This window comes from Myotis nattereri (genome assembly GCF_964212035.1).
Source record: "Myotis nattereri genome assembly, chromosome: 1".
Classification (NCBI taxonomy): domain Eukaryota; kingdom Metazoa; phylum Chordata; class Mammalia; order Chiroptera; family Vespertilionidae; genus Myotis; species Myotis nattereri.
In genome coordinates this window covers 177636638-178664137 of record NC_138075.1, presented here as the reverse complement: position 1 = coordinate 178664137, position 1027500 = coordinate 177636638, and the positions used below count along the sequence as shown (strand labels likewise).

General features: G+C 40.9%; 4 protein-coding genes and 1 pseudogene across 13 annotated transcripts; 2 read left to right on the top strand and 3 right to left on the bottom strand.

The window, feature by feature from the left end:
- Nucleotides 1–18771: 18771 nt before the first annotated feature.
- On the bottom strand, nt 18772–102220 carry PRKG2 (protein kinase cGMP-dependent 2; the record flags this gene model as incomplete). Of its 2 annotated transcripts, XM_081095507.1 has the most annotated exons (18): nt 18772–20817; nt 22900–22966; nt 29650–29712; nt 35422–35544; nt 39020–39183; nt 48163–48304; nt 51112–51201; nt 53512–53648; nt 55512–55665; nt 57291–57389; nt 59015–59083; nt 62734–62828; nt 64370–64447; nt 73237–73300; nt 79238–79343; nt 80736–80849; nt 85025–85191; nt 101760–102220. In XM_081095507.1, 18 exons carry the CDS (start codon nt 102218–102220, stop codon nt 20722–20724), a joined length of 2289 nt encoding a protein of 762 aa, XP_080951633.1. In that variant the 3' UTR covers nt 18772–20721. The 2 variants fall into 2 exon arrangements, with proteins under 2 accessions (XP_080951633.1, XP_080951634.1); XM_081095508.1 differs by lacking the exons at nt 79238–79343; nt 80736–80849; nt 85025–85191; nt 101760–102220 and adding an exon at nt 75879–76537.
- A 185123-nt stretch (nt 102221–287343) lies between these two features.
- On the bottom strand, nt 287344–812883 carry RASGEF1B (RasGEF domain family member 1B). 6 transcript variants are annotated; one of them, XM_081095427.1, is made up of 17 exons: nt 812617–812862; nt 716506–716553; nt 632580–632633; nt 440636–440719; nt 313383–313565; nt 311123–311245; nt 310633–310770; nt 304950–305162; nt 304415–304489; nt 302973–303068; nt 302754–302856; nt 300703–300782; nt 299599–299694; nt 294521–294616; nt 293938–294061; nt 292499–292571; nt 287344–288714 (listed from the first exon to the last, which is right to left on the bottom strand). In XM_081095427.1, the coding sequence occupies exons 1-17, from the start codon at nt 812683–812685 to the stop codon at nt 288690–288692; spliced, it is 1680 nt and encodes a 559-aa protein (XP_080951553.1). In that variant the 5' UTR covers nt 812686–812862; the 3' UTR covers nt 287344–288689. The 6 variants fall into 6 exon arrangements, with proteins under 6 accessions (XP_080951553.1, XP_080951555.1, XP_080951554.1 ...); XM_081095429.1 differs by lacking the exons at nt 632580–632633; nt 716506–716553; nt 812617–812862 and adding exons at nt 535730–535852; nt 536594–536872; XM_081095426.1 differs by lacking the exon at nt 287344–288714 and having other exon boundaries at nt 292366–292571; nt 812617–812883.
- Nucleotides 403586–812836, bottom strand: LOC308522222 (succinate dehydrogenase [ubiquinone] iron-sulfur subunit, mitochondrial-like). 3 transcript variants are annotated; one of them, XM_081095482.1, is made up of 5 exons: nt 812617–812836; nt 716506–716553; nt 632580–632633; nt 440636–440719; nt 403586–405768 (listed from the first exon to the last, which is right to left on the bottom strand). In XM_081095482.1, the coding sequence occupies exon 5, from the start codon at nt 405735–405737 to the stop codon at nt 404895–404897; it is 843 nt and encodes a 280-aa protein (XP_080951608.1). In that variant the 5' UTR covers nt 405738–405768; nt 440636–440719; nt 632580–632633; nt 716506–716553; nt 812617–812836; the 3' UTR covers nt 403586–404894. The 3 variants fall into 3 exon arrangements, with proteins under 3 accessions (XP_080951608.1, XP_080951609.1, XP_080951610.1); XM_081095483.1 differs by lacking the exons at nt 716506–716553; nt 812617–812836 and adding exons at nt 410733–410834; nt 673265–674323; XM_081095484.1 differs by lacking the exons at nt 632580–632633; nt 716506–716553; nt 812617–812836 and adding an exon at nt 607464–607549.
- A 72848-nt stretch (nt 812884–885731) lies between the features above and the next one.
- On the top strand, nt 885732–886904 carry LOC308534314 (centrosomal protein 20-like; annotated as a pseudogene). Its single transcript has 2 exons — nt 885732–886010; nt 886542–886904. The product of its transcript is annotated as a centrosomal protein 20-like (transcript).
- Nucleotides 886905–971818: 84914 nt separating this feature from the next.
- LOC308527863 (uncharacterized protein) lies at nt 971819–1013611 on the top strand (the record flags this gene model as incomplete). Its single annotated transcript, XM_081103289.1, has 6 exons — nt 971819–971914; nt 978080–978150; nt 981964–982060; nt 984476–984577; nt 991032–991190; nt 1013474–1013611. Exons 1-6 carry the CDS (start codon nt 971837–971839, stop codon nt 1013609–1013611), a joined length of 645 nt encoding a protein of 214 aa, XP_080959415.1. The 5' UTR covers nt 971819–971836.
- Between the last annotated feature and the right edge of the window lie 13889 nt (nt 1013612–1027500).

The following is a 1027500-nucleotide window of genomic DNA, read 5'->3' as shown; positions in this document are numbered from 1 at the left end:
GAACCACTGGGAATTTGAGAAGTGTTATATGTGTGACCACCATTAGAGGTAAGAGGTCCCAAGTAGTAATTTATTAATCAACATAAATAGTAGTGGACAAAAGTGGAGGGACCCTGCGTAAGAGGTTCTTCAGTAGTTTGGGTGACAGAAGCATAGGTTTTAGGACTGGTTTAGACTTTAAAGGTCTGGCACCTGATGATCTTAAAACATTCAGAAAAATGTCCTCAGAGGAGAAAGCTAAGAGTTTGAATCCAAGGCTGCACAAATACTATAGCCACTAGCCATATGTGGCTATTCAACTTTAAATTAAAATTGAATCAGATGAAAAATTCTGTTCCTCCGTCCATGAGACCATATTTCAAGTGCTCAGTGGCCACATGTGGCTAGTGGCTACCTTGGTGAACAGCACAGATACGGGGCATCTCCATCATCGCAGATAGTTCTCTTGGACAGAGCTGACAGAGGGGATACACAGGAAGTAGTTTCATTTTGACTCTGCAGAAAAGCCTGTCTGTCTTATGTCCCTCACCTGAACTGTGCACTATCAACGGAAAGATCTCTGGCCAACATGCAGGCTCTGGAAAGTGGTAAAAGATGCAGCACCCTCGTGGCAGAGTAAAATTGAAAAACTATTACATATGTAATTTATAACCCATATTATTTAAGATTATGTTAATCACTCTCTAACCTAAAAGCTGCCTCAGGTCATTTCTCCTGGCACTGGGTCCAGGTTTAACTCACCTGCTACTTATAGTGCAGATGTTAATTACCAAACCCAGCTGTGTTACTCTTTCCAGCACTACATGGTGCAGAAAGCCCCCAACGCCTTTCCTTTCAGCCTAAACAACTGTGCGTGATAACATTAAATTGTCCACAGTTATTCCTAATTCATTCAGTCCATTTTTGCATAAAAGGGTATTTTGGCTTTTCTGAACATTTGGAGTATGAGTAGATGATAGATAGGTAGGTAGATGATAGATAGATAGATAGATAGATAGATAGATAGATAGATAGATAGATAAATACTGATAAATCATTTTATCCTGTTTCTCATCAACAGTCATTTCAATTCCTATTTGACAATAATTGTTCATTATTTTTTCTACAAGTGAATGGTTTGACAAATGCATTAGTTACAATCATGTAAATGTTATGCAAATATCACAATATTACTACAAAATATATTTATACCTTATAAAAAGATACAAAGTTTCTCCAAACTTCTCATCAGTCCTTCTTTTCAGATAGAGTGCTATCAAAATAAGTCATAAACGCTTAAGAGATAATTATGTCAGAAGGATAGCTATTTTCAAGGGTAAAATAGAAAGTTGTGGGTATAAACTAGACACAAACTGTAAACTGCAGACCTTCCAATTGCTTCACTGCGTGATGCTGAGCGTTTGCCCAGAGAAGCCACAGTTTCAGGGGGAAAATCTTTAGTCTCTATAATCCAGAGAATGTACTTACTTGCTTTCTGAAAGACTTCTGTCCCTCTAAAACCCTTAACATTTTTTTAACTTTCTAGGGTACAAAAGTCTGTGTCAGCTGACTGGAAGTGTTAGTGTCTCTGGACTAAGAATGGGATTATGAGTGTGAAATATAGCTTACTTATGTTTTCAAAATGTGTATGTAGCTCTAGAATTTTTTTCTCAGTATCCCATTTGCAGAGATGAATGGATACATGAAAATGAGCCCTGAATTATTTATTTGCGCTTAAAAACCAGTTTTGAGTAAACACTGAATAATTGGAGTGAGATTTTTGAAATAGAAAGTGTGAGCTAAGAAAAGTAATCAAGATCATAACACAGTAGCATGTGGACACATAAAGTGTTATGGTTGAGAAGGGCTCATAAATTCTGATTGAGGATAAGTGGACCTATTTACTTAGTAGGCTTAGCAAATAAGAGACTTCTAAAGACTGGAGAGAAAACAGTTCAAAGCACTTGCTTTGAAATTCATCCATGGCTCAGAATAAATGCTCATGCTTCACTTTGTCACAGTTTCTCTCTCACTGAATTCAGGAAGCGCTTTCCTCATGCCATTACCTTTCTTGTGTGTGGTATATAGACAGAGATGCCTGTGTACACACACACACACACACACACACACACACACACACACAAATTTATAGCAAGTGTTTCTCCAAATATTCTCCCCCACCCAACAAATCTACATTAAACTCCATCCAGTCTCTCTGATGCACCTGCGTTCTGGTTTTCTGGCTAGGAAAGAGAGTGGAAACTTTTGGAAGCTATCAAACTCCTCTTAAATCAGCCAGGTAAATGAGTTACACATGGCTTTTCGTGTTCATGGGAACTCCCAAGTAATATGTTGAGGAATAAATGCAATCCACAGCAATGCATGGAAACCTACCAACAGCCCATAGTTTATTCCAGCATTGTGAATCTTGTGGTTGTAGAAGTACTTTGTGCACCATAAAGCATTACACAACCTTTAGTTATTATTGGTTTCTATGCACAGTATCTATCAATTCATTCTCAATTCCCAATAATCAAAACCTAATAAATTTTCCTAGTTTCCTAATTGTGAAGATGAATGTTAGTAGTACTCTTATTTTGCAGGTTTATGTATATAATAGGCACAAAATCATAAAATTCTAATACCTCAAAGTAACAAGAAGTGAATAATAATACCTTTTATTCATTAAAGAATAGACAATACCAACTTATTTTCATAACAGCTAGCTTAATCTTCATAGCAGACGTATAGAAGCTAAGTAGATGTTCAATATCTAACAGTTAACAAAAGGTAGATAGACTCCATTTGAACTCTGATTCATCTGTATCCAAAGTCAATAGCATATCCACTATGACTGACAGACTTACTCTACTAATAGTGCTCACAAGTTTATTATCATGATTGGCATACATGATGCCGCACTGTGAGGCATTATTATTCCCATCCTATAAACAGTGAAAATGAAGCCCAAAGATGATTATGGCAAGTTACAATACTCTTCCCATTTATTTTGAATCTTTTAAAATATTTTATTACCATTTTTATGTATTCAGTCCACAAATACTGAATGAGCTGTGTGCTGGGCACAATTCTGTAAGAGCTGGGGATACAAGCATAGATAAGATAACATTGGTTGTTGCCTTCTCTCAAAGAGCTCAGGGTCTAGTGGACAACACGTGATCTGGCAGCAAAGAAGAGTGATACAACAGGATGCCCAGAAGGCCAAGTGGTATCCTACCCACCTCAGAAATTCCCAGTACACCCTATGGGGAACAGCAGTCGGCAACCTCTATTCTTTACCCAACAGGCAGTACAGATGATTATTGCTGCCTTGGGTTGACCATCAGAGTGCAATTATCCAACTACTCGAAAGCTGGGCTCACTGCCAGGAACCACCCTGAAAGTGCAGGAGCCATTTCCTGGCATCTGAGACTAATAGCTCCAGGGCATCTGCTCATAAATTCAATAAACATTTATAGAGCATGTACAATATGCCAGGCACCAGGGATGTAAAGTCACATAACATACATGGGAACACTGACATGCAAGCAGATAATAGTAATGCCACATCCGTACTCGACGGATGTGTATTCAGGGAATGGTCAGATTCTCCCAACCCATGTTCCATTAGAAAGTCATCCAGATTCAGTGCTGACAGAAAAGCATCAGCCATTGTGAACATTATCCAGTTCAAGAGGATCAAATTAAGAACCTGAAAACCAGAAAATCATCCATCTTAATTTGCCCAGGTCAGTTCCCAGATTACATCTTGCATCTGCATAAATGAAGGTCCTCCACACCCTCTCACCCCCGGACCCCTGCCTTCACTCTCAAAACCGATCTCATTTGTTTGGTAAAATTATATGGTCAACCAACTTATGTTCAATGGAGGATAATACCTGCTTTACTTTAATATACAGGGAATGGCTTAATTTTCATTTCTGGAACGCTATGTGCCAAGCATAGTGCTAGGTGCTCTGCTCATGCCACCTCACTCTTCATGAGAATAGTATACAATCCCTGCTCCGCAGATGAGGAAATCAAAATTTTAGAGAATTCAGTTCCTTGTCCAACAATTACATAGATATTAAGCGGTAATGCTAGGCTTCAAACACGTGTTGCTGGTTCCTTGTAGCAGCAGTTGAAGTAAGTTTGACAGCAATATTAAGGACTAAAGAAGACTATCCCCAGAGAAAGCTGCACACAGTGCACTAATTGCTCCGTAGGAGACAATCGGGACCTGGACCATAAGTATAGAGACAGAAGGCCTGTGGTCGTCACTTAGCCCAAGAAAGGCCTATATCTTCTCAGCCTACTCACCCTCTCCTTCCCTGTCTACACTCAGCCTCATTGACCACTTCTTTAGCTCTGACACCCTATTCTGACCACAGCAAATGCACCAGCATGTGGGGTTTAGGTTGAGGGGGGAGTAATACAAGGGAAAAAGGATGTATCGGCCTACCTCCTTCAGAGACTGTGCCTTTTCAAGGATCCGTTTTACCTGCTTCCATATGGAGCCTTAATATGGTGCCTAAGGGATACGAGAAGAGAGAATTTTTCACCAGTGAAATGGAACTTTTATGGTTTGTAAAAAGATACATCTCTTTTGTTAGTCCCTTTATTTACCTCTGCAGTACTATAAACTGAAGCAGGAAATTATACTTTCAGATTAGGAAGCACTGTGGGAGGAGTGGTTAGAGATTTTCATGGAAATTTACCCCAGTTGCTCAGGCTTTATTCCCATCTTCAATAAAAATGGCTCAGTTGATTTATTGGAAAATACAAACAACACAGAAAGGTATAAAAAGAAAATGCAAATTGTAATTTCATCACCAAGAGACAACCAATAGTAATGTTTTAGTTTATATCTTTCTGGATATTTTTATGGTAATTCATATACACACAATTTACTGTTTTAATAAAATTGTGGCATACTCTATATATGCTTCTGCAAGCTATTTTCACCTTAACATAAATATCTTTATGGGAGAAATGTGGATCTATACAATTTTTCATTAGAGTATGAGTCTCTTACATGGGTATACGCCAATTATTTCGCTATTACATACAATACTACAGTGAAGATTATTACAAATAGATAGCTGTGTAGTTGTCCATCGAGTTGTTTCTTTTAGATATACCCATAAAAAGTGAATCTTTTCCATTTTAGCTCATATTGCCAAGGTTTATTCAGGTAGGGTAGCAATATACACTCAGTGAAAACAAGCCCATTTTCTGCATGGCCCATTCATACTGGTAATTATCAACCTTTTTAAATTTTGCTGCTCTAACAAGAAAATTTTAATTGATTGTTCTTAACAATTCACTTTAGTTAATTGAATAATGAAGAAATAGTAATTAGAAATAATTACTTAATCAAGGACCTCAGGGCTCTGTGTTTTGTTGTTGTCAATTTGTTCAGTCATCTGGAGACTTTCTAACACCAGCAGTGGAATCTCAAGAAGAGTACCCGTCCACTTGCTTTGGGTTAAAGCTTCTGTGTGAGACCAGACCCCAGTGTGTTATTCTGACCACTAGGTGGAGTCCAGTTACTAGCCTGAAGAGACAGAACTGCAGCTTTAAGCGCATCCTAGCTTCCACAAGTACCCAGTGACCTCGGGTTAACCCTTGTTTCCAATAGAGATCCAAGGGTCTGTCTTTCTCTTGTAAACTCATTATCTATTATGAGGCTTTTCAGCAGAATTTTGAAATTGCATCTAGGTGTTCCTCAGCTCCCCCTCCCTCTGCTACACCCGTCCCTCTCTCTCCTTTATCATTACTGGTTTTAAAGACAAAGGGTATTCTGGGCACCCCCGTCCTCAGTCCGATAGTCTTGTCCAAAAAAGCATTCTGAGCTGTTAGATTCCGGTGAGGGAATGTTGCTACACTGAAAAAGCAGGGGGGGGGGGGAATCAAGAAATAGTTTCACCTCAATTTAAACTAAAGGATTGAATGCTGAAGACTCTAGAATGAAATTCTTCTTGATCTCATGTTCAATTACATTGTTTTCAGGAAATAATACTCAGGAGTGCCTGTTGTGACAGTGTCAAAGGGGACATGACAAACTTCGTAGTTGCCATCCTTTCCTACGCTTTGAATATTTCTTAAATTTGCAGTTTTCAGCAGTCACCTGCATTTCCCTGACCCATCAAATATAAACATAATCGAGGAAGACAAATGGAACAAGGAATACCTATTATAACCCTGAGCACTCCCACTTTTAAAATTTAAGATATTTGCTTCATTTATACAAAAATGAATCGTTTTCTCCCTAATTCCTTCATAAATGTGAAAATTCTTGGGCAAAAATGCATTAGGACAGATTGGGTCTTACAGTTAAAAGAAGGTCAGAATGTTGGATAATATTGATGGTCTCATTAAAATTTAAAGATTGCATTCCCTAAATTTGTCTATAGTAAGAATCTAAGGTTTATTTGTTTCTTATTAAGTAACACTTTAGTCAATAAGATAATTTCTTTGTATTTATTTTTTTTCCAGTTTCTTGAAGTGAACTGCAGTTCTCAGGAATCACCTGTGTTTTCCTTACCATCCTATATAATAAAAGGCTAATATGCAAATAGACAAAACAGTGGAACAACCGAACAACCGATCACTATGATGTGCACTGACCACCAGGGGGCATGTGCAGAACATGGCGGGTGTTGGCTGGAGAGGGATGGTGGAGGAGGTGAGTAGGGGTGCCAGAACAAGGTGGGGTGCCTGTCACTGTCACAGGGGCGAGCCTCTGGTGGTTACTAAAAATTCTTTCCTCCAGCATGCCACGGTCCCGCCTGACGCTCACTCCTGCTGTCAGCGCTGGCCCCACTCGCACCCACTGCCAGCACCAAGCTGCCGTTCCCACCTACTGCCAGCGCCTGGCATGGTCCCTGATCTCTTGGCACTGTCAGCGGGTGTGAGCAGTGGCTGCCGGCTCCATTCGTCCCTCAGGGCTTCTCCACCTCCCCCTGCTCCTGAGGGGAGATCCGCTGATGGTGCCGGCCCCAATTGCTCCATGCCTTCAGTGGGTGCAAGCGGGGATGGCACCTTCAGCATGTGGGAATGGGGCTGCTGGCAGACAGGGGATCAGGGGCTGTGGTGGGAGGGGCCAGGCGGTAGTGTGGAGGATGGGTCGAGACCTGGTCCTGTGCCCACTGCAGCCTCATGGCCCACAGTTCCTTTCAAGGTGCACGAATTCATGCACTGGGTCCCTAGTCAAATATAAACACAATTGAGGGCTTCAAACACATGTTTCTGGCTCCTTGTAGTATATTTGAAATGGATTTCTACCATGACCTTTTTATTTTAAAGTCATCTTTAAAACTCAGAGTCAATTTAAAAATAAAAAAATCTAATTTCATACTCAATAGTTGTTTGGGGGTTATCCTATTATTGGTTCTAGTTTTATTGCATTGTGTGTTAGGTGTTTTTTTTCCCCAATCTACTTTTGAACACACACACACACACAAAAAGTACCTCTATGATGAATCTAAAGACCCTTTCTCCAAAATTTAATTTATTATAAAACTTAATTTTAATTTGGTTGAATAGTTTTAAGCAAAATGAATTTAGACACACTGCTTTCCCACCCTTAAATGTGTATTTTGGAAAAAACACTCCAACAGAAATATAAATGGTAACTGACAGAAATCTGGGCTGGAGGCAAAGAGAACAATTCTAAAAGAGTTCAAATAATCCAAGCAAGAGATGGTGTTAGCCTGAACAGAGATGGGAGATGCAGAAGGAGGATTTAAGTTTTGAACTGAGCTCATGGTTAGTAGAAAATTGAGGTGCATGCTTTCAGAGGCGTATTGGCCTGGAGCTCAGCAGTAAGGTCTGGCCTGTAGGTAGGGATTTGGAGTTACAGTTAGTTACACGAGTGGTATTACAAATGAAGTAGGCAGTGGAGTCATTTGTAAGGAGTGATGGTCCAAGGTAACTGAAGAAAGTGGTGAAGGTTTGATTTTAAACAGAGGAGTTATAAAGAATGAAAAGAGATAGAAGGCTAGAGTCCTGAATTAAGTATTAAATTAAAAGTTTTGAGTTTATAGTTGTATCTTTACATAGGTAGTTGGCCATAGAAGCTGAGTTTGACAGCTCTTTGGCCTTCTCCATAGAGAAGTGGGAAGAGCAGCAGGACTTGGGGGATGCAAGATGAGGAATTGTGTTTTAGACATGTTTAGCAACAAGTATAAAAGCTTCTAATATAGTGGAAGTTGAAAATATAAATGTCTAGAATTCGATGAAAGATTATTTGTAGCAGTGAACTTTAATTCATGTATTTAAAAAAAGATGAATAAAACCTGGTAAGTGGTAGAAGAAGAAGGTGTGAGTAGGGTTACATACCCCCATATTTAGCAAGCATATTAGAACTTACTCTTCTAATATCCCCATGCCTACAGTAATCTCCTTGGGAAGATAAACTCTTACTCCACAATTTGACATCCCCCCAGTTTACCAAAAATATTACATTTTTCTCTTGATAGCAGCACATTATTTAGAACCAAAATAATTGCTTATTATTCCTACTAGTCTATATTTTCTGACTTGGCTTGTACAGATTTATGATTTGTTTCCATGTAACATTAGGTTGCCCTTTTCATCTAGAGAGAAGTTGGAGTAAAGAATGAATTGTTTCATTACATGATTCTGTAGGTGACTTCCCTGAGTAGCCAACAATCTTTTGAATATATACTTATTACCCTTATTACATTAAAAATAATCTTGTTCATTTATTTTCATTCTTGTACACCATGAATGCAAGCCATAGAAGCAAAAAAGTCAGTAAGTCCTATGTCAAAAATAGAAGATTATTTTGATGGCTCAAACCTCCTGGGGTTAATAAGAATTGAGGTTGAGTTTGAAAAAAAGTGCAGAAAGGCTAACCAAGGAGGGTTATGAAAACTACATTGGCGTCTGTGGATTGGGCCTATTCCATGGAAGAGGAGTACTGTAGACTCCTATGTGTAGATAATGTAGTTAGCAACTGAAGACTATTGTTAAAGTAGGTGCATAAGAAAGCTGGTATCCCCAATTCTACTTTGTTCCAATGAAAACTAAAAAGGTAGCAGAAGTTGAACTTAACATGAAGAGAGAGAAAGAGAGAGAGAGAGAGAGAGAGAGAGTAAACATTAAGTTTAAAACATTCCCACCCTTGTCACACTCCACCATCTAAAACCATTTCAATATTACATGTAGATAATATATGTATTTTGACTGATACCCTGGTATAGTGTCTGCTTGAGAAAATGTTTCATCATAGCCTTTGTGTCTGGTTTAAGTTAGTGCATGAAACTCAAGTTCTTTCATTTGAACTAGTTTTACATCCCGAAAATATACCATATCACAAGGAAGATTTGAAACTCTTTTTTTACCCCCAGTAAAGAGTCTTGGTATTGGTAATAATGTTACCTACTTGGACCATCAACTATGAATGTAATGCATTTAGTAGGTCCTTCAAAAAGGTTGGTTGAATAAATTTTTGAAGTGTGTTACTTATTTTTCCTTTCAGGGTCAAGTTTCCTCATCTATTAAATAGTAGGTACAAGAACCTCATAAAGCTAAGGCATAAATTTCAAGTGGGATAACATTTGTAAAGTATACTGCCTGTCACTTAGCATGAAAGTACTTAAAATGTTGATCCCTTTTCTATTTTTTTTCTTACCTTGTGCATTATAATCACCACTATCTGGCAATGCTCCCTGAAAAATAACTCAGATCACAGTCTGCAAACTGTTCTTAGAGAAAGAAAATACATTTTTAATTAAATATGTACACATATACATATACTTACATATTCATATACTAGAGGCCCGTTGCGCGAAGAGGTTCGTACAATAGGCCTTCCCTTCCCCCGGCTGCCGGCACCAGTTTTACTCTGGCACCCGGGCCTTCTGTCTTCCTCTGCCGCTTCCTGCCTACGTAGGTATGCAAATTAACCACCATCTTTGTTGGGTTAATTTGCATACACTCCTGATTGGCTGGTGAGCATAGCGGAGGGATGGTCAATTTACATGTTTGTCTATTATTAGGTAAGATACCCATACATACACCTGTATACATATATTTGCTCCCCTAAAAGGTTGAAAACCCCAAGAACCATCCTTGCTTGCTTCCTCTCTTTGTCTCACTCCTGTTACCTCTTCAAAACACAGTCCCAATTTACTCATCACTCCTAGACCCATTTGACATTCTAGTCTGAGTCAACTCCCATTAGTTTTCCCCTGAATTAAATAATGCAATTACATTCTTTTTAAAAAATTTATCATTATTATTGAAAGTATTACAGATGTCCCCTTTTCCCCCCACCATTGATTCTCTCCATCCTGCATTTTCACCCTCTCCCTTGCTAGCCTTCACCACACTGTTTTCTGTGTCCAGGGTTACACAAATATTCACATACATTCTTTGGTTAATCTCTTCCCACCTCCATGCCCCACCTTCCCTCTGAGATTCATCAGTCTACCTACTTTCTTTATTCCCCGATTTATGCTCCATTACAGATAGTACAGGCACCAAAGTGATCTTTTGAAAATATAAATCAGGTCAAATCACTTCCCAGCTCCAAAAACGAAACAAAACAAAAAATTCAAATGGCTTCATATTTCATTTGGGATAAAAACCAAACTCTTTACCATGGTCTATGAGATTCTTGTCATCTGGCCCCACTTTTTCTCTGAGCTCTCACATTTTTTTGGAAATCTACAAGACTTCTTTCTTTTTCCAAAACATGCCAAATTCATTAATATCTTACAGCTTTTGCATTTGATTTCTCTGCCTGGAATAGACTGCCTCATGGCTGTTTCCATCTTGCCATTCAGGTCTCAGCTCAAATGTCACAAGGGACAGGAAAGCACTTCCTGCCATTTATTCAAAGCTGGTCTCACTTCTCCTCTGCCCCATTCCAGCTCATTATCCTGTTTAATTGCATGAATAGAGTTTGTCACTGTGATGACAAATCCTTGTTTATTTATTTATGCAAATGGAAAATAATCCTTTTACATTATTAATATGATCTGATTTTTTTTGCCTTCCTGAGAAAAAATCTCAGTTCTTTTCTAGAATCATCCACCTGCTGATTAGGATCAGTTCCAGTAGGGTTGTACTGAGAAAGTCTTAGGTAACATTAAGCTTTTAAAATTCAAAGCCAAGCTTTGGTCTGGAGAAAGGATTATCTAAATTCCTCTATCTACTTTTACTTATAAAGGAACAGGCTTTGTGGAAGAGACCAGAGAACTTAAGGTGTGTAAGGGGAGTCCAGATAGAAGAGAAAAAGGAGAAAGCCAGACCTTTCTTCTACCTTCAGGAAACTGTAGAAGGAGAGGAAAGTGGTAAACGCCCTGCTTCCCATGTTTGGGATTCATCACAGGCTGCCCTAGAGCCATAGTCGGCAACCATGGCTCACGAGCCACATGCGGCTCTTTGGCCCCTTGAGTGTGGCTCTTCCACAAAATACCACATGCGGGCGCACACATACAGTGCGATTGAAACTTCGTGGCCCATGCGCAGAAGTCAGTATTTTGTGGAAGAGCCACACTCAAGGGGCCAAAGAGCTGCATGTGGCTCACGAGCCATGGTTTGCCAAGCTGCAGTTTGCCGACCACTGCTGAGAGCAAAGCAGCACTGTAACCATGGGGCACAGCACAGCCCCCAGTTGAGGCCCTGAGCTATCCTAATCCTGAGTCCCTGGCTTCTTCATTGTAAAAACAGGAAGGGAGTGGGAAGAGATTAAGAATGTATATGCATATATGCATAACCCATGGACACATGGGCACAGACAATAGTGCCAGACCATAGTGCATAGGCAGGGAGGATAGGTTGGAGAGGGGGTTGGAGGGGGTCAATGGGGTTAGGAAAAGACAACTGTAATACTTTCAACAATAAAGATAAATTGAACACCAAAATGATCTATAACTCTCTAAAGGGTCTGGCTAGGGAGCTCATGAGAGGGGATTCCCTTAGTAGGTAACAGGTGACTTTGTAGTAAGTTCTGCAAAGCAGGTCTCATCTAGAGCTGGAAGGAACCATAGTCAAACCCTGAAAGTCTATATATAGGAATAATCAAGGGGAAAGGGAGTCATCCAGGGTGGCCTTGGGCCTGTCTCAGCCCACAGAGGACTGATGACAAGCTTCTCTGGTCATACACTTCTGCCATAAACATTAGTCAAACAAACAGCAACTAAGTAAATACCTGGCTTTGGAGACTTGACTCATCCTCCATCTTGTTCCAGGGTGTAATTAGAAGAGAGGCGAAATGAAAATCAGAGCAGGTGTATCTAAGGGAGACTAAATGTTTTATACAGCAATGGTTCTCACACTTGCGGTTTATCAGAACCTCCTGGAAAGCGAATAAAGCCCACAGCAGCCCAAGCTCCTCAAAATAGGATGAGGAGATGGGTACCCAACTTTGAGAGCACCAACATTTGTTTAAATCATTTGATCAGATTAAGCTTAAATTGGATGAAACTTAATTCTCTGCCTCACTATCCAGTAAGTAAAAGCTCAAAGGAGATGAGATAAGCTACAGTTATTTTTTAACTTATATTTTTTCTATGAATATCCACATTTTATTTTTTAATGTATTTTTATTGATTTCAGAGAAGAAGGGAGAGGGAGAGAAAGATAGAAACATCAGTGATGAGAGAGAATAATTAATTGGCTGCCTTCTGCACAACCCCTACTGGGGATTATCCTGCAACCCTGGCATGTGCCCTTGACCAGAATCAAACCTGGGACTCTTCAATCTGCAGGCTGATGTTCTATCCACTGAGCCAAACCAGCTAGGGCCACATTTTATTTTAGGTTAAGTTTTATTATGCTCTTCATTTAACTACAATAGTCATCGTCTTGCAATTACAGTTGACCCTTGAACAATGCTAGGTTAAGGGTGCTGACTCCTGTACAGTTGAAAAATCCCCAAATAACTTTTGACTCCCTCACAACTTAACTACCTTTGCTATTGGCAGGGGCTTGGTTCCAGGATCCCCATTAACACCAAAGTTTGATCAATGCATTCAGTTGGCCTTCCACATACTTAGACTTCCAATGGCAAATAAAAAATTAAATTTATTTATTTATTTTACTTTGAGAATAAGTGGATTCACTTAGTTCAAATCCATGTTATTCAAGGATCAACTGTATACTATATGCTTCATGATTGGGATCCCGTCTTTGTTGTTCATTGCTGAACAACTATGCCTGGCACAAGGAGTTGCACAGATATTTATTGAGAGAATCATTCACACAGTTAATTAATCAATTATGCATATTCGTTTAGCAGAGATAATTTGGCATCCGGAGATACTCTGCATTCTGCCTAGGGTAAAGAGGAAGGTGGGGAAACAAGGGAGAAAGTGAAGGAAGTCTGGCAGAAGCAGAACTAAACATTTCTGAGAAACAGCTAAAAACACCCAAAGAAGTAAATTGCCTGTTGCTATCAAGTAGAAGCCTTCCTTTGATCGTGTGAAAATACATCAGAATTGAGAGGGAAGGAACAAAGAGAGTCTCTCAAATTTTGACTCAAGGAGTTAAGTCCATTGGCTTAATGTTGGAGAGGCCTGAGAGTTGTCAGTCAGCTGCCTTTATTATAAAGTGCTTTGATAGAATGAAATTTGCAGTTGACATTCAACAGTCCTTTTGTTAATTGAACTTTCTGGTATATAGCTTATCTCTCTGATTCAGATTTATTTCTTAAAGTAAATTTTGTTCTTTATTATGAAATATAAATTCAATGTCTAAAACTTAGTAAATGTAGACAAATGATAGTATCCATGATCACACACCCTGGAGATCATCACTGTTAGCCTGGTTGCCTAATAAACACGGGTATATTTAGGACTCTGATCTCTGTCCCTTTGCTGGATTCTCAGCACATACAATAGTGCCAGGAACAGTGCTCAATAAATAATTATTGAGTGAATCAGTTAAGACGTGTATTAAATATTTTTCTTCACATTCACTATTCTCTAGAATAAGAGTATTCTCCCCCCTTTGATCCTTATGGATCCTCAAAAGTAAAAATATTTATTTAAAAATTTTTATTATACTTTCTTGACTGATGGTCTGGATTGGTAAGTATTTCTTGGATATACTTTAATTTTTGACTATCCTTCCTAAATGCAAAACTGAACACAGACTTTAAAAGGGTCTGACCAAGCAGAATATAGAAGAGGGCAATGTTCCAGATCATACTTCCTATATCCACGTAGCAATCTGAGCATCTTCCTCAATTTTAAGTTAGCAAAACTGGGTAGCTGCTGTTTCTCTTTTCTCACGTCATTTTTTTTTTGTGTGTGTGCCTTTTTTGTTGTTGTTCTCAGTGCATGTCTATTTGTTTTTTCCTCACTGAGACGTTTATGCTTATCAAATTTCATGTTACTTTCCATTATACCATTTCTAATTTAGAAACCAACAATTAAGCAGAAGTACCTTGGTTTTATATCTTCCAAAATTGAAAATGCCTCTGCTTTAATTCAATTTAGAGCTTGCCTATAAATCACCTGAGACAAATGGTTACACTGCTTTCAACTGAGTCACGTAGCTTGCGCTCTGTGTATACATTGGTAAGTTAGGGGTAGAAAGAAAAGAAGAAAATCTCATTACATAAAAGTCAAAACTAAATAAATTACATAAGAATAATTATGTATTTTAGTTATTTTGAAATTGAGTGACTCTACTGTGCCAACTTAGCTAAGCCAGAAACGAGTCTTCCAGAATTCCTTTCTCTGTGTGGGTCTGAGTTCCGCTTTGCTGCAGAGAAATTTGCATTAAGACCTGAAATTCAGACGTGAGGAGCAGCCATAATTATCCTCAGGAGGTCAAGTGAAAGACCCAGCACTATTACAGCGCATGCATGTGGTTCCTGATCTACTGGCTCATCTTGTTGGTGAAGGGCATCAGCCGGGTCTGTGGTTCCTCCAGCTCCAGCCAGATTGCTATTTCAGCATCTACAAATCTCAAGCTAGGAAATGTGAAAGGTGCGAACTTATTCTGCAAGCTGCCCATCTGACCAAGGTTGGAAACCAAGATAGGCAGACCCAGGTTCCAGTTTGTCCTTGTGGGTTCTGGTTTGCCATAACAAATCTGATTTTCCTCAACAATTCCAGCTTGTCCTCTTGTGTCCACTTGACTCTTGCTTCCCCCACCTCATGTCTGCCTTTCCTTCCCAACTGGGTAACAACAGATTTATTATCTCACAGTTTCTGTGAGTCAGGAACTTGGGAGTTGTTTATCTGGCTCTTCTGGCCCGTGGCCTCTCACTCAAGATGTTGGCCAGGTCTCCAGTTTTATCTGGAGGCCCACCTGCTGGAGGATTGAAGCTCCCACCTGTGGTTGTTGGCAGGATTCAGCTCATCACGTGTTATGGGACAGAGGGCCTCAGTTCCTCACTGGCTGTCAGCCAGAGGGTCCCTCAGATATTTGCCACATGGGCCTCTCCATAGAAAAGTCACATGATGGCAAGTGGCTTCCATCAGAGCAAGCAAATGAGAGACTGAGAGAGGGTAAGTAGCACAGAAGCAGAGTAGCTTTGTAACCTAGTTTCAGCAGTGATATCCGATCACTTTTATTATGTTCCACTAGAGGCCTGGGGCATGAAATTCATGCATGGGGAGGGAGGGGTCCCTCAGCCTGGCCTGCACCCTCTAGCAACCCGGGATCCCTTGGGAAATGTTCGACTGCTGGTTTAGGCCCAATCCCACAGTTGGACATCCCTCTCGCAATCCGGGACCACTGACTCCTAACTGCTTGCCTGCCTGCCTAATTGCCACTAACCACTCTGCCTTCCTCCCTCATCACCCCTAACCATTCACCTGCCTGATCACCCCAACCACTCACCTGCCTACCTGATCACCCCTAACTGCTCACCAGCCTGCCTGTTTGCCCCTAAACACTTCTGCCTGCCTGCTTGATTGCCCCTAACCACCTCTGCCTGCCTGCCTGATGCCCCTAACTGCCTCTGCCTGCCTGATGCCCCTAACTGCTCACCTGCCTGCCTCATTGCCCCTAACCACTCTGCCTGGCTTCCTGATTGCCCCTAACTGCTCGCCTGCCTGCCTGATCACCCCTAACTACCTCTGCCTCGGCCCCCACCATCATGGCCTCATCCGGATAGACGTCTGGAATGACATCCGGAAGGTTGTTCAGCTGTCTGGTCTAATTAGCATATTGCACTTTTATTATTATAGATTTCTTAGAGGGTAGTCATTAGGGTCAGTCAGCACTCAAGGAGAGGAGATTATAAAAGGACATGAATACCATAAGCAGGGATCATGGAAGCCTACCACACCCTTTCAAACAGGCAAACCCCTTCTTGAGCATCTTAAGCATGTGCTATGCATACCCTTTAAAAAAAAATTAAGGCAACTGAGAATTGTTTTTCCCACAGCATCTTCACAGAAAAGTTTTGTGAGTGTAGTTTTTTTACTAATGAAGTGAATCATGAATTCATACACAGGAAACTAACAAAGTTTTTAAAGGAAATGTAACAGCTTGGAATTAAGGGACAGAATTAGAAGAGGCATCTCTACCACCAAATATCTACAGGCAGAAAACAGGCTAAGAAGTCTATTCAGTTATAAATACCAACCATATCTTATAAAAAAAAAAAAGTAACAATGACCCAGAGGGCAGAACCAAGATTTTACAAGGTGGAGTTCAGAGCTATGGAGAATAACTCACAGGGAGTAGGACTGAGCCCTAAGAGAGAAACGGTAACATGTATCACACCAAATTTTAGAATTCTATGGACCAATGACCACTTTGTGCCTCTCATCTTCCCCTTCACAAATGCAGGGATCTGTTGTGGTTATCCTTTGATCGTCTTCCCATTCAATGTTGTGTGAGGTTAGACGACTGTTTGCTTAGTTCACAGCCTTTCAGATCTAAAAAGACGTATCCAGGGAATTATACCTTCGAAGCCTTATCCACACCTGAATGGGTTTATATGACAAGTTCCTGGACGCTGATGTATAATGATATATTTTTAAGGAGGCTCTATGGAGGGAATGAATTTATTTTGCATATGGCAGTAATACAAATAATTGGTGGCCAGAAAGTGGGCTGTGTCAGTTTTAGGACTTGCTTGCTAATTCTTTGGGGAAACTCTCCTCATTAACAAATGGGGTCTCTGTTTCCTCCCCTCAAATCTGGGTGGGCTTGTGTTTCAACAACAGAATAGGACAGAAGTGATGTTAGGCGACTCTAAGGCTGGGTCATAAAGGATAATACATCTTCTCCCTTTTATGGTTTGAATACTTGCTCTTGGAGCTCTAAGCTACCACAAAAAGAGTGTGACTAATTTAAGGACAGCATGCTCTGAGGAATCTTAGCCATGGAGAGAACATGTATAGGCACCCTAGTCAGCTGTTCCAGTCTTTGAATAGTCCCAGCCTGGGTTCCAGATATATAGGTAAACAAGCCTTCAGGTGATTCTAGTCCCAGCCATTGAGTTACTCGTCTTTGAGTCTTTTCACCCAATGCCTCAATTTATCTGGCACAGAGATAAGCCATCCTTGCCATGTGCTGTGCAAATTTCTGACCCAGAGAATCTAGAAGAATAATTAATTTTTCTAGGTGACTAAGTTGTAGGGTAATTTGCTACACAGCCATAGTAACTGGAAAGGAGCCACAGCTAAAGTGTGAATGAAATGCATATTTGAGATCTATGTTTAGCTTTGAGAGTAGTGTGTGACAATAGTCAGTGTGTTTATATTTTAGAATCTTATGCACATGAGATAATAGATAATATTCTTAGTACAATGCCTAGCAATAAAATGCATGGATTTATTATTATGCCAAAAATTAAATATATTTACTTCTAAATGGTTATTTTTAATGACCTATAAGTACTTAGATGCTGGCCAATGTTTTAAAGTTTTCCATCTACATCTCAAAGTTGCAGATGAGTAAAGATGTGGTTTGCTTTTCAAAGTCACACAAATCTGAACAAAGCTAGAATTCAAACTCAGATCTTTCTGATACCAGATCTCTTACTTTTCACCACTACATTATCCTCCCTCTAGACATTTTAAATTAAGAGAAAATTATGAAAAACTGACCCCACAGAGGAGAGGCTTAAGAATAAAAAGTTAACTCTGCACCTAGAAAAGAGAGATTAAGAGTGATTTAACCATTGGGAATATATTGAGTTATATATAGAAGGATCATGTTCTGTATTAAGAAAAAAAGAAATATATATATATATATATATATATATATATATATATATATATATCCTTAATTCATAAACAAATAAAATTTAAATATTTAGTGAGCTCTTAATCAAGCATTTCATTTGAGTAAGGGTTAACTCTTCATGTTATGCACTACAGGTTGACCAATCATCTTTACTTCATGCTTTAAAAGAAAAAGAAAAGGTTGATATTGGATTTAATTGACATAATTGTGCACAAAGATAAATGTGATATCTAAGGTTCAGGACTAAATGATTAAGAACCTTTTAATTCTAATAGAGATAGTAAATAGTATCAGTAGCTCCGATCTATATAGCATTGATTATTTTACAAGTATCAGCAAAAAACTCTCTAGATATCTTATTTAATCCCCCAAACAAACCTCTAGTGTAGGTCTTACTTTACGGTGCCTTTTTTCTACAGGTTAGAAAGCTAGTACTCAAAGAAATGAAGTCATTTTCCCCCAAGGCTGTCCAGCTAGGAAATAGTGGAATTGGGATTATATTTTGGTTCAATCTCTCATTTCTTCATCTTTCTAAAACACAATAAAATCACATGTGAATATTACACATTGATATGGCCAGTCACAGGCAAAATACCTGTAGTAGTCTAAGTCAGTTTTTATTTGTATATATGTAGGTCTTTCTTGAATTACAACTCTATATCTCCTTTGAGAATATCATTGCTATTATAACTGTACAATTTTAATATCCACCCAATACATAAATTACCTACATTTAGGTGGGTAATTTAAAAATATATACATGGTAAAACATACAGTGCTTACAAACCAAATGCAAATAAAAATCTTTTAAAAATCTTAGAAATTCATTTAAGCAGGTTATGTCAATCCTATTAAAAATGTTTTTTCTATGTACAATACATAGTCTTTAAAAATACTATTCCAGGAAACAAAACTTCTTTGGTTCAGCAAAAGGATTCTAAATGTGAAAATTCAATTTGTTAAGAATGCACCTTCCTGGGTTGGACCTCTCTTATCTGGTTTATTTCTTCAGGAAGCATGTAGCTGACTTTCTTTGAATGAAGAAAATATGGGTGGGGTGTGGGTAGAGGCTGCTTTTCCCTTGGGACATTTGCATATAAAAATATAATCAGAAACTTGAATAATGCAATACCTTAGCCCATAATTTTACTCTGCCAGATCAAAAAGATACAGAGAAAGTCTGCTTCCTATCCATTTTGGAAGGAGGGCGAAGAAGTGATCATGGTTGATACACAGACACTTTTACTAGTAAAGAACTTGGGTACTGGCTTCCAATGCTATTGAAATTACTCTCTTCACTATTTGGAAGACTGCATGGAGGAGGCTAGAGGAGGGCAGAAGCTAGATTACGCTCCCACTTTTACAGTCCCATCACTTCCTCAGCAGCTTGTCTGCCTTAACAATCTACAATTATAAACACATCATGACTCAGATGTCTTTACAAAGAGTTAACGCAGCAATGATTACAGTGCATCAACATTGACTAATGGCATCTTCATTAAAAATTAACTCTGGTTAGTCTATACTCTTGGCTTATTAATAGCAACAATCACAGAACTGCCAAAAATATCTCAGAGTTTCAAAGACTCAGCAGCCTTACCAATCAGACTTTACCCTTCTCCATATTTCATGGGAAGGAAAAGCCTTCACAATTTTGTTCCTGCATGATTTCTACTTTGATTATAAAAACAACAACTTAGTCTATAAGATAAAACTTTTCCAAAAGCCCATCACTTAACTGCACACTAAAACCACCTTTAACAAAGTTTTGGAAAGTGTCTGAGGTATCACAGCAGGTCACAGGAGAATGGAAAATATTTTTTTGCTTTGTTTATTTTTTTTTTGAGTTTCCCCAATGAAATATAATTACCTTATTGGGTTAATTAACTCACTTATTTTAGGGAGCGGTACCACTGACTAAATACTCAAACTTGCCTTTCCCTAGGCCTAGACTAATATCAGAAGCACCTTAATACATTTCTAGGTTGAACACAATTAAAGTCAAGAGCCTCTTTTGACTACCAAGATTCCTGCAAACCGCCATTTTAAGATGCCATAATGCTTACATGGAGTTGTTGAGAGCAGGGGAAATCTTGCAAAATTCACCCTTGTTCTTGATGCTATTTGGATGACTTAGTTGCTCAAAGGCAAGACACTTTTTAAACCTTATTAGGACTCAAAGGAGATGAGTATGGATCAGGATGGAGCAATAGATTGCAGAGAACACTGTGCCCCTTCAACAAAAATGGTTCTGACTGTGGAGAGAATAGGATAGTCTTCAACATTTGAGAAAAGCAAAGAACAGGATACATGAATAATTCACAGCATCTAAGTAAGACATTATAATTCAGAACCACCTCCATACCCACTAGCACCCACCCACAATCCCTAGCGTGGGCAGGGATTTCTTTTCCCTAATGGTCTTCCAAAAGATATCACAATACACCAAAGAGAAAAATAATCAGTATTGGATTATTGGTGCTCATAGTTCTCTTCTTAGTAGATAGGCAGTAATCATCTGTTTTTCGTTTTTCTTTGTTTTTGTTTTTTTCAGAAGTCTTTATCCCAGCCTGACAGCTCATCTGGAGGTATTCCCTTTTCAGGTGGATACTTGTCAAAGTAGCTGTGATCTGTAGGTCCACTGAGCTAATAGAGAAAGAATTAAAGCAAAGATGAGGATGATTTGACTAAGTATGCTATTACATATGGTAATGTTTTCATATCCAAACACAGATTTCACACTGCAACTACTGGTAAGTTACATGTAAGATCTCAGCCTCATGGGATTTCTCCTTTGCACCAAATGGATCTTCTCACTGGGTTACACACTCAATGGAAGCCAACTGGCCTGATGAGTTATTTCCAAAAGAAAAAGTGACAGAAATGATGTCTATTTTTTTTTTTACAAAATAAAAAAATCTTAAAATCAGAAACTTTAAAAAATCAAAATTGGCCAGAATCTTTCTACTTTTTAAAGTTTCTCATCAACTTTGAATTTTTATATGGTTAACTGACCATAAAACATTTCCAGAATGCCAAACAAAGAAACAATTCAAAATATTATTGATCCCGTTGAAAGAGTGAAATGGCTCTTTTGCAAATTAAGTGGTTTCCAATTCTTTGCTTTCTAACAAATATAAGTACCTAACTGAACTATCAGCTGATAGATCATTAAAAATACTATTTATAATAGAGTATAATGTGTTTTGGGGAGGGTGTAATGTATTTATTTATGTGAACACAACTCTTAGCACTTGCATCTACATAATTTTTAAAAGGAATAAAACTGACTGATGTGGAGTCTAAGTCCATTTTTTAAATAAATAAGATTTATCCATAGGCACATTAAATATTTTCTTTATCAAAATAGTTTAATAATTATTTTAATTTTTGTAATATATTTATGTTGTTTGATACTGTGTGCTATAAAAATGTAATTATAACTGAATCCAGAAGAAATATCTGTGTTGTTACAGAAATTTTGGTGGTCACAGGAATTTTAAAATTTATAAAACTATAATGGAAAGGCATTGAAAGAACGATTGATTAAAGGTTGCCAATGCCCGACTGGCATGGCTCAGTGGTTGAGCATCAACCTATGAACCAGGAGGTCACAGTTCGATTCCTGGTCAGGGCACATGCCTGGGTTGCGAGCTCGATCCCCAGTGTGGAGCATGGAGGAGGCAGCTGATTGATGATTCTCTCTCATCATTGATGTTTCTATCTCTCTCTTCCTTTCCCCTCCTATCTGTAACCAATAAAAATGTATTTAAAAAAATAAAATAAAAATAAAGGTTGCCAAGCATAAAACTATTTTACATTAGAATGAAATTTTGAAGGGAAAATAAAATGGAAATGTGGACACATGAATTCAGAGAGAATAATATTTCTGTCTGTATTTTTTAATGGCTGGTATCAAATCTCAATGATATGGTAGATATATTTAAAGGGATACAGTACCAGCAGTGCTATATTTTAAAATGTCAATGTTTTCAACATACTAAAAATTATATTCTCCATAACAATTTAAATATACAATAAAAAATTCAGATGTCATTCTAAAAATATACAAGGGGAGATGTAGATCTTTAAAATTGCTCAGAGAGAACACAGCATAAAGTTTGTAGGGTGTTGATCCAGGTCATTTTTGAGTCACTGTTTCCCCTAAGTTAGCAAATGTCCTGCGTTTTCTAGAGCTAAGCTGTCCAATCAGGGACCTGTAGTGACTGGGCACTTGAAATGTAGCTAGTCCGAATTGACATGTGTTGAAAGTATAAAATCCACTTGGGATTACAAAAATTTAGTATGAAAAAAAATAACTGTAACATCTTATTGATATTTTATGTTGATTACATGTTGAAATTATAATAATTTGAATATTAATTAAAATTAATTTCACTTATTTCTTTTTACCTCTTTTAATATGGTTATTCGAAGACTTCAAATCACTTATATGGTTCATACTCTATTTCTAAAGCCATCTGTCAGTCTAACACTGACAACTTGGGCTTTGATTTATATGGAATTGATTCCTGAGCGCTAAGCTAATGCTCATCAAATAGGTAATCCTATTTAGTCCCTACAATCACAACTATTATGACATTTTAACTTAAATTTTAAAAAAACTATTTAAAAAATCTAAAATCTGTTACACACATGCACCTAAAACTTGTTTACAAACTCAAATACCTACAAAAAATTATGAGAGCAATATAGTGGAAACCATACCTCTCTTCGTAAAGGTGATGGAAGGTTCCGTGCTTTCAGTCCCTCCCAATTAAAACCACTTAACCACCTGAGAAATGAGAAAAGTACAGAGAAATATTACTTGCCTGAAAACTATTAGCATGTCAGTTATCTATCAAGCCATTTCGTTGTCTGCTCCCTGCCAGCAATGTCGTCGGAGGGAAATACTGGACCATGCTGGTTGTCTGGTCTCACATTAAATCGGGGTGGGGAACGTCCAACGGCTGGGCCATGTTGTCCTGAAAAATCATCTGGTCTGGCCTTGCCGCAGGCAGAACTCGAAATTCAATAAATCTGGGAGCTTTTTCATAGCAACATAAATTTATATGAAGTGAATTATATTAAGTGAATGATGTTATAAATATCCAAACGGCCCTTGGCAGAAAAAAGGTTCCCCACCTCTGCATTAAATCCATGCCCACTAACCCCAAGGAGCACTTGATGCTGCCCCATAATCAGTCTAAATTTCCCTGTTGTCCTACTCATTGTCGCACTGCCATAGATGCATAATTCATACTTTGCTTTCTCTCTTCAAACTTCCAGGATCTCCTCCCACTCTCACTCCCAAATGATGAGAAAACTGAAGCAAAAAGAGAACGTGCACAGTTTTCCACCAGCATACCTGCCTACCTACTCACTACTGTATGTTCCCTTCTCTCCAGTACCACGCATCAGCTGCCTTTGCTCCCAGCTAAGGCCAACTCCTCTTCTGTGTAACTCTTTATTGTAGACTCTTTATTCAAAGTCATGCTCCTGCAATTCTCCTCCCTCCTGAGTCTGCAACATCTTCTCTGCTGGGTCTTTCTCATCAGAATGGAAACATTTTATTTCTTCCAACTACAAAACACTCTCTTTTGACCTGAACTCCCTTCCAACTCTCACTCCATTTTTTCCCTTCCACTTGGTGGAAAGCTCCTTGAAAGAATTATCTAATCACTCTATTTACCCATTTTCTCCTGATCACACTACAATCAGATTTCACCACCTCCACTCCATTGAATAGTGACAGTTCTCAGTTTTAATCCTATTTAACTTGTTAGAAGCCTTTGCCACAGTGTATATTCACACTCACACTCCCTGAAACCCTCCTGCGCTTGGCTTCTGGACATGCTACTGTCCTGGCTTTCTTGGGTGCTTTCCATCATTTCCACTGCTATTTCCACAGGAAGTTGGTGTGATCCCAGGCTCAGTACTTGGATTTCTTCTTTTTTCAATACTCTCACTTCACTCTTGTGGTTTTTGATAGCATTTATATACTGTCTACTCCCCGATTTCTATTTCTAACCAAGACTTCTCCATTGCTTTATAGGCTATTAGCTACAACTGCTATTCATCATTTCCCAACTCATGTCTACCAGGCATCTAGCATGTATCAGACCCACACTGGAGCTCCAAATTTCCCCCAACCAACTTGCCTTAACTCTTCCAATTGCTTAAACCAAAGATCTTGGAGTTGTCCTTTCTCTAAAACCCTACCTCAGTCTATAGGCAAATCTTGTCAGTGTTACCTGTAAAATATGCCTGTATTCAGAATATGACAAATTCTCAACACATTCCCACTGCCTGCACAGGCCAACCCACTATTATTCCTTGCTTGTATTATTACAATAATCTGATGGGTCCTCCTGCTTTTGTCTGTGGGAAACAACCCAGTAACAAGAGTGATCATTTGAAACATAAGTCAGGTCTCATTATGCTTTTGTTCAAAACTCTCCAATACTTCTCAGTTCACTCGGTGTGAAAGGCAAAGTCTTTACAATGCCTTTGCTATAAGCAAAACCACCCTTTCCACCACCACCTGTCTTTCACCTTACCACTGTCCTGTGTTTCTCTTCTCTCTTCCTTGCTCATTTATCTCCTCACCATTGTTCCAATAAGCTAAGGATGCTCCTACTTTAACCTTTGCACTTAAGACCCCCTGGCTAGATTGCCTTTTCCCCAAAATTTCCACATTGTTTATTCCCTCAACACCTTCAGGTCTGTTCTCAAAGGTCATCTTCTTAGCAAGACCTTTTTTAGCCATAAGTCTAATATTGCAAGCCTTTTCCTAGCCCAACCTCCACACACTTTCTATTCCCCCTTCTCTGCTTTATTCCTCCTCCATAGCACTTACTGCTATCTAATGATCCAGTATGTATTATCCTATACAATAAAAGCCTAATATGCAAAGTGTCTGGTCGTCCAGTTGTCTGTTCAACCAATCAAAGCCTAATGTGCTAATGATATGCTAAGGCCACTCAACTGCTTGCTACAATGTGCACCGACCACCAGGGGGAAGATGCTCCAACCAGTAGGTGAGCTTGCTGCTGGGGTCTGGCTGATCAGGACTGAGCAAGATGGGCCAGACATGCCCTGGAGCCCTCCTTAGGTCCCTCCCCGGCTGGCCAACTTCCCTCGTCCCTCCCCGACCTCAATCATGCAGCAGTCAGACATGCCTCTTACAATCCAGGACTGCTGGCTCCCAACCGCTCATCTGCCTGCCTACCTGATTGCCATTAACTGCTTCTGCCTGCCAGCCTGATCACCCACTAACCACTCCCCTGCCAGCCTGATCGACGCCTAACTGTTCCCCTGCCAGCCCGATCACCCCCAACTGCCTTCCCCTGCCAGCCTGGTTGCCCCCAACTGCCCTCCTCTGCAGGCCATCTTGTGACAGCCACCTTGTGGCCACATGGGGGCGGCCATCTTATGTGTTGGAGTGATGGTCAATCTGCATACTGGTAATGGCTAATTAGCATATCAGGGCTAATTAGCATATCTGTTCATGACTGTGAGGGCACTGTGACCAATTCGCATATCACCCTTTTATTAGTATAGATAATACTAAGAAGATTGAAGAGAATAAAGTGATAATGATTGGGATGGGGATGGGTTAGAAGAGGCTGTTTTTAGTGAGGGTGGTATTTGAAGAAAGGATATTTGAAATAAGGCCAGAATGAAAAGAAGAGGGAAGCCATTGGAAGATCTGGGGCAAGAGCCTTCCAGGTGGATGGAATGAGTTTCAGTGTGGTGAATTCAGGGGAAACCTGCGAAAAAATGATGTGTGAAAAATGGCTAGAGGCCAAATCATGTAAGGCCTTGTAGGACACAGTAAGGAACTAGAGTTTTATGCATGACGGGAAGCCAACAGAAAGTTCTAAGTAAATTATACAATCTAGATGTATTTCAAAAAATAATTCTGGCTGCTATGTGGAGAGTGGCCACAGGGGAGAGCATGGGACTGGAGTTGTGGGAGTGGGAGACTTTAGGAGGCTGTCACACCCTCTGTCTGTTGGTCACACCAGAAATTATACTCCTTCACCTTTCTCAATCTCTCTCATTCCTGGAGTGGGTTTGGTTCAATCCTTGACTGGATTTCCCATTCCAAGTCTAAACTTAAGAAAAAGTACAAAAAAACACCAGAGAGGACAGGTTCTAGAACATTCCATTTCAGGTGCCATTCTTACCCCAAAGTGCCATTTTGGCATAAGCTACTGAGACACTAGTCAAAGAGTGGGAGTCAGACAAGCTGCATGGCTTCCCTTGTTCTTGCTACCAAACCACAGAAGTCCTTTCCTTGTTCCACCCATCAGCTCCTTTGCACAGACTGATGGTCCATTTTAGGGATTTCCAGGCTCCAAGTTCTGTGGATTCTTTCCCTTTGACACCAAACACTGCCACAATTCCTTTTAACATATTTTACAATGCTCTCTTCCCAGAAGCTACTCCATAAACATTAACAAAAATCATTACTGTTACTCTACTGAATCAAAGAGCCTATGCATTTCTTGCTAAGTACTTGTTACAGTTTGACTTATGGCAATATTTACTTGACATGAGTGGCTACTCACTTAACACTTGGCCTTTTGACACTAACCAAATTTTAAGTAGTACAAGTGCCAGCATGTACTCATGTATGAAAAATATTCACCAAGAAATATTAGCAGCAACAGCACCCCATAAATTGCTTCTTCATTTTTAGAAGACTTGTTGAAGCTATTCTTGAGAGTAATTTTAAAGACTAGAAATAATAAAGGTAATGAGAAGACACTCAAAACAAATTATTCCTCTACCAACAGGAAAGATTTAATTGTACCCTACAAGTATATTATCTCTTTTCTCAAAGAAGTGTTGGGAGACAAAATTGGTGCCTAGTTTAATAAGTTATCTCATAAACAGGGAAGGAAGGAACTCTATTTTTAAGAAAGATGATTAAAGACAATGGGCAAACATATAACAGTATGACATGTTTTACTGTATTGTTTTTAAATACAAAGTTAAAATGAATAGTTCTCTTAGAAAACAATAAAAGTTTTACTTTGGAGAAGAATGGGAAAATCTGATTGCAAATTTTAGAAAGGTTTTTTTTTTTTTTAAATACTAGAGGCCCAGTGCATGAAATTCGTGCATGGGGGGGGGGGGATCCCTCAACCCAGCCTGCACCCTCTCCAATCCAGGACCACTCGCGAGATGTCCGACTGCTGGTTTAGGCCTGATCCCATAGGCAGTCCTAAACCAGCAGTTGGACATCACTCTCGCAATCCGGGACTGCTGGCTCCTAACTGCTCACTTGCCTGCCTGCCTGGTGCCCCTAACTGCCTCTGCCTGCCTGCCTGATCACCCCTAACACCCCTGCCTGCTGGCCTGGTTGCCCCTAACTGCCCTCCCTTGCCGGCCTGGTCGCCCCTAAGTGCCTCTGCCTCGGCCCCCGCCACTGTGGCTTTATCCAGAAGGATATCCGGATAGATGTCCTGAAGATGTCCAGTCTAATTAGCATATTACCCTTTTATTAGTATAGAAGATTGAGAATAAACTGGGTAGAGAAGCTTTGGGGACTTGTGCAAGATTTTAGAATAGGACTCCTATTTGAAGGAAGAGAGAGATCTATTTTTCAGGCCTCCCTCCCCCAACGTTTTATCTTAAAAAAAAAAAAATAACACCACTCTGAAAGTAGCATAAAATAAGGTGGGTTTTTTGTTGTTGTTTTTGTTTGTTTGTTTGTTTTTGTCCCTTTGGGCTTACCATAAGGCACTGTGTAAACGTGACACATTTTACTAGTGAACTCTACCCTACACATTGTACTCTGACTCTACAGATATGTGGGGAAAAACATCCTGCCTGTTAAAAAGAGTGAGCAAATTAATCCCTACAAAGAAAAAAATTCAAAACTCTACATTACCATGCTAAGGTGAGAAAATGCTCTGGCATCAATTTGCATGTACGTCCAATCACAATTTGACAGTTACATTTAAACGAGCCTCAGGTAAATAAGAAAAAGTGAAACTGGATCCTATTAATTCTATCACTCTTATTCCCCAATTATCCCAAAGAGAAACACAAAGATGCTTTTCTAATCAAATTATGAGGGAAAATATACTGAAAGGATAATTTTAATTGGCAGAACACTTGTTTGTTTCATATGAATGGTGTGTTCATGTGTCATGTTATAATGAGATAGGAAGTTGTGATAATAGCTTGTAGGAAGAAAGATACATTGGAATCTAAGACAAGTAATAAACTTTACACTGAAGGTAATCCAAAGGATTACAAAGAACAATAAAGTACTCTAAACATTTTAATGTCTATAAAATCCACAGATGTCCCTCCCTCCCTCCCTCCCTTCCTCCCACCCTTCCTCCCTCCATCTCTCTCTAATTCACCCTAAAGGCAGTGCCCTCTATGAATTTACAATGTTGAATACATGGCATCATTTCAAGAAAGTTCATGAATAGATGGAGCAGGGTTGGCAGCTGCATCACCAATATTAAGAAAAATGAATAGCGTTTTTATCCAGTAGCGTTTCTCCCTTTATTTTCACACAGTGTTGATGTGCCCTTAATTCTTCAGTAAAAATATCCAGAGAGGAATGTGATATTGAGAGGTGTTTTCGTTTCTGAACGTGAACACATCAGTGTGCTCAAAGGTTTTCAATAATGAAATTCTCAAACTTACTTTTTGTACTAGCAATAGGTGATGTATTATATCTGTAAATCATAAGCAAAATTAAAACATCTTGAGGATTAAAGAATTTAGCGAGGCATGGATGTGAAAAAAAAAAATCTTAAAGGCTTGAACTTCCACATATGTAACCAATTAAGAAAGGCTGTCTCACGGAGTTCTCTATGGTTCTAAAGGACAGATTTAGAAATTCACAGAACTGAAAAGGTCCGTGTGAGATTACTACATAAGGACAAAACATTGTTTTGGGGAAATCAATGTACTTTACCCCAAAAGTGAAACACAACATGAGGCTTCAGAATGTGGAAAGATGGTCAAAGGAAAATGACATTTAAAATAAATGTATAATATTAATAAAAACTGAAATGCAGTACTACTTAATGGTTAATTTAGCTGACCCATTCTCTTGAATATTGACATAACTATATTCTATTTTAATTACAAATCAAATGTGAAAATTAGAACAATTCATTTACAGAATCCAAGCTGATATTTTAAAAATAAAAATAAAGATTGTAGTAGATAAAAAAACTAAGTTGCTTTAACTTGAAGATGTGATTTTATAACTTGTTTTAAGCTTCATCCATCCATGATATGAATGTCCAGCATTAGAGATCATTTTGAGACTGATTACTGTGACTGCATCTGGTAAAACAATAATTAAATATAAAGTGCCAAAAAGGAAAAACTGAGAGTCTGTAAAGGAACCCTTGTAGCTTACTGAGAGAAGCTTCAAGATTAGCACAGTTTTCTATAAATTTCTATATTTTTCCGGGCAAAGAAGTAACTATGTACCTGTGTTTCTTAATGTCATTGATTCCATTCTTCAGATTTCCCAGCCTTTCTGTTGGATTTTGCCTAAAATCATAATTGTTAAAAGACAGTTTATAATCATTATGATTGAGTAAATTTTAAAATTTGACATTTCTTTATTCTTTCATTAATTTATTCAACAATATTCATAGACTAAGTATCTGGGTAGAGGGGGATAAGAAACACATGTTCTAGGGAAGTGACTGTCAAATTACAGTTAGGAATATATCTACATCTATATCGATAATATATATGTATATAACTATACTTACATATCTATGTACATATCTATATTTCTATATCTATAGATCTCCTAGTGCTTTAAATGCACTGGAAATGATTATGTAAAAGAACAGGAGGTGGCTATTTTACAAACTCTGCTGAGAAAATCAGATAAAGCTTTAGAGAATCATTTACACCTCAGCTGGAAGCATGCAGAAATTTCTGTTGGCAACCCACAGCTAAGTTTCATGTTCTGTATTTATTAAATTTTAATGCTTTTAAAAAAGTTCAACTGTGCGGGGAAAAAAGCAGCAACAAAGTAAAATTCAAACAAAATTATATAACTCTTCTGTTCCCTAATAAATTATTTTTAATGGTAGATAGAAATTTGGGAGTAATCGAAAATAAGGCCAGGGCCACGGTCCACGTTGGTGGTGCAGGAAGAACCTGAACTCAACTCTTCCCATGAACACACCGAATCTACAACTACATATGGAACAATTCTCTCTGAAAAAGGCCTGAAAGCTAGCCGAACAGTTCCCTCACAATAAATTGTAAATGTGCCCCACAAAGGCAGGTAGGAGAGGAAGAGACAATCTCGCCAAAAACTCCACCAATCAGAAGGGATCTCACAAATCTGAACATTCTCCCTGAGGAGCAAGGGGTCCACATCAGTCACTCCAACCCTTCGGACCCTCAGTGGGGAGTTGAGCCCCTAAAATGTCTACCTTTGAAAACCAACAAGGCTCACATTTAGAAGACTTACAGGTCTGCAGGGAACTGACATGCTTTTTCTAGGGCTGAAACACAGACGTATTTGTCCCAGGGACCAGCACAGAAGTATTAGTTTGAAAAGTATGTAGAATATGTGTAAAGGAGAGTCATTGCTAACCTTGAAGGGTCTGTTGGAGAGGGAGGGGCCCGTTAAGACTCTCTCCGGGATGGAGGTGCTGTACCATTTTTGCCCTCTCCTTCTACTTGGGCAGTGTCAGCAAGCACACCCCACCCCAGAGCTCTCTGAAGCGTCTCAGAAGCCAGCAGGTACACCCTGCCTGGCCCCACACTCTCCCACTACCTCGCTAAAGCCAGCAGTTCAAACCAAGGACATATTAGACCAGACAGACCTAGTAGATATGTACAGAAAACTCCATCCAAAAGCAACAGAATACACATTCTTCTCAAGTTCACATGGAACATTCTACAGGAATTCTATCAATCATATGTTAGGGCATATAACAAGCCTCAATAAATTTAGAGAAGACTGAAATTATATCAAGTATCTTTTCCAACCACAATGGTATGAAACTAATAATCAAGTAGGAGAAGAAAACTGGAAAAATCATAAATATGTGGAGAGTAAATAACATATTACTGAATAACCAATGGGTCAATAAAGAAATTAAAGCAGAAATAAAAAAATAACTTGAAACAATGAAAATGGCAATACAACTTAACAAAATCTACAGGATGCAGGAAAATCAGTTCTAAGAGGGAGGATAATAGTGATACAGGCCAACCTCAGGAAACAAAAAAATCCCAAACAATTTAACTTTACACGTATAGGAACTATCAAAAGAACAAAGCCAAAAGTTTATAGAAGGAAGGAAAAAATAAAGGTCAGAGCAAAAAGTAAAAATAAAATAGAGACTAAAAGAAAGGATCAACAAAACTAAGCTTTGGTTCTATGAAAAGATAAAATTGACAATCTTTAGCTAGATTCACCAAGTAATAAAGGAAAAGAGCTCAAATAAATAAAATCAGAAATGAAAGAGAAGCTACAACTGATACCACAAAAATGCAAAGGATCTTAAGAGACTGCTGTGAACAATTATATGCCAACAAATTGGATATCTAGAAGAAACAGATAAATTCATCCTATATAATAAAAGGCTAATATGCAAATCGACTGGACGGCAGAATGACTGGTCACTATGACACACACTGACCATCAGGAGGCAGACGCTCAACGCAGGAGCTGCCCCCTAGTGGTCAGTGCACTCCCACAGGGAACGCTGCTCAGCCAGAAGCAGGGCTCACAGCTGGCGAGTGTTGTGGCAGTGGTGGGAGCCTCTCCCGCCTCCACAGCAGCACTAAGGATGTCCGACTAATATCCTCTGAGGGCTCCTGGGCTGTAAGAGGGCACAGGCCAGGATGAGGGACCCCCCCACAAGTGCACGAATTTCGTGCACTGGGCCTCTAGTAGAAACATAATATTTTAAGACTTAATCATGGAAAAATAGAAAATCTGAATAAACTGATTATTAAAAAGGAGATTGAATCAGGAAACAAAAATATCCCAACAAACAAAAGTCCAGGGCCAGATGGCTTCAAAGGTGAATTCTACCAACGTTTAAAAGGAAGATTTATACCTAGCTGGTTTGGCTCAGTGGATAGAGCTTTGGCCTGTGGACTGAAGGGTCCCGGGTTTGAGACCAGTCAAGGGCACATGCCCAGGCTGCAGGCTCAGTTCACAGTGCGAGGCATTCAGGAGGCAGCCGATCAATGATTCTCTCATCATTGATGTTTCTATCTTTCTCTCCCTCTCCCTTCCTCTCTGAAATCAATAAAAATATATTTTAAAAAATAAAATTAAAAGAAGACTTAATACCTATACTTCTCAAAGTCTTTCAAAAAATTGAAAAGAAATGAATGCTTCCAAGCTCATTTTATGAGGCCAAACCAGACAAGGACACAGATACACAGAAATTGCAGGCCAACATAGATGAACATAGATGCAAAAATCCTCAACAAAATATTAGCAAACAAAACATGCACCATGATCAAGTAGGATTTATTCCAGTGATGCAAAACATCTGCAAATCAATCAATGTGAAACATATTAACAAAATAAAGGGTAAAATTATATAATCATCTCAACAGATTAAAAAAAGCATGTGACAAAATTCAACATCCATTTATAATAAAATCTCTCAAAAGAAGTATAATGTATCTCAACATAATAAAGATCATATATAACAACCTACAGATAACATCATACTCAATGGCAAAAAGGTCAAAGTTTTTTCTCTAAGATCAGAAACAAGAAAAGGATATCCACTCTCACCACTTTTATTCAACATAGCATTAGAAGTACTAGTCAGAGCAATTAGGCAAGACAAAAAAAAAAGACCTCCACTTTGGAAAGGGAGAAGTCAAACAGTTATTCGCAGATGATATAATTTTATATATAGAAAACCCTAAAAACCTCACCAAACTATATTACAAAGCTATATTAATCAAAACAGTGTGACAGTGGCATAAAAACAGACACATAGATCAATGGAACAGAATAGAGAGCCAAGAAATAGGCACATGTATATATGAACAATTAATTTATGACAAAGGAGGCAAGAATATATTATGGGGAAAGGATATTCTCTTTAATAATGATGTTGGGAAAACTGGACAGCCACAAGCAAAAGAATACTATCTTTCACCATACACATACATACACACACACACACACAAATAACTCTAAATGGAATAAAGGTTTGAATGTAAGATCTGTAATCCTAAAACTCCTTAAAAAAACCACATAGGCAGTAAGCTCTCTGACATTAGTCTTGGTGATGGTTTTTTTGGATCTGACTCCAAAAGCAAAGGCAACAAAAGCAAAAATAAATGGAATTACATAAAAAACAAAAAGTATTTGCACAGCAAAGGAAACCATCAACAAAATGAAAAGACAACCTACAGAATGAAAGAAAATATTTACAAATCACATATCTGATAAGGAGTTAATATCCAAAATATATAAAGTAATCATACAACTTGATAGCAAAAAGAAAAAAATTAAAAATGTGCAGAAAATCTAAATAGATGTTTTTTCAAAAAAAGATCTACAGATGGCCAACAGATACGTGAAAAGGTGTTCAACATAATTACCAATCAGAGATATGCAAATCAAGACCACAATGTAATTTCATTTTATACCCGTTAGAATGGCTATTATCAAAAAGTCAACAAATAAAGTGTTGGCAAGGATACAGAGAAAAGAGAACCCTTGCACATTGTTGTTAGAAATATAAATTGGTGTAACCACTATGGAGAACAGTATGGTGGTTCCTCAAAAATTAAAAATAGAATGACAATATGATCCAGAAATTCTACTTCTAGGTATTTAAACAAAGAAAATAAAAACACTCATTCAAAAACACAGATGCACCCCTATGTTCACTGCAATATTATTTACTGGTGGCCTGGTGCACAGATTCGTGCACATTGAAAGGAAATTAATTAGAAGAAAGATTCGTGCAGTAATTACATTACTGCAAAAATTACATGTCAAAATAGTATATAAAATATACTATTATAAAATTAAAACACACATGCAATTGGCACCAGAGAGAGCTTTATATGCATCGCACATGCACGAGTCAAAATTTATTTTTAAATTGCTAGTGTGCATCATGTGTACCGGTTGGTCGGTTGGTTGGATGGATGGACGGATGGTCACTTAGCCTTTTATATATATATAGAAAATAACCAAGCTATAAAATCAACCTAAGTGTCCATCAATGGATGAGTGGATAAAGATGATGTGATGTTCATCAATGGATAAGTGGATAAAGAATATATATATATAATGGAATACTACTCAGGCACAAAAAAAATGAAATCTTGCCATTCACAACATGGATGGACCTTGAAGGTATTATGCTAAGTGAAATAAGTCTGACAGAGAAAGACAGATACTGTAGGATGTAACTAATATGTGGAATCTAAAAATAAAACAAATAAACCAACAAACCAAAACTCATAGATTTAGAGAACAAAATAGTGGTTGCCAGTGGGGAGGGAGATGGGGTGGACAAAATGGGTGAATGAGATCAAGAGGTCCAAACTTCCAGTTATAAATAAGTCATGGTGACGTAATTTACAGCATGGTGATTATAGTCAATAATATTGCAGCGAATATTTAAAAGTTGACAAGGGAGTAAATCTTAAAAGTTCTCATTACAAGAAAGAAAAAATTTTGTGTAACTGTATGGCGACAGATGGTAACTAAACTTATTGTGGTAATCATTCTGCAGTGTTTACAAATATCAAATCATTGCATTGTACATGCAAAACCAATATAATATTATATGCCCATTATACCTCAATAAAATAATAAAATAAGGCTAGAAGAGTGCTTTTTTTTAAAAAAAAAAATGAAAACTGAAAGAGAGCATATAGTAACACTTTATTATCACCATTGGTTTTTTCTCAAAATAACAGGATTGTAAATTAATTACTCCTTTATTATGCTAAGGTTTGTGGTTCCATTTTGCTCTAACAGATAAGGATGACTCCTAAAGCAACCTGAAAATTTTACATCTTTTATAAGTCAGTACTGTGATTCCTTAAATAAGGTAAACTCAAACTCCCAGTATAGACTGCAACACAGACACGAATTTGCTTTAATTATATTTTAGCTACAGAGAAAAGTACAGAAAGTAAATATATACCTAATTTAAAATGTGCAGAGACAGAAATAAGAAACTTTCACACTTTCCCCGGGAGCAAGAGGTTTCTAAGTGTCATTCTCACCTGCAAAGCCTCCTAATCAAATCCTCAGGTTTTCTTGTTATTTTTCTGGGAAAATCCATTTTTTCAATTCCTTTGAGAATCAAATTGTAGGTCATCATTTGGTCCGTCCCGGAAAAGGGCGGGCTAGAGAAAAGACAGCACAGGACACTAGGCCCAGGTTCTGAGGCACATGTACAACTAACACCTTCTTCCCTCCCCCGCCATTATCTCCTTCCTCTCTCCCTCCCTCCTTCTCTCTCTTGCATTAGTTGCTCTATGACAAGTCTGGAGAAATGGTAGAAAATAATTTCACATCATTGAACAAATTACACATATACCCATACAAGTAATTGCTCAGGTATTGATAATCGCTAAAAAGAAAAAATAAAGTGGGAGGTGACCGAAAATGACAGAGAGGTGAGATTTTTTTTAAAGACAGAATAGATACAAGAAACTTCTCTCATAAGTTGACAGTGGAGCAGAGGTATGAATGAAGAGAAGGAGTGAACGAACCACACCTTTAACGGTGGTCAGAGGGTTCCAAGACAGCAATACAAAGGCCATGGGTCAGGATAGGTATGGGTTGTTCTTGGAGCAGTGAGGAGGGCAGTGCTGCCAGTGGAGACAGTAAGCAGGAGAAAGGGATATAGGAGACGGTTGCAATGTTATATAGATCTATTGGGCTATGGTAAGGACCTGGGATAAGTTGTGAGTCAAATGATCTAATTTACAGCAGCCATGGTAAGCTTTTTTTTTTTTCCCCTCTCTTTAAAGTGTGGGCCATAAACTGTGATGGTGATAGTGGTGGAGAAAGGCAGGCATGGCAGCCTGGACTAGGATGGTAGTGGCGAAGGTGATAAGATGTGGTTGGATTCTGGATTTATTTAGACAGTAAAGCAAACAGGACTAGCTGGTAGGTGAATGTGGTGTGTAAGGTAGAAAGAAAGAATTCGAGAATGATGGCCAAGTGTTTTGACCTACTGAATGAAGCTACACTGACTCTAGAGCAAAAGAATAGCTGGGGTGGGGTGTGGGTGCAGGGGTGCAGAGCAGATTATGAGGAATGCAGAGTCATGTTTGAACATAAAATAGAGATGCTAAGCAGGCAGCTGAATTTCTGTGTCTGACATTCATGGAAGAGCTTAGAGCTGGAGATATGATTCTGGGAAGTCACCAGGCGGTATTTAGGATCCTGGAGCTTGATGATCACCCAGGGAGTGAGTAGACCAGTGATGGCGAACCTATGACACGCGTGTCAGAGGTGACATGCGAACTCATTTTTTTGGTTGATTTTTCTGTTAAATGGCATTTAAATATATAAAATAAATATCAAAAATATTTCTTTGTTTTACTATGGTTGCAAAGATCAAAAAATTTCTATATGTGACACGGCACCAGAGTTAAGTTAGGGTTTTTCAAAATGCTGCCACGCCGAGCTCAAAAGGTTCGCCATCACTGGAGTAGGTGGAAGAGAGATCAAGACAAGAAGTGGCCCAATACTTAGCGGTCAGGATGATAAAGGGGACCCAGGAATGGAGACTGAGATGGAGCCACCAGTGTGGGAAAAGAAAGGGGAGAGAGAGAGGTCCTGTGAAGAGAGTCCTTCAAGGAAAGAGTTACTAAGATGAGAAAGAAAGAACTGGGAATTGAATTTGAATACCGTTTTAATGCATACACTTTGCTTTTAAAAACACTTCCTAATCTATTCTACTGTGTCCTTTAATATTTGAAAAATAACGATGACTTCCATGAACTGCTTGCTGTTTCTCAGTCATGCCTGAGAACTCTTTGATGCTGTGAGTCCCCACTCTGGGTAATAAACTTGTAATTAGGTCAGTGTGCTAACGTTCAGCAATCTGTTTCCCCTATAAAGAAAATGAGGTAGGAAACAAAAACATGGCTATAATATTTTCAACTCGTTTATATATTTACAACTATATTGCATTTTGTTTTTTAGTTATTTTCTCATTTTCATTTATCTCCTGACTCTAGAGTTCAGGGCATGTAAAATTAATTTTTCTTGTGCTCTACCCTGAAAACCTTTACCAACTTTTTTATGACAGCTCAAGCCACCTTAGCAACTCCAAATTATTGGGGTTTCCTCCCCACTTCCTTATTCCCTCATTTGATTTTCCTTCACCTTTAACAATTTATCCCAGTTGGTGAAGACTGAAATGTTTATTCTTCAGTGACCTAAGGGAAATATCATGTGTCTCTTAGAAATGCAGCTAACAAATTTTCCAGGGATGAGAAAACAAATTCATGAAATAGAATTCCTTGTTTCAAGACCTTAAGCGACTTTCTCTCTGAGTGACTATCTGGATATTCTTCCCTTCTTTCCTTCAAAATTTTAAGCAATGAATATCTGAAATTTATTACAGATAATATAATCTTCCATATCTGTTTGCTCAATGCATACTGACAAGGACATAGGATGTAGTCACGGGTAATTGAACATTAAAATTTGTAGTGTAAAAAGTTCAAGAAGATTCCGTAAAACTCATTTTGTAAAGTATGTGCTGAGACTTGAATTCCCATCAATGGGCTCATTCTGGTATTTTCTTATGCCATTCCACATGCAAATCCTCCCTGAAATTAAGACTCAGAATATTTGGTTATAAAGGTTTATAAGGATAGGCAAATCAGTAAATGAAAAATTGAGGTACAGAATTGGAAAGATAACTGATCCGAATCCGGTGGGTATGTCCACGCACTATGCTACATGACATGTATGTAATGGAAAATGCATCACATTTAGTCAGAAGATCTGGGATGAAATCCTCAATCTTAGGCAGGTAGCTCACTGCCCTGGTCTTCTAATCTATAATATCTAAATCATAAAATAATCAAAATTTAAATTGTAAAAAAGTGATAAAGTTTCCTGCTTTAGCTTCCATGCAAGTTTTTACACAGGTAAGTGCTCTGTAAACTAAAATATTTTACAAATATGAGTTGATATTACATATAGCCTATATATGTATGTGGGTGCGCATGTGTGATCATAAATATGTGTGCGCATGTTGAATATTTGGAATCTTGGATTCATTAATATACTCCTTAATCTCTTTGGGAATGACAATTCAATTTGAACTGCTAAAACCTCTGCTGTGTCATGTCTCTGTTAATTAGCACCTCTAGAAAGCAGATGACAAGGGGAATGACATTTAATTTCAGCAATGTTGCTTTCTCTTAGCATTTCTGGTTAATGATTTATTGGGAAGATAGAAGAACATGGCTAAATTTAGTTTAATTGATCAATGAATTCAACTGAAACATGATTACTATTTTATCAATTACAAAACTATACAAAAGAAAACAATAACATAGCCTACAATTTCAATTCCTTTTCTTATTCTTATGCTGAATTATCAAAACCTTCACACACTTAATACGTTATCTACCTAAGAGGGCATGCCATTCTAGGTAAACCATAGCATTCTGTGCGCCTTTCTTTTGCCTTCCTGCATCTTTTCCCTACATTATAAACTAGCAAGCATACTATGTGTGAAATAATGTAAAGACGAAAAGGCATCACATTCCAAAATGTTAAGCTCATAAATCATTAGTTATTTTGGCACTTCTCCGAAGAAGAGGCAGAACACAACTTGAAAGGACTTACTTGCCAGTCAGGAGCTCATACACTAGAATTCCCAGGGACCAGAAATCCACACTGAAGTCGTGGCCTTTGTTGAGAATGACTTCAGGGGCTACATACTCTGGGGTCCCACAGAATGTCCATGTTTTCTGTCCAGATCCTATTTTCTTAGCAAATCCAAAGTCAACCTGGAAAAGAATGTCAAGGAAATTTTCAGAGACCATAAAAACTCATGTTCCTCTTTAAGTCTCCCCTTAACTTCCCCCATTTTCTTCTACACTCTCATCCTTCCCTACACACACACACACACACACACACACACACACTGACACTTCTGGTTATTCTTTTGTAGGGCCAAGTGTAAATCTAACTACACTGGAGTGCGTTCCATGCACACACTTCTGCACTCAGAGCCCCTAGAGAAAAGCTTCAGCAAGGGGAGACCAGAACACCACACATGCAGCTCAGAGCAAGCAGGGCTAAAGTTATTTTCAAATCAATGGCGGCGTTCATTGGGAAGAGGCCAGAAGGGGGAAGCAATGAACTTGAAAGTCCATCAGAGAGGAAAAAATAATAGCAGGATTGAGAGTTTGGGAAAAGACCACTGTTGAAAAGAAGGGGGTTTAAAATTCTCAACAGTCTTTAAAAACTATTATGCACAATGTCTGTACCCTCTCAATTTTGACAGTCCAAAGAAAAAGCCAGGATCATCCCAGCTGACCCTTGGCTGGATTCTATACACTCTTAGGGTTGTGGTGGTGAATAGTACCTGCATTAACTTATTTATTCTGAATATAATATTAATTCAGCCGGCACCCAGTATAGGCCAGGCTCTGTGCTAGGTGTACAGATACAGAGTTGACTAGGAGAAGCTCAATGTGTTGGGAATACTGATCCATATGTGATTAATATTATGTCGTGTAATACATGATATAGTAGAAGATGATGCCAGCTCAGAGGGCTAAAAGAACATATATCTGGAGCATGAGGAAGAAGGTTGGGGAAGATGCCAGGTGGTGGCACCGGAGCTTGGCCCTGACTAATGATTAGGCACTTTCCCAGGCTAATGAATGGCTGCTATCCTCCTCTGCCTTTTCAGAATAGGCCCCTCCACTTCTCTGAGACTCTATTCAATGGACTTTGTGCACAGAATAGAGACAGGAAAGGAGGCTGGAGCGACAGAAGCCCCACTCACTGAATCAGGGCAGTGTCCACGACTGACACTCTGCCCTGTAAAACAAACAGTCGGTTTCCTTCCCCAGGGGTTATTTAGCACATACTTTTCATCTTCAATACATACAGATATTATTTTAATAAAACTGCCCTCCACCTCCCTCAAGTAAACAGACACACAAATTATACCTGGGCTTCAACATGCACATTTTAATAGCTTCATTACCCACACTATCTCAATAATATGGCAATAACCTTGGCCAAGAACCTAAATAAATCAGGTCAGCATATCAAAATAGGTCCTCACTTAGAAAAGTCGGAGTCAGTGAACTCTGAAATGCAGTCCTCATTTATTCACCCAAACAGTAACATTTAAAATCTTCATGTTTACCTTACATAAATCTTAGAAATTTACCTTCTTACTAATACTTTTTAGTATTTATCACACAATAGCATGGGTTTCCTTATTAGAAAAAGGGAATTTAAACAGCCTAATTAGAAGTGGGCTTTTGCTGTTTTCTTCAGCTACATAGAGTGACTCACAGGATTGTAAGAGATGGCTGTGGATATTATGAAATTAAAATTTGTAACCAGCTGAGATTAGCATATCTACTTATTCCTCAGAGAAAGAGCCATTATGAAAATCCTAGGTAATTTTATGAAGACTCAAGTTTAAGAGCCAAGAAAGCAATGCTTATGCATTTTTTAATGTATGCATATGTGGAAATATTATATTTTCTTGTTTTGTAACAGCTTTTCAATTCATTTTATAATTGCTATTTTTCCCCTTTTATGGAGATTGGAAGTTTATTAGATGTTTAGGAGAATTTTTATAGCTCTAAAAGTTGTAAATTTTAATTTAAATAGCTGGTTTTGCTTTTATAATATCTGCATGTTGGCCCAAAGAGATGGCAATAGTTCCATTAAGATTTAAAGACTTGCCCTAGCTAGTTTGGCTCAATAGAGAGAGCATCGACTTGCGGACTGAAGGGTCCCAGGTTGATTCTGGTCAAGGGCACATGCCTGAGTTGCAGGCTTGATCCCCAACAGGGGGCATGCATGAGGCAGCCAATCAATGATTCTCTCTCATCATTGATCTCTCTCTCTCTCTCTCTCTCTCTCTCTCTCTCTCTCTCTCTCCTTTCCTCTCTGAAATAAATAAAAATGTTTAAAAAAAAAAAGATTTAAAGACTTGCCCGGCCGGCATGGCTCAGTGGTTGAGCGTCAACCTATGAACCAGGAGGTCATGGTTCAATTCCTGGGCAGGGCACATGCCTGGATTGTAGACTTGATCCCCAGTGTGTAATGTGCAGGAGGCAGCTGATCAATGATTCTCTCTCATCTTTGATGTTTCTCTCCCTCACTCTCCCTCCCGCTCCGAAATCAATAAAAATATATTTTAAAAAAGTTTTAAAGACTTATGAAAAGTTACCTCTTTTTTTTTTTATATCCTTTGAGCTTAACAACTTTATGTAGTCAGAGGAAATTGACATGCAGACCTATCCATATTAGATTTGCCTAATATGCCCAGATCTTCTGATGTCCAATTTTCTATATATTTTCTATAAAAATTCACACTACCTCTGTCTTGTACAACCATGGATACCGCCACAAATCCTGTCTTTTTTTTTTTTAACCCTCCCTCTTCTGGGCAACAGAAATGTAAGCTCTTTATTCATTCAACAAATGTTTGTTGACTACCACTATGTAGCAAGTGTCAGGATATAGACAAGGCCCCAGTCCTCCTTGAGCATACATTGAAGAGAAAGAGAACAAACATGAAAATGTGACACCATACGTAATAATGTCAGATAGTAGTGACATATGCTATGAAAAAACCTACAGCAGTATTAGCTACAGAAAGCAACCAGGAAACGCTTCTCTGAGGAGGTAGCATTTGAGTAGACTTCAACAGAAATTTAAGAGAACTAGGAAAGAGCTCAGTAAAAATCTGAGCAAGAGTGATTCTGCCAGAGGAAGAGCTAGCGCATAGCCCCCAGCCTTTGGGAACACCCATGGCAAGTTTGAGGACAGACAAGAAGACCAGTGTGGCTGGGCCATATGTAGTAAACTGGTAAGCCACACGAAGAGTTTTAGATTATTTTCCCTAGGAGGCCATTACAGTATTAAGAGAAGGGGTATGAAAGGCCTGGCTAATGTTTTAAAAGGATCATTCCAGAAGACAAGAAAAAACATACCACTTTGAAAAATTCTACTAGCAAAACTGAGCTCTCAGGAAGAATGTCTGGAGAAGCTGCACACAGGTCTTTTTCTTTTCTCTATTAAATCCCCATTATTAAAGATAGTTTATATTATGCTGGAAAAACATGACGTCTCCAAAGATTTTAAGAAACTAGGAGGTTTTAAGATGTTTCTAAATCTGCAGTGATGACTGCATCCTTCCGAAATAGAAAAATTAGCATGTGGCTTCCTGGAGCTGGTGTCCAGTATTAGCTTTTCCCCAGAAGTTTCTCTCTGGGTAAGTAAATTTGTCAGATATTGGTTCTCCTGGTCGCTTAAAAAATGGAATCAAAATGACCAGTCTAATGAAGCCCGAGGATTCATGGACACATAACATTCCAAAAAAAATATAGTTATGTGGCATTTTGAGGGCACTTACTTTGCCCAAGTCTAGACAAGGGTAAAATGGAATCTGTTCATCCCATCCGCCAACAGGCAACAGTGGATGGCTTCCCCTGGACAGAAGTGAGAGCGAGGGAGGCTAAGGGATAAAATGGGTGAGTCCTTCAGGAATGGGTGTGGGGGCATGGTGACTCATCTGAAATACTTGTAATGTTTAGTAGAATGTGGGCAAGATGAAGAGAAACTTGGCGTGCGCACGAACAAACTGGGGAAAAAAAATTGGAGGCTCATCTGATATACCACCACCTCTTTGAGCAAGATTTACAGAACCAATTTCTTTTCTCCCATGAGGTTCTTTAACACTATTTATATTCCACAATTACACCCCTTAAGGAAGCATCCTCTAGTTGTGTGACCAGCTCCTTCCTTGAGAAGAGGCATTATATCTTACCCGTTTTGTACCCCCTACAGAGTTTTAATACAGCAGATGCTCAACACATTTTTAGTGAAGAAAATATGAATAAAAAGACTGCTATTAACATCAGTTTCAATAACATATTTATACTCTTTAAAACAGTGTTACAATTTTGTGAGCTAGAAACTATCATCCTAAGTTAAAGGTGAGAAAATTAAAATGTAGGAAGGTCATGGGTATCTGAGGTGACACCTGAACAGGTTTCAAAGGGAATATTATCATAATAAGTGAATTGATGATGAAGTAGAAGGTATTTAAGGGAAAAGAATTGGCATATGTTAAGCACTTCAGTGGGAAAAGCTTGATTTAATAAGCTTTTATCATTGAACTAGAGGCCCGGTGCACGAAATTCATGCATGGGTAGGATCCCTAGGCCTGGCCAGTGAGCAGGCATGATCTTTGGGGTGACCAGCAGGGCGATCAGGGGCCCCTGCGTTGAGCATCTGCCCCCTGGTGGTCAGTGCATGTCATAGTGACCAGTCGTTCCATGGGTCGTTCCACCATTTGGTCGATTTGCATGTTAGGCTTTTATTATATAGGATAAGAACTGCTTACAATGGTCTGGAAAAATAATATAGATGGAGCATATGACTACTTTATTTTTAAGTAAGGAAATCCTTGCTACATATAAAATATTGGGACATGTATTCAAGTTAGAAAGCATGATAATAAAAACACCCTGTACCCTCTACCAGTTTAATAATTGGAACAGAACCATGTGGAAACCCTATGTGCTCCTCTCACAGTGTCTTCCTGACCATTGCCAAGAGGTCACCATTACCCTGAGTTTTGTATTCATCATTTGCTTGCATTCATTTCTGATTTTACCACATAGATAACATGCTTAAATAATTCATAGTTCTCATATTTAAAATTTTTAGATAAATCTTATATCGATTATTGGTCAAATTGCCTCTTTTCACTTAAAATCACACATATGATTTTATAAATTTATTTTATAAATTTAATAAAATAAATATTATAGCACATTTATTTTTACTCTGGATCATACTCAATTGACACAGCATGATTACGTTTGTCTATCATGCTATTGCTAGACATTTGGATTATTTCTGTGTTCTACTACAAAAATGCTTCTATTAACATCATTTTCCATGTTTCCTAGTGGACATGTGTAAGACAGTGAAATTGCTGGGTCAAAGATGTGGTATCTTCTATTTTACTAAATATTGTCAAGTACTACACAATGTCTAGAAATAAACCTAACAAAAATGTAAGAGGTTTGAGAAACTTATACAAATTTATAGAAAGGCATTAAAAATAATGTAAATAGGCTCATTCTTCTTTCTTCTGGGCACAGAGCTAAATAACATAACCCAGCTTTCTTTGTGCTGGTTGTGACCATGCGGCTCAGTCCTACCTACTGAAATGTGAGCCCATTTCTGTGCACCACCCTCAGACATTGGCCATCTCCATGCCTGTGGTCAACAAAGAGCAGATTTGAAGTTGGCAGAGACATAAGATGGAAGGAGCCTGGGTTCCCTGAACCACTGTTTGGAGAAGAGCTCCCTGCTGCTCAGGAAAATCCATTATGTGAGGAAGAAAGAAATTAATGTAGAGGTAGAGTTTAAGCAGAGCTTTCATTGAAGTCTGGCAAGCTGATACTAACATTTATGTAGATTAACCAGGAGCCAAGAATAGCCAAGACATTTCTGATAACAAGAAGAAGAGGTTAGGAGGACACTCTCTCAGATATCACAGCTAATTATAATGCCAATAGAGGCCAGTGAACAAAATTTGTGCATTTGGTGGGGGGGGGGGGGGTGGTCCCTAAGCCCAGCCTGTGCCCTCTCGCAGTCCAGGAGCCCTCTGGGGATGTCTGACTGCCGGCTTAGGCCCATGGGGAGTGGGCCTAAACCAGCAGCCAGACATCCTTAGCGCTGCCGCAGAGGCGGGAGAGGCTCCCACTGCCGCCGCTGCACTCAGCAGCCATGAACCTGGCTTCTGACTGAGTGGTGCTCCCCCTGTGAGGGCGCACTGGCCACCAGGGGGCAGCTCCTGAATTGAACGTCTGCCCCCTGTTGATCAGTTCATATCATAGCGACAGGTCATTCCGCCATTCAGTCGATCTGCATATTAGCCTTTTATTATACAGGATAGGCTTAAACTAATTACTAATGAATGGGGATGTAAATTAGAACCATATTGGTTTTATACTTACAGAAGGGAAAAAGTTAATATCACTAAATGAAGGTGAGGATTTAGAACAATGGAAACTCATACACACTGCTGCTGGTGAAGTGAGTGATAATATAACAGTCCCAAAGGAAAAATACATATATTCCTAGTTCACTAAGTAATTTTTATCATAAATAAATGTAAAAGTTTATGAAAAATTCCCCTGCAGATATTGAGGTGATTATATAATGTTTTTATTTTTTAATCTTATATTAAGACAGTGACTTGTTTTAATGAAATTTTTAATGTTAATTGCTTGCATTTCTGAGATATATCCAACTATGTTACACTGGATTATCACAATTTGTGTTCTTTGTAGTGTTCAGTTTGCTAATATTTGGCTTATAATTTCTGGATTACATTCATGAGTAATATTGGACATTTATTTGCCTTTTTGAACAAGTTTTCTTTGGAGAATCAAGTTTACATTAGCCTCACAGGATAAGATAGTGTAAAGATGCCCAAATACTCTCTACTCCACATAAATCTCTGCTTTAACTTTATGATGTTCACTTATGATAGCATATATCTGTACCTCTTCTCTTTTACTTTTCATTGAAATTTCCACAGATTTTTAAATTTTATTAATTTTTCTAAAACACCAAGCTTGCTTCCATATCCCTTTTAATTTATATTTTATTAATTTGGTTTTATTTTTAAATGTGAACTCATGTTCTCTGGAACTTTATCTCTGAAAGTTCTTTGTGTTCCGAGTTGATAATGTATATTCTCTTGCAGAGAGAATATACATTGATTCTTGGAAACTTGGGCATGCTACCAACATGGATCAATTTTCACTTATTCTTGCTTGGGTTTTTCCATCCTTGAAGACTGGGTACCCAACCTCCATTTGGCCAAGATTTCTTAGAAAAGATTCTAATATTCCTCTACCAAAGGCCCAATAATTAGAAAAGCATGTTTTCTTGCATTTACTCTGTCTTTGTACATCAGATTTTTTTTTCTTGTTTTATATTTCCCTGAGGGTGTAATCTGTGTGATTCCTGACTCTGTGCAATGTTCTGTTTCAACTTCCCACACTGTCCAGGTAGAAGACTTGGTCTCCTGATCCCAGAGGGTGAAGCTATAAAATCAAACCTCCAGGCCACCTAGGATTGCTGGGTGCCCACAAGATAGCAGGTTCAGTGTTTGAGCTCCATCCTATGCCACTGCTCAAGCTTGGCTCCCAGCCTCAAAAGAACCCCAGTGTTGTCTCATAAATTCAGCCATGCATGCAGTACTGCTTTTCATGTTTCATCCAGTAATTTTAGACATTCTGTGGTGAGAGGATTTCAGGATATCTGGTTTTGATATATAGCTAGAAATGGAGATATCCAACATGTACTTTTTAATCTCTAAAGGCCTTAGTTAATCTTCATTTAGTTGGCTGGCAAATGAGTTAGCAGGATGGATAACAATGGCCACCAGGAGAGATATTTATTGACCTTTATGACTGCAAATACTGACTATGCTATCTAATATTTTAAAAAGAGCTATGACAAAAAATGAATTGAACAGATATCTGCATCCCTCATGGTAGTTTTACTTCTAGAATATTCCGAAGTTTTACCCTAAAGAGCTGTGCCAATGAAGGGGTTGTGAAGAAGAGGAGTGATTGAGGCCTTGTGTTAGAACCTCACCAATTCTCAAAGCTGTCTTGCATGGATAAGATAAAGCTTGAGTGGATCAAAATGTTTCTTGGAAGGTAGCCAGATTTCACATGAAAGGACTTTTATTTTACTCCTTTACTAGGGAGAGAAATTGCTTAGTAATTACAGATAACAAATTCCTAAAACTAAATTATACACAGCAACATGTAGATGAGAAAACCTATGTCATCAATTGTTAAATATATTAATTACAAAATGTTTAGCACACAGTAGCTTTACACATAGTCAACTACTCATTAAATAACAGTGCCCATATGTAAAAGTTCTGATGTGAGAAACTTTCAATATCTCTGTAAATGCTAGGTTCAGAAATGGTTTCATGTTCTTGCGGTATTGACAAAATGGACTCAGGAAAACTCAGCCTGGGTCCCTCATCCTCACAGGGTCACCTCCTAAGGCACGAAGTGCCTTGACTTCTCTTAAAGTATGACTTTCCCGTTCTCATATAGTTTCTTACTGCAAACAGTTTATGTGACAGTAACATTTTTTTCTTTAGTGTGACACACAAGGGGATTTATGGTAGGCATTAGAGGATTACAAAGATGGATAGCAAGACAAATCTCTGTCCCCAAGGAGCTATCATCTAATGCCGTGATCCTCAACCCTGGGTGTACTTTAGAATCATATAGAAAGATTTAAAAAAAAAAAAACACAAAAAAACACAACTACTACCCACATTCATACATATATCTTTTCTCTCTATACAGACAGTGGATATCCCAGGGCAGGATCCATTCTATTTTCTTTCCTTATCTTTTATAGCCACTCCCTGTATATAGCAAGAATCTATTAAAACTTAGTTACAATTATTTTTAAAAAATACTAACAAAATCCAATTTTAAAGGCATTCTATAATGTGAATCCCTAGGAGGACTTAAAAATATGGTTGAAACATTAATTCCTAGGCCAAAAAGAGTGTGCTTGCTACACTGCTCCCAAGGTTTCAAAGACCCCATCCACCAAAGTAGAAACAACAGGTGTATCAACATTAAAGCGAAATTGCAACTATCGCACAACTCTGTGTTTGGAAATATCTCACATGATGCTATAAGTCAGAGAATTTGTCTTACCAATTTCAGATAGCCCTCAGCATCCAGAATTAAGTTTTCTGGCTTCAGGTCTCTGTAGATAATACCTAGTCGATGCAGGTAATCAAATGCTTCAGTCACACAAGCCACGCAGAACTTGGAGGTGGGTTCATCAAAGCTGCCTCTGTAATAAAATCATGTTCCCTCTTAATGCTCTTGAAATACATCTCCGTTGTCTATTCTAGGTGTCAATTACTGTTTTGGTAAATTGATGCAACATAAATGTTTTGTAGGACAGCAAGATTAAAAAGTACTTTACACTGCCCTAACTGGTTTGGATCAGAGGCTAGAGCATCGGCCTATGGACTGAAGGGTCCCGGGTTCCTTTCCAGTCAAGGGCACATACCGTGGTTGCAGGCTCCATCCCTGGCCCTGGTTGGGGTGCGTGCAGGAGGCAACCAATTGATGTTTCTTTCTAGCTCTCCCCCTCCTTTCCACCCTCTCTGAGAATCAGTGGTAAAATATCCTCGGGCGAGGATTAACAGAACAAAACAAAAAAAGGAACTTTCACTGCCAATGAATTAGACTGCTGATCATAAAGAAATGTAGGGTGATACTAGATGCAAATAGGAACTACTTCACTAAAATCAAAACATCCACGTCCAAACAATTGTTTCTGGTAATTTCATATAAACATATAAAATTGAAAAATTTTTTCAAGTTTTTTTTAGACATTTATGGAGAAATGCAACACTGGAGAAAATGCAACTGCCAAGCTTGAACCAGACGTCTGTAATTGATTGCTTAACTAAAAAATGACTCAGGTGATCATGCTCATTCCCTGTTTGTAAAGCATGTAACCACAACTTCTTCCCATTTGGGGCACTTTGATATTTGAGCTGCCCACTGTCAGCACTGTGTGCGTATGTGTACATACTGAATTGTTAAAATGTGGTGGCGATATGCTGCATGGTATAATGGAAGGATGTGTCTTCGGGGTGAAGGAGACTGGCTTTGACTTCTGCTGCTTCCACTCACTGCGTCCTTGTGCAAGTAGTTTAGCTGTTCTGAGCCTCGGAACCCTATCTATAAAATGGGTTTACTACTTACTTAACAGTGTTGTTTTGAGGATCAGGTGCAGTGCCTAACAGGAGGTAGAAATCCCCTTTTTTAAATTGATTTAGATTTTCTAAATCGATTTGCCTGTTGAAGCAAGGATGGAAGATGCAAATGCTTTTGCAGGTGTCTTGCAACCCTCCTCATACTTCCAGGATCTCCCCATTCAGATCCATCCAACAATACATTCCTAACATAACATGTTTATTTTCTACTCAGATGCTCAAATTGTCTATTATTGACTAGGTGTGATGCTCAGCCTTGAATGAACATTAGAATTGCCTGAGAAGCATTAAAAATCACTTACTGGACCCTATCCCATATTAACTGAATCCTAATCCTTGGTGTTAGGGCCCGGCATTTTACTCTGTAAACGATCCCCATGTGACTGTAATGTGTAGTCAGGGTTGAGAACCACTGGCCCAGGTAATTCTCAAAATGCCTGGCATTAGCCCCCGCCCCCCCCCTCCCCCCCAGCCAACCCAACATAGTGAAAACCTACCACCCATCTCCTCTGCTGCTGCCCTTGTTTTTTACTCAAAGTCTTCTGTTCATCATCCAGAAAGAGTCCCAATTCTATCCCAACGCCCCTGCTGTATTTTACACTAATTACCTTTCCTCTCCGCCTTTCCACATTTGGTCATCTTCAGAGTTTGGTTCAAGTCCTTCTTTTACCATCACGATTTTCTCTCTCTCCTCTTCTCTAAGCTAACTGTATACCATAGTGAACTTGCCTTCAATTAGAAACTGCCAATTTCTTTTTTTTTTATATTCCCTAATCATTTTTATTCTTTTTTTTTTAATTTATTGCTTAAAGTATTACAAAGGGTATTACATATGTGTCCATTTTATCTCCCCGCCCTAGACAGTCCCCTAGCCTCCCCTATCCCCCAATGTCTTATGTCCACTGGTTATGCTTATATGCATGCATACAAGTCCTTTAGTTGATCTCTTACCCGCCTACCTCCTGCCCCCCAACCCTCCCTGGCCTTCCCGCTGCAGTTTGACAATCTGTTAGAGGCAGCTCTGCCTCTGTATCTATTATTGTTCAAAAGTTTATAATGGTCTCTTTTATACATGAATGAGTGAGATCATGTGGTATTTTTCCTTCATTGACTGGCTTATTTCACTTAGCATAATGCTCTCCAGTTCCATCCATGCCGTTGCAAATGGTAAGAGTTCCTTCCTTTTTAGAGCAGCATAGTATTCCATCATGTAGATGTACCACAGTTTTCTAATCCATTCATCTACTGATGGGCACTTAGGCTGAGAAACTGCCAATTTTTTTGTCATATTTAGTTTCCACACACAACAAAATGTTTTTAAATTCTATATACTATTTTCCCCAATAAGCTCAGAACTCATTGGAGGAAAAGTTTATACTTTCCTTGGTTAGAAAAATCTCCATTGTGTTGAAAATCTGGGTGGAGAAAAAAATGGTGGTTTTGATTGTTTGAAAACTATTCCTTTTATAAAGTTGAATCTTTGCAGATATCTCTGTTTTTCAGAAAAGGCTGCACCACTGCCGTACGTCCTTCATCTCCATTCGCAATCAGAAGCATCTGGGCTTGTATCTACTCTGTCTTGTACTAAACATGTCATTGGGGATAGTTCACACTGTCCCCAAGCCTGGGATAATTTCATCCCTAACGTGGGAAATTCAGACAATAATGAATTTACAGGGCTCCTATGACACGATTATAATATTGCCTGAGAAAATATCACTATTGGTACCTTATTTTAACAAGTGATAATATCTTCTTAGAATCATATATTTGCTTTCTTCATGTCTCTTTAAATGGTCAAGAATATAACATCCTTTAGACCATTTGTGAGTAGACAAAAGTTATTATTTATAAAATCTCTGTTCATTACCTGTCCCTTAATATACTCCATAGCTCCCCACCTAAGCAGGCTTCCAGAAGCATGTATACATACTTATTGTCCTTGAAAGTACGATACAATCTGTGAAGACATAAAGACATGGTTATTAGAAATCTAGTTTTAAGACCTCCCTCAAGGTGCTTCAGAGCATCATCAGTAACATTTTGAGCAATGGTCCTCTTCTCCTTCCAAACCTCCTACAGCTACACTGGTTTTCTACTTGACTGCTCTGTAGTCTTTCCTGCTGCCTTGCTTTTGCTCATGTTGGCCCCTTTACTTAGACTGTCCTCCCTCTACATATAGACAACTTCTTAATCTCAATTTCACTGTAAAAGTATTATCCATTCCTTAAGACCACGCTCCGAGGCCATCTTCCTGATAAAGCAGCTCATTATCCCACCTACCAAATATGGCCTCTTCTTCCTCCCCAAACCCAGAGACCTCTGCATATATCTCCTTTAAGATCTGTCTTGCATAACAGTCATTCATACTCAGGTCTTACATCCTCTAGTTGGTCTCAGGAAATAGACTCTGAGATAGAGGTCTGCAAGAAATTTAGTGGGAGTATACTTGGGAAAAGTACTCTCAGGGAGAAAGAAACAGATTTGGAAAGAGGGAGAGTTGGGCTATAATCTAGTTTCAACAAAAGCCCTCGCTTCAAGGAGATCTGCCATCACAGACACAGGCTGTACCTGGAGAGAGACTATGATCGTGGGCAAGGGGGTTCTCTTTGCCTAGAGCCGTGGTCGGCAAACTGCGGCCCCTTGAGTGTGGCTCTTCCACAAAATACCACGTGCAGGCACGCACATACAGTGCGACTGAAACTTTGTGGCCACACTCAAGGGGCCAAAGAGCCGCATGTGGCTCATGAGCCGCAGTTTGCCAACCACTAGCCTAGAGCAATGGTCAGAGAAGGGCTGAGCCATAGTCCTCAGAATGTGGGGGAATGACACCCTCAATCCTGATGTGGAACCTGAGCAGGAAACTGCATGTCCACATTAGTGAAAGTCGCTTCTGTGTCTTAATCAAAAGACCCCTTTTCTCCCTACCATCATGTTCAAGCTACAGTGGATAGTAGAGCAGCCATATCATGCATAGACAGCAAAAACAATCTGGTACAGTGGGCTCTGGAACCAGCTGCCTAGGCTTGAGTCCCTAATCAGCCATTTATTATCTATGCAATCTCACTTTACTTATTGTTCTTCTTCAATGAGGACAATCATAACATGTACCTCATTGTTCTATTATGAAGATCAAATGATGTATTCATTTGATTATATATTGATTAGATATTATTGATCACATATTAATTCAATATATATGTATGTCTATATATTGTATATAAAAATGTAACTTTTTAAATAAATGTTTCATTTTATATGTATATTATATACATATATATTTCTTAGAGTGCCTGACATATGTTAATTTCTCAATAAACATCATTAATATTTATTCTTAATATCATTACTATCCTACTATACGCCAAGAACTTCGTAAAGAGCTGGAAATGAGTAAATAATAAAACCTAATCTATGCAATAAAGCTGTTCATCAAAGTTTGTTTATTAATTATTGCTTAAGAAAAATAGAGGGGGGATGCATTTTGGGAATATAGTTAATATAAAGATAATTGGATGACCCTATTACCAGCATTGCCTGGTTTCATGTTTCTTTTTTTAATACTGAAATAAAAGGGGGGGGGATATGGATTGGCAGGAACATTTTTGCAAGGCATTTGATCAAAAAGTAAAAATTCTATTCTTGAAGGGGCACTTTACATCACCCAGAAATCACCAAAGCTACATGACAGCCATATATGAAAAGACAAACTGACTTACACCAATAACCCATGACTTCACAAGTAAAGACAGCCATGGCCTAGAATAACACATTTCTCTTCTCTTTCAAGCTCTGGTGATAGCTACAGACAGACCAGTAACTATCAGGAGGTGGGACTTTCGGCATTTGGGCATCGTGAGAAACCACGGTCTGTCGCTCCTTGGCAGCCGAGATGTGCCCAAATGCCACTTCCAGCAGAAATTCAACAGCACCACACTCCCTGAGGGAAGCAATGGATTCTTGCTTCCCAAATTCTGAATTAGGTCTGGACTAAATAATCAATTCAAATCATTTCAGTTAATTTTACACACACACACACACACACACACACACACACACACACACCTTTCCTGACATTTACTCAAGAATAAAAGGACCCGGGTGTTTGACTCCAGATCTCAAACTTGAAACGTTTTATGTATTGCTGTTGAGACTGGGATGGAGAATTCAGAGTGGGACCTCCCCTTCCTCCTCTGTCCACCCCCCTGCATAGAAACACTCATGAAAAGAGCCTCACACCCGCAGTTCTGGGAGCCGAACGCTAACTTACTTCACAACGAAGGGAGAACACAGCTCCTCCAGGATCCTCTTCTCAGAGTAGACATGCTCCTGTTGCTTGGTATCCACTATGTGCTTCTTCCTAATGCACTTCATAGCAAAGGCAACATTCTCATTTTTTACTTTAACCTATGTAAGAAGAGAAAGATCCCTCAACACTCACTTATTAGGAAAGATTGACGACATCTATATAAAACATGTTCACTAAGGAGAGTTAAAGTTCTCAGTATATATGAAAACAGTATGGAAGTTGTAACCACTTAGCCCTCTGGGAACTGAGTTTTATTCAGGGGTACACACTTCTCCTTCATTGTAATTTCCACAAAAGTCCACATTGCTGGAACATGGTTCTAAAACATTTGTATTGAAACAAGAAAATAAAAACTGTAGTTAGATTTAATGTTTAGAAATCTATTCAATTTTGAAGAAAGTTAATGTTTAGAAATCTTTTCATGAAAATCTTTAATGAGAAGTGTTCTTTGATTTTCAAAACAAAACATATTAAATCAAGATCTACATCTCCACTATCCAATTTAACAACCCCTAGTAACGTGAGGTTCATTCATTAAAAATCAAAATTCAGTTCCTCAGTTTCACTAGTCCATTGCCAAAGCTCAGCAGCCTCTAGCGGCTGCCCTATGGGGCGGCACAGGTACAGAACATCTCCATCAGCACAGAAATCTCTAGTGGAAAGCACTGCTCTACATGGACAGATAGCATTCTCCCTCAAAAGGAAATAAAAAATTGAATAGGTATTTTTTTAGATGAGCTTAAAACTCCATAAACAGACTCTATTTGACATGTAATAAAATTGTAAAGAAATGGCTGCCTCCCATATTGTTCTCACATTTGCCATTAGTGCTGCCTATGATGTTAAATTAATAGTGAAATTATTGTTTCAATTAGAATTATCTAACTATAGAAAAGACAGATCTCAGCATCGTTAATGCAATCCCTTTGCCAAGGTCTTTGACGAACAGTATCACTGCAGATGGGTATGGCACTCCTCTCTCCATATGGCAGAGGAACGCTACAGATATTCTTTGGCCTATTAAGAGATTGTTTCTCCCTCCTCACCCATCAGAGATGAAGTGCTGACTGGGTGTGAAGTGTGCTATCCAGTCTCCTGGCAGCATGGCAGATCTGCTCGTGCCCAGGGCTATCCAGCAGAAGGCTGTGTCAGCATAGTTCCCGGAGGCTAATGTACAGAGAATTGTTAAAAATCTGCTGGGCAGAGAAGGGCTTGGTAATTGCCAAGAGTTCAGGGCCATATGCATCTAATAAGGCCTCAGATCTCCATTCTACAGTTTCCTCAGAGCACTTGACGTGAGAGTGCCACTCCGCTGCTGCTTGGAAGCTGGTTATAAAGCTTGGAGAGGTGGTGATGTGGAAGACGCAGCCAAAATCAGGTCATAGGTTCCCAGCCATCCTGATCAACACTACAGAAGGCTGCTCTTCAAACACCTCCTCGCATTCATCTTTTCTTTCTTTTTCTGATAGAAAAGTTTGAGCAAACCAAAAATAAAGTAATAAAAGCCAAAGACAGACATGGTAGTGAAGTTGTTTAAGGGACAGAACTATAACAATGAATTTGTTTCTATGGCACTTGCTCAGGAGACATTCTTCTTTTCTTTAGTATGTAGACAGTGCATGTGCCATGAGTGTATATACACACACATTTTCCTGGAAATACACTTTTTAAGGTTTTATAGTCTTTGGGAATGCTTACTTGGTGCATTCTCCAATAACCATCATCATCAAAAAAATTCATGAAAGGATGGGATGTCAGAAACTTGAAATAGCAGCTCTTAAGTTACTTCCTAGCATGGACCTGCTACTATACAACATACAGACTGAAAAGTGTACTTTCTCAATTCAAAGCAACATTTAAGGTAGCAGTAACAATTTATTCACTCCTCCAAGATACACTGGAATATAAAACAGAACAGTCAAAGGCTTTTCTCTCAGATGCTTGAAACGTAAACCCCTTACAAGCTCAACTCTTCCGAACCCACCAACGCCCAGTGTGGCGATAATCTCAAGGTTCTGGAATGGGGACGATGAGGAAAATCTGGCCACCTTCTCCTTCAGCTGAATCATCTCCAGAGAGAGAGCTTTGGACAGGTTCCGGTGAGACATGGATCTCCTGCTCGAGAGAAGTGACATGTTACACACACGGCCTTGGGCCCGCAGGGGTCCTGCCACACTGAGCTGTCACTCCCACAGCAACCTCAGGTCTGAGTCATTCCTGCCTACAGGTGCCACAAAGGCGATCCCAACTTCTATAGAATCAGGTTCAGTCTCACGGGGGGGGGGGGGGGGGGGGGGAGGAGGGGGGGGGGCGGACACACAATAGAATATGCAAACTGAAAACTGACACACACACAATAAAAAACAAACAACTGTCAAATTGGATCAATGAGAGGTAAAAATGAGTGAACTTCGTGGTATTTAAAATGTATGTCAATAAAGCTGTTAAAAAGAGAAGAGGCAGAGGAAATAAAACCCCAGAGCCGTTTTCTTTGTTGCATATAGACCAGAGAATGTCACACTGAGAATCACGGCATGTTTTGCTATTTTTGTCAGATCTCAAAGCTTTCTATGACTGAACAAGAATAATTACTTTGTGAAACATAAAAAAAAATGTATTTCCTACTTTATATCTAACTATTTTGACTTGGGAATACTCATTTTTTCTTTTATTTAAGGTTTACTGCTCTGGATCAAATATGCATAAATTACTGTTACTATAAAAGGCCTTTGGCATAAAAGTTGCAAATACATCTCTTGCAAAAAAACAAAAACAAACAAACAGCCCTAACCAGTTTGGCTCAGTGGATAGAGCGTTGGACTGCGGACTGAAAGGTCCCAGGTTCAATTCTGGTCAAGGGCATGTGCCTTGGTTGGGGGCACATCACCAGTAGAGGGTGTGCAGGAGACAGCTGATCGATGTTTCTCTCTCATCGATGTTTCTAACTCTCTATCCATCTCCCTTCCTCTCTGTAAAAAATCAATAAAGTATATTAAAACAAAAACAACAACAACAAAACACAAAACCTTATGAGGTCCTGACTGAACGCTCTGATTTAACTCAAATGTCAGTTTTCTGGAACTGTTGACCCTTCTGTTTCAATTGTACTATCTGGTGAAAATGTGCTTAAGTATTCATTCCACAAAATGTTTTAGCAAAGGATTTTCAAATAAATGTAGCTTTACAAAGTAGATTTTTCTATTAAACAGAAAATTCCTCATCACTATTACATTTAGATACCTACCCAATTCCTTCCTACACACACACACACACACACACACACACACACACACACACACCCCAAGGCAATAGCTCCCTTATCTTTTGAACTAATTCTGACTATATTGCTAGATTTTAACCTGAAATCAGAGAGAAAGGGCTGATTGCTCTGGCGTTCCTGCTTGATTTCCATGAGCAACAGAGGCATTGATTCTGAATTAATGTCTTTTGAGCTAAGTCACCAGACAATGTAAAGAATCCCTTCTCCAAGGCCCCCTATCAGGAAATGTCTCCCTATAATTACTACTCATCACCCCAAATAAGGAGCTGACTGCTTATCGACTAAAATACTCATACCAGTGGTAAGTGGTATCCTCTTTGTGGAAGACAACTTAAAAGAAGTCCCCCAAATTTTCTAGTGAAGGCACACTAAAAGTTACTACAATAGTAAACACACCCTTTTGTCCCCTTCGTCAACTGCTATAACCATATCCAGCTTAGGAAAATATTCCTCCACTTACTTCGCATGTCTTTTTTCATCATCACGGTTCAGGTTTGCCACATACCCTTCAAGGTATTTTTGGAGTTCTTCAAAAGTCCCAACTGTTTGGTTGAACGTTCTAAATGAAAATTAAATTAAATTAAATTAAATTAAATTAAATTAAATTAAATTAAAACCTCTGTGTTGCTAGTTACCATTGCAACTTGACATTCTTCTTAAGCTCGTAAAAGACTGTTTCTGTGGTTAGTCAAGGCTTTGTAAACTGTTTTTCAATAATTTATGTAGGTTAGTGTCACCATAATATGTAGAATAGTTATTAGAAGTTATAACTAAAGTATATAGTGGACCCTTTAAGTTTATGAACCAAAGAACTTATCAGTGAGAAGAGAAAACATTTCTGTAGTTTTCTGCCTTGTGTAGTTTTTGGCATGGTGTAAAGAAGGCTGAAAGAAATGGTGAGATGTGGGCCGGAGTCTCAACTGTTGGGGCAATTCTTCAACTGACCTGGGACTCACTTTTCTTATCTGCAAGGGTGAGATTGTTCAATATGTGGATGTTAATGTATGTCTATATTGCAATATATGTTATTTTGCAATATAGACATATGTTGAATCATTACGTTGTATATCTGAAACTAATATAATCTTAATATGTCAATGATATCTCAGTAAAGATAATAAAAAGAAGTATTTTTAACTTTCTAGGCATGCTAATATTATTGTGGTCATGCATTATAAATAATACTTAGTTCTTAGAGATGCTCCAAAATTTACAGGTGAAATAACTGTATGTGTGTAATTTGCTTGAAAATAGTGTGGAGAAAGCAGGGAGGGTGGTGAAGTGGTAAATATAAGGCATTAATAAATCACTGTTGAACTTGTAGTATGAGGTTCATAATAACATTTTGTCTGTTTTTTAAAATGTTCTAAAGTTCTTTCCAGCTCTAAATCTCTATCATTTTAAGTTTAATAAATGTTGTATTTGATTAGCAATCAATTACAACATATTCCCCTGTGATACCTATTTTACTATTTTTGTTAATATTTCATATGAGTATTCCCTATTTCTTTGACTACACTGTGACTTTTCTTAGAGAACCTAGCTTTGGTATGTTTGAATTTCCTTTATTATAACTAGATAATAAATATTCAACTGATTAATGAGAGACACAAGGGGCCATATTCAAATATGATTTGAAGGGGGTTAAGGACACAAAATGAGACTTCTTCTGAAAAATAACCTAAGACATTTAGAGATTAATATTGACACACATCACTTACAAATTACTACAATCATTAAATTGAAACTTATCTGGAAATATATATATAGCTAATGAATATTTTATATTTTGTCTGAGATACATTTTGCTTAAAATATTGTTAACTCTTTAGAGCATTTTAGAAATAAATTATGAAGTTGTTTACTATGCAATGTGGGGAAAAATCCATGAGCACTAATAAGCTTATTTCTCTGGAAGATGCAGAATTTAAATCTATTGCTGATATTTATGTGCAAACTTTGCACACAAAATATTTAGTCTGCCAGCATCTGCCACTGCCACAGACAGATTCAGATCAGAAGGCACATTCCTTCCCATGAATTTTAATAGGATGTACTTGCAGCTGAAGATTGGCCAGCACTTCCAAGTGACGATGAATGAGAAGACAGATGGGCCCTCGGAGTAACAGAAGGCCACATCTTCAAAGGTGACAGTAGCCTGCCTTCCCCAACCAGTGTACTCACTCTCGATCTATAACCAGGCAGGCGACATCATTTTCCTCAGCAACAATGTTCGCTGATCTGACATCTTCACTGCAGACAAAAACAGGAAAGGCAGTTTTCCACAGTTAGAAATTAAATGCCTATTTTTATTAGAGAATCTGTCACTTTGTATAAACACCATCACTTAAGCCTTCAAAAGACTATGCTTTTTTATAAACATCATCAGCTGTATGCTATACTTTTAAAAAAGATCAGAAATATATTCCAGTAAAGGTTATGTATACAAGAAATTCAGGGGAGAAGACGATAACAAGGGGGGTGGGGGGGGACACACACAGAAAAATCAGTGACAACAACTAGGTATAGAATATCATTCTGCCCTCATGTCTGCCAAGTAAACAGCTCTTCTCTGATCAGATGGGAACTGCTGCAAACATGCAGGCAAAACCAAAACTGGCTGATTGAAGAAATGTATTGGAAAAACATTTAAGTAATTAACATAAAATAAACCAATCAATAATAAAACCCAAAGGAAGTGTTGTAATGCAATTGCCCACTGAATTAAATAATACCAAAATACTTCTTTCATTTTATAGAATCTATTATGTACACCTTCCATTAATATCTCTAAAATCAGAGTATGTCTTTCAGTTAATGATGAGTCATACTGTAATTAACAGCAAGGTCTGTCTTTCTCAGAAGTGTATAATATATAATGGTGCATCTTATAATTGATAGCTTAAATACAATGAATTACCGGCATGTAATCTAATGAGGGTAAATTTAGTTACCTAATGAAGATCAATGGGTCAAGCATTGGGTAAGGTATTTAGAGACTTTTATTTGATTAGGTTCCTCCCTCTATTAGTTATAAGCTAAAGACATTGAAAAAAAGGCACATCCATATGGTACCCAGTGCTCTGAAAACCATTTAAAGTAGCATGGAGTAGCAAGTATACTGAGACTGCTCTAAGCAACTTCATTAAAAGTGGCATCAGACAAAGTATAGTTCTTTCATCTTCCTTTAATGGTGGGACAGAGAAAAGCTTGGCAGCCCATTTCTACATTCCAAAGAAGTCCACTACCTGGATAGCTGGCATCAAGAGATTTTCTGACATGACCCACAGTCCCTTCCAAGTTTACAGGGTCCTTGCTGGAAGGCATCAGTGAAAGCAGCTCAATTAGCTTTTGAATTGGGAGGTGGGTAGTTTGTACTCAACTTGCATGTACATATCTGTAGACATGTAGATCTTGGATGTGGGCCAACTACTTGATTTGTGAGTTCAAAAAAGAGAAGAGGTATGGCATCCTTTTCACTCGTCAGTGCCATCATTTTGACTAGAAACTCTCTGCAAACTCTTTATAAGTATCAGATGTCTGTAAATGCATGATTCTCTCACAGTAACTGTGTAAGGGCTGCAGATTAACTTTTGCACATAAAATTCTGAAAGACCTCTTGGGCTATTTAGTGTTGAGTCATGGAAATACGCAGAATGTAAGGAATGTTGTGTCATAGTCAGTGGCCCTAAGAAGCAACAGTATAAAAATGCACAAAAATGTAAAAAAATTTTGTATCCAACTCTCCTCATTGATTTTATCTTTATGGTTTCAAATGCTTTGGGGAGTTGGGTGTTTATATTAAATATAAATCCCCATGTTTCTCATGGAAAAACTCTGTAATTGGCTAGCGGCGACATACAGCAGAAATTATTTCAGGTCCAGCAAAACAAGACAGCGTATTTCCTTTCAAAAGCTATTTTGACTCTAGTACGTTTATGAAGTTCTCTGCACGTTCGAATTTGAGTTGTTCTGGTTTGAGGTATGAAAAGAATAATCTGGAAATCTTAAGAATAGATTTAAGTCTTGGATGATGATATTACATAATTATATTACATGAGTGCATCCTATTCCGTCACAAATAAACGAATGCAAAATGGACAATTTCCCTATTATTGAAACACTAGAGGCCCAATGCATGGGATTCATGCACTAGTCGGGGGCGTGGCCTGCAGGGATTGCCCACTGTGGGAGTGCTGCTCATCCTGGTCAGCTGAGTGGCTGTGGACCCGCCCTCTGAGTGGCTGCTTTGCAGGAGCAGCCACTCATCCCAGTCAGCCAAGCGGCGCTCCCATTGTGGGAGCACACTGACAACCAGGGGGCAGCTCCTGCGTTGAACCTCTGCCCCCTGGTGGTCAATGTGCATCACAGCGACTGGTTGAGCAGTAGTTCTGGTTGTTCCACCATTCAGTCGCTGGGCTTTTATTACATGGGATGTTCACTACCAGCCAGAAAATGGTAAAGAAAAATTCACCTTGTCTTTCTATTTCATTTTTAAATTGTTTACATAATAGCCATACCATTAAGTTTAAATGGTTGAATTTTCTTAAAAAATAATAGGCTTATGATTTTTATATAATAAAATTTGTCTTCAGATATTAATTTATCAACACTCCTTTTGGGTCTGTCTTTATGTGATCCTGACATACAAATAAGCAGACCTGGGGCTTTCTACACAAAAGGTGAAGGAAGATAAATGAAGAGAAGTACTGCTCCCTTTTCTAAGCATATGCTTTTATTTTATTTATTTTATGAAATGAAAGCATTTAGTAATAACAAATTTTAAGAAATGTCTTACCTAATTTCAAGTATTCATTTAAAAACTTGAATGACTTCAAAAAATGTGTTTCTCAAAATTTTAACTTGATCTTTTATAAAGTTACTAGAGGCCCGGTGCACTAAATTCATGCACCAGTGGGGTCCCTAGGCCTGGCCAGTGATCAGGGCCTATTGGGGCCGTCTCATCAAGGACTGATCAGGGCCAGGCCAGCTGGGACCTGCTGGCTGCTTTCCAGGGCCTACCGGCTGCTGGCCAGCGCCTGCTGGTCGGGGGAAGGATCCAGAAGAGGTTGGCTGGTCATGGGAGGTTGGCTGTGAGAGTGCACTGACCACCAGGGGGCAGCTCCTACATTGAGCATCTGCCCCCTTGTGGTTAGTGCGCATCATAGCAACTAGTTGACTGGTTTGGTGGTAACGGTCACTTAGGCTTTTATATATATAGATTTCCATTTACACAAATGAAATTCCTCAGATTTGAGGTTATTTTCTGGGTTCCAGGAAGTACAAAGTGTCCCCTGAGCCACTCGATTAACCTTTACATATATTTCTTCTATAAGTTATATCAACCCAATGAATTCATACTTCAAAGGCCTGAGGTTTAGGTAGAAATTCCAAATACATTATTTGATGTTGTTTCTAAAACTTGCAAAATGAGCCAATAAAAATTCTTACAAATGCAAAATGTTTGTCATGATGATTAAAAAGCACACAAAATGGAGGGAAGTCAGGAGGGGATAAGGACACATATGTAATACCTTAATCAATAAAGAAAATAAAAATACACAAAATATGTAAAGTCATTTTCTAATTTACAAAGGGGAAAACAGCAATATTTCAAACCCAGGAAATACAAAAACTTGTTCTTAAGAGAAAATTATAATTTTGACTTCTTTAATCTCTTTCTCTGACTCCTTTTCAAATTAAAAATTCTAATAGAAAACCTTGTTTCCACTAGCAAACAAAACTTTCTAACCTATTTCCTAGGCAAAAAAAAAAAGTATTTTATAATTTTTAATTCCTGGACACTGGCTGCCATTATTTTGGTAGCTCAATTTGACATGTAGTTGCACATACAAAACAATCAAATAATTCTTATAGTATGCTATACAAATTCATGGATTCACCTGATAAGAGCTTTTTCTCCAAAGTATTCTCCTTTCTGCAGTGTTTTTATCACTTGTGGTTGATCGTGGCCCTCTGTACTCTGGGTGACTTTTACCTAAATTATGTCAAACAATGAAAAAGAGAGAGAAGAAAGAAAGGAGAATCTGAACACATTATCTATTCAACCGGACCATCCAGCTCTATATAAATTTTACTGAACAAGGAATAATCTTGCAGTAGTTAGGACAATCCGATGGACTGAGAAATCCCGTGATTTAACACAATCATACTCCTCCACCTCCTGTTGGAGCAAGAGTCTCCATTCAAACCCCACCTCCCAAAGTGAAAAGAATTTTAAGTGAATCTAGTGACTCCTTCCTAGAGATATTAAAGCAAATAATAATAGTCCCATGGGAACTTTGTTTCAAAATGCCAAATATAGTTGACAATTTACTCAAGAATAAAGCTGAGAAGCAGGAGTTCTGAATCAGGTGTTTATAATTGACTCACTGAATCCTGTGAACCCTCTAAAAGTGAACAAAAAATGTGATGTGGAGAAGAGTCCGCAGACTTTCATGGGTTATTGTGATCTACAGTCCCGGCAAGTTAAGAACCCCCATGGCAGAGCCTAACAAAACAATATGCTTTAGTTGTGATTAGAATTATTCCAATTCAAGATGGTAACAGGGTTGCTTCATGTTCATTCGAAATTCTAATTAGCATTTATCTAAATCACCATGAATTAAAAAACATTTTTTTTAAATGCAATTTGTTTATTAGCCAGAATTCTTTCAAAGCATGGGGTCCAGGTTGGGAAGAAATGACAAAAGTGGTTCTGAGTGTTGAAGAGTTTCTGAGGTTTAAAACTATTTTGTTAATTTATTTCCACAGGGGGCCCAGTTCAAAGTTCAATCACAAACCAATTTACAAAGGGCAGTGCCTGAATCTAATGATGAACCTTTCCCATGAAAGAAAGATCATTTGTAAAAATCCAAGTTTATAGAAACAGGTCCTCAAGATTTTCCTCTTTCCTTCCGTATCTGACAAACGATTTTTATCTGTGAGGACCACTGTAAAAAGTCAACATAGGAACAACTGGCAATATGTTAGCCACTCAATATCTAGGTAAAGAAAAAGACCTCTTATATATATATTACTATCTAATTTGCATCAGCATCTAAATCGAACTGAAACTATTGTGTATGAATTGAAGTCCTGAGCCAAACTGTTCTAGAGCTTGAGGTCTGACCATCGCTGTCCTCAGTTGCCAAGTTCACTACCTGCTGCTTGTCAGGGAAACTGTTTTAGCCCTGATCTTGGCCCCTACGGCTGATGGAAAATCACACATCCATAGCTGGAAGGAACCTTAGAAATAATCCAGTCATTTTATACACAACGAAATGAGGTCCAAAAATATCAAGTGACCTGCCAAGGTCACCAGGAAGTTACTGTCTCAGCTGGAACACATCACAAGTTCCTGCGCCCCAAACCCAGTGCTCGGATGGAGCCCCACAGGACTCTGAGCAGAAAAACACCTTTACCCACTCAAAGGAGAGGGCTTCTTATATTGCAATGCAGGGCAGAGCTGCATTTGTGGCAAAATGATTTAAAGAGACTTTGTTTATTTACTTTAAGTAAGCTATAATTAATATTTACCGTTCCTTTGGCTAAAATGAAAAAGGTACTTCCTTCCTCGCCTTCTCGAATAATGTAATCTCCTTTGTCATAGTATTCCTGTTGGGATGAGAGGAACAGGACAGGTTAGATCCAGGGGAGATGTATCAATAAAGACATAAATGAAAAAGAACTCCTAGTGTCTTTGGAATGAGCATTCCACACCTGTTTCTTTCTCTTTTTTTTCTATTGTAACTAAAATATTTTTTAAAAGATTGCAGTCATAAACTGTGGAGAAGTAAGGAGATTTTTGCCTTATTATCTGCATGTATGTTTACCTTTCACAGAAAACAGTCACCAGGAGAACTGAATTTCAGGCATGGAGCCTGCAGATTAGGAGAGAAATGAGAGCAGAACAATAATCCCTGATACACAGGTGGCTTTCACCTAAGTCATCTATATACAAACTGTTTAGTAACCTGCAACAGTCTGAAACCAGGTCTAGCGTTTAGAAAAAGAACAAGTGATTATCTAATAAATTGAAAATATTATCCCCAATGAATATTAGGACTATCAGTCTCCATTTCTAATTCCTTGAAGAGCAAAGGCTGGGAAAATTCTATATGCACATTAAGTAGTTCTTTCATATAAATTCTTTCCACAGATTCATCATTATAAAAGACCAACATTAGACTCTTTTACATGTAAATTCTGTTCTCCAAAGTAGGTTTATCCTCATGAAATCTCAAACTGTCACTTATTTCTTTGTTTCCCTCCTATATGTGCATATAATCAAAGAGTTCTTGGGCAGGGAAAAGTAATTCATCCACCTGCCAGACAAAAAGAGTAATTTGGTCTCTTAGAGAAGATTAAAGATGGATTAAACTGTCCACTCATACTTTGCTTTAACATGATTTGTTTCAAAGTCACAGAACTAAAATGGATCGCTTAATCATTTATACATGCATAAATGGGCTTGTTTAATTTTTTTAAAAGGCATAATTAACCACATAAGAGCTGTCTCTTGTTTAAAATTCAAACAAAACTATTGTATCTACTGTATTTCAATATCTTTTTTGGTCATTTACTCTTAAAACCTATTTACAGTTACAGAATCAATATCACTCCTAATACCCATAACCATTCCTTTTTATTACTATGTACATTTTACAATATATTTCAACCTCTCATGAAGGAAGAATAACATCTTGGGGGGGGGGGGAGGTATTTGAAGTCAGATCTAGATTCAAATCCCAGTTTTGCTGTGAATTTCACTTCCATCAATCCATAAAGTTCAAATAAGAACATTTACCTTCAAAGATTTAGAAAAGAGAAACACCTGAGTTTTCTATTGCTGCTGAAACAAATAACCAAACAACACCCATTTATTGTGTCTGTGTGCCAGAGAATTCAGGCACAGTGTGATTCAATGGGGTTTCTCTTCATTGTATCTCTCAAGACTGAACTCAACTGACTTATTTCACTTAGCATGATACTCTCCAAGTCCCTCCATGCTGTCTCAAAGGGCAAGAGATTCTTCTTTTTACTGCTGCATATTATTCCATGGGGTAAAGGTACCACAGCTTTTTTATCTACTCACCTACTGATGGGCACTTGGGCTGTTTCCACATCTTAGCTATATATATATATATATATATATATATATATATATATATATATATATATATAGCCAGCGACCAGAACGCTGTTACGACCAGAATGACTGGTCACTATGATGCCCACTGTGGCCAGTGAACCGGCCAATCATGGGTGGGGCCGGCGACCAACCTCCTGTAGCCCCTTCCCCCACCCACCCCCACCCCAGATCTGCCCCTGACCACAATTAGGGGTGGGGCCAGCCAACCAAACACCTGTGGCGCCTCCTCCCAACAGGCCTGGCCCCCATCCACCCAGATTGGGGCCAGGCCAACCGGACCCCACCCATGCACGAATTTGTGCACTGGGCCTCTAGTTGTAAATAAAATGCTGCTATGAACATAGGGGTGCATATACTCTTTCTGATTGGTGTTTCAGGCTTCTTAGGATATATTCCTAGAAGTGGGTCAAATGGAGTTCCATTTTTAATTTTTTGAGGAAACTCCACACTGTTCTCCACAGTGGCTGCACCCATCTGCATTCCCACCAGCAGTGTACTAGGGTTCCTTTTTCTCTGCATCCTCACCACCAATTGTCGTTTGTTGATTTGTTGACGTTAGCCATTCTGGCAGGTGTGAGGTGGTACCTCATTGTTGTTTTAATTTACATTTCTTGTTGATTAGTGAAGTTGAGCATTTTTCTATATGTCTCTTGGCCATTTGTATGCCCTCTTTGAAGAAGTGTCTTTTTAGGTCTTCTGCCCATTTTTTGATTGGGTTGTTTATCTTCCTTTTTTTTTGAGTTGTATGAGTACTATATATATTTTGGATATTAACCCCTTATCAGATACATCATTGGCAAATGTGTTCTCCCATACAGTGGGTTCCCTTTTCATTTTGATGTTCATTTCTTTTGCTGTGCAGAAGCTTTTCACATGATCTCACTCATATGTGAAATCTAATGAACAAAATAAACTGACAAACAAAATAGATCCAGTGACAAGGAAGGATGTAACAGACTAAGGATCCTCAGAGGGAAAGGGGTGGCAGGAAGAGATCAATCAAAGAACTTAAATGCATATAAGCATAACCAATGGACACAGACAACAGTGGGGTGAAGGCCTGGGGAGGGAACGGGAGAGGGGAGGAGGGGGGTTAAAGTCTTCCACAGTAAGCTGTACTTCTCAGCCTCCTGGTTGTGGTCATGTGATTACTCCTTGGCTAAAAGCATCTGCACAGAAGTGATGCATGCCTTCTCCATCCAAGGCCCACGAACCACCGGTAATACTAGTACTTTCAACAATAAAGATACATTTTTTTAAAAAAGGAGTGAACCATGGTGTCAGCAGGGCTGTATTCCTTTCTAGAGGCTCCAGGGGAAAGTCTGCTTTCAAGCTTAATCAGGTTGTTGGCAGAATTCAGTTCATTGTGGTTGCAGGATAAGGTCCCCACATCCATGCTGGCTGCCATCCCAGAGGCCTCTCTCCAACCAGTCCTCAAACAGAGCCCCTACAATTCAGAGCCAGCACAGCATGGGGGATTCTTCCACCTGCAACCTGACTCCCACTTCTGCTGCACCTCTCTGACTCTGGCCAGAAAAAGTTCTCGGCTTTTAAGGGCTCATGTAATGATATCTGGCCCAACTAGATAATCCAGGGTAATCTTCCTATTTTAAGGTCCAGAACCTTAATTACATCAGCAAAGTCCTTTTCACCATGCAACATAACATGTTCCCAGGTTCCAAGGATCTAGGTCTGGACATTTTGGGGGTACATCCTGTCTACCACAATAAGCCAATTAAAGAGAATTATTTTATTTTTAAGTGTTAAAAGCATCTGAAACTTGAGTAGTGAAACTGAGTAGTGAAAACTCAATGTTTGCCATATTAAGGAGGAAGATAATGGTTTTCTGAGCTGTTACTTAATTCTTCCGGATCTGTTTCCACTTCTGTAAAATTAAGATTTCATTACTTACCACACCTCATGCTGACTGAGAACTAGGTGAGATGTTGTATCTAAAGCACCTGGTGGCACATTGGGTACATGCCAGGCACCTGATCACTGTTAATTCCTGTGAAAGCGGCTGTGAGCTGGTCCTCAGACTCTCTCACAGTAAACTGCACTCCTCAGCTGTGGCCATGTGACTAACCCCTGGCTGAAAGCATCCACACGGAAGTGATTTGTGCCTCCTCTATAAAGCCCACGGACCTTTCCAGGCACATGTCTTCATCCTTTTCCCTCAATCATGATGGCATGGCCCAGCTTGGGTTCCTGAATACCTCTCTGGATCCAACAGAGATCATCATCCTTGGACTGGTATGTACGCAAGTAACAAACTTCCAGTTTAGTTGGAAAATAATATTTTGAGTTTGGGGCATCACAGTTTGCTTACTCCAATTCTTTAACCTTTCTCATTCTAGTTTCAAAGCAAGCCTTTGCTACGTTCGAGCTAGGCTGTACAGTTGAGATGATTATGACCCTTGGAGGTTAAGGGAGGGACCCAACACTGCAGCCCAAGCACCTTCATTACACAGCTGATGCTCACTGCTCTCTACTAGAACGGCCGGGGTCATGGTCGATGTGCAGGCCTCGGGATGCTCTTCAGTCTCTCCTGTTCCCATCTCAGCCTCGGTCGCCGTTACCCCACGGAGCAGAGGACTGGAGAATCTCTGAAGTGCCATCGGGCTGTTCTTCAGTTATTATAAAGGCTTTTGGGTGTGTGAGGATCCATAACTTAATTCCTCCCAGTCTGATTAGTGAAAAGGGAGCGGCTTGAAAGGAATCACTGAGAAAGAGCCTTGTTGTTCCTTACGGGGCAACCTTCCTGTGGTATTTTCCCCAGGGCTGGTTCTTTGTCACCAAACGCCATGGGAGGAAGATAAATAATACCTCCCAGTGTGCTGACAGTAACTTCATAGATCAGAAAAGGTTGTGGATGTAGGTCAGACCAAAAATATATAGTGGTAAGTACTGGCTCTGATGCCAGACTGGCCAGTGTTTGTCAAGTGGGGAGAGCAGCCAGTCTAGCCAGGGTGGTCACCAAGGCCCAAAAGAGAAATGCAAACAGTGTGGTTACCGTCCTGTGGTTATGTAGGAAAGGGGTCCATAGACGACCAAGAAGCCATAGACCTTGTCCTATGGACCAATGGTTTTCAAACATTTTTCTCACTGACCTACAGTAAGAAATACATTATATGCACACACCCAAATACACACACACACAGACATTTGTATGAAATCGAAACATATTATTCAAAACAGCATTTGTACTCATTACTCTGATATGAAACATGTTCCTCTAATTGGTTTTATGGCCTACTGTGCCCCATAGACTGAAAAAGATGTTTTAAAATAAGATGCTAGAAATCTAGAGTACCTATAGAGTGTATGACAAAAGGAAAAAATAAGGAAATAATTTAAGGGCAGACTGAGAGGTCAAAGTCAGAAGAAAACTATACAAGCAGCAACAGCAAAAGACAAAAATATTTTTTTCACTAAAAAAAAAAATGCTCATTCTGTGATAGTCTAGCAAAATGCCTAAGCTCCTGTAAAAAAAATACATAAAACTAGAAGAAAAATCCAAAGTGATAAAGGAAAACGACAAAAAAGCAAGCCTATGACTTTCTTAGAATCTTTAGGGTGTGGCTAGAAACTAGGATGTAGTATTGATGATATACAATCAGATGTAGGACACACACACATACCCTCCATGCACCATGTGACTATGCACCTATGTTGGTTGCTTAATAAACTGAATACAGTTATTTGGGTTGTTACCAGCAATTTTTTGTTTGCACAAGGACACTAGTTAAAACACCTGAGATATTTTAAAGCAAATACACCAGATCAGTGGACCCTACCAATCCTAATTTAGGACCTGATTGCTTAATTCCAGGGACCAGAGCCTACAAAATGAAAACTAACAGAAATCCCTCTGACTTGGGTAAGTCAACTGAATAGAATTCTGTAATGAAAAGATTGACAGAGCCTGTAGATTTGTGGCCCCCCACCACCTTACTTTTATAGATGAGAAGACCCTAATGCCCACCACGATGAACTGACAGCTGCTAGTGACAAATCCTAATCTCAGGACCTTGGACTAGTAAACTTTCTACCTAGCTGCCCCACCCTTAACTAACTGGATCATAAACTGTGGCAAAATCCAGTTTCTCAACTTTTTTTTATGGCCTTGGGTGTAATCATTAAAGTGAGAAAAACTTCTGGCTCATGCACATGTTAACAGGAACTATAAGGAAGACGAGACCTTTAAAAAAATGATTAGAAGATAAAATGAAAAATTCCTGAATGAAGAGGCAGATTGTGGCAAACTCTAAATACATGTATTCTATTCATAATTCTAAGCTAGTGCTTCTCAAAACTTTAATAAACAAGCATGAGACTTGCATAGTTAAAATGTGGATTTCTGGGCCCTTACTCCACCAGAATTTCTGATTCATTGTGAGGTGGTACCTGGGAGTCTGTCTTTTAAACAGTACTGCGGGTGATCTGAGTAAGGACTAGGACATTCCTCATACCCCACCCCACCCCCCACCACACCTCCAGTTTCCTGAAAGATGGCATGTCAGAGTCACAGTGCAGAGGGTCACTGGGTCAAATACCAAAGGTCTGTAACAAAGAGATAGGTGACTTTTCCATCAACCACAGTCAAGTCCCATGCTCCCTGGATTGATCCCCATGTGTGGGAGCAGAAACTCCTTCCACTCTTGTCTTCCATGCTGCTGCACAGCCGCCAGGTACAGAAGTCGCATTATCATTTTTATTATCATCAACAGTTACACTGCTTTCCCAATCTGTATCGTGTTTTATGATGTTCGTTAATTAACAGCAGTGAGTATATTGGTAGTATTCCCACTGTCCTTTTCCCATCAGAACATGACAAGAAGCTTGAAGATAATGTCTGCCTCTGGGGCTGAATGTTCTGAGTGATTTAAGCTGAAGCAAGAGATGCTATTGGAACTACACAATCGGGGCCATTTGGTTTAGGAATTCAACCAAGCCTTGACAAACACATCAGATCAACTGCTCAGTAACAGGAAGTCCTGATCTTCCTTCCTGGTCCCTGCACAAAAATTTAAAAACTCCCAAATCAACCCCTACACAGCATGCCAGATCCAGCGTGTCTTTCTCAAAGGTTATGGACAGTTTGTGGGACAGCTGGTCCTAGAGCTCAGTGGGCGCTCTGTCTTAACGCCGATGCCTTAGTGATCGGCTGTCGTCCATGTTGGCTCTGCTGGTAAGTAATGTGCTTTTCTTAGAGCTACATAGATCCCACGGCTCCCTTGTTAATCACTTTCCGCATTTGAGAATTTTCACACGCTACAGGGTCCCATTTGTTTGCCAGGTATGAATAAAGAGCTCGTTATAAACCATGCTGCTGTCTGCAAATGATGACATATAATAAAGCTTTCCTAGGGTGTTTTAAAAGATAAGACATTCAAACACGAATTGTGTGTTAATTAAGAATGGATGGGAGCCCCTCATCTATATTTTCTGTACTATTGCCTGTGGCTGCTATAAATATGTCTAATTTACCATTTATTTTTAATGATACTAAATTTTAATATTTGCTGTCAGCATGGAATTCCCCTCTGGTGAATCGGCCCTATTAGTATTACATTAAAACCAGATTTTCCTGGGTTAACAAAAAATATAGGGCCTCCCTAGCTTAAAAAAAAAAATACACCACAATACTCTCAGAAATTAGGATGAATTATTAATCTGTAACATCTGTGATTGGGTTATGTTACACTGGGAAAATCCCAAAAGACACAGGGCAAGCAGTCCTCTTGAAAATGACTTCATAACTGAACGCCCTGAGGACATAAGGCCAGGCTCTGTGTCATCATGGCCTGTCCTTGATAAACTGCTGGATGGCGTCCATGAATTGTAAATGGAAACATTACTGGTGTCACTTACGTTTAAGGATGCAATGATCAGTGCTCCCTTCTCGGCAGATATTAGTTTACACTGTGTATTGAGATTGACAGAGGCATGAATCTGTCAACAACCAGGCTTGCAGGTTGTGTTTTGTTTGTGTCTCCAACTGAAAACAGCTTTATAATAGCTTAGAGTCTATGTGTGACTCCTTAATTATTCTTAACCTCCTTTTAAATTCCTGGTAAGCCATTTTGGTTTCAATGAAATTGACCCCCACCCTCGGTTAAAAAGAGGTTATTTGCTTTGAATGTTCGGCTCTGAAATCTGAAGAAGTTTTCATATAATGCATAATATTAGATTCCAAGGTACGTGTCACAAAAGCTTTAGTCACAAAAAGACTTGGCTAGTCTTGGACTAGAACCAACCATCTGGGTGAGGCTTAATATGAGTTTGTGAACACATTCCAACATGCCATGTTTTTTCCCCTAGATGTTAAAATAGATAAAGTGCTTCTTAAGTGCAGTTTTTTCCTAAAGTATTTTCATGGCCTAGAGCAGTGATGGCGAACCTTTTGAGCTCTGCGTGTCAGCATTTTGAAAAACCCTAACTTAACTCTGGTGCCGTGTCACATATAGAAATTTTTTGATATTTGCAACCATAGTAAAACAAAGACTTATATTTTTGATATTTATTTTATACATTTAAATGCCATTTAACAAAGAAAAATCAACCAAAAAAAATGAGTTCGCGTGTCACCTCTGACATGTGTGTCGTAGGTTCGCCATCACTGGCCTAGAGTGTGCAAGCATGGAGTGTTTCATGGCCTGATTCAGGAGCTATCACCAAACGCCCCAGTACCCTCTTTCTCTGCACAATTTCCTAATTTGCACCACCACTCCTTTATGCTATGGAAACTCTGTAGGAGTTGTGAAGTGCACCGCAGAAAATCAAATGCCTCTTGACCCTTTGTACGCCATAAGCGTCTATAGATGCAAGCAGTGGACCTTCCCACAAGCCGTGCAGTCTACAGCTGCAAACCTCCCATATCAACTCTGGTCGCCCAACTTTCAAATCAGACTTGTTAGTGACATCTCTGGGTTTGCCACCATTTTGAACGCGTGGCAGGTAGCTGGTTGAGTAATGCAGATTAGTTTTATAAAACATACTAAAAAGATTAAAATATACTTTACACATGCAAGTCCAATGTTTTATACATTTCAGAAGAGTCACCGAAAGCTATTCCAGCCCCAGAATTCAGTGAGAATGGGCCTCATGGTTTTTCACAATAGAAAATGGCCCCTGGTCACTGTAGACTGCCGATCCACCATCTTTTCCTTTTTATTCACTTATAGTGCTAATAAGGATTACATTACACAATCTCTTAATAAAATGTATTTTTTGCTTTAAAGTTTCTTACCACTTCCAAGCAGTCAATGATCTTGGTTAACTTGTCTTCAGGTAAGTTCTTCAGCAAGGATACACTTCAAAATTAAAAAGAGACATTGATTTCTTCACCTTCCTACATTAAGATATAAATTTACACCTATATGTAGATTCAAAAATCTTTATATGCATCTAAAAATGCACCTTAATTTTCCAAAGTAAACCTCCAAATATGTCACAGATAAACAACTAAATTTCAAATATTTTAAAATTACATAAATACATATAATCACAGGAATTTATCACAGGCAAATAAATATAAGATATCATAAAGGGAAAAATCAAATTTTGTCTGGTTAGGGGAGAAAAAAACCCACAACATTTTACATTTGTTGTTGGTTTTCTAAGTGAATCACTTCTGAAAATGTGTTTTTCCCCATATCTCAGTCTCTTTCATTAGCATGCGTGACAAGGTCTGCTTCCAGAGGAGGATCAGATTTTCATCCAAATCCTTGCAATTAGGTAAAGACTGAATCCAGGGAGGGAATGTAGGAATTAGCATGAAAATGATCTCTGATTAGTTATATTATATTGTCTTAAAATTCATGATAGCCAGAGGCATGTAATAGAAACATTTTTACAAATAATAATAATACATAGAAAATGAAATAGAATACAGAAACTTATTTTTTTAAAAAAATAAGAAATTCCACTAGAGTGATTAACCAATCAAGATGATTAAATTGCTCTATTAGAGAAATTTCTCCTCTACTTTACCCATTTTTACTCAAGACTGTTGATAAAATTTCTATAAGATAAATACGCCTTTTTTAAAAATATATTTTATTGATTTTTTACAGAGACGAAGGGAGAGGGATAGAGAGTTAGAACCATCGATGAGAGAGAAACATCGATCAGCTGCCTCCTGCACACCCCCCACTGGGTACATGCCCACAACCAAGGTACATGCCCTTGACCGGAATCGAACCTGGGACCCTTGAGTCCACAGGCCAACGCTCTATCCACTGAGCCAAACCAGTGAGGGCAAATATGTCTTTCTTACTATGTAAAATTTGACATGTCTAAGAAAAAAATGATGCTACTCAAAAGTACATGACTGGATCTGATTTTTTCTTTTTTTAAAATATATTTTATTGAGTTTTTACAGCAAGGAAGGGAGAGAGTAGAGAGTTAGAAACATCGATGAAAGAGGAACATCGATCAGCTGCCTCCTGCACACCCCCCACTGGGGATATGCCTGCAATCAAGGTACATGCCCTTGACAGGAATCGAACCTGGGACCTTCAGTCTGCAGGCCGACGCTCTATCCACTGAGCCAAACCGGTCAGGGCTGGATCTGATTTTTTCAAAAAGAGCTCTAGACTGACCCTGCACATGTGCAGGGAGAGGCACATGCCCAGGAGACATGTATAAGAATGTTTGCATCAGAATCGTTTGTAACTGCCAAACACTGGAATACCCTCCAATAGGAGAGGAGATCAGTGTACTGCAGTAGAGTCAGATATCAGAACTCTACTATAGGAGAAATTATTGAACTAATCAAATGGATCAATCTTAGAAAAAAAAATGAGTAGCCTGGCCTGTGTGTCTCAGTGGTTGGGCATACCTATGAACCAGAAATTCACAGTTAGATTCCGGGTCAGGGCACAGGCCCAGGTTGTGGACTCAATACCCAGTGGGAGGCGTGCAGGAGGCAGACAATCAGTGTTTCTCTCTCATCATTGATGTTTCTGTCTCTCCCTCTCCCTTCCTCACTGAAATCAATAAAATTATATCTTTAAAAAGTATTGAGCATTATGCTAAGTGAAATAAGCCAGTCAGAGAAAGATAAATACCACATGATCTCACTCATTTGTGGAATATAGAGAACAACATAGACTGATGAACAGGGACAGATCCAAAGACAGAGAAACAGCGATCAGACTATCAATCCCCAGAGGGAAAGTAGGGGAGGGTGGGGGTAAAGGGAAGAGATCAACCAAAGGACTTGTATGCATGCATATAAGCCAAACCAATGGACACGGACAACAGGGGGATGAGAGCATGAGTGGGGCGGGGGGGGGGGGGTAAGTTGGGAGTTAATGGGGGGATGAGGACACATTTGTAATACCTTAACCAATAAAGAAATTTTTTTAAAAAGTATTGAGTAAAAAATTAAGTTGCAAAAATAACATCATTTTTATGAAGTTCAAAAATAGGCTAAATCAAGCTATAGGAAACTAATAAAGACTTCCAAGGGAATGATTAGTACTAAACTTCAGAACATATGCTACACTAAGGAGAGGGAGGATATAGGAAGCTAGGAAATGACATGGTGGAGCACATGAGAATAACAACATGACTAACTTTCTACTTCTTAGGTCAGACAGAGGCTTGATGGTGCTCATTTTGTTATTTTTTTTATAAATTACATATATACTGTGTATTTTTTATATACATCCCATACTTCATAATTAAAATATATAAATGAAAAAAGAAAGAGCTTTCTGTGTATTATGAAATAAATGTATTTCTCTAATGTCTCCTTATTGATGAAAAGGTAAAAGGGTAATGAAAACATGTCATCGATTAACACATGCCCATTGTGAAAGTTCTATTTCTGCTCCACACTGGGATCTACAATGTTAGTGAAAATTTTCTCCTGCAAACCAATACCTTTGGGGAGGGGTGAGGATATCTGTTGTCTGTCTCCCCTCTATGAAGGCAAAGATCAGGTTCATCTTGATCACCACTGAATCCACCATGTTTAGGGCTCAGCAATAAGTATTTGTTGAATGGATGCATGAATAAGAAAACAAAAGGAAGGAAGGAAAGAAAAAAGGAAGGAATATGTACTAGTAAATTCTCTGAGCTCCTTTCACTAGGCCAGAACATGCTAGACTCCAAGGGAATGAATTGCTATGCCTAGTGGTTCAGGTTTTGTCTTAGATATTCAAGTGCAACCCACATGCACTGGTTTATTTATTTATTCCCCCCTTTTTTGCCCTTGCATAAGTGTGGTTCATTAACTCCAAGTGCTAACCTGTGTTGGTCAGTTACTGAATTTTGAGGTTACTTACACTAAGGCATTGGTTGGCATAAAGGTAAAGCACCTACTTGTCATTATTGCGACTCTCTTCCAGGAGTCATTATTGACTCTGGGAGAGTAACTCAGCAAGATTCTTAATGCCTGTAATGTTCTACTGATCAGCAATGCATTCATTCAATATGCACTGAGTCCTCACTATACTTGAGGCACTGTAGAGCCCTAAAATCATTGATTCTGCAGGCCAGTTATGTAAGACAAAAGCACCATACTTAAAAAGAACTTAGTATTTTTTTTTTTTTTTGGAAACTGTCAGACATCCTATCTAATAAAAGAAACATGGTAATTGGCATAAGACCCCTACCCCTCCCATTGGCTAATCAGGGCCATATGCAAATTAACTGTCAGCCAAGATGGCCGCCGGCAGCCAGGCAGCTTGAAACTAACATGAGGCTTGCTTGCTTCAGTGACGGAGGAAACCAACGTTCCCCGCCTGCTGCTGCAGGCCTCTGAGCCTGCAGTTTGAAACATTTTAACAAATATAGAAGCTAAAAAAAAACCCCAGAAACCAGCTTTCAGCGAGCTGGGATCTCAGAGCTGGAGTCAGAGCTGGAGTTATACATTGTTTCAAACTGAAACAAACCAGATACCTACTTTCAGCAGCAGAGGCCTAAGAGCTGGAGCCTCAGAGCTAAAGCTGGCCCAGAATTAAAAAAAAAAAAAAAAGAAAAGAAAAAATGGAGTGGTTGGGAGCTTCTGTCACCCGCCAGCCTGCAAACAGCCCTCAGCCCCTCACCCAGGCTGGCCAAGCACCCCAGCGGGGACCCCCACCCTGAAGGGTGTGTGACCAGCTGCAAACAGCCATCATCCCCTGCCGGGAGCCGATCCATGCTTGGATCGGCTCCCGGCAATCCCCTCACCCAGGCTGGCCAGGCACCCCAGTGGGGACCCCCACCCTGATCCAGGACACCCTTCAGGGCAAACCAGCTAGCCCCACCCATGCACCAGGCCTCTATCCTATATAGTAAAAGGGGTATATGCCTCCCTGCACCGGGATCAGCATGACAGGGGGCAGCGCCCAAACCCCCTGATCGCCCTGTGGCTCTGTGTGTGACAGGGGGAGGGGCCACAACTTCCCTATCCGCCCTGCTCTGTTTGTGACAGGGGAAGGCACCCCAACCTCCTGATCAGCCCTGCTCTGTGCCTGATACGGGGGAGCTCCCCAACCTCTGATCACCCTGCGGCTCTGTGTGTGACAGGGTGTGGCGCCCCAACCCGCTCCCCCCCCCCACGGGCCCTGCTCTGTGTGTGATGGGGTAGAGCCATAACCTCCCCATCGGCCCTGCCTTGAGTGTGACAGTGGCGGCGCCCCAACCCCCTGATCCGCCCTGCTCTGTGTGTGACAGGGGGCGGTGCCCCAACTCCCCTATCGGCCCTACTCTCTGAGTGACAGGGGGGAGCTTCCAACCCCCTGATCGACCCTGCTCTGTGCGTGACAAGGGGGAGCTCCCCAACCCCCCTGATCGACCCTGCTCCATGCGTGACAGGGTAAGGAGCCCCTACCCCCCTGATGGGCCCTGCTCTGTGTGTGACAGGGGGCAGTGCCCCAACCCCTGGATCGGCCCTGCTCTGTGCGTGACAGGGGGTGGCGCCGCAACCTCCCCATAGACCCTGCCTTGAGTGTGACAGGGGGCGGTGCCTCAACCCACCAATCAGCCCTACCCTGAGCGTGACTGGGGGTGGCATCGCAACCTCCCAATCAGCCCTGCTCTGTGCATGACAGCGGGCGGCGCCCCAACACCCCAATCGACCCTGCTCTGAGCCCGACCAGGGGCTGCACCTAAGGATTGGGCCTGCCCTCTGCCACCCGGGAGCAGGCCTAAGCCAGCAGGGCATTATCTCCCGAGGGGTCCCAGACTGCGAGAGGGCACAGGCCAGGCTGCGGGCCTCCCCCTTCCCCCCGAATGCACAAATTTTTGTGCACCGGGCCTCTAGTTTTATTATAATGACCAATTATCATAGGTAACAATTCATTACAGTATGCATTGCAGATGCAGAGGCTGTCAAAACTCCCACAAAAGATGCAAAAATAGTTTAAATGAGGAACCTACACTTTCAAAAACATTTTTTAATGTATAACTGACTTTTTCTGACTCAGAAGTATTTCCTTCTATATGAGTTTACCTATCCAAATAGTTTGGCATATAGAACAGCTCACAAAATGAGTATGTTTCAAGGATCCATGCCATCATGGCAAGCACTGTAACATTCTGGCATGTTAATTTGCTACAAATATAGTAATCTAGAAGATGGTGTGGCTATGCAAATGAGAAAAAATGTCTCTGGTAGCCCAGCCAGCATGGCTCAGTGGTTGAGTGTCGACCTATGAACCAGGTGGTCACAGTTCAATTCTTGGTGAGGGCACAGGCCGGGGTTGCTGGCTCAATCCCCAGCAGGGGACAAGTAGGAGGCAGCTGATCAATGGTTCTCTCTCATCATTGATGTTTCTATCTCTCTCTCCTTCTCCTTTCCTCTCTGAAATAAAAAATATATTTTTTTTAAATGCCTCTACTAAATCAAGTAAGAATAGGAAAATATATTAATTTCAAGATTATTCTAAGCAAAGCCATTATTAGAAAAATTATCTTTTGTTATCCTCTTCCAAATTACAGAATATCTTTCAAAGTCAACTGAGCAACCCAGGTGAGTATTTTAGGATTTTTTTGCACAGTTTTCTATACAACATACAATGGCTCCATATATACAAGGGCAAATTAGTACGAGAAATAAATCAAAAGTCAGGGCATGAGGCCAATGGGAATTAAATATTATACAGAGTGGCATTTACTGCACAGGAATAATTCTGGTTGCATCATGTGGAAAATGCTTAGTAGTAAGAGAAGCTACAGTGAAATAATTATTGTGGTAAAACCAACAGACCCACAAAATGGCTGCACCATCTTTGGCTCTTTCCACCTGTTAGCCTTACCTTCTGAGGAAGTTTCTGTACTGTTCATCTCTAGCTTGAGCCGTCCTTCTCATTATATTCTGGAATACCTCTCGATCTAGTGCCCAAGTTTTAACATTGGTAATAGCTTTAGAAAAAAAAAAAAAAAACACCAAGAAAGTAATAAAATATCATTTAGCCCCATATTAAGAAAACATTACAAAATGTTAATCAATAAATATTTTATATATTCGCATAAAATGGTATTTATTGGAAAATGCATTATTTCAACATGCAAATGGAAGGCAGCGGGGATATAAATAGTGGGCAATTTTATAAAATCATTTTTGGCTTTCCTGTGACCCAGGTTTGGAAGTGAGTAGCAAAAGATTTCCTTTCTAATTATGTTTTGCTTAGGATGATATTAAAATTAGTTTGCAATTCCCAATTAAGCACTGCATCATCAGGATGTATTTCAGATTTGTGCTGTGATAGAAGAGAAGCCAGCTAGTCTGTAGCTACTCCAATGAGTTAATTGAAAGTTTAAAATCTCTGGGTGTAGGAGTGTATTTTTATGTCTTTTTATGGTGTTCAGACATTGTTGGTAAAGAGAGCCAATATATTTTAAGGATCACTATGGTTACTATTACATAAAATGTATACAAATAATTTTCAAAGAGATTATGGAAGACTTTTTTTTTACAGGACAGACATTGAAAGCAAGAATAAAATCTAAAAAGGAAGAGGAACAGAAATACCAGCTCTAAAAATTCTATATGAAATAATGGTTTTGAGATTTCTTTTTTTAAAGGAGTAATGAGAGTCTACAAAATAGATCAAAACCCAAAGCTCTGATTTACTAAACTTTAGAGTGAATTAGAATCATCTTGACATTCTAAACCTGAACTGCCAGAGATTCTGATTCAGGTTTGGAACGAAGCCCTGAATCTGTATTTTTATCAAATACTGCAGCAATGCCGAGACATGTAACCCAGTCCCAAGAACTGAGAAACATCACATCCAAGTAATTCAGAAGAAAACTCAAGATTGAATACATTCAAAACAAGAACTTTAAAGAGAAGCAATTAAACTAATCTCAAGTCATTCATGAAAATTCTCATTAACTAATTCACATCATTTTTGATATTTTTTTCATTAGTTTAATTAATTTTTTTGGTTTATAATATGGTCAGAATCTCATAGAGAATGGAAAGTAAACATTCTAGATGAGCCAAAGGCAGATGTCTACATGGCAAAAAAAAAAAGGGGAAGTGGCAAATAAAGCAAATATTGAATCATTCAGCTGAAAGCCATGTTCATATTTTACATACAGGTATCTAACGGGAAAGTTCTTTTAAATTTGAATTATTTAGACCAGTGCTTCAAAATAAATGTTCTTAAGAGTATAGCATTCCTATTAATAAGAGCATATGGGTCACAATGGAAGGCAAAAGACTAAACCAGATGCAACAGTGACTCAACCAGATTACCTTTAACATTGCAAAACAATTCAAAACTACAGCATTTCAACTACCATTACCTTTCACAGAGGCGGTCCTTGTACAGTTGTATAAAATGGCTAGTTCCCCGAACGTGGTCCACATAGGGATGCATGATATCAATTTCTCCCCTTGAAACACCTCTACACGGCCCTCTATCAAGTAGAATTAAAACAAAACCACAAATAATAACAATCTGCCTGGATTCCATGAATTTAAAAAATAAACAAAGTACATAAAGCACACAGTTATTATACCTATGATTCTCATTTTAATAACGTGGTTAAGAATGCAGACTGAAACCAGCTCTGCCACATCTCATGAACTGTTCACCTTGAGAGAGCTACCCTCTTTCTTTGAGGTTCCTTGTCCATAATGGGGAAAATAATATTTACTTCATGCACTTACTGTAGGTAGGGAACTTAGAACAATGACTAGCATATAGTAAACGCCATATGAGTGTTAGCTATTGTGAATATTATCATTGTTACCATGTTCTTTCTCTGAAGCAGTGGATGGCAAGTGTTTTATTTAAAATTCATTCTAATCTATGAAGCAATTTCTCTTGTACAAGAAACACAAATCACTGTATGTCTTGGAAACACACCACAGCTGTTCACACTATCATAACTGAGAAGTACACTGGCCCCAGAGTCAGACTACCTGGCTCTGAGTAGTCATCGGCTGTGTCCCTGAGTAAGTTACTTTACTATGCTCAGTAGTTGTCTAGCCCCTCATTCAGTGAAATTAATTAATAAATGGAAGTCACTAAGAAGAGCGCTTGAAAAAGACCACAAGCTGGAAAAAAAATATTTTTGCAAAAGACACATCTTATAAAGGACTATTGTAAAAAATATAAAAGGACTCTTAAAATTCAGCATTCACAAAACAAATAAAATGGGCCAAAGACCTTGACACTCGCCAAAGAAGATACATAGATTGCACACAAGCATATGAACAGCTGATCCACATCAAATGCTATCAGGGAAATGTAAATTAAAACGACAATGAGGTATCACTACATACCTATTAGAATGGCCAAATTCCAGAAAAATGACACCACCAAATGCGGACAAGGATGTGGAGCAACAGGAACTCTCATTCATTGTTGGTGAGAATGCAAAAGGGTTAAGACCCTTTGGAAGACAGTTGGGTGGTTTCTTAACAAAACTAGGTATACTGTTACCATACAATCCAACAATCATGCTCCTTGGCATTTTTACCCAAAAGAACTGAAAACTTATGACCACACAAAAACCTGCACACAGATTTTTATGGCAGCTTTATTCTTAATTGCCAAAACTTGGAAGCAACCAAGATACCCTTCCATGGGTGAATGAATAACTGAACTGTGGTGCATCCAGATAATAGCATATTATTCAGTGATAAAACAAAATGAGCTATTAAGCCATGAAAAAAACATGGAGGAATCTTAAATGCATATTACCAAGTGAAAGCCACCAATTCCAACTGTACCACATTCTGGAAAAGGGAAAACTATGAAGAAAATGAAAAGATCAGTGGTTGTCAGGGCTGGGAGAGGGGAGGTGAATACGCAGAGAACAGAGGATCGTTAGGGCAATGAAAATGTTCTGTAAAATATTATAATGAACAATACATGTCATTATACATTTGTCTAAACCCACAGAATGAACAACAACAAGAGTGAATCTTAAAGTAAACTAAGAACTTGGGTGATTATGATATGTCAATATAGGTTCATTCTTGGGGGAAAAAGTAAAAATAATTTTTGTACCACTCTGGTGAGTAATATGGATAATAGGGGAGGCTATGGATGTGTGGGGACAGAGGACATATGGGAAATATTTCCCTCTCAATTTTGTTATAAAACAAAAATGCCTCTAAAAATGATGTCTTGTAAATAAAAAGTGCAGAAGAAAAGTGTTTGAAACTGATTTTTATTTAGACAAAGGTTGGAGGAAGGGAGAAGCAGCACTTCAGGTACCTCCTCACAATTTTTTTTTTTTTTACCCTGGAAATTCTACACTCCTTTCCCTTCGAAGAAATTCAAATAAAACCTAACATAACTAAAATAATATTCAAAAGAACCTATATTCTTAGTGGGGTTATTCTACTTGAAGAATCCCCTTCTCCTAAATCATCACTAAGTACATCTGGTGGTCTAAGTACATCTGTTCATCTACTCATTCAACAAATCTTACGTTGGCACTTACGTACTACCAGGAACTGATCCAGGTGCCAGAGACAGAGTGGACAAAACAGAAAAGATACTGATTCTGACAGAACTTATATCCTAGTAATAAATAAACTCTGCTCTGCTTAGGATCCAAAGCCTATAAATTAGATATGAAAAATTTAATAAGTTCTCATTACCACTAAATTCCTTTCCATTGAAAACACTTAATGGTACTGCCAAATTAGTATCATAGATTTTAATGCATTTCATTTTTATACTAAGGTTATGTCTCATTGGACTTGAGCGATACTGACAAAATATGGACTATCAAAAGTTTAAGCTAAACACCATTTATCATTTGCTAGTCATTATCTTATAAAGGGCAGATTTTTAATAAACAAATTAATTTGCTCAATCAATTGAATCAGGCAATTCAGTCCTTAGATAACAAGTAATTAATTAAAATAAGAAACTGTTCCATTTTCATTTCCATGTGTGCTATAGCCCTGATTTGAATGGCTGTATGGATGCTGCCTTCTGTTCAAACTCCTCTCTCCCCAAGCCTTTCATCAGAGTTACTGGCAAGGAACAAGATGGGCAGACATGAGTTTCATATACTTTTCTAGCAGGTTCCATAAGTACTTATTGACTTAATGACCTAATTTTTTTCTCTCCAGAATGTTTTTGTGTTGCTAAAGTAGAAGCAAAATGGCCAAGAAAAAAAGGGAAAAATTGTTCTGGATCACCTGTCCCCCAACACATGAAGGCTGCATAAATTAAGACTTTAATTCACTTCTTGGGTAAAATAATTACTTGGGAGTGACAGTAGAATTTTAAGGGTACCTATAAAATTGTAGATGGCAAAAAATAAATCAATAGTTATGAGACTGGGTTGTTTAAAGACTCAAAGTATATGAAAACAATCTTTTGCATACTATACATAGAATAATACATGTTTATTAATTTGTTTGTATAGGCAACATCTGCCTCACACTTAAGACCCCAAGTAAACAAGAATTATAAAAGCATAGCTGAAGAAGTGGCAAGATCACTGAACTGGCACTTGTTCACTAGAACATGCCAAACTTGGAGACTGTGCAAAGTGACTTAGTCAACTAAACATCATCCATCACATTAATATTAACTCAAATTTTATTGGTCTGTAATTTTAGCTAATATTCAGCCTATACATTTATCCTGGTATTTTTGTTTAGATGTGTCTAAATGGGCTTATATTGTATTTATATAACCTTATGTTCATATAAGTTTAAGTGAGTTTATAATAAAAGTAGCTTAAAAATAAGAACATTTTAAAAGCATTGCTTGGATTGCCATGAGCTGTAAAGAAAAACAGAAGACCACGGCACATCCTAGGTTACCATTCTGTCTGGGTAAACCAATTTTGCTTCCCCCGCCCCCTGCAAAACTGGAAAAGTTGGGGCAATTCAGAATTTGACAGAGTGTTCAATATCCATAAACCCTATTCAAATAATTTCTTGCTTCTATATCTAAAAAAAAGTTTTTGTATACCACTATAAGACACGCATTTAATATGCATTTGAGAAATAAATCCTTTGATGTTCAAGTATTCATATAGGAAGGAAACCATTTAAATGGCTCTAAAACTACCAGTTATAATTTCAAGGCATTCCATTTGATTCATTGACAAAATAGTTGCGTGTTTTTCCTGGTACACCCAAAAAATGTCAACATAAACAATAGTATTTGTAATGGAAACAGCTTTTTGTAGTTATTGAATGAGTGACACTGTGATTAAAATATGGACTTGAATCAGATCACCTAAGTTTGCATCCTACCTCCACACTTAGGAGCTGTGTAGCCTTGGATAAGTTACTTAACCTCTCTGTGACAGTCAACATTAGTAACATGGAGATACGGGCAACATCAGTAACCAGCAACAGAAGTGATGAGAAGATGAATGAGATTTCTCTGTTCAGTGTTCACAGGATGCTTGACATATAGAAAGCATTCAGTAAATATTAAGTCTTATCATCATCATGATAGATCAACAATGTTACTATTTCATGATCTCAATCTGTTACATTTCCTGCAAACACAGCAAACTGTTTTTGCATTTTCACAAATGTTTGCAAAAATCATAATAGGCAAAATATTTGTTATACAATAACTGGAAAAATCTGTGAAACCCACCTGCCAACACAAAGATATGGTTTCCTGGTTCTCCCTGCTTAATAATGTAACTCCCTTGCTGGTAGTTTCTTCCATACATGCATTCCACCATGTCTTTGATTTGCTGAGGATCCAGTCTCTTCAAAAACTGATTTTTATTGAGAGCATCTGTAATGAGCTTCTTCTCACTGTTGTAAAGAAAAAGAGATGTTAGTTACAATGAAGGAAAACCATGTTTTGCTGTTTAGATTCATTTCATTTTGAATGTGGATACAACTAAGTACTTACAACTTTTCCGCAGGACAAATTTGTTTTCTAGCCCCACCAACACTTGACCCTTATCACTACTATTCCTTACATGTAAAATCTTTTAAATTTTTTGAATATTTTCTGGTAATCATGATTACACCAAATTTATTATCACTTCTAATTATCTTCATCACAAAGGTAGCATCTCTCAAGATCGCTAGCTGCACTACTAATGGACGCATGACGCTTGGGATGGAAAGCAAATCTGGTTGGTAGATAGAAGGCATATTTAAAATACAACAACTCAGTTCATTCATTGATGAATTGTGCATAGCTATGCATACTGCCTCTGGTACTAGTTATTTTACATCTTTTGAATCCTTACCACTATCCTGCGAGATAATTACTATTCCTATTTTATGAATAAGTAGACTAAGAGGTAAGAAACAACTTATTTCCTCTAGGATTTAAATCTAAGTCTGTGGGTCTGAAGTCTGTGCTGATTTCATTCCATCCACTGCCTCTTCTGAGCTAGAGAAGTCAGCTCCCTTGGGACTTGTTAGGTTTGAGCAGACATAAAGGGTGGTGGTAGTAGTCTGGGTTTGCCTAAGTTTTGCCTCTTAGCATATCTAGACTAGACAACCTACGTTTTAAATCTCACAGCCTTTTCATATCCAAAATCCAAGGCCCACTCGTTGATAATCCTAGAATACTCTACTTTCTTTTAGAAAAGAGTAGCTACAAATAAATTATCCAACCATCATTACCGAAATTTAAAATGTTTTAATTAGAATACTGTATATGTATATGTAGATATCATAGAATTGATGAACTAGAAAAAAGACACGTTGGCTTGTGAGCTAAGTCAGAATCTTTGTACAAAACATTTGCGCTCACTCAACCTCAGTGAGATTTTTTTACATAGGCGTGTTTTTTTTCCCCAGTATTTTTCATCCAAACTCTATCCCATCCCTAGTTTTACTGTTTAAAAACTTGTAATCATTTTCTACACAGAAAGTTCTCAAACACAAGGTAAACTGTCATGGAATTAGACACTTCCTTCATGACTACATCCATCAGCTCAGCAGGCTACCTGAAGGAAACACAACAAAGTCTTGTATAGAAATGTCATCTTCCCCACAGTGACTCCATCATCCTCAACCATCCAAACTCTTTAAGTACCTTGAGAACTTCTTTCTTCCTTCATCTAACCTATCTCCAAATCTTGTCAATTCTCTTTAAAAAACATCCATTTTATCCATTTTTGTTTCTATTTGTTCAAGGATGTCACCACAGTATTAAAAAAAAAAAAATCTTAGGTCTGGACAACTTTAACAGCTTCTTTTTGGGTACTTTAGTTCTTAGACTCATTCCCCCCTACAGTCCACCTTATACTATGATATCAGATTAATCCTGCCAAAAAACTGACTTCACCCAGATCTAACTCTTCCCTCATCCACTAAAACCAACAATTCATTCAATTAATATGCAGTGAGAAAATACCCCCAAAGCCCCAGCTTTCATGGGCCTTTCATGCCAGGGTACCTACCATTCCAGCAAATGTTTCCTCAATGCTGATATATCCCACTTTCCCAAAATATGTTCCAAGAAGTACTGGTCCTTTATAAGCATGTATGCTGAGTTTAAATAATTTTGAAATTTCATAATGCATAACTTTAAAGGTTCAAATAAATCTTGCAGTAAACAAGTCTGTTTAATGTTTTCCAAGGCTCAGTGTCTTTTTTATTTATATTTCTTTCTTTTCTTTCCTTTTTTGGAGAGGGTGCTTAACTTCCATTAACATGCCATGGAAGTATAGTTGGCCTGTGAACAAATTGGTTTGAACTGTATGGGTCCACCTACATGCAGATTTCCCCCCATAAACATTATAAATGTATTTTCTCTACCTTGAGGTTTTCCTTAATAAGATTTTCTTTTCTCCAGCTTACTTTATAGCAATAATACAGTATGTACTGTATATACAAAATATGTTTATGTTATCAGGAAGGCTTCCAATCAACAGCAGTCTCCTAGTAGTTAAGTTTTGGGGGAGTCACACATTATATCCTGGTTTTTTACTATTCAGGGGAATTGGTGCCCCTAACCCCTGTGTCATTTAAGTGATTTTTAACCATCTTGCTAAATACAAGGTCAATAAGAAAATTCAATTGTGTTTCTATATCCCAGCATCAAACAATTAAAAATGAAATTTTAGAAATGGCATCATTTTATAAGATATTAAACACATCAATTATATCAGATTATATCTACCAAAAACGTGTAAGATTGCTATACTGGAAAGTAGAACATATTAATAAAATCTAACTAATGGAGACATCTGCCCCAGTTATGAATGAGAAGACTAAATTTTTTAATAATGTGAATCTATTCAAATTGATCAGGTTCAATGGTATCCCATTCAATATTTTTTTAATTTATAAAAATTGACAAGCTGATTCTAAAATTCTTACAGTTATAAGGATGCCCAAGAACAGTTATAAAAATTTGAAAAACAATAACAAAATTGGAAGATGTAAAGTAGTAGATATCAAAAAATTATTAATCAAAATAGGAGAATATACTCTTAGCACAAGGATGGACAAAAAATACCTTTGGAACTGAACAGAAAGTTCAGAAACCCAAACAAATATACATAGATATGGGAAAAAGCAGACATCAGTGGAAAATACATACTTTAAAAAGTACTCAGTTGGAAGTGCCTGGCTAGCTCAGTCGGTAGAGTATGAGACTCTTAAAAAGTGCTCACCCTTGTTAATTCTTAAGGAAAAGCAAAGCCAAGCCAAAATAAGATTCTACAATATACCCGCCAGAATGGCTAAAATGAGAAATATTGACAATGCCAAATGCCAGCAAGAATGTAGAGTAACTTAATACTCATACATTGCTGGTGACAGTATATATTTGTTAGACCATTTTGGAAAACAATTTACCAATTCGTATTAAATGTGAACTCAGATAAAGTGTTCTACCCACCATTTCCACTCTAGGTATATATCCATCATAAATCGTAATAATGTACCAAAAGACATATGCAAAAATAGTCATGGCAGCTTTATTCAAAATTGCTAATCATGACAAACAACCAAATGCCCATCAATAGCAAATTAATAAATTGTGGTATAGTCATGAAACACACACTACATAACACTGATAATTAATGAACCACTGCTATGTACAAAATGTAAGTGAATCTTGTAAACAAATGAAGCCAATCTCTGTAAAGTATATACTTTCTAGTTCCATTAAAATAGAATTCTAAAGTAGGCAAAAGGCATTCTCTGATCATACTGGCACAGATAGTGACTCCCCTTGTGGAGATAGTGGGTAGGGGTTGGGAGAGAGCAAAAGGGGCTTCTGACAGCTGGTAATGTCCTATTTCCTGACCTGTCAGTAGTTCCATGGGTGTGTTCACTCTATGATTTGTGTTCTTCAATAAAAATTTCACTTAAAAATTAAAATATGTGTATGGCTTTGGAGTCAGAAAATCCCAAGTTAAAACCCAGCTGGCTGCCCCACACTTCTTAGCTGTAATATTGATCAGGTCACTTAACCTTTCTTTTTGTTATTGTTGCTGTTAATTCTTACCAAAGGATATTTTTCCATTGATTTTTAGAGAGTGGATGGGAGGGGGAGAGACAGAGAGAGAAACATCAAGGCGAGAGAGACATATCGATTGGCGAACTGGCACCCCGACCGGGGCCGGGATCATGCCTGCAACAGAGGTATGTGCCCTTGATTGGAATAAAATCAAACCCGAGACCCTTCAGCTTTATTCAAAATTGCTAAACATTCTGGCTCTATCCACTGAGCCAAACTGGCTAGGGCTCACTTAACCTTTCTGAATCTCAGATTTCTCCTATGTGAATAGAGCACGGTGATTAGAATTATAGAAATATTATGCACTAAGGTAAGGTGCCAGCAAACAATAAATGGCAGTGGTACTAATAGTTGATGGTGGTAGTAGTAATAATTTTCTGTGGGATGGGAAAAGTTCTGAAACCATGGAGAAACAAAGAGGCACTGTCAAGCCCTTCTGCTCAGTTCAAAGTTCCTCCAATAGGACTGGATCTCAAATGCATGCCCATTACCGGCAGCATAGGTAATCCTTTTATAATCCTTTTATACCCCCCAATGTACGTAATCAACATTCTTTGAAGCAATAAATTCTTGTCCTCTAAATTGCTTCAGGAAGTTTAATTTTTCAAAGTCCACTGACAGTTCTTGTTATGCTGGGCCCTCCATCTTCCTTCTCAGGCCCTGTGTATCAGAGGCCTGTGCTCTCCTTGTTTGTTTTTGTTGGGTCATGGCATGCAGCTTGCAGACGTCTTTGCATGAGGCTTAGTGCAAAGCAGGGGCCAACACCTCTTATCTATCTGGGATTTCTTGTGAGCACAGAGGCCAAGGTAACTTAACTTGGGTGACATTTCATAGCTTTATTACATATGCCCGAGAAATCATATTGTAAATCATACTTGTCAAGGGCACATCTGGAACTGTACTACTAGGGTCTGATTCCTAATTCTGCCATTACTAATGGTGGAACCCTGTGCGTGTCACTTTATCTTGAGTTTTCTCAGCTGTAAAATGATAATAACAGTCCATGAGTCACTGGATTTCTATGAGAATTAGATTCGTTAACAATATAAAGCACTAAGAACGGCGCCTGGCATGTAAAATATGTTACATAAAGGACAGCTATTCCTGTTGTAGGTCAGCAACTTAAAAACCTTCCAGTTAAAACAACTCTAAAAACTCTATTCTTGCCCTAGCCGGTTTGGCTCAGTGGATAGAGCATCGGCCTGCAGACCGAAGGGTCCTGGTTTTGATTCTGGTCAGGGCACATACCTTGGTTGCAGGCTCCTCCCTGGGCCAGGCTCTGGTCTGGACTTTTGCAGGAGGCAACCGTGTGATTTTCTCGCATTGATGTTTCTCTCTGACTTTCCCTCTCTCTTCCACGCTTGCTAAAAATCAGTGGAAAAATATCCTTAGATGAGGATTAACAAAAAACAAACAAACAAACAAGCAAAAAAAAAAAGAAACCCTATTCTTGACACATGCCTTTACTTACGGAGACTCCTTCTCAGTGTTGGTGAAACTCCTGACAGTCCAGCCCACAGCCCGGCCAGCGCCCCTCCACGCCCAAGGTACCCCAGGCCCGCAACTGTGACAGGCTACTTTGACTCCCTTCAATTCCTCCTTCCATTCCTCCTTCAAAACCCAGCTCAAGGTCATCTCTTCGATGGAGGTTTCTCTGATCCCACTAAACCAAGGATGCTCCCTCCTTCCTTTGTACGCCTTAGAAGATTCATCATACAAGACTGCAATAAATTTTAATTTCCCCCCAAAAACCTGTAATCTTCAAAAGTGTGACTATGCTTTCTTCATCCTCTTATTACCAAAAATATTTAGAATTCTCTGGCATGTAGTAGGAACTCAACAAAATTAATGCTAAAGGACATGCAACTTCTTTCTCCTACTTTAAAAATCATGGGTACAGAGACAAGAGTGGAGGTGGGCCTGCTGGTCACCTAGGAAACAACGCACAGATAATAAGCAGGATAAGCACCTACTTCCTTCTCCCAAAAAATGTGTCGAGTGATAAACAAACAAGAAAAACACACACCTAATGAAAGCACAAGTTTATAATTTGAGAAACTAGCATGAGAAAGAGGAGGTCATTCCCTGGGTAATCAGAAAACAAGCATAACATTCTCCTGTCAACCCTCTCACCCTATTGCCCATTAATTAAGTGTGGGTATAATTTAATCATGTTTACTGTTCCTTCATGCTTACAACAAACATTTCTCTTCCCCTTTCATAAATGTATGCAGATGATCTATTCCCATGAGCATCGACGAGCAGAGTTTAATAATAAAATGCTGAAAACCACCAAAACATACAAGGAAGTTAAATCTGACACAATCCATGATATGCATAACCATCATTGTGCTGCATGGTAATTAAATAGAAATGGCAAATCGTTTCCTTAAATGTCTGTAAGGAGTATTGCTCTCCACCCCTCAAACTGGATATTTCTGGATTCAACTGCAGGAAACCTGTTCCTCTAACAAAATGCTTCTCAAAGGTCACTGCACATTAGACTCATCAAGAGGGCTTCTATAAATCCTGATGTCCAGGGCCCTGACCTCAACCCAAATTAATCAGACTCCCTAGTGACTGGACCCAAAAATCAGTATTTTTTTTAATACTGGTCAGGTGCCTTTAGTGTCCACTTGAGGTTAAGAATTACAGCTGTAAACAATAAAATACAAGGGAGTTTGAAGCTGTCCTTTCCCTCAATATCAGTGGTTCTCAACCTTCTGGCCCTTTAAATATAGTTCCTCATGTTGTGACCCAACCATAAAATTATTTTTGTTGCTACTTCATAACTGTAATGTTGCTACTATTATGAATCGTAATGTAACTATCTGATATGCAGGATGGTCTTAGGCGACCCCTGTGAAAGGGTTGTTCGACCACCAAAGGGGTCGCGACCCACAGGTTGAGAACCGCTGCTCTATATTTACACATCACTGGGAACATACCTCTATTGAAGACTCATCAAGAAATCAATTATTATTAAGTAATTAGCAATAACTGATTAACAATATTCAATGTTTTTCCCAAGACTTTGTCACATCTCATTCTTCTTTGAATATTACTAATAAATACAGGAAAGAGAAAAATATTACGGTCCTCCCTCTCTCTCCTCCCAGCATCCTGTATGGATAGCCTCGCACTTGGGGGTGTGCTGTCCAGTCAGCCCCAGGACTCTGGGCTTTATTTTAATTGTGGTAAAATATACATAACAGAAACTGTTATAATCATTTCTAAGTGCACAGTTCAGTGGCATTGAGTATATTCTCATTTTACAACTATTGCCCCTATCCATCTCCAGAACGTCTTCATCTTCCCAAACTAAAAGTCTGTACCCATTAAATGATAACTCCCTGCTCCCCTCTGCCTCCCAGTCCCTGGAAACCTCCATTCTACTCATATGTCTATAAATTTGACTGCTCTGGTACCTCATATAAGTGGAAAAATACAATAGTTGTCTTTTTGAGTCTGGCTTGTTTCACTTCGCATAATGTCTTCAAAGTTCATTAATGTGGTAGCAAGAAAAAGGAAGGAATTGCCTTCCTTTTTAAGGCTAAATAATATCTGACTCTCTATATGTACTGTATTTTGTTCATCCATTCTTTCACCTTTTGGTTATTGCAAATGATGCTGCTATAAACATGTGTGTCTAAGAGTCTGGACCTTTTATGTATGGCATGACCAAGAATCTTAGCCAGGAATCTCACATCAGAGAAGCCAAAGGGCATGGTGTGCAGAATTCTCAGAAAGCCCCTCTGTTGTCATGCTCTTCTATCATTCTCTCCCCTTGAATGGGGATGGAATCCATGACTTGCTTCTCATCAACAGAATATAGAAATGGTATTGGGAGGCTCACTCTGTGGATGCTATAGAAGACTTCATCTTAGCCAACTATAAAGAGATTCTCCAGCTGGCCTTGAAGAAGTAAGCACCATATGGTAAGAGGGCCTGAAAGAGGAGAACAGAGTAGGAAACTGAGCAGCCTCTAGGAGCCGAGGGGAGCCCCAGCGGACAGTCAGCAAGAAACTGGTGGCCTTAGTCCTACATCCACAAGGAACTGAATATTGCCAACAATCATGTGAACTTAGAGAGCAATCTTTTCTAGAAAGCTTTGTGTCAAGAGTTAATTGACACCTTGACTGCAGTCTTGTGAAATCCCAAGTAGATGACCTAAATAGCCATGCCTAGACTCTGGACCCACGGAAATGCTGAGATAACAAACATGTATCATTTTAAGCTGCTATGTTTGTAGTAACTTGTTATGAAGCAATAGAAAACTACTACACTTAGGTTTTTCTGAATTTCTATTTCTAAGAGAGAACTGTAAATACTATTGCCTTAACCTGGGTCTCATCTGGAGAGAAATAACTGGAAGTTATGCAGATCTTTCTTTTATATTTCCCTGAGCTTGATCTACAAACCCCCAAAAGACCATCAAAACTGATGGTAGAAATTTACCAATTAGAATTAGTTTGGCATGACAAGCAAATATTCCTAGAAGGATTAATAGGAATTTGGGAAGTTCCTTATCACTCACACTTTAGAATGAATTATATAAGATGTATAATTCCCAGCTGTAGATCCCAAAAAAACTGTGAAGCAAGACTATGCTGAAAGTTCTACAACAAATACTTCTAAGGGGGAGTCAGCATAGAGGAGAGGAGACAAATTATTTTAAAACTAGAGGCCTGGTGCACGAAATTCATGCACTGGGGGAGGAGGTTCCTCAGCCCGGCATGTGCCTTCTCGCAGCCCGGGACCCCTCGTGAGATGTACGCCTGCCAGCTTAGACTTGCTCCACACAGGGATCAGGCCTAAGCCGGTGGTCAGACGTACTTCGCTCCTTACTGCCCACTACTCCCTGCTCCTTACTGCTCGGCTTGCTGCTCCAGAGGCTCCTGCCACAGCCACTGTGCTCGCCAGCTGTGAGCCCAGCTTCTGGCTGAGCGGTGCTCCCCCTATGGGAGCGTACTGACCACCAGGGGGCAGTTCCTGCATTGAGCGTCTGATCCCTGATGGTCAGTGTGCATCATAGTCACCGGTCATTCTGGTCATTCCACCATAACAGTCACTTAGGCTTTTATTATATAGATGAGACTTTAAAGAAAGGAAATAGCTTTGGTCAAAGGATAAAAATTTCAGGAAATGTATCTTTCACATAGGAAGTACTTTCAGAGTCTAAAAACTGAAAAGCATTATTCCTGGCTTCAGATCTTTTCCCCCTTCTTGAGAATTTTATTGCAGGTTATTAAACCCTAGAAAAAGTCAGGTGACATGAGCTGAGCTGCCTAGACTTCCAGAGAAGAAAAGGGAGGCTCCTCTGGAAACACTGCACCACTTACTAGGAGGCAAAAGTCAGTGACAATGCTTCCTTCTGATTGGACAAGCAAAGAGGAAAAGGCCAGTCTTCTCAACTACACTGTTTCGACTGCACTCTTTCCTGGAATCTAGCAGGGAACTGGCATGAAATGCTTGTGAGGATGGAGACTGTTGACTACTCAAAACAATAGGTCTTCAAATCCCCAGTGTTTTCTGAGGCTTAATAATTAAACATTTTCCTAATACCTGACAACTAATGGGCTGGGAGATTTGAGGATGAAGTGAGGAGCAAAGGATGGCTGTAAACCAAGCAGAAGGTAATTTGAGAGGTTGAGAGGGGGCTAGGGTGAGGGTACAGAATGAGGGGAGCCCAGGGGCCTTTGGGTCCTAGTGAGAAAGAAGAAACTGCAGGGCAGGAAGTGAGAGGGACTGGGTGCCAGGACTCAGAAGGTCTAGACCAGGGGTGGGCAAACTTTTTTACTTGAGGGCCACAATAGGTTCTTAAACTGAACCGGAGGGCCAGAACAAAAGCATGGATGGAGTGTTTGTGTGAACTAATATAAATTCAAAGTAAACATCATTACATAAAAGGGTACGGTCTTTTTTTTTTTTTAGTTTTATTCATTTCAAACGGGCCGGATCCGGCCCGCGGGCCGTAGTTTGCCCACGGCTGGTCTAGACGAAGCCTATTTCACTTCAAGATGTCTAGGCAGCTGCCACTGAATTTCAGGCAGGTTCTTCAACTTCTCCTTGCTCCCTACCTCTCCCTCCAACTCCAAGGGGGCGTGAGTCACACTGTGGGCAGCACCACCCGTAAGAGTTGGGTACACTGTGGTAGAGAACACACGTTGACATCAGCCTACTCAGACTGGAAACGTGGTTGAAGAAACAACCACAGCTTGACCGTGAGCAAGCTGTTTGACTCCGAGCTTTCATTTCACCTTTGGTACAACAGAAAAGCAACACCCTCCTCATTAGACAATGAGCCAGTTCTCAGCCTCCATGAGATGATGTAATGAGAACAACAGACATCTAGCAGTTAACCCCGAACTTGGTTTTCTCACCCCATCCCGCAGTAGCTAGCTAGTTCTGCCTGGATGTCTGCATGCACATTATTGCTATGAAACATAACCTTCCGTTTTCAAACACACTGACCCCTTCCCTCAGACACCCAGCTACCTGCACCCACAGCTTCCGGTTATCGAATCACCACACAACTGAACTTTTCTCTTCTTCCTCCCTTATGTATCTTCATGTCTTTGCTTTGCTGAAGACTCAGCTTAAGGCAATAGTATTAATAAGCATACGTATGAATTTTTTAACTGTCCAACTGATAATTGTTTGTATATGCACTTTTAAAGTTTTCACTAACCTATCTAGGTAAAATCTACATCTAGAGCCTCTCAGATAGCCATATGTAAGGCACTATTTCATGGAAGAAAAAAAAGTTTCTCTCTTGCCCCTAGCAAAAGTTTTCCCTATTGCAAACTTACACCAGGGCAGCACTTTCTGGAAGCATAATTTTCAGGGAGAAATAACAACAGCAGGACGATATCTGTAACCATACCAAAAAAAAAAAAAAAAAAAAAAAAAAAAAAAAAAAAAAAAAACTACAAATGTATCTATTTCCAATTATATATTTTTTTCCCAAGGCTTTCCAGCTAAAATGTGAAGAGTTCTCTACTTTTCATCTTGGAAAAGTGGTATATAGGAGTTTTTACAAGAGACTTTAGATAGCAGGCTTTAATTTTGGTTCCAACATTAAAAATATCAAAATATAAAAGTATCACCTTAGGCAAGTTAATCAATTCTGCATGCCTCAGTTTCTCACACATAAAATGGGGTTGATAATAATATAGGTTTGTTGTAAGGATGATATGATCCAATATTTGTGAAGTGTTCAGAGTGGTGCCTGGCACAGAACTAGTGATAAGCAAATATTGTCACTATAACTACTACTATTTTCCATAACACTCCAGTTCAATAAAGCAGTTACATTTCTATAATGAACATTCAAATGCTCAGCACCTCTTCAGAAAGGAAGCACAAATAATAATAACAAACACACTCTTCCACACTCTGCTTCTTTAAAAAGATTACTCACTGGCATTTTCTGCTTCTACCTATTCTGATCCTGGGGTGGGAGCGACAAAGGAAAAGCATTGCCCTTCTAAAACTGAGTCAGCATCTGAAGTCAGATGGCAAGTCTTCGTTTTATCTTTCCTTTCCCAAAGAACAATAGTTTCAAATGATAATTCAAGCGTTCTCAGGGAAAAGGCAGACCAGCAACTTGCCAGATGTCTCTGATTAATTTGCCTGTGTTACAGCAGACAGTCAACATAAGTTCCTAATTTTGCTCTACCAGTGGTGAAGCTTGCTAAACGATGTCTACATAAACAGAAAATGTCATTTCAGTGAAACGGCTGACCTCTGGATACGTGGTTGTCTTGGTCTCAAGGCAGACTCAGACATGAGCAAAAATGCTATCTGAACTTTCTCCCCTTCCTCTGCCATTGATAGTCACAGTGTGTGCTATCAGATGGATCAAACCCATTCTCTGTGTTCTCTTCACACGGTCTGAGCTTTGAGGATCCAACACTCGGTGAACATCGATACACTGTTAGGGTTAGGGTTGGGGTAAGCTCTGTTCAGCTCTACTTGGAAGAAGTCAGGGAGCATGATCATTCTTCCTACCAATCCATAGAGCATGTCAAAATAAAGCAGACTGGCCTGACTTGAGGCCTTAGAGCTTTGTGGGAAGTCTGGGAACATTGGGATTGTAAAGGGGAAGAACTGGTTTCAAAGTCAAGAATCTTGGATTCTAATCTTAGCTCTGCAATTCCCCTGCACCTGCTTCCTCACTTCTCCCGTAAGTGGGGTAGCTTGAAACAATCTCTAAGGTTCTAGCTCTAAAGTCTCCTATGTTCACCACAATAAATTTCAGAGATGACAGTGATAAACTGTAGTGCTCTGACTCATCGTGGTTTATGATACTTCGGGAAGGCAGGGTACCTGTAATAGAAATGGGCCTCATGCCCACATAGTTGCACCCTTTTGAAGATCTGCCATGGTCCATGGGAACAAAGCCAAAGCACTACAAACTCCTATGATACTACACTGCAGCTTAAAAGTGACTCCACCTTGTGCCCACCTCGGTCTGACAGGCACGCACTCCTTTTCTGTGACTCTGTCCTAAAACCAAACACAGGTCTTATTTTGTCTATGAAGTTTTCCCAAACTTCACTAGATCATCATCTTCATCTCAGGGGACAGAGGTTATGGAAAACAAACAAGCAAACAAACAAAAAACCCACATAATATAAAACTGCAATATCCAATACAGTAGCCATTAGCCACATGTGGCTAATTTAATCTTTAAATTAATTAAAATTAAAAACTGAATTCCTTAGTGTCCCTGGCCACACACTTCCAGTGCTCAACAGCCACATTTTGCCATTGGCTTCCATACTGGGCAACACAGGTTACAGAACATTTCCAGCACTTCTGAAGTTCTACTGGACAACATTGAACAAGTCTTGAACCTGCTCTTAAAAAGTTGACCCTTGGATTTTGCAAGAGACAGATTTCAAGGGTTGCCCAATGGCAGTAGAGCATATAAATTCCTCCATATAAAGAAAGCAAGGAGAAGTAACTATGGATACAGTTTGAGCTACCCCTTCGGGATCTACAAGTACACTGAATGGGTCGAGGACAACATAGCTGGCTGCCTGGCAGTTGGTGAGATTCACTGGCCATTTATAATACATTTGAGCAGGGGCTCAGCAGAGTTTCAGACTGCTGTGGCATGGGTTGTAGGGTTTCTGGCGAATTATTGAATCTGAATCCTCAAAATGCAAGTCTACCATTTCCCCAGATGTTATTCTCTGGTTTCTGTCAGTGCTTCCTATCTCCCTACTCCTGTGGGTTGCAGAAGGGATGAGTATTCATCAGAGACATCCTTTTTGAGAAAAAGACTGAAAGCCTTTCCAGCTTTCAGATGCAGAGGGGAGGAAAGACTTTATCCAAAACGTAGTGGATCTGGGCTGGCTGTGGTTCAGAGATTGAGCATCGAATTATGAAGCAGGAAAATATGGTTCCCAGTCAGGGCGCATGCCCGGGTTGTGGGCTCGATCCCCAGTGTGGGGCGTGCAGGAGGCAGCCGATCAATGATTCTCTTTCATCATTGATGTTTCTATCTCTCTCTCCCTCTCTCTTCCTCTCTGAAATCAATAAAAATACATATAGTTTTAAAATGTAGTGGACACATATTAGTAGAAATGAATTTTGTCATAAATTCAGTCAGGAAAGTTTATAAAAGTTAAACAAATAAAGCATTTAAACCTAAACAATAAATGAAGGAACAATTTTGATGGATATCTTAAGTACTCTATTATCTAACAGCACTGCTGGGACACGTTAGCCAAACCAATGGATACTGACATCATCCCTTTATCAGTGAATGATGCTCCTATCTTTTTAAATGATCTAACTTCTAGAAAATTGTTTTTTACAAAATTGTTCACAGGCTGTATAAAAGATATATAAAAATATCCAGTTTAGTTATGGCTTTTCTCTAAAAACGGAAACTGTTTGAAAATGGAAAATGAATTGCAATATTGAGCACTTTAAAAAAAAAAAGGAAAATTTGATGATGTCACCTGTGTTTTGTCAGTTATTCTAGAGGTAAAGAGAGAGATATTTTGTAAGAAAAACTGAGGCACAAACTTCACACATGAGATACAAGTCAGTCAACAAGAAAAGAATGGCTCCCATATTCTAATTAATTTCCAATTTAGAACCACAAGGCTCTATAAAAGCACATGGGGAATATTAGGGCATCAGTGATCTAGTTTGATTTCCTGAGGACTTAATCATTAAGGAATCAATGAGCCTGTTTCTAAATCATGACCGCAACACAGATCTGCACCCATCTGGCTTGCTTTGATGATGAGGAGAATCATTGCTAAATCTTATTTAAGAGCTATAATGTCTTCGCTCTTCTGTGCCTCACTCACTATAGACAGGTGGTTTGGCCCAGAAAATAACTGCTGATTTTCTTTGCCTGGTTATAACAAAGAATTACAAAGAAATATATTTATCCTGGATTGTTCAGTTGCCTAACACCAAGAGAATGGTGTTTTGCTTCAAGAAGGACACAAGTCTTTGGAACAAAATAATTGAACATAATCTTCATTCCAGAGAAGAAATCTGGTGGAATATGTAGGGAGAGGATGAAAGAAGATGAATTGCTTTAAATTCTCCCACACTTCTCCAAGATATACAAGCTCATTGCTATTTGAAAGATTTCTTTGTGAGTGGATAAATAGTATATTGTGCTTATGTACTAGTATACATATCCTATCTAATAAGAGAGGAATATGCTAATTAGCCATTACGCCAGGCATAACGACCAAGCACATCATGACCAGATCATGGATCAGCGGGAGGGTGGGCCAGGGAGGTACAAGCGGACTGCGGAGAGCTACAGGAGGGGGCAGGGCAGCAAGCAAGCAGGAGGCCGAGAGCTACAGGAGGGCGGCAGCAATCTACGCATGGATTCATGCACAGGGCTACTAATATAGTAATAATACATAATATTTAATATTGCCAAATGTGCATATATCTCTGACATATCAGAAGAGAATGGATGATATCAATTTTTGACAAACAGGCATAAGTTTATAAAATTTATTATTTCTGAATTTGCACCATTAAAAATAAGTAATTATTAAAGGGAATAAATAAGACCTTTCTAAACCAACTATAATTAAAAATCTTGGGCCAAAACCGGTTTGGCTCAGTGGATAGAGCATCGGCTTGCGGACTGAAAGGTCCCAGGTTCGATTCCGGTCAAGGGCATGTACCTGGGTTGCAGGCACATCCCCAGTAGGAGATGTGCAGGAGGCGGCTGATCGATGTTTCTCTCTCATCGATGTTTCTAACTCTATCTCTCTCCCTTCCTCTCTGTAAAATATCAACAAAATATATTCAAAAAAAAAATCTTGGCTTAAAAACACTCTCCTGAACTATTAGATTTCTTTCAGCCACAGAATAATATAACTAATAATCCAGCATGATTTGTTTCATTAGCAAATATTTATCAATCATTCACTATGTGTCAAGTACAGTCAACAAATTGATGAATTTAACCTGCCTTTCTATCTGTTGTCAAAATTAATCATTTATTCATTTAAGTCAATTGTTTTATCTTGATTTATATTACTTGTGTCAGTGAATAAATTAAAATTTGTTTTAATATCACAAATCTTGCATTTTTCAAGAGAGATCCAGCTCAGCCAAAACATTATCAAGGCAAAAGATCTAATTTCAACTAATAAATACTCACTTAAAAATAATTCAGAAAGAAGACCCTCACTCATAATGTTTCTAGTCAATCTTTCCTGGTTAGGAAACTCAAACTTGAACCAGAAAAGAAATGTATACACTCCCCTCCCACCCACCCCCAACACACACACACATACACGCCTATCCACATACAAAATACACATACAAGAATGATGTGGTACATAGTTACATGTTCTTTTAAAAAATCCTTATCTTTAAAATTAATTCTACCTTGTAATTGTTCCCTCTGCCTGAAATGTCCTTTCCACCTTGTTTATGTTCCTTTTTCTCCTTTGGGTCTCAGTTAAAGGTCTCCTCCTCAGCCAGGCCTCCTGGGCAATCCAAATTCTGTTGCCCCTTTGTCCTTCTCTTCCCCTAACCCCAGATACCACCGACTATACCAGGGGTGGGCAAACTTTTTGACTCGAGGGCCACAATGGGTTCGTAAACTGGACCGGAGGGCCGGAACAAAAGCATGGATGGAGTGTTTGTGTGAACGAATATGAATTCAAAGTAAACATCATTACATAAAAGGGTACGGTCTTTTTTTTTTTTAGTTTTATTCATTTCAAACGGGCCGGATCCGGCCCGCGGGCTGTAGTTTGCCCACGGCTGGACTATAACCATCATATCATTTATCCCAATTAATCATTAGACAATGTTTACTTGCTTCCATGTATGCTATCTCTTGCTGAGAAAGGCTCTGTGCCTATTTATTCACTGATATCTATTTAGCATCTAACAGTGGCTGGAAGAAAGCATTATAGTGCTCAGTCTGAACTATGAATTCATTCATTCACCCAGTTCTGAAGCTCCAGCTTATTCCATTTTCATAACATTTGCATACTAAGTGCTAGTTAGTGGTTTTGCTACACATATTCATAATTCATTTTAATCTGTGTACACTTTTAAGTCCACTCCTATAGAAAGAGAGAAGGGTAGATGTCCTAAAACTACCTTTTTACTCCCATAGGGTTGTCAAGATAATGGAAATGACTTTCGTAAACTCAGTTTTTCAGTTGCACATATGAATCAATGTTCAAGCACAATTCATGCTTTAAAGAAAGTTCTTCTTAAAGAGAGACCCTACTGCAAAGCAAGACCATTTTAGAAGTCTCTTATCCCCAAATCTGAACGGGTAATATTGATGAGGCTTAATGAATATCACTCTAGTGTTTCATAATATGAAGGCTATCTGAGTCTTAATATTATGGGAACGTCTTACCTGGAATCCTTCCTGACTCTTGCTTTCTCAAAGGAAAATTCAGGGGGTTTATTGAGGTCATAGGTTCGGGTTGTTGGCTCAGCAGACACCCCAGCCTTTGCTCCCCTCCTGCTGTGGAGAGAGACCAGCCCGGAGGTCTTCCGGTGCACCTCCAGAGGGATCCTCTCTGGAGAGGCCTGAAGCAGGCTGCCGCCCTGGATGTGCACCACATCCTGCAGCTTGTTCAGCTGGATGCACTTGCTCTGCAGCTCCTCCGTGAGCTCCGCGATGGCCACAGTCTGCTTCGACAGCTGCTCCCGCAGTTCCTTCAGATGGTACTCCCGCTCCTGGATCTCGGCATCCTTCCTCCTCAGCTCTCTCTCCAGCTCTGCCACCTTGCTCTGCAGGGCATTGTAGGTGAGGTTCCCGGAGTGGCCATCTGGATGCTTGGGATGTTTGGGTTTCACTGAACCATTTCCCATTTTGCTCAAGGACCTGAGAGAGGGCACAGAATTGGGAATTACCCAGTGGAGTTTCACATCCTAAAGCCCCCTCACCGCTCCTCTCATTCCCATCTGTTTCATAAATGGAAGCATAGATGTCATCATTGTTTGATAAATACTAAATTCCCCCATGCTTCCAGAAGGAAAGTTATTGATCCATTTCTTTTATCCCTCCAGGAGGAGGAGTAGGCATTTGGTTTCATTGTACCCTGTCCCTTTGCTGGCACAAGTATCACACCTGAGTCTTTTGCACAAATGGCCTGTGTTACCTGCTGTTCTCTTTAGTCATTCTCTCCGGACAGCTGTCAAAAGCATCACAACAGCACTGCGATTTGGATGTAAGCATGGCAGAGATAAAACACACAAGGGCAGCGACAGCAGCGGAGGCTTGGAAATGTCACAAGTCTCACAGCTCCCTGCGAGGCTACACTAAGGAACCCTCCCTGAATTTAGAAGATAACACATCTGAATTCCACAGCAGGAGGAGGCAGAGCTGGTGTGGCTTTATTAGCAGTTTTCTCCTGCCTGGGTACCTGTTAAGTTTTGCATGAAGAAGAAGAAGGGGTGGAGGAGGAGGAACAAAATCTTCTGGATTGTGATTACTAGAAGGTAAAAGAGAGGTACGAAGATTCTTCTACATCCTTTACTTTTTATCCTAAGCCAATGCTGTCCATAAATGATGACCTCTGGTACAAGGCTCCTTTTTTATCCTGTTAAGAACATCCTCAGTGTAGGCCCCAAAGTGGCCCCACATCCAGTGAGTGAAAAGCAGATCAGAAGTACGAGGACTGATTTTAGTTGGTTCAGAAATATTTTGTAGTTCAATAGCTATGCACTTATTTTAACATTATTAGAAATATAGATGATAGGCACCACAAAGTTGGGATCTCATTGATATTATTGCTTAAGTGAAGGCTAGATTGGGTAACAGGCTTATTGAATCAATTCAGTGAAAACAGAAAATAAATCATCTGCAGATAATAAGCACAGTGAGCAAACACAAAAAGAACTCTAAAGGGTGAAACTGGGAAAATACTGCTTTGATCAATTAAGATACGTTTAAGTCATTCTAGGCTACCTATTTGAACTTCACACTTCTGCATGTGCAGTTTTTGACAGCCATAACCAAAGCAGCATTATAACACTTGTGAATTAAGTTTAATTTCCTCTCATTATCTAATCAGAAGAGATCAATGAAATTTTGAAGTTATATAACCCACACATTCTTGCCCCTCTCTCCCTCCAAATTTCAAACTCAGAGAGAAATGAAATTCTTACTCTGATTTCCCTGGCTTTCCCAGAATAATCATGACCTCCACAACAATAAAGACAGAGACATAAAGATGTAAAACAGCCTCTAAGTTTCAAACAGATGCAGCCAAATGGCCAATGTAGGTTGCCTACGATGGATGGTACAGACAGAAAATAAAGTACTTATAAAAGTAATCTTGCAGTACTTAGATATTCATAGAAGTCAGGTTCCAAGCAATCATTAATGAATATTAGTCTCCAGAGAATTGCCTATACATGTTGCAATATCTGTTGACTTGGTGGCACGTACTGTTCCTAGTTATTCAGAATACATAAAAAGGTTGAGGAGACTAGAATTCAAAGAAGTAGCCCTGGATACCCTTGTCTCCTGAAGAAGCAATTCAGAAGACATCAGACTGGGACCTAAGAATAACCTTGAATGAGATTCTGAATGACAGGCATGAGAGGGTGCTCCCAAAGGCATCCAAAATTAATGTGCGCACATTTGTAGCATGCAGCTATGAGCCATCTTCTACATGCACATTTTTGTTACATGGACAAGCATTACTGAACCAAGGCAGGATGGAAGGAAGGGAGTTGGAGGAAAAGGAATTGCCCTATTAAAAAAAAAAAAAAAAAAAAAAAAAACAGAACAAAAGTGAAAACAAAATCTTTTAAATCTAACTTTAAACTAACAACTAATTTTTCAATCATTGAACAACTGTTAACTAAGACCTGTCATGTACTATATCAGGGGCATAGTTCCATGAATTTGCCTTCAAATTTGACACAGAAAACAGTTCTAGAATTCTAAATATGAAAAGACTTAGAATCATTTTTGCTAATGGCATTCAAAACATTCTGTCCAATCCAACAATAATTTTACAAACCTGAAGCATGATTAAGTAGAAGATGTTAAATTCTCCCAAAACACCAACTATTATCTGGTCTTAATGGAATACGTTTGAAAGCTGTATAAATCTTTCAAGTTATTTACAATTCCAAAGAGGGATGAAATGAGAGCAACCCATCTTTCAAGTCACTAATTTAGGATATGTAAGTTACCAAATGGCTCAATACTATGTCTGATTTCTTAGTGAGTTCACCCATTCAATTTTTTTGTCCCTCAAGCCAAGCCTTCGAGTGTCTGGCTTCATAAAACCTAATTGGATTCACTCTGCTTCCTGTATCAGTCACTAAGACAGATAAGCTATTTCTCAAATATGTATTGCTAGCCACAAAGAGAAATGAACCACAGGATGTTGCTCCATCAATCTAGCAACTATATGTTATTAAAATCATTCTTCTAATCAGAAGGCAGCACATAAAGTAATAAGAAATGAGCTTGGCCCTAACCGGTTTGGCTCAGTGGATGGAGTGTCAAGCTGCGGACTGAAGGGTCCCAGGTTCGATTCCAGTCAAGGGCATGTACCTTGGTTGCGAGCACATCCCCAGTGGGAGGTGTGCAGGAGGCAGCTGATCAATGTTTCTCTCTCATCAATGTTTCTAACTCTCTATCCCTCTCCCTTCCTCTCTATAAAAAAATCAATAAAATATATATATTTTTTAAAAAAAGAAATGAGCATGGAGATAAAGACCAGGACTTAACATGAGCAATGAAGAGTGGCTATCCAAGGTAGAAAAACAATTTTCCATCCCCAGCTATGCAACCTTCTATGAATTACTTAGATAGAACTGTTGGTTTTCTAATCTAGAAAATAAATATAGTTATATCCATCTCGTATGGGTTACTATGAGGAGTGTGTTAGTAAGGCATCAGGAGTAATATCTGACATGTAATAAGCACCAGGCAGCTCTTCTGCTAAGTGAAGAGACAAGGCACCTAGTGTCTCCTTTGAGGAAATGCCCAGAGGAGATCCCCACTGGGTGGGACAATAGTCTAGTAAACTAGAGGTCTTCCAGACAAGAGGTCTTTAAAAATGCAAATTATTCTCTTGGGGGGTGGGGGGGATCTTACTCTGCCTGAATTATATCTTCCATTAAGAAAAGAAGTCACGCCCTGACCAGTTTAGCTCAGTGGATAGAGAGTCGGCCTGCGGACTGAAGGGTCCTGGGTTCCATTCCGGTCAAGGGCATGTACCTTGGCTGCAGGCACATCCCCAGTAGGGGGCATGCAGGAGTCAGCTGGTCGATGTTTCTGACTCTCTATCCCTGTCCCTTCCTCTCTGTAAAAAATCAATAAAATATATTTTTTAAAAAAAATAAAGAAAGAAAAGAAGTCACTGGGATGGGCTCTATATTTTCATTCCAAATAAAATTCTCTAAAAAAGGAAAAAGAGAGAAGTCATTCTGAAACAAACAGCCTGAGAAACCTTCTCTGTTAAGGGAAGCCCACCAAGCGATGGAGACCAGAAAGCCTCAGGAATGGCCTACCCCAGGTTCCAGGACGCAGGGACTTCTCCTTTGCAATGCCCTCACAGGACCTCTAACTATTGACACACACTGCCGTAAACTCCTTATTCCAAAGGAACCACCTCATTATCTTTGAAGGCAACACAGAAAGACATGGCTCACTGTGAAAGCAGTATTCTGCCCTCTGGGACAGGAGAGAGGAACAGAATGAGAAGTGGCATTTAGCAAGAGAGAGGAAAGCTGTACAAAATTATCCATTGTTATGACATTAATTTACTATTTAGGAAATGTCATGCATAAAAGGTAACTAGAAAAGACTCTGGAAAAGCAACGCTTTTGTGGACGAAAGGGGCCTCCCCTGAGCTTGCCAGGTCAGCATGTGGCCCCTTTCGTCCACACTTTCTTGTGAGGTTCCTGCAGGCAGATTAACACCTGGCAGCCAATGTGGGAGGAATCAGGGTTTGTTGTCTGTTTTTCCTCAGTCCTAAAGTAGCTAGAAACCAACATCTTGGCTTTGATCTAGAAAATATCTATTTCTCGCTCTATCCATCTGGAGTCGGATATAAAAATACACACATACACATTTTGGAAATCTGTAAATATGAGACATGGTAGGGTGCTGGCGAAGGTTATAGAGTCCCAATCCAAGCACTTGCACTTAATATGACCTTGGGCATGATTTGGGGGTAGAGTGTCAATAATAGAAGAGATAGATAAGCACATAGATTGATCAATAGGCAGATAGATAAAATATTGTTGCGTATTATTTAGAGCTGTAAGAGGGTTAAATTAGATAAGCCATGATAAGAGTTTATCACAGTGCTTGACATATAGTATGTGTTTAATAAATATTAAATAGTACTATTATTATTATTGTAACATTATTTATCCAACAAAATAACTCATCTTAGTAGAAAATCATATTGCTCAAAAATATGTACTAAGCTAAGACAATATTATAAAAGAACAAAGTCAGAGTGCTGGTACTACCAGATTTCATGACTTACTATAAAGCTGCAATAATCAAAACAGTGCTATTAGTGAAGTAATAGACAAATAGAACAATGGTACAAAATAGAGAGCCCTGAAAACAGACCCAAACAAACGCAGTCAACTGACCTTTGACACAGGAACAAAGGCAACTCAATGGAGAAAAGGTAGTTCTTTTAACAAGTTGTTTTGGAACAACTAGACATCCTACATGTAAAAAAAAAAAAAAAAAAAAAATGAGTCTAGACACAGACCTTAAATCTCTCACAAAAATTAGCTTAAAATGGATCAAAGACCTAAATATAAAACACAAAACTATAAAATGCAGAAGAAAATCTATGTGATCTTGGGTTTAATGATGTTTTTATTTTTATTTTTTTATTTTTTTTATAAATATATTTTTATTGAGTCAGAGAGGAAGGGAGAGGGAGAGAGAGGAACATCAATGATGCGAGAGAATCATTGATTGGCTCCCCCGCTACTGGGGATTGAGCCTGCAACCAAGCATATACCCTTGACTGGAATCAAATCCGAGACCCTTCAGTCCACAGGCCTACGTTTTATCCACTGAGCCAAACCAGCCAAGGCTAATAATGTTTTTAGATAAAACACCAAAGGCACAGACCATGAAAAATGAATAGGTTGGACTTAATTAAAATTAAAAATGTCTCCTCTGCAAAAGACTCTATATTCAGAGAATGGAACAATAGTCATAGACTGAAGAAAGTATTTGCAAAATACATATCAAATAAAGAACTGGTATCCACAATATACACAGAACTCTTAACAGTCAACATGGTGAATACATGTCTTTATACATTTGTCCAATCCTATAGGAAACAAATAACTGCTGAATAATGGGCAAAAAGAGAAACAGACACCTCACCATAGATGATACATATGTGGTAAATAGGGATATGAAAAGATGCTCAACATCATATGTAATTAGATAATCTTAAATTAAAACAACAGTGAGATACCACTGCACACCTATTAGAATGGCCAAAACACTGACAACACCTAACAATTGAGAGGATGTGGAGCAGCAGGAATTCTCATCCATTGCTAGTGGGAATGTGAAATGACACAGCCACTTGGGAAAACAGTTGGCAATTTCTCACAAAGTTAAATAATCATACAACCCAGCAATCATGTTCTTTGGTATTTATGCAACTGATATGAAAACACACCAAAATCTGTACATGGATGTTTATAGCAGCTTTTTCATCATTGCCACAACTTAGAAACAACCAAGATGTCCTTCAAATGGATAGATGGATAAACAAACTGGTAGATCCAGACAAGTAAATACTATTCAGTATGCAAAGCAATAACTATCAAGCCATAAAAAGACATGGAAGAACTTTAAATGGCTATTACTAAGTGAAAGAAGTCAACCTGAGAAACCTACATACTGTATGATTACAACTATATGACATTCTGGGAATGAAACAACTTGGGGACAGTAAAAAGATGAATGGTTGCCAAGGACTTGGGGCGAGGGAGGAAGGAATGAATAGGTGAGCACAGGGCAATTATAGGGCAGTGCCACCATTCTGTCTGATATGGCAATAGTGGATACATGTCTTCGTACATTTGTCCAAATTCTTAGAATATACAACATAAAGAATAAACCCTATTGAAAAGTATGTACTTTAGTTAATAATAGTATATCAATATTGGTTCACCGATTATAACAAATGTACCACACTAACACAAGAAGTTAAGAAGAGGGGAAAGGGCGGCTCACTGAGAGTATATGAGGACTCTCTGTACTTTTTACCTAATTTTTCTATAAACTTAAAACTGCTCTAAAAATTAAAGGCTATTATTTAAAAAAAAATGTACTAAGGAGTGAATGCAAGGAAGTTAATAGCATAGTCAGGAACAGGCTGAAATACATGAGGAGTAGAGAGAGAAGAGAAATGAAGCTGAAAAAGATACTGGAAAACTTCATCATACCCCATGTTATGGTATGAGGATTTTAGTGTAGGTCAAGTTTATTTCAAGTGATATGGTCAGATTTGGCCTTTAGAAAAATAACTTTCTTGGCAACAAATATGAAATGGAGTGAAAAGAGCTTAGAGGAAGGAAATGTAAAAGGCTACTGCACCAATCCCAGTAGGAGGTGATGGGACCGGTCATGGCCAGACAGAGTTCCAGCCTTACTCTAATGTCTTGAACTTTTTGAACTCCAGAAAAAACGAACCATCTCCATGGGAGCCAGAAGAGAAACACATTGTCATAAGGAATCTGTTAAAAAGCTACGGCTATAGATAACTTTGAAATTTCCTCCCTTTCAATAAATCATGAAAAATAGAATAGATTCTTTTTCATGATATGGGCAGTGTAGCCTGGAAGCAGAGGAGTGATTATACAGGCTTTTGTAGATAGTCTCCTAAGAACATATGAAACATATATTTGATGTTATCCTTAACTTGGTTTCACCAGAGTTCTTTTAGAAAATAATTAGCCATCATTGACTATATAAATCCCTGCTCCTCCTCCCTGAAGCAAACCACATAGAGTTTTCCTTATGTGAAATAACGCACTTCCATTATCACTGCCACCATTCAAACATTTGTCTATCTGATCTTGTGACCACTGACCTGGGACTCGGGTTTGAATCTACTGCATGTTTTCTCTACCCACAGCATCCAATTTGGAGAGTAATATTCTCCTGTTAGGCAGTCATACAAGCTTCTCATTGAACCAGTTCCAGCTACTCCAGAGGTTGACTATCTTTTTGAAGCGTCCCTTCCCCCAGCAGAATGTCCACAGTGAATTGTGTAACTGCCACATATCCTATAGTCTCACTGCCAAATTTGGTGACATTCTATTCAGCTACTTTTCGGTGATACAGGATCAGATAAACAGGCAAACACGGAGAAGTGCCATTTTACAGATGTAGGTCAGGAGATTGTAGCTTATAGAATCTGAGTGGTGATAAGAAGAAACAATAAAGGTCTGGAAGTTTCCATTGTGGCAAATGGGTAAGAGGTGATGTCATTAACTCAAATGAGGGGCAGATTTTAAAGGATGAGTTTCATTTTGGACACCCTCAGTTTGAGGGACCTGTGGAAATTTTAGGGTGGAGGAGTTCAGTAGGCAGTAAGAAATTAAGGACTAGAAAATGAGAAGAGGGGAACTGAAAATACGTAGCAATCACTGATACAGAAATAGAGGCTGAAGAAGTAGATAAAAGTGCCCAGTAGATTGGCAATGACGAGAGGAAGAGTGTCTAGGTCTATATGAAGTTTGAAAGAGAAACTACAGATGGGGGGGGGGGGGGGAGTCTATTGTTTTGGTAAAAGTGAGAGAGGATCTGGAGGGATTAATAGGAAAGAATGAAAATGGTGGGAGGAATACTGCAGGGGCAGAATATCTAAATGTGGTAATTCACTGGGGAGTCAAAAAAGATTTCAATGTTTTGATCTAACAAGGCTTGGAGGAAGGTAGTACTATGAACTCATTCATTCATGAAAAAATGAATAGAGTACAACCTATGAGCTAGGTCAGCGGTGGGCAAACTACGGCCTGTTTGAAATGAATAAAACTACAAAAAAAAAAAAAAACATACCCTTTTATGTAATGATGTTTACTTTGAATTTATATTAGTTCACACAAACACTCCATCCATGCTTTTGTTCCGGCCCTCCGGTCCAGTTTAAGAACCCATTGTGGCCCTCGAGTCAAAAAGTTTGCCCACCCCTGGGCTAGGTACTGTGACATGGACCAAAGTCCAGGGAATGAGCATGCTTTATGAGAAAGTAATGAATCTTCCTATGTTGAGTTTGAGTGTCTCTGAGTCATGAAGGTGAAAATGTCTAGCAGATAGTAACCAAGAAGAAAGGTCAAGGCTAGAGATCTCTTCACAGAGGTAAGAACTGAAGTCCCATTCAAAAATGAGATCACTACGGGAGAGAAGAAAGGAACACTTCTATTGTTATGTACATATACTTAGACAATTATCTATAGATAAACAGGACAAGGAGGAGAAACAACAAAGATAGAGAAAGTATAATTGTACAATTAAGAGCGCTAGGAAGAAGTATCATGGAGGCAATGAAGATAACATTTTCAAGAGGTGAGCAGGCTGCAGTTCATACCCCACAGGCATATAAAAAAAATTGAGATAAGAGGGGGAAAACACTGAATTTAGCCTTCATGAAAGAGTTAGGACAAAGGACCATGGGAAGAGCCGGTGCTCAGAGTAGGGATTTTTCAGTTAGTGGAAAAGAGAGCTATTTGTAAGGCCACAATAATGAACCAGTGAAGATAGAGAAAATAAAGACATAGGGGGAAAGGGGATAATTAATAGGAAAATGGTCTAGATTGGCAATTCTCAACCTTTTTTATCTCAAGGCATAAACTAATTACTAAAATTCTGCAGCACACCCAAAAACGTATTATATATTTTACTGATTAAAAAAATAAGTATAATTGTGATTCATTCACCCAGGATGGATATTGTGTTGGCTGTTGTTGTTTTTTTTATATTTTATAATCTAAGGAAAAAGAGGTAAGTGCCCGAGACTAAACACACTGTTTAAAAAAAAAAAAATTGCATGTTTTTAAATGTCCTCGCATACCCTTGCGGCACACGGGTTGGAAATAACTGGCCTAAGGAAGCCAGACAATATGGATCAAAAGAGTTGGGCAATAATCAGGCAGCAAATGCCTTCACTCTGAGGAGAATCAGCTTCACTTGTAAGGACTTCAGAACTCTGAAGTGGAGTATTTTCCATAAAAGAGAAAGATCTCTTTGCACTGCCTTTTTATGTCTTTGATTCTTAGGTGCACGGTGTTCCCATGGAGAGGATGGCCTCCAGTTCCCCAGCGAGAACTCTCCAGGATGGTAGCTCCTCCTGTGTAAAATTAAGCAGCAGCACTGGCAACAGATGCTGTATGTATGTGGGATGATCACCTTGCAAAGAAGAAACTTGCAACAAAGAGACAATAATTTCTAAGGAACTGTGGGGGAGGGGCAGGCGTATGTTGCTCTCTTATTTTTTAAAAAAAAAAATCTCTGGGAACTTCAGGGACAAGATGAAAATAAGGAAACCAAGGAATTTGTCAGACCTTTCTACCTGTTAATTCTGCCTGCGTTGTTTCTTTCTGTTCTCAAATGCACCCTAGTTTTTCTCAAACTCGAACCCTTTGCTGTTTCTTCTCTCATTCCCAAGTGGCTGATGTATTGTTTTTATGTGTTTGCTCTTGTTTCTTCATCACCTGGAAATACAGAGCAAGAGATGTGAAGGCGCCTCACGGTGCTGGGAGTGCCACAGGACACCCACACAAGTTTACAAGGACTCCCAAAGTCCTTGCCCAAGTCCTGTCTTCCAGCAGCGACCCACAGCCCCACGAAGCGGACCCGGAGCGCACGCCCTGGCAGCAGCGCAAGCCCCCGGCCCAGAGCAAGACTCCAGGGCTGCTCCGGGCTAACGGGCTAACGGGCTAACGGCGCTGAGCACCCTGAGAACCCCCCTCTGGGGATAAGCTCTCCCCTCCGCCCCTGGCCGAGCTGCTTAAAATGAAGTAGCCCTCCCCGCCTCCAGAAGCTCACCAGAGGCTGCCGCACCAAGCGAACGCAACGCCTGCCCGCGTCCACACGCAAACAGCACCGGCACGAGACCCGCCGGGCGGGGAACAGAGGCGCACGGCGGGCGAGGCGCGCACCGCAGGCACACGCGCGCGTCCCCGGCCCCGTCCCTCCCGGCGCCCGAACCCCCAGCCCGCGAACCTCACCAGGCAGCCCGGTAACTTTCCAGGTGCGCAGCTGGTCACCCGGGCGGCCGCCCCTGCGTCTCGGCGTCCTCTCCCACGCCGCCCTCCCCAGCAGCCTCCAGCGCCCGATCCGAGGGCAGGTCGGCTCAGCCCGCCCCGGCCGTGCGCAGGGCGCGCCGCGCGGGCCCGGGGCTGCGGGCACCGCCGCGAGGGCTACTCGGAGCCGGGCAGCGCGGGCGGCGGGCGGCGGGCGGACGGGCGAGCGCGCTGCGGGCAGGAGCTGCGGCGGCGTCGGCGTCGGTGCTGCCGCCAGGCGCCTCCGCGGGGGCCGGTGCAGAGGAGTCGCGCTCCAGGAGGGAGGGGAGGGAAAGAGGGAGGAGTGGAGAAAAAGGAGGGGGGCAGGGGTCAGCCCGGGCTTTGGCGTGGAAGAGCCGGGAGCCCGCCTCCCTGGAAGTGGGGTCACTCGCACGCGTATCCACACCAGCTTGAACCTTTACTCCCGAGACCAGCGGGCTGCGATCGCCGATAGCCGCAATCTGCACTTTATACCCTATACCTTCCAGAGTGGGGCAACTTAAGTACAGAGATAGCATCGTGGTTGTAAGCATTTTTTCCCCATGTTGTTATTATTTCTATTTCAAGTGTGTGGGACGAGGGGAGAGGAAAGTTCTGGGAGGCGTACCTGGTTCCGCCCCTCCCTTTCACCCCACCCCTCCCGTCTGTGTTCCCTGCAGGCTCTCTCCCACCTAACCTTCCCTCCCAGAGCGCAAACAGGCGCACACATCCCGGGTGTGCCCTCCTGTCACACCAGTGCCCTTCTGGAAGATAATGTGACCCCGGAGCAGCTTGGCGACGCGCTCTTCCCTGACTCTGAGGCCAGAACTTGATCCAGTTCGCCAGTTCACGTGATGAAAGTATACCTTCCTTCTGAATCTGAAGGTTTTTTGGCAGGGAGTTTTCTTGATCACTCAAGCTCTCCGGTCGCCTTTTGATTACATGTTTGTTTGGTGGTGGTGTTTTTTTCTTTTTTCCTGAGGCTTACACTACGGTTTTCTAAATATATGTATACCCCACCGCGTTATTTGCTGTGCTCTGAAGCTGTGAGACCTTCGTGTGGCTTTCTCCCTTTCCTCTTGCCCCCCGGAGGAATTTCACTGGCAAATCCAGGAGGACAAGGGCAGTTTAGTGTTGAGGAATGGGAAGTACAGTGAGGGTCTATTCTCCACTGTGCTGGAGAATGTTAGAACCCAACTCTCTTGGGTTTTAAGACACGTGGTGGCAGTGGGGCTAGGGTAACACCATTTGGCACTAGTATATACAAAAACATATAGAAATGAGGCCCACGTAAACATGTCGAATGGGGCCATTAAATTTCAGAGGATGAGGAATGTAGTCCTGTTTGTTTTTGTGCTAACTGGAAAAAAATAAGAAAAAAAAACACAAGGTACTTTTCATAAACATGAGCCATTTTACACAGGCCTTCAAAATAGCCCCACCAGAACAGATGGGGAATGGGGAAGAATTCCACAGGAAACGGGAAAATAGTTAAGTCATTGTTAAGTCACTATAACAATGGACTTTTTAAGTCAGTGAACTAGATGTTTACATTCAGTTTAACAGCAAAGAAGATAAAATCAGAGATTTGCCAAGTCCATCCACTTCATTTAGTCCAGTTTCTTTGGAGAGGGGCGTTAGAAGGAACTGTGGGTTGCTAATTAATGGGTCCCAAAATTTGATGTATTGAGTCAAAGCTGCTGTTTTTTGAATGAAATAAAAATGCCAGAGGACATTTCACATAGTAAGAGCATGCTCTGTAAACCTTTCATTGCGGTTAAATATGCATGCACTGGGTCAGCCATGTAATATGTATTTTCTTACTGTTCCTTAAGGTGAAAACTTGAAAGCCATTGATGTAGTGCAGGCTGCTGCCCAGGGCCACCCAACTCGTCAGCGTTTGAGGGGGAATACACCATAGGTCCTTTTCCACCAATCCTGTGCTGGGTCAGCACCACCACACTGAATTGTAGAGAACAAGGAGGAGGCCTAAGGGGAGGAGGGGGAGGGGGAGGAGGGGGAGGGGGAGGAGGAGGAGAAAAATGATGTGCCTGAGCAGCTCCTGGGCTTCAGGTCTGCTGCTAAACGTGGGAATGAAATGGTGACCAAAATCAACCTGTGGTCTCTGCAGTTTAGAATCTACAGTCCAGTGGGGGAAAGAGACATCAAACAAATAAATACAAAAGAAACTCTATATGTGATAAATGCTATGAAGGAAAATATGAGAGTTAAAAATACGTGGTCATAATTTAGATGTGGGAGGCTGCAATTAATAATTAACCCGATTTAAAGTTTCTTGAATGATAAGGACATTTATAGTTTCATATGGCTAGAAGTTCCAAGGTCGAGAGGCTTTAGCTGGCGAACTCAGCAACTCAGTGATGTTAGGGAGGGCCCAAGCTGTTTCCGTTTTTCACCCCCCTCCCATCTCCCAGATTCCCAGGTTGGCTGGAACAGCCCCCCTTATGATAGCCAATCCTGCCAATGCCCAATGGTAGCAGAGTGCCTCTTTTAAAGAATGAGGAAATCTATCCCATAAGCTCCCAGTAGATGCCTTCTCACTTGTCATTAGTCCAAACCAAGTCCCATGCCCATGCCTAAATGCTGGGAATGGAGGGAGGATTACTGTAATCGCCTAAGTTCTTCAGCATTTGCCCCTGAACCCTTCAAGAGTTCTTTGAGGAGCTGATACCCAAACAAAAGGAGACGGTGGGAATGGATGTTGGGTAGGCAATCCAGAGTCTGTAATGGAGGCTGAGGGATGTCTTCTCTGAAATATGACATTTAAATTTAAGATGAGTAAGATTCAGCAAGGAGTGAGGAGGAAGCACCTTCAGGCAGAATTGGAATGGTTGTGTGTGTGTGTGTGTGTGTGTGTGTGTGTGTGTGTGTGTGTGTGGTCTGACTCTGCCACATGTTAAAGACATACATTCAATTTCTCATCTACTCTGTGGACCTGAGGTGGTAAATGTACCCTCTGGAAGCAAGCTCAAAGAGTTAAACAACCTGATCAAGTTCACAGAGCTAATAAGTGACAAAGCCAATCTACATAATTCTAGAGGCGGAAATTTTGACCTGCCTCTACAGAGACAGTGAGAAGCCCCAAATCCACTGGTCTTTCCTTGCCTTGCCATTGACTGAGGAACCAGCCCTCCTCCAGGCCCACTTTACAAGCTTTCTCAGAGCCCACAGGTAGTATGGACCTGTGTACATGAACGAATGCCCCCTGGATGTGCTTCAGCTCCACCAGGTGCCATGGTCTCTGCCAAGCACTGCCACTCGCGCCCTAGGGTTCTTATGATGTCCAAGCTCAGACATAGCTTGTGGAAAAGGGGAGAGTAACATGCCCATCTCCATGCTGCACAGACAAGTCCCCAGCAGCCTCAGTGTTTTATAGATATCACTTGCATGGACCCGCATCCAAGGGATTGAGCTGGGACTAGGTTATAGGTATGCTTCCATGCTGAACTCAGACTCCCAAGCCCCTGGATGACCAAGTTCTAGTTCAAGTTCATCCAGCCTGAATTCTGTTTGCTTGGGATGAATTGTCTCACAGAGGGCTGCCCTCACACACAGACTTCTGTTCAGCCACCTACCTCCTCACACCTGGCTTTGTGCTCACTCTTGAACCCCAGATCAGAGTTTCCCAAGCGATAAGATGAGCAGTCCCCCATGTGTCACCGAAAGATTTCTGAGGCTATGAAAGGGACAAAACCATCCACCCGGTGGTTCTCACTCCAGTTTCTCACCATCTCTTTGTTTTTGCTTCCTTCCCTGATTTCTTCTTTCATTTGTCTTCTGACTTGCTTATCGTACCACACTGACCCCATGGGCAGCCATTTCCATCAATAGGGCTAGAAACTTAGGTCACTGTGCCCTTCTTTCATATACATTATTTTGCCATAACCCTAACTCAGGATAAATACCAGCATTTGCCAGCCTCACTCGGTATGGCTATGAAACTGGGCCAATTGATTCCACCACAGTTCTTCTGCTATCTAACCTCAATCCATTTATTCACCTCAAAACCATTTATTTCTTTCATGAAGTCTCGCTGATTCTGTGGGATAGTGGTTCTCTGTGATCCCACAACAGTGTGCCACTCCAGGTCACAAATGCTTATTAACTTCTCTATCCCCTTTTGGCACTTCAGAGCAGGGACTTTGTATTAATTCTTGTATCTTCAGAATATACATAGCTCAACTCTTCAAAAAACAATAAAAAATTCTGCTCTTCAATCTACTATCTCTATTTTCCTTAAAACAAAACAAAAATCCTATTTACCGAAATACTAGAAACTTGAGAGAGAACCCTATACTCGGTGTCTCTACTTCCTCTTAAGGGAGCTCATTACTAACATCACACAATTGTTCAGGCCCAGCTCTGGGAGCACCATTTTCCATTTTCCTGTCTCTCTAAGGGGACAATGGCCTCTCATTTGCCAAATCTCTCCCTAATCCCTGGTGGGAAGGAGGATGAGCCCATGAGTATTGACTCACAGCACATGTGGGGGATTTTCTGAGCCCCTCCAGGTAGTACCTAGAGCAGCGGTTCTCAACCTGTGGGTCTCGACCCTTTTGGCAGTTGAATGACCTTTTCACAGGGGTCACCTAAGGCCATCCTGCATATCAGATATTTACGATTCATAACAGTAACAACATTACAGTTATGAAGTAGCAACGAAAATAATTTTATGGTTGGGTCACAACATGAGGAACTGTATTTAAAGGGCCAGAAGGTTGAGAACCACTAACCTAGAGCCTACGTGTGTCCCCATTTTGAATTGACCAGTCCCTCTCCTTAAGTGTCCTCCTTCCTCTACCCCCATTCTTACTCATTCTAAATTGTCCCAGGTTTCCTCTCTCTCTTCCTTCCTTCCTTCCTTCTTTCCTTCCTTCCTTCCTTCCTTCCTTCCTTCCTTCCTTCCTCCTTTCTTCCTTCCTTCCCTCTCTCCCCTCTAGCTTCTATCATTACTTCTAGGTGTACACCTTTTCTTCAGAACTCCCATAAAACTAGACTTAATCTCAATCCTCTTATGGTATTTATCACTTTCCACTTTGTATTATTGTTATCTATCCAGATTTCTTATCATCCTTGCTTGACTGTAAACATCTGGAGGGCATGGTTCACTGATTTATCTTTGCTGTTATCTCTCACAGCATCTACTGCAATCCAGATACTAGGGATAGAGAAAGCCATGCCTTATTTCCTAGAAGGACTGTATTTATGTTTCTGAAATTCCATAGGAAAAAAATGAAACATGTTTTTTATTTTTCTTCTGAAATAAAGATAATTGTTTGGAATAATGACATAATTCAGAGTTTAAGAATCTGTCTAATTAATCAGGTAATAATAAATTTTACTATAAAGGACCAATATATAAATACATTTAATTTTCTATTTTTATCTGCATTAACTTTTCTAAACAGTGATTTTTTATTTCTGGTTATGTGTGCTCATTAAATAACATAGCCAGTGGTGTACACTAACTATGCATTAGACACAGTGTTTGGCATCCCTCCATTCTGTACTATTTCAAAGTCACTGTGGACCATCCATGTAATACTTTGACTTCTGAACTCCTTAAACCTCATATCCAATTTCCTTCATCTCCACTCAGCTTCAGCCATCAACTCCCACAGTCACAACTGCAATCTCTTCTAAAATCATTCATTTGGATAGTGTATAAGCAGATCAGCTGAGCCCTGCATGCTTCTCAGACACAATGGTCACAGCAGTGCCTCATGGTTGTAAAGCCCAGACAAATGCTGTCACCACCCTCAGCCTTCCCTGGAGTGAAGATCACACCAGCATATCACCCACAGAGGGAGCCTCAGTAGTTCAAGCTCCCAGATCTGACTTAACTGGACCCACAGAAGCTCTGGCTTCCCCAGCTGCTGTTTGGAGGCGCCCCAAATACCCCAGAAATACAGTGGAATTAATGCTCTGTGGAGCCGACTGACCATTGAGAAACAGTAGCCAGGAATCAGCAGATAATTGCTCAGCTTTCCTGCTCACCTAAGAGCTATTCAAAGATGCAGCGGTTCTGTGCTTCAGCTGCTTTAGCATGACTCAGCAACCATCTTTGTTTTCTAGAGAAGCTGTAGACACATGGGTAATACACCACCTTGAATCTGCTTTTTCTCCTTCTCTCCCTCATTTCCCTTTCCCCCCTCACTCCTGCTTCCTTAGGATAACATCCCCTAATTAAGAAAGAAGATTATTAATTGGAGGATCTGACAACAAACTTATTTATAGACATTATGCAACATTATATTTTGTCTTCTGTGTGGATTCTTCAATGTGAAGTTAGCATTTTAGATCTAATTCAAGTATATGTGTAAACATTAGACAAGTGTTTTGAAAATCTGTGAACTGGATTTAATTTTTCGTGTAGACAAGGTTCACAGTATTCTTGCAGAAATGGTGATGGGGGAATGGTATGAGAGACCAACATGAATGAAATTGTTACACAAATTGATGCACAAAATTAACTGGAGAAATCTAAGGCTGGCTTAGCAGTAGCTCTACCAGCGGTTCTCAACCTGTGCGTCGCGAACAATGAAAATACATCCTGCATATCAGATATTTACATTACGATTCATAACAGTAGCAAAATTACAGTTATGAAGTAGCAACGAAAATAATTTTATGGTTGGGGGTCACCACAACATGAGGAACTGTATTAAAGGGTCATGGCATTAGGAAGGTTGAGAACCACTGCACCTGTTCTCTATCAGCTGTAAGGAATATGAATCTTCCTGAGATCCCAAGAATACAAACATTGGTGACATCAGTATAAAAGTGCAAAACCTGCCATCTTTATTTTTTTTAATATATTTTTATTGATTTCAGATAGGAAGGAAGAAGGAGAGAGAGATAGAAGCATCAATGATGAGAGAGAATCATCGATTGGCTGCCTGCTGCACACCCCACACTAGGGACTGAGTCCACAACCTGGGCATGTGCCCTGACCAGGAATTGTACCATGACCTCCTGGTTCATAGGTCGATGCTCAACCATTGGGCCACACTGGCTGGATGAACCTGCCCTCTTTTAAATAAAACAATATAAAAGGCCTTGCCCAGAGAAAATCCAGGGGAAAGTCATCTAAGTTTACCATGCAGTTGTTTATCATAAATAGAGAAGGAAATCCTTAACTTTTGCTCTTGGATTTAAGTCAAGGTACTGTATAAAAGTTGAATGTCCTTGTTCTTGCTGAGTGATTTTGAAGAAACTGAGTAATCCCAGTGTGACTTTTTTTTTCCCTTTCTTTTCTAATGTGCCCATCTAAAACATGCCTCTATGTATTGGCTACAACAGTATTTCAAGAAATGTTTGAGACATTTCTTTAAATTATGTACAACCCAAAAATGTCGGTGTTTTGTATAGATCACAAGTGCACCATTCCTTAATTTTTTCTGTTGTCACAATTGTTATTTAAAAAACCAAGTATATATTGCATGAAAACATTATGATCGTTTCCTCTTAATTTAAATAAACTCTAAGGTAATTGGACTTCTAAAGCAACTTCCTGTTTGCCTGATATCTACTTTATCAATAATTTTTGAGTCTCTGACTCAACAAAGTAAATAAAAATATATTTATCACTGTCTTTAAAAAAAGATTTAGTAAGTGAGCTTTATCTCAAGCTGTTCTCTAGAGAACCCAATCATTAGACCACATTCTGTGACCCCCACCTCCCACCTTTTAAGCTTATTTGCTCAATTACTTTCTTTTCATGTTTTGTTTTGTGTGTTTTTTTTTTACTTTGAAGTAACTTTTAGCTCCTAGACCAGGGGTGGGCAAACTTTTTGACTCGAGGGCCACAATGAGTTCTTAAACTGGACCGGAGGGCCTGAACAAAAGCATGGATGGAGTGTTTGTGTGAACTAATATAAATTCAAAGTAAACATCATTACATAAAAGGGTACGGTCTTTTTTTTTCAATAGTTTTATTCATTTCAAACGGGCTGGATCTGGCCCGCAGGCCGTAGTTTGCCCACTGCTGTCCTAGACCCTTACTTCCTTCCTCTCTGTCTTTATCTTACTTCTAACCAGCTCAGTATGCAATGCTGCTCTATTGAATATGTACTGAATATACTAGTATACTGAATACGATAATATGCTAATCAAACTATATTACAAAGCCATAGTAATTAAAACAGTATGATATTAGCATAAAATCAGACACACAAATCAATGGAACAGTATACGGAGCTCAAAAATAAACCCACACATGTATGGTCAATTAATTTACAACAAAGGAGCCAAGAATATATATTGGGGAAAGGACAGTCTCTTCAACAAATAGAATTAGAAAAACTGGACAGCAACATGCAAAAGAATGTAACTGGACTACTATCCTACACTGTGGACAAAAATTAACTCAAAATGGATTAAAGACTCGAACATACGACCTGAAATCATAAAACTACTAGGAGAATTCATAGGCAATGAGCTCCTTGACATAGGTATTGGCGATAAATTTTTTTAATTACTGACACCAAAACCAAAAGAAACTAAAGGGAAAATAAATAAGCAGTGCCCAACTGGTGTGGCTCAGTGGTTGAGTATCAACCTATGAACCAGCAGATCACAGTTTGATTCCTGGTCAGGATATATGCCTGGGTTGCAGGCTCCATTCCCGGTGTGGGACATGCAGGAGGCAGCTGATCAATGATTTTCTCTTAGCATTGATGTTTCTATCTCTTCCTCTCCCTTCCTCTCTGAAATCAATAAAAACATATTTAAAAATAAATAAATAAGTGGGACTACAGCACATTAAAATGTTTCTGCACAGCCAAAAACGCCATCAACATAATGAAAGGCAACCTACTGAATGGGAGAACATATTTGCAAATTATATATCTGATAAAGGGCTATTATTCAAAATATATAAAGAACTTATACAACTCAATAGCAAAAAAACAAACTATCCAAATGGGTGGATCTGAGTAGACATTTTTCCATAGAAGACCGACAGATGGCCAATAGGTGTATGAGAGATGCTCAACATCATTATCATCAGGAAAATGAAAGTCAAAACCACAATGAGATATCACCTCACTGTTAGAAGGGCTGTTATAAAAAAGACAAAGCCCTGATGGGTAGCTCAGGTGGTTGGAACATTGTCCTGATATATCAAGGCTGCAGGTTTGCTCCCTGGTCAGGAACCACACAGGAGTCTACCAATGAATAAGTGGATATGTAGAACAACAGGCCAGTGTTTCTCTCTCTCTCTCTCTCTCTCAAATTAATAAAAATACAATTAAATAAAATAATTTTTTAAACTAAAATACAAAAAACAGAATTAACTGGTGTTGGTGAGAATGTGGAGAGAAGGGAACTCTGTGCACTGTTGGCGGTATTGTAAATTGGTGCAGCCAATATAGAAAACAATACGAAGGTTCTTAAAAAAATTAAAAACAGAATTACCGTATGGCCCAGTAGTCCCACTTCTAGGTATTTATTCAAAGAAAACAAAAACAATAACTTGAAAAATATATGCATCCTTATATTGATTGCAGCAGCATACAATAGCCAGATTTTGGAATCAACCTAAGTGTCCATCAATGGATAAATGGATAAAGAAAATGGAGATTATATATATATTACTCAGCCATAAAAAATGAAATCTTGCCATTTGCGACAAAATGAATGGAACTTGAGGGCATTATGTTAAGTAAAATAAGTCAGACAGAGAGAAAGACAAATCATATCATATTATGTCTTTATATATGGAATCTGAGGCTAGGAGGTGGGTAGTTTATGGATACAGAGAAATAGATTATTGGTGGTTGCCAGAGATGGAGGATGGGTGGAATAAAACAAAAAATTAAAAATTAAATCCAATTACATTTTTGATCCAGTATATATCTTAATCTATATCTATGTATAATAAAAAGAAAGTATGAAGTGCATTATTTTACACTCTTGGTACCCAACATAGTATCATGCAATAGTTATATACAGCTCCCATCATGGTAGAAGCCCATTAATGCACCCCAACCGATGATCAAATCCACAACATGGGTATGTGCCCTGATTGGAAATCAAACCAGCAATCTTTTGGTGCATAAGACGATGCTCAAATAACTAAGCCACACTGGCTAGGGCTCACCTTTTCTTTCTTATATTTGGACAGTGTGTTCTAATGGAGCAAAATAAATATAGGCCCTATTCTCATGGAACTTAAATTCTGGGTCAATGGTAGAGATTAGACTGTGAAGCCATTCTAGAGAGCCATCGTGTATGATTTACTCTAATTAAAGATATGTACAGCCCAATTTCTGAGTATACTATATGTCCCAGAGAATATGTACAGGTAAATATTCAAGGATATTTTTTGAAGCTTCTTTTGTGTTGTTATAGTTATGAGCTAGAAGGTATTTGGGTGTCCATCTTTGGAAGGATGGATATATACCATAGAAAATTATACAACACTTAGAAACAACAGATTTGATATTCACAAAGCAAAATTATATAATTTAAAAATATAGTATCTAGTAGAAAATGGAAGAAATATCATGAAATATGTATATATAACACAATGCCTTTGCATAAATGAAAATACGTACAAAATACAAGAATATACATTTTGTAAAAACACAAATAAAAAGACAGAAAATGAGCACACTGGAATGTTTGCCTCTGTGGGAGAAGGAGAATGGGGAGTGGATTTTTTGAATAAAGGAAAAACCCTGGGTAAGGAGAGACAGAAAATAAGTACATAATTAAGAGAGACATTTTCCAATATTGACAAACATTATTGATACTATAAAACTTAATGCTGTCGCTTGTGTGGAGGACTGCTTTTGAGAGGTGGTCAGATAAGACATTTCTGAAGAGGGAGCATTTGAGTGAAGCCTAAATGAGGAAGCAAAAACCTACCATTGGATGACTTAGAGGAGAGACATACCTGCAGAGCGAACCACAAATGGTCAGGCGACCAGAAGGTGTTTGGTGAGTTTCAGGGGCAGAAGAAGACCATTATGGCTGGAACATGAGAGCATGGGAGAATGTGACACACATTCTGATTAAATGGGCCTGGGAAGAAGCTGAGTTGCTGCTCTGCATTTTTCACAAGCTCCCAGGTGATACTGCTGCCGCTGGTCCACGAATCACACTTACAGCGGCAAGACCTCAGAGAGCAGCCCTGCCTCTCCTGCTGGCCACGCCAGTAACATTCAGAGCTCCACAGGGTCTAAATTGGCTTGGGGGTCCCAGGGCTAGGGGGTGCTTATAGCCTAATGGGAAATCTTAATGGAGAAGAATATAGTTTTAAGGATTAGAAGATGAGAGACCATAGTGATCTCCTGTATGCAGTGTTGGAGCTGAGTGCACAGGGCAGGAGAGCAGGAAGAGCAAACAAGTACACTTCCCTTTCTATGACCTTGCACTCTGGACAGCCACTCATATGGCCTTTGGCTTCCCCCATGCCTGTTTCCCTGATATAAGAATCTGGCTGAGAATTTGCCTGTATCACAGCTTTTATGAAGCTGTTTTATAATTATATGTTCATGTGCCTATTTAGAATTATTCTCTAAACACCTATGTGACCAAGATGAGCTTGTGGTAATAATTCAGTAGATATCCTATATAATAAAAGTCTAATATGCTAAGTGTCTGGTCATCTGGTAGTCCGTTCAACCAATCAAAGCGTAATATGCTAATGATATGTTAAGGCTGCTCAACTGCTCACTATGCCGTGCTTTAACCACCAGGGAGCAGACAGTCAACCGGTCAACCAGTTTCTATGACGTGCACTGACCACCAGCGGGCAGATGCTCCAACCAGTAGGTTAGCTTGCTGCTGGGGTCAGGCTGATCAGGACTGAGTGAGATGGGCTGGGCACACCCTGGAGCCCTCCTGCAGTCCCTCCCTAGCTGGCCAACCTCCTGCATCCCTCCCCAGCCCCAATCATGTACTGGTGGGGTCCTTCGGCCTGGCCTGTGCCCCCTCACAATCTGGGACCCCTCGAGGGATGCCAGAGAGCCGGTTTGGGGCCAATTCCGCAGGCCAGGCTGAGGGACCCCACTGGTGCATGAATTCGTGCACCGGACCTCTAGTCAATTAATAAAAGAATGATGTTAAATACCTACTTAAGTATAACTTACAGCCAAAAGGGAATATTGTTCTGGAATACTGGGAAATAATTCCATTTCACAGGACACACTTGTGTAGAGTAACTAGACATGGGTTAGCTGTTTTGGCACTCAGATGCCATGTACCCAACAATGGAAATAGCACATAGCAACAGCTCTATAAATGCAGCCTTAGCTATAAATTTTAAAAGAACAACCATGCCTACCTAGCAATAGCTAGGACAATGTAAGTTGATTGTTAATAATGGCTGGGTTTTGCTTGTTGGTTTGTTTTGCTTGTTGTTTATGTGACTGTTACAATACTAATTTGTAATTAGAAGTAGTGACAACTTTACCTGCAAAGTAATGCCATTTTTTTTTAAACTTGGCTCTTTTAGAGTATTACACCATGTACATATGGGCTATTATGTGTCCATCCTGGCATTTAATCCACAGAAACCTGCCTTGAACTATAGCACATTTAACATTTCATGTATCCGTTCAAGAGAAACTAAAACCATTAGGGCCTCACTGGAGACTAAAATTTCTTATTTCCTAAACCCAGACTGTCTATAACTGATTTCTTCCTCCCAGTAACTCCTCCAGACACCAGAAATTTTATTTAATCAGTCAGCTATAATATTTCCCTGAAATAAGGGTAATTGAGAATCCTGTTTAGTTTCAGTACTTCAATAGGTCAAATTGTTTTTCAGATTTTGCTCAATTTATGTAAACAGTGTACCACTAAGTGAGCTCATTTGAGGCCACAATGCCAGGCAGACCCATCTGCTCAAAGACAGCAAATAATAAATCATCTCCAGGCTTGTGTCTAGCCAGCATGTTGCATGAAGGAGCCAGTAAAATACAAGTACATAGTCTTCCATCTTAGCACTTTGTCAGATGTCACTGTTTATTTCCATTTCCTGATCTTGCCAATGGGCATAACCACAGGTTAACCTACACTACTGGACACTTTGCATTTCTCTGACCAGTTTATTTGTTACTGACTTTGCAATGTACACATTTAGCTTCCCTTTGGGGACCTTAATTGGAGTAAGCTACCAATTTAATTGTTAGTGTGATCCAGTTAAAACAGGTTATTTCATTAATGAAGCACAATAAAAATGTTTGCATAGTTTGTTCTGGTCTCTCATTATTTAATTTTATAAAGGCCAAGGTTCAGTGATTATTTATCAGGAACCGGCTACAGGATACACAACAGATTCTAGGCTGGGTATTTTACAAACATTCATAGAGTACACCTAACACTGAGTGGGAGGTCAATAAATATTTCTTGAATGGACATATAAATGTTGCTAGGCTACTTGGCTGTCAGACCAGAGGTGAACAGCACTTTGGTTTTTGGCAATTAAATAAATGTGAAAATATTTGAAGATCAATATTTTTAATTATAGAGTTTTATTAGAAATCTCTACAACTGTGATTAAGAGTTATTTTATCTTTCCTTATTACTGAATGGCTCCTTTATTGAGAGACATTTCAGAAACTACATAATGAGCACGCTCTCCAGTAGCTGATTGTAATGTCTTGCCCTTGAACAGATTTTATGTAGGAGTTGAGGCTTTATGGTGCTGGCAGAAGGCTGTAAGGGATTTGCAATAGAAGGAATGGAGGCCAGAGTTTGGCCTCAGGCCAGAAATTAATATCCAGTTCAAGCTGCAGATTTCCGGGGGAGCAGAAGTAATGTCACCCTTGTGGAGGGAATATGTTCAGGGGACTATCCTAGAAAAGGGGGTGGGTGTCCTAACTATGTAGTGATTCATCTGCTGCTTCCATTCCCAACTGACACACCAACTACAAGGAAGTACTCTCTAGGCCAGTGATGGCGAACCTATGACACGCGTGTCAGAGGTGACACGTGAACTCATTTTTTTGGTTGATTTTTCTTTGTTAAATGACATTTAAAAATATTAAAAAAATATCAAAACTATAAGTCTTTGTTTTATTATGGTTGCAAATATCAAAAAATTTCTATATGTGACATGGCACCAGAGTTAAGTTAGGGTTTTTCAAAATGTTAACACGCCAAGCTCAAAAGGTTCGCCGTGTCTAGGCAATACTTGCAGAGGGGGCAGAGGCTTTGGGAGCTTCTTGTGAGTTCAAGTTTGTTGACTCAGTGGTTCTTACATTTTTGGTCTCAGAAGACTTTTACAATCTTAAAATTAATGGGGACCCCCGCATACTTTTCTTTATGTGGGTTTTATCTATCAATATTTGTCATACTCAAAATTAAAACAGAAACATTTATAAGTATTTATTTATTGTAAAATAACTAATATAAAACTATTCCATATTAACATGACATAATTTTATTTAAAATAACTGTTTCCAAAAAAAATAGTGAAGAGAAAGATTTGTATTATGTTTTTACAAATTATGTTTGCCTTAGTAGCTGGATTTGCATGACTTCTGCCTTTAACCTGTTATAATATCACATACCACAGAATGCCTAGGAAACTCCACTGACTAAAAATTAAAAAGACAAATAAGGTCTCAGTATATAAGAATTGTTCTGATCTGTGACTCCCTGAAAAGATTTTTGGGGACTTCCATGGGTCCCTGAACCAGACTTTGAGAACCATTGTTCTAATGTATGAGTCCCATGCTATGGTCCCACAGTGGCTGTTTTGGGGATTCAGCTCAATGGTCCAATTGGCTTCCCCAAGCTCAGGCTTCCAACAATTGAAAAAAAAAAGGCTGTAAATTACTCAACTCTGGGGTGCTTTCTCAGTTCCCAAGTATAAGTGAGTAAATGAATGAATAAATAATGAAGAAAGAATAAACTGTTCCCCAATTTTCATGTTTTTCTTAATCTTGAAATAAAGTTGTAATCCCCATTATAAAGCTGTATGAGCTGAATTTAATCTGAGAGTAACAGAGATTAAACAAACTTTTGCCTTTTTTTATCATCTTTTATCACTTGCTCCAAAACCTTGTAAAATATGGAGAGAAAGCTGCCACATGTTGGGCTTCTAGTCAGCTATATCATTTATTCAAGTATTCATTCATTGACCAAATCATTCATTCTACCAACAAACTTTTGTTTAACTATGGGGGTTCAAAACTTTAAAAGGCAAGGTCTCTGTCTCCCAGAAGTTCACAGTCAAATAGAAAAAGGTTGGAATTCTATAATACATGCATGCATTTATTCAGTATGCAGTAACCCATTCAACAAATATGTATTGGACACCTACTGTGTGCCATTATTGAAGCAGGTGGAAAGAACCATTTCTTGTCTTGTGGAATTCACCTAACTGGGGCTACAAACTTAGATAATTAAAATATACAAAATCACCGTAAAAGTAAGTGCCAAGTTCTATAGGAAGTTGGAAGAGAAAGTGAATATTTGGCTAGGGAAGTTAAAGATTTTTAGTTTGATAAGAGTCCAAAAAAACAGGAGCATTGATTCTGTAATTGAAAGATCTGGGTTCTAATGCCACCTCCACCCCTTCCTAACCTCTTTAAACCTAAACCACAGTGCTCTGAGCACAAGCATGATCATGCCTGTGCAGTGCCCAGGGCAGTGTTGAGGATCAGAAGTAGAGAAGTGGTGGAGTTCTTTAATGGGAATCAATTGGGCATACATTCTAGGTTAGGCAAACCACATACTTAAAAGCAAGGAGATGTGAAAGAACATAGTGCATCCTGGAAGACAATGAAATAAAAGAAAATTGGTAAAGCTGGTAGAGTCAAACACCACAAGGTCCTTATTGAGGTAAGATCAAAATGTCATTGCATTTATTCTAATATCATTTCTGTAACATCTACAGAGGGGAAAAAATAAGATATAAAGCCTTTGATAAAGTAAATAAAGTGATTTTTAAAAGATGCTAAGCAAAATAAGCCAGTCAGAGAAAGACAAGTATCACATGATCTCACTCATATCTAGGAATCTACAGAACAAAATGAACTAATGAACAGAACAGATCCAGAGACCTAGAAACATGCAACAGACTGATGAATCGCAAAGGGAAGGCAGGGACGGGTGGGTGAGTCGGTGGGTGGGTGAGTAGGAAGAGATTAACCAAAGAATTTATATGTATATATGGATAACCCAAGGACACAGACAATAGTGTGGTGAAGCATTAGAGGGTGTATGGGGAAGGGCTAAGAAGAGATCAATGGGGGAATAAGGAGGACATCTGTAATACTTTCAATAATAAAGATATTTTTTTAAAAGAAAAGTACAGAGGAGTAACTTTCTGAGTATAAGCCTAGGTAATATTTTAGTTTTTAATAAAAAAGTGAGTCTGCATGGAAATCGGCTTTCCAGTGAGCTGGAGGCAAAAATGTGATTCAGAAATGCCTGACACTCACTGTTGTTTCTCCCTGTGGATGAAGTTATGGCTTTGTCAACATTGGGTTTTCATCAAGTACCATAAGAATGCAACATACATAAACATTCTCTTGAACGGAAGGCCATAGATTATACATTCTTCAGGGATGGTGCTGAAAGTTTACACAAAAAAGTGCAGTGGTGGCATGAGGCACCTCTGCCATGCAGGGACAATGCTATCAGAGCAGCTGACCCACCAGAAATGCTGGAGGCTGAGAGAAGCTACACTGTGTGACCAATTTCATCCCACAAAATATGGTATCTGCTCTAGCTTCTCAGGGCTCCCGTAACAAATGACCACAAACCTGGTGCTTAAAATAGCAGAAACATATCATCTCACAGTTCTGAAGGCTGGAAGTCTGAAACCAAGATATCAGCTGCTCCGTGCTCCTTCTGAAACCTAAGAGGGAGAATCCTTCCTTGTCTCTTCCTCCCTTCTAGTGGTGACCATCCATCCTTGGAATTCCTTGTCTTGTAGCTACAGCACTTCAGCCTCTGCCTCCATCATTCATAGTATTCTCCCTGTGTGACTGTTGTACAAATTTCCCCTTTTTATAAGGACATCACTCATATTGGCTGATAGCCCACCCTAATGACCTCATCTTAACTTGGTCCCATCGGCAAGGACTGATTTCCAAATAAGGTCATATTCACAGGTCCAGAGGTAAGAACTTCAACATATATTTTTAGTGGAACACAATTCGACCCATAAACATATCCTTGGCTAATTAATTTTAGAATCGAATCTAACAGTGTGTGTGTGTGTGTGTGTGTGTGTGTGCGCGCGTGCTGGTGGTGGTGAAAGTGACATAGAGCCCATCTTTCCACCTGTCCCAAAACTACCTGAAATAAAGCAAAGTCATAAAATCAATATAGCAGAGTGTCTTTGAATCACAGTGTTTAAAGTCAATTTAGGTATCATTTGTGAAGTGGGGAGTAATTTGCTATGCCTATAAAGTAAGTTTGGGTCAAATCATGAAACATCAAAGTATTTATGCATGACTATTTAGGCATTGAGAAGTTATTGATGTTTCTAAGTAACAAAGTGGTATGATTAAACTTATGTTATAAAAAGATTGCTCTGGCAAAAGAGTAACAAATGGTCCAGGGAAATATAAAGGCAGAGATAACAATTAGAAAATAATTGCAAGAGTCTGAAGAAAGACACTGGCTGGGAAGGGCAGAGGATATGTATATATATGGCAGTAAACAGGTTTGATGGACCAATCACCATAAAGAGGAGAAAAGGTGAGTGAGAACATTCTGAGTGGCCCATTGGATGGGACTAGTAAGAATGACCAGAATTTATATCAACTCTAATGTAATGAGCTTGGTTAAGTGGGTAGGACATGTCACCATTAATTGGGATAGAAAGGACAGGAGAAAATATAGATTTTTCTAAGGGGTGAAGAGAATAACAATACAATAGAGCACATGCTGTATGGGGATAACAAAGGCATGGGTGGCATTAAACATTTATGAAAAACTGCCTTTGGGGAGTTAAAAAAAGGACAGTAAGTTCCAGTGTCCTCTACCCGAGAGGCTTGCAGCTACTCCAAACTCAAAATATCCCAAAGGACTGGTTTTTCTCCTTCACTATCAACTTGCCCCACTCCCCCACAACCAGTTCTGTATTCTGTACCTTGGTGGGTAGCTCCATCATTTACCCATGTCTTTAGCCATAAATCTGGGTCTTTCCAATGCCACTTTCTCCCCAAACCCTCATATCTAGTCATCACGTCTTGCCCATTCCATCATGTAAATCTCTTGATCTACCCTGCCTCTCCATTTCCATGGCTTCAGCTTTAGTGAAGGGCCTAGCCTTCTCTCACCTGCTCTATTGCCATAGGACCTTAACAGTGCACTTGAACTTGCTCCAACTGTACAGCCAAAGTGCTCTTTGCAAAATGCAGTCTTATCATATTGCCATGAGACTTAGCTTATCCATGTTAAGACATTTCCCTGCCCCCACCTCACTACCTGCCAGATAAAGTCCAAACTCCATAACATGACCGACAAAGCCTTGCATGTTTTTGATCCTGCTTATCTCTTGACTTTGTCTCCTTCTATATTGCCATGTTCTGAGTACATTTTGGCACATTTAAGGATTTGGTAACTTTAAAATCTCTGAATATCCACCTGGGTATCTTTCTCCACCTGCTCCCCTGGAATCAACTTCCTTTCATGGCTTCCTGATAGCTCTGTGCACAAATAACTCTCTTCTCTTTCTCCCACTTCCTTGTCATGACATACAGTTATATTCACAGCAGTATGTATCATTTTTGAGGCAGCTGACTTCCCAAGTCACATGCAACCTCCTTGAAGGCAGGACGGTCTAAATTCCATTCCACAAGCAGACTGAGCACTGTCCTTTTGCTCATAATACAAAGGTAAATGGGTTACTCTTCTCAAGAATATGAAACCTCTGGACCAAAGAATTGGATAGTTCAAATACTGGAAAGGAGTTTATAGCCTGAAAAGTCAAGAACAATGAAAATGTAAAAAGAAAAAAAAATAAGTCAGTACAGTCAAAAGTGAATTATTACAGGTCAGAATTTTAAAGTGTTTTGTTAAAAGCCACTGCAAGACATACAGTCCAGAGTAGCTACCATATTATCTTAAAAGCAAACCAAACAGATCAAAACAGAACAAAGCAAGAGTGAATTTCCAAATATAAAAAATGATGACTTTTTTAGTTCTTTGGAAAAAGTCAGTGGACCGATACATTGCCTTTGACATTTTATTTGCACCAACTAAAGTAACTCTCAGTTCTGCTTTTCTCCAGTTAAAGTAGAGAAATGCTATAAAAATAAACGTTTTAAAAAAATAGTAGAGTAGGTAAGCTATTCATTTTCTGATCAGAATTGACCTCCAGAAACATCTGACCTGGCTTCTGACTGACGGAAATATTTCCTCCACTGCCATCAACACCTATAATCCAACCACACTCATTTCTCAGAGAGGTTAGTGCCGTGGTGTCCTGACTGAGCTTACCGACCCTCTTATGCTCTCTCACATCCTCCTTCTTTGTTCTTAAGATCCAGTTCTCATTTTGGCTTGCAGACCACCTCATGATCTGCCCCTGGCTACTGCCCCTAGATCTATAGAACAAAGTCTGCTCTCCCTCTCGGTCTAAAACATCCAAACACGTTCCCTTCCCAGGGTCTTTGTTAAAGGCTAGATTAAACAAACAGACTCAGCATACCCACATCAGCCAAACTATCTTGAAATTATTTGATATTTGAAATTTCAAAAGAAAAAGCACAAACATATTTATGGTGGGAATCGTTTTAATCTGGTGGAAGTTGCTTATACCTATTTTGTGGTTTAGTCCTATTATAATTTTTAATTACATGACTATTATGTGTGTTTTGAGGTAGGGGAGATCAATAACCTCTTTTACAATTTAGGCCTTTTTTACGTTTTAATCCAGTCCTGCCTTCACAATGTGAATAAAGGCTTCACTCTTTCACATATGGGTCACTCCTTATATTCACCCAGCCTAGAGAAGCGTTTCCTGACCTGCCTACTCTACATCCTGCTTTTCTGTTAAAATACTAGTTTGTTTCTCTGTCTTCCTCCCATGGCCCTGGTCTGGGCCACCTTTATTCTTCACCTGGACTACTGCAACGACTTTATAACTGGTCTCACTGCTCCTACTCCGAATTCTCTCAATGCATTCTCCACACAACAGCAGACTGTTCTTAGATGAGGTCATATCATTCTCTTCTTAAAATCCTTTGATGGCTTCCCACTTCTTTTGAATAAAATCCAAACTTCTTCTGTCCTATGAGGTCCCGCATGGTCTGGCTCCTGCCCCACTGGGCTCATTTGCTCCAACAGCACTGGCCACGAACTCATTAAGATTCCAGTTCCATCATGTCAAGATCTTTCACCCCTCAGGGCTTTGCACTGCCTGTTTCCTCTGCCTGGAAATTTTCTACCTCTTCCTAAAATGATGGCATCTTTCATTTTTAGGTCTCGGCTTAGATATCACTTTTTATTTAAGGCCTTTATCAGATTACAGCTTCCAAAGATGACCTCACTTTTGCCCTTTTCTTTGACCATGTGTTTTCTCATAGCATTTATCACAAGTTACCCTAAGTCTTTGTTTATTTTTAATTAATTAACAAGTTGATCTTTTGGACTGTCTCTCATCCTAGAAAGCAAGCTCCACAATGAAAGGGACATGTTTGACTCATTCATTTTACTATTACCAGTGCCCAACATACTAACTGGCTCATAATAAGCCGCCCAATACACATTGATTAAATGAGTGGCCCCTTATTTGACACTTTATGTTATATTCATAGAAATTTTTACAATTTTAATTATATTTTTATGTGTGCTTTTATTGACTTAATATCTTTTTCTTCACTAAAGTTCTGTGAGAACAAAGATCAAGTCCATTTTGTTTAGTGAGGTATTACTGGGGTATTGCAAGTAATGAGGCCTGTAACATACACTTATTCAATAAAAGAATGCATTAAATAATTATCAATCAGTGAAATACACTTAAAAGGGGTTCAGACAATCCATTGTGTTAAAGCAAATTTACTCTGCTTTTAATAATCTGAACTTGAGAAAGGCAAGTTTCAGCAAGTAATGATTCAGTATGACCCATTGAATTGCTTAATTCCATCCATAAAAATTAGATCTAATAACTGGTCTGTTGAATAGAGATTTTACTTAATTTTTTTTGAATCACTGATCCAGTCTTGTGTGTTAGCATCTGCTTCAAATAGACTATTTGTTCATGGGGACAGAATGTACTTAAAAGCATTAATCATGTTTAACAACCCACTCCTTATGGTTTGACTGTTAGCCTCAGTGTAATTTTGATAGAAAGTTCCATTTAAGAGGTTTCCAGAATTGAAACTGGAGTGCAACTTTGACCCAGACTTCTGATCTGTGGGAAAATTTTAGTGCCATCGTGTCAAATGACCGTTGTGGTAGGTGGCAAAAGTGGCCACAGAACCCTGTATCTCCTCCCATCAAAAGGCGAGTCTACTTTCCTCTTTGTTGAATCTGTGCTGGCCCTGGGACTTGTTTTGATCAATAGAATATGGCAAGAGTGATATTGTGCCAGTTTTAGGTCTCAGCCTCAAAAGATCTCACAGCTTCTGCTCTTGCTCTCTTAGGAATCTGCAAATGCCATGTGAACAAGCTTGGCTAGCCTGCTGGAGGGAAGAAAACACATGGAGAGGGACCCTGGTTCTTTCACATAGCCAAGCTGAAGCCAGCATAATCAGCCAGCCTGGCCAACCCACCCGCTATCTGAAGATGCAAGAGACAGCCCAGCTATATTAGTTTGCCAAGGTTACTATAACAAAGTACAAGACTGGGTGGCTTAAATAACAGAAATTTATTTTCTCAAAGTTCTAGAGGCTAGAAGTCTGAGATTAAAGTGTTGGCGGGGTTGGTTTCCTTTGAGGTCTATGAGGGTCAGTCCCAGGCCTCTCTCCTTGGCTTATAGTCAGCTATCTTTATGTTCACATGGTTTTTTCCCTGTGTCTTCATGTTGTCGTCCCTCTGTATGCATCTGTGTCCAAATTTCCTCCTCGTATAAGAACACCAGTCATATTAGTTTATAGTGCAACCTAAGGACCTCATTTTACCTTAATTACTCTGTAAAGACCCTCTCTCCAAAGATGGTAACATTCTGAGGTACTGTGGGTTAGGACTTCAATATGTGAATTTGAAGGGGCACAAGGTGGGGGGCAGGATGAAGCAATTCAGCTCATAATACCAGCCAAGATCAGCAAACATAAGAACTGCCCAGCTCAGCCTCACCCAAATTGCTGACCTACCAAATAGAAAGCTAAATAAATAGATGTTGCTTTGTATTCCTAAGTAACTAATACAACCACCCTTAATTGAATTTCAGTGTGTCTGCTAGTTGGTTTTAAGATTGTGGACTGCCATAGTCCATTCGGACAGCTGGCTTAAACAACATTTACTTCTCAGATTTCTGGAGGCCAGAAAGTCCAGCATCAAGGCACTGGCAGTTTTAGGGTCTGAAGGGAGCCTGCTTCCTGGTTTCCAAGATGACCTGTGTCTTCACATGGCAAAAGGATGAGGGAGCTCTCTAGGGTCTCTTTTATAAGGAAAGTAACCCTATTCATGAGGGCTCCATTGTCTGTGCTAATCGCCTCCCAAAAGTTGTATCTCCTACTACCATCACTGGGGCTTCTGGAGGGACACAGACATTGAGTCTACAGCAGGAGACTTCCCAGATATTACTAAGTGAGCTACAAGAGTTATGCGGTTACATGGAAAACTTGCTAAGATAAACATTCGCTGAAAACATGCTTAGTCTCTCTAACATTCTAAGGGTGAGCCAGATGTAATTCACCACACCTATTCAGTTGTGTGTTTTTTTCATGTTGTCCTTTGGGAAGTCCAATGGAAGTGAGCATGCTATCATCTGAAACTCAGATCTAGTACTTTGCAATCAACATCTCTGCCTAAAGCATGTTCTTCAAAGTATGTTCTTGTCCAAGTTTAACATGGCCTGTTTTTAAAAATATCAAATCAAGCATGCCTCATAGTACCCTCACGTAGGTAGAAACCATGGTTTATTTATTTTCATGTGTAACGTTGCATCTCTAAATACTAATATTTTCACCAGAATAAACTGAGTCTTGTGAAATTAAAGTTCATGCATGTCATAAATGTTTCCCCAACTGAGTAAATATTGAAATGAGCAATTCTACTTTTTGACAGAGAGTGTTAAATGTGCTGGATCATCAAATGTGACTTAGTAGTCCAAAGGGTATCCTAATGTTTTTGGCAATATTTTGAAGCTCTGATGTATCTTCCAGCCAACTGTTGCTTTGAAGGGCAGTTTCTTCACGTAGCAGGAAGTTTTTCTAGTTAATTCATCTTTACTCAGAGTTTCATATTTTCCTCTTTCAATGTTTCCTACATATTTAAGCACAGCTAAAATTGTGACCAAGGAATGTTTTTAAAATCCTATCTGGTTGCCGGAACCGGTTTGGCTCAGTGGATAGAGCGTCGGCCTGCGGACTGAAAGGTCCCGGGTTTGATTCCGGTCAAGGGCATGTACCTGGGTTGCGGGCACTTCCCCAGTGGGGGATGTGCAGGAGGCAGCTGGTCGATGTTTCTCTCTCATCGATGTTTCTAACTCTCTATCTCTCTCCCTTCCTCTCTGTAAAAAATCAATAAAATATATTAAAAAAAAAATCCTATCTGGTTAAGTAGCCTTATTACTCTCATGTTAGGAAACTGATAACTCAAGGTTCTAACTTTTTTAAAAAAATATATATATATACGTCTTTATTGATTTCAGAGAGAGGAGGGAACGGGTGAGAGATAAAAACATCAATGACGTGAGAAAATCATCCATCGGCTGCCTCTTGCACATCCCCTACTGGGGATCTAGCCCGAAACCCAGGCATGTGCCCTGACTAGGAATTTAATTGTCACCTCCTGGTTCATGCGTCGACCCTCAACCACTAAGACACCCAAGCCAGGTTCAAGGTTCCAATTTTAACTGAATTAATCTCATTCAAAATCCTGTAATGTTGCCCATCTTCATTAAGAATTTTATGTGAAAAATACTGAGAATTGAGATGTTTATGCTTTTGAAGGAGAAGTGCTCATGCTCCAAAATGTAACTTAAACCTAAGTCAATGTTATAAACAATTTAATTTTCCCTTTAAAAACATTTTTGCAGCCCTGGCCGGTGTGATTCAGTTGGTTGAGCCTTGCCCCATACATGGAAAGGTCGCCAGTTGAATTCCAGTCAGGGTACATGCCTGGGTTGTGGGCTCAATCCCCAGTAGGGGACATGTAGGAGGCAGTTGATTGATGTTTCTTTTGTGTTTCTCCCTTCTTCTATCTCTCTAGAATCAGTAAAAACTTATTTAAAATTTTTTTTGCAAAAACTTAGTTTCTTTGGGATTCTCCACCATAGATCATGGACAATCCTACTGTCAAAAGAACCACTGTGCTCTCATCACCACAATTTCTCACTGTATTGAGGTCTAGTTACTGTTTTGCTTCAAAGTGTCAACATTTTCCCCTTGTGGTTGTCTGGGAAGATGGCGAGGTTTTGCCATTTCTTAGTCTTTACACTGCTTTCATTTTTGCATTGGCTTTAACTGGGTGTCTGCCATTTCCTATGTTCCAGGAAGCCTGCTGTTTCTACTTGATTCTAATTCAGTTTGTTAATATTCAAAGTTTATCTGGTTTATGGCTGTAGATTAAGTCCTAGATAATTTCATCTATGTTTGTAAATTGACTTTACCAGATAAGAGCCTTAATGTCAACATTAGGCTGCCCAGAAATTCTCTGTGCTTTGACTTTTTATTTTAATGGTCTGTAGCTAGGGAAAGTTGACTTAGCATATAAGCATCCCTTCTTTGGCTGAAGGCCTCTTTCTGTCTTTCATCTCTGCTAGTATAACAACCTCTCTCCCGTTTTGTTTTGTTTTTATTTCCTTTTCATCTTTGCACATTGTAGGGCATGAGAGTTCTCCAATTTTACTTTGCTTTCCTCCTCACTCTGGAAATGATCTAGCTCCTTCAGGGTCTCTTTCATAATCAAATTTTCTTAATTTTGCCAGAACCAACAAGGATGTATTCCTTGTAATCCTTCCTGAGCAGAAAGTCTATGGGCCAGATCATATCAGACTATTTTTTTTTCTCCAGAATTTTCTAAATTTAAGTTGAAGAGATAGTGATGTCCGTATTCTTGCAAAAATCACAATTGGAATCTCTTTTTTCAAACTTCTGGTAGCCTCTCCTGTTCAGAAAATACTCCTTCCTCATTCAGTACATTTTCCAGAGATCTGGAGGGAAATTCTCTGCTGAGGAATATCGGTTTGTCTAAAAACAGACAAACAAATAAAAGGTGTATCCTGTACAGCAGCCAGAATTGTTCCTTTACAATCTGTAGATTTATTTGAAGGAAGAAAAAAAAAAGAGAGAGAGAGACTTCTGAGTCTTTGATCACTATGACTCTATTGGCCAGGATCTAGAACATTAATCTAAACAAATGATTTTGACAGCTTTAATGATAAAGGTAATTCATGTCAGCTAAACTAACTGGTTATTGAGATGATCAGAACAACCTTAAGTGTCATCATGGGACCACCCTCTGGAGCCTCACATGCCATCTGTGACTGCTTGTATCACTAGATTCTTAAAGATCACAAAATATTTGAATGTCCTAAAAACTCTTTTAGATAATCTGAGAAATTCAGATAAATTGGTGGGTTTAGAATTTTTTTAAAAACAGAAGGTAAAAATGCTTAGGTGACTGAAATGCATTCCAATAGAAATGAAAATAGAATCAGTATTTATTAGGCATTTACTCTAGGAAAGAGATTTTACAAAATTATCTCTTTATCCCTCATTTTATGAATGAGAAAACGAAGATTTAGAGATGTGAAGCTACCTGCCTAAGGTCACCCTCTGCCCTGGCTAATTTTTTTATCTGCTTGTAACCAGGCCTCCCCCCAAAGGCCACACTAATTCCGCTCTTCTCAGATGGCTTCCTACAAAGCTGAAAAGGCAAGGAAACAGGATTGATTTATTTTAGCCATATTTTCTACATGATTTATTTTCAGCATCTCGTGACCCTGGAGACACTGCATGTGGATGTTTTCTGCACATGTAAATGGTAACGGAAAACAATGACATTGACACTGAAGGCTACTGCTTAGGATCCAGTAATGTGAACCAAGGGCTCTGCAGATATGCTTTCATCTCACAGACCATGAGAGACACGGTGTAGAGGTTCAGAACATGGTCTCTGGAGCCGGACTGCCCATGTTCAAGTGCCTCTTCTTCCTCTCAAGCTCTGAGCAGGTTACTTAGCCTCTTTGCACTGCAGTTCGTTCATTCATAAAATGGGGACAGTTTTAAAGAACAGATGACCTTGTTGGGTTGAAGGATTAAATAAGCAATGCAGAAACATTATTTAGAGCTATGTCTGGCTTACAGCAAGCACTCAAAGCAAGCTGCCTCTTACTATCTGATGCTCTGAGTCTTGAAGTTTCTATAAGTCTCTCTCACAACATTAGCCACCAGGACCTGTGGTGGTAGCATTAGACTGGCCTCAGGAGTTCCCAAGATATTTCACAGAATTCCTGGGAGCACCATCTATATCATAAATAGCTGGAAGGGAATCAGCATTGAACTGTGGTTACAATGGCAGGCTATCAAGCCATGTATTTCTACAGACCAGGGTTTGAATCCTGATTCTACCACGTAGTAGAAATATAACCAGAGTAACCCAGCTGAGCATTTTTCCACATCTATATAAGGGGAGAACAGTAACTAGCACACAGAATTAAAGAGGTGATTAATAAAATCATGCTTGGAACAATATCTCTAGAGGTTCTTAAGAAGTGATTCATATATGCATTCATCATTTCAGTTCAATACTTCAAAGTCCAAAATAAAGTCTTTTGCTTTGTCTCTTTCGAGCTTACCTATCTACATCTTATATTGATAATGTCTTACACTTGTGTGGTGTGTCACAATTTACTTTCATCCATCACCTCATTTAACCCATAGAATACTTTGTGAGACAGATAACCCCACCCTTAGATTGCAGAGAAAGGCAGAGAGATTTACTGAAGGTCACAAAGTTGCTAAGTAGTTGAGCTAGAACTTGAATCCAGATCTTCTGAGAAAAGGCTTCTATAATAGTTTTTCATGTTCCTCTACTTTCTTCTGATGCTCTCAGGAGAATTTTTTAAGGATATATAAGCCAGAGGTCATAAGTTGGCCAAAGTGAAGCAAAGAAAGTCTTTCCTGAAAGCACCTAAATAGTTTCAGAGTAGAGAAAGGGAGAGAGAAATGTGAGGATATGCTTCAACTTTAGCAAATATCTTTCCTTTGCAGTTCTCAAGTCAGTAAGAATCATGCGAAAAATTCATTTACAGAATTCCCACTGAGATTTGTGAACCCCCAAAAGGAGGGCAGAAAAATAAACTGAACAGACAATCACACTTTTTCTATGTTTTCACTGATTTTTAAAAATATAGTATGTTTTCACACACAGAAACATGAGCAGTGAGAAACCATTTAAAAACTCAGTAGAAATATTATTAAATTACAAAAAGACATAGTTGATAGGGATGTGTAGATAATTACTATGATTTTTTTTGCCTAATCCACTGTCAATAACTCATTCCAGTGGTATGAGCTGACATTTGCTTTCTTACCTTTTTTAAACTCCTGGGTTTCGGCTGAAGTTCAGTTTCCAGGAAATCTCTCCCCATTTGGGGTCACTGTGTACCACAGCCTCAAATTCCTCCCGAGGCCCTTGCCCATGTACACAGTCACACAACCCATCGTCTGTTTGGGCTGGCTTAGTGGACAGTGCCCATGTGACAAAATTATACCCCTCTGGAAGGAGCTGGAATGAAAGAGAACAGATATTACCCATGCAGGGACCGCACTGAGGGTAGGAAGCCATGCACACTAGTTGGCCATCATCACAGCTTTGCCAGCAGGCTCTGATTTTCACATTTTGGTCTCTCCTAGTAGTCATGCTCCTTTTTAAAGAGTGCTGAGATATAAAAAATGTAAAACTAATAGTCTCTTTATCCAAGAAAGCAGCCCTGTTGCTTTTCGCGTTGAGAACTTTAAACAGAGAGGAAGATCAGCATATTATATTATCTTTGATGGAGCAGAAAATAAGGGTGAGTTACAGGTCAGATATAAATACCTTGACAATCCACAAAGGGCTGGGAAAATAAAACTGTGAATCAAGCTTTACAGAGAATCACTTTTGGTTAGTGAAATTAACAGGATTGACTATATTATTTTCCCCCAAATGATGAGGCATTTAAATGCCTGGATATTTCTATTTCACTTAATATCATGCATTCCTTCTCCCCCACTGAAGAGACCTCTGTAACTTGGAAAATCAAGACTTTCTGTTCTTTTTTGTGAGCTTGTTTATCAGCTCCACAGACACATTGCGAGGTTTTAGTTGGTTTGGGACTGAATGAGTGTGTGGTGCAAAAAAAGGCCTCACCATGCAATTTAACAAATTCCAAAAAAAGGAACAAAAATCTGAGAGAAGGCATTCATAACAGTGAAAATTATGGTTGGTGAAACTTGGCTAAATTGGCTGAGGAATTCTTCATCTTTCTAAAAAGATTTGCCTCGTGGATCGGGGTGAAGATCAGCCCTGAAAGGACCTATTTGAAATCATGTTGTTCTTGCATCTGGCTGAGGACATACTACCCAGATTACCACACACAGATGCCATTTTTAGTCTTTCAATAGTTGATTGAAATGGGTTCACATCCTTTAAAGCACAATTCTTTATAGTTGTGATAGAGTCAATAAGCACTGGAGTACTTGCTGTAATATGTTCAGATTGAGTGAATATTCTGGTTAGATAAAAAGGATACCCAAAATCAATTTCTAGCTCAATGTTTATTTCTTGAGAATCATGTTAAAGTCTATTAGACTAGTTTCCTCTGCTATAGAAATCACAGCAGATTGGATATATTTAATTATTTCTTAAATAATAGTACCTGAAAGCAGAGTAAAATATTAAGTATCTTAAAAAATAGCCTTCTGAATCTGTGACCACTATGACTGTAGGCCCCGGGAATAGAACATAAATGAGGAAATTTCTGACAAGAAATCCCACTTCCAAAAAAAAAAAAAAAATGCCTGTGATGATTTTAAATATCTTAGTATGCTCTCAGGTTGCCATTATGATTATTAAATATATATCCTAAATGATGTTGAAGATGATGATTTGTACAAGCTTTAGGCTATATTCTAAAAGATCTATTTTTAAAAAATTATATGATTGATGTACATAGCAGCATTATTCATTATAGCTAGAAGATAGAAGCAACCCAAGTATCTGTTGACAGGTGATTGAATAAACAAAATATGCTATATACATACAGTGAACTATTATTCAGCTTATCCAAACAATGGAATGTTATCTAGCCTTTTTGTTTTTGTTTTTTGTTTTTTTTTTTTAAAAAAGGAAATCTTGTTACATACTACAACATGGATAAAACATGAGGACACTAAGCTAAGTGAAATAAGCCCCAGTCACAAAAAGACAAGTACTATATGATTTTTTACTAATATGAGACATCTAGAGTAGTTAAATTCATAGAAAAAGAAAGGCAAATGATGATTGCCAATAGTGGGGGTGGGAGTTGATGGAAAATTGCTGTTTAATGGATACAGTGTTTTCATTTTGCAAGATGAAAAAGTTACAGAGATGTGTTGCTCAACAATGTGAATTCACTCAACTCTACTGAACTGTATGTACACTTAAAAACGGTTAAGATGGTAAACTGTATGTGTATTTTACCACACTTTTTTTTAATTTAAAATAAAACATTTCATGATTTAAGCTTGTAGTTCTGTCATTTTCTTCTCTTATAAATGTATATGTAGAAAATATGTAGGTTAAGAGGATAGAGTTTAGATTTTACTTTACAGGAAGTATGAAGAACAAGGTCTTAACATATTGTAAGTAGCCTTGGTCTCCCTTTTATAGCAGGCAGTATTGATGGGGAATACATTCTTTCCACACACAAAAAAACAAGAAAGTATTTTCCTAAAACTTGTTCCCTAGAATTTTCTTATTCCATTAATGATCTTTCCACTGTTTTGTTCCTTTCATTTTTCTATCCCCGCTGACTCTTCCCACAGTCTACTCAACGTGCTCAGGACTCCTGAATCCATTAACTTAATTTGCCTCAAGCTACCCCCTGTCTTTACAAATTCTTCCTATGTCCTATTGGAGCTAACTGGGAAGTAGTTGATAAGAGAGGGTAGGAAATTCAAAATGCTAAGTAGGAATTCAAACTCTGTTGAATTGGGGTTGAATATTTAAGCCTGGAGCTGAGAGAAGAGGCAATGAACTAGTGTTGGAGAAATGGCTGGAGAGGGGCCAAAGGAAAAGAGAGGCCAGAAGACCAAATTAGAGGCAAAGTCTTCAGACAAAGGCACAAAGACAATAGTGGATACAAATGGATACTGCCAGATTTTTATGTATGTTTTCAATGTGGGTCCTGAAAATAGTAAGTTCCCATTGAACAACAGGTATGTTTTAGATGCTACTGCTACTAAAGGATCGACAATTCCAAAACTTTTTACAATTTGGTCACATCCTGTATTCCAGCCATCTCCCTTCATCAGAGTCCCACAAAACTACTTGCTCTTTCACATGTCCATGATTTTATTAATACTATTTTCAGTCTAGATACAGCATGGTCCAGTAGAACTTTTTCTGTTGATGGAAATGTTCCCTATTTGCATGTTTCAGTTTAGTGGCCATTAGCCATATGTGACTAGAGGTTAACATAGTTCGACAGCACAAATCTAGAATGTCCTTTCCTATTTCCAAATCTGTTAAAATCCTACTTATTTCCTTTCAATATCCAACACTGTAGTAAATATTGTCAGTGCTCCACCTGGAGCCTCTCAGATTCCTTTAACTACCCGTGTGTCCCCCCTTGCCTCTCAGCTTTTGCTTCTAATAGCCTGTACATATGACTCTCTTCAGAGGACTGTCCTCAATCTGCTGGAGCCATTGTACATGAAAGGGTAGAAGTCAGAGAACCTGGAGCTTATGTCCTGCCTCCCCCCACCCCCTCCGCCTCCCACCACCACCACCAGGGCAGCCCTCAGCCCCTGACTGATGGGTGCAAGAGTACAAAAACCTAGCTCTTTTCAACGCAGGCCACTCTGAGGCAGAACTCACCCTCCTGAATCCCCCGCGGTTCTGCTGGACTGTGCCTGAAATCTCATCCTGTGCTTGGTTCCTTTCCCTTCCTTATCCGACTTCTTCCACTTCCTTACAAGTTTCTCCTGGGAGCACTTCCTGGAAAAATCACTTGCACATGAATCCTCATATCGAGGTATCAGGGTCTATGTCTAGGGAGCTCTAAGACAAACTAAAATACTGATTCCTCTGAGCTTTTCCCAGTCCACAGTCAGAATTCATCGCTGTTGAATAATTCCTCAAGGTTGCCATAGCACTTTATTAATATCTCTAGTACAGCACCAAGTAAACGTTAGGTAATTATATTCATGACTAGGTCCCCAACTAGAATGTGAGCCATTCATGAGTAGAAATCATGTCATATTCATCCTCTTGCTCAACGTCTTGGTTGTTATAGGGCAGTGATGGTGAACCTATGACACGCGTGTCAGAGGTGACACGCGAACTCATGTTTTTGGTTGATTTTTCTTTGTTAAATGGCATTTAAATATATAAAATAAATATCAAAAATATGTCTTTGTTTTACTATGGTTGCAAATATCAACAAATTTCTATATGTGACATGGCACCAGAGTTAAGTTAGGGTTTTTCAAAATGCTGACACGCTGAGCTCAAAAGGTTCGCCATCACTGTTAATAGGGTCTCTAAAATATTTGTTGAATTTATTGGAATATAAAGGAAAACAAGGACTTGATGACTTTGTATCATTTTCAATAAAATATTTAATGACTTAAGGTTATTAAAATTGTATAAAAGAGAGTTGGTTGTCATACAGTATTTATTTATTGTGCTATAGAGTTTTTCCATATTCAGTGATGATGGCTGGCAATTCTTTAAATTGAAAGAGATTAACATAAAGAATGTCTCAGATCCTCAATGGCAATACTTCCAGATTTTTATGCCTTACTCAAACTTTAGAGCCTTTAGAAATTCAACTGGGATGATTCAGATATGCCACTGAGCTGAGTCAGGGCAGTACACACAACAGAAAGGAAAAAGCCCCACCTTTACTCCTTTGTTGATCACAAGTCAATAAAACGTGGACCATGTTGAATATCTTGTGGCTATTTAAAAACATGTAATTGAAGACCCTCTAAATATTTATTAGATGAACAAATAAATAATGTTTAATATCAAGGAAAAAAACAGGTCACATAGTGGAACTTGTTTTAAATAGTGAAATATAGAAAATTAAAAAAAAAAAGAAAACAATTATACCAGCATGTTAGAAATGGCTAGCTCTGAATAGTGCCACTTTGGGTGTTTTTTTATTTGTGTGTTTGCTTGTTTTGCTAGTTTACTTTTCTATTGTTTAAAGTATTACATGTGTTTCCTTTTTCCTGATTGACCCCCCCCCCCATCACTCTCTCCCCCCAGGACAAGCCCCCACCACCTTAGTGTCCGGGTCCATTGGTTATGCTAATATATGTGCATATAAGTCCTTTGGTTGATCTCTTACCCTCCACCTCTCCTGCCTTCTCTCTGGGGTTGGACTGCCTGTTCAGTGTTTCTTAGTCTCTGGTTCTATTTTTATTCATCAGTTTATGTTGTTCATTATACCCACATTTGAGTGAGATCATGTGATATTTATCTTTCTCTGACTGGCTTATTTAGCTTAGCATAATTCTCTCCAGATCCATCCATGCTGCTGCAAATGATAAAAGTTCCTTCTTTTTTATAGCAGCATAATATTCCATCATGTAGATGTACCACAGGTTTTTAATCCACTCATCTGATGATGAGCACTTGGACAGTTTCCAAATCTTAGTTATTGTAAATTGTGCTGCTATGAACATAGGGGTGCATATGTCCTTTCTGATTGGTGTTTCTGTTTTCTTGGGATATATTCCCAGAAGTGGGATTACTGGGTCGAATGGGAGTTCCATTTTTAATTTTTTGAGGAATCTCCATACTGTTCTCCACAGTGGCTGTACCAGTCTGCATTCCCACCAGCAATGCAAGAGGGTTTCTTGTTTTTTTAATACCTTCTTCATGCTTTGTTGAATTGTTCACATTTTCTACCATGAGTATATACAATTCTTAAAATTAGAAAACAAATATATTTTGAGAAGTCTCTAGCCACATCCACATCTTTCCAGACCTGTCAATTCCAAAAATCAGCAACAATAATCACAGATTTAGTCAGGTTTGCATACAGGGGAATAAAAATGAAAATAGCAGCATTATTTTGCTCATTGAGAAATCATTTTCAATTCAGTGACTCGGCTTCTAAAGCCTGATGCTATGAGTCTGGCAAATCCAAATGACTTATGATAGAGACGTAACACAACACAAACCACAAGTTGCCAATTCAACTGTACAATTTGATTCTTTCCTTACATACTCTCATGTATGATGTATTTTAAATATGAAGCCCAGGTTCTTATGACAAAATGCACTAATTCAACCATTTGAACTTTTAATTAGCATTTCAAATGCATCATTGTTAATATAATTATGTTAGAAGCTAACAAATTAATTTGGTTAAGAGAATTAAACTGGCCATACTATGCCTTATTCCATCATATAAATATTTTCTAAATGGACTAGGATTATTATATTAGAAATACATTACTCAGAGAATTCCTGGTGACCAAACTGCTCAGATTCATTCAAGGAAATATCTTAACTTCTTTCCCTTTGAAATTAACCTTTCACAATTAAATTATAAAGAAGAAACCAGACCTCATCCTCTCTGTATGGAGAGGGAAATGCTCTACAAGGCACCAAGTTTTTAGGTAAGCTTAATATTAGATTCCCATCTAAAAGAACACTTTTGGTAAGTGCATAGCAGTATTTCTTTTTTAAATGTGTTCATCTTTGTTTCCACATCTTCTATATATAACAGCCCCCAAGAAATCCAAAGGGCAGGAGCTACTATCCTTAATTTTCTGATGCATAACCTGCAGTCACAATGGAGTCTCCTTGAAGCCACCTGTCATTGGAAGCACAGCTCTTCTGACCTCCCATTGCAAGTGCATTCCCACAGGTACGGGCCGAAACACCTGAGGGATGGTTTGGTCTGCACTTGAAAAGCTGAGCGGAAATAACATTCCTCTACCACCTCAGGAAACTGGTGAGTGTTCTGCGCTCCTGAGAACTTCTCCCGAGTGCTTGGCAGGAATGTTCTGCTCCTGAGTGCAGAGTGGGGACCACCACGTGGGGCGCCACTGAGGCCTGGGTCATGCTAGCTCTTGCACTATCCACCCAGCGGGGTGGTCTTTAGAAGGAGCTCTCAGCAGAGCACTGAGGAGGACCAGGATTACCACGTCACCCACACGGTTCCTAGGGTCAGAACCCAGCCAGCTACAGCATATTAGCGATCCTAAAATAATAAAAACAAATTAATGGAATCGCCTCAAGGGAAATCAAACTCCACTTATAGGCCTGGTAGCAGAAACAGCTGTTAAAATTCATTACATTGGAAGTTCCTGGAGTAGCTTCTTGAGGATGTTTTTCAAAGTCTTTGGGTCACTAGTATAAAAAAACCTCGTTAAACATGATTCATCAGAAAATATTTTTGCGGGGAGGACATAGAGTGTATTTTGAAATCTTCATAGGCTGTAAGGTTGTGGCTGGCCCTTTGGCAGTTTGTAGTTCAGTAGGCTTTGACAGATGGGCTTGTTGTAGTTTTAAACTTCACGAAGGGAAGATCAATGGCTGCATTAAAAACCCCAAAAGCCTTTCCACTGAGAATTAAAAACCCCCAAAGCTTTCCACTGAGCATGATTTTCCGTATCAAAAAAACCCCAAAAAACTTCTGTAAGATGTTTATAGATTTTTCACAAGTCTGGCTACAAATTCTTTAATAAAATTCTTAGCTAATGACAAGAGCAACCCAAAACCTATGTTACTTTAAAAAAAAAAGAGTTGTTTATATACTTTTCTCTTCCAAGAATATTTCTACACTGCTAAAGGACTTTGGTTGTTATGTAGATGAAATATTTCAGGAAGAATTCCTATCATGTTAATAATAAAAGAATGTGAAAAAATCTAATGTTTTTCTTCCCACTTATTTATTTATTTATTGTCTAAAGTTTTACATATGTCTCCTTTTTCCCCGTTTGACCATCCCCCCAACAGCCATTCCCACCCGGGGCAAGCCCCCACTGCCCCAGTGTCTGTGTCCATTGGTTATGCTAATATGCATTCATACAAGTCCTTTGGTTGCTCTCTTACCCACCCCCCACCCCTGCCATTTGTCTCTGGATCTATTCTTATTCATCAAATTATGTTGATCATTATATCCCACATATGAGTGAGATCATGTGATATTTATCTTTCTCCAACTGGCTTATTTAGCTTAGCATAATGTTCTCCAGTTCCATCCATGCTGTTGCATATGGTAAAAGTTCCTTCTTTTTTATAGTGGCGTAGTATTCCATTGTGTAGATGTACCACAGTTTTTTAATCCACTCATCTGCTGATGGGGACATAGGCTGTTTCCAAATCTTAGCTATGGTAAATTGTGCTGCTATGAACATAGGGGTGCCCTCTTTTTTTTTTTTTAAAGAACTTTGTTTTGGGTTCATTATAGATAATAATTATAATCAAAATATGAAAATCTTTCTCCCAGATTTTAAAGAAAAAGAACAAGATAAAAACTTGCAATTCTTTAGACTAGAATGATTTCAACAAAGAAGCTATGATTAAAGTTTAACAAATCAGAAAGAGAAAATAAGGTAGCTTTGAATTAATTCACTTATTAATAAAATCCTTATATTAAACCTAGGAAGTATCCCTTAAAACTTGAATAAAGATGATTTGGGGCCTCCTTATTAAATACTGTTATGTAGCTGACTTAAATGTTTACTTTTGGTTAGTTTAGAATATATATAGGCTGAATGTATGGTTTTGAGAAGATGTTAGATAAATTCCTTAATGATTATCATTTGTTATTAGCTATTAAAGATAATGAAATATTTTTTTAAGGTAAAGTAAAATATATATTATTTACATAAGAAATCATAAAGGAATGTGTTTGGTAAGAAAAGAAATGAGCTTTGATGTTCTCCTTCAAATTATTTATCTTAAAGAAAAAGAGGGCATTTGAATTAGCTGATCTCTGAAGACTTCTGCTTTTGAGTTCCAGGAAACTAGAATTCCAAGAACAGTACTCACACCAAGGAGGAGCTGCCAGCAACAGATGCAGGGCTAATGCATTCATTCAGTTACTCGGCAGGAATTTGAGGATGGTAGACCCTGCAAAAACAGTGCTCATAAGTATATAAGTTAAGGTGTTTGATTATAAATAACAGAGCTTTTAATTGCAGGTAAACAGGGAATCATTATAAAGCCATGGTTGGGGCTTATAGACCCAAGGGGAAACCTGCAGACGCCTGAAAGGACAGGAACCAGGGTCATTCAGAAGTCTAAGTGGCAGATCAGAACACTGCATAGGATAGATTCACTCCAACCATTTTTCTTTTGCCCTTTAGTCACTATGCTTATGAGTCAAAACATGGGAAAGAGAGTCCCTTTTCAAATAATAAATTGACCCACTATTCATTCTGCCCTATTCCAGGGTCCCTTCACTCATTGTAAAGGCTAGAAAGTTCAAAACCTATGTTGCTCAGTCTCCCTTGCAGCTAGCATCCCAGAGGTATTTATTCTTCAGCTAGCCATATTCATTTGTATCAGCCTGGGAAGGCAGGAGAGAGGTAGATACCACGCTGTGCTGCTTCTGCAATTTCTGCTCTAGAACATAGATGTCAAGGGCTTTGATTTTTCTGCAATAGCGCTAGCCAAGGTCTCAATATCTGGCCACTAGCTTAATAGGTGTTGAGAGGCATGGCATGGATCATCCATCTTGTTGGTTCATTCCCAGTGCACATATCATGACTTTGGTCACAGCTAAGGTGGCATATTCCTGGAGTCAACAGTTGCTGTGGGCACCAGAAGTTGGCACAGTGGCTTCCCAATTCCTCAGCTTTCCAATAGCAGCCATTTGCTTTGCACACCAGTCTTATACTGCCAGTCTTTCCTGGAGGCTTAGTTCTCTGTAATAAATCCCTTATGCTTAAACTAGAGTCCCGGTGCATGAATTTGTGCACAGGTGAGGTCTGGCCAGCCCACCCCAATGGGAGCCAATAGGGGCTGGGCTGGCGGTGGGGGGGGGGGGGGGACACGGGAGGTTGGCTGGCAGGCCCCGCCCCCAGTCAGGATGGGGGAGCCTATCAGGGGCTGGCCCAGCCTGAGGGAGGGGCCGCGGAAAGTTGTGGGGGGGCTGATTGGGGCCCCTATCAAGCCAGTTGGCCACCACAGTGTGTGTCATAGTGACTGGTCATTCCTGTCGTTCTGGTTGCTTGGCTTTTATATATATAGACTAGACCCCAGTGCATGAAAATTCATGTATTCGGGGGGGTCCCTCAGCCCAGCCTGTGCCCTCTCACAGTCTGGGACCCCTCAGGGGATGTCCACCTGCCAGTGTAGTCCCACTCCCCGGGGTATCAGGCCTAAGCTGGCAGTCAGACATCACTCTGGCAGCCTGGGAGCCCTTGGGGGATGTCCAATTGATTGCTGTGGGGAGTTGGCCTAAGCCACAGTTGGACATCCTTAGCATTGCCGAGGAGGCACGAGAGACTCCCCCCACCACCGCTGCACTCACAGCCATCAGCCCAGCTTGTGGCTATGCAGAGCTTTCCCTGTGGGAGCACAATGACCACCAGGGGGCAGCTCCTGCATTGAGCGTCTGCCCCCTGGTGGTCAGTGTGCATCATAGCGGCCGGTTGTTCCCAGTTATTCCACTGTTAGGGTCAATTTGCATATTACACTTTTATTATATAGGATAGCCAGAGAGAGTTCCATTAGATTCCAATTGGCCATCATGGTTCATAAGCCCAGTTTGTGACTAGGGGAAGCAGACCGGTTGATTAATTGGCATCCCCATCAATATTGCATACACAGTAGAAGAAGGGTAATTCTTCCAAAAGAAAATAATCTGCCCTTATCAAAAAAGGGGATGATGGATTGTGGGTGGCAGAAAACAACAGACAACCATCCTGCAAATCAATACAAAGATACTAAAGCAACATTGTTTCAAGAGTGTGTTGGAGGCCCATTAAACAAAACAAAGTTGTCTGAAATCCTAAAACACTACAGACATAATGAAAACTAAATTCTAACAAGGGAAGGGGTCAGAGGAGGCTTCATAAAGTGACATCTGAGTAGGTATTAAGGCCCAAGTAGTTGTGAAACCTTTCTAGAGAGTGGGAATTTAAGAAATTAATTTAAGGTGTGTGTATGTATGTAGTATCTGAATAAAGATTGAGGATTCAATTAATTAGTAAAGGGGAAAGTTTCATTCTGAGTTTTTCTCAAATAGGTATACATTGTATAATTGGAAGGAAACCCAGAAAGGCAATGCAAACAATTGAGACACTAAAGACCCAGGTTGGCTAGCAGCAAATTCCAAGATCCCAACCTGTGTACTTCTAGGCCCTTTCCAGAGGACACACAGAAGCAGGCAGCTGCCTACCTCTAACCTTTTCATTGCCCTATGCATCCTGACCTCCTTAAATAGAAATTGGATTTAATTCCTGAACTCATATCAAATGCTAAGGCTTATTATCCATGGACACCCACATCACCTGATTTTTTTTTTTTTAATGCCTTCGCAACATTCTTCCCTGGGCTAATTATGCTTCTCATGGTAGGGGACGCGGGAGGCATATTTGGTGTGCAATTTGCTTTGCACACCAGTCTCATACTGCCAGTCTTTCCTGGAGGCTTAGTTCTCTGTAATAAATCCCTTTCTGCTTAAACTAGAGGCCCAGTGCATGAATTCGTGCACAGGTGAGGTCCAGCAGGCCCACTCCAATGGGGGCCAATGGGAGCCGGGCCAGCAGGGGGGAAGGGGACGCGGGAGGTTGCCTGGCAGGCCCTGCCCCTGATCATGGTCACTGGCTCAGGGACTAGCCCCTAGGATTATTAGCTTTGGGCCTCCAGATACTCCTGCTTTCCCCAAGGTAAATGAGACCCCTTATTATTTCTTTCTCAACTCCAGCTAAAACTGTAGTTTTATTTCACTCCTGATCTGTGACTGCTATATTTCTCACTCAGCCATTTCACACATTGACTTCAACTTTTACCTGTGCTGGAAATGCTGCCGGACAGTATTATCACAGTGATGCTTTGGGCCCAAGCGAACACAGTGAGTTTTATGTGCCACCTGGTAGCATCATCAAAAGCAGGAAGGGGAGGAAAAATAACACTAATTGAATTTTCATTATGTGTCAGGGAGGCGTTGGAGACCTTTCCCATGTGTTACTCATTTGTATAATTGATACAGCGGTTTACGTCCCCAAGCCAGTCGTCCTTCGGTCTGTCAGCACTTTCCAGGGGCTGGTTTCAGTAGAATTCAGTTTAATTAAATACCTCCCTCCCAGCATCCCACTCATCCTGCCTTTTAATCTAGGAGACCCTCCAGTCCACCTCGCCTGCCCTTGCTTTCACCACTGCCACCCTCCCTGCTTCCCTCTCCTGTCCTGACTCCAATCTTTCTACAGTGAACCCCTGCTTCCACCCCCACATTCAAGCCAGTTCTGAGTGAAATGCATCCGTGCCCTCAGGTGCTGGTACTGACTTCACAGAGAGGACCAACCTGCAATAAGAATCAAATGTCTAACATTCCTACCATTTTCTAACAGTGTGTCCACCTGTTTTAAATCAGTAGCATATGTTAAGTGATTCTCCCAACAGGATAAAAATGAGGATATGTTACTTATCACACCATTTCTCAAAGCTTTTCTTCTCTTCTTGACCTTCCACATTTTTCTTTCCAAGCGTCAAGAGAACTACTAACAGGTAAGGTCCTAAAATATGACAGGGTTTTCCTCAAAAGATTAGGGAGTAAAATCATAGATCAAAAAGTGCATGAGTAGTAATGTAAGCAGCCCTAAGGAGACTTCCGTGACATGCTAAAAAGGAGGAAAGTCCTGATCCTCTATGTATAAGCTCGCACCTGCACATGCACAGAACTACTCACCATTTTACTCTTCTGTTGTAGCATTTAAGGAATTAAGCAAAGAAACAAACAAACAAACAAGTAAAGAAAAACCCCGAACCCAACAACTCATAGACACAGACAACAACATGGTGATTACCAGAGGGAAAGTAGGGTGGGGGAAGTAGAAGAGGATAAAGGGGGCATAAATGGTGATGGAAGGAGACTTGACTTGGGGTGGTGAACACACAATACAATATACACATGATGTATAATAGAATTGTACATCTGAAACCTATATAATTTTATTAACCAATGTCACCCCAGTAAATTTAATTAATTAAAATAAATCTAATGTGTTACATTGCCTACACTTTTTCACACACTGAATTCCCAAGCATAAAAGCTGTAAAAGAAAAATCTATTTTTGCAACAGGATTCCTGATATTCAGTGTTAGATGGGACTCTGCTTTAAAAAAAAAAAAAAAAATGATGGCTCTGGCTGAGAAAAAAGGTGTTAAGTTCCTAAGAGAACAGTGAGAAGTTGGGCCCAATCACCTCTCTAAGACTTGAGGTGTCAGGACACCTCCTGTCACTTCTACTCCCCATCCTGTCACTTCTTAACAATATAAGAGGAGAAATGGGAGCCAGAAGCACTTCATCTGTGTTATGAAAAGAAACTATTTCCTACCTCCAGCTCCCCCTACTGGGAAGAGAGGACTTTTCCTCCCTGAATCCAAGGGAAGGGGAGCTGGGCCAGAATTCTAAGAATCCTGTATGTCAGTACATGGTAAGCATTAAGATATTTTAGCTTCTTTGTCTTCCTTATTAAACTATAAAGTGATAAAACATGGACAAACTTCATAAACATTTCTATAAAACTGGTTTCAGGATGGAAGAGGGCACAGAGGGGATAAAAGATGATGAAAAATGAAATAAATACTGGTTTCAAGAAGAGGTTTGGAAACGGATGTGAGTAATGACAATTCGGTGGAACAATTGTATCATTTTTCACAGTGCTGGTTTTGAAAGAACACACATTTAGATACACCTTCTTTGTTGTACTTGTTAAAAATAATTGTGCTCAGTCATGTGCAGTCTCACTTTACATGGGCTGTTGTGTAACTGAGTAGCTGTAATATTCCCACCAATCATGAAGACTTGCAGTGGCGGGTTCTCAGGACTCACGTTTGCCCTCCTGCTTTCGTTCGTTGACCATAGGCAGTGAAGTGTTGAGAAATGTCTAGCAACGGGGTCTCCCTCCTCCCACCGGGGAGTCGGGGTAGAGACACAACTGATTTATAAAGGAATTTCAAGTGATTAGCCACCGTGGGAATCTCAAGCTAACACTGTGGACTTGGGAACCGAGGAGCACACTCGGCCCTCAGGAGCCAGTGGGGGCTGTCTCCAGCTCACCACTGCACTGATCAATGTGGCAGTCAGATCCCCTCATTCTGCATCATTGGTTCACTTAAAATGTGCTGTTCTATTACTGCTTCTTTCATGGTAAATGTCCTTCTTCCAGCAATTCCAAATAGTATAGAAAGAGCAAGCATAGTACCCAAGTAGGAGCAAGAATGGAAATTAAGCCAGGTGGGTACTCGAAGCAGCGAGGGAACTACTCTGTAAAGTACATGGTTGTCTAACCACCTTGCTGCACATCTGAAACTGATACAGAATAATACTGAATGTAAACTGTAATTGAAAAATAAAATAAATAACAATTAAAATAATAATAAAACTGGCACAAGACTAATTAACAGGGGGAAAAAAATGAAAAGGGAAAGGAAATGCAGATGGTCCTGGACTTATAATGGGGTCATGACCCAACAAATCCATCATAAATTGAAAATACTGTGAGTTGTAAATGCATTTGGTACACCTAACCTACAGAACATTGTAGCTTAGCGTAGCCTATGTTCAATGTGCTCAGAACACAATATCCAAAAACTGCTGGCAATGTAACACACTGCAGAGGATCACCTGTGAACCTTCATGATAACGTGCCTGGGTGGGAGCTCTGGCCCAGCAGCATGAGATACCTTGTATCAAAACTCACTAGTCAGGGAAAAATCAAAATTCAAAATGTGACATACAGTTTCTACTGAATGTGTATTTCGCACCATTGTAAAGTAGAAAATTGTAAGTTGAGCCATCACAAGTTGGAGACCATTGCATAGAAAATGAAAAATATCGCCCTGACCGGTTTGGCTCAGTGGATAGAATGTCAGCCTGCGGACTGAGGGGTCCCAGATTCGATTCCGGTCAAGGGCATGTACCTTGGTTGTGGGCATATCCCCAGTAGGGGGTGTGCAGGAGGCAGCTGATTGATGTTTCTCTCTCATCGATGTTTCTAACTCTCTATCCCTCTCCCTTCCTCTCTGTAAAAAATCAGTAAAATATACATTTTTTTAAAAAAGAAAATGAAAAATATCAGTGTCTTTCAAAGATGCCTTGATAGACAAAGGAGCTAATTGTGCACAGAGTTTTAGGGAGCAATCCTATTTTTAAAAACATGAAATAGTAGTCCCACTGGTTTTAAATTCTTGCCATAATAACCCCTACTGTACCTTATCTTTTTTTAAAAAAGTATATTTTTATTGATTTCAGAGAAGAAAGGAGAGGGAAAGAGAAATAGAAACATCAATGATGAGAGAAAATCATTGATTGGCTGCCTCCTGCACGCCCCCTACTGGGAATTGAGCCCACAGCCTGGGCATATGACTTTGACCAGAATTGAACCCAGGATCCTTCAGGCCACAGGCCAACGCTCTATCCATTGAGCCAAACCAGCTAAGGCCCTATTGTACCTTATCTTAAAGCATAGTCCTTTTAGGTGGATTTGCTGCTGTGGCTTATAAAGTACCTCAGTATTATGGGCTACCCATAAAACTTGCTCTTCTTTTGTGCTAGGCCCGGCAGGGCAGGGGTCCTCAAACTACGGCCCACGGACCACATGCGGCCCGCCGAAAAACATTTATCCGGCCCGCCGGGTGTTTTTGCCACCGCTGCCTGTCCTTCTTAGCAGCCGACTCGTCCCGGGCCCTCAGTGCGCATGTGTGGAGGGTCTGAGGGACAGTGAACTGGCCCCCTGTTTAAAAAGTTTGAGGACCTCTGTGCTAGGGGTTAGCTCATCAGCCACACTCAAAGGCACAGTTCTTTACCCTCTGCAAAGGAGAGAACATCAGAGTCAAAAAGTTGGCAGAATCATTTTCTAAAGAAGAAAGCGTTCTGTCCCTTAGGCTGATGGGAGGAGGTACCAGCAGAAAAGCCACAGAAGCCCAGGGATACTTTACAGCTAGTAGTTCCCAAAACAAGATTTCTACCAGGGCCTCTGCAGCTACACTCTGCATACATTCAGGTTCTCAGCTGTGGCCCAAGGGAGATGAAAATGACCATGGCCCAATTAAAGTGCTCCCTCAGAAATTGAAATAAAAACATTATGACTAGCACTGATCTTCCTTAGAGGAAACCACCAAAAAGTCATACTGTTTTCAATCCAAAACAAAAAAGCATTAACAGCATGACCTCAATTTCACATCTGCATTAACAATTCAAGAAGAACATTTTGCAATCATCTATGAGTAGAAGAGTCTATCACTGGCCCAATTCAATTACATGTTGAATCGAAGCCAAAGCAATAACAAAAAAAGCACAGTAAAGACTTTTTGAATTTCCACATAGAACTTTTATAGAAGACTCACTTTGATTTTGGTATGCTGCACATTCCAATTATATCCTTATAACATTCAGTGAGCAGCATGAGGTCAGCCCAATTAACTGGCAGCTTGAAGACCCTCTTTCACTCTCTGGTTTGTTCCTGCTCAACTCTGATCTTCCCACTTTCTAATAACCAGAAGCTAAGCATGGAGCTAAAGTTCAGAGGTCTTACTAATTCCCTGCTATATTAAATAGAGGAAGAGTACGCTATAATGCAATGGTTCTCAACCTTGGCTGCACATTAGAATCACCTGGGAATCCTTTTAAAATCCTGATTTCTGGGCCTCATCCTCTGGAAATTCTGATTCTTTGTTACTAATATTGTGGCCCCACCCCATAACAAAGAAACAGAATTTCCGGAGGATGAGGCCCAGAAATCAGGATTTCAAAAAGATTCCCAGGTGATTCTAATGTGCAGCCAAGGTTGAGAACCACTGCTATAATGGTTTCATTTAAAACTAATTCAAGGTATAGATAATATAATATAGTCCCTCATCACCAAAGTTGGAGTTACAGTATCATATTTACTTTTATTTTGTTACTTGTCATAATCCATTCACCTCTTTTTCATAGAAGAGAGAGAGAGAGAGAGAGAGAGAGAGAGAGAGAGAGAGAGAGAGAGAGAGAGAGAATAGCTATATACAGAGAGGATTAAGACATGGTCAACTGTCCGGGGGAATCTACTCAGATTTAAGTAGTCTCTTCAGTCATGCAGAGGTAGAAGCAATCCCCAGTATGTCAGTTGTCAATTCAATATTGCATAGATTGATGCTAAAGAAACCTAAACCAAGAAGGCTAACCCCTTGGAGATGCCAGCAGGCAGAATGTAACTTCAAAGCTTAAAACTTAACTATGAACATGTTGAGAATTGTACCTACCTTGGAAGTCACTCCTTGCTTGTGTATATCCAAAGGCATTGCCTATGAACAGGAAATGGCCAGCCAGGCACTCCAGCAGTACAGTGACATTCAGCTGGCATAACTTCATGGAGCTGACCCTGTTTGGGAAACAGATGACCAACAGACACATCAAGGAACTTCCATAATTGTGAGCTAAAGTAGGGCAGCCACAAGCAGGATGGGGCATGAGGACTATTTTAAGGACTCCCAGAAGCACAGCTTCAAATGATGAGGCCCAGCTTTGTCACATTTGTCCGAAGGGGAAGTGCTTTTAAAGACCTTAGGCTGACTCACAAAACTCAGACAGAGCAACAAAAGACTTAAATTCTGCAAACAGCAGCCGTGACCACACTTGTGAGAACAGAACGAATCCTTACAGCTATCAGTCTCTTTCACTGTCATATTGGAATTGAAATGTCTCTGCCTGCAAGTGAACTGGCCTGGGTAGAGAAATTAATTTGGAGCAATTTGCCTCAGCAATAAAAGTGGCAGGCAATGAGTCAATATATTAAAAACAAAACAAAACAAAACAAAAACCTGTTAGAGATCAATGGAAAAGGAACAATGCCCCAATGTTTTTTAACTGGAAAAAAATATGAAAGAGCAATTTCTTAAAGTAGAACTGTCTAGTCATCAGTATATATCAAAAAAAGTTCAACCTAATTAGTGATCAAAGGCATAAAAGTTAACATTAATGAGATCAATTTTCACCTATTTGAAGATTTTTTAAAAATAGAGTTTTAGGAAGATGGCAGGAAAATGAGACTCACGTGCATTTATTTATGCATTAAATATCTGTTGGGCACATAACTCAGGCGAAGCATTATTCCAGATGCCAGAAATACAGTAATGATTGGATTAATGAAAATTGTCCTCACAGAGCTTACATTCTAAAGGAGGGGAGAATTCCACAAGTTATTAAGATACTTTCAGACAATGCTAACCCTATACAAAGTAAAATGGGGTAATTGGACAAACAGTGACAGGGGAGAGGTCTATTTTAGACAAGTCTGGAAAGGCCATTCAGAGATGATGACATTTGCGTCATGATGGCAGCATGAGAACAATTCTACCTCTAAAAATATACATTGCGGAAACAACGTGAATGTCAAAAATACATTTCGTTGCAAAGATGTTAATTGCAGTCCATTTTATAATTGCAGAGAATTGCAAACAACATAAAAGGCATTTCAGCTTCCTGCTTGTTTTTGTCTCTCTTGGATCACTCCTTATGAAGGCAGCCAGCTGCCTTGTCTTGCGCAGTCCTATGGAAAAGCCCGCAGAGCAAGGAGCTGAGACTTTCACCAGGTAGTCAATGGAAGCTGTGAATTTTAAAGAATTGCCCCAAGTCATACGTTTTTCTAACTCAAGCCAAAAAAAAAAAGAAGAAGAAGTTTTGCTATTAAAAATATTTGGGAAATGCATACAGGAGCTAAACACTTGAAGGCTCATATTATACATTAACATTGACCTTCAGGAAAAAATATCTGTCCAACTTTCTTTAGTATGGTATTTCCCAATATTTGGTTAGTTATCTTTTCTTCCTTCTTTCCTTTCATCTTCTATAGCATAATAGAACTCATCACGCTGTGGAACACTTCAAGAAATGCCCGTCCACCTGGCTGGTATGGCTCAGTGGATTGAGTGCTGTCCCATGGACCAAGAGGTCCCAGGTTTGATTCCTGGTCAGGGCACATGCCTGGGTTGCGGGCTCAATTCCCAGTAGGAGATGTGTAGGAGGCAGCCAATCAATGTGTCTCTCTCATTGGTGTTTCTATCTCTCTCCCTTCCTCTCTATCTAAAAATCAATAAAAACATTTTTTTAAAAGAAATACCCTTCTAATTGTATATCTGAGTTGCCAAAAGTGTGAGGTTTGCAACATCATCTATATTGGACCAACAGAGATGAATTCGAGTTTTGGGATTTTTGTACATTTGTGTGAATTGCTAGAGCCCTGCCTGGCCTGGTGTCCTAAAAACCTGCCTTGCCTGCTTTCTTAGTATAATCCATTGTCAAACACGCGGGAGTTATTTTTGAAGCATTAAATTGTTACTATATTTTTAATGTTTATTTTAACCTAGGTTCATCAACTTCAGTTCTTGAGTTCTGGTTAAGAGAAGAATTCAGAACCAAGACTCAAATTATAAGAGAAAGTTTATTTAGAAAGTCACAGAGGTAGAAGAAGTGAGTTGTAGAAGAAATGGGCTCAGGAAACAAGTTAGAGTGAAAGAAGGGCCCTTGGAGCATAGGGGAGAGGAGAGGAGAGGAGAGGAGAGGAGAGGAGAGGAGAGGAGAGGAGAGGAGAGGAGAGAGAAAATAAGCAAACCATATTTTTAAATCCTTGCCCAGCTGCCCTCCACTATCTTGCTGACCCCTGAAACAGGGATGCATGATTATTTAGATATTAGCTTGAAGAAAACAAAAAATAAAAATCTAAATTAAAACAAGAAAAAAGAATGGATATAAACTAATGCTGTGACTATTGGCTACTTGGATGTTGGTAACATAAAACTTTCCCCATTAATAATTAAAACTTTATTATATGTAAGTTCCTAAAAGCGTTTATCTGATGGAGATTTCTGAGAATGACCAAAAGACCTAAAAAACTCTAATAACTATGACCCCCTTTTATTTTAAATATATCCCACCTACAAAGACAAGGGAACCTATTGGCAAGAATGCAAAGCCATGTCACATTGGAAAGTCATTTTTTAAAACTCCGCCTGGCATAAGGGTTGACAGCAACAGAACAGACAGACCTGGAGGAAGCAAGGCCTGAAGAGCCCACTGGTGTAGGGTCAACACTTGGTTGCAGCCCAATGAGCAGTGAAGATTCATTATCAGTCCTTTCCAGCAACAGACTTTCCATTGCTGGATACTGACCAGAAGAGACCACATTGCTTCTAGCAGAACGAATAGCACAGGCACACTTTGGAGATATTGAGTTCAGTGACAGTAACTAATAAAGCCTGTTCTAGTCTTTCTGCTGGTGGAGGGTCTTGTCTTCAGTTTGTAAAGAACACAACATCTGTGGAGCACAATGCAGTGAAGTGCAATGAAACGAGGTATGTCTGTAATTTCAGCAGCTTTCAATATTCTCTCTGCGGTAGATAGTGCAAATGGTGGGTGCAGGCAAGTTCAAAGTTTTTATTTTATTTGCTTAACTATGTCCAGTTTTATGCTCCACATAACACCCTTCTGAGCTCTTCGGTTTTTCTGATACGTTAGACCACATCTTGCTAACGGATCCGCAAAATCAGATAAAGCACAGTTGCTCACAGACACTGTTCAAAACTTATAGCGGTTTCATGCTGAGTGTAGTTCCCAGGCAAGAAACTTGTCTGGTTCCTGGGCAAGGAGCTTGTCAGGGGCACTTTCACACTCAGGATGAGAATGGCTTTTTTTAATATATATACTTTTATTGATTTCATAGAGGAAGGGAGAGGGAGAGAGAGATAGAAACATCAATGATGAGAGAGAATCATTGATTGGCTGCCTCCTGTACATCTTACGCTAGGGATCCAGCCCACATCCAGGGCATGTGCCCTGACTAGGAATCGAACTATGACCTTCTGGTTCATAGGTCAATGTTCAACCACTGAGCCATGCCGGTTGGGCAGGATGAGAACTGCTTTTAGGAAGGCTTACTACAAAATAAACTCTGGGCACTATTTATGCCTTTTGCCTTTTTTCATAAAAAATAAAAAACCTTTTCCCATTTCTTTCACTTAGCAAAAACAGGTAATAATGCAGGCCTTTTGAAAAAGCAAAGTGGGGTAAAGTGCTCTTTCAAAAAGCAGGAAGTGCCCTAACCAGTTTGGCTCAGTGGATAGAGCGTCAGCCTGCCTGCGGACTCAAGGGTCCCAGGTTCGATTCCAATTAAGGGCATGTACCTTGGTTGCGGCCACATCCCCAGTAGGGAGTGTGCAGGAGGCAGCTGATCGTTGTTTCTCTCTCATCAATGTTTCTGGCTCTCTATCCCTTCCTCTCTGTAAAAGATCAATAAAATATATTTAAAAATAAAAAAGCAGGGAATACCTGTATTTGCCACTCTGTCTTTCTACAGACTTTAAAGCTAGAAAAATACTATCTTGTGAATAGCAAGAGAAAGTAGTTCCTTTCTCCCTCTCCACCCTAAATTCTCTCCATCACCTATATTTAGGCCCAGCCTACCCTCTGAGTTATGTCACTTACATGTTTCTGAGTACTTATATACTTATCTGGTCTTCATGATAATCTATGAGGGAGGGAAGCACTATCATACTCTCTACTTTATAGATGAAGAAATAAAGACAGAGAAGTTCAATAATTTTTCCAGATCACACAGTTAGTAAGAGATGGAGGAGGGATTTAAACCCATACAACGTGGCTCTGGAATCCACAACTCCTAGAAGTTGTTCTCCATGTCTCTAACTTTTCCAGAACTCCCTTTCCTGAAGTCTAAAGTCTGCTAATCTCCTGTCATAGCCCTGATCATTTTCTAATAAATCTTATTTAAATATTTGTGTCTCACCCCCCCCCAGTGCACTGTTATTTATCTTTGTAGTGCTCATAGAATCTTGCACCCTGATTTGTATATATATATATTCCAAAAATGTATACACACACTTTGAATAGTTATAAAGGTAGTGTTTATTAAAATGCATTAAAATACATTTCATTTTCAAAATTGAGCTATTAGCTGTTAAAGCGTGTATACATTTTTTTAGGATAATCTGTGGGTTTATATTATATTAAAATCTGCCATACCTCTTTATTGGTTAACAAAATCATACAGGTTTTAAGTGCACAATTCTACAACATATCATCTATACACTGTATTTTGTGTTCACCACCCCAAGTCAAGTCTCTGTCCATCACCATTTATCACCCCTATTCTCTCCTCCACCTCTCCCTACACACACACACACACACACACACACACACACACACACACACCCCACTACTTCCCCCTCCCCCTGAATAATCACCACATTATTGTCCATGTCCATATACCCAGTGATTCTGCTTCTTGGAATTTACCCAAAAATACCCAAAACACTAATTCAAAAGAATATAAGCACCTCTATGTTCATTGCAGCACTGTTTACAATAGCTAAGATTTAGAAGCAGCCCAAGTGCCCATCAGTAGATGAGTGGATTAAAAAAAAAAACAAAAAATGGTACTTTTACACAATGGAATACTACTCAGCTGTACCAAAAAAGAAAAAAAAAAAAAAAAGGAAATCTAACCCTTTCCAACAGCACAGCTGGACCTGAAGAGCATTATGCTAAGTGAAATAAGCCGATCTGAGAAAGACAAGTACCATATGATTTCACTCATATCTGGAATCTAATGAACAAAATGAACTAACAAGCAAAATCTGCCATATCTTAATTCAACTCAATAGCACAGTGATCTGACTCTTCCCACTATGCATGAGAAAACCAAGCCATTTCTCATGCTTGAGTTTGACCATACAGTCACATAAATATGACAGCACTCTCAGCATATCACACAATGGAAATGTTCAGACTCTCCGAAGGTCTCATGCTATTTATCAAACCCAACGCAAACTGAAGTCGTTCACATACATGTGTTTTCTAATATATCTGCCTCATTTCTGAAACATCTCAGCTGTTTCACATCACATGCCACTTAGAGATAAAAAATGAATGCAACATGTTTTTAAATATGATATGCCAATATAATCTTCCATTTCTGTAGTCTTCCTAAAAAAAGTGGTGACAATTCACCAGTTCTTTGTTGAAGATATGTGCATAGGCACAAATGATTTTCTCAGCTACGCTAGTCACCAAATCTACTTAGGAAGAGTAGGTTCTTTAGGGATCGTGAGAAAAGGAAGGGAAGTTCAAGAAAGTCTCACAAATTCAAAAGAGTTGAGATAGAGGAATGGAACTAGTAAACAAACACTTAAGGCACTTTCAGGAAAATTATTTTAACCGAAAAAATTATAACTTTTTAAAAACTCAGCGTTCATGGATTTGTGCAGCCCAATGCCTCAGCAGTACAGGGCACATACTGTTTCATTTCCATCATTGTTAAGTCTTTGTTTTTCAATCTACTTCATGGCTTTAACCTTATAAATAAAGTTATGCTTTATGTGTGATCTATTAAAATAACTATACTTTCATAAGAAAAATAACCTTAATTCAGTAATTTATAGACATAATGCCCACACAATTCTTAGGTATCAAGGAAATACTAGTTTTCATACTTTTCTAAAAATGCGTAATGGGTTTCAAACCCTTTTCATCAAGAAATGTTTCAGGTATTGCTGGTTTAGGAATGTTTTATTGGGTAGAGAAAGAACATGGAGTTTTAGTTTGGAAATAATAAAACCTAGAATAGGGTGATATTGATGAGAAACTTGATAAAACTTGGCCCCTAATTCTAGCCCAGGTACCATCCTACTGCCCCCTTATAGTAATTGCTTCGGCCACCAAAGACAAGGTTGAGCTGAAAGATCTCTAAAGCTCTTTCTTTCAGAATTCTATCAAAAGGATCTATCAAAAGGGTGAATTCAGCAGCCCATATTCCAAATGTGCTTTAAAGTCACAAGTTATATACTTGATTCAAGCAGAAGAATAAACAATACCATCATTAATATATGTATTTTGTTTTAAAAAATCTAGTTTTCTCTTATTATAGTTTCTTATTTGTTTCTGTCTTACTAGTATTGTATTTATCAGCTATTTCTCTAAACTGACCAAAACCAACCTGTTGTTTAGAAAGTCTTATAGAAATAGATTAGGTGAGGTGAAGATGGCTTTAGTAAGTTAGTGTCTAGCTGCAGAACCAAGATTGTAGCATACGAAAATGCCTGTACTCGCTGCCTCCCACAAACACATCAAAATTACAACTAAAATACAGAACAACCATCATTCAGTACCACCCTAAATCTGGTTGAATGGTGGTCCTACAGCTACAGAAGTAAAGAATAAAGCACATTGAGACTGGTAGGAGAGGCGGAGGTACAGAATGAGCTGATCTGACACCTACATGTGGCGTGTATTTTTTTGTTCTTAATAGAGAGGAATATCTCCACTGCAGTGGCCTCCCTTGAGGAGCAAGGGGTCCTAGCCCCACACCAGACCTCCAGCACAGGTTTCCAGAGCTGGGGAGAGAAGTCCCCATAACTTTGGGCTGTAAAAACCAGCGTGGATTGTGACTAAGTGACACGGAGGCTGCTGGAGACACAAGCAGTTCCTCTTAAAGATCTGGTGCACGGACTTACTCAGACTCACTATCTCTGAGCTCCACTGCTGGGACAATGGCTCGGGGGGACCCAGGGACATAAAAGGATAAACTAGATTGTCTGGCATTGGAGCAAGAACTCGGGGGCAGCTTTCTCCCAGACAGGGGTGCTCATAGAGATCACTGCTTCTATGCTGAGACATCCCCCATCAAAGAGCTGATTAGCAGCCATATCTGAGTTTCCATCAGCCTGGCTCACACTGTTTTCTCCACCCTTATGATTTCCTGAGACCTGCCCCTTTCAATCAATTTTCAGCCCCACCCAAGCTGTTTGCAGTGGCTTTTCCATATGAATGGCCTGTCCTGGCTCAGGTTTCAGACTGTACTAAAATCTCTTAAATAAGCAGCAGCTACCACCAGCATGCCCCATACCTACCAATAAGAGGCCTAAGATAGCTTGGCCTTGCCTGGGTACTCCCAAGCCCAACACAAGTAGCAGCCATCTGCATCTCTGTAACTCCTGCTGGGTGGCCCTAGGCAGTGACTAACTTTGCACCTCCCAGGAGGCCCCAGAGCCAGAGCACCTGGTGGACAACTTCAGATCATACCAGATTACAACTGTACACATCCACTAGCGACACACTCAAAGGACATACTTAGTGAGCACTGAAGCCCCACTGAAGCAAGTCCTGCTCCAGATTGTTGTCTCCTGCACAGCAGCTCTCCATCTGTAGTTGCAGCTGGTCCCCACAGCCAATTGGCCTGGAGGTCAGTTCCTCCCAGTGACACTAACAGCAATCAAGGCTCAACTACAACATGACTATGCACACAGCCCACATAGGGGCACCCCTAGAGTGCCCAGCTCAGGTGACTGGGGAGACTGAACCACTGAGCCCTATAGGATACCACCTACACAAGGCCACACTACCAATTCCAGGGGACATAGCAGCTCTACCTAATACATAGAAGCAAACACAGGGTAGCAGCCAAATTGCATAGACAAAGAAATATGTTACAAATGAAAGAATAGAAAAAATCTCCAGAAAAATAACTGAATGAAATGGAAGCAAGCAAACTACTAGATACAGAGTTCAAAACAATGGTTATAAGGTTGCTCAAGAATCTTAATAAGAGCATCAAGGGACTTAGTGAGAAATTCAAGGATCTTAGTGAGAATTTCAACAACCTTAATGAGAACATCAAAGAAATGAAAAAGGACCAGTCAGAAATTAAGCATACACTAACTGAAATAAAGAATAATTTACATGGATTCAACAGTAGAGTAGGGGATTCTGAGAATCAAATTAATTATTTGGAATATGATAAAGTAAAAAACACCCAATCAGAAGAGCAAAAAAGAAAAAAGAATCCAAAAATATGAAGATAATGTAAGGAGCCTCTGGGACAACTTCAAGTATACCAACATCCACTTTATGGGGGTGCAAGAAGGAGAAGAGAGAAAGCAAGACATTGAAAATGTATTTGAAGAAACAATGACAGAAAAATTTTCCTACCTGGTGAAAGAAATAGACTTACAAACCAGGAAGCACAGAGGAACTCAAAGAGGCTCACACCAAGACACATCATAATTAAAATGCCAAAGGTTAAATACAAAGAGAGAATCTTAAAAGCAGCAAGAGAAAAGCAGTAAGAAGAAGAAAAATGAAAGATAAAAAGTATAAATAATAAAATGGCAATAAATCTATCTATCTATCAACAATTGAATATAAAATCAAAATAAATGAACAAGGAATCTAATGAACAAAATAAACTGATAAATAAAATAAAACCAGAGGCATGGAAACATAGGACAGACTGATGAATCTCAGAGGGAAGGGAAGAATGGGGTGGGGGGAGGGAGATGAACCAAGGTACTTATATACATACTAAAGGCCCCGTGCATGAATTTGTGCACAAGTGGGGTCCCTCTGGGTGGCCTACAGCGATCAGGCTGAAACCTTCAATCCAATGCCACCTGCAGCTCCTACCTGTCGCTCTTACTCATCCTGGCCCCACTGTGCCTACTGCAGGCTCACGCCCAATCAGTCCTGATCTGGAGAGGCTCACGCTGCCACAGCAGCGCTCCTCAGCCATGAGCCCTGCATCTGGTGCCCTTCCAAGGGGAGTGGCCTGTGGGATCAGGCTGAAACCGGCTCTCTGACATCCCCAAAGGGGTCCCTGATTGCGAAAGGGTGCAGGCCAGCCTGAGGGATCCCACCAGTACACGATCAGGCTGGGGAGGGACTTCGGAAGGACTCCAGGGTATGTCTGGCCCAAATCGCTTAGTCCCAATCTGCCGGACCCCAGCAAGCTAACCTACTGGTGAGAGTATCTGCCCCCTGGTGGTCAGTGCACATCATAGCAAGCAGTTAAGCAACCTTAGCCTATCATTAGCATATTACTTTTTGATTGGTTGTTCGGTTGTTCTGCTGTTTGGTCTATTTGCATATTACCCTTTTATTATATAGGATATGCATTACCTATGGACACAGACAATAGGGTGGCAAAGGCTTGGGGCATAGCGGGAACTCAGTGGAGGTGGGCAATAGGGGAAAATAAAGGGGACATCTATAATACTCTCAAAAATAAATATTTTTAAAAAATAAAAAAAAAACAGGGATCAAGAATACTCTTTTTTCTCCTAACACTACTGGTTTAAAAACCTAATTTTAGCTTGGCTAAAGTGGCTCTGTGGTTGAGCATCAACCTAAGAACCAGGAGGTCACAGTTTGATTCCTGGTCAGGGCACATGCCTAGGTTGCAGGCTCAATCTCCAGTAGTGGGTATGCAGGAGACGATCAATCAATGATTCTCTCTCATCATTGATGTTTCTATCTCTCTCTCCCTCTCCCTTCCTCTCTGAAATCAATAAAAATACATTGTAAAAATAAATAAATAAAAACATAATTTTGACTAAATTATAAAAATAGTATAAGGTTGTTCTAATAATATGGATATTAAAAGTTAGCTTAGAGTATTATTATTATTATTATTATTATTTGATCTTTACTCAATGAAGGGAATTACTATACCTGAAAAGGATTATCTGTATCCTAGAGATAATAGTAGAATAGATTTGTTTCATCATTTTAGGGATCTTCTAAACTGCTAGTGAGATTCTTTGATGACACACTAATAATAGCAGCAGTCAGTAGCTCAAAGCTGGTTTTAAACATCTGCTTTCACTGTTGATTTCATCATCTAAAATAGAATAATATAGCATTCAGCTATTCCCAAAATAGATCACTCCTAAATAATCACTAACGAGAGCACTATTCTATAGATAAAGAAAGCTTTATTCTACCAAATTTATATTATAGTATTCTACAAATAGATTCCAGTCTTAGGATAAACCACAAAGATAAACCTTACTATAAACTAAATTATGTCCCCCCAAAACTCATAAGTCGAAGCTCTAACACCCCAATGTCACAGTATTTGTAAACAGGAGCTTTACTGAAATAATTAATGTTAAATGAAGTGATAACAATAGGGCCCTGATCTCATAGGATTAGTGTTCTTATTAGAAAAAGGAGAGAGACCACATGAAGGAACAGGGAGAAGACAGTCCTCAGCAAGAACCAGCATCTTGATTTTGGACTTTCTAGATTGAGCTACCTAGTCTGTGGCATTTTGTTATATACACCCTATGATGGAAGAAGAAAATCAATGTTCTGAAGGTAGGATAAGGGAAGATTATTTCATTAAGCAATGAATGAATGTGATTTTTAGTGTCTTCTCATAGTTATTGTCCACTTATTTGTTTGTTTTTCAGAATAATGATTTCCATCATGGTATGAGACTAGATTACTCAAGGAGAGGCAAGAAACTATTGTGTACCTGACATATATTCTTTCACAAGATTTGTTATATTCTTTAGGATCCCAGCCTGAGCTTCTGACCTCTAAATTAGCAGTTAGGTTTATCTCTCTTTATTTATTTATTTTTTTTATTGCTTAAAGTATTACAAAGGGTATTACATATGTGTCCATTTTATCCCCCCGCCCTAGACAGGTTTATCTCTCTTTATATCAACCAGTAATATCTGTCCACGATTCCTTGACCTGGCTAAAATTACTATCTGTCTTTTCCTGATTCCCCCTACAGAACCTGTTGAAGGAGTTCAAAATACTATAAATTACAGATCTTATGAAATTGGTAAAAAAATATATAGCAAAAGTAAGTCCATGTGAGCACTGCTGTTGTTTGAGCCCTGATGTCAGACTCATTTTTACCTGCCCAAGTGGGAATACAATAAAAATGGTCTAGAAAAAAAACACACAGAGTTTGTTTCTTCTCACAAGAGTCATAGCAGACAAAATAGCTGGGTGAGAGCTGAAAGAGTCATTGCAAAATCACAAAGATAGAAATAGATTAAGTAACAAACATATGCTGTGAATAACATTTCTGGAGCACGCACTATGCAACGTGTACTCTGGGGAGCATAAAGAAGTAGAATCTGACCCTGCATGTGGTACAAGATGATGTTATGAAACAACACAGCACAAAATCAATCAACTTGCATTTACTCAACCCTAACTATGCTCAAGGCGTCATAGTTGGTGCTATGGCAAATACTCAAATTTTCAATATACAAGGAACTAATAAGCCAATTCTAGAGTCCGGGACATACATACGAACTAGCAATGAAAAATAATAGTAAATTGACTGGAAATTACATGGAGACCATTATTTTTACCTTACACTTTTAGGGGGTTGGGCCTGAGGATTAAATGGAAAGTAAAATACTTCTTAACTCCAGATTCTTGGGTTTGATTCCCTGCTCTACAGCTTAGGGGCAGGTAATTTATCTAGGGCAGGTAATTTACCTCTTATTAAGCCTCAATATCCTCATCTGTAAAAAGAGAGTAATAGTAGACTTACATGATTGTTGAGAGAATTAAAAAAGACGACTTGCATTAAAGTGTTTAACACAATGCCTGGCATTTAGTAAGCACTCAATAAGTGTTAGTTACGTCATTATATGAATTTAAAGTGCCCAGCACAGAGTCTGATTTGTGTAGTTGTTTACCAAATATTATTCTGTACTCTCTTCCCCCCAAGTGTCAAAGGAAGATCATTAACAAGAAATAACATGCACAACAAATATGTAATTAGAAATAATCTTACCTAATCTGTGCTACAGACAGACATACCCAAAGCCAAACTGCACTCGAGTAGTGGACCCCAAACAATGCCAGACCTGCGGGGTCTGACATAATCAAATCCACGAGAAAGTCCTGTTGGTCGTAACTTCAGAATAGTTACCTTACCACTATGATCAGCGAACCCAGGCCATATCAACTTCGACTGGGTTACTGAATGTGAGAAATGTCTCGCCTGTCGAATTTCAAATGATGGACTGGGAAACAGAAGTATGGCAAAAATGAGACTTTTAACAACACTCTTGAGAGCGGGCATCCATTGTATAGGAACACACATGAGGCAGGGACTATTTATTTAGTCCCTCTTCCTGTTCCACATTGGCTGAGTACTATTTGGACACCTGTTTTCTAATAAGTCACCTAGGTCTTGCTCTCTCCCATTTGGCCATTTAAAATATTGGACTGAGACCTTTCTAGCTGACTCTACTTCCCCTGTCTAGCTGAGGCAGATGCCCCTGGGGTTTCCACCATGTTGGCCCTGTGCACAGTTCTTTGTTCCTACATCCTCTTCCCTCCTCCTCACATTCTGCTTGCCCTGGGGAAATTGAGCAAATTCCATCAGAAGCCAACCATGCTGGAGATGGATCACAGAGGTCCATTTCTCACACTGAAGCCCCTTATCTGGTTTTCCAGCCCACTGTACCCTTGCCTTCTTGTGCTCTATTCCCATGCAGCCAGAGTCTTTCAGATCATGTAAATCAGATCATGTTACTTCCCTGATTAAAACCCTAATCACGGCTCCCAATTTCACTCACAATAAGAGCTCAAATTTTGTAATGTCCTATGCCAGTCCCCCAACCCTGCACTCCTTGTTCTCTGGCTTCTTACTCATCTCTTTCACTCTCCCCCAGCTACCTCTGTGCCAGCCACAGCAAGATCCTTGCTATTTGTTGAACATGCCAAGTAGTTCTTTGCCCTAAGGTCTTTGCACTGGCCGTTCCTTCTACCTGCATCTATAATCTCCCACATAACTCCCTCTTCTCCTTCAAGACTGTTCAAAAATCAATTTTTCAGGGATGCTTACCTTATTTAAAATTGTGACCTGCCTGGCCCCATCACCTCCCCAACACTACTGATTTCTTTTCCTACTTGCTCTAATGTTTATTTTGTCATAAGAGTTAAGAATTTAATGTACTTAATTATTACGGTTATTGTTTATTTTGTTTTCCCCCAATAAAATGTAACTTTCTACAGTCACAGGAATTTTCATCTGTTTTGCTAATGGTTTTGTTCATAGAACTAAAAGAGTGTTGGCAAATAATAGTTATTCAAAAATGATTTAGTGAATGAATAACTAATCTATTACTAACATATTAATATATAACTGATAACATAATATTAATATATTTCATGCACATTAATATATTACTAGTAATTCTAATATGCCTGCTTCCTTTAATCTTAATATACTATTATAAAGTTATAAATAATATTAGTAATTACTAGAATTACTAATAATTCTAATATACTAATATAGCTGAGTATGGGTTTGAAGTGTCAGAGGCTTCATATGGAAGAGCCATAGCCCCTTGAATTCGTTGGACTGTGTATCATTGCAAGACAGAATCAATCCTGGCTGGAACATTTAGTGGTATCAGCAGACATAGAAGTAATGAAAAGGAAATCATCTTATTGGCCTTCTCTATGGATACTACCAATGAAGCCATCTGGGGATGCGGTGGTTCAATCCTAATTGTCGAACTGAGGCTGTGAACAGGATTTTTAGGTAGATGATTGAAAGCAGCAGCATCTAGCAAGTCTTTAAAAAATAAATCCTGAGCTGACAGATTTTGTGATGAATCATTAATCTCTGGATGTAAACTTTCCAGAAATATAGGGGTAAATGCACAGAGAAATACTGCATTTATTGGGCTCATCGGGAAATATAGTTCCTAGAGTCAACATATCCATCATCATTATGTGTGTCCGTAAACATTTTTAGAGAGAGCCCCAAGGCATGCCTCTGGCTCTGTGCGCCTGTCTTGCCCCTGATACTAGAGGAATTTCTTTCCTTTTGTACCTTCCTCCACCCCCACGTACATGCGTTTCTTTCATATTGAAGCAGAAAAATCTTTCCCACTCGTTCGCCAGACACATTGTTTATCATGTTCAGCTTCTACCTAAAGTGTGGAATATATATTTTCCCTGTACAAAGGCAAGGTCCTGTTACCAACAATTTGTTTCAATGGGCCACAGGGGAATGGGTGTTTTTTCACATAACCAGATGTGAAATATGGATTTTTTTTTCAGCAATTTACCGAGTGGCATTTTTCTCTCTCCTTTGTTTTCTGTTCTTTCAAATCTTTTGTGAGCAAAATAAAATGTCTATGGCGATGGAATTTACTTGTTAGTAATATCTTTCTAAACTCTAATATATACTTTTTTATTTCCATAAAATAAGACACTGAATTTCATTCAGTTTTCTTCATTTATAAAAAAATCTAAACACAGGAAAGTAAATGTTTTATTTACTCTACGCTGTTAAGCACTACATGAATGTAAAGTAGAGAGGGTTTTCTTCATAGTAGAAGCCATGTTTCAAAGAAGGAAAACTTGAAAGTTCTGAGTGCAAAACAACAAAGCATTTCAGATTGTTAGAAGAATAGTGACTACTCTGTTTACAAGTTTTATGTTAATGTAGAAGTTAGCTTATTGGAAAGGACTTTCCATTAGTTTCAGTTGCTATCTAAAGACTATGAGCATTGTCACTTTGCTTTGTTATTCCAGAATGACACTGAAGCATTTTCCTTTACATTAAAAAAAAAAAAAAAAATCTGTGGCCTTTTTCCAGAGTCAAGGTCAAGGCAAGAAACATCAGGTTGGGAGAAAAAAAAGATCATAGCCTCTTCTTTTTAGTAGAAACCATCTTTATAAGTACCTAGAGCAGCCGTGGGCAAACTACGGCCCACGGGCCAGATCCGGCCCGTTTGAAATGAATAAAACTATTGAAAAAAAAGACCGTACCCTTTTATGTAATGATGTTTACTTTGAATTTATATTAGTTCACACAAACACTCCATCCATGCTTTTGTTCCGGCCCTCCGGTCCAGTTTAAGAACCCATTGTGGCCCTCGAGTCAAAAAGTTTGCCCACCCCTGACCTAGAGAGTCACAAACCCAACTCAAAAAAATTTTTTTTGAAGTAGATGTGATATAAATAATAAATAAATTCTATTACCAAAAACACCAGGCAAGATGGTCTTGTCTTCTAATGAAACACCAGGCTTTGGACTGAGCACTAGAGAGAAGATTCAGAGGTGGGTTCACGAAATGCTGCCTATGACATTGCGGCCATCAGCCTCTCTGTGGAATAGCTGAATCACCCAGGAGAGAGATGTAGTCTCCCCTGGTGTCAGGGGCCCCACACATAACCACAGGACTCCAGCGAATGAAATGTTTCAGGTCCTATGGTTATCTCGCTAAGCCCTAAGATATAGATCAGTATGCCATGAGGAATGAACTTTTTAAAAAAATGTTTTATTGCTTTTAGATAGGAAGGGAGAGAGAGAGCGAGATAGAAACATCAATGAGAGAGACACATGGATCGGCTGCTTCCTTCATGCCCCCCAACTGGGGATTGAGCCCACAACCCTGACATGTGTGCTGATCCAGAATTGACCCATGACCTCCTGGTCCATGGGATGAGCACACCAGCCAGGCAGTAATGAAGTTTTAACAGCTAAAATATAAACCTTAACTTGACAAAGTACACATTCGGCAGCAGTCTTCTAAAACCCACAGGTGTTTAAACTCCAGAATCTTGAATATGTTCAGATCCTATGTGCTTGATAGATTTTCTTTTAACTTCTGAACAACTTCTGCAATAGGTCTAATCACCTTCTTTTACCAACTTTAGTGTTGAAGAAAATTAAGAATTTCTTCTAGATTTTGGTCTGAGGAAACTTTTTAAAAAAATATATTTTATTGATTTTTTTAAAGAGAGGAAGGGAGAGGGATAGAGAGTTAGAAAAATCGATCAGCTGCCTCCTGCACACTCCCTACTGGGTGTGTGCCCACAACCAAGGTACATGCCCCTGACCAGAATCGAACCTGGGACCCTTCAGTCCACAGGCTGACGCTCTATCCACTGAGCCAAACCAGTTAGGGCCCGAGGAAACTTCTTTAAATAAGATATGAAGCATTGAGATTTCAGTTTTACCCTAGAGTAATTTAGGTTAATTTGCTTGGTATTGAAGGGCTCTGGCAAACACAGCTTTATCTAGTTGACACTATTGCCATGTATGGCTTTCATACTTGCTTTTAGGCCTGGCATGTGAGAAGAAGCTGAGTTTGCCCCCCACCCAAAGTAGGTCTTTGGGGATATTGATTATTTTAATCTGGTTATATTTAAGAAACAAGAGATTCAGGGAAAACTTCTGAACTTCCCTCTAACTGCCTAAAAAAATGGAAATAGGGGACCTGTTCCAGGAAGGTGGCTATCATCATTGATAACCATAGTTTAATATGAACTAGGTATCATAGACAAGAAGGAATCGTGTCAGGCCCATTTGATGAAAGTCTTATCTGTGTCCCATTGGTAAAGATGCCCCAGCATGGTTAGAGCATCAGCTCTGGGACTGAAAGGTCCCGGGTTTGATTTCAGTCAAGGGTACAATCTCAGGGTATGTGCTGATATATCTCTTTCCCATCGATGTTTCTCTTTCTGTCTCTCCCCCTCTCTTCTACTCTCTCTAAAAATCAATGGGGCGGGGGGGTATATCTTCAGGTTAGAATTAACCAAAAAAAGATGTCCCAGAAAACATTTATTTCCCAAACATTTGCTTTTTCATCTCCATGTGAATTGAAGTCCCAAACCACTGCCCCTACTCCTTTCTCCTTTGTCCAAAAGGGCATATAAACCTCAGCTGCTCAGTGTGTCCTCGAGGGCCCTGTATTCTTGTGGAGCTCTCATATGTACAGATGTAATAATTTTGGTTATTTTCTCCTGTTAATCTGTCTCATGTCAGTTTGATTATTAAATGAGCCAGAAAGTTTTATAAAAATAGAAAGAAAACTTTTTTCTCCCCCACAGATGGAAGGGGATGCTCTCTCACCCTCTCTTTCCCCAGAATGCTGGAAGATAGTGACAGTTGGTCCACATCAACAAATAATATGCTTCTGTTACCAAGAATAGTGCTGCCAGATGGCTGGCACCAGGAGGAACATGCCAAGAAATTATTTTTATTTTTTGTATTTAAACCTTGTTTTTTCAATAAAGGACTTAAAGGTGAAGGGCACTTTAGTGAATAGGGTTGAGATTGAATGATATTATTTGCCCTACTTGCTCTAAGAATACTCTTTAACTCGGGTCCGCCTTAAAATTATCACAATATCTACCCCTAAACCAGCCGTGGGCAAACTACGGCCCGCGGGCCGGATCCGGCCCATTTGAAATGAATAAAACTATTGGAAAAAAAGACCGTACCCTTTTATGTAATGATGTTTACTTTGAATTTATATTAGTTCACACAAACACTCCATCCATGCTTTTGTTCTGGCCCTCCGGTCCAATTTAAGAACCCATTGTGGCCCTTGAGTCAAAAAGTTTGCCCACCCCTGCCCTAAACCCTACAGCACTTCATTATAATGAGTGCCAGGGTCAGAAACAAGCTTACAGTGCATGCATTGGTTCCAGTAATGGGCATTATCTCTGGAAAGAGGAAATATGGATTGGATTGAAGACTGCTAGAATCGATGGCAGAGACTACATTACACCCATAATCCTCACTGGGACAGTAAATAAAGTCTGCCTGACCTGACATAGCTAGCTTTCATGACCTGGACTTGGAGTTATTAATGTCACTCTATTAGGAGACACAGAAATAGGATCACTTTGCTTTTCAGTTCATCACTGATACAACCTTGATTTTAGCTAAAGAAAAAAATAAAAGATTTCCATTTAGGTATACGAAAGGACTGTGTCAGGCACCTGAGAGATTCAGGAGTGCTAAGCAAAGCTTATGAAAAACTCCCACCATAGCATGTTGAATCTACAAGCCCTAGAGCTGTTGGTATGCCAAGTTCAAGTCTATAAAACACACACCACTTTCCACCTGCTTCAATCCATCCTTCGTTACTTTATAGTAACATCCAAAGGCCGCAGGCAGAGGCATTGACTCTCCTCATACCCTGAGCCTGATATGGCTGGCTGCACTTCCATTCCTAGAACTCTCTGCCTACTTGATTCATCTGGCACAGAATCCTGCAGGGCTGCCTTGCTTCAGTCTTTAATTGTATCCTATTTGTGCATTACCTTCCCCAGTGAGTCTGAGAGCCCGTCAGTGTGGAGCCAGCCCTTGGCCAGTGTTGGTACTTCCCCTCCTGCCCTTCACCCCTCCCACAGTGCTTTATCCCATGACCATTTTTAGTAAATTCCTTTGAAATAAATCTCTTTATTGAGTAGGACCATATTCCTAGAAAAATGCCTTCCATGACACTAGAAGTTTATATTCTAGCTTCATGTACATAGTTTTCAAAAAAAGAACCCAACTCTAAGAAATTTCTCCCAAGGAGCAATTAAAAACCAAGTCGGAATGGGCAATTCTATCTTACTAATGGGCTATAGAAAATAAAATAGTGACATATATTTAATTTTGTCTTTTATTTGGGGATAATCTTAGTGTTTTAGAATTATACTACTTCATTTTCTACTTTTACCCATTTGAAGTTCCTTATGGTGAAAAGGGTTCTTGAAATGTTTAATAAGTAAAGACTAATTTTAAAAAAGCTTTGCTGGCTTAATTCTATGTAGAAATAGCACTTAAAATAAGAGGAATTATATTTTATGAAAAACCCTCTGAAACTGTCTTTCACATAAGGAAACGTGTAAACTGACCTCACACTACAGACTGTGTCTTCTTCATCTAACCAGAGGTGCCACAGCAGCACGGAGAGGCAGGCCCCAGGCTGAGCAGTCTTAGTGACCAAGATTCCATCTGTCTGGAAGGCAAGTTCCATTTTCCTGCCCCACAAGCAAGTGTGCTACCCCAGGAACAAATATATTTTCTGAACTCTGAGGAGAAACAGGAGAGCATGTCTATCCTACATTCCCTGGAAGTCCTGGCTAAAGCTGTTAAGGCTTGCCTTTGTCTGCAAGGATGAAGATCAACTTCTGTGTGGCTCGAACACCTACTGTGGCAGCCAGAGACCAAAAGGATCTAATGACAGTAAAACCTACTGCTGCCTAGGGCAGGGCCCCAAACTGCTAAGAGTCTCCTAGACTTGAAGATGAAAGTAAGTTCACGTGGAACAATTATGCTCTCATGGGCAGCACTATGATCTTGCTCTACTTGTCCACATATTTACAAGCCTTTAAACACAGTCCTTATAAATGTTCCATCCTCCTAATATACACACACACACCAGCCTCTTCTACTACCTACCCACACAAGCTGACAAGCATTTTCTTTTACATTGGGAACCAATATAATCGAGCATACAAAGTCTCAGGTTGTCTTTGGAAGCAGACCTTCACTTCATGGTAAGCATTATTAAAATGCATGGATGGTATTTTGTGGCATGTTTCCCCAGAGGTCTTGGCATTTGGTTGGTATGGCTAGTCCAGGAGTGGCAGCATGCAAAAAGTTCCTAGTATGTGCAACATTTCTAAGATTGTTGTTAATAAATTGTCCTTTCCCTTTGAAAGCTCTCCTATAGGCAAAAGAAAGCTTCTCTCGCTGGATACTGTGCATTGGTCCTTGGACAAAGCACCAAACCATGTTATATCACATATGTGAACTAAAGTCAGCTGAGCTTATTCTATATTATACCAGCTGCTTTCCCATGCTATTTTATTTAAGCCTCACAACAATCCTGGATTTCACATATTAGCCCAATTTTTGCCAATGAAAAATGGAGGCTTAGAAAGTAATTAGTAGTATTATGAATTCAAACTCAGGTCTTCTGAACCTAACTCCAGAAAATTTTTTAGCTATATCAGGATACCGCTCACTTATTTATTAAGCTCCCAAAGCTCTATGACAAAGTACCAGCAATTTCAAAGTTAAGAACTGTTCAATAAAGGGCCAGGCTCTCTAGACAGAAAATAGAATATATTTACTTAATCAGTTTAAATCCCAGTATGCTCTCTTTCCTTAGAGCCAAAGTTAAATTGGAGTGTATTCAAGTTGTATGTTTAAAATATAGAAATAATGTTGGTGCTCGGCAATTTTTAAAAGAGATTTAAACTAGTAACTCGCTCTCACTAACATGAATAGGAAGTAGCCTACTCATTTCATGCCCTCATTTCTATCTTATTTCCCATGACTCTGATAGAGGTCAGGAGAAAAGCATTTCCTTATGTCCCGCACTATTTACCCATGTGAGGACTCTAGGATCCATTAAGACAGAAACCTGAGGTTGCTAAGGGAAACTGAAAGGAAAGAATTGTGCTTCCACTGTGTTTCCCTACAGTAAACCCCAATCCTGCTGCCTCTGAAGAGCAGGGGTTACTTATTAAATAATTTGCTTTATATATCAGTTTTTAATCTTTCACCAATAAGAGCACTGGACAAAGTTCATCAAGATTTATTGCCCCGTCCAAATGTTTAGTCAACAGGTCATATGATGTTAGAGCCATTCAGAGTAGTCTGTTTCCATAGATAAAGATAATAAAATTTATGACCACGTATGATTTTAGCAAAGGGAAATTGAATTGCATCTTTAAGTCCAAACTTAAGCAAAGCTATGTAGTTGAATAAAGTTCTGTGATAGTTAATAGTTCTGTTATGATAACTCATTGTTGTGTAAGTATCATCAACTCCGGATTATTTTATTGAAACCAATCAGTGTCTCTTACTTACATACTGAGATTTCTGATATTCTTGCCTCTGAAAGCCAACCCTCAGATATTGACATGAGAGCCATGGAAAAGAACACAAGGGTGCTAAAACGTTTTCAATATTTGTTCAAAGAAAACGTGAATGGAGAAAGACAAACTCAACAAACAAGGTCTATGAAACTTTCGGAGAAGAACGCTTACACTTGTTCTTTCTTATGAGATACAATGCAGCCCAAGGAAATGTATTTAGTTCACTGATTCTCAAGCTTTGGAACACATCATAAGCTCTTGAGGAGCTGAATATATATATATATTTTTTCTTCACAATTCAGACACCTGCTCCTCACACCCTTGGATATTCTGAATCAGCAGATTTGGATAGAGCCTGAAGTCTCACTCCCTGTTGTCAGCACTCCTGATTTACTCTTCTTCCCAGCACTTATTGCCTTCTCAGATACTAGATAAGTACATTACCTAATGGTGTATTGTCTCTGTCAGTCTCTTTCCATCTGCTTTGTTCACCAGAATGGTGTCTGGCACAGAGCTGTGGTCAAAGGGAAAGAAAGGAGGCAGACAGGATGATTTACTATGTGATCTTCTCAAAACCCTTTTAGTCTAGTGTTAGGGCCAGATGGCAATCCCAGGACTGAAATTTACACTTAAATTCCTGATAAACTGTATGCAAGGCCTGCCACTGGCTATTGATTATTGTTTTTAGGATTGGCACACATCAACCTATTTACCTCACTCTTACGTCCTGGCCAACTTCCCTGCTTCTCCTTATTACTGCATCAGACTAGACTATGTGAAATGTCAGGAAAACTAGGAAGGTTGTTGGAAATATTGTCAAAGACTGAGACAGGAATGAATCTGTGCCTTCTCATCTAAATATGAAGGAATGAAGAAAGAAATGGAGGAGGAGAAAGAAGGAAGGAAGGAAGGAAGGAAGGAAGGAAGGAAGGAAGGAAGGAAAGGGCAAAGGAGGAAAATGTGAAAGAAGGAAATAAGAAATAGACAACTGAGATAATTTTCTAGATTGATCTTGGAGGTAATTGAGTGGGAATTTACCCAAAATCTAGTTATAAGTGCTAAATCAACTAATCAACAATTAAGAAACTTTAATAAACTCTACAGACATTATCATTGTGGAGTCATAAAAAGCCAAATCTGGAGAGAAACTAAGATGGCGGCATAGATAAACACCGGGAAATAGTCGCCTCCCACAACAATTGAAAATTAGCCCAAAGGACGGAGCAAACATCGTCCAAAACAACAGGAAGGCTGGCTGAGTGTAATTTCTACAACTAGAAGACAAGAAAAGCACGCTGAGAGCCAGAGGAGCTGCGGAGGCTGAGTGCAGAGGTACGCAGCGGCTCGCGCGCGCGCGGAAAGGGGGTGGCACCTGAGGACGCGGCTGTCTTTTTTGAATCACAAGCTCCCGACTGCTCTGATCTCCGGTTCCGGGAAGTCTCTGGGGACCCAGGTCTCATACGGGGAGAGGCTGCTCTCTCAGGCGGCAGCGGGCGAACTTGGGGGCAGATTTCCCTCGGAGGTGCTTGCAGCCATTGCCGGGATACTGAGACGCGCGACTCCGGGCGCGGAGAATCAGCCATAGCTTCTTTCTCCGGCCTTTTGCCTCCCTGAGACCCCGCCCCACCCGGGCTGCGGCAGAGGCTTTTGCATGTGAATGCCCCAGAACTTTGCAACCTGATAATTACCTAACTGCAGCCAGGCCAGCCAGACCCGGAACTTCCAAGAGAAGGCCCAAGGCCCCGCAGCGGCTTGCATTGCTTCACAGCTGAGCCTCTTCGTAGTTCCTGCTGTGTGGCCTCAGGCAGGGGCTGAATTAGCACCTCCTTAGATCCAGGAGCCACTGTACCCAGTGGTCAGAGGGGGACCATTCTCCCACTTCAGACACAACTCCTTCCCACAGCCAATTGGCCTGGAGGTCAATTCCTCCCAGTGATCCTACAACAACCAAGGCACCAAGAGTGCACCAAGAGTGTCCACCCCGGGTAACTGGGGAGGCTGAGCCACTGGGCCCTACAGGACACCTGGCGCGCAGGCCACTCTATCAACACAGGGAAGCAGCCAAAATGCGGAGACAAAGAAACAGGTCACAATTGGCAGAAACGGAGGAGGCCAGACGACTGGATATAGAGTTCAAGGCCACGTTTATAAGGTTTGTCAAGAATTTTATGGAAACCGCCGATAAATTTAATGAATCCCTCAAGGAGTATGGTGAGACCATGGAGGTCATGAAAAAGGACCAATTAGAAATTATGCATACACTGACTGAAATAAAGAATACTTTACAGAGCTCCAACAGCAGACAAGAGGATCCCAAGAATCAAGTCAAAGATTTGAAATGCAAAGAAACAAAAAATACCCAACTGAAAAAGAAAAAAGAAAAGAGATTCAAAAAATATGAAGATAGTGTAAGGAACCTCTGGGACAACTTCAAGTGTACCAACATCAGAATTATAGGGGTACCAGAAGGAGAGAGAGGGCAAGATATTGAAAACCTTTTTGAAGAAATAATGACAGAAAACTTCCCCCACCTGGTGAAAGAAATGGACTTACAAGTCCAGGAAGCGCAGAGAACCCCAAACAAAAGGAATCCAAAGAGGACCACACCAAGACACATCATAATTAAAATGCCAAGAGCAAAAGATAAAGAGAGAATCTTAAAAGCAGCAAGAGAAAGACAGTCAGTTACCTACAAGGGAGTACCCATCCGACTGTCAGCTGATTTCTCAACAGAAACCATGCAGGCCAGAAGAGAGTGGCAAGAAATATTCAAAGAGATGAATAGCAAGAACCTGCAACCAAGATTACTTTATCCAGCAAAGCTATCATTCAGAATGGAAGGTCAGATAAAGAGCTTCACGGATAAGAATAAGCTAAAGGAGTTCATCACCACCAAACCAGCATTATATGAAAAGCTGAAAGGTATTCTTTAAGAAGAGGAAGAAGAAAAAGGAACTCTTACCATTTGCCACAGCATGGATGGAACTGGAGAGCGGATAAATACCACAAGATCTCACTTATTTGTGGAATATAATGAACAACATAAACTGATGAACAAGGACTGATCCAGAGACGGAGAGGCATTGATTGGACTGTCGGGCCTTGGAGGGAAGGTAGGGGAGGGTGGGGGCAAGGGGGAAAGATCAACCAAAGGACTTATATGCAAGCATATAGGCCTAACCAATGGACACGGACAACGGGGGGGTGAGGGGGTGAGCGGGGAGAGGGGGGGTAGAGGGTACACATATGTAATATCTTAATCAATAAAAAATATTAAAAAAAAAAGCCAAATCTGAATCATATTAGATATTTCTTTTATAAAGAGTTTGAAATAACTCAATAAATGACAGCTTCCATTATCATTTTAAAAAAAAGAGTTTGAGCATTAATTTTACAGAGAAAATTGTGAGAAATTTGGAAATTCGGAGACATTGATGAACTGAGAACTTGGTTCGGGCTCACATGAGACTTATGATCTCAAAAATCCTTCATGGGGCTAATAAGAGGGAGCCAGAAAAAAAGCAAAATGGGACTAAATTAGGAAAGTCCCAAGCTATACTTTAAGCTGTATCATTTAAGTATGTAAGCGTCTCTCTTACTTAAAAGAGATACCCTATATAATAAAAGGCTAATATGAAAATCAACCTAACGGCAGAACGACTGGTCGCTATGACATGCACTGATCACTAGGAGGCAGATGCTCAATGCAGGAGCTGCCCCCTGGTGGTCAGTGTGCACCCACAGGGGGAGCACTGCTCAGCCAGAAGCAGGGCTCACGGGGAGCGGGCCTAAGCCATCAGTCAGACATCCCCCAAGGGCTCCCAGACTGCAAGAGGGCACAGTCCAGACCCCCCCCCCCCACAAATGCACGAATTTCGTGCACCGGGCCTAGGCATTGTGTTGTTTATGAAACAGGTAGGCTCAAATCAACTCTGATCACAGAGTAAGTTTCCATAAAGGAAATTTCCCCTACTGACTTCTATTATAAATTGGAGAATTATTTCCAGAGAAAAATAATTGCATAAAAGTTAGCAAGAACAGTAGTTCCTTTTAAAACTGTATAACCAAGAAGTGCTCACAACTGTCTTTCTCCTAACCTGAATATCATGGTGTTACAGGCTAAGAGGTAGGGTTTTCTGGAGTATTTGCACCATGTAGTACACAAATAAAACTTAATTTTGAATAAGATGTTATTATTTAAAAAACTGTTCTCTGGGAGGATTATCTTACCACTTGTGATTAACTAACCTAAATCAAGACTGAGTATTAAGGGAAAATCAAGACTGAGACTGATTATTAAGGGGGTATTGAATTTTTTATCTTTTTCTGCCTTAGGCTTACCTTGGAGGTCTGATAGGCTAATAAAAGTCATATATTGGTCTTCACATTATCTCCTTGGATCTTCATATCATTCGTGGATGTTAGCTTTTATCAGTCCTCATAGGAAAACTTAAACGTGAAGTCAAAAAGTTCAAGCATAGAATACAGGATTTTTAACTCATCATTTCCCACCATGCAAAGCTCTTTCTACAGTAGAATACTGTCCTTCTTAGACTGCATAGCATCTTACCTCACTTTCTCATCAAGATTTCTGCCTTGAGACATGTGGTCCAGGGAAATCACTTATGCACATTCACTCCTGATCCTCAGTTGATAAAGTGAAATTCTATATTGAAGCAGTTTTTTTTAATGGCTATTAATTTCTCTATTGGAAAGTGGGGTTCCATTTTCTTGGTATCTAGGTTGAGTTCATGTCTGCTTTGACCAATAGAGTATGACAGAAGTGACACTATGTTACTTCTGAGCCTACGTCATGAAAGGCCCGACTCTTCCCCCTTGTTCACTGGAGCACTCGCTCACGGAAACCTGAATTGCCATGGGCTGCCATATCAAGAGGAAGTTCAAGTGGGACGCAGAGGCCAGAAGTCGACTTTCTGGTCAGTGGTTCCAGGTGAAGCCAAATTTGAGTCTCCCCAGCCCAGGAGTCAGACATGTGAGTGGAAGAAGCTTCCAGATGATTCTAGCTCATAGGCACTCAAGTCACCACTAGCTGTTCCACTCCTCCCAGCTGAGGGCTCGGATTTATGGAACAGAGAAAAGAATCTCTGCTATGCTCTGTCAAAATTCTTTGCCCCTAGAATCTATGAGCATCAGAAAAAGGTTGTTTGTTATGCAGCTATAGTAACTGGAACATTTAACATGAACCACAAGGGAAGCCATAGAGGTGGAAATTTACAGCAAAAAAAAAAAAAAAAAAAAAAAAGAAAGAAAGAAACACATTCTTTGAGGAATGTGCATGGAAGAACATTTTTGCCAGGAAACTAGACTCAAGTGCTTATTGTGCAGTTATATAGTATCTCCTCTCTTTAACTTTTTAGTACAAAGAAATGTCATCTTCCCCTAAATCCTGTCTTGTCTGATCTCTGAAGCTATGCTAGATACCCCCAAAATAGACTCCAAGACAATTTCCTTGATTAACAATGAGATGCAGTGATATGTAAGAAGAAATTTGAAATATAAAAGGAGAAATCTCTCCTGCTGTGGCAGAAAGAAAGAAAAAAGAAAGAAAGAAAGAAAGAAAGAAAGAAAGAAAGAAAGAAAGAAAGAAAGAAAGGAAGGAAGAAGTCTAAGAAAGTTCTTTTTCTAAGGGTTACTCTTTAACTCTATTCTCTTGAAATAAATGATAGAGGTGTGAAATAATAAGAAAAATGGAAACCTTTTATAATACACCTGGTAGAAAAAAAAGATGCTTTATAAATTCATCTGGCCAAATCATGCACAAAATCTTATGATACGTACAAGGTCCTGGATATTTAACACTGTCTGCTACTGTCTCTTTGACCTGACATGTCTTTATAATATAAGTGATGTGACAAAAATATTTAAGACTTTGCTACATGTTGCATTTTTTATGCATATTGTTCAAGCTCAAAATCAAAACACATCAATTATAAAACTAAAAGCCAGTGTAATATTCATGTCTGTAAAATGCCGGGGTCCCACCCCAGCAGGTCCAGGGGTCCCCAAAGGTGTGGATGGAGTCAGCGAAGAGGGAAAGACTCAGAGGCAGCGTTCAGTTGATCAGCAGCCTAGCCAGGATCTCCAGCAAAGTTCTGGTCTGGATCTCCAGCGAAGTTCTGTTTAGGATCTCCAGCCAGGTTCTGTGTCCATGTTCTCTTGTTAGGTTCTCTAGGTTCTCCAGCCAGGCTCTGTAGCCATGTTCCCTTGCTAGGTTCTCCAGCCAGGTTCTCCAGCCAGGTTCAGTCACCAGGTTCTAGTCAGGTTCTCTTGCCAATTTCTGTAGTCAGGTTCAGTTCAGGATCTTTTGCCATGTTCTCTCTCTAGGTTCTGTCTCTAGGTTCTGAGGCCAGTTTCTGTCCAGGATCTTTTGCCATTTCTCTCCAGCGAAGTTCTTCTGTCTCTAGAGAACGTTCTTGTGTAGGTTCTGTGCCTAGGTTCTGTCTCTCTCTCTGTCTCTTGCTGTCTTGTTACATCTGTATTTATACCAGTTGATTCAATCCTATCAATCTCTATTACAAAGGTTAGGGCGTTTCTTATCTCCATTCCAGGGAGTAAAGATTATGTAGCTTAAGCATGATTGTTCATAGTTAAAGTGATTAATTACCCACCTGGCACTTAGTTAAGAGGTTTTATTCCCTCCCTAACTTCAGGGGAAAATCCCTACCTGGGGAAACAACCTTTCTCAGAGACCTTGGTTAAAACACATAGTGCCAAGAAGGTGAGCAAACATATTAAGAACAGTATGCCATATATGCCAGGTCCCTTGAAACAGCAAGCATGGACCAGCTCCCGGCAGTAAAATAAGTGAATCTCATACAAATAAAGGTATAAAATAATAAAATTTAATTTAAAAGCAATAAGTTATTTTAAAAGGTCAGATGCTCAACGCAGGAGCTGTCCCCTGGTGGTTAGTTTGCTCCCACAGCCAACCTTCCGTAGCTGGCCAACCTCCCTTGGTCCTTCCCTATGACTGGCTGGCCCCGATCAGCCCCAATTGGCCCCGATTGCCAGCCAGGCTGAGGGACCCCCACCCATTCACGAATTTGTGCACCAGGGCCTCTAGTAGATTAATGTTTCACAGCTCTGGTTTGACTTGGGGAAATTGCTGAGTTTCCCTGAGCTGAAGATTCTTAATCTACTAACTGCTCTCAGTGGCTTTTGCATATGAATGGCCTGTCCTTTCTTAGGCTAAAACCTGTCAAACAACCTGCAGCTGGGTCAGGGAGCCCCAAAACTATCAATAAAAGGCCCAAGACCCAGCACCAGCACCAGCCTGCCTTGCTTCACAGCTGGACCTCTTCTGGGCACTTCCAAATCCCATACAAAGAGGAGGAATCTGCAAATCTCTCTGTAGCTTCTACTGGGTGGCCCCAGGTAGTGGCTGACTTTGCACCTCCCTGGAGACCCAAGAGCCAGTGTATGCAGTGGTCAGTGTGAGACCATACCAGATTATAACTTTTTACATCCATAAGTGACACACTCAAGGGGCAGACTCAGTGAGCACTAAGTCCTGCTCCAGAAGGGTATCTCCTGCACAGCAGCTCTCCCACTGTAGTCACAGCTGGTCCTCACAGCCAATTGGCCTGGAGGTCAATTGCTCCCAGTGACACCAACAGCAATCAAGACTCAACTACAATAAGAGTATGCACACAGCACACAAAGGGGTGCACCTAGAGTGTCCACCTCAGGTGACTGGGGAGGCTGAGCCACTGGGCCCTATAGGGTACCTACTACACAAGGCCATTATATCAATTCAAGGAGACTTAACAGCTCTATCCAATACATAGAAACAAACACAGGGAAGCAGCCAAAATGTGGAGTCAAAGAAACATGTCACAAATGAAAGAAAGGGAAGAAAGAAAACTACTGGATATAGAGTTGAAAACCACAGTTATAAGGTTACTCAAGAATATTCTAGAAACCTCCAAGGGACTTAGTGAGACTTTCAAGGATCTTAGTGAAAATGCCAAAAAATGGAAAAGTACCAGTCAGAAATTAAGCGTAGACTGACTGCAGTAAAGAATAATATGCAGGGATTCAACAGTAGACTAGAGGATCCTGAGAATCAGATCAATGATTTGAAATATGAGGAAGCAAAAAACACCCAACCAGAAGAGCAAAAAGAAAAGAGAATCCAAAAACATGACCATAGTGTAAGGAGCCTCTGGGACAACTTTAAGCGTACCAACATCCAAATTATAGGGGAGCCAGAAGAAGAAAGAGAGCAAGACATTGAAAACCTATTTGAAGAAAAATGACAGAAAACTTCCCCTACCTGGTGAAAGAAATAGAGTTATAAGTGCAAGAATCCCAGAGAACCCCAAACAAGAGGAACCCAAAAGGACCACACCAAGACCCATCATAATTAAAATGCCAAGGACAAAACACAAAGAGAAAATCTTAAAAGCAGCAAGATAAAAGCAGTTAGTTACCTACAAGGGAATGCCCATACGGCTGTCAGATGATTTCTCAACAGAAACTATGCAGGCCAGAAGGGAGTAGCGAGAAATATTCAAAGTGATGAAAGCAAGAACCTACAACCAAGATTCTCTACCCAGCAAAGCTATCATTCAGAATTGAAGGTCAGATAAAGAGCTTCACAGACAAGAAAAAGCTAAAGGAGTTCATCACCACCAAACCAGTATTATATGAAATGCTGAAGGATATCCTTTAAAAAGAGGAAAATGAAGAAAAAGATAAAGATAAAAAATATGAACAACAAAGTACCAATAAATACATATCCATCAACAACTGAATATAAAAATCAAATAAATAAAAAATCTGATGAACAGAATAAACTGGTGAATGGAATAGAATCAGGGGCATGGAAATGGAACAGACTAATGATTCTCAGAGGGAAGGGGTTTTGGGGGGGGGGCAGGAAGAGATTAGACAAAGATCTTATATGCATGTATGCATTACCTATGGACACTGATAATAGGGTGGCAAGGGCCTGGGGTGGGTGGGAACCAGGTGGAGGGGAGATATGGGGATAAAAAGTAGGAACATCTGTAATAACCTCAACAATAAAGATTTAAAAATATATAAAAAACGTTCAAAAATTAAAAAAAGTTGACAAATACCTCTGACATTGCAAAATAACAAAAATAGTTTTTAATATGTTACCATTGATTTTAGATAGAGAAGAAAGGAGACGGAGAGAAAGAGAAACACTGATCAGCTGCCTCCTACATGCCTCCCACTGGGGATTGCGCCTGCAATCCAGGCATGTGCCCTGACCAGGAATTTAACCGGGGACCTCTTGGTGCATGGGACAATGCACAACCAACTGAGCCACACCAGCCAGGGCCAAAAAGATTTTTATGGCTACATGATGGGGGTAAACGAGGGGAAATAAGAGACATCTGTAATACTGTCAACAGTAAAAAATAAATACAGCAAATAAACAAAAAATAATTTTTAAAAATGTGTTTTATGAAATAACTGCTAACATGGCTCTGTAATAGATTTTCCCTACATTCTTGTTTGCTTGCTCCTTTATCATCTCTTTATAATTAATAAAAATAATATTCTATAGAAAGGATAAAAAGATAATTCATACTTTTAACATGACTGAAATCTGTTTTATTATTATTGACAGTTGAGAGGATTAAAAACGATCTTACAGGCTTTCACCATCTGCAAAATTACTACAGGTTTATGTCCTACAAACACAGGAACTCTGATAAATTCTATTGCAGCAGTTCCTACCAACAGTAGGGAGGACTGATAATTTTATGTGCTGCATTTTTAATATATGCCTCACATGAGAGAACTTCCATTTTGATTATGAATCAACAAGAACCAAATTCTCTGTTTACAATTGTACACATGAAATGATTGAAATAATCTTTCACAAATTAGCTTGTGAGTCTATATATTTCAAGCCTTGTTTCTCCTCTCTGACCCACCTGCTTCCAGTGCTGGGTCCTAGTGGGAGTATCACAGTACACCTGGGTCCTGCACCTTGGAGTCACACACCAATACCCGAGAGCCACATCACAGAGGGAGCACCAGCAATAATTTAACTGATTGTAAACACCATACATACAAACCTAAATCTTCTCTCACTTTCAGATCCCCAAAATGTTTACTCCAAGGCCTTTTGACAGAAGAGTAAATATGACAGAGAGGAAGTCATGAATAAATGAGACAGAGATCGGAACAGATTGCAGTTAAATATCATATTTTTGCAAAATTTACAAAGCACATGTCTATAGGAAGACATTACATGGCCCCTCCAGGGCCTTGGAAGGAGAGGGATCTTGACGTTGAAGCTTTATTAGTGTCATGGTCAACCACCTCTGTGTTCATCAAGAAGATGCTAGAGAAGAGCCCCTCTGCAAGATCAAACAATTATTAAGATCTCGAAAGCTTTTATTGCTTCTTTTTAAAATTAATATATTTTATTGATTTTTTTTTACAGAGAGGAAGGGAGAGGGATAGAGAGTTAGAAACATCGATGAGAGAGAAACATCGATCAGCGGCCTCCTGCACACTCCCCACTGGGGATGTGCCTGCAAACAAGGTACATGCCCTTGACTGGAATCGAACCTGGGACCTTTCAGTCTGCAGGCTGTCGCTCTACCCACTGAGCTAAACTAGTCAGGCTACTTCTTTAACTTAAACTTTCTTTGGCCAAACAGGAGAGAATGACACTGCCTTTTCCTTGCTGATGAATTTTATTTACCCTGTTCTCTGAGGGGATAAACCAGGGCACTTAGAGTATCCAATAATTTAAGCTGTAAAATTGCTTCATCTAGATCAATTAAAAAGTGTTCATTGCTAACTTCATTTGCATATTCATATTAGTTCTCCACTTCACTTGGATTATATGGTCTAAGAGCTGCATTTAATTACAGCACAGCCTTTCATTTATCAACCACAACTGCCCCTAACAGTATGTAAGTGTTATCTATTTAGTCGGTATAAAGTCATCAGAATTCATAAGGAGCAGGAGTCTTCAAGCTGGAAAGGCTTTGAATGAACATGATGGCAAGGGAATGGAAACCCAGGAGAAGTGGAAAGCAATTGGAAATAAAGCTCTTAATGGCTTTAAATGAACATAAGTCTCCAGACAGAAATGAATTCCTTCACAAAGTACTGAGAGAATTTGCAATGTGAACACTGCTCATTTTTGTAACTTTTGCATAATTACAGAAAACAAAGGAGATGTTGAGAATATAGACATTAGAAAAGTTGCCCACTCCCAAAAAGAGAAGATAGACGTTATCTGGAAAATAACCAACAATCTTGGTGTTCATTTTTAGCAAAATGCTAAAATAGATTATTATTTTATCAAGTACGAATTCCACAATTACCAGCTTAATAATCAAATTTGATTTCTGGCTACTAGCCACAATTCTAGCAAATAAAGAAAACCATCAATCATTTCTAAGTTAAATCTAATACAAATTGACCATTTTCTTAATCCTTCATATTTGTAATTCAGAAAAGATTAAGACCCTCCTCTCATGGTGTTTTTTCCTCCCTCTTCCTTGAGGTTAATTCTAAGCCCTAGGTGTTACCTTATTTTTAGCATTATTATTTTTTAAATCCTCACACCAGTATATGTTTTTTATTGATTTTAGAGACATAAGAAGGGAGGGAGGGAGGGAGGGAGGGAGGGAGGGAGAGAGAGAGAGAGAGAGAGAGAGAGAGAGAGAGAGAGAGAATAAGAAAAGGGAGAGAAATGTCAATGTGAGAAACATTGACTGGTTGCCTTCTGTAGGCACCCCAATAGGGATCAAGCCTTCAATCTGGGTATGTGCCCCAACATGGAATCGAATTCACAATCCTTCGGTGCATTGTACAATGCTCCAACCAACTGAGCCACACCAGCTAGGCCCCTAGGGCAGGGGTGGGCAAACTTTTTGACTCGAGGGCCACAATGGGTTCTTAAACTGGACCGGAGGGCCAGAACAAAAGCATGGATGGAGTGTTTGTGTGAACTAATATAAATTCAAAGTAAACATCATTACATAAAAGGGTACGGTCTTATTTTTCAATAGTTTTATTCATTTCAAATGGGCCATCTGGCCAGCGGGCAGTAGTTTGCCCACGGCTGCCCTAGGGGATACTTTAAAAATTTCCTAGTCAGGAGGAAGCTGACTGTATTTGGAGTTGGCTCTATTTGCCTACTCCTGTGTGAGTCTTGTGTTTCACATATACATCATCCCAGTAGGTCCTCAGGGGCAGACAATGAAACACTGCTCACTCCACTAGCAACCTACTGGTTCACATGAAGGAAATGGGCTGCTGCTGGAGTCTATGAAGGCACAGACAACTTTAGCCTGAGATAAGCACAAGGTCTCTTCTCAGAGAGACCACAGGATTTGCTAACTTGATTATTTCAGGATAACCTGCTTCATTCTAATGCAGTGGTTCTCAACCTTGGCTGCACAATAGAATCACCTGGGAATCTTTTTAAAATCCTGATTTCTGGGCTTCATCCTCCGGAAATTCTGTTTCTTTGTTATGGGGTGAGGCCACAACATTACTAACAAAGAAACAGAATTTCCAGAGGATGAGGCCCAGAAATCAGGATTTTAAAAAGATTCCCAGGTGATTCTAATGTGCAGCCAAGGTTTAGAACCATTGTTCTAATGTGTTGTTTGTAAACATCTTTCAGAGCAAATTTATGCTGCTCCTATAAATTCGGAAAAATCCTCCATTTGCAGATGTGAAAACAATAGGTCACAAACTTGGATGTGCCAAGATGAGGGAAAATGCCCTGAATTGCCTGAGAAATTGCAAAATTCAGTGGGAATTTCTTTGATTTTATAAAATTACATTTTCTTCTAGGGAGTTCATTCTTGAACTGAAGCTTAATTTTGAAAACTAGTGTTCCGTTTTTACACAATTAAACTGTGGCTTATAAAATCATACCTGATTATATGCCACAGCCTTTTAAGCACTTAGAAAAGGAAGCATTCATCACTAAGAGCCTATATAATTTTACAAATAATCAGTCCCATTAGACGAATTGCCAAAGAGCCTGAGACATCAGGAGAAAACTATAAACATGCATCTCAAATGAAGAAAATCAACACATTTTTATAGCACCTCAGAACCAAAAATGGCATGGGAGAGGAACTACTTTAAATCCAATATTTCAAATGAAGAAAATGAGGCTCAGAGAGGTTATATGACATCAGGTCAAACACTCAAAAAGTAATAGAGCTGAAATTTGGACTCTTGTCTCTCAGACCAGTCACAAGCCTGCTGTGTCAGATGCTGTGCTGGAAGCCAAGGACATAGAGAAGAATACTCACAGTGCAGAAGCTGGCTCCTAACCAGTTCATAAGAGCCATGTGTGTGCATCTCTTCCCAATTCCATGTTCAGTGACATTGTTATATTGAAACTGGCAGTGGTGGGAAATTTGCATGGGGGAATGAGCAAATGCTACAAATCACTGCTTTTCCCCATCCCACAGCCAGTTTTGAAATACTTACCAGGATACCGCGATCTCAAGGACTCTTGCTTTTCACTCCTCTTGTTGCCTCCACTACCTTCTCTAGAGCACTCATTCTGCACAAAATAGGCTCCAGAGGAAAGGGGAGGTTTCCTAAGTTTTCTGTGCTCCCCCCATAAAAAAATCTCATCATTTTTAGAAAATTGATAATATTGCTAAAGTAAAAAGAAATCAGATAAGTACATGAGGAAGTTACAAAGATTCCTCTAGTTTTCATTGTTCTTACTAACCTGGCCTCAAGTCTCCTTCCTAGTTCCCCTGAGTTCATAGAAAAACATGATAGAGATTATTATGCTAAGTGAAATAAGCTGATCAGAGAAAGACAAATGCCATATGATCTCATTTATATGTGGAATCTAATGAACAAAATAAACTCACAAACAAAATAAACTGATGAACAAAATAGAACCAGAGGCATGGATGCATGGAACAGAATGACAGAGGTCAGAGGGGAGGTTGGTGGGATGGACTGGATGAAAGCAGGTGAAGAGAAGAGCCAAAGGACATATATGCTTAGCCCATGGACACAGGCAACAATGTGGTGAGGGCCAAGAGGGAGGGGAGGGTGGGGTCTGGAGCAGGAGATAAAAGGAAGTAAATGGGGGACATATGTAATAATGTCAACAATCTATATATATAAAAGCCTAAGCGACCATTAAGACCGAAAGACTGGAATGACCAGAATAGCCGGTCGACTTAGTCACTATGATGCACACTGACCACGAAGGGGAAGATGCTCAATGGAGGAGCTGCCCCCTGGTGGACAGTGTGCTCCCACAGCGGGAGCGTCACTCAGCTGACTAACCCATCCTGGCAGCCCACCAGCCTGGCAGCAGCTACTCAATCCCTCAGTAGCCCTGCAGGTCCAATCTCTGGAGAATGGGCCAGGCACCAACAGACCAGCACGGCCAGCATGATCCCGACAGCACTGCTGACCTCCTGGAAGTTGGCCTTGGGCACAGGGCCGCTTTCCCTCCCTAGATGTTCCACAAGGAAGAAAGGATATAAAAGCAGCCACCAGTTGGCTCCTGACAACCAGCGCAAACGTCAGTGGGATGGATCTGGATCCCAGGCTGGCAAGGGTGTCCCACCACCTGCCTGGAGGGCCAATCGCATCCCAGCCCCCCACCCTCATGGGGACCCCACCCGTGCATGAATTTGTGCACCAAGCCTCTAGTAAAATATAATTTAAAAAAAGAATATTATAGTGTATGTAAAGCTTGTAGTACCGTGCTCAGCGCATAGCCTTCATTGGGCTGAGTTAGAATACACCCCCCCTGAACAGCCCTCCTGAAGGTCCCCCTCGGGGAAAAAGAGACCTGAGATGCAATTAATGTAGGTCAATATGTATCCTGTTCCTCTGATGGCTAATTTGCTTACAACACTTACATCAGACTGGGGCCCACTCTTCTACTGGAATCCAATCTCCGTAAAGATGATTACCCCCCGTTTTAGAGATTCCTTATCTAGACATATAGTCAAAGTGGCAAGTGCTGTTGTGAGGAGAAAGGAGATGTATAATAACAGTTTAGCCTGGGGTGGGAACAAGGGAATGGGAGAAGGACTCATATGTTCTTTCCATGCAAGATGTGTTTGAGAAGCAGATAGAGAAAAGAGGATTTATAGTCAAGGGAAACAGTGCCCAGTCTAGAGAGAGGACCCTAGTGCTGGGCATACAGTTTTCTACTTGGCCCTGAGCTGCTCAGCCATCTAACATAAGGGAGATTTGCTTATCACATTTTTGTATGGTACAAAGTTGAGAGCAACAAATAATGCACCAAAAAGAAACAACAGGAGACCTCATTAGATCAGTAAGATGAAACCCTTGAAAACAAGATGAAGTTTATCTGTGGGATAAGCAAACTCTGATGCTCAGGGGTGCACTTAAAAGATGAATATAGGAAACGGTCTGTCCTTCACATATGATCTGTTTGAGCCAGCCTTTCCATACATTGTGTCTTCCAGATCCTGAGCATGTATCTGTGAGGCTGCTTGTTGGCTTTGGGAGTATAGCCTGTGGCTAGGCACTAAATGTTTCTTTCCATATAGTTATCTGGCCCTTGAAGTGACTGAGCCTGGTTTTGACATTAAATGAACTATTTTATAACCAGAGTTTAGTATTTGAATTGGGAGGGAAATTTGTAGTGAATTATCTGGGCAATTCCTCAATTCTTTATTTAACTAATGTTGCAATTTATCCCTTCAATCAATATTACAATTAATAATCCAATACAGGCTCCAGATATGAATGTGAGAGATGAATTAGAAAAATAAAATGTTTCTTAATTTTGTTTGTACATAGAGATAACTTCATGACCAGTTCTAGGAAATGCTTAAGCAAATGAACTTCATTACATATCAGGTGTCATCTTCTCATGGGTGCATGAATATATTTTAAAAATAGCCTGAAAATACATCCTTGAGACTAGAGACTACAAAAGTATTTTTATATTTAAATATCAATGGCCTTGCCTGCTTCCCTCAGCGATGTAAATAAATTGTATTATCTGTCAGTGAGATATTGTCCATTAAGATATATGATTATGTTATATAAGAGGCCCAATGCACGAAATTCATTCAAGGAGCTCGGCCCTCACAGCCCCAGCTTCATGCAGAAGGTCATCCGGAAGGACATCCGTAAGATCTAATTAGCATATTACGCTTTTATTATTATAGATAATAAAATTTGGCACAGGATATAAATCACACTATTTTTCTGAAATGTATCTGATCAATATAATACTAACAATTTCCCTTGTATAGAAAAAAAGATATCACACACAAATCCTCAATTTTTTTTAACATAAGCTCTATCCAAATATGTTCAAAGGTCTAAAGATACATGAAGGAAATGTAATCATCTATACTAATAAAAGCACACCCTCATGCCATCACACCATCACACTCCAACATCAGGGTGGGCGGGGCTTGATGCTGCATGTGTGTCGTGGGGGTGGGTCCCGGCGGCTGCTCTGTGTGGCTTCCACCGGGGGTCCTGAGCCCCCATATGCACCATAGAGGTGTGACCCCGGCTCTGGCCTACCTCTTTGGGGCAATCCATTGAGGAGCCCCAGATGGGTGGGTGGGGCCTACCTCTTTGGGGCAATGGAGCACAGGGCTCCTGCACCATGAGAGGGCATAGGCCAGGCTGGGGGGGGACCCCTCCCCCCAAGTGCATGAATTTTGTGCACCAGACCACTAGTTCAATAGAATAAAGAAAGCAGAGTAAATTTGTAGTATAGGTAAATTATTTTTAATAAGCCAGGGGAAATATTAGAATAAATGCATGCATACTATGAGATTCTATTCATTTAGTTCTGAATTTTCAAGCCAAGAAGCATACAATCAAAAGTAATATCCATAGTGTCCTTAAGATGAATAATAACCATTTGAGGGATAGTTCAGTCCTTACTACATACAAATGTCTAAGGGATATTCTTTTCATGGATGCTCTACTTACCAACAGCAGGCTTGTAATTTAATCAGTTTACTAGGTTTCTCTAGTAATTACAAGAGCATGGTTCAGTCTGTCCTCAGGCCCTGACACCTTTCCTTCTGTAGCCAATAATATTGGTGATAGAATGTGTGGCAGAGCAGTGGAACTACTTGATGTATCTAGGGGTCCCCCACCCTTCCAGAGAGTAAAGAAGAATTATATATACATATATACTGAGTGGCCAGGTTATTATGACCACCTGACATTTGTAGGCAAATTAGCTGTACACTGCATCATATGGGATATGGAAGCCGAAGGCCTGTTCGAATACCTTTGCTGTCTGCAGTTACCAAGATAAAACATCTCCAATTCGCACAGGAACACAAGGATTGGACAGTTGAGCATTGGAAAAAAGTCATGTGATCTGATGAATCATGTTTCCAGTTGCATCATGCTGTTGGCAGAGTGAGAATTTGGCGGAAACAGCATGAAAGCATGCACCCCACATGCATGAGTACAACCCTTCAAGCTGGTGGGGGCAGTGTTATGGTTTGGAGCATGTTTTCCTGGCATGATTTGGGCCCTTTAATTCATGTGGAACAACGTCTGAATAGCACAACATACCTAAGTATTGTTGCTGATCAAGTTCATCCTATCATGTTGATGGCGTATCCCCATGGAGATGGCTTCTTCCAACAAGACAATGTGCCATACCACGGTGCTTGTATTGTGCAGGAGTGGTTTCAAGAACATGAGGGAGACTTTACCTTCCTTAGGTGGCCCCCACAATCACCAGATCTCAATTTAATTGTGCATTTGTGGCATGAAGTTAAAAGAGCCATCAGGCAGCTGGTTCCACAACCATCAAATCTCACAGAACTGGACAGTGCTATTCACCAGGCATGGTGTCAGATTCCTCACATCACCTTTCAACATTTCATGGAGTCAATGCCAAGAAGAATTGCCGCAGTATTGAAGGCAAAAGGTGGCCCAAAGAAGTATTGATGGGGTGGTTATAATAATCTGGCCACTCAGTGTATATGACAGAGACAGAGAGAGGAAAACAATAATTTTTAAAATATATATTTCTTTATACCTCTGGAGTTGACCTTCTCATTGTGAAACACCTACTGCTCTGGGAGAATGCAGCAAGACAAGCGCCTCCTCAAAATATTCTGAAAAACAGAATTGATTTCTGAAGAAAAGATGGGATTTCTTTGCATATTGAGCCTAAGGATTTGGAGTAAGGAGGAGGAAGATTGGACCTATAGTTACCTGAGAATGCAAATTAGAGAAACTGATGGGCCATGTGGCTTTGACTAGGATTTATTAGCAACAAAGGAGGCCCCACATTGTTCAAGGGAACTCAATTCTGATGACCTTCATTCTACTAGTACACAAGGTCTTAGAAACCAGGAGGAAGGACTGGCTCCAACATAGGGGTAACCAAAGCCAGAAACCACTCTATAACTTAACCCAGTGGTTGTGTCTTGAGTAACATCCACTGGTCATGTGGTATGAACTGAAAAGAGCTTTCACCTAGGATTCATTCTTTAAAAAAAATAGAATTTTATTGATTTTTTATATAAATAGGAAGGGAGTGGGTAGAGAGATAGAAACATCGATGAGAGGGACATTATCAATTGGCTGCCTCCTGCACACTCCACACTGGGAATCGAGTCTAAAACCTGGGCATGTGCCTTGACCAGGAATCGAACTGGTGACCTCTTGGTTCCTGGGTCGACAGTCAACCACTGAGTTGTCAACCACAACAGTTGACACATCTAGAATTCTAAGCAGAAGGCACCAGTGTGTCCTGGACGGATAGCAAGCCACTCTCCAACCAACTGACACTGACTGTAGCAGATAAGCAATGGCAGCAGTATACTCGTCCCCTTTTCTGATTTCCTTTGTACTTGGGCATGTGGAAGCAGTTAATCCCAGCTGTCTTCCCTAAATTCATTGAACCCTCATGTTCTTGGACAATTTAGTGGGGTGGAGAAGGCATTAAGAGAGTGATTCTGGACTTCCTATTAATAAGAAAAATGATTTTCTCAAAGGACTATTTGGGAAAATGCAAGACATGAGACCATACTTATTCCCCAGGCTTGTGAAACAAGTGCTAACTCTTACTGGGGACTCTGGTATGACACTGTAATCAAACAGGTGATGCCGATAGGCCACACAGTGAGCCCTAAGCTCCTGCTAAGCCATGTACAAATGAAAGGCAAGGAGCCAGGATGCACATTTATCCCTGTCTATGGAAGGCAAAAAAAAAAAAAAAAAAAAAAAAGCCACATCTGAAGGATATTCTGTATTCTGAATGAATCTTGGCATTGTGCTTTAATGCCTAAAGCAGCTTTCCATAATTGAATGTTTGATGAAGTATTTTGGAGAAACCATATTCTTTAATACTATCTGGTGGTTTATGTCCATCCAAAGTGCTTAACTAGTGATTATTAAAACCAGGAACGCATTGTGCACTTGTCATTTCCATCCTGCACATCTTGTAAAATTGCCACCAAATATAATGCCCAGTATTATATTCAATACCCCTGATTGAAAAATCCTCTACCAGTTAGTTCTAAAAGGGGGGAGAAGTTAATAATGGAACATATTTTCCTCAATATTCTGGTTTCCATTCATTCTTTTTCTCTATTATTTAAAGTACCAAAATATGCAACAGTGTGACAGTCATTTGCTACGCACTGGGGATGTAAAGGTGTGTGGAACACAGTCCCTAACCCCTAGAGATGCCCAGTTGGAGTAGAGGAGGGAGACATGCACATAATATGTTCAGGATACCAAAGGTAGGATGGGCACCTAGCGGATGGAAGAAGTGTCCAACCTGGAAGACCTAAGACTTGTAGAGAAGATGACACATGAGCTGAATCTTGAAGAGTAAAGGAGGGCAGGCTGCAAGATGAATCCTGGGTTTCAGACTTGGCAAACTCATGAATCATGGTGCCATTAACCAGGATAGGGAATGAACAAAGGAGGACTCATTTCTGGGAGAAGATAAAGAGTTCAGTTTTGGAATTTCACCTTGAAACTGCTGCCCTGGTTTTGAGCATAGTGTGGTACAGTTGATAGTCACTGGCTTTCACTTCAGCTGAATCAGGTTCATATTCTGGCTCTACCACATACTAATGATATACCTGGGGCAAGTTTTCTAAACTCTCAGAGCTGAGACTTTCTCCTTTATAAAATAGAATTGATTATACATTCTTTGTAAATTGTAAGAATGAAAATGCACAATAGTAACTACATTTACAATACTTTAAAATAATCACTCCACAGATCTCCCTGAACTCAATCTGAACCCAACTGAATTCATTTCACATCTGCTTGGTCTTGGTCTTCACCAATTTGCGGTGCACTTCTTTCTGTTGTTGCCTACAATCCCATCCTTTGTGCCAAGATGGCTGGTTTCCTAGTGCCCACCTTCCATTTAGAACTGCATCCCTATTCCCAGCATGCTTCATAGCCAGTGTTGAGAAGTGTGTCCTATCTCACTGTTGTCTTTAATCCTTGGGTGGCGGGGGTGGGGGTGGGGGGGTGGCGGGGCAGTGTGTGAATAAAAATAAGGAAACATATTATGTCTCCTGTTTAAATATGTATCACCTACTGGGACTACATCTTGTTGATGCACTGGGTGCTTACAACTATGAGCTTTGTCCTGACTTCCCTCCTTCTTCAATCCCGCATCATCATAGGGGAGGAATGTCCTCCCACAGTCTTGGAGCAAAGCCAGGGTACACAGTAATGTCGTTCTGCTGGACTGCTCGTGTGCACTGGAGGGTGACAGCTGGATCCCAGACAGCTGTTGTATGGCGAGCTGAAGTGGAATAATCATGGGCTGGGAAGGAAAAGGAAGTGCTTTATGGAACCACTGAAGTGCAACTTCAAGGACCAGAAAAACTGGAGACAATTAGGAAGCTCTGCTGACAAGCAGCTATCACAAACACAGCTTTCCTTTTTAAACAGAGGCAGCAGGCTAATCAGTCAGAAACAGGAAAACACCTTTCAGATAGCCATGGCCAGTGTCAATTAAAGCTCACTTCCTGTGTGCTCGGTTTAGCAAGGACTGTGGGACCCTTGAAGGTATTTTTGGCTACATGCTTATCCAGATGTCAATGCTGCCTCTCCAAGGAGCAGTGACCACATGCCTCCCCTAAAACTCCTGCAGGGCACACGGAAGCAGGGCCTTCCAGCCACACTTCATTCAGATGAAAGAACTTCATCAGCCACAAGAGAAAGGAACCCAACACATCACATTGAGCTAAACTGCTGGGTCAAAAAATAAATGACCAGGCAGGTTGACACCTAGGGATGAATGTACTGTGGCAAAAGGGATGGGGTAGATTCAAATTCCAACTCTACACCAATGTGAGAATTTTCTTTCTAGTCTATGAAATGGAGAGAAAGTATCCATTCGGGGTTTTCTAAAAATTAAATGAAATAATAAATAGTGTGCTCAAAACGGATGCTTTGAAAGCAATTAGTCCCCCACTTTCTTTAATGTACTGAGGGAAAACAACCAGGTTCAGAAGTGAGATTTCTGTGCCTTTAGCTGTGGCATCTATAACTACTCCAATACTCAGATGTTGCTTTCTTGTTAAAGAGAATACCTAATTTTGTCATTCTATGTATGTGTTCACTGGTAAATAATGCAATTATTTGGCAATCTATCTCACTCCCCAGGTAAGGAAGTGCACATATGGAATACTCACAGTAATGGTGTAGATTACTTTGTTTACAGTAAATAAATACCAAGTTACATTTTCTCCTTGAGGTCAGAAAGGAGGAAGGATAGCGAGTAGGCAAGGCTCTAGCCCTCCACAATCAGAACAACCTTACTTTGAAATGTTTCACTCACTGGCTTCCCCATAAAGTCTTCGTATACACAATGGATTCCATGACTAAAAAATTAAGTTTGAAAGCCACTTTTCTATAATGTTTATGTTCATGGACAGTATAAAAAGTATTTTTTATTATTTTATTTTTGCATAAAAAGTATTTTTATATCCTAGGCCAGTGGTCGGCAAACTCATTAGTCAACAGAGCCAAATATCAACAGTACAACGATTGAAATTTCTTTTGAGAGCCAAATTTTTTAAACTTAAACTATATAGGTAGGTACATTGTTATTAATTTAATTAGGGTACTCCTAAGGCTTAGGAAGAGCCACACTCAAGGGGCCAAAGAGCCGCATGTGGCTCATGAGCCACAGTTTGCCAACCACGGTCCTAGGCCAATGAACGCGGTCACCCGACTCATTAGTCAATGCCAGCTGGAAATGGGTATATACTGTAGAAACTGCTTCTAAATGTCTCTGAAATGAACTAGTCCCTGAAATGATACAGGGAAAAGGAACCACTTCAAGGATTCTGAGTTGGGGGTTCCCAAGACCATTCTCAGGTTTGGCGATTCCCTAGGACGCACAGCTGGCACATAGGCATACAAAACAAAATCAGCAAAGGAAAAGGGAGCATGGGCAGAGTTGGCAAGAAATCAGGAGCAGGCTTTCAAGAGTTCTCTCCCAATGGAGTCACATAGCAACAAGCGGTGACAACACGTGTGGAATGTGGTCTATCAGGAAAGCTCATTAGAGACTTGGTGTCCAGGATTTTTATTTTTTTTTAGGGGATGGTCACATAGCATCCTCTGCTTAGCGTACCAAAATTCTACACTTCTAGAAGAAAGCAGGTGTTCAGCAAAAACCCAATTGTTGTATAAACAATGTAAACATAGCAAGCCACTCTTACCAGTTAGGATGACATGAACCCTCCCCAAATGCAAGTTCCCAGCCAAGCCATTTGCTCTTTTTTGCACAGATATCCATAAAACAGCTTGAAAGTCAATGATGTAAATATAAACATTAGGATGTAAGTGACTTTAAATTATGTTACCCTGTAAGTTCATCAGCAATACTGTGAAGCACTATGGACATTACTCCAAGAGGAAAAATGCTGGGTTCCAACCCCAGCGGGTCCAGGGGTCCCCAAAGGTGTGGACGGAGTTGGTGAAGAAGGAATAACACGGAGACAGCGTTCAGTTGATCAGCAGCCTAGTCAGGATCTCTAGCCAGGATCTCCAGCCAAGTTCTGGTCTGGATCTCCAGAGAGGTTCTGCTTAGGATCTCCAGCCAGGTTCTGTGTCCATGTTCTCTTGCTAGGTTCTCCAGGTTCTCCAGCCAGGTTCTGTAGCCATGTTCTCTTGCTAGGTTCTGTCTCTAGGTTCTGAGGCCAGTTTCTGTCCAGGATCTTTTGCCATGTTCTCTCCAGCGAAGTTCTTCTGTCTCTAGAGAACGTTCTGTGTAGGTTCTGTGCCTAGGTTCTGTCTCTCTCTGTTCTGTCTTCTTACATCTGTATTTATACCAGTTGATTCAATCCTATCAATCTCTATTACAAAGGTTAGGGGGTTTCTTATCTCCATTCCAGGGAGTAAAGATTATGTAGCTTAAGCATGATTGTTCATAGTTAAAGTGATTAATTACCCACCTGGCACTTAGTTAAGAGGTTTTATTCCCTCCCTAACTTCAGGGGAAAATCCCTACCTGGGGAAACAACCTTTCTCAGAGACCTTGGTTAAAACACATAGTGCCAAGAAGGTAGCAAACATATTAAGAACAGTATGCCATATATGCCAGGTCCCTTGAAACAGCAAACATGGACCGGCTCCCGGCAGAAAAAGATATGGAAAAAACTAGAATCAAGTAAAAAGTCTGTATTTAGTTATAACCAATGTCATAAAATGTGAAACTTGTGATTTCATATATCAAGTTATACATTTACATAGGAAAAAAGCACATCACCAATATAATGAGATAAATATAATTAAAGAATCTTAGATCATAATTTACTTCTCATATTTTACAAGTAAGGGCATAGAAACCACAGAGATTAATTATTTGACTGATATAAGATCACACAGTTGGCAATAGGTTAGCAGCATGTTATGAGGTCCTTGGGAGAAGCAATCTTTAAATTTAAAGACATGCTTAGAAGGTGTTACACTGGGGAACATACAATAATGCTTCATGCCCACAAAATTAATCTCTATAGCCAACAAATATTGTAAAAAACACTAATGATATTAAGAAATGAGCCCCAAAACATTTTCAACCATAAAATATGAATGCTATTATGACAAGGCTAATGAAGTGAGAGGAGGACAAATGGCAATTGCCAATTGGATATTAATCCTTTGCGTGCCAACCAATATCCTAGGAACTATGCTAAAATTGCCAAGGCATTTTCCTGATTTTACAGCAGTTTAGGAAAAAAATTATGAATCGCAAGTAAATGAAGTTACATATTCAAAAACTTAAGGAAACCTTTACTACATTTGTTTTAATCTTTGACATATAATTTTTGCTGATTGTATTATAAAATACTAGTAAAAAAAAAATTTGAACAAAACATATAATGTTAAAATAAAGCACTCCCGGCACTTTTGGTGAAAGACAGGAGGAGCGCGATCACGCTCCCCAGCACTCTAGGGGTTAATTGGGAGAATCTGTGTTTCCCAAGGTGTGCTCTCAGGGAATTTTCTCTATGATCAAATAAGTGTGACCTTGATGTGTTTGGTATTCATATAGGTTGTACTTTTACACATTCCACATTGATTTCTCAAACTTATTTTCCTTGGTGAATTTCAGTCTTTTACACATAATCGGACTAAATCATCATGGGATGTCTCCAACTGCCAGCTGGGTAGTTAGACTCAGGCTCTACCGAGACAGGGATAGTGTGTGAGGAAGGGGCTGGTGTTGGGACCTGAGCTGAGTGGGATCATCCTTCAACTCTTGGCTTGTTTCTCAAAAGATGAATATAAAGGGATGATGCCCAAACTCAGACTCACAGAAGCCCTCACTCCCCTGGGTCTGAGGAGTGGGGTGGAGTGGCTAACACCAAGGATATAGCCTTAGAAAACTTTATAGAGGATGTTAAGAGCTATGAAAACTTTGAACTTTGGAGAAGGAATGAAAGTAAGGGAATTCTGATAAATACAATATTTTCTAGCACCTGCTATAGAGAATAAGTTGCAGGTGGAAGGAAATAGGCTTATTTTCTAACATTTAAATTTTACTATTAAAATCCTACTTTGTGTTCTGAAGGTGTTGCCTTTCTCTGGTCCAGACAATCTAAAGTCTGTAGGAGAATCACGAAAGAGCTAGATCAGGGTTATTAATGTGGGGACCATTGTCGGGTCAGCCAGTCCCTCTGTTGTCCCTGTTATCTGCAGTCCTGGGAATGTTAGCCTGGAGTTTAGAAGGAACTGGCTTGGAGTGCTGGCTCCTTTACTTAACCAATGTGACTTAGTGTCTTTAATTTTTCTAATACACAATTTTCTCATTTATGTAATGTAGTTATTAAAACACCTCATGGTGACATACTAATTATATAATATATAAAACAGGCTTAGCACTTTTCTTAACACATTGTAAACAACTAAAAATTGGTGGTTATTATTTTAGTAGGAACAAGGTAAGTCCCTACATTATTTCGGGATCAGCTTCATGAATGAAAGGAGTAGGCCTTATGGTTTAATATAAGTCATGCCCTCATGACCTGCTTTCTCATTCTCCCAATAGGGCTCTTGTGTTTAGTTTAATAAAAGGCTGGATTCAATAGAGTAAAAGCAAAAAGAGCAACTTTTTTTCTTTTTGCCAGTATCCCTCTGAAAGTATTCTCTCACCTTATTCTTTCTCTGCCCCTGGATGAATATTTGGCAGGCCTCATAGAGCCCCTGGTTACTGTTAAATAACAAGTCACTATTAAATAAGTAGAAGATTAATCTTGTCAATAGCCACATAACTCCAAACTCACATTCAACTTCAATCTGCATTGTACCAGCTTAGGTCTCCTTTATGTTTGCAAGACCATGAAGGTGGAAGATAGGTACCAGCTGCTTCTCTAGGTCTCTCCTTGGTCCTCATTAAACATTGTCTGGGAGGAGGAAAGATGAAGTCAGCCCTAGCTTTCAATATCTCTATTCAAATGAGCTTATTAAATTAGTTCTCAAATCCTGACTTCCCCATGGCAACCTCAGCTGGTGGGATTGATTCCTTCCAGCCCTGGGTACAATTGTGCCCATTTTGGCAAGGAGAGAAGTAGTGGGAGCTTCCTCCCATTGGTCTGGCCTCCCTCTGCCCAGGGTCTTAGGCCACACTGGTATATTAGGGGAAACCACGGGAGTGGGCCAGCTTAGCTCGTGGCCATGTGTCATGAGCAGGACAAGCTACATAATTTGTGGGGTCCTTTGAAAAATGAAATTGCAGGATCCTTGTTCAAAAATTATTAAGAATTTGCCTGGCCAGTGTGACTCAGTGAGTTGAATGTCGTCCCATGCACCGAGAGGTTACTCGGTCAGGGCTTGATCCCCAATAGGGGGGGTACAGGGGACAGCCGGTGGATGTTTCTCTTTCTCTCTCCCTCTCCCTTCCTTTCTTTCTGAAATCAATACAAGCATATTTTAAAAATATAAGAATTTTAAGACAGTGGTCGCAGAGCATTAAACTAAGAGCAGAGCTCTTCTGAGCACATGGCCATGTGAGACTGCACAGTTGCATGCCCACAGGGCCAGCCCTGACATTGGAACATATCCAGAATGAGAGTTTGAAGGAAATCACGCGAAAAACTAGCACTTCTGTTTCCAAGCAGGGTGGAGACTAAGAACAAAGTCCAGAGTAGGAAAGATGAAAGGAAAACAGGAAGAAAAGGATGAATGATTCCCAGAAACAGAGTCAAAGGCCATTGAGCTGGTTAATAAAACCACTGACTGGGCATGGCATCATAAACCAGCACTCAGGTGTCTGAGGTGAGATCTGAGTGTCCAGGCGCAGAGTGAGGGGTCTTCCTGTGGACCTTGCCTAGGTTTCCCTGTGGGCACAGGGCTCCTGACCAAAGCCCGCGTGAATTCTATGTGTGGAGGAAAATAGTGCTAACAAGGGAATGGGATGCTAAAGGACTGATGAAGAAGGATCATAATGGGTAGGACTTCAGTTTTTTCAAAGCAATTCTACATTCATAATTTTATAGACATGCCATCTGTACCTGTAGAATCACAAGACTGAGTTCCAGTTAACACACTCCTGGTGGGTGGGCACCTCCTGGGTCCCCTTTCTGAGATACAAATTGGAGAAGACTGGCCACTGACCACCATAATGCCATTGATGGGCAGATCTGCTCTGGGCACTCCTCTGCCCTGTGGGCAGCCCCATTCTCCCTCCTCCTGCCATTCCTATGAAATATGGAGTAGGAAAAGTGAAGGGGGTGGACACTTAACTGCAAATTTTGCTGTATCTTTACCTCAATAGGAGATTTTATCTATTGTGTAGACGTGTAAAGGCCTTCCTAAATCCTAAAATGCTGTGAGTTGCTTCAGTCTACAATACCCTGCCATGTCATCATAGCTCAGATTATTTCAAAAGGGTCAACTGATGTGAAAAAAATCAGAGGCCTCTCTATAAACATAGTTTTTTCTTTATCTTTTCCTGGGCTAACACTTTTATTTAAATCTAATATTGTTTACTTAATTATTCTCATTATAGATATTTACTACATCAAAAGTATACTTAAATGTTGAATACTGTGGTGACACTAATATTTTATAAAGCCTTTTTTTAAAAAGATATACTTTATGTATGAGTAGATATATATAGCATATTATATAATACTAGAGGCCCAGCGCGTGATTGAAACAAGGAGGTGCCCCACATCCCGCCGTGTAAGGAGGCACCCCATGGGGGGCTGGGACCCATGCTGGACCCACATAGCACTGGCTGGCTGCAGCATTGTGTCCACTGGGTGGGGGCAGGCGCTCCTGTATGTTGTGTCTCCACTCCGGCTTGCCCCCAGCCCCAGCCTCTCAGTGTATTGTGTCTCTACTCTGCACCCCCCTCCTCTCCCCCCCCACCCCCGCAGCCCCAGCCTCCCTGTGGCTACTGGGGTGGAGGGCGGGGGGCATGCAGTTTCCTCCCACCCATCTGCACGCAGCTCCTGAGCAGTTGCGATGCTGGCTAATTAGCATATTCTGTTTATATATATAGATTGTTAAAAAATAACATACAATGAAAATGATATTGCACTGTGTGTGTGTGTGTGTGTGTGTGTGTGTGTGTGTAAAAACAGCAGAGAGAAAGAAGATTGGAAGAAAATTCACCAAAAATGTGCAGTAATTCTCTGAGTAGAGGAATTAGAGATGATTTTTATTTTCTATTTTTTTCTCTGTGTTTGCTAGAGAAAATTTTATATTACCAAGAGAGAAAATTTCATATTACCAAGAGAGGAAATTATTTTAAAACAATGCTTGGGTACAAATAAGATAGCACATGTTTATTTAAACACTAGAGGCCCAGAGGCCCGGTGCATGGGATTCGTGCACTGGTGGGGAGCATGGCCTGTGGGGATCAGCCCGCTGTGGGAGCACCGCTCATCCTGGTCTGCTGAGCAGCTGTGGACCCGCCCTCTGAGCGCTCGCTGCTCCCTGGTCCGGCATCTTCCGTGGAGCCAGAGCACTCCCCTCCCCAGGGGACCCAGTCGGAACCAGGCCCAGGGACAATAGCACTGAGAGGCGGCAGTGAGTGAGGAGGAGGAGCCTGGGGCAAGGAGGCAACAAGCGCAGCGCAGGTTCCTGCCCATCGGCCCAGGGTTCGCAACGGGAGCAGTCGCTCGTCCCAGTCAGCCAAGCATTGCTCCCACTGTGGTAGCAAACTGACCATTAGGGGGCAGCTCCTGCATTGAGCGTCTGCCCCCTGATGGTCAGTGCACGTCATAGTGACTGGTCGACCGGTTATTCTGGTTGTTCCACTGTTCAGTCACTGGGCTTTTATTATATAGGATTTCTAAGCTTACAAAATACTCCTTTGATGCAGTCATCATAGGTTATTGCATTTTCATAGCTCCTTTCCCTACTAGACTTCATTTACTTCAGGCCTGTGACTTTCTCGTTGTTCTATTCCTAGCTATTCAGCTATCTAGCACACTTAGTAAATACTTAATCAATGTTTGTGGGATAAATGGATGAATTTATGAATGCATTAATTTAAGCCATTTTTAGTTCAGACACTATATAACTCTACTTATGTTACTTTTTTCAGCAAAATTTTATGGTTCGTTTTGCATACTAATTAAACAGCAATTTTATTTAAGTGACTTTATTTTAGATTCTTTCCAGAGCACCTCATTTTATTTTCATTAAAACAAAAACTTTTCACACTCATTTCCTCTTTGGTTTACTTAGTATTCAATTGAATCAGCCAGTGACTAAATAAAGTACAACTGGCATGAGTAGGCTCAAGTAAAAATAACTGACCATTGGGAACACGCACGGTTCAACAGTGGAAGCAGAAGTAGGGAAGTGAATTAGAAAGCGGCCCAAGGGCAAGAAGCATTCGACATGCAGAGGACATTAGTCACTGTGCTTTTTAGGAAAAACAGAGCAAGTGAGCTTATGTGGAAGTCAAGTAAGAGAATGCTGACTCACTTGCATCAGGCCACCTCAGTTTGCTAACAGGATCCTTTTACTTATCTTTTTAAATATATTTTTATTGATTTCAGGGAGGATTGAAGAGGGAGAGAGAGATAGAAACATCAATGATGGCAGAGAACTGTTGATAGCCTGCCTCCCGCATGCCCCACACTGAGGATCCAGCATGTGCCCTGACTGGAATCAAACTGTGACCTACTGATTTACAGGCCGGTGCTCAACCACTGAGACACACAGGCCAGGTGTCATGCTTTTAGAAGCATGATCACCCTGTTCTCCATCATAAGCTTTTCTAAAAGAACCTGAATATTTCTGTGCAGCATTTGTGAGTGTGTTTGTGTGTGTGTGTGTGTATTTCTGGCAGTAGAAAGAGTTACATTTTAAAAAGAAAATTAGATGTGAGAAAAAAGTCCCTAGTCCGTTTGTTACAAAAATATCACAAAATCTGGGAAACTGGCCCAAATCCTAGAAAGATTTAGATTTTATATCAGACCAGTAGGTTCAACCATAGAAGAACTTTCTCATAAAAATTTGAGCATAGAAACGTAATTGGGATTAGCTGAAAGGGCAAAATTAAAAATATATTGGGAAAGTAATAAATTATAACTTGCACTTGGTTTATTTCAAAGTTACCCTTGAACTTCATTCTTAAATATAGTGTTTGCTTAATATTACTTAGGCTTAAATGATTTAATAATGATTTTTTTTCAAAATAGCTGTTTAGTTAGACCTTTATTTAAACTCTTAAGCCCATTGTTTGAATTATATGACCATAGTAGTATATTCTTGGAGTTTGCAGCTCATCCACAATTCATAATTTAATTTTGATGAGTAAATAAACCTAAACCTTGGTACAGAGCAACCATAGAAACCATAATAGTGTGTGTGTGTAAGCATAGATAAAGTTTCGCTACTCACTTTTCCTTTCAACATTAAACTAAATGTATTTATTTTTTGTTTACTGTATCTATAATTTTCCTTGATGATCTATTATTAAGTTATATTATTAGAGAGTATTTAGAGTATATGAAAAAGTGTTTTGAATGGGAAATTACTTTCTAATTAAATCAGTACTATTTCTTGCAGCAGATTACTAGATATTGCAGATGTTACTCATAAAATACCTGCCAACAGACCAGGAAGGAAATGTAATTGTGTAATAGGTCAAAGCTGCATGTATCTTGATTTGTACAAAAAGACTATCTTATGTTAAATGAGTGTTTCAGAGGAAGTTTAAGAGTTTTGTGCAAATCAAGGTGTTGTTTTAGTAATGATAAATACACCAAAGTAAACTACTTTAAAATAAATAGTTAAATATTACACAAATATATATGGACAACTCATTTGGCCTTCACTAGCTTTGAAAGAAAATGTACAATACAGTTATGGTTGTTTCCAATTCTAGAAAAACATTAAAAATTTTAAATAAAATACATTACTCGATGGATATACTTTGCTGATATAATATGTTTGTACTACAAAGACACTAGGCAATAAATGTTGATGATAACAAGCAATTGCTAAAATCTTAGTATGAATATTTATTCCTTACCAACACTTAATCTATTCTACTTTTATTATTTTCTACCTTCTTCTTTATTTGGGTTTTCTTTTTATCACCATGGAAATCATATGAAAGCAGGCACATCCTCTAAACTGTCCTTTTTTTTGTACTTTATCTCACAGAACAGTTTTTCGCATTATTCAAACAGATTCATTTGTACATCAAAGCACAAGCAACAAAAGAAAAAATAGATAAAGTGGACATCCCCAAGTTAAAAACCTTCGTGCTGCAAAGGACACCACCAAGAGACAGAAAAGACAACAAAATAGAAGAACATTTCAAATTATCTGATAAGGGGCTTGTATCTACAATATATAAAGAACTATTACAGTTCAATGATAAAAACACATGTAGCCCAATTTAAAAATGGACAAAAGATTTGAATAGACATTTCTCCAAAGAAGATGTACAAATCACCAATAGCATATAAAAAGATAGGTTTCAACATCAATAGTCATCAGAGAACTGTTAACCAAAATCACACTCCCTAGGATGGCTATGATCAAAAAGTTAGATAATAACAAATGTCAGAGGATGGGGAGGAATTGGGACCCTCATTCAGTGCTAGTAAGAATACAAACTGGTGCAGCTGCTTTGAAAAAACAGCCTGCTCATTTTCCAAATGGTTAGGCATACAGTTAGCATATAATCCAGCAATTCCACTCCTACTTACAGACCCAAGTGAAATGGAAAGCTATGCTCACACAACTGTTCATAGCAGCACTATTCACAATAGTCAGGAAGTAAAAGCTACTTTCAATGTTCATCAACTGATGCAAAATGTGAGAGTCATACAATGGAATATTACTTGCCAACAAAAGGAATGAAGTACTGACATGTTCTACAACACAGATAAACCTTGAAAACATTATGCTAAGAGAAAGAAGCTGATCACAAAGGACTGTGTATTGTATTTATGATTATATTTATGTGAAATGTCAAGAATAGGCAAATCTATAAAGACAGACAGTAGATTGGTGGTTTCCTGGGGCTGGAGGTGATGGGGAAATTGAGAGCGATGAGTCAGAAAAACAACAACAAAAAAACAGACCATCTATCCATTGAGCCCTGCTATAGCAAATATCAGTAAGGCTGCAAGCTGTTGGAAACCTTCTCATGCGTCTCCATATGTGTGTGCTCACCTGTCCCTGGAAATGGCAGAGTTCTGGGTTTATCATCAGAAGCCCTGAGTTGTGTGTCCTGTCTTCCTCAAGCTTCATGACCATGAGAAATTCACTTAACCTTTCCAAATCTTCATAACATAGAGATCATCATAATCACCCCACAGACATATTGTGAGAGCTGAATGAGACATCATGAGTCAAACTGCAAATCCCTGCCAGTAGTCGGCAAACTGCGGCTCTCGAGCCACATGCGGCTCTTTGACCCCTTGAGTGTGGCTCTTCCTAAGCCTTAGGAGTACCCTAATTAAGTTAATAACAATGTACCTACCTATATAGTTTAAGTTTAAAAAATTTGGCTCTCAAAAGAAATTTCAATCGTTGTACTGTTGATATCTGGCTCTGTTAACTAATGAGTTTGCCAACCACTGCCCTATACAAATGGGAGAGGTTGCTATTATCAGTTCTGCAGACCTGGGGCCTTGATTTTCAGTTCACAAGAAGTCAGGCCCAAAGAGGCCTGACTCACATCATCCAACACATCTTATGCAGGAGCCAGAGTCTTAATTTACAGTGAGATATCACACTACCAAGCAAATTGGACAGTCATGTCAGTCTGTCCATGCATTTCCTTCCCAGGAGAGAAATCTATTTGGAAAATTCAATTACCATCGGAAGGTTGCTTGGAGAATGCAGAGTCATGGCTGGGGGAGCTGGATTACCCTGGGAATATTACCATGAAGATTCAGCAAACTAGTGAGCCCCCTCCCTTCCCTACAGAAACAGGTCTGCCAAGCAGACTGAATACCCTTCCTTCTTTAGTGCAGGAAACTGCTCACATAAATGCCCTTTCACCCCTATTTTTCAGGAATCTTCCTCCTACTCAGGGTTTTTGTAACTATCTCAACTTCATCATCCTTCTTCATTTCATGCATTGCTATAACAAACCAATTCTCAATTTCAAACTTCTTTAGTGTTTATGGTATTGTGCAGGTAGGCTGCTTCCCTGGTGACTCTTTGCGACCTACAATCCCCCATCCTCCCCGCAGAAACATTGATCCAATCAAGGTCTCTCAGAGACAGCTAATCTAATCTATGTGGTATGGCTTCTTTTCTGATCCAGTTAGTTGCCTTGTTTTCTCCCAGACAATTTTTCTCTGACCTAAAAAGTCGAGTTCTCTATAACTGTGAATTATTATGCTCACTGTGAGCTCTGCAGATCAATACCTTGATGGTCGGCCATCATGGCGTGATTAGAACCTGCTGGTAAAACCCAGTCCTCAGCCCTTCTGGTCTTCCTTCTCTCCCAGGACCCACTTACCATCACTTGTATTTTTTAAAATCAACTTCACTTTGAAAAAAATTTCAACAAGAGAGAAATGAAATGATGTTCAAGTTACTGGACCATTAATGTCCATTCCTTTTTATTCTTATTAAAAGTTTTCTATTATTCTAGAATGGAAAATTAATTATGAATGGATTTAGCTGGTCTTTTCAGAAATGTGGGTGTCATTATGGATGTCACAAGGCATGAAAAAAATGGGAAGAATGGGAATTTCAGAGTCAGAGAGTTGGAGAGTTCTGACCCAGTCTCTCATTAGTAATGTCTCTGTCCAGGTCCTTAACGACTCTGTACCTCCTTTTTCCCCTCTATTACTTATTTCCATTGCTGGCGTCCTGAAATAGTGAAAAATAATGCAGGATAACTAGGATTGTAACTGGCATGTTGTAGGTACAATATAAAGGTTAGCTCTTATTTTTGAGACCTTTGCATTCCTTAAAGAGGCTTCTCTCATTGTGAGTTTAAAGTCAGGATCGGTCATGTCTGCTATGTGGGCTTCCAAAGCTCTGGGTCTTTCTGTTCCTTACTTGAAAAGTAAAGAGAAAGTGATACTTTCATGTTTAAAAGTAATAACAGTGTGGTTAAATAGCTCTTCCTCAGCACACTGAAATTTTTTATGCATTTCAAAGTGGCTCAGTGTATTACAGATCCTAACTAAGGTTTATAGGGCAGACTCTTAAGAAATGGTCTTCTCTGTAGAGAAACACAAACAGTATCTGTACAAATTTTCTCATCTGACCTCACCTGCTATTTCGAGAGAGAAAGAAGCCCACAGCATTACAAGCCTCTGACTTCAAAGTATCTTAGTTTTTAAACTGCTGTTTGACTTGGAAAAATCATGGTCAGATGCTTAAGCTTTTAAAAAAATCAAACACCATTTAAAAGTCCTGCTAACTGGATGTCCAAGGTTTTATAACCTGATTCTTTTCCAGAAAGGAAAGAATGATCTGCAAAAGGAATACACTGTAATGAAACATTTTTTGTGAGTTAAACTTTTTTACTTTCTAAAAGTGTTCTAACTGTTGATCACATGACTGCAGCTCTTTTACTGAATAAAACAGATGCTGAAAAAAAGGAACGATCTAAGACAAATGACCTGGTACAGAATACACAGCCTTAAAGAAAGCAAAGGTAGTTCTTCATATTTCTTCTCCTTAAGATGATGCTTTCTGGGTTTTTCATTTTTTTTTTTTCAGGATTCTTAAGCCTGTCTTACCCCACCATACCCTCTTTAAGTCACTCAAAGAAGGGTTGCCCCCCTATTTTCCATTCACCCTTTGTATTAATCTTCTTAGGTTGCCATAACCAAATCCCATAGACTATGTGGTTTAAAAAACTAATTTTTCTTTTCTTACAGTCCAGATCAGGGGTCCTCAAACTACGGCCCACGGGCCACATGCAAATACAAATATTGTATTTGTCCCCGTTTTGTTTTATTACTTCAAAATAAGATAGTGCAGTGTGCATAGGAATTTGTTCATAGTTTTTTTTTTTAAACTATAGTCCGGCCCTCCAACGGTCTGAGGGACAGTGAACCGGCCCCCTGTTTAAAACGTTTGAGGACCCCTGGTCCAGAGTGTAAGAAGTCCATGGTCAGGGTGCCAGCATGTCTGGTTCTGGTGAGAACACTTTCTGGCTTATAGATGACTGTCATCTTGCTCTGTGTCCCATGACCTCTTTGTGTAAGGTGTGGAGTAAATGGGAAAGAGAGAGAGAGAGAGATAGTGAGGTAGCTCTCTGGTCTCTCTTCCTATACAGATACTAATGCCACCATAAGACCTTCACCTTCATGACCTCATCTAAGCCTATTCACTTCCCAAAAATCCCATCTCCAAATACCATCACATTGGAGGTTAAGGCCTCAACATATGAATTGAAGGTGGGAGGGGCACATTTCATTCCATCACACCCCTATGATCCTCTTTACCATATCACTTCACTGAAATTTAATGGCTTTATGACATATTCTGCATTGTAGTGTGACAATTACCCGCCAGATAAAGTAAACTAATATGCTCATAGAAGGTAAGTAAAAAAAGTTGGTAGACAATGAGAAATAAAGGCTATCACACACACCAGAATATCAAATTGGCACAGACTCCAAGTTCTTTTTGGAGAGTCAAATTATAATCAGAAAGCTGATTGCTAACCAAGAATTCAGAAGACGAGATGATTTGCATAATTAAAATGTTTACTGTTGTGAGGCTAAGGAAGATGGATACATCCAGCTCCAATATAGAAACAGCCTTAAACCAAAGGGACCGTGAAAACTAAAATATATTGGCAGGACTTCCTCTCCCTGCAGAGTGCCTGAATTGGCCCTCCAAAATCACTCAGATTTTTCACACTTTTGTTGCTAAATAACATCAGGTAAGATGGAGCCCTCCAGTCTTGCTCAGGACTTCCCATTGCACCCCTTTAGCAGAGAGATTACAATGTGGGAGTGCAGAACAGGAGCTCGGGGGCCAGATGATCTCATTTTGAAACTAATTTTTGCCACTTCTTGGCCCCATAGCCTTGAGGACCTTATTGAAAATGCCCTAAACATCATTTCTCCATTGCAATATTCAGAAAATAATTCCATTTAATTTGCAAGGTGGTTGTATTATGCTCATAATGCTTTTAGCACATTAGCTTTAGTAAGTAATGAGCAGCTATTACCTATTATTTAGTTCGAATTTGCAAATCTCTGCTTTAATTCATTACATGATTTTATATTTTAACTCCCAGGGTTCAATCTGGTGTCTCTTATTCCCACCTTCCATGAGCTAGGGTTTACATCACATTTGCCCATAGAACATACCACCTATCATATTGATGGTAGAGACAGGTGATATAGCTCTTTCTAGAGAGCACACTGACTTCTTTTCTACCTGACTAGATAACATAAACTAAGAGGACTTTTGGAGATAATGTTATTTAGCACTTTTCCAGGACAAATGTTTAAACTATCACTGTGAAAAGTTTGTAATGGTATTTAAATGAGAAAATGACTATAGAGGTCAAAGGCAAAGGAAAGTGCTTATGTCCTCATGGGTTTGTCAACACCCTTGGTTACCCATTCCTTATTCTTATACTTTCTTTTTTTGCAAAATATAATGCAACCATCCAAAGCATATACACTGCCTTTGTTAGTAATTATTTCCTTGCTTTTATTTATAATTTCCTACCTACATATATATGCCTGTTATAGTTTAGTCTGTTTTGAATTTTATATAGAGATGTTCACACATTATTTTTTTATTGGATTTCTTTGTCTTAATTTTATGTTTTCAACATTCATTCATGATGTTGGATATAGTTGAAGTTCATTCATTTCATTACTATCTGGTATCACATTCTATGAATATAATGCTATTTATCCAATCATTTTTGAAAGAAATTATTTTGATTCCTGTTTTAGCTACTACAAATAATTCTTCTTTAAATATCCTTGTACCTGGATTTGGGTGAATCCATAAAAAAGAAAAAAGAATCCAATAGACATCTTAAAACTGAAAAATGTGATATATTAATGTAAGAACTCAGCAGCTTGGTTTAGCAGCAGGTGGGACACAAGAGGCGATAATATTCATTGACAAAAAATCCCTGCAAAGGACCCCAAATGAAACACAGAGAAAAAAATGATGGGGGATGAGGGGGGTAGGGGGGGCGACAAAAAACAACAATAATCAAATAAAAAAAAAAACACAGAAAAACTTTGATGTTGGCTTGTGAGACCTGCCCTGGTCCCCCCAGTCAGAGCTCTTATCTTCCCTTGGTCACATGGTTGACTCAAGAGCTGGCATGTGATTCAGGTTGGTGCAACCCGAGATAATCTTGGAACTTGGGCTTGAACCACAAGAATGAGATGCTTTCTTTCACTGGACTTGAACCTGGGTCTTAAATATTTACCTGAACCTTCTAGACTGGTGTTTAGCCAGGGCCAAGAGAAGAAAGTAACTGAGTCCTGATAACATCATTAGGGATCGTGGAGAGAGCTACACCCATCCTATCTCTGGACTAGTCAGTTCTACAAGCAAATGTTTCCTTTCTTGCTTTAAATCAATTATAGTTGTTTTTTTGTTTTTTCACTGTCAATAAGAGTCCTAACTATAAATACTCCTTCACTTTTATACATTCCCCAAATGCCCTCATCTGTGCCTTTCAAAAGGAAAGGTAGAACTCATATTCTGAAGAACTTTAGACCAATTCTCTGGTCTATCTTCTAATTTGTATATGATCTTTCTTTTGGGCCTTTCCCAATAAAGGGACAGCATTGGTCTAAGGGTCCGACTGTACACAGGACATCTACATTGAACTCTTCCTCCTCATTGAATCCCTGTTACCTATATTCACCCAGCAAACTTTTGCATTCCTCTTTGTCTTGTTCATTTTTTGTGCCCTTACAAGGTTTAATACCTTGTTTTAATTAACATTTTAAGAGCTAAGCTCTTAGATAGCTGTGATTATGTCTGAGTGAGAGGGCTCAGGATTACTCTTGGAATGGAGTCGTTTTCAAAGTAAAGAGCTGATTCCCAAGTTCATTTGTTTCTGCTTTTGAGTCTGAGGGTGAACCTAACTTTCAAAATGGCCATCAGAAAGCCTGCTTGCTTAAATCTGTAAAATGAGTTATCTGAGCTTCACTGCCCTCTCCTATTGCATTCTCTTTCCACTCGCCTCTCCTCTTCAGATGGGGTACTCTACGCCTGGGCTCTGGGCTCTCAACTCAGGACAGGGCCCTGCTCATTGCACAGCTGATTGCCTTACACATTGGGAAAAAACTTCCCTCGCTTGAAACTAGACTGAAATCTCTTTTTCTTCAAGCTTTATATTGTTCCTTATTCCTTTTTCTTTACTGGGATAATGTTTTTTGAAAAACTGGAAGCTTTTGGTTCTAATATTTCTTTCTTTAAAAAAAAAAGTTTTTGTTGTTGTTGTTGTTAATCCTCACCCAAGGATATTTTTCCATTTGTTTTTAGAAAGAGTGGAATGGAGGGGGAGAGACACATTGATGTGAGAGAGACACATCGATTGGTTGCCTCCCTCACACTCCCCACCTAGGCCAGGGATCGAGCTTGCAATGGAGGTATGTGCCCTTGACCAGAATCGAACCCAGGATCCTTCAGTCCACAGGCTGACACTCTATCCACTGGCTAGGGTCCAACATTTCTTTTTATTCTTTGCTCTGCTTTGCCCTTTGCGTTCCCTCACAGCCCTCACACATAAAATTAACTAAGTCAGAACATACAAACTGGCAGGCTGTAAGGCTGGCCCACAGGTATGCTTTGTTTGACTTTTACAATACACTATAAAATCTTGTCTTTGTTACACACAGTTAACATCAGGAGATTCTACATAACAATGATCACTTCAGGATTCTTTTGAAATATCAGGGTATCTGGCATCCCGGCCCATATGCCCTCCTGACTACAATGAGCTACAGCAAAGTTGTCTTAAAACTGGCCCACTTTACTTATTTACTCTCTCATTACAAACCTGAAATAGTGATGTGTTGTCAAACATGGGACCAAGAAGAAGTGTCAGTGGATGCCAAAGAGTAAATACAGGATTACCAAGCTCAAAAGCCCTCGGTGCCTCAGCATTGCAAAGTGATGGATTGAGGACAGGAATGAATTAAGTGGTTTTATCAAAAAATTTTGGAAGTTATTTCTCCTATATACCTGAAATGCAGGCTTTCCATATTATCAATGAATGCCTCATATAAAAATATTTTTCCTGTGTGTTAACTACAGACCACCTTATTTTCTTTCATAGTTTTTCCCCCATTTACTTTTGCATAATCTTCTGACACACCTGCTTATCAGAAGGAGTGTTTGTCGAAGTATGTGAGACATATACTTAAGCGTCACCTGGAGAATCTGTTGTTGAAGGTATTGCTGTTTAACCAAACCAATCCAAAATGTAGTGGCTTAAAAACAACAATCATTCATGAATTTGGGCAGGACATGCCAGGCATGGCTTGCTTCTGCTCTAAGAAATGATAGTAGGTGTTGTTCAAAGGTGACCTACATTCAGGGACTAGAATCTTTGGAAGACTGGCTCACTCAAATGTTAGGATTCTGTCTGGGTGTCAGCTGGGCCTTCAGCTGCGGTTGTTGTCTGGAAGACTTATAAAGGGCCTCACCATACAGCTGCTTGGTTTCCTTATGGAACAATGGCTTGATTCCAAAAATAAGCATCCCAAGAGACAGGATGCAAAAACTACTGGTTTCCTAAGTCCTGGGACTAGGAAACCTGCATAGCATCCCTTCCACTATATTCTGTTGGTCAAGCCGTGACTATGCACAATCAGGGAGAGGGGACACAGAACTCAACTCTCAATGCCAGGAGTGACAAAGAATGTGGGTCCATGTTTTAAAACTACAACACTTACTAAAAGTGCAAATACTTATATTTTACCCCAGACACACTGAATCAATATTTTGTTGGTGTTAATCCTCACCTGAGGGTATTTTTTCCCATTGATTTTTAGAGACAGGAAGGGAAGGAGAGAGAGAGAGAGAAATATTGATATGAAAGAAACACATCAATTGGTTGCCTCTCACATGTGCCCTAAATGGGGCTGGGGATTGACCCTGCAACCCAGGTATGTGCCCTTGACCTAGAATAGAACCCTGAGACTTTTCAGTGTGTGGGCTGATGCTCTAACCACTTAGCAACACCGGCCAGGGCTGAATCAATATTTTTGAGGCTTGAGATTGGGAATCTGGTTTTAATAAACACCCAAATTTTCCTTAAGCAGACCAAAATTTGATTTATATATCATTTTTTTACCTGAAATATTTTTTTATTTTTCAATTACAGTTGACATACAATATTCTATTAGTTTAAGGTATACAACCCAGTGATTAGACATTATGTAACTTATTAAGTGATCATCCTGACAAATCTAGTACCCATCTGACACCATATATAGTTATTTCAATATTATTGACTGTATTCCCTATGCTGTAATTTACATCCCTATGACTATTCTGTAATCCCTTTATCTTTTTACCCATCCCCTGAACCATCCTCCCATCTGGCAACTGTCAAAGTGTTCTCTGTATCTATGAGTTTATTTCTGTTCTGCTATTCCTTTATTTGTTTTCCAGATTCAATTATGGATAGATATTTACAGGGCTGGGCAAAAGTAGGCCTACAGTTGTAATATAAATAAATAAATAACACATTAATTAATAAATAATACAAGGATAAACTGTTTCATGTCACAACTATAAACCTACTTTTGCCCACTCCTGCATTTATTGCCATTTTATTATTCATATTTTTAATCTTTATTTTCCTTTTTCTTCTTAAAGAAGACCATTTAACATTTCTTGTAATATTGATTTGGTGGGAATGAACTCCTTTAGCTTTTTCTTATCTGAGAAGTTCTTTATATGTCCTGCAATTGTAAATGATAGCCTTGCTGGGTAGAGCAATCTTGGTTGTGTGTTCTTGCATTTCATCACTTTGAATAATTTTTGCCACTCCTTTCTGGCCTGCAAAATTTCTGCTGGTACATAAGCTGACAGTCTTACAGGAGCTCCCTTTAAGGTAACTAACTGCTATTCTCTTGCTGCTTTTAAGGTTCTCTTTGTTTTTAACCTTTTTTATTTTAATTATAAGGTGTCTTGGTGTGAGCCTCTTTGGGTTCATCTTGTTTGGGACTCTCTGCACTTCCTCACTTGGATGTCTATTTCTTCACCAGGTCAGGAAAGTTTTCCGTCATAATTTTTTTTCACATAGGTTTTCAATTCTTGTTCTCTCTCTTTTCCTTCTGATACCCCCATAATGCAAATGTTGGTACACTTAAGTAGACCAAGAGGCTCCTTATACTATTCTCATCTTTTTTTTCTTTTCTTTTTTCTTTTTGCTGTTCTGATTGGTGTCTGCTTCCTTATCTTCCAAATCTCTGACTGGCTTCATATACTCCACTGTTGTTTCTCTATAAGGTATTCTTCATTTCAAATAATGTATTAATTTCTGACTGGTTCTTTTTTATGTTTTCTAGTGCGATTTTTATGTTTTCTATCTCTTTGTTAAAGTTCATCTATTCTTCTCCTAAGTTCACTAAGCATCTTTATAACCAGTGTTTTTAACTCTGCATCTAGTAGATTGCTTATCTCTATTTTGCTTAGTTTTTTTTCTGGAGTTTTGTTCTGTTCTTTTATTTGAGACATGTTTTTTTGTTGCCTCATTTTGGCAGCCTTCCTGTGTTTGTTTCTATGTACCAAGTCAGTGGTCAGCAAACTGTAGCTCTTGAGCCACATGCGGCTCTTTGACCCCTTGAGTGTGGCTCTTCCTAAGCCTTAGGAGTACCCTAATTAAGTTAATAACAATGTACCTACCTATATAGTTTAAGTTTAAAAAATTTGGCTCTCAAAAGAAATTTCAATCGTTGTACTGTTGATATTTGGCTCTGTTGACTAATGCGTTTGCCGACCACCCTAAGTAGGTAGAACTGCTGTGTCTCCCAGGCTTGGTAGAGTGGCCTATAGGGTCCAGTGGTATAGCCTCCCTGTGCACCAAAGCTGGGCAGGCCAGGTGCAACCCCCTCACTTCCACTCCTGCATGAACTGTGTACACCTTCCTATTGTAGTTGAACCTTGAATGCTTTTGGCACATGAATGGGAGGGATTTTCCCCCAGGCCAATCAGCAACAAGGACTGGCTGCAACCACTGTGGAAGATCAGCTGTGCAGGGGCCCACTCCATGGAGCAGGACTTACTTCAGTGGGTCTCTGGTATTCGCTGAGGCCACCCCTGAGTGTATCACTTATGGAGGTGATTGGTGGTGCTTAAATGTGATAATAAAGCTGTCCACTGGGTGCACTGGCTTCACTGCCTCCAGAGAGGTTCAGGCCAAGGTCAGTCGCCACCTGTGTTCTGCCCAGAGCCACTCTGCATGAGCCACAAAGAAATTTGCAGATGGTTGCTCCTTGTGCTAGGCCTGGAGATGTTCAGGAGATACCAAGCTAAGAACCAAGACTGGTTGCCACGAGTTCTGGGCCTGAGGTCACTTAGTGAGAGTTTTGGGACATGCCAAGGCCAGATGCTATTTGTTTGAGAGATTTTAGAGAAATCTCGAACATGAGCCAAGACAGACTGTTCCTATGGGAAAGCCTCTGGAAATAGCTTTGGTTGTCCTTCAAATTGTGTGAGGGGTCTCAGGAAATCACAAGGGTGGGGAAAACCATGTTAGCCAGGTTGATGGAGACTCAGTTATGGCACCTGTCAGCTGGCTCTGGTCAAAGAGGGATCAGAAAAGAAACAGTGGCTTCTGCCACACATGGATGGAGACCAGCTCTTCTGTGTCTCAATCCCTCCTACCAGTCTTGATGTAGCTTCTACTTTAAAAAATATATTTTTATTAATTTTAGAGAGATAGAAGCTTTGGTGCCTCCTGCATGCCCCTACTGAGGATCAAGCCCACAACCTGGGCATGTACCCTGACTGGGAATTGAACCGGTGACCTCTTGGTTTATGGGTCGATGCTTAACTACTGAGCAACACTGGCCAGGCGATGTGGCTTTTTCTTTAAATCCCTAGTTGTAGGACTTCCATTCAGCCAGAATTCAGGCAGTTCTGAATGATGATTGTTCTGTACTTTAGTTGTAATTTTGAGTGGTTGTGGGAGGATCTGAGTAACACACTTACCTACACCTCCAATTTGACTGGATTATATATCATCTTGAAGCCTCCTGTTTTAATATCAAAGTTCTACCTCCCCTATATTTCTTTGGCCATGATAATTTTGTGATATCCACAACCACCACACTGCATTTGATGGGAAGGAACAGTATTAAGTGTTTTGTTCTAAATTTGAATTCCTCCCACACTGAAAATAGAGCAGAGCACAAGAGAAGGTGCAGGGATGAGTAAGGGGAGAGCTGATGCTCTTAAAGTCTCATGGATATGCACCCAGAATGCCCCTGCAGAGGCAGCAGGGGATTTCAGCTGATTTTTACCTGCAGTCACCCTCACTTGTGAGATGTGCTTTCTTTGCATAAATGTTAAGGAGAGGAAAATTATTTGAGTAGAAATATGTATCAGTTGGGTTCTTCTAAGAAACAGACCCTGAGATGCAGACTGTATGCCCACAATTTATTTGGAAGGTTCAGGGATAGATGAGACAGAAAAAGTTAAGTGGGCAATAGGTGCACATAATTAAGTCAGCTACCTCAGTGGGCAACCAGAGCTTAATACATCTGAGAGGCTCTGAGAAAAGGCATAAATACATACACATCGGAATTATCCTCTCAAGGGATAAGGGAAGAGGGATATATTTCCACCCTCTAAAGTAGTGGTTCTCCACCTTGGCTGCACATTAGAATCACCAGGGAATCTTTTTAAAATCCTGATTTCTGGGCCTCATCCTCCAGAAATTCTGTTTCTTTGTTACTAATGTTGTGGCCCCACCCCCAAAACAAAGAACAGGATTTCTGGAGGATGAGGCCCAAAAATCAGGATTTTAAAAAGATTCCCTGGTGATTCTAATGTGCAGCCAAGGTGGAGAACCACTGCTCTAAAGTAATTTGTAAGGATGCCCCTATTAATTACCAGGCATTTCAATAGGTAAAGTGGGTTCTAGCAACCCAAGAGCAGGTACTGGTCATTGTAAATTGGGCTGGTGTGTATGGAAATGGTAAGAGATCCATGAAGATAGGAGGACATATCCACAACATATCAGATCTCACATCTGTGCTCTGGCTCAATCAAAACAAATCAAAACAAGGAGTTTGACATACAAGAATTTTCAGCTGGTCTTTATGATTTTTCTGTCTGTTTTGTTGTCTTAGATTTTATTTGGAAACGCCTTGCCTTTCCTGGAAGTGAAGAAACTTCCTGAGAAACTTGTACTATTTCATCTTTTTCTAAAACAAAGCAACTTCTTATCAATGGAAGAATTAACTTCTGGAGCATTTGTGACATTTTATCCTGAGGCGTGCTTTCCAGATATAAACTAGCCAAATCCAGAGGAGCCATGCCACGGTACAATGGCAGATGCACGAAAGTTTTAGGGATGCTTCTGATTCCATTAAGACCCCGGCTTTGTACACTACTTTGAAGTCATCCCTCCCAGTTTATTGTGTGGGATTTTATTTTACAAGCGGGGTGAACATCTGGGCTGTTTCAGCTGGCTTTGCTCTTCTAGGTGGTGTTAGGGATTGTTGTTTGGAAAGGGCTATGCTGGAAATTACTAGTGATAACATATGTGCTGGCTTTGTACTTCCTCATGTTCTTTCACAAGCTCCACCTCATATTTAAGCTAGCCCCAGTGCTGCTCAGATGACGCTTCAGATGCTCAGCTCCATATTCATCCCTTTGGTAGGCAATGAAATGGCAAGGCAGCTAATGAGGTCTGATGATGATGCTCTGAACGAGAGTGAAAACAATCATCTAATCAGTATTCACTCAGGAGGTGGCCTGGGGGAGGTCCCAATTATTTGGGCTATATTTTTGTGATTTATTAATTCATCCAGTTTACTAAATGCATATCATTTTCCTCCCCCACAGGAGCTGGTCTTCTTTCTAGGCCATTTCTATTGAAGGGCGGTATTGAGATTTATATTTGTGATGCTCCCTTAGACATAATGACACTGAAGTAGATGGGATTTTGTTTCTCCTTATGGCATTTTCACACTGGAGATACTCTCCACGTGCTTTTTAATGAATGTGTCTGTTATCTGTTCTTCCCTTGCTTCATCACAATCTCCCCCTTCAAGTTCATAGAGGCACTTAGTAAGTCAAAGATTAATTTGAGTGTGTTTTCATGGAAGGAGACTATGCTATTAAATTTATTCCTCTAAATCAGAGGATGCAAACTAGAAGCTCAATTGTCAAATGTACTATATATGCATAGACATTGATATATAGATATATGGACAGGTGCAGATATATATATATATATATATATATATATATATATATATATATATATATATATATGGTTTGGTCCTGAAAAAAATCTGAATTATCTATGTGAACATAGACAGTAAATCTATATTATTTTCTCATTTTACTAATTACGAATTTTTATTGCTATTTAGAGAGGGAGAAAGGGAAAGAGAGAGAGAGATGTAAGAGAGATAAATTGCCTGGTTGCCTCCAGCACATACTCCAACTAGGGATTGAACCTGCAACCTAGATATGCCCTGACTGGGAATTGAACCTGCAAACTTTTGGTGCACAGGATGATGCTCCAACCCACTGAGCCACACCAGCCAGGGCTGATTACTATTTTTTAATACAAACAACTAATTAAAATTATTGTTGTATTTGTTCCTCACAAAAATTTAAATTTCTGCCTACATTTTAGAAAACAGGATATTTTGTGTAACAATATAGATTTCCTACTTCTTTCTCAGGTTAAGGATCTCAGCAACATTGGGTCCTCATTACATAACAATTACATGCTAGAGTGAGTAACATCTACTAATTTATATTGGTTAAGTACTCTGCAGTTTGCCACAGACCCCACTACTCCCTGTTGTCTACCTGACAATGGGGCCCAAGGTCAGTTACCACTTTGCTTACAACAGCACTCACCCACTCACATCCATTTGTCTGAGCTCCTAAACCCTGGTGAGATTTGAAATTCCAGTTCCATATAGACTGGAAGCTTCAAAAGGACAGACAATGTGTATGGGTACATTCCTATTATTTCCATTCAGCACCTATCATATAGTCAGAGCTTAAGGAATATGAGTTAAATGAATAAAAGTAAAGGACAAATCTAGTCTGTAGCAAGATAAGACACTTGGCTAGAAGAATTCTATTCCTTCTAAAATGGTAGAATGTTTTGGCCTAGTCACTAATAACTGGCATCCCCTGCCTTGATTCTGAACTACAGTTACTGGCACCATGTTGGGGGACACCGGGGGGGGGGGTGACCAAAGTGACTGTGGGCTGAGTTTATTGACGGAAGTCCTGGAAAGCCTCCCCCTTCCAGATCACATAATAGGTTATTAATGAGCGAAAAGTGACCTACTGCACCTTATAAAAGAAAAATGCACCCACTTGAGATTTGAGCGAGTCATTCGGTGTGGCTCCAGATGCCAGGAAACTGCGCTGTCTCTCCCCCACATTCCCCTCTCACAGCCCCTATGCTAGCTATCAGGGCTGTTCAACTAATAAAAAGTACTTAATTTAATTGTTTGTGAAATAAATATTACTGGCAACAAAAAAGGCATGTGGCTTTGCTTTATTTTTACAAAAGGTCTTTGCTTTCTTATGTTTCCTGGTGCTCAGAGCGGGATCCCAGGTGGTCACCACAATCAGAAAGAGTTGTGTCCTGGGGCTCTGGCCCTGGCCCAGCTGACATCAGAGAGCACCTGGCCCAAATGGGCAACTGCAGAGTGTGGGCTCACCCATTCAGAGTCCTGCCTTCCCCAAGGCTCTCCCACAGCAAGGAGAGAAAGGGGTAGCTTATCCATAGGGCCCTCAGCGTAGAAGCCCAAACCGCAAAACAGAAGAAAACATAAGCTATTACCTCTGACATTGAAAGAGGGGAACTCCTCTTACTGCATGAAAAGCACTCCTGCTTTGCTTTAGAAGCAAAGCCAAATTCTTTATCCTGGCCTCTAAAGCCAGACACAATGAGCAATCTCTGATGTCATCTCTCGCCACTCCCCCTTCCCCCTCATAGGCCTTGGTTCTGCCTTCCAAAGTGTGAAGGTTCTGCCTAGAATTCGGTGACCTGCACAAGGGAGACGTGTGTCATCATTCAGGCCTCAGCTGTAGTGCTGCCTCCTCAATAAAGCCTTCCCTAACCGCCCCATCTAATATACCTCAAGTTTCACCTTTACTTGCAACTTATCCACTATCAGATATTATCTCATTTGTTTGTTTGCTTGCTCATTGTCTCTTTTAGCCACTAGGATGTATGTTTCATTAGTACAGGACTCTAACATCCATTCAACACTGTATTCCCAATATATAGCACACAGCACGCCCTCAATAAAAATGCGTTGGATGGATAAATAAGATATGCTTGTTGGCAGAAAGAAGAATTTGATCAGCTTAAAGGAGAACTAAAAGAAGCAATAGAGAAAGGAACTAGGAAGAAGAGTCCCGAGGGTAATAAGAATAAAAACAGGAGGCGGGGTTTCCTCCATCTGGGCAGTCCTGCTCAACTAACTCTTTTGCCGAGATGATATATATATATATATATATATATATATATATATATATTTATTTATTTATTTATTTATATTTATTTATATTTATAATTTTATATATAAAATTATCTTGTGATACGTTTGCATGGTGACAGATGATTGCAGATTATTGCTAGACTTAGTGTGGTGGGCCTATTGTAAGTATATAAATGTTGAATCACTATATTGTACACCTGAAACCAGCATAAGATTGCATACCAAGTGTACTTACTTTTTTAAAAAATTGTGAAATAATTGACATATAACAGCGTGTAAATCTAAGGTGCACAACTTATTGATTTGATACATTTATGTTGCAACATGGCTACCATTGTGATGAGAGAAAACACCTCCTATGTCATTTCTTCTAGTGGTGGGAACAATTAAGATCTAGTCTCTTAGTAAGATTACTGTTTATAATATAGTTTGTTTTCTATAATCACTGTACTGTGTTCGGTCTCCAGCACCTATTTGTCCACTGGTTACAAGAAGGAACCCTTAACCAACATCTCACATTCCCAACCTTTGGAAACCATCATTCCACTCTCTGTCTTTTTAAGTTCAGGTTTTTTTTGTTTTTAGGTGTTTTTTTTTTTTAATCCCACATACAAGGAGTATCATACAGTATTTATCTTTGTCTGACTTAACTCACCACTACTTCAAACTTAACAATTTCCACACCACAGAAGAAACAATGAACAAAATAAAAAGGCAACCTATAGAATTGGAGAAAATATTTACAAACTATATATCAGATAAGAGGCTAATATCCAAAATTTATAAAGAATTCACACAATTTCAACAGCAACCCCCCCCCCAATCGATCTGATTTAAAAATGAATAGAGAAACTAAGCAGACCTTTTCCCCTGCAGATTTTAAGAACAAAGAGAAGAGGGGTAGAAATCGGCTGCTGTCACTCCTTCCACGCGCCCCCCGCACCCCCCCATATGTTGTATTCCCTGCCTGCTCATTCCTGCAAGGAGCCTGGAGAACACAGCCAACCAGCTGGTAGCTACAGCATCCTGCCTGAAGCAGGATGGAACCCCAATATCGGCCACAGGGTTTCCATTGTCACCTCTCCCTCCTTCTCTTGCTGGACTCATTAATTGTTGGGCCCTGAATCTCCCTTAGGAGTCTGAGCCTGGAATTTAAAAGGCTTTGGAAGAGCAACGTTCATTCCCAGCAATGAACGGTGGGATCACCTCACTCATTTTCAGACCTTACATCTGTGAGGGCTAACCAGCTGAGTTAATCTCTTCCTATGCATTGTTCCATTTCCGCTCACAACTCCTCTATCCCCGTTTCTCAGATGAGCAAATTAAAGCTGAGAATTAAACAACCTGTCCAGCATCACAAAGCTTAGTAAATGATAGGACTGGCAGGTAAACATAGGTCAGTCTGCTTCTGAATGCTTTTAAGTGCCATTACCCCAAATAAGTAAATTTACACTTTAAATTGTCTTCCTACCTCTGATACCTTGTTCTTAGCTTTATTGAGTAGCTGGCCCTTCTTCTTCTATTACTGGTATGGGGGATAAATATCTAAACATAGTCATCTACTTTTCGTTAGTAGCTACCATGAATGCCAAAAAAATTGGCAATCTTTGCCTGTTTAACTTTTTACATGGGGTAATAGTGAAAGTTATTTTTTGGTTGCTCGCTTTTTGAGGACTTTCTTAAACCAGACAAGTCTCTACCTGCGACACACTCTGTGCCGTGCTGCCCCCTAGTGGCCAAAGTAATTGTAGCTTTAGTTCAAGCTGCACTCACCATCTTAAGGGTCCAGCAACGCTTCTTCTTACAGCGCCTAGAAATATACAAATGCAGGACCAAACTTACACTCATTGGATTTCTTAAAAGTATTCGCCTGCATTTATTGAATGGCACATGGGTAATCATATGCTATCTCTGCCCAGTGGCCCAGGATTGGAATATGGGTTACTGAGAGACTCCTCCCAATGAAACAAGCTTCATCCCATCAGCTTCTCACGTGGACTCATTCCTTATCAGGCGCCTCCCCATTGATCAGAAATAAAATAGAAGCTGTGAAGGCCGCGGAAGAGACAGTGGTGGTAAAGCACGTGTGCTCTACAAGCAGGGCTGCCTTTTACATGTCCCAGAGGAAACGTAAATCAGAGGGCACTGTTGTTCTTAAATGAACTATAAATGTGAGTGCAGCCCACTTCTAAGGAATTCTGCATTTTCTTCTGAATCTGAGGGAAGGAGTGGGGGCTTTGCAGGAGGAATGGAAAGGATGGTAATAATTCTCGAAAAAGTCTCATGTTGGAAGAAAGTACTGGTGAAAGTTGGAGGTATATTCAAAATACTGTTTGCTTGCTGTGGCTCCTTTTAGAGTTTATGTATCAAAAAGACAAAAACTCTGAAGTAGTGCTGAGGTAAGGTGACAACACTGACCATGCTGCCTGGATTAACCCCTGGTTCCCTTGAACAGGTTTAACTGATTATTTTCTTCACTGAATCCACCAGTTGTTTTGATGATTCAGACACAGTAAAACCAGCCCCATGACTTAGGCCAGACCACAAAGTCTGGTCTATGTTTGCAAGAATTCGAACTTGGACTCTGTTCAAGGTTGCTTTCACTTCGGTTTTATTATCAAAGCAGCAAACAGAGTAAAACCAGCCCAGTGAGTTAGGCCAGACCACAAAGTCTGGTCTATGTTTGCAGGAATGCTGACTTGGACTCTGTTCAAGGTTACTTTCATTTCAGTTTTATTACCAATGCAACAAACAGTGCAAAAGTTATAGATGACATCAAGGACACAAATGGGGAGGTGCCACCTGATGATGCCTCACATATTCATCCCTGAGGCACATCCAGAGTTTGGTGGTCAGTGTAGCCCTTGTGGGGTGATGAACCACCCAGGACCACAGAGCCACATGCGGATCTAACAGGGAGATCTACATGTCACCTTGACACCCTGGAGAAATGCAGTAGAGGAGGGAACTTGGGAGGGTTTCTCTTGGAGAAGGGGCAAATGCATTTAATATTAAGTGTATTAATGTGAAGAAGGGCATAGGTGGATGCAGATTGTCCTTGGGTATAAAGAATCTATAATGATCTATAATGATAAAAGCATAATATGCTAATTAGGCCAGATGTCCTTCCGGATGAAGCTGGGGCTGTGAGGAAAGCCCAGGTCCTGGGTGCCAGAGGGAAGCCGGTGCCAGCAGCTGAGGGAAGAAAGGCCTACTCTTGCACGAATTTCGTACATCGGGCCTCTAGATATATCATCCCTACTTGAAAGATTGCAGAATCTATAGACAGACACAGCTTTCTTTGCAGATCCAAGTGGTCATGTGACACAGTTCTAGCCAATGAGAGATAGAAATCCCTGGTGAGGGTTTACTTTTCACAAATAAAATGGCAAGACCTCATTAGAAAGAATAGAACAGACTTCAACCATCTTTCACTCCTTTGTTCAAACCTGGAAGATAAAGAGAAGGCATGGAGGTGCTACAGCCATCTTGTGACTATGATGCAACAAGCATGAAAATGAAAGCTTAAATGTGAAAGATGGTGGAGTGGTTCACTGATGGCCCTGCCAGCCACCACACCTGCCTTGGACTGCCTGCCCCTCCCTGCATTTTTTGTAAGACAAATAAACTCTAATGTTAAGCCAGTTGTTATGTCGGACCCAGCCTATTAATGTGAACGCTCTCAGCTAGGAATGCCTGACTCACTTGCCCAAGCCAGTATTACTCTTAAGGGAGATCCAAAGACACTTCCCCCATTGGGGCCAATGTGGTGGCCAGGCACAGTTCTTATTAAAATCGCAGGATGAACTTCAGGAAAAAAAATCAGAAAACTTTGAGGAACAAGATATATTACTCACAAGTCCTGGAGGCTACATATCGTGCCCAAGGACCACACAGTGAGTTCCGGAGGTGAAGTTGCCGAGTGGAGGGAGCTTAGGAGTGAGGACATAAGGTTCTGCCTCCGGTAGGGTTGAGGGTGAGGTTTCTGGGATTTACCAAAGTCACTTGTTATTGGCTAATTTGAAGCATAAGAGGGGAAATAAGGACAAAGGAGACTGAAGACGGGTCACTCAAGCAGTTATCTAAATGGGCTAGGGTTTTATGAAAGGGAAACTTTATGGGTGTGGGTGGCCTAGCTCCTTATCTGGTGTTTTGCTAGTAGCTATGTCATACAGCTAGCAATATATTAATTCAAGATAGATGTCTTTGAAATGGTTGCCTTGGCAATAAAAACTTAGTGTCAAACGCTTACACTGCATTCGAAAGCTTAATGTCAGGCATTTACACTATACCACTCCCATAGAGTTTTCTGTTAGTTATAACTGGATAATACATTTCTAACAGATGGTCTGTCTTCTCAGGCTACCATAACAAAATGCCATAAATTGGGTGGCTTAAACAACAGACATTTATTTCTCACAGTTCTGGAGGCTGGGAGGCAAAAATCAGAGTCAATGTCTGATGAGGACTCTCTTCCTGGCTTGCAGAAGACCACCTTCTTACTGTGTCCCCACATGGCCTTTCCTCAATGCATTGAGAGAATGCAGTTTCCTCAGTGGAGAGAGAATGAGATTTTTTTCTCCCTCTCTTCTTAAAAGGTCACTAATCCCATCATGAGGGCCACACCCTTTTGGTATATTCTAAACCTAATCACCTCCCAAATTGGCCTCCTTCCAAATATGATCACATTGAGAGCTAGGATATCAACATATGAATTGTAAGGGAAACACATTCAGCCAATAACACAGATACATCTACAAATCAAAGTATAAATTATAGGAGTTTATCAATATTGCTTTAACTTCCCTGTATTTTTTTCCTGGGGTATACATAGCTGTCTTGTAAGTTATGCTATACAGAACAAATAAATAGGTAAGGCTACTATTGGGGTCAAGAATCAAAAGTGTACATTTTGACCCAGTTGAAATTTGGAAAAATTTATCTTATGAGACTACGTCCACTTAGAGATAGATGGGTTGATTTTTTTTAAAAGTATTCATTTAATTATTTAATTCATATAATTTAATGTCCCTTTGTTAAATTCAGGTTGTGAATAACCAAGAAATAACTTATATTTTGCTGTCAACTTTAGAGACATATATTGGTTAAAGAAAGACACACATAGACATACAGACTTTTTTATTTTAATTTACTAACTTTAGTTTAGTATCCAGCCTATTTTGTGTTCCTTTCTATTTCTTATCCACACAGACTCATCTGAAGGATCGTGAGGAAGAATAACTCAGGCTGAGAATCAAATCTACAGTGCATCAACCTATAGTGTATCAAACTGTCTTATAATTGTGAATTAATAAAAACTTGTAAAGGCATGGATTTGGGCAGTACACTAGAAAACAAGGCAAGTAAAATATAAGATGTCTTTGTGTTAATTCAGCAGAAGTATCTGGGTATCATTGAAAGAGAACTATTAGGATCATGAGGGATATGTAAATGTATGCCTAAAGGTGATTCACAATTGTAATTTTTGGTCATTATTATGCCTTGTATTATAATACGTGTTTATATGTTTTCTGTCCCATGAGTACCTCTATAAAGGATCAAAACAAACAAAAAAGCAATGAGAACATTTTCAAACATCTTATTTGACTCCTAAACTTTTTTCATTCCTAACAGTTACAGGGAGCCCTAAAGATAGAATACATTTTAAAATTTCCCTTCCACATCCATAAATCACTCAGCATTGCATAAGAATCCCCTTGGTATGTACACTATGTATGGCTTTATATCCCACAGGAGGTTGGTTTTTCCCTTGCTCGGTAAGCTAACACCTTCCTGCAGCTCCAGCTGGGATTCTGGCAGGGATCTGAACACAGTGTGAGGTAATGAAGTGCGGAACATGTCTAGTTTCAGTGCTAGAAACTATGCCCACACAGAGAGATGGCTTCTTTTGAGACTGACAACACTTAAACATGTTGCATTCTTTTTTAAAAAGTAGAAAACTACTTTTTTAGGAACAACATAAACTGATGAACAAAAACAGATCCAGAGTCAGAGAAGCATCAATCAGACCATCAAAGCTCAGAGGGAAGGTAGGGGAGGGTGGGGGTAAGGGGGAGAGATCAACCAAAGGACTTGTATGCATGCATATAAGCCTAACCAACGGACACAGGCACCAGGGGGGTGAGGGCATGAGTGGGGGGAGAGGGGGTAATGGGGGGATAAGGTCACATATGTAATACCTTAATCAATAAAATAAAAATAAAACTACTTTTTATCATAACATATCTGGGAAGCAGTTAGGTCAAAATATACCACACAGGTGTGTCAAATGCCACTGCCTACAACCAACAAGCAATGCCAAGCTTTAGACAATGCCAATGAGCCACTCTGGTTTTATGGTCAGAGGTCAGTGACCCTAGAAGTCATGTCCTTCCCTATGAGGATTCGGAGATCTCTCCTTTGCCCCAGCTCTTAGTCTGAGACATTGGAGAGATTACCCAGAACTGCTGTTGCTGTCTGAAGGCTATCCTTGGAGTCTAGATCAGACTAGGTTTTCTAATACCACTCTAGAACTATGTAGACTCTCTGTTGAAAGGAATTAAAACTTCAGGAACCCTTTCAACAAATGAACATGCCTATCCTGAATAGATGTCATTGATGATGGAAAATCCCTGGTCCCATCTCTTACCCCAAGTTCCTTCTCTCTCTCCTACTCCCACACATATCCCCAAGGGACAAGGGATATTAATATAAACTCTCCATAAAAATAAAAATAAAAAAACTCTCTTATAGGATTTAGGCACTTAATGATGAAGTTGTGGTTCATTTTGATTGTTCAGACTGGAGTCTCTTCTTTATAAGTGTTTTAAGGCTGTCCAAATAAAAATTAACAATCTGAAGCTGTAGGAAAAAAGGGAAGGTTGCTGGTTCTATTCCTAGTCAGTGCACTTACCCTGGTTTCAGGATTGATCCCCAGTAGGGGGCATGCAGAAGGCAGCCAATTAATGATTAATGTTTTGTTCTATATCAATGTTTCTCTCTCTCTCTCTCTCTCTCTCTCTCTCTCTCTCTCTCTCTCTCGCTCTCTCCTTCCCTCTTTCCCTCCCTCCTCCCTCTCCTTTCCTCTCTCTCTAAAAATTAATCTTGAAAATCTTTTTTAAGTGACTTTGAATGTAATATCATTTATAAAGATAATATTTTAACTAATCTATATTGGGCATTAACTACCCTCTGAAAATTTCCATGATTATATATTCAATCTTCTCAAGAACCCTATGAGGTAGATATTGTTTATATATGCCCAGTAGTTGAAAAATTGGAGGTCAAGTTTATATACCTAGAACTTAACCCTGTGTCTGTAGGATTCAAGCCCTGCTCTGGGCCACTAGGCTATATTGTTCCGCATTCATTTTTTTTCTCTGTGCTCTTATGGGAAATTATCCAGACTATGATTCTAGTATTACTTATGACTACATTGAATAATCAGTCAGTCATAGCTGTGAACCTCGTGGAAATTAAATGATCCTTACTTTTCCAACCAGCATTTTCAGGTTAAACAACAATGTTAAGGGTCTGCATAATAAGTGTGGTAATGATTTAGAATTGATATGAACTATAAGAGAAAGGCCAAAGGGAGCCTGAGCAGCTGGACACTTTGGAAATGTTAAGGTTCCTCTGGGTGGCAGGTTATATGAGTCTTGTATGTGCTGAGGAGGCGGGGTGGGTATGGGGATAATATTTATCTTCAATATACCCTGAGTATGAGAAAATTGGTTGCAGATGGCTCACAGCTGTGAGGAATACCTTTGTTTCATTTGAAACTTGTTATAAATCTGTTCCTTAAACTACCTGCTCCAATGACTTTTAATTTAGAGGATGTCGGGTAAGTCCCTGCATATGACCCTCGTATATCATCATAAAGGTGGGGGGGTAGTTTGGCCTGGAAACCCCTGAGAGAGTCCCCAGATTTATCGAAGGGCTGGGGAGCACTTTGGAGAGTTTGAGTAAAGGTTTTTATTGATTATCAACACTGTAAAGAAGAAATCAATTTTTACAGAGTGAGTTTGAAGGAGAAAGATTCCCTTCAGCTATAATTTTTTTAATAAAAGGTTTGTTAGAATTATTTTTTTCCTCTGAGAGCATTTTAGAAAGTGGAACTATTATTCCATAAGTTAAAGAAGTTTGAGCTAAAATTAAAAAACGATACAATTTTTGTAAGTAAGCAGTTTAACTTGCTTTTCTCTGGGAGGGTAATTAAGGTTGAGTCAATGTCCTGCAGTATATTTAGGGGGTGTGGAGGGGTCCTGGGAGGAGGTAAGTTGATAATAATCAAATGAGCTATTTTATTTCATAAAGTCCAAATAATGGATCTCATATTTGGAAAGCAAAACTCTTTTTCAATTATGTTTTAGCATCCTTCAGCAAATTTTTATTAAATCTTATAAAGTGACTACACTTGAAAAAGAAAACTTTTCTTAAATGTTGGGGGTTGCTATAATTCCTGTATTACTAGTTTATTATTATTATTAATTATTATTTTACAATAACTTTTTGAAAGCCAAAAACATTTAACTTCGCTTTCCTTCTTGTCTCCTTGAAAGTCTGTGAAAGACTTTAGTGGATGGATTTGTACACTCTACGGCTCCTTCCCTTTCTCTGCATCACAGCCAACTGGTCAGTCTTTCTCAGAAAACTGCTTTTGAAGTCAGTAGACATTGAACTTCCCCTAGAGGTGGGTCAAAATGCAAATCTGGACCAATAAAAACCTCATGAACTATTTATAACTTTTCCTATTTTACATCAGCTGCACAAAGGAAAACCAAAACTCATCCTAAAGACGAACCCATGAGTGGGATTCAGGAACCACAACAAAGTTCCCAAGGATACCACCTCTCCTCTCATATTTCTCATTCAAAGATTTTCCCAGAATTCATAAGCATCAAATTGGCTGCAACATTTTAAAGAGAGATTACCATAATTTCAAATAAAATGTAGAAGTCTGAAGCATGAAGAATAGCTCCATTTGCAATACAAAGGTTAGTCAGAGAAGGGAAAAATCTATCATGCTCCTAACTTTGCTGGGTGTATATTTTAAGAAACATCACCAGTTAAGTCTCTATAGAAATATCCTCAAATGACAGCAAAAAATGCCTGACTCTAAGAAATATTTTTCCTAATAGTCTAAAACTTTTTATTTCTGTTTAATGTCATATTCCTTTATTTGGTGATCAAATTTGCTACTTTTGTGGTAGAAATGAGTTTCCAGGGACCAAATCCTTAAGTATTTAATTGCACTATAAGAAATAAAGGTTTTGCCAAAACCGGTTTGGCTCAGTGGATAGAGCGTCGGCTTGTGGACTGAAAGGTACCAGGTTCTATTCCGGTCAAGGGCATGTACCTGGGTTGCGGGCACATCCCCAGTGGGAGATGTGCAGGAGGCAGCTGATCGATGTTTCTCTCTCATCGATGTTTCTGACTCTCTATCTCTCTCTCTTCCTCTCTGTAAAAAATCAATAAAATATATTTTTTTAAAAAAGAAATAAAGGTTTTATTATTATGGCCCTACTTATAATGACTGTTTAGGATCTATTTAGTCATATTTTGGAGGAAGGTATTATGATCTATCAATTCAATCCAAGGTATTAATACATGTTTTTATTCACTCTATTATGACAATTTTTAAAAATGGCTATCATATTGCAGAAAACATGACCCAATATTTTTCAAATTTTAATGTGCCTATAAACTACCTGGTGGTCTTGTTAAAATACAGATTCTGACTCATTAGACTGAGATTCTGCATTTCTGACAAGCTAACAAGATAATGCTGATTTTGCAAGATATTAGAATTCCTAGTATTTGGATGAGGACGGCATAAAGTTCCTAAATACAAGAAAAGGCACAGCATAAAACCTTGGCATTTTAGTGGCCATCTAGAAATGTCTTCAACAAAAATGGATAACAAATGTAGTTAGAACCATAATGTTCATAAGCATAGTTGGTTAGGAACTATGTAAAGAATTACAGCAAAAGAACACAAGTCAAGAGAGGCTGGTTCTAACTTTAGTTCTATCACTAATTATGTGAACTTGGGCAACTCAAATACATGATCTGGATTGTGGTTTCCCTGTCTCTATAATGATGTAGGTATGTCCTCAACTAATTATAGCACCAAAACCAACATTATTTGTGAGTTCATGATAGTATTTAAGTGCTGCAGTCAAGAAAGATAAATTGGCATCCATGTATGCTGCTACTGAGTGTATTTCTGGAAAGCAGATTAACAATCCTTATCTTTTGACAATAATTTCACCTCTGGAAATTAGTCCTGATATAAATCAGAGGTGCACACAAAAAGAGGTAATCTAAGCTTTATTTTTATAATAAAAATTCAGAAAAAAATCTAAATGTCCATAAATGTAATGAAAGTATTAAACTAATTATGGTTCATTCACATAATGGAATGCCATGCAGCAGTTAAAAAACATTTTGCCCAGCCAGCATGGCTCAGTGGTTGAGTGTTGACCTATGAACCAGGAGGTCACGGTTTGATTCACAGTCAGGGCATATGCCTGGGTTGTGGGCTCTGTCCCCAGTGTGGGCATGCAGAAGGCAGCCAATGGATGACTCTTATTGATGTTTCTATCTTTCTTTCCCTCTCCCTTCCTCTCTGAAATCAATGATATATATATTTAAAAAAACATTTTTAAGGATTTTGTGATAAAATGTTATGTAAGTAGTACATTAAAAAATTCTGGAAGGAAATAGACTGGATTTTTTAAAAATTTGTCTCTATTAAATTATCTTTAGTGAACTTCTAATAGTTTTATCATTATAAACAGGGTTTTTTTTAAAAAAAGAATAATTCTCCCTTTGGGAATTGAGAAAACGTAGCATTATTTGCTTGCATCTTTGAAAAGTGGAATGAAAATATTTCTTAGGTCCTTCTCAGCTCTAAAATGCAACTATTTTATACACTGAGTGTCCAGATTATTATGACCACCTGACGTTTGTAGGCAAATTAGCTATAATTTCGTGCTGAAGTTGCTAGAGGGCCAGACTATTCTAAATAGGAAAGCAGGTTGTTTACCATGACAGTAGAAGTAATTTTTTTTTCTGAAGTTATGGGTAAACAATGTGATTTAACAGCCTTTGAACGTGAACACACACAGTGGCCAGATTATTATGACTACCCCATCAGTACTTCACTGGACCACCTTTTGCTTTCAATACTGTGGCGATTCTTCTTGGCATTGACTCCACGAAATGTTGAAAGGTGATGCGAGGAATCTGACACCATGCCTGATGAATAGCACTGTCCAGTTCTGTGAGATTTGATGGTTGTGGAACCAGCTGCCTGATGGCTCTTTTAACTTCATCCTACAAATGCTCAATTGGATTGAGATCTGGTGATTGTTGGGGCCACCTAAGCAAGGCAAAGTCTCCCTCATGTTCTTGACACCACTCCTGCACAATACGAGCACCGTGGCATGGCGCATTGTCTTGTTGGAAGAAGTCATCTCCATTGGGATACACCATCAACATGATAGGATGAACTTGATCAGCAATGATACTTAGGTATGTTGTGCTATTCAGACACTGTTCCACATGAATTAAAGGGCCCAAATCATGCCAGGAAAACATGCTCCAAACCATAACACTGCCCCCACCAGCTTGAAGGATTGTACTCATGCATGCGGGGTGCATGCTTTCATGCTGTTTCCGCCAAGTTCTCACTCTGCCATCTGCATGATGCAACTGGAAACGTGATTCATCGGACCACATGACTTTTTTCCAATGCTCGACTGTCCAATCCTTGTGTTCCTGTGCAAATTGGAGACGTTTTATCTTGGTAACTGCAGATAGCAAAGGTGTTCGAACAGGCCTTCGGCTTCCATATCCCGTATGATGCAGTGTATGGCTAATTTGCCTACACACGTCAGGTGGTCATAATAATCTGGCCACTCAGTGTATATGGGACACTTTTTACTTACGAAGCAAACTGAAGAACTGAAACAACCATCCAGATAATCATTTAAAAGTCAGCGTAGAGTTTCTCTTTGTTTAAGTGTTCTGTGAGTGGGCACTCTCCTTATGAAGCGTATGTATTACCCACTGCTTTCACTCACCTTCTATATTCTGTATATTGATCCTTAGGGAATTAATTTACAGTTCTGCGTGTGCTCCAGAAGTGTCTCAAATTTTTTCCTTTCTCAATCTTGTAATCACATGAGTGTTGTTTGACTGATACAGATTTAAATATTGGTCAGAAAGCAGAACAAATCTCAAGTGTTAAAATGTACAGAGTTGCACAAAATACTGGCTGGCCCTGGGGTAGGGGACAAATTAGTCTTATAGGCCTACAGTGGTACGTGTATCATGCTTTTACTTATGAAGACATGTTTTAGTGAAATGTCTGACTGTCAATATAACTGAAACTGTGTAGTAATAGAATTTGTTACAAACAAATGTGTATATATATTTTTTAAAAAGCCATTGAACTGTTAATGTCTTGTAATTAGAGCAAAATCCTGAGATGCCTTCTGATTTAAAATAGATATGACTCTATGTTAACCTCTCTCTCCCTTTGACCTGAAATAGTCAACGCATGGTACAGAATGACGTTGGCAGTAAATTGTTAGGTTTGGCTGAATGATACGGTGCTTATTCGCACCCCTGAAGTTAGGTGTGCAACCAGTTTACGCATTGACCACATTACTGGGGCTCCTGGATAGTGTGGGTGAGGTGAGTAGGCAGAGAAGTCCCAAGTAAGGTGGTGCAGATAAAAATGCTTTAATTTGAACGTCATTTAATGTTTGCCTATTCATTGTTTCCCTTTGATTAAAAAGAGGCCAAGTAGAAAGTTGCTGGATGGGTGAATTCAAGACCTGTTTTTAATGCTTACAAAATTAGCAAGATGGTTGACACCTATTTGACTTCGTGATGTTAAAGAATTCGACTTCAGTTTTCACTTTTCAGCCAACACAGGCGTTTGACCTGGCCTCAGAGATAGAAATGTTTAAAAATTCTTACAAAGAATTCAGCCTAAACACTTTGCCACTGTCACCCAGAGTCACGGTGAGTAATCAGAGCGGCACTGCCTACCTGACCTACATGCTATATGGCATGCGTGACTTCGAACTGTCATTTTGTAACTTCCTTGCAAATGATTTTACATCATTAATTTTTTTAGAATAATGATTTAATTGTTTTTATTTGAAAAGTATACATTTAGAAAACTAAATAAAAGGAAAAAAGAAAACAAAAGGGGAAAAATAAAAATAATACACACTCATAATTTTTAAATTATAAGCAATAAACTACAAAAAAGAGAACAACAGATGATCCTAAATTTTACTGCTTGAAAATAAATATTTTTTAAAATATATTTTTATTTTAGAGGAGGAAAGGAGAGGAATAGAGAGATAAAAACATCAATGAGAGAGAAACATCGATCTCTGCCTCCTACACTTCTCCCACCAGGGATTGAGCCCACAGCCTGGGCATGTGCCCTGACCAGGAATTGAACCGTGACATCTGGTTCATGGTCTGACCCTCAACCACCGAACCACACCAGCTGAGCAAAAACATTTTTAATATTTGATGAATATTATCTCAGATCTCTATACTTATATGAGAGAGAGAGAGAGAGAGAGAGAGAGAGAGAGAGAGAGAGAGAGAATGAGAGCTCATACTGTGCAATGTTCATGAATTTAAATTTGGGGTTGCTTTTAGGATAAATTCTGACTTAATTTGTTTAAAAATCTAAGTCCTGTTCCCATGTTGTCCCATATAGTTTCACTAGTCTCCCCCAGTTCCTTCCACCTTTGACAAAGAGTTTAGGACATTCTATTGAATCAGGTCCCTGCTTTTCTGTCTTCTGATCTTCATTCCACCCACTCAGCCCACCCTGAACAGAAGCGCTCTCCTCTTCCTCTGGTCTCTAAAAACATCTAATGATCACCAATTCTCTTTTGGTGCTTGCAGTCTGCTGCCTTTTATTGTTAGTTGTTTTTTTGTATTTTATTACTGTCCCTGTTAGATTGCAATCTTCCTCAGAATAAGACCTGTGTTTCATTCTTTTTTGTTTGGGGCGGGGGGGGCGGGGTGGTGGGCACCAAAGGTTTTCCACACAGCTCTGAGGATGACATAGGTACATGCTTAATCAATACGTGTTGACTGATAATTCCCAGACCACACAGATGAAAAGTCTGCATTTTTACAATAGTTGGGTGATTGTGATTCACTGCCTACTGGCTTGCAAGGTAGATGAAGGGTCTGGAGGTATCACAGAAGTGGTAAGTTCTCATTGGAAGATTCACCAATGTGAACTTCAAAACATGTCAAAAACACTTCACAAGGGAGGCTGGGAGCCTATTTGGGAACAACAGAAATGTGCCTAACAATAGCATGGCCAAATCTCATCCCTCAATGGCTTTATACAGCCGCTAATTAAATTAGGATAAATAACTAAGTGTAGCATTTATAGGGAAGTTAATGCATTTTGAGCCCTTGGATTTAAAAAGTAATGAAAAATAAAACATTACCAAGATGAGAAATAAACAGAGAAAATTGACAGTTGAGAAAGGAAAAAATAATTAGAAGTTCCTGGAAGGAAAATAAGGAAAAGGAGAAAAAAACTGAGGGCAAAGCAAAGGTAGATGAGAAGGTGTTGTTTAGCTGAGCATCATAATCCTGCCAAAAAACCCTGTTTTCATGAAAGGGAACAAAGCCTTCGAGGGAGTAAGATCCATCCAGAATGGCTACCATCAACAAGTCAACAAATAAGTGCTGGTGAGAATTAGGAGAAAAGGGAATCCTCATACACTGTTGGTGGGAATGCAGACTGACATAGTCACTATGGAGTTTCCTCAAAAAGTTAAAAATGAGTCCAGCCAGTGTGGCTCAGTGGTTGGGTGTCGACCCATAAAGCAGGAGATCATGGTTTGATTCCTGGTCAGGGCACATGCAGGCTCGATCCCCAGTAGGGGCTGTGTAGGAGGCAGCCGATCAATGACTCTCATCATTGATGTTTCTATCTCTCCCTCTCCCTTCCTCTCTCTGAAATCAATAAAGACATATTTCTTTTAAAAAATTAAAAATGGAACTGCCATTTGACCCAGTGATCCCACTTCTAGGATTATATCCTAAGAATCCCAAAATACCAATCAAAAAGAATATAGGCACCCTTATGTTCATAGTAGTGCTATTTACAATAGTTAAGATCTGGAAATAGCCCAAGTGCCCATCAGTAGATGAGTGGATAAAACATCTGTGGTATATTTACACAATAGAATACTACACAGCTGTAAAAAAGAAGTATCTCTTACCCTCTGAGACAGCATGGAGGGCCCTGGAGACTATTATGCTAAGCGAAATAAGCCAGTCAGAGGAAGGTAAGTATCACATGATCTCACTTATATATGGAATCTAATGAACAAAATAAATAAACAAGAGAGATCCAGAGACACAAAAGCGTGGAACAGACTGATTAATCTCAGAGAGGGGTGGGGGAGAGGTGGGAAGAGTTCAACCGAAAAACTTGTCTGCATACATACATAACCCATGGGCACAGACAATACTGTGGTAAAGGTCTGGGAAGGGGATGGGGACAGGGTCAAGGGGGTCAATGAGGGGAGAAAAGGGGGATATCTTTTCAACAAAAAAATATAGCTAAGATCGAATAAAATAAAATAAATATCCTCAGGACAACACATAATGTGGTAATTAGCTCATTTGGTAACCAGTTTAGGTGCTTTGAGTGTGAAGTCCTTGGAAATCCTTAGGAAATTTCTTAGAAAGTCCAAAGAAAGAACTAAAATATCATTTCTTCTGATACTAGGTGGGCCTGCCAAAATAATTGATGGAGATATATCTTACAGATGATTAAATAAATAAATAAGATAATAAATTTGAATTTATAATAATAAATATTGGCTCATTCAATTTGGGATTTATCCCTTCCTTATTTTCCAAATTTATGCTTAGCCAAACAACATGAGCAAAATATGACAAATAAGTAATAAAATCATCCAAAAATATTTTTAGTCTCAAGACGCAGATGATTATAGTACTTCCCTTTCTAGGTCGTGTTTACTTTCTATTATAGAGCATTCCACATTGTGCCCTACACATGAAGGACATCACCTAGCTCTCTCAAAGAGTTCCAATTCCCCATCATACAGTGGCAGGGCTGACTGGCAGACCCTGAGGGACGGATGCATGATTACTCTGATACACGTTTCTGTGAAAGAGAGGGCTAAGGGACTGCTTGGCTTGAGAAACCAAACAGCCCCATTTGCCTGACTCTTTAGGCTTTTATTGTAACAACAGCTTGAACTAAAATTAACTATTAGCTACTATCAGCAGGGTAAGTATCCTTGAAAAAAACACATGCACCTGCAGTGTCCTTTAAGCAAGAACGTCTAAAGACTAAACATAAAGATTCCCGTAAAACACCCAGGGGCTCAGACTTGTTTGGAAAAGTCAAGGCAGGGTCTGCAGCTTCGGCAAGGTCCCCCTAGAGGCCTCCGACCTTTCAGAGAGTCCTCTTTACAGACTTTCTAACCAAGTCCCATGCTTCCCCATAATACAGTGGACCTGATGTTGCTAAGCTCGATGTGCCACCATATCTGTTTGGCAGTGCTAGGACACTTCATCGTGGCAGGTAAGACATCTTAGTGGACTAGAAAATAGATGCACTCCTGCTGGAATTTGGATAGTGATAGTAAAATTATTTAAAAAGCCCACAGGGTGTGGGCAATGACCAGTCAGAACACATACTGATAGTTCTGAAGCATGACCCTAGGGCAGGGGTGGGCAAACTTTTTGACTCGAGGGCCACAATGGGAACAAAAGCATGGATGGAGTGTTTGTGTGAACTAATATAAATTCAAAGTAAACATCATTACATAAAAGGGTACGATCTTTTTTTTTTTTTTAGTTTTATTCATTTCAAATGGGCCGGATCCAGCCCGCAGGCCGTAGTTTGCCCACGGCTGCCCTAGGGGCTCTGTCCACCTATGCCTCCCCCAAATAACCTTCATTTCTTAGAATGAGCAGAAGCCTGGAGGATCTCAGGGAAGAAGCCAGGATAGCCAGGGCTGCAGGGGGTATTTGAGGGCTCAGAGAAGCTGCTATTTGCCAGGTGGTACAAAAGTATTTCAAGACATTTAACAATTAGACAAGCTGTACTGTTGCATCCAGCGAACAGCAGCACTGCCAGCAATTGGAGCAATTAATATTGAAAAAAGAAAACACCCAGATTTCACATGTGCTGGGGTCCTGGAGAGGATTCTAGATCATATTCCATGAGAAAGCGCAGCCCATAAGATACTTCTAGATGTTCCAAGAGAAGGAGTTTCTCTGGTCAAATAAGATTGAGAAATAACTGTGCACATTCCATGCCTCTTGTATTCCACAACACATCAGTGAATTACAAGTCCTGGGATAAGGGAAACTCTTGAACTTGGTTCAGCTTGAGTATTGAATGAACTTGTTTCCCAGAGGGAATCCCTTTGTCATGAAATTATTTAGCTTTTGCAGGACACTAATGATGCAACAATGTTTGGGAAATGTCATCCCAAATATCCTCACCACATTTAGATCTGCCCAGGGTGGTGAGTCCTCACCGACAGCTCCCCAAGGATACTTTCAAAGGCCAGACATGCCCTGCTGCGTCACTTCCAGGAGGTATATCTGCTTCTTTATTGCAGAGGCTCAGGAGTCTTGGCCACTTGCTTGCTTGTTTCCAACACCCAAGAAAGTCCTCCAACACTAACCCCTAGTGTCAGAGGTTAGCAAACCTTTCCTAAACAGAGCCAGAAAATCAGTATCTTCAGTTTTGTGAACTGTCATGACTTCTCAACTCTGCTGTTATAGCTATGGGCACTGTATAAATGAAAGAGCATAGTTCTAGTCCAATAAAACTTTGTTTACTAAAATAAGCTGAGGGCCATATTTGCCCTGTGGTACACAGTTTGATCAAGACTGAACAAAGAGTAGCCTCCTCAGCCTCACCTCTTTTATTTATTGATTTTTTATTGATTTTTTAGAGAGAGAAAAGGAACGAGAGAGAAACATCTCTGTGAGCAACACATCTATGTGATCAAAACATCAATCAGCTGCCTCCACCAAGGATCAAGCCCACATCCCAGACATGTGCCCTGACCGGGAATCCAACCAGCAACCCTCTGGTGCATAGTATGACGCCCAACCAACTGAGCCACACCGGCCAGGGCAGCCTCCCCTCTTTTAGCCTCAGAATGATCTTTGCTTTCTCTATTTGTGTCCTATGAAAGAGACTAGATCTCAGAGGTCATTAAGATTTATAAATTAATAGAGATCAATTAACCAACAAGTCCTTGTTACTATTCAAACCTATAAGGAGAAATAAAGGTGGGGTAGAGAGGGCAAGAAAATTCCCAAAGGCAATATAAACCATGCACCAGGCAGTACAAGTAGGAAAGACCTTTCACTGAGCTCCCAGGGAGATTGAAAATTAGCCTCACTTCAGCTACTTCCATGAAACATTTTGGGCCTAAAAGCCTAATGACAATTCTTTGGCTCAGAATCAAGTAGCTGTCGCTTCAGTGATCCTGCTGCTGCTACTATTTTTATTTGATAAGCAGAACCTTATACTTGGGCCTAGATTTGAGGCAAGATCATCAATGATTCATGGTTTAGAGATGAGAGGGCCCCACCTCCAGGCTGGCCTGTGTTCGGGTTTCTTTGGCAGAAGTATTGTAGATGTTTTCAATTAGGTGAAAAACAAAACCCCCAGAGAGTATGGCTTTAACCCAAATAAAACCTCTCCTTGAATATAACTTCTCTCTCTCTCTTTCTGGATGTGTGTGGGGGTGTGTATGTGTGTATAAAATGGCTGAGACAGCTGCATTACACAGGTGGTATCCTAGGCAGTAAATAACATGGCTTTTATAGATGGCTTGAGACACACAGTCTCAGAACAATTAATTTTACCACTACCCATTTGACCTAAGAGCACTTTTTATCACAGCAGGAATTCCTTATCAAATTCTCAGGTGCAGGTGCCCCATAAACACTTTGGAGGCATATGGACCTCGTGGCCTAGGTGGCTAGTAACTCAAGAAGGGAGTAAAAGGTGGCCTGAAAAGAAAGAGAAATATAAAACACTGACCCCAACTCAGAAAGGCAAACCTGAATCGTCAACCTTGTCCTTCTGAGAAGACTGTATGCCCCACGCCCAGTCATAGTGCCAGAAAGCCTCAGGAATCTAGAGGAGGCCATGATGGGAAAAGTTTTGCCTTGCTATCATAAAGCATGCACACTCATTTAGTTCCAAGTAGCTATACTTAAATTTTGAAAGAACTGGCAAAGTTTTCAAGGGGAGGACAAGGAAAGCATCCTGCTTACAAGTCACAGCTATGGAGCACTCACTGACAGAGCTAGCCAGCAAGAATATTTCACAGAAATGCTTATATGATCATATATATATATATATTTACATATATTTAAATATTTATATATTTATAAATGGGTGAAGACAGTCAAATGTACAAAATTCCAGTTATAAAATAAGTAAGTCCTGGAAATGTAATGTACAGGATGGTGCTTATAGTTAACTAGAGGCCAAGTGCATTAATTCGTGCACAGGTGGGGTCCCTCGGCCTGGCCGGCAATCAGGGCCAACTGGGGCCATCTTGCCCAGTCCCAGTCAGGACCCATCAGGTCCGCTGGCAGGGGGTAAAAAGTGGGGGAGAGGAACCACAGGAGGTTGGCTGTGGGAGCGCACTGACCACAAGAGGGCAGTTCCTGTGTTGAGCGTCTGCCCCCTGGTGGTTAGTGCGTGTCATAGCAACCAGTTGACTGGTTGTTCGGTCGACTGGTCTTAATGGTCACTTAGGCTTTAAAAAAAAAATTTATATATATATATATATATATATATATATATATATACACATATGATAGATAGATAGATAGATAGATAGATGATAGATAGATAATACTCTATTGTCTATTTAATAGTGTTTAGAGAGGAGATCTTAAAAGTTCTCATCACAAGAAAAAAATATGTAACTATGTATGGTGACAGATACTAACTAGACTTACTGGGATGGTTATTTTGCAATGTATACAAATATCAGATCATTATGCTGTGCACCTGAAACTAATATAATGCTCTATGGCAATTCTATCTCAAACTTAAAATGAACAAAAATCACACATATGTATTTAGCAGTGTAAGCTACTGAAAGTGAAGCTCAACCAAATCTTCCAGGCTGGTGGGGCTAAGGATCCAAGAGACAGAGAAACTGGGGACTAGATGCGTCCAAGTTGGCCACTTCTGCAATTCTGTTCAGAGTATCCATATCCCTAGGCATGCCTGATACTTGTGATCACTGCCGTCGAGGAGGTGCAGGAAAAACAGCCCATCCTAAGTCCACATCCAAACAAGAAACTTTTATACAAGATGAATCCCAACATGATGATGTCTTTGGTGACTTCGCAGTCCTCACTAACTGCACCCATCCAGATATGGATTTAGCAGCCCATTCAGGGCAAGTCTCAGGGGTGTAAAAAACAAAACAAAGAGGAATAAATAAATAAATAATACCTATCTCTGATAGTAGTGACAATTAGTTTTATTTATTCACAAATTAATTTACTTTGTCTACAAAAAACTCTTAGTCCAGTTTTCTCTGCTTGATTGGCTAAGCAGAGATTTACTCAACTCACACCTACAATCTGCAAATTAGAGGTTCCATAAGAATTTTATTTTTTAGGTTTATTGTTGTTTGTTTCTTTGTTTTTTCCATTAAATGGCTGCTGGGGCATGACATTATTGTTTTTAAGAAAAGAGGGGGGATTACTATTATAATTATTTTTGAGACCCATCAAAATCCTGGCACTTTTCCAAGTTCAACAAACATTTGTGATGGAGTAACAGCCCCGAATGACAATTAAATGAACAAATCATGACCATTCAGGCAAAGGTAGAGAAGCGCATTCATTTACTGTCTATCCAGGAGCCTCTCCTGAGACAGGCATTCTCATCTTCTGGGAGAAAGGAGAGAGCTAGGAGGACAGGGGAAAGCATTAAATGAGAAAAACCTGACAAGAATTGCTCTTCTGAATCTGAGCCCATATGTAATTTTCATGTAGAATCATAAATTTATAAATTTAAAAATTCCATTTCTACTTAAAAATGGTAGATTGTATTACACCCCTCTAACTCTCTTACTTAAAATCTTTTTTATTACATCTTTTATATCTGCTATGTCACTATAAATAAAATTGTTTCAGTTTCTTCCTGACCAGAGAATGCTGACTTTTGATGACTGGGGGCCTGATCTCAGGGGAGGAATTAAGTGGTTCACATGGTACACTCATAGCATCAACACACAACTAATTAAAAATAATTAGAAAAAAAATTCCAAAAAAATTCCATGCAAGTCTCTTTCTAGGAAAAGTTTATTCTTTATTTCAAGTCTAAAATACCTATTTCAAGTACTATATTATTATTTTCTCAAAACTCTGAAATGTTTAGCACCTATAAGCCTCCCAATGATTCCTTCTTTCTGAAAGGACAACGCATAACAGATGTTCTCTTTTAAGGAATAACTGCTAATAGGATAAAAAATGACAGATTTTTTAAAAATCTAATTGGAACTTGGGCATGTCCTTTTCCCTACAAATAATAGGGCATATATATTCAAGAGGACCACAAATATGAGGATCAAATTTATTTGATCAAAAGCCAGAAATGCTTGCATGTCTGCCATGTGAGTGGAGTAACTGAACACTCCGGGTTCACAGATTTACAGCGCAAGCCTACAGATGTTCTTGGAGAAATAAACCACTCTCCATTGAACTATGAAGTCATGAGAACACCCCATAAAATGTTTTTAATTTAAAAAAATAATGGAGAGACTACAACTCTACTTAAAACCTGGAAAGAGAAATCCTTCCTGAGGCAGACAACCCATCCCTTAAGCATGGCTGCCCCCCACAGACTTGGGGCAGCCACAGAGCCTTTTCTCCTGTTTGTGTCTCATCTCTGTCTTTTGGAGAATTTTCCTGGGTTCCACAGTATTTCCTCTATCTCCCAGATAATCAGAGAAACAATCCGCCCTCTCCCGGTGTTGGGAATATACGGGAACTGGCTCCTACCTGCTCATGTGAGCTGATTCTCTATATCTCTTCCCAATTCCATGTTGTAGCTACAAATTGGTCATGATGAGAGTGTTTACACCATGTAAATTTGCAAATGCTATAGATCAGGATTTTTTTCCTCCCTGGAGATCTAGCCACTTGTCAAGCATATCCTATCTAATAAAGAGGGAATATGCAAATTGTCACTCCCTCACAAAGATGGCAGTGCCCAGTGCTTTCAGCCCCACCAGGGGTGGGTGGGTGGCAGGCGCACCATGAGGCTGGACCTGCCCTCAGCCCCCAGCTTCCCAGGGCCAGCCCAGGTGCAGGCAAGCCTCAGATGTCGGCTTCCCAGTTGCCCAGGGCTGCCGGAGGCTCAGGTAACCAGGACCAGCCAAGGCTTGCGCTGCCAGTAGTGGCAGCAGCAGAGATGTGATGTGGGTGTTGCCTTCCCCTGATCACTGGGTCACCTCCCTCCCCTGAGGGCTCCTGGACTGTGAGAGGGGGCAGGCCAGGCTGAGGGACGCCCCCTCCAGTACATGAATTCTCATGCACCGGGCCTCTAGTAGAAGCATAATGGTGCCTTGGACACAACTCCCTATTCTTTCTCCTCCCATTCTCTCATATAAAATCCTATCCACAGATAACTACACACCTGAAATACGCTAGTAAATTAATTTATGAAAGTAATTGTGGGAAAGACATATTCACTGTACTATACCTGTCAAGCATATATTGAATGCATCCAATAATAATACCTTAACTCACAGGAAAAAATGTCTACCTATTAAAGTCTGGATATTGATGAGGGATAGTGCTTTTGTCTAGGACAAACTTCTCAGCATTCTTCACGTTATACAATAAAGCAGCTCTTGAGTCTTTGTAAAACCAGTGAAGACACAGGGTATTGAAGGTGAGTCTGCAAAAACAACTACCTGGATATAGGGCCCAATGTTGATTGGAGTGCGGAGACAACCTTGTCCAGACAAAAGGGAGAAGCTAATTTTCAAGTAAATGAGTATCTCATTATCACAGGTGGAGGAGTATAAAAATAGGGTGTATCTTTGATGCTGTTTATCTCAGGATCTACAGAAAGAAAGCTGGACAAATCAGTTTAGCATTTAGAGCCTAAGTGATAAGGTGCATTTGGAGGCTCAGTCTGTCATTACAGGAACACAGTACACCAGGGACCAACACACTTTTCTGTAAAGGGCCAGAGAATAGATAGTTTTGGCTTATTGGGCCACACCACCTCTGTCACAACTACTCCACTCTGCCGTTGTCATGCAAAAGCAGTCATAGATAATACTGAAAGGAATGAGTGTGGATGTGCTCCAGCAATGTCTTATTTAAAAAAGTGAGCAGCATGCTGGATTTGTCCCATGGGCCTTAGTTTGTGACATCTGCATTAAATCACATAAAGCACCATGGAGATGGAGCAACCAGACATCACATACCTCCCCATGTCATGCAACAGACACTACCCAGCACCACCTATAATGTAATTTTGCACAAAACCCCCATTCCAAAGATTTTAACTTAATTTGATTAAAACTCACTTTAAGTTTACAGGAGCTAAAGAATCAAGTTAGCCCGGCCAGTGTTGCTCAGTGGTTGAGCATTGACTCATGCACCAAGAGGTCACTGGTTTGATTCCCGGTCAGGGCATATGCCCAGGTTGTGGTTCAGTCCCCAGTAGCGGGTATGCAGGGTTGATGTTTTATTCTCATTGATGTTTTTATCTTTCTCTCCCTCTCTCTTCCTCTCTCTCTCAAAGTCAATAAACATATTTTTAAGAAAGAATCAAGTTAAATGATATAATGAGAGTATACACAGACAAATCCAGAGTGTGGGACATTCTAGATGGGCTAGGGACTGCTCCAGATTAGAAGGAATTAATATCCAATGCCACAATTGGACTTTGTTTGAAACTTGAGTCAAACTAACTATAAAAAAAGAGAAAGCTTTTTTAAAAAAATTCTTGGTTTTACACTGATTCTAAGGAACTATTACCAGTGTTAGGATGATAATGACATTGGGATGATGTAAGAAAATACCTATAATTTTTCAGATGCATCCTTAAATACATATAAGTGAAATGACATGAGGTCTACATTTTCTTAGAAATAATTGCTTCAGGAAAAAAATTAAGATAATGAAGCATGTATAGCATAATATTATTTTCTGCATCATAGTAGACCTATCTCTAGAGTTCCTTTCCTTGAATCAGCAGAGCTAAAATTAGTTTGATACTTAAGTGAAATTGCAATATAATTAAGATGCAAATAAACACAGTTGATTGGAGAAATTGGAGAGAGCTTTTTGTGTGATGATTTCCTAAATGCTACCAATTTTTATTTTGAGGAGTTGCCTCTATTTTAGTTCCTTGTGCATATGCAGAACTGAAGTGAAGATCATGATGTATATATACATTTGCTGGCATATGCACACATAAAATGACTCTAAAGCATTAACAAAAAACATGGAAATATTGTTGTCTTTGAGGAAGGAAACCGGGTGGCTTAGGATCCAGAAAGTAAGGGAAATTTTTTTTTTACTGTACTCATTCATATCTCTTGAAATTTTAATCTTTCGGGTACATTTCTTATAAAACAAATAAATGCAATTTAAAAATAAAGGAGATCACCTTGTACATAAGTTTGCACTTAAGGTTTTGTAGCCACCTATGTCTCAGACATTCTGCTCTCAAGCAGGATGCCCATCAATGGCTTCATGATGGCCAAATGGGTTGCTGCAATGTTGTGACTTACAATAAGAAACAGGTGTGTGGTCTTCATCCCATTTCTGGCACATTGCTCCTAAAACCCTTGGAATTTCCTAAATGATGAGATCTACAAAGGAATCTTTTGTTATATTAATGAGAGGGTTTTTAAAAAGCACCTAAAGATGGACACTGGTTGCCAGGGTAACCAACCCTATGACTGAAGGGTTGAAACTTTCAACCCACACCTTGACCTTCAGAGAAAGGAGAGGGGCTAAAGGTTAATCAATCACCAATGGCCAATGATTTAATCAGCCATGCCTATGTAATGAAGCTTCCATAAAACCCCCAAAAGGACAGTTCAGAGAGCTTCCAGGTTGGTGAACACATGGAGGAGCTGGGAGAGGGGCATGCCTGGTCAGGGAATGGAAGCCCCACCCCCACTCAATTATCTCACCCTACGCATCTCTCTCATTGAACATCCATCTGCATACTTCAGTATCCTTTGTACTAAAATGGTAATGTAATGAGTAAATGGGTTTCCTGAGTTCTGTAATCTCCGCTGGAAAATTAATTGACACAAAGGAGGGAGCCTTGGGAATCTCCAATGTATTGCTGGTGGGCTTCTCATTGTTGTCTGAAGTGGAGGGCGGTCTTGTGGGTCTAAGGCCTTAACATGTGGAATTGGATTCTGTCTCCTGGTAGATTGTGCCAGCATTAAGTTGAATTCTAGGACACCCTGCTGGGGTCAGGCAGCATTGCTTGTAGGAGATGTGGAGATACTCCACACACACATGTTGGAATTGAGTGATCAAAACCCAATGAGGTAGCATAAAGTAATTTGGGGCCCTGGTTGGTGTGGCTAAGTTGGTTGGAGCATCATCCCATACACTGAAAGATGGTAGGTTCAATTCCCAGTCAAGGCACATTCTTCGGTGTGTGTTCGATCCCCAGTCGGGCTGCGTAAAAGTAACCAATTGATGTTTCTCACAACAAAGTCTCTCTATTTCTTTCTCTCTCTTTCTCCTTTCTGCTCTAAAATCAACAATAAACATAACCTCAGGTGATTATTGAACGTAATACTAATAATAATTTGGAGAGTAAGTTATTTCTTAGTTCATGGAATCATTCCATGTTTGACCTGGACGTTAGCCTTTTCCCAATCTATTCACCAAAACCAAAGTCAAAGTTTCATGGAAACATAAGGGCATCAGTCAGAGGATGAAGATGTTAGCAGGGGAGGAAAGGGATCACCAACAGGAATATACTAGAAAGACCATGCTCTCCTTCTCTTAACCCTCTTTCCCTTTTCTTCTCCACAGTGAACTCTCTCCATGTCTTCACTTCCACATGAATGACCTGGCAAGACCAGACCTAAGGGCATCTTCTGATCAGGGGTTCTCCAAACTGAGAATGCAAGAAGGGAACCAACATGAATCCCAGAGGAAAGCAGGGCATGAGGAAGGGAGTTGATACAGATTTCTCATATGCCCCACATCCGAAGCATCTTGAGGACAAAGATCATGAGATAGACTATTCCCATAACTGAATCCTGCCCACTGATAAAACTCAATTAGTTAGTGTTCCCAGAATGTATCTCTTATTTTCCCACTTCTTTATTTTATTTATATTATTTTCCCTTGCTAGAATAAAATTTTCCACCTTTCTATTTTCTCACAATCTCACTTTCCAGGGTCCATCCATCCTTCAAAACTTATGTTAAGTTCTCTCTGGTCCAATGAGCCTGCACCAACCTCCACACCCATCCCAAGGGACAGGGGAGACATATAGGAGTTTGGGCTCTCGACTAGGGGTTAGCAGTCCTCCTCACTCACTGGCTGCAGCCTGGAGGTGCTCCCTAACCATCCTGGCTCTCAGGGCCAAATTGTGCAGTCATGGGGTACAGAGGAGTAGAGAAGCAGGAAAACAGAACTGAAGTAAATCAGTTTTTAAGTTTACTTTTGCTCAACATCTCTTTCTCCTCTAAATTTATAGAATGCATTATCTGTTTAGTCATGTTTCACCTTATCTAGGTCTATGATTTGCATATTCATAGCTCCTAGCATGAAAAAAACAATAACTATCAGTGATTGGATGATTGAGTTGTCTCTTTCTCTTAGGAAAAGCCTTTTAAGTTATTTATTTTATTTTTTATTGGCATGTCTATTTGTATCCTTTTAAATGATGGAGTTTGTTTAAGGAGCAATTTTACTATTTTTAAATAGGTTATTTTATTATTTCAAAGATAAGAAATGACTATTCCTAAAAAAGCAAAGAACTATTGGAGAGCCACCCTGTGTGGCTCTCACCTGTTCTGTGGTCTTTATTCTTCTGTCATTAAGCCTGGAGCTTATAGTTTTCTTTCTAACAAAGGTGGGGGCCTCTACACCCTTGGCTGCCTGAATACTGGCCACCAATCCTGGCCATCGTGCCCTCGGTTACTCCTCCTTTCAATTCACAGTTTCATCTGTCTGTCTGAAAAGCAAACATATCAAACCCTGATGACTCATGGGCCATTAGCAAGCTTGTTTAATGGAGCAGTGGCAGCTCCTCATTACTCTGGACTTATCGTACATATCTCTAGAACTTTATATTAAATTTCCACTACGCCACCGAGCTTGTTGAACATGTCCACTAAAAAACAACAACACAGGATTCCATTAAATTTAACAAGTACTTATTGTAAATCCCCAATATTCCAGATTGTACTCTGTTATGTACAAGATAAATAATAATATTTCCACTTATAAGCTGTTATTACAGGCCATGGTCTGTGCTAAGCATTTTATTATTATCTTATCTAATTAGTTTATATAATGACCTTTTGTCATTGTTTTGCCATTAAAAAAACTAAGGTAGGAATATTAGGGGATTTTATTTAATCCTCACTTGAGGATATTTTTAGAGAGAGGTATGGGGAGGGAGAGAGAGAGAGAGAAAGAGACAGAGAAAGAGAAAGAGAAAGAGAAAGAGAAAGAGAGAGAAACTTTGATGTGAGAAACATCAATCAATTGCTTCCCATACGCACCCATGCTGCGGATTGAACCTGCAACCTAGGAATGTGCCCTGATTAGGAATCAAACTCACAACCTTCCCACCAACTGAGCTACCTGGCCAGGACTCCATAAGGGGATTTTTATAAGGTCATATAGCTATTAAAGGACAGTGTTCCCACCTAGATTTGTCTGACTCTAAGCTTGTGCTCTTATCTCCTTTGTCATGCTCTCTCCTCACCCCCAGGATGCTTGCGTCTAGTAAACTAGGAGAGAAATCTGAAATTAGAACTCAAACTTCTGAGGTCTGGATTTAGATCCAGGCAACTTCCTGTGACCTCCTGACCCAGGAAATGGTCAAAATTCAGATTGTTCAGTCTCCTTGTTCAGTCTCCTTGACCCCACCTGTCTTGGTTGATGCTACCAACACTTACCTCCACTAATGTTTAACAAAATGCTCCTGAAAGATATTAGATTCCCAACAAGTGACTCCCTTTGGCCCTAAACAAAAGACCCCATTTGTATGGAAGCACCCATGATGTGGGATAGAGATAGAGAGGGCAAGTTAACAGGATCAGCTCCCTTACTGTGGCTTCACCTCAGCTGGGCTCAGCACCTCAGTCCAACTGAGGTAAGATTAGCATGTTTCTAAAAGAATCTCACTTCAGTACAATAGTGGGAGAGCAAGCAAAGATAAAGGGAAACACAAAAGCAGAGAAATGGATGAGTTCACAGAACATGGGTTCCTTGTGCTAATGAAGCATGAAGTGGTTTTTAGCTCCTATCCTTTCAAGCACAGGTTCTGGTTCCTTCTTATCATCCCAGTCAGGACCAGGACCGGACCATGGCTCGTTTGCACTTGGCACCCATGCTAGGTAAAGTCTGGGAGGGTTCACAGACCATCTGGAATCTGCTTTCTCTGGCTTGGCTCCAGGCATCAGCATTGAGACTGGAAGTGGGGTGGAGTCAAAGAGGGGGGCATTTGTCCACAGTGGGGCCTTCCCAATAAATGTGTTGAGGACATGTGTTGACATAACTATTCTTAAGTCAATGATAAAAAAAGATAGTAGCGCCCTGGCCCATGTGTTTCGGTGGATACAGCATCAAGCCCATGCACTGAAGGGTTGCGAGTTTGATTCCTAGTCAAGGGCACATACCTGGGTGGTAGGTTCGATCCCTGGCCCTGGTCAGGGTGTATGTGCAAAGCAACCAGTCCATGTGTCTCTCTCACATTGATGTTTCTCTCTGTTTCTTTCTCTCTCTCTCTTATTTTCTCTCACTCTCTCCTCCTCTCCCTCCCTTCCGCTCTCTAAATATCAATGGAAAAAATATCCTTGGGTGGGGATTAACAACAACAACAAAGATATTAGAGAAGTTCGTGGGCAAAGGGAGCCAAAGGATTGTGCCATTTTTATTAGCACTGTTTTCAGTGCACACCCATCTCAAGCTTGTTCTTCCTATGTTAGGTCTTGGACATCTAGATCTCTGAGCTCTGCCAGGCTTAGTTCCTGCCAATGTCCTGTCATATGTCCCCTTTTTACTGCCTGAGTGAAAAAGGCACTTTCCATTCTAGCCGTCAACAGTTCTGAATTGCCTATGAAATCACCTTTTTCACTCTTCGTAATGTAACTCTGACTCTGGCTCCCCAATTTTGCTCATGAATCTTTTTTGCTTAGTTCTGCTCATTTTCTTAAAACTGCATGTCTGGTTCTACTTTCTGGGCATGCTCAGATTCTTCACCTCTTCTAAGCTGGCATCCACTTCTAATCCAGCTAAGACCTGTGTTGGCTTAAAAAAATCAACCAGGATACAACATGTACAGTTAGATGGTACCCCAACGCTCCAGGAGAGACATGGGGGGGTGGGGAGACTAGCACAAGGCCAGTGGGGCTGGGAGAAATGAGCACTATCATGAAGGACTAATTCACCTTGGCCACTTACCTCATGGGACCAAACAAGGACTGATATAATACATGTAGCAAACCTAGAGCAGTGCCTGTTCCATAAGAAGTATGTAATAAATGTTAGCTACTATTTTCATTAGTTATATATACTGGAGTTTGCCTGTGTGGTTGAATAATGCTCTCTATTATTGGTATTGATTATTCAGTCTGGGAATCATATCTTCATTTCCCAAAGAAGCAAAAAAGTAATTTCCTGTAAAATGTTACTGTCCCACTTACTGCATATAGTTAATATTGTACCAACTGCAGACCACAAAATTAATTTATATTTAAGTCAGAGTAGAGAGACAATTTGCTATATTGGAGCAGAATTTGTAAAACCAAATTTGTTAAGAGTGAGTAAAACAATGGTTATTTGGAAACCAACTTTCCACATCCCTGGCATAAAAATTTATCATAATCTATATCTCTAGTCACCTTTGCCAGTTATTCAGCTCCAATCCTTTTTATAACCACTACATCATACTCCCTGGCTTTTTTCTCTGCCTGTTTTGATGGGTTTGTGTCATATCCTCATGAATTGTGACAGGATTATCTACATTTCCTGCAAAGGTGACAGGGAGCAGCACATTGCTACTACCATGCAACCCTTGACTTGCAACAGAAAAATAAAAACTGTAGCCTTTGCCCCAGGAATAAGGAAAGGATTCTTTCTGCATGTTTGACTTCTGTCAGCTCTCGGGTCTGCTTTAGTCAATATTTACCTGTCAGCCCAAACCATGCTGATGTTGAGCTCAGAGGAATGAAACAAATCCATTTTTCACCTTACTTTTCTTTTACCTTTTGTTAGCTATAACTTTTTCTGAGCTGCATGTTTTTTGACAGACACAGTAGAAATCCTTTATACCACAGACAATGGGACTGGCTATACACTTAGCTTGGGAGCTCAACAATTGAGATCCATTAGGCTATTATCACCTATAGTTGCAGTGATTCCAAAAACATTACTAGGGTGGGAGGTGGTGTCAGAAGAACCACAGCGTGAGATTCCCTTAGACTTTCCCCTAGAAGTTACAACAATCTATATGTACAGCCATATAGCAACAAATGATTCCTTATTCAATGCACAAGTATACCTGAGAGATCCACGCAATGAAACGTCTAAAGGTGGGCGAGTGGATCAAAAGGGGAAGGCAAAAAGGGGGTGGGGCTGATAGCAGCCAGAAATGCAGCCCGGAAGCTGGGAGTTCAGTGGGGACTCAGCCCAAAGAGGAGAGGAATCTGGTTGTCTAGGACACCCTCTTCAGCCAGGAGAACAGAGAGACTGGGTGGGCTCTCCTGCAGGAGTAAGCAGCACTAGCTGTGGCTGAGTCCAGAGACCTGGGCAAGAACACAGCAAGGAAAGAGCTGCGGTTGTCAGGCGGTCCACAATTCAGACAGTGAAACAGTCATAAAGCCTGTTACCTCCCCTTAACTTTCCAGAGGTCGCCTCCCTTTGCCCTGATGTCAAGGATGGACCACATTAATTGTGCACCTTGTTCTAATATTGCAGAAGCACATTTCTCCCCAAACAAAGGATACACTCTGTGACCAGAGCACAGGAAGAACCCAGGTAGAGCACCAGAACCATCATTATTGTGTAAAACAACAAAGAACCTGGAGGGATCCCCTAGCCCACCCCCATCCAGACACATCCCAGCTACACTGACTGCAGAGGCACGGGAGATAGCTCTGGGATCTCATAGAGCTACTAGTAAACAAACTTGTGATTCATCGCCACCTACTGGAAAGTAATAGAAAGACTGCTTCATTCTAATCTGCTAGAGAAGTACAAATCTACACACTGACACCTAGACAGAGAAGAAATACACCAAATACCATGAGTAACCAAGGTAGTGAGGCAGCTTGAGAAGAAAATGAAAAAAAAATTCCAGAAAACAAACTTAAAGTCATTAAAATATGTTTCATAAATGAACGAGAATTCAAAATTGCAGTTCTGAAAGTACTCAAAATGCAAGAAAATACAGACAGGCAAGAAATACTCAAGAGCGTTATTCGACCTGAAACAAAGAACACAAGGTCACAACACTATAAGTAAGATCACCAAAAATCTTACAACATAAACAGCGATAATTTGTGACAATCAAAACATAAAAGGGTAGGGCAAAGGAGGATTTTGCAAAGGAGGCTGGAAGTCAAATGCATTCAAAAGAAAAAGGACTACTGTATATATGAAACTTTCTTTTTATACATCTAATGGTAACCACACACACACACACACACACACACACACAAACACACACACACAAATAAACAACACTGAGACACATAATATAGAAAAAGAAGAAACAGAGGAAAGAAGTATAGAATACCATCAAACAAAAACAACAGATAGAAACACAAAGGCTGAATTCACCAATCAAGATGCACACAGTAGCAGAATAGATTCAAAACCACATGTTGCCTTCAGGAGGTACACTTAAGCTGCAAGGACAAAGACAGATTCAAAGTGAAAGGGTGGAAAATAATTTTCCAAGCAAATAACACCCACAAAAAAAAGCAGGTATAGCCCTATTTCTATCTGACAAAGTAGATTTCAAGATAACAATGGTCACAAGAGACAAAGATGGGCATTTTATAATGATAAAGGAGATATTTCATCAAGAAGACATAACACTTCTCAATATATATGTACCCAATCAGGGAGCACTGAATTATGTAAAGCAACTACTCACAGAACTAAAGGGAGAAACAGACCAAAAGACAATCATAGTTAGGGACCTTAATACTCCATTGACAGTTCTAGATAGATCATTCAAAAAAAAATCAATGAAGAAATATCGGCCTTAAATGACACATTAGACCAAATTGACTTTGGGTAGTGGAAAACAGTGAAATATACAAATTTTGTATCATAGAAATATACACTTGAAACCTATATGATCCTATTAACCAATGTCATCCCAATAAATTTAATTTAATGTAGTCATGGAAATGTAAAGTACAACCTAGGGAACAAAGTTAATAATATTGTAACTACTATGAATGGTGCCAGTCGGGTCCTAGAATTATTGGCGTGAACACTTTGTGAGGTATATAAATGTCTAGTTGCTATGTTGTAAACCTAAAACTAATGTAATAGTATATGTCAATTGTAATTGAAAAATAAAGGAAAAATGAATAAGAAAATTTTAAAAACACTATTAGACTACAGGGTATTGAATCGATATATTAAATAGCTGTTATGACAAGATTCATCAGTCCCTGAAAAAAAAAGTGTCTAAAAACAAAACACATTTAGGAAACTGTAAGTACTATGTAACCAAAGTATTTTATTGATTTTGACTGGTGGGATCCCCCCTCCCTTCCCCTTTCTCTTCCTCCATGCTTTCCTCCCCCTCCTTTTCTCCTATTTCTTCTTCTTTATCATTGAGAAATCATGTGTTTTACTGTAGTATATTCCCGCAGTGATGCAGTATATCTGTTAGGCATGAATATGGTGGGTGGTTTTTGTTTTGTTTTGTTTTTTAATGTATACAATGATGTCAGTTGTCCTAGAGCCTTTTATTTACTTGTTTTCTATTACTTGGGGGTCTGAATCATTTCTTCCAACATAGAGTTGTTTTCCACCTGCTTGCTCCCTTCCTCTCACTACACTGATATAGGGGATGTTTGGAAAACAGAACAAGCCAAAACTCACAGTATTTCCAGAACATTCTCCTCTTAATCTCCTGGAGGGGCTTGAAGGAGATCCTGTCACACACAAAAAATATGAACAGAAGTTGCATACATGCAAAACAGATGTTCCTGTAAAACCTCAGCAGGGATATTCAGGGAAATTAGTAGGGCGGGATATGATCATTTACAACAATATAAGTGTAAGATGCAAAAGCAACACAGACTTTTTTAGGGGGAAGTGACTGTATCAATTATATCAGTCTTAGTAGTCTTTACTAATTACCTGCAAAAGTGGTCTGCTTTAAAAAATAAAAGTGCTGCCCTAGCCAGTTTGGCTCAGTAGATAGAGCGTCGGCCTGAGGACTGAAGGGTCCCAGGTTCAATTCCGGCCAAGGGCACATGCCTGGGTTGTGGGCTCAATCCCCAGTGGGGATTGTGCAGGAGGCAGCTGATCAATGATTCTCTCTCATCATTGATGTTTCTATCTCTCTATCACCCTTCTTTCCTCTCTGAAATCAATAAAAATATGTTTAAAAAAATTAAAAAGTAAAAAAATAAAAAATAAAAGTGGAATAGTCCCTGAGAGCCCTCAGGGACTGACCTAAAGAGAGGCCTTTCAGTCCCAGCAACAGGAAACTGAGAAGAGGCAGACAGTACAGAAGAGCGGGATCTTAAACCAGCCCCCATGGGGAATTAAAACTAGGCAGAAAGGAATGACACTTCACTTTTTCATTTTTATTTATTTTATTTCATATTATTATTATTTTGTTATCTTTTTTCTTTATTTTCCTTTTTTCATTTGTTTCTTTATTTTCTATTTCTTTTCACATTATTTTTCATCATTCTAATTTTTTTCTTTTATCCTATTTTTTAATTAGCTTTTAAAATTTTTTTATTATTTTTTTCTTCTTTCTCTTTCTTTCTTCTTATCCACTCATCCTCTTTATATGTCCTTTATACTGAACTGAGGCTCTCCCCATATTCATCCAATTCCTTAACCTTACTTTCTGTATATAAGCTCGGCCTCTACAGTTTCTACCCCCACCCTCTTGACTGGGTAGTTGATGCTTGTATGTTTTGGTTTATCTGTTTGTTCTCTGCTGTTTTCTCCCCGTATATATATTTTTCCTTTTTCTTTCTTTTTCTTCCTTTTTCTTCTTTTTCTTTTCTCTCATACCATTTTTTTCTCTCTTCAATATCATTTGTGCTCTCTTATCTCTCCCCCAATTCTCTTTTCTCTGGTGATCACTTACATTGGGGTTCCTGGTATCATGAGTACATTTGTGTTTTGTTCCCTTTGTGTCATGTCTTGTCAAGTTGCATTTTGTCCTATTTGGTCAATGTGGTAGAGAGTAAGCCACATAACCAGACACCCGAAGAGGAGATTCCATCCATAAATGGGTCAGTAACACTCCAGACCCAACTACAGAGGCAGGAAGAAGGTGGCAGTGAGGGAGAGAGCAGGAATGAGTGAGAGAGCAAAAGAGAAGTGTGTGGACATATGGTGTGTGTGTGTGTGCGTGTGTGTGTGTGTGTGTGTGTGTGTAACAGTTATATCCCACAGGACGTTAGTGGACAGGCTAACCAGGCTCACCTAACAAGGCAGCCTCTGCTACCATTGCAAACAGTCCTGGAGCAGCCAGTTCTTCCACAGAGGCCACACCATTTTGAAGGGGAGATCTGCTGTGACTGGGAGCCCAGCCTCACCTTCACCCAGGGTGCCCTCAGACACCACCTGGAACTCTACAGCCACCCCTGCCAGGGTCCCGCTGCCTCAGCTGTGGTCCCACAGTCACTATGACTCCAGCCACCCTGGGCGCGGGCTTCTGTGAGCTCCAAAGCATGCTCCACTCTGGCTGGCCCAACGCTTTAGCCCAAGGCACTGCAACCATGTGAGCAGCAGCCACGTGATTAGTCCAGCCCCTAGGAGGAGCAGCAGCCTCACGAGTAGCCCATCCCTCTGAGGAGCAGCAGCCACATGAGCATCCCACCCTCGTCCAAGGAATAGCAGCCCTGAAAGCAGCCTGCCCCCATCAGAGGGGCAGCAGCCTTGTGAGCAGCCAGCCTCTGTCCAAGGAGCAGCCTGCCCCACCAACCAGAGGAGCCACCACTGCCGCGAGCAGCACTCACCAGAGGAGCCACCACCAAGTGAGGAGAAGCTACTGCTGCGACCGCCTGAGGAGCAGCCACCACCCAAGGAGCCACTGCCACCCAAGGAGCAGCCCCTACACAACTGGACACCTAGATCCTTCGGTGAGAGCAAAAATGGGGAGACAAAGAAACCCCCAAAGGAAAGAAAAGAAAGAATCATCAGAAAAGGAGCTAAGTGAAATGAAGACATGCAATATGTCTGAGAAAGAATTCAGAATAAGGGTCACATAGTTCATAAACCAGATGGATGAAAAAATCAACAACTTAGTAAGAATCAAGAAGAAATAAAGAGTGATATAGCTGCAACAAAAAACACTGTAAAGTTTCAACAGTAGACTAGGAGAAATGGAGGACCGAATTAGCGAATTAGAAGCAAAACACACTCAAACTGAACTGCAATTGGAGAAAAAAATTAAAAGAAAGGAGGAGAGCTTAAGGGAGCTTTGGGACAACATGAAATGAAGCAACATATGAATAATAGGGGTGCCAGAACAACAGAAAGAGAAAGAGGGGTTAGAAAGCCTATTTGAAAAAATAATGTCAGGAAACTTCCCTGATGTGGGGAAGAAAAAAGTCACACAAGCACAGAGAGACCCAAACAAGATGAACCCAAAAAGACCTACACCAAGATATGTCATAAATATGATGGCAAATGTTCAGGACAAAGAGAGAATCTTAAAGGCTGCAAGAGAAAGACAGAAAGTTATGTACAAGAAATCTCCATTAGATTATCAAATGATTTCTCAACAGAAACACATTAGGCCAGAAAAGAATAGAAGGAAATTTACAAAGTGATGCAAAGCAAGGGATACTCTACCCAGCAAGGTTATCATTCAAAATTGAAGGGGACTAAAGGAGCTTCACAGACAAAAACAAAACAAAACTAAGGGAGTTTATCACCACCAAGCCAGCAATGCAAGAAATGCTAAAGGGACTGGTGTAAAAAGAAGAAATAAAAAGGGAAGGAGGAACACAGGCACAAAAAATAAAAATGGCTTCCAACAAGTACCTATCAATAATAACTTTAAATGTAAATAGTCTAAATGCTCCTATCAAAAGACATTGAGTGGCTGAATGGATGAAAAAGCAAGACCCATACATATGCTGTCTACAAGAGACCCACCTCAGAACAAGTGACTCACACAGAAGGAAAGTGAAGAAATGGAAAAATATCTTCCAGGCAAATGGAAATGAAAAAGAAAAAAAGCTGGGGTAGCAATACTTATATCTGACAAAATAGACGTCAAAGTGAAGGCCATAACAAGAGATAAGGAAGGCCACTTCATAATACTAAAGGGATTGATACAACAAGAGGATATAACCCTGGTAAACATATACTAGTATGTACCCAATGCAGGAGCACCCAAATACATTAAAAAAACACACAAAAAACCTCCTGGAAGATATCAAAGGACAGATCAACAAGAATACAAACATAGTAGGGGACTTTACTACCCACACTGACATACATCACTGTATAAATACTCTAGACAAAAATTCAGCAAAGAAACAGCAATCCTAAATGACTCACTAGATCAGATGGATTTAATTGACATCTTCAGAACATTTCACCCCAAAGCCACAGAATACCAGTATAGGTTCTCCTCAAGGGCACATGGGACATTTTCTAAGATAGACCACATATTGGGACACAGGCAATGATTGGGTTACCAGAGAAATCAAAGAAGAAATTAAAAACATCCTTGAAATGAATGACAATGAAAACACAACAATCCAAAATCTATGGGACATAGTGTAAGCAGTCCTGAGAGGGAAGTGTATAGCTCTACAGGCCTACCTCAAAAAAAAAAAAAAAGTAATAAATCATCTACCTCTACAACTTAAAGAATTAGAAAGAGAGCAACAAGAAAAGCTGAGAATGAGCAGAAGGAAGGAGATAATAAAGATCAGAGCAGAGATAAATGACATACAGACCAAGAAAAATAATACAAACCATCAATGAAACCAAGAACTCATTCTTTGAAAGAATAAACAAGATTGATGAACCTCTAGCCAGGCTCAAAAAGCAAAAAGACAGGATGCAAATAAACAAAATCAGAAATGAGACAGGCAAAATAACAATAGACCCCACAGAAATACAAAGGATTGTCATAAAATACTATGAATAACTCTATTGCAACAAACTAGACAACCTAGAGAAAATGGACATATTCCTTCAAAAATACAACCCCCCAAAACTCAATCAGAAAGAATCTAAAAATCTCAATTGGCCAATAACTATGGAATAAATTGAAGTAGTCATCAAAAAGCTTCCAGCAAACAAAAGCCCCCCCAGGTGGCTTCACAGGGAAGTTTTACCAAACATTCCAAGAAGAAATAAAACTTATCCTCCTCAGACTATTCCAAAAAATTCAAGAGGAAGGAACACTTCTAAGCTCATTATATGAAGCCAGCATTACCCTAATACCAAAACCAGATAAAGACAACACAATGAAAAAGAATTACAGGCCAATATGCCTCATGAACATAGATGCCAAAATCCTCAACAAATTTATAGCAAATCGGATCCAGCATTACATCAGAAAGATCATACATCATGACCAAGTAGGATTTATCCTGGGGATGCAAGAATGGCACAATATCTGCAAATCAATAAACATGATACATCACATAAACAAATTGAGAGACAAAAATCACATAGTCATATCAATTGATGCAGAAATAGCATTTGACAAAATCCAACATCCTTTCTTGATAAAAAACCCTCAGCAAAATGGGAATAGAGGGATCACACCGCAACATAATAAAAGCTTTATATGACAAACCTACAGCAAACATCATACTCAATGGGCAAAAACAAAAACCATTTCACTTAAGAAGACAAGGCACAAGACAAGGTTGCCCACTCTTACCACTTCTGTTTGTCATAGTACTGGAAGTGCTAGCCATAACAATTAGACAAGAAGAAGAAATAAAAGGTATCCAAATTGGCAATGTAGCAGGATACAAAATTAATGCCAAGAAATCTATGGCATTTCTATACACCAAGAGTGAACTTACAGAAAGAGAGACAAAAAAAAAACAAAAAACAGATGGAAGAACATACCGTGTTCATAGATTGGTAGAATCAACATCATTAAAATGTCCATACTACCCAAAGCAATCTATAAATTCAATGCACTCCCCTTTAAAATACCAACAGCATATTTCACAGACCTAGAACTAACTCTCCAAAAATTCATCTGGAATAAAAAAAGACCCGAATAGCTGCAGCAATTCTGAGAAAGAAGAACAAAGTAGGAGGGATCTCAATACCAGATATCAAGCTGTATTACAAAGCCACTGTTCTCAAAACTGCCTGGTACTGGCACAAGAACAGACATATAGATCAATGGAATAGAATAGAGAACCCAGAAATCAACCCAAACCACTATGCTCAGTTAATATTTGACAAAGGAGGCAAGAACATACAATGGAGTCAAGACAGTCTCTTCAATAAATGGTGTTGAGAAAATTGGACAGATATATGGAAAAAAAAATGAAACTAGACCACCAACTTACACCATACACAAAAATAAATTCAAAATAGATAAAGAACTTAAATGTAAGATGGGAAGCCATAAAAATATTAAAGGAATCCACAGGCAGCATAATCTCAGACATATGCCGAAGCAATATCTTCACTGATACAGCTCCTAGGGCAATGGAAACTAAAAAGAAAATAAACAAATGGGACTACATCAAAATAAAAAGCTTCTGTACAGCAAAAAACAAACAAACAAACAAAAACACATAAAAAATAACAAGAAAGCCCACTGCATGGGAGAACATATTTGCCAATGTTATCACCGATAAGGGTTTAATCTCCAACATTTACAGGGATCTCATACAACTTAACAAAAGGAAATAAACAACCTAATCAAAAGATGGGCAATTGATCTAAATAGATACTTTTTGAAAGAGGACATACGGAAGGCCAAGAGACATATGAAAACATGCTCAAAGTCACTTATAATCTGAGAGATGCAAATCAAAACGACAATGCAGTACCATCTCACACCTGTCAGAATGGTTATCATCAACAAAACAACAAATGAAAAGTGCTGACAAGGATGCAGAGAAAAAGGGACCCTCATTCACTGCTGGTGGGAATGAAAACTGGTGCAGCCATTGTAAAAGACAGTATGGAGCTTCCTCAAAATACTAAAAATAGAACTCCCATTTGACCCAGTGATCCCACTTCTAGGAATATATTCCAAGAAACTAGAAACACCAGTTATAAAGGATATACATACCCCTATGCTCATAGCAGCACAATTTACCATAGCTAAGATTTGGAAACAGCCTAAGTGCCTATCAGCAGATGAGTGGATTAAAAAAAAACAGTGGTACATCTACACAATGGAATACTACACTGCATTAAAAAAGAAGGAATTCTTACCATTTGCAACAGCATGGATGGAATTCTACAGCATTATGCTAAGCAAAATAACCCAGTCAGAGAAAGATAAATATCACAAGATCCCCCTCATATGTGGAATATAATGAACAACATAAACTGATGAACAAAAACAGATTCAGAGGCAGAGAAGCATCAATCAGACCATCAAACCTCAGAGGGAAGGTAGGGGAGGGGAGGGGTAAAGGGGAGAGATCAACCAAAGGACTTCTATGCATGCATGCAAGCCTAACCAATGGACACAGACACCAGAGAGGTGAGGACATGCATGGGGGGTGGGGGCAATGGAGGGATAAGGACACATATGCAATACCTTAATCAATAAAGAAAAAAAAAGAAAAGTGAACAAATAACATGTATTCCACTTTTATCTTTCTAAGATAACTCTACAAACATTTCACAGTGGGGTTCCCTAAATGTTTTTTCCTTGGTATGTTTTAAATGATTATTTTATAAAAATTTAAGTCGCACATAACTTGAGAAACACATACCATTTGCTTAAAGCAAGGCCCACCCTATTATTGTCCATGATGAGAGACCAACCCAATCTGGAACAAAGAAATCCCACAATTTCTAAAGTCCTAGCAGCAAGTCAGTCCATCAGTCAACAGATATTTGTTGGGTGCCTGCTCTGTGCCGGACATCACTCCTTTTCCATGTCTAGATATAGCAAGAAACAAGAGAGGCAATGTTACTAAGTTCAAGTTCACTGGTAACATTCCCAACAGAACATTTAATTTCTCAGTTTTGGGTTACTTCACTGCATTTAGTTTTTCTTCCAAAAACAATGATGAATAATTTTGTAAAACTAATCTGGTAAACCAATAAAATATTTGTTTTGTTTCAGGTTTGCCCAGAACAACAACAACAAAAAGATAGAATACTCCAAAGGTAAATTTAACCCACCATTTCTAATAAGGCAGAAATTTACTTTTAAAAAATTAAATGAAATATTTCTTGGTTTCTCCTTAATCAGTTTAGAAAAAAAAAAGTCAGGTCTAAGTCTTTTCCAGGATACCCTATTACATTACCTCTGAAGAAAAAAAGAGATGGAGATTTAGGAAATTAAAGTGAGACAAATTAGGTAGCAAAAGGGCCCTTATTAAAAACAATGTTTGAAAGTATGGTTTTAGCATTAAAAAACTACTAAACAAACTAGCTGCCACTTGCCACTCATCTTTGGAATCCCCCCCCCACCCCCCCACCCCCACAAGGGGCAGGCTGAGAGAGAGTCAGGGAGGCCTAAGCACAAAGACCACAATCAGGACTCCACCTGCCCTGGAAACATTCCAAGTGTGCCATTAGCCAAGATTTGTTGAGTCAGCTCCAAGCTGCCTCTCCCAGCTCCTGCTCCCAGGAGTAAAGTCACAGAGAGATCCACTGAAGGGTCCACGTGTCTGCCTATCCAACTGGGCCCCACTTGATGGGACAAGGTTGTTGTCTTAGATCAGTGATGGCGAACCTTTTGAGCTCGGCGTGTCAGCATTTTGAAAAACCCTAACTTAACTCTGGTGCCGTGCCACATATAGAAACTTTTTGATATTTGCAACCACAGTAAAACAAAGACTTATATTTTTGATATTTATTTTATATATTTAAATGCCATTTAACAAAGAAAAATCAACCAAAAAAAATGAGTTTGCGTGTCACCTCTGACACGCGTCATAGGTTCGCCATCACTATCTTAGACAGACGTTCCAGAACCACTCATTCTGTTCTGTATTATTGTAACACATGTATAACTTCTTACCTGTTCCGCTAAATAGAGGAAGCAACTTCAACTACACTGTCACTGCCATTCAAAGTTCCACCTTCTTCGCTTCTTCTTGGCTTCGTGATAAGAACTGCTGTTCCCAAACTCATGCCCTCAGGGAGGTCCTAGATAGCTCTCTGGAGCAACTTAGTGCAGAGGCAGTTACCATTAAGCTGCTATTTGGCGACAGTACACTGTATTGTACATTCGGTTGGCCATGAGTGGGGGTAAAGCTGTTTCCACTTTGGTTGCTGAGCAGATCAAGCCTAGAAGAATATGATGCAGGCTGGCCAGATCTCCTTTCTGTTGTGTGGAAATGTTTGGCAAGGTTTGCAGCTGAAAGAAGTGCTTCTCTATCCCCAAAGTAGTGGTGACAGGTGCTCCAACCTGAGCAGCCTTCTGGGTACGCAGAACTTGGTGGGTCCAATCCCATGAACCCCATATCTACAACTTGAATGAATCTGCTTTGGGTCTGGCAGTAACTGTGGTTACTGGGCTGCACATCTAGCATGGAATGTCTCTTAGTTGAGAGTTACAAGTGGACTGTGTCTGTAACAGTTAAAGATTGGTTTGTTTTTATTGGGCCAGATGCTCATTCTCTAAACACTGTAATAACTCTCTCATAGAACTTCAGAGGTTAAGAATCTGGAATCCGGCCTGGGATTTAACCTTTGCTGTGCATGAGTGTTTGGTTCCTTACAGACCGTTGCAGGGGAAATTCTGAAATCCTTCATTCCCACGTTTGGGGAATGGTGTTAACTTGCCATTTGGTAGCACGGGCCAGACAAGGTCAGATCAGCACTGATTCCTAGAGGCATTGGCTATGTCACTGGGCCACAGAGAGGGCTAAATTGTGAGCCATGGGTAGATAAAACGAGGTAAAATCAGGATATTGATCCTTACAACTATTGGAATGATTTTTAGTTCCCTGAATATCTTTGACACCAGCATTTGCTGTGATGTGTGGCACAGATTTACCCAGTAATGTCAGAATATCCTCAGAAACATCTGTGCAGCTTTAATTCAGAATTATAAAAGACGTTCAAGCTGTAACTATGGTCACAACACTACCACTAACAAAGACCCAAACATAGCCCCAAATAATGTTTGCATTTACTATCTCTTGTAGCCTGCTCATTTCTATGAGAAAAATAGGTCTTCATTCATGGAACCCACTGGAATGACCTATACTATTTAAGGTGAGTCTCCTGAACAAAGAGTGGGGGTACTGAAGATCCCACTGTGTGTAAAGTTAACTCGTGCAGGGATGACAGAACCTGCAGGGCCTTGTACATTTCTTCCCAAATAATATGTGCCAGTCTCTCCCCTACAGGATGTGACCTTCTGCTTTGAATGCACTGAACTGAGTGGGAACACAGATTCTGGGAATCTGATGCATGTATTTTTGCCATCAAGGAGGGGAATCCCTATTACTCCATCTCTCGAGGGCTATCTTTCCCCCTCATCTCCTGCCTCCACATTTGCAAAACAGAAAAGGTGGCATGTTGGAACTTTAACACCATTTATATGAAATAAAATATCCATACAATGAGCCTACACAGTAGAACATCCAATTACAGTAGCTTCGAAAGGCTTAACTCAGAAAGCAGAATGTTGAAAACCAAAGTCATATGTACAGTGTCACAGAAAAAGCCGGCTACAGCATAAGGCCCACAATGTCTGTGTGTCTTACAGTGTCAGAAAGAAGGGGTAGGCACAGAGGAAATCCATGCAGCCATAGTTGTTTCTCAGTACCTCACCTGCCACCTTACCTATTGTGCTAAACTTTGCACATTTTCAGAGACTTTTTGAAAATCCCACCTGGACACATTCCGCATGTCTCAGTAATGACTACACTGGACGCAGAAATAGCTTTAATTTGTAATTGCTCTTTTTTCTGCATTTACCTAAAACTCCAGGCTGAGGCCTTCTAAATATTTCTAAGACATGTATTTGTAAATACAGCTGGGCCTCTCAAGCTGAAAAAAATCTATGATGCCACAGTTTTTCCGTGTTGTAAACTGAAAATAAGCAAAGCTAAGAGTCATCCAGGGAGAAAGTTCTGTGCGAATGGAAAGGGGGTAGGTCTAAAGCAGTGGTCGGCAAACTCATTAGTCAACAGAGCCAAATATCAACAGTACAACGATTGAAATTCCTTTTGAGAGCCAAATTTTTAAAACTTAAACTATCTAGGTAGGTACATTGTTATTAACTTAACTAGGGTACTCCTAAGGCTTAGGAAGAGCCACACTCAAGGGGCCAAAGAACCTCATGTGGCTCGCGAGCCGCAGTTTGCCGACCACGGGTAAGGCAGTGGTTCTCAACCTTCCTAATGCCACAACCCTTTAATACATTTCCTCATGTTGTGGTGACCCCCAATTTCATTGTTACAAATTGAACATAATTAAAGCATAGTGATTAATCACAAAAACAATATGTAATTATATATGTGTTTCCCGATGGTCTTAGGGGACCCCTGTGAAAGGGTCGTTCGACCCTCAAAGGGGTCGCGACTCACAGGTTGAGAAACGCTGGAGATCCCAGGCTGGGGGGGAGCCTCTGCTCACCCAGCAAGCTGCAGGCCTCCCCTCCTGGCCACCGTGAGGGGGGAGCATTTCCCAGGAAGGCCAGAGCCCGCAGGATCCGCCAGACAGGGCACTAAGTAAAACTAGTGAAAGCAGGTGGGACCTGCAGAGAATGAGCAACAACCGTCAGGAAATTCAAGTCATAGGGGAACCTCCTAGGTTTGCAGTTCCAGCTTACCATCTTTCAGGTTGTTTATTTTAGAAAATGAAAATCAATGACCCTGTTTCTTACTCATTGTTAAAAATAAGACTTCATAAAAAGTACTTATCCAGTTGTATAACCTATAATCTGCTGCTCCCTTTACCGCTGTAAAGGAACAGGAAGAAAGGGAATACATAAGCGGAGCTTCCACATCCTTCAGCAGGTAAGATGTAGACAACGTCCTCGGACGCTGCTCTGGGACACCTGTGTTTTGGGGTCCTGTGTGAAGGACGAATACCAGAGTTAAGGGAGTGGCAGCAGAGGCTTGAATCCGGGACCCAGTTAAACTGGAATTTCAGTTTGACTGGAATTCTACCTAGTTGAAATGGAAAAATAAGGAATTGCCAAAGAAAGGGAGGCAGATCCAAAGCCTGGAAAATTACGTTCAGTTATAAAAATAAAGATTGATTTTTGTATCCCTATGTTTTATGGGCTGCCATAACTATAAAACAGCACAGAAGTCATACATACTTTGGTGTGAATTAATGTAAGTAGGGCATTTTTGTATTTTTTTTCTATCTGGGAGATAGAAAAATACAAGAAGCTCTTGTGAGTAAGGAGGCAATTAATAAAGGAAAATAATTAATACTTGTGTTCTATGTGTTATGAGGTCCATTTTACAGATTAATTTACTCAGACGTTACCAAACTACAACTCAAAAACAGTGTATGCCCTTTCCCTACAAAAATGACAGAAATGTCAAAGACAAATGCTGCTCACTAAAGAATTTTGCTTTGGGCTAACTTCCTGCTTTCTAAGGGCCCAGATTTCTCACAAAGGTAAAGCCATTTCTTGCTTGGCCTGGGTGCTTCTTTTTACATCTCCCACAAGGTGGCAACATTTCTCCAAAAATACAGTTGCCAGCAACTAAAGTTAGAGGAATCGGACAATAGCGCTAGAAATAGAAATCAGGGAACTGATACCAAACAGGTAAAAATGAAAAGTTCCAAAATGGCAATGGTGCCCAAACAAAATAAAGGGTTTCAAGCCCAATCATTACTTTCAAATGTAATAGCCTCCAGCCTCTCTGCTGCTTAGAAAAGTGCATTCCTATTGGGTGATTTTAGAGCTGTTCTTGGTGCCACCACATGGTGGCAGTACAACCCCTCAACTACCTAATACCCACTTTCCTTTCTGAAAGTTGGTCATTCTGTCCCAGAAGTCCAGGGGCCCATGCCTTTATCCAGGGTTCCAGTTCATTCTGCTTACGCTTCTGTGGGAAGGCTGTTCTGATCCTGCGTTGGGCCCATGGCCTCTCTCTCTGAACTGTCGCTGGGAGCTAGCGTGGGGAACTCACACTCACACTTGCTTTTTGGTTGGTCTAATACGTTTAGTAACTTTCCATCTCTAATCCCCTCCACAGTTAACCAAGCCTTCTCTGGTTCCACCTGCAAATAGCTTGTGAATGACCATCTCCTTCCTGTTTGGCCTATCACATCTATACCTGCAACACCCAATATCCTCAGTTGCCCAGCATTCCACACCAGGCCTTGGACACTGACACTGTGCAATGCGGTCCCTCACTCCCTGTATCTAGTGGGTGGTGCAAGCAGCCACCAGACAGCTCCTGGAAGCTGAGGCCGTGTCTTGGGCATTCTTTCTGAGGCCAGATTTAAGTTTTCAGCAAAGAACCTAGCACAGTGCACTCCATGTGGGAATATTGAAAGAATAGGTGATTGTGAAATTGTGAGTTCCTTTGCTTCAGTGACACTGATGATAAATTTCTTGAAAAAGGGACACTTTCAAGTACCTCTGTTTTGACATAAGCCTACTGCGGCCTGGTGACCCACAAAGATGATGATAGCAAGGGTGATAGGAAAAGGGGAGAATTAGGGAGTGAGGGGGAGTCCTGTGAGCACAGTGTACTGACGCGAGTCCACGACACAGCTCTTGGTGGCTTTTACAGCAGAGGTGATGGCCCACATGGAACCTTGCTCTCTCTAGGCTGCTGTGCCTCCAGGATCAGCAGTTGGCTTGAATGGCTGCTGTAGAAATTGTTTTCCTGAAATGAGTTCAATGATACATCACTTTGGCCTCCTTAGCGATAATTTCTTGGCTGAACATTGTTTGAAAGAAACAATGGGGAGGATTTAGGAAGGCCACTCAGGAAATGAAAAGGCTAGAGGCTGCATGTCTGGGGTGTTGAGGTGGGAAGCTGAGGAGAAGACTTCTGTCTGGCTCCTTGAGCTCTTAAAGTTTGCTGAAGAAAGAAATGAATGAATGAATGGACAGGAGTCCTCCTCAGAAAAAGAAAGTGGTCTTCATAAGATCATTTCAGTCTCTACATTTTCTTTTCCTCTAATTCAGGATGTACTACTGTTCCTTTCGCCTCTCCTGTGACTGCTCAGATTGTATCTCTGTGCCAAATGAAGCAACGGCGTCTTGGCACTCAGACCATCTACTCGGGGTGTCTGTAGACAGTTATCATATCATTAGTCATTGCTAGTTAGTTCTGCTTTCATGTTTCCACATAGATGGATTCCTCCCACTCCTCATTCACATCTGCCCTTACTCTCTGATCTCCTTCCAGCATTTTCATCTCCTTCTAGGCCCCAGAGCACCTCGGTGACAATTCATTGCCTCGGATAAAATACCAGAGGTACCCACATGAAAAATAGGGTGTGGAGACGTAGGGGAGAGTTAACCATTTCCATTCAGCTCCAAAATTGGAACCAAGGACAAAGAAACCTCTTTATTGAACACCTTATTTGTATAAAATGTCCAAATTGCTTTGAACGTCTTGAGAGTGAGCACCCCTTAAATTTGGTGTCCTGATGCCTGGCTAGCCTTGTCCCCGCCCTGGCCTTGTGTGGGTGATCACACAGCCATGGATGACTGACACAAGCATCTTCTTGATTTGGCTCCTGGAGAGATTATGCTGGACAATCACAGCACCTATACTGTGACCCTCCACTCCTTTATCTCCCTCTGTGTTCGATCACAGGTGTCCAGGGAGCTGTGTTCTATGTAGGACCTATTGGCCTCCTATGCCACCTGTGGGCACCAGGGTTAGCCACCTGCCTGAAGCTTCACTCTCTTCTCGGTGCTTCTGAGTTTGTCAATATCCATCTTAAAGCTGGTGCTCAGAACTAAAAAAAAACAAGGTAGCAAAACAATGGAATAAAATAAAAATGTGGTTTAGCAGCTCAATTGACTATAGACTTCTAGTCCATCTAAACACAGAATTTTTCTTAATGAGTTGAGATGGCTGCTAAAAACACCTACATGATGTCATGCTAGTGGTCCAATGGAGAGAAGAGGCAGTTAAAACCACTTGGGTCCTTTACATGAATTTCTGTAAGACCCATTTTCTTCCACAAAGGGTGAGTTTTGAACCTAACTTCAATCTGTCAAGTTTCATCTGATTTGCTTTAATTTATTATTTCAGCTAAAAAAAAATTTTTTGAATACTAATGTCTCATTTGTTTTGTGAACTTCTCAGGCTTCATGCTGGCCCATGATATAGATAAGATCAAGACCAGGACAGAAAGAGAATGCTGTCACTCCATGATAAACCTGTATCCAGGCAGACACTGACTGACTAACCCACAGTCTGTGGGAACCAGTGCAAGCTCTGAGCTCTAAATTTCTCTGTACTGTGATCCAGACGAATTTGTTTGCCAACAGGATGACATAAATACTTATTTTTTAAATGGCCAAAAATCAAGTTTTAACATGTCTTTGGAATCTTCCTAATCTACAAAGTAAAATTACTTTTAATCTGACACAGATAATCTGAGTTGTACTACTCAGATCTCTATTCCATGGTTTCTCTGCCCCTTAAATAAAAACAATGGTTTTGTTTCATAGGATAGTTGTGTAAGTGAATCTGTTTCTATTAAGAGTTTAATAGCATATAGTAGTAACAAGTTCAATACATATTATTACAAAATAATGGACATCTTGGGGAGGGGGGGTGCTAATTTCAGGGGGATCAATCAGAGGCCTCACTTAGAAGACATCTCAGAAGAGTTGATGAAGAAGAGGAAATGAGCCGTGGGCTGTCTGGAGAAGAATGTTCCAGACCAAGGGATGGGTTAGGACAAGGCTTAGCGTGTGTTCAGACTAGAGAGGAGGGTGGAACTGGATCTGATGAGCAAGGGGAGGACAGTAGGAGAGGAGGCTGAAAGGCTGCAAGGTCAGATCTTACAGAACCTCAGATTTCACTTGAGTGAGATGAGAAACCATACTAGAGGCCTGGTGCACGAATTCATGCATGGGTGGGGTCTGGCCGGCCTGCCCAGATAGAGCCGATCTGGGATGGCCAGCCAGGGGGAGGGACAGTGGGAGGTTGGCTGTGTGGCCCCGCCCTCGATCAGGGTGGAGGGGGGCAATGGGGGACCAGGCAGGATGGGGGGAGGGGCCACAGGAAGTTGGCTGGCCGGCCCCACCCCTATTGGGCCAGTTGGCGGGCCACAGTGTGCATCACAGCAATTGGTCATTCCGGTCATTTCTGTCACTTGGCTTTTATATATATACTAGAGGCCTGATCCACAACATTCATGCACTGGGGGGAAGAAGGGGTCTCCTCAACCCGGCCTGCACCCTCTCACAATCCAGGACCTCTCCGGGGATGTCTGCCTACCGCAGAGGTGGGAGAGGCTCCTGCCACTGCCGCTGCACTCGCCAGCCATGAGCCTGGCTTCTGGCTGAGCAGAGCTTCCCCTGTGGGAGCACACTGACCACCAGGGGGCAGCTCCTGCATTGAGCATCTTCCCCCTGGTGGTCAGTGCATGTCATAGCAACCAGTTGTTCCACTGTTCAGTTGTCTTGCATATTAGCCTTTTATTATATAGGATAGATAAATAAGGGGATGAGCAACAATGTTCTAAATGACCACCTAGCCAATATGTGGCCACAGAAAGCAAGGGTTTGGAAGGCTGTTGCAATAATCCTACCAAAGATGATGATGTCTTGACATAATGAAGAGGATGAGACCTAGTCAGTTTCTAGATATACAGGGTGTCCACCAAAAATGTACACACACTTCACAGCTGATAGCTCAATTTTGAAAATGAAATGTATTTTAATAAACATCACCCTTATAATTATTCACAATGTGTATATCCATTTGGCGGGGAGGGGGGTGGCACGGGGGGGGAGGGCACCCTGTATTTGAATAGTTGACAGTACTATTAATGTGCAGTGAAAGAAAGAGGAGTCAAGTGATTTGGCCTGAGCAGCCCAGAGGATTGAATTGGTGTTTACTGAGACGGGAAGATGGGAAGAGGCAGAGATTCCAGAGTGTATCAGTCAGCATAGGCTAGGTTATACCGTTTGTGGTAACACTGCCAAGTGTCACTGGCCTAATCCACAACAATCTCTTTTTCACCCTTAGTACACGTCGGCTGCCCGTTGGCAGGGAGCCCTGTTCACTCAGGGACCCAGAGAGCTGAGACTTCAGCATGACCCTCTTCTGCCAACACCAGGAGGACATTAGGTCACTTCCACTCACACTTCCTGGGACAAAGCAGTCACAGAGCTCTGCCTAGCTTCAAAGGGGCTGGCGGGAGTGCAGTCCCACCACATGCCTGGAAATGAGAGAGCTACGGGGCGGCTGGGCCCTGGCGGGAAAATCAGGAGGTTTCGGTTTTTCTGTTTTGGACAAGGCTGTCCAAGTGGAGGTGTAGCATACAAGTCTGAAGTCCAGGGGGCGACAGTAAAGGGTGAATCCAGGCTTGTGGACCCAGAGTTTATATCATTTTAGGGGAAGGTTCTTTCAGATAAAGAACTCAATACAAAGTTAGGTACAGTGTCTTAGGGCTGTGGGAGTGAGAGGCCCTAGAGCAGCAGTTCTCAACCTGTGGGTCGTGACCCTTTCACAGGGGTCGCCTAAGAGCACTGGAAAACGCATATCTAATTACATATTGTTTTTGTAATTAATCACTATGCTTTAATTATGGTCAATTTGTAACAATGAAATTGGGGGTCACTACAACATGAGGAACTGTATTAAAGGGTCGCGGCATTAGGAAGGTTGAGAACCACTGCCCTAGAATGTAAGCTTTGTGAGCTTTAAGGTAACTCCACCTCCGGGCAAGAAGGCCTAGAGCTACAAGGGGGGATGTCACCAGGTAGTAGAAGATTTTAAACTAACAGGACTGAATGAAGTAATCTATGAATGAATATCAATAAAGGAGTCTCTGAACCCCAGTGTAATCAGTGTTTTGAGACTGAGGCAATCAGCAAAGAGATTGAGAAGTAGCCAGTACGATTGTCTCAATAACAAAATAACTTCCTTTCTCTTAATTTACTTGGTGCTTGCTCTCCTGTAGGCTGTTACTTATTTTTATTACATCCCTTTCCTTGGATGACTGCAGGATGGAAAGTCTCCGATCATTTGACATTTAACACCTGCATTCTGAAACTGGGGGCAGCATCCCATCCTCTCAGTTCAAGGGAAAATTGAACCGCACCAGTAATCTAAGGAGGAAGAATTGACTCCTGGTCAAGAGATGAAATCTTAACATCTAGCCCTGTCACCACTTACTAAATCACTAGCTCAAGGGCACATCAATTCCCTGGCCCTTAGTGTACGCATCTGTAAAATGAGGGTGTATATTTTTCCCTCGAGTTCTTTCTGACTCTACATTTGGCCCACAGACTCCGTCTCACCATGGGCGGGGCCTCGGACTGCATCACATCGGCTTTCACCACCTGTATTTCATTGCATTCCCTGATTTGTGGAAACATGTCAAGTTCCCTATTCATTTTACATCGATTAGGGTATGATTGGAGGCAATAAATAAATGAAATGTGGAACCTAAAGAGGATATTTGGCAATAAAATGGAATGCTTGTGGATGTGGAGTCCAAGGTAAAGTGCAGGAAGTATTACCTAATTCCTTTATAAACTCCTCTTTATTAGAAGGAGTTACTTAATGGCAGATTTCAACTAATAAATAAATTACTCGTAAAAGGGAGAGACAGTTTTCTAGGATCGCCATAACAAGGGAACACAAACTGTGCAGCTTAAACAGCAGAAATGTATCATCTTCTCTGTCTGGAGGCTGGAAGGCTGAGATGGAGGAGTCGGCGGGGCTGGGCTCCCTTTGAAGACACCAGGGATGGGCCTTGCCCGGCTTCTCTCCTAACTCTTGTGAGTTCCTTGGCTTGTGGCCACACAACTCCAGCTTCACAGGGCGTTTTCCTTGTGTCTGTCTGTCTCTGTTTCCACACTCCCCCCTTTGTAAAGAATGCCAGTCATACTGTTTTAGATCCCATGCTAATAACATCACTTTAACTTAGTTATCTCTGTAAAGACCTTCTCTCCAAATAAGGTTGCATTCGGAGGTGCTGGAGTCAGAACTCCCACATATCTTTTTGAAGGGAACAGTTCAGCCCATAACACAGACCTACTTAAAACTGCTACCCCCCAGCCTCAGTTGCTCTTCATTCTCCAGGGTGTCTACACCCTCAACCACCTCCACCCTGGGCTCTCATCCCTGTCTTCTTAACACTTGATAAATGTACGTCCTCCTCTCCATCCTCTGTTTTGGCTGAGGTCCTCCTGATCTATCATCTGGTCTAAGACAAGGATCTCCTATCCATTTCCTCTAAGTCAGTGGTTCACAACCTTCCTAATGCCGAGACCCTTTAATACAGTTCCTCATGTTGTGGTGACCCCCAACCATAAAATTATTTTTATTGCTACTTCATAACTGTAATTTTGCTACTGTTATGAATCGTAATGTAAATATCTGATATGCAGGATGTATTTTCATTGTTACAAATTGAACATAATTAAAGCATAGTGATTAATCACAAAAACAATATGTAATTATATATGTTTTCTGATGGTCTTAGGCGACCATCAGAAAGGGTTGTTCTCCCAGTTGTTCAAACAGCTGTGAAATGACGAGTATACTGTTTACATTTTTAATTCCGGTCAATTAGACGGATTTTCTAAAGGAAAAGAGTTATAATCCTTAAGAATTCAAACTTATAGAGCTCAGAACACTATGTTAATGGGGTTAGTACACTTAGAATAAAAAAAAAAAAGAAAGGGTCGTTCGACCCCCAAAGGGGTCGTGACCCACAGGTTGAGAACCGCTGCTCTAAGTGCTCATCAGGATCATCACCTCCCCCCAAGCCACCCCCATGCCAATTCATCCTCTACTGAGCGGCCAGTGTGATCTTGCTAGAACGCACCCTGTCTTGGCACCTCACCATCAGTGGCTCCATAGACCCGTGGCATACAGTGCTATTTCTCAGCACAGAGCCCAATTCTTTTCCCTATCAGGATGCTGACTACCTCTCAAGCCTCAGCTTAAACCCTAACTCAGCCATAAGAAACACGAGTGAGGGCTGGGTGGATTTCAGGCCCCAGCCACCTTCCTTGCCCCGGGCAGGATAAGATGACACATCCACGTATGGCTGCCTGGCCCTGTACCCACACGCAAAGGAGTTCCCCAGGCAAACATTCATAACATCTCAGGTTTCCATCTACAAGGAAAAGCTCTCTGATCTCCCAAGCTGATTAGCTAAGAATAGAGGATTTAATGGGAGCACCAAGGAGAGACCTACTGCCAACACCTGTTGCTCCATGAGGGTGATTTCCTCAGAAGGCGAGCTCCTTCATGTGGGTGCTGGGTCTTATTCACATCTCAGGAGTGTGGCATCCTGCATGGTGTGCAGCTATGTAGGTCTCAGTAAATCTCCCTCTCCCTCCCCCTCCCCCTTCCCCTCCCCCTCCCTTTCCTTCTCCTTCTCCTTCTCCTTTTCCTTCTCCTTCTCCTTCTCCTTGACAATTAAAGAATTGGTGAATTCAAAAGTCCTGGAATGGCTTCAAACACCACCAATAACCGAAGGGTATGAACCTGGGCAGAATCCCAGGCAGACTGGCCTGTTTTGGAGGGAATCTGCTTGGCGCAAGGGAACAACCCTAGATTGTGGCTCTCATCCCAGGCCAGTCACCAACCAGTTTGATGGCTAAATGAATCAATCACTTGGTTATACCTTTAAAGTTCTTATATTTTATGGCTTTACAAGGTCTCCTTCACCACATATCTTCTCTTGCTGCCTAAATTTTTAAATTTCACTATATTCTATGCCCTAGAAAGCTAGCATGAAATAATTCTCAGTCAGTCACATAATAGCACAAATTAATGAACAAATTATAACCTTTGACTTGCTAGCTAAGGTCAAGAGACCCTGAAGAAACGGATGTTTTGATTTGGAGAGAGAAGTGAGGGTACAGCGCACGGTGAGGCGGTGGGATGGGAGCTGGGAACTTACCCCGTCCTGGGAACAGCGCTGTCTGTTACTGGCAGAGCTGTGTTTCTGCTCTTCATGCCCCAATCTTCTGCAGGTGTGGGTGGGGCAAGTGACCACCCACCTCCTGGGGCTCAAACCTGCTCCAAGCAAGGATAATTGATAGAACTCTTCATTAAGGCAAAAAAAAAAAAAAAAGAGAAGCACTCTAGACACAATGGCACCTGGGAATTGTGCGGAAAGAGATAGCCGATCTTAGCAGTAACAGAACTATCTTCCTTCATTCTTTCCATCGCTGCTAGAACCAATAGGTTAATGAAGGAGAAAGTGTCTAGGAATTAAAGGCACAACAGCCTACACCTGGATGAGGGCAGCGTAAAATTCCCTTCAGGGCTGTTCCGTCTTGACAGAGTATGGACTGAAAAAATAACTCAAGAAAGAAAGACTAAAAACAGTTCGCACCATATTCTGAAGTCTCTGAACACAGGAAATTCTATTAGTAAAAGTTTTTAGTAATAGCCCTGTAGCCTCACCTCCTCTCTCTTTTGTTCCTGGTCATCACAGCAAGGCTGCATTTATCTCTAAGCCAAGAGAATACCTGAAAGAAAAGAAAGCATGCCCTAACCGGTTTGGCTCAGTTGGATAGAGCGTCGGCCTGAGGATGGAAAGGTCCCAGGTTCGATTCCGGTCAAGGGCATGTACCTTGTTTGCAGGCACATCCCCAGTAGAAGGTGTGCAGGAGGCAGCTGATCGATGTTTCTAATTCTCTATCCCTCTCTCTTCCTCTCTGTAAAAAATCAATAAAATATATTTTTTTAAAAAAAGAAAGGAGCCGAAACTGGTTTGGCTCAGTGGATAGAGCGTCGGCCTGTGGACTGGGAGGTCCCGGGTTCGATTCCGGTCAAGGGCATGTACCTGGGTTGCGGGCATATCCCCGGTAGGTGATGTGCAGGAGGCAGCTGATCGATGTTTCTGGCTCTCTGTCTCTCTCCCTTCCTCTCTGTAAAAAATCAATAAAATATATTTTTTAAAAAAAGAAAGGAAAGCATTTTACAATTCTTGAGTCTTTTGGGGGGCACCTAAGAACCCTTTGGGTTATCCTTATTTTTTGTCTAATTCTGAACTGGCTGGCAGAGTGAGCACTCCAGCCAGCTCCTCAATGCCCTGCACCACGGCCTTGTTTGTTTTGATAGGTAGAGAGGGGCTGGTGATGCCTACTTTCCAGAGTTTTATACAATTTATATGGAGTTAGTTCAGTAAGTTACTGTCACCGAAAAGAATTCTCCTCGTTTTCTAGTTGTATTCACTTACCTCACTTACCTACTAACTATTTGTAATTTCCCAAGAGAGGGTATTTCCTAGCTTTACTGTGGTCTTATTAGATTCGAAAGGAGTTTGAGTATTTCAGAAGCTCTGACACTGCTAATGACACACCTCTTCTGAAACTCCCCTGTTTGGCAGAAGCTTTGTTTACACACCCCTCTACATTTTTCTTCTCTTCTGAATTCCTTGGTCTTTTCCTTCCTTCGATCTTCTCCCTTTTGCAGAGATCTTCCTGGATCAGGGAGCATATGGGTCGCTCCCCGGGATAGAGCATGCGCTTTCAAGGCTTCCTCTAACAGGTGTGTAAAATAAAGTAGCTGACCACTGTCTGGGTAGCCTTCAGAGGAGGTCTTTGCTCCGGTTCAAGGGATGAAAATTGATAAAAGGCAGATAGGGATTCTAATCATCACTTGTCTGAGTCTTGGTCTTTGAAGCCAAATATTGACTCCTTTATCAATGAGTAGGTATGAACTGGCACTTTATATGTGATTTTATCTATGTAAAAGATAAAATCTTTTATCTGCGCACCAAAGTTATCTTTGTAGTCTTTGGAAACTATGCTTTCTTAATCTAGCCCCTTTGAAATTGTGAACAACTGGCCTTACACAAGAGGTGTTTTCTGGGTTTTGTCTGGGTAGAAATTATTGGTTGCTATAAAGAACTCTACCACATGATCTCACTCATATGTGGAATCTAATGAAAAAAATAAACTGATGAACAAAATAGATACAGAGACACAGAAGCATGGAACAGATGGATGAATATCAGAGGGAAGGTGGGGTGGGGTGAGGGTTGGAAAGAGATCAACCAAAAAACTTATATGCATATATGTATAACCTATGAACACAGACAATAGTGTGGTGAAGGCCTGAGGGTGTGAGGGCAGGTGTGTGGTGGAGGGGTCAATGGGGGATGTCTGTAATACTTTCAACAATAAGATAAATTAAACCATAAAAATGAAATTATTGGCCCTAGAATCACTGCAAAATGACAAATATCCAACTGCATTTTATGCTTTCAGGAACATGTTCACTTGCATGACCTCACTGGATTGTCACAATATCTGTGGAAACTAAGCTTCGCTGTCTCCCATTTTACCAAAGAGAGAACTGAACTCCAGAGACATACTAGTAAATGACTCACCAATGTCCACAAACTGAGACTAGTCTAGTGATATTGCTTTTCCACTACATTTCTTTTATTCCACAAATACACTATTTTCTCCTTTGTAGATCATTTTGTCTGTTTAATATAAAGTTGCATGTAAAAATGGATTTTTGACTCTATAGAAATTCTGAGACAAAAGATGTTGCTAAAAGAACGTAGGTGCTATCTCTGTTTTTAATACCGTATATATTTGCTTTTCAGTTGATGTTGCTTTTCTCTGTGTATGATTACTCTGAATGAATACTTCCATTTGGTGGTTCTAGATTAAAATCTACTGACTCTATAATGAGGAAAATATTGAAAGGAGCTGGAGGATTATCATCCAGTCAGATTCTTGACCCATCCATTCCAAGGTGATCCATCTCTAGGCTGTCAAACAATCTTTACTGGTTTTTATTTGTGCTGTTGAACCAGGTCACTGCAGTATTCCACGCCAGAGATCAATGAAAGTCACTGTTTCCTTCTCAAGATCAGCTTTAAGGAGCAAAAAAGTGGTTGGACTACTTTTATAGCCAAGAAATAATTTGTCTGCCAGAAATGCAATTCAGAGTTGAGCTATATGATTTCCAGCTATATTTTTTTCAAAACTTTCTTTTAATCCCTAAAACATCTTATAAATAACAACATAAATAACAACATAAACAAAATGAAATTGACAGTAACGTTTACCTGCTCCTTTGCAAAGGAAAAAGCAATGTGCATTGGCCTGACCATTGGTAGGCATGAGTTCAGTGTCCATTCAAAATGAAACAAATGAAGCCAGCCGGTGTAGCTTAGTGGGTTGAGTGTTGTCCCATGCACCAGGAGGTAACCAGTTCAATTCCCTGTCAGGGCACATGCTCAGTTTTCGTGCTCAATCCCCAGTAGAGGGCATGCAGGAGGCAGGTGATTGATGTTTCTCTCATCAATGTTTCTATTTCTCTCTCCCCCTCCGTCCCCCTCTCTGAGATCAATAAAAATCATATTTTAAATGAACAAACAAAAGAAGAACTCTATCCTGTTAGGTGGCATGGGGTGCAACTGGAGGGGTGAGTTATGAGCCTTCATCATTCCTTTATCTCCTATCTAGTAGCAATTAGCCTCTTACCCCTTCCCTCTTCAAACACCATGAAACTAAACACAAAAGAGCCAGGCAGGAAGAAGAACAGGTTGGGAGCACAAATGCAGGATGCTGTATTTACTTGCTAATTCACCTTCCAGTCCAGCAAACTGAGAAAGTGCTTTCCCAAACCATTGACACTTAGACGGGCATTCCACATCACTTAGTCCAGACCCATTACTTACGGATGAGGACAAGGTGAAAAGGTGGGGATGTGGCCCCAAAGCCTCAGAAATCTGGGGGGAGTGAGGTCTACCCTTAGTTCTCATTCCACATCTAGTAATCTCATAGGGTGTATTTTAGACTTATCCCATGACCGTAAACAATATTGGTCTCAGTTGTTTTTTTTTAAATGATGGATTTTTATATTATCTTAGAAGATAGATTTCTTGTCATGATTATCAGTACTAATAAACATGTAACAAAAAGCACCAATACATACTAATAATTATTGGGAGTGTAACCAACCTAATTAATAACAATATAAAACCAGAGACTTAGCTTTCTTTGCTGATCTGTGGGGATAGTGCCAACCATGAAAATGGATCAGAATCACTTAAATTTATACTAATTTCCAAAACCCAGACATATTTGGAGAACATTTGATATTTATTCAATCTAAATAAACCAAAACCCTGTGTATCTCCAATAACCAGGCTGATAACAGACAGGCTCATGGATTCAATATATACTGAGTGAGCACTCATTCACTCCCCTCATGGCTCACTTGCACTAGGAGGACTCATAATTGCATTGTGAAAAAGTTAACACTGCCCACGGGCCTCCACACTGCGAGGTCTCAACCAAATTGACAACACATTCTGCTGAACTTACTTTCCCACGATGATTCACCCAGAGAAAGATGATTTCACTGTAACTTGCATTTTCTCCAGGCAGCGTGGGTGGGAGGAGGGAAAGAAAGCAAACTTTGTTTCACAGTAGAAAAGCCATTGGTTTGGCACCCTTCAAGGAGTACCTACTGAATTCTCTTGTTTATTCTGAGAAATATCAGCCCCTTCTTCCTCTTTAGTTCCCGACATTATGATCTCTACAAATCATTTTTTTTAGAAGTCCTAAAATGTTGGCTTATGTGCACATTGAACTTTAAGTCTGTTAACAATATTCTACGACAGCTGCCTCATACTGTTCAACACACACATTGGGTTGTTTCCTCTCTTATTAGATGGACGCTTGGAGAAAGGAAGCAGGGTTCCAGGTTGGCAAAATGGGATTTAATTTTGTGGAAGGCTGCCAGCACTCAAAAAGGAATTGGCTATCTGGGAATTTCCTCATTGCATTAATTAATTAAAAAAAAATCATCCTTTAAAAGGAGTGGATTCTTATCACAGAAGTAAGGCAGTGGTCTTCCGTGCATGGAGCCAGCCTTATGTGCTAGTTTTCAATGACGGTCCTTAATCTATAAGGTTTGGATACATAAGCCACAAACCCCAACTTCTCTTTTGCAGCATTGAACAGTCATGTGATCTTGATTTCATGAAGCAGAGACTTGAGGCAATTATCTGATCATTTGTAGTCAGCAAACAAGACTGTGGCTTGAATCATCGAGAAAGTAGCCCCCTTAGAAAAGTGCTCATTTACTATTAAACCTCAAAAAGCCCAAGTTTGACAGAAGTCCTGCCTTTTAAAATGCCTTAAGGTAAGGTTAATAGCATTGCCATCAGAATATATTCAAGATTTATACATTTGGTTAGTAGTTTCCAGATCCCTAACCACATTTATCTTCCCTAGAAACCCAATCTAGGAATCTCTTTGAACCCTTAGCTCCAAAAGAAAGTTAGCCTCACTCTGCTTTCTATTCCAGTGTTTCTTCTCCATCAGAATAGTAAGACGTGTTGGGAATTGATGTAGGCACTGTCTTTTGCTGAGAGTGGCCATGGGATAAACAAAATGCACCCAAGCAGAAGGTAGAGAATGTCAACAATCTACAGTTCAGCATTCCTACAGAGTTCAGCAACTCAGCTTCCGATGGGAGCTGTGCTTTCTTGGGATTCTAAGCACAGAGGCATATGGACAGCAGTTTAAGATGTAAACGTGAGCTAGGAGTACAGAGAAGTGAGGAGATGGACAGGGGTGCCAGTGCCAGGCCAGGTGAGAGGCAAAGCTGAAAACCTTCAAAGACCCAGGCAAGACCACCCATTTCTGATGACTGTCTTTGTTCTTTGTTCGATGAAAGGCCACCCCTGGGGAACCCGTGTCCTGAAAAACAAGGGGCACTTCAAAGAGTGAAAGGTGTACTCTCACTGCTCTACTGAACCCAGCATGTTCTGAGGCTCCCTTGGGCCTCAGCTCAAAGCCTGCTGCTTAGCAAAGCCTGGCGTGCCGGGACAGGACACATCCTGAATGGGAGTCTCCAACTGACACCGCCTGCTGCCGCTCATGCCGTGTTTACTCAGGCTTCCAGCCAGCTACACAAATTATAAATGCACCAGTTACCCGCTGGGAGTCCAAATCCACACGTAGCACTAAGAGGAGGAGAGTAATTGATTTCCACAGACAAGTTAATGCATGGTCTAAATTTCTGGCTTATTCGGACATTAAAACAAGAGCTGGTGTGGCTCAGTTGTTGAGCATCGACCTATGAACCAGGAAGTCCAGGTTCAATTCATGATCAGGGCACATACCCGAGTTGTGGGCTTTATGTGTAACCGTGGGGGCATGTGGGAGGTGGCTGATCAATTATTCTCTCTCATCATTGATGTTTCTCTCTCTCTCTCCCTCTTTTTCCCTTCCTCTCTGAAATCAATAAAAAATATATTTAAAACAAAACAAAACAAAACAAAAAACCACAAGAGGCTATGTGTGAGAATGGGAATTCTGTGCAACTCATTGATTAAATGGCCTCAGAATCACGTTTTAGGCCTAATAGTACTTTAGGAAAATTTTTTCAGTAGCCACATTTATATATCTAATGTTATAATAGAGAGCTGATGGCATTTTTGCAAACTCATTGTAATGCTCAAAAGAACCACTTAGATCAGGAGTCAGCAAACTTTCTTTAAAGGGTCAGAGAGCAAATATTTGAGGCTTTGAGGACTGGCCATCCAGTCTCTGTTGCAACTACAAGGCTCTGTAGCCAAAAGCAGCCACAAGAAAAATGCATAAACAAGTGAGTGTGGCGGTGTTCCAATAAAACTTTATTTATGGACACTGAAATTTGAGTTCCATATAATTTTCATGTATTAGGCAGTATTATTTCTCTTTTTTTTCCAACCACTGTTACCTTGTGGGCTGTAGGAAAGGGGCAGATTTGGCCAGTAGCCCACTGCTTGCTGACTCCTGACGTAGATGGTTGCAAGTTAAACATCACTGCTGTCATGACAACTACAGGGCCACAAAGTTCAGGGACAAGCAATGCAGCGGGAAAGGAGGCAGCTTTGGGGGTGTCTTGCTACTCTAAGCTGATTCCAGGACCAGCAGCATCAGCACCCCCGGGGCCCCACTCCAGAAGATTCACAGGTTATCTGCAAGTTTGAAGGTTATGCTGAGGTTTGGGAAGGCTTGGTGGTGGGTGGAAAGCTTGGCTCTGGAATTAGAAGGCTTAGTTTAAGTCACTGGGCTTCTCATTAGCTTTGTGGCCTTGAACAAATCATTATTATTAATATGGCTGTTTCCGCACCTAAGAAGTGGGGATGATGATCTATGCTAAACACGTAGTGCTCGGGCCTCAGCTCAAAGTAATGATTATTTAATGCTAACTATGATTCATTTTCATCAATTCAGTGTCCACATACAAACCCCCAAAGGCCACTTCCTAAGGACACACACACTTCTAGATGGTCATTTGAGCTGCACTTCTGCAATGACAGCCCACCCCCACCCAACCACCCACCCATAGAAGAAAAGACGCCACCAGTCCAGCTGCAGAGTATGAACTATATTGATGATGCTAAAGGGAGAACTTGGAGACATGGCAGGCCTGCTGGGATGGCGTGCAGCACACACACATGCTGTTTTCTGAAACCACGTCATTAAGATTTTCAAATACATCTCTGTTTTGAGCACGATGTTTTGTTTTGTTCATTAGCACGGTTTACTACCCTACAGCTTCCCCTAGAGTAAATAAGTACAATGCCTTTTTGCAGAGCAACTACAGACTTACTGAGATGTTTAACAAGGTGAACGATTTTCACAGTTAGGTTGACCTTTGAGTTAACAGCAAGATGTTTTTCATTTGCTTTGTGCACGGCTGTAGTGGGGGCGGGGGTGGCATGGGGGTGGTAACCTTTCCAACTTATTCTTTGTTCACATGTTTAGTCACTGACAGCCTCCAAAAGGCAATGAAAAATAACTGTCTGTTAAAAAAAAAACAATTAAGTTGTAATTAGGCCTGGGTTTTTCCAAGACCCTTAAAGTCAGATAATTTAAATATACAAGAGAAAAAAAAAATATGAGTCATGGAAAAGTAAGTAACAAAAAAACTACTGAAAAATACATCTGTGCAACACAGTGGTCAGCTGTAAACAGCTCAGAGGGGTAAAGGAAACAAAAACGCTTTCTAGAACATGAAGCAGTCCAATGACAAACTCTGCTTTTGCTTTTTCCTAGTGGCTATTTTCCTACCACAGTGTTGAGCTTCATTATTATATTAAATAACTTATGTGGGTAAAAAGGAGTTTGCTAACCAGCAGCCAACTCAAAACTTTGTCGGAAGAGGGAGGAGAGGAATTCACAACACAGCACACACTAAGGGAAACGAAGTCCACAGCCAGCTTTCAACCAGTCTTCCTCTCCTGGCCATTCACCGAGCTGAAGTTTGCGATCGAATGGGAGGGATTTTTCCTCTCCCTCCTCCATTTAAGTTAACAAAGAAACATGGGCTTCCTACGAGCCAGCGCTCAGCTGGACAAGTCCCATTAGCAGCAAATGTTCAACCAATAATAAAAACACACACAAAAGAAAGCTCCATCCAGGTGCAGAGCTGTGAGTCACATGGAAATTCCAGGAGATGAGTCATGTGCAGAGCTGGGATCTTCAGAGGATTCTTTCTCGAGTGTCTTCAGTGCACATTTCAGTCTCACAAGATCCGAGTCAGTCTGTCAGCTGTGGGGAACGAGTTCCCCGTCTGCTCTCCAGAGTCTGTTTTCAAGGTCCCTTACAAATCAAGGCTTGCGGGGACTTCCTGACTGTTTGCAGTCCCAGGTGCCCGACAACCAAGGCCAGCCCCTCAATGACAGCGTGACGCAGCGGCAGCCAGCATCCCGTTTGTTAAACTCTGCCTAGAAGGCTCGACCTGAGGAATAAAGAAGACAATATAAGAACAAATGTGTCAGGGTTATTTGAAACAGGATTAAAACGCCTTGCCTAACACTAGTTGCATTTTTCCTGTGTTTTAAGTTTGTTGGTTTTTTTTTTTTTTACATATTTTAAAAAAGGAAGAAAAAATATTACGTTGTCCTATTTTTTGGGGAGAACTGCTAGTCACTTAAAATAAATATATATTAATGGATATGGCAAAAACTTTGTTTATAGATAAGTCTATATCTTGAGTGGCTTTATATTAAAACAACAATAAAGCTCAGCCAGGGTGGCTCACTGGTTGAGTGTTGACCTATGAACCAGGAAGTCATGGTTCGATTCCCAGTCAGGGCACATGCCCGGATTGTGGGCTCGATCCCCAGTGTGGGGTGTGCAGGAGGCAGCCAATCAATGATTCTCTCTCATCATTGATGTTTCTATTTCTCTTTCCCTCTCCCTTCCTCTCTGAAATCAATAAAAATATATTAACAACAACAACAAAAAGTCATTAACGACAAAAAGCTTTTAGATACGTACTGGTCTTATCACCAATGGGTTAATTTAGGAAACATAAACATCCTCACATTCCATGCCCACCAGGCTTCAATGGCAAGTGACAAGAAATGTGTTTGCCCTCAGAGGTGTGTTTGTCATTGTCACTGCTAAACTTAAGTGTCTGAGTGAATAGCTCTCAGGCCAGCAGGAAAAGTGTCTATTTAAAAATATCTTACTGCCTTCAAAGCCAACGTAAACACAAGCTTTCAGGTGAGTAATTAGTCTTAGTATCCACTTAACATATGTGGCTTTGCAAATGATCACAACCTACTTTCTTTTCTTTATCCTCTCTGTGGGTGCTGTGCCTGGCCCACACCTGCAGGGACCGGATCTCAGTCCTCAACCCCGCAGGCGGGGGTGTCCAGCCTGAGGGAAGACCCTGCGCTGCCCTTATGGGGCTCACTGAGTAGGAAAAAGAAGGACACGCACTGCAAAACAGCACGGGGTCGACAGGAGAGGAAGACAGCCTTAGAATGCATGAGCTTAGGAGAGAGCTGGGCCAGGGAGTGGGAGGCCGTACAGCGGGGCATTGAAATTGGACAGGATGGGGGAAGAGGCAGAGTTCATGCCTTAAACCCAGACACAAAGAAGAGTTTGTTCTTCAAGGTTCCTTACAAACAATTTTAATATGAAAACTAGTCTTTTATACCAATAATACATCTCTACTGGGTTTATATACATATTCCCCTCATATGCCATTCAATCTATTTGTGCCACTTCTTCCAGAAGCATTATTACTGAGCACTTCTGAGGTGGGTACAATGGTGGATGAATTTACGCCAGTACAGTGCAACCTCTCATTCACTTCGCATTTCCAAATTCTCTACTAAATTTTAGGGTCACATTTCAACGAATCAAGTGTTAATTGTTGTTCTGTACTGTGTACAGTACATACAAATATGGGAAGAAATTACATCATTCAATATTTAGCTTTCACTATCAACCGTTTTACTAACAAAACTTACTGCCTTCAAAGCCAATATAAATACAAGTTTTCAGGTAGAGTACTTAGTCTTAGTATCCACTTAACATATGTGACTTTGCAAATTATCACAATGAACTATACTCAATAGGAATATGGCATAAAATAATAACAATCCAAGAGAATAACAACTAGGCAAGTATGTGGCACCTCTGGATTATTTCAGTATGTCTGGACTTCATAGGTAATGCAGATAACATTTATATATAGTGAACTCAGTTGCATAACAATTTTTTAAAAATCTATAAGAAAAGTAACAATAGTTAAGTTGTACTCAGGGGTGGTACCAACATAATGTTTTTAAAAACAGAAAGGAGGATTATAAAAAGAAATATGGAAGGCAAATTTTATCTAAAAAGGATAATTTAAAAAAGGAATCCCCAAATCTTTTATCCAGCAAGATGCGTACTCTGAAGCTCATGTTTTACACATGAATGATATTTAAGAGTGTTGGTAATATTTAATACCAGCATAAAGAAATAAATGATTTTCAGTAAATGTGCCATTAGCAGGCACAAAACTTCATAAAAGTAGAACTAGGCATCAGCCCAGCAAGCTGTACATTCCCATGATTCCAGGTGTTGGCCCTACTGTCTTCATGTCTGTGTCTGGGGATAAAAGCATCTCCAGTCCTCTACCTTCACCTCAATTTGTGCTACGTATAATAAATTCAGTGCCAATGTACCTCAGCCTCCTCAGTGAGAAGTACAAGGAAGGCCTAAATTGTCCACTGAAACAAACAAAATTGCACAAAACCAAATACATCTTAGATATTTGCCCTGGTTCATGAAACCTAGTCCAACATCATTTAATGAAGGCTCGCAAATGACTGTAGGAAGAAGAGAGAATATGCTTGTCAACCCTAGTATAAAAAGGTATACATTCCCAGAGTGTCTTAGAAGAAAAACAAATATTGAAATTTTGATATTATTTCTAGAGACTCGGTGCATAAATGTGTGCACCAGTGGGGTCCCTCAGCCTGGCCTGTGGGGTTGGGCCGAAACCTGCTCTTTGACATCCCCCGAGGGGTCCTGGATTGTGAGAGGGTGCAGGCCAGGCCGAGGGACCCCACTGGTGCATGATCGGAGCTGGGGAGGGACACAGGAGGTTGGCCAGCCAGGGAGGGGCTGCGGGAGGACTCCAGGGTGTGTCCGGCCCATCTTACTCAGTCCCGATCAGCCAGACCCCAGCAGCAAGCTAACCTACCAGTCGGAGCGTCTGCCCCCTGGTGGTCAGTGCACATCATAGGGAGTGGTTGAGCGGCCTTAGCATATCATTAGCATATTATGCTTTGGTTGAATGGACAACCAGACACTTAGCATATTAGGCTTTTATTATATAGGATATCCTGGGATGCTATTGCCTATTTTTTTTATTGTTGTTAATCCTCACCCGAGGATATTTTTTCATTGATTTTTAGGGAGAGTGGAAAAGAGAGGGAAAGACAGAGAGAGAAATATCAATGTGAGAGAAACACATCGATTGGTTGCCTCCTGAATGAGCCTTGATCAGTGCCCGGCCTGGGGAGGAGCTTGCAACCAAGGTACATGCTCTTGACCAGAATTGAACCCGGGACCCTTTGGTACACAGGCTGACACTCTATCTGCTGAGCCAAACCAGCTAGGGTGCAATTGCCTATTAAAGTATCTCAAATGGTTAAAATATAAATTTACCTATCCTAGTTTTGTTTAAAACTACATTTATTTGAAAATACTAATTGATTAACACAATTTTTAAACTTGAAAAGATGCTGGGTTATGTTTAAAATTCCAACTTTCTCTCTCTCAAACCAAAATGGGGACCAAGATCCAGTCGGTATATGACCCACTCAAATTTACTGAGCCAACTGGGTCTCTTTTATCTCAGGTCTAATTAAATAGTGTAAGAACTATTCAGAAATATAGTCTGAACTTCTTATCTTTCAGATGAAGACAATGAGTCACTGTTCTTTTACCACACCAAGGAGTAATTTCAGTTCCTCATTCCATAAAATAATGGGAGATAGAAAAAAAAAAAAAACAGACACCATGCATATCTGCCAATATAAAAAAAAAAAGAAAGACAATAAAACTGAATGATGGCAATGAGGATTTTAAGCCACAAAAATTTAGTTAATAAGAGGCAAGACACACAGGACGTGGAACACACACATAGGGACTTCCTGCAGAAAGCATGTGGCTTTCTTCAGGGAAGGCAACATCTCCTTTAAATGTGTGCAGCAATAAGAAGCAATGAGACCCACCTTAAAGACTTCCATCTGTCTTTCTCTATATGATTTTCAGGTCCTTCACTCTCATAGGAAGCCAAGTACAGAGCTACAATCAACCAAAAGTAAGAACGCATTAACACTGGATCTTTCTCCTGATAGATTATCCACCACCACCCATCCCCTGTTCAACCTGAGCCAAACGCACTAGCAAACACATTCCTCAGCACACCAGCTGTGACTAAGAATGGTCATAGTTTTATTAAGAACACATAACATCACTTTGCCTCGGATTGACCATCTCAACAAAAACTGAAGGGCCTCTGGGCCAAAGTGGAACTTAACTATGAGACAACTTATGAGGCCAAACAATAGGTTTACAAATACAAGCCATGGAGCTATCACACACTCACATTTATGTTCTTTACAAAGGGGATGGAAGGAGGATCTACTCCTGGTAGCCTTCATCTTTTTAAAATAACTCTTAGGTCAGTGGTTCTCAACCTTCTGGCCCTTTAAATACAGTTCCTCATGTTGTGACCCAACCATAAAATTATTTTCGTTGCTACTTCATAACTGTAATGTTGCTACTGTTATGAATCATAATGTAAATATCTGATATGCAGGATGGTCTTAGGCAACCCCTGTGAAAGGGTCGTTCAACCGCCAAAGGGGTCATGACCCACAGCTTGAGAACCGCTGACTTAGGTAATAAGCCTGATTTTCAAGGCTAATTTTCCATCCTCCTAATATACTTTTATTATTTATTTTTAAATCAAAAAGCATTTTCAACCAAAGATTTAAAAGCTTGTTATCAATCTTCTGTAGAGGTTTAAAATGATCAAGTCCCCTCAAGAGTGATAATATTCATTCAAAATGTTCTTCAGGCATTATCATGAACACTATGCATCTACCATAGGATATTATCAGTAAATAGATGATATTGATTTCTGTAATATTAGGATCGAAAAATCAATGGAATAAATCCATAAGTCTTTTATAAACCTTAGCTCTCCTTTGGCCAATTTTTTCTGTATATCATCAATCACTTTATATCTTCCTCAAATTCCCTAAAGATTATCTACTACTTTTTCAAACAGCAGGGGGTAGCAATGAACTGTTTGTTTGTTTACTCAAATTAACTTGAATATCAATATATCACAAAACATCTTTCTCCAATGAAGCAAGCCCAAACAAGGGGGGAAAATCCTTTGAAAACTCTTTATTGATGCCCAAACCTCTGCGGATCTCATATTAGAATGTTTAAACCCAGAAACATACTCTTTATGGGTGAATATTAAGTGAGTGTGTGGAAAATATGTTAGGGATAAATACTATGGTTTTCTGTGCTTTTAAAGACTGAGTAGATCAGAAGACAGGCCTCATTCTATATGAAGGACCAGCATTTATACACTAATTTCCCAACAACAGGGTCTGGGGCCATGGATGGCAGCTCAGCTGAATGGACTACTCACAGTCTTCACTGAAGACTGGTACTGTGAGCAGATACTGCAAGATCTTCCGGTCCCTCTCAAATGGACATTCCACTTGTTTCCACGTCATGAATTCACTCACTTGTTTGGCCAGTTCCCAAAATTTCTAGAAAAGAATCAAAGAATTTAAAAGCAGTCATCACAAAGTATAAGCTTCGAAGAGCCAATTCCATTTAATGTTTTTCTCTGGCTTCTAATTTTCTGGACTACATCATTTTCTTAATTTAATAAAAATTAGGTCTAGGTATCTGCTAGGTATTCAGGGATGGGGAACCTTCCTTTTTGCCAAGGGTCATCTGGATATGTATAACATCATTCCTGGGCCATATAAAATTATCAACTTAAAAATCAGCCTGCTATATATGGTCAAACATTTAATTAACTCACCCCTAATGCCTTGGTAGGGCCAGACCAAATGATTTTTCGGGTCTTATAAGGCCTGAGGGCTGAATGTTACCCACCCCTGGTACAGGTAACCATTCATTCAATGTTTAGAACTTCAGAATCAGCTTCGGTTGCCTGGCCTGAGGTGCAATGCTCTCTCTGCTCAGATTTGTACACTTACTTCAAAGTTGACGTGGCCATTTGGAAGGCGGTTGGCACAGCCCTCATTGAGAAAGTAAATATCTTTGATTAAAAGACTGAAGAATGGTATCACAATCTAAAGAAAACAAAAGAGATTCTGGTTTGTTTTGGGCAAATAAACTTTTTGCCTCTCATCAAATAATACAAGAAATTAATGAACAACATTAACTCTGGGTTAAATAAAAGGCCAGGGTGAATTAAGATACAGTGTTTTGTCTACCTCCCATGACAGCAGTTTACTCCCTTACATAATTTTGCTGAAGACATAAATGCTCTTAATAACCAAACCACGAGTAAAGACGAGTAGCATTGGAAGGTGGATGGCTTCGTTATTCCCCGTTTTCCTATTTTTCTCAATGCAATAGCATATAAAAACATCTGACCATTCTAACTAAAATCAAGAAAAAAAGATCTACAATAACTCTTGCTTTTAATTTAGCAAATTATTAATAGAATACCTGTCATTGCAGGTACCAAGATTTCAAGAGGTAAGACCTCCCTTCCTGCTAGAATCTGAACGGTTACATCATTTAGATTCTACATTTTGGATGAATTTTTTCAGATGAACACTTCATTTTACTCTAGAAGACATTGCTCAAGGTGATGTAAGTGCTCAGGGTTTTTGGTATTAGTTAATACAAACTTCCTACTGAGTAAACCTGGCCTTCGAATGAACAGGACAAGTTCGCACCTGTTCTCACGGGAAATCACCGAAGAAGTACCTTGCACAATATGTTGTGAGATGAGCCCAAGTGAAGGAGGAATATAAATGTGCACATTAAAATTAATGGTTACTTAAAAAACACTGAGCCTTTTTTAGTAAGACTTGCCTGCCGCTCATCTTTAGTTTGATGAGTAGTATTTAATTAACTAACTTAAAGTAATAATCATCTCTAAGAGTGCCCTAAATCCTATCACGCCCCTAATGAAGGAAGAACAAAGCTCAGGCACAGTAATTTCCACTTTCCCTCAAATGCCAACATGATTTTAAAGATTCTAAAATTGCAACGATGCAAATAGTGCTCCACACACAAATTGTGGGCCTATGTTGTTTACCCAAGAGCAAGTTTTTTAAGCTTCCCTAAGCTTATGATTCATGGGATACACCTATACTAAATGAATGGGAGGTCTGCAAAACATATATTTTGGCTCAGACCCCAAAATATTAAATATCAATTTCCACTTCTAGAGAGAAATTCAGATTTTCCCCCTAAAGTCATTACCCAACTTTGATTATTTTTTTCTTTCATTGAGCTCTGAAAATTCACTGTTTCAAAGTGAATCTCGGTTCTGACAGCCTCTTTGAATATACTGTTAATCATTTGCTATTGTCTGGGGTGGAAATCTCTTAAACTGAATTATTCAAGATCCTCCTCTTCTTTCAAATGTTACTGTTTCTATTAATTTTAGAATTAAACAGGCACAGTACCAATGATAAAAGCACAGCTGAACCTCGTTTCTTGGAAAGACCGCTTGTGACTAGGAAGCACTGGTCTTGGGACTCTGCCAGGCATCAGTTTAAAATCTGGCTCCACAATTTACTGGCAACACGAGGCAGGGGTCTGCACACTGTGGCCCGTGGCCTGGCCCCAGCCCACCACCTGTTTGGGGATAGCTTAAGAGCCGCACGGCTTACAGTTTTAAATGGCTGGAAAAATATCAAATGAATACTATTTCATGAGCATGAAAATGATACGAAATTCCAATTACAGTAGCCAGAGAGCTTTACTGGAGAACAGCCACGCTCCTTCATCCACACGTCTGTGCCTGCTTTTGTGCTACTATGTCAGAGTTGAGTAGCTGCAACAGAAGAGGTACAGCCCACAACGCCTAAAATATTTATAATCTTCTCCTTAATGGAAAACGTTTACCAACCCCTGGTAAAGCCTAACATACTAAGAAAGGCTAGTGTCCTCACCTTAAAAATGAAAACAACAGCAACTACCTCCTTGAGTTGTGGTGAGGATTAAATTAAATAATACAGGTTTGACTTCACTGAAGCACTCCCAAAAAACCAATGGGCCCCGTACAAAGGGACAGATACATTACTGATGCACTTAAAAGATACTAAGAATACATCATCATAAGGCAGCTGCCGGGAAATGAAGCTCTATTATAATTGAGGTGCAATATTTACATAGTGTGACTGCTTTTGAGCAAGAACTCTATGTCTGTGCTCTATTCTGCAGTGCTGGGCTGTGAGAGCCAGGGGGTGCTGATAATTTATGTCTCATAGTGATAGTTAAACTTTTCATAAGTTCATGTCATGTGCCTCTTGTTGGGTGGCCAAGGCTATACCTTATGTAGTTTTTGCATTCATGATGCCGGTATGATGCTCCACTACTGACTGAATCACTCTTCCAGAAAATCTATATAATAAAAGCCTAAGCGATCATTTCAGCAGAACAAGAACCACCAGTCGCTATGATGCACACTGACTACCAGGGGGCAGGCGCTCAATGCAGGAGCTGCCCCCTAGTGGTCAGTGTGCTCCCATAGGGGGAGCTTTGCTCAGCCAGAAGCCGGGTTTACAGCTGGTAAGAGCAGTAGCAGGAGCCTCTCCTGACTCTGTGGCAGCACTGAGGAGCAGGGAGCTGAGCGGTAAGGAGCAGCGAGCAGGCAGGCGGTAAGGAGCGAGGGCTCCAGGACTGCGAGAGGGTGCAGGCCGGGCTTAGGGACCATCACCGCTCCCCCCCCCCGCCCCCCCCCGCACCAATTTCATGCACTGGGCCTCTAGTAGAAATATAAGTAATCTTCCTCAAGATACTTCCCTGCTCTGTTCCTTAGGCCCATCTGCAAGAAAAAGTCTTCTTTAAATTCTCATTCACTCATAGATAGTTCCCTTCAGCTCTCTCTTCCCTATCTAAATCCAACATATGAAAAATCAGGCGAGTCCAAGGCCTTTGAATTTCCCTGAGCTTAGGTAAATGCATGAGTTACTAACAGGAGTGAGCAAAAGTTTGGTTTCTAGGAAGTTTTGCCAATGATGCCTTTCATGGGAGAAAGTCTCAAAAAATAATGTCTTCCAATTCCCTCTCAAAATGTGCTCAATTAAGAGATCCAGCCACTACGCCTTAAAGGCATAATCAATTCCACACCTAGAAATGAAGGCCATTGAGCATGAACAAGTTCCCAGGAACACAAGGAGAATGGCCAAAGGAGTTATAACCATACAAGCGAATCAAGAATGGTTAAAAACCCGAAGACAAATGTTCCCACAGGAAAAATACAACAACAAATCGGAAGGACATTGAAGGCCCCTGTGTGGAAGACAGATTTGATTTGTTCTATAATGCGGTGTTAGATATGCCACTTTGGCCGCATAAACTCGAGATCTGAAAGAATACTAAAGATTCTAGTACTCTAATCAAGTGGCCAGGAAGGTTTTAAAATGGCATGAGAGTTCACCCTCACTTCAAAAAAGAAAAAGAATCCCAAGTCTCTTGAATAAAAGATGGATTTTATCTAGAAATGCTTATATCCACAGCCTTTGAGACCAACTGTGAAAGAGAAACAGCGTGTGTGCTTTTTAATGGTGGTGATTTCATTTGTTTTATGAATTAGAGAATACAATTCACATGCTCACACAGAACTGGTTTTAAAAAAAACAACAAAACTAAGCTTTTATTAAATTACGTAAAAGGTAAATACTTTGGTGGAGGTGTTTTTTTCCCTAGAAATAGCTACTGGAGGCTCACAAGTACACTATTTAATGAAAATTATTCTGGCCACTGCCACAGCTCCCTGCTAAGACAACTGATTCTGTGGCTGCCTCACTGAGGTGGAGCCCACCAAGCCCTCAGACATGCAGAGGGAGCCCTGCGTCCAATATGCAGAGGCTCAGAGGCTAGTGAGAAGCTGCGGACAGCCTCCAACACATCCTCACGCTTCAGGGTGCTGGGGCATTCCCATGCACGTGCCCATTTTCGAAAGCTTGGAAAACTTCTGATTACTCTTCTCAATCTAGTCACAGGAGTACGGGGATTTGGGCAGGTAAAATTGAAAAGCTGGTGAACTCCATGGGGCTAATTTAGAGAAGTGAATTCTGCTTCATCCTTCCTCTGACCTGATTTGTTTATTTAAAGAAAAGTTAATGCATTTATAAAACCTCTCAAACATGATCAGAACTGCTATTTCAGATTTTGTGGAGACTCAATTTAGCCTTCTTAAAATAGGGAGTTATTTTTGCGTTTGTTTTTATTTTAGATCACAGAGGCTGAAGCTTTCTGGGGGGAAGTCCTGAAGTATTTTTTACCTTTATTTTCTTCTATTAGTTGAAGATATAATTTAAGTTAAAAGACAGACAGAATCTATACAGAAAATAACTTTTGTCAAGCAACCTTCATCAGTCCTTTCCCACAAGCAGGTCTCTACTCCTCAGATAACATGATATCCAAAAGTCCAACCAGCTAATCCTTCCCAGGAAAGGAAATACAACACTGATATGTGCCAAGAAAGGACCCTCAGGGTACAGGATAGCATGCCACTGTTTAAGGGCAGGGTAGATACAGTCACAATAATTAATTTCTCAAACATCATTCTGTACTTTTTCTGCCACCCACATATCCGATGAGTAATAGCAAGCCAAATGCTACAGCCACTAACCTACTTTCTGAAAATAAATGACTTAACCATGCGAGGTAAGCCGATTCTTTTAAAAGAAAAGGTTATAGTAAGTTAGCTACCTTGTGCAGAGCTTAAACATGTATTTCCCATTCAATCAAATTACTCTCTAATACTATAAATCATCTTAACAGATGACTTAATGTATTGCTTGAAATGCAACTAAGACACATTATAAAATAATCATTTAAATAACGCAATAATAACACGGGTAATATACATTTGAAAAATTCTACACCAAGTTACCCTTTCTCCTCCCGCAGCCTGACTTTCCCTTAGCGCCCCTCCCCCCCCCTTCCCTATGCAGCGAGCAATACAATTTCCACAGGGTATCAACCTTCTTAGATTTGAACAGGTAAAAGCAGCTCAGCCTAACAGTTCACACATGCAATACATGGCAACTCTACCATGACTAGAATGCCTGTAAACACATACCTTCTCTCTGCTACTGTGAGCAGTTAAAGACCTTTGCGCTGCCCCACGAAGAGCTGTTCTATAATTATAGAAATTACTGGAAGGGTCCATCTGATGCTATGGGCAAGAGAGAGAAGAGTGTGAGCTATTTACGTCTCACCTGCAGAAAGTTTACGAGATCATCCTTTTTAACTCTACACAAAAAAATCCAAAATAACTAGGGAACTCCTTAAGAATGTCATTTACCTCTCTTATACACACATAGGCATGAAACACATAAGAATACAAAGGTTTTCTTTCCTTCCTGAGGTTTGGTTTATTTATACAAGCGCTACGTCAGCTTCGATAATGTTAAACCCAGACCAAATTCTTTCCAGGTGAACTGCTGAGATTAGACTTCAAACTGATAACAGAGTCAAACACCAACCTCAGTTTCATTTGAAGGTTAATGTGTCAGTTGATGGTTAGCCATCATACAGCGACCCAATGCTTCAGCATGAACTTATGCTTTGTTGTAGGTAACAAACCATTCACAAATAATTGAGGCATACTACCTTACAAGAAGGTATTTATTACACAATATGAATAAAGAAAATGTAACAAACCCAATGTTAATCCCCAAGCTGGGGGAAAAATATTTTATAAATGTCTACAAAGATAGTGCATTCAAAGCACCAATACGCCAAGGCAATAATGATATGAGTAAGTCTTTCCTGAGAACTATATGGGAAGGGCTTCTTCACAGGTTAGCTAAATTTGTTGAAAGGATGGAGAATAAGTATTTCTGTGGGGATGGGGAACTCCTGTTTTGGGACACTGTGAATAAATTAAGTTAGTAGACACACACTGAAGTAGAACTCCGAACTGTTTTGGATCCAGAGTCCATCCTGGCACACAATGGAATGTGACTGACAGGTCACCATTTCTTCGGTCCTCTCTATGAAAGGTCTAGTCTACAAGCTGATTATCCCCCTCCTCCAACTCTACTTCCTTTCCTCCCCTTGGGTCTATAAGGTGGGTTTTCTTCTGTGTAGAACTATCTGATCAGAAGGCAAGATCACACAGAGGAATTCCACTCTCCAGGTATAAAACGTCACTTAGGAGCGAAACATCAGCTACACATACCTCAAGCACATCAAACTTCGCTGTCTTCACTTTGGCCCAAGTTTTCTTTAGTCGAGACACTGGGCTCATATTCATGCCAGCTTCGCATTTAAAATGGGGAGGGGGAGAGAGAGTTGAAAGAGAGATATAAGAAAAGCCATTCTAACTTATACTCTGAAAAAGTGTTCACTACTAAGTATAAGTTAAACGTTATAAGACACTGCCAAACAGTTTTTGCAAAGTATAATACCATTTTATATTCCCACCAAGAATGTCTGAGAGTTCCACGAGTTCCACTTGTTCCACATCCTCACCAATATCTGATGCAACCAATCTTTTGAACTTTAGTCATTCCAGTATGTGAAGTGGTACTTCACTGTGATTTTAATTTGTATTTCTCTGATAACGAATGATGTAGATGGAGCACCTTTTCATATACTTATTATCCACTAGTATGTCTTCTTTTGTGAAGTGTCTATTCAAATATTTTGCACTTCTTTTTTACTGGGTTATTTGTTTTACTATTGATTTGTAGGGTTCTTAGATTGTAGATACAAGTTCTTTGCAACTATACATATAATAAATATTTTCTCCCATGATGTGGCTTATCTTAACATTTTCCTAATTGCATAGGAGGAAAAATAAATACTGAACATATTCCATGAATTCTTATATACTTAAAATTAAGTCATCATCTATTACCTAGACCGTGGACCTATCAGGTACCTATTTATATATCACTAGAGGCCTGATGCACGAAATTCATACAAGAGTAGGCCTTCCTGCCCTAACTGGTTTGGCTCCGTGGATACAGCGTCGGCCTGCGGACTCAGGGGTCCCAGGTCGATTCCGGTCAAGGGCATGTACTTTGGTTGCGGGCACATACCCAGTAGGGAGTGTGCAGGAGGCAGCTAATTGATGTTTCTCTCTTGTCGATGTTTCTAACTCTGTATCCCTCTCCCTTCCTCTCTGTAAAAAATCAATAAAATATATTTTTAAAAAAAGAGTAGGCCTCCCTTCCCCTGGCTGCCAGCACCGGCTTCCTTCTGGCACCCGGGACCTGGGCTTCCCTCGCAGCCCTGGCTTCATCCGGAAGGATGTCCGGTCTAATTAGCATATTACACTTTTATTATTATAGATTCTGTTCACTATTTTCATGGAGTGAGCCAGATAAAGAGCAGAAACTTGGCCAGTATTTTTATGGAAAAGACAAAGTGGAAATGATATGGAAAGAGAAATTGGTGAGAGGAGAGATTACTGAATTTTGATCCTAATAAATCTCTGGCTTTAAACTGACCCTAACTCTAAAGAGTCAGGTAAATATTCAAATATTTACTGAGTACCTACAATGTATAGCACAGCCATATCATTTATTATATGAATTAGGACACTTTTAATGAAAAAGTCCTTGTCAATCAATGTGGCAAGACAACAGGCATCATTTAGGAAAACTAACCCCATGCCCTATGTTGACATGTTGAATGGAAAGACACATGGTCCCTGGCATTTAAATTCCCATGATAGAAAGGAGCAGCAACACCTGCATTCCAGGGTTATAAGGTCTGCACTGGTAAGTACTCAGAGATGGCATTCAGAAAATGTTCCAGTTTCTCAAGCCACTCTCTTGTCCATGCTGATGGAATCATATACTTTAGTCTCAGATCAAATATTTCTATAATGCTGGACACAAAAGCTGCCCACTTTTTAAACACAATTTAGAAAAACATCTCACTTATAAGCTTTTATAGGTAAATATTCAGATGAGGATAAAATGACTAAATATATTCCATGAATTCTAGTGTACTTTTAAAAGATTATTCATACTTCTATCAATTTGGGTATTTAAAGCATTCTGAACACTGAAACAATTCAGGATTAAAAAGTACAGTTTTCATTAACAAAACTGTATTATTTGCAAATTTTCAGTGGCTACATTTCACAGGACCTATAAAAATAAAGGAGGTGGGAGAGGGCAATGGAGGGGAAAAAGGGGGGCATATGTAATTCTTCCAAAAATAAAGATTTATAAAGAATAAAACAAAAAGGGCATGTATCTGCCAGAAAACACTCACAGATGATTGCCATTAAGGAATTGAAGTTGCCGATGTTAAAACACTCCCGAGCGACGTCAATGAAGTACTCAATCATCCTTGCCCGGTGCTTCTTCTTCACAGGCTGTAGAGAAAAAGGAGAATGAGGAAAGTTATCCGACATGCAGGCCCAACAGATGTAAAATAACTAAGGAAAAATAATGCAGAGAGCTAGGAGACCGAGAAAATTCATTTTCTCACCATGCAGATTTCCGTTGCAACCAAGTAGCTGAGGCGATTAAACCATTCCACATAAGCCTCTAAATTCCGTGTTTTCTTCCGTTCACTGTAACAACTCTAAAGGAAAGAAAAATGAGCAGATGAAGTGGAGGGGGGAAGAAGAGGCACTAATTTTTGTCATATGTGGGACTTTATTCTCAGTTTATGGATTAGGAAAGCTTTATGGGAAAAGAGAGACAGAAAAAGAGATGGAGGAAGACTAACATTCTTGACTATTTTTATAGACATATCAGAACCTCTTAGTATAGATAGTCCAGCGAAACCCCTAAGGTCTAGAAATATACTCTGATACATTCATTATGGTGCCCTCTCCTCCCAGGAAACCAAGTTTCTCTGGGTGGGAATTGTCCTCCAGAACACAAGTCAAAAGAAGGGTTTGGCTGCATTCTACGACCATCTTGCCTGATGCATGGGGTGTGAATATCAATTGCTCCCAACACAGCAAGGAGAAGCTGAGAGTGCCAAAGACTAGCCAATTGTTTTCTAAAAACTAGGACAAAATTTTGGAGAATCATGGAGCAAGACACTAATTATCTTTCAAAGTAGATAAATGGAAGGCTACACCACCATCGTCCTTGGGAGGGTGAGTAACATAGTGTTCAAAAACTAAAGGAGTTAAGCTCATCTCAGAGTTCAAAGCCAAGCTTGTACAGATTAATTACACCCCTCTGTCCTTCCTTCCAAAAGAAACACATACCCAAAAAAGTCTATTAGCCTTCTACTGATTGCAAAACCTAATCTTCACTTCCTGTACTGCAGGAAACTATTCTAAGGCAGGAAAACAGCTGTTGCCCAGACTCCCAAAGGAGAGTGTCATTAGCTGGTGATACAGACTTTGCCTAAAAATTTGAAATGTTTCTGGAGGTCCCTGGGGAAAAAATTCCTTATGTATGTTCACTGAGTGTACGGTCCATGCCCAGTGTTGTCTTCCTTCCATGTGGGGTTCACTCAGGCAACAAACCATTCATGAGGGATTCACCTCAAAGCAAGCGGCCAAGCAGTAAACACCCTTGCTCAGCAGCCTGGATGTGCATCCTGTCTTTCCTGCCCCTGTGATTGTTGAATCATGAGCAGAGTATTTTCTTTCTCACTTAATCTGCTAAAACCATTACTCTTATGTCTCCTCATTTCATCACCACAAATGCCTGCATCCACTTGCTTATTAAATTTCCCAATAAGGAGCAAGAAGAGGCTCAAAGTTGGTGATAGGGTAAGAATACTGTGATGGCACTTGGGCACTTGACTCAAGAAAACTGCAATGAATCAGTCAAGGCTAATAAAATAAAACTTTCAATTTTAAAACCTAAAACAAATAATTCCAATTTCTGTCTCCTATACCCACTATCACAGGCTAAGGGATTCCATTTCTGATTTCAGGGATGACCTCTGGGTGGACTGATTACCTTGTCGTTGTCCAAAGGATCCTTCTGCACAAATGCCTGAACAAATTCTTCTGGCCCGATGTAATTGAGCCTTTCCTGGAACACAAACCCAGCAGGTCAACAGGATTTTTAAAAATTAGAAGAAATGGACTTTCAACTGTCTATTGACTTTTGGCACTACCCCCACTTTTTATGCAGCTTGTAAAATGAGCCTTTAACCCTAAGCAGAGGCAATTTTCTGTTTGAGTCAATGCTACACTAGATAGTGAAAAGCTGAACAAGTTATGGGAAAATTAATTAGAGGGGCAAGAGGAGGAAGGTCAATAAACTCTCTGCTCTTTCAGTCTTTACTGAGTATTTACTTTAAAGTGAATTCCCAGAATATCAGAAACATTCATATTCAAACGTCTAAACAAAACCCATTCCAGCTATTTCACAGATTAGTTTCCATTTGGAATGTTCTAACCTCTCCTGTGACATTGCTGCTGACACACACACTGGTTGCCACAGCAAAGCAAGTGAGTGGCCACCAAGAGCAGGATGACAATAACCTTACCAGCTCTATGTGAGTCAGCTGCTGGGCCAACGTGTAAGGGTCACTGCAGACAGTGATGATGTCCCTTTGTATGGACTGTGGCTTGGTCCTGATAACTGTGAGCCGGTCTGTAGATGTGGAGCTGATTTTTGCCAGGACTTCCTCATACTGGCTGAGGGCAGCAAGCTTGCGGATTAGACATTGGATCATCTGCTGGACGTTCTTCCTATATGTCTGCCAAGGGAAGAAGCAACTGGTTACATCCTGGCTCTGCAAGTCTATTTCACTGCTATGCAGCCTCACAGACTATAGACTTAAATGATTTGATGGTGGAGAACCATCTTGGCCCAGAGCAGTTACGGGAGAATCCAGCCAAGCTCTAATAGTTTAAAAGAAGACAAATACATAAGAGCAATCTTTTCAGGCTTGTAAGATTTAGTTCTTTCATTGGGCTGCTCTTGAGAGTAGATTGGACCAAGAAAAGACTACAGTGACATTTGGGATTACCTACAGAAGAAATCCAGTGTACCACGCACCATGTATAACTAAATGTTCTCTGGGCTGCACAGGAATGTACTGGTTGAATTTTGGTGTGTTAAAATACTTGGATCTCAAGTCAGAGCATCCTTTCCCTAACACCTTTTATTTAGAGCCACCTCTGTGATTTCCCCACGCCTAACATTTCCAATCTCATTAGTCAAGGGCTTGAACAACTACCTGACAGAAATACACCATTACTTCCCACTCACCCCTCAACCACCTTCCTGGCTTCCACACATAACGTGGGTGACGCTAAGAAGAGGTGGATATTCATTTATCTACCTGACCTCTACTTGACTCATGTTCGTTTCTTTTGTACTCAGGAATCAGTTCTCAAGTTCACAACTGAACTCTTTCACATGGCAATGCTCCCCATAATGCTACTGCCATCTGCCACCTGTTCGCTACTGCATTCGCTACAGCCACAACACTTAAGAGAAACTGGCTTTTAAAGCAATGCATGTAGAATCAATAAATGTCAATCTTCCTTTTCCAGCCCCAAATTGCCAAACAACTGTCCTTCTTGAGAAGTTATGAGGCCTTATCAAAGCATGGCACTCTGGCCAGTTCAATGCCAGCGTGGTCCTTTGGTTGGCAGCTCCAACGGGGGAGTCCCAGTGAACTGAACATAGAAGGGCCTGTTTACATTCCACTGCCTAATCAGCTCCTTTCTAAAAGTGTGCCACAAAATCATTTCTTGAGATTAGTTATCTGAAAATTAAATGGCATCTTACCTATAAGTGTAAGAACCATATTATTTTCCAGAGGCAATCTGGTTACCAGAGCATATTACAAAAACTCAAATGAATAGATAGTTGCATACTGAAGCCAAGGAAAACCACATTGGAAATGTTCAGTTCTCACATAGTCAAGGCAAAAAGGCCTACACAGACCTCTCTTTCTTCTCTTCTTCTCAACTTATCTGGTATACATTCCACTGAGTTCTCTAAACTGTCCATTAGATGACCCTCTTTTCTCTCAACATTCAAGACCACCCTAAAATCACTAATGAAATGCCTGTTTAGCAAAATTGAACCTTTGAAAATCTATCTTCTCCACAACATTAAGATGATCAGTTTTGAAGATGCTATCTATCTATCTATCTATCTATCTATCTATCTATCTATCTATCATCTATCTATCATGCTTGTCACACAAAGAATACGCCTTTCTTTGAAATTCAAAGCTGTTCAAGGCTGAATTAAGGGCTATTTCAAATCTTGCATCTGGGGGCTGTGGGGTTAGGAAGGGAGCACAAAATGAGAGGAGGGTCAAAAGGTACCAACTTCCAGTTATAAAATAAATAAGTCCTGGGGATATACTGTATAGCATGGTGACTATAATTAATAATCTTGTTTCACATATTTGAAAGTTGCTAAGAGAGTAAATCTTGGAAAGTTATCACAAGAAAAAAAATGTTGTAACTATGTATGGTGACAATTCTGAATATTGGACAGACTTACTGTGGTCATCATTTCACAATACAGACAAATCTTAAATCATTATGTTGTACACCTGAAACTAATATGATGTTGTATGCCAATTATACCTCAATAAAAATAAAACCCCTCTTCCCTATTCCCTTCCCTCTTCTTTCAAAATCGAGTTACAATAAAAGTTTATGAACCTAAAATGATTTCTTCAGTTTTCTGTTTCAAATGTCATAATAAATGCTCCCTAGGTGATTCTGATATTCAGCAAAGTGTGAGAACCAATGCTCCACTAGCATACCTGGTGAAAGATTCTTATTCTACACTTTAGGAAATGCTTTCTTAGGGAAGAGGTAGTGGAATGTACAGTCAAGGATTCAGCTAATGAGCAAAAACAACAAAGCATAAGGGGAAAATGCATACAACAGAATATACGAGAGAGAAAGCTATTTAAATAACAAAGAACTAGACTCTTTCTGTGTGTGTGTGCATGTGCGAGTAGAGAGAGATATTGAGAGGCAGAAAGCACATATATATGTGCATAACCTCTTTAAAAGTGTTTTTTTTTTGCCATTTGCTTCCTTGAGAAACCAAGCTTCGTGTTGTTAAGCATGCTTCCTTACTGAGTCATGAATTGCTAAATATGTATTTATTCTTTTTTATAACTTCAAATGCCAGTTACAGTAATTACCTGGCAAATAAAGGCAGAATAACGACCAGCTCTGTAAGAGAAAACTGCATTCTACCCACGATAGTCATTTGTCATACAATTCATTCATTAGTTTTGTTTCATGTTTCTTGCAGGCAAGTCTTAATAAACCACTTTATTTTGGGCAAACCCCCAAGGGGGAAACATATTAAGCCAAATTATGTGGAACTGTCCTAGCAGATTCAAAAAAAAAATCTGACTAAAGTATATATGGGGCACACCTGGATTCACTGACTGCCAAGAAAATCTGTAAAGTCCCAGGCAAGAAGCAACAAGTCCCAACCCCAGCCCATGCTCCTTCCCGTGGAGGGAAATAATTTTTCTGTAGAGGGAAATATTTTTTTCCTATTCCAGTAATTGAATAAGAAACAAGTCGTTCATTTGTTCATTCATTCTGCTTGAAAAAAACAGTGAAAGCCAATAATGGGGGGAGGGTGGTTGTGGTTGGGGGGACACCTAACCACAACACAGGTGAGTGGCATGCCAAGCAAAGAACTGAGGAAAGAGCAACCATCCCAAAATTTTAGAGCTGAAAGGGATATTAACAGACAGTCATCTCTATGATTTATAGAAATGAAGAAGGAGCAAGAAATTTATGGACTTGCAAAAGCACACACAGCTGCCGAGTGTGGTCCCAATTCTGAATACTGGACAGCAAGAGAAGGAACAAATCTCACTATAAACCCGACCTGACCAAGGCAGGTGACATCTCTCCGCTCAACACCAAGGTTAATCAATTCTTTGTCTTGGCTTATACTCTCATCTCTTTTCACACTCAAGAGCATCTGCAAATCTAAAGGTTTATCAAGGATTTGTTATTAACACAGAAATGCTGGTAAGAAGCCAGGTCAGAAGGCTGTTTGCCCTTTGCACAGTTCCATCCAACCCCTAAGTGGCTTGATTTTGTTTAAAACAAGATCCACCTGGCCAACACACATAGAAACCACTTCCCTTTCTCCCATGACAAGAAGGACAAAAAGCTATCCATTTGGCATTTTCAAACCACTAACTTTTTATTAGTGTTGACTTTTTATTAGTGTTCCTTTGGGAAAGGACCAAGTCACCATTTCAGCCATTTCAAGATACTGCCATATCAAGAACTCAAAACACCACGTAACCTGGAGGAAGCACCGACGGACTCAGGGCTCAGCCTTCATACAAGAAAAAGTTCCTGAGAAGTCACTAACCTTCCGAGCAGCTTGTCATAGTCAAGTCACTGAGCCTGCACCGACCCTACCAAGCAACCCAACAGCCAAGCCTCTAGTAAAATATTCACTACACAAGTCAACTGCGATGCTAAATGTGTGCCTTTGTGAGTGAGGGACTTACCAATTCATACCTCGCTCGAACCTGTCACACAAACTGGCAAAATGATTATAACAGACGTAACTTGCAAAATGACTCAGGAAACCCCTCATTCAGCCTTATGGAAACAGCGCTGTCTTCAGCAGGAGTCAGTATGTCATAAGGAAACAGTAGAAGGGTTAATTCTGTTTTCAGGAGAACATAATGTGGGAAAGCAAGTGCAAATTTTTCAAGTGCTAATCTTACAAAATTTTATTCTGATTTTTTTATAAGTCAGGAGAAATGGTATTAAAACGTGTTCACGAGAAATAGAATAGATACAGTGTCTCGTTACATGATCTTAACAGCATGCCAGTGAAAGACTGACTTCTCAAGGAAGGTTACTGTAAATGGGAGATGCATTGTAAGATGAAAGAAACAAGACATCAGCCAAGAGCTTCATCTATCTCTTTCTATGTGAAAATGTTGTATCTGTGCCTAAGTAACTTGCTCCTAGGAGCTCACCAGCAACAGAGAAACTACAAAGACATCTTTGCCCAACAAGCCTCAACACAGAATACCAACCCTCCAGGCCTGCTTCAAAGAGGATAACCTTGAATTTGTCACAGCTAGTTAGCGCTTATCAAAGGCTCACCTGAGGGAAGCAATATTTATGAAAGATTTTCTAAGAGGCTTACTTTCCATCTCCACCTATTGTAGGTGCTAGCCTTGAATCAACTTCCTGACGTCCTGGATCCTTCTCTTGTCCTCTCACAAAGAATAACCTTTGTTAATTTACACATTAATCTTACGGTCTCCATTTTTATCAAGGAGCGTCTGTTATAAACACTATACAGAGTGGTTTCCCTGACCTCATTCTATTGCCCCTGTACAAAGTCTCTCATATAAATGTTTTTTTAAAATAGCATTTAACTCAATGCCCTGAAAAATTAGGATGCTTTCTCTTTTCTGACAGTGAAAATTACATAACCAACTGTATTTTTCCCTTTTATCTGGAGCTTACACTCAAATCACAGCAACCTGTCCTGTTGGACTGGTCTCAACATTAGCCTATTTGTTTTCTCATTTCCATGGTACAATCTCTATTTCTATTTATAACTTATTAATATACTACTTCTATCTGTTATTATATTAATATGTTATTTTCTATCTATTAGTGTTTATATCTACCAATATGATAGCTAGTATCTATCTTAATATGTCAAACCTTTTTGGAGGAAAAAGAGTATGTGTACAGTCAAATTAAAAACATCTGCAAGGGGAGGGGGAGGATGAAGAGGATAAAGGGGGTCAAATATAAGGTGATGGAAGGAGACTTAGAGTTTGGTGGTGAGTATGAAATATACAGATGATGTATTACAAAGTTGTACCCCTGAAACTTATGTTATCCCAATAAATTGAATTTAAAAAAAAAATAAGACACAAAAAACACCCATGCTTGCAACAGGAATCCTGTGCATGAATTGACATGAACATACCCCCAAATTAATCACATAAAGCTCTAGATTATACCCTTGGAAGTGGGATTGTATAATCATCCCCACTTAACACCCCAAACAGACCGATGTGCTATGGAGAGAACTTGCTCAAAGATTAAAAAAAAAACACACAAAAAAAACAAAAACAGGAAGCCTTGGAGATCCTGATACCTCGCTCAGCATCGTTCCTCACCAAGGCCCTGCCCAGAGGTGCAAGCAGCCCTGCTAGTCAGGTTACCCACCTCCTCGCCACTGGCTATCCGGTGAGCCAGGTCTTTTAAGTTCCTCATCATTCTTTCATCCCGGAAATCATAAGGAAAAGTTTCTGTCCATTCTGTCAGAAGTTGAAGGATTTTGGGTGCAATTTTTCTTATCTGGTTCTAGGGAGAAAAAGCAAAATCTAATTCAGTGATGTCTATCACCATGGACCACATCAAATAAATAATTACAAACAGTGTCCCTGATAGACTTCTAGTGCAAAGTCTTTGGGATTGAAGAAGCTCTACTTCCTCCTTCCCCCAGTCAATCCAAAGAGCCACCAACCTAAGGCAGGGTCCGGAATGTTCCATGCCATGAGATGTGTAATGTGCTCGTTATGCCATTCCCAATCCCCTGTGCATGGCAACAATACCACTTATGTACCTCAGCCTAGGAAACCAATTTCACAAAATCTAAGCCTCAGAGTTACCAAACTTAATAGAAAAAAATCGTAAAGTTCGATCATATAATTACCTTATCACTGTTTGGGTCATTTAGTCTCTGGTGCTCAACACATAAGTGGCAAACTTTGGCCATTAGCTCATACGGATGCATGAATAACCGAGAACTGAGTAGAAAGGTAAATATGTATGTTCTCTGTGGTAAGAGAAAAAAAATCACATGGTTACATTTCTTCTGAAACTAATATTTTTCCTCTCTATTACACATCTTTTTTCATTACATTCTCTCAATCAAAGTTAAATGCTGCAGTTTCAAAGGTGATGCTTACTAGTCGTAAAATACCACAAGATGAATGTCTCCTTTATCTTTCCATGTATTTTTTCCTTTAAACCATACTAAAAATAATAGAAGCACAAGAGAAGTTTAGCCACTGAAATTATCCACTGCTCATCTTCACATCTATCCTCTGGGAGCCAGTACACCAGGGCATATAACTCACTCTAGTAAAAAAAGAATGAAATTCAGCCCAGAGAGATAAATCTAACTACAATATACTACCCACACAGAATCATGTTCTGTGTTCAAATATTAGGGTAACTCAATGGAAACCAAAAGAACAGCCAATCACAGCAGCTCAGGAATTCTCCAGGGTGCCCAGGGTAACACACTGCAGTGTTTGTGCACTCTGTTAGAGCTAAAGGCAGGCCTTCAAGTCATCTATTTACTTGCTCAAAGGCTAAGCAATTTGATAAAATACAATATCACACTATATTCTTTTCTTTAACCACATTATCTCACAAGAAGCCAGTAATGAAGTAGTGCTTATTTGTTATAATAGTTTCAGACTTCCAATGGAAAAAAAAAAAAATCCCATGGGATTTTTTCCCCAACCTTGGGCGCCTCTAATAGCTCATAAACACTTACAGGGCTGAACAAGGCACTCCTTTTACTTCTGATTATAAGTTTTCCCTGTGTGGCAACATATTTAAAAATGCTATGTAACAAATCACACAGAGAGATAACTCAGTAAGAAACGTTATGTTGAGTTACAGAGGCAAGCACACTCTACCCTTTGCTCACCAAGGTCATTATCTATAATAATAAAAGCGTAATATGCAAATAGGCCAAAAGGTCGAACAGCAGAACGACCGTCTGGATGACCATGCTGTGACATGCACTGGCACCAGGCCAGCCAAGGCGGGTGCAATGCAATTGGTTGGGGGGCCCCGCCATCGCCCCATGATTGCCCCGCAGAGAGAGGCCTAGGCCACTGGCTGGTGAGGTGATCAATGAGGGGGCTCTGCAATCAATCACCCCAAAGAGGGAGGCCCAGGCTACCCAGCTGGTGGTGCTGTGGGGGTGGGCAGGGTCTCCCTCTGGGGAGCAATCGATAGCAGAGCCCTGGCTGGGGAGAGGCCCAGGCTACCTGGTTGGCAGCACTGAGACGGGTGGGCGGGGCCTCCCTCTGTGGATGGCAGGGCTCCCAGACTGTGAGAGGGCAAGGGCGCAGGCCGGTCTGAGGGACCCCTCCACCCGCAGTATACAAATTTTGTGCACCAGGCCTCTAGTTATAAAAACATATGAATCTAGTGTCTACATATTTTCATGAAATTATTATCAACAACCAGCTGCTGGTTGGCAGGGGCAGTTGTAGCACCAAGAAAGGGGGGAATATCACTTGCCCCATAATTAGAAAAGCCATGTTTGATTGCTAATACCAGGAGTGAGGCTGTGTGCAAATTTCAAATTTGTTTTCTCTTCTATAGCTTTTGGAATTGCTGTAAAGGTTGAGCAAATGTAAATGAATTGCCTAGATTAGAAAGTATGATCTACAGAAATGTCCACTTGTCAAAGCAAAACATAAGCTATCATGTCATCTGATGTCCAATCACAAAGAATTGCATCTTGAATATAACACTTGTTCTCTTTGCTATGAAATTTCTCTGACTTTACTTTTCCCAGCATAGTGATGCTCTTGGAAACACAAAGGCATTCAATATTCTGAGAGCATCCAATATTCTCCGACATGTCTATTTAAGGACCAAGGCACATGCCTGAATCAAACCTGCAGATACTTCCTTTAGATGGTATCTGACTACCTACAATGTGGTACCAACCCTGGAAAGAAACTGGTATGCAGACAACCAAAATTGGGATCTTAGCCAGGCACACTTTGATCTCAAAGCATTTAATAATCATATGCAATTTCTTATTAGGTAAACCTCTAACATCCCAGATATAATTTTGTAGAATCTAGGGTCCCGACTATTGTATCATACTTTCTGCTGAATTAGAAACCAAGGATGTGTTTCAGAGGAACACGGATACCTACATCTGGATAGTAATCCACATTAGGTACCAAATGCTGGATGAGTGCTTCCAGAGATCCGGAGAGGAGGTTGTTGTCATGGTAATACAGCCCCCCGCAGCTCTCCTCTGCAGACTGATAGAGGTTTCGGTTATAACCACTGCTGTCAAACATGGCTGAAAAGGGAGGCGTCTGAGGCATGCTTTCCTAAAGTAAACAAAAAAGGAGAAAGCACAGTGTGAGTAATATACAATCCCAAAGAAAAGTAGGTGTTAACAAGCTGTAACGGTAAGGCAGGAACAGGCAGTTTTAAAAAAACAGGTTAGGTTCTGACACAATATCAGAATCCGTCAAGAAGCAAACTGCTCTTTGAGTTACCATACTTTTGAGTACCAATCTCACTCAATCAAATACCATAAAATGCTCAGCTCACAGGATTTATAGTCTTAAATTCAAGTCTCTGGCTGCTATACTTAGATATCATCCTTCCCATTTGGTCATTGCTTTAGCCCTGTGAGGCAAGTATTCTGAGGAGGAAATGTGCAAGCCTTCAAAGTTCATCAGGAAGTAGGACCCAACACTTAAGAAATATCAGACTAGCAATGGGCATAGATTAGGAAATAACTGAAGCCAAAGTTGACCAAGTGCAACAGTCGAAGAGGCCTAGAATGGAAGTGCACAGTAGAGCACACGGTGTGTGTGCACACGGTGTGTGTGCCCACGGATGTGAGTGTGTGTTAAGAGATGGAATGCTGACTCCTGAGCTTCCCTTGGGAGATGGCGATGCTGTTGGTTTTCAACCCTTTGTGTTAAATTCCTGTGGGGGTGAGGAGCTCTAGAGAGCCAGAGTTCTCAGTAAACACACAGGCTGGGAAGGCCCCTGGTGTGGAGAACAGGAGCACGGCGCCAGGCCTCTCCGCCCGTGAGAGGGCAGCTCACAGAGCCTTGTCACAGGTGCTCAGCAGGGGCCAGAGGTTAGTAGGTTATGACTTGGGTTCCTAAGGGCAGAGCTCCCGGCCCTGAGAACAGACCCCTGTTCTGGGAGCGCATCTGACAATGGAGGCATTCAACAGCTGCCCAGACAGAGGGTGTCAGAAACCACACCATGAGCGGAAGCCAAACTCCAGCCTTGGGCCGACAGGGACAGGGTGTGTAGAGGCTGCAGGAGGATACAACCTGGGCTAGTCCTTCTTTTCAAGATGCTGAAAGTCATCTGCACCCGGATGGGGTAGGGGTGTGGAGCCCTGACTCAGAAGGCACATCCCTCACTGCTAGGGCATCTGTTCCAACGCCAGAGAATGGGCCACAGCCTCACAATGTGTGCAGGTGCCTGGCAGGAGGCGGCCAAGGGTGCAGTGTTGGAAAAAAAACACATGCACATCCACGATACAGCCGACCTGGCAGGTGAAAACAGCATTTAGGGAAAGTAGCATCCAAAAAGTCTTGCACCCCGCTACCTTCGGTTTGTTAACATTAAGAATTAACCCATAAAACAGTCAGGTGTCACTCGGCACCAAAAGCCACCAAGTCCTTGCACATGTTAGTTATGTGCTCCCATTAAGCAGACAAAGCCTGCGACCTAGACAAGCACTCAGATTTAGTGAAGTGCTAATCTGGTGCTGAACAGCCATGAACACTTTGGAAGGTCATTTGCCCTGCAACCCCCACCCCAGGAGGTCCTTCATCTGGAAAATTACTTCCAATTTTGTTTACCCCTTCTGGAATTCTAACAAAACTACCAATTCTCCTTATAGCAAGAGTTCTTCGTAAGGCCTTAGCAGAGCAATGGCAAAAGGCTATTTTAGTGTCCCTTGGCAATGTGTCGCACACAGAACGTGTCTGAAGAGGTACAAAATCTCAACACTTAGAAAACCCCCTCCAACCAGGCGCCTGACAAAAATACTACAAATAGCAATGGAAACCAAACGGAGGCTGGGGTAAGTTAATTGGGGTTGTAGCTTATTATACTTAAAAATCAATTTGAAGAAGAGAGTATGTCACAGGTGCTTCTCTGAAATTAGCCCAAAGTTCTGTCGCGAATCAGCTGACCTGATTTTCCCATGAGCCACCTTGATTGTTGAACGTGCGCAGAGCAACTGCTGAGATTCAAGCCATGCCAAGAGACTCCAGCCCCTTCTTTATGCACCGCGGTCATATTTTCTACCTCGCCAGGTATTCAAGACAGCATCTTACAACTACTTAGGCCTCCCTGCTTCCTCAGCTGTGCATTCCTCTACTATGGGGTCCTGTGTGTAGGAAAAGGTCTCCAGTCCCACTGTTCTTTGCTTCTCTGATTCCCCGGCAAGGCCACTCACCTGAGAAGCATGACGTGGAAGGCTTTGAGAATGTCCACAGCACTCCATCTGTGTCAAGTTTACCACCTACAGATGCCTTTTTGGATTCTACAACCCACCCTGTTTGGCAGGCATCCCCACTGTTTTGACTGCATGAGAAGCTAAGGTTCAGAAAACCTGTAATAACTAGCCTGGGGTTATACATCAGATAAGGGGCAGAAAGGGCAGGGCTTCAAACCCAGGTCTTCAGATGTCAAGTTCAAAAGTTATTACACCACATCGTTTCACTGCAAGTGGTCTTCTTTGAACTTCTAACGTTTAACCATGAAAAGAAAAGCCTGTCAGTATCCCCCAAATTGTAGGCTATTCGAGAAATTTATATATTTTACATGTTCTACATAAATCCTGGCTCCAAAGATGTATTACAGCCATTAAGCACTCTTCTTACAAAGCAATACTATCAACAAAAGAGCTTAAGCTACTGATCTTTGCAATCAAAACACAATCCCATCTAAATAAAGATTTCAGAGATCCTACTATGCATTTCTTTTATTTTAGTGTCTTTGAAACTAGGTTGGACATAAATAGTCAAATGATAAGAAAACATGTTTAAGTCTTTTTTTAGTGATATGTGAAATAAAAGAGCATCTTACAATGGATGGCATCTTAGAGTCAATGAAATACAGAAATATTTGCTTGTGTGCACTCTCTAGATTTCCAGTAAAAAATGTTAATGAGACAAAAGACCAAAAGAAAGATCATGCATCAGAGTATTCACCCCCCACTTCTGGATAATCTCCAACAAGTGGCCTGCCTAGACATCTCCTGGGAAGATCAGTTGCCTAGTGTAATAGATGCCTTTGATAAACAAGGAGGAAGGTCAGCGGAATGGTACAGAAGGTGCTGTTTGTGAAGTGTATTTTTAAATACCTAAGAAGTAAACATACTACACTTTTTTCTCCCCAAGTGTCACCCACATAAGAGCTACTGTTGTTCAGTATTACTCGAATTTCACATCCCGGACTTTGAGTTCTACCTGCTTTGCTTCTGAAAGTGAAAAGATTCAGAAGATTAAATACTGGCTTCATTCTTGTTTAAGAAGACAAATATAAAACCCAAGTACTGGACATAAGGATCCAGAGAACTGTTTATCCCTGGGCACTACCAACTCTAGGACTAATTTGCTAATGGTTTCCTAGTGGAAGAAGGGCTAAGTGTAAGGCTCCTATCCCATAGCATCCCTTTCTTTTTTCCAGTGTCACTGTAGTTCTGGCTTCTTATCTGCAGCGAACTTCTTTACAGCTCTCACAGTTAATATTCCCTGGGGTCCTGTGAGCTCTCAATATACTCCTCTGCACCCTTCCCAACATAACCTCAAAATCAACTTCTCCATGGTCAGCCATTCTTCTGTAGCACATATTTTGTCCAACCCAATGTACCTACCCATGGGGACCTGCTAACCAAAATTCTTGTTTAGGAAAAATAGACTCCTTCCCAAAATTAGAATGTGTGACAGCATAAAGTTAAAAACTGGCATTAATTTAACTGTTAAGTCAAACTTCGAAGCAGTTAATTCCTTTGGGGAAAAAAAAAGGAGAGATTTATGACTGACACTTGAACAAGTTAAGCTATTGGCTTTATTCAAATCGCTGCCAATAAGATAAGGCAGAGGGCAGGTTAATCTCCCAAGTAATGCTCACCTTACTAAATTTCATTTGCAAACCAGCTCTTGGAAACTCAGAATATAGTCTATCTGGTCAGTGGCTCTTAACTTTTCTGGGGGAAATCATACATCTCTCCCCATAAGAAATGCATATACTTTCAGGGAGCTCAGACCCCAGGTTGGGACACACGTGTGTGGGCACATGTACAGAATCTAGTTATTTATCTACTCTGGCTCAAATGAGGAGAACGTGGTGGCTCTGCAGGGAACCTTGGTCTACCACATTCCAGACTCCTCCTTCAAAATGAAGGAATGCTGTATTTTTACGCAGTATCAATCACATGGAGTTGGAGAGTGTTAAAAAGAAGAGACATTGCTTTTGGTTTGGGTAGAGATATTTAAATAGACTTCCCCCCTCCTATATTGGCGCAGCCCTTTGGGATAGAGAGGACATAATGAGACAATGGAAAACAAATTTTGGTTTTTTAAACAAGGAATCAGGCTAGAAGAAAGTTTAGCAACACCAAAATTAGCACGCGGATTACAGGTCCTGCCAGAAGACTTCCCTGAGGGAAGTAAAAGATACATCCAATCCAGGTAGACAAGATGAATGTTCTTTTTAAAAATCAATTTGGTAAGCTGGAGAGTTGGTTGACAGACCAGGTATCTTACAGGGGCAGCTAATTCAGTCACAAAGATATATCATGTTCTCCCAAGGACCCTGAAAAAGTTCCGCCTGACATTGATCCAACAGCAAGGAAGCCAGCTCCGGGTGATTTACGGGATGAATGGATTTGAAAGGCTTGCCTAATGGTTTCAATCCGACTAAAGCGCCAGATGAAAAGCTGCCTTTTTCTCAACAGCAGACTGTGTTTGAATTAGCGGCTGCTTTTGCACAACGTTATTTATGATGAGGCAGGTGCACCAGGATAAGGTGGTTTCAGGTGACAATTTGGATTGGAAAAGAGCTCTAGGAAAAGATGGGTGTGGGGACTAAATCAAAAGCTATCCTTCAACATCTGCTATAGTTGCACTGTAAATCTCTCCCAAAAGGTCGAGTCAGCATTCCCTTTACCCTCAAGTGAATGAGATAGAAAAGGCAGGAGTCAAAGAAAAAGTGTTGCTTTTTTCCCCCAAAGATTTAATAAATCCAATGCCTTTATATTGATCACTATCTTTTAGCTTCTGTTCAAATGCTGAGCTTATGTTCCAATTAAAAAAAAAAAAAAAACCACTGAGGTGGAGGAAGGCCTCCCTATCACAGCTGAACTCTGATAGCATGTTTGTTTAGTGAGGAGTGGCTTAATTTAATATCCTGGAATTACTAGTTCCCCAATAATCCATCTAGATCCTAAAGGAACTTTGCACTTGGGTGAGATATATCTTCTTCCTATTTACATTTGAGGTTCCAGAGATCTGAATGAGAAAGACTTCATAGATTTCAGCTTTACTCCAGAGTATATCTAACTACAGATTTGGACCAGGGTGAAAGTCAAAGTTAAGTTTTTGACACTCCCTAAAATATGGCTTATATGAGCTTGAAAATGTCTAAAAGATTATCTTCTCAAGTCTTTCCTCAGCAAGGAAAATCTAAAAGCAGAGATCTCTAGCAACAGCCCTGAGAACTGTAGATATCCTACACCTCTATTCACTTCCTTGAAAAAAAGAGGTATTATGTAAAGAGTACAAACATACAAAACCAACAGCTCATATCAGCTCACTTCTCTGGCATCTGAACAAAAGGTAAGTAATTTCCAGACGAGTACATTCTTTGGAAAGGAGCCCCAAATGCTGAGTAGATTTCAAAGTCAAGGGAGAAAAATCAGTATTTTTGAGTAAAGAAGGTCCAATTTTTCTCCATAATGATGAAATGGTGGTATTATTTTCTTATTTTTATATAGGCTTCTATACAAAAAGTATTTTGTATTTTTATTTATTTCTCCTAGATGTTACTTTTAAAAAAAGTATCTACTAATTTCTAATTGATGGAAGGAGAGGATTCTGACTCAGATAACTATTATCTGGTTTCCCTGGAAGATAAACAAAGCTAAAACTTGTCATCTTTTGTCTTAAGGATATCTTGCTAGTAGTTTATTAAAACACAAAATGACACTTCAGTACATGGAAACTCTAAATGGGCTTGGATAATCATTTAAAACTTCTCTATGAGATAAATCGTTGCGGTGTGGGAACCGATCACAGAACATGTTGACATTCCGCACTGGTTTAATCTACAACTTTCCTGCAGTTCCTGCAATGAACAGCAGATGGCGCCACGTCCCTTGTCTTTGAAAGAGTTGGCGCTTTCCAGCAATAACAGCTGGTGCTGGATCAGAAAAGTAAAAAGGAAAACTACAGTTTGGGGAAGAAATTTTGAGAAATAAGTGTGTGTAATCTTGGTATATCATCGCTCTTAGGAAAGTGGCATTGTTCATTCTGTACAGTGGAAAATATATACTGATAAAGCCAGTTTGTCTTATTTCCTATGTCTTAGGTGCCTGTCTGTGACGAGATTTAATTATTTTGTTTTCCCAGAGGAATAAAAGTGATCTTCTGGATAAGCAAAATCATCACTAGCTAACTAAGTGCTGCCAAAAGAACTTTCTGGGACAGTGGAAATGTTCCTCACCAGCACTGTCCCATACTGTGCTGTTAGCCACATGTGCCCACTGAGCACTTCAGATGTGGCGAGCACAACTGAGAAACTAGACTCTTTATTTTATTTTATTTAAACTTAATTGAAATCCCCCCATGTGGCTGTTTCCTGTCATACTGAATGCCAAAGAAAGTAGCTGAGTCATCATTTATACATAATGCATCCCAAGCCAAATTACACAATATGATTTGGGGAGAATCCTTTACCAAAAGGATATATTTTTCTCAACCCAATTCATCTCAGCAGTTAAATGGCCTGATACTTAAAAGGGCATTTAGTAAACAAGCAGAATTTTCTATTTGCACTGCACTATAAAACATGATTACTAAGATGATTTTATTTTTTGTCTGCAAGTTCTTGAAAAACTACCCTAATGTCTCCCCCTCCATTCTTTTAGATAAATAGAAAGATACTGGTAGTCTACAGTGTCTTTCTTTCATACGAGGCCTATTTGTATTTTCTCTGTGTTCAACTAAAATTTTTCATGCCAGGGTTTCCTAATAACATTTCTATCAGTTGAATGATTTCCCAGATGTGGACATACCTTGGAGTAAAATAGTAAACATGTAAACCTAAGAAAAAAAGTGACTGGCTTAATTCAAAAAAAATATCCTGACTCAACCTCTTGATAATTCGTATTTTTAAATATACTAACAAGGGGAAAAAACAAAAGCATTTTAAGAAAATATTAAATCTCTACATAGTTTTCATCAATAAAAATAAACTTCAGCCTGGCTGGTGTGGCTCAGTGGTTGAGCATCAACCGATGAACCAGGAGATCACGGTTAGATTCTGGGTCAGAGCATATGCCCAGGTTTCAGGCTCAATCCCCAATAGAGGGCATGCAGGAGGCAGCTGATCAATAATTCTCTCTCATCATTGATGTTTCTATCTCTCCCTCTCCCTTCCTCCCTGAAATAAAAAAAAAATGTTTTAAAAAGAGAAAGAAACATCCTTCTCCTCTCCTCGCTTCCATGCACCCAGAAAGTAGGTGAACATCTGCCTGCAGATCACTTCAACCCTCCTTCTTCCCCCGCTAATACAGGGTGCAAATGCAGTTATCACAGAGCTGAAAGAGACCCGAAAAGCATCGAGTTCAACATCCTGTCTAATTTTACAAATACTGCAGGTACAGGGAGAAAGTAAGTGACTTGTTAGGGCACCAGGTCTGCCAGAACCTTAGTCTCTCTCTATTCCGAAATCTGTCCACAGCACTAGGCTACAGCATCTGTCATTTCAGGATAAGGGAGGGTTGCAGGGATACAGTTTATGTAGATTTCACTGCAGGACCAAGAAAGGACAACTGTGGTTCTTGAAGAATGAAGAGGATGGGGAGGCAACTCCTGAATTCAACCGCAACAGCACAGTTTGTGTCTTCAGCCTCACAAAATGCTATGATTGTCTTTCCATTGGTTATTTGTGGACATCAGACTCAAGATTCTCAATCCCTGCTTCAGAGATTCAGATTCTTCTCTCATCAGGGAAACTACCCTCCTTTCCCCATCTCCTCTCCAAGGAGATACTTTCCTTGGGGCCATCTATATTCTCATCCAAAGTCCAATTCCTCCACGGTCCCTGGGGAGATGGATACAGTTGATCCCATCACTTCTGTGCCATATTAGGTACCTTGCCCAGCATAGACACACAGCTTCTCTCCCCCAATTTTCTGACCATTTCTCTTTTTCCTAGATAAGTGTTATTCAGTTGATTTTTTTGGCCTTATTGTAGTTTATTAGCCAGTAGTTAATTTTAGAGTATAAGAAAGTAATGTTAGCAATAATATAAGAAATGTCTTATTATGGAATATTTTGAAATATATACCCATAAAAATAAAGTTAAATTAGATACTAACCTGGGGGGGGGGAGATACAATAAATGTAAATGGTTTCTGATGATTTTCTATTCCAAAAGATAGTATGATCCCCAGGTATCAGGTGTGGTAGCAGCAGATTCACTGTCTAATGGAGCACATAAAACCAAGCAAGACTGAAAATACACACGGGAGAAATAAGTTCTAAGAATTTAACACTCCATTAGATAACCAGAAGGTCCAGGGCCAGTATGCTTAGTAGCCAGAAATGTTGCCACCTCTAGGAAGACAAAGCACTGACAGACGCGTAATGGAAGAATGCCAACAAGAAAGTTGCCAGTCAGTAGCTGATCTTCTCATCTTTGCCAGCCAATCTGCTTGAAAGGCATAACACAGCACTGCTTGTGAACCCTGATTTCCATCAACAGTGCCCTGGGCCCTCATCGGCTCTACCACTGTCTCCCCCGCAAATGAAGAGCCATTAATTGAAAAGGTCTAACAAGCTGTCCCTTTATTTTCTCTGAAAATCTCAAAGGGCAAGAATTTTTCATTTTTGTTACTTCTTTTTGGACATCAATTCTACATTTGCTCCAACCCTCACCTGACCTGTCAAGATCCATATACACTGTCTGGTTAATTCTAACCTCCCTGTTTCTTAGCTTAGGCTTATCACTAGGGTCCCACTATGTTTTAAATTGAGACACTGATACCACATGACAAGCCCTAGCTACTGTTTTCAGAGGAAAGAATAATTATTCACCCCATCTGAGTCTGACTGTACCAGACATTATTCAAGAATGCAGAAAACCTGCTCCCTGGACTCTTCCCCTTTTTTTTTATGTACCCAGTTCAGAGACCTTCCCTGGGTCATAAGAGATCATCCAGGACTAAATATAGATCTACGCACACCAGCAGTTCCTCCCCGTGGTCACATGGTGCTGCTTAGGAAAGATTCCTTGGAGATGTGTTCAGCCCAAAAACACCTACGCAAATTTCAGTGTATCTATACACACTATAGCCACCAAGTTAATAGGCGATGACAGACATAAATATCTACATTCACCAGAGAAAGTCGCTCCCTAGAGATCTCCTCCTGCTATTTACCACACTTGTGCCACCCTCCACACATTGCTTTTGCTTGAACTGCGCCAACTGGGTTGGGGTAAGGTGAGAAGCCACACAGAGGGGCACACACACAGCCCCCCCCTCCCCGCTTTGCTCCTTCCTCATGCACAGCACTGAAGTGGCCCTGCCGTTGCCCCAGAAAGAGGAGCCTCCCTCTCGCTAGCTGCCCTCAAGGCTCCCAGGTACCCCCCCCCCCCCCCAGTTCAGGTTATTACTGTCCGGCCAGGTCACCCGTGGCGACTCACCTGAGCTCAGGCAAGGTGTCCCCAAGTTCGCAACTTAAACGGGAGTGGGATAAAGGATTACCATCTGTTTGGCGGCGAGCATATGACTTGACTGTTCCCTTGTCCCTTCCTAAATCGGACCCCCTAGATTATCGGCTCCGGCATTAAAAATAAGCAACTTCCCCTCTACCCTCCACCACACAAACACCCGCCCCCCGCCCCCCCAAAAAAAACTAGCCAATAAGTATAAGGGAGCAGCTTAGCTGTGCACCGAAAGAGGGGATGAAGAAAGGATGAACGCGACTAGAACTCGCACAAATCCTCAAAAACTGTGCCAAGATTTCGCAACAGAAAGCCTGGCTGCGGGATCAGGGTGAGAGAAGCAAGGCAAAACCCAGGCCCCTCCCCGCCCGGGGCCCAGTGGGCTGGGTCCCGCACCTGTTGGCACTGGGCCCGCTCCCGGGGCAGCCCCGGGCGTCCTCGGCGGCGGGACCGAGGGACTCCCGGTCCTTGGCTTTGGCGGGGCACTTTGCGCCGGAGAGAGCTCGCTTGCCCCCGGCTTTCTCAGCACCCAAGGCGCACCAGGCAGCTCCGGGCGCAGGGTGAGCGCCGGCTGGCTCGGCGCGCAGCTCCCGGGTCGCCTGGAGGAGCGCAGCGCAGCGCAGCCCATCCAGCTCCCGCGGCCCCGCTCCGTCCTCCCAGAAGAATGGCCTGGCCAGGGAACACCTACCTGCAGACGGACCCCAGTCCTCGCCTTCCCGGCTGTTGGCCGCGCGCCCACAAACACTATCAAAAGCCGGGGAGCAAAAGCGCGCGGGAAGTGGAGAAAAATCCCGCACAACCAGCCGGGCTCCTTGTTTATACTGAAACTACGGCCCGCAGCCGCGCACACCCCCTTGGCTCCGAGCGCCCGCCTTCCGCCACAGCCCCGCCCATCCGGGCAGACGCGGGCCAATCACGGCGCAGCTCACCGCCCACGGCGCTGCCGCCTCGGGTGCCGGGACTTGCCCACGCGTCTCCCGCGACGGGACGCCAGCGGTGCGGTCACCGGGTGCCCTCCCACGCTGCGGAGGCTGGCGGCGCCCACGCAGCGGCGTGTACCCGCGCTGGCTCTGCTCGCTCCGAGCGTGAGCGATTCCTCTGAGTGCACCTGCCCGCGGCTGTTTGTGCTTGCGTGTGCGTGTGTGTGTGTGTGTGTGTGTGTCCACTCATTTACCTGTGTTCTACTGTCAATACCGGCCAGACTCGTCATACAGTATCTAGTAACATAATTATGAGCTAAGGCTTACTGTCCAGGCAACTTTCAGAAGAGAGCGGAGAGCATGTCCAAGAACCTTCGCTCAGCAAGTATTTACCGAGCGCCTGAGTGCTAGGCATTGTGCGAAACGCTGGGGGCACCCTTCCGGCAAAAGTAGGCTGGTCCCTGCCACTGTGAAGCTTACAGTCTAGCGGAGGGCAAGCCTTCAGTAAATGGTCACCCAAACAACATGTAAAATTGCGGCTATTACAAGTTCCAAAACGATGGGAGCCAGTGTTGCGAAATAGTATTCCGGAGGCAAAAAGGGGAGGTCAGTCCTCAATAATGGCTGTTGTCATGGTAACCATATACTCTATCACTGTATACTTGGTAACTATTTTTGAAAGGTAAAGACCTCAGCACTTCACCTTGTATAAATAAAAGGAGGTTGGAGGGAAGAAACAACGGAAACAAATACGTGCAGGAAAAGATCCAAAGGAAGAAACACACACACACACACACACACACACACACACACACACACGGAGACTATCTTGCCAGCTATGTTTCCTTGAATAAGTGAAGTAGCTTTTATAAACTTCAGTTTTCCCATATATAGAGCAACACTATTCATACCTGTCTTTTAGGGCCATAATTAGGCTTACTAGATACAGAAACCTGTTGTGTTTTTTTTTGTCCCTGCACCATCTTCTACCCTTCCCTCCTCCTTCCTGGGGTGGAACCAGTCCTCCTGCAGTTCACTTTGCCTATTCGTAGCTGATTTCTACCTTCATTTTCCTCATCTGCACCTGCTCTCACTTCTCTTCCTCTAATTATATTCCCTCCTTCGCTTCTGCAAATGGGTGTCCCTGACTCAGTAACTCACTCTCACTTATCCCAGCCTCTCTGCCGTTTGAAGGAGAAACCGAAAAGCCAAGAGAGGTTGGCTGGGCCACTCATGCAGAGTAAAGCACAGAGGCGTGGGCAGCCCAGCCCAACTGTGGTGGCTGGTTAGTCTTTCACGCTCAGTTTTCCATCCTGATTCTGTAACAAACAAGCCATAGGAAGCTAGAAAAGTCATTTACAATGTCGAGATTTCTGGTCCTATAGCAATAAATTAAGAGTTTTGGACTAAATCATAACTTCTTAATGGAAAATATTTGACATATCCTTTGTAACCTCTGGATCCACCCACCAACCCAAAAGATTTTGCACGGTGACCGGGGGGAGGGGGGGAAGGGGGCACAGGGGGGAGGGGATGTCCCTCAGCCTGGCCTGTGTCCTCTGGCAATCTGGGCCTCCTCAGGGGATGTCAGGCCTAAACCGGCAGTCGGACATCCCTCTCACAATCTGGGACGCTGCATGCACCAGTGACCATACTTTTCAAGCAGGTGAAAGGCATCTTGCTGTTGTATGGGCAGCTACATTTTTTTTGTCCTGATTATAAAAAGTAGTGCATAACTTGATCCTTCTGAAGCAGTAGTACCATTTCCCCCATCTTATGGTGGAAAAACTGAAGCAGAGAGAAGTTAAGTCATTGGCTTTGTCACACAGTTATAAGTGTCAGAATCAGGGCTGACCACAAAATGTGCAAGCCAGAGTCCATGCATGTCATCGCTGCATCATCCTGTTTTATCAGTGTTAGAGTAGCCTTGCCAGGTTTTAATTTTTACATCTAAGAGACTGTTCCCAACATATAGGGTAGGGTCCCTAGGCCTGGCCAGCAATCAGGGCCATCTGTGGGGTGACAGGCAGGCGGTGATCAGGGAGCCCTGGCTGGCACTCACTTTAGCTGGCGGCCTGGCACCACCCACTGGCTGGCCCCGCGTTGAGCGCCTGCCCCCTGGTGATCAGTGCACGTCATAGCGGCCGGTTGTTCTGCTGGTCATTCTGCTGGTCATTCCGTCATTCGATCTATTTGCATATTAGGGTTTTATTATATAGGATGTGGCAATGCTTTATCAAACCACATTTCTGGTGGATCCCCAGGGCCCCTTCCAGCTCCCTATATGAGAGGTGATACCTAGGGGGAAGCTCCAAAGCTAGGTGGCCCAAACCCTAATCCCAGCTCTAGTGCTTGGTCAGCCATTAGACCTTAGAAAAGGCACCGCAAGACTCTGGCCCCACTCTACTCATCTGAAGACAGCAATCGTGGTTTACATAGGTAACTTCTTCAATAGGGCGCTGAGAAGAATAAAAGAGATAATACATGAAATGGGTTTGGAAACTTGCCATTTAGAGGAGCCTTCCCTGACCCCCACTCCATAGCTTCCTTCCCTGTTTTGTTTCCTCCATAGGACTTACCACCATTAGACATACTTATATTTTACTTATTACTGTCCCTCTCCCCTCACTAGGATATAAGCTTAATAACAGGCAGTTTGTTGTTGCCACTATAGTTGTTTTCCTTCTGTATTTTCAATGTTTATAACAGTGTCTCACTCATTATGAGCACTCAATTAAATATATGTTGGCCGAATTCATTAATGCCTAGCACATGGTAAGCACTCAATAAGTAACATGAGTATTCAATTATTCTCTCTTGAAATAATATGATTATGTATTGATTATTCTCTATCATGAAAAGATATTCTTTATGTTCTCTACTTTTAATAGTTTCTGTCTGGTCTTTTGACTCCATTAACTCAATTCTTATCTTTGTAAATGTTGGTAAGCTCAATAATACTAGTCAAATTGGTGCAAACAAAGCCCTGTTGAGTAGGACTTCACTCTAGTAACAAAAATAGACTCCTATATTGAGCTCCTGCTAAATAGCAGGCTTTGTGCTAAACATTGTTTTGCTTTCCTCTTGAACCTCAGGTGCACACAATAACAGCAAGCATCAGGACGGATCCATTCCAGCACTTCAGTTTATTCTAGTCTCTTTCCCATTTAGAGTCCCAGTTTTCACCAGCCCAGCGGTGCTGACTCTTTCACACAGTATCCAGTGTGCGTTTCAATCCACCTTTCATGAGCAATGATGGCATTGTTCTGTGTGAGTGCCCATGAGTGTATTTATGTAAATGTTTCTGTGCAATCCATCTCATTCTGCCACTCGCTGGTTTCCCTCTAGCTTTTGATTTTGATCATCCATCCATGTTGATATATTGATGTTGTGCACTCCTTTTACTCCCGGTTGAGTATTTCACCATATTTGTGTTATGCTTTTTTTTTACATGTGTTATCTGCTGTCCTCATCAAGCCCCTGAGATATAGGAACGATTGTGTCCCTTTCTGAGATGAAGGGATGAGGCTTAGGAAGGTAAGTAACTTGCCAAGGCCATTCAGCTGAAGAAGCCATGAGTTCAATGCATATCTCTCTGACTCCAATGCTCCCATCTTCCCACTATATAAACTGGGTAAGATTTATGAAATATGCCTGAAAAAAATATCCTCAACCATTCACTGGATTCAATTTACGTGTCTAAGATATTGCTGTTAAAACTAGTAGATATGTGTGCAGCAGCACAACAGGGCTGTGCGTGGGAGCACTGGGTCAGACTGGTGGCGGGTGGGGAGCACCCGGGGGACCTGGGCAGAACGAACAGCAGCCTTCAGGGAGGCAGCATCCACTCGGGCTGCACCACCACGGTGCCCCGTGTGCCACTGAGCATAATCATCTCAGCACTGCCGTCTGTGGTGGACCCAGCCAAGCTTCAGAGCCTCAAGGACATGATCCAGAAGGACCCAGACAGTGTGCCCCCATCAATGTCCTGTGGATCAAAGGGGCCCATGGTGGGGACTTCTTCTGCTCCTTCGGGGCTCCCACCGCTGTGCGGCCTCCCAGGAGCCGTACCCAGGTGAGAGACCACCCCTGCCAAGATGGTCCTGTCCACCCTCTTGGACCTAATGGTGTATACCTGGGTGCGTCATGCAGGACTTACACTAGCAGTCTCCTTGGTACCTGTCACCACTCCCAAGAGTCCAGAAGACATACCTGACCACCAGTGGGCTGGCCCATGCAGAGGTGTAGCTGGGGGTGCATTCCCTTGGCACTTGCAAGGAGAGTCTAACACTAAGCACCCCCTTTGCTAACTACACCTTGGACTCACTGCTGAACAGTGTGGGAGACCCAAGTCCCACTGCTGTGAAAATGGGTCATGTCTTTGCTCTCAAGGGGTTATTGAGAGGGGAAAGTGAAATAGGACACAGGTTTGGAGAGCCACATGCTACTGGCTCCAGAGCCCCGAGGACAGGATCCTTATGCATTTGTGCGTATGTTTGTATATCCTATTATGTAGAATACAGTTAGCTGTGGGTAAACAGAACCTAGGTTACAGTGGCTTGAACAAAGAGAAGTTAGTTTTTCCACATAGCATCAATCCTGGAGACAGGCGACTAGTGGTTTTGGTTTAACAACTCAACGAAGTAGAATGCACTTTTCTGCGAACCTTCAGACTTTCCTTCATTGCTTGTTACTTCATGGTCATAAGACAGCTGCAGTACCCCCAGGAATCATGGCTATGTTCAAGGAAGAAAGGAGTGGGGGAGAAATAAGGGCCAAGCCACTGTACCTGTCAACTTCTATCCTAAAGTTTTCAGAGGCCTGTTTCCTACTCCCTGCCCTGCATATTCCCACTAAGGTCTCTTGACCCAAACCAGCTACTATCACCACCCCTAGCTACAATGAAAATTAAGATAGCAGGGAACAGAACTGTCACAAACGAGTGAACCAATCATATGCTATCTCCTGGGTTTGGCGTACTGCCTCCTGAAATAAAACTGGACTATCATCACCAAGAGAGAAATGGGGAATAACAAACATCCCAAAACTTAACAGCTAAAAACAAGTCATTTATTTGCTCGCACTGCTGTGGGTGGGCAGTTTGGACTGGGCTTATCTGAACAGTTCTGCTGATGTCACCTAGAGTCACTCCTGGGACTACAGTCAACTAACTGTCCCTCAGATGAGGCTGGATGGTCTGTGATGGTCTGGCTATTGGCAGGCTGTTGGCTGGGTGACTTGGTTCTTCTCCACGCGGCCTTAATCACATGATGGCCTCAGAATTCCAAGAAAATGAAAGTAGAAGCTGCAGTTTCTTAAGTTCTAAGCCCAGAATTGATACAACATCAATTCTACTAAGTGCTTTTGGTCAAGCAAATCATAAAGCTGGCCCAGATTCAAGGGAACAGCCTATTTCTCTTAGAGAATCTGAAAATAATTTGTGCCATTTTTTATTTATCACAAATGATTTGCATAGGCAAATAACAGTATTTCCCTCTCACTCTGTTTCTCTCTCTTCCTCTCTCTCTCTCATTCTCTCTTTCTCTTTCTCTCTCTCTCTCTCCCTTCCTCCTTCTGTCCAGGCTGAAGTCACTAATCCATTGTCCTGGCCCTCAAATCTCGAGGAGGAGGTGATGGGGCAGTGGTGGGCCCACCTGATAGCGGAGTCTCTCGTTGCCTGCACTGGTGGGATGAGGTAAGCCGGGTGGAACATTCCAAAGGGGCCTCTGAAAACCAAGAGTCCTGGGAAGGAAAGGTGCAAAGTGAGGCTGGCCTTGCATTCCCTCCCCTGCTAAGGGATCTTAGTCATTTTCAAGCCTCAGTTCCTCCAGCTCAGTAATGAAGACAACAGCTCTCCCACCCATTCTCTGTCCCTGGAAAAATGACTGAGGTGACCAATAGAATTTAAAAGGAAGATAGTTCTAGCCCTGACTGGAGTATCGTCTCCTACACTGAAAAGTTGTAGGTTTGATTCTTGGTCAGGGCATATATGAGGTTGCAGGTTCGATCCACAGTTAGGGGCCCATACAGGGGGCACCCGATTGATCTCTCTCTCTCTCTCTCTCTCTCTCTCTCTCTCTCTCTTACTCTCTCTCTCTCTTCCTTTCTTTCTCTCTAAAATCAATAAGCAGATCCTCAGATGAGTATTAAAAGTAAACAAACAAATAAATGAGTAAGCTTTAAAAATAAGGAATATGTATTTTTTTAAATGCAGTGTAATGTCCTAGATTAAATGTCAAATCCTCCATGGTGGTGCTGTCAGAGCCCGTCTCCCCGTGCCCGGGGCTCAGATGGCGGAGCCACTGACACCTGCCAGGTCGCTTGGCACCAGCCTCATCTACTTCCCGCCCGCCAGCTCCTGGAGGCGGGTGAGGCGGTATGCTCGCGGACAGAGACTTCAGTGCTAAAACAACCCTGTGGGTGTAGCACAGACACGCGTGGGCTTCTCAATGAGAGAGAACCCATAACATCCCTTCGCGAACGTGTTTTTAACTGTTCATGCTTCTATCCTTGGCGACTCTCAAATAGGCCTCAGAGTTTCCACTTGCCTGATGCAAAGACTGACCCAGGTTTCACGGAGGCCAAACCCTTGGCCCCTGGAGCAGCCCCATCTTTTCAAAAGGAAGGTCACCCTGGCTGTAGGTCCTTGCTCTTCATCACTTTGAATATTTCTTGCCATGCCCTTCTCTACCCAGCAAAGCTCATTTAGAATTGAAGGCCAGATAAAGAGCTTCACAGGCAAGAAAAAGCTAAAGGAGTTCATCACCCCCATGGGGCGGGGCTGGCCAACCTCCCTCGGCCCCTCCCCCCAGCCAGGCTGCCCCCAATCAGCCCCCTACCTCGATCAGGGTGGCTGGCTGGACGCCACTCGTGTACCAATTCATGCACTGGGCCTCTAGTTTTATATAAAGAAAAAAGCAATTGCTGTTGCACAGAGAATAGAGTTATAGGAAGAGGAAGAAAATATAACGATTCCACTCTCACCCCCACCCCTTTCACAGAGAGCAGACCATAGAGAAAACCCCGTACTTTCCCCTTGCTTTTGCACGTGCTTTTCCTTGACTTCCCTTTCCTTAGCATCTGAGGGCCTGGAGTGAGAGGGGGAAGGAGACTGCTTGGCATGCTTTGGTTTCATGCCCTCTTCCTGCTTCTTGCCTGAGGAAGAGGAATTCTGTTCCTGGGCCAACCTAGCTTACTAGGGGCCAGGCTGGAATTTCATAGTAATAAAAAGTGTATGTGTATTTGGTATTGCTCTGTACATGCATTTCCCTGGAGTCTGAGAGAAGGATGATGAAGGACGGACACCAAGATTTAGATAGTCAAGATTCTGCGTCCCTGCCTAGTCATATCAATCCCTTCAAACTATAAAATGAATCCTGCCACTTACAAGCAATTTTTTGTGATGAAACACAGGATTGGGTCAGCCTTGGAATGGTCATCTCAATAATAATTCCCAACATGTGTTATAGTTTACAGTGTTCTTCCACATCCATTATCTCGTAGGGAGAACATTGGGTCTGTGAAGATCAGTCAATTATAACAGTGGCCATTACCGAGGCATATCTTTTCTTTCCTGGGATCACTAAAAATATCATAGACAGCAATTCATTTAAATTTGCTAAGAAAATACTCCTAAATAGAAGGGTATTGACTAGAAAAGATAACTTCAGGGAAGTCTCTTCCACACATCCCTCTGATCCCTAATCACTGTCACTTTTTATCTCCCAGACCTTAAACTGTACAGAAGAATGCAACGGCTGCCAGGAAAATTCCACAGCAGATACAGTGGGTTTCAAAGTCTGATAAGAAGATGTAAAAAATGACTATATTTTTATTATAGCAGACAAGAACTATTGAAAAGCAAATTTATTATTTTCCCTGTTTTGTTCCCTTATTGTTTCCCTAATTTGTCAATTCTTATATATTCTTACAAAGTAATTATTTGCAATATCCTCAAGCGGGATACTGATATTGAGAAATTAAATATAACTTGGCCTAACCACAGGGTCATAAGACAGTCTCATCATCTTCATTGATTATATAATGCACAGTGAATTATTATTTCTGCACTGAAAAAATATATTTCATAACCTTAAATGTGCATCATTTTGATAAGATACATATATCGTTGTTTTGAGTAGAAATTCAACTATGTTTAATGAGAGTATATTTAAAAGGTTCTTCATTCTATAAAATACTTATAGTTAATAGTAAGTATAAATATATTTCTCTATTCTAATGTCTCTTTCAAACAGTTTTTGTCTGGTTCCTATGAATGAATTGATTTTATAATGAACTAAGAAAAGATTTTTTTTGTTTCAAATTCTTATTATCTTTAATATTAAGTCTGATTGTCTTGCTAGATCCCTTCAGTTTTGACTAATTACCAATCTATGTCCTAGAACATTGAGTGGGAAGGGAGAAGGAATAAAATGAATAACATAATAATAAGATTTTAGAGCTGAGAGAGATATTGATGATCATCTCTTTTCATCTTTCCCCACCCCCATGCCAAGGCAGTTTTCTTAAAAGGCATTTTTGAGATGAGGAAATTGAATCCTAGTGAGATTAAATGATCTCTCTCCAAGGCCATCCAATAAGATAATAGCAAAGTAACAGGAGTCAAAGAGCCTTCATGATAAGCCCAAAACTTCAAACACTATATTTTACTCCCTAATTATTCCTGCATTGGTGAAATCTATGGAGCTACTTTGACATTATATTCGCTATTAAACACTTCTTAATAAAATGATAACGTATTCTCTAGATGTTGCTAAAGCCTTTTATTAGAATTCTCTGAATATGGTTAATACCATTTATCTTATGTAACATTTAAGATAGTAAATTAGTAAACTCTCTGTTGCTTTATCATTAAAGTAACATGGTCTGGACTATTAATCAGACTTCATAAAGTTTATTGAAGAAATTATGTTGATCAAAGAACTTATCCAGTAAGCATTTACTATTGTCATCATGAAACCATCCCTAAGGTACTTCCTCTTTTATATAATAAAATAATTTATTTTCATAAAACGCCATCATTTAAAAAAAATATTAGAGCATTATTGTGCTTTCTAGATGATTCTGGGAAGGTTAATTTTGTAAAATGTCCAAACATTCATTTTAACACATGGAAATCATTATTTCCATGGTAAAACCAGAATTTCTGTAAAATATATTTAGCTAGATATTGCTTTGTGAAAATATAATGCTGAATATATTTTCTGCACATGGAGCAAATCATGTGGTTTACCTGTATTTCTCCAGCGAGTTAGAGAAAGTGGCTGTCTCTGGGAATGGGTGGAAGGGAGACTGGGATGGAAGACAATGGGAACTTCAACTTTATGTGTAGTGTTTGATCTCTTCCATAAAGAAAGACATAAAGCAGACATGACAAAATGTTCATTGGCATCATTTGTGCATGATGGGTACACGGGTGTTTTTACTTACATATTTTGTAAATTTCTTTAAAAAAACAAAAGAATTTTATAATCAAAATTGGATATTTTCATAGAGCCATACTGCTTAGTCTTAAACTATATTTAAAGTTTACATTTTAAGGCAATACATACTGGCAAAGTTATTGTTTTACCTTTTTCTGCTCACTGATTAGTCACATTTATAAAATATAACTGTCAATCAAAAGTACAGAGAATTTTATTTGGTATCACTGTACAAAATGATAATATGTAAAAAGTTTATTAAAGAATATTATGCATCTCCCATAGTTTATTACAATCAGCTCCTCTTGCTTTTTTATGTGATTGTGTGTATCCCCTTTCAGACAGTGATATGCATTGTGAATAAACACACAAAAGAGCTTTGATTCTTGACTGAAGCCTGCTTTAAAGTCAAATCTCCCACAGGCCAGCACCACTAGCATATGATTAGTGTTTCTAGGGCCTGGAATTAACTGGTGATAATTTTAGAATCTATAATTATTCACATAATTGTCTCTAATGAGCTGTCTCTGAAGAGTGGTCAAGAACTAAAGGCAAATGAAGGTTGTATACAAAGGATGGATACAAAGTCCCCACTAGTGGAATGGTCCCTTTACTTCAGGTCTGTTGAGAGAGAGTCAGGTGTGTGTTTTAAGAAGTGTTTGGATGAGTGACTAGTGTGAAAGGATGTGGCTGTTGCTTATAGTAGTAGAGTTTGCAAGAGAAGAGAAAATTTTCTGGCTCAGATTATTGGCTCAATGATTTTAAAGAGATTTTTGCCCTAAGAAAATGTACATAAAGAAATAGGCCTAAGAAAAACCAAGGCCTTTCCTACAGAGGTATGGATTTAACATCTCTCATGGAATGAAATTCACAACAAAGGGTAAAATAAAATGTTTCACTCTGGATAAAATTCCCCAGCTAAATAAAATATCCATCTTAGGTTTTGGGGTTTTTTTCATTGATTGTTTTGTTTTTTGTTCTTAAGAACTCACTAAAACTCTTCTTTAAATTTCTACGACCAACTATTACAAAAGGCAGTCATGAATCCAAACTTCCTAACTTCCAAAATATTAACAACAGGCTGTATATTTTCCCCAAAATAGTTAAACTAGGACATGCTGATTTGAGAATATCTCTAAATAGATGCAATTCTTGTTAGCCTTACTCCTGCTCTTAAGGCTAATGGCAGACATATACCATTTTTTGATTCAGAACATACAGTAACATAAAAATGAATGTGACTTTTTTTTTCTGTGTCTTTCTATTAGTGAGGGAAAAAACATATCTATTTCCAGAACCAATCTTCTAAAGTATATCACAATGACACAAACTCCAGGAACATATTACCTGACAAGTAATGTGCCTATTGAGCTTCACAAATTTTTAAAAATTTTATGTTCTTTTCTTTCTTTTCTTTCCCTTCCCTTCCTTCCTTCCTTCCTTCTTTCCTTTCTTCCTCCCTTCCTTCCTTCCTTCCTTCCTTCCTTCCTTCCTTTGGCAAACTAAACAGATGGTAAAAATTTTTCACTTCAAATCTCAGAGTAATCAACCTACCTTCAAGGAAGAAGGAATGTCTAAATCTCTTAAACAATAGCTCTTTTAGGGAGAAACAACCAGTATATTGAAATAAGTAATTTGCAAAAAAGCTGGCAGAACTTGTTCAAGAGCACACAAACACACAAATGAGGGAGGAAATGCAAAACAGGACAGCCTGCTCAGAGCAAACAGCAGCAGGGACCAGAAAAAGAGCAGTTGGCAGTTTTGCAAAGGGACTCTGGTCAGTGGAGGAGCAAATGAAGAGGATCCTATGAAAGGTGGCTCTCCATTAGAGAAGTTAACATCCCAGATTCTTAGTTTCCTCCAGTGTAAAATTTGGTGTGGATTGGATTACATGATTTCAGAGTTGTCTTCTAGCTGTCAAATGCTATTTCGTATTAAGACCCTTTTCATTGTTATTTTTTAGACCAGTTCCATCTGGATACCCTAGAAATGAGCCAAGAGAGTTGAGGAAAACCAGAAGTGATAGACCTGTCCCAAACCCACTGATTTTATGAATATTGGCATATTCTTTCCATGCAGCTCAATATCTGCCTCACTATAGTGAGTATGATGCCTGCATGAGTCCCTAGGGATCTGTTTTCAGGTTTCCCTAAGGCTTGGCCTATGTTAGAGGCAGTAGCTGCAACTAAGTGTGCCATGGCATGGTGATACCTGCTCTGGGTTTGGTTAGTGAGACTTGAGATTTAACTACGATGATGGAAGGTCCTTTTCTGGGGTTGCTTTCTTATCCAATGACTATGCATTCCATAGAGGGTGACCAAACATTCCAATTTTCCCAGGACTGCCCTGGTTTTAGCACTGAAAGCCCTTTGTCTTGGGCAAATCCTCAGTTCCAGGCACACTGAAATGATTGGTCACCCTAATTCCATGGATATTTACTGAGATATTACTGTGGACCAGGCCCTAGAAAAGGCATTGGGAACCAATGAGAGCAAAATAGACAAGGTTCTTGCTCTCATGGGATACCATCCAGGTGGTCAAGACAGACACTAATCTAGGGAAAAATAAACAACCAATCATTACAGAGAGATAATTACTGGCATAGAGAACGGCTGTTGGGCCCTGCTTGGAAGGGGCAGAGAAGGCTTCTCTTAAAGTAAGATGTGAAGGACGAGGAGTCAGATGTGAGTACTGACAGGACTGGTTAATTCTAGGTCATTTCTAAGAATGAAGAGGCATTTCAAGAAGACCTTATCATTCTCTAAAACTATCTTATTTATCCATTTACGTATTTACTATTAGGATTATATTTGGAATTAAAATTCTAATAGAATAATTAGAATAGAAAGTACACATGAGTGAAGACCTTAATATATATATAACTCCTATGCCCACAACAATACTTGGTGCTTAATATATACTGAATAACTGAGTGAAAATCTTGCTTCCTTTTGATGTACTATGCAGCTCCCTAAACTCACTTCCCTGAATTATTTCTCTTTTTTCCACCAGCTTGTCCATATGGAGTTATAGATCCTGTTGGCCATGGGACACCCAAGCTTTAGGCTAGAGCTCTTCTGAGCCAGTCTGTGCCTATTAGCTCCAAGTGAAATTTCTGAAGCCTTGTCCTTTGCTCTGGACCCATGTATTGGCTCATGAGATGTTAGGTGCTCTGCTACCTAAGTTGAGGAGAGATTTATCACATAGTTTCAAGCCTTCAGCTTTATGATAACTGGCCTCCAACAGTGGGTTGTAGTGTTACTAATTAAAAGGTCTAACAAACCCACCATTTCCATCAGGAAACTTCTCACCTCCCCCAGAATAGCTCCCCCCTTATGACCTTTTAATTTCTGATCATGTTACCTTTATTCTCAGGGTCCTCTTGGGTTCTTTATTGATGCTTGTTGCCTGCATTCAATCAGCAGCTATATCCTCTCATATTCTACCCTCCAAATTCTCCTTCCCTTCCCTTGCCATTTCTGGTCCCATTGCATTCAAAGATTAAAGAAGCGACCACCTACTTGGTTGGTACCCTCTTCTTCATCGCCAAGACACATACAAATATACACACAATATACTGCTAGGATAGACTCTTCCTGATATGTGATATCTCTGGAATTTGAATTGCTCACGTGATTAAAAGCTGATAGTGGTTTGCTCTATTGAAGAAATCAAGGTTCTCAACCAACTTTCCAATCTTATCTCATATTTTTGTTTTTACTTACATAATAACGCAATTGAGATAACTGACTCTAGGGAAAAGTGTCTATGTTTTCCCATCTCTATAACTTTTCTATACTATTCTATTTACCTGGAATAAACTTTCATAGTCCCAAAATATATTGCAAATGACTGTTTCTGCCTGCATTTTAGAAATCCATTGAAATTATATTAAATTTAAGTTCCTATAGTGAACGTTTAATATATGGCACAGCCTTAATAATGAATCATAATGACTACCCTCTGATAATTAGTACTAAAAACACATTTTTGAGCACTAGTTGAGTTCTCCTGTTGTAGGTGTTAGGGATTCAAAGCTATGGTCCCTAGTGCTAAGTTGATAGTAATGGAAGTGATTGAAGGATTCAGCACTGGCAGTCACTTTGAGCATCAGAGGGTTTTCTGTATAAGCAGGAATCATTTCTGGCCATCCAAATTGATTTTAAGAAAAGGTGGTGGTGGGTGACTAACATATTGAGCATATACTGCATGCCAGGGATTGTGCTAAGTGCTTTTTATATACATATATTTCTTTAGTCTGCACAACAATCCTAGAAAGCACAAATAGTATCTCCATCTTATTGAAGAGGAAATTGAAGCTGCGTTTTAAAAAATCGCCCAAGAACAAACCCCTGGTAAATGACAGAGCCAAGATTTGGATCCAGGTGGGCCTGACTCTGCAGCCTTCCTATGACAAGGAGGACACAGAGCAGACACATGAACAGCAGGTGGACTTGCACTGTAGTAGATGCTGTAATTGAAATAAATCCAAAGCGTACGTGCTTTCCATGACCAAGTGGTCATGGCACAGTTTGGGGGTGGAGCAACACTGCTGTAATGATCACGATCACCCACAACGGAAACAGGAAGAACTCGGTTCAAATCTTGACTCAGTGTGAACCTGAAGGAGTTTAATCATTGCAGGCTTCAGTTTTTTCACTTGTGAAATTAAAACAATGATGCTTATTTTAGAATAGAAACAATATCGTGCTATAAAGTCATTAGTACAGTACCTAGAACATGGAATTCACTCAATAAATGGTAGTCAATTAAATATAATTGTCATCACTACTCAGCAGCCTCTTTCATCCTTAATACCTCAGCCTCTTCCAAACTCCTTTAAAAAGTCTGACTGTATTTGCTTTTCTATATGATATGTGTAATTTGAGTGTTGAAGAACCATTTGAAAGTTGCTGCCACCCTTAAATACTTACACACGCAGCTCCTAAAAGTAAGGACATTCTTGTACATATGTATATACCTAAGCTCCTAAGAAAAAGCAACAATATTAACTAATAACATTTAATTTCTAGTATATATTTAAATATTTAAATTTCCTAAATTGTCTCCAAAAACTATTCCAAAGGATGTTTTGAATCAGAATGCAATCCAGTTGATGAGTTATATTTGGTTGTTGCTTCTTTGTTCTCCTTCAGTCTCTATCAGTCCCCTCTCCACTCCCAGCCCTTTGCCGCTTTTCACAACATTGCTTTTTTTGAAGAAACCAGGCCACTTGTCCTGGAGAAAGTACCACTTTCTGGATTTGTGTGATACCTTCCCTCATGGTGCCTTTTCACTTGTTCCGTCCTCTAAGTTATATGTACCTGGGAATGCAGATCTTAAAGCCTTACTGCTTTTTAGTTAAACACTGTGGCAAGAACGCTTCAAAGTTGATGCTGTGTAGTTCATATTACATCACATAAAAATTTCCATGACCACTTCCTCTTCAAAATATTTTGTGGTTTTGTCGCTCTCTCTGGGGTATGGCTAGACCAACCAGTGGTTTTCCACTCTGGCTTCGCTTAGAATCTTCTGGGGGAGTTTTAGAAATATTTGTTACTGAGTTGCACCCTCGAATATTTGGCCTGGGGCCCAGGCATGGATATTGTTGTGAAGCCTCCCCAGGTAATCAGGGTAAAGAGTGACTGGTTTACAACTCAAACTGTGAGAAGGCAAGGGGTACACCTTCCTTACTGACTGCTACAGATGTTCAGTGTGCAGCAGAATACCTGGCTTGTAATTACTGCTCAGTGCTACATGCAGAATTAAGTTTCGACAGATAGGCATCTTCCTTTCATACTATAGCTTGTTCACTTTTTCTAAATGTGTACAATGAAGACAATAGGTAAATTTTATAGCAGGTTTAATGAGAACATGCCACTATTTCCCAAATTTCTGAAAGCTACATCATGACAGAAAAAGAATCATTTCAAACTTCTGAGAGAGGAGAAAGTGCAAACAATAATTTAGCTATAGTGTTAGATTAATTCAGTTGCAGACAATTCCGTTTTTTAAATTCCGTTCACATTTCCAGTTCTTCCAGTTCTTATTGTAAAGACTGGTGAAATGATTCTAAAATTACTTACAGAGGAATTCTTCTCAAATCATTGCCCGTGTTTTAGCTGTAATTGTTTCTTTCAAATATACTGAGCAAATTTCAACCAGGTGGAGGAGTGCAATAGAAAGAGAAGGACTTCGGGTATATTTATGCTTTTATTTGTTCAATTCAACTTCAGCCAAATCTTAAAAGCAGAATAAAAAAATGTATGATTTGTTAGGGCTTGCCAAAACCAAGTGATCATAGTTTCAAATTCAAAAATAAAAATAAGAATGACCACCTTTTACTTTTTTTAAAAAAAAAAAAGCCTATCCCATAGCAAACTTAGGAAACACTCTGAGAATACACACTTATTTATTGCACTTCCACTAAATGGAAGACATCAACAGCCTAAGAGAAAATCAGCAAAGGATATGATCACATAGTTTGTATCTGAAAAGTCTTTTACATGGGTGAAAGATGCTTAATCTGACTCATTAACAAAAAGGCAAATAAAAACTATACTGAGATCTTTTTCTATTACTCACCAGATTAGCAAAAATCCATTGCAGGGGATTACAAATACATGTACTTTTTGATCCAGCGATATCAGCTAATGAAAATCATTCTACAGATACATACCACTCATGATATGAAATAACACATAGACAAAGTTATTCATTTCCTCAGGAAAACAATTAGACTCAACTAACTGTCCTAAGATTTTTAAAATTTGTTATTTATTGACTTTAGAGAGTGAGAAAAACATTGATTTGTTGTTAGACCTATCCATGCATTCATTGGTTGACTCTTGTAGGTGCCCTGACTGGGAATCAAACCCTAACCCCTGATGCATCAGGACCGCACCCTAATCAACTGAGCTACCTGGCCAGTGTTAACTGTCCTAAGTTTTGAAACATTCACAGAATCAAACACTTTGCAAGTATAGTAAAAATTACTAAGATACTATAGTGTCATGGAATGCTCATATGCTATTAATGAAAAAAGGTACAGATTATTATGTAGTATATAGTGTAACATACATAAAAGGGAAAAAGAATGAACATATATTGGTACTGTATTATTTTTTACATGAAAATTTGGGGGCAGATAAACAAGGGATGATAAGTGGTTAGCTATTGGGGGAGGAGATGGGAACTAGGCAGGTGGCAGACAGTGAGAGGGAGAAAGAGGAAGGAAGCCTTTTCTAAGACTCCTTCTCATGCTTCATGGTGCTTGAAGTCTGTGGATATATGACATATTCAAAAATTCAAATATTCCTTAAACACCTTATCAAAGCTCCTGGTTAAATGTATTTTTTTAATAATAGAAAATATTCCAGATATTTTAATAGTCCTTATTCTTACTCCTTATTCTTGTTGTGGAGTTTCAGAGTCAATTCTGTTCCTTCTCGGTTTCACAAAAAGTGAAACTGAAACTGCATACTTCTCGTGCACCCAGACCTAAAACATGGACTCGGGGCAAAAACTCGGAAGAAAACTTATCAAGCTAGTTTCCCATCCCTACAGAAATTCAGAGTTTTAGCATCCATTTAAACACGCCCTGTTTAAAGTCCAAACAGACCGTGTTGAAAGATAGGCATCCCGAGGCTAGTGCTTACATAGAACTGAAATAATGTTGTCAAAGTAAAATTAGTTTCTTTCTGCTCTGGACTCTCCATGGGATCTCCAGGAGATGGGCTGACACAATGATAGGGGAATTCCATCTCAGAAAAAGAAGAGATTCTTTTTTCACAGACAACTCAGTAAGAGGGAAAGGAATTTTGTGTTACTCATTTGGCTCTTAGCATCTAACACTTTGTTACCAGTTTACTCTTGTGTGTATTCTGTTACAAAAAAGTATGAGACCTTGCTGCATCGGCAGCATTTTGCCAGTGTAATGCATACAGTAGGTGTATCAGAGACGTCTGACAGACCATAGTAAAAAACATCTGTGTGCTAGGGTTTTTGTAACTTACCAAGTCATATATCCCCGCTCACCTCACTTTCCTTAATTGGAAATAGAGAGTGCCTAATTGCAATACCTCAGAATTGTGATATGGCCACTAAATAATACAATGCATATCAACGACTTTGGGAAGTGTAAATTGAAAGTAGTACTACTGTTATTGCTATGATACAGGTATACAGAGAAAGGGTAGAGGAAGAAAAAAATAAATTATTCCAGGATATGCTTCATGAGCTAATGGAAACCTAGATAGGTTCAATATGTTGCTCAAAATCAAGTCAGAAGCAAAACTGGAGACAAATTCCCATCAGGTGCTTTGACTGAATGCCTCATTTTTCTACTATCTACTTTTATTACTTTGAGCCTTGAGAGCACATGGGAAGTGAGAAGGAAAAAGTCCACTTGACAACTCTGGTCTTGGGAAGGTTGGAGAAATACTGAAGAAGTGAACAGAGAAAGCACAAAAAGATAGCAGAATATTGGTCAAGCCCTGGGTGAAATGGTTATAAAAAGGAAAATAAGAAGGGAGGGAGGTAATAAAAAACTAACTTTTACTAAGCATTTCTGATTTACCAGGGTCTATAGAACTTCACCTTGCTTAACCATCACAATCTAATTAATGTCATCTTTATTTTCTAGGTAAGGAAACATGACAAGAAGCAGTTAACAAACTTATGCAAGACAGACAGCTAATAGGTGGCAGGGCTGTGATGAAATCTGGGGCTGTGCAACCCTGGGTCTGGCCATAGTCACTCTGCCTCATTCCACAATTATACCTGAAACTTATAAAATTTTATTAACCAATGCCAGTCCTATATAATAAAAGTCTAATATGCAAATTGACCAAACGGCAGAACGACCAGTCGCTATGATGCACACTGACCACCAGGAGGCAGACGCTCAATGCAGGAGCTGACTCCTGGTGGTCAGTGCACTCCCATGGCTGGTGAGTGCAGCAGTAGTGGTGGGAGCCTCTCCCACCTCCACTGCAGGTGGGCAGTAAGAAGCATGGGGTCCCAGACTGCGAGAGCCCCAGACTGCAAGAGGGATGTCTGACTTCCAGCTTAGGCCCGATCCCTAAGTTGACAGGCGGACATCCCCCCAGGGATCCCAGACTGCGAGAGGGCGCAGGCTCTCCTGAGGGACCCCCCCACCCCAGTGCACAGAGTAAGAGAGAGGGCTGAGAAAGAGAGAGAGAGACAGAGAGAGAGAGAGAGAGAGAGAGAGAGAGAGAGAGAGAGAGACAAGAGAGAGAGAGAAAGAGAGAGAAGAGAGAGAGAAGAGAAGAGAAGAGAAGAGAAGAGAAGAGAAGAGAAGAGAAGAGAGAGCTATTGTAGAGGATGTGAGTCCAATAGGAGGGTATTACATATTTAAAAATAATATTTATAATATATATTCAAATTTTTAAAATTATCTTCACTAAACATACTTTCTGAACTTGTAAGTGAAATATTAGTAAAAATCTCATGTTGACTCATGTTGGGTATTTTCTATGTAAGAGTGAAAACCTGGGGCCGCTTCTTTAAGATTCACATCTTTAGGATCTTCCACAAAGGTCCAGAACAGGGGGGCAGTCAGTGAATAAACACTAAGACAGCAATCTTTGAGTGAAATTAGCCTGGGATGTTTTATTTTCCTGTGCTAGGTAAGTTCCTGAATATCTCAAAATATCTACTATGTATGCAAAACTTTCTAAGTGTACTGTTCTGAGAGGTTACATATTCATTGAATCTTTATAACTATATGGAGTGAGTTCTATTATCTCCTCATTTTGCAAATGAGGAAACTGAGACACAGAGAGGTCAAGTAACTTGTCTGAGGTCACACAGTTAAAGCATGGTGGAGCTGGGGTTCAAACCCAGGCAGTCCAACTAGCACGGATCAACGCTGCATAGTATATAGCACTTTGGATAGGACTTCATTTAAAAAGCAATCCTGCTGCCTAAACTAAAACTCCCAAATTAGGCAGCTGGACAGATAAGGACTCATTTATTCCTTAAATCACTCCAATATTCATTCATTCACTCAATATGTGTTATAATCCTACTGCATGTCAGTGTTAATAATAGCAAAAATGGATGTAGCTTCTGCTATCCTGGAACTCAGAGTGTTGTGGGGAGAAATGCTTAAATCATTTAATTTCATAAATAAATGTAAAATTACAAATTCTCATACTAAGAATGAAGGAAAGATATATGTTATAAGATTGTAAGAGCATTTAAAGAGGTATCTGTCCTAGTTGTGGGCAGTGCCTGAGGGAATGACCTTTGAGCTGGGATTACGGAGCAGGAGGTCTGGAGTTGTTTAACATTTCTAAACCTCAGTCCTCACCTGTGAAGTAGGGCCAATGGATTGTCCTCAAGTCTTAGTGAGGCAATGCAAAGGTTATTCCAGCTCTTAGTAAGTACTTAATTAATGAGAATTATTGGTCTTGTCATTCTTATTTTTCTTATTAAGCCTTGTCCAGTACCCAGTTAGAGAACAAGATAAAAAGAAACAAAGACTTAGAATAATAACAACCATAAAAGTAGAAAGGATGGGGAAGAAAAAGAAAATATTTTTTAAATGCTATGGATTTCTTTTTTGGATTATAATTTTGACATATATAATTTTTACATCTTCAATAAAATAAGCAGTATATTGTAAGTAACCAAATGGGAAAATACATGTGTACAGGAAACCTAATACTTTAATGTTTTTTTTCTGATACCCCTAGGATATTGTCATGATATTGCTTATGTCTGCTGATAGCATGTTTTTCTGTGTTTTTAAATATCCCTTTCAGCATAGTCCTGATTGATTGATGGACTGAAATGCTCTTTTGCCCAAAGTTCAATATTGCAGCATATAAAAGAAAGGGTTAGATCGACTTTCCTTGGGTGTGTAAGGGCTATGGGCGAGAGGGGCCGGAATCTTGCCGTGCTACTGAGGAAAGATGTTTCCAAGCAAGTATGTATCACAGAGCAAGAAAAAGAAGGAAAGCTGTGAGTTAAGCTGATAGAAATGTATTTACTCTTTCCTGAAATGTCAGGTGTCCCTGGAAGAGTCTCCAGGGGTGGGGTTAAGTAATGCCACATTTCTCAGACAGAAGTTTGCTCATGTCTCCTTGGGGAGAGCACTTCAAAGGTTCAGAGGACACTTGAAAAGGCTTGGAGCCCCGCAGTGACTAGTGCTGAATTCCATGGAGGTATGCGCCCTGGAAATGCTCGAGTACACAGCCAGACCAGCAGGGGGGCGAGGAGCGCCTGGGGCTGTGCTGATGGGGAAAGCATATTCTCCTCTGGAATTTAGACTCCACACTGCTTCATCTGGGGGCGGGAGGAACCGGGTAGGACAGGAAGGGCAGTGGCGAGAGGGCCCTCGGGGAATCATCCTGGCCCATCTCTTTTCCAGGCTAAGTCTGGACTCCAGCTTTTCCCCCAGGTAACCAGCCCATTCTGTCCCCATGGACTCAATCCTGACAGCGGCATCTTTCCGTTCACTTGACTCAGGTACTCTGGGGAAAAGTTCCCTGTCCTTCATTCCTGTTATTTCTGCGCACCTTTAGCCTTGGAGTTTCCATCAGTAAAATATTTGCTTTTTCTTAAGTAGTCCCAAAGCAACTAACGAATGTGCCTAACTTCCTCTCTGCTATTCCTTCCGGGAGGGATTCTAAAATATTAAAGGGAGCTAGGAGATATGGGACATTGAGTGTAGACAGCCCTAAAAAGCCACCATCAACCACGAATGGAATTGCCATGTTCCCTTTAAGTGAGATGGTGTTTTTCTCATCATCAGGGCTAAACACTGGAGGTGCCTCATGTTGCCTGGGTGATTCCGAGGGGGCTGACCTTTCCTTACAAAGGTAAGGTTGGTAGCTTCGTGTGCATTCCCCCCCCCCCCACCCCCTTTTGTAGACCATTGTGCCTGAGTATTGACTAATGACAGCAGTATTTTTGCAGCCGCCTCTTCCCAGCGCACTCAGTGTACACGCACTGGAGGGAGGGGGAGGGGTGTAAAGACCAGTAAAGAAATGAGACAGGAGTAGAGCTTTACAGGCTTAAGGAGGCAATAAATAGAATCACCATGGCAAATCCAGGACTGAGAGAAGCTTTTAAAGGCAAGATTACCTCCAAGCCTCTTTCCCCGGAAGCTCCATTCTCAGGTCTCCTCTGTTCACAGGCAAAGAAGGCAGGCAGGTGCTGGTAGTTACAAGGGTGGGACCCTACTTAGCTCACATTCTTAATCTTAAAACCACACAGCAAAGAGGATGCCTTTTTCCTCTCTAGAATTTAAAGAATGTGTTTAAAATGTTTTTCCTGCGCCTATGTAGCCATTGGGTTATTTACCACGTCTCGCCCAGAGTAGGCAGTTGAGTAAGTAGTTGTTGAATAAAATACGTGTTTCCTGATGGCCAGGGACCTGACTCCTTCTGCCTTCTGAGGAAAAACATTTGAATTATCTGTCGAGTGTCAGAAACAAAAGGTCCCAGTCATGCAGCTCTTATGTGTGAAATCTCCCAAAATAGGAAACCACTTTTTGTTTATTGCTTGACCTGTGAATGCTGTATCTGAAATAAAAGGAAAATAAAATATCTCTAAACAATTTACATATATATAAAACAAGGACCCTCCCCCAGTGCTGTTTGCTGCCTCCCCCCTCCCCCTTCCTTCTTTCAGCTTGACATCCTCTGCAACACTACCTGACAGACACCCGCAATCACCCTGTGAATGTAAGTAATTTCCTTATTGACAGCCTCCCATTCCCCCTGACATCTGCCAGCACTCCCTGACACTCCAATAAGCATTAAGACATTAACAGTCTGGCACAGGTTTAAGGGCTGGAATAGCAACGCTTGGCAGGCCTGCCGTACAAAGCCACATGCAAAGAGAGACCCCCACTCACTCCACTCGGCCGTCCTTCTGGTTAGAAAACGCGGCAGAGCCCAGAGCAAATGCCGATTACTCGCTCGACTGCTCTGGCATTTCGGTGTCTCCTTAGACAGGCCAGATCGTACGCGAAAGAAAAAGAAAAGAAAATGCCTAGTTGTGAGACAGTGTGAGAAGTGAATGTTCATAAAAAGGCAGGTCTTTGCTCACTGGGATGTGTTCCTATTTTAAAGGGATTGACACAGAATAAGAAGCAAAGTCAAGGTCCCCTGACTTACGCATAGAATAGTTTGCATCGGGCTTTCTTCTGATAATATCAAATTCTTCTCAAAGACTGGCTGGCAAAGGCTTTTTGTAGCATGGATTTCTGAAAGCCAATTTTCAGATACTCACACAGAAAATTATTAGGAAAGAACTATAGTTGGCTTTGTTGCCAGGTTTTGTTCCCTGGGAAATGGCAAAGCTATTAACATGCTTGGTATTACACGGTAAGTCAGAGTGCTGCCTCCATTCTGTTCTAAGTGGGGCTTGTTTGGGATGAAAAACCTGTATTCTGCATAGGTAATGCTGAAATTAACATCAAAAAGAGAAGGGGCAGAACTGTGAATGTGACACTTTTTCTTGAGTGAAAAATGACTCAATATGGCTGCACTTGGGAAACAAAAGAAGAGGTAAGACAGGTTTGACATGAGTTCAAGGTAGTCAATCTCATTAAAGGTCAGGTAGAGGGTTTCCCTTAGGAGCATTCTGTGGCTCAAGACCTGGACATCCTCTGGGGCAGGGAGCCCAGATTTCTCCCAGTCCTCCGGTTGGGCACTCTTAGGGCAGAGTCAGCATGGAGAACAGAGGCTATTTATGTAGTGATTCCTTCTGCATATGCCATTTCCTTGTTGTTTGATCTGATTATCTCTAATTTGCAAATGAGAAAGAGAGAAAGAAAAAGAGAGAAGAGAGAGAGAGAGAGAGAGAGAGAGAGAGAGAGAGAGAGAGAGAGACTCAAAAAGGAAAAGGGGGAGAGAGAGAGAGAGAGAGAGAGAGACTCAAAAAGGAAAAGGGACCTTCCCCAAACCACACAGATAGTGAGAGGCGGAGGCCCAAATTGACCCTGGGCCTTGACTCCTGGGCTGTATTTCCATCACAGTAGCTTCCAGCCCAGGAAATTTTGTCAAGATTACCAGGGAAAGTAAACTGGAAGGGCAGTGAGCAGTCTGTGATGGTAATTAGCTGACCAACTGGTATCTCAGTGGAACCATAAGACATGCCCCAGTTCACAAAAATGGTGCTGCCCAGATGGGCAGGGTGGTTCCCTTTGACTGAACTCAGGCCTCCTCGGCACTGCAGGAGAATGGGGCCAGCCACAGGGTGGGGTGGTGGCCTGAGTGTGACGGGCAGGGGGAGTTCCAGTTCTTAAACTAAATTATAGCCATTGGCTCTCTAATGATGGGGATGTGTTCTGAGAAATGCATTGTTAGGAGATTTCATTTTTGTTCGAACACCAGACTGTACTTACATAGATCTAGATGGGATAGCCTACTGCACGTTTAGGCTATTTGGTCTAGCCTATTGTTCCTAGGCTACCAGCCTGTACAGCATGTTACTGTATAAAACAACAAGAGATTAAATCAATTATAAGAGAAAACGATGCTATCAAGGTATGTGGTAAACACAAAATGTATGAGGCTGCTCCCAGCATAACACAGCATACTGTGTTACAGCAAACTTTTTCTACTTAAGTAGAAAGAGTACACTAAAATAATGATAAAAAGTATAGTATAGTAAGTACATAAATCAGTAGTCATTTGTTATCATTATCGAGTACAATGAACTGTACATAATTGTATGTACTATACTTTTATATGACCGGCAGTGCATTAGGTATGTTTATACCAGCATCACGACAAACATGGGAGCAATATGATTCGCTACCGTGTTAAGATGGATATGACATCACTAGGTGACAGGAATTTTTCAGGTCTATTATAATCTTGTGGGACCACCATCATATAGTCTGTCGCTTGTTATGCCCAGAATTCAAGATCCCCAAGAAACCACGCCAGGGAGCCAGTCCGATGCAAAAGCAGAGGGTCTCTTATACAAGCTCGCTTGGTCCCCCCCTTGCCTCCATTACTGGATGCCAGAGAGAGCCCCGAATCCCAAGAGAACAAAGAATTTATAGGGCTTGGGGTCGGGGGTTTGGGCAGCGTGCAGCTAGGGTCTGGTTACACAAAGACAGGGGGGGTGGCCAGCATACTTTTGGCCTTGGGCTAGTTTCCCCCGCTTTCCCATTGCCGAGATAAGGGCAGGCTGAGTAACTGATACACCCTGCGGCTTTTTCTTGGAAGAGGGGTTAAGGACACAGCCATCAGTCCTGCTCTGTCCTTTCATCGCTGACCAAAATGTTGTTATGCAGTGCATGACTGTAAATGCCACCTCCAGGTTTGCTAATACAAACCTTGAATGTTTAAGAATATGGGCTTTGACTATGGAAAACAGTATGGAATTCCTTAAAAAATTAAAAATGGTCTGGCCGGAATGACTCAGTGGTTGAGTGTCGACCTATGAACCAGGAGGCCACAGTTTGGCTCCGGGTCAGGGCACATGCCCAGGTTTCAGGCCCGATCCCCAATAGGGGGCGCGCAGGAGGCAACTGATCCATGATTCTCTCTCATCATTGATGTTTCTATCTCTCTCTCCCTCTGCCTTCCTCTCTGAAATCAATAAAAAATATATATTTAAATATTTAAAAATGGAACTGCCTTGTGACCCAGCAATTCCATTTCTGGGAATGTAGCCAAAGAAATCAAAACCACTGATTTGAAAGACTATATGCACCCCATGTTCAATGCAGCTTTATTTGCAATAGACTAGTGGATAAAAAAACTGTGGCAACTATATACAAAGGAATATTACTTGGCTATGATGAAAAGAATGTAATGTTACCATTTGTGACAGCATGGATGGACCAAGAGTTATTTCATTATCCTCAGTGAAATAACTCTGCCAGAGAAAGACAAATACCATATGATTTCACTTATATGTGGAATCTAAGAACAAAATAAAGAAACAAAATGGAACAAACTCAGACACAGAGAGCAGGCTGGTGTTTGCCAGAGGTGGGGGGAGGGGGAGTTTGGGAAACTGTGTGAAAGAGGTGAAGGGATTAAGAAGTACAGATTGGTAATAACAAAATAGTTATGATGCTGTAAAGTACAGCATAGGGAATATAGTCAATAATATTATAATAACTACATATGGTGCCAGGTAGGTACTGAAAATAACAGGGGGAACACTTTGTAAAGTATATGATTGTCTAACCACTATGCTGTAAACCTGAATCCAATGCAAAATGAAATTGGAAGTAAAGTGTAATTGAAAATAAAGAGTATGGGCTTTGGAGGCAAGGGGGCCTGAATTCAAATTATGCCTCTCATTAGTTGTGTGGACTGGTCTACATTCAGTTAACTAAATCTCAGTTTATTCCTTTATAAAATCATGATGACAACCATATTTTCCTCACAGACTTGCTGTGAGGACTAATTGAACTAGTGCTCATCGAACAATTAACACAATAAATGATCAAAAATAAGTGTTAATACATTGTTATTATGTAGAGGCTCATCTGAGGCTATCATCTTTGTGATTGTCCACTCAACATCTGTTTTTGGATGTCTTACACTTACTTTAAATGTATGCCCCAGGCCAGTTCATCCTCCACGTAACCATAATAATCATAACAAAAACTATTGAAAGCTTAATCTGTATTCGGTGCATCATATATTTCTTATTTAATCCCTCAAGTTAGGGGTTATATTTCACTTTTACAGATGGGGCAATCAAAGCTCAGAAAGGTTAAGCAACCTACCGAAAGTTTCACAGCTGGTAGGGTCAGACGAGACGAAGCTAGGGACATCTGATCCAAAGCCCACTCTAGGCTAAACTACCTTGCCCCCGCCAGAGTGTAGGCTGCAAACTACAGGAAATTTGTTTCTTCTGTCTTGGTCCCCCAGCCACATGATCAGGAATTCCTCTCCTATTCCACCTCGAGGGAATCTTTCCCACCTTGTCCATACTTTCCATTCCTCTGACTACCCTGGTTCAGGACTGCTTTTCCATCTGCTGGACATCAGATGCTTTCTAGATGCTGCTTCTTTTACTCAAGTCCCTTTCTAGTTAACTCCCCCCTCCACACACATACACACACACACACACACACACACACACACACACACACGCAATACTGTCCAGTTACCACCCCGCAAGAGTAGTTCTCATCTTCTGTGCAGATGCCCTTCAATGACTCCCCCCATTCTGCAGAAGAACAATTATCCTAGTCAGCTCAACAATAACGGTTCACTTCCTTTATAAATGTGCAATTTAGCTCTTTGGTTCTCACTACTTCTCTTTGCACACTCAGCACAATGCACAATCCATGTGGGCAGAATGTGTGCCCCTTGTTCATTCCTGTACCCCCAACACTTAGAATAATGCCTTGTTTATAGTAAGCGCTCTTTAATATTTGTAGGTTGAATGAACAAATGAATAAAAACAATCTTCCCAGCCCAAGTCAGTGGACTGTGTATCCATTGTGTTTTGCTGTAGGGTCTGTTGGATGTTGAAAGACGTGAAATGTGCTTTCATTTTTTGAAGCTGCAGGTGTACTTTTGAAATATGAAGAAAAGTCAAAACAGGATTTTAAAATATTTGATATATTTTAGAAGGTAATGTTTATCAATTTAATGCTTTTAACATTTATTAAACACAATGTAATATAATTGTGCTATTCAAAGATAATTACAGGAGTTCTAAAAATATTCATTCCTAGTCACTATAGGCAGTGTGACCCAGTATTGGAACACCCGTTTCAACTAGAATGACAAAGGTCCTTGTTACTCTTGTCAGTGTATGTGTCCCTGAGACAGGCCATAAGCTCTTCTTAGGCCCCTGCTGAATGTGTACATGCCTTGAATTCATGCCTGCTGCCCCACACCATGCCCTCAGGCCCTGTCTTCATGCATTCCTCTCCTTCCCCTTCATCTGTACATCTTCATTCCCAACCCCTCCCACCCTGGTCTAGGCCTCCCTCCTCAAAAGATATCTATTACTTTCCAACAGCACTATAATGGTAGGTACATATGTATTTAGGATTTATCAGTTTATTCCATGCATATTAGATATATAACTTCTGACTAGGCTTCTGAGAGCAGGGTCAATAATCTATTTCTGGTTTCTCTTGGTAACCACTCTTTGCCTACTGCTTTGTATCATGTCATGCTCACAGATGTTCTCTCTCAGAGGTGAATTGTGTCAGAAGGTTATCAGAATAAAGGCAACATAGTATGAAAAACAACTTATTGATTATAGTCTATTGATTAAGTGTGGGCTCTTGAGCCATACTGCTTGGATTCAAATACCAGCTCTGTCTCTTAATGGTACAACTTTGGACATCAGATGATATTTTTTCCCTACTTCATAGTTGTTGTTTTTTTGTAAAGATTAAAAAAAACCCACTAATGTAGAGTGGAGATTCCCAGTGTGGTAGATTGCAATGTTATTTCAAATATTTTGTTGCCTTTCATGTTTAAATATATATCAGTATATTCCCACTGTCACATGACTTGCTGTGTTCCTTTCATTGGCATCAGGCTTGGCCATATGACTTGCTTTATCCTGTGGAATTTGAGTGGAAGTGGTAATGGAAGTGAGCAGAGCCCTTCAGGGCCATTGTACCCTTTTCCTCCTGCTTCAAGATTGATATACCTCATATAGGGTCTTTGTGCCAGATCCTGCAACAAAGAAACCATGTGGAGCACAGCCTCAGCCATCATACAACACATGAGAAATAACCCTCTGTGGTAAGCCACTGAGCCTTTGGGGGTTATTGTTGGGACCTAACTTGGTGAGGCTGACTCACAGTCTAGTGACAGAAATACTCCATCCATGGAAAGCACTTAGAACAGTGCCTGTAACATAAGTAGGGAGCAATAGTGATTATCATTGCCAGTGTGTCCTGAGTCTTAATATGACTTCCTCATTTGCCCTTACTTGTCTTAAATCAAAAGCCTCATCTGCACCAGTCAATGTATTTCGTAGTAAACAATTACTTGGTTAAGAGTTGGAAGGTGTGGGTTCCAATCCCAACTTGCCTTTTCTGGTGCTCTGCTTCTTCATAGGTAATCACCAAGGCTCCTTCCAGCTCAAAGAAGTTTCAAAGTCTCCAGGCGAGCAGCTGCCAGAATCTTACACATGAGTAAACAAGTGTTGGCTTTATCAGTGACAAAGCTGGGTGATTTGGGGACCTACTTTTCCCTTCATAGGCTTTATGTTAGGCTTTGGCCATTGTTTCCAAGGCAATGGCATTCATATAGGCTCCTGAGGGACAGCCCTGCTTTTTGTTCTTTGTATTTTTTTCTAACATTAAGTTAGGTCACAAAACCCTTGGCCAGAGAAAAACGTGATTTCCTAGAGAAGTTGTTACGAAAACATCTTTGGCTAACCAAATATGTGTTTAACTTGAAGGATGTAAAAAATAAAAGGAGGCTACATTCAGAAAAGAAAGCTAGGCTGCCGTGGTGGGCAGAGCTGTGGCCTAAGAACTAACGCTTGGGTTCCAGCCTGCTTCCTGCCATTAGTCAGCCAGGTGACCTTGGGCCATCACTCATTTCTCTGGGTTTCAATTTCCCTATAGGTAACAATAAAGGATTTCCAATTCCTGCCTAGCAGCATTTTATCACTATGATTCCATCAAAATTAATTGGCAAGATTGTTTCTTTTTATAAGCTTTTAGCAGCAGTTCTCTTAATTTGTAGAGATGGGCAAATACACTAGCTAAAGAAGTGAAATGCTTACAGGGGAAGCCCAGCCCACATAAATCTTCTGGATTGCTAATAAATTTTGATCCTAAAGGAGAAATAAAAGAGAGAACCTGATTTATAATCATTTAACAAAACAAGCACTATTTGGTTTGCCAGAAGAACAGGTGGCCTACGATCATTTTCTGCCCACTTGTGGGAGATTTATCTGCTCCAACTAAGGAAAGCTCATCTCTGCCATATTCCTCCCAGCTCTATTGAAATGTATCCAGATCCTCAAAGTCTCAGCCAAGGTCTGTCAGTAGAGTTGGGTACCAAAGCTGGTCCATGGATTGATGAATTATTGGTTTCAAAAACCAGGCTCCCTTCCTATCAATTGGGATGGCAGGTGCCTACTGTTCTTGTGCTGCTGGCTTTGGCAGTTGACAGATAGTCCCATCTTCCATGTCCCTTTCCCTGGATTCCCACCACCATCCTTCCTGCAGCCCAGCCCATGCCTGCTCTAGGCAGAGACAACTCCAGATTGGCTTTGGTAAATTAGATATGTAAGACCACAACCTTACCACAACCCTATGATAACAATCTTGTGAAACCCCCCCAGCGCACAGGGCATTCTAGAAGAGAAGGTCATGAAGGTACCCTGCTCAGAGAACCTGTTGTGGAGCATAGTTGATTCACAGCCTCCAGCTGCTGTGCTTTGTGTCTACTGCAGCATTCATTCCAGTCCACACTCCCCCGGGGCTATTCCCAGCCAATAACTGAGCACTCTGGTTGGACCAGAGCAGGGCCATTCCTGTCTCAAGGGGAATTCCTCAAGTGGGCACTATGGCTTGGGGACTCTCCGTCAGGATGGCCAAAACTTTCTCAGAACTGTCCTGTGGTCTGAAACTCTTCCTACTCAACCCTTCCTTCCCTTTTCCCTCTTATAGGCCCGAGGCTTGCATCCTTGGCTAAAGGCTCCCCTGCCTATTCCTGCTCCTTCCCTCTTCCTCCCTTATCCTTCACAGGCACTTCCCTCAGTAGACCTCTTGCACATTTGATTCCATTTGACATCTGCTTCTAAGACAAACAGAACATGACACTTTCAAAAGTTTGTGTGACTGGTACACTGCATTAGGGTTCTCCAGATTAAAAGAACCAATAGGAACTCATATGTATATTGGCTAGATCTCACATATAGAGATATTATAAGTTATATATAATTATATATTATAACATTAATGTTATTTATCTATAATATATAGGCCTATATATAACATACAACATATAACATGTAATATAAATAAAATATATATAATCTCCTCTTGGTTCATAATAACATGTATATATGTTATTAGTAGGAATTTGCTCAAGTCTGAAAAGTCCCAAGGTCTAAAGTTGGCAAGTTAGAGACTCGGGAGAGCCAAAGTGTCGCTCCAGTCAAAGGCCTAAGAGCTAATGGCGAAGCTCCTGTCTGAAGCTGACAGACCTGAGATCCAAGAAGAGCTGATGGTTAGGTCTAAGTCTGAGGAATGGAAAAAACCAGTGTCAAAGCAGTTAGGCAGAAGGAGTTCCCTTTTACTCCCGGGGGTTGGGAGGTGCTATGGTGGTGGTGTGGTGTGGTGTCAGCCTTTTTGTTCTATTCAGGCCTTCGATTGATTACATGAGGCCCACCCACATTAGGGAGCACAATGTACTTTATTTGGTCTACTGATTCAAATGTTAATTGTATGCAGGAATACCCTCACAGACACATTGAGAATAATATTTAACCAAATATCTGTGTACTCCATGGCCCAGGCTAGTTGACAAATAAAATTAACCTTCACACCCAGGAGTCCAACAGCTAACCAGTTAAATCACTTTTGCTGAAGTCATGAATACAAGTCAAGTTCTCCTAGTATGAGTTGCATTTATGTTTATACCTGTCTCTCTAAAAAGTCTATGAATCCTTTCAAGGTCAAAACTATGTCTTATTCATTGTTAGATCCTAAGGATATAGTGGATATTCAATAGCTTATATTTATTGAGTTCCTACAATATGCTATGTACAAGGTGCTAGGAGTATGGCAGTGAACAAAACAAACCATGTCCTGTGCTCAGAGAGCTTACATTTAGGTGGTAGAGAGAAATAATACATAAAAAATTGAATATATAACATAATGTGGCAGTGATAAGTATGAAAAGAAAAGATTAAAGCAGGCAAGGGGATAGAGAGGGATAAAGAAGCATCATTTTGCCCTAACCGGTTTGGCTCAGTGGATAGAGCGTCGGCCTGTGGACTCAAGGGTCCCAGGTTCGATTCCGGTCAAGGGCATGTGCCTTGGTTGTGGGCACATCCCCAGTGGGGGGTGTGCAGGAGGCAGCTGATCGATGTTTCTCTCTCACTGATGTTTCTAACTCTCTATTCCTCACCCTTCCTCTCTGTAAAAAATCAATAAAACATTTTAAAAAAGAAGCGTCATTTTACATGGGTGCTCAGAGGTGGTAAATAGACTAATAAGACCATGTGCTCTAAGGTAAGTAAACAAGTGTTGGCTTTATCAGTGACAAAGCCGGGTGATTTGGGGACCTACTTTTCCCTTCATAGGGTTTATGTTAGGATAGTGGAACGAATGAAAGACTATGAATGAAAGTGTCAGGGAGGTGGTAGAGGTAAGTTGGGGCGAGCAGGGATTTGGAGCTACACAGAGCAGGAGGAAGAGCCCCCCCTCCAGCCAGGGAATCAGCTCAACTCGACTGTTATTCCCCCAGGTCTGGCCTGTACAGTGTTCCTGTTTGTCTCTCCTATTACCATTTTTACAGCTTTTCTCACAGATGGGGACAGAGTGCCTTTTCTTTTTTAAGAAATATATTTTTATTGATTTCAGGGAGGAAGGGAGAGGGGGAGGGAGAGATAGAAACATCAATGATGAGAGAGAATCATTGATTGGCTGCCTCCTGCATGCCCCCCACCCCCACCCACCACCACCACTAGGGATTGAACCCTCAACCTGGGCATGTGCCCTTGACTGGAATCAAACCGGGGAACCTTCAGTCCACAGGCTGATGCTCTATCCACTGAGACAAACCAGCTAAGGCCAGAGTGCCTTTTCTTAAGCGACTTCCTGACTGGAGTAGGTTTTTTTGTTTTGTTTTTATATATACATATTTTTTATTGATTTCAGAGAGGAAAGGACAGGGGGAGAGAGATAGAAACATCAATGATGAGAGAGAATCTTTGATCAGCTGCCTTCAGCACGCCCCACTCTGGGGATTGAGACCGCAACCCCAGCATATGCTGGGACTGGGAATCGAACCGTGACCTCCTGGTTCATAGGTTGACACTCAACTACTAAGCCACACCAGCCAGACTGGAGTAGGTTTTTACGTCAGCTTTACTAATTGCACTGACCTGCCTCAGCATGAGGGCTTGGGGTCAGTTTCCACTTCTGAAGAGACTGCTCTGAAAATGCTGCTTCAGAAACACCTCAGTAAATGAAGAGACCTGGCAAAGAATTCTTAGTCTACAGGCAGGTAATTAAGAGAGACTTGCAAAGCCTAGGGGAGAAATCAAAGGTCATTATGTATGTATGGTTTGCACTAAACCACTTTTATTGCAATTTGAGCTCCATACAGCTGTGCAGCAATTGAGGGGTGAGTATACATGGCCAATGAAAAAATAAAAACCATGTGGGTATCCACTTTCTGGTAGCCTATAAGAGCCACACATAGTTTAATTTTTACAACTTGTCTTGAGGAATTAAAAAACAACACAAAATAGGTCATATATTGTAGTTCTAAGAAGGAAATGATGATGTAGCAATGGAGAAAAAAGTTAAAAATTCCCTTTTCCTCTTCCACCTCTCTGACTCAACTCCTTACTGTAGACAAGGATGTGGAAAGAGGAATGAGATTTGGTATGGAATCATCTGAAATCTTCAGAATGTTTTGTGGAGGAGTCTGGGCTTTGGAACCAAGCAAGCCTGGAAATGCAATTTAGTTTTGCCAATTAAGAGCTGTGTGATCTTAGTCTCTCTGAGCTCCACTTTCCTTTTCTGTAAAACACCTCCTTGATTGAGTTGTGATGACCACAAGAGATAGGGTAAAGAGGTGTTTATTGAATAACGGTTCATCTTCTTGAAAAGGAAGTTACTTAAGGAACTCAAACAAGCATTTATCATAGTTTCCCTCTTGTTATGACTAATAGAGATTATGATATCAAAAAGTCCTTTGTTATGAACAGTTACCACAAAAGCAACATCTTTGATAAACCTATAGTAGGATTTGATTTGTGGTTTGTGGAGAACTGTGGCAAACTAGAGGGCCCATGCCTATTTAAAGGGGGCGGTTGCTACTTAGCTACTACCTAGGAGTAGTACATACCCAATATTGACAGATTTAAAAAAACTCATTTTTATGTGAAATTTCCAATTCACACAAAATGGCTCCTAAGCCAAGTAATAAAAAAATATATAGAGCCCTGGCTGGGTGGCTCAGTTGGTTGGAACATCATCCCACACATCAAAAAGGTTGTGTGTTCGATCCCTGGTTGGGGTGCGTACCGGGGGCAACCAACTGATGTTTCTCTGTCACACTGATGTTTCTCTCTCTCCCTCGCACCCTCCCTCTCTCTCTAAAATGTCAATGAAAACATATCCTCGGGTGAGGATTTAAAAACAAATAAACATATAGACCACAAAAAGCATGTCTGCAGGCTGGATGTGGCCTATGGGCTGCCAAGTTAGCAACTTCTGGGAGAGGAACAGTCCATGATTGCCTTCTCAGTCCTTGTATAGTAAAATACTTTAGTTTTAAAATATTTCTTCAAATAATCCCACGCAGAGCAAAAAGTTCAATGTACAAATAAATCTCTTCCCACACATTTCTATATCTAAGACATCAAGGGCCAAAAATAACTTAAAAAAGCTTATGAAGGAGTTTGTTGGTATTTATTCCTCAGGATTCAGCTGAATGCTGGTGGGCAGACGGTTCAGTAGCTGTGCATTGGTAAAGATAAGCCGATGCCTGCCAATAAAGCTATTATCTAGCAATGTGCTTATAAAATAGATGGCTTCCCACACTTCCATGGTATCATGGTCTATAAAATTGTGATTTTATAGATTTTTAAAACAAAGAGGCCAAAAAATGCTTAGAAGAAATTATTTTGTTTTTTTAAAGACTCTCTATTGGCTCCAGATGAACTTCACAATGACAAAGAATGCTCCAGAGAAGGGCTACCTGGAAACGCTCAGTGGCTGAAAAGCATTAAGTCACCAGTATTTTAATTAACTTGTTCCACTCCATTTCTGACTTACAGCAGAGAAAAAAAGGAATCATGTTTCAATAGCAAAAGTCACAGTAAATGTTAAGCCCCATTTTTGATTGACAGTCTCCTACACATTCACACAGCTTACAACTAGCAACTATGAATTTGGAGCATTTGTAAAACCCAATGGGATTCTTGAGCATGTAACAATCCAAGTATCTGTGCATCACTTCTTCACAGAAACCATCTCCTGTGAGGGAAGTACTGTGACATCCATTTTGATAAGTAACAAGCACATTAGAATGGACTTATCTCAATTAGGATATGACTGTGGTAACAAGGAGAGAGAAGTCTTAGGCCAGAAGAACTACAGGGCATCTTTAAGGGGCATGCTCAGTTCCCTTAGCAACTCATACAGGGATTGGTTCAGAATTGGGGGATGTGAATTATCGATACATACTTCTTCCCCAGATATCTGTGTTCTGAAGACATGTCTTCACCAAATAATTGCTCAATCTATAACTATCCAAATAGAATTGGGTAAGTCTTTGATTTGAGGTCCAACCAATTCACTTGCTAAATGGACAACCTTAGTGACATACAATACAAGTTAATTCAATATTCCTCTGCTTCTGTTTCTATGTTTTCAGTAATGAATTGAAAAAAATTCTGTAAAGAAAATGTAGCCTGAAAAAGTTCATGTTCCTATTTACTCTATGCTACACAGGGTTTCTTTCTCTCTTCGAATATTAGGTTAGGAAATAGCAGTAAGGATCTATAAAAAGGGACAAAAAATATTCTACCAATATTATGTTTCAAGGGCCTACTATAAAAAAATTGAAGTATTCTCTCTTATTACTGGGAAAAGGCTATGTTTGAAATTATAAAATTTAGAAAATAAGACACAATAAAAATATTCTTGGTAAAGTATATTGATATATTTGAGAGGGAGGCACTAAAATAAAATAGCATTACTATAAAGAAGAATTTCTAGTTGAAAAAACTAATCTTTAATTACTTCTCATGTTTCCCACACTGTCTTTTTTCATAACTCCCTATCTCTAATACTATATTGACCCCCAAAATAAAAATATTTTGCTTCAGAAATCTACTCATTTGAATGTGAGTATATTTTAATTATGATATTGAATACACCCTAGTTTGGGAAAGATAAGTCAAATTCAAGTAAGTGTAAACCAATCTCTTTGCCACCATGCCCTCTAGGATTATGATGTTCCCCTCGATAGGTCCTAATCTCAGCTGGGTTATCATCACAGTTGACTCCAATGGCAGAACTCCAAGGGAAGCTGCTATGCTGGGTTTGGCACTTAATGACGCTGGAGTTGGGCTTTCTCTTGAGAGAACACCCCATTACGGAAAAGGAACCCCCAGAGTTGGACTTAAGGGGGTGGCCAAGAAATTGTTTTTGCAAGGTCAGTGAATACCTGATTGGCAATCAGGGTAGACAAGACACAAACTCTAATTGGGGTTGCGGTAACGTCTCAGTGCAGACTGTTGCATTCTGCTCAAATTCCTGCTGTCATTTCGATTAGAATCCACGGTCTTCTTTCTCACCAATTCCCTCAAAAGAATAGTGTTGCTATGACCTGCCAAGCATGTATTAGGTTTCCTTAATAAAGACAGATACATCACAGCAGTGGGTTAAGTGATACAGCTAACAGTTAATTCTTGCTTCATTAAGCCAAACCAAATAATTCTCATTTAAATGAACGAAGCCATCCTGCTTCCCAGTAAATATTTGGTATCAGAGCAGCAATGAAAGCTCACGCTATGTAAACCTTACTTCTCTTTGTGGCTCCTAGGACATTTGCGCTAGCACCTGATTGAGAATGGCAAACATTCAAAACAAAATGACACTTGTCCAAATAAATGGGAAAATAAGATTTTTGAAATCTCTTCCTAGAGTTTGGAGGGTGTGTGTGTGTGTGTATGTTAAAGTGTATATTCACCCTCTTGTTCAATCATGAAAATGTTGTAATCCTCCCGGGGCCTCCCAGCCATTAGTATAAACCAGACAGTTTAACTGAAAAAGCTCAGCAAACCATCCTGTAGAACGTGCCTGGCTTCCCAGGCTAAGTGCATATACATATAAATCATTATCACCTTGGGGATGATTAGAAAGGGGCAGGTAGTTTGCAGCCTTGGCTATGTGTGTATGCCTGGGGCAACTGATTAGCTATTTCAAGTTGATAACTTAAAATTAAAACAAGCCTGGGGGCAGAATAAAAGGAAATGGGTTTTCTAAGTAAGGAAAGCATCAACCTCCAAAAAGCCCCTTGCCTCCCCCTCAATCCTTTCCCTTCCTCTTCTTATCCAGCCTCAGAATGGTATCTGTCAGCCAGAGGACTTTCCAGGGGTCTGACTTACCAGTTGGGTTCCCAGATCTCACTGGAAGGAAAAGCGGCCGGAACCACTGGAAGCTGAGATGTCAATAAAATGCCTTTTTCTGTAGTCATCTCACAGAGGGGCTGAAAGTTTCTCAGGGGGAGTTGCCCTTCTGTGAGGCAGGCTGTACACCCCACACACCATCCTGCCTGGAGACACATTGTGCCTTCCCCAGCATGCCCACTGGGGTCTCCCATTCCATGAGAATCTTAAGAAAAAGAAAAAAGCCCTACAGAGAAAAGAAGAGATAACACATACTCTGTTTCCAGGGTAGGTGGGAGGCCCATGGCCAGGGAGAGTGGGTAATGTGGTTGAGGTTTAGAGATGGAAAGAGGATCTGGGTTTCAAGAAAAAAAAATTTTGTTGTTTTGTTGTGGCCATTTCTCTTCCTGGCATAGTGGGCCTGGGTTTTACTTTGGAAAGCACTAGAAATGAAACTACTCTTTAGTTTGTCTTTTAAAGTTAAATGAGGGAAAGAGAAAGAGAGAGAAAGAGAGAGAGAGAGAGAGAGAGAGAGAGAGAGAGAGAGAGAGAGAGAGAGAGAGAGAGAGAGAGAGAGAGAGAGACTGGATCTTGAAAAGACCTGGCAGCAGAAACTATAACTCAATCTTCTTGCTGTCTCTCCAAGAAATTGTGGAATGTGAAGTTGGTCTAAATTTGGGATTTCTTTAGTTAACTAAGATGGGCATGGCTTTGTTTCTCTAACAATTAACTTCATTTCCCTGATGATTCCTGGTTGTTTCCATATTCTATTGGATAAAGAAAAGCTGTCCCCTATGTAATTTTAATTTTATTTTAAAAGAAAGATTAAAATACTATTTTATAGGCAAAACTGAATGTTTTAAATTAAATTACCCACTAAGAATGCATACTAACATTTTAGTCTTCCGTCTTGTTCCCACTGTTAAAATACTGAGCGGAGAAAAAAGAACAAAAACCTTTGACTTCAAGCAGATGTGTTTTCAAATTCCAGTGCTGCCACAGCCTAGCTGTATGAGGTTGGGTAAGTCACTAAATATTTGTGAACATCTATTGCCTCATCTCTAAATGATAAAGCTGCTAAAATGTATGTGGCAGCATTTTGTGAAGATTACATTAGATAACGAAGAATGAACACCTATCATGGCAGATACTATGTACTCATTCTATTCATTATCTTCCTCCCAATTTGCAATGCTCTCTGGAGGTTCCATTAAATCGGCATCCTTAGATCACTTACGCAGTCAGTCCACTAGCTCTGCGGTAGGCATTATGAGAAATGATAAAGAAGTGGCAATCCCCACTGTCTCAGAAGAACATTCCTTCTAGATGAGGAGACAAGATGTATAAATAAAATGCAACTGCGAAGCAATTAGGGCACATAGAGACAAGTATTAGATGTTATGATATAAACAGCAGGTGCCAAGAAAGATTATGGGAAAGACATGCGTTTTATTTAAGCTTTTATGAGATATAAAACTTTAATTGGCATAAACAAAACAAGCCACTTTAAAAACAAACACACCTGGGGGATTTTTTTTAAATGGGAAGAATATGGTTTAAGATTTGAGAGTAGACATGAACGGAGCACATGTTTTTGTGACGCTGACCGACCTGGGGAAAGTGGTTCAAAAGAGTCAATTGGGACCAGTTGATAAAGAGCCTTGAAAGTTATCCTGACAGAGTCTGATCTATGAGGTCGTCAGAAAGAACAGAAGCAGGGTCCTGTTCTTCGCATGAGCTGGGGACAGCGTCGCCCCAGGAACTCTGCGGGAGTCATGGGAGTGGAGGTGAAGGCGTTGTTTGTGCTTCTCACGTGCTTTCTTCTAAAGTTTGTTCCAAGCCATAGGCTCAGTGGGTCTAGAGTCAGAAACTTGTTTTCACCAATTTACCTTGATCCATTTTAACTAATCCCAGGAGAGCTGTGTTATAAAAAGCCAGTTGGATAATTTAGAAAGCTACAGATAATTATTAAGAAGAATGGGGTGTATGCATGTCAAGTCATTTAGCCTAACTAGTTCCTCTCTAATAGGTAAGGGTCAGCATTCTGGAAAACTAAATCAATATTGGTCATTCATTCATCAATTTATTAAATATTTACTAAGCAGGAACTTAGGTAAGAAGCAGCATGGAAACACTAGGACCTGCAAGTGGTAGTGATGTTAGATGGCGCCAGGAGATGGCAAGGGTAGAAGGCAGGAACCAGGACGCAGAGGGCCATGTACTTTCTGTGTAAAGGCTAGGACTTGATTCTCTATACAGTCACTAGCCATTGCAATGCTTTTGTAAGTTTCTAAACTATCCTATCAATTAACTACATCATTATTTAATTTCATATAACATTGATAAATAGTATCTTACCTACTACAGAGTACATGTGTTTGCACAAATAATGCTCCTGGATTGAAACAACAGTAGATAGAACAATACAGTATATGAAAATCAGCTGTGACAACCTCTTGGAAGCTAACTTTGAATTATAAAAATTAACCACTGGCTGAAGAATTGCTATGATCCATAGGAGTTATTTGTATAAACAAAGAAATTTGGATCCTTATTATGTGTTCAAATCAAGGAATAAATTAATTCCAAAGTAGATTTTTTTAAAAAAGAACAGATGGAATAAAACCAATATTTTGCAAAAATCACTATCATAAATTGGATAGGCTTGTCTACTAGGGCAGCTCTAAAATTTATAGATCCCAAATTAATCCTCATTACAGATTTTTTATTTATTTTTTAATTTTTTTATTGCTTAAAGTATTTCAGAGAGTATTACATATGTCTCTCTTCAAAATCAAAACAATATGAATATTATGTATAGAGAAGCAATGTTTCCACTCCTGTTTTTGTCTACCCCATAGCTATTCTCCAGCCCTTATCATTTTTATTAATTCCTCCTGTACTCTCCCAATTATTCTTTATGTGTAACCCAAATAAACTTTGACAAATATGAAATGTAGTTTTAAAAAAAGAGGAAGGAAATAAACTAACCTTTATTGAGCAACCACTATTTGCCAGACACTGAGAGGTGTTTTTTCATAAGTTAGGTCACAGATTCCTAGTAACAACTCTGTAAAGTTGGTCTTTTATTTTTAACTTTAAATAATTTGTTATTTTTCAATTACAGTTGACATAATATTATATTATTAATATTAGTTTCAGGTATACAATGCAACCCAGTGATTAGAAACTTTATAGCATACAAAGTGATCATCTCAATAAACCTAGCACCCGTGTGACACCATACATAGTTATTACAATATTATTGACTATATTCCCTATGCTGTACTTTATATCCCCATGACTATTCTGTAACTACCAATTTGTATTTCTTAAATACTTCACCTTTTTCACACACCCCACTCCCCCAACTCCCCTCCCATGTGGCAATGGTCAAAATATTCTCTGTATCTATGAGTCTGTTTTTGTTCTGCTTATTTATTTATTTATTTATTTTGTTATTAGATTCTTCATATATAAGTGAAATCATATGGCATTATTCTTTCTCTGTGTGACTTACTACTATTTTACTCAGCACAGTACCCTCTAGGTCCATCAATGCTGTTGCAGATGGCAAGATTTCATTCTTTTTTTATAATGGGGTCATATTCCATTGTACATATATATGTACCACTTAATCTCAACCCATTCATCTATTGATGGACACATAGGTTGCTTTCATATATTGGCTATTGTAAATAATACTGCAATGAACATATATGTCTTGTCAAGTTACTGTTTTGAGTTTATTCAGGTAAATACCCAGGACTGGAATTGCTGGGCCCTTCTTTGTCTCTTGTTATATAGCCTTTGTTTTAAAGTCTATTTTGTCTGGTACAAGTATTGCTACCCCAGCTTTTGTTTGTTTGTTTGTTTCCATTTTCGTGAAATATCTTTTTCCATCCCTTTATTTACAGTTTGTGTCTTTTAATCTGAAGTGACTCTCTTGTAGACAGCTTATATAAAGGTCTTGTTTTGTTATCTATTCAGACTCCAGGTATCTTTTGATTGGAGCATTTAACCCATTTTAATTTAAAGTGATTATTGATAGATATGTATTTATTGATATTTTATTGTTCATATTTTTATTCTTCTTAAAGAAGATCCTTTAACATTTCTTCTAATGCTAGTTTGGTGGTGATGAACTCCTTCAGCTTTTTTTAGTCTGGAAAACTCTTTATCTGTCCTTCAATTCTAAAAGATAGCTTTGCTGGGTAGAGTAATCTTGGTTGTAGGTCCTTGCTTTTCATCACTTTGAATATTTCTTGCCAATCCCTTCTGGCCTGCATAGTTTCTGTTGAGAAATCGACTGAAAGTCTTATAGGAGCTCCTTTATAGATAATTAACTGATTTTCTCTTGCTGATTTTAAGATTCTCTCTTTGTCTTTAACCCTTGGCATTATACTACGTCTTGGTATAGGCACCTTTGGGTTCATATTGTTTGGGACTCTCTATGTTTCTTGAACTTGTATATCTATTTTCTTTACCAGGTTAGAGAAGTTTAACATCATTTTTTCATATAGGTTTTCAATTCCTTGCTCTCTCTCTTCTCCTTCCAGTACCCTGGTGATGCAAATGTTGGTATGCTTAAGTTGTTCCAGAGATGCCTTACACTATCCCCATTTCTTAAAATTCTTTTCTTTTTTGTTATTCTGATTGGATGTTTTCTGTTTCCTTATCTTACCCATTTCTGATTTTATCCTCTGCTTCATGTACTCCACTCTTGGTTCCCTGTAACGTATTCTTCATTTTAGTTAAAAAAACTAGTCATTTCTTTTTTTTTTCCCTTTCTCTTTGTTGAAATTCTCACTAAGTTCATCTACTCTTCTCCTAAGCATTGAGCATCCTTATAACCAGTTTCAAACTCTGCATCTAGTAGATTGCTTTCTCCATTTTATTTAGTCCTTTTTCGGGTTGGTGTCTTGTTCTGTTCTTTCACTTGGAACATATTTCTTTGTCTCCTCATTTTGGCAGCTTCTCTGTGTTTGTTTCTATGTATTAGATAGTGCTGCTATGTCTTCCGGGCTTGGTAGAGTGGTCTTGTATAGTAGGTGTTCTATACAGTTCAGTGGTACAGCTTCCCCATTCACCCGAGATGGGCATTCTAAGTGCATCCCATGTGTGGACTATGTACATCTCCTGTTTTAATTGAGCCTTGATTGCTGTTGACACCTCAATGGGAGGGATTTACCCCCAGATTGATTGGCTGCAAGGACTGGCTTCGCCCACCATGGAGGACCAGCTGTTCAGGGGTCAACCCCATGGAGCAGGGCTCTGGTGTCCTCTGAGTCTGGCCCTTGAGTGTGTCACTTACATAGGTGACTGGGTGGTGTTTTAACATGGTCTGAATAAAGTTGGTCTTTTTATCTGCCACAAGACCAGACCTCATGTCAAGTGGGCAGAAAACCCCACTCTTTGCATTATATTTCCTTTTTGCTCTCTAATTGCTAGAGTTTTATGGGTTAAACCAGTCGTGGTCAAACTACGGCCCGTGGGCCAGATCCGGCCCATTTGAAATGAATAAAACTAAAAAAAAAAAACCAAAAAAAAAAAACCGTACCCTTTTATGTAATGGTGTTTACTTTGAATTTATATTAGTTCACACAAACACTCCATCCATGCTTTTGTTCCGGCCCTCCAGTCCAGTTTAAGAACCCATTGTGGCCCTCGAGTCAAAAAGTTTGCCCACCCCTGGGTTAAACACATCTCTGATTTCAATTAATTTCCCCACCATCATAACATCTTGAAAATACTTACCTTTCTGGGTGGTTTTGAGGATTAAACTGAGTTTCCAATGAAGTATGCAGCATATAGTAAGAATTCTATAAATGGAAGCTGTTATTATAATGTCTCTGAGAGAATTTCCTGTTTCAGGCTAAGCTTATTCAAAAATGTACTGTGTACCTCATAGAGATAGCCCCCTTCTTGGATTGAGCCTGCTCTGATGTTGACCACATCCCTAAATGAGTAAAACCTTTGCCTACTCCTTATAAAACTAGAAATAAACCTAGGTTTTAGGGGACTAGATCCTCTCTTGAGCAGCCAAATTTAAAGCCTACAAATAAGAGTTACCACATCCACTCTACATCAAGGGTTAGCGAACTTCTATAAAGTGCCAGGTAGTAAATATTTTCAACTTTTGGGTCTTCGTTGCAACTACTCAACTCTGAGAAGCATTGCTAAAGCAGCCACATGGATGAGTATAGCTATTTTTCAATAAAACTTTATTATGAGCATTGATATTTCAGTTTTGTGTAACCTGCATGCATATGTCACAAAATATGTTCCTTCTTTTGATTTTCTTCAACCACTTACAAATGTAAAAGTTGCCCGGCTGGATGGCTCAGTTGGTTGGAGTGTCTTCCCATACACCAAAAGGTCATAGGTTCCATTCCAGGTCAGGGCACATACCCAGGTTGCAGGTACAGTTTCTGGTTGGGGCACATAGAGGAGGCAACTGATTAATGTTTCTCTCTCTCTCTCTCTCCCAACCCTCTTCGTTGCCCCCCCCCCCCCTTCTTTTCTCTCTAAAAATCAATGGAAACCTATTCTCAGCTGAGGATTTAAAAAAAAAAAAAAGGAAGAAAGAAAGAAAAAAAATGGGCTCATGGGCTATACAGAAACGGGTGGTAGGCTCAATTTGCAATTTTGGAGAAAAAATATTCCAACAAGGGCTTAAAGAATTACAATTGGCAAGAGATATGTGGGGAGTAGGAAATAAAAAACAGTCTAAGGATGTGAAGGCCTGAGATATTTTTAAGTTTCAAGAAAGCAAGGATCTTGTCTGTCTGATTCACGTTGATGTACTGGCTCAGTGAATATTTGTTTAATGAATGAATGTATTTAGGTAGAAGTGGGGAAGGATAAGACTAGAAAGACAGTCTTTCAGTCAGGTCTCAGCAGGAAACAGATTTCCTCCTAGATAATGCAAGTGTGGCTTTAATGAAGGGATGACTTAAAAAGGCACGGTTAAAGGAAGAAATAAGAGATGTTGAAGAAACCAGAGACTAGCAACGAGAAGTTGATAGCACCCTAAGGCTGAAAGGGCAGGAACTTAGCAGAAAAGATGCAATTATTACCTGAGATAAGCACTGAAGTAGGGACATGGGAAAGAAATACATAGCCTCTCTCTCCTTTGGCCCTCCATGTTCCTGCAATGCCTCCCATTGGCTGTACCCAACTGGAAGCCAGAGAGCGGCTATGGAGAAGGCTGGAGAACAGATCTGGTAATGGAGGCAAGCAGCAATCACCAGCCCATAATGTGAACAGAAACTGAAAGCTGGTTTAAAAAATGTCATCCTTTACTCCCCGCTCTCCAAAGACACATCCTGGCCCATTCATCCCTTGTCAATTGGATTGATAGGCTATTAGTTGCCACTGGAGATTTTGGATGAGGAATTGGAAAACATTATGGCTGATCTATGTTCACTTTCCAGCCTTGCCACTCCTTGACTGTAAACATGAGCTAGTTACTTACATCTCTGTGCCTCAATTTCCTTATCTGTGAAATGATGGAAATTATAGTAGCTATTTTATAAGGTTTTAATGAAGATCACGTGAGGTAATCTAAGTACTGTGCTTGAGTCAAGTACTATTGTTTTTTAAAAGCCTATGTTGGATCTAATGTAAGCAAATTTATCTTATATTGAAGACTTTTCTATGTTACAGTGAGGTTTTAGTGAATTTGGCAATTATACAGAAAGACTAGAATCTTTTTATGACTTCATGACCAAGCAATTTTACTTTGCTTCTGTCAATCATTGAGTTTTCTGCCTTTAAATAATATTAGAATGTTATAGAGTCTTTAGGTAACACCAGTGAAGACCAGCTACATGGGATACAGAGAGCTGCAATTTAGCTACCAATGCATTTCTGCAAATTGCTTCCTTGGCATTTCAGCATTTTATTTGAAAAAACAACTGAAGCAGAAAGAAAACCCAGCAACAACAAGAGGGCTTCGTTTTTAAACTCATTAGTTGGCAAGCTAAAAATCTGCTTAGATCAGTTGGGGTTTCAAATGTAAAAATTGGCTTCTGATATGAAAGCAGTAGCTATAGTAAAAAAATCTGAAGCACATTTTCTTCCCCTCCCCCACCCACTTCCTTATTTTTCTAACAAGAATTTCATGTGCCTTCTTAATAGGTGAGAGGTGTAGCCCATGGAGTGCAGCACACTCCTGTTTATACCGTCATTAAAGTTTAAACAGACATACCCCTCATGGAAAGACTGGCTGTAATTATGATTTTTCAATCCCTCCTCCACCATTTCTAACGTTTAACATTGTTGTAAAGGAAACAATATTCTTACTGAGCTTGTTATGAATGCTTGTGAAAATTTCTAAAATTGTAAATGCATTTACAATTCTGAGCACCAACTTAACTCACAAAGGTTAAATAACAAGAAGATGAAAATATATTTAAATATCATTTTGACTCTTGCGACTTCTAGTTATTTCAATATATAGGTGAGCTTTCATGATTATTCTTAAATATAAATTGCTTATTATTATAATATACACATTAGACAAATAAATAACTACTTTCCCAGTGAATTAAGTTTTTTAAATGTACCTAAAAAATACATCTCTTGGGCTATGAAAGTCCTTAAGCAATGACTTTTAAAGACTTTCTGTCATAACTAATAATATTCAAGGCCTACACACTTCAGAATTACATGATAAACATAGTATATACAATACAATTACATCTATGTTTTATAAACCTAATAATATAGCAAAACCAGTTGCATAGAAAGATGAAAGGAAATTCACCAAACCCTCAAAGAAAGTTATATTTGGGAGATAGGAATAAAACAAAGGTTTAAAAACAGTTCTAGTTCCTTCCCTGGGATTCCTGATCTAATTGGAGCCCTTTTTATACCTTTCTTTAAGAATATGGTTTCAGACAGTAGGGAAGAGCATGGAGTCTGGGCTGAATCTGGCTTCATCGCTTACTACTGTGTGATCGTGCACAAGTATGAAAATCTCTGTGCCTCAATTCAATTTGCAGAAAAGGGAAGATAATACTTATCCCACATAGTGTTGTGAGATCAATTGAGGGAGTGAAGGCAAAACACTTAGAATAGTAGCAGGAACTCACTTGGAATAAATAAATGAGACCTGTTAGTGTGTTAGTTATATTCCAATTTCTTCCAGTAGTTGTGACCTTCTGAGGACAGTGATAATCCTGCTTTATTTATCTTCTGGACCCTAATTCCATCTCTAGCAAATAAGAAATGCTCAGTAAAGATTTGGGAAATATATGGCTGGGTGAATGCGACATGTAGTGCAAAGTGATCTAGAATGTCACGGTTTTATTAGTAATGACCTAATCGGAATTGTTCTACCCTCATCTATGACCTTCCTTTATTTTAGCCGTCACTGTTTAGCATCTACTCTGAAGGTATCTCAAGCTTCTCTGTACTGATCCAGGTCACTGGAAAATGGTTTCACTCATGATGACACATGTATAGCCCTACAAAGAGCAGTTAAGAGAAGTGTTGCTCTAAGTCTAAAACATATCAGCCTTCCTAGTGTTAGAAATTTGAGTCATCTTTCAGTTTCTCATATGGGTTATAAAGACTTGGTCACATCTAAATTGCAAGATCAATAGCGTCAAAAGGCATTTAGTCCATGTGTGAAGTCAAGGTTTATAAGCCAATGAGTTCTTCTCTTTGGGGCCACTCTACTCTTCAGCAGCTGCAGAGTAGATGGGTGAAAGCTATTGGGAAAAGTTACACTTGCCTCAAAATTTTTGGGGAAGACCAGGAATATACATAAATGGCTGCCCCACACCTTCATACAGAATGAGTTTGATTGCCTGAATTTTCCCCAAACTTCATTGGATTTTTAAAACAGATAGTATTTTACAGGAGTGTAAAGTGCTTAAAACCTATTCAGAAGTTCTGTGATGAAACAAAAATGACCATGTCCAATTAATAGATATTTACTGCTAATATTTGTCTCGCTGGTAGGAAATAATCTCCTCAGCTTTCTTCTGTCCATGTTTCAGTCTTTTCTCTTGACCTCTTGCTTGTGCAGAGACCAAACTTTAAAAACATTAAACATACATAACATGCCATACCTATCTCTTCACTAGCTTGAGTAAAGAAGAAATGCATTATTATTATTACCCCCTCTCGGATGAGGTACCTAAGGCACTCAGAAGTGGGAGTGAATGAATCACCACAGGGTAGCATCTTACAGATCTTCAAAGGGTTATACCCTAGCATCCCTAACTGCCCTTTATTAACCCATTATGGGTTATTATTTACTAAATGAAACCATTAACATACCCAAAGGATGAGGTGGGAGAAAGAGATTGGTCAGAATTTGTAAGTACCAAGTAAATAAGGTGCAATGGAGGAAATTAGGTACAGAAGAGAGGGGGAGTGATTATATCACACTGCCTGGTATTTATATAACATCTAGTAATTTATAAAGTGCTTTTTACACACAAGAAGGAGAGTAAACAAAGCAAGGAAGAAGAGGGAAATAACTCAGTAGAGGTAGGGAAGCTCCAGTAGCACAGTCTTTAGACCTTAACATTGCTTTACTGTGCTTTTAGGTTACCTTTAGTGTGTGTGTGTGTGTGTGTGTGTGTGTGTGTGTGTGTGTGTGTAAACTATATTGGGACTACAAAGAGACCTGGATGCCCTTTAATTAATTTTAAATGTAAAATTGATGGTTCAAAATCTGCCATAAAGTTTTATGAACTTTGATAACCATTATTCATCCTATGACAGGACATTCAGTTTTTATCATTCTAAGTCTTGGTGCATCAGTGGGTGTTCAAGAGCTTTCATCCATCGGTTCCACAGGCTCCCCCATGTCACAGACATAGTACATTTAGGCTTCACAGCAGAACTGTAACACAAGGACAAGAAAGAGCAACGTCCCTCAGAAGCCTGTGGTTGACCAGAAGAAATTCATATTTCTGAGCACTTATCCTGAGGCAGCCTCTGCCTCCATAAGCTGAACCAAGAAGCAGAGCAGGATTTCCACTGAGAAGACCCAGGCACCGCTCCACTCAGAGGCAGCTTGTCTTCTCAAATCATAGCCCAGAATAAGGCCAAATCCCACAGGGTGCTTCTACCACAGCTCCCCCTGCCCCCAAATCTGAGGTTTAATATTATTCTGTATGAAACTTTAGAAGAAGGAAAGTGTGAAAGTCTGAGAGCCAAGCCTACCCTGCACCCCATTATGTACCATTTTACTGCAATTTCTCTTTTCTTTATTTTTTCCAATGATGCATTTAGCTACAGTAAGTAGAGAAAAACCCTATTCAAGAGAGTGGGGTCATTATCCACACACAAAAGGCCATTTAGAGAAAGAACAGCTCAGTCAGTTCAAGCTGTGGCTGCCAGAGTCCAGACCCATTAGAAAGAAAAGGTTAGCTGTTTAAGTGGGAATGTGAAACAAAATGTAATAATTAGGGCTAACTGGGCACCCTGCCCCCCAGTGAGAAGGCTGTCTGGGATCATAAACTAATTCGCAGAAAGCTCTAAGCTTAGGGGAAAGCAAATCATCAACTCTAAATGACAGTTCAGTTGTTAACCTTTACCCTAAAGACTAGGTTTCATTCTTTCTCTTTTTTTCTCTTTTAGGTATGTTTTTTTATAGATGTCACTTTTATGGGGTTGGGCTGTTCTTTTTCTAGCTCACCACTACTGACATGTTTTAGATCACTGGTGTGCATATGTGTGTGTGTGTGTGTGTGTGTGTGTGTGTGTGTGTAAAACCATGAAAATAAACAGATCCCCAAATCAACAGTAGTTATCTTTAGTGATAAAATATGTGGGAGAATTGAGAATTATTTTTTCTTTGTTCCCCAATACCCCCTATACTTTCCAAATTGATCATTTATTAACATATAATATAAAAGAGAGGGGGGAATACATAAAATATATCAGAAAAAAATGTCTACCATGTTTCCCTTAAAAGAGAAAAACCAATTAGAGTTTAAACATGATTAACCACAAGGAGAAAGGAGGTATATGCCTCAGAAAGGAGGCAGTGTCATGAAGGGATGAGAACTGACATAATGCCAACCAGCCATCACCTTTCTTCTTCAGCCATTTAGCAGCATCTTGGGTAAAAGTAATTTCAGACTAACAGATACTTGCAGTTGCTAGTGATCCAGTAGATTCTCAGCAGTTAGCATACACAGAGGAACTATGTTCTGGTTAATAAGACAATGCTAGAATGAGCATATTTTAGTCATTTAATAGATACTTCTTGTCAGGTTGATTGGTTGGAATTTTCTGGTTACTAGAGGGCATACATAATGGGCATGGATAACCAATATTCAATTAATAAGATGGGCCTAAAATGCTATTAAAGATTTAATGTTTAATGGTTCACAGGCACTTTGGAATCTTGCAGAATCTTGACTATTTTGAATATCAATGCTGAATATAACTCAGAATGATAAAACTACAAACGTATAATGAGTTTCTCTTGCTAGATTTTATGGCAAATTTGCTTTTTATGTATTATTTCTAAAGTGACTTAAAGATAAAATGGAGATAGAAATTAGCAAATAGAAATTAGGCATTTTACTTACACTTTTATGGACTTTCATTAACACTTGCTTTCATTATTATTGCCCTCATAACAAAATATTTAATGAGTGGAGGACATTACACCCAAAAGTCATGATTCCTGTGTTCACACTGCTTACTTATTGAGTTAGGAAGTAGGTATGGTAAGGGCATTTCCTTTAAATCACATGAGCTTCTTTTAAAATTTTTGCATCATAAAGTTTTGTCCAGGAAGAGGAAGGGACAAGGAAGAATCTTTCAATCTATAGTTGCCTTTTGGTATATGGAGAAAGAGTAGTTGTAAATGAAGAAGTACAAGCCAGTCAAAGGTTGAGAAATGGGCACTGATTTAACACATTCAACAATTATTTTTAAAGGACTACTATGTTCTAGATATTGCTCTTGGAACCTGATATATATAGATTTTACTAGAGGAGAGAGAATATAAGCAATAAGCATCATAAAAATATAAATGATGCTAGATGATGATCAAAGTTATTGAAAAATAGAGCAGGGCATGGGAGATTTGGGGAGAAAGTTGCTTCAGAAATTTTAAGTAGTGTGGTAATGGTAGGCTCCATTGAGGAAACTTGTAAGCAAAGCCTTGAAGGAGAGGAAGGAGTTAGTCACATGGACATGGGTAGGTTGGTGGAAGTGGAAGGACATTCCAGCCTACAAATATGAGATAATGAAAAGGGGAAACTATTCACTGAGGAAAACAGAAAGAGCAGAATATGGCAAGAAGAAAGGGACAGTCATTTGAAGCAAGTAGGCAGCCAGGACATTCCTAACATAATGTAACTTTGAAATGCTTGCTTTGAAAATTGTGATTGGAAGAAAGAATAAGATCTCTTTGTCCAAAATATGATTAACATATGGGAAATAAACAGATAAATGTGGTCCATTTGTGTACACCTAAAGATCGGCACATTTCTAGTTAGTGGCTAGCAAACTGAATGAATTCATTCTTCTCTCATTTCTGTTCTGAGACCCACATGTGTCAGACATTGCGTTAGGAGTTGGGATACAGTGATGAGAAAAACAGAAGTAATTCCTACATTAAAAGCGGAGACATGCTTTTATTAAATGATGCACTTATCTTCTTATAAGTGCTGTGGAAAATTACATAGAAGTAAGAAAATATATTACAGAGTTACTTGACCTACTTGGAGAGTCAGGAAAGCTTCCAGTAGGAAGCGATGTTAAAGCTGAGGTTTGAGGGATGAGTTAGTGTTAACCAAGGACAGGGAAAGATTCATCTAGGCAGAGGCGGGAGGGAGCATGGAATATCTGAAGAACTGAAAGGCCAGTAGCTTAAGGAAGGAAGAATGATTCAGTCAGGCTTCTAGCAGAACACAGGGCACACTCAAATGGGGCCACTGAGGACAGTTTAATAAAGGGACTCTTTATAATGGTGTCTTAATGGTTAAGGGAAATCAACAAGGGATATACAGTACCCCAGAATGAAAAGCTGCTCCTATGCCTACATTTATCAGAGAAATCAGCTTCAGGAAAGAGACACCTCTCAGTAGCCATGTCTGTAAGAAGATGCAGCCAATCTGAGGCTACCCTGTAGGAAGAGATCCAGGGGAAAAAGTACTGCAATCTCCAGCCCCCTCCCATCTCCTGTCTTTCTTTAGTCAAATGATCTGTAAGTCAGAGGGTGAAGGAGCCCTTTGAGGCAGCCTACAAACTCAGCTCCCAGGGCACAGAGCTGGCTGCAGAAGGATAAAGTGGATCTGGGGGGAGAATGGACAAATGGAAAATACCCTCAGAGCATGGGCCAGATCGTACCAGATCTTATAGGCCAAGTAAAGGATTCACGTATTTGTTTTACTAAAAGTGATAGGCATCAAGGGAAACATGTGATCGGATTTGCATTCATAATGAAGGTCAGTCATTCAGGTAATATGAGCAGATTGGAGCCACTCCTGGGGGAAGCAGGAGCTGAGTGGGAGGTGCTGTGGCGGACCCAGCGCAAGAGGACAGCAGTAGCTTCCACCCGCCTGGTGGTTGTGGGAAGTGGAGAGATGTGGGAAGACTCAGGAGGTCATGTGTGTTGCTTTGGAAACAGGTGTGGAAGAGGATAGAAGAGGTGTTAGAGACGAATTCTAGATTTTGGTTTGCATGAGTGGTTGGGTAATGGTGCCATGCCCTGAAGGAAAACCAGGTTTAGGTTTGGGAGTTGGGAAAAATCATGAGCTGGGCTTTGGGCATACTGTTTTTGAGAAAATCAGCTATAAATTTCAAATCGGCACCTCTACTTAAGTATGCATTTAACAGCCTATTTTCATTGCACCCCTGCAAGGCACTGTGCTAGGCATTTTATATAAAGTATTTTCTCCATTCTTCAAAACACCAAGGCAGACATCATTTTCCCCATTTTATTGATGAGAAAACTGAGGCTCTGGGAGTTAAATATCCTGCTTTCCAGGCGGTGCTCAAAGCCCAGATGTGTTTAACTCCAACCGGAACGCTTTCTTGTTTGTTCTGCTGTATCTGCAGGTCACCGAAGCAACAGAGAAGCCTGTAGAAGGGGCTGAGGAAAAGTGGAAAAATTCCGTTATGAGGTCTTGTTTTATTTGGGGAAAATATGGGCTTTGTCACATTGGATTCCAGAGTAGGCTCATGTGAATTTCAATTAATCAATCAATCAGCACTCCCTGAGCAATCACTCTGTGCTGGCTTTGCTGGCCATCATAAAAAGGATTATAAAATATGATCTTTGATTTCGAGGGCTTAAGATTTAGTGGAGGAGCCAAATACACTCAGGAAATAATTTTACCTATGATAACATTATACACTGATAACAAAATTCCAGATTGTGTAGAGCCGACAGACTGAGCAAAGGATACTATATATCATGATAAGGTCTTATTTAGGGGAGACTTGCATTGTGTGTAGAAAAGGAAATTGAGGAAGGAGAGACTATTGTGCATTGATGGTCAAAGAAATTCCAGCAACTGAAGATTGGATGTCACCTTCTCAGGAAATTTCTTAATATATGCAATTTATTATAATTAACTAAATGAAGCAGGCATCAAATGGTCTGAGAGTTGAAATTTCTGGAAACCTATTTTATTTAACATTTACTTTTAAAATTCCTGCAACCAAGAGTGCTTTGCTTTTTTCTGACAGCAATCTGTTCATATCTTTGTTGAAGGAAAAGCTGAAATTGCAAATGTGTTTAAATCTGATACAATCTAAATCCTTATCCCAATAATGAAAAATGCCATCAACAAATCTTAGTCTAAGAACTTTGAGGTTCCATAAAGATTATTCTTTATGGGAAAAATCCCCTCGCATTTATTTCCAAAGAGAAAGATAAGCTCTCTCTTAAATAATGGCATCTGGAAAATAGAAATTTTCTTGGAAGTAGGTATTATAATAACACATTTGTATAGTAGTGTATGCTTTGCAAAGTACATTTAATGACTAAGCAGTTAAACTTTCATCAGTAAGTTATGTTGGATATATATATTTCCCCAAAGAAGATAAAATGTCTTGGTTTTAACAGATTTAGAAACAAAAAATCAGCCTTTGCTTCTTGGGAAGTCAGAGGGAGGTGATGGGTTGTCATGTAATATAGTAACTGTGTAATGATGAAGTAATGATGACAGTTATAAGAATAACACAGATAGAGCCTTCGCTATATATCTGGTACTGGTCTATGCACTTATATGAACTGATGTGCTTAATCCTATAAGAACCCTACGGTGTAGATGTCATTATTATTTGCATAGTACAGATAAGGAAAATGAGGCCCAGGGATGTAAGTAGCCTGCCAGTGTCAAGCAACTCGTAAGTGGAAGAGCCAGACGCTGAGCCCAGCACATCTGGCTCCAGCACTCTCACTCTTAATCACCAGACTTTTTCCAGAATGTAAATTTTCTCTGGTGTAAACATTGTTTCTTAAATAAAAGTTGTGAATCTTCCAATGATTTACAAACAAAAATAAAGAGAAAAAAGCAATAGGCTCTATTGTGAATGCTAAATAAAAGTCCTTAATACAATTATATAGAAACAAAGAAAAATAATTCTTAAAAAAATCTGCTTAAAAATTATAATTTGAAACATTTCTAACTTTTTGACTAGTTTCTGAAGAAAGAGAAATGGTAAGAAGGAAGAGACTAATTTATGATCCAAGAATAACCCGGTGTTATCATAATTACAAGAATATGGTTTTAATCTTTTCTGAAAATATTTCCTGTTTTACTTGGGAGGACTCTAGTAGTAGTTCTAATATAAAATAATTCCATTCCCAAGCAAGCAAGAGAGTGTCTAGAGACAAACAGAATAGTCTAAAATCTTGGTACCTCTTTGAGGACCCCAAACTCTTTAACCCACTCCTCAGATGGGTATGAGAAGTACAAAGGGGAAAGTGGCAGCAGAGAATCAGTTAACTCTGTCCTTTTGGGGATAAGGATACCTGGCATACAGATGTACCCAGTGTTTCAGAATTCTCTTGTTACAGGAAGGAAACTGTGTCACTTGAGGTTTGAAGATGTCTACAATTTGAGGTGGAAAATGATCAATCCCCATTAGTTCTGATAAAGTGAAAAAAGGAGTTTTTAGTGCTGCTTTGGGTAGATGAAAGAGACTCTTCTGCAATGGTCCCCTGAGGAAGCTAAAATACAGAATTTTTCTGGGTTGTTTTTTTTTTTTTGTTGTTGTTGTTAATCTTCACCCAAGGATATTTTTCCATAGATTTTTTTTTTCAGAGAGAGTGGAAGGGAGGGTGAGAGAGATAGAGAGAGAAACATCGATGTGAGAGAGACACATCAATTGGTTGCCTCCCACAGGAGCCCCTACTAGGGCCAAGGATGGATCCTGAAACCTAGGTACATGCCCTTGACCAGAATCAAACCCTTGGACGGATGCTCTATCCACCGAGCCAAAACATCTAGGGCTCCTGGTGTATGCCGTCAAGGAGAGATGGGTGTAGACCTCGTGACAAAGATCTCTCTTGCCTGCTGATGAGTTAGAAACTCGCAGGGGAAAAGCCCAAGTATAAGGTCTATGGGTGCTTAGCTTCCTGACTCTTAATCTGGAAAGCCATCTACTACCCCCTATGACAAAGGAACAAAAAAGGATTTTGCCTTTTCTAATGATAAAATTAAAATTTCTAAAGTGACATGAAAAAATACTTTATGAAAATCTCTTATATTGTGCTGAACTTTTATAAAAAAAATAGTTTAGATAAAAAGACATCTGGAAGTGTTTGAGACTGTAGAACATTTTTTATCTCATGAAGGGAGCTTTATTGATGTGAGGGACAAAATCTTATAACCATAGTGACCATATTAAAGAACAATGAGTATGAATATTACATAGATTTTGCTACATTGCTTTTCCTGCCCCCCCAAATTCATATTGAAAATTAGCATGCTCAGATGGACTTGGAGAGTATTATGCTGAGTGAAATAAGCCAGACAGAGAAAGACAAATATGACATGATCTCACTTATAAAGGGAATGTAATGATCATAATAAACTGACAATCAAAATAAGTCAGGGACATGGAGGCATAGAGCAGACTGACATATCTCAGCGGGGAGAAGGGGAGACAGGAAGAGATTAACCAAAGAACTCATATACATATATGCATAACCAATGGACACAGACAATAGTGTGGTGAAGGCCTGGGGAGGGGCAGGGGCTGGGAGGAGGAGGGTAAAGAGGCAGGGGGCATGGTGGTGGTGGTGGTGGTGGTTGGGGGATATCTGTAATACTGTCAACAATAAAAGAAATAAGAGATTTTTAAAAAGCATGCTAAACTTTTTGACCTACTAATTTGTTCTTCACTGTAAGACTTAAAGCAGTGTTTTATAAATTATGATCTTCGACACAGAGGGTAATTAAATCAATTTGGTGGGCCTCACTCAATGCTAATTAAGCATTAAAAAGTAAAAATAAAATAGAATGGACTAGAGTACATTACATATGGTAAGACCAGTGTTATTTAACTTTATTTCAATTACTTACAGGTACATGAGTACTGAGATACAGTATAAAATATGTATGTTTTTGATAAGAGTAAAAAGAATTTTTTTTTGAAAGCCCCTGATCTGGAGAGATTGTTGGACAAGTACATCAGCCCAGTCTTGACTGCTATTTCTCTACTCAAAAACCCCAAAATCCAATTTCCAGAGTGACTAGCTAAATTTTTATATAGTCACACAATGCATATTACAGAGCAGTGAATATGAGTACACCAGCCCTAGCCGGCTTGGCTCAGTGGATAAAGTGTCAGCCTGCAAACTGAAAGGTCCCAGGTTCGATTCCAGCCAAGGGCACATGCCTGGGTTGCAGGCTCGATCCCCAGTGGGGGGTGTGCAGGAGGCAGCCACTCAATGATTCTCTCTCATCATTGATATTTCTATTTCCTTCTCCCTTTCTCTCTGAAATCAATAAAGAAATATATTTTAAAAAATATGAGTAAACCACAGCTTAAAAGAACAATATAGAAGAATCTTAGAAATATAATACTGGCATGAAAATTAAGATGCAGAAAAATATATACAATATGATACCATTTCTAATGAAGCTCAAAAAAACAAACAAAATACAATATTATAATATCTACTGATACATGCATATATGATAAAGCTGTGAAAATAAAGCCACTGAACAGACAAACATAAATCCAAGAACATGTTCAACTCTGTGTGGAGGGTGGGGGACACCGGAGAAGGTTGGAGAAGAACATACAAGAAGTTTCTAAGGTGTTGTTAATATTCTAGTTCTTAAGCTGGGGATGTGTTGTGTTTCATAACTTAAATATATTCCTCAATTTGTGTTACACTCATTTTGTTTGTATCCAACAACAAAAAAGTGAACTTGTTAAATAATTTTATAAAGAAACAAACCCATTTTTCTTAAATTCTGTGTTTAATAGACTTCTGACAACTAACCTTATTCCAAAAACACATCACCTTCCCAACCAATGATGGAGTGGTCAATAATATGTTAGACAACTAAGCTTATTTAAAAATAAGATTAGCTCTCAACCAGCTGCCTGGGAATGACAGAGTAAATGAAGATCATTTTCTCAAGATTGCAGGCTCCCCTCTGTGACCTTACATAATGTTCTTCTTTTCTTTGCCTCAGTTTCTCCAGCTGCAAAGGAAACATTATGTGTGACTCTGGATTCCCACTCCCTGCCTATCCTGCTCTAATCTACAATGAATCGGACCAAGCATTTTAATCAGTACTTCCCAAACTTGCTATTTGATGGACACACCATTAAGAACAGACTTGAATGGCTGCCAAACTACCTAGTCCCAATCCAGACAGCACAGTTCATTTCACAGTTCAGCTCCTTTGCTGTAAAGGAGCAAAGTGCTTCTTGAATGGGGGCGGGGGTGAGAAGCAGCTGCCTGCAGTTTCCTGTCTGTAGAGAATTAAATTATAAAAAAAAAAAAAAAATGTTAAGTGCTCACTCAGCAGTCGGACAGTAGTTGGTATCTGTATCTGCAGCATTACTTCCTCACTGTGAGTACACCCAGTCCCCAAATCAAACAGACTACGTTCCAAGTTCACTGGAAAGTTGATTGCTTGGAATTTAAACTATCTTTTCCAAAGGAGACTGTGTTAGAAATAATGGATTGAGTCCCTAAGAGGAAAAGTACTGAATGTTCCCCTGGTCCTTCTTGCCTCCAAGGTGAGGGTGAAGGGTGACGTGCTGGGTGAGGAAAGACTGAAGGGCAGCACTGCAGAGTCAGCAGGTACATCCAGCAGAGGGGCTGTGGTAAATGCCAGGTTGGGAGTGTCCCTCGGGGGCCACCTCTCAGAGGGCTCTGTCCTTGGCAGCCTACAGTGAGCGGGGAGGGGGTGGGACAAGTATGGGGGGCTTTTCACTGGAGGATGCCAGTATCAAGGGAGGCTTTCAAAGTGAGGCAGGCCAGATGGGACTTCCAGGAGGCATGTAGAGGACCCATCTGCAAGTACTAAACAAAAAGGGCCTTTCCGGAGTGTTGGAAATTAAAAAGTATGTCCAAACATTTGCCTACTAAACTGATGAAGGCTCAGAGAGGGAAAACTACTACGATTGGCTGACATGTGCTTTTTCTTGCCCTGTTTTCCTTTGTTCCTCTTTAATGAAGTGGCAAACATGCTGCGTGTCTAAAGCCACAATAGCTCTAATTCTGGTGGTCAGACGGCCGAGGCCACAGCCCGACCCGACAGGCAGATGGAAGCGTGGCAGCAGCAGAGAACCCGCAGTGATCCTGGCAGGGGACACCATGGAGAAGACCTGTGGGCCATGGGACACTTGATATATGCGTTAAGTGCTATTATGCACTGTCACCGAAACGAAATGATTTCTTTCTAACTGAAGAGTCCAGTCAGTTGAAAGGGGTGACAAATAGTCACTGAATAATGACAGGAGATCCTGGGCGTTTGTGGAGGCAGCTCTGTCCCTCAGAACTTGTCAGTTTCACAGGCAGTCTGAACGGTCCAGGTACATTTACAACCACAACTGAATCAATGTTCATGAAACCCTTTTTATATTTTCCTCTCATTATTCAAAGTAAAAATATATGTAATAGGTAATTTTCAAAATTGGCATTCCAAAATGGAAAGATTTAATAGTAAAGAGGAAAGAAACCTCAACACAATTATACCAATTATCAAAGACACTAGGACTAGGACCTGAAGGGCTAGACTACATCTTAAAGAAATAGGTTTGTAGAAAAGTAAGAGTTTAACCCAAACTCTCTTTGTCTCAAGCCTTGGGACAATTCTGTAGGCTACTACTTTGAGCTATGAGCTGAGTCATTCTCTCTCTCTCTCTCTCTCTCTCTCTCTCTCTCTCTCTCTCTCTTTCATCTTTCTCTCTTTCATTTAGTAATTAATGAGAATGAGAATTCATATATTGTTTGGGGCAATGTAAAAGAACAAATAAGCAAGAAAAACAAAGGCTAAAATCATTTTCTTGAATGGAAAAAAGTAGATAAGAATTTTGGTAAATTCTGATGGTAAAGAGACTTTGCATTTCCAATGTGATCTGAAAGCCTAAGGAACCAGTAGAAACTGTCATTGGATTATAAGTTCCAAACTACAACTTCATGTAATTCTTTACAACTTTGACATTGAATTGATTATTAATTGAAGGAAAGTTTTAGAGGGAAAAATAAATAGTGTAAGAATTAATACATCTAGGAGTAAGAATATATCATTTTAATAGCTTTTCCTCTAGAAAGTCAATACTTTAATTATGTCAAGACTATAACAACACCTTGAAACATACAAATATCCTTAGGTAAAGGCATGGCAAAATACTCTGCAAAAGATTCAGCAATAACAACTCACTAATAAAATTAACTAAAACTTTTATAGGCACCAGGATATTTATTAGCCTCAAACTCCTCAGTAACTTATGAAATCAGCATGCTCAAAGTCTTCTTTCAATCAGATTGATTGGTTCATTCAAGAAATCTTTGCAGAGCGGCCTTGCTTGAGATTCTGTGAAGGATGCAAAGATAAATCAGGTACAGATCTCATTTTTCTAGAGAACTTTGTACCTAATAGGTGAGATCAGGCATACCCATAAATAACTAGATTATAATGTCAAAAGTGGTGAGTGCCACAGGAGAAGTGTGGATGACAAATCAGAAAAAAAAGTCGGTCTGGGAAAACTTTAGGGAGGAAAGAGATGTACTGGGCTGTGAACCAGACATCTAGGGTGGGAAGGAAGTGCAGTGCAGATGGAGGGAAAGGCATCAGAGGCATGGTTTGGGCAATTTCAAGAAGCTCAAGTAGATTTTTTAATTTGCTTATAAAGTGAGCACATCCTTCATTGCACATTGGAATAGAACTCAGGAGACATGTGTCTTTTTGTTTCCTACCCCCTTTTCTGCAATGATACAGCATTTCAAGTTTTCCCAAGCATAACCTGAGTGAAACAAGGAAAAGCCACTGAAAAGGTAAAAGTTAATTAGGTACATTTAGGGTGAATTTTAAAAAGACAGCCACCATCCTATAAGATTAGGAGATTCAATTATATTAACAGTTTCAAAAATTGTCAACCACTGATGTTTCTTTTCAAAACCAACAAACACCAACCAACAAGCCAGCCAGACAGGAAGGAAACCAGCCAACCAACCAACAAACCAAAAATTATAAAACACGAACTATGTTGGGGGGCAGAGTTCACTGGTAAAATAAGGTTTTAGAAAGATGCCCTTGCTATTCAAAGTGTGGCCCTAGAACCAGAAGTGCCCACATCGCTGGAGCTTGTTATAAATGCAGAATCTCAGGCCCCATGCCAGACCCACCCAACATGCAATTTTATACGCACATTAAAGTTTGAGAAGCATTGCCATATGCTTTTCTTGGAAAGCAAAATGTATATAGTGTTAAGTTGTTAAGTTTTGTTTAACCCAATGTTTACCAAAGTTACTTAATCATGAATCCCCTTTTCAATGGAACTCTACCTTAACATTGCATGGAAACTGTGGAACACAGCTTGGGTGATACTGAGTTCAATGAACACGAAGTCCTCCCAAATAAAGCATGCTTTGTCTGTGTTAATTATATAAATATAGGGTGTCCCCCAAACGTGTATACACACACTTTAAATAATTATAAAGATGGTGCTTATTAAAATACATTTCATCTACAAAATTGACCTATCAGCTGTTACAGTGTGTATACATTTGGGGGGGGGGCACCCTGTATAAATATGCTTGTGTGTGTGTGTGTGTGTGTGTGTGTAGTATGTATCTATCTATATATTTAGCTACCTACCTATCTATATAATTGAAAATAGCCATGATTCTATTTATACATTAATGGAGAAAGAAGAAAAGAAAATGGACTTAAATTTAAAAGAAATGGCAGAATGCAAATTTAACTTCTTGATGAAAAAAAAAATGAATTTTGTGAAAATGAAACAGTTCAATCAAGAGGGTCAGTGTCCACTGGGGAACATTTATGTGACACTGGGATTTACTTCCACTCTGCAAGATCTTTTCCAGAATATATATTTTTCATTAATGAGGGTTAATTTTGTAGGTACTTTCTTCCACTTGTTCTTATTCAAATATTTTATTTTTGAAAGAATGTTCTTTTAGGAATATTGTAATTTCCATAGACTTTTAGTAATGTTATTAAAGAATGTTAGCTTTGACTGGCCAGCTTGGCTCAGTGGTTGAGCATTGACCTATGAACTAAGAAGTCATGGTTCAATTCCTTGTCAGAGCACAAGCCCAGGTTGTGGGCTTGCTTCCCAGTGTGGGGCATGCAGGAGGCAGCTGATCAATTGTTCTCTCTCATCATTGATGTTTCTATCTCTCTCTTCCTCTCCCTTTCTTTCCGAAATCAATAAAAATATATTTTAAAAAAAGAATGTCTGTTTTTAGATGAAGTTTTTTTGGGTAAGTAGGAATTGATGTGTAAGTTTTGGACTTAACTGATGTTATTGCAAGTAATTTGAAAATAAATAATACTTCCTAACGGTGGTGGTTCAATCCTTTAAAGAATATTTCAGCCCTATCTGGTGTGGTTGAGTTGCTTGGGTGCCGTTCCCCTGCACTGAGAAGTTGCCAGTTCAATTCCCAGTCAGGGCACACACATGCCCAGGGTTGCAGGCTCCATTCCGGTAGGGGTGTGCAGTAGGCAGCCGATCGTGTTTCCCTCTCTCTCCCCTTCTCCCTTCCTCCCCCTCTAAAAAAAGCAATCTTAAAAAAAAAAATCTTAAAAAAACAAACAATATTTTAAACAGGAAGCTTTACTGGATTTGGCATCATGTTCTCTGTGCCTATCCAAAAGCACATGGAAGCTACCCAACCCTCCCCCACAAAAAAACCACACACACACGTGGATCCAGGATGGTGGCTTTTTTTTTTTTTTTTTTATCCCAGACACTAAACACTTGAGAATAGAAAGGGCTTTGTCACTGCAAATCTTACTTTATTCTGATAGACCTGGGGGTAAGCAGGTAGAAGAGTGAGACGCTGCTAGCACTGTAAGGAACCAGATTGTACACGAGACAATTTTAGGTGGTTATATACAGCCTTCTTTTATTTTAATAGTCATGAAATTATCTTTACATTAGAAAAAATAGAATCATTATGGCAAATGTGCCATTTCCCAGATAATATTGTTTAGGAGGAGGTTAGGTTTAAAAAGTGAGGCTATTTTTTAAAAAGCAAATAATATTACAGGTGTGTACACAACAACAATTGTGACTGCGGCAATGTACTAGTAAAGGGTTGCTCTGTGGGATACATTCCTCTGCCAGTGGTTCTCAACCTTCCTAATGCCGTGACCCTCTAATACAGTTCCTCATGCTGTGGTGACCCCCCCAACCATAAAATTATTTTCGTTGCTACTTCATAACTGTAATTTTGCTACTTTTATGAATCGTAATGTAAATATCTGATATGCTATATGTGTTTTCCGATGGTTGTGACCCACAGGTTGAGAACCGCTTTGTCACTCTCTTTCATGCTGCTGATGAGTACAGAGCCCTTTATATGTGGTAAGTTCAGAGGAACTAGGGCCTAGGATTTCTTATTTCTCAGAAGCCAGTCAGTCGTAAGAGGAATAGTCTCAGATAAAAATATCTTCAGTGTATCTGCAATATCTTTGGGATGCCGAATTATGATAGTGAATCTCTACTTCCTCAGATACTGGACAACTGATTATAGGCATTCAGTTTATTATGTTCAGGATTCTCCAAAGCAGTCAAGTGCATGGTCACAGTAAAGTGAGAGAGTCCACTCTAAATACCCTGGCTTTATCTTACGTTAGGTGTGAACCCTAAACTGTCATGGAGGTTTGCCTCAGACCTGTTACCACTTTACCAAGGGTTTGTTTTGCCGACTCTTTTCAGGTAGAAGCTTAAACCTAGTAGTGATTCTGCCTGTCGTGTTTTTATTATACAAAACATACAGAAAAGGACCCTTTACACCATTTAACTTTCCTGTGCTGTGCCTTCCCCAACTGTGAAAACTACTAATTGATCTCTAAGGCAACACCCAGCCCTAAAGCCTTATGAGTTTATAATGTTTAAAAGCTGAATGTTGTCTTAAACCCATAGAGCCAGCTGAGCTTCCAGGAAGAAGTACATTACTAGATAATAAAACTGGCACTTTTCAGAGCCTACTCTGTTACCAGCACATAATAAAAGTGTTTTTGCTTAACCTGCCCAGCACACATGCATGATTCTGATTTCACATATGAAGGAACTGAGGTTCAGAGGGGTGCACTGACTTACTCAGGATCACACTGCTAAGCAGGAGCACTAAGATGAACCCAGGTATCCTTTTTTCAAAGTCCACTCTTTTCCTCTGCCAAACCAAACTGCCATTCCATGATCAGAGCTTTTGTAGGAGATAAAACCACTGGGGCAGGACCATGGAAAAATATCTACTTGTCAATGTGTCAGCACAGCTGGGAAGACATCCTAAGGCTTGCCTAATTGGTGAGAATATTGAGAACACATGCCATTGTGTAACTAATACCTTAAATACATGGATTACATTAATGTCATAAAAGTTTATAAAACTCAAGTTAGATGCCAATTTGCCATGTGAAAACCCCAAACTCTAACACTATCCAGGCTATAGAAATTAACTGATATAAGTGTTATTCTTGAGAAGAAAAAGAATAGAAATCATATGAATATTATAACACAAGTAAAAGTACTTCCATAGTTTCTGAATTATATTAGCTTCCATTGCAATGGAAATAGGAAACAAATATTTCTACATGAAATAAGTGATTGTTTATGATTAAAAAAGGAAATAAATCATAACATTTGGGAAATATATAAAATTGTAACCATCATATTCACTCATCTATTGATGGGCACTTGGGCTGTTTCCAGTTCTTGGCTATTGTAAATAATGCTGCAATAAACGCAGGGGTGCATATATTCTTTTGAATTAGTGTTTCTGGTTTCTTAGGACATAGTCTCAAAATGGGATCACTGGGTCAAAAGGCAGTTCCAACAGACAGACAGCAATCAGAGCCGAGAGTGTTAGGGGACTGGATGAAAGAAGGTGAAGGGATTAACCAAAAATATACATACACGACACACAGACACAGACAACAGTGTGGTGATAGCCAGAGGGAAAGGGGGGAGGTAGAGATGATTAAGGGTGGGGATGGAAATGGGAATGGAAAGAGACTTTGCGCCCTAACCGGTTTGGCTCAGTGGATAGAGCATTGGCCTACGGACTGAAAGGTCCCAGGCTCGATTCTGGTCAAGGGCATGTACCTTGGTTGCAGGCACATCCCAAGTAGGAAGTGTGCAGGAGGCAGCTGATCAATGTTTCTAACTCTCTATCCCTCTCCCTTCTTCTCTGTAAAAATCAATAAAATACATTTAAAAAAAAAGAAAGAGACCTTGCTTGGGGCCATGGTGCACGATGCAGTGTGCAGGTGATGTTTTATTGAGTTGGACACTTGAAACCTGTATGGTTTTGCAATCCATTGTTACCCCAATAAATAAAAAATAATAAAATAAAGTTATAACCATAATATTTGTAGATGAAAAGATGCATTTTATATCAAAATAAAGTTCTATGTACGTGTGTGTGTGTGTGTGTGTGTGTGTATTTAGGTGCCAAGTAAGATTCAAATTTAAAAAATGAATGGAGTCCCATCTATTTGCTGGAACAGCTTTCAAATTAAACTGCATGAAGATTTTGCATTGCCTTGTGAAATAATAATTTAGCTGAAATAAGTTCACTTTGAGACCAAATAGTTTCGATCTGAAAGGCAGTTTTGAGGTGGCAACAAAGATAATTCTTTAAGACATAGAGAATCAACTTTAGAAAATATCAGCTTCAAAAAAATTTTTTAAGGAATAAACTGTCATTTCTAGTTTGCAGCCTTATTTTTCACTATATTCCAAAGTCAGAGCACACAGAAATGAATAAAAAACAATTTTAAAAAATTCTCTAATTAACACTTTAACACTTCATAACAATAGTGGCTTTCTTATTTCAATGGGTACTTCTTTACACAGCAATGTCTGAAGTGGCCAGCACTTTAAGGGAATCAATCAGCTCAGATCCCTGTTATAATTGCCCATTTTGGACAAGCTGCTCTGATGAATGAGTGTTCAGATTGAGAGTAAAATGCAGGTAATTTTCCCGGCAGTTTGTGAATATGAATGAGATCACCTAAAACAATAATTTAATATTCACTGCCTTCACCCACATGAGGTAGGTCCCCAATAACCATGTAAAGCTTCCCCATCCCCAAACATGTCTGGAAGCCACCAGCCTGTATCCCCTGAGTAGTTTCCTGCTGGGCACTGTAGCCCCTCCATCAACATTGAGCTTCTATTGGTCTGCCAGTCCTGGTGTGCTTCACCTGCTCCATCAGGCCACCTTGCTGGCTTTTCTAGGGCACAGTCTCTCCTCTGCCACGACCCTGTTGGGCACAGCCCACTGACTCCCTGGGCCTTGACAGTGTCAGAGCAGCCCCTGTGTTACAGGAGAGAGAGGAGGTTATGATCTACCCCGGACTCACCTCCAGATTCCAATGGAGCGAGTATAACCTCTAGGAACTGATAGTTCATTGATGATCAACTGGGCAACTGCCCAAGATGTCTGCAAACTCTGGTAAATTTGGGGTTGGAGAATGCAATTTGGATCTACAGTCAAGGTGCTTCATCCCATCCCCACCCAAATGCAGACCTCAGAGCCATCTGGAGCCTGGGAGCCTGGGGTTGGCTGGGAAGACGAGGGAGAGATGGAGCATTGGTAAAGCACACCCACCTCCTAATCCAAAAATCTTCTGTGGAGCAGATTCAAGAATTTCAAACATACCCACATGTGCCTCATCTCAGCAGTAAGCATAGCTGGAGCTTTTTCACTAGGGGTGTCTCCTTCACTCAATACAAAAAGGCAACCGCCGGTCTGTCCTGAGAGTTAACCAGACACTGCCCACCCTGCCTCTACTCCAGCAGCAGACCTGGCCCAGGCCTCAAACGTCATTTGCCACTCTTGGAAGCTGGCTAATTTATGTCGAATTGAGCTTTGAGGCACCTAGAACATTAAACTAATACAGACAAGAAATAATAAACAGGAGTTTAGGAATTCATTTATACAGAAGAGTCCATTAATTCACCTACTCATTCTTTATCTCACTCAGCATTTATTTAGTATTTTTGTAGGTGTCAATCACGGTGTCTAAAGATAAAAGGATAAATGAAGAGCTTGTCCCTAAGAGCTCTCAGGACAGGCAAAGAGGCAAACGTGCAAAAAGGCAAGTGACACCTGTTATAAATTGTTTTCCACAAAAAGGGGGCATAACAAATTTTATAAAAATGCAACATCATCAATGTTATAACACAAAGTCCTGTGAAGTACAATGGGGTCGAGGGTGACAACTAATTTAATCTAATCATTGGGTGGTCTCTAGATTAGGAATATTTGTGAACATAGAAAAGATGATAAGTATTATGCCTGATTTTTTGATATATGACTATTCCTAGGCCTGGATTTTTATGACAGTGTTTCTTCAATGTACTTATTTTTTGGTTTATTTATGACATGCTCATGGTAGCAATGACCACTAATAACCTCTGGCTTATGAAAACAGATCTTTAATAAAATAAACTTATTTACTGGGAAACCATTAGAACATCTTGGTCCTGTGGAAAAACACAGTTATGTGTTTACTGATAACTTATTTCCTGCTTATATAACTGACCTGCCACTTTAAAGCATCATTCAAGCGGCATTGTGGAAAAATAAAACAAATGCCTTCTCCGAAAAAGAAAGGATTAATTTCAAGATTTTTTTATTTGTTTGATTTTTGCTTTTGTTCAGTTATCTGAGATAAAAATAGAAGAGAAAAACATTTCTTTTCATTTAGAATTTCAAGTTACTTGGTCATTGCAGCCTATTTGATCTACATGATCTCTCTGGCTGGTGGGACAAATCTCTTAAAGAGCAATGGATTGAAGGATTTGGGAGTATATTCCACTATGTTTCTTTTATTTTTACATTGCTTCCCTTTCCTTTTCTTTTTTATTCCATCTTAGTTTCTTGTTTTCCACCTTGCCTCCTCATCCTTTGGGCTTCTCAGGGGTACATTTGAATGTTGCTCAGCTCTTCAGCAGACCTCTGTTTTAGGAAGTGATTCTATGTGTTCATCTTGTATAACTTAGCATAGACTTCTCCTTGCAGATTATATCTGACTACAGGTGCAGATGTATTTGGTCTACGGTAGAAATTGATACAGCATAGAGAGTTATTAAATCTAATGCTTCAGAGAGCTCATGCGGTTTAATATACTGATGATCATTTATGGTGGACATCTGCTGCTTCTCCAGCAAAGAGCACCCTGATTTTTCCTTGGAGACTCACCCATCCCTAACTCAGTCCACATGATCTGGTAGCCAATGGGAGTGGAGTATCACAGGACCCCAGTGCTTGCACTGGAAGTGGACATGTGACTCAAGAAGAGTTGATCATAGCCAACTCTGGGACTTTAGCTGGAACTAATGGGGTGTGGTTTCGGTTTTGGTGGGAGTAAGCCTGGAGCTGTTGGAGCTAATCTGCTGCCTAAGATTGACACTACCCCAAAACAGCAAAACAAAACAAAACAAAATCAATGATGAAAGACAGAGAGAGAGAAAGACACCCTGGTTCTGATAGCATTGTTTGAGCCCCCACATCTAGCTGGCGCTGAGTTGAGCATGACCTTATGTGCTTTAGAAAACAGAGTAAATAAATTACCACGTTTACTGCAGCACATTGTTCTTATGCCTAAAGTTCACATCTATCACATTGAATTTTTATTGTCTCTTGTCTGTTTCCTCCACTAAATTGTAAATGCCTGGAGATAAGAATTCCCTACTACCTGACAAATAACAGATGCTCAATAAGGTTTTTGAATGAACAAGCCAGAATCTATCCATAAAACAAAAATCACACAGTTACAGATTTAATAATGACCAAATTACCATGTTTCTGGGCAGGAAATAGAATAGTTCTTGGTTTAAAAATATTTGGAAAACACTTTACATCAGTAAAATTTCTCCTTATGGAATTATTAAAACAAAGGATACATGGAGAGAAACAACGCTTCCTATTATCACTAAAGTTACTGATATTGTAAGCACAAACTGACCGACAATCTACTTCCCTATTGGGCCTCCCCTAATAAATTCTTTGCAATGTGTAATAAACCTGATATATAGCTTCACTTTATTCTCCTTCGCTCTGTCAGGGTGGTAATACTATAATGGTAGAAATAATCCTTTATTCAACTAAAAATGTATTTAACAACTTGAAATTTCCCTTGTATCCCACTGCTGAAAACTCCACAAATGAAAGTCTGTCTCTGTTTGGACTATTGGAGGGGTCCACTTATCCAGGGATTTCTGATCAAAAAGCATTAATAACGAAGAAAGATCAATGACTCACAGAACATATAATTTGTCATTCAAGATAAGCAGTATTTAGAGTGCCAGGAAAAAGTAGAGGCTAATCACAAAACATTAGAATGAAGAAGTATATAATTAACCTATGCTCTACTTTCTCAATCATGAAAGACTCGGATATGAAAGAAACTGCCATACAAAAATGAACAAACCAGCATCATACCTTATTTCCCTGCCATACCCGTATCTTTCCTCTCCCTCAGACTCGCTTGCCCTCAACCATCATAAGCTTTTAATGGACAAGAGGGTGAGGCTCACCCACTAGCAGGTGTGGAATTAATAGATACTTCTCTCAAGGTGGATACATCTAGGTTTTCCTTTTCTAACGTGGAGTTCTACTTTAACAGAGGTCTAATGGAAGTTCAGTGTCTAATGGCTTCTTGCCAACAGAGTTCACCTTCAAAATTGTTTAGCTTCATTTTAGTAAAGAAATGTTATATCATTTAGTAAAGAAATGTTATATCAGTAAAGTACTGATATATCAGTACTTAAATGATTGTTCCCAGTTTTATCTTGCTATCTTAATCTAAATCAAAATATAAAACACACAAAGCATTCTTTACTTTATGACTGCCTTTATCCTTCTTGGTTTAGGAAAAAGTTGAGTTCTGTAAGATTCTGTGGCCTGACATTTAGCATGCTTTGTTCTTTGATGGTAAGCAATTACACAGCAATTCTTTGCATTTTTTTTTTATTTTGTGCAATCTACTAAGATTTTAACTTTGGAAGACAAGTCAACCTTACTCTTTCTTTGAAAGTCTCTTCTTCGTATGGCCAATAATAATTTTTTATGAATTTTTCTTGGCAAAAATTCTATTTGTTTGTTCAGTTTTTAATCCTCTGGCTTTAGAATAAGCTCGGCAAGCTTATTACTAGTAGAATGAACCCATTCTTTACCAAGAGGCTTCTGAATTACTCCCTTGCAATGACAGGAAGACTCTTCTTTTTTTTATGGTAGGATCATAATTTTTCTAATTAAGTAACACAGTTTCCAATAACTGTTTTTTTCTGAAATATAGCAGGATGCATGTTGGTCTCAATGATCCTGGCAAAAGTGCCTTTGAAAATATTCTGTGGAAGGTGTTTTACCCTTATGAATAGGAACAAATGTAGACATCTATCTTGTATTCGTGGGTGTTGCTGAGTATTCCTGCAAGCTTTTCCTTTCACTGTTATATCAGTACTTAAATGATTGTTTCCAGTTGATATGAACTGTTTTTGAAGTCCTTGAACTTCATGCAGATAAATTTTGAACAACATTCACTTTCTCTTTTATGTGACCTATATCTTATTTCATAATATGTATATGTGCGTGCTTAAAAATTAAAAAGACATGTAAAAAAAAAAACCCACCATGTCCTTTTTGCATTTTAATATTTATATATCGAGATTTTCCTGTATTTCAGCACTTGTCTTTTCACTAAAAACTAGACTGTGAACAACTTTCTAAAATGCCACATTCTCTTAAATAGACTTGCTGCCTACAGATTGTGCCCCACAACCTTGATCTATAAACAGAACCTTGCGGTAATCCTTCATGGTCTACATAGGCATGACTATATTTTTGGAACAAATTCCTCTTGTTTTCCGCTGACTTACCCCCCACTGTCTTTCTATATATCCTGAACAAAATAATTTGGAAACTGCTCTTTGGATTTGTAAGTCATTTTATAATGCTGTCACCCCAGGTCAGGCTTTCCTGAATCAATGAAATTTCCCACAGTAATTGGTTCAGCCAAAAGAAACCACCAGAGAGCTTTATCAAGGACTCTGCATACAAGGGACTCTGCTGCATATCAGTAACATTATGCTGGGTCCACGAGTGATTCAACTGTGTGATAATGCTTGTGCTCAGCACAGGGTGAGCCAGCAGCAAGTCACAAATAATAAAGAAAACAGAATAAGTTACATAAGAAATCTTAGATTTACAATGTTAGTGCTGGTGCCAAAGCCCCACAGGCTATTGACTGTGTTTTACAGATTTAAATCTTTAACTAATGGGAGCTACTAACAAAAAAATATTTAAGAAGGTAACAATTTTATAAAATAGCCTGGAAGTGAGACTAGTAATAACCAACATTTTGAAGATTTAATATGTACCTGACATTAAGTATACATGAGCCTTTACATATACTATTTCACATACATGTTTCATAACAACTCTATGAGGCAAGTGTTTTAAATCCCATTTTACAGATGAGAAAAGGGAAGCATGGAAGTAATCTGCCCAACAATGCCCAGGTGGCAAATGGCAGAGGAGGTGAAATCAAGCTTTGTGTAACGCAGGTGTCCTTTGCATCATCCTTACAACGCATGTGGCATTCCACAGATGTTATGTGGCTCTATTACATTTCCTCTGGACCAAACTTCCTAACGTCTAGCAAAGCTAGAAAATGGCAATAGTTTCTCCAGAGATGTCCTTCTTGTGTGGTTCAAAGTAAAAGGAATACCTCTCAGATTATGAATCACAGAAAGCCAATTGATTCATATTCAAGTTGATCACTAAGTATTTGAAAATAAACTTCAGCCCAAGTTGTGGGCTTGATCACCAGTGTGGGGCATACAGGAGGCAGCCAATCAATGATTCTCTCTCATCATTGATGTTTCTATCTCCCTCTCCCTCTCCCATCCTCTCTGAAATCAATATATATATATATATATATATATATATATATATATATATATATTTCAATTACCATTTTCTTCTTTATGAGGATCCCTTCCCTTGCTCTGAAAACATTGTAAGTGGGGTGGGGATGATAGCAGAGAATAAGTGAAATGAAATGAATTAATAGAACTCTGTTAAAGCTAATACACCTATAACTAGACTTAAAGAGTAAAGAAAAGGACAATTCAAGAGAAAACAAGCAAATCAACATAACAAGAGTTATGTTGCCAGCCTAGGTGATATTATGCTGCAGCATAAAGAGAGAAACAACATTTCAAAGGTGACTGATGAGTCATTGAATAGAAGTCCAGCTGGCTCTGACCTTTTAGAAGATGATATTTTTCTCTAACATATTGCTAACTAACTTATGTGACTTATTCCACACCAAAGACAACTCTAAAGAGCAACCTGCCTCTAAGAATAACTTCTAACTAGAAGAACTAACTGTGGCTCTGTTTTTCTAACCCTGGAAAGTGTCAGTCCCTCCCATGGTGGATATATACCAATTCTTTCAAATGTATTTGCTTCTTGTTTTCCTGGAACAATATGAATTGATCACAAATTATAGTTGTCAGCACCATTATAGATGCTAAAGATTCAAAGAGGAGCCTTGGCACCTCTCAGGCTAGTTGAGATTGGAAACATGTGAGCAGATAATTATGATACAGTGATACTATGGTGGCATAGCCACTCAGGCTCCATGGCTCCATGGATGCACAATGAAGGGGCACATGGACAAAGTGTGGTAAAAAATAACTTCTCTTGAGAGATTTCAGAAAGGACGTATGCAACCCAGGTGAAGAAAGTGGTGAGGGGTGCTCTAGGCTAAGAAGGTTATAAATGTAGGCACAGAGGAGTGACAGACCATCCTTGAGTCACTGGAAATAGTTAAGTATGGGGTAAGTGTTAACATGCAGATAGTGAGTGTTGGGACAGTAAGTCAAACTCTCTCATTTAGTCAAATATCCCATATCTTTGGCTGTTTGTCAGGTGATGAACTAATCCTTCATGAATCAGAATTCAAAAAGCTTTACTATTGTGTTTGTGTCCCTTCCTGTGTCTCGGTAAGGAGTGTGTGTGTGAACTTGATTATTCCTTCCTTCTAAATGGTTAGCTCCTTAAGGACAGGAGCCATATGAATCAGGGAACTTTTCAGAAGGAGCATCACCTTCAAAGTCATGGGCAGTGTAAAAGTCGTAACCTTAAAGGGACACATGTAAAAGTTGAGATAAGCTAGAAAGCATTTTCAAGTAAATTGCTGAATAAAACTGAAAGGAATGTACACAGAGAGCACAAAACAATGTTGGGGAGCACACAAGACTTGGTTGGAAAGTTTGTAAGAAGGACATTCTGAAAAAAGAAAAGTGTACAGAAGGCCACCTGCCCTGTTTATCAGAATTCCAAATTTGGGGAGTGCCGAAGGCAGTGCCCCTAATTATTCCTTGGCCTTTCCAAATAAGTCTGCATGTGCAGACCCCTGGGTGCTTACTGGAGTCCTTATGCTTAATCTTTGTGTCCTTGCTTAAAGGACATTGCAGGCACATGTGTCCTCCCAATATTACTTACCCTACTGATTGTATCTAAAAGATAAACTTTACCTCAAACACTGCTACAATAAAACCTAAGGAGGCAGGCAATTGAAGCTGTTTGGTTCCTTTAGCCAGGCAGTCCCTTAGTCCTCTCTTTCACAGCAAACATTGTGTCAGAGTAATCCATTCATCCCTCACTCAGGGTTCACCGCTGGTCAGCCCTGGCAAAAAAACTTTAATTAAAGAGTGTTTCCAGAGGGATATAAATGTTGGATTAAAAAGAAAAGATGGACAGGAATTGGCATGAGGAATATTTGTAAAGCAATTGAAGTGGGAAGCCTCATACCACACATAGATGATGTCAAGGGAATTTACTTAACAGCAGATTGGGACTTGGTCAAGAGTCAATGAGAATGAGGACAGTATGACTGGATTAAGTTAGCTAGGTAGAAAGGCTGATAAAAATATCCTATGGGCCCTGACCAGTGTGACTCAGTGGTTAGAGCATTGGCCTGTGCACCAAAGGGTTGCGGGTTTGATCCTCAGCCCTGGTTGGGGGGTGTGCGGGAGGCAACCAATTGATGTGTCTCATGTGGCTGTTTCTCTCTCTTTTTTCCTTCCTCCCTTCCACTCTCTCTAAAAATCAATAGAAAAATATCCTTGGATGAGGATTAACTAAATATATGTATATCCTTATGGGAAATGGGTGGGATATAATTATAAATAAGCAAATTAAGTTGATAGTAGAAGATTCTGATGGTCTGACAGAAAATAATTAGATGGAAACCAAGGTAGCTCTTGGGTTCTTGAAAAGGGCAAATACCTTGACTAAAAATATGTTTGAAGAAGACAGTGTCTGGCAATAATTTATCTCGGCCTACAGAATGGAGATACTGGATCCATAAGATAGAAGGGGCCTATGGTCCCTTGTTTTGATATGACCAATCCCATATCAAGAACTGAGGAGGTGGAATAAACAGACTGGAAGTTTTTGGTTCCAGCCTTGATTTTCTCTGTGCTAGGATTTCTCCTTTCCAGCCTAACGATGACCTAGATCTTTTGTTTGTTTGTTTTTCACCTATTTTTGTCTTGTTTTGGTATGTTATCTGGGGCAAGTTACGTCACTTTCCTCAGTGTCAGATTCTTCAACTCTAACATGAGGAGGTATAATCTACATTATCACTGAGGATGCCTTTCAACTTCATAATTCTATGAAATTGCATACAATTAAGTAAAACACAATCCTGCTCATCTTCCCCATGCAGAAGAAAACCCCTGTTGGTTCTATCAAGGGAAGAGCAGAGGACCTAGAAGCCCTGAGTCCTCCCAGGGAATGATTAGCCCAGTGTTGATTTTAAAATGCTTATTTTCCGTCCAGATTTTAGCATCTCTAAAATGGAGATATGTCATGTAATTGATGGCATTTTACAATTAAAACTGACAGCATTTTTTTTCCTTCTTAATTCATAAAATAATGGTGTGTTATACAGTTGAATTTTCTTCTAACTCCCAGATCCAGTTAAGGTCAGAATTTATATAGAAGCATATCTTTCAAACATCTAAGGCAACACTATTTAGATGAGTCAGAAACACAGGTGAAATGAGGACAAAGAGTCTCTAAAGTAGTTGTCAACTGTTATCTCAGAAAATTCCCCTGGACTGTAAGAGAATTCCTTCATACCTTTCCTAGTCTACGTTAAATAATGCTCAGGGTTCTGTTGGTTGATGCTTGTATTGTATTAACTAGAGGCCCAGTGCATGAAATTCGTTCACTGATAGGGTCCCTAGCAGCTGCCAGCTGCAGACCAGGGCCTCCCTCCCTTCCCCCAGCTGGCCTTGCCCCCTGGACAAACTCCCAGTTGAGGGGACAATTTGCATACTATGCTTTTACTATATAGGATATCATGCCATATTATAATATATATCACCATCATTATTATTAATTTAGAACAGTATTTTTCCAACTATGGGCTGTGATTGCAGAGTCAATAAAGTGGGTTGCCATAGCATTTCAACAAATAAAGCAGCACAGACTAAAATAGAAAGTCTCAGAGCCCATATGGTGAGTGTATCATTTCCTGAGACTCTTTTTGGGTATATTTACTTATATACATACATGCATATATTCACATATGTGAGTACTAGTTCATGGCTTAACATGTATTTCTATTGGGAGTTGTAAAAAAGAAAAAGATCTAAAACTGCTATTCTAGACCCAGCCTTAAAGATGGCCAGGGCTACTGAAAATAGCTTGGAGCATAAGCAACCAAGCAGAGAAATGATGAATCTGGGGCAGCATGTTCATACCAATACCAATTACATAAGTGGCAAAATAAAATGGTACTTCAGATGGGCTTGAACTAGCCACTCATAAATCTCCGTGAATCTATTCTCTTTGCAAGTTATCTCTATTACAATCCTTGTTGAAGAGCTTTTCTACTTGATGCCTCCTCCCCCGCAACTATTTTTGTTTAACTGGTACATTTATAACACAAAATTCCAATTTACCTCTGATAGTAGGTGACAACATTTATTTCTATTCTAAGAAAATTCTTAGGGAAGTTTTATGTTGAAATTTAGACTCGCATGTTCAATATCCTGTAGACAGACCAATCACTTAAGGAAGGTATGATTTGAGGAAGTGGATATGGTTAAATAACTTTCCTTCCAAATTACCCAGAGCAATAAATAGCCAGGGCCCCCTTGCAGGCATAGAGGTTCACTTGGTGTTTCCTATATTGCCTGGAGTTTCTGCTTTCCCTTCTATTTCAAGCATCCTTCCTGTACGTCACAGCAGGGGGTTCCTACACAGAAATGAAACCAGCAGCTGTGATAATGAAAGTGAGAAAGTATTGGTTTTTTTTCCCCTCTATAGGTAGTTGGGCCAGTGTTTTAACTGAAGGATATCCTTGGCTTGGCTTTTTGGACAAATCAACATTCTAATGCTGACTCTTCCAAGGTTCCTTCCAAGTGTGGCATCCTGTGGTTCTCCGAGATCTCCTCATGCAACCATTTCATCTTACCAGTGAGGAAACCGAGGCTTAGACAAGCTAGACCAGTGATGGCGAACCTATGACACGCGTGTCAGAGGTGACACGTGAACTCATTTTTTTGGTTGATTTTTCTTTGTTAAATGGCATTTAAATATATAAAATAAATACCAAAAATATGTCTTTGTTTTACTATGGTTGCAAAGATCAAAAAATTTCTATATGTAACACGGCACCAGAGTTAAGTTAGGATTTTTCAAAATGCTGACACGCCGAGCTCAAAAGGTTCGCCATCACTGGACTAGCCCCAAGGTCAGAAAGCCTGTGACTGGCACATCTGAGATGACTAAAATGTCCCACAGATGAGTTCTGTTCCTTTAACTTATTGTATTTACACTCTTTCTTACAGATACCCCAAATCTCTGGGAGAAGTATGCCTCACTTTATTTTATATATTTTTAAATCTTTATTGGTGAAAGTATTACATATATCCTCCCCTTGCCCCCCATTGACCTCTCCCAGACGCCCCCTCCACCCAGCTCTGGCCTTCATCCCCCTATTTTAAAGTTTTAAATGGAAGTTTCTCCTCTTATAGAAACTCATTTAACTAGAATTAATAAATTCTAATAAGTGTGATAAGTGATCTAATCTTATTTTAAATTCCTTGCTATTTTTTATATACTTCAGAAGCAGATGAATAAAAATTGTGTGTGTGTGTTTTTTTCTCTCAAGGATCTGAGGAAGATCACTAGTGAGCAGATTTCCCTGAAGCATATACATTCTATAATAGCAATTCTCTCCATCCATTTGGATGCTGTGAAGGAATATATTCCTGTATGAAGGCATCCATGATAAGTAAACTAGCAGTTATTTAAATGGTGGTTCCTGAAATACCTTAATATTAATAGTGGGTATATTTGGTAATCTTTTTAAGATATTTATTTTTTTTCCTTTTTCTTTGCTTCTGGTATTTTGTAAAATGACCATGAATTTGATTTTTGAGAGTAATAAGTGTGTCTTGATTTGTTTAGGGGGTAATCTGACCTCTGTTTCTATAAACATTATTTTCACTGTCAAATTTGTGCTCCATAAGCTTTAACAACTGGCTAGGATTTCCTCAATATATGTTCCAAGTATTTCATTTTCCCTCAATTCACCTGGTCATCTCTGTTAACAAGATCACAGATTAAATAGAAAATAAAACAGAAATAACTATAAGCATGCAAATGACGCCATAAAGTTCACACACTAAAACCAATAGGCCAACAAATTGACCCACTGAAGGGCAGGTGTTTCAGTCCTGTATTGATGCAGGGCCTCTTTCCTGGCTCCTTATCCATCATTTTCGCACACATAGCTATTTGACTTCCAAGGCCTTCAGACATTAGAGATAGCAAGTTGTTTTGTTTGTTTGTTTGGGGGGGGGGGGCGGGGGAGCATCTGCTGACAGCCTGGCACCAAGGAGAGGGACAGAAAGCTTAAAAGAGGAGATTCAAGAGAAAATCCTGAAACACCCAGTTGATCTAGAGATCAAACATAGGAGCAAAAATGTTTGTACCCTTTTATCGGGTCCAGATCATACTATATAGTTGTGATGGAAAATAACTTAATTTAACAATAATTAACCCTGAGTAATAAAGGAAAGGCAAAAATGTAACCAGAATACACTCTTTAAAAAGGAGAACAAATTATGTTGTTTAATGTGATTTCCACATAAAACAACTTCAATAAAAATATTCTTGTGCTTCAAGGAATAAATTGGCAACTACATTGAATAACTCACCCCAGATGTTTCTGCATAATTTATTTGTATTGTAATCTTTTAACCTTTTGCTCAGTTTTCTTATCACTTGAGAATACTTGCTTCATGGTGAAGAGCGGCCCAATATTAGGACTATTACATTAATAGTCCTATAGACTATTAATAGTCCTATAGTCTATAGACTGATAGCATACGGACAGGAGGCAACTGCTCCTAAGGACAAGAATGTAATTAAATTGACTCAGCCTTGATTTTTACAGATGTTCATCTTGATATCTACTGTAGGCTAATAAAATATTACACTGGCACATCAGCAAAGTATTCCTGTGCAGCTAGTTCTTTCAGCGCTTTGGGTAACTTGCTGTCTAACCCTTTGACACAACCAGGGGTTTGCAAAGAGGAGACAATAGCGGCCAAAGCTCAGCCTTAAGAGATCAAATCAGAGGATCTAGGATCCAGGATGTGATAACAACGCGAACAAAATGATGACCTAGAACCCCCAAATTCTTTAGCATCACAGAATAAATAACACTCATTAAAATGAATAATAAGTCAAAATGCAGTTGAGTGATTCTGTACTTTCTTAAGTGCTCCTCTTTCTACCTGTTCCCCAATTTCTGTACCCAAACTTTTTTCTATTGTGGAAGTTTCACTTTTGCTACGCCAATCCCCTCTTTCCCTTCTCTCTCAAAATTTCCATTTCCCTAATATTCTAGTCTAGAGGGTGTTGTTCTGCTTACGCCCCACCTCCCACAGCCTTTGGCCACAGCCTGAGGCTGGTGGGCGGAACGCTGTTTGTCAGGGACTGTCTGGGTCAGAAGTGACTGGCGACGCTCAGCTGGAGAGACAGACTCAGAAGCCAGCTGTGCAGCCAGTGGATAAAGGACTCTTTCAGCAGCCGCTCTCTTTCTCCTCCTCACAGGATAAGGGAACACAGAAGTTTCTCCCTTTCTGTCTTTTTACCCACCATCACGCCTAAGGTCGCCTTCCCTATGCTTTCAGATTTCCAGACAGAACAGAGAAAGTGAACATGCCCATTATTTGTGCCTGGAAACTATCTACCCAGAATTTCTATCTTAAATAAAAGAATCCCATTTACTCAATCAAAATACTTCGGCTCTCCTCTTGTCAAGTGTCACGTCCTATTCAATTTCTCAGTTTCCACTGGATATCTGTCTAGTGATTTTCACTCCCATTTCTCTTGGAGCCGAAGTGAGCCCTCCCTCAGTTACTTGCTGAGGGGGCCATTTCTCTTCAATAAACTGCTTTTTTGTTTTCAACTCAGTTTGCCCTTGTTTCGATTTATATTTTTCTTTCCCTTTTCTGCTTATCTCTAAGTGCTTGCTCTCTGACCTTGTACTAATTCTGCCTCCTCCTCTCCTGGTTTCTTTCCAGGCTGTTCTTAACTCTTTCTCCTCCATCACCTTCTCTGGCCTTATTCCTCTCTCCCATTATAACCTTTCCCACCTTAATCCGTTCCCTTATTCTTCTTGGTAATTTCTGCCAGGATTCTTATCTTTTCTGTCCTTCATGTTCTACTTGTCTGTCTTTCCCTCTTCCAATAACTGAATCTTAGCAAGAAAAGACATTTCCTGTCTGTAAAATTTTGCCATTCCACTTTAACAGAAATAAGCACTGCCAGTAGAATTGCTTAACATTAATGAAAAATAAATATTTGCAGAAAGATAGGAAGCAGGACAAAAAGTACTTATTTGCAATGGCTGAAGTTAAAATTTGAGACTGTGAACACAAAAGAAGGTATTTCTTTGAATATCTAATGAACCAAAGTTAGCACAAACTCAATGTTAGGAATGCCCAAGGCTTATTACCAATTGTCCTACTGAGTATTTTTATCTAATATTGGATATGGTTTCTGTTTTTAAATTATGAAATAGTGTTCTCAATTGCAAAAGTCTATTGTAAAAAAATTTTATATACAAAAGGACATACCATGAAAAGCTATTCTCCCATCTCCTCACACCCCAGGCCACTTTCCCAGATATAACCATAGTTTAGGATATGTAAGAAATTTCTACTCATAAGTAATAATGTATATATGTATGTGTATATCCTTTATAATAAAAGGCTAATATGCAAATTGACCAAATGGCAGAATGACCGGTCGCTATGACACGCACTGACCACCAGGGGGCAGATGCTCAACACAAGAGCTGCCCCCCGTGGTTTGTGGTCAGTGTGCTCCCACAGGGGGAGCGCTGCTCAGCCAGGAGCAAGGCTCAAGGCTGGCAAGTGCAGCAGGGGTGGTGGGAGCCTCTCCTGCCTCCACAGCAGTTCTCCCTCCCCCCCAGTGCATGAATGTCATGAACCAGGCCTCTAGTATATATATGGATGGATATATATATATATATATATATATATATGTATTTTTTTATTTAATTTTTATTTCCCTCCATTTTTATACAAATGGAAGCCTACTATACATATTATAATGCAACTCAGTTTATTCACTTAACAATATATAATAGAGTTCCAGTAAGTACTTATAAATTTCCCTGTTGCAAAGAACTCCATTTTATTAATATACCATAACTCTGGAAACTTTATATCTTAAAAATTACTGAAGAGTCCAATAATATTTTCTTATTTATATTGATATTTATGTAACATATTATACTGGTATGTGTCTATGTATTCTAAATTACTTCTGAAAAAATTGAAACATATTAATTTTAAATGGCAGTTATAAATACTTTTTCTGGAAATTAACTATATTTTCCAGATTTAGTGTGAAAAATGACATTGCTTTATAATTTTGTAAATCCCTTTAATGTTTGGCTTAATTAAATACAAACGAATTCTCATATTTCCTTTTGTATTTAATTTGTTGCAAAATGTTGTTTGGGTTGAAATATATAAAGAAAATCTGGTCTTACATAGATATATAGTTGAAAAAGGGAGGAGTATTTTAATAACCTCTCCATTTAATTGTGGATATTCTCTGACTACATTAAAACTCAACAAAGCCATAGCTTCTTAAAGGTTAGTTACAATATAAGTTCTGAAACCACATTAATAAACTTTTCCTTCTTTGTTACATTAAAGTCTATTGGACTGTCCTACACTTTTTAAAAAATTGAGGTATAATTGACATACAACATTATATTAGTTTCAGGTGTACAAAATAGTTATTCAATATTTGTATGTATTGTGAAATGGTCACCACAATAAACCTAGTTATCATATACACTATACATAGTAACAGAATTTTTTTCTTGTGATAAGAACTTGTAAGATCTACTCTCTTAGCAGTTTTCAAATATGATATACAGTATTATGAACTACTGACCTAATCCACACTTTGAATGGATCACTTATGTATTCAGGATTATGTAACGTCATGCATTAATTATTTGGAAAATAGAATTCACTGAGTTATGCAAATCTTTTAAATGTTGACCTATTTTATTATGTTATATCACAAAATAATACTCACTAATATCACTATCAATTTCCACAGAAAAACCTTTAAGTATAGAGAACTTGTCAAATTCCTGATGGCTTTCTAAAATTCTAATTTTCTCTTGAAAGCTCAAATTTTACCATTGGCAAGAAATGTGATCCATTGTTTTCCTTGACGTGGTAAGTTCACTTTATTTTTGAGGAAGTATCTGCCAAATTCCCAATTCTGAATAACTACATTTTACCCATCAGTCAGTTTTTCATGTGAAATATTCCATTTTTACAACTCAGATAATTGCATAAGTGCTTTTCCTTGAGATAATCCCCCCTACTTTGGTACACAGCTATGCTTTTTGTATGCTTCCCATTTTGTCACACAAAATACTGAAAGACAAGTACTCAAGGGTCGTCAAAATTTAATGAAATTGGTCGGTTATACTGCTTCATCAAGGGTGTTCAGAAGTAAAACTGGCTATTTCTTTCCTTTTTTTAATGGACATGAATGGGGGTGAAGAATGTATTTAATGACCAGCAGCATAGCTTAGTGCCACTGGCTTGATTCTGCTAAGGCACCAGAATTTTTACCTGCCATTGATTGGTGTGGTTTTTTTGTTAATAAAGTAGAATAACATTTATTTTTTTCTTAAAACTTTATTTTATATGCTGTAATCATGGAAACTCAAATTAGATATAAATTATGTCCAGCTGAGCTGGTTACAGGTCATGGTTAGCATGAGAAGAGTTAAGCTGAAGCTTTCTTTTTCTTGTAGGTTGCCATCATTTTCTTGATTTCAGCAATAGCTTTTCCTGGATTCAGCCCCTTGGGACAGGTCCTTGTGCAGTTCATGACGGTGCGGCAGCGGTAGAGAGAGAAGGGGTTCTGCAGCTTGGCCAGGCGCTCCTCCGTGAGCTCGTCTCTGGAGTCGATCATCCAGCGATAGGCCTGCATGAGCACCGCAGGTCCCAAGTATTTGTCCCCATTCCACCAGTAGCTGGGGCAGCTGGTGCTGCAGCAGGCACAGAGGATGCACTCGTACAGCCCATCCAGTTTATCTCGATCTTCTATGGACTGCAGATACTGCTGTTTGCCTTCCTGGGATTCATCCTTCTTCTTCAAATAAGGTTCAATGGATTTGTACTGAGCATAGAAGTTGCTCAAATCAGGAACCAGATCCTTTATCACATACATATGTGGAAGAGGGTAGATTTTTGAGACTTTGTTGAGGTTGGTGTCAATCCTCCGGGTGCAAGCTAGAGTGTTGCCTCCATTGATGTTCATTGCACAGGAGCCACAGATCCCTTCCCTGCAAGATCTTCGGAAGGTCAAGGTAGAATCCATTTCATTCTTAATCTTGATTAAAGCATCCAACACCATAGGACCACATTTATTCAAATCGATTTCATAAGTTTGCATACGAGGTTTATCTCCAGCTTTGTCTGGATCCCATCGGTAGATGGCAAATTTCTTGATTCGGGGAGCGGTGGCAGCAGCTGTCTGGGCCCCTCGGCAGGCCTGCAGACAGGCGCCTCCGAGGGCCGCTGCCGGGAACCGGCGCCTCAAGGACACTCTGGCCACCGCTGCCATCTTGGCTTCTAACGTGCCATTGTTTTTATCACTGTGAATGTCAAAACAATGAAAAAAGATGAATAATGTCTTAGTATTATTAATAAAATAGCTTTGACCTCACAGTCAATCCCAGGGGTTTGTAGTGACACTTTGAGAAATGCTGTCATTTCTTATTTTTAAAAAAATATTTTTATTGATTTTAATTTTATTTATTTTGTTAGAAAGAGAGTAAGGGAGAAAGAGAAACATTGATGTGAGAATGAAACATTGATCGGTTGCCTCCTGCACACCCCTTACTGGGGATCAAACCCACAACCTAAGTATAGTACATGCCCTGACTGGAATCAAACCCACAACCGTTTGGTGCACAGGATGATGCTCCAAGCAACTGATCCACCTGGGGATAACTGTGTTAACAGAGAAACTATATCATTTAATCATTCAAAGTTATCTTCTGAGGAACCTACTATATTCACTACATGGTATTAATAGTAGGCATTGCAGAGACAGCCAAAATGCATTAAGGGCAGATTCTGACTGCAAGATTACTAACAGTGGTTGAGAAACTTTTGCCAAGAAAACAACTGCAAAGACCACATCCAACTCTCTAACTTTAAGAATGGAGAGTAGATTGGGGTAAAGTCATGCAATTACGTGGTCTTTTATCTGACTAATAATTAAGGTGACTATATAGTCCTGGGTTTACGCAATTAACAGTACCTCCTTTCACTTTCAGAAGTATCCCAGTTTTGGCAATAAATTTCATAGTCATGTATGAATAATGCCTTTGAGTTTCCCCATAGTCTCATCTTATCATTGAGTCTTTGACGTACCCCACCAAGAACCTTAAGTAGAAAACAAACATTTATCAGCACTTAATGTATGTCCCATGTACCTTCTATACAGATTTCATTCTATACAGTGGTGCCTTGACTTACGAGTGTCCCGACTAACGAGTTTTTCGAGATACGAGCCGTCTCTCGGCCGATTTTTTTGCTTTGAGTTGCGAGCTAAAATTCGGGTTACGAGCCAGCTTCTGATACCCCACCGCTAGTTGGCGCAGCGAATGTCACAGTAAATGCTACAACATCAGCCCAGCATCACGTGTCTCACTCATTCACTTTAAGCGGTTAGCTCTTAGTTGAAGCATCAGTGTTGTGCTCACATTTGTGCTTGCAGTAATTTTGCAAAACTTCATTTTTTCAACCATGGATCTGAAGAAAGTAAGTGCAAAGGACAGTGCTGAGGAGAAGAAGCAGATGATGTGCATTGAATTAAAGAAAGAAATTATCGAAAAACATGACCAAGGTGTGCTTGTAATCAACTTGGCGAAGCAGTACGAGCGTAGCACTTCCACGATCTGCACCATACTGAAGCAGAAGGAGTCGATACAGGCTACAACTCCAGCCAAGGGCGTTAAAATAATTTCTAAACATCTATCCATGAAAATATGGAGAAGCTGTTAATGGTGTGGTTAACGGAGAAGCAGCTCGCAGGAGATACTGTGACGAAGGCTACAATCTGCGAGAAGGCAGGAGCTCTTTATGCTGATTTGCTGCAGCAGACCCCAGGCACTTCAATGGGCGAGGCATTGGGCAAGCCGTTTAAAGCCAGTCGGGGCTGGTTCAAAAATTTTAAAAAGAGGACAGGCATTCACTCCGTTGTCAGACATGGTGAGATGAAGGAAACGTTGGGAATGTGGGAGAAACTTTCAGACTTTATTCAAAAGAAGCACGCAGAAAAAATTGCAACTGGGCGTGCAATGGAGCTGTTTAATGACACTTGCCTAACTCATTTCAGAAATATTCTGAAAGGGAGGATGAAACAGATGTCATTGGACAGGTTTTTATCGAAAACTCCTGTAGATGAAAGCGTGGTGAAAAGGGCAAAAATCAGCAAATAAGATTTAGTTATTCAGTTATTCAGTTCAGCCTTTCTCCTCCAACTTCATCAGCATCTTTAAGTCGTTTGATCTCCAAGGTAAATCTGTACATTAAACTTAATAAAACAAGTTTATTGCACTGCATTCTATTGTTCAGTATTGTGCTTTTATACAATATTCGTTATTTTTAAATACATTTGTCTTATTTAAAAACATTTACCAAAACAATTGCAGTGTTTTTTGGGTGTCTGGAACAGATTAATGGCATTTCAATTCACTGTAATGGTGAAAATTGATTTGACATACGAGTAATTTGAGTTATGAGCTCTGTCACGGAACGAATTAAACTCGTAAGTCAAGGCACCACTGTATTTACAACAATCCTATAAGATTATTATTGTATAGCTTCACTTTACAGATGAGGAAACTTAGGCTGAGAGAGTGCAATGACTTGCCTAAAGCTACAAACAAATAAATGGTTAAATTAGGATTTGAAATCTATTTGATTTCAAAACCCATGCTCTTTCCTCAGTTCTTCAAAGTGTGTTACATGGAACCAGCATCAAAATCACCTGGGTGCTTATTTTGAATTCAGAATTACTGAGCCTTGCCCCCAAACTACTGAACCAGAATCTCTCACAGTAGGGCCTGGACACCTGCTCTTTTAATAACTCCTTAGGTGATTCTCATGCATCAGAACACTTGCACACCACTGTTTCAGATTATACTACCTCTAGAGCCCAGCCATCAATTATGTATTCAAACATAGATGCTTCTGCAAGATACAAGTAGTGAACTGGTAGGGCACAAAAATAATAGCACAGATTCTACTTTTAAGCTCCAATTTTCTTAGGTGATAACCAGGTATATATGTTGGTGACTGTACAGTTGGTCTCTTCTGGCAATTACATTGGCCATTATTTCCCAGGCTTCTCAAAATTAAGTGGAAGTTTTTTTGGTGAAAAGGCCATCCTGCAGGTTCATACAACAGTTTCATCAATGTAAATTGTAGTTATATAGTCTCTCAACTTTAGCAAACATCCTTGGGGGAAATTATTTTTTTCTAATTATTGATGAACTACATCTAGAATAAAACTCACCTGGCACTCATTGCAATAGAATCATTAATGGCTATTACTAAGATTTTTGAGATGTATTACTATACACTAGTACCAGCTGAATACATCCAATTCACCTATTTTAATAATAAAGAAAAATAAAGTCCTTGTTTGGGTAGATCAGTTAGTTAGAGTGTCATCCCTATGCACCAAGATTGTGGGTTTGATCCTGTCAGGGCACATAGAAGAAACAACCAATGAATGTGTAAATAAAGGAACAACAACGTGATGTCTCTCTCTCTCTCTCTCTCTCTCTCTCTCTCTCATTAAAAAAATAAATAAATAAAAAGAATAAAGATCAACCAATGCCACTTAATGTGACTTCTGCCACATATTCCTGATTTACAAGTTAAGGGATTTTGAAAGGCATAATTTCTTAAACTTGCCACATGTTTGAACCTGCAAAAGGAATGGCAGTAGTTACCTTCTTTAGTCTCTTGCCTATAAGCATATCTGAAATGTCCTAGATCACTGACACTTGGAAAATTCCTTTTCCTTTGGGTTATGTAATGCACTTCAAGGTCTCATACATGGGTTAGACAAAACCATGCTGTGATAGAAGCTTTTGCCTGGGAGAAAAGCCAGTACCAACTCAAGGCCCTTTGAAAAGCTAGGAAGAGTTGCAAAATCAAAACAAGTGTTGAGGGAGGGTGAGGAACCCCCATTCCCATCTGGGTCAGACTTAGTAGTCAAAGAGAAGACAGACCTGAGGGATGTCAGGAAGTCTTCTTGTCTGGGTTTCAAAATATTTGGCTCTACTTGGCCATGGTATAAATGTCCAGTTAACCCTGGAAGCCCAGGGTAAGACCAGTAAGGGAGGTGAGAAGCAAGGTCCAGTTCAATGGGAAATGGTCATACAGACCCTGGGGAACATAGTTATTTAGGGGGTTAAAGGAAGTCACCTGGCACCAAGGACCAGGCTCCAGAGTCACTAGAATTATAGTTTAAAGGAGGCTATAGCTCAGGGCTTACAATAAGCAGGGAAGGGCTGTAGCCCTAATGCAACACCTCTTTGGCTCTCATTAGCCTGGGACTTTGGTTGGTCTGAATTAAGAGGTTACATGATTATTAATAGCTATTAATTCATTTAAATATTTTAATACAGTCTGACAGGCTGAAGTCTTTTTCTTAGGCCAATATCAATCAATGAATGTCCTACTTAGATTCATCATCAAGGATACTAAACAAGAATCTTCTTTTTTCTTTATTGATTAAGGTATTACAAATGTGTCCTTATCTCCCCACTGCCCCCGCACCTCCCCCACCCCCACTCATGCCCTCACCTCCCTGGTGTCTGTGTCCATTGGTTAGGCTTACATGCATGCATACAAGTGAAACAGGAATCTTTTGTAGATGCTTTATTGAAGCTGGAAGAGCTGTTATACCCAATGTTGATATCTTGAATCATCTATAAGGGTGGACCTTAACTTATTATATGCCAGCTCCAATTGGAATTTTGATGTTAGAAAACTTCTCTAATCGCCTCATTATCAGAATAAGAATGTACATTTCATTTGTAGGAGTTCAGATTGACTCCTGTCATACTGGGAGATGAGAGCAGCCACAGCCTCTTGCAATAATAGCATGAGTTCCTCCCCGGAATTCATCATTTATGACAAGGCATTTATATTGATGTCTTGTGAACAGTTTTAATCCCTGAGACATTCATATTTTATCTGGGCCACACTATATGCAGGACATCTGAAAACTATTAAAAGAAGGAAAAGTTTTGGCCAGAATTAATGTCTAATTGTCTGCAATAGAATTTGAGAAAAATATAAAGGTCCAGGGCTATAGTAAAGCCATAGCAAGTAATTAAGAATCATTAGGCAGTCACCTATAGTAATTTTGCAGGACTGTAGAACCTTCTTAATTATAATGCAGTATTTTTTAGTCCATCCCTCACATTAGCAGTCACAACTAAACATATAGGAGCAGTACTTTGGAATTTCTGGCAGTGAAATTTGTAGTTCTCTCAGTTGGCTTTCTGAAATGTGTGGCAGTAAGACTTACCTGGGTTGATAGTATCATGCTGTATGATGGGAGCATGAAAGGAGGCTGAAAGGATAAGATGGCCTGGTAAGGGTATCAGTCATGAACAGGCTTCATTACACGCTGAAAAAGACAAGTCAGTCTTGGAGATTTATTTCCATGGCTCCTCTGCGCTGCCTTTCAAGTCTGCCCTTTCTCTCTGTTCCTTTATGACATAACTGTTAAACATTATGAGGAACCATGAACAGCTCAATGTGAGTTCCTACTACTGTGAGTAAAGTCTTCTGAAAGAGCCAGGGTCCAGATGTGACCACAGGTGCTCTTCCCAGGACCATCAGACCACCAGGCATGGATATTTCAGCCACCCCTAACTAAGGATCACTAGGACTGGCAAGATCAGTGATTCTTCTCAGATCCCAGCAACTGCTGAAGACATCGATATTCCGTTCCTACTAATACATACAGATACAACTTTGAAAAAGAATCCTCTCTGCCTTTTCATAAAATTGCACTAACTAAGCAGGAAGGAAGGTGTCACATTATCTAGTGATACCATGGTTCACTGTTGTTATTATTATGCTCCCTCTGATTTCCTACAGTTGTGCCTTTGGTGACAGAGTGTGGGTTTCATCAAGAGTGGCTTTGTTTCAATGCTGACACATGTTAAAACAAAAATAGTCCTAGGTTGACATTATTATTTTAAAATAGTAGTTGGACATTCTGAAGTAAAGTAACCTAAACTCAGCTGTGCTGTTCTGTTTAAGGAAATGGGTCTTCTGGAAAATGGATATGAATCTTTCTAAGAACATGACTCTTATACTAGTATTTAAGTCACCCAAATTCAGATTCATTAGACAGCCAAACCTAAGCAACACGCAGAGATGAAAATGTGGTCAGCTTCCTAACTAGCCTGGCTGTTCTCCGGGGTGGGGTAGGGGGGTGGTTAATCTGCCTTTTCTTCTGTTGAAAAAGATCACATTTCAGTCCCAAAAGTATGGTACAGGCTTGGTCAAGGATCCCATGTCCCCACCCTCCTCACCTATGCACACAGATGGGTTGTGGTGGTTTAGCAAATTCAGTGCAACTTTAGAGGCTGCTTTTTCTTTTTTTAAAAAAGAACTTGATGTAATTTGTAAAGTACAAAGAAAGCAGTTAGTTGCGAAATAGTCAAGGAGCAAATAACACTGGAATATAATTTGCCAGTTGCCTCATGTCTACACGGGAGTCCAAAAAACCGTTGGATACCACTGAAACCTTCTGCAATGTTAACCTCCCATTTAACTCCTTTTTCATCTTCATGCTTAATGCAGGCCAACATCTGCTCACACAGTAAATGTGGAATACTCCACATCAAAGGGCCTCTAATTATCAGAGATGTTTTCAGAACTTAAATTTCACCAGCTCAATGTGTAAGCTAGAGCTACCTTTTGTACAAGTAGTGAATAAACCTGCTAGACATTCAAAGACAGTAGCATAAAGGAAGAGCTGGAAACAAATACATACTCATTCGTTTTCTACTTTACTTAAATAGAATGCAATAAAAATATTTTCTTAGCACGCATACTTTGAAAGGTTTCGATTGAAAGTCACTGCATTAGCGGTAGCTCACCAATAACAACTTTCATCGAAGGCAGCAATTTGCAACTGGTGTGCCACAAGAATTTTTAAAACATGCAATACCTGACTATTTAGTCATGGGCACTGACCTCTTTTCCCTTAAATTGTCAAATTAAAAGAAATGACAGCGGGCAACAGAACAATAGCCATCCAGTGTAAATAAGTCAAAATTACACCTATTTTTGTCATAGTGGCAAAAAAAAAATATTTTTTTTTGTGTACTGCAAAGTTTTAGTAATTAGTTTATGCGTGCCATGAGTTTAATAAAAACTGATCTAAGGACATCAAAACATCTAACAAAATGGAACAGCATTAAATCCAGAAAGAATATAAAACAAATGAAGTTCATTTTAGCATAAAGAAAACATCACCCTAAACATTACATGGGTTATCGCCCCAAATAAAACTGTTTCCTGAAGAGCCATGTTTTTTTCATGTTTGTATCCTGGACCCTGGCTCAGTGCTTGCCTGGCACATGGCAGATGCTCAATAAATGATTATGGAGAGAATTTTAGGAACAGTACTTAAGGAATGTATGGGGCAACCTTAGCTGCTTGCTGGTTCTTTGCTGTTACTTTGTCATTTTAAGACCCTATATCAATCTCAGTATCTACCTTGAAATAACCAGGGCAGTGATACCACTAAGCTAATGCAGGGGATGGTGTAAAAAGAAAAAAATAATTATAATGACTTAAGTTTCTGATACACAGGTTCTAGCACTTTCTTTAACCTCTACTTAAATTATTCTAATAATAGAGCACAGTACCTCACAAGGCAGCTCACTCCAGTTCGGGGATAGCTCTGATCATTATAAAGATCTTCCTCATTTGAACTGAATTTTGCCTCCTGTAAATTAACCCTTTGGTCCTTTGTTAAAGACTTCTAACTCCATGAGGATCCTTCAAGCATTTGAGAAACATTATTATATATTCTTCCTCCTCCTCCTTCCTTCCCCAAACAGAATATCTTTACCCAAGACAAATATTCCTGATTCCCTAAGACATGGTTTGCAGACCCTCCTCCCTGCTTTGGGTATATTCCAGTTTGATTGTGCAATTTTTCTAACATAAAATGCTGAAATCTAAAAACAATTTTTGGATACTTTTTTCTATATTCATTTTCTTGGACATGCTCAACTCATATTAAGCTTAATATCAACACCTCAATTTTATGTCAACTACTATTAAGCAACATTGGCTTATCATTTATTTGTATGGTTCATTTTTGTTTGTTTCTGAGCTTAGGACTTTATTTAGTTTTAATTTTTTTTCATCTCATTTATTTGGAAATGATTTTTCAAACTACCATGACAGACTATTGGGTGTTTTTGAATCTTGAGTCTGTCAATCTTGAGTCGACATATGTCATATTAGCTCATCCTCTTCTAAGCCAACAGTGAAATAAATACTAAACCTACCAGGGACTTCTACCTAAATCATATCATGAGCTTCTCTAAGGCTTGATGCAGGAGGACTTTACACACTGTAAGTGCTTTAGAGCTGGGATTATCTGAGCATGTTGATACCCAGAACTGACTAAATCACTCAGGGCTTTCGTTTCCTCCAAGTTAAGTAAGAGCCAGTTTCAAACTGTGTGGGAACCTTTTCCTGCCAGGCATGGTATTTCATTTCAGCTTAAAGTCCTGTTTTTGAATAAAACCTTAAGAGACTTCTAACTTTTCTTTTCTCCCTTAGCATAGATCTAATTTTGTACCCCTCTCACCTCTACTTCACTCTCACCCCCAAATATTTTATTTCCTTCTTAAGAAATCATGTTAATCCATCAAGAGAAAACACATTGGAGGGAAGGAAGCCAAAACCACCAGAGTGGAGAGACAGACCCCCATGTAGAGGGAGACTGTACTTCACATCTGGAAACTTCCTAATTCTTCTTTTCTTTCTCTACTGTTGGTATTATTTTAACATAAAGCAGAGCTGACAATTTGGAGTAAGTAGAAGCCCTTAGCAAAATATAACTCATTGCAAAATGATGGCTTAATGAAACCTGGGAATTGGCGCTCAAGTCAGTGGGGTATTTATTCTTTTTAACAAACTTGCCCAAGTCCTAAAGATTTAGAGCACTGTTTACAGTTAGATCCCACCCTTAGAGATCGGCTAGCTACAGGCTCTGACTTGCAATCAGAAGCATTTACCTCCTTTGGTTTAGGCAAGGCAGTACTGTTTGTGGCTGAGATCATTAAGGAATAAGTCAGGAGACTCTGAGCTCACTCATTCCCTCGTGCTGTGACTATGGGGAATTCGCTTTACTACCTGGGCCTGTTTTAACATTCATAAACTGAAGTGGTGTTAAATTATATCACCCTGAAGTCACTTTTCATTTTAACATCACCATACTTTCAAAAAAATTTTTTTTGCCATTTTGAAGTTTATTACGTCTGTGATTATAAAATAACATGTGTTTATTGAAGGAAAATAAGACAAAATGAAGAAAAAATTTTTTGTAATACCACTGCCCAGAAACAACTGCTATTAACTATTTTAATTTATTTCCCTAATTCGGTTTTCTCTTCATACGTATTTCCACATAGCATTTGAGTACTAGTCACATTTATGATGCTTTTCACCTAGAATTCCTCCAGCCTAAGTGCACATACCTTATGCCAAAGTGACCGGATCTTTCTGGCCACCAGCCTCAAGGGCTGCCCATTCTTAGAGTGTCTCAGGACTCTGAGTTGTGGACTGACTAAAAAAGTCAAGCTGAGCCCGTCAGCTTCGGAATTTGGAATTGGAAGACTGAGAGGTGAAGCCAGTGCATTGTGAGGGTTTGGAAATTGTTTGGTAAAAGTCCATTACCTCCCCTCATACAAATGTCTTCCACATGGTGACTTGAAAATTCTCCTATAGCTCTCCTTTCCAACATAATAGAAAAACTAGTCTTTCTAAGCTGGGTTTCTATCAAACCCCTAAACTCGCACCAAGCCTCTCAGAAATTATACCTACTCAATATTATGAAATACACATGAGAGAACCCCACAGGTGTCATTAAAGTGGCAGGATCACCCCTGAATGTAAAGTAGCCTTTCTTTCAAGGCTTTGCCTGTTCTTTTCACAGGGAGTGGATGATAGCATGATTTAGCAAAACCATGTATGAGGTAAGAGACAAAGTTTTGGTGTTTAATTTATATTTATTTTTTAGGAATGACCATGGTCCCACTTAACTCAAAAGTTAGTTCTGAAAAAAATGTGAAACAAAGTATGTAAAAAAGCATTTTATTAAATGTTAAGCAATCCTATATAATAAAAGGCTAATATGCATAAAGACAGAACAGCAGAACAACTGAACAACCGAACCAGTCGCTATGACGTGTGCTGACCACCAGGGGACGAGTGTGAAACATGGTGGGTGTGGGCCGTGGCAGGATGGTGGAGCAGGTGAGGGGGGGGAGGGGGGGCACCAGACCAAGGTGGGGCACCAGTCGCTATCATCAGGGTGAGCCTCTGGTGGTTACTGAAAATTCTTTGCTCCCGTGCGCCACGATCCCGCCTGGCACTCGCACCTGCTGCAGTTGCTGGAGCCACCACTTGCACCCACTGCCAGTGCCCAACACTAGTCCTGATCACTCGGCGCCATCAGCGGGTGCAAGCAGTGGCTGCCAACCCTGAGGGCTTCTCCACCTCCCCCTGTTCCTAAGGGGCGATTGGGGCAGCAGCCGCTGCTTCCACCCGCTGATGGTGCCAGCCCTGCTCTCACCCGCTGCTGGCGCCAGCCCCAATTGCTCTGGGCCATCAGCAGGTGCAAGTGGGGCCGGCGCTGTCAGTGTGTGGGAGCAGCGGCGGCAGGAGCAGGGCTGCCAGCAGACAGGAGACCAGGGGCCATGGCTGGAGGGGCTGGGTAGGGGCACAGAGGATGGGCTGAGACTCGCCTCTGTGCTTACTGCAGCCTCGCAGCCCACAGTTCCTTTCAAGGAGCACGAATTCGTGCACTGGGCCCCTAGTCTACAAATAAAATTCTTTCTTTTGCTAGGTTAAGTAAAAAGGACTAGAGAACAGAATAGACTGGAAAATCAGATTTGGGTTTAAATCCTACTGACTTGACCCTGGGCAAATGCCTCACCACTCTGCATTTTGGTTTCCGCATCTATATTATGGTATTACTGATGTATTATGTATTTCATTCAGGCTAAATATATTCCATATTAATGTCTTCCTCAGTAAGTTAATGAGAAGATTAAAAGATGTTTTTAAGGTTGTCTGAATGTGGATATCCACGTCTTGTTTCTGAATGCCACTGATGTTCCGTAGTTAGCAATGATTCCATTATTTTTTTTATAATATTATGTAAACATTTTCCTGGAAAATCTTCCAATCAAAATATAAGAAATGGAATTGATTTTATCTCCTTTCTGATACTTTAATTCTAGCTATAGATAGTATAAATAAATCCCTGTTTAGAAGACTCCAGGAAAATCAACTAATAATATATTAAAATTCATTTTTTAAAGTTCAGTATGGTGACCAGATTCAAAATAAATATTTAAAATTCAAAAGTTGTTCTATTTATTAAGAACAACCAGTTAGGAAAAATGGTGGGGGCCCTAATAGCTCTGAATCTCATTTATACAGCAACAAAATATATAAAATATATAACAATAACTTTGATTTTAAATACGGTGGTACCTTACATAAAGAAAAATTGTAAAATTTTTTCTGATGGAACAGAAAGAATATTGGAACAGAGAGATATCCCTATTCTGAATATGGCAAACAAATGTGATAAAGATGTCAGTTCTCTTCAAAGTAATTTACAGGTTTAATGTACTTTCAGTAAAATTTTAAAAGAATTTTAGAACATATCCAAAATAATTTGAAAAAGCGATAAAGGAATATCAAAAGTTACTACAAATCTATATAAAATCAATATAGCATGTTACTAGAAAAAAAGACAAAGATCAATGGTTCTAATACTTATTAGAAATAAGAATCTGCTATGCAACAATGTGTCACATACTAACAGGGAAGGAATTAGTTCTCCAATGATGACATTAGAACAGACTGAATACTTTAAAAAATAATCTTTTGGTGTAAGGGACAATGCTCCAGCCAGGGTCTAAGCTATAGATAGAGACAGCTCTGGTGGTGTTAGGGGGGTGGTGGGGGAGAGGGAAGGAGGATGGAGGGATTGAGTCAAAAAGAAAAAAGAGAGGGAGAGAACTCATTAACATGGACAACAGTGTAGTGATTGCAGGCTTGGTGAGAAGAGAGGTAGGTGGAGGTGGAAGAGGACATAGAGGGAATGCATGGTGATGGGAAAAATCTATACTGATAATAGAGAAATATGCAAATTGGCCAGGATGCCATCACGTAACGACCAATCAGGAAGGGGGAGGAGCTGCGGCAGAGAGCTCTCAGCATGCCTGCACCAGAGGGCCGGAGAGGAAGGGAGAGCAGATAGGCAGTTAGGGCAATCAGGCCAGGAGGGAAGAGAAAATAGGCAGTTAGGAGGATCAGGCCAGGAGGGGAGAGCAGATAGGCAGTTAGGGCAATCAGGCAAGGAGGGAAGAGCAGTTAGGGGGATCAGGCAGGCAGGCAGGTGAGTGGTTAGGAGCCAGTGGTTCTGGATTGCAAGAGGGATCCCAGATTGGAGAGGGTGCAAGCTGGGCTGAGGCTCCTCCCTCCCGTGCACAAATATCATGCACTGGGCCTCTAGTAAAAAAATAATAATAAATGAATAAAAATAAAAAGTAATCTACCTAGATCATTATTAATCCTATATATCAAAAGTCATTAATCCCATAATTATTTAAATGTTAAATGTAAAAATACTGATGACAGAGAAAAACTGGAAGAAAAGTATGAAAACAGGTCACTCTAGCACAGACACACACACAGAACCATATAAAGAGATATATAGCTGTACTTACTTAAATGTCAAAAGTGTTATAATAATACAACTGGATATAAGCAGACTCCCTGGTTGTGAACTAATAGTCTGGGTGGGCCCACATTACCTACTTGGTCAGGAGGATGTTCTCTCAAACTTCACTGCATTGTGTGTGTGTCTAATATAACACATTTTCCCCCAAGATAACAGAGATCTGTTTCCCAAGCCAAGTTTTATACGTTGCTATTTTTATCTTCTAGAATGTACATGCAAATTCTATTAAAAAGTAAAAAGCCAATGGGGAGAAATATTTCTTTAAAACTATCACAGGCTTATTTATATTTATTACATGAGTTTTACCTTAATAATAAAACCTAGGCTAAACTTTGACTGGGTAGCTCAGCTGGTTAGAACATTGTTCTGATAGACCAAGGCTGCAGGTTTGATCAGCAGTCAGGTCAGGCCACATACAAGAAACAACCAATGAGTGCATAAATAAGTGGAACAACAAACCAATGTCTGTCTCTGTCTCTTTGTCTCTCTCTCAATATTTAAAAAAAACACACACACAAACAAAACAAAAACAAACAAACAAACAAAAATACCTGGGCTATCTTATCTATTCTTAAGGCCCATCTTAGTGACACATCCACAAGAAACACAAATCCAACTCCATGACCTTGAAAAGTAATGTACATATGTTATTTAAGATGGTTTTAATTTGTTTTGAGGGGCAGAGGTAGCAGCAAATAGAAAGTTTCATTGTATAAAATACAATAAAATTTACTAAAAAAACAAAAATAACTTTTCCTATCCATCTCATCAAAGCCTCAGTAATCAGAGCATGTCCCTTATCGTCTTGTCAAAAAACTGTAACCCATTCTGGCCTTCATCCTTTTCTCTCTCTTCTCACTCCTGTCAAGTATCTCCAACTTCTTCCTATTTTCATAACTCCCCCTCCCCATCAGTTATCTCCATATTTTCATGTATTTTTTATATATTTCCATGCCTTTTCTAGATTAATTATGTACGGTCATAATTAATGTACATAAATTTAACCTATATTCTTCCAACCACATCTCACTCCAATTAGCAGAGCTAAAGTCTCAACTATCCTTCTTATCAGTATAGAAATGGGGAATGAAAAAGGGAGAAGGGAAAAGTTGGAGAGATGACAAACATTTATGGTTTAATATAATTTCCTGTTAACCCTGTCATATTACATATATATATATATACATATATATATATCAGTATAAAAATACTAAAGTTCTAATAGAAAAATTAATCAAAGATATGAACATATACTATATGAAAGTGGAACTATAAAAATAACAAATGGGCATAGAAAAAAATTAATCCCAGTAGTAAGCAATAACAAATCAAAACAAGGGTATACCATGATTTAACCTAGCAAAAACTAAAAATTGTAATATTCAATGCTGATGGAGGTATAGTGAGATTGACATCCTTATATAATGCTAGTAGGAATACAGACTGAACAGCATTTTTGAAATGCAACTAGGTAGTGCATATCATTAACATTCAAAAGTCTCTAACCTTTGCCATCTCTAGAAATAATTTTTAAAATAAATAATCAGAAAATATACATAGATCCATGTATAACTATATTCATTATTTATTTTAGCATCCTATCTAATAAAAGAGTAATATGCAAATTAACCATCACTCCATTACAAAGATGGTGGTGCCCATAGCAGCTGGGGCGGGACGCTGGCAGCATCGCCCTGGCAATGTGAGCCCAGCAGGCAAGCACGGCCCACAGGCAGCACCCAGCGACCTGGGAGCAGGCAAGTGTGGCCCGCGGGCAGACCCAGCAGGGCCTGCTTGCCCATCGCCATGGTGTGGAGCAGGCAGGCCCCACAGAGAACAGAGAACCACGGGGAGCGGGCCTAAGCCATCAGTAGGACATCCCCTAAGGGCTCCGGGATTGGAGAGGGTGCAGGTCAGGCTGAGCCCCCCCCCCCCACTCCCCTACCCGGCCCATGCACGAATTTCGTGTACTGGGCCTCTAGTTATTTATAATGACAAAAATTAGTAACAACCAAAAAGGTCCAGAATTGGTTTGATGGTAAAAATAATTTAAGCTATAGTGATACACTCAAATATTACTTATAAAAATCCAGATTTTTGAAATCTGTATAATGACACTGTAAAATGCTCATGCAATAGTGTGAAGTTAAAACTATTTCTGTTGAATAGAAAACTGCATATGTTGAATAATCTCAGTTACATAACACAAATATATGCATAAATAGAAAGGAAATGCACCAAAATGTTAACTGTGGTTATCTTTGGATTGTGGAAATTTTTGTTTCCTTCTGACCTCCCCTGAATTTTCCAAATTGCCCATAATGAGGAAGAATGAGGGAGTATCACATCCATAATCAGAAAAAGAGGCGAGTTTTTTGTTTTGTCTTTTAGAACCAAGAAGAAAACATCAAAATTCTCTTGTAAATGATCAAATGTCACTCCTACTTGTCATTAATTAACATTTCAAACTCATGGATGAAAGTTAAGAACTAAATCCCTTGCTCCTAGGAGAGGATAGAGTATAATACCCAGGTTCCAGGTAATCTAATAAAGTTGGAGGGAACTGGAGAGAGAATTATAGAGCATAATGTGAGTTGCATGGTTCCAGGAAAAGCCTTAGTTCCTTGTTCTAAATTATAAAGAAGGCAATACATTATTAGAAGCCCTTGAAGATGAATTATTATTGTATTTACATTTCCCCATTTGTCTGCGACAATAAGTTTTTGAAAAAGCACTTTTTAATATATTATCTCTACAATTTGATCAACAAAGGGTCACAACTGTTTTGGAAATATTTGAGTTTTTATCATTTATCATCTCTTTTAATTGTCTGACCATGGACAAATCATGGTCGAGTACCTCGTGCTAAAATAGGATTTGATATTGATCAGATGAAACTGCTGAACACACATGCTTTCTGCACAGATACAGATTGCACACAGTATCTTAGAGCTGAAAGTGAACTTTTGGGAAGCAAACTTGATTGATTTCCTAATATCATCCAACCCTTTACCGACCCCCACCTTCCATCTTGAAAATATGTGGAGTTAGTCACCTAGAGGAACTAGGTAAGAAGGTAAAAATAATGAGGAGTAAGTTCATCTTCACTGTTAGAAAGCCATCTTGCAGTCTGCCCATTCTTAGAAAGTTCTGATGCCAGGATCTTCAGAGTATCATCATGTGTAATATACATGGAGCTCTCCTGGTGATTAAAAACATCCTGTATGGATGGATTTATAAAAGAAAAAAACAATCCTCAGGGGATTCTTGGGTACTCCTGTGGTTTTCTAATTTCAGGGTAGTTCCAGAGCTGAACATTCCCTTAACAGCCTACAATGCCCCTGGGGAGCCCCTATAGCCAAACCCTAGTGAATAGTTCCCCTTGGGAAATTGCTTCTACCACTATAGGCCTCTAGCCCACTCCCACACTGGACTCTCTCTGCTCATTCAGGGTGATTGCAGGCCAACCACCTCATAAAGCAACTCAAAGCATGTGGGTGACCACGTTTGCTGGATTTAACTTTAAAAAACACACACTTTTATTATAAACTAGTGCCCCAGTGCATGAAATTCGTGCACTCAGGCGTGGGGGGAGGGAGGGCGCGGGGTCCCCCAGCCTGGCCTGTGCCCTGTCACAGTACAGGAGCCCTGCAATCCATTGCCCCAAAGAGGTAGGCCCCACCCACCCATCTGGGGCTCCTCAATGGATTGCCCCAAAGAGATAGGACGGAGCCGGGGGAGGCTGCGGACCTCTCCGAGCACCTACAGACCCTTGGGCTGCTGCAGGGGGCAGAGACGCGAGCCTCAAATCCCGGGGTCCATTGCCGGGGTTGGGACACGAGCCTCATGTCTCTGGGCCAGCACAGGGGGCAGGGATGCAGCCTGCTAATAGGTCGTTATGTGATGGCATCCTGACCAATTTGCATATTATCCTATTACTAGATAGATTATAATGCACTTATTAAAGAGGGCATGGGAATAAACTGAGCAAAGGACATGAAGGACCTATATACTGAAAACTACAAAGCATATGTCCAATGTAAGAGACCGTGATAAAGGAACGCCCATATGGCTATCAGCCAAATAAAGAGCTTTGTTAGCACCCCTGGGTGCACCCTTCAAAGCCCTTCCTTGTCACAATCCTCTCCCCGAATTTGGTGTGTGTTTTTTTATGAATCCCTCTTCAACCCCAGCAGGGATTTTTGGCCAGGATTTTATCAGCACTGGAGAAGTGTTAGAAAGACTTTCCAAAAATAGTCCTGACTGTATAGCACATGAGACTTTTTGGCATTTAACAAAAAAGCTGCTGCTATTTTTAAACATTTCTCTATTGATCATAGGAAATGACTGTTTTCCAGGACATAAAAGGCATATATGTTCTGGAGAATAGCTTGCGTTAGCAGTTCAAAAATTTTTAATTTGCTTTTTTATGATTATTTCTAATGAGATATTTAAAGCAATTTGCATTTCCCCTTTTGAATTTCATATTTATATCATTTAGCTATTGGGTTCTTAGTCTTCTTCCCATTGGCTTGTATATGTATAGGTACATGCATGTGTGTGTATGAAAACAGATCTTAACTCTTTGTCTGCCACATCTGTAAAATATCTCCTCCAGCCTATTGTTTAAGAAGTCATAACAATTCTTAATTTTGTTTATGAAAATTATATTAACCTCTTCCTTCATGATTTTTACCAACAACTTCCAAATAATTTGAACAGAGATTCCCAAATATACAAAAGTAAAGGGAATATTATAATAAACTCACATGCACTAGTTACCCAGTATAATAATTATCAACATTCTGCAATTCCTATTGTATCTATTCCCTCCCACCCTTCACTATTCTTTTGCTGAAGTATTTTAAAGTAAATCTCAGACATAATATCTTGTCATATACCTGTACTTTAGAATATTTCTTTAGCTGATAAGATCTTTTCAAATAACAACTAACACACCCGTCAATACCTGTAATCGCTCCTTAATATCTAATATCCAGTCTGGCTCGGTTTTCTCTCTTTTAAAAAAATGTCATTCAGAATTGGATTTTAAAATCCAGATTAAAATACGGTTTGTGTGCTGTGTTTGGCTGACATGTCATTGAGATTTCTCCTCACTTTTATATTCTATGCCAATTATTTGTTGAAGAAACTGTGTCATTGTCCTAAAGAATTTCCCACTTTCTGGATCTGGATGACTGTTTCCTTGGGATGTCATTTACCATGTTCCCCTATCCCCTAAATTTTGTACCAAGTGGCAGTCAGAGCTACGGAGTTGATAAACTTCTGGTTTAATTTTTGGGGTCAGAATACTTCACAGGTGTTGCTATAAACCTCTTTTTGTATCATATCAAGACATATAAAGTCTGAATGTTCCACTTTTATTGATGTTAAAATTAATTAGTGCTTGCAGGTATTGTCAGCCTGATCTCTCTTTTATAAAATTCCTAATTAATGTTTGAGCTGACAGTTTTAATGGTCATTAATAATTGTTTCCTGGATCCATTAGCACACTCATGTCCCAATATGTACTTTTAAGCTTAGAAAGTCTTACTCTATTACAATAGCAGATCATTACACATATTCCCAGGGTTTTATTCTGTGGGTATTTTTTTAAAACATTGATTATAGAGAGATTCCATTATTTACAGAAACCCTACAGTAGGACTCAGACTAAGAAGAGAATAATGAAGAAGGTTGGGGTGTTTGATCTGTCCTCTTATAGCAAGTAGTAATTCTATACTAGAATGGGAAACTAAGACCTTTGTGACTACTCAAGGTTTTTAGTAATGTTTTGAATCTTGAAAATGTCAGCTATTTATTTCCACAAGTGCTCATTTTGCCATTGAGGGAAAGAACCTTGAAACTCCGAACACATGACCTATATGACTCCAATTTAAGCAGAATTAGTTACATTTCCTTTTCTTCTCTTTAAGAAAAAGAACATATTCACCTCTTTCCAGATGTTGGAACCTTCTGTCTGCTCCTTAAATTGGCAGAAATGAAACTAACTGGCAGGGTAATTATTTAAGTCTTTTTTTTAACTACCTTAGGGAAAATGGTATCAGGTACTTAGTTTTAATCAGGAATAAAAAAAAGCTCTCAAGCTCTTCTCAATGGTTTCACTGATTCCAAAAACATAAAAATGTCCCATTCAAACTAATGTTAGGCTGGTTGTGCAAAAATTTTCATCACATTATCTTTGGTCTCAAGAGCCATCCATAGTTCACTACTGCTAACAAAATCAAATTCAAAAATTTCTACTTTTGCTTTCTCAATTTTATTACAGATCCTTTGCCACCTAACCATTCTTTCGTTTACCACTCATTCTTCTGAGAAACTCCTCAATATTGTCACTCCAGTCTACTCTCAGATTCTGCATGCTTTTGCACATGCTAATCCCTAATCTGAATGCTTCCTCATGTCTCTTTCCCAATATGCATTCTAGCCTAATTTGTTTTTATTTTTCAAATCCAGATCAAGTTTAAACTCTTCTATAGTACTTTCCTGGTGGTGGCCCCTGTAGATCTCTTGGTTCTCTAAATTCTGCCTCTTTAGAAAGAGAACAGAATAGTTTAGCATGTAAACTTTTGCTTTCACTGTTTACAGTGTATTTGTTATGGTTGCCTAACTAGATTGTAAGAGCAAAATAGTATAGCACTCTATTATAAAATCATAATAAATTGAAATTCCTATAAATTTTTAAAGGGTAATTTTGATTACCTGCATATAAAACATTGATCAAAGAGAGGCTAATTGTGTTCATTTAAAAATCTACCATACTCTTAAGGTCATAAATGCCATGACCCTAAGGGTATGGTAGATTTTTAAATGAACACAATTACCATGCTTTCTTATATCGAGGTCCTCTCTAAAGTGACTTTGACATTCCTCCTACAAAAAGATGGAGTCTATTTCCCCAGCCTTTGAAGGCCTCTGGCCTTGGGACTTGCTTTGGCCAATAGAATATGGAGGAAATAATAATGTCCCTGTCCTGAGATAGGACTTATGGGGCCTTTCTTTTGCTGTCTTGGGACCCTTCTTTCAACATGTGGACAAGCCTAGGCTAGCCTGTTGGAGGATGAGAAAACATGTAGAATAGAGACATACCATCTCAACTGAGGTGCTTCTAGACCCAACAGCCCACAACTGGCCTTGTAGCTGACTAAAGATATATGAAAAAGCCTATCAAGTCCCAAAGAGGCACTAAGCTAAGCACAGCCTAAGTTCTGACACAGAATTAGGAGCCAAATTATTGTTTTAATCCGTTAAGCGTGGGATGGGTTAATACATGGCAAACATTATGAATACAAAGGGAAAACAAATTTTAGATGGCAGAATCTTGATCCTAAAAAAATTTATCATGCTAGGACAATCTATATATATAAGCCCCTAATATGCAAATAGACCGAACGGTGGAACAACCGAACAACCGGTCACTATGATGTGCTGCTGACCACCAGGGAGCACGCATGGAACATGGCGGGTGGCAGCAGCAGAGGGCAGAGCACGGAACATGGCAGGCATTGGCCGGGGCGGGATGGTGGAGCAGGTGAGCGGAAGCACCAGACCAAGGCAGGATGCTGGTCACTGTCATTGGAGTGAGCCTCTGGTGGTTACTGAAAATTCTTTGCTTCCATGTGCTGTGGTCCCGCCTGGTGCTCACACCTGCTGCCAGCACTGGCCCTAATCGCCCCTCAGGGCTTCTCCACTTCCCGCTGCTCCTGAGGGGCAATCGGGGCTGCCAGTCACTTCTTACACCCACTGCCTGCGCCGGCCCTGCTCACACCCGCTGCCAGCGCCCAGCATTGGTCCCAATTGCTCAGTGCTGTCAGCAGGTGTGAGCAGCGGCTGCTGGCTCTGATCACCCCTGAGGGCACAGCCCCCACTTGCACCCACTGCTGGTGCTGGCCCCAATTGCTCTGTGCCATCAGCGGGTGCAAGTGGGGCTGGCACCATCAATGCGTGAGAGCAGTGGTGGAGGGAGCAGGGCTGCAGGCAGATAGGGACCTGGGGCTGGGGTGGGAGGCGCTGGGCAGGAGCATGGAGGATGGGCCGAGACCCACCCCTGTGCCCACCACAGCCTCATGCCCACAGTTCCTTTCAAGGTGCACGAATTCATGCACTGGGCCCCTAGTAAACTATAAATAAAATATAACTGAGGTAAGTACAAAGTTCTAAATTCAAGTTTAAAAACCAGCTGAGTGAATACAGGACAGTAGAGATATAGTTTACCAACATATAAAACACAAGCATATAACTCAGCCTTGTGTTTCCACTCTTCCAACAAAGCTAATATGGCTCTATGCTGTGTGAAATGTATAAAAACCCAAAGTGGGGTTTGCCCAAGGACAGTGACCATGATGCTAAAGGGCCTAGAATCCATTTTACACAAGGAAAGATGGAAAGTAATGCAACTGTCTATCCAGTAGAAAGACTGAGAGGGCACAGTGGATAAGGTAACTATCTCCAGTTATGTGAAGAGCTCTCATGCGGAAAGGACATATTTAGTGCCATCTCTTAAAAATTAAGACCATTGAACAGAAGCTATACGAAGGTGGCTTTCAGGTCAACATAGGAATGAAGTTGGGTTATAGAGGCTACATGTACATACTGGGTTTCTTTTTTTCAATTAAACTTATTGGGGTGACATTGGTTAATACAATTATAATATATGCATGCTCTTTAAGAATGCAAACTATGTATTTAAAGTTGAGTCTACAGCTTACCAACTGTGTGGTATTGAGCAGCTGCCCAACCTCACTAAAACTCAGTTTTCCCCTCATCTATAAAAGGGGAATAATAACTACCATTTTAGCCCTGACCAGTTTGGCTTAGTGGCTAGAGCGTCGGCCTGTGGACTGAAGAGTCCCGGGTTCGATTCCAGTCAAGGGTATGTGCCTTGGTTGCGGGCACATCCCCAGTGGGGGGGTGTGTGGGAGGCAGCTGATCGATATTTCTCTCTCATGGATGTTTCTCTCTATCCCTCTCCCTTCCTCTCTGTGAAAAATCAATAAAATATATTTTTAAAAAAACTACCATTTTATAAGGTTGTGATAAAGATTACATAAGAGTTTTGAAGATAAAATACTTAGTCTGGTGTCTAGAACATGGTAAGCACTCAATAAATTTTATTTATCATTAACAAAAAGAGCTATTTAAATAGGAAATGAACTGCTTCAGGAGGTAGAAAGCTCATTCAAAATGGAGATATCCACAGGAGGTTTGGCAGATGTTTGTAGGGTAGATTTAAGCATCAGATGAGAAGTTGGGCTAGATGACATTTATATTACCTTCCAATGCTAAGTAAGTCATTCTGTATCCCTTAAGACAAAAATAACTTCTTTAGCATCTCCCAGAATACTTAGCACTATTGACCAAATAATGTTCATCTACTATATTTAATAAACATTTTGATTATCTATGTAATAAAAGCCTAAGCAACCATTACAGCAGAACAACCAGATGCACACTGATCACTAGGGGGCTGACGCTCAATGCAGGAGCTGCCCCTTGGTGGTCAGTGCCAGAAGCCGGGCTCACAGCTGTTGAGTGCAGCAGCGGTGACAGGAGCCTTTCCCGCCTCTGTGGCAGTACTAAGGAGCAGTGAGCCAAGCAGTAAGGAACAGTGAGCAGGCAGGCGGTAAGGAGCGAGGGCTCCGGGACTGGGAGAGGGATGTCCCACTGATGGCTTAGGCCCAATCCCCACGGGGAGCAGGCCTAAGCCAGCAGGCAGACATCCCCCGAGGGGTCCTGGACTGCGAGAGGGCACAGGCCAGGCTGAGGGACGCCCACCCCCGTGTACAAATTTTGTGCACTGGGCCTCTAGTATAATTATAAATGTATATTTTTATCATAGTAAGGAGTTGTATGAGGATTCTTTGTTTTTTATATGTTATCTCCTCTAAAATAAGTATATCACTACATTTTATTATTACAAATACCAGTATCGACTAATACTATAGAATGTACATTTCAGTGCTACAAACTCTTCTTTGTGGGATATTTGAATTCATATGTAAAAAACTCTCATCTTTTTATACTTTGTGTTTCCCTATCAGAATGCCTAATTTAAAACTGGTTAGATATTTTTAAGGTACAAAAGACCAAACTTTCTCTCATGACTGACCTCCTAGCAAAAGCCCAAGCTGGAGCCAGAAACCAGTTTTTCTTCTCTCTGTACAGAGAGCATCTGGAAACACTGACCACAATCACTCTTGCTCCTAAAGGTACAGCAGGTGGTTCTAACTCCCACTGCAATGCTATTTAATAAAATAGATAGGGTAGAATTCCCTAAATGGGGTAATATGCCTATCTTCCTCAATTATCATTGTTATCCTATCTAATAAAAAGGGAATATGCTAATTGACCCTCACACTGTAGCAAAGATGGCAGTGCCCACAGCCAATAAGGAGGGAATATGCTAATTGACTTCCACACCCTCAAAGTTGGCAGCGCCCACAACCACAAGATGGTTGTGCCCAGTCCCCTCAGCCCCACCAGGGCGACAGGTGCGTGGCAAGGCTGGGCCCGCCGCCAGGCAGGTCTGGCCTTCCTGCGTGCCTGCCTCCTGAGTCCCCCAGTCCCCTTAGCTCCCCAGCTGCCCAGGGCCAGTTCGAGGATCAGGCAAGCCTTGGATGGCAACTGCCCAGCTGCCCAGGGCCGCCTGAGGCTCAGGTAACCAGGGCTGGCCGAGACTTGTGCTGCCAAAGTGGCAGCAGCAGAAGTGTGATGGGGACATCGTCTTCCCCTGATTGCTGGGTTGCCTCCCACCCCTGAGGTCTCCCAGACTGTGAGAGGGGGCAGGCCAGGCTAAGGCCCCCCCCCCCTCCAGTAAATGAATTTTCATGCACCAGGCCTCTAGTCAGTTAATAGGGAGGAATTGACATTGGCCAAGGTGCTATCTTCATGCTCTCAGATAAAAATCTTTCCTTTTCTTATAACGAGCTCCAACATAATCATCAGCATTAATCATCTGTGAGGAGTATTCAACTTTCCCCATCCATAAAACTTTAGAGTCAGATAACTAGCCAAGAGAATTCTAAAATCTGTAAGTGGGTAGAGAAGTTCTAAGTTGTGGGGTTGTATGAGCTTTGAATTCTGGGTATGTGGTGAAAGGAACAGACAGGGTATTCATAAGCAGAAACAGGATTTCCAGAGCATTCAGTGAGTAGCATGTCATATGCTGAGCCACACATTGCGGAGTACAAAGATAAGAAATGTGCTCCATTACTAAGAAGAGTTGGAATACAAGGAAAAACTTTCAACAAGGTAAGAGCAATGTTGCAAAAGAAAACATATAAAATACAGCTTTAACTTAGAATAAAGGTTGAAGAAGGGGTGGGAGAGACGTGGAAGTGAATTATAAGAGAGACTTTGAAGAAGAGAAGGGAATGAGGTGGGAACAAGTAGAGGAAACAGCATGCACAATGGCACAAAGTCATGAAGTGGAGCGTAGTGTGTAGGATTGGAGAGAATGTACAAAGGGAGCTGAGGCTGGGGAGGGGTGATGGGGTAGGTATATCACACATGCCTCACTCTACTATTCAGAGAGATTTAGACTAACTCACTAGTCAATAGGGAGCCACTCTACCTCTTAGTCAAGTAAGGATCTTGATCATATTTGCAATTTGAAAGGATAAAACTCTGTAGTGGTATTGGTGAGGTATTGAAAAAAATAGGTGAGAGTGAAGATACAGAAAACAGCTAGAAGGCTCATCAGTAACCGGATGAGAGATGACGAAGGCCTTAATCACAGCAATCACAATGGGGAAGGAGAGGGTGAATGTTAAGAATTTAGAATAACGTGAACTGGGTGCAGACTCAATGGATGAGGGAGATGGGAGAATTATGGATGATGCCCAAGTATCTGGCTTGAATTGTTGGGTATAAGGTAGGAACATTCATTGAGAGAGGAGGAACAGAACATTTGTAGAGCAGGTGAATCAAAAGAAGGGGAAGAGAAGCTAATTAGTTTAGCTTTGACCATGTTGAACAAATGGAATAAGAGACTAAACAACATTGCTCAGGGAGAGGGATCGATTTAAAGAAAAAAAGTGTACCAGGAATGGAACACTGGGGGACACAAAATTTGAGGTATTGTTGAGGGAGAATGAAATAGCAAAAGAGACGGTGGTCAAATGAGAATTAGAAGACAGCTCTCATAGAAGCCAAGAGAGGAACAACTTTTAAGAAGAGGTCAATGGCATCAAGTGAGAGAAGAATGGAAATGTACTCTGGGTGTAGCTGTTAGGATTTTCCTGCTGACCTTGGCAAGATCACTTTCACTGGTGCAGTGAAGGAAGGAAACAACTTCCTCTCTCTCTCTCCCCCTCGCTCTTCTACTTTGTTTTAATCTCAACATGCCTCTTATGGCTGATTCTATTTGAAAGTTCTTAGTGTAAAAATTGCAGTTTCTGCCTCATGCAAATGAATAGAGCCTTTTAAAAGTTATTGTGGCCCTAGCTGGTTTGGCTCAGTGGACAGAGCATCGGCCTGCAGACTAAAGAGTCCCAGGTTCGATGCCAGTCAAGAGCACATGCGTGCTCGAACCCCAGTAGGGGACGTGCAGGAGGTAGCCGATCAATGAGTCTCTCTCATTGATGTTTCTATCTCTCTCTCCCTCCCCCTTCCTCTCTGAAATCAGAATAACTATATATATTCTGTAAGCAAACATCTTTTAAGGTAAAGTTGAATTTATTCACTAAGCTATTCATTAGAGAGGTTTCAGAAGGTACTTAAAGCAACCTGACCCCAGGTAATCAGAAAACGGCAATCTTAGATACAACACTATAAAAATGTCTTTCCCTTTCTTTTTCTATCACTTCCCTCTCCTTCTCAGCAAGCAGCTTCACTATGGAGATAATTATGCTTGGTGCTTTGGGGACATAAATAATGGACAAGGCACAATCCCGCTCCACCCAAGACCCCAGCCAAGCTGATTACAAGCCCCTGCAAAAGACAGACATGCATTCAGCCAACCCTAAAGTAGTAAGGTTGGTTAAAATAAATGCCCCTAATAGTAAACACAAAGTTCTATGGGGACCCCCAGTGTAATTCCCCATCTCTCATAAAATGCAGGAAATGACCTTTAAAAACATGGACACAATTGGGGAGTTCATCGCTCCACTAATTACCTCCCTGCTCTTCAGACCATAAACCTTTATGCAATCTGCTCTGTTCACTTCATTCGTGCTCATTTATTTTACCAGGCAGCCAGACTGTCTATATGAAAAATCCAACAGGCATCAGTGGCGAGTGAAGATTTTAGGCTTTATTCTATCTTTTTGTTAAGTTGAACTTTAACAATATCACTTTTCATCGGGTATTAAAGTTCTTAAAATTAAATGCAGAGCCTCATGGATTCTGTGAGCACCAAGCCTCCTTCTCCCAGAGGAGAAAAACTGGGACACAAGTTATCTGGAATGGCTTCTGAGGAATACTATTTTGATCGGAGTCACCTCATGGTGATATCTTTGCAGCTCCTACCCCTTTTAAAGTTCTTTGTAAAGCCACTGCCTTTAAAGGGCCAACCTAACGCCGCATGCTCACACATTATTTCCCACTTGCTCAGGGTTGCTATTTATAACTGGGGCCTTTTGGAAAATGAAAATGAAAAACTGTAGCCAGAGAGACCCATAATATAAGCCAGGTCATACTTTTTTGGGAGGCATCCTTCTGTGTGCTCTCAGCAATCTTTGATTATATTTCAAATAGAAATAGAAAAGAAATCATCCAAATAAAAAGGCGGGTGGTTAGGGCAGAGGTTCTTGAATCAGGCATGCCTGGTTTGGGATAGCAACTCTACCATTTATTAATTAGTCTGTGACCTTGAGTAAGCCCTTTATCCTCTCTAGATTTCACCAGTAAAATGATGAAATGAGAGGCTAGATGTGAAGAACTTATGTCAGTTTGGTCCTGAGTTCTCAGACAATGGTAGGCATTATAATAATTATTATTGCTGCTAATGTTTACACCAAAGGGCCCTAGATTACCATTTATAGCTCACTGCCTCACACATGGATGGCATTCAATGTCTGTTTATTTCTTAGTGGATGCTTGGCTGGCATAGAATGCTTAGAATGCAGTATTTTCAAGAAGGGCTTCCTCTCCTTGGGCTTTCTCAAGGGTACCCAGAGTATTCCAAAGGCAGCAATATTGCATAAATTCTGCATTAATTCTGCTGATAACTCTGTAGAACTATGTCTCAGAATTTAGTGATATTACTTTTTTATCTATATGAATAGAGAGTATATATGCTAATCATGGGTCATCTTTTTTCCTATCCCCAGGTGGGACAAAGTAAAGTTTCTTTTTATGTCACTAACAGAGCAGGGCAGCATTTTTACTTAGCATTTTCCATCAGAAGTTCCACTTGATATTTTCAAGCTGGGTTCTGGGAGACAAATTGGGGCAGTGTTAATGGAAAAGGGTCAGCACATTGAGACAAGAATAGCATAAACAAAAGTTCTGTAATACAAATATGACTCCACGACCCTTTGATAATGGGTAGTCTCCAATAGTAGGGGTGTGGAGATTATGTGTGTGTGTGATGGGGGAGGGCTTTTAATAATCAGTTATCTAATATTTAAACATCAAGTACATCCTATCTATGCATCCAGGCCATACATGTGGTACCATCTATTTCAACCTTTATAGATAAGCTGTACAGCAAGACCAGAATAACAAGAATGATTTGTGTTTAAGTTTGTTGCTTCTTATTTTTATAGTATATGGGTATTTGCCTATTTCTGAATAAATTAATTTTATAAACCTAATGAAGCATATTCTACAGATATTAATTGTCCATACTTCATTTACTTTCTGCTGGCTTTGGGAGCTGGCATTAAGTATTGTTATATGCTTACAGGAGGACATAGATTGAACTGCCATTGGTGTAAGCATGTTTTTTTTATATATATATTTTATTGATTTCAGAGAGGAAGGTAGAGGGAGAGATAGAACCATCAATAATGAGAGATAATCATTGATTGGTTGCCTCCTGTACTCCCCCCACTGGGGATTGAGCCAGAAACCCAGGTATGTGACCTTGACCGGAATCCAACCGGAGACCCTTCATTCCACAGGCCGACACTCTATCCACTGAGCTAAACCAGCTACGGAAAACATATTTGCTAAATCTTATTTCAACTCTTTGGAGCATGTAAAGCCTGTTGATAAAGCCATCTAGTCTGTTAGCAATGTTGGGATGGGTAGACTTCTTGTCTTTGTACATCAGACTGCACTTCTTATCCAGATGAACTCTCACTTTTGGACCTAATGTAATAAAGCCTAAGTTGTGCTTCAGTGGTAGTGAGAATCCAGGATTCTAAATGTAAATCTATTTCCACCTCTGGTTATTTAATATTTACAGAATAGTATTAATGATATTGATTTTAAAAATTATTTGTCTTCAGTAGTTATAGTAGGCCACTACCTCAATAATCATATGAACAAAGATGAGAAGATGAAAATAGCTGCCTGAATAACAAATTAAGATTCTGTATTCATTTATCCATCAATAGACAAGCACCACCTGCCTACTATATGCATGTCATTGTGTCCGGCACTTTGAGGGAAGAGATGATGGGAAGAAATGGCATGGTCTCTAATGGGTGCAACAGTTAATGCTTTAAAGGGCTAAGTTATTAAGTCAAAATAATAAGTGTTGCCCAGCCAGCATAGCTCAGTGGTCGAGCATTGACCTATGAACCAGGAGGTGACAGTTTGATTCCTGGTCAGGGCGCATGCCTGGGTTGCAGTCTCAGTCCCCAGTGTGGGGCGTTCAGGAGGCAGCTGATCAATGACTCTCTCTCATCATTGATGTTTCTATCTCTTTCTCCCTTTCCATTTCTCTCTGAAATCAATAAAAATGTATTTAAAAAATAACATTATTTTATGTAAAATAGAAGGGGAATGGATCTAGGATAAGGTATGATAAAATGATTTATTCATCTCATAAAATGACAGATCCTACACACAAGTATTAATAGAAATGTTATTTGACCAGATAATGAATGGGTTCCATTACAGTGCTTGAGTTTGAGTATTTTTAGTAAAAATTTGTTTGCCTCAGTTTTTCAAAATTCAGTACATGATCGATAACTGTGTTTACTACATTCAGAACTCAAAGACAGGGTCCTCTGCTCAGCAGACTTCTGCTCATCACCTTAGTTAGTCTCTGTATCTCTCCTCCTCATCCAGGCTTGATTTGACAGATACGTGTCAGCAACTCAACATTTTCATTCCTTTAACTGATATGTAGTATACCAGGCTCTGCCTTCTACCTTCGCTGGATTCTAAATGACTTCCCAAGGAGCATGCGGCCCGCTCTCCCCCTGCTCTAATCATGCATTAGGATACCACTGAAGCAACTGTATCAATGGCCAAAATAGTAGTGGTATAGGCAAGATGGAACTGGATTTCTGTCCCAGGCAATAGCAGTCTGAACACAAGCAGCCAACAGTTGTATGGAGTGAGAAATGCCAACTCTTCATTGCTGTTTCTCAGTCATATTCTCTTGGTCTAAGGTTGATCTTCCAGCTTTCTTACCACATGTGTATTCCAGCCAGCAAGAGTGGCATGCTTTTCCTATAAAGGGCATGACTCAGAAATTGCATACATCACTTCCGCTCCCATCCCGTTGGCCATAATCTCACCATATAGCCACTTCTAGTTGCAAGGGAGGCTGAAAAATGTTCTCTTCAGATGGGTCGACATATGCCCTGCTAAAACCTTCATTATTTTAGAATAATAATAATAAGAAAATTGACCCCTTAACTTGAAATTTTCTTCTACCTTGTCACAAAAGCCCTAGAATAAAAATGCAAAGCTTAATGTATTTTTGCTTCAATGACCAAAAGCTAAATACATAGAGACAGAGATCCAGTCAAATCAGGGCCCTCACACTCAAAAAATTAAAATTATGTTTATCTAAAACTGCAGGAATTATAGTGGCTTGCTTTGCTCAGCATTATTACCTTCTGATTATTCCATTCCTGACTTTCAGTATTTTGGGGTTTTGGATGCAGCAGAAGCCACAGACTAGTTTGTGAAAAGAGACGACAGGAAGAAATGGCATGGACCCTAATGGGTGTAACAGAAGATGTTTCTTCATCTTCTTGGGTCACTGAGAGCCCTAAATATTAAGTCCCAGGGTACTTCTCATAGAATTGGTGCTCTCTCGCCAGACCCATCCATGACATTCAATCATTCTCCACTGGCTGCGATTTACAAAACTACTCCCAAGATGCCCCCTGTTTGCTAAGATAAACTTTCCTTTGGAAAGAAAAATTCTCTAGTGCTAAAAGGAGCTAAAAATTAAGCTATAAAAATGGGCACCTCTACTTCTTTTCTTCCCACAGATGACTCCCAATTTTGAAATACAGCAGCTCTATATTTTGTTGATTCTGAGTTCACCAGTTCCTTTCTTTTTATCTGTTGTTTATCCAGTCACTTCCACCTCGCTCCTCCAGTTTCCCCTTCATGCTCCCAGAAATACAGGAGGCCTAGGTAGCCTGGTTTGCATTCTTAGCCACCCTTCCATTTAATAACATTGCTATCCCTCAAGGCAGTTTATCTCTCCATTTCCTTCTGGTTAAATCAAATAATGTGTTACAGTTACATTTCTTTTGACTGAGGACAAGTTTACCTGTCACCTAAATTACTTTGGGAAAGGAAGCTCGGCATAGCCAAGGTCTTGGGCATCTCCTAATCCAAACAACTCCATCTGCTTGGTATTCTGTGCAGTTTCCGGAGGTCATGGCACTTCACTGGGTTGTTCTGACTTGGTGTGATCTGCTCAATGCTTTGCTGAGTTGAAATAATGCTTCTTTTTGCCTAGTCTCTTGTCTTGTCAGTAGCTCCAATGAGAATTTTGTGGCAGAGCCTGGTAGTTGAATTTAATGTCATCCTCTAATGTTACCTACCTCCCTAAATCCCTGCTTTTGTCTCTGTCATCCTTGTCTAATTCCCTTTCAACCATCTGCTTTGAATCTGCTATTAATTTATTGAAATCCTGAAATCCCTTTTGCATTTACCATTACCCTGTGTAACCTCTTGGGGGGTAACATTCTTATTGTCAAATACATTAAAATAATCAGTCTTAATTCATTCTCCAGGGTATCTCCTATAAATTACCAAGAAAGTCTTCCAGTTATAACATTATGGGATTTGGGGGAATATGTTAATTTTGAGTTTTCACCACACAATATTTACTAGCTGCCAGGTCATCCCCTGGAGATCCCAAGACACGTATTTTTAACATTTGCATTCTTATTTACATAAATTTGTATGCTCCATTCAAAAGGTTCTGACTCCAATTATGTAAAATAAAACACATAAGTCCTCTTAATTCAAGGGTGGAAAACCACATATTCCAGTCATTGCTTGGCCCAATGATTTCCCTGGCTTCCCCTCTTTGCTCTAAGAAGTTTCTCTCCTTTATTCCTATCATCATCATAACCATTAATTCAGTGGTTCTCAACCTTCTGGCCCTTTAAATACAGTTTCTCATGTTGTGACCCAACCATAAAATTATTTTCGTTGCTACTTCATAACTGTAATGTTGCTACTGTTATTAATCATAATGTAAATATCTGATATGCAGGATGGTCTTTGAGGGTCGTTCGACCATCAAAGGGGTCGCAACCCACAGGTTGAGAACCGCTGATTAATTTTAAAAAGTTGTGGCTTAGTTGTAAGACTGGAACTGGCTCCATAATATCCTTTTTCCTATCATGAGCTCACTTTGGAATCCTCTGTTTTCCAGCCGGGGGTTTTCACACCTTTCCTGCCCCCAAAGCACAGAAACATTATTCCCTGGTTCAGTTTGCGGCACCATAATTTGGGTGACAGAAATCACATCTGGGTCCAGCTTACAGCCTTTCGCCCTACAGAAAGCTTCTTGACAGTGAGAAAGAGAGTTTGAATTCTAAGCAGATTAATTACAGGTTTCAATTATCCACCCCAAATGTTGCCTTCCATTGACCCCTGTAATTAAAGCTTGACTTTGCTTACATTTTCAGCATCATTTTTCATCTCCAGGTGGACAGATAATAGCTGATTGCAAAGTGAGTTCATTTGTGTATTTTAAGCAAGAGTGTCATGCCCAGAAGCCAGAGCTATGGGGAGAGAAGAGAACAAGAAAATCCTCTGGGAGCAGTCCCACTCAACCCAAGACAGTCCTGGTGTCACTCACAGACACCTACTGCTAACTCTGCCCTGGCAGGCGAGGGAGAGCTGAGAATCCACAGCAATATCACTAAACCAAGGATGATCATACTGCATTTAAGTGCCTTCTGCTCTCTGAGAAGCATTCCAAAACCCTCCTCCTACCCTTCTTACACTGCTGTTAGTGTCTGATCAGGTCTAGGAGAACACGGAGGAAAAGCCAGGGCTGTCTATTGGATGAAAATAAAGTTTAGTCAAAAGAGACCCTCTGGGGTTCATTGACTTCTGACTTCCGCCTTTGAAATGGCTTCTTTCTGTTCTAACAAAGTGGTGGGCCATTTAGAATCTATATAAACAAAATCAGAAGAGGTGGGGCTGCAAGGGACAGAGGCAAGGGCAAGAGAGTGAGTGTCAGAGTGGTTTCCAACACACTTTGTGATGTTCAGGGCGTGTTTTGATTATTTGTTGTTTTAATCTTTGGCCAAATGATACTCCTCTCACTTGAACTGCAGTCAGCAGAGGGGAAGTGCAGACCTCACAGAAACTCAGTCCCGGCTTGGGTCGCTCCCCTGCTGTGCCTGTAACATGTCAGCAGTGCTGACAGCCCTGCCAGGAGGCTTCCTGTGCAGCCGGGACCTCGCACTCTGTAGACAGCTGCCTTGCCCGACTTGCCACCAAGGCAAATTTACCAGGAATTGCAGGAAAAACAGATTCATTTTCTTTGAGAAAAATGGCAAAAAAACTCGGATTCTGCCCACATGTATCTATAAGTTGGGGAGAAAGCCCTATTGAAGGAATTGTTTGTTTTTGACTTGTCCCTATAGTGACTATGTTTCATCCTAGTGGCTGGACTATGTGCGGTCTAGAAGTGCAGGACTGTAGCAGAGGACAGGAAAGTGTGGGTATCCAGGTGGACTGTGGTCCTTCTGTTGAGGTGTGCCTGGAAAGTGTCCTTGATATACTGGCCAGAGTTTTACTTCTCTTCCTCACATAGGACACCACCTTCTATAGCTCCCATTTCTTGAGATAAGCAAATTGAGGATGTGTTTCCTCTAAGCTGACTATGTGTATTGTTTTGCATTTATTCATTCATTAAGTTCATTTGCATCATGTGTTGAGTTCTTGATACATGGTGAACAAAATAAGTTTAAAAAAATCCTTGTTCTGCCCGAACCCAGTGGCTCAGTGGTTGAAAGTTGACCCGTGAACCAGGAGATGACACTTTGATCCCCCCCATCCCCCTCTGTCAGGGCACAGGCCCGGGTTGTAGGCTTAATCCCTAGTAGGGGGCATGCAGGAGGCAGCCAATCAATGATTCTCTATCATCTTTGAAGTTTCTATCTCTCTCTGCCTCTCCCTTTCTCTCTGAAATCAATAAAAATATATATTTTTAAAAAATACTTGTTCTTGTGAATTTATATTAAATTATTTAATCCTGGTGACAGTCCCAGGAACAGGTAATATTATGATGTTCTTTTTATACAGGTAACTTGCTCAAAGTCACATAGCCAGTGAGTGATAGAACTGGGATTTGACCCCAGGCAGGCTGGCTCCAGAGTGCCCATACTCTTATCATGTGGCTCTACACTCCATGGTGGGACTAATGGACATGATTTTAACAGTTCAGGCAAAAATCCATAATTTCTCCTCTAGAGGCATCTCCCACAAAAGAGTTTAAAGAACTAATCTGTTTGAAAGAGGTAGTATTGTGGCTGGATTTCATACTAATATGTTGAAGGGGATCAGAATATACCACCTCAAAATATGTCACTTTGGCATAAGGATTATTTTGAGATGAAGGTGAAACAGCACAGGAATCACACTGACCAGCTTAAAACTGGTTCTGCTCCCTTAAAGCAGATTGGCAATTAATTCAATCTGAGCTACTGTACAGAGACAGCACTGTGTACGTGCCGTCCCTGCCCTCAGGATGAACCAGAACCAAGAATCTTTAGTCTACAGAATTCAAGTGATAGAAATTTGTCCACTGGAGCCCTCTACCAAGCAAGAGTTCCTTCAGGGAGGAAGAGTTGGTTCATGGGTCAAATATGGATAAATCAAAACACTGACCAATCAGACTCTGCCAGACCAGATTCCTTTGTGCTTTCTCTTGCCCCTCCCCCTATACCATAATTGGTCAAGTTCCAAAACCCTCCAGTCAAAACTTACCCCACCAGCATTACCTCATGTTTCCCTATTCTCCCTGACCCTTAAAACTTGTCCAGATCCCCTAATGCGGGAGACAGACTTCAATGGCGCCTCCTGTCTTCTCTGAGTTGACTCAGCATTAAATAAATCACTCTTTTTTTTACTCTAAGATCGGTGTCATAATGTTGACTCCTATGTGCATACAGGAGTGGCCCTTGCTTGGTAACAAAGGCAACTGAGAAACAGCAGATGCAGGAAAAGCTCTCTGCTCTCCCCATTCTGTCTAAAAACAGGGCATACATTTCCCTTTGTAAAGGTAACATAAATTTGTAGCAGTATCTTCCTCCCTTATACCAAGAGGATGAGGACTCTTGACCACCAGAGATGACTCTTATCAATAGAAAAGGCACCAACTTGAGTCTGTGTAACAAGCCTTACTAAATCACTTATCTTCCATGAACTTTCCCCATATAGTCACCTCACAATTTAATGGCCCAAGAAGCCTCAAACCTATTTTCTTCCTCTTGTCACTTCTCCATTGTTTATCACTCTTTGTTAAAATGGCATATAAGGCTCAAATATAACTACTTCTGTGGGCCTTCACTCCTTTTCTATAAAGGCCTCCTTATTCACAGTAATAAGCCTTTTCTCCCATTTATCTCTTTTTGTTTTTCAGTTTAATTTGCATTGCCCCAGGCACTGAACCTAAGAGAGTAGAGGAAAATGGCTTTCTCCTCCCCTACAATATAAATGACTAAAAGTATCCTCTTTCCTTCTAACAAGTTTTGACAAACAGGGGAAGTTAAATCAAAGACCTGAGAAACCAGGACAATAAGGGAAGTTGGGAGGACATCATCAGGATGGATATGGGAGCAAAAGCAGAGATAAGGGAATCTCAGATCAACATTTTCTCTACTCAACATTTTGTATAGGGCAAGTGCCACAAGGGCCAACCAAATAGCTCAAAATTGGATTTTACCAGCCACTTATATGAGATCCACTTGATTATGTCTCCCAAATAGCTGAAGAAAAAGAGAAATAATAGCTAATAGGCTAAAATCATACTGTTCAACAAGAAATGGATTCATTCTTACTTTGCCAATTGGCTTCTCAATCAGAGGGCTTGTAAAGCAGACTGGAGTTATGCTGTTGTACATCGAAGGTTTCCATTGCTGTTCCTATAAGAAAGGGAATAGAGAGATTTCAGGGACTTGGCTGGCTTTCCTGGTGGATGGAACCATTTCCTCATTTCTCACAATAGTGCCTCCAGCACTTAAACTGAATAGTTCATTTGAAATACCTGAGTCGGCATTTTTACACAGGCATCTTCAGTTTGCAGTTTGTGCAAATTCAACCTTGTGCAGGGACATATTACAAAATGATTTATGACATTTTGAAGGAAGTCATACACACATGTTGACATAAATGCAGAATATTTTCACTTTAACCTGTTCTATCTTCATAGAACATAGATCAGACTATGTGAATACTTTTATAAAAATAACTTTACTGCCCTAACCGGTTTGGCTCAGTGGATAGAGCATCAGCCTGCAGACTGAAGGGTCCCAGGTTCGATTCCGGTCAAGGGCATGTACCTTGATTGCGGGCACATCCCCAGTGGGGAGTGTGCAGGAGGCAGCTGATCGATGTTTCTCTTTCATCGGTGTTTCTAACTCTCTATCCCTCTCCCTTCCTTTCTATAAAAAAATCAATAAAATACATTAAAAAAAATAACTTTACTAATATCTCATTGCATAAAAACAATGATCACAGTTAACTTCTGATTTTCAACATTTGAATCTATGTGGAATATAATTCAAAAGTATTCTACCTGCTTTTCAGAACCCTGAAAAAATGTGGCCCTTCTGTGCTTCAGCTCCAACTCTGTCCCACAATTTAATCCAAATCTCAAACCATATCTGGTCAATGTGTGATTTTTAACAGACTCCAGTCTATGTTGGTTTGGTTTTTTTTTCTCTGTTCCTGATTACTAAAATATTCTTTCCTCAGTATCTTCGTATGATTACTTACTTGTGCTATGAAGCCCAGCTCAGATTCCCTAAGAAATATTTCGCTATTTTCCTCAACTTCTGAATAGAGTCAGAATAACTTTCTTTCTACCACAGGATCCAGGTACTATTATTAGAGTATCCATCACTCTCTGCTGGGCACCAAGGACAGGACTCGTGTCTTAAATATTTCTGTATCCTTCATAATCCAACACACACGTCTTACACATTGCGTGGTCTGAATGTCCATGTCCCCACAAAGTCTGCAGGTTGAAATCCTAAGCCCCCAGGTGATGGTATTAGAAGGTAAGGCCTTTGGAAAGTGATTAGGTCATGATGGCAAAGCCCTCATGACTGGGATTAATGTCTTTACGAAAGAGGTCTCAGAGAGCATGCTTGCCCCCTTTCCTATGTGAGGATACAATGAGAAGTTGGCAACCTGGAAAAGGGACCTTACCTGACCATGTTGGCACCCTGACCTCAGATTTCCAGCCTCCAGAATTGTAAGAAATAAAATTTATGTTGTTTATAAGCTACCCAGTCTGGGATATTTTGTTATAGCAGCCAAAACAAAGACCTACCTGCAGGTGCTTTCTGTTAGACGACTCTCCTTTGGTCAGCTGAATCTTTCTTTGTACTAGTATAGTCACTAATTTCCAAATATCTTACCAGATCCAGCTCTCTTTAACCCTCAGCTCTCCGTCTTACTATATACATTTTTCACTTTCCTTCATCCTTATTAGAGGAGACATCGAGATGCTTGTTATAGGAAAAAGGAATTTAACTGTAGGTATAATAACCCCTAAAATGAAAATGACCTTTAAAAATGAATCCACTAGTATTGACTCATCCTCACCTCTTGCTGTCCATTAATTGGCCATGTTTCTTGAGTGACAAAATTTTTTTCAGTAGTCTTAGAAAAGGAATGGAGAATGACCCGCTGGAATCTCTGCCCCTGCTGTTACTAATTATTTTAACCTGGGCAAATTACTTGTACTTTCCACCAGGGTGGCCCAGCCTGTAAATGTGTTTTGTGTTATTTACACACATCTCACAGGGTATTTTGAGACTAATTGTGAAGATATCTGTGGCCTAGAAAGGCAAAGCATAATTCCTGGGGAAGAGGCCCTGCAGTTTACCCCTCAGGAGAGGCCATTCAAACCTCTGATTTCTTCTCCTGAAAGCAGGGTTATGGCTGGATTCTGAGCAATGTGGATTTCTGTCCATTCGGAGTTAAACGGAGACCAGCAACTCATTTCACAGGTCATGTTCCAGCCATCAAAGTTTAATTACTATCAAACCCCACTGGCTCAGGTCCCTAATATATTAGTGAATGCAAGAATAAACGTTCCAAAGGATCCACTTACCAAGTCCCACCTTTCTGAGATAAAAAGACATTGAAAGGCACCAGGGTAAAGGCCAAAGCAGATCAACTTGAGACTACAACTTTTTTCTTGTTTAAATGAAAATAACAGGTTCTGTTTTGATGATTATGACACATGATTTTGTTTCAAGGAAGTCAATCTGCAGACACAGTAGATGAATCTGAAGAACTCGGCCCTTCACCATGAGACTGGCCCAGTTGCTATGGCAACACATAACTAGTTTTCTTAGGTTGTTGTGAGCCTGATTTTCTTTAGGTTAAAGATTCTCTTGATACTATTTGCACTGGGTGTTCTTAAGACTAAAACAATCCAGCAGTTGCAAAACATAGATTTCTCACCTAGAAATTATTTGTTTGGTGGGAAAATATGTGATGATTCTGGGCCATACATGAAAGGAAATGTCTGCAAAAATGGGTTCAAAGGCAAAACACCGAGTAGTGAGGGGCATGCAGTTATTACTAAATAGGGCTTCCCCTCTCCTATCTCCTTTCCTCATTTCAGGCTTTGCATACAGGGTTTTGTTGCTGTTGTTTGGATGGTTGAGTGGATAGTGGCTGGTGTTAGACACTGCACATATAGCTCACTGTTTGCTGAATGTGGGTGCTGAGGAAGGACTTGGACAAAGTGGAATAACAGAGAATGAGAGAAAAGGCAAGTCAGCCATTCTGAGAAGCTACAGAGCTGCTCAGAGATCTCCACATCAAAGGTACCTGGTGTTACTTTTCTAAGACTGGATTCCTAAAAGGAGACCAAAGAAGTGGTTAAAGACTTGAACTGTAATTACAACCTTCAGTGTTTATTTTGGTGCCTGAAATATAAGATCAACTCCTGGTGCACAGAAATAATCTAGAATTCTTATGAGGAAGAATGGCTGCAGGGATCATCTGGCAGCTCAGCTAGTTGACTGAGCAGTGGAATCCATCCAGGGGGCATCTTCATAGGAGTGCATCACTGGGCAGCTCATACATTCCTAGTAATTCTGAAGGAAAGAATATGTCCTCTCTTAGAAATCTTCATTTTATACTCCATAGAAAACACGGCCATTGATGTCCATCAACTGCCCGTTCTTCCCCATGGAAGCAGATTCTACCTTAAGGATTGTCATCCCTCTACTCAAACTCAGCCTGTTCACCCATTATTTCTCCAGAGCAAAAATAACTGCACCTTGCCTCTGTAGAGTGCTTTTCAAGAACTGCTGACACAGCACTTTAGTTGCCCCTCTCAAAAGCCACAAGCTATTTCTGGGTCCTAGGATGTTGAAGGATATTTCAGACATTCAGTGGGAACTGGGGAAGGAGAAAGTTCCTGAAAAAGAACATAGTATAGATTGTTGCCATTGCTCTGGTCCCTGCTCTCTCTGCCTCAGCCCCCAACCTGTTGACTGAAGCCAACCAACAGGGTTTTGGGTTTGCCCCACCCATCCCAGCTGGTGTTCATTCCTTGCTAGGGTCAAGCACACAGGCACAGAGGTGAGGTGGCCTTGGGAAGGGAGGAGAGCTGGGTGGAGAGCCATTAAATGTTGACTCACTCGGGCGTGGCCAGACTTCCTCCCTTTTTCCACACTCCAGTACAATTTTGGTGAACTTAAGTAAACTGTGCATACTGCTAAGCATCCTAACTTCCTTTTGGGTTTTTATCACAGACCCACACTAGCTCCGGTATATGAAAATCCCCTCCCCTCAACACTTGATAGTGAAAGCAGGTCACAGGGAATAGCATACTTATATGCATTCCAGTTTTTAAGTTTTCTGGGCAGAATCCTGTTAGAGCCTGGCCTGCTTCTACATTCTTCAGCACCTCCCTCGGTACCAATTTCTCCTTAAATGCCCCGCTAAATATGTGCATTTAAATCTCCATTTCTTGGACGTTTCACATGCTGCTTTTAAAAATGTCCCTTGGGCTCTTTCCTTCCTTCTCTCTGTTTTCTTCATCTTCAGTACCACCTGCACCTACCACAAGGCTACGATTACAAAGTACATTAAAATAAGTGCTTTCGAGATACAGCAAATTAAAGGGACTTCTGAAAGGAGGCACATTCCCTTCCCCATACTCTCTTGTCTCTGAGTCTCCTGCCAGCCTTTATCCAAATGCATGTACATTTAGGTACAACACCACTTTGTACCTCACTATTATACTACTTAATACCACGTGACATATTTTCTGTGTTGTCACATAATCTTTGGATTTATAATATGTAATGACTACATTATGTTCCATCAACAGAATATAGTATGTGTTTGATATCTTGATAGACAGCTGGATTGGTTTCATTTTTTCTTCCTAAATTTTTTTTGAAATTAAAAAAAAAACAGTTTTACTGATACAATTCATGTACCATACAATTCACCCATTTGAAGTACACAATTCAATGTTCCTTTTATACTCATGGGGTTGTGTGGTCATCACTACAATGTAATTTTAGAATATTTTTGTCCTCTGCCAAAATAGACATTTCCCTATTGGCAGTCACTCGCTACTTCTCTTGTTTCCTTCCCCAGCTCTAGGCAACCATTAGTCTACTTTCTACGTCTATATTTTTTCCCATCCTGGAAATTTTATATAAGTGGAATCATATACTGTGTGGCCTTTTATGACTTTCATTTGGTATAATATTTTCAAAGTTCATCCATGATATAGCATGTATCATTACTTTATTATTTTCATTTCCAAAAGTATTCCATTGAATGGATATATTAACACTTTATTTATCTATTTAGCCATTTGAGTTATTTCTACTTTGGGACTATTATGAATGCAACATCTATGAACATTCATGTACAAGTTTTTGTGTGGGATGTATGTTTTCATTTCTCTTGGTTACACATAGGAGTGGAAATGCTATATCATAAGGTAACCATATGTTTCATATTTTGAAGAACTACCAAACTGTTTTCCCTGTAATTAACACCTGGAGAAATATACGTGTTTGTCTTTTTTTTATCATTTCTTTTTTTAAGTGTTTTTATTGATTTGAGAGAGAAGAAGGGAGAGGGAGAGAAAGAAATATTAATGAGAGAGAAACATTGATTGTCTGCCTTCTACATGCCCCCTACTGAGAATCCCGGGCATGTGCCCTGACCAGGAATGGAATGGCGACCTCTTGGAGTATGGGACAACATTCAACCAACTAATCCACACCAGCCAGGTCTACTTTCTTGTCTTTTGAATCATTTCTTTGGAATATATTTCCAGCAGTGGGATTCCTGTACCAAAGATAATGGACATTTTTATGGCTCTTGTTACTTAACTACCTAATTATTGCTTTTCAAAAGGATTGGACCGGCTTGCATAGCTACCGCTCACATGTATGTACACACACATGACTCATTTTTTTCACAGCAAACTCATGAGGATGATGCCAAAATTAACCTCAGTTTTATAGATGAAAAACTAATGGCCACAGAGGTTAACTAACTCAGTGTCAGATGACCAATCAAAGCAATACAGCACCCTTTTTATGGGCTTTATTGACTTAAAGTGTCTGTACTCAATGTGTCCCTGGTTTTAATGAGTAATTGCTGACTATAGCTTTGTCCTGTAATTTCTTCACTGGTGTCATAGTGAAACAATAACTTGGAGTCAGAGGCATGGGATCAAATTCTGGCCACATAGCTTGTTAGCTTTGAGATCACTAGTAAGCTGTTGAATCTTGCTAAGCCTCCGTTTCCCCAAAGGTAAAACAGGCATCACAAGCTAATCTGGAGGATTAAGATTTGGTTCACCCAAAGAAACGTACATAATAAGCACTAATATAATGTTTTGTTAATGACAATGTTTTATTGCTATGAAATAGGCATCCATAAATCTCTATTATAATTTAATAAATAGATTTCCTCCCCTACTGTCAATCAAAAAAATCATCTTCCATGTACTATCACTTAGCTCTGTAAGAACTTTATAAGAATTTATATATAAAAACATTGATATGAAATGTAAAATTTATAAAAATGTTTCAATAAAAAATATAACAATTATAGGTTATAACAATTATAAAAAGTATAAATAGATTTTTAGAAGTTTATTGCATAGGTTTAAATAAGTATATTTAATTTTTAAGTTAAAAATATTCAAAACATTATTATAAATCATAATTATAAATTTTAATTTACTTAAAACATATATCCTCTAAAATAAGCAAATATTTTAAACATGTTAAAAGAGTAATTAATTATGAGTTAATAAAAGGAGCATAGGCTCATAAAAGTAAATGCTTTTAAAATAAGTATATGTCTGACTCTCAGAACCTTGTAAATAAAAACTAGTGATATAGTGGAAAGAACCCTGGCTTTCTATTCTGAAAACTTGAATTTGAGAATGGGTTTGACACCTACTTGATATATGACTTCTTTGGGGTTCTATTTATTTTAGCATTTAAAAATATATAGTGTGCAATATGCTTTATTTTAAGAGACCCAAAAAGGCATTGTATCTGAAACCACTAAATCAACAATACATAAATATACACCTCTTTGAACTGTCAAAACCAAGACATGGCCAAGTTATACCACACAATGGTCCATTCACATGTATGATATGAACCTTACATTCTCCAGGGGTTCAGAAAAGTAATTGAAAATGGGAAGTCATGTATTCAAACATGAGAATATATCACATAGAAGAAGAAATAGTTCTCCACAGTTCTCATATGTCAATGGAGATGAACTTCATACACAAAATGATGCCACAAGTATGGGCTCTAAGAAATCCAGACCTAAAGTGATCCCAATGGAACTTCAACAAGAGGGAGGGATGGAGCCAGGGTGCTATAACCTACTCCTCTGCAAATGAGGGCAGCAAATTTGGGGGTAGGTATCCATGAGTAAGAGGCATGCTATGGGCTGAATTGTGTCCTTCCAAAATTCATGTGTGGAAGTCCTAACTTCCAGTACCTCAGAATGTGACTGTACTTAAAAGTAGTGTCTTTAAAGAAGTGACTGAGTTAAAATGAGCTCTTTAGGATGGGGCCCTAATCCAAATGACTGGGGAGCTTAAGCAGAGGAAATTTATACATTGACATACACAGAAGGAAGATCACATAAAGATACAGGGAGAAGACAGCCATCTGCAAGCCAAGGAGAAGTCTCAGAAGAACCCAATGCTGCTGACACCTCGATCTGAGACTTCTAACCTGCAGAGTTGTGAGGAAATAAATTTCTGTTGGTCAAGCCGCCCAGTCTGTGGTACTTGGTTATGGCAGCCCTGGAAAATTAATACAAAGCATCCTAGCCCTTCTGCTACATTGCTAGTCCAGATTTTCAGGTATTAGCCGACCTTCCCTGGTTTGTGACAAAAGCAGCCTAGTTACTGAGCAAAAAAGATGACCAACATCAGGGGGAAGGGCTTTTAGGATCAGAGCCATTTGGGAGCTTTTAGGCTGTTATTGTAGCTAAAAGTTTCCAAATGAATTGGGGAGAGGCTACTGCAGTGACAGGGGACAAAGCAGATGCAGGAGTTTGAATGGGTGGCATTCTGTTTGTCAGTCCTGAGCAGGCCCTGGGGATACTCAGGTGAATAAGAGGGCATCTTACCCTCAAAGAGCTCCCCCCAAGTCTAGTGAGGGAGAGAGGAAAACAAATAATATTCAAGAGGAGTATTGCATATTGGAGATACAGGTATGCAGAAGGTGCAATGGGAGCAGGTGGAGGAGCGTCCAGCCCCAGCCAGGAGAGGAGTTCCTGTGGCTGGGGGGCTTCCAAGAGGGGGTGGGGCAGAAGCTGAGTATAGGACAGAACAAAAGTTAGGTAGACAAAGAAGTGGTGTGGGACTGGAAGGGTAGGAGAGGGCCCAGGAATATGAAAAGAAGTTTATGGTGCTTCAGGAAGAAAAAAATATCATGAGTGCAAGAGGTGTGCAATAAAAGAAATGTTAAATTTTTATGTGAGCCACAAATAATTTGGTGCTGTGATATCTTGCAGAGTGAGACAGAGGTGCTGAGAGATGGTGCAGGAAGGTGGGCAGGAAGCACGGGATTCTTTGGTAACCATGTTTGAAGGGATTACTTGGCCACCAGACAGGAGTATGCATTTGAAAGGAGGAAAGGCTGTAAGCGAGGGAACCAGTTAGGCTGCTGTTGCCACAAACCACGAGAGAGAGGCTAGTGATTGAAAAATCTGGACTAGAAAAGTAGCAGAAGGACTAGAAACAGGAAAGACTCAAGAAAGAGGTTGGAATTAAAATAATCAGAACTTATACAGTGCTTGGAAGTGGAGGTTGAGCTAGGAAGGATTATTGGCAGATTTCGAGGGAGTAAGGATCTGGAGATGAGGAGTAAAGACTCTTGATAGGGTTCCAAGAGAAAGGAAGAACATGGTAAGGGTGCAGGTGAGGTGCACAGAGGGAGGCTTTGTTTGCATCACCATATGTGTAAGGCGCTAAAAGATGCAAAGAGCATTCGCCACTTTGGAGCTCTGACTTTAAACATACGTATTGGTCTTCGATGCAAATTTGTACAGTAATCCCACTTCATCCATAGTTTCGCTTTCTGTGGTTTCAGTTACCCACAGTTAACCATGGTCCAAAAATATTAAGTGGAAAGTTCCAGAAATAAACGACGCATAAGTTTTAAATTGCGCATCATTCTGAGTAGAGTAATGAAATATCGCATTGTCCCTAGAAGGTGAGTCATCCCTTTGTATTGTCCAGCGTCTCCACTACTTATCCATGAGTCACTCAGTAGCCAGCCGGGATTATCAGATCGCTGCCACTATCAGTGCTTGTGTTCAGTCAGTCTTATGTTACTTATGGCCCCAAAGTGCAAGAGCAGTGATGCTGGTAGTTCAGATATGCCAAAGAAAAGTCATAAAGTGCTTCTTTAAGTGGAAAAGTATGTATATAGAGGGAAAACATAGTGTATATAGGGTTTGGTACTACCAATGCTTTCAAGCATCCACTGGTGGCTTTAGAACATACTCCCCCACAGATAAGTGGGAACTGCACTACTTTTTGGCCTTAACCTGCTTTCCTGTCTCAACTTGAACTTTTTGCTGCAGTCAAAATTGTCTGCTCGCTCCTACGAATACACTTTACTTATTTATTCCTCGGTTGTTCTTACACCTTTGCCTCCCCTCCCCCTCTGGCTCCATCCACTAGCTGTGGGAACGTGGGAAAGTTGCTTTGCCTTTCCAAACCTTAAACTTCCTCAGACAGAAAATGAGGATAATGGTCATACCCATTAAACAAGGCTGTATCCGGTAACGCAATTCTCATTTGTAGTTTTTTTAAGAGTTATCATTGGTTTGGGAATTTTTTTGGTGTATATATTTGTGTGATTTTAATAAGAAAGCACGTATTATTTATCTCCACTTCTCATGATTCTAAGCTCCCCAAGGGCCAGGACCTTTTCTATTCTTATCTATCTTTGTGTCCCCAAACTTAAGCAAAGTATCTGGCATATCATTGGCACTTACCAAATATTTATTGAGTAAATAAAGAAATGGGTAAATGAAGAAATGAATGCATTCCTAAGACAGTTCTTAAAAGATAAGTAATAGGGAATACAGTCAATAATATTTCAATAATGATATATTGTGTCAGATGGGTACTAGACTTATTGGGGTGATCACTCCATAAGCTATATAGATGATGTCTAATCATTATGTTGTACACCTGACACAAATATAATATTGTATGTCCACTGTAAATGAAATAAAAAATTTAATTTAAAAAAAAGACAAGAGAGGGATAGGCAGAGAAAATGGGATAGAGATTTCCAGACAGTAGGTTAATATACATATATAGAAAGATGAGAGAGCAATTGTCTTTGAATGATTACATATTTTCAGAAAGGCCATAGTGTCCTAGGAGGGCCAAACTGAGGAACCTTGATTATCTTGAAGATATGCAGGAGCCAGCAATGTATTTTAGGTAAGAAGCACCTGAATTGGCTCTATGCTCTACAAGAATCACTTTGGTGTCATGGTGAAGAATGTATTAGAAGTGTATGAGGCTGGAGGCCTGGAGATCAGGTAGGTTCCTGAGAGCTGACATAAGGTGGTGACATTTGGGGATATAGAGAAGAAATTGGATTTAAGAGAATCAATTTATCACCCTCCTACAGATAATTGCTGACCGATATCAATTTTTTAAAAAAATATTACTTGGCTTTTTGTGTTTAGTGAATGCCCTTGCTCCATCTTGTATATATATCTTGATATTAAGTAAATATTGTGTCTTTGTGTTCCCAAATAAAAAAAAGGGGGAATGAAGGTGACTCTAGAGTTTGAGTAGGTAATATAAAAGGAAAGATGTTAATAAAAGATATAAAAACTTGCACATTGACTGGGGATGCTGAGTCCTCACCTTAACTTTCAGACTAAGATGTGCTTTTATTCCATGGTAGCCATAGTAAAGTGAAATATACCTTAATTTTCTCTCCTTGAAGCTGAAAGATTGCTCAGAGTTACTCTAATATTTCTAAGAAGTATATCCAATCAGAAAATTTCTAAACAATATAACCCTTAACTAGTCATTCTAAAATTTTATTGTGTTACTAGAAATTAAGTAAGGTCAGATGGCAGACTGCAAATGGAGCCATAACCCATAATTCTCCCAGACACCAGAGAGGTGATACAATTTCAAGTGCAAAGGTTAAGGATGTCCCGCCCACTGACTGTCTGCACCTGAAATTTCTTTTCCAGGACAAAGTCATTCATTCGACAATTAACAGACTCATCATCAGGGTGATCACTCCATAAGTTACATAAGTGCCTAATCACTAAGTCGTACACCTGAAACCGACATAGCATGTCAACTATAACTGAAAAATAATTTTCAAAAATCTAAAAAAAGATTTTAAAAAGGCAAAATAAATTATCAAAAGGCTTAATGTGTAAAATTTCTTGGGAGAGATGACATTTTTTGTTTTAATTCACAAGGGGGAAATGACTGAGGAAAAATAATCTCTGAAGTCAGGTTTTGATAGAAAATAGAGCAAAGAGGAGTAACCAATGATTGCAATTGAAATGAGGGGTGCAGTGGGGTGCCTGATACTGTGACTGCCCCATCACTGGGTTTTGGGGTTCTCGGATCACATGCTACAGTGATACATGGGCCAAAAGCAACCCTTTGCATTGTAATCTTTAATAGGGAAAAATAAACATTCTTAAAAATATCATTCAGATTGTGACTTTTACACATGTACTCTATATCATTTTATGTATTTAAGTGGGATTATGGTTATAATTCTCAGGAACAGGAATGGTGATTTATGAAAGCAGTTATTGACCCACCAATAGATGAACTTCTCCTGATGACAGGAGAGCCCTCCCTGGGCTGGACTTTAGAACAAAACCAGAGGTGAGTCCTGCTGGGGTGTGTCCAGGGAAGTGTCTGGTGTGGGGTGCACAGCACAGTGCTGTGTGTTTGTATTCATGTTGAGTCAGCTGATTTACTTTATTACATGTGAGTCATTATCCAAACTGCATTCACATTAAAGAGACAGAATCTAGTTTCAAAAGATCTGAATGTGAGACTTTTATTTTAAAAAACTTTTTTTAAAATATATGCTTTTATTGATTTTAGAGAGAAAGAGAGGAAGGGAGAGGGAGACAGAGAAACATCAGTGTCAGAGAGAAACATTAATAGGCTGCCTCCTGCACACCCACTACTTGAGAACAAACCCACAGCCTGGGCATGTGCCCTGACTGGGAATCGAACCAGTGACCTCTTGGTGCATGGGGCAACGCTTGACCCAATTGAGCCACACTGGCCAGGGCAGACTTTTCATTTTTGATGCCTGAAAAAAGAAAGAAAAGACACTAGTACCTTTCTTTTCCCTGCTCTACCCAACTCAGCTTTGTTATGAATGGTCGCTTTGGTCAGACAGCGTGATTGAGGCATGACTTACAAACCAGAGCATATAGACATCCATTTTAGCTTCCCTCAAAAATAAGAAAAAAGAAAAAGAATTTATAGTGATATCTATTTTAGTATAGCGGGTGCCTGCCAATGACATTTTTGTCTGAAATCATATTACGGAAGGTAAAAACTGAAAAGCAGATATGTTTCAGAACACAGCGTCACCTCTGCCCCTTGTCTCTTAGTGGCTCTGAATTTCTTCTCACATCTCTAATCAAGGCAGTCTGGGCTTCCCAGACCTCTCGGGTCAAGGAGGACACAAATTTTCTCTACCTCCTCTGGGGCAGATAGTCTGCTCAGCAACCTGGAGGCCGATGAAGGCCCCATCCAGGTGGAAACTCCACTCAGCTATTGCTCTAAAGCAGGGGTGAGGAACATCCACCCCATCTGGCCCTGCCACGGCATTAGGGGTGAGTTAATTAAATGTTTGACCAAATATAGCAGGCTAATTTTTAACTTGATAATTTTGTATGGCCTGTGAATGATGTTATAAATATCCAGATGGCCCTTGGCAGAAAAAAGGTTCCCCACCCCTGCTCTAAAGGAAGCCATTATCCTGATCTTTAACACCATAGGTCCCCCCAACCTCAACCTTGAACTTTAAATAAGTGAAATGATACAAAAATGTATTCTTCTGGATCTGCACTCTTTTCCTTAATATTATGTTTTTGAGTTGCATCATGCCATCGTGTATGTTGTATAACTGGTTCACTTTCATTACTGTATAGTATAGTATTCCATTCTCTGAATACGTACCAATTTGTCCATTTCACTGCTGATGGAGATTTGGGTTGTTTCCAATTGAGGGCTATTACACACAAGACCATTCTGAACATCTTTTCCCATGCCTTTGCTGCACATATGTATGTTTTCACTATGTGATATATAGATGAGAGTAGAATTGCTAGAGCATAGACTCTGCATATACAGTATTCAATTTTAGTAGACAATGCCAATTAGTTTTCCATAGTGGTTGTACCAATATGTACTCCACCAAATTTATAGTTTCCTCAGCAATATCTTTTAATGCAGTGGTTCTCAACATTCTGGCCCTTTAAATACAGTTTCTCATGTTGTGACCCAACCATAAAATTATTTTCGTTGCTACTTCATAACTGTAATGTTGCTACTGTTACAAATCGTAATGTAAATATCTGATATGCAGGATGGTCTTAGGCGACCCCTGTGAAAGGGTCGTTCGACCACCAAAGGGGTCGCGACCCACAGGTTGAGAACCGCTATTTTAATGCATTTGTTTTTCTGTTTATATTAGCCAAAGCTGGTTTCTGCTCCCTGCAAATAAGAACTTCACAAGACATGTGGAAAACCTGGAGAGGAGTACTACAGGTTGGGAATAGCAGAGAAAGGCACTGAGGTCATTATATAACTACTGTGTGTTGACTATTTACTAAGCAAATACTGTATCTCAGTGGATAGATAGACAGTCTCAGTTAATCATTCTGCTTGACAGTCATATGCCAGGCACTGTGCTAGACAAAACCCTATGAAGTACTTAGACTAACATTTATGCATCTGGAAAATAGACATGTAATAAATTGAGATACATTGGTTAAGATAATCTATTATGTAATGACAGAACAGAATTTGAACCCAAGGTTTTCTGGCTCCAAAAACTATGCTGTTCACCAAAATATCACAATGATATTGCCTCTTTTTAAAGCCAAGAGAGTTAGTTTATGAAGGGCTTTTAGAGAAGATTCTGTTAACTCTAAATGACATCAGGCAGCACGGACCAGCTTCCAAGGTTCTCTCTTCTCCCCAGGGTCTGTGTAGTGCCATCCTCAGCAAGATGGTGTGTGTGTCATGGAAACAAACATTCTGAAGAACGGAGAGCAGGACAAATTGCTTGACAACATTCTTCAGTTACTGGCAGCTATTGGTGCTGCGTTCCAACTCTGCTAAAAGGGGAGTCTTAGGTAATAATGGTAACTCATATTCTTAAAACGTTTTGCATCCCTAAACCATTACAGGTCAAAATGCTGCTCGGTCATACAGAGTGAGAAGCTCTTCACTATGGCTGCTCAAGTCTTTCTTTAAAAGATGCCATTTTTTCAGGGTGAATACAGAGTAAAGAAGGATTTTATTTTCTGTTATGTTTCATTTTATTTCATTCTTACAGATAAATATGAAATTTGAACCAGTTTATCCAAATACTAAACTGATTTAACCTGTAAGAATGTCACAGGTTGTAAAACTGGTGTGTTTTGGTCTGTTGGCTTGTTCGTTGGCCTTGTTGCTGTTAATATGTTGGTGATAGTTTTTTGATGTTTGACTGGCATAAAGTGTTAATCATCCATGGCCACCGATAAATGCTTAGGAGACTCTTTATTCAAATGAAGAGGATTTCTTTCTTGGGTGGAATTTCCCTCAATTCTTTCTTTCAGTTTCTATTATTCTAAAACATAGCTAACTCAAAGTCATGTCACATCAAAAAAACAGCATTGGGATCCACTAAGAGACTGGTAGTAACAACCCCTAAGAAAATACTTCCCTTGGCCAAATAGAGACGGTGAGAGTAGGACAATAAGAGAGTTTAAATATTTTCTCTTGGCTCCTTATCTAATTAAATTGTTTCCTAAACCAATTCTGTTTTGAACACTCCTTTCTAAAAATTGCTATTGAAAGAAGAGAGTTACAGTATCATCTGCTGCCTGCTGCTTATAACTGACAAGTGATTGCTATATGAAAATGGTCTAATTAATCATCCTTGGAGGGAAATGAAAACTGTGACTTCCATCCAAATGCAAAGATCGCTTTAGCGTTGGTACTTTCTTTCCATTTTTGCAGCTTGGGCGGATGGGAACACATGCATACCAGCTGCTACTCTCACTGGGGCCACTTCAGCCTTCAGAACGCAAGCAGCTGACTCCATCCGTTACACCAGGTGAACCTGAACGCCTCTCTGCACTTCCTCCTCAGTCATATTTACAGGCAGGGAAATGCCTTCCCATCATCAGGGAAAGGCAGCCTCTTCTGCAGATGCGAAGTCCACCTGGGCCACACCAGGAAAATGTAAGCCCCAGGAACAGTGCCCAAGTAACACTCTTTTTCCAAACCTCAATATTCTGAATGGACAGTTGATTCTTGCTGAGTGTCTCCAAATGGACTTGATAGTTAAAGACAAATTGAAGCTAGAATTAAGCTCTTGATGGAGAACAATTCACTTTGGCTCGAATTAAAAAAAAAAGAAAAAAAAAAGAAAAAAGAAATCTAAGAAACTCAGAGGATGAGCCACCACTGTTCCTTGGACTCCTGGTATTTAGGTGCTTCAGTTGTCAATATGGTGTTTCATTTCTCCGAGTCACCCTCCCTCTAATTCATGATTCCTCAACTGATGATTTTAATGGATTTTCTTTAGAGACTTAGAGAATGTTAAAAACACAAATAGAATGTCTCTCGCAGGGGAAAAAAATCACAAGCGGCTTCCTTTGAAGCAGATCTGAGTTGAACTGCCTCAAGTGAGGAGCCACTGAAAGGACTTTCTGTGACTCACAGACTAGTTACTGAGCATGACTAGATAATTAAACCTGTAGTGGAAATCCACAAGGAGAAGTTATTTAAAAGCAGATTCGTTATCCTTGAACAGATATGAATAAATGATAAGGCTAACATAAAGCATGGGATTGTCATCTTTATGGTTGTATAGCATTTATCTTAGTATTCTGGAGACAATGCACAGAACAAAATTACTAGAAAAATACGTAAGAATTTAATTATTGACCACAATTCATTTATAAGAAACTTCTTATTAATTTCTAGGGTTGGGCTGTTATGAATAAAGCTGCTATGAACAAAAAAATACAAATAAAACATGACAACACAGCCATTATATTTTTAGCATTCTATTTAACTTCAGTATCTACCCTTTAATATTAGTGGATGTATATAAATAACACATATAAAAGAAAAATGAAAGTTCATCCACCTTAATTTACCATTACATTTGTTCTATATCTAGGCACTACTTGATCTGGCCTGATAAAATCTAAGAACTTTTAGTACCTGACCACCACACACCATGCACTTGACATTTTCTCCCATCATATGTCCAAAACATTATGACAGAATTAATAAAATAAAGAAAAGTCATTTTTTTTTCAATTTCTACCCAGGAGACTCTTGCTGCTCTTTGGCTGAATTTGAACTATGGTCTCTATGGAATGTATTTGTTTTTGCTGAAATTTGGAACCTAGCTAAGGTCAGTTTGAGTTTTTAACATTAACTAGCCATTCAGCTTAATATTAAACCTTGTAATGGATTGAGAGGATTCATTTGCTTGGTTTCTCTTTAAAAGTATCATTCACATATTGAAATGTAGCTCTGAATTGTATTAATTTAATGAAAATCTTGTGTCAGAGACAGACGTTGACTATAATGTCAGTCCAATGCATGTATTCTGATTTGGAGGGTCTGAGAATTCTCATGTACTCTGGGAATGACTTTAATTTGAAAAAAGGCTAACTAGACTCAAAGAAGCTGTAAACTGTGGCCATGCCCATTTGCTTCAGTCTCTTCAAGAGGGGTGTGTGTGTGTGTGTGTGTGTGTGTGTGTATAAATACAAATAAAAGTGACTAGAAAGAAGCTAGACAATAATCAAGACACTGTACTATTGGCAAAAGAATATAAAAAATCAATCAATTAAACAGAATAGGGAGCCCAGAAATAGACCCATACAAATATACTCAACTGATCTTTGACAAAAGAGCAAAAGGCAATACAATGAAGCAAAGATAATATTTTCAGTAAATGGTGCTGGAACAACCAGACAACCATATGCAAAATAATGAATCAGACATAGATCTTACACAATAATTAACTCAAAATATATCACAGTCTTAAATGTAAAACAAAACCATAAAATTCCTAGAAGATAAAATAGGAGAAAATGTAGATGACCTTGAGTATGGAAATGATTTTTAAGATACTACACTAAAGGCACAATCCATGAAAGAAATAATTGATTAGCTGGATTTCATTAAAATTACAAATGTCTGCTGTGAAAGACAATGTCAAGAGAATGAGAAGATAAGTCCATCTCATAAAGGATTGTTAACGAAAATAAACAAAAATTCTTAAAAGTCAACAATAAGAAAACAGCCAGTTTAAAAAAATAGGCCAAAGACCTTAATAGACACACCAGCGAAGATGTACAGATGACAAATAACCTCATGAAAAGGTGCTCCCCTCATATGTCATCAGGAAAACGCAATGAAGACAACAACGAGATGCCACTAACAATGGCCAAAAGCTGGAACACTGACAGCACCAAATGCTGACGAGGCTGTAGAGCAACAGAAACTCTCATTCATTCTGCTGGGAATGGAAAACGGCATAGCCCCTTTGGAAGACAGTTTGGCAATTTCTTGCAAAACAAAATATATTCTTACTATATGATCCAGCAATCATGCTCCTCAGTATTTTACCCAAGGGAGTTGAAAACATACCCACACAAAAACCTACACACAGATCACTATAATAGGTTTATTCATAATTGCCAAAACTTGGAAACCACAAAGATGTTCCTCAGTAGGCGAATGAATAAATAAACTGTGTGGTATATCCAAACAATGGAATATCATTCAGCACTAAAAATAAATGAGCTATAAAGCCATGGAGGAACCTTATATGCATCTTGCTAAGTGAAAGAAGCCAATCTGAAAAGACTATGTACTGTATTATTCCAACTATGTGACAGTTTGGAAAAGATGATCTATGGAGATAGTAAAAAGTACAGTGGTTGCCAAGGTGATAAGTAGGCTGAGAAAGAGGATTTTCAGAGCAGCAAAACTACTCTGTATGATACTATATGATAATGGATATGTTATGTTGTATATACTTATCCACACCCATAGAAGGTACAACCTCGAGAGTGATTCCTAAGGTAAACTATGTACATTAGGATAGTAGGATGTGTCAATGTAGGTTCATCAGTTGTCACAAATGCACCACTCTGGTGGTGGATATTGATAAAGGAGGAGGCTATGATTGTGTGGGAGCAGAGGGAAAATCTGCAACTTACTTGCAATTTTGTTGTGAACCTAAAACTTCTCTAAAAATACAATAAATAAAATGACTGGAGGGCTTTTAGTTTTTAACGTTGAAATGTTTAGCGGTGATATCTCTAAATAGGACTACATGGGGTTAGGAATTCTGTTTTATTCACTGTTTTATTCCTAGCACCTACTATTCTGCCTTGCACAAAACAGGTGACAATGGATAGATTTCTTGAGTTCTTGCTGCTAAGTTACATTCTGTGTACACTGCTGCATTTTCTACTTTTTTACAATTTATCATAATAAAGAATGTTATTTTTATCATGCTTAATATTCTACTTCTTTTACTTCCATGAGCCAATTTATCAACTAGCCTATCCAGAAATTAAAATTAAAAGAATATAAGAGGAATAGGGCATTTATCCTTGCCTGCTCATACCACCACTTTCCGCAAACGTGTCCCATGAGGAGCCGGTGAATTCATGAAAACTAGGTTTGTTGACACTGTGCACATTCCACCTGCCAAGCTGAGTGTTCAAGGTCAGTGATGGAGCTGGTGTGATTCATAATAAGATAAAATGCCAGAATCTGTTGTCTTTAGAAGATAGTAAGCACTTGCTATTCCTGCTTGGTGTGGCCTTGAAGGTCAGGTCCAAATGGACAACTCTGCAGAAAAATGAATTCTGCTGGAGCATTTTCACACTAATAAGAGGCAAAATAAATTCCTTCTCAATGAGGGGAAAGGAAGTGAGTACAGATAGAATGCTGGTTCAGATACAAATTCTCATGACGGGCCACGGAGTCTTGATTGAATCACATGAGTGGGTCAGTGACCACTTCTTGACACCCTTGTGTGATGTTTTTCCCCTTTAAGTTACTGAAAAGAATTCTTTTCGTTGTTGTTCATGCATATAGAATAAAACTCATATAATTGTCATTATTTAGTTCTATTCCTGTATTTCAAACCTTTTTAAACAAAACAATTTAGTCCAAAAAGCTCATTCTGTGTCCTCCAAGGGCTTTTCATGTCAAATACTATTAGTGACGGGTCCATAGCATTGGTCACAGGCTATGATGCAGATGTGTGTGCTTACTACAACTGGTTCTTCTCTCTTTCCTGAATACACAGGAAGCCTTCCCAGCTTCCCTTGAGGCCATGATAGAGAAAGGTTAGTCAAATTGGAGAAATGAGCAAGCACAAACGAAATTATGAATTATCCTTATTCTTTCTTCTCTTGCAGCAGCTAACTCTGAAGTACCATGTTGAGGTAACGGTGTCAATGGATGGTGGAGACTTTGTCAGCCCAGGTCTCTGCAGAACCTCCTGCTACCCAGCACTGCAGATGTTGTATTAAGCCACTGAGATTCAGGAGCTAATTTGTTACAGCAGCATAATGTAGCCTACACTGATTAATACAGTCATAAAAGTGTCGAAGATATATTTATGCCCAATAAGATAGGAAAATCCTCAAATGCAGGACCTTATACATGCCTCATCAATGTTTCCAGGGTACACTCCCATAGTTTCTGACTTCTGAATATCATCTATCTTCTTTCTTGTGCCAGTAATACAAATGATGGAATTTATTTATTCAACATGTTATTTTTTAGCAAGGCATTTTTTTTAGATGTTGCAAATATAACAATGAATAAAACAGAGAATATTCCTGTTCTCATAGAACTTAAATTCCGTTTCTAAAAAGTGAAATGGGAAGTATTTCAGAAAGTTAGAAGTGCTGTGCACAAAAAATCAGGGAAGAGGGATAGGGAGTGTCAGGATGGGAAAGGGTAGCTATATTTTCAGTATTTATGACAATGCCTCACACATAGTAAGTCTTCAATGAATGAGGGCGAGCATTAAAGCATACTGACTACAATTATATAAACTCAGCTTCCCTTTGGTTCTTGTCTTGGATTAGTCTAATACGTCTCTCTATGTGCATATGACCTTGAGGACTTGCCCGATTTCCTCCGTTGCCCAATAAAGTAGGAATGACAGGTGTTAAAGAAAAAGACCAGCCTCCAGTAGAGATGCTCCTTAGACCCTTTCTCTGATTGCTCACTGGCTTCTCCTATTCCACACTGATCTTTGCTGAACTTTGCTGAATGCTGGTTTCACTTTCCCTAACAAGCCTACTCTTGATTCTAAATTCTTAGAGATAATATTTAAACTCCCCAGTTAACTCTCAATTCCCCCTCAAGGTCTTGACTCGTTCTCAGAAAAGGAGATGTCAATTGTTGATATCTGTGCATCTTTTGTGGGAAAATTTGAGGTAAAATTTTCTACCCTTAGCGCCTGATAGCTGAGCAACTACATTTTATATCACATCATCCCTTTTATTTCCCTCCTCCTACCCCCATCCAGGCTATATGAAATTAAGCTAATGGTGAGCATCTGGGCTAAGCTAATCCTTTAGCTTGCTGTTATCTTTTCAAAAAATGAACTGGGATTAACTAAGTTCTCTGTCTCCTAAATTTTAATTAAGACACACAGATAGAGAATGGAAAGTGTTGGCATTCATAGTGATACTAGGACAATAGGCATAAACCCTAAACCTTCCAAGAAAACTAGACTATACATTCACCTTCACAAGGGATTAAGAAAGGGAGCCAAGACATTTTTTTTTTCCAATTGAGACAACTTCACAGAACACCAAAGGTATTTACTCAGCTCTTGCATGCTTGGTTTTTGTATCCAATGCTGAATGGATATTGACGTGACTTGCCCTATTCCACACACCGGTCACCTGTCTTATGAGTTTGCCATGTTTACACGGAGACATTTTTCCAGCTCCACCTTCCTGGGGTGGCTCCCAGTTTCTCACCTGCACCCTAGGACATTTCTGCCCAGTACTTTGCTCCTCTGGGCCTTTTGTTTCTGCAGCCATGCTTCCCACACTCCTGCTGCTGGCCTTCCTCCAGCCTCCACAGTGTGATTGCAGAGGCAGGCCCAGGCCCAGCTGCAGAAAAGGGTAAGGGGCCCCCTGGAGCTGGCTGGTGGGTAAAGAGCAGTAGCTCAGGCTTTGCTGCTGACATGAATTCCTCCTGGTTGCTCTGAATACGACTTAGGGGCGTAATGAGGGAGCCCTGTCGTGTTCACCACACGCAGGCTTCATCAGTGCAAAATTTCACTCGGCAGATGAACACAGACAGATGCACATTTCCTTCACCGATGAAATATTAAACATGACAGGTGCGTTACCCATCAGGAAAGCTGCATACATAAAGCGTGTGTAACCCATGAGGTCCTCCCCACTCCACGTGGCTAGGTTCTGGGAGGTGATATTCCTCCTGTGATGCCGTTCAGGTATTCAATTCTGAAAGTTATGGCCAACAGTATCCTTGGGAAGATAATTTAAAGGCTTTTGGCTTTAAATTAAGAATCCATTAAGATAATAAAATGTTTTCTTCGAGTTTATTGTTATTCTGCCTAAGGGATCTGTGGGGGAACACAGGATAAAAACTACGGAGAGAAAGATTCCCATCACTATGGAAACAGATTCATTTATTTTTATGGGCTGATTTCTAATTCCTCTCCCTGGGCAAAACTCCCACTAACTTCTAATGCTAAGAGATTATGCTCATTCAAAGAACATTGTGCTGCTCCCAGTAGTATTTCCTATTTGTTTGGGGAGGAGGGAGGTAGAGAATGAGGGCTCAATACAGAGTCGAGATGTATAAGAATATCTTTCCAAAGGATTGACTCCTATCAGAATAGTCAATTGGAGTGAGGAGGCTATATTCAGAATTCAGTACCAAAAAAAAAAATAATGCAGCCCCCCTCATAGTTACTAGCTTGACACGAACCCTTAAAAAATGCAGAACACACAGATAGCAGGGTTCAGGAAGCATAGCTTCTGCTTAGAATCTAATGATCTCTCTTACTAATGTATAAAAGCCATCACAAAGGTGACATTCTTTAGGAACTACAGTTTGTTTCATGTCAGTTATTTTTTACTACTTGGGTCTTACTATTTGCAGAGTTTACCTTCCTTAATGGAATGCCAAACTCGATCTCTTATGAGCAAGCAGCATTTTTGTGGATATGTCACATTGTCCCCACTTCCACTATTAGTAAAATGGCAATAGTGGTATATGGCAACTTCCAGGAACAAAGGAGCATTGTGATTGATAGCTGCTATTACCCTGCACTCAGCCTGAAAAGTGTTGGGGATATAAATAGCACGCTGATGATATAACTCAATCTGCTTTAAGAGACCCCCTGTTGTTATTGATTTGCATGGAAATGACATCATGCCTGGTCATGCAATGTGCTATGCAATGTCACAGACTGTGAGGATGGCCACTCACAGATCTTTGTATCACAATGTGTTCAAGGTTCTGGAAGGCAAACCGGAATAGTGCCCGCAGAACTGGTAGAAAGATGGATGGAGCAATTCGTCCATCAAGTCTGACTGAACATCTGCCACGCCTCTTTCAGGCAACTCAGGCATTAACCATAAGCCCTGGAAAGCCATGGGAGCAAAGCCAGTGAAATCATGATTCAGCAAGTTGAGGTTCAGGTAAAGTTCAATACAGCTGTTTGTGTATATGGGTGTGGGTGTATGAAGAAGGTCATGAGCGTAAAGGTTCCCTTGGATATGGCAAAGGTTCCTTACCTCATCTTTAGTACCGAGACTAGACTATTTTAAGAATTGGCTGTAAAATGCCTGAGTGATGTGTTTTCATATTGCCAAGCATTTGATATTGGAAGACACCTGGAGGTCTGACCAATTTTCTCACCACTATGTTTGACACAGATGCTGTTTTTTGTTCATTTTCAGTGCATAGATGCACATAGCCCCTCAGGGGGCTATTTACCCTCTGTTTACCTGCCTCCTGTCTAAAGGGCTCTAAATTATTCTAAAAGTGGGATGCAGAGTTGAGTAAAAATATGTGCAAAAGGACAAATATGCATAAGTAAACCTTGGGGAAGAGTACATGATGTAATACATATATTCCAGGGGCACATTTTCCGAAGCAAGGTGGGGTAAGGCAATGTATATTTGAGAGTTTGGGTGAAAGCTCTGGTATCCTCAGATTTAGAAATAAAAGCTTAGAGATATACATAGGAAGATGGAGAAAAGATACATTAAAATCTTCATTTTAAGTCAATAATCACATATTGAGGAATATGTGCAACACACAATGAAGAAATCTCTTTGCCCTCAAGGACTGTAGTCAGGTGGGGGACACAAACATAAAAACAGTGAATCATGGGAAGAAGAGGAAAGGGAGGGGGAAGAGGTGCCTAAGATGATGCTAAGATTCTTATTTGAGTGACTAACAAGAAATACGGGAGGATGAGCAATTAAATATTTTCTTCAATTATTACAAAACAACATGTATTCACTCCTCCTGGCCACTGCCCCACCCAGGGAAACAATACTAACAGTCTGCCAAACGTCCTTCCACTTCTTTCCCCGTGTCCATTCAAGTACACAACACATATATACATATAGGGATTTTGTTATTTTTTTTGGGGGGGGGGGGTGGTACAACAATTAGATATTATACATATTTTGCAAGTTGCCTTTTGACTTGAGAACATTTCATGGGAATATTTTCATATCAAATAGCTATAGAATAGCTATAAATCACTGGCATCTGCTCTCCCTAATAGGTATTCTGGTTGTTTTCAAGTTTCCACTACTACAAGTAATAAACAACCTTATGTGTATATACTTCTATAGAAAGGTCTTTGATTTCTACAAGATAAAGCCCAAGAGTGGGATTGCTGGGTTAAAGAGTATATGTATTTCACACTGCAACTGAGGCTTCCAAATTTCTTAGAGCCATTTTTGCTCTGCCAGCAATAAGCGGAAATTCTTAGGGATGATGAGCAATTGCGAGAGTGGAGGGCCTGGGTGGTGCAGGGAGGGGGAGGGAGCAGCAGTGCAGTGTGATTTGGGGCTGATTAAGTGTGAGATGCCTGCTGGAGGTCTGACTGCGGAGACTCAGCAGGCAGCGAGACTGGGCTCTGGCACTGAAGGATCTAAGTGTGAGGGAGGGCGCAGCAGTGGGTGGAATCACTCTGAGGAAGAAAATGCAGCAGAGAAGGCAGTGACGATAGATCCTTAGGTGGTTCCCCCACCACAGAGCTCGGTGGAAAAATTAGGAATTAGCAAAGCAGGCGGAGGACGTGTCAAGAAGGAGGGAAGCGAAAAGAGTGCAGACTCAGAGAAAGGAGAGGAAGAGAAGGTTTCATGAAGCAGGGTGTGGACTATGGCGCAAATGTTGGGCAAGTGCTTTTTAAAAATATATATTTCATTGATTTTTTACAGAGAGGAAGGGAGAGGGATAGGGAGTTAGAAACATCGATGAGAGAGAAACATCGATCAGCTGCCTCCTGCACCCTCCCCACTGGGGATGTGCCCGCAACCAAGGTACATGCCCTTGACCGGAAGGAATCGAACCTGGGACCCTTGAGTCTACAGGCTGACGCTCTATTCACTGAGCCAAACCGGTCAGGGCAAGTGCTTTTTTACTTATTGATGAGAGTACTACAGATGCCCCCCATCTTCCCCCTTTGCCCATATCCATCTGGCTCCTGCCCCACCCCAGGCCTTCATTGGGCAAAATCTTGAATCATAGGGACCTGAACGTCTATTCTTACATTCTAGAGTTGGGAAACAGAAATGGGATTTCGAACTCCCTGTGTGTATTTTTTTTTATTTCATTTGTTTCAACTCTTAAGGAGTAGATTGATACAGATATATTAAATATGCCTTTCTCTGAAAACCATTCCAAGGCCATAAGGAATATAGTCAAAACTACTGCAATAACTATATATGATGCCCCGTGGGGTATAGTCTTAGCCGGGGGGTCACTTTGTAAGTTATATAGATGTCTAATCACTATGTTGTACACCTGAAACTAATATAATATTAATGTCAACTGTAACTGAAAAATAAAATAATTAAAAAATAAAAACCATCCCAAGGATCACAGCTATTGGTGCTATGTTATACTCTCCACCTCACAAGGTCTCCTTTGAGCTAGATGCTACCCAGCTAGAAAATGGTCATGTTTGAGGTTCAAATTGTTCACCGCCCCCCGCCCCTTTTAGTGAAAGAAGTGCCGGCATAACAACGTAAAAGGCCTTAAATCATTCAGTGAGTAGAATAGCCGCCTCTAAATCATCAAAAGCTGATTATATAGTTGCTGACAGACAGGACCTCGGTGCTGAAATCGCAGCCTCATCAGCTCCTCTCTCTGGAAAATGGAAATAGAGTCCTCACCTACCCGTCTTGATGACAAGCTCCAGCCACTCCCTGCAGCACGCCACCTAATTATCCCTGTCACACACCTCGTGACCTGTCCCAGTTCCCGGAGGGGCTGGAGGACAGGAAGTGAGCCTGTCCGAAATGGGCACACATGGACACTCTTAAAATGTGTAACCTCCAGACAACACTTATACCCCCACCTCCACCCACTCATTTCCTTTATTGAGTCATGGCCCGCCCTGTTAAATGGGGCTGCATGTGTGGGGAACACTTCGGAAAAGAGCAGCCATTTCATGGGTAGGACCGGGCCAGGTCCACGTGGGCCTGGGGAGAATATGTGCAGAGGAAAGCGAGCTTTTCCGTTCTGACCTCATGGAGTCAGGTGAGGCAGGTATCACATGCTCTGCTCAGGCAGGTTTGCAGGAGGTCGGTGTTTGCACAACAGTGATAAAGGCCACCCTGGGAATTGCAAATTCGACTCAACTTACAGCAGTCACGCTTGCCCCTGGAGACTGGGAGGATTTCAGCTGCAGGGAAAAAAACACCCAGCTCTATGTGCTGCCTGGAAATGAGGATGGACTGACAGAATGGAGCCGCACAGGAGACTGGCACTGAGACATAATTGCAGTCAGGCCACCAGGGCTGGTCTAGCCCGGAGGAGGGAATTATCATTTTGATTATGTTCAGAAGGGTCTATTTATGCGTCTACATTTCCTGATTGAGTCAGACTGAATATTTTTTCTGGATTTAAAACACGAAATTTGGATACAAATAAACAAACTTAGGTAAATTCTTTGACCCAGAGCATTTTCAATCATGTCTGTTGGATGAAGAGCCGTCCTAAATGAAGAGAAAGGCTTCCTATTTATAACACAGGTCATTTATGCCTGCAAAGTGGCAGAAGTTCTATCTCAGTTTTTGACAGAGAAAGACCAGGTATCCTCACCCACCCCTGTCTTGCCTGACTCTTGTTTTCCTCATAGTTCCTTGGGCCACTTGGCTCAAACCACCACCCCCACCACCACCGCCCCCACCTCCCACCCCACACACACATACACACCCCAGGTGACAGAGAACATTGTCTTTATGAGAATGAGGAAGTGAAAGGAATGTGGGGAGGAAGAATGGTGATGCCTTTGCATGAGGTAACCAGTAACTAACCAGACTCTGGATTCAGATAGACCTGAGTTTAAATTCCATCTCAAACACTTACAAGGTGCATGACCTTGGGCGAGTTACATTGCCTTTGATTCCTATGTGTAAACAGAGAAAATAGTACAAGTCTTAGGATGGTGGTAAACATGAGAGAGAGAAATAAATCAGCAAACAAACCAACCCACACATGCACATGTTTAATGTCCCTGGCACCTGGGAGGCACCAGCACAATGTGACAATTGTGCTAAGGATCCCTATAATCCTATAAAAACGTGCCTGATTTGTTGACTTCTATGTAATGAACTGGTTTCCCTTAACGCTAAATGCCAAAAGCATTACTCAAGAAGCGTTCTTTCTCTATTGTTTTTCTCATAGAGCCCTCCTATCAAGTCATGGAGAGTTTGGGGGGTGGGGACTCCACTAGAACTCAGTTTAATTGCGCTAAAGTTAGAAGAAATTAGTGGATCAGGAAGCAGTTTCCAATTCCTTATGTGGCCCAGGAAGTACACATTATGACAGTTTGTCTCATTTGTCCCAAAGGTTCTGCAATGGACCACAAATCCCTCTCATGAAAACGCCTTCCTCTGTACTCCACCAGTGCTGGTCTCCCCACCCAAGCTCTGCTCATGCTTCTCCCGTAGAGATGGTCTGGCAGAGAGTCCCAATCAAGAAGGCTAGCTGTGACCAGAGAGCTGGGGCCAGGGGGTAGTACCCACCGGAGACACTCTTGGAATGGCAAGAGCCAGAGGGGTGAGCTGAGGCCACCTTCTCCACATTCTACAGACACTGGTGTGGCACCTAGTCTGCCATGGCTAGGCATCGGGGACAAAAGATTAAACAAATCACAACCCCTTAGTGTCTACTAAGGGGCATAGACATGTGAACTGTATTTATAACTATCATTATTGCCCATGATTGGGGAAATAGAGGGCACATGGAGATGAAGCCCCTAACCCAAAGTGGGGAAAGCCACCCAAAGCTTCCCCAAGGAAGCAAGATGAAAGACTGGGTTGGAATCAGCCAGCCAAAGGAGGCTGGGATGAGGATGAGGAAGGAAGAAGGTTCCTAGCACAGGGAACAGCATGTGTGGTGAGCGAGCTGGCAGGAAAGCCAATGTAGAGTCAGTCAGCTAAGAGGCAAAGGCCAGGGAAGGCAGTGTGGACCAGCTGACCAGAAGGTTGGATTTTGTAAGTGCACAGACCTGGGATCAAATTCTAGTTCCACAACCTTCTCTGTCTTCTCTATATGACTTTAAGAAGTTACTGAGCTCTGCAAATCATCAGTTTCATTTTTGTGAAGGATATCATATTATAATAATGACTAGAGGCCCGGTGCACAAAAATTTGTGCAATGGCGGTGGGGGGAGGGGAGGGTGTCCCTCAGCCCCACTTGTGCCCTCTCACAGTCTGGGACCCCTCGGGAGATAACGACCTGCTGGCTTAGGCCCACTCCGGGGTGGCAGAGGGCAAGCCCAATCCCCAGGTGCCTGCCCCGCAGCCCCTGGTCAGGCTCAGAGCAGGGCCTATTGGGGAGTTGGGGCGCCGCCCCCTGTCATGCACAGAGCAGGGCGAATCAGGAGGTTGCAATGCCACCCTCAGTCACGCTCAGAGTAGGGCCAATTGGGGGGTTGGGGCACCGCTCCCTGTCATACCCAAGGCAGGGTCAATGGGGAGGTTGCGGTGCCACCCCCTGTCACGCACAGGGGGATCAGGAGGTTTTGGTGCCACCCCTGTCACATACAGAGCCGGCCGATCAGGGGGTTGGGGCGTTGACCCCTGTCACACACAGAGCAGGGCCGATCAGGGGGGGTGGGGCTCCGCACCCTGTCACACACAGAGCAGGGCCCATCAGGGGGGTTGGGGCTCCGCACCCTGTCACACACAGAGCAGGGCCGATCAGGGGGTTGGGGAGCTCCCCCCATCACGCACAGAGCAGGGCCCATCAGGGGGTTGGGGAGCTCCCCCCTGTCACGCACAGAGCAGGGCCGATCAGGGGGTTGGGGAGCTCCCCCCTGTCATGCACAGAGCAGGGTCAATCAGGAGGTTGTGATGCCACCCTCAGTCACACTCAGGGTAGGGCCAATTGGGGGGTTGGGGCGCCGCCCCCTGTCACACTCAAGGCATGGTCGATGAGGAGGTTGGGGCACCGCCCTGTCACCCACAGAGCAGGGCCGATCAGGGGGTTGGGGCACTCCCCCCTGTCACACTCATTGCAGGGCCGATGGGGAGGTTGCGGCTCCACCCTGTCACACACAGAGCAGGGCCGATCAGGGGGTTGGGGAGCTCCCCCTATCAGGCACAGAGCAGGGCTGAGCAGGGGGTTGGGGTGCCTTCCCCTATTACGAACAGAGCAGGGCAGATAGGGAGGTTGTGGCCCCGCCCCCTGTCACACACAGAGCCGCAGGGCAATCAGGGGGTTTGGGCGCTGCCCCCTGTCACGCTGCTCCAGGGGCCAGGAGGCCTCATGGCTCTGCTGATCCTAGTGCCGGGAGGCATATTACCCTTTTACTATATAGAATAAAGGCCTGGTGCACAGGTGGGGGCTGGCCGGTTTGCCCTGAAGGGTGTCCTGGATCAGGGTGGGGGTCCTGCTTGGGTGCCTGGCCAGCCTGTATGAGGTGATGATGGCTGTTTGCACTGGTCACACCCCCTTCAGGGTGGGATCCCCTCTGGGGTGCCTGGCCAGTCTGAGTGAGGGGGTGAGGGCCGTTTTCAGGCTGGCGTGTGACTGAAGCTCCCAACCACCCCTTTTTTCCTTTTTTTTTTTTTTTTTTATTATTGGATTTATGGCTGTCACTGGAGCTGAGAGCGGGCTTTAGCTGTGAGACCTCGCTGCTGAAAGCAGGTTTCTGGCTTTGTTTACTTTCTGTATTTGAAACTTTGTTGCGACTCCAGCTCTGAGATCCCAGCTGACTGAAAACAGGTTTCTGGGGTTTTGTTTAGCTTCTATATTTGTAACAATGTTTCTTAGCAGTTCAGAGCCCAGCAGCAGCAGGCAGGGAACGTTGGAGTCCTCCGTCACTGAAGCAAGCAAGCCTCCTGTTCATGTCTGTAGCCTGGCTGCCGGCCGCCATCTTGGCTGGCAGTTAATTTGCATATCGCCCTGATTAGCCAATGGGAAGGGTAGTGGACGTACAGCTAATTACCATGTTTCTCTTTTATTAGGTAGGATATCCACCTCCTGGGATCATTGTGGTGACAAAATGAAATAACATATTACAAAATCATCCAGCATCTCCTCTGATACCAAGTAAGTACCCAGTAAATGCTAGTTTGTTGTTATTATTAACTAGAGGCCCAGTGCACAAAAATTTGTGCACTTGGGGGGGTCCCTTAGCCTGGCCTGTGCCCTCTCACAGTCTGGGACCCCTTGGGGGATGACCATGTGCTGGTTTAGGCCCACTCCCTGGGGAATTGGGCATAAGCTGGCAGTCAGACATCACTCTGGCAGCCCAGGAGCCCTCAGGGGATGTCCACTTGCCAGCAGGGAGCAGGCCTAAGCTGCAGTCAGACATCCTTAGCGCTGCTGAGGAGGCAGGAGAGGCTCCCACCACCACCACTGTACTGGCAGCCATCAGCCTGGCTTGTGGTTGAGCAGAGCTCCCCGCTGTGGGAGCGCACTGACCACCAGGGGGCAGCTCCTGCATTGAGCGTCTGTCCCCTGGTGGTCAGTGTGTGTCATAGTGACCAGTCATTCCCAGTCTTTCTGCTGTTAGGGTCAGTTTGCATATTACCCTTTTATTATATAAGATAGAGGCCTGGTGCATAGGTGGGGGCTGGCTGGTTTGCCCTGAAGGGTGTCCCGAATCAGGGTGGGGGTCCCGCTGGGGTGCCTGGCCAGCCTGGGTGAGGGGCTGATGGCTGTTTTCAGGTTGGCCACACCCCCTTTAGGGTGGGGGATCCACTGGGGTGCCTGGCCAGTCTGGGTGAGGGGCTGAGGGCCGTTTTCAGGCTGGCCAAGTCCCCCGGCGTTGGAAGCTCCCAGCCTGTCCTTTTATTCTGGTTTTTGTTGTGTGTTTTTTTTTTTTATTCTGGGATTTATTTACCTTCTATAATTGAAACTTTGTAGCCTTGAGAGGAGCTCAGAGCCAGCCAAGGTTGGTGGGAGGGAAGCCTCCTGCTCACTCCAGCTCTGTGGCCACGGCCAGCTGAAAGCAGGTATCTGGGGTTTATTTACCTTCTATAATTGAAACTTTGTTGCTTTGAGTGGAGCTCAGAGCCCGACATGGCAAGCGGGAAGCTTGGCTTTCTCCATAATTGGGGCAACCAAGCCTCCTGCTTGCTCCAGCTCCATGGCTGTCGGCCGCCATCTTGGTTGGGTTAATTTGCATATAGTCACTCTGATTGGCTGGTGGGCATGGCTTAAAGTGTAGCGAAGGTATAGTCAATTTGCGTGTTTGTATTTTATTAGTGTAGCTGAAGAATAACAAGATGAACATTAACTTCAGAGGGCAGGAGTGAGTCTCAGGGTGGGGGGGTGGTGAGGGGAGATGGTTTGGCTGAGTCTAGATCACAAGGGAAGCAAACAGGAAGGAAAATGAACACCATAGACCCAGACAATGCTGATAAACTAAAAGAATTTTAACTTCCACAGCTGAAAATCTTTTTGTAAAAAAGGTAATACTGAGCCAAAAAATGCTACCCAAAAGACCAATTATGGTGCATGGAGTCTAAACCACCAGCAGCATGACTAGGTAGAAAAGACAAGTCCAGGTCCAGGAGTTTTGCAAGAATTTTTATACGTCAAGTAGGGGAAGGGAGGGCGGGGGTTGAAGAATGAAAAATGTAAGCTGTCTGAAAGAATTTACATTAGCTCTAAGCAAATGGATGGGAGAAGGTCAAGCGAGTGGGACCAGCAATGGAATAGAGCAAAGTCCACATAAAGAAGTGGCCGCTCCTGTGGATTGGATGGGGCAGCAGTGGGAGGCTCACATGTAAACAAGTGGAGGCTCCTGGTTCCATGGTGCCTGGCTAAAATAATCTGTGAAATAGCCACCTGGAATTAATCCAAAATGCCAACAGACAAAACAGGGATGTGAGAAATCTCCTGTTAGCTGGTCAGCAGCCATTAACAGGCCAGCAGTTCTGTCTCTTTCTCTCACTGTCCAGCCGCTGTAAAGTAATTTAGAACATCTCAAAAATGTTTTTCTTATCACTGCCTCAGATGCCCAGGGGATGTAGACAAGTACACAGTCCACTCAGGGATGGGGCTCAGGCTCAGGTGAGTGGATCAGCCTCTCAATGGTCTGTCACATCCTGGCTGAGAAAGGTCTTTGTTGTGAGGACTGTCCCTCACATGGCAAGACTTTAGCATAGCTTGTCCCATCCACCATATTCCAGTAGTCCCCTCCATCTATGGGTCAACAACACTACTAAACACCCTCCAGGTTAGATTGTCCGACATTAACAACCAGCTCTTGAAAACATTTCTTAGTCAAGGAAGACTGGCAACTCTTAGCCTAGACAGGGTTTAGGGAGGGATCTAGAACTTCAAAGTAATAGTCTCTGTTGAAGGTAAGTGCTTCAGAATACATTCACGGTACTAATTAAATTGCTAAATACACAGTTCTTAGATGGAAAATCCAAAGTAAATTAATGATATTCACGTTACTTGTACCTTTCTATCCTATATTCACCCACAAAGAAGAAATAATCTCAGTAAGAACATTAAATCCTCATTTCTGTACAATAAACCAACTCTGTATCTCTGGCAAGCACCCAGAGAGAATGAAGCAGAAATTGGTGCAACTTATGTGAATGGTGTAATTATGATTGCCTGTATTTTCAGCAAATTAATTTTTGAGGCTATTTTAAAGAGTTATCCAGGCACTCGCTTCAGAGAAAACAAAACCTAGCATTAAATCTTTATGTCATCTCACAAAAATGCTTCAAGGCTGATCAGATTTTGTTTGCCTTTTTCAGTGCTATTACCAGATGCACTGAAACTCCATTTCTCCATATGTCTACCTTGCTCCTCCCTACAAGGGAAAGATAAAATACTATAGCATATGTCATTAGAGATAATTACAGAGACTTCAGGCAGGGGAAGGATTTGTAGATTCTAGGTTCCTTTCTAGAATCACTTTCTACTTTCCATTTCGGGTCCAAATCCCCCTCTGCCCTATTAATCTGGCATCCCGAGATCATTACCATGGCAGCTTTAAGGACTGGGAATCATCTGTGCCTTTGAGGATACAGATTAACTCTGTCCCAAGGCCTGCTGCCCACTGTCTGCCTCTCACACACTCTGCAAGCAGAAGGTCCCATGAAAGGCAGCCCCATATGCTGCCTTAGGCTTCAATAGAGAGTGGCTCTGACTGGCCTGTGTGCTCCCCCTTTGAGCTCTGCGCCTTATCCTTTAATTGAACAAATGAGGACGAGACCCAGAGGGAGGACAATCAATCCTTCTGTTCCTGAACCATTAGCCACATGAGCTTTGCTATTAAACAAGGTTTCTGTGTTTTGCCTTCAGGGCAGAGAAACAATGCATATTTTTAAAAGGATTTTGAGATTTTTGGGGTTAGATAAACAAGACTGATAAAGTTGTATTGAAAATTCACAGTGACGATCATAAAGAAAGAATTAAGCACGGTTACCTAGCCACAAGACCTACTGTTGATCAGGCAGGGTTATGCATTAAGGAAAGATGCCAAGAGAGAGATGTTTGGGAAAATGTGACAGTGAACAGTGTGAGCACCACTGCTGTGACCTCAAGCCAGGTCTCCATGGTTTGCTTTCCTCTTTTGGAAAAGTGAAAAAAAATCTGATAATTTTCTCACCATGAATTTTATATGTGAAATATAGAAAAGTCTAAATCAGATTAGTCTACTTTTAAAAAGGCAATGTTATATAATTTTAAATATTTCAATGACATAAAGTAAATCTAACAATGAACAGTAGTAGCAGCATGTTCTAAAAGATTTCTGAAACTTGGCTTATTTTCTCATTCAAAAGATAAAGCAGCATAAGGCTAGACATATAAATCCCTGACAAGCAGGCCAAAACAATTTAATAGGGAAAGTATGGGCTTTTCAATAAATGGTGCATATCTATTTATAAAAGGATGAAGTTGGACTCCTTCCTCACACCGTTCATAAAAATTAACTCCAAATAGATCACAGTTTTCAATGTAAGAACTAAAACTATACAATTCTTAGAAGGAAGCATAAGAGTTCATCTTCATGACTTTTGGTTAAGTAAAGTCTTCTTAGAGACATTAAAAGCACAAGAAACAAAAGAAAAATAGGTAAACGAACTTCACCAGAATTAAAAACATGTTTCAAAGGATAGCATCAAGAAAGTGAAAAGATAAACAAAAGAATGAGAAATATTTTTTGCAAATTACATATAAGGTTTTGCACCCAGAATATATAAAGAACTCGTAAAACTCAATAATAAATGACAAATAACCCAATTTAAAAATAGGCATAGGATTTGAATAGACAATTTGTCAAAGAATATTTACAAATGCCCAATAAGAAGATGAAAAGATGCTCCAACATTATTAGCTGTTAGAAAAATGCAAGTCAAAACCACAGTAATATGCCATTCACACCCACTAGGAGGGAGGGCAATAATAAAAAACACAGATTAAAAATAAGTATTGGCAAGGTTGTATATAAATTGGGACCCTTGTGCATTGATGAGAATGTAAAATAGTACCGATGCTATGAAAAACAAAATGTTAAACACAGAGTTATCGTATGATCCAGCAATTCCATTCCTGGGCATATACCCACAAGAAATGAAAAGATATGACCAAACAAAAAATTCTACACAGATGTTCACAGCAGCACTGTTCTTAAGAGCCGAAATAGTGGAAACAACCCAAATGTCCATCAGCTGAGGAATGGATAAATATAATATAGCATATTCATTTAATGGAATATGACTCAGCCATGAAAAGGAAGAAAGTGCTGATTTTACAGATGGGAACATTTAAGTTTAGAGAGCTTGCATCCCTTATTCAAAACCATACAATATTCAATGAGCTGAGCTAGGTTTAGAATACTGGTCTACGGGGTTTTTATTCCCTGTAGGAATGACACCACAGATTGCTTTCAATGAACACTTGCTCTATGCCAGGTACTAGGACTTGGTATCCGTCATCTCACTGTTCTTCACCCACCTCTGCTAGGCTGGCATTGTGTATTTCTGTGTCTAAAACAGAGATATGAGCCAAAGGAGGAGTTAAAGGCCTTGACCTGTTCATAATACTGGAAATTGGGCAGAGCTGCAACTTGAACCCAGGTATCCACTCCCAGAATCATCATTCTTTCTGTTAAATCTTGTTTTCCAAGCTTTTAAAAGACTTGTTACTCAGGCAGTCTAGACTAAGAAGCACTGAATTATAGTAAAAACTGAGAAGCACTGAATGGACTCCACAGCTTAACCCTTCTCCCTCCACCACCACCCCCAAAGCTAGACGAGTCACTTTATCAACCTTCATATCTACCACCTCTGCTCCCACATCCTACTCATTGGCTCAGGGAGAATGCCTTCTCCTATGCCTCTCTGACAATTCAAGTCTCTCTCACCTGCCAGACCTTGGCCTATCTCCACCCACTTTAGGAAGACTTCCTTGAATATGCTCACCTCTGAACAAACCCTGCATCTAAATATGCACTTACATATTTAAATAATGTAGTTGAGAAGGTGATAATGCAATACTTTTTCTTGCTCTTCACTACACTACAAGTATTGGTACATAGTCCCTCCAACTGCATAAAATATTAGTGCCAAGATCTTGTCCTATATTCTTTGTTACTCCATTGATGTTCCTTTTCTGATTTCTCAGTACCTTGCATCCTTTAATACCTAACTTGTGCATTGGTTCCCTCCCTCCAAAACTGTATCCACCTGCCTTTGTCCTGGTGCCCAACTTCTGTGCCACTTCTCTCCATTCCTTCAATAGACCCTGCATTCTCACTCACCAGACTCTTGCCTTTGCCCAGGATTCTTCATCCTCCAACCTGGCAAACTTCTACTCTCTTCATTTTCAAGACTTCTTCCTCTGTCAACGTGTCTATGATTTTCCCCTTGTCACACAGAATTAATGGCACCTACTTCAAGTTCCTATTGGCTTTTATTTATTTAGCACAAGGTCAGCCATTTAGAACGTATCATGATGTATTGGAGTTGGCAAGCCTCTGCTGATTTTAAATAAGAAAGCATGGCAAACATGCACATAGCAGAATAGTGGATTATTCAAACAGAAAGCCAAACTTCTGATGCTATATTTTTCTTATGAGCCTGACAACATTGGTTGTTGACTTGAAAGGCCATTTGCATGGCTTGGGAAATCACCGGTGGGGTTGGCCTGTGGAAGATTCTGGCTCAGGACACCTGCTATTTTGTGTGCATGTCATGTGTGTAGGTGTGTGCTGGCTTCCTTTCAATCAAAGCTACAAAGAAAGAAATTGGTGGGGAGGCAGGATATGCCAAATGCTTCCCTCTCTTTGAAGTCCATCACTAATCAGAGATAAAAAAGACCTTTGCATTGAGAGGAGAGCGAACTTGAAAGCAGGATGCCTGAAGCAGGCCCATGTAGTAACAGTTCCTTTTTAAAACATTCCAGCTTCAAAATAATCCTGCAATCATTCATTTTAAAAAGTCACCCAGAGAAGCTGTGACAAATAAGAATTCCACACCCAGGAGAATCTTATCAATAAGGGCCTCCAGAGTTCTCCTCTGAGAAATATACTCTTTTTATGGAGAACTTAGAAGTTAATTGTACATTTTAAAATTAAATTGAGGTATGGTTCCTGCTATAAAAATCGATGAGCTGAGGTTTTTAATCTTGAAATTTCTATTCTCCCATCTCTCTACGAACACATTATAATAAGGATAATAGCTAGAGAGGAGCAAGCATATAGTATGAGACTGTAATTCTATTTAGAGTCTCCTGATCAGAAATTCAACAGTATCTAAAATGGTCCCCAACCAATTTCCCTTTCATAAGTAAAATCTCATTTTTCTGTTTTTTAATTCTAAAGTCCCCTTAAAAGATTCCAGATTCAACTCCAAATTCCTCTGAAGTTTCCTCTTCAACCTGTGATGCTGATGAACTAACATGCAGATTTTAGAAAAGATTTCAGTTCACATTTTCGTCTAAGCATGATGACTCTTTCCCCCACTTCAGTCAAAGTTCATTATAACCCAGGTTATGTCCAAGTGAGCATTCACACTGAGTGATGTCATGTCTCGTCTGTAATATTTTTTCAGCTCCAATCAAGTCATTCTCAGGCTGACACATCTTCAAATGACAAAGATGCATGCATAGGAATGGAGGCAGAGTTCACCTGAGGTGGAATGGGAAGATGAACAAAGACAGAGGAATAGGATTCCTGGGAGAGTGGGACTTTGGCTTTGCTTTAGAAAACCAGTGTCTTGGATATCTAGAAAGTAGAAAGTGATTATGAATAGGAGGGATCTAACAAGCAAAGGTGTATGGGTAGGTAGGAAGACACCTGCCACTGGCAATATGACAGGTGCCAGTTGCCCGATATTATGGGTGACATAGTGACCCATCTCCCCAAATGCATGTGTTAAAGTCCTTACCCCCAGTACTTCAGAATGTGACTATATTTGGAAAGAGGTGATTAAGTTAAATGAGGCCAGCCTCCAGAACTGTGAAAGAATAAACTTCTATTGTTTAAACCACCCAATTTGTGGTATTTTGCTATGGCATCCCTAGCAAACTAACACACCTACCCAATAGTCACCAACCCCAATCCTTTCTTCTGGCAGAGATCACCTGGAACCACAGAGTCACCCAGCTGCCTTGGCAGATGAACACAGACCACAGAACCACCCTGGCACAGAAAGGAGAGTTTGCCAAGGGACTCCGGGAAAGGTCTTCTGGCCTAAACAAGGAGAGACTGCCTGAACGTTGTCCTGAAGGGCATATACCTAGAGGTGTGGTAGCCACCTGATACCATGAGGTGAACACAGCAGAATTAAAAAGAAGTTGCCCAGCCCCCTTGGCCCTGCATTAATTCTGTAGCTGCCTTCCTCAGATTTTTTGACATGTGAGACAATAATACCTATTGTCTTCACCCATTTTAATTAGATCTATTACTTGCTGGGTCCAGTGAGCGTGACCTGGCTAATGAAGGGGATTACATTCATGAGGCCAAGTAGACCCAGGTTTCAGAAGAATGCCTTTGAAGGTTTTGTAGAAATGAGTGTAAGAATGTGGGGAAGCGAAACAATAATTGAAGATAAATTCTGGGTTTCTAGACTAGGAGCCCATGGGAATAAGAATACCTATAAGGAGTGTGGGTGACTTTCTCCTCTGGAGGGGGAATTTGTTCATTTTTTAAGGCCATCTCTCTGAGTTTACACAGTGGCTCAGTGAGGGTTCAGCCTGCTAGGAGGACTGTTCTCTAAAACTGCTGAGAGGAACCAGGTCCAGGGCAGTGACTGAAAAGAGATTTGGAAGGGAATCCTTTCAGCGGCCTAAGTGGATGCTCATACTTGCTGTGAAGTAGATATTTAGACCTCAAGCATGGAAACCAATGTTTGAAATATATTCATAAGGACTCTTGCTATCTGCTGTCAGTCTTAAAATAATTCAAGTAAAATTCTTTTGAGCTATGAAAACCCTGTGCTCTGGGTGTCTATATAAGCTCTGAAGTGGCAGTCTGCGGGCCTGATGTCTGGGCCCAAATCTACCACGAACCGAATGACCTCAACAAGCCACGCAACACTCAACTTCTTGGGACCTCATTGGCTTCAGCTATAGAGGTGGTTTTAACAATGACCTTTTTCTTGTTTTGTTTTTGTTTTCTTATTTTTCTTTTAGCAGTAGAATTCTTTGTTCAAATAAATCATATTCAAACTCCCAATAACTAATAAAAATGGTACTAATAATTCACAATTACTGCATACTTAGAATCTGCCAACTTTCTACTAGGAATTTCAGGTGGATTATCTCATTTAATTCTTTCTTAACAGTATAAGGTAGGAAATTTTATTGGCATTCCTGTTTTACAGATGAGGAAACCAATGCACAGAGAAGTTAAGAAACTTGCCTAAAGTCATACAGCTAGTAGAGGGTAGGGAATCTGACTCTCCAATATTGGCTTTTAACCTCCAGGGTTGTTTGGTGTGTGTGTATGTGCGTGTGTGCGTGTGTGTGTGTGTGTGTGTGTGTGTACAGGGTAAATGGAAGTCCTGATTAGTGTGTGTGTGCATGTGTGTGTGTGCAGGGTAAATGGAAGTCCTGTTTGGCGTGTGTGTGTGTGTGTGTGTGTGTGTGTGTGTGCGCGCACGTGCATGTGTGTTCACTGGGGATGAGGACATGTGAGATTGTTAATATAGCAGAGTCCAGAATACTTGGCCTTCTCTTTAGTCCCCGAGATAGCCTTAAGGCACCCTCCAGGGATGTGGGGAATCACAGAATGAAAACCCATTAACCCATAGGCTCTCCAAAGCAGTAATTATGAATAGGTAAGCAGAAAGAAGGGTATCTGAATAGCATTTGTGGGGCAAAGGGAAATGGGATACAGCTTGAAAATAAACACCATGTTGTCCCACAATTTTTACTTATTTTTACTCACAATTTTGAACTTATTTTGAATTTCAATTACCATCAATAATCAAAGGAGGATTACACACACACACACACACACACACACACACACACAAAGTGCAAAGGCTGTAAAACTTGTGAGAAACACTGATTAGGTAGCTCTTTAGATATATGAACTTTAACTTCCATGATTCTGCCATCTGCTTTAGTTTCTGCTTATTTTCACCACCCCTTGTTCAATGTCCTAGCCCTGTGTCAGGTAAGGCAACTCACATCCCCTAATTTAGATCAGTCAATAAAAGATGGGCACCCATGTGACAGGCCAGATATCGGCTCCCACTAGGATAATAATCATTATAAGAGTTAATATCTACTGTATCCTATTATGTGCCAGAAGCCACAGTAAAGATTTGAATATACATGAACTGATTTAATCTTCACGTAATCGCAAGCATTTACTCTGTGCTGAGCAGAATCTCTTCGGGAGGCCTTTTCTGACCTCCTGGCCTGAGAGGTGGCCCTCCTGTGAGTGCTCATTATGCCTGGCATATTCCTCTAACAAAGCACAGAACTAACAATATCATTTCATGAGACTTCAGCCTGCCTTCCTAAATAGGATATAAGCTCCTGGCGGGTAGGACTTTGTCTTACACATCTCTGTATCTTTAACACCAGGCACAGGCATTGGCATGGAATAGGTACTCAATAAATATTTGCTCAACGCTGGGAGACACTTCCCCGTAGCTACCCCAGCTGTTTCTCTCACACATCTCTCCTTGGTTCCCTCCACTTGAGGGACTGAAAATGGTAACTTTGCAGTTTTCCAGAAAGATTCTGGGAAAGATATTTTTCTTTCTGACACTATAAAGCTGTCTGACAAGAAAGTTCTGGGAAGTTCTTATGCTTAGAGCTACTGCAGCCATTCTGTGATGATGAGGGAAAGAGCAAGAGAATCACAGGCACACAGAACCAGAGCCTTAATGTTTTTGAATCATCAGACCTTTCCTACAATCACCTTTCTCCAAGACTCCTTGCCACGTAGGACAAATAAACTCCGCGTGTTCAAAACACTGAGGTTTCTGTTACTTGAAGCTTAAACATCCCTTCTCATACATGACTGTTTTGAAATTAATAAACATGAGTCCCTAACCTTAAAAAAGACCCCTTAAAAAGAGGGTTGCCAGTATAAATACAGGACATCAGATTAAATATAGGACTTGTTAAAAACAATGAGTAATTTTTCAGTATAAGTACGCCCATTTAATATTTACAACCTACTTATATTAAAAAAGTATTAAAAATTCAAATTTAACTGAGTATCCTGTATTTTTATTTCCTAACTCTTACAACTCCTTTAAAAAAATACTTTTATTGATTATTTTTTTAGAGAGGGAGAAGAAAGGGGAGAGAAAGAGAGAGAGAAACATTGATGTGAGAGAGGAAACATCCATCAGTTGCCTCCTGCATGCCCCCTACTGAGGACTGAGCCCCCAACCCAGGCATGTACCCTGACCAGGAATTGAACCGGCAACTTTTTGGTACACAGGACAATGCCCAACTTACTGAGCCACATTGGCCAGGGCTGGCAACTCTTTATGGATAGTGTTAAGAAGCTTCCAAGAGAGGCAGAAAAGATAATTAAATCAAGAGCATCTAATTTAGCAAACAAAACCACACCCAGGATAAGATAGCAGCAATAATAACAACTTGTTATATGATCCTTCAAGTTTTCAGAGAACTTCCATAGACATTACACATTCAGTAAATACTTTCTGTTTACATTATATTAAAAACACTCAATTCTAATGAGTTATTTGCCCAAGGTGGCACAGCGAAGTAAAGAAGTTGAAACATGAACTCTTATCTGAAACTCTGGTACTTTATAATAGAACTTTACAGTGCATCAGAGTTACCTGGAGGGCTCATTAAAACACAGATTGTTGGGCCTTCACCCAGTAGTAGGTTTGGGTAGGTCCCAAGAATTTGCACTTCTACCAAGTTTAGGTAATGCTGATGCTGCTCATACTGGGACCACACTTTCTGGAAACCACTGCTTTCTATTATGCCAAGGCAGCTGTTTCCCAGCAGGGCAGAATCCACAAACACCTATCCTCTTTCCAAAAAGAGAAAAATCTAGATGGTATAGCAAAGCCAAATGATAACACATTAACTGCAAAGAAAAATAACCCCTCTTTTTCTTTGCCTTGTGTCATTGGGAGCATGCAAGTTAAATGCATACATGAGGATGAAAGAACGTTAAAATGAAGGTGATGCCTTGTGTCCTGAACACACTGGTTTCTATTCAGAGGAGTAGATGCTGCCCACACACACTGGAGGTTTTACTAAAGTGTGGGAGGTGGGAATGGGGTTTGAGTGTGTGCGCATCTCTGTGTGTTTCTAAAGGACAGCCCACAAGAAATATAAAGGTCACTACAAACTGCTCAGAGGCCTGCAAGTTGGCAACCCTGGTGCCCTCATCTCTAAAATCACATGTGGGTCCAGGATGATAAACCAAGAGAAGTCTTTTCTTTATCCAGAGCCAATTACATTCTCCTTCTTTGTTTTCTCCTTCCCTTGTCTCCTTCGTACTCCCATGGCAGCCACCTACCAGACAGGAAGACGAAATAGAATTGCAGAGGAGTGGCCAATTGTAAGGCAGTCAAGTGTGCCTGCCAAACCGCAGGCGGATTGGGGGTTAGGAGGGGGGACATGGAAGAGAAGACAGAGAGCTATTTATTCTCCGAATCTCTGAGTGGTAATTTCACTGTCTACATAAACAGTAGCTGAGAGCATTAAAAACAAATATAATTATACTACAAGCATGGATCACATTCTTGGGGCCTCCTACCATGGGGGAGACTGCAAGCCTTTGGGGCACCTCTAACACTCCCCAGCTGCCCCAGACCCTCCAGCCAGTAGGTACACCAGGACCCCTCATGTATCTCAGGTTAGTGACTATCTCTTGTCTGTCTGCATAGTTTCTTCAGCTATGAGACGAAGAGTAATCAATTCTATTTTTTAATTTTTAGAAACATTAATGTTGCAGAAAATTATAAAGAATAATATAACAGCAAATATTCATAGTCCTATGATCCAGATTTAGCAACTGTTAACATTTGGTTGTATCTCTTCAATATTTTGTTTCTGTGGAATTAAATAATATAGTCAAACAATTTTTTTAGCAACTTACCCTTTGCCCATATTCTTCTCAGGCAAAAATATCATGAGGTTTTATTCCCATTTCATTTTAAACAATTACATGCATTATGAAACAAGATATATTATTTTTGTTCTTTTTTGTTTATATAAATAATTCTTACTCAGGATTTTGTTCTTCTCTTTGTTTTCACTCAACATAAAGTTCTCGAAATCTAACCAGTTGATTTAGATGATCACTTTGAACCACTCATTTTATCTACCCATTTCTCTATAAATGGACATTTACATTGTTTCCAATATTTCTCACTCTTACAAGCAATGCTGAAATGCCCATCCTATTATATGACTCTACATATACACCAGAGTTTCTGTTGGATATATACACAGAAAGAAGTGGAATTACTGAGACCTAGGTATTATATCTTCAATTTTACTAGATGCTGTCAATATATCTTGAAAGTGGGTGGATCAAATTACAGACCCAAGATAAATTTCACCCACATCTTGACAACTCTTGATATTGCCAGATTTAGTTTCTGCTAATGTCAGACTACAGTAAATGGTGCTCTATGTTTTTTTATTCATATTTCCTTGTAACCAATTGAGTTTTTTTCTGATTCAGTTTCCATCTCTGTGAATTGCTTATTCACATCCCTTGCCAGTTTTTCTATGCTTTTACTTGTCTTTTGTCTACTAATCTGTAGGAATTGTGTATATTCTGAATATATTACATATAAATACTGCAAATAACTTCTCCCTGTCATGGCTTGTGTTTTAACATTATTAATGAGTAACTTATTACTTAAAAGCAACCTAAAGAAGTGATTACAGACCATGGACTTGGCATTGTCATATACAGTCCTTCAGCGGGCTGGGGAATAAAGAAACAGACTCAAAAGCAAAGTTGTAACTGGGGAAACAACATTTAAAGTCATGTCTGAAAGCTACAAATCCAGTGCTCACTCTACCATGAACCAACATACTTGCTCATGTTTTCCCTCTTACAGAAACGCTGTAAAGCCTCATTGCAGTTAAAATATGCAAAGAGAGAATTTATGGCATCAGAAATATTTCAGGATGCTTATTAAAAGCCCAGAGAATTTTATTCTGTAGGACTGGGGCGAAACCCAGAAATATGCATTGTAAACAACTCCCCAGGAGACAACAGTGTACCAGGTCAGTGGGCCAGACTTGAAGGACACTCTTGGGAGAGAACTGAGAAACGAAAGTAATTACTGAAGCTGGTTGGGGCCCATGGGAGGTCTGGGGTTCCAGCTCCCTGTGGAAGTATTTAATGTGCCCCTCTCCTATTAGTCTGTAGATTCTGTGAGGCCAGGGACTTTCCTCTTCTGTTTTCTCCCAGTATCTAGCATAGTGCCTGACTCAATAAATATCTGTGGAATGAAGAAATGCTCCACATATCACATTCTGTAGATAACTGCCCAGGGCTAGCACGAGTTTTAGGAAGGCCCGAACTTAGCTTCAAATTCTAAACTTCCCTCTCCTGCTGAAAGGGACATAGGCTACAATAATTCACTCCACATGCCAAGTGCTCTTGACCTCAGTCAATCACTATATTGACCCTCTGCCCAGATAGTTGTCATCTGAAAATACATATTATGAAAGCAAGCATTCCTAATTATGATTGTGCCTATAAAATGACAATCAATTTTGTATAGAAGGAAATTTATGTAAATTCCTTACTGTGTGGAAGCTGCTGCTCAGAGGCATTTGTTAGGATCCCTTCAATACATTCTCTTTCCACCTTATCCTGGTGCCACAGGCAGGACTAGTTCGTAAGGCCCCGTGCCTCATGACATTTCTTTGAAGCAACTATGACTCATTAGCCTAAGCTTTTAGTCCTGAGAAATGTCACATCTGGTTTAGGCCAACTCTGCCTTCGATCAAAAGTGTCAGAATTTTCCTCTTCTATGCTTTAGTCATACACACTTGAGATGACCAGTAGGTCTTCGCTCTAAAGCAAGCAGCCAATGAGACCTTCAAGTGAGGCAAGAATTTGCCACGGTAGACCTGGATGTGATGCAGTGTTCAGAGATCTGTGGCAGGGAAGGAAAAAATGTAAACATTTCTGAGCACTTTGTCACCTCCACCTACTTCTGACTCCTCAAAAGGACAGGTATCTTTGAATATCCTTAAAAGGTATAATGAGGAGAGGCCCTGAGAAGACTATCGAAGCAAGAGGTATGACAGGACCATGGGTGAATGTGGTTCAGGGAGGTTCTTATTTCTCTTAGATATTTTTATTTTTAGAAATAACATTAAAACTTTTTTTAAAAGTGCAAAGATGTTACAACTCCTGTATTTAATCAAGAAACACCTGGGGATGTTGCTGGTGTGATGACAGAGATCAAGAAGTTATCTTCTCTATAGCTAGAGAAGGTGATATGGGACCATTGTCTTTTAACTCCCAAAGAGTGTGGTGAGATTCAGTGGAGTGAGCTGAAGTGCTAATTGGAGAGAACAGAGGTGGGCAGAATGTCTTCTCTGGAGGAGGGTCTGGAATTCATCCTATCTACTTCCACCAGGCCAGCAGCCAAGCTCAACACTCTCCTGATCGCCAGGGCAACTGACTTCTCTTCACTTCTCCCATGGAAGAACCAGACTAAAGGTGGATCTACAGCAACAGTTCTCAACCTGTGGGTCACGACCCTTTCACAGGGGTCACCTAAGACCATCGGAAAACACATATATAATTACATATTGCTTTTGTGATTAATCACTATGCTTTAATTATGTCCAATTTGTAACAATGAAAATACATCCTGCATATCAGATATTTACATTACGATTCATAACAGTAGCAAAATTACAGTTATGAAGTAGCAACAAAAATAATTTTATGGTTGGGGGTCACCACAACATGAGGAACTGTATTAAAGGGTCACGGCATTAGGAAGGTTGAGAATCACTGGTCTACAGAGAACTGTTTTCTGGGCCTTCATGTGCTATGGGTGTGTGGAGGAGGACGCTTACAAACATAATGCATGAGGAACATAGGAAATCTGTTGGCTGGTTTTGTCGACTGATGGTCGAGTTTTCATAGCTTGAATGAATCAAATCCAAGGGCATGTGTTTTTTTCCCCTATAAACTTATATATAGCCTGCTGAAGATATTTTAAGCTATGTAATTCTGATAAATTTTCACTTGACTCATAAAAATGTTTTTTTTCCTATGGGCTTAATATTGTATGATAATTATTTTCTGATCTTTTTAAAGCCCTTGGCCTTGGAAACAGGAAGTGAGAAAATAAACCAGAAAATCAAAGAGTTCAAATTTAAGGCAAAACCCGTGTCTCAGTAGTTCTGGCACAATGTGCTTTCTAATCCTGACATCATAAATAATACCAGTCTCCCAACAGGTGTTAAGAAAATAGAGGCTAGATTTAAAACAGAATATTTATGGGAGGGGGAAAAAACACCATATCCCTACTACTTCTGTAACTTTTAAACAAAATTAGTGTTTGAAAGAAAGAGTAACCCTTGGTCATTTTAGGCAAGTTTGATTTATACTCTTCCCATCTCAAAAGCTCCAAGCTGCTGAAGCCTCTCTCTGATGGCCCATTCTTTCCCACCTGCAATCTGCTTCTCCCCTCTTCCCACAAGTGCAGGTCTGTGTGTGAGTGAGTGAGTGTGTGTGTGTGTGTGTGTGTGTGTGTGTGTTTTACTTTGCTCTTACATCATCTTCCAATGCTCTAGAAGCCAAAACATGGGAGAAACTCTTCTTGAACCAGTAGCTTTCTCTGGCCACATGTTATGCCCCTACCCTCTGCCTACTATCTGACAAATATGTGATTATGATATATGTGATTATGGTCAACTATCATTTTTTGAGTGCCTTCTCTGTCCCAGATACTGTCACTTTATGTTTATCTCATTTAATCGTCAAAACAGGCTATAGTGTATGCAATCCATCTCCGATATACAGCTAAATAACCTGGGCCTCAGAGAATAAAAGTAACACAGCTGGGAAATTATGCTTTCAACATTCAAACCTGAGTCTTACTCATTACAGAGCACAAGATTTTTCCTCTACATTACACCTTCAGGAATAGACAAAGACCTGAGAGTGTAATGAATGTAACGCACATTTTCTTAAATTTTTTTCAGCAAATTCTCCTAACGGCAGAGTGAGTGTATATATGTGAATAGGTATGAGTGCATGTTGGGTAGAAGGGGACACAATATGTTTTGGGGATGTTAGTCTGAAGCATTTGGCTGCATTCACACCATTTTTTCGATTATCTGAAAAAGTGTTCTATCATCTAACAAATTCATTCTAATTTTTCATTCTATTCCATAATATATTCATACTTGCTGTAATATTAAAGAAAATGGTTAAAAATATGTGCCATTGGCTTAATTATGCTCTCAGAGGATGCCCCATGTTTTTCCTGCAGGTGTGTGGATCCCAGGCACCAGGTCATAGCCCTGGTATTACTGTAACTCAGAATAAAAGGTAGAAAAAATAGATCCATTTCTGCTACTGAAAATACAACTGGGAAGTCTGTTCCTTACAGAGAGTGTGCCAACAGTATTTGTGCCTAAAGAGCAGCACATTACTACCAGTGATCATAAGGTGGATTTTGAACACTGAAAAGGAGGCTAATGGTACAATGGTAAATGAGAACAATGTAGTGAAATTTTTGATAACTAGGAATTATTTCTGAAGCTTAAACCAACCAGTTTTTTTTACATTTTAGCATAGAGAATCATTTACATTCTAACTTCCCAGCAGGGTACACATAGTTATGAGACATAGAAGCAACATGCTAGAGTGAGAGAGCCTTACATTGGGGATCAAGATCTGGGTTCCACTGTGCTCTCAGCAAGTTTTCACAGGATTTTTGACAGGTACTTAACCTCTGTGTTTGCATCTGTAAGTGGGGTGTTGGGTAGTGGGCAAATGAGTTCTGATATGCCATCTAGTTTGAACCCTCTGTGAATCTATGGTATCTGTCTGAGGGATTGTGGTGACTAGAACATAGGCATTAGGATCAGATAGACCAGATTCTGAATCCCAGTTGAGTAATTTAATAGCTCCGGGAGCTTCTGTTTCCCTGTGCATGAAAAGAGACATAACTCAGAGGGTTATTGAGAAGATTAAGTGAGAAAACATTTGTATAACTCTACCATGGTGCCAACACAGATAAGTGGAACTCAATAATGTTACGTATTATTTTGATGATACATAACAAAGAGATGGAGAAGTGCTCAGGTTGTTCTGCTGAGTTAACAGTTGCATTATAAATATAAATGCTATATTCTGGTTTGTATTAGATCTTTTTGTCATACTCTGTTAGTACCATATAGTTTTTCCTTAGAGACTTTAACCAAATTTCTGTGATTATTTCTGTGATTCTAGGATTATTCATTAAATATCTTTCTTCCACTTTGCTATAAGCCCCATGAGTACATCAGTTTGTCTCACATCTATATTCTCAGAATCTAGCATAGCGCCTAGAACAAAGTAAGTGCCCAATAATTATCTGTCAAGTGGGTGAATGAATAAATGAATGAATAGGTCTAAGATATCTTTGTTCCTATCTCATCTGATCTATAAATATCATCAGGAGAAATGTACTCATTATTTGGGGGCCAGGAAACTTACGTGTTCCATCCCACCTGTATTATGAAGTCTGACTGTTCTACATAGTCCAATTCACGCACAATGTATAATGTTCAATTGTAGGCCACTCTGCTATTAATACATGAGGCTATCAATTTTTAGAGCTTACAACAAACTCCTACCCACCATGGCTCAGGTTCTGTCATACACACCCACCTTCATGGCTGCCTAATAATATACACTTATCAACTCATAGAAGTAATGAGAAAGGTGCTGTTTTCATTGTGCTTACAGAGAAATAACAGGGTATTTCCTGTATTTTTTTTAATGTTCTAGAGCAATGGTCATTCATCTATAAAAGTATATCAATATCATCTGGGAACCTGCTAAATATGCAGATTCCTGGGTCCCACCCTCACATATTCTGAGTTGAAATATCTAGTGTGAGGCCTAGGGATCTGCATTCAAGCAAGCTCTCCAAGTAAGATGCAAGAAGACTGGCCCTTGCTTTGAGAAACAATATTTTAAACACTGCATTGAAAATAATCACCTTACATTTTCTTAATGACTTTCATGCAGATACAATATTTTTGAAGTAATACTCTTGGTATATAATTGGATAAAATATGTGTTTATATGTGTAAATGCTTCTAAACTTTTTGGTGGAGTCCTAAAGAATTGACAGGAACGGTTCTACATTAAGCTAATTAGGAGATAGAGTTACTATTTTAGATCCTTGAAAAAATTGAATATAAACATCTTTGGAACCTCAAGGTTTTAAATTATTCCAAGTTACAAAAGTTGCTACTTAATTCAACAAAGAGAGAAGGGACCATTAACAAATATCCAGAGCTCCAAAGTGGCCATTTCCAATGACTAAGGAGATAACAGATAACCACAATGCTGAAGACTGGTTCACATTGTTCTGGAAGCCTTTGAAGGAGTATTGAGGGAGGAAGAGGAAATAAGATCAAGCAGAAAAAGTACAGGTAAGGACTGATAATCTCCTCCACTGCCAACAGAAGGTTCCACATGCTCAGATCACGAAGGAAGTGAAAGTTCTCACTATTGACAGATTGTCATCAGTTGTGTCTAAATGGCTTTGAGGGCAGTAAATAAAATCCATGTTCACTCCAATAGACTGAAAGGAGTGAAGGTCAAAGTGCAAAGCCATTAAAAAGCATGAATGTGACAGAAATCCCAACTGAAATAGCCCCAGTCTATAGGTGCTAAAGCCATTTTACTCTCAGACATCTCCCACACACCTGGGAATAAAAGACTAAGCTACAGAATATAATCCTCCTCTAATTTAGAACCTGAATTTCATGTCTTTGGAGGTGTATTAAAAAAAGGCCTACGTCAACCTTTAGCTCACTGCAAAGATAATAATTTAGGCTATCACCAGACACTTGTCAAACCTGTAATTTTTCCTTGCTCCATTTTATTTTGCCTCCACGAATATGTAGAGAGCAATGCTGAAGAACAAGACAAAGGAGCATACATTTAATTACTTGGGTAGAAGGAAAGAGAGGAGAGAATTAACACAGGTGCTCAAAGGGAGAGAGAGTCCCTAGCACTGGAATCTACTGTCCTCCTTCATTTCATTTCAGGTTATGACAGACCATCTATTGTACTCAGTATGGTAAGCAAAGAGCTCCAGGCGGTTATTAACATAGCTGATGGGAGAATGACAGAGATTGGCATGAAGAAGGTCAACAGGAGGCATGTCCACTGAAGGAACACTCTTCATGGACTTTGTTCTGCTCAATTATTCAGAGAGAGAGTGTGCAAAGAAGATGTTATCATCAAGTAATATAGAGAATACTATGTGTATTAAGCAAAGAAAAGCCTTCCAGGGTCCACTGGGTTCTGTCTCCTCTGTGGGCACTGAGTCATTTATTTTACTCATTCAAAAAAAAGTATTTTTAGCACTTAATGCATAATTAGGATTTACTCGAGGCACATAATAAATAATAGAATAAGACACATTTTCATCCTGAAGCAGTTTCACGTCTATGGGGAGAGACATACCAATAAGCAAGCAATTTTAACTCAGTGTGTCTTCCAGCGAGGACTTAGGGGTCAAGAAAGGTTTCCTGCCATTTCAAGAACAGCAGAATTTGTGAGGTGACCTTAAGTGAAACTAGGCAAGAAACAGATAAAGAAACTTCCAGGTAAATGCCTGGCAATAGGAGATAAGGTAGAATCAACAGGATGTGGGGAGTGAGTTGCTTGAAGGCAATTTCTGGAGGAGGAGAAAGATCTGTAGACTAGGATACCTTTGTTTTCTTCTCTTACTACTGCTAGACATAGTAGAATTCATATTCCCTCCTGGCATCTTGAGCTATTCTACCCAAGCAGCCAAGCTTTGAAGACTGACTTGTGGTAGTCTCAGATACATTCAGTTGTAGCCAAAGTAACTGTAAATTATATTTTTGTAATCTACTTACATACATCAAACTCTAAGACTCTGTTTCCTTTTGGCCTGTCTTCTTTACTTCCTTCATTTCATACACAATGAACAATGATGTCTGCCTTCCCAGACAGATTTAATACTATCTGTATGTGTTTATATTGTCTAGATTAAACTAACTTTGTAAAAATATATCTCTCCAAGTTCTGCTGGTTTCATGTTCAGTTGTGTTTATATTCCTTTAAAACGTTTAAAGAGTCTTTTTGATGTTTTTAGAAGTGGCCTATCTGGCAAGCCTGGTCTCCCCACTTTTTGCTGTTGATATGATCTTGCATTAAGTGCACAAATGCCAGGGCTTTGTACTGGCACCAAATAAAGCATGTTAAATGGACATATCCCTGCTCTTTCATTTGTTCTGCTCAGGAAGGGAGTTTAGAATCACTTACATTTCCCTGCCCAGTTTTTTAAGCATTCCCAGGGAATTAATAAACTTTTGTCTCTACATATCGCATTTGTAAGGGTGAGCTGGAACCAAGTCATACCAGCTCACAAGAACTGACTATTAAATTTTCAGGAACTTTGTGAGCCAGTTGTTAAACACAGCTGTTACTAAAAATTATATTATATGCACAAACAAATAAATTGTGTTTGAAATAAGGGTGATATAATAATAAGTGGTATGAAAAGTATACCACTTCCTAATTATTTTACTACTTTTTACTATTATTTGTGCTCTAAAGGTCATTGGAATCTATTGGTTAGGGGGGTGGTGGGGTGGTAATCCTATATAATAAAAGGCTAATATGCAAACTGACTGAACGGCAGAACGACCAGTTGCTATGAAGTCCACTGACCACCAGGGTGCAGACGCTCAAAGCAGGAGCTGCCCCCTGGTGGTCAGTGTGCTCCCACAGGGGTAGCGCTGCTCAGCCAGAAGCCAGGCTCATGGCTGGCTAGCACAGCAGTGGTGGTAGGAGCCTCTCCCATCTCAGCTGCAGGCGGGTGGTAAGGAGCAAGGGGTCCAGGACTACAAGAGTCCTGGACTGTGAAAGGGATGTCCACCAGGGGATCGGGCCTAACCTGGCAGTCAGACATCCCCCAAGGAGTCCCAGACTGCAAGAGGGCACAGGTCAGGCTGAGGGACTCCCCATCCCCAGTGCATGAATCTTGTGCATCAGGCCTCTGGTATTATATAATGGTGAGTTACTGTGCATTTCTTCCCAACTTTCTGTTCAGGGATATCATGTTGGTAACTTGAAAATGGCCATGATGAGAGTATTAATGCCACAAAATTGGCAGATGCTACAAATTAGGACTCTTATTTTTTCTTCACAGATCCAGTTGTTAAACCTTGACTCATACACCACTGCTTATGTGGAATAAAGGACGTGGTAATTGATTGGGAAAGAGAAAAAAATGGATATTGGCGGAGAAACAGTCAACCAGTTTTAATCATATAAAGAAAATTCACTAAAATTATAGTCTAGGAAAGGATCAGTTGAAATAAAATCATATTCTCTAAAGAATATCTGTCCTCTTAGAGTTAATAGATTTTCAAGGCTAATGAATCCTTGACACATTACTTCTGTTCCTTTCGCCTTTAACAGAACAAGTGACTGTAAGAGACTACAGCGGCCTGAAGGGCATCCAACCTGCTAGGGATCTGCCAACACACCTGAGAGCCTGGCAGCAGACTTTGTTGCACAAGTTCTCCCAGACATTCGGGAAATCGCAAAGTAGATGAACTTGTTTTGTGGATAAGGTAAAAACTGTATTAGTATTTCATAGTCAAAATTATTTCTTCTGAGCCTCTGCAGTTTCTGAGTGCTGTACATGGCATGTAAAAGGTACCTCTGTGCTCAAGAGAACACACAGATCTATTCATCATGAAGGCACAGAGTAAGTAACAGCCTAGCCAACGATGACAATGGCAATAGCACAAGCGACTTTCACCAGAGGGCCTCAATGGACCTCCCGGACCATTTTTGAGATTCCTCAAATATCCTTGTGGTATAGTCAAGAGGCAAAAGCAAATACCCAATGGTTTAGGGAGGGAAACAGACATATTGTGCTTCAACAATTTTCTTAAATTTAGGAATAGATCCAATAAGACAAACAAACAAACAAAGAAAAGGGCCAGAACCCCCAAACTCTGATTTGTAGGCAAATATGAAGCACACTGCAGGATGGTAATGAATGGTGATTCCAAAGCCTCAGCTTCAATTCAAGTGAATTACTCTGATGGATAAATAAACAGTGATCCAAATCTCCTTCAAATTTTCAGGTTTTTAGGAACTAGAAAAATCTTCACCAAACAAAGAAATTATAGACCTGTTTTTGAAGCTATTCAGGACACTTATCTAAATTTCAAAATATAGACAGCAACAATTATAATTAATTACAATTAATTACATGGCAAACTTTCTCCTTAAGATTATGTAGGCTTGAAAATTTTTATGATTTCTGGATGATTTAAAAACTTCTTGGAGTTGATCCCATCCAAAGAAAATGATGTAAAATCTCCAGTTTACAACTCACTTTAAGTACTTCTTACTAACATATTATGAGTTGATCAACTGGTAAGAAAATTAACCCTTCCACATTCTGCTTGATGAACATGAGTGAGGAAGGCATTTTCGGGAGCTTTCTTTCATTCCCCAGACAGCGTGCATCATCTGGCCATTTGTTTCAACTGGTTATTAGGAATTGGAAGGAAAATATGAGAGGCTGGGCCAAGGCGTTGGAAAGAATAAAATCTTGAAAAACTTGTCTTGCTTTAGAGAATTTTCTACTTCGGATTCTGAAAATTATAAAATAATCTGCTGCTTCTGACGTGTTAAACTTCTCAGGTAGAGATGAAACACACCATAGAGTACACTCCTAATTAGGAGGCATAGGGGGCACTCCCATCATTACCTGTACAGGACAGACCTAGCTAATCTATCGGGATAAACCTGAATCTGAATCAATCAATGAGCATATTCATTCCCCCTGTGCCTGGATAAAGTCTTATAATCATTCTCAACACTCTCCACATACCACTTCCAATGAATCTGAAAGGGCACTTGAGACAAACCCAGATCCGATCCAACATTTTTATTTTATTGAAAATGAGGGTAAGAACTTCCTTAAAGCCACTAAACTAATTATTGGCAAAAGCAGAATTCAAAATCGGGTTTCTAGTGCTCTTTTTGCTGTGATGTACTTACTACCTTACTTAAAGCACAGTGGTGTGGGTCTGTGGACTTATACACCTTGAATTCCCACTCATGAGTCTAAGGATCCAGTGGATGGGGTAGGGTAGACTCTTTGTGAAAGGCACCTACAGATATCCAGCAAACAGAACTACTGCTGAGTTACTGCTCAGCAAATACACATTCCTCCTTTTCTTCCCATCCGGGAACTGCCAGTGTTTAGGGTATTCAAGTCAAGTGACGAAACCAAATATGCTCAAGACAGAGGTCCAGGACTAAGTAACTCTGCAATTATTTATCAGTTTATTTATTTAGGCAGAGTTATGACTTGAATTATGAACAAACAAATCATTTTCATCTTAAAGAACCTCAACCTTGCCTTAAAAATTGTGTAGGAAAGGAGGATGTGTGGGAAATTTGGAAGAAATTTGGAGAGAGAGAAAAGCAGACTGGTAAAGAGGGAAATTTGTCTTAGCTTTCCTTGGAAGTATTCTGTACATTTTGAGGTGGGCCCCCTCAGTCAAGCCCAAGTTGTCTCTGTGATTCTGATATTCACAATCTACAGGGCCAGTCTTGATGCTGCTCTATTAGTAGCTATTTTCAGTATCGTTAACAATTCTCAGACTATCATTAGAAACACCAGGCGAGAGCTTCCCATTCTGCTTCTCCTGAGCCATGCCTTTTAGCTGTTTTAGGTTTGAATAAATTCAAAGGCTGATGAATGTGTCCAGCAGAGCAAGAGCAATAATTTGTAGATAATATCATAAAGGGCTGGCAACTATCAGATATTAGCAACTATGGGGCTGGGACAGAGAAAAGTAGTCTCACAGGCACAGCACATTCTGCTCTCTCTCCGAGGACTGCAGATGCAATAGCTGCCCACACATGAGTAAATCCTGTACACCCGCATGTCTTCTACCTCCACCCTGGCAGCAGGCTTCCTTCAGATGTGCCACTTTGGTGTGAAATTTGCTTATGTGGGTTAGTATGACTCAGAAATTTCATACTTTCAAAATCTCGTTAAGATTCAGATATTTTAGAGGGAGAGGATTTCAAAAGTGTTGGGTCTCTGTATGTTCCTCCTTTTTAGTGTTTCAGCAGATGGCATCGCCTTTCTTTGCTTAAAAGGTGACTTGCAAAATTGCATCAGTATAACTAAGATTCCAGGTAAAAACTATACATCATGATGGGACTTTGTGGCCCCAGAATTTGATCTGATTTATCAGAAGGATAGCATTCAGTTAATATTTTCATTAAGGCATCCTTGTGAATTTAATAAGCCAACCAGTTGTAATATTACTTAACAGTGCTATTTATAGATTTTACTCTTTAAAAAAATCCACACCTCGTTCCATAATATCTTGTTAAAGGAAAAGTCACAGGTATTTTTATTTAATGTCAAATTATACATCTTTTCAGCTCAAAAAAAAAAAAAAAGAAAAGAAAAGAAACAAAGATCAGTGAAGAGAGTCCTATACCAGGAGGTAGAAGATTGAGTTACACTAGTAAATTTCCTGTGTCTTTGAACTTCTATTCCTCCAGCCCTAAAACTGCCCATGGTCTCTGGGGATGCACATGAAGAATGGTGAAATCATGTTTTAAAATATTTGGAAATTACTCTTGCAGCAATGAACACCATTTTGGCTCAGGAAATAATGAGAGGACCACTGAAGGTGGTCTGAATTTTTCACACTGAAGCAATAAATGCTTTTAAGAGATATAGGCAGACACACCATTTTTATTTTCAGCTTCTCACAAATTCTCTTCTCACAGATTTTATTTTTAACTGGTAACGGCCCCTTTCCTAGTCACACAAAGTCCTTCCAGATCAGGTTTTTCGCAGAGCACTTTCAGCTCTAATTTGCTGTTTTGTACTAATTTATTTTGCTGTTATTAGTTCCATGATCATAGAAATTGGGGAAAAGCCCACAGGCAAAAAGGAAAAGAAAAGAATTGAAGAAAAGAAAAGACTGGGGGCCAGTACTTAGTGCAAGGAAGCCCATGTAAAGAGGCCTGTACATGAGGGCACCAAGTCTTCAGGCCGAGGTTGACAACCCACACATCACAGTCAGTGGCGAAGCAAAGGTGGTAATTAAGAATGGAGGTGGAGAACCAGAAGAGGAGGGAGAGTCCAAATGCTCAGGCACCCAGGATTAAAGTAGAGTAGGTGGAGAGCAGATGAGAGGGAAGGCCTTGAATACCTGGGCACACCAACAGGTATTTCTAACAACCTTGGCTTTGCAAATGAACTACATTTCCAATCCCTTATTAGGAATGTGGTCTTGATTCCTGATTTCAATTTCAACAGTGGGGAAACCCAGTTCAATGTTTTCCAAAGTTTAGTATGCTTACCACCGGTGTTGCACAGGTGATAAGTAAAACACATGTTTTCAAATTTAATATTAATTGTCATGAGTTTCTTTTCATATGTGTTACGAAACTCAAACATAAAATCTTTAATTTCTTAGGTATTATTTCTTTGGGCAAAGCTATGATTTTAAAATCATATCAATTTAAAGAAAAAAAAACAAATGAAGTAATAAGAGAAGCGATAAATAAGAAAAAATTCATGAGCAGTCTTTGAATGACTGAAGTTGAAAAAGCTGAACTAATCTGGCTAATGTTAACAGATGCTTGTGTTCTTGTCCCTTTTTATCTCCCTAATAGGGGGGAATGTTCTTATAGACTCTAACTCCATTTTACTCAAGACAGAGTGTCACACAGTGACGAAAAGGTTATGTTAAAAGGGTGTGAAGGAAAGGGCACCAGAGCCAGTCTAAATTCATTCTTGTGACAGAGCAAAGCATGAGTGTAAATATTTAATGAGATTTTGCAAAGCCTCTTCCCCAACAATTGCAAACTGTACTGTTGTTGGAGCTGGTGTCGATGCCTGAATTGCAGTAAATAAAAGAATATTCTATTCTGAGTGCAGAAATATCTGAGAAGCAACACGTTGCAATAAACGCACCCAAAGTGAACATGCCAGTCACGTGCTCTTTCCTTTCTTGTCCCTGGCAAGGTGCCCTTGGCTGGCCACTGGATCGGAAGCCCACCAATGCAGAACACACGCTCTGCTTTCTAACCCCATAATTTTTACAGTACATTTTCAAATCATACGATCATACATGGTCAGCATTTTAACCAATCCTTCTAAATTCTATCTGTTAAAAGGAGTCTCTCCTAAAATGCTGCATTCATTGAAAAATAAACAAAAACAGAAAGAAAAAGGAAAAGAAACATGTTCCAGGTTACAAGCGATTGAAGAAAAGGCAAGACTGGGGACCAGTTTTTAGTGCAAGGAGCATCGCATCCTCATACATTAGAACATTAATGTCAAGGTAGGTTGATAAAAAATGTATATTTAAAAACTATTTCTCCATTCCCTCATTCCAGCAATAAAAACAAACATTATCTCTCCCCAAAATGGCTCTTAAAAGGGTGTTTCCAGTTTTGTTTTGTTTTTTAAGAGCAATGGAATTTATTTAACTTAAGGGACATTATCATGTAAGGCAAAAATATCTCACAAGTTTTCCCCCGTGCACGCCACGCTTTGTGGTCAAGTCTAATGAGGCAGACAGCCCACCTTTGCCCTATGAACTGACAATGTGAGAATCTCACAAAGGAAGACGCTGAGGTTAGAGCTCTCAGGAAACAGACAGACACCCAACCACAAACTTCTTAAGATATAGCATGTCTTTAACACAATGTGTTGGGCCCATAGCTCTCCTAACTGTGATAAGATATCACAAAATGTCCCAATCCAGTCTCCTTCCTGATAAGCTGTCTTCAGAGAAGTCCCTCAGGAGGCAGTCTTAGCCAAAGCAGAGGGATGGCCAAAGGTCTAGGTAACCTGAGTCCCAACTAGTAAGCCTCCTGGTTTGTGTCAAGAGTACACTGGTCTCAGCTCTTCTGCACAGAGTAACTGACAGAGCAGGAGAGAGGCAGTGAGACAAGAGTTAGGTATATGGCTGCGATACATACCTACTAATTATAATTTTAGGAATTTTAGGAATTTAGAATCCCCTGGGGTTTTAACTACAAGCACAGCTTATAGTTAAAAGTAATTATGTGCAACGTATAGAGAAAGGGCTTCATGCAATACAGACTTGTAAAAGGGGAAGGAGTAGATAAAACATTTATTGTGCAACTACAATGAGTCAAGCACAGTATTAAATACATATAATAACTTATTTTATTCTGACAACACATGTGAGGAAAATAAGGTGCAGAAGTGCTAATAACTTGCCTAAAGCCATATGATGAAATAAAAAAGGAAGGGCTGGTGATGGAGCAGGTGTGTCAGATCTCAAGTTTGTTTGACTCCCAAGAGTTTTTTGTTTGCTTGTTCTTTGTCTGTTGGTTGGTTTGGTTATTATTTTTTGAGCATTTACTATTGTATCAGGCATCATACTAAATGCTTATATGGATTATCTCAGTAAATGTTTGGAACTACCCTATTAGGTAGGCAATTTTGAAATTTGATAGATAATGCCACTGAGGTTATACAGCTACCCAGGGAACCTAGAACTTGAACCTAGACAGTTTGATTGCAGAGTCCAGAATCCACCACAACAATATTTGACCTCCTTACATTATTAACATTATTATTTTTGGTTCCAGAATGTTCATGTGGAATGAAAGGGATCTTGGAGTCCAGTCACATTTACTACTTTTTATAGAGGACAAACCTGAGACCCAAAGGGATTCTTTTGAGAACAAGACAAGACACATTGATACCATATTGAGTACTGGTACTAAGAGGACACACACACACACACACACACACACACACACACACACAGTGTGTGTGAATTGAGTCATCTGAATGATAGGTATTATGGGAATTTAGGAGATAGTAAGTGGCTAGGGAATGCCCAGAATCCTTGCCCCAATTAAAATGATTTGAAAGTGATGATAATTTGATTCAGTTGACCCTAATATTCAGGATGATTAAAATGTCTTAATTCAGTGAGTCCTAAAATAATAATTTTGGATTTGTAGATCAGACAAATTAAACATATATCTAAGGGCAGATAGCATAGATTTATCAGGTTTTTTTTGTGTGTGTGTGTGTTGTTGTTTTTTTGCTAAGTTGAAAACAATAATAACCATCTACCATCAATATCATTTCATAAAAAGAAACACCATATAAATTTAAATTTGTGGAAAACTACTTATACTATAATTATTTTTCACCATCATGGAGTGGTGAAAATACGTCAAAGATCAAACTGATTCACAAACTGGCATTTGAGAAACATTATAACTCTACAACGTAAATATCATTACCCCCATTTAAGAGATTAGATATGTGAGTTTCAGAGGATTTAACTGTCATGCCCAGTATCACTCAGCTAGTCATGGGGCACTGTAGAAGCACAGGTCCTTCTAACTTCAAAGTCTAGTTCTTTCTCTTGCACAGATTGCCAATCAAAAATTTGATTCCGTTGAGAGTTACCCCATACTATCAATGGGTTTATAATTTTCAAATAGTTAGAGTAGTCTGCATTGTCCTGAATTTATGATGAAAACATCAAAAACAAAAGAAAATGTTAAATATGCAACCTATGAATTGACTACAGAGACTCAAATCCTTTTCTGAAGCCATGGTGTAGTCAGAAGACCAAGATTTGTTGTTCAGTGATTACCAGCCAATACCTCACCACCAGCTGTCCTGCCTCATGCCCAGTAGCTGAGCTGCTCTGGGACACAAGCCAAGCCTGTAGGTAGAAAGGTGGTGGGGGGGACAGACTCCCGGATGCGTGGAAACATTGGAATCACGTAATGAGACCCAACTGAATCCATTTACCTGTTGACGCCTTCTATTTTACAATATTATTTTTGGCTCCAGGATGTTCATGTGGAATGAAAGAGATCTTGGAGTCCAGTTAAACTCACTACTTTTTATAGAGGACAAACCTGAGGATTCAGTGACAGCCCCAAATATCCCAGCCAATGAGAGCAGTAACAGGACTAGAATTCCATTCAAGGATTCTTTGCAATCATTGTGAAGGGTGAACTCTGGGGGAACTTTTGGGTGCTATAAACAAAAGGAATCTTGTAAAAGGCGGGTTTCCCGTCTGTAAAAGATTGCTAAGGGAATAATGGTTTAAATTACAGTACTCATATCACAATCTACAACTCCAGAAAACTACTCTTGGGCAAGAAGGTCCCTTTAAGCCACTAATATCGGGGGGTTAAGCATATAATATTTAGGCTAGAATATCTTTTTCTTTTTTTTTTTTTTTTTTGCATTTGGAGTCACTGGAAACCGACTTTTAAGATGATATTAGAAACATGAGAACTCTGATATATTTTAGTTACTCTTTTATGATTTAGACTTTAGGATCTTATTTAATTTAATAATTTAATAAGGGCACCTTTAAAAACAACAGATATAGAGCTATTTAATGTGTGGAGGTCTGGTCACTGAGGTTTGGCTGGTAATTCAATGAGTGTTCACAATAATCTGATTTTCTATATGCTGTCCGGTCTTTGAGATGAAAGAACCTACTGCGATATCTGGCACATAGGAGAATACATTTGGGTTCCTCTCTTCCCTTTCCTTTAGGTCAGTGGCTCCCAGCCATTTGTTGGCCATGCCCCACCTAAGCATCTCTAAAATCCTGATGCCCCCCCCACCCGCCTGTGACATATAATTCTTATTATTCAAAAAGTGAACTCCTACTAGGGGTTGAGGGCATTAGTGGGGTGGGGTGGGGAGGGCAATGGGGGGATAAGGACTTATATGTAACGCCTTAATCAATAAAGAAAAAAAAAGTGAACTCCTATTCACATGGAGGAAGCTAAAAGGCCGTTAACTTGGTCTAAACAAGCTTCCAAAGAATACGGCATCCATGAAAGAGAAAAATAAAATAACTAAAGGACAATTGAAGTACTGAGGAAAAAAAATCACTAAGAAATTATTAAAAAAATAATAATAATATGAAGTGATATGAAAAAATAGCAAATAAAGTTTCAAAACATATAATAGAGAACCGAAATGCATAAATATGTCACAATATATATCTATATACTGTATACGAGTCTCTTAGAACCATAAGAAATGCAAAAAAATTCACTGTTAATAACTCATTCTCAAATTGCCCCCCTTAAAAATCAAATTGCGCCCCCCCCCCCCCGGCATGTGCCCCACATTGGGAACCACTGCTTTCGGTATACGTGTGGCTGTTTATGATGTGGGTAGCAGCACTCATGCATGCATGCATGTATCTGCTGGGAGGGACTGGAGGAAGTGGCTACCACAGGAGCCTGGGCCCTAAAGGACTTGCATTATGGCCACCTTATCGATGGTGGCAGTAAATGAACAAAATAAAAAGAACCTAATGAGATAACAAATGAAAGCAGCTACCATAGTGCATACAATAGGTAGAGACTCAATAAGTAGAAGCTAATGTTGCTCTGTTCATCTTGTAAAAGAATATTATCATTTTCTTTTCAAAGTTTAATAAATGATGGTGACTTAAAATTATATTAACAATAGGTTATTATTAATTAGTCATTTCAAGGTTACATTTTAAAAGAAACAGAATAAATCTTAAACACCATAATCTACACTAAAACCTGTTTCAAGCTCTCAGAATCTACCTGGCTGACTACAGAACACCTTTGAACCCATCAGAATTTTAATTCTAGAAGATATGGAGGAAATAGACAGGGAGAAAAGTTAACATTAGCAATTTAGGCTTGTATAAGGTCTTATAATTTAGGGAGAAATATATAGTTTTACTTTAAGAGTTACAAACATTTAAAAGTTAAGCCCAACCCCAAGTTGAATATATAGCCACTATAATTATTTAAATATCAACTACTGTTAATTGAGTACAGACAATTCTATGTCATTTCATTTAATTCCTACTCCCAGCATCTGAACATAATGGCTACTCACTTTCAACTTCACAGAGAATCTCTCTCTCACAGAAAAGATTGACTTTTAGGCCATCTGGATATCATCAGAAATGAAGATCAGAAAGAATAATTTACCAGCTGAGCAGACTTTGAAACAGCCAGTGTGGTGGATGACAAGAAGCCCATGTTTTTGTTTTTTTAAAAAACATTTTTGTCATTTGGCTCACATGCTTTTCACATTTTGAAATATTTTGGGACAAGCATTTAAACTGTGAGATTAAATTTCATCATTATGGAGAAAGAAGCTGTCCTAATAGAAGTCATCGCCAAGTCACCCAGACGGCTGACCCTTCTTCTAACCTTGCTGTTAGTCTCAGAAGGAAAATTCACGTCAGAGGATTTGAGGAGAATGAGACGGCCCACATGTCAGACAGGGAGGTAATCTTGCCTCATAGATTGGAGATACTAAGAGTCGAGTTTGGCCTGGCTCTGCTTCCTTCTCCATGCTGCTTGGGGCAGATTCTGTCACCTCCCAGATCTTTCTCTTTTCGGCCACCAAATGTAAAGAGAAACTGTTGTAGCTCTCAGATTACTTACCAGGCAGGCCTGGTTAAGGAGTAGGAGGATATGATTAATGAACACTTGTAAACTATGCTTATAACCTGGGGCACAAATTATTCCCACCCAATCTGGTAAAGCAATGGAGAAGGAGGCAACATTGCGAGCTGGGCTGCCATGAAGTGTACAGACAGCAGGGCCCCAGCACCAGGCCCTGTCTTAGCAGTGAGCAACTAGAACCAAAGATTTGAGTCTCAGGCCGAAAGAAGGGGAAGGTTGCTGTCTAATGGGAAACTGCTCCAACAGGGTCACATTAAGTTACACACATTCTGTTATGGAAACCACTCCTTTTGGAGCGAGGTCAAAAGCAGATTGGGGCATGTCTGGGAAATATCAAGCTTTGAGTTTTCCAAGATTTTCCCTCCCTTCCTCCCTGTATTTATGTTGTAGTCTGTGGCTGCCTCAGAACCTCAGCTTCCTTGAGGCGGGAGAAGGAAACCTACACCCAACCATTAGTAAGTAAAACAAACACGTGCATCTGTGCCTAGTTAGGTTTTTTTTCATCAAGATCTTTCAAATGTGGACCTCACTCCCTGAGTCAATTCAAAGATGCTGTAGAAAGAGTTTGAGAGGTGAAGATGGGGCTACAGTAAGTGATTAAGGTATCACATCTAAAGTAGCATGTTTTCTTCTTAGTAAGCAGACTACATAAAAGGCATATAGAAAGACAGGAAGTATAATGGTTATGACAGTTGTTCTCGACCTGCCTGTCTTACATTTCTGCAGCTCATCAACTCTGGGATGGGCCCTCACAAGATTGTGGTTTCTGTTTGTTTGTATCTTCACAGGTAAGAGTTACAGAATTGAACACTTGGCTCTGGAATCACAGCTACTTCTGTTCAAATCCTGATTCACTCATGGATTAACCATGTGAAAACCCTGCCACTCCACTGGTCCCCACAAGATGTACATGTTACTTAATTTCACTAAAACATGAATAATATTGTATCTGCATCAAAGGGTTATGGCAAAGATTGAGTGAATAAGCTTACATAATACACATCAAATAAACGATCAACTCTTATTATTTATCACTAGAGGCCCGGTGCATGAAATTCATGCATGGGGGGAGGGGTCCCCTCAGCCCAGCCTGCACTCTCTCCAATCCGGGACCCCTTGGGGGACAACCCTCTCACAATCCTGGACCACTGGCTCCTAATTGCTCACCTGCCTGCCTGCCTGGTCACCCCTAACTGTCCCCCCCTGCCAGCCTGATCATCCCCTCACTGCCTCTGTGTGCCAGCCTGATCACCCCTAACTGCCCCCCCCCCGCCATCCTAATTGCCCCCAACTGCCCCCCCTGCCAGGCTGGTCACCTCTTACTGCCCCCTGCTGACCTGGCCACCCCCTAATTGCCCCCCTCTGCCAGCCTGGTTGCCCCCAACTTCCCCCCCTGCCTGCCTGGTCACCCCTCATAGCCCCCCTGCTGGCCTAGTCACCCCACATAGCCTGCTGTTCAGTCATTTGGTTGTCCCTCACTAACCCCCCTGCCGGCCTGGTCACCCCCGCAACCTACTTGTTCATCAATTTGGTGGTCCCTCACTAACCTCCCTGCCAGCCTGGTCGCCCCACGCAGCCTGCTGTTAAGTCATTTGGTCGTCCCTCACTAACCCCCCTGCAGACCTGGTTGTAGGCAGCCATCTTGTGAGGGCATGAGGGTTAATTTGCATATCACCTCTTTATTATATAGGATAATTCTTTTTCTTTTTATGACTAAAGTAGGTGCAGTCAAATTCTTCTAAAAGACTGTCAGCATCACTGTTCTAGGATATTTGTGTTGTTTCCAGATTTTACGCTGGGTCCTTGTTTAAGAAAATAAGCTCTTTGCTCTGCTGGTGTGGCTCGGTGGTTGAGTGTTGACTTCTGAATAGGAGGTCATGGTTTGATTCCCCATCAGTTCAGGGCATAGGCCCAACTCATGGGCTTGATCCCCAGTGGGGGATTTTCAGGGGGCAGCCGATCAATGATTTTCTCTCATTGATGTTTCTATCTCTCTCTCCCTGTCCCTTCCTCTCTGAAATAAATAAAAAATATATATTAAAAAAATAAAATAAGCTCTGACCCACTGTAACTAAAGCCCTGTAATAGTGAACTGCCTTACAGGTTTCTACACACCGCATGTGGCGCTTGATTTCACTACAATGACTGAAATTGCCAAACTGCCTTCCAATAATTTTTTAACTGAGCACCTACCTACTATGTATCAGGGACATTGCTATATCTCATTTAATTCTCAATTAAATTGAGATTTTATCTTCATATACCACATGGTCAAAATGAAGCTCAGATGTGTCAAATAAGGTGCTGAAATCATATAGGTAGTAAATGATGGAAAATTTGAACCAGATCTGAATTTAGATTGACCGATGCTTTCCAACTGCACCATGGGAAAACATAACCGAGGATAAAAATCAATTTGAGGTGTTGAAATATACTCATAAATCTGTCGTTCAGATTTATGACATCGAATCCCTGCATTTGTTTATGTGTCTGTAAAATGAAGAGGTTCAGCTTAAGCAGAGTCTAAGGTTGCTTCCATCCCAGTACGTCTGTGCTGGGGGTTCTATTGGGCACTAGTCCTGACTAACGATAACATGTCCATATGTAAGTGTTTCAAGATGGTGACAATGTTAGTTGTTCTCCATGTTTACAAAGCCCCAAAGAAAGAACAGCCCCTAGACAAAGCCAAAGAGTTTTAATGCTGAAAAATCACCTAATATTGTCTGATTATCTCAGTGGTAAACCCCAAATATATTAATGGTTCTCTGTCCTTACATATCTCTAGTAAGGAAACAGACCATTAGCAGCAGTCTCATGTGGTTTGGGCATAAATACGCCTGAAGCACAAAGTTTAACCAAATGGTCTTTTAAGGCCCTTTTATCTTTGTGTTTCTTTGACTCCTATCATGCTAGAGATTCAGGCTCATTTCAAAGTTAAAGCTCCTCAGCTTTAATTGTAATTCTGTGTTCCCCAAAGTTATCATCATATACATGTGCCTGTTGCCAGTTCCTAACCTGTAATGAGTAGATACTAGGCCGATAGTTTTGAAACATTGCATTCTTATTAAAGACATAGTTCCCGAAGCCTCCTCCAGCAGAGATTTAATTCGCAGGTTTTTGCTGGGAGCAGGAAGCTGTGCTTGTAGTTAAAACCCCAGGGGATTCTAAATGAAATGGTTCCTGTGCTTCAGTCGGAGGAAGTAGCAGAGAAGAGAAAGAGACATCACCTCTGAGCTGCAGAATGGCCTTGTTCCGGACGCTCAGTATAAGAAGAAGAAAAGTAGTTAAGAAGTCAGAAAAGCCAGGCTGGAAAAGGAGCTCCCTCCAGGTATATTTTGCTGCTATATGTTATTAGTGAAGTATCAAAGGCCATATACATTGTATTGTATTTTGTTGTTATTTAACTTATATTATGATAAAATAAATCAAGAAAAACGATCAAAATTAAGTATCAGCATAAAACCTTTATAATCCCCTTTGAAAAGGTTTGCTCTCTTTAGTTTTGCAAACAACACTGGCAATTTCCTTCCCTGGTTTAAAATATCATGTCAACATTTCTGAAGAGATAAAAATTTGCCCAGTTTCCTCTGGAGATATTAACAACCTAATCCTACCCTATAGAAATATATGACTCAATCAGTCAATAATGTTTATTGAGCACTTAGTAATAGAGACATGCAGGTAAACAAAGTAAGCATGTCTACTTTCATAAAGCTTACAGACTAGCAAGGGAAGTAAGCACTAAATGCAAAATTCTAGGTATGTACGGTATTATAAATACAAGCAGAGGTGTTATGAACGTATACAATGGAGAGACTTAATAATTAAATGCATGGCATCATGGGATATTTTCCTGAAGAAACATATTAAATCTGAGACCTGAAGAATTAGCAGGAGTTTGCTAGGGAATGATAGGATACAGAGAAAAAAGCATGTGAAGGAAGGATGCATGGTGTGAGAGGACCGGAAAGAAGGCTCGTGTGCTGCAGCAGGAAGCCTCTGGGGGAGGGTAGGAAAGGAGAAAGGGCCATTTTTTAGGTTATGGACTTTACCCTAAATTCAATGTGAAACTATGAAAGGGTATGAAGCAGTTTGAAACTGATCACTTCTAGCTGCAACATAGGGTTAGAATTGTAAAATGGCAAGAATGGATGCCGGGAGATCAGGTATACGCCTCCTGAAGTGATCTGGGTGGGAGGTATTGGCACATTGAACTATAATAGTGGCAGTGGGACAGAGCTATTTCCCACTTCCTCAGATGGGAAAAGGTAGACTAGGACAAGGTAGTGATCCTGATAAATGACTCTTCAGTGGAAATTCAAGAATTTGTGAAATGTATTTAATCGACAGCTAGCCACATGAGAGTCAGGGGGGGAAAAAAGTCCACCCCTCCCATTCAGGTCACTTCAAGTGTTATTTCTAAAATGTCATTTAACATGAGGCCCCTTGATCTAGGATCCCACAAATGCAAAGTCCCATTGCACCTCCACAGAATTCTGAGCTTAAAGCCAATAATTTTCCAATCTAAACCATACATTAAATCAAACTGTTTATAGAGTATGTCTGTAATGACATTTGATATGCTTCTTTATTATAGCTGTGATAAATTCTTCCAGGGAGGTTTGGATTGAATCAATCGGCCACTTTGCATTAATGTATCTCAAGAAGACATATAGAAATTTTTCATGTTATCCAACATATAGATATTTCTATACTAACTATACAGTTATTTATTGGACTAGAGGCCCGGTGCACAAAAATTTGTGCACTCGGCAGGGAGAGGAGGGTACTTCAGCCCGGCCTGTTCCCTCTCGCAGTCTGGGACCCCTCGGGAGATAATGCCCTGCTGGCTTAGGCCTGCTCCCGGGTGGCAGAGGGCAGGCCCAATCCCTAGGTGCAGCCCCTGGTTGGGCTCAGAGCAGGGCCGATTAGGGAGTTGGGGCACCGCCCCCTGTAATGCACAGAGCAGGGCGAATTGGGAGGTTGAGATGCCACCCTCAGTCACGCTCAGGGTAGGGCCAATTGGGGGGTTGGGGCACCGTCCCCTGTCACACTCAAGGCAGGGTTGATGGGGAGGTTGTGGCGCCACCCCCTGTCACGCACAGAGCAGGGTCAATCAGGGGGTTGGGTAGCTGCCCCCTGTCATGCACAGAGCAGGGCCGATCAGGGGTTTGGGGAGCTCCCCCCTGTCATGCACAGAGCAGGGCCCATGAGGGGGTTGAGGAGCTCTCCCCTGTCACACACAGAGCAGGGCGGATCAGGGGGTTGGGGCACCAGCCTCTATCACCCACAGAGCAGGGCTGATCAGGGGGTTGGGGTGCCGCCACTGTCACACTCAGGGCAGGGCTGATGGGGAGGTTATGGCTCTACTCCGTCACACACAGAGCAGGGCCTGTGAGGTGGGGGGGTTGGGGCACTGCACCCTGTCACACACAGAGCCGCAGGGCAATCAGGAGGTTGGGGAGCTCCCCCCATCAGGCACAGAGCAGGGCCGATCAGGGGGTTGGGGTGCCTTCCCCTGTCAGGAACAGAGCAGGGCCGATAGGGAGGTTGTGGCCCCGCCCCCTGTCACACACAGAGCCACAGGGCGATCAGGGGGTTTGGGCGCTGCCCCCTGTCACGCTGATCCCGGTGCCAGGAGGCATATTACCCTTTTACTATATAGAATAGAGGCCTGGTGCATGGGTGGGGGCTGGCTGGTTTGCCCTGAAGGGTGTCCCAGATCAGGGTGGGGGTCCCCCCTGGGGTGCCTGGCCAGCCTGGGTGAGGGGATGATGGCTGTTTGCAGCTGGTCACACACCCTTCAGGGTGGGGGTCCCCACTGGGGTGCCTGGCCAGTCTGGGTGAGGGGCTGAGGGCTCTTTTCAGGCTGGGACTGAAGCTCCCAACTGCTCCTTTTTTTCTTTTTTTTTTTTTTTATTCTGAGCCAGCTTTAGCTCTGAGGCTCCAGCTCTTAGGCCTCTGCTCCTGAAAGCAGGTATCTGGTTTGTTTAGGTTCTACAATCGAAATTCTGTATCAACTCCAGGTCTGAGATCCCAGGCTAGCTGAAAGCTGGTTTCTGGGGTTTTGTTTAGCTTCTATTTTTGTAACTATGTTTCAAACTGCCAGCTCAGAGGCCTGCAGCGGCAGGTGGGGAATGTTGGAGTCCTCTGTCACTGAAGCAAGCAAGCCTCATGTTAGTTTCAAGCTGCCTGGCTGCCAGCCACCATCTTGGCTGACAGTTAATTTGCATATTGCCCCGATTAGCCAATCGGAAGGGTAGCGGTCATATGCCAATTACCATGTTTCTCTTTTATTAGATAGGATTGTTCAAATAAGTACTCTTCTTTTTTTAAAAAAAAATACCTTTTTAAAAATTGATTTTAGAGAGAGAGGGAGAGAGAGAGGAACAGTGATGTGAGAGAGAAACATCGATCGGCTGCCTCCTGCACGCACCCCTACTGGGATCGAGCCCACAACCTGGCCATGTGTTCTAACTGGGAGTCGAACCTGTGACCTTTTGGTATACAAGAGGACTCTCCAACCAACTGGCCAGAACTCAAGGAAGTATCAGTAATAATCCAAAATTATAATCCATCTGGTAGGACTTAGTCATATTGGGTCCAAAAATATCTAATAATATATACCATTCATTGAATTCCTACTTAGTACTATGTATTTAATGTCACATATTTCAACAACCTGTGACACAATTTGATGGCTGAGAAAGGTGGACTTGAGTGAGGCTCAGATGGCCAAGGTCACACAGCAAGTGGTAGAGCTACAATTCACATCCAGGCCAACCTGGACTCCTTGTACTTCTCTCAAACGCCTCTTGTGTGAACTCAACCTACCAGTAAAGGCAGGCGACACGTTCAAGGTTAGAGAAAAATTTAAGTTATTCCCACCCCCACAATTGGGAAACAGGTTCTTAATCAGTCCTCTTTATACAAATAACATCTAGCATCTCTTTAGTAGGCATCATTCATATATCTCAATACCTTCTTGGTAAAGCATGTAATAAGTTACCTTTGATTTATTTCAACCTAATTGATGAAGAGTTTGTACAGCAATGTATCTTTAAAGTAATACTTCAACTGCCCCAAACTGGAGACAACCCAACTGTTCATCAACAGTAGAATAGATATAGACATTGTGGTGTTTTAAACAATTAAAGATTCTACAGCAATGAGATTGAATTAACTGCAAGCAACAGCATGGATGAATGTCAGAGACATAATGCTTAGTGAACGGAGACAGACACAAATGAATAACTACAGTATGAATCCATGTATCTAAAGTACAAAAAAAAAACAGGCACAATTAATCTATGCTGTTAAAACGGGGGCTATGGGTTAACTTAGGAAGGGCAGTGACAGGAAGTGGGAACACAGGGCAAGGGGGAGTGTATGCTGCTAATGCTTTGAGCTGTTCTCAGGAGCATTCACTTTGTGAAAATTCATCAAGCCTAATGTTTATGATTTTTGCATTTTTCTGTATCTTTGTATGACTTCAGTATAGTTCAATAAAAGTTTACTGAAAGATAAAAGCACTTAAAATTATTTTCAGGTTCAGGTGAGACTTCAGTATTTACAGTACTCTACACACACCAAAAAGTTTTCTATAATTTAAGCTCTGTCTTCAAGTTTAAAACATATGTAATGAAAAGGATTCACAAAAGCACAAATTTTAAAATAACATAAAATGCTAATAACAATAAGCAATTGAAAATACTTTTCACAAAAGATTATGAGCGCATTTCAAAGGAGTCTAACTGAAAAATAGGACCGAAGAGAGACTTCAACCATATGGAACCTTGGACAACAAATCCTATACTAATCATAGATAAAGCAGCAAATGCTTCAGTTTCCATGTCACCACATGGAAGAGCAGGATAATTCCTACCTTCCTCACAGGGGTGCTGTGCTGCTTAATTAATGTTTGTAAAGTACTTTCGGTTCCCTGGGTGAAAGGTACCACGAAAGAGCAAAGCATAATTATGTTTTAATTGCAGGGCTGATTTTAGAAGAAGAAGAAAAAAAAGTGCCTATGAATTGTGATTTAATCAGATCACTTCATTAAAATCAGTCATGACATGCCTTCCGACTTCTGCTATACTTGAGAAAATGGCCTTTCTTATTTGTTAAGTCTTTCTGGCTCAGCTTCTCTATCTGTAAAATGGGATAATGTGCTTTCCAGGATCTGTGTTTCTTTAGTCTTTGCAAAGCCCTTCAGGGATCCTGAGATGAAAAGGCCACACACATTGCTCTGAAAAGAAGAAATGCAACCTCCTCACCTGAGATAAATGGAATTGCTTTTCTCTGGGGGAAACCAGAGGGCCAGATGTCACCTGGCCCTGAAGAGGCAGAGCCTGAGAACAGCCAGTCTACAGGGAGCCGGGATGCTAGACGAGGACTTCTGAGAGTTTGTTGGCATTCTGGGTAGTTACATTCCAGTCCCTCAAAGGGTCAGTTGATTCTACTGTGTGTGTTTTTGTTGTTGTGCGTTTTTTGAGGCCATGCTTATTCCTGCTTATCCACAGGGTTTATACCTATATACAAAGCCAGTCATCAGAAATCCATTGATACATACAACTCAGACTATGACCTTTCATGTATTATGAGATTACCAACCAAACTGAGCTCCGTGATTTTGCTTTCTGAGCCCTGAGACTGGGTCTTTCATGGATCTCAACTCAGAAAGAGCAAATAATTATGTCATTGTGGATTACATATTTTAGAAGAGAGAATCTCTGTAAGAAGACATTCTAACTATGTTTTTCATTTCTCCTTTTTAACAGGCTAAGTAAAACATAAAGAGACCCACAAAAATGTTTTTTGATTCCTTGATGAAAATAAAAGAATTTCAAACTATACCTGAACAATATACAGATTTTTCTGGCATTTATTTCCCCCAAACATATGGAACTTTAGTTATCTGTATCTTCTATATCTTATATTTAATTAATATTATAAGAAATATTCCTCATAACCCCTCTCTTAATTAAAGAAAATAAATGTCCAGACAGACCACACTACTCCCAGATGTCAACCACACTCTTTGCAATATAATTCTACTTCTGTATGAACATTTTCAATAATTAACTTTCCTTTCTCCATAAAGACAAATCATTTGGAGGTACTTTAAAAATAAAAAGCAGTATAAATCTTGATGACAATAGATGTGACTTTTTAGTAGCTAAAATTCCCCTAAAAGATTAAAATGTATGTTTCAATACCTCTGCACCACCAAAATCTTTCAGGAGACAATAGCGATGCATTCCCCGAGGAAAATGTAAACCAGTCAAGTGCACTGACTTAGTGATTAGAGGTCCTGAGAGTTTTCTGAAATCATACTTGGTTATATTTGATGACCTACTTTTAAATGCTTAGCAAGCTATTCACTACCACTATATAAACATACTAGGGAATGTCTGTGTAGATATTATGGAATTTTAAAAGAATACACTAACTTATCAATACATTCAAATCATGTCATGTCCAACAAGTCCTTTTGAGGGTAGAAGACAGAGCAACGAAGGGCCAAAGTAATGGTTTTTATTTTTATTTTTTCCTTTCTGGAAGAAAACAAAAGCTTCAGTGCTTCTGCTATGCTGGCACAGTGGGAATGGTTTTTAATGATTTGGGGAAGAAAGCTTAAAAAGCTCCATAGGCTCCGTCTGCCAAAGGGCAATTCCTACTGAATAAACAGGGCCCACCTCCTCCAAGTTCATGTCCAAGCACATGGTCTCTGATTCCTTGGCTGTCAACATGACCAGTCATGTCAATATTTATCAGTCATTCTTTTCTAAAGTTCAATTTAAGGTGGGCTGATTCAAACTCCCTCTGCAGAACCGGAAAACTAGGATAGATTCTAGAGGTTTATGTCTTAATTCTTAGTGCTTTCCACCCAGCATTTCCAACTCTCTGACACGGTAGGACGGTGCGAAGTATGATCTTTGTAATTAGGCATGGCTATGGAATTTGTTTTGGCCAATGAAATGTGAGCAGAAATAACGTGTGTTATTTCCAAGCAGAAGTTCGAAGAGCCAGTGAACAATTTGCCAGAGCTCTCTTTCCTCCTAGCACAGCTATTGGCAGTGTTCCAGGTGGGGTCTGCATGGCAGGTGAGGTGCTGAAGTGATAATGGCATGAAGCAGAGCCCCCAGTTCACACACAGTGGACATCTGTAGTATGAGAAAGAAAGAAAAACCCATAGCCTTAAGACACTGAGATTTGAGGGTGTTTGTTTCCATAGCACAAGAAGCAACAAAACTGGTGGAGGGGGTGTGTGGTAACAGCAGTTGGAGAGGTGGTGGGACTGGTGAAGCTGTGGGAAGACTGGCCCACACACTTCCCTCTGCTGTGTGTTCCTTAGAGGAACAGCTAAGACAGGCAGTTATCGACACAGAGGCCACACTAATTTTTACTTCTTTAATACAGTTGGCCTCCCTGTCTTTAACTTACATTATCACAGCCTTCTCTGCTGCATTATTTAATTTATGCTCTAATAGGATCACTTTCAACCTGAATCATTGATATAAACATTGCTTGAACTTTAGCCCTGAAATGATTAGCCAATAATGCCTGAAGAAGGAACATTTTCATGGCATTTGAAAAAACTGAATGTTTAATAATAAATTACACAAGAACTTAAATTCTCTGGACAAGTCTAAAGGGCAATTTGAGTAAGGATTCAACTTTAAATTAAATAATGGCGGGGGAGGGGGGAGTGGGAGGGTAGCAGAGATGCCAGAGCATATCCTGAGCTCTCAGTACATGCTGAGTGTTTGTTGAATTGATAAATGAGTAAATGAACGAGTGTCTGAATAAATGAATGATGTTTATATCAAAGGTCAGCAAACTTTTTCTATAAAAGGTCAAATAGTAAATAGCAAAGATTTCATGGGCCATATGGCCATGTGTCTCTGTAATAACTACTCAACACCCCCATGTAGCCCAAAGGCAGCCATAGACAAGACAGAAATAAGGGGGCATGGCTATGTTCTAGTAAAATAGGACAGCAGGTTGGCTTTGGCCTACTGGCAAAAGCTTGCCAACCTCTGATTTAAAATATCCTCTCCTCTGATAAAATATACTTTTCTAGCACCCTATCGCCTACCAACTTCAGAACAAGCCATTCAATATATGGAAGCATCTATATCCTCCACAGCATGAACCCCCCTACCTCCCCTGTCTGCTCTCCCATTACTCTGAGATATGCAATCTCCATTTCAAGTAATCTGGACAATTATTGGTATGTTCCAGGTGTTTCCACTTCCTCACCTTTGCTTATACAGTTTCCCTATCTACTAAAATTGTATTTTATCCTCCAATGCCATTCTCAAATTCTACATTGTCCAAGAAGCTTTTTGAATCAGTCCAGTTGGTTGTGAGCTTTCTCTCCTCTGAATCCCAGAACTGGCACTTTCTCACTTGCTGATTGCACTTATTAAACTCAGCCTCACACTAGTCATGCAAGCGATTTCTTAAAACCTTTTATAAAGCTGCATGCTTCTAACTGAAGAAGCTGTGTTCTCCTCAGCTTTGTACATCCTGCAATACATTGAACATCCTATGAGCTCAAATCTTTAAAGAATACATTGAAATGATATTGTTTCGATTTTCTGTCCCAACAGAGTAAAAAAAGCTCTGATTGCTCTCAGTTTTCCATGGACTCCAAAACTTGCTTTCTCTGGAATATGTGTACAGGCTGCTTCTCTGTGGGGTCATTAATCTGGCAGAAATGGAAATAACCTTGTTTAATATGGAACTTTAAAAATGCACTGGGAACTAGAATTTTTGAAGGTAGCTGTCCTTTTACTAAACTTTGGTCTAGGAACACAAGGAGGGACCTACTTCCTCGACTGCTAAGCTTCTAAGAGGTTAATAGGAATTGAGATTTTACAGGTGGCATTCCTAAGAACTTGCTTACAGATCGTGTCCTTGTGAGTGCAAATGAGAAGTCCTGGCGACTCAGACATTTCTCCAGTGCCTGCCTGCAATGCAGAGAGGACTAGGAGAGAGGGAAAGATAAATGAGACATGAGCAGGTCTGATACCAAGGAGTTAACAGTCTAGTCAGGGAGACAGACCCAGATCCAAAGCCTGAAACACAAAGTGGGCTGTGGTGAGGGTTATAATAGAACATGGGGAGATGATATTGCAAAGAGAGAAATTAGTTTTGATGGAGGCAGGAGACTCTGGACAAAGAGGCTTCACAGAGTAGATGGGACTTGAGCAGGAACCTGGTAGAAAAACAGTGATAAAGACGTGGATACTGCGATACCTTGGTGTGTTAGAGCTGGCAATGACCTCAGACAACCTTCTCTTTTATCTGATGAGGAAGGTGAGACCCAGAGAGCCACCATGACCTCAGGCAACCTCCTTGTCCCCCTCCCCCTACAGGCCATCCACATCCAAATTCAAATTCACATGAGGAGGAGTAGAAAAAAGAACCTCAGCTGAGAATATCTTCATTCTGAGGCATTTGTGACAAACATCAGGGGCAGCATTAGTAGTCTGACCCTGGAACAACAGCCAAGGCCAGGGAGGTCGCTGCTGAAAGCCATAGCCTTTGGTAGCTATCAAGGGACCAGATTTAGCTGCTAGCAAAAGCGCACCTGGGTCCTGTAACTGAGGGCTACAGAGCCTTGGCAATGGAACAAAAGCTTGCAGTGAATTGGGAATAGATCAGAGCGAGCTTTCAACTCTAGGTTGGGAATCTTGTGGAAGAGTCCCAACTTTGGTTCAAAAGAACAGGTCTCAAAAGCAACCAAAGACATGATGATTTGCCTAGAATTAGAGGGTACAAAAGTCACAGGGGCAGGCAGGGTTTGCCCTCGCACAGGCATATGTTTCCCCGAACGAGTCCGGGAGAATAAGCACAGCTGTCCCAAGCCTCCCTCCTTCCCTGCACCCCACCCCCGCCCTGCCCCTCTGGTTCTACCACAGTCAAGAACAACACAACCCTCACTATTGGGCTGATGCCAACCCAGAAAGCCAACTTCCCAGGGCAAGTCAGAGAAGTAGCTAAGGCCCCAAAGAAAGCCCTGTGACATTTTCATTTAAATAGATGGTTCAGTTCCCTTCACTCTCATCACTTAACAGGGAGTATGTAACTGAATAATTAAACAACAAACCTCTATTCATTTATTTTAGATCCACAGGAGCAGCTGTGCCTTTTGTTCTTTCTACAGGAAACACAGACTTTATTAGGATCCATTTTGTTTCTACCTAGTTCTCTCTCCTCTATATTCTTCCAACCCCAGATTCCAACCTCTCTCTCCCTTGCCACCATGGAAATATGTTGTGCTCACATTAACCTACTGGGGAAAAAAAAAGTCCTTTTTCCCATACAACAAACAAAATATTGGCTCCAGATAGCAGATGTAGTAAATGGTCTGATAAAGTTCTGAGGGTTTATTTTATTTTCCACATATAAAGCACCCAAGCTAAAAGACGCTTGACATTAACATTACACAAATAATCCATTCAAGTCCATGCATTTTCCAGTGATGGAAACCACTGTGTTTTCGAATGGCAAGCAAAGCATCTTTCGTTAATATTGTCAATTTAATATAGTTTATATCAGTTTGCTGAGCACTCTGAGGGGATAGGACTTTTCCTAACCAAAGTTAAATAAAATGTGAAAGTAGAATATTAGAGTTGGGAGAAAGGGCATAAATTATAAGCAAACTCTATCCCAACCACTTATTTTACTGTTGAGGAAACAGGTATAGAGAAACCAAAGGATTTACCCCAAGTCCACAATCAGGACACAGTCTCAGAGCAGGTTAGGAAAATTCCAGCCTAGAAACTGTCAGTTTGGGTCTCTTTCACTGCATCTGGTGTGTATCTCGGGGAAGGCTTATTTGCTGAGAGAAATTTCCATTGAGAAGTCTCAGTAAGACATGACACTAATTCACTAAGGAACACTCATCCCAGCCTCGTCCAAATCCCAAACCCAGTGGCATCCTCCTGAGAGTGTTACTTAGCTTTCTATCAAGGTTACCATAGAGACAAAGGGTAAGACTCGGTCAACATGGAGGGAAATTTTTGCACAAGAACTAGCACAGGGTATATAAGAGGTTTTCAGGAAATGCTTGTCAACTTGCTGTGAAAAAACGTGGAATATATTTTTGGGATGCAAGGGATGATTACTTCCAGAGTAGAAAGTTTGTATAGGTAACCTGGCAAAGTAAGGAGAAGGCAGGAAACATTCGTGGATGGGCAGGAGGAGTATATGAGGACAAGGAGAAAGGGAGAGCTTTCCGCTGCTTTTCTGCCTCAGACACTGGAAGGTCATTGCTCACATTCCTTTTTTTTTGTTGTTTCAGATCAAAGAATCTGCATCTGGAAGCCCCTGATTACTGCTATGGGCTCAAGGTCTCATATTCCAAAAAGATTTGGAAAAAAAGACTAAAAACTATTAACATTTTGCTTTGTTGCCTCACTCATGCAGAGATTCGGGTAAATTAAGAGGCCATTTAACAATTCTGATTCTTCTTTCATGTGCATGAAAGATGCCTAACCTAGCCTCCTCGCCGCCTTTCACCAATAGCTGTGAAATCTGGGTATATAATATTTCTCTTATAGAATTTTCCTTATTATTGGAATAAGGAAATCTCTGGAACATGAGAATACAAAGTGGGGCAAATGTACATTGACAGTTGTTCATATGGAAAATATAATTCTAAATAAATAATAATATGAGAATAAACTCTGCTTTGTGCATTCATAATTGTAAACCCTCGTTTGCCCCACCCTGTATAATTATTCCATGAGCTACTAATCATACTGAAATCTGCTTAGGACACCTTTGTATTCAAAGACTTCTGTTATCACTGACTTGCTCAAATGACCACATTGCTGAAATAGCAGTAATGTTTTAGAGGTACACTCAAAGCTGTGCTAGTCAGAGGAGCCAGAGGAAAACAAATTATTATAATAATTATATCTATTTTTCTGCAAGGAGGTGAAAATGTTACAAATCATCACAAATGGAAATCGTGTTATTAAAGACCTCTAGGCTCTACCCACTCCCTGCTGCTGCTTGAAGGAACACCATCCCCACACAAGGCAGAAAACTGGATAAAGTGGTTTAGTGTTGCCATTTTTGTAGCAGAGAAACCCACTCATCAGCACTAGGAACATTTTGCTAAAACTTACTCCTCCATCTCTTATTGGACGGCTTCCTCATTGAATTAACTTGGTGATTATGAACAAGCCAGGACAGTCTTGCTAAGTAACTCCCCTCCAACCCTGTGGTCCGCTAGCACTGGGGATGCTTTCAGGGAATTGTTTGGCTGCCTGAGAATTCCAGGAGCCAGGTCTGGGTCAATGGAACTGCCATTCTTCTTGTCCCCAGCCTCAAAACTGAATTATATTTCACCCTTCTTTGTCACCCACCATGTCTATGTTATTACTAAGACCTCCATGGTTTTCTTTGGATATGTCCTTCATGGTCTTCTCTCCATCCTACACGACCTGCCCATCAAAAATGAAGGCTAGTATATCATACACTGACTATTACAACATTATTTAGCCAACCTCTATAAAACAGCTTCTCCCCATCCAAATGCAACCTGTGCACCTATGCCAGGCATCACTTTTAGTACATCATAATCCTGCTAAAGATTTTTCACAGACAAAAAAAAATCAAAGATATTTAATATCATTCCAAAGGCTCCACCCTATCTCTGAAATCATATTCCCAGCAAATCACTTTATAAAATCCTCTAGCCCAGACAGGCAAATTTCCTCACTGAGTCATAGACTGTGATGTTTATTCCTATCTGTGGCCTGACTCATGGAGTTCTACTTAACAAGATATTTATTTAATATCTCTGAGCCTCAGTTACTTTAGCCGTAACATGGGGACTTTGTGTGGCTTTGTTTTGGTGAAGCTCAAATAAGAATAACTTAGTTACAAGTTCTTTCTAAATTGTTAGGCTCTAGAAAAGTTCTGGTATGATTCATCTTGGTCTGCACTCACACTGTACCCCAACATTTGGCACCTCATCATTACTCACCCAAACATTTCCATGATTGGTGCCCATGGGTCTCTACCAAACTTGACTGTAATCTACTTGAAAGAAGAATGTCATTAGGTACTAATCACCTTGGATTTTTTTTTCCTAAACAGGCGACCTGACAGGGTGAGACCTGGCCAGGCTTCTTGGTCCTTTTCACAGCCCAGCTCGAAGTACCCAACAATCCACATCTGCCGACTGCTTTCGTTGGGCATTAAAAATGAATAAGGGAGGGCAGCAGCATCTCATCTCATCAGCCCGTCTTTCCAACTAAGGAACCGTAACAAAAATACATGGTGATTAGGGAGAAAATATCTGAGAAGGGCTAGAAATAGTGTGAGAAGCATTTGCCACAAATAGCCACTTCCTAGTCTGGGGGACGTTGAAATTATGATTTCCAAGTGGTGACTTGAAATCCAAACCTTGCATTTTATAAGCTCAGGAAAGGCAGACAGCTATAGAGAGGCAACCAAATATCGTCAAAGACAGGGACTCTCAAAGAATCCCAACAAGTGCTCAGCAGCCTGATTTAAAGGTAGTCAAGACTCACAAGGATTTTGTTGTCTCTCCCTTCTTTCCCATGCCCTGCCTGTACCTAGAGGAATATATGTGTGATTTTTTTTTTCTTTTTGAACTGTGAAAGAAAGCATGCCCCTAGTTACACTGTCTAATAGGCCTTTGGTCTTAAAACTTTGATTTATGGTTAGCAAATTTTAGTGAGCTCATCCTTCCCAGATCACCCAACTTACCCCTAATCAAATGTCTTCTTTCTTTTCCTTTCTCCCTAGGGCGCCCAGCTGTCATTGCTCTTACAAGGAACCATTTCTCCTACACAAAGATGGCACAGCCCCTATTATTTCTAACCAGCCGTTTCTAAAACACAATTTGTACACCTTGTAAATGAAATAGTGCTCAGGGATGCCAAGAATTAAGGGGCTATCATAACATTCAAAGTCATCTATAGCAAACTTTTATCCCAGATAAACAACCTCAGTCAGTCTAAAGGTATCCTGAAGAGGCAAGGATACAATCTGTAAAATTCCATAACAGCCTAGCACCTAACAAATTAGCAGAGATTTATTTTTTTAATTTTCAACATTCACTCTGGGAAATAATTTGAAAAAATCCCCACTTTCATACATTACAGGACAATGTGTAAATTTGAAAAACTCTTTTGGAAAAAACTGTAGAAAATGTATCAGAAACCTCAAACTATTCTTCTCCTCCAATTCAGTAATGTTGCATCTAGAATGGGCTTAAGGATATAAAGCTGAATACATGAAATATTTAATGCCTCAAACATTTATTAATTATAATTATTATATTGATAAAAAATGGAACAACCTATGGAAATTATGATACTATATTGAAGAAATAGAAATTGCAACCACATCCCTCAACATGGAAGAGGGGGTGAAGAGTTAGTTACAAAACAGGTAGACTGTCATAGCCGCTGAAGCACACACCAGAAATCCCAGAGGAAGTTCAATAGCTTTATTTGGTTGGTTGGTTGGTTGGTTGGTTGGTTGGTTTGGTTGGTTGGTTGGTTGTTTGTTTCTGAGTCTAATGACATAAAGATCTGGTGGGATGAGATTTGTCCACCTTCCTTGTCTTTTTTCAAGCCCTATTATAAAGTAGACAGCAACTACAGTTTGCTCATTGTTTTGTTCATTGAAAATGAATAAGGGAGAAAAGCAGAATCGCACCAGAGAAACTCTACTACTCTACTGTTAAGGAAAAACACACACATAATGATGAGTGATAAAATATTCATTGAGTGGTAGGGATTCGAGCTGAGCTCCCATACTCTATTCAATTCATTCCTAGCTCAGTCCCTACAAGAACCTCACTCAGAGCCCATGGCACCACACTGGAAAATCTCTCAGCTATTAAAGTGCTGGGAAGAGTAACCTGCTAACATATTTTTTATCTATTATATTAAAGAATTGCCTGTCTCTTCCTGGTGCTAATAGACATTGCAACAGACTCCCTTCCTTTTAGTTTAGTCTGGGGTTCCCAGACTCTAGGAATGGGGACATAGAGGCGGGCGGGTGGATACTCGTCCCATTATAAATTATTATGCAATTATTAAACTAAGATGGGGAAAGGCAAAATAAAATTATAAATGGGAACTAGATGATGTTATTTCTACTTTTCATCCCCCCTCCCAATTTCCTGTAAGAAATAAGTGCTGTTTTACTATTTAAAATTTAAAAAGATATTAAAGATAAGGCATTTTAAATAACAACTTCATTCTTAGCAGCAAAAGTTTCAACCTGTGTGCCTTCCTTGCTCCAACAAATTGTTAACTGCTCCCTTTGCCAGGTAGTGCACTGGATAAAGAGATGTGGAAGTCAAGCCCATGTTCTCAAGGTATACATGAAATATTTAATGCCTCAAACATTTATTAATTATAATTATTGTAATGGTAAAAAACTGAACAACTTATGGAAATTATGATACTATATTGAAGAAAGAGAAATTGCAACCACATCCCTCAACATGGAAGAGGGGGTGAAGAGTTAGTTACAAAACAGGTAGACTGTCATAGCCGCTGAAACACACACCAGAAATCCCAGAGGAAGTTCAATAGCTTTATTTGGTTGGTTGGTTGTTTCTGAGTCTAATGACATAAAGATCTGGTGGGATGAGATTTGTCCCACTTCCCTTGTCTTTTTTCAAGCCCTATTATAAAGTAGACATCTGGGGGAGAAAGAGAGTGCTATGTATTCAGTGATGATGATATGGGGTAAGTGTTGCAACCTAAGCATGGATTAAATACAACAGGAGCACAAGCAAAGGAGCCAAAGGTTCTGCTGGGAGTAGAGTATGAATGACCGGGGACTTCACAGAAAAAGGAACTCAAGCTGAGCTTAGGAGGAAGTTTCATTTCACTGTTTGGGGGTAAATGATGGAAGAAAATTCCAAGCAGAGAGAGAGAATGAAAAAACATGATCAGGCGGGGAACTCAAGAAGGTATACAATGATCAAGTAAAAGATGATGATGGTGTGATCACATGGCAGCTTCAGGGGGAATACAGTACAGGGGAGGGAGGACGTGAATGAGCAGACAGAGATAAAATCACAGAATTTAAGGGTGGATTGGCTGTGGGAGGTCAAGGAGAAGGACTGAAAAGTGGCACCAAGTTTTATAGTTTAGGCAAAACTAACTACCCTAATCCTAGATTTAGTTAGGGCAGCAGTGAGGCCATTAACTAAGTCAAGAATATAAGAGGAAGGATAGGTGAAGAAAGGGGAAATAGAAGATAGGAACTTATTCTGGACATTTGGAGACTGAGATGCATAATCCAGAAAAAGAAAGATGATACTGGAACCTAATGCAAGGACCAAGGGTTAGAGGTTGATATTTGGGAGTGGAGGTTATTTTCCAAATATTGGTAAAGGTAGCAGAAGAGGAATATCCTCCTAACCACCCTTCCTCGTTCCAGATCAGTCTTCCCCACCATGCCCACCCTATTCAGTTCTCCAAATAGAGCTGCAGTGATCTTTCAAATGAGAAATCTTACCATTTAATGCCCAGCTTAGAACCCTTTGATGTACCGAGCCTCACTGGTAGTCAGAGGAATGTCATTTGAAAGGACAATGAGATTCTATTTTTTGCCTGCTGGACTAGAAAAAATTAAAGATTGATAACATCCACTGCTGGTAAGCACATGGGGAAATGAGCACTGATATATTTCTGGTAGGAGTGCAAATAGCTATGGTATTTTGGGACATCTATTACCATTTTAAAATCTCATGACTTTAGATCCAGTGATCCCACTTTTAAAACTTTTTTAAAAACCACAGTAACAGTACAAAAGGATAAAATGGCTATCCATATTAAGTAACTGTATGCAGCTGTTAAAAATTAATAATAATGTTTACATATGTTTGGATTTGGATCTAGAAAGATTCTTATGATAAAGTGGAAAAAAAATAACGAGTTGTCAAGTTCTATATGATGATTGCATTTTAATGAAAACAAAAATGTGACATATCATGGTAGCTATGCTAATAATCTATATTAATAATAGAGGAATATGCAGATTGTCTGGGATGCCATCACAGTAACAGTAACGACCGAGCAGGAGGCTGCATGGGGTGACCAGGCTGGGGGGCGAGGGGGGCTGGAGGGGGCAGTTAGGGGTGACCAGGCTGGCAGAGGTGGGCAGTTGAGGGCAACCAGGCTGGCAGCGGGTGGGTGGGCAGTAAGGGGCAACCAGGCTGGCGGGGAGGGGGCAATTAGGGGCGACCAGGCTTGCAGAGGGGGAAAGTTGGGGTCAACCAGGATGGCAAGGAGAGCAGTAAGGGGCGACCAGGCCAGCGGGGTGGGGCCAGTTGGGGTGACCAGGCTGGCAGCAGGGGGTGGGGGGGGGAAAGGGGGAGGTTAGTTGGGGATAATCAGGCCGGCAGGCAAATGAGCAGTTAGGAGACAGCAGTCCTGGATTGTGAGAAGGATGTCCTGGATTGGAGAGGGTGCAGGCTTGGCTGAGGGGACCACACTCCTGCCTCGTGCATGAATTTCATGCACCGGGCCTCTAGTAGCTAATATAAACATAGTGCTTACTTTTTACCAGGTATTGTTTTAAGTACACTATATCCTACGCATTTAATATTCACAACAACCTCATAAAGTAGGTGAAAGATTGCTATCACTCCCATTTTACAGGTAAGAAAACTGAGGCCAGAATAATGAACTCGTGCAAGGCCACATAGTTGGCAAGTAGCTCTCTGGCTGAGCCCACACTCCAGACCTCTCTGCACTATTCTACTACATGATCATCAGAGAAGAATAGGGTTAGAGATTATTAATTTTTTATACCATTGTATTGTTGGACTTATTAAGAAATGTGCTATTTCTATAATTTAAAAAAAAAGCTCAGTAGAAACATAGGGGAAAGAGACTGCAAAGACTCCCAATTGTCCTTGCGACCTAAGTTCACACTTCCTTCCTCGGCCTCTTCTCACACGCACTATCCTTCCCACATAGGTTCAGCTTTCTAACTTGCTTGGTAACTACAGGGTAAGGTCCAGCCAGCTGGTGATTAAACTGCTTGCATAGCTTGGACATCCATTTTATACAAGACAATGACAATCCATGTTCATCAAAGCCTTTAAACACATCTGAGTTCCCAGGCTTGTTGGGGGAGAGGTGGGGAGAGAGGAGCTGGGCTTACCAACTCACAGTTTACGTTTCAGAACCTGATGGCGCCTCTGAAAGGACATCCATTATGAGCGAGCACAAAGGGTGCTGCCTTGTCAGGCCTGACAGGGAGCAGACTGAGCTGAACAAAGCTCTGGGGCCTTATTTATGTGGCAGCTCCCAGCTGCTGAGGATTGGGCCTCCTGTTCCCTGGGAGTCGGTAAGCCCCTCAGCAGGTCATTCCCAGGCCACTGGGCTGTGCTCATCTGCAACCAGAGACCCAAGGATGGAACCCAGAATGCATACTCAGAATGCCCTTCATAGGAGTGGCTGCCTCATTGCCGTCAGGTCCAACCTCAATTCCCTTCTCCGAAGATTTCCCCATCAGAAAGAGCAGCCCTTCTCAGTCTACACTGTTCTTCCTCAGAGCGCGTATCTCTACCTGACCAGCAGATATATGTTCACTTCCTCCTGGACTTCCACCCCCAACACCACCCCCTCCCGGACTTCCAGGTAGCCCAGGTAACTGGCACCCATTTGAGTCACATCACAGGGCAACTGGGCTCTCACAGGAGGACAGAGGTTCATGCGTGGGGACTTGCTTTGTTCAAAGGCACACAGTACGTGTTCAGTGCATACGGGATATCAAGATATATGAGAACATCAAGATATATGCGGACATATTACATTACAACAAAGTTTTCTTTTTCACTAACAATTATGAATAATTAATACTTGAAATAATAATGCCATTCTCACTTAGCACATGCCAGTATGCTTAACTTAAGTGGGCAAGGAAAACATTGTATAATGTCCATAATATAAAGACACACACACAATTTAAGAAAACATACACATATTTAACAGTCATTACTCAAGTTTTTTCTATTGACAGGAGGAGACAATTTAAACAATTTAAAGACTAGTAGTTTAAAGAAAGAAAGGAGGATCATGCTAAACCCCTTTCAAAGAATGTTGGTTCCTCTCAGAGGTGGCTCACTCAGCAACGCTATCCTGGCCACACAGAGACAATTCCCATCAGAGAGAGAAAATTAGAGGAACGTCCTGAGGCACCTATCATCCTGCGTGTTCAGAAATCTGCAGACCCAGCTTTTCTTCAGTGACTTTGCAGTACTTAATATATTGGTCGCCATTTTCTTCCTCTTTGGAATTTTCTGTCCATTTTCTAACTTGTGAGGTCCCAGTGGGCTCCCAGTTCTCACGTGCAACCGCACTGTCTACCTCCGCATTCACAGAAAGACAGAGACAAGGAGCTTTCTGAGTTTATGGAAATGACTTCCTGCCACGGGAAACCATCACTAACCTAATGCCAAAGACCTTTCACCACTCACCACCTGGGATCACCATGAAACTGATTCCCTGATAGGCATTCAACAGAGGTCAGAACATGAGGGCATGTTCTGATTTGGAGTTGGAGAGGGTGTATGTGTTGCCCTGGAAGGACATCTTTCATTGACGGTTGAAATGCAGTTTCCTGTGGGCAACAGCTGTAAATGGTTGGCCCCCTTTTTTGTTGAACATGGAACAAAGACCTGCACAGGCATTAGGCTAATTTATCTTCCCCACAATATAGCATGTCCCATCGGTTTTGCAAGTAGATTTATTAAATATGCAATTCTTGAAACATGAGTTTTACAGACTCATAAAAATGTCAGCAGCATCTCCCTCAATATTGCTACCACTCAGGTCCTTTGGTGAGTGAGTACATGCTGCCAGTGGAGCGACGCTGAGCATCTGATGTCAGTATATGTCCATTAGTTCCATGGACACCGACTATACCAACAAAGCTGGCCAGTGGTGTCATAAATGCTGAGTGGAAGACTGTAGGTGCATAACTGCAGATCATCACAGCTGATAGATAGACGTATTACTCAAAGCGTGGCCTCCTAATGAGAACAGCCAAAGAAACCAACTTTGTGTATAAAGGCCTATTTTACATAAATGCTGGGGATTGGAATATGTACTGACTCTAAGTGCCAGGTGCTCAAAATATCAGGTCACATTTTCAAGTATTATTAAGAATATTTGTATTCCTGCTATGTGTGGGGTTTTTTGGTTTGCTTATTTCTTTGGTTTTCTTTTTGTTTGTTTACATCTAGCTCTATTTCTTTTAGGCTCAGATTTCTCTTCTGAATTCCAGAACCATACACCACTGATTAACTAACATCTCTACCTGAAGGTCCCAAATATGCCTCAGTCTCAAATTGTACCAAACCACACTCTTCCCTGGCCTCCCAAACCTGCTCTTCCTCTGGTGTTCCCCACTATAGTACGTACATCATCGGGAGTGGCTTCTGAACCAGAAGCCTGGGTGTCAACCTTGGCCCACCCTTCCCATATCCAGTCTATCAAGTACTGTGCAGCACAGGGAGGTGGTTAGGAGTCCAAAGCCTGCCTCTACCACTTCTAGATACTAGCGTGTGTTCTTGAGCAAGTAGCTTAATGACTCCATGCCTCAGTTCTTCACCTGAAAAACACTATAATAATAATATCAATGACACATAGTGGTTGTGAAGATTCGATGAAGTAATGAATGTAGAGCTGAGAATAGTGCCTGACAAATGGTGAGCACTCAGCAAACATTACTTACTATTAGCTACATCTTCATACACAACCTTTCCCTTTAAACTACCTCCTCCATAGCCTCCAGGCCAGTCTTGGTTTCTTCAAACTGCAACTGCATTCTCCTTGCCATTCTCATGTTGTTGCCACAATGATCTTTCTAGGGTTCCCATCCTTGGTTAGGGAAACTGAGTGAGCCCAGGCCTATGCTCACAGCCTGGGGAACACAGCATGGGGGTCACCGTGAGCCACAGAAGCCTCATCTTTCTCTTTTTGTCTGCATATCAGTAAAATTCAATTTCGACCTCTCTGTCTTCAACTGTATGCCAGGGTGCCTACAAAATATGTCAGCAGCACAGTCTTCTTTCAAGTTAGTGCAAATACCTTGGGTGGCCTCTGCACTGATAGACTTCCCTCTTCTTCCCACCCCAGTCTTCTAGGGGCTTCCATGGACTAAATAAGGAACTAATTGAAAGCAAAGTCTGTATCGTTTATCTTTGCACCTGCAGTACTGCCAGAGTACTTGCCAGAGTAGGTTTTCAAAACGTGCTTGTTGAATGGCTAGTTGGATGGCCACTATTCTGTAGGTGCAGGCCAATTCACTATTATTTGACAACTAGAGGCCCGGTGCATGGATTTGTGCACCAGTGGGGTCCCTTGGCCTGGCCTGTGGGGATCAGTGGACCTCCGCACCACCACAGCCCAGCCTTACCCGCCAGCTCGGCAGGCTCCAGTCCGCTGTCCATGTTGATCCCGCATAGCACAAAGTAGTGTGTGAAGTATCAGGTGGCCAGGGAGGAACCCGAGCCCGGGATGGGCACCGCACTGCTCCCGCTCATCCTGGCCCCGCTGCACCTGCCACTGCCATACTTGGGCGCTCAGGGGGAGTGTCCCCGAGAGAGGCTTGCCCTCCGAAGTGCTCGCCAGCTGTCAGCCCCATGTCTGGCACCTGTCAGATGAGCGGCACTCCTGCTGCGGGAGCACACTGACCACCAGGGGGCAGCTCCTGCATTGAGCGTCTGCCCCCTGGTGGTCAGTGCGCGTCATAACTACCGGCCCGTCATCCAGTCACTTAGACTTTTATATATATAGATAGAGTAAGTCAGGGCTATAGGACAAAGGTGAAACCAGAGGCAGTTTGGTTTTCAAACCCTCAGTACGCTAGCCATTCACACTCATGCTTATAAAAGGAAATTAATAATGGTAACTACCTTGTAACACAATAGGTCACCCCACCCCACCTGTGTTTTCACACCCCAACCAGGAAGACCAGAGGAGAGTTTGCTAAAGTCTGGCAGAGAAATAATTCTGGAAGTTGAGGAGAAAAGCTGGCATATTTATTCATCCAGCAAATATTTATTGAATACCTTCTATATTCTTGGCACTGCCCTCATAGGGGACCAGGACTTCTGTACCGTACAATTCAAGGGGGTTTGGTTCATGTCCTTGTGGAAGGTAGGATTAAGACCCAGTCTAGTTTATACACAGCCATGGCACTGTATTTGGGAACTGATTTCTTTCGATAAAAAATTAGTTTTCTTTGAATGAAATTTTTCATTGTTATTTCCTCTGACAGTTTGTTGATCATAATGCACACCTTCCAGTTCACACAATGCTTCATATTTGAACAGTCTGACTTTTCTCTTTTAGTCCCACAAAGACACACTCATACCTTCTGAAGCACCACAACTGGTAATTAAGAAAAATGGAGTGTCAGATGCCACAGAAAAAGTATCCATCTTGGAGGGGAAACCAGCTTGCTTTCTGCCTGGGGAAAATTGGGTGTTCAAGTGAATAAAACTCCAGTTAATGTTCTAGGTCCTAAACGGTCATTGACTCATGTGACCTTTGGTGGATTGAGTGTCTCTGCTGGGCCTCAAGTTCCTTCTCCTTAATAGGTAATAGATATTCCCACACCAGCTCTGCGATAAACAAGGGGCCACCTGACCCTCTACGACTGATCTCCCACAGCAGAGAGAAGACACAGATTTAGAAATGCCTAGGAGTTTGAATAACCTAAAGACTATGGGAGGGGAAAAATGGCTTTTCATAAAGATCTCTGGGTTTTTCTCTAAGAAGGACTCACCTCTTCCTGCACATGCCTTTCTTGGCCTGAATTCTAAGAATTTTATTTAAAATACTCAGAGTACTCCCCCCATCCAAAACACATACTCCTTTTGAGTTTGCATACTCTTGTAAGTTATTTTTCAGCTATGATGACCTTTAGAATAAAATATCTAAGTAAACTGAACTCTGACAGATCTTTAACAGTGGTTAACAAGTTTTTCAAACTAACAAAGCATATTCAGATACACTGCTTTCACTAAAGCATGATTATTCTTTGTGGGAATAAAAGATCTTTAAACCATTAGTAATATAAAATTACCTATATTACTTTTCCCCTTCTTTCTTTCTTTTTTTTCCCATTAATCCTCACCCTTAAGATATTTTTTTCATTGATTTTTAGGGAGGGTGGGAGGGGGAGAGACAGAGAGAAATGCTGATGTGAGAGAGACACACCAATTGGTTGCCTCCCACATGTGCCCTAACTGGGCTGGGGATTGAACTTACAACCGAGGTACATGCCCTTGACTGGAATGGAATCTGAGACCCTTCAGTCTGGAGGCCAATGCTCTAATCACTGAGAAAACCAGCAAGGGCCTATTTTTTCCCTTCTTACTGCATCATTTTAAAATCTTATGTTGAGTATCTTATAATGTATACTAGAGGCCTGGTGCACAAAAATTTGTGCACTCGGGGGGGAGGGGGGTCCCTCAGCCTGGCCTGGGCCCTCTTGCAGTCTAGGACCCCTCGGGAGATAACGCCCTGCTGGCTTAGGCCTGCTCTCAGGTGGCAGAGGGCAGGCCTAATCCCTAGGTGCAGCTCCTGGTTGGGCTGAGAGCAGGGCCGATTGGGGAGTTGGGGCACCGCCCCCTGTCACACTCAAGGCAGGGTCAATGGGGAGGTTGCGGTGCCACCCCGTCACGCACAGAGCAGGGCCAATCAGGGGTTGGGGCACTGCCCCGTGTCACACACAGAGCAGGGGCCATCAGGGGGGTTGGGGCTCCTTACCCTGTCACGCACAGAGCAGGGTCAAAGAGGGGGTTGGGGAGCTCCCCCCTGTCATGCACAGAGCAGGGCCCATCAGGGGGTTGAGGAGCTCCCCCCTGTCACTTACAGAGTAGGGCCGATAGGGGAGTTGAGGCACCGCCCCCTGTCACACACAGAGCAGGGCCGATCAGGGGGTTGGGGTGCCGCCACTGTCACACTCAGGGCAGGGCCGATGGGGAGGTTATGGCTCTACCCTGTCACACACAGAGCAGGGCCTGTGGGGGGTGGGGGGTTGGGGCACCACACCCCATCATACACAGAGCAGGGCCCATGGGGTGGGGTGGTTGGGGCGCCACACCCTGTCACACACAGAGCCGCAGGGTGATCAGGGGGTTGGGGAGCTCCCCCCTATCAGGCACAGAGCAGGGCCGATCAGGGGGTTGGGGCGCCTTCCCCTGTCAGGAACAGAGCAGGGCCGATAGGGAGGTTGTGGCCCCGCACCCTGTCACACACAGAGCTGCAGGGCAATAGGGGGTTTGGGCACTGCCCCCTGTCATGCTGATCCCGGTGCCGGGAGGCCTCGCGGCTCCGCTGATCCCGGTGGTGGGAGGCATATTACCCTTTTACTATATAGGGTAGAGGCCTGGTGCACCGGTGGGTGCCGGCTGGTTTGCCCGGAAGGGTGTCCTGGATCAGGGTGGGGGTCCCCACTGGGGTGCCTGGCCAGCCTGGATGAGGGGATGATTGCTGTCTGCAGCTGGTCACACACCCTTCAGGGTGGGGGTCCCCACTGGGGTGCCTGGCCAGTCTGGGTGAGGGGCTGAGGGCTCTTTTCAGGCTGGGACTGAAGCTCCCAACTGCTCCTTTTTTTCTTTTTTCTTTTTTTATTCTGGGCCAGCTTTAGCTCTGGCTCCAGTTCTGAGGCCTCTGCTGCTGAAAGAAGGTATCTGGTTTGTTTAGGTTCTATAATCAAAACAATGTATAACCCCAGCTCTGAGATCCCAGCTCGCTGAAAGCAGGTTTCTGGGCTTTTGTTTAGCTTCTATATTTGTTACAATGTTTCTTAAACTGCAGGCTCAGAGGCCAGCAAGGCAGGCGGGAACGTTGGAGTCCTCCGTCACTGAAGCAAGCAAGCCTCGTGTTAGTTTCAAGCTGCCTGGCTGCCGGCCGCCATCTTGGCTGGCAGTTAATTTGCATATCGCCCTGATTAGCCAATGGGAAGGGTAGCGGTCGTACGCCAATTACCATGTTTCTCTTTTATTAGATAGGATAATATAATGATTATATCATGTGCAAATATTTATGCATAAAATATTTTGAATGACAGGCTCAAAATATTTTACGAATAGAAACAAAAACAAAATATTTGGAAAACACTTCTTGTTTTCCTTTCCTATGATTGCTGTAACAAATTACCACAAACTTGGTTACATAAACAACAGAAATTTATTCTCCTATAGTTCTGGAGGCAAATCCAAAATCACCATTACCAGGTATCAACAGGGATTTTATGGGACAGCTGGTAAAAGTGAAGAAAGTTCCATTATTATAGATAAATACCTGAAATGTCCAATTCTAGAAAGGGTCCTCAATGTATTTTATTTAAACTTGAACTAAAACCAAGGATAGACTAAATATGATTGAGAACAGTGAACAACAATGAAGTACCCAGTATTGTCAATATATATGTATAATTGTTAGGATCTGGTTCTCTGGCTTCAGCATGTATCAGAACCCTGGAGAGCTTGTTAAAACACAAATTGCATGGCTCCAGCCAAAGTAGGTCTGTGGTCAGCACAAGAATTTGTATTTCTTTTCTTTTTTTAATTATTGACACTATTACAAATGTCCCCTACTTTCTCCCTCTTTGCCCACATCCACCTAGCTCCTACCCCCTCTCCCTTGGCCTTTACCATACTATTGACTATGTCCATGGGCTATGCATATATGTTCTTTGGCTAATCCCTTCACCTCCTTTTATCCAGTCCCCCCGCCCCCCCTCCCCCCATCCCCTCTGACATTTGTCAGTCTGTATTTCTAACAGATTCCATGTAATGCTGATGTTCCGGCCCAGGGGCCACATTTTGAGACCACTGAAGAACATTTATTGAAGGTCTACCATGTTATAAACAATAAGTCAGAAGCCAAGGGCACAATATAAATAAAACAAGTCCCAGGCTCAAGGAGCTAATGGGTGATAAACTCTAGAGGCCAAAAAGATGTAATATGGATCATTTTGTTATACAACAGATGCCTGATGATCCAATGATCCAGATACCCCAACAGTTCAACTATAGTCAAAAGTAGCGTAACAAAGAACATCTTGATGTCCTGAGAGCTTGGCAGCCAAGATTGTTAGGATGAACTTCCTTAAGTGGCCAAACAAATCTATTATTAACTCAGAAATCTCTCAAGAAATAGAAAAGTAAAAAGAAAATCCTAAGTGAACCTATCATCAACGACTATTCATATAATAAAGTTTATTCAATGTTATATGCCAGTCAACAAAATAACTATGCGCTAGACTGACTTTCATCAGAAGCAGACGTCAGAGCACCATCAAGAAGGCACCAAACACTCTCCTACAACATCTGTATGGGCTACTGCTTCAACTTTGGGTGCTCCTGAGTCAACTTTGGATTGAGATGCTGGTGGAGATAATGCCGATGAGTGCTCTCAAGCTTTTGGTCATTTAACAAATATTTATTCTGCACAATCTGATGTTGTAGTTAATGTTCCAATGGCATGTGTAGCTATTACAACATTTATAGGATTCACAGCAGTTTGATGTCATCTTTAAAAAAAATGTATGCAGTACCTTATATTAAACAACGAACAGTTTTTCCTTCTTTTAAAGCTTTTCAAAACAGTTTTTTGATATGTCAAAGACTGTGATATTTACCAATATCTGTGTTCTCCTTTTTTACCTGGCTGTCAAGCCTATAATATATTTTTAATCTTCCTAGCACTAGGGTGTGGTTGTGCGACCTAATTCTAGGCTATAAAATTAAGTGGATGTAATGTAGACTCCTCCAGGTCTGATCCATAAACATCTCCAGTGCATAGTACTCACTCTTTTTCCCATCACCAGCTTAATGGACAAGACACCAAAGCTTTAGACAAACAGGGAGCCACACGACAGAAGAAAACCGGGTCTCTGAACGGCTAAAGGGAACATCTCCCCACCCCTCCATCTAAATAAGAAATGAATTTTCTTGTGTAAAGCCACTGAAATGTGGACATTGTTTCATACAGCAGTTATCCTGCCCTGACTAATGAGTATTATCATTCTCATAAAGTGAATGTTTTAGAGAAAGTAGGAAATATGATGTAAATTGCATGCATATGTTTATTTTCAGTTTCATACTGGTAAAAATAAGGCATTTGATGATATCAATAGAATAATGCCTATTGGTTGGGAAAATCTAGCACGATCTTACCTGTCCTGCTGTTTCCACAGAGATAAGCATTGAGTGCCAGGGCATGGCAGAGGAGAGACTTCTCAACCTGAGAACTTGGGTAACGTGAATTTGTTATGATGTAATATGCATGAGTTTTGGTTCAAAATATATTGGAAAAGCATCATTGGCTCACTTAACCAAACCTAAAAGAAATCTACCTGTTCAGACCATAAAAGTCATAATTCAGAAGCAGTTATCCATTTGGTCATTGACCATGATTAAAGGGGCACGGCATATAGAAAGTAAGAGAGCAGCTTGGAAAGTCTGAGCTTAGAAAGTCACAGCAAATGTCTCTTTCTCTCACACTGTCCCACCTTTTTTTGCATGAGGGGACAGAGAACTCAATACCACAAGGTGACAAGTCACTGCAGTAAACAGATCCAAACTGACTGTGCTGACATAGGCAGGGAGGAAACCTGTGGCCAACATCTTAGCATCTCACAAGCACAAGGACTTTTTGTGCTCCTGACAGCATAACGATTCGTTCACAGCAATTCAGGGTACGGGCAGAGGGGAGAAATCAATCTCAGGTCTTCCAGGCCTCATCCAGGATCTAACCCTAGCTCCTTCCTCCTATAAAAGTCACTTACAGATGAATCATCAAGAGCCAAATGCCCTAGTCTGTGTTCCTGGGAGTGAAACTCAATACTCCTGTCAATGAATTTATTCTCTTGCCAGGGCTGATGAACATGGGTATTCCCAATTCTTTTCGGAGTTTCATTGCCCCTTTCCTTCCCAAACCCCCGCACAACTGTTTTCTTTGTCTCTTGTCAAATACAAAGAGAAAGAAGCTACTTCTTAAATTTCTGCTCCTATTATGTGAACATCTGTGACCAAATAAACTGTGAATGTGGTTTTCATCTTTTTCCCTGCTTGGGACCCACATTTCACTTCCAGCCCATTGAGGCCTAATGCACCTGGCAGAGATGAGTCAGTGCTCAGCGGGGTGGCTTTAAATCCATAAATGATTCAAAGGCAAGAAACAAAACAAGGACTCTAGCCCTTTCACTGAGAGGAGACTGTGTTTAGGAGATTATCACCTAAGGCCACAATTCAGGAAATTATTTTTCAATCTCAAAAGAGCTGATAATGCAGAGATGAAATAATTGTTTCCTGAATACTACTGGCACAATCCCTATCATTTTCTATTTTGAGTCCACATTATTTATCACTATGAATGCAATAAGAACTTAACCAATAGTCTACTAAGCATTCTAGTAGATATAAACAAACAGAAAATTTAAAGCAAAATAGCATGTTTGTCCAGGAAAAAACATTTCAAATGACCTATAGAACATGAATATCTGAAGGAGTTATTTTCCACAATATGCCTCTGGGGCCTCATTGCATAAATTGAGGAACAACAGAGGCACTGGGGACACCTGGATCTGTTGGGGTCTGTTCATCTTTACTTTAAGATAAATTTGAGAAGTCAAACTGAGCCAAAAATAAATGAATAAATAAATAAATAAATAACCAAACAAGGCACTCTAAATGATTGTGGAATTGGTAAGACTCACTCCCTTGCTTCTCAGGATGCTAAAACCAGACCTGAAAAAGAGACACAAGGCTTTGGATATGGCAAAACACATCACCTGTTTCTGAGGATGTTCAGTTCCCAGGGGGAGTGGTGCTGTCCTCAAGGGAGCAGCCTTGGGGGGTTAGGTCCCAATTATCCGCTCCCATTTACTTAAAGCTTCTTGGAAAAGCAGATATTTTTTTAAAGAACTATGAGTAGGAGTCTCCCAAATTCAGAAGTAAGAACCTCCCATTCATTCTTATTAGTAGTGTGTCTAAGGGCAGTTTGGCCATCTCAGGCTCGGAAAGACACAGGATTCAGCAGGCGGAGGTGGGCAGGCGGCACAGCAGCAGGCATGCAGAACAGCATTGGTAACCTCAGCCATCATCTCTACTCTCAAGCAGCACTCTCTTATAATAAGAGCTGCCTTTCTCCTGGTTCCTTGTCGTTGGTGTGTTTGAAAATGCGAGGGGTCACACCATCCCCTTGGTAAGTACAAAAGATACAAATCGCTGAGTAATGACTGTAGGAGAATCCTACAATTGCTCATTTGTTCATGCATGCATTCATTTATTAAACACGTAAATATGGAGCCCTGCTCCATGCCAAGCACTACTCTGCGCTGAAGATACATCTGTGAACAGATGGGGACCCTGTCCTCAGGATGCCTGCATTCCCCTAAGAGAAACAGAGAACCCCCAAATGAGTCAATAATCACAGGAACTGTCGATTTTGATATGTACAATAAAGGAATTTAACTGAGTGCAGGGACAGAGAGAAACAAGGAAGACTCACTTCAGATGGAATGTTCAGGAAAAGGTCTCTCTGACATTTAAGGTGACATTTAAGCATTTAAGACTTGAGGCATGAGAAGGAGCCAACTCAGCAAAAGCCAGGGGAGAGCATTCCAGACAGAGAGAAGAGTAAGCCCCCAGGTCCCCAGGCGGCAGAGCACGGAGCAAAGGCCAGCAGGCCTGGAGCAAGGCGGGGAGGAGACAGGAGCCAGGCCCTGCAGGGGCGGTAGTCAGGCACGCACATGGTATTTTAAGGCAATGGGAAGACTTTGAAGAGTTTTTAAGCAAGAAAATGACACAATCTGATTTATGTTTCAAAAGTTCTCTTCGGCCACGGTGTGAAAAATGGATTGAACAGGGTAAGAGTGAAAGGTTGTTATGCTAAGATTTAAACTAAGTTAAAACATGGTCTGTGCAACCAAGGAGTTCACATCTGATGTGACACAAAGGCAAGTGAATGAATGACGATGGTACATATGTGCAGTGAGGTACATGTGCCCAAAGCCCCACAGAAGTACCAAGAAGGAAAAATGGGGTCTGTCCTGGTACCCACCAAATTATGCCATGTCAGAATAAAGGCAAATGAATATAGAGGACATTACCTTGTGTAATTAATACACTGATCTGCATGCAGTTAGTAGTACAAGTTGAAAACCACTGATCATTTTATCGGAAACTGAAGACACTGTATATAAAGCAAGAGATTCTGCTAGTGATTCCCCAACCTGTAAAAAAAAAAAAAAAAAAAAAAAAAAGAAGAAGAAGAAGAAGAAGAAGAAAAAAAGCTTGTTTCAATACTTTACGGAAATCTGTTTTGGAACAGGTTCTCTTCTGACAAACTACCATCCAGTTTTTTCTGGGTATAGTAACCCTGTACTGGTGATGAATATTAAAAAAAAAAAAAAAACCTTCCTGAGTACACAAGAAGATTTACTTCTCAGAGCTGTCAGGCGAGAAGTTTAATGAAAATGACCAAAGTCCTTCTCTATCTTAATGAGTCAGCAATGGGGTGGCTGTTCTCAGGTCCAAGCAAACAGTGAGGATGTGTGTGGGGTGAGACAGGGTTAGGAGGTGAGGGGGCTTGTGTTAAACTGGGAGAAAGGTGCAAAATTGGGAATTAGGAAACAAGACTGCCTACCTTCACCCTCTTCCCCCCTGCCCCGTCTGTAGCAAGGAGACTGACTCCGAGTGTGGCAAAATAATCTGGGGGAAAGCAGAAGAGGGAGGGGGCTGGCACCAAGGTGGAGGGACGAAGTTTTCCCTTCCCTACTTTCACCATCTTCGCCACCTGGTGCCCGAGACCTGATGACGAGTAGTAGTGGACGTCATGTGGAAAGTACCACTCTGCAGGGCACAGCCAGTGCACGAATCCAGCTTGGCCACTTACTCACTGCACGGTCTTAGGTTAGCAACTGCTTCCATCTCTAGTTTCCTCACCGTAATGTGAAGACAGTGTTCCTTCTTACCTTGGCTTCAAAGATCAAATACAAGGCGAGCTGACTCTATGCTTCCTTTTTCTTCTCTTCCTTTCCCCACTTGAGAATCTGCACTGGTTTGAGGGTCAGGAAATTGATCCCCACAACAGAAAAAGCCGTGGCTGGAAGGAGAGAGGCTGTGCATGCTTCCGGCTGGGTGGACGGTGCTTACACAGAAGGGAGAAAGCTAAGTCCCAGATTGCCTGTTCTGCTCCCAAATCACAAAGACATGCCAAAAATTCTCCAGCCATTGTTCTGACACTATTATCTGTCATTTCACTTCCCCCCAAGCAAATCCTGTGACCTAGTTACCGTACCTCTGCTAAAAGATGAGCAGACTGTCATACCTTCGCAAATTTCCTCTCACCTTGCAATGACATTTTTAAAATCCCTTATTATTAACAGTTTTTATAATGGGCATCAGTATAAATCCCACTTGAAGAGCTCGCTTCCTGTAAGTTCATTTGATTAACCACCAGTTCTTTCATATTCCTTATGCCAGTGTCTGCAGTAATTTACAAAGAAACACAGCACACCATTAGAATCCTGTTAGCTGGAGGGGATTTTCCACGGAGAGTACAATTAGGCACATAGCTTTCAGAGGTTCCCAGGGACCTCAAAGTATTTCCATGGCTCTTTATCCTCCGTTCTCCCGTTCTCCCGGGATGCATTATCCTCAATTAACTGTTCAATCTCACCAAAGTCATGATCTTACCGAGAATTGGCCCAGGCAAAATGCTTATTCCCTTTTCTCTGTCAGCAATGCAGCCTGGTGCAGTGGTTAAGAGGGTGGGGCTGGGAATGGGTTGGTGGTTGAGCCTTGGTGCAGCCATTTACAAATGATGCTGGGGAGGCTACCAGTGCAGTCAAATGGGGACAATATTAGCACCTCCTTCATTTTGTTGTTAAGAACAATAAACTAATTAATAGATGTAAAATGTTTGAAGCAGTGCCTTGGCGCATAATAAGCTCCCAATGAATGCTAGCTATTATTATTAGATAATAAGGTAAGCTTCGTGTCTCCTCCCAAATGGGGACAACTGCATATGGTACAAGAAAACAACTGTCGCCTGGCTGGTGTGGCTCAGTGGTTGAGCGTTGACCTATGAACCAAAAGGTCCCAGTTTGATTCCCAGGCAGGGCACATGCCCGGGTTGCAGGCTCCATCCCCAGCGTTGGGCATGTAGGAGGCAGCCTATCAATGATTCCCTTTCATCATTGATATTTCTATCTCTCTCTCCCTCTCGCTGACTCTCTGAAATCAATAAAAAAAAACTTGTAAAAAAAAGAAGAAAAGAAAAAAAAGAACAACTGTCCGTGGTCCTCTGCCTTCCCCTGACCCAAAATCTCAAGTAATAAGTAATGTTTATTTTGAATGCCTGATCCAAAACAAAATTTAAAAGTACATTTGTAAGTGTCCCAGACAAGTCCCCAAGCCATGTGTGTTTTCCGCCATCAGGATGGCCTTTCCTGGGCCTCTCTCCTTCAGCCCTCAGCGTAAGAGTGAGAATGGCAGGCCAAGGTGTGCTGGGAGCTGCCTCCCTGAGTGACAGCTGGAGCTGTCAGGAGTCGTTACTGCTGGAGTGCACGGACCTTCTGGCAGAGCCGGCAGAACAGAGGAGCGCAGTCTCCCTGCCCACCTGTCAGCCTTGTCCAGGAACAGCAGAGAAATTTGCTCTTTTCTCCCTTCAAAGGCTGCAGCAAGCCCCAGCGCCTTCATTAATGCTCCCCTCTGCAGTCCCGGAGGCCTGCCTCCTCACCCTCCGTCAACACACACTTCCCAACCCTTTCTTCCAAGAAGGGGATTAGCCCAATTAATCTCTGGACAAATGTCAAGGCGGCGGGGGAGGGACACCTTTCAAGTGCCGAGTCCAAAACAGCAAATAAGGCCAGACATGTGCTGATGCTGCTCAGCACGCGGGGGAGTGGGAGCAGCTGCCAACACAATGGTTCGAGGTCCTCTTAATCTGGGGCTTAGCTGCCCGGGGCTCACTTTCTTTGCCAGCCTGTCCTGACAGACCACAGGCACGAGCTGGGGAGCTCTCCTCTCACCATCTGGGATGCAAGTTGTGACAGGGAGGGAGCTGTGGGATTACAATCATTGGCGGGATCCACAGAATTTGGGGCAAAGTCCTGGGAGGGAGTGCCTTTTCATTGCTCTAATTCACAGAAAGATCTCATCCAATTCATCAAGGGAGTTACTATACTTATAATAACTCTCTGGAATAAAAGTTGGCCAATCCATAAAGTTATTCTCCCCCTCTCCTATCCTCCCCCCTTCTCTCCTCCCTCCTCCTCCTCCTCCTCCTCCTCCTTCTTCTTCTTTTCTCTCTCTCTCTCTCTCTCTCTCTCTCTCTCTCTCTCTCTCTCTCTCCTCCAACAAAACCTGGCTTGCCCAGCAGGCTATTAAACAGCACTTCCACATGCTACAGTCCAGTGATTCAGTAATTAATTTTCATAATCATGATCTGGAAAGATTTCTAAGGACCCCTGGAAGATCCAGAATTGTCTCTACCCCACTGGTTATGCATATGCTTTGGGTGGAAGCGACAGCCTGGGTGTCCAGTCCTGGCAGTGCCACTTACTATCCATGTGACCTTGGGCAAGTTACTTGACCTTTTGACCTGTCACTGTTTCCTCTATAACATGGAGATACAACATGAATTATGAAAGGCAATAGGCAGCACTCTAGGTATGCAATGCATCACACGAACCAGACACTCAGCCAAATGACTTACCTGAATTATCTTATTTAACCCTCACAACTGCTGAGTTGGCATTAAGTGTATTTCATTATAGTCTAACTAGAGGCCTGGTGCACAAAAATTTGTGCACTCGGGGGGGGAGGGGGGTCCCTCAGCCCGGCCTGTGCCCTCTCGCAGTCTGGGACCCCTCAGGAGATAATGACCTGCTGGCTTAGGCCTGCTCCCGGGTGGCAGAGGGCAGGCCCAATCCCTAGGTGCAGCCCCTGGTCGGGCTCAGAGCAGGGCCGATTGGGGAGTTGGGGTGCCGCCCCCTGTCATACACAGAGCAGGGCGATTGGGAGGTTGTGATTCCACCCTCAGTCACGCTCAGGGTAGGGCCGATTGGGGGTTTGGGGCACCATCCCCTGTCACACTCAAGGCAGGGTCGATGGGGAGGTTGTGGCGCCACCCCCTGTCATGCACAGAGCAGGGCCAATCAGGGGGGTTGGGGCTCTGTACCCTGTCACGCACAGAGCAGGGCCAATCAGGGGGTTGGGGTGCAGCCCCCTGTCATGCACAGAGCAGGGCCCATCAGGGGGTTGGGGCACCGCCCTCTATCACCCACAGAGCAGGGCCGATCAGGGGGTTGGGGCGCCACCACTCTCACACTCAGGGAAGGGCTGATGGGGAGGTTATGGCTCTACCCCATCACACACAGAGCAGGGCCCGTGGGGTGGGGGGGGAGGTTGGGGCGCCGCACCCTGTCACACACAGAGCCGCAGGGCGATCAGGGGGTTTGGGCTCTGCCCCCTGTCATGCTGATCCCAGTGCCGGGAGGCCTCGTGGCTCCGCTGATCCCGGTGCTGGGAGGCATATTACCCTTTTACTATATAGAATAGAGGCCTGGTGCATGGGTCGGGGCTGGCTGGTTTGCCCTGAAGGGTGTCCTGGATCAGGATGGGGTTCCCCACTGGGGTGCCTAGCCAGCCTGGGTGAGGGGATGATGGCTGTTTGCAGCTGGTCACACATCCTTCAGGGTGGGGGTCCCCACTGGGGTGCCTGGCCAGCCTGGGTGAGGGGATGATGGCTGTTTGTAGCTGGTCACACACCCTTCAGGGTGGGGTTCCCCACTGGGGTGCCTGGCCAGTCTGGGTGAGAAGCTGAGGGCTATTTTCAGGCTGGGGGTGACTGAAGCTCCCAATTGCTCCTTTTTTTCTTTTTCTTTTTTATTTATTCTGGGCCAGCTTTAGCTTTGAGGCTTGGCTCCAGCTCTTAGGCCTCCACTGCTGAAAGTAGGTTTCTGGCCTTTGCTTACAATGTTGCGATCCTGCTGGCTGAAGCCCGGCAGGTTTCTGGGGTTTTGTTTAGCGTCTATGTTTGTTACATAGTTGCTTGCAGCTCAGAGGCCTGCAGGGGCAGGCGAGGAACGTTGGAGTCCTCTGTCACTGAAGCAAGCAAGCCTCATGTTAGTTTCAAGCTGCCTGGCTGCCGGCCGCCATCTTGGCTGACAGTTAATTTGCATATTGCCCTGATTAGCCAATGGGAAGGGTAGCAGTCATATGCCAATTACCATGTTTCTCTTTTATTAGATAGGATTTGTTCAACATTAGCAATACATATATGGCACCTCTAGTGACAATTAACCAGAATATCTGGTTAATGTCAATGCTTCATTGCCTGACTGTTGGATGGCAAAGGCAGTCTACCTCAGGGTTATAATGATCCAAAACGCTTCTGTTCAGATGTGCTTTTGAAATCAGAATTTTTCTTGGACTTTATAAAGACGATATGGCTTATACAACAAATATTATACACTGGTTTCAGACAGCATCCTGACATTGAACACAATAAAATGTCTGCAATAACACATATTAATATTCTTCCTAAAGAGAACAAGAAAGAGCTTCACATCACCCTGAGACAGGTTTTATTGCCACAATACCTCTGGGAAGGTAACATTTTGCCACCAAATGAATTAGGAAAAAAACCAAAAAACTAGACTTAGGTTGTTTTGTTTGCATTTCATAATTTCAGATAAGGTATTGTGAACTTTACTACACAAAAGCACTAGATAAAGAATCAAAATTCCTGCCCTGGTTCTGGCTGTGTGATCTTGGGCAAATTGCCAAACCGCTCTGGTTTCAGATTCTTCTTCTCCAAAATGGGTGACTCCTACTGCCTGCTGTGTTATGTGGAAGTGGATGTGAAGATCAAATGAGATAGAATTCGTCAAAATATTTTCAATAATTGACATGTTTAGTAAATTCAAGCTGTTTATCATCTTTTAAAAATTATTTTTAAAGGTCGTTACAGTTTTATATGCACTACTGCTTCCTCTTTGAAAGGCACAGTGTGGCCTGCACAGGAAGGGACCCACTGAAGTCTCTTTCTTGCATGCATCACTGTTGTTACTTCTTATGCATCAATAAAGGTCAGCACATGCCTGATGACTACACGATGGCAATATTTCTCTGGTTTAATCTGTAAGAATCACCCAGGCAATAATGACAAGCTGAGTGTCAAATCACTGCAGCCACTGAACACTTGAAAGATCTTTTGTGCTTTTATCATTTTTATTTTATTTTTCCCATCACCATTTATCCCCTCTATGCCCTCTTCCCCCTCCACTCATCCCCCTTCACCCAACCCCCTCCACCCCCACAATCACCACACTGTTGTCCATGAGTTCTTTGTCCATGAGTTCTTTTTTTTCTTTTTTGCTCACTCTCTCCCTGCCTCCCCCACCTATCTGCTTGCTCTCTATCTATAAATCTGTCTCTTTGCTTGTTAGTTCAGTTTGTACATTAAATTCCATATATGAGTGAAATCATATGGGACTTGTCTTTCTCTGACTAGCTTATTTACTTAGCATAACGTTCTCCAGGTCCATCCATACTGCTGCAAAGGGTACATTTTTCTTCCTTTTTATGGCAGAGTAATATTCCACTGTGTAAATGTACCACGGCTTTTTTTATCCATTCATCTATTGATGGGCACTTGGGTTGCTTCCAAATATTGGCTATTGTAAATACCGCTGCAGTGAACATAGGAGTGCCTACGTTCTTTCCAATTAGTGTTTCCGGTTTCTTCAGATAAATTCCCAGAAGAGGAATCACTGGATCATAAGGCAGTTTAAAGAAGAAAGCTGTCCAAGAGTCAGGTTGTTCTTAACTTGATTTAACAACTTCTTAAAAATCTGCTAATGTCTCCCTTTCTGTGTGGTCCATGCAGAGAGCACTAGCCTGGGAGTCTAGCCATCCAGGTGTTAGCCCCAGCCTGGTCTCCAGTGTTCTATGTGATCTAAGCTAAGTCATAGCCCCGCCCAGATAAGCTCTCCCAGTCAGCTGAGCCGAGTGAGACCGGGACAGCAAGAGAGGGCTCACTGCGGCTATCTGGTGTCCCCCAACAGAAGAGTTTCATCGACAGGATTCAAACCTTGGTTGTTCCCACCACATGCTTCTGAGTGGCTGATGCTGTCTTTGCACCGATGTCAAGCATGTGCTGCTGGTGTCAGCTCCACTGTGACAGCTGAGTCCAATGCCACCCGCAGCTGACCCAGTGAGTCACATCTGCCTGCTTTCTCCTTTCCATGAACTCCGGGGCAGAGCCCATGACCTGCTTCCCCCTTCACGTCTCCTTATGTTCTTTCAGTTGGAGGAGGCTCCATGGCTGAGTGATTTGTCCCATTAGCCATGGTTCTAAAAAATTAACCATGACTATTCTCTAGTGTCCATGGCAACCTTTCTACCAGGGAGCAATTATAACTATCAGCTATCCTCTTTTGATGTTAACTTCTGGAAACAGAGCCTTCTCAGCCACTGACATGCAGGTGTCTCAGAAGAGAAAAAATGTTCTAAATACTCCCTTCCATAGAGAAGGAGAACACACCATGTAACCTTGACCATGTAATAAAGCTAGTAATTATTCTCCGTAACTAAAGGGCATCTGCGTTTAAAAATGCCAAGATCTATGACATGCATTAAAATGGTCGTGTAAATGTAACAGGAAAAAAGAACTGGACTTAGAAACTGGACCTGATTCTCAATCAGGCTGTAATCTCATAGAGGGGAAAAATATATAAAACAGATTATTATATTATTATATTTACCATATAGAATAATATGCAGGGGCTATGATTAAGATAGCCACAGGTTGCTATGGGAGATACAGTGGTGCTTAACCCATCCTAAAGGTGCAAGAAAGGCTTTCTAGAGGAGGCAATTTATTGATATTCAGTTACTTAAACTCCCTGGATCTTGGTTTTCTCATTTTTAGTGAAATAGTGAAATTCAGAATGAATTTATGTACATTTATCTACATTTGTGGTGAAAAAATCAACACGCAGATATAAGTTGCCATAATATTCCTAAATGGATAAATAATAGTTACTGAAACATGACCAGCTGGTCTTTGGTACTGATACAAAAGCTAATGTTCTTAAACCAGAAAACCTGTTTTACCCAAATGTCTCACCAAGAATTTCTTGGCTTATGTCATGTCCAATGGCATTGCTATTTTAAGACACACCAGAGTCTGAAGATGGACTGATAATTGTTAGAGCAGTTTTGATTTTTGATAACTTCCAGCAAACAAGTTCTCCCAGGTCAAAGAACAGGCTGTGTCTCTAAACACATTTTTCTTTCTCCCTTCCTCCCTCTGTACCACCATGTCTGGAACTGTCTATGTCACTCTCTTTGCCTGGAAGAGATATTTTAGTGTTCAGAATTTGTACCGCATGTTCATATGTATGGTGGTGGCCCAACAGCTAAAGAAGAAAGCAGTAAGGTAACTAAGGGGAAGTCAGGGGCAAGATTTTCATACTAAATCATCCATCAGGTATTCACTCTGTACTAGGTGCCATGGAGGATGACAAAGAGTAAGAAATAGAGCTTCCCTCAAGGATTTTGCGATCTACTTGGAAAGACAAGATTAACAAATGGAGAAATTAAAGAGTAACATAATGCACTATATTGTGATGTACAAAATAATGTAAAATATGCAGATTGTAACAGTTGAAAGGAAAATAAATTATTTAGGAGTGGTGGGGCAGTAGGAGGCACTCAGGCTCTGGGGATGGGGAGGATCTCAATGGTGGCAAGGAGCTGGTCCTGCAGACAAGAGGACCAGCAAATGCAAGGCCATGAAGGTCAGAAAAGGTATTACCTGCCCTCAAGGCAATGCAGAGACCAGCCTGAATGGAGTGGAGGGCTATGCTAGGTTTGAGAACCTTCCTTCATGGCTTACTTGTGACCGCACTTGAAGCTGAGGTGGGTAATTACCTTGCCTGACCCTGTGCAAAATTCTTACCTCACAAGGATGTTCTAAAGCTCTACACATACTATAAAGCCCTGTGGATTGGTAGTCACTCACTGTGTGATGAATGAACGGAAGGTGCCCCATTTCCTTTACATCCCATGGTCTCCATCCATGGCCAGCATCTCTTAGTTGCTCTCTTTCTGCCTCCGATGGGCATGCAGGGCTGTGATAAGCCACTTTGCACACTTCTCTGTCCTCATCAAAGAAGAATGACTACCAACCACTTACCTGTAGTAATATGAAAGTTCCACAACAGGACGAAAGTTATTTGGGTTGGATATTATGTGAAAAAAATAAAAGAAAAAGTCATGAAGACTCTAAATGGAATCATTCTCATTTGCTCTCCTCCCTCATCTCCTACCCCAATCAGTGATCCAATCTCATCAATTCTACATCCCCATCACCTCCTGCATTAGCCTGTAGTTTCTATTTCAAAGTCACTTAGTTCAAGTCTTTGTCGTTTTTTTTCTTAACTAGCACAACTAGTATTGTAATATATATTACATGCTATATATACAAACTATATTAACATTATAATAGTACCCTCCATACAGACCCTCTTCCTCATATCTAAGTTCAACCCACACAATTTTACCTATTTTTTTCAAAGTTTTAAAAGATTTAATGTTCAGACATAAAGTGAATTCATAACCAAATTAAATTTACTTGTATAACATAATACACTGTTTGGTAAATTCAAGTTTTTTATATAACTTCTTTATTAGAATCAGGACAAACCGGTTTGCTGCCAGACGAATCATTTTAAGTCGCAACCATCATTGTTTTTATGTCCACAGTACTGAAATCTTTTAAGCATACTATTTATAAAGCTGTCATTTTCACTTGTATAGTTTGACTATGCCAAATGAAGAACAAAATTATTAAAAATAATTTTTTTGAAAAAATGAAGTTCCTTTATCAACAGTAACACACAAAGCTTCAGGAATATCAATGAGTGTGATTGATAAGTATTTTTTCTCTTTGAAAATAGTAATTTAACTACCTTCAAGGGGCAAAGGTAACTTCAATATACAAATAGCCTGAAAGAATTGACTTTGGCGGGGGTAAGACTATTAGTGAAGAAAGTGTCTATAATTTTCCATCAAATAAGAATGTGTATGGAAAATAGCTACAAAAGATAAATGTGTAAAATGATGCCACCTGAACTTCAGTACAAATTCATGATCTGTGCCAATTAAAATATAAAAGGGTAACACCAATCTGAGATAATACTAAAAGCTTAAAATGTCCAAATACTTGAAAAAAAGTTTAGTTACCTGCTATCATTCATATACATGTATTTATGCTTTGTCTCTGTAAAAAGACTTGTAGATACAAAATGATAAACATAGTGTGCACTGATTCATAAGTAAAAAAAAATAAAAATGAAGCTCAAAATTGTAAATCAGTCCTTTGAGAAAATATACATACAAATCGCAAGAAGCCACACTATCATCTTTGGATCAACTAAGCTTTTCATTAGAGGTATCAGCTTCTTCATGAGGAGGTAGGATACCAGACAGGAATTCTGTAGGCAAGAGTTTAGAATGCCCATTCTCAGTAACTCGCTGGGTATAAAACAAGATATAAGCGTGGGCCTTGCGTACTTTATCCACAGTGCACATGCTTAGCTTGGAATCATTGCAGTGTACCCAGACCCTCCTTCAGAATTATAACAGTAGGCAGTGTAGTGTCCTGAGCCAAATCCTTTCCCCTGGTGCATTACTACAGCAGATAAGTCATAGATTAAACATTCTGGTCTGAGGGATTTCACAGACTCCCTGTAGCAATAGGGCTCCATGTCTAAGATTTCTTTAAAGCCAACATGAACACCAATTTTCTCCTGATTATTACGTCCTGACCATCTGAATCATTTGAGATATAGTCTGAGAATCTGAGGTAGGTGACAAATCATAAGCTGTTTTTGGGCTTCTGTACATACAACTGGTTTTGAGGAAAACCTCCTATGCTTTGAGTTACACTGGTCCCATATGTAGGGTTTTCCTTCTAAAGCTTCTGTTTCTATGAACTTGACCAACATTTCAGTAACCAGGCATGACTAGGAAGCCATATCTTTTCCATTGCATTTGGTATCTTTTGGGAAATTCCAGTGACAAATCCCAGAAAGGTTCTATGGTATTTGATTTATTGTCACATGCAAGACATGTAACCTCTAATGCAACAGGATGACTGCTTTCTTGAAAGTGCTTGACAGCATGTTTTCAATATATCTTCCACAGGCAACATGGGGACAGCCAAGACAAGCCCAGATCCACTCACTTGTATTGCAGTCCACACAATGCCATTTCTGAGGTTCAGAATGGAATGGTCCTGAGCAAGCTGCAACTGTCCAATGTGTTTGCACTTATCAATTGTTAATATGTATTTAGTCTAGCTGAGAAACACATAATCAAAATCAATCTCTGTTCACTCTTAAAGCATCTGAAAACATCCCATGGCACTCACCCCTAGGACCCCACACCTCTCCATACACCCCCTCCCCCATGGTTCTGTACCTATTTTTTAGTTAAACCATTCGCTACTTTGATAGCTTGGTATTGCCCCCTCCTCCTACACATATGCATGCACATACACACGCTTGCTAACCTAGACTTAACACTTTCCACTACTTGGTCCCATCTATCTATTCTTACTATTTAACAAGAGAGAATTCAGAGGCTGTTTTTCTACTGCTGGCTTAGCATTTATTTGTCCTTTTTGAATGCCAACTTCTTCATAAGAAGAGTTTCTACAAGTAAATTGAGGCCTATGATTCCTTCAATGTATTCAGACCACAAACATTTAGCCTATGATTTATTCCTATGAAAAGAATCTAAAAATTAAGTCTAAAATTATGGTAAAGTCTAAAGACTTTGATCTTGTTTGGGACTTCATGATAATTTAAGAGTATCCCTAATCTGATTCTGAGTAAATTCAAGGTGAGGAATAAAGATCTCAATTTTCTATTTGAACTGAAACAAAAGGAATTCATCATAAATTGGAAGAGTGGTCAGAACTTGGTGGCTTCATGGATCTGTGGAGGATTTCCTAAGAACACACAAAAGAGCATCAGAATCTAATCTACAGCCTGAGGGCCTAATAATTCTGTGTTTGGAGAGATGTAAGGTGTTGATCTTCACACACATCCTGCAGTAAGTTATCAATTAAAACTACAAAACAGGACTGTGTTGAAACCCATCCCACACTGGTGAGCCAGGTGGGATCACCCCTGGAAATCAGGTTTCCCTTTCCCAGAGAGTTCCAAAGGCATCCTATACAATAAAAGCCTAATATGCTAAGTGTCCGGTCGTCCAGTTGGCCATTCAACCAATCAAAGCATAATATGCTAATGATATGCTAAGGTGGCTCAACTGCTCGCTATGACGTGCACTGACCACCAGGGGGTAGATGCTCCAAACAGTAGGTTAGCTTGCTGCTGGGGTCCGGCTGATCGGGACTGAGTGAGATGGGCCAGACACGCCCTGGAGCCCTCCCGCGGTCCCTCCCCGGCCTCAATCATGTATCGTTGGGGTCACAGATAGCGAGCACAGTGGTGGTGGTGGGAACCTCTCCCACCTCCGCAGCAGCACTAAGAATGTCCAACTGCCGCCTTAGGCCCACTTCTCATGGGGAGTGGGCCTAAGCCAGCAGTTGGACATCCCCTGAGGGCTCTTGGACTGTGAGAGAGCACAAGGCTGGCTGAGGGACCCTCCCTGAGTGCATGAATTTCATGCACTGGGCTTCTAGTCATAGTATAATAGTACAAAAAGTATATGTGAGCCTAGGAGGGCGAGGACTTTGATTTGACTTAATTAGTTGATTTATGGTATTGATTAAGTTGACAGCTTAATATTGTGAGATATATATATAGCCTTGATGGTCCTTAGTTTCCTCATATGTTAAAAAAACAGGTATAATTGTGTGTTTTTTTAATATATTTGGTTAGGGCCTAAATAAGAAAACAGAGATGACTTCGTATATTTTTAATAGAGGGAATCTAATGGAGAGAACTGGTTACACAGGTGATGGGACTGTAAGCCAAGCAGCAGACAATGGGATAATTCCAGAGATGAACAGAGCAGGAAGTTCTACCATCCACTAGCTGGGGAGACTGAGAGAGGAAACAATTGGAGCCTAGGGTGGAGTCACCAGGTGGAAGTTCCCCTGCCAGTCCCACGTGAGCTGGAGGCAGGGGAAGGGGAGAGACAGAGAGACACACACAGAGAGAATACCCTGGCTTCTCTCTCTACCCACCCTACATCTCCACCAGTGTCTGCCAATGCCCAAACCCGACCAGGAACCAGTGGGCAGGAGAGGCTAGGAAAGTCAGTCCCCTGCAGTACAGAGCAGAGCAGAAGAAGGGCAAGACAGGATCCAAGGGCCAATGGACCCAAAACCTGCCCAAGACTTCACATACTAGTAATTACTGTGAGGATTAAACGAGGCATCATATAAAAGTATCCATCACAAGGCCTCACATACAGTGAGCTTTCATAACAGTTTGTTTAATAATACAGTGCTGTCCACATGGAGGGCCTGATGACTCGCTATGTTACCAAACCTACAGGTACCAAGTAAGGTTGCTTACTATTTTCATTTTTCAGTAAAAAAAAAAAAATTTAAAGTTCAGCAAAACTGCATTACCACCTTCCAAGGAGAAACTGCAGATGATTGATGATTTTCATGGAAGCACCTTGGTTAAGTTAATTACTTGTCTATTAAAGACTTAATCTGGCAGCTCTTTTTTCTAATGTGATCACTTCATGCAGAAACCAACAGCCAATTAAATCAGAACAAATGACGAGTTGATCTCTAAGGTCGCTTCTGGCTGTACTATTCTAACATTGCTCAATTACATCAATGATAAAATGATCAAAGGATTTGAAGTAAGTTCTGCCCTTAGTTCATTCCCAGTATCAGCTGCATCAGTATCGAAAATCTCAGATACACATTGGGCAAAGGAGAAGGCAATTAAATTCCCTCACCGCTGAAAGAACATTTTCCCAAGATGATTTACTTGAGAAATGCATTTTCCATACTCTGAATGGGCATTGAAGAGACCTACAATTTGTTTTAGTTTTTTTTTCTGTTTGTGATGCAAATATTTACATGTTCTGTATATAATTCGATGTGGATTTCTTATTCACAAACTGATTGGGGAATAGCTGATGAATAGTGATGTTCTTTGCCATATCTACACTAATAAAAGAGAAAAATGGTAATTGGCGTACGGCGATACCGTTTTCATTGGCTAATCAGGGCTATATGCAAATTAACTGCCAACTAAGATTGGCAGTTAACTGCCAACTAAGATTGGCAGTTAACTGCCAACAAGATGGCGGCTAATTTGCATATGTAGGCACAATGCAGGGAGGCGAAAGGGAAAGCAGGAAGAAGCCCCCTGCCACTGACAGTGATCTGAAACCCAGGGGGGAGCTAAGAGCTGGGGGGCAGGGCAAAGGCGGCCCCAGCCATGATCGGAGAATCAGGCGCCTTTGCCGCCCTGGCCAGTGATAGCAGGAAGTAGGGGTGGAGCCAGCGATGGGAGCTGGGCACGGTCGAAGCTGGCAGTCCCAGGAGCTAGGGGTCCCTTGCCTAGGCCCAAAGCGAAGCCCACGATCGCGGCGCCCCCCGCTGCCACTGCAGGTCCCCGCTGCCTGGGCCGGACGCCTAGGCCAGAGGCGTTAGGCCTGGGCAGGGGCGGAGCCTGCAACCGCGGGGAGCTGGGGGTCCCCTGCCCAGGCCTGACACCTCTGCCGGAGGCCTCAGGCCTGGTCAAGGGGCCGATCCGGTGATTGGTGATCGGAGGGTGATGAGGGTCAACTCCTCTGGCTGAGGCATCAGGCCTGGGTGGGGGGCGGAGCCGGGGATTGGGGGGATATGATGGTCCCCTTGCCCAGGCCTGAAGCCTGGGTCAGAGGCGTCAGGCTTGGGCGGGGGGTGGAGCAAGCGATCAGAGGGAGATGGGGGTCCCCTGCCCAGGTATGATTCCTGGGCCAGAGGCCTCAGGCCTGGGCGGGGGCCAGATCCAGTGATCGGGGGGAGATGGGGGTCCCCTGTCCAAGCCTGACACCTCTGGCAGAGGCATCAGGCCTGGGCAAGGGGCCGATCAGGCGATCGGAGGGTGATGGGGGTCAACGCCTGAGGGCTCCCAGTATGTGAGAGGGGGCAGGCTGGGCTGAGGGACACTCTCCCCCCCCACACACACACCCAGTGCATGAATTTCGTGCACCGGGCCCCTAGTAGGGTAATAATAATAAATCTTATTTATGTGGCACTTATAATGAGTGCCTGGCATTATTCTAAACACTTTACATGTATAAACTCATTTCATTTTCCTAACGAGTTTATGAGGTAGGCACTATTATATTCAACATTTTAGGAAACTGAGGCACAGAGAGGTTAAATAACAAAGCTTGAAAGTGGGAGAGCAGGGATCCAGCCTGGCAGTCTGGCTCCAGAATCCATGCTCTTAGCCACTGGAACATGAAACAGAAGCCGGACTCCCCTCGCTTTTATGAGCATGCCTTTCCTGACTGTTCCCGTCTCCCACTCCAGCCTTTAACTTGTCCACCGATTCTTCTCTCCCGACTCTAACCACAAATGACCTCAGTCATCATTCTCGCCAAATTCCCTCACACAAGGCCCTCAGACATGCTATTCCCTTCACCTGGGATGCATTTTTGTTCCTCTTCACCTGGTAAAGCTCTTCTGCCCCTCGGCTCTCCAAACCAGTTTCTCTGGCAGCCTTAAACTGGGATCACAGACCCACGTGGTACAGAATAGATCTTTTTTCTAGCTCCCATTAGAGTTATGATTTGACATTTTGTTTACATGATTTGTGTCTAATTAGCTTCCTGGAGTACCTTCAGTGTCTGGAATATAATGCATACTCCATAAATACTTATTGACTGACTTATTTTTTAAATGTATTTTTATTGATTTTAGAGAGGAAAGGGAGAGGGAGAGAGAGAGAGAAACATCAATGATTGGAGATAATTATTGATCGGCTGCTTCGTGCATGCCCCATGCTGGGGATCAAGCCTACAACCTGGGCATGTACCCTGCCTGACTGAGAATTGAACCATGACCTCCTGGTTCATAGGTCGACACTCAACCACTGAGCCATGCTGGCTAGGCAACTGACTTATTAATTGATTGATAGCTGTCTGCTCCCTGGACTGGGAGCTCCATGGAGGAGGAAACGATGTTTTTTTCTACTTCTGTTATATCCTTAGCACCCAGTTAAATGCCTGATACATAGAGATACCTACTGAGCAAATACATAAACCAGAGCACAGTTTTATTAACTCTAAGGCAATTATTGAAATTTCCTAAGACCCTTTTTAAAATGTAAACCTCTGAATCTGCTAATTTCCAAACAAAAACTTCAATATCACCAGAAGATGGAGATTTCACCGCTCTGTCCTGGTGGCCCTCTACTGGAGTATGCAGAAGCTAGATCCCAGAGGTGATCTTGATGGCTCACCCATGACCCCCAAGGCTGACCCACCTCCCTGAGCAGAAGCTCTGGGGACCACATCAATGAAAATGATTCTGCATCCTCCAACTTGGAGTTCTCTGACCCCACTCCCACAGCCATCCCTCTCCCCTTTGATGTCTACCTTAGACTATCCACTCATGTCTACCAAGTATAACTCAGGGCCGGGGCGGGGGGGGTGGGGGGGGGGGCGCAGGGAGAGAAAAGCAATTACCAGAAAGGGTAATAACTCCCCTAGACAACTTCTGTCAACTTCCTTTTATTCAAGTAAAAAGTATGATAAAGAAGCTTCCTCCTTCTTTGATGTTTCAGAAGATGGATTCCTATGTGATTGGGACCTGTCACCATTGTCACAGCTGACTTCTGAGAGCTAGAACCACCTGCTGTCACTGGGCTCAACCTTCACTCTACGGCGGAAACAAATCAAAGCTGTCCCTCCACTCCATTTGCAGGAAACAGCATCTGTCTTTCCCTGTATCCGCAGGAGGCAGAACTTGGTCACTGCGGGGAGGTTGAAACCATCCCTGACCCCTGACCCAGGGGAAGTGCGGGGCTGGAACTCTGGCATTCCACTTTGGAAAGGCTGCTGACCTCTGGCCTGGAAAGCATGCAGCCACTTCGACCCACTGCCAGGGGCTCCAGAGTCAGTGATTGGGACAGATTCTTGCTGTCCCTCTCTCTTCTTTGAGCAAAGACTGTCTTAGAAGTCGCCAGAGAGGTGTGGGTTGGTAGCAAAAACTAAAATGCAATCTTTTTATTAAAAGGAGGGGGAGGGCTTGCCCTGGGCAGGTGCTCAATTGGTTGGAGTGTCACCCTGTACACCAAAGAGGTTATAGGTTTGATGCCAGGTCAGGGTGTGTTCGGGAGGCAACCAATCAGTATTTCTCTCTCACATCAGTGTGTCTCTCTCTCACTCTCTCTTTTTCTCTCCAAAATCAATAAGCATATCCTCAGATGAGGATTAAAAATAAAAGGGGGGGGGGGCTTTAAATAACCCACATACAAATGGGCAAATACTATATAATATCACTTATATGAGGTAGGAAAATTCATAGAGACAGAAAGTAAATGGTGGTTGCCAGGAGTTAAGGAAGGGGGAATGGGGAGTTATTCTCCAATGGAAATAAAGTTTCAGTTTGGGGTGATGAAAAAGTTATGGAGAAGGATAGTGATGATGGTTGCACAACAATGTGAATGTACTTAATGTCACTGAATTGTACACATAAAAATAATTAAAATGGCAAATTCTATGTCATATATATTTTATTATAACTTAAAAAAAAACAGAGGCTTTATAGGGTTTGGCTTGGGCAATTTAATATCTTTTCAATCTTTCCTACATTGGCTGGCCAGCAGTTCCTAAGGTTAAGACAAACAAACAATTTTTGAGTCCTTTCCTCTTGAGAAATTGCCTTTGTCACATTTCTACTACCTCTCAACATAGGAGCTTTAACATGATTTTCTTATCTATTTTTTCTATGTTGCTAATCAAAATAACCCCCCCCCAAAATTCAGTAGCTTCAAATGGAAAGACTTTCTTGTTCTGTCTACACGTCCATGCTGGGTCATAAGAAGATTTCATCAGGGACTGGGGGTGCTGCAGCACCCACTATGCTGGCAGGAAAGGTGAGCCTTGCAAAGCACACACCAGCTTTAAAGTTTCTTACCAGAATGATGTGCTTTCCCTCCATGCACACCTGGTTGACCAAAGCAGTCTAAAGGCCCCACCTAGGTCAAGGGGATGGTGGGAAAGTGTAATCGTGCTGTGGGCTTGGAAGGCAAGAGAGCTGTGGAGCACCCTTGTGAATCCCACAGTGTCTTTATAACCACTATAACCTCTCTAGGTTTTACACATACATTTGCATTATTTCCAAAATTCATTTTAGTAAAAATTTACATTATCGCATAGTATAAACATATATCATTATATATATACTAGAGGCCCGGTGCACAAAAATTTGTGCACTCGAGGGGAAGGGGAGTCCCTCAGCCTGGCCTGTGCCCTCTCGCAGTCTGGGACCCCTCGGGAGATAACGACCTGCTGGCTTAGGCCTGCTCCTGGGTGGCAGAGGGCAGGCCAAATCCCTCGGTGCAGCCCCTGGTCTGGCTCAGAGCAGGGCCGATTGGGGAGTTGGGGCACCACCCCCTGTCATGCACAGAGCAAGGCCCATCAGGAGGGTTGGGTCTCCTTACCCTGTCACGCACAGAGCAGGGTCCATCAGGGGGGGTTGGAGAGCTCCCCCCTGTCACACACAGAGCAGAGTCAATCAGGGGGTTGGGGAGCTCCCCCCTGTCACACACAGGGCAGGGCCCATCAGAGGGCTGGGGAGCTCCGCCCTGTCACACACAGAGCAGGGTCCATCAGGGGATTGAGGAGCTCCCCCCTCTCACTCACAGAGTAGGGCCGATAGGGGAGTTGGGGCACTGCCCCCTGTCACACACAGAGCAGGGCAGATCAGGGGGTTGGGGCGCCACCCTCTATCACCCACAGAGCAGGGCCGATCAGGGGGTTGGGGTGCCACACCCTGTCACACACAGAGCAGGGCCGATCAGGGGGTTGGGGCGCCGCACCCTGTCACACACAGAGCAGGGCAGATAGGGAGGTTGTGGCCCCACCCTCTGTCACACACAGAGCCGCAGGGCGATCAGGGGGTTTGGGCGCTGCCCCCTGTCATGCTGATCCCGGTGCTGGGAGGCATATTACCCTTTTACTATATAGGATAGAGGGCTGGTGCATGGGTGGGGCTAGCTGGTTTGCCCTGAAGGGTGTCCTGGATCAGGGTGGGGGTCCCCACTGGGGTGCCTGGCCAGTCTGGGTGAGGGGCTGAGGGCTCTTTTCAGGCTGTGACTGAAGCTCCCAACTGCTCCTTTTTTTCTTTTTCTTTTTTTGTTCTGGGCCAGCTTTAGCTCTGGCTCCAGCTCTGAGGCCTCTGCTGCTGAAAGCAGGTATCTGGTTTGTTTGGGTTCTATAATCGAAATAATGTATAACTCCAGCTCTGAGATCCTGGCTCGCTGAAAGCAGGTTTCTGGGGTTTTGTTTAGCTTCTATATTTGTTACAATGTTTCTTAAACTGCAGGCTCAGAGGCCGCAAGGCAGGCGGGGAACGTTGGTTTCCTTCGTCACTGAAGCAAGCAAGCCTCATGTTAGTTTCAAGCTGCCTGGCTGCCGGCCGCCATCTTGGCTGGCAGTTAATTTGCATATCGCCCTGATTAGCCAATGGGAAGGGTAGCGGTAGTACGCTAATTACCATGTTTCTCTTTTATTAGATAGGATAATGATATAAATTATAATATATATTATAATCAGAAAGAAAAAAACCTGGTCTCCCTATCAAAGGATATCTCCAGCATCCTGACAGGTGCATCTGTCCGTAAGATCAAAGACAGCAATGCACAGGTCGCTCTGCCAGTGAATGAGGAGGGTCATCACCTCTTCTCATCACCTTCTCAACTCTGTTCTGTCCTTCTGCCCAGAAGATAGAAGAGCCCATAGCATAAAAAGACACACTGCTTTATTTGGGGAAGTAAAAAATTCAGTCTTGGCCTCAGAGGAATAAAAACTATAAAAGAAAATAAATTGATCTTGAGATTTACTTATTCTAGGCTTTCTGGACACAGTAGACTCTAAAAAGTGGCAACTGATTTTAAAGGTGCTATAGTTACCGTAAATCCACATGGACGGGCTTCACCCACTGACATTGTGAGTTCAGTGAGAGCCCCAGGCAAGAACGCCCGACATTCTGTGGAACACCTAGAACATCCCTGCCAAAAAGCCATCCCATCTAGAGCTGGACAAGCTCAGACAGGAGCTAAGCCCCAGCCATTCACTCAGCATGCACTCCAGTGATGACTTCTCAGAGGCAGGACACAAGTTAGCAGGAGGCATGTACGTGGAGATCCTTCTCTAGACACACATTCAGATGCAGATGAACCAAACCTTCGTCTGCCATCCTCTCTGCTTATTACTTTGTAGTAATACAGTAGCATTACAACAACTCGGCTGTCATCACGCTTCACATCTTCATCCACGCATCCCTGTGCTGCGAGGCAGAGAAACCCTGGCTAGCCCTATTTTATTACTCATTAATGATAGCTTTGGGAAGATTTTCAAGTATCTCTGGCGGACTGAGCAAAATGTTATACCAACCGTTAGCTAAAACAGAAAAGGAACAGTATAAAGCATGAAATGGAATTTTCAGTGTTGACAAAATAGCAGCACTGGGAGCATGCTCAGCAGCTCTCTTACTCGGTGCTTCCTTCCTGTGACTAATCACATTGCATAAAGAAACATCTCAATCCCACATTACCAAGTCAACTATTGTTTGAAGTTCATGTATGCCTTAGCAACCTCTTAGAGGAAGATTCATTTGAAATAAATCAACAAAAAAAAAGAACTACTCATCGTGAAAATGAGTAGGGTTCTGATTCTAGGAAAGGACTGAAAAACAAGCAAAATGGAATTGTTTTATCCTGGAAATCTATAGACCAAGGGCAGAAACTCAGTGATAAAAGCTTGGGTTTTGAAGGCACAACTCTAGGTTTAAATCCTTGCTCTATCATTTACTAGCTTCAAGATAATGACCACATCATAAGGTCACAGTAAGTTTCAATTTCTTCACCTGTAAAATGAGGGGAAACAGCATCCAATTCCTGTAGAGAATGTGACTATGGAATGAGAGGATCCATATAAAGCCCTTCACAGAATGCCTGGTACGTAGCAGTGCTTGCTAGATGTAGCCTGTTATCACGGATGGTATTTGATAGAATTACAAGGATAGGAATTCCTTGACTAAAATCAAGTCAAGTCTTGGAAGTTGCCTGGGTGTCAAGATGCAGAAAGACAATGCAATCCTGACTGACATTCTCTTTTCTGAGACCCAGTGGCATAATTTTCTGGTTTCACTGCCTATTCATCTGGAGATCAGGGGTGAACAACTTGATTTGGTGTCTGTCTTGATGTGCACTGACAGCAGTGGGTTTTGTCTGCAGAGATTACTCTGTTACTCAAACTCCAGGGAGAATCACGTTGCTAATAAAGCTGTACTTGGCCTCCAGGCTTCCTGAGCACCTCTCGGTGTGTAAGAGAGGGGGACCTGGATACAAATGGATTGACAACAACAAAACTTGGAAGAGAGTCAGTGTTTTCTGTGGCCTCCCGTGTGGACTCATGGCTGATGGTGCTGCTGTTTTGTAACCAGAAAGACCTGCATGTAGATATTGATTTTCAGTGTCTTCCTCCCTTTAACTAATGGTGTCACTATAGCAGGTCCTTTTATCTGGCTCAGTAGCCTGAGGAATCCTTACACTTCTCTTTAGTGTGTAACTCTACGCCTTTGGTGCTGAGCCTTGTCTGCAAATTAGAATCACCTGGAGAGCTCTTAATGTCCTGATGCACAGGACTATTGAATCTGAGTCTCATGTAGGGTGTCTTAAAGCTTCCCAGACAATGACAATGCACAGCCAATGTTTAAACCACTGTTGGGCTAAACAATGTAGATAGTCTAACAGTACACTGAGAAAACAAGTAGGCCTAAATAGAGATCCGCTAATCAGCTAATCTGAGGATTTACCTGATAAACTGACAAGATGGTTCTTACCAGCAATCAATTTACACACACACGCACCCTCTGCCTGCCCCAGTCTGCTATGATTTCCAACTGAGACAAATGGGGAGGTATTCCTGGCCTTCCCTCCTCTAGGAAGTTGACTGTCTGCACCTATCTCATACCCTCAACATTAAGTGACTCCTCACAAAAGAGATAGTAGCCTTTGAGATACAGAAAAATAGGCAGGGAGGGAATTTTCTTTGGACTGTAGTAGATGAAGGGAAGCATGGCCAGGAGCTGGGCACTCCAAAATTCACGTCAGAGCAAAGAGGAAATTAGAAGGAAAGCCGCCCCCTTCCCTACTTGCTATGCGAAGACTTCAAATAAGCAACATAAGGCATCTTGTGAAACAAGAGAAGCGAGATTTTAATCTGAACTCGTAGTTTGAGAACTCCAACTTGAAAAGTTTGGAGTGTTCATGTTTTCTTTCAGTTCTCAGACTCCACAAGGACCTGAAAGCAATGGAGTCCCTACGCTGCTACTTCTGAACCACAGACAATCAGATTAATTCCTCAGTTCTCTCTGCTCCAGCTCAGAAGCTAAGATTCTGGATTTTCCCCCCACCTCCCTTCAAAGCAGTTTATTTGCATATTTTTGCCTGGTTGAAAACATCTTTGTAATTTCCCTGGCCCAGTTCCTAGCAACAGTGTCTGTTGCTGTGACAAGTTGAGAATCGTGAGGCAGACACGGGCTGACACATTGACTCAGCTATCGGATTCGGGGTATAGGCACCTGCTTCGAAGGCAGCAACGGGTGGGAGACAGGCAAGGGCATGGTCGACAAAAGACACAGGCTCAGAATGGCCTTGGCCCTCTAGTAGCTTACACATGCATCAGTGAAAAACAGCTTCTCTGGGAAGACAGTCTCAATTTAAACATATGTGTGCAACAGACTGCTGTGCCACAGGAGTGGGAGCCTGGCAAATTTCTCTCTGAGGACCCCACAGAAGACATGAGAGTTTTTGTGTTTGGGAGCCAAAGCCCTGTGGGTTTATAAACTATGACAGATGGTCATCATCATACTGTCAACAGCACGTTCTGAGTCCCCCTGTACCTCCTCATCTGCAGTTCTTCTCCCCCACCCCTTTTTAAAAAATGTATTTTAATTGATTTCATAGAGGGAGAGAGAGATAGAAACATCAATGATGAAAGAGAATCATTGATCAGCTGCCTCCTGCACACCCATACCAGGGACTGAGCCCTCAACCTGGGCATATGCCCTGATTGAAAATTGAACCATGACCTCCTGGTTCATAGGTCAATGCTCAATCACTGAGCCGCACCCAGCTGGGCATCTCCCCCCTCTTTTTTTAATCCAACAGAGAATATGTATTTTTTTATTATTGATTTTTAGGGAGAGAAGAAAAAAGAAAAGAGAAACATCTATGTGAGAGAGAAACATTGATCTGTTGCCTCCTGTCTGTACCCTGACAGGGGATCAAACCCACAATCTAGTCATGTGCCCTGACTGAGAATTGAACCACAACCTTTTGGTGTACGGGACAACATTCCAACCAACTGAGCCACCCGGTCAGGGCTCATCCCCCTCTCTTTTGCTTCCTTCTATTCCCAATGCTTTTTCAAGGTTTGCCATCATTAGGCTGACTTGAGGATATAGACAAAATGTGTTTTATTTTCAAAATTTAGAGAGTGTGCTCTAGCTCTAACGTCCCTTTAATATGTAAAATTGGTCTAATGTTATAGAATTTAGGCCTATTATTTACCTTTCTTCTTTTAAGACTAGTCTCCAACCCCCACCTCCATCCCCCAAATAAAAGGTTACTCCTCTAGCCTGGTTTCTTGCCCATTTCTCCTATCTGCCCTTTCTACCTCCCCTCTCTAGCTCTTGGTCATTGTAACCGGCAGTTTGTTTTAACAATGGTGGGACTACGTTTTCTTACCCTACTGGGTGTTAAGTGCTCTTATTTCTTTTTATCAGTCCCCTCTCTTTGACCCAGTTTCCTCACCTGTCAAATAGGGATAATGAAAGCCCACTTCAGAGGGCTATTATGAGGATAAACAAGTTAATTTATGTAAAAAATTTAGACTAGTGCCTATGTGTAACAAGAGCCAAGCAATGGTAGCTGTTATTTATGGTATGTTGTTGCCTTGGAAATATAAATGGAGTCCGAGGAGAGGGGAGGGGTGGAGCGTACGGAGACTGCAGCAGTACCATGTATTTCTCCCTTATAAATATAGTCCATCATTTTACTGGACAAGAAGTTCAAAATCCAAGACATATTTTGGATTACTCTCCCATAAAACCATTAATAATTACATGGTGTTTGTCCAAATTTGGGTTGTTTTCCTTCCTTCCACCTAGAGAGACTCGCCCTATAATTTAGAGCCCTGAGCTTGGTGGTTTCTTTGCTGGAGGTGCTCGAGGTCATCAGGGCATGCACTGAAGTGAGGCTTTTTCCCTCCTAAATGCTGTGCATGTCTTCTCACCTGCCGATGTCTGAGGGGACAACTGACTTCCTAGCTGGACGTCTGCCTCTGCTAATTAGAGACCCTTTATTAGACACTAGTACCTTCTAAAATGTGCTCTTTCTATTCTTTCCCGTCCCATAATTTATAGTCTGTCCATAGCCTCTCTCACACTGGGTGCTTTCCTGTGCCCTCTCTTGGGCTAAGTCTTCATCTTTCAGATGGTTTTTTTTTTTTCATCTATTCTGATGACCAGCTGCCCTCTGCCAGCTGGCCCCAGAGGGCTGTTCTCCAAACACCTGGCTGTTTTGATCTGCTGCACACATTTTCCCAGGACCTGTAATAAGGCATTTAAAATAAAAACAGTGGTCAGATGTTCCTTTTCATTTTCTCTTCTCAATGGCTAAGCCAATTGCCCCTTTTTGTGCCCTTTGGAAAAATCAGATCCACAAAGAACCACCCTCAGCCTCAAAGAAGAGTAGGCTACTAACCAGGCCTGGGGCACACAAGATTCTAGATGTTATTCCATCTTAATTTAAGTGACTTTACAATATTCTTTTCCTGCCTGTGTTCTTCTATTTGATGAATATCACGGTTTCTCAGCAGTCAAATATACCAGCAATCCTTCATGAAATGTCTGCAGAGCTGAGAGCTTCCTTTTTGTCCCAGGCACAGTGCGAGGAACTAAGAATAAGCTAGACATGGCCTATGCTCCTCTATCACTTACAACACCATCCAGGGCCTCCATGTAACTTTGAGGAAAGAGAAACAGAGAAACTGTTATCTATTTTTAATGTACATTATATAAATCCTTGTACAAAAACTCCTTTTTCTGAAGCTAGCCCTAATGTTTGAACATGATTAATATATTTAGATAAGATATTTTATCCAATGATATTTGCATCCAGCCCTAAAGGCAAATCTGATCAAATTGGGGGAGAAAGAGGTATAATATTACATGTAGCAGTCCCCTGGTATAAACTGATGTGAGCTCTGGATGGTTTGTCCCAGTGGTTGGAGTGTTAGCCTGTGGACTGAAGGGTTGTGGGTTCAATTCCAGTCAAGGGCATGTACCTGGTAGGGCACATGTGGAAGGCAATGTGTTTCTCTCTCTCTTTCTCTCTCTCTCTCTCTCTCTCTCTCTCTGTGTGTGTGTGTGTGTGTGTGTGTGTGTGTCTCCCCCTCTTTTCCACACTCTCTAAAAATCAATGGAAAAAATAACCTTGGGTGAGGATTAAAAAAATAAAATAAATCTATTTGACCCACAGCTTCTGACTCATTGTGAGTAGCCCCAAATAGTAATTAAGAGCTGGGAATTTGGATCCAAAGGGTGTGTGGCTTTAAATCTTACTTCTGCCACTTACTGTTTGACTTTGGTAACCTCATTAACTTCTCTGATCCTTTTTTTAAAGGGGTAGTACCACCTACCCCACAGGGTTGTTATAAACATCTGATATTAATGTATTTCAAATGCAGTGCCTTGGTGATGGACAATCAATAAATGGTAGGTAATAAGTGTGATGATGTCATTGTTACAGTGTGGTAATGTGTAATCATACAGAAGTACACCTTTAGTTCCACATGCTCTGAGACTGGTGTGCAGGACTAAATAACTGAGATAATAAATACACTTAGTTATCAGCCAAGCTGCTTTGCTGAGATGCTACTTATTGTTAGTAACTCTTGAAGTGGCAGTTAAGGGAAAAAAAAATGTCCACCACATGAGAAAGATAAATGCATATGTCTTCCAGTGAAAATATAATTTGGGAGGAAGCCAGTGAGCTGTATAATCATTTCTATATTTGTAATTTCAGGAAATATTTGGTTATCTTAAACATATTCCCTGTAGATACCAATGTTTTATAATACTTTATAAATCATATATTATTATTTTATAATCCTTGTAACAAAAAGGATGGCTTTTGCTAAGTGGAAGTGAAACTTAATTTCTCACTGAATTATGTGATAAGACCAGGGATCAGTCCGTACATGAAAAATATGGTGGCTGCCACTTCCTCTTCTTCCTCAGGGTTTGATGGTGAGGGGAGGAGCCAGGGGTTCTACAAACACACAGGAACTTCTTCCACATACAACTGCTTAAGTCTCAAGATGAGCCACAACTCCCGGAAAAAGACATGGAGCTCTAATCTAGCTGCTAGGAAATTTTCAGGGGCTTTGTGAATTGCCAACATAAGTAGAGAAATCATAGTTCCAAGCTGATCTCTAGGAATCAGCTAAACTAAGGCATTTCAAGGGATACTGGTCATGGCTGGAATGGAGGTGTGCACTCAAATCATCAAGGATTTAGTTGACTTGTGCTGCTGTGGGTTGACTTTCAGCTCCAAGGCCATGCTTCCCCCAGGCTGCTCACAGCCAGTAACCAAGCACTACATGGAGACAGGAATGAGAGTCAGCCCAGCCTGCCCAATGGGGGATTCCTCTAAAAGACACCTTTACTCAGGAACCCAATCATCCTGGCTGAGACTTTCTCAGAACTGTGCTATAGTCAGAATTCCTATCTATCCAATCCTCACTTCTGTCCTTTCACAGGTATCAAACCTGCATTGTGATCTGAAGAGCCTCCTTGTCTACAGCTGCTCCCCTCCCCTTAATCTTCACAAGCATTTTCCCCCAGTGAAGAAGCCCTTGTACATCTTATCCCATGTTGGCTGCTTCTCAGAGAGTCTGAATTGACTCTCCTGTCCACCAGGTGTAATTAAAAAAATAATAGGCATATTATGGGTGATGAATCAATTAGTGGGGTTGCCTGGATTGCTATTTTGTGAGGGTTGTTGAGACCAAGTCTGTCCTCAAGAAAAGTATGCAATGATTGATTATTAATGTCTGCAATGGGCACCAAAGAAGATGGAGAGGCACATGTGCCTTGTATTTGTTCATCATGACTACTCCAGGCTACTTGGACTTCCCTACCTAGGTTATTCAATGTTGTAAAATTAGAAAGGTTATAAAATTGCAGTTTTAATATAGAACTCTAAACTGACTAAACATCAGGGCGTCTGAAGTTTATATATTCTCCTTGGAACAGCAAGCTAATAGAGAAGCAAGGTTCCTGTTTTTTTAAGTCTCAGGTTTTCATCTATAAACATGACTTAAATATTTCCTGCCTCCTGGAATTATCGTGAAGTTTAAATGAGGTTATACTAGGAAAGCTTACAACATAATATATGGTATTATGTAAGAACTCAAGAAATATGAATGTGCAATATTACAGAGCCACTTGGGACATAAGACCATGATTTTAAGGTACAGATTTCTATATTTATTTTTATGCTAATTAATAGTTTATTCAAGGCAGTAGAGCATGGTTTGCTCATGCATTTAACTAAGGGATATGACAAACTCAACCAAAGTAATAACATGGTTGGATTCTTCCCTCTTTTGTAATGAGCGAGGCTCATACGGATCCCATGGTTATTAAATGTTCAGGTCACTTATATAGTATATAAATATCTAGATGGTGAGACAAATAACATTCTTTGAATTATGGACAAATATCCCTTTAAAAAGAATTTTTCCTCAGTGATAGTCTCTCAAGCATAATATTATAAATCAATGACCCTACAACACTCCCTATATACACAATAAAATTTCTCATCTAAATCAACAAACTCTTAGAATTCATATGGGGTGCTAACCTTAAAATGATAGGACTTCCTTTTCTTAAAAAAAAAAAATAATGTGTTTCTGGTCCACTCACTCTGTCAGGTCTTACATGACCACTTGGCATCTTCATTCCTCTCCATGAGCACATCCCCCAGGGCTGTCCAAACCACCCCCTACACACACACACACACACACACACACACACACACACACACACACACGTTCATAAACAGCAACGTCTAGCTTGTTCTCTGTTTCAATGAGAAAATTAAGCTATCAATTCTCAACTCTCAAAACGTCCTTCCCCATCCCTATAAACTTGTCTATGCCCAAACCTGCCGGGGTCCAACCCCAGCGGGTCCAAGGGTCCCCATAGTTGTGGACGGAGTCGGCGAAGAAGGAAAGACTCGGAGGCAGCATTCAGTTGATCATCATAGCCGTGTTCTCTTGTCAGGGTCTGGTCAGGATCTCCAGCGAAGTTCTGGCTAGGATCTCCAGCCAGGTTCTGTGTCCATGTTCTCTTGCTAGGTTCTCCAGCCAGGTTCTCCAGATTCTCCAGCCAGATTCTGTAGCCATGTTCCCTCGTTAGGTTCTCCAGCCAGGTTCTGTCCAGGTTCTCCAGCCAGGTTCAGTCACCAGGTTCTAGTCAGGTTCTCTTGCCAATTTCTGTAGTCAGGTTCAGTCCAGGATCTTTTGCCATGTTCTCTCCAGCGAAGTTCTTCTGTCTGTAGGTTCTGTGTAGGTGCTGTCTTCTTTCTGTCTCCTAAGTTCTGTCTGCTGTTGTCTTGTTTCAACTGTATTTATACCAGTTGATTCCAATCCTATCAATCTCTATTCCAAAAGTTAGGGCGTTTCTTATCTCCATTCCAGGGAGTAAAGATTATGTAGCTTAAGCATGATTGTTTGTAGTTGAAGTGATTAACTACCCGCCTGGCACTTAGTTAAGGAGTTTCATCCCCTCCCTGACTTCAGGGAAAAATTCCTACCTGGGGAAACAACCTTTCTAGGAGAGGCATCCCCTCCCTGACTTCAGGGAAAAATTCCTACCTGGGGAAACAACCTTTCTTGGAGAGGTGACCTTGGTTAAAACACACAGCGCTAAGGGGAGCAAACATATTAAGAACAGTATGCCATATATGCCAGGTCCTTTGAAACAGCAAGGATGGACCGGCTCCCGGCAAATTCCCCCTTTTTTATTGGACCCCGGCACAAACCCATCTCCATTCCCTTCCAGGCACTCCTCCAATTTAAGGTTAATCTTTCTTCATGAAGCTTAATCCCTTCCTCTAAGCTGGAATCTTGTTATCATTCTTCTCCCTCCATCTTTACTGTAGATTCCTCATTACACCAGGCCCCTATTCAACAGCACATCTCTATTAAATCTATTAAGTCATCTTCATTTCGAAGAGCCTTCCTCTGACCCCCATGTCTCCATCCTTTCTATTATGGGCCAGCTGTTCTTAAAACACTGCAATCTGATTTCTACTATGAGAGCTCACTCTCTCAAACCAACCTGTCTAAGGGAGCCACTACCTGATTATCAAATCCTATAGACCAGTGGTCAGCAAACTCATTAGTCAACAGAGCCAAATATCAACAGTACAATGATTGAAATTTCTTTTGAAAGCCAAATTTTTTAAACTTAAACTATATAGGTAGGTACATTGTTATTAACTTAATTAGGGTACTCCTAAGGCTTAGGAAGAGCCACACTCAAGGGGCCAAAGGGCCGCATGTGGCTCGCGAGCCGCAGTTTGCCAACCACAGCTATAGACATTCTCATTCTTTATCTTACAGGATTGCTTGGAAGCTTTTGACATTGCTGATAACTCCCTTCTAAGACTTCCTTCATTGATTTCCATGGCGTCATTCCTCCTTGTACTCCTACTTTTAATACAATGCTTTCTTAGTCCTCCTCTGACAACTCTTCTTCCTATGACCATTCTTTCGTAATTAATCCTACAATTAGCTATTGGTGTTCTGCCAGGGACTGGGGCAAAATGTTGAACCAGACACAGACCTTACCATCAGGACCTAAACACAAAGGAAACAAACAAAGAGTCCATTTTACTTAATGTAGTAACCCTAAGAAAGCATTTAGAAGGAATGCTTTTCTTGGGAGAAGGTTACTTTGGAGGTGTGTCTAGTTTTCTAGATGCAGAGAGTTGAGCAAGGGAATGAGGCAGAGAATGTTCTTGGTGATGGGACAGCATGTACCAAGGTCTTAAAGTTCATATAGCATGTGTGTTTAGAGAATTTCAAGTGGTTTAGTTTGACTAGTGTGTAGATTATTCTTTCTACCAAAAACAAAATAAAACAAAACTTATACTCCTTGTATATTTCCTATCTCAATGCATAACATCACAGTCTATTAATAAAGTAAGAAACCTGGGAGTGATCCCTGTACCATCCCTTTTCCTAACATGGCTTCCAGGTAGTAACTAAGATTCTATAAAGTAAACTTTATTAGTACTCTATTATATGTCTCTTCCTCTCTTTTCTCCACTTCTAATGTAGTTCAGAACCTGCCATCATTCTCTAACTGGACAATGGTCTTTCACTCATCAATCTCCCTGCTTCTAACTGGAGAGGGTCCAGTCTCTCCTCAGTAAAGCACAAAGAGCGGTCTACCTAAAGCAGTGCTGCCCTAACTTTAATGTTACAAAAAATCACCTAGAGAGTTTGCCAAAGCATGGATTGCTGAGACTCTGATTCAGTAGCAGCGGATGGTGCCTGAGAATGTGTATTTCTAATAGAAGTCCACTGGTCTAAAACAAATCAGTGGTTACTCTGCTGCTGAAACACCTCAGTGCCTGCCTACTACTTACTGTATGACTTGCAAATGCTTCCCTGCTGACCGTGGCCATCTGGTTTCTCAGCACACCTCTGTCCTGCCAGTGCCATTCACAGCTATTCTGAGCTACCTGCAGCTTCCTGAGTTTACTCTGCCTCCTCTGCTCATTCTCATAAGTTATCCTGTATCCCTCTTGCCCGCACCCCTGCCTCACTGTCCTCTCCCTGGCAAACACAGAATCACCTTTTATAGCTCATCTATAATGTAGCTTCTACTATGGGTCCTCATGTCAGCCACCTTTCCACATTGTCCCAGAGAACTGACAACCTTCTCTTCTATGAATCCACTCTTCCTGCATTTATAGTTATCATGAATCCATAAATACTGCACTTCACACATTTTTGTACTGTTATTTGTCTACTTGACTATGTTTTTCAAGGGCAGGAACTATGACTCATTCATATCTATAACCACAGACACAATGCAATACCCATTACCTAGCAGTTGCTCAATAAATATTTGCTGAATAAACAAAAATTAAAACAGTTACAATTTATTAGGTACTTACTATATGAAAATCACTGTGCTAAGCACTATACACATACACAGACATGAGAATTAATTTAGTGCTCAAAACAAGTCTATGAGCTAGGTATATCAGAATACCCATGTTACAGGCAAAGAAAACAAGGCTTAGAAATTTAAGTAACTTTCCCAAGGTCACAGAGCTAGTAAATGATAGAGCCAGAAATGGAAACTATGTCTTATTCCAGACTCCAACCACTTTACTATTGTGCTTTCCTGCAGTGTAATTATGTTATCAAATTAGCATGTCGACAAGGATTCCACCTCAACACACATTATCCTGTAGTTAAGAACTTTAAATGCTAAATTAAGAAAGAATAACCTAAATATAAATGACTCCACTAAAATAAATCCAAAAAACAGCACACATGGCCTATAAAGGTTTTTGTTACTTTTGTTTTTAATGCATTGCTACGTCAAATTTTAAATAAAAATTTAAGATTACTAGCAAGAAATATCTAAGCCTTTGCCCTACACTTTTAAGAGAAAACAGAGCATCCTTTCTAATAATAATAATTATCATTATGGGATTATGCTATTCTAGTATTTCTCAAAAAAGATTAGCTCTTGGACATGCTCCAGGAAAAATAAATGGCCAAATAAATTTAGAAACTCTGCACCATATAGTCTGCCTCCTGAAGATTCACAATGACCTTAAGATCTTCTAGAAATCCTGTAGTTCAGGTTTCAAAAAAGTTCAATATATCCTTTGAGTGTCCCACACGTATTTGAACATAGAATCCTTGAAGAGCTAACATCCTATAGAACACACCCCAGGGAACACTGATTCTCGCAGGGTCTTTTTGACTTAAAATTAACGACATGAAGCTGCATGGCAGACATTCTTTGCAACGTACGCGTACTTTGAACTGAGCCTGCTCTACCTGTGGGCTCCTTTGTCGTGGGCTCATTACTTTATTTTCTTTGAGCATCAGGACCTATATCTTTACTATTCTACGGGCAAACCCTTGAGACTATGTATCATAATGTCTTCAGAGAGAAACTTTATATAATTCTTAATACACCAATCCCAAAGGGATATAAAGTCCTTGAAGGAGATGATACAGAAGGTGAAATGGATGGGAATATAATAAAGCTAAGGGTAAAATTAGCATTATACTTTTTCGAGTTATGTCCCACTTTGAGCTCTAACTTTCTAATGGCTAAAGTGAAGAGGGGAAAACATGTTACCAAATGAATCACATCTTTCAGAGGAAAACAAACCGACTGCCTGGGAGTAACGTGGTTTCTCCTGGCACTGAGACCCGAGAGCAATGTCTCCTTGGGGTTCCCAGTGGGGACCTGTGGGGTGTGGTGGACAATGCCCTCAAACACATCGCATAGGAAAATCAATAGCAAAAGATGCTCAGCTGTTGCTGATGAAAACCTGCACTGCAAGCCAAGAGCAGTTCCAATTCTGAGGTGCAATTTAGCTAAAGCACTTTGACAAGGGGCCAATAAGATCAAGGTAGACAGTTCTCTGATGGTTTTCTTCATCCAAGGGAAACACTTTTTATATTTGGAGAAGTGGATGGACTGTCACATCCACAAACACTCCTTCATAGTTATGATTTCTCACAACCAAGTTTTGATTGGGATTGGGCCACAAAGAGATTAGGTACTCAAGGTTAGACAGTCAGTGTCATTGGTTAGAAGCAGATCCATATGCTTTCACTTTAAATGGTTGCCTTGGGTGGGGTGAGAAGAAGATCCAGCTTCAGGAGATATTGGAATGGACATAGAAATATGAATCCATTTAAAAAGGTCCAGACTTTTCAGGTACCTGGGGGAAAAGGGCGGAAGTTCCACTTACCATATTTTTCCATGTATAAGACACCCCCATGTATAAGACGCTTCTCCCAACCCCCTACTTTTCCAACCCAAAATTAAGAAATCAATATTTTAAAGATTTTGCTGGTTTTCCTCTTAAGGTCTTCTTCTTTTTGGCATCTTAAGGAGTTGTTCTTCTTGTTTTCTCCACTGCTGATATACACTCATAGGGAGGAGATCCAAATTATCTCTCTGCAGCTCTATTTCCATGCTCTTTGGCATAGCTGATTACATTCAGGTTGAATTTTGAGAGTAAGACAATCGCTTATCAGTATTTATCTTTTTATTTTTTGACATCTTTATGGGCTCAGAAGGCTCCGGTCCCTGTTGCATCTGTGCACTCTCCACCTCCACCTCTAATTATGGCATCAACTGACGTCAGTAACAATAAGGCTGGTGATTGGAGGAAGGCTGCTTGACAAGGTATGGGCAGCTATGCACCCATGGGGCTCCCTCCTTCACTGACTTCCATATATAAGATGCCCCTCAATTTTCAGTCTAATGATTTTAGAAAAAAAATAGCATCTTATACACAGAAAAATATGGTAGCTTGTAGAGACCGTGCTGGGATGACCTGTCCCCCTGGCAGCCCTCAAGTGAGCTGAACAGTCCTGCTTGCCACCCAGCACTCCTTTCTGGTCAGTTGAGTAGCATTCCAGTGGCTTCTGGTGTTGCTTCTGTTCATACTGTTTGACTGAAGTCTTTGATGCAGATGAACACAGTTCACTTTCTGACAGTGGCACCACTGACAATGCAGAACATGCAACCAAGCAGAAGACAACAATAGCAAGCTCCGCTCCAGGCTCTGAAAGTTAAGCCTGAGAAATCCATGTTTCACAGCACCCTGGCCATACCAATGTCTCAACAGTTGATAGAAGACACGCTCAGGTACATTTGCTGTGGCCTTTTCTATGCCACAGCTTAAGGCACAGTTATGAAAAATAAAATGGCACAAATAATTTGGAATGCTCTTTATGGACAATTTACAGGATAGAGCCTGAGACCTGATATGCTTCACAGATCATGTAAAAGTGAGAAACTGAGTCTTAGGAACCTAATAGATCAACCTCGTGGACTTTTCTTAACTTGTATCAATTTTATCAACTTGTCTACCTTCTTTTGTATGTCTCTGTCAACATCATTCTCAAAGCAAGCAAACAAGATGTAATCCTATATAATAAAATGCTAATATGCAAATTGACTGAAAGATAGAATGACCGGTCACTATGACACGCACTGACCACCAGGGGGCAGACGCTCAACACAGGAGCTGCCCCCTGATGGTCAGTGCACTCCCACAGGGGGAGCACCGCTTAGCCAGAAGCCCTGAGCCGGGCTCATGGCTGGCGAACGTAGAGGCGGTGGTGGGAGCCTCTCCCACCGCCACAGCAGTGCTAAGGATGTCCAACTGCCAGCTTAGGCCTGCTTGGACATCCCTCAAGGGCTCCTGGGCTACGAGAGGGCACAGCCTGGGCTGAGGGACCCCCGGCCCCAAGTGCATGCATTTTCTGCATTGGGCCTCTAGTATAAAACATAAAGGCTATGTCTGCGCTAGTTAGATACTAGCGGTTCACTGAGAGAACTTCACAGGGATTTTCACCTTTCCAAGACAACTGTCATTCAAGATTTCAATGTGTTCCAGTCATCAATCTTGCTTTTAGTGTCTTCGGTGCTTTTAGAACTAGAACATAGAGCCTCCAACCCTCTTTCCTTATGTGCTGAAAAAAAGAAAAAAAAACCTCTCCAAGTCCATTTATACATTTATACTTCTATAGCATTTATGAGGGATTGGAATATAAAGCTTTGATAAGCAGAAAATGGATCCTATGGCATGTGTGAAAAGGTTAATGAAAGGCCCAGTGTATCATCAAACAGAAGTTTACTATGTTGCTGGGAATAGCTTAATGTCACATTTTCATTAAAGAAATAATCATGAGCATATCACGACTCATTTGCAATTTCATGGCATTGAGGGAGAGTTCATTATTTAGAGCATCAATCACGTCTGTGTTGCTTTTTCTCCAGCAAATAGAGATTTATTTGACATTAGAAATGGAAAAACCCAGACTGTCTTACTCCCTCTATGTAAATAAGCTTGCCCCAAAATAAATAAGCAAGCAAACGCTCTTTCCTAAGGGGAAAATGTCTCATGATTAATCATCATTAGGCATATCTTCTTCCACCCGAGCCCTGGCTGCTCACTCCTCACAGATTTCACCTAGTTTTACTTTTCATGATAAATTGTAATTAAAATGAACTTCTGCCTTTTTCTCTGCCTTTTTTTTTAAGCTTCAATGACTTTTAACTACACCTTACTTAAATAATCCCTCCTTCTGGCCATCATCTTTTCTTCACCTGGTAATGCTCCAGCTCAAAAATCGTATACTCCAGCCTTGACCAGTTTGGCTCAGTAGATGGAGTATCGGCCTGCAGACCGAAGGGTCCCGGGTTCAATTCTGGTCAAGGGCATGTAACTTGGTGGTGGGCACATCCCCAGTGGGGAGTGTGCAGGAGGCAGCTGATCAATGTTTCTCTCTCATCAATGTTTCTAACTCTCTATCCCTCTCCCTTCCTCTCTGTAAAAAAAAAACCAAAACACACAATAAAATATATATATATATATATATATATATATATATATATATATATATATATATATTTATATAGTGTATAATAAGTGTGTATCTCATACTAAGATATTTGTAGTTATTGAAATAATTCTTATCGATGTTATATTGTGCTCATTTATCAGGCAAGGGAATCCTAGAGCTATGTTAAAACATTCATTTATTAAGAGGAAAATATGGGCCTTTCCTAATCTTTTTTATCCCAGCTTACTACACTGAATGACTTATGTGTCTTTCAATAAGTTTCAAGAATATTTTATTATTTTTTTTTAATTTATTGCTTAAAGTATTACAAAGGGTATTACATATGTGTCTGTTTTATCTCCCTGCCCTAGACAGTCCCCTAGCCTCCCCTATCCCCCAATGTCTTATGTCCACTGGTTATGCTTATATGCATGCATACAAGTCCTTTAGTTGATCTCTTACCCCCCTACCTCCTGCCCCCCAACCCTCCCCGGCCTTCCCGCTGCAGTTTGACAATCTGTTTGAGGCAGCTCTGCCTCTGTATCTATTATTGTTCAAAAGTTTATAATGGTCTCTATTATCCATGAATGAGTGAGATCATGTGGTATTTTTCCTTCATTGACTGGCTTATTTCACTTAGCATAATGCTCTCCAGTTTTAAAAAATTTTATACTCCAAAATTTTACCTTCTGACCACAAAATATTATCCCTCCAGCTTCTGAAGGTTAGGAGTCCAAGTTCAAGGTGTCAGCAGTGTTAGCTTCTTCTGAGGGCTCTCTCCTTAGCCTGTAGATAGCAGTCTTTTCCCTCAGTCTTCACATGGTTTCCCTCTGTGTCAGTGTCCAATTTCTTCTTCTCATAAGGACACCACTCATATAGGATTAAGGTCCACACTAATAACTTGGTTTTCACTTAATTACCTCTTTAAAGACCCTATTTCCAAATATAGTCATTTGGGTGTTAGGACTTCAACATATGAATTTGGGGGGCGGGGCGGGGGAGGTGAGGGGAACCACAATTCAGCCCATGATGGGATGGTAGGTAAATATGTAGAGCTGCACGTTAGGAATCACATGTCCATCCTCCCCCTTTTTTGAGAAGCATCCTTATTTGCATTCCTCACAATAATGCCTAAAGTGTGCATTTCAAATGAGCTGGTTTCTAACCCTACAGTCTCAATTTAATACTATACAAAGTCTTAAAGTTAAAAACACACATGGGGTATTTTACACATTTACCAGAAAATAAAATAATACCTATGTGGATGTCATTTTCCTAGCAATCTGATAAGTATGTTTATTTTATTTGTTACTGTATTGACTGTAGACCTGTTTTCACACAAGAGACGTGAGCGTCTATGTCATCCATTCATTCTTGTGGCTTGAGCTCCGGGGAAGAGCTGCCAGAAAGGGTACACCCAGAAATCACAGCCGGAGTCCATTCGCTTTGGGCATCAAGCCTGCCCCTTTGTAACCACCAGGCCCACTGCCAACAGGGTGAAAGATTCACAGCTTTTCTTCTCTCCTTGCCAAGCAGCAGTTTCTCTGCAAAGAACCCCCTTTGGTCTCCAAGCAGCTTATTTGAGGCAATCCCTTGCCTGCTGGCACTGTAACAACAGTGGTGAGAACCACAGCTTAGAGTTGCAAAGACCAAAAGCCCTTACCCTGCTCTTATGGGCCATTTGGCACTTGGGCCCACCACCTGCTCCCTTCCAGCAGCTTTCTGTGACCTACACACACACACACACACACACACACAACCATGCAGACACACACATACATACATGTGCATATACACAAACATAAATGCACACATACATACATACCTCACACAGGGAAGACACCCGGTGTCTTGCCCTCGAACAGACACTCCAATACCAATGGTTTGATAACACAACCCCCTTCTCATTTTTGGATGGAGTTGACTGAGGCAAGTGAACACAGTGTTATCAGGAACATAGGCCTACGGCACCTTCACCAACGATCAGCTCAGGAGTCCTGGACTTGCACGCAGGAGCAGTGGCAGAACAGGCCATGCTTTCCTCCTTTTGTAGCTGAAAGAACTCAGAAGAGTGTTAGGAGTCAAACAAGGCTGACACCTAGAGACTAAGGCAGAGGTGGTAACCACTTCCTGTGCTGCATTCCTGCTGTTGACCTGGGACAGCTCATCCCAGCGGCTGTTTCCAGCCCCCAAGAGGAATTTTATCGATGTTATGAGAACATTCACACGTGTTAGGGGGAAGATACTAGCAATCTTTTCTACAGTTTTTCTATAAGATCACTAAGATATAAAATATTGACCGTGGGGATAACATGAGAATACAAAATAGCAGGATCAACATTTCTCCATTGTTCCTGCATCATAGCTTAGTTTCTGTTTATGAAACTATAAGGCAAGAGAGAAATGTAGACAATTCTGGAAGTACAGATTGGCATTGAAGGGGAATGTCTGAAGGCTACCCTCTGAATATCTGTGAATTCTGTCCTGGGCTAGAGACTTCTCTTTCTCATTTCAAACCATTCGCCTTTATATAAATTTGAAGAAACGCTGTCTTATTCAGTGCTACCCTACACAACCATACTTGGAACCATAAGCATAGATATTTTTATATGAATTCCCTTCCTCTCACCAAGGGCATTTTACAGAACTTTTGGGGCCTGGATGAGGGTGACCCCTTATTCTGACACCAAGACTGCCAGCACAGCGAGGTAGTGGCGAGTCTCACAGAAAACAGAAGAGGGAGAAGGACAAGCTTTGCCATATATCATTTGCATGAGCAGCTCCTCAGGGGATGGCAGGCCCTTGAAAAGATGCAGGAAGAGCAAGCTGGTGTTTTGCCCTAAGGAGCAGAGGTGCAGCAGCCTAGACACATGACAAGGCAGCAGGCTGGCGGAGGGCCCTCTCTGTCCCAGATCCAGCAGCTTTTCCCAAAGCCATTGCCTCAATTACCCCCCTCTCGCCCCCAACACACACACACACACCAAGGGCAACAGAATCCCCGGGCCAGCTCAGCATGATTGAGTGCAGTGGGTCTGACAGAGCCCTGACAGCGCTCACCCTGGTAAAGAAGCTGGCAAAAGATGCAGTGAGGAGGGTGTGTGTAAATTATCATATTCATGGGCTCAGCCTCAGCAGGAAGACAAGCCTTTGCAGAAAAGGAAACAAAAATGCTTCCCAGAGTTCTTACTATTTTTAGTGTCACAGAAAAATATTTACAGTGTTCAATCATCCCGTCTATTGAAGGCAATTTATGCGCATTAAGAAACAAGCTCATCATTTGGAATGGTAATGAGAGACATCGCAGCTATGCACGCAGATGTGACTGCACAGCAGCCTGCCCGATTAGGAAGGGTCCCAACACTCCCTGCCTTATCCTGGGGAGCGCGCCCTGCTATTTACAGCTGTGTGGAGCCTTTATTCCGCATCCTTCAGCTTGTCAGACACCACCTGCTGTTCATGTCCAAATGGGAAACTCAAGTGGACACAGCGGCATTGTTGCGTGTTTTAATGCTGGGCCATTTTGAGTGCCAGGTGGGGAGTGGGGAGATGCAAAACAGGGCACGTTTCATTACACGCCCTGCCATTCATTTGATCATTGCTTAATCTTTGTTGCACACTCCAGGTATGTGAGGTTAGGTTTTCAGGTAAAGAAGGAAGTCCTTGTCCAGAGAATTGATACAGGCAGGTGAAGCTCAATTTCTTTACAACCAAGATGTCTGAAAAGTCCCCACAAACACATCACATGGAATATTTTAAAGAGCTCCACATAACCATGGAATCTAGGATTGGGTCTGCTCTTCCCCAGGTAACCATTAGCAGAATAACTACAAGCCCTATTCTACAAGTACACAAGAAGTAAATGCATAATTTACTATGCCGAGCTCTGTGCCAAACGTCTTCAGGTGTTTCCAAATGTCCCTCGAGAAGCAAAATCGCTGCTGTTTGAAGCACTGGCTTAATTGGACTAGTGGCGCCTTTTAGGAAACTTTTTATTTCTTAACATGGGGACTCTCTTGTCAGGTTCCCCAACATAATTAATAGTGTCACACAAAGGCGCAAACTACTGTTTCCTTATGTAATGTCAGTCCTATGCCAACCTCCCTCCTTCCATATAACCTTCTCCTAATGTAAGTAAATATGTACTTAACATTTTGACAGTTATTGCACTCTATTTAAACCCTGAAAATACAAAAGGAAAAAAATAAAAGTACAGTTCTTTCTTTGAAGGAGTTCAGAAAGTCAAGGAAAAAAACAGACATTTAAACAAATAGATACCAAAAAAGTCCAAATGCCCTGCAAAACATGCTATATTATCATCCCTATCTCCCTTTCCATTTGGCCCCTCACATCATGTATATGACTTTTGATTTTGTCTCGCTCTGGGCTTGATTAAGAAATTTCAAACATGTAGCATTTCAGCGTTCTATCCATCCATCATCCATCCATCCATTATTTTATTTCTCAGCAAAAGGGAACATGAAATTATCGTTGACATTCACGTAAATTCCACATGTGTAGTTGGGATGATTTTGACTCACCTGCCCTCTGCATAGCTGTGGCCGACGCAGGCATATATGAAGAAGAAAGTGTGCAGAAATGCAAAAAGGAGGATAAGGAGATCAGATTTTAATATTTTCATATTGCTTTTTTATCAGCTTAGGGTATACTAAAGGTTCAAAACCCTGGGTATTGATGTGTGAAGCCTGATCTTTAAAGGTCTGAAAAGAGACATTTTACCCTGCATCACAAGACCAATTATGAACAACTATTCCTAATGACTATCAATTCACAATTAACACTCCTTACCCTTCCTCCAGAAACAACAACTTACCAGATATTGGGATTTTATAAATTTGTAGTATCCTGCTTCCAGCCCCAACCCAATAGAAAATGAATGCTCTATAGGACAACAGTCTTTCCTGACTCTAATGAAATCCAAAGGTCACATGTCTGCCTCGTTTCATTTTCCCTCAATAGCCTTTTGCAGCTCCCCACACTTTCTCCTTTCAACCTGTATCCCAAGACACCCTTCTGGTTTTCTTCTCCCTCACTGGCCACTGCTCTTCAGTCTACTTTGCTATTTCCTCCTGTGTCTCAGTTCAGCCTCTAAATACTAGAATTCCTTGGGAACAGGCCTGGATTCTCTTCTACCCTCTCTCTCTACCTTTTCCCTATGTGATTTCATCAGTCTAAATAATGGACTTTAAGTCTGATTTCCCAAATTGGCTCTACTCCAGGTACTTTGTCTAACTCAACAGAAGAAATCTCATGACTTGCCAGTTACTGTTTTGGGGATAAGCAGGTAGCAGGCCTAAGCCAATTTGGACCAATAAGATGTGAGTGAGGTTTGCTCAGGGATCCCTGGCAAGGGCCATTTTTATTCTTGAGAGGCATATATTGTCAGTGTTTGTCCGAAGCATAGAGTGTGTATGTTTCTCTGTTTCTCTGTCTTCTGCACCGATTTACTCCCACGCACCCCACACCCCCTTCACATAGGAATGAGGAAGTGCATAGCTTTGATATCAACCACACAAAAACCCACTTTGGGATACAGAAGACACTGGTACAGAACAATAAAGAGAGGAAAATACTTGGGTCTTTGAAGACATCATTGAAGTGTTCAACAAATCAAACCAGAAGTGTGACCTACATCTGGGCTTCCTCTTACAAGTAATTACCATTTAACCTAGTTCAATTTTTGGTTTCCTGTTGCATGCAACAGGAAATTTTTAATTGATACAATCATCTTAATGCATATAACTCTGAAATTTTCATCTCAGCCATAACATCTGGTCTGTAATCCAGATTTATATATATGTAAGAGCCCACGTGACAGCTCTACTTGGACATGGGATAGTCATACAACACTAACTTGTCCCCAAAAGAGCTCCTGGTTACCCGCTTCCCTCCAAAATTCTCTCTCTTATGAGTTCCCCCATCTTTGCAAATGTTACTATATGCTCAACCCGAACCACAGGTGCTGTCTTGCATTACCCTTTCCCCTGGCCTCATGTCCACTCTATCCATCCTATCTATAAAAATAGAACTCTCAAACTTTCTATTTTTCACCTCTCTACATCCACCTTCTCTCTCTGGGACTCATGTAATAACCTCTTAATCACCCTCCAACTACCTCCTGTAATCTCCTCAGAGTAGCCAGAGTTGATTATGTCAAACAGTAAATTGGGTTCCTGGACTGAATTTCCCCCACACCAACAAACAAGTCTTAGACACCAGCGGGGTGCCCTAGAATTCAACTCAATTCTAACGCTATCTACTACTTGGAAACAGAATCAGACTCTACAAGAACCTATCCTACAAGACTGCCCTACCCCAAACACATATACTTGAGGTAGCTATGAGCCCAGGCTCTCTGTGCTTCGGGCTAGCTGGCCATTGATAGGAGATGCCAACAACCCTCTCCAACTCAGAATGCCAATCACATCCAGATTGTTAGCTGCTCTTCTGACTGACTGGCCAGTAATCAGAGGTTTCCACAACCCTTTGATTAATTTGCTAGAACAGCTCCAGAGTTCAGAGAAACCTGTTACTAGTAAATTACTGGTTTATTGTAAAAGGATAAAAAAAACTCAGGAACAGCCAGACAGAAGAGATGCATAGGGCAAGGCAGGGAGGAAGGGCACGGAGCTTCCACACCCTCTCCAGGTGCACTCTCCCACATCTTCCCACAGCGTCCACCAACTGAGACGCTCCCTGAACCCCATCCTCTGTTCTCTTGGGTTGTTTTAGAAGCTTCATTACATGAGGTATGACTAATTAAACCACTGACCAGGGGCAGTTGATCCCTGGAGGTGAGGGTTGGGACCACAAGGTTAGGTCTCCTGGCAACCAGCCTATCCTTAGGTGCATCCCCAAAGTCACCTCATTAACATACCAAATGACACTTTTTTCACTCTCAACCCTTAAGAAATTCCAAGAGGTCTGGGAGCTGCCAGCCAGGAACTATGGGCAAAAACCAGATATGCATAAGAAATCATTTGAATGGCCAAATATATATTTCTTATAAGTCACAATATAGCAAACAGCAAATCAGATCATCCACTTTCCTGCTTCAAATCTCAGAAAACTAGAATAAGATTGAAATTCATCTTTATCTAAAAGGTCCTATATGTTCTGCCCCATGACTGACTCCCTAAATGCCCCTCACATCACTTATTTGTAAGGCCCTTTCTACACCCTTCTGTGTGGCCCTCCAGCCAAGCTCATTCCCATATCCGGGAGGTTTATGTGTTTTTCTCTTTGCCAGGAACTCCCTTTCTCCCACACCTCCATGTGACTTGTTTCACTCCTGTGTGGACTGATCAGCCCAGTAACTATCACTTCATCCAGGCACGTAGTCTTCACTTTTTGGCACAATGTTCTTGGTAACTTGCGTATCTGTCTGGCTTTGCTTACTAGATGACAAGCCTTGTGCAGAGAGAGAAATCTTATCAGTCTTGTTCACTGTTGAGTCACCACTTCCTAGCACAGTGCCTACCATGTGAGAGCTAGTATATAAATATTTGTTAACTAGGTTACATGAGTGGATATAAGGGTGGATGAATAGATTATGGAAAAATACTCTTTTGCTTTATTATCTAAATTTCTTCAAAATACATTTATAAAACCCATCTTAGGAGGGAACACACCGTGGAGCCAAACTGAATCTGGAGACCCACTAGGATTGCCCTAGCTGGAGCTTTGGGCAAGACAAATCAACTCCCTGGGTCTGTCTTCTTACCTGAGAAATGAGTTAATAATAGCACCTACCCCATAGGATTAGTATAAGAACAGAATTAACATAAGAACTACTTGAAAAGGACATAGAACAAGGTCTGGCTCATAAGTACTGTATAAGTTTGGCTGTGATTTGGTATTGTTACCATTATTCTAGAGTGAGACTAGGCAAATTTTGATCCAGGTGTCAAATCCAGCCCTCCACCTGTTTTTGTAGATCACAATAAACCATAGCCCTTCATTTACATCTTGTCTATGGGAGTTTTTGCTCTATTATGGCAGAGTTGATTCACAACACAAAGTCAACCATGCCCACAGAGCTTAAAATATGTGCTATCTGGCTTTTTACAGAAAGTTTGCCAGCCCCTATTTTAGAGCATATCCCAAGGGTTTAGATAAATGTGTATAAAGAGAGTAATGATGACTCTATATATTTATGTTTTGCTGAATTTAGAAAGAAGAAATAGCCCATAGCATCTGGACCCTGGTTTGATCGCCTGAGTCTCTAGTTGTTGGATGCTTTGTAAAAGCAAAAGGCAAAGCTGTAAGTGCCCAAGGCCAAGACCAGCAGCTACTCCTATAAGAGATTGATTAGGAAGCCACATGACACAGAGAAACACTGCTAATGATTGTACCAACTTTACCACTAATCTGCTTTTTAATTAATAGACAGAATTTCAGTAATGACATATGGTCCACTATGGAGCAACCCATAAAGAAGGGCTTACAAAGAATTTCTTAAGCTTAAAAACTAAGTGGCTGTGCACATATTGATTAATCAAAGCACTCCGCATCAGCATCTGAGCTATGCCTCTAATTTCTTATGACAAACACTATAGGGTATGGTGTATGCAAAACCCAACTCAATCCCAAAACCAATCTCTTTTGCTGGCTTCTACTGTAGAGGTTCAAAACAAAACAAAACAAAATAATTTCTCAACACTTCTTTCAATGCGAGATATTTATGTCACAGCTCTGGACGACAAACATGTAAATGGAAATCTCTTGGCACCACCTTTCCGATCTTTGTCTGCTTTTGCCTTGAATATGAACATGGCTCCTGAAACTGCCACCACTATCTTGTGATCACAAGGGAACAGAGACATCAGTTAGAATCGTTTTGAGCCTTTTACCCTAAATCAGCCTCAGCAGTGCCCACCCCTTCTCTGAACTTGTGAGAAGAATAAACTGCTCCTTATGTAAGCCATAAAGGGCTTTTATGGTTTTGTTCCTTCATAAATTATATATTTCCCAAAGTAAAAACAGGGGGACTAATGAAAGGCAACATGTTATAAGAGAAAAGGTGCAGGACTAGAAGTCAAAAGATCTGGACTCAAATTCTGACCCTTCAATTCATTAACAAAAGGACTTCATGAGCAGGAGGATCATTTTCCTCTATAGTTCCAACTGTTTACCTCACTTTTAGAGTTGTTAAAGGCTCAAGTCAGGAAACATGGGAACATGCTTACAGATAAACTATAAAATTTTTACATAGCAATATGGTTAAAACATGACATCAAAGAAAATGATTTTGAATTTTTATCATATAAAATGAATACTCTGATGCAGGGAAATATGAATTTATTTTATATTTTATAGTTTACTTGTGTCATCAACAGGAATAGCTGGTCAGAGAAGCTAAATGCCCCTTTTAGTTGAAAGCAAGGAAGTGAATGTTTAAATAAGGGCTAATGGTGCCTATTCAGAGCCGGCCAACTTCTCATGGTCCCTCCCCCCAGCTGGCTGGCCCCCCTGATTGGCCCCAATCACCAGCCAGGCTGAGGGACTCTACCTATGCACAAATTACACCTCTAGTGTAATAATAAACTGGTTTAAGATATAGAACAAAAACACCTTTATGTTCCAATCTCCTTCCCTGCCCACCAGAGGTAAACTCCAACTTCAATATTTATTAGTTACTTCCTTGCTTGAATATTTGTTAACCATCCTCTGGCTTTTCTCTGCAACTTGATCACAAATGCGTGGATGCTGTGTGCATGTGTGGGCATAAGCATATCCATAAAAGAAATAATTCGATTTTGCTTGTTTATGAACTTTACTGATACAGAAGTATACTATATATATGCTCAACATTATTTCTGATAAGTCATCCATGTTGATACACAGAGCTATATTTCATCCACTTCTACTGTTATATAGTATTTCATTTATTAGTACATGAACTTTATTAATTCTTCTGTGATTAATACTGGAGTTGTTTCCAATTTTTTGCTGCTATGAATGTTACCATGTTGGCATAAATATTCTTTCACTCCTCTCCCAATGTTTAGACACAAGTTTCTTTGTGAGCAAACTCAGGAATGGAATGCTCGTAGGCCATAGTCATTTCTGTTCTTACTTGGAAAGATCTACATATTTCCCAAAGTGTTTATATCAACTTATATCCCTCCCACCAACAGTATATAAGAATTTCTATTCCTTCACATTCTTGCCAAAAACTGTTATCATTAGACCTGAGAGTTGTTGCTGACATCAGGGGTATGAAATGGAATTTTGTTGCTTTTTCTGGAACACACCAGACATCCCTGACATATGTATGTATGGCCTGCTTCCTCACCTCCTTGAGGTCTTTGCTTGTGTCACTTTATCAGCAAGACTTTCCCTGACAACCCAATTTAAAATTTGCAGCCTCTAGCCCCAACCATCCGCCTGCCTATTTTACCCTATTGGACTTATTACCCTTGTCCCTTGCTATGGGCTGAATTATGTACCCCCAAACTCATATGGTGAAGCCCTAACCCTCTCATACTTCCGAATATGTTTGTATTTAGAGACAGGGTCTTTAAAGAGATCAAGTTAAAATTAGTTCATAGGGATGGGTCCCAACCCAATATGAGTGGTATCCTGATAAGAACAGGAAATATGTACACAGCAATGCACCGAGGGAACACTACATACAGATGCAGGGAGAGACGGCTGTCACAAGCCAAGGAGTGAGGCCTCAGAAGGAACTCACCTGCCCAGCACTTTGATCCCAGACTTTGGTCTTTGGAACTGTGAAAGAATACATTTCTGCTGCTTAAGCCATCCAGTCTGTGGTACTTTGTTTTGACCCTAGCAAACTAATACAGACATATTATGTTTTTGTTTATTAGTCTCAAAAATATACCCATAAACTACAGTTCATTGATTCATTCCTGCCCCAGTTGGAGAATATCCTTATCTAATATAAGAAAAACATGGTAATTGGCGTACGACCGCTACCCTTCCCATTGGCTAATCAGGGGCGATATGCAAATTAACTGTCAGCCAAGATGGCGGCCGGCAGCCAGGAAGCTTAAACTGAACATGAGGCTTGCTTGCTTCAGTGACGGAGGACTGCAACGTTCCCCGCCTGCCTTGCCGGCATCTCAGCCTGCAGTTTAAGAAACATAGTAACAAATAGAAGCTAAAAAAAACCCAGAAACCAGCATTCAGGGAGCTGGGATCTCAGAGCTGGAGTTGATACAGAGTTTCGATTGTAGAACCGAAACAAACCAGATACCTGCTTTCAGAAGCGGAAGCCTCAGAGCTGGAGCCAGGCTAAAGCTGGCCCAGAATAAAAAAAAAAAAAAAAGAAAAAGAAAAAAAGGAGCAGTTGGGAGCTTCAGTCCCAGCCTGAAAACAGCCCTCAGCCCCTCACCCAGACTGGCCAGGCACCCCAGTGGGGACCTCCACCCTGATGGGTGTGTGACCAGCTGCAAACAGCCATCATCTCCTCACCCAGGCTGGCCAGGCACCCCAGTGGGGACCCCCACCCTGATCCAGGACACCCTTCAGGGCAAACCAGCCAGCCCCCACCCATGCACCAGGCCTCTATCCTATATAGTAAAAGGGTAATATGCCTCCCGGCACCACCATCAGCATGACAAGGGGCAGCACCCAAACCCCCTGATTGCCCTGCAGCTCTGTGTGTGACAGGGGGCGGGGCCACAACCTCCCTATCAGCCCTGCTCTGTTCCTGACAGGGAAGGCACCCCAACCCCCTGATCGGCCCTGCTCTGTGCCTGATAGGGGGGATCTCCCCAACCCCCTGATCGCCCTGCGGCTCGGCTCTGTGCGGCCCTGCTCTGTGGGTGATAGAGGGCGGCGCCCCAACCGCCCCCCCCCCCACGGGCCCTGCTCTGTGTGTGATGGGGTAGAGCCATAACCTCCCCATCGGCCCTGACCTGAGTGTGAGAGTGGCGGCGCCCCAACCCCCTGATCCACCCTGCCCTGAGTGTGACAGGGGGCGGTGCCCCAACTCCCCTATCGGCCCTACTCTGTGAGTGACAGGGGGGAGCTCCTCAAACCCCTGATGGGCCCTGCTCTGTGCATGACAGGGTACGGAGCCCCAACCCCCTGATCGGTCCTGCTCTGTGTGTGACAGGGGGCAGTGCCCCAACTCCCCTATCGGCCCTACTCTGTGAGTGACAGGGGGGAGCTCCCCAACCCCCTGATGGGCCCTGCTCTGTGCATGACAGGGGGCTGCACCCCAACCCCCTGATCAGCCCTGCTCTGTGCGTGACAGGGGGCAGCCCCACAACCTCCCCATCGACCCTGCCTTGAGTGTGACAGGGGGAGGTGCTCCAACCCCCCAATCAGCCCTACCCTGAGCATGACTGAGGGTGGCATTGCAACCTCCCGATCTGCCCTGCTCTGTGCATGACAGGGGGCGGCGCCCCAGCTCCCCAATCGGCCCTGCTCTGAGCCCAACCAGGGGCTGCACCTAGGGATTAGGCCTGCCCTCTGCCACCCGGGAGCAGGCCTAAGCCAGCAGGTCGTTATCTCCCGAGGGGTCCCAGACTGTGAGAGGGCACAGGCCGGGCTGAGGGACCCTCCCCCTCCCCCCCGAGTGCACAGATTTTTGTGCACCGGGCCTCTAGTACAGCAATAATAGTGGGCATCTTCTTATTCTTGATTGTAAAATAAATACCTTCAATTTTTTGTTACATATTATATTTGATACCTGATTCTTCCGATGCCTATAGCTTTTGCATATCTGCTCTGTAGTTCTTTGTTTCTGTGATTTCTCTCTTATAGTGGCTTATTTCCTCATGTCCATAGGGATTTTTTACATTATGAGTTAATTTACTTGGAACCTCATCTCTGGGGCTTTTCTGAGGTCCTGTTTAACCTGTATACCTTTGGTTTCTGCTTGCCACTGAGAGGCCACACCAAGCAGGGCCATCTCAGGTTTAACATACAGCTTGGAGTGTTTAGGCACACACAGGTTAGTGGGAATTCAATCCATAATCTTGCATGAGTGTGAACTTGTGTTCAGGAATTATCAGAGGAGGCAATTTTCTTATTCCATTGTTCCATCCAGAGCCAAAGCTAAAACAGGTACATGTCCACATTACCTCAGGGCAGACAACTTTCTGGCGCACACTGAGCATATTGTCTTTGGGGGTCCTGGGTTTGCACGCACACTCTGATCTGACCCCCTACTCTGCCTGGAGCCCTAGGCTTCCTTTCCCACTCAGTGCACAGGAGGCCTACTAAACCCCAGGCTGCAGACCACTGGCATTCAGCAGCTACACCAGGCCAAGGCCAGGTTTGGGACATTACTTAATTCTATAGAGTCAAACTTCCTTATCATACCTGAACCCAAAGAATACCATCATTCTGTCCCCAACTCAGCTACATTTAAAGTGTGTATGCATGTGTGTGTGTGAAAGAGAGAGAGAGAGAGAGAGAGAGAGAGAGAGAGAGAGAGAGAGAGAGGGAGAATATCTTACTGGGTATTTTTAGATGTATGTCAGGAAAGGTTTCTTCAATCATCTTATCCATTCTATCACCAGAAATAAAAATTTTAAATTCACACACATAGTTGGGCCTCACCAAGATCTATTTAGTCATAATCTCAAGAGTGTGGCCCCCAAATCAATATTTTGGCAAGTTTTCCAGCTCATTCCAATGCAGCTGGTCCACCAACTAGTGGTTTGGAGTCACTACTGGAGTTGGGCATCTTTTCTTCACAAGGAAGCTTCCAAGGAGAAAGGTCAGCCATGCCTGTTTTATGTAGAGAAGGGGTGATGCAGTAGAGTCTAAACCTGTTTTGAAGGCATTAAATACCTGTGTATGTCTGTTATTTCTGGCTCAATGTCACTACTTTGAAAACAATATTACTGTGCTCATAATTGATTGGTACCCTGAGAAATCCTCTTTCTACCCTGCTATATGTCATAAAAGTGGTTATATGAGTAATTTTCACAGGGTGCTATGGGGTTTTTTAGGCCTACTAAGATCATTTAAATTAATCCCGCACATTGGGGTTACATGAAGTACAATGTAAGTTTCAGGTTTCTGCTTCCCTATGACTTGTTCGAGAGCCTTGAAAGTTTATTGAAAATTTGAAAGAGTAAAATCTTTATCCCTGAGCAACAGAACTAGCAATTAGTTTCTGTGATGCCTTTCCCTGCTTACGCTCACCAGTCAGACAGAAAACAGCGTGCAAAAAGGCCATGCACTTTTTGTAAGTATCACTAATCAGAATTCTTTTAAATAGTTATGCCTTGCGATTTTATGAAGACACTTTGTAAGTCTGCAAATGTAATAGTGATTATCAATATTGCTAATTTGTCCCTTCCCTTCCAAAGAGATTGTATTTTCTTAATAAGCAGTTATTGATTTATTTTTTCAACAGACATTTATAGAGCATCTGTTACATGGGAGGCACTGTGCTGGGCTATATTAGACCTATTACTCCTGCCATAGCTTTTCATGGCCATCAAATGTTGAGAGTCTAAAACACAATTCCTGAAATTAAAAAGAGACATGTGCTCTATGATTTTTGTAGGTCTGTGGGAAACTGATCCTCACATTCCGCTGAGCCACTATGTGCAAAGTGCCCTTGGTGAGCTTTGCTGGGGCCTGCGGACATTACAACCAGTCGTAATACACAAAAGGTAACATCTGGCTGGAGTGTTGGGAGGAAGAAAAAACAAAGCTCCATAGTAAAGCCCTATGATGAGACTATCTTCGGCTGAGAGAATCAAATAGAGTCCCTCCTAGAGCCTACGAAAACTATTTCTATGTGTCAAGACTAGAAAAGTGTTAGACTGAAAAGGGATAAAATTCACTCCATTTTCTCTGGCTCATGAGGAGTTGTAAAATTATAGGATACTCTTTTTCTCCAATAGTAAGGAGGCCTACTCAAAGCCTCATAGTTAAGTGGGACAGTTTAATTGGTAATGATGCTACACATAGTAACTACGGGAAAGGCCCGACTAGTTATTTCACCAAGTGAATTAAAAGTGCTGCTTAACTAAAATGTTCCTGTTACAGTACCCATAGCTGTCTTTTGTTGTTTTAGAAAAGTGGTCGCAATCAATTCATGCCAAGTGTCTTAAATGAACTAACATCCTGTATGTAATTGCATTACGCCACTTCATTTCTTTCTTTCTTTCTCTTTTCCCCCCCAAATTTAAAAAGTTCCATCTCTAGCAACCATCACCCACCCCAGCATGACAGATCAGCACAAAGTTTCCCCCTTCGGGAGATTTTCCCTCCCCCAGGATTTGTTCAAGAGTCTTGGGAGTTTCCTAAAAATCCTCATTGCAAAAGCCTAGAATTGAGAAAATGAGGAACTCTGCTCAGGTCCCAGCAATTTTCACTTTTCAGTGGAGATTGCTTTTGCGGCTGCCACACAAAATCGCTACTGGGAATTCATGCAGCCTCAAGGCCTTTGTCCTTTGTCAATGCTCCTTGTGGCTCAGATCCTTGCACAGCCAAGCTGGTTTACTAAGGAAAGGAGATCCTGTTCCTGCAGGGTTAACCCCTAACTCCCAAGGTCTTTTTTTTTTTTTTTAATGAGTGACATTGGTTCACAAAACCATCCAGGTTTCAAGTGTACAAGTCAACAAAGCATCATCTGCACACTGCATCGTGTGCCCATCACCCCAAACAAAGTCTCTTTTCATCTCCATTCACCCCCACTTTGCCCACCTCCACTAAGCTGTGGTAACATGCCAGCCTCTCTTCCTAAAGCAATGCCAAGGTAGGTACATAGAGGGAACCTTTCAGCCACTATCAGCCCTTCACCCCGACCTGTAAGTCCCAATGTTGAAATCACATTGCCAGTGAGCCTTCTCTTTTCTCCATGATTAGCTTCCCCCAGGCTAGAAAGAGAGAATGACATCCTAGAGCCTGTGTATCCCACCAGAGAGCTGCTGTAACAGTGAGCCTTAGAAAGCATAGGATCACAGCTAACAGTCACCTAGGCCTTTGTCAAGCCATGTCCACCCACTCCTCTCCCCCTCCAAAAAAAGGTGATGTTATTTCTTTCCTTCAGAATTATCCTCAGGACAAAGCTATTTCAAGGTGGCTTTTCCCCTCCTGGTCTGACAAGTGGCTTGAAGAGTTAAATGGCATTCCTTTCAGAAAAGAAACTTCAGTCCTCTTCTAACCAGGCCTTGTACTACATATGCATGTCAGTGCTAACTGCAAAGCTAGGTGTTTTTGCAAGTAGAATCACTCTTTCTGTTCCTTCTGAGTAGAAAAGCAAAGAAGTTATTTGGGCTAAGAAATTGCTATCCTCCTTAGGCAAATTCCTTCCTTTTTTTTTTACTTGCTCGGAAGAAGAAGTGGTATAGTTTTTAAAAAATACGGACAATGCTCCATGAATGGTGCAGTTCCTACCAGATTCTGAAAATAACTCATTCATATTTAGCCTGGAAGAAATCTATATATTATCAGAAGTGTCTACTAGTTGAGGCAAAAGAAAAATATTTTGGCAGACGTAAATTCTTTCTATCAAATTGTGCAGGCTAATTATTCTCTACCTTTAAAGAGGTACAAAGGTCAAAAGGTTAATATGTAGCTTAATCAAGAAATTATGTAAATTAGCCCAAATCAAGCACAACATAAAACCTCCATAATCAGTAAAGTATGTAGTTTGCTAGCAAATCAAATGAAACTTCCAGTTATTTTGGTAAGTAAAAAAAGAAAGAGAAAAACCCAGATTGATGTATCTCAGGCAAAGTTGATTTTAACATGCCAATAAGAAAATAAAAGAAAGCATTGTAGAAAGCAGTGATGAAATCAAGAAATACAAGGAGATAGTTTTGGCGAAAATCACTAGAATGTCAGCACCATGGAGACAGGATGCTTATCATTCATTGATGTATTTCCATAACCTAGAACAATGCCTGATACATAATAAACATGTGTGAATGGATACTGAATGAATTATTAGATCAAAAATGTCACGAGAAAGCTTGACACTGCAAGTTTTGAAATGAGAACATAAAGCTACATATTACACAATTTCACGTACTTCTTCCTAAACTTATTTCATATCTAGTAAGTGACCTACTTTTCACACAAAAAAGGAAAAGAAAAACCTAGAAGGGATAGCACTGAAATAAAGGTAGCTTTATTAAAAACAATGATAAGTTATTTGTGCTTACAAAAATACCAACGTTAAAGGCAACTCTACTTCCTGTTAACTCTGGTGATTAATACCTCTTCTAAATATTTGGAAACATATGGTAGGTTATTATCTACTCTTCAGAGAAGAAAATGAGACACAAAGAGATGGCAGTATGAAGAGTCACCATGAAGTAAATACTCAAATACAATTGGTTTTCAGGTAAGTCTATTTTGAAGTCATGTTTTATTATTACCAAACATTTTCCTTATCATTCCTCACACTAACAATATTCTAAAATGACTCCTTTGGCCCTAGCTGTTTTGGCTCAGTGGATGGAGCATCAGCCTGCAGACTGAAGGGTCCCAGGTTCAATTCCAGTCAAGGGCACATTGCCTGGGTTGCGAGCTCGATCCCCAGAGGTGGGCGCTGGGGGGGGGGGGGGGTTGCAGGAGGCAGCCAATTGATGATTCTCTCTCACCATTGATGTTTCTGTCTCTCTCTCACTCTCCGTCCCTCTCTGAAATCAATAAAAATATATTTTAAAAATATATAAATAAAATAAAATGACTCCTTTATATCCCTACATAGTAAAGAAAAAGTCATTGTTCTTTATCCCTCAAATCTTGCTACCCTTTAAGAATGTTTCCCTTATATGTTTCCCAATTGAAAACACAGTAGGAAACAGTATATTTAAGAAATAACATTTGCTATAGAGTTATTATGCACCATATTCCAGAAGAATTAAGGTTGTTTGCAATATTGCACATGCCACAACAACAATAGATTGCTATTTTAAAAAAATAAGTGGGTGAGAAAATGAAGGCAGAGGGAAAATGATGTGTGGAAGATAAGATGAGAGCAAGGGTAAAATTACTATACTAAATGCTAACTATGAGGTTTGTGCATTCACTCCTTAGTCACTTGTTTCCAAGCTTTCTAGCAACCAAGACAAACAAGGAAAACAGCCATATGGTTCTATATCCAAAAGGTAACCAGTTAAACTGGTCATGAAAAGCATTCTTGGTACTGAGAACAAAGAGAAAGAGCTTGCATTGATCCCCATAAGGATACTGCATAATGTTAGAAACAACTCCTCAACACCTTCCTGGTAAGTACAATGATGAGTGCCATATAGACTTTTTAGACATCCTTCAATATGAAGGGTCATCACCAAAGGTCAATTCAATAAAGCAACTGGGGGCGGGGGATGAGCGCAGCAAATGATGAGGTCCAGGCACTGAGATCAGTGGCTTAATCCAGAAATTGATTTTAGCATGTAAGGGAGAGTGGCAAGGCCACAAACCCTTCCGCCAGTCTTCACAAACACTGCTTTATGAGCTTTCGATAAGAGCCAAGAGGTGTGTTCAACACATATTCTTTAATCAGGGTCAAGAATATCACTATTTGGTGCTAGCAGACCCAGAGTGTATAGAATCATAAGCAGGCACCCATGCAAGATAAAACTGTGGAGCCCCTTGTTCAAAATTATTCAGAATTTCCAGATGACAATAGCAGAATATTAAGCCAAGCAAAAGACCCTTCTGAAGGTGGGGCCCTATGTAACTGCATAGGTCACACACTTATGAAGCCAGCTCTAATAGCCAGTCAGGTTATTCTAAAACTAGGGGCCAAGTGCATGAATTTGTGCACCTTGAAAGGAACTGTGGTCCCCGAGGCTATGGTGAGCACAGGGACAGATGTCGGCCCATCCTCCATGCCCCCGCCCGGCCCCTCTGCCGAGGCCCTCCCCCCAACCCGGGTCGCCTGTCTGCCGGCAGCCCTACTCCCACTGCCGCCGCTCCCACGTGTTGATGGTGCCAGCGCCGCTCACACCCTCTGACGACTCCGGTGCCAGTTGTGGGTGCAAGCAGGGCTGTCGCCGGCAGCAGGTCCAAGAGGCACTGCCAGCCCCAGTCACCCCTCAGAAACAGGGGGAGATGGAGAAGCCCTGAGGGGTAATTGGGGCCAGCAGCTGCCACTCGCACCCGCTGACGGCACTGAGCGATCGGTGCTGCTAGGTGCCAGCAGTGGACGCAAGCGGCGGCTCCAGAGCTGGCAGCAGTTGCGAGTGGGGCCAGCACCGGCAGCAGGTGCAGGCACTGGCAGCAGGTGCAAGCACCCAATGGGACCGTGGCACACAGGAACAAAGAATTTTCAGTAACCACCAGAGGCTCGCCCTGATGACAGCAGCCAGTGCCCCGCCTTGGTCTGGCGCCCCTGCTCACCTGTTCTACCATCCTGCTGCAGCCAATGCCCGCCATGTCCCACACTCTGCCACCTGCTGCCAACGCCTGCCATGTTCCGCACGCACCCCCTGGTGGTCAGCGCACGTCATAGCGATGGTTGTTCGGTCTATTTGCATTTGGGGGTTTTATATATATAGATGACGTGTTCTTGGGTGGCCTGGAAAGAATAGCCTCCTTCCCATCAAGCATCCCTCTTAACATGGAGAAATCCAAGATTCTCCCCGTCTAACGCACAGATGAATCAACAATCCTAACACCCAGAGCTCAATGACACAGACATTCCAAGCCTGAGCAATATATAAATAGATATTATCAAATGCCTAGTTTGGCCATTAATATATATATATATATATATATATATATATATATATATATATATATATATGTAATATACTAATTAGACCGGATAGACCATATGTCTTCCAGACATCCTTCTGGACAAAGCCACAGGGGCTGCAAGGGCCGAGGGCCAGCTGTCGTGGTGGCCAGCAGTGGGGTGATGGGAGCGGCGCCTTTCCCTGATTGGCCTGGTTGCTTCTCACAGAGGGAGGCCAGGCTGCGGGGAGCGGGCCTAAGCCATCAGTAGGACATCTCCTGAGGGCTCCTGGACTGTGAGAGGGGGCAGGCCAGGCTGAGGGACCCCCCTAGTGCATGAATTTTCATGCACCGGGCCTCTAGTATATATATTTGCTCTTGAGAATGAAACTTCATTGTGCACACTCTAAAATGAATTGTTTACAAGGTGTATCCTGTGTAACCAGATAATACACTTTCCTGAATAGAGTTAATTATAATCCAGTTAATATTATATGTCTAACCTATCATGGCAATTCCATTTTTGAGGTCCTTCCTTCTGGCAACTAATAGATAGCAGGACTCATTGCTTATTGGGGCCCTTCCTAGATTGTGGTTAGAGCCACTGCATTTGTAAGTAAAAAAAAAAAAAAAAGTAGGATCTTTTATTTGCATTAAAGAGAGAGGGAATATGCATCCAGCTGGCTCAAAACAAGAGTCAAGTTCAAAAAAGAGGAGCTGCAGTGATCTCTGATTTACCCATGAAGAAGCAATGCCCCTCATTTTCTTTCCTCTCATGCTTTCTTAACGAGTATATCCCACCCATAGGAGCAGCCCTACCAGCTCCTGCCAGCTGAACCAGTTGGTGTTTGTTAGGATGTATTATTATTATTAATTATTATTATCCTAGCATGCAATATACATCCTAAGATATAGAATATATTACACATTTCTCAAAGGGCTTGAACAAAGAAAGAATTTTTTAACTCTCTAATTACAGGAAGTCCAGGGTGAGACACACCCTGGGTTGATTCACTGACTCAAAGATGTCATCAAAGACTCTGGATTTTCCTGCCTCTCTGTTCTGTGCTTCTTGTGTTGCCCTCATCCTCGGGCCATGAGCAAGATGGCAACACAAGCAGGCACAACAGTATGCAGAGAACACGGTGTCTCATTCTGAGGATTTATGAGCATTCCCAGAAGCCCTCCAGAAGATTCTCCTCAGGTCTCATTGACCAGAATTTGGAACATGTTCATTCCTAAGTGAACTACAGCCAAGGGGACCAGAATTACAAAGATCAGGTGGGGTGGGGTGGATGCTAGGCAGTCAGTTGCAATGATCTATACCTGGGCTCTTGGCCCATGCTAAATAGATCAAGTTTAAACACAAGACCTAAGAGGAACAAATCCCTGGGTATGGTCGAGCCACTGACATTCTTGTTCTCAAAAATCTGAACTAAGAAGCATGGAGCTTGAGGGAGTTGGAAGCTAGCTCATATGAATGGCAGAATATGAGATTACAATTCCTTGAACTTGAGCTGCTGAGGTCTTCAGGGCCACCTGAGTCTCACATTTCCTAGTTGCTCAGTTTTTCTTTGACTTCCATAAGACTCCTTATAATAAACTCTCTTTTCTTAGGCTAATAAGTTGGAGTAATATTCTTGAAAACAAAATTCTGTGTTTAAGACAGCCTTACTAGACATTAAGATCCGGGAACTCAAACCAATTATGGTCATATTATTGGACAGCTGTGACCAGCTCTCCTAGTTTGCCTGAGACTGAGGAGCTTCCTGCAATCCAGGACTTTCAGTGCTATCAACTAGGGCCATTGGCCATCCCAACTTCAATAACGGGACTCCACCAAACTCATTATGCTCTTCGCATATGCAGTGCTTATTCCTAGAATCAAAATCTGAGAGCAGACCAATTATTATATACCTACAAACCACCTTGTGTTCCCACTACCAGGCCCTACCCCCGTTTTAAGGTTCAGAATATCACAGTTATATTCAGGCCAGGTCCCAGCATGACATAAAACTCACAGTGGTGGTTCAATAGGCTTGAGAAAATAAGTGCAAAATGAGTACCATTAACCCTAACACAGGGCAGCAGCTTTCTGAAAAGAAATGTACCATCATGTTAAAGTCAAAACCAATCTCTGAGATGACCTGAACATACCCCTTCACCTAGAAAGAGTTATCCTTGGTGCAATCCAAGCTCTGCTGAGACATGTTCACGTGTGAACAAAATAATCATGATTAATAATACACTGCATTTCCTCATGAAATAGGATAAGAACCTCTTGTTGCCTTGAACATCCACAAGGAGGAAAATATGACAACATTAAGCAAGGATAGTTAAGTTGTCCTGAGACAAAGTGTAGTATAAAATGACAAGAAAATGGGATTCAACAAGCAGGCATATTTTCTCCCTGTCTTTAAAAGCCTAATCAGGAATGTGACAAACAAAATTCATTCTCTTTCCTCGCAGATATGAAAGGACATCTTTTTTGTACCTATGGTAGAAACAGCAGCAAAAAAATGAACAGGAAAACCAATTTCACCTGAGGCTGTGGGCAAAAGTGGAATCCCATTAGATTCAATAATAATGTCAGAAAAAATCCCAGGACTTTCTCCAACCTATCATTTTACCGCAGAATTAGCAGGGTATTCAAATCTCTCTCTTTTTTTTTTAATGGAAAGTAACCCTGATTTCATTAGGCCTATTCTTCCTCTCAAGAGTTCATACACCCTATTAGGACACATGCTCTCTGATGACAAGTTGATTCATTTTCATAGAGACCTCCCCCACCAAAAAATTCAACATGTCAAGCACCAGACATATTTGTTGGACATATTTGAAGGAAAGGAACAAAGGGGGGAGGGGAGTACTAATTGAATTAAAGAAATTGCTAATATCAAGACTTCAACTTGGTAGGCAAACTTTCAAATAAAAATTAGTAAGAAAATATTTCTGCATGAAGACATATAGTATATATATCTATACATATCTATAGATATATATACACATATATATAGATATATAGATATACATACAGTATATATAAATTTTTACCTCATCTCTTTCCCAAAAGGATAAGAGGCAGTGGGTAAAATAAAGACAAAATAAATTATTTAGCTAAGAATTTTACACAAGAGGAGAAAAGTAAATATTCAAAATATAACAATGAGTCAAGTGGTTATGTTGAGTGAAAAGACCAACTATAATCTTCCTGACAAACAAGACAAAGAGGAAAAGGTGATAAGTCACATAAGCGTTTTGAGAAGAGGAAACTGACTACTTTCCCAAGGGAGATAAGGCTTTTTCTGCACCAACTCTTATGGAAACTTCCCACGTAAGGGGGAAGCAGGGAGCCCTCTGTGACACAGTAGGCAGTATCTTTACAATTTCAGGGCAAATGCAGAAACATCTGCAAATATGGCACCTGATGAGGTTTAAGGAACAGTTAAAACAGTCACCTTACAAAGAAAAATTTAGGTTCACATAGCTTAGTCCATAAATAAGTATACAGAATAAGAAATCAATAAAGGGGGATAGACAATCTTGCCTAGATTTTGACATATTTTCCCCCTATATATGACTGTATAATAATAGTCAAAAGTAACATCAACAATTTAAACAAATACACATTCATGTGCATTCTGGGCATATAGTCATATTTACCAATATTATGTCACTAACATTTGCAACAGCACTATCAAATAAGCACTGTAATGTCAGTAAGAAGAAAACTGAGACTCAGAAAGGCAAAAAAACTTTATCCAAGAAACTTCATGCAGCAAAGTCAAAATTAAATCTCAGGATTACCTGACTTCAAACTATTACAATCGTAACCTCTCAGCCTTCCTGCCTCCCTTAGTAATGTACTTATGCCTGAAATCCACTTGTTTCTTCACATAAAATACTGGACCAACAGACTCAAATATGCATTTTTTTAGAAGATGGAGTATATTTTGAAAGTATATTTTTAAAAATGATGATTCCATAGCTTTGATATTCCATAACTTATTGTCTAAACTATACTTTGAGGCCATTTAAGGGACAACACACCTCAGAAATTACTTGAAGAAACTTGTCATGAATCAAAGCTTCCTAGTTACAAAGAGCCGTGAGACAATTTTGGAAATAAGAAATATTCACCTAGTGCTCCAGGCAGCTTATTAGTTGAGTTGCTATGATAAGAGAGACTACAAAGTTCCATTCAGAAAAGGACCCAGTGTCTATTAAAATCTTAATCATTTCTCTGATCAGAAACAAACTTTTCACATCATCCCTAACCACATCATCCCTAACCAAAGCCATAAAGTAATGGTAGTCCCCTGATTACATCACTGAAAGTGGAATCTCCCACTGGGATTGGAGAGGGGGGTTTCTCCTCCTCCCTGAAGTAATAAAAGTATGCACAGTAACATATAAACTCCATATGCATGATTAACTCCATCGTTTTTTCCAGTTTTATTGAGATATAATTAACATGTAATGTTGTATAAGTTTAAAGTATACAGCATGATAATTTGAAACACTTATCTATTGTGAAATGTTTTCCATAACAGAATAAGCTAACATTCATCTCACATAGTTACCATTTTTTAAATTCTTTATTTTTTAAAGTATTACATGTGTCTCCTTTTCCCCCCACTGACCTCTTCTCAGCCCCTCCCACCCCCAACACATGCTCTCACCCCCACCCCCCTAGTGTCTGTGTCCATTGGTTATGCTTATATGCATGCATACAAGTCCTTTGGTTGATCTCTTACCCACCCCTCACCCTCACCCTCCCTATTTTTGCTCTGAGGTTTCACAGTCTGTTTGATGCTTCTCTGTCTCTGGATCTATTTTTGTTCATCAGTTTATGTTATTCATTATATTCTACAAATGAGTGAGATCATGTGATATTTATCTTTCTCTGACTGGCTTATTTCGCTTAGCATAATGCTCTCCAGGTCCATCCATGCTGCTGTGAATGGTAAGAGTTCCTTCTTTTTTACAGCAGCATAGCATTCCATTGTGTAGATGTACCACAGTTTTCTGATCCACTCATCTGCTGATGGGCACTTAGGCTGTTTCCAAATCTTAGCTAATGTAAATTGTGCTGCTATGAACATAGGGGTGCATATATCCTTTCTGATTGGTGTTTCTGATTTCTCAAGATATATTCCTAGAAGTGGGATTACTGGGTCAAATGGAAGTTCCATTTTTAGTTTTTTGAGGAAACTCCATACTGTTCTCCACAGTGGCTGTACCAGTCTGCATTCCCACCAGCAGGGCACGAGGGTTCCTTTTTCTCCACATCCTCACCAGCACTTGTCATTTGTTGATTTGTTGATGATAGCCATTCTGACAGGTGTGAGATGGTACCTCATTGTCGTTTTGATTTGCATCTGTCGGATGATTAGTGACTTTGAGCATGTTTTCGTATGTCTTTTGGCCTTCTGTATGTCCACTTGCAAAAAGTGTCTATTTAAGTCCTTTGCCCATTTCTTGATTGGATTGTTTATCTTCATTTTGTTAAAATGTATGGGTTCCCTATAAATTTTGGATATTAGGCCCTAGTTAACATTTCTTTTTTGTGGTGATCACATCTAAGATATACTCTTTTAGCAACGTTCACATGTATAGGGTGTCCCCCAAAAAAGTATGTACAGTTTGAATAAATATAAAGGCAGTGTTTCTTAAAATAAATTTCATTTTCAAAATGTAATAGACTCAGCTATTAAAGTATGTATACATTTTTGGGGACACCCCGTATAATACAGTATTATTAACTTTAATCACCAAACTGTATATTAGATCCCCCAAACTTACTTATCTTATAATGGGAAATTTCTACTCTTTGACCCATATCTCCCCATTTCCCCTACCATTCTACTCTGTGTTTCCATGAGTCCAGCATTTTTAGATTCCACATATGAGATCATATAGTATTTGCCATTCTCTGTCTGACTTACTTCACTTAACATAATGCCCTCAAAGTCCATCCATGTTGTTGCCAAGGCAGGACTTCCTTCTTTCTCATGGCTAAATAATATTCCATTCACCATACACACTACATTTTCTTTATCCACTTGTCCGTCAGCGAATGCTAAGGTTGTTTCCATGTCTTGCCTTTTGTGAATAATGCTGCAATAAACATGGAGGTGCAGATAACTCTTCAAGGTCCTGATTTGGATATATACCCAGTAGTAGGATTACTAGAAGTTCTATTTTTAATTTTTTGAGAAACCTCCATACTTTTTTTTTTCACAGTAGCTGTGTGAATTTACATTCCCACCAGCAGGCACATCCTGACCAACACTTATCCATCTTTTGATAATAGCCATTCTAACAGGTGTGAGGTGATAGATATCTCATCGCGGTTTTGATTTGCATCTCCCTGATGATTAGTGATTAGCATTTGATTTGCATTCCCCTGATGATTAGTGATGTTTTCATATACTTGCTGGCCATCTGTATGTCTATGCATGCTCAACTAGCCATCTGCCAAAGCTTGCTCTCACCACTGTTGGAAGCGTGCACAGTCAGCTACAGGGTGAGGGGGGGTGTGCGTGAGGCACACAGAGCACTGGGGGTGCCCATGGACGAGGCTTGCCCAGAAGCTCATGGGTGGGCTTCTTGATAAAGTCTGAGAAGCAGTTAGTAGGATCCACATTCCTTTAACTACCCCTCCCACCCCAGAATCTTATCTGTCACTCTCCCTGCTTCTTCCCACCCCCAGCCATTCAGTTCATGACTCAGTACTCTGGAAGGGCTGATCCGGAAATGGGCCTCTTTGGCAGCATCACACACAGCTGCAGAAGCCAGGCACACACTCACAGGCTCTCCCTTTCCCCAGCCAAGGGAAGTCAGGCCAAGAAGATCTATCTTGGTGCAAAAATATGCTGCACCCGAGGGGAGCGAGGGAGTGGGGCAGGTGATGTAAAGTAGAATTGTATTTTGCTCCAGAGTGCTGGAAACCTGGCTTCCACAGAGGCTCTCTCATCCCAGGGTGATTGGTGATTGTCTAGGACTGTTTTCCAGGGACTGCCAGGACACAGCCAAAGGGACTGGAGCTGGTTCATGGGCCACTGCAGGCTCCACAGCCCCAATGGAGGTCTATCAGCTTATACTTGTGGGCGAGACTCCTCCCAGGTCACGTGATGTGTGGTGCTGGACCCCACAGCTCCCACAAAGGCACTTTGGTCCACGGCTAGATGCAAAGTTGCTGTTGCTGAAGGGGAGGATTCGAACGAGGGACATCTTACTTAGTTAGGCTGCTGACATTATGCTAACTTCTGACTTTTGCATAATACCGTTCAGGTAACTTATTGAGCCTATTGTTTTAGTTTCCTTTCTCAATCTTTATTAATCTAAGGGTAAGAGGGGGGCAAAAACTTTTTTAAAAATTAATTAAGATAGAAGAGTCAAGGCTTTGAAAATTCCCAAAACTTTATTATAAGAAAAAATTGGGGGTAAGGCAATTAGATTTAGGTATGTATCTAATTGATGAAGATACTTGAAAATCGTAGTGCCCAAACACCGTCGTAATCCCTCACCTTAGTCTACTTGTGGCTATAAGCAGGGGTGAGTAGAGTTACATTTATGGTAAGCATGAAAGGGAAATGGTGACTTTTGAAACCTGTAGGAGATTACAAAAGATACTATTCTTTGTGTGCTGTTTTTTTCATTTCCAAAATGTTGTCCATCATACTTATTCTGGTCTCTTTGGGAAAATATTATTGGGGCTTCCAGTCATGATGCACTCTCATCACTGGCTGCAGCTACAGAAGTGGGCAGATGAACCAAGCCAGGCCGGCCATAGCACTGCATGCCTCTAGAACCAATGACTGGCCACAAAACGGGCACACGACCCTCAAGAGGCCAACAGGAGCCCTCCTTGAGCTATCTGAGTAATGGACATTAGGAAAAAGACTCTCCTTAGCCCACTAGACAGAGAAGTACAGCCCTATGAGCCAAGGGTTTCCAGGAACAACCTTTTGTCACATAGGAAAAAGGCAGCTATGCAATATGAGAGATTTACGCCAACATGCAAAGTGGAACAGAAATAAGAAGAAAAAGATAATAATGTTTGTGCCCCTTGATTTAGCCACCTGCCTATGTCTGCAGTCCTGAGAGGGAAGTCAGTAATTCCCTCTGTATATTTAATGTGCATGGATTTGGGGTTACTCTGTCTTACAATATTGATTCTGTGGATGAACCACAAGAGGGCTAACTCCAAAGTAATCTCAATTGCAAGCCCCTAAGTTAGAGGTATGAGTGATATTTCCCCCCAGTTTGTCTCACAACCTGATTTCAAATAAGTGCTTATATACTGACGAAGGCTGTATTTATGTACTTACGGGAGACATATTATTTACATAACACTTAGAAATCAGACATGAAAGGTGATATACAGATCTGTGGTGCCTGCTGGATTCTACAGTGATCTCTCTATCCCTTCTCGGGTCTCTTCTATGTAAGAGGGCTCACAGCTCAGAAATCTGGGCTCTCCTGATTATGGAAATTGAAACGCTAGGAGATTTAAACCCTGAACCATAAGCCCTGGTGTTTTTTTAATTACCGGACTACTGGCTATGAGATCTGTTTAACCTTGTGCATTGTCAGGATGTGAAATGGTAACTGCAACTGTGGTCGTTAAATACGTGTGTCAGACATAACTTCAGAGGTCACCTCGGCTGAGGCTCCTCTTAGCAGGAGGCACCACAGGCAGTGGAATGACTAGAGGGCTGGGAGGACTCTAGGTTCCATCTCACATCATTAATAACTATAGAAAAAATGACAAAAATGTTTAAATTCTCTTAATATTTTATATCACTAAGTAGGCTCTCAGCTGCCACTCTAGCTAACAAATTTTTAATAACAGGTATTTTCAAATGCTGAAAAGCATACAGAACAAACCTTCTATTTTTTAGATAAGCCCTAACACTTTTCAATAATAAAATTATCACACACAGGTATAATTTTCATGCAGTTTAGAAAGACATTAGATAAGATGTAAAATTCTCTCTCCTCCAAATCCCACTCCTTTCTCTCCAACTCTATTAAGAATCATTTTTATGCACTTCAAAAATAAAGTTATAATTGACTAGCATATTGTATCTATGTGTATATCATTTTATTTGTATGAAAGAGATCATTCACAATGTTTAGCATTTTTTTCTTTTTATTTAATTTTATATCTTGGAGAACATTCATAGCAGCACAAAGAGATTTACTTCATTCTTTTTAAAGGTTGCTTCATAAAATCATGATTTATTTGGCCCATTCCCAACTGATATCTATTTAACTTGTGACTAGGGTTTTCTGCTATAACAGATAATACTGCAGCATATATGTATATGCATGTATGATATATGTATTCATACATAAATATATCACAAACACACACATATCTCACTCATACAACTCCCACACACCACAAATATACCCTTATAAAAATCACTAGAGGCCCAGTGTACAAAATTTGTGCATGGGTAGGGTCTCTGGGCCAGGCCGGTGATCAGGGCCAATCTGTGGGACGACCAGCAGGGCGATCAGGGGGCCCCCACTAGCACCTGTCTTGGCTGGCCTGGGGCTTGTGGGATGGGGGCAGCTCCTGCATTGAGTGTCTGCCCCATGATGGTCAGTGCACGTCATAGCAACCAGTCATTCCACCAGTCGTTCTGCCATTCGGTCAATTTGCATAGTAGGCTTTTATTATATAGGATGATATTTTCCCCCTGTGGTAAAACTGCTCTGCTACATAATTCACAGGGCAAAGTGCAATTAGCAATATCCTCAGAACAAAGGGGGTATATTCTGCAAATGCAAAGAATCACCATTAACATTTTATCCTTAAAGATTTAACAGTTTCTTTTTATTTGAGAAGGGTTTTTACTAAGTTTTGTTCTAGAGAGTGAAGTACAATGAGTCCATTTCCCTGCATCCTGTCCATGCTTTTGTTTATATTCTTGGATTTAATAATCAGTTTGTCAAATTTTCTTATTGTTCAGAAAAATATTAACAGTAAAAATAGATATAATACTCATTCTTTTACTCTACTTAAAAAATAAAATAACACCTTGTGGTGTCTTTGTGCATGTACGTGTGAAAGTACAGGTCTTTCTTAGAATTTTTCATCAGGGTATCTAGTCCTTCCAAGAAACTAGCACTCAATCTTTACCCAGGGGCATGTTTATCTATAAATCATATTTGTGCACACATGCTTATCTTAATCAATATATACACAGAACACACAGTTCGTTTTTTTCATGAGCCAGGTTCTTGGCTCTTTCTTGAAGCAAAAATCACTTTGTAACCACCAAAATGCACCTCTTAAGTATGAGAATTCACATGCTTTTTAAATTGAAATGTTTATGGGCAATTGTAGATTTGCATGCAGTTGTAATGCATGCTGTTGATAAGCACTCATTTTGCTTTTGCATATGTACTTTAGAAGGCCCTAGACCTTTTCATATAGTTACACAGTCTTGAAACTGAACTTCAAAACTTGTTAACTAGGTTCTATACATGAGTAGCATATCTCATAGTGCATGCATTCTGATATGCCACAGTACATTCCTGTGAATTATAAAAATAGGGAAAAGGGAAATCATTTCCACAAAGTTTCCTCATGAAGAAAAGATTAAGTACACTTCCAAAATAGTTTGCCCTCTCACACAGTGACTGGTTGCCATGGGTTACCACCTTCTCTGATGCATTCATCCCTGGAGGAAGAATACGAGATACCAGTGAAGGGAACTACCACTTACTACAAAAGAATAATCAATGCAAATAGATTCTAGCATAAAATCATTTTTAAACCATAGCAAGGACTTTCAAATTATATTCTATTTCCATTTCTTTTTTGAAGGCAAAGTTTTGCTACCAAAACTCCAGCTGTTCTACCAGAAACATTTTTCCTTTTTTTAACTGAATCTTTAAAATAAGGCATTCAGCCATGTAATTCCTTTCTACCAAAGACAAGAGATTGTTGGTTAAACATAAGGACTTTTCATATGAAATTAACTGCTCCAAAAAAGAGAAGTTGAAAACATAGTTAATATTTTGTTACTAATACTGAATTGTCTGAAAGAGAGAGAGAGAGAGAGAGAGAAAGAGAGAGAGAGAGAGAGTGTTATGAGAGAGAGAAGCAGAAACATTTGATCTGAAGGTATGTAAAAGGCCTCAGAGTCCAGGATCTGTTTAACCTACAGGAAACCTTTAAAAAGCTTGAAATTTGCAGGATGCCTATCCACCTACCAAAAGTCTCCACTCTATAGCTCCCTAAACAACAACCACTAAATGGCATTGAACTAGGGGCATATTTCCCCAACACCTTGATATGTTTGTATTTTTATCTGGTTCTCATGAAGATTTTAAAATGACAGCAAGGAACTTTTAAAAGTTAGAAGCATATTTTAAAGCATTTGAAGTACCAGAGCTTAGAACTAAGCACCGTTAATATTCACTTTAATTCATATTTAGTGACCAAAATTAGATGAGAATTTTTCCAAATCGACCTTTAGAAATACTACATCATTTACATTCTCACCACCAGTGTACCAAAATTCCCATTTCACTGACCAATAGGGGTATTAAAGGATATGATCATACTGAGAAATTAAAATTTCTTTTATTTTGCCAAATCCTTTGACACAATTCAGGAGTCACCAAACATTTTCTGTAAAGGGCCAACGAATGAATAGTCTAGGCCAGTGATGGCGAACCTATGACATGTGTGTCAGAGGTGACACGCGAACTCATTTTTTTGGTTAATTTTTCTTTGTTAAATGGCATTTAAATATATAAAATAAATATCAAAAATATAAATCTTTGTTTTACTATGGTTGCAAATATCAAAAAATTTCTATATGTGAACGGCAACAAAGTTAGGGTTTTTCAAAATGCTGACACGCCGAGCTCAAAAGGTTTTCCATCACTGCTCTAGGCTTCTCAGGCCATACAGTCTATTGCAAGTAACCAACTCAAGAGAAGCCACAGTCAGTGTACTACTTGATCTACAAAAGCAGGCAGCTGGCCTGATTGTATCCAGGGCCATAGTTTGCAAACCCCTCTCAAAACTCTATGCAGTCATGATTTCTAAAACTAATCTCCTGACAATTCTTAGACATCTACAAGAAATTGTGTTTTGTGTGTATCAGTGTGTATTTACATTGCAATACCTATAAACAAGTTAATTCATATTAAGGAAACAAAAAGAAGAAACAGCAACTTACAATTGACAGTGTAGAGATTTGCTAACTTCTAAAAATTCTATCCATCCTCATCATCATAGCTAAAGCTCTTATAACACTTTGCAGCTTACAAACCATTTATCACTCATGATCCCATTTGATCTTCAAACACTATGAAGTAGCTATGATTATCCAGTTTTTCAGATGGGGAAGCCAAGGCTCAATTGACTAGTTATGAGACTCAAAGCCAGAGGTGACCTTGTGACCACAGAAGCTGTTTAAGATCAACCAACCAGAAAGTCAGCACTGAAAATTCCCTGACGGAGCCCACACAGCCGGGTGAAATTACATGCATACATTGCCTCTGCTTTTCGGGTGAGTTGTTTGTTTTTCTGTAAGACCTGAACATTTTGTCAGTGGGAATGGGTGGTAATTAGTAAGATAAGAGATTGATCTTGTATTCTAGTCTGCTAATGTTTGTTTTGTGCCAGAATTGTCCCTGTGGCCCTGAGCCAGAATGAATGAAGCAACTGTAAGTGTCTAGGAAAAAGCCTGCAAAATAAATTCACAAGAAAGAAAATCTATTATTAGGGATACTGTGAACTAAATTTAAAGGGATATTCACAAACTCCACTGTGAGTTTACACAGTACAGACAACAGATTTAGAAAAACCAATTGCCAAAGACAGCTGCAATTTTTTAAAAAAATCTAAATAATAAAAGAGAGAAGCAAGGATGCTAAAACATATTGAAAGAAAGAGGTAGGTCATTTTTTCTTAAATGAGAGTCAGTATTATTCTGTGACCACACATAACAAACATTCTGCTGATTTTGACCATTTTTCTTCTAATCTGTGTGTCTGGGCTCCAAGCACAGTGCCTGGGCAGACACGGAGCAGAGTTGGGCTCAGCCCTTGTACTCAGGACACATTCTCTGAGACTAACTATCCATCCACACCTTAGTAGTGAAGTACTCGTCCAATCACAGTCCTTAATACAGGGCCTTAAGAAATCCCTCACAGGAGTTTCTTCCCCCAGTTTCCCCAGCTCCTGAATGCAGCTCATTATACAACAGCTCCCTGGGTATCCCGATGTCATCTTTTCCTTGAATGCACTAGGCAAGTGGGGCTGTGCTGCAAACAGCCAGCTCATTTCCAGCTTGGCTGCATGCAGATGGCTATGCTTTCAAAGTGCACATGCTTACAGTAAGTTTGCAAAGTCAGCACTGTATTTTGGAATAAGAATAAGCCCAGAGACAACCGAGGCCAGGCGCCAAAATGCAGCAGGGGACTGCTGAGACTTTCCTTGGAAACACAGCCTTGAAAATGTTCACAAAATCCTACTGTCCTGCTACATAAGAAGCTCATGGTCCAGCGGCAATCTGATCCCCAAAGTGGGTTCAACCAAACTGGAAGGAGAAAAAGCAAGTTGCAGGAAAGCGTGATATCAATCTCTAGGTGGGAAAGCAATCGTGCCTAGAGTGATTTATCCTTCCAGCACCTTCCATTAAGTTATGTAACCTCAACAGGTGAGTGTAGCTGTCTCAGCTGCACCTTCTCCATGATAAATATGGAGAAGACAATGCATGCTATGATGCTTGTGTGAAGATGAAAGGGGAATGAGCTTTCTAAACTGTCAAGGGCAACATCAATTATGCTTGTGCAGATTAAGCAATACCACCTAAGAGACACATAGAACACCCACAGGCACTTCAATAGCATCAACATGAACACCTGGCACACAGCCAGTCCACTTGCATGGAATGGTGCCTTAGGTGAGAAGCTGCATTAAGGTAGGAAACAGGCTGTACCCATGATTCAGAGGTGTTGCAGTGTACTAAAAAAAAAACCCGGAAATTTCAAGGTTTGATGAAAAGTACTGAAAAGAACCAATCAGCCCTAGCCGGTTTGGCTCAGTGGATACAGCATCAGCCTACAGACTGAAGGGTCCCAGGTTTGATACTGGTCAAGGGCACATGCCGGGTTGCAGGCTCAATCCCCAGGAGGGGATGTGCAGGAGGCAGCTGATCAATGATTTTCTCTCATCATTGATATTTCTAACTTTCTCTCCCTCTCCCTTCCTCTCTGAAACCAATAAAAATATATTTAAAAAACAACAACAACAAAAGAACTAATCACCCTGCACAAGTTTGTGTATTCTTCACATAAAGCATTTGATTGCCTCCATCTTATACTTAGCTCACTGGCCTGTAAAAAAAACTGATTCTAAATCAAGGAAATTACTTACATGGGAAAGAATCTAGAAATATTATTTTCTGGACTTTATTGTATAAAAATGTACTTCTATTACATTGAATCATATATAATTGCTTTTTTTTATAGGTCAGACCCACTCAAATATCAGCCATTTCAATACATTAGATCAGAGATTGAACAGGATATAATGCAAACGACCTTGTCCTCCATGAGTTCACTATCTAATACTTGCTAAAACGCATCCCACATAATCTACTTCTTATTGCAGGTTTGTTCCAATTCATTAAGTGCTTGCTTAAAGAAAGCACCTTTTAAATGATTTATAAACTTATACATTCAAGAGACAGTGTTTTAAAAGGAATAATAGAGTCTACACCATTTAAATAAATTCTTAAGGGGAGCTACTCTTAAAGGGACCCCCCCTTTCTCCTTTCCTCTCTCCCTCCCTCCCTCCTCTCCCTGTTTAAATAATAAAATTCAACCTCTGTATTAGGCTGGGCTCTCCAAAGAAATAGAACCAATAGGAGTTTGTGTGTGTGTGTGTGTGTGTGTGTGTGTGTGTGTGTGTGTGTGTGTGAGAGAGAGAGAGAGAGAGAGAGAGAGAGAGAGAGAGAGAAAGAGAGAGAGAGAGAGAGAGAGAGAGAGAGAGAGAGAGAGAGGTTGATTCTAAGAAATGGGCTCATGCAATTATGAAAGCTGATTATTTCAAAACTTCCCTGGCGGGGGTGTGGGGGGCAGAACCTAGTGACTCAGGAAAGAGCCAATGTTGCAGTTCAACTTCAAAGCCATCTGTTGTCAGAATTCCCTCTTGCTTGGGAAGGGTCAGTCTTTGTTCTATTCAGGCCTCCAAATGACTAGATGAGGCCCTTCTACATTGTGGAGGACAATCTGCTTTACTCGAAGTCCACCAATTAAAATGTTAATCTTCACCCTGACCAGTTTGGCTCAGTGGATAGAACGTCGGCCTGCGCACTGAAGGGTCCCAGGTTCGATTCTGTTCAAGGGCATGTATCTTGGTTGCAGGCACAACCCCAGTAGGGGGTGTGCATGAGGCAGCTGATAGATGTTTCTCGCTCTCTATCCATCTCCCTTCCTCTCTGTAAAAAAATCAATAAAATATATTTTAAAAAGTAAAAATAAATAAAATGTTAATCTAATTCAGAAACACTCTCACAGAGACAGCCAGAAACATGGTAGAGCACATATGTGGGTACTGTGACCCAACCAAGTGGACACATCAAATTCACCATCGTAACCTCAGACAGAATATTCTATGTACTACAGTAGGTACAACTGTAGACAAGAGGGAAAATAACTGTTTCCTATTATGATTACATTTACAGTTTATACCTACTTTATTAGAATGAAAGTGTGGCTATTTTTCCAGTGAGTCCTTACAACAGAAGTTGCTTCCTTCATACCTTTAGGAAGCGACTGCCATCACAGCCTTCTCCCTTTCCAGAACTATTTCTGAGGGAGACTCCATTCCATATCTCTAAAAGCATTTTATGACAGGTTTGTTTTCAAAATTCAAGTTTAGCTTTAAGAATTTGATGGCACTTCTTGAGTTAATTTTTTTATAACAACAAGCTCCTAATACTACAGAAAACTTATATAGCCTCTTCCAGTAAACACACACACACACACACACACACACACACACACACACACAAAACTAATAGAGATGTTGTTCTGTTGAGCTATTGAAGGAGAAAATGACCCACGGCCAGGAGACACTAAATTATTTTTAAATCTATTGATCATCTTTCCCCACAGTCCTCTACATTCATTCACTTAAACTTTATCTGCTTACATGATCTTTATAAGAATCATTAGAGGTTATAGAAATTCAAAAAAACTCACTTGGAAGTTCATTGTCATTCACTCAGGAGCCCATAGGTGCTTCAGAGACTCTGGGGTGCAGGTTCTGAGAGCAGCTCCAAAGCCCTCTGGGAGTAGGGAGCAGAACAGTTACAAAAGGGAAATTAAACTTCTAGTAATTTCTTGCTCTGAGGACCTAAGTCAACATTTAATCTCTTTGGGATGTGGTTCTTCCTGTTGGCTTTTTAAAATTAAATTTGTCAAATACATTTCACCTAATCTTATACGTAGTAGTATTCTTATTAGGGCATTACCATGTAAAATATATTATCATTATAAGACTATTACAAGGGCTAAAGCTCAGAAAAATAGAGCAATTACCATCACTTCTAGATCTATGGAGAGGCAGTGTAGCATAATGGAGAGAGAAGTCTAATAAATTTTATTTCAAAAACCACTAGTGAGGTTCAAAAACAATTCATTATTTACAATCAACCTCTCCACAACCAGGCATTTCTCAGGGTTTCTCACCAGTCTTACTCCTCTCTCTCTCTCTCTCTCTCTCTCTCTCTCTCTCTCTCTCTCTCTCTCTCGGGCAGGAGGAGGGGTGCACAGCAGAGCCTCTTCCTCTCCCTGTGCCTGGAAGACTGACTCAGCAGGTACACAGGAGGCCCAGGGAGAAGAATACTCTAGTATTTTGTGATATATTCTCTTAATATGTCTATTAGAATATTAATCTGATATAATACAGCCTCTTTCTCAATCTTTCCTTTAATTCTTCCAGTAGACAATAATTTATTTGCTTATTTAAATCTATGTCTTCTGGCTCCTCTGTAGCCTTCATATTGAGCTCCACAATGCTAAGCACATAGGAGGAGCTAAGTGAAAACATAATGATCTATTGGGTTTTGCTTTTTAATTCCAGGTGCAGGTGGACTGAAGTGGAAAAAAGGAAAGGGTAGCTGTTTAGTTCAGTGAGTAGTTATGGTTTTACTAAAATAGAAAAGCAAATGAAGCACACTGGCTCCTGTTTCCTAAAGATTTCACTATGAAGGCGCACCCATTATCCTCATACTCACTGGCCAGGATAAAAAAAGAATAGGAATCAAGAACTCCACGGGAGGAACTAAAAGTGTGTGATGTGCTCCCCCTCTCCTTTCTCTCAGATTTCTCCCTGGAGAGACCTAACTAGCAATGATCCCTCTCTCCCACTGCAGGCTTCAGTCTCTCTCCTCCCAGCCCCTGATCCAAACCCAGCCAATCAGATTTGGAACTGGGAAAGTCCCTCTGTGTGTAGCTGCAGCTACAGTTGTTAACTCTGGAGCAGACATTCCTCCATGTGGATTGGAGACCAGAAAATGAAGCTAATGAGCAAAAAATAGAGAAGGAGGAACAGGGTGAAAATCCCAGGCCCAGCCCATTTCTGAGATCAGGCTGTTATCAGAGAAATAGACCTGTGGGGTTTCTCCAACGCTGGTGGGAGTGGGGTTCTTATGATTTCTTGAGAAAAAGAATTTTCTAAGACTCGCATGGGAGAATGAGATGTTGTAGAATGGCTTATTTGCATGAAATTATATCCCTTGGTTTTAAAAGTCCTATTTCCCTTAAACCAGTTCTGAAAAATGTGCAGCTAGGGATCCAGTAGAGCTAGAAGCAAAGGCAGTGTCCAAAGTTTCCGTTCCATGGTGGAGCTGGGTCCAATGCAGCATTAGACTGGTCACAGTCCATTCGTCTATTGTGTGGTGTCCACATGGCTGTGGGCCATGTAGGCAACTCCAGGGAAGTGTGCCCCCTGCAACAAGAGAGCCAGGAGCCCTGCTCACAAGAGGGCCAACAGAGAAGGGGAGGAGCTCCTTTGTTCAGGAGATTATGTGTTTCAGATTTCACACCTTTGCAGGGGCCACTACCCTGTTTCCAGGTATGACTAACAGGCAAGTTCCTTCCCACATCACCCAGACCTTACTGGGCATGCGTCTAAACTGCCTCTGTCCAGTCCCTTCCCCCCAGGATCTACGTGGGGTGTGTGTGGGGGGGGGGGGGGGGCGTACCTGGAGAGTGTTAAACTGCAGCTTCCTGGCACAAATGGCATCCATTTATTATCTGGCATTTCCTCTACTCCCTCCCTGTTAATTAATAACCAGATTTTTACAATGGTATCAAGGCTACCTTCCCCCACTGGTTCTATTATCTATTCCTGCATTCTTACAGGTAATCATTTTTTCGTTCAGCCTGTTTCAATTGATTCCTGTTACTTGCCAACAAGAATCCAAGTTAATACAGTGGGGATCTATTTTGGAAGGCAGGGGCTAAAAGGAAGACATAACCTGCTGCCTTTGGGGACAGATATATTCACTATAAAAATTATTTCTTTCCAGTGGAGCCTCTGAGCTGACGTGGGCATCTGGTATTTCAGCTACGCAAACACTCAACCATCATTCTTATCTGCTGGCTTCTTAAAATTGAAATTCATTAACCTTGAAGTGTGAAAAAATTCTATACAGCATGTTCTTTTCCCTCCAGCCTAGCAGATGCACAGCTGCCCTCTGAGATTGTGCTACTTTTCCATGGGCCATAAAAGGATCTTCATTACTGCTGGTGGGATCACACCTACTCTTGGGGAAGAGCCACATGTCATGAATATGTAAGAGAATAATTAGCATAAGAAATGTTACCCTCCCATGCTCGCTAACTTTTAAAATTCCTCTATTTTTATTTCCACTTCCTTGATTCATCCTCTTCACATTTATGCCTGGGATCCTCATTGGCCTGTCACCCATTTCAACATCGTCAATATAAATTCATTTCAATTTGTCTACAATCCTCACTCATCTTCCTTGATGTTCCCACAGCATATATACATACATATATCATATTGTATTCCAAAACACACATTTTTAAAATGTCTTTTTACTTCTTTACCTCTCACACCAGGCTCAGAGCTACTTATTGAAAGAGGCTGTATCTTGTGACCGCAAAGTCTCATAAGTAGCTAGAAACAAATGTTTGATGAATGAGAAGTGAGAGATTAAGTGAATGATTGAATTAGTGACTTGGCTCCATCGAGCATTTCTCATATTCCAGTCATATATTTTAAATACATTCTCCCCTTCTTTTATTGTCAGAATATGTGGCCAGCAGACTCTTTGACTTAGTTTCTACAATTATATCCCTTTCATTTAACATCTCATTCTTACCACATTTTCTTATGAGAGTTTGATAGTCTCCTGGCTAAGCTACACTCCCAGTCATTCAATCAGAACTAATCTAGCTATTATTGTCAAGATACTCTGCAGATATGATTCAAGTCCATTGTCAGTTGACATTAAGGGAGATCTGTGTGTGAATCAATCAGTTGAAAGGCCTCAAGAGCAAACCAAGCCTTCTCAGAAAAAACTCCAGCTGTGGTCAGCAGCTTCATCCCCAACTCAGAGTTCTAGCCTTCCTTTCCTTGCCCTATGGATTCCTAACCAGCCCCACAATTGTTCAGCCAATTCCTTAAAATAAATTTCTTGATATATGTCTCCTACTCATTCTGCTTCCCTGGTGAATCCCGCTAATGGAGAGATTATTAACAGACCATGCCTAGAATAAAGGCGTGTACTGGCTACCATTTTTTGTTGCCTTCATGCTTTCATTTCCTACCATTTCTAATCAGTGGTTTTTTTAAATGGTTTCCTGGCGTGGCCACGGAAGTTGAGGGTAACGTAAAGACCTTTCAACTCATCTTATTAGTGTCATAAATTTTTGCATGGTCCTAAAGGAAAATCAGCATGGTTTGTTGTATCAAACAAAAGCATATTAATTCAAATATAACGTGTGTTCCATTTATCTTTTGCTTTAAAATGTTCTGTTTTTCCTTCAATTCATGTTTTTCTCACCAAATATGCTATATTACAACACCTTGTATCATGCCCTTGGTTAATCCAGCCAATCACTACAGACAGTCCTGCACGTAAAATCTACTGTAATAAATTTTCAGTAAAGTGGTGGCCTCCAGTATCTAAGATCTTTCTTAGTCTTTGACACTCATTTTTTATTTCTCATTCATCCTATTTGCCAAAGGTTTTCCCATACAGTTCTCAGAAAAAAAACCTTACAAAGCACAAAATGAATCCATAAGCCCTAGAACGCTTACATTCTTCAAAAACCTGACTGTGCAGTTCCTGTCCTGAGCTACCATGTCGGTTAAATATTTTCTTTCTTGATGTTTGGTGCTTTAGTTTCATTTTCACGTTTCCCATTTTTAACCAATTTTCTTACCCATGAGACAGTCCCACAATAAAATTTTCTAGCTTCTTCTCCGTGTCACCAGGATTGTCTACTTTTATTTCATAAGCTGATTATCCCATATCTTCATTATTATCACAAGAACTCTACTGTCTTCAAATTTTTACCTGCCAAATTTCCTTAGCTTTTTAGGGGGGGAAAAATCAGTTTTGCTGTAGCTAATGTTTCAAAGGTATTTTATTGACTTTACAATCACATCTATCAGTTGCTGTAGCATATAACTCTTGTGGGTTGCATCAAGTTTCTCATTTTATGTCCATATTATAAATTCCATTTGAATGTTGTGCTTCGATCCCACATTCTGGCCCATTTATTCTAAGTAGCTGGCTTCATCTATCAGATATGGGTTGCTTTGAGTGTCACCAGTTTTTCTCAAGGTGTAAAATAAATTCTTCCCTCAAAACTTTCATTCTTACAATGCAGAAAGGTGTTTGCTCTTAAATAATGTTTTCACTTTATGTATCTTTTGAGGGAGACGTGCATTCACAAACCTCTTATTTTTCATGAACTACATCTTCCAACTCAGATTTTAGGCAAGAGGCATCTCGCCTTGGTACAGCTCTCCTGTCCTCCTTCATGAACAATGGGATTCCCCTTTGTATTCAGCTTGATTACAGGACCTAAACTTACATCAAGGGTCTCTTCTCTCCAGCCACATAGCCGGCACGGTGTATCTCTCTCACCTTACTCTTTTGGTGTCATATGTGCCTACTCCAACTTGCATTGGCTTTTCCCAAGCAACTTTATGTTTTATCCACTCCCATCTCTTGATGTCCCAAGTAAAAGCCAACCTCCTTATTATTCCCCCCGCCCTTTCTTGGTCCTCCTTTTCTTCCTCCTTCTTGAATGGTTCCAGACATCTTAATTACATCAACCATGCAGATCCAGCTTGCTTTCTTGCCTACGGTTTTGAAATGTTGATTGAGCAACCAGTATATGGAAGGCAGAACACAGAGGTAGACAGAGTGTCTTATAAGTTAAAGAGCTAAGACTCAGGTAATAAGGAGAGGCTTGGACTAATACAGTAGCATCTTCTAGTGCTTATGAGTTCTACATCATCTTCTACACTGCATTTAGAAAGGGAGATCTTCTTAAAATGCACATCAGATTGTTGCCCTGCTTAAAATTCTTTAGTGAATCCTCACAGTCTAAAGGATAAAATCCAAACTACTTAGATGGTCATTCATCATCTGATCCCAAACTACTACTCCTGCTTCATCTTTCATTATACTTCTATTGGGCTGTATCTCTGTGTGTATGCATGTGAATATATGCGCATGAGTGCACATACCTGTGCATGTATATGTAGGTTCAGGTGGGAAAGTTTTTACCTGCCAAATTTTACATGCATCCTCCCCATTCAACAATAAAATTCTAATCCCCAATGTGATGGTATTTGGAAGTGGGGTCTCTGGGGATGTAATTAGGCCAGTGATAGTGAACCTTTTGAGCTCAGCATGTCAGCATTTTGAAAAACCCTAACTTAACTCTGGTGCCATGTCACATTTAGAAATTTTTTTATATTTGCAACCATAGTAAAATGAAGACTTATATTAGTGATATTTATTTTATATATTTTAATGCCATTTAACAAAGAAAAATCAACCAAAGAAATGAGTTCGCGTGTCACCTCTGACACGCATGTCATAGGTTCGCCATCACTGAATTAGGCCATGAGGGTGAAGTCCCTATGAGTGGGATTAGTGCTCTTATAAAAGGGACTCCAGAGAACTCTGGGCCTCTTATTGTCATGTGATGATGACACAGCAAAAAGACCACTAGAAAACTAGAAAATGGGCCCTCATCAGATACCCTGCCACGGTCTTGATCTTAGACTACCCAGCCTCCAGAACTGTGTGAAATAAATGTTTTTTAAGCCAACCCAGTCTATGGTATTTTTGTTATAGCAGCCAAACACTTCCTATAGCCAGGCTTGAAGTCTTGAATGGCTTTCAAAAGTCAGCCCATTAGTAATACAGCAGTAGGACAAACTCTTGTCAATTTGTATAAAAAATATCCTCCCCCAGATGTGACCCAAGAAACTCAACTATTGTCATCCTTTGCCCCTTAAAACATACCTCATGACCGCACATTCTTACTCAAATGATTTCCTGAGTTATATCTATATCCTGCTTATCTTTGCTGTTTTCTATACTGGCTAAAATGCTTCTTCATTCCTAAATGAAAAATACAGGCCTGCAAGTAATCTCATTCTCCCATGCCAAGTCTTAAACATATCTGTGAATGGAGCTGTTTAAGTATCACAGTCTTTCATCTATTCAACCCACTATTTTTCCAGTTTCTCTAGGAGTTCGTGTTTTGTAAGCTAAACAGGAAAAACAGAGGATTCTAGAAGAACTGATCCAACTTTCTTGACTCACTCATTCATGCAACTAATGTAACAGAGCACTGACAATGTATGAAGGAGGCCCTAGTGGGTTTACAGTTATTTAAATTTGGGGCAAATGTCTCAAGATCAGACTTTTTAATACTTTCTTAGCACAGCTCTTAGCACATCTACAAATTCACCCAATTTTACAGCGTCTGGTGCTATTTTCCAATCTGCATTTGCAAATCCACACAAAATTAGCAGTTTTACAAATCACCCTAATATTTGGAAGACAAATCTCTAGAATGTAAGTTCAAAAGAGATTCCTTTCTTACTTGGAAGTCCTCAAACTATGTTGACAGAGTCACTTCCTGTATCATATGAACAAATTCCTAAAACCATCCCTGGGAGCAGCAGCAGCAAGGATTAAAAATGCTCTACCTGCTGTTTCACTGGGGTTTGTGCTTTACCTGCTTTGTACTCACCTATTTGTATATTTCATAGTCTGCAAATTAACCCGATTGCACATTCATCAGATAGGAGTTGTGCATTCACTTATTCAGTCACACAACATGCATTTATCTGGAGATTGCTTTGTATACTCATGTGGTTAGTTACACCCAGAATCCACTCATTCATTTATTCACCATTCAACCGGCATTTATTGGAAACTGCTCTGTCTCAGCACCTGGTCTCGATGTGCTGGGATGACAGAAATGACAACACTGTGGTTCCTGCTCTTGAGGAGCCAGCAGTACACAGGGGTCATCATGGTTTCACTCATAAAGAGAGGCACTGCCCAGCTTCTCTCATGAATAAGGCATGAAACAGCACAACAAACTGTCCCCTAACCAGATCTTTCTGCTCTCTTCTTCCCTTCCCTAAAATTGCAAAAATTTTTAAATCTTCCCTTCTGTCCTCCTATCGGCCATACAGAAAGCATACAGTCTCCTTTCTGCACCCCTCCATTTTCTCCTCTTCTCCACCCTCACAAGGGATGCATGTCCATGCTGTTCCAGCACGTACACAGTTAATCCTCAAACACTTCGCATATTGGGCCCAACTGCTATTAGAAACATTTGTCAAATGAGGAAGCAGATGCTGAAAGTAAGATACTGTCCCCAGACCACACAAATCCATGCTGAAACAAGATCGAAGACCTAGGTCTTTTCACTGAGTTGTGCTAACTCCAACATAATCTCCCCAGCATCAATCAATGTTATCTTCCAAGAGCATACATAGCTAATTTTCATAGAATCAATCTAATTTCAGTTTTCCTTTATTCCTGGAATTATGCTTATTCCTTCATCTAAAATCTTTTTCTTTTTTCTTTTACTTCACAATTAGAAATGACAATCAAATGAAGCCAAACTGGCAGGTTTTCCCGACCAGGTTATGACTTCACCTGGCACTTGTTGACCCTACTAGAAAGAGTAGATGAAAGGCAACTTTAAAAATGCTGAGGTAGCAAGCTTCTTCTAAGGATGCTGAACTGGTTGTTCAATAAATGATCTAGCTTCCTTTATTTATGAAGGGAGGGCAAGATAAGAATCTAGACACTCTGGCTCTCAATCCTTTAGATTGAGACACTGTTGAAATGCACATTACAGAGATAAAGAGCACTAGAAACATAAACATGAACTTCCTCTTGCAACTGATTGGTGTCTGGAGGAACAAAGAGACCAACATTTTGCTTAATTAACCTTCACACTTTTCTAGAACTAGAAGTCTTGTGAGCATAGACTTTGGGCTACTCACCAGTTTGAAGAAGTAGATTATCAGAGCATCCTAGCTGTCTAGATGGGATTCTGAGGTTCTCTGTGTATGAAACTGGGTTGGCAACCACCTGAGAACATATGTTTATAGACAAAGACATCTAGGAGCTGTTTCTGGATAAAAGAGAGGGCAGAAATGTTGGTGCGAGTGTGTTCAGGAGAAAGGGAAGACACAGAGGAGGAGGGGACAGATGAACATAATGGAGGGAAATACTGTGGCACACACCTTTTCTCTTAGATTTAGGAACAGGATTGTGTGACCAGAAGCTGAGGCATTGTGTTCAGGGAAGACTGAAATTCTGAGTACAAGCAGTGCTGCTTTGAGGCCTAAGAGCCCACGTTCTTTGCAAAGGTGGGGCAAGGAGTGTCCTCCCATTTCATAACCCCTGCAGGGTTATGGAGCAAAGCTACACCACAGTGGGTCCTGGCTACCCACCAGACTGGCAGGTGAGCAGGGTTTTCGTGGAAAGCTGACGGCCGAGCAAGGCAGTGACAGGCTTCCCTGAAATGATGCTAGTTAGCAGACGTCCACTAGGAAACCTGAGAAGTCCATGTGAAAATTCTTGGGAACCTCCAGAAACACATAGTGAGAAAAACTTGGCCAAGAATTGAGTTGTCTCTGTCAGCAGGTGGGAGCTAGGCGCTAACAAAACATAGTATTCAGTGCTAACGCTTATACTCAGAACCTGGTGAGACCCGGGACATTCAGGTAAAAGACACTGAGTAAAACAAAAAATTCTATAGTTGATTTGTTTTAAAACTTTAATGGGAAAAATCCAGCAGAAATAAAAGGATAGTGAGTGGAAGAAATAAACTTAGTCTGGTTTCATAGCATCAAGATTCTGGGTTCTGACCTTTCTCTCAACCAGGCTGCCTTTAAGGTCACTCCTCAGAATTTCCTTGAACACATTTGTACACTCCTTCTGCATTTAAGTCAGATCAGCCCAATCATATTACACAAAAACTGAAGCAACATTTTTTTTTTCGAGACCCAGGTGAACTATCCAGTAGAGGTCACTGGGCAGACAGGCACAGCCTGCTCCTTCCCCCCATCCAGTTCCCCACCTAGGATTCCCATACCCTCTACACAGGCCTGAAGGCCAGAATCCTAGCCAGGATTTCTCAGACTCTTCGACCTTGGAGCTAAATTCAATCAATCCAGTGCTTAATGAGAATAAACTGAGGGGTGGATGGGGTGCTCTGACAATCACTCTAGTCGGTATTTCCTCAGGGAATGAAATACTAGAAGGATGAGGAGGATGAGGTAAAGCTTTAGTTACTGCCTGGGCACAAAGTTACCACTGCTGGTTCCTTTAAAGCCCAATAAGAAACAAGCTCCAAAGATGAGAGAACATCTTTGTTATCCCCAAGGAGTCTCTGAACAATGGGACACAGACCTGTAAACAGTATTCTTAGGGGAGTTCTAGAACCACTGTTCAACCAGGAGAGTGACTCCAGGCTCTCATGGATGATGTCTAGGGCGTGCAAGGCGAGCTGGTGATCCTTCAAGGGTTGAGGGAAGACACCAGTCCAAGAGGTAGATGATGACCCTTGAGGAGGTGCAGCTCAATCAAGACCCTATGAAAGAGGACCAGGGGGCCAATGCCCCTCATGGAGCCCTAAGGAGACTCTGCCTTCCCATCCCCTGAATGGAGGAGGCACATAAGGATTTGAATTAGCTCATGCCAACAAGGGCTGCGGTCAAAAAGACTCCTCATCCTACTCCTGTGAACAACACTGGAAAGTGGAGCAAAAGTTATGAGTGGTAGAGAGCTTGCAACCTTCCAGAGCTTTAGAGTAGAATAAGTTATCTCTTATAGACTATGAAAAGAAGTGATATACCACTCTGGGAAAGATTAGGAAGACGCTACTAAAGTCAAACATAAATATATATGCCCTATGACCTAGAAATTCTACCCCTGTATGTATGCCCAGATGAAAGTGCTGTGGCCACCAAAAAAAAATGTACAAGAATAACCACAGTACTGTTATTCACAATAACCTAAAAGTGGAAGCAACTGAAAAGGGCGCCAAAAGCCAAGTAGATTAATAAGTTGTGGCATGTACTTGCAATGGAATACCAAACAACACTGGAGAGAAAGAAAAAAACCTGCTGCTACATGCACTACCACAGGTGACTCTCACAGTCACAACGTTGGACAAAAGAAGCCACAAACAAAAGAGTAAATACTGTATGATTCCATTCATATAAAGTTCAAAAACAGGCAAAACTTATCTATGGTGATAGAGGTCTGAAAAGTAGCCACTTTACTGGGGGGCATGAAGGAGTTAACTACATGCTGGAAAAGTCCTATACCTCAATATGGCTGGACACGTGGGAAAATACAAAATGTATTGAGCCGGTATACTTAAAATCAGTGCGTTTTCTATCTGTGTGATTTCAACAAAGAGAAAAAAAACCAGGGGATATAAATTCTTAAAAAATAAAAGAATTATGGGCATGCCTGTTAACACAAGGAACTAACTGGGAATCAAATAAGCAAAACCCAAACTAAGTGTTTGAGCAAGTTAAAGAGCCTGGGACTAAAAGGGACTATGGCTGTTCAATGGTAGTAGTTTAAGACAGTAGCTTCTCACCCAAGGAGGACACAGTCTGTAGTGCCATCTTCACTTCCGGCCAGGGAGGATACGTTAGAGAAAACCCTCTGCCAGGGAGAGCCAGATGCCTGGGAAATTATCTCCTGGAAACAGAAGTGAGACCTACCCGAGGGTAGCTCGCCTGCACGGAGGTCAGGATTGCACAAGCAGAGGCTCCTGTGAGTCTGCTTCCCCTTTCCAATAGCAGGAATTAATGGGGTTTCTTGTTTCTGTTCCACCACCGAGGGCTACTTGTGTGTGGGTGGATCATTTGCCATGGGTGGGGGCTGAGGGTGGGGGGAATTTGGGGGAGGAGTACAACTGTCTCTAGATCAAGAGAAGCTAAATTCAGAAATGACCTCAAGACACTCATGAGATCCTGGATCGTGAGTTGAATGTCTTCACTGTTACTACCTCCATTTGGAAAAATGAAGAAATGCCACACCCAATCGGTTCATTCTGAAATGTTCTCTATGCACGTGAGGTGTTTCTCCTTATAGTTGAGGTTACTTTCTGCATTTACCCTCCGGCTCCTGTGACTAATGCCCTCTCCTTTCCATCTTCAGGACACTGCTGCATCAATTGGTTCCTTTGTTCTCAGCATCTTCAAACTCTCTGGTCCTAGCTACTGGCTCGGTAGCTTTGTCTCCTTTTCCAACTTTCATTTTGTTTGACCCCTAAATAGTAGTGTTCCCCAAATTTCTCCTTTCACCTGTTTTCCCACCTTGCTCTTGGTGGCTTGTCTCAGGTTTACATTTACTTTTAAGGCTTTAATAACTATATCTTTAGCTGGTCACTCCCACATCATTAGTATGGTGTGTTATACTAATACTTAGTAATATTACTTTATCAATAGTTTAGGAGTTATACTAAAGTAGCAAAAATGTTGCTTTTAAGAAGCACACAAAATCCACATATTGACAAATTTTCTTTTCTCCCTTGGAGCAAAACAATTTGCTAACTGAGGCATTTGGTAACATAGTATTTTTTAATATATTTTTATTGACTTCAGAGAGGAAGGGAGAGGGAGAGAGAGAGAGAAACATCAGTGATGAGAGAGAATCATTGATCTGCTGCCTCCTGCATGCCCCACACTGGGATCGAGCCTGAAACCAGAGCATGGGCCCTGACTAGATTTGAGCTGTGACCTCTTGGTACAAGGTCAAGACTCAACCACTGAGCCATGCCAGCCGGGCAGTAACACAATATTTTAATTGTGTGTTTATGTTTCTGTATGTTCTAATTTGAAAACAAAGTACATGTTAACTCTGGATTTCAGTCTGACTTATCATAGTAACATGTTGTATTAAATGCTTTTGAGCTACTTTTGAGCACAGTGCAATGTTTGTTATTGACTTCTGCTATGAATGAGACAAACCTTTCTAAGTCATTAAAATATATATGATTCATATGATTTCTCAAAAAAATGTGAAGACAGGGAGGCACAGAGAGGCTTAGTAACCCTATGCGTATCACAGAGTTAATGAGTGCTGGAGGCAGCATCTTATTTGGGCAGTTTGGCTCCAGAGTCATTTGGTAGTTACATATAAACTGGACATTACATCACCTGATGCTATAAATATTCTACATATCACGCGGCCTATGTTTACCAGCAAATAAATAATAACTCCATTTGATGTGTGAAAGTACAGAATCTCATTCTTTAGAGGCTTAAAGATTTTTAGAAACACTTTAGTGAGCTAAGAGGAGCATAGAGAAAAGAGCCAGAGAAAACATTTCCCCCACCAAGGTCATGAGGGCTCAGGACTAAAACCAGAAGAAGGAAGCCAGATGTGTGGGTAGATTTGGGCCGGAAGTTGCACAGACAGAGGTTTTCACTACAGTCTTAGGACTTCTACCTCAGCACAGCTCAGCCCTCCAGCACATCTCTGCCCCTTCTAAGAAAATGAAACAAGTCTTCCAAAGGGCATCCCCTGTGGCAACAGGAGCAGAAGGTGCTTCACGAAGCACAACAAGGGCACGCAAAACATTTGCAAACCTGCAGGATGCTTCCTCTGAGACACCTGGACACGCAGCTTTTGATAACTGAGTCCAAAACCCCTGAAGAGATAACAGGGGACGGCCCTCAGAACAATGCCAGATCACCTCCATGACACTAGGGGCCTCCAGACCTTCTCCCACAGGGATAACCTTGGGGTTTCCAGAGCTAACGGAAGACGACAAGCTCGGACTCAGCCAGAAGTGCGCCCTTTCGTTAGACACCTTCTGCTGGCTCCCCATGCTGACTTCAGGGGCTCTCCAAACGGAAAGGGAAAGCAGGACTCCCCTTTCAGTCTTTGTCCCACCTCTAGAACTGCTTCCGAGAAAAGGCTGTTCGGAAAAATTCTCTCTAAGGAAGCCAAATGGGAACAGATCCCTAACCAGGAGAACAGGGCAACCCTGTCTTCCCCCACGGAGACAGGTGCACGCTTCTGGGGACCAGCAAGCCACTGGCAGCGGCCTGCTGCAGTCCTGGGCACAGGCAGCCATACTCGGGTGCTTTCCTGGCAAGCTGCCAGATCAAGGCTGAAATTAATTAAAGGGCTCCTCTCGCCAAGGATAGTGGCCGTTCTGACATCTCACTTGGAGACTGGAGCTCGCAAAGGTTCAGCTTCGGAAGTGCAGCTCTGCGTTTACCACGTTTGATCTCCCCAATGGGAAAAGCCAAGCGTCCAGGGTTGCAATGATCACGTTCAGTGCCAGTTTCCCTTGCCAAAAGAACAGTACCCTCTTTTCCTCTATCCTTCCCCTGGGGGAAACTCCCACTGAGTCATCTGCTGGGTTCTCTGCTTATCTTGCAACTCCACACCAGCGGCACCACTTCTTTTTCAACATACGCAGGCAGTTCCGCAAGCCTGCATAGTCTGTGGTTTTAAAGATCATTGCATTTAGGCTCAACCTCAGAGCAGGCCAGAGCATGCGGTCTCCTGTGCCAATGCTTAAAATGCTAGCAACACTAGAGTCATCTCACTCGTTACCATGGGGCAGGCAAGTCCTAGATTTAAACCATCCCCCAGCCCCTGACTCGGAAGACGGATAGTCCCGGCCACCAAGTGAGAGAGCCCAGGGGTGCATGTACACACGGCAGCGGTAAGAGTGTAGAGAGGAAGGGTAGACGGAGTTAGCGTCTCTCCCAGGGAAGGCTACCTGCATCCTTTTCTCTGCTACCCAAGCGTTGTTTATAGTGATTACAGAACTCACCTTGTTGTGATTTATCCAAGCATAGTAATGCTTCCCTGCCGCCGCCACCAACGAACTAGAAGCTCATTCAAGACAGGGATTCATTTGTCTTTTATCATCCAAATAAGAGACTTTCAATATTTATTTTGGTCTGAGTAAATCCAAACCTCCTGCTCAGCCAGGGCCTAAAGAAGAAGTGAGTAAATTTGGTGTGTCCGTGGGAAGGCGGGTTGGAGATGGAAACAATTTATAACTTACACCTTGTTACCTGAAATATTAGGTCAAGGAAAGAAGGGAAGGAGGGAGGGAGGGACAGGCAGAGAAAGCTAAATAGAGAAATGAAGAAAACGAGAAAAAAGAAGAAAAAAATTTTACGGAAAGTTATTGATGCTGTTGGATGAGTTCTTTATCAAACAAACAATCCAATCAAAAAGTGGGCAGAGGCCCTAGCATGTTTGGTTCAGTGGATACAGCATGAGGACTGAAGGGCCCTGGGGTTTGATTCCGGTCAAGGGTGTGTACCTCAGTTGCAAGCTCGGGTCAGGGCTCATGAGGGAGGCAACCAATCGATGTGTCTCTCTCACATTGATGTTTCTCTCTGTGTGTCGCTCCCCTTCCTTTCCACTCTCTTTAAAAAAAAAAAGGGCAGAGGACCTGGACACTTCTCTCATGAAGACATACAAATGGCCAACAGATATACAGGGCGGAGCAAAATTAGGTTTACAGTTGTTTGTATTAAAAATAATACAATATTAATAAATAATAATATAAGAATATACTGTGTTTCGCATACTCACAACTGTAAATCTACTTTTGCGCCACCCTGTATGAAAAGATGTTCAACTTCACTAGTTACTAGGGAAGTGCAAGTCAAAACCACAATGAGATACCACTTCACACCTGTTAGGATGGCTATCATCAACAAGACTGGTTGGAGAGGTTGTGGAGAAAAGGAACCCTGGTGGGAATGTAAACTTGCACAGTCACTATGGAAAACAGTATGGCAGGTCCTAAAAAATTAAGAATAGAGTTAATATATGACCCAGCAACCCCTCTTCTAGGCATCTACCTGGAAATTTTGAAACATGTATTCGCAAAGATATATGCACCCTTATGTTCATCGCAGCATTATTCACTGTGACCAAGATATGGAAACAACCAAAGTGTCCTTCAATAGATGATTGGATAAAGGAGATGTGATACATATACACAATAGAATACTACTCGCCATAAGAAAGGATGAAATAGCACCATTTGCAACATGGATGGACCTTAAGAACATTATGCTAAGTGAAATAAGTCAGTCAGAAAAAGCTAAGAACCATATGATCTCTCTCAATTGTGGAATATAAAACTGAAACTCATGAACACAAACAGCAGTGTGGTGATTTCTAGAGGGAAGGGAGTAGGGGGAGAAGGAGGTCCTAATATAAGGTGACAGGAGAAGATTTGACTTAGGGTGATGAGCACATGGTGCAATGCACAGATCTTGTAACATAGAAACCCACACCTGAAACCTATAGGTTCATGTTGACCAATGTCCCCCCAATCAATTCAATTAATAAATATTTTTAAAAAGAAGTAGCTAAATTAACAGTGCTTTTTGTAACTTTAGCTTGTGACCCTGTGCACCTGGACTTGTGAATTCTCCTGAAGGCTCAGGCAAGACACAAATTCAATAAGACACAGTGGCAGGGGGGAGGAGGTACACCCATAGTCTCTTCCTTTACATAAGGAGGAGTTATACCAGATATAATCTCTGGTCACTTCCAGCTTGAAAGCTCTGTGATCATTACTTGCTATGATTGAAGATGGCGGTGGTGTTAATAGTAGTACCAGTATTTCATTTAAAGTGCTTTTTTTTTTTTTTTTTTTGAGGAGCTACTATGTTCAAGTCTCAATTAACATCAGTGAATAAAACAGATTTAAAAAAACGGTCATCTTGGAACTTATTCTATTGATGGGAAAAAGAGATGTTAATATACAAAATAAATGAATGGCATAGCATCTAAGAATGTGAGGTGAAAAAAATGGGCAGTTTGGAAGTTCTTTGAGCAGAAGCAGGTGGCAATTTTAAATAGAGTGGTCATTGGGAAGGTGTTGATAAGATGGTATAGCTGTATCACTGGTGAACAGAGATGCTGCAGACCTTCCCCCTTCCCTCCTCTCCTCCTGGCACTGCCCCAGCACAGAAAGAGCTCTTCGCACTCATTTGCAATGTTTGGGATAAGGATGGGTGGCTCTGGATTTCATGCCCTCTCCTTTCAGCTCTACTGCCCAGCACTGGTTTTTATCATTGCATTTTCCATCCCACTCTCCTGAGAGGCAGTATGGTGAAGGGGTACGAGCACAGGCTCTGGAGCCCGATTTCTGGGTCCGGGGTCCCAGCTGCACCACCCATGAGCTCTACAAGCTTGCCCAAGTCACTTAGCCTCTCTGTCTTACTCATCTCATATGAAGAATGAGACAAACAATGGTATCAACTGTTAAAAAAAAAAAAAAAAAAAAAAAAAAAAGAGGCTGAAACCGGTTTGGCTCAGTGGATAGAGCATCGGCCTGCGGACTGAAGGGTCCCAGGTTCGATTCCGGTCAAGGGCATGTACCAGGGTTGCGGGCACATCCCCAGTAGGAGATGTGCAGGAGGCAGCTGATCGATGTTCCTCTCTCATCGATGTTTCTAACTCTCTTTCTCCCTTCCTCTCTGTAATAAAATCAATTTAATATATTTAAAAAAAAAAAAAGAGAGAGAGAGAGAGAGAGAGAGAGAAGACAGGCCCCAAATGGAATCACTTGTGCTAAACCCCACATCAGCAAAGACTTAATTGCAGTTTCAACCTCTCCCAGGAATGTAACCTAAAATCTGGAATTGCATGGTCAGCACTAGTGCATTGGAAGGTGACCTTGCCTGAGACAATTCACTCTTTGCTAGTAACTTCCATTTCCCACCCCCTTCTGCCTATAAAGGGTTTTCATTTTGCACAGCCCTCTGGAACTCCTTCCTATTTGCTAGCTGGGATGCTGCCCAATTCATGAATGGTTGAATAAAGCCAGTAAGACTTTAAATTTCACTCAGTTGAATTTTTTAACACAACCAGTAGAATTATTCTAAGGGTTGAATAGGTGAACGCGTATGAAATTCTTCAAGCAGTGTCTCCGAGCTGGCTCTGGGCCTTGCAATGCAGCCATCACACTGGCTCCCCAGCTGTCTTATTTAGTGGTTGGCTTGAGCAATGACTTCAGGAGATTACAGTAATCATCAGAGTGCAGAATTAAAATAATAAAGAAAAACAATCAATGTGGGAGGAGAGAGAGGGGAGAGATTATTTGGCCTGTACAGATCATTTATGAAAACAAAAGAAAAGCACAGAGCTATGCAGCTAAATCAGAGGTTGCAATTAGCTCAATTGTGGAGTGACTTGGTCCCATTTTGAGCAACAATAGCAAGAGTGATCACTGTTAATTGAGGTGAATTAAGTATTCTGACTACTTAGCTTTTATAAGATTTGTAAGCCAGTACAAAGATCCAATTTTCATGAACGCTTCTCCATTCTTCATATGGATTCATCTTTTATTTATTATGCTTCCTTTCAGACCTACCACACTTTTCTGTAGACTAAGAAAACAAGATAACTATGTCTACAAAAGTTCATCCTTCGGAACACATTATGTAAAAGTAAATGTGTATATGTGTGAATGAGCACACAAGCCTATTTTTAAATAACTATAGCCCAGTCTTGATTATGTAAGATTCTGGAAAATCTGAAAGGAAATAGGAGGAGGAAAGGAAGAAGAAAAAGTTGCTGTAGTGTCCTTGAGACTCAGTAATATAGGAGCCAAGAAGAAAACTCTCTACAAACACAAGGGAAATTCACAATTTACCAGAAGTTCACTATAATATCTTAAGTACTTGAAAAAAAAACCTAGTGAAATTAGAGTGGTGATGACACAGCTGGACAGAGTACAGTTTGTGGTATTTACCCCACACACATACACGCACAAATGCAAAAAACAAACAAACAAACAAAAAAAACCCAAAACAGTATATTAAGTACGATTCTTAAATGCCCCTTTTGCATGTATAATTTGCAAGATTCATCAACACTCCTTTAGTTCTGCTACCCCATTACACTATTTGGCAGTCTGGAATTGCTGTGGCAAAAATCCATGTTTTATTTGTAGCTCAAAATAGTTTTTTTTCAGGTGTATATGTTAGGGGGCGCTGCTGCTAATTGTTACTGTTTCAAATATATCCTAAAATGTGTATTACATGGGCAGTTATGCATGAACCATTGACTAAGGACATGTTCTTGAACCTTGTTTTCATGCAAATGCAGCTGGGATAATTACAGCTCAAAGGGGATTAGAGCAACATTTTTCATGACATTTGCCCTTAACTAACTCCTTCCTATTAGCAATGTTACTGCTGCAGACAATGACTATATTATACAACCGTGGATCTCAATGTGCTGTTTATTTTAAAGTGACAGTGACAACCTCAGCAGCTGCTGGGAGAGAATAATGGGTGCTCTAGCACTGGCAGTGGTGTAGTTAGCAGTAAGGCCTTATTCATGGACATGCCCACACCTCAAAAGGCAGGAGGTAATGTTATTGCTGGGATTCTATTACTATACTGTAAAGTTTATATCTAGTCAGCTGTTAAATTAAGGCCACTACATATGCTTGTGAACTACACCTAAACAACAACAAAATGATTAAAATATATTCCTTGATTCTTGCTTAAGATAGGAACACACAAAAACAGGAAATACATTTCTTCTGGTCAGAAGACTGTTTTCTGTACCCAATTTCAATCCTGTAAATCATGACTATTTAGTCTGAATTTGAATGTATGTCTTTCCCTTGCAAAATTTCAAGATCACAAGGCTAAGAATAAAAAATTTCTAGGCTAGGGATATAACGTGATAACATTATAAAGGAATCACCATTTTTCACTCTATTCAATTATCCCCATGGCTGCTACACTGAAATCGAGGAAGCCCACACTTCCATAGGACTCTGTATTTACCATCCCAAACCCTCCACCCATTGAAATGCCTCCCTTCAATGAATCTAAATGCCACAGGCCCATTCTACTCACAGTATTGACTTTGGCCCATTTATAAAGAATATTTACCTAATAAATGATGATGCTAGTGGTCAAACGGGGCCAATATTTACATTTAGAAAAGGCAATGATTATATGTTTATTTGAGGGACAGAAATATTTTATATTCTGTACCTCCAAGAATGGAATAAGGTATTTTTACCTACCTGAGAATGTTCTAGGTGCTGGCATAAGAAAACATAACTAGAGTAGTCTCTTCCACTCCCTGCCTTTCCCACCTCAAGCCTCCTTCTGGAGTGCTTTGGAGGAACAATAATACTAGCCCCAAGCTTATGAATTAACAAGCATAATTAAATGTCTACTATGTGCTTAAAATTATGCCAGGTACTTTCTGTTAAGACACAGAAAAGTACGCTCATTTTACTACTAGGAAGGTTTTATGTTTCATTTATTAAGCAATGCTTTGCTTCTACAGAGCTGGAACCTGTCCCAGGATTGAACTTGAGTGCATTGTAATTGTTATAATTGAGAATTACTAAGAATTAGAGACCTATACAAACATATTTCTCCAGTGAAACTAGAGTTTAGTTTTCTCTAAATACTGATGCCAGCTCAAGTCCACTGGTGTGCTTTCCTGAATATTGTTAATATTGTTGCTCTTTGAGAGCAAAGAGATAAAGTGGGACTCAAAGCACCAAGGCTCAAATTAGTCTCTATCTGCCCAGGGTAGAATTATAAAGGAACATCTCTCACTGAGACGTTGTTCTAAGAAGTTTACATGGATCCGCCTATTCAGTTCTCACAGCAATTCCATAGGCCAGTGCCATTATTGTCTCATTTTATACGTGAGACAAATGAGGCCCAGAGAAGCTAAGCAATCTAGGCAAAATTGTAGAGCTCATGGGCGGTGGAACTGGGACTCCAGTCCCTGCAACCAGTCTCCAGAGCTTGTGCTCTTAACCATACTGCCTCTCAGGAGAGTGGGATTGGAAAATGCAATGAGAAAAACCAAAACAGGGCAATAAAAGCTGAAAGAAGAGGGCATAGAATCCAAAACCATCCATCCTTATCTCAAACATTGCAAATGAGTGCTAAGAGCTCTTTCTTTGCTGGGGGAGAATAATAGGAGAAGATAGAGGGACGGAGAGAGGACAAGGGGAAGGGGAGGGAAGGAGGGAGGGAGAGAGGAAAGGAGGGAAGAAGGGAAAGAGAGAGAGAGGACAGGCTGCAGTGCTTTTCCTCTGTTCAAAGTGATACAACTTTCCTTCCCATAAATTAGTGGTCTGTGTTGGCACACATGAAAAAAGATATAACTTTGCAATGAGTATATAGCATCCTTTATCCAGCAGAGAGCCCTATAGCAAGTCAGCAAAAACAGCTCTCTGCCAAAAATGAACCTTCATAGCTTCCAAAAAATCTATTTAGAAAGCAAACAGCATTTGAATTTACTTGAAATGATACCCTTTTCTGTGACTGCTCCAGAACATGGGATTCTGTCCTTCTGGGGGAACTGAGGAATTTCCTCAATGCTGACTGGGTTGATTTGGACTTTGTACCCTTTCTCAGGTCATGGGAAGAAGTCACCATGACCTACCAGCCTGGAAATTCTGCCAAGAGGCTGAGAGTCCTGGGAATCTGCCCAGCCAGCTTCGTGGAGGTCAATGAGCGCAGTCTAGACATTAAGTATTAGTCTTAAAAAGAGGAAGACAGATATGATATAGTTTCAAAAGGCTGAGGAACCAACTGTGAGTAAATATTTTAACTACTGATATACTATCTTGGGCTGAGTTTTCCCAAGAACCTATTCATCAACACTGATGAAAAATTTGAATCTTCTAGTAGCTCATTACATTCTATATTCTTAATTATCTTTTCCTGAAGGAAAATTACCTTGTCTACGTGAATGAAGACTTATGTCTATTAAAAATAAAAACATCATGTGCTAGGCTAAGAGACGATATGGGCCTGTGCTGTGCCCACTCATACATCACTGGTGTGGAGAGGCACAAGTCAAAGCCAAGGGTTGGATAGAATAGAAAGAAGTGAACACGACCACAAGTTACAGCTGCCAACAGATGGATTTCCTTCAGGTTCCCACATATTATAAAACCAATACTTTTTAGATGATAGGGATACATTTCCTAAATACCCTATTTTTTAAAGTTGTCATTTGTATGGGTTAAGATCTCAGAAGTCCAGGGAGAACAGAGAGCGACACACAGACACACAAACACAGAGAGAGAGAGAGAGAGAGAGAGAGAGAGAGAGAGAGAGAGAGAGAGAGAAACAGCTGTTTCCCTGCCCCCTAAAAAAGTTCAATAAACTAATGATAGCTGAATTTTTTCAATAAACTCTCCAACCTGAGGAACCTATTTCTGAGGCTATAGGCAAGGATTCTGGATGGGACTCCAGGTTACCATATGGAGGTGGAAGTTACAACAGGGTAAAACAGAGCATTTTGATGGCAAACTGAAAAACCACTGCTTTTCATTTCCAAGTAATTTGTGAAACAAATCTCTAACCTTTAACCCATCCCTGGGATTCATCTTATCCCTGACCCTCACCCCATCCATCACCCTCAGCTGTCCATCACCCCTGGCCTATCTCTGGCCTATGCCCCTGGGGTGGGAGTCAGGGTCAGGGCGAGGACAGGGAAGAGGTGAGAATATCTGTTTTGCACATTACCTTTAAATTAAAATGCTGGAAGTGCAATAGTGCTATGTCGGAATATCCCTACAGGAAAATTACTGAGTCAACGTATCCGGGTGCAAATAGCTTGCACTGAGAAATGGAAAAGTATCAAGATACAAAAAGATATAAATATCAACGAACATAAAACAGGTGGCAGGAGGTGCCGTGGAGCATGCTGAGGCTCATTCTCTGCTGCTCATCCACCCAGTACACACCTACCATGTGTCAACTCTAGTTCAATAGTGTGGGCTGGAGAGGTCACAGAGGAAGAAAATCAGAAGATATGAACTAGGTCTACCCTCCAAGAGCCTTTCTGAGTTAATATGTCCCTAGAGTAAGCCATTTCAAGTCTTGGCATATTTGTTTTTCCTCTATAACAGTGGTTCTCAACCTTCCTAATGCCATGACCCTTTAATACAGTTCCTCATGTTGTGGTGACCCCCACCCATAAAATTATTTTCGTTGCTACTTCATAACTGTAATTTTGCTACTGTTATGAATCGTAATGTAAATATCTGATATGCAGGATGTATTTAGGCGACCCCTGTGAAAGGGTCGTTCGACCCCCAAAGGGGTCGCAACCCACAGGTTGAGAACCACTGCTCTATAACATATTAACAATAACAATTTCCTTGCAATAGGAGGCACTCAATAAATAATCATGAATGAATGAATGCATGTATATCCCCTAGATGTTTTGAGGCTTTCCAAATTAAGGAGTGAACTGGTTGGTCTTTGGCAGAAAATAGGAACAGGTGATCTTACAACTGTGTAAGGTGGTGTTTAGGTAGTAGGCCTTGAGATACTTGCTGTCTTTGGCTAAACACTTAAATCCCCACCCCTCCCCAATACCAGCTAGCCATTAACATTTTATTTTAGTGTAGAAATTACCGTGATAAATAAAACCTGAAAATCAATATTCTTTTTTCAACAACTATGAAAAAGAAAAACAGTGCTTTTTAGAATAAAATGGTCTCAAAATGATATCACACTAATGAACAATCATGTATATAGCAAATCCATTTATTAAATAAATCTTAATTGCGTTCTTACTACCCGTGGGATATTATTTTATTATTCCTAACTGAATCAGCCATTGTTCCTTCCCTCTAAGAGCTGACTTTTTAGGGGAAAACTAGACCCATAAGTTAGCAGCTAGAATCCAATGGCAGAAGAAGATGGCAAAACACTAAAAGCAATGGTTTTGGTATCCAACTGCTGTTTGACCCAGTGATCTCACTTCTAGGAATATATTCTAAGAAACCTGACACGCCAATAAATATATATATATATATATATGCACCCCTATGTCCATAGCAGCATTATTAACAATAGCTAAGATCTGAAACAGCCCCAGTGCCCACCAGTAGGTGAGTGGATTAAAAAGCTATGGTATAGTTACATACGGGAATACTATGCAGCTGCAAAAATGAAGGCGCTCTTAAACCTTGCCACAGCATAGACAGACCTGGAGACGCTTATGCTATGCAAAATAAGCCAGTTAGAGAAAGACAAGTATCACATTATCTCACTTACATGTGGAATCTAATGAACAAATAAACTAACCAACAAAACAGGCCCAGCGGTATGATGCATGGAACAGAATAACAGATCTCAGTGGGAAGGGGGATGGAAGGGTCAGGATGGGATTAGCCAAAGATCATATATGCACAACCCATGGGCACAGACAATAGTGTGGGGAAGTCCTGTGGTAGGGCGGGGATTGGGTGGGAAGGGACAAACAGGGAGGGGGGCAGGGGAATGAGGGACATCTATAATACTGACAACAACTTTTTCAGAAAAAGTGAGGCACGGAACAGTTATGTAACCAACCCAAGGTCACGTAAGTAGTAAGTGGCAGAACCAGATTTCAAAAACAACAGCCAGATCCCAATAATCCATGCTTTTGGGAGTCAATCATATAAGTGTCCTAACAGAAATAAAGAAGGAAAAGCATTAGCCTAGTGATGAGGAGGGGGGAAGATTCAGAAGAAACATTTAACAGACTTTATATGTAAATAACTAGGCAAAAATCAAAAGGAGGCAGATATTGACTCCATAAAATGAAGAACTCTCTCACACTGTCTCACTAGTGAACCGTTAGGCTCATAAAGTTCCCTATCAACAGAATATCCAGGTAGAGGCTAGAAGTCCACCTATAAATGATATCAATGGCAGTAACACTCTGGGAAAAGTGAGACTAGAGAACCCCTAAAGTCCCTCCTTTCTCAAAAGTCTATAATTTTAAGAGCATTCCATGGACCTCACTCTAAGGAAGCAGAGAACAAGACAAACTCAGCAGAACTCAATTAAGATGGAGATCTAATGGGCAATTAAAAAACTATCAAGGTAATGAAATGGGTGGCATTCAGAACAGTGGGCACTCACACCACTAAAGATGATTATCTCTGCTATGTATTTCCATATCAAGAAAATTCAGAAATGGAAACAGCACAGCAAACAATGTCATGGTATAAAATCCTAAGAAATGCCAAGTAACTAAAATATGAGGCACTAATCAACTCATTATGCATCTGGTTTTCCATATCAATAGATGGCGTCAAAGAATTTATTTGAGTTGTTTGGACTGTGAAATCACTTCTTTCCCCTCAAGAAGGAGAAGATCTAGTTAAACCTGAGATTAAAGAGGCGGATAAAAGTGCCCCCTGGACAGCAATGGCCAGGAATTAGACACGCTGCTACTACTGTGGCAGGCAGTCTTGAGACGTGATCCATTACAGGGGTGTCTTCCATCAGACGCCAGGGAGGCTAATCCTTTTGCAAAGCATGACAGCTTCTTAAACTTGATAGTGGTGAATCCAAACCAGATTTTATGCTATACAATCAGCTTTCTTTTGCAATACAAAATCATTTTTATATTGTATTGGGTATTAAGTTCATTAGATTTAAATTTGCAAACAAAGATGTAGATGCCTGCAATGCAGCCTGCTCTGGACTCCCTTGAGGCTCATCTAGCAGAATAAAATGTCAAATAATAGCGAGATAGAAATATATTGAATCAGGGCTTCTCTATTTAAAAAATGCTGTCAAATGATAACAGAGTTTTCCACTTCCTTAAAGAGAACCATTCAAATTTCCATCTCTGAAGAAAGAAGGCTACAATGTGTCATCAGAACATTCTCATTGATACCATTGCTTTTCAAATGAGTGTCATCAACCCTGACGCCTTTAGAACTCTGACAGCAGGCTGAAATTCTTAGAGGCTGACTTACCTTTTTGCAGTCAGATAAGGACTTCTCAGTGCCCAATGTGCTGAAAACGGTGGTCTGCAAAACAGGAAGGTGGGAGACACATTAGAAGCGTCGGAGTGTAATGATATTGGCCCAGACCTGTGCATCTCTAATCAAAGTGGGTACCACTTCCTGGAACCCCACTGCTTTCTCTGGAATTTAAAAAGTGTCTGCCTTTCACTGCTCCTGGTGCCACGCACACACCCCCAACTGGAACATTTATTATAGGCAACAATGACCCAGTGAAATAAAGATTCTTATTTATATTCATTTCACAAACAAGTTAATTGTAGCACATTTAGGTTGCCAAAGATCATACACCTCAGAAATAGACCAGAACTCAAAGACAAGTTGTCTGACTCCAAAACCCACCTTCTCAACCACACATGGTACTGTCTCTTTATCTTGAAGAGATATGTCCAAAATGTCAAATGCCAAAAATCTTTCAAATGATAACTTTTATGAGCTGGGTGATGAATGGAGCTTCTCTCCATTCATGAGGTTTGTGACTCTGAACAGCAGTACCGTACAGGCTTGCATCTCATCTCCTCTTTCTTTAGCACTTCATCATCCCAGTGATTGACATATTTGTGTATCTATTTTCTTGAACTCATGAACTACTAGAAAGGCACTTAAACATTCAAGGCCAGTTGAAATTTACAAGTTTGTTACTTTTGGGTTATCCTATGAAGTGTTCAAGTGGCTATGGTCAGCCACATACATAGTAGTTGCTTTTTTTTGTTTCAGTAAATCTTTTTCATTAATTATAAAACTAATATGTATTCTTAATGAGTTAATCCCCATTCTAACCTATCCTCCTGAGGTAACCAATAATAACAATTTGTGTTCATCTTTCCACACTTTCTCTACACTCACATGAGTTACATGTTAATTATATTTATTATATTACATATGCAATATAGAATTTTCTTTCTTGAGATCACACCATCCTACTAAGACTATATTATCAACATCTTCCCAAGTCAGTTCATATAGACTGACTCATTATTCTCAATAGCTATGTAACATTCCATAATATAGATACCCCATACTTTATGTAGGCTTTCCTTTATTGATTGATATTTAGTGATTTCCAGGTTTTGATTCTTTTGTGTTGGTTTTCTTTGCTGCAATAAGTATCTTTAGATAAAAAGGTAGATAGATAGATAGATAGATAGATAGATAGATAGATAGATAGATATAATATATAATATATATATATACACATATACTGATAATTTTATTTTGGTTGAATAGGGTCAAAAGAACTAAAAGAAATGTATAATAAATACAGACTTTGGTAAGGCTTTAAGATCTAATGTATGTAAACTTTCTCCTATGCTCTCCTCATATATCATAAAAATATTTACCACCTCACCTAGAGTTTTATTTTGTTTTGGGACAAGCACTAGGGAAAGTTAAGAATCTGAGCCAACACATGATCTGCCCCAAAATAATATGCAGTATTAAAGGACAGAAGACACAGATGTGGATACACACACACACACACACACACACACACAAAGTATCTTTAATGAAGAAAAAATAAGTTTAAGATTTAGGTTGGGTGTGATCCTTAAATTTGGTTTGCTGGCAGTTTTTGTGTTTTTATTTTGTTTGTGAGGGAAGAAATACATGTTATTTAGAAAGTTTGAATTAAAAGGGGAAAACTGGGAAGAGGGAAGTATTTTGGTGTTGGAAGAAAAGAGAAAAAGCAAAAGTCAGAAGGGAGGAAAGGTTCATAAAAACAGACATCAGAATTACCAAGAAAAGGAAGAAAAGGACTCCCATAAAGAAACAGCCATCTTTTCTCAAAGAATGAGGGCACATGATTCATTCTTCTTATCATAGCCTGTCCCATTGATCTAATTTCAACCCTGACAAACAGCAGCCTGTGTTGGCAGGACCAAGCATAGTCCTGGAGTTCCATGCCATGTTTATCTATGCTGCTGCCCGGTTTGCCTTCGTTTCTCTCATTTCTGTGTTCCTTGGGGATGCAAGGGAAGATACCTTTGCTTGCTGTTCAAAGATTATACCACTAATGAGAAAGAGAAAAGCCAAAGGAAGCAGCTCTCACATGCTATAGTGAGAACCCCACCTGCAATCTTTCAATCAAATACCTTCCTCATGACCTTCATCATCTTGACACATTTGTATACCTGAGCATCCTGGCATGGGGACCCTCTGCTCACTCTCAGATTTCTGCTCCAGGGAGGTAAAGTCCTAACAAGACTTGGTCACTGCTGTGGCCCCATTACCTAGCCCAGTGTCTGAGACAAAGAAGGTATCCAATTAATATACATTGAATGGACGCCAAAAAAGAAGGCATAGGCAAAACTGTACTCCTTATCCCAAAACACTGTCTGGGAAGCATAATGCTGAAAACGCAGCCTCACATGTAGTAAGTAAAGCCAAAGGAGAGAAATAAAACTCCTGAATGATAGCAAAATACATTTTCTTTCTATTTAGCATATGTCCATTATCTATTATCCACTTGGTTTGGCTAAATCAATTTTTCAATGTTGGGCCTATGAACATTTTGAACTAGATAATTCTCTGTTGTGGAGGGTGATGGGGGCATGCATGCTGTGTTATGCATTGTAGGATGTTTTGCAACATCTCTGGCCTCTACCCACCAGATGCCAGTAAAATGTACCCCTCCCCATGTCAGTTGTGACAACCAAAAATGTCCCCAGACATTGCCAATTGTCCTTCGGGGGGGGGGGTGGTGAAAAATTACCCCTAGTTGAGGACAATGGGTCTAAACTCTAAAGGAGCTAGTTACAGAAATTATTCTAATTCCCTGGCTAGTGCAACATTTTTTTTGTTCCTGGAATTTCTCTTCTTGTCCATGATTTCAAATCTCATTCTCAGTCCTAAATGGAAGTCAAGACCTGAGGAGGACCCAGATTCCAGCTATTGAACACTGTGTGCGGGCAACTGGAGAGACTGAATGCATTTTTAAGCTTCAGACACACCACTGGGGAGAGTAAATTAACTAACGTGTCTGAAAAAGACGGACACTAGTGCTATAAACCCAGGGAAATGATCTTTGAAATTAAACAATGCCATTCAACCTTCAAGAACAGCGTCAGGTAACCGGAGAAACACAAGGCAGGCGAAATGAGAGCCAGAGATGGGTGAAATTGGCCTTCCTGAACAAAATTAATACAATTAGCTCTAAATGTTACATTTGTAGAAAAGAAACCCTTGAGCAAAAGGACAAATGTATGGTGAACTCTCAGCACCCGGAAGGAGTGTGAAAGAGGTACGTACATATGGCACGGGTCACTGAGAGTCCGTCTCCTTAATTTGGCCATTTTCTAAAGGGATTTTACTTAGACGCTTGGTCAGTCTCATTCCGTTCCTGTCTAAAGACTAAGCGGCATTCCATTCCCTAATTGCAGCTATTGTAAATGGCTTCGGGTGGGCTTTCTCAACCTTCCATAACATGTTCACTTTAATTACTGAAAATGAAAGACTCAAAGCATGGCAACTTACCCATGCTGTGACCTTGATTGTTGCATCAATATTTTTCTACTAAAGAGGAAACTCCTCATGAGTCCCCTCCACCAAAGTTGCAGGATGCTGCATTTGTCACAGGAGCGCCAGCGTGATGACGCACAAGGGCTTTTGTAGCGCGCTGACTTGTAACCCTGTTGGCAGGGTGGCCAGCATGGGGTGACCAGTATTGTGCTTGGACCCCTGTAGCGATTTCCCAAAATGAACCTAGCAAGGTGGGGCCCCGCTGTTTTTCATTTATGCACTGATGCCTGAAATTCACTTACTAGAGCTCAGTTTTTAGCATAAGGCTTTCAGTCATAATAGACAAACCCTCGAGAGATGCTAGGGTGAAAAGGGGGAAATTGAACACTTCGTGTCTTATAATCCGTTGGTCTATTACACCTTAGAAGGAATGAGTTTATCAGATCCTTTCCTACAAGAGATATTTTAAAAAATAATAATTTCAAACACAGACTTAACAGGAAATGAAGACTTACATCATGAAGACATTGGATACTCACTGGTGATGGGAATAGGTCTAAAGGCACAGATGGCAGGTTAGACTCCCTAAAATGCAGACTGTGAGATGGAGGTGAGCGTGCAGGAGGTTCAGTAGAGAGTGCTGTTGGGATCTCCACTTGTAGAAGGAAGGGGAAGGGAGCAGGTCTGAGCAGAGGGAGACGTTGGGCCGTGGTGTAAATTCAGCAAAGGTCTCAGCCAACCAAATGGGGAGATCTAAAGATGGGACCGACCTGACCCATGTGGGATGAGGGGAAGAGCTGCCCTGGGAAGGGGGCATCACCACAAACAAAATGATTCTTTTCAGCCAACGGCAATTCCCTAAGAGGACTGATAGCACAGGGCAGCCTAGCAACAGGGAGATCGGTGTGGTGCATTGCTGTGTCCACAATTAATATATTTTACTTTGATATACTTTTGCTAAGGACAGATACTGGCTATGGCAAACTTACTCAGTTGAATGGTGACCCCTTATTAGAGCTTACAGTTTTGCTGGCCTTTTATGATAGAGTTGTTGGGCAGATAAACAAATGGACCACTTGCTCAGGAGTCTAGGTGTTTAATTCTTGTCACTTCATAATAGACCTGCTTGTGGGCTTATGATGGATTGCTGGCCTCGAGGTCTTGAATTTTTCATTATGAAACAAGGAAACCCATATGCATTTCCTTTTAGGTTATAATAGCTCTGGCTAATTTGGAGAAAATGTGCCTGATACTATCAGGTACATGGTTTGGAAATCAGTGTGTGTACTGCCAACTTCTCTTCTCCATCCTCTGAGGAGGAATATTTGACTAGATAACACGGTCTGCTCTTGATTATCTACAGAGGCAGAGAGTTTTACAGGTGACCCACAAAAGCATGGCTGATAAGATGTCTTTCCATCTGACTTTGAGACACACAAATTATGGTTAATTCAGAAAACTGAGGTGCTAAACATGTCTTCGTCCAATTACCACTAACAGCCATGTGCAGAGACATTCCAATGGGCAGAAAGGCCATAGCAACCCAGAAGGAAGAGTGACTTGAAATAACAACTATAAGGCCTTGGTCAGAGAACCCACATGGAGGAGCAGTGATGGAGGGTTTATCCAGTCCAGCCCATGGGAAGAAACTTCTGGCAGGGCGGCTGCTTATCCGAGTCTCACGGGCGGGAATGTTTTGCAAAGTGACTGAACACTGAAAAGAGACTCCATATGTTCTATACTCCTTTTTAAGGGAGAGTATACCTCTGAGAGTTATTACAGTGTTATTGTATTCCCGCTAAATTAGGTTTAAAAAAACTGAAATAGATATAGTCTATCTCTGCTGAGCCAATTTCTGCCATGGAATGTCTATAACTAAGATTTATATTTTAAAACCAGCAAACATGTGACATGATTAAATTGGAACAAAGTCAGGTGCAAAAGAAGAGAACAGCATTGAGTATTAGATTATAAAAATTAAGGAATTCAGAAACTAAATATCTGCGATGGATGGTAGTGTAATGACATTTTATGTCAAACATCAGTGCCTTTGTGTGTGTGTGTGTGTGTGTGTGTGTGTGTGCGCGCGCGCGCGTTTTGTTCTCAGCCAGATTCCACCAAACAGAGGCCAGCTAGTTTTGATAAATGGTCGAATTCCATTGAAAGCTATGAACCCTGTAAAGGACTGATGCCGCATAAAGCATCTTCATTTGATACCTGCAATTTGCACCCCACAGACACACTGGATGATTTCTTACTCCTTGATGGGTGTCACAACTAGGCCTACTCATATTACTAACAATTTGAAAGTCTCTTACACTTGAATCAATGGCTCCCAAAAGTGCATACTACTTGGATGCTCTCACAGACATTTTAGTCAGCCAATTTTAGGATTTCTAGCATGAATTTCCATTTGGTCTTCATATTTAGTAGATTAGTATTGATACATGTACACTGAAAATAGTGGTAGCCCTCCAGGCAAAATATGCCATTCATATTTATTTATTTTAACTGCATAGTTATAAAATACAACCAGCTAAAGGAAAAAAAATTATAGCCTGGAATAAATGATAAAATTACAGTGTTTTCTTGTAGCCCATGAATACTGAAAATTTCAATTAACCAAGTGAAAAGCCATTGAATATGCCAGCAGGATTTATATCCCAGACTAATGACCATCATCTGCATCCTATTTAGCTAATGAAGGTTTGGAACACTTGTGGATAATTAAGGGAAAGCTGATGGGAGGAAATTTGAGCCATGGAAAGATCAAATCTATTTATGTCTGCATTTAAAACTAAACATATCTAATAGTTCACTCGATCAAGGCATAATGCCTGTTCATTTGGGATAAGATAGATTCCCATAAGTTATGAGCCACCGGCATGGCTGGGTGGTTGAGCATCGACCTATGAACCAGATTAGCTCCCCAAACATGAAATTCATTCCTCATTCACTTACTCAATAAATTCTTATTGAACACCTCCCATGTACCCCTGCCCGTGTGGATCAAAATGACAGCACCGTGATTTCCTTAATGTTTTCCCACCACTTTCCCTCTTCTACCTTAATTAAGTTTACAGCTCTGGGTTTCACTTTACCCAAGTAACTACCATCCACCTGTCTGTCATAACAGTGACGGCATAGCTGCAATCCAGAGGCAGGATGGGAAAGGACAGGGTGTGCAATAGGGTACCTCACTTATTCTGAGACCTGGGAGGGCACAAGGGGGTGAGCCTCAGACTCACTAATTGGTAGACACTCATGTGAGGAAGATGAAAGCCTGAACCAGTCATTTCATTCAACTGTTAATATCCCACTTAAGTAGGAGCACCTTCAAACCCCCTCTCTGGACCCCCACCATAATCTCCAACAAGTTTGTGTTTAACAAAGGCCGTGCTTCAAGGACCTGCAATCCTAGAGTCTATGTCAATGTTGAAAATGGCATGTTGTAGAAAGTCAAATGACAACTCCATCTTAAGTACACATGTTTGTGTCTTTCAGAATCACTCCCATGTCTGAAAGGAAGGCCAAGTACAAAAAATCAGCAAAATCAGAACCTACACATATCCAGGTGAGCATAACTCTAAGTCAATAGATCTCAACCATTGGTGGCATAAGAATCACCTGGGAGTCTTAATAAAACCCTAGAGCAGTGGTTCTCAACCTTGGCTGCACATTAGAATCATCTGGGAATCTTTTTAAAATCCTGATTTCTGGGCCTCATCCTCCGGAAATTCTGTTTCTTTGTTACTAATGTTGTGGCCCCACCCCATAAAAAAGAAACAGAATTTCTGGAGGATGAGGCCCAGAAATCAGGATTTTAAAAAGATTCCCAGGTGATTCTAATGTGCAGCCAAGGTTGAGAACCACTGCCCTAGAAGTTCTGATTCAGGAGATATGGGGCAAGGCCCAGGAATCTGCATTTCTAACACATTTCCAGGTAAGATTGATGCACCATACCTTGAGAACCAGTGATCTAAGATATACCCAAGTAGTTAACAGTAATGATAACTTTTATAACCTCATAACAGAAATAAAACAGTATTTTTGACTGGAATTTCCATAGCATAATTTTAATTAGTAACAATACTAATAACACCTTCTGACATTTATATAAAACTTCCAATCTCTAGAGCTCCTCAACACACACTGTTTCACTTGAATTTCCAAACAACTCTATGAAGTAGTTGTTATACTCACTGTAGAACACTAAGAAACAGAGAAATACCCAGCCGGCATGGCTCAGTGGTTGAGCGTTGACCTATAAACCAGGAGGTCATTGTTCAATTCCCCATCAGAGCACAGGCCTGTGTTGTGGGCTCAGTCCTCAGTATGGGGCACGCAAGAGGCTCTCTCTCATCATTGATGTTTCTATCTCTCCCTCTCCAACCCTCTCTAAAATCAATAAAAAAAAAATATTTTTTAAATAAAGAAAGAAACAGAGAGGTTAAGTGACTTGCCCATGTTTTCTTAACTAGTAAGCAGTTAAATCAAGATTCAGGTCATTGGCCTTCAGAAGTATTTCGAGGATAGCGTGTGCTATGAGAATTATACTCGGGGATCATCAGAGTACAATATGAAATTCACTTAAAAACTAACAATGTGAGGTTACTCTAGTCTCATATCAATGTCAAAGGTGCTTTACTAACAACTTAATATTAATTCCTTCTTCCTCAGCATTGTTTATAAAAGCTAATGAGACTTTGCATTCATGGTGAGTTTTATGAAAGAGATTTCTTTTTATTCATTTCAGAAAGGAAGGGAGAGGAAGAAAGAGATAGAAACATCAATGATGAGAGAGAATCATTAATTGGCTCTCTCCTGCATGCCCTCTACTGGGGATCAAGCCTGCAACCCAGGCATCTGCCCTTGACCAGAATTGAACCTGGGACACTCCATGCACTGAGCCAAACTGACTAGGGCTAAAAGAGATTTTTTCTAAAGCTTCCTTAAAAAAGGCTAGGTCAAGCAGAGACTGAGAAATCCTATATAATAAAAAGCTAATATGCAAATCAACCAAAGGGCAGAATGAATGGTTGCTATGACACATACTGACCACCAAGGGGCTCAATGCAAGAGCTGCCCCCCGGTGGTCAGTGCACTCCCATTGGGGGAGCACCGCTCAGCCAGAAGCTGGGCTCAGAGCTGGTGAGCGCAGCGGTGGTGGCAGGAGCCTCTCCCACCTCCGTGACAGCACTATGGATGTCTGACTGACGGACATCCCTGAGGGCTCCTGGACTGCAAGAGGGCATAGGCCAGGCTGAGGGACACCACTCCCCCCACCCCAGTGCACAAATTTCATGCACTGGGCCTCTAGTGTATACATAAAGTCCAGATACAAAGTTAAGGTCAGCAGCAACTGTGAACCCTAGGAACATGGGAGAAGAGGTGTTAGCTTTTTAGTATGGGTCCCCCCACCCTATAGGGAGTGAACCTTTGATGTTTTCAGGTTAGTAGCTTTGGGGTAGAAACCTGTAGGGAGCTCTGAATCTGCAAGGAGCACAAGGAACTCCATGGTTTACAAACTGCACAGGTGTAAAAGACAGGACCTGAGCATGTTCTCCACAAACAGCCACTGGAACCAACTCCCTTGCTGTGCCTCAAACCCTGGTGGTGTCCCTTAACCCTGGTGGGAAGGATTCTGCACACCAGGTAGATGCTGTGCTTTGGGGCAAGGGATGGAGACACTATCAGAACACAATTCATGCACCTTACCACAGTATTTGAATGTGGCCAATTAGTGCCAAGAGGAGCAGAGCCACAAAGCAGACACAACAAAATGCATCATATCAGGACAAAAGGCACTGAGCAGGGTCAAGCTTCATCCCACACAGTGGCAGACCAAGTCTCCCTAAAAATCATCAACATAGGCTAACAGTGCCTACTCTGGGTCATCCCATTACAGTGGGGCCTTGACTTATGAGTTTAATTCGTTCCATGATGGAGCTCGTAACTCAAATTACTCGTATGTCAAATCAAAAAGTGAACGAGTGAGACACGTGATGTTGGGCTGATGTTGTGGCGTTCACTGTGACGTTCGCTGCGCCAACTAGTGGTGAAATATCTGAAGCTGGCTCGTAACCCGAATTTTAGCCCACAACTCAAAGCAAAAAATCGGCGGAGAGAAGACTTATATCTCGAAAAACTCGTTAGTCGGGACACTCATAAGTCAAGGCCCCACTGTATTTTTTCCAGAGCAGAATATCCTAATATGATGTGGTAAATGCTGAAGGAAGATGGATTGAAGTACTTGAGGCAAATAAGAAGAGCAAAATATTTATGTATATTCTGACATCAAACAAATAGTGAGGAAACTTTATATTAAAATTCTATGTATATAAGCATCTACATTTTTTTTTTCATCTACAATTTTTGAGTCAATAGCTGTGGAACTTTATTTTTTTTAAATATATTTTATTGATTTTTTTTTTTTTTACAGAGAGGAAGGGAGAGGGATAGAGAGTTAGAAACATCGATGAGAGAGAAACATCAATCAGCTGCCTCCTGCACACCTCCAACTGGGGATGTGCCCGCAACCAAGGTACATGCCCTTGACCGGAATCAAACCTGGGACCCTTCAGTCCGCAAACCGATGCTCTATCCATTGAGCCAAACCAGTTAGAGTTAGCTGTGGAACTTTAATAAGACATCAACTACTTTGAAAGATTACTACTCAAAACTAGGGAATTTAGATCCTTAAAAGCCCTGCAAATCTCTACTGCACCTTATCAAGCTCCTTTGGTGATTCCACATTGCACTGTAAACTCATCGAGGCCAGAGGCCAACTTTTAATCATCTTTGTACCCTATATTTTAGCACAGTGATGGTCACGGGGGTGAGGATGCAGAAGGAACTTCATAAATGCTGAAGACATAGTTAATCAGGTAAGGGAGGAAGAGAGGAAAAAGAAAGAAGGAGGAAGGAGGCAGAAAATAAAGGAAGAGCAATGGTAATGGGGGTGCATATTATGTGGGAAAGGTATTATGAATTGAATTGTTGGCCCCAAAAGGATATGTGATGTCCTAACCCAGTGATGGCGAATCTTTTGAGTTTGGCGTGGCAGCATTTTGAAAAACCCTAACTTAACTCTGGTGCCATGTCACATAGAGAAATTTTTTGATATTTGCAGCCATAGTAAAACAAAGATGTATATTTTTGATATTTATTTTATATATTTAAATGCCATTTAACAAAGAAAAATCAACCAAAAAAATGAGTTCGCATGTCACCTCTGACACGCGTGTCATAGGTTCGCCATCACTGTCCTAACCCCTAGTACCTGTGAATGTAAGCGTTTTTTGGAAATAGGATGTTTGCAGATAATCCAGTTAAAATGACATTATTAGGGTGGGTTCTAATCTAATATGACCAGTATCCTTATTTAAAAAGGGGAAATTTGGCCCTGGCAGGTATTCTCAGTGTTTAGAGTACAGGGTCAATGGTTTGATTTCCAGTCAAGGGCACATACCTGGATTGCAGGTTCAATACTTGCCAGGTCAGGATCCCATGCAGGACGCAACTAATAGATGTGTCTCTTTCACATTGATGTTTCTCTCTCTCTCCTTCTCTCTCTCTCTCTCTCTCTCTCTCCTCCCCACCCTCCCTTCAACTCTCTTAAAACTCAATGGAAAAATATCCTTGAGTGAGGATTAAGAATGAATAAATGAATAAATAGATAAATAAATAAATAAATAAATAAATAAGGGAAATTTGGGCACAGACACTCACAGAGGGAAGATGAGGTGAAGATAGCCGACTGATGATGGAGGCAGAGACTGGATAGATGAAGCTGTAAAAAGAAACACCAAGGACTGACAGCCACCATTAGAAGCTAGGAAGTGGCAAGGAAGGGTTCTACTCAGAGTCTCAGAGGGAGCATAGCTCTGCTGACATCTTGATTTTGGACTTCTGGCCTCCAGAACTATGAGAGAATAAATGCTGTATTAAGTCACCCAGTTTGTAGCACTTTTTTATGGTAGCCCTATTGAAACTAACACAGAGAGAGGCTCTCTATTTATTGATCACCTGTTACAGTGGTTGACAATCCTTTCCTGTAAAAAGACAGACAATAAATATTTTAGGCTTTGTGGTCCCCAAGGTCTCTGTCACAACTCAACTCTGTCACTGTTACATAAAAGGGGTTATAGACAAAACATAAATGAATATGTGTGTCTGGGTTCCGATAAAATATTATTTTATAGACACTGAAATTTGAATTATATATAATTTTCATATATCATGAAATATGATTCTTCTTTTGCTTTTTGCCTAACTATTTAAAAATGTGAAAACTACTTTTAGCTTGCAGGCCATACGAAATCAGACAGTGGGCCAGATTACACCTGAAAGCTAGAGTTTGTTTACCCTTGGGTCCAGATCTAAGAATCAGAAACACCTGGCTCTCGTCCTGGTTCCACTAATTATTATTCTTGTAACCTTCATTACATCACTAGCTTCCATCTTCAAAAAAGCATAATAAACTTTTCCCTACCCAGCTGGATGGTTATTAAGAGGATAAGATGAAAATCATGTACCTTAAAATATTTTGCATATGGTAATGGTATTGATACTTTGATATATTTAGCTCTGTCTTACTCTTCAGAAATAAATATCAACACTAAGATCAGGGTGCCAATCAATTGACTCTGAGTCAGGAGCCAGGGCAGAGTAGAAACAAACACTACAGCCCCTTTAATCACAGGCATCTTCAGATAGATCAGGGAAGAGGATAAGGTGCATATCACAGTATTTGATATTTCTCTCTCTCCCTCTCCAACCCTCTCTGAAATCAATAAAAAAATATATATTTTTTAAATAAAGAAACAGAGAAGTGACTTGCCCAAGTTTTCTTAGCTAGTAAGCAGTTAAATCAAGGTTCAGGTCATTGGCCTTCAGAAGTATTTCTAGGATAGCGTGTGCTATGAGAACTATACTCTGGGATCATCAGAGTACAATATGAAATTCACTTAAAAACTAACAATGTGAGGTTTAGGCAGGCAGAGAACTCTGACGTAAACCGCAAGTCCAAGGAAAATGCTTATCGTCTTTGGTCACATGTGACCCTGGGCTACTGCAGAATCAAGAATTTCTTGTTTCAGGGAATGTTCTAGTCTAGATCGGGCCTGCTGCTGGGAGGCTATACTGTTTCATCATTCTAACGAAACATTGATCATCCACTAAAGCTCTTTTGGCCATCTTGAGCCCGTGTGCACAGTGCCAGTCACTGACAAAGCCATAAATATGGCCCAGCATGCAGAACTGTCCTCACGCTCCCCGCCACAGGGTTGGAACACTGCCCCAGCACATGCTCTGTGGAGCTGCACTGGGCTGACAGCCCCAGATTTTTAGGTCTGGCACAAGGTAAAGCCAAAGAAAGCACCGAGGAATAAAGAAAGTGGTCCACATGGGAATTATCATTTGCTGATGCTGCATAGGGCTGTAGACCTCCCTGGAACTGAGTTATTCCCTTGAGGAACTGAGAACCAATCATTCCAAATTACTAGCATAACCCACCCTAGTCAGAAGTCCTTAGGACGTAGGGATTTTTATTCCAATTTAATTTTTCCAATTCTCCTTCATCCTGAAGACTGTGCATCTCCTGGAGGTAGAGAGATAAGATGTCACTAAACTTTTTCTCAGCTCCTGACTTCCTACTCATGTTAGAAGCAAACAGGAGAGCATCTACATCCCTAGCCAACTGCTGGCTGCTACCAATATCTGGGCTCTCATCCTCCCTGTTGCCCTCCTCCACACTGCCACCTCCATCCTGGCACATTAACACCACTCACCTTCAAAAGAACAGAGAAAAAAAGCCCTGGTTGTTAAATATCTTTTACCAACCTGACACATAAATAGGCCAAAGGTGTCCCTCCTGGGAGCTTAATGAAAAGGGCATGAGCTCAAACCCCAGCACTGCCCCTTCTTATGTGGACTTGGGCACACCACTTAACTTCTCTGAGCCTCAATTCTTTATATGTAAAACTAGAGGCCCAGTGCACAAATTCGTGCATGGGTGGGGTCCCTCGGCCTGGCCGGTGATTAGGCCGATCGGGGCTATCAGGGCCGGCCAGGGAAAGGGCCAAGGGAGGTTGGCCAGCCTGCCCTATCGGGGCCAGCCAGCTGGTGGGGAGGGATTGCGGGAGGTTGGCTATGGGAACACACTGATCACCAGGGGGCAGCTCCGGCACTGAGCATCACTTAGGCTTTTATATATATAGACTAGAGGCCTGTTGCACGAAAAGATTCATGCAATAGGCCTTCCCTTCCCCTGGCTGCCAGCACTGGTTTTCCTCCGGCACCCGGGACCCAGGCTTTCGCTCCAGCCGGAACCTTCTTCAGTCTTCACTCCACTGCTTTGCGCCTACGTATGCAAATTAACTGCCATCTTTGTTGGCAGTTAATTTGCATATCTTGCTGATTAGCCAATGGGAGGTGTAGCGAAGGTATGGTCAATTACCATGTTTATCTATTATTAGATAGGATGGGAACAAGATCATTTACCTTAGAGTACTTTGTAAGAATGTAAGAGGACATGTACTCAATAAATAGCTAATATTACCACTTCTGAAAATTCTGAATTCTATTCTTCTCCAGCTCTGTTTCAACCACACTTACTCTACAGCCTTCACAAAGGCCTCATTACAGGGATCAATGCCACTAAAGACATAATTGTGGATGAGGAAGTAAGGAAAAGGCTACAAGGTTTCCTGAAGCCTGGGCTCTGGAAGAGCCAGTGGCTGGGAGCAGGAAGGAAGGATGGGCCCTTTCCTCCCCCAGATGATCTTCAGATTATTATATACAGGCAACTTGTCATGCTCCTTGTCAAACTAGATGGATGATGACTTATACTATGAATGCTGTGCAGTACCTGAGAGGGAATAAAGTGATATGAATGATCATTTTACACACACACACACACACACACACACACAGTTATGTTCGAAAGTCTGACTTATTAAGAAAACATTTCAGGAACTTCTATAGCTTACCTCCCGAAAAGCATGATCTTTCCTGCAGCAAGAGAGAATACAGTCAGGAAAAAAATGTAGTTTGTTGTTTTACTTGAAAAACTACTTGTCATCCAGATAATACAATGAAAACATGAACCATACCCACAATTATTTGGGAGAATTAGAAAGTATGATAGTCTTAAGCCTAGCTGTAGGTGCTTGATGATAAGACTCCCTCCTTATTGAGCACAAAAGAAAAAAGAGAGAAAGAACTCATGGACATAGAAAACAATGTGGTGATTGCAGGGCAGGTGAGGGGGGAGGTCGGTTAGGGGAGGTAGAGGAGGGTATAGGGGGGATAAATGGTGATGGATGGAGGCTGACATGGGGTGGTGAATACACAAAACAATGTACAGATGATGTGTTGTAGAATATTGCACCTGACACCTGTATAATTTTGTTAACCAGAGTCACACCAATAAATTTAATAAAAAAAGATAAAATTTTTAAAAAATAGAAAGAAAAATTTTCCAAAAGATTCTCTCTTTCAGGAATGATGGGACTGAAACTGAAGACCAGCCTTAGGCAATGAAGTTGAAGGCACGCAGCCCTTGGGGAAACTCTTACTGTGGGAGAGGCGGGGCTATCTTTTACCACAGGGCTTTAATGCTATGTCTTTCAATCTTTTCCTACTTCACAGTAATTCCATGTATCAATATAGAACTATATAGATCCACCTTAAAAACACAAAGCACCAACTATGTTCCTTTGTAAAACAAGCTGATGAAATACTAACACGTAAATTTGGTGGAGGGGGCATAGGGAAGAAGCAGGTCAAGGAAGAAATATATTTTCTTAATGACTGGCTAATACAGGTCATCTCAATGGACACACAACACGAATGGAGGTTGCAGGGCCCAATGTGATGGGTTCCTGTGTGAAGCCAGCACTGTCATTAGTAAATGAATGGTGACGTGCCATTATCCCAGATACTATAGGTAATGGTTTGATGGAAAATTGATGACTATGCTGTTTCCCCACACACCAGAAATAAGATAAAATGTCTGGCTTACCACAGGCACATTTCACAATTAGAGCCCTGGCGGATGCAGCCCTCAACCTCGTTCTAAACTGCTGTGTATTTATTTCTTCAGAGTGTATTTGGAGTTCCACCTGCACAAGCTCTCCAAGTGAAAGGCTAATAAGAGATGATTAAAGTGTCCTCCAGGGCTTGGGGAAATCCCATGCTTCAATTTTTTTTTCATTTCTTTCCAGCTGCCCTGGGCCCACTTATTCAACACACATTACTGAGCACTTATGTTGCAGGCATCTGGCTAGGTTCGGCTGGGGGTACAGAGATAAATGAGATATGACATGTGCTTGAAGAGATGACAGGCAAATCTGTGAAGCATCTCCTATTCTTTGGATAAAATCTACTAAGTTCTTGGCCAGGTTTTCTTCTCTTCTGAGTCTTCCATCCTTCCTGTGCGATGCCTTTTTGTTTTATGCCGCTCCTATAGCTTGTACATCCTGTATAATAAAAGGCTAATATGCAAATTGTCCCCTGGGGAGTTCGACTGACTGGGAGTTCAACCACTAGCTATGACGTGTGCTGACCACCAGGGGGCGGCACGGAATGAAGGAAGGCCCCAGCAGCCGGCAGCCGGGAGAAGGAAGGCCCCAGCCAGCAGGCAGGGGAAGGAAGGCCCCGACCAGCCCTGATCACCAGCCAGGCCTAGGGACCCTACTGCGCATGAATTTCGTGTACCAGGCCTCTAGTATTTCTATAATAATCTTTTTCACACTACCTATATTGCATTTATTTGATGTCTCTTATCCCAGAGAACTCTAGGGAAGTACAGGCCATGCCAAATTCTTATTCCTATCCTAAATGTTGCAATGGCTAGTACATTGTAGTTGTTGTTTTTTTAATTTGTTGAATGTTAACACAACCCTCCCACTCCCATGGCTTTAATCGTTAGCTATATTATGGTTATCCTAAGTGTCTTATTGACAGCATATGCAAAGTGCATGACACATACCTAGTGTTCAATAAATATTTGTTGAACAATTAAAGGGATGAATAATTAAATAAATGAGTGGAATGCACACAAGAAATCACATAAGATAAGGATTAAAAGATGCCCCCTGATTTTAGCATTCAGGAAGATACTGATGACTTCTATGCTTGTGTTTTACCATGTATTTTATACCCATATAACTATCATTGGTTTCACATCAAAAGATTAAAGATTTGAGATACAATAAAAAGTCTCATGGTTGTCACTTGTCCTTCCTTCCCAAAGCAATCACTATGAAGATGGATGGATAGTGCCCTGGCCAGTGTGGCTCAGTTGGTTGAGTATAGTTTGATCCCTGGTCAGGGTGCATATTTTTAAAAAATATTGATGGATGGCTCTATAAAAGTACAAATAATTTTCACCCAAATAACATATAATAGAATTATTACCTTTTAAAAGATGGAAAGTTAAATACATCATTTCAAAATTGCTTCAGCAAACAGTATTCTCTTCAAGGCAATGAAACTTTAAACTATTATAATCAAGTTATCTCTTGAATTTTTGGCTATTGTATCTGGTACATGTTATAATCATATGTTCTCTATTTGAGGAATCCTTGCAAAATAGGACAACAGATTATTTATCATCGTAATACCTCACGTTGCTGATATAAAAGGAGTAATTTAATAATAAATCCCTGGACAAATGAATGGAACAGAACCTCTGACAGATTGCTAATGTTTTGTTTTTAGATTTACAAATGAGGAGAACTTGAAATAAAGAGGATTGGAAATGGAAAACATAAGTACAGCCTGCAGACAGCAAATGCCCTAGAGGACATGAAATGGGGAATTAGAAGGGAATGTATTTCAGCAACTTCTGAGATTTGCTGGGAATTGAAATTTAGCCACCCAGGGTCTGCTTCTGCACAAACACAATGATGATCAGTAAACTGCTTTCTTCCTTCTCAATGCTTCTTTACTTTACCCGTGAATGTCATTTGCATCCAGAACTGTCAACGCAAAGGAGATGTATGGAAGGAATTTGCTCTCAACTGGTCCCTTGGGAAGTTAAGAGAGGTCAACTAAATCCTCCCTATCAATGAAATCTTGCACACAGCCAAATCTCCAGGACACGTGTCAACTCACTGCAAACACCGCTAAAGTTGATAAACCGGCTTTCTGTAAGTTAGAGACTTGAAGGAAATACATTTTTAAAAAATATTTAAAGCATTTTAAAAACTATTTCCTAGAGGGATCTGCCAGAGACTAAGGGAACCACAAGCCGGTGTGAGTCTGCTGTGCCCCATGCTGCCTCCTGAGGAGCCTGTTCACTCTTGGGAGCCCAAGGGCTTCACAGAGAAGCATTCATTCACATCTCACGTCATCAAGTCTCACTACATCCTTTTTTTTTTTTTTACATGTTTATATTGATTTTAGAGAAAGAGGAAGGGAGAGGAAGAGAGAAACATGGATCGGCTACCTCCTGCACACCCGCTCTTGGGGATCAGGCTTGCAGCCCTGCATGTGTCCTGATCAGAAATCAAATTGGTGACCATTCTATGCGAGATGCTCAAACAACTGAGCCACACCGGCCAGGGCTGACTCCATCCTTCTGATCACAAAGATTGAGACTGGAGCTCAGAAAAACCGTTTCTATATTGTTTAATTGGAGACCTCAACATTCTTCATGTTGAGTAAACAACTGTACCTTGTTCAAAGAGGGCTAAGTTCTATGGGCTGTCAGAAAACAACTTCTAGAGTTAAAGAGAAGCGGTGTACCCTAAAATACCAATGGAACATGGTAGAAAAAAGATTCAGATGCGTAGTTAAAATGCACTATTTTGTGCAGTGACCCATGCTAGCAATATGACTTTGTACAAGTTACTGAACTTTCTGGGCCTCAGTTTCCTCAACTATAAAATGGAAAGAAAAAGCCCCTCCCTCCAGAATGATGAGGATTATATACGACTATATTATATGCCAAGCACATAGCTCAGATACCTGGTGGACATGCAATAAATGTTGATTTCTCTTCCACGTGGGTTACTTTAAAAAATTAGACTAGGAAAGGAACTGAATCTGTCACAAAACTTTTAACACAGCACTGAACTCTAATATATTATGAAGGATGGATGTACCATAGTATCAGATACAACAACTTATCATATACAAGAAATCATTGATTATGTGAAGTGCCACAGCCTCTGGAATATCAAAAATGAAAACACACATATTTTCACAAAATCAGTGAAATACAGTAAATAAATGTCTAGGATTCCAGGTAAAGTTGGAGATAAAACAGAAGCAAGCACCAGGAAACAAAGACACCCATATTTTCTTCATCGGCTTATTCTCTTTATCTTGGGGGTGGTGGGAGGGGGGAATCAGGAAGTCAAGCAATTGTTCAGCTGGGAGTTCCTTTAAATACCAGTTTACACTAGGAACTAGATATACGGAAAGCATTTGAGGGGAAAAGCAAATGGAAGAAGCGAAGAACATTTTAGAAGGTTTTACCAACTTCTTTTTAAAATCACAGTTCCTTTCCATCTTAGCGTGTTTTATGTTTAAGTATTTAAAATGGATAGTTCTAAACCTACAAGGAGACTACGTGGTCATCCTGAGGCTAAGGACACTAACTTAGCTGTCCTGGCCGCTTAGTTATGTAACCTATAGCGACATTTAGTGGCGGCTCCCTCAAATTACAACCAGGTGTCCCAAAGGGGTAGGACAATTGCTCCAATAGAATGGCTAAGCAAAATTCTCCTTCATCGTAATGTAAGAGGTGTCTCCATAATGTTGCCTGACAGAGGTTATCAAGGCATCATCTGGAGATGGTTCTAGAAGTGGTGGCAGCTAATATCATCACAGTCTTATATTTTATATAGTTTGGTATTTTCTGCATACCTTTACTTCATAACAGAATCATAGGGCTAGAAGAGACCCTAGGCCAGTGATGGCGAACCTATGACACGCGTGTCAGAGATGACACGCGAACTCATTTTTTTGGTTGATTTTTCTTTGTTAAATGGCATTTAAATATATAAAATAAATATCAAAAATATGAGTCTTTGTTTTACTATGGTTGCAAATATCAAAAAATTTCTATATGTGACACAGCACCAGAGTTAGGTTAGGGTTTTTCAAAATGCTGACACGCTGAGCTCAAAAGGTTCGCCATCACTGCCCTAGGCATTATCTGATCCAATTCTCTTATTTGATTAGAAAACTATAATTCAAATATGCTAGCCCAAGGTCACCTAGCTAAGGAGGGGCAGATCCAGGCCTTTCACCAGGCCTTCCAATTCCAAATGCATTGCTCTCTCAATTAAATTACTTTGCTGTTTATAAACTGCAGATTAGAACACTGGCTATGCATATTTTCAGCACGTGCTCACTAAGCATTTAGTATGTGATGAAGTGTATTGAAAGGGTATTTATAGTTCTGTTAGAAAGTTTGAGATGCATTAGGGACTGGTACATTAAAAACAAAGTCAATGCAAACTAATAATTAACACTTGTATATCTCTGACTACCCTAGTACCTCCAGTTGAAGACATTGTGATATAGAGAATTTTGGTAACTACTAACTCAAAACAACAAAACACCACAACCTAAAAGTTACATAGAAAAGTAAATGCAATCATAACATACTACATGGTTCAGCTGTAAAAGATAGTAACAGAGACTCAATAATATAAACCACAACTTTATAACATAACCATATTTGGAAGACAAGAGAAGTATGTGTTGAAGAATGGGGCTAGGGGAGACAGAGATAGGGGATATAAGAAAACTAAATTATCAGTCTCTGTAGTACACATCAATGGAAAATGTCTACACTGAAAAATTAAGATAAAAATAACAATATACAGATAGTGATATTTATATGGAGGTAAATCCAGATGAAGAAGAGAAAAGAGTGTTGAAGTGGTTGTCTGTGGAGAACGGCTCAAAGGTGGGGAGGGGTGGGATGGAGTACTGCTGCTTTTAATTAAAAGGTTTACAGAACTATTCACTACTTTAAAATGTGTATATTTATACTATGACTAAATGTAAGATCCAATTTTAAAACAGACATAAGAAAGGCAAGTCACTAAATATCTTGCTTTCAAATTATGTATAAAAAGGACTACAGTGTTTCACAAGTATCTCTAAATAAACTGAAACAGTGAGGTAAAACATCAGCCAGAGAGTCCATGCTCAAATAAAGGCCTGGTTCCTGTAATTAAAAGACTGGCAAATAAACACACATTGATATATTTTAAGTTGGAAAATGTTCACTTCCTGGTCAAGGGCATGTACCTGGGCTGCAGGTCAGATCCCTGGCCCCGGGTTGGTCAGGGCAACATGCAGGAGGCAACCAATCAACTGTCTCTCTCACATCAATGTTTCTCTGTCTCTCCCTTCCTTTCTCCCCTCCACTCTCTCTAAAATAATAAATAAATAAATAAATAAATAAATAAATAAATAAATAAATATCCTCGTGTGAGGTTTAACAAAAAAAAGTATTTGTGGATGTCTGTTTTTTATGATTCCCCTCTTTAACTGCGTTTTTAAATAGCCAACCAGTATCCCGACTGTATTAGTGTAACAATAATGGGTGCTGGGAGTCGTGGCAGCTGATAGCTCTCAGCTGAGTCCCTCTCCAGTGGTTGCCTTCAGCCAGAACGTGCCATCTATCCCCAGGTCACCAACCCTTTTCCAATAGTGGGCATTGCAGTGGTATAAAGCCTCAGCTCTTTTGACGCAAGATGGAACCACTGTCAACTGCCTTGCAGGACATTTGGTCCTGTCCTAAACATCCCGGAGACACAGGGTCCCTGCTGACCCATCTGCCTAAACCCATGTGCCATTACCCAGTAGGCTACCACAACAAGAAGGGTTATTATTGGCAATACAGCCACAATTACTGGACCAATACAACATGATAGTATTTTTTATGTATTCATTCTGTAAACCAAAAGTAGAAGTAAATGGTATGGGCTATTTGAACCCAAAGATGTTTTCTAAGCATGGATGTTTTTGACAGGACCAAATATCAAGGACCATTTGACATGGATCAAATATGTCACAGACATTTTGGATCAAACAAATTTCAAGGACCTTTTGGCATGGACCAAAAGTTTCTGTGGACACTTTGAGCAGAATTAAATGTGCGCTGATCCAGCTCTAGAGCCCTCTGCAGGGTCAGCTGAGGCCCACATTGGAAGCTCAAGTCCTGCTTCCTTCCCCCGCCCTTCCACAGGTGCTGGTCCCATCCCGGTGGCACCCCCCCGGGAAATTCCTTAGACACAAGTTTCCATGTCCGAGTGTGTTTTCAGGGAATCTGACATAAGCCAGCCTTTTACTGTTCTACTAGATATATTACTATCATTATTTTGGTTTAAGAGACTTTAAGACAAAGTCCCTTGACTCCTTTACCATCTTTTATTTAATGTCCCTTTTCAGAGAGGTTTAAATGGTGAATACCATGTATAATGATCTTATCTCATTTGTAACATTTAAAATTTTAAAGATAGTAATTTAATATTTGTTTGAATATCTACTACATGCAAAGTACAGTGTGAGGAGGGGAGGGCAGAAGAGAATACACAAAAATAAGAATAAAGAACACTATTTTTTTCCTCTGATGATTTTGTAATTTGGTAGAAAGATAAAAAATGTATGATAATTGTACAAATTAGAATATAACAAAAAAGTAAAGCATACTGTCGAAGTTCAGAGAAAAAAGATTATGTTGGTTTTGTGTTTAGTTGGGAGTAGAGGAGTGGAAGAGAGGAGGAGGAGGTAGGTGAAGGGTTGTTACAATTTCCTGCTAAACCCCCTCAAGATCAGCTAGCCTTTCAACACTGGGTTTTAGTTTGGCAGATGAAAGGGGAGAAAAGTAATTTCAGGTAGGTATAACAGAGAGTCTCGGAGGTGTAAAGAGTGGTGGCAGTGGTGAGGGAACAGCACTAATCTAGTTTAACTAGAGCATTGGATGTACAAAGACAATTAATAAACTCATTAATCCTTTGGGGGGACTCAGTCAGTCATTAATCCTTTGGGAAAGGGGAATCTACCTGGAGAAATATCTTCTTGTTCTGTTGCACTTTCCAAATCAGACATTCTAGGATAAGGGCAATGACCTTGATCTTTGGACATGTCATAAGGCATGTTGGTGACTGCCCTCTGGGCTCCAGGACAGATGGGCAGCCATGAGGCCCCTACCCACCGCAGATGCATTTGCTTTTCCATTGATGCACTACAGTTATACTAGAGGGATTCGCAGTCAAACCTCTTCCAGAGAGTTACTATAAATATACTATTGCATTATAGTTACAAAAATCAAAAAAATATAGCTTCTCTAGGATAAAAAGTTTTAAATGTTTTCATCTGCTAAATTTCTATAAAGTTGTCTTTTAGTACTTCTAAATTCTTTTGCTATCATTAATGATTTTTATAGAGTATTTTGATGCCTGATTATCTGTATTTCTAAGTTTGCTTTAAAGATCCCTATAATTTAACTGCATGAAAACAATTAATTTTCTGTGCATATGTATTCTTCTCACTCAGTACCCTTCTTTATATTTTACACTTCTCTACTTCAGCCTAAATTCATAGACTGTTGGGAAACCATGCCTTACTTTTTGCTGATGTGGTAATGAGGAGGGAAGTGCACCCTCTTCCATTTCTGAAAATTCGTGGTCTAATCCCAGCAATCAATTTTTTTAAATTCTTGACCATATTTTTAACAGTAACAGCCATACTTATTATATGAAAACTAGGGGCTCAGTGAAGGAATTCATGCACCTTGAAAAGAACTGTGGGCCATGAGGCTGCCATGGGCGCAGGGGTGGGTCTTGGCGCATTCTCCACGCCCCTGCCTGGCCCCTCCCACCACAGCCCTGGGTCCCCTGTCTGCCAGCAGCCCTGCTTCCACTACTGCCACTCCCACTTGCTGATGGCACCCGCCCTGCTCGCACCCGCTGAGGGCACAGAGTGATTGGGGCCGGCACCAGCAGTGGGTGCAAGTGGGTCTCTCACTGGCAGTGGGTGCGAGAGCCGGCTGCTGGCTCCCATTGCTCCTCAAGAGCAGGGGTAGGTGGAGAAGCCCTGAGGGGCGATCCAGGCCGGCAGCCACTGCTCACACCCGTTGATGGCGCTGAGCCATCAGGGCCGCTGCTGGATGCGGGCAGTGGGTGCGAGCAGCAGCTCCGGCGCTGGTAGTGGGTACGAATGGGGCCAGAGCTGGCAGCAGATGTGGGCACCAGCAGCAGATGTGGGCACCAGCAGCAGGTGCAAGCACTCAGTGGGACTGCGGCACAGGGAGCAAAGAATTTTCAGTAACCACCAGAGGCTTGCCCCTATGACAGTGACCTGCACTCTGCCTTGGTCTGGCACCCCCGCTCACCTGCTCCACCATCCCGCCAGGGCTGACGCCCACCATGTTCTGCACACATGCCCCCTAGTGGTCAGTGCATGTCATAGCAACTGGTTGTTCAGTTGTTCCTTGTTCGGTCTATTTGCATATTAGGGTTTTATATATATAGATGTCAAGTTTATAGCTTTGGAATTGTTACAACTCACACATACAAATAACCCCCCAAAGGATCCTTTACTATCCTAAAGAAGACTTTTGAACATAAACTGCCCGGGACCACTTCAGGCCATTGCATGGTGATGCTGCCAGCTTGCCATCAGTTCAAATTCAGCAATGACACTATGTTTGCCTGTGTCATGGTATCTTTTATGTTCAGTTCTTTGAAGATTTTATTTCTCTTTTTGTCCCTTTTTTAACCAAAATAAAACAAAAGTCAATGATTCATATGTTAAAATTAATAATTTATCAAAATCATAATACAAAAGAGATAAGGATAGGATGCCCACTATAACTACTGTTTATATACTAAAAGCCAATGCAATATGAAAAGGAAAAGAAAATAGAGTGATAAATATTGGAAACAGAGATAAAAGTGTCACTGTTTGCAAACCACATGATAGTCTGCTTAGAAAATAAGAAATTATAATTTAGCAAAGTAGCTAACTGAAGATCAATGTATAAAAATCAATAGATTCCTTATATCCCTCATATTACACAAAATAGATAAATTCCTAAATATAAACCTAACAAGAAATGTGTCTGACCTATATGAAGTAAACTACAACTCCAATGAAGATCATAAAAGAAGAATCAGTGGCACTAAATAGGAAGAAGCAAATTTCAGCACTATCAAAAGTGTCAAATCCCAATTGTCAGTCAGTATATGATGGGACTTAAGCTTGTCAATGTGTTCAATGGGGGAAAAAAAAAATAGCCCAGCCGGTTTGATTCAGTGGATAGAGCATCGGCCTGCGGACTGAAGGGTCCCAGGTTGGATTTCTGGTCGCCACATGCGTGGGTTGTAGGCTCGATCCCAGTCGGGGGCGTGCAGGAGGCAGTTGATTGGTGATTCTCTCTCATCATTGATGTTTCTATCTCTCTCCCTCTCCCTTCCTCTCTCTGAAATCAATAAAAATATATTTTTAAAAATAACAAATAAGTAAGTAAATAAATAAAAGACTGTTTATGAAATAAGATAAATATGTATCTATGAGGATAGTATCTACAAGGCTAGGAGTAATTAGGATTTTAGAATATGTTTCAGCTCTCTAGCAGTAGCTGTCCATCCTATCCAAAGGTACTTCAAAATTTTTAGCTCCCTTGATCATCTTTGATGCATTTAGCTTTCATACACATTTCCAAAAATGCATTATGTCTGAAAATAGGCAATCCTACTAATTCAGAGCTTTTTAACATAGCAGTATGGGCAGGTATTCAAATGAGGACATAATTTGCAAGAGTATACCTACATCATAAATTCCATGGCTAGTTACTAAAATATAAAAGCTATCATTTTAAATTTTGAACAAAATTAATTTATGTCTGCTAGAGAAACAGAAATTATAACTAGAGAAAAAGCAAGATACACAGGAGTCATGTCGCCTTATAATACAATACTATGAAAACCCAAAATAAAAAGACAAAAATGAAAGACATGTGAATGAATGATCAAATACATATGCATGCAAGAAGGATACTAATCTATTCAAAACATGGAAAAAGTAGCAGATTCAACCAGGTTCACCTGGTGATGAAGCTATCCAGCTTCCAGCATTCCACATCAACATTGCAGACTTCTCTCTCCTGTAGGATATCTCCTTATTTTCACCAAAAAAAAGGACCAAATACTTTTAATTACTTACTTAAGTGAAGGAAGCAACCTGTTGCTATTCAAGCTTTCCATGTTTACAGAAAAATTCACCACAAGAGACAAGACACTTGCTATAAAATGATAAATGTAGTTATTAATTTCACATTTTCACATCCAGTTACTCCTATCAGACTCTTTACTCCTACTCCTTGGTAAGAGGTTTCCAAACCCCATCACCAGAAGTGTATGGAACCACCTAAATTACCCGAAGATACAGAGTTGAACTTCCTAAACTTAACTGAAAACAAAGGGGACACTATACCAATTCTCTTTTTCGAAATAACTGATAATTGCACTTAGGAAGTATTACAGAAGAGCAAATTACATAAATTCAAATGCAATTATTAACAGAGAGATTCATAAAGAAAAGAAATCATCATGCAATTAAACCTATTTATAGAGAAATTAGTTATAAAGAAACATAAAAAACAAGATGAGTGAAAAAAGGACTTCACATGTTCTCCAAAAGATGCACCTTAGCCTTGGATCATTGCCAACTCCCCTTGTCAGACTCTAGGCCAGTTTGTTCACGGGGCTAGCCAAGAAAGTCTTCTTTGGTGCCAAGCTTCTCTAGCCAAGTATCAGCATGGGACATCCCTGTGTTGGTAATCTCTAGCTATGTTACCAGCATTCCAGAAACTCCACAGGAAGTCAAAATGGCTCATGTCTGCTCCCCACCAACAGAAAGCCACACATTCCCCATCTCAACTGGCAGATCTTCAATGTAAAGTTCTATGTATTAGTGACTGTGATCCATATCTCCTGAGGGTCCATAGGTCTCCAGTTCAAGAAGAGGCCTGGGTTTATCCCACAGTTCAGCATATGTCTGTCTGACTGCACAGTGGGACAGAATCTTGCCAAATAACCTGGCACTCTGCACCCTGGCTTTCAGAAAACTAAAAACCATAGAGCAAACTGCCAAGACAATAAATTGGTATGTCTCCCAAATAACTCCTTAACTCAGGATGAAAATAGACTTGGATGATTTCCCAATCCTCAGTAATTTCAATACAATGTATTAATAAGTGATTTTAAAATATATAGAAGGAAAAGAGTGAATGATGCTAAAATTTTATAGTTTGCTGGTACAGAAGCTACCCACCCACGTGTTACCTAACATTTGTTCAAAAGGAAGATGAAATATATCAGTGATTGAGAGTATTTTTAATTTAGTTAAGTCCAGAGACAACAACTGAAATTTCAGTTTTTCTTTCTCAGCCTCTCTCTTTATCACTCACCATATATTTGTGCACAGTGTCCAGAACAATGCCAGCACAAATAAGTACAAATATTAACAAGTGTTGAATGAACAAATAAACAAATTTACCAGTAATCTCTGGAAGGAGCTCAAGGCTCTTGCCCCATTTTCCCTCCTTTACTCCTAAGAGAGCATGCAGTGGAGGCAAGCACATATTGGGTCACGGAGGGTGAATTTGGGTATGACAAGAGTTAAAGTTCTGCCTTCTGGGTAATTTAGAATCCTCACTTCTCTCCTGCCCTCTTCCTATTAGATTCCCAACTCCTGCCCCACAGCAAAGGGTGCCATTCTTCTCCTCCTTGTTATTCTCTCCCTTCATTGCCTCCACATCCACTCTTAAGAAAGGCAAGCAAAAACTAGGGTTAGACCCAGGATAAATTAGTTCTACAGATGGTGCTGTGAGGGTCCAGAAGGAGTCACCCCACGGTGTGTGTCTGTGGTATGCAGATTATTTTGAGCAAAAGGCAACTTCAGTCCCAGGCTCAAGATAAACTTCTCTCCCCCCAACTCTTAACTACCTGGAAGAATTTGAATTAGAGGCCTTTCCCATAAGAGATGAACTATATATAGGACAGGGCAAATTCTTTTTACCAAAGGTCTGCTATTCTAATCATTTTGCAATGACCTTTGGAAGTCCCAAGGTACCTTACCTGATCCCTAGCTCAGGAGGTTTTATATGCCTATGTTCCCTTTCTACCTCTGCACCTCTCCTGCATGTGGGGGTCTCTGACTCTCATGTATGGGGACTTCCCATACATATGTATGCACTGAGTTTAGTTATTTTTCTCTTGCTAATCTGCTGCATGACTATTGATTATTAGAGCAGCCGGAGAACCTTGGGGGCAGAGCAAAGTTTCTTCCTCCCCCACACGGCCTTCGTCCTTCATGGTAGACTGGCCAGCGTCATGTCCCCCTTGCCCTTTAGTCCTCTTTCTTTGCTTCCTCTGACCACCACGATGGACACAGTGGTACAGAGTAAAACTCAAGGAAAGAGGCCGAGAAAGCAGCAGGGTATGTTTTCAGTCTGAGCTTCAGACGTACCTTGGGGAAAGGTGTCAGACATATTCCTGTCCAGAACAACTATAGCACGGGTTGTGACCTAAAACATCAGACAGTAAGAAGGAGAATGCATTTATCTGGCCTTGCCTTTTGTAAATAATACATATATGTACATAGATAGATAGATCTAAATAATGTATACCTATATATCTTTATAGCTCCTTAATTTTTGGTAAATGGCTGGTTAAGGATTTAAAGCACTTGATTATGGTCAAAGTCTTCCTGACATAAATATTTAGATCAGCAAGAATAGTTTTAAATAAATAGGATTAATCCATTACTGCTCCAAATGACTTCAGAGTAGTGAATACAGTGTAACAACACAGGGCATCACTATAAAACTGTATGAAGTGAAAAAGAGGAAAGGCTGAAAACTAGACCTAAAACCAAGATAACCATACAAACAGTCTCTGAACAAGCAGTCACATTCATATCTTCAAGGGTCTGACAATCAGATGCCCAAGTCACCTATGACCCAAGTGAACTCCATGAGTAGGAACAGAACCTAGAAGCAGTCCTCAGATGACCCCAACCTCATCTATAGTTATACTCCCCCTTCCAGACCTGCCTGGCCCATTAGCTTTCCTTCATTGGAACACACTAACATTCACTACAGACATCTAATCTCTAATGGTTTCATTATATCACTGCTGGCAACTTATTTTGCACATAGAGATTTTTATAGGCACCACTTCCTCTTTTAGAGAAGTCTTTAAAAAAAAAAAAAAAGCCAAAGCTTATATGCGCCTAAGAGTGGCCACTTTCTACCAGGGACTAAGTTGTATGAGAAATTAGGCAAGGCAACTGGAAAAGAAGACATTTATACTCTTAATTCAGTTAAAATGCCCTTTGCTATTTTATTTGAAAAAAAATCTGCAAACAGCAAAGTCATAATTTATATTCTTTTGCATCATCTTTAATTTTCTCATTGTAGAGTTTTTTATAACTCAGAACTGTTCTATTTCTAAAATCCTAAACTGTAATACAATGATCTATGACCACAAAAATCTCTCCATCCATCTTTATTATTACATTTCTCCAAACAATTCCTGTTCTTACAATTGTTCAAAACTCCCAAACTTATATTTCCATTCATTGTCTACTATCCCAAACCCATATATAATCCTCTTAGATTTCTTTACCTAGGTGATTTAAAGACATATAAACTCAGCATGTCTATGTTAAATTTGTCACATTTCCCCTTGAATTCTGCCTTCTCCTTGAGCCCTATGCTTCACAGAGACCAAACTCCTCATTGTCCACTGAATGGGCACTTCTGAATGTCTCCTGACTCTAAGTATTTTCTCATAAATTTGCCTAAACTGATCCTCATCCCCTCACTTCTACCCAATCCCTTCCTATTTCTCCCCCAGGAATATACCTATTCAATATTCACTTGTCTCTCAAGATACATTTCAAATGTTGCCTCTTCTCTAATCCCTTCCCCACTCAGATAGATGGCCACTCCTCCTGTGAGCTCCCACTGACCCCAACATGTTCCAAACACAAGCTATGAAGCAAAGATTAGTGTTATAACCATATGGGTAAAAAGATTGCAGAAAACCACAAGCCATTTTCAAATCCAAAAGAAACTTAGGAACGCTGAGAATTGGCATCTTGTCAATCTATTGAGTCACTCTCTGTCAAGAGTAGATTGGAGGTGGAGTGGTTATACATTCTCTTAACTTGATGATGCCTAGGAAATGGGAGTAGAGCTAAGTGGTAATGTATTCTCTGGATTCGAAACATGCTTCTGCACCTATACTTGTAAAACAGTCACCCCAAATTACTGTAGTCAGAACCTTTTTCCTTCCTCCACTTTACCAGAGAAATGGGTCTTTGTGGCTAAGACAGCTTTTGTTACATTGATTCAAGGTCCAGGATGAATTGGAGAACAGGACGAGTCAGAACAGCTAACGTGATTTGTATCAGGAGAGAAAAACAGAAGAGGGGAGGCTAGGAGAGGAGAGAAGAGATTCAGTAATGCAAGACAAACAATGAGATAGACAAAAAAAAACAACTCTTTGTGGTGGAGTCCTTTGAGGAAAAAAGTTTTAGATACAAGTTCTATGCCATGAGAGATATGCTTTCATTGAATCTAAGGCACTATTGCTCATAGAGAACGTCATTATCCTATATAATAAAATGGTAATATGCAAATTGACCCTAACAGCAGAACTACTGGGAATAACTGGTTACTATGACACACACTGACCACCAGGAGGCAGACACTCAATTCAGGAGCTGCCCCCTGGTGGTCAGTGCGCTCCCACAGGGGGAGCTCCACTCAGCCACAAGCCAGGCTGATGGCTGCCAATACAGCAGTGGCGTTGGGAGCCTCTCCCACCTCCTCAGCAGCGCTAAGGATGTCCGACTGCAGCTTAGGCCTGTTCCCCGCTGGCAAGTGGACATCCCCCGAGGCTGCAGGGCTGCCAGAGGGATGTCTGACTGCCAGCTTAGGCCCGATCCCCCAGGGAGCAGACCTAAGCCAGCAGGTGGTCATCCCCCGAGGGGTCCCAGACTGCAAGAGGGCACAGGCCGGGCTGAGGGATCCCCCCCCTGCCCCCCTGCCGAGTGCACAAATTTTTGTGCACCAGGTCTCTAGTTTTATATATTGGTGAAATACAGAATTGGAAAAAGATGCAGAAAAGGTTTTTGTTTCCTTCTTTGCACTCTATAAAGAAAGCTAGAGACATTTTTGACACCCTTACATTTTTTAAGTTATTTTTAGCACTGTTTAATGCAACATTGGATAGGTATTTGGAGGTGGTTTTTGCTTTGTTTGTTGTTTTTGATGGGTTTTTTGCTTTTTTTTTTAAGTGACAAAGTTCAGAGTTTAACTTAATGGCAGCTCAGCTTTATATGTTACATTTAATGGTGTAGAGCCCTTGTTAACATTAAAAAAATTATAGACTTTTCATATTCCTCTTCATAACCCTTTCTGGTAACAAGTTGAAAAGGATTGAGTGACACCTTGAATAATGATAATAGCTAATATATTTTAACACTTTGATCTAAACTTTTAAAATGAATTAACTCTTAGTTTTTGCACAAAAAACTCTGTAAGATAGATATAGTTTATCTTCTCTATCGAGGCACAGAAAGCTTAAGTACTTGCCAGAATTTATATAACCAGTAAGTGGCAGAGCCAGGTTTCCCATCCAGGCAAGTTGAGATCTAGTGCCCAGGTTGTTAAGTATAGAGTAAATGTTTTTCCTAAATAAAAGCCATTTATCAGTCATCCACTTGAAGGAAGCCAATCACACTATATCTTTATTTAGTAGTAGTAGCCCTGTGCAGGAAATTCATGCACATTAAAAGGGAATTAATTGCCCTAACCAGTTTGGCTCAGTGGATAGAGCATCAGCCAGCGGACTCAAGGGTCCCGGGTTCAATTCCGGTCAAGGGCATGTACCTTGGTTGCGGGCACATACCCAGTGGGGAGTGTGCAGGAGGCAGCTAATCAATGTTTCTCTCTCATTGATGTTTCTAACTCTCTATCCCTCTCCCTTCCTCTCTTTAAAAAAATCAATAAAATATTTTCTTTTTTTAAAAAAGGGAATTAATTAGCGGAGATATTTTAATATCATTATTTGCCCTTTCTCTACAAAAAAGTGTGAGAGATGAAAGGAAATTAGTAAAATGTATATGAAAATAATATATAAATGTATTAATAAATAAACAGTAACAAAAGGATATAACAACAACAGAGGCATGATATAAAAACGACAAAAACATGATATAAAAACAACAAAAACATGATATAAAAACAACAGTGATGCAAATAATGACTGAAAAAGTGATTAAACTTATTCTAATATCTTCCTGTACACCACATTAAGAGTGAAAACACTTTCAGAGTGCTTAACTAATTTCCCTTGTGATGAAGTATTTAGAACTTTAACGTCACATGCTCTTCAAACTTGAGAGAAAGCAACATATAACTGACCATGTGCAAAAACAGGTTCAGGAAGGAATATGCCTACTCTGTCTAGAGTTTGTCCTTGCGATTTATTAATAGTCATCACAAATGCTGGCATCACAGGAAACTGTCTTCAAATCAATTTAAATGGGAGGCCAGTGTCAGATGGGGACAAATTAATTCTTGGAATCAGAACAACCTCTCCCTCTGCAGATCCTGTTAATACTTCAGCTTCAATAATGTTAGGTCATAATCTTTAGATAATAAATCTGATACCATTACAAAGACCCCATTTACTATTGAGATTTCTCAATAGCATGATGATTGCACCCACTTTCAATTTTAATTTATGACACGGCATTCCCGAAGGAGTAATACTATTAAGAAATTCGATGGGAACATTTTTCTTTTCAGCATCATCTGTGGAATCAATGGAATCATCACTCAAATATGTGTGAAAATCTCCATTGAGTATATCCAAAATTTCTTCATTTAATTTTTGAACATGCTCATTTTTTGGACAAAGAATTGCACATTTAGATATATTTTTAATATTATCTATAGATATAGTATTTCCAAAGGTAGCTTCAATAATAGATCCATTATAAATCATTTCACTTCCACGCTCCCACACTCTACTCCGAGGGCGGGTTCCTGCCTAAAACCTCGCCCTCCAGGAAACAGCTGGGGGAGGGCACAGCCATTTCCAAGACAACCCCTGCAGGACTGACTTCCTTCCGGTTGGTTGCAGTTCTGGCCATGATGTTACACCCGGGGTTTTTATATAAGTGGATACTTCAGCCAGCAGATATACACCCAAAAGCCTAGGATAATGAGGAAGTCAGTTACTCCTAAGCCAATGTAGCACTGAAACTTGCACAGATGAAAAGAATACTATTAGACAAAGTGAAGATTGGATTTCCTATCAGGAGAGGTATTTTATCCTAGAAACTAGATAGCAAGTACATGTAATCAAGAAACACAGTTTAAGTTATTGAGAGGACAAAGTAAAGACTAAAAGACACTGGTGAGAAAGTCACAAAGACTAAAGAAGATGCTCTTCATTTTGACATTAAATTATGTAAATCATATGCAAATCTGCTTTAAGATAGGGAGAGGGAAGCTGTGATTGTTTTTCTTTCCTTAAGCCTTATGTAAACACATTCTGAAATGAACAGTGAGGGTATTCAATGTGAATTTCATAATTGTCTGCTTTGCTTGGTACTTTAAGTCTCATTCATAGAAAACTGAATTAACCACATATGCAAAAAGTGTAAATGCTATAGAAAATGTTGCAATTCCTATATTATTATTGTTGTCATTTAAAAATTATTTTAAGGACCTCCTAGGACTCTTTCTATTTCCAGATATCTGCTTTCATACAGTAGATCATCTCCCCTTTGCACTGGTACTAACAGGCAGAAATATCACTTACATCAAAAGTTAAGTGTGTCGCACCAGAATTGGTATTATAAAGGTGAAAAGACTCAATCTGATTATGAATATAACCTAACCCATGTACCAATAAACTGAATTGGAACAAGCTGTATTTGACTCCCTGAGGTCATTTGCATTGGCTTACTCCTTTTCAGAGGAACCACTATTTTGGCACTACATTATTTTGACTTAAGATGAAAACCATTACATGAAAAAGCCTGCTCTTCAATGTGTTCGAGTAACAGAGAACAGCTATTTCACTGCCTCATCTGCTCAATCCATGACCCTTGAGATAAATAAAAGAGAATTCTGCAAACTAAGAAGAAAAAGTAGATGCACAGAAATTATGATGAGATGGAGAAAGACAATTAAAAGGGACCAAAAAGATTTCTACCAATTACTTCTTTAGAAAGAAAATCTACCACAGATCCTGGCAATACCGAGATCAATAAAACATGATTTTTCTGCCTTTAATCTTCTCGGATTTTTAAACTTTTAGTTGGAACCCAGGATATGAAATGTCACATTTATTAAAGCACAAACAGTCTTAAATGAGGCCCAGCAAGTGTCTATTAAGCAACATAAATTAGCCTATTACTAGTGAATAGAACATGTTATTGGCAATACATGGTAGGAGATCCAGTCTCCTTGACCACTTAAGCTCTTAAAAGGTAAGGTGAGGAAGAAAACCAAATCCACTGGGCGATGTCCATAACGTATTAGCACTGGAGGATACTTCAGAGAATTTGTTCAATGGCCTCCTTGATCAGACGAGAAAACAAAGACCAAGAGGTTCAATGAATTTCTCGAAGGCACACAGTTACTTCGTGTCATCGGAAGGGGAGCCAGCTTCATATCCGTTTTCACTTGTTAAACCAAAAAAATTTTCATCCAAGGATTTCAATTATTGATGTTTTCCTAAACCCATGTTATCATATAAATAGTTAGCTGCTGACTGCATGGTCCATTCAGATTAGTGAGTAACACTACTCATGGATTGCTTTTAGGGGATCTTACCAAATTTAGTGTTATCCATGTCATTCCCTTGCTTTAAAAATCTTTTTATTTCCCCACATGTAGAATTTAACACAGGTAGAACATAGGTTCTTATATGGCATAATTCCTGAGCCCCATCTTCCATATCTCCCACCTCATACTCTAGAAACATCAAACAGTTCCTGGTTCTCAAAATGGGAAAGATTGTTAGATTCTGTCTTGCTTTGCATAGATCCCTCCCTCCATCTGACATGCTCTTATCCCACTTGTTTTTAGGAAGAACTCCTACACATCCCTCAAAACATGTCTTTCCTAAAGACTATCCATTCTTCCTTTCAAGATGGAATTAATCATAGCCTCCCTTTCCAACATTTCTCTGTTGTTGAACTAATCATACTGCTTAGCAAGTATCCCTCTATCTCTCTCTACTGGACTGTGACACCTCAAGGGATAGTCCATAGCCTTACATCTTTACATCCCCAACTGAGAGCACACAAGAAGTATACTCGATATTTACTGAGTAAGTGAATGGGATAGAGGTTAAAATAGATGTCATTATTTCTGGCTCTCTGTTTATATGAGAGAGATCTGGTTCATAATACAATTGACAACAATGAAGCTTAAGATTAACTTTTGCAATTATTACCCATTTTTAATTAGGACAAAAATATCCTATCTAATAAAGAGGGAATATGCTAATTGACCCCTACACTGTCGCAAAGATGGTGGTACATACAGCCAATAAGGAGGGAATATGCTAATTGATTGCCCCAACCTCAAAGATGGTGGCGCCCACAGCCAATAAGGAGGGAATATGCTAACTGACTGCCACACCCTCAAAGATGTCAGCACCCACAAACACAAGATGGCCGGCAGGGGAGGGAAATTGTGGGCGATCAGGCCAGCAGGGGAGGGCAGTTGGGGGCAACAGGGCTGGCAGGAGAGAGCAGTTGGGGGTGAGTGGGCTGGCAGGGGAGGGCAGTTGGGGGCGATTGGGCTGGCAGGGGAGCAGTTAGGCATCAATCAGGCTGGTAGGAGAGTGGTTAGGGGCAATCAGGCAGGCAGGCAGGCAAGCAGTTGGGAGCTAGCAGTCCCAGATTGTGAGAGGGATCTCCAACTGCCAGTTAGAGCTCCCTCAGGGATTGGGCCTAAACCAGCAGTCAGACATCCCCCAAGGGGTCCCAGATTGGAGAGGATGCAGGCTGGGCTGAGGGACAACCCCGCCCCCCAGTGCATGAATTTTGTGCACCGGGCATCTAGTTTAAATACTAACTGTGGATAAGAGGTTGCAGCAAAGAACAATCTATATTTAAGGAGGGTTTTTTGTTTGTGTGTTTTTTAAAGAAAAGCTTTCTTGGAACAGGTGACCTTTATTACCACTTTGCTTTAATTGCAAACACTTTTAGTACCTGATGCCTATTAATTTGTCAGCCCAGCCAGGAGCAAAGCCAAGAAAACACAACAAAAGAAAAATAAACCTTTAAATGCAGGCAATAAAGAACTCACTCTGAGTAACAATTACCTTGGGTAATGCTGAAAAGCTAAACAGCCAGTACAGTTCACTAAATAAATTTCATTCTTAATTATGGAAAATAAGGAGAGCAAAATAAAATCAAAGACATCATTGTTCATTGTACATTATAGGAATCCAAAGGGAAGTACAGATTACTTCATTTTATTTTATGGAGTAGGACAGTTCAGCTTCACTGGGCAAGCTCACCACTCAGAAAGGGCCTTGCCTGCATATTCATAGCAATCTGTGTGCAATCGAGGGGTAGAGGATTCAGATATAAACTGCCAAGGACTGTCTCTCCAGCCATTTTAGGGGTCACTCCAATGACAGCAACTGAAGGAATATTCAGCTAATGTCTAATTCTTCTGAAAATTGACTGGATGCTAAATTTAGCATCAGTATTTGCTTTGATGTTGCAGTACATATACCAGAAGATAAATGTTCTAGGCTTACAGCTATTTCCCTGGAAGACAATGTTCTTGTGAGTTCTTGGTTTGGGTGATTTCAAATCTACTGGCTAGCCATGGATCGGATCGATTAGTCACTCCTGGAGCTAGGGGTAAAGGGAGAGGAGGGAGGCAGCGTTCAGTCCACCCAAATTAATAGCTCAGGGAGGAAAGAGGAAGTCCCTAAAGAAAAACTGGAGGGCTTTACCAGAAGAAGAGAGAAGGAGGGGATGGATGCTGGGCAGGTGAAAACATCCGGTAGGATATATTTCAGATTCTGAGAAAGTTAAGAACTGCAAAATGAAGGCCAAGGAATAAAAGATATAACAAGCAGCACCTCAAGTACTTCCAGTCTGCTGGAGCAATATGTGTCAGGAAAACAGAAGGAGGGCCAAAAGGCAGAACTGTAAGAGGTAGCTTAAACTTAAACCTTATCATAAGAGGAGATGTTTAAGAATAAGTAAGCTGCTCTGAGAGAGTGGGTTCCCTAGAACTGAATGGGGCAAGCAGAGATTCTCCCTCCAACATTCCTGCCTTGGGTCCCCCTATCTCGTTTTAGGTGAAAACCTTCTGCTCTGCCTTCTCTACTCACTCTATTATGCCCTTATTCCCCACGGGCAAAGAAGAAATTCGATGCTCACGTTTAGCCAAGGTTCTCTCTGGATTCCCCCTATCAGAGCTGCCTGTACATGGATCATATGCATTCTCCTCCCCGCTTTGCCTCTTTTTTATGGAAACACTCTCAGGACACATCCTGACCCCACAGGGGTGAAGAGAACTCCAGTTATCTAGTCTGCATCTGGGCCATGGGCTCTGAGGAGGAGATAAGAAACAGGAAGTGCACTTTGACTACATGATTCTGAAGCAACTTTGCTAGAATTGGAATCAATATTTGATACTTAACTAATTTCTATATGGAGTTCTCAAGCGGTTCAGAATTTAAAAGAAAGGGAAGTGTGATTAATTGACTCCCTTAAACCCTAACATATTTCAGAAGGGATTCCAACATGAACTAAGAATGGTGTTTGGAATAAGCATGTTGTGTGGAATAGTCCAATAGACTATTCCTTCTGATCTATGATACTAGTTATATAGAGCATAAAAGGTCACTGAAAATAACCAATCATTGGCACATATTTATTCTTCAGAAATAGGCTGAGACTTTTACCTGATAGACCACTAGAAAATTTATCATCTATCTTTTATTGAGAATTGACAGTTCACCTCAGGCAGTGTGATTTAATGGAATTCACTGTCCCTAGAGGCAGAAAACCTGATTCCTACTTCAGCAAATAACCAAAAGGCATTTATCAACTAACCCCTCTGCCCCAGTTACTCTGCATGACATAAATAATTGCAATGTTTTATTACAGGGTTAGAGAATTGCAGATTGGATGTTTAGTATTTATAAAATATTCATAATATGCTAAACACTTAAAAGGAGTTTTTCTTAAAAAGGACAGGTTATTGAAAAAAAATAATTTGCTATGTTCTCAGCCTAAAATTAGTGGAAATATGGTAAAATATATGTAATGGATCTAGGTTATCTAAAGCAACTTTGAAAAAGAAAAATAAAGTTGGAGGACTCACACTATCTGACTTCAAGCCTGAATATTAAGCTATAGCAACCATAATCTGTGGCTGACATAATTAACAAGCAAATCAGAGTAGTAGAGAAAGAAATAGGAACACTCCTTTAATTTTTGACAAAGTCAGTCTAATGGGGAAAGAAAAGTCACAGCAAATGTTGCTATTATAACTGGATATCCATAGGCAAAAAAAAACAAACTTTGACCTCTACTTCACATCAAATACAAAAATTAATTTGAAATGGATTCTACAATTAGTATAAAAGTTAAACAATACAGCTTTTATAAGAAAAGGTAGGGACTATCTTTAACACTTGGAGGTAGATAAATGTAACTTTTTCTCTTTTTATTGAATTTATTGGGTGACACTGGTTAACAAAATTATAGAGGTTTCAGGTGCACAATTCTACAACACATCATCTGTATACTGTATTGTGTGTTCACAACCCCAAGTCAAGTCTCCATCCATCATTATCTATTCCCCTATACCTTCTTCTACCTCCACCCAACCTCCCTTCTCTCCCGGCAACAATCATCACACTGTTGTCCATGTCCATGAGTTCTTTCTCTCAATTTTCCTTTTGTGCTCAAAATAAATTTTCCCAATAAAAAGTGGGTAGTAATGTAACATCATTAAAGCAGTTATATGAAAGGCCAATAAGCACAATTGTATTTTCATTAGAGAAATGCAAATTTAAAACCCGAATGAGATACCACTTATAGCCACCAAGGTGATTGAAGTTAAAAAGCCCGACAACACCAAATGTTGACAAGAATGTGGAGCAACTGACACTCTCCTATAATGTGGTGGGAATAAAATAGTACAACTAGTGGTGTGCATATGCTAGCTTGCACAGGCTCACAAGAGCCAACTATGCACATTTCTTCCCATCTTAACCCTCAATGACTTCACATTGGTAGCTTGAAATTGACTATGGTGGGAGTATTTACACTACGGAATTGGCAACTTTGCACTTGTAGTTATGGGTGATCCTCTTCTTCTTCCTCTCCTCTTCCTCCTTCTCTTCTCCTCATCCTCCTCATCCTCTTCCCCTTCCTCCTCTTTCTCTTCCTCCCTCTTCTCCCCCCAACCCCACCCCCAGCCTCCTCATCATTTTTGTTCTGTTTTGGAAATCCAGTTGATAATAATTTACTAGCACATCATTTGGTACAGCCACTTTGGGATAATTTATGACAGTTTCTTATAAAACTAAATATATACCTATTCTCTGACTTAGCAATTCCACACACAAAAAAAGACATCTACAGGAATATTTATAGCACATTCATAATAGCCCAAACCTGAAAACAGCCTAGGTGCCCATTAATAGGAGAATGGATAAACAAAGTATGGTATAATCATACATTGAATGGTTCTCAGCAAGACTAACAGATGAACACTAACATGGTTGAATCTCAAAAACATAAGTCTGAGTGTAAGAAGCTTTACACAAGAGTATATACTATATGATAACCTTTATATAAAGTTATATAGCAGGCAAAACTAACTTAAGGTTTAAAAAAACAGAACAGTGGTTACTTCTGGGGATGGAGGGTGGGAACAGGGATTGACTGGGAAGGTGCATAATAATAATAAAATCCTCTAACTTAATAGGGATTGGGGTTAAACAAATACAGGCATTTATAGACACTTAAGCAAATATACACGTAAGATTTAGATGGTTCACTCTATGTATATTACCTCAAAAGAAAAAAAAATCTAAACAAATAATGAACTCTAGTTAATTATTTACTTGCTGAAACATTTAGGGGAGGTATACTTCTATCTGCAACTTCCTTTTTTTTTAATATATTCCATTGATTTTTCACAGAGAGGAAGGGAGAGAGATAGAGAGTTAGAAACATCGATGAGAGAGAAACATTGATCAGCTGCCTTCTGCACATCCCCCACTGGGGACGTGCCCGCAACCAAGGTACATGCCCCTGACCAAAATCGAACCTGGGACCTTTCAATTCACAGGCCAACGCTCTATCCACTGAGCCAAACCAGTTTCGGCTGCAACTTCCTTTTAAATTTTTCAAAAAATAAGATGAATTAATGGATGGATAGCAAGATGGATAGATGCAAAGAGATACAATGAGGCAAATATGGTAAAATGTTAATATGATAATCTAAGACATGGGTAGGGGTGTTCACTATAAAATTATTTAATTATTCTATATGTTTAAAATGTTGGAGGAAATCAATAAAAAATAAAATGTATAACTCTTATTTACTGAGTGCTTCCCATTGCCAGGTACTGTACTAGATGTTTTATAAGCATTATATAATTTAATCCTCATAACCATTCTATGAGTTAGATGCTGTTATCACTCCCATTTTGAAAGTAATTAAACTAAATCTTCAGGAAATAGTTACTTGCCCAAGGTCACACTGAAACTAAATGAGGAATGACCTCAGCTCAATTTGTCTCTTAACTATACATTATATACATTTCCTCTCTGTGTGGAAGAAACAGAAGGAGAAAAACAGAACAAAGTCTAAAAAGAAAGAAAATTCAATTGGTAATAAACAAGAGATGGGAATATTTGGTCAGAGTCCCTGCTTTCCTCCCCTCCTTTTTTTTTTACTAAATTACTGGTTTATTGTAAAAGGGTATACCGTATTTTTCCTTGTATAAGACACCCCATGTATAATATGCCCCCACTTTTCCAACCCAAAATTAAGAAATCAATATTTTAAACATAAAACAGAACACACTTAGTAATTACCACAGGTAATGTTTACATACCAGTACTATGATATTACGCAGCATATCACTTTATTCAGCCTCTGTTGCATCACTGCTCTCTACTTCATCCCTGTTAGTTCCAGACATATCAATTTCTTCAACTTCTATTGTATCACTGCTGTCTTCTGAGTTACTGTCTCTATATGTGAGATCATCTTCAGAAACTGGTGGCATTTTCTGAGCTAATTTTGTTCATGTTCTCATGGCCAACCCTTCTCTCCTCATGAAATTGAAGCACCATTTTGCCTCTCCTGTAAAATCAACAGTGTTCATTTCACTTGCAAACATTCTTGCCTGACATTGACTAATCTTGGTTGACACACATAAGCCACTCTGGCGCTGCTCCATAATCCAAGTCTTAAGCCTCTGCTCCAAGTTTGCCCATTTTGCTGGCTTTCCTCTTAAGGCCTTCTCTCTCTTTTTTTGGCATCTTAAGGAGTTGTTCTTCCTGTTTTCTCCACTGTCTGATCATACACTCAGTGGGAAGAGGTCCAAATTGTCTCTCTGCAGCTCTATTTCCATGCTCATTTGCATAGCTGATTATATCAGTTTGAATTTTGCAGAGTAAGACAATCACTTACTGGTATTTCCCTTTTTATTTTTTGACATCTTTATGGGCTCAGAATGTTCTGGTCCTTGTTGCATCTGCACACTCTCCACCTCCACCTCCAATCGTGGCATCAGCTGACGTCAGAAACAATAAGGCTCATGATTGGAAGAAGCCTTTTTGACAAGGTATGGGCAGCTAAGCACCCGAGCAGCTCCCTCCTTGGCTAACTTCCATGTATAAGATGGCCCTCGATTTTCAGTCTAATGATTTTAGAAAAAAAAATGTCTTATACATGGAAAAATACAGTAGCTCAGGAACAGCCAGATGGAAGAGAGGCACAGGGCAGGCATGGAGAAAGGTCACAGAGCTTTGAGCTTCCACGCTCTCTCCAGGTATCCCCTCTCCCTAATTCACGTACTCACCAACCCAGATGCTGGTGCATGTCCTAATGGGACTTTTGTAGTTGTGTTTTGTTTGGTTGGGTTGGGTATATTGTTTTGTTTTTATCATCTTTTAAGACTAAACCACAAGCAGGACTGGCTACACAATATGTGGACCTTAGTGCAAAATAAACATGGATTTCTTGCTTAAAAAATTAAGAATTTCAAGAAGGTGAGAGCAGAGCATTAAACCAAACACAGGGCTATTCTAATATCCCACCCTGTGCAACTGCATGGGCCACCCACCCAGGCAGGAGTGGACCCTGAGTACAAGAACAAAACGTGGCTGGTGTGATTAAGATTACTACAAATTCCTCAAACCATCAAACAAGCCATTGTGTGGTTACTTTTCTTCTGTCTCCCCCTCCTGGAGGGTTTTCTATCCAAGGAAGCACAAAAGATAGGTTCAAACCTTGGTGGTCATGATGTCTGAATATCAAAGCTGCAGTAAGTCTCCATAAAAGACTGTTCTATGTTCTTGCCAAAATCAAGACACATTAGTCACAAAAGGTACTGATCTTCCCCCCACAATTGTTGTCACAGACACAGCTGGGAAATGCTGATGGATCATCCTACAAAAGTAAACAGGTTTCAAAGAGGCAGGCTTTGTCCCTAGTGGAATCAACTGGTCATCCATCACTCCCCTCCAACTCGAAAACCCACCGGGCAGTCAGAGGAAGTCCCCTCCATTTATGTAGCTGCCTTTTACCCTCAGGAATTCTAACCAAAGAGTTCATTTGTACTTTAGAGAATAGAGACCAATTGAAAATGCTTAAAAAAAATACAGCTCCCATCCATTTCCAGACCACAGTTCAGCAGCAGCTTAGTTGCTTTCTGCCTGGGCTCTCGCCCTGATCGGTAATTCTCAGACAGACATAAAACACAGTAGTTTTGCTATGGATAATAGGCTGTTCATCCACTGAAAAGACTTCTATATTTTTTCATGTGCTGTACAAAATGTTTCATTTCGAGTAGAATCAAAATGACAAATCCTTTTACATCAGAGAGTTGCTGGCTGCCTCAGGAAGCTAAAAAATACTGCTCCTAGAGAATAACTGGGGGATTTTAAGAAACCCCAGCTAGGGAAAGGCACGGGAGACATGGCCTCCCTTTTCTTTCTGCATCAGCTACTGCAAGGGTTATTCAAATTAAATGATCGCTCTGTAAGCTGTGATAACTCTACATTCAAAAATGATTCCTCAGCCCAGCCAGCGTGGCTCAGCAGTTGAGCATCAACCTATGAACCAGGAGGTCATGGTTTGCTTCCCAGTCAGGGCACATGCCCAGGCTGCGGGCATGATCCCGGGTGGGAGGCAGCCGATCAATGGTTCTCTCTCTCATCATTGATGTTTCTATCTCTCTCTCCCTTTTCCTTCCTCTCTGAAATCAATAAAAATATGTGTGGTTTTTTTTTAATGGAAAAAAATGATTCCTTGGATTAATAAACTTAAGATTTCTACCTAAGAAAAAATACAAGGAAATGCAGCATAAAAATGAATTGTTTTGAGGACTTCCAGAAAGTCCTTCATTTTAAGGGGGAGAAATGACTTAAACTGGACATGGAGGATATATGTTGATTCCCTAGCACTTTCTGGGAGGCTGCCTCATTATGGGATACAAAAGCCACATTGCAAAATCCAGAAAGCCAGCATGCTTCCACAGTGACGGAGAAGCTCAGCTGCCTTCCTTTTGGAATGCAAAAAATGCTATGCATTTTTTAGTAAAAAAGAGTCTCCTCTTCTTTGCAGACTTTGCTCTCAACAGACATGAAAATATGTCAAGAAATGCTGCCTCACAGGAATGGCTGGGCTGACCTGTTTGGATCAAAGTCTCTTATGTCTTGGTAGGAGTTGGGAACAAGGATAGGTAAAATCAGCGTGGGTTTTTAATTTGGAGAATTTGCCAGTATTAGGGCAACTGCATCCCATGAAGCAAACCACTGGAATGAAGACTTGGGGTAGATTTCCTGCCAAGCGTGTTTTCAGCACAGATCAATGCACACCTGCCGTGAAGTGCAATGCTAAGGAGGTGGCTAGAGACATATGTGCATATTTATAGCTTCAACTACCTCCAAGCACAGCCAGCCTCTCCCTCAAATAATGAACAAATGCATAATTTACCAGGGCTGGATATGCAACAGACAATGTGTCTGATTGCAAGTAAACCAACTATTTACTACCCTTGTTTTTGTTGGATGTTTAGGGATATCCTTGGAAACCATCTTTTTTTTTATTGACTTTATTTTACTATTGTCAAGTAATCTGGGAGAATAGCATCATTTTAACCAAGATGGGAAAATGTCTATATTTTAAATAAATATGTTAACCTGAAAACCATATTGCTAATATTTTTTAATATATTTTTATTGATTTCAGAGAGGAAGGGAGAGGAAGAGAGAGAGAGAAACATCAATGATTAGAGAGAATCATTGATCGGCTGCCTCCTGCATACCCACACCAGGATGGAGCTCCCAGTCAGGGCACATGCCCACAGCCTGGGTGTGTGCCCTGACTGGGAATCAAACCGTGACCTCCTGGTTCATAGGTCGATGCTCAACCTCTGAGCCACATCGGCTGGGTTTTATTGCTAATATTTTAAACATATCACCATACGCACCTCCTAGCTTTTCTGCAAAGTGTCAAATTGGGAAGATGGGCTCTGAGATCAGTAAACCTGCCATCAACAGTTAACAGTTAGTTGTAAGATTCAGAGCAAGTACTGCGCTCCAAATCTTGTATTTCCTCTTCTGTAAAATGGAGGAAATGATTTTATGGTGTTGGGGTGTTGTGAAGATAAAATAAGATAATGTATGTAAGACACCCAGCCCAGGCCTCACACACAAAGGTGTTAAACACACATCTGGGTTCCTTGTCACTCTCTCCTCCCCTTCCCCTCACCTAGCCCTTGTGGGATTGGCCCAGTGCTGCCTGCACTCACATGCTAACAACTGCCTGAAGGTGGATTGGGAGCAATTTTAACAATCTCAAGTTATGCTACTTGTTAGTAGTTGCAATGAATAATATATACAACTTGTTCATCATTCCAGACAGTTTGTGCATTAAAAAACCACATGAGCAGCTTTACATAACAAAAGGTTTAAATGTGAGCCTCAAAAGAAATAAAGCTTGATCACTCAGCTCAAAATTCAGTATTTCATATTTTTGCCTTTCAAATTAGTTCCATTGAAGTGCTTATAATTACTTCAACCAACATTTAATCCACATTTTTCTCTAATAGATATTAGTCAATTTAGAAGATTCTCCCTCAAAAAATAGTACAGTGCTCTGGCCCAGGAGCCAGACCACCTGGGTTGGAATTTGACCAAGTACCCTTTCAGACCTTGATTTCCACAACTTTAAATGGGGACAACAATAGCACTACTTTTGTCTTACCCAGTTATTGTAAGAATTATATAAATTTACAATGCAAAGCACATAAGTAGTGCCTGACCCAGAGTATGAGTTCAAGTAATTTTTTTTCAATCTAGCTAGCCCACCTTTCTGGGGATCAGGACACTGGACTGCTCTCTTCAAATACAATGTGGTTACCATTTTGCTCAGTGAGTGGATTTTCCATCTGGAGCTCTACAATTCACTAGAAGGACAGAAGTATGAAACAAAAGGGAAACTGGAGGTGAAGATATACACACATCTGCTCCGCCTTAAGTCTGAAAGGCATACACACTGGGACATTTAGACCAACCACCTCCTCATTGAGAGAAAGAACTGGAGGGCAAAAAGATCAAGTAACCAATTCAAATTCAATATCTGTTTTCAACTTAAAAAGATTAAAAAAAAAAGAATATGAAGTAGTTTAATGGCTCCTTTATTAATGGTAATATCCAAACCCAAGTTAAATGACCAAGTTCCAGATTTCTTCTGATTTCTAGGTCAAAGTTGGGTGAGTTAGAGCTTTCTCAAACTTTAATTGTACATAGGAATCACCGGCATGAAATGCAGGTTCTGATGAAGCAGGTTGGTGGACCTTGAGATCCTACATTCCTTGGAGGGATAGCAATACTGCTGGTTGGCAGACTACGCTTTGAGGAACAAAGATTCAGAGACCTACTCCCATATAGTCTATTAGACATACTTGCAAATTTCTCTTTCCTAAAAGAAAGCAACCCAATATCCAAAGAAAACTGACCTGTACAAATCCTTGGCTGCAAGGATTGCTTACTTTGGGTTTTTACTATCCCTATGGGAAGTGGTTCAATTGGAGAGAATATGCTGCTAATGGAGGTCTGGAACTTGAAATTGACTTCCCCAGAGCTTACACTCTAGTGAGGGAGGCAATAAACAAGTAACCAAGTAAATAAACAGCATGCCAGGGCGTGATGATACTGTAGAGAAAAATAATGTGAACAAAAAAGATGAGTGCCATGGTGGGGTATTTAACAAAAGTGATCAGGAAAGACCTCAGTAAAAAGCTGACATCTGTACAGAATCCTGAAGGAAGTGAACAATATGGCTGTGTGGGTATGCTGGAGAAGAGTGTTCAAGATAGAACAAATGGCAAGTTCAAAAACCGAGGTTGGAAACAAGGCAGCCAGGGTCCTGGAGTTTTAAGAGTGAGGGCAGAGCAGTAAGAAATGAGGTAACGTTTTAAGTTGCTCTGCAATATTCCTTTGAGTCAAAATCATGCCAAAGTGAAAACAGGAACAAAACAATGCCATAATGATTTTTCTAACTTACAATGAAAATAAACTTTGGACAAGGGGAACTCGTTATCAGTGGACTTCAGTTTGAGCTCACTGGTGGACTATCTTCTCTACCAGAAAAACAGATAAATCAGTGTCCTCCTGACAAGTGTTACGAGAGGAAAAGTAATAAAGTCTTTAACACGAGAATGATAATTCCAAATGGTTAAGTAATTACAAAGGTGCATTGGAGTATGGGAAAGTGGGTGCTTTTGTCATCTGGTCAATGGGGTGTCACAAATTAGTTTGCCTATCAAAATTCTTCCAGCTAACGGATGCACCTGCCTAAATGCATACCCCGCCAAATATGCTTCTAACGATGTTGAACAGAAAGCTGCTGCAGAGCCAGGGCCTCCACCATCAGTGAACATCCGAAAGTTCATACTGGTGACACCACATATTCAAAAAGTATGTAGACCACCGTTCCTGGAATCCATGCCCTCCCAGAAGACTCAAATGAACACCAATGTGGATACACTGCAAATCACAAATGTCTGACAAGCCTGCATGCACCCCTTTTACATCATGCTACACCCGTGATGGCGAACCTCTGACACGCGAACTCATTTTTTTTGGTTGATTTTTCTTTGTTAAATGGCATTTAAATATATAAAATAAATATCAAAAATATAAATCTTTTTCTTACTATGGTTGCAAATATCAAAAAATTTCTATATGTGACACGGCACCAGAGTTAAGTTAGGGTTTTTCAAAATGTTGACATGCCGAACTCAAAAGGTTCGCCATCACTGTGCTACACCTTGTAGGGAATCCCTGTACCAGCCAAAGGGGGTCAGAGAAAGGAGAAGGAGCCCAGGACATTGACAGGGCAGGGGCAATGGCACAGAGTTATAGCCAAGCTTTGTGTACCTCCTCACTCATGTGAAACCTAAACTTGATTCTGGGAACCCATCCACTACTGAGAGGGCATTACCCATGGCCAGTGCCTCTCCTGTGCATACAGGTGGATGCTCAAGAGTCTATGATCTTAAACAAATAAACAAATCTTCCTTACATGGTTTCCCATCACAAAATAAAGCCTGCCAAGCCAGCGTGGCTCAGTGGTTGAGCATTGACCTATGAACCAGGAGGTCACGGTTCAATTCCGATCATGGCACATGCCTGGGTTGCAGGCTCAATCCCTATTGTGGGGCGTGTAGGAGGCAGCCGATCAATGATTCTCTCTCATCATTGATGTTTCTCTCTCTCTCCCTCTCCCTTCCTCTCTGAAATCAATAAAAATATATTGAAAGGAAAGAAGGAAGGAAGGAAGGAAGGAAGGAAGGAAGGAAGGAAGGAAGGAAGGAAGGAAGGGAGGGAGGGAGGGAGACAGGGAGGGAGGGAGGGAGGGAGGGAGACAGGGAGACAGGGAGACAGGGAGGGAGGGAGGGAGGGAGACAGGGAGGGAGGAGGGAAGGAGGGAAGGAGGAAGAAAGAAAGGAAGGAAGGAAGGAAGGAAGCTCAAATTCCTCTTCATGGCCTACAAAGCCCACTTATCCTGAACTACTGACTCCCTCAAGAACTCCATTCAGCCTTCAGGCTCTTCCAGGAGCATGCCAAGAACATTCTTTCCTCAGGGCCTTTGCAAGAACTGTTCCAATAGCCAGGACCGCATTCAACACACATTCACATGGCTCATCCCCTTGCTTCATCCAGGTCTCTGCTCAAATGTCACCTCTCCAGAGAGGCTTTACTTGCCTTGCCCATCTAGAGTAGCACCCATGTGACTCCGCCACCTTCCCCTCCATCATCGTTCTTTATAGCCCGTCACTACCTGACAAGATATTCTATTTGTTCAATGACGGTGTTCCCCCAAGAATGTGGCTGAACGTTTTTCTCTGTAGTTCACCATTGCATCCTCAGACCTAGAAACATCAGGCACACATTAGCTACTCAAGAAGTATCTGCTAAGTGAACAACTGAATGAGTAAGTGAATAAATTTAAGTCCTTGATATATATATATATATATATATATATATATATATATATATATATATATATTAAAGTAACTATATTAGCTTTCTGTGTACATTTTATCAAAATAGGAACTGAGGGTCTACATTTATTTTCCACACATACACTTCATTATCAAGTGATACATTTTTCAAGCTAAAAGAGTGAGAAAAAAAGATGTTACCAGTATTAGTGAACAAAACTGGAGGAATAAAGAGGAAATAGAGCAGAACAGCCCCCCCCCCCCCCCCAGGAGCATGGCAAAGACAGATGCTCCTAAATGACGCCATGAATGAGCAATCTAGGAGTATCACAAAGAGGGCGCAAATGGCTGCAAACATGTTTTCTATGTTGAATAAATAATAACTTAGCAAGAGGAGGTGCTCAGTGGATTCTTGATAAAGAGGCTAATTAATGATAGCATAATATAGAAATTAATTAGTGAATCTTCAAAATCTGCACAGAAATACAAAATATTTTTTCTCAAGGAAGATTACATTACAAATACAATTTTTATGGCCAATAGCTGAACATTCTTAACAACGTAATTTTTTTTCCTGAGGATTCATGTTCCATGCTAGTGACATCTTTTATTTATTCAATCGTAAGCTATTACATGGATCATAAACTTAAATGCCCACAGGAGTCAGGCAGGCAGTGAGGGAATGAGGGGGGTCAGGCTGGGGCTGCCTGGAGACGGCCGCCATGCTGCTCCCATTGGAAAGTCACCCATGTTGTTAGAAAAACTGGGTTTTCTGGTAAGGTTTCTTGACTTCTATCACTGACAATGAATTCAAACATGCAAATAAGACACATTTGCAGCCACCATAAGCCTTCAGTTTGAGATCTCTGATAAATTATTTAAACACGAAACTCAAATGGAAGGATAATAGAAATAGCCCTACTTTCTAATCATCTGATCAAATTCCCAAAAAATATTTGCTCTCTACACAAACCCAGGTCTTTTTGTTAGTTACAAATGAGGGAAACTTTGAGGGAAATCTGAGATTCTGCATTAAGATAGCAGGTAGGGGCTTTATAAATGGTACATTAATGATAAGATGAGTTCATTGTTATCCATAGACTCAAGGTTTTTGTGTGATTACATTTATATAGCTAATAATTCAGTTATCAGGTATTCATTAAATAACCACAAGATTATGATCAAAATATAAAGTACTTGAAAAGCCAAGTAAAGGAAATGGCTGGCATATTCACTCCTAATCTATTAGTTTAACTAAGAAATGTGCTTACAACTAGCATAGAAAGCAAAGACCATTCGTGTTTGTGGTTCCACTATTTACAAGTGACCTCTACAAAATCATACAATGCGAAGATCCATCAGCTCATTGAAGATTAACTTGCTCAATGAACCAGCACCTGCTTAGCATGTGCATCTCACTGCACTTTTGTCATTCTGTCTACATCATCACACAAAAACTTTTACTGTATCTAAAAGAGGTTCATTTAATTTTTAAGTCATATTTTTCTGTACTCTGTGATCAAATTTAAATGCTGCCCCAGTAACAGCACACTGGGAGACTCATGAAAGTACTGAGATGCTTCTCTCGATAATGCCAAGATATACTTCACCTATGTGCATGGAGTGGAAGCAGTCCTTACCTTCATAAGCACTCCCAGTGCCGGAGGCTTCCCCATTCTTTCTGCTCTCAGTTTCCACCTGGTTTCACCATCTCAACTTGCATTTATTTCCTGGCTCCTGCTCCCTGCTGATCTATTCTCCCACTCACCAACTTCTACAAAACTCAGCCATCTCTTTCCAGACTTCCGAGCTTAGCCTGCAAGCCTAGTGGGATGATGCTAGGTCCAGTTGCAGACAACAGACACTATTATAGCTGGTTTAATTTTTTAAAATGTTTATTGCCAGGTATTAGGTGCTTAACACAATCATTAGAGGAAAGGGAGGAACAGACTAAGCCAAGCTTCCAAGCACAGCAACCATGTCACACAGCCTCTGTCATGATCTAAAAAGCTCCTGTTGCAAGTGCTGAAACACAGCCCTCCAGGGAGCTGCTGATGGAAGTCAGCCACCTCCACCAGAATGGGAGAGCCCTGCAGCTGCAGGAGCCAATGGCTCAGGAAGTTAGGACCTCACACCTTGCCTCTGGCTCCATTTCTACATTTAGTATCTTCCCATAGGAGGAATCCAACTCTTGCCTGGAAGAGAATCTCTGCCGGTTTGAATCTTGCAGCCCCTCCTTCAGTGTCAAGTGTACTAGAGGGAGGTTGGGATGGAAGAGGTCCCGCACAGCAATCCACAGTGAACACCGCAGATTCCCTCCCAGGGATTAAACCTGTGTGGTTCTTATTATAATTACTGTTCTAGTTTTCATACGAATCTTTAAATCTCTAAAGACAAAATCAGAATAATCACCAGTAGAAAAATAGGCAGTTAGTGCTAATGTCTAGTACTGAAGATGTAATGGGCATTTCTGGGTGAAAGGAGAGAAGGTATAGGGATCACTTGAAGACTATCTGAGTAGCTTTCCTCAACAAGTGGAATGTCCTACTCCCTGAGATGGGATATAGTAAACCCTTTATGTCTAAAGGTCAAAAAATTGGAGGTGCCAGACCTCCCAGGAAAGAATGGGGACTTTGGATTCATAAAATAGTAGCTCTCTCACCCTAATGCAAGAACAGCCCAAGCAAGCTGCTACATTAACGTCAGCTCTCATCATGCTGCCCCCTGCAGGAGAGGCCATCCAATAATTCCCTTCACCTTCACATGAGATAGAGATGGGGATTGATGTCCCATAACCTAGAAAAAGGCCCATATCCTTAGCCATATTAGGCCCATATCCTTAGCCATACTAGGGCATGGCACTCAGCTGAGGGAAGGGGAACATGGACACTCTTATTGAAGTGGTGAAATTTACACAACCATGCTCATTGAGACCATGATATACTGTATACCTGGTCCCACTGCTGCCCTAAAATTTTCCTGGTCTATTTCCTATAAGATTATTCAGAGAACTTGTTTAGAATATTTTCCACTTTCCTTATAACTATGTTCTCCCACTTAAAACACTTCTCTCTCTTCTCTCACCTGCTCTAAGGAAGTTTCCTACACCTTTTAAAGCTACTGCCAGTCTCTCTCCCCTTCCAGATCTTCTAGGTTATGAGTCAGGCTCTCTTTTTATAAGCAAAGTTATAATGAAACACAGCCAAGTCCATTATTTTACCCATTGTATATGACTGTCCTCATCCTGTAATGGCAGAATTAAGTAACAGAGACCATCTGGCCCACAGAGTCTAAAATATTTACTATTCAAATCTTTACAGAAAAGTTTGATGACCCCTATTCTAGAGGATCTATCCCTTTCTATCCTCTGACATTTCCTCTTATCTATATCTCCCTTCTCTCTGTTATATTCAACTTTTCCATTGAAGGTTTTCCTTCCCTTCATTCAATCACTCTTCAACCAACCCCAACTGAACACCTCCTGAGTGTCAGGTATGGGGAATACAAAAATTAATAAAACACAATCCCTGTCCTCAACCTGCTTATGGTCTAGTAAGGGAAGGCAAATATGTAAGCAGCTAAGTTTTCCCTGGTATTTCAGAAGTAATGCTCATTTCTACCTGGGGAGTTAAGGAAAGCCAAACATACCAAATAAGTCCAGAAGAACACACAATTAACAAATACTTCATAAAGGTGGCAAGTCTTATACACATTTTCATGATTCTAACAAATACATCTTCCCTTAGCCATCTTCATCCTCTATCTACCATTCCACACACTCCCTTTCACTTTATTGCTAATGTTCTTGACCTTCAACACATTCTGTAAGTCCTCGCATCCTGGTTCCATTTGCACTCTAATGAAATTAAAAAGTTACCAGGGTCCTTGACTGACCTGTTTACAGCATGGTCTCAATTCTCATCTATCTCACCCTTCAGTACTGGACTGTTGCCCACTCTTGCCCACATTGTCCTGCCTAAAAGCCTCCATGGCTCCACCATCCAAGTTTCAAATCCCTCACATTATCATAAAAAGTTTATTCACAATCTCTATGGGCCTTTTTGTCCACAGACTACTTTTCAAATGCACAAGCCTCCCTCATTGTGTTGTATCTCCTTGCCTTTTCATGCTTTGCCCCTTGCTAGGTTGGTCTTCACTATCTTTCCCCAATCTCCACACTCCTACTTATTCTTCAAAACCTAGTTCAAATGCCACTTCTACTGTAACAGTACCCCAAGTTGACTTGGTTGACTCTTCCCTCCTCCTTTCTACTCTCAAAGTATTTGGTACGATAGCTCTACTGAGGGTTCTGGACTCCAAGCATTTGCTTATGTGTACGACTCTCTTGCTTTACTATGTACGGGAATCAAGGCTCATACTTCTTTAAATCCCAAGTACTTGGACTACATCCACCTAAAGCTATACTAAATAAATGATTAGAGTCACAGCTAGGATTGGCAGTTCCAAGCAGGAGGAAAAAAATCCAGCTTCTTAAATATATCAAGACAAGTTATTTCTCAGGCACACTCTCCTAAAATTCAGTAAACTTTCAGAATATGCAAATGATAATAAAACTTCCCTCAGTACATTAAAGTGACAGTTACATGAAAATGACATAAAACTGCTCCCTAAGGAACCATCTCAAAATAGCACCAGATGAAGTCAGGCTTTGCATTAAGAAGGGAACCATGAAAGGTGTGTGTGTGTGTGTGTGTGTGTGTGTGTGTGTGTGTGTGTGTGTTGTTGTTGTTCTCATTTTTAGTAACAAAGATGCCACAGTTTTCAGCATATTTGATATCATCTCTGTCTTTAGAACTATGGGCAGAAAAGTATTTATTATGAATGTTAAGCATGTGACAGTGGAGGATTACCGCTTTTAGGCAAATAAACACGAGATGTGGCTTTCTGGTCCAATGGGCCAGGCTAGCAATGGGATGCTCCACCCTGGAGTTGTCCCAGTTCTTGAATACAGAGTGAGCCACTGGCTCGAGTCCCCATCAGAGTTTATCCCAGATGCTGGGGTCCCTAAGAGCTTCAGGAGTTAACGAAAACCCTGAGGCAGGAGGAAGGCGGCAGGGCACTTCCACACAAGAATATTCTTGGAGTGCAACAGGCATATAGTGTTGGGAAGTTAGAACATCACTCCGCACACATTCACGAACAACTGTATCAGATTAAACCCCTAGCAAAGCCCGTTGCCAATTCTGCAGGACAGAAAGGCATTCATCATCTCCCCGTAAAAAATTTCCACTTTCCTGCTCCTGCGTGTATCCAGCTAGTCAGTGTCAGCGCAGAGCCCGGAACTCATAAGCTTTGTGGCTTTCAAGGTGACAGCTGCGTTTCCCAGCCTATGGTTGCAGGCAAGACAGCATTTGTAATTGTCTTGTTGGCTAAGGGTAAAACAAATTCACATTTAGATCACAACAGATAAGCACTTCCCCCGAATTAATCACACATGGAAGCCAGAAAACACACTTCTATCAGGGAAATTGAATCTCATAATGGAAAACCCACGCACAATGAAACCAGTCCCCTTGAAATAGAGGGAAATTTTAGAATATTTACAGTACCCTTGTAGCGGGCGTTCTTGTTATGAAACACATATATAAAAGACAGCAGATAGATAAAGTGAACTGAAAATGCCAGGAGGTGAGTGGCAGTGAGGGGAGTCAGGCTTCTGGGGAATCCATTCACCCCAGCTAGTGAGATCATACTGATTACAGGCTAGGTGAAATTCATTTTTTTAAATTGATTTGGAAGAGGGGAAGGTAGAGAAACTGAAATATCAATGTGAGAGAGAAGCATTGATTAGTTGCCTCCAGCACACACCCTGACCAGGGATTGAAAACACAACCTGGGTATGGGATGTGCCCTGACAGGAATTGAACCTGCCACCTTCTGATGTATGAGATGATGCTTCAACTGAGCCACACCGGCCAGGGCTGAAGTTCATTGTAAAATGTACTTATTGCCGACTCACTGTGTGCTTGGCACAGAAGACCATGAAACCTGCTTCCCTACTCTACTGGCAGGAGAGAAAAGCAGCATAAGCCCTCTTGGTGAAAGCCCCTCACTATAGAAGCCATACCGAGTTTTCCCCTTTTCTTCTAACAGATGAATTTGGAAGATAAATTGTGCTGTTTAGAGCAGGACTGGGTAAGTTAGACTATGTTTTTTGGGCAGTAAGGAGCCTGGGAGAAAACAGATTTTGTAAAAAAGCACATTCTGTATACAGAACATAACACCAGCACAGGTCACTGACAGTGAAAGGTGAGGGGAACAATCCATTATTAAACAAGTTCACCGTTAGCTGGGCAAGCAGAAGGAGGGAATTCAGGAGAGTGTACAAAAAGACCCTTAATTCAAATTGGAGTCATATGGTTTAACTACGCTAAGTTTTCCCAGAGATAAACAAGGAGGAGTTGTTTTATATCAATGCCTTCAGGGACTGCTGCATATGATAATCCATAAGGAAAAGTTCCCCCTCCAGTGGGTCCTCTCCCTTTCTGTTTGCTTTCCTTCCTTCCTTTTTTCTTCTCTACTCTAGTAGGTCCAGTCCATCACGAAACAGACTCAGCGTCAGAGAGTCCTATAAGAAACTTTACTGGAAAGTACTCTGGGAGCCACAGCTGTAGCTCAGATGGTTGAGTATCATCCCATGCACCAATAGGTCACCAGTTAGATCCCCCCTCAGGGCACAGATGCGGTTCTATCCCCGTTTATTCAGGGTGCTTGCTGGAGGCAACCGGTTGATGTTGCTCACATCGATGTCTCTCTCTCTCTCTCTCTCTCTCTCTCTCTCTCTCTCTCTCTCTCTCTCTCCTTCCTTCCCTCTCTCCCTCCCCCTTCTTCTTCTCTCTCAAAATCAATAAAAACACTTTTTTTAAAAAGAAGGAAAGTGCATCTGGGCAGAGGAGAAGTTGAACTACTTGCAACAGAGGCCTCAGCCAACCCCACTGGGAACTGGAAAGCTGAGATGACCCTTCAGAAAGTCCACAATGGATCTTGGCAGCCACCTTCACAAGGGGGACTGTAACTTTGGGCTAAGCAGCTCCCTTCAACCAAGGGCAGTTTCTTAGAGAGGACTCAACTATGAGCCCTCAGCAGCCAATACACTCCTGGCGGTCCCAAAGGGCAGATTCAGGTAGCCCACCACAGCTCCACTTCCCTTCCCTTCCTCTCTTTACCCTTCCCTGTCCTTCCTTTCTCTTCCCATGGCCCTGAGTTCTCTTTGTTCTTTCCCCAGGGCTCTGTTTCCTATTATCTTTTGTCTACAGCAGCGGTTCTCAACCTGTGGGTCGCGACTCCTTTGGAGGTCGAACGACCCTCTCACAGGGGTCGCCTAAGACCATCGGAAAACACATATATAATTACATATTGTTTTTGTGATTAATCACTATGCTTTAATTATGTTCAATTTGTAACAATGAAATTGGGGATCACCACAACATGAGGAACTGTATTAAAGGGTTGCGGCATTAGGAAGGTTGAGAACCACTGGTCTACAGGATAAGTTTGTAATAATTCCATTACATCTACCTCCATTTGGATGGGGTATTTACAAAACAGCCTTTCACACTGACAATATGTAACTTATCTTAAAAGATCTGCAATAAGTTTTCAAGAGAACATTCTCCTTATCTAAAGTACACAATACCAAACGGATAACATATATTACCCTAGCCTTAGTATGTGCCATGGCCCCATAGGCTTGATTAATCTAGAAGTCTCCACCGATGCTTCCACCTTAAGACATGCAACCACATGTTCTCCTCGAGTTTCCCTAGTTTTGCATGTGCGATGATCATGGGTGAAGAAAAATAAATATTAACACAGTAAGTATCTTAATTGAATTGAATTATGAAAAGTAACAATATTATAATAGCTCTCACACATTAAGCATATGCTGAGCACTGCTGCTAGCTACTTCAAATATAGGCACCATTTAATATTTACAACAACCTTACAGGATAAATATATTATCCCCATTTACAAGTATGAAACTGAGACCTGGAGAGGTTATGAACTTGCCTAAGATCACACAACTAGGAAGTACTAAAGGCTGGATGTGGTAGAGAAGGCCAGCTATTCACTAAAATCCATTTGATTCATCCGTGATGCTGAGACTCTCTGAGAAAGCTGCCTAGGCAGGGTCATGCAGCTAGTTCTAGTTAAATGAATGCAAGCAGAAGTGATATGTGTTACTTGTGCCTTCTTCATGCTCTCTTTCCAGTCTGCAGTGGGCCCTGAGCCCCAGTGGAAAGTAGAGCCATGAGATGCAAAGAGCCCAAGTCCCTTATTTACCAAGAAAAACCACCAATCAACCATGGACACCACATTAGACTATTATGAGTGATAACCACAGTTCTGTTGTTCAAAGACACTGAAGCTTAGGGTACTACTTATGGTAGAAGCTAGCATTACCCTAATTAGTACAAAGAATGAAAGCTAGTCTTCCACTTATATATTCATTTGCTCATTCATCTAAATGAATGGTACAAGTGGTTTTAGTACCTCGACCAGGTAGGTATATATTAGACCCTGGGGATGTAAATATGCACATGACATAGTGTCTTCCTTCTAGGAGCTCATGGTGTAGTGAATAAGAAAAGCAGTTCACAGCACTATGGAAATACTGAGGGAATAGCTGGCTCTGCCTGGCCTCATTTATGGAGTTTCTCCCCTGTGTAGGCACTAATTTACATGGCAATCTTATTTTTATCTTTTCTAAATTTATTACATTAATATAAATTCTTCTCATGTGGATATTCTGGTAAACATAGAGACCTGTTTTAGTAAAAAAAAATCTCTGAGGAGGTGGGGAATTGAATTTATAGTTAAACAATATATTCAGTGGTTATTAGTAACTCTCCTAAAAATAATTCTTTTTGAATGCCGGCCACTTTTGTCTTCTGCCTTCAAAAACTAATTGGTAAATGGATACATTAGGACATACAATAATTATAGATACATTTCTCAGCCTCAGTTTAAATTATGTATTAACGTGAGAGAAAGAAAACCAAGTAGAGCAAAAGGGATCAACATACACTCGTCACTCCCTCCACTGTTCCACTGTTATCCTACACTCCGAGGCTGGCCCACAACATTCCCCTTCTATTCCATGTTGCCTTTGGTAGAAACACTTTTTCCTGTCCTCCTATGCCTCATCAATCCTTCATTCCTACCCATCCTTCCACGTCCACTCACATACCACCCTCTCCATTCCCCAAGACTTCCAGCCTACTTCAGCTCTTTCCCTTTTTTGAGCAACTCTGTATTCAACGTTTAGGTGTAATTAAGAACTTAATTGTTCCGTAAGTATTTTTTTTACATAACTCATTTTCCAATGTGACTGAAAACGTCTTTATGACATAAAGCATGATTTATTTATTTTTTTCTCCATGTACATTTGCTGCCCAGAAATGTTCTGAGCACTTATATAATCAAAAAAGAAATGCCTAATGAGCAATTAACTAATATGATCTTCCTGCAAGGTCTCCCAGGTCCTCGTGACAAGAAGCCTTTCAAAGCTTTAAGAAATTATGGGCTTTAGCAAACCTTGAGCAACAGGCAACTCAACCCAAAGGGGTGCTGAAGGGAAAGCCAGGATTAGCAAGTCAGTCTGAGTTTCATTCATGGCCTTGGGTATAGCCTTTATATAAACATCTGCATGGCCTTGGGACAGAGTCGTTATGTAAACATCTGAGTCTCAGTTTCCCCACCCTTAGAGAGTGGATAATACCTTCCTCTTAGAATCAAAACAGGTTAAGTAAAAGAAAGCCCTTTGAAACTCTGTGTTAAGGGTGTTCCATTTTTAGTCAATTAGTGGATAGCAGACAGAATCCAGTCACTCTTGTCCAAAGTAATTCTAATAAGTATCCTAATACTGACTAAAGAGGGCCTTTATCTCAGAACAAAAAATCCCTCCCTTCTAAATCCATGCTTCTCCTAAAAGCAATTGACTAAATAAATGAAAGATAGAATGCAGTTAACTTGGTGCCCTTTGCTTTTGCATCCTGGTTCTGCAAACTGCTGAAAGGGCACTTCTCCTCTAATGGAACCAGGAGGGCAATGGTGAATTATCTGGTCATAAGCCCAAGATATGAACAATATGGAGAGGTGTCTCCTGTCATCACACTGTTCATTAATTGTCCCATATAAGGCAAGTCATGGGGGAGAGAGCCCTCTTCCAAGACGCAGCAGGGAGGCTGGGCGTCAGGGGAAGCGCAACAGCAGGGGTCTCTTGCTGCTCAGTCAACAAGCTCCAGGCCCCACTGGGGGCCCCTGGCTCCCGATGAGAGCTTTATTTTTCTGTCAGCTATGACTCCCCTCCTCTCATTAATGCATGCCCTGGGGTCTTCTTTTCAGGAGCTGAGGCAGCATTCTTCAAGACAGCTCTCCTAATTGGTAAAGGTTGTGCTGGGGGGTACACATTCAAGCAGAAGCAAATGTTTGCACAGTTCCTTTCCTCGCCCCCTCTTCTCAGCTATACTCACAAGACCCCTGGGGCACAGTTTCCTTGAATGTTGTCAACACAGGCTGCCTCCTTTGTCTGTACCTACTGCCTCCCTACTTTATAAGCACTATCTCCATGGTCTCTTCATCTCTAAGGAGTAGTTTAGTCCAGAGGCTTCAGGTTCAGCCAGGGATTGAATCCTGGTTCTGTGTAAACTTAGGCAAGTCACTTTATTCTCTGCTTCCTAACCTGTGAAACAGAGGTAATAGCATTTCCACATAGGATCATTATGAGGATTATGTCACATAATGTAAGTGAAACATTTCCAGGGACAGTCCCTGCCACATAGTAAGTGCTCAATATCCATTATCACCAACTGCCCTCTTTGGCCACCTATACACTAGTTCCTGTTTGCATCACTCTCACAAAACCACTCTCCTGGAGAAACACTTTAACATCCCCTCGCAACCTAATCCATCTAACTCTTTTCCTCTCTGTTAATTTAAACATCATGCATCTGTTGAGATGAAACCAGAAAGAATACTGAGCACTCTTCCCCAAGGTTAGGATTGTACTTGAGACTTCTGTGCAAAAATGCAGAGTACACAGATAGTTTGACTATGAGAAAAATTTAAGAAAGACATTTACAAAGCTGGTGGAGAGTATGAAAAGAGTCGGGCCAGAGATTAGAATGCAGTGAAGCAAGTAAAAACAATAAAGGAGGCAATTATTAATTCCAGGAAAAATAAAAGATTATAAAATAAAGCAAATATAATCATAGCCTACTATTTGGCTCAGCAAAAAATAATATTTACCTAGCAATAATAATAAAAACCACAAAAATGGATTAAACAAAATTTGTGAAATAAATATATTGAAATGATACAGGAGGTGAGAAGATAGGGGATGAGATTACAAATTCTGGCTTCACAAAATAGAAAGTCATACAAAAGAGTTGCAAGTAGTTAAATGCAGAACAAAGGTCTGGGTATGAAGGGGTGCAAGCACTGGTTGGCTTCCCTCATCATCACTCCCAATGACACACAGTTGCTTGACTTGGACTTCTTGTTTCCACAACTTTAAACTTGGCTAGAATACTAGTCCTGGTTCTTGGAGAGCAGCATTTCGAGACACTGAGCCTGAAGCTGTGACTCTGCCTGATCACTCGGTGCTTCATGTCAATGCACCACAGGCAAAGAGTAGATTTTCTATTTTGGCACAGAAACTGTGTTCATCCTAATGAGACAGGATTACAGCTACACAACGGGAAAAGGAGGAGTAAGTCTGGATCTCAGGGGATTCCCTGGGCTTCTCCTGGTGTTTCCATACCCACTGACCATAGGAAACAGGCAATTGCAGGAAGTGAGTCAACCCAGGCTCAGACCCCTCAGGGTGAGGATCTGGGTATGAAGGGGTGCAAGCACTGGTTGGCTTCCCTCATCATCACTCCCAATGACACACAGTTGCTTAACTTGGACTTCTTGTTTCCACAACTTTAAACTTGGCTAGAATACTAGCCAAGCAACCTTGGAAGGGCTGGCTGAGGGTGAGGGAAGTCTGGAAGGGATCGTGGAGGAGAGAGAGGATGGCTATCAATTGTGGCCTCAGAATCTGCTGCTCAAGGGGGACTGTAGCTTATTGCACTGCTCAATCTTTTCTGAGAGGCAGGGGTCAGCCTAGTCCTGGAAGAGTCAGTGACAGAATGGAATTAATGAAGAGCATCAATGGATCTGAGCTGTGCCAAGAGGGTGGCATAACAGACAGCACACTTTCCACCCTGGGGCGGCATGCCAGCAGTGCCATGCAGGCCTTGGCTCGCTTCCTGATGATCACAGCTTGCCTCAGGTGTGCATGATGGAGCCCGGCCCACACCCCTGCAGGGACCTCAACTGTGCATCTGGCCTTTCGTCCATCCCTGTCTCCCTCTCCTCACTCAATCACTCCTGTCTGCTAGGATCTCCTCCAAAATAAACTACCTTTACCCAAGTCTTTGTCTCGGATTATGTTTTCAGAGGCACGCAAGGGAAACTGTGAACCTGGAGTTTTCACACTCGCTTTATAACTTTGCATAGCCCGCTCTCCCAATAGCCTCGCTACCTACTTCCACAGCACTTTATTTCTTTCAAAGCACCTTTATGAGAGATAGAGAAAGGGATAGGGCAGCTGTTATTACCAACTCCCTGTCATTTTCATGATTTAAACAGATAAGGAACCCGAGGCTTGGAGAAGTTATGTGTCTTGCCCAGTGCCAAAGGGTTTGTAAGTGGTGTGCTGATATCTACAGTAGATGCTATGGCTGCCTCCCACATATCTTCTTTATTAGGTCAGTTTATCCATCTTTCAGCTGCTATAGACATTGCTGATAAGAGAATCCTCCAGAGAATTGTCTTCCGTGTCTATAAATGACTGGAAGGGTATGTACATCTACCCCACCAGGAGCCACCCACAGTGAATGACTGACGGATAACAGGGGACCAAAGCCCAGCCTCCCTGTCTCAAGGTGGACTTCTCTGTGATCTCATTCTTTCTTGAGTCCCCCTGTGATCAGGCTGAGGCAAGACTTCAGCTGAAACACATCTTTGCTTATCTTCTTCCCCTGCCCCGTCCTGTTCCCTCACTTCCTAACAGGTCTTTCCCTCAATAAATCACTTGCACATCCCTGTCTCTAGCAAATCCAACCTAAGATAAGACCTATGTTTTCTGATTTGTAGTCCAGTGGTTTCCACACTGCAGAACATCATGTGGTTAAAGAAATGCAGGAGATGCTACATACTGGCCCCTTATTAATGCCGGCAACTCATCAAGGATGGACATTTTTCCTCCGTCCAGGAAAATAATGTAAACTGATTTCATAGTCTTTCTTATAGTAACCCTACTAAGGAGTGGGTCTGCCTTAAATAAGGATATGGCTGTGGTGCTTTAAGTTATAAACTTTTAAATATTTCAGGTAATATTTTTTAGCATCATCACTTTATGCCGCATTATATCATTGGCTAATTACAAAATGCTAGAAATCCAAGGTGTACAACAAAACTCATAGATCTACGTAATTAACATGTCTCATTTTAAAGAAGTATATAAATAATTCATCAGCTCAGAAGTTCCTGCCTACAAAATGATAAAGTTATTATCTACTCTCCCACATCATTCTATTTCTTGAGGCCTAAAACGAGGTAAATTTTCTAAACTTTAATTTTCCGAATATTCTTACAAAGACAGTGTTCGTTTTATTGTCAATCATCCCTGAGAACTGGTGCCTATGTAAGTCAAGGTCCAACTAGGAAATCAGAAGGCACTTTACACACCTAAAACAGGGACTTTAGTAACAGGGTTAGCGCACAGGTGAGGGAATTGTTATTGAGAAGCCAAACAGGAAAGGGCGGCAGCCCAGAGGTCAGCAACAGTAGAAAGCTCCGACAGCCCTAGGCCAGAGGGATCAAAGCAGGAAGGGGGACCCTGGAGGAACTGGTGCCCTGGCTTCAGCCACCCTCCAAGCCTGCAGTGCCCCTGCACTGGCTGACCCCTGCGGAGGCCAGCTGACAAGAAGGAGCCTAAGAATGAAGGCAACCCGCCAGACTGGATTCCCCATCACAGGGAGCACAGCGGTAAGGGAGGCATGGCAGGCAAACCGCACCAGGACCGGCACATCCAGGTACTACGCGCTGCAGCAAAGACCTTCTGAAGCAATCAAAGGCCCCCATGTGGGGAGCAGCATGTCAAAATCAGTGCCTGGAATCCTAACACCAGAGAACAAAACAAGGGGAAACCTCGTCTTTGATTTTGCAGCTAATGATATTAGAAATCCAGACCAGAGGGAAAGCCTCTGACTCAGGATGGTAGCAGCACATAATGCTTTTTTCAGAAAAACGCACTGCCTGCCTTAGAAACAGACTTGGGAACGGACGAGGCCGCTTTGTAGTAAGTATATCCAATCAGAGAGGAGAAAATTATCCAGTGTTGTTATTGATATTGTTGTTGTTTTAGACCCCTAACCTCCAAGCCCTTCTATAAAATGTAATTATTTGCTGCCTCTCTTCATGGTAGGCTTAAATGTAAGGATTACTGAATTTTAAAATGTGCTTCAACATTTTGGAGTGAAAATTCTAGTGTCAACACTAGTTATTATAATTAATGATTACAATGATACTCATTAAAATAAAGAAAAAGTTGATTCAAGCATGAAATCTTTGAAGCAAAAAATTAAATTTAGCAGAGAAAAGTCTAATGCTTAAGCACTCATTAATGTAATGAACCCAATGATTTCTTTGAATCATTACTATTACATGTTTTATTTTTTTAATTTCAAAGATAATAACATCAGAAACTGGCATATAGTCAGAAACTGTGTTATGAACTATTAAGACCTGGGAAAGCAGAAAATTTGGAGAAAAATGTCATAATCCCACCAGCACAAATACTGTTAGCATATTCATGTTCCAGTCATGAATAATTTTTTGAGAGCTCTAAATGAGAACTATTATTGAGAGTCCTATGTTAGACAATGGATAGTCTTGATTTGATTATTAGTCTAAATCACAACTTTCATTTGCTCGTAGCCCAGGAGAGCAATGAAGAAGAGGAGCAAGAAAACAATGCATTTGCGACCTGTCCCACCATATTTCAGTGACTCAGGAGTCTGGGTCCAAGGAAAGCTACCACTGTTTAGGATGCCACAGACTATAAATCAATCGTCTGAATTCCCAATAGGATTTCCTATCCCCTCTTAGAATCATATTTCACAGACTCCATAAATAGCTCCTAGGAGAGGGGAATCCCTACAGGAGTGAGAACTAAATTTCCACTAAAGAACATTTTCCCCATCTTCTTGCTTTAAGTTCCGTTACCTCATGCTTAAAATATTTGAATATAGCAAATTTAGACATTTAATTCTGAAGACAGAAGACCCGCAGTGTTCCCCAAAACCTAGAATCTGTGTCACTCAATTAGCACCAAATAAATAATAAAAAATAATGTTTTATCATTTGATACTTGTATGTGTATTGTTCTCAACTTCCATGGAGGTTGCAAACTAGGTGGCCAAGGTCAGATCTCATATTTTCCTGTTATCCAAGAGCCCAAATCACTCACCAAGCAACTTGTACATGCTCAATGCATACTTTTGGTACTATTAACTCTAATTTCAAAATAAAATTGGAACAATTCAAAAAAGTTGCAAGTTACATTCTGGGATATATTTCACCAGATATTTATATGGCTTTCTCCCTTATTTCATTTAATCCGATACTCACATATCAACCCCTCAGAAAGGCCTTCTTTGACTAAGTAATGAGAACTCCCTACCACTTTCACCCTTCCCTGCTTGCTTTCTTTTCTTAGATGGATGTTGAATATATTCCCCACTAAAATGTGAATTCCATAATCCTTTTTATTTCTTGCCATATCCCCAGTGACCAGAAAGAACCTAGTTCTTAGTGATAATAAGTAAGTACAGAACGAATAATATGTGAATGAGTAAAATTTGTACATACACAAAAATTTATACATAAAACAAAAATAATTGGCCTAGAAAATGTTTAAACTACCATTAAAACTTTTTTGAAAAAAAATTTATTTATATTTTATACATGAAAGCCAAATAAACTAACTGGACTCTACTAATTGACCATTGTAAAAAGTTCAAATGATACAAATGTGTAAAGCAGTGGTTCTCAACCTTCTGGCCCTTTAAATATAGTTCCTCATGTTGTGACCCAACCATAAAATTATTTTCGTTGCCACTTCATAACTGTAATGTTGCTACTGTTATGAATCATAATGTAAATATCTGATATGCAGGATGATCTTAGGCGACCCCTGTGAAAGGGTTGTTCGATCGCCAAAGGGGCCGCGACCCACAGGTTGAGAACCGCTGGTATAAAGTAAGCCATCCACCCACTCTAAAGGCAGGCATCCTGAAGGGTATTGGAAATAGTCTGGAAACATACAAGCATAATAAATGATTACTAATGAGTAAAAAACTATAAGACTTAATCCTTTTAAATATAATCCACTGAAATTTAATCTTTCATGAACATAAAGGATTCTAAGACCAAGAATACTTTTTTTACTTTAGATTTTGAGTTACTCTCTGAGTCTCAATTTCCCTATCTGTAAAATAGGGATAAATAATAACTAGACTGGTATATAAGTGACAAAATATATCTAAAGTGCTTAGCACGGTGTCTAGACATAGAAACAAAATAGGTGATAAAGATAGTAAGTTCAGGGACCTGTCAAAACCCCAAAGAAAGACCTACCCATGACAACAGGGATCAAAGAAGCTGCTTAGAAATGATGGCACTTGAGTTTTGAAGGATCACCAGGCATAAGTCAAACCTAGGGACTGGAGATTGAAGGTCATTTTTGGCTGAAGGAAGAGCACATATCTTGAACAAGAATTTTAACAACCAGCAAGCAGACTTAGGAAGGAAAGAGTATTTGCAGAAACATCTTGAAGGGCTATTCTGCAAAGGGAAGGTGAAGCCACAAGCCAAGGAGACCTGAAAACTAGACAGAAGTGAAATTGCTCAGCATGAAATATGAACCCCAAACTGCAAGTGGGTGAGAGCAGATAAAACTGAGAAAATAGAAGACCTGGTAATACAGCGCAAACCTTGTTTATAATTATTTGAGTCTAGAATTGAGCTCCATTTTACATATACTCACAAAGTATTTTTGCACACTTTGACTATGCAATGAATTTTTCAGGAAGGAAGTTATCATATAAATTTTATAAAAATTGGACTTTGACAGTTGGGAATTTTCCACAAGTTGGTCACTATATTAGTTTCCCTTTACTGCTGTAAGAAATTACCACAAAAGTACATATTTATTATCTGACAACACATATTTATTATCTGACAATTTTAGAGGTCAGAAGTCTAAAATGGGTCATCAAGACTGTGGTTCTTCTGAAGGTTTTGCAGAGAAATCACTTTTCTTGCCTTTTCAGCTTCTAGAGACTGCCCACAATCGTTGGCTCATGGCCCTGCAACTTTCCAAACTCTTCTTCCCTTGTTACACCTCCTCTGACTCTGACACTAGTGTCACTCTTAGGATAACCAAGTATAATCTCTCCATCTTAAGATCTGCAAATTATTTATATCTGCAAATTACCTTATGGCACATAAGGTAACGATTTTCCAGAAACTGAGATATGGGCATCTTTGGAGGGGCCAAGGATGATTTTGGGAAGTCATCACTGACTAACCCATAACATTTTCATGGACTTTGAATGGCTAATGTAAAGCACCTACATCAGACTGCATTAGTCACAGTGACAGTCTCAGTGATTCTAAAGAAAGGTGAAATATCTGACAGCCTTGTACGTCTCCTGCCCAAGAATTTACATTTACATTATTATTTTACTACCTTACTTTCCTTGTACTTCTTCTTGTACAGTTAGAGCATTTTTAACATGTAAATTGGTTATATTATCCATACAAAAAATAAAAGAATCATTACAAAATGCATCTGAAATATTTACAGCAAAAGGGGTTATTAGATCTGATAGGACTGCGAACCACTAACCCAGATGGTTAATTATTATTTTAGTGAGCTCAGTGGTACTGGAAAATCTACCATATATATTTTAAATCTTGTAGCAGCTGCAGCAAATCTGAAGTTGAAGGTAAAGGTCCTCCGGGAAATATGGCAATAAAGTGAGCAGACATGGTCCAGTGTGCTGCAAATTTAACTGAACACTTTCTTACTTCTCCTGCATTCCTTCTCTAATACTACCCTCTACTTGGCCAGCCCTCTCAGCTCCAGACCCTCTGCTTTTAGTCCTGCAGGCATAAGGAAACCGCAGACCAGGAAGCAGTTGGAGAGTCAGCTGAAGGATCGTGGACAACTGGCTCTTTACGGTTTCATGAAGCATCACAAAAAGAAAAATGTGGCTCCACTGATGAGACCTCTTACATTAGAGTGCAATGGCAGCTAGAGGAGGCTGGGTGGCCAGGAACAGGGGCAGGCAGTGGAAGGACAGGAGGACAGGACAACTCAGATGGGAAAAAAGGGCTGTGACATTGGAAAGAATGTCACAGATTACAGTGAACACCTCAGTAAGGAAGAACCCACAGTAAGGAAGACAGAAAACAGGCCCTAGTGAAGTCGGCATACTTCCATAGACTGACGCATCTTTTTCCCGCAGCTCTAGTTCTGAGTTATGCGTGTCCCCTACAGCTGCCATTCCCATGTTCTTCATCCTGGCCTCTTCCTCATTGCTCTTGCCTCTACCAACAACATCTGTATTTGTTCTTGGTCTCATTGTCTTTAGGTTTCTATCTCGTTCTATGTGCTAGGTACTTCCTGACTCTGCCCCCTTTTCCCCCTGCCTTATCTCTTCTCCGCCCCCATTTCGCTCCTAACATTGGGTTGGACAGAAACCATCTAATGTAGGAAAACCAATCATCTAGGTCTTCCCAGCAAATTATTTCAGCTCCTTGAGGCCATTCTATACATGGCTGCTCTGAGGTCATGAACTTATCTCTGATCCAGTAGAAGCATGAGGATAGTGAAGTCTATCAGCATCCACAGAACTTGATCGAACTGTGGCTGAGCCATCCTGGCAGTAGTAGATAGTATAGTACCATGGACATGAGCAATTTCTGGAGTCAAGCTGCTTGGATCCTAACTGCTAATTATTGGCTATAACCTTGGCAAGTTACTCAACATCTTTAAGCCTCCGTTTTCTCAGCTGTAAAATGGTAAGAGTAAGAGAAGATAATAGAATGTATCTCGTGGATATTAAATTTTTAAAAAGAAAAAAAGCATGAACAGTGTTTAGTACCATAGCCAGCATAGATAGAATAAGTATGCCAAATGCTGGCCAAATCACAGCCTGTTGGCCAACAAGACCATTTTACCCATCATGGATTACTTTCCATTAATTTTGATTTGTAAAATATTATATTACATTTTAAAATGTTGCATTAAAGTGTCCATCATAAAAACACATGTTTGGCCCCTCCTTGGTTTTTTTGTGCCTACCTCCCTCATCTCATGCTAGATGGAGACCTGATCATGGCCATGATGCTATAGTTCTGGAACCATCAGCTCAGGCATCTGGAATCCTGTCATTGGCTTTTTATTTATCCAGATTTTCCTTGCTACTCCTTCCTGTTGTGGACTATTTTATTTCTTCCTCCTATTTTATCCCTATATCGATTGTTTTGTGATTGAGCTATTGATATTTGAAAATATTTTTTTGGTTTGGGAGATTTATGTTTAAAATAATATCTGGATTTAGATTTATGTCATTATGTAGGGAGCTAGCATATTCATGTATGAGACTCCTATCCTTAGTTTTGTTTTAAAGGAACATTATTCTTAGCTCGAATAAAATGCAGAACAGATTTTTACTACAAATCCACAAAATGGAAATGCAAGATTCATAAAACTGATCTTTTACAAAAAAGTCTTTAATATCATAGCACATTAAAAAAAGTTTAAACCAAAGAATGTTTAAAATAATTATTTGCTGAAGCCTAACAAGTCACTAATAAAACCTGCACCCTAATTAATGAATTTTCTAAATAGGATGTGTTTTCAACACAGCCTGGGGTGGATAGTTAAAGTGTCTATGTCAGGACTTAGAATTCCTCTAGGAAACAAGTAGCATAATGTCTCATAGAACAGAAGTCAAAAACTCAGATGCCTCTTAGGAGTGGGAAAGCCGTGGTAGGCATGAGCTGCAGGGTGTGAGAAAGACAGTGGAGGGAACTAAGGACTGTGGTGAACTGGAGGAGCCTTGCCCTGTCAGGGGCGCAGCAGCCATTGAGCCATGGTTGACTATTGTCATTTGGAAATTTATGCTAATGTTTTAGATAGTCCAATTTTTCAGGACAAGCCTTAAATCCAGACATCTATGTGAAAACACTCATATTTTACAATATTGGCTCAGTATTTTAAACAAATCACTTAAATGGGCAAAACAAAACATGACTGGGTTATAAATTTCCAATTTCTGCATAGGGAATCATCTTCGTTATAAGGAAAGAGGAAAAAGAGACATTTTCATTCTTCCCTCTGAAATCCTATCTATAGCATTTCTGAGGCATAGAAAATTTTAATTTATGCAAATCAAAACAATTTGCCTTCATTAACCTAAAATAAAAGGCCACTTAGGGAAAGATGAAGTCAATGATAATTCAGGTGTGTTTGTTTGTTTGCTTTTTCTGAAGAAAAATAATAGGCTCTCCTAGAATCCCTATTGTTGTGAGTCGGTAGAGGTGATCTCCATCTCTTTTAAATTCAACTTGCTGGTTCTGTCATTTTTTATTCGGGCTGCATTTTCCAGAAGCCCCTCTGCCTCTTTCATAGGCCATGAGAAGATAACATGGACAAAAGATAATATGGATTTCACTTCAGGCAGTCTGATTTCTTTTCCAGCTCCTGTCAGGACTTTCGAGGGGAATTGTCACTACCAGAAAGCGGTGACTTTTAATTTCCCTTAAGCTGGATTCAGTGTTCATATCCTCACTGTGATATAAAAGGCCCAAATGACTCTTTTTTTTTCTTTTTTTTTTTTTTTTTGATGCCAGTAGGAACTGTATGAACAAACAGAATTTAACTCTTGGGTGCTATAAACCCATCTTGTTCTCTACATTTTCCCCAAATCCAGCTACTACATTAAATGTTCTGTATATTACTATTACATAGTGTTTCTCTCTTTCCTTACATTCCTCCGAGTGGGGCATGGATCATCTTTAGAGACTCTAGAGCAGTGGTTCTCAACTTCTGGGTCGCGACCCCTTTGGGGGTCGAACGACCCCTTCACAGGGGTCGCCTAAGACCATCGGAAAACACATATATAATTATATATAGTTTTTGTGGTTAATCACTATGCTTTAATTATGTTCAATTTGTAACCGTGAAAATACATCCTGCATATCAGATATTTACATGACAATTCATAACAGTAGCAAAATTACAATTATGAAGTAGCAACGAAAATAATTTTATGGTTGGGGGGTCACCACAACATGAAGAACTGTATTAAAGGGTCGCGGCATTAGGAAGGTTGAACCCCTGCTCTAGAGGCTCAGCGCAGAAAGTACATGGCCAGTTGGAGCAGATACTTGACAACACCCAAGCAAAGGCTATGAGTCATTTGTGGGAAGATAATGAAAAAGAAAAACTGATCCAGCAGTCACACTCTTTGGTATTTACCCAAATGAATGAAAAGCTTATATTCACACAAAAACCTGCACATGAATGTTTATAGCAGCTTTATTCATAACTTCCCACCTTGGAAGCAACCAAGATGTCCTTCAGTAAGTGAATGGATAAATAAAATGTGTTATATCCAGACTATGGAATATTGTTCAGTGTTAAAAACAAACAAGTTATCTCGCCACAAAAAGATGTGGAGAAACTTTAAAGGCATATTACTACCTGAAGAAAACCAATCTGAGAAGGTTACATACTGTATGGCTCCAATTATAAAACATTCTGGAAAAGGCAAAACTATGGAGAGTAAAAAGCTCAGTGGTTGCCAGTGGTTTCGGAGAAGGAAGGCATGAATAGGTGGAGCACAGAGGGCAGTGAAACTGTTCCATATGATACTACCAGAGGCCCGATGCACGAAATTTGTGCAAGAGTAGGCCTTCCTCCCCCTGGCTGCCGGCACCGGCTTCCCTCTGGCACCTGGGACACGGGCTTCCCTCGCAGCCCTGGCTTCATCCCGAAGGTCATCCGGAAAGACATCCGGTCTAATTAGCATATTATGCTTTTATTATTATAGATAATGGTGAGCACACATCATTACATTGATCAAAACCCATAAAATGTGTACACCAAGAGGGAGCCCAAATGTAAACTGTGGACTTTGGGTGACAATGAGGCATCAATGTAGCAACTGCATCACTCTAGTGGGGATGGTGATAGTGGAGGAGCTAAGCATGGGGACAGGGAAAGTTGAATGGATGAATCAGAAGGGAAAAAAAAACACTGTTGAAAGGGCATAAGGATAGAATTAGAAAATGAAATACCTCAAGAAATGTTCAGGAGGGTTTTTTTAAGTCTTTAGCAGGAAAAACTAAAAGCTATTTCCTGGGGACCTGAGACTAGAATTGGGCTCCATTACTGTCTGTGGCATGATTGGCTCAGGTATAAATGGGGGAATGGGGTGTTTTTCCAATATACTTATCAACATTGAGGAAGTTCTCAGATACTAGGTGCCAGAGAGAAGGGGCTGGATGAAGGGTACAAATATTAATAAAACGCAGTTTCTGTTTGGAGGAGAGCTTGCAGTTCTGTGGGATAGAGGGGGTTTACACTCATACACAAGGAGGGTGATGGGAACTGGGGGTGGTAGGAAGAGATGATGGTGGGCTGAACAGAGCAGTACTCCAAACTTGGGAACTGGCTCCCCACCAATTAACTATGTACATTTGTGACCCCAGATCATCTAACCAGTTAATGTTTTGTCTGAATTGATCTTACAGGTAAACAATGTAATTTTAAGAATAAGGATAAGATCTTCCTACCAACCAAAACTTGTTCCCTGCTTGCTAACACCAGAAATTCCACCCCTTTGACTCAATTTTATTAGCTTCTGTTGCCTATTAAAATGCAAATACCCTTAGGAGAGATTAGACTTTAAGCCATATAATTCAAGTATAACTTCTGTGAATTTATTTATCAGATCTGTGCAGATTGGTTTGATAGAAGAAAGGATATAGTAAACTCAAGATTACTGAATGCCAGGAAATGCTTGGGCAGGAGACAGAATATTTAAAACACTCTGTTAACTATAGGCTTTGGCAATTTAATTTCACTCTGATTAAAATCAAATGAAAACAGTGCAACCACTATATGCTTGCAAAGCAACCAGAACACTGAGTATATGCTGGTTTAACTATTAATATTGTTATTAATCTTGAAAAGATACTTGGGGAGTAGAAACTGTGTTTTGTGAGAAGGAGAAAAAAGGGTCTTCTATTATTTCAGCTTCACTCACTGAAGTTACATGTTGGGGTAACCAAGTAGTCATTTGCTAGTCTTTGTTTTCTATGCATTTATTTCCCTCTGATTCCCTTAAACTGAGCAGTTCAAGAATGGGTTTTGGGTATTCCCATGTCCTACAAAATAGACCTCAATATAACCTAACCTCCTTCATTTTTACCAGAATTTCTAGAAAGATCAATGAGACCTAGTATGACTTTGGCCACATTAGTATGACCTTGGAGTTCTTTCATGAGCATCCTAGATGCCGCCACTACCATGCTAGCCTCCAAGGCCAGCTTCCTTTTGAGTTCTGGCTAAAGAACATAAATAAATACCTTCCCTTGGTTTCCTTACAGATATCGGGATATATGGCACTTTTAAGCAAAAGGAAAGTAAACACAGAGAGGAAATAAAGCATAAAACAGTCTGACTTATGCATGAGAGGTTCTTGATTCTACTACAGTTAGGTAACTCCAAGGATCTAAGCTCTTCACATTCCAGGCTCTGTCTCTCAATCTATTGACCATGTGAGAGCAAAAGAGTCCAACAGCACTACAGCACCTAGACTGGAGCCCTTGACTCTCTCATCCATGCTCATAAACAACAATGACCTGCGCAAGAGCTTTCCAGGGGTGCTACCTCTCAGCCCCTCACACTTGTTCCCTGTGTCTAGTCTGAGACTTGCCTCTTCCTCAGTTAATTAATGACTTTGCCCTTCAGGAAAAGCAGCTGCCATTCCCTTACACTGCTCCTCCCTCCCCCATGCAATTCTCCTTGGATAGTGGTTAACTCCATAGTAGGCCAAATAGATATTTTACCCACAAGATAGCATTTATATCTATGTAAGAACAAATACACTCAGCTCAAGGACAAGGAGGAACAAGGGAGAATGAGCAGCTGGGTGCTGCATCGTGCTCCCCTAGGCTGGAAGAAACAGTCTCTAGGGCAGGGTCCATGTCTATGGATATCACCCCTGATGCCAGCATGGTGTCTGGCGTAATTAGGTATCCAATAAATAACCATTGTGTTGAAGAATGAATGAATACATGCAATGATTTCCCCACCATTTAAAATGTTAAGTGAAAGACTAACGTAGTGCTCAAATGCAGCCCCTGATAAATTCTGACTGAAGGACGTCATCAATAAAGCCTTCATTGATCAAGCTCCAGCATTAAATCCTCTCTACTGTTCACTTTCCAATGTAAACACTTAAATATGCTAAGTTGGAGAGAGACTAATCAACTAAATAAATAACCCACTGGAGATAGAATCACCCCAAGGGAAAGGCAATACTTTCAAAATACTTCAGTTCACTGAGGCAAAACGAAGTTCCTACACTCAAGCAAGAAAAAGCCACAGTTAGTAAGAGCTACTATTTATTAGGAAGTTACTATGCACCAGGAAATATAATAAGCCCATCATTTGTATTGTCTATTTAATCTTAGGACAACCCAACAAGTTAGGAATTATCATCCTCACTTTGCAGATTTTAAATGTAAGGCTTAGAGAAGTGTTTTTGCTCATGGTCACTTGTTCAAGAGGTTGTAGTTTTAAACTTTGAAGCCGAGTTGTCTAGGTTTAAATTCTGACTCTGCCTCTTTCTAGATGGCTGTCCTGGTCTGTCCCGGCTACTACAATCACCTCACCCTGTGATCCATGGGGGATATTTCCCAAGACCCCCAGTGGATGCCTGAAAGCATGGAAAATACTAACCCCTATTTATACCATGATTTTTTTCCTGAACATACACACTTATGATAGAGTTTACTTTATAAATTAGGTACAGTAAGAGATTAACAACAATAACTAATAATAAAGCGGAACTATTATAACAATATACTGTAATAAATATATCATATTGTACTCACCTTTTCACTTAAAGGAAACACTTTACAGCTTCCCTTTGGCATATCCAAATTACCAACATGCTTACTCTTGTGCTTTGGTACCATTATTAAGTAAAATAAAGGTGACTTGAACACATGCACTGTGATACAGCGACAATGAGTCAGAAAACCAGGACGGCCAGTAGTGACTAACGGGCAGGAACATCTACAGTGTGGATACACTGGACAAAGAAGGGCTGAGTCACGCCCTGGGTGGGACAGAGCTGGACATCATGAGATTTCATCACACTGCTTAGAACAGCACACAATTTAAAACATTGTTTATTTCTAGAATTTCCCATTTAATATTTTTCAGACCACTATTGACCAGGAGTAACTGAAATCACCCAAAGTGATACTGCAAATGGGTTGTGGGGGGGGGGGGGGGGCGGGCAGTTATATAACAAAATACCACAGACTAGGTAGCTTATAAACAACAATAATTTATCTCCCACAGTTTTGGAAGCTGGAAGCCCAAAATCGGGGTACCAGCAAGTTGAGGGGAGGGTTGCAGCTTCTCACTGTGTCCTTACATGGTGGAAGGGGCCAGGGGGCTCTGTGCTCTGTGGGATCTCTTTTGTAAGAGCATTAATCCCATTCATAAGGCCTACCTCCCAATACCATTGGGGGGGGGGGGACGGCGGGGGGAGGGGGGCGGTTCAAGATTTGAATTGGAGGAAACAAATATTCAGACAATAGCACTAGGCAAACACAGCTTAACACATCTGTGCCTCGCCTACAAAACAGAGCTACTGACTGTACCAGTTAAATTATTGTCTCTCAGGTACAAACCCATCTTTCTGTAACCAACTTTGTGATGTCAGGCTTGGGACTCTATAACACATTCCTGCTTCATCAGCTGGCTTCTTGTTAGCTCTGCCAGTAGGGGGTGCTAGAGGGGCTGCAGAACTGGAAGAGCAGGAAGGAACTTGCTTCTTGTGCATTTCCTCTGAGCCACACCTTAGTAACATACCCATCTCAACTTCTTGCAGAGCCACTGAATCCAGTTTGCAGTTTTTTCCCAGGGCTTGCAGAATCAGCCCATAGTGTGATGGGCAGCACCCTTTCCTCAGAGGTCTGAATTTCAACTCTGTCTGGAGCAGCTTCCTCTAAGTATCTAAGAAGTTTTAGTAGCCCTTGGATTGCCACCCCCTGTCTTAGAATTCTCTTTTTACTGTCCATTGCCTAGCTAACACCTTTACAGCTGGATAGCTAGATATTAAAAAAGGAAAGGAGCAAATGGAATCAGACATTAAGCCTAATAAACTGGCTAAGCCTAAGCCTGATTAAGTCTAGAAGTTACAGCTTCAGACCCCTCAGAGAGCAGCCTCATCCTCCACCAAGGGGACCTAGCCCCCGAAGCAGGCTCCCCGATGGACACCTGGCTATTCTCCTGGATTACTGAGGGAGAGGTAAAACAATAAAGGAGACATTCCTCTGCTGGGCGTGTGCCAAGCAGAAGCCAAGATGGCCCACGGGGAGGTAAGCACATGTACAAAGAAAGGCAAGATGGCTTATGGGAAGGTGCTTCTACTTTGAGATATGCCAGGTAGGAACTAAGATGGTGACTATATGGGGAGGAGCCTTGCCTGGGAAAAGGATTGGCTGGGATGAGGGACACAGAGCCTAGAAGATCTAGAAAGTGGATTGGTGCCCTAGCCGGCTTGGCTCAGTGGATAGGGCATCGGCCTGCAGACTGAAGGCTCCCAGGTTCCATTCTGGCCAAGGGCACATGCCTGGGTTGCAGGCTTGATCCCCAGTAGGGGGTGTGCAGGAGGCAGCCAATCAATGATTCTCTGTCATCATTGATGTTTCTATCTCTCTCTCCTTCTCCCTTCCTCTCTGAAATCAATAAAGAAATATATTTAAAAAAAAAAAAAAAAAGACAGTGGATTGGTTAGGAGGAGGGCCCAGCACAAGCCTGTGAAGGGTTGGCAAAGAGTTTGGTTCATTTGAAAACCAGCTAGTTCTTTCCCAAATATAACCAAATTTTAACAAAGACATCTCTCTTGGTAGCTCCTATTCACCCTGTTTGTTTGTATGTTCTCTCTTTGTAGCAGCCACACATGCCCCGCAGCCATGAGGGCCCAAGCAAGGGTGGAGTGCAGCAACCCAGAGCTGGCCTGAGTGCAACGGGGAACAGAAAGCTAGCTGGGCAGGGACAGAGACTAAACTTGCGCATGGATTAAATTGAACTGCCACAGCTTCGAATGCCCTGCCAATGCCAGGCCATGGCATGGGATTTCTGGGCCCTGGCCCTTCTTCTGGACTCGACGAAGACATGGTTGGACTTCTTCCACAGCGGGATGGAGCTGAGCGACCTGACAGTGGATGAGACACTGGAAACCTGGAGGCAATCTTTTATTTCTACTCCAATAAATCTTACCACTGCACTTCATCCTCCCATGAGTGGGTCACTGAAATGCTTTTCTCATGACTCCATGGAAGAGCCTATTCCCACCCGCAACACAACCAGTTAATGATCCTTTACATTATAGTCTCTCTGTGTAAATTATTGGTGTGATTTCATTCTCTTGACAAACCCCGAGGGATACAAGAGCACCCATCTCAGAGGGCTGTTGAGAGGATTGAATGGGTTGATAGTTGTTAAGTGCTCATAACTGAACCTGGAGCCCAGTGTTTGCCATATCAATGTTAGCTCTTATTACCTGATAAGTGTTGAAGCTGAGTCAGAACCCACGCCTTTCCATCTTCTTTTCAACCAACATGATGTTTCTCTAATAAAAATAGCTACTACCTTAGGCAACTGGGCTTAGAAATTTCATAGGTGCTCCCTCTTTTAATCTTCTTAAGCACCTCTTAGATGGTTTGCATTCTTAAAGTGTTTTTTCCCTAACAATTGACATCAAAGAATGGTATTCTGAGTCAATTGTCCATTATACTGAAAGGTTAGGCAAGCACTTTAAACACTTCAAGCATCTACATTAGAAGAACACATTTTTAACATGAACATCTCCAAATCTATTTATAATTGTCCTATGTATCACCAGGGATTAACATAATTTAAACGTGTGTGTGTGTGTGTGTGTGTGTGTGTCTGAGGATTAAGATTTTGGAATTTCAGATTGCAACTGAGGGAAGACGGTCAAAAGACACAAACTCTCAGTTTCAAGATAAATCAGTACTAGGGATGCAATTTACAACATGATGACTACAGCTAAATCTGATGTATGGTATATAGGAAAGTTGTGAAGAGAGTAAATCCTAAGAGTTCTCATCACAAGGAGAACATTCTTTTATCTTTTTTCTTTTCTTTTTATTGTATCTATATGAGGAGATGGATGTTAGCTGAACACATTGTGGTAATAATATATATATATAGTAATATGCAAATTAGGCCGGGCCCAATCAGACAGAAGGAGGTTGCGCCACAGGTGAGGCCCTGAGCAGAGATAGAGACAGAGACAGGGGGGCCAGCCTAGCCACTGCGCAGAGGCTCGGGCCGGCCCCCTGGAGCCAGAGCGGACACAGACAGGGACACAGCGGCCGGCCGGAGCTGCCATACCGCGGCTTAGGCAGGCCCGCCAGAGCAGACACAGACATGGATGGGGGCCAGCCCGTAGCCTCCGCGGCCAAGTGCAGGCTGGGAGAGGACAGGGCGAGCCCACCCACAGCCTCCCCAGCCAATCACAGGCCCTGAGAGGAAAGGGCGGGCCACCCACAGCCTCCCAGGCTGATGGCAGGCCAAGAGAGGAAAGTGGGGCCCCGCCCGCAGCCTCCCAGGTGGATCACAGGCTCTGAGAGGAAAGGGCAGCCCGCCCACAGCCTCCCCAGCCAATCGCAGGCCCAGAGAGGAAAGAGCGGTCCCGCCCCCAGCCTCTGTGGCCAAGCACAGGCCTGGAGTAAAAGGTTGACAGCAAATCCTTTCAGTGTAATTGGGGCATTAGAGGCCCACAGAATGATCATTTCTTTTTCTATGAAACACATAACTCTGACACACTATTTACAATTAAATAAGGTCCATATATTTTTTTTAAAATATATTTTATTGATTTCTTACAGAGAGGAAGGGAGAGAGATAGTTAGAAACATCGATGAGAGAGAAATATCGATCAGCTGCCTCCTACACACTCCCTACTGGGTATGTGCCCGCAACCAAGGTACATGCCCTTGACTGGAATCGAACCTGGGACCTTTGAGTCCGCAGGCCGACGTTCTATCCACTGAGCCAAACCGGTCAGGGCAGGTCCATATATTTTGACATTTTACAGCCCTGGAAAGTTACATATAATGATCAGCAAAGTGAGAAGATGAAAAGACTTTTTAGGCTTTTAAAGATGTAACTAATTTCTGTCTAGAAGACAAACCAATTCAAAAAATGATGGTTTTATTGTCCTATAGGACATTATTAGCCAGATTGTATCTAATTTAGCAGTTTTACTTCAGGCTTTCATCTTTGGCAATCTCCTTTGAACAGCATTATCATCCTGCCAGTCCCTTCACTGAGTTGAACAGAACTTTTGCATCTGCTCTTATGTATTTGAATAAGAATTATGTATTTAACATATGCAAAATTTTGTTTTGACACAATAAAACAAAAGATCATTTGATTCTTCCCTGAAACACAGAAAAGAACAAACTTGAATCATTGGTGTGGCTTAGGCTAATTTTCCAGATATTGTTAATAAAATTCATGTAGGGATCTTCACAGAGCCAAGAATTCTCTCAGGCCTACATATTCAGCATCTCCAAAGGAGGAGGCGTGTTATTCTGTGTTTTGTTTGTTTTGTTTTCTTTTTTAATACTCACCAGAGAATATTTTTTCACTGCTTTTTAGAGAGAGTAAACTGGAGGGAGAGGGAGAGGGAGAGGGGGAGGGGGAGGGGGAGGGGGAGGGGGAGGGGGAGGGGGAGGGGGAGGGGGAGGGAGAAGGAGAGGGAGAGGGAGAGAGCCTGCTTGCAGCTGAGAGCAGGCCCTCACCAGCAGTCCCGCCTCTAGGCGTGAGCTGCAGAGGAAACACCTTTTCTGACCACTCACTGGCTAAGCTCCCCATACGCTACTCGCAGATTTCTCGGTAACTTGCCTAATAAGAATGTAAAAAGGTGATCTAGGGTTTTCCCACCTCACTCCTGGAGGAAAAAACGAAGGTCTGCTGCTGGAGGAGCTAAGAAATGTCATATCCTGCCCTAGCCAGTTTGGCTCAGTGGATAGAGCCTTGGCCTGCACACCACAGGGTCCGGGTTCAATTCTGATCAAGGGCATGTACCTAGGTTGCAGGCTCCTCCCTGGCCAGGGCCCAGGTCAGGGATCATGCAGGAGGCAGCCAATTGCAGTGTCCCTCTCATATTGATGTTTCTCTCTTGTCTTTCCCTCTCTCTTCCATGCTCTCTAAAAATCAATGGGAAAATATCCTCAGGTGAGGATTAAAAAAAAACAGAAAGAAAGGAAGAAAGAAATGTCATATCCTATGAAAGAGATAAATCCTTGAAAATGCCTAAAGAAAGTTGTCATTTTTTCGTGAAGGGACTGGAGTCCAAGTTGATGAAAACACCTTGGCGGCTGTGGCAGCCAGCAGTGGCAGCAGCAGCAGAGTGATGGAGGCGGTGCCTTCCCCTGCAGGTTGCCTCCTGCAGACGGAGGCCTACTGACAGGGAGCAGGCCTAAGCCATCAGTGGGACATCCCCTGAGGGCTCCCGGACTATGAGAGGGGGCAGGGTGGGCTGAGGGACACCCCCCCCCCTCACGGTGCACGAATTTTGTGCACTGGGCCCCTAGTTTCATAATAAATGTAAATCAAACTATTATGCAGTACGCCTTTAAACTTACACAGTGATGTATGCCAATTATTTCTCAATAAAATTGGAAGAAATAATAAGTTAGCACTCTAATATGGACTATGGAAAGAACATTAAAAATACTTGACCCTGTCAAGGCATTTTGGTAGATTAATACATATTATTGTAATTTTTAATGTGTGGTTACTATGTAGTACTTAACCTCTGTGAATGTTGATCATTTCATAGCAGTATGAACTTTTAAACTTTATAGCTTAAAATTTACTTAACATGAATTGAGAGACAGTTGCAGTGTATAAGACTGGTAAGGGCTGATCTTTCTCCTATTTCTTAGATCATCACCATTCAGTTTACTAGTCCAAGTAAGGGAGATAGATCCTTCTGAGAATTGCCTCTAATAGAATAATTTCACAGAAGCAAGTTCAGCTTCCTACACAGGCATAGTACTTAAGCAGACGACTGATGGGTGGTGAAAGGCCCCTCTGTCCAATTATATCTGCCTCACTGGTCATGTGAGAATTCCCCAGTGTGCACTTCCTTAGAGATGAAAATGAAAATGTTTCATGGATGTTTGAGAATGATAGTGGCAAATGGAAAAAGATCCAAAGACAAGTGATCTTTTTCATGAGAGTCTAAGAAATACATCTTATGAGGAATAATTAAAAGAACTATGATATTAATAATGGGCAAAATAGAAGAATTTTCGTGGTAGAAGCTATTTCTCTTCCAACCTAGGAAAGGCTGCCATGAGAGAGAATGTGACATACTAATTCTAGGTAGTTACAAGGGAAGGAACAGGAACAGTGGCTAGAAATCACAGGGTATCCAATGTAAATACATATATTTAAAATATTTTACAATTTCAGTGATCCAAATGAAATGAACTTCCAAGGAGATAAGTACCCCTGTTGAAATGGAGTACTTATGCATTGGTTAGAAACCATATACTAGGAATAATGGAGAAAATCCTATATAATAAAGAGCTAATATGCTAATTAGACCAAACAACAAAACAACTGTCTCAATGACCTTCTGGACGACCATCCGGATGACCTTCTGGACTAAACCGGGGCTGTGAGGGCCAGCTGAGGCTGTGAGGAGCTGTGAGGGCCAAACCTCTTGCACGAATTTTGTGTATTGGGCCTCTAGTTAAGTTAATAAATAAGTCAACAAACGTGTGTGTGCATGTGTGTGTGTGTGTGTGTATCTATATATATAAAAGCCTAAGCGACTGGCCAACTTGCTGACCAGCCAGTAGCTATGACCCACAATGACCACCAGGGGGCAGATGCTCAACCCACAGGTATGGAAACATGGAAGACTAATGAATCTCAGAGGGGAGGGGTTAAAGGGGAGGGCGGGAAGAGATTAACCAAAGACCTTATATGCATACTAGAGGCCCAGTGCACGGATTCATGCACCAGTGGAGTCACTCGGCCTGGCCTGCAGGGATTGGGCTGAAACTGGTCCAGTGCATGGATTCGTGCACCAGTGGAGTCCCTCAACCTGGCCTGCAGGGATGGGGCCGAAACTGGCCCAGTGCATGGATTTGGGCACCAGTGGGGTCCCTTGGCCTGGCCTATATGGATCGGGCTGAAACTGGCTCTCTGCCATCTCCCAATCCTGGGTCTTGGATTGTGAGAGGGCACAGACAAGGCCAAGGAACCCCACTGGTGCACGAATCTGTGCACTGGGCCTCTAGTCTGAAGATTAAGATTTTGGAATTTCAAATTTCTATTGTTTTGTATACCTAAAGTATCAATGAGATATTATAGACATTAAAAATTATTATGTACCTATTTTGTGCTAGGCACTAAGATGTAAGTGTTATTATTATTATTATTTTTTATTATTTCTTTTTTTTATATTTTTTTATTGATTAAGATATTACATATGTGTACCCTCTACCCCCCCCCCCCCCCCCGCTCATCCCCTCACCCCCCCGTTGTCCATGTCCATTGCTTAGGCCTATATGCTTGCATATAAGTCCTTTGGTTGATCTTTCCCCCTTGCCCCCACCCTCCCTACCTTCCCTCCAAGGCCCGACAGTCCAATCAATGCCTCTCCGTCTCTGGATCAGTCCTTGTTCATCAGTTTATGTTGTTCATTATATTCCACAAATGAGTGAGATCCTGTGGTATTTATCCGCTCTCCAGTTCCATCCATGCTGTGGCAAATGGTAAGAGTTCCTTTTTCTTCTTCCTCTTCTTAAAGAATACCTTTCAGCATTTCATATAATGCTGATTTGGTGGTGATGAACTCCTTTAGCTTCTTCTTATCCGTGAAGCTCTTTATCTGACCTTCCATTCTGAATGATAGCTTTGCTGGATAAAGTAATCTTGGTTTCAGGTTCTTGCTATTCATCTCTTTGAATATTTCTTGCCACTCTCTTCTGGCCTGCATGGTTTCTGTTGAGAAATCAGCTGACAGTCGGATGGGTACTCCCTTGTAGGTAACTGACTGTCTTTCTCTTGCTGCTTTTAAGATTCTCTCTTTATCTTTTGCTCTTGGCATTTTAATTATGATGTGTCTTGGTGTGGTCCTCTTTGGATTCCTTTTGTTTGGGGTTCTCTGCTCTTCCTGGACTTGTAAGTCCATTTCTTTCACCAGGTGGGGGAAGTTTTCTGTCATTATTTCTTCAAAAAGGTTTTCAATATCTTGCCCTCTCTCTCCTTCTGGTACCCCTATAATTCTGATGTTGGTACGCTTGAAGTTGTCCCAGAGGTTCCTTACACTATCTTCATATTTTTTTAATCTCTTTTCTTTTTTCTTTTTCGGTTGGGTATTTTTTGTTTCTTTGTATTTCAAATCTTTGACTTGATTCTTGGGATCCTCTTGTCTGCTGTTGGATCTCTGTAAAGTATTCTTTATTTCAGTCAGTGTATGCTTAATTTCTAGTTGGTCCTTTTTCATGTCCTCCATGGTCTCACTATACTCCTTGAGGGATTCATTAAATTTATCAGCGGTTTCCATAAAATTCTTGACAAACCTTATAAACGTGGCCTTGAACTCTATATCCAGTCGTCTGCCCTCCTCCGTTTCTGCCATTTGTGACCTGTTTCTTTGTCTCCGCATTTTGGCTGCTTCCCTGTGTTGATAGAGTGGCCCTGCGCGCCAGGTGTCCTGTAGGGCCCAGTGGCTCAGCCTCCCCAGTTACCTGGGGTGGACACTCTTGGTGCACTCTTGGTGCCTTGGTTGTTGTAGGATCACTGGGAGGAATGGACCTCCAGGCCAATTGGCTGTGGGAAGCAGCTGTGTCTGAAGTGGGAGAATGGTCCCCCTCTGACCACTGGGTACAGTGGCTCCTGGATCTAAGGAGGTGCTAATTCAGCCCCTGCCTGAGGCCACACAGCCGGAGCCACGGAGAGGTTCAGCTGTGAAGCAATGCAAGCCGCTGCGGGGCCTTGGGCCTTCTCTTGGAAGTTCCGGGTCTGCTTGGCTGGGCTGTAGTTAGGTACATTCACATGCAAAAGCCTCTGCTGCAGCCTGGGTGGGGCGGGGTCTCAGGGAGTCAAAAGGGCAGAGAAAGAAGCTATGGCTGATTCTCCGCGCCCGGAGTCGCGCGTCTCAGTGTCCCGGTAACAGCTGCAAGCACCTCTGAGGGAAATCCGCCCTCAAGTTCGCCTGCTGTCGCCTGACAGAGCAGCCTCTCCCCGTATGAGTCCTGGGTCCCCAGAGACTTCCCAGAACTGGAGTTCAGAGCAGTCAGGAGCTTGTGATTCAAAAAGACAGCCGCGTCCTCAGGTGCCACCCCCTTTCCGCACGCGCACGTGCGCGCGCAAGTCGCCATACCTCTGCACTTCACCTCTGCAGCTCCTCTGGCTCTCAGCGTGCTTTTCTTTCCTTCTAGTTGTAGAAATTACACTCAGCCAGCCTTCCTGTTGTTCTGGACGATGTTTGCTCCGTCCTTTGGGATATTTATCAATTGTTGTGTGAGGCGACTATTTCCCGGTGTTTATCTATGCCGCCATCTTAGTTTCTCCCCCGTAAGTGTTATTATTATCTCATTTTATTTCTAAAATAAATTATACTAAGGAAAAAAAAACTATTCTAGTAGGTGTGATCATTCTCTTAATACATAGCTAGTAAAGTGACAGAACCAGGAACTGAAATCAACTCTTTCTGACTCACAAAGCTCATGTTTCAGCCAATTCACCACAGGCCACAGATGAGGGTCATTCTCCAGAGGTAATGCTGAGAGCATACAGTTCAGTAAAAAATGTGACCTGAGCTAGGAATGAATGCCTTCACTGTGGAGGGCTTAGAAAATAAAGAGCTGAAACTGGAAGAGCATCTTCATGACCTTGCTTTCAGAACTGCCTGTAAGTCATGGGCAATTCTTAGTCACTGCGTTTGCAGAACATCTCTCATTCCATTTCATTTTAAGGATCGCTCTCCAATTTCAGATTTACTATTATGGAAGCAAAGCAAATGAAGACTCCCAAATACCTTGATTCTGGGTGTATCCTTGCCTTCCAAAGCAAGTCACTCTCTTCCGGAAAAAAATAAAGGGACCCATCAAAATAATTACTTTTTAAAGGAACAATGAAGGAGGGGAAATCATACCTTTTGCTTTGTGCTTGATTTCAGGCCAACTTGGGAGTGACTCTTGGACTAGAGGAAAAAGAGAAAGAAATCTGTGAAGAACACAGTATAACTTATTTTGATGCCATTTCATCTGGAAGATATTAGTTTAAAGTTAGAAATCCCTTCCCCTAATCTTCCTTCACAGCCTCTAGAAATCTAAGAATAGAATCTCAGCAAGGACTCTAGTGCTGAATTTTACATACTGAATGAGAGACTGTTTAAGTCCAGGAGCTGAGAGTGCAAAGATGCACCTACACTTTGTCAATGCCGTGCTCATATTTACCAACTCAGCATCTTCTTAGAGGACACTGGCAGAAACCAAAAACTGCAAATATAAGGAAATACTTCCAGCTATAATAAGGCAAAGGGAAAAAAGGAGGTAATAAATAAAAGAAGAGGTAAGGAAGAAAGAAGGAAAGAAACAAATGCTCTATAAGTTGGAAAATGAGAAAATAGGAACAGAATGAAAGAGCATGTTTGACAAGATTCCCAAGTGTCTTTCTATAGGGAGGATTTTAATCTTGCTCATTTAAATATATTTTCATTAGATTAAAACAAATCTCTCAAAAACATTAGTTCTTATAGAGGGTTTTTTATTTCCCAGTTTTATTCATGATTATCTAATCTTATATGGAATTAGGAAATATGAAACAGGCATTAATCTATGCATGAAAAGAATTTGGTATAGAATCCTATATAATAAAAGCCTAATATGCAAATCGACCAAACGCTGGAATGACTAGTGGAACAACCAGTTGCTAGGATGTGCACTGACCACCAGGGGAAAGACACTCAATACAGAAGCTGCCCCCTCCAATCATCCCATCAGTTGCCCCACAGATCAGCCCTGTTCGCCAGCCAGGCCTAGGGACCCTACCCATTCACGAATTTCATGCACCAGGCCTCTACTACCATTATAACTTTTCTCCCAACAAGAAATAAGGAAAAATCAAGCTTACCAAGTTTGGCATTCAGAGAGGGAATATAACTCACTTTAAGTGTAGCATGAATCAAAGTTAACTCATCCAACTACTATTTGTAGCTAGAAAAATGTCTCCCTAAGTCAGGAACCCTCAAATTGTTCAGTCCCACGATTCCCTTGTACTCTTAGAAATTATTGGTCCCCAAAGAGCTTTTGTTTATGTGGGTTATATCCACTGATACTCACTATTAAGAATTAGAACTGAGATTTTTTTTCATTTTTCAAAAATGTTAAATATTTTTTCTATTACAGTTTACATTCAATATTATATTAGTTTCAAGTGTACAACATACTGGCTAGACAATGATATACTTTACAAAGTATTTCCCCTGATATTTCCAGTACCCAACTGGCACCATACATAGTTATTACAGTACTACTGACTATATTTCCTATGCAGTGCTTTACACCCTCATGACTATTTTGTTACTACCAATCTATGCTTCTCAACCCCTTCACCTGTTCACCCAGTCCCCAAAACCCTTCCCCTCTGGCAACCATCAGTCTGTTCTCGGTTTCTAAGAGTCTATTCCTGTTTTGTTTGTTCATGCATATCGTTCTTTAGATTCCACATATAAGTAAAATCACATGGCACTTGTCTTTCTATGACTGACTTATTTCACTTAGCATAAAACCATCTAGGTCCATCCATGCTGTTGCAAATAGTAATATTTTGTTCTGTTTTATTGCCGAGTAATATTCCCTTGTATGAATAGTTTTCTTATCCACTCATCTACTGATGGTCATTTGGGCTACTTACAAGGCCTTGCTATCTATACTAATAATAGAGGAATATGCAAATTGTCCAGGACACCATAACATAACAGTAACGACCAAACAGCAGGCTGCGTGGTGCGACCAGGCTGGCAGGGGGCTTAGTGAGGGACAACCAAACGACTGAGTAGTAGGCTGCATGGGGCAACCAGGCTGGTGGGGAGGGCAGTTGGGGCAACCAGGCCAGCAGGGGGGGCATTTGGGGGTGACCAGGCCAGCAGGAGGGGGAAGTTGGGAGCAACCAGGCTGGCAGGGGGCATTTGGGGGCGCCCAGGCCAGCGGGGGGTGGGGGGAGTCAGGGGCAACCAGGCCAGTGGAGGGGGACAGTTGGGGGTAACCAGGCCGGCACGGGGGGCGGGGGGAAGTTAGGGGCAACCAGGCTGGCGGGGGGGGGGGGGGGGGTCAGTTGGGGGTGATCAGGCCGGCAGGCAGGTGAGCAGTTAGGAGCCAGCAGTCCTGGATTGTGAGAGGGATATCCGACTGCCGAGATCGGGCCTAAACTGGCAGTCAGACATCCCCCGAGGGGTCCCAAATTGGAGAGGGTGCAGGCTGGGCTGAGGGGACTCCCCCGCCCCATGCACGAATTTTATGCACCGGACCTCTAGTTATAAATAATGCTGCAATGAATATAGGAGTACACATACTCTTTTGAATTAGTGTTTCGGGTTTCTTTGGATGAATTCTGAGAAATGGAATCACTGAATCATAAGGCCGTTGAATTTATAATTTTTTTCAGATAACTCCATAATGTTTTCCACAGTGGCTGTAACAGTCTGCATTCCCACTAACAGTGCACAAAGGTTCCCTTTTCTCCATATCCTCACCAACACTTGTTTGTTGTTTCTTGATAATAGCCATTCTGACAGGTGTGAGGTGATACTTCATTGTCATTTTAATTTGACTTCGCTGATGATTAGTGACTTTGAATATCTTTAGAACTGAGAAAAATTTTTAAATATGCATGTATTCACTTTAAAATAGCAATAATAAAACCATTACATTAAATAACATATTTAATGTAAAACATATTTAATGTAAAAACATTAAATAACATATTTCTGTATATTTTATGTATATTCCTAAACAGAAAAATATTACTGAGAAGATGCCATTTTTTCAAATGTAAGGAGTTCCAAAATATGTATACACATACTTTTTGATAGCTCAATTGATATTTTTTTCTTTTTAGATTCAACCCAGTGGAATTAATAATTAATAATTATACAAAGTGTGTATACATTTTAGGGGGACACTCTGTATTTGCAACTCCAATGTTTAGTTTAAATGGAAGATAGCTAGATCCTCATATCTGCTTTTGCATTAAACCTATTTTGCTATGATATGCTTTTGGTTAAAGTAAACGAGGAAAATTCAGCTTCATTCAGATATGTAGTTGGAAAAGTAGAGTATTTGTAATAATCCTTTTGGATAATTTTGAATATTTTTCTCTGATAATATACCAAAACCTTACAATTGGTAGTTTCCTAAATGAACTTCTTATACTCTAGTAGATAAAAATTTGTTGGTCTACCTTTCACTTTGAATGGATCTTTTACTCATGCATGATTTTATAATATTCTGCACTGGCCAATTGGATATTAGTAGATTATGGTGGTTTTCCAAATATTGACACATTTAATTAAATAATATTTTTTAATTTTTATTTATTGATTTTAGAGAGAGAAGAAGAAGGGAGAAACATTGATTTGTTTATCCACTTAATTATGCATTTATTTCTTGATTCTTTTATGTGTCCTGTCTGGGGATTGAACCCCCAACTTTGGAGTATTGGGATGATGCTCTAACCAACTGAGCTACCCAGCCATAGCTATATCATATTTTTTAATATATTTTATTGATTTTTTACAGAGAGGAAGGGAGAGAGATAGAGAGCCAGAAACATCGATGAGAGAGAAACATCGATCAGCTGCCTCCTGCACATCTCCTACTGGGGATATGCCTGCAACCCAGGTACATGCCCTTGACCGGAATCGAACCTGGGACCTTTCAGTCCGCAGGCTGACGCTCTATCCACTGAGCCAAACCGGTTTTGGCTATATCATATTTTAAAGGCACATCTATTAATCACCAACCTCACCAAAAAAAACCTTCAACAGCTTGTAAGCTATCAAGCTCATAGTAACAGATACAAGTTTTCCAAAATTCTAATTTTACTTGAAAGCTTGAATTCTATTATTAGCAACAAATACTGTCAGTTGCTTTCCTTGAAGCAATAGACTCACTTCATTCATTTTTGCAAACATGTCTGCCAGCTACATAAGTGTGAATAATCATATTTCATCTATCACTTGTTCTTTGAAGTTAAAATGGTGTTTCATGAAAAAAAGAGGCTAGTTTGGTTGATAATTCAATCACAGAAGTGCTTTTCTTCCAAACAGCTACTGAACATTTATGTACAGAAGTGCTTTGTGCATACTTCCCATTTTGGCAAATAGAATCCTAAAAAGTTGTGTGTTCAGGGGTTAAGATTTAGTAAACAATAATTTTTGCCATTTCATCAAGGGCACTTTTAAGTGAAACTGGCATTTTTTTTTCTGCAATGCAAATGCACAGTGGTAAAATTATAAGGACTACTAGTACACCTTGGTGCTACTGCCTCAATTCACGCTGAAACACCAACAGTTTTCACCACCATTGCTCTTGCACAATCAGTGCAGATGTCATCCAGTAAAAATAAATACATACATACATACATAAATGCAAAGAACACCTTAATATTCATTATGAAAAGAGTTTTGGCTTCTCACATTCCTTTCAAGAACCACTCACTGCTCATAATCATTTAAAGCAGTTGAGCCAACAGTCATTAGACTCTCCTATATTTATAGATATGGAGCTTAGGAGGAACGGAGTCAATGAAAAAGCAAGTTATCATTGTCCCTGCTTCATTCCCGTTGCCTTAGAGGAGAGAGACCGAGATACCGATCAAGAGGAGGCTTCCCTCTGTTGGACAGAAGCTGGGATGGGTAAAGGAGCTTTGTCAGAAATCTGAAGTGTTCGTCTTTCACTTATTCATAGTGTTTTGAGATCCATTTAGACTGTTATGGGCTGAATTGTTTACACACACACACACAATTCATGTGTTAAAGTCTTAATTACCAGTGCATTAGAAGGTGACTGTATTTGGAGATAGAAAGATAGGGCCTTTAAAGAGGTAAATAGTTAAAAATGAAGTTGTATTGATGGGCCCTAACCCAATATGACTAGTGTCTTTATAAAAAAAGGAGATTAAGACACAAACAACACACACACACATGAAGGAAAAGCCACGTGAAGATAGAGAGGACAGCCATCTGCAAAACAAGGACAGAGACCTCACCAGAAACCAACCCTGTGACACTGTGCTCTTGGACTTCCAGCCGGCAGAACTGTGAGAAAATCAATTTATGTTGTTTAAGCCACCAGTTTGTGGCATTTTATTTTTGTGGCCCTAGCAAACTAATATATAGAGCCCAATGAATCTACCTCAAAGAAGTGAAGGATCTATAATATGAAGGTTCAGCAAGACCAACTCCTGAATAAAAGGGGCAATTACCACCACACTCATTGTCAATCACACATGTCCCAAGGAAGATTGTCTGGATTAGTCGTTCTCAAACTTTAGAGTGCATGAAGATCATTTAGGGGGCTGTTAGCCAAGCAATTTACCAAACCTCCAACCCAAAAAATTCTAAGTTGGGAGGTCGAGAGGGGCTGCCAGGAATGTGCATGTTAATACCTGTTTTTTCCATGGAATTCAAATATATTTTTTGGTGTCCCCAAAAAATGTATATACACTTTAGCAGTTGATAGCTCAATTTTTAAAATAATAGGGATTTTAATAAATACTGCCTTTATAATTATTCAAAGTGTGTGGACACATTTTTGGGACATGCTATATATGTAGATAAATTACAATTTGAGGACCACTTGCCTGCCAGAGACAATGGTAACGTGGGCTGAGAAGTAGGAAAATACAAAAACAGATACTAATTCTCTCTCTTTCTTGTTGAAGAATCCACATAATGAACCTCATTTCCCTTTTCCTTTTAAATGACTGGTGTTAAAATTCTTTTTTTTATTGCTTAAAGTATTACAAAAAGTATTACATATGTCTCCTTTCCCCCCCCCCCCCCCCATCCTTGACAATCCCCTGGCATCCCCTACCCCGCAGTGTCTTATGTCCATTGGTTATGCTGATATGCATGGGTGAGCCAGGGAAACGGGCTGAATGTTGGCAAATTACTCAAGATAGTCCAAAAGCAGATCTGTAAGTTATTTAACCTCCCTAATTTAAACACATAAGCGCACAAATTCTGTATTTACATTTTTAGAAATTCAGTTGGGCTTCAATACAACTTTAAGTGCCATAAATATCCATGGATGTAGCCTTTGTACTTCTCTCAAAGTCATGATACCAAATATGACCTAAAGGACAACAGTTACATTATAAAGGGGCTTAAAAAGCTGTGGTGATTCATTTTATGTGTTAACTTGACTGGGCTAAGGGGATGCCCAGATAGCTGGTAAAACATTATTTCTGGGTGTGTCTGTGAGGGTGTTTCCAGAGGAGATTAGCATTTGAATCCGTAGACTGAGTAAAGAGATTCAACCTCCACATTGTGGATGGGCATTACCCAATCCTTTCTTAGGGGCTCCCAATGAAACCAAAAGGGGAAAGAAGGGAAAATGATTTCTCTTACTTCTTGAGTTGGGATGTCCATCATTTCCTGCCCTCAACATTGGAGCTCTTGGTTCTCAGATCTTTGGACTCCAAACTAATGCCAGCAGTCTCCCATTTCTCAGGCCTTCAGACTCAGGCTGAATTATATCACCGACTGTCCCTAGCCCTCAAGCTTGCAGACAGCAGATAGCAGGACTTCTCAGCTTCCATGACCTCATGGGCCAATCCTATAATAAATCTCCTCATATATATGTTATGGTTCTATTTCTCTAATGCAGTAGTCAATCCAATTCTAGAGAAATACCATTTGCATTTGACATTCAATGAGTTATTAGATCTCTCCTGATAAATGTCTTATCTAGGCAGAATGGAGGTTGGGCCTAGTCAAAGGTCACCTGCATCTTACATATCATGCTATACATTTGGTCTCCCACTTACAAACTGTGGCCTTCTAAAAATGTATTTCATTAATTAGGTGTTAAGGACTTAGAGCTTTTTTCCCCCACAGAAATAATTTTAACCTCTGATATGACTGAAATGCTATGCAATTTCAAGAAAACAGGATATTTTACAATACTAACAATTATACAGAGCAGAAAAATAATAAAATCAACTAAGAAAAAATTTTTGCTTTTTTCCATGTGTCTTGAACAATAGTATGAATCAAAAAGCAGTTTGAATTTGAAGAGGATGGCAACTAGGTAGAAATTCTGGAATTCTGAAGAGGTCTTGTTATGTCTGATGTCCCACCCCTCCCCTCCCAAGCAGATGGTTTTGCTTTTCTTTTTTATTTTTTTTTATTTTTATTTTTTTTTCTTTTTAAATATATTTTATTGATTTTTTACAGAGAGGAAGGGAGAGAGATAGAGAGTTAGAAACCTTGATGAGAAAGAAACATCGATCAGCTGCCTCCTGCACATCTCCCACTGGGGATGTGCCCGCAACCCTGGTACATGCCCTTGACCGGAATCGAACCTGGGACCCTTCAGTCCGCAGGCCGACGCTCTATCCACTGAGCCAAACCAGTTCCGGCAGTTTTGCTTTTCTTAATTCAAGTGCATCCCCTGTATTACTCCGCTCTTTAGCAGCTATAAATAGGTCACTTAGGACCACTAAGTAATGAAGAATAGCAGGAGAACAAAGTAAGTTGTTAAGCAGCTCTCTGTGGCAGGGCACACTGTACCCAGGCCAGCTCTTACTGGACTGACTGTTGCCTATTGTCACCTATGTCCCAGCTTGAAAAACACAGAAATGGTGGGGAGATAATCAAAAGGAAAAAGAAAAATAAACAACCTGTTTTTCTCAAACATATCCGTACAAATTAGAAAAAGAAAGGAAAGCCCTAGCTGGTTTGGCTCAATGAATAAAGTGTCAGTCTGCGGCCTGAAGGGTCCCAGGTTCGATTCCGGCCAAGCGCACATGCCTGGGTTGTGGGCTCAATCCCCAAAAGGGGGCATGCAGGAGGCAGCCAGTCAATGATTCTCATCATTGATGTTTCCATTTCTCTCTCCCTCTCTCTTCCTATCTAAAATCAATAAAATATTTAAAAAAAAAAAAAGAAAGGAAGGAAAGGCAGGGTATGAGATAAAAATAAAGAAGAAACTAAGTTCTGGCCAGTATGGCTCAGTTGGTTGAGCATCATCCCATGCACCAAAAGGTTGCTGGTTCAATTCCCAGTTCAGGGCACATGCCCGGGTTACAGACTCAATCCCTAATAAGGGGTGTGCAGGGGGCAGCAGATCCATGTTCCAGTCTCACACCAATGTTTTTCTCTCTCTCCTTCTCCCTTCCCTCTCTCTAAAATAAAAAATCAATAAAAATATTTTTAGCCAAAACCGGTTTGGCTCAGTGGATAGAGCAGGGGTGGGCAAACTTTTTGACTCGAGGGCCACAATGGGTTCTTAAACTGGACCGGAGGGCCGGAACAAAAGCATGGATGGAGTGTTTGTGTGAACTAATATAAATTCAAAGTAAACATCATTACATAAAAGGGTACGGTCTTTTTTTTTTTAGTTTTATTCATTTCAAACAGGCCGGATCCGGCCCACGGGCCATAGTTTGCCCACGGCTGGATAGAGCATCGGCCTTAGGACTGAGAGGTCCCAGGTTCGATTCTGGCCAAGGGCATGTACCTGGGTTGCGGGCACATCCCTAGTGGGAGATGTGCAGGAGGCAGCTGATCGGTGTTTCTCTCTCATCAATGTTTCTAACTCTCTATCTCTCTCCCTTCCTCTCTGTAAAAAATCAATAAAATATATTTTAAAAATATTTTTAAAATAATAAACTAAAATAAAAATAATAAACAACATCAACAACTCACATTTTTAAGCACTTACAATAGGTTCCCACCATACCACCCGACAAAGTTTTACATGATCCTCACAACCTGGTTATGAGATAAATATAATTGTATTATCTCAGGTTTATCGATGGGAAGACTGAGATATAGAAAGCAAAATAATTTGCCCAAAGTCATACTGCTGGTAGATAAGTGAGAGAACCAAGACTTAAACAGTCCTGATTCAAAGCCCAGTGACTTAAACCCTATAGCACGTATATGAGAAAATTTGCCCAAGGAAGAATGAGCAGAGTCCAGAGTAATGAAAATCAGAGAATACACAGCAACTGTGTTGCATGAATAATTGCTTCAAGGGAAAGAAAGGAAGTTATGGAAAAGAGGTGGCTGATCAGAAATTCCCCGAAGTCAGACTTGGGCTGGCCTCTGTAGCCAAGGACCCCCCACGACTGTTCTCTGGAGGCAGCAAATGGCAAGAGGGGGAGGAGAGCAGAGTGGCTTTGCAGTGAGGCAGGTAGGGGAGGGTTCTTATGTCACTGGCACCACAAATGCAAGAAGATTTCACAAATCCGGTGTGTCTAACTTGGGAAATGCCTGCATGGTATTTTATTGCAGGCTTCAAGACTTCTGCATAAAAATAGCCCACCTAACAAGCTACCCCTCCAACCCCACATACATATACATACAAAAAAAGAGGCAGGAGAAAACTTTATTTTAAAAATTCACGATTTTCTTCTATAATTAAATTATACCAAGCTGCCTTGGAAATCTGGCCTTAGCTATTATAAGTCAGTATTAATTAAGAGTGCTTTCTGAAAAGTTACTCCAACTCTGAAAATAGCAAAGGGTGAGTGTGATTATGTTTCCAGGCCTATTTACGAAAATGAGCGCTCTGCCACCTAAGCCCACAGTTGTGATCGAATGCATCGCATGCAGGACTTTAATGGAAACCAAAAGAGAATGTGAGTGACCTCTCCCAGCAAATACCACCCATTTTTCCCACCAGTGAGCCTGCCCTCATCAGAAAGGGCAGCCAATTCCTCTGCTCCTTTCAGCAGAATGAGGAAATCTTTCCATTTGCTCTACCATCATCAAAAAGTCTATGTAAACCCCAGGATGAAGCTGACAAGAAGACCTCTTAAGTATGGGCTCCAATATGAGTTCCCTTAATTAGAGCTTCAGGGTAATTGAATGGTTAGCAACCCGATAACTCCTGGGAGTGCTTGCCTGCTCTCTTAGCAGGCTGTACCCTGAAGTGTCACCCCATGTTCAGAGGCTGGAACAAGGGACACCTCTGAGCTGATGTGACATTAAGAAAGCCTCCCACGTCATGTGCTTGTCTGGGCTTGCTTTCCAGGACAACACAAGAAGAAATGGCTGAAGTGGAAAGGTTCCAGAAACAGGAGTGTCTGCCACCTCATGATCTGTCGGGTAATAGCAGTGCAGTCAAGACTGCACAGCAGTGAAAGAGGATACTCCCCTGACCTGTGCTTGTTTTGCAATCTGGTCATGTTTGGAAGAAATCAGGAAGGCATTTTAATTCAAAAGGCCTATAGTGCTCTGAATTGTAATTCTTTCATAAGGCAGGCCACCAGCTCCTGACTGATGGAAAGGGTAAGTACCGGACTCTCCAGCAGTATCTGGAGAGGTATCTGCACATGTGACTGGGCTACTGAGCTGCTGTCAGGCCCCTCTAGATCCCCCTTCTCCAGTTTTATTCCCTACCCACCTTGGGTCTACCTGTAGGGGAGATGTCTGGACGTTCTAATCTGGGAGCAGCAGTGGGTCAGCATCAATTCCTGCTGGACATCTTCTGGAAGGCCACACCTTGCTCTTTACAGACCTCACAAAGGACTGAGGTCTTGTCCCACAGTATGAATGGTATCTGGCCTTAAAGTACTCACCGGCATCCTAAAGCAAATTACCTGCTTATACACTTTAAATCAGGGGTCCTCAAACTACGGCCCGCAGGCCACATGCAAATACAAATATTGTATTTGTTCCCGTTTTGGTTTTTTTTTTTACTTCAAAATAAGATATGTGCAGTAAGCATAGGAATTTGTTCATAGTTTTTTTTAAACTATAGTCCGGCCCTCCAACGGTCTGAGGGACAGTGAACTGGCCCCCTGTTTAAAAAGTTTGAGGACCCCTGCTTTAAATGCTGCATATTCTCCTGATGACAGTGGTGAAACCTAACACTATTGTGTTCTTCTAAGTGCCAGGGGCTTTACATATAGTATCTCCTTTAATCCTCACTACAATCCTATAGTAGAGGTACCATTATTGTCACTCCCATAATAGAAAGGAACCAAAGTCCAGAGAACTTACCTGGTTTGTCCCAAATCAGTGTCTGCCAGAATCTGAACTCAGATAGCCTGTCTTCAGAGCTGTTTTTCTCTTTTTCTTTTAGACTATCTCTAATTTTTAAATTTTTCAATTGCAGCAAAATACACATAACATAAAATTTAACATAGTACCTAATTTTTGTAATACTTGCCCGAAGATATGGGTGTTTTTTTTTTTTTTATTGATTTTAGATAGAGTGGAAGGGGAGAAAGAGAAACATCGATGTGAGAGAAATATTGATTGGTTGCTTCCCTGACCAGGATCGAACCTGCAGCCTAGGTATGTGCCCTGACTTGAAATCAAACCCACAACCTTTTGGTGTACGGCAGCGGTTCTCAACCTGTGGGTCTCGACCCCTTTGGGGGTTGAATGACCCTTTCACAGGGGTCGCCTAAGATCATCGGAAAACACATATATAATTACATATTGTTTTTGTGATTAATCATTATGCCTTAATTATGTTCAATTTGTAACAATGAAATTGGGGGTCACCACAACATGAGGAACTCTATTAAAGGGTCGCGGCATTAGGAAGGTTGAGAACCACTGGTGTACGGGATAATGCTCCAACTAGCCTAACTACCTGGCCAAGACCGGAGTACCCATTTTTAAGTGTACAGTTTGGTGCTGTTAAGTGCATTCACAGTGCTGCGTTACCAATCTCCAGAACTTTCTCATCTTGCAAAACTTAAACTCTACATATATGCATTAAACAATGCCCACTCCCACTTCCCACAGTCCCTGGCAACCATCATTCTTTCTGTCTTTATGAATTTGACTAATCTAGGAAACTCAGATAAGTAGAATCATACAGTATTTTGGTTTTTTGTACATTTTGCTTATAACTTCCTCAAGGTTCATTAATGTTGTAGCATACACAAGATTTCACTCCTTTTAAAGGCTGAATAATATTCTATTGAATGTATATACCACATTTTGCTTACACATTCACCTGTCGATGAACATGGGTTATTTCCAAAAGCTGCTCTTCTTAACCATGACACTTAATCATCTCCTATATACCTTGCTCTCTATGTTCAGATCCTCTTCCGGAACAGCCCCGTGAGCACTTAGGTGCTGGGGTCTGCCTACCTGCTTGTTCTTTCTTCCTACTGCCAGCTGGTGCCTCTACCTGGCCCACCCTTAGCACCTGTCTAGCCCTGGGGTAGGGGGAGGAGAGCTTTAGTCCTAAGCTCCAGGTTCTCCCTGTCTGCCCTGGTTGCCGGGTTCATTCACCTCTCCGTGCCAGCCCTGTTATGGACCGCATCAGCTGCAAAGAACACGGTTTCTAAGGAGTGGTGCTCCCTGGCATACAAATTACTTGGGAGATGAATCCCTCCTATCTCTTTTGAACATTCCTCTCAGGCATGCCGCTGACTGAAGCCGGGAAGCTCCTATTACTATTAATAACACTACAGTAAGAGGGGAAGAAGGAGCTATGCTGAAAATAAAACAATGATGAACTCAGCACACGAACAAGGCCAAGACAAATGACGATAATGTATTCTGGATCTGTATGTCTCTAAGGCTATTAATGTGCAGAAGTCTAATACTGAGCATTCTCTGAAAACACAGTGCCACAAGGAAAACACTAAGAAAGGCCAGATATTTTTGCATGATAAACTTTGAGGTAAGGGTAATGTGTTAGAGTACTCTATAGCTCTCTGAAGGCACATAGTAGGGATGTTTAAGGCTTAATTTGCTCTAGGATCCACTTGTTCATCTTTCTGGCAGTTTAGGGTATCCATAGAGCCCTCCTCTAATACTATATTTCAAGTAAATCCATTTTTCCCCATCAGCAAGAGAGGCAACTATTTTCTTTGCCACCACAAACAAAGGAAGAGGATTAAAATTACTCAAAGAACATTTAGAAATTCACACACACATACACACACACACCCGACAAACACGTGTACTCCTCATCCTACATCCTTAAAAGAACTTTTGTATTTTATCTTTCAGTTCCGAAATCTCCTCCTCCTCTGTACCTTCTTCTCAGAAAATATGAAGAATAGCACAGCCCTGTGGTGTCAGAAGTGGTGGCTGATGGTCCCAAAAGGTCTTTTCATCTGCTTTCTCCAGGTTCAAAGAGAGCCAGGACATGCACATGCACATGCACACAGACACCTCTCCTTGCCTACCAGACTGAAGGGTCTACACATTCATCCAGCCGTCCATGTATCCCCACATCTACAAGTAGTTACTGAACCCACTACGTGCCAGATGCTGTTGGGGACACAGTGCTGGACAGTCAGTACCATTACTACAAATCTCCATGTGCCATGAAGTCATCATTAAACCCTGTCTCAACCTCAAGCATGCAAAGTATACCTCCACTAAAGTTTAATATATTTTAAGGTTATTTACTTCATGCTGGACTGTAGTTCAAATTTTGTATTTTCCATTTGGCATATTTATTTTACTAGATGGCTTGGATTGAATTTCTCACCAAATTACTAACTAGTCATCTCAACAATATTTATAGGGGGCAAAAACTGCCCTTTGCCATGTTTTATGTTACCTCTGGAATCATATAATTGATTTTTTTATGTGAAAGGGCCATGGTTTTTGGAAATACTTCCAAATGCCTTTCCTTTGAGGGTAATCCAGTTTCTTTCCCTGCTGTCCCTAGGAAGGGACAGCACAGTTAAGGCTTTTCCACTACTCGCCCCCATGAAGACCGAGAGCAAGAGGATATTGGTTACAGGCATCTTTTTTACATGTGCAGTATAATAAGAAACATACACAATAAGGAAAACAACAGAGGAATGATAGATTTTTCAATCTGTAGAGGTGTACTAAAATATTTTAGCTATTGTAGCTTTTTGTGCTTTGAGATCTGAGAGGGATAGCCTCTCAAAATACACTTTCAGATACCTTTAAAACAAACACACAAGCACACAAAAATATGACCACAGAATCATCTCTGATCTAACTTTTTATATGATGTCTCAGTTAGTTTGCACACAAGCTTCTGTGCTGAGTTGAATTGTCACTGCTTTTAGCATTTGGACAGAATGTGACTATTGAACTCCTAGGAATTGTGGTTGTTTCTGGTGGGGGTAAGCAGGTGAGAAGGAATAAGGGGGACGGGGGCTCTTTCCCTTCAGAACATGAAGTTTCTTCCACTGCCTCTGCCCCAGAGGTCTCCCAGGTTCCAGACCTAAAGGTTTTTTCTCCAATGATCCTCCGATTGTTTTGACTTCCCCTTGACCCATATGTTTTAACAGGACTTTAACAAACTGCATTTATTAAGAAAGTGTTTGTCTTGTGTTATTTTCTTTCAGTAAATGACATGACACCTCCTGGCAGGAAAGAAGCAGGGTTGAAACCCTGAAATGTTACTGCAGTTGGCTTTTAATGGGAGTGATGGCCTTTTCAAGGGGACATTATTTATTCATTCATTTAATACTTATTTTGGGGGAAAACAGATTTTAATTGCTATTATATTATCTATAAATCACTGCAATTTGGGGACATCTTTACATGATCCTCTCTGGGAGTTATTTACTTTTAATGAACTTGGACAATTACACAGCTCTGACTGTTGGTTAGAAGAAGATGCAAGTATGAGGGGGTCTAGAATGGTGGAATCCTAGTTAGACAGGTAAAGATAGGAGCCCACAACAATGTCATATATATAGGTGGTCAATAACTTCTACATAAGCAAGGAGGGTGTGCTTGCCAAGCCGGGATAATGCCACGGATAAGGGCACAATGGGAGGAATAAATGCATATAATGACCCTGGGGAACAGCATGTCCAACAATTTCTCCATTAGGTTATGGAGAACCAAGGAAGAGATAGACAAAGAGGGCAGGTTCAAACTCATAAGGACTCATGGATAATCTCACCTAAATTCTCTATTAGGGGCTCATAACTATCTGGATTTGTTGTTGTTGTTGTTGTTGTTGTTCAGTTCAATTCCATAAGCATTTACTGAGCATCTACACATGCCAGGCCTGTGCACTCAGGATGTAAACTTGAGTAAGTTTCTCTGAACTCAAGGGTCTCCTAGTCAAATAGTCAAACTTGTAAACAAATGACTGACAATCCATATGGCAGATATTATCCCAGAATATGCAATGTCCTAGAACAAGAGCCAAAAGGGAGGTGTGGGAAGACTTCTGGGAGGTGGTTATGCTTAGGCTGAATTTGGAAGATAAACTGACGTTATTAAAGCCTTGGGAGAAGTAAGGGGGGTGGTGGTTAGGGGGTAAGGAGGTGGCGCCAGCAAGAAAGAGTGAAAAGGTGTGAGTACACAAGTCTGGGACTGCATGTGGGCAAGTCTGTCTGAAAAATGAAGCTTGAGGAGTAAGGGCTGAATACATACGAACAAAGAAATAGGCAGAGCTCTGGTTATTATTCAAGAGTCTGGACTTCACACCATAGATACTGGGAAGCCAGTGAAGACTTTTACATGGAAGCAATGGCATTCACATTCATTTATAGAAAGAAAACTCTAGTAGGACTAAAGAGATCTAGAGAGGAATTAGAAGAGTTGGTGGGATTTTACTCATGTTGTTTTTCTACTGCTAGCATTAGTTAGTAATGTGGGTTTTGCCCCATAGCAAATACCCTAAACTCAGTTTCTCTCCTAGCTGTGGCATGAAACAGGCACCTTGGACAGTGATGTCTGTGCTCAGTTTCCTCACTGCAAAGCAAAGAAGCTCTCTAAGCTCCAGATGGTGATTATGCTACAGGCCTTCTCTCTTACCCTCAAAGAAAGGCTGAGGTGTGAGAGGGGGGGGGCATTTCAGTCTTCATGTTGATTTCCATGGAAGGTAAGCTCATTTAAATGAGGCTGTTATCAAATTTATCAAAGATTTTCTTTTAAAGTTTTATCTAAGTCACAGGAAGGCTTAAAATTCCCAGAAAATTGTATTTATGTACTACATGTATTTGCATAGACTTTAAATTAAACTGCACTTACGAAAACCCTGTGGGTTCTTTGGATTAAATACTATATCTCAGTCCCACGAATTATGCCAGTGCACAGAGTGCACCCAGAGGAACATTCACTCTCCACTTGCTTATTCAGCCTCCCGGTCCGAGCTCAGCCCAGTTTTATTAACATCTCTATTAGTGCAACTCAGTTATGATGAAATATTCTTCCTACTTTTTCAAAAAGAAAAGAATGCAACTAACTCTTGATAGCCTATGTCAACTGGGGACATGGATCACAGGGATAAATTAAATCCATAAATAATCCAGAACCTTCATTTAAGCCAAGAGCTGAATTCTCTCTCCTTCCCCCACAAACCTTTTCCAAGAGCCGCTAACAGACTATTCAAACTGACTTAAATCAGACTCCTTTGTGCAGAGTCAGCTCTAGATGAAACGGGGAGGAGATTACCTGCTACCCTCTGTCCTCAGCACCCACACTGCCTCCCTACTCTACATCCCACTCATAGCAATCTTCCTAAATGCCAAATTGCAGTCTTATCTGAATGGCAGCATTCTGCAGCTCCAGACGTTGCTAACACTCCCATTTTCCTGAATCTCTTCCTTGGCTTCTACCTCTACTCTCTGCTGTTTCTTCTCCTGCCTTGTCAATCATGCTATTTGGAGATATCTTTATGTGAACCTCCCCACCCCTCCCCCACCGCCACCACTACCACTCATTTTTTCTCTGTATGGTCTTCCTGGGAGATACCGTCTATATCCATGGATTTAACTGTGGTGCCACATAAATATAGCTCTCTTCTAAACTATTTTTGACACATATTAGGTGCTCCATTAAATGCTTATGAAATTGAACAAAAAAAATGGTTGTGTGCTTGCATATGAAGTTTAAATAAAAATGTATATGGAAGGTGTCACTGCCTAATTCTCCTCTTCCATGTCTTTCTATTTCACACATAATAATTTCCTCATAAGCCTGCAGACTAGATCAAATAATGTATGCATGTAAATAGTTTGTATGTTTTAAAACTGTATGCAGACGTTAGTTATTATTATGATCAAGTAGGATATTCAGCAAGCTGACTGTCCACCAGGGCTACTAGTAGCCATGCTAACTGGATGTGAACTCCTGGTAACCTGGGGCTCCATAGTCTCTACACAGAATAGCTTGCTCTGGTCAAACATCATCATCAATATAATCTTATATGAGCATATAAAATCTTCATTACATTTTTTCAACAATAAAAGAAATAAAAACCAAGATCATTGTAACTGGTAAGCCCTAATACACTTCCAATACATATCTTGTAGCAAGTGAACATAAAAATGGAAAGCTGAATCTATTCATCTTTACTTAAGTCACTGAACATCAATGATTTTTAAAAGAAAAACTTAAAGTGTTTGAATAAGAAGGTAGAAATTTATTATATCATTGCCATGTATCATTCAAATAGACTTTGGGAAACACAACTGCATAATTAATCCCTAAGAATCAGGTTTCAATGGAAATAACTACATTTCAATATAAAAATAGACAATCATTTATTCATTTTTCTGCCTGTTCACAAGGAGGATTATTTCTCTCCAGACAATTTGGCTTTCTGACACAAACACTAAAAGGGAATTTTCTTGTCTTTTTTAGAAATAGATACTTTCTTGACACTGCAAAATGTTCCCAGATCCACCTAGCTTAAAGAGCACTTTAAGATAAGAACTTACTTCTTCTCAACTAAAACAATTATTGGAGCAACACTTCCAAAAATAAAAGAACACTCCACACAGTGTGCTGAAGTAACAAAACACATAGTCATCAAGAGCCAAAGATAAACCTGAACCTCATGCAGCCTGGGGAGAGAAGGACAAGATGTTCTTCCAGAACTATGTAATACTAGAAATGGAAGTTTGGTGAAATTTTAAGTGAGCAATAAAGAACGAATAAGTAATGTTTGGGGCTGCGAAGATGTTTCAATGGAGTTTGTTTTTTTTTAATCTTGTATTCATTCTGAAGGTGGACTGAAGACGTGTCATGAGGCAGTGGTTATGGACATGGGACATCACACTCCATCCTACTCTGGGCCCCAGAAGGCTGAGCCACAGGGACAGTATCAATGGGCTCTTTTGCCCTGTGGCTTCCAGAGGGATTCAGCCAATGGAAGGCTCCAGCCAAAGGAAAGCTCTGAGGGCAGAAGAAGAGTGAGGTTGAGTATTTATTTATTCTCCCAGCTTCCTTCTTGCAGAGTCTCTGGGTCTGGCAACATATCTCTTCCAAAATAGTCAGATCCTGTCAGGCAGTCCTCTCCATATAGCCTTAAATACAAGAATTGTTCCTTTCCCCATCTCCTCAATCCTAGGGGTAGAGATGGATCCCAGTGCTTCTAACTCTGTGCTGGCTTCCCTAAACCCTGCCAATACTCTGATAAATAATCCCTTTAACAAACTCTCCTCTAGTTACCCAATTTGAATGTGTTTCTTGCCAGGACCTTGACTGAGACATTTAGGCAAGTTATCTAATGTTTCCGATTCAGTGCCTGTATCTGTAAAACCAGTCTAGTAAGAGGATCTGCCTTTTGGTATTATTGCCAGAGTGTCTGGCTCACAGGAAATTCTCAATTCCTGTTAACTGCAAGTATATTGTACCTCCTATCATTATTTAAATAGTGTGGACTTTTTTTTCAAGACATTGCATAATGATAATATTGTGCTGAATGCCCACGGTCCTTCTCTCCTTAAAAATGAGATTTTATTGTCACTGACCTCTAAATTCCCTTGATATTTTGGTAGCCCCTTAATGGTCCTTTTCTAGCTCCTGCTTTAGCAGTGAGTAAGCTAGACTTCTTAGATCAAATACAAGATGCCAACAGAAAGCATGAAATAAAACAAGGCTCAACATTAAATAATCAATCTCGTAAAGGGGCCTTGGGGAGTGGGAGGAGGAAAAAACTGATTTTAGCAATGACTACACATGTTTCCTGAGAGACATACTTCCACCCATTTGAAAGGTTTATTGGCAGTGTGAGTTTCATCCATGAAAAATAATGATCATTAGCTTTTCCATGACAACTCTGGTTGGCCTGCAATATCCATCATGCTCCTGGGGTTCATCCGTTTTTCACAATTCTGATCTCTCGGTGCAAGACATTAGTGGGTATTGATGCTATTTTAATTGTTTCTTACCTAAAGTTCATTGCTATTTGTCACAAAGTCCACATACACGAAAGATCTCTATTGAACTTTTGGGAGCTCTGCATGTATAAGCCATCTGAACTTGCCATGCAATTTTAACTAAGGTTAACAAGGGAAAGCCTTGGCAATTGGTTTAACAGGGTCAATTTAAGTGAGAACTCAGATCAAATAATATTTTAAAAAGCAACACATCTGTTCTAAAGCGTTGGGAAAAAATCAAGATAGCATGAAGACATGTCATAGTTACTCATATGAACTACAGGCTCGTTGGTTTGTTTTTGTTAACTAGAGATTCTTATTTTCACAGGTCAAAATAAGCATTCATTTTGAAGCCTGGAACAGCTTAAGCCCTAGGAACATTACAGTGGGAATGTGTTTCAATCATTCCCAACATTTCAAATAAGCTAAAAATACCACTAGTGGTCTCATAATCTAGCTGTAGAGAACCAGAAGAAACTCATTCTCTGTCCATTCTGTCTAGAATATATGCAGCCTTTCACAGCCAATATTAAATTCTAGAGACAGAGCTTTTAATATTGACTATATATATATGAGAGTATGTATAAATAAATGTATGTATTAGTTTATTTTTATATACACATAACATGTATACATAAATGTACAATGTATTTCAGGAATTTTAGACTACAATTTTTTTCACATGTTAAAAATCTCTGAGCCCAGCCAGTGTGGCTCAGGGGTTCAGTGTCAACCCATGAACCAAGAGGTCACTGGTTCTATTCTTGGTCAGGGCACATGCCTGGGTTGCAGGCTGGATCCCTGGTGGGGGGTGTGCAGGAGGCAGGCAATTGATGTTTCCCTCACATGGATGTTTATATATCTTTATCCCTATCCCATCCTCTCTCTCTAAAATCAATAAAAATAGATTTTTTAAAATCTCTGAAATTGATATGGTTATCTAATAATGTGACATTACCATAACATAATAATATAATTATTATAATGCAGCATTTTTTTCAATTTTTGCAGTCCCTACCTTAATGATACATCTTACAATCAACAGCATCTTAGATTGCATGTGCATGTCTGTGTGTCTTACCTCTATTGTTTTCTTTTGTTATTTTAATACTTTTATCTTTTATGGGCTTCCTGAGATTATTTTAATCTTAGAGTCACAGGTTTATAAATCCAGTAAACCTCAGTCATTAGGAAAAACAAGAAAAGTCAATGATGAAACATATTGTCAATCCTCACCATACAGAAATTAAACCCTGAATTTGAGCTGATTATAGTGTAACCAAACTTCAGAAACAAAGTTCCAAGAGGAAACACAGCCAATGAGCCACACCATCTCCAGAGCAGAAAATAATGACCCATGAAACTAACTGACGGCTATCAGGCTCAGACTTCATGGATACATTATCATGCTTACAAGTGATTAAAATGACTTTCCATGCATGAATGTGTGGAACTAAATTTTACATAACATCAAGATACTCAGGCAGTGCAGCTTCAGATCCATGCTATTAAAACCACAAGTGCTGAAACTAATTTCATCTTCTCTATGCTGAGCCACTGATAGATTCAGTCGGTCCCAATCAGTCTCATTAATCCTACTTTCCAGTTCCTAGATGTTCAGCTCTTACAATCTGTCATTTTTCTGATTTTCCCTTCTCTTTTCTCCTCTTTATTTAGGTCAAATTTGGACTGCTATTAAAGTCAAAGTTACAGTTTTCAAAATCATTTCTTATTATTATTTACTTGAATTTTCTCTTAGAGACTCTTTCACCTGGTAAGAAAACTTCATCTGAAATACTCAAAAGAAACTCATTGGGTACCCACTCTGTGTTGGAGGCCAAAGATAAAAAGGTGAACGAAGTAGCCTTGTTTTTGCTTCTCAAAATGTGGCACCCTGCTTAGGGCTAGCAGCATCACCTGGAAACTTGTTAGAAATGCAGAATATCAGGTCCGACCCCAAACCTACTGTATTAGTCAGGGTCCCCCAGGGAAACAGAACCAATGGGAGAGAGAGGGAAGGGGAGAGGAAGTGGGAGAGAGAGGAGGGGAGAGGGAGAGAGAAAGAGGGGAGGGAGAGAGACAGGGAGAGAAGGAGGGAAAGAGAAATTTTATCCTAGGGAATTGGCTCACATGATTATGGAGGCTGACAAGTCCCAAAATTCACAGTGCGAGTCAGCAGGAGCCCAGGAGAGCCAATGGTGCAGTGCCAGTCCAAGGCTGGTGGCTCAAGACCCAGAAGAGCTGATTTTCCCATTCAGGCCCAAAGGCAAGAAGAAGCCAAGGTTGATGGCAGTTGAGTAGTAGCAATTCTCTCTTACTTAAGGGCCAGCCTTTTTGTTCTGTTCAGGCCTTCAACTGATTGGATGTGTCCCACTCACATTAGGGAGAACAATCTCCTTCACTCAGTACACAGATTTAAAAGTTAGCTGCATACAAAAACACCCTCACAGACATACCCAGAAATAATGTTTGACCGCATATCTGGGCACCCAATCAAGCTGACGCATAAAATTAACCATTACAGCCCTGACCAGTTTGTCTCAGTGGATAGAGTGTCGGCCTGCCGACTGAAGGGTCCCAGGTTCGATTCCAGTCAAGGGCATTTACCCTGGTTGCGGGCACATCCCCTGTAGGAGGTGTGCAGGAGGCAGCTGATCGATGTTTCTCTCCCATCGATGTTTCTGACTCTCTATCCCTCTCCCTTCCTCTCGCTAAAAAATAAAATATATATTTTTTTAAATTAACCATCACAGCTACTAGATCAGAAATCTGCATTTTAATAAAGTTCCTCAGGTCACTCAGAGGCACATTCAAGTTTGAAAAGCACTAATCTAGTCAATGCGTACAAGGATCTCATGGAAACATGAACAAACCACTACAGTACCACGTGGTTCCAGCTGCAATCAAACCAGTCCAAGATAGAGCGGTGGCTGCCAGAGAAAAGGAAAGACCTCACAGAAGAGGGAACCTGGCCTAGGTGTTAAAGACAAATAGCAGTTTCCTATGCAGTCAGACTGCCTGTATTTGAGGCAACAGTTGTGTGACCTGGGGTAAGTACTTAAACCTCACTGTGCCTCTATTTCCTCATGTGTAAAAGAGGAAAAATGATAGATAAAACCTGCTTCATAGTATCATTGTGATGATCAAATGAGCTAATATATGTAAAATTAAAACAATGCCTGACATATAGTAACCACTAAAAAATATGAACTCATCATCATCATGATTTTTAGATCTCCTAATCCACAGAGTCGCTAGTGTTTGTAGTCCATTTTATTTAATATTAGATTTACCTCTGTCCCATTAATGATAGCATCACCCTTCATGGAAAAGCTTCTTGGATTCTCCTGACACAGATATGAAAAAACTAAACACAAATAGGGAGGTACTTAGAAGTCGTGGGCTAAACCACAATAAGATACCTGAATAATTATTTTTAAATGACATTTATTGTATGCTTACTACAAGCCAGAAAATACGGTAAGCGCTTAGCTGTATTAATTCCTGTAACCCTCGTAACAGCCCTCTGATGTAGGTAGTGTTAGTACCCTATTTTGCAGATGTGAAGTCAGAGACACAATGGTTAGGCAACTTGTCCAAGTCCACAGAAAAAATAAGCAACAGAGACAATATTTACAACCAGGAATTCTGGCTCCATAGCCTATACAGTTAACCACTATGCCATACCATCTCTCAATGGATGACAAATTGGGGAGAAGAATTTAGGAAGGTGATTTATAAATATAAGAAGTATCAAGCATATATGTTTGCTCTCTTGTAAATATGATAAGCACAGGAAATGTAGACTAGTCTTATCTTTCCACTACAAGTTCAGATTGACAAAGAATTGCAAAGATACAATAAGCACAGAGTAGCAAAATCAGAGGTTTATTCAAGGGAATCTATTTCCTATAATAAGGTAATGCTCGTTAATATAACAAATAGACCTACAGATGTACAAAACCTCAAACACAATAAAATTATTTCTTGCTCAGATAAGAATATAAGGTGGATACTCCAAGTTGGCAGTGGAACTTCTCCTCACAGGTTCCATCCTGTGGCCCCACTATCCCTGGGGTAGACACCTGCATCCAGCCAGTAGAGTAGGAATGGAAGACCATGGAGGAAGCATCCATGCTTCTTAATGGCTATGGCCATGAAGTGACACACAACACTTCCATTCACACTCCATTAGCAAGAAATAGTTACATGACCACACCTAGGTGCAAGAAGGGCTGGAACATTTAGCCCCAGATGGGTAGCTAGTTACTGGAGACAAATATGTGCTGTGAAGGACAGCATGAACTTTGGGGTTCCACTGGCCACCTCTGCCACATTCTTCCAATGGGATCGTGTGAGATTCTCCATCACTCGTGCATACAGGACAGTCTGTGCCGATGGAAGACGCACCCTGGGGAATTTGATGGGCAAACGATAGGACCCATCTCCACAACTCATCCTTGTCACTGATGATTGAAAGGGCAGTTCTGCCAAGAGTGCTAGGTCATCAATTGACCACAGTCTCCAAACTTGACTGTAAGGCCAAGACTGAGGCTCTTTCTTGCAATCCTCACCCAACTCCTAGTATTACAAAATACCCAAGCAAGGTCAATACTTTGTGTTTCCTTAATATTTGCTGATTAACATATCTGATTATGCTGATTAAAAATAACTCTGCAGCAGCATACAAATATTCTATCGTTTTTTGATGAAGAAAAATTCTAAATGGTTAAGCTCCCAAGTAAGTAATTAAAATGCATTAAAATGAATGAATGGCATGAATTTTGGTTCCTAAATTGAGTTCCAACCGATTTTGAGACTAGCAGGATAAAAAGGCTCTAATGTATTCAGTGACAGTGTATTTCTATATAAATAGCTCCCAAATCTTAATTCTCATGGCAACTATGACTAAATGCATGGCTAGAACAGAGAAAATGTAAGTTTAAAGGCCTTTGACCTACAGAATCTATTTCAGTGAAATGGAAAATGAAAACGCAACTTCAAATATGCATTGTGTCCCTTCTAGGGATGCTCATTACTATCCTATAACAATATATCCAGATAGACCTGAAAAAGCATAGCAAATACTTTTCTCACCTAGTAAATTATTCTGCAAAGTTAGATTTAAATGTCAAGTATGTCAAGCCTAGAGTCTTCTCCACCTTATCTATATTATCAAATCATAAAATTAGACATCTCAAGCTTCAGGTTGGTAGCAACTGTATTAACTTCAATCAAATCAAAATTCTGCTGAACAAATGCATATGTTCCAGAAGAGAAACTGTTCCAGGAGAGGGAGCCTGGAAATACCCATCCCTTTTTTTCTCATATACTAAATATTCACATTGTGAACCCGAAGTTCTGCACTGTGAGAAACCGAGAGCCAGAGACTCAGCCAGGAGGATCCACAATGGCGGTGAATCACAGGACTGTCTATATTCACCTGGGGATGAGGTGTGCCCCAAACCTAGACCCCACCAAGGCTGAGCACGTTCACGGCTGCACAAAACCCAGACCTACTCTGCTTCCTGCCCTTTCCCAGCCGGGTTCTCAGGCCTCCATAGGTCCTCTGGGCAACCCAGCACCGTCCAAAGAGTCCCCTTTTGCTTAGGGTGATGAGAGCTATTTCCTGCTCCTGTACACCAAGAACTCTAATGGAAATACCCACTTTTATACCTGAGGACGCCAAGGATAGGAGCAGTTCTATGAATTGACCAAAATTATACAATTGTTGATCAAAGAGCAAAAAAAAAAAAAAATGGAATCCTAGTCCAGTGCTCTTTCTGCTTTCTTGAGTCACTTGCAAAAACTCTTAACCAGAGATTTATTTCTGAATTTCAAAGGTACTCAAGCTGATCTGGCATGTTTTCTCGGAGGCGATGTTCTCACTGCATGCCTTTGCCCCTCGTCTCTCGCAGCATTCAGGAGAGCCTAGGCACTGCGCTGTAGAAACATCTAGCGCCCCCACCTCTTAGGGATCCCTTGATCACAGAGATGATTCCTTAAAGGCCCTCTTTGTGCTATCCACACATAGGATGTCTGTCAGCCATTCTGATGTGTGCTGAATATTTGCAAAATCCAGAGTAAATCTGAAGAATACAGCTGAACATGATAGAGCAATCTTTTCCTTACAAGAGTTTAACCATGATTGGAATAAAAAGTTATGTTTCTGAATTTGCATACTAGAAGTGTCACAAGTAAATTCCACCACGTCCTTCTTGTTGAGCAAGAATTTTGCCAATCCCACTTTTCTCCTCACAGCAGAGAGGGCCCAATGCTGTGAAATGGAAGCTGTGTGGCAGGAGAGCCACCAGAAATGATTAAAAGAGGCTCATTCAACACAGGGCATTGTCTCCAGGGAAGAAAGAGTCTGGTCCCTTTCAAACATCGGTATCCTCTTCCCCCAAGTAGGCCCTTCACCAAATAAAAATGGCTGTTGCTTCGCATTTCCTATTTGTCAGTACCAGATAGAATGAAGAGGCAGTCTAGAAAATAAAGGAACAGAGAAGAAAATCACCAGTGTGGTCCCTCATATATTAGGAGGACTATTCTTTTTCTTCAAGCAAGCAGAAGTTTTGCTTAAAATAAATAAATGTTATATCTAGGAGGGGAACATCTAGTTTGACTCTCTGATAGGTTTCCAGAGCTATGATCTTCTCTAAAGTAAAGCTTTTACTAAAGCTTCATTTGACTCCCTGGAAAACTGTTTCTCTGCAAAATTAGTCACAAAAATCATTATGAGCCAATTCTCTGCCAATGTGCTGTTATTGGCCCATCTAACTAATAAGTTATACTATGAAGAACCACATCAGCCCAGAAACCCCAGAGGAAATAAAGTATCCTCAAAAGAACTGTTCTGCCTGGATTTATACTCCTGAACTTGGGGACATTCCAAGAAAGTGGTATCTTTTTTTTCTTTAATAACAAAAATGTATTATCTAAGAGTTTCTACGTTAGAAATCTAGGCACAGCTTAAGTGGGCCCTCTGCTCACCAGGTTTCAAGATGTCACGTGGGCTTGTGGTCTACTGAGAGGTCTTCTTCTAAGCTCATTCAGGTCATTAGCAGAATTCACTTCCTTAGGACTATAGGACTGAGGTCCCTGTTTTCTTGCTGGCTGTAGCCAGAGATCACCCTCACGTCCTAGCCATGTAAGTCTCTCCCAACATAGAGACTTACATCTTCAAAGACAGTAGGCATATCTCTTTTACTTTAAATCTCAGTCTCTTGTGAATAACGCTCACCTGATTAAGTCAGGCCTATCCAAGTTAACCTCCCTTTTGACTCACTCAAAATCAACTGATTTGAGAGTAGATCTGCAAAATTCCTTCACCTTTGTCATGTAGTTTATATCCATCATAGTCACAGACCTGCCAATACTCAAGGAGAAGTGGGGGATCAAAGTGTGTGTGTAAAAGGGTGGTTGGGGGCCATATTAGCATTCCGCCCACTACACAGGCCATGCATGAGTTTCCATTTTCAGCACTGGCTCAGGACTGAAGACCTGAGTTGAAGCTGTATCAGTGAGTGCCATAACTAAAGACCTCATGGGTCTGTAGCTACAATAAGACCATGGCTTCCATCTGCCATCATTACCCAGCAGCAAGATAGGAAATATTCTTATTGGTCCAAAAAGCAATCCTTCTCTTTACATAGAACCTTCTAAACTTTCACCTCCCTTAAAACTCAACCTAATCAACTTCTATAAAAATATCTTCCATGTTGAAAGTCACCTCTGCCCTCTTCCAGTCCTCCAGCTCATTTCATGCCAGGCTCCATATCAGCTGGCTATGTGATGTAGGACAAGTCACTGTGTACAATTGTGAGGTGGTTGTCCTAGGTGACAACTGTTCTCCAGGCCTACCATTACATGCGTCTAGGTAAATGGCCCATGGAATCAAGTCATTTGAAATGTGATTGTCTTTTAAGAGCAGGTATTGTAATTGACAGAATCCAAAAGGAAAGAAAAGGACAATTCCAGGGAGTATGGTGATCAAATGATGTATTTTTTAATATATTCTTGCGATTATAGTTTACATTCAATATTATTCTATATTAGTTTCAGGTTTACAGCATAGTGGTTAGACCAGTGGTTCTCAACCTTGGCTGCACATTAGTATCACTTGGGAATCTTTTTAAAATCCTGATTTCTGGGCCTCATCCTCCGGAAATTCTGTTTCTTTGTTACTAATGTTGTGGCCCCACCCCATAACAAAGAAACAGAATTTCCAGAGGATGAGGCCCAGAAATCAGGATTTTAAAAAGACTCCCAGGTGATTCTAATGTGCAGCCAAGGTTGAGAACCACTGGGTTAGACAATCACATACTTTACAAAGTGTTCCTCCTGATATTTCAAGTACCCATCTGGCCACATACATAGTTATTACAATATTATTGACTATATTTCCTATAAAATGATACGTTTTAAGAATAAACACACACACACAAAAATTCCACCTAAACAGAAAATAGAACCATGTAAATAGTCATTACATTGAATGTTGCTACAAAGTCACTGTCCTGGGACATTATCAAAGCTCAGAATTGACCATAGACCACATGACGTGATACCACAACCACCCCCTGGGGAAGGGGGTGGAAGTCACTAAACTCTCCATTTCAATCACCTCCATTCATTACTCTCCAATCATTATTCTCCATTCAAACATTTCATCAATGCTCCTTCTCATCTCAAGCCTATACCTGTCACAGGCCTAATAGTCACCATGTGGATTTTTACAGTAATACGTTCAAAATTCAGTTATGCAATAAACATAGATGGAATACCTGATGTGCACTGCATTGGTGATTAATAATAATTGTTGCAAATCATTGAGCACATGCCATGGGCCAGGCACTAGACACTAGGCTAAACATTTTATTACTCTCTCTCTTAATCCTCATGACAACCCTATGAATTGGTTCTATTAGCATCCTAATTTAACAAAGAGGAAACTGAGAGTGATTAAATAATTAGCTCAAGATATCTAAAGACAGACATTATAAAAATGGACAAAAGACTTGCAGACACTTCATAAAAGAGGATATCCAAATAACCAAGACTGGGTAAAAGGGTTCTTCTTCCTTAGTCACCAGGAAAATGCTAATTAAACCACAGTGAGCTACCACTGCACAACCACCTAATGACTAAAATGAGAAAGATAGAGAACACCATGCGCTGGTGAGGATTTAGAGCAATGGAAACTAGCACAATCGCTTTAGAAAACTGACCATATCTACTGAAGCTAAACATCCTCAGACCCACGACCTTGCAATTTCACTCCTAAGTATATATTCAACAGAAATATTTCAATACATTCACTAAAATGTATGTACCAGATTAATTATAATAAATATTATCCATAATATCCCAAAATTCAAAATTATCCAAATCCCCATTAACAGCAGAATTGATAAATGATGGTATATTCACACAATAGAATGCTCTACAGCAATGACAATGAATAATCTGTAACTACATGGAACAACATGGGTGAATCTCACAAGCAGAATGTTGAGAGAAAGACACAAGAGAGTATACAGTATTATGCATTATTCTATTTACCAAAAAGCAAAAAAAAAAAAAAAAAACAGGCAAAACTACTCTATGTTGTTCTAAATCAAGATAGTAGTTACCCTTGGGGTGTCCAGAAGGAGACCTAGGGGAGGCTTCCGGGATACTGGTAATAATTTCAGCTTTGCTTACACTAGTATGTTCAGTTCATGAAAATTTATCAAGCCATATAGTTGATAAGTACTTATAAATATAGTACTTCAATACGAGTTTTTAAAAACTGATGAAGTTTACATTCTAGCGTAGTCAAGGATATACTATTTCACAGAAGTAGATGGCAACTAGAGAGCCTCCTTGCTGAGCATGGATTTCTGGGGCCCTGGGACACTACGCAGAGAGGATCGATCCCACTGCTGTGAAGAAGCCGGATTCTGGCTATGCTGCTGCCCTCTCACACTGAGGCATGCAACACCATTTCACTAGAGCTCAGCGTCCCTGCACTTAGGTTAAGGCAGGTGTTCTTAACCTGGGATCTTGAGACACCTAAGGAGCCCTTGGATAGAATTCAGAGGTCCGTGAACTTAGTGGGGGAAATTATTTATTGATCTATATCACTAAACTCTACTCAACTGAAATTTAGCATTTTCCTCAACTAGATAGGCAACAAAAGCATAGCAGTATTAGATGTATCTGACTGTATCAACAACAAAAACACCACAAATATTTTCTTATTCATTTCAGCTGTTACAGGTATCTTGAAATATCATTTACACTTATCATTATTTAGAAAGTTTGGTAATTGTTAATTCTGCCACTAGATTTTGCAGTGTCTTGTGTAAATAAATAAGCATATATATCCTGTATCCCAATTTTGTATTTTTAGTATTTTGATAACTGTACTTCAATATAATTGGCTCCCTTTGTAATCCTATGTATTCTATTTCTGTATTTAGAAGCAGTATTTTGCAAAGGACCTGTTAGCTTTCCAGATTGCCAACGGGGGTCACAGAACAAAAGGAATGTTCATAGGCTGGCTATTTCCCATTCACCTCTACCCCTGCCTCCCCTGTATCCTGCCCGCAAGCCCTGCACTCTCACCTCTCTCTGCCTTGCTCTGTGCCCCGGAAGTGTGGCCTCTATGGACTCACCACCCAGGCTTCCTTCTGCCCCTCCAGCTTAGAAGACCGGTGATTTCCCTCCCTGCCACCTGCCTCACTAGGCTTCCAGTGGGGGCTGCATGGCTCCTGGAGGTCAGCGCTCCTTCTCTCTCAAGGCCCCAGCAGCTTTATTCCTGAGCCTCGACCCTTCCTGTGTGGCTCCTCCCTGAGTGTTTTACCAATTGTTAGTACCTTAACTCACTCACACTGGTGGGAATAGTCACTCAACTCTTCTCAGCTGAAGTCTTTTGAGAACAGCTTCCATTTCTTGCCAGGCTGATTCTACTTGCAGGCATTGGTCTTAACTAATCTGTGACTAGGGATATGCCTGCATGCTCTTTAGGGAAGGAAGGGGCAGAGAGCAAAAGTGTGTGGGGGAGGTGGGGAGGGGGGACACACATGCACGCTGTATACTTGTGTTGGAAGTGGGGGCAGCAGTGGCAGAGACCCTGAGCAATAACTCTCTCTCTAGCTTCCCATTGCCCTGGACAACTCTCTGCACAGTCCAGGATGGGAAACTGGGCAAGGGATGCTGCGAAAGCTCAGGCCTGAGCTGACTGTGTAAATACACAGCAGGAAAGAGCCAGAGGAAGCCAGGGGTCAGGGAGGCAAGATTCCTAACAGGGGGAGCAGCATTTTTCCAAGGCACAAATGGAGGAGAGCAGCTGCCATCACGCCCTCCTGTGCCGTCACAGGTTAGCCTCACCCGGAACCAGCCCAGGCCGCAGGAAGAAGCAGAAGGAAGCCTCTCTCTGAGACGGCAGAAGAGGAGGGAGGGTCTGCGTAAAGGAGACCGCTGCTGGGAAGAAGCTCAGTCCTGCATTCCCTGCACCTGCCAGATACTCTCCTAGGTATCTCTGATTTCCCCAGGCTTAACTGGCAGGAAAGAAGAAACTAGATTGTGTCCTGCTTGCAAAGAAGATTGTTTCTCCTAAGATATTTCCAGGCACTTGCCCTCCCCTCCAATTCCCCAGGACAACGCTGGCTGACAGCCCTCTGATAGGGAAGAGTAAGCGGAGGAGACTGGCCAGGCAGGAAAGGAAGGAAGCCTGCCAGGAGCACGCTGCCATATATCAGTGTGCACTGGAGATAAATAATTCCAGCCTGCCCAGGCAGCTATCACACCAAAGGGCATGTTGCAGGTAGCAAGATAAATCGCCACTGTCAAGGATGTCTTTGTTTGTTCCCGACAGCCTCTTACTATATCTCCCTCTCCTGACAAAACAGCCCGGAACAGGATTCTAACACGCAGTGCCCTCCAGAAACGATAGTGCTTTTAGGGAGAGAAAAATGAGCGTGGGCTCCTGGGTCCACAAGCCTGTATACAATTGGCTGTGGGGAGCTCCTCACTAAATACAGGTTAGAAGCACAATCTATCGAAAACAATAGCTCCACCAGTCATTTCTGCCAATCCAGCCCAGCGGATCCGAATTACCAGTTCTCCTCCGAGTGGCTCTTAGCCACAGGGAGAGGTCTTTCGTGGAATTCCTCCTGGCCCATCACAGGCATTATATTCACAGGCAAACATGGGACATCAGAAAAGCCCCACGTGGGGAAGTTTGTAAGAGAAACTGGGCATCCGGTCTTATTATTTTGTCTAAAATATAGAAATTGTTTTAATATCTTTCTGGAAATATCAGAAATACTCTTTATTTGGGGTAATAATTACGGCTCTATGTTAAAACGTTGCAAATATGTCCACCAAGCTTCTGTCTAGGTAATCTGGAGAAGGAAACCCCAAATTATCTCTGCACCAGAGTAGACTCACCGCGATTTCAGACACTTTTACATGATTTGGGTAGTGGTTGACGGGGGCTGGGGGAGGGAGAAGTGGGAAGGTGCTGTTTAATGGGTATAGTTTCAGTTATGTAAGATGAATTAGTTCTAGAGATTTGCTGCATAACATTGTTCCTATAGTTAACAATACTGTAGTCTACACTTAAAAATGTGTTAAGAGGGTAGATTTCAGGTTAAGTGTTCTGACCACAATGCAATGAAAAAAATATTTGGAGATTCTAATTGTGCCTAAAGCAATGTAGAGCAAAAGTTAACAGTCTGGACTTAGTAATAAACAGATTTGGGCACACAGAAGCAAGCTTTGGTGATGACCCCCTTCTGGGAATGAACAAAGAATCTGGCTGAATACCCAAAATGCTGAATTAGAATCCCTCCCCCGCCCCCCATTTATATACCTAGTCTCCCCTCCTCCCCTCCCCTCCCTTCTCTCCTCCTCCTCCTCCTCCTCCTCCTCCTTCTTCTTCTTCTTCTTCTCCTCCTCCTCCTCCTCCTCCTCCTCCTCCTCCTCCTCCTCCTTCTTCTTCTTCTTCTTCTTCTTCTTTCTCTCTCTCTCTCTCTCTCTCTCTCTCTCTCTCTCTCTCTCTCCCCTTATTTCTCCTATTCACACACACCAGCAAAGGTCAAAAAAACATAACAGCCTTTTCTCTTTAAATGCAACAAAAACGTAGGGTGCTGTATTATCACAAAGCAAAGCATCTATGTGTTTTGGAAGAGGAAGCCTCCTTTCCCTTATTTAAATATACAGCCTCTAAGAGTCTAGGTGTAGCTGTGCCTCTTCTGCCTTCCAAGACCAAGTGTCTGAGAATCATTTCTGCTCATCAACAGAGTCGGCCTGGTGATGGGGTTACGAGGATGGGCTGCAGCTGGGCTGCATGGGTTTTGATCCTGGCTCTATCTACCACTTACCATATGATTTTGAGTAAACTATTTATCTTCCTTGTGCCTCACTTTCCCATCTGTAAAATGGGAATAATAATTTTGTTATGAAGATGAATTTACAAAGCATGTAGTGCCCACTATATGGCAAGTGCTAGTAAGTATGTGTTAAATAAACAAATAAAAAATAGATCAAGCTACCTCTTTCTCCATGTCCAGTTATTTCTTGTGTTGCCAGTATCTCTTATTCTGGAGTGTCTCCCTGTGCGGGGCTGTGCCCATCCTTGCCTCCCTCTGCCCTCTCTTATGATGGGGATTCTGGAAAATACTGTACTTTGGGGTTCAGATCCACAAACAAACATTTCTTTACTTCATGCCTAATGCCTGCTCATCCTTTGAGTCTCCTCTTACATGCTCCCATACCACAATGTTTTTCCTCCATTCGTTCATTTATTCACTCAACAATTCATCAGAAAATTCTCAGATAAGGCACTGTGCTGTGCATTGGGAGCTTACATTCTAGAGAGAAACACACAGAGGGCCTGGATAACTTGATGAACAGATGGATGGACATATGAATAACTCACATATCTGATCCTTAGCATTTTTCTCCCCATGAGGACAGACTAGAGATGTTTCATATTACTAAATAATTCTCTGGCTTCCTCTTGTGGCACAGGGATGTGAGGGGGTTAACTCTGTCCATTAGGACCCAGTTAACATGGAGTCCCCTGTAAGCGGCTGCATTTCTGCGGCCTGTGTGACCACGCGGCACACAGCAGCGGCCTAGCATGCAGGCCTTGACTGCTGCCAGACCTGCTCGGGCTCTGCAGTAGTCATTCAGGTGGCCTGTCCTGGAGGCTGCGACAGGGGGAATTACCGTGGATGGAGAGGTACCTCAGAGAAGGGGAAAGGGCAAGGATGAAATTAAAACCAGGCCCCAAGTCAAACAAAAGTAAGTTTTCATGTTGTAAAGAAACATTATCTCATTGACTCTTTTGCTACAATCAACTGAGTAACTTGGCAAATTTTCACTCATTAATGAAAACACACATTTAGGCACTTTGGTGCTCTGAGTGTTTTCTTAGACGGTACAGCGCTGAATTTACCTCCTCTTAATGTGCTCATCCTCACGTTACTCAACATCAGCCCTGAAGGTTACTCATATATCCATCATCCAAGTCTTCCATGAGATGTAGGATGTAGGACATTGACTATGTGGACTTAGAAAACTGCAAGACAGGAAATTTTAAGTGTAAAAGAAAAATCATGTTTTTTAAGCTTTAGAAATGTTTGCAAAGAAATCTTTGAAGGCTATACACAAAGGGATGTGGGGTGCCATTAGGCCAAACCGGAATTTGGGGGAAGCACAATAATCAGCAGAGATGGACAAGATTAGGTCAGGGGAGAGGGACACGGTGGTACTGTGGAGAAAGCATTGGGTTTTAAGTCAGAAAACCTGGATTTTAGTCCTGATTTGGCTTTTCTTAGCTGAATGACTGATTGTGAGAATCACTTATTCTCTCTCAGCCTCAGTCTCCACATACATCAAATGGGAATAATAGTAGTTTCCAGCTATGTCATGGGCTTGATGCTAGGATCAGGGCAGTAATGGGAATGTCAGCTTCCAGCAGAGGGCATGATGCACAGTGAGGCTCAGTAAATGTTTTACTTATCTTTTTAAATTGGAACGAAATAAATCTCTAACCCAAGTGATCAGCTTATGTGTTTCTAACTTGGATAATACTGAAATGTACCAGTCATGAGATTTTCCCATCACTTTTTAAAACAATAATGATCATGATAGCTGACATTTATTAGCCTCATAATGGATATGCCAGGAATTATGCTAAGTGCTTTGCATACACTCATTTATTCTTCCCATTATTCCTGCCGCAGGTCCATCACTGCAGAAGGGGAAATGCCACAGGGAGATTAGGCCACATCCCTAACTACAGCAAATAAGTGGTAGAAACATATTTTAAGACATTATTTAAAAAGCAAAGTGAAAATTTTGATCAAGGGGGTAAATATGCAGATTAAGTTGAGGACATATATCCATTGCACCTCTCATTACATTTCCTATCAAAGAGAGAAGCGTGGCCATCTCTCCCCTTCCGTTCCTGCTACCAAGGTTTCTTCTACTATTGGAGGGTCCTGACCTACAGACCCCAGGCTTGTCCATGCCTGCGGAGCCACTAGGGGTCCTGGGAAGGTGTTCAGTCTTCACTTTGCCTGTTTGATCATAAACACATTTCTCAAAAACAGTACTTGTAGTAAGAGTCCATTGTGCCTATGGCTCTGGTTAACACATTTTTGTTTGTTTTTCAATTTTTAGAGACTGAATTGGTGCTGTTATACTATGCAGTGGTTGAAAGCATACATCACACATTCTGAAGCCAGGCTGCCTGCTTCCCAACGCTGACGCCTGTGCTTCTGAGCTGTGCAAGGTCAGTGGGAAGATCATTCCTCTCTCAAGGCCTCACAGATCTGCAATCTGGGTGCAATATGGTACCCACTTCGTAGGGTTGTTGAGAGATTTAAATGAATAAATGCATGGGAGGTAGGAAAGCAGGGCCTGGCACTTGTAAGATGCCCAGTAAATATTAGCTCTTATATTATTCATAGAAACCCAAGGGACTTAATATCAACATGTAAGGTGATGAGGTTCTGTAGAAACAGCACTGAATACAGAGACAGAAATTGAGGATTTAGGCCTAACTCTGCCACTCACAAGCTTAATGACCTTATAAATAATATCATGAATAAGGGACAAACCACACTGACCCTGCAGGCACATTTAATAGGCCAGCACAGGGTATTTTAAATTTTTAGACGTAAATATTTTCAGATCAGGCAGTCTTCCAACATCTCCCACTCCCCATCGTCTCTTGCCTGATGGAGTTTGAGTCTGCAACCCTGATCGCCCTCCCTGGGTCTCAGCCCTCACCTCTAAAGCAGGCAGAGGGTCATCTGCCCTTCCACTCCGCTCGATTGCTAGGTTCAAAAAGTAGGTCATGTTTGCAAAAGTACTTCACAAATCACAGAGCGCGAAAAATGAGACAGATTATCCGAAACACAGGACATTTAAGGCTTATTTTTTATATATATCCATATATACTCTGTAGATAATAGAGTTTCAGAAAACAGTTCTGTCTGAAGGCAGATACATTCTGGCGGGTGCTGTTGTTTTTTAACATTTCCTAATATCAATTTTGGCCAAGCAGTATGTCCATCCCAATGATTTTAGGGGGAGGAGCCCAGGGGAATACATCTCAATCATTCACACTTAGGGAATCTATTCATCTAGGTGCCTCAGATGGAAGGCCTCGTGCTTAGAAAACTATCCTCTGGGAGCAAGTAAGTGATGCTCCCAATAAACAGAAAAGGCAGCGGGTCACTTTCCTCGCCTCCCAGCTCAGCAGCAGCTTTCTCACTCTCTTCCTTACTTTATCCCAGTGTTTGCTTCCCCCAAGTCCATGATGGCGCTTTAGGACCCAAAGAGATCACTCCGACACCCAAAACCACTGTCTCTGACTACAGATTTCATTTCCCCCTGAAATGAGCATCGTGTCACAGGATCAACAGCACTAATTATCTGGTGAGGATAAAAGGCCATTTGTCTGAAACTTAATGGGGATCCTGCACAGACAGACTCCCAGACACTGCTATTACAGGGGAAAACAGCAGCCCTGAATCTGGTTCCAGCCCATCATTAGCAGCCGTAGGCAAGCTGCTTTCCTCTGTGAGCCTCAGTTTCCTCACTGAAGAGAATAATAATTATGACAATAGCTGTCCTTTAGCACTCCTATGCTGTGTCAGGCACGACTCGGTACCTTACCTACATTTTTTTTTGCATTGAAACCTCACCAGAACTGTGCAAGAATTATTATCCCCACTTTAGAGATGAAAAAACAATCTTTGTGAGTTTAGGTAACTTGCTCAGGGAAACATAGCAGGACTGCATTTTACGGGTATGATACAGTCATGGGAAGATGCTATCTGCTCGGCCTCCCAAGACCCTTAAGGTTAAAATGAGATTGTGTCTGTAAGAACATTTTTGTCAACGGCAAAGCACCATATGTATTTCTTATATGTACATCCGCTTCTTTTGGAAGTGAGCAGTCCGAGCACAACATTTCAGTGCTACAATTAAGTCAATCGGCTCAAATCAAACACTTGGACTTGGATGAAGTCAAAGTCTCTGATTTTCAGATTACTTCCCTGGGTCTGTTTCCATGCCATTACTGAAGCAGTCTCCATCCTCAGCACAATTCTATGTCTATGGGGTCGGTATCAGAACACCCAAAAAAATAAGAAAGGCTAGTTGTATGGCTATTCAGAAGGAGCCTGAGAGGTTTCTTAGCAGGACTCTCCAACAAGGGAAGAGGGCAGCCCAGTATCACAAGAGCTAACCTGCCACTGGCACACCAATAGATGAGATAGATAGATAGATAGATAGATAGATAGATAGATAGATAGATGATAGATAGATAATGTTGTTTGTATTCTTTTTTACTTATTCTTTTAATTCTCCCTCTCCCAACTAGAACACCAGCTCAATAAGGACAAGAATGTCTTTGCCTGTTTTTAGAATGGTGTTGAACAAAGGGATAAGATAAGCCATGAGATGTAGCCTGGACAGAGCAAGCAGTGGAGACGAGAGTGGCAGAGGCCATAGCACAGAGGCTCAGCAAGATCAAGTAGCCAAGGTGGTAAGATTTAGAGCAACGCAAAGAGAGTGGGTAAAAGTGGTGTCCAGACCTCAGAGATGGACCAGCTCGCAGAAACCTATAACCAGAATGGAGCCAGGGAAGAGGGCTGCACCTCTCACAATCTGGGAATGTTTTCACTGCTATGCCAGAGCGCTGTGAACACCTTTCTGAGAAAACAAGTGCACAGTAATATGGATACAGTATGCTCAAAGACAATTACCACTGAGACATAGTCTGCAGAAGTGACTATGAGTTTGGACACGCTACAGAGATAGCTCCTTGAGGTTGGGCTTTTTCATCAGTGATTCTGTGAATCAATGTACCATGGCAGGTTGACATCAAGAACCAACCAGCCTCTGAAATAATGGCACAGATGTCTCCCCCATGACCCAGAGCCACATTTTCCCAAGCCCTTGGAGGGTGGCAGGTGCCATCAGTGTAAAAGGCCCAACAGTTGGTCCCTCACTCCGTCTGCTCAGTCTGACCTTTCCACATGCTGGACCAAGAACACCTCCTGTCTTCCTCTCCAAACCCAGTCATGTCAGCTTCCCATCAATCCCAGCATCTCTGAGTAAGAAACACTTACAGAGATGAAGAAATGAATAAAAAAAAAAAAAGAAATGAATCAGAAAATGAATAGAGGACTTCACCAAGGTCAAGCATGGCTAGGTCTTACAGAGTGTCCTATATGTAAGAGAACACAAACAAAAAGCACGAGGAAATTAACTCTAGCATATAGACTTTTCAATGCAGTACAAAGTGCTGCCCTGTGGGGTCGGTCTTCTGGCTCTGTCCAGGCAAGATAACTCTATTAAGCATATCTTTGTTGCTATCCAGGACACCTGCCACAGAGATATTATAAAATACAGCTTATTCCTGAGTTCATAAAAGCTCCTGGATAGGAACAATTAAAGCTATGTATGCCTCAAGGGACATCCCATTTTACATCAACAAATGTTATGTTATCTGTAACCATGCCAATTTCCCTTTAAGAAGTTCCAATTATTCATATTGCCAGGGGGTGAATTCTGGCTTTCTTCTGATGGTTCCATTGCCTCTTCTCCATCCTCCTCCTCCAAGCCCCAAAAAAAGACACATTATAGGCCTTTCTTGGGAAAAAGAAATGATAAACTGCAAAGTCAACTTTCCAGGCATGCAAAGCTAGGTGTTATTTTGCATAGTTTCAAATGGCCTCTTCAAAACCACATGAAATAAACCTATTTCTTTTTCACACACACCACTGTTTCCCTGTGGGATATCGAAAAGCATTTTCAGTTAGTCACCAATTATTCTATGTGGATGCAAAGTTTGCCTTATTGTCCTACCACCAGGGCATCTCAGACTTGTATAGGAGAAGGGAGGAATAGTGTAGAGTGCAGGGAGGAGAAAGGAAGTTAGGAAATAGGCCCTGGTCTGCTGGTCCCATAGGTGACCACTGGAGGAGAGGGGTTTGTAACCTTTGAGCACAAAGACTACAGAGCAGGCTCAGTAACAGCACCAGGCCACTGCTGTAACATCTACGCCGTGTCCTCCAGAGGTTACAGGAGGGCTCTGTAGTTTTCTTTCTTTTTTTAATATATTTTATTGATTTTTTTACAGAGAGGAAGGGAGAGGAATAGAGAGTTAGAAACATGGATGAGAGAGAAACATTGATCAGCTGCCTCCTGCACAGCCCCCACTGGGGATGTGCCCGCAACCAAGGTACGTGCCCTTGACTGGAATCGAACCTGGGACCCTTCAGTCTGCAGGCCAACGCTTCATCCACTGAGCCAAACTGGTTAGGGCTGTAGTTTTCATATAGTGCAGAACCAGTATATTTTAGCTGGCAACTGAGAGAATTTTGTATATGTTAAATGCAAGCCGGTGTCTCTACCCCACCCCCACCCCCGCCTTTTTTTTTTTTTTAAGAGTAAGTGTAGGAGAAAAAGGCTTGAAGTAATTCTTGCTGGGTTTTGGCTTCTCAAAAAGGATGGGTCAGTTCTTGAGAAAGTGAAGGATTTGGAAGCAAAGGTGATCATTTCACCTTTTCTTCTAATGAGGACGAAGACAGGAATAGGTACTAAAGAAAATTTGTTTTTCTAGACTAAGGTCTATAATGCTAGGTAAATATGCTACAGGGTTGCCTACAGTGTGCTCTTCCATTAAGCATGTATATTAAGGTCTTGTTATGTTCTGGGCACCTAAAGAATGCATTTCAGGAAGAGTGTGAAGAATGGGTTTGCCTGAAGCTACCACTTGGATAGTCATGTGTAAACCAAGCAGAGGGAGCGATGGTGTCTGGGAAAGAGTGAATTAGCTTGAGAAACTGGGGTTGGGAGCACTTAGAGGGATAAGGCAAGTGGAATGACAGCTGTGCTCAAATGTGTGAAGAGATATGATTAGTTCTGTATGGCCTTTAAGTGTAGGATCCACCGTGGAGATGCTGAGGAGGCAGAGTTTGGGTCTCAACAGAAATAAGAACCTTCAAACCATTTCCACTAAAGCTGGGTGCACTAATAATTTCTTTCACACAGAAGGTATTTAAGCAGGAGTTGAACAAATGCTCGTCCTGGATGTTAAAGTGGGGGAGCGCACAGAGGATAAACGAACTGAAAATCCTTTATGCTCCTTCCATCCCATGAGATCCTAAATGAAGGGATCCCTATGCTTTTCACAGCAGTTCCAGGGCGCCAAAGCCTTCTCTGTCTTCTACTAAACTTGCTTAATTTGAATAACTAATATGTAGTAGAAAGAACATAAAATTTGTTTTCTTTTTGTTGTGCTCTAACATTTACAAAGTGTTTGATTCATGACTTTTATCTTGTTTTATAAATAAGAAAACAAACAATTGAGTTAAATAAAACAATAATCAAAGAAGGGTTCATTATGCTAATAATGTTCTGTTTCTTTAGCTGAGTAGTGACTATAGATGCTTATTTTACCCAGCTATCTGTCTACCTGTCTGTCTACTAGTATCTATCTGTCTATCATATATCTATCTATCTATCTATCTATCTATCTATCTACCTACCTACCTACCTACCTATCTATCTGTTTGTCTAATTGGAATTCTGCAACTGAATTATTAAAAAAAGGAAAGTAGCAAGCATTAGAATGCCTAGATTCTGTCTTTCTATTTTAAAGGTTATAACTTAAACTATCCATAGGTAATATTATTAAAATATAACCTTAAGTTAAATAATTTTTCAGTTGGCTTCTAGATAGCTGATCTCATAAAAAGTTCATAATTACTACTCAAATTGGCATCAGCCCCACCCCCATTTTTCATTGCCTCTCTCTTGGCTTAGTGAATATGTCTACTTTTCCTTTCAATTCTCCAAGCCATTCAAGATATTACAAAATGAAAGCAAACAACTGTCAAATCTCAGATACAATCAAACATATCATCCTCCCCAGGTTACCTTCTTTTTGTCTTTCTCTCTCCCTCACATGACCAACCCAACACTCTTCAATGCACACACACACACACACACACACACACTCCTTTAGAAAATTTGCTGCCTGATTCCTGGCAGCTCTAAAGCACTGGCATATTGCACAGCATTAGAAAGTCCATATATATTCCAGTAGGCTGTGAAAAAGAATTTCCCCTATAATTTGATGAGATGACCACCCAGAATCAGAATAACACTTATTCGAGACATTTAGAACAGACTAGACAAAGCACTAGAGATTACGATGTAAAGATAAATTTTCTCCTAGCAAAGAAATGGACTAGGTGATTTAATGTACCTTTCCCATTGTTAATTTCAATGATCTTGAGATTAATTTGAATGCAGACAGAATCAATTTGAATAATGGCTCAGGAAAAGAACTTGGTTGCTAATTTAATAGGTGCCAGGGTGTGAAAAATTATTGTCATGATTATAGAAACTGGAACTGAGCTTGTAAAAATATTTTTGCAGAATATTAAACAGTTCTATAGTGACTAGGGCCACACACATATACATGCAACATAGCAGGCTCCCTTTTATCATGAGTTTATGTTTTTCCTTAAGTTAAAAATGTATAGCCGATGTTACTAGCTTAGAATTACCTTGGTTGCCGAAGAGATATGAGAGACAACTCCTAAATAAGAACATTGCTCAGGATTGAAAGATGACTGAAAGCTAGAACAAATACTGGAGGGAAAACATGGTAGAGATGGGGGTGTGGCAAGGAGACATCCTCAGTATTTGCATTTTGGAATTCATGTGTGCTTCTTTCAATAGTATCTGTAGATCAGTCACCTTACCTTGTCTATTGTGAATCCCCATGGTTTGTATAACATGCTCTCACTGTAAGCATCCATCTCAGTGTTTGCATTTGCACATGTATTATGGTATATGCTGCCTGAGTGATAAAATAATAAATGATAAATATTTTCATATCCGATGAATTTAAAAAAGTGATACATCACAATGACTTTGTATTTTGCTATTTTGTTAGTTTGCTTATTAGATAAAAGAAAGGTCAGAAAATAAATGAAAACACAGATAAGAATAGGTTCATCTCCCACTTTCCAAAAACCAATCAAAAGTCCTATATAATAAAACCCTAATAAGCAAATCAACCAAACGCAGAACGACGAGTCGCTCTGATGCACACTGACCACCAGGGGGCAGGCACTCAATGCAGGAGCATCTGCTCCCTGAGAGGGAGGCGACCAAGTGGAGGCAATAAGAGGGCGGGGCCGGCTGGGTGCCAGTACGACCCCACCCCTCCCCGCCTCCCTCCCCCACCACCACCACCATCATCCCGCCTGCCAGTAGCCCCACAGATGGCCCTGATTGCCAGCCGGGCCTAGGGACCCTACCCTATATATTGGGAACAGTTTCTTAGATTTAAAAATTAAAACCTGGCAAGGCTACTCTAACACTGATAAAACAGGATGATGCAGGGATGACATGCATGGACTCTGGCTGGCACATTTTGTAGTCAGCCCTGATTCTGACACTTATAACTGTGTGACAAAGCCAATGACTTAACTTCACTCTTCTTCAATTTTTCCACCATAAGATGGGGAAAATGGTACTACTGCCTCAGAAGGATCATGTTATGTACTACTATTTATAATCAGAGCAAAAAATGTAGCTACCCTTACAACAGCAAGATGCCTTTCACCTGTTTAAAAAGTATGGTCACTGGTGCATGCAGCGACCCGGATTGTGAGAGGGATGTCTGACTGCAGTTTAGGCCTGACATCCCCCAAGGGGTCCCAGATTGCGAGAGGATGCAGGCTGGTCTGAAGGACACCGTCCCCCCACCCAACAAGAATTTTGTGCACTGGGCCTCTAGTTTAATAACAGCCATGCTTTATTGGGCATCTGTTATTTACTGCATGGTTTATGAGCGTTCTCTTAAATCCTTGTAAGAACTGTGTATGCAGGCATAATTTTCCTCATTTTAGAGATGAAGAGACCAAGAATCAGAGAGGTTTACACCTTGCCCGAATAAGTCAGTGACTGAGGAAAAATACCATCTAACCCCAAAGCCTTGTTATTTCACATGCATGTCTCAGTATCCACCATAAACCTCTAAAGGGAGAAATGGCGGTTGGGTCTGTCTTTCAGGGCTATTTTTAATGTGGACACAAGTTTCCTGTCAAATTATTTTGCCATACCAAGCTTACCCTGACAGACCTAACAGAAAGTATATCATAAACTGAAATTTGCAAAACAGAGAGCTGATATTGGTTTAATTTAAATCTTCCGGATGCTTACTATGTATTAACATACACTCTTGTGGCCTTGACCCAGAGGCACAGGTAAGTACTATGGAAAATGCAGACAACACAAAAGGCACATTAGGTGGACACAGGGCTGTGGAGGGCATACCCTGGGACTAGAGATGTCCCATCCGAGAAGGGCTGTGAGAATTCGGTAGTGTGTTTCCTTTCGTGGCTTTTAGGAGTTTCAGCCCAGACTTTTCCTCCCATAGAGGGTCAGTGTGAAAACCATCCCTCTGGGTGAATTGTCTAATCACTTATGACACTTAGATCTAAACTTTACTTCTTACTCTTGTGCCTTACACATTCAATGATTACACAAGAGCACAGTGCAAGGACATCAGATTCTGTCTCCCAAAGAGATCTGCTTTGAAACACAATCTCCAGAAATATGTTTCTTCTAAAGAAGTTGCTGCATGGACCAGGATACAGAAATCAACTAGCAAATATTTACTGAGTACCCAAGGCAAGCAGGACCCTGAGGAGAACACAAAGAAGCAGAAGGCCCGGTGTCTTCCCTCAAGAGCTGACAACCTAGATGGGGATTTGAAAAGACAAGTCATGAAAGTGGGTGGCAAGTGATGGCTCCGGCCTGGCACAAGGCCTCTGCAGCCTGGCCTGGATCCAGCCCAGGAATAAATCCACTCTCCGGCAAGAGGGATTACACAAACTGCCTCTGAAATAAGACCAAGTCTGTAAAGCACCAAACAGTCTCTGGCACACCACCGGTACCCATGAAGATTGTTTTCCGCCTCCCCTTCCTGTCCATGACTCCAGGGAAGAGCATCAAGCTCTCCTTGCAATTAATCCAGTTTAACTATTTTCCCAAGCCCTGATAGCAGGACTTCTTTCTTCCTGAGTCCTAGTCCCCACTTGATAGTCCAGTTCTGTCATGCTGTCCTGTTCCCCATCTTGGTCAGCTGCCCACTACCCAGTCCCTCCACAGCTAAGTGCTCTCATGCTTTGCTCTTGCTTGTAATTCTCCAAAGGACTAGAGTTTCAGGCCAGTTAGAAGCTAAGAGCTGCTCCAATGATGTCTCTGGATTACTGTTCTAGATACTGTGTGCTCTATGATTCTTTATTCCCCAGATAAGTCACCCAATTAGACCACAAATTTTGTGCTGGCTGCCTAGAATATTTTGTTGAAAAGAAGCCTTGTCTAGCTTCTAAAGAAAAAAATGGCATGATCAATAAGCTGGCTGGTACAAGGTCTGTGTCCTTCCTACCACTGTTTCATGGGCCATAATCTTTCAATTACCCTCCTCACTAGGTACCGTGTTTAACTTACCACACTCACCTACTTCCTAGCACTTGCAGTTGGATCTGTACTTATGACCCACCTCAAAAACCCAGAATGCATCCAGATACAAATTCACGTCTCCTCCCTGGCTTCACTGTTGAAGAAATCCCAGAAGCAGCACAATAAAAATTAGAGAGTTCAGACTGGAGAGGTCAGAGTGAGAGCAAGAACAGGGCAGTGCGGACAAGAGGAAAATCAAAGATGTGACAGCCAGAAAGTATATAATTATTCCAAGCATAAGCAGTCCACCATGAGTGAGAGTAACCCATTCATTCAAAACTGTCTTTAAAATACTGCTCATCAAAATTTGTAGCCTATTCTCTAGAATACAACTATCAACAAAGTCATTACCTCCTATCTAACTCCTCCCAAGGAACTCAACAGAACATGTTCACCATTGAGATATTTGAGATCCTAATTAGGGAGATTAATTTGCCTTTTACCCCGAACGATGTAAAAATTCAGATGTGTTTGCAATCCCAATTTTCAAGTGGCCTTTATAAACTCATTTTTCCATGGCCCTTGGCTAATTAAGAAGACTGGTTTTCATGAATATTTTATTTTGTAGGTTGGTTAGAAGGTTAATTGTCTATTCCCTTTATTTGTCTTTTTCCCCTTAACAGGACAAGCCATCAATTTGTCTAAATTGACATACAAAATTACTTTAAAAAAAAAAAAAACTCACACAGACTTAACGGTAGACAGAGTTTTGAGTTGCTATGCATTTTATTTGGTCTGCAAGCCTGAGCAATATTTACCACACTGAATTTCAAATAAATAAAAAAAGAAGGAGCCACATAAAGTTTTCTGACAATTTACTGTCTGCATTTTTCTATCACTTCTTTCCATTTATTTTGGAGGAAAACAAAGTTTACATGGCAGAAAAATGGACATCTACCCCTTTAGAAAGTTCTATGGTTTAACCCATCAAAAGATCAAAAGATGTATTTCCATTGAACTAGACTGCCTCCAATCATGTCTATTTACAAAGGCATATCCTGCTCTTATTTGTCATCTTGCACCACAAAGAAAAGAACACTGTCATTTTGTCTCTGTAATCTTGGAGATAACTCTTTGGGAGGGAAGAGTAATGATGCCTTGTGATTAGAAAGAACATTCAAAACACTTAAACATCCTGGGACAAAGGATATTCCCTTCACAACTCCTTTTTGGTTACAGCATTCCAGCATGACAGCAGGGCTGAATCTGGAGTGGCTGAAGGGCATTTCCTCAAACCTGAAAAGGATGCATTAAATTGATTGTTTGCTGCCAGACAGCTCAGGGCATCTTAATCTACATGTTATTGCCTCTTACTGGCCAAACACCTAAACAGCCATAGGCGATTCTTCCAATGGACTCTGTATATGAAACCTGACCCTTTGAAGTGTATATCTCCACCTCTCCTCAGGACTATTTGTGTTAATAAAAAGCATGGGGTCCTGAGACAAGGAGAACTTGGTTTCTTTAACTAGGCTCCTCTGACCCCCAAATACCTTTCAAAATTATGCTTCATCTCTGGACTCTTATTTTAAGTTACACACAGACCCTTCTCCAGATTGCTGAACCCTTCTTAATGCTGGAACAAGAACCCCGGCAATATCGTTTTTTAGTTTAAATTACAACCTAATTACAGTTGCCTTAAGTGGAAATTCATACTCCAGGGTAGTCAGCCACCATTATTTAATCAGAGGCAACTACTACAAGCCTTCCGCTATCCTTAGCTCTGGATCAACACCAGAGATTTTGACAATTGGCTTCATAAATGTTGAAAAGGGTTTTCATTGATTAAATCAGTGGCTTGTTAATTATTCTATCAGATGCAAGAAATGGGTTGCCATTACTGAAATTAGAGATATTTAAAACAGGTAGACTGGGGCACTCTTATACATGTACATGAAAACAGTATAATATAATGAGCACCGTAGTTGTAGCCTAATCTCTAACATCCTGTGCCCAGCCAGTGCATCAGAGGATTCCTGGTTTCCCAGTTCACTGGATCCTGACACTGGAATAGCGCCACACTGGCCTCAGACGACCCTTTCCTGTAAGATGTCTTCAGGAGACCAAAAGGACAGAGCTGAGGTTTCATCCACCTACAGAACAAGTTATATCGCTGTACTTGCTAATAAGCACCTTCATGAGTGGAAGAACTTAAGCTAAGACTTGCTTTCATTATGACCTGGCACCAAGAGTGTGTGTTATAGGAGTGGGCGGGGGGGGGGCCTAACCATCACACCACTCTAACTAGTGGGGCTACTGAAATCTACTGAAAGCACATCCAAATTGTCTTAGGCCTGTTCCCAAGAGGCACCCACCCTCCAAACACACCTGGACACTCTGCTTGTTGCCAAACTATCTACAGTCGCTATTCTATAAAACCCACCCTTGCAGCTGCTAATGGGACTGATTCAAAGGACAAAACCAATGTAGAGATAAGAAGACACAAAGGAGAGTGAGCCTGAGGGAGAGACATACTGCCTGTCAGTGCGGGTGTGCTCTGCACTGTCCTTCCTCTGTGAAAGATGACTGGACAAGGAGAGGCCCAAGTACTACCCTAGAGCCGTGGTTGGCAAACTGCGGCTAGCGAACCACATGCGGCTCTTTGGCCCCTTGAGTGTGGCTCTTCCTAAGCCTTAGGAGTACCCTAATTAAGTTAATAACAATGTACCTACCTATATAGTTTAAGTTTAAAAAATTTGGCTCTCAAAAGAAATTTCAATCGTTGTACTGTTGATATTTGGTTCCGTTGACGAATGAGTTTGCCGACCACTGCCCTAGAACATATTAATGGGCCTTTAGGTTGCAGAGTGAAGCCTGGAGCTGACTTTGGTGGTAGTAAATAGAGAAAATCAGACAATGAAATAGAAAAACTTTTTAGAGTCCCTAGGGCCAGTAAAGATTGAGAAATAGCTCTAGATCAGCGGTTCTCAACCTGTGGGTCACGACCCCTTTGGGGGTCGAACGACCCTTTCACAGGGGTCGCCTAAGACCATCGGAAAACATATATATAATTACATATTGCTTTTGTGATTAATCACTATGCTTTAATTATGTTCAATTTGTAACAATGAAAATACATCCTGCATATCAGATATCTACATTACGATTCATAACAGTAGCAAAATTACAGTTATGAAGAGCAACAAAAATAATTTTATGGTTGGGGGTCACCACAACATGAGGAACTGTATTAAAGGGTCGAGGCATTAGGAAGGTTGAGAACCACTGCTCTAGATGGTTTGGCTCAGTGAATAGAACTTTGGCCCAAGGACTGAAGGGTTGCGGGTTTGATTCCAGTCAAGGGCATGTACCTCAGTTGCAGACTCAATCCCTGGCCCCAGCCCAAGTGCATGTGGGGGGCAACCAATCAATGTGTCTCTCTCACATTGATGTTTCTCTCTCTCTCTGTCTCTCCCCCTCCCTTCTACTTTCTCTAAAAATAAATGGAAAAATATCCTCAGGTGAGGATTAACAAAGAAGAATAAAATAAACTTTAAGAAATTTTAAAAAGAATTGATAAATTAAAAAAAAAACCAAGAAGATGAAAGAAAACGAGTTCTGGTTGGAGGAAATGGCTAAGAGGGTTTTTGTGAATGGCAATGTCAAAATTAAATTTCAATATCAAATTATTATTAATGATGTTGCAGAATGTAAACCCCCTTTGACTCTCTATAAGGCCTTCTCCATACACAAAGGTCTTAGGTTCTGGTGGTTTGTTGGAGGGGAGCGGGGAGAGTAGAGGGGAATGTTGCTTGGGATGAGAAACTGTTTTCAAAAAACAAAAGGGTATATTTTGTTTTCTGTTTGTGTTGATTCTGCAATACTGTACAGCACATGGGAAATAGTGGGCTGATTTAGAAACAGAACTGGAAACCAGATGTGACCAGAAAAAAACCTCCCTCCAGAGACATCTGGATTATACCAAGTAGGAATGTTGATTTTGAATGTTAAAAATAATAATTACAGCCCAGCCCATGTGGCTCAGTGTTGGGCTGTTCATTTCCTGATCAGGGTACACGCCCTGGTTGCAGGCTCAATCCCCAGTAGGGGGCGTGCAGAAGACAGCCAATCAATGGTTCTCTCTCATCATTGATGTTTCTATCTAATCTCCCTCTCCCTTTCTCTCTGAAATTAATAAAAAAATATTTTAATAGTAATTACAATCAGAAATAATAATTTTCTTTGTTATAGACTCTTGTGCCTAAATCAGTGAAACGCTCTGTGATATTGTGATATGATAATCTCAGAGGGAAGGCAGGGGTAGGTGAGCGGGAAGAGATCAACCAAAGAACTTGTATGCATATATGTATAACCCACGGACGATGACAATAGGGTAGTGAAGGCCTGAGGTGGGGGGCAGGGAGGAAGGAGGGCCGGGGCAGGCTATAAGGGGTCAATGGGAGAAAAAAATGGGACATATGTAATGCTTTCAACAATAAAGATTTTTTTAAAAAAGAAATATATATTTGGTCTTCCTCCCCTATTCCTGGCACAGAGCTTCTAAAACCCTTGGGATTTCCTGAGTGATAAGAATGAGAAGAGTGTCTTTATTATTCATAATAAGCACCTTTCAACAATACCTGAGTTTATGCTAATGAGTGACTCTTGAAGGCTAGGGGCAGGTTGCCAGAGGAACCAACCTAATGATTGGAGGGTTGGAACTTTTAGCCCACCCCCAACTTCAAGGAAGGGAGGTGGGGTTAATGACCAATAGCCACTGACTTACTTGATTCCTCCTATGTAATGCAGCTTCCATGAAAACCCTAACTGAACGGGTTCAGAGTGCTTCAGGTTGGTGAACACATTCACGTGCCAAGCGGGTGGCACTCCCAGAGAGGGCGTGGAAGCTCCACACGCCCCCACACCATTCCTTGCCCTCTGCATCTCTTCCAGTTAGCTATTCCTGCTTTATATCCTTTATAATACGTTGGTAATAATAAGTAAGCACTTCCCTGAGTTCTGTGAGCCATTCTAGCAAAAGACCAAACCTGAGGAAGGGGTTAATTTACAGGTCAAAAGTGTAGGTTACAACCTGGGATTTGTTACTGGCATCCTAAATGGGGGGCAGTCTTGTGGGACTGAGTCCCTAACCTGTGGGGTCTGCTAATTCCAGGTGCTTAGTGTCAGAATTTAGTTAAATTGTAGGATACCCAGTTGGTGGCCTCAGAGAATTGCATGGTGTGGAGAAACCACTGGTGCCAGAAGCCTTGTGACTATAGAAACAGTGTTTTCTTTAAGGCTTCCTTTTTTAAAAAAATCATTTATTCTGACATATATAAGAAAACTGCAATATCAAGGAGCCAAAGAGGGGTTACTGAGGTAGCACATTAGCTTTTCTTAGAGTTCATAGCTCAGGTAATGGAGACACCCTCATTTATGATATGCTGAGTCCAAGCTGCTCTCTGGAGCTCATTGGCAGATGAGCAAACAAACAGAAGTGTCCTCCAGGTAGAAATGGTCCATGAAGCTGTTCCCCTTTGTGGCATATGACTCACAGCCAGGAGTGTGAGCTGAGTCAATACTGACAGAGCCTTACCCCTGAGGTCACCACCTGCCCGCAGGGTTTCCCCATCCACCATCATCTAGACAAACACTCTGCCTTGGTATGATTTGTACTGACTCTTAGAGATATTTCCCCATGTGGGCACTATCTTAGCCCTCAACCAATGGCCCCATAGCCACCTCCTTAAGTAATTTAAAGAGATGAACTTACATAGATATAAATATATCGATTGCCACAAGAATTTTCTACCGTATAACTTTCATGCTCAGCAACCGCATATTCCTAAACAATATTTCCACCAAATTTCTGAACTGGAGGTAAAACTAGTACTGGCTACAGGTAATATGGTCTTGTGGTTAAGAGCACCAGCTTGGGAGCCAGATTATTGTGTACACATCCTAATTGTCCGACTTACTAGCTACGTAGCAGGGGTAAGCTAACTCACCTCCTGGTGCTTCAATGTTCTCATCTTTGAAACGAGGCCGTTACAGTATTTGAATCATAGAGTTGATGTGAAGAGTTTATTGCATACAAAACTTTTAGCCAGTTGTGTATTGGAGTAGATTCCTATGACCTCAACAAGAGCCTACGGGTAGATCTCTTCCCAATCCCTCCTTCAGTTATTTCACATTCATGGCTTGCAATTGGCCATAGTGGGAGTATTTAAACAGAGAAATTGGCAGATGCTACAAATTAGAACTGGTTTGGGGGGAAGAGTGGAGGTGGTTTTGGTTTTTGTTTTGAGAGCTGATTGTTTTAACATTTACCAGTTAAGGGCTAGCCCATAGTTAGCTCTCAAGAAATATGAGTTATTATCAGTAGAAAAGGAGATAAAGGGACCTCTGGCAAGTTAAAGGGTTTCCCCCAACTTTTCCTCACCACAAATAAACTTTTGCAATTACACAAAGAAACTTTGAATCAAACTACTTTTGGTGATAGAAAAACTTCAATCTAAACATAAACCAGGGGAGAACCAAGATGGCGGCATAGGTTAACGCTGGAGTTTGCTGCCTTGAACAACTACTTCAAAAGTGAAACTAAAAAACAGAACGGACATCACCCCGAACCACAGGAACGCTGGCTGAGTGGAAGTCCTACAACTAGGAGGAAAGAGAAACGCATACGGACACTCAGAGGAGGCGCAGTGCTGAAGTCAAATTCTGAGGTGCGGAGTGCGCGGAGTGGGCTGGCGGCGGAGGGCGCGGTTGGCATTTTCAATCCGGAGGGAGTCGCAGACTCTGAGCTCCAGATACAGGCGAGTCTTTAGGGACCCAGACTCAAACAGGAGAAACGGGACTGTCTGGCTTTGGTCAGAGCGAGTGCAGCTTTCTCTCCGAGGTTTGCAGCGGGTGCTGGGACTCAGAGAGGCAGAGCCCCTGGGGACAGGACTGAGAGCCGCCATAACTGCTCTCTCCGGCCCACCCTGTTGATCCTGTGTGACCCGCCCCGCCCAAGCCCTGCACACAGGCATTTGCCCGATAGCCTCAGGCAAACGCCAGATTAGCACCTCCCTAGAGGACAGAAGTTCTCTCACTGCAGACACAGCTGATTCTCATAGCCACTTGGCCTGGAGGTCAAACCCTCCCTGGTATTAGCTACAACAATCAAGGTTTAACTATAAGACTGAGCACAAAGACCACTAGGGGGTGCACCAAGGAAGCATAACAAAATGCAGAGACAAAGAAACAGGACAAAATTTTCAATGGAAGATATAGAGTTCAGAACTTTTAAGGTCTCTCAAGAACTGTTTAGAAGCCGCCGATAAACTTAATGAGATCTACAAGAAAACTAATGAGACCCTCGATGTTATATTGGGGAACCAACTAGAAATTAAGCATACACGGACTGAAATAACGAATATTATACAGACTCCCGACAGCAGACCAGAGGAGTGCAAGAATCAAGTCAATGATTTGAAATGCGAGGAAGCAAAAAACACCCAACCGGAAAAGCAAAATGAAAAAAGAATCCAAAAATGCGAGGATAGTGTAAGGAGCCTCTGGGACAGCTTCAAGCGTACCAACATCAGAATTATAGGGGTGCCAGAAGATGAGAGAGAGCAAGATATTAAAAACCTATTTGAAGAAATCATGACAGAAAACTTCCCCCACCTGGTGAAAGAAATGGACTTACAGGTCCAAGAAGCGCAGAGAACCCCAAACAAAAGGAATCCAAAGAGGACCACACCAAGACACATCATAATTAAAATGCCAAGAGCAAAAGACAAAGAGAGAATCTTAAAAGCAGCAAAAGAAAGAAACTCAGTTACCTACAAGGGAATACCCATACGACTGTCAGCTGATTTCTCCACAGAAACTTTGCAGGCCAGAAGGGAGTGGCAAGAAATATTCAAAGTGATGAATACCAAGAACCTACAACCAAGATTACTTTATCCAGCAAAGCTATCATTCAGAATTGAAGGTCAGATAAAGAGCTTCACAGATAAGGAAAAGCTAAAGGAGTTCATCACCACCAAACCAGGATTATATGAAATGCTGAAAGGTATCCTTTAAGAAGAGGAAGAGGAAGAAAAAGGTAAAGATACAAATTATGAACAACAAATATGCATCTATCAACAAGTGAATCTAAGAATCAAGTGAATAAATAATCTGATGAACAGAATGAACTGGTGATTATAATAGAATCAGGGACATAGAAAGGGAATGGACTGACTATTCTTGGCGGGGAAGGGGTGTGGGAGATGCGGGAAGAGACTGGACAAAAATCGTGCACCTATGGATGAGGACAGTGGGTAGGGAGTGAGGGCAGAGGGTGGGGCGGGAACTGGTAGGAGGGGAGTTATGGGGGGGGGGGGAAGAGGAACAAGTGTAATAATCTGAACAATAAAGATTTAATTAAAAAAAATAAAAAATAAATAAACATAAACCAAATTTTTCCATCCCTAGCTAACTTTAACAATCTGTGTGTTCTTGATCAGAATCACCTTTCCCATTCAATCTATGACATGGCACTAAGGTACCTTATAAAAAAATACATTGTCCAGAACATGTGAGGACTTTTTCAGCGGTCCTGCCAAGCTCAAGAATACATGGTTACACATTTCTATTTAAATCTGTGCATGAATCCCTGCTTGGGAATCAATTGAAAGATAACTCTTAAGAATGCCATGAATACCGTATACACGGTGTTCCCCCCCAAAAAAATGTATACACACCTTGAATGATTATTAATTCCAATGGGTTAGATCTGAAAAGAAAGAAACATTGGAATTAACAATTATTCAAAGTGTGTATACATTTTTTGGGACACCATTTACAAAGATGCCATTTTAAATAAATGACTAATAGATTCTCCCATCATCCCAACCAAGAAAGAAATCAATGGAATAGAATTTTGTCAGTTTCCAGTTTGTTTGTAAAAGAGATAGATGCAGAGCAAGGGAAATCAATCAAATGTGGTTTTCTTTTCCTTTTTTCACATTTATTGATAGAATTTAAAATCAAGTCAAGAACTGACTGTGTAGTCGCATTGAGCAATTTGAAAATAAAGTAAATGGATTTCTATTGTTTTATTTCATTTATTTTACTTTTTAGTTTTAATATGAGAAATGAGTATATCTACAAGGCCAATTGGAATTACCAATGAACCAGAGATCTGGCCATGTGACATCCTGCTACAGGAAATCTTAAGTGTTTCAGAATCATTATTAATAATGTTCTAAAACCACTTTTTGCCACCCCTCTGCAGTTAAAGATTTCATGATATAACTCAGATCCATACCTGATAATCAGCCAATAAATCACTACCTAGATCTCACAAGACTCAGCCAAATATTTAGTCATTCACACCACAGGCTTGGGGTTTTGCCCGTAGTTCTGGGCGAGATGTTTATTATTCTTATCAGGTATCCAGGTAAGAGGGAAAGAAGAAAAATTGTCACTATAAATGTACCAGCACACTATCCCTGAGCTATAACACTTGCAAGTTTCTCTTGAATTAAAAAAGCAAATCGCCATATACATGGCACAGTCAATCTGATGACTATTTCTACTGCACTGCTATAAGTAGATGGAATTGGAATGACTGGTTGTCTTAATAGATTATTGGATTGTGGGTGGGGGGAAGCACACATAGCACTCCCAGAGAGTAAGTAAGACCAGGTTTACACCATTATCCACCAAAACGAAAGTGAAGGAAAATATTCTGCTCCAGAGACAAAGATGGCCAGGAAGATGGATCCTCAGAAACAGGCATACCTGGGCACAGCTCCCCACTCCCCAAGAAAGATAAACAGAACACACACTTTCTATTCCTTATCCTCATCAACAACAGAGAAGCCTGTTTTCGCCCTGGAGTCATAAGGGTTCTTTGCAGGGCAGGTTGCCATGCACTCCACTCCTGCCAGCTGCCTGGACTGGGAGAAGGGAGAAGAAAGGGAAAAGGTGACCTAAAAGAAGCAGGCTTTTGTGGTCCAATAGTTGCTTACTTACTATCTGCGAACAAGAGGTCAAGAAACTACTCAACTCCACTGTTTACACACTTGACCATCTCTCTGACCCAGGGCTCCTACCCAAAGGCAAACCACATCTTTTCCGAGTCCAGGTCCTACTGTGTTATCTTCCCTCTTTACCTTTCAGAGAACTCAATGTCCAACTATGCTCTTTCCTGTACCCGCCTCTATTAAAGATCTATGTGAACGTGTTCATTTCATAGGTCAGGGTAGATACATTTCATCTCTGATTCAAACCAATTCTTCACTCCTGCTCCAAACTGGGGAAATAAGTGCTTGAGGTCATCAGCTTCTCCCAGTCAAGACCTCAGTATAGGCTTTGGAGTGAAAGGACGTGGGTTTGAATTCTATTTTCACTACTTACTCTCTCTTTAGCTTTGGATAACTTACCAATTGAGAGACACTTTCTGCATCTAGAAATGAGAATAAGTCCTATTCCTCAGGTTTGTTGTGAATTAAATGGGATAATGTATATCAAGTGACTGCATGTGACAAGCTATGGACCTACTGAAGAGGATTAAATATGGCATCTAGCCCTGGCCAGGTGGCTCAGTTGGTTAGAGGGTTGCCCCGTACACTAAAAGGTTGCGGGTTCAATTCCTGGTCAGGGAACATACTTGTGTTTCAGGTTCAATCCCCTGTCTGGGCACATATGGGAGGCAAGCAATGGATGTTTCTCACTGATGTTTCTCTCTATCTCTCCCTTCCTCTCTCTCTAAAATCAATAAACATATCTTTGGGTGAGGATTTAAAATATATATAATATGGCATCTAATGTAATTAAATAATTTAAATAAATACAGAAGAGGACCTCAAGAAGCCTAAGCCCAGGGGCCAGTCTTAGTCTATGAGGAGGAAGAACAGTGTAAAAGAGGGGATGACAGAAGATAAAGGAAGTCCTATAGTTGTTTTGAATTCAAGATCTTGCCTTGGATGACAGTATGGTTGAATCAGTATATAAATAGAAAATTAAACTGTATAAAACATCTAGAAAAATTGTTTATACAGTTAAAGGGAACACTTCTCTATGCTTGAGGACGGGAGTTCATTCAGTGTAACACCCATGACCTCTCTCTGGAAGTGACTTATCCAATGGAAAACTGGACATGCTCAGCTCAGCTCTTCCCTTTTACTTCTTGATTCTTTTTTTTTTTAATATATTTTATTGATTTTTTACAGAGAGGAAGGGAGAGAGATAGAGAGCTAGAAACATCGATGAGAGAGAAACATCGATCAGCTGCCTCCTGCACATCCCCTACTGGGGATGTGCCCGCAACCCAGGTACATGCCCTTGACCGGAATCGAACCTGGGACTTCTCAGTCGGCAGGCCGACGCTCTATCCACTGAGCCAAACCGGTTTCGGCTACTTCTTGGTTCTTTTGTGTCCCACAGGGCAGCCCCAAGTCATCCCCTGTTATCTTCTACCCCCTAACACCTCCCCCACCCAAGAGAGTCAAACTTGGTGCAGTATAGCCAATAACTGGGTGGCAAAGTATGATTAACCATAACCTCCAATTGAGTCTTTAATGAATAGAAAAGGTAGTATTTTGAACTCTCATCTGTTTTACTCTGTTGTCTACTTCTGGCCTTTCTTAGCCCTCAGGCAGGATAGAAGGTTTTATTTAATAAGCCCCTTCAGGGATCCCAACAAGCCTTAATGCTATTTATAGATACTGAAAAACTTATAAAGCAAAAGGAAAACTCAAAACTGGTCTGCCTGTGTCCAAGTAATGCTAATTAGAATAATTGGCAGAAAATATCATTATGTCACATGTATAATAATTACTAAAATACTATTAATGTGGGTCATCTTATTTTTCTTTGAAATTTTATTTAATTATAATACTAATGGTGTTTCAATATACTTAGGTTTCCTGTGCTCTTCCAGCACTCAAACATAACAAAACTGAGAGAATGGCAACCACATGGATGGATACAGTTTCAGCAACTGGTTTAACCCTAGTCCCTCCCCTAGTCTAGTCCTTGCCCCTTGCCTAGACCCTCACCCTGTGGATTTCCTTCCCTGACCTGCAGGAAGTCGATTCATTGCTTAAGTGAGTTTTGTGTGCACCAAGGGATCTGCACCTCCCACCCTAGGGAGATAGTGATTTAGAGAAAATGCAGTTAAAATGTGAAGTTCATCATCAGCGAAGCTCTCGGGATGACCCAGAGGGCCTACTTCTTGGAGAGAAAATAGGATTTTAATTGACAGATTCGACCCCTGGTTCCTCCAGAGCCTCCCCATACAGGTCATGAACTGTGATGTGAATACATGCTTTCAAACCACTTTTAATTCAGTTCACACTAGGCCCCCATGAAATGCATTTTAGGCTACCACCTCATTCTACTTCCCAATCTCCATCACTCTGTCCCACCTCCCAGTCACCCTAAGTTTACTACTGTCATATGAGAAGCTTAAGTTGGTCAATTTCATCCAGACTACTTAAGTCCTTTCCAAAATTGTTCCCTCTGAGATAAGTGAAAAGGTTCTTGATGCTCATGTATAGCTATGAATATTTAGCTTTCTTGACCCAATGATAGTCAGACCGATACTCTGGCATGGATTACCCTTGAAACTAACCAAGGATCCTGGTCATTGAGGGGCTCTATTTGGTGTAAGATCCTTAAAGTTTGGGACTGCGTTTTGTTCACTTCTGAATCCCCAGTGTTTAGAAGAGCAACTGCCATGCGTAGGTGTTTGATAAATCCTTACAAATTAATAAATTAAGTACTTAACATTTTAAAAGCAAATCTCTGCATTGAAACCTTTGGGCAATGCTCCATAAATTAACAAGATGATGAGCAATAGGGATGATTAAAGAGACCGGCTCATAGAGGTGTAAGAAACCAGGACCTCAACTCAGCCAGATTCTATTACCTAGGGAAAGAGTGTCTTTTACATCCCAGATGTGCTGAGCTGTTTGCATTATTTGCTGAGTTTGGCTGCTTAGAATCCACCTCTCCCCCATGCAGCTTGAGTACTTTATCTATCCTACATTTTATCCAGTAACTCCATTTGGGGGAAAAGCTAAGCACACATACATACACAGTGCCAGATAAACTCTAATTGGCATAAGCTGATCAGCACATTGCTCTTCCTTGGCCACTATGATTGGTTCAGTGATGATGCAAGAGGCTAAGAATGCACCTCAGCCAATGAGATGTGGAGGATTGCTTGTTAGAGGCTTCGTTATGCTTCTTTATGCTTCTGTGACTGCTACCACGTTGTGCTGTCTCCTCCTGCAGGGCCTAAGCAGGAGAGAGCGAAGCCCCTAGAAAGTGACCACAAGGGAAGCCAGCCTTAGGCTGAAGCAGTCCTAGTGAAACAGAGAGAGATTGAGGCAAAATGATGGCATCAGTGAACCACTGGCTCCAGCCCTGCTAGAAGCCCGACATCCCTCTGCGACTTCTCAGTTACAGGAGCTGATAAACACCTCATTGTTTTAGCCAGTTTGAGACCTGTTTTCTGTTACTTGTACATGGCTAAAGCCAAACTCACTGAATAGATCAAGTCAGCTCTTAATAAGGTGCTTTGTCCTCACTGAGTTGAAAAGATTTAAGTAATCAAGGTGAAGGGAGCCACTATGTACCTTTCAATGCAGCAAAAAGAGTGAGAGAATGCAAATTCCTGACCAAGTCCCAGCCTTGCCCTCACCTCTAGCCACCTCAGCTTCTTGGATCCCTTCAGCCATTTACCTGCACCATTGCATGCTAATTATGTTCCAGCCAGTGCCTCAAGAAGAAATAAAAATATTGACTCTACTTATAAATAACTATAGAATGTGTGCAAAGACTTAGAAGTATTAAAATATTAAATGATTATTATGTTATTAATAGGGTGAATTTCACCCTAATTTTCTTTTCATTTTAAGCCACAATTTTTTTAACAGTTACAGTTTTGATTTAAAATAACTTCACAATAAACTAGAAATGTATTAATAGGAAGTGCCACAGAGTGGTAAGAAAGCTAAAAAAAATCTATGAAGCCTTCTGTGCAACACAAAGCACTGTGCATCTAATGTTTTGTAAAAACAATAATGTCCAATATTTATTGGATGTCTACTATATGTCATGTGTTGATACATGCTGAGCACTTTGCATACATTATCTCAAGCTCCACCACAAATTATTAGTCCTGTCTTACAGATGAATATACCAAGGTGCAGAGAATGTAATTGACTTGCCCCAAATCACACAATGAGAAAGCAGTGTGTTAGGACTTGAATCAGGCAATCTGACTTCAAATCCTGGGTCTCTCATACCTACTGCATTAACCTGTTAGAAGACTGCATAGCATATGATAAGCAGAATAATGGTCTTCCAAAAGGTCCATGTCCTACTCCACTGAACCTGTGACTATGTTAGGTTACACTGCAAAGAAGAATTAAGATTGCTGGTGGAATTAAATTTCCTATTCAGTTGACCTCGAGATGTGAAGATTACCTTGGATTACCCAGTTGGGCCCAGTGCAATCATAGCAATGACCAAAGCAGAGGTCAGAATGATGCAATGTGAGAAAGACTCAACCAGCCATTGCTGGCTTTGAAGATGAAGGGAGCAACCATGAGGCAAGGAATGAGGGCAGCTTCTAGAAGACGCTGGAAAAGTCAAGAAAACAGATTCTCTCCTACAGTTTCCAGAAAGGAATGAAAGTTTGATTTTAGCTCAGGGAAACCCAATTTTGGACTTCTGAGCTCCAGAACTGAAATATAGTACATTTGTCTTGTTTAAAGCTACTAAGTTTGTGGCAATTGATACTACAGAGACACATACTGAGTATACACAGACTTTCACATCATTTAGGTAGAAAGATGAATAAAAGGAGCTGTCCCCAAGATAACATTTTTTAAACTAATATAAAAATCCAACCTTATAGCCCTAACCGGTTTGGCTCAGTGGATAGAGCCTCAATCTGCGGACTGAAGGATCCCAAGTTCGATTCCAGTCAAGGGCATGCACCTTGGTTGCCGGCACATTCCCAGTGGAAGGTGTGCAGGAGGCAGCTGATTGATGTTTCTCTCTCATTGATGTTTCTAACTCTCTATTCCTCTCCCTTCCTCTCTGTAAAAAAAATCAATAAAATATATTTTTTAAAAAAATATCCAACCTTATAGGAAAAGAAGCATTGGTCTTGGAAACACCAAAGTCTGGTTCATACCAAAAAGTAACAACATTATCTTGGGCAAGTTACCCGAGCTCTCTGAGTTTCCCCTCTGTACGGCAGGGATTGCTACTCCTCATAGGGCTAGAAAGATGCTGGCACAACGCTGAACACTCACAGGAAAGTTTTCTGCCCCTTTCTTTCTCATAAACCACCAAGGGAACAATGAGAAAAAATAGGGTCGTCTTAAAAAGCTATATTTATGAATATTAAGGATATTGAATAACTTAAACATTGACGTAATTTACTATATAGAAATGGGGTGCCATTTTCAAAAATAGATCTACATAACCAAAATTTTAAATCAAGAAATTTCTCATCCTAAGGATTCATTCTTCAGTTTTGGTCCTTTTCTCTCTTTCTTCCTCCCTTTCTCTCTCTCTCTCTCTCTCTCTCTCTCTCTCTCTCTCTCTCTCTCGTTAAATAGTATTGCAACAAAAAGGAGGATATAAATAGATTAATTTATGTTCATTTCACTGAGCAAAGACATAGCACTGCCTTCGTTACATAGGCTACTTCTAACAGGGAATATATGTATTTTTAAAACAGCCTTCTCTGGGGCTTCGATTCAGATCTGCATATCAAGGTTTTCCCCTGTCCCCGGTGACCCATTTGTCTGAGGGAGGCATTCAATTAGACTGCCAGAGCAAATTGATTCAGTATTGACCAGGAAAGGCTCCGCACTTGGAAGACATATTACGCAGAGGTGGAGGTGTCACTGCCAGGAGTCAACACACCCAGTGCAGGCGCCCGATGATTCAGGAATGTGAAATGAGGGAGGGTCCTCCCTGGGCACTGGGAGCAGAAAAGCCTCCTTTTTTCTCTTACAGAGGAGAGCACATGGAAGTGAGAAGCTCAATAAAATATGTTTTCCTCAAGGCAGGAAACTGATTCCCATTCTCTGCTGCTGGCACCTGAGCATCAGGGAAGTGGGAACAAGGGAATAAGCAAACGCGGTGTGTTTTTTTCGCCTCGAGAACTGTAACTGGGATGTGAGGTTTCAGTAATCTTATCCTCAAGGTCATTGATCTTTAGACAAATACCACTGCTCTTTTCAAATATCCTTGCCCCTTAGGCCCTTTCTGTGGCCTTGCCTCTCCTCCCTCCACAGACTACAACCTTAAAGCCCAGATCTGACACTGTCATCAAAACTCTTCCTTCACGCCCTTCACATGTGTTGTTTACCTTTATAAACAGAAGGTGCTCCGTTACTTTAGACAGGAAACTGAATCCCCTTACATCAGAGCATCAAAAAGCACTGTACACCCAAGAAGATGGAAATAAGTGCTAATCAATGGTAAGTATGCTTTATTTAATACAAAACTGGTAGTCCAAGTAAAGGGCAGGAAGGAGGTGAGCTTGTGGTATCCAATGCTGGCTTTTCATCTTTGTTGTTTCTCAAATGATGGCTTTGCTGAAATGTTTTATAGCCTTGAATATCTGACAGAATAAATTAAGCCCTTTCTAAGTGCCTTCCCTTGATTATCGCACATACCCACTATCGATGAGATTGTCCTCTGTATCCAGCTTGGAAAATCATAAAATTGGCTCTGTTACAATACTGAGGACCCCCTCCCCCACCTTCACTTGAAGATGTTGGCCGCTACATGTTTATAACACTCCTCTTATTTACATTTTCACATTGCTAGGACAGGGCGACCGTTCTATTGTGTGACACACAGATTATCGAAGCCATGCAGTTTCCAAATGTCACTAGTGAAGGCTGGAATCCATTATTATTTAGTCGCGGAAATGAAGCCCATCACACTGAGCACTTGCAGAAAAGAATAAAGAGGTTTAAGCCAGAATCTGCATAATCCCAGGTGGAGAGGTGGCAGCAGGAGGGGAGAGAGAAAAAGGCATCCTCTCCAATGTGCAGACCCTGGGAAAGAGTGGCATATACTAACAATGGAGCCATTTGAATGCGGAGAGCCAGGAATCCGCTTAAATAAGTATATCCATGGTAATGACTCAGTTCGAGGCATTGATGGTCATTTTCTTAGCTGTTTCATCACACTCCTCTGATACATATATGCAGAATTCTGTGGTTAAAATATAGCTGCAGTTCCTTCTATTTTCATTTGAAGGCCAATGTCAGATAAAATGAAAAGCCCCACCTTCAACCCTACCCCAAATAATCTTCCTCAGAGAATACTTCCTTCTTTTATCATTTCTTTCCATATAAATTTTGAATAGCATTTATATTCATAGATGAAAATATTTCAAATATTCAATAAAAGGGGGTAACGGGCAATATGGTGAGCACGTGCACCTGGGGGAGAGGACAGTGGCCTATGTATTCCAGGGTCCTGCTCAGACCAAAAGGATAGATGGGAAATGTTTCTCAAAGAACCCACTTCTCCTAGCAGTGAATCATTCTCAAATGATGGTGCATTCACCCCATAAACCACTAAACAGCCACTAAGATGATAAATATAACGATTATGGATTTTTTAAAAATATATTAAAAGGAGTCTATAAAATGTAAAAGCAAAAGAAAATATGGAATGGTATTGAAAAGGAAAATGGGGGGGGGGGTGCAACCTAATTCAGTATCTGGTTAAAACTGTAGTCTTATTTCCCCACTCTGACTGACTTGGGCGGAGCTGCGGAGCCTAACCCCAAGGCCCTGCCAAGACTGACTTGGGTGAAGCTGCAGGGACCCTCAGCAGCCCACCACAGGAGGAGATATATAGGTCAGAGCCTCCCCACGAGTTCAGTTCAGGCTTTGGATCCGGAATCCCCTGGGCTAGCAGATCTGCGAAACAAAGGTTAAACTTTCCTCCCTCAGAGTGGTGGCTGTGCATTCTGCCACAACAGTATCAACCTTGAGAAATTATTTATGTCTATAGAGAAAAGGTCGTAGAAGACCATAATACACACAGGTATGACAACAGCAGTCATTTTTGTGCAGGAGAGTGATGGAAGTTATGGGTGGATTTTTTTTTCCTTTTCTTCTTTATTTGTCTTTTTTTTATTATTTAATTTTAAAAATCCAAGAGGCTGAAGACTCTAAAGCCCAGCTCCAACTTTTCTGTAGAGAAAACTATTTTATCTGAGCACTGGATTTGCATGGCCAGGAGGAAATATTACCAATAGTGACTTGGTATATCTGCCACCCAGGACTCATTCATTATGAATTTCTTAAATTGGCCTAGGTCCGTGGTCGGCAAACTGCGTCTTGCGAGCCACATGCGGCTCTTTAGCCCCTTGAGTGTGGCTCTTCCACAAAATACCGGCTCTTCCACAAAATACCGACTTCTACACATGGGCCACGAAGTTTCAATCGCACTGTACGTGCGCGCCCACATGTGGTATTTTGTGGAAGAGCCACACTCAAGGGGCCGAAGAGCCACATGTGGCTTGCGAGCCTCAGTTTGCCGACCACTCGCCTAGGCCATACCTGGTCAGGAGAATTTGGCAAGAAAAAGAAAGAATAAGAAAACCCAGGAAGGACAGTAACAGGGATAGTTGGGGCCACTGAACTTTCCTGGGTGTTTATTCACAGTATTGATGGGTTCAGAACACACTACCCCAAAATATGGCACCTTGACATAGTGGATGTTTTAAGCTGAAGGAATATGAGAAACACCATGTACAGGAAAGACTTTCTGACCTTCCTCTGGAGCATCTCCTAGCACCCTCATGTGAGAGGTGACCTCCCTATACTGGGAAGAAAGGAACATCCTTATCTCTAAGATAAGATGCCGAGAGGAACCTGAACAAGCAGCCCTTGCTGTTTCCCTAGTTTACTACTCTTAGCGCATACTCTCTTTTGTCCTATCAGATTTTCCCATGACTTTCCACTCTTCATCAAACGCTCAGGTTTGCCCTGGCTGATTTGGCTCAGGGGCGAGAACATTGCCCTCAAACTGGAGGGTCTCAGGTGTGAGTGCAGTCAAGGGCACGTACCTCAGTTGCAGGCTCAATCCCCAGCCCAGTCAGGCAGGAGGCAACCAATCAATGTCACGTTGATGTTTCTCTCTCTGTCTCTACCTGTCCCTTCCACTCTCTCTAAGAATCAATGGAAAAGTATCCTGGGGTAAGGATTAATTTAAAAAAAAAAATTCAGGGTTTAATCACTTCTTCAGGTCTCCATGTCCTTACCAAGACCCCCATGTCGTGTAAAAGTTTTGTTATATACATCTGAATGCTATTGTCTTGTTAATCTGTCTTGTTATAAGGCCCCCAGCTGACAAATTAGAAGGGTAAAAAAAAAAGATATTTTTCCTCCCCTACAGCATCATAAAAAAAAAAAAAACATATTGTGGACCATGTTAAAGTCCAAATCATTTTTAAAAAATATTTAAATCATGAGCAAAGGGGATTCATCCTTCCGTCACCACAGCATCCTTCAACATTGGTCTATCCCAGGTTGAGGTAGCTGCTCTCCTTTCAGTAAGTGTCCAAACACAGGGAGATTACCCAGAGGTGAGGTGCGGGAGGTAATATGAGTAAGTCTGAGTGAATGTATGCTTCACAAAACTGAAAAATCAGTAACAACTGATTTAGACCAGACACGGTGCGATACTATGTTCAGCTGCTCTTGTAAAGTTCTATTGGTGTTTCTATCTTTTCACCATCTCCTTGATAACAAAGACAAGAATATCTCTTCAACAGAGACCATCAGTTGTGACAAAATCAGGGAAGATTTCCCACGCAGTGTCTTTTAGGAAATAATCATAGTAAAAGACAGTACCTTTGATATTTAGGGGGAAAAAAAAACGTAGAGTTTTTAATTGAGTATCTACATACAAATTAACCAAATAGGTATAAAAATAAGAAACAATGAAATGAACAATATCAATATGTAAACAAGATGCCAAAAAGCCCAGGAATCTGATGACCAAACTTTCAACTCTGTATGTTTACAGCATAGATTGAATATTTAAAAACCTGAATGAAATGTCTTAACATGTAACGGTAAAAATGATGCTCACTCTAAGACTGGGCAAAGCCTATTGAGACTTTTCAATGGCAAAGTTGAAGAATGATGAACAACAACAAAAAACTTTTGGAGGGAACTTAAAGTCATGGAGCTTGTTATTTACTTATTTACCAAAATAAAAATGAAAGGCAATCAACATATTAAACTGCACATTCCTGATTTTAAAGTGTGTTTTTGGTGGAGACAATAGGGCTCACCATACATTCCATCTGCTCCCCAACATCAGGAACAATCACTGGGACAATGTCTCCACCCATAGCAGCCTTCGCATGAGCAACTCCTGTGTTAAACCACTAAGATTTAGAACTTGTGTATTCTCATGACCTCACCAGCCTGACCTAACCAGCCTGACTAAAACAATAGTTAACTCCAACTTCTCTTTGCCTTGATCAACTCTAACTTCTCCTATACCTTGCCAGGATTTGATAATTCAAAAAGAGTGAATAATACTAATTTTTTTACATATATGAGGAGAAAGCAAGGGCTATCCTAAGTATTTAAGATTTTAATACACATATATCAATTGATATTAATTGGTTTCCCCTGGGGGGAAAAGGGGTAGTATAGTCAAGTAAGTTTTGAAAATGGAGCTATTCCTTCCTAAAGATTTAAAATGTAAAGTCATATATTATAGGCTCTGAAAAGTCCTACTCCAAAGAAATACACAGTATTCAAGTGAATGAAAACTATTTTCATGAAAGAGAGTTTGGGAAATGCTCCAAAAAATCTGATTTATATATTAATAAAATCTGTATCCAGCTAATATTGAAATTTACTTGCAGTCCCTAGTATATATCACCTAGTAAGTGAAAAAGGGTAATGATCAAGATACTTAAGAACAGTATATCCTAGATATTGGTCAATCTGACTAAACTCTGGGCCTTGGACACCCCCTGTTGTGCCAGAGAGTAATTCATTACTTGCTGAATTGTAGGATGAGGAGAGCAGTTGGGAGGGGTAGATACTCAGAACAGTGGCTATATGCCAGTTGGTATAGTTTATATTTCATATCCAGTACTAATTGGTAATAGTAAATACCACTTGCACCTATGGGTGAGATAGGTAACTTTAATATTTACTTTCTGATTTGAACATTTCTTCATCTTTATTTTCCTAAAATGGCTAAGTCTTGTTTAATATGTTTCTGAGGACCTTTTATTTTACAGTGGGTAGTCAACAAGTTTAACAGGTATTAAACTCCAGAAAATGTTTAATATTCACCGATCATGTAACAGACATTGTGGTGGGTGCTTTCATAAAATTAAACAAGAAAACATTTTTCTGAAGTCAAGGACATGTTAAGACATTTAATAAATGCATGCTTATAGATTGAAATATTGACAATATAATAGTCTAACTTGATATTTGGCAAAGGTAGATCAAAAAAAGTTAAGTCTGTTTCATTGTATTGAAACTAAAGACAGAGCATGAAGACCTAATATACCATATTTTTCCGTGATTAAGATGCCCCCAGGTAACACCCCCCACTTTTTCAACCCAAAATTAAGAAATCAATATTTTAAACATTTTGCTGGTTTTCCTCTTAAGGCCTTCTTCATTTTGGGCATCTTAAGGAGTTGTTCTTCCTGTTTTCTCCACTGTCTGATCATACACTCAGTGGGAGGAGATCCAAATTGTCTCTCTGCAGCTCTATTTCCATGCTCTTTTGCATAGTTGATCACATTCAGTTTGAATTTTGCAAAGTAAGACAATCGCTTACCGGTATTTATCTTTTTATTTTTTGACATCTTTATGGGGTCAGAATGCTCCGGTCCCTGTTGCATCTGCGCACTCTCGACCTCCACCTCCAACTATGGCTTCAGCTGACATCAGTAACAATAAGGCTCATGATTGGAGGAAGCCTTTTTAACATGGTATGGGCAGCTATGTACCCGGGAGGCTCCCTCCTCGGCTGACTTCCGCATATAAGATGCCCCTCAATTTTCAGTCTAAGGATTTTAGAAAAAAATAGCATCGTATACACAGAAAAATACGGTATCTTTCCTTGTATGGAAAACTATTTGACTTTATTAAAAGAGTATCTGAACATAAATCTTATTTTACAGGTAAAAGAGGTATATTGAAATAACATTTTTTAAAGTTATGTTACTCATCAAAACATAAATATGCTAGAGGATTCTTTAGAAATTGATTCTCCTCACTACCTGGCATTAAGTTATTGAGCTATGCTTTCAATAAAAAGCTTTTTTAAAAATTGGCAATGTTCGGGAACATTATAACATGAGTTTGGAGTCGAGTGAAGTGGGAGTCAATTCAGCTAATCTTATACATCTCTTGGACAGCCAAAAATTCACATCTGTCTATGAACAATCCATTTTAAAACCTGTGTTAGACCATCCAAGAAAATATACTGTTCATGTGATGTTTCAGGGCCTACTCTGATCAGAGTCCTTTGGGTAGCTGACCTGATCAATAATGAACTAACACATTTCTCAAAACCTCAACCACTACCAAATTTAATGTTTTGATATATTTTATTGATTTCAGAGAGAGAGAACAGCTGCCTCCTGCATACTCCCTACTGGAGATTGAGCCTGAAACCCGATCATGTACCCTGACCGGGAATCCAACCATGACCTTCTGGTTCATAGATAAACACTCAACCACCAAGTCACACTGGCCAGGCCAAATTTAATTTATGTAAATGAAAACATGACCAAGGTTGATCCAAGACTCATTCTTGACTTTGAGAAAAACTGTCATCAGTGTTTACTTCTGTATCCTTTAAAAGAAAGAGATTTGAATCCTGGATTTTACCAAACAGAAACTCACTATTTTACTCCATCTTTACTCCTGATTTTTTTTTACTCCTTAAATTCTAGTAAATTTTTATTTTTCACTCTAATGCCTTTGACCAACAAGGGAAAGATCCGATCTTAAAAGGTGAATACCTCCATTGTGATTTATTAAATCTGAGTCTGTTGGGAACTTTACTCCAGTTGGATTGGCCTTAAGTATCCCAATTTGTGACTCCTTGTTCCAAAATACAAGGCCAAACCCTGCCATGATAAAAGATGATGAGAAGTTCTTAATCAATTCATGTGGTTTACGCTACTGAGATGTGTTGTTTTGCCATGATCTGTAGGGTTTTTTTCTATTTAAATTACAACTCAGAGTTCAGGAACTACTTTCCAAATAAACAAAATTAGATTTAAAATTTGAACTCGGGGGGCACATCTCTGACATAATAAGCAGTTAAAAGCAATATGGACCCCTGTTGTTAACTGTAAAATAAATACAGGGTGAAGCAAAAGGTTTACAGTCATGAGTATGTGAAACACAGAGTTTATTCTTATATTATTATTATTTATTAGTTATTGTATTATTTTCCATATGAATAACTGTAAACCTATCTCACCCCACCCTGTATAATAAGAATGCATACAGCCAAGTATTGGATTAGACAAAATAATACAGATATCTTAGCAGAGTGCCTGGTATACATACAGCAAGACAGAGTAGCTATTTTTATAATTCAAAAAACATTTATGCAAGTAACCAAATTCTAGTATAAAATCAGTTAATCTAAATTCATCCTCCTCTTGTTTTCACATTTGTTTTACTCTCAAACACTCAAAACCTGAGTAAATACAGACTTTTGATACATAAGGCTTACTTATTGGTTTTCCTACAAACAAAGGTGATAAATTAATTAGTTAATACACTAGGCCTTCTTATCCATGGGCAATTTGTTCTAAGACCACCAGTGGATGAATAGTATTGAACCCTATATATACTGTTTTTTCCTATGCATACATAACTACAATTAAGTTTAATTTATAAATTAGACACAGTATGAGATTAACACAAAACTAAAAATAAAATAGAACAATTATAACAATATCCTATACAAGAAAAGCCTAATATGCTAAGTGTCCAGTCGCCCAGTCAGCCATTCAACCAAAGTGTAATAAGCTAAAGATATGCTAAGGCCGCTCAACCACTTGCTATGATATGCACTGACCACCAGGGGGCAGTCGACTGGTTGGCCAGTCGCTACGATGTGCACTGACCACCAGGGGGCAGATGCTCCAACCAGTAGGTTAGCGTGCTGCTGGGATCCAGCCAATTGGGACTGAGCAAGACCAGCTGGACATGCCCTGGAGAATTCCCGCGGTCCCTCCAAGGCTGGCCAACCTCCTGCATCCCTCCCCAGCCCCGATTGTGCACCGGTGGGGTCCCTTAGCCTGGCCTGCACCCTCTCACAATCCGGGCTGAGGGCCCCCCGCCCCCCTGAGTGCACGAATTTTATGTACTGGGTCTCTAGTACTATAATAAAAGTTATGTGAATATGGTCTCTCTCTAAATATCTTACTGTACTCTACCCACCTTTTCACTTAAAGGAAGCACTTTATGGTTTCTCTTTGGCCATATCTGAATTGCCAGCATCACTACCCTTGTGCTTTGGGGTTATTATTCAATAAAACAGGGGTTTCTTAAACACAAACACTGCGATATCATGACAGTCAATCTGATAACTGAGTCAGCTTCTAAGTGACTAATGGGCAGGTGGAGTATACAGCATGGAGTCACTGTTCAAAGAAATGATTCACAACCCAGGGCGAGATTGAGCAGAATGCCATGAGATTTCATCGCACTACTCAGAATGGCACACAATTTAAAATGTATGAACTGTTTTTTCTGGAATTTTCCATTTAGTTATCAGACTGCAGTTGACCACAGGTAACTAAAATTGTGGAAAGCAAAACCCTAGATAATGGGGAACTATGGTAGGCATTTATTAAGAGCTCAGTTTGGACTAGAAACTATATTAAGTGCAGTGAGCAGCATTATATTCAAATCAAATATACATGTGCTGAAGGGCTATTGCCCCAATGGCACCATCAGAGGGAATGAACGGCATTTAATGGGAGAAGCCTTCCTGCAGGAATTGAGTTTTAAACTAGATAAGAATAGAGGTTAACTCTTACTGACAGAGCTGATGCTGGGAGGCTCTGTAGACGGCAGACATCGGCCTGGGGAACTGGGAATTAAACAGTTGGGAATTGGGCACCACGCACAGCAAGACTCAAGAGAAGAGCAGATGGACTGTACTAGGGACAAAGAGATGAGGTCAGATGAGGAGAAACGCCTCTCCTTGCTGTAAATCATCCAAGTATATCAAAGTCTACTTGTACACAAAAATGTGTGGGATCAGTAATAATTTCTAGTTTCCAAAATGAGAGCTTTCTGAATCCCTGTGAAAATTGTTAGTATAAGGGAAACTGTAGGTCATGAATGATTACTGCTGTTCAAAGCTCAGCTATTTCTGTAGCAGAAGACAGAACACAAGGAGGAAGTTTGGGAATTAATTACATCTTCCTGGACTTTTGAGAATTTCTCAGATTCCTATTTTCCTCTCCTGTGAATCAAGTAAAATTGCTAATATACTCACCCTTCATGGCGAGGTCTAACAATGCACTTGCAATAGTGATTTTGCAGAAAATGCCCTTGGAGTGTAATAGATTTGGGGGGATAATTAATTCTGCTTCCTTCCTTTCTCGCTCACCCCAGTCCACTACCAACACTACTTCTAATCAATTTTAAACTTGAACAAAAATCCATAAGGTTTCAAATGACCAGATGACATGTTTATTTCTACAGTGATTAATTTCCTCAAAAAAAAAAAAGAGGCAAAGTTCCAAAAGAAATTGGATTGGTTTAATTGACCCTCTCTAGGTTTGAAGCCAATGAAAACCCTAAAAAGCTTTTCACTTCCTACATTTCCAACCAGAATGATTTTTATACCAAGAAAAATAAGAGGTCAGGGGGAAAAAAGAAAACCTCCGCTCACCTAGAAGACAAAAAAAAAAATGTGCTCAATATGGCAAAACGTAAATTCCTTTACAATTCTGGTGGTAGGTAATAGAACCAATACCTGAATTCTAACGTAATGATGCTGTATCAAAATTTTTTAAATAATTTTCATGCTTATAGGGCAGGAGGACAGAAATTGACTCATGGCATATCTGAAACTCATAAAAATGATGTATACATTGTCATCATGTTTGCAAATTAAGTAATAAAAAAGTAATGGCTGGTAAGCCACAGACAAACACATCCAGAAAAATTAAATGTCTGCATTAAAAGAATCCCAGTAGCAAGCTACCTCCTGCTAGGCTAGTTTCTTTTATCACAATCTAGTTTCCATTTCATTAACCTTTGGGTCAGAGCTTCCAGAAAACTATTAGCTGTATCTCAAATGGAGAGATAAATGTGAAAAACAGATGGGTCAGGGAGAAATTCTGGAAATATGATGGCAGCTACAATCTGGTATTTAAATCTCCGCAAATCTTCCCATAAAAACAGAACAACTAGGATACCAAAATCCAAAACCAGTGAATGATATTTACATCAAATGGTGACAATTAAGTGGTAAGATTTCCCCGGGAACCTGAATATATGAGTGGATAGGGGTAAACCACTAGCAGCGACAAGCCCTAGTGGCAGTATGCCCTGCCATGGAGGAGGAAAGAGAAGGAAGCAAAATGATGGATCTGAGAATAGGAGACCCCAAAAGTTGCCAACAAGTGCTCGCTGGAAAGCATGGTGGGCCAATGTGAGGACATTGGCTGGAACTCAGAACTCGGTACATTTCCATCTGTAGTGCAAGAGATTCTCAGTAAGGTCTAAAAGAGCAGGGGGTGCTTGGTTCCTCCTACAAACTCTCAAAATTAACCAGCCAAAGGTTTCTTCCAGAATAAAACCCACAAAGGGTAAACTGCTGGAAGGATGTGCTAACCTGAGCAGGATCCTTTGGGAAAAAACAACATATTCCCAAGTGTGAAAACTTTACCTTTTAATGTATTTCTTGATAGTTTCCATCTAAAAGACATGGGTAAGGGGGGAAAAATTCCCTGAGGTAAATATGTAGACTGGTCCCTTAAAGTAGTCAAGAACAAAGCTTTTTCTCATTCATGTCTCCATAGTTCTCTTGTGATGAGAGTAGGACTATTTCTGACTCCAGGGATATGATGCTTCCACTGTATATATCAAAATCCTACTTCACCTTCAAATATCAATTCCCTTCTTCCATGCATCTTTCTCCTATCACTCTGGAAATTACTTCTACTTAATTCCTACAGCTATACTTATGGCATCCAGCACATAGTGTAGCATATAATTATTCCTTCATTATAATAACAGTATTTAAAGTAATAGAGACCAGATTTACCCTCCTGCCTTAAACCATTAAGAAAACAAACAAAATGTATGAAACAATGGTTCTCAATACGACACTGGATAGCAGACAGTGAAAAATAGTGATCCCTGAGAGACAAGAAACAAATAAGTGAGGCCCACATTCGTGCCTTGAGAGAGTTTCCAGGTTTCAGCCCAGGGAAAGCAAACCAGAGGGAATCCAGCTGAGTCCCTGAACAGAAAAGACAAAGCTGAGAGTCTGGAGAGACCCAGGCAGCTAGAATTTGTAGAACAGAGCAGCAAAGAGGGGAGACTTTCACAAAGAGAGAACTCCAGATCTCTCTTTAAAAAAGAAGAAGGAGAAGAAGAAGAAGAAGAAGAAGAAGAAGAAGAAGAAGAAGAAGAAGAAGAAGAAGAAGAAGAAGAAGAAGAAGAAGAAGAAGAAGAAGAAGAAGAAAAAGAAGAAGAGGAGGGGAGGAGGAGGAGGAGGAGGAGGAGGAGGAGGAGGAGGAGGAGGAGGAGGAGGCAGAGTAGTGATTTGCACATGAATGTGAAAAAAACATCTGAGGCTGGGAAAAGAACCACCTGGAAGGATTAGAAAGAATAATATCTAGAGTTCACCTAGGACAGTGGTCGGCAAACCGCAGCTCGTGAGCCACATGCGGCTCTTTGGCCCCTTGAGTGTGGCTCTTCCACAAAGTACCACGTGCGGGCGCGGACATACAGTGAGATTGAAACTTCGTGGCCCTTGCGCAGAAGTCGGTTTTCGGTCTGGGTGAGTCTATTTTGAAGAAGTGGAGTTAGAATTAGTGGGGGGGTGTCGGTCGGTCAGGCGAAGGGAGACGCTGCGCAGGTGGGCCTCGGGATACGCAGCGCGGGGGAGGTGCATTGTTTTGAGATACTTCGCTGAGGTCGACCCCTTCCAACTCTCCCATCCACACTCGTCTATCTGAAACAAGTATACAAGACGAGTGTGGATGGGAGAGTTGGAAGGGGTCGACCTCAGCGAACATACCTCAATCAGATTGAGGATGTTTTTAGCAAAGGCCAGCTTAGGAGTACCCTAATTAAGTTAATAACAATGTACCTACTTACATAGTTTAAGTTTAAAAAATTTGGCTCTCAAAAGAAATTTCAATCGTTGTACCGTTGATATTTGGCTCTGTTGACTAATGAGTTTGCCGACCACTGGCCTAGGACTAGGACAGTGCCTGTCCCCACATGGCTGACAGGGAAACATCATAATGCATGGGTCATTGGGTAGGGTACTCAGAAGAGTGTTCCTCGGAAGTGGGAAATAATTAGGCCTAATAAAATACACTTCCAGGTGACCCTAACAAAACTTCAAAATAAAACCTGGAAGGAATAAACTGTTTTTAAGTAACGTGACTGCATTCCAAAATAAAGCACAAAAATATTTATAAAAATACCAAAATGTCCAGCACTCAAAAACTGCAAAATTTACAATGTTTGGCGTTCAATCAAAAATTACCAAGCATGAAAAGAAGCAAGAAAATATAAATCTTAATAAGGAAAAAAAAATCAACCAATTAAAACTGACCCTGAACTGACACAAATGTTCAGATTAACAGACAAGAACATTACAATAGTTATTATAACTATATTTCATATTTTTAAAAACTTAATAGAGAGAGAAAATATGAAAAAGACTCAAATAAAACTTCTAGAGATGAAAATTACAATGTCTGAAAGAAAAAATGCACTGGAAGGGATTAATGGCAGATTAGATATTGCAGAAAATATTATTAAATTAAAGACATACTGGTAAAACTTTCCAAAATGAAGCACAGAGAGAAAAAGTAAGTAAAAAATGAATAGAGAAACGGTGAGTTGTGGGACAACTTCAGAGTCTAATATTTGTGTGTTGGTAGTCCCAAAGTAGAGAAGATCCCTGGGAGTGAAAATGTTTTAATAAATACTTGATTAAAATAATGCAAATTTAAATAAAATTAACCACAGAATTAAGAACCACACTAACTTCAAGCACAAGAAACATGAGAATATGGCACCAAAGCACATCATAATCAAATTATCCAAACAATAAAAACATATATTTTAAGCAGCTAGAGAAAAAAGGCACATTACATACACAAGAACAAATATAGGATGACAGCAGATTTCTCATGAGAGTTAAGGCATAGTAGAAGAAAGTAGAGCAACACCCTTAAAGTAAATATATATATATATATATATTCATTCTGAGTGCAGATTATTATGACCACCTGACATTTGTAGGCAAATTAGCTATAATTTTGCGCTGAAGTTGCTAGAGGGCCAGACCATTATAAATAGGGAAGCAGGTTGTTTACCACGACAGTAGAAGTGATTTTTTTCTGAAGATATGGGTAAACAACGTGATTTAACAGCCTTTGAACGTGGGATATATATACTGAGCGGCCAGATTGTTATGACCACCCCATCAGGACTTCATTGGGCCACCTTTTGCCATCAATACTAGGGCGATTCTTCTTGGCATTGATTCCACAAGATGTTGAAAGGTGATGCGAGAAATCTGACACCATGCCTGGTGAATAGCACTGTCCAGTTCTGTGAGATTTGATGGTTGTGGAACCAGCTGCCTGATGGCTCTTTTAACTTCATCCCACAAATGCTCAATTGGATTGAGATCTGGTGATTGTGCGGGCCACCTAAGCAAGGTAAAGTCTCCCTCATGTTCTTGAAACCACTACTGCACAATACAAGCACCGTGGCATGGCGCATTGTCTTGTTGGAAGAAGCCATCTCCATTGGATACACCATCAACATGATAGGATGAACTTGAACAGCAACGATACTTAGGTTTGTTGTGCTATTCGGACGTTGTTCCACACGAATTCAAGGGCCCAGATCATGCCAGGAAAACATGCCCCAACCATAACACTGCCCCCACCAGCTTGAAGAGTTGTACTCATGCATGTGGGATACATGCTTTCATGCTGTTTCCACCAAATTCTCACTCTTCCATCTGCATGATGCAACTGGAAACATGATTCATCGGACCACATGACTTTTTTCCAATGCTCAACTGTCCAATTCTTGTGTTCCTGTGCAAATTGGAGATATCTTATCTTGGTAACTGCAGACAGCAAAGGTGTTCAAACAGGCCTTCGGCTTCCATATCCCATACGATGCAGTGTATGGCTAATTTGCCTACAAACGTCACGTGGTCATAATAATGTGGCCACTCAGTGTGTGTGTGTGTGTGTGTGTGTGTGTGTGTGTGTGTGTATTTGCCTACATAGAAAATAAAATGGAATCTATAGAAAAGCAACCAGAATTAAGAAGTGAGGTTTGTGCCCTGGCTAGTGTGGCTCGATTGGTTAGAGTGTCATCCAGTACACCAAAAGGTGGCGAGTTCAATTACTGGTCAGGGCACATACCTAGGTTGCATGTTCAGTCTGTTTGGGTACATACGAGAGGCAACCGATAGATGTTTCTCACATTAATGTTTCTCTCTCTCTCTCTCTCTCTCTCTCTCTCTCTCTCTCTCTCTCTCTCTCCCTTCCTTGCTCTAAAAATATCAATAAACATATCCTTGAGTGAGGATTTTTTTAAAAAATCTTAAGCCCAGCTGGCGTGGCTTAGTGGTTGATTGTCAATCTATAAACCAGGAGGTCACAGTTCAATTCCTGGTCAGGGCACATACCTAGGTTGCCGGTTCCATCCCAGGTCAGGGCGCATACAAGAGGCAACCAATCAATGTTACTCTCTCACATCGATGTTTCTCTCTCTCTCCCTCTCTTCTTACTCTTCCTTTCTCTTTCTCTAAAATCAATAAACATACCTCAGGTGAGGATTTTAAAAAATTATCAAGTTGTACATTTTACAGCAATTGTACCCTTTCATAACAAGTTATTATATATCAAGTATACCCCAATAAAACTTTTTAAAAATTATGAGTGTTCATTTTTAAACAAACTAAATTATAAGATTAGAAGGATAAGCGGGGACAATATCATAAATTAATATTTTCCTGGTACATTTGAAAGCAAATAATATGCACTTACAAAATACAATGAAGACATAGGTATAATTTAAGGAGTGCTTTTGCCATTTTCTTTATAGATACAATTGGAAGACAAAAAATGTTTAAATTATTCTAAAATTGTCCCATATTCAAAATAAAATACAAATAATATTTTTTCAAAGGAGGCACCAAAACATATACATATTTCAAATGTTTCCAAAAGACAGTTAAACCAAGACAAAAATATTGGGGGAGGGGGGATAAAATAAGTGATTCAATTAGTAAGAATATACTAATTAGCATCCCAAACTATCTTGAAGAGAAATAAAGCCTTACCAGATAAAACTCTTCTAAACATAATTTATAAAAGTGACTCATACTTTATCTCAGAGTTTTTACCTACTAGTCTCAAAATTTATTCTTCTAAATCTCTTCTACCTTTCCTACAGGGTTTTTTTAAACCCTGAGTGGACACTGAATTTAAATAGTTCTAAGAAAAGGAAGTGTGGGGGCGGGGGTGGGGGAGGAAATGAGGTGGTTGTTCATATTTGGAAAATACTCCAAAGTCAGGCAGAATTCAAGAAGGCTTTCAAAAGACTCAACGGTAAGAAATGATTTAGAATTTTTTGGGTTTTTTAAATCTCTCACCAATAGGGTTGTTACAAGCTGATGATATTTCATCGGTATACCCAATAATGAAAAAACTCTATATAGCTAGTATTTTCTGGTGTCCAAAGGGTTTATGAAGATTCATAATACACTAAGTGCTTTTGTTAACCCTAGAGTTTTGTGCATTTAACTTTAGTAGGGATCCTCTAGGTTTTAAGCTAGGTTTGCCAGCCTGGCAGAGTGGAAAAAAACACATGGACTCTTGTCATGCCCAGCAATTACAACCAGTAGTAAATGAAGGAGGTGAATTCAGCTCACTATAATTCTTCATTAAAAAGGGGGGGATTCGTCTAAATACTTTTCATGTCACCATCATTTTGTGACTATGTCTATCAGACAGTAGGCTTTCAGCACCATGGACAGTTGCATCGCGTAAGGAAAGGACACTGAAATAGAAAAACCAATAGTTTCGTTTTAAAAGTCATTGTGGGAGACATCTGTAAGGCTGTCAACAATAAAACAAAATTTACAAAAAAGCCATTGTACAAAAGTCCATGAATACTTTTACTATTTCAAGTTAATGTGGTGTTTATGATAAGAAAATTTTCCATTTTCATTTTTTGTAGCCACATTTCAACATGAACATCTTGGAATATAGAAATAATTTGCCTTGTTAAGGAAATCTCTGCATTTATTATATAAAGTTTCCAGTTAATATTGATTAAAGATTTATATAGAATATGTGTCAAAATGCAAATGAACACACACAAAAATTACCAAAAATAGTAAAGTAAAAGTACTTTTATAAAATTTGTTTTGCTGCTCTTCAACGGAATGATACCAGTAAATTGAAAAGAATGAATATTTTCAACTGGATCAACTAAAAATGTCAGACACACAAAAATATCTTTAGTCAATTTAAACATTAAAGTTGCTATCATAATATATTCTAAAATTTACAATCAGTGTCATCCTAAAATATTTTACAGTGCAGTGCCTTCCTCAAAGAAGGGAAAAATCATATCAGGTGAGGCTAATATATCTTCTTGTCCACTCTAAATAATTAAAAGCAAATGAAGTCAGGTAATGTGAAAGTCAAATCTGCAAGCCTTCAAAGCCAAAGAGAAAAGTGAAAGGAGTCCATCAAAAAATATCTTATATCCATAAGTATGTACATGCTTGGAGGAGAATGATGTTGTAGTTCCCTTGGGGATGGGGGAAATGGAAGGTCTGTGAAAAGGTATGATGTGGTTTTATGCATTTATTCATTCATGTCCTAATTCTACAAGCCTGCTATTGGGGAAACATTGCTATGTGCTGGGGATACAACAGTGAAGAAATAAACATAGTTCTTTTCATTGTCTAATAGTAAGCTTCTTGCTATGAGAGAAACTCCACAATTGTTTCAATGTGGAATGAAGAGTGAATCTAGAGATACCAAGAAAGCTTGCAGAATCTCTTCTGAAGAACAGCTATCTACCCTCACAATATAGAAGGGAAATAGAGAAAAAGCAATAAAATGAGATAAGCTGTGCATTTTCATAAGTGGGAGTTTTCCTTGGTCCCACCAATTTTTTTTTTTACATTTTTTATTCATTTTTAGTGAGAGAAGAAAGGAGAAGGGGAAAGAGAGAGAGAAACATCTATGTGAAAACGAAACATCGGCCCTAACCGGTTTGACTCAGTGGATAGAGCGTCGGCCTGAGGACTGAAAGGTCCCAGGTTCGATTCTGGTCAAGGGCATGTACCTTGGTTGTGGGCACATCCCCAGTGGTGGGTGTGCAGAAAGCAGCTGATCAATGTTTCTCTCTCATCGATGTTTCTAACTCTCTATCCCTCTCCTTTCCTCTCTGAAAAAAAAAAAAAAAAATCAATAAAATATATTTTTAAAAAAACAAAAACACGAAACATCAATAGGCTGCTTCCTGCATGCCCCCTACCAGGGATCAAACCCGCAACCCAGGCATCAAACCAGTAACCTTTTGGTGCACAGAATGATTCCCAACCAACTGAGCCACATTGGCCAGGCTGTCCTACCATTTTAGAAGGAAGAAGAAAAGAGAGACAGACATATGCATATCAGAGACTCCACACACTCACAGATATAGCCCAATCTGAGTACTGCAACCTGTCAGATTTGTATTCCTCCTCTTGGGGTCCAATGAGGAAGAGAACTAATTTGATTGGTTGGGTAATAAAGGAGCATTGAGCACTCATGCTAGAGGACCATGCTGTAAATTTCTATTTGGAGAAAATGTCATTATCAAAATACAATTTTTATATCTGGGTAAGCATATAGTTGACCATGATCTTTTCAACGGGTCTGTTTTTCTTAAAACTACACTATTCAAAAGATAATTAAATCAATAGTGACATTTAACAAACAAAGATCCATTCATGACATTTTAAAGGGAATGACATATATTTGCATACACAGAGGAAAAACTGATAGTTCAAAATTCTAAAATATGCATGCAATATAGTAATATGTAGCATTATCCAGGAAAGCTGGATTAGAGCAAAGAGCATCTTAGTGTTTTGCAAAAGTGCAAGGAAAACTAACACATCTAGCAGGTGTGAGTCACTGTTTTAAAGTATCAAAGCACAAAAACTGAAGCAAATAAACAGTTTATATTTACTAATCTTCAAGGTTTTATGTATAAGAAAATTGATGCTGTTTCTTCATAGTAAAATTGATTTAAATCATCTTGATAATGATCTGTTTACCTAAAGTTTCACTTTTTAATTTATTAAAAACATAATATTGAATTGACAATCCAATTTTTCTATATACAAACCTAAATAGGAAAAAAGGAGTCACCATACTCACACACAATGTATAGCAAAGTAATATTCCCAAGTGAGCCATCTAGCCTAGCAACTATGAACTGGATAAATCAGATTAGATCAAATTCCCTTTCTTATTTCTGAAATACTATAAGACCTGCTGTGATTTTCATTTATTTATTAATCAAATATTTACTAAGTAATTATCATTTTTCCTGCCCACCATGTAAAGAGGTAAAAGAAGCTACAAAATAAAAGAGTAAGTTTTCACAACTTCAGGGACTTACACTTTAATTGAAGGGGTTATCATATAGGCCCTCTTAACAGTTGATATAAGCAGAAAATTGTATACTGTTTATTTTCCAATTTGGATATAATTTTTATACCATATCCCTTGCATTAGGTCAGCATTATCTTAAGGATAGAAACATTCACACATTCCATGTAACAACTACTCCAATTCTCAGGGTACATACCACATATGCAATAGAAAATCAAATATTTGTCTGATATGAAACAGTAAGGAAAAACCAGTTCTCTGGAAACTCTTTTAATAATGAAATATATTCAGAGGTCAAGAGTTGTCTGAGTGGTTTTATAATTCATCACTCAGCACAAGTATAAATCATATTTTCTAAAACTTAAAGTACTATACAGGAAAAAAGGTCCCTTGATAAATAAATTCTAAAACAGTTACCATCTTCATAACATTGTTCTCTTTGGCCAACCTGATGTGACAGATTAATTATTTCAAACTGAAATTTCTCACTTACACTTAATTTTCTGTTTAAAAACAAATTAAAATACACAACACACCATTCTCAAGCACATTTCTTTGTTCATTGCAAGCTGACCAATTAAAGTCAAATCCATGTATTTTGCTTTACGGAAACTAAATTGAACTGTTTTCCACAATTTAGAGCACTAAAACAACCACTAGCTTTAGAGTCACTGTTGAGGTTCAAGACCCAGCTTGCCACATACAACTGTCTGACTTTGGGCAACTCATCTAAAGTCTTGGCGATTCAAATTCCTCACCTGCAAATCAAAACTTTGAGGTGCAATGCATTCAGCATCCCATTCCATCTCTACAGACTCTACTCTTTTAAGACACTGGCATTTCCTGAAGTTCTAATAATATTCTCATTCGATCCAAATGACATTCCATTTCACCACAAATCACATCCAACACCAGCTACATCATTACAGATCATTTTTGTGAATTCATGCACTTTTGCCTAAATATGTAATGAGGCACCACAGCATTTTTATGAATTGGCAGAATTTTTTACAAACCAGTAATTCAGATGGTCACTTTGATCTTTCTGGAGGAAGTTAGGAAACAGATGACATATTCAAATTGGGTAATTTAAAGAAAATTCAGTAAAATTTGACTATTTATGAAGGTGCAAGAAGGGTGTAAGAAAAACCACACGGTATGGTACAATATCTTGAGGCTAGTAACATGCTCAATTACCCCCGCTAAAGTAGCAAGGGACACACAGGCTATGTGGAGAGGACCAACTTACAGGAGCTGTGATCTTAGTCAGAGGGACACAACCAGCTCAAGGTGACCTTGCAATGCGGGGGGGATGGAGTGATAACTGTCTTGCCCTTACATTCTCCACTCCCTCCAGTCTCTGACCAGTGCTCCCCACTGGCCAAACACAATTAGAAGCTGAGGCCCAGCGAACCCTGTGGGTGTGTTTCGTACAGGTGGGCTTCCTGGAGCACAGAGTGGGAAAAGGTCAAGAACTGGAGGAGCAAAGGGAAATACCTAACACAATCCTCTGCCCTCGAAGTAGGCGAGATTCTCAGTTACACTGAGCCTGAAGTTTCTGTGATGCTGTCATGACTACAAACTGCTTGTCTAGTATGTTCATGAGATGTGCTGGATCCCTTCCAAACTCTGACTATGTATTTAATGTTCAAATAGTCTTCATTCTAACACCAAAAACCTATTAGGACCCTCTAATGTAGTCATCTAGGATAATTTTAGATCTCAACAGGTTTTCACAAAGAATGTAAGCAAACCAATTGCTTAAATTGGAAGAAATGTCAATGTTAGTAAAGATCGAATTTCTATACTCCCTCTCTCCAACTAGTTGCTTTGGACATCAATGAGCTGCACAAAAGGAACCACAATGATTTTTCTAATAAAGCAGCTCCAGCAAACCTGAAAGGTTGGAGCACAGCGCTATTAACTCTTTGATGGGTTGTGCATGTAAAGCCACGCTGAGCTGCAGAAACGCAAAAATGCTCCAGGGGATGGCAGAATAAAAGTGGATAACAGGAGGGGGGGCTTCAAAGGAGGACTTAATTCAAACCTGTAGTCAAGAAAAGCCAAGGAGCATATTCACCGATAAAGAAAGAAAAACATTGCTAATTGGGTAACTGCTATCATGTGACAGGCATTATGCTAAATACTTTCACATCATACTTCATATAATCTGCACAACCGCCCAGTAAGATATTTTTATTTAGAACATTTTACATGTGAGAAAGTAACTTGTCTAACAAAAAAAAATCAGAAAATCCAGTAAAGAGGCATAATTTTCAAAACGTTTTATGTCTGATGTGATCTCAGTCATAATCCCACCATTGCACCATTTTTAATCATTGCTGTGTCTTGGAAATGACAAGACACAATTGAGAATTTATTCTGCCTATTTATAGCAACAATCTGGAAAAACAGAATTTCTTCTGAAATCTACTCCTTTGGGGAAATATTTTAAATGGTTGTTACAGCACTTGGAAGCATTCTCAAGAAAGAGATAACCCAAGAAATCTTTTTCCTAGAATACCCATAGTGGTTTCCTACCAGACCTCAGCTCAGAATAGTCCTCTGCTGTAATCCTCACAGCACCAAGCACATGAAAAGCACACATAATTGGGATTAAGTAAATACTATTCAATGGGTAGTCAGCATAGCATAGTACATAATGGGCAAGAGACTTCAGAAAGAAGAGTAAACACTGGTTTATTTACCATAAAAAATAATCAAGCTAATCTTTTATCACCACTAGTGCTATCACATCTAATTTCATTTATGTGTGGGACAGTGGCAAAGTATACAGTAGGTGCCTTCTCTTATACTCCCATCACATGTCCACTTAATATCCACCTCACTCCAAAAAATTAATACAGGAAGAACCAGACTAAAATGTAAATCAAGTCCAACCATGAAGTGGAAAATGAAAGAAAACTTATTAAGAAGAAGAACAGCAACACCTCATGTTAATTATGTGCCAGGCAGAGTGCTTAATACTTTACATATATTTTCTCATTTAATCCTCAGAGTAACCATTGTCTTCATTTTAGAGATGAAGACACTGAAGCTTAGAGAAGTTAAGGAACTTGCGTATGGTCACACAAATAATAACTGACAAGTGACAAAGAAGAGGTTTAACTTAAACTCTAGAAGTTCATTGTAAATAGCAGCCTTTAATATCAAGCAGATACAAGGAGTAGGAAGTGCCACTCCTTTGCCTTGGTGATGGTGGAATTGTTATGGAGATAACTAATGAATATGAGACTCAATTGCTTCCTTACACTGGTGAGGGCGTCCCAGTGAAGACCTAGCTTCCCATGGAAAGACGGGCGGGGGAGGGGGGGGGGGGGGACACTTGGAAACAGAAAACCCAGAGCTGAAGTCCTAGCTCCATTACTTTCCGGCTCTCATTATCCTGTGACATTCACTTCATCTCTCTGAACCTCAGCTTCTAAATTTGTCAGGTGGGGATAATGCTTCCAAAGCTGTTTATCAAGATTCAGTCAAAGTGCTTCAAAATCTACAAAGCACCGTGCTGCAAAATTTGTCAATTATTCTCTTCTACTGATAGCACGCTCAGCCACCAGCATAACATGAAATCCTGGGCAGTCACCCCGGTGTGCTGCACATCTTAAGAATGGTTTGTGTATATCATATGTGAAATCTAATGAACAAAATAAATTGGTGAACAAAACAGATTCAGAGACATAGAAGCATGGAACAGACTGTTGAATCTCAAAGGGAAGGTGGGGGGCGGGGGGGAGAGATCAACCAAAGAACTTGTATGCATGTATGCATAACCCATGGTCACTGACAATAGGGTAGTGAAGGCCTGGGGCCTGGAGTGGGGGTGGCTTAGAAGAGGTCAATGGGAGACAGAAGGGGGCACATGTAATACTTTCAACAATAAAGATTTTTTTTAAAAAAAAAAAAAGAGAGAGAGAGAGAATGGTTTGAGTACAGAGAAAATCTATTTGTTCTCTATAGTTTACAGCTTGGGAGCTCTTCATCCAATGAAATAAGGAATTCGAAGGAAGAGATAGGGTAGTTAGAGATATCAGGTGGGATTAATGCTAATTTTTGTGGACAAAGAAGGGCTTGGGAAATGCCTTTGAAACCAGATCGTCTGAAATGCCAGAAATGAGAAGTACCTTTACTAAGGATAGAATGTTTAATTTAAATAATAACACCATTTTATGGTATTTAGGTATTCCCTGCATTATTGTTCCAAACTGTATTTGAGGTAAAAGATACCCTACCCTTTTTTATACCACTTTATGATTTTCAAAGAATTTCATGCTGATGATTTCAATTGATGGTGTCTTTTTAGTGCTATCTTCTTAATTCTATTAAGGAGGAAGACATATATAGAAAAAGGTAATAAATTATTTTTATTATCTGCAAGGCTGTTGGACAATTTTAGACCCAAGCTATTTTCCAATAGCTAATAATTTACTTCTCATTCCTTAGTTATTTTCATCTGTAAATAGAGTAAAATAACCCCCTACTGCTTTTTCATTTCTAATAAAATTATGTGTGCAAGATGTTTTGGTAAATTCTAAGGAAATGTTATTATTGTTTATTATCCATCAACTCTGCTAAGTAAGGGTATATGCCTTAGTCATTCTAACCCACAGCAACTCCAAATCAAACATAACTTAAGGTAAGCCAAGAGAAATCCATCTATTTAGACAGTATTCATGCATAAGGGAAGTTCACACAACATGCAGAGAGAGGGAGCTGCATTAACTGGGAACCCCAGAGGGTCCGTCCAGCTGCATGGACATTCATGCCTGGCACCGTGCAAGTGGACTCCAAAAAATCACAGTCATCTGACTCACTCATAGCATCTGGGCCCGAGAAAATTTTATTTCTCAAATCCTGCTTTCCTTCCCTTGTCTTCCCAGCCACACATACAATCTGGACAGTCCATAAGGCAGGGGATAATTTTAGGGGCTTCCCCAGAGCCTGACTGGATGCTTTCCAATCATTTATTTCTGGCCTGTACAATCAGATGCACTATTTCTTTACACATGAGAAAAAATGAAATCAGTTTCTATTTGCAGAGTGAGATGGGAAAACTGAAAATCACACACAGCCATATCATTGACCCTTAGAAAGGGCCTCCCTAGGCTAGAGGAGAGCAAGAAGACAAAAGAGAATCTCCAAAGGAAAAAGTTCCATTTGTTAACCCCTGAGAAGTGTCCCATATGCATGGCCTCACTTCTATAAGCACATTCAAGGTTTTGGAGCAAAGTTGATAAATAAAAAAATCAGTGAGATTTCTAGATTCATTTTAACCTCTGATTATGATGTGATTTGATCACCATAGCCATTCCAGGAGCAAATTCTGTTTGTCTGTGTGTCTATCTGCATGTGTGTGGCTCTGTGTGTGCCTCTGACCTCTCCCGCACCACCCCACTCTCTTCTAACAGACACACGAGACATTATAATGTGTATGAAATTTGGTTAAAATGAGCATCAAGAACAAGCTTGATGGGCCAAAAAAAAAAAAAAGGTTTGGTGGGTTAGAGTTTTAGATTTCACACTGACTCAAGAATGAAATAGGAAAAAAGAAAACTGACAAGATTATATGAACAAATTGTATGTACCTAAATGTAGTTACAAGTGAAGTCATCTTATCACTTCCAACCAAAATTTGCTAGCTACAGAACTCTACCCACACTCTGAGACATCAGATTCTCTTCGAAGAATCCTTTCTTCCTTTGGTATTAGTTGGTGCCTTCTGGGGAAAATTACATCCTGTGAGCTCTTGAACCAGACATTGGACCAACCTGGCTCCAGGCCACCTGTGTTCCTATACTGCTCCTGCAGCAAACAGCCCATTTCTGCTCTTCCCTGGACATCCGTGCTCCCATGCTTTGAAAAGGCTCCTTCCTCTGAGTTCTGCTCTCTGAAATGGCCCCATAGCCCAGTTGTTTGGGTCATCCATCATATGTCAAGGTCTTTTTCTGGCTCAGGGTAGCTAGACTCAGGGGACAAAGGAAAAGGGGAGGGAATTCACACAACAGGGACTATATGTTTTTGCAATCTACAATCCTAGCCTCTCATACCCTCTTTCTGAGTCTGGCCCAGCAGCCCCTCCTTGCAGCTTGCCTTCTGTCGCGGATATCTGCCCGCCCACCCTCACTCCTATCCCCTGCTTCATCCCTACTCTACCCTTCTATCCCCATCCCCTTTCCACCCCCTCCTCCTAATGTGGATGGGATTTAATTCACAAACCTATTTCAAGTTTAGTTTTTAATTGTTTTATTCCCTAACTAAATCTCTGAATGCTAATAGATTCCAGGGGTGTTTACTGTACAGGGGCGAAAGCTCTCATTGTAAAATATGACTGCTTCATATTTCTTCCTCAACCTTTCAAACAGAAGCATTTTTGTTCCTTAGCATTCATACCATCCCTAACAGTCCATTTTCCAGCAGGCTCCTGCACACCCAGGATGCACCTTATGTTTCTGTCCTCTTCATTACAGTATCAGTGACGGCAACTCACATTTATATAACGCTTGACATTTTATAAAGGACGTTCACGTTACCAGACCAGAGCCGCACGTCAATTCTGTGAGTGAAGCAAATCGAATTGTGATACTTTCATTTTAGAGCTATGAAAATTGACACTCTGAGAGGTAAGGAGATTTCCCCCAGTAGCATTCAGCCAGTGAGGAGATGAGCCATGCTCAGAATCCAGATCTTAAGACTCCTGGTGCAGGTTCTTTGCAATTTGTAATGCAGCCCCATGTGCCTCTCCGCAGGCACCCTTGCTGGACTTCCAGCTGAGTTCAAGTAATCCCCATGAAAATAAAGCCCCACGCTTTCAGGTCATCCAACAGAGGGAAGCAGGGCATCATTACCCCCTCTTTCTCACTGGAAATTCAATAAGGAAGCTCCCTGGGTAAAACGTTCTTTGGAAGTAAATTAATTTTGGAATAATCTAGCTTGACTTCCAACAAGAATTCTCTACCAACAGCATGGAACATAATGGTCTGATGAATAAAATCATGACTTATAACATGAATTTTCTTCACTTGACTTACTTTAGGATACATGTTTGCAAATCATTTAAAACATATTCTGTGTTTAATTATATTGCAATTTATGGTTGAATTTTATTTAAATGGCATTTTTAATTGGCACATTTTTCAAGTACTGCTTCTGCCAGAATTGCATGTAAAAGTACATTATCATCACTTGTATGACTGCAGCCTAAGTTAGCCTCAATATACATCCCATAGATTAGGGGCAAGTCACTAAAGGACAGTGGATGTCACATTTCCATGAAATACAATTAAATATATCCAGAAATAAATTGGTTCCCAGATTTTGCTAAAACAGCACATGGCATGTGTTCAAAATTAATAAGTATTGATTGAGTACCTATGTTGTGCTCAGCACTGTGAAGAATTTAGAAAAATGCAAGGTGTTTCTAAGATAGTCAAAGAAGAAAGACAATACAGGGTTATTAGAATCAAGGTGAAAGTATATAATAATAACAATAATCATCATCATTATTATATATTATTTGTCAATTACTATATGCCACATACTTTGCTAAGTACTTTATTTTAATTCTTATTTAATCCTCATAACAACTCAATGAAATAGTTACTATTATTATTCTAATTCTACAGAAAATAAAAGTGAGGCATAAAGAAGTAATTTATTTAAGATCACATAGCTAAAATGTGGAGAAGCCAAAATTGGAAACCAAGTACCTGATTTTCCAGCCGTGTACTCCTGGCCTATTTGCTGTGGTTTGGGGGAAGGTTTCATAAAAGGCGGGGTCTCTCCTATAGCCCTGAAGGTTAGGGAGTTAGGAAGAATGAAAAGAATGGGGATAGGTCATCATATTACAGGATAGACAAGTAGCATAAACAACAAAGGCACAGGGGCGAGAATCTGTATGTGACATGGGAGGATCAATGGAAGAAAATCAATGGCAGGAAGTTAAGTTAGCTAGGCAGAAGGAGACACTTTAGGGAATCCTGCCGGGAGCCGGTCCATGCTTGCTGTTTCAAGGGACCTGGCATATATGGCATACTGTTCTTAATATGTTTGCTCACCTTCTAGGCACTATGTGTTTTAACCAAGGTCTCTGAGAAAGGTTGTTTCCCCAGGTAGGGATTTTCCCCTGAAGTTAGGGAGGGAATAAAACCTCTTAACTAAGTGCCAGGTGGGTAATTAATCACTTTAACTACGAACAATCATGCTTAAGCTACATAATCCTTACTCCCTGGAATGGAGATAAGAAACGCCCTAACCTTTGAAATAGAGATTGATAGGATTGGAATCAACTGATATAAATACAGATGTAACAAGACAGAACAGAGAGAGACAGAAATTGGCACAGAACCTACACAGAACGTTCTCTAGAGACAGAAGAACTTCGCTGGAGAGAACATGGCAAAAGATCCTGGACAGAAACTGGCCTCAGAACCTAGAGACAGAACATGGCAAAAGATCCTGGACTGAACCTGACTACAGAAATTGGCAAGAGAACCTGACTAGAACCTGGTGACTGAACCTGGCTGGAGAACCTGGACAGAACCTGGCTGGAGAACCTAGCGAGGGAACATGGCTACAGAACCTGGTTGGAGAACCTGGAGAACCTAGCAAGAGAACATGGACACAGAACCTGGCTGGAGACCCTAAGCAGAACCCCTCTGGAGATCCAGACCAGAACTTGGCTGGAGATCCTGGCTGGAGATCCTGGCTAGGCTGCTGATCAACTGAACACTGTCTCTGTGTCCTTCCTTCTTCGCCGACTCCATCCACACCTTTGGGAACCCCTGGACCTGCTGGGGCTGGGCCCCGGCAGAATACCTTAGAAATAACCTCGGCAGAATTTAGAGACTTGAGCCTTTGGAAATAGAAAGTCCGTTACCTGTTATGTAAGAAAGTGACAATGAAAAGCCACTGTGGTATTCTAGCTGCAAATTCAGGAAAAGTGGAGAGGAGGGAGACTTCTGGGAGGCAGACCAATTAGTGGCATATTGTGAAATCTCCTACCGACCCTTGGTCTTAGTACATACTCAATAGATGTTTGTCAGGTCAGTGGATGAAGACTAGCAGGGATAAAAAGGAAGATACAAACCAAATAAAGAATCTGCAGGAGTCACTGACAGGCTGTTCATGAAGGAAAAAGAAAAGAAGGCCCTGACCGGTGTGGCTCAGTTGGTTGAGCACAGTCCCATGCACCGAGAGGTTGTGGGTTTGATTCCTGGTCATGGTACATGCTGAGGTTGTAGGCTCAATTCCCAGTAGGGGGTGTGCAGGAAGCAGTTAGTCAATGTTTCTCTCTCTCCCCCCTCCCTTTTTCTCTCTCTAAAATCAATAAAAACATTTTTTAAAAAAGAAAGAAAACAGATGTCACCCAGTGCTACTCTAGGTAAGAAGAAGACCGTGATGCTCTGGCTCACGAAAGAGTTGAAAAGGAGACATGGGTTTCGGCTGTTTGCAGAGAGTGTGATGAGTCCTCCATTTTGGTTTGCAAAGGTAGAGGTTTGAAAGGTACATGGAATATTGTTAATATTTTATAGGTATTTGGAGAAATAGGCCTAGAATAAATTTAAGGTGGGAAGCACAGTCCTTACTCATCACAGAATTCAGATAAATAAAAGTTGTCATATTTATGAGCCACTTCAATAGGTAGCTCTAAGTAAGTAGCACTTTCCTAATATAAATGTCATCACTGGACCTATTGTATTTCATCAAAGATTTGCAAAGTAAAGAAATTCAAAATATACAAGAACATCTACAAATTGAAAAGAACTAAGCAAATGGAAATAAATCAAAGCATTAAGCTCCTCCTACCCCTGCTCCCTACAACATGCAGCCAGCACTGGCCATTGGGCAGATATGAAATATCAGCCTTTCCTTATCAAAATACAAAAAGGCAAAAATCATGTTCTGGTTTCTCAGCAAGAAGCCATTAGACAGATGTAATCATAATGAACCCAAATATTCCTATAAATGAACTGCATGCATTTAGGACCACATGCAGAGTTTAAAAGCAGCTAAGGTAAGTAGAGTTGCCCGGGTGTATACAATGGTTCAGATGTGGTAGAGCAATTCAATCGGCCCTCAAACAAACTGAATTGTGAATTTACAAGACAAACTCAGCATCCATTAGCTTAAAACTCAAATGGCCCAGCTGTGGCAATAGGAGCTATTAGTTTCAAAGTCAACTTCTGTGTTATGATCATCCACCAACATCTAATCACTCAAGTTAAAGCCATACACAAGCAAGTTATTAGCTTTCAACCAGACTGACCACATGGTTCATTCTTTAGATACTGAAAGCCAATCAGAATGGCCAAGTGGATGAGAGTATGTAAGATTCATTTAAAGACAAAAGAGTTCATTAAAATGGGTAAAATCAAGATCTTTACCAGGTAAATTAGAAGTAAAATCTGCTTGAAAGTATAGCTTCCTTCACCAGAGAAGAGATGGGCCAATTAAAATATAAAACTGGTAAGAGGCATAAATTGTAGCCTGGGGAGTCAATCCAACCAGTGGGGCACATTTGTTGTTACTGGATGCAAAGAGTCAAATAAATTGAAATTTGAGTACAGTGTTCAAAATATAAAAACCTATGTCATAAAATATGCTCAGGTAGCATGCCAAATGTTTTACCCAATTTTAGGCAGAATATTTATCAAAAGTTATTTGGTAAGTTAGTTGTTTGAAACCCTAAAAATATTTTTTACCAAAAAAAATAATATTATGTATGTTAATTGGCTTCCCAAGATAGACCACAAAAATCTTCTGATATAGAGTGTAAGAAGGTATAAGTATAGTACTGGGAAAATGAGGTGATACAAACTGGTCTGTAAAAATAGAATCTTACTATCTTATACAGCACTGCTTTTTAAATTATAAGTCACAATTCATGAAATCAATTCAGTGTGTCTTTCCCCCCATTTTATTCTTACTAGAATGGCAGAGATAGAATGGAAGGGAAAGAACAGAATTGCAAAAATCAGAGCACATCCCCTGTCACAAGGAAAAGTATTATTCTTGAAACTTTATTCCAGTGTTATCTATAATAATAAAAGGGTAATATGCTAATTAGACCGGACATCATTCTGGACATCCTTCCTGATGAGCCGGCGCCAGAGGGAAGCCAGCCCGGGTCCCAGATGCCTGCTGGCAGCCCGAGGGAAGCCAGGGGAAGGAAGGCCTACTCTTGCACAAATTTTTGTGCATCGGGCCTCTGGTATTGGTATAAATAGCTATGTGAAATCAGGATTTCAATGTAAAATACATTTCTTACTGTAGGTCAGTCAAAACAGTTTGAATGTTTTTTAGCAAGGCTTCTATGGGGTGCCTAGCACAAATCCAGTGCTTAATAACAGCTGTTAAATGACTGAACGAACTTGTGAACACATGAAGAACGAAGGAATAGGATGCCAGTAATAAGCCCCTCTCAGTCACAACCCTGACACTTGCAGTGGAACGCTTGCTCAGAATTTCCATGCTAGTGAGGTAATGAGATAGACCGTTGCCCAGCTGCAGTTCCCTATAGGTGCCTCCTGTGGCCTGGGACAGGCTCTCTGACACAGTAGGAGCTATAAACAGGGAAGGATGGGGATAAGGCTTCCACAGCTGAGTGGAGCTGAACTCTGTAAACCTCCTTCTGAGAAAGGAGGAGGAAGATAAGATAGGATTGCTAGATTTATCAAGTAAAAAATACAGAGGACTGGTTAAATTTGAATTTCAGATAACAGATAATTTAAGAACAGAGGAAATCATAAACATTCAGGGTTAGAATATCAATTCAATCAGACATTTATTTGATAGAAAACTATGTGCAAAACACTCTGCTAGGTGGTGTGGTTGGAAAAAATATATTTATTCTTGAAGCTGAAGAAGTCAGAGACACACAGGAAAAGACTCTAGTAATGACCATATTGAGCACTACTCTAAGTTCTTTCCAGGCATTAACTTCTGCATTTGGCCCTGCTATTCTTCCCATTGAAGACAGGAAACTTAGCATAGAGAAATTATAAGAAAGAGTTGGCCACAGTTTCTCATAGAAACAAACACAAATAATATTCAGTGGGACTGTGGTAGAGGGCTGGATGTTGTCCAGGGAGGTGGATCTGGAGGTGAGATTTGAGCTGAACCTTGAAAAAAGCAGAAACAGCAATAGGAGAATATTAGGGGAAGAATATTCCAGGCAGAGGAAGAGCTTAGAGGCATTAGGTTTTTTATTTTGTTTTCTACTTCAGCTCCAACTCTAAATACCAAATAACCATAGTTGAGGGAGGGAGGTGAACTTTGAGATCTTCCCTCTAGCACACATTACTAGAGAGACTTTCAGCAAATTAAGGTTGGTCTGAAACCACCAACTGGTGTGCTTAGAATGTCCTACCTTTCTCTCTAAACCTTAATTTTCTCATCTGTGAAACATGGTTGTTAACATCTACATCTTAAAGCTATTGGAAGAATAGCTGAGATCATGTATACAGAATGCGGCAGAGTGGGTTTACATTTGTGAGTACGTAAACCAGTTCATTCTTGATTATTATTTATTGTACTAGGGGCCCGGTGCACGAAATTCGTGCACTGGGTGTGGGGGGTGGGGGGGGGGGAGTGTCCCTCAGCCCAGCCTGCCCCCTCTCACATACTGGGAGCCCTCAGGCATTGACCCCCATCACCCTCCGATCGCCTGATCGGCCCCTTGCCCAGGCCTGACGCCTCCGCCAGAGGTGTCAGGCTTAGACAGGGGACTCCCATCTCCCCCCGATCACTGGCTCTGGTCCCCGCCCAGGCCTGAGGCCTCTGGCCCAGGAATCATGCCTGGGCAGGAGACCCCCATCTCCCTCTGATCGCTTGCTCCACCCCCCGCCCAAGCCTGACGCCTCTGACCCAGGCTTCAGGCCTGGGCAAGGGGACCATCATATCCCCCCAATCCCTGGCTCCGCCCCCCACCCAGGCCTGATGCCTCAGCCAGAGGAGTTGACCCTCATCACCCTCCGATCACCAATCACCGGATTGGCCCCTTGACCAGGCCTGAGGCCTCCGGCAGAGGTGTCAGGCCTGGGCAGGGGACCCCCAGCTCCCCGCGGTTGCAGGCTCAGCCCCTGCCCAGGCCTAACGCCTCTGGCCTAGGCGTCCGGCCCAGGCAGCGGGGACCTGCAGTGGAAGCAGGGGGTGCCGTGATCGTGGGCTTCGCTTTAGGCCCAGGCAAGGGACCCCTAGCTCCTGGGACTGCCAGCTTCGACCGTGCCCAGCTCCCATCGCTGGCTCCACCCCTACTTCCTGCTATCACTGGCCAGGGCGGCAAAGGCGCCTGATTCTCCGATCATGGCTGGGGGGCAGGGCAAAGGCGGCCCCAGGGCCGCCTTTGCCCTGCCCCCCAGCTCTTAGCTCCCCCCTGGGTTTCCGATCACTGTCAGTGGCAGGGAGCTTCTTCCTGCTTTCCCTTTCACCTCCCTGCATTGTGCCTACATATGCAAATTAGCCGCCATCTTGTTGGCAGTTAATTTGCATATAGCCCTGATTAGCCAATGAAAAAGGTATCGCTGTACGCCAATTACCATTTTTCTCTTTTATTAGTGTAGATTATTTTCCACAAAATCAACTGTAAACCTACTTTTGCCCTGCTCCCTCCCCCCCCCCCATTATGGCCTTAGAACAATGGCTGGTCTAGAGTAGACAATCAGTTAGTTATTATGCATGATGCATAAATTAAAATAAAGCTATTGTCACAATTAGGCGGCAATACTGTTGGAAACAGAAAACAGAATGTGGAAATGAATAGAGTAGACATGAGGTATGACAATTCTAGAGACCACATCTATGAACAGTGGCATGGAATTCAATGTCCCTTTTCTGTAAAGCCAGATGTGTTCTGCCCAAAAGATATGGCTCCTGAAAGGGGCCCACCAGGTAAGATGATGAAGGATGGTAGAATTCAAAAATGCAGGTTTGTAAACTAAGGATGAGGGGCCTAGAAGGAGAAAAAGCTTGCCTCTATCTATATAATTCTCCTGCCACTTCCTGTCTTGGACCCCATCACTAAGGCGCATTGCAAAGCAACACTGAGGCTGGAGGATGTGGATCAAGTTCATATGTCAGAGTTTGAAGGGGAAGGAATGGATGCCAGGGCAGGCCAGCCAGCCAGCCAAGCTTATGAGACATACAAGTAGGACCAGCTTGGTCTGAAACCATTGACCTGTGTGCTTAGAATATCCTACCTCCCTAGACATCAGAATCCATGGCAAGCTCACTCTTTCTGCAGGAGCTCTGTGTTGGTGAGGCACAATCATTATTCCAAAGTCTAGCCCCTGTTCAGGGCACTGCCATGGCTGGGGTGAATAAGTTTACCCACTTCGCTCTTCTCTTGAAATTTTAAAATTGTTTCTCAAAGACTTAGTTTGTAAACTTAAACACTGTACTAAGAAAAAGGAAAGGAAAGGTTAACAAAATGATCGCGAAGCCTACTGTGTGTTTCAAATGCACACCATCTGTCCTTAGCCTCTGAGGATGCTGCGGCAGGGAATGCGCTGGAGTTGTTTTGCAGCCATAGTGGCTTTCTGCCCCTGTGTTCCCCATAACCTGTCGCCCACCCTCCCTTGTCAGACAGCTGCAAACACAGAGGAGATCCTGCCTGCATTCGGTCCTCTTCCAGGCAGAAGCTCCTAATGGGCCTGTGTAGGAAGAAACTGCATTCTTGGCCACCTCCTAACCAAAATAAAACCAAAGGCCACTCGTTATGAAAATACCCATCTCTCCTCTTGACCTCCCTGAAACTAAAGTTACCTCCAAAGCTAGAATTAGAGCATTTGGGGGAAATGAAAAACTGCATAAAAATTTCTCCTATCCTAGCACTTTCGCTTTTAGGAAACGAATACTTTTAAAGGTTTAGGGATATCTTCCTTATACATTTCTCTTCCCACCAGATGTAGAGAACTCAACAACTGCCTCTTCATTCATGAGTAAGAGTGTGTTGAAGGCGTTATCACCTGAGAAGAAAGCATCCTCAAAACACATTCCTGACTCAGTTATTCATCTCTTTGAGTACAGATTTTCCCTCACAGGTAGGAGAGGGGCAGTCACTTAACTCCTCCAACAACCCTGATAAAAGTGATACCTGGGTGGAGTGGATTCCGCCAACACTGAATCAAGCATTTGTAGACAGGAGAGAGCAGATGCTACAGTAGCTCCTGTTTTTAGATGGGTAGAAAATACACAAAGCAAGGTGTAAGGAGTTATCAAAGACAGGCAATTCCCTTTCCCTGGAGCTCTTCAAAGACAGAACAGCTACTCATTTTCTTAATTGTCTAACTATGTCTCTGACTTAGTTTATAAGGCCCTCTCCAAAAATCCATGATTGAGAGCCAATTATCCTAAGAAATCAAGGTGGGGTGTCTATTGGTTGGACGATAAAACAGGCTTATATACAACCAAAACGCAGTACATACAACCAAAATTGCCTGGCATGGTTTTTGTTTTTTTTTTTGGGGGGGGTGGGGTGTTAATATATTTTTATTCATGCCCAGGTTGCGGGTTCAATCCCCCGTGTGGCATGGGTTTTGTTAATTTAGGAACAAAAATCCAAATATAAGTGAAGAGAAAGCTGAAGAGAAAAGCAATTTTAAAGGAGTCTCCCAGATGCCTGGAAGAGTCCCCAAATGCTGCCTAACATTTACATCACAGAGAAGCAAGCAGGCAGAGATGTTCCCCGTCAAAGGAGACGGCTCATCTCAGCTGCAGGCCTGGAAACCTTGCCTTTTTCAGGCTCTTCATTCCTTTTTAGATTCCAGGCTACCAAGTGTCCAAGCATTTCAGCCTGGTTTCTGCCAGCCTGCTCTTGTTTCCCAGCTCCATGGGGATCTCCCGGCTTAAAAACACAGCAGAGATTATCGTTGGGCGATCTGACCTCCAAAATCAAAGGAATATGACCAGAGGAGCTCAGAAGGTAAGAACACCGACAGCTGCCAAAGGTGAAAAGACTAGCAAGCAGTCAGGGAAGAGAGGAAGAGTCTCTTCTTGCTGAAGAACCAACTCCTGCGCCCAGGAGGGAAGAGACCACGTGCTGCCCTCTCTGGCCAGTCGGGGAACTGCAGACAGACAGGGCTGAGGCAGCTCCCGGAGTAGCGAGCCCTGGGCTGGCCGGGGCCCTGGGCTGAGTGAGCAGTGCCGGGCAAGCACACACTGGTCCACCCGGCCAGGGCCGGAGCCAGGGCCCTTGGTCCCGGCCTCGTGGTCAGGCAGCCTGTTGGGAGGGCGGCTGGATAGAGACAAAGAACACTGTGGCACTACAGGAAGGGACATGTCCCAGGAGGACACGCAAGCCAGCTTTCTCCCAAACAACTTCTTGCTGAGATGCTCACAGCAGCCGCATTGCCATCGCGGGCACGGGGGAGCAATTAGATGTACCTGCCTTCAGAGTCCGGATCTGCTCACCTGACTCGGCGAATCCTATTTTAACCCTTCTCATCCCCACTGGGTCGCACGCACAGAAGACAGGAGTTCACTTTTTGAGGGTGTGTGTGTGCTGGAGGTTGGGGGAGGGCCGTCGCTGGAGGAGGCAGGAAGGTAGGAACCTGCCGACCCTAATGATATTACTGTTGTGTTTTCAAATTAAAAAGGAAAAAGGAAGAAAAAGGTAGGCAGCTGAGAGGGACTGTGGGACGCTGCTCATTTTCAAGCATTCCTGCTATTTTAGGTAAAAACCAACTCTAAAAACTCGTCCAGATGAACAGGGGGGAAAAAATGTGTTTACCTGTCAACTAGGGAAGAAAAAAAAAAAAGATTCACTGAAGTCCAGGGAGGAGCGACTTCAGGCTTCAGGTCTCCTCGCCGTCCTGTCCCTGCCCCACCCCGACCTCCAGGTGGAGAGCAGACAAGTGAGCCGGCACGTGCCAACTCCAGGGGACCCCAGGGCCCGGTCAGGGGCCGCCGCCACCGCAGACGGGCGTGGCTGCGGGGACACACCCCGCCACCTACCTCAAACATGGGAGAGGCGCCCTTGCTCGGCAGCGTGCAGCCCAGGAGCTCGGCGAGAAACTTTGCCATATACGAGTAGCGAGCCAGGTCCCTCCGAAGCGCTGGGTCCGTCCTTTCCCCTTGTAGGAGCCCGAGAGGCGAGGTCGGGCCCGCAGGCTGGGGGGCTGCCCCGCAGCGGCCCGAGACCGGGGCCGGGACCGAGCGCGCCGGCTGCCCGTCCGCCGCAGTCCGGGGTGCGAGGTGCGCGCAGTCCCGCCCGCCGCCCCAGCCTCCGCGCCGCGGGATCGGGCGCCGCCCGCGGTCCGCTAGCCTTCCGCGCTGAATGTCGCTATTGCCACCGCGGGGGAGGGCCCGCCGGCGGGCGCGTTGGGGGTAGAAGGGGGGGAGGCCAACGCGCCGCAGGGCGACGGCCGCGCGGGCAAGGGCAGCGGCGAGCGCAGCGCCGCGGCGCAGGCACCCGGCGGCCCAGCCCTGGCCGCGGACACTCCAGCGACACCGCTCGGCTGGAGCCGAGGCCTGCCGCTCGGCGGGAGAGCGGGAGGCGAAGCGGGGAAGCGTCTGTCCTGGCGAGCCCGCGGGCTGACGCACTTCCCCAGTTTCCCCTCCTTCGGGGCGAAGGCAGGTGGAAAGGCGCTGCTCCGGCTGCCGCCTGAGCCGGGCGAGTTACAGCTGCGAGGCGCCAGCTGCCCCCGGGCCCCCGCCCCGCCGGCCAGCGCCAGCCCCACCCTCCCTTTCGGAAGGGAAACGGCTCCTGACGCCTGGAGGGGGAACTCCTCCTGTGAACCCCTGTTACTGAATGGGGCAGGCACAGATGTGGGGCTAGGGCAGGTCTGCTCCATCATCGCCGTCACCGCTGGCCTCCGTGGCCTTGGCTGGAGTGGGGTATGGAGGGCGGAGGGCGAGCATGGCCAGGAGCCTGATCGCAGGCAAGTGTAGCCCTGTTGTTCTTTCCAATCCCATCAGGCTTGTCTTTTAATAAGAGAGCTGCTTTCAGGACACAGACCTATGTTACATATTTACGTAGCTTCCCTATAGCTGTACATCTCAAACTTTTGTGCGCATAAGAATAACCTGCAGAGCTTATGAAAACCAGATCTGGCCTGGCCGGCATGGCTCCGTGGTTGAGCATCGACCTATGAACCAAGAGGTCAGTTAGATTCAGTTCAGGGCACAGGCCCAGGCTGTGGGCTCTAGCAGGAGTCAGCCTATCAACGATGCTCTCTCATAGATGTTTCTCTCTCTCTCTCTCTTTCTCTCTCTTTCTCTCTCTCTCTCTCTCTCTCTCTCTCTCTCCCTCTCTCTTCCTCTCTGAAATCAATGAAAATATATTCACAATAAATAAATAAATAAACGAACAAACCAGATCTGCTTTTTTGTTAGGCCCCCAGGAGATTCTGATGCAGGAGGTACTCAGGCTGGGCTCTGAGAAACATTGCCCTACCTTGTCAAATCCATAGGTCAGCACATACAAGGACTATAAAAGCCTTAGATTGGTGGCACAGGCCTTAGAAAAAGTTTTGTCAAATCACCTAATTCATATGCAAGGAAAACGGAACTAAGAAAGTTCCTAATACTTCATCAAGTCACGTGGTATTAGACTCCAGGTGTACAGGAGCTTCTATAAATGTGCGTTGACCAAATAGGAGATGGATGGTTGGATAGATGGTGATGAATAGCTGGATCCAGATTTCCTAATTCTCATTCCAGAATTCTAGCTGGCACAGCAAACTCACTCTGAATTTAGGGAATTTGGGGGACAAAATAGGCAGGAAAGGTGTTAAATTAGTTTTAATATAATATCAAAATCAAGCAATGTGCTAGCTGGGTGCCCTCCAGCTACACTAGGAAGAAAATGGAAGGGAAACTAACATTCAAGGAGTATCTGCAGTTGTCTCAGGGGCTGTGTCCATAGGTTAGAGCAGTGGTCGGCAAATTGCGGCTCACAAGCCACATGTGGCTCTTTGGCCCCTTGAGTGTGGCTCTTCCTAAGCCTTAGGAGTACCCTAATTAAGTTAATAACAATGTACCTACCTATATAGTTTAAGTTTAAAAAATTTGGCTCTCAAAAGAAATTTCAATCGTTGTACTGTTGATATTTGGCTCTGTTGACTAATGAGTTTGCCGACCACTGGGTTAGAGCATAGGCTGCGGGGAAAGACTACCTGGATTTAAATTCCAGTTCTGACATTTAATAGCTGTGAGACTTCAGGCAAGTGACTTTACTTCTCTGTGCTTCAGTTTCCTTCTTTGCAAAGTGGGCAAAGTAATAAAGGTAGCTATGATATGTGGTTTGTATTAGTTTTCTACTGCTGGCACGACTTAGCATCTTAAAGCAACACCCTTTTATTATCTTGCAGTTCTGTGGGTTAAAAGTCTGGACTGGCTCAAGTGGATTCTCTGCTTAAGAACTCACAAGGTGGAAGAAGCCAAGATGCCAACCCTCTGGGCTCTCATCTGGAGGCTCTGGGAAGAATCCCCTTCCAAATTCATTCAGCTTCATGTCATCCAGGTTGTTGGCAGAATCCAATGCCTTGGAGCTGTAGGCCTGAGGTCCTTGTTTCTTGTTGGTTGTCATCAGGGTTGGCCCTCTGCTCCTAGAGCTCACCCAGGCTCTTTCTCGTGTGAGAAAGAGCCCCTCTATCTTCAAAGCAGCAACTGCATTGAGTCCTTCTCATGCCTCAAATCTCTCCAGCCTCCTCTTTTGCCAACAGCCAGAGAAAAGTTCTTGCTTTTTAAGGAGGTTGTGTATTATATGATTATAATATCTAGGCCCAGCTGAATAATCTGCCTAGTTTAAGGTCAACTGATTAGTCACCTTAATTGCATCTTCAAAGTTTGGCCCCATAATCCTATATAATAAAAGGCTAATATACAATTCGACTGAACGACAGAATGACCGGTCACTATGATGCACACTGACCACCAGGGGGCAGACATCAATGCAGGAGCTGCCCCCCTGGTGGTCAGGGTGCTCCCACAGGGGGAGCACCGCTCAGCCAGAAGCCAGGCTCACGGCTGGTGAGCACAGTAGTGATGGCGGGAGCCTCTCCCACCTCTGCGGCAGTGCTAAGGATGTCTGACTGATGGCTTAGGCCCACTGCAGGCCTAAGCCATCAGTCAGACATCCTCCGAGGGCTCCCAAACTGCGAGAGGGTGCAGGCCAGGCTGAGGGACATCCCCCCCTCCCCACTCCCCCCCTGCCACGAGTGCATGAATTTCATGCACTGGGCCTCTGGTCTATAATAATAAAAGCGTAATATGCTAATTAGACTGGAAGTCCTTCTGGACAACCTTCCAGATGAAACTGGGGCTGAGAGGTCCGAGCCCCTTGCACGAATTTCATGCATTGGGCCTCTAGTATAACATAATCACAGAAGTAACCCCAGGGGTGAAAACCATGAGAGCTATCTAGACTCTAGGTTACCATGATTGTTTTGAGGAATAAGTAACTTGGAATAACACAGCAAGTTAGTGGCAGAGCCAGGAATCAAACCTAGCACAGCTGCCAACCAAGTCTGCACTTTTGCTCTTATATGACACTGGGTGGTGGAAAGATGGCAAAAGATAGGTAGCGCTTATTTAGGGAAGTGGGATTTGGCCAGGGGTGTCCCAATAATGAGGAACAGAGGAATGTTTACAGATAATCACTTGCCACATGTAATTAGTGGTTTAGGTGTAGAAAAGGCTCTCTTAAATACTATCTGAAATGAGAAAATCTAACTGAACTGGTGGAGATTGTTAGTGACCAGAGGCGTTTTCTTGTGATGATACTTGTCTTAGGAGGCTACACATTCACTTGCAATCCAGACTCATTCCTGTGATGAGCTCTTCCTCTCTATGCCTCCTCCCCTCTGCCATCTTGAATCTTTCAGTGTCAAAAGGAAATAAACATTTCTGAAGGGCAGACACACACCGACTCAGCCTTGAGAGCAAGAACATTGCCCAGACCTTCTCCAAGGTCTGCCACTATCATGTCTATTTTCTGCTCTACCTGCTGACAGAGCACGGACAGAGGCCCAGCTCCCTCCTTGCCCCCCGACCCCTGCCCCCTGAAAAACAAAGAGACTTGTTGCAGCATTATATGCCCAAATTTAAAACCATATAAAATTCAACAACAGGAGATTGTTTTAATATATTATGGTTCATAAATATAGACATTTTTAGTTTTAAAAGACTGTTTACTGACCTAGAAAGTCTTCTTTATGTAATGGTGGTGGGGGACAGCATACAATACATGTAGTATGGGCTAACTTTGTAAAATATGCACATGCATACATAGGAGGAAAATGAAAGGAAATGTATGAAAAGGCATTGTCTTTGGGTGATAGAATAATGGATTCTTTTCATTTTCTTGCTTACACATTCCTGAATTTTCTATTCTTTGCAGTGAACTTGAGCAAAACACCAACTTTAGCTAATACCTTTTTTTTAAAGATCCCATCATTAATAACTTGGACATTTAAAAACGTTATCAAGTTAATCTTAACTGACTTAAGATCTTATCCCTTTAATAAAATATCTAGAATGGACCAGTTAACACAACTAAATCTATTAAAAAAAAAGAAATCTCTGTTTGTGAAGCAGCTCTACTAAATATCATCCAAAATTTGATTTTAAAGACACTCATCTGTGCTATAAGAGCTGACTGTCTAGTTATGAACATTAGCCATGACCTTGGGAATGGCAAAGTCATAAAAAAGCAAATATCTATTTTTTTAAACTTACCTATTTTCTCTTTTAGTTTAGAAGCTAATGCAGAAGTTGAAGAATAAAGCTCTGGAAATGATCACTGGCCCAGAATGAGTACTATTTTTTTCTATGCCAATCCATTAAGAATACCACCTTCATTTACTTTGCTTGTGGTTCTCAGGGAGAGCTGGTGCTGCAGTTACTGTAAATACTGTACTACGTATGGTCAGAAAACAGAGCAGCCTGATTAATAAACTATTTCCACTAATTACAGTCTCTACAACACATGGATTACCACTTTTCAAAAAATTAGGCTGTCATAGTCGCAGTTAACACTGAAACTCTACCGAAGGGTTCATAATTCTTTGATGATTCAGAAAGCACTTCCGTGTCTCTCGGGTTGTTCAGATTCACCAGCGTAAAAGTCATTTATCCCGATAGGACGGGTGAGGGGAAGCGCTGGTTAATAGGAGCTTTCAGGTGAGAGGAATGTAAGCCAGCCAGGTTTTACTGTGTTTGCGAGGCTGACGGGGTGTCTGTTGAGCCCTGTAAGCACCGCCTGGGAAAGGCGCTCTATGTGTCGGAGGTGTTATAATTATTATCCCAAAGGAACACAATGGTAACATTCTGTTTCATAACAAAGAAAACTGGATTACAAGTTATCCGACAACCTCCCGCCTCCCAGCTAAGATCACACACCGTGTAGTTACAATGGTGCCCATTACAGTATCTTTTCATGCACTGTATGTTCCTTTGACTTTTGATGATCTGAATGGATTTCGTACCAAATAGCAGTTACTGGCAGCAATCAAAACAATTTGGGGGAAAATAGTTCCATCATCTGTGTTCAAGTAGTCCTATTGATGGAAACTTAATATTTGCTTTGCTTCTTTCTTGGTACGAAAAGGGAGCATGTGGCTTCAGGCTGGACCCCATTCTGCCTTACCAAGGAGGTGGGTGGGAAGGCCTAACACATACCAGGCCTATTCCATCACTAGTTGCTAAAAGCCCAATTCCATCCGAAAGAAGAGTGTTTTTAAGAAGTTAGTCCAATCCACCGCTCCCTCGCCCCAACCCTGCTTTACAGACTCAGAAGCACAGAAAGGTTAAGGGTTTGCCCAAGTTTACACGTCATATTGGCAGAGTGGGCCGGACTCTAAGGCTCCTGATGGCCCACACCCTTTCCATGGAGTCATGCCCACTGTGCAAAACCTCACGTCTTCTCTAAATCATGCCAGAGCTGAAATTTTTCCCTGGAAAACAGTACTTTTCTTTGAGTTAGGTGCAAAATGAAAGAAGGAAGGTGACGGTGGGCGGGGGGAGGGGGGGAGAACCCAATCCCCAGTCTCATATCCTTGAGGTACCATTCCCACATCACAGCTAGGAATGTTGACTTTCGATCCTAGCACTGTGACCTGCCAAGGTTTACTTATTTGAAAAGCTATACTAGGGCTCCCTGGCAGAATATTTTAGGATATTTGAACCTGATGGCCAGGGAATCTTCAATGAATAAACAGATACACCTGACCCTCCCAGCCCTGCCCTGGCTGTCAAGGATAGGAAGGAAACATATTCCAATGTGGGGAAGTTTCAAGGTTTGGGCCAATATACTGACTAATGGTCAGCACATAATGAAGTTAGGCTCTTTAAGGGGTAAGTCATTCAGTTGTACTATCAATATTCCACCCGGTCCTGGAGGGAACTTGTATTGTAACCCATGAGAAGTGCAGTCTGGATACACTGAATCCATAAATGGAACCGTTGCAATATTGTAAGTGTGATATGAGACTAAGAGAATAAGCTACACCGCCCCCAGTTTGGGGCTTAATATGAGAGTCATTATGCTGTCGGGAAAGGACCTGATTCGTCACGGTGAAGGTGGGAATGCCCAAGTCAATGTCAATGACAATGAGAAGACTGATGCTACATAACAACACAACCCACAGTGGCATCAAGGCTACGCCATAACCCAAGGAACATCGGCTCAAGTCGGCCAAAGTCGCCTGGGAAAGAAGTGGGACATCAGTATGAAGCCCTTGGGGCCAAGTGCACCCACCAATGGGCAGCAGCAAGTAGAGCTGTGGCTAACACCAGGCCAGGACCACGGCAGCACCCAGTGAGCAAGGGTGGCCACAGGGACCACAAGCAATGGAGCAGAGAGAGGGAGGCAGCACGCAAGAGCAGAGCTGCTGCAGGGACAGAGCGGAACACACGACCGCCTGGGGCCTCGTGGAAAACAGGGCACCAGGAAGCGCAAGCTCTGAAGGGTACCCCGGAAGGGGCTTGAGGCAAATACCATTTCCGTTTGCATTTCGTTGCTTCACACCCCTCCTCTGACTGGCCTGCCATCTCAGTTGGTGTGGCCTACATCTGTGACAGCTCACATGAAAGACAGCTGGGGCAGTGAGTGGACAGGCTCTTGGCTCTGGCCAGAAGCATGCCACTCCCGAAGGCTGGTTCAGGAGGCCCAGGTCTGCTCTGCATTCGATATTCAGTGAGATGGAGAAGTTCTAGACAGGTCCCCCCTAGGGCTCCATCACTCTCACAACCAACACAGTTCAAAGATGACTCCAAGTCAGACCACATCCAAACACCTGAGCGTTGCGGGGAGGCGAGGGCAAGGTTAGTCCTGTACCTCCCTGAATGGAAGGGATGGTTGCCATCCAGCCACACAGCTCCATGAGTTCTAGAGCAGCCACATATTTAAATCAAAGCAATATACACACTATTTGTGCTTCCTTTGTCCCTTCCCCTGTCAGCTCTCCACAGGCAGAGGTGTGTTTCAGAAACATCTTCCACAGCAGAACAGCACAAGTCAGGATGTGGAATCCACACGCCCTTTCTCTCCATCCTTCACTTCTGTTCTGTAAGGACGGGAACAATAGCCAGCATGGTAGTGTGGGGGAGGTGCTGTGCTAAGCACTTTGCATACACTATTATACATCATTATGTTTGATGATTTCACCAACTCTTTCGGGTAACACTCTCATAAATCCCTACTTTGCGATTGAAGAAAATGCAACACAGAGATGCTCATTGCCTTCCCAAGGCCAAGTAGCGATAGAGGGATGAAGCCTGGCCAGGCATCCAGGCCGTCCTCCAGACCCCACACCCTTCCCCTGCCTCCCTCCATCATTAGACTGGAAGAGCAGGACGGAATTGAGCTCTTTCAGCCCTCCACCCCCTCCCCTAGGGAGAACTGAATCTGAAATGAATTTAAAGAGGGAGCAGTTTTTAAATATACACTGTCCAATGCAAAACAATGCAAAGTGTGCTACTAAATGCAAATGAGCAGAACAGGAGGATCCTGGCCCCTGTGCCTCAGGCCTGCACAGGAGTACTCCAACACCTGATTGCGGAGTAATGCTGGGAGAGTGCCAGTCGTGTTCACACCCAATTTTCATGTAAATTAAAGAGCTTTCCAAATCTGCTGCCAAATTTCTCTAGCATAAGTGGGATTTTAAGTTAAGAACTCCATTCAATTGGCTTAATTTATTTTCACCTCTTTCAGAGCTTAAGATCCTCATATTTCAATTGCCTTAAAAGACACAGGGTTCCAGGTCAAAGACAACCAACATCCAAATAACTTCAGTCCTACAATGAGCTACAGCTAGTAGAACAAGCCTATCAATAGTCACAGGACTTCCCTGGAAGGAAGAAATAAGTTAAATTTCATCTGTCAGTAAAACAGCCTTCAGGTTCGTCCTGGGAAGAACTGTCAGATGTCCAGGGTCTAATCTGCACCCACTGGGGATGCCTGTGATTTAATCCCAAGCACCACATGGGTGCATCACAAGATCTCATAGACACCTATTCATTTCAAGCACATAGTTCTGTTGGTAACTGGGATTAGAAAAGAAAAAGCAATTATTTAAGTATGCCACAGGCATCTGAAAATAAAATGAAAGCAAATATAATTGTAAAGAGGGTGACCCTGGTAACCTACCCCCCCAAAAAACAAGGAAAACTCAAATGATCCAAACTAAAAGGCTTTGAAGAGAAAGGAAAAAGAGGGGAAAGCCAGGCTCTTTGTGTTTGATTCCGTAAACATATATTATGCTCACACGGAAAGCTGGCAGACAGATGGTTGAAGCGTATACAAGGAATATTAAATCTATTTGGAACCCTCTTGCCCTCCTGATACAACACAGCTCATGCCTAGAGGGCAAGACAATCAGCACAAAAAATGCCTACAAATCACTCAGACTCTGTCACTAACTGGGAAATCCTCACCGCATCCCTGAGCACAGGGAGCGGGAATGGCAGGTCAGACAGAGGGTCAGAAGAGAAGGCTGAGCCAGTCTCTCTCTCTCTCTCTCTCTCTCTCTCTCTCACACACACACACACACACACACACACACACTTATGCATGCACGCACACCATAGCACATCTCTTTGTATTCAGACTGGTTTCTGCCATTAGAGCCAGATCTGAAAGGAAATGGCACAGGAAAAGCACCCAGCATAGAGCCTGCTCATGGGGCTTGGTGTGCTTTTGCCATCTTTCCAGAGGAACAAGAACGGATTATTAGATTTTAAAGGCTAAGAGAAATGAAGAATCAACAAACGTTCACCTTGCCCAGCTGTCCTTCACTTCATATTTTCCAATGGGCAATCATTCCACGACACAGTGAAGGTCACATACACCTGGAAACAGCAAACCATGAGACAGAAGATAATTATTCCCCAAAAATAGAAGTGCCACATCACTCTGTTTAATCTGAGCATCTAAATCTCTGTGGTTTATGAATATTTGGGCAGCAAGATGCCTGACAGCTAAGCAAAGTATGGTTCACAAACCAATTCCATTGGCACCGCCTGGGAGCTGGTTAGAAATGCAGAATCCCAGGCCCTCACAGACCTACCAAATCAGAGCCTTCCTGTTAACCAGCTCCAGGGGGTCAGCTGCTCAGGAAAGCACTGCCCTAGAACACTAAATCCCACTGAGGGGTGTGTGCACACACAGAATGATCTGGTAGGATGTACAAAGACATTTTATAACTTCTATTTTTTAATTTTTAAGTTTTGTTTACTTTTATTTGTGTTTATGATGATCCCAAAAAAGAAATTTAGTTTCTCCACTCTTTGGCATTTAACTTGACAGTGGTACATGTACAAACTTACAAATAAACATACATTAAATTAGTAGCAGCTTTGATGGGTAGTAACCATTACCTAGTTAAATATATATTTTTAATATGTATCCTTATTTCAGAAATGTGAAAAAATATTGCATCTCTTGGAATATAGCATCTATGATATGCAGCAAGCATAGAAGAGCTCTGCATTTATAGAGGCTCGGGTTCTATATGCAGAGCCAAAGGTGAGAAAGGAAGACATTAATTCAATAAGTATGTTTTGAATCTCCACCCAATGCTGACCCTGAGGGTATAGCAGTCAGAGACACAGCCCCTGCCCTCCTGGAGCTTACTTTCTGATGAGACAGGCAGACATTACTCAGGTACCCAGGGATAATGGGTGCCAAGAGGAAGAAGAGAGCAGAGTGAGGAGACAGACTCAGGATATAGCGGGGCAGGGCGGGAACAACCTAGTTCAGTTGAGCAGGTCAAGGAAAGTATATAAGAAGGTCGTGTTTATACAGAGATTTCTGTGAAGCATGGGGAACAGGACTTTAGTCAAAGGGCAGCCCAACTACAAGCACTATGAGGGAGAAAGAAGCTCGATGCTGGAACATTCATTTGTTCTGCAGGAGACATATCCCAGCTACCACTATCCCCACTCTACAACATAACACTGCTCAGATAACATTAACTATAAAACTTTACAGAAAATTCCTTTGTTTTTTCTCTTGGGTGTATGGTGTCGTGGCACAAGAAGGGGAACAAAGTTAGAGGTGAGAAAATTATATGCTATGAAACTACCATTTTGTTCCTAATTTAAACTTGCATTGTCTAGGCAGTGATTAGGCCCAAAGGAAACATAATGCTCTCATCTTCCGACTTTTTGTTCCCTTAACAACCAGTTTAGTTATTCTGAAACTTAAAATGGCCCGGCAGGTGTGGCTCAGTGGTTGAGCATCAACCTATGAACAAGGAGGTCATGGCTGGATTCCAGGTCAGGGCACATGCTCAGGTTGTGGGCTCTATCCCGGCCTGGTAAGGGACATGCAGGAGGCAGCCACTCGATGATTCTTTCTCATCACTGATGTTTCTATCTCTCCCTCTCCCTTCCTCTCTGAAAACAATAAAAATAAAATTAAAAAATATATATACAGGCATTTCTTTATTTTTTTTCTTTTCAAATGTACACTTGCAACACCCCAATACTTCTACCACCTCCATCCTAACACACCCTACTCTTACCCACCTGAAGCCTTGTCCCTTATCAGAAAGCATGGGAACCTGTCCTAGAAAACAAGGCAGGTCTGCCCCCAGACCAGAAATGAGCCAACCAAGTCCCTTCCCTACTGTGGGTCAAGGGGCATGGCCAATGTCTGCATGATTAAAACCCCATCAAAGAGAATAAGTATATGTCTTTGCTCTTCTCAAGAGAAAGGGAAAGGCCATCTGGAAAATCCCCAGCATCATTATGACAGCTACAAATTGCCAATTATTAATGGCTCTCAATCTAGCAGCCAGACTGCAACAGGGATTCGATTTGTTAGGAACATGCTGGCAAGGATCAGTTCCCCAAACAAAAGGGCAAACACACAGGCACGAAGAATCTCTCTTTCTCTCTCTCTCTCTCTCTCTCTCTCTCTCTCTCTCTCTCTCACACACACACACACACACACACACACACACACACACACACAGAGAGAGAGAGAGCAGTTCAGAGGTTCAGAACCTTGTAGCATTAGAGGAAAATCTGAAGGAGACTCATTAGTGGTGGACTCATGAGGCCTCAAGCTGTGGCTCATGACTAAATCATACAACGGAACTCCTTCTTATTAACCTTGAATTATACACCTAGACAATGTTTCCTGACATTTGCAATCAAAGTAGACACAATTTATATAAACAACTATTCAGAGTTATATAGAAAATAGAAATGTGGGTTTTTTTGGTCCCTTGGGTTTTTCATGACAGTATTTTAAAAACTGCTCACCCACATGCCTGTGAATCTGAAGGTTATTTTATAAATCATTACAATGACAAAAATATACATTCTGGCAACTCAATTGTCATGGATATTTAACTTAAACCTCTAGCTTTCAGAAGTAAATTTACATGATTCCATTATTATTAGAACAGCCATTTTAAGGTCATATTATTCCACATATAAAGTATCTTGACCCAAGTCCTACAGGAAACATTGAGGGCCTGGAAATTTATAATTGTATTTGACCTGAATGTGAAACTGTGGCCAAGAAACCAGGAAATTTTCAATAATAGCCTGGATTAAGCTGAATACCTTCTAAACCATAAATCATAGGTTTGTTGGGCACCCTTACAGGTTAAATGGTGCAAGAAATTTTAGTGCAGGCTGGTGTGATCCCCACAAAAATGAAATGTGAACCAATACCTACAGGGACATGTTCAGCCTGATCCATGAGGATTTAACCATAAGTCACTCATTAGCGTAAATGGAGCGTGGCTCCCAAATTCCAGATGACAACTTCGGAATTTTACTGCCCATAGAAAAGGTAGATCAGGGCAGCAGCCCAGTTGTGATCTGGGAAAACTGAAGGTAAATAAAGTGTTTACACCTATTAGGGTTGGAGGGAACTAAAGGCTCAATTTCTACTTTTACTAAACTGTCAGTACAGAATGTTTTATTCAGACATTCATCTAGCATTCATCATCAAAAACTACCTTCTACTATGGCTATGCTGTCTCTTCTATATGTATCTAACCTGCCCAGACAGCTATGGAGGGCAGCAATTCTGTCCTTACTTCTGGCTCTCTTAAAATTAAGCTTAGCCCTAGCTGGTTTGGCTCAGCGGATAGAGCGTCAACGTGCAGACTGAAGGGTCCCAGGTTCAGTTCTGGTTAAGGGCATGTACATTGGCTGCAGGCTCGATCCCTGGCCCTGGTCAGGGTGCATGTGGGAGGCAACCAACTGATGTGTCTCTTGCACATCGATGTTTTTACCTGTCTCTCCCCCTCCCTCCCACTCTCTAAAAAAGCAATAGAAAAATATCCTCAGGTGAGGATTAACTTTAAAAAGTTAAGCTTAATTTTTTGGTCATAATAGATCCTCAGTGATGAGAATGAAAAAGGAAAAGGAGGAAGAAAAGGAAGTAAACTACCCTCAACTGTAATCTCAAATAGGGAGAATAATTATAGGTAATGAACAGGCCCCAAATGAAGGAACAGTGTTCAACCGTTTTTCTCTTGTGATTTCAGGTAAGAACGCACGCCCAACACCCCTGATTAAACCAGTCTAAGTTTACAAGGTTCCATTTTATCATTCAAAACTGGCTGTTTCTGGGCTTGGAGAGAGTGGTTCTTGGCCTGCTTGTGGCTCATTCAACTGAGGTTAGTGTAATGCATTTAACCTTAATGGTGTTTACCCTACACTTGGTCTGCTAACAGCCAGACGTGACAACTGGATTTTTACTTAAGTGTTTTCTTGGATGGCATCCTAGTGAGATAAGATAAAGCAAAAGGAATAATGTTTGCAAGCACACATTACTAATGAGGGGTGAAGTTAATTGGTGTGTGGGCAACCGCCCTCATTCCTTGCTTGCAGAACCGCTCAGTGTCATTAACAAGATTCTCAGCCCCAATAGTGCTTTGTAATACTTCCTGTATTACCAAAGTTCATAACCTCCTGTCAGAGTTGACAGTTGTTCTTGAGAAAGGTTGATTTTCCTATAAAATGAGTAGTCAGGGATATGATAACTTACATGAGGATTACCCACCCTAGGCAGTCTTTACCTGCTCCAACAGTAGCTACATGTGCCAAGCATGATGGCAAACATTTTATGCACATTACCTGCCCAAAGCAACTTTGAAAGGTAGAAATTACCTCCCACATTGTACAAATTAGGAAACTGAGAGAGGTTAAATAATTTTTCAAAAGTCACAGAGCTATCCAATGGCAGAGTTAAGAACTGAAACCAGCTCTTGGATTCTAAAGCCTATACCCTTATCGGGTACAAAACTCATGGCCGGAAACTTCATTCCACACTCATGAAGCCAGACTCAACTTTCTCTCATTTCATTTGGAACCACTTACCGACTTTCTCCCATTCTTGGATGAGGAATGAGGTTGGAAATTACATTCACAGGTAGAAATTCGATTTTCCTCAACACCCCCCCACACACACTTTATAAAGGCACTATTTGTTGTTGTTGTTGTTATTATTATTATTATTATTACTAGAAGCCCAGTGCACAAATTAGTGCACGGTGGGGGGGTCCCTCAGAGTGGCCTGCGGGGGTGGGCCGAAACTAGCAGTCCAGTGCCTGCTGCCACTTCTGCCTGCCGCTCCCACTCATCTCAGCCCCACTGCGCATGCGGCAGGCTCATGCCCAGTCAGTCTTAATCGGAAGAGGCTCAAGCCACTGCAGCTGTACTCACCAGCCCTGAGCCCTGTGTTTGGTGCCCATCCCAAGGGTGGTGTGTGTGTGGGGGGCGGGGGGGGGGGCGGGGGGGGAGACCAGGACCCCATCAGCCCTCTGCTTGCCAGATCCGTCCGGCTGACATTTGCACTGGTTGTCGAGAACCACCTGGTGGCCACTTTTATATTGTTTCTTCCTTGCATCTTGGTAGGGAAGCATCTGCAGTGCCCAAGGCCGGTGGTGCTGTCGAGATCATGCCAGCAGAGGTGGTCCATCGGTGCCTAGCCCGTTCTCAGGAGATTGGACCTGCAGGACTACTGAGAGAGTGAGTGGCTGCCACAGGGCTGGTGGGCCACGTGGACAGGTCAGTCAGCTGAGCAGCACTCCTGTGGAAGCACACTGACCACCAGGAGCAACTCCTGCATTGAGTGTCTGCCCCCTGTTGGTCAGTGTGCATCATAGCAACTGGTCAACCAGCTTAGGCTATTATATAGATAACTAGTGGCCTGGTGCACAAAATTCGTGCATGGGGGAGGGGAGTATCCGTCAGCCCGGCCTGCACCCTCTCCAATCTGGGACCCCTTGGGGGATGTCCAACTGACTGCCGGGCTGTCCAACAGACATCCCTCTCTCAATATGGGACTGCTGGCTCCTAACCACTCACTTGCATTCCTGCCTGATCATCCCCAACTGCCCCCGCACTGGCCTGATTGCCCCAGCTGCCCCCACTGCTGGCCTGATCACCCCCAACTGCCCCCCGCTGCCAACCTGCTCATACCCAACTGCCCCCCTGCTGGCCTGATTGCCCCCGAACTTCCCCCCTCCTCCAGCCTGATTGCTCTCAACTGCCCCCCCTCGCAGACCTGATTGCTCTCAACTGCCCCCCCTGCTGGCCTGTTTGCCCCCAACTCCCCACCCCCCGCCGGCCTGATTGCCCCCAACTGCCCCCCCCTTGCCAGCCTGATCACTCCCAACTGCCCCCCCTGCTGGCCTGATTGCCCCTAACCACCTTTGCCTGGGCCCTGCCACCATGGCTTTATCCGGGAGGACATCCAGAAGGTCTCCCGGTCTAATTACCATATTACCCTTTTATTAGTATAGATTATTATTATACTAGAGACCTGATGCATGAAATTCATGCAAGAGTAGGCCTTCCTACCCCCAGCTGCCGGCACCGGCTTCCCTCTGGCACCCAGGACCTGGGCTTCCCTTGCAGCCTCGGCTTCGTCCAGAAGGTTGTCCGGAAGGACATTCAGAAGGATGTCCAGTCTAATTAGCATATTACTCTTTCATATATATAGATTTATATTACACTATATCACAGGGAAGCACTGTATTTTTTAAACTGGATTAAGTTAAAAAGGTGAAGCTCAGCTCTCCATTGGATCAAATGAACTCAGAAAAGACCTGATGAGTTAGTGTTCTAAGGAAATAAATGAAACATCAACTTAGCAAACAAAAGGAACCAAAGGATACCTCCATCTTAAAAGTGAATGGATTGTTTTAGAGCAGTGGTTCTCAACCTTCCTAATGCTGCGACCCTTTAATACAGTTCCTCATGTTGTGGTGACCCGCAACCATAAAATTATTTTCGTTGCTACTTCATAACTGTAATTTTGCTACTGTTATAAATCAGAATGTAAATATCTGATATGCAGGATGTATTTTCATTGTTACAAATTGAACATAATTAAAGCATAGTGATTAATCACAAAAACAATATGTAATTATCTATGTGTTTTCCGATGGTCTTAGGCGACCCCTGTGAAAGGGTCGTTCAACCCCCAAAGGGGGCGCGACCCACAGGTTTTAGAGGTAGATGGGACCTGCCTTTGAAAGAAAAGTCTTATCTATGGAAGAAATCTCAACCCATGAGGGCATTTAGCACTTGTAGTATTTAGGTTCCTAAACATCTTATATGCTAAATTTGAAATTTAGTAAAATGTAAACAAATAAAAAACCTTTTGAGCTCCATACTCAGAGAGAACCCCTGTTAGTATTTTGTATAATTTTCTTCTTCCTATTTTCTATGCAGGTTTTTTTTTTTAATTTCTTGTGTTTTTTTATTGGTTGATTGATTTTACAGAGAGAGAGGAAGGGAGAAAGTGAGAAAGAAGCAACTATGCAGGTTTTATTTTCTGACTGACTCTCACAAATACAGCTTCTAATTCCTAAGGAACCTGCAGAAGTATACAGGGACTTGGTTTTCACGTCTGCATATTAAAGCAATAAGCACTGGCCAGAATTTCTTATGAAAGGTGGACTTTCAGAATACATTTTGGTTTAAATTCATTGATGTAAATGAGTTAACCAAAAGGAACCTAAATTTATTTAGATATTACTGTTATAGAATTCCTCCAGGTGTCCTAAACAGCCTAACTTCATAAATTTCTCTAATGACAGGAAAACCCCAGTGAGGATTGCAGAATTCTGCAAAGTCAGGAGTAAGCAAAGAGGAAATTAAAAATTGTGAGGAAGAGGACATTAAACAGACTTTGTTCACTTGTTTTAATTAGGATAGCTGAATTTTAATTATCACAATTCTTCACCAGACTCTAGTAAATGTGCTGAAACCATCCTATAAAATTAACAAAGCTTTAACACTACAAGGCCTTATTTAATTTTATTCTAGTCTACATTTGCAAAATAAAAAGTGATTTAAGCCAGAAGGCAGGGAGGACATTTGGAGCAGTCAAGAATAGAAGCCCTGGCTGGTATTGCTCAGTAGTTAGAGCCTTAGCCTGCACGCTGAAGGGTTGCAGGTTCAATTCCTGGTCACGGGAATGTACCTGGGTTGCAGGTTCAATCCATATCAGGGCATGCAGGAGGCAGCCAATCGATGTGTCTCCCTCTCACATCAATATCTCTCTCTGTGTCTCTCCGTCCCTTCCCTCTTCCCCTTCAACTCTCTCTGAAAAAAAAGAAAGGAAGGAAGGAAGGAAGGAAGGAAGGAAGGAAGGAAGGAAGGAAGGAAGGAAGGAAAGAAGAAAGGAAGGAAGGAAAGAAGAAAGGAGGGAGGGAAAAAAATATCCTTGGGTGAGGATTAACAACAACAAAGAATAGAAGATTTGCATCATTTAAGACATTTATCCGACTGTAATCTCCATGAAGATAATGATACTTCTACCTCATTTATGGTTAGAGATGTGGCATCTAGCATAGTTAATGAGTGAATGAATGTAAAAATGAATGAATGCTTGTATCCCTTGTCTCCTCAAAAGGCCTATAAAATTCTCAAAAATTGTAACTTTTATCCCTTCTTCATACACAAAACATCAATAGAGGGTTGAGTAATTAGGAATCAGTCAATTGATAATCAGCAAACACATTTTCTGGGGATGAACAGCTTCACCATCCCCCAACACAAAATCAGAACAGTTCAGACTCTAAACACACTACACAACCCAGCTAATTAGTGTGAGCCCAGGAGGCACAGAAGGCTACTGCTTTTCCCTCCTGTAGGAAAAAGAGGGGGGAAAAAGACAGAATTGTGCATTGACTGTCAGAGAAATGTCTTGTGATTCTCCATGGTAATGCATTCATGACACCGGGGACTACAAGTGCAATTGGGGTCAAGTCCTGTACTCCTTTCCCCACCCAGGTGCTTTCATTTGCCTTTTCGTATGTCCATTTGTGTAGGTTTCTCTCTGTCATGGGCATTGTTCTATCTAAAGGTGTGAAAGTTTGAGGGGATGATGTAGAAAGCTGCCTTACCTAGGAGGGTTCCCTGATTCCCTCAGACCCCTGATTCATTTCAAGTCAGCTCTCACTGACCATCATCAGACTAGATCCTGAATTATGCTACTGGCCTGACACTTTGATTTTATCATCTCTTGATTCTTAATATGTTTATTAGTTCAACCCATTAGTTGGCTGAATTTATGCTGGTTTGCTCTGACAGACATATTAATTTCAGAGCCCATCCTCACTCTGATCTCTAACCTACCACTGACAGCTTTGGTCATCCCTTCCTGCCCTGCCCATTCACCTGCCTCCCACACCACCTCTCATTCAGAGCTGCAGCCACAGTTATTAGATTCTGCACAGAAGTAAATTTACATTCCTGAAAAGGCTCTGGATTATTATGAAAGTAACACACACACACACACACACACACACACACACACACACGCACACATTTTAACAAAATTTATATGATACATAAAACCACAAAATAGGATGTAAAGCCTCCTTATAATCGGGCACCCTAGAACAATCACTAGCATCATCTCATTGTGCATTCCTGTGAGTTCCTTCATAATTCAACATCTTAGTTTTGGCAGAAGAGTTTTGTTTCATCTGTGTTATCCATCAATTTGGATTGAGAGTCACAAGGAGAGAGCATAGTATTATGAGCACATGATATAGTCAATAATAGCTTTTGGCACTAATTACAGAGTAAATCAATTACAAAGAACAAAATATCAGGGGTCTGCTGCCATTCCACACCGCTTTGTCTCCTCGGTTGAAAGCTTTGACTTAAATAACATTTCCACTTAGAATGTCTATAGGGGACGTACGAAGAATAGGAAGAGAGGCAAAAGGAAGGTCTGGTGTAATGGTTCAAATCAAGGTTTACTTTGCTCCAATCAATTTTTTTCAACCTACTGGGCTTCCTTCCTAACAATGCATATTTGATTCTTTCTAAAACTCACTTTAATTACAGGCCTTGTTTTTTGTAAGTCAAGTACTATATGGATTTTTAAACCTTACTTAACTATGGCTATTCTGAAGTCAGATTATTTTGTTAGTACAAAAAAACAAATTTAAGAGACTCTCTTCTTTCTGTTCAAGTGCTTGCATTTCACAAGCCGGGTTGAATTTTACATCTATGTTTAAATATCCATAAGTCTTAGAGAAGTCATATATAACCAACAGTTTTTTTTTCTCCTCTGTATATATGCCTCTAATCAGACTTAAAACCTTGTTGTGTTAATAATTAACTCTAAAAAACATAGGGGGGAGACAGAAGCATTATGAATAGATATAGGTGTTAGTCTTTCTTCCTAGGAACCAAAAAACAGCATTCAGTCTTTTGTGCTTGTATTTAGATGTCTAGGAGTGTGTATGGGGATGTGTTATATACAATTATATGTACTATATGTAACATTCAAGGAAAATAAATACCCCTCCTCCACATCTAAAATCAATGTATATTAGAAGGTTTGGAGTGTAATCAACTTACCACCCCCCTTCAGGAAATCACTGCATGATATGAAATAAAAGCACAGAGCTGTACCATTTTGCCTTTTTCTTCCAGGAACTAAATTTGCATTATCCTTCTGCCATATGTTCAGGTAGCTTTCAATGGTACCTCATGCAGCTGTGTCATTGAATTCCCCAACCTTAATGAATAAACTAATTACAGTCTGAAATGAACTCTTGCAGACTAGCTATCTCCTGCCATAGATCAAGAAGAGAACTTTATTCCCACAACTATCTGCTAATTTGCATTAACCATAAAAAGTGCACCAGAGCATCCTTCCCTACTCCAGCTGGGCAACCGGAGCCACTGGAATTAATTCTTCACAGTTCAACTTTGCAGCCATACATTTACCGCTGCCACAATGATTCTCAAGAACAAATGCAACGAGGAAGCTATTGATTTACTTAAGTTGGATGGTAGTGCTGCTATAATTTTTAGTTTCACTGCATTAGATTTTACAACTGAGCATTATTATTCATTTGGGTCTTGGAGCTCTGTTTGTTTACCAAAGATTTCCAAAGAGGACAAAATTAAGTTTGACCATTTGAAGCATTTTCAAGTAGTAAGGGCCAATTAATTAAATACAAATGTAGCCAAATTAATGGCAAAAGTTATCAAGAAAACAAGCTAAGGAAAGAGAGAGAGACATTAGATGTAAGTTAGCCTTTATTCTCTGAATTCAGCATCTATCCTTTGCTCTGAGGTCCAGACAGGACGCCTGATGGATCTGTCCATTACACTGGGTTGGATTCCAACTACATGGCTCTCAGATGAATATAACCTTATGGTGGCTTTGCTTCCAAATGAACTCTTTCCCACCAGCAGCAAGTCACACAATGTTGAGAGACTGACTGCAGAGTGCCCTAGGCTCTTGGCTTCATTCTCCCTCAACATGCCATTAGCTTTGTAGAATTCCAGAGTGAACGCTGGGGCAACCTATCATAAAAGCGGAAGCTAGGAGAGCTGGATTAGAGTCCAGTTTCATGCACACTAGCTCTGGGACCAGAGCCTGTATTGTTTTTCCCACCAGGTGGTGTGGAATGAAGCTCCATTAAGAACATGTATAGGCACGGACACTGTGTGCCTCTGAGGCCGACGTGCATGTAAGATGCCAGCTGGATCATTTTTACTTGGCCTTCTCTGCCTTTGTCAGACTGTCTGTTGCTTATTTTATTCACAATGCTTTCAGATCCCCTTATCCAGAACATTCAAAAATTATCATCATCATTATCAAAATGTGATGTTAAGAACATATTTCAGCCCTAACCGGTTTGGTTCAGTGGATAGAGCATTGGCCTGTGGACTCAAGGGTCCCAGGTTCGATTCCGGTCAAGGGCACATACCTTGGTTGCAGGCACGTCCCCAGTGGGGGGTGTGCAAGAAGCAGCTCATCGATGTTTCTAGCTCTCTATCCCTCTCCCTTCCTCTCTGTAAAAAAACAAACAATAAAATGTTTTTTTAAAAAAAGAACATATTTCAGAGTTCCTTTCAAGAGCTAAAACATTATATGTCCTACATTTTACAGAAGCCTGAGGTTGCAAGGTAACTTAGGATATAATAAAATCCTTGAAGCAAATGAGATTAAGTTTAAGCCATCTTGATCAAAAAATGGCCCTCATATTTTCACTTAAAAGGATTAAAGTTGGAAAACAGGACTAGACAAAGAATCCTAATAATGGTATAATATTAAAAAGTAGGATTACTGTTATAACTTCCATTTATATGGGATGGCATAGTTTGCAAAATGTTTCACATATATTTATTTCCTACTCAATGCCTACATTATATAACCATCTGCATATTCTAATATCATGTGATGGAATGAATGGATGTTTAGTTTTCATACAATAACTTTATTTTATTGATAAATCCAGACATTTCTTTCCTTACTGAGGCTCATGCCACCTGTTTTCCTTCCCCTGATTTATAATAAACTAAAATATACATTCCTGAATTACCTTCCATTTGCTTTTAATATCTTCTCTGATTTTATTTCACCTCTAACAAAATAAAATTTACAACCTAAGTAGTATGATCAAGACTCAGCTGGCACTGGATTAAGCATTTAGTTAATTTGTCCAGTGCCATGCTAGGCCACACCTTCTTGCAGACCCTGGGAGCCCTCAAGGACCTCTGCTCTTGTCACTTCTCTGTTTTATAATCTCCAATGGCTCCCAATCATCTAGGATAAAGTTTCTGAGTATAGCAGTGAAGTCCTTGAGGTCATATCCATATCCCATTCTCCAATGCTCATCACTCACTATTACACAGAGCGTATGTACCTTACATTAAAAAAATTACTCCACCATGCACATATCTTTGTCTTTTCTCACATTTTTTTGTTCCTACCCATAGTTCCTTTCCGTAATGAAAGGACCAATGCAAATGCTCCCTACTCTATTATTTCCTGGGGAGAATTAGCAGCTCCTAGTCCAACAAAGCTATTATTCTACTTTAATGGAATTAGCCTTTTACATTTCCATCTCATCCACTGGGTTATATGCTCTTTTATGGGCAAAACCATCTCTGATTATTCTTTGGCACAATGCTGAACATGGAGTAAACTAAAAGCACATATTTGCTAACTTGCATAGTCTCACTATCATATATAGTAAGTCCTACCTCTAGAAAGGAAACCTGTCATGAACAATACAACCTTGGGTAGATCTAGAAAAGAATTGGCCTAAGACTTGCAAAGTCAATGAAATCTGGGTTTTAGATAGAATTAGCAGAAAGGTCGAAAGCATGGGCTCCAAGTTTTTTGAGTGTAAGTATGTCCCAAATATGGCAAAAAGAAGGCAAGTATTGCATGAATATAGCGCGTGTGTGTGTGTGTGTGTGTGAATTGCCCCCTAAATCTGGCAATTCTACCTAGGTTCAAACCTCTGTTCTTCGGCTTCCTGGTGTGTGATCACAGACAAGTTAATTTACCTCTCTGTCCTCTGGTTTCTCATTTTCAAAGTTGGGATAATGAAAGTCTACCTCATAGGATTGTCATGAAGATTAAATAAGTTCATACACACATAATAAAAGAGATTATGAGAACATGACTGTCATATAATAAGTTCTCAATATTAACCACTGTTGCTACATAATGGCCATTATTATTATTAGAAGTTTTATCCTTATCTTAATGCTCATTGCATTAATCTAGGTTTTATGGCCATCTTAATGCTCATCAATGATATTGAATGTTATAAGTGTCTTTCTTCTTCATTATTAACAAAAACAATACACACACATGTACAGAACCACATAGGTGCCTCTTCTACTGCTAATTCATTTTACTACCAAAATGGTTCAAAGGAGGTTTTAAAATGTTACTGTGTGAGGTGACAGATATGTTAACTTGATTGTGGCAACCATTTCACAAAGTAAAAGTATTTAAAAATCACTCTTCCAACCTAGATACATATCATTTTTGTCGATCATCCCTCAATAAAGCTGAGAAAGATAAAGTTGGTTATAAATGCATATATTTTGAATGAATTAATGAAAAAAAATGGTACAAATCTAACTAAAATTGTGAGAAATACCCTAAAGATTTTCATTTAAACAGAGTGATGCTAGCTGAGGACAATGATTCCCAATAACACAAACCAAGCAGTTCTGCCTGGAACACTCTGACATGATTGTAGCACAATTTATTTTTTCAAGTCCCTAAAATGAGTCAAACACTAACCAGTGAAAAATTCAACTGTATGCAATATCGTTCAAAACTTTAGTGCTAGAAAATAAAGGGGCAAATAATAGAAAGATTATGTTCTAACGTTAGGGAATGAGACTCTTATTTTCAAGAATGAAAAAGAAAACGAATTTTATTTATTTTTTATTTTTTTTTAAATATATTTTATTGATTTTTTACAGAGAGGAAGGGAGAGAGATAGAGTTAGAAACATCGATGAGAGAGAAACATCGATCAGCCGCCTCCTGCACATCTCCCACTGGGGATGTGCCCGCAACCCAGGTACATGCCCTTGACCGGAATAGAACCCGGGACCCTTCAGTCCACAGACCGACGCTCCATCCACTGAGCCAAACCGGCTTCGGCAAGAAAACGAATTTTAGAAAGTAGTCACTTTCACCCATATGTCCATTGATCAGCTCCTTCCCAGCAATACATTGGGGTTAGTATGCTGGACTTCAACCCAGTAATTTTGACAATTACTAAAAATCATATCACAGGCTCAGTAGCCAAGTGCAATGCCGTACAGATCCTCAGAGCATGTGTATATTTCCACACAGTCCCTATTGTTTTGTCGTTGCTCATCCAGTCAGAGTCCAAGCCCCCTGAATTGAAAGCACAGCCAAGTGAAGAGAGAAATATGTCAAGTATGAAATAGCTCCACAAGCTCATATGAATATGCTCCAAAGGGAAATACTGTCTCATGCATTACTATAAAGAACATGCACACACACACACACACACACACACTTGCCTCAAAGCAATAAAGGGCCTGCAGAGAAAGAAAGTAAAATAGCCTTGCTGAGCAATCATTACCGAACAGGGGGGACGCCTGAAATCAACAAAGGGCCAGTCATGGGGAATTTATAAGTTAATATCGGTCACACCTGCAAATTACTACAGTGAGACCCTTGGCCAGCTCCAGAATACCATTTAAATGCATTTGGTGCGATATTTATACATCCCTTGGAGCCATTGAGATGCTCTGAATCTAAATTTGTCCATGATCCCAATTAAGTGCAGTGGAAGTAATATCTATCACAGGGCAGATGAAGCGAATTTAACTGTACATACTTGAGACTCTCTAATGCATTTATTCACACAGCCTGTGGTTCAGGATGTAAATTTATCGTTTGTATTTAATGGGAAATGGGAATTTTTTTTTTCTCATTGCTTAAAAATAACTCTCTTTAAGGACAGGGATGTTTAAGACACAAAACATTCCACTGGTACCTTCTAGGTGTTTAGCAAAGCATATCTTTCCAGCTGTTAGCCAAAATAACCCCTTTTGAGTGATGATTTACACACGCATCGCATCCTTTCATCCCCCTTGTTTTCATGGAAAAGGTCAAAGCCATCACGCGGACATACTCAGCCACAGTCGGGGAGACTCATCATTTCATAACCGTGAAGTGGAACTCACACAGCAAATGAGGCTAATCACTCAGCAAGTACAAGGAAAAGAGATTATGAGATCATCATTTTCTCACCAATTGAGAATCACTGTGCATAAAAGTAGAAATTAATAGGAAAAAATTCAGAACACTTACCAAGAAAATAAGAGCACTAATAAAATAATCTCTCATCTGGGAAATGACTTTCCATTTCAAGCAAAACAGAAAGCTGTCAGATACACACAAGATAAGATAGCAAGAAAGCAACCCGGCCTGAAAACAATTTCTGTTGTTTCAGTCTCAAAATATGATTTATGACACAGAATGCCCTGCGTGGCCTTGCAAATGCCACTCACCTGGCGTCTGCAGGACTCTTTCTGCTGGCGAGTGGGAAATAACTCTGCTTGCATTTACTTGGATCTTTCCTAAACCTGTCAGCAAAGATGTTGTAAAGACTGGTGAGGTTAACTAATGGGAGTTCACTGGTGCAGACCTGCCTTTTAAAACCTTATAGAAATCTTGCTTAACTTTTTCCAATGAGCATCTCCCAACAACAAACAACAAAAGGTTCTTTAAATGATGTAGGAAGAAAAGATTATTTCTGTCTTTATGCATCCAGTAGACCCTAGACAGAATTAATTTTTCCATGTAAGAAATAGATAATAGGTCTTAGGAAAATTCTACTTAATCCTCTATGGAGGGTGGATTCTGTTAAAGAAAAAAACTGGATGGCCCTTTTGTTCAGCCAGGCACCTTGGTTGGCATTGTCCTGGGTGGTGAGTTTGGGAAAAGGGGTTCGAGAGTGCTGACATTTTCTGATTAAAAGTGTGAGAAGAATTTGGAGTTCTAAGCAAGCCTGGAGGGATGGCCAAGACAAAGGAGACAGAGGAGCCAGCAAGATGGAGAGAGACCAGGATGTGATGTGAAGTGGCTGGGCCAGTGACACATATCCCTGTCATGGTTTGATTAAAAACACCTTTAAGGACAGGGATGTGTAAGACATGATTGTAAGTGGTATTCTGTGGTGGGGATGTGGCAGGGGACTCCTGCCCTTTGAGTGACAATCCTCTGCAAAGAGTCTGACTAATGACATAACTCTGCTGCTGGAGGGATCAAGTAGGGGCCTGCCACACTGGTCAGAGATGAGAGACCATCACAAGATACAGAGCAGGGAAAATGGGTCCCCCAGAAGTAACCTGGGAAGACAAGTCCCCCAGGATTTGTAGGATTCTTGGAAAGGGCATTGACATCCCAGGGGATACAGAAGAAGGTTTGAGCCATTTTATCCAAATCTCGAGGAGCAGAGTAACCAGCTGACGCCAGGAAAAGATGTTTAAACTATTCTTGCATCTTCACCTTCTAACTGAATATCCATTCTGTGCTTTCATTCTAGCAGGAATTCTCTCTTGTGTCGTCCTCAGCTCCATACCTTAGAAGTGCGATTTTCAACTGGTGTGCCATAAGAATTTTTATAACAAGCAATACCTGACTATTTAGTCAGGGGCACTGACCTCTTTTCCCTTAGCCTGTCAAATAATAAAAAAAAAAAATGACAACAGCCAACACAACAATAGCATAGGAGGCTTTTTAAAAATAGACTCTTGAACTCTACTACAGGAGATTCTGATTCTGAGTTGGAATCCAACAAGCAGCATTTTGACTAAAACACCCAGCTGAGCCCTGGCCAGGTGGTTCAGTTGGTTGGAGCGTCATCTCAGGCATAAAAAGTTTGCAGGTTTGATCTCTGGTCAGGGCGTATGGGAGAGGCAATGAATCAATGTTTCTCTCTCATCTCTCTCTCCCTCTAAAAATCAATAAGAAGCATATGTTGAGTGAGAATTTTAAAAAGCACACCAAAAAAAATGAAGAAGAAGAAACACAGGTGATTCTGAAGCAACTGCACTTTGTAAAATATTGTTATTAGTAGCGATAAGATTTTCTTGATACCCTCACAAAAGCTAATTTAACCCAGAATATAACTGAAATAGGAGTGATGTCATTTGCAGCTTTGAGTACTCCTTCCCTGGTCTCATATCCTTAGGCTAACGGCCCAACAGCTCTGAGCAGGGAGGACGCTGGTGTGAGGTCTGATGAACCCAGGAGGTGGCCCCACTCCTAGAGGCCAAGTAAGTGGAGCGAGACAGCAGCAACTGTCATATAGAAGGGTTGCCCATAATTCACATTTCCCCCCTGAACTCATCACCCCATAGAGAAGTCTGATTAAGATCCTAGTAGCTTAAAAGAATTCAGATAGCTCCCTAACTTCACTTATAACCAAGTAATAATATCGGGGGGGGGGGGACCTAGCATCATTAATTATTGTTTGATAATAACATTTTCAGAGGAGCGTAGCTTATTTGGGGCTTTCTTCCCATAGAAATTGATTGAAAGTAATATTCAATTACAGAATCCAAGACCCAAAACAAAGACTGAATTAAATATTGTTTTCTTTGTGAACAGGGAAATATACCAAAAGGCTTACGAGACTGACTCTCTAGCACAGTGTCCAAAGTGATAAAGAAAAAATATATAAAGGACACGAATTGTTCTAAGTGGTGGAAAGATTGCAGAGATCCTTTGCATGATGGCCTGCCAGAATCTTAGTCTAGCAAAGGTTGTTAAAGACACTAGACATGAACAGGCAATTTTTAACTTTAAAAAAAATCCACCAAGCTTATAGCAGAGTAACTTCTCGACCTTGAATGACACAACCTGACAATTTTATTGGCTGACCTTTCAAAAGAGAGAAGATCTAATTAGACACTCTGATGTGCAGGTTCCAAATTATGATGAGCAAGCAGGGGTCTCTAATCCCCCACTGCTCCAGCTAAGCATTTGGGAGTAATATTGCTAATTAAAATGCAGCATTCCAACCTGAAAGCGAGCCCCCTGCTCCAGTCCATATTGGTCGAGCCTGCTGTTTCTGCTCCCTCTCCCCAACACACTACCTACTACTTCCCACCATAGAGTGTTCCCTTATTACAATTTTCACTGTGTTTCTATAACAGATGCACCATGTTTACTTGGGTGCCTGGAGACTGAATCTCTTCAGGTGGGCCATCATTTGAATGATGAAAGTCAAGAAATTACTATAATCCCCACCTTACCTCCTGCACACAATAAGTTCCATGTGGATTAAAGATTTAAAGCTAAACAAGAAATCCAGAAAATGCTAGGAAAACAAATGAGCATCTTTGCCACGGATTTTATAATAGTAAAAACCTAGCAAAACATTTTAAAGCCTGACTATCCAGCAGTAGGGGACATGCTAACATAAATTAAGGTTTATTTGTGTAGTGGCATAATATGTGGCTACTAAAACAGCTCTTTAAAAAAAGGAGGTGCAATTCTGCATTCTGTCCTAGAAAGATGTCTATGACATTGATGAGTGAAAAAGGATATTAAAGTATGCATTAAACACACAAACAAAAGAAATATGTGTGTAAAATGCATGCATAAAAGAAACCCTAGGGAGAAATACACAAACCATTAACCTTTGTTCTACCTAGGGGTGAGAATATGGGACTTCTTTTCATATACTTTATGCCTTGCAGCATAGTTTGAATTTTTGCTACAGCAAGAAAGTACAGGCAATGCCCTCAGCAGTCCCAGATCTGTCTCTTGCTTCAACAATGTATGAACAGAAAAGACCCAGGGATATCCCTTCTTCTAGCCTCCTGCTACTCTCCTGCATCTTATCCAGTCACCACCTTCAGAACCACCTCCGGGACCAGCCAACACCGTTTTTTGTTTGTTTGTTTGTTTGTTTGTTTTGCTTTGTTTTGTTTTGTTTCTAGCTTAACTCCTTATTGCTGAACAGCCATGAGCTCCCAAATTCATCAGAATTATTCCACTGAGACAGAGGCTGTGGTCAACCCCCTGACCAGCCTGCATCTGCAGGCTTCCCACACCTCCCTCTCTCTGGACTTCTATTTCCGACCTGACGATGTGGCTCTGGAGGGCGAGGGCGTGGGCCACTTCTTCCACGAGTTGGCGGAGGAGAAGCGCGGAGCATCTCTTAAAGTTGCAAAACAAGCGTGGTGGCCGCGTTCTCTTCCAGGACGTGCTGAAACCTTCCCAAGATGAGTGGGAAAAATTCAGGACGCCATGGAAGCCGCCCTGGCCTTGGAGAGGAACCCAACCAGGCCCTTCTGGAGCGGCAGGCTCCGGGTTCTACCCGCACAGACCCTCAGCTCTGTGACTTCCTGGAAACCACCTCCTGGATGAGGAGGTGAAACTCACCAAGAAGATGGGCGACCACCTGACTTGGGTGAAAAAAAGGAGAGAAAAGGTCATTTAAATAGTGCGATCACGGGGAAGGTAGAAGAAAGGAAAGGGGAGATAAATGGTGATGGAAGGAGACTTGACTTGGGGTGGTGAACACACAATACAGTATCCAGATGATGGATTGTAAAATTGTATGCCTGAAACCTGTATGATTTTATTAGCCAGTGTCACCCCAATAAATTCCATTAAATAGTGCAACCACAGTTAAAAGCACAGAGCACAGCCGTTAGAGCAACAGCACTGCAGCCAGACTGCCTGGGTTCACATTCCAGCTCTGCCACCTTCTAACGGTGCAAGTCACTTAACCTCCTTGTGCCTCAGTTTTACTATTTTTTAAAATGGGTATAATAATAATAGCAAACACCTCCTGGGATCCGTGTAAGGATTAAATGAGTTAATACGTGTAAAAGTGCTTTAAAAAGTGCCTAATCGTCAATAAAGATTATTATTCTATTAAAGGAATGAATGCACCACATTTTCCCCCCTTAGTTGGCTTCAGTTCTTATGCCTCTCATAGTGTGAAATCTTACTGGATTTCATAAGTTTGTAACATTTAAAGATTGATATTTTTAATACAACATACCCCTAAACACAAGTCAACTACTCTTAGCAATCAGTCAAAGAAATAATGGTTTGTTTCAAGGCCAGACGCCAAATTAGCTGTTAGAGTTATGTAAAAATAGTCTGTCTGCCTTCATTGTGGCAGCCACTCTCAGGACTAGCAGAAGAAGAAACCCTGCCACAGGGGGCCAGAGCAGGTGCCACCAGGACAAGGTGCCATCTTATAGCAGCACAGTGAGTGCCACAAGATGAATGAAAGACACCTAGTGCTGGGAGCATAAGTTGAAATGCCCCGCAGATTTCTCAAAGGCATTGGAATGAAGCTTGAGTTCCCATGGGCATTTTGGATACAGTAAAGGTTAGAATATAAATTTGGCTGTGAACTCGGTTCTGAGACTTGAAAGAGTACATCATATACACTATACAAAAACAGGTGTGAAAGCAATCGTGAAACTATTTCAGTGACTGCTCCAGCCAGTGGAAAAATACCCATTTTATTGAGGAATTAGTATATGCTACAAAGGCATTTGCAAATCTGGGTATTTTTTAAAATCTCCAGAGACAGTCCTCAGAAATGTTAAGGGTCCTCTATAGACTCGGAGAAACTTGGCATTCAGGCATTTGATCATCCAACAAATATTTATGCTCCAAATTGTAAAACTATACTGAAGAATATTCTGGAAGAAGTTCCCTTAGGGACACCAGGAGAGAATCGGGAGAAGTAGGTGCCCTGACTGAGTAAAGCTGGACATTCCAAAGTACCCACCCAATTACACTGCCCGGTCAACAAACCCAGACTGGACATGAATTAGTGGACTTGCTCCTCATCCTTCACACTCAGCAGCAACCTTCCTCCAACCCTTGAAAGGTGCATTAGTTTTAATTATGTGGAAAAGCCCCTGTAAATGTATAAGCAAAGTTTTAGTTTTACGTATTACTTTGATTTTTATTGAATTACTGAAGCAAGAGAGATTCTGAAATAGTCTCTTATTAGGGGAAGTGGGTGTCTATTTTTTAGCTTGCAGGTTGGGCTTAGAGTTCTTAGGGTATCAAAGTCAGATGCATTTTGGATTGACTGATTTAAGATAAGGGTCAAGGCAAGCAAGAAGCAAGGCATTCTGAGGTTGTCAATGCAGAATCAATGAGACAGTTGCTCCATTTCTCACTCTTGAATAATCTATACTAATAAAAGGGTAATATGCTAATTAGACCGAATAGACCGGACGTCTTCCTGACAAAGCCGGGGGCATGGCCAGCCAGCAAACCTCCAGCAGCCCCTTGTCTAGGCAGGCCCCACCCTAGCAGAGACCGCCACTCCGATCAGGAGCGTGGCCAGTCTGAAAACTGCCAGCAGCCCCTCATCCAGACCGGCCCTGCGCCCCCAGCAGGAACCCCCACCCCGATTGGGGGTGTGGCCGGACTGCAAACCCCCAGCGGCCCCTCACCCAGGCCAGTCCCACCCCCCAGCCAAGACCCCCCACCCCGATGGGAGTGTGGCCTGCCTGCAAACCCTCGGCGGCCCCAAGCCCAGGCCGGCCCCGCCCCCAGCGGGGACCCCAACCCTGATCCAGAACCCCCTTCAGGGCAGGCCAGCCGGCCCCCACCCATGCACCAGGACTCTATCCTATATAATAAAAGGGTAATATTCAAATTGACCATAATGGCAGAACGACTAGAATGACCACTGGACCAGTCACTATGAGGCTCACTGACCACCTCTTGGTCCCTTTCCTCAGCCAGCAGGCTTCAATTGCCTGATAGCCACCCATGGAAGGGGTGGACCGGTGAGTGGGCAGGAACAGCTGACCTCTCAGTCCCTTCCCCTGGCTGTCAGGCACCAATCACCTGATGGTGAATGGGGAACCAGGGGTGGGTGGCCGCAGAGGGCAGGGCCAGCTGTGGGCAGCTGGGGAAGATGGCCCTGATTGCAGGCCAGGCCTAGGGACCATACCCATGTATGAATTTTGTGCGCCAGGCCTCTAGTCCTATATAATAAAAGGCTAATATGCAAATAGACCAAACTGCAGAATGACTGGACCAACCGAACAACTGGTCGCTATGATGTGCACTGACCACCAGGGGGCACACACATGACAGGTGTCAGCAGCAGGGGACAGAGCACAGAACATGGTGGGCGCAGCTGTGGCGGGATGGTGGAGCAGGTGAGCAGGGGCACCAGACCAAGGCAGGGCACCGGTCGCTGTCATCAGGGTTAGCCTCTGGTGGTTACTGAAAATTCTTTGCTCCCACGCTCTGCGGTCCTGCCCAGCGCTCACACCCGCTGCCAGCACCAGCCCCACTTGCACCCACTGCCAGCACCCAGAGCCAGTCCCAATCGCTTGGCTCCATCAACGGGTGCGAGTGGCAGCAACTGGCCCCAATCACCCCTCAGAGCTTCTCCACCTCCCCCTGCTCCTGAGGGGCAATCAGGGCAGCAGCCACTGTTTGCACCTGCTGACAGTGCTGGCTGTGCTCACACCCACTGATGGTGTCATCAGCGCATGGGAGCAGCAGTGGTGGGAGCGGGGATGCTGGCAGACAGAGGTTCGGGAGCTGTGGCAGAAGGGGTGGGGAGGATGGGCCGAGACCCACCCCTATACCCACTGCAGCCTCATGGCCCACAGCTCCTTTCAAGGTGCATGAATTCGTGCACTAGGCTCCTAGTAATCATAATAAAGTCTGTGCATTATGCCCAAGAACTAGAATAGTCACTCACATAAATTACTGTAGCTCTATTTTTCAACTTAGATTTTTAAGTATCCAGATGACAAATCTGGGCCTCCTTCTTTGAACCTTGCCCCCCAAAATTCACCATGTGCAATTATATATTTATCAGGGCTTTTAAATTTAGTTTGCAGTGGATGTAGTTAGGATTAGGTCTGCCAAAGTATCTTTGACTGTTCATATGAAGACACCATCCATCTCTGGGGGGATCTTTCAAGAATAAGACAAGAAGTTCTAAACTAAGTTACTTCTTTAGAACCCATCTTCAGGAATCTGTAATGAAACATGGTACAGCTTACAGCTCTGCTATATGTGCATAAAATGAAGACCCTCCCCTGTAAATTTACTAGAAAGGGCAACCATGGGCACCAGAAATGGAGACTCTGGATTTGCTGTAACTCAGGGAAGCAAAGGAAGAAAGGGGAAGAAGCAAGTGGCAATTGACCTTGATATGGAGATGCCAGATGCTTATCCATCATCAGCATGGACTTTTCCTTCCACAACCATCCAAGGAGGGTTCTTTTTCCATACACATATCTCAACTCACATGTGACTTCTTCAGGATGTCTTCTCCATTTCTTTTTTCTTTTCAGTTTTAATAAATTTATTTCTTCCATATTAAAATTTTGTGAAGTCGCCAAAACGGGTTTGACTTTGGGATATCTAGACCATGGAATTTGTAAAATCTTCCTTTTTTAAAAAAAAATATACATTTTATTGATATTTTACAGAGAGGAAGTGAGAGAGATAGTTAGAAACATTGATAAGAGAGAAACATCGATCAGCTGCCACCTGCACACTTCCTACTGGGTATGTGCCCACAACCAAGGTACATGCCCTTGGCCGAAATCGAACCTGGGACCCTTGAGTCTGCAGGCTGACGCTCTATCCACTGAGCCAAACCGGTTAGGGCAAAAATCTTTCTTTTTTTTTTTTTAATATATTTTATTGATTTTTCACAGAGAGGAAGGGAGAGGGATAGAGAGTTAGAAACATCGATGAGAGAGAAACATCGATCAGCTGCCTCCTGCACACCCTCCAGCTGGGATGTGCCCACAACGAAGGCACATGCCCCTGGCCGGAATCGAACCTGAGACCCTTCAGTCCGCAGGCCAATGCTCTATCCACTGAGTCAAACCGGTTAGGGCAAATCTTTCTTTTTTAATGAGATTTTATAAGAACCTCAGATATCTCCATTTCATTTGACTGGATCTTAAATCCAAGACAGGAAGTTTTCTAAATCAATAATTTATCCAGTGTATAGTTAAAGAAAAATATAATGATCCATTTTTCTGGCTTTCTACCCCTGAGAAAGCCATCTCTCTCCAGTGATGAGGTGAGGACTTTGGACAGAAGGCAATCTGCTCCTGATCTGTTGGCCTCACTATACCTGAATAAAAATAAAACCTACATTTTAAAACAGTGTGCAAGGAAGGTGATATGAAATGATGAGGAGTGCTATTTTAGGTAGATGTTCTGGGAAGACATCTATAAAAAGATGTCTTTTGAACAGAAACTGGTAAGCAATGAGGAAGAGAAATGTCTGGAATAAAGAAAACAACCTCCTGTCTAGTTAATTTGCTCATTTCTAAAGCACCTCTCCCTCCTTTTCTCACATGATTTTGATAGAATCATTTTCTTTTGTTTCTCTCTTGCCTTTCAGACCCAAGCTATCCAAGCCCTCACTGCCTCCCTGGGGTTCCAGAGAGCCTCCTCCTCCCCCACCCCCAAGTCCTCAGGGGTCCCTGGTGGTAGAGATGTTTTAAGTGCTGATTCTTCCTCATGGACAGTTCCAAGAACTCACTGACCTTCCACAGACTATCCACAGACACTGCAGATTTATCCTGTCTGTAACCAAACTCATTATCTTCTCCCCAACCCTATCCAAACCTAAAAACTTTCAGTATTTTCCACCTGGACTATAAAAATGTCGCAATTGGTTCTTTTCCCTCCAAACTCTCCCGAAGCCAATTCATGCCCTATGATGTTGCCAGAGGGCTCTGATCATGCACTTCCCTGCCCAATAATTTCACTGGCTTCCCACTGTCTACAACAGAAAGTCCAAATCTGCAAGCCCCGACCTATGTCATTTCAGCTTCATTTCCAGCAAAACCCACCACAATCTCCAGCCTTTTGCCCCACCAGATTAATAACCATCCCCAAATCCCAAAGTTTATTGTCACAAACTCTCATAAACACTCCCTGGATGTTTTAGGATATTCTAATTGTAAAAGAATGGCATGTCTATTATTAAAAATAAAGAAAAAAACTAATGAATAATATTGAAATCACTACCTATAAATCCTACCACCTACTGCTATCTACTTACAAGAATTAATTGAATATCTACTATGTGCAAACAACAAGATAGAGCTAGATACAGAGGAAGTAGAAACTCTTAAATACATTTGAATGAAACCAGGTGGCAGGGGCTTTTCATATGCTGTTCCCTCTCTCTGGAATATCCTTAGCCCCTTTTTTATATGGCAAACTTCTCTTATCCTTAAAGATTAACTCAAGCCTCTCCTCCATTATGAATCTTTCCTGATTTCCCTCATATTGAGCTGATTACCATTTGATTTTATCACTCTGTACCTTGTATATTCTGTTATGTTAGCCCTATTACACCCTATTAAAGGGTTTTCTTTTCTCAAATTTTTTTATCTGTTTTTATTTATTTCAGAGAGAGGAAGAGAGCGATAGAAACAATGATGAGAGAGAATCATTGATCGGCTGCCCCCTGCACACTCCCTACCAGGGACTGAGCCAGCAACTTGAGCATGCGCCCTTACTGGGAATCGAACCGTGACCTCCTGGTTCATGGGTCGACACTCAAGCACTGAGCCACACTGGCTGGGTTATTGAAGAGTTTTGACTGTGTGTATCTTTCTCCTCTTCTAGTCTATGAAACTTTGAGGCACAGAACCATGGTGACCATATCCAGCCCTGACACACAGCAGGTCCTTCAAAAACATGTTACTGACTCATGCTTCACAGAGCTTGTTTTGAGTCAGAGAAACCCAAGTGGTTTCAGTAGCTGCAGCTCCACTTGACAAAAGCTGTGTGTATTTTCCAAACACCTCTTCTTATCTTAAAGCATTTCCCAGGTCATGTTTTAAATGCAATAACATCTATAACTCATTTTAATGGACATGTTGTACAATAAGCAAGTCCTACTAGATACTAAAGCAAATTAGGAGTCATTTGGTCGAGTTTATACTCCCACTGAGACTGCTAAAATTATTTAGCCCTTTCTTCTCACTAAACTCTGCCAGTTTCAAAGCATTTAAAATAATCGATTAGCTAATCCTTGCAGCACCTCTCTGGGCTTAGCCAGTGCTTTCAAAACAGTATATGTATATACAAAAACAGCTATTCTGTGAAGCAGTTGGATTATCCAATGATGCATAGCACCTGAGCCATCAGCAGCCTACTCTCACGGGTAAGACGCCCCCACAAAATTCTCACTTCACCGGGACACCCTGCTTCTAGCCCTCACCATCTGAAGAAATTCCACAGGCTTGAGGTAGGATACCAGATCCTAGAGCCGCCAGGATTATCTATGGGACACAAAGTGTCATTTAAACAAGCAGAAATATATGGTGCACTGGGCAGGAGGGGATACACATAACATAAACACAAACACAAAGATAGCTGCACAAAGTGTAGAGGAGCTAAGATGACTGCTTTGTTATTGCCCGGGCCTTACCAGTAAGGGGGCTACTCAGTGTAAACTGAAGGGAAATGAAAATTTTTATTATATACACATATATTTGTATTTAAACTAATATTATAATTAACATTTTTGAGTACTCATACATATTCTCGTAACAATTCTGTGAAATAGGTAATATTCTCCCCACTTTAAATTTGAGAAAACGGTGGCCCAGAGTGGTTAAATTATCAAGTGATGGGGATGTACTCAAACCTAGATCAATCTGACACCAAATGGAAAATAACCATTATACCACACTACTTCCCAGTAATATAAGCATTCATTGTACTCTTTTACCCATCAAGGGCCCCAGCGAGAAAATGATGGCACATTCCAACTGAATACCTTGAGGAAAGTTTAATAAAGGGCCTGTCTACAATGGGGTAGGTAGGGGGTAGGGAAACCTCAAGGAACAATGCAGTTGGGTTCAGTGGTCTGTCCCTGTTAACACCCATGAGCCTAAAAGGGCAATGGGGCTGCTGGAATTTGGAAACAAAGAGGCTGTATGGAGAGGGACATGTTACAGAAACCGTAAGCTAGTCCAGAAATACAGCCAAGGCACTGGACAACACAGAGGGGAAGGGCAATAAATACACAGGCCTCATTCCCCTCCCTCCCTCTAATCCCTGCCAAAGTTCCCATTGGCCAAACCAACCTAGGGCCAAAAGGTGAGGTGGCCTGGTGAAGTAATCCAACCACGAGGGCACAGACTTCGGTGGAAACACTGAAGAGAGGATCTAAAAAAAAAAAAAAAAAAAAACAGGTTGATCAAACATGAACATCAGTTAGAATCATGGGCCATGAGATTTTTTTTTTTCCAGAGTCAGCAGGAAGAGGCATAGAAAGGTATATTATTCCAAAGGATGAGAGTGGGGGGTGGGAAGAAAGACTGTTTGGCTTAAAACATGACTTCATTTTTTAAATGTTTTTTCCTTTATTAATTAATGTATTATATATGTGTCCTTATCGCCCCATTGCCCCCACCCTCCCTCACTCATGCCCTCACTCCCCTGGTGTCTGTGTCCATTGGTTAAGCTTATATGCATGCATACAAGTCCTTTGGTTGATCTCTGCCCTTTACCCCTCCCCTCCCCTACCGTCCCTCTGAGGTTTGATGGTCTGATCGATGCTTCTCTGTCTCTGGATCTGTTTTTGTTCATCAGTTTATGTTGTTCATTATATTCCATAAATGAGTAAGATCATGTGATATTTATCTTTCTCTGACTGACTTATTTCGCTTAGCATAATGCTCTCCAGTCCCACTCAGGCTGCTGCAAATAGTAAAAACTCCTTTTTTACCACAGTGTAGTATTCTATTGTGTATATGTACCACAGTTTTTTAATCTACTCATGTGCTGATGGGCACTTAGGCTGATTGGCACTTAGGCTGTTTCCAAATCTTAGCTATGGTAAATTGTGCTGCTATGAACATAGGGGTGCATATATCCTTTCTGATGGGTGTTTCTAGTTTCTTGGGATATATTCCTAGAAGTGGGGTCACTGGGTCGAATGGGAGTTCCATTTTAGTTTTTTGAGGAAACTCCATGCTGTTCTCCACAGTGGCTGCACCAGTCTGCATTCCCACCAGCAATGCATAAGTGTTCCTTTTTCTCCAGCACTTGTTGTTTGTTGATTTGTTGATGATAGCCATTCTGACAGGTGTGAGATGGTACTGCATTGTTGTTTTGATTTGCATCTTTCCGATGATTAGTGACTTTGAGCATGTTTTCATATGTCTCTTGGCCTTCCTTATGTCCTCTTTCAAAAAGTATCTATTTAGGTCCATTGCCCATTTTTTGGTTGGGTTGTTTATCTTCATTTTGTTAAGTTGTATGAGTTCCCTGTAAATGTTGGAGATTAAACCCTTATCGGTGATAACATTGGCAAATATGTTCTCCCATGCAGTGGGCTTTCTTGTTTTGTTGATGGTTTCTTTTGCTGTGCAAAAGCTAAAACATGATTTCTTAAAAATCTCACTTAAGACTTAAAAAGCACACTTAAGACTACAGAAAAAAATATATCCTTAAATTTACTTTAGGATAAATTAAGATTTATCAAACTATAACTGTAAGTTTGCTTGTTTTTTTTTTATGTGTTCAACCTGAAGGCTTAATGACTTAAAGGCAAAAGCAAAAAAGTTGAATTACTGGTCAACTATCCAGGGAAAATAACTGGACTGAAAAAGCAGCCACTTTCAGCCAATCCTCCTCCCCCATATTTTCTACTGAATAGTAAGCTCAGACAATGCCCTGAGGGATGTCTCACCTATCGCAGAGACTGGGCACCATCACCATGTACATCCATTAGTCATCACAGGAACAGAGGTGGCCAGATTATCAAATACTGATGACCAGAGTCCTCTGATTCACCATCATAAGGGAAAAGACCCAAAGTCAGCAGACCCTGATTCATGGCTTTGCCTCACAGGCTGCTGCAGGTTTAGCCTAAGGCGTAACTGCTGGGACAAGGAAGACCATCTCAGATTTTCAGAGCTGGCAGGGAAGGAACAACTATTCTGGTCCAAATCCCTCACTTCACAGGTGAAAGGAAGCAAAGCCCCAGAGGACTAAGATGAAAAGCATTCCACACCAAGGGGAAACTGGTCATTTTTCCCCTCTCATTTGACAGAGCTTTACATCTTTCAGGTCAAAACATAATGCATTTAGCACAATGGCAATATTAAAAAAAATAACCTTAAAAAGTAATCATACTTTTCATAGGCTTAGGTATTAAAAAGAGAATAGTCACCATAAATGAAATTGGAGCATGAGTTGAGCTAGAAGGTGGAAGAAGTATGTGGCCAAAGGCAAAATCTGAATGAATGTGGAAAAAATAGAAATAAGATGGGGAGCAGCGGAGTGTAGGGGCTTGCATAGGCCCATCCCAGTTCAATGTCCATAATTTACTTTAGAATCTGCAATATGGACAACGAGACACAATACTGTATTAGTCAGCTTAAGCTTTACTCAAGGGGCAGTCAGTTGTCCAAATCAGGAACCCACACTCATGGGATAAAAGCTCACATACCACAGTGTCTCCTGCTATTTGTGCTTTGGGCACTCATATCTTGGTCCTCAACACTGCTCTTGCTAATGAGTATAAAGAATCTCATAATCGTAGCACCTTAATCAGTGCCATGGATGTAGAAACAGGCTCTGGCTGGTGAAAACAGTGGTACTCAAGGTAATGTGGGTTGGTTAAAATACCAGTCATATTGCACCACCTTGCTTGAGCAGAGTAAAAGAACAGACTGGAGCCTGCATCCATGCTTAAGGGTGACGCTTCATCTGTAAGTGCTCCTGTGCCCTACCCCTACATCCATGGGAATGCAAACAAACAGAGAGGGTGGCTGAGGAGAGAAACAGACGAATGGACACTTCAGGGCAGAGATTATGTGATGCTTTGTTTTCAGAAGCAGAAGTTCTTGCATATGTGATCATCAGTTTTTAAGCTTTTGAATGCATTTCTTTCAACATATACTATACAGAGTGACTATAGGTTCCCTAAAGCCTGTTATGTACTAAAAAAAGGAATTAAAGGAAACCGCATGCTTAGCCACCCTAACCCCCAGCCCACACAAGAATACACTACCCAGCAACAAACACAAGATCTCCCAGATTATGCTGACTTACTTCTCTGCATTTTACTGGATAAGTTACCTTAAAGTAATCAAATCTATTGCAGTCTCTAATTTTCATATGGTAGCACAATGCAGCAATCTGCTGACAAGTTCATACCCTGCAGTGCTTCTAGATGGAAATTTTAAAACATACCTCTTGCAATTTTTAATCATTTCCATCTAAATAATTTTCAGGTTTTTACAAAACCCCATTTGTAAGCATCTCCAACTTATAAGGTTTTGTCTAACACCTCAAATTTCTTCATGAATTATTTCAGTATTCAATTATATGTCCACTTTCCATATGGTATATCCGTTTTTCATAAGATCTCCAGCTAATTGCTTTTTCAAACTCTATACTAAACAAGGAGGGAGGACACATTGCAAATCAATGGACAATAACATTGGTGACTGCTGGGGCTCCTTGTAATATTAAATACTGAAGAGGAAGCAGTCAGTTATACAGAACCAATTGAGGTTTCTTTGCATAATCCTTTAATGAAATGCGACTGCTGAATTAGAAATTGGGCAACCCTGACCCAGATTCTTCAAGTTAGGGTAGTTGGCCTAGATGTCTGTCAAGATTGTGCACTAGAGTGTATTCTTAAACAGTGAGCAATCAAAACAAATATTTCATTCTGCTTCATAAATCCATGCTGCGTGATTGCATCTGACACATCTAGGAGACGATATCCCTTACAGTTCACTTCCTCCTGTCTCTAAATGTAAACTGTGTTGACGTAAACAGAGCTTTTTATTCTGCCCTTTACTACAAAGATATTGGAGGATTCGGAGGACCTGGTGAAGCAAGAATTTCTTACTGGTCACAGGAACATGAATTATGATAACCGGAGCCCTTCCCCAACCAAGACGGAGACTGCCAGAGATGGTAGGGTTCTCCCAACTTAAGCACAGGAAGAAATTAACAGGGGGAAAAGATGTCAGTGTTGTTTATTTCATTGTATTAGTGGTAGCAAAATAAGTAGAGAAAAAAAAGGAAACCACGTCAATTTCCATCAATAGGGAAACAATTGCATAAATTATTGCCCATTCACTCATGGACTATTACACAATCAGAGAAGCGATATAACTTAGAGGTTGAGAACATGGAATGGAGAGCCTGGGTTTCTCACTCTACCACTTCCTACTCTGCGTAACTCTCTTCAATTTACCAGTTTTCTCAAATGGAAAATGCTGATAACAGTGCCTTTCTCACAAGGCTGAGAAGGGGATTAAGCAAAGTACTTACAAGCATGATTTGGACATAGTACGCATCCAATAAAAGCAGCTCTTAATAATTAAAAGAACTAATTGTCTAATTGGAGCTAGTAACGGAATGGATGTCCTTGGCAGAGTAATATTCATGGTAAGATAATGTTAAAAGGTGACCCTATGTGTTCACCTACCACAGAAAAAGGCATGGAAGGATACATACCATTGAAAGGAGAGAGAAGAAAATTGTTTTTCTTTATATACTTTTGTGTTGTTTGATTTATTATAATAAACATTTATTACTTATGTAACTTGTTAAATCCAGAAAAGTAAAACATGTATTTGGAAACAAAGTCAGGAGACATTTGGCCTTGGACTTGACACGGAAACCAACACTGGAAGAGAGCGTGGTGGGCCAGGCCCGATTTGGTATCTCCTTCTTAACTCTTTGTCTGTATAGCCAGACTTCAAACCCCTAGAGGACACTGACTGTTGGCCATTACCTGGATGGGTACCCACAGATGATACATGAATGGACGACTCCATCCAGGGGGCATTGATTTTGCCTGTGCCACTGAGGACAGACTTGGTGATACTGAAGAAAGAACAACAACGGTTTCTTTCTCATCCACGTTACGTCTCCAGGTCAACCACAGCTCCATGTCAGGCTTCTCTGGAACCCACACTGATGTACCCCAGGCTTCACTGCTGAGCTCCCGGCAGGAGGAAGAGAGAAAACAGGGAGCTACACATTGGCTCCTAAACCTTTGCCTGGAAATGACTTGTCTCGTCTGCTCACAGTTTATTTGACAAAGAAAATCCATCATGTGGTTGTGCATGATTTCAACAGGGTGGAGATGTATAATCTTCCCTCAGGAAAGACTCCTATGTGGGTGAAAAGTACGGCAGTTAACTGCTTCTCCGTTATTCTGTTATCCACATGTCTCCCTTCTCTTCTTGAGAAGAGGTTTACAATCCCTTATCTGAAATCCTTGGGCTAGATGCATTTTAGAACTCAGAAATTTTCATATTTTATGCAGCCATTATTAAGTAATACACTAAATGGGATATTAATATTTCTGCAGAAAAAATACATAAATATCCACATTAAATGGGATAAATAAAGCCTAAACTCCTTTCAGTTTAAGTCTAGTATTTCCACCAAATAAATTTTCACCTGACTTATGAAAAAAAAATTAAAATTTTCAGAACTGTTTGGAGTTCAAATTTGCAGGCAATAGATTGTGGATGAGTATAATCAAGAATTAACTATAGCCCTGACTGGTTTGGCTCAGTGGATAGAGCGTTGGCCTGCCGACTGAAGGGTCCCAGGTTCGATTCCGGTCAAGGGCATGTACCTTGGTTATGGGCACATACCAAGTAGGGAGTGTGCAGGAGGCAGCTGATCAATGTTTCTCTCTCTCTCAATGTTTCTAACTCTCTATCCCTCTCCCTTCCTCTCTGTAAAAAATCAATAAAATATTTTTTTAAAAAAAAAGAATTAACTATAGAGTAAATCTGCTTAATGTCTATTCTTTCAACAGAGAAGAAGCAAAACTCATAATCAATGAAGTGTTTAAGAGGAAAATCAAATATTTTGGCAAGACCATAAGGCTTCCATACTGTTGGGACAGTATGGTTTATGGGTCTACTTAAACCCATAGCATCTGAAGAATGAAAACTAAGTCCTTTGAACATGCTTCAAATTTCTCTTTATTATCTTTAATATCAAAGATATTCGTTTATTTTAATAAACTCTGAGTAAGTAAAATTTGGACCTACTGAGCAACAGTATGCTAGGGAAATCATCCCTAGTACAGACGAGGGCACTATTGCAGGAGGGGGTGTGGAAAGGAGTCAGATTTAGGGTCAAAGACCTAGGTTGGATTCTCAATTCACTCTCTCACTTACTTGCTGAGTGAGATTTAGCAACATTCTGAGCATTCATTCCTAATGTAGAGGATGGGATTGGTGAACAATCTTGCCTATCCAACTACATTTCAGGATTGCTGAGAAGCTCAGAGGATGTACTAGTAACACTTGCAAACTACCGTGATGCTGGCTCCTTAAAGCAGTCCTTAGGTCAGGTGTTAGAAACCTTTTCCATCCACCTTTCTTATGAACATATACCAGAGACCAACTTAAGAAGTCACTGTGCTTGCCCTAGTGGCCCAGCGGTTCTCAACCTGTGGGTTGCAACCATCGGAAAACACATATAGCATATCAGATATTTACATTATGATTCATAACAGTAGCAAAATTACAGTTATGAAATAGCAACGAAAATAATTTTATGGTTGGGGGTCACCACAACATGAGGAACTGTATTAAAGGGTCGCAGCATTAGGAAGGTTGAGAACCACTGCGCCGGTTTGGCTCAGTGGATATATAGAGTCGGCCTGAAGACTGAAAGGTCCCTGGTTCGATTCTGGTTAAGGGCACATGCCCAGGTTTCAGGCTCCATCTCTACTCTGAAATCAATGAAAATATTAAAAAAGAACAAGAAGTCACTGTTCTTGTTCCATCTTGCTCTTTTAAAATCTATGTAAAAGCTGCCCTGGCTGATGTTGCTCAGTGATTAGAGCATCAGCCCATGCACCAAACGGTTGCAGGTTTTATTTTGGTCCTGGTCGGGATGCAGTCAGGATGCATGTGGGAGGTAACCAATCGATGTGTCTCTCTGGCATCAATGTCTCTCTCTCTCTCTCTCTCTCTCTCTCTCTCTCTCTCTCTCTCTCTCTCTCTCTCCTCCCTTCCACTCTTCCTATATATCAATGGAAAAAATATTCTCAGGTAAAGATTAACAAAAAATAAAATAAATAAAATCACAGTAAAAAAAATCACAGTAAAAGAAGTGAGCCAAGGTGGGGCTGCTGTTAGCTCACTGGAAAGTCAGAGAAAAGGGGGCCTTGGAGACAAGTTCAGGGGGTGAGCCTGGGATGCACTGCCACTGTCTGCTGCTTCCCTAGTTGCAAGTCTCCTGGGGACCCTTCGAGTTTAGGAGAAAAAGAACAGAGAAACAAGGCGGGGGCATGCTATAGTGAGCGCATGCCATTAAGGTCCTCATCTTCATTTTTTCTTTCTTTGGCCAGAGGAAATCCTAGGGGAAGTCTCAGGGAGCTTTTAACAGACTGTTCATTAGCTTTCTAGGTGTGTTCTTCAATATGTTGATTCATCAAAATGTGCATATAGAGGGGTCAGGGTTATCTTCTGGTTAGTTTCATTTTCAAAGAACAGCCAGGACCAGGCCAATCTGCCCTGGGATGGTCTGGAATGTGCAAACCATTTCCTTCTAAGAGTCCTTGGTGAGGGAAGATAAAACTGAGTTATTCATTAGCTGGCTGTGAATTGCTTATATTGTTTGGCCTTGTTTAATTATTTTGTTTCAGTTTCCCTTATTCTACTTGGCAAGGACTTTCCCTAGCTTCATACTAGCCTGCCACAATATGACTTTCCATTCCACGCAGTAAGATCCTGTGGGCCGGCTGCCCGTGCATCTGGCCCCACAGCTTTACCGCCTGCCTGCTTTGCTGGTGGCAGAAGGACTGGCTAGCTGACGTCTCAGGGGCTGTACAGAGCAGCAGATGAATGAGGCTGTGGCTTGGATACAATTCACAGCCTACAAAGCAGACCACTTCCCTGTGTGGTTCTGTTCAAGGTCAGAATTATCCTCTGGAAAAAAAAAAAAACTCCCATGCAGAAGTCAGGCAGCCAAATACAACTGTGGTTAAGACCCTCTGGCTGCCCCCCCCCCCCCCAGGGTCATGGGCACTGGTCAACAACTGCTTGGCTGTCTCACTAGGGAAGGGCCAAAATGGAGCCCTTGCCCACCACTAGGTCGGCCCCTGGAAGCTCACCAGCTTTGACATTTGTTTGTGTGACATGAATGGTATCACCTACAATTTCTGACTCCAATTCAACAATTTCTGACAGCAAACCACACCTTCCATCTAACGTGATTTACGGTAGAGTCGATGCGATGTGTCCTCACTTCTGTCCATGCTACGTGGTACTAACCATCACTTTCATGCCGCACATCAGCAGGCTCTATGTGGGTGTGCCGCAGAAAATGAGAACTGATGGCTTCAAAACAAATAGCAGAGCCCAGTGCTCACTCTCTGGTATTCTGATCTTGTAGATCTGAGGGGCTGGAGGGATCAGGGAGGAGGGGAGGGTGGGCAAGAATCTGGACCAAAGCAAGCACCTCAAGTTATCCTAATGCAGGTCAAAGGCCTGTGAGAAACATGAATAGAGAGGCTGAAAAAATGTCCTGGTCTGTGGATATCTTAAACTAAACACAGAAACAACTCCTTCAAGCAAAGACGCCATAATCCAACGGCATGGAAATTCCTCTGTGTTCTTACTCTAGCACTGGTGGGTTTCCCTGTGACATATATGTTCTGAAGTTTGGTGTTTGTTTCCAGCTTCTCAAACTATTCGTAAGAAGTCATAAGTAGTTTATGCAAACTTTGATCCACAAATGACCAAATAAACGTAATGCCTTATGCATGATTGGCAGAGGCAGAGGGAGGTGAAGCATTGTGCCATATCCCCTAATACTACATATTTCCCTATTTTTGATCATAACCCAGCATCCTGAACTTGAACTGATATTACCAGATTTATGCACTGCGGCAATGTGCCTTACATAATGCAAGTGCTTGATTTACAATTGATTTTAAATCTGGTGATGACCAACGTAATGAATGAAACATTTCTGTTGTCCTCTCTCTGTAATTTCTACACCCCCTTTTGAGCACAAATTTATTTTGTATTTCTACATATTTTTCTCTCTATGCCATTAATATTAAAAGTTTATTTGGGACGTAAATTGTAATATACCTACCAAAACTAAAGAAAAGAGGCAATGGAAGAAGAAAGAGAAATAAAAAGGGAAGTGAATGGAAAAGGAAGAGGAAGAGGAAGAAAAGGAGAAAGATGTCTTTTGTGCAAAAGTTGCTACTGTTCTTGTGCATTCCTGTAACGCTCAATGGCATCTTGTCCCATCCACTACCACCTTCTTTCCTGTCCACTCACCAAATGACATGAAATCCACATTTTCTCTCCTAACTCCAGTGATCTAGCCTGTGTGGAGGCAGTAGCAAAGGATTAAGGAGGGATAAATGGTGACAGAAGGAGACCTGACTTTGGGCAGTGAACACACAATCCTATCTAATAAAGAGGGAATATGCTAATTGACCCTCACACTGTCACAAAGATGGTGGTGCCCACAGCCAATAAGGGGGGAATATGCTAATTGACTGTCCTGCCCTCAAAGTTGGCAGTGCCAACAGCCAATAAGGAGGGAATATGCTAATTGACTACCACGCCCTCAAAGATGGTGGCACCCACAGCCAATAAGGAGGGAATATGCTAACTGACTGCCACACCCTCAAAGATGGCAGCACCCACAGCCACAAGATGGTGGCACCCAGTCCCCTCAGCCCCACCGGGGAAGCAGGGCGGGCCCGGCTGCTCCATGAGCCTGCCTCCAGAGTCCCCCAGCCCCCTCAGACCCCCAGTCACCCAGGGTCGGCCCAAGGCACAGGCAAGCCTCGGATGGCAGCTGCCCAGCCGCCCAGGACCAGCCTGAGGCTCAGGTAACCAGGGCCAACTGAGGCTTGCGCTGCCAGCAGTGGCAGCAGCAGAGGTGATTGCCAGGTCGCCTCCCACCCCTGAGGGCTCCCGGACTGTGAGAGGGGGCAGGCTGGACTGAAAGACCCACCCCCCCTCTAGTGCATGAATTTTCATGCACTGGGCCTCTAGTACAATATAAAGATGATGTATTATAGAATTGTACACTTGAAATCTATATAATCTTATTAACCAATGTCACCCCAGTAAATTTAATTTAAAAATTTTAAATTGAACTAAAAGTATTTTCATTTAAAAAAAAAAAAAGAATGATATGCCAGATTTGCATTTTAGGAAGACCCACTGGTGGCAGTGTGGATCCTGCTGCTGAGGTGGGTGGGGCAGGTGGCAGGGAAGCAAGATTAAAGGAATCAAGACCACATAGGAGACTTCTATAACAGCCCAACCAGAGCTGATGAGATTTCTAATAAAGATCAGAGAAGAAACATAGAGAGGAAGGGATGGATTTAAACCATTCTTTAGAAGCTTAAATCAACTGTGTGTGTCAGATAAAGAGAATTCTAGGATGCCCAGGTTTCTGACTCATATGACTCAACAGGGGGTTTACTGGAACAAAGGAAGAGAAACTTGTCTGGGAAAAGGAGGAATTGTCTATGAATTCATCATGAATACCTTTACATAAGCCCTTCAATCTCCACAAATTTTAAAGACTCTTAAAATGCTATTTGCTATATTATAAAAAGAGCTATTTTCCCAAAGGGTTTGTTCACTGAAGTTGCACTGTCTGGAATTCAATGTGTGCCTTCCTGACTCCATTATAGTGAATGTCCATGTACAGGGAACGTGTGTTCTGCTTTCAACACACTTCATCACTCTGCTCATTTGATGCTACCCAGCAAGGCTTGCACGTGGCTCCTGTCCACGTGTGCCATTTGTTGTTTTTGGTGTTAAAGATCTGCTGCTGTCTGGTTGGCAGCCAAGCACGGAGAGCAGGCAGGACCCAGGGCCAAGCAGGCAGGACCAAGGGCTCCACAGTGCTGCTAAGAGAAAATCCTAAGTGCTCTGTCTCTAACATTTTATTTCATACTTTAAAAGATCAAATATGACAATTTACTAACAAATACTAATTCTGGGTAATAGATACATGTACATGTGCTATATTATTTTATTTTCTGTATATTTTCTTTTTAAAAAATCCTCAGATTTAATTTCTATAAAATAAGTTCACAAATATTGTTTATCTCCTTATTTCCACCAATCTTCCCTCCCTTCTTCCCAAACACAAAACTTGGGGAATTTCTTCTCCCTTTAATAATTACCATGAGTTTGTTTGATAAAGAAAAAAGGAATGAAAAATAATAATAAATAAGACACATCTTTTCCAAATTAAAGTCCTTATTAAGATGCTGCAAGATTATCAGAGAAATATGTATTTGTATACCATGTACATGGTATACAATTATATGTATTTGTATACATGCATATTCAAACTTGAGATAAGAGAACTTTGCATACCGGTTTACTCTCTAAGAAAATTTATAAAAACTAAAAGAAAATAAGACATCAGTTTAACTTTCATAATACTAATATTTTTAAAAGACTCAATGATCCAAAATGTCCCCCTAAGATTTATCTCACATCACAGTGTAGTTCCCTAAGAAGCAAACTCTGAAATGGAGTTTGATGCAGGGCATTTATTGGAGAGTGCTCTCGGGATCAATACCTGAGGGGAAGGGGAGGAAGCAGCATTGGCCGGGGAAGAAATTGGCACAGTGCAGGGACAACAAAGGCTTAGCTGAGCCTACTGGCCCTTCAGAGTTGCTTCAGTTGGGCTGAGGGGCCCAGGCCTTTATATCTGCATCAACCAGATACCCCAGTCATCAGCTGCCAGCTGCCCTGGATAAAGAGGCTTTCTGTAGCCAAGGGCAGGTCGGGGGAGAGGGACTTAGCTGGGAGCTTTCCACAGCCATAGCCCAGTAGTTGGGGCAATAAGGGCTTTAGCCCTGAAGGGAGGTTCTGATAAGCACACCACACTATCTGCTTACTGTATCTATGAAAGGAAGCAGAGCTGTCATTAATTACATGTTGAATTAACATAAGCATGGTCACTTTCGGCAAGCCACTTTAAGCTATGGGACCCATTTTCCTTATCTGTCAATTGATCGGGGTAAACCTTTCTCAAATTTCTTCAGCCCCCAAGATCTAGGCGTGGGCCAAATTTATCACACAGATTTATCTCACTGTGTTTTTATGGTCTCTGTTAACACCTTCTATGCAGGGGCCCTTTGAATAAACAATAGGTGCCATACATTTATGCTCACATTATATGACCTGAGCTAGTGGAACCACTTTGAATGTCTCTGATTGCTCTAAAGAAAATTTAGAAAATGATGTTTGTTTTAATGACATATTGTTTTACATATCCATGATTTATTTGATTCCAAGTGAATTGGTGGAAATATCTCAGTTTCCAAATGTGTTGTTTTTCTCATTAGAAAATATAATTTTTTTAAAAAATCTGCTTGTGCCCCAGCTGGACTGACTCAGTGATTGAGCATCAACCTATGAACCAGGTCACAGTTCAATTCCCAGTCAGGGCACATGCCCCGGTTGTGGGCTAGATCCCCAGTGTGGGGTGTGCAGGAGGCAGCCAATCAATGATTCTCTCTCATCATTGATGTTTGTATCTCTCCCTCTCCCTTCATCTCAATAAAAACTTATTTTTTTAAAAAAAAATCTACTTGCCGAAACCGGTTTGGCTCAGTGGATAGAGCGTCGGCCTGCAGACTGAGGGGTCCCAGGTTCGGTTCCGGTCGAGGGCATGTGCCTGGGTTGCGGGCACGTCCCAAGTAGGAGATGTGCAGGAGGCAGCTGATCGATGTTTCTCTCTCATCGATGTTTCTAACTCTCTATCTCTCTCCCTTCCTCTCTGTAAAAAATCAATAAAATATATTTTTAAAAAAAACCTACTTGTGGACACAGTTTTCAGGAATGTGTTGGGGCAAAAAGAGCCAGGAGAGGATACACCCAGAATAACAGTGAGAATAACAATGATACAATGCTCTTTGTCCATACAATAAGAATTAAAAGAATGCCCTGGGGAAATACAGACTACTTCAGGAAATAAACTGTTAAGATCATCTAACATCTCACAAAACAAACAATCAAAGACTTCCGTCTACATTTTGAGGGGGTGGCTGTGGCCTTGATTTGTTAGGCAAATATTTCCAAGAGTTCCATTAATCCAGACCCCAAACAGCAGGGAGGTAAGTAAAAAGAGCATCCTGATCACTGTAAAACTCAGTGTGCCCAGTGAAATCAGCAAAGCAATATTGAAGCTGAGCCTTTTCAGGTTCTCTGGAGCTGACGTCAGTGACACTCTTTGTCTTAACCCAAAGGGAAGGTTTTCAGTCGCTTTTATCAACTTTAGTTCCTACACTGTCAACTCCTGTCCCTGTGGAGTCAGGGTCACCTGAGATAACGTTGACCTTCCTATACATCTCTCTAAAAATAGCATTTAAAAATAACAATTTTCATAGGTATATGTACCAAGATGTTCATGAAAATTCCTAACCACCAAAAAAGGATAGTGTCTAAATTTCAAAAAATAAAGGATTTTTAAAACAAATATCATGCCATGAATATTATCACTAAAAGTTATATGGTAAAAGAATATTTGTGAGCGTAGGAAAATTACACAACCTTTTAAACAAATGAGCAGACTATAAAAATACCTGTTATGATCCTATGTACTACAATGTTTATAGTGGTGTGCTTTTCTTCATTTTCCCAGGTTTCTGCTATGCACATATATTTGCTGTTGTAATTAGAAAAAGGCATCACTTTTAAAAAATTTTATCTTTATTGTTGAAAATATTACAGATGTCCCCTTTATCCCCTCCATTGACCTCCTCTTCACAGCTCCCTCCCCCTCCTCAGGCCTCCGCCACACTATTGTCTGAGTTCATGGGTTTTGCACGCAAGACACCACTTTTTAAAATGGGCACATTCAGGGATGTGCAGAAGATGGGCTGAGAATGGATTACACCACAAACGAAGGTGCTCCACCTCCTTCCTAATGTAGCGAAGACTTGGATTAGATGTTGGGTCTCATGCAGGAATACAGACAAATACCTCCCCCTGGGACTGCTCTGTGAGAAAACTAAAAATAGCAAAGATTCCTTTGCATTCTGGTTGCCCATCCTGTCTTTTTGGAAAAGGACAGGAATATCTTTCACTTGAGGAATAACCAGCAAGAAAAAACAGACACAATAAAATAGAGTGAAGTCACCAAGAGCCCAGGCCCCAGGGAGAGACCGGTCTGACCAGGTGCACTGAGCCAAGCCACCACCAGCCTTGCTTGCCCTCCCAGCTGGTCCCTCTTTCACATGCCTTTCCCTTCCTGAAAAAAACAAACTGAGATGAGAACTCTAAATTCTATGGCAGAGGCCCAATACAGGAGAAGAAATGTGTTTAACAGCACGTTATAAAAGAAATGGCACCTCATACACATTAGGATGGTTACTGTAAAACACACACACACACACACACACACACACACACACACACACCCCAGAAAATAAATGTTGGTGAGGATATGGAGAAATTGAATTCTTATGCACTGAATGTAAAATGGTGTAGGCACTATGGAAAACAGTATGGTGGTTCCTCAAAAAATTTAAAAATAGAACAATCATACAACCCAGCAATTCCACTTTGGGCATATAGTCCAAAGAAATGAAAGCAGACACACAAACAGAAATTAGTACACCTATTTCACAGCAACATTATTCACCATAGCCAAAAGGTAGAAGCAACCCAAGTGTTCACCAGCAAATGAATAAACAAAATATGACATATACATACAATGAGATGTTAGCCTTAAAAAGGAAAGAAATTCTGACAAATGCTACAACATGAATGAACCTTTGCTAAGTGAAATAAGCTCATCCCAAAAAGACAAATACAGTATCTTTCTATTTACATGAGGTACCTAGAGTAGTCAAACTCGTAGAGATAGGATGTAGAAGGGTGGTTACCAGCTGCTGGGGGAGCAGGGAATGAGGAGTTATTGTTTAATGAGAACAGAGTCTCAGTTTAGGAAATGAAAAGAGCTCTGGAAATCAGTTTCACAACAATGTGAATGTACTTACTGCCACTGAACTGTACACTTAGAAATTGCTAAGATGCTAAATTTTAGGTTATATGCATTTGACCTCAATTTTTTTAAATTATTACTTCATGAGAAAAAAAAGAAAAGAAATGCCAACTGATACAGAGCTGACTCAGCTTTGCCACATTCCCTTGTTGTTGGCTGGAGTCTGTGGTTAGGAGCCAGCACCACACTGAGCCCCGGAAAAATGTGTGCAAATCAGCAGGAACCTGAGGAGTCCATACCAGCCCCAGTGAGGCAAGACAGCCTAGTGACAAGGATCGCACAGATCAAGTTAGATAGTCGAGCTATCCCAGCTCCATCACCCTCTATGTTGCCCTGAGCAAGTACTCAGCTTGAGCTGAATTCTAATTGTAAACTGGGGTAATGACAGCTCATTTCACATAGGACTGCTGTGAGAATTAAGTAAAGACGTGCATGAAGCAGAGAACAATATATAAAGTGTTGCTACTGTGCCATAAAATAAGGGAAAATGCATATATATTCATATTTTCTTGTTTATGCACAAAAATCTATGAAAAGATCCTATATAATAAAGAGGTAATATGTAAATTGACCCTCACTCCATCACGCTGACGCAAGATGGCTGCACCCACAGTGGAGGCAGGGTTCCCATAACACAAGATGGCTGTGCCCACAGCGGAGGCGGGGTTCCCATAATGAGCTGTCAGCAGGGACTTGAGGCTGCGTGGCACCAGGCGGGGGCAGGGGACCTGAGGCTGTGCCCCCCACCTGGTGGGGCTTGACAGGGGACTTCAGGCCACGCCCCCCACCTGGTGGGGCTTGACAGGGGACTTCAGGCCACGCCCCCTGCCCCAGTGCCTGGCCAGGGGACCTCAGGCTGCACCCTCCACCTGGTGGGGCTTGACAGGGAACCTCAGGCTGTGCCCCCCATGCCGGCCCCAGGTCAGGGGACCTCAGGCTGCACCCTCCACCTGGTGGGGCTTGACAGGGGACCTCAGGCTGCACCCCTGACCCAGCAGCAGGCCGTGAAAACTGAGGCCACGCCCCCCGCCCAGCAGGGCTTGACAGGGGACCTCAGGCCACGCCCCCCGCCCAGCAGGGCTTGACAGGGGACCTCAGGCCACGCCCCCTGCCCCAGCGCCAGGCTGGGGGACCTGAAGCTGCGCCCCCCACCCGGCGGGGCTTGACAGGGGTGGGGCTGGCTGGGTCTGGATCTCGCCCAATGGGGGTGGGGCTGGCTGGGTCTGAGTCTCACATGATTTCGAGGTGCACATAGGTGGGCAGGGACTTGATTCTGGGTGCCGTGGCACGCCCCAGACTCTGACAGGAGGAAGATTTTCATATACATTTTACTAATTTTCTTTCATCTCTGACACTTCTACTATAGAGAAAGGTCAAATAGGAATATTAACATATTTCCTCTAAATAATTCCCTTTTAATGTGCATGAATTCCATGCACCAGGCCACTAGTATATAATAAATGAGTCACAGTTGTTATTTCTTTGGGAGGTGGTAACTCAGTAGAGTGGAGAGGGGAAATTTTTACTAGATATCTTTTATAATTTTGAATTGTGAACGAGATTATTACCTATTTAAAAATTAACCAAAATGTCAGAAGACAAAATATATAGAGTTGTGCATCATTCAATGCATATTAATTGTCATGGTGATAATTATCATTAGAAACAATACCCTTACATGTATGTTTCTGAGCCAGACAGCACTCCTTGTTTTATCTAACAAAAAAGTCAAGCCCCTGGGAGGAACACAGAAATCTTTCCAGAATCTTTTAGATTCAAGACTCTCCATGGCTGCTCCAGAACTCCCAAGACACTTTCCAGATCTAAAACTATAATTCTGAGACATGATCCTGCTACTCTGAAAGTTGAAAGCTGAGCAGGATAATACCAGTGCCAACCACCCAAATAAAAACACAAAATCAAGACAAGTGAACAAGGGGAAAGACAGGGACAGAAAAAAGAAGGAAGAAGGAAAGAGAATGGGCCAGGGTGAAAGGAAAGGACAGGAAATACCTTTTAAATATAAGTATGGTATGACTGACTTCCCATTTTTGTTCACCAACTCCACCCATCTTCCCTTCGCCCGTACTGCTTCTAGCTAAACACCTGTTCTACCCAGTTTGGGCAGCCAAGAACTAGACCCCCTACCAGACTAAGATTGAACAGCCTCCACCAAAAAAGCAAAATCACATACGACAGGCCCTGGAGGCAGAGTATCCCCCAGCAAGTCTCCTGCTTTCCCAGCTGCCTGGCCCCTCAAGGGCGAGAGAACAGGCTCCCGATCTAGACAGTGGTGGCATACTGGGCTGTCCTCCGTGGTAGGCCAGCTCAGTTTCACTCCACGAGCTCACCATAGAAAAACATGACCAGATGATTAAAGGTGCTCTTCCCACGCCCGTGATTTCAAGATCTTCCCGGCATCCATTATCTGGCCTCAATGTCGCTGCCAGCACAGAAAGACACTAAACTAACTAAACAGCATCCTAGTCATAACCCAGGGGCGATATGAAGCAGACAGCTGCTTGAGGCATATCCTCATGTACAACACAGACTGCCTTGTTGGACAAGAAGCTATTTAAGCAAATCTGCATTTTTGTATCTTACCCTGTGCAGAAACAATTGGTTCCAGTTGGGTGCACGGGAATATAGAGAAAGGAAGAAGAAACACATCGTAATGTTAGTATTGGGAGCGTTCAGATCATTAAGGATTGATCAATAGAGACATTATATTGGATGCAAAGTTCTTCCCACACTGCCAAGTGGTGGCTCATGGTGTTTTTCGACCCATATATTATTAATTCTCAAAGATTTATTTAATTATGGAGGATCAAGCCTTTCAAAAAATAATTAATTACAAAAGCTACTTAATATTCAGAGGTGTCACACAAGCAGATAACTGGCATTCTCTGTTGGTGGTTTAATTAGACAAAAAGATGCAAAAAGCTGTCACTTGAGGGTGGGTAGCTGCAGGGGGGGGAGCCCTGGTAAGCACTACCAGTTGGCCATCTGTACCAGACACAAAAGCACGTCTTCAGCTGGCCTCCCTCGGAGAAAGCCCCATTTTTACCAGCTCCTCCACTGGCAATTGCTTTCTCTAGCGCATAGCTGGGAGGCATAAGATATTCATGAAACTGTGATGTTTCATGGTTGTGAAAGGTTGGGAAAAACAATTAACTACTTGGTGCCTCAGTTTCTCCACCTGAAAAATAGAATTCATAAATGTCGTGCATCCATCTGCCTCCCAGAGCAACAGCTGCTCCACATTTTCTTTACAAATGGCCAGAAACATGCCAAGTAACAAAACTGGCCCCATGTTACACATTTTGATATAAGTATTCTGGCAAGCAAGAGAAAAGCCTCGTAATTTTACTGAACAATCAAGTGCTGATTATTTCGGAGTTGGTTTTTGGAGTTGTAGCTTTTCTGTGCCGTTCCTCCTCCCCCCATATTTTAAAAATCGTCCTTGACCATCTGCTCTCTGGATAATTCTCTTTCTTCAGTACGTTCATTAGGTTGCAATTAATAATAATACCAACAATCACTACTACAGTTCATTGTATATTCACATTCAGTCCTTAGAACTCAGTGAGGTAGGTATTATTAATGTTATTCCTCTGTTACAGATGAAGAAACAAGGATAGAGAATTTAGAGAGCTTGACCAGCACCCCAAAATTAAGTAGCAAATTAGGACTAAAATTCAGGTCAATTTGACTTCAAATCCCCTAAGATTATTTTTGTTACTCTGCCATAGAAGGAAAAAATAAACGAACGAACATACACACACACACACACACACACACACACACACACACACACAGAATGGTCAGGATTTCTACTGGTCAGCAATTATTATAAAATATGGGAACAAGAGAAATTACTTGAAAAGATAAAAGGCATTCTAAATACAATGTGGCATCTTGGTTTAGCTCCTGGAACAAAACAAAACAAAAAAATTAGTGGAAAGGTAATGAAATTTGAATAAAATCAGAGTTGGGGTCTTTTTTTTATTCACTTTTTAAGGAACTCCTGTTATACTTTATCCAAAATTGCAAGCACTATTGACATTACAAAGGTTAAAGTCTATCATTGTTTATAAGCAATTTAAATAATTGCTTATAAATACTAAGTTAAAAATTTTAGTATTTATTTTGAGTATTTATTTCATGAAATATCTAACCCATAAACCTTTTCTGGAGAAACTCATTGAAAAAAAAAAAAACAGCCTGGCCTGTATAGCTCAGTGGTTGAGCGTCAACCAATGAATCAGGAGATCACAGTTTGATTCCAGGTGAGGGCACATGCCAGGGTTTCAGGCCCGATCCCCAGTGGGCGGCATGCAGGAGGCAGCCAATCAATGATTCTCTCATCATTGAGGTTTCTATCTCTCTCTTGCGCTCTCCCTTCCTCTCTGAAGTCAATAAAAAGATAATAAAAAGAAAACAAAACAAAATAAAACATTAGTTTTGTATATTCATGATTGTCCTTACATACATAACAGAGGCAATTAAAGGTTGATAAAGTGACATAAAAACAAATGGTACATCATAAGGGCTTTCATATTTGGGAGATGAACTAAAAATATTAGTACTGATATTACTTTATTAAAGTATAGGATCTCTAAATTTCCCTCTTTAAACAAGTTTATTTTATATATCACATAGGTTTATTCCATACATTTCTGAGTCAAACTGTTTTGAGTAAAATTAGATTTTGTTAATAATTTTCAGTATATCAATTAAATATATAACATTTTTTCAGTAAAAGCATATTTGTAACAACGTAAGTTCAAAACTGTATAAATTTTCAAACAAAATACACTCACACAAAACTAAAGTTACATTAAAAATGTATAACTTAATTAAGGAACTTCCAGTAGATTAGCAAACTTTTTTCCTTCACTACATTTTTGGCTTATGTACAGAATTATTATGTAGTTACATAATATAGGATATTACATGATTTCCAGTTTGACTGTATTCTTGAATAAGAATTTTAAATTTTGTTTTGACAATAAACTTGAATCAAATCTAAATGGACTGTAAAATGAAAGCTGGAAAGAACCACATCATGTTTCAGAACCTGAAATGAATTGAACTCAAGTATCAATTTTTTCCCTGGTTCACAAAACCTGTCAAAGTACTGTGCTAACAACACAGAAACCAGTAACTGGCCCCAGATTAATGCACTTATGAAATGCACCAGAAAAAAACAGGGTCATCAAAATACTCCCCACACAGGTCTAAATGTTCATTCGAGTCCATACTTCCTATAAAAATCTGTATACACACAGTATAAGGCCCATCTCAAAGGTCATTTCTACAAATACTGGCTCAGATGGTTCCCTTTTCTTTATTTACAAATGATAACAAGGTGAAAGTTATCTAATCCTGCTTACTTTCAGGGACTTGATAGAAGCCCTGCCCTTGGAAATCAGCTTCAAGTGGTAAGTTCCTTTTGAGCCTTGAGCAACAAAGGCATTTGGACTTCGAATGGACGAAGGCCCCAGTTAGCCTATGGTCCCCCTACCCACTGATTAGCCAAAGCTGGACCCCTCCTCTGAGGGAGTTTCAGATGTATCCAGGTGCACCCCAGCTCATTCTTAAAGGCCAGACCCAGAGACTTCCCAAGAGCAGGCCTGGCCTCCCTCACTATTAATCTGTGCTTAAAATCTGATGTCAGGAGACATCTTTGGAATGCTCCTATCATTCAGGAGAGTTACTGGTACACATTTGGAGTTTGGTTTTGCTAGAGTGAGGATGAGTTTTATGGAGCTGCTTTTAATTCCTAGAATTGTTGAGTTTATAGCCAATGAACTATAAACATTTAGGTAAAAGATCTAAAATTGTGATTTATTGCTGGTGAACCTTGCTAAGTTTTGTGACTTACAAACAATTAGTCTATTGGACTTGATCACTGAATTCTCTGACTTCAGGGTTTTACTATCAGCCAGACTGGAGATCTAGACATCAGGGAATCCATAGAAGAGTGAGGAGGCAGGGGTCAGGGGTGTGTCTGTAAATTCCCTGATGTGAAATTTAGTGTATATGTGCATTTCTCTGGGTAGAAGACCCCTACTTTTCATTTTCAAAGGAGTCCCTAATTCAAAAACGTTAAATACCACTCTACTACTATATGAGCCATTTGTGGTTATAGAACCAAAAAGCATCTGAATAGATAGACACATTTTTCAGGTGCTCTTATGGACTGAATTGTTTCCCTCCAAAATCCATATGTTCAAGTCCTAACCCCAGTATCTCAGACTGTGACTGTATATGGAGATAGGCTCTTTACAGATAATTAAGATAAAATGAGGTCATCAGTGTAGGCCCTGACCTAATATGACTAGTGTCCTTATAAGAGGAGAAAATTTGGACACAGACACCAACAGAGGGAAGACTGTGTACAGAAAGACACTAGGAGATAGCCCAACACCTTGGCCTCAGACTTGTACCCTCCAGAATTGGGAAACAATAAGTTTGTTGTTTAAACCATCCAATCTGTGTACTCACTATGGGAGCCCTAGTAAACTAACACGGATGTTTGTTATATTCACTTCAGAATATGTACATTTGTGGTCACAAAAAACTGAAAGACTATTTACAAGTAGGAGGTCTCCATGCTCACATTTCTTATTCTTATAAAAGGTCTTAAATATTGAAAATTTAAATACTGTATGTTCACCTGCTTAAATAATGCATTCCTAGAAGGAGTAAAAATTATTTTTGCTCAACTCCCTTAACACCCAGGAAGGAACAGAATTGCAAATTTTGAGCCACAACCTTATACCCCCACACTCCCTTCTTGATCTCTCTTTTCTTGGGTCTCCTGTGAGCTCTGTTGAAAAACACACTGTTTAAGATGTTATTTAATATTTAAACAAAGTTGTATGTGGTTATAATAAATAAATTTTTAAATATAGGTAAGCAAAAGGAGAAAAGTGGAACTTCCCACATCCCAGATGTAACAACTATTAATAATATTTACTCCCATATTTTTATTGCTGCTAGATCTCATATTTTCCATCAAACTATGAAATCATGTTCTCTTCTTCAAATAATCAAGCTCATTATAAAGATTACTTAATAATATATGAAATGTAAAGCTGTCAAAATTATTTTGAAAAGTTATTGGACCTGGCCGGGTAGCTCAGTTGGTTAAAGTGTCATCCCAATATGCCAAGGTTATGATTTTAATCCCTGATCAGGGCATGTAAAAAAATCAACTAATAAATGCATAAATAAGTGGAACAAATCAATCTCTCTCTTCCTCTCTAAAAATTATTCAATAAAAATAATTTTTAATTATTAATGAATGTCCATCAATGAAGAATGTGAGCCATAATAAAATACATAGATTACATTTTATCAAGCAAAAGCATTACATAAGATCATATCTAAGTTGAGATACATTATTATTCACATTCATGATATAATTAATCATGGTAGGTCTTATAAATAACTATTACTTCTATAAATAATCTCACATATGCATAAAGCTTTACTGATCAAAGAAATTACTAAAACATTTCAAGATAATGTCAAGCGACACTATCATTTTACTAATGTAGGCACATATAAAAACATGCATGAAGGCACATATACACACAGGAAATAATTAGGCAGTATCTAAGAAATGAGGAAAACAAAATAACTTTTCCAAGGAAATGGGAGGGAGCTTCAGGCAAGATGGTGAAGTAGGTGAATGGATACTAAACTCATCTCCTCCCAGGACCACAACAAAATTACAATTAAATTACAGGATAATCAAACCAGATAACCATTGAAGATTAGCTGAACAGAAGTCCTACAACTAAGGAAATAAGAAAGAAGCCCAGTTAAGACTGGTAGGAGGCACTGGCCCCACACCAACAGAGGGAAATCTCAGCAGCAGAAATCCCCTCTGAGGAGTGAGGGTTCTCATTGTATGAGCCCACATCAGGCTCCCCAGCCTGGGCCACCAGTATCAGAAGAGGAGCCACATAACATCTGGCTGTGAAAATCAGCGGATTCCATACACCCAAGTGAGACAGAAGGCCACCTGCAACCCAGACATCCTCTTAAAGGGCGAATGCATAAACTCTTGTTCTCAGGCACTCACCCTGAACTCAATCAGCGGGACAATGGCTCAAAGGGTGCCAGGGACATACGGGGAGAAGCCAAATGAGCATCAAACACAACTGGTAAAGTAAATTATGGCATATTTATGTAGCATACCACCACATGCAATAAAGAGTAACATCTATATACAGTGATGTAAAAAGAGAGCTAAGATTCTATGTTAATTGATAAAAGCAAGATGCAGAACATCACGTCCAGTATTATCCCCCGGAGGGGAGTATTCTAGGGGATAGTCTATATTTTTGTGTAGAAGTAGAAACATTCTGAAAGGACATCCAAGAAATGTGTTAAGAATAGTTAGCTCTGGGAGTGAAATTGTTGTGTGGGAAGGCCTTCTGTGCAGTTTTTTGTTACTGTTTTTTTGTGTTGTTGTTTTTTTACCAAAAGCATGTGTGACTTTTATAAGTAAAAGCTTACATCTAGTTAATTTTTTTAACTTCCTAAAGGTAGGGAACATTTCTTGGATTGCAGTTGTTCTGTGATTTCTAAATTCTTTACAAGAAGCCTATTCTAGACTTCAGTTGCATTGCCTACAGCATCATCCCTATGTCATTACCTAGGCAGAGCCTTCTTATAGAATTCTGAGTGTTACAAAACTGAAGATTCTTAATTGTAAAATATTTCATAGTATCTACACAAGTTCTGTATATGGAAAAATTTTAGGGAATGATGGGGGGAAAGATGATTAATGAATTGTTTTACCAAATAATCAAATGTTTTCTGAGGCTACAGTAAACAAAACAGTGTTGAATATACTGCCTTGCTATGAATAGGTAGACTAAGCACTCATACAATGAGAAGTCAATAGAAAAGTTCAGAAACAGACCCAAATATAAAAAAATATTTAATATAAGATAAAGAAGGCATTTTAAATATATGTCAGACTAACAACTGACCATTTTGGGGGGAAAATTTTTCATATAGGACTGATATTCAACCAGAACGACCAATCTATCCATAACCAGTTTCTTATGGCTGGCATTCATTCTGATTGGTCAGCACACCATACTGGTTATTAAATACTTTGAACATCACCCCTGGTTTCATCTCTCCATAATAATAAAAAAAAAATTTTAATAGAATTAAAACGTGAAACTTTAAAATGAAACTCTAAAAGTACAGGGAAATATAGTTGAATATTATATGTTAGATGAAAGGCTTTCTCAACGTGGCCTCAAGAGCAGACACCATTTTTTAAAAAAAAGGATTAACATTCTGATTAAATAAATATTTAAACTCTTTAGGAAATAAAACATGAAATGCAAAAATGTAAGCAGCAATTTCAAAAAAAAATTTCCAACATGTATAAGAGATAAGTGATTTTATTCTTAATACACAAAGAGCTACTAAAATCAATTTTTAAAGAAATCTAACAGCCCAATAGAAAAAAAAATAGACTAATGGCATGACTTCATTGGGGAAATAAATATAAATAGGCAATAACATATGGACAAATGTTCAAACTCTGTGGTTATCAAGGTAAATCAAATTAAAACAAAAATTACTTTTAACTATTAGGTCAGGAAAGCTATTTTAAATATAAAACACAATGTTGGTGAGAGTTAAAGGTAACAAGGAACTGTTATTCATTACTGGTGGGAGACTTAGTGTCCTAATATTTCTGGAAGCTTTAAAACTTTCTAAAAGTACATGAGTTTAGACACTAAAAAAAAAATTCCCTTCTAAAAATGTATTCTTCAAGGGTATGATTATTGTAGGATGTGTATATCAGAGTATTCAACATTGGTAAATAAAGCAAAACACACAAAAAAAGTAACCAACTAGAATTCCAATAAAAAGGACAAGTTAAACAAATATAGATTACTTATATAATATTTTTAAATATTATATTTTCCCCATTTTTTGCAGATATGTATTCATTGGGTGGTGGGGTATATTTTTTTACTTTTTTGAATAAAAATTAAAACTTTTCATTGAGTCTATTTTCCAGTGGTAAAACTTCTTTCTAAATAAGGCCTGCAGAGAGAGAAAAACCTAATTCATGGAAACTTCTGCTTTGGCCAAATTCCTATGAATTAAGATTTTACTATAAATAAAAAATATAATCCATAATAATAAAAGTGTAATATGCTAACTAGACCAAACATCCTTCCAGACAAAGCCACAGTGGTGGGGGCCAAGGCAGAGGCATTTAGGGGTGATCAGGCAGGAGGCGAGCAATTAGGGGCGATCTGGAAGGCAGGCAAGTAGTTAGGGGCAGGCAGGCAGAGGTGGTTAGGTATGACCAGGCAGGCAGGCGAGTGGTTAAGGGCCATCAGGCAGGCAGGCAGAGGCAGTTAGGGGCAATGAGGAAGGCAGGCAGAGGGGTTAGGGGTGATCAGGCAGGCAGGTAGAGTGGTTGGGAGTGATCAGGCAGGCAGATGAGTAGTTAGGAGCAGTTGGACATCCCCCGAGGGGTCCCAAATTGCGAAAGGGTGCAGGCTGGGCTGAGAGGACCCCCCACCCCTGCATGAATTTCATGCACTGGGCCTCTAATCTGTAATAAGTCATTAATATCTACCAAGCAAAAGCAAATCCTGACACTGCAAATGCAGTGAGACTTAACGGCTCAGAGGTTTGATGATGAGATGTCGAGACCTCCACTTCCAGCCAGACTCCCATGTGTCCACCCCAGCTGGTAATGTGAGGAAGAGGCCACAGCCACATCTGTAGTGACACCTCTTTACTTTCTGAGTGGATCCTGTTAAACAAGTTAAACCGGAAGTGTCTCAGAGTTCAACAATGAGACTGCACTCCTGCAAGATTTGGAAGGGGGAAGACAGAATACAAACATCCTTTCTGCTTCCTCTGGCAGCACTGGCAGATGTGTCTTTACAATGCCGCTTGGTTTCCTTGAAACTTCCACCACGCAGAGCAGAGCTCGGAGAAGCTTTGAGGCCACCAGCTGCATTCCCTGCAGGTTCCCGATTCTGGATGGCAGCAGCTCTCCACTTCTTTATGGCAGGAAACCTCCATGATCTCCACTTTTCCAGGCTTCCCATGACTTGGTAGCACCTCAATCATGTATTAAGTCTCTTCATGTTTAAAATACCTACAGTGGTTTTGTTTTCCTGAGCAACCCTGCTGGTATAGCCTGGTGATGGCCTGAGAGCAAATACCATTTCTCCACAGTAAGGCAGCATCAAGATCTTAAAATGAAAAGACATAGAAGATCCCAGGATTCTATGTAAGATCTCTTTAGAGATTCTTAGAAGGCTTCATCATAATTCTCTAGTTGATTCAGAAAGGACTTGGCACAAAGAGCTCAGGGAAAAGCACTCACATGGGAGTACAATGCTCACATAAACATGAACAGAACAGATTTTTTTTTTTTTTTTTTAGACAGCCCAAACCCGGGAAGCAGAATGCTTGTTTGGCTGGAAAAGACCTTCGCAGACTCCATCCAGTGAAGAGCAACATCAAGTCAAAGTTAATACAAGCATTCCAGGTTAATTATCATTGCAGAGAGATGCTCCTAAAATACCAGCTTTCTACTGGCCTGCCAAACTCCACGCTTTCCCACTATCTCATGGCTCTTCCCAAAGGCTCTTCACCTGCCCCAGTCAATCCAAACACTTAGCATAATGCCCTCAAGGTCCCCTGTTGTCACAAGTGGCAGGATTTCCTTCTTCATTGTGTGTATGTATCACATTTTCTTCATCCACTCATCCACGGATGTTTCCAAATCTTAGCTATTATGAATAATGTTGTAATGCACATGGGAGTGCAGCTATCTCTTTGAAATGGTGATTTCATCTCCTTCAGATAACTACCCATAGTGGAATTGCTGAATCATATGATGGTACCATTTTTAATTTCTTGAGGAATCTCCATGCTGTTTTCCATAGTAGTTGCACTAATTTACATTCCCACCAACAATGCACAGGGTTTCTTTTTCTCCACATCCTCACCAGCACTTGTCATCACTGGTCTTTTTAGTAACAGTCAGAATGCCAATGTTTTTAATCCTGAGTATCTTCATTAAAATCTAAACTGTATTAAACCTTCTCTTAATTCTTAAGGGAAAAATCTGAGACAACATCACATAGTTGAAAAACCATATAGTTCCTTCTTAGAAAACCAAAATTTGCGTCTGAAACCTACCACCTGTGTAACCTTGGTTAAGTAATTCAGCTTCTCTGAAATCTCATTTGTTCTCATCCTATATTCCTATATAATAAAGAGCTAATATGCAAATGGTCATCATGCCCTCACGTCACAACGCCGTAACAGCTCAGACACTCAACACTGGGGAGAGAGGAATGGGGACCAGCCAGGCAGAAATGAGCTCGCAAGAGGAATGGGGACCAGCCAGGCAGAAATGAGCTCGCAAGAGGAATGGGGACCAGCCAGGCTGTGGCCTGAGAAAGGAACAAGCCGCCCGCCCTGTGGCCTCAGTGCCAGCAGCTGCATTTGTGCCTATGGCCTGGGAGAGGGACAGTCCACACGCCCCACGATCCCCATGGTCCCGGGCGCCAGCAGCTTCACCTGCGCCTGCAGCCCGGGAGAGGGATAAGCCGCCCACCCCATGGTCCCGGGCACCAGCGCCTGTGGCTGTGGCCCGGGAAAAGCCGCCCACCCACGGTCCCCTGTGGCTGCAGCCAGCCCGGGTGAAGCTGGCCTGGGTGCCTGCGACCAGCCAGAGGAGGGAATCCTGGGTCCCGGGTGCAGGGCGAGACAGAGGAGGTTAGGGGCAATCAGGCCAGCAAGGGAGCAATTAGGGGTGATCAGGCCAGTAGAGGAGCAGTTAGGAGCGATCAGGCAGGCAGGCAGAGGTGGTTAGGGGCGATCAGGCAGGCAGGCAGAGGGGTTAGAAGCCAGTGGTCCCAGATTGCGAGAGGCAGTCAGACATTGCCCAAGGGGTCCAGGATTGGAGAGGGTGCGGGCCTCTAGTGTAAAATAGAGACAATAGTAATATGAGGCCAAACATACCCTATAAAGCGGCTCAAATGTGGCTCTGAACCAGCAGCATCATCAGCACATAGGAACTTGTTAGAAAGGCAGATTTGGGAATCCCACCCCAGACCTACTGAATCAGAAACTCTGGGAGTGGCTTCCAGCAATCTGTGTTTTAGCAAACTCTCCAGGTGATTCTGATGCATGCTGCCATAGAGATTTTTTCTTGCCTTAATAAGACCAATAATGTAAAGCACTGTGTTAAAAAAAAAAAAAAAAGCTATACAAACATGAGCTGGCAGCATTATGAAGATCAATAATGGTGCTATGTAATGCAGTACTGCTCTCAAAGGTTGCTTGTCACTCTTGTGGGTGTTTGCTCCTAAACTAAATGGCTTGGGCCATTGTGCTGAAGAAGTAGGGTGAATTCAAAAGAAATTATTCCATTTTCAAACGTTCTTTTGTCTCCTCCCTCTGCTGTCAGCTATCATTCCTCAGGAGGTCAGTGAGTCCTGCTGCTATCATCTGCTGCTTTTACACACAGTTGTTCTGAGCAACTGCCTGAGGGCAATTCTGTCTCTCCTACGGAATAAAGCCCTCAGCAGTCTGCAGCTTCAAATCTCTCTCACTGCCTTTTGCCAATTTATGTTCTGAGCAGTTGAGGTTGCTATCACTCTGACCTCTGAATAAGAAATGATATTATAGAATAATAAACATATGGACATATCTTTTCTATAAAAATAACTGTATATCTATAACACCAAAGAAGTGCCTGCCACCTAATAGGTGCACAATATGAATTTTTAGTTGAATTAATAACTGAATATATATATATATATATATATATATATATATATATATATATATATGATACCATTGTAAATAGCTAGTTACTAATAACAGGAAAGGAGCAAAGGGGGAAGCCAGACATTATAGGTGTGTCATTTGGGCAGCTTCACCAAGAAGTTGCAATTTCACATTCCCCGGTGAAGCACTGGCCCATTCCCCACAGATTACTGGGGGAAGAGGTCCAACAAAGGGGAGATAGGCTCATACACAGGTAGTTGGGGTGACTAGGAAAAGTGCCTGTTAGTCACACCTGGAAACAGACATCATTGACCAGAATGGGCATGGTCACTGCAAGCCTGCAGAAATTTGGGAATACAAAATCCCCTGAACGAAGGAGTTTGCTCTCTTGGCTCTTGACTCATTGGGACTCTCTTGGTCCTGCTTCCTTGCACCCGCCTGTGTTTCTTCCTTAGTCATGTGATCCTGTGGACCCCACATGCAATGGGCTGATGGACTGCAGGGGGAAACATACATTAAGCTGGCCTGATGCTGGATTGGACTGGGAACTCTGGAACTGGCTCTAATTCTAACCTATTAAAGCTATGGCTACTCTTCTTCTGTGGTGGGACAAAGGGAAATAGGACTTTGGAAACTCAGGGATTTAATTCCAAATCAACAGAAATCACACATTCTCCTGTGCAAGTCTTAGAAAACTCTTCTTGGGAAATCACAAGAATTTCACTCCCACAGGCAACCGGTGGGAATGAGAGCTTCTCCCCACTGGTAACATATGCATCTCACAGAAGTGTGAATATATGAATATTACATAGTTTCACTCTAACATCTCCAAATCCTGTGAATTGCCAGGACACTAAAAAGTGTGTTTTGCCTGGCTGGTGTGGCTCAGTGGTTAAGCATCAACCCATGAACCAAGAGATCACGGTTCAATTCCCGGTCAGGTATATGCCCAGGTTGTGGGCTCGACCCCCAGTGGGGGGCGTGCAGGAGGCAGCCGATCTATGATTCTCTCACATCATTGATGTTTCTATCTCTCTCTCCCTCTCCCTTTCTCTCTCTGAAATCAATAAAAACATTTTTTTAAGTGTGTTTTAATCATAAACACTTGCAGGAAAACAATGCCAAAGGGCAAGTGTTAATGGGAAGGCATAGACATCATTTTATACATGTGTGGTAAAGGAGGAGAAAGTACTCTGAAGCATTAAAAGCAGTAAAGAAATGAATATACTATTATCCTATATAATAAAAAGCTAATATGCAAATTGACCAAACATCAGAACGACCAGTCGCTATGACACGCACTGACCACCAGGGGGCAGATGCTCAACGCAGGAGCTGCCCCCTGGTGGTCAGTGTGCTCCCACAGGAGGAGAGCCGCTCAGCCAGAAGCCAGGCTCATGGACTGCGAGAGGGCACAGGCCGGCTGAGGGACCCCCCCCCACCCACCCACCCACCCAGTGCATGAATCTCATGCACTGGGCCTCTAGTTATTAATATGATTACATCCCTGCTGTGTATAGGAGGCTTGCTCTATAGAGTGTGGAGCCTGTTAGCCAGGCACAGAGCCTCTTCAACCCTGAGGGCATGGTCCCTTTAAGAAGAGGGCCTGGTGCTCACTGGCTTCACTCCCACGGATGTTCTGTGCTGCCCTTTGAAGAAGGTGGCATTGCACCTCACACCCTGTCAGCACAGCCCACTCCCAAGAGACATGCTGGCTATTTGCCTCTGACCTTGGCCTAACTCCTGTTCCACCATCTGCTCCGTTTCCACAGCTTTCCACCAAGGCTTCAGACTACAGGGCAGCCTCTTCTTGCTGTTGGACACAGCACCAAACTTCATTCCTTATCGTTCAATAGAGGATCCTAATTTCATTCCTGCACCTTACTTTTCCCTGTGATGACCCTCCCCCGTGCACCAGCACTCCCAGCCCTGCAGCCACTATGGTAGCTGAGCACCCACCAACACCCCTTCCTTGAATCGATAAATTGCCCAGCCAGTAAGCTCATGCCCTTGGAGCAGAGCGCACCTAACCCAGATCCCAGCCTGGAACAGGCCATCAGTGGCCCTTCTACTTGTTTTTAACTCTGTTGTGTAATGCTCGGTAGACAGTGGGCACTCGATTATTGTTGCCATCTGCATGAGATTTCAAAAGTTTAGAATGCTGATTCTCAACTAAAATCAGAAATCTCCTCAGGGAAAGCAAGTCAACGCTGTCCTGAAATAGTGATGCAATCAGCGGAAATTCCCACAACATCAATCAAAAGGGTCCCCAGCAAGTAGTCAGTGAACCAAGTAAATGACCTTCAGACCCCTCCCACCCCTGCCCCACTCCATATTCTTGTTAGCTGTTGTTGATTGATGGCTTCCCCGAAAAGATGATCTATCACTGTTCAGTGAGTGAAGCTTCTGCCACTGCTTGCAAATTATCCAGCATTTTATGAAAATGAGAAAAAATATAAAGTCTAAAAAAAAATGCCAACTCATGGGGGGGGAAAGAGAAGCTCAAAATGACTTGTTATTGCCAAGCACCAATGAAATTAACATAAATGGAAGATGGATTAATTTATTTTAAATATATATGTAGTAAAAGAGACACACGTAAGGCCAGTGTACGGTTTTCAATTCTATATGGGAAATTGTTCAGGACCAGGATGATTTACTGGAAAAATTTAACCCACAAGTATCAGCTACCATTGAAAGTAAACTCTTATTCATACCAAGCACTGTGCTAGATGCTACATATGTTATCTCTTTTAAGTCTTATTACAATAGAAGGTAAAAACCTCTATTTTGACAATAAAGACTTGTCCATGGTCACAGAGATAATGAGCCAAATTCAAATCAAAAGCAGTCTAACTCCAAAGCCCATACTCTTACCAGTCTACATGCAGTTCTTCTCCCTACCTCCAAAATTTTCAGAAAGATAGAACCAAGTTTAAATTGTCATGGCTACAAAAATAAGAAAATGAGTCTCAAAGCATGTATGTGCCTTGAAGTCAAGGCAGAATGGGAGGACAGTCTTACTCTTCACATTGTCTGACAATCAAAATATTTATAGGCTATATAAAAAAGAAATAAATCTTTTTTAACAGATTTTTATTTATTTGAAAGAGAAAGGGAGAGGAAGAGAGATAGAAACATCAATGATGAGAGAGCTGCCTCCTGCATGCCCCACACCAGGGATCGAGCCTGCAATTTGGGTATGTTCCCTGACCAGGAATCAAACTGTGGCCTCCTGGTTCATAGGTCAATACTCAACCTATGACCTGGTTCATAGGTCAATGCTCAACAGAATGACTGAGCCATTCTGTCTGGGCAAAAAGAAAGGAATCTTACCATTAGTGACAGCATGGATGGATCTAGAGGGTATTACACTAAGTGAAATAAGTCAGTCAGAGAAAGACAAATGCCATGATTTTACTTATATGTGGAATCTAAAGAACAATATAAATAAACACAACAGAAACAGACTCATAGATACAGAAAACAGACTGATGGTTGCCAGAGGGAATGGGGCTTGGAGGACTGGGTGAAATAGGTGAACAGATTAAGAAGTACAGATTGGTAGTTCAATATAGTCACGGGCATATAAAGTACAGAATAGGAAATATCTATACTAATAAAAGGGTAATATGCTAATTAGACCGGATATCTTCTGGACATCCTTCCTGATAAAGCCGGGGACATGGCCAGCCTGCAAACTGCCCCCGGCCCCTTGCCCAGGCTGGCCCCACCCCAGCAGGGACCCCTCAGCCTGATCCGAGGCCCCCTTCAGGGCAGGCCAGCCGACCCCCACCCATGCATCATGTCTCTATCCTATATAATAAAAGGGTAACATACAAATTGACCCTAACGGCAGAACGACTGCTGGACCAGTCACTATGAGGCACACTGACGACCTCTTGGTCCCTTTCCCCAGCTGGCAGGTTCCAATCGCCTGATGGCCACCTGCTGCAGGGACGGGGACGGTGAGTGGGTGGGAAAAGCCAACCTCTTGATCCCTTCCCCTGGCCTTCAGGCACTGATCACCTGATGGCACAGGGAACCGGGGGTGGGGATGGTGGGGGGCAGGGCCAGAGGCGGGCAGCTAGAGAAGATGGCCCTGATCGCAGGCCAGGCCTAGGGAGCATATCCATGCACGAATTTTGTGCGCCGGGCCTCTAATAGTTAATAATTTTGTAATAACTCTGTATGGTGCCAGTTGAGTACCAGATCTATGGGGGAAGGACCACTGTAAAGTATATGATTGCCTTACCACTGTGCTGTATACCTGAAATTAACACAAAATAATAATGAATATAAACAGTAATTGAAAAAAATCATTTAAAAAATAAAGAAAAAATGTTTATAGACTCTAAATCATTCCTGAAAGACACAGAGGTGAACTCAAACAATGGAAAGACACACCCTACTTTTAGACAGGAAAACTCAGCATCTTGAAAACGTCAGCTCTTCCTCAGTGGCTTTATGAACGTAACATAATCCCAACAAAAATAGATATTGTTCTTCCCCAGCGCTTGATAAGTTGATTATATATTTTATTTGAAAGAACAAACAAGCATTAATATCCAGGGAAAGAGTTAACAAAACAACAGTGGAGCAGGGAAGACAGCCCTACTAAAGAATAAAAAATATTACAAAGCCTTCATTGTAGACACATGAATTGATAGATACAGCAACCAAAAAAGAAAAAAAAATCCAAAAATACATCAAACTGAAAATAAAAGTTTAGGATATTATAAAGGCAGAATCTCAAGTCAGTATGGAAAACAAAATGACTAATTGAAAGCTGGTTATTTATATAGAAAAATATAAAACTAAAACCATTCCTCACAGTGTATGCCAGAATAACATCCAAGTGAACCTAAATGTTAAATACATATACTAGTATATACTAGTACACAAATACATAAGTATTAGAAGAGAACATGAGTCATTCTTTTTATAACCCGGAAATGGGGAAAACTTTTCTTTGACTTAAAATCCCAAAAACATTAAAGGAAAGGGGATAAATTTGACCACATAAAAATAGAAACTTTCACATGAAAGAAATAACATTAAGCAAATCAAAAGGCAAATACAAACTGAGGGAGGGATGGAGACTTACAATTTACATCACTCATAAAGTGTTAATATCTCTAAAAAGAGGTCTAACGATTCTAGAAAACTGGGCAAATGATATCATTCACAGAAAAAGAGAAGCAAATGCCTTAAATATATAAACAAAATTTCAACTATTAATAACATGCTCTGTGGTGGGGCTATGGGAAAAACATTCCATTTTTGTAGGGAATGAAAAATAGTACAATCCCCAAGGAGAGGTATTTGGGTAATATCTAGATAGATTGCATGCACATTTACCCATTGACCCAGCAATCCCACTTCTAGTAATCCTACCAAAAATACTCTAGCAAAAATATAAAAGGATGTAGGCACAATATCATTTATATGTAGCACTGTAAGAGGGAAAGTCTAGAAACCACTTAAATGCCGACAATAAGGAACTACATGAAAAATTTTGTTATATTCACAAAATGCAGAGTGATGTGGTCAAAAAAAAATGAGAAAGCTCTCAATGTTGTTATAAAGCACTGATTCTCAGGGACGAATTTGCCTTCTGAAGGTTATTTGGCAATGTCTGGAGACATTTTTGACTGTCTAATAGATGTGCTAGCATCTAGTAGGTAAAGGCCAGGAATGCCGCTAAACATCCTAGCACACACTGGACCATAGTACTGTTATTGATATAAAGAATCATCTGGTCCATAGTACTGTTATTGATAAACCCTGCTATAGAATATTCTCCAAGGCAGGTCATTAAGTGAAAAAAGCAAATGAAGAACATATATTGCTGAGACCACGCCTGCTCTTGGAACCTGACAAGACTGAATAGAAGCCTGCAAATCTGAGTGCCGTCTCCCTGGGAGACATCTATATTACCCTTTTATTAGGGTAATATGCTATTTAGACTGGGAAACCTTCCGGGAGATCTTCCGGAAGTCCTTCCAGACAAAGCCATGGTGGCGGGGCCGAGGCAGAGGCAGTTAGGGGTGAGCAGGCCGGCGGCAGGGGGAGGGGGGTAGTTGGGGGCAAGAAGGCTGGGGGGGGGGGGCAATTGGGGGCTAGCAGGCCAGCAGGGGGGGCAGTTGGGAGTGATCAGACCAGAAGGTGGGGCAGTTGGGGATGATCAGGCCAGCAGGCAGAGTGTTTAGGGGCAATCAGGCAGGCAGGTAGGTGAGCGGTTAGGAGCCAGCGGTCCCGAATTGGAGAGGGTGCAGGTCGGGCTGAGGGACACCCCCTCCCGTACATGAATTCATGCACATTGAAAGGAAAATAATTAGAAGAGAGATTTTAATATTACTATTTGCACTTTCTCCCTCAGTGCCTGGGAGTCAGGCGGTGGCCCCACCCTCCACCACTGGTCACCATCTGCACAGCAATTGGCAGGGCGATCGGCCCCGTTCTCACACCCGTCTTGGCCTGGTGCCACCTGCTCACCTGCTCACCTGCTCCATCATCCCTCCACAGTCCCTCTCTCATTAAGGCCCATCGGGGCCAGCAGCACCTTCCACGGCCGCCCACCCCCTGGTGGTCAGCGCACATCATAGCGAGCAGTTGAACTCCCCATCTCCCAGTCAAGGGGACAATTTGCATATTAGGCTTTTATTATATAGGATGATGATGGACTGGGTTATTAATGACCAAATGGATTCTATTAATGTACCAGTATATTTTGACTTTTATGATCATTTTACTGTAAGGACTCTGTGTTCAAAAATCAGAGGGTGAACTGTGATGTTGTAATACAATAAGATATATATTTTGGTCTTCATCGTCATTTCTTGGCACTGAGCAATAGGAAACCTTTGCGATTTTCTCAATAATAGTAGTGAGAGAAGCATCTTTTGTTATTCATAAGCCCCCTTTTAACCACCTGAGTTTATGCTAATGAGGTGACTCCTGGGCTATGGGAGTTCGTTGCCAGAGGAACCAATTGTGTGGTTACAGGGTTGGAACTTTCAGCCCCACCCCCAACCTCCAAGGGGTGTGGTCCTGCACATTAAGTTCAATGACAAATGGCCAATCATGGCTATGTAATGCAACCCCCATAAAAACCTTAAATTACAGGGTTCAGAGGGTCCCCAGGTCTGTGAACATGCTGGGAGGGTGACAAGCCCCAACTATGTATGGAAGCTCTGTGTCCCCTCCCCATACCTGGTCTTACATATATCTCTTCCATTTGGCTGTTTCTAAGCTGGGTCCTTTATAATAAATCAGTGATGTAGAAAGTAAAATGTTTCCCTGAGTTGTGTGAGTCATTCTAGCAAATTACTGAACCCAAGGAGGGGGGGTATAGGAACCCCCAGTTTATATTTGGTTGGTCAGAAGTGCAGGTGGCAACCTAGGACTTGCAACTGGTATCTGAAGTGGGGGGAGGGGCAGTCTTGTGAGACTGTGCCCTTAAGCTGTGGATGGAGAATTGCTTGGTGGAAAACCCACACATTTGGTGTCAGAAGAGTTGTGAGCAGAGGAATAAAATGTTTCTTCATTTACAGTGTAACCAAATAATTGATGAAGAAACATTCTTCTTTATAGAAGAATCCCAGCTAATAAATGTAGAATGAATGAAAATAAAAAATAAAATCTCCATTTAGCAATCCCTAATAAACAATGGCTATAGGGAATGATCATCAATGGCTATTAAAATTCTTAAGTGAAAGATAAATGAGAAACTTTAGCATATATGAATCAGATAGACAACATTTGGACCTGTGGTAGGCAGTTAGATAGACGTGAGCAGGGCCCTGTGAGGGAAGGGGCTGCACAGGGGCAATTTATAAATCAGCTTTGAATCAGAGCAGGATTTGCAGAATCTGCAGGTACCTGCAAGGAGAGGTTTACAGTCCTGCACTGTGGGCCTCTGGCACATTTTTCTGGATCCCATCTGGGCTTTGGCTTTTCACATGGGGCTGATACTTATGGTATCTACAACCATTCTTGGTGTTAGGCACAATCCTACGTCATTGGGTTGGTTGTCTCACTGCATCCTTACAACTGGGGAAAACCAGACGCAGATAATTGCCTGGCCTGGTCATTCACTTGTCTTTTTGGAAAAGTTCCACAAAGTTTTAAAGGACACCTTGAAAAAAAGGGGAGTCTTAGAGTATTTAAAAGTGAGAATTCAAGCCAAAGTTTTCAATGCTCTAGGTGATGAAAATGAACCCCAACCACCATTGTCTCATGAAACCTTCTTATTAATGAACTAGAGGCCTGGTGCATGAAATTCATGCACAGGGGGGGCGGGGGAGGGTCCCTCAGCCCGGCCTGCACCCTCTCCAATCTGGGACCCCTTGAAGGGATGTCCCTATCACAATCCAGGACTGCTGGCTCCTAACTGCTTGCCTGCCTGCCTGCCTGCCTGATTGCCCCTAACTGCTTCTGACTGCCAGCCTGATCACTCCCTAACCGCTCCTCTGCCAGCCAGACTGAGGCCTAACTGCTCCCCTGCCAGCCCGATTGCCCCCAACTGCCCTCCCCTGCTGGCCCAATCACCCCCAATTGCCCTCCCCTTCTGGCCTGTTTGCCCCCAACTGCCCCCCTGCCAGCTTGTTCACCCCCAATTGCCCTCCCCTGCCAGCCTGGTCACCCCATGCAGCCTGCTGTTCAGTCATTTGGTCATCCCTCACTAACCCCCATGCTGGCCTGGTCACCCCTCGCAGCCTGCTGTTTGGTTTATCACTGTTACTATGACAGCATCCTGGACAATTTGCATATTCCTCTATTATTAGTATAGATTAATTCGAGAGTATTTGGAATTCAACAAATATAAGTATACAGCATCTGTCCTCCAAAGCAGAATCTAGTCAACCTGTAGTTCCATTGGCAATTTCTCCTCCATGAGCTAAATGCATTAGAAGAATCAAAGGATAATACAATACCTCTTTTATGTGGGATTTTAGCTCACCTCTTGCATGAAACTAAGGATGGCATCCAAAATACATTTCTGAGAGGATCTTCACTTCAGCCTCTAAACCCAAACCATGGTAGACAACCTAGTGGAAGAAGGCAAATGGACGACCACCCACGAAAAGAGAAGGGGGGAAAATACTGATATTGGAGGTCTTCATATTTTTCAATCTGTGAAGAGATGACATTTCCATTTGGGGCATCTTTTATCTTAAAATTATCATTTTGGCTTCTACTGGAAGATTTAATTAAATTGTAGAGGGGGAACTAATTTTTTAATTTTGCTGTTAGTTAAACAAAGAGTTTATTTTATTACATGAAGAATGTAGAATCAGCATGAAGAGACAAGCTTAAGGAGAATTCCAAAAAATAACTTTTATAAGATGGCATTAACTTCCATGTGGCTTTCAGGTGTGCAATTAATTATAAGATGAGCTATGGAAAGGCCAACCCCTAATTATTTGGGCTCTGAAAGTCTTATTAAATGTCAATTGTTATTATTGGGACAGAAATATAATAAGAGCTATTATAGTGCTATCTCTAAAGTGTTGCTTTTAAAAATAATAATAATAAATAAATAAAATGTTGCTTTTGATGTTTATTAAAATACTAGAGGCCGGGTGCACAGGCTCCATGCACCGGTGGGGGGGTGTGGCCTGCAGTGATCAGCCCGCTGTGGGAGCGCCACTCATCCCGGTCAGCTGAGCGTCTGTGGACCTGCCCTCTGAGCGGCCGCTCCCTGGTCTGGCATCTTCCATGGAGCTGGAGTCTCGCCTCTCCAGGGGACCCAGTCAGGCCGGGCCCAGTGACAAGAGCACTGAGAGGCGGTGGAGCAGATCTCTGTCCCGCAGCAGCCATGAACCCACCTCCCAGCCTCCGGGGTCAGCTCTGTGAGCCCGGCAGCCGCACTGCGTGGCCTGCGGGCATCCAGCGGAGGCTGCAGGGAGCGAGGAGGAGCCTGGAGCAAGGAGGCAATGATCGCAGCAAGGGTTCCTGCCTGTTGGCCCAGGGTTCACAACGGGAGCAGCCGCTCATCCCAGTCAGCCAAGCGGTGCTCCCGCTGTGGGAGCGCACTGACCACCAGGGGGCAGCTCCTGCATTGAGCATCTGCCCCCTAGTGGTCAGTGCATGTCATAGTGACGGGTTGACCAGTCGTTCTGGTCGTTCTGGTCGTTCTGGTCGTTCTGACGTTGCAGTCGCTGGGCTTTTATTACATAGGATTTTTATAATGTGGAAACTATAGTCTGATTTCATTGAAAACTGACTGTTAAATTAGACAGCACCTTATTGGCAAAAGTCATAAGGTATATTCAGAGCACAGTGGGCACCTGTACACTGACAATATTTAGCTTTAACATCTTCCACAGGGAAAGTAATAAGGGATTGTAGTTGGAAAAATTGGCTTTCTCTTTAGGGTATTGATTCTGAGCTACTTTTGGAAATTATTGAAACTTTTGATTTTATATTTGGTGTTAGTCAGTGTTTATTCCTTAGAGATTAACCAAGAGATTTTATCTGAATACAGAAAATTATTAAAGCAATTCCCTTCAACCATACTTTGCAAGTCAAAGGATTTTGAGAGGCCCTATTGGTTGTCTAAAATTACATATATAGATATATAAATATTATAAGGGCTCATTTCTACTTTTTAAATGAAATCTGTAGTATCTGATTATAATTATGGATTCTAGTGTATGTGGGAATATAAATACCCAAATTTTTCTCAGAGAACTTGGTTTGTATCCAAAGATGTTAGTGGACACTAAGTTTACCTCAGGAATTGCAATCATGCAGCACTAGATTAAGAAAAAATGCTAGAGTTCAGCATTTTGGATCGTGACATAAAATGTTCAAAATAGAAGCTAAACAGAATTGTCACATGTAGTCCATTGTGGTTTGTATGCATTATTCTATAACTTGTTTGTATCTAGGCAACTATTATATTTTTAATGTATCATTTAATTAAAAAAAAAAAACATTACCAATGAAAAACTAAATCAGTGGTTCTCAACTGGGGCAATTTTGCCCCCAAGGGACATTAGGCAATGTTTGGGACATTTTTGTTTGTCACATGAGGGGCTGGTCCTATCTGTATCTAGTAGGTAGAGACCCAGGATGCTGCTAAATATCCTACAATGACAGGACAACCCCCATGGCAAATAATTATCCAGTCAAAATTGTTAATGGTGCTGAGACTAAGAAACCCTGCCTGGGTCTCCCACAAGAAATATAAGACCTACGGTGCATATCAACCAAACGTAATCTGCAAACCTTGTCTGAATCCTGAGTCCAACAACCCAATTATAAATAGATATTTATTATTCAGAAAAATTTGAACACTGACTGGGCATTGATGAACTATTCATTTCTTCAATGTATTAGTAATTTTGTGCTTCTGCTAACGGAAAAATCCTTATCTGTTGTTAGAAATACACATATACACACTGAATTATTTACAGATGAGATGACATGATATCTGGGACTTTAAAATAATTCAGCTGGGAGGGGGCTGGGGAGGAGCAGAAATGATTAGTCATAATTGATCAGCACGAAGCTAGGTGATAGATACAGCTTCTCCTACTTATGCATATGTTTGAAAATAGAAAATAAATAAAACATTTTAATAAAATTTTAATTATGAACTTTTCAAATTTACATGAAATTTAAATTAGTGTTGGAAAGTTACCTAACTGGGATGTTGCTCTTTCCAGAAGCAATGAGTCCACAAAGTTTAATCCCAAGATCTTAATATCCTACACTGTGGTGAAAAATGTGGCCATTTTTTCCACTAACGCAGCCTTTAAGGCACATATTATGGTATCTATACTTCATTTTAATATCCTTTAGTACAGATTGTGTGTTGGTTACAATTACAGTCTTGGGGCAGGATATTGCCCTAATCAGAAACCCACATTCTGGAGATGATTAGCTCATCTTTATTAGAAAAGTCATACACTAGAGGTGATGACTAGAAAGGCTTCAGTCATTATTTTCTCCCTTCAGTGCCAGAATTTTCCTATTCAACATAATGTCAGAAGTGGGTTTTCATTGGTGGAATTAGTGGCTTGTTAATGGATAAAATGGAGCTTTAATTTGGGAAATTAGTAGCAGTGGAGAAATGGTAATTGGCTATAATATTTTATTGGCACTCTCCATGCTTCCTAAAACAGGAGGTAAGACACTAGTGAGCCCTGGAATCTTTATCCTTAGGAATGGGGCCCTAGGTGAGATCCTTAAATGACATTTATAGAACTGGTTTAGGATTGTTTTGTGCCTGCTTGCAGAAAGGTCAATGTGAGTAGCAGCAATTAGTCTGAGACTTGCTTTCCTAGTAACCTAATACATGGTTATGAGCGAGTATTTAACCCTCATTGCCACCAACCATTAACAAGACACCAAAAAGAACCTAATATTTGTGCACACCAAAATTGCTTGGGTCAGTTCTCAGCAGCAGAAAAAAAATAAATGCCTTCTCCAGAGTGGATGAGTCCTAGCCTACCATAAAGGCAAAGTTATCTTCAAATCAACTGCTTCATTTTTAAAATTCATGTAAACTTGGTATATCACTCTCTACATGGTAGACTTTAGGTTGGCAAACTCCCAAATGAATCCTGCAAAACCTTTCATGGGCTGGGCTACATGACTTACTCTAGCCAATGGGACATTAGTATGATACAAGCAGAAGCTTGAAAAGTGATTTCACAATGGGGATTGTTCTCTTAGAATGTTCTTTCTTGGCCTTGAGCCACCATGTAAACAGGTCCAGCTTTCCTAGTAGAGAGACCATGTGGAAAGAGAAAGAGAGATGCATGCCTAGCCACCAGCTCTTGCAGCCCTTGCAGCTGAGGCACCAGACATGTGAGTAAAGAAGATACCGTAAATTCTCCAGCTCCATCAGTCACCAGGTAGAGCAGCAGAACAACCCTGCTGAGCCCAGTCTAAATTGCAGAACTTTAAGAAATAGCAGCTTGACCTTTGGAAACTATGCCAAATTTATCTTGTGATCTCATATATCCCCTGAAACAATGTTAAACATCTTCTCCACACTCCAGCACCAACCACCAACAGCATCATAGATCCATTACTCTGATCCTGCGGGAACTTCAGAAGCTGAGGAAAAGTTAAGAAAAGAAGAGACAGTGAGTGTAGGAGGCAAACTGTCTCCACAGTCCAGCTCCTTATGGTTTAGAAACCATCACAGGTACAAGGAAGAACACACGAATTCAGAGAGTAAATACAAATTAGGCCAAACCAGGAAAAGTTTCCCCACGTGCTCCAGAGATGTTCTTTACTACTTTCTTGACAATGGGATACCTTCTGTTTGTCCAGGCAACTTACTTAGGTTTCTTGAAAGTGGGCTGAAGGCCAAGTAAGAACATTTGGGAAAGTGGTCAAGAAAAAGGTAATATGCCAGTATTAGAATGAATCATAATATAAAAGAAATAACCATATTGTTAAGATACTGTATCTGTATTAAAGCATGCATCTCTCCAAAGTACATCTGTGCCTGACAACCCACGCATTCCTCCAAGCATCCTGAATACAGAACCTATCACTGCACCAGGAAGCCTATACCCACCAGTCCATGAGTCCAAGTCTACCATTATAAAGCCCACCTTGTTCAGAATCGATCAAGGATTGACTTTGGAATTGAAAAGACTGAACATATATGTTGAAGATACCAGCACCAATACTGATAGGGGATGGAGAAGATAATGGGTCAGCTATCCCACAACCTACTCCCTAGCAGATATTTCTTGAGAAAAGCGAAAAAATAAATATTGCAGTGAGACATTTTCATACTTAAAAAATAAAATCCATTTAAAAACAAAATACTCTGCAATTGTTGGAGAATTTGTGAATGGTTCATTGACATCTACATCTGTCATTAAAAAAATCAGCCTAAGTTTATGTTAAGTTACTTGTTTTTCCTTTAGTTTTTAAAAAGATTTTCATTATGGTATGGTCCAAATCAGCCATTCTCCATATAAACCGGTTATCTGGACTATGCTCTCTGCTTTTTGTATGTTAATAAATCTCTTAATTACCTGAAGTACAATAGGATGAAGCAAATATATTTAGCTGAAAATTTTCAGAAAGGCAGGACTAGAGAAATGATGAAATATGACCCATGAAAGGCCAAGGCCCTCTATGAATGGTCACCAATGTTTCTAGAAATGCTAATTATTTAACGTGACAGATAACAGAATGTGACGTCCCTGACCTCCAACAATGGTGAGTTGGGTAAATGGTCCTGCACACCCACAAAAAATGTTTGCATTTATTTCAATCTGTATCTCTCCAGACCAATCTATTCAAAGACTCCCTGGGCAAGCTGAGGCAACTGAACAGACTTCTATCATTATTTCAGTACTCTGATTTTCTCTTAGGAAATTCTTGTTGCCACTACCTTCAAAATATTGTGTATCTATTAAAGGATTTCTTAATAGCAGCAGACAACAAATGGTGGTTAAAACCATTCAAATGTAATAAACAAAAGAATAATGTCAACCGTCTTCATATTGCTGAAGTTGTACACCAATAAATATACATCACACTAAAAGCATATGTAGCAGAAAATAGTAATAAAAACAGAGGTACAGACTGTTATTTTATTAGCAGACTGAATATTTGCTATTGATGAATGATGATCCTCACTGGAAAAATAATGCAAAGACCATATTCCCATAATAAATATGTCCATCTAGAAAAATAATTTAAACAACGATGGAATTTGTTATGTATCATGATCTCCTACCTTGAGATATTTGAAAGATGTATACAGTCTAATCAATGGATAGATTTTGTCCTAACACAAGAACCAGAACATACAAAAATAGAGTAATGTCCTATTCTTTTCCAATATTGAGCCTGCAAAGATAAATTATTCTAACTATATTCAAAAAAGAAAGAAAGTGACCTATTTGAGAGTACACATCACACTCTTGTGCTCCCAGAGGGTCTGTGATGACAGGAAAATAGCATGACTTTCACACAATGAAGGTGCCACATGAATAAAGATTTACACAGAAGTAAACAAAATGAAATTAGAAGGTAAATAGGACAGCGTTCCATTAATCACATTCACTTTAACAGGAATGACTTAGATTGGCTTTCATCAATTTTTGGTTTATTTTAGAAACTCCTCCTTTTCTCTAATTATAAGTCTGAAGAGAATCTTAGGTACAGTTATTTTCAGTTATTCTCTAAACTAAATATGTAAGCCATATGTGCATTTTTTTCCATAAGCAAGTATCATAATGGTTTTAAACGTTCATCTGAATTAGTTTTGATCTTTCTCCAATGAGCTTAGAAACCAAATAAATAAGTAAGCAAGCTGTAACATATGCAAGATGCAAGATATATGCTAAGAGGAGAAATGATGTGTGAATCAGGCAGGTAAAGATAAACTGGGTTGGGTTCATACATTGCTAAAAATAAATAATAATAACAATAATAATAGCCACAAAAGTCCATGAATCACATTCACTTTAACAGGCATGACTAGAAAGTGAGACTATGAGTAAATGGGCTGCTCTCAAATATGTCCTATTATTTTCCAGAATCATTAAAATGAGATTGAATTGTTATGGATTTTTCATGAGGCAGCATTAGACTGCTGCTAGAGCTGCCATCTAATAAAATCAGTGATTTGCAACACAGGAATACTTCACACCAAAGGAGGTGTCTGCTAATTTATCACACCAGCAAACTCATTGTTCTACTTGAGAGAAAACCTTTACGGAATACCAAGGGAGCTTGCAGATAAAAATGTACATTTTCTTGTCCCTAATTTTTTAACATAACGTAAACGCTTTTTCTCTATCTGTCTAATTTATTTTCTAGTGTTTTCACAAACACATGGTTTGTCCATTTGTTGGTTTGTGCCACTGTTGGTTGTTACTTCTCGGGATGGAAAGTCCAAAGTCTCAGGCAAGACCTATATGGCTTTGGTGGATCCACCCAGGACCTAATGATTTGACTGATGTGCTGTGGTTTAAATACAATCTTTGGGACAGAAGGGTCCCAAAAAACACTAACCCCTCAACTCACCGCCTCTCTTAGCAAACCTTGATGAATTTGGGTACAGGACCTCCCAACCATGTTTAATTCTCCTACAGGCCTTTAGAGATGACCACTTTGTTTTGTGCGATGCCCAGCTTAATAACCCAGGATAAATAATATTCAGAAATGTTATTTTAATGATGATGACCTAATTTACTAAAAATGCCTAAGTTACCTCTTTTGGGGATTTTACTTCCAGGACAGATATGTCTACATAAAACAAATGTCTCTAAATGTTCCTCCTGCCGTTACACTTTAGAAATGTTTGGATTTGCACTTAGAAATAAATTTCCTCCCCAACTTTGGAGATATACTCTAGAGGTCCCCAGGAATGATTTTAAAACAGAACCTATTCCAATGTTGAGTACAGAAAAGTCCCCAATTAGAAATCACAGTAGAAATTTCATGTATATTTGCTTATTAATAGTAATTTTAAAATATATTAGGATTCAGAGATAAGTGCTAAATATTGGCTTGTTAAATTAAGAAATAACAGGAAGCTGAAAGGAATAAAACTGGGAATCAGAGAATGCCCAGTGATGGGCTGGAATGATTGGCCAAATTTTTAAGGTAAATTTTCTAAACTGCAGGTAAGAGTTGCTAGAGAAAAGCTCAGGCAAGCGTGATGTAATTCAACAGTCACACATGTTCAACACTCTGGAAACGTTGTTGGTTACACAGTCAGTGATTCATCTGTGCCATTTGGCAGATCTGAGTCTGCATTAACTGGAGCACAGAGTCCAGAGCAAAAGCAACTTCCCTGAGTATGACCCTAAGATTACAACTTCCGCCTGAGACCAGAAACCAACCATCTGCCAGAGATAGGCTTGGATTTGGATACCATGTGTCCAGACCTTCTCTGTGGAAGCTGCGGTTAGAATAAGCACCCTGATCTGTTATGTGCATTTTCTCTCCCACCCCCTATTGAACTTTCTCTGATCGAGAAGTTCATGTTGTCACAGTTCTTTATTTATTTACCAAAAATATGGATTACAACAAAAGTGTCTAATTATCACCCTTCCCTTGTAATTCTTAATCTTGACTCAGAATAGGCTAATTATTAGTTATAAAGACAGTGGAGATCTACCCAGCCCTTTGGAGATCATGATATCAAAGAATGTGAGTACCTGCTGCAGGTAGGCACTAATTAGTAGTTGTTAAATATTGAATAACTCGGAAACCATTTCTGAGTGCCACCCAGTAACCAAAACAGAAAAGTCCTTGTCTTTGTGAAGCTTATGTTATCGTAGGAGACAGACAATAAATATAAGTAAGTAAAATATACAGTCCAGCCCAGTCAAGCTAGTTTGGCTCAGTGGATAAAGCATCGACCCACAGACTGAAGGGTCTGGGGTTCGATTCCAGTCAAGGGCATCGTACCTCAGTTGGTTGCAGGTTCCCTAGCCCTGGTCAGGGTGCGTGCAAGAAGCAACCAATCGATGTGTCACTCTCACATTGATGTGTCTCTCTGTCTCTCTCCCACTTTCTCTAAAAAATCAATGGAGAAATATCCTCGGGTGAGGATTAACCAAAATATATATACAGTCTAGTAGAGAGTTAACAAGTTCTCTAGCAGATCCTATCAGTGCCCTTCACAGATTCCCGTGCATCCTGACCCTAGGCCTCCAAGGGTGAGCTCCTGCAACGCCTAGGGCTTGCTCTGACGGCGGATGGCACTTGCCCCAGCACAGAGACTAGAACTGTGGGGAAGTTAAAAGTCCCAACCCCCTACAGCAGCTCTCAACCACGGGCTGATGAGGAGTGATGGATAAACACCCCAACTGCCTTATGCTTCAGATGTACTCCAAGGAGTATCCAAGGCATGTCCATACAGCCTCCCAGAGATCCCCAGCAGGACTCCGTCCCATTTGCCCACAGCAATAACCTGCTGATGGCCACACCTGCATTCGCTTTCTCCCCTTCCCTGTCTCACTCCCCCATGTCCCACTGGCCTACCTGGGATCATCTCACATACCAACCACCTGCATCAAATCCTTGTCTAAGATCTTACTTCTGGGAAAGACAAGTGTGAAGGGAAACATGATGCAGAGATCGAGGAAAGGAAGTATTGGGTGGGGTGAAATTTTAGATTGAGTGATCGGAAAAGGATTCACTGAGGAAGTTTTTTTAAAAAAGACTTGAATGAAAGGTTATAGTAGTTCCCTAACAGGGTCACTGCCAAGCCCATCACACCATGTTATATCCAGGGATATCATGAAGAATTTGTTCAGCTTGATGGGTGTTTTCTCCCCCTCTTCTCTGGTGTTTGAAAATAAAGTGTAATAAAGTGTTCATTCCCAGTAATTTGGTGAGGTTTGGATTTTCATTGCCAGAAGCAAAATATTGATTTTCCTTCACAGAATTTTGATACAAATGTATGTGAAGCCCTTAGGGCATCTTGCCCTTATTCCTATTGTAAGATGTCCCATCAACTGTCTCAGCTCAAGGCCACAAAACGGACTCAATGCTGAGACATTCTTTCTCAGAGGGATTCTCAACAAAATTTCATGAGTGCAGATAAGGACGTGGTGGGAATTCGTGTCACTTTCACTTCCAGCCTCCAACGAATAAATGTCATTCCTTACAGCCACCCGGAACTTACTGCATGACACACTGACCCCATACGTGCAGTGACCTGAAATGTATGAAATATGTACACACAGAGAGACAATTTTACAGAATCACTGGCTTCTCAAATTCAACACTATGTCAACAGGTAAATCTTACTCAGGACAAGAATATTACCTTGCTCAAAGGGATTCTCACTCTGAACAAATCAACCTATTCCATTTTTCAACCACTTGTAAAATTAGTCTTTATATTGACTGAAGTGTGTTTCTTCGTACTGCCTCGTTATTCCTTCTGGAACATAAAAACAAAGCTATTTTTTTTCCCACATGGTGAATGTGTTCTCCCTACATATCTTCTCTATGTGAAAGCATTAACCTCTCTGCTTTATTCCTCACCATCCTGATGGGCTTCCTCCCAACACGCTCTGTTTGTCAATGTCCTTATAAACGGCTGGCGCTCAGAATTGAGCACTATATTCTGCTGATGCACTTGTTTGTTGTGGTTGTCTGATCAAGTAATAAATCATTAGGATTTTACTTTCCTTGATCTAAAAAACAAGTGTTGTCAGATTCTGTCCCATATTTCCATGGTTTTCTCTCAAGTCTCTTTTGTTCACCTGTTGGATGACAGTGCTCCCTGGGGCTTTGCTGTTGGCCAGCCGGTGCCCCCAGTGTATATGCTTTTCTGAGATACACTCATCACACTCATGTGCTCAACAGCCATATCCATAAGCTGGCAACTCCCAAATCCCTGTCTCTAGCTCTGCCCCAGATTTATCTAAACCAAATGCCCAAGGAACACTTCAAGTAGATATCCCATAACTCCTCAAACTCAACATGTCCAAAACCAACCTCAGTATTTTACCTTATGAACAAGCTCTTCTGTTTATATTTTCTACTCTGGATAACAACCTCATTTCTTTCCTAAACAGAAATGTGTCTCAAATCTTTCAACTTATTTCTATCTCCTTTGCCACCACCCTAGTCCAAACTATCCACATCTCTTTTCTAGACAATCCTACAGTTTCTTAATTTATTTCCCTACTATCTCTCCTCCTTCTCACCTCAATAGCAGCCCCAACCCATTTCCCAAATAGACCAGAGTGATCTTGCTAAAATGTAAATATTATCATGCCACTTCTCTGCTTAAAATCTGTTGATGGCAGAAGCCAAGTGTGGGGGGCTGTGTTGGGAAATGATGTTGGGAAAGGTAGATATTGGTCAGATCAAAACTGATGCTAGCCCTGGCCAATGCTTCTCAGTGGTTAGAGCATTGGCCAGAGCACTGAAGGGTCATAGGTTCAATTCTCTCTGAAGAGCATGTACCTGGGTTGCAGGTTCCATCCCTGGCCCCAGTCAGGGTGCATGCAGGAGGCAACCAATCAATGTGAGAAAGACACATTGATGTTTCTTTCTCTGTCTCTTTGTCTCTTCCTTCCCTCCCCTTCCCTTACTCCCTTTCACTCTCTCTAAAAATCAATGGGAAAAAAATATCCTCAGTGAGGATTAATAAAACAAAACAGATGCTAAAAAATTAAATATTTTTTTTAAGTAATGCTAAGGAGAACTCTTTCCTCACACACGCAATTCCTTGGCCTCTTTGTGCAGTAATGGATGACAGGGTGATACAAGAGAATCCTAGATTGGCCTTATTGATTTTTATAGGAAAGGGCCAAATGTACTCTGTAAGAGAAGGAAATATACACAGAAGAGAGTAGAGATGAGATAATGGAGAGCAAGAGATATTTTTGAAGCCCTGAAGAAATTTTGGGAGAATAACAGATTAGAGCCCACCTAACATGCCATGATGTTTGAGACTTTGGAGAATAGATAAATTAAAAACTTAACAGTTTTGTAGTATGTTATGAATGTCTCCACTTTGTATCATCCCATATATTACAATAAAAATTTTAATTGTTTTACAATCATTTTTAGATGTCAAGAACAAAGAAGCCCAACATTGCTAGGGGTTATAGATATAATAGAGTCAGATTTTTCTGCCTACAAATCTGCCCAATATTCAGAATGGTATCAAATATACATTGAATTAAGGTGTTTTATTTAGGATACAATGACAGCTAAGTGCTTTGCCCCTCACCCCCACCCCAACTCACAACCAAATGTGAAACCACTGGTCTTGACTTGATAGTTCTATTTAAACAAAAGTGCAAAACATAACTATCTGATTGCAGATTTACAATATTACACAGCATGTACATCATAGACCCCTCACTGTAAAAGTTTATCTGTATATAGCGACCCAACAATAGATATTTTACCCTTGGAGTGCAATCCAGCTATTCTTATGGGGCCTAGAGATTATTTAGGATGCCAGTTTTATCATTATACCTGACCAAATCTTTTCAATGCCAAATTGCCTCCATCACAATAGTTTCCACTTTTAGCTATTAAGGGCTCAACAGGGGTTCCCAAAACTAATTGTATGCCTGGACCAAAACTATTATAAAATTAAAAGTTGCCTGGGAAATTAGAGGAGCCAGAAGTGAGTCTTTTAGTAAGACTTCATCTCCCACAGACAGGTCTTCTCATTAGAAATTGTGTTGGAGATGATGGACTACCAGAGAGAAGAACCATTGTATCTATTTTCCATAGCCACTTTTGGACCCAAGGATGGGCATTGGAATCAGATTACATCCCAAAGATCCATTCCAGCAGAGATGTAATGGAAGTACTGTCTAGGCCAGTGATGGAGAACCTTTAGAGCTCGGCGCGTCAGCATTTTGAAAAACCCTAACTTAACTCTGGTGCTGTGTCACATATAGAAATTTTTTGATATTTGCAACCATAGTAAAACAAAGACTTATATTTTTGATATTTATTTTATATGTTTAAATGCCATTTGACAAAGAAAAATCAACCAAAAAAATGAGTTCGCGTGTCACCTCTGACACTCGTGTCATAGGTTCGCCATCACTGGTCTAGACTTACAAACCAGAAAACTTTGAAAAGCATGACCACAAAAAGTGAAATTTTAAAATAGGTCTGGACCAGAAGAGAGCATCTATCTGACCCTCTCGTTAGATCAAATTGGCCAAGGGTTCCCTGAAATAGACCCTGTGGATTAGGAACCACTTGGGTTTGAAGTGTACCTCCTTTCTGTATCAGGAGAGATAATCTTGGCTACAAGAAACAGCTCACTTACTAGTAAATTTGCATAAACAGTTAAGGAAATTTATTAGCTCACAGCTCAAAAAGCTGTGATCAGATATGATTTGATCAGAGTTCTGGCTCACATCTCTTTGATCCTCTTCTCCGTGTGTCTGTTTCAAGTTGACTGCAATAATTTCAGATCTAACATTATAAACATGTGTCCAGAGGAAGAGAAGGTATCCAAGTGCCTGGTGGCCAGTCTTAAAACCAAAGAAAATATTCTACCCAAAATCCCTGGCCAGGGTCTATTATTGTGACACATGACTATTCCAGAATCCATCACTATGACAGTGGTGATGGAATCACCCTTCCACCAATCAGGAACCCCCTGGACCTGGTGTGAGCTCAGCTCCCCGCTGGAGCCCATGAGCTATGTTATCAAAGGTTGGATTCCTAGATTAAAGTGGGAGTTGGATTCCTAGATTTTTGGGGAAGGGGAGAAAAATGAATACTGGGGGAAAATTAACAATATCCTCTGTATTTTATGTGGCAGCTTTGTGCTCTCTGACCTTTCCATCTTCTCAGTGCACATTCCTGGACTCCAACAAGCATAACAATAGCCAGAGCAACACACCGGAGGAAACTTGGATTCTTAGCCAAGGCTGTGGGTTTGCTCTATGTAATTTATACAGAATGGAAAACCACGGACCCACTTCATTTCCTCTAGTGATGTGCCCAATTGTCAGTTCTATATTATGACAGAAGCCTTTAAAAACTCTATAATCAATTCTTTAAAATTGCAAATACTGAGTGATACCAATAATGAAGTCATATCTTTACAACACCTATCTTCATTCTTCATTGTCACTAAACTGGAAATTTCAACTATTCAATATGAAGATCATTTCAAGCCTTGATAAGATTTTTCCATTTTCTCTCCTTTTTAATGCTTTTAAATTGTAATAAAGCTTTAAAGACTGAGCTACCAATAGTTTCATTTGTCTATCTTTCAACTATAATGAATACAGATGGGCAGAGAGGAAAAGGAATCCAGGATTTGGTCTAATCCTATAATCTTTCTCATTTGCTTGTGAAAGGTTGAATAATTCCAGATGAATACCTTGTAATGCCAGTGTTTTCTCATACCAATGATTTATTTTCTCACTGACACTAAAGAAATATTCAATATAATGTGCATATATAAACTACAAAATGATAATAACCCACATTTGAAAAGCCCTAAGTAGCCAGAGTAATCAGAAGTAATGTGTAAGTCTGCATGCAAATACACATTACTAAATACAGGAACACTTCTGTAGAAAAGAGACCAAAGATATTATTAAATAAGAAAAAAACTAAGTGCATTTTCTGCCCCATAAAATAAGACCTCATCTTGCTTTTCTTTCTAACCATATTTGTCCAAATACTATAGTTGATATATCCCTACTGTAATAAACTGTGACATTAAATTATTCTGTTGGAGTCCACTCCAAAAATTTCATTTTACTTCTTTGCCATTTATCCAGTCATTTGTCAGTCTAGTTGTGTATGTGTGTGTGTTGGGGGGGGGGGGGGGTGGCGGGTGGCGGAATTGACTTCTGGCTTGCTCATAAATCTCTGGAGAATTGATGCTTTCTACATAATTTTTACTGTTCCCCAGTCAAAAAACATCAAACTCCAACTATTCTAGATTCAGCAAAACAGAGAATAAAGCCCTAACCGGTTTGGCTCAGTGGATAGAGCGTCGGCCTGCGGACTGAAAGGTCCTAGGTTTGATTCCGGTCAAGGGCATGTACCCGGGTTGCGGGCACATCCCCAGTGGGGGGTGTGCAGGAGGCAGCTGATCAATGTTTCTCTCTCATCGATGTTTCTAACTCTCTACCCTCTCCCTTCCTCTCTGTGAAAAATCAATAAAATATATTTTTTTAAAAAACAGAGAATTAAAATCAGCTGTTTTCCTTGGTTTGGTGGTACCTTGTGGTAAAATGCATAGCTAGGATAATACAACTAATAAGAGATTATGATATACTAATCCTATATAATAAAAGCCTAATATGCAAATCAACTGAACAGCTAAATGACCAGCAGAATGACCAGTCGCTATGATGCACACTGACCACCAGGGGGCATCTGCTCAACGCAGGAGCTGCCCCCAGCCCACAGGTCCCAGGCCAGCCAAGGCAGGTGCCAGCGCCCCCTCTCCCCCCCTCCACCCAACCATCACCCTGCTGGTTGCCCTGCAGATCAACCCTGATTGCCAGCCAGGCCTAGGGACCCTACCCATACATGAATTTCATACACTGGGCCTCTAGTATGATATAGATGATGATAAGTAATGATCTTATAATCCACAGTGAGCTCTGTCTACTGTATGAGAGAAATTCCAAAAATGACAAACCATTACAGTGAGAGAGTAGATAAAGATGGGAAGGAAAATTTCTGAGTTAGAAGTGGTAGATACATAGTGCTCAAAAGAAACAACAGGCCCAAAACAGAGTCACTTGGGCTAAGCCCCACATCAGCAAACCAAGACTTAATACCTAATTTAATTGCAGTTTCAGCCTCTCCCAGCAATGTAATCTTTACAGTCACTCTGAAATTTCCTGACCAACACTAGTGAAGGAATCCACCTGAAAATCCCTGCCATTCTGACCCCTAAGAAAAGGTAATCTTGCTTGAAACAATTGCTAATAGCTTTCTTGTCCCACATCATTCTGCCTATAAAGGCCTTCCATGTCATATAACTTTTTGGAACTCTTTTCTGTTTGCTAAATAAGGTACTTTATTCAATGAATCATTGAATAAAGGCAATTCGATCTTAAAATTTACTCAGTTAAATTTTGTTTTTTAACACTTAGAAGCCTATTTCCTCTTCATTTTCATCTATCTCTTATTGAAAGAGTCTCTTACTCCAGTTCCACCTTGTTGTCAATACTCTGACTTTCAGAGGAATGTTCTGTCCTCTTTAATATTCTGAGCCAAATGTACAAAACCAAAATCAACTTCACTTGTCCACAGAGAACTTAAAGTTAATTGCCAAATGAGATTAAGTGATATCTGACAAGACGCCACAATGAGATTCAAACCACATTGAGAGACCACTACACACACATTAGAAAGGTCAAAAATTTAAGATTACCCATGTCAAGGTGTGAAATTGAGCTTTATAATAAGAAATATATACTTAGTCTTCATCCCCATTTCTGGCTTCTATAAACCTTGGTTTTCCTGAGTGATTAAAGCGATAAGTGTGGAAGGAATCCAAGATCACGGAGTAGGTAGAAGCTACACTCACCTCCTCGTAGTACCACATCAAATGTTATCATTAATCAACCTAGATAACCATTTGAAGACGAGCTGAGCAGAAGTCGTATAATTAAGGATTTACAGAAAAAAAAAGCCACTTCGAGACTGGTAAGAAAGATGGAGACTAGAAAAGGGCTGACCCCCACACCCACATGCGGCAATGGAGACTCTGGAGGGATATCTCAGCTGCAGAGGTTCTCCCTGAGGAGCACGGGGTCTCAACCAGTGCTGGGAAGAGGAGTCCACATAACATCTGTCATGAAAATCAGTGGGGATTCCATCTGCCTGGGTGAGATAGGAGACTACTGAAACCCAGGAGCCCTCTTAAAGGGCCAGTGCACAAGGTCTCACTCACAGCCTCTGTACCTTGGTTCCAGCAGCGGGACAGTGGCTCAAAGGGAACCAAAGTCATCTAGGGAGAGATTGAGTTGTGTGGCTTAGAGGAGAGGGCTTGAGGGAAAGCCACCAATGTCCCTGTGTTGAGTCCCTTTCCCATACCACCCTCTGATGCCATCTTCCCTGGGTCGAGCATTCATCTCCAAACAACATTGGATTGGGGAGCTACACTAGCCCCGCCCTGCCTACTCCCCTCCTTGTCTGCTTGAAGAAATTCTACCCATCCTTCAAGATAGAAACCCTCTGTGATAGCTTACCTATGCCTCCAAGGAATTAGTCAGTCCTTCCACTGCATTCCAACAGAACTACGATTGGCTTTCATTGTAGCATGTGTACTCCCGTCTCTTCTATTAGCATTATTGGAAAGCAGGCATCACATCATACTCATCTTTGCATCTCTGGTACCTGGACTCTAGTAGTCACACAAATGAATGTCTTTAGTAAAATAAATGAATGATTGACAGAGCCACCGTATTCAGATGAAAAACTTGGCTCTGGGCTTCCAGGAATCCTGGCAAAAGAAAGAGAGAGAGAAGAAAATTATTCTTAACCTCTATAAATTTTCTTATTTTATTTTTTCTTTATTGATTAAGGTATTAAATATGTGTCCTTATCCCCCCCCATTGCCCCTCCACCCTGCCCCCACTCATGCCCTCACTCCCCTGGTGTCTGTGTCCGTTGGTTAGGCTTATATGCTTGCATATAAGTCCTTTGGTTGATCTCTTTCCCTTACCCCACCTTCCCCTGCCTTCCCTCTGAGGTTTGACTGTCTGATCCATGCTTCTCTGTCTCTGGATCTGTTTCTGTTCATCAGTTTATGTTGTTCATTATATTCCACAAATGAGTGAGATCATGTGATATTTATCTTCTCTGACTGGCTTATTTTGCTTAGCATAAGGCTCTCCAGTTCCATGCATGATATTCCAAATATTAACCTCTATAAATTTGATTTAAATTTTTTTCAGGTTTATTGAGATATAATTGATACATTGGAATTGTATATATTTAAGGTGTATCATTTGATGTTTTGGTATCAAAACATTGTTTACATTGTGAAATGATCATTATAATAAGTTAGTTAACATATTCATTGCCACACAGTTACCATTTTCTTTCTTTTTTTTTTTTTGACAGTGAAACTGCTTAAGATCTACCTTCTTAACAAACTTCAAAAACACAATAAAGTATTGTTAACTGTATTCACCCATGCTGTTTTATTTTTTTATTTTTTAATCTTCATCTAAGGATATTTTTTCATTGATTTTTAGAAAGAGTGGAAGAGAGAAGGAAAGACAGAGAGAAATATCGATGTGAGAGACACACATTGATTGGTTGCCTTCTGCATGTGTCCTCACCAGGGCCTCAGCTGGGGAGGAGCCTGCAACTGAGGTAAGTGCCCTTGACCAAAATCGAACCCTTCGGTCAAAAGGCCAATGCTCTATCCACAGAGCAAACTGGCTAAGCCGGGCCATCATGCTGTTTTAATGAGACAGCACCTTACACCTGTTAGAATGACTTTTTCAGGGCGGGGGGGGGGGGGCAGGTGGGGAGATAACAGGTGTTGGTGAGGATGTGGAGAAAAGGGAACCCTTATACACTATGGTGGGAAATGTAAATTGGTATAGCCATTATGAAGGCTTCTCAAAAAATTAAAAATAGAACTACTATATGAAATTTTACTTTTGGATATATATCCAAAGGAAATAAAATCAGTATATTATAGAGATATCTGCACTCCCATGTTCATCACAGCATTATTCACAATAGCCAAGATATGGAAACAACCTAAATACCTGTCAACGGATGAATGGATAAAGAAAATGTGGTATGAGAGATGCAAATCAAAACAACAATGAGGTACCATCTCACACCTGTCAGACTGGCTATCATCAACAAATCAACAAACAAGTGCTGGAGAGGATGCGGAGAAAAAGGAACTCTCTTGCACTGCTGGTGGGAATGCAGACTGGTGCAGCCACTGTGGAGAACAGTATGAAGTTTCCTCAAAATATTAAAAATGGAACTGCCTTTTGAACCAATAATCCCACTTCTAGGAATATACCCCAAGAAAACAGAAACACCAATCAGAAAGGATATATGCACCTCTATGTTCATAGCAGCACAATTTACAATAGCTGAGATTTGGAAACAGCCTAAGTGCCCATCAGCAGATGAGCGGATTAGAAAACTGTGGTACATCTACACAATGGAATACTATGCTGCTGTAAAAAAGAAGGAATTCTTACCATTTGCAACAGCATGGATGGAACTGGAGAGCATTATGCTAAGCAACATAAGCCAGTCGGAGAAAGATAAATGTCACATGATCTCACTCATTTGTGGAATATAATAAACATAAACTGATGAACAAAAATAGAACCAGAGTCATAGAAGCATCGAACAGACTGTCCAACCTATGAAGAAAGGTGGAGGGCAGGGTGAGGGGGTAAGAGATCAACCAAAGGACTTGTATGCATGCATATGAGCATGACCAATGGACACAGATGGGGGGTGGGGAGATGGGGGCATGTGCTGGAGGGTGTGGGCAGCCGGGGAGAGGTCAATGGGGGGAAAAGGACACTTACGTAATACTTTAAGCAATAAAGAATTTAAATTTTAGACAGAGAAAGCAAGATGGCGGCATAGGTAAACATCGGAGATTGCTGCTCGCACAACCACTTCAAAAATACAACCAAAAGACGGAATGGACATTATCCAGAACCACAGTTAGGCTGGCTGAGTGGAAATTCTACAACTAGAAGGAAAGAGAAAAGCATACCGAGACTCAGAGGAGACGTGGTGCGGAAGTAAAATACAAAGGTGAGGAGGTGCATCCAGAGCGGGATGGTGGCTGAGAACACGGTTGTCTTTTTCAATCGGGAGGGAGTCTCAGGCTCTGAGCTCCAGTTCCGGGCGAGTCTTTGGGGACCCAGACTCATACGGGAGAAACGGGACTGTCTGGCATCGGTCGGAACTCGAGGGCAGCTTTCTCTCGGAGGCACTCGCAGCAATTGCCGGAGCCTCTGAGGGCAGGACTGAGAGCAGCCATACTGCTCGCTCCGCCCGCCCTGTTGATGCCCTGGGACCAAGCCGTGCACGGAGGCTTTTGCATATGAAAGGCCTGGCCCTTAGTAATCTGAAAATTACTTAACAAACTGCAGCTGCCCCAAGGCACCAGGGCAACTTGCATTGCTTTACAGCTGGCTTCTGGTGGTAGCCTCAGGCAGAGGCTAGATTAGCACCTCCTTAGATCCAAGAGCCTGTGTACCCAGTGGTCAGAGTGGGACCATCCAATTACAACTCAGATCCATAAGGGACACACTCAGGGGGCAGACTCAGTGAGCACCAAAGCCCCAATGAAGCAAGTCTTGCCCCATAAGGGTGTCTCCAGCACAGAAGTTCTCCCACCGTAGATACAGCTGATTCTCACAGCCAATTGGCCTGGAGGTCAAATCCTCCCAGTGTTACCTACAACAATCAAGGCTTAACTACAACAAGACTGTGCACAAAGCCCACAAGGGGGTGCACCAAGAGTGTCTACCTCAGGTAATTGGGGAGGCTGAGCCACTGGGCCCCATAGGACACTTAGCACAGAAAGCCACTCTATTGACACAGCGAAGCATAAAAAATGCTGAGACAAAGAAACAGGAAACAAATGACAGAAATGGAGGAAAGCAAACTACTGGATATAGAGTTCAAAACCACACTTTTAAGGTTTTTCAAGAATTTTCTAGAAAACTCAATGAGACCCTCAAGAAATCTAGTGAGACCCTCGATGTTATGATAAAGGACCAACTAACTAGAAATTAAGCATACACTGACTGAAATAAAGAATATTATACAGACTCCCAACAGCAGACCAGAGGATCGCAAGAATCAAGTCAAAGATTTGAAATACGAAGAAGCAAAAAACACCCAACCGGAAAAGCAAAATGAAAAAAGAATCCAAAAATATGAAGATAGTGTAAGGAGCCTCTGGGACAGCTTCAAGTGTACCAACATACAAATTATAGGGGTGCCAGAAGAAGAGAGAGTGCAAGATATTGAAAACCTATTTGAAGAAATAATGACAGAAAACTTCCCCTTCCTGGTGAAAGAAATAGACTTACAAGTCCAGGAAGCGCAGAGAACCCCAAACAAAAGGAATCCAAAGAGGACCACACCAAGACACATCATAATTAAAATGCCAAATGCAAAAGACAAAGAGAGAATCTTAAAAGCAGCAAGAGAAAGAAAGTCAGTTACCTACAAGGGAGTACCCATACAACTGTCAGCTGATTTCTCCACAGAAACTATGCAGGCCAGAAGGGAGTGGCAAGAAATATTCAAAGTGATGAATACCAAGAACCTACAACCAAGATTACTTTATCCAGCAAAGCTATCATTCAGAATTGAAGGTCAGATAAAGAGCTTCACAGATAAGAAAAAGCTAAAGGAGTTCATCACCACCAAACCAGTATTAAATGAAATGCTGAAAGGTATCCTTAAGAAGAGGAAGAAGAAGAAAAAGGTAAAGATACAAATTATGAACAACAAATACACATCTATCAACAAGTGAATCTAAAAATCAAATGAATAAATAATCTGATGAACAGAATGAACTGGTGATTATAATAGAATCAGGGACATAGAAAGGGAATGGACTGACTCTTATTGGGGGGGGGAAGGGATGTGGGGGATGCGGGAAGAGACTGGACAAAAATAGTACACCTATGGATGAGGACAGTGGGTTGGGAGTGAGGGCGGAGGGTGGGGTGGGAACTGGGTGGAGGGGAGTTATGGGGGGGAAAAGAGGAACAAATGTAATCTGAACAATAAAGATTTAATTTTTAAGAAAAGAAAAAAAATTTAAATTTTAAAAAAATGTGGTATATATAACAATAAAATGTTATTCAGCCTTTAAATAGAAAAAAATCCTGCCATTTGCAACAACATCAATGAACCTGGAAGATATGCTACATAAAACAAGGCAGACACAGAAAGACAAATATTGCTTGATCTCATTTACATGTGGAATCTAAAATAGTTACACTAACAAGGAGTGAGGGAGAAAGAAAAATGGGAGATGTTGGTTGAAGTGTACAGAGTTTCAATTAAAATGAATGAGTTCTGCCCTGGCTGGTATGGCTTAGTGGGTTGGGCATATCCCGTGCACCTAAAGGTTGCCAGTTAGATTCCCAGTCAGGACACATGCTCGGGTGTGGGCTCCCCAGCACAGGATGTGCAGTAGTCAGTGATTGATGCTTCATTCTCATATCAATGTTTCTCTCTTTCTCCCCTCCTCTCTCTCTAAAAATCAATTTTAAAAATCTTTATTAAAAAATTAATGACGCCCTAACTGGTCTGGCTCAGTGGATAGAGCATCGGCCTCAGACTGAAAGGTCCCAGGTTTGATTCCAGTCAAGGGCATGTACCTTGGTTGAGGGCACATCCCCAGTAGGAGGTGTGCAGGAGGCAGCTGATCAATGTTTCTCTCTCATCGATGTTCCTAACTCTCTATCCCTCTCTCTTCCTCATTGTAAAATATTAATAAAAAATATTTTTAAAAAATGACTCTGGAGATCTGATGTATTCTCAACATTTTAATTGCAATAATAGGTAAAAGTGCATCATTTTTCAAAGTCATGGCTAGAAGATATGCTATTCCAGACAGTACATCCCACAGAGCACACAATCATGGATGGTTTAAAATTACCATGACTTGTGTATTTCCTAAATTTGCATTTCCATAAAAACATAAATTTGATAGACTTCACTAAAAAAGAAACTAGTACATGGGAAACAAAAACAGTAAAGTAAACCTATTAAAAAGGTCTAATTGGCTTAGTCTTTCAGATTCAGCTTCCTTTTGTGGAGGACAGGGTCCTAAACACATTCTTGATCATGTTCATTATTTATATAATTAAATGACAATAAAACAAGTTCTTTATATGTGTTTTCTTTTTCAGTTTCTATTGTGTGAAATAAACATGAAGCTGTCAAAGAGAATAAACTGAGACAGGCTAAACTAATTTGCCACTGATGATAGTCATTATAAACAATCTGAATACTGTTCCACTTCACTGGGATTTAAATAATCTGTCAAAAAGCCTTATAGTCTAAAGTCTACATATGATATCAGGGGACATGAGGAAGAAATGAGGGTACAGTTAATGAAGCCAACAGAAATACCCTCATTCCTAGCACCAAGTCAAAAGAACCACTTTAGGTTTAATTTCTTCAAACTCCTCTCTCTCTTCAAATGCTATCACTAAATAAACAAGTATTGCAAACACATTCCTTCCTCACTATTTAAAAATACTGCTCAGTGTCTTTAGAAAATTTCTTCTTTCAGGGACTATTAGAGACATTATTAAACAGGATAAGCCAAATTTTCCCACCCCTGGCAACCACCATCTACTCCCTGTTTCTATGAATTTGGGGTTGTTTAGATTCCACATAAGTAAGATCATATAGTACTTGTGTTTCTCTGCCTAACCTATTTCACTTAGCATAGCATGATGCCCTCAAGATTCATACATGCTGTCACAAATGGTAGAATTTTCTTCATTTTTATGGCTGAATAATACTCCATCTATAATAATAAAAATGTAATATGCTAATTAGACCAAACATCCTTTCGGACATCCTTCTGGACTAAGCTGGGGCTGCAGCCACGGGATTGAGGCAGCCACAGTGGTTGGGAGGGAGGGATGGAGGCAGCCATCCGCAGGTGGGAGGGAGGGATCTGGATCCAGGCAGCCGCCTGTGGCTACAAGGGAGGGATCCAGGCAGCTGCCCATGGCTGTAAAGGCCCACTCTTGCACAAATTTTGTGCATCAGGCCTCTATTTTTATATATGCTTCACATTTTCTTTATCCATTCATCCTTCAATGGACATTTAGATTGTTTCCATGTCTTAGCTATGCTAATCCTATCTAATAATAGACAAACATGGTAATTAACCGTACCTCTGACACGCTTCCCATTGGCTAATCAGGGTGATATGCAAATTAACTGCCAACCAAGATGGCGGCCGGCAGCCAGGCAGCTGAAGTGAATAGGAAGTTTGCTTGCTCCAATGATGGAGGAAGCCAAGGTTCCCCTCCTGCTGCTGCCGGCCTCTGAGCTGCACTCTAAGAAACAATGTTGCAATTAGAGAAGCTAAACAAACCCCAGGAACCTGCTTTCAGCCAGCCAGGCCTCAGATATGGAGCTGCAACAGTGTTTCAATTATAGAAGCCAAACAAACCCAGATACCTGCTTTCAGTAGCCGAGGTCTCAGAGCTGGAGCCGAGCCTCAGAGCTAAAGCCAGCTCTCAGCTCCAGTGACAGCTATAGAAGGTAAATAAATCCCAGAATAAAAAATAAAAATAAAAAAAGGAGAGGTTGGGATCTTCAGTCACCCGCCAGCCTGAAAACGGCCCTCAGCCCCTCACCCACACTGGCCAGGCACCCCAGTGGGGACCCCCACACTGAAGGGGATGTGACCAGCTGCAAACAGCCATCAGCCCCTCATCCAGGCTGGCCAGGCACCCAAGCAGGACCCCCACCCTGACCCGGGATACCCTTCAGGACAAACCAGCCAGTCCCCACCCGTGCACCAGGCCTTTATCCTATATAGTAAAAGGGTAATATGCAAACTGACCCTAACAGCAGAACGACTGGGAATGACTGGTCACTATGACACACACTGTCCACCAGGAGGCAGACGCTCAATGCAGGAGCTGCCCTCTGGTGGTCAGGGCGCTCTCACATGGGAGGAGCTCTGCTCAGCCACAAGCCAGGCTGATGGCTGCCAGTACAGCAGTGGTGGTGGGAGCCTCTCTTGCCTCCTCAGCAGCGCTAAGGATGTCCGACTACAGTTTAGGCCTGCTCCCCGCTGGCAAGTGGACATCCCCCGAGGGCTGCCGGGCTGCCAGAGGGATGTCTGATTGCCATCTTAGGCCCAATCCCCCGGGGAGCGGGCCTAAGCCAGCAGGTGGTCATCCCCTGAAGGGTCCCAGACTGCAAGAGGGCACAGACCGGGCTGAGGGACACCCCCGAGTGCACAAACTTTTGTGCACTGGGCCTCTAGTATATATATAAAGAGCTAGGTGCCATCATGACTGAACGGCGACCGGTCACCATAAAGTGCATGGAACACCTCTCGGTTTCCCCCCCTTCCCTGGCCCCCAAGCCACTCACCATGAGGGGGGTCTGGCAGCAGGGTGGGCCTGGGGACTGTTGAGCAGCGGTGACAGGCTGCTTCGTGGTGTGGCCATCAGCAGTCACCCGGGTGGCAGCAAGTTTTGCGAAGCAGTCACAGGGCAGGGGAGTTTCATGGAGCATCCAGCGGTTAGCTTCACGGGGTGGCAGCAAGGTTCACAAAGCAGTTGAGGGGTGGGGGGAACCTCACGGAGCAGTCACAGGGTTCACGGAGCATCCTGGGGTGGGGAGCTTTACGTAGTGTCGCAGGGTGGCAGAGGCCATGCAACGGAGGCCAGGTTAAGCCTAGGGACCCTAACCGCACACGATTTCGTGCGCACTGGGCCTCTAGTTATAAATAATGCAGCAATAAAATGGAAGTGCAGATAGCTCTTCAAGATGATGATTTCATATCTTTTGTATAAATACCCAGAAATGGGGTTGCTGGATCATATGGTATCATTCTATTTTTAATTTTTGAAGAACCTCCATATTGCTTTCCATAGTGGCTACGATTTATGTTTCTGTCAAGAGTACATAATGTTTCCTTTTCTCTAACTCCTCACTAGCACTTATCTCATCTTTTTTTTTAATTTATTGATTTTAGAGGAGAGGAAAGAGAAACATCGATTTGTTGTTCCTCTTATTTATGCATTCATTGGTTGATTCTTGTATGTGCCCTGACCAGAGATAGAGCCCACAACCCTGGTGCATCAGGATGATGCTCTAACCAAATGAGATACCCATCCAGGGCTTGTCTTTTTTATGATAGCCATTCCAACAGGTGTGAGGAGATAATCACTGTGGTTTTGACTTGCATTTCCCCGTAGGCTACTTGATATCTTCTTTAGAAAAATATCTATTCAGGTCCTTTGACCATTTTTTAATAGGATTCCTTGGTTTTGTCCTGTTTTGGCTTTTGTTGCTATTGAGTGGTATAAGGTCCTTATATATTTTGGATATTAACACCTTACCAGATGTATGATTAGCAAATATTTTCTCTCATTCCATAGGTTGCCTTGACATTTTTTTATTGTTTTGCAGTGCAGAAGATTTTTAGCTTGGTATGGTCCCACTCATTTATTTTTGCTTTTATTACTTGTGCTTTTGTTTTGTTTGTTTTGTTAATCCTCACCCAAGGATATTTTTTCCGTTGATTTTTTTAGAGAGAGTGGAAGGGAGGGAGGGGGGAGGAGAAAAAGAGGGAGAGAAAGAGAGATAGAGAGACACTGATGTGAGACACACATTGATTGGTTGCCTCCCACATAAGTCCTCAACCTGGGCCAAGAATTGAAACCTGCAACCCAGGTACATGCCCTTGACCAGGGTTCAAACCCATGACCCTTGGGTTGATACTCTAATCACTGAACAATACTTGCAGGCATTATTGCTTGTGCTTTTAGTGTAAGATCCAAAATATTCATTATCAAGAACAATGACCTTACCAAAGTTATTGCTCCCTCTATTTTCTTTTAGTACTTTTACAATTTTAGGTCTTATATTTAACACATTTTGAGTTCATTATTGTAATAAAAGATAGGGGTCTAGCTTCATTCTTTTGCATGTGGGTATCGTTTTCCCAGCACCATTTATTGAAGAAACTATTTTCCCCATTGAGTATTCTTGGCTACTCTGGCAAATATTAGTTTGCTGTATTTGTGTGGGTTTACTTCTGGGCTCTTAATTTAGTTCCATTGATCTATGTATCTCTTTTTATGACAGCATCATACCATTTTGATAATTATACCAGTACCATACTATTTGACTCATAGCTTCATAGGATAGTTTGAACTCAGGAAGTGTGATGTCCCCAAATTTGTTCTTCTTTCTTAAGATTGCTTTGGCTATTCAAGGTTTCTTTTGGTTCCATAAATGCATTCATGTGGGGCTTCTGGGTAAGTTCCCTTGTGGGTGGGCTGCTGGCCACATTCTGTAGACAGATGGGCCACTGGTTGGGCTCTGCAATCACCTCTGGTCAGACGGGGTCAAAGTCTCTGGTCTCTAGCAGTGTGGTACCACTGGTTGGATTCCACAGTTGGGCAGGGTTGTGGGCCTTGCTCTGAAATTCCTCCCGGTTGAGTGGGGCCTCAGACTGTGCTTCTGGACTAGATGGTGCCAAGTTCAGGAGAGGCTGCAGGACCCCAGTGATTCCTATGAGGTAAGACATGTCTACCTTAAGCTCTCTTTTTCCTCCCAGAGAAACCATAGGCCCAGGGGGTCCTCTCTATGCTGGCATAGGGAAGGCAATGGATTCAAAGTGTAGCTGCTCCTCTCACACTTCTACTGTGGCCTGTCTCAGTGTCTATTGTCCAGGGTAATGCTTCAGCCTCACTCCTGAGTTCTGGGATTTTCACAATGGTGTCTAGACTACAGACAGTTGCTAGTTGGTCTTGGGGGAACTGGGGGAGGCTAAAGTTGGCAACATCCTATGTTACCATCTTAACATCACTCTTAAGATATTTCAACATCTATTTACATCGGCATATATAAATTAATCTGAGAAACCTAAATTACACAAACAGAAAAAGGACAAAGACTAGCGGGCAATTTGTAGAAGAAAAACACTCACATGGCTAATACGCATATGAGAAGATGCTTAATCTAATAACCAAGGAAATGCCAATAAAAACCAGAGTAAGATACTATTTCATGTTTAAAACTCTGGGGGGGAAAAAAAAGACTGAAAAGTCTAACGATATCGGCAAAGATGTTAAAGAAGGAAACTCTCACTCATAACTGATGTGTTCTGGGTGAGGGCTCTAGAAAACAGGTTAACTAAAGCTTCATTTTGCTTTCCAGGAAATCAGATTTCTGGAGACACACCTCCCTTTTTGTAATATAACAAGCTCTTGATAATGGTGAGAATATCAAGTCAAGAAAAAAGGGGATTTGTATGCTAGGGAAAAGGTTAAGATGTCTTCAGGCAAGAGAGCTTTTAGCCCTCCCTTAAATCTCACCAACAATCAACTGTCAACACAACCTTCAATCAACCAGACCTTCCTGTTCCTTTAATGAGACTAATTCTTTTCTCTTAGCTCCTTATTCCTGCTCAACTGAGTGGGTCCAGTCAACTGAGTAAACTAAAAAAAATAAATCCCTCACCTCCCTTCTGCCATACCGAAACTAGAATAAAACTTGTGTCCTTACCAAGGCAACTGCCTCAGTGCTTATCTTTGAGTAAATAGGAGAGAGCCATAAAGAGCCAAAGGGTCCAGCACCAGACCCTCTGCTTGTTCCCAGCAGACCCCAACGGAGAACAGTTTGGAAGAGAGAATAAATAAAATAAACCAATACTATTTTGCATAATAGAATAGAGGACTGACTTAATGAACAGCAGCATACCTTATAAATTATGAGGCAGCCCAGCTGGCGTGGCTCATTGGTTAAGCATTGACCTATGAACCAGGAGGTCACACGGTTGACTCCCAGTCAGGGCACATGCCCGGGTTGCAGGCTCAATCTCCAGTGGGGGGCATGCAAGAGGCAGCCAATCAGTGATTCTCTCTCATCATTGATGTTTCTATCTCTCTCTCCCTCTCCCTTCCTCTCTGAAGTCAATAAAAATATTTTTTTTAAAAAAAACAAATTATGAGGCATTTAGGGATATATTTTCCTTATTCTTATTTGTCTAAACAATACTGTCTCTGGAAATTCATGTTGTCCATAAAATGAGTATGTGTGAGAGAGAGAGAGAGAGAGGAGGGAGAGGGGGGAAGAAAGGGGAAGAGATAAAGAGAGACACAGAATTTGAGAGAGGAAACAGAAGTGACTCAACTTACACTGGCTGTAAGATCTTGTAAGGACACAAAGGAGAACTACTGCCCACTCTGGACTATAGTGTGAGACTTGAGTACCAAATTCCTCATGTCCATCTAGACAGTTCTATTGTGGTCAGATCTACTATCGCATTACCCTGGGTTGGATGACTGTTATTACTTTAGGCCCAACCACTCAGACTTGAGAAAAAAAATACTCCAAGAGGAAAGAAAGGAAAGGAATTGTTCTTAGGGTGAGATCAAACCCCATGGATAGGTGTCAGGCTTCCCAAACACTACCCGGAGATACTCATGGGGAGTTAGAAGCAGGAACTATATGAAATAGGAACAATGCTGAGGACAATGCTCAAAGAAGATTCTCAGTTTCCTTACCAGCTTCTTATAGTTGCTGACTTCATTTGAGGCCACATCCCTCCAATTTCTACCTCCTTCTTTACATCACCTCTCCTCTATGTATATAATATCTTATGGCCTCTCTCTAGGACACTTGCAACTGGATTTAAGATCTACCAGGATAATCTACTCACATCAAAGCCTTGATCTAATCTAATCTGCAAAGATGTTTTAATTACACAGTAATATTTACAGATTCCAGGGATTAGGATCTGTTATCTTTGTGTGATCATTTTCCAGCATCTACAGTCACCCTCCTCTTCCTCTTAGATCCTCTAAAAGGTCATATTTATCACCTACATTTAAATTTTCAACTCCTACCTTTTAATTTCCTTTAATTGCTCCCCAACTTTTCATCAAAGCAAGTCAAATGCCCTCATACAGTCATGTGTGAGTAACAGAGTGGAAAATAAGAAAGCATGCTATGAAATGGAAGGATACCTTGTCCATATCAAACTCTCTGCTTGTCCCTATGCAGAGAAGCAGCAGTCAATTTATCAGAGAGATGTGGCTGGGAGTTCCAAGAAATAACCAGTGGCCACGGGGTGAGTGGGTGTGTAGTAGCGTTGAAAGCAATGAAAAGGCCTAAGATGCTAAGATCGTTTTCCAAGTTAATATCCCAATAGAGCCTGCAAATAAAAACTTCCAATTTTCTACCCTATGTTTGAGTAAGCTCACCCTGAAAAGGGAGCAAATAAAGACTTTTACCCCAGAACTTAAATGCTTTCACAATAATCTTTCTTCCATCCCTTTGCCCCTTCCAAAGTTTCCACTCCCACACAGCTCCCTCTTTTCTCCTCCTTTTCCCTACCTCCCTGCCTCCCTCCCCACTCTCCCCCCACAGCCCCTTGTCTCCTAGTAACACTGTTAACTCAAACAAGACTCCCCAAAATCATTATCTACTCCTACCTTTCTCACCACTACCATGACAAGCATCACTCAAAACAAAAAGAAAAAAAATAGCTTGATTCCACACAGTCCATGACCATGGAAAATGACAGATCGAGATACAGTGCATTGCGTGTGCTGCCAATGGTGATATTGCTATAGTAATTTCATCATCCTGACACGTTCGTAATACCCTGACACTGCTGTCTTATTACACCCCATGCTACGGGGTTGCTGCCTAAGCTGTACAGCTCAGGGTGACACATTGCACCGAGCACCGCAGCATCACCGCTTACCTCTCACTAAATGTTCTACCAGGTGCTGGGGCGTGCTCAGCACTGCCCGGGTGGGGGAATGAAGTGCATGAGGACAAGGGCAAGGGGTGTTGGTACCTGATTGAAATGGAAACTGAATGGCTTTTTCAGCGGGGCTTTTCTGAGGAGGTGCTCCTGCACAAGGCCCTCAACATCAGCTGGGAAACACTGCTGAATAGGCTGGTCACAAAGCAGAGGAGATTCTCCGGAATGACGCAATTACTGGTAGACAAGGGGGCCTCTCACCCTCTCAACAATGAAGCGTTAACCGTCCACAGTGAGCCAGGGAAGTCAGCTGTCAATGAAACCCCTACATCTTTATCCCTGTCCCTACACTCTGCACCCTTCCCAACCTTTGCCCCCCAAAAATAAGCAAAACAAAACAAACCCATCAGGGGGTTTTGGCTTTGTTTTGTTTCAAATAATTTTTTATTGATTTTTAGGAAGAGGGGAAGGAAAGGGAGAGAGAGAGACAAACATTGATGTGAGAGCAAAACATCCATCAACTGCCGCCTGCACACTCCCTACCAGGGGATCAAGCCCGCAACCCAGGCATGTGCCCTGACTGGGAATCAAACTGGCAACCTTTTGTTGCCCGACCAATTGAGCCACATCGGCCAGGGCCTAGCAGTTTTTAAGTGATGATTACAAGATTCTAGCGTCTACTTTGAATGAGCAAAATCAATTGCCCTCATTTAGGTTCCCCAGAAGCAAACCCTATGGCAACCATTCAAGCACAGGAAGTTTCTTCGGGAGGTACGGGAAGCATACCTCCAGCAGGTGAGTGGCAAGTGAGAGGGGAGAGAAGGAAGCCAACGAAGCTGTGATGGCAAAGCAGCTGCCACAGTGGGGGCACTGGAGCTTCATCCCATGGGGAAACTGGGAAACCCTATAAAACACACATCCCCAGGACATCCCACTCCAGGGGCCAGGGGGTGGGGTATCTGCTCCTAAACCCCCTTCAGCCATTGGTTGAGGATTGCTCCTTAGAGGAGCAATCCAACACTTCTGGTCACTCATTCCATTCTGCTAGGTACAGGATAGCATTACACCACAACAGAACCCCTGGGAACTGCAGATTTAATTAGTGATGTGGATAGTCGTTGATATCAAACCCTAAAACTAAGTCACAGGAACAAATCTCTGCCAACACACAAAAAAGTACTAGGCTAAGACTCAATGACCCAAAGAGAGCTTCGCTATTGTCATAAAACCATAGTTATAATTAGTATGCTATGCACTTTGGGCATTAGAGGAAACTCTCATAATGGCTTGTACCCATTGCTTTTCATTTTGCACAAGAACAAGTGTGCAAGTTTTTTCCCATGGTGCTCGGGCAGCTGCATTCTCAGTGAGGCAAGTTAGGGTTGGCTGCAAGGAAAATTGTGAAGGAGATGAGGTTTGCTTTCTTTTTCTCAGCCTCCTCTTTCTGCTTTTTAGATCTTCTCTTGGAGTCCCTTCCCCACCCAGACCCTGTCAAGACCACGTCTCAGGAGAGGTTCTGATATTAGTCATTTACACCCAATTATAACTTTCATTCACTTAAAAATACTTAATAATAAACTTATTTTAGGCCTGACACCGTGCTGGGTGCTGGGGTTATAGAAATATAACTCACAAACCCTGTCTACACAGTGTGATAAGTATTGGATTTAGACACAGGATGGTATGAGGGCCTTGGGGAAAGGCTGCTAGGAAGTGTTTCTTGAATTGGTGATTCAAAGGCTTTGTCCCTTGTTAAATGCACTTCAAGAATCACTGAGCAGCCAAAAAGGATTAGGGAATGGAAGGAAGCCCCTTGCTCCAAATGCCTACATCCCATGCTGTTGCCGGAAAGAGTTAATGCATTTGGGCAGTTTCCTGTTCCACCTACATGTACAGAGATGGCCCATTGCCACAGCCTGCAGAGCAAACTGAAAACCGAGCAGCAAGCAGCAGTGGGCGCACCTGCTCTGAAATCCTGCTGTGCATAACGGATGTTTTTAATTTGCTTGCACATTCTGGGGAAAAAAAAGAGGGAGATTTTCTATTTATAGATGAATTCAACATTTGGATAATAATGTTCTCTTGGCTTATTATTTAGTATGGAAATTTCCTCTGTATTTCTGGCTACACCTGTTTGGGTCCCTCATCCCTGCATCTCAGAGCCCAAAGAAAAGTCTTTGTGTCTCACATTTTTTCATCTGCAGAAAGAAGCTAATAATACCTCCCAGAGAAGTTGGGAGGACTGGATGAAATAATGTAAAGCACTTGGAGACCAATGGCTGACACCGTGGAGGCTGTTAGTGCTGTGGGGAGTTTAGAAAAGCAGGGTTCAAGAGGTCATTGCTCCCAACAAGCTCCAAGTTTGTCTGAGAAATTACAATCAAACCTTAGGCTGTGCTTTATAAGAATAGTTATCAAATGCTTCCTGACTTCTTAGAAAGGAAACAAATAGACCCTTGAAAATACAGATATGCATGGGAAGAGGCTAACCTGACCGCCTCACCACCCAAGAGCCGCCATTCTCAAGGATGTAAGCAGCTGATCAATAAGCAGGACATCATCATAGCCTGAGGGCTACCCTACTGGGTTACACACAAACACAACTAAGCACAGGATCCCAGACGTTTGGCTTACACACACACACACACACACACACACACACACAACAAACACAGTGATACCCATTCAACAAACAGATCTAATTCAAGAGAGTTTATGTGTTATAATAATATTAGTGCACTCCTTTCTTTATTTTTTTTAATCCTCAATGGGGGATATGTTTTTATTGATTTTTAGAGAGAAAGGAAAGGAGAGAGAGAGAGAATGACAGAAAAACAACAACATAAGAGAGAAACATCAATCAGTTGCCTCCCTTATGTGCCTAAACTGGGAACAGAACCTTCAACTTTTTGGTATACAGAGGATGTTCTAATCAACTGAGCCACCTGACCAGGGCTGCACTCCTTTTATGTAGTGTAAATTGCCATGTCAGAATTATCTTCCAAACCAGGGTTGGTAAACTCTTCGAAGGTCGAAATAGTACGCATTTTAGACTTTACAAGCCAAGAAGCAATATCCTTAATTCTTAGGCAATTATCTTATCTAATAAAAGAGAAACATGGTAATTAGCCATACATCCGCTGCCCTTCCCATTGGCTAATCAGGGTGATATGCAAATTAACTGCCAGCCAAGATGGCGGCCGGCAGCCAGGCAGCTTAAAGTGAACATGAGGCTTGCTTGCTTCAGTGACAGAGGAAGCCAACGTTCCCCGCCTGCCGCTGCCGGCCTCTGAGCTTGCAGTTTGAAACACTGTTACAAATATAGAAGCTAAACAAAACCCCAGAAACCTGCTTCGGCCAGCAGGGATCTCAGAGCTGGAGTTGAAACAGTGTTTCGATTATAGAACCCAAACAAACCAGATACCTGCTTTCACCAGCGGAGGCCTAAGAGCTGGAGCCAAGCCTCAGAGCCAAAGCTGGCCCAGAATAAAAAAGAAAAAGAAAAAAAGGAGCGGTTGGGAGCTTCAGTCACCCGCCAGCCTGAAAACAGCCCTCAGCCCCTCACTCAGACTGGCCAGGCACCCCAGTGGGGACCCCCACCCTTAAGGGTGTGTGACCAGCTGCAAACAGCCATCATCTCCTCATCCAGACTGGCCAGGCACCCCAGTGGGGACCCCCACCCTGATCCAGGACACCCTTCAGGGCAAACCAGCCGGCACCCACCCGTGCACCAGGCCTCTATCCTATATAGTAAAAGGGTAATATGCCTCCCAGCACCGGGATCAGCGGAGCTGCAAGGCCTCCCGGCACCGGGATCAGCGTGACAGGGGGCAGCGCCCAAACCCCCTGATCGTCCTGTGGTTCTGTGTGTGACAGGGGTCGGGGCCACAACCTCCCTATCCACCCTGCTCTGTTCGTGACAGGGGAAGGCGCCCCAACCCCCTGATCAGCCCTGCTCTGTGCCTGATAGGGGGTAGCTCCCCAACCCCCTGATCGCCCTGCGGTTCTGTGTGTGACAGGCTGCAGCGCCCCAACCCCCTTATCGGCCCTGCTGTGTGTGTGACAGGGTGCGGCACCCCAACGACCCCCCCCCCACGGGCCCTGCTCTGTGTGTGACGGGGTAGAGCCATAACCTCCCCATCGGCCCTGCCCTGAGTGTGACAGGGTGTGGCGCCCCAACCCCCTGATCCGCCCTGCTCTGTGTGTGACAGGGGGGAGCTCCTCAACCCCCTGATCAGCCTGCTCTGTGCGTGACAGGGTACGGAGCCCCAGCCCCCCTGATGGGCCCTGCTCTGTGAGTGACAGGGGGCAGCGCCCCAACCCCCTGATTGGCCCTGCTCTGTGCGTGCCAGGGGTTGGCGCCGCAACCTCCCCATTGACCCTGCCTTGAGTGTGACAGGGGGCGGTGCCCCAACCCCCCAATCGGCCCCACCCTGAGCGTGACTGAGGGTGGCATTGCAACCTCCCGTTCCGCCCTGCTCTGTGCATGACAGGGGGCGGCGCCCCAACTCCCCAATCAGCCCTGCTCTGAGCCCGACCAGGGGCTGCACCTAGGGATTGGGCCTGCCCTCTGCCACCCGGGAGCGGGCCTAAGCCAGCAGGTCGTTATCTCCCGAGGGGTCCCAGACTGTGAGAGGGCACAGGCCGGGCTGAGGGATCCCCGCCCCCCTCCCGAGTGCCTGGCCTGAGGGGATCGGGCCAAAACCAGCTCTCAGACATCTCCCAAGGAGTACTGGATTATGAGAGGGCGCAGGTCAGGCCAAGGGACCCCACTGGTGCACGAATCCATGCACCAGGCCTCTAATTCTAGTATAAAGACTAACAGTCTTGCCGAAACCGGTTTGGCTCAGTGGATAGAGTGTCGGCCTGCGGACTGAAAGGTCCCAGGTTCGATTCCGGTCAAGGGCATGTACCTGGGTTGCGGGCATATCCCCAGTAGGAGATGTGCAGGAGGCAGCTGATCGATGTTTCTCTCTCATCGATGTTTCTAACTCTCTATCTCTCTCCCTTCCTCTCTGTAAAAAATCAATAAAATATATTAAAAAAAAAAAAAAAAAGACTAACACTCTTTTTAAATTTTGCATTTAAATATGTAAAAACCATCCAGAGCCTAAGAACTGGATCTGGCCCTGGGGTCTGTAATTTGCCGACCTGTATTCTAAAAAAATGAAACTAAGAGTTTCAACTGTTGTGTTGCTTTATAAATTTCAATAAAAATAAGAATGTAGTTCCTGCTTAATAGACATTCTCCAGAGGTGTATTGTATCTGTCACTTACCTATAAGAAATTGTCTATGAATCCTAATGTGTCCCCAAGCCCAACACATACCCATTTCCACCTGAAATGACACATCTACTATTGCCTGAAATTTCTCCATTCAAACTTAATTTTTTGCACTAAATAGATCTCTCTTTTTTTAATGAACACATTTAGAGGGATAGTACATTAAATTACCAAATCTTTAACAATAACTTATTTTCTGAAATGGCTTTTTCTTCATGTGGGAAATCTTGAACAATGTATGAAAAATAAAAGAACACCAAAATAAGTGAAAGTAAACAAGGGAGGTCCTCTAAGAAATTTGGAATGTCTCCTAATTACATGTCAATTAAAAAGACAATTAGAGCCCTAGCTGGTTTTCCTCACTGGATAGAGCATAGGCCTGTTGACTGAAGGGTTCCAGGTATGATTTTAGTCAAGGGCACATGCCCAGGTTGCAGACTCCATCCCTAGGAAGGGGCGTGCAGGAGGCAGCAGATGAATAATTCTCTCCCATCATTGATGTTTCTATCTCTCTCTCCCTCTCCCTTCCTCTCTGAAATCATTAAAAATATATATATATTTTTTACTCATACAACTCAACAAAAGGAAAATAAAAAATCCAATCAAAAAATGGGCAATGGACCTAAATAGATACTTTTTGAAAAAAGACATAAGGAAGGCCATGAGACATATGAAAATATGCTCAAAGTCACTAATCATCTGAGAGAAGCAAATCAAAACAACAATCCGGTACCATCTCACACCTGTCAGAATGGCTATCATCAACAAATCACCAAATGACAAGTGCTAACAAGGATGCAGAGAAAAAAGAACCCTCGTCACTACTGGTGGGAATGCAGACTGGTGCAGCCACTGTGCAAAACAGTATGGAGTTTCCTCAAAAAACTAAAAATGGAACTCCAATTTGACCCAGTAATCCCATTTCTAGGAATATATCCCAAGAAACTAGAAACACAAAACAGAAAGGATATATGCACCCCTATCTTCATGGAAGCACAATTCACCATAGCTAAGATTTGGAAACAGCCTAAGTACCCATCAGCAGATGAGTGGATTAAAAACCTGTGGTACATCTACATAATGGAATACTACGCTGCAGTAAAAAAGAAGAAATTCTTACCATTTGCAACAGCATGGATGGAACTGAAGAACATTATGCTAAGTGAAATAAGCCAGTCAGAGAAGATAAATATCACATGATCTCACTCATTTATGGAATATAATGAACAACATAAACTGATGAACAAAAACAGATCCAGAGACAGAGAAGCATCAATCAGACTGTCAAACCTCAGAGGGAAGGTAGGGGAGGGTGGGGTAAGGGGGAGAGATCAACCAAAGGACTTGTATGCATGCTTATAAGCCTAACCAATGGACACAGACACCAGGGGGGTGAGGGCATGAGTGGGGGCGGTGGGGGGGCAATGGGGCAATAAGGACACATATGTAATACCTTAATCAATAAAGAAAAAATTATTTAAAGAAATAAAAATAAGCAAAAGCTACATATATTAGTTTCCCTAGAAACAGAATAAGATAGTGGTGGTGCCTACAGACTCTGGAGACTAAGTCTAGTTCTCACCAGTTGTATAACCTTGGGCAAGCCAGTTAACCTCAGTGAGTTTCAGTTTAATTATCTCAAAAATGAGAATGATAATAAGATCTAACTCAGAGTGTTGATGTAAGGATTAAAACAGATAAATATATAAAGAGCACCTAGAATGGTATTGTCACATAGAAGAGTCTCAGTAACTGGTAGCAATGATTGTTTGAACAGTTCTCAATTATAGTGCAAAGAGCAAATGTAGAATTTGTCCAAAATTCATACTCCCATCCTTAAAGATTTTGACTGGAAACTTCTGGGAGGGGAGACAGCAGTCTACATTTTAATAAGAATGTCGGATGATTCTGCTGTCAGAGATACAGACCATAATTTAAAAAATAATATCCTACAAAACTAATCAAAAGTGTAAGAAGTTGGAATAGTGGTTACATGAGAGAATGTGGGAAAGGGCAGTGACTGAGAGGGGGCTTGAGGGGACAGCAGAGGTTCAGGCAATGGCCTATGCCTTGGCCCAGGTATTGGTGACAGGGTTATGTTTACCCTGTGAGAATTTATCAAGATACACACTTATGGTTTATGTGCTTTTCTGTATGTAAAAAATAAAAAGTAAAAATCAAAAACTAATGCCAGAGGAACCAAGATGGCAGCATAGGTAAACACCTATACTTGCTGCCTGCCGGGAGCCGGTCCATCCTTGCTGTTTCAAGGGACCTGACATATATGGCATACTGTTCTTAATATGTTTGCTCACCTTCTTGGCACTATGTGTTTTAACCAAGGTCACCTCTCTGAGAAAGGCTGTTTCCCCAGGTAGGGATTTTCCCCTGAAGTTAGGGAGGGAATAAAACCCCTTAACTAAGTGCCAGGCGGGTAATTAATCACTTTAACTACGAACAATCATGCTTAAGCTACATAATCTTTACTCCCTGGAATGGAGATAAGAAACGCCCTAACCTTTGAAATAGAGATTGATAGGATTGGAATCAACTGGTATAAATACAGATGTAACAAGACAACAGGACACAGAACCTAGACACAGAACCTACACAGAACCTAGAGACAGAAGAACTTCGCTGGAGAGAACATGGCAAAAGATCCTGGACAGAAACTGGAGACAGAACCTAGAGACAGAACCTAGTGAGAGAACATGGCAAAAGATCCTGGACAGAAACTGGCCACAGAACCTAGAGACAGAACCTAGCGAGAGAACCTGGCTGAAGAACCTAGAGACAGAACCTGGCTACAGAACCTGGATAGAACATGGCAAGAGAACCTGACTAGAACCTGGTGACAGACCCTAGCTGGAGAACCTAGACAGAACCTGGCTGAAGAACCTGGCTACCGAACCTGACGACAGAACCTGACTGGAGATCCTAGATAGAACCAGGAGAGAGAACCCAACCATGCTGGTCAACTGAACACTGCCTGAACCTGGCTGGAGAACCTAGCGAGGGAACATGGCTACAGAACCTGGCTGGAGAACCTAGTGAGAGAACCTAGACAGAACGTGGCTGGAGTCCCTAGCTGAAGACCCTGACTAGGCTGCTGATCAACTGAACGCTGTCTCCGTGTCATTCCTTCTTTGCCAACTCCGTCCACACCTTTGGACCCCAGCAGCTGCCTCTCACAACCACATCAAAATAACAACTAAAAGGCAGAACAATTGCCACCCAGAACCATGGGAAAGCTGGCTGAGTGGAAGTTCCACAACTAGAGAGGTGAGGAAAGCCCATTGAGACCAGTAAGAGGTGCAGAGGCGCGGAAAGTGCTGGCACCTGGATGTGCTACTCTTTTAATCAGGAGGAAGATACAAGCTCATGCTTGCTCTGAACTCCAGTTCCAGACGAGACTCTGGGTGACCCAGACACATACGGGGAAAAACTGGACTGTCTAGCATCGGGAAAGGAATGCAGGACGGCTTTCTCTCAGAGGTGCTCACAGCGATCATTGTTCCTGCACGGGGGCATGGGACACAGAGACCCAGGGACCGCTCTGGTGCAGGGCTGACTGGCAGCCATTGCTGTTTGCTCCGCCCTGGTGATTCCCAGAGACCCCGCCCCACACAAGCTGTGAGCAGAGGCTTTTGCATATGAATGGCCTGTCCTCTATCTGCCTAAAACCTGTCAAACTGCAGCGGGGTCAGAGAGCCACAGAGCTTCCAAAAGAAGGGCCAAGGGCAGCAGCAACAGCCTGCCTTGCTTCACAGCTGGGCCTCATCGGGGCACTTCCAAACCCCATAAAAAGAGGAGGAATCTGCAGATGTCTCTGTAGCTCCTGCTGGGTGGCCCCAGACAGTGGCTGACCTTGCACCTCCTTGGAGATCCAAGAGCCAGTTTACCCAGTGGTCAGAGTGAGACCATACCAGATTACAACTCTTCACATCCATAAGTGACACACTCAAGGGGCAGACTCAGTGAGCACCAAAGCCCCACTAAAGCAAGTCCTGCCACATACGGGTGTCTCCTGTGCAACAGATTTTCCAGTGTAGACACAGCTGGACATCACAGCCAATTGGCCTGGAGGTCAATTCCTCACAGTGATACCAACAGCAATCAAGGCTTAACTACAACAAGACTGTGAACACAGCCCACAGAGGGGTGCACCAAGAGTGTCCACCTCAGGTAATTAGGGAGGCTGAGCCACTGGGCCCTATAGGACACCTAGCACACAAAGCCACTCTATCAACACAGGGAAGCAGCCAAAATGTGGAGACAAAGAAACACGTCACAAATGAAAGAAATGGAGGAAAGCAAAATACTGAATATAGAGTTCAAAACCACAGTTTAAGGTTACTCAAGAATCTTCTAGAAACCTCTGAGAAATTTAGTGAGACCCTCAAGGATATGAAAAAGGACCAATTAGAAATTAAGCATACACTGACTGAAATAAAGAATAATATACAGAGATCCAACAGCAGACTAGAGGATCCCAAGTATCAAGTCAAAGACTTGAAATACGAAGAAGCAAAAAACACCCAACCAGAAAAGCAAAATGAAAAAAGAATCCAAAAATATCAAGATAGTGTAAAAAGCCTCTGGGACAACTTCAAGTGTACCAACATCCGAATTATGGGAGTGCCAGAAGAAGAGAGAAAGCAAGATATTGAAAACCTATTTGAAGAAATGATGACAGAAAACTTCCCCTTCCTGGTGAAAGAAATAGACTTACAAGTCCAGGAAGTGCAAAGAACCCCAAACAAAAGGAATCCAAAGAGGACCACACCAAGACACATCATAATTAAAATGCCAAGAGCAAAAGACAAAGAGAGAATCTTAAAAGCGGCAAGAGAAAGAAAGTCATTACCTACAAGGGAGTACCCATACAACTGTCAGCTGATTTCTCAACAGAAACTTTACAGGCCAGAAGGGAGTGGCAAAAAATATTCAAAGTGATGAATACCAAGAACCTACAACCAAGATTACTTTATCCAGCAAAGTAATTCAATTCAGAATTGAAGGTCAGATAAAGAGCTTCACAGATAAAGAAAAGCTAAAGGAGTTCATCACCACCAAACCAGTATTAAATGAAATGCTGAAAGGTATCCTTTAAGAAGAGGAAGAAGAAGAAAAAGGTAAAGATACAAATTATGAACAACAAATACACATCTATCAACAAGTGAATCTGAAAATCAAGTGAATAATCTGATGAACAGAATGAACTGGTGATTATAATAGAATCAGGGGCATAGAAAGGGAGTGGACTGACTATTCTTGGTGGGGAAAGGGGTGAGGGGGATGCGGGAAGAGACTGGACAAAAATCGTGCACCTATGAATGAGGACAGTGGGTGGGGAGTGAGGGAGGAGGATGTGGTGGGAACTCAGTGGAGGGGAGTTATGGGGGGAAAAAAGAGGAACAAATGTAATAATCTGAACAATAAAGATTTAATTAATAAAAAAAAAAGAACAAGCTAAAGGAGTTCATCACCGCCAAACCAAAATTATATGAAATGCTGAAGGGTATTCTTTAAGAAGAGGAAGAAGAAAAAGGTAAAGATAAAAATTATGAACTACAAAGTGACAAATACATATCTATCAACAAGTGAATCTAAAAATCAAGTGAATAAAAAAATCTGATGAACAGAATAACCTGGTGAATATAATAGAATCAGGGGCATAGTAAAGGAGTGAACTGACAATTCTTGGGGGGAGGGGAGAGGGTGTGGAGGGTGTGGGAAGAGACTGGACAAAAATCAAACACCTATGGCCGAGGACAATGATGGGGGGTAAGGGCATGGGATGGGGTGGGAACCTGTTGGAGGGGAACTATCAGGAGAGAAAAAAAGAGGAACAACTGTAATAATCTGAACAATAAAGACTTACTTAAAAAAAAAAAAAAGAACTCGTAACTCAATAAAAGGAAGACAACACAGTTAAAATGAACAAAATACATGAAAAGAAATTTTACTAAAGGTGATGCCAAAATGCGTATGTACAGATGCTTCACATTTTTAGTCATAAAGAAAATGCAATTAATACCACTACCTCCCCTACTCAAAGGGCTAAAATTAAAAAGCATAATGATATTAAGTGTTAGTAAGATTGTGGAATAATTGGAATACTCAGACATTGCTGGTGGATATGTAAAACAATATAGCCACTTTAATAAACTGTTTCACAGCTTCTTAGAAAAAGTTCATACACTTACCATGTATCTCAGGAATTCCTCTCCAAGGTATCTCTTCAAAAGAAAACATGTATTCACTCATTTCTTTAAAAATTGTTACACAAAAGCTTATAGCAATTTTATTCATAATAGCTAAAAGCTGAAAACAGCCCAAATACAATGTAAAAAATAAACTCCTCCATGCAACACCGTAGATAAATCTCTAATACATGTTGAGTGGGGAGAAAAAAAAACAAGTGCAAAATATTATGTGCCTACTACATAATTTCATTCTCATGAAACTCTAGGAAAGACAAATTTGGGGTTGCGAGATGGGGATTGATTGGGAAAGAGCACATGGGGACCATCTGGGCAGGTGGAAATGGTCTATATTTTTACTGTGTATATGTTTAATAAAACTTATGGAAGCATTTTATTGCATATAAATTATACTTCAATAAAGTCAATTTTTTTTCAAATAAAAAGTTGACATTTTTTTACATCTCTAAATATATGTTGACACTGTTTATATAATAAAAAGATGAATATTAAACATGGAATAAGAAGAGCAACCATTGATTGTGTTTACTGTGTGCCAGAACCAGTCCTCAGCATTTTTAAAGGATTTTATCATTAAAATTTTCCATTAAAAAAAATGGCTTAAGTTTTATTGCTGTTCCTACTCTACAGATGAGGAAAATGGAGCTTTTTTAGTTAATAAGTGACGGTTAAAAAATGTGCTTGGCTTGGAAAGCCAGATCCATCTATCTCCAAAGGATCCCATACTCAAGACTGCGCCATGTTTTCCCCCAAAGGAGGAAGACACTGTGCACTCTGGGCAGCCAAGAGTCATTACAATAAAATGCTCTTAACAAGATGCCAACAAAGACAAAAGTAAGTGGATTTGTCACATGGGCAGATCAGACATAATAATAACCTATCAAGAAGCTTTTCAAGGACCACTGATGTCAACAGACCATCAAGTCTGAACAGAGGGAACTGCAAACGTAATTACTGCAGCAGGAAAAGTCTAGTTTAAAATACAGATTGATCTCAAAGGTACAAAGATCCTTGTTATTATTTTTATTTGATAAGGGAAATTAACTTATAAAGAAGGGCAGACATTTACAAGGAATAAAAAAAATATATAATATCTTCCTACACTTTTTCTTGCTTTATTTACCAGAATGCATGTGTTCTTACCTCATATTGTTTTATAAGCGAAGTCTTTTAAATTTTTAAGAACAGTGTCATATTAAATAAATAGATCCAGCTCCAGAAAACAAAACAAAAAATGGAAAGCCACCTAAATAATTCTAGAAAAGCAAATACAAACCTAATACTGAAACCTCGCAAAGACAGTACAAAAAAACTTTTCTTATCTTGTATTTTGTTATTAAATTAATGGGGTGACATTGGTTAATAAGATTATATAGGTTTCAAATATACATTTCTATGATATGTGATCTGTATATTGCATTTTTGCCCACCACCCAAAGTCAAATCACCTTCTATCACCATATATAGGGCCCTTTTACCCTTTACTACTCCCCCCCAGGCCCCTTCCCTGTTGTAACCACCAAACTACCCTAGTATTGTCTGTGTCTATGAGTTTCAGTTTTACATACCACATATGAGTGAAATCACATGGTTCTTAGCTTTTTCTGACCGACTTATTTTACTTATTATTCTCAAAGCCCATCCATGTTGTTGCAAATGGCAGTATTTCATCTTTTCCTATGGCTGAGTAGTATTCCATTGTATAAATGTACCATACCTTCTTCATGCAAACACTTCAGTTATTTGCACATCTTGGCCACTGCAACTAATGCCACAATGAACATAGGGGTGCATATATATTTGCAAATAAATGTTTTCAAAAATTTTGGGTAGATATACAGAAGAGGGTTTGCTAAGTCATATTCTTAATTTTTTGAGGAGCCTCAATACTGTTTTTCACAGTGAATGAGGGTTCATTTTTTTTCCACACTCTGTCCAACACTTGCTATTATTTATCTTGTTGATAATAGCTATTCTAGCAAGTATGAGGTGATAGCTAATTGTATTACATGGATTTTAAGTGAAATTTTTTTGACTCCTAAAATACTTTCTAAAGGAAAAGAGGAAAGGAAAGGGAGAGGAATGGAGTAGGGGAGAAGAGGGGAGATTTTGGAAATTTTTCACTTAAGAATATGAATGAGATTAGAAATAAAATACTAGCAAATAGAATTCAACAAAATGCCATCTAAGATAACCAAAGAGAATTAAATAGGGAAAGTAAGAAAGGTCCAATCATGAGAAATTTAATCATTAAAATACTATAATAAAAAGCTAAACAAGAAAATCCATAAGATAATTATTCATTTAATCATTTGCCCCAACTTGCCATCTATATTTTTATCCTGATATATGAATACTTGGAAGTTATTGAAATCCTTTCTTTGAATAAAGAAGAATATCGATTTATACAAATGATCAAATATACAGCCATAAAACTATTAAATAAATAAAAATGAGACAGAAAAGAGGAAAAACTTTGAAGTTTAATAGACTTGGGTCAAATAATACCACTATTAACCTCATGTATACATAGCACAGTCCCTAGCACATAATAAGCACCCAATAAGTAGATGCTATATTTTATATCCAACCAACAACCTCATGCTTAATAAAGAAATTCTACAGGTATAATGTTAAAATTAAGCACAAAACACGGATGCTTTCTATTACCTATTTTTCATAGTATTTATATAAAAATAAAAGTTATAAATGCAGTAAGGAAAAATACAAAATTATGATTATTGGCAGATGACTCCAAAAACTAGAATAAAAAAGAGTTTAGAGAAATGGCCTAATAAAACAAATATTTTTAAAATATAGTTTTATTGATTTCAGAGAGGAAGGGAGAGAGAAAGTGAAAGAGAGAGAAAGAAACATCAATCATTACAGAGAATCATTGATCAGCTGCCTCCTGCATGCCCCCTACTGGGGATCAAACCCACAACCTGGGCATGTGCCCTGACTGGGAATTGAACCATGATCTCCTGGTTCATAGGTTGCTGTTCAACCACTGAGCCATACTGGTCAGACACAAATTTTTTTTAAATAAACAGCTTTTTTATTTAGTAGTTCAGTTAGATAATACAAGTTTAAAATATATTTTATTTACTATAGAAATAACAAAAATTAAAAAGGAAAAATGTCCATGAGAAATATGCATATCATGGAAAAATACACATCTTTATTTATTGAATAATATTTTTAAATGAGAATGGGAAAGTTATTGTAAAAATATAAAAGCTTCCAAAACTTATATTTCCATTTAAAATTGCATCAGGATTGTGGAGGAGACTTTAAATATTCTAAAATTCATCTGAAACTGTAAGCAAGTAAGAATATCAAATAAAAATGTGTAAAAGAGATATTTTAGTAAGTTACTGAGCTTCAGATATGTGAACTCTCAAAGAAATGTGTTGAATCAACTATAAAATTAAGGTAGTTAAAATCAAGTAATACATAAGTAATTAAATAAAACACACATATGCCTAGATTCAAATAACAAACTCAGAATTAAACCCTGTTGAACTTTTGGTACCTAAAATTGAAAGGATGAGATTAGAGTCATCATAAATCAGCAGAGAAGGGAATCCTATCTAATAATAGACAAACATGGTAATTTATCGTACCTTCACTACACCTCCCATTGGCTAATCAGCAAGATATGCAAATTAACCACCAACAAAGATGGCGGTTAATTTGCACACATAGGTGCGAAGCGGCAGAGCGAAGACTGAAGGCGGCTCCAGCTGGAGCAGTGAAGGCTTGAAGGCAGCTCCAGCCAGAGCAGCGAAGACTGAAGATGGCTCCACCCGGAGCGAAGGCCTGGGTCCCGGGTGCCGGAGGAAAACCAGTGCCGGCAGCCAGGGGAAGGGAAGGCCTATTGCATAAATCTTTTCGTGCAACAGGCCTCTAGTCCTATATAATAAAAGCATAATATGCAAATTGACCAAACTGTGGAACGACTGGTTGCTATGGTGCACACTGACCACCAGGGGGCAGACGCTCAAGGCAGGAACTGCCCCCTGGTGGTCAGTGTGTTCGCTCAGGGGGAGCACTGCTCAGCCAGAAGCCAGACTTATGGCTGGCGAGCACAGCTGCAGTGGCGGGAGCCTCTCCTGCCTCGGTTGCAGATGAGTGGTAAGGAGCGAGGGTCCTAGACTACGAGAGCCCCGGACTGTGAGAGGGATGTCTGACATCCCCTGAGGGGTCCCGGACTGTGAGAAGGCACAGACCGGGCTGAAGGCTCCCCCGCCCCCGGGGCACAAATCTCATGCACCAGGCCTCTAGTTAATTAATAAATGATGTTGAGAAATGGTATAAAATTTTGAAAAACAAACCCATAAAGAACTTCCTTTCTTGCCATAACTAAAATAGTTTCCAGATTAATAAAAAAGTTAAGCAGAAAACTATAAAATCTCTGGAGGGAGAAGGAATTCCAAGTCTCAAAAGCATTAAGAAGAAATAAAAGATCAAGAGACTTACTAGCTAAAACTTGAAAACTTATACAAGTTTTAAAAAATCAAAATTAAAAGACATAAACTCAGAAAAAAATTAGCTTATGTGGTAGATAAATGATTATTCTTGTTACAATTTATAAGGTTCAAATATACAAGGGAAACCTCACAAACCCTGATAGCCTAATAATGTAAACAACCCACAAAAGAAAATACAACTAATAAATAACCATAGGAAAATGTTCCCATTAAAAAATTTTTAAATGCAAAATAAAACCACAGGAAAGTCCTGTTTTTCTCATGGAATTAGCTAGTGCTTTGTTGAATGATAATATTCTACACTAGTACCATTGTTATAAGCACAGTACTTTTATACTAGGTTTCAAACTTTCAACCTTGTTGAAAACGTATATTGACACAACTATTTTGAAAGCAATTTTAAAATATTTTCAAATATTCATAGCTTTTTACCTAATAATTCCATTTTGAAAAATTTACCTTAAAAAAATAAATATGGCCCAGCCGGTGTGGCTCAGTGGTTGAGCAGCAACCTATGAACTATGCCTGGGTTTTGGTCTCCATCCCCAGTAGGGGGTGTGCAGGAGGCAGCTGATCAATGATGTCTCATTATTGATGTTTTTCTCTCTCCCTCTTCCTTCCTCTCTGAAATCAATTAAAAATAAATTTTTAAAAAGAAATAAATATGAAAAAGATATGCAAAGATATTCATTCATTGGAGTAGTATTTGTTATAGCAAAAACTGGAATAAAGATCTTAAATACCCAATAATAATGAAAAACCTAAGCTAACTATGATTAAGCCCACAGAATGGAATAATAAGTAGGTATTTCAAATGATGGATGAAATCATTAAACATATCATCTCTAGGAAGTAAAGACATAAAGAATTTTTATTTTATACTTGATGCATTTCTAAAGGTATGAATCTGTTATCTCTTTCATGTTCTAATGAGAAAAGTATATATTAAAGGGATTTTCATTTAGAAAAAATAGCTGAAATAAATGATGGTTATGAAGATCACAATAATAACATGGAAACGGGTTCATTATCCTTGGGGATAAAAAGGATCTGGAATGAAGTACTTGTAAATGCTAATAGTGGATGTGTTTATTGATGAGACCTTGGATGATTTTTCCCCCCAAATTATCCTTATTGAATTCAGCAACATTTGCTGAGATCCTAAGTTAAAGGCCCTAAACGAGGACAAAGATGTATAAGGCACTGCCATGTTGTTTATTAATGCACATGAGTTATTTCTATAATATTCAGGACAGTCATTTTCTCCCTGCAAAAGAGTTCTCAGAGAAAATAATGTGATGCATCACAAAACAATCTTCTCAGAGTTTACTACACAAGTTTGTGTGGCATAAAACTATAATACCCATTTTTAAACACATATAAGAAAAGTCTATTATGGTTTAATAATTTTGGTTTACAGTAATACCTTCCAAACTTCCAAACACCCAACCACTATATCAAATCTGAGAAAGGAGAGAGAGAAACTTCTTTTTTAGTTCCTCAGATCCCTGAAAAGATTAAACACCTCATTCAAGCACAGACATTGAGAGGAAAAATTTTACAAGTTGAGTAGCTACATTTAGTAAATATTTCCTACTAACCTCAAAAGTGTGAACATCCAGAGAGTTCCATAAAATATTCACCAGACTAATGTCTATCCAATTCAGAGGTAATTTCTTCTGTTATCTTTCATAACTTTCAATTATTTCTTAAATTAAATGAGCTAATGAAGATCAAGCACATAAAATAGTGCCCAGCATATAGTACGTACTCCACAAGAGTTGACTGTTATTTTTTTTTTAAAATATATTTTATTGATTTTTTACAGAGAGGAAGGGAGAGAGATAGAGAGCCAGAAACATCGATGGGAGAGAAACATCGATCAGCCGCCTCCTGCACATCTCCCACTGGGGATGTGCCCGCAGCCCAGGTACATGCCCTTGACCGGAATCAAACCTGGGACCCCTCAGTCCGCAGGCCGACGCTCTATCCACCGAGCGAAACCGGTTTCGGCAAGTTGACTGTTATTTTTAACAAGTTAACAAATATTTCTGAACAACTGCTATGTGCCCGGCAGGATGCGAACCACTGTTGAATAGAGCACAGTTATGCAGCTGAGGACCAGCTCTGAAGACTGGGAAATCCTTTTCCCATCAGCCTCATCCTGGGCCCACATCAAACCTCTGTGATCAATCACAAAATAGAGGCAGAATGCCTACACCCTTGAAGAGAAATAGAAATAATGTCTCCCCTTTGTTTCTCCTGAAAAGTGTAGGTTCTTGGTGGAGGTATTACCTGTCCAGAGTTGGAACAAAAAAGGGTGGCCAGGGAATAAATATGGAAAAGCCACGATGGTAGCAGGGAAGGATGAAGTCTCTGGAAATAATATGTGGGGTGAATTGGGTGAAATATGAGGGGGCAATGATGACCGAAGGTCCACATTGCATGGACCTTCCTCCCTTTAGGTCCCCTGTTGAGCTCTCCCAGGATTGTCTCAATGACACATGCTAATGGCTGAGTGACATCTCACAGCAGGGACGTGGCATTCTCCAAGACTCATTGAAGGAAAGGAGTATAAAGAAATCACCTGAAAACAGCTACTGAAGTTGAACAAAGGGCAGCTTTGCTCAGGAAAACAATGTCAAATGTCACAGAAGAATAAATACAAATCACAGTTAAAATCTATTTTCTGGGAGGAAGCAGATCTGGAGTCAAGTTCAACATCTTAATGATGAATAAACAGTTACCACCCTTCTTCAAAAACAAATCCTCCAATAAGGAAAATACAGTACAAGAGTGCTTAACTTTTGTACTATATTTAAGAAAATCAAATAAGAAAAGCAAACAGTATGATAAGCACCACAGGAGGTAGATTTGTGTTTTACAGGCAACAGGAATAGAGCTGAAAACAATAAAGAGGACTATTAAAAATACTTAAACAATTTGTGTCAGTTTCATGATTCTCATGTTTTCTCACCACACTGCAAGTTGATTCGGGGACCATTACATATGTTTTTATCACCAATGAGTTTCTAGATATTTAACTGTGTTTAAACATTTATTTCTCAATTAATTGATGTAATCAATTAAGAGGAGAAATTAGAGCTTGGCCTGCGTGCTCAGTGGTTGAGTGTCGACCTATGAACCAGGAGGTCACGGTTCGATTCCCAATCAGGGCACATGCTTGGGTGTGGGCTCCATTCCCAGGAGGGGGCATGCAGGAGGCAGGCTATCAATGATTCTTTCTCATCACTGATGTTTCTATATCCATCTCCCTTCCTCTCTGAAATCAATGAAAATATATTTTAAATTTAACAAATATTTTTGAGCAACTGCTATGTGCCTGGCATGATGGGAACCACTGTTGAACAGAGCACAGTTATGCAGCTGAGGACCAGCTCTGAAGTTCGGGAAATCCTTTTTCCATCAGCATCGTCCTGGGCCCACATCAAACCTCTGTGATCAATCACAAAAAGCAGCCTGGAACGCAGAGTAGGCCCAAGGCACACCAGAGGTGTTCCTGAGCCTCCTTTGGCTACAACAATGAAAAGTGTCTTTTCCAAGAAAGGGAGGAATCCTCTCTCTTTGATTTCTCAGGAAGATTTCTGAAGCAGCAACCTTGCATTTTCTCTGGCTAACATTATAAATAAAACATTAATCATTATCATTATTATCCCTGCCTGAAAAAAAGAATGCTCTGCTAGAGACCAATTCACATTTTTCTAGGACAAATTCAGAAGTGTTTACTCTTGAGGATAACGCTTTGTTCCTTTTACTGAGATTTTTCTGACTCAGGTAAAGCCCCCCCCCAAAATCTTCAAGGCTGGAAAATGAACACCAGAGTCAAAGTATTGAGTAAAAATATCTTGTCCGCAGCTGCCACCCAAAACGGTGTCTTGTATCGTTGCCTGTGTATGTGGCTTAGCTTCTTTCTGAGCAACATAAAGATGCAAATGTTTGACAACTTCAACTAAAGATTATTCGACACACAAGTTCCAACCTTCTACCAACTCCCACCCATGTCCAGGCATTTACTATCAGGCAAAGGATATCCCTAAGGAAATACTATTAAATTACCTGCTCAGCTTTCCACTTAACCAGCAAGTGAAACTATACTCTGATAAACATGGAGAAACACTGGTGACCACTAGGAACTTGTGCCAAATTTACCTAACAGTTTGGACCTTGGCAGTGACCAGTTCTATTTATTATTGATAAAGAATTTGCTCATTATTACAGCCCCTCCAGGTAACATTACTCTTTGCACAGCAAAAGTCATTCGGGGGTGTCAAAAGGGTTGGCATGTCTGAAATTACACTGCACATTTGCCCGCTAATAGTATGTAGTGGTCACGAATTTTTTCACATTTCTTATTAGGAATGTAAAATGATGAGCATGCATAACTAAAGAAGTTATACAGAGTGAGCTCATTTCTTTTTTTAGAAAGAGAGGGGAAAGGAGAGGGAGAGAGAGAGAGAAACATCAATTGGTTGCCTCCCATTCACACCCCGACCTGGGTAACCCAAAACCTGGGTAACCCAAAACCTGGGTGTGTGCCCTGACCAGGAATCAAACAGGCAAGCTTTCGGTGCACAGGATGACGCTCAACCACCTGAGCCATACTGGCCAGGCATGAGCTCATTTTTAAATGAGCTTCACCAGCCCTCCAAAGAGACAAGATGATTTACTGATGGCAGAGGAATGGCAGCATGAGAGGTCACCTTGGTCTCTCCCCCGAAACTTCAATAAGTTGGTCAACTATACTAGTAACTCAACAAAGGATTCCCTGCTCCATAAAGAGGCACACACCTCTGAGACCTGCGAATTGAAGCTTCTACAGGTGGGCAAACAGGAACAAAGAGGGGAAGCAAGAAGGGAGGAGCGCTCAGATGGCCGTAGATTCAGCCCTGCAGCTGGGAGCTCGCAGCCCCCTCAGCCTGGAGAGGGGAGGAAGCCGCATAGCAGGTGCTGCCTTCAGCCAGGAGGAGCAGAGTTTGGGTAACCACTCCTACCGGAGTGAGCGGGGCTGAGCCAGCCAAGACGCCTGAACAAGGCAACACAGCGCAGGGGTGCTGCCGCGGCTGTCCATTGTGGGGTGGTCAGTGTTTCAGACAAAGAAACAGGAGTCACAGAGCCCAGCTGCCCCTTAGACTCCCAAAACTCGCCTCCTGTCACCTTGGTGTCAGGTGGAGGAGCACGTTATCTGCAAACCGCGCGCTCTTGTAGCAGAATCGCTGTTTCCTTCTGTGATTGACTCCCGGTTGGGGCACATGGTGGAGACCTGAGGAGGTCCCAGGTCACCATTACTGAGAGGGCAAAATAAACCCACCAGCAGCCAGGCTGTACTGTGGGAGCCACGAATGGTTCACAACGGGAGGTCACGGAGCTAAAAATCTTGTAATTCAGCGCCACCTACTGGAAAATAGTAGAAAGACTTCTTCATAGAAAGCTGCTAGAGAATGGTCAGTAATCTAAGCATGACTAAACAGAGGAAATTAGCAAATACCACGAATAACCAGGGTAGTGAGGTAGCTCGGAAAGAAAATGAAAAATCCCCAGAAAGCAAGCTGAAGCACATGGAAATAGGTGATATAAATGACAGAGATTTCAAAAGTGCCATTCTAAAAACACTCAAGATATGAAAAAATACAGACTGACAATTTAATGCACTCTGAAAACAAATTAATGAACAAAACGAGTACTTTACCAAAGAGATTGAAACTTTATAGAAGAACCAAACATTGAAGAACCAAACATTGGAAATGAAGCATTCAATTAAGGAGATTAGGAGTGAACTACTGAGCACAGGAAACAAAGCCAACCAGATGGAGGAAAGAATTAGTGATATCAAAGATAGGAATCTAGAAATAACACAAAGGGAAGAAGAGAAAGATCTGAGCATTAAAAAAGAATGAAAGAGCTCTACTCCATCAGAAAAAGCAATCTATAATAATAAAAGGGTAATATGCTAATTAGACCAGACGTCTTCTGGACGTCATTCCGGAAGTCCTTCCTGACGAAGATGGGTCCAGAGGGAAGCCAGCCCAGGGCCCGGGTGCCTGCAGGCAGCCGGAGGAGGGAAGTGTGGGTCCCGGGTGCCGGAGGGAAGCCAGTGCCAGCAGCCAGGGAAAGGAAAGCCTACTCTTGCACGAATTTTCATGCATCAGGCCTCTAGAATAAGAATAATAGGCAATAACAGAAGAGAGGGAGAAGGGAACGGAGAGCCTATTCAAACAAATAGTGGAGGAGAACTTCCCAAAACCTATGAAAAGAACTAGGTCCTTGAATCCAAGAAACAGACAGAACACCTAGTTACTTTAATCCAAAGACACCCTCTCCACCCAGCTGGTGTGGCTCAGTGGTTGAGCATCAACCCATGAACTAGGAGGTCCCATTTTGATTCCCAGTTGTGGCACATGCCTGGGTTGCGGGCTCGATCCCTAGTGTGGGTCCTGCAGGAGGCAGCTGATCAATGATTCTCTCTCATCATGGATGTTTCTATCTTTCTCTCCCTCTCCCTTCCTCTCTGAAATCAATAAAAAATTGTTGTAATTATACATCTCTTAATACTCAAAGAGGTACTACAAAGTAATAAAGAAAAGTCAAACTCTAGAAAAAAAATACACAAAGAATATAAAAAAGCAATTCACAAAATAACTATAAATGGTAAACTTTTTAAAATAAGCTCAACATCAATAGCCAGGAAGTTGCTAATTAAAACAATATGATCATTTTTTTACTATAGGCTTGACAAAATTTTTTAATCAATTTATTGTTCATGGGATAAGTGGGAGTGAAAATATAATTTTGTCCAAATAAATTGACCAGTACATATTAAAATTTCAAAATGTACAAATCCTTTGACATCTCAGTTCCACTTACAGAAATCTATCCTAGAAAAATAGTTGCTCATTTGCTCAAGAAATTCTTGCAAGAAAGTTCACTGTAGTATTGTCTGCAGTCAGAGAAATATGAAGATAATCTAGGTGTTCATCAGGAGAAATATAATTAAACAAATTCTTGCTAAAACCACTCCATGCAATATTATGCATCTGTTCAAAAGAATGAGGTAGATCTACACTAAAATGGAAAGATATTCAAAATGTGTTAAGACACATAAAAATACATAAAGTATTATTCCATTAACATTTAAATAAAAACTGCCTGTGTGTGTATGTGTGGATGTGTGTGTCTCACAAATATCTTGGAAGACACGTATTAAGCAGCAAATCATGGAAGCCTCTGCGGGACAGAGACTTTAATGTGAGTGTGGCGGAGTGAGTCACTGTAGAATCTATTGCTCAGAAGTCTGTTGGTTCCAAGTGAGAGAAACATAACTGAAAATCACATGGGGCAAGAAGAAAATATTGTTATAAACCCAGAGATCCTGGCTTTAGACAAGAGTGGATCCAAGAACTCAAAAGATGGCGTCAGGCTCTGCTGTATTCTCCCAGGCTTGTCACTCCTTAGTTTTGTTCTTCAGCTAAACCTTTCCCTCACCAGGCAGCGGGAGTGGCCCTGGAAACCCAGCCACCCATCCTTCCCACTGAGTAACACCAGGAAAGAGGCTGTCTTCCCCTTTAGCTCCCACAGAAAAGTCCCAGGGGGAATGATTGTTCCAGCTTGAGACACGTGTTGAATTCCTCAGGGTTTGCGTTAGGGGCATGTGACAGTAAACCCAACTAATATCAGTTTCAACACGTAAGAGTTTGGGGGTTTCCCCTCACAAGCAGGCGGCTGCTAGCCCGGTTCTCTCAGTCTTCCTTGTGGTCCCAAGGTGGCAACTGCTGCTCGAGCTAACACATCTGTGGGGACAGGGTGGGAAGAAAGAAGCAGTAGCAGCTGGATTAGGAAAGCAAGGGTTTCCTGGAAAACCCTCAGCAGGCTTCTGTTTACTTCTTACCAGCAGAATAGTGTCACATGCCCCCCCCCCCCCCCACTGCAAAGGTTATCTGGGAAAACTTAGCATTCCAAACTCCACAGCAAAGGACAGTAGATGTTGAAAGATTGTTGAGTGAGCCAACCACGATAATATTCTACAAATCTCTGTTCCTGACTTATCAGTCCCTGTAGCCAGCCAGGCTCTGGACTCAGTTTCCATCCCTGTATCAGGAAAGGCCAGTGTCTGTGACCGATCAACCCCAAGGATCACATGGAATAGAAGAAGTGCCATCTCTATAAACACTGATCTTGCACTCGGAAGAAAGCACTGGAGTTACAGTTGATTACAGTGATCAATAAAATACACACATGCATATACACAAAGACATATATATACAAACATACACACATGTATTCACCCGCACAGACAGATACCAGCCTGGGAAAAGTTGAAATTATTTTTAAAACCCACACTATTACTGTGTTTATCTTGTGGAGTAGCAGTGCAGAGAATGGTATGGCTTTTATTTCTAACTTTATGCAGCTCCTCAAAATAGTTGAGGAACTAAAGGTGATTCTTCCTTTTTTTTTTTTTTTTTTTTTTTTTTTTGCTTTTTTCAGTACATTTCAAACTAACAAATGGGAATAATTCAGGTTTGGATTTGGTTGTTTTTTGTTTTTGTTTTTTCATTATGATCCTGGTCATTATCATCATGAAGCAACATTTATTAGGAAGGGCATCAAAGAGAAAAAAAACTGAGTTAAGAAAAAATCATAAATAATGAAAACTAATCTCTCCTATTTCATTTTCCCTACATCTATCTAGATGAAATTACACCTACTAAATATTGACTTTGCAAGGCATGTGACATATTTTATTTGGCATAGATCACTACATTTAACCTGTGGGTAAAGATGGAGCCAGTATATCTCATTCCATGACACAGAAGAAAATGATGCAGAAAGAGGTAAAGTGATGAATCTGGGCTCAATTGTCACATTGTAATTGCCTTATAGATCCTTCTGCCACCAATGAGGAGGCCTGAGTGGCTGGGTTTGTTGTGGCTCCTTTACAGCCAGTTTATCCTCTACCCAAAGAGAAGGGGTCCTTCACCTAGGGCACTGTGAAGTTGGTTTGAAACATACTGCCTTTTCCCCATGAACCTCTAAGTAGAGAGTGAGGCAGGACATGCCTCTGTGAGGACTGGCTCTGAGGCTGGGCCAGAAGGGGATGGACATAGAGAGGGCTTCCAGGATGCCAGCTTCACAGGAAACATAAAGTGAAGCAGAGAAAGTGAATGGTGGAAGGGGGGTGAGCCAACCAAGGGTTCAGCTTTAAAATATGGCCAAGAAAAGATGAAGACAACTCCTACCCCCATCATTTTGCAAATGCACTCACTCCCAATCAAAGCCCTTTCTATCTTGGAAATATCCTAGCACTCGAGGTTTACTGTGTCAGGATTTGTCCCCGCCGCCCCGCTCCCCCCCAAAAAATACATTACCCTGATAACACAGTGAAAGCTTTCAGAGAAACTCTATGTTAGCAACTAATCGATGTTGCCTACAAACACACTGTGAAAAAATTAACATAGTGGAGATGAATCCATTTCAAAAAACAGGTCCTCCTACTCAAAATTAGCACACACAAAAAAATCATAGGAAAGAAAGTAATTTCTTATATCTAGGCTTAAATCTGGGGTAGGGGTGAAACAATTTGTAAACCTAAATCATGAGCTTGCACTTAAGACACTCATTCTGCCCTAGCCTGTTTGGCTCAGTGGATAGAGTGTCAGCCCATGGACTGAAGGGTCCTGGGTTCAGTTCCAGTCAAGGGCATGTACCTCAGTTCTAGGCTCGATCCCCAGTAGAGGGCATGCAGGAGGCAGCCAATCAATGATTCTCTTTCATTGATTGGCCCTGTGCACAGATTCATGCACATTGAAAGGAAATTAATTAGAAGAAATATTTTAACATCTATATTCACCCTTTCTCTATAAATGTCAGAGATGAAAGAAAATTAGTAAAATGTATATGAAAATAATATATAAATTGATTAATAAACAATAACAACATGATATAACAACAACAAAGACATTATATAAAAACATGATATAAAAACATTGATAAAAACAATGACTGATAAATTGATTAAACTTATTCTAATATCTCTCTGTATACCACATTAAGAGTAAAATCACTTTCAGAGTGCTTGACTAATTTCCCTTGTGATGAAGTATTTACAACTTTATCTTTAACATCACATGGTTTTCGAACTCAAGAGAAAGCAACATATAACTAAAAATGGGTTCAGGTAGGAATATTCCTACTCTGTCTAGAGTTTGTCCTTGTGATTTATTAATAGTCATCGCAAATGCTGGCATCACAGGAAACTGTCTTCAAATTAATTTAAATGGGAGGCCAGTGTCAGACAGGGTCAAATATCGCGCATGCACAAGTCAACATTTATTTTTAAACTAGAGGCCCGGTGCATGAAATGCATTCACGGTAGGGTCCGTAGGCCTGGCCAGCCATTAGGGCCAATCAGGGCCTTCTGGCTGCCAGCCAGGGGCTTCCTTCCCCAGCTGCTCTCCCCTCCTGGCCTGATTCCCCTAACTGCTCTCCCCTGCTGGCCTGATCCCCCTAACTGCTCTCCCCTGCTGGCCTGATCACCCCTAACTGCCTCTGCCTCAGCCCTGCTACCGTGGCTTTGTCGGGAAGGACATCCAGAAGGTCGTCCGGAAGATGCCCGGTCTAATTAGCATATTACCCTTTTATTAGTATGGATGTTTCTATCTCTTCCTCTCTGAAATCAATAAAAATATATATTTTTGTAAAAAGACACTCATCCTGCAAACCTCTAAAAGACAACCAAAATACCCTGTCTCAACAAACCAACCTTATTAACATTTTTATTGTAGTATTTTTACATAACATGCCCAAGTAGGAGATGTCTTTTAAAATTCGGTGGCCTTTATTTTCAAAGGAAATATGTTTAAGTTACAAATATATGCTTTACTTTGTTATCGGGAAACACTAGCCTTAAACTGATATGTTACTGTATTATAAAAAGAGTGGAAAGTAGCAGAAATGAATATATTTGTAAAAGATTTCAAAGATTATGATACTTTTTACAATTTTTCAAATTTTTATTTAATGCTATAATATCATCTTTCCAACAATAAATATATACAAATGCCCTCCTTTCCTTCACTTACTTTGAATTAGAAACTTGAACTGGTCTAACCTTCGATTGATTATACCTGTATTGCAGATATTGTACCTAAAATACAAATGGTATTTGGCTACCTCTGCTGCTTGTCTGGGCTCTCCTATAAACTCTCTGCCATTCAGCAGTTGCTCTGACTTGGTTGTATAGAGACACCTCCAAAGCACTTGAAAATAAAAATGTTTTACAAGTTTTGAAAACAAAAGTTCCTGGAAGTTTTATAACGTCTCCCCATCCCTTCCTGGAACAATTGTACTAAAAGTCAGTAGGAAGTGTCCTTCTGGGAGTGTACAGGTGCCTTCACCTGACCTTCACACCTGAAAGTCCACAGCAATGACTATTATTTTCCTCTAAAATCACATTTCATCTTATGTTCAGGGAAATACAAACTTCTACAGTCCCCAGAAGCTTTCTTCTCCCAACATGAAGTTTGGGCTGCAGCCTAAATCCCATGATCCCACTTATGAATTTCTTAGTTCCTTTAAAAATAAAAATCTCTTCAGTAGATAACAATTGAATAGGAGCTGGTTGCCCAATCAGTATCTGTACTTGGAATTGGAAAATAATAAAATAACTACAGTTAAAGTTTTTTCCAATTTTTAATATATAATCAAGGATCTCAGGTAATCATATCTGTTACAGGTTGAATTGTGTCCCCAAAAAAGGTACGTTGAAGACCTAATCCCTGGAGCCTATGGAAATAGGGTCTTTGCAGGTATAATCAAGTTAAGATGAGGTCATTAGGATGGGTCTGAACCCAACATGACTGGTGTCCTTATAAGAGAAAAATGCCACAGGAAGACAGAGACACAGAGGGGAATGCTCTGTGGCGACAGAGGCAGAGCAAGGACACCTTCCATGCAAACCAAGGACACCAAGGAGCAAACCTTTAGGAGCTAGGATGAGGCAAGGAAGGATTCCCTACAGATTTCAGAGGGGGTGTGGCTCTGCTGATACCTGGATTTCTGACTTCCAGCCTCCAGAACTGTGACACATTACATTTCTGTTGTCTTGAGCCACCAGTTTGTGGCACTTTGTTATGGCAGCCATAGGAAACTAATACAATATCTCTGCTTTTGCTAATTTTCATATCATGTGGGGTTCTTGGTGGACTTTTCCTTGAAAGTACCTTCTTGATTCAACTACTGTAATTGGAGTGATGAAGAATCAGCTTCATAAATGCATGCCATGGGTTTGCTATTTCAATAAGTATAACAAAAGGTCCCAGTTGCCAGATAAAATGCAGGATGCCTCAGTAAATTCAAATCTCAGGTACACAATATATAATATTTTAGGTAGGTCTAGCCTATGCAATATTTGTGACATTCTTATACTATAAAAGTATTCATTATTTACCTGAAACTCAAATTTAACTGGGTATCCTATATTTGTATTTGTTAAACCTGGCAGTCCTACAATCTCACTTCATACATGCAAGGCTGGCTTCTGGAATGTTCCATTATTTGCTGTTTGTTTCTAGTCCTTGCCAAGACAAATGACTATAGATTGGGTACTATACGGTCTCTTCTTCCTCTTCAGTTTCAAGTAGCTCCAGTTTAATTTGTAGACAGCGTTAACAATTATAGATGGATGATGATTGCTACGGTGAGTTTGCTTTGGGTAAGTACCATGACATCCATACAGCTTTTATAAAATGCTACACAATCAATAAAAAGAAATTAGAACCATCAATTCTAGGTGTAAAGATGTAATCAGCTTTCAGAGGCATTTTAAATTCTTTATATCAGTGTTGTGACCAACTACAGGAAAAAAACAAAAAGAATTTTTTTTTTCTCTTCACCAATACCAAATTATTTCTTATAAAAATGTAATATATCCCTTTATGGATAACGCTGTTAATAGGAGACTTGGTAATCTGCTACTTCAATCTTATTTCTTATTCTCCCTGGACCTCTGCTCCTTCATCTGTAAAATGAAGGAGCTAGAAGACACAATTTCAGGGCCTTTGTCAGGATCCTGGAGTCAGCCGCAGGCTTAATCAGCCTTTCTCTGTGGACTCCCTTTTACCACAGTCCCCCCCAGATGACCCACCTCTCATCAACATTCCTCTTCCCTAGGGTTGGGGACAGTCTTCCCACACATACCAGAAATCACAAAAGAAACAATTACTAAATTTGACTGACTACATCACAATATGCCATGAACAAAATTAAAATGCAAGTGACAAACTAAAGAATTTTTGCATGAAACAATATAGAAAAAATGTAACATGCCAAGAAAAATTTGGGCAAAGGACAAAATAAGCAATTCATACACTTATACATACTTACATTAAGTGTGCATATGTGTGTCTATGTGTGTGTTTACATACTCATACATAAAGAGAGATAAACATATGAAAATATGTTTCATCCATTGGTAAATAGAGAAATATGAATTAAAGAAAGCAATTATTGCCCAGCCAGTGTTGCTCAGTGGTTGAGCATCAACCTATAAACCATGAGGTCATGTTCCATTCCCAGTCAGGGCACATGCCTGGGTTACAGGCTTGATTCCCAGTAGGGGGCATGCAGGAGGCAGCTGATCAATCATTCTCTCTCATCATTGATGTTTCTATCTCCCTCTTCCTTCCTCTCTGAAATCAATAAAAATATATAAATTTTTTTAAAAAATAAAGAGAGACCTGTAGGAAAGAAATAATCTATGAAAGGAAAAGACTGAAGCCCTAAGTAACAGCTCAGTCCTTTCCCATTAATATTTCCTCAGTCACACATAGCAGTTGAGTGGGGTCCAGGAAGAGCCAACACTTTCACAGACCCACACGTGGCCCCACGATGTTAGCCATGTCTCCCCACGGCCCCACTGTGCTTTGCTCACGAGATCCATTCCAGAGCTCGATGCTCGGACCACAGTTTGCCTTACAGGACCCACCTGGGACCTGGGTGCAGTCCTACACTGTGCCTTTGAAAGCCTAGATTTCCCAGTGGCAAAGAGGGGTGGAGATGGATGTTTTTGACTCCAGAAAGCCACTCTGAAGATTAATGACTTATGTTTTGCAAAGTGTCTGTAAATCCCAGATGAGAGCTGCTCATACAGCTGGTTGCTGCATGATTAGCATTCGCTTTTAAATTGGTTACTCCAGCCATATTTCAAAACCCCAAAAAGACCCAGATTAAAGACAATGCCCAGGAGTCCACTGATAGTTTTTAGATTGCACCTCCCAGAGGCTGATGAGCTGCCAGAGACAGAACACTCCGATCCAGCCTCTACAGAGACACTGCAACTTCGCTTTCAGCTGCGGGATCAAGAGCGTAACAGTCACATGTGAACCAACATCTGATGTCTCCCTTGAGGCCTCGCTGCAGACTGCCACCACACTGTCCTGCTTTTGGAATGTTTCCAGGCTAATAGCAAAATGATTTCTTATGGGACTATCAGAGGGAAAAGACTGGGTGGAGATTTATCTGGCTATTTAGAAAAATAATTAGTAAATAAGTTTGAGTGATAATCACAGATAATCCAAACTGGTTTAATATACGTGGCTTCTAATGATGTATAAATTGATTAGAAACTATACTTACAATCTGATTATCTTTAGATGGAGCAAAGGCCAGTTTTGGAATTCTGTATTGTTGTCTACTTTAACACTGATTTTTTTTTTTTTTTGGTTGAGAATTTGAGCAACTTATGCTTTAAAACATGAAGATAAAGTGCATTAATGCAAAAAGAAGAAAATAAAATTACTATAGTGCTTTTCCCCTGCGCAGTATTTTCTACAGCCTTTCCAGCTTTTTAAAGAATATTAAAAGCATCAAAACGAGAAAGAGGCATAATTTATAATGATGTGCCATGCACAACTCTAGAAGTTCCCACAGCACCAATGGAACAGATTTGGAAGCCAGCCTTGAAATAGTTACAAGTGCAGTGGAAATCTACATTTGAAAAGTTCCAATGGCTTGAGGAGTCAGAGTTTTCACAAAAACAGACAAAGTTAACCTTTGTCCTACAGATAAATTATATTTTAAGTGAATAGCTAGTGTGCTCACTTCGGCAGCACATATACAAAAATTGGAATGATAACAGAGAAGATTAGCATGGCCCCTGTACAAGGATGACACGTAAATTCGTGAAACGTTCCATATTTTTAAAATAAATAAATAAATAAATGAATAGCTAGTAATCATGCATGAAGTAGTCACATGAATGTTATTAAACAGTATTGACTATATGCACCAAATATAGAAGTACATTAGGATAAATGGTGGCTTCATCATGGCTTTTTTTTTAATTTTCAACTTTCTTAATATTTGGTTAAGGTTTAAGTGGCTTGAGGAATAACAATAAGTCTTATAGCCTGTGGCTTCTAGGTTTTCTCAGTTCTTCTCATTGAATCTACACTGAAAAGGAAAAAGAAAACCTTAAAGAAGGCCGCCCTTTCACAACATCTTCCTGAATAAATTTCACAAATGACTAGAAGCAATATTAAATGGTTTGGCCCTCAATAAAACAATTCAAAAAATATTCTTTTGATCAGCTAAAACGGAACCAAGGATTATGTTAGTGACATTTTCGCCATTTAGAAGTATAGCTACATTCACCAAGACACAGAGGCCCAGAGAGTGAGGGACGAAGCTATGCCTGCTGCAATCTCCATTTTACTTTCTATTCCCAATTAGAGTGATGGCCCATAAAACAGGTAGGTAGGTGCCAAGGGAATGACAGATGGAACCAGAATAAGCATACAGTATTAACCAAGAATGTGGCTATTAGGAGACTGGTGGGAGGAACTTGAAACTAAGGGCCAAATTTCTACTAGCCTAGAAGCCCTGGAAATTAGCCACCTTTTCTTGAGGTTCTACTATATGACAGGCACATTGCAAACATTATTATTAACATTCACAACAACTCCAAGAGATCGCGATGGTTAGCCCCATTTTACAGTTGAAAAAAATCAAAGGCCAAGATATTAACTAATGTGCCCAAGTTCATGAAGTTACCACAGTGCAAAAAAAGCATAATTCAAACACAGGCAATTCTGACATCCACGTCGATGTATCAGACTTCCGCACAAACCCAATTAACCTAAATGGCATAGCTGCAAACACATCTTTATGCATCCCTGTGTGTTTATATTCTTGGTCTGTGTTGTGGGCACAGTCTTTACAAACAAAAGCACAGAAATTATATAAAATAGTGACCATATTTTACACAGTACATAGTGAAAGCTATCATCTGAAAAATCATTTTTGTGTCATTTTCCAGGTGTGATCATCTGCGTGACATAATAGAGAAGATAAAAAATAATGTCTCTAAACCAATCACAGGCAAAGGATACTAGATCATGACCAGCTTAGATCAGTGAAATCTCAAAGGAATGCCCCACCTAGACATATTGATTTGGATATTCTGGGAGTGGAGCTCAGCAATCTGTCTTAACAAGCCCTCCAGGTGAAGGTGAGACATGATAAAGTTTGAGAACACTGGCTTAGGCTTCAACCAATTCTGATTTGACTTCTAGGATGATAGCATGATCACATCCCTGAAGACACAGGATGGAAAGTGAACACCTAAACAAATTTGGGGCTCTAAAAGCAAGAAAGACTCTATGACGACCAGAGAGTCTCTACAAAAAATGTTTTAGGAGGCCCTAGCCAGGTGGCCAGGTGGCTCAGTTGGTTGGGCATCACTTCCTGCACCAAAAGGTTGTGGGTTTGAACCCTGGTCAGGGTGCATAGGGGAGGCAACCAATCAATGTTTCTCTCTCACATCAATGTCCTCTCTCTCTCTCTCTCTCTCTCTCTCTCTCTCAATCAATCAATAATATCCTCAGGTGAGGGGTTTTGTTATGTTTCAGCGGATCAGAGAAGGGTTACAGGCCTCAAGGGAAGTAACATGTGACTCAGCCAGAAGGATGGGAGAGTTTCATAGGACCGAAATGAGCATTTCAAAGAGTGAAAACAAAATGAGAGCAGGAAGTCGCTCTCATTCCCTTAGCCCAGAGCCACTTAAATGATTAGGATTCATTTATTACAGATGAAGTAAAAACTCATTTCCCCAAATGTCAATCTAATACATATAAAAAACCCCAACTCCTTTTTCAATTATAAATATGACTAAAGGGGAATTGTAATTTTAGTATCGCAATGTGAAGAAAGCAAATAATTCCCTTGAGATTATTTTTCATATTTAGATTAATTTAGTGAGACTTTATATTACCCACATCATAGCTCCTCTGTTTACCTAAAGTAGTATCACTACTTTTTTCAAATGGCCAGTACAAGTTTTAACAATATCTGGGGTCATATTTTTAACTACTGCTTTTGGGTTTTCTGATGTGAACAAAAAATGAACACCAAAATCTAGAAAATAAATAAGTTAAAGACAAGTCACGGGGGGTGAGGGGGGTGACAGAGGGCATATTTGTAACACATAGAATAGGAAAGGAGTTAATATGCATAATCTATAAAAAGGCTTCTACCAATACAAAAAGAAAAATAATTCAATATAAAAATGAGCAAAGGAAACAGACCAATCATCTTTCATTCATTCAACAATTATTCTTTACTTTTTTAGATTCAGCATCATTTGTATCCAACCTTTCTAGTTGTGGCACCTTGAGCAATTTATTTAACCTCTCTCTGTTTTCCCACCAGTCATAGGCATATAATAATAGTGCCTACTTCATTCTCTGTAAGTACTAAGATATATCTAAAGTACAAAAAGGTGCCCTAACCAGTTTGGCTCAGTGGATAGAGCGTCAGCCTGCGGACTCAAGCGTCCCAGGTTCGATTGTGGTCAAGGGCATGTACCTTGGTTGCGGGCACATCCCCAGTAGGGAGTGTGCAGGAGGCAGCTGATCGATGTTTCTCTCTCATCGATGTTGCTAACTCTCTGTCCCTCTCCCTTCCTCTCCCTTCCACATTGCTATTACTATTTACCAATTACAAGACAAGCACTCTACTAAGTACTACCTATTCTCAAAGAAAAATAAACAGCAAGAACATGGTAAAAGATGCCTACTATCAAATATGCACAAGTTTGTGGGAAAATAGCATTTTCATGCTTTGTCAGTATAAATTGGGGGCAAATGACAATGCGGTACCATCTCACACCTGTCAGAATGGCTACCATCAATAAATCAACAAATGACAAGTGCTGGTGAGGATGCGGAGAAAAAGGAACCATCTCGCACTGCTGGTGAGAATGCAGACTGGTGCAGCCACTGTGGAGAACAGTATGGAGTTTCCTCAAAAAACTAAAAATGGAACTTCCATTTGACCCAGTGATCCCACTTCTAGGAATATATCCCAAGAAATCAGAAACACCAATCAGAAAGGATATATGCACCCCTATCTTCATAGCAGCACAATTTACCACAGCTAAGATTTAGAAACAGCCTAAGTGTCCATTAGCAGATGAGTGGATTAAAAAACTGTAGTACATCTACACAATGGAATACTATGCTGTGGTAAAAAAAAGAAGGAATTCTTGCCATTTGCAACAGCATGGGTGGAACTGGAGAGAATTATGCTAAGCGAAATACGCCAGTCAGAGAAAGATAAATATCACATGATCTCACTAATTTGTGGAATATAATGAAGAACATAAACTGAGGAACCAAAATAGACCCAGAGACAGAGAAGCATCAATCAGACCATCAAACCTCAGAGGGAAGGTAGGAGAGGGTGGGGGTAAGGGGGAGAGATCAACCAAAAGACTTGTGTGCATGCATATAAGCATAACCAATGGACACAGACACCAGGGGGGTGAGAGCATGAGTGGGGGGCTGTGGGGGAATAAGGACACATATGTAATACCTTAATCAATAAAGAAAAAAATAATGATTAAAAAATTGGGGGTAAAGACTGGGGAGTAGGGGTATAGTATCAACTTTAAATGCACATACCTTTTAATGTCAGAATTCTACCACTAGGAATTTACCTGAGGGTACTCACAAAAACATGAAAATGTTTATAACAACATATTTATAATGGAAAAGAATCTGAAGATATCCTGAATATCCACATATGAGGACTGATTAAAAGAAATCTGATACATTCAAATAATGGAAAATCCTTTAAAAAGAATAAGAGAGAAGGAACCAAGATGGCAGCGTAGGTAAATGCCTGTACTCACTGCCTCCCACAGCCTCATCAAAATTACAACTAAAATACAGAACTACCATCATCCATAATTGCTGTAAAGGTAACGGAATGAAAGTACTACAACTAGATAAGTAAAGGAGAAAGCGCACTGGGACTGGTAGGAGGTGCAGAGGTGCAGCACGGGCTGGTCTGAAGCCCATGTGTGCCACTCTTTTAATCGGGAGGGGGATCATCTCTGTGGAGGCTGCCCATGAGGAGCAAGGGGTCCCAGAGCTAGAAAGAGAAGTCCCCGTAACTATGGGCTGTGAAAACCAGTGAGACTGGGCCTCAGTGACGCAGCGGCTGCTCCTCTTAAAAGGCCAGGACCACAAACTGAACTGTCAAGGTCCTGCTTCCTCTGAGCTCCAGCACCAGGGCAAGGCTTTGGGGGACACAGACACATATTAGGAGGAACTGGATTGTCTGGCATCGGGGCAGGAACTTGGGGGCAACTTTCTCCCAGGATGATCTCTTGTAGGGATCATTGTTCCTATGTTGGGGCCTCTCTGGTTGCAGGGCTGACTGGAAGCCATTTCTGTTTGCTCTGCCCTGGTGATTCCCTAAGACCCCGCCTCATCCAATTTACAACCCCACCCAAGCTGAGTACAGTGGATTTTGCATATGATTGGCCTTTCCATCCTCAGGCTAAAATTTCTCAACAAGCTGCAGCTGGGTCAGAGAGACCCAACCCTATCAATAAAAGGCCCAAGACCCAGCACCAGCACCAGCCTGCCTTGCTTCATAGCTGAGCCTTGACTGGGCACTTCCAAACTCCATACAAAGAGGAGTAATCTGCAGATCTCTCTGTAGCTCCTACTGGGTGGCTCCAGGCAGTGGCTAACTTTGCACCTCCCTGGAGAGCCAAGAGCCAGTGCACCCAGTGGTCAGTGTCATACCATGCCAGATTACAACTCTACACATCCATAAGCAACACACTCAAAGGGCAGACTCAGTGAGCACCAAAGCCCACTGAAGCAGGTCCTGCTCCATAAAGGTGTCTCCTGCATAGTTGCTCTCCCACTATAGTCGCAGCTGGTCCTCACAGCCAATTGGCCTGGAGGTCAATTCCTCCCAGTGACACCAACAACAATCAAGTCTCAACTACAACAAGACTGTGCTCGCAGCCTACAAAGGGTTGCACCAGAGTTCTCAGCTCAGGTCACTGGGGAGGCTGAGCCACGGGGCCCTATAGGACACCTACTACACAAGACCACTCTACCAACTCAAGGAGACATGGCAGCTCTACCCAATACATAGAAACAAACACAGGGAAGCAGCCAAAATTCAGAGACAAATAAACATATCCCAAATGAAAGAAATGGAAGAAAGTAAACTACTGTATATAGAGTTCAAAACCACAGTTATAAGATTACTCAAGCCATGGCTGATTTGGCTTGGTGGATTGAGCATTGGCCTGTGGACTGAAGGATCCCAGGTTCGATTCCAGTCAGGGGCACATGCCTGGGTGGCAGGCTTAATTCCCAGTATGAGGTGTGCAGAAGGCAGCCAGTCAATGATTCTCTCTTATCATTGGTGTATCTATCTCTCTCTCCCTCTTCCTTCCTCTCTGAAATCAAAAAAATATGTTAAAAAAAAAAAAGATTATTCAAGAATCTTCTAGAAACCTCCAAGGGACCTAGTGAGACTTTCAGGAATCTTAGTGAGAATGCCAAAAAATGGAAAAGGACAAACTAGAAATTAAGCATACACTGACTGAAATAAAGAATACTACAGGGATTCATCAGTAGAGTAGAGGATTCTGAGAATCAAATCAATGATTTGAAATATAAAGAAGCAAAAGACACCCAACCAGAAGAGCAAAAAGAAATAAGAATCCAAAAATATGAAGATAGTGTAAGGAGCCTCTGGGACAGCTTCAAGCGTACCAACATCTGAATTATGGGGGTGCCAGAAAAAGAGAGAGAGCAAGATATTAAAAACATATTTGAAGAAATTATGCCAGAAAACTTGCCCTGCCTGGTGAAAGAAATAGACTTATAAGTCCAGGAAGCACAGAGAGTCCCAAACAAGAGGAACCCAAAGAGGACCACACCAAGACACATCATCATTAAAATGCCAAAGGCTAAAGACAAAGAGAGAACCTTAAAAGCAGCAAGAGAAAAACAGTTAGTTACCTACAAGGGAATGCCCATACGACTGTCAGCTGATTTCTCAACAGAAACTATGCAGGCCAGAAGGGAGTGGCAAGAAATATTCAAAGTGATGAATGCCAAGAACCTACAACCAAGATTACTCTACCCAGCAAAGCTATCATTCAGAACTGAAGGTCAGATAAAGAACTTCACAGATAAGAAAAAGCTAAAGGAGTTCATCACCACCAAAACAGTATTATATGCAATATTGAAGGGTATTCTTTAAAAAGAGGAAGAAGATGAAAAAGATAAAAAATATGAACAACAAAATGGCAACAAATACATACCTATCAACAATTGAATCTAAAAATCAAAACAAATCAATAGAAAATCTAATGAACAGAATAAACTGGTGAATAAAATAAAATAAAATAGGCATGGAAGTAGAATAGACTGACAATTCTCAGAGAGAAATGGGGAGGGAGGGCAGGAAGAGATTAAACAAAGATCTTATATGCATATTCACATTACCTATGGACACAGACAATAGGATGGCAAAGGCCTGGGGGGGGCACTGGGGGCAGGAACCAGGTGGAAGGGGGCAATTGGGGGAAAAAAGAGAGACATCTGTAATAATCTATAATAATAAAAGCATAATATGCTAATTATACCAGACATCCTTCCAGATGACCTTCCAGGCGAAGCCAGGGCTGCAAGGGCCGAGGCAGCCGCCACGGCTGTGAGGGCCGAGCCCCTTGCCCAAATTTTGTGCATCAGGCCTCTAGTCTCAACAATAAAGATTTTAAAAAATAAATAAAGTAATTGTTGATAGAAAAAAAATTAAAATAGTAAACAAAAAAAAAGAGTAAGACAGATGTGTATATACCAGTATAAAGACATATGTCCTCAAGATGTAAGGGTTTTTTTTAATAATAGTTTTTATTGATATTTAGAGAGAGAGGAAGGGAGAAGAAACATCCAGAGCACAACATGGATCAGCTGCCTCCTGCAGGCCCCCATTGGGGGTTGAGCCCACAACCTGGGCCTGTGCCCCAAACAGAATCAAACTAGCAACCTCTTGGTGCATGGGATGACACCCAACCAACTGAGCCACACCAGCCAGGGCAGGATGTAAGTTTGTAAAAAAAGTGTAATATGATCTTTTCGTGAACATCTTAAATGGATAAACATATATTGCATGTGCATGAAAATGCTGTAACATATATTGCATGTGCATGAAAATGCTGTGGAAGCATAACTTGGTCACCTTGGTCATGAAGAAGTAAAGATCAGGGGTGATCGATGTTAACCAAACCTATTGTAGTAATAATTTCACAATATTATACGTATCAAGTCATTATGTCATACACCTTGGACTAAAACAATGTTATATGGCAGTTGTATCTAAATAAAACTAAAGAATACAGTAGAGATCAGAGATGGGAGGAGAGTTTTATTTTAATTTTTCCTCTTTATATTATTGGAATTTTCCTCTAGATAGATGTTATTCTTTTTTGGTGAAATTACAGATTGCCCTTTTTTTCTTATTTTTTCAGTATTTTTTAAACCTAATTTTAAAAAAAAGAACAAGTATTTATTATCTCATACAGTTTCTGAGGGTCAGAAATCTAAGAGCAGCTTATTAATGGGGTTCTAGCTCAGGGTCTCTCATGGAGTTGTAGTAAAAATGTAGGCTGGACTGTAGTCTCATTTGAAGGTTTGGTTGGGCCTAGAAGATCTGTTGCAAGGACACTTGGTCAGAGGCCTCAGTTCTTCATTCTGTGGTCCTCTTCATAGGTCTGTGCACACTATGGCAGCTGGCTTCCCCCAGAGCAAGTGATCCAAGACAGAGAGCAAGAGAACAGGAAGTCGCAGTCCCTTTTATGACATGGCATCTGAAATTACACATCATCACTTCTGCTTTTTTTTTAATTAATTACAAGCAAACCAGCCCACATTCATGGCGAGGGACATTCGTCTCCCCTTCTTGAAAGGAGGAGTATTTATGAGTATTTAAACACTTTAAAACCACAATGGAAAAGGAAAATTTGGGAGGCAAATTTAGGTGGAGAGGGAAGCAGGAATCAACATGTTGAAGTAAATTATAGAAAGGCCTCATTTCAGGAGAGCCAGGGCTTATTTCCTGACATACAGCCAGCATGTAATAAATGTTTGGTAAATGAATGAATGAGTAGCAACTTTTCTGAAATTGTTTTAAAGTCCTTGGTCATGAGCATAAGAGCAATCACCACATTGCAGGTCTCTTCGGAGGGCTGGGTGAGTAGAGGGTATCAGAGCTCTTTGCAAATTGAACACTTGTAACCAATGATTCCTGGAGGTGAATGCAGCCTGGGACAAGAGGAACAGCCCTTGCCCATGCTAGGTACTTTACCTGTTTGGGTCCTAGGACCTGGGGCAGTGCTCTGATTCCAGCTCTCCATCTTGTTAGCTCTCTATCTCAACCCCAGTCCAGACTCCATACAGTGTCCTACCTCTAGTAGTTGCTAACAACCTAATATATCTTATTTTAGGAAACAACACAAAGTTCTTTAGTATTCCCCATGTCAGTAAATATCAACTCCATTACTCCTATCATTCAGGCCCAAAACTTGGAGCCATTCTCAACATCTCTGCCTCTCTCACTTCTAATATCCAATTCACCAGCAAATCCTTCTATCTATATCCAGAATCCAGCTGCTTTTTACTCTCATCATTTCTATTACTACCACCCCCTGCCAAACAGGTCACCTAACATGCCAAGTTGATTTCTCTATATGATTGCAAAAACTTGTTTCAACAAGCCATTTGCCTGGATCTATCCAACTCTGGGTTCAATTTCTTATCCTGCCGCCAGCATTATTTTGCAGTATTTTCCACAGGTTATATAATACGATATTATAGAATGACTAGACATGATGCATGCTTAGTGGCACTACACTGCAACCATGTCAGGATGACCATTATGGCCATCATGTCTGTGAGCATGATGTGTCTCCTGCATCACAAGGACCAGGACTGACCAAGGTTTACCATGACATGTGACATCTAGAACTACCAAGCTATTCATGACAAGGCGGGAAACATTGCGATTTATAGAGGAGAAAAATAAAATGCACATGGTACTCTATATTAAATGTACAACTGACTTAACCAATCCTTAGACTGCCAGGCTTGTCATGTCAGATAATAAAGCCCTTGTTGCTTAAACCACTATTACTTGGCTTTTCTCTTGCAACCAAAAATAACAACAAAAAAACCTTATTAATACACCAGCTATAACTAGAAAGGAGGGTAGCAACTTAAAATAAATACAAATACAATAGGTCAGTTAAGAATAAAATCATAAAATCATTTCAGAAACCCAGTAGAGGAATAGGATAGATGATGCTACCAAAAATCTGAGATTAAGTAGGTATTAGTATTAAATTTAGGAGGGAGGGAGGGAGGGAGGGAGGGAGGGAGGAGCTCTTTAGAAGAGGAAAGCATTTTCCTGATACTAATTCTAAGAAAAAGTTACCATGAGAAGAAAGAGGACACAGAATAACATAATGGAAGCAATTTGTGGCAAAGATGACTGATTCTCCCCAAATATTCATGCACTCCTCTCCATTTCCTATCCCCTGTGAATCCTGGTGGGATCATGTCGTTAATTCTAAACAATGGAATTTGAGCCAAAGTGATGTGTCACTTCTAATCCAAGAAGGATGTACCTTATCCACACCCTCTCTCTCTAGCTCCTGTCCATGCAGCTGGAAAGGAAGTACTCCAAGACCGCAGAGTTGAAAAATAAAAGCAGCTTGAATCCCTGAGTCACCACTTGGAGGAGAGCCAAGTAGAAGAGCTACCCAATCTACATCACACTGTGATATAAAAGAGAAATAAACCTCTGTTGTGTTAAGCCATGGAAATTTTCAGGTTTATCTGTTTCATAGAACAGTATCCATGAGTGATTTGATACTCAATTAAGATTTTGGAGTCAAGAATGTCATTTAGAATAGATGGGTGAGGTGTAATTGTTCTAAGTCAGTGGTTCTCAACCTGTGGGTCGCGACCCCTTTGAGGGTCGAACGACCCTTTCACAGGGGTCGCCTAAGACCATCCTGCATATCAGATATTTACATTACGATTCATAATAGTAGCAAAATTACAGTTATGAAGTAGCAACAAAAATAATTTTATGGTTGGGGGTCACAACATGAGGAGCTGTATTTAAAGGGCCAGAAGGTTGAGAACCACTGTTCTAAGTTGATCACATGCTTCCTTTACCATTCTCAGTCCATCTCCCAAACATACACAGAAATACACACTCCTTTCTGGTACCTTTTCTTTAGTTCACTAGGCATCCTCTCTCTCTAGCAGATACGCTCCTTCGTCTGGGAAGTCTCGTTGACATCAATTGCACTCCATCCTTTCTCTGTAGCATTTAGGAAGTTGAAAACAAAGATGTTGGGGATAAGTTTAAAACAAACTAAATGATGGTAAGAAAGAGAATACCACCAAAATGTTTTTATACACATTGGAGAGTCCTCTATTTCTCATCATTAAAACTCATATCATAGCAAACATGTCACTTCAAATGCTCTGTTAAGAATTCAGTAATCCCTTTTGCCTTGTTGCTACAGAGCGAGCAAGATGGGTCACCAGCAGCTCTCCTGGAGCCATCTAAGGACATGCAGCCAGGGTTCTGGTTCTTGCCGCGTCTGCTCAAACCACCAGGCCTGATCCGGAAGCACGGCCACCACATGTGCCGCCAGAGTTTCCGTCAGTAGCGAAGGACACAGGCTTCATTAAGTTGGACTAAGTGAACTTCCATGAATGGATCGTTCAACACATCTACCTACAACAGAATGCTATACCTTTGTACATAAAGTAGTAATAATAATAATAATAATAATAATAATAATAAAACACCTTCAAATATAAAAAAAGAATTCATAATTCTTTTTGCATAATTTTTATTGTTATAAAAATTATGCAAACCAAAACTATTTGAGATCTCCAAATGAACACTTTCTTGACCAAAAAAAAAAAAATCCTAGGTACATATATTATTTCAACTATATAAACTTTGAAAAAGTAACACTAAGGGGGTAAAAGGGTAGACATGCAATGAATTTCATGTCAGGTGCCAATCTGTACATTTTTCCTCCTCTGTCATCCTGGGCACAATACATGCACTGATCTGACTTTACTTGAGCTGCTGAAGCCCCCAACAAGATGTTAAATACTGAGTCATCCTTCCTGTTAGAGAGCTTAGGGAAGGAGTTGCTGGGATCTACGACTGTAACCTGAGCTTCCTTTACTACAGCTCATACTCAGGACACTATCTCCCAAAATGACCACCAGTTTCCAGTGTGGACCCTGAATTTTTCCACTTGAAGTTCCTATCATTACGCTCCTGTTTTTAAATTTATACAAATTTTTCTTTGGTCCATACTTCAAACTATTATTCCTAAATTTAATCTTACTAGTCTTGCCTACCCTACCCTCCCACAAAAAAAATCTACCCCCTAACATTTGGGCCTATAACTAAGGATGGCTAATAGTATATATTATAGTATGGTATAGGTTTAAAAAAAAGAGAGTATGTAAAACTGAACTGAAATACTCGGTTTGACATAGCATAAGCACACTCACACTCATTAATTTAAGCAAAATGTGAAGTTACAATCTAGATTTAACATCAGGTTTCAAACCACACATTGAATAAGAGCACCCTCATCAGGCCACAACTAATTTATGAGTTATATTAACAGTGCTAAACTGACACTTAGCTTCCAAGATGAAACACTTGTGCAAAAATAAGCTAAAATTGCAGTAGCATGTGCTAGCCATCCCATAATTGCCCCCAAAGTCATCCTACCCAAATCATCATTTAATAAAGCCAATTTCTAGGCATTGTTTTGTGTGTAGCTAAGGAAAAGAACACTAAAGTCAAAATGTTTTAGTTCAAGCTCTACCACTAACTGTGTAAATGTACTTCTCAATCTTGCCCAAATGAAGTGATTTCTCATGCTATATAATTCCAGTAAAGGTAATAATGATATTTATAATTGCTTTACATTTTACAAAGTACTTTGAGATAATTCTTACTTGGTCCTAGTGAGTAGACTTAGTAAGGGTTATACCCATCTTAGAGATGAGTAAATAGTGGCAAAGAAGTCCACTGACTTACTCAAGGTCACAGCCCTGGAGCATGAGCATTCCGGGATGGTTTTGAATAAGGAATAAAAGGTTCTGAATAAATCTGTGAATATCTGTGAAATGATTCCAGTCCTGATACCTGCCCTACTTCTCTTCCCTTTGTACCTCATCATCCACTGCTTGCATTTTACCAATGGGGAAGAGTGCATCTCACAGTGCACGCAAAAAACCCAGGGACCTTGTTAAATTACAGTCTGATTCAGGTCTGGGGTGAGAGCCAGGATTCTGCATTTTTAACATGCTCCCAGTGATGCTGACCAGCAGACCACACTTTGAGTAGGAAGGATTTAGATAATGCTGTATGAGGAGTGTTAATTCACACAAGGAATTTTCTAAATTAAAAAAAAAAAAGATTGGATGATGTTTAAGATTACCCAAATTAAAACAATCTCTGAAATCTTTATTTCTGAGCACTGAACTCTAACCAGTAAGCAAACAGCTTCATCTGATGTGTTGGGAAATGGAATTATCACACCTCCTTAGCAAAAAGACAACTATTATATGAACATATCTACCCTGGATCGCATTATCTTTTATACTTTAATAAAAGTAATGATGCTGCTCAGAGGAAGGTATGCTGCATTTTTTTCCTGGCTACAAATTCATGAGATTCTATTTTCATTTATTTGGCTAATTACTCTTCACATTGCTTTATAAAAACAACTCTGCCACCAAGTGGACAATGCAAAAATTCATCTATATGATACAATATTCAGGCTTCTTCCAATTCCATTCTCCAACCTCACAGGTTAGTAAAGGGTTATTAATCCCCAGCTAATTAACCGAGCCCAGCAGGACTCACTACTTGAAGATGGACGACCTCAAAAGATAAGCCACATGAAAGAATCATTTTCCAGAACCGTTTAAACAATGGCACCAGAATAGAACTGATACTGCAATCAGGAAATATATAACAACAGGTAAATATTTCCTCCATGGACACCAATGATTAGAACACTCGGCTAAAGCAGTTTTCTAACACATGAACTCATGCTAACGATTAATTCACAGCCACAGATCTTGAACAATGAAAGCAATAAGGTTTTCACTGCTTTTATCCTGGGTTTTTATAATTCAATGCCTACTTCAAAAACAGGGAAACAGAAACAAGCAACTTCTTTTTTAAAAAATCCTTACTGTTGAAAGTATTATATATGTCCCCCTTTCCCCCACTGACCTCTTCTAGACGCCCCCCCCACCCCCAATCAGGCCTTCACCACCCTACTGTCAGTGACCATGGGTTATGCATATAAGCATACAAGTTCTTTGGTTGATCTCTTCCCACCCACCCACCCTCCCCTGTCTTCCCTCTGAGGTTCAACAGTGTGTTTCATGCTTCTATGTCTCTGGATCTATTATGATTGAACACAAATTTCCTTAACCACCCGGAGTCAATCAATCTCCCAGACTTTACTGTGTGGGTGTTGGGGCAAGCCTTTAAAAGTCAGTTTAGCCCTGATCAGTTTGGCTCAGGAAATAGAGCGTGGCCTGTAGACTGAAGGGTCCCAGGTTCGATTCCAGTCAAGGGCATGTACCTTGGTTGCGGGCACATCCCCAGTAGGGGGTGTGCAGGAGGCAGCTGATCAATGTTACTCTCTCATCGATGTTTCTAACTCTCTATCCCTCTCCCTTCCTCTCTGTTAAAAAAAATCAATAAAATATACTTTTTTAAAAAGTTCCTCTTACACACACACACACACACACACACACACACACACACACAAAACCTCAGTTTAAAACTCCATGTTAGTCTTCACTTCCTGCTTGCATAGAATCTCAAGATCAACCAGAAGTGAGAGCTTAGGGCCTTCTGAGGTCTTTCCTAAGCACGCTCAAAGCTCTTCCATGTACATGGCCTTCTAAATTACCAGGAACATGTCAGAGCTTTTCAAAGCACCATGGACAGTGCATAATGACAGTTCTATGAGAATGAGGTTTTGAAAGAATTCCAAATACATTCTGCCCCCTCTGGCGGCTGCCAAGCTGTCCTAGGACTGTGTGCTATTATTTTTTTAAGACTATTGCATAGCCGGAAAGAGGAGAGGGAGGGGAAGTGCGGCAAATTAAAATGCCACAGAGCTCACTGTTCTTAGTAAGATTCAGCCATTTTTCCTGAATAAATGATTCCTGAGTTGTAAGCCTCTGGTAAACCCTTACCGTTCTGAAAAAGTTAATTCCAAAAAATTTTGCCAGTTTTTTCTTTTAAAAACAAATATTTTTATTGATTTCAGAGAGGAAGGTTGAGGGAGAGAAAGATAGAAACATCAGTGATCAGTGAGAATCATAGATCAGCTGCCTCCTGCCCACCCCACACTGGGGATCGAACCCATAACCCAGGCATGTGCCCTGACCAAGAATTGAACCGTGCTCAACCACTGAGCCACGCTGGCTGGGCATGTTGCCAGTTTTTTCATTGCCCTTATGGAGGGGGAACTTTTTGGAGGTCCTTTTTTCTGCCAAAGGACATTCTCGCATAACCCTTCTTAAAACAAAAATAATCAAAACCATGGTTAAGTGCAAAAGCAGTAGTAGCCAGACAGCAGCATCACGGAAATGGAGTGTTAGGAGCTGTGGAACAATGAAGACATAACAAAGAGCCTGTGTCTTCTGTGAAATTGCCCCATAAGGCCCATTCAGAACATCCACTAAATTCCAGCACCTCTTCGTCCTCCTTTAATTAAAACTGCTCTTCCTTAAACACCAACACCAAGATAAATGAGAGTCAGCTAATTCAATCTTATCGATTCCCTGTTTTGTTTCATCACTACAGTTACTGTTTTGTTTAATTACTAGAGGTTGTTTTCTACTATTTCTATTTCAAGTATACCTTGACTTGGTTATAACATTTCTGCAGAGAAATGTACTCTACATTACAAACAATCACCTTATAAAATTTTTAAACCCAACAATTTGTTAACAAAGAATTGGCTGTAGGCAATCATGGCTAAAACCAATATTGTGAAAAATAAGTGGTGTAAGCTGGTGGACTTTTGGAGACTTCTGTAGAAAGTAACACTTAAACTGGATTTTGAAGGATAAAAGAGGAATTAGGAGAATGTGAGAAAGATTATATCGCCAAAAGCTTCTAGTTTGGAATCGCATAATATGATCTCAGGTCAGTGAGCAGACTAATTGGCTATCGTGGTGATTAATATGAAAAGGATTAGAAAGTTAAAGTTAGGGAGATATCTAGGTTGGAGAAGACAATAGAAAATTTTAAACATTAAGCATAGAATTTTGGACCTGACTTGTAGGACAAAGGTTCACAACCATTTTCTCTCCTCAAATACACTTGAGAGATGCAATCACCCCCGTAATATCATGTTTCACAATTCAAGAGATCCTCAAATCTGGAGATGAGGTGGTAAGAATGGTATTAGAATCTTGGGGGGGGGGGGGGGCGGTGCAGTAAGGGACATGAAAGATTTCAAAAAGCACCACTTGAGATTATAATATTCTCTTCAGCCCTCCACACCTCCCTCAATGGGAATGAAAAGCCATGGGAAACCTCTGAGGAAAACACTGCCTTTTTGAAAGTGCATCAATGGCTGTATTTCATGGAGCACTTGCCTAATTTCCTAAACATTAGAGAAGTGTATTTCTGTGTTTTTCAAAATGTAATTCATAGAATACTCATCTCCACAATACAATATACAGATGATGCATTATAGAATTGTACATCTGAAACCTAGATAATTTTATTAACTAATGTCACCTCAATAAATTCAATTAAAAATTTTAAAAATTCCACAGATATATTAAAAAGGTTCTGTCCACATAAGTTTGGGAAATCTCACACAGCAAAACCCTTCTACCAGAGATTCACGAACTGTATTAATTAGCTTACTAAAGGATATAAGAACTCCCACATAGAGAAACCTATTCCATTTTTTAAACCCAGAGCTCGCATACATTTATTTGATCACAGAACTTATTCTCACACAATACTTATTAATATCCTAGAATTCCTAGTTGGTAAACACTGGCCTATATTAACTCCTAGGGGGTTGGGGACACATCAGATGTGGCTCAGGACCCGCCATAGATCTTACACAAGAAAATAAAGCAGGAAGTGGCATTGCCCCTGCGCTCTAGAAAATCCACTGCCTACAGCCCATATTATCTAGCTCTCATTTGCCTCTTAAGTTCCTCATGCAGAGAACCCAGCCCTAGCCCTCTCTCCCATCCTTCAAGCCCCGCCTCAAAAAAATGGCTTTATTCAGTGGGATAATGAATCAAGGCTCCCAGTTCCTCAGTGTTTTTCTGAGACCCTCACCAATGTCCATCCCCTGACTGAGCTAAGTAACTGAGCTGGCTAAAGAGAAACCAGCCTGAAAAAGGAGATGGCACTTGTGTGTCTTCCGGTGGAAAGAGTTGTGAAAAGCTGCTGAGCAGGGACAAAAGAAAAGATGAGAATAGGCCTGTCTGGGCCTGAATGAATCAGAAAAGAAAACAAGGCAGATGAGAATGAAAATGAGGAATGACCCTCCTCCTGTCTCCAATTTCCTTCCTCTGAGTGGCCTTTTTAAATTGTTCCCAGCACAGCTGTAGTCAGCTTTTTCCTTTTTTTTTTTTTTTTTTTTTTTTTTTTAATTGAAGGCTTTCTCTTTCAAAGCTGTGCTCTGTGCTCCCTCTGCTGGCCCTGACATAGCAATTAGATCTAAAACCAACTAGAGCAGTGGTTCTCAACCTGTAGGTCGCGACCCCTTTGGGAGTCGAACGACCCTTTCACAGGGGTCGCCTAAGACCATCAGAAAACACATATATAATTACACATTGTTTTTGTGATTAATCACTGTGCTTTAATTATGTTCAATTTGTAACAATGAAAATACATCCTGCATATCAGATATTTATATTACGATTCATAACAGTAGCAAAATTACAGTTATGAAGTAGCATCGAAAATAATTTTATGGTTGGGGGTCACCACAACATGAGGAGCTGTATTAAAGGGTCGCAGCATTAGGAAGGTTGAGAACCACTGAACTGGAGTATGTGTTACTGTGGCCTCCAGTGATGTTTGCCATCGACATATCCTCTCTTAAACTTGCCTATTCTTCCTAACAAAGATGAGAATTCAGCTTCTTTTCTATTAGCAACAACAAAAGAAAGGGAAGGTAGGAAGGGAATGGTTAAATAAGTTGTGGTACTTCATGCTATCAAACGCAGCCACTGAAGTTGTGTCTACCATGTGTGAGTGCTGGGGATAAAAATACTGGTAATACTTGGCCTCTGCTCTCAGGAAACTTACAAGTTAGAGAGAGGAGACCAATATATAACACACTTCTCAGAAAGAAAGGATTTTAGAAAGTTTCTCTAACATGTGACAATATGGATTCTTAATGATCTTAACAGCCATGCATTATGAAATACCTGCTGGGAGCCAGTTATAATAAGCTTTATGTATGTTAGTTCATTTTATGAATTAGGTTCAGATGTGAGCCTAAGGAAGAAATTGAGGTTCAGAGATGCCAAGATTACTCAACTAGAAATGGGCAACGTGAGCATTCAAGCCAGGTCTGCATGGCTTCACATTACACCCCTCTCAATCATCATGGTTTCCACAAATATCATGGCCACCTGAGGCTGCCCTCCACTTGGTTGCTGAGTATAATGTAAAAGCCTAATATGACAGTCAACAGCAGTATCCTGTGTGATGTTCTCACTGAGCAAAGGACTGTGTGCCCTATGTGAAGCTTCTGGCCTTAAGGAGTTTACAATATAATGAGGCAGGAGCTATATACAAAATAAATTAAACATAGCTAATAGAGTTTACACATGCCCAAAACAGCCAGTTTGAAAACAATGAGGAACAAATTCCATATGACCAAGAGCAGCCAAAATACCCCAGGGGAAAAAAAATTTAAGAATTTGTCAAGCCTTTTTGATAGAAATTACTGAAGAGAACCAAGATGGCGGCATAGGTTAACGCCGGAGTTTGCTGCTTTGAACAACTACTTCAAAAGTGAAACTAAAAGACGGAACGGACATCACCCAGAACCACAGGAACGCTGGCTGAGTGGAAGTCCTACAACTAGGAGGAAAGAGAAACACATACGGACACTCAGAGGAGGCGCAGTGCTGAAGTCAAATTCTGAGGTGCGGAGTTCGCGGAGCGGGCTGGCAGCGGAGGGGGCGGTTGGCGTTTTCAATCCAGAGGGAGTCGCAGACTCTGAGCTCCAGATCCGGGCGAGTCTTTAGGGACCCAGACTCAAGCGGGAGAAGCGGGACTGTCTGGCTTCGGTCAGAGCGAGTGCAGCTTTCTCTCCAAGGTTTGCAGCCATTGCTGGGACTCAGAGAGGCAGAGCCCCTGGGGACAGGACTGAGAGCCGCCATAACTGCTCTCTCTGGCCCACCCTGTTGATCCTGTGCGACCCGCCCCGCCCAAGCCCTGCACACAGGCATTTGCCGGATAGCCTCAGGCAAACGCCAGATTAGCACCTCCCTAGAGGACAGAAGTTCTGTCACTGCTGACACAGCTGATTCTCATAGCCACTTGGCCTGGAGGTCAAACCCTCCCTGGAATTAGCTACAACAATCAAGATTTAACTATAAGACCACGAACAAAGACCACTAGGGGGTGCACCAAGGAAGCATAACAAAATGCGGAGACAAAGAAACAGGACAAAATTGTCAATGGAAGATATAGAGTTCAGAACCACACTTTTAAGGTCTCTCAAGAACTGTTTAGAAGCCGCCGATAAACTTAATGAGATCTACAAGAAAACTAATGAGACCCTCGATGTTATATTGGGGAACCAACTAGAAATTAAGCATACACTGACTGAAATAACGAATATTATACAGACTCCCGACAGCAGAACAGAGGAGCGCAAGAATCAAGTCAATGATTTGAAATGCGAGGAAGCAAAAAACACCCAACCGGAAAAGCAAAATGAAAAAAGAATCCAAAAATGCGAGGATAGTGTAAGGAGCCTCTGGGACAGCTTCAGGCGTACCAACATCAGAATTATAGGGGTGCCAGAAGATGAGAGAGAGCAAGATATTGAAAACCTATTTGAAGAAATAATGACAGAAAACTTCCCTCACCTGGTGAAAGAAATGGACTTACAGGTCCAAGAAGCGCGGAGAACCCCAAACAAAAGGAATCCAAAGAGGACCACACCAAGACACATCATAATTAAAATGCCAAGAGCAAAAGATAAAGAGAGAATCTTAAAAACAGCAAGAGAAAGAAACTCAGTTACCTACAAGGGAATACCCATACGACTGTCAGCTGATTTCTCAACAGAAACTTTGCAGGCCAGAAGGGAGTGGCAAGAAATATTCAAAGTGATGAATACCAAGAACCTACAACCAAGATTACTTTATCCAGCAAAGCTATCATTCAGAATGGAAGGTCAGATAAAGAGCTTCACAGATAAGGAAAAGCTAAAGGAGTTCATCACCACCAAACCAGGATTATATGAAATGCTGAAAGGTATCCTTTAAGAAGAGGAAGAGGAAGAAAAAGGTAAAGATACAAATTATGAACAACAAATATGCATCTATCAACAAGTGAATCTAAGAATCAAGTGAATAAATAATCTGATGAACAGAATGAACTGGTGATTATAATAGAATCAGGGACATAGAAAGGGAATGGACTGACTATTCTTGGGGGGGAAAGGGGTGTGGGAGATGCGGGAAGAGACTGGACAAAAATCGTGCACCTATGGATGAGGACAGTGGTTGGGGAGTGAGGGTGGATGGTGGGGCGGGAACTGGGAGGAGGGGAGTTATGGGGGGAAAAAAGAGGAACAAATGTAATAATCTGAACAATAAAGATTTAATTTAAAAAAATAAATAAAAAATAAAAAATTACCTAAGTGTAAAAAAAAAAAAAAAAAAAAAGAATTTGTCAAGCCTTTTTGAAGAAACCTAGAGAGCTTTTATGGGAAAACATAATAAAGAATGGCTAGAAAAACAACCTATGTCCTAGATGGGAAGACTCAATATTCTAAAAATATTAATTATCTCCAATTTGTTCAATTTAAAGCAATTTGAGGTATAGTTACTGAATTATTGTGATATCAGCACAGAAACAGGCATATAAATCAATTCAAAAGTCTAATTTACAAAGTATAGGGGGTAATTAAGTCTATGGTAAAAGTAATATTTCAAATTAGTGGGGGAAAAATAGTCAATAAATGGTATGAAACAACTCGCTGTCCACTTGGAGAAACACAAATTCCTACCTCACAAAAGACACGAAAACAAATTTCAGGTGGATTAAAGTTTTAAATATTAAAAAAATAAAATAAAATAACAGAATATTTACAGAAAATAAGGGAATATTTTTATCTGAGGCTAGGAAAAGAAGCCTTGCCGAAAATGACAGTAAAGTCCAACATCATCCCAAAAAAATCATGTTTGTCTAGGTAAGAAGCAAAAATGTCTGCAAAAGAATAGATACAAAAAAAAGAAAAGCTTCAGAGGAAACATTTGAAAAATACACCATAGTCAGAGAAAACAACATTTATTATAAAAGCCAACTTTTACTGATTTATAGGAGAATGTCAATACTTAATAAAGCACATCCTGAATTAGTGAGTACTTGAAAGTTTGCAGCTTGTGGAGTATTGACAAACTCTCTAGCGACCTCAGAAACAGGATGATTCAAAAATTAGTGACTTTTCTTTCTGAAAAGCCAATCTCTAAAAAGCAATAACAGTAAAATCAGTGAAAGTTGTCATGAGGTCTAAAATCTTGTTTTAAAATCTTGTCTAAAATCTTGTTTTAAAATGAAAAATGGTGAAATGTCCGATTTCTCCTTCCCAGGGATCCACCTTCTCACCTGCTCCATCTTCCAGGTTTTGTCAAACTATCAAGGGAAAGATGGAAATACCTGTGATGTTTTGTATTACCTGCTGTGCTTTTTATTCTCAGTTATCCCTTTTGCATAAAAATTAAGAACAAAGAAAATGGAGGAAGAAGAGGAAGGACAGAGGAGGAAGAAAGGGCAGGGAAAGAAGAAAAAGATTCTCAGCTGTTAATGTTTCAAAATAGATTTTGGAAACTCCCTGAAGAGAGAGTATATGGACAGCAAACACCAACATAAATGCCATAAATTGAGAAGAACACCTGGGGTGATAGGAGGTTCCCAACTAGGCTAACTGGAGTTCCCACAGGCTGAAGGAGGGCAGAGAGTCCGAAGGAAGCAATCCAATTCGCCAGAGTCCCCACTGGAAGGTGAAGTGGATAGACTATAATGATGAGAAGATGCTCAGTAAATTGGGGACTCAAGGGCTGGCTTCCCACGTGAGGTAAGGTCTAAGAGGCCCTCCCCATATGACTACAGAGTGACAGGGCTGGAGCATGGTGTGTGGGGCAGAGCCTCTCCAGGCTCCCACCACCTCAGAATGCAACAGAAAGTTTCCTTGCCCCCACAACAGGGCCACAAACGTGGCTGAGAGAGAACCAGAGCACCTGAAGAGGCCTTGTAGAGTATGTAACTGGCGATCGGAGACAGAGATTAACAAACATTAGCAGCAGGTGCCACCTTGGAGAGATGAAGGTCACAAATCAGAAGATCTCGCCCTCCTCTAGGTTCCCACACACACATAGATGCCACCCCATGTAGAAAGAAGGGAAGGGGAGGTCCTGAGTTAACTGAGGAAACCCAACACTACCTAGATTCAGCCTCAAATATCAGGTAAAATGGGGCTCAAAGAGCCCTAACCAGTTTGGCTCAGTGGATAGAGCAACGGCCTGCGGACTGAAGGGTCCCAGGTTCGATTCCGGCCAAGGGCATGTACCTTGGTTGCGGGCACATCCCCAGTAGGGAGTGTGCAGGAGGCAGCTGATCAATGTTCCTCTCTCATCGATGTTCCTAACTCTCTGTCCCTCTCCCCCTCCTCTCTGTAAAAAAATCAGTAAAATATTTTTTAAAATGGGGCTCAAAGAAAGAGTTATATTATAAATTACAGCTTACATTGGTGTAGGCCTGAATTTGTGGATTGTGAAACGTGCACCCACCACACAGGATTGTTTTAATGACAAGGTGAAACTGAGACAAGGGAGGTCCCATACATGCCTCTCCAACTATCAGGTAGGTGCTTGTTATCATGACCACAGCTCATGATTTCATTGCCCAGCCACTCTCTGCTCCACTATTTAATAAACGGAAGGTGCACTGCAATACGACCAAGTTTGTTCTGCTTATTTTTACTGTAAGCAAGAATATACCAACACATTACCTCCGAATTAACATATTTCATTTTCCCACATATTAGCAATGTAACCAGAGCTTTTAATTCAGCCACCCCACCTGTAGCACAAGGCATTACCTCTAAGCTGATAAGATACATTGATTCAAGATTTTCCTTATATAGAAGGATAGATGATTGAAGAAAGCATCATTCTCAAGAGCTACAGTTCAGACCAGTTTTGTGGCTTGCTTGTTAAACCCAATTTGATCACCCTGGGTTAGATAAACTCAATTACTTACCTGTCTTCACCTCCTGCCAGGCACCGCTGAAGGACATGGATTGCTTTTTTTTTTTTTTTTTTTTAAGTTATACCATTTGGGAGCAATAAAGTAATTTTCATTCATGTGTTTATCACAAAAAGGATTGCAATTGCTTACCTACTATATACGAAGAATTTGCATATTTGCTTAATTTAAACTTGACAACTCTCCTCATCTTATAGATTAGGATACTGAGTCTCAGAAGTTAAGTTACATTCCAGGCACAGAGTAAATAGCAATGTCTATATCTGAATCCAAGTTTTATCTGATTTCTTTCCACTCTTCCGCAATGCCATACTAAAGAAAAATTTCTTGCCCAGGAATTCAAGGTCTAGGTCTAGGATAACAAGAGTCATTCGACCACTACTACCACTCTCATCTCCTGCCCACCCCCCTATCATATGCCTTTCCTCTGCCACTCACGCACAGCCATTCCCCAGCCTTGCTTTCCTTCAAACCTTTCAGAGCTGTTCCCTCTGCTCAGCCTGCCCTAGCTTTCCTCCCCACTTAGAGAATTCCAACCCATCCTCTAAGTCCCAGAGGGACTTTGAAAGTTTTGCTCCCTCTCCCAAGGATTAACTGCCTCCACTCCAGCTTCTGCAACTTAGTTTATTTTCATATATATATATATATATATATATATATATATATATATATATCACTTGAGATTGGCACTTATCTGCATGTACCTCTGTAACCACTTCTAGAATACGACCTCCTCAGCGAGGCCTACAGCTATGCATACTTGCTATCCTAAGGCACTTAGCACATCGTGTGAGTTCAACCAATGCTCGAGTTAATGAATGAATTTTATTTTAAATCAAGGTCTATATTTTACAGGTGTTAGATTGTGAATGAATTCTCTGTAGGTGAGCACTGTGAAGTAAACTGGCTCTTCAGTGATTTTAAGGATGGCCACAAAGAAGGGCTTCACTCACCCAACGCTAGTTTTTACACAAACCTCGGTCCCTGCCTCCGCCCCCCAGCTCATCACAGACTCAACCCGGGCAAGAAATGGCCCCGCCTCCCTCACTGCCAATCAACCGCTCCTCGCGCCTGCGCATACACCGCCCCCTCCAGAGCCCCGCCCCAGTCTCCGCCCCGAGGCTACCGCGGGCGGTTGGGTCTGGCGGGAACCTGCCTTTCACTGGCCCGCCCACAATGACGATCACCTACAGCTGCATTGCTAATGGCCGAGTGATCCTGGCGGATCTGGCCTGGACCGGCGGCTCCTATCAGGTACTCGTATCGTCACCTCCGCCTTGGCGCGTTCGGTTTTGAAAGGTGATGCCTGCCGGGCCCGCCCCTCAGGAGGCGGCGCTGCCGGGAGGCCCGAATGGGCGGTGAGTGGGGACGAGAAGCCCCGCCCCCGTGCGCGGCTGCCAGCACGGCAGGGAGTCCCCGGCCGGAGCCTCTCGAGCTGCAGAACAGCGGAGCCGCACGGGCGCCGCCTAGGGGTTAGGGGTGGTGCTGCATGCGACCCCTTTGGCGGTGATAGCAGCAGCCCTGTCCAATGCCGGAGAACCCTCCGGGTTTTCTCTCCCCTGAGGAGAAATGACCGCAGATCCACCCGCTCTTATTGGACATGCATTAGCTGTGTAATCCCCGGTTAAAGGAGTGTGGGGCGTAGCAATGAAGAGAAGACAGCACCTGAAGTTGCCGCTTGATGAGCGCAGGTCCCTTTATGTCCCAGGGCGGCCTATAGGAGTCCTGCAGTGTGAGAAGTATTCCAGTGGGGCAGGTCCAGCCTGCTCCTGTGACACTCAGGCCGGTGGCTGCTTGTGACCACAGAAATGATGGTAGGGCGCTTGGCTTAGAAGCCTTGTAAGAGTTGTCTTAGCGGCACAGGAAAGCGAAATGGGGACTCCGAGCAGAGGAAATAGCCCGCCTCAAGAACCTAAGTGGGGCCAGGTAGAGCACAGGGCCCTAGTGTGTAGGACATAAAGATTCGATCAGAAAGGTGGGCAGAGAATAGTTAATGAAGGGGCCTATCTTCTTTTTTTTTTTTTTTTTGTCCTAGAGAAACTATGGACATAATCCTATATAATAAAATGATAATATGTAAATTGAACCTAACAGCAGAAGGACTAGGAATGACTGGTCACTATGACACACACTGACCAACAGGGGGCAGACGCTCAATGCAGGAGTTGCCCCCTGGTGGTCAGTGCGCTCCCACAGTGGGGAGCTCTGCTCAGCCACAAGCCAGGCTGACAGCTGCCAGTACAGCGGTGGTGGTGGGAACCGCTCCTGCCTCCTCAGCAGCGCTAAGAATGTCTGACTGCAGCTTAGGCCTGCTCCCCGCTGGCAAGTGGACATCCCCCGAGGGCTGCTGGGCTGCCAGAGGGATGTCTGACTGCCAGCTTAGGCCCAATCTCCCGGGGAGCGGCCTAAGCCATCAGGTGGTCATTCCCCGAGGGGTCCCAGACTGCGAGAGGGCACAGGCCAGGCTGAGGGGCCCTCCCGAGTGCACAAATTTTTGTGCACAAGGCCTCTAGTCTATAATAATAAAAGCGTAATATGCTAATTAGACTGGATGTCCTTCCAGATGACCTTCAGGACAAAGCCAGGGCTGCGAGGGAAGCCTGGGTTCCAGATGCCAGAGGGAAGCTGGTGCCAGCAGCTGGGCGAAGGAAGGCCTACTCTTGCACGAATTTCGTGCATCGGGCCTCTAGTTAAATATATAAAGGAATAGCATGATCTGACTTATCTTCTGGTACATTTGGTTTGGTTACAATCCAAAGGTGGGTTGGAGGGGAGAGAACCAGTAAGGATGGTACTATTACAGTTTATGTAGAAGATCTAAGGGCCTGAGCTAAGGCAATGACAGTGCAGATAGAAAGGAGGGGGCAGATCCTAAGAAACACTTTGTAAGACTAATCCTCAGGAGTTAGTGACAGGGTCATGCCTAGGATGCTTCTTAATTTTTTTTATTTTTTCCCCCCCAGCTCTATTGAAATAGAATTGCCATATAACTGTGTGAGTTTAAGGTGTACAATGTGATGATTTGTCCCCCCCTGCCCCTCCCTCCCCCCAACACCCACCCCCACCCCCACCCCCACCCCCCCGCCTCAGGTGTCAGTAAACAATATAGAAACTACAGATGGAGGAGGAGGAGGATTGTGGAGGAGAGAGTCAGAGGGAACGCCGCAGGGCAGGAGAGTACAGTTTGGAACAGGTTGAATTTTGTTGTCTATTGGAAATGGCCACTTGATTTGTGTATTTATTCCTCCCACCTATCCCCAAAAGCTTTAAGTGATAAAATGTTCAGTGTAGCACTCAGACGGTCAGGGCTAACAGTTGAAGATAGTAGAAGTGGGTGAGAGCAGTGGTGTCCTGAAAGCCAAGAAAAGAAAGTTACAAGAAACTTTCATGCCCCAAAGGAGTTGAACAAGATCTAAAAGGTGTTCATTAAATTCTATAGTTAGGAGATGATTGCTGACCATACAGTTAGCAGTTCGGTAGAGGCAGACGCCAGATTGCTTTAAGCCAGGTGAATGGGAGATGAGGAAGTAAAGAGAGTGAAGTTAGATTGTTCTTTCAAGAATTTAGAAAGGGAATGAGATACAGTGAAAGCTAGAAAAGCATGGTCCAGGAGGGGGCCTCGTTTTTTAGTACAGAGAAAACTTTCACATGTATGTAGGCTAATGCGAAGAGTCTGGAGCTATAAGAGAGGAAGGGGCTGTTGGTGGAGCAAGACTAAAGGAGCACAAAGGAGTGGAATCCAGTGTGGCAGTGAAGATGTGAGCCTTGGATTTGAGGAGTGCCCTCTCTCTATGTTCCTCGGGGTTCTAACTCCAGTCCTCTTTTAACGTGACACATTCATTCACTCACAGAACACCTTTACTTTGATCACTCTCAGATCCACTTCCAAAGTAATCTCTCTCCACAGTTAGAGTGCCTAATAGAAGAACTAAATTATTTCCCAATTCCTCCTCGTATATTTCTAATCTTGTTGATTAGCTCTACTGAGCCATTCAAGCTGGAAACTGGGAGTCGCCTTCAATTTTCCCTTCTTCTTCACCTTCACATTTGTTCTTTGCCACCAAGTTCGATTAGTTCTGTCTCCTGAATATGTCTTGAATCCATTTTCTTGTTTCTGAACCATGTTGTCATCTAGGCTCTCAATTCTTGTCACCAAGGTTTATGGAAAGTGCCTCCTGGCCCTAGCCCTGTAGCTCAGGTGGTTAGAGCATCATTCCAGTACACCAAGGTTGAGGGTTTGATCCGATCAGGGTATATACAAGAACCAACCAATGATACATAAATACCAATGATACATAAATAGGTAGACTCTCTCTCTCTCTCTCTCTCTCTCTCTCTCTCTCTCTCTCTCTCTCTCTCCTCTCTCTCTCATATATAAATAAATAATATTTGCCCTAACTGGTTTGGCTCAGTGGATAGAGCATCAGCCTGCGGACTCAAGCGTCCCAGGTTCGAGTCCGGTCAAGGGCATGCACCTTGGTTACGGGCACATCCCCTGTAGGGAGTGTGCAGGAGGCAGCTGATCGATGTTTCTCTCTCATCAATGTTTCTAACTCTCTATCCCTCTCCCTTCCTCTCTGTAAAAAAATCAATAAAATATATTTTTAAATAAATAAATAAATAATATTTTTTAAAGTGCCTCCTAACTGATCTCTCAGACTTCAGCCTTGTCCCTCTCCAAATCAGCCTCCACACTGCTGCTCAAGTGGTTGTTGCTAAAAGCAAACATGATCATGTCACTCCCTGCTTAAAATCATTTGGTGGCACCTGATTACATACAGAATAAAGCCCATACCACTTAGCCTGTAATTCAAGGCCCTCCCTGGTAGGACTTTTCCATGATTATCTCCTCTTCCCCCACATATTTTTGGGCTGCAGCTATCCTGACCTTCATGCTGTTCTCCAGTCTCACCAGGGTCTCACTTTATCTCCTCTTCCCTCTCCCTGGAACCCACTAATCTGCACTTTTTAGCAGTATAACCTCTTATGTGCTTTGAGACATTTCTCAATTCCTCCTTGAAGCCTAATTAAGAGGGGAGAGAGACAGAAAGTTGAAGGTGTTCATAAGCCCAATGACTTCTCTTTATGAAACATGCAGGAAGGTAAGAAATTGGGAAGAGGTGGAGCAATTGGAAGAAAGGATTAAAGGTTTAGAATGATTGCTGTACAAAAAGCTGACCGGGGAGAAGGAAAGGAATGACAAAGTACTTTAAAGAATAGTTCTACCATGTCTTTTCTCAATGCTAAATATTAATGTCACAACTATTTTATAATCATTAGAAAAGTATTAGTACCTACTAAAGCTTAATCATGAGATCAAATCAATTGCTGTTTAGGGTCCTAGAGTTGGACAGGATCCTAGAATCCTAGAGTTGGACAGGATCTTGCCCACTTCATTCTTCACACAAAGAAACAACCCAGACAATTCTCTTTCTTAAGTCATGCAGTACTTTTATAACAAAAACATAACTAGAGCTCAGTTATCACTCTTTTACTGCCTCATGTTGCCATTTGCTTTGTTTCAAATTTTCCTATTATTTCATTGATTATTTACTCTAAATGAGACACATGCGGAAAGCTAGGGGAATATATTCCAGTGATGATAACAGAGTAACTGAAAGTCTATGTACTCCCTTAATTTTTCTTGTTTCTTCTGAAATCTTTTCTTAGAGAATACTGCTTGGATTTTTCAGGCAATCCCACAAATTTCAAGCTTTACTCTCTCCCATTAATAATAAGCTTTAGCCCTGGCCAGTGTGGCTCAGTTGGTTAAATTGTCGTGTTGTACCGTGAATCAAAAGGTTGCTATTCGATTCCCAGTCAGGGCACATACCTAGGTTGTGGGTTCAATCCCTGGTGGAGATATGTATGGGAGGCAACTGACTGATATTTCTCTCCTCTCAAATATCAATGTTTTAATATTTCTTTCTTTCTCTAAAATCAGTAAAATATGTCCTTGGTGAAGATTAATTTTTTAAAAATTAAAAATAATAATAATAAGCTTTAACTTCCCAGAAAGTTTTTATTTCAAGTGTCATTTTGTGAAAGTGGAAAAGCTAATTAAGAGTAGATAACTTTCAGGTTCAGTTCCTTTTACACTTCTAAAGAAAAATAATGAGACTTAAGTAATTCTGGATAATTGTAACATCCTACAGATTTTAACCAAAGAATGAGCCCTATAAGAAACCAGTGTAGCTGTGTTTGAACATTGACCTATGAACCAGGAGGTCATGGTTCAATTTTGGTCAGGGCATATGCCTGGGTTTCGGGCTCAATCCCCAGAGTGAGTTGTGCAGGAGGCAGCAGATCAATGATTCTCTCTCATCAGTGATGTTCCTATCTCTCTCTCTCCCTTGCCCTTCTTCTCTGGAACCAATTTAAAAAATATTTTTTAAAAAAAGAGACAGCTATAAGAGATCTCAGCAATTATTTGTTTGATAGAAAGAGATAAGTGAATAAAAATTTTTTTCTTAACCAAAAGACAGGGTATTCAGAGAACAAGAGCTGAATACTTTTAATCCATTAACATTTCATTTATAGTTTTAGTCACTGAAAAGATATTTGATTAGATAGTGCTTCCCAGCCTTGACGCCATATATATATGTACTAATGGCCCGTTGCACAAAGATTCACAAAATAGGCCTTCCTTCCCCTGGCTGCCGGCACCGGTTTTCCTCAGGGCTTTGGTCCGGCTGCTCCCAGTCCCTCCTTTTTTTTTTCCAGCTCCTCCAGCAGAGCCCAGGGTGGACTAGAAGCCTGGGTTGCCCCCAACGACGCAGGCCCCCAGCCACTCCTTCAGTGGAGCCCAGGGCAAGCTGGAAGCCTGGGTTGCTCCTGGCAACCCAAGCCCCCTGCAACCCAGGCCGCCAGCCCCTCCTTGAGCAGAGTACAGGGCCGGTGGAAAGCTTGGCTTCCTCCATCGCTGGGAGCAACCCAAGCCTCCTGCTCGCTCCAGCTCTGTGGCCGCCACCATCTTCAGTTGTCTTCAGTCTTCGCTCTGCGCCTGTGTATGCAAATTAACCACCATGTTTGTTGGGTTAATTTGCATAGTTTCTCTGATTGGCTGGTGGGTGTGGTGGAGTGATGGTTAATTTGCATGTTTCTCTTATTAGTGTAGATGATATGACTGTAAAAATAAGACTGATTATCTAGTACAAACCATATTTGCACAGTTATATGTATATACACAGGATATGTATATTAAGTAATTTTAAAAATTTCCTTCAGATTCACATGAGTCTGAATATTCATATTAATATTTATAACTTGCCTCTTACCATGAATTATGAATAACCACCCATTAGTTCTCCTAGTAAACAGTTGTCCTTTAATAAACTAATCAGAAAATAAGTAAATTTAGGAGAATAATGAAAAACACTGCAATCTTCTGCAAAGTAAATGCTGACAATTTATTTTTAGGAAACAGCAGCAACGGTGCTTAGACTAGTGCTTCTTAGAGCTGAACCAAAGACCACAATTCAAATGGGAAGGTAAGGTATATTCTAATGAAACTACTTTTTAACAATTATCAGCTAATAATTCCAATGATAATGGCATGAGGAAAAAATATATTAGTTGTACATACTCTTTATTGAGCCTTCAAAAAGGAGACCTTCTATATGTAGAAGCATAAAATTGTGAATGGGAATGATAAGCACAAAATTCATGAAAGTGCTTACCTTTGCAAAGTGATGGGAGAAGAATTAAATTGAGGAAGGGTATACAGGGGACATTAATTGTATCTGTAACATTTTAAATAGATTGGTGGGTCTACAAGTGTTCTTGTCCTTATTCTCCATACTGTTTTGGGTATACCCAAAATATTTTATTAATAAAAAAGGAAACTTCCACTTTAAAATATCTTCAATAAGACCACTCTAAAAACAAAAACAAAAAACAAGTTCATAGATACAGAGAACAGGTTAGTGTTTGCCAGATGTAGGGGTTGGCGGGTAGTGGGAGAAATGGGTGAAGAGGGTCAAAAGACTTTTTTAAGAAAACAAAAACCACATCAAGCAAATGTATAGTTTTATGAAGTTTTATAAGGGAACTCCGCTACCAACTGCAACTGCCACCTATGCCAAAAAAATAGAACACTGCCAACTACCCCCAAAACTCCCCACCATATGTCCTGTTTGTGCAGTTTCCTCCTTCTCCCCCATCATTCCAACTTTTACCTATTATAGCAGCCACTTATCCTGTTTCTTCATTGTTTCAGCACCTAAATATACACCTCAGATATTAGAGCCCAATACTTCCTACTTTTTAATTTGACGTTATTTAAATTTCTTTAATCTACATACATATTCTTCCTCTATTCCTGTCCTATCCTTACAATTTATTGAAGAACCTATAGAGTTTCCCAGAGTCTGAGTTTGCTGATTGCATACTCAAAATGCAGTTTACTATGCTCTAACCAGCTGGATCAAGAGGCTTGATCACTTTGGCAAGACTATAGATGTTTTTTCATCGGATGGTACATAATGTCTGCTTATACTTCCTTTTGACATGCTAGCAGCCATTGATATTCATTGTCTACACCCTAGAGCCATTAATTTATTGGGGTTTGCAAATTAGTGATATTCTAGTTTTATTTTCACTTATTAGCAGGAATGATTTTATAAAAAAAAAGATATGCTTTACCTGTATTGTACATTCTAATTTGAATCTTTTGAAGGCCTCTTTCCTGAACTCCAAATGTATGTATCCAGCTGCCCATTCCACATCTCTATTGGATGTCTGATAAGCATCTCAAACCTATGTCTAAAACCAGCCCTCCTCCTGCAGTGTTCCACTTTCCAGTTCCTCAGACCTAAAGCCTTTATGATCCTTGACTTTTGTCTCTTTTACATCCAAATCCAATCCATCAGCAAATTCTGTTGACTTTACCTTACAAATATATCCAGAATCTGACAACTTCCACCAATACCATTGGAACCACACTACCATCATGTCTTGCTTGGGTTACTCAATATAAATGTGGCTTCATTTTTTTCATTTTGTTTTTAAAGATAATATTCAAAATTTGACTTAATAACATTTTATAATTATGTAAAATTATATGGTTCCAAAGTCAAATATACAAAATATGTTTCCTTTAAGAAGTCTAATTTTCATTCCTTTCCTGTCTACACTGACTCTCTCTCTCTCCCTATGTAGGTAATCATTTTGAGTAAGTTTTTAGTTTATCGTTTTTTCTTTTCTTTTTTATATGAGACACATAATATATATTTGTACTTTCCTTGATAGCATATGAGCATGATAGATAATGGTAGTACATCATACATAGTTTTTTCTACTTTGCTTTTGTCAGTTAACAGCATATCCTGGACATCAGATATTCAAGTTTGTTTGTTTGTAACATTTAAAGATGATTTCTGAATGTTACTCAGTAATAACATACTAAGCAAAATTTAAAATAATCTTTTCATAGCAATTATTAATTTACTTCAAATCACATATACAACTTTCAGAGAGATGGTAGAATTAGCAACTTTTTCAGCAAAGACTCCTCTTAACTTAGAAATAAAAATATTTTCCAATTTTAATAGTTTCTTATATTGTGCTGAATTATTTTATTAAGTTTATACTTAATTAAATTACATATACATGTTGAATTTCTAGAGCAACCAAGAGTAAAACAGAAATAGAGTGTTTACATTCTAACCCTTACCTATCAAGGGTGAGATAGTAAATATTTTAGGACTTTTTGGGTCAAGAGGTAAAATGACAGTCCATCTGGGCAAAGAAAAAATAAGATCCCTTATATTATACTATAAAAACTGAATTTCACATAGATTAGATATCTGAATATGAAAAGTATGTCTATGAAAATATTCTACGGAAATTAATGTGTAAGCTCAAGGTGTAATCAATGTGATGGAGTCAATAACATAAAAGTCCTGAAACCAAAAAAAAGTGACTGATTTTTAAATTTCTTGATAAGCTGTAAACATCCATACAAAAAGAGCACAAATCCTAAGTGAATAGCTTGATGAATCATCACCAAGTAAACACTCCTGTTACCACCAGGTCAAGAAACAGACTATCTCCAGCTTCCCAGAAGCCCTCTTCATTCTTCTTCCTAACCACTTCCACTGCTCCAAAGGAAGCCATTATCCTAATTCGTAATACTTTAGTTTAACTTTGCCTGCTTTTAAACTTTACATAAAATCATACATAATGTATTAAAAATAAAACATTTTTCAAGTGGGAATTTTTTGTATCAGTCAATATCATCATTAAAAATATTTGTAGCCCTAGCCGGTTTGGCTCAGTGGATAGAGCGTCAGCCTGCGGACTCAAGGGTCCCAGGTTCAGTTCCAGTCAAGGGCATGTACCTTGGTTGCGGGCACATCCCCAGTAGGGAGTGTGCAGGAGGCAGCTGATCGATGCTTCTCTCTCATCAATGTTTCTAACTCTCTAGCCCTCTCCCTTCCTCTCTGTAAAAAAATCAATAAAATATAATAAAAAAATATATTTGTACCATGCCCTCACCAGTTTGGCTCAGTGGATAGAGCAGCACCTCCGCACACTGAAGGATCCCAGATTCAGTTCCAGTCAAGGACACATACCTCAGTTGTAGGTTCTATTCCCAACCCTGGTCAGGGCAGGAGGCAACCAATCAATGTTCTCTCTCATATCGATGTTTCTCTCTCTCTGATTTATTTTAAATACATATTCAGCCCAGCTGGTGTGGCTCAGTGGTATTGACCTATGAACCAGGAGGTCACGGTTTGATTCCTGTGGGCTTAATTCCCAGTAGGGGACATGCAGGAGGCAGCCAATCAATGATTCTCATCATCAATTTTTCTATCTCCCTCCTTCTCCCTTTCTGAAATCAATAGAAAATATATTAAATAAATAAATAGACATCTTCAAATTTTTTAGCTTTTGTTTAATATAATTTAATTTTTAAATATATGAAAGATATTCTAATTATTCTGATTCTAAAAGTTATATAGATAGTTCTTATACTATTAATGAGAACTTAAATGAAATTAAATGTGCTACATAGATACTTAATTTTTTTTTAAAAAAAATATATTCTATTGATTTTTTACAGAGAGGAAGGGAGAGAGACAGAGAGTTAGAAACATCGATGAGAGAGAAACATCGATCAGCTGCCTCCTGCACATCTCCTACTGGGGTTATGCCCGCAACCCAGGTACATGCCCTTGACCGGAATCGAACCTGGGACCCTTCAGTCCGCAGGCCGACCCTCTATCCACTGAGCCAAACCAGTTTCGGAGATACTTAATTTCTTTAATATTATCATGTAAATGAATGTATTCTTTTCACAGCTTTGTCTATCACAGTCTCTTCATTGATGGAATCATTTACCTATGTGCCTCAGACAATGCATTGGATATTGTAACACCATCTGCATTTCTTAAAAATGTAAGTAATTTGTTATACTACCTTAAGGACCTTTACCTTTTCTGAAATTATGAGGTCTCTATTTTATAGTTAATGAGCAATAATGTCACTAAACAAAAGCAGATCATTCCTCTGTCTATAAAGCAGAGCCATTACTGATCTCCAGAGATTTCTTACCCTCATCCCTCTTTGTCTCCTGCTCCCATACTTCCCTGACTCTGAAGGAAGATCTGCAAAGACAATCTACTCAGATCTATTAGGATCTGTCACAAAAGAAGCCATCAACAAAATAACAAGAAAGCCCTCACTGCATGGGAGAACACATTTGCCAATGTGACATCTGATAAGGGTTTAATCTCCAAAATTTATAGGAACTCGTACAACAAAAGGAAGATAAACAATACAATCAAAAAATGGGCAAAGGACCTAAATAGACACTTCTCAAAAGAGGACATAACAGAAGGCCAAGAGACATGAAAACATGCTCAAAGTCAGTAATCATCCAAGAGATGCAAATCAAAACAACAATGAGGTACCATCTCACACCTGTCAGACTGGCTATCATCAACAAATCAACAAACGACAAGTGCTGGAGAGGATGCGGAGAAAAAGGAACCATCTCACACTGCTCGTGGGAATGCAGACTGGTGCAGCCACTGTGGAGAACAGTATGGAGTTTCCTCAAAAAATTAAAAAATGGAACTTCCATTTGACCCAGTAATCCCACTTCTAGGACTAAATTCCAAGAAATCAGAAACACCAATCAGAAAGGATATATGCACCCCTATGTTCATAGCAGCACAATTTACATTAGCTAAGATTTGGAAACAGCCTAAGTGTCCATCAGCAGATGAGTGGATTAGAAAACTGTGGTACATCTACACAATGGAATACTACGCTGTGGTAAAAAAAGAAGGAACTCTTACCATTTGCAACAGCATGGATGGAACTGGAGAGAATTATGCAAAGCGAAATAAGGCAGTCAGAGAAGGATGAGTATCACATGATCTCACTCATTTGTGGAATATAATGAACAACATAAACTGATGAACAAAAATAGATCCAGAGACATAGAATCATTGAACAGACCATCAAACCTCAGAGGGAAGGGAGGGACGAGTGAGAGGGGGGTGGGTAAGAGGTCAACCAAAGGACTTGTATGCATGCATGTAAGTATAACTAATGGACACAGACAGTAGGGGGGTGAGAGCATGTGCTGGGGGGTGGGAACAGCCAGGGAGAATTCAATGGGGTAAAAAAAGGAGACATACGTAATATTTTCAACAATAAAGAATTTAAATTTAAAAAATCAGTCTTTATGTTGTTCTTTAAAAATAAGAAAGAGCCCAAACCGGTTTGGCTCAGTGGATGGAGCATCGGCCTGCAGACTCAAGGGTCCCAGGTTCAATTCTGGTCGGGGGCAGGTACCTTGGTTGCGGGCACATACCCAATGGGGAGTGTGCAGGAGGCAGCTGATCGATGTTTCTCTCTCATCGATGTTTCTAGCTCTCTGTCCCTCTCCCTTCCTCTCTGTGAAAAATCAATAAAATGTATTTTTTAAAAATATAAGAAAGAAATGAAGTTTTACTAATATTTTAAATATTTTCTCAATAGCATATATATTTAATGTATAGATAATTATATATATAAACCATGCACATATTTTATTTGTATAGTGTACCAACTTGCTTTAACACAGCTCAAACTATACTCAAAAATAGAATCAAATGATATAAGACCTAATATTGTCACTCTACAGTGACAGTTACACCTAGACAGTTGTTAGAGTCTTGATGCTAAAAACTGTTAGCCATTTAATTTACTGTACTCTAATTTTTTTCTCTCTGCCATTATGACAAAACATCCCAACCTTACTACCTTTCCAAAACCAGATGACACAAAATTGCTAACCATATTATTTTTACCACTACCTTTGGTGAATACAGCTTTTAGTACAAACAATTATCAGAATTTCTTCTTGAAACTTGGAAGTGTCTGTAACAACTCTGTAAGTTTTGAAAGGTAGAATCATGACTTTAAGTTGGGATTGTTTTTTAATCATTGAGTGGATTTTGAAGATAGGAGCAGGAGGGGAAAATAAGTGTGTATTTAGAAAATATCATGGACTCCCTATTTCCCTGTTTGCCAGAGGTAAACATCTGTTCTTCCCCTCAAGTCCTCAAATATACCAAAGAATTAAGGATCTCTCAGTATGAGGTTGTAATCTATACTAAGCAGTGGAGAAGCCTGGGCAAGCAGTTTTCGTGAATACTGTATCTTTAAATAGAAAAGACACCCTGCCATGAAAAATCTTGAAATGTCCTAGTTTCTTTTATTTCAGGTTTCTGCCAGACTTGGCTTCATATAAACATTAACTCTGCAATTATCCAATTGAAATTATCTATATAGTTTAAATATTTCCATTCATTTCCCCAGGTTAGTGATATTTTTCTGAAAAATCCTTTGATGTCACAAGAACATTTTTCTCCTTCAAATGCCATTGCTGCCGATTTTCAGCAAGTATTAGGAAAGTATATGGTATGTAACCTCCAACTGTATTCCTAAACATTCTTAGTATTGCAGCTTTCAAATCAGTTAGGAATTATGAGTTAAGAGCTGTAAAGATGAATTCAACTGAGAACTTCTATCTCTATATAATGATAAGTAATGATATCCATAATGTATTGATAAATGAATAAAATAAGAATAAAAAAAAGTCTGTATGGTATACTGTTACTTATTTACATATGCAACCATTTAAGGAAGAGGGAATAAATACAAATATATTTGTTTGTTTGCTTATAGTATAAAAGGAAATAAAAAGTGCTGGAGGTGTGCAAGGAAAGGATAAATCAAAAACATTCCAATGGTTGCCTGTGGTAAAGATGGGGACAGGAACAAAAACTGGACCTCTCTGAATAAAATTTGTTTTACAAATTTGACTTTGGAACCATGTATATATTTTACGTAATTTTAAAATACTATTAACTTAAATATTTAACTAATAGTTCCAACTAAGTGAAATAAGGCAGTCACAAGAGGACAAATATTATGTGATTCCACTTATATGAGGTACCTAGAATAGTAAGATTTATGCAGACATCAAGCAGAATGGTGGTTGCCAGAGCCTGGAAGGAGGGGAGGAAGAGGAGTTATTATTTAATGCATACAGACTTCCAATTTGAGAAGTTGAAAAATTTCTGGAGATACATGGTGGTGATAGTTGCAAAACAGTGTAGATATACTTAATAATACTGAACTATAACAGTTAAAAACTGTCAAAATTGCAAATTTTATGTTATATATATTTTATCATTATAAAAATGTTTATTTAGAAAAGTAATCCCTAAAACTCAAATTTAAAAAGAACCCAGCTGTGTATGGAATGTCCTCAACATGGCTGCTCACTTCTTCAAGGCCAAGAAAGGAATCCCTCTCACTCCAATCTGCTAAATATTATATAATCCTATATAATAAAGAGGTAATATGCAAATTAACCATCATGCCCTCACAAGATGGCTGCCTGTGACCAGGCTGGCAGGGGGGTTAGTGAGTGATGACCAAACGACTGAACAAGCTGTCTGTGTGGGGCGACCAGGACTGCAGCAGGGTTAGTGAGGGACGACCAAATGACTGAACAGCAGGCTGCGTGGGGCAACCAGGCTGGCGGGGGTGGGGGGGGAGTGGCTGTGAGGAGCAACCAGGCCAGCAGGGGGGCAGCTGGGAGTGACCAGGCCAGCAGAGGGGGGCAGTTGGGGGCAACCTGGCTGGCAGCAGGGGGCAGTTAGGGGCTATCAGGCCAGCAACAGAGGCAGTGAGAGGTGATCAGGCCGACAAGGGGGGGCAGTTAGGTGTGACCAGGAAGGTAGGCAGGTGAGTGATTAGGAGCCAGCAGTCCAGGATGTGAGAGGGATGTCCTGGATTGGAGAGGGTTCAGGCTGGGCGGAGGGGACCCACCCCCTGCACGATTTTGTGCACCGGCCTCTAGTGTAACATAACCATGGTGCTAACATTCTGTCACCTTTGCATCTGCTAGTTAGAAGCAAATCACAATCAAGGTGAAGGGGGTTTACAAGGATATAACTCACTGGGGATCACCATAGGGTGTGTCGGCCACAATGTCTGACAAAATAACTAAAAGCTTTTATATTAAATGCATCTTATGAAGAATTCTGCATATTCAAGACAGCCAAAATACATTAACATAGCTCCCTGAAAACTAGTTACTATGTGAAAATATGCACATTTTAAGCAAATACATCTGACATCAAAGAATTTTCTGTTTAACATTTATAAGCCAACCTGGTAAGCTTTAAGTCTGTAGAAAATTGTAAAAGTTTTTGAATTTCTTTTTTTTTAATATTTTTATTGATTTCAGAGCAGAAGGGAGAGAGAGATAGAAACATCAATGATGAGAGAGAATCATTGATTGGCTGCCTCCTGCATGCCCCACACTGGGGATTGAGCCCGCAACCCAGGCATATGTCCTTGTCCGGGATCAAACTTGCGACCCTTCAGTCCACAGGCCGATGCTCTATCCACTGAGCCAAGCCGGCTAGGGCTGTTGAATTTCTTATACTATAATTAACAAAATGCACACAGTGAAAAAAAGAGTTTTGGTATATCCTATATAATAAAAGGGTAATATGCAAATTGACCCTAACAGCAGAACAACTGGGAATGACTGGTCACTATGACACACACTGACCACCAGGAGGCAGATGCTCAATGCAGGAGCTGCCCCCTGGTGGTCAGTGCGGTCCCACAGGGGGAGCTCTGCTCAGCCACAAGCCAGGCTGACGGCTGTCAGCAGAGCAGTGGTGGCGAGAGCCTCTCCCGCCTCCTCAGCAGCGCTAAAGATGCCAAACTGCAGCTTAGTCCTGCTCCCCACTGGCAAGTGGACATCCCCCGAGGGCTCCCAGGCTGCCAGAGGGATGTCTGACTGCCAGCTTAGGCCCAATCCCCCAGGGAGCAGGCCTATGCCAGCATGTGGACATCCCCCAAGGGGTCCCAGACTGCGAGAGGGCACAATGACATATATACCAAATGTCATTGAATGGACTATGAATATGTTATCTTTAGTCTGAATCCTTATTTTGCCGTTAGCTATATAATATTGAACAACTTATTAAACACTCTCAATCTCAGTTTTCTTATTTAGAAAATAAAAGATGATCAGCCTGGCCAGCGTGGCTCAGTGATTGAGCTTCACCCTATGAACTAGGAGATCATGGTTCAATTCCTGGTCAGGGAACATGCCTGGGTTGTGGGCTAGATCCCAGGAGGCAGCCGATCGATGATTCTGTCTCATCATTGATGTTTCTCTCCCTCTCTCTCTCTCTCTCTCTCTCTCCTCTCTCTCTCTCTCTGTCTCTCCCTCTTCCTTCCTCTCTGAAATCAATTTTAAAAAATGATTAGAGTATTACTTTATATGGTGGTTTGAGAATTAAATGAGCTAATACATATGAAGTGCTTAAAACAGTGCCTGGCACATATTAAATGTTCAGTGAGTTATTACTTAATATTGTTTTGCAGCTGCAGCTCACTTTTTTAATATAACACTATATCTTAGAGATTATTTTTGTTAATATGGATAGAGTGGAAGACAAAAATAGGAACAAAGAACTAAAACAATAAATAGAAAAAAGTAACAAATATGGTAGATATTAATCCAACTATATCATTAATCACTTTAAAAGTTAATGGTCTAAATACACCAATGAAATGACAGATTGCCCTGGTCATGTGGCTCTGTTGGAGCGTCGTCCTGTACACCAAAAGGTTGTGGGTTCGATTCTCAGTCTGAGCACATACCTAAGTTGCAGGTTCAATCCCTGATTGGGGTGTGTGCAGGAGGCAATTGATTGATGTTTCTCTCTCAACATATCCTTGGTTGGGGATTTAAAAAAAAAAGAGAGAGATTGTCAGATTGGATTTAAAAAAATCAAGAGAATGAGAAGACAAGCCACATACTAGGAAAAAAATATTTGCAAAAAACAAATCTGATAAAAGGCTGTCGTTCACAATATAGAAAGAACGTTTAAAACTCAACAATATGAATATAAACAACCTAAGTAAAAATTGGGTCAAAGACCTGAATAGTTGTCTCATAAAAGAAGATATAGAAATGGCAAATAAGCATATGAAAAGATGCTCTACATCATATGTCACTAGGGAATTGCAAATTTAAGCAACACTGAAATATCACTACACACCTTTTAGAACAACCAGAATTCAAAATACACCAAAGGCTGACAAGGATGTGGAGCAATAATAACTCTTATTCATTGCTGGTGGGAATGTGAAATGGTACAGCCACTTTGGAAGACAGTTTGGCAGTTCTTTATAAAACTAAACATACTCTCACCATACAATCCAGCAATCATACTCCTTGGTATTTACCCAAAGGAGTTGATAACTTTTGTTCACACAAAAATTTGCATATGGATGTTATAGCATCTTTATTCATAATTGGCAAAACATGGAAGCAACCAAGATATCTTTTCACAGGTAAATGGATAAATAAACTGTAGTACATCCAAACAATGGACTGTTATTCAGCATTAAAGGAAATGAGCTATCAAGCAATGAGAAGATATGGAGGAACCTTAAATTCATATTATTAAGTAAAAGAAGCCAATCTGAAAACGCTACATACTGTGTGATTCCAACTATATGACATTCCGAAAAAGGTAAAACTACAGAGACAGTATAAAGACCAGTTGTAGCCAGAGCTTAGTGAGAAGAGAAGCATGAATAAGTGCAGCACAGAGGATTTTAAGGACAATGAAATTGTTCTGCAGGATACTGTAATGGTGAATATGTATCTTTTTACATTTGTCCAAACCTATTGAGTGTACAACAATGAACCCTCATGTAAACTATGGAGTTTGGGTGATAATGATGTGTCAATGTAAGGTCATCAATTATAACAAATGTACCACTCTAGTGTGGGATGTTGATAGTGAGACTGTGTGTGTCAGGCTTATCAGGCATGTGGGAACTCTGTACTGTCTGCTCAGTTTTACTAAGAACCTAACACTGCTTTTTAAAAAAATAGAAGTCTAGCCCAGCCAGCATGGCTCAGTGGTTGAGCGTCGACCTATGAACCAGGAGGTTGAGGTTCGATTCCTTGTCGGGGCACATGCCCGGTTTATGGGCTCAATCTTCAGTAGGGGGTGTGCAGGGGGCAGCCGATCAATGATTCTCTCTCATCACTGGTGTTTTTCTCTCCCTCTCTCTCTCGTTCTCTGAAATCAATAAAAATATATTTTAAAAAAACAGAAGTCTAGATAAACAAAAAATTTAAGTTTAAAAAAACAATTCCACTGCTTATTCAACACATTTATATATTCCTCTCCCACGCCCCCACCCCCACCCCCTTTTTTTTTGCAAGATTAGGTGGGACAGTTTGAGGCTTAGTTGATTCCTTATGCTGAAATACAAGTGAGATATTGCCTTTTTTCCTCCAGATATTTTATTTATTTTTAATTAAACTTACTAGGGTTAAATTGGTTAATAAGATATATAGGTTTCCAGTGAACAATTCTATGATATATCATCTGTATATTGCATTGTGTGCCCACCACCCGAAGTCAAATCTTCTGTCACTATATATTTGACTCCCTTTACCCTTTAAATCCGCTCCCCCTTCCCTCTGGTAACCACCATATTGAGATATGCCTTTGACACTTATATTCTAACTAGAGGCCCGGTGCACAAAAATTTGTGTACTCAGGGGGGTTGGGGAGTCGCTCAGCCCAGCCTGTGCCCTCTCGCAGTCTGGGACCCCTCAGAGGATGACCACCTGCTGGCTTAGGCCTGCTCCCCCGGGAATTGGGCCTAAGATGGCAATCAGACATCCCTCTGGCAGCCCAGCAGCCCTCGGGGGATGTCCACTTGCCAGTGGGGAGCAGGCCTAAACTGCAGTCGGACATCCTTAGCGTTGCTGAGGAGGCAGGAGAGGCTCCCACCACCACCACTGTACTGGCAGCCATCAGCCTGGCTTGTGGCTGAGCAGAGCTCCTCCCTGACCACCAGAGGGCAGCTTCTGCATTGAGCGTCTGCCCCCTGTTGGTCAGTGTGTGTCATAGTGACCAGTCATTCCCAGTCCTTCTGCTGTTAGGGTCAGTTTGCATATTACCCTTTTACTATATAGGATAGAGGCCTGGTGCACGGGTGGGGGCTGGCTGGTTTTCCCTGAAGGGTATCCCGGATCAGGGTGGGGGTCCTGCTTGGGTGCCTGGCCAGCCTGGATGATGGGGTGATGGCTGTTTGCAGCTGGTCACACCCCCTTCAGGGTGGGGGTCCCACTTGGGTGCCTGCCAGCCTGGATGAGGGGATGATGGCTGTTTGCAGCTGGTCACAACCCCTTCAGGGTGGGGGTTCCCACTGGGGTGCCTGGCCAGTCTGGGTGAGGGGCTGAGGGCTGTTTTCAGGCTGGTGGGTGACTGAAGCTCACAGCCTCTCCTTTTTTCTTTTCTTTTTTTTATTCTGGGATTAATTTACCTTCTATAGCTGTCACTGGAGCTGAGAGCAGGCTCCAGCTCTGAGGCCGTTGCCAGCCGAAAGCAGGTACTTGGGTTTGTTTAGATTCTATAATTGAAACTCTGTTGCCATCACTGGCCGCTCTAAGCTCTGAGGCCACGCTGGCTGAAAGCAGGTTTCTGGGGTTTGTTTAGCTTCTATAATTGCAACATTGTTTCATCCGGAGCTCAGAGCTGAGCTGCGGCAGGCGGGGAACGTTGACTTCCTCCATCACTGGAGTAAGCAAGCCTCATGTTCATGTTAGCTTCAGTTGCCTGGCTGCCGGCCGCCATCTTTGCTGGCAGTTAGTTTGCATATCTCGCTGATTAGCCAATGGGAAGGGTAGCGAAGTTATGGTTAATTACCATGTTTCTCTATTATTAGATAGGATATGTACAATATATTATACCATATTAGATTTTATTTATAGAAAATAAAATTTGCATTATATTTCACTTCTATATAGATGAAATACAATAAAAATCAAGGTGACAGCTCGATATCCACACTGAGGAGTCAAGTAACTGATGTAAAAATTATTATGACCCAAAATATTAATAAAATATTGGAAAGCGAAGAAAGATTGAATAGCTTCACTGACAGAACAAATGATCTCCACACAACTGTAAGTGATGCACACCTGTCCTGGTATCCAAACAGTAATCTAAACCATAGGGATAACCCCCTTGAGGCAAATTGCCTAAAGCAAAACTATACCATGGGTACTGTGAAATAATCCTATGTTACCATTTTATGGCTTTATCAAGAAATTATTGGAATACAACTAAAATATTAAAAGAATAATTATAAAACAATCCAAATTTTTTCAAATTAATCAAACTTTTATTTTTTATAATTATTGAATTTTTTAGGGTGACACTGGTTAATAAAATTATATAGATTTCAGGGGTACAGTTCTATAATACATCATCTGTATAATGTGTTATGTGTTTACCACCCCAAGTCAAGTCTCTTTCCATCACCATTTATGTCCCCTTTATCCCCTCCTACTTCCCCCACCCCTCTTTTTATCTGGTAATCAACATACTGTTGTCTATGAGGGGTTTTCTTTTCACTTAATTTCTTCAACTTTTTACTAGACCCCCAACTCTCTTCCCTCTAACAGTTGTTAGTCTGTTTTCTGCATCTGAGTCTGTTTCTATTTTGTTTCTTTTGTTTATTAGATTCCACATATAAGTGAAAATCATATGGAAATTATCTTTCTTTGACTGGCTTATTTCACTTAGCATAATACTCTCTAGAGTCTAGACCCGTTCATGCTGTTGCCAAGAGTAAGATTTCCTTCTTTTTGACAGCTAAGTAGTATTCCATTATGTAAAGGTACCACAGCTTGTTTTGTCCACTCATCTACTGATGGGCACTTGGGCTGCCAACAAATCTTGGCTATTGTAAATAACACTAAAGCAACCCAAAATTTAAAAAACAAAGTAGGAAGTGATTATTTTCACAACAGAAGAAATTCTTATATTAAGAAACACACAGGTTAGTCAACAAATAAACTGAAAGGGGGGAAAAAAGAGGGAGAACTTACCAAAAAATGGATTCAGAGGGTATAACCATTGCAATATGTGCTCCTTATTTGGATTTTGATTCAAAAAACTATAAAAATGAAAATTTAGCCCTAACCGGTTTGGCTCAGTGGATAGAGCGTCGGCCTGTGGACTGAAGGGTCCCAGGTTCTGGTCAAGGGCATGTACCTTGGTTGCGGGCACATCCCCAGTAGGGAGTGTCCAGGAGACAGCTGATCGATGTTTCTCTCTCATGGATGTTTCTAACTCTCTGTCCCTCTCCCTTCCTCTCTGTAAAAAATTAATAAAATATATATTATTTTAAAAATGAAAATTTACAGATACACACTAAAATATTTATGAATAAAATTATATAACGTCTGAGATTTGCTTCAGAATAGTTCAGGAGTGGGGGAGTATGTGGTATAAATTAAACAAAATTGATAATTATTAAAACTGGATATTGAATATTATACTGTTCTGTCACCATTTTTTTATTTAATTGTTTCCATCACCTTTTATTTCCTCTTTGCCCTCTACTACCTCCAACCCCCAATCACCATCCTGTTGTCCATGTCCATGAGTTGGTTTTTGTTTGTTTTGCTCAATCCCTCCACACCCCAACCCCACTTTGTTCTGTCACCTTTTGCATGTGTTCAAAATTCTCTGCTAGAAAATAGTTTTAATTCTTTTGATTTTTATACATTCTACTATACTGGTATATTTCTATATCCTTAGGCCAGTACTTCACCATTTTAGTTACTGTGGTTTTATGTCTTAATATCTTATAAGAAGTCTTAATATCTTATAGTGCAAGTTTGTCTAATTTTTACTTTTGAAATGTGTTGGCAAGGCTTCCTTCTTTCTCTTCCAATGAATTTTAGAATGTATATCTCAAGTTACACACATACACTCACAAAACGTTGAGGTCTCTGTTGTAATTACATTAATGTGATTAATGAAAATCAACATATTTAACATATTGTTTTCCCATCACTGAACATGATGTCTCCTCATTTTTCTAGGTCTCTTTCAAAACATTTTTAAATATATTTTTATTGATTTCAGAGATGAAGGGAGAGGGAGAGAGAGATAGAAAGATCAATGATGAGAGAGAATCATTGATCGGCTGCCTCCTGCATGCCCCACATTGGGGATTCAGCCCGCAACCCGGGCATGTGCCCTGACCAGGAATTAAACCATAACCTCCTGGATCATAGGTGACACTCAACCACTGAGCCATGCCAGCTAGGATCTTTCAAAATCTTTTAATAGAGTTTTATAATTTTTCCATAAAAATTATGTATATCTTTGGTGAGATTTATTCTTTGATACCTTACCATTTTTGTTGCAATTATAAATGACTAGAGGCCTGATACACGAATTTGTGCACCAGTGGGGTCCCTTGGTCTGGCCTGCAGGGATCAGTGGACCTCCATGCCACTGCAGCCCGGCCTTACCCACCAGCTTGTTGGGCTCCAGCCCACTGTCCATGTCAATCCTGCACAGCACGAAGTAGTGCGCGATATGGCAGGTAGCCAGGGAGGAGCCCAAGCCTGGGCTGGGCACCACACTGCTCCCACTGATTACCGGCCCACTGCGCCTGCCACTGCTGCTGCTTAGGCACACAGGGGGAGTATCCACGAGACAGGCTGGAGCCACATCAGCTGCGCTCGCCAGCCGTAAGCCCAACATCTGGCACCTGTCCGCTGAATGGCGCTCCTGCTGTAGGAGCACACTGACCACCAAGGGGCAGCTTCTGAATTGAGCGTCTGCCCCCTGGTGGTCAGTATACATCATAGCTACCAGCCAGTCTTCCGGTTTTCCGGTCCCTTAGGCTTTTATATATATACTAGAGGCCCGGTGCACAAAAACTTGTGCACTCGGCGGGGAGGGGGGAGTCCCTAAGCCCGGCCTGTCCCCTCTCGCAGTCTGGGACCCCTCGGGAGATAACGACCTGCTGGCTTAGGCCTGCTCCTGGGTGGCAGAGGGCAGGCCAGATCCCTAGGTGCGGCCCCTGGTCAGGCTCCGGGAAGGGCCAATTGGGGAGTTGGGGCGCCGCCCCCTGTCATGCACAGAGCAGGGAGGATTGGGAGGTTGAGGCGCCACCCCGTCATGCACAGAGCAGGGCCGATCAGGGGGTTGGGGCGCCGCCACTCTCACACTCACGGCAGGGCCGATGGGGAGGTTATGGCTCTACCCTGTCACACACAGAGCAAGGCCTGTGGGGGGGGGGGGGCGGTGTTGGGGAGCCGCACCTGTCACACACAGAGCAGGGCCGATCAGGGGGTTGGGGCGCCACACCCTGTCATACACAGAGCCACAGGGCGATCAGGGGGTTGGGGAGCTACCCCCTATCAGGCACAGAGCAGGGCTGATCAGAGGGTTGGGGCGCCTTCCCCTGTCATGAACAGAGCAGGGCAGATAGGGAGGTTGTGGCCCTGCCCCCTGTCACACACAGAGCCGCAGGGCGATCAGGGGGTTTGGGCACTGGCCCTGTCATGCTGACCCCGGTGCTGGGAGGCCTCCCGGCTCTGCTGATCCTGGTGCTGGGAGGCATATTACCCTTTTACTATATAGGATAGAGGCCTGGTGCACGGGTGGGGGCCGGCTGGTTTGGCCTGAAGGGTGTCCTGGATCAGGGTGGGGGTCCCCACTGGGGTGCCTGGCCAGTCTGGGTGAGGGGATGATGACGTTTGCAGCTGGTCACACACCCTTCAGGGTGGGGGTCCCCACTGGGGTGCCTGGCCAGTCTGGGTGAGGGACTGAGGGCTGTTTTCAGGCTGGCAGGTGACTGAAGCTTCCAACTGCTCCTTTTTTTTTTTTTTTTTATTCTGGGCCAGCTTTAGCTCTGACTCCAGCTCTGAGGCCTCTGCTACTGAAAGCAGGTATCTGGGTTGTTTGTGTTCTATAATCGAAACACTATATCAACTCCAGCGCTGAGATCCCGGCTCGCTGAAAGCAGGTTTCTGGGATTTTGTTTAGCTTCTATATTTGTAACTATGTTTCAAACTGCAAGCTCAGAGGCCAGCAAGGCAGGCGGGGAACATTGGTTTCCTCCGTCACTGGAGCAAGCAAGCTTCCTGTTTGCTTCAGATGCCTGGCTGCCGGCCGCCATCTTGGTTGGCAGTTAATTTGCATATCGCCCTGATTAGCCAATGGGAAGCATGTCGGAGGTACGGTTAATTACCATGTTTGTCTATTATTAGATAGGTTCCTATCTAATAAAAGAGAAACATGGTAATTAGTGTACATCCACTACCCTTCCCATTGGCTAATCAGGGCGATATGCAAATTAACTGCCAGCCAAGATAGCGGCCGGCAGCCAGGCAGCTTGAAACTAACATGAGGCTTGCTTGCTTCAGTGATGGAGGAAGCCAAGGTTCCCGGCCTGCCACTGCCGGCCTCTGAGATGCATCCTAAAAAACAATTTTGGAGAAACCAAGATGGCGGCATAGGTTAACGCCGGAGATTGCTGCCTCGAACAACCACTTCAGAGATATAACTAAAGGACAGAACGGACATCATCCAGAACCACAGGAAGGCTGGCTGAGTGGAAATTCTACAACTAGGAGGGAAGAGAATATCATACCCAGACTCAGAGGAGGCACAGTGCTGAAGTGAAATACTCAGGTGCGGAGTGCGCGCGCGGAGCGGGCTGACGGCGGAAGGCGAGGTTGTTGTTTTCAATCGGGAGGGAGTTTCAAACTCTGAGCTCCAGATCCGGGCGAGTCTTTAGGGACCCAGACTCAAACGGGAGAAGCGGGACTGTCTGGCTTCGGTCGGAACTCGAAGGCAGCTTTCTCTCCGAGGTTTGCAGCGGTTGCTGGGACTCTGAGAGGCAGAGCCTCTGTGGACGGGACTGAGAGCAGACATAACTGCTTGTTCCGCCCGCCTTGTAGATCCCCAGGGACCCGCCCCGCCCAAGTCCTGGGCAGAGCCATTTGCCAGATAGCCTCAGGCAAAGGCTAGATTAGCACCGCCCTAGAGAGCTTCCACCACAGAAGCTCTCCCACTGCAGACACAGCTGACTCTCATAGCCAGTTAGCCTGGAGGTCAAATCACCCCTGGTATTGCCGACAATCAAGGCTTAACTACAACAAGTCTGCCCACAAAGACCACTAGGGGGTGCACCAAGAAAAGATAAAAAAATGCGGAGACAAAGAAACAGGACTCAAATGTCAGAAATGGAAGATATAGAGCTCAAAACCACACTTTTAAGGTATCTTAAGAACTTTCTAGAAGCTGCCGATAAACTTAGTAAGGCCCTCGAAAAGACTGGTGAGACCGCTGATAAATGTAGTGAGATCCTCAAGAAATCTAATGAGACCCTCGATGTTGTGATAAAGAACCAACTAGAAATTAAGCATACACTGACTGAAATAAAGAATATTATACAGACTCCCAACAGCAGACCAGAGGAGCACAAGAATCAAGTCAAAGATTTGAAATGCGAAGAAGCAAAAAACACCCAACCGGAAAACCAAAATGAAAAAAGAATCCGAAAATACTAAGATAGTGTAAGGAGCCTCTGGGACAACTTCAAGCATACCAACATCAGAATTATAGGGGTGCCAGAAGAAGAGCGAGAGCAAGATATTGAAAACCTCTTTGAAGAAATAATGACAGAAAACTTTCCCCACCTGGTGAAAGAAATAGACTTACAGGTCCAGGAAGCGCAGAGAACCCCAAACAAAAGGAATCCAAAGAGGACCACACGAAGACACATCATAATTAAAATGCCAAGAGCAAAAGACAAAGAGAGAATCTTAAAAGCAGCAAGAGAAAGAAACCCAGTTACCTACAAGGGAATACCCATATAACTGTCAGCTGATTTCTCAACAGAAAAATCAGAAGCAGGCCAGGAGGGAGTGGCAAGAAATATTCAAAGTGATGAATACCAAGAACCTACAACCAAGATTACTTTATCCAGCAAAGCTATCATTCAGAATTGAAGGTCAGATAAAGAGCTTCACAGATAAGGAAAAGCTAAAGGAGTTCATCACCACCAAACCAGTATTATATGAAATGCTGAAAGGTATCCTTTAAGAAGAGGAAGAAGAAGAAAAAGGTAAAGATACAAATTATGAACAACAAACATGCATCTATCAACAAGTGATTCTAAGAATCAAGTGAATAAATAATCTGGTGATCATAATAGAATCAGGGACATAGAAAGGGAATGGACTGATTATTCTTGGGGGGGAAAGGGGTGTGGGAAATGCAGGAAGAGACTGGACAAAAATCATGCACATATGGATGAGGACAGTGGGTGGGGAGTGAGGGCGGAGGGTGGGGCGGGAACTGGGAGGAGGGGAGTTATGGGGGGGAAAAAGAGGAACAAATGTAATAATCTGAACAATAAAGATTTAATTTAAAAAATAAATAAATAAATAAATAAATAAAATAAAAAACAATGTTAGTTGGAAAGGCTCCCCAGGAATGGTGAAATGCCCCTAATGAAGAGCCAGAAGCACAAGATTACCTCCGAGTTGTAAAAATTCTACTTTTCTTAATACTAGGTACCATACCCACAGACCCCCCCGCCCCCCGTCCCCTCATGACAGAACCTAAAACGTGAATCCAGGTATTACCACAGACTTTCTCTGCTACATCGAGCTGTCCTGTTCTCTAGGACTTAAACACTGTCATCTTTTAAATCAAAATTCTTCTTGAATATATGTCTATTCAAAAGAAATAGCTTTTAGCCTATATTCCCTTCAAAAATATAACCAATCCCTTAGTTCTGGGGTCCAACCCCAGCAGGTCCAGGGGTCCCCAAAGGTGTGGATGGAGTCGGCGAAGAAGGAATGACACGGAGACAGCGTTCAGTTGATCAGCAGCCTAGCCAGGATCTGTAGCCAGGATCTCCAGCCAAGTTCTGGTCTGGATCTCCAGCCAAGTTCTGGTTAGGATCTCCATCCAGGTTCTGTGTCCATGTTCTCTCACTAGGTTCTCCAGCCAGGTTCTGTCCAGGTTCTAGTCAGGTTCTCTTGCCATGTTCTATCCAGGTTCTGTAGCCAGGTTCTGTCTCTAGGATCTTCAGCCAGGTTCTCTCGCTAGGTTCTGTCTCTAGGTTCTGTGGCCAGTTTCTGTCCAGGATCTTTTGCCATGTTCTCTCGCTAGGTTCTGTCTCTAGGTTCTGTGGCCAGTTTCTGTCCAGGATCTTTTGCCATGTTCTCTCCAGCGAAGTTCTTCTGTCTCTAGGTTCTGTGTCTAGGTTCTGTCTTCTAAGTTCTGTCTCCTGTTGTCTTGTTACATCTGTATTTATACCAGTTGATTCCAATCCTATCAATCTCTATTCCAAAGGTTAGGGCGTTTCTTATCTCCGTTCCAGGGAGTAAAGATTATGTAGCTTAAGCATGATTGTTCGTAGTTAAAGTGATTAATTACCCACTTGGCACTTAGTTAAGGGGTTTTATTCCCTCCCTAACTTCAGGGGAAAATCCCTACCTAGGGAAACAACCTTTCTCAGAGTGGTGACCTTGGTTAAAACACATAGTGCCAAGAAGGTGAGCAAACATATTAAGAACAGTATGCCATATATGCCAGGTCCCTTGAAACAGCAAGGATGGACCGGCTCCCGGCAAATTCCCCCTTTTTTATTTTTTAAAAGCAGGCATTAAAAAGAAAAACCCCGTTGTTTTGTTGATGGTTTCTTTTGCTGTGCAGAAGCTTTTTATTTTGATGTAGTCCCATTTGTTCATTTTCTCTTTAGTTTCAAGTGCCCTAGGAGCTGTATCAGTGAAGAAATTGCTTCGGCATATGTCTGAGATTTTGTTGCCTTTGAATTCTTCTAGAATTTTTATGGTTTCCTGTCGCACATTTAAGTCCTTTATCCATTTTGAGTTTATTTTTGTGTATGGTGTAAGTTGGTGGTCTAGTTTCATTTTCTTGCATATATCTGTCCAATTTTCCCAACACCATTTATTGAAGAGACTATCTTGGCTCCATTGTATGTTCTTGCCTCCTTTGTCAAATATTAATTGAGCATATTGGTTCGGGGCCGATTTCTGGGCTCTCTATTCTATTCCATTGATCTATATGCCTATTCTTGTGCCAGTACCAGGCAGTTTTGAGAACAGTGGCTTTGTAATACAACTTGATATCTGGTATTGAGATCCCACCTACTTTGGTCTTTTTCAGGATTGCTGTAGCTATTCGGGGTCTTTTTTTATTCCAGATGAATTTTTGGAGAGTTCGTTCTAGATCTCTGAAGTATGACGTTGGTATTTTAATGGGAAGTGCGTTGAATTTATAGATTGCTTTGGGTAGTATGGACATTTTAATGATGTTGATTCTACCAATCCATGAACACGGTATGTTCTTCCATCTGTTTATGTCTTCCTCTATATCTTTTTTCAACGTCCTGCAGTTTTCTGAGTAGAGGTCTTTTACCTCTTTAGTTAAGTTTATTCCTAGGTAGCTTAATTTTTTTGGTGCGATGGTAAACGGGATTGTTTTTATAATCTCTCTTTCTGAAAGTTCACTATTGGTGTATAGAAATGCCTCAGATTTCTTGGGGTTAATTTTGTATCCTGCTACATTGCCAAATTCATGTATTAAGTCTAGTAGCTTTTTGATGGAGTCTCTAGGGTTTTGTATGTATAATATCATGTCGTCTGCAAATAAGGACAGTTTTACTTCCTCTTTTCCAATTTGGATGCCTTTTATTTCTTCTTCTTGCCGAATTGCAATGGCTAACACTTCCAGTACTATGTTGAACAGGAGTGGTGAGAGGGGGCATCCCTGTCTTGTTCCTGTTCTTAGGGGAAATGGTGTTAGTTTTTGTCCATTGAGTATGATGTTGGCTGTGGGCCTGTCATATATGGCTTTTATTATGTTGAGGTATGATCCTTCTACTCCCACCTTGCTGAGAGTTTTTATCAAAAATGGGTGTTGAATTTTGTCAAATGCTTTTTCTGCATCAATTGATATGACCATGTGGTTTTTTTCTTTCAATTTGTTTATGTAATGTATCACGTTTATTGATTTGCGGATATTGTACCATCCTTGCATCCCTGGGATAAATCCTACTTGGTCATGGTGTATGATCTTTCTGATGTACTGCTGGATCTGATTTGCTAAGATTTTGTTGAGGATTTTGGCATCTATGTTCATGAGGGATATTGGCCTGTAATTCTCTTTCATTGTGTTGTCTTTACCTGGTTTTGGTATTAGGGTGATGCTGGCTTCATAGAATGAGCTTGGAAGTGTTCCTTCCTCTTGAATTGGCAGTTTCTAGAAAATTCTTGAAAAACCTTATAACCATGGTTTTGTACTCTATATCCAGTAGTTTGCGTTCCTCCATTTCTGTCATTTGTGACCTGTTTTTTTGTCTTCGCATTTTGGCTGCTTCCCTAGGTGTGCTAGACTAGGTGTGCTACGTGTCTTATAGAGCCCAGTGGCTCAGCCTCCCCAATTACCTGAGGTGGAGGCTCTTGGTACACCCCTTTGTGGGCTGTGTACATAATCTTATTGTAGTTAAGCCTTGCTTGTTGTTGGTATCACTGGGAGGAACTGACCTCCAAGCCAATTGGCTGTGAGAATGAGCTGTGTCTACAGTGGGAGAACTTCTGTGCTGGAGACACCCTTCTGGGGCAAGACTTGCTTCAGTGGGGCTTTGGTGCTCACTGAGTCTGCCCCTTGAGTGTGTCCCTTATGGATCTGAGGAGTTGTAATCTGGATGGTCCCCCTCTGACCTCTGGGTACACTGGCTCTTGGATCTAAGGAGGTGCTAATTTAGCCTCTGCCTGAGGCTACCCAGCAGGAGCTACGAAGAGATCTGTAGATTCCCCTTCCTTGTTTGGGGTTTGAAGGTGCCCAAATGAGGCCCAGCTGTGAATCAATGCAAGCTTCTGTGGGGGCTTGGGCCTTCTTTTGGATGTTCTGGGTTTTTCTGACCCAGCTGCAGTTTGTTAGGTAATTTTAGATCTCAAAGGGCCAGCCCATTCATATGTAAAAGCCTCTGTGCACAGCTTGGGTGGGGCGGGGTCTCTGGGAATCAACAGGGCAGAGCAAGCAGCTATGGCTGCTCCTCAGTCCTACCCTAAGAGGCCCTGCATCTCAGTGTCCCACGGTAATCACTGCAAGCACCTCTGAGAGAAAGCCGCCCTCGAGTTCCACCCACTGCCAGACAGTCCAGTTTCTCCCAGTATGAGTCTGGTTCCCCAGAGACTTGCCCAGAACTGGAGTCCAGGGCAGTCGGGAGCTTGTGTCTCCCTCCCGATTGAAAAAGACAACCGAGTCCTCAGTTGCCAGCCCTTTCTGCATGCGCCTCCATACCTCTGCACTTTACTTCCGAACCACCATGAGCCTCAGTGTGCTTTTCTCTTTCCTTCTAGTTGTAGAATTTCCACTCAGCCAGCCTTCCTGTGGTTCTGGATGATGTCCATTTTGTCTTTTAGTTGTATTTTTGAAGTGTTGTGTGAGGCAGCAATTTCAGGTGTTTACCTATGCCGCCATCTTGGTTTCTCCTAGTTTCATTTTTTTGCATGTACCTGGAATGCAGACAGCTGCAGCCACCATGGAAAACAATAAGGACTTTCCTCAAAAAATTAAAAATGGAACTACCATTTGACCCAGTGATCCTACTTCTAGGAATATATACTAAGAATCCTGAAACACCAGTCAGAAAGAATATATGCTCCCCTTATGTTTACAATTTACAATACCTAAGAGCTGGAAACAGCCCAAGTGCCCATCAGTAGATGAGTGGATAAAAAAGACATTTACACCATGGAATACTATGCAGCTGTAAAAAAGAAGGATCTCTTACCCTTTGAGACAGCATAGAGCAGTGGTTCTCAGCCTTGGCTGCACATTAGAATCACCTGGGAATCTTTTTAAAATCCTGATTTCTGGGCCTCATCCTTCGGAAATTCTGTTTCTTTGTTACTAATGTTGTGGCCCCACCCCATAACAAAGAAACCGAATTTCCGGAGGATGAGGCCCAGAAATCAGGATTTTAAAAAGATTCCCAGCCCTGACCAGTTTGGCTCAGTGGCTAGAGCGTCAGCCTGTGGACTGAAGAGTCCCAGGTTCCATTCTGGTCAAGGGCATGTACCTTGGTTATGGGCACATCCCCAGTAGGGGTTGTGCAGAAGGCAGCTGATGGACGTTTCTCTCTCATGGATGTTTCTAACTCTCTATCCCTCTCCCTTCCTCTCTGTAAAAAATCAATAAAATATATTAAAAAAAAAAAAAAAAGATTCCCAGGTGATTCTAATGTGCAGCCAAGGTTGAGAACCACTGGCATAAAGGACCTAGAGAGTATTATGCTAAGCAAAGTAAGCCAGTCAGAGAAAGACAAGTATCCCATCAGTAATGTAGGTGGGTTTTAATTTCTCCATATCATCTCCAAAACTTTTTTTCTATTTTTTAAAGTTATAGCCATCATACTGGGTATGAAGTGATATCTCATTTTGAATTTGCACTTCCTTAATGACTAATGATGTTGAGCATTTTTTCATGTGCTTATTGGCTATTTACATATCTTCTTTACAGAAAGTCTATTCAAGTCCTTGTCTGATTTTTTAACAGGTTTGGGCGTTTTTTTTGTTATTGAGGAAGGGCTGAATCTTAACAGGCACTTGTCATTAAAAGGCCTTTCCAATCTTATTTCCTATTGCTTGGGCCAAAAAAACCATCAACTTATTCAGTCTTTCAGTGTTCCAAATTTCTGCATCCTCTCTATCCCTTTTCATTTCTTCTTGCAAACCAACCAATTGTTGCCTTGCTAAATGCAGCCAGTAACAAGAACTCACACTACTTCCCTTCTGTTTTCCAACCTTTTCTTCTAAAGTGGCAGACTCAATAAGTACTTTGTCTGCCTTACAAGTTATCACAGGTGATAGTTATAGCAAATATTTTACCCTCCATAACATAGGTCTTTGTCTTTCCAGCCTCTAATATCAGTTTCTTCACTGTCTACCATGTGATGGTTAAGCCACGTTTTAGAGTTTTGTAATAACATAGCCTACTCCCAGTTTCAATATTAGTTAGAGAAACACTAGCTGTGATAACATACCTCAGGTTTTCATTGTTTTAACTCAATAGAGTGTTATTTCTTGGTTGTATAACAGTGTGAGATAGGTTTTCATTGGGCAGACTTCCACATGGTAATCCAGTAACCCAAGCCTTTTCCATTTTGTGACCTTGCCATTGTCTTGGGCCTCAGAATGTAAATTTCAAGTGGCAGTTGGTTAAACAGGGAATGAAGGAAGCACATTTGTTTTTAGCCCAAAAGTGACACCCATCACTTCAACTCACAATCTGTTGGTAAGAATTAATCTTATAGCTTAGTGTAGCTGCAAAGGTTCGAGAGAGGCACAGCATGGAGTGGGGTGAGGGACCTGAGAAATGTAGAAATGTAGAGAGTCTCGCTCTAGCAATAATCAACTCTACATTATGGAAGGGAACTCAAGTCTTCATTAGATAGCTGGCTGTCTTTATTATACTGCACTAAAGGGAACTCTAAAAACCGTATGTCAGGTAGATGAAAAATGATCTCAGATAAAAATTCTGAGTCTCCGCAAGAAATAAAGATCCAGGCTGGGTAGCTCAGTTGATTAAAGCATCGTCCCGATACACCAGGGTTGTGGGTTTGATCCCTAGTCAGGACACATATAAGAATCAACCAATGAATGCATAAATAAGTAGAACAACAAATCAATGTTTCTCTCTCTCTCTCCCTTCCTCTGTAAAATCAATAACTAAAAAAATAAAATAAAATAGCCTGGCTGGTGTGGCTTAGTTGGTTGAGTGTTGTCCTGTACACCAAAAGGTGATGAGTTTGATTCCTGGTCAAGGCACATACCTAGGTTTCAGGCTTGATACCTGGTTGGAGCATGTACAGAAGACAACTGATTGATGTTCTCTCCCACATCAATGTCTCTTTCTTTCTTTCCCTCCCTCTAAAAAATTAATTTAAATTTAAAAAATAAAGATCCAAGAAAGTGGTAATGGTGTCAGTCACACTAAATGAATACTGACTGCAATAGAGGTGGTGAGAAGTAGTTGGATTGTGGATATACTTTGAATTTGAAGTTGCTGACAGATTGGAGGTTTGGCCAGAGACTCTAAACTCCAAAGTTTTGAGCCATAGAGTTCATCACTCAACTCATGTGAGTCCCAGGCTTAGCCTGCTGTCCTGTGAGCACTAAAACCCTGTGCTCTGGGTGACAGAGGCCAACATCATCAATCTCCCAAATGCAGAGGAGCTGCACCATCAGTGCAATTTCTTACTGCTCTCACATGGCCTTACTCTTACTTTTTTCCAAGTTCAGTTATGCATTAAAAGATTTGCTTCTCTTTTTTATCTAGTATTTATGAGTAAAAATAGAGGCAGGATTATTGGATTACATAATCCACCATATCGTCAGGCCTATTACTTTTTTAAAAAATATGTTTGTTGATTTCAGAGAAGGGAGAGGGAAAGATAGAAACATCAATGATGAGAGAATCATTTATCAGCTGCCTCCTGCATGCCCCCTACTAGGGATGGAGCCCGCAACCCAGGCATGTGCCTTTGACCAGAATCGAACCCAGGACCCTTCAGTCCGTAGGCTGACGCTCTAGCCACTAAGCCAAACCAGCTAGGGCTATTACTTATTAAATTATATGTATGCCTTTATTATGGGAAAAGAGACCAACACCTAAGTCCCAGAATATTATACTGCTTTACCTTCCTAACAAATCCCATTTTTATGTATACATTGTATTTTCATGATTATATAGAGAAAAAAATGACTTCCTCTTTGAAGCCAGTTGAGTAGAAGCAGCTCAATAAAAGATAAAATTTTACTGAAGTATTTTACAGTTTTCTCCCTCTTTTTTCTTGGTCTTCTAAAAAATTTTTAAAAATATATTGTTATTGATTTCAGAGAAGAAGGGAGAGATAGAAACATCAATGATGAGAATCATTGATCAGCTGCCTTCTGCACGCCCCACACTGGGGATCAAGCCCACAACCCAGGCTTGTGCCTTGACCAGAAATTGAACTGTGACCTTCTGGTTCATAGGTCGACACTCAACCACTGAGCCACGCTGGTAGGGCTCTCTTGGTCTTTTTGTAAAAGACTCTACTGAATATTATTTTTTGTGGTTGTTATTAATCCTCACCAAGGCTATTTTTCCATTTATTTTTAGAGTGTGGAAGGGAGTGACAGAGAGAGAAAGAGAAACATCAACATGAGAGTGCCCTGACTAGGGCCAGGGATCCAACCTACAACCAGGTACATGCCCTTGACTGGGAATCAAAACTGTAACCCTTCAGTGCACAGGCCTATGCTCTGTCTACTGAGAAACACCAGCCAGGGCTCTACTGAATGTTCTTAAAAAACAGTTTTGGTGGGCCTCTCCTAGTGTATCCATGCCAGAGTAAGTTGCAGTCTCAAATTGCCCAGCCTCCTTGTCTGTAGGCCATGAGCACTGAATGGGGTTATACCGTATAAAAACAAGCAAACAAACAACAGAAAAATACAAAAGCAGATTTGGTTTTTAACACAAAGTAGGCCAATAAGCTTTCTGTCAGTTTGCCTACTGATAAAGATGGGTCATAGATTTTAACCTGGCAGATTAAACTTACACATTTATCTTGATATCCTCTCAAAAATCCAATAAAAGAATGGGCAAAACAATAGAGAGGCCTTAATGTGTAAACCACTAGGATATTAAAAGAAAGAATAAACAAGAGAAAAGACAACAGGTAAGAAATGTCAACAATTTTAGAAGCAAGGAAATGGATTACCAATAATTATTAGTCCCCGTAGAGCAGAAAAAGCTTGAAACATAAGCTAGTAAGCAGGAGAATACATTAAGATGCAAGCTGATCTGGGCCAAAGAACCTTGGAAAGGATCAGAAATTGGAAACGTGCAGGAGGAAACCAAGACGCCGGCATAGGTAAACACCGGAGTTTGCTGCCTCGAACAACCACTTCAAAAATACAACTAAAAGACGGAACGGACATCACCCAGAACTACAGGAAGGCTGGCTGAGGGGAAATTCTTCAACTAGAAGGAAAGAGAACAGCATACCGAGTCTCAGAGGAGGCGCAGTGCGGAAAATACAAAGGTGCAGAGGTGCGCGCGGAGCAGGCTGGTGGCTGAGGGTGCGGTTGTCATTTTCAATCTGGAGGGAGGCTCAGGCTCTGAGCTCCAGTTCTGGGCGAGTCTCTAGGGACCCAGACTCAAACGGGAGAAGCGGGACTGTCTGGGTTCAGTCGGAAATCGAGGGCAGCTTTCTCTCTGAGGCACTTGCAGCGGTCCCTGGGACACTGAGAGGCAGAGCCTCTGGGGACAGGACTGAGAGCAGCCATAACTGCTCGCTCTGCCTGCCCTGTTGATCCTGTTCGACCCGCCCCGCCCAAGCCCTGCACAGAGCCATTTGCCGGATAGCCTCAGGCAAAGGCTAGATTAGCACCTCCCCAGAGGACAAAGTTTTCCCACTGCAGACACAGCTGATTCTCACAGCCAGTTGGCCTGGAGGTCAAACCCTCTCTGGTATTAACTAAAACAATCAAGGCTTAACTACAACAAGACTGCGCACAAAGACCACTAGGGGGTGCACCAAGAAAGCATAAAAAATGCGGAGACAAAGAAACAGGACAAAATTGTCAATGGAGGATATTGAGTTCAGAACCACACTTTTAAGGTCTCTCAAGAACTGTCTAGAAGCCACTGATAAACTTATTGAGATCTACAAGAAATCTAATGAGACCCTCAATGTTGTGATAAAGAACCAACTAGAAATTATGCATACACGGACTGAAATAAAGAATATTATACAGACTCCCAACAGCAGACCAGAGGAGCACAAGAATCAAGTCAAAGATTTGAAATGCGAAGAAGCAAAAAACACCCAACCGGAAAACCAAAATGAAAAAAAGAATCCGAAAATACTAAGATAGTGTAAGGAGCCTCTGGGACAACTTCAAGCATACCAACATCAGAATTATAGGGGTGCCAGAAGAAGAGCGAGAGCAAGATATTGAAAACCTCTTTGAAGAAATAATGACAGAAAACTTCCCCTGCCCGGTGAAAGAAATCGACTTACAAGTCCAGGAAGCACAGAGAACCCCAAACAAAATGAATCCAAAGAGGACCACACCAAGACACATCATAATTAAAATGCCAAGAGCAAAAGACAAAGAGAGAATCTTAAAAGCAGCAAGAGAAAGACAGTCAGTTACCTACAAGGGAGTACCCATACGACTGTCAGCTGATTTCTCAACAGAAACCATGCAGGCCAGAAGAGAGTGGCAAGAAATATTCAAAGTGATAAACAGCAAGAACCTACAACCAAGATTACTTTATCCAGCAAAGCTATCATTCAGAGTTGAAGGTCAGATAAAGAGCTCCACAGATAAGGAAAAGCTAAAGGAGTTCATCACCACCAAACCAGTATTATATGAAATGCTGAAAGGTATCCTTTAAGAAGAGGAAGAAGAAGAAAAAGGTAAAGATAAGAATTATGAACAACAAATACGCATCTATCAACAAGTGAATCTAAGAATCAAGTGAATAAATAATCTGATGAACAGAATGAACTGTTGATTATAATAGAATCAGGGTCATAGAAAGGGAATGGACTCACTATTCTTGGGGGGCGGGGGGGAAGCGGTGTGGGAGATGCGGGAAGAGACTGGACAAAAATTGTGCAACCTATGGATGAGGACAGTGGGTGGGGAGTGAGGGCGGAGGGTGGGGTGGGAACTGGGTGGAGGGGAGTTATGGGGGGGAAAAAAGAGGAACAAATGTAATAATCTGAACAATAAAGATTTAATAAAAAAATAAAATTTAAAAAAAAAAATTGGAAACATGCAGTACAGGTCTAGAAAAAAGAAACTGGGTTAAAAAGTCTTTAAAAGAAACATGTTACCTATAGAGCTGCTTTCCTACTTTGTATAGCCATATTGCTTCCTCTGCTTATCACTGACAAAGGATAATAAATTTCATTATGTAAAGACAACAGACCAGAGATGTTCTAAATTTAGACACCAAATGCAGTTGAGGCCAGAGTGATCATCATTAAAATTAGGACTAAGGGGTAATCTGCATCCCTAAAATGGTGACCACTCCCCAACCTTGCTCCCAGTTAGCTTCATCAAGGCAGGAAATTAGAGGAACTCTAAGAAAGCTGACTAGACCAAAGGGGAAAAGTACAGATACTAACCTACAGATATTGAGGTATTCCCACAATGAAATGGTCAGGTCCAGGCCACATTATCCTTCTGGGAAGCCCACCAAATAACAGCCCTAACTCACTCATACTGGGTTTCCAGTCATTTTAGAAAATCAGCAACACAGATCATGAGATATTTGAGGAAGTCTCTATAATTTAACAAATACATTTAAGTAAGAAAAAAGGAACTCAGACAAAAGAGATAATGCAAAAGCAAAAGAAAGTGCCCTTTTATAATTGATAAATGCTTAATTTAATGAAAACCATAAAGCCTGAGTGCTTTTATAGTGTTGCTTCTCTCAAAAATTCAGTATATATTGATGGACTGAACTGTCCCAAAGACTTTTCCTCAAATAGTAGTTCTATTAGATAGGAAAGTGTCAAGGTCTTTTGGAAATTAAAATAGAAAAATTTTTAAATTCAGTGGATTTATTGTAATATAACGTTGAAATATTCTCTCAGAAAGCAGAGAAAAGAGAAAGATAAAAGAATCAGTCTAAGACATCCACATATGAATAACAGGAATTTTAGAAAAAGAAAATGAATCAGAGAGGAGAAACTCTAAGAAATACAAGAAAAATTCCTAGAACTAAATGAGTTTCCAGATTCAATAAATAAAACAAAGACCACAGTGTGGCATGTAATCTTGAAATTATAGAACATTTGAAAGGAAGAGAAGAATCTAAAGAATTTTTTTCAGAGTGAGAAAAAGCAAAGACTTGCCAATTAGAATAGCACCAGATTTCACAATAGCAATATATGGGTGTTTAAGAAATGGAGGAATATTTTCAAAATTCTGAGGGAAAATGATTTACACACTAGATTTCTATACCCAATCAAATTACCAGCTCAGTGGAAGGGGAGAATAATGACATTTCTAGGCATGTAGGTTCTCAGAAATGTATCTCACACTTACCCTTTCTAAGGAAGTTTTTAGCAAATATTCTTCACCAGTAGGAGAAAGGGAAAGATGAGATTGATAAAAAACAGAAGACCCAACACTAGAGATGGGCATTCCAGGATATTGGTAAAGAAAGACCCAAGATTAAAGCTATATGGTAAACCTAGAGTCCAACCAAGCCAGACTGGATCAGGTCAAAAGGCTCTGTGATGAACTTCTTCAAGATAAAACAGGTGGATCCAAAACCAGGAACACTCAAAGGCTTTAAGAATGTTTTTCAGCTCCTTTGGAGAGTTTGGGAATAAATTACTAATTGATAGATTAAAAACGAACAATTGAGTCTGGCCGGCATGGCTCAGTGGTTGAGTGTTGACCTATGAACTAGGAGGTCATAGTTCAATTTCTGGTCAGGGCACATGCCTAGGTTGTAGGCTCAATCCCCCAGTGTGGGGCGTTCAGGAGACAGATAATCAATAATTCTCTTTCATCATTGATGTTTCTGTCTCTCTCCCTTCCTCTCTGAAATCAATAAAAATATATTTTAAAAAAACAAAACTAACAATTGAAAAGATGTTAACTGTATACCTATTATTAGCTCTGGAGAAAACAGAACATTTGTACATTAAAGTCAATGTAATCAAATACACTCCATGGCTCAGCAAATATTTGCAATGTTTTAGTTAAAAAGAGAGGATATGGCCAGCACCGGTTTGGCTCAGTGGATGGAGCGTCGGCCTGCGGACTGGAGGGTCCCGGGTTCGATTCCGGTCAAGGGCATGTGCCTTGGTTGCGGGCACATCCCCAGTGGGGGGTGTGCAGGAGGCGGTTGATCAATGTTTCTCTCTCATCGATGTTTCTAACTCTCTATTCCTCTCCCTTCCTCTCTGTGGAAAATCAATAGAATATATTTTTTTTAAAAAAAAATAAAATAAAAAGAGGATATGAAAGAACAGAAAGGTGTGTGTTTGGGGAAGGAGGGAGTTAGAGATATGGTTAAGAATTATATCCTCTTTTCCATAATTGTAAAGGAAAAAATCAAGAAATATATACGTATGCTTTCTAGTAACACAGAGGAAAACAAACACCAGGAAAAAAATAAACAGCTAAATAAGTATTTATTGAGCATCTACTGTTATGTCAGACACTGTTCTAGGTTATGGTTTCTCAACCTTGGCACATTATGGACTGATCAATTTGTTGGGAGGTGGGTGGGTAGGGGGGACTATCCTATATGCATTGCAGGACATTTAACAGCATCTCTGGCTTCTACCCATTAAATGCCAGTAGCACCCCCTACAGTCATGACAATCAAAATGTCTCCAGACATTGCCAAATGTCCCCTGGAGAGCAAATCGCCCCCAGTTGAAACTACTGTTCCAGGTAATAGGGATATAGCAACAAATAAAAAGATCTAAAAGTGATTACCTCTAAAAAATAGGATCAGGGGGGTTCAGGAGAGGCGAATGCTGTTTTTAGAATTCTGACTTTTCAAACTATATATGCATATTACATTAAGAGAAAGCAAATAATCTAAGAGACAAATGTAAAATCTGCTAATACCTTAATTAAACATTTCTACACATGGCAGTATAGAGTCATGCAACTCTAGATCTGAATTCCAGCTACACTACTTATGAGGTATATACCTTTAGGTAAGTAACTTCAAACCTTTGAGCCTCATTCTCTTCAATGCTGTAAAATAGGAATACTCACCCAAGATTATTATGAATATTGCATATTATTATGCAATACCACATATAACGTATGTCATATAGTACCTGAATTTAAAGCACTCAATGAATTATAAGGTCCTGGAAGTACAACTAGTCACTAGTGTCCATATGCTAGATCCTTGGGAATAATGAACAGCATCTTTGGTATATAAACATGAGGCTCCCTGATCTTGTCATACATTAGAGTTAAGATGTCATTTTTTCACATGCACTGTAATCATGTACCTTGACTTTGCTCTGGAAAAGTCACCATATACACTGAGAGTAAAGATGATCTGATTATGAATAAAGTCAATTGAAATACTTTCAAGTTTTACTTCTGATCCATGTGGCAGACAGCACAAGTCCAAATAAACACCAAGCAATTTATTTGTATCATAGCCATATGAGAAGCAGTTGTCTATATTTTAAAAACAAAAAGGAGTTGTGGACCAAATGAAAACAATAAAACAGCGGTTCTCAACCTGTGGATCGCAACCCCTTTGGGGGTCACCTAAGACCATGGGAAAACACATATATAATTACATATTGTTTTTGTGATTAATCACTATGCTTTAATTATGTTCAACTTGTAACAATGAAATTGGGGGTCACCACAACATGAGGAACTGTATTAAAGGGTCACAGCATTAGGAAGGTTGAGAATCACTGCAATAAAACATGATTTTGTATGAATTTGTTTTATTTCTTCTCAATGCTCCTTGAATTCTTTCAATATTTTTTTAAAATATATTTTATTGGTTTTTTACAGAGAGGAAGGGAGAGGGATAGAGAGTTAGAAACATCGATGAGAGAGAAACATCGATGAGAGAGAAACATCGATCAACCGCCTCCTGCACACCCCCTACTGGAGATGTGCCCACAACCAAGGTACATGCCCTTGACCGGAATCGAACCCGGGACCCTTCAGTCCGCAGGCCGACACTCTATCCACTGAGCCAAACCAGTTAGGGCATTCTTTCAATATTTTGTATGTTAATAAGTGAGCCTTTTTTTTTTTTTAAAAGAGAATACTTAAAAAAAATCCTCACCTGCCGAAACCGGTTTGGCTCAGTGGATAGAGCGTCGGCCTGCGGACTGAAGGGTCCCGGGTTCGATTCCGGTCAAGGGCATGTACCTGGGTTGCGGGCACATCCCCAGTGGGAGATGTGCAGGAGGCAGCTGATCGATGTTTCTCTCTCATCGATGTTTCTCTCTCTCTCTCTCTCCCTTACTCTCTGTAAAAAATCAATAAAATATATTTAAAAAAAAAATCCTCACCTGATGTTATTATTGAATCTAGAGAGAAAGGAAGATAGAAACATCGATTTGAGGAACATCTATCAGTTGCCTCCCATACACGCCCTGACCAGGGATCAAACCCACAGCCTAGGTATGTGCCCTGACCATAAATGGAACCCATAATCTTTTTGATGTATGGAATAACACTCCAGTCAACTGAACCACCAGCAGGGACCTAAGCTATTTTATATAGGTTTAATTACATTGATATGAAACTCTGATATCATAAAGTACTTCAATTCCAACTCATTATTCATAAAAAATATCTATATAAAAGCCTAAGTGACAGGCCAACCGGCCGGTAGCTATGACATGCACTGACCACCAGGGGGCAGATGCTCAACACACAGGCATCAAAACATGGAACAGACTGATGAATCTCAGAGGGAAGGGGGTAGCAGGGAGGAGGGAGTGCTAGAAGACATTAACCAAAGATCTTATATGCATACTAGAGGCCCGGTGCATGGATTCGTGCACCAGTGGGGTCCCTCAGCCTGGCCTGCGGGGATCAGGCCAAAACCAGCTCTAACATCCCCTAAGGGGTCCCGAATTACAAGAAGGTGCAGGCCAGGCAGAGGGACCCCACTGGTGCACGAATCAATGCACTGGGCCTCTAGTAATTATAATGACATAATTTATTCTTATATGGTGATTTAGATATACCATAATCACTATCTCAGTTAATCCTCACAATCTGTGCTACTATGTGAATGATATTAATAGATTTATTAATTCACTCATCCAACAAATATTCGTTGAACCACTGCTCTATTATCAGGCAGTAGGAATATAGCAGTGAATGAAACTGACAAAAATTCCCACATCCATAGTTCACATCCTCTACAAACAATAAATAAGTAAATTCTACATAAATGTTAAATATGGACTTTGGAGGAAAATAGTATACTGAAAGGGAATACCACTTCTGGAATGGAGACTTGGGAGGGGAGGTACCAATTTTAAATAAGGTAGTAAGAGATAGTGGCATTTAAATAAAATCATGAAGTAAAGATGAGGAACTGAGGCTCAAAGGGTTAGTAACTTATTCATAGTCACAAAATTAGTAAAGCTAATTAGAGAATGGCTTAACACAATAAGGAAGGCACCTGGAATCTTGGTGCATTATTTTATAAAAGCAGTTTTGTTAAGCTCCATTGAGACTTTATGGGATTGATCAAAACCAAATTAAATCTGTTTTAGATATCTCTAAGTATTTGAGTGTGCCCACTAATTCAGATATGGAAACATTAAATTTGTGTGTGTGTGTGTTTTTTATTTCAGGCCAAAGACTCACAAGAAACAAGAAAGATTCTTAGGAAGATATGGTGGCAACACCTCAAAAAGATTATAATCATCACCATGGCAATTCTCCTTTCAATCATCATCATTCTTTTAAGTACAAATATAATACCAACCTGACCCTTTTACCCTCCATCCCCAATAGGTACCAATAAAGTGTTACATGTAATTACTGAGTTCTGCAACCAACAATTATGAAAGCACTAGAGGCCGGGTACACGAAATTCATGGACTCGGGGGGGAGAATGTCCCTCAGCCTGGCCTGCACCCTCTCGCAGTCAGGGAGCCCTCGGGGGATGTCTGACAGTGGGACATCCTAGTGCTGCCACGGAGGCGGGAGAGGCTCCCGCCACCGTCACTGCTCTCACCAGCCATGAGCCCAGCTTCTGGCTGAGCGGTGCTCCCCCTGTGGGAGCGCACTGACCACCAGGGGTCAGCTCCTGCATTAAGCATCTGGCCCCTAGTGGTCAGTGTGCGTCATAGCAACTGGTCGTTCAGCCGTTTTGGTTGATTTGCATATTAGCCTTTTCCAGGTGTACCAGTTAATAATGGGGATTTTGTATTCAAAGAAAACACAGTAATTTCAAGAGAAACATCAAAAGTGCTTTATTCAAAGTAATGTCCATCGCTAGCTACACATTTTCCCCGTCTTTCAGTTAATTTGTGGATACCATCCCAAAAGAACTTTTCTTGTTTTGAAGCAAACCATTCAGAGACCAAATTTTCCACTTCTTCATACTTTTTGAAATGCTGCTCAAAAAGTACGTGTGCCATCAATCGGAACAAGTGGCAATCTGAAGGAGCAAGGTCTGGTGAATACAGAGGGTGGTTAATACTTCCCAGGCAAGATCTTTTAATGTGTCTTTAACTGGTTTTGAAGTGTGTGATGGTGCATCATCATTGAAGCAAAATTACTTTGCCGTGTCTTCTGGCACATTCTGGTCATTTTACCATCAGTGTGGTTCAAATTAATTATTTGTTGTTGGTAGCTATCAGTATTAACAGTTTCATCTGGTTTTAGAAGCTCATAACCACACCTTTCTGAAGCGATTTGGCCTTGCAGTAAATGTTGATGGTTGACCTGGATCAACCCATGATTTTGTGCATTTGGGAATCTCAAAATAAATCCACTTTTCATCGCCAGTCTCCATTCGATGCAAAAAATACTTTCTTTCATATCATTGAAGCAACATTTTACTGATGACTTTCTGGTTTTCCATTTGTCTTTCGTTCAGTTGATGTGGACCCATTTTCCTTCCTTTAAAATCTTTCCCATTGCTTGTAATGATCGGAAATTGTTTGCTGAGCAACATTTAATCTTTCTGCAACTTGTTTTTGAGTTTGACACGCATCTTCATCCAATAATGCCTGTAATTGTTGGTCTTCAAACTTTTTTGGTTGACCTGGACGTTCTTTGTCTTTCACATCGAAATCATCAGTTTTAAAGTGTTTAAACCAGCGTTCACAAGTATCTTGAGATGGAGTATATTCACCATAAACTTTCCGAAGTATATGATAACTTTCAGCTGCACTTTTCTTCAAAATAAATAAATTAAAACTTCCCACAAATGCTCTTCTTGGCATGAAATTTGACATTTTTAAGCGTAAAAATATCTATGATATTAACACCTCCAGAAAATTTGACATATGAAGTTTTGAAGCTTGCTGTCAATACAACAAAATAGCATACATATAAAATCGCATATATACATCAACATATGTGTATCTCCATCTATTGAAAAAAATTCACATTATTAACTGGTAAAGCTAATATTATATAGGATTCTCTAGTGGTAGGACTGGAGGAAGAGGGGGTTGGTATTACTAGTATTTCCTTGTCCCTTAACTCATCATTACACCTATTCCGTTTCTATAATCCCATTGGTTTTTTTCCCACTGCTCCACTAATCCCCAGAATCCTTTTCTTTAAAAGTACAAACCCTGGAATCAGACTGCCAAGGTTCAACTCTCCACATCCCATCTGGGTGACTATGATCTTTCCTCATCTGTAAAACAGGGCTAATAACACTACTGCACAGTTTTGTTATGTCTACCACATAGTAAAAGCTATTTGTCAACTCAGGACAGATGATAGAAATAATGGCATTGATTAAATTCCTATGATCCCTTCTCCTTACTCAGAAATGACCTTGTTCTTAAAATTCCCTTATGAGAATCTGAACCGGAGTATAGTACAGAGATACATTTTACCTCTTGTAAATATTATTTCATTTAAAATGAAAATTCAAACCATTATGTTTTATATTAGGCATTTCCTTGGGTAAAGACAAAAAAAGAATTGGGGATCTTATCATTTCTCTAGCAAATCACAGGTCCTGTCTGCCTATCTTACCACCCTAATGACCTTTTTCTATTTTTAGTAATACACTTCATCTAATAACCTCAAATCACTAGGATTTCTAATAACCAAAGCATCCAACTTCACTTTGCAGTTTGTAACAAAGTTTCATGAGTCCTATTTCCCAAGTGGGAACTTGAGGTCTAAAGACAGTTTTTAAAATCATTTAGTGATCCATGGAGAATAAAATTAGAACGGGGCTCCTGACAGCTAGATAACTCACTTTAATTCTGATAATGATCAAATATCAACACCAATTCCTCTAGCATCTTTCCATTCATAAAATATTTTAAAGGATTTTAAATGCTCCAAACTTTAGAGCTTCTGTAATTTATAACCAGTGTTTATGTATGTGTGGGGGGAGAATAGGTGATGTACTGAATATTTACTCTGATATAATATTCCAAGTGCTTTTGGAGGATGGGTGTCATTTAATTTTACAATGACTTGAAGAAGTCAAATCGGTTAGCATTAATATAAAACTCAAAGATCAGGCTGGCACATAAGTGCTACAAAAATATTACTTCATTATTAAACATTTATTTCAGAGAGAGGAAGAGAAAGGGAGAGAGGGGTAGAAACATCAATGAGAGAGAATCATTGGCTGCCTCCCCCATGTCACCTGCTAGAGATTGCCGGCAACTCCAGCTGAGCCCTGACTGGGAATTGAATTATGACCTCCTGGTTCATGGATCAATGCTCAGCCACTGAGCTACACCAGCTGGGCATAATTCATATTTTTATTGTACTGAGAAGAAAATAGCAAGGTTAAATGACATGTTCAAGATCACACAGCTAGAAAGCTGAGATTTTCACTGATTGAAGTATATGTTTAGTTCAAAGTATATTATCTGACCCCTTAATTATGAGCCAAACAAGTCACATTAGTACCTTTTGCCAGGTTAGTAGGTTGTTTTTGACAGGAATTTAAAGAGTAATGTGGACTTACAATGTATTTTGCTGCCATTCTTTTTCCTATTTTTAAAAAAATATGGTTGTTTCAATTGATTTGTGAGAGGGAAACATCGATCTGAAAATGCAACATAGATCAGCTGCCTCATGCCCCCACACCGGGGATCAAGCCTGCAACCCGGGCATGTGCACTGACAATGGTCAAATGAGCCACACCAGCCAAGGCTGCCATTATTTTTGAAGCTCTAACAAATTTGCCTCCTAACATTTCTGTAATTTATAATTATGTACAAAATGTATTTGTATCCTGGTTGCCATTGAATACTAGCATACTTATTGGTAGAAAACATGGAACTTAAAGATCACCTAATCTAGCTCCACCTCCCAATTTTACATATTAGGATTCCAAGACCCAGAAGCTCAAAAATGAATAATGTGCCTTTGCAGGCAATTCTCCACTTGCAGCATATTGAAATCATATGCTATCACCCTGCTTCCAGGCAACAAGTCCACGCAATGACTGTTTTCCTCGATAGTCTTAAGATTTTAGGAGTTTTCAAGATGACGTACATCTTTATAAACTGGCAAAAGCTGCCAGAAAGAGAAGCACTTGTTTAAAGAGATTAGTATTTCTACTACATCTGTCAGAACATAACTGAAAAGGAAGAAACAAATATTAAGGCAATCTTAGATCTTTCGTTCATTTATGCACTCAAATTTGGAGCCCCTACTCTGATCCAAAACAGATCTAAAACATTGAGACTTATTCTAAATTAACACATTAACAGAAATAACCACAGTTTGAGAAATTAATGGCTGTGTATAGAAGTGTAAGAAATGGTCCTAATCCTAAAAGGAAGCTTATAATCCAGTTGAGGAGGCAAGACCAATTGTGCCCTGGCTGAGCCAGTTGGTTGGAGTGGTATCCCTACATCAAAAAGGTTGCAGGTTTGATTCCCAGTCAAGGAGGAATACCTAGGTTGTAGGTTTGGTCCCCAATCGGTGCACCTATGGGAAGCAAACAACAGATGTTTCACTCTCTCTCTAAAAATCAGTAAGACCTGGCCAGTGTGGCTCAGTTGATTGTGTCATCCTGCACACTAAAAGGTCACCAGTTCAATTCCCAGTCAGGGCACATGCCCAGGTTGAGGGCTCAATCCCTGGTGTGGGCATGCAGCTGATAGATGTTTTTACTCTTACATCGGTCTCCCTCTCTCTTCCTATCCCTTATTCTCTCTAAAAATAAAAATAAAATTATTTTAAGAATTAAATATCAATAAAAACATATCCTCAGGTGAGGATTAAACAGCTCGGCCAATGTGGCTCTTGAGCTTTGACCTATGAACCTGGAGGTCAGGAATTCCCTGTCAGGGAACATACCTGGGTTTCCAGGCTTCATTCCCACTAGAGGGCATGCAGGAGGCAGCAATCAATGATTCTCCCTCTGAAATCAGTAAAAGAATATTTTTAAAAATCATAAACATGTTCACACATCTAGTTTAGTGAATTGAGTGACAGAATTTCAATGAAGATAATGATCAGCACAGCTCCAATCAATAGATTTTCATAAGTTTTAACTGGGATGGATGTTGGATCTTATTAGAATCTAGAGGTCCGGTGCACGGAATTCGTGTACTGGAGGGGAGTGGGGACCTCAGTCTGGCCTGCACTGTCCTCTCAGTCTGGGAGCCCTCAGGGGATGTCCTTAGTGTTGCTGCAGAGGCAGGAGAGGCTCCCACCACCACCACTGCGCTCAGGGCTTCTGGCTGAGCAGCACTCCCTCTGTGGGACCGCACTGACCACCAGGGGGCAGCTTCTACATTGAGCATCTGCCCCCTGGTGGCCAGTGTGCATCATAGCAACCAGTAGTTCTGCTGTTTGGTCTATCTGCATATTAGCCTTTTATTATATAGAATGTAATTTATCTCAACAGGTAAAGGTACTCCAGGTTAACAGTAAAATTTGCTATTGAGCACTTTATGTGCCAGCGTAGCTGTTTATAGCCTTTAGACTTTCATTTAATCCTCACAACCCTGAGGTAAATACTATAACTCTCCATTTTACAAATGAGAAAAACTGAAGCACAAGTATGTCACTTGCCCAGTTCCACTGGGCTACTAAGAGAAAAGAGGATCACCGTAAATGGTGTGGCTCAACTGGTTGAGCATCATTCTAGTGTAGTGACAGGTTGCAGGTTCAATTCCAGGTCAGAGCACATGCCCAGGTTGCAGGCTCCATCGCCAGTAGAGGTGGCATGCAGGAAGCAGCTGATGTTTCTGTCTCCCTCTCCCTTACTTTCATTCTTAAAAAAAACAAAACAAAACAAAACAAAAAAACAATAAAAACATTTATTTTTGAGAGAAACCAAGATGGCGGCATAGGTAAAAACCAGAAATTGCTGCCTCCCACAACTTCAAAAATACAACGAAAAGACAAAATGGACATCATCCAGAACTACAGGAAGGCTGGCTGAGTGGAAATTCTACAACTAGAAGGAAAAAGAAAAGCACACATAGACACAGAGGAGGTGCAGAAGTAAATTGCAGAGGTACGGGGGCTCAAGCGCACGCGAAAAGGGGCGGGCACCTGAGGACGTGGCTGTCTTTTTGAATCGGAAGGGAGTCACAAGCTCCCAATTGCTCTGAACTCCGGTTCCGGGAAGTCTCTGGGGACCCAGGACTCATACGGGGAGAAACTGGACTGTCTGGCAGCAGGCAGAACTCTGAACCTGAGGGCGGCTTTCCCTCAGAGGTGCTTGCAGCAATTACCAGGACAATGAGACCCGCGGCCCCTTAGGGAAGGGCTGATGATCCACCATAGCTGCTGGCTCTGCCCTTTGATTCCCTGAGACCCCGCCCCACCCAGGCTGCGGCAGAGGCTTTTGCATATGATTGCCCTGGCCCTTTGCAACCTGAAAATTACCTAACAAATTGCAGCTGGGCCAGACAGACCCAGAACTTCCAAGAGAAGGCCCAAGGCCCCACAGCAGCTTGCATTGCTTCACCGCTGGGCCTCATCTGGGCACCTCCAAACTCCAAAAAAGGAAGGGGAATCTGCAGTTCTCTTCTTAGCTCCTGCTGGGTAACCACAGGCAGGGGCTAAATTAGCACCTCCTTAGATCCAAGAGCCACTGTAACCAGTGGTCAGAGTGGGACCATCCAGATTACAACTCCTCAGATCCATAAGGGACACACTCAGGGGGAAGACTCAGTGAGCACCAAAATCCCACTGAAGCAAGTCTTGCCCCAGAAGGGTGTCTCCAGCACAGAAGTTCTCCCACTGCAGACACAGCTGATTCTCACAGCCAATTGGCCTGGAGGTCAATTCCTCCCAGTGATCCTGCAACAATCAAGGCGTAACTACAACAAGACTGCACAAAGCCCACAAGGGGGTGCACCAACAGTGTCCACCTCAGGTAACTGGGGAGGCTGAGCCACTGGGCCCTACAGGACACCTAGCACACAAAGCCACTCTAACAACACAGGGAAGCATAAAAAATGCGGAGACAAAGAAACAGGTCACAAATGACAGAAATGGAGGAAAGCAAACGACTGGATATAGAGTTCAAGGCTACGTTTATAAGGTTTGTCAAGAATTTTATGGAAACCGCCGATAAATTTAGTGAGACCCTGGAGGATATGAAAAAAGACCAACTAGAAATTAAGCATACACGGACTGAAATAAAGAATAATATACAGAGATCCAACAGCAGACAAGAGGATCCCAAGAATCAAGTCAAAGATTTGAAATACGAAGAAGTAAAAAACATCCAACCGAAAAAGAAAAAAGAACCCAAAAATATGAAGATAGTGTAAGGAGCCTCTGGGACAACTTCAAACGTACCAACATCAGAATTATAGGGGTGCCAGAAGAAGAGAGAGGGCAAGATATTGAAAACCTTTTTGAAGAAATAATGACAGAAAACTTCCCCTACCTGGTGAAAGAAATAGACTTACAAGTCCAGGAAGCGCAGAGAACCCCAAACAAAATGAATCCAAAGAGGACCACACCAAGACACATCATAATTAAAATGCCAAGAGCAAAAGACAAAGAGAGAATCTTAAAAGCAGCAAGAGAAAGACAGTCAATTACCTACAAGGGAGTACCCATACGACTGTCAGCTGATTTCTCAACAGAAACCATGCAGGCCAGAAGAGAGTGGCAAGAAATATTCAAAGTGATGAACAGCAAGTACCTACAACCAAGATTACTTTATCCAGCAAAGCTATCATTCAGAATTGAAGGTCAGATAAAGAGCTTCACAGATAAGGAAAAGCTAAAGGAGTTCATCACCACCAAACCAGCACTATATGAAATGCTGAAAGGTATCCTTTAAGAAGAGGAAGAAGAAAAAGGAACTCTTACCATTTACCACAGCATGGATGGAACTGGAGAGCATTATGCAAAGTGAAATAAGCCAGTCAGAGAAGGATAAACACCACATGATCTCACTCATTTGTGGAATATAATGACCAACATAAACTGATGAACAGGGACTGATCCAGAGACGGAGAGGCATTGATTGGACTGTCAGGCCTTGGAGGGAAGGTAGGGGAGGGTGGGGGTAAGGGGGAAAGATCAACCAAAGGGCTTATATGCAAGCATATAGGCATAACCAATGGACACGGACAACAGGGGGGTGAGGGCATGGGGGGGGGTAACGTGGGGATAAGGACACATATGTAATATCTTAATCAATAAAAAATATTAAAAAAATAAAAAAATAATTTATTTTTAAAATATATTTTTATTGATTGCAGAGAGGGAGAGGGATAGAAACATCAATCATGAGAATTATGGATTGGCTGCCTCCTGCACTCAACACTGGGGATCAAGCCCACAACCTGGGCATGTGTCCTGACTGGGAATTGAACTGTGAAATCCTGGTTCATAGGTTGGTGCTCAACCACTGAGCCACAATGGCCAGGCAAAAATATTTTTTGGAGAGAAAAGATGATCAACAAATGCAGGAATTGCTTACTGCAGTGAACTTAGGCTTTGGGAGTTTAATCTTGCAATCATTCTTTCAAATGGCCTTCATCAGAGCTCAGCCTTGGCTCTCATTTTCCCACCCTCTCCAGGTGCTTTTCTTCACTACCATGACGTAGACTTCACCAGCAACAACCTCTTTTCTGATCCCAAACATTTTTCAACTCTCTACTGGATACTCAAAACACCTCAAATTTTTAATCCCAAAACTATATATTCCTGCTTTCCCCACAAAACTTATTTGACCTATATCCTCTAAAGGGAATCACAGCTATTCCATAATCTAGAGTTGTCTTAGCTTATCTTGTCTCCTCCCCCTTGCCAATCTCATCTAACCAAATTTACACACCAAAATCACAGAACTTCTAAGTCAAATCTTCAGAAGGTTCAGTGCCAGAGAAGCCCTGAGGAGTTACAGAAGCCAAAGTAGTGAGTCCATGAAGGTGCCCAGGCTTCAGACAGGGCACTCATTCCATCATGATGGATGGCTGTGTCTACTCCCCACAGCCTGACCATAGCATACTCTTCAGACTGCCCAGCACACATAGGCATTAACATTTGATACTTTTTCATATGCATGGTTTCCATGATTTTTTAAACATGATCATAGCAGTAAGTATGAAGCTTGGGTTTTCAACCCTCAGCATCAGAACCCTCTAGGGATCTTAAGAGATACCTGGGCTCTACCCCTGAAGATTCTGCATAAGGTTGGGACGGGGGAGGGGGGGGGCGGGGCACAGAGTATGTGCGTTTAACCCCAGGATGAAGTTGAAAACTACTAACCTCAAAGCACTTTGAGTTAAATTCTATTTGTCCAATATCACAGGGCAAATGACAAAGCTGAACCAAAGGACCATTCATTAGAAATTATCTATTCCACTGAATATATAAAAACTAGAAAAATTTTAATCTAAGTAGAATGTCCCAACATTTCAATAAATTTGAGGATTAATTTGTTTCAAAAGTTCATGTTATCTCATTATAGAATCTTGGCAGAACGGAGAAAAACAAGACCCATTTAATTCCGTCCTCTGATTTTCAAAACAAAGACAAATCACAAGCTGGTTACAAAGTTCATTGTGGAGAAGCAGAAGACCTGCTTAGCATCACACCATGGCAACCTCCCAATGTCAGGCCAGCAGTATGAATGACCCACATTCCTTAAAAAGTTCTCAAGGGTCACAAACATAGCAAGTGGAATAGTGAAACAATAGTTAGGATTCCTCTGTATTCAGATTTGAGTATAGGTACCTTGGTTAACACTATTACTATCATAAACGCCTAATTCAATTTGCCATTTTCTAAAAAACTTTGAAGTCTATGCAAATAGTAAATATTCAGCAGCGCTTTGTCTTACATTTTACAGTAAACCCAGTAGAGGCCAAAAATTGAACATCCCCATATAGAATCTTCCTACTCTTTTATCCTTCCTTGTGAACATTCTGGAGCAAACTGGAAAGCGCTTTTCTTCTATCAAACTCAGTTTCTCTTCAACCTGTAATACTATTTGACCAATTATGTATAAACTATCTTTCAAAAGAACCCATCATTTAAAAATCTTGTCATTTTAAACACAATAGTAGTTGCCTTACCTTTTCAACTAAGAAAATAAGATCTATAGTATTTCAAGGTATTAACCCGCAGGGAAAGCTTTAAAAAAAAATTTTTTAAAAAAAGACAGTGCAAAAAATGCATGAGTGCTATAAGATTTTAATTGTAAAACAAAAGCACTACATTATAATTTAAACATCTTCCAGAAAAGAAAATTTAGTGCAAATTAAAACCCCACTAAAGCCCACTATAAACTTCATATGAAGACTTTAGAAGTAGGCCTCTAGGTCTGGAAACACTTGATTCCACCTGAATTTGCTAGGGGAGAATATGCCTTGAAAATGTTTAATGGTACAGAGAACATCATGTTATTTTAAAATCAAGTCAACCAGGTACTTTAAAAAGACATGCTAATAGGTGTTAATACATAAAATTGATTAGTGGTAGCATGCTTTATATGACTGCAGAAGCAATTTACAACAGATTTGAACATCTCAAAGTTCTACTGCCTCAACCAATCCCTTAACTACACTGTGAAAATGAAAGAGCCATATTCCAATTTTAAAAGGGTCCCACTTCATCAATCTGAAGCTGTCAAGTATTTTCTTAAAAAATCTGATTAAGCCCTGTGTAATCCAAAGCTATTCATACTACAAAAAAAAAAGGGCAATTATAGATTCCTTTCCTCAAGTATTTATTCAAAGCATAGCTCCCAAGACATGTTAAATGTCACATTTAGATACTGGCATTAACCTACCTCTTAAGTTTCTCCAAGTATTTTCAAAAGAAATTAGGAGCCAGGAAAGTAACCTTGCTTTCAAATGCAAAAGTATGAACAGAATATAGCGATTACAAAATATAATGTATACCAACTAGCCTTTAAGTAAACTATCTTCTCAACATCAAGTGACTTAGATGTTTCTCTAAATAGAAATCAATAACCTCTATTATCACTGTTTAATGAACTAGCACGTCTCCTAATGCTTACCTGTACTTTCTTTGAAAACTTTAAAGAATTTCTATAACAATTAAAATAACTAATTTGGACTATTGTAACAAGGAACACTTTGCTTACTTAGCATCCAATTCCTGTAAAGCAGCGGTTCTCAACCTGTGGGTCGAGACCCCTTTGGGGGTCAAACAACCCTTTCACAGGGGTCGCCTACCATGGGAAAACACATATATAATTACATATTGTTTTTGTGATTAATCACTACGCTTTAATTATGTTCAATTTGTAACAATGAAATTGGGGGTCACCACAACATGAGGAACTGTATTAAAGGGTCGCGGAAGGTTGAGAACCACTGCTGTAAAGCATTTCACCCTTTTTAAGTTGTGCTTTTGTAAGGTTCTATTTTCATGCCCTTAGAAAATGCTTCCGTCCCCCAAAACTATCTACCTTTACAGGACTTGCGAATATTAACAGTTAGAAATCACCCCACTGCTCTGTCTTCCTAAATTACAGTCCCTTTACCAGAGACTGATGCATTATGTATCCTTCTTGAGAATCGAAAAGGTAAAAGGACAACAGGGCAATATTTAACTAGCCCAACTCATAGACAACAGCAAACATCAATTTTGATCAGTTGCTAATTACCAATTCCTAAAAATGGAATGGATGCGTGAGATCAATGACAAACCAAAGGGGACAATATACAAGCAATAAGGAGTGTCTTGCCAGTAGAGAAAAAAAAATAAATGAAACCAACTTATTTTCCCAGCCTACAACCAACCCAATGCCTCTTTCCCCATTGTCATCTTGTATGCCCATTAACAAGCGAAGTCTTTTCTGATTTTTTTTCTTTAAAGCTAGAGTCCATGATTAAAACGCTAGAGTGGTCTAAGTTTTATGAAACATGCACCTTTGTCTTTACAAGACGAAAAGTAAAAACAATCCTTATGAAACAGCATGTTTAACCATTTTAAAGCAACAATCCTTCAAACTTCAGTGCAGCTAAGGTCATTTGGGTTGTGAGAAATACAGAATCCCAGGAAATACCTCCAAACAATTCTAATGGCCTGTAGAACTCTTTGAAATGCCAACCAAATTACAATCAACCCTAACTCCATTTTCTGGATTATAGGCAACTGACTGCAATTAACAAGCCAAGCCTACTCAATTTGCACATCTTGCTAGAATAATTTTTACCCATGAAAATCTTCAGGCTAGAGTTCTTAACTAAATATGACCCCAAGAGTGAAGAAAGTTAGTCTGCACTCATCTCAACTGTGTTAAAATTAGCAAAAACCCCACCATTTTAATAATAGTTTGGGTCATCCTTAAATGTTAGTATATTGATAAACTGCACCATTAACCACTTCGAAAGAAGTTAACTTTGCTGAAACGTGTCAGTGTATTTATTATGCAAGCCTCTATAGATTCTGATATTTGAGGTTATAGTATAAGCCCAAACCAAATAAACTCATTATACATTTCAGGACCAACACAAGTATTGTGATGGACAGTAAGTTATTATGGTTTTCAAAATACCCAATATCTCAATGCTCTAAACATAAAGTATTTTTAAAGTAGAAGATACTTCAAAAAACTTTTCCAAGCAGTAAAACAATAAAAACACAAAGACTAAAGCATAGAACACAAAAGCTTAATTGGATCCTAATGTTAACACTACCTTTCAAAATTATCTCAGCATTAATGGCACAGGAAAGGTGTTCCACACACTATATTCTAATACTTGTGACCAACAATGAAGCAATTGCCACTCCAGTGTAGAAAGAGTAATGTGTTAACAAGACATGCAATCTTACAACACATTAAATGTTAGGAAAGAAATAAAAGATGAAACCAAGAACCCCAGAAAGAGAGGTAAACTCACCTGGTAGCAGGACTCTAGTAAACCAAAAAGTATCAAGATTTGAATGAGGAAAGCAGACCTAGAAAGTTCATGTTACTTGAAAAGTGGGATTGATAGCTCAAGGGTCTACAGAACTGATGATGCATTGCCATTAGTTATCTAATACCGTCCATTAGTAAATTGGGATTGATTTTTAATAAACTAGCACAGCACCTATGTGTTTTGTTGGCCAAATTCTAGAGTACCGAGTGAGCTACTTGTAATTTACCTGCCCTTTTCCCCAAAAAAACAGCTGCTAAATACAGACCATGTCACTTCTAGTCTTTTCTGAAGTCCTCCTAAACCTCAATACTTCAAAAACGGGCGAGAGAGAACACCACAAAAAACCCTGAAGACAAACATGGGAGAGAACAAATTTTAAAAGCTGCAGTTTATGAACAAATGACTAAGTATACAAAAGAAAAACTGAATGTACTATCAGTTGTAAGGATCTCGCAGATTAAAACCACAGAACTGTCCCCAAAGGCTTAGCAACCCACATACCTTCAGAAATGTAAAAAGGACGAAAAGATTGTTGGGAAGTCTGACAAGCAGTTAAACCCCCAGATCCACTCCATGCTGCTAGACCACTTAACTCCACCTGGCAAAAACTGGAGATTATGTGAAGTGGGTAAGAGAGGGTGATCTTTGGGCTCAATAGGCATACAGTGATGAAAATAAAAGAATTAAAGTAGTTTACGTATTCAGATCCCACAGATTTCTTCTCCCACTGGGATTCTAGAATACTGGAAGCCAGGCTTTTTACCCTTCAAGTAGAATTTTGGAAAAAATATCCACGGTGAACCTTAGTTTACAGCTCCCAACTCCCGGCCCAATTCACAATATCCGATTAGCTTTTTAAATGCTCCACACCTAAAAATGAGCCAAGGATCACCAAACATTTGAAGAAATGTTCTACTATGAAAGGCAGAAGCCAAAGCAAAACAAAAATAAAACACCTTGGGAGAAGTAAACTTTTAAAGTCATTAATAACTGTACAGATGAGGTTAATAACCTTACATGGATAAGAATTCAACAGGTTGTTGTTTATAACATAGGTTGGAGAGGGAAGGTCTTAAAAATTTAGATTGGAATTTCAAACGTTAAATAACAGACTGCAATGGGAAATAGAAAAATAGAAGTCCCAAGCTCACACAAATTCCGAGAGAGAGAATTCCAAAGAGAGACTGGGGTGAAGATGAGGAAAGAATCAGTTCAGAAACATTTCCCAGAAGTGAAGACAAAGTTTACACAATGACAGAGCTCATTCATTGGGTACCCAGCACACACAGGTGAGAGAAGTAAAACCCTAACCTAATTCATGTGAACAAGAATCAAAA

Excerpts from the sequence above, each read along its gene's own strand:
- LOC308522222 (XM_081095482.1), bottom strand. The coding sequence starts at position 405,737 with ATGGCAGCGGTGGCCAGAGTGTCCTTGAGGCGCCGGTTCCCGGCAGCG.
- RASGEF1B (XM_081095426.1), bottom strand. The coding sequence starts at position 812,685 with ATGGCAAAGTTTCTCGCCGAGCTCCTGGGCTGCACGCTGCCGAGCAAG. Across the intron at positions 310,771-311,122 it reads ATGACCCAAACAGTGATAAG|AACCAGATAAGAAAAATTGC; the intron begins GTAATTATATGA and ends TTTTCTCCCTAG. Across the intron at positions 294,062-294,520 it reads ATGGCCACGTCAACTTTGAA|AAATTTTGGGAACTGGCCAA; the intron begins GTAAGTGTACAA and ends ATTCTTTTCTAG.